General features: G+C 46.3%; 3 protein-coding genes and 1 long non-coding RNA gene across 7 annotated transcripts; 2 read left to right on the top strand and 2 right to left on the bottom strand.

Annotated features, from left to right (window-relative positions):
• Window positions 1–219,002: 219,002 nt before the first annotated feature.
• On the top strand, window positions 219,003–637,559 carry LOC147747926 (flavin-containing monooxygenase 5-like). Of its 2 annotated transcripts, none has more exons than XM_086956872.1 (9): window positions 219,003–219,034; window positions 315,566–315,743; window positions 466,940–467,128; window positions 502,193–502,355; window positions 516,636–516,778; window positions 567,170–567,369; window positions 585,899–586,254; window positions 602,440–602,512; window positions 634,990–637,559. In XM_086956872.1, exons 2-9 carry the CDS (start codon window positions 315,606–315,608, stop codon window positions 635,339–635,341), a joined length of 1,614 nt encoding a protein of 537 aa, XP_086812998.1. In that variant the 5' UTR covers window positions 219,003–219,034; window positions 315,566–315,605; the 3' UTR covers window positions 635,342–637,559. The 2 variants fall into 2 exon arrangements, with proteins under 2 accessions (XP_086812998.1, XP_086812989.1); XM_086956863.1 differs by lacking the exon at window positions 219,003–219,034 and adding an exon at window positions 282,412–282,546.
• Window positions 637,560–648,055: 10,496 nt separating this feature from the next.
• Window positions 648,056–797,343, top strand: LOC147747925 (flavin-containing monooxygenase 5-like). Of its 2 annotated transcripts, none has more exons than XM_086956848.1 (9): window positions 648,056–648,182; window positions 756,695–756,833; window positions 768,050–768,238; window positions 769,399–769,561; window positions 779,110–779,252; window positions 784,657–784,856; window positions 789,376–789,731; window positions 794,252–794,324; window positions 795,905–797,343. In XM_086956848.1, exons 2-9 carry the CDS (start codon window positions 756,702–756,704, stop codon window positions 796,248–796,250), a joined length of 1,602 nt encoding a protein of 533 aa, XP_086812974.1. In that variant the 5' UTR covers window positions 648,056–648,182; window positions 756,695–756,701; the 3' UTR covers window positions 796,251–797,343. The 2 variants fall into 2 exon arrangements, with proteins under 2 accessions (XP_086812974.1, XP_086812981.1); XM_086956855.1 differs by lacking the exon at window positions 648,056–648,182 and adding an exon at window positions 659,656–660,140.
• An 88,722-nt stretch (window positions 797,344–886,065) lies between these two features.
• Window positions 886,066–943,715, bottom strand: SERPINC1 (serpin family C member 1). Of its 2 annotated transcripts, none has more exons than XM_086956821.1 (7): window positions 943,576–943,715; window positions 913,661–914,027; window positions 912,651–912,866; window positions 906,144–906,281; window positions 900,838–901,231; window positions 899,378–899,442; window positions 886,066–887,554 (listed from the first exon to the last, which is right to left on the bottom strand). In XM_086956821.1, the coding sequence occupies exons 2-7, from the start codon at window positions 914,024–914,026 to the stop codon at window positions 887,378–887,380; spliced, it is 1,356 nt and encodes a 451-aa protein (XP_086812947.1). In that variant the 5' UTR covers window position 914,027; window positions 943,576–943,715; the 3' UTR covers window positions 886,066–887,377. The 2 variants fall into 2 exon arrangements, with proteins under 2 accessions (XP_086812947.1, XP_086812957.1); XM_086956831.1 differs by lacking the exon at window positions 943,576–943,715 and adding an exon at window positions 941,751–941,839.
• A 119,900-nt stretch (window positions 943,716–1,063,615) lies between these two features.
• LOC147747923 (uncharacterized) lies at window positions 1,063,616–1,070,082 on the bottom strand. The gene is made up of 2 exons (XR_015308458.1): window positions 1,070,026–1,070,082; window positions 1,063,616–1,069,206 (listed from the first exon to the last, which is right to left on the bottom strand). It is a non-coding gene; the product is annotated as an uncharacterized LOC147747923 (long non-coding RNA).
• Between the last annotated feature and the right edge of the window lie 83,351 nt (window positions 1,070,083–1,153,433).

The following is a 1,153,433-nucleotide window of genomic DNA, read 5'->3' as shown; positions in this document are numbered from 1 at the left end:
ACCACTCGCAGACACTCTCGAGAGCGAAGGCGGACATCCAGACCTTCCTCCCGCCAACACCATGCAGGGCGCCGACGTCATGAGTCTGGCCGGGGAGACAAGAAACGAGATTGACCCCTGAGATGTTACAGGTGTGGCTGTGACTTTCCACATACTGACGTCTGCCCGGCGCTTGGACAACAATGTCAAATCACTTTGAGAGCATGTGTGGGGACTATCGTAAAGACCGGATGAAAGAGACAACGAGATCCTCTCGCCCTGTCACGAAGCGACATCACGCCAAGGCAGTGCAAGATCGGCCCGAATCATCCTCTGTTTCCTCACGCTCTAGCAGAGAGTCTCACAAGTCGCAATGGGTGAGAAGATCTCCTTCCAGAGATTCCCGGTCAGCCTCCCCAACATCACCCTACACTGATGAGTATGCCAGCATGGTAGCAGATCCAGATCAACTGAAGAAGTACCCTAGACTAGACATATGTGCGGGAAACCATGCCACCAAATTTGTGCTGGACAGTGGTGCATCACTGAACTATATTCCTGTAACCGAGTACAACAAGATGCAGCCGCCACCCCCGTTGAGCCCAGCATATGTCAGAGTGTACACATGGATGTCGAAAAAACCTCTCCCATGCCTGGGCAAATTTGCAACCACACTCAAGCACAAAACCACATCTGTGCCAGCACACACATGTTATTGAGGGACCGGAAGCTGACTGTCTCCTTAGTCTGCCCACTGCGGAGCGTCTCCGACTGGTCGAAATTCTGTATCGCATCAGTGATGATCCTGACATCATACATAAGTTCCCCAAGCTGTTTTCTGTACTTGGAAAAATGACCAAATGCCAAATTTGGTTGCACATTAACGAACAAATATGGCCTGTTGCACAACACCCCAGGCGAGTGCCTTTCCACCTGCAACAAGCTGTGGAGGATGAAATTCAGGAACTTTTGCGAACAGATATTATTGAGCGAACGGAAGGCCGCACCCCGTGGGTTTCACCGGTGGTAATTGTACCAAAGAGAGGCACCCCGGGCAAGGTGCGTCTGTGTGTGGACATGAGGCTTCCAAATACCTCGATAGAGTGAGAACGCCATCCAGGACCTCATCTAAGCAACATGATTTCATCTCTGAACGGCGCACGGGTCTTCTCTAAGCTAGACCTGAACAAAGGGTACCACCAGCTAGAGCTGCATGAGAAGTTGAGGTACATAACAACATTTGCCACTCATTTATGGCTATTCCGATATAAGAGACTTAGCTTTGGAATCTCATCTGCAGTCATATTTTTCAGGAAGCTATTCGACAAATTATTCATCATATACCAAATACACTGAATTACAGTGATGATATTTTAGTCTACGGTGCGAACGTCCAGGAACACAACAAGGCTTTGGACCGGGTGTGCCATGCCCTCCTGGAAGCAAACCTCACCCTCAACAAAGAAAAGTGTGAGTTCCATCAGTCCACTTTAAAATTCTTTGGACATGTGTTTTCGGAAGCCGGGATGAAACCCGATCCCGAGAAAGTAATGGCATTGAACGACACCAAAAGGCCACAAGATGTGAGTGACATTAGGTCATTTTTGGGCATGGCGAGTTATTGCGCCCGATACATCAAAGACTACGCCACCATCAGTCACCCGTTACGCGCTCTCACCAAGCAAGTGGAACAATGTATACAAATCACAAAATTATTCTCCAAAACACTGAATGGATCCTCACTGTTTAATTCACAATGGGGTAAGGTATATTGAATATACAAATACTCTATGTTATGTTCTAGAGGGTGACCCCCACCTCCCTACGTGCCAGTTTTCTGATCATAACGCTCCGGTTAATAATTCTAGTATGCCACCTTGATGTATATCTATTTTTATTCTTTTATTGTACTAATAAGCCACACTAACCATGTTCTATTGTGGCACCACACGTCCGCACCTGTGGAGTAATTAATTAATTAATTTATACAGACAGCGATTATTTTCTAATTAACCATTGTGTAACCATATTGGTTTTACTTAGGGAGATTATTACCCCTTGAATAATAATAATATTTCCTTTTACACACTTTAATCAGGTTGCTTGCCCCTTCCTTTTCGGTCCTGTAGAAGACCCCACAGCAAGGGCACGACTAACCCCTGCGTTGATTAGAGGGTCGAAACGTCGACAACCACCTTCCTTGTGTCAACTTCACGCCACCATTATAAGATTGATTGTATTTTGTGAAGTATGCTGCTTTGATTTAAATGCCGAAATTTTGGTCATTTTGTTTTGTATCAAATTGTCAATATAGTTTTGCTAATTGACTGATTTTACTGTCACTAATACATCATCACATCCTCACCTTATCACCATTTCCCTCCCCTCGCCTTCCCTGGGGCACTGTACAACCGCCAACAGTGTTTGATAAATTGTTTTGTATATTCAATATACCTTATCCCATTGTGAATTAAACAGTGAGGATCCATTCAGTGTTTTGGAGAATAATTTTGTGATTTGTATACATTGTTCCACGTTCACACTGGGACCCCTTCCTCCTAGTACCTTTAGAACCCAGGTCCCAGTGACTATGTTTGGGTAAACCCCCTTATTTATACCTCACCAAGCAAGGGCAGCCATTCAACTGGACTCCTCAATGCGAGAAGGCATTTCAGGAAATTAAATGAGCTGTCGAGTCTGCTGACAACCTCGCCTACTTCAGCCCCAGGAAAAACACTGAAATCACTGTTGATGCCAGTCCAGTGGGACTAGGTGCAATCCTGGCTCAGTTCAACAACGATACGGATCAGAGACATATTGTAGCCTATGCGAGCAGAAGCTTAACTGACACTGAGAAAGCGTATTCTCAACCCGAGAAAGAAAGTCTTGCTGTTGTGTGGGCTTGCGAACATTTTCATGTCTTCATATATGGCAAGCATTTCACGCTAGTGACTGATCATCAAGCGCTAGTCACCATCTTCGGAAACCCTAGAGCCAAAATGCCACCTCGAATTGAGCGCTGGGGTTCACGCTTGCAAGAGTACACGTACACTATAGTACACAAACCGGGGAAGTCAGCTAATCCAGCTGACTACATGTCAAGACACCCTCAGGCATCGCAAGTGTCCAACCCATCTCTAGCCGAGGAATACATTCACTTTGTAGTTGATCACGCCAGACCACCGGCGGTTCCCCTTGAAGCCATATGCGAAGCCACGGCTCAGGATGACATTCTTCAAAAGGTCATGCGTCGGCTGCAGTCTAATCGATGGCGCCATGACAGTGAGGACGAAAGGGATGACACACATATCAGACAAGAGATGCAAGCTTTCAGACATGTGAGTGAGTAGCTCTTTCAGCCACTTCTGAAGGGCTGCTACTGAGGGACCAGCGGATTGTGATCCCCATACGACTTCGACAGGGTGTTATCAATCTTGCGCACGAGGGTCATCGTGGAGTGGTAGCCCCCAAACGAGCGCTCAGAGAAAGAGTGTGGTTCCCATTACTTGACCAGATGGTCAACCTCACTCTAAAAGATTGTCCCCAGTGCCAACTTGTGAATCAAGGAGAGCCTCCAGCTCCTCCTCAAATGTCAAAGCTACCCAGAGGTGTGTGGCAGGAACTTGCATTAGATTTCTATGGACCACTACAGTCGGGAAAGTATGTACTGGTAATAATGGATGAGTACTCTAGGTTTCCTATAGCACAGTTTGTATCATCCACCAATGCCACCAGCACCATCGCTGTCCTGGATGAAGTCTTCGCTGCGTGGGGTGTCCCGAAAGAGGTCAAGATGGACAATGACCCGCCATTCAATGGACATGACTTTGAGGAGTTTGCTAAACACCTCAACTTCCGGCATTGCAAAATCACGCCGCTCTGGCCCCAGGCCAATGGGTTGGTGGAGAGGTTTATGGCTACGTTAAAAAAGACAATCCAGCAAGCTACCCTGGACAAGAAAGACTTTCAAGGTGTGCTGAATGAAGTCTTGAGAGCATACCGAACGACCCCACATGCCAGTGGGTGACCTATCAGGACCCGAATACCTACGTGGGAAGGTGCTTTGAAACCGGTGTCATCCACGAGTGCACATGAGGAAGTAAAGGTGGCTGATTGAGAGGGCAAGAGCAAGATGAAGTCCTATGCCGATGCCCGGCGGAAAGCAAGGTCTCCATCCTTGCATGAAGGGGACTGTGTGCTAGTCAAGCAGGAACATCAGAAAAAGACGGATTACAAATTCAGAGCTGAACCGTTGGTGATCACGCAGCAAAAAGGCACGATGATAACGGCTGAGTCAGAGAACAGGAAAATTACACAGAATGTCTCACATTTCCAACGGTGCACTCAGGCTGTTCAAGATGCCCTCAACAGTGCGACAGAACAATTGAATACCAAGCAGTCTGGGACTGTCGCTGCTGCCCCCAGACTTGAACGTCAGATAGAAACTGGATCTGACAGTGGAGGTGTGCTCCTGCGGCCCAAACGCACCATTCGCCGACCTACACAGCTGATTGAAGAACTATAAGCAAGTTAGACTTTGTGCTATTTCTTTTTGTTAACAAAGGGGGAGATGTACATGCAGTCTAGTCTTTTGGTGGGTGGAGTTAGGGGGAGGCAGGAAGGGGAGGATCACAGACAGGAAGGGGTTAGTTAGAGTAGGGATGGGGTTTGAGTGGGAAGCAAGAATAAAGGCTCCCTAAAGGAATATATAGTGTCTGTCATTATTAGTAGCAGGACGCTACAGTGACCACTCGCAATGAGAAACCTGACCTCCCCACATTGAGAATCTCGCCGGAAGGTTTATTTTCCACGCTCGCGATCGACAACTTGATGTTGCTGATCGCGAACGAGGAAAAAGTCACGCCAGGATGTCATTTTGCTTGCTCGCGGTTGTCAACTTGACGTTGTGGACCGCGAGCAAGCAAAAAATGACCGTTGCACTGTGCTATGCTACGCTACATGTGTTTGCATGTGCTAGGTGCAGTTCGCGTAGTGCGAAGTAGCGCAAACTTCGCAAACTACGTGAGCATAGTGCTTTGCCCAGGGTTAGATTCAATGCTCCAAGCCGCCTTGCAGATGTGTTGGCCACCAAAAAGAAAACTTTCAAAGTGAGAAATATGAGGGAACCTCCTGCAAAGGCTCATAAGGATCCCACTATAGATGGGATAGACCAAAAGGGAGGATAGAAAAATGAAACAAATTGTAGCCCTAAAAACCTGAAACCCTTTAAACAACTTTGGGCCTGATTACGATGTCTGTCGGACGCCTGTAGCGAGAATGAAACTGCCCGACTATTAGTGAGCCGATCCACCCACATTGTTAGGATGCGTCCGCCCTATGGGCGGTCAGAAACATCCATTTTGCTATTGCAGCTTGTACGGTGGCCAGAAAAGGACCGCAGCACAAGCTGTAATAGAAAAATTGATGTGTACATCTCTGCATCGTGCCTGCCACATGGTGCAGGAATATTTATGGGGCAACATAGGTCACCCATAGCGGAGGGCCAGGGGGAAAGGTGGCCCTGGCAGGGGCCCACAAAGTTGCTTTCCACCTGCTTTTTCATGGCAGGCAAAAAGCAACATTGTAATCCTGACGGTGGAGCCGGGTCTGCCTCCGCTGTTATTTTGGGATTACAATTCTGCCTGCCACCCGAACAGGCTCTGTAAGCCCATCAGCAGTGGAGCAAAATTCCCCCTGCAGGTTTGCATCCGACTGCTAGTATCATAACATTAGGCAGATGCTGACTTCTGAGACAGCGGCACACCTTTTTAAAGCTGTTCCCATTCATTCTTTAGACGCAAGGTAGATCTTGGAGCACTGGAATTAAAGGAGTAAACCGGCAGGCATAGAAGTAATCGTTTTACCTGTGTTTCTTTTGGATCCAGTGGGTGCTATTCCATAGCCCCTTCGTTGTTTACTTGAACAAAAATGAAAACTCTATGATTCCAACTACAACTTATATATTGCTAAGGTTCATCCAACACTTAAATTTCACGTCTTGAAGATGGTGTAGCTGATGTCTACAATATAGACCGAAACGTCGATAATTACACCTACTTTCATGTTAAACTATTGTTTTTAAGGATTTGTTTTCTGTTAAAACAGTTACATTTTCCTGTTGTAAATTATTTTGAAAGGGGTGTCTACAATATTGACAAAGAGGTGTTTATAACATCAAATCATCTGGGAACCTCAATTGCTATGTGTTTTTTTACTTACACGTTTGTATGAGTCCTTTGTCCCCCTTGAAAGTTTATTCATTATAAATTACATGTTTCAAAAAACATTTACAGCTGTGCAAGATATATTTTCTCTAACAGATTGGTTCAAATACAAATTAGTTAAATTGAATTTCTAAATAACTTAATGCCACCTACTGAATGGAGCTTGTTATTATTATCTGTATATTGAATATTATAACTATGTGTTTATTAGAAAATCCCTTGTAGACACACTCACCTGCTAGTATAATAACAAGGTGGTTGGACGGAACCTATCAGGTCAAGCAGATCTGTAGAAACAGTTGAGGCTCTAGAACACATTCCGGTGACAGAGGAAAAGCATCGTTCAAAAGGTCTCCCTGGCAGTTGAGTGCTCCCTGTATGTGAGTGGAATGAATTAGGAGAGCCAGGCTGTTGAGGAAGAGGAACCAGTGCTGGACTGGTTATTTATGTACGACATCGCTACCCGATTGTCTACCTGTATCAAAACAGCTTAATTCAACAGAAGGGGTGCAAAATACAATGAAACATTCCAAACCCCCCTCAGTTCCTTCCAATTTGACAGGCTTTCCTGGGAATTCCTGTGTGCGGTTTTAGATCAAAACAATATGGGACCCTGTTTTACGAAGTCCATTAAGGCAATGTATCACTCACCTAAGGCTAGGGTATTGGTAATGGGTCAGGAGTCCAAGCTGTTTGATATACTTCGTGGCACAAGGCAGGGTTGCCCATGCTCCCCGATTCTCTTTGCCCTTTATATAAATCCGCTGATTCTAAAACTGTTATACGCTGAGGCAATCAAACCGATTACAGTGGGCCCCTTTGATACAAATATATTAGCATACGCCGATGACGTGGCGGTAGTAACACCTTACCCCACAGAGGCAGTAACTGAAATTGAACAGATTACCCAAGTCTTTGGCCAGGTTTCGGGGTATTCCCTAAATAGGGACAAAGCAATGGTTATATGTACTCAGAATACTCAATTTGAAGACCCAAGAAAGGTGGAAAGTGCTGGATACCTAGGAGTTCACATATCCCCCAGGGTAGATGAAATCATAAAAATAAATTATGACCCTCTCTTTCAAAATATTAAGAAGGATCTAAAAAGGATAGATGGTTTACATCTCTCAATCATTGGAAGAGGCAATTTCCTTAAAATGAATATCTTACCCAGGGTGTTATATTTGTTCCGTGCGATCCCGCTATTGGTGGATGATAAAACTATCAATCCCAAATGAGTAAATTTGTATGGGGGTATGGGAAGATAAGGATATCCATTCGGTACCTCTCCTTACCAGCTATAAGAGGTGGCTTAGCAATCCCTAATATAGGATTTTACCTCTGGGTTCCTTTGCTCCAGCAGATGACGCCAATATTTCTTATTAAAACACCTGAATTATTGATAGGGTTCAACTATATACCTTCAATCTATGAATTGGTAATAGGAGATAAGGCTAATGGCCTCCTTGTAAAGCAACTTGAACCCTCATACTTTAAGAAAGTTAAGTTTAAGATTATATCAAGCGCCTGGGGAATCTGGAGGAAAACTATGAGGCATCTTAATATTTCTAAATATAATAAGTACACATCCTTATGGCACTCTACACTATTACCAGCACAAGTACATGATGATATCTCTAGAAGATGGGAATACTTAGGAGTGTTAACTGTAGGAGACTTCTTATTGCCTGGTCATGGTAATAGATTCCAAAAACTGCAGAGCAATTATTCAATTCCTAATACTAATGTATTTAAATGTATTCAAATTAATACGATTCTCAACATAAAAAGTGCTGATATTTCACTGGTTAATATTCCCTTTTTTGACTGTATGGGCAAATCTACAACTAGGATTGGTACTATATACGATATCTTAATCGAAAGCCAACGGGATGACATGGAGTCTATTGAAGCGCGCTGGTCAAGGAAACTGGATAATCCTAATGTGGATATTGATATGTCATTAACCCTTTTAATTAAGCTGTTTGTTACCTCTAATCTGAAAGCTCAGCTGTATAAGACTATATACGATCTTTATTTTACACCAGCCAAACTGTATTCTTGGGGGAAAAGATCTACCTCAGAATGCCCGAGATGCGGTAAAACTTCTGCACATCTACTCCATATGTTATATGAGTGTGATAAACTAATATCTCTGAGAGGTATGATAGCAGGTTTTTGGCGGGAAGTGTTTGGGCACTAAATAGCTGAATCTCCCACTCTTTACATCTTGGGATATGATAACACGCTGAGGCTTACTAAGGAAGAGGAAACATGTCTCTTTTTGGGGACGGCTGTATATAGGATAATTCTAACAGCTCGCTGGAAGGATGTAGATCCTCCTAACTTTCAGATCTGGTTGGCCCGGCTGTTAGGCATATATAATCAAGAGAAGGCAATTTTTGCCTGTAAAGGGAAGAAGGCGAGAGCTAAAGGAACTAAGATCTGGGAATCGATTGAGAATTGGAGTAACAATAATAGAGCTCTTTAATGAATCATGTATAGTTAGTTAAAAAATTATCCATGTCTTTCTGTCTTTGGAAGCTTTTTTAGAGTGATTATCTCTTTTTGAACTTTTTTGATATGCCCTATGCAATCTGCATTGTTTTTTCATATGTGACCATTGTCTATTTTTTCCTAAATCTTAATGGAATTTTTTATATATATATATATATATTTTTTGTTTGTGTTTGTTAAGTATTACGGATTGTGAATATGTGTATTCTTAGTTTGTACTTGCAATTATGTGTTGCCAAATAAAAATATATTTAAAAAAAAGATTCCAACTACAACTTATATATTGCTAAGGTTCATCCAACACTTGAATTTCACGTCTTGAAGATGGTGTAGCTGATGTCTACAATATAGACCGAAACGTCGATAATTACACCTACTTTCATGTTAAACTATTGTTTTAAAGGATTGATTTCTGTTAAAACAGTTACATTTTCCTGTTGTAAATTATTTTGAAAGGGGTGTCTACAATAGTGACAAAGAGGTGTTTATAACATCAAATCATCTGGAAACCTCAATTGCTATGTGTTTTTTTACTTACACATTTGTATGAGTGCTTTGTACCCTTTGAAAGTTTATTCATTATAAATTAAAATGTAAATGTAAATGTATTTGAGCTTATATAGCGCACAGCTACCCACAAAGGGTTTCCCGGCGCTTGCTTAGGGAACCCGTCCTGGTATTCCCCTTTGGGATAACCCCGGCAGGGTATCCACAAGGTGAAAGCCAGGCATCCCGCCGCGAGGGGCTGTTGTGGAGATTAAGCAAGCTATTGCCCAGAGTCGCAGAGTGTGAACCCGTGAGTTGAGAAGGCACCGGAGCAAGAATTATCAAGTCCGTGGAATTTATTGAGCCCAAGACCCGCCGAGGCAGGGAATCGAACCCTGGTCCAGGGCCGATCTCAGCTTCCGGGTCTGCCGCCTCTAACCCCTGAGCCACACTTCTCCACAAAATTACATTTTTCCAAAAACATTTACAGCTGTGCAAGATATATTTTCTCTAACAGATTGGTTCAAATACAAATTAGTCAAATTGAATTTCTAAATAACTTAATGCCACCGACTGAATGGAGCTTATTATTATTATCTGTATATTGAATAATATAACTATGTGTTTATTAGAAAATCCCTTGTAGACACACTCACCTGCTGGTATCATAACAAGGTGGTTGGAGGGAACCTATCAGGTCGGGCAGATCTGTAGAAACACTTGAGGATCTAGAACAAATTCCTGTGACAGAGGAAAAGCATCGTTCAAAAGGTCTCCCTGGCAGTTGAGTAATCCCTGTATGTGAGTGGAATGAATTAGGAGAGCCAGGCTGTTGAGGAAGAGGAACCAGTGCTGAACTGGTTATTTATGTACGACATCGCTACCCGATTGTCTACCTGTATCAAAACAGCTTAATTCAACAGAAGGGGAGCAAAATACAATGAAACATTCCAAACCCCCCTCAGTTCCTTCCAATTAGACAAATGATTGCTCTTTTTCACTATCCATTGATATTGCACTGTCTGGTGCTCCAGAACTGCCCCCCTCCCAGCCCAGACTGCTTGCATCGGTTGTAGAATCAATAGAGCTGGAGTTAAAAGAGCAGTACCACTCTCCAGAGAAAGAGGGGGAGGGGTTAACCACCACTGGAGAGCCTGATGGACATAGGCAGACACTGGAATCATGGCGTCGAACTTTTTCTGCGTGGGATGTCAATGGAGTAGTGTATGATGATCACTCACAAAGAAGGGGAGAGGGTCAAAAATAAACTCTACCACCCCTAAACCCCCAATGCAAAACTGTACACACAAAAGAGGGGTGGAGAGACTGAAGTAAAGGTATGATATTACAAAACAGAAAAAAATCCATCACTTTTGAAAAACTGCCCTCACTCACACACCAAAGTGTGTGACATGCTTCATCATCGGGTCTGCTTACAATACGCCCTGGTGTAGCCACACTCAGGGTGGAGCATAAGGGAGGGGGTGAAAATAAAAAAGGTACAGAATCAGAAGACACAACAAATAGAGAAATGTAACAAACACTGTGGAAAAGTGATAAATATCACCCTGTGACTGAGAATAGTGATACGACAAAAGTGCAGTTAAAGGGAAAGTGCTCTAAAACTGGTTTGGGGATACCAATCAAACCTTTATTCATAGGTTCCACAACCAGGATTAAAAGAAAGATAGGATGGGTTGTGTTTAGAGGAGAAATTAGGTTCTCAAAACTCCCCTCCAAGTACTGCTTGTGCCAACATGTTTCGACCAACTTACTGTGCCTCGAAAGAACACCCCAGTCTTCTTCAGGACGTCTGTTGTTCCCAGTCCTGGACTTGGCCAAGCCGCAATTCGGTCAACGTACCAAGTTAAAAAAATCTCTCATGATCATAACTTGATCATCACGTGTAGTGGAGAGTGCCAACAACACGGGATGCATATACGAGTTTATCAGAATTCAAAACCCGAAATGGCACCCGGCAGGGAGGTCTCCCAAGAACACAACTGTTCTGCAGGGGTGGCCTCTCTTCACTGCCTGATTCCGGGTTACCGCGCAGTTAAAGTGAGCCCACGGAATGATGTCCAGAGTTGCAGCCTTCAAGAGAACAAAACACTAAATATCAAGGGCAATAAATCATAACACTTAAATAAAGCCTAAGAGGATCAACAGTTTATAATATGGCCATGAAGTCGTAGCCAGCCCCTTGCTGACGTCCCCTGTTTCTGGAGCAAGGTGTGAATGAGAGCTCTCAGCCTGGATCACCTGGTCTCTGGAAGAAACACCATCCCCAAGTGTGTATTGAAAAGTGCCCCAGTATAGTCCACTGTTTGAGATGGAACCAGCCGCAATTTAAGGTGATTTATAAGAAACTCAAAACGCTGCAGAGTCTCCACAGTCTTGGATGCATCACTACCCCTCGACACGCGCAGTCCCCGCAGGAATCGGACTGAAGAAAGGCAACCTGGACACCAAGAGGCAACTCGGCTGCTGTAAGAAAGCGGCCGTGGAGAGCCTGTTGCACTGTCAGAAGCAGTGCCCAACAACCTCGGAACCGGGCAGCGAGAGCGTCCAAAACAGCAACGTTAGCTTTGCGCCCGGCAGACGTGGCTGCTGCTAAAAAGCAGCCACACAGAAGCACGGCACAAGAAAGACTGCAGCTCCCATCTGGGAGAATAATTTTTTGGGAGCAGCCTAGGAAAAGCCGCCATGACTGCAATGCTGGCAACCGCAGAAGCTGGGCAGCGGCGCCTCAGCTGCCGCAATCCGCCCAAAGATCAAACACTGACAGGCATTATTAATGCGCTGACCTTGCAACCGCAGATCTACAAAATCCAAGGGAAATTAATAAAGTGATATACCTTATGTTCATGGTGTGTGAGGCCACCGCAACACCTCAAGTAGCAGTACAAAGGAAGGGCACATAAAAGAACAAGCATTAGCAAGGCCAATAGATCTCGCGTCTGCGAGAGCAATTGGTTTATTTTATTTTAACTGTGTTGTAAAGCACTGTAGTTGTAGAGTATTTCTAACGCTTTATTCTACATTGCTGTGAAGCAGCCATTATTCTTTTATTATTTATTAATGGTTGAGGGATGGTATGAGCTTTGAATTAAAATGTGAAATGGAAAGGAACTAGCAACTCAAACAACGGCTGTCTTAACCCTTTCGCTGCTGATGACGAGCTCAGCTCGTCATCACCCACGGGTGTCGTGTGCTGATGACGAGCTGAGCTCGTCATGAATAATGGTATTAAAGGATCTGCAGCACAGGGCAAAAATCCCCACAGCAGCCATGTGGTTAAAAAGGTATTATGATATAGCATACACTGCACTTTTTTTATTGAATTAAAATGTGAAATGGAAAGGAACTAGCAACTCAAACAACGGCTTTCTTAAAAAGGTATTATGATATAGCGTACACTGCACTTTTTAGGTCTCGTGGCGTTAACCGCGCGAAAGCGTGGTCTCACCAGAGACCTTTTGTCAGCAACACAGCTTTCCAGGAGACAGGAGCTGGCCACGCGCATCCCAAAATCAGCGATCGGAGCGGGCCACGCGCGTGTGAATGCGCAGGCTGTGGCACGCACACATACAGAGACACAACCCCGGCGTCGCACACATACACACACGCGCGCGCACCCACACACGAGCGCACCAAGACCCCCTGCCAACCCCTCCCCCCTACAACTGAGGCCCACTTACCGCCACTTCGGACTTCTGCAAATCGTGAGTTTCCCGCTCGAATCGGAGTGCTGGCATGTATGTATGTGAGAAAAGTTAAACGAAAATAATGGGACCATCGCCAGACCCAATGGCTTTTGCCAATGCCTGTTTGTGTAGTCAGCAGCTACAACTCTCAGACGGGATACCAAAGAACGAACCCCGGCCTCTACTTTTCGCTGATATTATTGCGCAAGCGCGGCCCTGCTACCCTTCACCTTAAACAGCGCATGTGCACTGTGTTTTTTAACAGCACATGCGTAGTTTGTTATTGGTACTAGTTACTTTGACGCATGTGCAGTGTTATTGTACTAGCTGGTAGGTGGCACTGTATCCAGCTCTCCATGCGATGTTTGAGTCCTCGCAGCCTCTCTCCGCAGGCTGGTTCAACAGCGTCCCCCGTGATCACCAACCAGCCTAAGGTGGGGACTGTAGATTAATGAGGGGTGAGCTGGGCGAGAGAAGTCTAGACTGCCTAACTCGGGATTTTCTGAGTAAAGGACCATAGAGAGGACGTGACTAGAATCATGGGCTACAGTGAAACATCTCTAGTCTGAGTGATGTGGCGAACTGTTCTAGCTCCTTGCATTTTGGGCCATAGCTTCCAGAAAAGTCTGTGACACCAACAGTATTTGTCGTACATTGACGTGAGCATCTATCACCATATTTGTAAAAGCAAAATCAACAACTTAAGAACGTAAATTGCCTGAAGGTGCCATACATAAACGGGTCCACTGGTGTGCTATGTTGTGACCTGTAGTTTTATCTTTAGGACAGTAAGGAGTGCTGGGATAGGAAGAAACGGGTAAGATTCTGAAAGTTGAGAGGGAACCGGGATCCAAGGTAATCTCTACGAATTGACTTATCTGTGTTTCAGTGCTGCATGCCAGAAGCTGCATATTCTGTTTGCTCATGTGGACCTGTAGAGAGCTCATTTTCCTTTCCTGCACATAATGCACATCAGTCCTGAGACATGGAATGCAACAGTAAACAACATGAGTTAGGGGCACAGAGAAAGGGAATATAGAATGATGTGGTCATCAATCTGTGGTTAGGGCATAGAAAGAAAAACATTATGACATACTTTGCAGTATTCTAGCAAAAGCCTGAAAGAGAGGACAATTGAGAGGAGGGCTAGATAAGCTTCGCATATTGAATTCTGTGATAACCGGCCTCAGTTGTGGATCGTCTCGGATTACATTTAGTTACTGGCCTCAGTTAAAAACCATAGAGCGGAGGATAAACCAGCATGAGCCAAACACTTCATGTCCATGCTGTTGTGGTTAGTTATTCCTTTTACAAACATCCTAAAGTAGAAGCGTATATGCTTTGAATCTGTGAACACCAGAAAGGTGTAGTACAACAGCCTTTGAATGTTTGGTAAGGACTCCAACGCAGCTCAGTTTGTTTTCTCATTGGTTTTGGTATTTGCCTCTCTTTCAAGTTTCAAGGGAGGCTCAGAAATACAGGCACTTTCAGGAGGCGTCAGGCCCGTGCGTGAGGTGCATCATCAGAGCTGTTTGAATAATAACTGCGGCAGCCCCGTGCGTGAGGTGCATCATCAAAGCTGTGTGAATAATAACAGCTGTGTTGCCCGTGCGTGAGGTGCATCATCAGAGCTGTGTGAATAATAACAGCTGTGAGCCTCAGGTGCATCATCAGAACTGTGTGAATGATAACAGCTGTGAGCCCGTGCCTGAGGTGCATCATCAGAGCTGTGTGAATAATAACTGCGTCAGCCCAGTGCGTAAGGTGCATCATCAGAGCTGTGTGAATAACAACTGCGAGCCCGTGCGTGAGGTGCATCATCAGAGCTGTGTGAATAACAACAGCTGTGAGCCCGTGCCTGAGGTGCATCATCAGAGCTGTGTGAATAATAACTGTGTCAGCCCCGTCCGTGAGGTGCATCATCAGAGCAGTGTGAGTAATAACAGCTGTGAGCCCGTGCCTGAGGTGCATCATCAGAGCTGTGTGAATAATAACTGCGTCAACCCCGTGCGTGAGGTGCATCATTCACATTGCTCAGGTCACCCAAATTCCTGCACTCTCTACCACACTGCTTTCAAGAACAGCATACTCTTGCACACACTCTCACTGCTCACCAATTCAAAGTTTTCTCAAACGTTTATGCAACGCATTGTCATACACAATGTCAATAACTCAAACTTTAATGCTACAAGACCTATTGCATTGTAAATGCTTGTCTTGTTTTATGGGGTGTTGGCAGTGTTTAATGTAGAGAGGGGAATGGACAGTGGGACGTAAAAAGTAAGGTGGTTCATTAGTAGTGTGATCATAAATAAGCAGCATGCTTAGTGGAAAGGACTGTTTAATTTTGATTAAAGTAAATTTTAATTATGAAATAATTTAATATAGATTGATTGAAAAGGTGCAAATTAATTATTGTGCACATGTAAAAAAAGATGAAGGAAATTTCCACTGCCACATTGCAAGTGTAGAGAGGTGGGTAGCATAATTTGTTATCTATCTCAATGGAAACGGAATGCCACAGAGTGTGTGTATAACAGGCAAGCAATTCCTCCTATGTGATAACATGTGTGCTTGAGCTAAGAATGAATGCTATTTGTTTTTAAAAGCACAGCAAACATTTTGACACAGTAAAGCTGAAAATACAACTTAGGTTGTGGGTGAGGTGCAGTCACAAATAGTGTTTAAAGCGGTCTAATTTAACAAATGAAAGGCAGCATTGTCCAAGGTGGAATTAAAGTAAAATTAACGGTGAATGTAAACATTGCCTTTTTGGATGCTTTTTGGGCACCCATACGCTAAAATAAGTGAACGGTAACATTTTCCACTGTACCTTGCACACACACTGTGTTTTTTGCAGTCATAACTACTGTTTAAAACTGTCTAATATAGGAATTGAAAGGCAGAAATATTCGAGGGGGAAAAAACTTAGGTTAGGACCCTTAGAGTATATCCAGTCTTATCCCTTCCTATGTATATAGAGATAACTCTAACGACTAGTCTCCTATGGATGCCTGAAACCGGAGACTGCTGCTGCCGTGGTTCGAGGGCAATTCTGGACCCTTTAAACTTTGCCTCTTTGCCTCAACAACTTGCGGAACCCGCTTTGCGGGTCCCGCTGCGCACCAGGGAGAACAGGGAGCAGGTTTGAACAGCGTGGACTGGACCAGGGCTGCGAGCGCGCGGAGCAGGACTTCAAGGACCAGAAGCCTCTGCACACCGCGCCCGCCTACCAACACCTGGCCGCTCTCCCTGTCCACCACGCCCCGCCTGCAACTCTTTAATAGGGCGGAGTGGAGAAATCGTCGTGGGACGCCTGAAACCGGAGACTGCTGCTGCCGTGGTTCGAGGGCATTTCTGGACCCTTTAAACTTTGCCTCTTTGCCTCAACAACTTGCGGAACCCGCTTTGCGGGTCCCGCTGCGCACCAGGGAGAACAGGGAGCAGGTTTGAACAGCGTGGACTGTACCAGGGCTGCGAGCGCGCGGAGCAGGACTTCAAGGACCAGAAGCCTCTGCACACCGCGCCCGCCTACCAACACCTGGCCGCTCTCCCTGTCCACCACGCCCCGCCTGCAACTCTTTAATAGGGCGGAGTGGAGAAATCGTCGTGGGACGCCTGAAACCGGAGACTGCTGCTGCCGTGGTTCGAGGGCATTTCTGGACCCTTTAAACTTTGCCTCTTTGCCTCAACAACTTGCGGAACCCGCTTCGCGGGTCCCGCTGCGCACCAGGGAGAACAGGGAGCAGGTTTGAACAGCGTGGACTGGACCAGGGCTGCGAGCGCGCGGAGCAGGACTTCAAGGACCAGAAGCCTCTGCACACCGCGCCCGCCTACCAACACCTGGCCGCTCTCCCTGTCCACCACGCCCCGCCTGCAACTCTTTAATAGGGCGGAGTGGAGAAATCGTCGTGGGACGCCTGAAACCGGAGACTGCTGCTGCCGTGGTTCGAGGGCATTTCTGGACCCTTTAAACTTTGCCTCTTTGCCTCAACAACTTGCGGAACCCGCTTCGCGGGTCCCGCTGCGCACCAGGGAGAACAGGGAGCAGGTTTGAACAGCGTGGACTGGACCAGGGCTGCGAGCGCGCGGAGCAGGACTTCAAGGACCAGAAGCCTCTGCACACCGCGCCCGCCTACCAACACCTGGCCGCTCTCCCTGCCCACCACGCCCCACCTACAACTTAACGGTCCACCTACATAAGGGAAGGCTAGTACCCGCTAGCGGGAGCGTGCGGGAGCGTCCCGGGAGAAGCCCGGGACAAGGGCGGGGCCGTCTGTGGCCGTCAGTGGACTGCAGTGGACGGGCGGGCCACCCCTCTAACATCCTCTCTAAAGGTGAGCACTTATTACGGAGTTCAAAATGGGCGACAGCGAGAACATTGATGTAGAAAATAAGATTGCTGACACTTCTGTCTCCCTTATTACTTCCTTTGAGTCAATGATAGACTCTGCTTTTAACGAAATAGTGGAGACTGAGAGAAGGTTCTCTATGGGTTCATTTTCTACTAATAACAAAATGACTCTTACAAGTAGCTCTAGCTGTACCAACGGAGACGCACACATAAACCCAGAAATAATTGTGGTAAAATCATCACATCCCTTTGTTGACGTGCCCACTGTTCTGGATGATGAAAACACTGTCATCTATACAGCACAAGTTTCTGCCTCTACAACATCAGGGGCAGTAACACCAAAGCCAACACTGACAGTGACATCCCCGGTATCTCCTCAGATAGAGAGTGTTCCTACAATTGCGACTGCCTCGCAGGATGATGTCATTAATGTGGACATCATTGACTTTAGTAGTAACAAGCCGGCCAGGGAGAAACGCAAAAGAGGCACGTCTAAGCAAAGTGCAAATAAAAGAAAACAGCCTGCATTTCACAAAAACCAACCAACACCTCAAAGTCTGTGGAATAAAAATAAACCCTCGGGGGTACAAATTGTCTTGACAGAGGATAAAGAGGATAAAGACTCCGCAGACATGGATAGTATTTCCGATGTATCCATTACTAATCCATGTGGGAACTCTAAAACTACATGGACCCAAACTGCATTAATGGGTGATAATTACAATCTATCTAGACAGAACGGAAATATGATAGAAACCATAGTTGATACTATTTTTAACCGGATTGAAAAACAAATGATCAGCCAGTTTAATAATGTTTTTAAAAGACTTGATAGATTGGATAACCTGGTTAAAACTAGTGAAACAAAAAGGAAAGGGTCAATCATCTTGGACCAAGTTAGAGCAGATCGCCTTTTGAAGGAATTGGAAACTGCAAACAATATACTGTCATCAAAGAAACAGGCCAGCACCAGTACCTCGGGTGGGGCACCAAGCAATTTTGCTTCTGCTTCTCCTTTGACGGAACAATCATTAGCTAAACCCACAACCACTAAAAAGGGGCCAGCTATGAGTAAGGCTAATACATCTACGAAACCAACCCCTATACCTGCTCCTAGGAAAGTTGCTATTCCATCGACTTCCAACACCTCTGTTCCAAGCAACAATAATGGTCCAACCAATCTAAGCGCAGCCCCAAAACCGACTGCCGCAAACAACAACGTGGGTAATGGCCCCCAAGGGTCTACTAAATCTTTCAAACATCAAGGACCAGCCTTACATCTGCCACCGGATGCTTGTCCTTTTGTTTTGGTTCTAGCAGGTGTACCGCCATTGAGGGAGGATCAGGGGGAATCGTGGGTACAATTGCGGAATAAGAGCATAGACTGGCTAACCAAACACAAAGGTGTTGGTTTTGACATCTCCAGAGACATCATATCTGCACGTAGGGTATCGTGGGTTGGCCCTTTACTCAAGGACAAGGAAGGTGACTGCGTAGTTCTCAACTTTAATAATCCTGGGACAGTAAGAAACCTCCTAAACAGAAACTGCAACTATTCAACCATCCCAACTGTTGCAACTATGTTACCCTTGAGTTATTTCTACAGACAACCGGCCACACAACCTCGCCCACCTCCTATGCAATTCCCAGTGCCATTAATGCATCCACAACCATCACCTTTTATGCATTTTCAACCACCACCTATGCATTTTCGCCCACCACCTATGCAATTTCACCAACCTTATTTCCCATTACAAACGCACAATAGATATGCACCTCTTTCGGATCTGGACATGCAAGACTGACCACCTTCGACTATTTTTGTCGACCCTTCTCCGGTATCCGAACCCCAGATTGTCTCAGAAATCCCGCCTCAAAGCACCCTGAGTAAACCACTTCAGACCCTTGCTCATTTGCCTCTGGACTCAGTACTATCTCTTGTTAGCTGGAATATAGCAGGTTTAAATTCTAAATTGAAAATCTCAGAGTGGTTCAAGTGGGTTGATAATAATTGTGATATATTGTTGCTACAAGAAACATGGAGTACAACGTCGCCAACAATTGAGGGCTTCTGCTGTCACAATCTTAAGGCTTTGACGTCTCCCATGGGTCGACCTAGTGGGGGACTATCTATTTGGTCCAAAATAAAACGTGGGGTGCATACTAAGTTGATCCCAACACCGGGTATCTGTTGTTTTATGGCTATCAAGTACATTAACAGACTGAAATTATGTGTTATTAATTTTTATAATAATGATTTTGTTAGCCGCCCAAATGGCAATTTCACATTATTGTTTAATTTTATAGATGAAATTATGGGGGGACAAAAGTATGGATCTTTCGATGGTATTTGCATCGGAGGGGATTTTAATGCTCACATGTATCGCCATAGCCCAACATGTAAGAATGGGGTAGAATTGAAAGATTTTATAGCTTCCCATGACTTAGTTAATGCTATGGAATTTGCAGGTACAAGTACAAATAATGTAACAACCCCCACTTTCATAGGTCAGGGCTGTGCTTCTACGATTGATTACATTTTCACATGCCCTGAGTTAAGTGGAATAATTTTAAAAGCTGAAGTCGTCTGTTCCGCGTATAGTGATCACTATCTGCTTAAAATTAACATACACAATCCCCAGACCTCAAGGGTTGCAGTGAAACCAGATGTAGGTCCTCAAAATCTAGCATTATCAACCGATAGATTGAGACTAGCATGGAAGGGAGCTGACAATAAAGGAATACTTTCCAGAGTAATCAAAAAATACCCCGAGACAGTTGAGACTTGCCTGTCGTATATAAGTCCCAGCAATGAGGTGGTAGGCGCTTTTGGTGATCTATGCAGGGCAATCAAAATTGAATCCTCTAAACCTGTCAGGCAGAACATCTCCCAGGGACCCCGTTGGTTTGATACTTCTTGCTCCAGGGCCAACAGGGATTTGAGGACCGCAGTTAATGCCAGCCCGAGGGACCCTCAACTCGTGAGAGCATTAAGATCAAAATATAAAAGGGTTTTACGAATTAGATCTGAAGCCCTAATAATCAATCATTGGGAATCACTTACGCGCACCGCCAAACTGAAGGACTCAATGGGCTTCTGGAAAGAAGTCAAGTCGTTAAGATCTTTTGGTTCCAACATCAACCAAATTAATAGTAATATAACTGGCGAGGCGTGGGTAGAGCCTTTCTCCCAAATCTATGCCATATCAGCCACCCCTTCTGACACTGTCTCTCTATCCCTTAGCGATGAACCCTTGACCTTTTCGCTACTTGAGGTCGAGGATGCTATCATTGACAGTGCTAGCAATAAAGCCCCAGGACCTGATGGTCTTTCCATTGACCAAATAAAATCAGAAATTAACTTCTGGGCCCCTCTTTTGTGCAACCTATTTAATAACCTAAATGACAGCTCAATTCCCGAATCCTGGTCGCACAGTGTTATTGTGCCCATATTCAAGAAAGGAGATAGGTCGGATCCCGCCTGCTACCGCCCGATCTCACTAATCGACAACACGTTAAAAGTTCTGGGAAGAGTAATCTTCAGTCGGATAAGGGATTGGGCTGAAGATAACAATATTCTTCATTGTAGTCAATTGGGTTTTAGAAGTAAGGTGGGCACCACAGAACAATGCTTAAATCTAAACCTGATTATGGCTAAATATATTATTGTTAAAAAATCCCCTCTTTATTTAGGTTTTATGGACTTGAGTTCTGCGTTTGATTTTGTTAACCGTTCTAGGATGTGGTCACTTTTGCTTGATTATGGTTTAGACGACTCACTGGTGTATTTCCTTTCCTATTTACATAGGGATTTAAAAGCACGAGTACGAATTAATAATGAAGGTGATTTGTCTGACGATATCCCTATCAGCAGAGGAGTTAGACAGGGCTGCGTACTCGCCCCACTGCTTTTTATTTTATATATCAACAGGTTAAGCAACACTTTGAGTGAGATTATTAAGGATGTTCCCATAATAAACGGTTCCCCCATCACTACTCTACTTTATGCGGACGTCGCTGTATTGATGGGGCGTACACCGAATGCACTACGCACTTTAATCTCTGGCTTTGTTACCTTCATGTCCGACCTTGGTTTAAATACTAATTTTAAAAAATCTTTTATAATGAATTTCGGACCAAAGAAGTATAACATTGCATCCATTAAAACGGGTAATAACATTTTAAAATGCACCAGCACTTTTCCTTATTTAGGGTTGTTATTTTCCAACTCAGGCTCATGGCAGCAACATGCTGCCTTTGCAAGCAACAAAATTGGCAAGTCAATTAACTCGATCCTATCCCTTCGCCAACCGAAATTGGCTGATGTTGTTACCCCCCTTCTTACCATCAACGTACCCAATGTTGACCAACCGGAACTTACACGGCAGAAGTATGGGGATATTGCAAAAGCTCGGCCCTCCAGGTGGAGGAAAATAGATTCTGTAGGAGGGTGTTAGGGGGAGTCCCTTGTGCTCCCACTTTGATCTGTCATAATGAATTGAGGCTGCCATACATTGTTGATTTCATAAAGTCAAGGCCTGCCCTATTTTGGATTAAAATCTGGTTAAATCCAGCAGCAACATTGACTCGTAGTATTATATCTGACTGTCTGTCTAGTGATAGATCTCACCACATACCTTGGTTAAAAGAAGTCAAAAACAGTCTGCAGCAGGTGGGACAAGGATCTTTATTTAGTTCCCCTGACTTAATTGTACCCGCTCACAAAAACAGCATTAAACGGGCATTTAAGGAGTTATACACTGAGGAAAGGATGAGATCAGAATCTAGTAAACCAGTGGTCATGAAATATTTACGCATTTGTGATCTAGATGCTGATAACCCTAATAATTTTATTAGATATTTGACAATGCCGATAGGTAGATGGAATCGGAGTCTTTTATTCAGGTTCCGGCAGGGAAGCTTAGTTTATTTGCTAAGCTTCCCTATTGGCTACAATAAAAACTTAGAAGAACTGGATTGTCCCTGTTCACAAGGTGGACGACAAAGCTTATTACATTATTTCTTCTTTTGTGGCCACTACAAATTGTATACCTGTCAATATTTAAGACCAATCTTACGTAAATATAATCTACGTGAATCTATTCCTGCTCTGCAATTTCTGCAAATGCTGCACACGGATGATGTTATTTATTCTGTTAGTTGTTTCATAAAGGCCTGTGTGAAATCGAGGGCAACTATGGAACTCGGATAATGGATAATAGCACTATGTTGGTTTATGTATTTGTGAACCAGTTACTAAATAGTAATCATATTGAATGTGTGTAAGAGATACTTCTATAGTGGATAACTGTGGACATTGATGGATTAATATTCCTTAGTGTTACGTACCATGCACTTTGTACATTATATTATGCACTTTAAGTCATCTTGCTGCTTAACCTAATTGGATCATTGTTTTTAATTTTGTAAGAATCGTGTTTTTTAATGTTTATCTAATGTACTTTCACTCTGTATGTACTTTTATGGATGTATTAAATCCGAATAAAGATCATTTGAATTGAATTGAATTGAATAGTCTCCTATGTGACTTTTAGAGTATATCCATGTGTATCCCGTCCCTATGCATATAGAGATAACTCTAATCACTAGAATATGCAGTAGTCCGCTATGCTCTCTACCATTCCTATGTGACTCTTAGAGTATATCCAGTCTTACCCCTTCCCTATGTATATAGAGATAACTCTAATCACTAGTATATGCAGTAGTCCGCTGTGCTCTCTACCATTCCTATGTGACTCTTAGAGTATATCCATGTGTATCCCCTCCCTATGTAGATAGAGATATAACTAGTATATGCCTAGAGAAGGTGGAGAAGTGTGGCTCACTGGTTAGAGCAGGCATACCCTGAAGCAGAGGTCAGACCCGGGACCAGGGTTCAATTCCCGACGCAGCAGGGTCTTGAGCTCAAATGTCCACGGACTCGATAATTCTCGCTTTGGTGCCTGACCTAATCATGGGTTCACACTCTGCAACTCTGGGCATTAAGCTTGCTTAATCTCCACAACGCCCCCCCCCCCTGCGGCGGGATGCCTGGCTTGCACCTTGGGGATGCCCTGTAGGGGCTATCTCACAGGGAAAAGCCAGGACGGGTTCCCAAGGCAAGCGCGGAGATACCCCTTCGGGGGTCGATTCAGGCGCTATATAAAAAACATAATAATAATAATAATAGAGTATATCCATTTGTATCTCCTCCTTGAGTGACTTTATCTCTTGTACATTTGCAATTTTTTCTGTTTGTACCTTTTTTGTAACACATGTAATCCTAAGTCCGTATGTTTTCAACTGGTTCTTATGTAAAGCAAAAATTTGCAATTTTTTACGCATGTAACCGTTAGTCCTAATGTTTTCAACTGGATCTTATGTAAAGCGCTCTGACACCTTCGGGTAAAGTTTGCGCTATATAAAATTGCACAAATAAATAAATAAATAAAAATATGATTGACATGCAGTCTCAAATATCGTTTAAAGCTGTCTAACTTAACAAATGAAAGGCAGCATGGTCCACGGTGGAATACAGGTAAATAAACAAGCCCTCAGATGAAAGGACCGTTTCAGTTGAGATAAGAAAATGTGCTTCCAATCCTGCCTTCACATCAAATGTTAACGGTAGAGGTGGGGCAGGATTATTCTGTTTTTCATATGTCCATAGTAACACATTTTCACCACAATCACAAGAAATTGGGGTGTCGCTGAAACTTGAAAAGCGCTCCCCTGCTTCAAAGGCCACAGCTCTGTATGTAACAAAACACACAACAATGCTGGTTTCCTAATCTGAAGATCAGTGGCCTTTAAAACCGGGGAACCCATACAAGTCCTCTAAAAAAGACTAATGACATTTCTCCCATAACGTTGCAAGTGAAGCATGCAGATTTTTTAAAGCTTCAGAAAGCTGTCAGACTCTGCCTGTATGAACAATTTGAATGCAGGATGTTTAAAGTTTTAAAAAGGTGACACGCTGCCTCTCTAAATGAACAAAGGTAACTATGATGCTTTGACAAACACTTGCACAAAGCAAAGAAAAAAATTGTGGCCACAAACCCATGGACAAAAACGTAGAAGGTCACAAGTAAATGGGCCAAGCTCCGTGGGAGGGAATAACACACGAAAAGCACGGATGTCTAACAGATAATGACCGCATACAAGCAAGCATTCGCAGCTGACACGGCAACGCAAATAAGAAGAAATGGGTGGGCGGTAAGGCCTCAAAGTGTAAACTTCATGTCTTGTAGAGGCAGCGCATGCGCTGTCTAGGTCAGACCAAAAATGTAGGGCCATGTTTTCCTGTATGAGCCTCCGCAAAGCTTGACTGATCATTTGCCCATTGCTCATTGCTGTACTTGGCTATACCACTGATACTGAGGTAAAATCGTTGCCCATATAGTGAAAAACTATTAAAGCCCACTGGATTCTGGAGCAACCACAAATAGCCAAAACAGAATACAAGAAATCCAGTGTTACAAGATGGAAAGACGAAATGTCAGTTTTTAAATGGGGTTTTGAAATCATTGCATTATTACAAATGCAAGACACAAAAAAACTAAATAATCAACAGAGAGTACAGTCAGCTTTCAAATTGACCACTTAGAGTCCAATGGACACCTATAAATACACATAACAGCAGCTGCATCCAGCTTGTATCTGCTCAATTTGAATTATGTCCTTGAAAAGGGGCTATAAGAGGGAGCGGAGTGTCTGGTTAAAGGCATGTTTTTCTCATCAAGAGAATGAAGGAGACACAGACCATGAGATGGTGTGCATGGCTGGAATTGCTAAAAACGTGAAGTGATGTGTGTTCCTGTGCGGCCCTTCACAAAGCTTGACTGGTCATCTGCCCGTTGCTTATCACTGTTCTTGGCTGTTATTCTGGTACTAATGAGGTGACATCTGTGCCCTGATAGTGGCCTGGACTCGGCGGTGTGGGTAGGTCAATGACCGCCAGGCTACACTTCGAAATCCCAAGATACATGGGAATGAAAACCTGATTTGATGACCGCCGGGTACTGTTGATGCCTGGAATCTTTCCACTTTTAGGTAGTTCCAGCCCATCGCAGGTAGATTGACACATTTAACCCTATTGTGTTACTATTGAACCATTGACATATAAACAAATCGTTTAGTGTAGATAGTTCCTTTCCGTATGGTCCTGAAGAATCGCGAGTCCACTGACTTAAACGCGAGAAACATGTTGACCGTCACCACTAATTTTCAAAAACTGACACATAAATAGGAGACATTACACTCCAATGAGTGTCGGTTTCACTGCTTTTAATTGAGGCAGGAGGCACCCAGAATAAAGATAATTTCGGGTACTCCCAGCCACATTTTACAATCACCACCACATCTACACTATCTTCGCCCCACACCCGCACCTCACTTAACGGCTGTTGGATAAAAGATCTCCGATAAAGTTCCCCTCTTTGAGGTGAGCCCGTTGGGTATTGCACCGCCGACCCGACGAGGAACAGCCCAGATGATGAAGCATGACACCTGAAAGGGTGTGTGAGGGTATTAAAATCCAACAAATGGATTTCTCCCTGTAGATCTTTGTGTGACACAGTGGGCTCCAGCTTTCGTGTGACTTTCCATCAATCCTCCCCGAGGAACAGCACAACTCTTCTTTTTTGACTGATAGTGTAAAGCCATTGAAGGCAGCTGGCTTCTGGAGCATCCACAAATGACAAAGAGAGAGCACCAGAAAGACTTTATCACAAAGAGAAAGGGAGTGCCTGAAAGACAAAATGAAAGTTTAAGAGATGCCAGCAAGGGAATTTATTTGAAGAAATTATTACCAGATTTCAGACTTGAATCTTGTTTGTATATATTAGTCTGTTCAATCAAAGTGATATCTGATCTAAATTAAATTGGCTACCAATTGGACAAGAAAATCATTTAAGTAGAATGATCAAAGTTAAAAATGAAGAAACACAGGAAATCTTATTACTCAAAAAATATTTCTTTTATGTATATTAATCATGAGTTCATAGGGTACATTTCAACAATTCAAGTTCATTACAATGCTTTCAAATGAAAAATAAATTTCTAAATTATTCCTATAATTCATCTGAAAAAAAGGCCCAATCCAATGAATAAAAACAGCAAGTGACTCTTATTTTTCTTAAATTAAAGGTCACTTGTATAGTTAATAGTAAATGGAGAAGTGGACTCAATAGTCGACGTTTTGGTCTTTTGTTGTATTACTCCTTAAGACCTTCTTCAGGAAAACAAACATGAGCATGTAGCAGTGACCCCTTTTTGAATCAATCCTGTTGTGACTTCAGAATCAGTATAATCAGAATGGACTCTCAGTAGCAGTCCTGGTGGTCTGATTTTTTTGTGTCTCATAGACTGATCTGTGTGTAGAATTTCTTTTCTTGCGACCAGTCCTTTAATTTATTCCTTTTAATTTATTTTGTCTCTTGTTTCGCTTACCGATTTGCAAAAATTAATTGTCGACGTGGAATGTAGAGACGCTGAGACCTGCAGGATCAAAACGCAAAAGTCTCTGGAAGTCACGGAGATATCAAGTTGATTGAACAGACTAATATATACAAACAAGATTCAAGTCTGAAATCTGGTAATGATTTCTTCAAATAAATTCCCTTGGGGGGGCGTGGCTTAGCGCCCGATGAGGATGGCGGCGCCGGCATGAGTGCTCCGTTCCCGCTGAGGGAAAAAAGTGGTTCGCGACCTCCTCCGAACCCGCTGACGGAAGACTCATTAACCGGAAGAATTCAGGCATGATGTGAGACCCTCCTTCAGCTTTGTGCAGCTGTTCTTTGCCGTTTTTCGCCACTGGATATCCCGGGCGTGGCTCCACCACAGCCGCGACCGCCATTTTGTGCGTTTGATGTGCCAATGCCGTTTTTCTAACAGCGCAGCATTTCTCTTCCTGCGACAGCCTCCTATGATGCCTGCAGCTCTCCTCCTCATATATGGTGGGCCATGTTTTATTTATTTTTGACTCTCTTTGCCTGCTAACTGTAACTGTTATTCCTCGCTATCTCAAGGATGCCTCCTCTACTCTCCTCAGCTTCCCAGCTTTGGCGGCCATTTTGTGACTACTGATATCTCTCCTCTGGCTTCACCACCTTTGGTTGCTATTCTTACCAATCTCCTTCACTACATAAGAGACTATTTTTGTATCTTCAGGCTCCCTTTTGTTGTCCAGTTACTCCGGAGTCTACGGAGGTCCTACGTGTGTGTTGCTTTGGTGTCCTTCTCCTTGACGGTTGAACTACATGGGCAAGCTCACGCCAAACTGCGTCAACAAATCTTCGCAGCGTGCCTTTATTAAAAATTCCAAGGCATTTTCGGCCTTTGCTCAGATAGAAACTTCCCAAACATCTTCTGCCCACACAGCACAGTCTACGATGGAGCAGTCTCCGCAGACCGTAGGGAAAGGTACTACCAAAAGGCTGAAAAAGGACCCTCCTTCACCATCTAACCCTGCCTCAGCCATATCCATGGAATTGTTGCTGGAGGAGATAAGAGCACTTCGCCCTTTTAAGGAAGAAACCAACGCCAAATTACAGGCTTTGACTGATAATTGGTCACAAATGGATGCAAGAGTCACGTCTGTGGAGCGCAGCGTCTCCTCTCTTCAGGAGTCGTCTACCAAGGTCTCCCACGTACACTCACAGGTATCATCCCTTCAAAAGCAGGTGGAAGACCTTGAAAATCGAAATAGATGCAATAATTTACGCATTTACGGCCTGGTGGAGGGCTGTGAGGGGAATGACCCCATTGCTTTTTACAAATCTGTTCTTCCTAAACTCTTGCGCATGCTGGAAGACACTGTGCTTAACATACAGCGGGCCCACAGACTTGGCCGGGCTCCCTCTCCTACCTCCAATTTTCTGAGGCCAAGAGGCGTCATCGTGTATTTTCTAGAATACACCGACCTTCTAAAAGTTCTTTCTGCAGCCAGGGCCTCTCCTCGTCTAACTTGTACGGGGTCCTCCCTGTTCTTCGCGCAAGATTATGCTAGAACCATGGCTCATCGACGTAAGGCCTTCCTGGATATGAGACCTGCCCTTCGTTCCATCGGTGCCAGATACAGTCTTTTTCACCCGTGTCTCTTTAAGGTTATCTACAATAACAAAACGACAACTTATGAGGATCCAGTCCGACTTCAGAGCTTCTTGAATTCCTGCAAAGCTGCTGACATGGACCTTTCTGGTCCCTCCTCCTCTTTCCCTCCATAACTTTTTTAGGTGGTTGATATTTCCCGTTGTTCTGCCTCTTTTATTCGCTCCCCAAGTTTAACAGTTGTACTTTTTGCTCCTATATACTTTTGTAATCGTTCTTCTTTTCTTTTTTGTACTCTTTCCTTGCTTATTTTCTCTGATCACATGATCTCCTTGCTATGCGTCATCTTTAGTGATTCTGTCTTCTAATGTTATCCTTATGTTTCCACAGATTACACATTGCGTTCCGTATTGTCCTCCCGGCTGGGCGGTTCGCTGACCCTGGACGCCCTGCCTCCTCTAGTTGGTTCTACCCCCCTCCTTCTCGTTTTGTCTTCATCCTGATTGTGCTCCCTTACCTCCCCTCCTTTCCCTTCTTGCTTACCATGTATATTTTCTCTCTCGTTCCCTCTTCCCTGACCTCCCCATTTTTCCCCTGTTTGAAGGTGCCTCTTCTGCTTTATTGGTTTCTACTTCTTTACTTCTCCTGTTGCTATGTTTTGCTATCTACTCTTGAGGATTATTTACTCTGTTCTTGTGTCTTTGCATATCTGTCTCTTACGTTTCTTGTTTTTTCTATTTCGTTTCCTAGCACATACCTGGTTTTTCTCACTTCTCTTTTAATCACTATTTCTTTTTCCTTTTCTTCCAAGTACTTTTTCCTCTATTCCTACTCTTTTTCTCCTTCATTTCTGCCATTCATGATCATTCCTTTCTCTTTCGCTTGTCTTTTCTCATGGGCTCTCTCTTTGAATCTGTTCCCTGTGTTTATCTTATTATATCTTATATATTATGTCATTGAAAATAGTTACATGGAATGTTAAGGGCATTAATTCTCCAATCAAACGACAAAGAATCCTGAGGCATATTATCAAGGGGGTTTATCTCCGCTTTTTTGGCTTTAAAATTATCTCCCTATTACCTAGCTGTCGCTAACACCAGTTAGCGACAGCTAGTAGGAGATAGCGACCATCTTGGGCCCCGCTTTGCATGTCAGTGATATTTATCACTAATGACATGCAAAGTGGGCTTGCCAAGATGTTAGCGACTGGAAACAGTTGCTAACATTGCTATCTCCTAATACCAACTTTTGGAGATATTCGCGCTAAGCGCGATTATCTCCAAAAGCTAACACCTGCCCCTGAGCAGTTCTTAGCCATGTTGTCCAATGGTAGGTGGATAACATGGCTAAGAGCATTGGCTTGGTAATGCATGAATATCGTTGACTTTTCAGCGATATTCATGCATTTCGGCCGATTTTTATCGCTTAGGAGAAAACCTTGATAATAGCAAGGTTCCTAAGCGATAAAAATCGCCGCAGCTCGGCGATAAAAATATTGCCGCTAAGCCAACATAGCGATAATATCTGCTCTGTATGAGTATTGGGCTTGTCAGTAGGTGCCTCGTTGAGCGCTAAGTCTTATATCTCTAACCAACGAAGAGCCCATTGAAAACAATGACTTCTCCGTGTGCGCGTTAGCAAGAGAAGTCATTGTTTTCAATGGGCTCTTACTGACAAGCCCAATACTCATACAGAGCAGCGATCCGCTTTTGTGAGATAAAAGGAGCTGCATATCATTTGGCGGTAGCAGAGACGATTTATATTTTTTTAACATTCAATCGTGGCATTTCATCACAGTGAATACTCGTTTAAGAGCTACATCGCAAAGCCACGCAGTTTTTTATTAACCCTAAGTTGTGGTCTTTATGAAAATTGGCAGCCCCCAGATGTGTTTACATCTAGTACCTGGCTATATCTAGTACCTGCCCTCTCTGACTTGGCTAAGCTACAGCGGGGTGCCTACAAGTTAACCATCAAATGATGCACTGGAGGTTGACACTACCTCCTGTCTCCAAGTAAACTCTATTTTATTGTATTTCTCTTAATAAAACCGCGTTATAATTGTTATAATTATCTTTAGAGCGGTGCTCCTTTTACCTGCGCTGCTGCCAGGTGGGGTGAAGCCTCTCAACCAACATACATGGGTGAGTGTTTACCAGAGATTGTGTCCTGGTATGAGTGAACATATTTCAGTATGTCTAGAAACAAGCACTATTTGAGTGATTATTCATGCTCATTTGTTTCTCTGTTTATCTGTTTGTTTGTCATTCGTTTTGGATCCAATGCCAATATGCATTAACAGTATACGGTTGAGTACGCCTGGGATTCCCAGGTGATATCTTTCCATTATTTATTATTCACAAAGCAGTAGTGTATTACTATCTAGGTCCTGAAGAATGCATTAGAAACTTTTTTCTTTTGAATGCAGAAACATGTCGACCACCATAAAGTGCGGTTATTATTTAAAACCTGCACCCACACCTGCCTTTTAATCTTAGGGATTGGGAGATATAAATAAATTTCTTTTTCTACCCATTTCACCTAATTTTACTATTACCCCTCACTCTTTCACTCTAACTACCATACACTGCTTTTTCATTAGTCACTTATTTCCTTTCCTGTACTCCCCGCATACCACATTTCGGTCACGGTAACAACTTTCTGGCCGTTGTGTCTCCTGGGTAAGGAGAACCCAAATGATGACAACAAGGGCGGTACAGTGTGGCTTCTGATGGGAACTATTTTTCTCCATATACTCCTGGGCCTTGACTAGACCAGTAGTTACCAACTTTCTCTCACCGGTGTTATTTTGCATAGTTTGGTTTAGTGATCCGATCTGTCTGACCTACTCACTTGTTTTTCAGACCCCCAGGTATTAATTGTTGTTGTACATTGTGTTTGGGGCACATATCTGGTCGGTCGGTAAACTTGCCCTTGGACCCTTTCAATTGTTTGTTGTATGTGCCCTTTTCTTTTTAACCTGGCTTTGGAGCCTTTCCTATACAAGCTTCGTCAAAACCCTAACGTTCATGGCTTTCAAACCTTAGATTCCCAAGTCAAGTTTGCCGCGTACGCTGACGATATCTTACTCTTTATCTCCAACCCCATTGAATCCCGCCTTCCTTGATGAAGTGAGAGATTATTCCCGGATATATGGCTACAAGCTCAACAATGATAAATGTGAGATTCTGCCCTTGACAAAGTCTTCATTCAAGCCTGATTTTAGTACCTCCAATTTTACATGGAGTTCTTCACACATTAAATACCTTGGCCTACATGTTACCCCCTGCATTTCAGACACAGTTTCCCTTTGTTTAAATAAATGCATTAAAGAAATATCGGACTTAACGACTAAATGGCATCCCCTTTACTTATCTTGGTGGGGTTGTCACAATACCATCAAGATGATGTTATCTCCTATAATCCTTTATACTATTTCTAACATCCCGGTATCCATCCCTTCTAAATTTTTCAAGAACATTAACTCAATCTTGATATCTTTTCTCTGGAACAACAAAAAACCTAGAATGTCCCTCGCTAGGCTTATACACCTCAAGTCAGAAGCCGGAGTCAACTTCCCGGATTTCCCAGTTTACCATAAGGCGTTTTTGTTGCGACAGGCTTCCTTTTGGCTGCAAGACCCGGCCTCTCCTTGCCCTCTATGGGCTAAACTTGAGCGCCTTCTTCTTTCCCCCTTCTCTTTTGCTGAGTATATTTCCTTTTCACGTAAGCCCTCTTCTATTCTCACTCCCATTCATAAATTCACCACCAAACTACTTTTATCCTCTTCTGCTGCTTCTCTTACGACAGTTGCTGATTTCCTTACTTCCACTATTTGGCACAACATGTCCCTCTTGATTCGTGACAAACCCTTTTACTGGAAGTCTTGGAGACAAAAAGGGTTGATCTGGGTTTCCCAATTATTTTCACACTCTACTTTCATACCCTTCCCAACTCTTCGCTCCACTAATGGTCTGCCTGCTTATTTTGCCCACAAATATCTCCTACTCAAAGAGACAGTAATGGCAACTTACACCCGCCTTTTACAAGCACATCCTTCTTCTACTTCCCTTACCCCCACTTCACTACTTCATTCCTTTCTACGTACCACTCCCAAAGCCTCCTCTATTTACAAGAACCTTCACAATAAAGACTCCATTAGACCTAAATCTAAAGTGGAGGAATACTGGGAACATGATCTTGCCACATCTTGGTCCATTCCTTTATGGGACAAGATCTGGACTAAGATTCGCAAATCTTCTAGAGCGGCAACCTTGACACAGTCCTTGTTCTTCATTTACAATAGACTTCTTTTTACGCTATTTGACCTTCATAAACGTTTTCCAGCAACTCCACAAATTTGTTGGTCTTGTTCCTCCCCACAAGCAACTTTATTTCATATGTTGTTCCTTTGTAAATCTGTTCATGATTTTTGGTTGCAGGTTTGGGCTCAAATTAATGTAATTTTTCACACTTGCATTCCTTTTTCCTACACTAACATTTTCCTGGGAAGTCTTTCTCCCTGTTGGGAAGATGTTGAACTTAACATTTAGATCATTGATTTACTGTTAGCTGTTGCATTTCAGCAGATCCCAGTCAACTGGAAAAACCTTTCTAACATCTCCTTTAAAGCATGGTGGTATAATGTCTGTCACAATTATAGACTGGACACTGCTTTTGTCTTCCCTGCTCACATGGCAGTAAAACGCATGGACTTATGGCTTCCTGTTACGCTTTACCTTGATGTATGTGCTAAGCGCTTATTTTACCCACAACCTTCCCAGCAAGAGGTCTCCAAACCCCCTTAGATGCCCTTTGCATTCCTTTTCTCTTTCATTATGACTTATATGTACTTACCTTTGCATAGCCATATTTCTGCAATTGATGTCTCTCCTTTTTTTATCTTTAATGCCCATGATTAGTTTTCATTATTGTTTGTAACTGTATTGCTCCTACTGCTTACTAATGTTTCCTACATTTTATACTCTTTTTGTATTTTGTATTGCCACCTTGTTTTTCTCTCCTTTTACCAAATAAAATTATTTTTTGAACTTAAAATAAATTCCCTTGCTGGCATCTCTTAAACTTTCATTATCTGCCCAAGCCCGCAAGGGTGTATTGGGTCTCCCACCTTCCTTTATCTTTGAAAGACAAAATGTCATTTTTCCAGGGGTTCCTGAATCATTGCATGCAAGAAACAAAAATCCAAAATAACCAAAAGAAAGTCATGGTCAGCCTTCCCATTTACCACATAGGTACAAATAGACACCTATAAATTCATATCTGCCTCCAGTAAACAACAGCTATATTTCATGTAACTCCTCAATTTGAATGTTGTCCAAGATAAGGGACAGTGAGAGGGAGCAGAGTGTCTTGTTTAAAACATGTTTTTCTCGTCAAATGAATGAAAGATTCACAGACCATGTGATGATGACTGCTGCTAGTGTTACTAAAAATGTGGGGTCATGTGTTCCCATGTGGCCCTTTGCAAAGCTTCACTGGTCATCTGCCAGATGCTTATTACTGTACTTGGCAGCTAGTCTGGTACAAATGAGGTGAAATATTTGCACTGATAGGGTAAAGCCATGGGAGGTGACTGGTTTCTGGGGCAACCACAAATGGCAGAAAAGGAACACAAGAAAGACTTTGTTACAAGTGGACAGGGAGCGCCCTTTAGGCAACATGTCATTTTTCCTGGGGTTCTGAAATCATTGTATGATACGGAAAACAAGAATAAAGAAAAATGATCAACAGAGAGCTCTGGTTAGCCTGCCATATGATCACCTAGGTACAATTAGACACAAATAAATACAAATAACAGCAGCTGCATCCACTGAACAACAGCTGTATTTTATGTAACTGTTAAATTTCACTTTTGTCCAAGGAAAGGGGCTGTGACAGGGAGCAGAGTGTCTGGTTAAAAACATGTTATTCTGCTCAATAGAATGAAGGAAACACAGACCGTGAGGTAAATGTGCACATCTCGTTACTAAAAACGTGGGGTCATGTGTTCCCGTGTGACCATTTGCAAAGCTTAACAGCCGTCTGCCGCCTGCTTAATACTGTATTTGGCTGTTAATCTAGTACTAATGCGGTGACATCTTTGCCCAGAGAGTGTAAAGCATTAAAGGCAACTGTTTTTTAGAGGCCAACCACAAATGGTCAAAGGAGAAAAAACTAAAATGTTATTACAAGAGAAAAGGGAGCGCTTGAAAGACAAAATGTCATTTTTCCTGGAGTTCTGAATTGGTTTCATGATATGGAATGCAACAAACAAAACAAGCATTTGCAATGCAATAGGCCTCGCATTTACGCAAGTTTAAGCTATTGGCATTGTAAATGACTATGTGTTTTATTGATGTTTCAAAACCGAAAACAAAAATAAAAGGCATTATCATTTACAACGCCAATAGCTTAAATTTGCGTAATTGCGAGACTTGTTGCATTGCAAATGCTTGTCATTATTGATACTTGTACTTCTACATTTATAAGCCTGGATAAAGTCTTTCCATATCACAGCTGTACCTTTTCTCTGGAGAGATAGATACAGGAAATAAATGCCCTCTTTACAACTGTTATACTTTAAATCTATAACAAACTCTAGCCATGACCCCAGCTTCTCAGTATAAGTGTTCCAGTGCACTGTGCAAAAGAGAAAAGTCGTTTCACAACGAGGATGGTGCAGGCTTTTGCAAAGAAGGGAGCAGAGAGTCTTCTCAAGTGATAGCACTCTAGCACTCTGCAGTAATACACAGTGCAGAAGAAGGAATAGAGCGTGCGAGTGTTTATACATCAATGTCTAGCCAGCCAAGGCAGCCATCCAAGTCCATTCAAAGAGCTGGGGAAGAGGTCGTTCTTTTGGCTGCTGTATTCATTCGTGCTACTCGTCGGAAACTGCGTTGATACCTAGTCAGTGGTTGTAAGCGCTATATAAATGCGAATACAATTGAAGAGAAAATATATTTCCTGTTTCTGTTTCCCTTTTTCAAGTGGGCGAGCATCTGCTGTGTGGTCTTTCTTTTCTTGGGGATGTGCTCATCGAGGCGCCATGTAGAGAGCGGAGATAATTGGGGCAGAGCTCCCACGTTATCCAGGCCCATGAGTGTTTAGGTAGTCCAGTCCAGGTTTTTGCTCTTGCATTCTGGGACTTGTAGTTTCGGTTTTTTGTCGATTCAACAGCTTCTTAAAACAGTTACCAACAAACACATGACTAGTTGCAGCGATATCTGCAGAGCTAACGGTATACATGAAAGAAAAAAACCCGTAAGGGGCTACCCCGCCTCCTCCATAAACTTCTAAATAGGAGCAATACAGTGGTATCCAACACAGGGCATCTTACAATGAACCCAGTTAGGGCTGCCAGGACCCCAGGAAAGATGCAAAACCAACGAAGAGCAAAGCACGGGCACCTACCTTTGACTTGAGCGTCAAGCTCTGCCAGGATTTCCTTGTCCTTCTTAAACCTGGTTGGAGACGTCATGTTTACAGCGTTGTCAAATCAAATTTCAAAGCTTTATTCGACAGCAAGTCATAAAAGCAATTATACATCCTACACTACACAATAAATACTACAATATTAAATTCATTATTTTCAAAAAACTCATTAAACCTTAGTGCTGTCATGTTACAATTAAGAAGACAATTTATACATGATAATTAAAAATAGTTCAAGAAAACATGAATTTTTAAAAGCTGATCTACAATAAACGGTGTCAGTTAATTCATCGAGCAGTGTCTAACTGTTGTAAAGTGCGGGTGCTTATAGTCCATGCCCAACCTAAAAATGTTGCAACGGCAATCGCCATGCAGGGTGTACAATCCGATTCCAGCATTCTTAGCGCCTCTATACATCTACGTGTGCCTAAGTTTAAACACACAGGTTTTATCCACTTCCGTCGTGGGCTTACATAAAGGGGACAAACAAGCAGTATATGAGCAATATTCTCAATCAAGTCTTTACAATGGGGACATTTGTCGTCCTGGATAGCTGACCATTTGCGGGTAAACGCCTTTAGAGGAAGGGTCCCGGTTCTGAATTGAAAATACAATTTTCTATCAAACAGCCTTTCAATAATGTCCCAGTATGGCTCACAAGATGGTAAGGGTTTGATATCCAAAAAACGTCCTGTTAAATTTGTGTTGGATCCAATACTATAAGCGGTCGACCATACCATTTCCCAATACATTTTTTTCAATTTTACTTTTGATGGAAAGCTTTCGGCGATGGGAGAGTTCCATAGGTGGTCTAATTCCAGCTTATTAAGCAAACCTCTTATTTCCTTTAACCACGAGATCGAATGGAAGCGATCTGCCCTGGTGATATCCTTTAGGGCAATGGCATAATGCACAAGTTCAGGGGTAGTCATGATGCGTCTCCAGTATAATAAGGGTCGCAGCCATGCCAAGTCCTCAATGTTTTTCCTGCCAAGGTCGTATCCCAGTGGAACGGTTGGAGTACTTTGGGGAACCCCAACAAGATGGCGTAGAAACCTGTTTTCCGCCAGTTTTAGTTGTTTCAAATTGGAGAATCCCCAAAGTTCCGAGCCGTATAAAGAGGTACTGATCACCTTCATGTTATACATTTCTAAAGCAGGGGTGATTGGCTTAGTCAATGAGGCTTTATGTTTAAGGGCCACTACACCCGCCAGCTGGTGGAATTTTAAGACAGCCATGTCAATGTGGTTTTTCCAACTCATATTACACTGAAGGGATATTTCTAGATACGTGAAAGCCTCAACCTGTTCTAGGGGAGTACCATTAAAATTGATTGAACCCTTAAAAGTGTTCCGCTGGTTCAAGCACATGAACTTGGTTTTGGAGGTGTTTATCTCAAGTCCACGTGTTTGACAGAACTCACCGAAAGCGTTAACTGCCTTCTGGAGCCCACTCGGTGTTCGAGAAACTATGAGCGTGTCGTCCGCAAACATGAGGACTGGCACGCGTGCCCCTGCTAAAACAGGAGCATCGGTGGGAGAACGGCTTAGATGGTCTACAATGCCATTGATGTAAATAGAAAACAGTGTGGGTGCCAGAACACACCCCTGCCGGACCCCGCGTTCGACAGGGAATGAGTCCGTCACCTCACCCTGAGCCCCCCACCTGATTCTAGCATAATTGTTCTCATGTAAGCGGACAAGAAGCGTCAGCAGTTCCGGGGCCAACCCAGCTTCGGCGAGTACCCTCCAAAGTTTAGAACGAGGGACTAGATCAAAAGCCGATTTTAAATCTACAAAAACAGCGTAAAGAGTCCCGTTAGTTAGCATCACGTTCCTCCAGTATAGAGCTATGAAAAAAAAGACCTGCTCAACTGAACTTGTACAGGGACGGAAACCAGCTTGGTAAGGGGATAAAATATATTTTTCTTCTATCCAAGTTTGCAGTTTCTTTTGCACTAGTCGACCTATTAACTTTTGGGCAGAGTCTATGAGACTGATAGGTCAGGTCAGCGTTGTCAGAAAAGGCAATCCATTTTATGACGATGCCCTCTAAAAACAGGCAAAGGTAGTGTGGTGTGCCGGTCACGGGGTGCACACCGGCCTTCACGGGGGCTATTGGGCTAGTGCGTGGGTGGCAGTGCACTAGCAGGCATGCAATGACCTCACCATAGGTATATTCGGAAGTGACGTGCCACGAGCGGCCGCCTTCCATTTATTAACTCCCCACAGGCCACGCCTGGCCTGCGGATGTGGTGGATCACAGGACGGCGGCCACTAGACCGCCAACTGTTACATCCCTATCCAACTCAGTTCTTTTGTCCAAACATTTTCTCAACATAGTTATACAAAATCCCACCTCAACATTCAGTCCAGTCCATGACTGCGGTACTTGCGTGAGTCTCAACTGGTGCGGTCCAGGTCTTCAGCAGGCATAGTCTCTCAGTCACTGGCTCGGGTGGGGGTTGGGCCTCAGACTGTATCTTTTGGTGCCAGTTCGCCATTCTGTTCTGCTCCGGCCGGAGTCGTTGGAGGAAACCCCGCGTTGTGGTGAGGGGCTTGGCGCTGGGTCTTCCTCTACATGGGTCATTCACTGAATCATCCGTCCGTTATTCCAGTCCGCTTGTGGCCACGGGACTTGGGGGACTGTTAACAGTCTCCTGGTGTTGTTCTGGTGGGACTTCTTTGAACCACAAGATATTTCGGGACACTTCCTCCTCTCCTCTGCGCGCCGTCACCATGGAGCCGTGATTGGCGGTGACCGTCCAGGTGCCCGGCTCATAGCCTGTTTGGAACTTCCCTCCCTGATGCCGGCTCCGTAGGATGACTGTCGCCCCCTGGCTAAACCTTCGCTGGGTGGCTCGCCGTCGAACACATGTGTCCTGGTTCCGTCGCACCCTTCTCTCTTGTACTTCCTCGACGTCCAGTTGAGGCGGGGACCCTCCCGGACAGATGCGGAGCAGGTCATGGCGGGGGCTGTGGACATGAGGGCCCACGGGCTTCGCTGAGTGGTACAGTGAGGGGTGCTTCGGTACTCCCTCAAGAATTCATGGAGCCTCTGTTCGGGGTCTACTTGCTCCACCACCCCTATGCGGAAAATTTTGTTCAGAGTTCGCATGAAACGTTCAACGTCTCCGTTAGCTTGGGGCCATTGTGGGGTGATGTGGCGATGCGATATGCCTCGTTGTTGGAGGAATGTGGCAAACTTGGCCCCTTGGAACGGGGGACCATTGTCACTGCGCCAAACATAGCGAAGACTTTCTCCAGTACTGGTCCGACGTGGTTGAAGGCCGTCGACATGACGGGCTCTACTACGGGATACTTAGAGTATGCATCCACGATGACAAGGGTGTGTTTCCCTACTGGGAAACTCCCAAAATCCACACTTACTTTGGACCATGGGACAGTGCAGGCTTCTTCAGTGATGATCGGGAAAGGTTTCTCGGGCCGCTTGTTAATTGGCACAATGAGCACCGTCGAACATATTCCTCTACCATGTCCTCGAGTTCCGGGAACCAGACTTTCTCTCACATCCGTGCCTTCATCTTGGTTATGCCCTGGTGTCCTCCCTGGGCTAGTTGGACGGCCCGTTGTTTGAGGCTATGAGGGATCACCAGCCAGCGTCCTCTCAGCAGGATACCACTGCTGGTGGCGCTCAGTTCATGACCGATCTGCCACATTTCTGTTAGGGTCTCGCGATCTTCTGGGGTCCACAAATTGGACTGGTGGAGGTAGTCCGTCCAAGAAACCTTGTTGCATTGCGGCTAATGTACTGGTGTAGACGGCATGCGTGGCAGCTGCCTCTCGTACTTCATCTAGAGACATGCTCTGGGGGCATGATGATAGGGCTACCAGGTGAGCATATTCTTCGACGTCTTCCTCTTCGTCCCGTTTCTCTGACTGGATTGGGTGCCGGGAGAGGAAGTCTGCTGGGTTCTTGGACCCTGGGCGGTATACCACCTCCATCTCATACGGTACTAGCTGGGCGGTCCAGCGTTCGATTCGCGGGGGCGGATGCAGTGCGGTTCCCTTGAAGAGGGGGACCAGTTGCTGATGGTCGGTGACCATTGTGAAAGGATGGCCGTGGAGGTACAGATGGAAATAACTGCAGGCCCACTTGATAGCGAGCGCTTCGCTCTCGATTTGGGCATACCTTGCTGCGGTGGAGGTGAGCGACTTGCTGGCGAATGACAGGGCGGCCCACTGGCCGGGCTCACGCTCCTGGGCTAGCACTGCACCTAGTCCCACCGGGCTGGCTTCAACCAGCACCTCCATCCGCTTCACGGGATCGAAGTATGCGAGCGTGGCCTCTCCTAGGAGGGCGTCCTTTATTCCCTGGAATGCTTCTTCCTCCTTCGGGCCCCAGTGCCAGCTGCCGTCAGCTTTCGTGAGTGCCCGCAGTGGCTCGCTCCGTGTGGCCAGCCCTGGTATTGAACCGCCCACAGTATGTGGCCATACCCAAGAAGATCCTTACTTCCGTCGGTGTTGTCGGTGTGGGGGCATCCTTGATGGCTTGCGACTTCCTCTGGTCTACCTTTATGCCTTCCTGGTTGAACACGTAGCCGAAGAACTCGAGGGAGGGCTGGAAGAATTGGCACTTGTCCTTATGTAGGGTGGCTCCGTGCTCGCCTAGGTGTTTCAATGTGTCACGGAGGTGTTTGTGGTGGTCTGCGGCTGTTGAGGAGTGAATGAGAATATCATCGCTCACGTTCAATACTCCTGGCAACGCCGATAGTAGTTCCCGTATTGTGTTTTGGAAAACCTCGGCTGCCGAGGAGATCCCAAAGTTCAAACGCTTGTACCTCCTGAGCCCTAAGTGGGTGATGAAGGTGGTGATGAACCTGCTCTCCTCTGACAGGGGTAGTTGGTGATATCCTGCGTTCAAGTCAATTTTCGAGAACCACTTGGACCCGTTGACATCCGCGACAATGTTGTCCATCGTTGGTGTTATGTGGAGTGCTCTTTTAATTGCCTTATAGGGCAGTCGCATATCGATGCATAGGCGTATGGCTCCTGGTTGTTTGGGTTTTTCTGCGATGACCATCGGGGATACCCATGGCATCAGTCCATTTACCTTTTCAATGACCTCTTGTTCTTCTGGGGTGGCAGAGTGGGCTAAAGAACGGTTATGGATTAAACCCAGATCTTTTGACTGGGTGTGAGTGTTTGATTGATTCAGATGCTCCGTCCATCACCACCCCCTTTTGTACCGCCCTTGTTCTTCTAAGGCTTCCAGCTCCTTCTCGATGAGTGGTCGCAGGTGGAAAGGAACTCCTGTGGCGCAAGGCAACCGAGGTGACCCACTTGTCAATGTGTAGCTTGATGGGGTCACACTTGATGCACCCCAGGTCTTCGAACAGCTCGGGGAACTGCCCGAGGAGCTCTTCAACGTGATACACCCGGATTCGCTCGCAAAGGCGATTGGCTTCTGATCTTCAGCAGTGTGGCTGCTCAGGAGGGTGTCTGCTTCCCTGTCGATGACGTGGATTGTCACCATCACCTCAAGGCGTCTGCCTTGATGGACACCGAGATTTTTCCCTTCAGCGGTAGGGGCGTGTCTGCTCCATATGCGTAGATCCTCGTTTTGGATGGTACCACTGGAGGGCGAGGGCGTAGGCTTCGGTATTGTTGTAGGCCCATGACATTTACCGTCGCTCCGGTGTCGATAACTGCTTTCACTTCAGTTCCCGCGACCTGCACTATGCACGTGGGCTGTGGTCAGCGGCATTGCTTGAGCTCTCTGGCAAAAGACACGATGTATACCACTTCATCGTCGTCCTCTGAGGAGTCCTCAATGATTGGTAGATGCCTCACGGGTCTTCTCTGTGCGTGGTCAGGTGGCGCGGTGTACGTTACCGACAGCTGCCAAAACGGCTCGCGTTGGGGGCTTTTGCCCTCTGACTTCTCGGGTCCTGTTACACCTCCTATGGGCAGATGCGAAATGGTTGGGTATTCCGCAATTGGTGCAGGTTTTCCCTTGGGCGGGACAGTCTTTAGCCGCATGCGGCTCGTGGTCACAGTATCCGCATCTTGACTTGGAGGCTTCTCCTTTTGGCCCTCTGTACGTGTTTCCCCGGGGCTTAGTCCTTACTGCATCGGCTCGCTCTGTCTTGTTGGAGACTGGCTTGGCATGGGGCTTGGTCAGGGCTTGGTCCATTTTGTTCACTCTGGCTGCGGACAAGCCGTGTGATCTGGCCACTATCAGTATGTCTTCCAGTGTGATTCTTGGTTTCCGCAGTATGAGGCCTCTCAGGGTCTTGTTGTGGCACCCCTGGATTAGCTGTCTCCTGATTTCTTTCGGCTTGTCTTCGTCTGTGGACGTGCTGGCCAGCTCTTGATGACATGCGTAGAACAAGTCCATGGATTCTCTGGCGGGCTTGTCCGAGTTTGAAAACCTTGAAATCCTGGTTTTGTTGCGGGTCAAAGTGGCCATTTAACGCAGTCACTGCCGCGTTGCAGTTGTTTGCAGCCCCTGTGCTGGGCAGGTGCTTGAAGAGTTTGAAGATTTCATCTCTGGCATAGTGTAGTAGCAGGGATCTCTTCACCTCCTCGTCTGTTTCCCTGGTCGCGACAAAGTAGTTGTTGAGGCGTTCTATCCATGTCCTCCACCGGGGAGAGGCTGACGTGGGATCTTCCAGTTCACTGAAAGGGGGTAGGACCCCTGATGCTGCATGCTGGAAAGGGACGTGGGCTGGTGCAGCGGCGTTGTTGTTGTCCACCATGGCGCCTGGCAGTGAATGCTCTGGAATGCTCTGGATGAATCAAAGAAGCAAAATGGCGTTGGGTGCTGCACCTGGTGGAGTGTCGCAGTGTTCTCCTACCCCTGGGGCACTCCAGTTCTTGGATTGCAGGGTGTTGTGGTACACAGTCTGTGTAGTCCCTTTCTTTCTCTGGATGTGTCATTGTCCCCCTTTTTTTCTCCTTTGCAGTGGCAAATGCTTGATGTCTTTCCACTGATCTTTTAAAATGTTCTCCTATTCCTTGCTGTGGCCAATGCTTGATGGGGCCGCAGGAGGGGCAGGGCAGCTCACATTGGCAGAGGTAGGCAGTGCTGAGGAGGCCCCACAGCAGCCCAGATGCCAGGCTAAGGATCAGAGGCAGGCAAAATGCACGATCCTCGCTGAAAGCCCAACTCGGGCTCTTCATTCTCCCGGTAGCTCTTCCTGGCAGCAGGGGCGGGTGTGTCGCTACACACACAGGCGCCGGAGAAACAGGGAGGCGGTGCGCATGAATACTGCGGACATGCGGCGGCTTTGGTAACACGTGGCGCACCGTTGCCGTGCCGCGTACAGGAGACAGACGGTCTCCTACGCCAGGTGAGGTGCGAGCCAGGGTTGGGCCCCCTCCGCTCATCGCCAGTGTGGTGTGCTGGTCACAGGGTGCACACCGGCCTTCACGGGGGCTATTGGGCTAGCGCGGGGGTGGCAGCGCGCCAGCAGGCATGCAATGACCGCACCAAAGGTATATTCGGAAGTGACGTACCACGAGCGTCCGCCTTCCATTTATTCACTCCCCGCAGGCCACGCCTGGCCTGCGGATGTGGTGAATCACAGGTCGGTGGCCACTAGACCGCCAACTATTACAGGTGGTAGGTGGCAAAAAACACTACGAGGCGACGATCCTGGGTGTTTCCCTTGATGTTATCTCCCCCAGATAGAGCTGTCTCTACAGGGGGTTCGAAGAGAACGACGCAGCTGTTCACGGAACTGGAAGCAGGCAGCGTGTCCCTGCGCTAGACTCGGGGCTTCTCCTGCAGCACCTCTACCCCGATCACTGGTCTTGCCCCTCAGAGAGAGAACCGCACGCAGCCACATGCATTGGCATGCAAGCTCCCCAGTGAGGGGCGCAGTCCGGTACAGAGCAATAATAAACATATATGTGCATGGCGGCCCATGAAGCAGGCACCATGGAGATTAAAAAAAACAAAGTAGTCCCGACAGAAAACAGATACAGCCTTACAGCGCAAATAAACTGTAGTTGGTCTATGCTGCCTGTGATGAAAAGGAAGTGACGTCCCAGACTGCCAGCCAATTCGGGGCCAGAAAAAGAGAGGAACGCTGGGCAGACCCAATCACAATCAGCAGGTGCGATTACTCTTTGCAATACTGTTTACTTTAGGTCTTGCGACAGCGTATGCGACAGCGTATGCGCTGTCTGGGCTCGACCTAAAAACTAAATAATCAACGGACAGTCGTGGTTGGCCTCTAAATTGACCACCCAGGTACCAGTAGACACCTATAAATACATATAACAGCAGCTGTGTCCAGTCAACAACAGCTGTATTTCATGTAACTGCTCAATTTGAATTTTGTCCAGGGAATGTGGCTGTGATAGGGAGTGGTTAAAACATGTTTTTCTCATCAAGAGAATGAAGGAAACACAGACAATGAGATAAGCGTGCATGTCTAGAGTTACTAAAAACATGGAGTCATGTGTGGTCCTTCGCAAAGCTTAACTGGTCATCTGCCAGTTGCTTAAACTGTACTTGGCTATTAATTTGTTCCTAATGAGGTGAAATATTTGCCAAGATAGTTTCAAGCCATTGAACGCACTGGTGTCTGGAGCAACCACAAATGGACAAAAGAGAACACCAGAGTTTATTAGAAGGGGAAAGGGAGTGCCCAAAGTACAAAATGTCATTTTTCTTGAGGTTCTGAAATCATTGCATGATATGGAATGCAAGAAACAGAAAAACAATCGAATTAATAGAGCGTCCTGGTCAGCCTTGCAATCAGTGGTGGCTGATGACATTTAAAAGTGGTGGACGTAAATATTGCACTGTGGTGAGCGAGCATAGTGAGTGATCCCGAACCAACTACGGGTGATTGGGGTGGTTTCTCCCCCTGAGAAAAGTTTGAAAAAAGAGTGGGCAAATGGTGCATTTTCAAGCAAATTTGAGAAAGACGTGGCTTGGCGAACACATCTTTGGGAGTAGCCAGACAAGTCTCTTTGCACTTGCACAGATAAATCACTCTCCCTGCATTCACATAGGAACACTACTCACCTAGCAATCATAGACCCATTACTCACCATTCCCTGACACATCACTCACCCTGGACACACACAGGCACACTGCTCAACCTGTACTCACACAAATCATCACTCACCCTTCGCTGCACTGCACTCAAAGATGCACACTGTTTCGCTCTCCTGACACCTACAAAAGTAGATTGCTCACCCTGCACTCAGAAGGGCACACCACTCATCCAGTGTATTCACACCACTCAACCCTCACTCATGAGGGCATACAGCTCATCCAGTGTACTCATACAGCCACACAACTCACTCTGCACTCACACAGACTCACCATTCACTGTTGAATGCAATCAATACACACCCAATAACAGAGACCGGTCTCCCTGTTCTCGTGGCAGTCTCTCAAATCAGGCAATCTGCCTAGCTAGTCCCCGAAAGCATACTAGGCTTCCCCATTTCTGGCGCAGTCTGTTGGTTGCAGCCCTTACACAACCTGTAGCACACAGGCAGGTCTCACAGATCTCGGGACAGTATCCCAAAACAACATGTCTGCTTACTTAGATCCTGAGAAAGCCTATAAAAACAGATGTAAACAATCCATGGAGTAGTTTATTCATTGGGGTACCTACGTGAACCCCACATGATGGCTGAAAGCCATTTTAAGTTCTTGCACGCAAGATAGACGCAACATCAACTGGTGATAGACCTTCATCCTCATCCATGCATCCCGAGCCTCTGATGGCAGTGCCGGTAACTTGCTTAAATCGAGGTGCAGGGTACGTATACCCCTCTTTTTTACATAAAACCAAAGCCATTCGTGGGCTGGCTGCACCCGCCAGAGGGCTTGAAAGTCCCTACCTCACTAAATTGACCCTCAACTGGCGGGTACTTTCTCTAACAAACCATACAAAGAAAAATACCTACAAACTATCCCTCCAGCTCCCAGTGAGAATTGAAAGGAACAGAGAGACCAGTTTCTCAAGACTTTTGTGGCCGGGGGATGGTAGAGGGATGCACAAAGTGGTGCCTTCCTTTTATTCCACTTTCCTCAAAGAAGCAGATTCCCAGACTTCTCCTCCCCAGAAACGGGGGCAACTCCAAACTGACAGCAACCCTTACGGACACAGAACACATTGCACCATGAGTGTCTCCATCTTTATCTGCTCCATCTGTCTCCCGGCCATGCCTGACTTTTTACCTCTTTGGGTCGACAAATCTCAGCTCCAACTGTATTCCCATCTGATCCACCAACCGAACTTCTTGTGCCGATATCCCCCCCATCCCTCCTTATTATCGTCCTTCACTTTCCACCGTGTTTTCTCTCTCTCTCTCTCTTACTTAATAATTAACTTTTCTTGCTTGACCCCCCAACCCCTGTGTCCTCCCTCACCTGCTTCCTCCTCCGGCTCCCTGCAGCACTCACCTGAGCTGCACTTACGGTGTGACACACCTGCCTCGATCAAAACGGAAGAAGGACTAACAAGCGTTATACCTGGGCAGAGACAGAGGAAGGACCAGCGAGAGGCTTGGGAAACACCTGCTTCGATACAGAATGAGGACTTATGAGAAATTTCCTAGTTATCACAAAGGAAAGTTTCAATTCTATTAAGGACGCGGAGGCGAGGATTATGCATATACTTTCTTCATTTATTTGACAGCAAGTTAAAAGATAACCAGAAAAAAACACAGTCCATGAACTAGATAGCGCATGAGGCACAGCGGTAGCCATGGGAACCAGTCAACCAATCATAGTCCAGCCAAGTACATATAGAGACTCCCTCGACGTAGTCCTTCCTCTTTCGCTGCTGCAGGAAGTTAAGTCGACCACAGTCTAGTCCGTCTTCTGATCAGAACCAAGGATAACAGAGAATATTATATAATCTCTTATCTATCAAAACTCATACATGAGAACAGTAAAGAACCACATGACAAAGACATAATGCAATTACAAGGGCATTCCCAGAAGAAATATAAAGCATAAGTTGTAAAATAGCCGTGCAAAAGGAAGGAAACAAGAAAGATCCATGTACAAAATGTGATAAGTAGCCACAAGAAAACATTGCTTTCCTGATACATAGAAAAGGACATCTAGTAAGACAGTCAATTGTCAGGGAGGGAGGATAGAAAAAGCCAGGGTGGGATAATCCTCGCCTCTGCGTCCTTAATAGAATTGAAACTTTCCTTTGTGATAACTAAAAAATTTCTCATTCTATGTCAGGAAGCGGAGGCAAGGATTATGCAAGTTCAAAGCTTACTTACCACCAGCGCAGCGGCTTCATGAATTGGTTTAAAATAAAACTTTTTAAAAGTATATTCCAAAGGCCAATCAGGCGCATTCATAATGTCCTCCAATCTGCCACCTACCTGGACAGCCTTGGAGGCCATAGCTCCCCTAGAAGAATGAGCCCCAAAGTGCCTGATATCAATACCGGTTTCTGATATAATCCATTTGACCCACCTAGCAATGGTAGAGGAAGATACCGCCTCAAACGTATTTTTAATGGCAATCAGAAGTTCCCTTTCGCCAGGAGGTCGAAACTCCAAAGTCATATCCTCATAAGATTTCAGGCATCTAACCACACACAATTTAGGAGAATCCGGGAAAGCAGGATAGGTTACTGACCTTGTACACGATTTAGTCCTCCTGGAAATGGTAAAGGTAACACCTTCTGGGGTAAAAACTCGGGCGGTAATGTCAAGCGCCTGGATATCTGATGCCCTCTTATAAGAAATAAGACAAAGGAGAATACCGAGTTTAGCCGAAATCTCCTTTCCGGGATAGGAAATCATTATCTTGCCAAGATAAGAGCAAACGAAGGACCAAGATAACGTCCCAGAGGCCTGAATAACGAGGCTCTGGAGGACGCGAAAGACGAATTCTCTTCAAAAGCTTACAAACCCATGGATGTTCACCGACCGGTGCCCCATCTACCAGAAAATGACAAGCAGAAATGGCTGACCTGAAAGAATTAATGGTGCAATAAGCCAGTTTCTGTTGAAAAAGTTCTGCCAGGAAGTTTACGATCTCAGCAATGCAGGCGCCCACGGGATCCAGGTGTTTCGCCACACACCAACGAACCCATCTTCTCCAAGCTGATCTGTATCGTTTGGCCTGTTGGATGAGGAGTGCAGATTCTCTCAAAAGCGAGACATCCATCCATCATCTCCTGAAATCCTCCAAGCCATAAGATGTAGATGGCCTTGGAGAACCACGGGATGAGGGTGACCCAGGGGGTCCGACAGGATGCAGTTGAAAGACGGCAACCGAACAGGTCTGTCCCAAGACAATTCCAGAACGGACGGAAACCAAATCTGGGCTCGCCAAATCGGGGTAATCAGGATCAGAGAGGCTCTCTGCCTGCGGACCTGGGCTGCAACTCTTTGGATGAAAAGGAAGGGGGGAAACGCATAAGCTAGGATCCCAGACCAGTCCTGAAGGAAGGCATCCACAGCTTCTGCTCCCGGGTCCGGCTTTTAACTGAAAAATCGTGGAAGTTGGGCATTCCATCTGGAAGCAAAGAGATCCACCAGAGGAAGGCCCCAAAGGGTCACAATCTGAAAGAATACCGCAGGATCCAGCTTCCAATCGCTGGCATCCTGAAATGTCTGGAGTTCCAATCCGCCACACAATTCTGATCTCCCAGGAGATAATCTGCCGTCACCGAAATCTGACGTTGAAGGCAGTAAAGCCAAAAATCCTTGGCGATATCCGCCAGAATCTTGGATTGAGTACCTCCTAGGAGGTTGATGTACCTCACCGCCATCGTATTGTCCATTCTGAGGAGAACACAACAGGAGACCCTGTTTGTCGTGAAGGAACGAATGGCAAAGGAACCCGCTAGAAGTTCTAGACAATTGATATGGAGAAGGAGTTCCTCCTCCGTCAACCTGCCTCCTACCGAGAGAGTATCGCATCTGGCCCCCCAGCCCAGGCGACTGGCATCCGACTCTATCACTAGATCAGGACGGGAGCCGAAGATCGCTCTCCCATTCCAGGCCTCCATATGGTCTATCCACCAAAGAAGTTCCGACCTGGCCTCTGAGGAAAGGGAGATCAATTCCAAATAAGTGAGATCCTCCGAAGATGTGAGGCCTTCAACCTCTGGAGGGCCCTGTAATGCAGAGGCCCCGGAAAGATGGCCTGAATCGATGACGATAACAAGCCCACAATCCTGGCCAGCTGACGAAGGGAGATCCTGTCTCGATGGAGAACCTTTCGAATCTCCTTTTTGATCTTGGAAATCTTCTGAGACGGAAGATTCCCTCGTGTCGATGCGAAAACCTAGAAAAATCATGCTCTGCTGGGGAACCAGATCCGAATTCTGGGCATTGATAGTGAATCCCAGTATCTGTAGAAGGGAAATTGTAATCTGTAAGTGGAGGAGAAGATGATCCTGGATTGATCCATCAGAAGGATATTGTCCAGGTAGATAATCAACCGGATGCCCTTTGTGCGGAGATGTTTCACCACGGACCAAAGAAGTTTGGTAAAGCACCAGGGTGCTGAGGAAAGACCAAAGGGAAGAGTTCTGAACTTGTAAGTCTGACCCCTCCACAGGAATTGAAGGAACCTGCAATGTGGAGGGAAGATGGGAACCGATAGATAGGCATCCTTGAGATCCAACCAAACTAACCAATCGTTCTGGAGAAGATCTCTGAGCAGATGGATTCCCTCCATCTTGAAGTGCTGATAAACCAACCACTTGTTGAAAGACCTAAGGTTGATAACCGGTCTGCAGCCTTTTTCTTTCTTTTCAACCAGAAAGAGGTTGCTTAAAAAGCCCAGCGGATGAAGATGTGAAAGTACGATTGCGCCTTTGGAAAGAAGGTCCTGAACTTCTTGATCTATCAGTGACTCTTCTGAGGTTGAAAGAACCAAAGGGCGGGGGTGTGAGGTTTGAAGGGGGGACCCGTAGAACTCTATGTGAAAACCTTGAACCGTCTCCAACACCCAAGGATCTGATGGGAGTTCTGCCCACTTTGCTAGAAACAGAGAAATCCTGCCCCCCAGACGAACAGGAGAGAGGAGATCTATGCTTACCATTGAATTCTTTGGAATTATTTTGGTTTCCACCGCGGCCTCTGCCTGAAGGGTAGAAGGGCCCCTGTTTACCATTGTTTCATCCATTAGTGCGCTTTGCTTGTGCTCTATTGGGGCCTTGGTTGTATTGACGGCCGGAAGAGCGACCCCTGCCTCGTCTAGCCCCACCAAAAACCTTTTTTGGGAACATTTTCTTCATGGAAGCCTGAGCCTTATCCAGAGCAGAAAACGTGAAACGTGGCAACAAATTTCCCAAGCTCCTTAACAAAAGGATCACCGAAGAGGGTACCCTGCGCAACAGATCCAGCCTCTGATGCAGACAAATGCCCGAGTTTAGGATCAATCTTCAATAGCAGAGAACAGCGATGCTCAGCTGAGAGAGCACAGTTGGCGTTGCCCAAAAGGCACATGGCCCTGCTGCGCCCACCCCGCAACGTCGTCCGTTGGGAGTGGTTGTCCTTACTCCAGCAACCGCTCCGCTAACTCAATAATCTTAGTCAGGGGCCCCACAACATCTAGAAGCTTGCCCTGGCAAGCCCTCCAGGAACGATCTATACCCTTCTTAGGGTCCTTCATAAATTTCGCAAAAATTGTGCATAGCTTAGGGTCTATCTCAGGGGTAGCCGTAACACCATTAGGGAGGGAAGGTCTAAGACACTCCGACCTGAGGCGTGATCTCACTTCCTGATTAAGGGGCTGTCTGATCTTAGCGGCAACATAATCCACAGTCTTTTTGTCGGGAACCCAGTCCGCAGAACGCGGACGAAAGATACAAGTAGGATCAAACATGTCAGGATGAACCGGTTCCCCATCCCCTTGTTCTGAGCAAGAAGACCTAGGGTGCCAAGACCTGCAGAATCCAACAAATCATCAGAGGAATTACGATCATCCTCAAAAACCTCATCGTCATCACCCTCTCTGCCATCGGGAAACCCTTCGTCAGGGTCAAAATGTGGGGTGGCATCGCAACCAGTATATCTGTGTAAGTCTTCCTCCCGGTAGGGAGCGCTTCTCAGCGTGCGCGCACTCTTATGAAAGACTTCAGCTAGTTTACTGAAGCCCTCGAGGTGCCACGCGTCACGCTTAACGGCCTTGCGTGGCACCACGGAGTGAATGCCACTAGGCCCAGCCCCACCGTCCCCAGGATACCAGCACCAGTTTTAAAAACATGACCAGACAACTTGTTGACGCTGTCCTGCAGAGGAGCAAGCGCCTGGGCAATGGCCGAAGAAAGGAGCTTGTCAACCTCTGCATGAGAGCGTCCCTGGGAGGGCTGTTCCTCATTAGAGGGTAATGCCACATAGTCATGTTCATTACGTGACTGCATTGCCAAAGAGGGGCGGGCACCCATAAACTGAAAAACACCCTGTTAAAATACAAAAGGGTTCCCCCAACACCAATGCCCTGTAAGAGAAATATCAAAGCTTTATGAACAAAGTAGGTATTTTCTTTTTTTTTTTTTCAAACAAAATAAACCAACAAACTCTTTAAATATGGGCAAAGCCCATCAAACCTACCGCAAACGAGGTCTCAAGTGAAGGGGGAGAGGCAAAACAGTACTGGAATGAAGCACTAATGCCTCAGCGCGTTCCTATCACAAGCGTGCAAAGGCGCTGTGGAGGAATCCAGAAACGCCAGCGCCGCGTTCAAACGGCAACGCACAGCCAGCGCACTCATGCTAATTGCCACAAAGACGCTCGAGCCAAAGCCTACCACGTCCCACACAACGCGGGAGAGACCCCGCAGTACTAAACAGGCAATAAATAACTTTAAACAAACTGTCACAACAAAACTACCCCACGCCAAAATCCCGAAGCTCAAAGATATATGAAGGGACTTAACTGACGGGGGCAGCAATGAAGAAAGAGGAAGGACTACGTCGAGGGAGTCTCTATATGCACTTGGCTGGACTATGATTGGTTGACTGGTTCCCATGACTACCGCTGTGCCTCTTGGGTTATGTAGTTCATGGACTGTGTTTTTTCTGTTTATCTTTTAACTTGCTGTCAAATAAATGAAGAAAGGATATGCATAATCCTCGCCTCCGCTTCCTGACATAGAATGGGAGCGTGTGGTGACCCGCAAACCCACTATTTATGTATTTAGTTATGCGGTATTATATAGAGTGGGCCTTACGCTAAGATGTTATGGCAGTGCTTGAAATTGAAATAAATGTATCTCCTTGTACCTGTTTGCTGCTAGAAGTTCCAGTACTCTCCCACTAAAAACATCGCAGCAGTGCTGGTCCCTCTAAGATCAGAGTGCAGGTAGTAACTGGCAGTATCAGCCCATTGCGCTGTCAGAGGGTTTTACAGCGCCGTACATAGGAACAATAAATCACACCTGCTGTAACATATTGAGTGTCAAGGTGTAAACAGGTACGTACGTAAGCATCATTTGGCGCTGCAGATACCTCGGGTTCAGTGCACACCTGGGAGAAGCGTAGAAGTAGAACTCTGCATGAAGGAGAAAGGAGAGCCCTCGAGAGAGCGGGACAGTAGAAGAAATGTGGAAGGAAGAGACATCACTGTGTGCAGAGGTTGAAGAGCATAATAAATTATGGAAACTAAGACGAGTGCAGCAAGGATCTGGTCTGTAATTTCGAGAATAGGCAACAAGCAGAATGGGAACTGTTGGTGTGAAATGATAAAAGATCACACCCACTGCAACCACTGACGGTGTGAGTGAAGAAAGCTGAAAGTAGGAGCTGAGGTAGGGGAGGAGGCAGTCGCGGCTAATACTAGCGGGGGCCAGGGTAGTTTAAAATTACAATTAAAAAACAGAAAAATTAACTTACCGGGCCTGGGTCCCGCATTGGCGGCTTCAGCGTCTTCTCAACCGGAACAGCTGCGTCACTGGAGTGGCAACCCCTCTCAGCCAATACTGACGCTGCTCCAGCAGCTCCAGGTTTGGCTTAGCAAGGATACTCGCTGCCCGCCAGCCCATTAGGAGACTGAGGGTTGCAGTGTTGATCAACCCTCGCTCTCCTAATGCGCAGCCAGACTCAACACTAGTGCGCATGACTGGGCTGGTTGGAAAAATTCTCCAACCTAAACCCAGCATGCGCACTTGTGCTGCTGCCTGCTGTGCGCTCCTATTCCCCCCGACCTGACAATGCATGTCAGTCAGCATGACACCGGACCGCCCACCCCCTTCAGACTCTGAAGAGGGTGGGCGGTCTGGCGTCATGCTGACTGACATGCTGCCGAGGGAGCTGCGGACGCGGCATTGTGGGACAACGCCCCAGTGCCCTAATGGGCGCACCGCCACTGCTTGAATTGTCCACCTAGGTACCATTAGACATCCGTAAATACATATAACAGCAGCTTCATCCTGTAAACAACAGCTGTATTTCATGGAACTGCTCAATTTGAATTTTGTCCAAGGAAGGGAGCTGTTACAAGCAACGGAGTGTCTGCTTAAAGACATGTTTCTCTGGTCAACAGAATGAAGGAGACACAGACCATGGGATGGTGAGCAAGGCTAGAGTTACTAAAAACGTGGGACCATGTGTTCTTGTGTGGCTTGTCGCAATGCTTGTATGTTACATCTGTCAGTTGCTTATTACTGTACTTTGCAACTAAACTGGTAATAATGAGGTGAAATCCTTATCCAGATAGTGCAAACACAATAAACCCTACTGGTTTCTGGGTCAACTAGAAAGGGCAAAAAGAGAACACCAAAATTAATTTACAACAAGGTGAAAGGGAGCACCTGAAAGTCAAAATGTAATTTTTCCTGGATGATTCATTGCATGAAATGGAATGCAAGAAACAAAAAAACATAAGTAATCAACAGAGTCCTGGCCAGCCTTGCAATTGACCACTTAGTTACCATTAGACATTCATAAATACATATACCAGCAGCTTCATCCTGTAAATAACAGCTGTATTTCATGGAACTGCTCAATTTGAATTTTGTCCAAGGAAGGGGGCTGTTACAAGCAACGGAGTGTCTGCTTAAAGACATGTTTCTCTGGTCAACAGAATGAAGGAGACACAGACCATGGGATGGTGAGCAAGACTAGAATTACTAAAAACGTGGGCCCATGTGTTCTTGTGTGGCTTGTCGCAATGCTTGTATGTTACATCTGTCAGTTGCTTATTACTGTACTTTGCAACTAATCTGGTAATAATGAGGTGAAATCCTTATCCAGATAGTGCAAACACTATAAACCCTACTGGTTTCTGGGTCAACTAGAAAGGGTAAACAGAGAACACCAAAATTAATTTACAACAAGGGGAAGGGAGCACCTGAAAGTCAAAATGTAATTTTTCCTGGATTCATTGCATGAAATGGAATTCTAGAAACAAAAAAACATAAGTAATCAACAGAGAGTCCTGGCCAGCCTTGCAATTGACCACTTAGTTACCATTAGACATTCATAAATACATATAACAGCAGCTCCGTCCACTAAACAACAGCTATTTTTCATGTAAGTGCTCAATTTTAATTTTGTCCAAGGAAAGGGGCTGTGAGGGAGAGCTCAGTGTCCAGTTAAAGACATGTATTTCTGGTCAAGAGAATGAAGGAGAGACAGACAATTCGATGATGAGCACAGCTAGAGTTACTAAAAACTTGAGGAAATATCAGGCCTGCCGCATCACGCTCTTCTGCTCTTCCTCTGGGCACAGGCTCCCAGACTGCACTGCGGCCAATCCTGGCCCTGCATTAAAGCAGCATCAGGATTTGCCTGAGCGTTGCCAACAGCAATGCAGCTGGGGCTGGAGAGAGCTTCACTGCGCATTATGGTTTGGCCACTCTGAGACTGCCAATCAAACCCTCATGCGTAGTGAAGGGCGTGGCCACCACACCCCCACCAGCAGTAGCATCCCCAGGACCCGCCCCAAGACTCGTCAGAGTCCTGGGGGCGAGTCCAGGGAAATTAAATAAAACGATAATAAAACAGGTTTAAAACACATTTTAATATCGTTTTATTTGCTGGTGGTGGCAGGGGGCGGCGCTCTTCCGCTCTAATGGAGGGGTCGCTGCTGGTTACCGAAGCCATTGTAGGCGCCTGGTTTGCAATTGAAGTCCGTAATAATATCTGAAAAAATACACAGTTGAAAGTGCACAGAAAATCAGATCTTACCCTTTTACAAAAGCAATGCAGGTCTTTTGGAAAATTGCACACCTTAAAGGAGTTGCCAGGTGAGAAAAGGGTGAAGCAGGAGGTTAAAGTGCACCATACTGTGACTGCAAGCCTTTAGGCTAAATTATGCACCTTAGATTACTTTAAAGTGCGCACAGGTCTTTGTTTATGCGTTATAGGTGCTAAAGGATGGAGCCAGCCAGTGGCGTCGTGAACACCCCCCACCCCTTCCCCAGCTTTAGCAATTTAAGTGGGGGTATCCACTAAAGGTTTCATTAAAAGTTGTTCAGTTGTACATTGTTTCTTCAGTCTGCATGGCTGCAGAGGAGACCGATCTCATGGAGAAGCAGGACAGGGCAGGGCCGAGAGGTCCGGGTCAAGTGCTGGAATGTAGAACAAGGTGATTAAAGCAGAAATAAATAAATGATACAAACGAGAAAAAACAGAACGAGAGCAGTAAATAGCAGGAGGAAGGCAAGTATTAAACAATGCCAGAAAATATAGATTTGTGGTAGAAACGAGATAGGGGAAAGAGTAGGAGCAGGAAAGGGTGAAATTAAGGAAAGGTGGAAGGAAGGCAATAGGAAAAGAAGGAAGGAAAAAGTGAGAGGCGAAGGGGAACGGAGGGTGGTTGAAAAGAAAAAAGGAATACGAATTGAAAGACTGATTGAAAGGATGGATAGATGGAAGGGTGAACTGATCAATTGGTGAAAGGAAGAATGGGGTAAATAATTGATGGATGGATAAATGTTAGATATGGAGGTCTCTAGTTGGCAGAGCTAGGTACCTTTCACCAAATAGGGACCCTGCGTCTAGTCAGGGTAAGGGGATGCACTCCTAAAATAACCCCTGCTCACCCCCTTGGTAGCTTGGCACGAGCAGGTAGGCTTATCTCAGAGGCAGTGTGTAAAGCATTTGTGAACACATACTGTAACCCAGTGACAACAATACAGATGGACACCACATAGGTTGTATTATAAAAATAAGTATTTTTTATGTAGACTTAAGACAAGACCAATCGGCAAAAATCCACAATACTGTACTCAAAAATAGACTTTAAAATGGTGGGAAATGGCTCAGTTCTCTCAAGTTGTATATGCAACACTTTGCTCCCAATGTACCTTGGATGAATAACGCAGAACAAACGAAAAGGTCGCAGGGAAGGTGATGCGTTGGTTCCTTACACTCAGGGGAGTGGATGCAACGGTTCCTTACTGCTGTGCAGGGGAGTTGATGCTCACTTCCTTACTGTGTGGGGAGGTGATGCATTGTTTTCTTACTGCTCTCCGGTACGATGCGACAAGATGGCACCTTGATGCGATACTCTTCTCTGGTGTGATGCGACAAAATGGCGTCTTGGTTACGGTGCAAAAAAGTTGATGCGATACCTGTACGCCCGATGGCAATGCGGCGACTCGATGATCTTTGGAGCCGCAACAGGCCCTTCGACACGCTTCTCCAGAGATGCGACCTCTGCTGCAGCGGCACGCTTCTCTGGTGATGCGCCGCGCTTCCGCGATGCGATGATGACAGCGGTAGCGACGGCTCGCTTCTTCAGCGATGCGACAACAGCTGCTGCAGAGGCGACACGCTTCTCTTCATTGCTCCCAGAGACACGCAGTCTCTCAGAAGGCCCAGCACAAAAGCAGGCACTTCATTTCCCTGCAAGGTATTCAGGGGGGAGCTGGTTGGTGAAGTCTTGTATCCCTGAGACTTCAGGCAGGAGGCAAGCTCAAGTTCAAGCCCTTGGAGATTCTTCTTCAAGTTGATGAAAAGCACACTCAGTCCTCTTCTCTTTTCTTTGGCAATGAAGCACCCGCTGCAGGTCAACCCCCAAACACACAGCACAGGGGTAGTCTCCTCCTTCCGCTTCCTGGTTCTTCTTCTCAGCAAAGGTTTGTCTTGATTCCCAGAAGTGATCTAAAGTTCTGGGGTCTGGCTCCCTTCTTTTATACATCAAAATCCTTTGTCTCTGAAGACAGAGAGTGTCTTTACCTGGTCCAAACCAGTTCTGTGCATTCCTGAAGCACTTTGTTTACAGGACTCCTTCTCTTCCTTTGACAGTGTAGGCTAGGGACATCAGATGCACCACAGGAGGCGGAGCCATCATTGTGGAAGGCAAGCCCAGCCCTATTCAGGTCCCAGGTGCTCCCCTCCCACCACTCTACATGCAGATGGGTCTGTTCAGCCCTGTACTGACTTACCCTGTCTCCTGGAATCCCCCAGCCCCTGTCACTCACAAACCAGACAAGGAATACACAACCTAGCAGAAACAGGCTTAGACAGTTAGGCAAGTAAATACCTACTTTCTAAAAGGGTATTTTCAAACACAGAATATTAAAACCAACTTCACTAAAAGATGTATTTTATCATTCTGAGTTCAGGCGTACTAAACTCGAATTTCTACCTACATCCCTGAGTCAGTTAGGAGTATAAGATGTTATAATCAAACTGCTTATTCTGACCTACGGGGAACAGGTAGCCTTGCAATAGTGAAAAAACGAAAATGGCTATAATTCACTATCAGGACATGCCACACACATCAGGGCATGTCCTACCTTTTACATACAATGCACTCTGTCCATGGACCTATCTTAGGGGTGACTAATATGTAAAAAAGGGGAGATTTAGGGACTGGCAAGTGGGTGCACTTACCAAGTCAACATGGCAGTACTGTAGTGTAGTTCCTATATTTCCAATAGGCTCGGCGCATTGGAATAATATATCCTATAGATGTGACAAAGGACTTATGTCTACTAGGTCCCTATTGAATATATTAGACTTAATTGTGAGTGCCAGCTAGCTCAGAGGTCACTAGAAACTTTCTCGAATTCACAAGAAGGAATTAGTCTCTGACAACCGCATAAACATGACAACTTTGTTTCCCCAAGATTAAACTTGATCTTCAGAGTCGTGGAAACAATAGATAGATATTTCACTCAGTCAATTGTGCATGCTTCGTTTCACCAGAGGTGCAGAGAAAATAGAAACATGGGCGTTTTCAATAAAAGGATTTATTGAACAATCTTCTTTCTCAAGCATAAGAAATGAACTGCGACAATTGTAAAACTGGTTGCAAAATATAATGCATACAGTAAAAAGAGTAGAATAAAATAATACTGTAAGAGCATTGTATGGTTGCTAGACCATGAATAAATACATACATAAATAACAGAGGCTTAAAGTACTCAACTGGTGCTTCGACAATACGCCTACCCCGGTGTACCTAACCTAATCTTAGTATGAGGGAAGAAGTAAGTGAGGTGTAGAATAAATAGATTATTCTTTTGCCAAGAATCTGTACAAGAGTTCTCTTAGGGTCTAATCAGCTCCGTACCTTAATTTGGAATGAAGAAGGTCAGGCTCAGGACTCGATTTCCCAACAACCCGCAAGGGTAGCTTGGAAACACTGGAGCTGGATTTCTCGGCAGAAGAAAAGACAGCGTCTCTCTCAGTGCGTCTGCTGGAAGGTCGGCTTCCTTCGGCACTTGCAGTAGCTGGGCGCGTCGAGAAAGTAGATAGTCGAACTGCTCCAAACCACTGTGTGTTTGCTTGGGCGATTGTGGGCATATTTATACCTTGAAGTTGCCGAGTTTGATGTAAAGGTGGACATAATAACGTCATTAAAGACTCTCAGTTCTTTGAAAACACCATGAGTTCTTGGACAAGTCAGTATTCGAGCAAGGGGAAGTCCCTAGTCGTTGAAGCTGAGATTTCCAAGAAATCATTGTAGATTTTCGGAACTAGTGGAAGTAACCCTGCTGTATTTGGACTGCATGAGCTATGTCTAAATATGGTTGATTCTTATGCCTATATAAGGACATAGTGATTTACACCTATATAAGGGTATGAATATGGAAATGTACAATAGTGTCCTAAAATGGTTCACAAGTGGGTGCACTTACCAAGTCAACATGGCAGTACCAGACTGCACACAGGCTCTGCAATGGCAGGCCTGAGACACACTATACAAGCTGCTCCGGTGGGTGGCACAATCAGTGCTGCAAGCCAACCAGCAGCATTGATTTATAAGCCCTGGACACATGCAGTGCACTGTACTAGGGTCTGACAAGTAAACCAATCAAGTGAATCATGGAGTCACTAATCCATACATCAATTTACCATAGGGAGCACTTGCACTGTGGCACTGAATAGGAGTGGCACAGTGCCCAAAAGCATCTAAAACCAGCAAAAACATAAGAGGCAATAGCGAAAAATGGAAGGGAGACCCACACCAATGGTGACAGGTCTAACATGTGTCCCCTTCAGCTGAAATGTGAGGAGAACTACCCTACCTCTTGGGAGTTCTCACCAGTAAGGTGGAAAAATCTGGACAGACCATCTGCATTGGCATGCTCGGTACCAGGGCGGTGTTCCACCATGAAGTCCATCCCCTGTAGGGAAATGGACAACCTCAACAGCTTTGGATTCTCACCTCTCATCTGCATCAACCATCTGAGGGGCCTGTGGTGGGTCTGAACCCGGAAGTGAGTCCCAAACAAGTATGGTCTCAACTTCTTCAGTGCCCAGACCACAGCAAATGCCTCACGCTCAATCGCACTCCACCTCTGTTCCCGTGGGAGTAACCTGCTACTGATGATGGCTACAGGTTGGTCTAGGTCCTCCTTATTAATCTGAGACAGAACAGCCGCCACACCATGCTCTGAAGCGTCTGTTTGAACAATAAACTCTTTGGAGAAGCTGGGTGCCAGGAGCACAGGCGTGTGCACATTGCAGTCTTAAGGGCATCAAAAGCTCTCTGACAGGTGTCAGTCCAAATCACTTTCTTGGGCTGCTTCTTGGAAGTCATCTCTGTCAAGGGTGCAACAATGCTGCCATACCCATTGACACACCTCCTGTAATACCCAGTGAGACCTAAAAAGGCTCTCACTTCTGTATGGGTCTTGGGGGGTTCCCAAGCCAGGATGGTCTCAATCTTGGGCTGTAGGGGCGCCAACTGGCCGCTCCCAACCTGATGTCCCAAGTACACCACTGAACCCTGCCCAATCTGGCACTTACTTGCCTTGATCATGAGGCCTGCTCTCCGCAGCATCATCAACACTTCCCAGAGGTGGCGCAGATGTTCTTCACTACTGGCACTGAACAATGTAATGTCATCCAGGTAGGCGGCACTGAACTCTTCCTGACCAGCCAACAGCTGCTTGACCAACCTCTGAAAGGTGGCAGGGGCATTCTTCACCCCAAAGGGCATAACCAGGAATTGGTAGTGCCCATCTGGTGTGGAGAATGCTGATCTCTCTCTTGCCCCATCAGTCAAGGTGATCTGCCAGTACCCAGACGTTAAGGCAAACATGCTGAGGTACCGGGCAGCCCCTAACCGATCAATGAGCTCATCAGCTCTGGGGATGGGGTGCACGTCAGTCCTGGTGACTGAATTGAGCCCTTGGTAGTCCACACAAAACCGCAGTTCTGGTGTGACACCCGGTGCAGCAGACTTTGGTATCAAGACCACTGGGCTGGCCCAAGGACTGTTTGAGGACTCAATCACCCCCAACGCCAGCATCTTGGAGACCTCCTCCTTGATGCAGGCTCTCACCCTGTCAGTCCCCCTGTAAGTTTTGTACGTGTCAGAGGACTGTCCCCAGTGTCTACATCATGGACACACCAATCAGTGACACTGGGAATCAGGGAGAAGAGGTCAGAAAACTGTCCCAATAACTGGTGATAGTCATTCTGTTGCTCAGGGGTCAGGGTAGAAGAGAGGTTCACACCATCCACTGACCCATCTCGCTCTGTTGCAGACAGGAGGTCAGGAAGAGGCTCAGTCTACACCTTCATTCCAGCATCTGTTGCTAGAAGCATGCCCACTTCGAACCTCTCTAAGTGGGGCTTCAGGCGGTTGACATGCAGGACTCGCAAAGGGTTCCTAGGAGACCGCAAGTCCACCAAGTAGGTAACTGGACTTTTGTGCTCTCCCACCTCAAATGGTCCGGTCCACTTATCCTGGAGTGCACAGGGCTCCACGGGGGCCATGACCCAGGCTGAAGCTCAACCAGGCTGAAGCTCAACCAGAGTGGCATTCTGGTCGTACCACTGCTTCATCTCCTCCTGGCTGGCTTCTAGATTCACCTCAGCGAGTTGTCTGAATCTCCTAGTCTGGTTCCTGAAGGCCAGCATGTAGCTATATACATCCTGGGGAGGTTTCCTGGGAGATTGCTCCCAACCTTCCTTGACCAAACTCAAAGGTCCTCTCACTGGGTGACCATAGAGAAGTTCAAAGGGGCTGAACCCTATGAACTTCTGTGGCACCTCACAGTAAGCAAAGAGAAGGCATGGTAAGAGGACGTCCCACTTATGCCTCATGGGTTCCTCAAGACCCATAATCATGCCTTTGAGGGTCCAGTTGAATCTCTCAATCAGCCCATTAGCTTGGGGGTGGTAAGAAGTGGTGAACTTGTATACCGCACTCCTGCCACAGGGACTTCATATACTTGGAAATGAAGTTTGTACCTCGGTCGGACCCCACCTCTCTGGGGAACCCCATGCGGGAGAAAATCCTCATCAGTGCACGTCCCACCACGGGGGCTGTCACTGTCCTGAGAGGGATGGCTGCCGGGTACCGGGTGGCATGGTCTACCAAGACCAAGATGAACCTGTTGCCCATGGCTGTCTTGGGATCCAGAGGCCCCACAATGTCAATGCCCACCCTTTCAAAGGGGGTGCTTACCACAGGGAATGGCTGGAGATGAGCCTTGTGCTTCCTCCTACTCTTTCCACTTGCCTGGCAAGCCTGACGGGTCCTGCAAGGAGTGTCTGAACTTTTGTGCATTTGGGGCCAATAAAAGTGGATGACAAGCCTTTCAAAGGTCTTGTCCTACCCCAAACGTCCTGCTAAAGGCACATCATGAGCCAGTGTGGCGATTTTGAAATCCCGAGGGCGGAATTCCAGGTATGCAGAGAAAACGGGTAGAGTCATGTTGACTACAAGTCCCAGACTGCCCTGGGATTTCCTTGTGGGACATAAGCACTTCCTTGCCAAGGGGAAGGTGCTTGTCAATCAACCTGTTGAGTTCTAGGAAGGGCGGATGGTGTTCCCCGCCGGATCCCAGCGTGAAGAATCCCCGTTTTCAGGAAGCCTGATTGTCCTGGGTTACGAGCGCATGAAGACCGGCTGGTATCGTAAACCCTTTGTGTTTGATTTGTGAGGAAAGCGCGGGCGCGCCTTTCCTCTCCTTGCCGTGTGCATCCGTGAACCTTGGATACATTGTTTCTTCGCTTAGTAATTGTATCCGCGGTATTTAGAGTGAAGCGCGAGACGCGTCTACTCTAAACGCGAGAAAAGTAAAGCGTGTCAATTCCATTAACGCGACCGGATTTTGGACGCGTGTATGGATAAACGCTTTCCTAGAATAGATAGGTTCTTTTTGTGGACAGAAGCCGGTACTGGAAAAAGAAAATAAACCGCCTGTTCTTTGTTCTTTGTCCCTCGAGACTTGTTGCTTTGTATCAGGAATCCTCCATTAACTCGTTGTGCCAGAGACACTGCATCTGGTTGTGGATAATGTCAGTTCCAGTATTGTGGGAATAACAATACTAGGAAGCAAGAAGGAAAGAGACTAGTACCGTGGAGAGACTCGTGTTTGGTATAAGTCTCCTGAACCAGCATATTTTGGAGTTTATGATTGTGGCATCACAGAAAAGAAGACTGGGTATTTCTTATGTTCTAAAGGAAGGGAATAGAGGAATATTGGTGAGTGAAAGAAAGGCACTGCCCATATATATATAGTGAAAAGGGTCATTGAGTATATGAGTAATTGTGTGTTTTGTCATCCCACCTACAGCCTTGAAGGTATACTAGACCCAGCCCAGAGAGTAACACAAGTCCCTGCGAGAGAAGGAGGGAACACACCTTCATCCTCTTTCCCTTTTTTCCTCTGGGGCGCGGAGTCTGACAGAGTAGTATATATTCTCTGCTGGGTTCCGTGTTGTGAGGAAATAAGGGACTTAGCGTCAGATATCGTCTCTGCTTGGCCACAGGACAAGGTTAGTGGTGTTCTTGGTTCTTACACTACTGCCAATCACGACAGATTGACAAGCCCAAGTGTATGAGCCCGGCCTAGACGATGAATATAGAAAGTGTGTTGAATTCTGTGGTAGAAAGCCTTGCTGCTCTGCAACAGGAGGTCACTACCTCTAGAACTGAGAATCAGGTGTTATATAAGGAAATGGGAGTGCTTCGGAAAGAAGTAGCAGGGTTAGCTCGTAAAAACACAGGTGGGGCGTCTTACATCAAGCCAGCCACGTTACAACCTCCTTCGTCTACAGTCTCTCAGGGAGCTGAAGGGGGGGGGTTTTCTCTGTCCTCCTCAGATAATTCCTCACCTTCTGACACGGTACCCACTGTTCATGTGATACAAAACATGGGTATTCCTCTTGCGCCCCCTGAAAGGTTCTATGGGGATCCCCGTAAGTTTGAGACCTTCCTGAACCAGTGTAGGTTGCACTTTCTGTGTAAACCGGGGGTGTTCCAGGAAGATGCAGCAAAAACGGCGTTCATGATGTCGTATATGGGAGGCAATGCATCAAGTTGGTCGATTCCCTTGTTGGAGAGAAACGATCCTGTGCTACACAATTTTGAGGACTTCTGTTTAGAACTACGAAGACTTTTTGATAGGAAGTTACACATGTTGTCCTTGGATAGAGAATTACTAACATTGCGCCAAGGGTCTCAAGACTTGCTTTCTTACATCACCTTGTTTAATCGACTAGTGGTCGAAACAGAGTGGCCCACGGCGAAAAGAATATCTATCTTTTATCAAGGACTAAGAGGGGAGCTTAAAGACGTGTTGGCACAGGTAGTGCAGCTCCCTTCTACCTGTGAAGAGCTGATCGACCTGACAGTCCAATTGGACCACCGACTTCTGGAAAGAAGGGGTGATCGGAACAGAGGAGAAGGACGTTTCTTCTATCCCCGGTTTAAGAGTACCACAGAGGAGCATCCGAAAATGCCTGATGGGGTCGAGCCAATGCAGATCGGAGGTATACGTGGACCCCTATCCAAGGAAGAGAAGGAGAAGAGAAGAAGACTGAAACAATGTCTGTATTGTGGCACAGGAGGCCATTTCATTAAGGATTGTAGAGCGAGAAATGCCTTGCCGGGAAGATTCTAAGGGCCGAATACCCAAGCGATGATTCAATCAGGACGACCGGCGGAAAACTAGAACGCCCAAATCAGGAAGAGGTCTCTGCCTTGGGTTGTCAATTACAAACGATCTCACCAATACTTGCGAACACCTTGCATCCCGCAGTAGCTCATATGAACCTGAAGGTCACCCTGTGGGTTAATTCTCGTGAAGCTATGGAAATCGATGCATTATTAGATTCAGGTGCTACAGGCAACTACATCGATCAAGAATATGCGATGAAGATAGGAATCGTCTGCGAGAAGAAGGACAAACCGGAGTTAGTGAAAGCAGTCGATGGGACTGTCTTGTCATCGGGCCCTGTGTCCTATCATACACGTGCGTTATTGATGCAGACGAACCAGAATCACCAGGAACATATACAATTCGATCTGATTGATGCGCCACAGTTCCGGCTCATCCTTGGAATGCCGTGGTTGACCCTTCACGATCCTAAGGTTAGTTGAGTGGCGCGTACCATCACTCTGTCATCGGATTTTTGTAAAGAGAATTGTAGGCAAGCTTTGCCTGACCTGGAAAAGAATAACATCACGCCTTCTGTGTGTTTGGCAACAGAGTGTACGCAAGGACATTATTGTTGCGCCACGGTTCTTCCTGAAGAATACAAGTCTTATCGATCATTGTTCGACAAACAGAAGGCAACGGAGTTACCTCCACACCGAGTGTATGATTGCCGTATTGAACTCATTCCGGGAGCAGACATACCGTGTAGTCGAGTATATGCCTTGACTGAAAAGGAGAGGCGGTATCTGAGGAACTACCTGGATGAGAATTTGGCTACAGGATTTATACGGCATTCAACATCTCCTGCCTCATCCCCCATGTTTTTCATCCCGAAGAAGGACTGCGACGAGTTACGACCATGCATCGATTACAGATCCATCAATAGAATGACCATAAAGAATCGATATCCACTCCCTCTTATACCGGTGCTTTTGGATCAATTGAAGGGTGCCCGTTTCTTTACCAAGCTCGATCTTAGAGGGGCGTATAATCTGGTCAGAGTCCAGAAGGGAGACGAGTGGAAGACGGCGTTTCGAACAAAGTTTGGGTTGTTCGAATATAGAGTGATGCCCTTCGGGCTCTGTAACGCCCCTGCCGCCTTCCAATATTTCATGGATGAAGTGTTAAGAGGTTGTCTGGAAACCTTTTGTATCGTGTATATCGATGACATTTTAATCTATTCATCAACACTTCATGAACATGTGGAGCATGTGAAGATCGTTCTCAGGAAATTGCAACATCATTCCTTGTATGCCAAACTTGAAAAATGCCTGTTTCATGTCACGGAGGTTGCCTTCCTTGGATATGTCATCAATGCCAATGGATTTCAAATGGATACTAGTAAGATCGAGGCGATCATCGGATGGAGTACGCCTACAAATGTTAAATCCGTTCAGAGTTTCCTTGGCTTTGCCAATTACTATAGACGGTTCATCAAGGATTTCTCAAAGATAATCCATCCAATCTCCAGCTTGTTGAGAAAAAATACTCTGTTTGTATGGAACCAGGAAGCTGCTATCTCCTTCCAGTTTTTGAAAGATCAGTTTACCCGAGCTCCCATCCTTCGCCATCCGGATCCTCAAATATCCTTCGTGCTGGAAACAGATGCTTCGCAATATGCAATAGGGGGTATTCTATCACAACGCCATCCTGACACTGGTCAATTGCATCCTGTTGCCTTTTTCTCCAAGAAACTTACGCCTTGCGAGATCAACTATTCCATCTCGGATAAAGAACTCCTGGCAATAAAAAGGGCATGTGAGGAATGGCGTCACTACCTATTGGGAGCTGTTCACACGGTTGAAATCTACACTGACCATCGAAATCTTCTATTCTTGAAAACCGCGAAGGCGCTTACGCCTCGGCAATTGAGATGGACATTATTCTTCTCAGATTATGATTTTGTTATCAAGTATAGACCTGGGCCACAGAACGGTAAAGCGGACGCCCTGTCTCGCATAGGTGAAACTGCCGATCAAAGTGCAGGAACCACGGAGGAACCCCCACTAATCCTGAAAGAAGCAAGCGGTTGCCTATCCGCAATAGCCTTGTTGGCTACACCGGACTTTCTGGAAGACGTGCGAGTAGCGCTGGCAGAATCGGATGTACAAGCATGGATACAAGAAGATCCGGAACATCGAATGGAAAAAGATGATCTTGCCTACCATGGGTCCGCTATCTATGTCCCCACTGAGATCTTGCAGCTGCAAGTCTTGAAATGGATACACGACTCCACCTTAGGAGGCCATTTGGGAATCTACAAGACCATTGTTGGTGTGGAACGTGAGTTCTGGTGGTCCAACCTTTGAGATGATGTGAGACAGTACATCGCAAACTGTGCTGTTTGCATGCAAGGGAAATCCGTCCATGTCAAACCCATGGGACTTCTGAGGCCTCTGCCTGTTCCTCCTAAACCCTGGCACACATTGTCTATGGACTTCATAGTTGAAATGCCACCCTGTAAGGGTAAGACCGTGATCCTAGTGGTCGTCGACCATTTAACGAAGATGGGTCATTTTATTCCATTGGAGAGTCTTCCCACTTCAGCTGAACTGGCACAGGTGTTTCTGCAACATATCGTTCGAGCACATGGCATTCCTTGCGTGCTCATTACGGATAGAGGAACTCAATTTACTTCCCGTTTCTGGAAGGCTCTTTGTAAGACCATGGACGTCGATGCTCGACTCTCTTCCTCCTATCACCCCCAAACTGATGGCAAAACGGAACGTCTGAACCAGACGTTGGAACAGTATCTTCGCTGCTTTGCTCTGCAAAATGATATGGATTGGAGTATGTTGATTTGGATGGCTGAGTTTGCATATAATAATGCCATACACTCCACCTTGGGTTGTTCTCCTTTCTTTTGTTTGTATGGTTATCATCCTAATGCACTTCCCTTTGAGGTGCCCGTGCATTCCCCTGTACCCAGCATTCATGAACATCATGCCCATCTCAAAGCGGTGTTAGTGGCAGCACGTAACAACTTGGCGAGTGCTCAGTCTTCCCAGAAACGCTTTGCTGATAGGAGGAGATTGTGAGAAGTTGGCCCGATATGCAACGTTCGCTATTCTAGCGACCGCTATGTATCGTTCCAACGACCCTTATGGTGTTTGGTTGTAAGTCAACCCATAGACCAGCTATCCTAGTAGCGTGGATACGAGCAGTCTAAGGCTAAAGACTCGAGAGGGCGTGTTAAGCCAGCTGTTTACCACACATGTACCCCTTGAACACCCAGTGAAAGGACACCACACAAGTGTTATGAAAATAAACAGGATATTTATTAAGAATCACAACAGCCCTGTACTCTTTATGAGGACAGGGTACTAAGCACAAACCAAATCTCTTTAGCAAATACTTCAAGTGCACAATTAACAAGTGTCCGAGGACACGGAAAGGTTAAGGTCTCGGGCGGACCCGATAAGGCAAGTCGGAAGCGAGGGACTCGGGACCCTAGAGTAAGGAGGCTATGCAGGCACCGAAATGCCGAGTTACCTAGCCACGAGGGCTGCGGCTGCACAAGTCTTACAGGCGTCGGGGTCTTCGCTGACGAGCCAGGAGCCGGAAGAAAGGAGTTGCTGGCCGGCGACCAGTGCTGAATAGTTCGTAGAGATCCAAGCCTGGATCGGAGATTGATGAAACCTGAAAGCAGAGGGGACCAAGTTCGTACTACTAGCCAGTAGTCAGAGGGTACCAGGAAGGCACCGGTTGGCCGTCACCTCGACTAGGTGAGTGGGCGACGCTAGGCTCTGCAGTCTCACGGACCAGGAGGCGTTGTCGGCGACCACGGTGGAGGTGCGAGCTGTCCCACGAAGGATGATGCTGTCGGCGTCGCTGGGCCCAGGATGGGGCAACAAGCCTTGGCAGATCTCAGGGCCACGGGGTGGGCCTAAGATGGCGTCTTGAGTGGACCAGGAGGGTCCGGGGTGCTTCTCGCAAAGATGGAAGCAAGGGCCAGTCTGGAGCAACCAGACCAGCAGTGATGATTCTCGGATGTCGTCACAGAAGGGCACAAGCCAGCGGCGAGTGACCAGACAACGTGATGAGCAGCGAGCAGAAGGGCCCCACGCAGATCGTGGAGATGCTGGGAGACTGCACTTCGGTGCTAGAGCGGCTCAGGGTCGGGGCTTCTCGGACCCCAGAGCACTCACCAGAGAGTTACCTCGATGGTCGTGCTGGTTTTTAAGAGCGTGCAGGTTCTGATGATGGCCGGTCCCTCGAGGTCTCGTCGCACCCACAGATCACAGCTGAGCTGATGACGTGGGTAGAGGTCAGAGGTGCCAGGGAAGCCGGTTCTCGTCGAGCTGGGCCGTCGGATCCTTGAGGAAGGACTTGCAGCAAACCGCAGAGTTCTTAGTTGGTGCCCGCTGATGCAGGGTGACTACTCCTTAGCCACAAGGGAGAAATCTTGAGAAGAGTCTTGAGTGTCCTTTCGTAGAAAGTAGTTCTTGATTCAAAGATGATCTAATTTGGAAGGGTCCCCGCTCCGGTCTTTATCCTAAAGAAAGGGGTGGGTACATGACTAGGTCCTGCCCTAAGGGTGGGACCAGGAAGGGGGGTAGTTACGCCCCTCTCCCCTGCCGGCTTTCCCCAGGCCAGGGCTGTCGCCCCTGGAACTGGTTCTAACCGGCAGATGCGTAGTGAGCACCGGGGTGCCACTCCGCAGTCACCTTCTCGCCAAAGCCCTACCTACCCAGAATACACAAACCCTGTCTGGGACGGTGCGAACAGCGCCCTCGACAGGAAACCCTTTGTCCATGTGCTCCTCGCTGGAAGGACTCCCAGCAGCAGGAGGTCAGACTTGTGTCTGTGGTGGCAGCATCCATTTTGTGGAGCTGAGGCTTCAGTTAACTTTAACCGGGGTTCACAGTTACTTACATGTCGTGTCCCTCTAGAAGGGTGGGATACTAACCTCATCGCCAGAATTGGTGAGAGGGCAGCACCCCGATTCGTATGACACCTTACTCGACATGCTTTGATAACGCGATACCGGAGTTACCGATATGGTACGCGTTATCATGGAACAGCTATTGGGTCTTGATTCCGCAAGCTGCAGCCGGGCTCGGCTCGGGCCTGAACCTAGCTCACACGAGCCCACGCACTCTGCCTTCAGGATTGATAAGGCCTGCCATAGGAGTGACTGATAGGGACTCGGGTGTCCAGTGTATGGTTAGATATAGGGCTACTATACCTAAAGCGAAGGGTGGTTACACGTCTTCGCCCCAGCTGTCGTGCAGCCAGTTGTGTCAAATTTAAGAGGCCAGCCAGGGGTGGCATAATACATGCTGCAGCCCCTGGCGGCCCTGGGTACACCTATGCCCTGCGTTACGGGGTCTGATAAGGTGGCCCAGTACCAATTGGTAAATGCACCTAGGGTACATATCGTAATTTAGAAAGAGAACAGCCAGGCTGTGGGTCTGATTAGCAGGCCCACAGCCAGAGAAAGTCGTAAACCAGTGAAACAAAAGCAAAAAATCTGGGTGATCATAGGATTGCAGACCCTACTCTCCTACATGACCCCCCCCCAAACGTCGGAACACTAAGCTAACCTTGACCAGGTGAGTCTTCTTGTTCTAAGTGGAAATATCTGGAGAGCCCATCGGCATTGCCATGATCAGTACCAGGTCTGTGTTCCACTGTAAAGTCCATCCCCTGTAGGGAAATGGACCACCTAAGCAGTTTGGGGTTTTCACCCTTCATCTGATTTAGCCACAAGAGGGGCTTATGGTCGGTCTGAATCTTGAAGTGAGTGCCAAACAAGTATGGCCTCAGCTTCTTCAGGGCCCAAACCACAGCAAAGGCCTCCCTCTCAATAGCTGACCAATTCTTCTCTCTAGGGGTCAGCCTTCTACTTATAAAAGCAATGGGCTGGTCTTGACCATCAAAATTCAGTTGAGACAGAACAGCTCCCACACCCAACTCAGAAGCATCTGTTTGGACAATGAATGGTTTGGAGTAGTCCGGACTCTTGAGGATAGGCGCCGTGCACATGGCCTGCTTTAGGTCATCGAATGCTTTTTGACAGCTCGCTGTCCACTGAACCTTTTTTGGCATTTTCTTGCTTGTCAGTTCGTTTAATGGTGTCACGATGGAACCATAGTTCCTGACAAACTTCCGGTAGTATCCAGTCAGGCCCAAGAAAGCTTGAACCTGAGTCTGGGTGGTTGGAGGAGCCCAGTTCCTGATTGACTGTATCTTGCTCTCCAGTGGCTGAACCTGGCCTCCACCTACAAGGTGGCCCAGGTATACAACCTGTGTCTGCCCTATCTGGCACTTGGTGGCCTTGATAGTGAGACCTGCTGCTTGCAGTGCCTCTAACGTCTTCCGCAGGTGGACCAGGTGATCCTCCCAGGTGGAGCTAAAGACAGCGATATCGTCAAGATACGCCGCGCAGAAGTCATCCAGCCCAGTAAGGACTTGATTCACCAACCGTTGGAAGGTGGCAGGTGCATTTTTCAGACCGAAGGGCATCACCACGAACTGATAATGCCCACCAGGGGTTGAAAATGCGGTTTTAGGTTTGGCGTCCTCAGCTAACCTGATTTGCCAATACCCAGCTGTCAGGTCAAACGTACTTAGGTAGTTGGCCGAAGCCAATCTATCGATAAGCTCGTCTGCCCTTGGTATTGGGTGGGCGTCAGTCTTAGTGACTGCATTGAGACCCCTGTAGTCTACGCAAAACCTCATCTCTCTCTTACCACCCTGGGTGTGAGGTTTCGGCACTAGAACTACGGGACTAGCCCAAGGGCTATCCGAGGGTTCAATGACTCCCAGCTCCAACATTTTCTGCACTTCACTTTTGATGCAGTCTCTAACGTGATCAGGCTGCCGGTAGATTTTACTCTTCACGGGCAAGCTGTCACCAGTGTCAACCTCATGGGTACACCAATCGGTCTGGCTGGGTGTTAGAGAAAACATATGTCTGAACGACTGAAGAACCTGTTTACAGTCGCTCTGTTGATGTTCGGAGAGGCTGCCACAAAAGACAACACCATCTACCGATCCATCGTCAGGATTCTGAGTGAGCAGGTCGGGGAGAGGGTCACTCTCCTCCTCCTGTCCCTCATCTAGGGCCATGAGCAAACTCATGTCCTTCCTGTCGACATATGCTTTTAGCCTGTTGACATGGAGCACCCTGTGGGGGCTCCGGGGAGTTCCCAGGTCGACCAGGTAGGTGACCTCTCCCTTTTTCTCCAGGATGGTGTAGGGCCCGGACCATTTGTCCTTGAGTGCTGCTGGGGCCACTGGCTCCAACACCCACACCTTCTGTCCGGGCTGGTAAACAGTCAAGACAGCCTTTTGGTCATGCCAAGCTTTTTGGAGTTCTTGGCTGGCCTTAAGGTTTTCAGATGCCTTTTCCATGTATTCAGCCATCCGCGAGCGGAGGCCGAGCACATAGTCCACTATGTTGGTTGCAGGCTTTTTGAGAGGTCTCTCCCATCCTTCCTTCACCAAACACAGGGGTCCCCTTACAGGATGCCCGTACAAAAGTTCAAAAGGGCTGTAGCCAACCCCCTTCTGTGGGACTTCTCTGTAGGCGAACAAGAGGCAGGGGATCAGGACGTCCCATCTACGCCGAAGCTTTTCCGGTAGTCCATGAATCATCCCTTTTAGGGTCCTGTTGAATCTCTCAACAAGCCCATTGCATTGTGGGTGATAGGGTGTAGTGAACTTGTAGTTAACACCACATTCCTTCCACATAGCAGTTAAGTAGCTCGACATAAAGTTTGCACCTCTGTCGGAGACGACCTCCTTAGGGAAGCCCACTCTGGAGAACACTCCAACTAGGGCTCTTGCCACAACAGGTGCTGTAGTGGTCCTAAGGGGAATAGCTTCAGGATACCTGGTGGCATGATCCACTACCACCAGTATAAACTTGTGCCCTGATGCTGTAGGTGGTTCCATGGGACCGACGATGTCGATCCCCACCCGTTCAAAGGGTACCCCCACCACAGGCAATGGTATAAGGGGGGCCTTTGTCGTGCCACCTGACTTACCACTGGCTTGGCAAGTGACACAGGAGCGGCAAAACTCCTTGGTATCTTCGTTCATGTGTGGCCAGTGAAAGTGTGAGACAAGCCTGTCCCACGTTTTCGTCTGGCCCAAGTGACCTGCTAAGGGAATCTCGTGGGCCAAGGTAAGTAGGAAACCACGCTGAGACAAGGGTACAACCAGCCTCCTGGTCATGCCAGGCTTGGGGTCTCTTGACTCAGTGTACAGGAGTCCATCTTCCCAGTATACCTTGTGGGTACCTGTGGCGTTCCCAGCAGCCTCAGCAGCAGCCTGCTGTCTGAGGGGTTCAAGAGAAGGGCAGTCTAACTGGTCCTTCCCCAGGTCTTCCCTTGAGGGTCCCCCTGAACCCAAGAATTCAACTTGATCAAGTTCGAATTCCCTAGGCTCAGTTTCCCGCAATTCCTGTAGGTCAGCCTCCTCTGAGACTTGATCCTCGACCTGGGGCAAGGGGGAAGGCGCAGCCTTAACCCTACTGCTCTTTTTCTTGGTAGGTGTCTGGTCCGTTGTTCCAGGATCCAGCACCTGTTCAGTGGGGCATTTCCTGACCTGTGACCTAGTCACAGCGAACACATGTGCTGGCAAACCTAACATTTCCATGTGAGTCCGGTGCTCCACTTCTGACCATTGTGACGACTCCAAATCATTGCCCAACAAACAATCCACTGGGAGGTCTGGACTAACTACAACCTTCTTTTGGCCAGTTACCCCTCCCCAGGAGAAAGCTACAATTGCCATACTGTGATTGGTAGTGACATTGCTTGCATTGGTCACCAGGAATTCTGTACCTGGCATGATCTGTCCAGGGTCCACAAAGTTAGGCGTCACCATGGTGACGCTGGCACAAGTGTCCCTATAGGCCTGAGCCATCTTTCCATTTATGAAAGGCGTCTGTCGGTATTTGCCCAAGGAATTGGGGCTTACGTCAGGGGACACGTCCACGTCCCCTGTACTGACAAGGACAGCCTGAGTGAGTGTGCCAACTAAGTTGTCACGCCCCTCAGAACCCAGGGTTAACCCTACTAAACCCTTGGGAGGCGCACTACCACTGCTGACTGTACTAGGGGGCACAGGTGCCTTAGGGGCTGCAGTGGCAGGAGTCTGCCCTCCTCCTTTCTTGGTGCACTCACTAAACCAGTGAGATTTACTTTTACAGTACTGGCACCATCTTTTGGATTGGCCTTCTTTCTTCTTTTGGGGAGCCTGACCCCCACCCTCTTTGGGTTGTTGGGGACCTGTCGAAGACTTCTGGTCACTTTGTTCCCCTTTAGAATCTTTACCCTTCTGGTCTGCTTTCTTCTGACCACCTTGATTCTGGCCCTGGTTCTGTTTAACTCTTGTACGAACCCATCTGTCTGCCTTCTTACCCAATTCTTGGGGAGAGGTCAGATCCGAGTCGACAAGATGCTGATGCAACAACTGGTTCTGACAATTGTTTAAAATTTGCTCTCTCATCATCAAATTATACAATCCTTCGTAATCAGTAACCTTACTGCCCAGCAACCAGCCCTCAAAAGCCTTAGTGGCACAATCGACAAAATCAGACCAATCTTGAGATTGCGTTTTCTGGGTATCCCTGAACAGCACCCTGTACTGCTCAGTGGTTAGGCCGAACCCTTCAACGAGCGTATTTTTCAAGATTTGGTAATTGTTAGCATCCTCTACCCTTGTGGTGAGGAGCTTGTCTCTTCCTTTTCCTTCAAAGGAGAGCCACAAGATAGCTGCCCACTGACTCTGGGGAACGCCCTGCACAGTGCAGGCCCTCTCCAAAGCAGTAATCCATTTGTGGATGTCGTCCCCTTGTTTAAAGGGGGGCACTATCTTACCAAGGTGTTTCGTATCGAAACTCTTTTCCCTATTACTAGGTACATTGCTGCCACCAGTGGGGACTACCCCACTTAACTGTTGCTCTCTTGCAAAGGCAAGCCTTTCTTTGGCCAGGGCAAGTTCTTCCCTTTCGATCCTTAGATTAGCTGCCCTTTCCTTAGCTTCGTACACTCTCCTCTGGGGGGACGTCATCCCTCTCTGAGACGAGTTGTGAGAGCCATTGGTTTGAAGGGATCTGCCAGAGCCTCTTGACAGAGATCTGGCTCGTCCATTCCCAATGTTAAGCTGACCTGATAGTGGCCCCAGGGGTCCCCCAGTACCGCTATCATGTTTGCTTAAGTTGGACCTGCTTAGTCTGACGACTTCTACCTGTCCCTTATCTGCCTCATCCCCAGAGAGATCCTCATCCTCATCCTCCTCCACATCCTCGTTCTCGGTTGCGAGGTGAATGAGGTCAGGATCGTCTCGGGTTCCCTCGAGGGGAGGCATGTCTCCTTCTGGATTAGAAGAGCTGCGCAGTTTCTCAGCTCTCCTGGCATCATAAGTCTCCAAGAGACCAATCAGAAAGGATGTTGTGGGGTTAGACCCCTGCTGAATCTTCCTGGAGTGACACAGTCGTCTTAACTCCTTGAAGCTCAGCACAGTATATCCTGAAGGGATGACCTGTGGAGGGTCAACTGACATAAGGGGAGACCCAGAGTTTCCTCCTTTGTCCGACATACTGTTTCTAGTGTGGTGTAAGTGATGCACCTACCTACACTACGTGTTTACCTACTGTACCCTTGCTAAGAGTTGTAGCCAAGGTGTGCTAAGCCTTGAGGAGCTACAACAGCTGGTTCAGTAGAACTCAGAGTATTCTAAGCTTTTAGTTATATGTACTAACAGTACTTGTGCGATCTTTCAACAAGATATTCTTAGGATACGTGTGGTAAAACAACAGCAAGCTCAAATCCCAACCGCTGCTCACCAATGTGAGAAGTTGGCCCGATATGCAACGTTCGCTATTCTAGCGACCGCTATGTATCGTTCCAACGACCCTTATGGTGTTTGGTTGTAAGTCAACCCATAGACCAGCTATCCTAGTAGCGTGGATACGAGCAGTCTAAGGCTAAAGACTCGAGAGGGCGTGTTAAGCCAGCTGTTTACCACACATGTACCCCTTGAACACCCAGTGAAAGGACACCACACAAGTGTTATGAAAATAAACAGGATATTTATTAAGAATCACAACAGCCCTGTACTCTTTATGAGGACAGGGTACTAAGCACAAACCAAATCTCTTTAGCAAATACTTCAAGTGCACAATTAACAAGTGTCCGAGGACACGGAAAGGTTAAGGTCTCGGGCGGACCCGATAAGGCAAGTCGGAAGCGAGGGACTTGGGACCCTAGAGTAAGGAGGCTATGCAGGCACCGAAATGCCGAGTTACCTAGCCACGAGGGCTGCGGCTGCACAAGTCTTACAGGCGTCGGGGTCTTCGCTGACGAGCCAGGAGCCGGAAGAAAGGAGTTGCTGGCCGGCGACCAGTGCTGAATAGTTCGTAGAGATCCAAGCCTGGATCGGAGATTGATGAAACCTGAAAGCAGAGGGGACCAAGTTCGTACTACTAGCCAGTAGTCAGAGGGTACCAGGAAGGCACCGGTTGGCCGTCACCTCGACTAGGTGAGTGGGCGACGCTAGGCTCTGCAGTCTCACGGACCAGGAGGCGTTGTCGGCGACCACGGTGGAGGTGCGAGCTGTCCCACGAAGGATGATGCTGTCGGCGTCGCTGGGCCCAGGATGGGGCAACAAGCCTTGGCAGATCTCAGGGCCACGGGGTGGGCCTAAGATGGCGTCTTGAGTGGACCAGGAGGGTCCGGGGTGCTTCTCGCAAAGATGGAAGCAAGGGCCAGTCTGGAGCAACCAGACCAGCAGTGATGATTCTCGGATGTCGTCACAGAAGGGCACAAGCCAGCGGCGAGTGACCAGACAACGTGATGAGCAGCGAGCAGAAGGGCCCCACGCAGATCGTGGAGATGCTGGGAGACTGCACTTCGGTGCTAGAGCGGCTCAGGGTCGGGGCTTCTCGGACCCCAGAGCACTCACCAGAGAGTTACCTCGATGGTCGTGCTGGTTTTTAAGAGCGTGCAGGTTCTGATGATGGCCGGTCCCTCGAGGTCTCGTCGCACCCACAGATCACAGCTGAGCTGATGACGTGGGTAGAGGTCAGAGGTGCCAGGGAAGCCGGTTCTCGTCGAGCTGGGCCGTCGGATCCTTGAGGAAGGACTTGCAGCAAACCGCAGAGTTCTTAGTTGGTGCCCGCTGATGCAGGGTGACTACTCCTTAGCCACAAGGGAGAAATCTTGAGAAGAGTCTTGAGTGTCCTTTCGTAGAAAGTAGTTCTTGATTCAAAGATGATCTAATTTGGAAGGGTCCCCGCTCCGGTCTTTATCCTAAAGAAAGGGGTGGGTACATGACTAGGTCCTGCCCTAAGGGTGGGACCAGGAAGGGGGGTAGTTACGCCCCTCTCCCCTGCCGGCTTTCCCCAGGCCAGGGCTGTCGCCCCTGGAACTGGTTCTAACCGGCAGATGCGTAGTGAGCACCGGGGTGCCACTCCGCAGTCACCTTCTCGCCAAAGCCCTACCTACCCAGAATACACAAACCCTGTCTGGGACGGTGCGAACAGCGCCCTCGACAGGAAACCCTTTGTCCATGTGCTCCTCGCTGGAAGGACTCCCAGCAGCAGGAGGTCAGACTTGTGTCTGTGGTGGCAGCATCCATTTTGTGGAGCTGAGGCTTCAGTTAACTTTAACCGGGGTTCACAGTTACTTACATGTCGTGTCCCTCTAGAAGGGTGGGATACTAACCTCATCGCCAGAATTGGTGAGAGGGCAGCACCCCGATTCGTATGACACCTTACTCGACATGCTTTGATAACGCGATACCGGAGTTACCGATATGGTACGCGTTATCATGGAACAGCTATTGGGTCTTGATTCCGCAAGCTGCAGCCGGGCTCGGCTCGGGCCTGAACCTAGCTCACACGAGCCCACGCACTCTGCCTTCAGGATTGATAAGGCCTGCCATAGGAGTGACTGATAGGGACTCGGGTGTCCAGTGTATGGTTAGATATAGGGCTACTATACCTAAAGCGAAGGGTGGTTACACGTCTTCGCCCCAGCTGTCGTGCAGCCAGTTGTGTCAAATTTAAGAGGCCAGCCAGGGGTGGCATAATACATGCTGCAGCCCCTGGCGGCCCTGGGTACACCTATGCCCTGCGTTACGGGGTCTGATAAGGTGGCCCAGTACCAATTGGTAAATGCACCTAGGGTACATATCGTAATTTAGAAAGAGAACAGCCAGGCTGTGGGTCTGATTAGCAGGCCCACAGCCAGAGAAAGTCGTAAACCAGTGAAACAAAAGCAAAAAATCTGGGTGATCATAGGATTGCAGACCCTACTCTCCTACATGACCCCCCCCCAAACGTCGGAACACTAAGCTAACCTTGACCAGGTGAGTCTTCTTGTTCTAAGTGGAAATATCTGGAGAGCCCATCGGCATTGCCATGATCAGTACCAGGTCTGTGTTCCACTGTAAAGTCCATCCCCTGTAGGGAAATGGACCACCTAAGCAGTTTGGGGTTTTCACCCTTCATCTGATTTAGCCACAAGAGGGGCTTATGGTCGGTCTGAATCTTGAAGTGAGTGCCAAACAAGTATGGCCTCAGCTTCTTCAGGGCCCAAACCACAGCAAAGGCCTCCCTCTCAATAGCTGACCAATTCTTCTCTCTAGGGGTCAGCCTTCTACTTATAAAAGCAATGGGCTGGTCTTGACCATCAAAATTCAGTTGAGACAGAACAGCTCCCACACCCAACTCAGAAGCATCTGTTTGGACAATGAATGGTTTGGAGTAGTCCGGACTCTTGAGGATAGGCGCCGTGCACATGGCCTGCTTTAGGTCATCGAATGCTTTTTGACAGCTCGCTGTCCACTGAACCTTTTTTGGCATTTTCTTGCTTGTCAGTTCGTTTAATGGTGTCACGATGGAACCATAGTTCCTGACAAACTTCCGGTAGTATCCAGTCAGGCCCAAGAAAGCTTGAACCTGAGTCTGGGTGGTTGGAGGAGCCCAGTTCCTGATTGACTGTATCTTGCTCTCCAGTGGCTGAACCTGGCCTCCACCTACAAGGTGGCCCAGGTATACAACCTGTGTCTGCCCTATCTGGCACTTGGTGGCCTTGATAGTGAGACCTGCTGCTTGCAGTGCCTCTAACGTCTTCCGCAGGTGGACCAGGTGATCCTCCCAGGTGGAGCTAAAGACAGCGATATCGTCAAGATACGCCGCGCAGAAGTCATCCAGCCCAGTAAGGACTTGATTCACCAACCGTTGGAAGGTGGCAGGTGCATTTTTCAGACCGAAGGGCATCACCACGAACTGATAATGCCCACCAGGGGTTGAAAATGCGGTTTTAGGTTTGGCGTCCTCAGCTAACCTGATTTGCCAATACCCAGCTGTCAGGTCAAACGTACTTAGGTAGTTGGCCGAAGCCAATCTATCGATAAGCTCGTCTGCCCTTGGTATTGGGTGGGCGTCAGTCTTAGTGACTGCATTGAGACCCCTGTAGTCTACGCAAAACCTCATCTCTCTCTTACCACCCTGGGTGTGAGGTTTCGGCACTAGAACTACGGGACTAGCCCAAGGGCTATCCGAGGGTTCAATGACTCCCAGCTCCAACATTTTCTGCACTTCACTTTTGATGCAGTCTCTAACGTGATCAGGCTGCCGGTAGATTTTACTCTTCACGGGCAAGCTGTCACCAGTGTCAACCTCATGGGTACACCAATCGGTCTGGCTGGGTGTTAGAGAAAACATATGTCTGAACGACTGAAGAACCTGTTTACAGTCGCTCTGTTGATGTTCGGAGAGGCTGCCACAAAAGACAACACCATCTACCGATCCATCGTCAGGATTCTGAGTGAGCAGGTCGGGGAGAGGGTCACTCTCCTCCTCCTGTCCCTCATCTAGGGCCATGAGCAAACTCATGTCCTTCCTGTCGACATATGCTTTTAGCCTGTTGACATGGAGCACCCTGTGGGGGCTCCGGGGAGTTCCCAGGTCGACCAGGTAGGTGACCTCTCCCTTTTTCTCCAGGATGGTGTAGGGCCCGGACCATTTGTCCTTGAGTGCTGCTGGGGCCACTGGCTCCAACACCCACACCTTCTGTCCGGGCTGGTAAACAGTCAAGACAGCCTTTTGGTCATGCCAAGCTTTTTGGAGTTCTTGGCTGGCCTTAAGGTTTTCAGATGCCTTTTCCATGTATTCAGCCATCCGCGAGCGGAGGCCGAGCACATAGTCCACTATGTTGGTTGCAGGCTTTTTGAGAGGTCTCTCCCATCCTTCCTTCACCAAACACAGGGGTCCCCTTACAGGATGCCCGTACAAAAGTTCAAAAGGGCTGTAGCCAACCCCCTTCTGTGGGACTTCTCTGTAGGCGAACAAGAGGCAGGGGATCAGGACGTCCCATCTACGCCGAAGCTTTTCCGGTAGTCCATGAATCATCCCTTTTAGGGTCCTGTTGAATCTCTCAACAAGCCCATTGCATTGTGGGTGATAGGGTGTAGTGAACTTGTAGTTAACACCACATTCCTTCCACATAGCAGTTAAGTAGCTCGACATAAAGTTTGCACCTCTGTCGGAGACGACCTCCTTAGGGAAGCCCACTCTGGAGAACACTCCAACTAGGGCTCTTGCCACAACAGGTGCTGTAGTGGTCCTAAGGGGAATAGCTTCAGGATACCTGGTGGCATGATCCACTACCACCAGTATAAACTTGTGCCCTGATGCTGTAGGTGGTTCCATGGGACCGACGATGTCGATCCCCACCCGTTCAAAGGGTACCCCCACCACAGGCAATGGTATAAGGGGGGCCTTTGTCGTGCCACCTGACTTACCACTGGCTTGGCAAGTGACACAGGAGCGGCAAAACTCCTTGGTATCTTCGTTCATGTGTGGCCAGTGAAAGTGTGAGACAAGCCTGTCCCACGTTTTCGTCTGGCCCAAGTGACCTGCTAAGGGAATCTCGTGGGCCAAGGTAAGTAGGAAACCACGCTGAGACAAGGGTACAACCAGCCTCCTGGTCATGCCAGGCTTGGGGTCTCTTGACTCAGTGTACAGGAGTCCATCTTCCCAGTATACCTTGTGGGTACCTGTGGCGTTCCCAGCAGCCTCAGCAGCAGCCTGCTGTCTGAGGGGTTCAAGAGAAGGGCAGTCTAACTGGTCCTTCCCCAGGTCTTCCCTTGAGGGTCCCCCTGAACCCAAGAATTCAACTTGATCAAGTTCGAATTCCCTAGGCTCAGTTTCCCGCAATTCCTGTAGGTCAGCCTCCTCTGAGACTTGATCCTCGACCTGGGGCAAGGGGGAAGGCGCAGCCTTAACCCTACTGCTCTTTTTCTTGGTAGGTGTCTGGTCCGTTGTTCCAGGATCCAGCACCTGTTCAGTGGGGCATTTCCTGACCTGTGACCTAGTCACAGCGAACACATGTGCTGGCAAACCTAACATTTCCATGTGAGTCCGGTGCTCCACTTCTGACCATTGTGACGACTCCAAATCATTGCCCAACAAACAATCCACTGGGAGGTCTGGACTAACTACAACCTTCTTTTGGCCAGTTACCCCTCCCCAGGAGAAAGCTACAATTGCCATACTGTGATTGGTAGTGACATTGCTTGCATTGGTCACCAGGAATTCTGTACCTGGCATGATCTGTCCAGGGTCCACAAAGTTAGGCGTCACCATGGTGACGCTGGCACAAGTGTCCCTATAGGCCTGAGCCATCTTTCCATTTATGAAAGGCGTCTGTCGGTATTTGCCCAAGGAATTGGGGCTTACGTCAGGGGACACGTCCACGTCCCCTGTACTGACAAGGACAGCCTGAGTGAGTGTGCCAACTAAGTTGTCACGCCCCTCAGAACCCAGGGTTAACCCTACTAAACCCTTGGGAGGCGCACTACCACTGCTGACTGTACTAGGGGGCACAGGTGCCTTAGGGGCTGCAGTGGCAGGAGTCTGCCCTCCTCCTTTCTTGGTGCACTCACTAAACCAGTGAGATTTACTTTTACAGTACTGGCACCATCTTTTGGATTGGCCTTCTTTCTTCTTTTGGGGAGCCTGACCCCCACCCTCTTTGGGTTGTTGGGGACCTGTCGAAGACTTCTGGTCACTTTGTTCCCCTTTAGAATCTTTACCCTTCTGGTCTGCTTTCTTCTGACCACCTTGATTCTGGCCCTGGTTCTGTTTAACTCTTGTACGAACCCATCTGTCTGCCTTCTTACCCAATTCTTGGGGAGAGGTCAGATCCGAGTCGACAAGATGCTGATGCAACAACTGGTTCTGACAATTGTTTAAAATTTGCTCTCTCATCATCAAATTATACAATCCTTCGTAATCAGTAACCTTACTGCCCAGCAACCAGCCCTCAAAAGCCTTAGTGGCACAATCGACAAAATCAGACCAATCTTGAGATTGCGTTTTCTGGGTATCCCTGAACAGCACCCTGTACTGCTCAGTGGTTAGGCCGAACCCTTCAACGAGCGTATTTTTCAAGATTTGGTAATTGTTAGCATCCTCTACCCTTGTGGTGAGGAGCTTGTCTCTTCCTTTTCCTTCAAAGGAGAGCCACAAGATAGCTGCCCACTGACTCTGGGGAACGCCCTGCACAGTGCAGGCCCTCTCCAAAGCAGTAATCCATTTGTGGATGTCGTCCCCTTGTTTAAAGGGGGGCACTATCTTACCAAGGTGTTTCGTATCGAAACTCTTTTCCCTATTACTAGGTACATTGCTGCCACCAGTGGGGACTACCCCACTTAACTGTTGCTCTCTTGCAAAGGCAAGCCTTTCTTTGGCCAGGGCAAGTTCTTCCCTTTCGATCCTTAGATTAGCTGCCCTTTCCTTAGCTTCGTACACTCTCCTCTGGGGGGACGTCATCCCTCTCTGAGACGAGTTGTGAGAGCCATTGGTTTGAAGGGATCTGCCAGAGCCTCTTGACAGAGATCTGGCTCGTCCATTCCCAATGTTAAGCTGACCTGATAGTGGCCCCAGGGGTCCCCCAGTACCGCTATCATGTTTGCTTAAGTTGGACCTGCTTAGTCTGACGACTTCTACCTGTCCCTTATCTGCCTCATCCCCAGAGAGATCCTCATCCTCATCCTCCTCCACATCCTCGTTCTCGGTTGCGAGGTGAATGAGGTCAGGATCGTCTCGGGTTCCCTCGAGGGGAGGCATGTCTCCTTCTGGATTAGAAGAGCTGCGCAGTTTCTCAGCTCTCCTGGCATCATAAGTCTCCAAGAGACCAATCAGAAAGGATGTTGTGGGGTTAGACCCCTGCTGAATCTTCCTGGAGTGACACAGTCGTCTTAACTCCTTGAAGCTCAGCACAGTATATCCTGAAGGGATGACCTGTGGAGGGTCAACTGACATAAGGGGAGACCCAGAGTTTCCTCCTTTGTCCGACATACTGTTTCTAGTGTGGTGTAAGTGATGCACCTACCTACACTACGTGTTTACCTACTGTACCCTTGCTAAGAGTTGTAGCCAAGGTGTGCTAAGCCTTGAGGAGCTACAACAGCTGGTTCAGTAGAACTCAGAGTATTCTAAGCTTTTAGTTATATGTACTAACAGTACTTGTGCGATCTTTCAACAAGATATTCTTAGGATACGTGTGGTAAAACAACAGCAAGCTCAAATCCCAACCGCTGCTCACCAATGTGAGAAGTTGGCCCGATATGCAACGTTCGCTATTCTAGCGACCGCTATGTATCGTTCCAACGACCCTTATGGTGTTTGGTTGTAAGTCAACCCATAGACCAGCTATCCTAGTAGCGTGGATACGAGCAGTCTAAGGCTAAAGACTCGAGAGGGCGTGTTAAGCCAGCTGTTTACCACACATGTACCCCTTGAACACCCAGTGAAAGGACACCACACAAGTGTTATGAAAATAAACAGGATATTTATTAAGAATCACAACAGCCCTGTACTCTTTATGAGGACAGGGTACTAAGCACAAACCAAATCTCTTTAGCAAATACTTCAAGTGCACAATTAACAAGTGTCCGAGGACACGGAAAGGTTAAGGTCTCGGGCGGACCCGATAAGGCAAGTCGGAAGCGAGGGACTCGGGACCCTAGAGTAAGGAGGCTATGCAGGCACCGAAATGCCGAGTTACCTAGCCACGAGGGCTGCGGCTGCACAAGTCTTACAGGCGTCGGGGTCTTCGCTGACGAGCCAGGAGCCGGAAGAAAGGAGTTGCTGGCCGGCGACCAGTGCTGAATAGTTCGTAGAGATCCAAGCCTGGATCGGAGATTGATGAAACCTGAAAGCAGAGGGGACCAAGTTCGTACTACTAGCCAGTAGTCAGAGGGTACCAGGAAGGCACCGGTTGGCCGTCACCTCGACTAGGTGAGTGGGCGACGCTAGGCTCTGCAGTCTCACGGACCAGGAGGCGTTGTCGGCGACCACGGTGGAGGTGCGAGCTGTCCCACGAAGGATGATGCTGTCGGCGTCGCTGGGCCCAGGATGGGGCAACAAGCCTTGGCAGATCTCAGGGCCACGGGGTGGGCCTAAGATGGCGTCTTGAGTGGACCAGGAGGGTCCGGGGTGCTTCTCGCAAAGATGGAAGCAAGGGCCAGTCTGGAGCAACCAGACCAGCAGTGATGATTCTCGGATGTCGTCACAGAAGGGCACAAGCCAGCGGCGAGTGACCAGACAACGTGATGAGCAGCGAGCAGAAGGGCCCCACGCAGATCGTGGAGATGCTGGGAGACTGCACTTCGGTGCTAGAGCGGCTCAGGGTCGGGGCTTCTCGGACCCCAGAGCACTCACCAGAGAGTTACCTCGATGGTCGTGCTGGTTTTTAAGAGCGTGCAGGTTCTGATGATGGCCGGTCCCTCGAGGTCTCGTCGCACCCACAGATCACAGCTGAGCTGATGACGTGGGTAGAGGTCAGAGGTGCCAGGGAAGCCGGTTCTCGTCGAGCTGGGCCGTCGGATCCTTGAGGAAGGACTTGCAGCAAACCGCAGAGTTCTTAGTTGGTGCCCGCTGATGCAGGGTGACTACTCCTTAGCCACAAGGGAGAAATCTTGAGAAGAGTCTTGAGTGTCCTTTCGTAGAAAGTAGTTCTTGATTCAAAGATGATCTAATTTGGAAGGGTCCCCGCTCCGGTCTTTATCCTAAAGAAAGGGGTGGGTACATGACTAGGTCCTGCCCTAAGGGTGGGACCAGGAAGGGGGGTAGTTACGCCCCTCTCCCCTGCCGGCTTTCCCCAGGCCAGGGCTGTCGCCCCTGGAACTGGTTCTAACCGGCAGATGCGTAGTGAGCACCGGGGTGCCACTCCGCAGTCACCTTCTCGCCAAAGCCCTACCTACCCAGAATACACAAACCCTGTCTGGGACGGTGCGAACAGCGCCCTCGACAGGAAACCCTTTGTCCATGTGCTCCTCGCTGGAAGGACTCCCAGCAGCAGGAGGTCAGACTTGTGTCTGTGGTGGCAGCATCCATTTTGTGGAGCTGAGGCTTCAGTTAACTTTAACCGGGGTTCACAGTTACTTACATGTCGTGTCCCTCTAGAAGGGTGGGATATTACCTCATCGCCAGAATTGGTGAGAGGGCAGCACCCCGATTCGTATGACACCTTACTCGACATGCTTTGATAACGCGATACCGGAGTTACCGATATGGTACGCGTTATCATGGAACAGCTATTGGGTCTTGATTCCGCAAGCTGCAGCCGGGCTCGGCTCGGGCCTGAACCTAGCTCACACGAGCCCACGCACTCTGCCTTCAGGATTGATAAGGCCTGCCATAGGAGTGACTGATAGGGACTCGGGTGTCCAGTGTATGGTTAGATATAGTGCTACTATACCTAAAGCGAAGGGTGGTTACACGTCTTCGCCCCAGCTGTCGTGCAGCCAGTTGTGTCAAATTTAAGAGGCCAGCCAGGGGTGGCATAATACATGCTGCAGCCCCTGGCGGCCCTGAGTACACCTATGCCCTGCGTTACGGGGTCTGATAAGGTGGCCCAGTACCAATTGGTAAATGCACCTAGGGTACATATCGTAATTTAGAAAGAGAACAGCCAGGCTGTGGGTCTGATTAGCAGGCCCACAGCCAGAGAAAGTCGTAAACCAGTGAAACAAAAGCAAAAAATCTGGGTGATCATAGGATTGCAGACCCTACTCTCCTACAGAGATCACCAGCACCTGATTATGGGGTGGGAGACAGGGTATGGCTTTCCACTAGGCACATACATTTGAAAGGGGAAAACAAGCTGAAACCTAAGTATGTGGGGCCTTACAGCATAGAGGAGGTTATTAACCCTGTAGCTATGAGGTTGTCCCTCCCTGATTCCTGGAAAATACATCACGTATTTCATGTTTCCCTCCTCCTTCCTTGTCCTGTTAGTGCGAGAATACTGGATAGGCCACTTCCTATCGACATTGATGGGCAGGAGGAATATGAGGTGCAGGCTATCCTTGACTCCCGTATGGTTAGGGGTAGGATTCAATACTTGGTTGGGTGGAAAGGTTTCGGCCCTGAGGAGAGAACGTGGGAGCCTTTGGCCAATCTGAATTGTCCTGAGTTGGTCGCACAATTTCATGAAAAGTATCCTGGGAAGCCTGGACGACCGCCGGGACGGCAGTCCTCGAGAGGGGGTTCTGTGGCGATTTTGAAATCCCGAGGGCGGAATTCCAGGTATGCAGAGAAAACGGGTAGAGTCATGTTGACTACAAGTCCCAGACTGCCCTGGGATTTCCTTGTGGGACATAAGCACTTCCTTGCCAAGGGGAAGGTGCTTGTCAATCAACCTGTTGAGTTCTAGGAAGGGCGGATGGTGTTCCCCGCCGGATCCCAGCGTGAAGAATCCCCGTTTTCAGGAAGCCTGATTGTCCTGGGTTACGAGCGCATGAAGACCGGCTGGTATCGTAAACCCTTTGTGTTTGATTTGTGAGGAAAGCGCGGGCGCGCCTTTCCTCTCCTTGCCGTGTGCATCCGTGAACCTTGGATACATTGTTTCTTCGCTTAGTAATTGTATCCGCGGTATTTAGAGTGAAGCGCGAGACGCGTCTACTCTAAACGCGAGAAAAGTAAAGCGTGTCAATTCCATTAACGCGACCGGATTTTGGACGCGTGTATGGATAAACGCTTTCCTAGAATAGATAGGTTCTTTTTGTGGACAGAAGCCGGTACTGGAAAAAGAAAATAAACCGCCTGTTCTTTGTTCTTTGTCCCTCGAGACTTGTTGCTTTGTATCAGGAATCCTCCATTAACTCGTTGTGCCAGAGACACTGCATCTGGTTGTGGATAATGTCAGTTCCAGTATTGTGGGAATAACAATACTAGGAAGCAAGAAGGAAAGAGACTAGTACCGTGGAGAGACTCGTGTTTGGTATAAGTCTCCTGAACCAGCATATTTTGGAGTTTATGATTGTGGCATCACAGAAAAGAAGACTGGGTATTTCTTATGTTCTAAAGGAAGGGAATAGAGGAATCTTGGTGAGTGAAAGAAAGGCACTGCCCATATATATATAGTGAAAAGGGTCATTGAGTATATGAGTAATTGTGTGTTTTGTCATCCCACCTACAGCCTTGAAGGTATACTAGACCCAGCCCAGAGAGTAACACAAGTCCCTGCGAGAGAAGGAGGGAACACACCTTCATCCTCTTTCCCTTTTTTCCTCTGGGGCGCGGAGTCTGACAGAGTAGTATATATTCTCTGCTGGGTTCCGTGTTGTGAGGAAATAAGGGACTTAGCGTCAGATATCGTCTCTGCTTGCCACAGGACAAGGTTAGTGGTGTTCTTGGTTCTTACACTACTGCCAATCACGACAGCCAGCCCCGGTAGGAAGGCTCTGAAGCGCTGGGGTACAACAAGCACCCGGGCTGGCCTAGGCCCAGCAACCTTAGGCTAACTTTACAGGAGACCATTCTCCCAGTAGATCCAATGTGATCCAGACTGATCACCTGCTGCCTGGTTTGGAAACCCACAAGAGAAGGGCACTTGTTCTGCTCCTTACAGAACTCTTCCCTGGAGGGTCCTTCTTGCTGCCAATAGGTCAGCTCAGGCAGGTTTCCCAGTTCAGCCTTCTCTTGCCCTGTAGGTTCTAGGGCATCCCCCTCAGGGTCTGCCTTCTCCTGGACCGTGGGAATTTCAGGAGCCAGTTTCCCGTGCCCCTACATCTTTTCTTTAAGGCAGGCACCTGGTCCACTCTTTCAGGCTCCAGGTCCTCTTGAAAGCCCTTACTGTCTGCCATAGACTGAGTTGTCATGCAGGCTCACTCAGGCAAATCAAACATCTCTAAATGAGCTCTTTGCCCCACCTTAACCCAATGGGAGCTCTCCAAATCATTACCCAACAGACAATCAACAGGCATGGCTGGCCTCACAGCTACTTGAAGACTCCCTGAGACCCCCCACTCAAAGGGAACCTGTGCCACCTTGCAGTGGCTCTCTGTGTTGTCAGCGGCAACAACTGGGTAAAATGCATTGGGGACTACCTGCTCTTCAGACACCAGCAGACAACTGACAGCTGGCACACTGGTTCCGGTGTCTCTAAGAGCTTCCACCCTCTTGCCATTGATGGTCACCCACTGCCTGTACCTTTTAGTGTTATCAGGCAGCTGGGTCTAGCTCACAGTCTCCTAAAGAGACTAGGGACATCTCTGAGGGACCCCACTAACATTGGGCACCCATCTCCTCCCCCAGGGCTACACTAGCCAACTGCCCGGGTGGTGCACCAGTGGGTGCTGTCTTCCCATACAAAGGACATCTAGCATAATAAGAACAGTGGCCTACTAGACCACACTTAAAACAGGTCTTACTCTTGGGCCCCTTGTGAACAGGCTTATCAGTCGGGCCACTGCCTTCTTCTCAGAGGTAGGCTGGGAATGTTTCCCTTGGTTCCCTGGGGAATTACTTTGGGGCCCTTTCTGGAACTCCCTCTGTTGACTCTTGTCCCTCATACTCTTCTGCTGGGAACCCTGCCCTCCTTTGGCAAATTCTCCCACATGACTCTTCTGGACCCGGGTGCTCACCCAGTGGTCCGCCTACTCAGCAAGCTTCCTAGAGCTAGTCAGCTTGCTATCAATAAGGTGCTGGCGTAGCTCTGGAAAACAGTTATTTGACAAGTGCTCCCATGCAAAAAAATCATAGCGCACCTCAAAATGATCCACTTTGCTAACCTTCACCCAACCATCCAATGCTCTGCAAAAGAAAGACACATATTCCACCCTTGTGGAAGACTCCAGTTTTCTGCAATTCCTAAACCTTTGTCTGTATTACTCTGGGCTCAAACCAAATCTGGACATTAGGGCTCCCTTCATGTGGGTATAGGACATCTGCTCCTCTGTAGATAAATCTAACAAAGTGTCCCAATCATCACTAACAAAGCGGCCCCACAACCCCGCTCCCCAATCCTTCTCAGGGGCTCCGGTGGGTCAACATTGCAGCTTCATAAGCCCTAAACCATTGACCAATGTCCTCATCTTTGTGAAAATCTTTAACTACTTCTTTGGGGATGTAGGCTCTTGCTTCTACAGACACTGGTGGTGTGCTGCCACTAGAGGGAGGAACCTCTAAACTTTTGACTTTGAGTTCCAATTCCCTCAAGCCTCTTTCATGCTCAAAATGCATTCCCTTTTCCTCTAAGGCTAACTTCTTCATTTCTAATTCCATCCCAAGCTCTATTTTCTTACTCTCTATGGGGCATATTCACAAGGAGCTATCGGCAAACTAATGGCACTTTATTGAAGCCAAAGTCATGATAAATTTACCTCCCTATTCACAAGCTGGTGTTAACCCACAGCACCAGTTTACCCGCGATAGCAGCCGCAAACAATATCGCCACAGAGGACCCCCGCAACTATCGTTAATGAGATGCACAGTAGGCGTTCCCGTGCAAAACACCTCACCTCAACATTCTCAACGACCAACCAGATCGGCGATAAGAACGCACAACACGCGATAAGGTGCGTCAGCAGCAGGAAATTAACACCTGCTCTGATCTGGTGTAAAGTCTGCACCACAAAAGGGAGCCCAGGGCGTCATCAGAAGGGAAACAGATGCCATGGAGCCACTCATCATGCAGCCCGGACACCCAAGAGGGGCTCAACACCCACCGCCACCACCCCAGGACCCCAACCCCCACCTGGAACACCCCCCCAGACCACCACAGAGGCAGCGCAGACAAGGAGATCGCCCCCCCCAGGAAACACACCTGCATCACAGACCCAACATATGACAATGCCATTGCCACTACAGGCTGAAAGGGACAACCATCCTACGCATCTTGACCATCATCGCCTAACAGGCCTACGGCACCACCACAGCGGACAACTAACATTCCACCCCATCCCAAGCTGCTGGCTGTGCTGCGCCTGTTGGCCCCTGGCACACCCCAAACAACAAGCGCCAGAGTCGGAGGAGTCTCACAGCCAGCCACATCCAAGTCCCCCACACCCGTCCTGGACATCACCCTGGCACCCCGGTCTCCAAAAGTCCAGCACAATGCGCAGGATCTGCTGGAGACCAAGCAAGGACCATACGCCGTAGCCGGATGCACGCACGTGCTGGGGGCAATCCACAGCACACATGTCCTACCTGTGCCCCCTGGTGACACAGCACACAATCACCGCAACAGGAAGCACACGTCACACATCAATGTGCAGGCAACATCAGAACACCGTGGGACCTTCACCAATGTCGCCTCCAAATACACAGCCAGTGTGCATTATCCCTTCATCCTCCGACAGCCCATCAGCAACCAGCGTTCCAGGATGGCACCAAGGGAAATGCACAGCCCATTGGCAAGTTCCAAAATAACACCCCACTTGGGGTCCGCCTTGGGCATCTTGAGGAGGGCACTGATTTCAGCGTGTTTCCAGCTTTCCAGGAATGTCTCGGTTTCAAAGGAGATGTTGATGACCTTCCGTAGTTGGGGTGCGATGGCAGCATCTGCTTTGTTGAATACGTGGTGTGGGCACGGGTCTGACGGAGATCCTGAGTGGATGGAGTTCATGACCTTGTGTGTCTCGTCGTGGTTGACTTTGGACCAGGAGGTCAGGCGGTTGGCACTGGTGGTGTTCACAGGGGAGGTGGGGTCTGGCGTAGTCGGGGCGGTCATGGTGTTGAAGCTGTCATGGATGTCAGCGATCTTGCAGTGGAAGAATATGGCCAGTGAGTTGCACAGTTCTTGTGAGGGCGGTATGTCGTTGGCGTTGGCGCTGGGGTTGGAGAGTTCCTTCACGATGCTGAAAAGCTCTTTGTTGTTGTGTGCGTTGTTATCCAGGCGTTCTTTGAAGGAGGATCTCTTGGCTAATCTGATGAGGTGGTGATGTCTGCGAGTGGCGTCCTTGTGGGATGTGTGGTTGTCCGGAGTGCGTTTGTGAAGCCATATCTTCTCCAGTTTACGGCATGCATGTTTGGAAGTCAGCAGCTCGTCAGTGAACCAGGTAGCTCTCTTGCTGGTGTGGTTGATGGAGAGTTTCTTGAGTGGGGCGAGTGTGTTGGCACAGTCGTCAATCCACTGTCTGAGGTTACGGGCCGCGGTGTCTGGGTTGGTGGCGTGTTTGAGTGCGGAGGAGGTGTTAAGGAGTATGCAGCGGAGGTGGTTGGGTCCAGTCCTTGGAGGTTTGGTGGCTCTGTCGCAGGTGAAGCTGCAGGTGTGGCAGGAGAAAGGTCTGTGAGTCCATTTTGGAGTGGCTTGGAAGCAGGTGTGGTGTCGGCCGGTGTTGAGTGCGTAGAGGGTGCTGGCGTCGTAGGGGAGTCTGGTGTTGTGGCGTTCAAGGTGTCCAGGGGTTCTGGCGCTGGGCGCGGTCCAGGTGTGGACGGGCGAAGACGGGCTCACCTTCGGAGCGCCTTCGCCGCGCCAGCGGCCCTGCCGCTGAGCGGCCTCCATAAGAGGGGGATTTGGAAGGAGGAGCAGCTGGGAGGCAGGAGAGGGGTGGCCAATGGGGAGCAGGGGAGCAGGGCCGCAGGGAAGCAGCGGCGGAAAGGAGCGGGAAACGGCCGAAAAACAGGCGGGTAGCAGGGAGCAGGTACGAGGCAGCTGGCGGCCGTGTGGTGGTGTGGGGAGCGACCTGCCTGCGAGCAGGGTCAGAGGTCGCTCATACGCCACTGCCCGGCCTCCTTAAGAGGGGAATAGGGAGGGAGGAGCAGCTGGGAGGTGGGAGCGGGGTGGCCAATGGGGAGCAGGGGGGCGGGGCCGCAAGGATGCAGAGGCAGGAAGGAGCAGGGAACAGTGGGAAAACAGGCGGGCGGCAGAGAGCAGGTATGAGGCAGCTGGCGGCCGTGTGGTGGCGTGGGGTGTGACCTGCCTGCGAGCAGGGTCAGAATTTTCTCCTACGCCACTGCGTGGCCTCCTTAAGAGGGGGATATGGAGGGAGGAGCAGCTGGGAGGCGGGAGCGGGATGGCCAATGGGGAGCAGGGGGGCGGGCCGCAGGGACGCAGTGGCAGGAAGGAGCGGGAAATGGCGGGAAAACAGGCAGGGAGCAGGTACGAGGCAGCTGGCGGCCATGTGGTGGCGTGGGCAGCGACAGAGACATCAATGTTGCTAACTGCTTTGGCTTGTTTCTGGTGTGATTTTTCTGTGGTTTTTATGGTACATTTTCCCGCGAAGACGCGTGGGATTTGCAGGCCTGTGGCTGCTTTTTGCTATTTTTTGTACCGTGGTTGGCCTCATCGCATGGTTTTTAGCGTTCGCATATCGCATTTTTGCGGCATGGCATTGATTTTCATATGGACATTTGACAGGTTATCTGGTGTCTATCGCATGCTACCACCGCATTGTGAATTCCACGTTGACACAGGGTTATTTTCCCGTGATAGGCTGCGATGTTGAAAGTTGAGTGACGCTACTCTTGCAGTAGTTATCACACGTTCTTGAGAATATACCACTATGTCTTTCTGACCATCCATTTTGAGCCTAGCTAGCACCAACTTGTGCATCCTAGCCCTTGCTCTGTCCTCCTACTCTCCTGGGAACATGTCTACAGATGCTATGGATGCTGACTTGCTCATGATAGAAAAGACTGGCAGTTCTCAGGAATCAAAAATGGAAAAGAAGTTCCAAGGAAAAAAACTCTACCAAAATGTATGTGGTTGCGTTATGATCTGTACTCACTAGTAGTGTACACCAATCACTGTATATGAATCACAAAAGCAAGTCCAAATCCTCGCCGCTGACCACCAATGTTAGATTTGGGGGTCCCTAGTTGGCAGAGCTAGGTACCTTTGACCAAATAGGGACCCTTGCGTCTAGTCAGGGTAAAGGGATACACTCCTAAAATAACCCCTGCTCACCCCCTTGGTAGCTTGGCATGAGCAGGCAGGTTTATCTCAGAGGCAGTATGTAAATCATTTGCGAACACATACAGTAATACATTGACAACACTACAGATGGACACCACACAGGTTGTATTATAAAAGTAATTATTTTTTATATAGACTTAACACAAGACCAAACGACAAAAATCCACAATGCTGTACTCAAAAATAGACTTTAAAATGGTAGGAAATAGCTCAGTTCTCTCAAGTTGAAAATGCAATATGTTGCTCTCAATGTACCTTGGATGAGTAACGCAGAACAAACAAAAGGGTTGCAGGGAAGGTGATGCGTCGGTTCCTTACACTCAGGGAAGTGGGTGGGTCGGTTCGTTACTGCTGCGCAGGGGAATTAATGCTCGCTTCCTTACTGTTTGGGGAGGTGATGCGTCGGTTTCTTACGGCTCTCCAGTACGATGCACAAGATGGAACCTTGACGTGATACTCTTCTCCGGTGTTATGCGTCAAAATGGCGTCTTTGTTACGGTGCAACACAGTTGATGCGATGCGTGCATGCCCGACGGCCGTGCGGCGACTCAATGATGCTGCGGCGGCGACACGCTTCTCATTGTTACATCGCGCTTCCAGTTCCCAGCAACACGCAGTCTCTCAGAAGGCCCAGCACAACAGCAGGCACTTCATTTCCCAGCAAGGGAATTCAGGGGGGAGCTGGTTGAGCAAGTCTTGTATCCCTGAGACTTCAGGCAGGAGGCAAGCTCAAGTTCAAGCCCTTTGATATTTTTCTTCCAGTTGATGAAAGGCACACTCTGTCCTCTTCTACTTTCTTTGACAAACAAGCAACCACTGCAGGCCAGCCCCCAAACACACAGCACAGGGGTAGTCTCCTCCTTCAGCATCCTGGTTCTTCTCCTCAGCAAAGGTTTGTCTTGATTCCCAGGAGTGATCTAAAGTTCTGGGGTCTGGGTCCCCTCTTTTATTCACCAAAATCCTTTGTCTCTGAAGGCAGAGAATGTCTGTACCTAGTCCAAACCAGTTCCGTGCAGTCCTGGAGCACTCTGTTTACAGAACTCCTTCTCTTCCTTTGGCAGTGTATGTCTGGGACAACAAACGCACCACCGAAGGTGGAGCCAGCATTGTGGAAGGTAGGCCCAGCCTGATTCAGGTTCCAGGTGCTCCCCCCCACCACTGTACATGCAGATGGGTCTATTCAGCCCTGTGCTGACTCACCCTGTCTCCTGGAGTCCCCCAGCCCCTGTCACTCACAAACCAGACAAGGAATACACAACCTAGCAGAGGCAGGCTTCGACAGTTAGGCAATAAAATACCTACTTTCTAGGAGTGGTATTTTCAAACATAGAATACTAAAACCAACTTCACTAAAAGATGTATTTTATCATTCTGAGTTCAGGCATACTAAACTCGAATTTTCATCTACTTCCCTGAGTCAATTAGGATTATAAGATGTTATAATCAAACTGCCCATTCTGGCCTATGGTGAACAGGTGGCCTTGCAATAGTGAAAAACAAAAATGGCTGTAATTCACTATCAGGACATGCCACACACATCAGGGCATGTCCTACCTTTTACCTACAATGCACCCTGCCCTTGGGCCTACCGTAGGGGTGACTAATATGTAGAAAAGGTAAGGATTAGGGACTGGCAAGTGGGTGCACTTTCCAAATTAACATGGCAGTACCAGACTGCACACAGGCTCTGCAATACCAGGCCTGAGACACACTTTACAAGCTCCTCCGGTGGGTGGCACAATCAGTGCTGCAAGCCCACCAGCAGCATTTGATTTACAGGCCCTGGGCCCACGCAGTGCACTGTATTAGGGTCTGACAATTAAATCAATCAAGGCAATCATGGAGTCACCAAATCATACATCAATTTACCATAGGGAACACTTGCACTGTGGCACTGAATAGGAGTGACACAGTGCCCAAAAGCATCTAAAACCAGCAACAACATAAGAGGCAACAGCAAAAAATGGAAGGGAGACCCACTCCAATGGTGCCAGGTCTAACAATAGACAAATCGAAGGATGGACACAAGAGTGAAATGGTTAATGGCCAGAAGAGTGAACACATGAATAGATCTGTGTGTGGAGAAAAATGTCAATGATGGACAGGTGGGCAGAAACATGGAAAGTTGAAAGGATGGAATAATGTAAGAACAGATGGATGAATGGAATCTCAATGGATGGTTAGAATAATAATGTAAGGATGAAAGATAAAAAGATCAAAATGATGATCGATGGATCTAAACCTAAACCCGGTATTTGTAAAGCACGAACTACTCACCCCTAAGGGTCACAAGGCGCTGGCGGCCGATGGGGGGGATTAAGTGAGCTGTTGCCAGAGTCACATGGTTCTGAGCTGAGCTGCCACCAGCGATCGAACGGTGAACCCTGTACTCTGGAGTACGCTGCCCTGGCCGCTGCGCCACACCTCACCCAGATGGATGGAAGAGTAGCAAGATGAATGGATAGATGAGTGGGTTTAAGGGTGATGACAGCTATTCTGGAAAGGGCCAGACTCACTTGCTACGCATCACTTAGAGGCTTGGTTCAAAGTGGGGGTATTTTAATTTTCTGACTACTCCCTTGGAGCCAGTTATGCTTTGAGGGGGCTGAATAATCCAAGGCTGTGTCTGGGAACCAGGCTACTTTCCCGGCTGCAAAGATAGACATGGCTGTGGTAAACAACATGTGTTTTGGATTGCAAATCATTCCTTTCGCGTCAGCAAATCATGTAAGCTGCCTTTTTTCTAATGTAGAAGCATAAACAAAGTCTATTGGATCTTATTTTTTTATTCCCTTTCGTAATATGCTTCGTAAGAGGTTTCACACTTAAATATTTGTGGACTCCCTCAAACAAACACCCAAAGAAAACGCAGCTGTTCGCCATGCGCTTTTTTATTTTAAACAATGTCGTCTAATTGGCTATGCAGCAGCACAGCCAAATATTGCATTAAAGGACTTATTGCAGCTGTTTAACATGGCATGTATATATTAATTAAGGTAGATTCCACGCTATAGTTAACTGAAGTACTAACACAAAACATTGCTGTAAATGCAAATAGTAGAAAAGTTCTAACTTTACAAATACAATACACGTCTTTTCAAAGTCTGCCAGATTACACTTTCTAAAACAAAGACCATTTAAAGTTGCAGGTGGTGAAAAAATGGTGAATCAAGGGCTTAAAGTCCATCGTTGTGTGGTTTGCATATAAGGAAACTTTTTAGCAAGAACATTCTTTTAAAAAGTATGAAAACATGGTTCAGTTTTCCACAAAACACAATGTATCAATTAAGACATGTAAAACATTAAACGAACTGCAAGAAAAGAGAAAACTAAAATCAATAAATTATAATGCAAGAAATCGATGCACACTACCAGTCAGAAACCAAAAAAATTGCTTTAAAAAGCAGACACAGGAAGCAAGGTAACTACAATGCTTGTACACACATTTGCAGAAAAATAACTCAATTAGAATACCAAATATCTATAAGCTTTAAAAAGCCTATACACACTGTCTTGGAGGCACGCTGTTTAAAAGCTTACAAAACGCAATACAAAGAAAATAATATACGATCTCTAAAACCTTACAAAACGCAACACATGATAACTGACCGATTACACGAAATGAACTTACATATAAAAGTCTACACATGCTGCCGCTATAAACGAACAACGAACAAAAATAAATCTTATACTGCAAAAAAGGCGATACTCTGCCATACAGAAACAAAAGAAAGAGCTTTTCAAAGGCAACACAGGACCTACAATGCTTCCGTAAAAACACTTGCAGAAAGCAAAGAAAAGAATAGCTCCCACAAATAAACCTACAAGCAAAAATATGTAAGCAAAAAAGTAATTTGGCCATGCTCCGTGGGAGTAAACAAGACGAAAAGGAGGGCTATATACCAGAGAATGACCACACAAGCAAGCATTTACAACAGATGCTCCAAATAACAAATAGGAAGCAATCCGCGGACTGTAATCCCACAAAGTATATACATCATGTCTCGAACAGACCGCAAATGCGCTATCTAGGTGAGACCTAAACAAAGGAAGATCAATCAATCAGTCAATCAATCAGGGGCTTATAAAGCGTGCTACTCACCCGTGAGGGTCTCAAGGTGCTGGGGTAGTCCAGCTCCGGATCAGTCGAAGAGCCAGGTCTTGAGGTCCTTCCTGAATGTGTGCAGGGTAGGGGAGCATATGATGTTCACAGGGAGCTCATTCCAGGTCTTGGCTGCAATGTGGTAGAAAGCTCTCCTGCCTGCTCTGTGTCTCCGGATGCGAGGGACCTCTGCTAGGGCAAGGTCGGAGGAGCAGAGGTTCCCCCTGGGTACGTGGAAGGAGACTCTCTTGCTGAGGTATTTGGGTCCGATGTTGTTGAGGGATTTGTAGGTGTGGGTGAGGAGCTTGAAGGCGACCCTCTTCTCGACAGGGAGCCAGTGGAGGTCTCGTAGGTGTTGGGTCATGTGCTCGTGACGTTGTGTTCCGAGGACGAGTCTGTCTGCAGTGTTCTGGATGGTCTGGAGTCTGTGTAGAGGAGTTCTGTTGATTCCGGCGTGTATGGCGTTGCCTTAGCCTAGTCTGCTCGTGATGAGTGCATGGGTGACGGTCCTTCTGCAATCGGGGGAATCCATTTGAAAGTCTTGTGGAGGATGCGCAGGCAGTTGAAACTGGTGGAGGCGACGGCATTGATCTGGCGGTTCATGGAGAGGGAGGAGTCGAGAATGATGCAGTGGTTTCGTGCGTGTTCTGTATGGGTGGGTGGTTTCCCGCGGGCAGAGGGCCACCAGGTGTTGTCCCAGGCGACGGTGCAGGGGCCGTTGTTGTTGTCGAGGTGGAAGTTGAGGTCTCCGAGTAGAATGTAGTCCGTGGAGGTGATGGCGTGGGGTGCAGCGAGTTCGGCGATGGTGGTCGTGGACTGGGTGACGGGTCTCGGTGGCCTGTAGATGAGGGTGCCGCAGGTGGTCCTGGGGCTGGTCTGGATCTGGAAGTGGAGGTGTTCTGTGTTGGAATTGGGGTCACTTGTGCTGGAGGTGGAGAGTCAGAGGTGGGTCTTGTGTGCAATGGCGAGTCCTCCTCCTGGGCGGTGGGGTGGTCCTTTCTCTGGATCTTGTAGCCGTGGGGTTTGGTGGTGGTGATGTCGGGGCTGGAGGTGCTGTTGGTCCAAGTTTCCATGAAGAAGGCGACAGGGTGTCGATCAGGTCCCAGATCTCGATGGGGGTCGGTGCAGGGAGCGTATGTTGAGGAGGATGCATGTCAGGATTTTGGCGGTGCGTGCATTGGGCGTGCCTTCGGCAGTGGTGGGGGCTTTGGCGATGATGAAGGATCTACGGCAGGGTCTGCACTAGAACTGCCCGTGGGTGGTGTTGGGCGAGGATCTTTCGCAGTCGGTTCGTCTTCCAGGATTGAGTGTGTGTAGGGTGGCGAAGTTGTAGAGGCATGCCTGGTGGAGCCAGGATTCCTGGCGCTGGCCACGGTCGGGTCACGGATAGGCGCAGACGGGCTTGCCCACTGTGCAACCGCGCAGCGGTCTGCATTATGTAGGGAAGGGGAGGCGGGAAACAGGCGAGGGCAGGGGGGAGGGGCCATGGGGGGAGAGGGGTACAGTGAATGCACTAAGTGAGTGAGGAGCAAAAAAACACAACAATGCACAAGAAGGGAAATAAAGAAGCACAGCAATGGACACAATGGGAAAAAGAAAACAGTACAATCAGGGGCACCAAGTACCAAAACAAATACTGCGATGCAGGAGACAGACAAAAGTGCGGGCAGAGAGCACAACAATGCACAAGAAGGGAAATAAAGGAGCACAGCAATGGGCACAATGGGAAAAAAACCAGTACAATGAGGGGTCACCAAGTAACAAAATAAATACCGCGATGCGGCAAGTGGACAAAAGAGCGGGCCGAGAGCTGCCTCGAACACCGAGGCTGGGGACTCAGCTGCGGCGACGGAGCGAATAGAGCTAAAGGGGCAGAGTAGAGGCCTGTGACCAGGGTCAAGGTCTTACAAAGAAAGGGGTTTATACTTCTTGAGACTCTTTTTTCATAAAAAGAGAAGACAGCTTTTCAACGGTGATATAAAGGAGTGAATGGCACGATCACTCCATTAGTAAGCAATGGGGCAAGTTTAGGAAGACACATGAAAGGGAGAGTCAAAAACTGTCAGTATTTTAAGAAGTGAAACTGGAGGTTATGAAAAGGTCTCCGCAATGCCTGCATTAATCATTAACAGGTGTTTTTTTTCTTTGCTGTTTTCAACAAAAATGTTGTTTGTGATTAAAAGAAGTAAGGTGGCAATAACAGCATCAGGGTGCATCTTTGTGGAAGGAAATCTACCTATTGTTTCTGCAAGAATGCAAGTGGTATTGGATGACAGACCTTCAGTTCCAGAATCACTTCTTATGTCTCATGGCTTAATTTAATAATGGTAATTTAGTGATAAATTCAAATGGAAACTGGTTCCTTCTGCATATGGACCAAGGAAAAATCAATGAGGGCAGAGAAGGGATGGGAAAAAGTAGAATTTGTAAGTAAGAAAGGGGATGGGGTGAACAATGTGGAAGTGGTTGTGAAAAGAGGAACAGCAGAGAGGTGTGGTGAGAGAAAAAGTCAAAGATGTTATGATTTGAGAAAGGTCAAGGGATTCAGAGAAAGTATAAGCAAAGAGTAAATAAAAAATGAGGAGAAGAAGAGAGGGAGAAAAAGTAATATATAATAAAAATGTATTGTGAAAAAAAGTGCATTTAACCATTTATTACAAAAATATTTTGGAGGAGAATTCCTTAAATTCGCCTTGTAGTGTTCTCTCCACCCTATGTAGGGGCTGCTATGTAAAATTTGATAGGGCTCCTTTTGGTACCCTGTCCTAGCATGTTCAGGGCCTATAATGTCTTCATGTAAATGAGCTTCTGAACAATGGCATGCCTCAGGGTTGGAATGGGACAGATAATGGTCTGGGGCAAGAAAATGAAAGTGCCTCCTACTAGCGAGTCAGATAGCTAAAAATGTTGGCCACATTTGCAAATCAGGACAGTTTTGAACTTATAAAGACATGCGGGATAGTGTGTTTGGCAAGGTATGGGAGACTGCATACATTTGTGCTTGCTCGGCCCACCAGACCATCAAACATGACCACAACCAGCCAAAATCTGGCCCACACACCTACCTGTTAGAAGTTAGATCATCCCTTCTGGCACTGCCAGATTGCCCTGTAGGCCAGTCCACCACTGTCCTACGTCACTGGTGCTTGGTTGTCAGAGAGCAGCACGGACAGACTTCTCTCCGGCAGCTTGATCATCAGAATCTTCTCCACCTCCAATGAGCCCAGCCCTGCTCAAACTACATGGGGACTAGTAATCTCATTGGACAAAGAGAAGTTCTGGTGCTCAGAGGTAGGAAAAGGAGAACTGCCAGCAGTGATTGCCAGTGAGTACTAGCCCATTTAAAGCAATAATGCACACTGCATATTGTTCGTATAGTAACCAAACTTAAGGAGCGTGGTGTGGATGAGATGGTCAGTCGCCACAGGGTTGTGAAGTTATTATTTTTTGGGGGGTTCGACTTATAAAAAACATGTAAACAAAGGTGTCTGAACATAGATCCAAAAACATATATATATATGTATGCTTTTTGTAGACGGGTAGTTGAGCAGCTACTGCAACCCAAGCTGCAGAACTTTGCTCTCCAACAGAGAGAATGTTGTTGGACTTGGCGCAGTAAATCCTGATATGAAGTAGTGAGGATTAATAATCTCTTTGGGGCTTATTTATGAGTCCCTTGCACTACCGGTGTGTGTCACTTTTTGTGATGCACCGGCGGTGTAAAATATGTGCCACTCTGCAACATATTTACAAAGTGATACATCTAAGCAGATGCGTCACATTGAAAATCCCAGCGTTACATCATACCTGCATTGGGTATAATGTATGCAGGGTGGGCATTACCCCGCAAAAAAGGCTCGAGTAAGTGTTGGAGTGAAAATTATGTGATTTCACTTCGTCAAATCCTTACGCCTGCCTCACAGCAGGTGTAAGACTGATGCAGGCCCTTTCACATGAGCTCGCCTCATGCAAAAGGACACATTGCTAGAGTTGCGTCTGTTTTCAGACACACTCCAGCAATGTGCCACTTCGCGCCTACAGATACGTCGGGAATACTGATGTATCTGTAAATCCTTGCTACTTGGAGTGCTGTACAGTAAATACGGCGCAACGTTGGTGTTGCAAGGAGGGCGCACTGAAAAGTGTTGCATCGTTTTCACACAGTGAGGCGACACTTTTCATGAATGAGGCGCTTTGAGTTGCCAAGATTTCAGTAGACATGGAGTCTCCTGTTTGAAGAAAAGCTCCTGCAGCTGAAAAACAAGCTGCGTCTTGCCTCTTCCATCTTCTTTTTGCAGCATTGTATTGATTGCTGTGCCCTCTGTTCAAAAGTTTCCTCATGCATAATGTTCAATATTTGTGCCGATAGCCCAGCGGAACTGTTTGCGGCATAAATTGCAAGTGACCACTTTTTCTGACACTTTCTTTTTACCAGAGGAAGAAGAAAACCAATCATTTATAATGCAATAGGTCTCGCATTTGTGAGACTTTCAGCTATTATATTTGTATATATAAAAGCGGGCGCCATGCTGCAACATAAAGTGCGCGCTCGAGTTGTAAATATGAAGCCGCCTCTAGGCACCTAAATTTAGGTTGTGGGTGGATACGATTAAAAACACTGGAGCTTAAGCTAAAGGCAGTGGATTTTTCTCATAATACCCATCAATGGGTCAAGATAGGAGTGTAAAATACATGGTCATACAATTGCAGGCTTCTTGTAGGGTGCACAGAGCAATGGTCATATGTGGTAGGAGTAACGGCAGGAGTAACGGTGACAAGTGTGTTAAGGAGGTGCACCATTGTTGAAATATTGACTGGGTGAAATTTAAAGAAAATGTAGTGCTTACAAGTGAGTGTGCGTGTGTGTGCACACACACACATACACACACACACAGGAGGTGGAGGAATGAAAGAAAGTTCATGCAAGAGTCAGTGGAAAGATGGTGCTGGAGAGAAAAGGGATGAGGTGTGATAAATGCTGATGACAGATATCAGAAAGATATGGGGAGAAAAACTTCACAATTATCTAACATAGGCATCAGAAAAAAGTGTTATGAAAGAAAGAACGGGAGTCACAGTCTTCTGTTTCCCCTATTAAATAACACTTTCAGTACAACAAAATCATTGTTGCACATTTATCGTATACAGGTAATAAGTATTGGCAGAGCAAAAGTTCTGACTTGTTTTAGGTATATATGTCCGTTCTGTTATATATCTGGATGCAATAATCGAAAGCCCGCAGAGAGGCACCGCAGTACCGATCAGGCGGCATATTATGGGTAACACCGGATTTTAGTTTCGATTTTGTAAGCCGCACCCCTAATTACATAGGCCACAACCCTTATAGAGACCGCCCCCTTTCAGATGAGAGGGGTGTGGGTGTTAATGTAAAGGATAACAAGGGGCACACATCTGACAAGTACAAAGGGCCGGCTTTAGGGCAGTGAGACTGGTGCAGCCGCACTGGGCCCTGACCTGTGGAGGGGGCGCTGACCTCGGGGAAGGGTGAGGGGCACTTTAGTCCGGTGGTAGTGAGAGAATCAGAGTGGGCAGTCATAGGATGTGGGGGTGCCAAAATGAGTACAATTCGCATTTAATTTAAACCCAGGGGTACTCGAAGTACTTGCCTGACAGGGTAGGTGCCCACAACCTCTGACGTGATCTTTCCTGGAGTGGTGAGATCTGCTGTGTGCCAAGGTCTGCGTGACAGGGACAGCCGAGGGCAGCGCGGGGGGAGAGCGGGCCACGGTGCAGGAAATAATCACCTGACTGGCCCCCACTAAAAGCATATAATATTGATAATATAGAGAGGTAGATTTACAATAAACGAACGTAGCGCAGTGCAGCAAGTCATTTTGCTGCGCCGCGCTGAGTTAGTTTGGAAGCACAGGCATGCAACATATTTACAACAATATGTCGCATCTCTGTGCTTCCCCCGGCCTGGCGCACAAACTGCTACCATGCGCCGACACAGGCATTCTTGCACCATGCAAGAATGCCTGCGTTGTGGGGAGATTGTTTATGTGCAGGAAGGGTTCCCTTCCTGCACAAAAGGTATCTGAAATGGCGTTTTACAACTTCTATGTGTGCTAAATTAGTACACATGGAACATGGTAAAATGTCTTTATTTAAAAGATTGTTTATGTGCAGGAAGGGACACATTCCTGTAAATAAACAATCACCAGAGGTGATTTCCTGTTTCTGTGTGTGCTGAAGAATGCAGCACGCATAGAAAGAGGGAAACAATGAGGAGAAATGAACACATTGCTCCTCGTTGTGCCTCCCTATGCCTCCCCTGGGGAGGCGTAGCATTCAGACGCATTTCCAAATTTACGATTTCTTGTAAATCTGGAAATGTGTCCGTTTCCATGGGTAGGAACACCCACAGCAAAACCCATGGAACGCCCCTTTCACACAAAGTGCTGGCCGTACTTACAAGGACAGGAATAGCCATGCAGGGTGGCTTTTCCTGTCCTTGTAAATATGGGGCAGAAAAATGAGCTGCTGGTGCGTCACAAAAAGTGACGCACTGGCAGCCCAAGGGGCTTGTAAATCTGCCCCATAGTTTGGCGTGGGATGCCGAAGAAAAGAAAGGCGTGGCTCACTAAACTCAATTTTTTCATTTTAATAAAATCATCTTGGACTGCATGAGGAGGGGCTAAAGTGAACTTGGACAAGGGTGAATAAGAAGAAGAAAGGAAAGGCAGCCGTCAGCTGAGCCCAGGCCTTGCTTCAGGACAGCTGAGTGCAAGCGCTGCTTAAGGACAGCTAAAACAACACATTAAGGGGCATATTACCAACAAGTAGCGATATTTATCGCTAAATAGGCTTAGAGACAATTTTTTTATCGCTGCCTATCGCTGGATATGTTAGTGGAGAAAACATGCTATTAGCAACGTTTTTCTCCATCGTGCTAAAATATCCAGCGATAGCGGCGAAATGCCTGAATATCGCGGAGAATTCAGCGATATTCATGCATTAGCATCGAAATGCTCTTAGCCATGTTATCCACCTCCCATTGGATAACATGGCTAAGAACTGGTCTGGGCAGGTGTTAGTATTTGGAGATATTCGGGCTTAGCGCAAATATTTCCAACGGTGCGGCTGCCTTGCTAATAGGCGATAGCGACGTTAGCAACTGCTTTCAGTCGCTAACTGGTTGGGTATGCCCACTTTGCATGTCATTAGCGATAAACATCACTGACATGCAAAGCGGGCCCCAATTCTCTCGCTATCGCCTAAAAGCTGTCGCTAACATCAGTTAGCGACAGCTTGCTAATAGGACAATAGAATTATCGCCGTTTAGCGGCCGAAAACAGCCGCTAAAGCGGCGATAATTGCCTAGCGCCCCCTTGGTAATATGCCCCTAAGTTATTAGTGCTCCCTAACTGGTAATGAAAGCTAGCTTTAAGGACACATGTAATAGGAGCTGTCCTCATGGGAGGTAACAGTAGAAGACAGGGCAGTACTAAGGATGGACTAGTAAGCCTATTCACGAATCACAAGCCATCATTTACAAAGGAAAGGAAGAGAAGCCAATTGCAAAAACGGATGTAAAATAGGTGGAGCTTAAAGTCCATACCTGAATACAGCATGTCTCGAAGAGACAGCCCAAGCGCTGCCTAGCCGAGACCTAAAAATGGCAGACAGTGGATTTATTCTTTTTTTTGCAGTTTTTAATAGTGCGACCTGGACCAGAAGGTATTGGAGCACTTTACATGAGCACCAGTTACATTACACAAGAACACATTCTGGCATTTTCCTCACTTGCTCCTCCTGAGTATCTTACTGTTGTGTCTCCTCTCCTCCAGATGTAATGTTTAATATTTTTGGGGTGTAACACCCCACAACAATGGAGCTCCTCTAAAGGGTCAAGGCGGATCACAAAATATTCAAAAACACAAAAAAATGGGTATGTTTCACAAGTGGGTAAAATTATTTTTTAATGGTTTTGTTTGTGATTGGTATTTTTTAAATGTGGGAATGAGATGTTTAGCCCCTCGCAGCCATTAAAAAGACAGAAAAGTTATGGCAGTGTTCAATTGTTTTTGAGTATTGTAGTTAAAGTGGAAGGGGTGGGGTTCCCAGTTCCTTTTTTTCCAAAAGGGTCATAGGGAGATTATAGCTTGCTAAGGTGGGATTTAACAGTATGTAAGAGTTGAGGATGACAGTAAATTATTCAGACATGAAAACAAAAAGTTATGGACTTAATAAAAACAAAAAATTTACATAAAAAATAAACACAAAAAATGTATACTGATAAACACAAACCTTAATTACAAACTAAATGCAAAGTAAAAAGAAAATCCTAAGTAAAGGTATGCAAAATAAATGTATGGCAGTTAATGGCATGCAGCACACTACAGATTACTGGAAGCCCTGACAATTTTTGGTAATACCACCACCCCCACTTTGCATCTCATAGCCCAACCATCTTTCTTCATGGCCCACAGACACAGAATACCAGAGCCAGGCATGTAAGTGGTCTATTTCGGCATCGCAAACAATTTAAAAACAGTTCCCAGTTTAGACAATGATGAGAGTTTTGGACAGGTTTCAAAAACGTTATTCTCATTAAGAGATTAGTAATTTTCAATTATTTATTTGTATTTACTCATATTACTCAATAAGTCTTTAAAGTAACAAAAATCTCATAAAAATGTTTGGTTATTGTGAATCAGACAGGAAATGCATCAAGCTCCTTCCATGAAGTAGTACACCCAATTAGGTTTTCAGAGTTAGAGGAGCCCATGAAGAGTTCAAGTTCAAAGAAAAAGAGTGAGATTGAAGGAGCTCAAAGTCCATTTGAAGCAGCAGAACTCCCCCAAAAGGGAAGTTCACGAAACTCAGCCATATCGCAATGAATCAAGTAGATGATCATACAGCCACGGTAGCAATCTGAAAAAATTAAAGCCTCAAAATGAAGTAAGGATGAACAGAAGCAGCAGAAGACTGATGCAGGCCCTTTCACATGAGCTCGCCTCATGCAAAAGGACACATTGCTAGAGTTGCGTCTGTTTTCAGACACACTCCAGCAATGTGCCACTTCGCGCCTACAGATACGTCGGGAATACTGATGTATCTGTAAATCCTTGCTACTTGGAGTGCTGTACAGTAAATACGGCGCAACCTTGGTGTTGCAAGGAGGGCGCACTGAAAAGTGTTGCATCGTTTTCACACAGTGAGGCGACACTTTTCATGAATGAGGCGCTTTGAGTTGCCAAGATTTCAGTAGACATGGAGTCTCCTGTTTGAAGAAAAGCTCCTGCAGCTGAAAAACAAGCTGCGTCTTGCCTCTTCCATCTTCTTTTTGCAGCATTGTATTGATTGCTGTGCCCTCTGTTCAAAAGTTTCCTCATGCATAATGTTCAATATTTGTGCCGATAGCCCAGCGGAACTGTTTGCGGCATAAATTGCAAGTGACCACTTTTTCTGACACTTTCTTTTTACCAGAGGAAGAAGAAAACCAATCATTTATAATGCAATAGGTCTCGCATTTGTGAGACTTTCAGCTATTATATTTGTATATATAAAAGCGGGCGCCATGCTGCAACATAAAGTGCGCACTCGAGTTGTAAATATGAAGCCGCCTCTAGGCACCTAAATTTAGGTTGTGGGTGGATACGATTAAAAACACTGTTGCTTAAGCTAAAGGCAGTGGATTTTTCTCATAATACCCATCAATGGGTCAAGATAGGAGTGTAAAATACATGGTCATACAATCGCAGGCTTCTTGTAGGGTGCACAGAGCAATGGTCATATGTGGTAGGAGTAACGGCAGGAGTAACGGTGACAAGTGTGTTAAGGAGGTGCACCATTGTTGAAATATTGACTGGGTGAAATTTAAAGAAAATGTAGTGCTTACAAGTGAGTGTGCGTGTGTGTGCACACACACACATACACACACACACAGGAGGTGGAGGAATGAAAGAAAGTTCATGCAAGAGTCAGTGGAAAGATGGTGCTGGAGAGAAAAGGGATGAGGTGTGATAAATGCTGATGACAGATATCAGAAAGATATGGGGAGAAAAACTTCACAATTATCTAACATAGGCATCAGAAAAAAGTGTTATGAAAGAAAGAACGGGAGTCACAGTCTTCTGTTTCCCCTATTAAATAACACTTTCAGTACAACAAAATCATTGTTGCACATTTATCGTATACAGGTAATAAGTATTGGCAGAGCAAAAGTTCTGACTTGTTTTAGGTATATATGTCCGTTCTGTTATATATCTGGATGCAATAATCGAAAGCCTGCAGAGAGGCACCGCAGTACCGATCAGGCGGCATATTATGGGTAACACCGGATTTTAGTTTCGATTTTGTAAGCCGCACCCCTAATTACATAGGCCACAACCCTTATAGAGACCGCCCCCTTTCAGATGAGAGGGGTGTGGGTGTTAATGTAAAGGATAACAAGGGGCACACATCTGACAAGTACAAAGGGCCGGCTTTAGGGCAGTGAGACTGGTGCAGCCGCACTGGGCCCTGACCTGTGGAGGGGGCGCTGACCTCGGGGAAGGGTGAGGGGCACTTTAGTCCGGTGGTAGTGAGAGAATCAGAGTGGGCAGTCATAGGATGTGGGGGTGCCAAAATGAGTACAATTCGCATTTAATTTAAACCCAGGGGTACTCGAAGTACTTGCCTGACAGGGTAGGTGCCCACAACCTCTGACGTGATCTTTCCTGGAGTGGTGAGATCTGCTGTGTGCCAAGGTCTGCGTGACAGGGACAGCCGAGGGCAGCGCGGGGGGAGAGCGGGCCACGGTGCAGGAAATAATCACCTGACTGGCCCCCAAAGTGATGTGGTCTACGGATGTCTCTCTCCTCACTAAAAGCATATAATATTGATAATATAGAGAGGTAGATTTACAATAAACGAACGTAGCGCAGTGCAGCAAGTCATTTTGCTGCGCCGCGCTGAGTTAGTTTGGAAGCACAGGCATGCAACATATTTACAACAATATGTCGCATCTCTGTGCTTCCCCCGGCCTGGCGCACAAACTGCTACCATGCGCCGACACAGGCATTCTTGCACCATGCAAGAATGCCTGCGTTGTGGGGAGATTGTTTATGTGCAGGAAGGGTTCCCTTCCTGCACAAAAGGTATCTGAAATGGCGTTTTACAACTTCTATGTGTGCTAAATTAGTACACATGGAACATGGTAAAATGTCTTTATTTAAAAGATTGTTTATGTGCAGGAAGGGACACATTCCTGTAAATAAACAATCACCAGAGGTGATTTCCTGTTTCTGTGTGTGCTGAAGAATGCAGCACGCATAGAAAGAGGGAAACAATGAGGAGAAATGAACACATTGCTCCTCGTTGTGCCTCCCTATGCCTCCCCTGGGGAGGCGTAGCATTCAGACGCATTTCCAAATTTACGATTTCTTGTAAATCTGGAAATGTGTCCGTTTCCATGGGTGGGAACACCCACAGCAAAACCCATGGAACGCCCCTTTCACACAAAGTGCTGGCCGTACTTACAAGGACAGGAATAGCCATGCAGGGTGGCTTTTCCTGTCCTTGTAAATATGGGGCAGAAAAATGAGCTGCTGGTGCGTCACAAAAAGTGACGCACTGGCAGCCCAAGGGGCTTGTAAATCTGCCCCATAGTTTGGCGTGGGATGCCGAAGAAAAGAAAGGCGTGGCTCACTAAACTCAATTTTTTCATTTTAATAAAATCATCTTGGACTGCATGAGGAGGGGCTAAAGTGAACTTGGACAAGGGTGAATAAGAAGAAGAAAGGAAAGGCAGCCGTCAGCTGAGCCCAGGCCTTGCTTCAGGACAGCTGAGTGCAAGCGCTGCTTAAGGACAGCTAAAACAACACATTAAGGGGCATATTACCAACAAGTAGCGATATTTATCGCTAAATAGGCTTAGAGACAATTTTTTTATCGCTGCCTATCGCTGGATATGTTAGTGGAGAAAACATGCTATTAGCAACGTTTTTCTCCATCGTGCTAAAATATCCAGCGATAGCGGCGAAATGCCTGAATATCGCTGAGAATTCAGCGATATTCATGCATTAGCGTCGAAATGCTCTTAGCCATGTTATCCACCTCCCATTGGATAACATGGCTAAGAACTGGTCTGGGCAGGTGTTAGTATTTGGAGATATTCGGGCTTAGCGCAAATATTTCCAACGGTGCGGCTGCCTTGCTAATAGGCGATAGCGACGTTAGCAACTGCTTTCAGTCGCTAACTGGTTGGGTATGCCCACTTTGCATGTCATTAGCGATAAACATCACTGACATGCAAAGCGGGCCCCAATTCTCTCGCTATCGCCTAAAAGCTGTCGCTAACATCAGTTAGCGACAGCTTGCTAATAGGACAATAGAATTATCGCCGTTTAGCGGCCGAAAACAGCCGCTAAAGCGGCGATAATTGCCTAGCGCCCCCTTGGTAATATGCCCCTAAGTTATTAGTGCTCCCTAACTGGTAATGAAAGCTAGCTTTAAGGACACATGTAATAGGAGCTGTCCTCATGGGAGGTAACAGTAGAAGACAGGGCAGTACTAAGGATGGACTAGTAAGCCTATTCACGAATCACAAGCCATCATTTACAAAGGAAAGGAAGAGAAGCCAATTGCAAAAACGGATGTAAAATAGGTGGAGCTTAAAGTCCATACCTGAATACAGCATGTCTCGAAGAGACAGCCCAAGCGCTGCCTAGCCGAGACCTAAAAATGGCAGACAGTGGATTTATTCTTTTTTTTGCAGTTTTTAATAGTGCGACCTGGACCAGAAGGTATTGGAGCACTTTACATGAGCACCAGTTACATTACACAAGAACACATTCTGGCATTTTCCTCACTTGCTCCTCCTGAGTATCTTACTGTTGTGTCTCCTCTCCTCCAGATGTAATGTTTAATATTTTTGGGGTGTAACACCCCACAACAATGGAGCTCCTCTAAAGGGTCAAGGCGGATCACAAAATATTCAAAAACACAAAAAAATGGGTATGTTTCACAAGTGGGTAAAATTATTTTTTAATGGTTTTGTTTGTGATTGGTATTTTTTAAATGTGGGAATGAGATGTTTAGCCCCTCGCAGCCATTAAAAAGACAGAAAAGTTATGGCAGTGTTCAATTGTTTTTGAGTATTGTAGTTAAAGTGGAAGGGGTGGGGTTCCCAGTTCCTTTTTTTCCAAAAGGGTCATAGGGAGATTATAGCTTGCTAAGGTGGGATTTAACAGTATGTAAGAGTTGAGGATGACAGTAAATTATTCAGACATGAAAACAAAAAGTTATGGACTTAATAAAAACAAAAAATTTACATAAAAAATAAACACAAAAAATGTATACTGATAAACACAAACCTTAATTACAAACTAAATGCAAAGTAAAAAGAAAATCCTAAGTAAAGGTATGCAAAATAAATGTATGGCAGTTAATGGCATGCAGCACACTACAGATTACTGGAAGCCCTGACAATTTTTGGTAATACCACCACCCCCACTTTGCATCTCATAGCCCAACCATCTTTCTTCATGGCCCACAGACACAGAATACCAGAGCCAGGCATGTAAGTGGTCTATTTCGGCATCGCAAACAATTTAAAAACAGTTCCCAGTTTAGACAATGATGAGAGTTTTGGACAGGTTTCAAAAACGTTATTCTCATTAAGAGATTAGTAATTTTCAATTATTTATTTGTATTTACTCATATTACTCAATAAGTCTTTAAAGTAACAAAAATCTCATAAAAATGTTTGGTTATTGTGAATCAGACAGGAAATGCATCAAGCTCCTTCCATGAAGTAGTACACCCAATTAGGTTTTCAGAGTTAGAGGAGCCCATGAAGAGTTCAAGTTCAAAGAAAAAGAGTGAGATTGAAGGAGCTCAAAGTCCATTTGAAGCAGCAGAACTCCCCCAAAAGGGAAGTTCACGAAACTCAGCCATATCGCAATGAATCAAGTAGATGATCATACAGCCACGGTAGCAATCTGAAAAAATTAAAGCCTCAAAATGAAGTAAGGATGAACAGAAGCAGCAGAAGACTGATGCAGGCCCTTTCACATGAGCTCGCCTCATGCAAAAGGACACATTGCTAGAGTTGCGTCTGTTTTCAGACACACTCCAGCAATGTGCCACTTCGCGCCTACAGATACGTCGGGAATACTGATGTATCTGTAAATCCTTGCTACTTGGAGTGCTGTACAGTAAATACGGCGCAACCTTGGTGTTGCAAGGAGGGCGCACTGAAAAGTGTTGCATCGTTTTCACACAGTGAGGCGACACTTTTCATGAATGAGGCGCTTTGAGTTGCCAAGATTTCAGTAGACATGGAGTCTCCTGTTTGAAGAAAAGCTCCTGCAGCTGAAAAACAAGCTGCGTCTTGCCTCTTCCATCTTCTTTTTGCAGCATTGTATTGATTGCTGTGCCCTCTGTTCAAAAGTTTCCTCATGCATAATGTTCAATATTTGTGCCGATAGCCCAGCGGAACTGTTTGCGGCATAAATTGCAAGTGACCACTTTTTCTGACACTTTCTTTTTACCAGAGGAAGAAGAAAACCAATCATTTATAATGCAATAGGTCTCGCATTTGTGAGACTTTCAGCTATTATATTTGTATATATAAAAGCGGGCGCCATGCTGCAACATAAAGTGCGCGCTCGAGTTGTAAATATGAAGCCGCCTCTAGGCACCTAAATTTAGGTTGTGGGTGGATACGATTAAAAACACTGGAGCTTAAGCTAAAGGCAGTGGATTTTTCTCATAATACCCATCAATGGGTCAAGATAGGAGTGTAAAATACATGGTCATACAATTGCAGGCTTCTTGTAGGGTGCACAGAGCAATGGTCATATGTGGTAGGAGTAACGGCAGGAGTAACGGTGACAAGTGTGTTAAGGAGGTGCACCATTGTTGAAATATTGACTGGGTGAAATTTAAAGAAAATGTAGTGCTTACAAGTGAGTGTGCGTGTGTGTGCACACACACACATACACACACACACAGGAGGTGGAGGAATGAAAGAAAGTTCATGCAAGAGTCAGTGGAAAGATGGTGCTGGAGAGAAAAGGGATGAGGTGTGATAAATGCTGATGACAGATATCAGAAAGATATGGGGAGAAAAACTTCACAATTATCTAACATAGGCATCAGAAAAAAGTGTTATGAAAGAAAGAACGGGAGTCACAGTCTTCTGTTTCCCCTATTAAATAACACTTTCAGTACAACAAAATCATTGTTGCACATTTATCGTATACAGGTAATAAGTATTGGCAGAGCAAAAGTTCTGACTTGTTTTAGGTATATATGTCCGTTCTGTTATATATCTGGATGCAATAATCGAAAGCCCGCAGAGAGGCACCGCAGTACCGATCAGGCGGCATATTATGGGTAACACCGGATTTTAGTTTCGATTTTGTAAGCCGCACCCCTAATTACATAGGCCACAACCCTTATAGAGACCGCCCCCTTTCAGATGAGAGGGGTGTGGGTGTTAATGTAAAGGATAACAAGGGGCACACATCTGACAAGTACAAAGGGCCGGCTTTAGGGCAGTGAGACTGGTGCAGCCGCACTGGGCCCTGACCTGTGGAGGGGGCGCTGACCTCGGGGAAGGGTGAGGGGCACTTTAGTCCGGTGGTAGTGAGAGAATCAGAGTGGGCAGTCATAGGATGTGGGGGTGCCAAAATGAGTACAATTCGCATTTAATTTAAACCCAGGGGTACTCGAAGTACTTGCCTGACAGGGTAGGTGCCCACAACCTCTGACGTGATCTTTCCTGGAGTGGTGAGATCTGCTGTGTGCCAAGGTCTGCGTGACAGGGACAGCCGAGGGCAGCGCGGGGGGAGAGCGGGCCACGGTGCAGGAAATAATCACCTGACTGGCCCCCAAAGTGATGTGGTCTACGGATGTCTCTCTCCTCACTAAAAGCATATAATATTGATAATATAGAGAGGTAGATTTACAATAAACGAACGTAGCGCAGTGCAGCAAGTCATTTTGCTGCGCCGCGCTGAGTTAGTTTGGAAGCACAGGCATGCAACATATTTACAACAATATGTCGCATCTCTGTGCTTCCCCCGGCCTGGCGCACAAACTGCTACCATGCGCCGACACAGGCATTCTTGCACCATGCAAGAATGCCTGCGTTGTGGGGAGATTGTTTATGTGCAGGAAGGGTTCCCTTCCTGCACAAAAGGTATCTGAAATGGCGTTTTACAACTTCTATGTGTGCTAAATTAGTACACATGGAACATGGTAAAATGTCTTTATTTAAAAGATTGTTTATGTGCAGGAAGGGACACATTCCTGTAAATAAACAATCACCAGAGGTGATTTCCTGTTTCTGTGTGTGCTGAAGAATGCAGCACGCATAGAAAGAGGGAAACAATGAGGAGAAATGAACACATTGCTCCTCGTTGTGCCTCCCTATGCCTCCCCTGGGGAGGCGTAGCATTCAGACGCATTTCCAAATTTACGATTTCTTGTAAATCTGGAAATGTGTCCGTTTCCATGGGTGGGAACACCCACAGCAAAACCCATGGAACGCCCCTTTCACACAAAGTGCTGGCCGTACTTACAAGGACAGGAATAGCCATGCAGGGTGGCTTTTCCTGTCCTTGTAAATATGGGGCAGAAAAATGAGCTGCTGGTGCGTCACAAAAAGTGACGCACTGGCAGCCCAAGGGGCTTGTAAATCTGCCCCATAGTTTGGCGTGGGATGCCGAAGAAAAGAAAGGCGTGGCTCACTAAACTCAATTTTTTCATTTTAATAAAATCATCTTGGACTGCATGAGGAGGGGCTAAAGTGAACTTGGACAAGGGTGAATAAGAAGAAGAAAGGAAAGGCAGCCGTCAGCTGAGCCCAGGCCTTGCTTCAGGACAGCTGAGTGCGAGCGCTGCTTAAGGACAGCTAAAACAACACATTAAGGGGCATATTACCAACAAGTAGCGATATTTATCGCTAAATAGGCTTAGAGACAATTTTTTTATCGCTGCCTATCGCTGGATATGTTAGTGGAGAAAACATGCTATTAGCAACGTTTTTCTCCATCGTGCTAAAATATCCAGCGATAGCGGCGAAATGCCTGAATATCGCTGCAAATTCAGCGATATTCATGCATTAGCGTCGAAATGCTCTTAGCCATGTTATCCACCTCCCATTGGATAACATGGCTAAGAACTGGTCTGGGCAGGTGTTAGTATTTGGAGATATTCGGGCTTAGCCCAAATATTTCCAACGGTGCGGCTGCCTTGCTAATAGGCGATAGCGACGTTAGCAACTGCTTTCAGTCGCTAACTGGTTGGGTATGCCCACTTTGCATGTCATTAGCGATAAACATCACTGACATGCAAAGCGGGCCCCAATTCTCTCGCTATCGCCTAAAAGCTGTCGCTAACATCAGTTAGCGACAGCTTGCTAATAGGACAATAGAATTATCGCCGTTTAGCGGCCGAAAACAGCCGCTAAAGCGGCGATAATTGCCTAGCGCCCCCTTGGTAATATGCCCCTAAGTTATTAGTGCTCCCTAACTGGTAATGAAAGCTAGCTTTAAGGACACATGTAATAGGAGCTGTCCTCATGGGAGGTAACAGTAGAAGACAGGGCAGTACTAAGGATGGACTAGTAAGCCTATTCACGAATCACAAGCCATCATTTACAAAGGAAAGGAAGAGAAGCCAATTGCAAAAACGGATGTAAAATAGGTGGAGCTTAAAGTCCATACCTGAATACAGCATGTCTCGAAGAGACAGCCCAAGCGCTGCCTAGCCGAGACCTAAAAATGGCAGACAGTGGATTTATTCTTTTTTTTGCAGTTTTTAATAGTGCGACCTGGACCAGAAGGTATTGGAGCACTTTACATGAGCACCAGTTACATTACACAAGAACACATTCTGGCATTTTCCTCACTTGCTCCTCCTGAGTATCTTACTGTTGTGTCTCCTCTCCTCCAGATGTAATGTTTAATATTTTTGGGGTGTAACACCCCACAACAATGGAGCTCCTCTAAAGGGTCAAGGCGGATCACAAAATATTCAAAAACACAAAAAAATGGGTATGTTTCACAAGTGGGTAAAATTATTTTTTAATGGTTTTGTTTGTGATTGGTATTTTTTAAATGTGGGAATGAGATGTTTAGCCCCTCGCAGCCATTAAAAAGACAGAAAAGTTATGGCAGTGTTCAATTGTTTTTGAGTATTGTAGTTAAAGTGGAAGGGGTGGGGTTCCCAGTTCCTTTTTTTCCAAAAGGGTCATAGGGAGATTATAGCTTGCTAAGGTGGGATTTAACAGTATGTAAGAGTTGAGGATGACAGTAAATTATTCAGACATGAAAACAAAAAGTTATGGACTTAATAAAAACAAAAAATGTACATAAAAAATAAACACAAAAAATGTATACTGATAAACACAAACCTTAATTACAAACTAAATGCAAAGTAAAAAGAAAATCCTAAGTAAAGGTATGCAAAATAAATGTATGGCAGTTAATGGCATGCAGCACACTACAGATTACTGGAAGCCCTGACAATTTTTGGTAATACCACCACCCCCACTTTGCATCTCATAGCCCAACCATCTTTCTTCATGGCCCACAGACACAGAATACCAGAGCCAGGCATGTAAGTGGTCTATTTCGGCATCGCAAACAATTTAAAAACAGTTCCCAGTTTAGACAATGATGAGAGTTTTGGACAGGTTTCAAAAACGTTATTCTCATTAAGAGATTAGTTATTTTCAATTATTTATTTGTATTTACTCATATTACTCAATAAGTCTTTAAAGTAACAAAAATCTCATAAAAATGTTTGGTTATTGTGAATCAGACAGGAAATGCATCAAGCTCCTTCCATGAAGTAGTACACCCAATTAGGTTTTCAGAGTTAGAGGAGCCCATGAAGAGTTCAAGTTCAAAGAAAAAGAGTGAGATTGAAGGAGCTCAAAGTCCATTTGAAGCAGCAGAACTCCCCCAAAAGGGAAGTTCACGAAACTCAGCCATATCGCAATGAATCAAGTAGATGATCATACAGCCACGGTAGCAATCTGAAAAAATTAAAGCCTCAAAATGAAGTAAGGATGAACAGAAGCAGCAGTAGCCACAACTGTCAGCCTAGGGCAAAAGAATGGGTCGGCAAAACATCCACAGAAGCATGGAAAAGGGCATGGGAACGGCATTGAGAAGAGGCATTAAGACTAAGTACACACAAATATAAAAAGAGATTAATTCACGTTTTGGGGGGGGCGTAGCCCGAGGCATCAAGAAGGCGGTCGCATTCTAAGAGTGCTTCGTGTAATGTCCCCAGCAGTCTAGTGGTTGCACGCACACACGCATCCACCCATCCGCAGGCCAGGCGTGGCCTGCGGGGTTGAATAAAAGGAAGACGCCCGCTCGAGGACGTCACTTCCGACTGCAGCACTGTGTCGGTGTGGGTTGATTGCTGCTGCGCGACCTGCCCCGCGCAGCCTCACATGTCAGAGCGAGGCCTGAATTAAGCCCCGAAAGCAGCGCACAACATTGGCGACGAGCGGAGGGGGCCCAACCCTCGCCCATGCACCGGAGAGTAAAGCGGAGCACCCTGCTTCCTTACGCGGCCCTACCGCGTGCCTGCCTGCGGTTCTGACCTGGCTTGACCTTCACCGGGCCACCCCTGTTGCTGCACCCTGGGGTCGCTGGAGGCCCTTGTGGCTGCCCCGAGAGTCGGCGCATCAGGGAGAGGAACCGGACCAGCGGTGCAGCCTGGTGCTATACCTCACGCTTCTCGTGTGAGTCGCGGGTACGCGGCGTACCCTGTCCGTGGTCACGCATCTTGCATGCGACGATGCACACGGCTCCCGGTGTTCTTTTCCACGCCCGGGAGGGAGTGTGGGCAGCATTCTGGCCTGGGGAAGGACTCCAACACCTCTGCACACCCACAACGCCAGCGGAACACTCGACGGAGCCGAGGTTGGCCGCCCAGCTGCCACGTGGCGTCGCGGATCTGGTGAGAAGGCGGGAACGCCCAGTCGGGGCACGCACCACATCGATAAGGTTACAGACAAGGTGGCGAAGGAGTAATCATCCCGATGAGCTACCACCATGGGGGATGAAGACGTGCCAGCAGCTGCCATTAACATTCCGTTCTAACATGCTGCATCTGGGGTCCTACCACCATTCAGCGAAATGGAAGATCCGTCCACAGCGTCCCCACGCTGGAAGGTATGGCTTGAGAGATTGGAAAATTATTTTGTGGTCACAGGAGAAACGGACAAAGCAGTGAAGAGGTCTCTACTACTACATTATGCAGGGGATGAAATATTCAGACTATTCAAACACTTGCCCAATACGGGAGTGGCAGATAATTACGACGCTGCCGTCACTGCCCTCAACGGTCATTTTGACCCACAGCTGAACCTAGACTTTGAAGTTTTTAAACTGGGACAGGCACGTCAGAGGGAAGGCGAGACCATGGACCGTTTTTATGCTCGTGTAAGGGAGCTAGCAAGTTCCTGCACTGACGAGGATCAGCCGAAAGCCATACGAAGACAGATCATCCAAGGGTGTCGAGATAAGGCACTGAGAGGATCGATACTATGCAAGCCAGGAATCTCACTCGAGGATATCCTAGTGTTGGCCTGGTCCCATGACCTCTCGAACGTCAGGGCCACCGCCATGGAACAAGCACTCCACAAACCCCAAGGTAAACCCGAGGCCATCAAGAGTGAGAGGGCAGACGCAGTGTGGACCCAGCCACGTGGACCACCCCAAAAGGAATAACGGAAAGATCAGTCCCGATCACGATGTGGATATTGTGGGTACGAGCCCCACGCAGCCAAAGACTGCCCGGCCCAGGGAAAAACCTGCTCGAACTGTGGATTTCCAAACCATTTTGCGACGGTGTGCCGAAAGAGGAACACATCAAAGACTTTCAAGAGGTCACGCACACCTACCAAAGCAGTTCGGCAATTGTCGTTAGCTGAACCACCATCCCTAAAAACAGAGAAATATCTTCCCACAATGGATGAAGACTCGGAGTCCGAGGACGAAGAGGCATACATCGTCTCTTTTGCGCGGGAACTAAAGCCGCGGCGGCGACCACAGCCGACGTGTGTCGTGCAGATGGCCGGAAACGAAGTCAAGGCCATAATTGACACCGGGGCCACCGTGAATGTCATGGGCCTGCAGCAGTTCCGAAAACTACTCCCGCGCCCTCAGGTGCTACCGTCCAAAATGAGGATATTCGCACATGGAGCGGATACACCACTACCCCTCAAAGGCAAAATTACAATACCCATCAAGGCTGATGAATCGGAGGTGGTAGCGACGATTCACATAATTGACAGAGAGGCTGACACCCTGCTAAGCAGCCACACGGCCGAAGACCTTAAGCTAATAGCATTTGCCAATCGCATCAGAGCGCACCAGGTGGATGAGCTACTGGGACGATTCCCCGAACTCTTCAGGGGCCTGGGCTGCATAAAGTGTGAACCGATCAGACTACACATCGATAGGTCCGTCACCCCCACCGCCCTGCGACACCGTCGGATTCCGTATCTACTTACGTCCACTGGTGGAGAAAGAACTTGAGAAGCTGGAGAGCTTAGGCGTCAACGAAAAGGTCACGGGACCCACTTCGTGGGTTTCACCAATGGTCATTGTGGAAAAACCTAAACAACTGGGTGAAATCCGTTTGTGCATTGATATGCGGCTACCGAACACCGCGATCCGGAGGGAGAGACACCTGACCCCCACTATGGACGATATTATAGCGGACGTAAATGGGTCGAAGTGGTTTTCGAAGATCGATCTGAACGCTGGATACCACCAGCTACCATTGGCGGAGGAGAGTCGTTTTATCACCCCCTTCAGCACCCATCTGGGCCTACGACGATACAAGCAGTTAAATTTTGGCATCTCCTCAGCAGCCGAGGTGTTTCAAAACACTATTAGAGAACTTCTGTCCGGGCTGCCGGGGGTAATCAATGTCAGCGATGACATCCTGATCCATTCTGCCACCGCTTCGGACCATCACAAACACCTCCGTGATGTCCTGAAGAGACTGAGTGCCCATGGAGCAACACTCCACAAGGAGAAGTGTCAATTTTTCCAGCCCTCCATAGAATTCTTTGGGTACATTTCAATCAGGAAGGTATCCGGGTAGACCCGAGGAAATCCAAGGCCATCAAGAACGCCGTAGCGCCAAAGTCCCCAACGGAAATAAGAAGCTTCCTTGGAATGGCCACTTACTGTGGCCGATTCATACCTGGCCTAGCCACCTGGAGCGAGCCGCTAAGGGCACTGACCAAGGCGGATGCCGTCTGGCAGTGGGGTCCGAAAGAAGACGAAGCATTCCAGGGGATCAAGGACACTCTCCTAGAGAAAGCCACCATGTCGTATTTTGACCCCAAGAAGCGTACGGAGGTGCTAGTGGACGCCAGCCCGGTGGGCCTCGGCGCGGTGTTGACCCAGGAACATGAACCCGGCCAATGGACAACGCTAGCATTTGCCAGTAAAGCCCTCACCCCAACCGAGACCAAGTATGCCCAGGTGGAAAGAGAGGCCCTAGCCATCAAGTGGGCCTGTGGCCATTTTCATCTATACTTGCGAGGGCATCCCTTCGTCATGGTCACCAATCACCAACCCCTGGTGTCCCTCTTCAAGGGGACAGCTCCACATCCATCACCTCAAATAGAACGATGGGTGATCCAACTCCAACCATACGAGATGGAAGTCATATATCGACCGGGAGCCAAAAACCCCGCAGATTTTCTTTCACGCCATCCATCTCTACCTGAACCAGAGTCGGTGGATGACGAGTGTGAGGAGTATGCCCAGTGGGTGGCACTCACATCATGCCCCCAGAGCATGACGTTAGAAGAAGTTAAAGAAGCAGCGGCCACCGACAACATATATCTGAGGTCGTTGAAGGCGGTTCAAGAAGGTTCGTGGGCTGAGTACCTCCGCCCCTCCAACTCCTGGTCAGCCGAAGATAGAGAGTCCCTCACGAAGATGTGGAGAGTCAGACATGATCTAAGCGCTACTGAAGAGGGGGTACTACTGAGAGGATCGCGCCTGGTCATCCCTCAGAGCCTGAGGGGCAGAGCGGTACAACTTGCCCACGGGGGGCACCAAGGCGCCACGAAGATAAAGGCGCGCATGAGGAAAAAAGTATGGTTCCCGGAACTAGAGAGCATGGTGGAAGAACATGTGCGGGCATGCATGGCCTGCCAGCTGACAAGTGACCCTGAAAGACCCCTACCCGTGATTACTGAAGAAGCCTGTACATCTCCCTGGACCAAGGTGAGCATAGACTTTGGAAGTTTTCCGGGAGAAGGACACACGCTGGTGGTCATCGACTCACACTCGAAATATCCACTAGTAGATAAAGTAGCTTCCACTGCGTTCACCCATGTAGGGCCGGCCCTCGAGAAAATGTTCTCCATGTTTGGATACCCGTCGGAGATTCGAAGTGACAACGGGCCACCGTTCCAAGGAGCGGAGTTCGCCACGTTTCTACGACAAAGGGGAAATCAACATCGACGCATCACGCCCCAGTGACCCCAGGCCAATGGAGATGTAGAAAGATTCATGCGAACTCTCAACAAAGTATTCCGGATAGCAATGGTAGAACAGGCCGACCCGGAGCAGAGGCTACATGAATTTCTGCGTGAGTAACGGGGCACCCCCCACTGCACCACCCAGAGCAGTCCGTGGACCCTCATGTTTCAAGGACCACGAAGAGACCTTCTCCCCATTGCCCCGGGATGGACACCACCCCCAGCTCAAATCAGTGAGGCCCAGGAACGGAGACGTCAGGGGAATCAACAAGCCAGTCATCGCAGAAAAGCCACCCCTAGGAGAATGAGCCCGGGGACCCGGGTGATCATACGGAACAGACGCCCAGGGGGAAAATTCCAAACTCGATATGAGCCCGGCACCTGGACAGTTACGTCCACGAGAGGCACCATGATCACAGCACGGAAGGGAGAGGAAGAAGTGTTGAGGAATGCCTCCTGGTTCAAGGCCATATCGTCGGGAAGCAGACAAAGCCCAGAGCTAGACGGAGGGAGCCCTGACTTGAGTGTGACGACGGCCCCCGAAGGAGTAGAAGAAGACGTGTTGATGGAAAGACAGGCAAAGGGACCCGAGAGTGCGTCTATGCCTCTGACACCTGCCGTCACGACCAGTAGTGCTTGCCAAGGGGCCAAAGGTGGCAGGGCCAACTCACAACGGTATAACCTGCGGCCCAACCCGCCGCCAAGCCAGAGACTGAGAGACTATGACTGTCTGCTGAGACCCTGAAGCTGTTACCAAGGGACACGCAAGTACTCAGGCGTTTTATCTTCAAATGTTATAGTCCGGGACTGTGTTGTTTGTTCTGTAAATAAAAGAAAACAAAAAAATATATAGTTAGATAGGGATGTAATGTCCCCAGCGGTCTAGTGGTCACACGCACACACGCATCCACCCATCCGCAGGCCAGGCGTGGCCTGCGGGGTTGAATAAAAGGAAGACGCCCGCTCGAGGACGTCACTTCCGACTGCAGCACTGTGTCATTGTGGGTTGATTGCTGCTGCGCGACCTGCCCCCGCGCAGCCTCACATGACAGAGCGAGGCCTGAATTAAACCCCGAGAGCAGCGCACAACACTTCGGACCCCCTCCGTCATCTGCCTCTTATCCGCCCGTTTGCAGCGCCATCGGATCCATTCATCTACCCGCAGAGATTCCCCGCTCCACCAGTATTGTTTCGATCCCTTTTGGTGGCGGATCGGAGCCTCTGCTGCCTCAGTCTGATCCCCTCCCTCCTGAGGACTTGAGATCCCAAAAGGCCTCCTCAGCGTACCATCTCTGGGCCTGATGCTTATGCCCTGACGGTCCGCTGCCTGGCTCCCCCTGTCGCTGCGGGGTCGCGGCCCTGCCTGGCTGAGGTCCGCCCACTTTCACCTCCGCCTGAGACTTACTCTGAGGCTGCACCTCCGTGCTGGCATCTGCCCGCTGTGCATCGGCGCCTGTAGCTGCGGTTTGGGGCTCGCCTCTTGTGCTGACGGAGCCGGAGGGGAGGCGAGGCGAGTGCAGCCTGACCGCGCTGGTGAGTTCATCCTGACTCCTGCGCCTGCCTGATGTCTCCAGAGGGGCTAGGCCCAGGATCCCCTCATGAGCATCTGTCCGGTGAGTGAGGGCTTGCTGAGCTCGGCTACTGCTGTTTGGTAGTAGCGCGAGGGGTCGGGCCCCCTCCCCCTGTTGCTAAAGCGGCCTAATCTGTCCCGTGTCCAGCCGACCCACCCCATGGGGCTGGAAATGGGGGGGTCTTCCCGGCCTTCCGGAAGCTGTGTCCTGACCCTCCATCACTGCGCCCCATTGGATGTAAGGGGAGACGCTGAACTTGGCCCTTGGTGCAGCCCTCTGATCACCGGAGGGCCCCTCTTCCTGGCCGCTCACTGCGCTGCCCGCTACTGTATTGATGCCGGATCCAGACCTGTCTGGGCCCTCCTGTCCTCCATGATCTGTTTTGGTGCTGAGGCCTCACCCCAGCTTCCAAGAGTTGCTGGCTTCTAGGGGCAACGGGATCTCCCCAGGGGCCTCCATCTACAGACTATTGGTGAGTGGGGTTCGGGATTGGGGATCGGCTGCTGTGTCGGTTGGCGGTGCAGAGGGCCGTTGTCAGTGCTCCTGCTCCCCCTCTCCCTCCCTCACTGACTCACCCCTTCTCCCCCCACGCCACGCATCATCATCTGGGGGTGCCTTCCTGCGATTGTCAGCCTGTGAACACGAGGTGGACCTACCTGGCCATCCCTGTCTTGTGCAGGCCCCCTGCCGGACTTCCAGGTCCCCCGTGAAGCTAGCCTTCTTTTCCTTCACTTGGTCTCCTCTGTTGGTCAGAGAACTTCCACAGCTGCAGTGCCTGATATCGGCCTCCCCTCTCACTCTCCACCTGCTACCTGCTTGGAGTGGACCTGGTCCCTGCCTGCACCCGTGCTTGGAGCCCACTGTCAGCCCTCGGCCGCGTCCATCGAGCCACACCGGACCCCTGCATGCTGCAGGCTCGTGGTAACAGGAATAGATACCAGCTGACTGCGCCGAGGAGCAGCAGACCAATTTCCCAGGCCCTCCCCCTCACCGACCCATTGCCACCCATCCTGAGACGGGGGTGGTGCAATCTCACTATCGACCGTCGCATTGGGCAGAAGCGGAAGAGGGGTCCCTGGATTCGTGCTGGCTGTCCCCTGGAGCTCAGGGAGTCCTGGGAGGATCGGCCTTGATGCCTGGGCCCGAGTATTGACGGACTGGGTGTCGGCTCCCTCCCTCTCTGCGATTTCTGACTACCTCCCCCACCCGATCAGTATCAGGGGCCTCTATCCACGGTCGCGATGGGCAGGGACCGTGCCCCGAAGACAACTGCTCCACAGACCCAAACTAAAATAGACTAATACACCTCCAACGACCAGGACCCCGGAGGGGGGCATCAAATACCCCTGCCCTGCTGCAGGAGATCTCTCCACTATCCTCCTAGCAGATGGCGCCTCCCAAGCTTCAGTGGAGAATAAGATTGACGAGGTGAGGGTGGACATGTCCCTTATCTGTCAAGACCTACGTAACGCCACATCCGGATCTCGGAGGCGGAATCGCGCGTCTCCACGGCCAAGGATGACATAGGCCAACTAAAGACCCAGGTGGCCTGGCTCCAGACTCAGACCTCAGAACTTCACCGACGGGCCTGAAGACACCGAAAACAGGTCAAGAAGGAGTAGCCTACGCCTCATAGGATTTCCGGAAGGGGTTGAACAAGGCAGAGCGGACACATTCCTGGAGACCTGGGTGAGGTCCTGGGTACCTAAAGAACCCCTCTCTCCATGGTTCACGGTTGGGCGCGCCAATCGCTCCCTGGCTCCCCGGCCTCCACCTCGGGCTTCACCCCGGCCCATCATCATGAGGGTCCTCAACTTCCGAGACAGGGACACTATCCTCAGGGTGGCGAGGACACAGTCTCCAGTGACTTACCAAAACAGAACGATTATGCTTTACCCGGACTATACCAGGGAGGTGCAGGCCCAGCGACGAACTTATGATGATGTCAAATAGAAGCTCCGTAATCTGGGTCTCCACTATGTTCTCCTCTTTCCGGCCTTCGAGTTGGTTTTCAAGGCAAGACACTCTTCTTTGAATCCCCCAAGCGGCCTGGACTTGGCTCACGGAGGAGTGCCACCGCCGGGCTCGTCCCACCTCTCCTCCTGCTCGGCAGGAGCCTAAGCAAACTCAACCAACTCTTCCCAAGCCACACTGGTGTTTTACTCGGTCCTGCAAGAAGGGTGACCGATGCAGCGGGACCTCACGATCACCGGAAGCAGTGTCTCAATTGCTCATTACCTCTGAATTACCATGGGTATCTGGGACTCACAGCCTGACCTGGTCCTTGATTGATCTGAGCCGGGACCCAGACCCCTCCGAAATACTGCGCCCTGCCAAATCTGACTCTGACTTGTCTAGGAGCCCTGCACTTCGAGGATCCGAGGAGGACAACGGAGTCTGACCCCTGAAGCATAGCGGATTTGGGACCACAAATTGTTTCTTAAACTCTCTTGCAGCTGTTAACAATAGCTTATCCGTCTACATGGAGGGGTCCATCTGCGCCACGACCATGCTCTCCTAATCGTTTTAGCTTAGCACTCAGACTTGTTTGTATTATTATTTTTGTTGAATTCCTTTTCAGGGCGACAGATGCTTCAATTTCAGAAGTGGGGGGTGTTGGGGGCAGGGGGATTGGGAGGATTGTTGTCTTCTAATTGTTTATTTTTTTGGCCTCGTTCGGGCCACTGTCTTTTGTTTATCAAGGCAGCTCACTGTGCACACACGCCACTACCAATGACAAGAGACCTATAATAATACACAAGCTCTATCCCTACACCCAGGCTATGAGATGTTACCTCCCCTGGGACCCTGGTCCCCTCTCGCCGGTTCACACACACACCACTCAATCATACAATGTCTACTCTTCTTAATAGACCTCTTCACATTCTGTTAGGCATCGTCAATGGCCTACTAGACCATATAAAATGAACAGAGTATCAAAGCAGAAAAGAACCTGCCGTGAAGATAATAAGAAAGGCCTAAGTTTGGTCCAAAGGTTACATATCACTCTGAACCCAAGGGGATATCTCACAGACACATAGCAAAAAATAGTTTATCAAAAACAATTTATTATAAATTATTACAGTTCATTTTTTCTTGTTTTCATTAGGCAATTCACAGTTATAAATATACAATAAAAAATCGAAATAGGGAAGAATTATTTCTGAACAGGGCCCATATTCCCACAGTTCATATCACCAACACACACACAATCATTCATAATCATTCATACTTCACTTCACACGGTTGCTACAGATGTATAAGATGGACATGGGACAGATGGTATAAGGTCCCAGAGAAGTTTTAGTGGGTTCCGGGGATGGAACAAGCGCCGACGCGCGTTTCGGTGTATAGCCGCAGTCGGGCTACACCTTCATCAGGGCGGAGGACAGTTGGAGCGAGACGTGGGCCACAGGTAATAGAGAGTTATCTGTTGGAGTAAAACATTAAAATAACATTAGATTAGTGAGTATCCAAAGGGAGGTTCAGAGTGGTCAGGTTTCAAACAATAAAAACACACATTTACTACAAGTAACAAACCCCAGTTCTCTGCAGTGCCCAGCGCCAAGCGCCCGATATTCTCTTCCTACAAGATATGCACCTTCTGGGAACTCAATGCACCTTTCTCGCCTGATAAGGGTATGACAGGGTCTGGCACTCTGGTTTCACATGGGGCTCCCGGGGAGTGGCCATATTGTCTCGTAGAGGGCTCCCCTTTACTTTAATACAGGTGGAGACTGACACACAGGGGCCTTAACTGGTAGCATCTAGAGTCATCTTCTCAATCTCATGTGTGCATATATTCCCCCTGCCACAATGCCCTCTGCCCTTCTATGTCTAACACTATTAATCTCGACTTTCCCTCAGGGTCTGACGATCATAGGGGGTGACTTCAATGCTGTTATGCAGCCTTCTCGCGACACAACAGGTATTCCCTCTGCGTCCCGCCTTGCCTCTGCAAGGCGCCTTTCTAATTGGTCCTCTGACTTGGGTCTCTGTGAAGCCTGGAGGGTATGGAACCCCTGCCGAGAACAGTATACTCACACTTCAGCGGCCCACCATACCCACTCCCGTATTGACCTGCTCCTGTTGCCAGAGACCGATTGTCAGTTGGTGTCGGGTGTTACTATCCTTCCCTGAGGTATCTCCGATCATTTCCCAGTCTCCATCCATTTCGGGCGTACCCCCAAGGGAATTTGCATCATTTGGCGGATGAACGCTTGGTCCCTACAGGATGTGGAATTCGTTGAGACCCTCGGGCAAGAGCTGAAGCAATACTTGTTGATCAACAAGGGATCGGTCCCCTCTCCGGGTACACTGTGGGAGGCTGGCAAGGCTACTATACGGGGCGTGGCTAGAGGCTTGGTCCACGCAAAGCTCACGGCCCAGACCGCCCGCCTGCTACAACTCAAAGCCCAAGCTGCACAGTTGGAATCAGCCCAGGCTTTCCGCCGAAAGTGCTCGCTCCACCCGACAGCTCGCACTGCTCAGTGAGGGGATCTTTCAGATCTCTCTAGAATCAGCTAAAATGTTATGGCGTTCCTCAGTGGTGCGTGTATACGGCTGGGGTGACAAAAATGGGAAGCTACTCCATAATCTGGTCTCATATCCCAAAGCCAATCGCATAATCCGTGAATTCTGTGATGCGACCAGCGCTCATCATTTCACCTCACATGCTATCACCCAAGCCTTTGCAGGCTATTATGCCCGACTGTATGCGGCCTGGCCTCCTGAGGCCTCCCTGGCTGAACTGATGACAGAGGCTAAGACTCGACTGCCCCGTCTTCCCCAGGCAGTCTCGGACACTCTGGATCTCCCCCTTACCCCGGAGGAGTTACACGTGGCCATTTCACTCTTGTACTCCGGTAAGACGCCAGGGCCAGATGGATACCCTCAAGAATATTATGCGACCTATTGCGACTTGTTGGTTCCATACCTGATCGAACTGTTCTAACATGTGGTGGATACGGGGTCCTTCCCCCCAGAGACTGACGTGACCACTATTGTGGTTCTTCCTAAGATACAACCGACCTCCCTCTCCTACGCGGACTATCGCCCCATTTCCCTCATCAACACTGAGGTGAAAATCTTTGCCACTGCCTTAGCTCAACGCCTCCGCCCCCTCTTGCATGACTTGATCCATCCAGACCAATGCGGCTTCATGTCTGCCCATGATACCCGGCGCTGCATACGCCGTCTTCAGTTCGCCCTCGCACATCGCCATCAGCTCACCGCGTACTTGGCCCTGCTTTTCATTGACTTTGAAAAAGCCTTTGATACTGTTGATTGGAGCTATTTAGAAGATGTGCTGGAGGCAATGGGATTTGCCCTCCCATTCAGGCGTTTCATCCGAGTTCTGTATTCTAGCCCTAAAGCATGAGTCCTAATTAATGGCGTGCTCTTGGAGGCATTCCCCATCCAGAGGGGCACCTGCTAAGGCTGTCCACTCTCGCCACTTTTACTTGCAGAAGCAATGGAGCCCTTGGCCTCTCTTGTACGCAATGGTCCCCGCATCCGTGGATGGGCCTGGAACCCTGTCAGGTCGACAAGGTCGCCCTTTGCACAGACGACGTCCTCCTTTTCTTAGCGAGGACACCGACCCACGGTGCTTGGAAGTCCTTTCCGCCTTTGAGCGAGTCTCTGGCCTGTGGCTTAACCCGGCAAAATCCACTCTGGTCTCCCTTCACCAGTCACGAGCCTGTTTCGACTGGCAAGCAACTATTCCACGGCGTAGGCAGTCCTTCAAGTACTTGGGAGTCTGGGTAACCTTGCTCCCCGAACTTGAATGGGCCCTCAACCTTATGCCCCTGGTTAACAAGGCCAAGGCAGACCTCAAGCGATGGCAGTCCCTTCCTCTTAATCCCCTTGGCAGAAGTGCGCTTTTTAAAATGATGGTTCTCCCCCGCTTTCTATATATTCTTCAAAACATAACCTTTCATCTTCCGGGGAGCTGCTTCTACGAGATTGATTGTCTGCTCACCCGTTTTTTATGGAAAGGAGGGAGGTCGCGTATGGCCCTGGCTCAATGTTGGATACCTACCTATGATGGTGGCATGGGTGTGACCAATCTTCACCTTTACTACCTGGCCACAAGACTTATTGTGGTTCATGACTGGTTCGCCGGCGGCTGGTCTGACCTGGCGTACCAGGTTAAGCTCCGGTCTCTGGATTTCCATAACTCCAAGCCTACTTGTACAGGCCCCCATACCACAAGTTCTTCCCTCCCCCATCACTAGGACAGCCCTATTGGCTTGGCGCACTGCCCTGCACCACACGAAATGGGAGGGAAGCTTAACCAACATACACCCCTGTGGCATGGTACCTGGCTGCGCGAGACTTCAACTCTCCGGGACTTTTGTCAATGGGACCGCATTGGGATCTTGCTTCTTGGTGACATCTGGGTTGGGGACCACATCAGGGCCTTCACAGATTTGCAGCACCGCTACTCCCTCCACACCTCCCAGTTCTACAAATACCTGCAGCTTTGGCATGCCCTCAATGCACACATTACTTCTCCCACCTCCCTCCCCGAATTCAGTCCCCTTGAGGCCCAAGTGATGACGGGGAACCTAGGTAAAGGAAGGGTGTCATGGATCTACCGCTCCCTAGTGAACAATGGCCCGCAACCCTAAACTCACTGCGTGCGCGCTGGGAGGGTTGGCTGGGCCCCTTGGAGGATGCAGGCTGGCGGGACGCTCTCATGGCTCCTAAGACCTTGATGACCTCCTCCAAACTGCACCTAATTCAACATTACTTTTTTACATATGGCATATCTAACTCCTGCACGTTTGTATAGAGCTCAACTGCGGCCCTCCCTGACTTGTCAATCAATCAATCAATCAATCAGAAATTTGTATAGCGCGCTACTCACCCAGAGGGTCTCAAGGCGCTTAAGGGAGAGGGGTTTGTTACTGATCGAACAGCCAGGTCTTGAGTTGCTTTCTGAAGGAAAGGTGGTCCTGGGTAAGACGGAGGTGAGTGGGGATGGAGTTCCAGGACTTGGCCGCCAGGTAGGAGAAGGATCTTCCTCCCATGGTGGCTCTTCGGAAGCGTGGAATCGCGGCGAGGGCTTAGTTGGACGATCGTAGTTGGCGGGTGGGGGTGTAAAAAGTCAGGCGATTGTTGAGGTATCTGGGTCCTAGGTCGTGGAGGGCCTTGTGTGCGTGGGTGAGAAGACAGAACGTGATTCTCTTGTTGACGGGGAGCCAGTGCAGGTCTCTCAGGTGTTCGGATATGTGGTTGTGTCGAGGTATGTCCAGGATGAGTCAAGCGGAGGCGTTCTGAATGCGTTGAAGTCTTTTCTGTAATTTGGCTGTGGTTCCGGCGTAGAGGGTGTTTCCGTAGTCCAGTCGGCTTGTGACTAGAGCTTGGGTGACCGTCTTCCTTGTTTCGGTGGGGATCCATTGGAAGATCTTTCGGAGCATGCGTAGGATGTTAAAACATGATGAAGAGACAGCGTTGACTTGTCTGGTCATCGAGAGGGAGGAGACTAGGATGAATCTCAAGTTGCGGGCATGGTCCGTTGGTTTGGGTGCGCTGTCTAGGGCCGGGGGCCACCATGAGTCATCCCAAGCAGAGGGAGATGATCCTAGGATGAGGACTTCCGTCTTGTCTGAGTTCAGTTTTAAGTGGCTGTTCTTCATCCACTCTGCTACGTCTTTCATTCCTTTGTGTAGGTTGGTTTTGGCGGTGGTTGGGTCTCTGGTGAGGGAGAGGATCAGCTGAATGTCGTCAGCGTAGGAGATGATGTTTAGGTTGTGTTGGCGTGCGATGGATGCGAGGGGGCTCATGTAGACGTTGAAGAGGGTGGGGCTGAGCGATGATCCTTGTGGTATGCCGCAGATGACTTCGGTGGCCTCTTATCTGAAAGGGGGGAGGCGGACTCTCTCGGTTCTACCGGCGAGGAACAAGATGATCCAATCCAATGCCTTATCTTGTATCGAGACTTTCCTGAGGTGATGTACAAGGGTGCGGTGGCAGACCGTGTCGAACGCTGCGGAGAGGTCCAGGAGGATGAGGGCCGCTGTTTCCCTGTTGTCGAGCAGTGTCCGGATGTCGTCTGTGGCTGCAATGAGGGCGGTTTCGGTGCTGTGGTTGGCTCGGAAGCCGGACTGTGAGGGGTCGAGGGAACCGTTAGACTCAAGGAAGGCGGCGAGTTGACTGTTGACGGTCTTCTCTATGACTTTGGCGGGGAATGGGAGGAGCGAGATGGGGCGGTAGTTCTTAAGTTCGGTGGGGTCTGCTGTAGGTTTCTTCAGTAGGGCGCTGAGTTCGGCATGCTTCCAGCTTTCCGGGAAGGTAGCGGTGTTGAAGGAGCAGTTGATGATATCCTGGAGTTAGGGTGCGATGACGGAGTCGGCCTTGTTGAAGATGTGATGGGGGCAAGGGTCGGTTGGCGATCCGGAGCGGATGGAGTTCATCATGCGGATGGTGTCTTCGGTGCTGATCGGGGTCCAGGCGCGAAGGGTGGTGGTGAGGGGCTTCGGTTCAGTGGTGGGGGGAGTGGACTGGTCGCCGAAGCTGTTATGTATGTCTGCGATTTTGCTGTGGAAGAATGAGGCTAGAGAGTCGCAGAGGTCTTGAGAGGGAGTGATGTCGTTGTTGCCGGCGCTGGGATTGGTGAGCTCTTTGACGATTCTGAAGAGTTCCTTGCTGTTGTGGGCGTTGTTGTCTAATCAATCCTTGAATGCTAATTTCTTGGTGGTGCGGATCAGCTGGTGGTGTTTGCGGGTGGCGTTCTTGAGGACGGTCATGTTGTCTGTGGTTGGGTTTCTTCGCCAGATTTTCTCGAGGGTGCGGCAGTTCTTTTTGGAGTTTTTGAGGTCGTCGTTGAGCCAGGAGGATTTTTGCTTCCTGGCTTGTTGGGATGGTTTTTCAAAGGTGCTAGTTCATCAGCGCAGTGGGTGATCCACTGTGCGAGATTGATGGCTACTTGATTTGGGTGAGTTGATCTGGCGGGAGGGTTTTGGTTCAGTGATATGGTTAGGTGGTCGGTGGTAATTTTGTTCCAGTTTCTGTGGGGAACTTGTTGCGGGTGGTGGTGGGTCGTGATCTTACTGAAGCTGAAGTGGACGCAGCTGTGGTCCGTCCAGTGGAGTCCCGTGGTGTGATTGAAGGAGATGTGCTTGCTGGAGGAGAAGAGTGGGTCGAGCATGTGTCTGGCGTAGTGGGTGGGGGTGTTCACCAGTTGTTTGAGTCCGAGATTGGTGAGGTTGTCCAGCAGGGTGGTGGTGTTGTTGTTGTTGTTATTCTCCAGGTGGAAGTTAAGGTCCCCTAAGAGAATGTAGTCATCGGAGGGGAGGGCGTGTGGGCTAACAAAGTCAGCGATATCTTAGCTGAATTGTGTGCGAGGTCCTGGGGGTCTGTAAATGAGGGTGCCTCTGAGTATGGTCTTGGGTTCGGTGTGTATCTGGAAGTGAAGGTGTTCGGCGGCTGTGAGGGTGTCGTCGGAGCTGGTCGAGATGTGGATGGTGTTCTTGTGGACGATTGCGATGCCACCTCCTGTTTGGTTGATACGGTCCCTTCGGATGATTTTGTAACCGTTCGGGATGGCTATGGCGATGTCGGGTGCTGATAAGGCGTTCATCCAGGTTTCCGTGAGAAAGGCGACGTCCGGAGTTGTGGTGTTGAGTAGGTTCCATAGTTCAATGGCGTGTCTGTGGATTGAGCGGGTGTTGAGCAGGATGCACTTCAGGTGGTTGTTGTTGGAGCTCTGTTTGGTATTTATGGTTGTAGTGTAAGTACTGGTGCAGCAGAACTTGCAGGATTGGCAGGTGAAGGGTCCATGGGTGCGACCTGGGGTGGCTCGGTGGCAGTCGGGGAGTCAGCCGGTGTTTAGTGCAGTGAGGGTGGCGGCGTCGTACGTTCGGCAGGTGGGATGGCCTCTGCGGTGGCCAGGGGGTCTGGCGCTGGGCGCGGTCCAGGCGTGGACGGGCGTAGACGGGCTTACCTTTGGCGCGCCCGCTGCGCGTGAATGCTGCGCGTTTGCCACTCTGCCATAAGTGGAGAGTGGAGGGGGGCGGAGCGAGGGAGGAGCAGCTGGGAGGCGGGAGCGGAGTGGCAAGTGCAGAGGGGATCGGGCTAGAAGGCACAACAAAATGGCACCACAGCGAAAACAAAACAATGCAGGACGAGATCGGGGGCACAATCTGGCACAGATATTAATTAAAGCAATGGCGCAGAGATTGGGCGCAGATATTGATTAAAGCAATGGCACAGGGATCGGGCGCAGATATTAATTAGAGCAATGGCACAGAAATCGGGTGCAGATATTGATTAAAGCAATGGCACAGAGATCGGGCGCAGATATTAATTAGAGCAATGGCACAAAGATAGGGTGCAGATATTGATTAAAGCAATGGCACAGAGATCGGGCGCAGATATTAATTTAAGCAATGACGATACGATACCAGTGAGCCAAGGAGCGGTTGGAGCGACCGGATGCTGACCAGGTCAGGTCGATCACAGTTATTCCTCACACAGGTCTTCCCTTATGTTGCCAGTGGGAGGGAGGAGCAGCTGGAAGGCGGGAGCAGGGTGGCGAGTGGGGAGGGGATCGGGCTAGAAGGCACAACAAAATGGCACCACAGCGAAAACAAAATAATGCAGGACGAGATCGGGGGCACAATCTGGCACAGATATTAATTAAAACAATGGCACAGAGATCGGGCGCAGATATTGATTAAAGCAATGGCACAGAGATCGGGCGCAGATATTAATTAGAGCAATGGCACAGAGATCGGGCGCAGATATTGATTAAAGCAATGGCACAGAGATCGGGCGCAGATATTAATTAGAGCAATGGCACAGAGATCGGGCGCAGATATTGATTAAAGCAATGGCACAGAGATTGGGCGCAGATATTAATTAAAGCAATGACAATACGATACCAGTGAGCCAAGGAGCGGGTGGAGCGACCGGATGCTGACCATGCTCCAGCTGACTTATACCATATGGTCTGGCAGTGCCCGGTCATTGCATCATTCTGGGCGGGTGTTGAACTTGAGCTTACACAGACCCTGGGGTGGGTAGTTCCCCATGACCCAGTACGTCTGATTTTAGGTGTGTTTGATGGTCTGGATGGCTCTCGGGCTGGCAAGTGCTTTTTTGGGACTGCAGTGGAGGCGGGGTTGGACTGGTGAGGGACCCCAGAGGAACCCCTCTTCGAGGCCCGGGGCTGCCCTGAACTATTCGAAAAGATCTGGGGTAAAAAAGTTCAATCTACTGTCTTGACTGGTGTGTGTTTTCCTATGTACCTCGGTAAACTTGCATGAGCATCTAATCTGAAGCCTGCTAAACAGGTCTCTGTCACCAACTTTACTATTATTAACTATCGAGGTAATGTGCCTGTGTAGGAGAGTAGGGTCTGCTTTCGGATGGTCACCCCAGATTTTTGCTTTTGCTTCACTGGTTTTCGACATAATGTGGCTGTGGGCCTGCTAATCAGACCCACAGCCTGCTGTTCTCTCTCTAAATTCACATCCATGTACTTTAGGTACATACCCAATTGGACATTGGTTCACCTTATCAGCCCCTGTACAGTGCACTATAGGTGCCCAGGGCATAGGTGTATCCAAGGCCTACCAGGGGCTGCAGCATATCTTTTGCCACCCCTGGCTGGATATCCAAACTGACACAACTGGCTGATCACTCAGCTGGGGCAAGGTCGTGTAATCACCCCTTGCTTAGATATAGTATACCTATATCTAAACCTATATCTGGACACATATATACCTATAAGTCACTCCTATGGCAGGCCTTAACAATCCCGGAGGCAGAGTGCTTGGTTTTATGTGATATGGTGCTCTAGCATGAGCTGAGCCTGTCTGCAGCTGTCGGAACCAATTCCCTTAGCTGTTCCAGGATATTGCTGTGAGAAGGTGGCCTGATATGCAGTGCTCACTATTCTAGTGAACACTATGTATCAGTCCAGCAACCCTTATTGATGATTGGTTGTAAGTCAACCTTATAGACCAGCTATCCTAGTAGCGTGGATACGAGCAGTCTAAGGCTAAAGACTCGAGAGGGCGTGTTAAGCCAGCTGTTATACCACACATATACCCCTTGAATACCCAGTGAAAGGACACCACACAAGTGTTATGAAAATAAACAGTTGTTTATTAAGAATCACAACAGCCCTGTACTCTTTATGAGGACAGGGTACTAAGCACAAACCAAAACTCTTACAAAAATACTTAAGTTAGCACAGTATATACAAAGGGCACGTAAAACCATATACTCAGAAAGTGGAATGCGAAATTACTAGCAGGTAAGTACAGTACTAATAGCCTTTGGAATCGCTAGGACTTGACTATAGAATCGTTAGATTACTTCTAGGAGACCCAGGGGACTCGGGTGCAGAGTGTGCACTCTCACGCGTGATGCGGGACAAAGTCTATGGTAGCTAGAAATTGCAAAGTTAGTGTTCTCGGGCGAACCCGACCTGGTGGGAGGAAAACGAAAGTGGATTCTGACCCTTGGATAGTGAGGCTATGCTGGGGCACCGAAATGCCGAAGTTACCTAGCCCAGGGGCTGCAGCTGCATAGGACTCAAAAGACGTCGGGAATCCTCGTTGCCGGACCAGGAGCCTGGAAGAAAGAAGTTGCTGGCAGGCGACCAGTGAAGAAAGTTCGGTGGATCCAAGCCTGGATCGATGGAAGATGACACCTGAAAGCAGAGGGGACCAAGTTCGAGACTACTAGCCAGTAGTCAGTGGGCACCATGAGGGCACCGGATGGTAGCCACCTCGACAAGGTGAGTGGGTGACGCTGTGACCGCAGATCTCACGGACCAGGAGGCGTTGTCGGCGACCAGGATGGAGGAGCGATCTGTCCCACGATGGATGAAGCTGTCGGCGTCGCTGGACCCAGGATTGGGCAACAAAGCCTTGGCAAATTCAAGCCCACGCAGTGGACTCAAAATGGCGTCTGGAGTGGACCAGGAGGGTCCGGGGTGCCTCTCTTGAAGAAGGAAGCAAGGGCCAGTCTGGAGCAACCAGACCAGCAGCAGTGATGTCGTCGGGCGTCGTGTAGAAGGCCACAAGCCAGCCGGCTAGTAGCCACACAGCGCGGTGAGTACGCAAAAGCAGAAGGGCCCCACGCAGATCGTGGAGATGCTGGAGGGCTGATCTTCGGTGCTGGAGCTGCTCAGGGTTGGGGCTTCTCGGACCCCAAAGCACTCACCAGTGGAAGACTCGGTGGGCTTGTTGCAAAGAAGTCGTGCAGTCTTGGCGATCGTCGGTCCCTCGAGGTCTCGTCGCACTCACAGCTCTCAGCTTTGCTGTAGAGGTGAGTAGAGGTCAGAGGTGCCAGGGAAGCCGGGTCTCGTCGAGCTGGGTCGTCGGATTCGTGATGAAGGACTTGCAGCAGACCGCAGTGTTCTTAGGATGGTGCCCGCTTGATGCAGGGTGACTACTCCTTAGCCACAAGGGAGAATCTTGAAGAAGGAAATCTTGAAGTCCTTTCTCAGAAAGTCGTGTCTTGATTCCAAAGATGATCTAATTTGAACAGGGGGCCCGCTCCCATCTTTATACTAAAAAAGGGGGCTGACCCGGTGACTAGGTCCTGCCTATGGGTGGGACTAGGAGGGGGGTGGTTACACCCCTCTGCCATGCCGGACTTCCCCCAGGCCAGGGGCTGGTGTGCCCCTGGAACTGGTTCAGACCGGCCTATGCGTAGTGAGCACCGGGGTGCCACTCAGCAGTCACCTTCCTGAAAAGCCCTGCCTACCCAGGATACACAAAACCATGTCTGGGATGGTGCTAGCACCGCCCCGGACAGGAAACCCTTTGTCCAAGCCTCCCTCGCTGGAAGGACTCCCAGCAGCAGGAGGTCAGACTCGTGTCTGTGGTGGCAGCATCCATTTTATGGAGCTGAGGCTTTAGTTAACTTTAACCGGGGTTCACAGTTACATACATGTCGTGTCCCTCTAGAAGTGTGGAATGCTAACCCCGTCGCCAGAATTGGCGAGGGGTTAGTATTCCAATTCGTATGACACCTTACTCGACATGTTTTGATAAAGCAATACCAAAGATAGCATTTAACCGCGAGGATTATAATGCACTTAAGAGTATATGGTATGCGATATCATGGAACAGCTATTAGGACTTGGTTCCGCAAGCTGCAGACAGGCTCAGCTCATGCCAGAGCACCATCTCACACGATTCCAAGCACTCTGCCTTCAGGATTATCAATATTTACAACAAGGGGTGGTGAGGGACAGAGTCTCTGAATTAAACAGAAAGCTCTCACCCAGTCAAGAGATCAGGGCTAGATCCAACACCGTTTTTTAGCTCACTGCACCATCCCAGTTTCAGAACCTGGCTGTATGCAAATTAGTCTGTTCCTGGCTTGGTAGTTTAGTCTGCCCTGTTCCCATGATGCACTGGGCCAGGGACAGACTGATTTGCATATAGCCAGGTTCTGAGCTGGGATGGGGCAGTGAGATAAATAACGGTGATGGATCAAGCCCTGATCTTTGGACTGGGTAAGAGTGGTCTGTTTAACTCAGACACTCTGTTCATCACCACCCCCTTTTCTAAATCGTTTTTGGCCACTATAGGTGTGGCAGGGTATACTCAGACATGAGTCCCTTTCTCACTGCTCCATCAGGATTCAAGCAAGCCGGGCCGAAGAAGGCTGAAATGCCAGAAACCGGTCCCCGGTAGCTTGTCTCCTTTCTGGTGAAGAATTGGCTTGGTAGTTTAGTCTGCCCTGTTCCCATGATGCACTGGGCCAGGGACAGACTGATTTGCATATAGCCAGGTTCTGAGCTGGGATGGGGCAGTGAGATAAATAACGGTGATGGATCAAGCCCTGATCTTTGGACTGGGTAAGAGTGGTCTGTTTAACTCAGACACTCTGTTCATCACCACCCCCTTTTCTAAATCGTTTTTGGCCACTATAGGTGTGGCAGGGTATACTCAGACATGAGTCCCTTTCTCACTGCTCCATCAGGATTCAAGCAAGCCGGGCCGAAGAAGGCTGAAATGCCAGAAACCGGTCCCCGGTAGCTTGTCTCCTTTCTGGTGAAGAATTGGCTTGGTAGTTTAGTCTGCCCTGTTCCCATGATGCACTGGGCCAGGGACAGACTGATTTGCATATAGCCAGGTTCTGAGCTGGGATGGGGCAGTGAGATAAATAACGGTGATGGATCAAGCCCTGATCTTTGGACTGGGTAAGAGTGGTCTGTTTAACTCAGACACTCTGTTCATCACCACCCCCTTTTCTAAATCGTTCAGGATTATCAAGGCCTGCCATAGGAGTGACTGATAGGAATCTGTGTGTCCATTTTAGGGTTAGATATAGGTATACTATATCTACAGCAAAGGGTGCTTATACGACTTTGCCCCAGCTGTCATGCAGCCAGTTGTGTCAAATTTAGGAGGCCAGCCAGGGGTGGCATAATACATGCTGCAGCCCCTGGCAGCCCTGGGTACACCCATGCCCTGAGTTACAGGGTCTGATAGGGTGGCCCAGTACCAATTGGTAGATGCACCTAGGGTACATGTGGTAATTTAGAGAGAGAACAGCCAGGCTGTGGGTCTGATTGGCAGGCCCACAGCCAGAGAAAGTCGTAAACCAGTGAAACAAAAGCAAAAAATCTGGGTGATCATAGGATTGCAGACCCTACTCTCCTACAATTGCCATACCATATACTCTTAAGTGCATTATAATCCTCGCCGTTATTTGCTAACTCTGTTTTGGCTTTCAAAACATGTTGTGTAAGGTGTCATACGCTTTGGAATACTACCCCCTCGCCAGTCCTGGTGACGGGGGTAGCATTCCACCCTTCTAGAGGGAGAAGACATGTTACTTTCACTAAACGCGGTTAAATCTAACCAAAGCCCCAGCATCACAAAATGGACGCTGCTGCCACAGACACGAGTCTGGCCTCCTGCTGCTGACTGAAACTCCGGTAGGGGAGGCCTGGACAATAGATATCCTGTCACAGGGAGGTGTTACACCACCCCAGACAGGAGATAGTGGATTGTAGCAGGGAGTATTGAATGAAACTAGACACTGCCTGGGGAGCACAAGGCTCCCCAGTCCAGTTCAGTAGTCCAGTTCAAACCGGTGCTGGGACACTCCAGTCCCAGCTCTGGCGTGAAATTGGACAAAGGGAAAGAGGTGTAACCACCCCCTTCCTGGGTTCCACCCATTGGAGGGACCTAGCAGGTAATCCAGCCCCTTGAATTGGAATAAAGGTAGGAGCTGTGCCCAGGAGCATTAGATTATCCTGAACAAAACTTTGATATAGAACTCTGGTCCCTTTGACATCCCACTCGACGTGGAAGACTGAAGAATCTACCTTGTGGTCAAGGAGTGACCACCCTGTGCAAACAGGCACCATCCAGCGCCCAACAGTTTGCTTTGTTGCAGTTCCTGCTAGAACTCGAGCAACAGAGATCAACAAGACCCAGCTTTCCTGACTTCTAACAGCCCGATCCACAGTCCCAGCGAATCTGAGACCCGTGGAGGCGACGTGAAGTGTGGAGCCGGACATCTTGGAAAGACTGCGAAGTGCTGACCGTGCAGATCCTGAGGCACCCTCGAAGCTCTGCATTGGGGTTTGAGAAGCCCCTGCCCCGAGCAGCTTGTGCACCAAAGATCTCCCCTCCACACTCATTGAGTGCTGCGTGGGGCCCTTTTGCATGTTCCTGCTTGACGCGTTGGTCTGGTCGCTTGCCCGTTAGCTAGTGGCCCCAGAACCTACGAACCTTGAAATTTACACTGCTAGTCTGGTTGCTCTAGACTCGCCCTCGCTCCCCTGAAAAGGAGCCACCGCTCTGACTTCGCTGGTCCGAGTAAGAAGCAATCTTTGAATCCTGTGTGGGTTGGTCTTGCCAAGGCTTGTTACCTCCGATCCGGAAGCCGACACCGCCGACAGTGAGAGCCTTTGTGGGACAGCTTGTGCTCCACTCCTGGTCATCGTCGATGCCCCAGAGTCCACGTGGCAGCTGAGACAAGTTTCACAACAACCTCCTGATTGCGCCTGTCATTGCCTGGTTCCTTCCTGGTTCCATCCTGGTCACTGGCTAGTGACCCAGACTCTATCCCCTCTGCTTTCAGGTACTGTACATCTTCGATCCACCCTTGGATCTAACCGGACTCTTCCCTCCTGGCCGCCTGCAGCATCCTCATCTCCAGGCTCCATAGATCTCCCCGACGAAACCCGACACACTTTGGCACCTATGCACCCGCTTCCTGTGGGTGAGGTAACGATCTAACACCAGTGCTCCTGTAGTGGTTTACACCTCTAGTGTCCTAGTTTAAAGTGTAGTAATTCTATTCCAGTCGGAAGACTTCCAAAACAGTAACTCGATAACTTTTACGCGCCATTGACTTTGCATTGGCATATGCTTGTGCTTTAGGCATTGCACCCGTGTCCCGCGGACCTCTCCCGACTTCATCACTGCTAGTCCCGAGTAGTCCCAGCGATTTACAATGCCCTAGGCCTTACCATTCTTCGAGAGGTGGTACTTATACCACTATTTTAGTATATGGTTTGAGTGGCCACCGGGCCTATCCAAAATTGTACAACTTTTGAATGTTTAACTGTGCTTTTGTTTAAACGCTTGTGCCTCTGCACTCATAAAGAGTACAGAGGATTATTCTAGTAATAAATACATATATTTTTATAATATTTAACTTGTGTGGTGTCCTTTCATTTGATATTACAAGATTGCATATGGTAAAACAGCTGGCTTCATATGCCCTCTTGAGTTTAACCTAAGACGCTTAGTCCATGCTACCCCTAGGATAGCTTGTCTATAAGGTTGACTTTACAACCACCACCATAAGGGATTGTTTGGACTGATACAAGGTGCCCACAGAACTGTGGAAATCATACATCAGGCCAACTTCTCACAGCCTGATTTTGCTGTCAATGTAATTATGTTGTTTCTTTTAAATATCAATAAACTTGGGGGCGTGGCTAAGATGGCTGCCTGAGCAGACGTGCTGCTATGGAGCTCCCGCCAACAGCCAACATTAGCACCGGCTAGTACAGCCGTTCCTGCAGCAATCGGCGACCATCCACGCACGAATTTGACCGGGATTCAGCGGTGGCGGAGCAGACCCGGGTAGCGGCTCCTGGAGTGCCATTTACCCGAGAAACGAGTTAGTAGCTGCCGCAACTGGAGGAGGCTTGGTGCGATCTGGTGCAGCGGCGGCGAGGCGGGTAGCGGGTCACGCTGCCCATTGCCTCGGTCGGGCCGGCGATCCCTGGATGTCCCCCGCAGTGAAGAGGACTGCCCTGCAGCGGAGCGACAGTGACAGGCAGGTGCACTCCCCCCCCCCCCCTCCCCGGGGTGCCGGGGGAATGACAGCGACGTGGCGGGCCGGGCTGGCCGCCATCTTGGATTGGACCCGAACTGCTGGAGTGCACTGCCGGCAGGAGAGGGCCGCATTGTGACCCACGGCCGCGGATAAGTAGCAAGGAGAAGCCTCGGAGCTTGGCCTCATGGCGTGACTGGCCTCCAATTCAGCAACACCTTCTATGGGGGGACCCTGCGGCTCTGCCACGAGGAAGCAGCGCACCCTCCATCTTGCAGTTGGCCCACTGCACCTGAGCTGGGGTGGCTGGAGACCGGGAGACGCAGACGTGGACCCTCCGAGGTCAGATTGGGGCCTCCTGAGGAAGCGCATTGCCCGGCCCCCGTGCGAGAGTGAAGGAGGCTCGAGGCATCGGCTGCGGGGGACCTGTGTTTGGGCCTCCCGATTGGATTGCCCAGCGATGGCGGGAGTTGGCGTTGGAGCCGCCTGGAACCATCAGTGAGTGGAGAGAGGATGGCGGGTCGGCGCTGAGTGGAGCAGGAGGCTGGTGTGGCATCGTTGGAGGTTGGAGGGGCTGCGTAGGAGCACCTGAATGCATGGAAGAGAGGAAGTGCTGCTCCTGGGGCCGCCCTGCTGAGATCCCTATCCCTGGAGCCTACAGAGATGGTTGGTGCTTGTGGTAGCGGGGACAGAGCAGCTCCTGTGGCCCTGGATTGAGTGCCGGAATTGCAGCAGACAAAGGTGCGGTGTGACTGAGGCCCACATATTGCCAGTACTCGGACTTGGCCCCCATAACTACTTGCCCTGGATCTGAGTACGCAAAGCTGAGTGCCAAGAGAGAACCCTGCCAACAGTAAGGGGGTGAAGATCAGACACAGGGGAGGGTCTCACAGCCTGAACACATGTGGAGCGTTGGAACGCCACAGGTTAGAGTGGCTGGACTTCATCGTAGTTGGGAACGCCTGAGTGACCTAGGGGGTAGTAGCGGCAGTTCCACAAAAGAGCCCATCACGTTGACCCCTTTGCAGGGTGGAAGGGACGCTTGTGGTCACAACCTGTTGCCGAGAGGCTGGTCCCGGAGCTGGGAGGGAGCTTTACACACCGCTCCTGAGCCCTGAGTGGGGTGTGTTATGTCCTCCTCCAGAACTCAGAAGGATAAGACTATTAAGGACTTGTTCGTCAAGGCACAAGCAGACCAAATGGCCTCTAATGGGAAAGCGGGGTCCTCGGACCCACAGACCAAGAAGGCAGATGGAGCGGAACCCATCACAAAGACGTTTCTTGAGTCCATGTTCACCGCCCTGAGGGAGGACATCCATACCCTCAAACAAGAGTTCACGTCGGAGATCCGGGAAGTCAGGCGTGATATGGACGGCATTGGTGAGAGACTGGTGGACCTGGAAGGGAAGAGCGATAGGAGGAACACGGAGGTGGCGGCTCTGCAACAAGAGCTTCTCAGGATCCACGACCAGCAAGTGGACCTCCAAGCACACGTCGAAGACTTGGAGAACAGGCCCCGGCGCCACAATATACGCATCATGGGGGTGAAGGTAGACGAGAGCTCGAAAGACCTTTTCGCCTGCTCCAATGAACTCTTCAATCACATACTAGGCAGACCGCTAGAGACAGAGTTAAGGCTGGATCGAGCTCACAGAGTGGGACCCCCGCGTGCCCCGTCAGCGCCGGCACCCGATATACTTGTCTGTGTACAGATTTTCGCACCAAAGAGGCAATCCTGCAGAGGGCCCGACAAATACACCCTATACAGTTTCGGTCTGACGCTCCAGGATTTATCTGCCCTCACTCTCCAACGGAGAAAAACCTTCAAGCCTATTACTTTGCACTTGCAGCAACGCAACATCACCTACAGCTGGGGACACCCGTTCAGGCTAGTGTTCCACATGGATAATAAACTGTACCAGTTGCGCTCCCTGTCTGAGGCCTGCAGGCTGCTTGGTGTGGAACTGCCGGAGTCGGAGAGTGGCGATGCTGATTCCAAGGAGGAAACTGAGGACTCCAGGCCCCGATGGCGCATGCAGGGCAGCAGGCATCGGCTTAGGAAACCCCGAGCTACAGAGGTTATGGAGGGCAGGAGGGCGGCGCTGGAGGCCGCCTTGGCGGACCCAGCAGGGGGCCCCACCAGCTGACTTTGGATACGAGCCTAACTGTCTACCTGATTTTCTATGGTCCAGGCCGTTGGCAGGAGGGAGATATCGTCTCTGTTGGTGTTTCACCCCGATAATCTTATACTGATCAACCATGGTTGATGGACTATCTGTCTTTGCCTTTTTTTTCTTACTTAGACTGTTTGGTAGTTGGGGAATTGTGGGGGGGGGTTTGAGGGAGGGGGTCCAATGCTCCATGTCCTGCTTTGCTCTAGTACCTGCGTAACTCCACCGGCCCGCATGGGCCTTCCCTGTTTGGCGCTTAAGACCGCTGAGGCCGCCCCCCTGGGCTCCCTATTTTGTAAGCATGGCTTTGCCAGTAATCTGTTATGCCTGATACCACCCTTAAGATCATAACCCTCAATATGAGAGTTCTTAATAACCCTGTGAAACGCAGAGCAGTCTTGTCATGCCTAGAACACACCCAAGCTGATATATGTTTACTTCAGGAGACCCATCTGTTGGGGCGCGATTGTTATAGACTAAGGTCCAGTAGGTTTCCCACGCAGCTCTTCTCCTCGTGCTCTACTAAGACGGCTAGGGTCGCGATCCTAAAGGCGCAGCGATTTAAGGGGGAAGTCCTATACAAAAGCGCTGAGATTCAGGGGAGACTTCTGGCATACCGTTTCGCCTTAAGCGGCCTAACGTTTACTATTGGGTCCCTGTATGACCCAAACGAAGGTCAAGCGAGGTTTCTACATTCTGCTCTTAGTTAGATCACAGCCACCCCGGATTGTAATATCATTTTGGGGGGCGAATTAAATCTGGTATTTGACAATCTACTGGACAGATCCAGCCAACGCACCCATCAGGTCGGGGCGCTCTGCAGAAGGGCTGGGAAGATTGCATAACCTAGGACTCTGTGCTCTGTGACCTTTGGCGTAGTTTCCACCTCCTAGATAGGGAATACTCTTACTACTCAAACGCATACAAGACCTATGCAAGACTCGATCACCTATTGGTTTCAGCCCGATACGCACATTCATGACCTCAGTTGAAATAGGGGTGGCCTCCTTATTGGATCACGCCCCAGTGGTCGCCACACTCTCTCTCCCGCCCGCATCACGACCTTCCAGGGTTTGGCGCCTTAGGGATACTCTCTTACACAGAACTGAGGTTGTAAAGCACATACATGGCGCTATCACTGATTACCTCTCTCATAATGTGAATATGGATACATCTTTTGCGACGCAATGGGCAGCACTGAAGGCTGTGATTAGAGGGAATTTATTGCTCTATCGACGGCAGATAATAGAGAATGCCAGCGTAAGTGTGAGGAGCTCACACAACAGGTCCGTGAACTAGAGCAGATGCACCAAAGGACGGGCGCCCCCAGGGTGTGGCAACAGCTTAAGGCGGCTCGCCAACAACTGGTGGCACTTGATCAGGATAGGAGGGAGTATGCGGCCCTCCGGTGGCGGCATGCCTTTTATACTGGGGGGAAAGATGTGGACGCCTGTTGGCAAATAGGCTTCGAGAGGCCCGTCAACAACAGGGGGTTAAAGAAATTTCCAGGTTGGATGGAACATTGGTCTATGAGGATGCGGCTATAGCGGAAACATTCCGCGACTTTTATGCTGCCCTTTACACCAGGGGTCCGGTAGCCAGCTCTGAGGAGGTTGCTTTTTAAGATTCGGTCTCTCTACCATCTCTGTCACCAGCGCAAGCCGAACATTTGGACAGGAATATTTAAACGGAGGAAGTCACTGCAGCTATATCTCACCTTAAAATGGCGAAAGCCCCTGGCCCAGACGGCTTCCCTGCTGTTTTTTATAAAAAGTTCTGCGCTGTGCTTGCCCCAATCCTTACCCGCTTGTTTAACTCCTTCGCGGAGCAGGGAGCAATACAGAGAGACCTGTTGGTAGCTTCCATAGCGGTGATACCCAAACCGGGGAAGGACAGAACTAAGTGCGGGTCCTATCGCCCGATTTCCCTCCTTAATGTTGACCTTAAACTGTACACCGGGATTCTTGCCGCCCGTCTAGGCCCTCATATGCCCGGTCTTATCGACCCAGACCAGGCAGGTTTTATCCCCGAACGCCAGACGTCAGATAACACTAAAAGGATCCTCCACCTCATAGAGCAAGCTACCCGAGTGCCCGGAGAATACATGATATTAGCCATAGATGCAGGGAAGGCGTTCAACTGTGTTCACTGGCCCTACTTAGAGCGGGTGCTGGAGAAGGTGGGGATACGGGAAAAGTTCTGCACCTTTATATTTAACTGTTACAGATTTCCTACAGCCGCAGTTCGGGTAAACGAGTACACCTCCTCTTCCTTTCTCATAGAGAGGGGCACGAGGCAGGGGTGCCCACTGTCGCCCCTTCTATTCACCCTGTACATGTAGCCTCTGGCTCAGAGAATACGGCAGAACCAGGCGGTGGAGGGGATCAAGTTCGGTGGCTATGTTCACAAGATCAGCTTGTACGCCGATGACATTCTGATTTCACGGACTAACCCGAAGGAAGCCTTGCCAGAGTGCTTGGCGGACCTCGATGCCTTTGCTCGGGTGGCAGGATTTAAAGTCAATGCAGACAAGTCTATGGCTCTAGATCTTTCGCTGTCACGCTCTACCAGGAAATACCTACAGAACTCGTCCCCCGTGCAGTGGGCAGCAGACACCAATTCCATATTTGGGAATCCAGCTAGCCTCCTCCCTTCCCACTATGGTCTCCACTAATTACCCTATCCTTCGGGGGACCACCGATGTGAAATGGGCCGCTGGAAACATTATCCTATCTCCTGGTTGGGCCGGATTGCGGCGTTCAAAATGACTGTTTTGCCCCAGATTCTGTACCTCTTTCGCACCCTTCCTCTCCGGCCGCCTGCTGGGTGGATCCGACAGACACAGTCCGACTTTGCCCAGTTAATTTGGAATGGCAGGAAACCAAGAATGCGGAGAGCGTTGGCGACGCTTTCCCCTGAGATGGGAGGTCTGGGGGTTTCCGATTTACAGTTGTATTTTCAGGTGGCACAGCTACGGTACTTGGTTGAGTGGAGTCGGTGGGAATCGGAGAAACACTGGCTGTTTCAAGATCAGGCGGTCGCGGCGAGACCGCTGCAGGAAATCCCTTTCCTACGCAAACCACACAGGCCCCCTAATTTGTATGCCTCGCATATAACGCAGGTCCCCCTTGAAGTGTGGGATGCCACCAATATCAAACATGACCTTACAACCTTTCCATCCCCTCTCACCCCGTTGGTCGGCAACCCTGACTTCACCCCAGGTACTGATAGGTTGGCCTTTGCCCGCTGGAGGCCTGCTGGTTGCCGGGTTTTGTCTCATGTGTACAGAGCCGAGGGGGTTGTCCCCTTTCACCATCTCAGGCAGGAATACGGCCTCCCTGAGACCGAGCGGCTAAGATACCTACAGGTGCGTCACTGGGCACTCCAACCCCAGATACGCTCGAGCGCAGACAGGCGCCTATCCCCCCTGTGAACGCTGGCTCATCACCCCCACATCGGATGCTAAACTTGTCTCCGACCTCTACAAGATGCTCCAGGCTACCCAGACACACACATATAGTCCTGGCAAAGAAAGGTGGGAGAGACAACTAGGTAGGACGCTCAGTCGCAAAGAATGGGAGGGGATATACTACCAAGCTGGTCACTCTGCATACCATATGGGGTTGACGGAGACCTTCACAAAAGTGGTGACATATTGGTACTATACTCTGAAGAGACTACATGCACTAGATCGCCAACGTGAAAAGACCTGCTGGCGTGGATGTGGCCGGGTAGGCACTCTGATGCACTTGTGGGAATGCGTACACATTCAGCCCTACTGGACTCAGATGTTAACAGAAGTGGACAAACACTTTGAGAGTGACAGACATCCCGCGCTTTCCTGGTTATGTAATGTTGGGTCTTCCTAACCCCCTAACTTACCTGCTGAAATCCCGTAAAGGCAGCTAGATAGCTATTGCTCTAGGCTCAGTGGTGCAAAATATACTCACACATTGGCGCACTCCCAACGTACCCTCCTTTGTGGGATGGCGTCATAGACTGTGGCATGTCCTTGGGATGGAGAAGTTGACCCTTACTATGGCGGGAGAGGGATCTACCTATGATGAGCTATGCCACCCATTTCTGTCGCTCTTGGCGACGGAGTTTCGCGAAATCACATGTCCGCGATATCTTAGACTACTACGCCTTACAGAATCATGAGAGACGGATCGTTAGACAGGCCGTCGGGGGGTGGTGTGGCAGGGAGATTAAAGAGGGGGTTGGCAAGGGAAAAGGGGCACTGGACTGGGGAGGGAGGGGGTTTCTAGGGAAATGGGTGTTGTTTTATTCCTTTTATATATTTCCATAGCTTTCTTCCATGTACATGATACGGATTGCTTCTGTTTTGCATACTGGGCTCGCGCCCTCAATTAACATTATCTGGTTGTATTGCGTAGATATTGCCTGAAATTAGCCAAATATACATGGGTCTGCTTATGTGTTAAAACTCAATAAAGACATTTGAACCATAAATATCAATAAACTTGATTATAAAAAAAAAATACATGTTGCAGACATTGTATCTGGTTTCTACCCCTCTGGACCAATCAAAGGTAGCTTTCCTCTGTGGGCAGGCTCTGTTCTTCCTTTCGCACGAAAAAAAAGCAGATTGCAACACCTTATCCGAAGTTAGCTACAGACATTCTTACATAGTTAGGTTTTAGAAACATAAGCCTCAGTTCCCATAGGCATTGATCGTATGTTGCTTTGTAAATGAATTGGTTTCACTGCATACACAATGAACTATGTTAAAAGAAAGAAACATATGTGAAAAATACTGTTTTGTAATGAATTTAATTTATACGAACAAGAAATATTGTTTTGAATGTGCAACTATTCTATTCAGGCATTATGTGAAGTAGAGTGAGAATTGGAAATTTGATCCCTAAAAAAAATATGTTGCTTAGTAAATTATTACATTTAATTAAAACCGGAACATTCTGCAGTTATGACACAAATTTCTAAATATGTCACAGTAAAGGTCAAACTTCTAAATTATTTGTGCACAGTTCAGCAAAATTAATCTCACATCTAGTTCAAGGAAGGTTGCTTCTTTGGCTTATGCACATAGCTATGACTGCCTATTGCAATGTGCACCTTTTAAATGTGTGCCATTTCAGCATTGAATTTTACACAAATCATTGCACATTTTTATTTTGTCAATTCTATCATTACCATGTGGAACTGTGAACCATTTATGGGCCTGTGGTGCTGCGGCACAGAAGGAATCATGCAGAAATATGTTTTCACTATATATTTTTATCTTTAGTCATGCATAAAAATTTATATTACAGCCTCTACCAAAGAAAATCAAATCTAGGAGTGGATGAGGTTTTGAGGGAGGGGCACTGGGGCAGTAATCACCTGCATTGATGCAACTCTGTAGGTTATGGTGCAGTCTGTCAATCAGGCATTTTCCCGATAAGTGTGAAGACCTGTCTGGCCGTTGTTACTACGCAAGTGAGTGATGGGCACAGTCAGACTCATAGAAAAGTGCACCCAATGTGCATTCACTCGGGGATAGACTGATCTACTCCAGTTTTACATCGATGGCTCCAGTGATGGCAAGAGAAAATTGCACAATTAAAGGAAGGCAATTATATATTTGCTTAACTATGCATTTATTAGCAAAGAATGATTTACATTGTTAAATAATGTGTGCATATTAAACACATAATTTGTAGTAGAGGACCACATTCAACCATTGGGAGCAGCAGCTGAGTTGACATTTGGTGGAACTTAAATTAGCCATCTATCATTGCCATTTTGAATGACGTATTTTAAGGCTAAGAGACTTGTACATTTCATTCTTGTTTGTTTTCCACGTCATGTGTTCTTCCACTGCAGATACTGTCGTTTTCCCAGACACCTTTTGTTAGCTAGTGAATAGTTCATTGTTATGTCTTTAGATAACTAATTCTGAGGTTCTGATCGGAAGTAGAAGATGCCAGGATGGGAGAGCACTCATGGGAAGGACTGGCAGTCTGTCCAGTGTAGCAATTCAAAGGCATACTCATGCATGGACTACTGTGTTGCCCTGAGATGAATGTACTTGCGCCCAGTGTCTGGAGTAATATGATTGGCTCCCAAGAGTGAGAACAAGCTGTATTGTTGCAAACTACTGCCTTGTTGAATAATATGAATAATAATAGTGTGTGTTCCTTAGACTAAAGTGGAAATGCTTGCTGAATGCGAACTGAGAAGACCCTTCTTAACTCTTGACCCTGCTCCCCCTGGGAAAAGTCTATCCCGACGTTCAAGGCCAGGTCCTGTCTGGACTGGAGCCAAGAAACTTCGTAGCATGATTCCTGAATATTGCAGTCAGAATATCATCTGACATAAATCAGGTGTCCTCAGTGGCGCTGCCTTTATAGGGTCTTAATGAATTCAGCCATCCCCTGGAAATAAGGTGATGGGACGCTGAACCCCGGTAGATGAAAGGCCAATCCTGCCCTGCATATTATTCATTGCTGGCTGCTGTAGAAAACTTCTAGTTCAGCTTCTCCTGTTTATGCAGAGACATTTACCTCCCACAGGCCAGCAAGAGATAAAACTACGGGGCATATTATCAAGCCTGTGCGCTAAAATTATCGCCGCTTTATCGGCCGAAAACGGCCGATAAAGCGGCGATAATGGGCTTGATAATATGCTCTGTGGAATTCCAATCGAAGCCCATGTTAGATGTCTTCACATCCCATGAATTTGTTTTTCCAAGTCGGGACATCTGTTCACAGCACAGACCTGATTTAGGGGCATATTACCAAGCAATAGCGATAATTATCGCTATTGCTTGGTTAGAGACAAATATTTACCGCAGCGCTGCGGCGATTTTTACCGCAAATAAACCTTGGTATTACCAAGGTTTAACGCAAATGCGGTAAAAATCGCCGCAAAGCATGAATATCGCTGAAAAGTCAGCGATATTCATGCATTAGCGAGCTAATGCTCTTAGCCATGTTATCCACCTCCCATTGGATAACATGGCTAAGAACTGCTCAGGGCAGGTGTTAGCTTTTGGAGATATTCCCGCTTAGCGCGAATATCTCCAAAAGTTGGTAATAGGAGATAGCGATGTTAGCGACTGTTTTCAGTCTCTAACATCTTGGCACGCACACTTTGCATCTCATTAGTGATAAATATCACTGAAATGCAAAGTGGGGCCCAAGATGGTCGCTATCTCCTACTAGCTCAGCTAGGTAATAGGGAGATAATTTTATCTCCGCTTTCTTGGCTTTTAAAGCCAAAAAAGCGGAGATAAACCCCCTTGATAATATGCCCCTTAGTTCTTTGCCTCCAGTCTGGAGGAGGTCTGATGGATGTGCTGCATAAGCCAGGGCCCTCAACTGAGATGTGCTTCCTGTAGCAATCTGTCAGATGACTGTAGGTTGGGTCTGTGACCCAAGACAAGACTCTGTGCAGGAACACATATGGCCGAGATACCCGCCACCCCCTCGCAACACAATCCCCAAGAATTGGGAAAACGGAAACAGTTCTTGAATTTTTGGAAGGCGGGAAGGGAGTCACCCTTCCCGGCCGTATTTATTAAAATATGAAACAAAAGAAAACATTAAAATAACAGTTTCATATAATGTACAATTTCATTTCCACATTACGATGTTTGGCTAACCTTAACAGATCTCTAATACAAAGGTTCTCCTAGCCGAACTAACATCCTACAAAACATTTGACTTGAAATTGTACATCCTAACGTTAAGGGCCAACGGCAAGGTCGTAACCGGTGTCAGATCCCTAAACCATAAATACCCCCCTCACTTGTGAGAGGAGCGACCGCACAGAGGCGTACCTCAAGTGCATCTACCAATTTCCCTTTGTACTTGACGGGGGCCCCAATAAACTTGACGCCATTTAACGGTCGTTCGAGGACTCGTGTGAGGTGTCTAAAAAGGTAGCGTAAACCCCCTCCCGCACCCCACACAACTTACCCATCTGCCGTCGCAGATGTCCTGGCCCCGGGAAATTCCCCAGGAGGGGCCGTAGCCCCTCCTATCCAGGAAGGGGCCTTGACCACCTTTCCTTTCCTTCCGGCGGCCTCTCCTTAGACAGGACTGCCTCCCCGTTGAGGGGCCAATTGGCCACCTCCCCCGCGCGCTCCCATCCGTAATGGGTGACGCCCCCTCATAGGGATCTTCGAATTACTGCTCACCGATCATGACCTTACCGCCCGACCAGAATAAATACGACAATTCTACCTAAGTTACTAAGATTTACAAAGCAAAACAACATTTATTATCAAGCGTAAATACTGATCAATCCTTGTTCAAAATTACTTTATTTGCAAAACATACTGAAAATAACCAATCTTTATTGCATCTTTAAGAAATTTCACGACCATCATCACAACCTGTAAGAAAACAGAGAAAACAAAAAAGATACTATATCAACTGTATTCACAACGAATCGCTGTCCTCAGGGGCTGGTGGGTGGGTCAAAATTGCTCTTCGTTCCGTCTCGAGCTCACGTGCAGCGGGGAGGTGCAGCTTCAGAGCACAGGAACAAGAGGATGCTTTCTTGGCTTCCGCTCCTTTTATCCGTCTTCAGGGTGGGCGTGAACCCGCCCCCGCCTGCCTCCGAGGGCGTGGCCGGCCGCGTCGGTGTCTAGGCCAGCCCACTCTAGGGCGGGAAAAAGGCGCGGCCCGGCTACGCCGCTTCGGGCATACCAGCCGAGACTCGCCTCCCGCCCAAGATGGCTTCCCGGGGGGATCGTGGTACTCCACCATACGTTCGGGGGGACCGATTGGTCGCCCCTTTCCATATGGCCGAGATACCCGCCACCCCCTCTCAACACAATCCCCAAGAATTGGGAAACCGGAAACAGTTCTTGAATTTTTGGAAGGCGGGAAGGGAGTCACCCTTCCCGGCCGTATTTATTAAAATATGAAACAAAAGAAAACATTAAAATAACAGTTTCATATAATGTACAATTTCATTTCCACATTACGATGTTTGGCTAACCTTAACAGATCTCTAATACAAAGGTTCTCCTAGCCGAACTAACATCCTACAAAACATTTGACTTGAAATTGTACATCCTAACGTTAAGGGCCAACGGCAAGGTCGTAACCGGTGTCAGATCCCTAAACCATAAATACCCCCCTCACTTGTGAGAGGATCGACCGCACAGAGGCGTACCTCAAGTGCATCTACCAATTTCCCTTTGTACTTGACGGGGGCCCCAATAAACTCGACGCCATTTAACGGTCGTTCGAGGACTCGTGTGAGGTGTCTAAAAAGGTAGCGTAAACCCCCTCCCGCACCCCACACAACTTACCCATCTGCCGTCGCAGATGTCCTGGCCCCGGGAAATTCCCCAGGAGGGGCCGTAGCCCCTCCTATCCAGGAAGGGGCCTTGACCACCTTTCCTTTCCTTCCGGCGGCCTCTCCTTAGACAGGACCGCCTCCCCGTTGAGGGGCCAATTGGCCACCTCCCCCGCGCGCTCCCATCCGTAATGGGTGACGCCCCCTCATAGGGATCTTCGAATTACTGCTCACCGATCATGACCTTACCGCCACAGGCCGGATAGTTGACCGGCTATCCGGACCCCCCACAACACTCCTGCCTAAAGGTCATGTCATAAAGTCTTTAGCCAGGCTATCAGGTCTCCTATGAGTAACTCGTTCCCCATCCGGGACAAATGAACACCATCCCCCGAATACATACTGTCCCCTTTAATACAACCATGTGAAATAGAATGCAGTGTACTTGAACGGAACAGTCTACTCACTTTATTATTAATTTTCCTTACTGAATGATTCAGAGCAGAAACAGAAATAGCCCCCCGCCACACTTTCCGTGGGATCATATGGGACCATGCAATTGTGCACCCTGGAACTCTTCTCGCCAACCAACTTACCGTGGAAAGCATCGCCTCAAGAAGAAGTCGTCTACCAGTGGTCACCAAATCATTGCCCCCAAGGTGTACTATGACTACAGACGGCGGTGACCTCGTCCGCCCTAACAAACCCTCGAAAAATGATCGAAACTGGTCAATACAGAGCCCGCCCTTTCCGTAGAAGGACACACTGTACCCGTATTCCCCAGCCACGTGAATCATGTCACCTGCTTTGAATACGTCCGCGGCACGCCTCACGTATGAGTGGCCCACGACCCACACCTCCTTTTTCACAGCCGGTAATGTCTGACCGCTGGCCCCCCGGTGTCGGGTCGACTGGACAGTCCGCCCCGCCTCGTAGGCTTGCGCAACTGAAAACCAAACAAAAACAAGAAGCGTGAGTACATCATTACAGCTTCACAACATGTGCAACCGCACATACCTCTTATAACAGTTCGAGGACCAACGCCCCACACGTTTAACTTGTTCAACATTCAGACCCCTGGCTGTAGCCTCCGTAGCAGCCCCTATCCGAAAGGAATGGGTCCCAAAGTCGCCGGGGTTCAAGCCCGCGGCAGAAATCGACATCGCCAGCACCCGCTGAAACTGAAACCTCGTCAGTGGGGTGGCATCAGCGTGTCTTAACAAGGTCCCCCCCCATGCTGCCACCCTCTGCGCTAAAAATTCCTCTACGCACCCAACAGGGCACATGGCAGACCCGGGGATCCTCTGGATGATTACACAGTCCCCGATTGCATCCTGATCGGATTTAGACCTGACAAACGAGACCGTCATTGTCTCCTCCCTGACCTGAATGTGTTCCCGGCACAGTCCCCCCATCGTATCCTGCTTGTTCTTTGCCACTAATTCGCTTACCCGCATAGCCCCATGGAATGCTAATGCAAATGCGGCTCGGAACAACACTGCTTCGTACTGGGATGAACATGTTACCGGTAGCACGGATAATAACAGGGCCAACCTATCCAGACCTATCGGGTGCCTATCGTCTACTCTGCGACCCTCAAGGCGTTGCCACCCACGTAGCGCTTTCTGCACAACGAAAGACGCTGTCGGGTCCTGGATCCCATGAGCCCTCGCCATGAAGGAAATGGCGGCCCGATGCCTCTGGGCCGTAGCTACTGACTTGCCTGCGTGACGTAAAGAGAGCAGGAATCTCACTACACACTCTTCCAGACCCCAAAGCTCCCTCCCGGCAGTACCCAAAAAGGCCCAATAGGAACAGAACGCCCCTTCATATGCCTTCCTCGTCCTGGGTGCTAAACTCTCTCCCACGAGGTCTTGTAGTTCGGGGCACCGAGAGACCAGAGAGCTTCGGGAAAGGGTGCCGCCACCGGGTCCGCTGTGGGCAGAAAACCCCAGAAGGCCTGCATACGGAAACGAGAGAGCGCATCAGCCGCTTGGTTCATCACCCCCGGCACGTGTCGCACCCTAAACAGTACATTCAGTTGCATGCACAACAACACAATTTCCTTGAGCAGTCTCAGAATCAATTTGCAACGTGCTGCCTGACTATTGATACACTCAACCACGGTCATGTTATCAGACCAGAACACCACAGAGTGATCCCTAAACCCTTCTGGCCATGTTTTCAAAGCCACCAGAATAGGGAACAGTTCGAGAAAAGCAATGTTACTCGTCAACCCGCACTCATGCCACCATGACGGCCATTTTTGAGCCGACCATTGTGTACCCAATATGGCGCCAAAACCCATACTCCCCGCCGAGTCTGTCCATAGCCCCAACTCCTCGGAAGACACAGCTGGTTTATTCCAGACAATTCGACCATTGAAATCCGCCAGGAATGCAATCCAAATGCGCATGTCCTGGCGAACCTCTGCCGAGAGTCTCGTACGATGATGTCCTTCCTTCAAGCCGACCATGGACTGTGCAATCGAGCGGGAAAAGGGGCGCGCCATCGGCATTACTCTTAGGGCAAAATTCAACTGACCCACCACCTGTTGCAATTGATGCAGGTTCACTTTCGTTGCACGAATACATGTCTCAAGGGATAACCTGAATTTTAACACTTTTTCCTTAGGCAATCGAAAACAACCCTCCACCGAGTCCAGCTCGATCCCCAGAAACTCGATCAAGGTCGAGGGACCCACCGTCTTACCTGGCGCCAATGGCACACCGAAATGAATCATTAGGACATAAAATTCATGTAAAGCCTGTCCACACGCAGAAACCCCGGCTGCTCCCAGAAACAGAAAGTCATCGAGATAATGCATAACATGTTGAAAACCTGTCTTCCTCGTGAATACCCACTGCAGAAAACAACTGAATTTCTCGAAATAGGCACATGAAATCGAGCATCCCATAGGCATACATCTATCCATGTAATAGCGACCCTGAAACTGAAAACCAAGGAGACGCTGATCGTCTAGGTGTACCGGGAGCAACCGGAACGCTGACTCGATGTCCGATTTGGCCATCAGCGTCCCGGGCCCCAGGCGATTCAACATGGCAACGGCTTCATCGAAAGATGCGTACCGCACCGAACACACTTCCGGGTCTATCGCGTCATTCACGGAAAGACCACGTGGGGCTGACAAATTATGTATCAGCCGGAACTCACCCGGGTCCTTCTTGGGGACCACCCCTAGAGGAGAACACACAAAATTAGCAACTGGTGGCAAATCGAATGGACCGGCGACACGACCTCGAGTCACCTCTTTCCCAATCTTTACCTGCACCACCGCCGTGTTCTGTAAGACCGACATTTGATTTTTACAGTCCGGTACCCCCTGAAAATCCCCCACTGGGATGCGGAAACCATATGAAAACCCGTTCCGTAACGCCCCAGCGGAAGCATGATCTGGGTATTCGCTGAGCCAAGGAATCATTGCCATGGTATCAATCGGGGTAGGTAAAGGCGCCCCTCGGACTATATTAGACCTGTTTGGCGCCTCCCTTACCACCGTTATCACCCGTTTTGGCTCTGCACATGGACTCAGGATGGGATGGCTGCCCGCACCCCCCACACTCATGTCTGAATTTGCATGACCCCTGGGGCCTGGTACATTTGCCTCTGTTAAAATTCCAACAGATCCCCCTTTTACCTGTGTTGCCACTCGGCTTCGAGTGGTACTCGTTACCTGGACCCGTCCGAAAGGGCGTCCCAGAGTTTTGGCGGGAGGATTCCCCCCCGTTACTCCCTACTAATGGCACCTTCAACATCCCTGTACTCTCCATCTTTTGCCAAGACACAGAGTCGTAACAATCCCAAGACAACAACGGGTTGTGTTCTTTAGCTTTTCTAAACAGATTATCATAGCAGAACCACTGATTGCCCCCATATGCCACAGAATACTCCATAATACGCGACTGATAAATGGGTAACTCGGTCAACAACTCAGGCCTGCGCTCCCCCATGATGGAAGTAAAAATTCCCCACGCTCTGCCCCAAGTACCAATGGTCTCGTCGACCTTAAAGGCGGCCATTTTTGCGCGCCAAACACTCGGATGCATGAGCTCCTTTTGACTCTTCACATGCTCGATCTCGTAATGGTCGGTAAGCAATGAAAACATATTTACATATTTATCCGCCCAAATCAATTCCTTGATTTCTTGTGGGACGTGCTGGGCAATCTTCTCCTTTCGAGAAGGTGCAGACTCCCCCCCCGCAATCGGCAATGGCCGCTTACCTGAAGTAGACCCCACGTTTGTCGCCGAACTTGGGCCTGCTGTACTTCCAACCGCCGGGACCTGTGGGGGAACAGAAGATGGCGCCTTCGCAGCCTCCCTAGATTCCCGCAGTTGCCTCATCACTGCCCGGGCGTCGTCAGCCGTGGCGCCCTCGCTATCGTTTCCCAACCACGCTGCTAATTGTGCCGCTAACTCGGGGGGCATATCCTCCCTGTTTGCAGGGGTGACCACCACAGGGATTGGATTCCCCTCTTTCGGCACCGGGGTTGGCTCCTCTCGTAGGGCTTCGGGAACCGGGATCTCCCCCCCAGGTGCTCCCCTTCTGGGCCTCTTGCTCTTTCCACCGGGGATTGTTCCCTGTAAAGGCCGTTTCGGTCCTCCCTCCCCGTCCTTAGCCTCAACCTTTCTCTTCAGATCGGCTATCTCCCTCATGAGTATGCGGAGCATCTCCTCGGTACCGACCCGCTTTCCGACCTTCTTGGGCATTCTCAGACGGGATATCTATAAGACAAAAAGAGAGATTACAACGCTCAAAATTGCTCTTCGTTCCGTCTCGAGCTCACGTGCAGCGGGGAGGTGCAGCTTCAGAGCACAGGAACAAGAGGATGCTTTCTTGGCTTCCGCTCCTTTTATCCGTCTTCAGGGTGGGCGTGAACCCGCCCCCGCCTGCCTCCGAGGGCGTGGCCGGCCGCGTCGGTGTCTAGGCCAGCCCACTCTAGGGCAGGAAAAAGGCGCGCCCCGGCTACGCCGCTTCGGGCATACCAGCCGAGACTCGCCTCCCGCCCAAGATGGCTTCCCGGGGGGATCGTGGTACTCCACCATACGTTCGGGGGGACCGATTGGTCGCCCCTTTCCAGAAGGTTTGCCGGCTGACATCAGTTTCTCCCAGTTTGGATTTTTATCTTAGAGCTAAGCATATGTTTTCCTATTTCTGCAAGAAAATACTGACTTTGAGGGCGCTCATTTCTTTTAATGTTGTGCTTTTTTTATGTTGATGTGGTTAAGAATTGATGGACCTGATTCACAAAAGTAACCTTAGATGTTTGGTATAAACTTAGCCCAAACGTCTAAGTTTAGGACTTTGGGAATTCGCCAAGTGCATGTACAAGTAGTAACAGGATCTTCCCTGAGTGCGGACATAAAGATAGTACTCGTAAATGCCCTTCGTGAATTCCCAAAGTTGTAAGCTTAGAAATTTGGTCTAAGTTTATACCAAACATCTCAGTTTACCTTTGTGAATCGGAGCCCTTGATAACATGATGCTCATAGCTAGCAAACTGGCAAGCATGGTGCTAGTTAGGTAGCAGACAGTTTTAATAGCTGTACATATACTGTCTGTTGGGAGCCGGAGTCCCAGGTCCACGATACTGTCACAAAATGCGCAACACAGGACTCCCCTCTCAAATTTGGGCCAAGTAAGGACACTGTTTGAGATAGCCCTACTCACCCCCTTAGTAGCTTGACACGAGCAGCCAGGCCTATTTCCAAGGCATGAGTGTATGTGCAACCACGCCCACAGCAACCCACTGGTGATACCACAAACGGACTCCACACGAGTTTGATAAAAAGAATATAAACTTTATATAATAAGATATATGATCAGACCACACGATACAAGATAAAAAGAGTATAAACTTTATATAAAAAGATACATAATCAGACCACACAATACAAGAATCAATATATATATAATACAGGGTGATATTTGTCCCGGATGGCTGCTAGGTTCAAATCCCAACGGCCGCTCTTAAAATGCTATGCTGGTCGTAATGCTAGAATCACACACGTTTCAATGAACAGACAATAGTGCACTGCGTAATTATACAATCCTGTGCTGAGCAAAGGAAAAATAATACAATGCGTAACGATACACCCCGGTTCCTTGTAATAGGAGAAAATAATGCAATGCCTACTGCTACAAACATGTACTGGGCAATTAAGGAATAACGCAATGTGTCACACCCATTCACGTACTTTGCAATGAGGAAATACTGCAATGCGCCCCACTACAATCATGTACTTTCACTTAAGGAATAATGCAATACGTAGCTACAATCATGTACTTTGCAATGAAGAAATAATGCAATGCTGCGCAGCTGCAATCCTGTACTTTGCAAGGGAGAAATAATGCAATGCGTAGCGCTACAATCGGGTACTTCGTTATGCAGAAATACTGTCGGGCGTCATAAGACAGTTCGGCAGTTCGTTAGAAGGAATATTGGCAATGTGTATTATGACAGTCAGCCTCTTCCATAACAGTTGCCCCCACACGGATCAACGATGACCTAAATCACAGCTTCCCACTCTAGCCCCAGTACCGCCACTCCTTTGGTCAGTACCGGCATCACCTTGAGCCGAAGCAAAGGCTCACATTGCCAGAAGGACTAAGAGGCAGAGAGAGTGTCCATCTGCGCCCACACCCCACCCAGGCAGTGTTCCACGTTACCTAGGGGCGCAACCCCAATCTCCTCTCCTCCTTCAATGGACTGGGCCTGCCGTGTAGAACTTCCTCAATGGAATATAAAGAAGAGGGTCCCTGAATACTAAAATGCAGGGAGAGGAAAAAAGGCAGGGGAACAACAAATACAAAAACAGTATTTGCCCCAAACCAGGATTATATAAACATATTTTCCTTTTATTGAATCATAAGTTTCATAACGCTAACAGAAGAAAAAGCGCTTTTTCTTCCGTTATTGTCTCCAGTGTTTGTAGATATTGTATTCTTTGTGAATATTGTGATGGTTTATGTATCCTAGTCTGATGTATTTGTGTTGTGTTTGGTTTGATTGATGCGTGTGGGTATGTGTGGAATTAGTAGAATTTGAATGACCTTGATGTATATATTATATACTTGTTTGGGGCCTTATGTAAATATTTAGGATGTATAGATAATTAAGTTGTAAATGTTATAAATAGCGTTATGAAACTTATGATTCAATAAAAGGAAAATATGTTTATATAATCCTGGTTTGGGACAATATTGATGTTTATTTAATGAATGAGGTAATACCCATGTGTTAAATTATTACCAGGGAGAGGTATTGTGTTTTTGAACTTCCTCAATGGGCCTCAGCGGCTTGGCCTGGCAGCTCAGCTTCTGAGGCTGCCGGTCCGGTCCGTGACTGTTATGAAGGTCTCAGGCGGCCGCAGGGCACACGTACCCCACGGTCGTAAGACTGCGTTACTCCGGGTGCATGTTCACGACAGCACCCTCCGGTCTCTTCTGGCACAATGCCACACACACACAATGCTGATGAGTCTTTACGTTGACTCCAAGTGCACGTTCAACAGGCACTCCTTCCCGCAGTCTCAGTTGGCACTAAGACACGCAGACTGCGCTGCAGAGACTCACTTTCCTCCGGTGCACACGATGATTCGCCAATCACCTCCACACTCCCAGGTAGCACCAAAGCACGCACACTGCATAACTGAGACTTGCTCCAACTCTGGTGCTCCGATATCCAGGCGCTCTTCACCAACGCCTCCAGTTGCACTTTGACACGCTCACGATGTCCAAGCCTCACTTCTCCTCTGGTGCACTCGATGACCAGGGCCTCTTCACCAGTGCCTGTGGTGTACCACGATACGCACCCTGGGCATCCAAAACTCACTTCTCCTTCGATGCACGCGCCAACAAAGCGCTCCTCACCAACTCCTGCGGTGCACCACGACATGCACCCTGTGTGCCTGAGTCTCACTCCACCACTGATGCATACGCTGACCAGGTGCCCTTCACCAACGCCTGCGGTGCACCACGACACGCACCCAGCGCATCCGAGACTCACTTCTCCTTCGGTGCACAGGTTGACTAGGCTCTCTTCACCAACGCCTCCTGTGCACCATTACACGCTCTCAGCGCGTCCAAGTCTCCCTTCTCTGTGTGTCCAAGATCACAGGGCACACCTTCTGAGGGTCTCGAGCTGCTACAACACGCGCCAACCTCGTCGCTCAAAACTTCTCCGGAAACTTTTATGTTCCTGTGTTTCCAAACAGGGAGCCAGCTCACCTCGGGCTCTTAAGGTTACAAGACACAGCACAAAGCACAGTCTTCTTAAAGCAGGGCAATTGGCCTATTTGCCCTTCTACTCTAGAATGTATAGCTGCCCTTGGAATTCTTATTCTTTCCCCCGCTCCTATCACTGCCCCACCACTCAAGCCCAAGTCTGTCTTTCATCCGGCATGTTCTCCTATTCCCCCCTCTTCCTTACCGTCTTCGACCTCTGCCTACCTCCTCAACACCCGTTCAGCTGGTAAACACCATTTGGAATTGTTTAATCTCCTTGACACTGAGTCCCCTGATTTTCTCTTCTTGACGGAGACGTGGTTCTCTACTGCTTCCGCGCCAGACGTTCTATTTGCACTACCTGCTTCCTACTATGACCTTCGGGCAGACCGCCCGGATGGGAAAACCGGTGGAGGTGTGGCCATGATTATCCGGTCCCACATTCAATTTCAACCCTTGGCTCACCCTCCTATACCCAATGTGGACATCCTAGTTGCCCGCTCAACTAACCTTTCAGCTCCTCTTACTATTGTCCTTGTATACCGACCCCCCCACACTATGCCTCTTTTCGTGCCTGCCCTACAAGATCTGTTGGCCACTCTTGTTATTAATATTTCGTCTGTCCTCCTACTGGGTGACTTCAACTATTGGCCTGGTGACCCTAGGGAAGATCAGACCTCTAAAGATTTCTCTGATACACTCTGATGCTTTAACTTCACCTCCCACATTCATGCCCCAACCCATGTTCACGGCCATACTCTCGATCAGATATGGTCGGTTGGCCGAACCATATCTCCCACTCTTATTCTTCCCTGTACTTGGTCGGATAATTCGATCATTTCCTTCTCCATTGACCTTTCAGTCATTGACAGGCCCCCTACCCAAGAACATCTTAGCATGGAATTGGAACCGAGTGGATTTTAACACCCTCCACTCCTCCTTAGCAACCTCTCTTCCCGAGCTATCGGACCTTCCCCTTGACTCCCAAGTTGACGCTCTCAATTCCTGGCTGTCCTCCACCTGCGACCTGGTCGCCCCCCTCAGAAGGGTCAAGGCTTGCCGCCTCCACGAAGCTAACAAATGGTTCCCCAGTGACCTTAAAGCACTCAAACTGGCTCTCCGCCAGTCAGAGCGCCAGTGGAGGCGCAACTACTGTCCCCTCCTGAGGGAACGCTACAGATCTCTTCTTAAAAACTACAAGAGAGCTATTCTCTCAACTAAACTAGAATATTTTTCGGGTAAAATCCTGACAGCAGCCAACAAATCTAAGGAGATTTTCTCCATTGTCCACAACCTGAGCGCATCCGACAGAGTTAACTCCAATCCCATCCCTTCCCAATCTCTTTGCCTTTCTCTGAACGACTTCTTTCTTGAGAAGATTTCTAATATTAAACGGAATATCCCCCCTCCTCTTCCCTTCTTCCCACTGCCCCCTTCCCCTTTGCTCTCCTCCTTCGGCCACTTTCCTCTTATTTCGCAAGAATCCTTCCTCGCCCTTCTTGGGAAGGTTAAGTCAGGCTCTCCGGCTGACTGTGCTCCAGCTCGCATCCTAAGGGAGTTGTTCTCTGTCTGCCCTGACCCCCCTCTATCCCTACTTAATTCATCTATTTCCCTAGGTACAGTTCCCTCACTGTTTAAAGCAGCCGCAGTCATCCCCATCCTAAAAAAACCAGGCTCTGACCCCACCCTCCCGGCTAATTTCAGACCCATTTCTTTGCTCCCTTACTTAAGTAAGATCCTCAAGAGCCACATTACTTCGTGCTTGTCGACCTATATAGAGGAAAATCATCTTTTAGCCTCCCATCAAGCAGGCTTTTGCCCAGTCCATTCGACCAAATCTGTGGTCATTTCTGTGCTTGACGAGTTGAAGAGCAAGGCGGACACTAACTCTCCCCAGGCGCTGGTGCTCCTTGATCTGTCCGCTGCCTTTGACACGGTCGACCATTCCATCCTTCTCGGTCGTCTCAGGGCAGCAAGCATCCAGGGCATTGGCTCTCCTCGTTCCTCCAGGGCAGAACACAGGCCGTCCGTCTCTCCGGTTTCTCTGCTCCTCCTCGGCCTGTGCCTTGTGGGGTTCCCCAAGGATCTTCCCTCTCCCCTCTTCTCTTCAATCTTTATATCTATCCTCTTATTATTTCTTTGTTCAACATGGAGGTCTCTGTGTATAACTACGCAGATGACCTTCAGCTTGTTTTTGATCTTTCCCCTGCTCCTGATTCTCTTCTCAAATTCCAATCTGCCTTATTTTTATCTCAGATTGGATGAATCAAAACTCTCTTAAGCTTAACCTGGACAAAACGGAGTTGGTCCTGACGGGTGGTGCCACCAGTCCCTCGACATCCGCTTTTTGGCCCTCCACCTTTGGTCCCCCTCCGGTTCCCTCAGGGACAGTTACAACCCTTGGCATCAAAATCAGTCAAGACCTCTCCATGTGTCCCCAGATTAGCTCAGTTATTTCATCCTCCTTTCTTTCCCTCCGGATTATTCGTAAGATCTCCCGTTTCTTCTCTACTGAGGCCCTCGAAATTATTGTTTTAGCCATGATTCTCACACGGCTGGACTATGGGAACTGCCTTTACGTGGGCATCCCTGCCTACAAGCTCCGGCGCCTGCAGACCATCCAGGACCAGGCCGCTCGCCTTATCCATCGGCTTCCCAAGTCCCACCATACCACCCCTCTTCTTAAATCCCTCCACTGGCTCCCTATCCTTCAGAGATCTCTCTTCAAGATGGAATGCCTAGCCTTCATGGCTCGTGACTGCACTGCCCCTGCCTTCATCAACTCCATGATCACCCATTATCACCCCGGCCGTAATCTCCGCTCCTCCAGTCAGGCCTCCTCTGCGTCCCACGTTTCCGCAAATCCAGAACCGGCGGCACTAGATTCTCCATTCTTGCCCCCCGCTTCTGGAACAGTCTTCCTCTCACCATTAGATCCATCACTGTCTACTCGCAATTCCGTAAGGCGCTCAAAACCCACCCGTATTCCCAAGCATTCACAAACCTGTAATTCCTTGGCTGTCTCTTCCATCTGATACTATCATCCCCCCAGCGCCACGAAACCGCTTGGTCACAGAGCGCTCTATAAATAATTTCAACTTCAACTTCAGCACACACAGCACAGTCCCAACAGCCTCTTCCCTGGTTAAAAAGCAAACTGCAGACCAGCTCCGATCACAAAGCAAGGATTGGTCCTTTCCAGCAGTCTCTTCAGTTGTTCCTTCCTTAGCAGAGTTTGCTCTTGACCACGAAATGGGTCTAAGCTAAGCATGGGCGGAAAATCCGTTCCGCTCGCGGATTTTGCGGATTTTCGGTAAATTCGCAATCCGCGAGATTTGCGAATGTCCAGCAAAATCCGCGAGCGGAACGGATTGGGTCAAAAGTTAAAGCTGACTTTTGTAACTCTTTTAGAATGGCGCCGGCAAGCTGCAGAGCCATTATAGAGCCAAAATAGTTACAAAAGTCAGCTTCAACAGGAAACTCTAATAGATAAAGTAAAGCAGGTGCTGCTCAAATTCAGTTACACAATCATTAATCACCCCAAACATGGGGTGATTAATGATTGTGTAACTTAATTTGACCTTCAACTCAAACACCTGCTTTACTTTATCTATTAGTGCTTCCTGTTGAAGCTATTTGTAGCTATTTTAGAACGGCGCTGGCAGCTTGCCGGCGCCATTCTCAGTGGGGCTGAGGGCAGAAGGGCACAAAAGTGGGACAGAGGGCAGAAGGGGACAAAAAATGAGTGGGGCAGAAGGGCACAGAAACGAGTGGTACAGAGGGCAGATGGGCATAAAAAACGAGAGGGTGGCAGTGATTAACCAGGCAAAAAAAAAAACGCGAACACGCAAAGTGCCCCGCGAACACTCAAAGCGCCCCACGAACACCCGCGAAAACGCAAAAATAAAAAAATCCGCAAATTCGCACGAAATCGCAAATTTTGCGGATTGCGAATTCGCAAATCCGCAAATTCACTGATTGCGAATTCGCAAAATTCGCCCATGCTTAGTCTAAGCCTTTTCAGTCTCAATCCATTTCTATTCCAACATTCAGGGGTCTCGGCTCTCATAGTTATACCCCTAAATGTCTTTGAAGTTCGTTGTGCTCAGGGGTCCCTGCCCCCTGCCTAAATCAGTTCTGGGTGTCTCCCTCCCAGTGTCACCTTTCTCCCTTTGATACTGGGGGTCTGGATCCTTAATCACTCAGCAGGAGATGGGTCAATTGGTTTATAGCACCAGCCCAGGCCTTTTCACCTCCCGGGCTTCTCCTCCCCCTACTCTCCAGATGCAGGCAGTCAGTCCACATTCAACAAAGACACACAGAAATGCTTAAAGCACAATACTCAGCCACTTTCTAAAAGAGGGATTTCTGAACACACAGTGACAAAACAACTTTCATAGAAAGATGTGTTATGACACTGTGAGTTCATACATACTAAACTTCACCTCTCCATTTTAAACTTATATGAAACTAGGGCAGAATGGCCTTTCACCAGTAAAAAACGAAATGGAGTGTTTTTCACTGTCAGGACATAACACACACCTCAGTATATGTCCTTCCTTTTACTTATACTGCACCCTGCCCAGGGGTTACCTGGGACCTACCACAGGGGTGCCCACTGTGTACACAAAAGGGAAAGTAAGGCCTGAGAAGTGTATTAAATTAGTTATCTGTCTAATAGCGTCAGCATGTTACGTATCCTTCTTCTCTCTTTTTGTCGATACTCTGATGTTTTGCGAGTCTGGCGATCGTTCAAATAGAGTAAGCATCCCTTTGTCGTCTTTTTCCTTTCAGGGCCTTGAAAGAGGGGACGCATGTAATACAAGTTTATAATATAGCAGTCTCTACACATATATATGAGATATCAAATACCTTTCAGGTAAATTTGTACTCTGTGGCAGTCCTTCATATACAATCATTTTTTTAAAAGACACACTGAGTGAGGTGTCTTCTTATTTTATAGGTGTATACTATTGAGACCACAAGGCTTTTAAAAAATGAAAAAACAAACTGGACTGAGACAGTAGCTGGGATCAGCATCTTCTCGCCTTGTTAGGTACATATATTTGGAACCTATATCACGCATGTTATGAGCTATTAAGATATATATCTGAAACTACGTCTTTCCCTGTGCAGACCTTGGCGGAAGGTGTCAATCGAATAAATCCATGGCCATAGATGCTGCATGAAACAGTCGTGGTAAAAAGAGCTACATAACAGGTATGTAATCTTATACGGCTGGAATCATGGGATTGGGTCCCTATGAGATTATTTATACTATTAAATGAGTTAGTGATGTCATGTGAGCTTTGAGGAGTAATACTAGGTAGTAGATTTCCCTTTCTCTCCAAGTACTATACACCCATTCGTAGTTATTTTTTCAATGAACAGGGCACAAGTGGGGCTATATATATGGATGATGTATAATCAAGCTGACCATAAATACAATAATCAACAAACTCCCTCATGACCTATAAAATTTTTATCTCAAGGTATAACCTCTAGTTTGCAGGACAACAACATGTCACAATATTTTTACTTTTTTACATTTGTTTTTTTTTATTTAAATTCTTTTTCTTTCATTTAATTTATTTTTTCTTATTGCAACATGTACAAACATATTATTTTCTCATTTGAAAAATCATTTGTTTTCATCTCAATTTACATTATTGTACACAATTCTACAAAAAACAACATGTACATAATTTATATTCCAGGTAGAGAACACCCTATTCACAAGCATTCATATACACTCATTCCCATGCACCACTTAAATTACTCAAAATCACAAAACAACCTAATTTCTTTCTTTATCTGATGTCCAGTATATACCCAGATGGGTCCGATTATTACAAGGATTTGGCCAACGCGTTTCGGTGGAAAAAAACAGCAATGTAGACCACCTTCATCAGGACCCTAGAGATAAATCAATTGTTCTCTATACCCTGGGGTATTAATAGCACTCACTTCTTTGTGAACTTTTCTAGTTTAACCAGTGTTCCTTAAAGCTGGAGTGAGAGGATTTCACAAGCTTGTTTCTTATTGCATCTTAAAAAAGTTTTCTTTCCATTTTATTTTCCAAAGGTTTTGCTCAGATGTTTGCACATCTTACCAATAGGAGGCCATCGTGTTTCTATGGTCAGTTCGCCTGGACCTGAGTTTGCCTGTATTTTACTTCACTGATTCGAATTTCCAAAGCCACCCAAAAAATAATTCTACTCCTTGCTTCATGGGTGCTCTGATGTTTTTAAAGTCGTCCTCGTACAATTTTCCACTCCGTGCTCAACGGGTAACAACTCCACTGATTGTGGTCATAATCATGCTGACCATAATATACTTGTCTTTAGAAATCAACCTCAAATTAAGTTGGTTTGGTTAACAGGGACACTCTTAGAGTGGATCAAAAGTGTAGGACATACCATCTGTTTTGTCTGTCTCATAGGATAAAGAACGTATGAACCTTTATCCCACACCTCAGATCGGAAGGAAAGGTACACCTCCTTCTAACCTGTTAAACTTTTGAATAATCTATGTATTGATGTTTTGTAATTGTAAAAAAGAGAAAAATATTTTTTTATGCTTATAAAAAAAGAGAATAAGATGATAAATATATTTTTGATAAAAGAAATTAAAAATATATTTTTGTGAATTGGTTTGTGTTTTGAATAGTTCTTGGATGGCTCACATATGAAACGGGATTAGGGGCCCGATGTAGGTAGGCCGTTACCGATCGGTAACGGCCGAAAATACCGATTTCTGGCCCTTACCGATCGGTAAACAGCCATCGAGATGTAGGGAACCAAAAAAATAAATAATCGGAGTGAAAACCGAATCGGAATGTGTACCGAATGGGAAAGAATCCGATACGTACATACCGAAAATCGGATATGTAACGAATCGGTAACACACCGAATCGGATGCAAACACCGAATCGGTCCATGTACCGAATCGGTAGTGACACCGATTCAGAAAATAACCGATTCGGTCCATGTACCGATTCGGTAGTGACACCGATTCGGAGAATAACCGATTCGGTCCATGTACCGAATCGGTAGTGACACCGATTCGGAGAATAACCGATTCGGTCCATGTACCGAATCGGTAGTGACACCGATTCGGAGAATAACCGATTCGGTCCATGTACCGATTCGGTAGATAGACCGATTCGGACATGAGCCGAATCGGAAAACATACCGATTCGTATGAATCGCCGATCGGGAAATTCCCCGATTCCGACAGATGGGGAGATGTAGGGAGGCACAGAAACACCGAAATCGGCTCAGAATCGGTAGAATTCACTCGGTATTTACCATGGATTCCAATCAGGTGGTAACCAACTCCAACCCATATAAACAGTCCCAAAATGCATTGCAACTTGCAGGATGGCAGCTTTTTATGTCATTGCGAGGCGGCTACGGCTACAGCAGGAAGGACAGAGGGAATGGCTACGAAATGAACAGGTCTACAGACAGAGGATAACCCTGTTCATGCTCACTGAGGCAGAGATCCTACAGAGATACAGGCTGGACTCTGACACCATTCTTGAGCTCATCAGGGATCTCAAACCATTCTTGGACCACCACACCCCAAGGGCACACGCCATCCCTGCGCACATCCAGGTGCTATGCAGCCTACACCTGCTAGCGTCTGGCAGCTATCAAAGTGGAGTTGCAGCGGCAGGAGGGGTGAGCCAGAGCAGCCTGTCAAGGTTCTTCCACATATTCCTTGACGCCATGATACACAGGATGGACCAAAACATCTCTTTCCCTGCAACCCACGCAGAACTGCTACAAACTAAAGCTGACTTCTACCAGATGGCACAATTTCCCCAAATCATTGGTTGCATAGATGGCACGCACATTCCGATTTGCCCACCAGCGGACACTGAATACATATACCGCAATCAGAAATCTACACACACCATCAACGTGCAGGTGATCTGCAATGCAAAGTGCACCATCACAGACCTGGTTGCAAAATTTCCAGGGAGTACCCATGACTCCTATATTTTCCAACAGAGCGGCATCTATGCACGGCTGATGGCTGGCGAATTTGGTGAAGGATACCTCCTAGGTGAGACACATCATCAGACCCCCATAACACATAGTAGCTAGGTGGAATACATGTATGCATGTGTGTAATGTAACCCCTTTCTCTTCCAGGCGACAGTGCATATGCCCTCCGCTCATTCATACTCACCCCCTACCTCAACCCCTCCACACCCAGCCAAAGGAGGTATAACCGGGCTCACATACGCACAAGGAATGTTGTCGAACGGACCTTTGGCATCTGAAAAAGTAGATTCAGATGCCTGCACAAGAGTGGAGGTGCAAGGCAGTATACCCCCATCACCTGCTGCAAGATCATAGCTGTATGTGCAATGTTACACAACCTTGCGGTGAAGAAGGGCACTGAGGTGGAGTTGTCTGACTACGAGGACCATGACGACGACGAAGCTGTGCCACTGACACAGCCAGCTGGGGCGTGTACGCCAAGTGATGGCAGATACAGACGTGAGGAGATTACTGAAAACTATTTCTGAGTGAGTACAGATGCAAAGACAGCTAAATGGTTGTTGGGAAAAAACACATTTTAATACTGTTGCAACACAGTTACTGCACTGATGTGCAACAAAAAAATGGTGTAATGGAAAAGAAATCAAAAGTCCAAGGTCCAGGTTGCCTCACCCGCCCTTGCAAGTCTATTTCTTTGCCCGCTTGCCAGCCCCACTGGGGTGTCCCTCAGCCCCCTCTGAATGACCAGCAGCATCTGCGGAGCGCCTGGTGCTCCTACGTGGCTCAGACGCTGCGCTGGCCGGGCTGCTGCGGCTGCTGCTGTCCCCAGCATCCCCCAGGTCCAGGGCAGGATTTGTGGCTGTGTTCGAAATGATCATGGCCTCCATAGCAGTGGTGATCCGGGCCATTCCCCTTGTGAGCTCAGCCGTATTCTGACTCAGGCTAGATTCCATGTTTGCGCTGCGCTGGCACAGTTGTGCCGTTGCCGCAGCAAGGCGGCTCATGCAGCGGTTCTGCACCCGGGCATCCCACCTGCGCACCAGCTCCTGCTCCTCCATTCTGCTACACAACTGGGTTATGGCAGTGGTTAGCCTGCCTAAACCTGCTGCCACCTCCTTGTTTGATTCCACGAAGGCCTGAAATCCCTTTACCATTTCTCCCATCTGCAGGTTGTGCCGCAGGAGCTGGCGTTGGCAGGCCATCGTGGATTTTGCCTGCTGCCTCTGTATCTTGACCATCTTTCCCTCGAGGCCCAGGAAGACACTGCCCTCCCGTGCTGGTGCAGCAGTGGTGGTGATGGCACGGCGCCGGGCACTGCTGCTGCCGGCCTGCTGAGTGGGCTGGGGTGCCACTGGTGGGGGTGTGGTGCTGGCCGGTCCCTGAGCCCCTGCTCCCAGGACAGGTTGTACTGGTGGCAAAGCCATGGTTGTGGCAGGAGCTGGTGTAGGTGGAAGGGGGTCCCTTGTCGGGGAGTTCTCTGGGGAGAACTGCAAGGGGGGTGTGCTGGGCATTTGTGGGGAGTGCAGTGCTTCGAAGTCTATCACCAGGTCTCCCTCCGTACCAAGCCCTAGGGTGTTTCCGTCCTCCTCCTCCTCGGCAGCCTGGCTGGTGCTCGGCCCTGCGAGTGCAGTGTCAGATGGTGCTGCTGCCTCTGATGACAATGGTTGTCCGCCTGATGGTGCCCCTAGGTACAAAGAGGCATTTGTAAATTGAGTGCCGATGTATTACAGTCAGTACAATTAAAGCATTCCACATGTCCTTGCATCTCCTTAGACTGTGTCACACTGTTTCCTGTCTTGTGATTCTGCACTGCCATATTTTGCTAACTTCTGCTGACTACATGTACCATGATGCTTGTCTCTTGTATGTTGGTTACAGTACTGTGCTGGGGTTTGCCTATGCATTGTGTCTAATGGGGAGGTGTCTGGTAGGGTGTGTCATGATGCACATGCTTCTTACCTGTAGCTATAGCTCTGGCAGAGCTGTCCAGGGTCCCAATTCCAGTAACACTCTCCCTCTCAATGGTGGTGGAGACCATTTCCTCGAGGTCTGTGAGGGGTGGCGCCGGGTTCCTGCCTCCACCAGTGCCTCCAGCCTGCCTCTGGATCTCTGCCATCTTCCTTTTTGTGAGGCTGCGGATGTCGTAGAATCTCTTCTTGAGATCATCCACGGACCTGGGGGTGACACCCACAGCATTCACCTTTTGGGCGATTTCGCTCCAGATCCTCCTCTTGGTGCTGTCTGGCACATTGAGGGACAGCTTTCCAAACAGCTGGCGGTGCACCCTCACCACCTCCTCGACCAACACCTGAAGCTCGGTGGCGCTGAACTTAGGCTTCCTCTTCTGGGAGGACTTCTGGCTCTCGCTCTGGTTTGCCATGTTCTTCACTACAGTTCACAACCTCCTACTCCCACTGCTGCTAACTGTGAGTGTTGAGCTCAGGCTGGCTCTCCAGAAACTTCTTAATTAGCTGCACCTGCCAGGGTTGCCACTCCCTGTTTGGGTGGGGGAGGGGGAGCCACCTCATTGGCTGAATCGGCTTTAGCCGAATCGGCATTTACCGATTCGGATATTACCGATTCGGTAAAATCCGATTCGGTATTATCCGATTCGTATTTTACCGAATCGGTTTCTTCAATGCATTCCTATGGGCTTTTTCGCCATGGGTGTGTTTTCGTAGCTACGATTCTTTGATTGCCGAATCGGATTTTACCGATTCGGCTATTTCCGATTCGGTGTTAGCCGATTCGGTAATATCCGATTCGGTGTTAGCCGAATCGGAAATATCCGATTCGGTGTTAGCCGATTCGGTACTTCCCGAATCGGTCCGTGCCGAATCGGAACGTACCGATTCACATTACTGATGCCGACCGATTCGGTATTAATTCGCATTTTTTTAGCTACATCTCGTTTTCCGATTTCAGGATACCGATTCGGACCGCCTCGGTATTTTGAAATCGGAAAATCCCTTTTACCTACATCGGGCCCTAAGTACCAATGTAAAATAACTGGAGGTCAGAGGTAGACTTTTTTGCATTGATGGTACACTTGTCAGGACTCCATGCTAACTTAGCACTCTGCACGCAGGCCCTACACTGAAGGCCTGAGTTACCTTCTCTGCCCGCCTTTGCATTACTAGCCATTGCACACACCGTGCACATCACTCAAAACTTTTACTAGTAAGGAAAATATACCAATCATGGCCAACCAATTACCATTGTACTTTACATAGGAAACACTTGTACTTTGGCACTAATCAGCAGTGGCAAAGTACCCAATGCATCTAAATTGGAAACTCTGTCAGGAAAACGGTCTAGGGGGGGAAGCAAAAAGTTTAGGGAACTTTAGCCAAAAAGGCCAAGTCCTACACTGTCCAAGTTCCAAACTTTTTTAGAAGCCTGTGTTGTAAATCCAAGCTGCTTCACTTGACAACATTGTCTTATCCCGGGCAGGTAAAATTGTCTACTAATATCTCAGTTCCCATTTCTTTTTTATTTTAAATGTATTTAGATTGAACATTCAAAGAAATGCTCATTGCATACAAATAACAGTCCGAGTATATATGTTACATTATCCTCGTCAGGCAGAAGTTTAATACATTATAATCTTGAACAACCCTGGGGTTAGCACATTCTACTCACATACATATATCATGGTGGTTCGTCAAGGGAGGGGACAAGTGGGGGTTCACACACATTCCCTCAATATTCATTCCATTTGGTCCAGAGTGCTATCCATTTTCGTGGGACAGCCTCAAGTTACATACACTGTCTTCTCATGTGACATGCACCAATACATGTCATCTCTCCATGCACTGAGTGTTGGTGGCATTGCCGCTCCCCAAAGGCGAGCGATTTTTCGCTTGGCAACCATCTGTCCCAGCGTTACCCAGGTTTTGCCCTTTGCATTTAGGTCCATGGGCTCCTAAATATTCAGGAGACATCTTTTTATCTCAAGTAGAAGTTCCACTCCCATACCGTGCTTATACATCTATGGACTTTTTTCCAGTAATGTTGGAGTAGTGGACACTCCCAGAGTATGTGCAAGAAAGTCCCCTCAAGACCACAGTGCGATGCAGGATCTTTAATTGGATCAGCCGTAGCTTCACAGATATGGCTACTTCCTTAGGGGAAGAGAGTGCGTCCTGCCACTCCTCATCGTCAATTTCTAAACCGTCCCTCCCCCATTTTTTCCTCAGCGTCATGAGGGGATCAGGGGTATGATGTATGAGCTTTTTATATGTAAGGGAAATGGATTTCTCTGGCAGTTATCTGTCTAGCAGTCTATCTTCAAGGGGAGAGGATTCCGGGAGTACTGCGCCTGCTGGTATGTTTGCCTGAAGTGAGTGTCGGAAATATTCAGAATCAGCCATTTGGTGTGTCTGCTGTAGTGAAGCAAATGTTAATATTCTGTGAGGTCCCCAGAGGTCTCCTATGCGTGAGAGCCATATCAGATCCCACTTATCGAACCCCTCGGTACGACCTAGTGCACCCAGGCACTCAGAGTCCCAGAGCGGAGTTGCAAGCGCAAGTTTGTTGGCCCAGCCCTGGCTGCGATTTACTGCGTGCCAAATTTGAACTGAGTGTTCTGTAGGTCCTGTAAGGGGATATCTGCTGGGTTCAGAGTACAATGCCCTTGTGAAGTCACCTCCAGGTAGAAACCACTTGTCCATGCAATATGCAGGGTCATCCCCACTACAGTATGTACATTGGTTGATGGCTGAGAGGTGTGCGGCCCAATAATATTTTTTAATATTGGGGAGAGCAATTCCCCCATTGTACCAACTAAATTTCAGTTTGTGGAGCAAGATACGTGGCTTCCCGTCCCACAGCAGGTCTCTTTGTGTAGCTTCAATATCTTTAAAAAACTTTGGTGGGACCACGTCAGGGTAGTTTTGGAGGGCATATAGCAAACGTGGCAGTGCCATCATTTTAAAGAGTGCTGCCCATCTCAGGAGAGACAACAGGAGCGTTTTCCAGGTAGCGGTGTCTCATTTGAATCTTTGCAAGAGTGGGAGGAGGTTGCGTTCGTAGTGGGTCCTGGCATCAGTGGAAATGAAGATGCCGAGGTATTTAAATCCTTCTGTGACTGTCTGAATCGGGCAGTCCTTTGGCATGGAGGGAGGGTTTCCATGTAGGACGTATATCAGTGATTTGGTCTAAATAATTTTGTAACCAGAGTTTCTCCCGAAGCTAGTGAAGCTGTCTAGAACTACCCACAGGGACTTTTTGGGGGAGGTGAGATATAGGAGGATGTCATCTGCGTATAGGGAGATACTGTCCTCCCATCCTTCAGTCCATTTAAATCCCTGTATAGAAAAGTCTCTCCGTATCCAGGCCGCAAGCGGCTCCAGGGATAGTGCGAAGAGAAGTGGTGAGAGCGGACAGCCCTGCCTCGTACCTTTACCGAGGGCGAACACTTCTGAGGTTTTGCTGTTTATGATCACTTGAGCCAATGGTTCCATGTATAGGAGTCGCACCCAACCGATGAAATTAAGGCCAAGCCCAACTTTTTAAGGACCGCCATCAGGTATGCCCATTCCAGTGTATTGAATGCCATTGTTGCGTCTAAATAAACTACCTTCTTCCTGGATAGTGGAGCAGCGCCCCAGCACTCCGTGAAGTCAACGCAGATTAAGAGCGGTGTGGCATAAATCCCGATTGATCCGGATGGACAAGTTTATCTAGTACTGGCCTGAGTCTAGTTGCTAAAAGCTTCGTGAGTATCTTGGGCTCTGCGTTTAATAAAGAAATCGGTCTATACGAGACACACCCGTTTTTAGGTTTCCTGCTTTAGGAATGGCACCCAGCGTAGTGATATGTTCGTCTCGTGATAACACTCCCACCTCTCTACTGTCTTCAAACATGCTTTTCAAAAAGGGGGCCATTCTGTTGGGCTTGAGCTTGAACAGTTCAATAGGTAGACCATTTGGGCCCAATGCTTTACCTGACTGGAGATCCCTAATGGCCGTCGCTAGCTCGTCGTTGGTGAGTGCTCTCTCTAATGCCTCTCTATCAGGGTCTGAAAGAGTGGACAGTCGGATGTCTGCTAATAAGTTGGAAGAATCCTCCTATGGTAGGTCCGAGCCCCGTCGATAAACTTGCTCGAAATGTTCAGCGAACTCGCGAACTATGTCATGCGGTTCCGTAAGAACTGCCCCGGAACTGCTTTTAAGTTCCGACACTAGTCTCTGTGTCGGTTCTCATTTGTCTAGACAGGCTATAAATTTACCCACTTTGTCCCCTTGATCGTATATGCATCGTCCCTGTCTCTTGCAAGGGTTTTGGCAGTGTCAGCAGCTATTGCTTTGTATTCGGCCACCTTTATTTGCTTTTGGTGAAGAGCAGCTTGATCTACGCCATCTTGTGCCACCTCCTCAAGACGTAGGAGGTCACCTTTGATAGCGACTAGTTGTTTGTCCCTTTCCTTACGCAGCCCTGCTATTGTCGAAAGGGTATGCCCCCTAATTACTGATTTAAACGCTTCCCATTGGGTGGTAGAGGAAGCCACAGTGCCTTCGTTTTCCTGGAAATAGTGCACAATTTCTCTGGTAATGGCAGTTTTGGCCTCTGGGTTGCGTAGGTGCCAAGGATTGATAGGTGCAATACAGCCTACTCTCCTTTCCCCGATCCTGAGATGGACCCACAGGGGGGAGTGATCAGAGGTACCCCGTGCCAGGTGTTTGATGTCCTGGGTGATCGTGTTTAAGTGAAGAGGCATGAGAATATAGTCTAATCTGGAGAGGGTGTGATGCGGCCCCGAGAAAAATGTGTACTGCTGGGGTTTGGGTAGCACGCCTCCTGAGGTCTGTGAGGCCGAAGGCTTCGTAAAGTTAGACAGCCAGCTTTGCCCAGCACTGATGTCTCTTGATGGGTGCCGGTCCAGAAGGCCTGATACAACTGAGTTGAAGTCCCCCCAATTACGAGTTGATCCTCTGGAAGGGAGAGTAGGAGAGTCACAAGATCTTTGTATGGTTGCGTTTGGAGACCTTGTGGTATATAAACTGTTAACAATATGAGTGTAAGCTCTTACCAGTGTCGCGACACCGCCATGAAGCGCCCCAGAGGGTCAGTCCAAATGTGAATAATATTTAGTGGGAGGGTACGCCTGATGAGGATGCCCACCCTCCTGGACCCAGAGGTGAAGCCGGTGTGTGCAACCATTTTGTACATCTGTTTAGTGCCTTACAGTTATTTCCGATTAAGTGTGTCTCCTGGAGTAGAGCGACATCTGGGAGGTGACGTTTTATGTTTTGGAGGACAATACTTCTTTTTATCTTATCTCCCAACCCTTTGGCGATCCAACTCAAACGTTTTAAGCTTTTATCCTACTTCGTATCAATTGTGACAATATACAGCGCTATACATCCACCAAATCATAGTACTTAGTTTTTTTGCATGACCAGTGCGACTCCCCTCCCTCCCCGCCCCCGCAACTCCAACAATGAAAATAAAAGACACATTAAACACTAGAATCCCCCCAACATCTGCCCCCTCCTCCCTGCTACCCTGCCACGTAGGTTTGAAACTATCCACATCCCCAACTAGCAGAGTGCCTATCGCCCTAGAAACCAGTCAACAGTCACAAGAGGCAATGAGCTAGCACCAACTCTGGCGGCCAGAAGCCCACCCCAATATTCTTCGAAAATTGACAGGTTGGGGACTCTGAAATATTTAGGACCTGTGTCACGTGGTATGCCCCCGCTCCCGTTCCTGCGAGGATCATAATTTACACTTGTGACATAAGGCCTGTTGAATAGTCCAGCATAAAAAGTCTATGACGTTCAGTGTTTCTGGCTGTAGGTTATCCCCAGCTATGCGGGGAGATGCTAAGGTTTAAAGCACCACAGTCTTACCGGCCAACGCCACTTGGGACACCCCCCCCCCCACTCCTGGTATTAGCAAGCACAATTATACATACAGTTTGTCGAGACAATCTCATCCATTCCAGATTAGAAGGCCAGAAACTGTCAGTCTCTCTGGGTCGCCGACCAGCCCAGGCTGCTGGATCTCGATCTCCACGAAAGCTGGCTTTGTCTGTCTGTGACTGATTTGCCATCTGTTGATCCCGGCAATCATGCGTGGGTCTCCCTCCAGTTGTCTCTCGCCGCTGCTGTACCCTCACGCGGTTTTCCCATCCAGCCAGTCCTGTACATCCAGAGAGGAAATGAAGAAGAGCGCTCTGCCGTCTGCTATGACATTCCGTTTTACCGGGAACAACATCATATATTTGATCCCCCTTTGTCAAAGGGCTGCCTTCACTCCATCAAATGCGCATCTGTCTTATTGGACTTTAAGCGTAAAATCCGGGAAGAAATATATCATAGTATTCTCGTAAGGCAGGTCTCCCTGAACTCGAGCTGCCTGCAATATTGCGTTGCGATCCCTATAGTTGAGGATTTTTGTGATTATAGTTCCTGGGGCCGCTCCAGGTTTGGGTTTGGGGATAGGCGCCCGGTGCACTCGCTCTATGGTGAATAGCGAGGCGAGCCGCCTCGGTTTTAGGTGGTTGAGGATTAGGTCGTCAAGGAAAAGGTCAAAGATATGCCCTTCTGCTCCTTCCGGGACTCCTATCACTCTAATGTTGTTGTGACGGGCCCTCCCTTCTTGATCTTCGAGCTTCAAAGCCATTTGACGATGTTGGTGAACCAGCGTGTTGACCCGGTCTTCGAGCTTCTTCGTGGAGGTTTGGAGTTCCAGGACATTGGCTTAACTAATTTTGACTTTGTCCTCAGTTTTAGTCATATCAGCTCGCAGCAAGTTCATTTCAATGGAGACTTTGTCGATTTCTGACTCGAGAGTAGTTCCCAGCCCCTGGATGGCCGCCAATATGGAGGTGAGAGATGGTTCAGTGGGATCTGCCGGTCTCCAGTGGCACCCTTGTCCTGTGAGGTAGGCTTCAGGACAGTGTATTTGTCAAGTTTACTGGCTTGTACAGACGGTGTACCCTTTGGCTTCATTAAGGGTAATTGCATATACGGGCTACACCACAAGGGATTAAATTCTTCCAGTGAGATTGCGTCTTCTCTCTGAGAGACTGCACTTCATCAGCGCAATAACCCCTCACTACCGTTGTTCAAGGCAGGCGTCAAGAAGCGTGTACGAGGTATGGTCTGGGTCTCCCTCCCTCCCCCCGTTTTCCAGGGGTCTCTTCACCACCTCGCCCTGCGCCGGTCCTTGCTTCCCCTTTTGGCATCCGTTGGCTTTCCTTCTTTTGGGCAGGCAGTGATGCTAGGGGGACCGTGGAAGACTTGGTCATGCAGCGTGTTTCACACTCACGTGTCCTGGTGAGGATAGGCTATTGCTGTTGCCTGACTCTCGGGCCCAGCGTTCCCAAATAGAGGAAAGAGGGTGACCTTCTGCCTCAAGTATGTCTCCCCCTCTACACACTGCAGAACTAGATGTGAGCCTCGCACTCGCCCAGAGTATTCCCGGTAATGTCCCAGTCTCTGTACGGGGAGCCGAGAGCTCCTCCCCACACCGCCACAGTGTAGACACAGCAGCGCGTCTCTAACGTTGCCGCCCGCCTCGCCTCACTCCGCTTCAAGACGCAGTGGTGCGCCAGGCCTGGGGGGGTTCCAGAAACACTGATGCTTACCTGCTAACAGCGAGAAGTTGCAGAGGCCGCAGCACTGCGAGGGCAATGGCGTTCACCCCAGCCCCGGGGCCACAATCACAGGGACGGCCTCCCAGAAGTCCGGGGTACGTGATCTCCACTCCCGCCAGTTTTATTTAGTCTGGCCTCCCGGGGTGAAGAAGGATGGGCACCGAGTCTCACAGGTGGGGCCAGGGAGAGTGGGGACCCTTCACCTGGGCAGCACCGGTCCTCCAGCAGTTGTACGGTACGAAGCGCTGAGCGCGCACACCAGCGGCCACAGGCATCTCTCCCAGGCCACTTTCGCTTTCGCCGGATTCACGCAGCAGCGGCTCAGATGTGCAGGGTGGCCTCAAGGTGACAGCTAGGGACCAAATTCCGCAGGGGTCCGGTCCCAAAATACTTTATAGATCCTATGAACGTTCAGGTTCCCTCCTGCAGGATATTGGACGGATTTATTAGGGGATTTAGGGCTGGCTCCAGCAGAGCTCGTTCTTCAGGCAGCCATCGCTATTGGTGCCAAGCCCAGTTCCCATTTCTTATTTGCTTTGGGGCAGTTCATTTGTGCTCTTTGAAAGCACACGCCCTATGAATGAATGTATCAGTGCCAAGACAATGACTGAGGCACATGTTTAAGGAAAAACTCTCATAACACATATTCTGAGTTTTTATCGAAAAATTATGCATTGCACTCTTGTGACTTCTAAGCTTTCTTTTAGCATATCACATACCACAAAAATGTGTGTAGAAGTCTTTATTCTCTTTGATTGTGTTGAGCGTGTAGCTACAAATTTACTTTTTCACATTTGGGGATTATGCTCCATAATCATTTTTGCACTTTTGGGGATCCCACTACACATTTGTTTTCACATCTTCGTATGCTGAAATGGTAAATGAATAATGCCTTATTTGACATAGGTATCACTTTCCATTAGCGCAGCCTCTATTACATGTATCAACCCCTGGAATTGATTTTCATCCTTCCACCATCTCACAAATATTCTCCCCGTGTGCATTTCTCCAATGCCCCATTGCTCCAGAGTACATGCACTCTTTTTTCCTGTGAAATAATATAGCTGCTAAGTCATATTGGGTCACATGGACCGTTATTTCTGACACTTCGGCCAATGTGATGTTACATTCTGGAACTAATAGTTTCACTTTTCATAGTGCATGTAAGGGACTTAAAGACCTATCACGCAAATGAAAAAAGCCATGGCTGATAGATACTTTATTGTCTTAGTGGTATTGCTAAACTGTGGCACTATGCAATGCTTTATTCACAAGCTTTTAAGAAACTAATCATGCCGTGTTGCACTTAATTTGGGCTCCTTCTTTGCTCACTTAAAACAGGGTGCATAATCTTGCAACAACGGCTGAAGTGCGGGCACATGAGTGCATGTTATTATGTCTTTTTCATGCCACTAGTATTTCACCTGATATTATTTCACTGCTACTCTGCGACAACTTGAAATATTATTTGTAGAACTTTGTATATGGTGTTTTTCTACTGGCAAAGTTTGAAGCTGCCAACTGATCTCATGTCATGTATAATAGATTATTGTTATATAGACTATTGTAATGCACTCTATCTAGGAATTAACAAACGTCTTCAATTTAAGCTTCAATCACTACAAAATGCGGCTGCCTGTTTACTTTTGAAAGTCCCCACGTTTAGTTACATCAATAAGAAGATCCGTGATCTTCAATGGCTGCCAGTCTCTGAAAGGGTCAAATTTAAGGTTCTCTGCATAGTGCATAAAACCTTGCTGGTCCTCTTTATTTTTAAAAGACCTTTAAGTGGTATGTCCTACATCGTAAGGTAAAATCTTCCTCCACCAAACTGGTGGTTATTCCCAAAATAAACAAGACCAGATGGGAGGCAGAGGCTTCTTATGTTTAGTTTGTAAACTCTGGAATTCTTTGCCCTTGTTTATGAGATCTCAAATAAATCTTGTCTCTTTCAGGAAATTGTTAAAGACGTGGCTTTTTGTCTCCTCTTTAAAGTAGGTTTTTGTCTCCTACGTTATTCTGGAGGTCGATAGCGCCATTCCACTTCGGTATTCACGCGCTTTAGAAAACTGTTGCTTACTTACTTACTTACACCTTCAGCCAAGCTTGACTTTTACACCAAGAGCACTTTGTATACTTAGAGTTTGACCCCATCCTTATTATTATTATTATATTTGAGTTTGTAGAGCGCACAGATACCCTAGGGTTTCCCGGCGCTAACATCCTTGCTGTGGTAAATCCCAAACTATATACTCTGAATGCAATATTCTTCCAGATAAACTGTCAGGACTGGCTGAACGGCTCAGACAGGACATACATCTACTTGGATCAGTGGTCGAAGTGGGCGGGATCGGCAGCACATGGCGTGCCCCTACTTCTTTAATTTAATAGATTCTGTTCCCCTACTTTTTTATTTTCCAAATGCGACCCAAGCCTGCAGAAATAGCCAAGGTCTACAGATAAGGCTCAGCGTTAATGGCTGTAGGAAGGTAGGACCCTTCTGTATGGTTACCCCTACTTTTTGCCTGGTACTAAAATTTGTTTTGACTAGTCTGGCTGGGATCCTGCTAATCAGGACACCAGTCCATCTGCTTACTCCCTAAATTGTTATAGTAAGTGCTTAGGTACATCCCAGATTGGATACTGGGGTACCCTCGACAGTTCCTAGTAGATGATACCCATGTAGCCAGGGTATAGGCACCCCAGGGGACCACATCGGCTGAAACATGCATTATGCCACCCATAGAAGACCATGCAAAATGGAACTACAGGCCTGGCAGTGCAGCCTGTGTAAGGTGGTGCATGCACCACTTACTAAAGATATAGGTTTACTATATCTAAGGGTCACTGCACTTAAAACCTATAAGTCACCCCTATAGCAGGCCTTTGCAATCCTGAAGGCAGGGTGCTTGGTTGTAAGTGAGAGGGTACGCCTGCATGAGCAGGACACCCCTGCAGCCTACAGAGTCTATTCTCCCAGGTTATCAGTGAGGCAGCCATATACTATATAGAGGGGCACTGCGTAATTATGCGATAACCATCTCAAAAACGGCTGTAACAAATCCTATCAAGTTTGGTATCAAACATGTTGGAATCATACCACCACGCCGTAAACGGTGTGGAAGGTATGACAGTGTGGGAGGTATGATTCCAAGCACTGGAAGAGCCCGACATTAGGTTCTCAATGTTCCCAGTGCCAACCTTCTAGTCCCGGACAGCACAAAATGGTTGCTGCAACCAGAGACACATTTCTGCATTCCTGCTGCTGAGCCAAGCTTGAGCAGAGGCCGGTGGAACAATAAGCATCCTGGCACAGGGAGGTGTAACCCCCTCCCAGACAGGATTTAGTGTATTGAGACAAGGTGGGTGCACTTGCTAGCGCTGAAAGTCTGCATGAGGGGCACACTTGGTGTCCCTGTGCATAGTTCAATTAAAACCAGTTCTGGGAGCCATTGGCTCCCACTCTGGCACAAAACTGGGCAAAGGATATGGGAGTAACATCCCCCCTATCCAGACCCTCCCCTGGGAGGGTCCCCTGAATCTTCCCAACCCTTTCCCTAGGGTACTTAATGGCTTACCTTGGTCTAGGTCCCTAGATTCATCGTGGGATTAGATTTAGAACTGAAACCACTGTGCTTCTACCATCTGGACACTCTGGACTTCGTTTGGGCCTGACTTTGTCTCCCTTCCAGTCTGCTGCATCGTCTGTGCCTGTGCACCATACAGGAACCTCCAAAGCCTGTGAAGCATCAAGGACAACCAAAGTAATCTCCCTTGAAATGCAGGAGTCACTCCCCTGCATTCGCAGGTGTCTCAATACTGCTAACAAGTCTGCTGATCCCGAGCTCCTGTGGACTCCAAAGGGTTCAACAACACAGATGGTGGGTATCTAAGTCTCCTGAGGCCCGAGCTGTCCTCTCACTGAGTTTGAGCCCAGATTCCCTTGTGGGGACGCGTTAACCGAACCCCTGTGCACCGCGTACTTTTGCAAGTGCATATGCATGCTGGCAACTCTGTGACAAGTGCATTGGGCTCCAAGTAGCCCCCTCCTATGGCAAATTCTCCCACCAAGATCTTCAGCCACATCACCGCGTGGGCACCGTGGCCTGCTCCTTTTGTTGAGCTGCTTGAGGTTCTCTCACGACTCCTGTTCCTCCAGCCTGTGAAACCAATTGAGGGTCACCTTTGTTTTCCTTGGGCTCCCCAGATTGCTTGGGGGCTGGCCTTACTCCCCTGCTTGTGGTGAGTCTCCTGGACCTTGCTGGTCCCAACCTTGTACCTTATTGACTTCCTGCATGGGTTGCATTTGCCAAGGCTAATTGGTGCTCTGGCCGGACTCCGACCCATTAGCACTTTACATCCTTTATAGGAAAGTTTGTATCTGGGTTCTGATCTTCCTCAGCATTGCTTGGTCTTTGCAGCTGCAGAGTCAAGGTCACCATCAACTTTCCTGAAGCACCCGACATCGGAGAGCATTCGTCTTCCAAGTCTCCTGGTCCGTCTCAAGTGACATAGACTCTGTTCCCTCTGCTTTCAGGTACTCTTCTTCAAGAATCCACAATAGGATTCCCATGGACACTTTCTCTTCTTCCAGCAGCGACACGTTTCTGAAGTCCTTCACTGGGTTAGATGGCGGTTTCCGACACCACGTCACACGTATGTATCCGCCTTCCCTGGTGTAGGTAACATGGGTGCTAGGGTATCCATGGGTGAGGTGGCTCTCCAACCTTCTGTCTTCCACTGGGTTTCTTCAGGGTCCAGTGGGAAGGGTCCTTAATATTTAAAAATCCAACCGCGACTTGCACATCGACTTGTATGGAGCACGCTGTCATGTACCCACACTACACACGCTCTCCGTGGGGTCCCTATCTACTTATCTTGGGTGGTTCTCTGGGTCAAGCAATTCTACAGCCTCTCAACACTGTCTTGACTCGAGTTGTGGTTCTTATACCACTTTCTTAGTATATGGTTTGGTCGTCCCCCGGGCCACTGTGTACGTTGTTCTATTTACTGTGTTTCTTTACTAAAGTATTATGTGCATTGTGTTTCTCACCATGTTGGAGATACTTGAACATTCTAGAGAATATTATATAATAAATACATATTTGTATAAATACTTGGTGTGGTTCTTTTTCACTTAATCTATAGTATAAGATTGCATTCTGGTAAAACAAGCTGTTTTACACTCCTTCTAGACTACGCCTGAAGGCTGCTCTCCACAGCTACCACATGGAGAACTTTCTAAGGTTGGCTAAGACTAAGGGTGGGCGGGCAGCTACGCTCCGTGCACGGAGTGTGCGTAGTGCCGGCTTCTACGCATTTTGCGTAGCAGGCGTAGAATTCGGCACTATGCACGCTCCGCAGACGGAGCGTAGCTGGCCGCCACCCGCCTCCCTCCCGCCCTCCCTAAATACTTTAAATTAAACGTGTAAAAGATTTAAACGGCACTTACCTTGCCCGCCACTGCCCGCCGCGTCCCCGGGGCTCGCTCTCTTCATTGCTGCCGTCTTGTGTACTAATGCGCATGCGCGGGTGGCTGCGCATGCGCATTTCTCGTGTCTTATACTTTATTATTTTGACATTTTTACAAATGCTAACAGTCTCTGGAAAGAATGTGCCTTATTAGTGCCATTTGCTGGAAGCTTGCTCTGTATATACTAAACCAAAATGAGGTACAGTGTGCACAGAGTCCAGTGGAACCCCAAAGGTAGGCAGAGGTTAAAGCAGGTAGCACCTTACTCTCTATTTGTGGTAGTGTGGGTGAGCGGTAAGGCGTTATCAGAGGGTAGTGTTAAGCATTTGTTGTACACACTCACTTAGTAAATGTCACACACTCAAAGACTGAACTCAGACCAATTTGATTTGTATAAATATATTATTAGTTATATTAATTTTCTAGAACCTAGCAAGCCTGGTACAGGTAAGTGTAAATGGTACTTTTCAAGGCAGGTTGAATAATACAAGCAAGCTGAATAAAAATGACTTTGTTACAGGTTTGTAAATGATTTTGGGACAGAGGAAATTACTGTTAGATTACTTTAAATTAATTTGCAGACTACTTTCGGCATTACTTTTTCTACTCAGTGTGATACACCTAAAAATCGCACTGGGACATTTCCTAGAGAAAAGGTAAGTAAGCAATTTTTAGTTCTTTGCAGATTTCTTAAAGTTCAATACAAACACGAACTCCAAACTTAGAGCATTTTTCAAAGAAAAACAGTCAATGTATTCCAATGGAGAGAAATTAACTTATCGATTAACAGGTAAGTACTTTGTTGTGGGAGTTGGTATTCTAGGGTTAGAACCAGCGTTCCCCCTGTGTCAAGGAAGCACTCTCAAAACACCCTCAGCGACACTAGGGCGGTCAGGTGCAGAGTGCTAAGATGCAATGTTATCTAATGAGGGATAGGGGGCCTCCGGTTGGTGGCTGCTCACGAATAGGCCACAAAGTTGTGGGAGCAAAGCTCCTGGTGTTAGATTCAGAGCAAAGGAGGATTCGGTTTAGCACACAAAATGCACCCGCAGCATGTATGCCCCCTAAATATGTATTTAGGGGGCATTTTAGGAGTCTCGAGGTCAGTAGCCAATGGGCTACTGACCTTAGGGTGAATACACCCTTGGTGTTCTCACCCGAAGTGGGGGAGTGGGCACAGTCCCTAATCCGTATTGGAGCGTGCCTGACATCTGCAAGATGGTGGGCACTGATGAGTGGGCTTCATCTCTCTCTTCCCCACATGAGGGGTGGGGTTGGCAGAGGTGGGAACATCTTCTGGGCTGTGCTAATTTTTCTCGCCTGTCTTACCTCCGAAAAGGAGGGGAGACAAAAAGAAAAGGCTTACTCCCTCTGCACCTTGAATCAACAAACCCCTTTATGAAGGAAGGAAGGAAGTACCTAAGACTCCTGGAGAAACAATGGAGACAAGCGCCCTCCACCAATAATCTTGCTACGCTTCGCTCAGCAAGATCCAAGTACCACAAGCACATCTTTCTTGAAAAATCATCACACTTCAGAACCCTCGTCGACTAAGCCAAAACTAGACCCAAAAAACTATTCAACCTCATCAACAATCCAAACTGCTCTTCCCCAACCCCCAAGTTGGAGGACTCTACAATGAAAGCAGCAGAAAATGCTATATTCTTTGACAGAAAAGTGAAATCCCTTTTGGAGCAGGTCATTCATCCTACCCCTCCAGCGGAGCACAAATCCTTAGCTATTTGGCAGAACTTTGACACCATCTCTCAAGATGCCCTCCTCATACGCATCCTTGAAACGAAGCCCTCCAACCATTCTCTTGACCCCATCCCTAGTGACATTGCCATCGACTTCTACACCCATTCTCTTTGCTATTGGACCACTCTGGTTAACCTCTCACTCAGTCAAGGCTCCCTTCCTGTGTCTTTCAAAACTGGGCAGGTTACCCCTCTTCTTAAAAAACCCACCACTGATGCGAACGACCTCAACAACTTCCGCCCCATCCCTAACCTACCTTTTCTGGCAAAAATCACAGAAAGATGTGTAGAGAAACAACTTGCCCGTCTTATCAAGGATAATGATCTTCTTGACAATTTCCAGTCTGGCTTCATGCAAAACTGCAGCACTAAAACAGCCCTGCTGCAAGTGACTGACGACGCGCTGTGGTACTCGTTGCAGGGGAGTCTTGTCCTTTCTGCAGCCTTTGACACTGTCAATCACAACACTCTCCTTAACACACTTCAACACAGAATGGGCGTGGAAGGCAAAGTGCTTAAATGGTTTGCTTCTTTCCTCTCTGATAGATCCCAAATTATCAAAATAGCGAACAGTCTTTCATCTCCTTTGGCGGTAGGTCACGGTGTCCCTCAAGGCTCTATATTTGCACCCACTTTGTTTAACCTCTATTTGGAACCATTGGGAAATCTCCTAAGTAAATCTGGGATCCTCCATCATCTTTATTATTATTATTATTATTATATTTCTTATATAGCACCAGAATCGACCCCCGAAGGGGTATCTCCGCGCTTGCCTTGGGAACCCGTCCTGGTTTTTCCCTGTGAGATAGCCCCTACAGGGCATCCCCAAGGTGAAAGCCAGGCATCCCGCCGCGGGGGGCCGTTGTGGAGATTAAGCAAGCTTAATGCCCAGAGTTGCAGAGTGTGAACCCATGATTAGGTCAGGCACCGAAGCGAGAATTATCGAGTCCATGGACATTTGAGCTCAAGACCCTGCAGCGTCGGGAATTGAACCCTGGTCCCGGGTCTGACCTCTGCTTCAGGGTCTGCCTGCGCTAACCAGTGAGACACACTTCTCCACTCTCTCTCTTTATGCGGACAACACCCAAATCTACCTTAAGGTGTCCTCCACACACAATCTCTCCATCCTAAACTCTACTCTCAACTCCATTCAATTAATCAATCAAGGAATCATAACATTTGCAAAGTGCACTACATACCTGGTGAGAGTCTCAACGCGCTGGTGGGGGGAGGGGGGTAGTGCTGCTACTGCTCGAACAGCCAGGTCTTGAGGAGTCTCCTGAATGTCAGCAGGTCCTAGGTCTGCTGTAGGTGGATGGGGATGGTGTTCCAGGTCTTGGTGGCAAGTTGGGACAATGATCTGCTGCCGGAGGTTGCTCTTTAAATGTGGGGGACTGTGGCGAGGGCGAAGTCAGCAGAGCGGAGCTGGCGGGTGGGGGTGTAGAAGCTGAGTCGTTTGATGAGGTATGCTGGTCCAGTGTTGTGGAGTGCTTTGTGTGCGTGGGTGAGGAGCTTGAAAGTTATCCTCTTGTTGACGGGGAGCCAGTGCAGGTCTCTCAGATGGGGTGTGATGTGGCTGTGGCAAGGGATGTCGAGGATCAGGCGTGCAGAGGCGTTCTGGATGCATTGAAGCCGCCTCAGGAGTGTGGCCAAGGCACCTGCGTAGAGGGTGTTTCCGTAGTCCAACCTGCTGCTGACGAGGGCCTCGGTGATCGTTCTTCTCGTTTCGGTGGGGATCCACTTGTAGATCCTGCGGAGCAGGAGGAGGGTTTAGAATCAGGAGGAGGAGATGACGTTGACCTGCTTGGTCATGCAGAGGGTGGAGTTGAAGATGACCCCTAGGTTGTGTGCGTGGTAAGTGGGTGTTAGGGCTGTTCCCAGTGCGGTCGGCCACCAGGAGTCGTCCCAGGCTGAGGGGGTGGATCCAGGGATGAGGACCTCCGTCTTGTTCAAGTTCAGCGTCAGTCGGCTCATCCATTCGGCAATGGCCTTCATTTCTTCATGGAGGTTGGTTTTGGCGGTGTCGGGTCTTTGGTGAGGGAGAGGATAAGCTGGGTGTCGTCGGCATAGGAGATGATGTTGAGGTCCTGCCTTTGGGCGACGTGGGTGAGCGGTGTCATGTAGATGTTAAACAGCGTTGGGCTGAGGGATGAGCCCTGGTGTACGCCGCAGATGATCTCTGTGCCTTCGGAGCGGAAGGGGGGAGGGCGGACGCTCTGTGTTCTGCCGGAGAGGAAGGAGGTGGTCCAGTCCAGGACCTTCTCTTGGATCACAGCTTCGTGAAGGCGTGTTCGTAGTGTGCGGTGGCAGACCATGTCGAAGGCGGCTGACAAGTCCAGGAGGATGAGGGCTGCTGTTTCTCCTTTGTCTAGCAGGGTCCTGATGTCATCGGTGGCGGTGATGAGGGCAGTTTCGGTGCTGTGGTTGCTGCCGAACCCGGACTGGGAAGGGTCCAGGATGCTGTTCTCCTCGTAGTAGAGGGTCAGTTGTTTGTTGACGGTCTTCTCTATGACCTTTGCAGGGAATGGGAGCAGGGAGCTGGGCCGGAAGTTCTTGAGGTCTTTGGGGTCCGCCTTGGGTTTCTTGAGTAAGGCGTTGATATCGGCTTGCTTCCAGCTCTTTGGGAAGGTTGCTGTCTCGAAGGAGATGTTGATGACTTTCCGGAGATGGGGTGCGATGGCTGTGTTGGCTTTGTTGAAAATGTAGTGTGGGCATGGGTCAGATGGAGATCTGGAGTGGATTCAAAACTGGATGTCAACTCATCAACTTAGTCTGAATCCCTCCAAAACTGAATTTCTCCTCTCCTCCTCCCTCTTTCCACCTCCGGTTCAAGCATGGATTGATCAGATGAATCTACGTAACAATAAACCCATCATTGTCGACAGTGCAAAATCCCTTGGTGTCATACTCAACAAAAGACTCAATCTACTCTCCCACATCAATTCCATTTCAAAGTCTGCTCAATACCAACTGCGCCTTCTTTGGGGGATCCGACGCTGTGAGAAGTTGGCCTGATATGTAGTGCTCACTATTCTAGTGATCACTGTGTATCATTCCAAACAACCCTTATTGATGATTGGTTGTAAGTCAACCTTATAGACCAGCTATCCTAGTAGCATGGACAAGAGCAGTCTTTAGGCTAAACTCTAGAGGGCGTGTTAAGCCAGCTGTTATACCATCACATATACCCCTTGAACACCACGTGAAAGGACACCACACAAGTTGTTATGAAAATAAAAGGACATTTATTTATAACAAGTCTACCCTGATCTCTTTATGAGTCAGGGAGCTAAGCACACAACAAAACTCTTAAGAAAATACTTTAAATTGCACAATTTACACAAATGCCCGAGGGGCACGAAAAACCATATACTACAAAAGTGGAATGCGAAATACTAGCAGGTAAGTAACTCGATCCAGAGGCTTAAGGATCGCTAGGACTACACTACTGAACCTTCAGGTTAGGAGCAGGAGGCCTAGGGAGATCGGGTGCAGAGTGTGCACTCTCACGCGGGATGCGGGACAAAGACTATGGATACTAGTATCTCGTAAAGTTACAGTTATCGGACGAATCCGACTAGGTAGGCTGAAAACGAAAAAGGATCTGGACACTTAGATAGTGAACCTACGTTGGAGCACCGAAATGCTCAAGTTACCTAGCCCAGGGGCTGCGGCTGCATAGGGTTCAAAAGACGTCGGGAATCCTCATTACAGTCTATGGAGTCTGAAAGAAGAAGTTTCTGGCAGGCGACCAGTGATGAAGTTCGATGTGATCCAAGCCTGGATCGATGATGGAGACGACCTGAAAGCAGAGGGGACTCAGTTCTTAATCACTAGCCAGTGATCAGATAGGCACCAGGATGGCACCGGATGAAGTCACCTCGACCAGGTGAGTGGGCGACGCTGGCCTCTGCAGTCTCTCGGACCAGGAGGCGTTGTCGGCGACCAGGATGGAGGTGCGAGCTGTCCCATGAAGGTGTCTGCTGTCGGCGCTGCTGAAACCAGGATTGGAGCAACAAGCCTTGGTAAAGGCAAGCCCACGCGGTGGAGACAAGATGGCGTCTGGAGTGGACCAGGAGGGTCCGGGGTGCTCCTCTTTTGGAGGGGAGCAAGGGCCAGTTTGGAGCAACCAGACCAGCGATGGAAGTGTCGTGGTTCGTCGTCAGGAGGGCTACAAGCCAGCAGGCAAGTGGCCGGACAACGCGGTGAGCAGCAAAGAGCAGAAGGGCCCCACGCAGATCTCGTGGATGCTGGGGGGCTGGACTTCGGTGCTGGAGCTGGGCAGTCTTGATCCGGAGGATGGACTTGCAGCAAACCGCATGCGCTTAGATGGTGCCCGCTGGTGCAGGGTGGCTACTCCTTAGCCACAAGGGAGAGTCTTCAGAAATGTTCAAGAGTTCTATCGTGGAAAGTAGTCAAGATTCAGAATTATCTAATTTGGGAAGGGGGCCCACTCCTACCTTTATACTAAAGAAAGGGGCTGGCACGCGACTAGGTCCTGCCCATGGGTGGGACCAGGAAGGGGGGTGGTTACACCCCTCTCCCCTGTCCGGACTTTCCCCAGCTCAGGGGCTGGTGTGCCCCTGGAACTGGTTCAAGCCGGCATATGCACAGTGAGCACCGGGGTGCCACTTGCAGTCACCTTCCTCTCAGCCCTGCCTACCTGGGATACACAAAACCCTGTCTGGGATGGTGCTAGCACCGCCCCTGACAGGAAACCCTTTGTCCAAGCTCTCCTCGCTGGAAGGACTCCCAGCAGCAGGAGGTCAGACTTGTGTCTGTGGTGGCAGCATCCATTTTGTGATGCTGAGGCTCGAGTCAACTTTAACCGGGGTTCACAGTTACATACATGTTGTGTCCCTCTAGAAGGGTGGAATGCTAACCCCGTCGCCAGAATTGGCGAGGGGTTAGTATTCCAATTCGTATGACACCTTACTCGACATGTTTTGATAAAGCGATACCAAAGTTGGCAAATAACCGCGAGGATTAAAATGCACTTAAGAGTATATGGTACGCGTTATCATGGAACAGCTATTAGGACTTGGTTACGCAAGCTGCAAACGGGCTCAGCTCATGCCAGAGCACCATCTCACATAATTCCAAGCACTCTGCCTTCAGGATTGATAAGGCCTGCCGTAGGAGTGACTGATAGGAATACATGTGTCCATTTTAGGGTTAGATATAGGAATACTATATCTAAAGCAAAGGGTGATTATACCTCCTTGCCCCAGCTGTCGTGCAGCCAGTTGTGTCAGATTTAGATGGCCAGCCAGGGGTGGCACAATACATGCTGCAGCCCCTGGTAGGCCCTGGGTACACCTATGCCCTGGATACAGGGACTGATAAGGTGGCCCAGTACCAATTGGTATATGCACCTAAGGTACACGTGTCAATTTAGAGAGAGAACAGCTAGGCTGTGGGTCTGATTAGCAGGCCCACAGCCAGGGAAGTCGTAAACCAGTGAAGCAAAAAGCAAAAATCTGGGGTGATCATAGGATTGCAGACCCTACTCTCCTACAGACGCTTCTTCCTGGAACAAGACCTAAATACCCTGGTCCAATCGCTGGTTCTCCCTAGATTGAACTACTGCAATTCTCTTCTTACCGGCCTCCCAAATCTCACTTGTCCCCCCTTAAATCTGTTCTCCATTCTGCAGCTCGTTTCATATATGGGGCCAAAAGAAGCTACCACATCACACCCATTTTATCTTCCCTCCGTTGGCTTCTCATCAAGGCAAGATCTATCCACAAGACTGCCTGTATCCCCAGCAAGCACTCCTCCTCTCCTTGCTACTTGGCGAATAAACTGAAACTCTCTGGAGGCTCTAGACCATCACGCAATGCGGAAAATGTATTGCTTGAACCTCCCACTTTCAAAAGGGAAAGATTGATGGCCCAATCCTTTTCAGTCAACGCAGTGAGAATCTGGAACACACTTCCGCCTCAGCTGGGGACCACCACCTCCCCCCGGTTCTTCAAAACTTACCTCAAACTTCTCCTCCTTCAAAGACACTTCCAAACCTAATTCACGCCATATCTATTCCCTCAAGGAAGTTCTCTCACTATGGGAAATTCTGTACTCCATGCCTATAGACATGCCTTGCCAGTGTGTTCTTCTGTTTTGAATGACTGCCACTTATTGCAGTATTATATCTCTACTTGTATCCAGTATGCTTATGTACCTCACCGAATTCATGCCACAAATATTCCCTCAAGGAAGTTGTTTCACTATAGGAAATTCTGTACTCCATGCCTATAGAAGTGCATTCCCAGTGTGTTCTTGTGTTTGGAGTGACTGCCACTTATTGAAGTATTATACATCTATTTGTGTCCAGTATGCTTATGTAACATGCACACATGTCACTCTTTCCTCTTGTAAAGTGCTGTTTGCTACCTATTCGTGTATCTTGTTTACTGTTGTTACTTGTGTTGTAATTTGACAGCGATTAGATTAAGCATTAGCAGAATACATCTTAGTTCTAGCCGTTATCTTGACATTTAGCGGACTCCATTTAGTATTTTTGGCAGCCATCTTGTCTGCTACATGCTGCCTTGTGTCGACCATGTGCTTTGTCCTATCCTCCTGTTCACAGCGCTTGAAATCTGCCCTGAAACAAGTTATACTTAGCATCCCCCACTTTCGCGCATGTCAAGTAGGGTCCACATCTGTTAGTGATTAGTTACAGATAGGAATGTGTTTGCCGACCCCCAAAACTGTTAGCTCCTCCCACTGATCGATTGTGCCTCTCGATATTACCTTATATGTACATAAGTTGTGCTATTGTGTTTGTACCGCCTTCTTTCGAGCCCCTGTGTGGGTATAAATAAAGCATGCTTTCTTAGCTCGAGGTGCTACTTCTTGCAATACCGAAGGGTACTGTTTGAACCGTAGCACCACCTCATGAGGTGTAATAAATGTTACTTTTTCTATTCCAGTTTCTGTGCCAACTTCTTCCTATTGGTCTGAGGACTTTGTGCAGAGAAGGGCGAACCCCTTGCACTAGCGGGTCTGGCTGAGGCCTGATACGACAAATTGGCGCCCCACACGTGGGGCTCATCGGTGACTCGGATGCCCGAAGGAGTGGCCGCAACGAAGGATTGGGATCTCGCTGCGGACGTGATCACTGCCAGAAGAGACCCGAGTCTTGGCATCCAAGTCATTTTTCCCTTCTTTCCGATCTGACCATCCAGGTGGCGCCGGTCCTCGAATGAGATCTCTACTGTCGATTCGCTGTGCAGTGGCTGTTTGGTCGAATTTAGAACTTGGCAGTTGGAATCTGGACACCCTATGATTGGTAAGAGCCGTTTTACGGCACATACTATGGGGTTTGGATGCCCTTGTATGGTAAGGTAGTTTTAGGAACACTTACCGTAGCATATTTGTATTTGGAAAAGACCAGTCTAATATGTATTTGTATTTGGGACATATATGTGTTCCAACCCATATAGGCAGGCAATGTGGAGATTTTTCTTCAATGAGTCAAATTTGAACGGCGCAACGTACTAAAAGTACTTTGAGTGCTACTTTGTGTATAATACTGCATATTTTGCATTATTTTTGGCATGCCTGTTTTTAGCGCACTTCGAAGGATGTGCTGCTTTTGTAATGGTACCACACTGAGACTCGAAGAATCGCAACCGGCTCCCCCAGAGGGGACGCTTAATAGGGATATGTATGTAAAATTTGGTCTTTCTTCCATAATGAACAGCTGGTTATGGCATAAATACACTTGTAAGGATCCTGAATTACGTTGGCCTATGCATGGGTCATTTGATATACGAAAGATTGAGTATGTTTGAGCGGAAGACTAGACGTGATATGTTTGAATGTATGCGTATGTGGGAGAAAGAAGTACGTGAACGAGCGAAGCGTGAGCAAGCATTAATTGAGAAAGAGCAACGGAAGAATGTGTATGAGAAAGCTCTGGAGTTGAGAAAGAAAGAAGTGAAAGAGCTGAAAGAGAGAGAGGAGAAAGAACACAGATTTCAGGTATCTGGCCAATACCCTGTCCGACAACCTTTCTATCCTGCCCTTAATAAACCGCAAGATGATTTTTTGTTATTAGATCGACCTCCACCTCCGTATGCCGTTCCGTCCGCTCCGTCTGAAGGTGGTGAGGATTCAGATTCAGATCAATGAAAGGCACGGGACACTCGTTCTATGCTGCCTGCCCAACGTGTGGCCGATATCAGACAAGCTGCTCGTAAAGCATTAAGTAGCACTGATCCTGCTTCCGATCTCTTAGCTAGTATACAGGGGTGGCCGGAAAAAGAGCAGAAATATTTCACTGAGACGTTTGCCTCAGAAGTTGTTGACTTATTTCGGAAATTCTCTCCAGATTTAAAACCTGATGATGTAGCAACTGATTGTAAGAATATGCGTGATGGTCTTTTTGTTTTCTCTCAGGTGGCTGAAACGATTAGAGGGTTGGTTAAATTACGAACTGATGCGGTTCACTTGAAGGAGAAGAAAAAGCTTACAGATGAAGCTGCGCAGAAATCTCAGACCGGAGGGTCACAGTCTTCTATCTTCGGAACAGATAAGATAATCACAGTCGATATGAAGCCTATGCGGGAAGAATTAGAAGCGAAAGGTAATGAAGACAAGAAATCTAAGGATTTGAAAACGAAGGTTATGTTAGCTCAAGTTTATGGTCTGCCCTCCAGAGGCTATGATAGAGGCGGACGTGGATCTTTTAATCCCCCCTATACTCGTTCGAATCTGTCTATTAATCAATGTGCGTATTGTAAGCTATTTGGCCATTAGATGGCCGATTGTCCAGTGTTGCATGCCCAACAGAATTCACGAGGTCGGGAACAAATGAGAAATCGTTCAGGTTATTCAGGGCCTAGGGGAAATGCGAATCATCGCGCTCGCTTTGACACCAAAGTACGAACAAAGGATAGGTTTAACACCTTTGATAGACGAAATCAGTATCAAATGTCCGATTATGTGCAGCCTGACCTTTATGATTCTGTTCATGCATAGGATTGCCTAGGATGGGGTAAGGAATCAGTTGAAGTTCCAGTAGATCAGACGGGTCCCTATGTTACAGCACATGTTTTGGGTTCTACTGATCAGTTTCTGGTCGATACAGGAGCTACTCATAGCGCTTTGTCTAAACAATTGGTTCCAAGGGCTCCCCTGTCTAGCGTAACTATTACTTCGATAGGTTTCAATGGAACCCCTTCCCTTAGCCCACTGTCACAACCACTTGCATTCCATTTTGATAAATGTAGTGCTCCATGTCCGTTTTTGCTTTCTCCAAACACACCAGACAATATTGTGGGTCTCGATATGCTCAAGTATTTCAGAGCCACAATACGATGCTCTCCTGAAGGAGTGCGTGTCATTTGGAATTATAATGACTCTGTGACTGAAAGAGCCTGTCTTGTTAAAGAGGATATTGCATTGGCTTCACTCCCTAAAACTTTGTGGGCTACCTCAGATACTGATGTGGGTCAAATGATTATCCCACCAGTACACATTAGTGTCAAGGAGGGAGCTGTGTTACCACGTTTGCCTCAATACAGAATTTCACAGGAGGGTGAAGAAGCACTCATACGAATTGTACATGATCTCATTCAAGTTGGAGCTGTTGAGGAAGTTCCATGTAATGTCTGTAACAGCCCGATTCTTCCAATTTTGAAAAAAGATACTGATACTAGAGTTTACAGGTTCATTATAGACCTCAGGGAGGTGAACAAGATCGTAGTACCACAATACCCTGTGGTTTCTGATATTACAACACTCCTTACTTTGGTTCCTCCAACAGCAACCACGTTCTCTGTTATAGACTTGAAGAACGCTTTCTTTTCGATCCCTATTCATCCTGAAAGCCGATATTTGTTCAGTTTCACCTTGAATAATCAATCATGCAGATTTTGCAGAGTTCCTCAAGGCTATACCGAGAGTCCGAGTATTTACAGTCAAGCATTGAAAAGACAACTTGATTCCTTTGTTTTGCCTGAAGGTGTGGCTCTCATACAATATGTCGATGACATCTTGTTGGCAGCCGATACCCCTGAACAATGTGAAACAAGATCGCAGACATACACAACAGCTTCAGCACCCAACCGACGCACGCCACGACCACAGCAACACCGCCCACCACCACCCTCCGAGCCTGGACTCCGATCAGCACCGAAGACACCGCCCGCATGATGAACTCCGTCCACTCCGGATCTCCGACCGACCCCTGCCCTCACCTCGTCTTCAACAAAGCCGACACTGTCATCGCACCCCACCTGCGGGACATTATCAACACCTCCTTCGACACCGCCACCTTCCCCGAGAGCTGGAAGCACGCCGAACTCAGCGCTCTCCTCAAGAAACCTACAGCAGACCCCACCGAACTCAAGAATTACCGCCCAATCTCGCTACTCCAGTTTCCAGCCAAAGTCATCGAGAAGATCGTCAACAAACAGCTGGCCGCCTTCCTCGAGACGAACGGATCCCTCGACCCCTCGCAGTCCGGCTTCCGAGCCAACCACAGCACCGAGACCGCCCTCATCGCCGCCACCGACGACATCCGAGCCCTGATGGACAACGGAGAAACAGCGGCCCTCATCCTCCTAGACCTCTCCGCGGCCTTCGACACTGTCTGCCACCGCACCCTAGTGCAACGCCTCAGCAACGTCGGAATCCAGGAGAAGGCACTGGAATGGATCGTCTCCTTCCTCGACGGAAGAATACAGAGAGTCCGCCTACCGCCGTACAAGTCAGAAGCCACCGAAGTCATCTGCGGCGTCCCTCAAGGATCCTCGCTGAGCCCTACCCTCTTCAACGTCTACATGAGCCCCCTCGCGGCCATCGCACGCCAACACAACCTCAACATAATCTCCTACGCCGACGACACCCAGCTGATCCTCTCCCTGACCAACGAGCCCGCCGCCGCCAGAGCCAACCTGCACGATGGGATGAAGGAGGTAGCCGAGTGGATGACGACCAGCCGCCTGAAACTGAACTCAGACAAGACGGAGGTCCTCATCCTGGGCTCCACGCCCACCGCCTGGGACGACTCCTGGTGGCCCCCCGCCCTGGGCACCGCACCCAAACCGACGAACCACGCACGCAACCTGGGCTTCATCCTGGACTCCTCCCTCTCCATGACCAGACAAGTCAACGCCGTCTCATCGGCGTGCTTCAACATCCTACGCATGCTACGGAAGATCTTCTGGTGGATCCCCACGGAGACCAGGAAGACCGTCACCCAGGCCCTCGTCACCAGCCGACTGGACTACGGCAACGCCCTCTACGCCGGAACCACCGCCAAGCTCCAGAAGAGACTTCAGCGGATCCAGAACGCCTCAGCCAGACTCATCCTCGACATCCCACGAAACAGCCACATCTCCGGACACCTGAGAAACCTGCATTGGCTCCCCGTCAACAAAAGAATCACCTTCCGTCTCCTCACCCACGCACACAAAGCCCTACACGATCAAGGCCCGAGCTAACTCAACAACCGAGTCAACTTCTACGCTCCCAAACGCCACCTCCGATCGACCAACCACGCCCTCGCCGCCGTCCCCCGCATCCGAAGAGCGACAACAGGAGGAAAGTCCTTCTCCTACCTGGCCGCCAAGACCTGGAACTCCCTCCCGACCGACCTGCGCCTGACCCAAGACCACCTCTCCTTCAGGAAGAAGCTCAAGACCTGGCTGTTTGAGCAGTAACGGCACCCCCCCCCTTAGCGCCTTGAGACCCTACGGGTAAGTAGTGCGCTCTATAAATGTCTTGATTGATTGATTGAACGTGCACTCTGTCTTTGCTTTCCTTTCTTGCGTCACATCATCATAAAGTGTCATAAAACAAATTGCAATATTGTAGACCAAAGGTAACATATTTAGGTCACCTTTTGTCTAAGGAGGGACGTGCATTGACATCAGATCGCATACAAGCAATTTTAGATGTTATGTTATGTTAGTATGAATTTGTAGAGCGCACGCTCACCCCAGGGTTTCTTGGCGCTATGTACCGCTGGGGAACCCGTCCTGGCTTTCCCTGTGAGATGGTCCCTGTTGGGCACCCCCAAGGTGAATCCAGGCATCCCCAGCAGCGAGGGGGCCCTTGTGGAGATTAAGCAAGGTATTGCCCAGAGTTGCAGCGTGGGACCCATGGTTAGAGAGGCACCGAGGCGAGATTTATCGAGCCCGCTGAAATTGGTTCTGTACCCTGCCGCGTCGGGAATTGAACCCAGGTCCTGGGCCGACCTTTGCTTCTGGGTCTGCCGCCTCTAACCGGTGAGCCACACTTCTCCACTAGATACTTCAGTACCTTCAACACAGAAAGAAGTGCGTGCATTTCTTGGTCTTACTTCTTTTTGTAGGCAATGGATTTTGGGGTTTTCGTACATTGTTAAGCCTTTGTTAGCACTTTTGACAAAAGATACTCCAATACCCCTTCCATGGACAGATGAATGTGAAACTGCTTTTCGACAGTTACGGCAAGCCCTTTGTTCAGCACCTGTGTCATGTACACCAGATTACACAAAGCCTTTTACACTCTACGTGCATGAGAAAGATGGATGTGCATTGTAAGTTTTAGTCCGGTTACATGGCGATAAGCAACGACCCTGTGCTTATTTTTTAGCAGTCCTTGATCCTGTTGCCCGAGCGTTGCCTGGGTGTTTTCGCTCAGTTGCGGAAACGGTGGTGTCAATACGACAGAGTGAAAGAATAGTTTTGTCACATAAGCTGTTAGTGTTGGTACCCCATGCGGTTGATGCCCTTTTGAATCAGACAAAGACGCAGCACTCAAGTAGCGCTCGTCTGACAGGATATGAACTGACATTGCTAGCTCCTCACATTACATTGAAGAGAATGTGCATCCTTAAACCCAGCTACTTTGTTGCCATATCCGGCGACTCAGCCTCAGTCACAAGAAACACATTATTGTATATTCCTGACTGAGGAACAGACAAAGGGTCGCATTGATTTGCAAGATACGCCCCTTCCAGATGTGGATGGTGAATTGTGAGTTGATGGGTCTTGTTTGAAATTGGTGGATGGCACGACCTCAGCCTCGTATGCAATCACCACGCTTGAGACAATAGTGGAGACAGCTCGCATACCACAGAAATCGGCTCAAGCAGCTGAATTGATAGCCTTGACACAAGCATGTGAGCTTAGTGCTGATTTATGTGTGAATATATATACAGATAGCTGCTATGCTTTCGGAGTGGCGCATGATTTTGGCATGCTCTGGAAAGAAAGAGGCTTTCTCACATCTCACGGGATTCAAATAATGCACGGAGACTTAATACATAATCTTCTGACTGCATTGACATACCCGAAGAAAATAGCTATTGTGAAGTGCAGTGCGCACAAGAAAGTGACAGATAAGGTTGGACAAGGTCATGCCTTTGCAGATCACGTGGCACGTGAGACTGCGACACAAAGAAGCACTACTTCTATGTACGTAGTGAAGTCACAAGCTGAGCGTTGGCATGATGCTAGGCAAGAAGTACGAGAGATACAGAAATCTGTTTCTGTAAAGAAACGTGAACAATGGTCTGAAGAAGGAGAGTTGGATGATGAAGGTTGTTGGCGGAATAAGCAGATCATAGATGGAAGCTGCCTATAGCCTTAGTACAACCTATGGTTCAGATGGCACATGGGCTAGCACATGTTGGAGTTTCAGCAATAACGAGATTGTTTACGCAAGTTTGGGAGCATCCAGAAATTGATAGCACAGCTAAGAGAGTAGTACAGTCCTGTTTGATCTGTTTACAAGATAATCCTGGAAAAGGGATGCAAACTCCAGCTGGAGGATTTGTTACACCAACTGCACCTTTTGAAGTCTTGCAAATGGATTATATCCAACTTGAGCATTGTAATAACTTGAAGTACGTCTTAGTGGTGGTCTGTGCCTTCAGTAAATGGATTGAGGCGTACCCCACGAAGGACAATACCGCTATCACTACTGCAAAGGTGTTGCTGAAGGAATTCTTCCAGAGGTTTGGTGTTTACAAACTCCTATGGAATGATAACAGACCTCATTTTGTTGGGGAAATTATCAAACATGTCCTGAAGGGATTAGGAATTAAACAGAAGTTTCATGCAGTGTTCCATCCACAATCAGCAGGATTGGTGGAAAGGTATAATGCTACTCTGAAGTTGAAAATAGCGAAAATTCAGGCTTCCACATCTTTGACTTGGCCGGATGCGTTGCCACTGGCATTATTGTCTATTAGATCAGTACCACACTCTCGAACAGGTCTTACTCCCTATGAAGTTGTGTTTGGAAGGCCGATGAATATTTGGGGAGTTCCGAAACCGAGTTCTGTGTATGATGTACCTTGTGTCTTGATGAATGATTATTTGGCACAATTAACTGACAGCTTGGTTTCTATTCATCAACAGGTTGATTTTAATTTGGGTCTGTTCTCTTTTGTGGGCGCCGCATTAAATAGCAGGAAAATGATACGGTTAACTAGAGTTGTAGAAGCTGTTACTAATCAGACTGCTATAGCGCTAGGAAACATTACTGAAGAATTGCAAGTTGCTAGAATTGTAGCGCTCCAGAATAGAATGGTTCTGGACGTGATGCTAGCCGATAGAGGTGGTGCATGTAAAATTATCGGTAGTAGTCGTTGTGTGTTTATCCCTGATAATTCGCCCTCAGTATATGATGCAATTTGTAAACTACATAAGATAGCTACAGACATTCACACAAAGAATGGCACCTGGTCTTTTGCTGGATGGTTTTGGGCTCTAGTCTCTGCTTGGGGTTGGAAACTACTGACTATTCTATGTATTTCAATTGCAGTGATTTTCACCTGTTGTATGTGTATCCATTGTGGCCCAATGCTATGGTCTATGTGAATTACTGCTTGTATACCAACCAGGAAGGATGTTGTAGAAATGAAAGCACACAGTAAAAAAGGAAATTCCTTTCTGGGTAATTCACTAAAACTAGACTCTAGACCTTATTATGTAGTTAGAGAAGAACCTAAAGCATTAACCCCCACACACAGATTTTGAAATATTACTTTTGTTTTATTTTCTAAAAACTGGCATTTAATGCCCCAATTGTCATAAATTTTTCATACATGTAATGCAATGTTCACAATGTATCATACATTTATCAATTTTTCACAGAATACATAATGTGCATACATAAAATACAATTAAAAAGAAGTCCTTTTGTCGACGCGTTTCGGTGTCTTGTTCTTATTTTGTGCACACCTTCCTCAGGACTGATCAATATTTTAAAAAGCAAACATCAAATTTAAAAGAATGTGTATCTATTCTTCAAAATATTCAAATTTTCCTCAGAGGTTGACCGATAATAGGCTTTTGGTCCTTCTTCCAGAGGTTCAGGGAGACATCTTCATTCGTATTGATGTTTTATCGCGTAGTGTTATTCAAACTATAGGCCATCGTCTTAATTACTGATGCTCTTAACGGTTAAGAAACCCGGGAGGTGGCCAACGCGGACGAATCTTCTATTTTACGCAAGGTGCATTTTCATTTATGTACACCGAAAGAAACATGGTGGTACAATCAAGATAAACACGTACTGGATTAAAGAATTAAGGAGGATCCAATTCCCCTCAGGAGCATCAGTAATTAAGACGATGCCCTATAGTTTGAATAACACTACGCGATAAAACATCAATACGAATGAAGATGTCTCCCTGAACCTGTGGAAGAAGGACCAAAAGCCTATTATCCGTCAACCTCTGAGGAAAATTTGAATATTTTGAAGAATAGATACATGAATGAATATGTAGACTACCCCAGAAAAGCTGATGTCTTCAGCTAATGCTGAAAGGGACGTCTGTTGAAATTTGAGATTGATTAAATTAAGCATTAGCAGAAGACATCTTAGTTCTATCCGTTATCTTGACATTTAGCGGACTCCATTTTGTATTTACGGCAGACATCTTGTCTGCTACATGCTGCCTTGTGTCGACCATGTGCTTTGTCCTATCTTCCTGTTCACGGCGCTTGAAATCTGCCCGGCAACAAGTTATATTTAGCATCCCCCACTTTCGCGCATGTCAAGTAGGGTCCATATCTGTTAGTGATTAGTTCCAGATAGGAATGTGTTTGCCGACGCCCAAAACTGTTAGTTCCTCCCACTGATCGATTGTGCCTCTCGATATTACCTTATATGTACATAAATTGTGCTCTTGTGTTTGTACCGCCTTCTTTCGAGCCCCTGTGTGGGTATAAATAAACCATGCTTTCGCAGCTCGAGGTGCTACTTCTTGCAATACCGAATGGTACTGTTTGAACCGTAGCACCACCTCATGAGGTGTAATAAATGTTACTTTTTCTATTCCAGTTTCTGTGCCAACTTCTTCCTATTGGTCTGAGGACTTTCTGCAGAGAAGGGCGAACCCCTTGCACTAGCCGGTCTGGCTGAGGCCTGATACAACACTTGCACAATTGTCACTTTTTCCTCATGTAACGTAAAGTTTGCTCTTGTACTATGCACACTTGTAATTTTCTCCTTATGTAACGTTACTGTTCCTATTGTGAAGCGCTCTGACACCTTCACCTAAAGTCTGCGCTATATAAAAACGCATAAATAAATAAATAAGGAGGCCTGTTCCTGAAAGCAGGAGAGGCCGGGGGTCGCATTACAAAGGCGGCAAAGCCTTTAAAGCTCCCCTGCCACAGATGGCTATTACTGGCATGGGGGAGGTGTGACCACCTCCTCCCAGGAAAAGCTTTATTTCTGGGTTCAGGAAGCGAAGGTTCGCACCCCAGGTTCCAGAAAAATGTCTCGTGGTGGCAGGCTGTTGTGTGCTCGTCAGGGAATCCACCATAGGATAGTCGTTTTTCAAGGAGCATCTCTAGGAGGCCCTCTGAGTGCATTTTTCATTAAATCCCACACTGGCATCGGTGTGAGTTTCATGTGCTGAGAAGTTTGATACCAAACATCCCATGGGCAGACCTACAAGGAAGTGCTGCAGCGTGGCACCGCAAGCCCTTTGGCTGCGCCACACTGCGGCACTTCCGAAGCACAGGGATGCAACCTATTTACAAGGATATGTCGCATCTCTGTGCTTCCCCCTGCGCTGGCGCACAAACTGTAGCCATGCACTGGCACAGGCACCTTTGCACCATGGTGCAAGGATGCCTGGGTAGTGGGGAGATTGTTTCTGTGTAGGAAGGGGCACCTTCCTGCACAAAAACAATCACTACAGGCATTTTCCTCTTTCAATGCAGATTGTAGAATGCAGCACGCATTGAAAGAGGAAAAAACGAGGAGAAATTAAAACATTTCTCCTTGTTGCGCCTTGCTACGCCACCTCTAGGGTGGCATAGCATTCAGAAGCATCTCCTGATTTACGATTTCTCGTAAATCTGGAGATGTGTCTTGTTCCATGGGTGTTGCGTGGGAACACCCACAGCAACACCCATGAACGCCCCTTCTAAGCAAAGTGCTGCGTGTGAAGGAGCCGTATTTACAAGGAGAGGAAAAAAAAGTCACGCAGGGTGGCTTTTCCTGTCCTTGTAAATATGGAGGAACCCCCGGCGCCACCGGCTTATCATGAAAAATTATGTACTGGTGGCACAGGGGGCTTGTAAATCTGTCCCCCAGTTTTTAGTAAAGCCATTATGGTGCTGTGGAGTTCGTAATGACAAACTCCCAGCACCATATACTTTCAATGGCCTTACTGCACTTACAATATCATAGAATTGGTCTAGACACTGTAGGGGTACAGGGCTCATGCACCTGTACCCTCACCGCTGGTATTGTGCACCCAGCTAGAAGGTGCACTCACTCTCTACTACTCTACTACTCTCTACTACTCACTCTCTACTACTCTCTACTCACTCTCTACTACTATCTACTACTCACTCTATACTACTCTCTATTACTCTCTACTACTCACTCTCTACTACTCTCGATTACTCTCTACTACTCACTCTCTACTACTCACTCTCTACCACTCACTCTCTACTACTCTCAATTACTCTCTACTACTCTTGATTACTCTCTACTACTCACTCTCTACTACTCACTCTCTACTTCTCTCTACTACTCACTCTCTACTACTCACTCTCTACTACTTACTCTCTACTCACTCTCTACTACTCTATATTACTCCCTCTCTACTACTCCCTCTCTACTACTCACTACCACTCTCCACTCACTCTCTACCACCCACTCTCTGCAACTCACTCTCTACTACTCACACTCTACTATCATTCTCTACTACTCACTCTCTACTACTCTCCACTCTCTAGTACTCACTCTCTACGCTCTACTCTCTACCACTCACTCTCTATTACTCACTATCCACTACTCACTCTCTACTTCTCTCTACTACTCACTCTCTGCTACTCACTCTCTACTACTCTCTACTCACTCTCTACTACTCTCTACTACTCACTTTCTACTACTCACTACTTCTCTCTACTCTCTACTCACTCTCTACTACTCTCTACTACTCACTCTCTACTCACTCTCTATTACTCTACTCTGTACTCATTCTCTACTACTCACTCTCTACTACTCACTCTGTACTACTCTCTACTACTCACTCTCTACTACTCTCTACTCTACTAATCACTCTCTGTTACTTACTCTCTACTACTCTACTACTCACTCTCTACTACTCTACTCACTCTTTACTACTCACTCTCTACTTCTCACTCTCTACTAATCACTCTCTACTACTCACTCTCTACTACTCACTCTCTACTGCTCTAGTCTGTACTCATTCGCTACTACTCACTCTCTACTACTCCACTACTCACTCTCTACTACTCTCTACTCACTCTCTACTACTCACTCTCTACTAGTCTAGACTACTCTTGACTACTCTCTACTTCTCACTCACTACTACTCTTGATTACTCCCTACTACTCACTCTACTCTCTACTACTCACTCTCTACTACTCACTCTCTACTACTAGTCACTCCCTACTACTCACTCTCTACTCTCTACCTCTCTATCTCTTACCTCTCTACCTCTTACCTCTCTCTACTTCATCCAGACACAAGGGAGCACCCAGTATAAGTAAAAACAATTCCCTTGCAGGCATAGATTGACATATAAATTATGCAAAAAAGAAGGAGAGAACTCTGGGTAGTTCCCAAGTTTAGGTGGAAGGCAGCTCCTGTATAGAGCACCCTCAACGTTTTTACTTATACTGGGTGCTCCCTTGTGTCTGGACAAAGCTAAACCTCTCTGAAGAGCTGTAATGACAGCAGAACACATGTCAGGGGTGGCTTTTATTTATTTCAGGTTGGCTTGGATGGTATTTTACCAATCCAAAGCTGTAATATTGTGCCTGAAGTGGTAAATGGCTTTTGTCATTTTACAGCTCGGCGTGGATAGCACTGTGCTAATCCTATGCTTAAAGACTTTGCTGTACAAATGGCAAAAGACTTTGTCCATTTCTATCTCGGCGTGGATAGCACTGTGCTAATCCTATGCTTAAAAACTTTGATAGAAAAGCAGACATTTGAGGTGAACAAATTTAGAGTGTCGCTGATGTTGAGGGTGCTCTATACAGAGCTGCTTTCCACCTAAACTTGGGAATTACACAAAGTTCTCCCCTTTTTTGCATATATAAATATATATATATATATACATACATATGCATTTATATGTATGTGTATATATATATATATATATATATATATATATATCTATGTATATGTATATATATATATACACTAGCAGCCCGTCCTGACGTTGTCCGGTGCTGCCGGCCAGTAGTATATTGTTTTGTAGGATTTTGTTTTGATAGCATTTCTTATCTGTGACAGGGTTGTGAAACGCTCCGATTCACAGTGCACTGCTGATACACTTAAGAGTGCGCGTTCAGTAGTGTGTGAACTCGAGTTTCCCTACTTTATTCTTCTTTAAAATATTATATAGCGCGAACTCGACAACATGGCATGAGCACAATTTACATTACAGAAGAACACATTCATTTGTGGTAGGCACGGGGAGACAAAGCGATTTGCCTGGAATCACAGGATGTTGAGCTGATGAGATTCGTACGTAGCTCCCCAGCTCTAAAGTTCGCAATTCTAGAACTTGTGGCGGAAGGTGTGTCTAAAAGTGTATGTCGGTGCTGGCAGTGGCCACCAATGAGAGAGACCTGTGCATTTTTCAAATGGGTGGTGAAAAAATATGAGTATGTTGCTGGAGATGTGGGCCGCCGTGCCACCAATGTACTTACCAGGGAGGGTAAACACCCATTATTCCGCAACTTTCTCTCCGCATACCTTCACTCCGCATACTTTCATTAGGAAAGTACCATGACTCCAAATGGCAGTACATTTTATATGCTTTTACCACGCATATATTTACAACGAAATTCGTTGAAAATGCATGAATGGTAAAAGCATGTTTTTTTTAATGTTTGGATAAGGTAAGTATGGGTATAGAGGTATATGTTTTTGGGTACTGAGGTATATGTTTTGGGGTGTTTGGGTATTTTAAGGTTTCAGATATAGTTTTGGATTAGGGGTACAGGGGTAGTTTTAGGGTTTAGGGATAGGTATGGGTTTTGGGGTACAGGGGTATTTTTAGGGTTCAGGGCTAGGTTTGGGTTTTGGGGTACAGGGGTATTTTTAGGGTTCAGGGCTAGGTTTGGTTTTGGGGTACAGGGGTATTTTAGGGTTTAGGGGTAGGTTTGGGTTTTGGGGTACAGGGTTATTTTTAGGGTTCAGGGCTAGGTTTGGGTTTTGGGGTACAGGGGTATTTTAGGGTTCAGGGGTAGGTTTGGGTTTTGGGGTACAGGGGTATTTAAGGGTTCAGGGCTAGGTTTGGGTTTTGGGGTACATGGGTATTTTAGGGTTCAGGAGTAGATTTGGGTTTTGGTGTACAGGGTTATTTTTAGGGTTCAGGGCTAGGTTTGGGTTTTGGGGTACAGGGGTCTTTTTAGGGTTCAGGGCTAGGTTTGGGTTTTGGGGTACAGGGGTATTCTAAGGGTTCAGGGCTAGGTTTGGGTTTTGGGGTACAGGGGTATTTTAGGGTTCAGGGGTAGGTTTGGGTTTTAGGGCACAGTGGTATTTTTAGGGTTCAGGGCTAGGTTTGGCTTTTTGGGGTACAGGGGTATTTTTAGGGTTCAGGGGTAGGTTTGGGTTTTAGGGTACAGGGGTATTTTTAGGGTTTAGGGATAGGTTTGGGTTTTGGGGTACAGGGTATATTTATAGGGTTAAGATGGGTTAGTGTTTAAGGGTGTTGGGGTATTTTAAGGACTAAGGGTGGGTTATGATTATGGGGTGCAGGGGTATTTAAAGGGAGCATGGTGGGATTAGCACACAATATGAGACATGGCATGAAGGGCGGAAAGTACCACACCCCCCACCGTTTGTCACACCCCCAGCACACGCCCACAGCACAACGCAGACACGCCCACAAAGGACTACTTTGCTGGCACAGTTCTTTTACCTTTTAAATGTATATGGTGGGTGTCTGCATAGCCTATGTCCTTCTGCTGCAACTGCCCTTTCCAACGCTGTATTGGGTTTTGTGATTGGTGCTGTGGTTCCTGAGATTACCCGCCTCAAAGGTTTGAGCTCTCTCTTTATAATATTAGTATGGATACACATACATATAAACATATATATACATCTGCATATCTATATAAATGCAAATATAAATGCAAGCATACATATATATATATATATATGCATACATATGCATGTTATGTACATGAAAGTTAGAAAGACACTAATAAAAGCAAAGCTAAAAAGCCACTAATTACAAACAGAATTGCTTTAACTTAAACGAGGGTGAGACCTATTGCATTTTCAGTGCTTGTTTTAAATCTGGATGTGGGTTTCCGTAGATGAGGGTGATCATAATTCGTAGCCCTCTGGAGATCCTTCCGACCTCTATATATTTTTTCAAACAGCATCCCACCATATAGAAATGTCAGCCCTAGTTAACTTTTACAGTCTCCTCAATTTACTTAGCAGCGTCCCCCATTGCATTCTGCTGTCTCCCTGAGTGGTAGTTTTTTTTCTTGGGTTAATTTCTGAAGAAAACAGTGTCTCTACAGGTTGCAGCCAGCTCCTTAGACTCCGACGGAATTGTTCTTTGGAATCTGAATTCATTAAAGCGGCACAAGGAAGCATGACTAGATTCCTAGCAAGAGGATATGAACAAACTCTACTTGATAACACCTACAAGAGAGTACTGAGAATTCCCAGACACCAACTGTTACAAAATATATATGAACATCCATATAAATTCATTTGCATGTACTTTCAAAGAGTTCATGAGTATATAAGATCACATTAACATGAGGCCTGGAGCTCAAAATGGCTTCCTATCTGACCTTGACTGGACAAGCTTCAACAAGCTATTCTGTACACCCTTACAGGTCACCTTGCTTGTCTTGACTACATGATATGCAAATGTTACACAGTGCAGAGCCTGCCTTTCTGGTCTGCCCATATCTGGCTGTTTTGAATGGTGCAGACATTGCACATCCATGTCAGCCATATTTGGCTTGGTGCCTTATTCTAGTTCAGCTGAAATGGCACTTTCACATAGTATATAAGACCTAGAAACTTGTCACTCTGGGAAGAAGCGGTCTGAGAGCCCCTAAGGTGGCAGATCTAACTTCTTCCTTGCTAATTAGCAATGATGCATGCTTTTGGTACCAATAAATACATTTCACTCTGTTTCTGAGCAACCCTGCTATGTCTGGTGAGTTTCATTCATGATATGCTCATGGGAGGGTGCCAGTATTTCCCCATCAGAATGGTGTCAGAAGTGGGATATATTGGAGGACTGTGATGTCACCAGTTGATAAGTGAGATGTAAGTTAAATAGCTAACTTGCCTTGCTGCAGGTGACCTTTCAGTCTTTCAAATATGTATTTAACTCATAGTATTAATAAAAGGGACATTGACTGGCATTTAAAATAGACAGGTGACTGTAGAGAATGTTTTTGAAAAAATATTCTCTGTATCAATATGCTAATTGATATGTGGATATACTGCAGGAGACCCTGGGTTAGAGAATAATTTATGTGTACCTACACATATAAGAAATAGTGATGCAGGTGACTGATAAGTAACTAAGTTACTTTATGTCAATAAATATTGGCAAATGGCTAGACCCTCTGGGGGTTTTATAAAATCCATTTCAGGAGACCCTATGCTAGGAGGGGGTATTGATTGTACCCACAAAAAGAAACACTCCCAAAATATAGTGCATGGAGCTTCTGATTTGCTGGTTGCACCGGAACACAGGGAAATAACTTTTAAATATGCGTAGTAATGTCATGGATGAATGACTGCATTTGAATAGGTTATTGATCTTCAGTACTGAATATCTAAGTTTTATGAATTATATAAAAAATTAGGCGCATTAGTGCTTGAGAGAGGGAAATTGTCCTAACACTTTTTCCTTTGCAGGAGATATTTTGAATTTATCTTTCAGGGTACGCGCACATTGTAAGTACAAAGCAGACATCACAAGACCGAGTCTCAGATGAAAATAATGGTAAGCGCACTAGAAAGTTGTTTAAAAAAACAGTCCGGAGAGAAAAATTCAAATGAAGGTAAGAATATGAAGTAAAGTAATATGGACAGTGAAACAAGTACAAAGTAGGGTTGGAATTCCCTTTTGAGTCTATGCAAACTTAGTGACTTGCGTGTTTAAGAGTTTGCACCAATTCTTCTAAAAATATTCTCATAATGAGAGGGGTTGGAAATGTACTCTTGACAGTGGCAGACATAAAAGTTCTTCCAGTGTTAGGAAAAAGTGGTTGAAGGAAAAGTGAACTTGGAAACATTTAGATTTTCACATGAGCAAATCTACACATGCAGAGTTGCTCATGGAAAAATTCAGTTCACAAATATTTTCTAGGAGTACTATTTCTTGGCCTATATATGCAAGGATATGCACTTTTTGAGACTTTGTTTAATAAGAGGGTTTCAAATTAGATCTGGCGTTAGCCATGACTTTTGTGTATATAAAAAGTATGCCTGTCACTCTCTCTCAGCGGGCATCACTGTGAGTGACTGTATTCTGCTCTTGCACAAGGAGCATATTGACCCACAAAGTAGTTTTGTACAGTGCACAGAATTCCTGTGGCAATGAGTACTTTTGAGACCAAAAACGATTTTTGCTTTTGCCAGTGCTTGTTAGAATGGTGAGGGCCCAGCAGCTTTAACACTGATATGGATTTACAAAAACAATGCCTACAAGAAGGCATGCATTGAAAAATAAAAAGACGGAGCATTCTACTGGAACTACTATCGTGGTGCAGTCAGAATGTGAGGCTTCTTGGCAGCTGTAAACTCAGGACGTGTCAAAAGGGCAGAAAAGGTCAGCAGAAATAGATTTGTAGGAGTGCGGGGAATGGTTTGGTAGAGACGGACCTGGTTACCTCAGTGTGTATTTAAAACAAATTTTTACATGATAAATGTAAATGACTGTTCCTAGGAAATTGCACTAAATAGAAATAGTAGGCCTCACAGAGAAAAACGAATTTGTGTTTCTACAAAACTAGGACATAACAAATAATAAAAATAGACATTGATGTGGCCTTAGATACATGATATTAAATATTAAAAGGCATTCAAATTAATGGGTGGCTGCTCAGAGGATGAGCCGCTGTAAAATAAAAAATGCTAATAGATTTAGACTGGTTTGGAATATTTAGCACTGTTGAAAATTATTCTGTGCAAAATATATCAAAGTATATATATCCAGATTTTGAAAAATGTATCTCCAACTGGTTAAACTATGTTGTTGCACCACATGAAAAGTGTGGATATTAATTTATCTAACAACACCAATATTACTGTCTCTTAGTGACAAACTTAAAATGTAGTATGGCCTAATGGCTGCAGTGTCAAATACAAAGGCTTTCAAAAGAAATGCAGAGTAGCTCTAGAGACCTGCATTTATGCAATCTTTTGCTTTCATGCACAAGAATACTGGGAGAAAATTATGGTATTCTGAAAACTGAGATGTTTTGAGCCACTTTTTGGGGTGCTGGAGGGGCGTAGTGCTAAAGAATAAAATAAATAATAAAGATCCTACCTTAAAAGAAAGATATATGGGCGTGCTGGCGTGGAGCAGCAATATTTTTCAGCCATGCTTCTCGAGAGATACTTTCCAATGTGATCGTACCTTTTAAAATATCACCACGGAGGCACGGACCCTCAGTCTTGCTTCTGGAGAAGTTCCTTCAACAAATAACACACATAGGGAACGCCTTGGAAGAACAGCTGCTAATAGGTTAGAAGGTCGAGGTCCACATTTAGAAGCCTAAAAGGGCTCAAGAGCAAGGGGTGTCTTTGACATTTTGACCTCTTAAAAAGTTTGAAAGAGGAGATGGCAGCGCAGGGAGAGACTGAGAAGTTTACATACTTTGTTTTTGGCCAAAGCAAGAACTATATGCACTCAAGCTAAGGGAAATGCAGAAAAAATGTGGTTGCTCTCTCCTTTTCTCAATCTCTTTTGAGCCTGTCTAAAGTGTCTATGAAATAGCCATGAGACATTTAATTGGCTATTCAGTAATACGGTTTTAAAAAGTGTTAGCATTAATAAAATGAATATATATGCTATGTTACTGCACATCCTGTCTGATGTTTTAATGAGAGGATAAGTAGTCTACGTTGCTTTATTAACTAGTCTGTGTAAATAGGCTGACCCTGCTATTAGAGCTGATGTTGCATAGTTTGGATCTTGAAGAAAATGTACCCACTAGAATGCCTGTAGAATTAGCAGTTTGGGATTTTCCTGCTGTAGGTGCTTTTATTAAAAGAAATAATTTCAGAAGTGTCTGCAGTCCTGTACAAGTTATGTGAAGTCTGTCCATGCAGGGAGTTTTGAGCATTTTGTATCTGAGGTTAAGCCACTGTGACAGTATGTGATTTCTACATTACACTATGAAAGCTTGTAATGTTGAAGAGTAGTTTAAACAACTTAAATTCCTTTATATTAATTACATATACTGATTCTACAATTGTAGGGTACAACACTACAGGTAAATGTACATTTTGCTCTAATGATGTCTAAATATAATATGCCTAGGGAAATTAGGGTCCAAATTAATTCTCAATGCATGGTAATAATATTAGGGATATCACATTAGCCTTCCTGGAACCACATTGGACACCAAAGATCTGTTTAGGTACCATTAGCTAAAGGATAAATTACATTGTTTTAGGAGCAGATGGGGATATAACAGTTTTTTGAGAAATAATAAATTTGCAGGAAATATACAGGGTGGGTTTATTCCACTGAATAACATTAGCAAGGGGTGCAGCGTAGATACAAGAGGGTAGATAAGAGTATGGTATCAGTTTTATTGTTGCACAGTGTATCAGGATGAAGATATCAGACATGCCCAAGGAGAATTTCATGGTTCCACTAAAGTGGAAGGTGTTTCCACTACCGTGGTAGATAGAGGGATACATTTCACAACTTTAATATAAATAAATATAATTTTGCAACAGTATATATATCTATATATATTTTTTAATAAATGGAATTTATTCACAAATGCCTAATGATAGGTTAGAACAGAGCAAGTACTGTTTACAGCTTCAGTAAGGATTCTCTGTTGTATACAACCTCTGTAGCGCACGTATAGATGTGTTGAGAGATGATGAATGCTGCTGTTAGACTGCAGTTTGATACATATGAAAAGGAAATGGATGGATGTACACATAACTAACAAGAAGTTTATAGATATAGGGAACGAAGAGGTTTTAGATAAATATATTTATTATAAAGTTTTATATAGCACGAACTTGATACCGAAGGATATAATGCCCTCACAACAAAGTGATATTTAAAAAAAAAAAAAAATGGTGAAAAAATGCTGTCCCCATAAAGTGATTACCTTGAACTTGTGGTCCCCTTGGAGCCTGTTGTGCCTGCCACCAGTACAATATTATTATTTATACCTGTAGAGGCAGAGTATTTTTCTCTCCTCAGTGGGTTTTAGCATTAAAGTCCATCCACTGGGTGTGGACCTCTTTGCCATCATACTGAGATACCAAATCCACTATGTTCACTGTGAGTACCAATGTCAATGCACAGGCAGTAAAGAGAGACTTGGACCACCTATGCTTGGAAGGCGGTATATGTCTTGCAGTAAGCTGATAAGCTCCTTGTGACATCTCCATCACTTGAGGCCTGTGAAAGACTGTGACAAAAGACACTGTAGCTCTGCTGAACTACCTCCAGGAGAGAAGAGAAGCCTCATTGTCAAAATGCCTGTGCTGCCAAAATGAGATGACTTACCTGGGTTTTGTGATATTCCAAGGTACCCGCAGCATATCACCTGACAGAACTAAATTCAGGGCATTCAGCTCTTGCCCACCAAGAAAGGAATGATGTCCTTCCTGGGGATAATGAACTGCTGCCACCAATGGATAATGAATGCAGATGCTATGACTGTTACAAAATGAACTTGCAAACTGTTTCAAGAAATTGAAAGAGACATTGTGTACTGCACCTTCATGGGGACTGCTGGTCTGCCTGAATACACACTGTCTTTCCATCTCTGTTTCAGAGCAAAATAACATTGTAAATGAAGTGATGCTGCCAATGATGTGCTGACACAGCTGGAAAAGAAAGGACCGTGGGACACAACTATGTGACTTTGCTTTCTGCAGTGTTTGGGGGTCAGCAGCTGTGATGGTGGAGAGGATGGCTCATTGTGTTGGACTATACCTGTATTGTCTAGGTGCCATATTTAGTGCAGTGGTTGCTGTCTGGATCGACACAACATTTTTCTGCTAGCAGGCACACAGGTTATAATGGCACCATGTAAAATGCCCACCTGTTAATTTGTCAAACGTATTACCTACAATAGGTTATTCTGATGAGATCCATTCTCTTAGGAAAAGATATGACTCCTAAGTAAGTTGGTTTTGAGATTGTAGAAAACGGCACCCCGACAAGATTAGACACTATTAAAAAAGGTAGACTATAGGAGCGGTACACTGATGGTTCCTCCAGCAGACTGATAGACACTGATTACAGAGCAGGGTATGCCATAGCGATAGACACTGATTACAGAGCAGGGTATGCCATAGCAATGGCTGAAGTGCAGCTCTGCTTCTTAGAACATCTACCCAATAAGATGAGCTGTATGCGGTAACAAAGCATGAATACTAGTCAAGGGTAAAACTGTTAACATTTAAACTGACTCACATTATGCTTTGCAGTTCTTATTTGTGGCCAGCTGTGGAAGTATCACAGATTCATAACAGAAATAGGGTGCCTTATTAAAAATGGTCCTTTATTAAGGATCTTGTTAAAAGCAATACTATTGTACACTAGGATAGCGATAATAAAATATGAAGACTACATAGGAGCTAATACTACGTTAGCCAAACATGATGCCATTGCTGACACAGCATTAAATGAAAGTATGTTACAGCCAGTGCAGACGGGACTAATGAATAAAGCATTCCAAAAATACAGCTCATTCAGAGACAATTGTTGTAAGCTAATGTAAAGGAAGAACAATGGTCTCCAACAACAGATGAACATAGAGGGAGGATTGATGATGGAGGTGAGCTGAATAATGAAGAGAGTATGGGCCTACCAGGATGAGATAGATGCCTGTGTCCCCACGTAGTATGTTCCTTTCTCTTACAAGACTGGAGCAGGGACCCTCTGATATTGCACAAGGGAGGATGAATGCGCAGATGCATGTTGCTTCCCAGTGAATGGATTTAAATATTTGCTGGTGTGGGTGGATATGTTTTCAAAATGAATGGAGGTGTATCCAACAGGGAAGAATAATGCAGCAACTGGGGCGCAGCACTTCAGTAAAGCCATCTCTCCAAGGCTAGGGACCCAACAGGGCATAAATAGAGATAAAAAGGAGATCATTTAGTGACTACATTTATGCTGAAGAGGTTGGTTTTGGGAATAAAGTATAACATGCATACCCCATACCACCCTCCAACTTGAGGCCAGGAGGAGTAAATGAACTCCAAAATAAAAATAAAAATACAAAAATAAATTATTAGTAAAAGCAACCAATGGAACATTCCTGAAATGGCCTAAGGCTCTGAATTTAGGACTGCCTGCAATGTGGCAAGGACTTCTAAAGTGATTATGGATTCCTTGGTCATTGCGAGAAAAATAAAAACTGTTTCTTTTAGTTTTAGGTGGACTCGACCACAGACGGTGAACTAACGCCATGAATGGATTGAGGGGAGAAGAGGCAAGGCAGCGCCCCAACGCCTGAGAGGACGGTACCAGAAAGTGATGACCATCTGTCACCAGAGGACCTGAGCAACACAGCAGTCAAGAAGAGGACAGACTAGACCATATCCACGATCCATGAGGGCCCATCATAAAGTGTCAGAGGGACCCAACATCTACATCTACTGATGCTGTTGAGTGAAGTACACATGATGGTCTGCACCTGCAGAAAAATAGACTGAAGAGGACAACGCAGGGCAGGTCCGTGACACTGCCCCTGAACAAGACGACTGCGGACCAGGAGGAAAAGCAGATGACCGCTTACTGCGTGCCTTTAAACTACTGACACTTGCAAAAGGTGCCCAGGAACTGAGTTAGAAGTGTCACTGTAGCACTATGCATTGCACAGAGACAATATTTGTTGGACACTTACTGCTGGTATCACAACAGCCTGCTGATATAATATTGATATCATCAAGATGTATCAATGTGACAATATATGCATTTTATGCAAAGACTGTGTAATGCCATCCAAAGATATGTAACTAATGTTTCCTACATATATAGACATATATATATTTTGGTTTTTCACTAATGTTGGATAGGTATATCCAAAAGGGGGGATTGTTACAAAATATATATGAACATCCATATAAATTCATTTGCATGTACTTTCAAAGAGTTCATGAGTATATAAGATCACATTAACATGAGGCCTGGAGCTCAAAATGGCTTCCTATCTGACCTTGACTGGACAAGCTTCAACAAGCTATTCTGTACACCCTTACAGGTCACCTTGCTTGTCTTGACTACATGATATGCAAATGTTACACAGTGCAGAGCCTGCCTTTCTGGTCTGCCCATATCTGGCTGTTTTGAATGGTGCAGACATTGCACATCCATGTCAGCCATATTTGGCTTGGTGCCTTATTCTAGTTCAGCTGAAATGGCACTTTCACATAGTATATAAGACCTAGAAACTTGTCACTCTGGGAAGAAGCGGTCTGAGAGCCCCTAAGGTGGCAGGTCTAACTTCTTCCTTGCTAATTAGCAATGATGCATGCTTTTGGTACCAATAAATACATTTCACTCTGTTTCTGAGCAACCCTGCTATGTCTGGTGAGTTTCATTCATGATATGCTCATGGGAGGGTGCCAGTATTTCCCCATCACCAACTCCTCACTCAAATGCCACGTCCCACTGATGATACAGATTCCAAAACTAAATTCCGCCTTATAACTACCTACTCTAATGAGGTCCCACAGTTGCGCCATATTCTTACCAAGAATTGGCATATTCTGAAAACAGACCCCATCATAGGTAAAGATGTCCCAGAGAAACCCCTTATAACTTTTAGGAAGTCCAAATCCATCAAGGACACTCTGGTACAAAGCCATCTTATGCCATTGCCACCCAAATCCACTGGCACACTGAAGGAAATGAAAGGTTTCTTTCCGTGTGGAAAGTGAAAAAGCTTGCGAGAATAGTAGAAGGACGTTGTCCTATAACATACCAGGAATAAATAAATCGAGAACAATAAATAAGTTTATCACATGCACAACACCCTTTGTGGTGAATTGTTTGGTTTGCCCTTGTGGACTTCAGTATATTGGAAGCACTGTGAATAGCGTGAAGCTACGTATACTTGAACACCAAAGGGCAATTATGAACAAGGATCCAGCCTACCCCGTGGCTTGCCACTTTGCGGAGAAACATGGAAGTAATAGGGAGCTATTACGTTATTTTGGCATCGACCATGTACCTCTTAACCCTAGAGGGGGAGATAGATTGCTCCGTCTCCGCAGACTTGAATCCAGATTCATTATCGATCTACAAACTAAGAACCCAATGGGATTAAATATAGGTGAGGAATTGACAGTACATCTTGGTAGATAATAAGATCTATCTATATTTGTAACCTTCCACACCCATTGCATATATTACTATCCTGTAATTTATCCTGGAATTTCTTTCTTTCTTGGTAAACTCCCAATTTCACATGTCTCTAGGATCATGGCTTATGCAATCCTTCCATATTCTCCCATTCTCATTTTTCACCAACCGACTCATGTTATGAATTATTGTCTATAAGTTCAATATGACAATGGATGTATTTGAACTCTTGATGATCGGGACAGTAATTGTGAATTGTAAATAGTGAATCAATTTGTATACAAACTGGCATATGGTAAAGAACACTGAGAGATGTATATAGATGTTCCGTAATACATACAGTTTGACTTTCTTATAACGAGTTAGATTTTGCTGGACCATTTTTATGATCCTTCTTAAAAAGTATTTGATTTGCTATTTTTCTCTTTACTTTATCACTGTTCACTTGTTTTTCTCCGGATAACATTTACATGTTACCGGAGCTATGCCGATCCACGGCCTGATTTTTTGTATCTCTCATGTTTGGAAGCAACTGTTGCATTTTTGGTCATGAGAGGTAACTCTCTTGGGTTTTATTGCCAGGGCCTTGCCGATCCACGGCTGTATGTTTTGATTCCCTGGCAATTGTATTCAGTCATTAATATGTACATAATTATTGCTTTCATTAACGAAATGAAATGTTTGGGTATTGTGAATAAGAGTATTTCCATATGTATATACTTTGTTTTTCACATATACCCCTTGCCGTTTGACACATATTACAATATGGCTGCCACATTTAACCCATTTTTTGATCTTTGTATCACACGCTCTAACTCTATGGTTTATGTGTACATAGTCTGTTTTTAGTTTCCGTGATTTGCTTCAAATATGCATCACGGAGGTTATGCCAGCGACACTGAGGAAGGACTATTGTCCGTAACGCGTTTGTCGTTGTTGCCTTGTGAATAAATAATATTGTGGCGAAACCTGGAGTGCTTTTATCTTCTTTCCAGCCGGGAGGGAGATTGAGGAGCTTTCATATATATATATATATATGCATACATATGCATGTTATGTACATGAAAGTTAGAAAGACACTAATAAAAGCAAAGCTAAAAAGCCACCTAATTACAAACAGAATTGCTTTAACTTAAACGAGGGTGAGACCTATTGCATTTTCAGTGCTTGTTTTAAATCTGGATGTGGGTTTCCGTAGATGAGGGTGATCATAATTCGTAGCCCTCTGGAGATCCTTCCGACCTCTATATATTTTTTCAAACAGCATCCCACCATATAGAAATGTCAGCCCTAGTTAACTTTTACAGTCTCCTCAATTTACTTAGCAGCGTCCCCCCTTGCATTCTGCTGTCTCCCTGAGTGGTAGTTTTTTTTCTTGGGTTAATTTCTGAAGAAAACAGTGTCTCTACAGGTTGCAGCCTTGACTCTTGCTGCCAACTCTACTGCCTCTGCCATCGCAAAAAATGATGTTCAGCTCCCACTATTGTGTCAAAACACTTATTTCCCGGCTCCAGCTATATCGTATTGTATTGTATTGTAATTACATTTATATAGTGCTTACTACCCCTGACGAGGCATCAAAGCGCATTTTGGGCGAGTAGCACGCTACTCCGGGTCCCATAGAGGATTAGTGTTGAATTAGTATAGTGAAACATGCAAGTACATTTTAAGTGGTGGATAAGTTAGTCAGTTATTTGGATTTGGAATGATAGCAGAAGGATAGAGGACAAAGGTTTGTATTTATATAGCGCTTGTTGACGCACACTATTCAGGAAGCCTACAAAGGAGTAGTGGTGAATTAATATGGTGAAATATGAAGTAATTTCAGAGGTGGATATCAGTCAGGTACTTGGAGTGACAAGGATAGTGGAGGGGTAAAAGGGGAAGAAAGGTTTGCATTCATATAGCACTTGTTTGGTTTGTATTCGGGCAGTCTTATGTGGCGGGGTCGGCGTTCTTTAACCCCCCTCTAGCCATCCCGACTCACCCGAATATCTGTGGATTAAACAGGGGGCCGCCAGGTTCCCAAGTCAACTGGCTTCTGCGTATATAATAACAGCTCACGCGTACAAAACCATGGCAGTACCTCCACCCTGCACCCCCTGCCGTCCTCCGCACTTTCTCTGTCTGCTGGGAGCTGCAGCAACTGCTTCTGTGGTGCATGAGGGAACAAAAATAATTAAAGGTTTCAGATTTTGGATGCGCCTCTGACAGGAGAACATACCTTTTAACTTTTCTCTGCTTTGCAGGATGACTAGACCTTTGTCCCAAAAACCGGGACATGTATTTAAAATTAGGGGAAGCGTCAGGACGCCGGGACTGTCCGGGGAAATCCGGAACGTCTGGTCACCCTAAAATGCTTGCTGCAAATAAATTACGGAGTTGTGAAACAGAAATTAATGACAGCAGGTTAGAGCTTCAGCTGGTCATATGTTGGGGTATTTGTGTAGAAGGGGAGAGGATGTGGTCCGCCGGCTAGATTGCCGACTTTGGTGCTGGAAACCAAGGTTGGAGCCTTGGGGTCATTTTCACATTTTGTGATTTTGGGCAAATCACTTAATCTCCCAGTGCCTGAATGTGTCCTTGTGTAACATAACCGGTGCCTTCTGGTGGAGTTCGCGCTATATGAATATGCGTTTAAAAAAAGGGACTTTAGTGTATTGCTTTTAAACTCCTTGTGTATCCGTCCAATAGTTTTCTCAGGTGAAGTCCGAGAGGTCCAAGGTTGTGCACTTTTGCTTAGGCCTTGGACATTGGGTTGGGGCATTTGGAAGTTGGCCCCACTTGGGTGTCCTAAATATCGTCTACAAAAATATCACCCCATTGGAATTAGAGTAGAAAATCTATCTACACCCAGTGGGACATTTTTTGCAAACAATTTTAGACACATTGTTTATGTCTTTAGGTCAGACGGAATTTCTGACTACATTATTCTGACATATAACCATGGACACATGCAGAGACACACACACAAATACACATTACACTCCCACCAACACATACATGCATACATAAGGGGTCGGATTGGCTTATATGGCAAGCAGGCAGTGTCAAATGGGCTGGTCTGACAGGTCAGTGTGTGGGCCGTTTTATTGGCTGTTTGTGCGCCTGTTTTATGGTCTGCGGTGTCAATTTCTACTGCTGCCATGCACTCTTCCATATCTTGCAAAAAACTGAGGGGCATATTATCAAGCACAGGTGATAAAATGATCACCACTTTATAGGCAGGAAACTGCCGCTAAAGCGGCGATAATGGGCTTGATAATATGCCCTTGTGAATTCCCATAGCAGCCCAGGTTAACACCAGAACCTGGGCTGCTATGGGAATTCACAAGGACATTTTATCAAGCCCATTATCACCGCTTTAGCAGCAGTTTCCTGCCAATAAAGCTGCGATCATTTTATCGCCTGTGCTTGATAATATGCCCCCCAATGCATTTACAAGTTTAAAACTGCCCCAATTTGTAAACATGAAGGGGATGATTTACAACCCCCTTGCGCCACTTTTGCGTCATGTTTAACATGGGAAAAGTGACGTAAGGGTGGCGCAAGGGGCTTGTAAATAAACCCTGGACTTTTTTTAGTTGTCCGTTTTACTAACACACCCCACTTTTGGTAAGCCTATTTTCTGACCCTGTCTGACCCTGCGCACGCACGCATGCCACACACGGCTACTCAGCTCATTGAAATCAATCCAGCTTAGATTTTTGGAGCCAGTATTTGAAGCCAGTTTAAACTGGGATTGGTTTGGCACACCCACCAATTTATATAAAACAAAGTTAACTGGAAAGCAGTCTGATTGCACTCAGTGGAAGACCCTCCGCGCCGGACAGGTAGGGATGTCTTAAGGGCGCCACTTCGAAGTTAGAGAGTGACGGTGACTCAGTTGTTGCAGAAATCAGAACCCGCGGTCGAAACGCAGGGAGGTACAATGCAATCAGTTGTTAATGTTCTACACGATAAGGTGCAACGTTCTATGTACACAACCCCACCTGGAGCATAGATGTTGGCATTACTTAGTTCAGCCAAATCCTTTTTGGTTCTTGGTTTGGTTTGGTTTCGTAAGATTATCACTGGTTGTCCTGGTTACGATAATCTATTGGTTTAGTTTGGGTATCGATACATCAGTTCGCTTCGGTAGGCCTAAGTTCTTGGTTCAAGTGCACATATCTGTTTCTTGTTTTGTTTGTTCTGTGTTCCGGATTACAAAATGGTAAGTCGGAAAAATTGTATGTTGTCTTGTTTTGGTTGCAACAGTGATTCACGATTGGAGGACTCATGTCTGGTTCCTCCGATTGGGACTCCTCTATATGATTTGTATTGTAAGTTTGGTGTGGGTCCTATATCTTATAATGAGGTGTGGGTCCGCTATACGAAAAAGGATGGTGTCCTTAGTTGGCCACTGCATGGTAGTTTTGAACCCGAAATCCTTGATAATTTAGAAGCGAAATTGTTTAGGAAGAAAGCCCGGCCGGCAATGTTTGATTCTTTCCGTTATTGGCGAAAATAATCCAAACAGAGAGAAATTAAATGGTTGAAGAAAGAACAAAAAGAGCAAGAGTTGACTCTAGAGCAGGCTGTTAAGCAGCTGCAGGTCAACGAGTCTGAGAAGGCCGTAGAGGTGGCCATTAGAGAGCATAATTTAGCGATCGACAAATGCTATCCTGCCTTGCCATCAAAAACAACTAAGATACTGGAGGACCCCGAAAACGATCCTCTGTTGTCTTATCTGTTACAGTCACCTCCACCGTATGCACAAGGTGCTACGGCTCCGCCTGTACCGAATGTTCAATTGCCGGTTGCTGGACAACCTGGTATTCCTGCTCCTGCCCCTCAGAATCAAGTTCCTGTACCTCCTGTGATTAATGTGAATGTTCCTACGGCACCTCCACTCCCTGGGTTGCCGGCTTCTTTACCTATACCTGTATCGCTTACACCTCCTGTTTCACAAGCTGTCTTACCTGATACTCCTACTGTCCCGCTATCTATTCCTACTGCTTCTGTGTTCTCTACATCTGCTAGTATTATGACTCCGCTTACTGTTCGTCGAAGAATCACTGATTCCGTCTCTAATATTCTGTCTCCTTTCTATAAAACCTTAATTAAGACTCCTGCCTCTGACTCTGTACAGAGACGCAGTCAGCTACCAAGTACTGAGGAACGGGGAATCTTGGATTCCACGGCTCTTAGATGGATTTCGAAGAGTAGGAGATATAGTACGAGAGATGTACTAGATACTTTTATGCAGTGGAAGGAACCAACGCAACGATATGTTTTTGACGAGATGTGCTCTCTGTTGCGTGATGAACTAGAAGAAGATGATTCTGAATCGAACCTAGAAGAATTAATTAATGTTCAAAAAGAGTTTGCTGCAGGTATGATAGTGGGTCAATATATAAAAGAAGCGATGGAACTGATTTTAAGTTTTAGAAATGATCCATCTCTTCGTTCACCGAGAGACTTAGAGAAAAGTAGTACGAAGCGGACTGGCCAATATCCAATGAGAGAGGTTCCTCCAATTTGGCGTGAAGCTGTGCAAGCTAATGTAAACCTTGGTATTGCAGCCGCTCCAGCACAATTCCAGAGAGTGTGGATACACATTCCTTGGAAGCGAGCCGAAGTATTGGCAGTAAAACAGGCCCTGCCCGATCCGCGTAAGAATCCTGCTGGATATTATAAGGAGTTAGCACAAACAGTTGAGGCTTGTGTTATGAATCTAGCGGACATCGACATGTTATTTGGGAATGTAGTTCCGCAACCGATTTGGGCTAAAATTCGTAGGGAGAATCATCCAGTTGCCCTAGGTGGTGATTGGGCAGCTATCATTGCCGCAGATGGTCAGCAAATAGGAGGTTCCAAACCCGAACCTCTAATTGCTAATCTTCCAGGTAGGATAATCGACTTAATGAAGACTCTGATGCCCGCATTGCGCGTTAACTGGGACAAGTTGTCCGCATGCAGGCAGAAGAAAGACGAAAGTGTCTCCGACTTCTTCACGAGGTTCGAAGAGACTTTTGTAGATCATAGTGGTCAGGATATGAGCACAGAAGGAGGACAGAGATTATTTGTCGATAAATTTGTACACAACTTGCTACCAGAGCTCTGCAACAAATTGAAAGATTCCGAGAGTGCGTGGGCTGTCTCTACAACTGCGCAAATACTTGCAACTGCACAGTATTATGAAAATAGGGATAAAGAGGAGAAAGAGAAATCAGATAAGAAAACGAAAGATTTAAAAACTAAGGTTCTTTTGCAACAGGCGTATCCGCCTCGCATGAATCAAAATAATACACAGCAAGGATCGTATCAAAGGACAGATTATAGTTCACCGAGGCCACAATATCAATGGAATCAGTGTGCGTACTGTAAGAAAGAGGGTCATTATAAGAATGAGTGTCCAGTCTTAGCGCAAAATAACGCGGCAGCAGCCCAGAGAGGTCGTGGTGGTTTTGTACAGAATTCTAGAGGTCGAGGACGAGGTGCTATGCCTCCACAGACGAATGATCGCCCTTCCAATCACTTTGATCAACGAGATGGACAGTCTGCCCAGCAAAATAGATCTCAGCAGTATCATGTTGAAGACTATTGTGAAGTGGATGAGGGATTTCAGCAAAATGGGTACTAGGACAGCCATGGACAGAGAGAGGGAGTAGTATCAGTTCCAGTGGATCAGAGTGGGCCTTATGTCGCAGTAGCAACATCAGGTGTAGTCAAACCATTTCTGTTGGATACTGGTGCCGCAAAAAGTTCGATCATTCATGCGAAACTCCCTGGCGCACCTTTGTCCGGCTTAACAAATGTTTCTGTAGGTTTTTCAGGCGCCCCTGTTTACAACCCCATATCTGGTCCTTTGTCTATTTCTGTTGGACCGTGTCAATTGAAAGCACCTTTGATTTTGACAACAGGTTGTAATGAAAATCTGCTTGGTTTAGACTTGTTAAAACGCCTATATGCGACATTGTACTGTTCTCCGGAAGGAGTACAGCTTACGTTGGGTAAAAGAATCACCTCTCCGATGTACTTGTCAATGGATGCACTCCCGCCAGAGCTGCGTTCGCTCCCTGATACTCTATGGGCGACTGGTCCTAATGATGTAGGCCTTTTGGAAATACCACCATATGTAATCACTTTAAAAGCAAATGTAAAATTTCCACGAATTCCCCAATACAAAATTTCTAGTGAAGGTGAACGTGCACTTTTATTGATCATACAAGATTTGATTAAGAAAGGTGTGGTTGAAGAAACTAGAGGAAATGTCTGTAACAGTCCTGTATTACCGATTTTGAAACGTACTGACCCGACAAAACCTCCAGTATATAGATTTGTCATTGATCTTAGAGAGGTTAATAAGATTGTGGTCCCACAGTTCCCTGTGGTTCCAGACATTACTGCCTTGTTAACATTGATTCCTGCAACAGCAACATGGTTTTCAGTCATCGACTTGAAAAATGCCTTTTTCAGCATTCCGATAGCCGAGGAAAGCAGGGATATTTTCGGCTTCTGTCTAGGAGGTCGAAGCTTCAGGTTTAAACGTGCTCCACAAGGCTATTGTGAGAGTCCGTCCATTTACAGTCAGGCATTAAAAAGTCAGTTAGATTCTTTTGTACTTCCTCAAGGTTCTGCCCTAGTGCAGTATGTAGACGATCTTCTAGTGGCTGCCGATGACAAGGAAACTTGCAAAGCAGCCACGATTTCGTTATTGCATCATTTGTCCAATTTGAATCACAAGGTGTCACCTTCGAAATTGCAATACTGCTGCCAAGAAGTGACCTACCTAGGTCATCTCTTGTCAAAGGAGGGAAGGAAGTTGACCCCAGAGAGAATAAAAGCAATTACTCAGATAAGTGTTCCCCGCACTCAGAGAGAAGTACGTGCCTTTCTAGGTATTACCTCTTACTGTAGGCAGTGGATCCCAAATTTTTCTCTTTTAGCGAAACCATTGGTAGCTTTGACTGGGAAAAGTGTTCCGAGTCCGGTGCCATGGTCTGATGAATGTCAGGAGAGTTTTTCTGAGTTACGAAAAGCATTGTGTTCAGCTCCTGTATTGGGTACTCCCGATTACAGCAAACCATTCACGCTCTACGTTCACGAGAGAGAAGGTTGCGCGTTGAGTGTTCTGACACAGAAATTTGGTGATAAACAACTCCCCTGTGCGTATTTTTCATCAACATTGGATCCGGTAGCTAGAGCGTTACCTAGTTGTTTGAGAGCTACAGCGGCAGCTGCGGCTTCCATTCGACAATCTGCTGGTTTGGTGATGAACAACATGTTAGTGGCTATGGTTCCTCATGCTGTGGATACACTCATGAACCGAACCAAGACACAACACCTTACCAGTGCGAGATTATCTGGCTATGAGCTGACACTGCTAGCAAGTCATATTCAAATCAAAAGATGCAATGTATTGAATCCAGCAACATTGTTGCCGACTAATCAAGAGTCGAGTGATTCCGAGCCCCATGATTGCTGTTTTAGAACTGAGGAAGAGACAAAAGGACGAATTGATTTAAAAGACACTCCGTTGTCAGATCCAGATGGCACGTTGTATGTGGATGGGTCATGTTTTAAATTGGAGAATGGTGATGTGACTGCTGCTTATGCGGTAACGACTTTGAGGACGATTGTGGAGACTGCAAGGGTGAGTCAGAATTCTGCCCAAGCTGCAGAATTAATAGCTCTAACAAGAGTGTGTGTTTTAGCTAAGGGAAAGAGAGTGAATGTGTTCACAGATAGTCAGTACGCGTTTGGCGTGGCCCATAGTTTTGGCCGTTTGTGGAAAGAAAGAGGTTTCATTACGTCCCATGGGACTAAGATTCAACATGGTCAGCTAGTTAACGACTTGTTGGAATCTCTAACCTTGCCGATTGAAGTTGCAATTGTGAAATGCAGTGCTCATAAAGCAATCACGGATGATGTTGGTCGGGGGAATGCTTTTGCTGATGAAACTGCTAAACAGACAGCTAGAGATATGATGAGTAGAATGTATGTTGCTACGTCTGCAAGATGGATTTCCGAGTCTGGAATGTGTGAGGACACAGTGGAAAGTGTGAAAGAGATTCAGAAAGAGGCAACTGAGGAGGAAAAACGTGCATGGAAAGAAAGTACGGGCAAGTTGGATTCAAATGGGTGTTGGATTGATTTATCGGAACAACAGCGTTGGATGTTGCCTGATGCGTATGTGCTTGCAGTGGTGACAATGGCGCATGGAGTAGCACATATAAGCTCTAAAGGAATCTGTAAGATGTTGTCTCCAGTTTGGAAGAATGATGGGATCAGTAAATGCGCAGAAAGAGTGGTGAAAAATTGTATGGTATGCCTGATGCATAATCCTGGCAAGGGAACCCCAACTCCTGCTGGTCACTTCGCTCCTCCTTCCTGCCCCTTTGAAGTAATTCAGCTAGATTTCATACACATGGATCGGTGTAATAATTTAAAATACGTTCTGGTAGTAGTTTGTGCTTTTTCCAGATGGATCGAAGCATATCCACTGAAGGACAATACTGCCCTATCAACTGCCAAAATTCTTCTCAAAGAATATTTCCCTAGGTATGGAATGCCACGGATTGTATGGTCAGATAACGGAAGTGAGTTTATAGGGAAAGTTATGCAGAGTGTGTGTGCCGGTTTGAACATTAAACAAAAGTTCCACAGTGCAAACCATCCCCAGTCTGCTGGTTTAGTAGAGGGCTACAATGGCACCCTCAAACTAAAACTAGCTAAAATACAGGCATCCACAGGTTTATCCTGGCCAGACGCATTACCCTTGGCTTTGTTATCAACGAGAGCAACTGTACATTCTAGAGTAGGGCTTAGTCCTTACGAAATTGTTTTTGGCCGTCCGGCAAATGTGTGGGGAGTGCCTAGGCCGAAAGAATTTTGTTCTCTAGAATATCCTATGTTGATCGATTACCTTTACGACTTGACTGCTAAATTGAGCCTTATTCACCAACAGGTTTTCGATGCATTACCAAAGCCTCCGGAGAGTCCAGGGCATCAGCTGAAACCCGGCGACCACGTTGTGGTCCGAAATTTTACGAGGACAAAGAACCTTCAGCCCAAGTTTGTCGGCCCCTTCCAGGTGCTGCTTGCAACGAGAACTGCCGTTCGTGTGGCTGGACGTAAGCACTGGATACACGCAACTCATGTCAAACGTGTACCTTTGCCACTTCCTTACGACGACTGGGTGAAGAAGGGAATTGGTGCCTCTGAATGCGAGCAAACACCGAAGTTTATCCCCTTCAGCGATGCCAAATTGATAACTGACACTCCGAACTCTGACTCTCCTCCCGAAAAGACTCCTTTGAACTCTGAACATTTGTCCACTGCATCAGAACAAACTCTAGCATCTGCGAACCTGAACACTGCAACAGCTACTAGTGATACGTTATTTGCCGATCAAACAGTTCCTGCAAAACAAAGATACAACTTACGACCTCGTAATATGGACAAATAAAGCAGGCAACTGCCTATTGTGATACTTTGAAATTTTGAACTTTTGCCTTCAGCCAGGAAGTTTGCTATTGTTTTATTGTTTTTTAAAATTGCCTTGCCGTCTGGGTAGCCGTAGGGTCGTGGCTGTGTGCCTAGTTGAATCTGCAGGGATCAGACACAAGGTCGATCTTTCCGTTAGTTCTGGGAACTCCCAGGGCTGATAGAGGCATTTTCATCTACGTACACATCATCAGTGGTCGCAAGCGGATTGTAGAAGATGGAGCTTCCTGTGCTGCAACGAGAAAATGTGATTTATGTTCGCAGAAACAGACTTTACAAAATTCTTCATAGCAAATGCTTTTTGATACAATGTGCCATTACATTTTTGATTGTTTTGATAACATTGGTGGGTGGAATCGTCTTTGGTATGAGTTTGATTTTTGTACCAGTAACTACAGTACCTCCCCTTGATCCTGCTACTTCTACTGTTTCTTCTATGCACTCTTTTCACTCGTTTCCTGAACATGAGCAAGCTCGACGCTCAGAATTCATCAATAACACTTTTGTACAGCTCTTGCACCAACACCAACTGGTAGTTAACACTACAGACTGCTGGGTGTGTGGCTTGATACCCCACACTATGGATAAAGGTATTCCCTATCTGGTTTTGCCTTTCAGCTATAATGGATCATTTCAGGCCTTTCAGACCATCTTTGCTTATGCCCTTGAAACCTATCCTCCGCGTCCACCACTTTCCACTAAATATAACTCTGTCAACAAAGCTTTAGTCCAGGGTATTATTGATATGATCAAGGATGTCAATAACACTCCATCTTACCCTAGAGACGAATTACAAGTATATTTGAGTTGGAATTCTTCAGAGTATCGCCTTAGTTTGGGAGAAAGCAAGCGTAAAAGCTCAACTCCAATCTGGGTTGTACCTCACCGAGGTCAGGTCTGTTTGCAAGGTAATGGGAGAAATCCAAGAGCTCAGCTAGGGAGGAGTGAGTGCATCAAAACTTACGTGTTTCCGTCTAGCTCCTCCCCTGCTTTTCTTACTGCTAGGGGTACCTACTTCATCTGTCAAGACAGAGCGTATACGTGGTTGCCTGCTGACTTTTCAGGGCCATGTTATATTGCTCGGTTGTTGCCTCCAACATACACTGCTTCATCTGATTATCACAAAACCAGAGTAGCAAGAGGTGTCTTCAGCAAGGAAGATACCGCTGGTCAGGAAGCTGGAGACTTCTTCAAAGGTTTCCTTCCGTTCTGGGGGCCTATGGCCAATAGTAGAAACATACGTCAGCTAACACGGGTAGTTGAATCTACTATTACCGAAACTGCTGGTGCCCTTAGCAACTTGACAGCTGAGCTTCAGGCGGATAGACTCATGACGTTGCAGAACCGTATGGTTCTAGACGTAATACTTGCAGATCGAGGTGGGGTATGCAGAATGATCCAATCGAGCTGCTGTGTCTTTATTCCCAATAATGCTCCAACAGTTTATGAGGCGATCTCTAAGCTACACAAGATTTCCGACTCTATTCATGTAGACAAGGGAAACTGGTCCTTCATGGAGTGGTTTTGGACTCTGATATCAGCGTGGGGATGGAAGGTTCTAATGGTCGTTGGTGTCATCTTAGTATTCCCATTCTCATGTTGCCTGATTATCCAGTGTGGTCCAGCTTTGTGTAGTCTTTGTGCTGCAACTTGTTTTAGAAAACCACCTGCGTTTGGAGAAAAGGCACAAGAAAGGATGATGATACAGCAACATGTCACTGACCTGATGAGCATAGAACTAGATTCTGACATAGACTGAGTAATTGCCTATGTAAGGGCAAAAGGAGGGTCTGAGGTTCCGTGACGATTTGAACCCGTGTTTTCAATATTGTCGGAAATACATAATATTAGTATCAGCGAACCGCAAATGATCCATTTAGCATATCCTGGTGTTTTCGCTATGCTACGAGCAAGAGTACTCCTGTTACGAACACATTTCCGATCTACCCATGGCATCCATCTTAGATCATGGCAGTCATTTTGTGTTTCTTGCCCTCACATACGCAATAACCTCTGATCACTTCATTTCAATTAAGGACACGTGGCCTTAGCCGACGATTCACCTCTTTAGTAACACGTGCACCTTAGAACAGAACACGCTGTAGCTGCATGACTCGACAAAGGCTGCCTCCTCTGCCCGAGGCTAGTCTTGCTATACTGGTTCTTGTGGTCGTTGGCCTGATCATGATTAGGCGGCCGAAGCTGGTAGCCTTGCCCATTTACAACCCACAAACATCCCTTATCCTGCTTTTCTATCTTCTGCACCTGGCTCTGCTCCTTTCCTTCTGGGCCTTTATTAGGGGGAGGTAACGAACTTTACGATGAGGCGGTCCGGGTCTTGAATGAAAACTTGACATGAGATTATGATGGAAAAGTGGGAACCCCTCGTTCGTAATGTTTTGACATCAGATATTGTCGACGATTCCTGTGCAACACCAAATATTTATTGTTTAGGACACAAAGGTTTGGGAATGTACTAACATGTGAAGAATTTGCCTGAAGCCCAATTTTTAGTATATAAGGAGCAACCCTCTTTGTGCAAATCGAACAGGCTCCTAGACACTGCCCATGCGTAGTTTCTGTGACTTCTGTGTCCCTGCAGTAATAAACCTTGGTCTTTGACGCCACCATCGAGAAGCCCGTGTTTCTGTTTATTTGTGCACCAAGACAGGTGGAACTCCGGGGTCTTCGGGTGTTGTTCCCTGACACCTCTGGACGAAACCAAAAAAAAAGTCCAGAACTCCACAACCAAGGATACAAAAGAACTACAAGACTATAAATTACAGCAGTGGGATGGAACTCTATCAAAACACATAATAATAGAAGAACTCTTTCCCACAGACAATATGCCGTTCAACCGTGGTAGAATAATTAATCTATTACAAGAAATACCATCCCTGAACTCTCTGACAAGTAAAGAAATTGACCTAGTACGCTTTCCGAAAAAAGAAAATGACAAATTAGTACAAGTGTCATTCTTTTCCCCAGTTCTCCCTGGAATAATTATAAGAGAGAAGGAAATTCTACACAAGAATGGCTATGACGTAATCTCAATATCAGAACTTAAAACAAATTTACAAAATAACGCTGCAATTAGACAATCTCATACAAATGACAATTTCAGTTCAAAATGGGGAGAATCTGTATCAAACACTATGAGAAAAGACACACTAAAAATACAAGTAACGCATGGTGAAAGGTCAGTATGGTCCCGGGACACAGGTCTAAGTAACACAGTGAATTCTCTAAAATCTTGGGCATGGCTATCAGAAGCTTTAAACAGCAAAAAAATGGATAAACCTCAACAACATCTGGTTTAGCAAAGGCTTGAAGCTATTGTCATGGAATCTGGCCGGGAAAACCGCCAAAAAAATGAAAGATGCAACTAAAGATCTTCCAGATATTCTTGTCCTGCAGGAAACATGGTCAACCGCTCCCTTCACACAAAAAGGATATTATGTCTATGAAACTTCAGCAAATAAATCCAAAAGGGGTCATGCGAAGGGAGGTTTGGCAATCTTGTTGAAAGAAGAATATTCTTGGTCACAAGAAATAATTGACACACATTCAGATAACCTGCAATGTATCAAAGTATTATTTAAAACACAATCATCAGCTATTCATAAGAAAACACTACTTTTTAACATTTATGCTCCGCCCAGTAAAAAATATGACCCATTATTTGACCACCTATTGGAGATCATTACTCACATCCTCGAAGATCAACTTCATTTGCCATATATCATAATGGGTGACTTAAACGCTAAAATCTCAAACAGTGAAATTAAGAAATGGGCTCTATTATTTAAGGAGGAATCTTTGGAAATATCACTCCCGCAATTTCCAAAAGGAGCTAAATCAGACAAAAGAGGAAGCTCATTATTATCATTCCTTCCTAGTAAAAATGGGACAATACTAAACGGAAATACCAACGAAGATAAACCAGCATCATACACTAGGCAGGGTAATGGAATTCCTTCTATTCTTGATTACTTCATATGTGGGAATGAAGAAAAGGAACAAATCACTCAACTGTCCATTAAATTTAATGAGGAAAGTGATCATGCACTCCTACATTTAATAACCCTCTGGTTGGCACAGACTACTTTTCAGAACGAGCCAATATTCAACAAACCTAAAATGGAAGTAAATATAGTCCAGCGTCGGATTTACTGGGGTGCAGAAAATCTGGACTATTTGAATATTCTAATTTCACAAACTCAACTGTTAACTACTATTTACTCAGATGACCCCATGAAGAACTTCGAACATATAATGTATGAACTTAAGCATGCCTTACAAAGTAAATTAAAACAGGATAGACCAATACAAAGAAAATGTGCCAGTAGGAACAAAAACTGGAATCAACCAACTATAAAAAAACTCAATAGGTTGATTCGAGCCCAGTATTTGAGTTACTCGTCAGTAAATAGAGTAGAAATTAACAGACTAAAGAACCAAATACGAAGAGAAAAATCTAAACAGGAAAAATTGAAGCAGGATTTTAACTGGATTGACATCCAACTAGCAGTCAAGCAATGTAACCAACGCAAATATTGGTCTTTGATTGCGAAAATGACCGGAACCAAAAAGAAGTTAGAAGCAATCCCTGTTTCAGAGGAAGACTGGGGCATCTACTTAAGCGACTTATATAAATCTAATCTGAATATAATGGTGAGAAAGGACGTTGAACGAGATATGGAAATCAAAGACACTAAACTCACCAAGACTTCGGCATTGTCTATTGCCACGAACATCAAAAAGGCAAGAAGTACGGGCGCATCCGGCCCTGATCAGATTCCTATCAAGGTCTACCAAGCTGACCATAAAGCATGGGGCCAGATGCTCTCGCCACTATTTAATTATATATTTGATTCTGGGAAAATTCCAAACTCCTGGAAAGGAAGCATAATAATTCCAATATATAAAAAAGGAAAAAGGAGTATAGCCGGAAACTACAGACAAATAGCTCTTATGGATGCTGCCGGTAAGATCTTCGCTGCAGAAATATTGGACAGGTTGAAATCTTGGGCATTTACGCTGGGACTAATTCCCATGTTTCAGGCTGGATTCCGACCGAATCATTCAGTTACGGACAATATAGCAACCTTTCAAACAATCCTAGATGAATATGTAACTGGAAAATCTCAATCAATATATGCAGCGTTCATAGATTACTCTACTGCCTTTGACCGAGTGGATAGACCGACCCTGTGGACAAAATTAAGAAAGATGGGTATCCCGGAGCCTCTATTACAACTAATAGTGAACCTGCATAGTAACACCTGGTGCCGAGTTCAAATGGGGAGTGATAAGGGCTTGTCAAAGATAATACGGACATCCAACGGCTTAAAACAAGGGTGTCTCTTGGCCCCGATCCTATTCTCTCTGTACTTAAGCGACCTACCGTCCCATTTACAACAAGGGCTATGTACTCTTCCGAAGATTGCCACTCAGCGCATTCATGCCCTGCTGTATGCGGACGATATAGTTATGTTCGATTTAACGCCTTTTGGACTTCAAAGTCTTCTAGATATCTTATACAACTACTCTAAGGAACATTTTTTAATTCCAAATATAAATAAAACTAAAGTAGCTGCATTTTCAAAAAAGAAAAAAGGTGTGAGGTACCAATGGAAACTGGGAGGAGAGACGCTGGAGCAGACAAAGGAATATACCTATCTTGGTAGAATTTTTTCACATAATATGAGTAACAACAAACAAATTAACCATTTAAAAAGGAAAAGTGATCTACATGCTGGGGCCATGTCACGCCTGTACACGGCCACTGGAAACAGGCATTTTTCGGCATTAATAAAAGTCTACAGAGCTAAGATTCCCCCGGTGCTGTCATATGCCTCTGAATATATTCCCTTAAAACAATGGAGTTATATGGACTTAAACGAAGGCAAAATACTAAATAAATTACTGAAAGTTTCTAACTCTACACCTGTACAGGCGCTAAGACTGGAATGTACGATCACAAGCGCATATGCGACAGCAGTAGCAAGCATCATCAGGTGGGCCTATAACCTTCTCCACTCAAAAGAAGGTACTCTACGATATCTGTTAAAAGTCGAGACATTCAATAATGACTCCACTCATTGTATTTTCTCCAAAAATATGGGAGAGGCTTTTCGGTTAGCAAAAATCAGTTCAGAATAGCTGTCATCATGGACACCTGTACAACTCAAACTCTTTCTAAAAAACTTTTCCCCCAAATTGAGTTATGAGCTTGATCATTCCCACTGTACTAAACTATCTATGTACAAGACTTATGCTGACTCTCAAGAATATAAGCAAAAACAGCCGTATTTGGAATATACTCTTACACACGGCGCAAGGCGCACAATCATGATGTTGCGCTTGGGTATACTTCCCGTTTTATCCTTTACCTCTTCCTGGAGACAAGACAGTCCCTCGCAATGTAACCTTTGTCAGGGGGGCAAACAGAATCTTGAGCACCTGCTCTTTATATGCCCAAACAACAATGTTGTTAATGCAAGGTTAACATGTTTAGAGCCCATCTATCGGTCCTGTAGGATTGTCAATGTAAAAGATTTTATTTCTTTATGTGTTAAGCCACCTAACGAATATGTTTGCTATAGAATTTTTAAGTTTATGAAAATTTCATTGAAAATGTATTAATTTGTATATAAAACTAAATGTATATTTTTAAAACAATTTTGTGGTCCTCAAAAGAGTACCGAAACAAAATAAAGACTTTTGACTTTGAAGGTGTCCGTTGGATTTCACCGGGACGTTTCCATACACACAGGACACAGCCAAAAACGCTCACCGCTGCTCTGCCTCTCTGCTTTGAAAGTTTTCCGAATTGTTGGTTACTTTTCAAAATATCGGGGAATACGTATCAGGAAATGTCGCAGCGCTGCGGCAATTTAGCAGCGTAGATTTTTGGACACAGTAGAAACTGGGATGGATTAGGAACATCCACAAGTTTTTATAAGTCAAAGTTCACATGAAAGCAGTTTGAATACACTCAGTGGAAACCCTTAGTATTGGAATTATGTGGAGTCAGATTTTGTGTCTTGCAAAGTAATTATGTGAAATGGTATTTTATCTTGTGGAGTGTTATGTAGTGGAGCTTAATTGTGTGTTGTGCATTTGTGTGGCGTTGTGTTGAATTATGTGGAGTTGAATGCTTGTTGTCTATCTAAAGAAGTCCTGAGGGAGCAGCCTTCATGAAAGGTAAAACTATATTGTTTCTTTTTTCTTTCCTTCTACCACCATGAAACTGGCTAACACTGTACTAATTACCAGGGCAGTTTTTAGGTCTCGCCTGGCGATGCAGCGCAAAAGCGCTGTCGCCAGGCGAGATCTATTGTTATCGACTTGTCTCTCAAGTGGTACAGACCAGGGCTCGCGCAGGGTTTTGGCGATTGGGGTCTGTGGACGCGCTTGCTTCTAAACTGTGTACAGCTGGTGCACGTTAATTAGCCTGCAGTCAAAAGTGTGAACGTGCCCTGCGAGGCGTGCTTTCAGCAGCGTGTGGAGTGCCTGGCGGCATGCCGAGATTATTGCCTTTTTCCCTTCCGCCTTTGTTGTGAGAGCATGAGCGGCCGTCTCACTGGCACCATGGTCTGTAAGCTCCTTTTGCCATTGATTCTTAGCTTATATTACAAACGCGTTAATTAGGCTGCAGTCAAAAGTGTGAACGCATGTGAACTTGCTCTGGAACGCATGCTTTTAGCAGCGTGTGGAGATAATTGCCTTTTTCCCTTCGCCTTTGTTGTGAGAGCATAAGCGGCCGTCTCACTGGCGCCATATTCTAGAAGCTCCATTTGCTATTAATTCTTAGCTGATATTACAAAGTCTTTTTTTTGTATAGTGTTTTTTATTTATTTATAGTGAACAGTAATTAAAGTACGGGCTGTTTGTACACTCAGAATATTAGCAAACTATGGAGTTGGCCAAGCAATATTTATTTCATTTTCCACCACCGCCGTGCCTAACCACTGTGTTTCGTGGACAAATTAAAGGCACCAGTAATTTACCTGCATCTTACAAAGCTTCCTGTTGCTACAAATACTCAGCTAATATTGCGCCATGTTGTAAAAGCTCCATTTAACATTCATTCTTAGGTGATTTTACAAATCATGATAATTCATAGTGCATATGGTTTTACTGGATTCTATCAGCATTTCTAAAGTGCTACTAAGACTTGCTGCTGCTCGTACATACGTCGTTACACTATTCGATTGTCATTATTGCTGTGTTGAACAAATGTGTTGCGGCAAAAAATTACGGGCACCCTTTTAGCAAACCCTGCTGTTGCTCGTACATACGTCCTTACACTATTCGAACGTAATTACGTCCATGTTTAACAAATTTGTTGCGGCAAAAAATTACGTACATCCGTAACTTTTGTACATTTTATGCAATATCTATTTTGTTCCTATGTGTCTTTTGCCCGCAAACAACCTATTATAGCACCGTACCTCATTATTATTTATTTTACTACTATACGTCCTTTCTCACATGCAGCATTACTTTCACTTTCCCTTCCCCCCTGATCAGTAGCAGTACTTGTGGGGGTTCTTACCTTCAAGTCTTCTTTAAACCTGTGGCGGGGTTGGAAACTGAAGCTTCGTATTCTCCATGTCCCCGAGCCTAGCTGGTGCACAGGGTGGAAGAAAGGCATCTGGGTTCGGCGGTTATGACGGTGATACAGGTGACTGCTCCTTGTGATCCAGCGCAAGAGCAGCTAGCAATTCAGCTGCCATGTGTTTTTGCTTTGTGCGCTTTGGCGGCTGACTCCCTGGGCCGCACGAGCTGCGCAGCAACCATCCAAGTACGGCAAAGTCTGCAGGCGCCGCCACTGGGCACGAGCTGCAGGCCACCAAGATGTGCACGCTCACGGCGTGCCTACAAAGTGCGCATAGCCCTCTTTCACTTTTCCTTGTTTTTGTTGCCGTTTTATTCAGTACAATCTCCACCCGTAGGTATTAGAGTGCTTTACATAAGCAATGGTTTCATTAAACATGGTAAAATTCATTTTTATTTAGAGTTTTTACACAGCACGATCTTGAGGCATAGGTATTGGAGTGCTTTACATAAGCACTGGTTTAATGACGCAAGGTAACATTCATCTTTTGGTAGCATCTCTGCACTAATCTGATCTGTCTCACTGAAAGTGCAGAACTTCAGCTCAATTTTTTGACTCCGCATCGCTAATCATCCTTTCTCCATTTCCACTCCCAAGCCTTTATCTATCAACATTTAGCGCCACACCCTGGCATTCAGCTTGTTTCTCGGAGTAATTGACCGGGAGTCAAAAGAATACACCGGATGTTGACGGGGACCCATGAGCTGGGGGTCTCTGGAAGAAGTTTTGGGCTCAGGTCTGATCTGCCTGGAGATGGGTTTGGAGGCCGACCTGGCACCCGGAAACCGGCGGAGCTGTACCCTTCGGCCCCCGAGGGCTCCCGACTGTCGGGTTTCTTTTGGGCCCTTCTGGTCCTCACCGTATGTTGTGCAAAGGCGCTGGAGCTGAGCCCGTGCGGAAGGAACGTGTGCAAATCAGCAGGGTAGGTCAATATACACGTCCTGCGCGTGCAGAGGGTATGTTGCATTTAATGTATTGAACTTGCAAACAGCATTTTGTGTACTGGGCATTCAGGATGGCTCTATACTTCCTTAATTGGGCTTGCATGTATCGGGAGATTAGTTTGTATTATTTGCTTTTCCGTTGAATGCTCTAGGTGTCAAATGGCTGAGTGTGCACAACTAGTGCCCCTGATCTTAAAAACACCACATGCAGGGTCTCCGTATCTTGAATATGTGGCAGGGTTGGTATACTAAGTGTGCACTTGGGAGGTATACTGAGTGCACCAGGGGTCTACAGACTAAAAGCGTGTACCAAAAGCTACGCGCTGACTTGTTATGCAGGCTGCTAAATCTGCAGTTGGTAGGAGAGAGATTTCACAGCAAGAGTGCTTCACCTTTCAATGGGATAGTACCGGTACTTCTCAGTGGAACCCCTATACCTTTACACTGAGCTCGCACTCTACGCCCTGCAGCTCAGCGGTGGAGATAAATGTCAGCGAAGGCTACCTAGTTCCTGCTGCCGCCATGCTGGAATTCAGCAAGATAACTCAACGGGTTGAGTGACTACTGCTGAGAAATTTCCAGGACCGGAGAATCCGCCCTTCTACCTTCTGTGGTCGATAATGTGATTACCATTAAGGAGGACAATAGTTCAGTTGTACTAAATGCCTTTTGGGTCATATCTAAGGTACCAAAAACTATTCTGACACTTCTTTTTTATAATGTAACCTAAATGTTTCCAGAGAAGGAAGTGTCTTCATTTATGACGTAATAGCATTCCACAGTTCGGTGCCTCTGGCACTAAGCAATCCATTACCAGGTCCCTGGGATCCAGTTTTTATTGGGATCAGATGCAGGAGCATGTTTCAAGCAGAGGTGCTTTTCTGGTTTTTGTTGCAGTTATTATATAGCGGAACTCAACCCACAGATATTGGAGGGCTTCACATGAGCACGATGTTGAGCCCATGCTCGAAGTCGCCAGCTCCAAAGTCGGCAGCTCTGTTCATTACTGCCGATTTCACTTTTAATTTACAGAGTCTTGGAGCAGCAGAGCAGACCCCATTTTACAAACACTTTCACTTTTAATTTTGCAGCCGGGGCGGCTGCCCGGGCATTATAAAGTCTGTTTCAATAGTGCAATGCAAGAAATAAGAAAAATATTTTTTTTTTAAATCGAAAGAAAAGGGAAAGTACAGAGGATCTTTTAGCGGAAATTATTCTCTAACTTTGCAGAGCTGAAAACAAATCTTATCTCTGCTGTAAAAAATAAGAATGAAAGATCGGCTTAATCTTCTTTAACTTCCCACCTCTTGGGTCTGGCAGTGTTTGTTTTTCCTAGCAAGTTGGCGTGAACACTTGTTATGGTTTTAATGTGCTACAGTCTGCAAACATAGGCATCTACAAATGCACACAGGCCTTTTGTTCCATGTTTGTGTAGCCTGCAGCACAACAAACCGGGGAAGTCTTTTTAAAACAAGCATTTGCAATGTAATAGGTCTCGCGTTTACGAGAGTTTGAACTAACGGCATTGTAAATGACAATGCCTTTTTTACGTAAGTGTTGGTTTTTACAAACTGATAAATAAAAGGCATTGTCATCAACAATGCCATTAGCTCAAACTCTCGCAAATGCAAGACCTATTGCATTGCAAATGCTTCTTTTTTCTGCCTCTCCTCCAAGAGCGTTGGAGTCATGAGATGACTCAAGCTTCAGGCAGTTGGACTTATGACCACTTTGCAGGCCGACCGACACGTCCCCGCAGGGGACACTAGTAAGAGGGCGGCCACCGTAGTGCCACAAGATGGCGCACTCGGGGCAGCCCAGCTCTTTAGCTCTTTGGGACCCTGGAGGGTCCTCCCGCGCGTCACTCCTTCTGGGGGGTGGGCGGGGAGAGTATATATTCCTCCCCCGCCCACCGAGCGGCCTCTTTGTCCGCTGTCCCCTCACCCTGACGCCGTTTCCCTCCCTTCCGCATACCCAGCGTTTTCAGGGTGGTGGGGGGGAAATGTTTCTAATCTTTTCTTATTTGTGTTGCAGGCGGAGTTACAGGGCGATCCAGAGGCGGAAAGGTACCCGGGAGTACCCTCTTCAGGAGCACAAAGGATGCTGAGGCCTATTATCCCCAGGAAGTCTGTGCGGTGGACCCTGGGGGTACGACGGCGCCCCGCTATCCTACGGGCGGTTGGAAACCTGTACAACCGGGGGTTGCTTGAACGCTCCGCCCCTCGTAAGGGGGGGGCGTGAGCAAGAGGGTGGACCAATGGTTCACCGGAATTGGGAGGGGCTATCTCCTCCCATTACCGCTAAGCAACGATTGGCTAAGGCCATGTTGCAAATTGGCCCATCAGGTGGTAGGTCGCGAGGGGCGGCTTGCCTTTTGGATCGCCTGTAAGATAACCCACCATGTTGGCATGTGTATATGCTAATAAACCTGCAGCTACTTTTTCTCCAACAAAAAAGTTGTCTTGTCTGGTTATTTCTGCGACATGCATGTTACGGGGAGCGGGCTGGTGAGTGGGCCGATATTGGCACTATGAAATTTTAGTGTGGGCTCTGCTGGGGGAGGCGGGCTTGGTGATTAAAGGCAGCCTGAGGTCACGCCTTCGGGCTGCGTTGAATGAGGCACACGCTATCTCAGTAGGCACTATCTGGAAAGTTAAATCTGTTTGCCTTTTCTTTTTTTATACAAGGCTTCTGAGGCGGTGGCGCAAGCCGTCCAGAGCCCAGCCTGCCTTTGTTTCTGCTGACTTTGGCGACCTATTGACCACGGTCACACTCATGCAGAGGAGTTGAGCAAATTGAATCCAGGCGGCATTAGTGCCAATATCGACAACACTCACCATCCCCCCATACATCAATCTCCTAAAGAAATAACCAAACAAGACACCTTCTTTGTGGAGAAAACTGCTGCAGTTTTATTAGCATTACAATTATGCCAACATTGGTGGGTTATCTTACGGGCAATCCCAAGGCAGGCAGCCCCTCGCCGCCTGCCACCTGATGAGCTAAATTACACTGTGGCCCTGCCCAACAGTGTTTGCCATATTTTTGGGGAGGGAAGATAGTTCCCACTTGTGGACCAACAGCCCATCCCTTTCCTAATGCCCCATAAGGGGGCGGAACCTGCCAGGCAACCCTGATTGCTCAGGTCCACAACCGCCCGTAAGACTAACGGGGCGCCGTCGATCCTCCAGGTTCCAACGCAAGGACCTCCCTGGTGGACCAACAGCCCATCCCTTTTCTAATGCCCCATAAGGAGACGGAAACTGCCAGACAACCCTGATTGCTCAGGTCCACAACCGCCCGTAAGACTAACGGGGCGCCGTCGATCCTCCAGGTTCCAACGCAAGGACCTCCCTGTGGATATTTGGCCTTTGCACCCTTGTTGTTCTCCTGCAGAAGGTACCAGTATGTATGTTACAGGCCCTGGATCGACCTGTAACTCCGTCACAGCTCTAGGTGTGGCCATCGTCACCCCAGAGCCCCCCACCAAGATAGCTTTCATTACTTACACCCTGCTGTCTATAAGGCCTCCCCTAGATCAAGTAAGAGCAGGTCCATACCCACTCTGGACAGGTGTACCCCATCTTCATCAAAGCACCCTGTGCCTTAGTGATCAGTAACCCATGATGGATGAAGCCAAACCCCCTTTGCTCAGTGAATTTTCTCATGGCGCTGTTAACCTTCCTGCGAGAGACCTCCATGGCTTTCCTTGCCAAATAATGTCTCTGTTCAGTGAATTTACGCATGGCGCGGCTAACTCTTTTGTGCGAGGCTTCCTGGCCTCCCTTGACCGGGCTCCTTTCTTCACTAAGCAAGGGGTTATCCTTGACCCCTATCTCACATGTCCCTCAATAGTTGCTATCTTACGCATGGAGGACTTAATTTCTTACAGCAGTGCCTTCCAACCCAGGGAAGACAACTCATTGCCTCCTAAGTGTATGTCCCACTGTTAGGAGGGGAGACACCCTCCCACCGGTCTGTGCTGCAGCTATCTTCAGCAAGCTGTTCCAGCACTAGCCTAGGCTCCCAAACCGAATTAACTCAGTGTTGCAAACAACACCTGTCTCCAATTCCCTTGTGCCACCCTGAAGACGCACGAAAGGCCATATACCCAACTATAGATGCTGGCAAAATAAATAAATGCTGGGTTGCTTAACACCCTTAATTGAGCACTGCACACCTTTCTATACTCTCCAGTTTGCCCTAAGCCTATTTACCTACATCCTGCTTGCTCAAACCCCTCTCCAGGTCAAGCAAACCTGTCCATGCCCCCTCTGGACAAGGGTAGACACCTTTACCTATATCCAGCTGATACCCGGGCCTCTTCCCGGTCCAGCAAACAAGTCCAAGCCCACTTTTAGAAATATTTATAAATACCTGCCCTTGTCTGAATACTGGAAATGCCAAATGTTCTTTAATACTTGTAGCCCATTCGTGCTTTAACCTGGAGTTTCCCCAATCTTTGGACCGTAGCACACTTGTTGGATGACAACTTCCACAACCTGCAGGGCTGCTAGCAAAGGCTATAGGGTGGGATAATTTACACATGTTTATTTTTACTTAACTCAATGGTACTCAATATATCGACCTCAGAAAGATGAAATGCTAAGTGGACCTACCAGGATCTGAACCTGTGACTAAGAGGTCGAACACAAGCCCCTTTCAGTTCTGCCTCTCCACAGGCCTGTGAACTTGTATCCCAGGGCCGACTTCTGGCACCTTAACCCTTACTTTGACATGCCTGAGCTAGAAACCCACATCTAACAGGCCTGCCAACCGGCTGCCCAGCAAATTGCAGTCCCGATGTTAGCTGACAACTCCCAAGGAAAATGTGCTTAACTGAAACAACTGGTAACATGCAACCCATATTGATCAGGGGACAGGAGTAAACCTAGGAGTAATGTACCTGCACCATCTTAACTATGACTGCATAATGTGCCCTGGTAGTTGTCCGTATTAGTGCTCCATCCCCTCCCTTTCAGCACTATCAAGGCAAACCGCACCCTCTTGGAAATGGCACACTCACGCCCCACCTGACAGAAAGTGCCTCTTAGTGTGGAACCCCTAACCTTATGTTTTTCACTGACACCCTGTAAGCCCGCCAGGCTATTACTGTAGTGTGCCCCCAGGTAACCCTACCTGCTACCCTACAGTGCCCCTTGGGTTCAAACCAAAACTGGTATCCGGTATCATGGCTCAGGGTGACCTGTGCTTGATGCTGCCCTTGATGCTACTTGACTTGGCGACTACGTGAGGAAGAGGGGTTTGAGTGGACCTACTTGTCTGGGAGACAGCTGCAGGCTTAGACTCTGGCGGTCCCTCCTGTGCGCTCCTATTCCCCCACAGTGAGTCTCAACTGGGAAGCCCCTGCCTACTTGGAAACTTACAGAAAACCCGTTAATCCACCCCTTTCCGCTACCTCTCCAGTTATCATGCAGAGTGTGTGCGTGTCTCTCGAAACCAAAAGACCATATATATGCTGGTGACTGTCCCTACTAGCTACGTGCCTGCCCCGCTTCCGATGCAATTCGGGGCATGGGCCCGAGCCATGGATGCCTTGATCATGAAAACCTAAAAAGGCCCGCAATGAACCATAGACATACCTAATGTCTCTGAGGTGAAGTCATCAGCTGGCCCCAGACCAGCCAGACGCCAGAAACTTTGGATGCCACAAGCAGCCCTCGGGGTTACAAAGGACCATCAGATCCCAAAAAGCAGCCCATTGGAGGTAAACCAAGCAGACCAAAATCTGCTTCCACCTTGCCTTGCTGAAACCTCTGCATCCCACTTCCGGATTATGATCGATGAGCTTCATAATTGCCGGCTTTTCCTACTAAGTGTGCCCAGTTTGTACTCTGCATTTCTTCCTCTTTCTGTTCTCTCTCTGACTGCCAAATGAAAGTATAATTGTAAGCACCACTGCAAATGCTATAACAACTAAAATGCAAGCATAACTTGTCGGGAGACATTCAACCTCTGTCTTGAAGCGCACCAAGTCAAATACAGAGTTGAGAACACCTTTATTTAACTTGAACCGAGATGCCCCGGTACCACTGGTCCTATTACCAGGAAGGTGTGGTGTGGTGCCTCCCCAAGACGGTAAACCTATGGGTGCGTGGGGCACCCGCATTGTATAACATGTGAGGCCTACTCTGTTTTAGCAGTTCTTCACCACTGTAAAACCCAGTCAAGATAGTCCTGCCAGTATCCTATCAGTGTCTCTTTGAACTGGTTCCGAATAACCCTGCCACATTCTGATAATTAATGGCCATCTCTTTCTCAGAACCTAAACCTCCCCACTATGCCAATTCACGTCTCAACTCGAATTCAATTCAACTAACGCGTCCTGCGAGCCTACGTTCACCTGGCACCTCTACCTTCCCATTCTACCCTTCTTGTGTGAATATGGGGGTTAATTTTTGTATCTTTTATTTATTTACATTTTTCTCTCTTTTTTTTGAGAAAACACTTGTATTTACTACCATACTATGCACTTCTACATGTTTCCGCCTGTCTCTTTACTGTGCCTCATGTACTCCGAAGTCTAAGTGAGATTACATGGACCTCATGTAAATCGCGGACACCTGCAGGTAAAATTAACGCATGATAAAATGCAGCCGGCAGGATCTGCACGTGATAACAGTTACCAGCCTTAACCACCCGCCTTATAGGTGTTCATGGTGCGCACCGGCAGCGCCATGGGTTGCCCTCCCTACTTGGAGGGGGCGGGCAGTGCATGATATGAGCCGATGGATTCTGGTGCACTGCACCGGAGCATGTGACAGCCTGCCCACAATGTGGCGCAGCCAAGCTGAAATATAGATGACCCAACTACACTCGATCATTAATCATATGTTGATCAGGTTACTGTTGCCTGCCTCCAACGTTCTTCTTTTAGCTTAGAGAGTCCAAACTATGCCAAATAGTCACATGCGGGAGCGTGAGTGTTCGAAGTTTTGATTTTAGTTATCAGTGGCAGGGGCAATGTGTGTTGTGAGCTACAGGCCTCCCGCCCGTATCCCCTGTGGGCAAAGAGGGGGGGGGGGGGAGGGGGGGGCAGCGTTACTGTGTTATGATGTAAATAAGCCCGGCTCTGTGTTGTACCCCTTTGCCCTCGGGGGACTTATTGCCCAAGACAGGCCCTTATCCTGCCCCTACCTTCCGCAATCCGGGCTTCTGTATGTATCAAATCCCAAAATTGGCGCTCAAACGCCCCTCACATCCAGCAACTCCAAACAAATTGCCCTTCTCCTCTGCCATACTGGCACAACCTCAACCCCATAAGTTGGGGGGGGGGGGGGGGTCCGACAACCCCTTGCCAGTACAAGAGAGCGATGACCACAATCATTAGTGTATCTGGTTCAAAGTGGGTGGCAGGGGATATGGAATCAAAACACAATGATCATAGCTGCCAAAGTATTGTATTGCTATGTGCGGCAGTTTCATAAATTCTATGTAGCGAGAGATAATTCACCGGCTTGAGTGACACCTTCTCATGAGCATAATTAAGCAATGAAGGCGATGAAAACATGTGGTTGGAGTACCTGCTGCCAATCATATTAACATGCCAACTACTAACCCCAAGAATTGTGCAAGTGTGACCATTCAGGCTATTCCAGACACCCAGTGCTAAAAGGATGGCCTAGGCAGCAAGCAATAGATTTAATGTCTGTTGAAATAATAATTGTCGGGGGCGTGGCTAGCGCCCGAGGAAGATGGCGGCTTTCCCGTAACTTGCCTGGGGAGGCGAGGCAGTCTGAGGGATTTTCCTGCGTCAGCCGTCTCATAATTCACCACTAAATGAAGAACTGACAACCGGAACACTGGCGCTACAAGGTGATAGCTTGTAAAATCTGTTCGGGCGTGAAAAGTCTTATTTTTCTTCATCACGCCTTCCCTGCTGCTCTGGTAATCGTCACTGTCACCTCAGTGCTTCTCACGTGTGAGGAAACGGCTTTCACAGTGCTGTTCGTCTTTGCCCTTAAGGTTTTAATTCCTTCACCGGCAAACGTGAAAATTCAGAAACAAAGCCTGTCACATGTGTAGAGAGCCACTCGGGCTCTCCACTACAATGTTGCTTTTCCCCCACGCACGCACGCACAACCCCGGGGCGGGCTCGCGCCGGGGTATAAATAAACAAGCGGAAGACCGCTCGTGGTCTTTCCGGCTAACTGCCATCAGTGTCCGAGTGTCATCATTGCCCCAGTTCATCAGCACGTGGTAGGCCTCACCTACCTCACTACATTGGCGACGAGGCGGTCGTATGCCACGCGTGCCCACCGCCTTCTGCACATCCTGCTGCGTGTGCCCTGGCTACGGCACCCAGCCGTTCCGGCTCGCCGTGCCCTGAAGCCGAGACCCGCCCACGCGTCACCCGTGAGGGTGCGCCTTCAGCTGGCGGGACTCGCGGTGACGGTGCGCAACCTTCGCCTCCTGCGGGTGAGTGATCCTTCTGCCCCGCCTGCGCGCGCTCACCGCGCCCCTCATCTTGCCGGCCGGCGGGAGTCAAGACACCGGCGGAACCACGAGTTCGCGGCCCGGAGCAGGCCCGCCCCTCCCTCTCTTCAGGCTGCTGCAGGGAGACGCCTCTGCTGCTTGTGCGCGCGGGGCTCCGCGCTGCTCGCTCTCTCTCTCCCCCCCCTCGTCAAGCTGCTCGCAGTCCAACCAGGCATTGGCAGCGGCAATTCAGGCCGACTACACCCGGGGACAGAGAACACTCCGAGGCCTAACAAACATTGGCAAAAGCAATTCGGACCTCGCTACTGCCTGCACTGCATGTCAGTTGGAAAGCCTGCAACCCTGTGGTCTCATCTAATCAAGGCAAGGAGGGAACACTAGACTCAGTCACTGCACCCAGGGACAACTGACAGCAGCAGTCCCCCGCCACGACCCCGGAAAGCACCATACCATACCACAGCGTCACCATGAGTCAGGACGCCGGCGCAGCACAAGACGGCGTTGTCCAGCCACCGCCACCTGCAGTCATCCCACAGGCCAACGCCCAGGCGGGAAACCAGGCCCCTGCCGGGCCCACTACCCCTGCTCAGCCTGCCCACCTGCATGCTGGCGCGGCGCCCATCCCGCCATTCAGCGAAACGTCGGATCCAGCAACGGCCGCCCTCCGTTGGAGGGCGTGGGTCGGACGTCTCAATCTCTATTTCAAGGGAACTAGAGAAACTGATGGAACGGTGAAGAGATCTCTGCTCATCCTCTACGGGGGACAAGAAATCTATGACCTATTCGAGTCACTCCCGAACACCGGTGCCGAGGACGACTACGACGCCGCGGTCGCGGCCCTAAACGCCCACTTTGATCCACAGCTAAACAACGACTTCGAGAAATTCAAGTTCAAGCGCGCATGGCAGACTGAGTCTGAGTCCGTCGACATGTATTATGCTCGGCTCCGTCGACTTGCGAGCACGTGCCCGTTCACGGACCCCAGGGAAGAAATAAGGGATCAAATAATTGTCGGATGCAAGTCGAAGCTGCTAAGAAAGTTGATCCTCAGGCAACCAGGGATTTCACTTGACGAGATCCTCGTCCTGGCCAGATCGCATGAACTATCGGATGCGAGGGCTGAAGAGATGGAGGTGGCGTTGCGCACTCCAGTCATTGCTCCAACGATGGCGCGAACCCCGACCATCAAGGAAGAGCGAGTGGACGCCATCCACAGGCGATTCCCACCGGCAAGGCAGCGACAAGGCCCTCCACGAACCAACCGCTGTGGGTATTGCGGAGAAGATCACCCGACCGCCGCCACGTGCAGCGCAAGAGGCAAGACGTGCCTCAAGTGTGGGCGCCTCAATCATTTTGCCGCCGTCTGCCGAGGCGGCAAATTCAAATCAGCAGGACCGCGTGCCCGTGCGGTGACGCAGCGGATTCACCAGCTATCGCTCGATCAGGAGCGACCCCCGCCAGACACCGAAGCACAAGACCGTCGGCCCAGGTACGAGGACGATGAAGATGACGAAGTATACATCGTCTCCTACGTCAGCCGGGCATCTACAAAACGAAGGCCACCGCCCATGTGCTCCATCACTGTGGACGGGACGAATGTCAACGCGTTGATTGATACCGGAGCGTCCGTCAACGTCATGGACTCAGAGCAATACGACAGCATGTCCCCGAAGCCGACGCTAACACCGTCCACGGCAAGGATATACACTTATGGGAGCACGGAACCGCTCCCTCTCCGAGGGGTAATACAAACCACAGTCGTCAATGGGGAATACTCCACCGAGACCAAATTCCATATCACCGAAGGCAAGAAAGGCACCCTCCTGAGTTGTCACACCGCGGAGGATCTCGGCCTGGTATTCTTCGCCAACCAGGTGCATCAAGCACACGCGGACTTCATGCTCAAAGACTTTCCAGAACTGTTTAAAGGACTCGGCAAACTCAAGGGGCGGAAGTTCAAACTTCACATAGACCCCACGGTGAGGCCCGTCGCACTCAGGCATAGGCGGGTGCCCTTCAACCTACGGCCACAAGTAGAGGAGGAGCTGCGGAAGCTTGAAGAGCTGGGGGTGATTGAGAAAGTGTCGGGACCGACACCCTGGGTCTCCCCGTTGGTCGTCGCCCCCAAACCAAAGCAACCAGGAGCCATCCGCCTATGTGTGGATATGAGACTTCCGAACACAGCCGTTAAGCGTGAGAGGCACATCACCCCCACCATGGAGGACATCATTGCGGACCTCAACGGGGCAAAGTGGTTTTCGAAGCTGGACCTTAACTCCGGATATCACCAGCTAGAGTTGGAGCCCGCCAGCCGGTACATTACCACCTTTTCGACGCACGTGGGGCTGCGTCGCTACACAAGGCTCAGCTTCGGCGTATCCTCGGCAGCTGAGGTTTTCCAAAACGCTATTCGGGAGGTGCTGTCAGGACTGACGGGTGTCATCAACCTGAGCGATGACATCCTTGTCTATTCCTCAACCCTAGAAGAGCATCACACCAACCTGAGGGCGACTCTGCAGAGGCTTGCCGACAGCGGGTTGACCTTGCATCGAGCCAAATGTGCCTTCTACCAGGAAGCAGTGGACTTCTTCGGTTACACATTCACCAGGGAAGGCCTCAAGGTGGACCCAAAGAAAGCGGAGGCGATCAAAGCGGCTAGCACACCTCGGAACCCAACGGAAGTACGCAGCTTTCTGGGCATGGCCACGTACTGCGGCCGGTTCATTCCGAACCTGGCTGCCATCGCGGAACCCCTCCGGGCTCTCACCCGCACCGATCAGAAGTGGGACTGGACCTCGGCTGCAAACAAAGCGTTCCAAAACGTCAAAGCTGGCCTTCTAGATAATACCACCATGGCCTACTTTCAGCCAAGACGGAAAACTGAACTGATTGTGGACGCCAGTCCCGTGGGACTAGGAGCCGTCCTTTTGCAAGAGTACGGTCCGGAGGAATGGAGGCCAGTCGCCTATGCCAGCAAGGCGCTGACAGACACGGAAACCAGATACGCACAGATAGAAAGGGAGGCCCTGGCAATCAAATGGGCCTGCCTGCACTTCCATCTCTACCTCTGTGGGCAGGAATTCACCGTGGTCACAGACCACAAGCCTCTCCTACCCCTCTTTGCAGGAACCTCAAGACTAGCTCCTCCACGGATCGAGCGGTGGGCCGTCCAACTACAGGGCTATCGTTTCAAAGTGGTGTTTCGGCCTGGCGCTCACAATCCCGCCGACTACCTATCGCGGCACCCGGACGTTGCCTCGCAACCGTCACCCACCGAGGACGGAGAGGAAGTAGAAGAGATCGTGCACATGGTCACGCAGGCCGCGTGTCCTGACAACATGACCCTCAAGGAGATCGGAGAAGCCACGGCGGGAGACGAAACCCTCACGAAAGTCCGCCGGGCCCTGGAGGAGAACCAATGGGCCCGCTTCCTTGATGGCGCTGCAAGCCTCCGTCCGGAGGTCAGCCATGCGAGACAGCAGCTATGGCACATTCGCAGTGAACTCAGCGTGGGAGAAGAAGGAGTGATTCTGCGAGGACACCTCCTCGTCATGCCAGAAAGCCTCCAACAGCGCGCATTAAGCTTAGCTCACGCGGGACACCAAGGCATGGCGAAGACAAAAGCGCGCCTACGAAGCAAGGTGTGGTTCCCAGCGATGGACACCCAAGTAGAGGCCATGATAAGGTCCTGCCATGCCTGCACGATCACCGGGGGCGAACCCCTTCCTGCCCCTGTAATCACGGAAGATGCGCCCAGAGCTCCATGGACCCAATTGAGTATTGACTTTGGCAGCTTCCCGGATGGGAGGCAGATGTTGGTGCTGGTAGATTCCTTTTCGAAGTTCCCCATCGTGGAAGTCATAGCATCCACAGCTTTCCCACACGTCAGAAAGGTGCTAAACCGAGTGTTCGCAACCATGGGACTCCCCGAGGAAATTAAGTCAGACAACGGCCCTCCCTTTCAAGGGCGAGAGTTCCAATCATACCTAGAATCCCTCCGAATCAACCATAGAAGGATCACTCCGCTGTGGCCTCAAGCCAACGGAGAAGTGGAAAGACTGATGCGGACCATAAACAGAGCACTTCGGATTGCCGTGGACAACGGGGAAGATCCGGAGACAGCACTAGATCAGTTTCTAGGAGCCTATCGGCAAACGCCGCACTCGACAACGAAGTGCGCCCCAGCCCACGTACTGTTCAGGCGGGCCCCCAGAGACGGCATACCCACGGTGAGCGAGTGGATGCCGGCAGAGAGAGACGCAGAGGCCACGCAAGCCAGGAGACAGGTCACCAATGCCAAAGCAAGCCTGCACCGCCGTGCCAGAGAGCCAGACATCCGAGAAGGTGACGCAGTGGTCGTCAAGGATCGCTACCCAGGATGGAAGTTTCGAACACCGTTTGAACCAGAGGTATGGAGAGTTGAAAAGGTACAAGGGACAATGATCACGGCCAGGAGAAATGGACAAACTGTCACGCGGAACGTATCCTGCTTCAGAAAGGTAACCGAAGCAGCCACGGGACACCAGCGAGCGGAGGAAGCGGCGGAGGAAGAGCCGATGCTGGGAGAGCCAAGCGGCCTTAGGTCCCCGAGTCCTCTGCCAAGACCGGTACGCGGAGAGAGTCAACCGAGGCCAATGTCACCAGGCCTCGGCACCGAGCGGAGTCAGCCAAGGGCCTCTGAGTCGAGCGAAGGTCCGAGCGCAACCCCGGCTGGGGCTGCCGAACCATCAGGGATCCGGAGTCATCGCTACAGCCTAAGGCCCAATCCAGTGCCCTGCCAACGGCTGAGGGACTTTGCATGGACATCTCCATAAACTGTCAGTCGAATGCCTGAGGGCAGAACGAACTAAAACAAAGGAGGGATGTAGAGAGCCACTCGGGCTCTCCACTACAATGTTGCTTTTCCCCCACGCACGCACGCACAACCCCGGGGCGGGCTCGCGCCGGGGTATAAATAAACAAGCGGAAGACCGCTCGTGGTCTTTCCGGCTAGCTGCCATCAGTGTCCGAGTGTCATCATTGCCCCAGTTCATCAGCACGTGGTAGGCCTCACCTACCTCACTACAACATGAAGGCTAACTAATTGATTTAAGTCCTGGCTGTGTTTTACGGCGCAGTGCCCCATTTCTGCTCCTCATTACACTCTGAACCAGCTCAACAAAAACATTTCATTTTACAGCAGGCAGCGTGAGGAAATTCACTTCCATAACGTGATGTTTCTTTAAAGCCTGCAATGAAGTATTTATGACAGGAAACTCACCAAGCTAAGGTCGGAATTCAGGTCTAAGGCACAAAGTGAATTCTAACCGCATATTAACCCACAACAGTAACCTGCATGCTGAGGAGATTTATTTTCAATGCACATTGCGTCTTTTTAAAGTAGCATTGTTTCAATCATTTATTGACTTTAACTTACTGAGAAGAGTTTCTCTTCATTGTGTGCTGAATTTCTTCAACAGCAGAATTTTTATTAATTTAATGACTCCGGTTTACTGACTATGGATGTTTCATACTAAATAGTCATGTAGGAAAGTGTTTTTAGATCTCGCCTGTCGATGCGCATGCGCATCGAGCAAGCGAGAGTATTGCGACTTATCCACTCTTTATCTACACTGCAAGGAATCGTGGCGATTCCTTGCAGTGCCCGTGACTTTTAAGGTCAATGCGCATGCGCATTGAGCTTATGCGCATGCGCATTGACCTTAAAAGCGCGTGCGCGTGCACGTCCGTCTATGTTTACCCGCTCCGCCCCCTCCCGCCGTGTCGCATTTCTCCTCCCCCCTCCCCTCTCGTCTATGTTTACCCGCTCCGCCCCCTCCCGCTGTGTCGCATTTCTCCTCCTCCCTCCCCTCTCTTCCGTCCGTCCGTCTTGTTTTTTTTAAATCTTGGCACTGGATATTGCTGATTCACACTGCCTTTCTCCGCCTCTGTAGTTGGTCTTAAGACGTTGCTATCCATTTGCCTTCTGTGGAAGGTATTTGGGAGAGTCTCTCATTCCCGCAAACAAACGATAGAAAGCTGGTAACATGACTAAATAATCTGTATTCCTTGTTTACATTTACCAACCATCTTACAGTGTGATTGTTCTATTGAAACTTCCTTTTAAAACCCGGTGGTTCTTATAGTAGCAAGCAGAGCAAATGGAAGGCACTAAAAGTCAATCCATGTTTTCACTAAAATTAATGTGAGCTATTAAATCTTCTTAATGATGCCAACACGTACATGGAATCTCTAAGCAGTTATTTATAATGGTTAACAAAGTTGTTCCCAAACCTTATTCTTGACACATCTGTGGAAGATGGAAGATCTGCCCGTAATGATCGCTCTTTGACTTGCATTTCTCGTGCTATCTAAGCTATGGATACGTTTGAGATGTCTGCAACTCTCTGTCTGGTTGCCATCCTTCCTGTACAGCATTTTAGGCACGTAGTGCCTCCCTAGTTGTGTGTGCATGCGTCTTTAAACCGTCTTCCTCGTGTAATGCTGTCTGTCCCTGCGTGCTTCTCCCCGCCCCCTTCCTGTTGTGCTAGTCTGTGTTTCTCCATTTTGCAGTCGCCCTCAATCCTGCCCCGTGTGGCCTCTGTGCCCCCCTGCCCTTCCCCTGTTGTGTTTCTGTCTCTCCCGCCCACCCCGCTTTGCTCCCAACCCTATATTCCCATCCCCTATCTGCTTTAAATAAAAATAAACATTTTGTGCGCTTTGTTTTTTTAGTTACCTTAACTGATTTATATCTGTAACTAAAAACAAAAGTAGCCGCATCATTCTGTAGATGTGCGCACCTAAAAGTGACCAGTGGCTATGTATTCGGTTGTTTTTTTGTACTTCAGCGTGCCGGGTGCATTGCAGCTTGGCTAACAGCCATTGGTAAAACCAACAGTCACATAGGTAAGACTTAGAAGAAATAGTTTTATCTTTAGACAACATAAAAAGTGATATTTATTTTAATGTTGCTATTGCTGTGGTTTCAATTAACTGAACAATAAACGTATTTTTACTGTTACTGTTTTTTTACTGAGACTTATTGGTTTTTACCAAAGCTTGTTATGCACAGAAAACAAGTTTATTCTTTTAGTGAGTGAAAAGCAATTAGAAGAAAGATACGATGTTCGTTTTCAGTCACAGATTGTCCTCATACTGTGACATTAATTCCAGAATCAACGCAGGAGTGGCGGGCGGAGAATTGTCAGAATGCATCTCCATTTTTGGTTATTACTTCCATGCGCTTATAGTAACAGATTTTGGATGGGCATTTCTGTAACCATATTTCTATGTTGCTAAAATATGCATGTGGAATTATCTGCATCTCTTCAGTATGTTTCACTATAGAAGTCATATAGAAAAATGATTTTGGACATTACTTTCATGCCATTGTACTAACAGGTTTTGGATGGGCATTTCTGCAACCTTGTTCCTGTGTCATTGAAATGATCGCCTGTTTTTCCATTCACTCCTTGTAAGGAGCCTAATTTCATTGACGCTCTGGTACTTTCTTCTTTGCTCTATTTTGCTCAGCTGATACCTTCTGCACAGCACTGCTTCTTATTATTCCCCTATATTGGGTCTTACTTATGGGTAAATTGCTCAAGGAGTCTTCTCATGCTAAAACCACTGCCCGTAAGTTCCTGGTCCACACAGGCTCTTGATATCAGTGTTTATCCATGGCTGAGTCAAATACCTCCTCTTCTCAATCTGCTTCTCCTACGAAGACCTCTTCACCAGCAAACACGCCCACTACGCTTAGTGGTAAAGCTTCCTCCAAGAGACTAAAGAAGGACCCACCTTCTCCTCCTCCTTCATCAACCTCTTCAGTCACCATGGATTTACTCCTTGAGGAAATCAGGGCTCTACGCCCCTTTGTTGAAGAAACTACTACCACTCTACAGGAAACCACTTCTACTCTTCAAGAACTTTCTAACAAATGGTTGACTGTGGAAGGTCGTGTCACAACGTTGGATCAAAATGTAGACTCCTTGAAAATTTGGAAAATAGAAATCGTCGCAACAACCTTCGCATTTATGGCCTAGTGGAAAATTCAGAGGGATCGGGTCCAATTTCTTTCTTTAAGTCCTTCTTGCCTAAACTTTTGAAGCTTCCAGAAAGTCCTCCGCTGAACATCCAGAGAGCGCATCGACTGGGTTCTTTGCCACATCATACATCTGCTCCTTCAATGAGTAAGCCCAGAGGGATGATTCTTTACTTCCTTGAATACACAGACTTATTAAAAGTCCTGGCAGCCGCTAGGGCACTGAAGAAGATTACTTGGTCTGGAAATACTTTATTTTTTGTTCAAGACTATGCTAAATCAACTGCAGATCGTTGTAAGGAGTTTTTGGCACTGAGACCCCAGTTACGCTCCATCGGTGCCAGATATGGCCTATATCATCCATGCCTCTTTAGAGTTACTGTCAACAATAAAACTACTTCTTACGAAGATCCACTGAAACTCAAGAGCTTTCTTTACTCTTTCAATGCTGACTCCATGGATAATACTTCTTCATCTGCTGCTCCATAATATATCTTAGCCTTTGTTACACTTTTGCCATCTGCATATGTGTTCTTCGCTTTGTTCTAAGATGTGCATTTTTATTTCTTCCTTATCTCTTTATTGTTCTTGCAGTTTTAATCTTCTTGGCTCCCTCGTCCTCTTCTGTTTTCTATTTCTTCATCTCCTCTCCCTGGGATTTTACTTCTCTCTTTGCTTTCCAATTATACTTTTTCTAGTTACTTGTTTTCTTTCATATGATTAACATGTTTCCTCTTTTCACAGGTTGTCTACCCACTACTCCTTCCTCCCGTATGTTCATTAGTGGCTCGTTAGTGCTGTTTCCCTCCTCGCCTCACTTCTCCTCCGTGAGTTCGGATGAGCGTCATTCCCTCATATGGCCTCCCACCCTCCCTCCCTCCGTTTGACCTACAGTTTATGTAAATTTGTACTTCTTTCTTTGTCTGTCCTTTTTGTGTTCTATCTTGTTTTCTTCAATCGTCCTTCCTCTCTTCTTTTTTCTTTTCTTGCCCTTTCTACACTTTTCTCCTTGCTCTCTCCCTCTTTTTGCTTTACTTCTTCCTCTACCTTTTTGCTTTATTTCTTCACTGTTTTTTACCTAATCTGTTATTTGTTTCTATGGACATTCTGTTGTATTGTATGCTTTACATGTTATTGTACTATTTTATCTTGTTGCATTCAGAGTTACCTTGTGGAATGTTAAAGGATTAAATAATCCTATTAAAAGACAGCGAGTGTTATCTCACCTGTCTAAGCTAAAGACACATATTGCTATGTTACAAGAGTCTCATCTTTCTGATGTTGAAACTTCTAAATTGACGAGACTCTGGGTTGGTAATGTTTTCTTTTCCCCAGCTCTAGGAAAAAAGAATGGGGTGGTTATCTTAGTTCATAAAAAATTCACAGTTTCTGTTATCCATCAAGAATCAGACTCTGATGGTCGTTGGATACTTATCAAATTACTAATCAATAATGTACCTTTGGTTATTTTTAATGTTTATGCCCCTGTAAATGTTGACAACACTTTTTGGCCATTTATTTCTGATAAGTTGGTTTCCCTTGATGATGATTATATTATTTTCGGTGGTGATTGTAATCAAATCCATGATCCCATTCTTGATAGAAAATCTCCTGTTAAATTTGTTCATTCTAAAATGCATAATCAATTTACCTCGGCCACCCGTCGTAAACCCTTAGTTGATATATGGAGACTTTGCCATCCTGATCTCCAAGAATTTAGTTACTTTTCCCCTCCCCACAAGACACAATCCCGTATTGATTATCTTTTTCTCAGTAAATCCTTAACACAGTGCACACTTGCTTCAGAAATAGGCTCTATTCTTATCTCTGACCATGCCCCAGTTTTTGTTGACTTTGATCTAGTCCCTTTCTCTCCTCCCTCTGGCAGATGGCGTTCTAATAATTCCCTTCTTGCAGACCCTAAATTCTCTGGTCAATTCAGGTCTTTTATTGCTGACTTTTTTGCTGTCAATTCCACCCCGGACTCTTCTCCAACCATGATTTGGGACCCTTTTAAAGCAACCGCTAGAGGTTTTATCATTAATTACGTCTCCCAGAAGAAAAAGAAATTCGAGAAACAGTCTTCCCAACTTTTGACTCAAATTAAACAATTAGAACACGCATATTTTCATTCCTACTCGGATTCCTGCTTAAAAGAACTCATTACTGCTAAGGTTGCCTTCAATAAAATATCTACTGTCGCTGCTGCTTCTTATCTTTTAAAAAGTAGTGCTCGATATTATGGAGGTCAAAATAAAATGGGTAAGCTTTTAGCTAACTATTTGAAAATTCGCCGTGACAGAACTCGGATTTCCTCCATAATTGATCCTTCTGGTATTTCTCACTTTAAGGATGATGACATCTTGCAGGAGTTTGTCTCTTTCTACAAAGAGCTCTACACCCCTGAGTCCTCTCCGCTTCCCTCTGATTTATCCTCTTACTTTTATTCCATCCCTCCTCCATCTTCTTCCCATGTTGATTTTGCTTCACTTGAAGCGGATATATCCCTCCAAGAAATATCCCATGCAGTATCAGTTTTAAAACGTGGTAAAGCCCCCTGCCCTGATGGCTTCTCTATTGAATTCTATGATCATTTTTCGAAACTTCTTCTTCCGCACATTTTCGCTTTATTTAACTCATTTACTGCAAATGGCTCTTCCCAAGGTACCTTTCAAGATTCTATGATCTGCCTCATCCCCAAAGACAACAAAGATCCTTCTTTTTGTAAAAATTACCGCCCCATTTCCCTTGTTAATACGGATTATAAGGTTTTTGCCAAATTACTTGCCCTGCAAATTGATCCCATTTTACCCGAACTTATAGGTCCTGAACAATCAGGTTTTGTAAAAGGACGTTTGTCCTCTGATAATTCCAGAGTTTTCTTTAATGTCCTTAGTAAAGCTTCTTCCCTTTCCTACCCACTTGCGGCCATCACATGAGATGCCGAAAAGGCCTTTGACAGGATCAGTTGGGACTTTATGTTTCGTGCCCTCACTTGGATTGGCTTCTTACGTAAATTAATCTCCCTCATCTCCCTTTTGTACTCCGGCCCTAGAGCTTCTATTTTTGCTAATTGAAACATTTCTGATTATTTCTCCCTCTCCAGAGGTGTCCGGCAAGGTTGTCCCTCATCTCCCTTATTGTTTATTGTAGCATTGGAACCTTTTCTTACTAAGCTCCGACTAGATGCCCAAATTACCGGTTTTAACCCTGGTCCCCATCAAGTTAAATTGTCGGTTTATGCAGACGACATTCTTTTTTATTGCTCTAACCCTGAGACCACTCTTCCTGCCTTTTCACTCCAAGTTGACGCCTTCTCACAGGTTTCGGGATATCGTCTTAATCGTGACAAATGTGAAGTTTTACCCCTTAATGTTTTATGTCAACGTCATTATTTCGATCATACTGGTTTCTCTTGGCAGTCAACTAAAGTCAAATATTTAGGATTATGGTTTTCCCCTTCCATATCAGACACTTTGAAGGCTAATTTTGATTATATTACAAAGAAATTGAGTGACTCTATTACTAGATGGCATCCCCTCTTTCTTTCATGGTGGGGTCGTTTGGACTGTGAAAAAGGAAAAACCTGTGTTTTGTGGTGAACTAAATAGAGTCAGGAATGCTGACTGGAACTAGACTATACTAGGGAAAGACTGATTTCTAAAGATAAGTCATCACAATACTATATGATAGTAGTTAGAATATCAAGCACTGTCCATTTATATAACTCCACACAACATTATAATTAATAAACAAAGTATAACAGGTAAACACACAACGATAAAATTTGAAAGGTATAAACACAATTTATTAAAATACCTCCCTATGAGGGTTACAATCTAAATAAAAGGTGAAATAAATCTTAAAAAAGAGGGGGTCAAAGTACAAAGGTCGACGCTGCGTTTCGGTGTTCGTTTATATTTTTTACACCTTCTTCAGGACACTTTGACGATTCACAATTAATCTAGGAATTGAAAAAACATTTTTAGATATATATTCCTTCAACACATAATCATACATCACTATACAGTGTTTACCAATCCTAGCTAAACTACATTGCAACATATAGTATTTCATATTATACCTGTTATCTAAAAACAAGGGGGGGACGTGCTTATGTAAGGGCCTATTGTGGCTCTCCAACTGGGCGTGTATTAACAAGCTCTAGTTCTATACACCTTTTGGACTCCATCAAAATGATGCTAGCTCCTATAGTTTTATATTTCCTATCCATGATTCCCGTTCGCATACCCTGTTACTATTTTAAGCGGCTAGACTCACTCTTGGTGACATTTCTTTGGAAAAATAAACCCCCTCGGATCGCCTTATCCTCTCTTAAAAAACATAAACAATCCGGAGGTCTTAAATTTCCAGATTTTAAGGCTTACCATTATCTTTCATCCTTAAACAAGCCTCTCGCTGGCTTTCCACTGATACTCCCACTTACTCTCCTGTTTGGCACACTCTGGAAGAATCTCTCATTTCACCGTTTACTTTTTTGGAGATTCTCGCCTTTTCTGCCAACGTTTCTCTCTTGAAATCCCCTGTCATTGCTCATACCCGTCATCTCTTAACCCCCCTTTTACCCTCTTCCTATCCCTCTCTTACTTCTTTATCTCATCAGTCCATTTGGCATAATAAATTACTGCGCATCAAGAATCGCTCCTTTTATTGGAAATCTTGGCAATCCAAAGGTCTATCTTGGATCTCCCAACTTCTATCCCATAACGCTCCTCTCTCTTTTACAGACCTTCAAAATCTATTTTTCCTCCCCGCTTCCTTTAGGAAACAACACGACCTGTTACTTCCTGCTTTTCTTCAGTATCTTCAATCTTTTCCTTCTTCCTCTGAGATACCTTCCTCTTATTCTACTATTCGCCCACTTTTGGATTCTTCCCCGCCCGCTTCTCTTTTATACAAATGTCTTATGACTTCGCCTCATTGACTCAAATCAAAGACTGAATTGGCCTGGGAACGGGATTTATCAATATCCTGGCCTATCTCTTTATGGGATAAGTTGTGGTTAAAAATACACAAAACGTCCAGAGCTGATAATACCACTCAGACTCTTTACTTTTTATATAATCGTTTACTTTTCACTCCACAAAAATTAGCCACCTTTTCCCAAGACCTCTCGCCTAAATGTTGGTCCTGCTCCTGTCCACATGCAGATTTACTTCACATGCTGTTTCATTGCCCCAACATTGCTTCCTTTTGGAAACTGGTCTGGTCTCGTTTACATAAGATTTTTGGTTTTACGCTTCCTTTCTCCCTTCCCAATGTCCTTTTGGGTTCCCTATCCCCTGATTTACCACTTTCTCCTTCTCACTTTAAGTTGCTTGACCTGTTTTTAGCCGTTGCATTTCATCTCATTACCTCCAATTGGAAAGATTCCACTAAAGTTAGTTATTCTGCTTGGTGGAATGCTATTTCTTTCCATCATAGACTTGATACCAACTATGTTACCCTCGTTTCATTGGCTGTTAAACGAGATATGTTATGGATCCCTCTCACTACCTACCTTTCCAAAACCTCTCCCTCTCCTCAAACTGTTATTGTTAATTACCAAAATCCATCTGATGATGTTCACAAACCACCATGATTTTGCTTATTTCTCTTTTTATTTCGATTTACAAGTTCTGTGCTTTTTTATTGCTTGCTGTCTATCACACATTGTTTTATTTACATTCATTATTTGCATACAATGTTACGTTTTATGAATTGTCATGCTCCATTCCCCCTTTTATATTGTTTTCTTTTTCTCTTCCTTGCTATTTCTTTTTCATGGTTTAGCTATAGGTGTTTATTGATTCCGTTTTATTATACCTCCTTAAATGTCATTTGTATATCTCGTATGCCTCTCATTGATTGACTGTATTACATTTTGTATTTATGCGATGTTTTTGGTTTCAATAAACTTGAACTTAAAAAAAAAAGAAATAATAATTGTCCTCGGTTGTGGTCAGCTTTAAAACAGAGACAGTGCCAAGTAGTGGCGGCCTGTCACGAGCACCGGTGTCGACAAATAAGTGGCGGTGCTGCGGACCTAAAACCACCCTGCCCATTACTGTGGGAAGAGGTCACCCGCTGCAACCCTGCATTGCACGGCATTGCCTAGCTCCATTGACCTGGCTGAGGAGCTGCCTTACCGCTGATGTTGACGCATGTAGTGCGAGGGTAGACAGGCCCCCCATTACAGCTAACCAACACCAGGTGCAGACCCTTCATGATCATGTAAGCAACAAAAGCTAACCCAGAAATATCCTCAAAAGTTGTTTTGACTTCAGTGGATCCGTTACATAGCCCACACGCACTATAGGGAACATTAGGCAAATGTTCTAATGAACTAACTATGTGGAAACCTTTGTTTGAACATCTACGCGAATGAGACACACTTGATTTTGGACAACCCCATTGAGCGAGCAACATCTTGACAATGGTGCCTTATTATATGTGTTAAAAATTCCTAGGATGCTGGCTCTTAGTTCTGTCCTTTGTAGAGAGATCTACGCACAGGACCAGTTTGCGACTTCCCCTCACGACCCTTGCCCCTGAGGAGGCAGAAACTGTAAGATTTCTAAAAACCCTGTAACATGATATGCGAGCTCTAGAAAGGGGGCAGACCACCCCCGCCCTGTGCCCCAACCCCGTTGATCCTTAGTCCCCGCATCACGGTTGCATGTGCATTCCCTATCTGCTGCAGATGCTCTGTGCTGTTTCTCTGTTCGGGGGGACAAACAGGCACCAGGCAATTTGTGCGATATGGGAGACTTGGGTGCCCCACGATATGCCCTTGTGAGAGGTGGGGGGAGCATCGATGTGAGTTACCTAGCTGAGGCATGGTGCAGTAGCGTAATGTCCTTGTTTCTGGTATCCAGCCACTAGGCCTTAACCCCCAGCCCCCATCTCTACCTGAAATGGCACATAGTTGCTTCTGACTGCTGTACCTCCGTGAGGGCTCTCCACTCACCTGGCCTCTAGCGTGCCTTGGCCATATTCCTGGAAACCTGTGCTGCAGTGTTCTTTCCGTGCTAGTAATGGTGAAACTGTGCTGCAGCGCCATCCAGTAGCCTGCATGACTCCAGGTGCAATGCTGAGCTCGACCCTTGTGGAGGAGAACGAACTCGAGAGTTGCTCATCTGGCCCAAGCTGATAAGTACTGCGCCTATTCTGAATGAGCGTAGATGCTGGAATTACGGCGGGACTACCACATGTAGTTAATTGAACGCGTTTCACCCAGAAGGGTGACACATGGGCCTTGTGAGGTCGTATCCAAACACCTTAATCAAGTTCCACCGAATGATGGAAAACCTGATGGGTAGGGAGGGTACCTCGCAGCACACATTTGGAGTAGGCGTCTGAAACCTCTATCCTTTGACCACATGGTAAGTCCTCCCTCTAGAGTACACCCGCACCCGCGCCCCAGAGGCCTGTGAACACTCGAGCCAGGGAGGGCACGCGCACCTGTGAGACACTCACCCTCACAATGACTGTTCGCTGTATGGGGTGTCGCTGATCGCGAACACCCCCACTCCTCCCAAAGAGACTGCTGGCTCGTTTGCATGGGGGCACCGATATCACCCTGGCCACCCTTGATGTTATCCACCATATAAAGATGCCAAAAACAGTGCTTCTACCTTTAACTCTTTGAAGTGTTAGCCCTGGTTCAGCACGACCTATGAATCAGATTTATAGTTGCGTGATGATGGGAAATCCTATGCTAAGCCAGAACAACATCTCCCTGTGTAAAATCCTGCACCGTAGCTACTTAACTCCACCACTCAGCTACGTATGGTGGTGGAAATCCCACTAGCAGAGTCTCCCCTGGAATCGGAAGCTTTTCTATTACTGCCGTCTCTAAATAAACCCCTTTGGGTTTTAAATCTCTTTCTACTGCCTGACGCAAAGCATGCAGAAGCTGTCAGTTACCCTCCTCTTGTAGAAACAGTTGTCTTGTGCTGTCACACCACAGTCTGTGCTGTGTGAGGCCTGGCAATGCGAGCATCCTGTCCACCCTGGGTCCTCGCCAGGATACGAACCGGCAGATAGGACATTAGAGAACAGTACCCTGGACAGGAGATGACGGAGGTCCGTGTGTGCCAACACCCAGATGCTCGGCTCTTTTTTTATTTATTTATTTTTTTATTTAGTTTTTGTGTCCTCATGAATGCCACCAGAAAATATCAACTCTAGATGGGCTTTCTCCGGGCCACTGACACAGACCAAATTGTTCCGCCCTGGAGTCTGTGGATAGCCTGCAGAGGTCACCCAGAGGTAGGTCGTCTCCTAGTTCAACTCCCATTTATCGATATACCTTGCCTCTTTGGGAGGACAGGACCTCTAAACCTCTGGCATAATCATTGGACTCATTGCGTGTTATCTCTCAGACCATGTTTTTAATGGAGACCAGATCTTAATGGCGCTTTCCCCGCCACACAACGTGTCTAAGCGGCTAACTTCCATGATGTTCCTTAGACAATCTGCAAATCTGGGAGGGTTTACAGATTTCCACTCCTTGCATATCTCTCTTCTGGCAATAACAATCACGTAAAAGATAAGCTGTGAGGTACTATTTCTAATGTTGTAGTCCTGGGGAAGGCCAAAAAGGATTAATCTGGGACTACAGGTAATAGGTATTAGTACTACCTCCTCTAAAAACCCACACACCTGTCTCCAGTAGCTCGTAATTTCTGGGCAGTCGACAAACATATGCTTATCGTCCGCGGCAGGGAGCCTACATCTTGGACAAAGATATTCTTCCCCTGAGATCTTAGATAATTTCGCTGGGGACCAGTACGCCCTATACGCCGTAAACAGATGGTTCCTTCTCAGGTTGGATGGTTTTATAATTTTTTGCGAGAGTGTAAATGCAACAGTCTAAACCTTCAACATCTCTCCGGGGTTCTGAGTTAAGAAATTGTCCCATAGTTTGGTAATTTCAGCTTCCAAATTATCTTTTGCTCCTACTAATGAATTGTACCAAAGTGCAATCTCCCCCTTTCATCCTGTCCCCCTACTAATTGATTCCAGAATTGGGGTCTCCTGATCTTTTGCGAAAGACTGTCTCCCCCACCAAGAAGATAACTGATAAAATTTAAATCTTGTGATAGACCCTCCTGTTAAATTCGATAGGGATTCCCAGTCTAAAAGTACTGAGTTATTACACAGGTCTCCCCATTTCATAAGGCCTGCTGCTCTCAATGGGAGGGCCAGCCTATCTAATAGGCATTCAGGAGTACACAGAGAGTCCCATATGGTGGCCTGAGAATGGTAATATGGGATCTCCAAAATTTTACGTATTGATTGCCAAGTATTGAGTAGCACCTGTAGAAGCTTTAGACGGACCTTTTTAAAAAACCTCTGGTCCCCAAATTTATATAAGAAAAAGTCTAACCCTTGTGGCAGGTCTGATAGCATAGCCTGAAAGAGGCGACCATGGGATGAGGAGTCCAACTTATTTGCCAAAAGTCTAAAGTTCTTAAACTGAAAAGCATAACAATAGAAAAGTAAATCAGGGAGAGCCAGCCCACCAAGTTTCAATCCCCTTCTCAATTTCCTCCAGGCAATCCTGGGGGACTTAGTAGCCCATATAAAAGAGCCAATCCTCCCTTGAAGGTTAGAGATATCCTTTTTGTTAAAATCTAAAGGGATGGAGTTAAATAAAAAGGTAATTTTAGGCAGAATTATCATTTTAACTACGTTCACTCTACCATAGATGTTAAGAGGTAGAGTGTTCCACCTAGTCAACAGCTTCCTTACCTCCTTTACAACCGTTTGCCAGCTAGTTTTCAAAACGTCCTCCAGTTTGTGGGTGAGGTATATTCCCAAGTATCTCATTTTTGGCTTAGCTTCTGGTAGCAGGGTCAGGTTGTTCCCGCTCATTATATCTGTTTTATCTTTATTAATTCTGTACCCCGACACTTTACCGAAGTCTTCAGCCAGTTCAAATAGTCTGGGAATGGCCTCAACGGGATTAGCCGTGTAAAGAAGGAGATCGTCAGCGTATAAAGCTGTCTTCAGCTCCAGATCCCCCATTTTAAACGGTGTAATTACTAGATCTGATCTCAAGGTGCAGACAAAGGGCTCCATATAAATATCAAAGAGGAGGGGAGACAGAGCACAACCCTGCCTCGTTTCCCTAGAGATGTTCAACCATTCAGTCAGACTGCCATTAACCAATACTTTGGCCCGGGGACCCCTATATAGTGTCTCAATCCCTTTAATAAATATAGCTGGGAACCCAAACATAGCCATGGTTTTCCATAAAAATTGCCAGTTAACCTGGTCAAATGCCTTTGCTGCGTCAATCGCAACAATGGCAAGCGGCAATCCTCTCTCTACCGCTATGTCAATTGCTCCAACAACTTGGAACGTACGTTCATTAAGTTGACGGCCTGGTATAAACCCCCTCTGGTTTGGATGAATGATGGACTTAATTACTTTCGCCAGTCTTGATGTTAGTATACCGGAATACATTTTCAAATCTGAGTTAAGAAGGGAAATGGGTCTATACGACTCAGTTTTTTTAGGATCTTTGTTAGGCTTTGCTATCAAGGGGATAGTGGCTTCGGACCAAGAAGTTGGAATATGCTCTCCCTGCACGAAAATTTTGTTGAAAAGTGCTAGTAGTGGGACTAGGATTTCCTCCAGATTGCCCTCATACACCTCCGTCGGCAATCCATCCGGACCGGGGGCCTTGTTTCTAGACATCTTTTTCAACTGGGTCCGTATCTCCCCTTCCGTAATCTCGTTGGATAAAGAGGCTTTATCAGCCTCACTCAGCTGGGGCAAGTCCTTCGAAACCCACCACTGCTCCAGCTCTTCCGACCCATGTCCGTTATCTTCTTGATATAACTTCTCCATAAAATCCCGAGCCTCTCTCCTGATCTCAACATCCTCTGTTAGTAGTAGCCCTGAGTCTCGCTGAATTAGTGAACTAATGTTGTTCCTGCTCCTCTCGGCCCTAGCCTTCCAGGTCAGGAGAGAACCACACTTTTCACCATAGTCAAAATTCCTAAGCTTACTTACTTCCCACTTGTCCTTAATTATCTTATCGGCTCGTGCTTTGTATCCTGTCTGCAACTCTAGAAGATCTTTTTCGAGTGCCGGAATCCTTCCTCTATCCTCCAAAACTGCTGACTGTAGTTGTTGTTCCTTTTTTTTATCATATCCAAATCATAAATGTCTTTTTCTTTCCTAAGTTTTCTTTTCAGCACCATCTGTGAGCCAAGTTCTCTTAAACAGGACTTAAGTGTTTCCCATATTGTTTGTTCTGAGGCTGTACCACTATTGAATAGGAAAAACTCTGATAAACTCCCCTTGATTTTAATTTTGATCTCTTCATCTAAGAGAATTGTTCTGTCTAGGGTCCACCTATGCTCTAAGGGGCTAGTCTTAAGATTGAATATTAGCTCAACCACAGAGTGGTCTGACAAACCTGCTGGAACGTATGAGATTGAAGCCATATCAGACAAGAGCACTTGATCTAGAAGAAAAAGATCTATTCTGGAGTATTGTCTATACTTTGTGCTATAGAAGGAGTATTCCCTAAGTGTACCATGCTTAACTCTCCAGGCATCTTTTAAAGAAAAGTCCTTCATAATTTTCTTCAGAGCTAAAAGGGATTTATTTGGGGGGTTGTATTTTGTTTTATAGGTACGATCCAACTCACTGTCCAATATTACATTAAAATCACTCCCTAATATAACTGGAGCCGAGTGCTGTAGTATGCATTCCTCTAGCTTCCGAAGAAAGCTAGGATTGTCTTCATTAGGGCCATAATAGACAGCACACGAAAAGGTGGAGCTACCAATAGAAAGGACTGCCACCTACCATTGCCCTGACTGATCGGTACCCCAATTCCGAACCCCTTGTTAGCACAAACAATTATAGCTACTCCCCTAGTGGAACCCCTTTGCTTGGAGCAAAGCACTTCTTGTACCCAGCTAAGTTTTGCAAAGACTCGACAACACAACTCGGCTTCTAAATGGGTTTCCTGTAAGAAATATACATAGGCCTCAGTATTTTTTAACAATTCGCACACCCTCAATTGCTTCTTTCGGCTCCCTATACCATTCAGATTCCAAGAGAGAAATGTACTACTTGTTACCATACCAGGGACCATTGTCTTATAACAACCACCCCTTTATCTAGCAGTTATTATTATTATTATTATTATTATGTTTCTTATATAGCGCCAGAATCGACCCCCGAAGGGGTATCTCCGCGCTTGCCTTGGGAACCCGTCCTGGCTTTTCCCTGTGAGATAGCCCCTACAGGGCATCCCCAAGGTGAAAGCCAGGCATCCCGCCATGGGGGGCCGTTGTGGAGATTAAGCAAGCTTAATGCCCAGAGTTGCAGAGTGTGAACCCATGATTAGGTCAGGCACTGAAGTGAGAATTATCGAGTCCATGGACATTTGAGCTCAAGACCCTGCCGCGTCGGGAATTGAACCCTGGTCCCGGGTCTGACCTCTGCTTCAGGGTCTGCCTGATCTAACCAGTGAGCCACACTTCTCCACAGTTGGCAACATTCATTTTCTAAACTAACAACATAGAGACTTATGGCATTTGAGGACATTTTTATATTTTCACCCCCTCCCCTGTGACACCTCCCCCAACCTCCCCGAGGAACCCTCCCATCAAGTCAGGCGTGAACACGCCGTAGGGGGCTCCGCACTACTGAGACACCACCCTACGTGAGTGAAAAATAAAATAAAATTCTATTTTCCCTACTGACTGACCCAGCCTTCTCATTTTTAATATTTTATATAGTTTATGTGTTTAATCTCTAACTGTAACCTTCACCCCTCCCCCTATTTTTTTTTATTGTAATTTTGTGTCACCTGTGATAAAGAGATCTATACATTCTTATATCCTGTCTGCCGATTGTAAGTATATAAGTTAGTGGAACCAATGTACATTTAAATTTAACTACCTCAATTTCATGAGAGTCCCAGCATACTTTTCAGGTGTCATTTTACCTTTATTTTACTTGTTTCTTAATTGATAGAAACTAGTTATTACTTAAGATAGGCTATTTCCGCTTTTTTATTAGCAACTCATCCACCTCCTCTGGGTGATTACAGTTAAACATCTTGTTGCTCCACATTATCTTAAGCAAGGCGGGGAATTTCATTTGAAGTTGGGCCCCCAGTGAACGAAGTTCTGGCATTCCAGAACCCAACTCCCACTGTCTTTGAGCTGTCTTTCCCCCTATATCAGATCTAATTTGATAGGGGTTAGCACGATAATGGAGAGAGGAATGTGCAAGACATCTGCTGAGGATAAGTTCCTTAACCCTATAGGTTTGAAAGTAAACCAGAATCTTCCTTGGTGCTTTGCGATCCGGATGCAACCTAAAGGGGTCTCTATGCACCCTCTGAATCTCAGCCTCTAAGTCAATGTCTAACCGATCCTTCAGTACATCTTCCCGTAGTAACCTGCAGACAAATCCCTTGATGTCCTCAACTTCCTCTCCTTCTGGTATTTTGAGGATTCTTAAGTTATTCCGCCGACTTTGCGTTTCCAATCTCTCCATGTCCATCATAAGTGCTCGGTTTTGTTCCTTGAGAGCTTCAATATCCTTGGAGTTCCCTGTAGTTGTTTCTGAGAGTGAGGTAACTTAGTCTCCAGCAAACTAGTTTGAGCCTCTATTCCCTCTAGCTTAGCCTCTAGAGCATCAAATCTGTCATGTAGCCCCCTTTGATTGCTCTCAGAAATCTCAAACTTTCCTAATAGATCCTCCCTCAGTGTTTGGAATAAGGAGCCAAGTCTGTCTCTCTCAACCTCAATATCAGCTGACCCGGGGTTAATAGGCGAGACAGAGTTCTGATTAACACTGATGCTAGGGGGAAAGGATTGCAGTGTAGGCTCGGTTAAGGTTACTTGAGGAATGGAATGGGCCACGGAACTCAATGGGGCCGGGGCAATAGCAAAAACAGGAGTTGAACCTACTGAGGCTAATGTAGCAGGGGGCCCCTGTGCTACTAGTGATGATGAAGAGGGCGCCTGAGAGCTAAACGTATTGCCGTCTTCAGGACCAAAATGCGCTGTAACCTCTGAACCATTTACATTAGGGGTCTTCTCGAATATGGCATACCTATTGTTCAGGGGCAAGATAGGAGGAGCAGCTACTCTATCCGGTTGAAGTGAGGACCCTGCACCTACTGCTCCTACCTCTCCTCCCTCTTTTGTCCCTTCTACTGATGCCTCAGCGTCCACTTCTGCATCTGCACCAACTGCCTTCGCTCCTGATTTTCCCCTAGTTTTTCCTTGGAATTTGCCATTTGGTCCATTATTTGAAAATAGCTTTTAAGCGAGGGAGTACTCTTCTGAGCCTGGAACTGCTTGATTGTCTTGACTGTCTCACCTTTCCTTGACCCCCCCCTTCTTTTTCTGCTTGCACGGCGATAAAGGCGTGGGCCCCCCTTTTTCTCCTGACTCCACTAAATCCAAGACCCCCTGCCTTCTCAGGTCCTGCTTAGACCTGAGCTGATACCTGTTCCTAGCCTCTCCCCCCCTCTCTTTAGGTACTGGGTGCACAGGGTGATTGGAACCAGCAGTCGGAACAATGGGAACGCTCTGATTTATCTGAAGTGCTTCCCCCACCTCTGCGCCACTGCCCTTAGTATTGCTACTCACTTTACTCGAGCTGGCTTGATGGAATGCTAGTGCAGCTACTGAAGGAACGACTGGAACAGCTACTTTCAGTGTATCAGACTCCATGCAAACCTCCCCTCTTGTAACCTCCTTACCGCTGTGCCATATTTCCACAGAACTCAAAGTTGAAAAATGTCCTCAGCACACCGGGCCTCTGGTGCGAGAGAGGAGTGCCTCCCTAGAGCGCTGCCAAAAACCGCTACGACTTTGTTCTCGAGGGGTTGATTGATTGTGCCTTCCTTCCCCCGTATTAGCAGTAACAGCCACTTCGGACTTCCAGCAGACTCGCGCTCGCACTCCAACTCGGTCTGACTTCCCTGCCTTCCGCCTCACAGCGTAACGCCGTTCGTGCATTCCCCCGGGGTCCTAGTGCCTGAGAGCGCTCCTCGTCGACCGCCGATCACCACCTCCGAAGCAAGCACAGAAACAGGGGGAAAAACTCAAAAAGCGCCCACAACACGACTTCCGCGGTACCCTCCAGTCCTCACCGCTTATTTTTCTCTGGGTCAGCGCATCTTACTGGAAAATTTCATATAATACTGCCCGTGGTGCATTCAGAGCGAGGAGCCCCGCAGCAGCCGTCAGCCTGCCGCCGCCATGTTCCTCCTCTCTGACACCCAACTTTTTCCAGATGCTTGGCTCTGCCCTACTCGAGATGATCGCCTCACTACCAATGACCCTGCGGACCGGGTTGCAGCACTCTCTCATCCGCAACGAGGCTGCATAGTGTTACGCCCCGCAGCTGGGGGTCACCGGAGCTTGCCGGCGTGCTCGGGAGCAGGAGCGTGGAGCGCAAATCAGGGAGACTACACAGGGGTATAGGAGCGGAAGTGACCCCTCGAGCCGGGGCCCTCCTTTTATTAACGCCCCGCAGGCCACGCCTGGCCTGCTGATGTGGTGTTAAGATTCGGTGGCCGCTAGACCGCTAACTGCTACATCCCTATCCAACTCAGTCCTTTTTTTGAAAGCGAAATACGTTCAAACATTTCACTTAACAACAAATACAGTCTCGGTACTTGCGTGGACCATGGGATGCGGAGGCCGGATGTCATCAACAAGCGAAGTCCCTCAGCCATTGGCTTGGGCGAGGATTCGGCCTCAGGCCACACATACACATGGACACTCAGGACAGCCACACATACACATGCCGTCGAGTCTAGGCCTTCGTGACGTTGGCAAGCCTGAGGTGAGGTGGTGGGCTCTGAGGTATACCTGTCTTCTCCGCTTCCCAGTCTTTCATTGCTGGTCTCCGGCTCCAGGACGGCAGTAGAGCTTGGATGGTCATCGGAGGACCCCTTGGGATATTCTGCTGGGACCTCCTTGAACAATGAGATGTTTCGGGACACCTCTTCTCCTCCTCTCTGGGCTGTTACCATGGCTCTGCAGTTCGCTTTGACAGTCCAGGTCCTGGCATGCAGCCTGTTCTGAACTTCTCTCCTGGACGACGGTCCCGCAGGATGACAGTGGTCCCTGGGCGGAGCGTTCTGGGGGTGGCACGTCGGCTGAGACTCGCTTGCTTGTTGCGGTGGGCTCTCCTCTCCTGAATGTCTTCGACTTCTAGTGGGGGTGGTGCCCACCCTGGGCAGATGGGAATCAGATCTCTTCTAGGGCTCTGGAGCATTAGTGCCCACGGGCTTCTCTGGGTTGGCAGTGGGGTGTGCTCCGGTATTCTCTCAGGAATTCGTGGAGCCTCTGTTCTGGGTCTGCCTGTTCGACCACTGCGATGTGGAACATCTTGTTCAGGGTGCGCATACATCGTTCTAAGTCACCGTTGTTCAGGGGCCATTGAGGGGTGACTCGTCGGTGAAGAATCCCTCGCTGTTTTAGAAATGTGGCAAACTCGACCCCTTGAAACGGCGGACCATTGTCACTGCGCACTTTGTGGGGGAATCCGAACATGGCGAACACCTTCTCTAGAATCGGTCCCACATAGCTGAAGGCAGTGGATGCAACAGGCTCCATGATTGGGTACTTTGAGAACGCATCCACGATAACTAGTGTGTGCTTCTCTCCGGGAAAACTCCCGATATCCAAGCTCGCTTTGGACCACGGCACAGTGCAGAGTTCCTCGGTGATCAATGGGATGGGTCTCTCTGGGGCACTTGTTAGTTGACAGCTGCGGACGTATTCTTCTACCATATTTTCCAGCTCAGGGAACCAGACCTTTTCCCTCATCCGTGCTTTTTCATTTGGTCACTCCTTGATGTCCTCCATGGGCTAACTGGATCTCCCGGTGTTTAAGGGCTTGCGGTATCACCAACCTGGATCCCCTCAGCAGGATCTCGTCAGTTGTGGCACTGTGTTCGTTCTTTACCCGCCATATATTCGTCAGGTTGTCACAGTCTTCTGGGCTCCAAGAGTTAGCCTGGCGCAGGTAGTTTGTCCACAACCCCGTTCGGACTGCTTGCAGGGTCCTGGTGTAAACCGTGTAGGTGGCGGCGACTTCTTTGATGTCGTCCAGGGTCATGCTCTGGGGGCATGCCGCTATGGACACCAAGTGTGCATTGTGCTCAACATCGTCTGTGTCTTCTGCGTCTCTTGCGGGACTGGGTTCTTGATAAGAAATCAGCCGGGTTCTCGGCTCAGGGCCGATATACTACTTCCATTTCGTACGGTTGCAGTTGGACTGCCCAGCGCTCAATGCGTGGGGGTGGGTGAGGTGCTGTCCCTGTAAAAAGGGGAACGAGGGGCTGGTTGTCGGTGACCATGGTGAACGGCTGTCCCTTGAGGTAAAGATGAAAGTGGCTACAGCCCCATTTGATGGCTAAGGCCTCTCGCTCCATTTGATCGTACCTCGTTTCGGTGGGTGTTAGAGACTTGCTGGCAAATGCTAGTGCTGCCCGTGACCGGGTTCGTATTCATGAGCTAGTACTGCTCCAAGGCCGACCGGGCTAGCATCGACCAGCACCTCTGTTCGCTTGGCTGGATCGAAGTACGCTAGCATTGCTTCTCCCAGGAGGGCATCTTTTATGCCTTTGAACTCCTCTTCCTCCTTTTGGGCCCACTGCCAGGTGGCGTCCACTCTTGTGAGGGCCCGCAATGGTTCCGCTCGGGTGGCCAGGCCAGGGATGAACCTCCCGCAGTACGTGGCCATGCCCAGGAAGCTCCATACTTCTGTTGGTGTCGTCGGCACGGGGGCATCTTTGATGGCCTGCGACTTCCTTGGGTGGACTTGGATCCCTTCCTGGTTGAACACATACCCGAAGAACTTCTGCGGAGGAGTCTTCCACCGTTGGCAGGTGTCTTCCAGTCTTCGCTGTGTGTCTTCAGGTGGTGCGGGTTCTGTCACGGACAGTTGCCGTATAGACCGTGTTGGGGGGCCTCTGATTGCAAAAGTCCCGACCTCTGGTGCGTCTTCGGCATACAGTGGCAAAGTGATTGGGTATCCCACAGTTAGTGCAGGTCTTCCCTTGTGCGGGGTAGTCCTTCGCGGTGTGGCTCGTATCCGCAGTACCCACATCTTGACTTGGAGTTGTCCGGCTTTGGTTTCCTGAACGAGTCTCCTTTGGGCTTGGCTCGCAGGGCATTGGCTCGTTCCGTCTTGATAGTGTCAGACCGTCCTTGGGGCTTGAGCAGTGCTTGGTCCATCTCGTTTGCCCTGGCTGCAGACAGGTTGTGTGATCTTGCAAGTATTATCAGGTCTTCGAGCGCAATCCTCGGCTGGCGTAGGATGAGACCTCTCAAGGTCTTGTTGCGGCACCCCTGGATGAGCTGTGCTCTGATCGCTTTGGTTGGTCATCCTCCGTGCATGTGCTGGCAAGTTCACGCAGGCAGGAGTAGTAAGTGTCCATGGACTCTCCCTCCCTCTGGCGGGCTTGGCATAGTTTGAATCTTTCAAAGTCCAGGTTCAGCTGTGGGTCAAAATGGGCGTTGAGGGAAGTTATCCCGCCACGATGTAGTCGGTGGCCACACCTGTGTTGGGCAGGTGTTTGAACAGCTTGAATATTTCATCTCCTGCATAGTGTAGCAGTAAGGACCTCTTTACCGCTTCATCTTTTTCTCTGGTTGCGACGAAATAGTTGTTGAGGCGTTCGATCCAGATCTTCCACCTGGGAGAGGCCGTCGCAGGATCTTCCAATTCACTGAACGGGGGTAGGACGCCTGATGCTGTGTGCTGCAATGGAGCGTGGGCCGTGCTGCTGCCTGGTCATTGTCTCCCATGATGCCCGGTGGCTGGCAGTGGAGGGTGTGCTGTGCTGGGCACCTCGCCCCCTCTTCCCTTGTGAGTTTTGTAGGGGTGGTGGTGTTTCTTGGCTTCTGTGCTTCTGTGGGTGTATCTTTGGAGAGGCAGGCTTTCCTTTCCAGGGTGTCTTTCTTTTTCCTTTATGGGTTCCTGGCCCTGGGGTGGCGCTCTTTGTCCGCGGGGTGTATTTTACCTTCCTTTTATGGTAGGTGCAGCTTCTTGTGTAGTTTCCCTGTACTTTGTGGTGGGTGCAACCTCTCACGCTTGTTGTGCACTCTGTTGAGGCCTTCTGCGGGGGTGGGGACTAGTGTTGGTGCTGACTTGTGCCCTTTTTGTTAACTAGTGCTGTTGCACGCACTGACCTCAATTTCTACGGTGGGTTATCTTACGGGCGATCCAAGGGCAGGCAGCTGTACCAACCTATGCTGCCCTGTGTAATGTCATACTTTGCATGCAAACACTTGCTTCCACTTAGAACTTAGATCTCTTTGTAGCTAATATTCTGAGAACTGAGAATGTTATGTAAATCCTTGTCAGTTGTACATCTGGCTGTTTGTGGATGAGGCGAATAAACTTCCACTTAAAAGATATCTTTGCTTCTTCTCATTTATATTTGTGGAAAACACCACATTTATATTGGCGACGATCGTACCTCTCCGCCTCAACACAAAGCCTTCCCCGACCCGTCACTTCTCCAGCGCCTGTGGAAACATCAAAGGAAGTGTTGTCTTCCCAGCGGCAGCTCAGAAGATTCATCGCCACTCTTGTTGAAAGGATATTGCGGTGAGGAGTGCAGCGGGAGGTTTCTAAAAGAGGACTTTAAAAAAAAAATAAAAGAAATATATTATTTAGGACACGGCGCGCGCTTGAACAGTTTGTGCAGCACTTGCGCATAGATTCGAACAATGCGACCTAATTCGTATGCGTCTCAGTGACTCAGCGTGTGCGTGTCATTGACGTGTTACTCTCCGCTTTGGAATAAAGAAAAGAATCTTTCTGTGTTAATGACATTTCGAGCGTTCCAACACCAGGAACAGTCTAAGAATGAGAAGAATCTTTGCGTGTCTCTAATTTCTTGAACATTATGACATAAACAGTAGAAGAAAAAGAATTAAAGTAAAGGAAAGACGTTCCATGCAAAACAGTCCACATTTGGTAAAGGATTCCTTTTAAGAACAACCTTTGAAGAAAGGTTCTTTCTCTTTATTAAAACAAAAAGCATTTCTAATTTAACTAAAAGAAAGACTAAACAAGGATTTATGGGATTTCATATTAACTAAGCAGCCACATAAAAAAAAAATGCAGAATGTAACACAACCTGCATTTTTTTTAACAAGTCCTGGAGAGCCAAATGTAAAGTGGCAAAAATGGAAAAAAATATTTGCGAACTATGCAAGGGTATGTGGCACAAACTTGAATGCAGAAAGAAAACATTCATTATTGTTAGACTGTTTAGGAGGAGAAGGACAAAATGTTTTGGATCATTTACCAGAACTCACAGGATCTGAACAAAGAAATTTGAATGAGTATGAGATAGCCATTGAGCAGTTGGATCGACATTATCTTCCTAGGTTGAGCACGATAATGGAAAGATACCATTTTGGTTTAAGAGGTCAAAAAAAGGATGAGTCAGTAGAAGACTATGTTTCTGCGCTAAGGAAATTAGCCTCATCTTGTAAGTTTGGGCTGACCTTGGAAGAAAGAATAAGAGATCAATTTGTTTTAAAATGTGCACATGACAATATTCGAAAGGAACTATGGTTGAAAGATGAACCACCATTGGAGGAAGTTCTTGTTATAGCTAAACAAGTTGAACATATGACAAAATGTGTGGATGAATTAAAAGGAGAAAAGGAAAAAATGACTGAAACGGAAAAGAAAAATGAATCTAAAGTTGAAGAAGTAGTCTGTCAAGTAAAAAAAGAAGAAAAAATGTCTAATGAAAAAAATGATACTGGAATGAATAGTTTTAATGCAAACTTCAACAATTCAAACAAGTTTTCTTGTTTCAGATGTGGGAATATTGGTCATCTAGCTTACTCTCCCAATTGTCCTGCTCTGAAATCTATTTGTAATAATTGTGGTAGGAGGGGGCATTTCTCAAAGTGTTGTAGAACTAAAAATAATAAGAGGGACAATATGAATAGAAAGTGGTCTCAACCTCAGGTGAAAACTGTAACTTTCCAAATCAATGGAGGTCCATTAGAACATCCCTCACATTTGGTGAAAGTAGATAATGCCATAATTGAATTCAAGTTTGATTTGTGTTCCCAGATTACCATGATTGATGAAGAGTTATTATATAAGACTTTTGGGAAAAATGTTAAACTCTTTAAAAGCGATATCATACCTTTAGGTTATGGCAAGAAACCCATTAAAATTTTAGGTTATTTTATGGCTACCTTTGAATTGGGAAGTCGCATCATTCCTGGTAAGATATATGTGACTAAAGAAGGTGATTTCTTAATTAGTTGGAGACATCAACGAGATTTAGTGGTTACTCTCAATCCAAATGCCTCGCCTCAGGTGCAAATACAAGAGGTGGAAAATTTGTCAGAAATGTTTGCGCAGAAATTTCCAAATGTATTCAAAGAAAAGTTAGGTTGTTTAAAAGGTTACAAACATTGTATAAGATTGAAGAAAAATGCAGTCCCCATAATAGCAAAGGTAAGAAGAATTCCTTTAGCTGAACAAGAAAAAGTACAGAAAGAGATTGACAAATTAATAGAGAACAATATTATAGAACCGGTAGAAGCAACAGAATGGTTGGCTCCCATGGTTATAGCTAAGAAGCCAACTGGCGAAATTCGCCTATGCATTGATTTAAGAGCTTTAAATAAAGAGGTGGTGGTAGACAGATTTCCTTTGCCAAATATTGATGAGATTGTGGGTACATTAGAAGGTGCAAGGTACTTCACCACTTTAGATCTAGCTTCTGCCTACCACCAGGTGGAACTAGATGTTTCTTGCCAAGATTTGACTGCTTTTATAACCCCCATGGGCACATTTAAGTTTAAAAGGATGCCTTTTGGATTAATATCAGCTGCTTCAGTATTTCAACGAATAATGGCACATATACTTAAAGGTCTTCAGGGGGTAAAATGTTATCAAGATGATTTGTTAATCTATGGTGCTAACATGCTAGAGCATAACGAACGTGTGTGTGAAGTGTTGAAAAGGTTGACTGAAGCTGGTTTGTCTCTTAAGAAGGAGAAATATAAGTTTGGTTTAGAGGAAGTGAATTATCTTGGACACTGTATAAAGAGTGAAGGTGTTTTTCCAAAGTTGGATTTAGTTACATCTATTGATAACATGGCTGAACCAGTTAGTAAAGATGAGTTACTATCTTTTCTTGGCATGGTAGAGTTTTATGGAAAAGGTATTCTACATTTTGCAGATAAAACAAAAAATATGAGAAGACTTACTGCAAAGAGTGTTATTTTTGAGTGGTCAAATGACTGTAGAAAGGAATTTGAAGAGATTAAAGAGGAGTTAAAGAAAGCCCCATGTCTTCAGGCATTTGTTCCAGGGTTGCCAACGTATGTGTTTACTGATGCGAGCGATAAAGGTTTAGGGGTGGTATTAGTACAAAATAAACATGGTAAAGATTCTCTTATTGCATGTGCCTCAAGATGCCTTCGTGGACCAGAACTCAATTACTCAGTCATTGAGAAAGAGTTGTTAGCTATTTTCTGGCCTTTAAAAAAGTTTAAAAATCTGATTTGGGGGACTAAATTTGTTGTTAAGTCAGATCACAAACCTTTGAAGGAAGTTTTTTGCAAGAAGGGTTTAGATTCAATCTCTTCTAGGACTAGGAGATGGATTATATCTTTGCAAGAGTTTGATTTTGAAGTACAATACTTACCAGGTGTTTCTAATAAGGCTGCTGATTGTTTTTCAAGACTAGTAAAAGGTGATAATTCATGTAATGATGAGGTGTTTGTAGACGAAGATGATTTTATCAATGTTTGTGAAGTCACTGAGGGTGTTGTGGGAGAAGATGAGTGGAAGATTGAACTGCTAAAGGATGATGAGTTAGTTAAAGTTTTATCCTTACTCAGGGATAACAAACGTTTGGAAAGACCTTGGTCTCTTGTCTCCGAGGAATTATCCATAACTGATGGCATGTTGACACGAGGTTTGAGACTTATACCTCCCTCTACTTTAAGGAAAAAATTATTGGCACATGCACATATTGGTCATTTAGGAATAGTAAAAACTAAGGAGATGCTACGCACTCAATTTGGTGGCCTGGAATGGATTTAGAAATTGAACGCATGGTTAGGGACTGTGTTGAATGTTGTGCTAGTGACAAAATTCTAAAAACCAGACAAATGCCTATGGTTTGTAGAGATTTACCTAATCATCCCTGGGATGAATTAGCCATTGATATCTTGGGTCCTCTTACGGGTGTCTCTGACACCCCTTACTTGATTGTTTTGATTGATTTATATTCACGCTGGATTGAAGTAAGTGCTGTAAGTGACATAACGTCTGATTCTATTATCAAGTTCCTGTCTGAGATTTTTAAAGAGAAAGTTTTCCCAACAGTATTTTATCTGACAATGGCCCTCAATTTTGTTCTAGTGCATTTGATGCATACCTTAATAAATGTGGTATTGTGCACAAGCGTTCCTCGTTATACCATCCTGAAACCAATGGTGCAGTTGAGAGGGTCAATAGAACGTTAAAAGAATATATTCAGCTTGCAAGGGCCAATGGTTTGAATTGGAAAGAAGCACTTAAGGAAAGAATTGATGCTTACCGTTGTTCCCCTCACTCTACCACTGGTAAATCTCCCTTTGAATTATTCAAAGGTAGAATTCCAAACACAATGTGGTGTCCTGGTTGGATGAATTTAGGGTTTGTTCACAATCACATTGGTGCTTGGAGGGAGAGGGAATTAGAAAAACAAGCTTGTAGAAAAATGTACTTTAATAAAAAAAATGTGTTCAATTCCAAGACGTTAAGATAGGTGATCTTGTCAAAATAAAAGCACCTGTTGGAAGGAGATCTTGGTCTAAGTATACCAATGTTAGACCTGTCATTAAAGTTTTTGGTAATGCTATTAAAACACAAGATGGGAGGATTTGGAAGAAAAGTCGGGTAGTTGTTGTTAGATCAAAGATTGCTGTTCAAGATGATTTAGACTCTGTCTGTAATTCCTCTGGCACTGTTAATCTTTCTCAATCCCGTTCTAGCAATCCATCTGCTGGTCGTGTGAGAAGTCAAAGGTTACGCAGAGCTCCTTCTTATATGAAAGATTATGTATAAACTCTCTTCGTTTGACTATTAGTTATCTTAAGTTGTTCTTTCATTTCTTTTCTTATTTTCATTCCTTTATATTGTTTATTGCTGTTGTAAAGAAGGGAGATGTGTAATGTCATACTTTGCATGCAAACACTTGCTTCCACTTAGAACTTAGATCTCTTCGTAGCTAATATTCTGAGAACTGAGAATGTTATGTAAATCCTTGTCAGTTGTACATCTGGCTGTTTGTGGATGAGGCGAATAAACTTCCACTTAAAATATATCTTTGCTTCTTCTCATTTATATTTGTGGAAAACACCACACCCTGCCCGCCTGATGAGCCAAGCACTGTGGAAACCCCAATCAGCGCTACCCTTAAAGGTGTGATCCTGTAAGAAAGTGGCTCTATATATACTGGAGCAAAGTAAGGTACAGTGTGTATTGGGTTCCCAGTCCCCAGAGGTTTGGCAGAGGCTAAAGTTAGATATAACCTTACTCTCTAAAGTGGTAGCTTGGTCGAGCAGTAAGGCAGTATCAGAGGACAGTGTAAAGCATTTGTTGTTCATACTCAGTCAGCAAATGGTCTCACACACTCAAGAACTGAACTCAAGCCAATTGTTTTGTATCAAAAGATATAGTTGTTTTATTTTAGAACCAACAAGGTATCAAAATATACTTTCTCAGAATAAATTACTTTAGTTCCATACTTTTCAAGCAGGCAATTATCTTTTTGAATGCAATAGTTACAGTTTGTTGCAATGCAGGCCTGCCAAGTATCACACAACAGGTGTGACTCTAATACATTTCAGTGTTGTGTTCAGCACTGAAATGCATTGCACGCATTTTAATGCCACTCACTCTCTCACTCTGCTCTCTCACTCTGCTCCAGCGCTGAAACTGCGACATCAGGCTGTTAGCGTGCGCGCCTGCTGCTCCCTGCAGACTTGCCAGCAAGCTCAGGAAATAGTTAATGCTTGTCTGTTGGCTGAGTGCTACTATGTATACCATTTTAGCCCTGAAATATTCCCACCCGTGGGCCGGCTATCATGCCCAATTATACCGAGACCTGGGGCGGGGCCTGCCCTGCGCTCCGTACTACTGGCTGTGCCGCCGCTGGGGTAGGGATCTGATCTCACGTCCTGGAACAGGAAGAAAGTGAGGTTGGTCAGGATTAAAGCAGCAGGGTACTCTACTGTGGAGTTGTGCTGCCTGCCTCTTCCTGGCCTTGCCTCCTGGTGTCCGTGGCATAAACTCAGTGCACTGTGCTGCCTGCACATATACCCGATGTCGTTGGACCTGACGACCGGGAAGGGTCACAGCAGCATCAACACTCTCTGAGCATCATGCGGAGGCAGCACATACAACTGAGCCAGAGACTGCGGTCCCGCGTTCATCATTGTAGAGGAAATCCATGTGGTTACGGACTGCCAATTGCTGTCGGCTCGGGTTCACCTCAGTCAGTAAGGTATGATCTCCTAGGCCTAAATTGTTAACAAGCCTTATTCATGCACAGCAGGATTAGCAGAGTGAAAGAGGGTGTCAGAGTAGACCCCATCAGCAGTGATCACTTTGCATATTTTTGATATTAGGCTTCCGCTCACCCCTTCTGACAGCAGAACTGCACAGTAGAGAGGAGCCTGCCCCCTGTACAGGGTGTGTTGAGGGTGAGGGGAGGGGGGGAGTGGTAGTGTGTCCGGTCAGTAAGTGAGTCAGTGTCAGGATAGTTGGACGCTGGATGGGCGGACTGGCCCAGAGCTTCAATAAAGCTGAAACTAGTGCCCTTGTGTCACTTGGTATAGTTAGCGCACACTGGGTACAGCAGACAGCTAAGACCTTGGCGGTATGACACCTGAGACACAGGCAGGTTGCAGCTTTCCCTTCTGTTGCTGTTCTGACCCCAGTCTCGAGACAGCAGGTCAGCATTTTATAAGGTGAATATTTTAGTCTGTTTGTGGGCCTGTCAGGCGTGCTTGGATGTGCTAGTTTAAACTCATGTTTTTGTTCTGATAAAAAATAATTCTGGCAGCAAGCTTAAATGGACGGAGGGTGACATATGCATACCCTGTCTTCTTCAGAGCTGTCTATAATGGCTGATGAAGCAGAGTTACTTACTTGAGATGAACAATGGTGCCTCGACTGTTTTATATAATCAACTCAGAAAGCGGGTTTATGGAGTTTTGCATTACTTTCAAGTAATTTTAAACCTCATCACTTCTCAATAGTTTGAAGTTAATTGTATTTTACCTTTTTCAATATCACTGTCAGTTTCACTCATTTGCAGTTCAATGCCACTCAGAAGTGCATTGACGACGTCGGTCTAAAGAGAAATCGCAGCACTGTGCGACTGCCAGATATTTGTCTTTATTTTTATGATTTTATATAGAGCAGGCTAGGCCCAGAGCGCTTTACAATAGTCGAAACAGTTCCGTAACAGGTAGATAAAAGATTATTACACTAGGGAAAGTGGGCTACAAGCTACCACTCACGAGTTGGAAGTGTGCACCTCTCCGAGGGCAGCAGTTGTTGTTGACAGGTATGGCAAATGTTACTGACTCTTCCACGGCTCCACCGGCTTTTCACAGTCTTCGTCTGGCAAACCGGCCTTTCGACATATCTCCCTGTATTTATTTTAAGCATGATTGCTTCCATTTCTAGCCCAAGACAAATATCTACATTAAGCTGGTGGTAATGTCTAAAAGTACTGGATCCGCAGGGGGAAGTGGGTTACGATCAATGGGTGCAGAGTGCTGTCCCCTCTCAGCTATATGGGCTGGGCGGAGAATGGCCTCTAATGGACAATTAAAGTCAGTACAAATGGCTTGTGTGTGTGTGCTAATGGGGGTAGCATCTGTACTTAATAATGCACCCGCACCAGGGCCCAGTGTGGACCGCAGAGTCACTCCTGCCTGCCAAAGGTCACACCTGTTGACTGAAAACTTAAGGAATGCCAAGAGATACCATTAACAATCCCTGTGAACTTATCTTGGTAACCAAAATTTTCATTTTACCCTCATGCACAGAAACTGCCACCACCAAACCCAAGGGGTTTGCGTTTAATTTGACTTTGTCTTCTGTAGACAAAATGCTGAAAATTAGAACAGCTGTTGTGCTGAGAAGCGATGCACCCAACACATCATCACAGTAGTCCTGGTCAGCAGCCCACAACTTTTCCTCCCCCACAACTTTGCCTCCATCACACCAGCCAAACCTTCACTTGTTTCCTCTTTATCCAAAATTCTCAAACCCAACAAGAACAAACAATGAAAATGTCATACATAACCAATCTGAAAACGTGGCGGCTATGCTGTAAATCATGATCTCCTACCGTTGCACTGACTTATTATGCTGTGAAAATGTGCCTTTCCTGGTGCAGTCACTTTGCTCAAATGGGTGTAATTTCTGATATGTATATGTTTCCCTCGTCTTCATTGCTTGATTTTATGCGCAAGAAAGTGTCACTCATAGTTGTTGAAATGTCACTCATATTTACACTTAAATTATGAAAATGTCTCACCTAGCAATCTGAAACCTTGGCAGCTAAGGCAATAGGCAATACAATTTCAATCCAACATTGATCTCAATGAGAATTTCTAGTTATATGCAATTATTTACTTTGTAGATTACTTGTCTAACCTCAAGACTGGATCTTAGATTCAGTCCTGGGACATGTCCTGTAAACAGTTAGGTAATAGCGTTTTGGTTACAGTAGTGATTTTTAAGGAATATTATTGTATTTTAAAAGTTGAGAGAAACTTTTCTAGGTACCCCCTTTCCTGACATAGGGTTTCCCGCCAGTCTTCTCGCCAGTGTGGGGGTCAGAACTGGTGGGGGCCAGTTGCTGAGTACAGCAAGTGGCCTGGAGAAGCTCACAAAGGCGGCAGGCCTTTGAAGCTTCCCCCTGCTCATCCTGTGGGAGGAGACCTAGCACCTCGCCCATGATGTGCATAGTTGCGGGCCCCGGAGAGCAGGAGCTCTCCACCCAGGGGTCCAGCAACAAGTGATGTCTGCTGTTTGGCAGCCTAGGCAGCCTCTCAGGCAAGACGTGGATTGTAGGTTAGGTTTCAGGGGGCATCTCTAAGATGCCCTCTGTAGTGCATGTTACATTAATTCCCACACTGGCATCAGTATGGGTTTAATGTGCCGAGAAGTTTGATATCAAACTTGTCAGTCTTCAGTGTAGCCATTATGGTGCTGTGGAGTTCGTAATGACAACCTCCCAGCTCCATATACTCTTAATGGCATCACTGCACTTCCAGTGCCCAGGAATGGCCCTGGGTACTGTAGGGGCATAGGGCTCATGCACCTGTGCCCACACCACTGGCGTAGGGCACCCAGCTAGAGGGGGGACTGATGTATGCCAGGGCAGTGGGTTTGTGGGCCTGGTACATAGGGATGTGTACCAGGTGGACTCTGTGTTTAGTTCTGCACCAGGACACTCAGCCTGCAAAGGCAGTGTGTGTGTGTGTCAGGGTGCAAGGCCCCTAAGGGTGGCACAATAAGTGCTGCAGCCCTTCCGTGACAAGCGCATCTGTTTTCACTCCGCCCTACAATAACATAGCAGTCCTCTTAATTTAAAGCAATTATTGTAGTAACAGAATTTTGGCAGAGCAAGTTTCACATGGATAAAAGAAAGAGGAGTCTTGCTCGCATCAGTATCTGGCTTCCTGTTATTAAGGAGGAAGCTTAGAGCTTGTTAACTTTCCGCTCTGGAATTTCCGGCCTCTATTTAATGTGTTGGTTTAGGTGCCATTGGTTTGAGGAAAGACTTTATAGTGTATACGTTTATTTAGACGAGGCAGGACTTGGTTGAAGCTGGGGCTTACACAAAATGATGGTGCCCCACCCCACCCCCAAAAAGAAGAATGTGATGACGGGCGAAGGGGGTCTCCCATAACCCATTGCATTGGCCCTTGGCTGAATGAGGGGGCTTCCAGGCCCGCAGGGGCTGCAGAGGCCTGCGTTACGCCCCTGACTGGAGGTAAACATAGACCACCTCTTCCAACTTCAGGTACTCCACCTTCCCCTGCAACGACTCGGAGACAGGCGGTTAAAAAACACAGCGCCTCTTCGCAGAGCGCAGACTTCGAGGTGCTAGCTGGAGCGGCCTGGGGTGTCAAAGAACTCTCGCCAGAAGCGTCTGTTGATCGTATCCCACCCTGATCCTCTGGGGGCGGCTGTGACAGAGCCTGGCAGCAATCAAGGTAAGTGTCTGTATAGAGCCTCAGACGGTGGCCATACCTGCGTGCTGGAAATAATACTGAGCGCGCCTGGGGTGCAGCCGCTGCAGCAGATCTTCCTTATCTGAAGGGCCGTTTTCGGCCACAGGTATGAAAAAGGCCTGTGTGTGTGTGATTGTGTGCGGGAGAGAACAGCATGTGCTCTGGCCTGGAAACAACTTCGATGCGAAAGCAGTCAGGTTGAAAACACTGATATGAAGCCAAACACTTGTAGGAGATTCCTATATGAAAGATTGTATTTATTTACTTATGTATGAGACTTCTAGAGCGCTTCATTTGTATTGCGGGCAGGGCAGCGCTTGTCACTCTTTCCTCCTGTAATGCACTGTTTGCTACCTCATGTATTTTGTTTGCTAACAATTGTCACTTTTACCTCATGTAATTTATCGTCTGCTTTTGTAATTTGTTCACTTGTAATTTTCTGTTCCTATTTTGAAGCGCTCTGACGCCTTCGGGTAAAGTCCACGCTATATAAAAACTCATAAATAAATAAATTTAAAAAAAACATATTGATGGGATACTGTTGTGAGAGCTGGGAGGGAGGGGTCCCGGAAAACAGACAGCGGGTGCGAGGCTCGGCAAGTTTTAAGTGTGGGCTGCGAGCAAGATTTATGGCGCAGGGGTCGGCTGGAGCTGTCAACAAGGAGAAGAGGCACAACTCGGCGCCACTTCCTACTTCAGGGGAGCTTTAAAAAAAAATAAAAAAAACAAGCGCTCCCCGTCATCGATAGCCAAACACATCGATGAGATTCCTATATGAAAGGTTGCATTTATTTACTTATGTATGAAATTTCTAGTTATTGCGAGCACTAGACGAGAATGCGCAGCATTTAGGGCTGAACTATGGTGTCTTCCCAATATCTCATTTCCGTAATAACTTCCTTTATAGCTGGCACTGTGCTTGGTCCAACTGCTACATATAAAGGATCTTTGCAGTTTGCAAGTCCACACGTGATACTACATGCAAGCTTTCATGTGTAAAATGTTTAGAGTAGCACAGTGAAATAGTGCTTAGTAAAAAAAACCATATTTTTATTGTTACTCAACCATTACCAGCAGAAATTGGAAGAATGTGGGGTTATTTTAAAATAAAATGACATGTTTAACTGATTTCATAATTCAATGTTACAGAGTGAAAAACGCGTGTGTAGCTAAATAAAAGAATGATAAATTGTGCTTTTCCCACCTCCCTAAACTAAGTCTGCTACTTGTTTTGGTTGTCTGTTTTACTAACACACGCAACTTTTGCTAAGCCTATTTTCTGACCCTGTCCGACCCTGCGCGCGCACGCACGCACGCACGCCACACGCGGCTTCTCAGCTCATTGGAATCAATCCAGCGTAGATTTTTGGAGCCAGTATTTGAAGCCAGTTGAAAGTGGGATGAGTTTGGCACATCCACCAGTTTATATAAAACAAAGTTCACGGGAAAGCAGTCTGATTGCACTCAGTGGAAAACCCTCCGCGCCGGACAGGTAGGGATGTCTTATTGTCTTCCAGACATTATTCTGCAAAGTTTGATTTGTGCGGCACTATTTTGTGCTGCTTTAAGATTGTTGCATTTTATTTTTTTGCGTTATATTAGCCTGTTGTTGTTTTTTTTTTTTAAAGCACCTCTACCAAACTCGGACCCTTTGCAGTAATAAAACGGGTCGGATGACCGGAGTTGTGCACCCAAGGGCCCAAGGTAGACTTCTCCCTTCACTTGTGAAGGTGCCAGTTCGTCATTCGTCGTTCGCTTAAAAAACACTTTTAATAGCCAGAAGCACCAGAGAGTGTCAGCTCAGCCTTTTCAAAAGAGAACAAATGCCTTTTCAAATTTCACAAGCAAGTAGCGCCACTTTGAACAGCCCGCAGCTCTGAATTTTCGTATCCATCCAATGTGGCAGTCCCATAGTCCAGTTTGGAGTTCGATGGCAGCCTCAAATACGTTGGTGTGTTCTGAGGGCTGTAAAGGAAGCACACTTTTTATTATTTTAGTTTCTGCTGCCTGAAAAAATCCATGTGTAGCCTGGATAACAATAGAAGCACATATGGGGAGACGTTCAGAGGTCCTTCAAGGGCGCTACCTCGACGTTAGAGAGCGGCGGTGACTCCGGGGTTGCAGAAATCAGAACCCGCCGTCGAAACGCAGGGAGGTACAATGCAATCGGGTGGTTAATGTTCTACACGATAAGGTACAACGTTCTATGTACACAACCCCACCTGGAGGATAGATGTTGGCATTACCTAGTTCAGCCAAGGGCATGGCTTCAGGGGGGGGTGGAGGCGGAGGGTGGCTGGATTGTTTGGGGTGTATAGCCCTCTCCCTCCCACCCCCAATACATGTAATTTCTGTGAAATAGTTGGCGCTGGTCCATTCAGTCGAGTATGGTGAGGTGTCCGTTGGTTTTCACTGGGACCTTTCCATACACACATCCAGGGCTTTAAGTGGGCCGGGTCTCACCGGTGCTGAGCGGACGGCAGCTTTTTAAAGGGGGCCTCGAAATGGGTCTCTATCGGGCTCTGTTTTGTGTCCTGGTTAGGTGGCCCGTTGTTTTCCGGACTGCAGTGACAACAGGGCTTTAAGATGAAGCTTTTTCAATATTTTATACAAGTCATAGTTGCTGCTTATTCATCTTATGCAACTAACAACCATTGACAAAGCCAACAGGCCTGACTTGTTGTAGGTATGATGTTAGTTTGTATTATATATCTCGATGCAATGACAGAAACAGCAAAATACAAGTCGGGCGGTATTTTAAGCCATGCCCCTAACCTAATGTATAATGTAAGTGGTGGAAATGTAAAGCACATAGCAGGCATCTATAGTGTGAGTAAATCATTTGCCTCTACAGAGTTCATATGTAAAGTAACTGATGCTCCAGTACTTTCGGGTGCGGAACCGGATTGGGAGGTGGAGGGGATATGTGCAAAGGTAGTACATATGGTAGGTGCTGCACATTCTAGCCCGGTGACTCTGCGTACCAAGCCTCTGCAGTGCCAAGCCAGGTGCCTAGGCAAACACGGCCACTGCAGTGCTGAGGCGTGGTTGTTTGAAGCCCGGTTCCTCAGTAAACACAACCCCTACAGCTCCTTCAATACAATACCAACTGCCCATTCGTAATTTAAGAAGGCACAAATAATTTTAGAGTATGCCCATAAATCAAACATTAAAATAATACTGGTACGCTTACCTAGTTTAGGTATGTTTAACCCCTTCGCGTCAGGCCTTTCCTCCCCCGTGCCAAACCTTTTTTTTTGGCTATTTGGGTTAGTTCGCCCTTAGGCCCCCATAACATTTTGTCCAAAGAAGGTATCCACAACAAATTTGAATCCCTTTTTCCAACTTCCTGAGGATTCTAAAGGTACCCAGGGTTTGTGCATTCCCCAGTAGAGGACCGAGAAATTCGCCAAAATACTACAACATTTTGTCTTTGGGGGGAAAATGGAAAAAAAGTGATGCAGATGAAAGCATCAGTTTTTCCCCTACACATGGTATCAACAAAGGGCTTGCATTGCTAAAATCACCATCTTCCCAGCTTCCTGGAACAGGCAGACCTTTGCCAGAAAACCCACATTTTCTACAAAGTTTTGTCTTTTTATTGGGACATAGTCTATTTTTCCTATTTTGGTGCTTTCAACCTCCTTCCAGTTAGTCATAGAAATGGGTATAAAACCAATAATGGATTCCAGAAAGCTATACATTTCTAAAAAGTAGACAATAAGTTGAATTCAGCAATGGGTCATTTTGTAGAGCCCCAAAGTTGTTTTAATAGAAAGTAACAGTTTAAATACAAAAAAAGTATTGAAATCAAGTTGAAAAACTGCCATTTGTGCCTATGTTTTCACTTGTAACTTCTTCTATGGCAGATTTTTGAAAGCAATATACCGTTCCGTTTGCTGGATCCTTCTGGTTACGAGGATATATAGGGATTGTAGTTTCGCCAAGAACCTAAGGTACCCAAAGCCAATAACTGAGCTACACTTTGCAATGGTTTTTCATTGTGTACCAGGTAACAGCAATTAATTTGTTGAAATATAAAGAGTGAAAAATACGTATCAAGGAAACCTGTGCATTTCTGCAATAGAAACAAGATATGGAGTTTACAAACTGGTCATTTGCACAGCTTTTAATTTGTGGATACCCATACTAGCATCTGAATTAGAAGGCATTTTTCAAAAAGACTTTTTTTTTATACACTGTCTTACATTTGAAAGTTCGAAATGCATTGAAAGATAATTTTTAATAACCCTTGTTCGACAATTCTGTGTTCCACTAAATCCAACCAACAAAAATTGTACCTCACTTGTGTGGGTAGGCCTAGTGCCCGCGGCAGGAAACAGCCCAAAATGCAATTTGGACAAATCACATTTTTTCACTGAAAACTGCCCCTTTTTAGGTCGAGCCTAGCAGTGTGCATGCGTTGCTCTGCGAAGCTTCTTGTGGCTTCTCCGTGTGGGTCTGACACATTGTATTGGCTTTTGCGTGTGTCTTTCAATAATGAAAGCATGCATATGGCTAAAGGCGGGTGCATGTCCCACCTCTTTTCTAATGTTCACTCCCACGGCGTTTTGCTCTCGAGAGCGAGCAGCGGCATGCAGGGTGGCAGCTGCATTCCTCGTGGGTCAGGTTACTATTTCCCCACAACGCGCCGTGCTTTCGCTTGTTTTGTTTGCCTGACCCTCTCTCTCTCATTGTTGCTGACTAGGGATAAATGGTCAACATAAAAGTAGGACTGCCTTTGCGAAACTCCATCAAGCAATTGCCGAAGCCAAGTGTGAATGGTGTTAGATTCTATTCCCTGGACACATTTCCAAGAAAAAATTGGCAATTGTCAAGCGTAATAAAGTCAGCGTATTCAATATTTATCCAGATTATCTATATTTATAGTATTCTAATAAAAATCACTGGTTTTCCAAAAACAACATAGCAACATTTTATAAATAATTAATACGCTTTCAGCTATGAAAAGCCTACTGATATAAGTTTTATCTACTTATTTTTAGGTCTCGCCTACGCAGCGCTCATGCGCTGCATAGAAGAGGACCTCATGTCATCCATGACCTTTTCTCCTTAGAAACATGCATGCGTTGCATTGCTTCCTATTGCAACGCGTGCGCGTTTGGCGATCTCCTCGCAGGAGCGAGCGGCAGGCATATGGCAGCATTTATTGCGGCGCCAGCCGCTCCCTCCCGTGAGTGAATCGCACAGTCCCCCTCCTCTCTCCCCTCCCCCTGCTGCGAGGCGCCCGCGCTTGTCTTGCTTTAGCTATTCCACTCGGCTGCAACTTAAATTCACTGTGATGTCCCACAGAGATTGACACGTCATCATTCAGTTTCCACGTTGTCATCTAAATGCTGGCCACACTAATTAGATGGTTTGGCGTTTCTTTAAACTACTCAAAAATGCCAAACACACTAGAGAAGAACACATTTGGTCAATGCTCGTTAGTCCTCTGCAAATGGATGGTTCAGAATGAAACTGAATTGGGCTAAAACAGAGCTCTTGGTAACATGCCTCTTAATATGAACTGCCCAGTTCACTAGACGCTCCATCTTCATTAGCTGGAGTGCGTAAGTACTAGGGGGCCTTTAATGTCTTTCCACACTAAATAGCCTCCAGATTCAAAACCGATTTTCCATCCAGAACCCTTTAAAAAGCTCAAAGCAAGGTTTTCAAATTTAAAAACGTCAATGCCATCTTTTTGATACTACCTTCTTGTGGCAGCCTATGTGTTTTCTAAGGGTCTTGAAGAACCGGATTAACCCACTTACTGGGTCTCGGCGGCGGGGTAACCGCCCAAGCCTTCAATATCCTTCATACATAGTAAAAGGAGACACAGGAGCCTTCGTCTGCAGGTGGAACCCAGATTTATTCAAATAGTCCGGGCTATGGAACAGAGTCCCAAGCTCGTTAGAAACAAGACAGAGGAGGCTGCTGCTTTTCTACGCAGCTTACAAGCCTTTTATACTTTTTCATTCCAGTCTTTTGGCTGTTAGTTCATTGTTCAATTAGGGCAGTGTTTGCAGTTGATAACCAGATCCAGACGACGTTTGTAGATGGTGACCTGGTCAAGGCTTGGTACACAAATCATTGTTCACTTGGCTTGAACAAGGCTTAGTCTTTCAGGTCATTCTTTAATCACCTTAATCAAAGCCCGGTCTTTCAGGTCATTGTTTAATCACCCTTATAAGGCACAGCAGTCAGACCATTGTCCAGATAACCTGATCACGGTGTCAAGGATGTTTACCAGGCTGGGAGCAGGAGATGGAAAACACATCATTTACACAGGGTGTGAGTGTCTCGTGGCTTTCTGGTAAACTGCAAAGAACAGGGGGGTTGGGTGTGTGACAGTTCCTGGGCAGAAGTGCAGGCTGCAAGAAGGTTTTTGTCGTCTCAGTTAGAATTTCCTCAGGCATCAGCAGAAACGACCAGGTGAGTCGTGTTTAAGTGTTTGACATGAGATGGCAATAAAAAAGCAATGAAGTTCCGGTACAAATGATGCCGATCAGAAGAACACTTTTCCTCAGACCCTCCTTTTGCCATTGAGTGGCAAATGCTTTAAGAAATGTAGACTAAGATATTGTTTCTGGATTCGGGTGTTTTGGACGGCAGCCATTGTGCTAAGCCAGGGACCTCTAGTGGCTGTCTGTGATTGGTGGTTGCTTCACTGGGCGCAGGTGCCAAGGACCCTTATGGCGCACCTTAGTCTGACACACCAGCACTACTCTCAGCTGGGAAGGTCACAGCCCTACAGCCTATAGGCACTTGGCGAAGTCAAGGGCAAGCCTTCCCTCGGGGACGCGAGTAGTATCGGTCGGAAGTAGGGACAGTATGGTCGGAAACAATTGTTCTTGGTGTTGAGCAGAGTTAAGGGAGGGTTCCTTCCTTCCTTTCAGTATGCTGTCACTCTCTGCTTCCGTAGATGTAGAATGCAGTCTGGCATCGCTGAATGGGACAAACGTCAGGACTGTTTCTGTTTCTGAGTCTCCTTGTCCTTCCCTCACCCACTGATCATAGGGAAGGGGCGGAAGCACACGCCTGCAGTGCAACAAATGCACCCAATTCATCCGACCTACTTTCACGGCGGTGGGGGTGGCCAGCAACACCTGACAGGGCTGTGTCCAGCGGGGCTCGAGGCTCTTAGTCCGGTGAACATTTTTCACCAAGACATATTCACCAGGTTGGATGGTGTGTCCTGGGCCCTCGCTTTTGTCAGGTATGGCCTCATGCACCTGGTGATAAAGAGTACAAAAGGTATTAGTTAAACTGTACAGATAATCAGTTAATACAGGGTATTCAACATCAGACAGTTTCTTAGGCCGTGGGACACCCCATACATTGGCAGGCCTCCCGAACACAATTTCATGGGGGATAGCCCTATTCTGGTGTGGGCCGTTGTTCTTGTGGACAGAAGGGCTAAGGGCAGAGCCTCAACCCAAGTGACACCTGTCTCGGCTACTATTGTTCCCATTTTAGTTTTCAGGATACCATTGTACACCTCCACTAGACCTGCTGACTGGGGGTGGTTAGCTGCATGACATTTTTGTTTTATACCCAATGCTGTACAGACATATTCCATAATTTGAGCCTTATAGTGGGTCCCGTTGTCACTCCAGACCAAACCGAATCGTGGGAGGTACTCTTTTAATAGTACTTTGGCAGTAGTGATAGCGGTGCAGTCTTTGACGGGGTAGGCCTCCACCCATCGGCTGAAGGTACAGACCACTACCAGGACATATTTCAAATTGTTACATCTGTCCATCTGGATGTAATCCATTTGGAGGACTTCAAAAGGGAAGGTAGGAGGAGAGAATCCTCCCTTAGGAGTAACTTTGTCTTTTCCTGGTTTATACATTAGGCACATCATGCATGTTTTAACCAGTTTGTCAGCATACGCTGTTATCTTAGAGTTGTACCATGTAGGTTCCAACAGTTTACATATCCCTTTTGCACTGATGTGAGCAGGACCATGGGCCATCGTAACCACTGGTAGCACGTGACTGACAGGTAACCTCCATTATCTTTCCATAGTCGTACGGACCCAGCAACCATCAATTCCCTCCTTTTCTAATTGCTCCTTCCACACCCTTAGTTCCTCATGAGTAGTATGTGACTGAATATCAATCACACTATGTACTGTGTTTTCAATCATGCCCTTGTCTGCCACCCACTTAGCAGGACTTCCTACATACATCCTTTCCCTTTTCCTATGAGCTGTTTGTCTGCCCGTCTGGTCAACCAGGGCATTGCCTTTCCCAACATCATCTGTCACTTTCTTATGGGCCTTACATTTTGTAATGACCACCTTTCTGGGGAGTGTCAGGGAGTCTAACAATCGGTGAATTAGGGGGGCATGTTGAATCTTGGTCCCATGGGAAGTAAGGAAATTCCTTTCTTTCCATAACCTCCCGAAGAAGTGGGCCACCCCGAAGGAATATTCGCTGTCAGTATAAATATTTACCGTCATCCCTTTGCTTAACTCACAAGCTCTAGTCAGGGCCACTAATTCTGCTGCTTGAGCAGAGCACTGTGGAATCTGAGCTGTTTCTACTACTCACCCTCGCAGAGGAGTGCTTGCTGCTGTTGTTTCTTAGGAGCCCTTGCCTGCAACCCGGGGACGTGCCGGAGTGAAGAGACGCTGTACCGTGTGAAAGTGCGGGCCAAAGGGAGACGGGACTGCGAGGTCCGACAGGCTGTGCGTCCAACATCCAGCACACCTGCCGCCTCTTCCCGGGACTCCTCCCTTCTATCACCGCCCTTTATTACTCCTCGCGGCCCCCGCTTCGCGGGAGCCGCTCGCAGAGGAGTGCTTGCTGCTGTTGTTTCTTAGGAGCCCTTGCCTGCAACCCGGGGACGTGCCGGAGTGAAGAGACGCTGTACCGTGTGAAAGTGCGGGCCAAAGGGAGACGGGACTGCGAGGTCCGACAGGCTGTGCGTCCAACATCCAGCACACCTGCCGCCTCTTCCCGGGACTCCTCCCTTCTATCACCGCCCTTTATTACTCCTCGCGGCCCCCGCTTCGCGGGTGCCGCTCGCAGAGGAGTGCTTGCTGCTGTTGTTTCTTAGGAGCCCTTGCCTGCAACCCGGGGACGTGCCGGAGTGAAGAGACGCTGTACCGTGTGAAAGTGCGGGCCAAAGGGAGACGGGACTGCGAGGTCCGACAGGCTGTGCGTCCAACATCCAGCACACCTGCCGCCTCTTCCCGGGACTCCTCCCTTCTATCACCGCCCTTTATTACTCCTCGCGGCCCCCGCTTCGCGGGTGCCGCTCGCAGAGGAGTGCTTGCTGCTGTTGTTTCTTAGGAGCCCTTGCCTGCAACCCGGGGACGTGCCGGAGTGAAGAGACGCTGTACCGTGTGAAAGTGCGGGCCAAAGGGAGACGGGACTGCGAGGTCCGACAGGCTGTGCGTCCAACATCCAGCACACCTGCCGCCTCTTCCCGGGACTCCTCCCTTCTATCACCGCCCTTTATTACTCCTCGCGGCCCCCGCTTCGCGGGTGCCGCTCGCAGAGGAGTGCTTGCTGCTGTTGTTTCTTAGGAGCCCTTGCCTGCAACCCGGGGACGTGCCGGAGTGAAGAGACGCTGTACCGTGTGAAAGTGCGGGCCAAAGGGAGACGGGACTGCGAGGTCCGACAGGCTGTGCGTCCAACATCCAGCACACCTGCCGCCTCTTCCCGGGACTCCTCCCTTCTATCACCGCCCTTTATTACTCCTCGCGGCCCCCGCTTCGCGGGTGCCGCTCGCAGAGGAGTGCTTGCTGCTGTTGTTTCTTAGGAGCCCTTGCCTGCAACCCGGGGACGTGCCGGAGTGAAGAGACGCTGTACCGTGTGAAAGTGCGGGCCAAAGGGAGACGGGACTGCGAGGTCCGACAGGCTGTGCGTCCAACATCCAGCACACCTGCCGCCTCTTCCCGGGACTCCTCCCTTTCATCACCGCCCTTTGCTATAAAAACTGCCACGGGGACGCGTGAGCGGAACGCGTGTGCGGGACTAATCCCGGGACGAAGCCCGGACTAAGGGCGGACCCTCTGAGACCCTCCGAGACACGAGGAGACCGGACTGGATATACCCTCTTGCTTTCAGGTACTGATTGTGTTCATTATACTATAACTCCAACCATCGTCATCTGCCTCACCAAACGACCCCTTAAACTGGCCATGGCAACTGTTAATGTTGAGCTGCATGCGCAGGATAAACAGGGTGTGTTAGTTAATGGGACTTTGGATAGTTATTTTTCCAAACCATCGCCTGATATCACCAGGGAGATTGTGCTAGCGGAGAGGCGGGCAGACCGTCGCCGTTCAGTGGAAAGCATGAAGAATGGATCAGCTTTACCATTAATATCCCCCGTGATTGGACCCTCTGATAATACTGCTGGGGCATTATCAAACGAATCGACTCCTCCATTAGACAGCTCGCTCCCGGAGGCAAATACGGTTGCTCTTCCATCTGAAACCGTATCTCGAGTTGATTTGATCGATTTGTCGTCATCATCCATTGGAAGTGGCTTGTCATCTCTAAAGGGAGACGCCTTATTACAACAGCATGCAGCCCGTGCTAAGGCAAAAAAATTACCAACTACGGGGAAAATCTATGGCCCCCCGCCGAACAAAAAGCGACGGAAAAGGAGGGATCCATTGCAACCCAAACTGAGCTGCCGTGACTTTGGGAAAAATTTGCCTATTGTTGTTAAGAATCCCTGTGTTGTTCAATCTGATTCTGAGGGGTTGGTCTGTATTATTGCATCACCAGTCAAATCTAATACCCCTATAGATAAAGAGGTCAATAGGGAGCCAAGTGAGACAGTCATTGTCCATACTGAGAACAGGTGCCCCGTGTCCCTTCAGGATATCGAGAACTTAATTAGATCATATTCTGTATCTATCTTGGAGAGGCTAACGGAGGTGGAGTGTAGGCTGTCAAAAATTGAGATTGCACTGCCTAAAATAGATCTTGTAGGCCATGCTGATGTTAATTATGCAAATAATCAAGCATCTAAGGGTGTATCTCAAGTTTTGTCATCTGTTATGCTACCTCCTCCCCCTATTGCTGCTCATGTTGTTCTTACACCTCCCTCAACTCTACCCGTACCAAAATCTTCGGAGAACCCAGCATCAGCTATTGCTCACCACCATGTTAATTCTAGGCCATCCCAAGAGGCAACTGGTGACTCAATGCTGGGGTCTGTTGTTAGCAAGACCAGCGTTAATACATCTAAAAATTCTGGTAATATAACCAATCTAGCTTTAACAGACCTAACAAGGGAAGCGAGGGAATCCAGACGCACCTGGGGGAAACCTAAAAGGGTTCCACTGCCTGAACTTCCACCAGAGGCAGTACCCTATGTGGTAGTCCTAACAGGTGTGCCGGCCCTTGAACAAAATAAGAGGGAGGGTTTTTTTCAACTAAAAAATAAGATAACGCACTGGTTGAGAGCACATAGGCCTATTGCAAATTATGTTAACGGGGACATAGTTCATGTTCGACGCCTCGAATGGTTGGGGGGAAGAACCAAAGATATCGAGGGTGATGTAGTGGTTGTTAATTTTAGGGACCCAAACGCTGTCCACTACATATTGAACTGGCAGACGGGGAGTTCTAACAGTACTATAATCCCAAGACCTCTAACGTATTTTTACCCTAGGTCAGTGGTTGTTCCATCTCATTTTCCCCTCTTACAGGGGTCAATTCAAACTCAGCCACTTAATTGTCCAATTGTACAGAATGTTGGGAACAGTTATTGCTCTCAGTACCCCCTGATTTACCAGGGTATGAGAAACATGCCTGGTGCCCCTTGCCCTGCAACGGTTCAAGACCCCCTGGGATGGCATTCCGTCCCAACTAGTCACCATAACTTTCACAGTTTTCAGGATAGAAGGATGGACCATCTGAAACCTTTCACGCCTCTTGAGACGTCCAATCGTTTTGACGTCTTCAGTGGCCTTGATGGTTGTGATTGAAGGTTGTTGGGCGGGGGGGTCGAGGGAGGGGACTCAAGGAACCATACTGAGATGAGGGTTGGAACAGAGCGTAAACTATTGCCAACTGTTGTATTTCGACCTTTGGGTATGAATGTTACATGTCATGATAATATTCCTGAAGAACAGGTAGGACTAATCCCTACCATAAGACACTTACCTCTTGAGGAAATATCTTCGGGAACTGAACAAGTAGCATATACTGGTGATGAGATGTCAAGGGTTAACACCATCATGTCTTCTGCAATGGGGATTTCGGTCAAGCTTGTTAGTTGGAATGTAGCTGGGGTTGCCAGCAAATTGAGGGATCAAGACTGGGCTGCCTTTGTGGAATCCTTTGATTTTTGTCTACTCCAGGAGACCTGGGCAATCGATATTCCTCACAGGGTGGGCTACAAGACTTTTGGTATTGGAGCAGTCCCATCCAAGAGTGGTAGGCCGTCCGGGGGTCTTCTGATCTGGGCAAGGATCAACCTCAGGGTTGACATAGAGGTGATAGACACAAATTCGGTAGATATCCTAGCATTAAAAATAACTACCTCCAATGGGAAGAAATTAGTCCTAATAAACATTTATAATAGGCCAACACCGTCATCAAAGGAATCCCTTATTGTTTCTAAACTGGATTACTTTTTGAGGGGGTTGAATCCTGGGGAGGATTTTATCATCTTGGCTGGGGATCTAAATTGTGACTACGAACCAGTGTCGGGCATAAGTGAGATTTTTGAGGAGGAAGATCAGGCAAACAAAATCCCCCTCCTCGGGAGTAACAAATCCGTGAAATGTTCCATTCTGGCTCTGCAACTGATCAAATTATGTACAGAGCATCACCTTAGGGCCTGTAATGGCCGGTTACCGTCCGACACCCCAAAAAAACCAACCTTTAGGAGGAATACATACAGAAGCATCTTGGACTTTGTAATAGTTTCTATCCCTCTTTGGTCGTATCTCATAGATCTTGAAGTAATGGAGAGGGCTGAAAGTGACCACTTTCCACTAAACTTGTCACTAAACGCTGCACTTTTTAGCGACCCCTCCTCTCCTACCTGCTTTGAGGGGGGTGTTAGGGATGGTATTGATATTCACATCAGTAACAACAGGAGATCGCTAAAATGGCCATTTATTTTGGATCATGGTGATATTTTGAGTGAAATTTACTCACTTTTTGCAGGTACCTTTGCTGCATATCTAAGCTTAACTCCTGAGGAGGAAGCAAGAACTTCCTTTCAGTCCATACATTTGGAGTTTTTCAAAAAATTAAAATTATTGGTAACTAAAATGCCCAAAAAACCCCAGCAGAAGACTCAGAATTTGTCTCACAGTAAGCCCTGGTATGACAGACTGTGTAGAGAGTCAAAGAGGGAAATGCTAATCGCTATTAAATCCAAATCGCAACTGGATGTTAAGATAGCTAGAAGCAACTACAAAACTATCCAAAGGACTTCAAAAATTGCGTGGGAGGAAGCAAAGTGGGCGGAATTACTGTCAGCTGCAAGATCGCGAGATACTGTATTATTCTGGAAGCTGATAGCAAATGGGAACAAGGTGGGAAGGGTGATCAGAGACACATTCCTAGACGAGCAAACCTGGGTAACCCACTTTACCAATTTATATACGAAATATGATGATCCCCATACAGCATCTACTGTAGTTAGTCATGAACTTCCAGTGGACCCGCTGGTCTTTACCTTGGGGGAAACAGAGTTGGCTATTAGCCAAGTAAAAAATGGGAAAGCCCCAGGCTTGGATAAAATCCCTGGGGATCTTTACAAGCACGACTTGAAAATATGGGCACCATATATTAACTACCTATGCAACAAACTATCCCAAAGTTTAGAATTTCCTGAAAGTTGGAAAGGAGCTGAAATTGTTTTAATTTTTAAAAAAGGAGACAGGAAGGACCCCTGTAATTATCGTCCAATAAGCTTAATGGACATCCTTCAGAAAATTTACTCACGCCATATTTTATTACGAGTGAGTAATTGGTTGGACGAAAATTCATTTTTAACTAAATTTCAAGCCGGGTTCAGAACTAAAGTCAGCACAATAGATCAGTGCTTTAGATTCTGCTGCCTCTACTGGAAGTACGTAATGATAAAGAAGGCCCACTTGTATGTTGCCTTTGTTGATTTAAGGGCAGCTTTCGACTTGGTGCCACGTGATCTTCTGTGGAAGACGCTGAGTGCAGCGGGCATGCCAAACAATATAGTAGCTCAAATTATAAAATTACATGATGGGAACTTCGCGAGAATTAGATGGGGACAAAACGGCGAACTTTCACGGAAAATTCCAATCGAACGTGGAGTTCGCCAGGGATGCGTTCTGGCCCCCACGTTATTTTCTATCTTCGTGAATGATATTCCCTCTTACTTAGACAAATGTAAAAATGATGCACCTAAATTGAATGGCGAAAGGGTAGCATCTCTATTGTTTGCTGACGATACTATTCTGATATCCCAAACTAAAAATGGCTTGCAGATTTTATTGAATACTTTTAACGATTATTGTTGTCAAAAGGGGCTAGAGATAAATGTAAAAAAAACGAAATACATGGCCCTTAATCCAACCAAACCAGATAAGGGTTGTCTATCCTTGAAAGGGATAAAGTTGGAATCAGTGCCTCACTTTTCATATTTAGGGGTGACGCTTGATTGTAACTTTACCTGGAAAGCTCAAATGGAAAAAAGCAAATTGTTATTTGCCCAGAACGTTAAACCAATCCTTAGAGAGCAAAGCTTAAGCACCAGCAAAGCGGTACGTCCCGTTATGGAACTTTTTAAATTCAAGGTTCAATCTTCAGTGTTATATGGTGCTGAACTGTGGGGGCCAGGCTCCAAGGAGACTTTTAGCATCCATGATAACAACTTTATGCGTAGCTTGGTTAGGGCTCCGAGAGGGACCCCATTAGTACCCCTGCAATTGGACCTCGACTTTAAAAGAACTGACCATCATGTTCTTATCAGACCACTTATGCTGTGGGTAAGATTGTGGCACGTTCCTGAGCTTCAGGTATATAGAGAAGGGCTGATGGAGATTATGGGGTTGGATAGTAACAAAAAAATACTTTGGCTAACACACGTTAGGACTTGGCTAAATTTTATAGGCCTGAAACACTTTTGGGAGCATCCTGAGCAGCTTCCACCAAATCCCAAAGTAGTCCTGAAAAAAGCTTTTTGGTCCTATGTAGCAAATATGGCTGTAAACCTCAGTACTAGCGGTTCATTAGTATCAAAATTTTTAAGTTTTAAGGGTGAACCCCTTTATGAGTCCTTTATGGACGAGATAGAGCCTCCACTTGCCAAGACACTTTTTCTAAAGTTCAGATATGGAAATCTTCGATTGAAAGCAACTTTGTCATGTTGGGCAAGGAACCGTGACCCATTGGCCGAGGAATTGGACAAAGTTTGTTCACTTTGTGAACATAATCAAATTGAGAATGTGCAGCACATTCTCTTTTTTTGTCCTATCTATGCCCATGAGAGGAAAAGATGGATCAAACCGATATGTCTTTTATTAGGTTTGAGGTCTTGTGGTCAGGCTCTGAGAATTTTGACTACTAATACTTCACAACAGATCATATTTAGTGTGAGTAGATTTTTACTTGCCATTTGCTACAGTAGGAAAAAAATGGGCCTTCAGTTGTGAATTTAATTCCTAATCTCCATTCACATTGTCCTATCTATGGAATTGATTTGTTTATAGCAGCACTAACTGCTTTAGACAATTGAATTTGCTTACAGAATTATTGAGGTGTCCTCCCGTCTCATATGTTTTTATTGTCATGCTCCATGATTATTCAACTTTTGTTGCACAGTTAAATAGAATGTATTTTCCATTTTATATTTTTTTTTTTAAGTGATTGTGCTTATGTTATTGACATGTAACTTTTAATGAAACGTAATGTTTAAACTGTTCTTTTATGGCGCAATGCCGAAATAAAGATTTGAAATGGAACAGTTTACATATCCCTTTTGCACTGATGTGAGCAGGACCATGGGCCATCGTAACCACTGGTAGCACGTGACTGACAGGTAACCTCCATTATCTTTCCATAGTCGTACGGACCCAGCAACCATCAATTCCCTCCTTTTCTAATTGCTCCTTCCACACCCTTAGTTCCTCATGAGTAGTATGTGACTGAATATCAATCACACTATGTACTGTGTTTTCAATCATGCCCTTGTCTGCCACCCACTTAGCAGGACTTCCTACATACATCCTTTCCCTTTTCCTATGAGCTGTTTGTCTGCCCGTCTGGTCAACCAGGGCATTGCCTTTCCCAACATTATCTGTCACTTTCTTATGGGCCTTACATTTTGTAATGACCACCTTTCTGGGGAGTGTCAGGGAGTCTAACAATCGGTGAATTAGGGGGGCATGTTGAATCTTGGTCCCATGGGAAGTAAGGAAATTCCTTTCTTTCCATAACCTCCCGAAGAAGTGGGCCACCCCGAAGGAATATTCGCTGTCAGTATAAATATTTACCGTCATCCCTTTGCTTAACTCACAAGCTCTAGTCAGGGCCACTAATTCTGCTGCTTGAGCAGAGCACTGCGGAATCTGAGCTGTTTCTACTACTCGCCCTAATGTGAGGGCGTAGGCAGCTGAGGTGTTAACATCTGGCCCTCTGAGACATGATCCGTCCACATACAGTGTACCTTCTGGTTCTGCTATCGGGGTATCCTGTAAGTCAACCTGTCCCTTCGTCTCTTCCTCTGTCCTTAATATGCAGTCATGTGGGTCTAAGCGTGCATCCTGAGTATCCAGTGGGAGTAATTTGGCGGGGTTTAGTACAGTGCATCTTTTGATGTTAATGTGGCTGGCAAAGAGTGTCAGTTCATATCCTGTGAGTCGTGCGCTAGTGAGGTACTGTGTCTTGGTGTTATTAAGGAGGGTATCTACAGAATGGGGGACCATCGGAGTCAGGGGGAGTTCATGACGATCCCGCACTGTGACGGACCATGAGGGCGGCCGCAGTGGTCGCCCTTAGGCATCCTGGGAGAGCCCTTGCAACAGGATCTAAGGTGGCTGAAAAATACGCGCATGGTCGATGGTGACCTCCGAAAATCTGGCTCAAGACAGCGCACGCACAGCCGCCTGTCTCATGTACAAAAAGAAAAAATTGTTTCTTATAATCAGGAGTACAGAGGACTGGAACAGTACCCAGAGCCCTCTTTACATCTTGAAAGGCCTGCGCATGCTCTCTAGTCCAAGGAAAGGAACTGTCTGATATGTCTTTAGTGGTGAGGGCAAGAAGAGGTTTGACCATGGCCGAAAAATTGGAAATCCACTGTCTATAGTATGAGGTTAGACATATGAAGGCTCGCACCAGCTTTTGTATTTTCGTGGGGCCGTCATAGCATTGATAATGGCTACACGATCAGCGATGAGCTGCCTTCCCTCCTTCGAGAGGAGATGACCTAAATAGGTCACCTTCTCTTGACAAAACTGAAGCTTTTTTAAAGAGACTTTGTGATTATGGAAGGCAAGGTGGCGTAACAAACAGAGAGTAGCTTCTTTACATGCTGGGGAAGAATTTGCAGCAATGAGGAGGTCATCTACATATTGTAATAGTGTGGAGTTATCAGGGAGTTCCAAGGAATCTAGTTGACTTTTTAGGGCTTGTCTATAGATACTGGGGCTCTCGTTAAAACCTTCAGGGGCGCGGCAGAATCTAAAGCTCCGCCCACCAAGGGAGAAACCAAAAAATGCCTGCTGTCAGGATGTATAGGAATACTGAAAAAAGCATTCTTCAGGTCTATAACAGAGAAGTGTGTTGCGTCCTAAGGGACCATCGATAAGAGGGCTGCAATGTCGGGGACAACCAGATATTGGGAGATTGGTATTTTGTTAAGAGCTCTCAGGTCAATCACATCTGTATATTTTAGGGGAGAGAGCATCTCCATTGGTCTTTTTAAGAACGGGAATAATGGGACTGTTACAGATATTGCCACGTGATTCCTCCACTACGCCCTTGTCCATTAATTCAGATATTATTGTTAAAAGGTCATTTCTCCTTCCCGTAGTAGTCGATAATGCCGGAGGCAGGGGAGTAGTGCACCTGGCTGGATGCGTACCACATGAGGGGATATGTTGAGACACTAACAAAAATGGGACACAAGTGGTCAAGTACCATGTGGCTTATACAGAAACAGAACAAGTGGCACAGGCTGTGTCTGATATACGTGTCACCGCAGTGTACAGAAAACCCATCAGCCCACCCGATGGCGGAGCATCATCATCTGGGATTTTTAAGAAAGAAAAACTGGTATCTCAACCAGGAGTCCCACTAGGTGTTATCGTGAGACATCCAAGGAAGGATCCGCCAGTGATGTGAAACAACCAAGAAATGAGATGCGGTGGTGCTGAAAAATTCTTAGTGAATTGCAGTGTTAGAAGTGGTGTGAGAATAACGTGAAAACTAAAATTGTCTATTAATGATGCCAAAATAGAACACATTTTATTAAAGGGTCATCATAATGCCAAGATTAAAAATAGTGTTGGGATAGTCTGAATGAATGGTAACTATCCAGTGATGTTTAACTTGGTCGACATGTTTCAGCCAATCAAGGGTGAGAGTTAGCCCACTGGCTTGCTTCAGGACCAATAAAGGAACACTACTGCAATTGTGCAAATAAAAGAAGTGAATAAATAATCAGAGAGATCCTACCATTTTGTGGGATTCCAGTATCTGGAAGCGGAGTCTCTGAAGTTAATTTGTTTCCTGCAAAAAAGATGTATATACAAACAGACACATAAACACAGACACAGACACTTAGCCACTTGACATAACTTATACAGAACCAGATAGATCAATGCTGTAGCTATTGTGTACCATCAGCATGAATAATTGATATCCATATGGTATGCCAATTATAACTCACCCAGATAAATCTTGGGACCAACCTCACCTCTCCTGGCGCTCGCTCAGGCAATGAGGCTCGCTCTATTGATGTACAGAGAAAAGATAGCAAGAAAAAGAATATTATCCTACCATTATGTTTTTTAAAACCATCATACAACCTTGGTGACTACTTAAAACACTGATGGACAGTCTCTAAGAGACCTATCGATGTTGAAATTATACTGAATATTACCATTACGTTAGATGGCCTAGATCATGTTGACTTGTGGAAAACTAATGTCACCACATGACCCAGTTGTTTAGAAAAACCCAGTTGTTTAGAAAAACCCAGTTGTTTAGAAAAGCGCTCTAATTTTATCCAGAGCAGTGATATCCTTTAGATATTTAACATGCTGTTGCCAGCGAGGACTCAAGGCAAGGGACACCAGTCTCGCCAGGGAAAAAGGGGGTGGAGGTGCCGAGGAGCGCAACATGCCCTAACAGAGATGCCGCTGTATCCTGATCTCTTCGCTGGGCAAGGGCAGCTTGCTGGTAAAGCGCTATCAGAGCGAGATTCTCCTGCGTCTTTCCTGATGACTGATGGCCATACCTGTCCGTCTGTACATCGGGCTTAGTCCTAAGCCGAGGGGGAGGTACCGGACGAAGCAGGGACCGCGCTTTTTATATCCATTTTAATTTCCTGTTCCGCTCGTGGTTATGCGGACTGTAATGGAAACTGCAGTGAAACCGGAAATGTGCTGGAATGCACTTAAACCTGCTTGTGGTAATAGTAATGGAGCCACGTGTAAATACATGCGGACGGACCTGAAAGGAGACTGCATTGCCAGAAGTACCGGAAATACTGTCTCATGTCCGGTTACGGTGTAAACAGTATGGCGACCAATGCCTTTGTAGAAGATATAACAGGTTTCTTGGTGGCGCTAAACAATTGCAGTGATTGGTTCCCACAGCAAACGCCGGTCGTGTGTATTCGACCCGCGCTTCCTACTGCCTCATTGGCTCCCGGGAATGATGTCATAACCAGTAAGCCTGTGTTTATAGAAGTTAGCAATTTGGCAAGAAAATTGTGTAAAGCAAATGGAGAGTAGGACATATTTCATGGTAGCGAAAAACCGATTGCATTGATTGGTTTTCTGCTCCGCGACGGTCATTTGCTACAGCCTCACAGGTTCACAGGATTGTTGTCAATACCCGTGGGCGTAAGTGGCTTAAAATCAGAAGTAAGCAATAAACGGACCGGGCAGAAAGAGACCCCCTTGCCGTGGATTGTGCAACTGGAAAACGTCATAGCATCTAGATGGAAAGAGATATGGCCACCAATGCCCGTATACAACAGGACATATAAGGTTATCCACAGGTATTACCCTCATCTTGGTGGCTACACTTGGTTCCCAGGACAGACACATGTTGCAGGTATACGAACTAGCCCTTGGTGAAATAAAGATAAGAAGGGAAACAAGATTAGATTACAAGGGTCTTTGTTGGTGCAGCAATGGCAGGTGTATTCGGATTAATACATTTGATTGTTTATTTGTTTGATAATGCTCTAGTGACCAATTGGAATACAACCCAGTATCGAGTGGACTCTCTATTTCTGTTTCTGGGTCCTTCCTTGGATGTCTCACAATAACACCTAGTGGGACTCCTGGTTGAGATACCAGTTTTTCTTTCTTAAAAATCCCAGATGATGATGCCCCGCCATCGGGTGGGCTGATGGGTTTTCTGTACACTTCGGTGACACGTATATCAGACACAGCCTGTGCCACTTGTTCTGTTTCTGTCTTAGCCACATGGTACTTGACCACTTGGGTCCCATTTTTGTTAGTATATTGAGATTGGGGGACAGGACACTAGCAGGCCGGTAATCTCCTACCCCTTGGGCCCGGATGTATGACGTTACAACGCATACTTTTACTCCGCATACCATTACAACGCGGTATTCACAACGCATACCATTACAACGCATAGCGCTTTGGGGTGCTGGATAGTGGTAAGTATAATTTACTATTCTAACTCCAGTCCCCGTGGACCCTAGGGAAGGTGTTGGATAGTAAATTAAACTTACCTCTTATCCTAGAGCGCCCCCCAGCGCAATGCGTTGTAATGGTATGCGTTGTAATGCCTGCGTTGTAGTGGTAGTGCGTTGTAAAAAATGCGTTGTAACAGGTGCATACCCTTGGGCCCTCCCTTAAAGTTTGTTGTTTATTGATATGTTGAGACACCCTACATCAGTGTCTGATGATGTCCAGCAGGAGGAAGGTAAAGACTGCAATTCTGGTGGGAGGGGACCAGACAGATACATATAGGAAGCTGTGGTCGGAGAAATTGTTAGGGATACACCTTGGGGACTACATGATATGGTTGCATACAGAGCATTCAGTAAACCCATGCCTAACAAGTTTTCACTCAACTTGTAGTAAGGACCAAGGGAGCGTCAACATGTGCAGGGCCAATATTGAGAGGAAGGGGTTCCAGAGACAGGGCTGGTCACAGCTGTTCCTGCAAAACCTACGGAGACATTCATATTGCCAGAAAGGGGTGCCTCCGGGACTGACAGACGTGCAATAGAAGACCTGGTGGCCCCAGTATCCAAAAGAAAATTCTGATCGTTCCCCACAACTGACATTTGAAAATACGGGCCCCTATGATCCACTGCAATTTGCACTCTGGTAAAACCCCTTTCCTAGCTGTCCTATGCTTGGTAGGACTCTGTCTCATCAACTTCATCATAATCATCATTGTAATAAGTGCGTGTTGCTTCGTACCCATCAAACCTATTGGCCGGGCGCTGCCGGACTGGAGCGTCATCCCTGGGCCTACGTTCTTTATCCTGTGGATGGGGCGGGCCATGGTCCCTAGTCGGCCTCCCCTCCCTGGGAGCGCGAGGTCGAGTCTTCCCTGATCGGATGTTTCCAGCTAACACAGGACACTCATCTATCCAATGGCCGGACCCCTTACAATAAGCACACTGATCTATTTGGAGGGCTCCCGTAGGTTGAGGGCTGGAGGGGGTAGACCGACAAGCCCTCGGAGGGGGTTGGGGTTAAGGTGTAAAATTCCAGTGGGCATCGGGACCTCGGGGAGGGTAACCCTGCTGCAGAAGTGCCTTTGTCTTAAGATCTCAAACCTTCTTACTTTCCTTTTCTCTATCTTCATTCTCCCTATTCTCGTGATATTGTGCCATAGCCAAGATATCAGTCATAGTTTGGGCAGACCACGTACTTTCAACTTTCTTAAGCCTGGCGGAGATCTCAGGAAGCAAGTTGCTGACAAACTTATCGACAAACACTGGGCCAGAACCTAGGGTCCGGGGATCCAAACCACTATGTCCCTTGTATTCTGTCTCAAAACGGGTAAAGAAGTCAGACACAATTCTCATCTTTTCGCTGCCTACATACTTTTATTTTATCCCAGTTAATGACAGTTTCCGGCAAAAGTGTTTTCATAAACGTTATTATTTTACCGGGCAAAGTCAGAATGGCAGCTTCTGGTTTAGTCCCTCCTACCCTTGCCTCTTCAATAGCCTCTAGGTCAGCCCATTTACCTCCCAACGCCACTTCATGGTCAGTATGTCGAATTTTGTCCCAAATTTCAGTGGGGACAACTGTACAAAAAGTAAATCTATATCCTCAAGAATGAGAGTACCTGCAGAGATAATCTGACCTAATTCTCTGTAAAAGGCAGCCGGATTCTTCCGGGGATCTGGTAATTGTCCTTTTACCTGCATTACTTCTGACCTTTTCCAAGGAACATGAACCCAAAGCATGCGCCAGTGTGCCTCAACAGCCCCAGGGCCATTATTTTGGGCATCGGTAAGTGCGTTAACAAAGACAGGGGCCGCCTCTCTCATTGGCATAGCTGTTTCTAGAGGGTTGTTGGGAAAAGCGGTCATATCACGGTAAACCATTAAAGCAGACATAGCGCCAAACATCCCCTCTCCCTGAACGGTAAGCCATTAAAGCAGACATAGCGCAAACATCCCCTCTCCCTGAACATCGTCTCTTTTTATTTGCGACCTAAGGTCCATTAACCGGTGGGTATCAGCATAAGCGCATTCTCAAATCTTTGCATGACCAGGGTACCAATGTACTCAGCCCAGTTGGTCTGCTCCATAATCGTCCACTGGGAAAAGGTGGACCATATTTCTTTAAAGGCATAAATATTCCCGTTATTTATCCAACATTCACACTGTTCATTCTGTCAGTCATTTTCTCGGAGGGATGAAAAGCTGACTGCAGAGCGCAAGGAGGCCAGTCGGGAGGAATTCAACAATTTATATAAATCTTGCTTAACTGTAGACCACGGGGAAGTAGGAAAAGGGCGTGTAGGGGTAAAGCCGCAGGGGTTGGACGGATGGAGACTTGTTGTCATTCCCTTAGCGAGAACAGGGTTAGCGGGCCTGGTCTGTGTAGTAGGAAAAATCGGGAGGGATGGTGTGACAGGGAAGTGTGGCTCAAGTGGAGAAGTGTGGCTCCATGATTAGAGCGGCAGACCCTGATGCAGAGATCTAGTCCGGGACCAGGGTTCAATTCCCCGCCTCGGTGGGTCTTGGGCTCAAAATTCCACGGACCTGATAATTCTCGCCTCGGTGCCTATTCCAATCATGGAGTCCCACTCTGCAACTCTGGGCAATATCTTGCTTAATCTCCACAACGGCCCCAACAACGCTAAGGATGCCTGGCCTCCACCTTGGGGGTGCCCAGGAGTGGACGCCTCACAGGGAAAGCCAGGATGGGTTCCACAGCGGTTTTCATACAAGCGCCTTGAGACCCTTGCGGGTGAGTAGTGCGCTATACAAGTATAATTTACATTTACAACACAGAGAAGGCTGCTGCTTTACTCCGCAGCTTACAAGCCTTTTATACTTTTTCATTCCAGTCTTTTGGCTGTTAGTTCATTGTTCAATTAGGGCAGTGTTTGCAGTTGATAACCAGATCCAGACGACGTTTGTAGATGGTGACCTGGTCAAGGCTTGGTACACAAATCATTGTTCACTTGGCTTGATCAAGGCTCAGTCTTTCAGGTCATTGTTTAATCACCTTGATCAAAGCCCGGTCTTTCAGGTCATTGTTTAATCACCCTGATCAAGGCCCAGCAGTCAGAACATTGTCCAGATAACCTGATCACGGTGTCAAGGATGTTTACCAGGCTGGGAGCAGGAGATGGAAAACAAATCATTTACACAGGGTGTGAGTGTCTCGTGGCTTTCTGGTAAACTGCAAAGAACAGGGGGGTTGGGTGTGTGACAGTTCCTGGGCAGAAGTGCAGGCTGCAAGATGGGTTTTGTCGTGTCAGTTATAATTTCCTCAGGCATCAGCAGTAATGACCAGGTGGGTCGTGCGGAAGTGTTTGACACGAGATGGCAATAAAAAAGCAATGGAGTCCCGGTACAAATGATGCCGATCAGAAGAACACTTTTCCTCAGTCTCCTACTACCTAACGCTGTGGTGTTTTGCTGGTCCCAGCTGTTCATAACTGAAATCTAGCCCACTTTGCTTGGGACCTCTTGAGCTGAGATCACTCGAGATTCAGGACACAGAACCTACATGCTCCTTACAATCGGCTACTGCTCAGTTAGTTAAAGTTGCCCTTTTATTACAAAGTTTAATGGGTATTGGCTCACCACGGCCGTGGACTACATCCCTACCTAATATATGATCGAAGCAAAAATTTGCTACAATTTCATTGAAAATCTGAAGACCTAGTAATTGAGTTATTGACAGAGACAGGTTATAGCTGCATCCTCAAAATGCGCAGCATAAACCAGCATACAGTTTTTTCTTCTGTGGGAGGTGGAGGGCGCCCCTTTGAATTGGGGCTCCTATGTTTCCGTGCAAGACAAAATCATTAATTGCAGATAAATTACAGATATAGTTCATTTTAAGAAACATCTTTTCTAAATAACTGATTATTTATTTGGATATTTATTTGGATTAATTCTGGTCTTAATTCTGAGAATAGCTGGACAGGTCACACATCCCTGATCTGCTTCTTGAATACATGAGTGTCTACTGCAGGGTACTAGGGAAAGAATGAATGAATGTGACTGTAAGGTGATACAATAAAAAGAGAGAGTTGTAGTTCTCCCGTGAGAGCATGTGATTGTAAGGTGGTTCATCATTCCCTTCATGCTAGTTTTTACACAGCTAGTCAGGGTCGCCAATCATCTCTGCTGAGTTTGCCAGCAGGTAACTTTCAGGGAACTCACCTAGCTATAAATAACAGTGCCAGATTCATCAAACTGCTTAGAGCTGTCATCTAAGTTGCCTATGCATGGGAGCTGCTGTGTCAATCAGTCTAACCCCAGAGCATCCCCCATTCACATCTCTAAATGACTGTCATGTCATGCATGGCAGCTCTACACATCTTCCACATCATCTCTACAGCCCCTTTCCTCCATCCTACACACTGGTGCATAAGTTACCATGCACCTCTGCAGAACCTTTCTCTTATCCAACACACAAACACAATTCTTATGTTTCACAACTCTTTAGACCCACTTCTGTCACCACTCACTTTGTTTTCACAGTGATTCACAATTTGACATCTTTTCAATATTAAAACTCCGCCCACACTATGGAGACACAAAGATGCCATAAAAAGGATAGAAGTGTGTGATACAGATATCATAGCATACCTTTACAGGCTTTCTCTCCCACTGCTGCAAAATTTAGTTCAGTTCTTCAAGAAATCTACATAATTATTGCACAGCTTTAAAAGAAATTCTTGTGTGTAGAACAGACTTCCATTATTCCAATCCAGTGCCTAAATTGTTCATCATAATTCCGAACTCTTCAGAGCGTCCCTCCAACCTATCACAGTTCAACAGAAGTGTTGCATCATTCACAACTTCACTGAACTGGCACCTATTGTTCGCTGCCCTGCCATCTGTCTTCCCAAATTATCTCCCAATCTTCACAACTCCAGAGAACTTCAATTCTACCCATTACAATTCTAGGTAGGTTCCTTCGCAACTGCACAGAACTTACACCCATCCTTACAACTTCACAGAACACTTCTTCCATCCTTCTCAACAATTTTACATTTCCCCATCACACAAAACTCTATCTCCTACCTTCCATCCTTCACAACTATACAGAACTAATGCACACACACAACCACAAACAACCACACATCCACACACCCACCCACAACCGCACCCAATCACACCCACACACACAACCACACACATACAACCACACACACAACCACACACAACCACACACCCACCCACAACCGCATCCAACCACACCCACACACACAACCACACACACACAACCACACACACACACAACCACACACACAACCACACACACACAACCACATACACACACACACAACCACACACACACAACCACACACACACAAGAACACACACACACAACTACACCAAGCATTGGCATAGACAATAGGTCTCACCTTTGGGACCTTATAAGTGTTTAGCCACGCAACAGTTGGTGTGGTTGCACCAAATATATTGTGCTGCATAACTAAATACTTAGAAGGTCCCAAAAAGAAAGACCTATTGGCTATGCCAGTGCTTGTTATATTATGGCAATGAATGTCGTAGTACATAAATTGTTGCACATCCACCTTCTATCCAAGATAGCCGGTGGCATTGCTTGTGTCCCGGTGCGGGAAGTGACTGCGATAAAGCTTCTGTTCCAGTGGCGCTCGTTGGACACCTCAGATGCTCCTTGCGGTCTTCTATCTGTGGGGCGCGACCCCCAGGGGGGCCGTGGAGTCCTTCGAAGGGGGTCACCCATTTCCAGGCCTCACTACTGTCTGGTATTTAAAATATGTCAAAAGGAAAAAGACAACTGTGTGACAATTTGATGCTTCAGCCAAAGTTAATTAAGCCTCCTGTGCTGTGAAAGGAAAAGGCCAGGCAGACAGGTAAAACAATCCTTTGTGCCAGGGTGCCTGCTTGCCTGAATAAAGCGCAAATGTGCAAGTTAATCGGCAAAAGTAAAGGGTGCTTAGGAGCGGTTCTGGCTTTATTTGCTCAACTCACTCCAAGCATTAAGATGGCAAATACTTTTTTCTTTTTTTAGTGGTAGTAGGAAGAGTTAACAGTTGGGCTGTGAAGTGCATGCTTTTAATCATAATTGCATTTACACAGCGCTTAGCACCACTGAGGTGGTGCTGAAGGGACAGTTATGCAAAAAAAAACAATTGCATTTCTTATGGTCTGGTAATAATAACATCTACATTTTGGAAGCTCCACTTTATCCTAAAACTATTTGCACAGTTTGTTGAAGTCTATCTTAAAATATGTGTAATGCAATTATAAAATAATGACTTACACATTCACAGTGCTTTCTGTCACAGGCTGTGACCTCGTAGCACTAAAACTACACAAGTCACTATGCTACATTGCACCAACCAAATGTTATTCTGTGGTTACACACATACCTCAGCAGTGCATTAACTAATAGAGGTTTCCTAATATAATACAGTGCATTTCTCACAGAGTAACAACTTTGTAAAATTGATTTTTCATTTCAGCTACCCATTATTTTATATGTAGCCACATGATGGGGAAAGACCTAAAAAATGGAGAAAAAAGATTGGAGGCTTATTTATGAGAAGCTTGCGCCGCCGGAGTGTCACTTTTTAAAAATCTACGGCCGCACAAGCATCTTAATCACCTCTATGAGGTGACACATAGTCACCCTGCGTGGCTTTGCATGGCCTCATAGATATGGATTAAGATAAAGCAGTGCAAATCACAACGTTGTCTTACTCTGTCAAGTAGGCGTTCCATGGGCATTGCAGTGGGTGTTCACATGCAACACCCATGGATTTTGATGCTCCCCCAGATTTACAAAACCATGTAAACCTATGGTAGCACCAAAACCATACGCCTCCCCACAGCAGGCGTAACAAGGAGAAATGTATTCATTTCTCCTGTTTTTTTCTCTTTCCATGTGTGCTGCATTCCACAGGTTACATAGAAAAACGAAAACCCCTCTCTGAATTGTTTTTGTGCAGGAAGGTGCCCCTTCCTGCACAAAAACAATCTTGCCTACATTGGCGCTAGGCAGCAATTTCTGCACCAACGCAGTGGGAAAGGACCGGAATGCAATGTATTTCATAAATATGGTGCCTTCCAGCCTTTTCACACTGGCCGTAGAACACTGCAGCAAGTAGACCTGTATGCTGCCCTACGGCAATTCATCATCAATTAGGCCCTTTGTTTTTAGCCACACTTTTGACCACGCCCCACGCTCCCTCTCCTTTTGTGTGATAAACACGGTTTAATATTATTTCCCTGCAGTAAAAATGATTTGCTATGGGAATTGGGGCTATTTATGGTTGTCGATAGTTGTCAATGATGAGGAGTACCAAGTTCTAGAAATTTGTGTCAGGAGGGGATCCTTACACCTAAATATTTTTACAGGGGGGAGTCTCGGCATCAAAATGTTTGAAGACCTCTGCCCTAGAGGGCGAGGCAGACAGAGGTTGACAGTGCATGCCTTTTGCCCCCTGTCACCTTGCCCATCGCTCTTCTTCTTGTAAGATGGCAGTTGTGCCCGGGTGGCACAGTTGCTCTCGGCTTCTACTGCTGGGTAGTGGTGCGGGTAGAGGTGGCCTCAGGTGAGCCCAGGGTCACTGCAGTGCGGAAGGCATAGGGTGCGAAGTATGCTAGGGGGATTAGAGAAGCTGGTGTTTGCACTCTGAGCTTGTTGGGCCATCACAAATACTGTACGAATGGAGCCCTCACGGGTCCAAACTCGGCAGTCAGTGGCTCAGTGAACTAGTCCATCCACAGTAGGAGCCTGTGTTGGACCAGTGGGTCCACTCAGATTTTCATCTTTCTTTCTGCTGGACTGTTCACTTCATTTATTTACATTTATGCACATTTTTGTTTTACTTTTCATAAGACTTGATCTAACATAGCTGCCCACAATGTTAGAATGGTAAATTATAAATGTCTAGTGCCTCAGTACGCATGTTATGTACATGCATTAGTTGCCCCCTGTAGCCACCCTGCCCTAATGACAAAGCCAACAGTTCTCCTATTGGCATTGCCAATGCTTGTTTTGCAATGGACCTAGGTGTGGATTTTGGGCAGTAGCTCAACCGGCACCCAGGAAAACGAAGCAAACCTGTACATTTTAAAAACCTAGACACCCAGAGAATTCCAGGATGGGGTGACGTGTGTGCCTCTCACCAGGTTCTATTTCCCAGAATCCTTTGCAAACCTCATACTTTGTCTACAAAAACACAGTTTCCTCAAAATTCTGTGATGGAATGCTCTGGAGTCTGAGATGAGGGCCAAACTTCCTTCTACCCAGCATTCCCCCAAGTCTCCCAATAAAAATGGTACCTCACGTGTGTGGGTAGGCCTAGGCCCCCAATAGAAAACAGCTCAAAATGCCACGTGGACACATTGCATTTTTCCACAGAAAAATGACACTTTTTGTATGTGCCTAGGTGTGGATTTTGGGCCCTAGCTCAGCCGGCTCCTAGGGAAACCTAACAAATCTGTACATTTTTGAAAACAAGACACCCAGGGGAATCCAGGATGGGATGACTTGTGTGACTATCATAAGGTTCTGTTACCCAGAATCCCTTGCAAACCTCAAACTCTGTCTAAAAAGCACATTTTCTTCCAATTTCTATGATGGAAAGTCCTACAATCTGATGGGAGCCACAAAGTTCTCTCCACCCAATAATACCATAAGTCTCTCGATAAAAATTTGTCGGTAGGCCTAGTGCCCGCGATAGGAAACAGATCAAAACCTATTGTGGAGACATAAAAATTAGCTATCACAAAACTGCCTGGTTTTGCAAGGGGGTCATTTGCGTTTTTGATCCTGGGCTTGGTTGCCATGTAGGGAAATGTACAAATCCCGGACATTTCTGAAAACTAGACACCTGGGGGAGTCCAGGGAGGTGTGGCTTGCATGGATCCCCCAACGTTGTCTTGCCCAGAATCCCCTGCAAAAAACCTGTATATTTTCTAATACTAGACTGGGCCCTAGCTCTGTCGACACCTAAGGAAACTTAGCAAACCTATACACTTTTTACAGCTAGACATCCTGGGGAATCCAGGCTGGGGTGACTTGTGTGCCTCTCGCCCGGATCTGTTACCCAAAATCCCTTGCAAAATTCAAACTTTGTAAAAAGAAAAAAACATTCTCCTCACATTTCTGTGATGAAAAGTTCTGGAATCTGCAGGGAGCCCAAACTTCTACCCAGCCAGCATTCCCCCAAGTCTCCCAATAATAGTGGTACCTCACTTGTTTAGGTAGGCCTTGTACTTGCAACAGAAAATGGCCAAAAATGCAATGTGGACACGTTACATTTTTCCACAGAAAAAGGTTACTTTTTTTGCAATGTGCCTAGCTGTGGATTTTGGATCCTAGCTCTGCTGGCACCCACGGAAACCTTGATTTCCCTAGGTCCCAGGGGAATCAAGAAAGGTGTAACTTGTGTGCTACTCACCAGGTTCTGTTACCCAGAATCCCTTGCAAACCTCAAACTTTGTAAAAAAAACATTTTCCTCTCATTTCTATGATGGACAGTTCTGGAATCTGTGTGAGGGGGGAGGGGTACAAACTTCCACCCCCCAGCATCCCCCAATGTATCTTGATAAAAATGATACCTCACTTGTGTGGTTTGGCCTAGTACCTGCAACAGAAAACGGCTGGCCGAAAACGCAATGTGGACACATCACATTTTTCCAGTTGAAACAAACCCTTTTTTTGCAATTTGCCTAGCTGTGGGTTTTGGACCCTAGCTCAGCTAGCACCTAGGGAAACCTAGCAAACCCGTACATTGTTAAAAATTAGACACCCAGGGGAATCAAGAAAGGTGTAACTTGTGTGCTTCTCGCCAGGTTCTGTTACCCAGAATCCCTTGCAAACCTCAAACTTTGTAAAAAAAACAATTTTCCTCTCATTTCTGTGATGGACAGTTCTGGAATCTGTGGGGGGCGGGGGCACAAACTTCCACCCCCCAGCAGTCCCCAATGTATCTTGATATAAATGGTACCTTACTTGTGTGGTTTGGCCTAGTACCTGCGACAGGAAACGGTCAGCCGAAAACGCAATGTGGACACATCACATTTTTCCCCTTGAAACAGACCCTTTTTTTGCAATGTGCCTAGCTGTGGGTTTTAGACTGTAGCTCAGCTGGCACCTGGGGAAACCTAAAAAACCTGAACATTTTTTAAAGCTAGACATCCTGGGGAATCCATGATGGGGTGACTAGTGTGCCTCTCACCAGATTCATTGACTTCAGAATCCTTTGCATGCTTCAAACTTTACAAAAAAAACAATTTCCTTGATTTCTGTGATAGGAAGTGCTGGAATCTAGGGAGCCACGTATTTCAACCCACACAGCATTTCCCCAAGTCTCTCGATAAAAATGGTACCTCACTTGTATGGGTGGGCCAAGTTCCAGAGGCAAGGAAGGGCCCAAATTGTATTGTGGAAACATCAAAATTATCTATCACAATACAACCCGGTTTTGCTGGGGGGTCACCTGCGTTTTTGATTTTGGGCTCGGTGTCCATCTAGGGAAACCTACCTAACCCAGACAGTTCTGAAAACTAGAGAGCCAGGGAAGTCCAGGTAGGTATGGCATCCGAAAGATCCCCCAATGTTTTCCTACCCAGAATCCCTTCAAACCTCCAAATTTAGCTGAAAAAAATCTTATTTTTCTCATATTTCTGTGTGGGAAAGTTGTGGGATCACTGGGCTGACACAAATTTTCTACCACCCAGGATTCTCCCTGGGCTCCCGATAAAAATGGTACCTCACTAGTGTAGGCGGGCCAAGCACCTGCGCCAAGGAAGGTCCAAAACGTATTGTGTAGACATCAAAAATACCTAGCACAAAATGACCTGGTTTTGCAAGGAGGTCACCTGTGTTTTTGGTTTCGGGCTCAGTGGCATTCTATGGCAACCTACCTAACACACACATTTCTGAAAACTATTCAGCTGGGGGAGTCCAAGGATGTATGGTTTGCATGGACCCCCCAACATTTCCCTACCCGGAATCCACTGCAAACCTCAAATTTAGGTAAAAAAATCAAATTTTCCTAACATTCATGTTTCGCGCCGACACAAAAGTGAATATGGACATTGCTCTATCACCCAACTCAATGCTATGCATTTTAACAACCTCAGAAGGAGAAAAGGCTGAATTGGCCTTTAACATTCAGATTACACATATATCTCTGCAGTCCCTCAACCACTTGAGCTGTCTCAAGAGCACAGGCGCGCCCAGCAGTAGGCCTGCCAAGCTGGGTGCTGTAAGGTCAGAGCTACAATAAATCAACAGGCTGACACTGCAGATTTATGTTGAATATTAATCAGCGGATTAGCTGTTCCAAGTCATGGATTAGAAACACTGAACAGAATAAACATGTCAGGAAAAAAATCAGGCATTGGTGCAGCCAATTTTGTAAATTGGACCACCAGAGAATCCCCAAAGAAATCAACAGGGCACCCGAATCCAAAACAGCACTTGGCACCCGGCCACCACTGTGTCGCCCCTGCGCAGCTGCGGGTGTACCTTGGGTGCTAGCTCAGATCCCCCTTTGCCCTAAGCCTAACACTAGGAGCTTTACTCCAACAACCTTGTGGCCTGCTCATGAGCAGCCACCACCTGGAGGCCCTCTTTCCCCTATTGGATAACATTGGGCCTCAGCACTCCGCACCCGGCCGCACTAGTGCTGCTGAGGGTCCTTTGAGAGTGCATCCTTGAGCCTGGGGGAACCCTGGTTCTTAGCCCAGAATCCCAACTCCCACAACCAAGTACTTACCTGTTAACTGATAACCACATTTTCTCCATAGGAATACATTGATTGTTTTTCCTTGAAAATTGTTGTGTGTGAAGTTGGTTTTGTATGAGAACTTGAAAACCTGCAAATAACTAAAAATTGCTTTACTTAGCTTTTCTCTAGGAAAAATCCCAGTGTGATATCTAGGCATTTCACACTGAGTAAAATAAGTTATCCATAAAGTAATCTGAAAAGTAATTAAAAGTAATCTAACAGTAATTTCCACCGTATGGAAGGGATTTACAAACCGGTAACAAAGACATTTACCTTCACCTTGCCTGTATTGTTCAATCTGCCTTGAAAAGTACCATTTACACTTACACTGTACCAGGCTTGCTTGGTTCTAGAAAATAAATATAACTAAATAATATTTGTTATACAAATTGGTGTGAGTTCAGTCTTTGAGTGGGTGACATAATTTACTGCCTGAGTGTGTACAACAAATGCTTAACACTACCCTCTGATAAAGCCTTACTGCTCGCCCACTCTACCACAAATAGTGAGTATGTTGCTATCTACTTCTACCTCTGCATACCTGTGGGTTTCCACTCTACTCTGTGCACACAATGCCTCATTCTGGCATAGTATATACAGAGCCAGCTTCCTACACAGTACACAGTAGGTCAGTCAATTTAATATATAAATGGCTTTCTCAGTCAGTCATCATAATTGACCATTTATTGTACTGTTTCAGAGGAAGACAACATGAAAACAAGTTTTGGCAAAGCTAATGTAGCTGAATGCAATGGGTTAACATGCAAGTAAACAAAAATAAAGTATTCCTGGCTTGGATGATCAAAAACATGCCTACCAAAATATCTACTCCTAACTGTATATTCTGGGGTAAACTCCTTCAAGGGGGAACACAAAGTTCAGAGAGGGCTATACTTTACAGTGGATTGTACCTTTCTCCCAGATGTCACTTTTTTATTTTCATTTTTCCTTGCAATAAATTTGAGGTTGTATGGCTAAAATAAAAAATTGACAACTATATAGCTGGAGTGCAATGTTTTGGTTTGATTAGGTGAGCAGAAGAATTAACAAGTGGTTAGCCTTGATACTCCTTTGATGTCGTTTCTTTCCTTAGGGGTGATCTATGTTTTTAAAATGTTCCCTAAGATCTCTCTGGACACTGGTCTCGACCTTTTGGGCAGTTAGCACCATATTCTACCATATTCTGACAAAAGGTCCATATTACAGAGAAGTGAATTTGATTTTGCTCCAGACCAAATTAGGCATCTAATTTTGCACCAGGACCAAAAATTGAGGAAAAGAATTTGGAAAAATATTGGGCTGGATTCGAAAAGGTATCTTACACTTTTGAGTAGGTCGAGACTGAGTAAGATCACTATTTTTCGGTATTCACAAACCACTCTTTTCAGTACTTTACAGTTTTGTAGTAACTCCGTCACTACACATGGCTAACCTTTGGCGCTACAGCATCCTCCGATAGAAAAGATTGGAGCTAAGGTCTAACTACAAAAGTGTATCTTACTACAAAGGTGCAGTTGGTGAATAGCACTTCATAGTACGTTTTGAGGTACTACTACGAAATGCACTAAAATTGCAGTTTGCGAATGATGCCCATATACATTTACATATCAAATAGCTTGTTTTTGTATTGTGCATCATACTACATTGTTCGGCCATATGTGGTATATTTACAGGGCAAATGCAGCTTCAATCAATCAATCAATCAGGGGCTTGTAAAGTGCAGCTACTCATCTGCGAGGGTCTCAAGCAGAATTGCGTCCCGGATTCCTGAAACATTTTCAAATATATTTTTGTCAAAATGGCTGCCTAACAATTGCTCCTTGTTTCATATGGCAAACGATTTCAAATACAAGTATTTTCTTTTATCTTCACCAGCACTGCACAGTCCCGTAAAACGTTTGGATTCTGACACACAATGGTCATGGGTAAGAAAGTAGCGATTATAGGAGGAGGGTCAAGCGGACTGACGTCCATCAAGTGCTGCCTGGACGAGGGGTTGGAGCCCACCTGCTTTGAGAGAAGTGAAGACATTGGAGGGCTTTGGAGGTTTAAGGTAGGTGCTAAAGTGCTCCTGCAAACTTTTGAAGGTGCACAATGGAAGGAATTCTTCTGAAAATATATCCCCTTGCTTTTGAGGGTTTGATTCTAATTCTTCAGTTGACTAACTTAAGCGGCCTTATGCATTTGTATTTTATTTTTAGGCTTGTCAGTCTTATTGCTTTACAATTGAGTCCATCAACATTATTTGTTTTGTAAAATGGTTGAATTGTTGTCTCATTAGTTGTTCCACACTTGACCACAAGCAATGAAATGCTTGGGTTGGATAGTAGAGACCACTGTTGAATCAGTGTAGACTTATCTTCTCCCGCTATATGCTTTTGCTATTGCATACCTTTTGTATTGCAGTCTGCTCACATTATGACCTCACCCAATGCCTTAATGAAACTGGTCACTAGTGTCATTACCTGGACAGTGTTTACCTGCTTTTTTACCCTCATTGTTATAGCATCCACCATTACAAGAATTAAGTTGGAGAATTAAAAAAGGAGAGGATGTGGGGCAATGGTCAGAGCTGTCGACTTTGGAACAAGGGAACCAATGGCCAGATTTATCAAGGCCTTGCTTTGCCTTGCATTATGCATTCTTTTGTTACTCTGCCCTGGGAAGGCTCTCCAAAGGAGGAGCATGGGTGTTCCATAGGTTCAACATCCCGTGATTCTTGGCTAATCACTTCATCTTCCCACGCCCAAAAAAATGAAGGAAATTATTATGCCCTTGTGTAATGTAGGTGGTGCTCATGTAAAGTAATCAAATACGTTCATGTCGAGTTTGCCCTATATGAAAACTGCAACAAACAAAAAAGTGGTGCAGCCTTCTTCTTCTATATCTTCCGCAAGCCTCAGAGATCTTTCCCTTTCTGCAACTAGACTATAAGCCTGTGAATTATCAGAGACCCACAGACACAGCATATCTAGACATTCTCGCTAGTGGGTATCACACACTCCTATATCCTGGCATCAAAGACTCTCTGGAGGGCACCAGACAGGCTGAAGGTTCAGAAACCCACTGCCATTTAACCTGAGAGCAACATATAAAAACCAGAAGCACCAAGTATACTGTCACTGCAGCTGAAGTGTTTTGTGGGGTGGGGGAGGCTCGCAAGCTTAGGTTTGAAGAGTTATGTCAAGGGAGGGTGTAGCACAATTTTGTAAGAAAAATATTGTGCTGAAAAATAATGTAGCTAAAATATCGACTGCCAAAATATTGTCAAGATAAGCATATATAGGTAAGTAAAGGTTTGCTTTACTTAAATATACACCTTGATGAGTTGGGGGGATAGATAGATAGACGGATGGATAATGTACAGAGATGTGGACTTAAGAATAGTAAATCTATACATACCTGTATATACTTACAATTGACAATATTTTGGGTACAAATTTTTTTGTAGCAGAATATTTCTGTTCATGATATTCTAACATACTACTAAAAGGGGGGGGGGCATTCTCCAAGGGTCTTTCAACATATTTTACATGGGGACTCTGTGATTTTCACTATGAAGCTTAGTTATAGCCAGTGGAGTGCTCACTTTTGCAACCACCTCCTGGCTACCATCATAATCAGAAGACGCTGACTTTAGCAAGTGGAAATAATCCACTTTCAAATACTGGTTTTCGAGACTAGATTCCTTATAATGGGTGATGAGCAAAGGAGCTAATGGCCCAAACATAAGCAGAGATTCTTTCTATCCCTCGGGCTCGGTGCCACTACACCTGCCGCACCAAAACAGCTATTCCTCTGATTACTCGATCTCCAAGAAGACCGTCCATCCCATTCCTGTACAGCTATTGTTGCCAAGTTTTTGTGAGTCTTCTTGCTAAGTTTCTCTCCTTCAGCCCCACAACATCCGCAACCTATAAAGCCTCAGTTATTGGATCTGAGTACACACTGGGAGGGTTGATTAAAGTTTGGCAGATGCGGGACATACCCATGTATACGCTCTAAAGCAGATAAGGCGTGTGCTCATTTTTGGTAGATATCCATGTCTGGCAAACACTAAGGGGGTAGATTTACTAATATTTCATGCAGTGCAGCAAGGTAACTTGCATTGCATGAAAGGAGAGAGCAAAAATGTGCCATATCTACTAAGATATGGTGCAAATCACAAAAGGAGGAGGGAGCACACTGCCTGGCATGCTAGCACACAATTATCCCAGATGCAATGTGGTAAATGAAGTGCATGATAACACTCACTTCAGTTAAAAGTCTTTAGCATTCACCATTGTTGGTGCAGCCTGTGCCGTGTATCTCTAGACGTGTTTCAGGATTGTTGTCCTTCTTCAGGAGTGAGTAGCAAGTGAAATTTGGGGGTGCTGGTAATGTCACGCAGAGTCTTATCAGGCTTAGTACCACTTCCAGAGATATGGTGCACTCCTGCTCTCTCTATTAGTGCACTGTGCACTGCCTAGAGACAATACAGGCACCCACATGCCATGCTGCAATTGTGTCTGCAGTACAGGCAGCATTGTTTTTGTGCAGGAACGGGCTCCTTCCAGCACAAAAACAATCCTAAGAGGCAATCTCTTCTTTCTATATGTGCTGTGGAATGCATCATGCTTAAAGAGAGGAAATAGCAAGGAGCAATGAAGATATCTCATCTCGTTGTGCCTCTTCTGGGTAGGCACGCCAGTTTGCCACAAACCCAGGTTTACAAGTCTTAATAAAACTTTAAACCAAAATACATGGGTGAGTGCATGAGAACACTCTTCCTCCACCTATGTAATGCCTACTCAACTCAAAGTACAACAAGGCAGGGCTTTGTCCTGCATTTGTTACTTTGTATTTACTAAACTAAACAAAGCCACAGAAATTAATTTTGCGTGGCGTAGTAAGTACTATACTTTTTGCATTGGGCTGCATTGCAAAAGTGACGCAACATCAACACAAAATCTCAGTAAATCTGTGCCTAAATACCCTAAGGTCGCCAGGGATTAGTTTTCTCTGCTAACAGAGAAGGCCAAGAGACACGAAGAAAGGGCCTTTTGTTTGCCACTGGGCAAATAAAATATGAAATAGTCCTATGTAAGGAATCCTCCAGCCCTTCAGTAGTTTTCTGGCAGGTTCCACAAGCCGACAAAAGCAACAGTGATGTAATGGGGTGGAGGCCTAAAATCCAGGGTCATGCAAGCTTTAACACAAGCTGTCCTATGCACATTCTAGATCCCATGAGCTCAATGTGACCTGAGATCCACTATGAGACTTTGGATATTATTTGGGGCACTACGTATCATATGCATAATACAATGAGAGCATCAAATAACTGTAATGGCACATCACCAATGGTATCTCACAGGGCTTGTGCACAAAAAGCCTTTTTTCTTTGAAACTGTGGATTTATTGTTACTTCTGCTGTATGGTGACACAGACCCTCATCACTACGCAACTGGATTACGGCAACGCCCTCTAGGTAGGAATCACTGCACACCTCCTACAGACACTTCAGACCATACAGAACATCGCAGCCAACCTCACCCTCTGCTTTCACAGATGAACCCACATCACACCCCTCCTCAGTCAACTACACTGGCTCCCTGTATAGGAGAGATGCCAATTCAAGCTGTTGACCCACGCACACAAGGCTTCACACAACTAAAGACCCACTCATATTAACCACCGCCTGAACTTCCACCAACCATCGAGAAGGCTCCACCTCCCTTTCACGTTCCAATACTCCCTGCATCTACTGAAGCAGAAGTGGAAGACGCTCCTTCTCCCACATCACAGCAAAGACCTGGAGCAGCCTCCCCAATCACCTCTGGACTATCACCTCACTTCCGGAATTCCGAATGGCCCTCAAGACCTGGCTGTTTGAAAAAACCTACAGGACCTGCAAGCACCTGGATACCCTATCAAGTGCTTAGACACACTTTATAAATCCTGATTGATTGCTTGATTGAGGGTGAGGCCAAACAAACCGGCCCAAGGCACATGCACTCAGTAAAAAGGGTAACATGTGTCCTATCAGTATTGCTACTACTACTGCAGGCCTATCTTGGTTTTGTCAGGGCTCTGGGCTGACTTTGAGATTTGTAAACATATAATTAACCTTTTCATTGTAAGACAGTAGTATTAGTACATGGTAGACTGGACAAAACCCAGGGAAGAGCATTTAATAGCTGTGACACCCAACAGCACATGGGCAATATAACTTTTAGCACACATCACCCTTACCTCAACTCACATAGGCGGACAGACAGGCTAGCACTCTCTATCTGCTTCATGTCCCTGAACAAACTGAAGCACATTTACTACATTTTCTGCTCAGAATTACGTGAAAGGGCCAGAGCAAAAATGCACCATATTTAACTAAGACCTGGTGCATTCTGCTCTCTCCATGCGCTGGCGCACTTGTGGCAGCCTAGCACCAACGCAGACCCCCTTGAGTCACAGCCCAAGGGTGTGGTGGAGAGAATAGTCTTTGATTAATAATCAAAAGGGGGGGGGGAAGGAATATATGATCCTTTCAGTTTCCTTAGGTTCAATATCATATGATCATGGGAGAAGGATCACTTGTCCTGCATAACTAGGGTATGCTGGTACGTTCTTACTAGTCCCAATAAAAAGCCCTCATGCACGTGATCTATATGGTAATATAAGCGGTATATCTTGGTTCTCCGCTTTCCCTCTCACGTGTGTGCATAATCATTGGGTTTCGTTGTTGTGCACCCTCCACCAGGAGGTTTTACCCTTAGTTAAGAGCAGTAGTCACCAGTGATGTGGTTGTGAGTAGTGAGGTGAGTAGATTAAAAATCCCTTCTATCCAGATTTGTGTGTTTATTCTTCTGGGTTCAGAGATATTAAAATTAATTTTAAGTGACTGAGAGTGATTATGACTCTCTCACAATGTGATGTGTGAAATAGGTCGACATGTTTCAGCCCTCTATAGCCGATAGGTCAATGGGGCTTTCTTCAGGACCAAGGTGTAGACGGTGAAGAGACCAAGGGCTTAAATGACATATGCCGTCTTCATAATCCAACAGGAAGCAAATTTACATTTTATTCACACCCGCATAATACACTCTCAAGAAGTGACTACATTCTTACGAACAATGTCCTCACTCCGATTGCCTCAGCACCTACGATCAGACCAATACTTATATTAGACCACGCACGTATATCAGTGGACCTAGTAATTGCTCACAACCCCCACCCCCACCCCCAAGTCAAAACAATGGAGATTCAGTGAAGAAATTCTTAAATACCCATCACTCACTAACAAAATAAAAAGCTCTTATCAACAATTTCTTGCACGATAATGACGCTAATGAAATCTCTAAAGAAACCTTATGGGATGCCATGAAGGCTACCCTTAGAGGTGACCTTTTTAACATTGGGGGAGATTTACTAAGTTTTTGCACCATGTTTGCGTCGCAAAGGTGATGCAAAACGGCACAAAATCCTTTTTTCTTAATTTACTTATAAATAACGTAAAAGTAATGCTGCTTCATATTACTTTGCACTATGGGGGCATACCAAGGGTTTACCATGGGTGTTCCCATGCAACCACCCGATGTTTCTCATGCTAAACCCAATTTACTAAATACAGTAGATTAGGTTTAGAGTAAAAAAACTGTGCCCTTTTAAACTAGCTGGAAGGAAGGAGAAATGCTTTAATTTCTCCTTCCTTTTCTGACTTTTCATGCGCATGCAAAGTGGGAAAAGCGTTCCCTCATCTCTAGGCCTAGTATTTTATACAGGAAGGGTACCCTTCCTGTACAAAACCTACACTAGACTCAAACAAACAAACCCTAGCACTATGGCGCTAAGGTGGTGCATGGCGCACGGCAGCTGAAATCAGCACTTGCGCAAGGGAAAGGGGAGGAGAGAGCCATATCTTTGAAAATATGGCGCTCTCCTAATCCTTCCCTCTTGCGCAGCCTCGAGGGAGGCTGCGCTGCATTGCGTGGAGATTTGGTAAATCTCCCCCATTATGTCTATTATAAACAACCACACAAACAAAAATCTCAATGATCTGGAACAGTCAATTAAACAATAGGAATGGAAATTTACTGTAGATAAAACCCAGGATCTGTTACACCAACTTAAGAGACTAAAATATGTGTATAAGAAGCTTCTGAGCCGCAGGGCACATACCTGGGTACAGCACAACAAATGAAAAAATTCAAAGTGTCAAACAAAGCAGGTAAAACACTGGCAAATTACAAAAAATTCAACAATAACTATATCTCATCTATAAGAAATAAGTCAAATATGACCACCATAGTCCCACTACAAATATGTAAGGCCTTTCATGATTTCTACAATGACCTATACAATCCCAAAGAAACTGCACCAGCAGCCACTTGTGGGAAATACCTGGACAATATTCAACTTCCAACACTCACCGAACTGGATCTCATATCTCACAACCAACCTTTCTCGCGCTTAGAGATCATAAGTGCTCTACATTTCTTAAAACCAGGGAAAGCGCCAGGGCCTTATGGCTTTACAGCCACCTTCTTTAAAACCTTCTAAAGAGAACTAGGTTCTCAAATGGAATCCCTTTTCCAACATTTCAGGGAGACCGGTAAAATCACATATACAACCTCCAAAGCCACCATCGCCATAATTTACAATTAAGGGAGGGATCCCCTAAGAGGTCAAAAATTACAGACCCATTTCCTTCCTAAACCTAGACTGTAAAATACATGCAAAAATCTTGGTGACTAGGCTTGAGAGAATTATCCAATTCCCTTATCCATCAATCACAAACTGGGTTTGTAAAAAGGTGGGCACGGATCAGACAATGTTAGCAGCTTTTGCCACATCATCAAAAAAGCTAAATTGCTTACTTCACCCTCAATGGCCATGGCCATCGAAACAGAAAAGGCCTTTGGTAAGGTCTCTTAGTCCTTTTTGCGGAAATTGTGCAAATTGAATCTCTGCTATATGTTTATCTGCCAAGTTTTTGCTTTATACTTGCAACCTTCTACGCCCAATAACGTTAATGGCTTCCTTTCAAATAAAATAAACGTAGCACAAGGGACTAGACAAGGTTGTCTCCTATTACCTCGAATCTATCTCTTAGTAATCGAACCCCACTTGCCAGTATCAGAACCAGCACACGCATTAAGGTCATGTCTATTGGGAACACTCCCTACAAAGTTGACACTTACACTTACACTTAAGTTGACTTACTTACTTATTTTCTCTCAAGAGGCGGAAACTGCCATCCCTGGAATCCTAGGCGATATTTACTCACATGTGAAGTTCTCAGGTTACTCCTTGAATCTAGAGAAAATCAAAGTCTTCCCACTAAACTATTTAACTCTACCGAACAAAGTAAAGAAAACTAAACTTCATTGGCGATCTTCACAAATCAAATATTTAGACATATATTTCAAAGGTAATCTAGAAGACACAAAGAAACTAACCAAAGAGATCCTTCTAAAAAGAATCAAAGAAACTCTTTCAGCCTGGTCGTGGAAATTCATGACCTGGTGGGGTCCCGTGAAATGTATCAAAATGATGATTGCCCTGCAAATAAACTTTAACACCGCCATGGTCCCCATACAACTTCATATTCAATTCTTCAACAATATAGACGCCCTAATTTCCGAATTCCTCTAGAAGAGGAAAAGTGGTAGAATGGCTCTCAAAAAATTAAAAATAAGTAAACGCTCTGGAGGCTTTAATATCCCCAACTTTCACAAATACCAACTTGCTTTCCTAATCAAACAAACCACCTGGTGGTTAAACACCCAATCCGAAGATGCACCATTATGGCCACATCTTGAAGAATTTCTAGCCATACCATGCTCGCTAATCTCAACGCTAACCATGAAAACACCCGCATTTGAATACTTGCATGCTGTCCTTAAAGATACCATCTCAGCACTTACAACACTTGATAAAATGCTATCACGCAGAATTTGAAATTCAGACTATGCATTTATATGGAATAACCCTAAAATTAAACTTGATGGCACTTCCCCATCATGCAGCCCTTACTCATTAAAGAATATATTATTCCTCAAAGGGCTTAGCCTATCAACAAACACCAAACCATTTGCAGAACTGCAAAACTCCTACAATCTGGGAAACATCGAATTTTACAACTTCCTCAAAATAAAAGTTACTATGAATAAATTCTAACCCACACAAATTACACCTGATTCCCCTCATCTATAAATTAACCAACCTGCCCCACGCAGTTGCCACAGACTACAAAACTCTCAATTCTTCCAAGACCAACAAATAAATTCCCTTCTAGAATCCAAACAAAATGAATAAAATACACCCATAATTCTTTTTTATTTTTTTATTTCAAGGTATTTTATAAAATTTTTAGAAGCAAGGACATTAGCATTTCTGTTACAGGGTTAGCCAATCGCTGTTTGTACAATAGTGTTTTGAGGTACTTTGGCATATGTATTTAGCTATTCCCACATGACGTAGTTTGCTGAGAACAAGAAAAAGGGTGAAAGAAAAGAAAGGCAGGAGAAAAGGGGTGAATGAAGAGCAAGAAGACAGGCTCTGTGGTTATAAGTCTTTTGACATGTGGCTAGCTTGCTTGTGGAGAGATAGGGAAACCTATTGACCCGAGGGGCCATAGCAGTTGCGCTCAGTTGCCTAATTCTACTCTTTCAAACATTACTGATGAAACTTGAAAAAAGAACAGGACTTATGCCCTCAAATACAAAATATCCCAAATGCAAATATTGGATACTACATAAGGTATATTGGACTCTAGAAAAACAATGTAAATATTAGGGCTCCTGCGGTTCCGACATCTGCTGGAACTGCCAAAACTCTCCTGGCACCCTCAATCACATGCTATTCCACTGCAAAAACCTTCACTCCTTCTCAATGTAATCAAAACGTAATAAATGCTATCTTTAAAATTGATATTTCCCTTAATTTCTACATAGTGACCCTAGGTCATTGGTGCTATTCTCCTGCCTTAGGACTAAACCAACTAGACATGTGTCTCATGGACCTACTACTAATGGTAGGACTAAAAAAAAATTCTTTGTGAATGGAAATCATTCTGAAATCTGTCACATCATACTTGGTGGCATGGGCCTGTTTCACAAGAAGTGCAGATAATACATTTATTAACAAAAACTCCAACGGTCTTACATCACAGAAACTATGGCACAAACTAGATTTATAAATAAAAAAATCAAGCCTCGATGATTTAGAACACAATACGTCCCATTTCCCAATGCTGACATCTCTCCATGTCTCTCTCTTAAAATCATTCCTTTTTTACCTTTTGATTCCCGTAGAACAGTAGTACACGCCCTAATCACACCCCATCTGGACTATTCTAACAGTCTATATGTTGGCGCCCCGGCATATCTCATTAATCAACTGCAATTAGTACAGAATTCTGCGGCCCGGCTGATTTGTAACATCCCATACCGCCACTCGATCTCACCCCATCTGGCCAAACTCCATTGGCTACCAGTGAGATTTCGCATCCAGTTCAAGGCCTTGGTCCTTGCGTTCAGAGCCCTCAATGGTCGTGGTCCGGCATACCTAAGGCTTCGAATCAGGCGATCTTTAGCTACAAGGGATCTTAGATCCAACCATCTTGGGCTGATGTTCTGCCCACGTTTTCGCCTATCTCGCACAGGCGGCAGGGCATTTGCTGTAGCCACTTCCAGACTGTGGAATGCCCTACCAGTAGAACTCAGACTCCTTTCATCCGAGGTTGCTTTTTGCAGGAAACTTAAAACCTGGTTTTTCTCCCAGATCTAGCTGGGTGGAACTTCCCGCTTAACCCTCTTGGACTACACACGCTGTCAGCGCCGGGACACCCCCGTTGGGGGTAGCTGTTCGCGCTCTACAAGTGACTAAATAAATAAATAAAATAAATTAACTACTAATAACAGCAACAATGCTGACCGCCTCATCACTGCTTTTACACTATCTCTGACATCACTTTCTTCTCCAACCCCTCCTTCACTATTTTCCCTCGTTTTCCACTTGGGGCATCCTTATGTCTTCTTTCGTTCCCCCTGCACCCACCTTTTCTGTCTTTCTCACTCGGGGCCTAGAATCATGACCATTAATATCTCATACACACATCTGTGCTACAGATATGTTTATTCATCTGTCTAAAATGGACCTTATGCATGGATGCATTAATAGAATAAATGTATTGTCTTCATTATGAATGCTCATTAGCCATCATTATTACCCCCTTCCTTTTTAGGTCTTGCTGAGCCAGAGCGCATGCGCTGTCAGCGAGACATTTAGTAAGCGGGTTTCAAAAGTGCTACCCATCACAGGCTTGCAGGCGACCAGCTTGCTAGAACGCACACACACGCGTACGAGTGCACAGCACTTTTTCCCGTTGCGCGCACAACATGTGCACAACTCGCGTCACCACTCGTGATAAACTCCCTGCTTGCAGCAGTCCACTGTCCACATGTGAGAGCCAGCCTACCTTGGGGAGAGGGGTTTATGGGACAAGCAGTTCTGCTGGCTGGTGTCAGCAGCGCGTGGTCTCCTGCTCTCAATATTCCTATGCTAGGCCATGCGCTTTGTAAATTTAGAGCGTGCCTGGAGCGGAGATCGGTGCACTGAGCACCCAACAGTGATTGATGCTCCCCCCTGTGCTTCAACTGGATGTCCTGCATTGCAGCTTTCAAATGGGGTTAAAGCGCTCCCAGTCAGACAGTGCGTGCTTTAAAACCATTTGTTGTGCATTTGAATTGGAGGAGTCGTACATTTCACTCCCCTGCCTCCTGCTTTGCTTGTGCTGACCGACCTAGCAGACCGTCTGAATGACAGGCTGTAGTCAGCTTTACCTCTGACAGGGCCAGTCTTGGAACCAAAGCCGCCCTGGCGAATTTTCAGACCGAACCCCATATGGAACGGACCGAGCGACAGAGCAAGCAAGCCAGACCACTACAAGGGGTATTGTGGCGTCTTCCTCCTCCCAAGAAAATTTTGAAAATAACGGCAAAGATAGGCTATTTTACAATAACTTTTACTGCATGCAAAGTAAGAATGTCAGACGTCTCAGTCTGCATAAGTAATTACACTAATAGCGATCTAAATATATTTTACTATTCGATTTTTAAAATTTTAATTTCTTTTGTAGAGCTACTCATCTCAATTTAGGGTGTCCACACACGCATTTTGCATAGAGACAAGTGTGGAAATCAATGAACAGGAAATGAGACATAAGGCAATGAGGTTTACAAGCGGTAGGCTCACATTTCATCCAAACTGGCAGGGGTTATATGTTGAGAGCGCTTGATCTGGAGAAAGTCTTGAGAAGCACAAGGGGGCATATTATCAAGAAAGGGCATTAAAATTATTGCCGTTTTAGCGGCCGAAAACTGCAGCTAAAGCGGTGATAATAGGCTTGATAATATGCCCTTGAGAATTCCAATAGAAGTTCATGTTTTGGTGTCAACATGGGCTTCTATTGGAATTCTCTACGGCATATTATCAAGCCCATTATCGCCGCCTTAGCAGCAGTTTTGTGCCTCTAAAACAGCTATAATTGTAACACCGTGCTTAATAATACGCCCCAAGGTCGGTTAGGTCTGAATACGTGACACACGCAAGCCCTTGCATTTCACCAAAGTACAGTGTGTATTCTGGGACATTTTGCTTTATGGTTTTACATCATATTCGGAACCTTTAAGCTGTGCATGTCACGTACTACAGTTTGAACCAATAAAAAAGACTAGTTCTGACCTATTCAGGGTGAGATAGGTGTGTTAAATTGCTGGCTGAATGGGCAATGCACACTGGGTCCATCTTGCAGCATGGACGTCATTTAGGGGCTGCAACCCCTGGCACTGCATTTGTGGCCTCAGGCCACAAGCTGCCCCTGGGGTCCTCAGTGCCAGGACCACAGGGGCAGCTTGTTCTTCAGAACGTCATAGTGCGCTCACACGTGCCACTCGCTGCGCCCCCCTGCATCACTCTCAAGGAAATGGACAAAGTCATTAGTGGTTTAACCAAGGGCGTAGCCTTTTAATCACAAAAACACAACTCATTGTGCAATGATAAGTGACAACCTTCGTCAAAGTAACTCATACATCGTTATGAGAACACCATTAATAAGATCCACCAGATCACACATGATTGTTTGAAAGTAGGATATAGGGCAGATAAACAGTTCATCCATTGTGTAGACAACACATCAGTATCTCGACCTTCCTCTACCGAGGAACATTTCAAAGGTTAATGGCAAGTGCCAGCAGGCCCCTTACCTTATCCATATTAATAACTTCCAGGGCACCGCAGCGCGGTCCATCCCTGGCAGAGTTCCTCTACCGAGGAACATTTCAAAGGTTAATGGCAAGTGCCAGCAGGCCTCTTACCTTATCCATATTAATAACTTCCAGGGCACCGCAGCGCGGTTCATCCCTGGCAGAGTTACCTACCACTCGGTAACTCCCCCAAAAGGTTCCATTTTTTCAGGTATCCCGGGGTAGGGCCGAAAGGTCCGGGACCACCAGTAGGTCAGTCCCTCCCCTCCTGCCAGCCCGGTGCTCACATAATAAACCCCCTTCTCAAGGGAAAATTCCAGTAAATCAGTCCATATTTGGGGTAGCCCCCATTTCTGCTGCAGGGCGAGTTGGCCACTGTCAAAACTCACCCTCCCCCCGCTACCCCTGCTGTGCCGCTTCAATACCCCTGCGATTGTCTGTTGCTCGTGAAAGGAGCTGACGGTCCTCATACTGCCAAGGGTTCCTCCTCACAAATGGGCCTTGCTCTATCTCCCGCACCCTATTTTATGGGTGCTTCTGGATATGCCTCTGTCCCCAATTCCTCTATGTGTACCCCTAAACAACTCAGTCATGACTGCATGTGGTATACTGAGAGCCATAGCAACGATGCTGACTGGCACGCTCGGCTTTCTAGAAGACTAGGGCTAATATTCACCTTCCGGGCGTAACAATGACTGTGGGCCCTTGTGAAGGTCTGCAAGAAGGAAGCCAGATTCTACTGCTACCCTAGTGCCCTTCGGCTAGTACCGATTTTCTTATATAGGACGGTTGTGGCCCGCCTACTAGAGCTCGATGCGGGACCCCCCCTCCCCCTTGAATGACTTAAGGCCCCTTTGATGTACTAAGTCCTTGCCCCCATTCGTGAACCTTGGGGACCCCTGCCATGCGACAACCCGGCGTGTTGTACATAGCTGCACTGTCATTACGTTTGTCGGGGGAATAACTTCTATTCCGCCTCCTTTCTGTATCGATGCCTACCCATCTTACCCCACTCCAGGCTTGCCGGAGCTGCTACTTGCATTTAGCTTGGTCCTAACCATTGTTTACTTGTTGGATTGTTGCTTACCGCCCAAAAAATGCGGACCTGTCTGGCATGCCCGCCATACTGCGGGGGCTGTAGCCCCCCTGTACGCTTATTGACATCTCCTGTGCTGAGTATACCTGTGCATCTGTCTTGCACTTGACTGGCTCATATTTTAATGCACACCGAGCTACGACTGTCTCCTAGCAGCACGCATGGATGTTGCCTAGTGTAGACCTTGAGTGGTGGTGTAGTAGCACTACCTCACCTCCCTCCTCATTCTTTAAGCACCATTGATTTACTTGCCGCCATGTACATACCTGGTGGCCCCATACTTGACCAAACCTGGTCGCAGCGACCCAATCACGTTGAACCACTGTGCCTGGCTGCCGGCTTAATTGATGTAATTCTTAACACCCCTTCTGCTTGGGTGCTGCAAGTATAGCTGATGGATATTTCGCCGGTACCGGGCCTTCATGCCTGGCCTCCCCATCACCCAAGGCAAATCCCGGATACATGTGAAAACAAGAAGACACAACTGGTTAGCGTTTAAGGTCCTGGAAACAAGAAAAGCAATGTGGTCCTTCAACACTGACATGCAATACCCTTAGCTCATTTGGGAAAGTGGACATTCACTTGGAAGCATGTTTTGTTTATTGAATGTTCACAAACGTGTGTACTAGGAGAAACTCCCTTCAAATACCTCCGTCATTCGATTTTTCTGTTATTTACCTGCATGCCTGAAACCATTTGTTTGTTCCGCTCGAAAGTGCGAGTGGCTCTGACGTTTTGGAACAGTTAGTTAGAGTGTCGATAAAACTGCAATATTTGTGACTGAGAAGTCTGCTTGCACAGCTCGTGACACGTTTTCGCACGCGGCTGAACAACGGTGTTTGTAGCTAAAACTAGTACCTAAAACCAAATTAGTGAGCCTGGCAGCCTGAGAGTGTACAAGAAAGCTGTTACAATCAGATATATTGTTTGATGTGCTTTCCTTCGTAGGATTCACTAGAGTACGAGTAAGTCGGAGGGTAACATATGGTTATTACAGGTTGTCCCTTATTGAACCAACTTCTTTCAGTTTTTCATTTTTCTTATGGTGGAGGTGAACTTTTTTCACTTGTAAGAGTGACACGAGTATAAGAGCAAAGGCCCTGATGAATGCCGTGGGATTAGACACCCAATAGGCAGAAACATGTTGGCCCCTTTACAGAAAGATATTTGTTACTGTCATCTTGCACTGTTCTGTTTTTAAATTAGGAGGCATGTCTTGTCCATAGAATAAAGTTGTGTAAAGGAGGACACTCCACCCTATTTAAAGTCACATTTTCTGTTTTGTTGCACCTTTTTCCAAAACCATCAATAGATCGGTCATTGCGGATGTTTCATCAGCACTGGTGGACCAAATCCTAAGGTATCCACACTGTGTGGTTCAACCCCAATGATCAGGGGACTAGCCGTTCACACACCAGAGTTTGGCCAGATGATATGACTGATCACAAAAGTCTCTTTTGATGGAAACCCTAGATCACTCTTTTGGACTGGTCAGCCACTGATGAATAGTCTATAATGTATGATTCTCTTTTTCACCTTTGTACCCACTTGTTCCCTGCTACACATTCTGCAGCATGCAGGAAGATTTCACGACCCACTGCACAGATGTCTCCATTGCACGGTTCCCCCCTCTCTCATGGCCACTAGAACTCGCCGTGCTTTTAACACGGCGAATACTGAACTACGTTTAGCATAGACATAGCACGGCCTGGCGGTGGATCCATGAAGCTGTAAACGAGAGGAGGCATTCTGCAACAAAATATTCTCGCTCTCTCGTCAAATTCTGAGAACAGAGATAAATGACCTGCATCCCTTTTTACAAGGCCGGCAGCCCATGCACAAGGCGTTTGTTCTGCCGACATGCTGAGTAATGATTCATTTTGTATTCGGGAGAAAACAACATAGCTTGCTTTGTGGGATAACTTAGAGTCCGCGCGCAGTGATGCAGTTAGAAACCACGCAGCTTGCACAACCCTTCTTAGATTTGAATGAATGTTCCCCACACTGGCCAAACAGTCCAATATCAGCATTAGTCTGGAACCCCGGATTGCCTAAGAGGAGTTCGTTTGAAAGGGGAATGCTCAGAAGCATTCACAACAGAGTCAAAATTACCAGTGGCAATGTCTATGGATTCATAGCGCTCCATAATTCTATGTCCGCCCAGAAATGTGGAAAGAAATGGTCAATAAAGGCTGCAGCTCATAAAAAACAGTGTTGTCTGCATTAAATATGTTACTTGCATGGTGCTCCTATGCTGCTGCTGAGAGCCTTGCAGCGCTACCATAACGGGAGACTTGTAGACATTTTCTCAAATGCAGGGTATCAGAGTGCTTTACATATCACCAGTTACGTTACACACGGACACACAGTCATTTTGTTAGGCACAGGGATATTTCGTGATTTGCCCCGAATCACAGGAAGTTTAGGACATTAGTGAGACTCGCACCGGGTTTCCCAGGTTTAGCGCTCTAGCCGTTAGGCCAGCTCCATATTTCTATGCCTGCTTGCGAATGTGTATTGAAATGGCCAATAAAGGCTGTGGCTCATGGAACACAGTGTTATGTACATCAACACAGTAGACGTATGGTTTAGAGCGTGACGCTGCCCACTTTCAGGGCAATGTATGCATGGGGCGAATTTCAGAGCGCTGTGCTGCAGTAACATTGCGAGCAGGGAAGTAATTCTATGTGAATGAGCGGCTCGCAGCCTTAACTAAATCAGAACGAATTAAGTTAAATTAAATGCCAATTTCCGGTTCCTCCGGTGACCAAAAAACTCAAAGGAAACGTCTCACCCCCCAACAGGATAAATTCTTCCAACACTTGATTTAAGATCGACGATGATACATATGGCCCTTAGAGAAGGATTGGCTATTATACTTTATTAGATGATACATATGGCCCTTAGAGAAGGATTGGCTATTATACTTTATTATTGTTCACTCTGAAAAAACATTTTGAAACCCTTTTGGTCGTGGTGTAGTTTTGTAGAAACAAATAAAATAATAATAAGAACTGACTCGGTGTCATGAGCGCGATTGGATTTATTTCCCTCGGGGGCCCTGCCACATGAACCGCCGCTGTCCTCTACATAAGCCATTAACTTAGGGGATAATGCGCAAAAATGTGATTATTGTCTTGCCAGCCATGAGGCTGGTACAGTAAACTCCAAGCCCTGGCTTATACCTATTCATAATTTACTCCGGGCAAGCTACAGGCCTGCGTGGTTCAAACTACGCATTGCTGTAGTCACGATTTTCCTACACGGTTCTGTGATGCATTCTATCTGAAACCTGAGTTTAAGTTCACAATTCTGAGAGGCCTCAAGGGTGTTCCCCAAAATTTTTTTGTCAGAGCCATTTATTAGGAAGGACCACTCGTTATGCTCTATCATCTGTGGGAAAGGACGCTCTCCCCTCGTTGCACCGTTCACATCTCCCCGGAGGGCATGTGCTCAGACGAATTTTTTTTTGTCCCACAGCTCCCTCTACTGGTCGGGAGCACTCATCCTTAACTCGGTCCTGCCCGCACAATTAACTACCTTTCCACAAGACCTTTTCCTCTTCTAGCCCGTTGATGTACTTGTGCATACAGCGGAAGTTACACCACCATGGTTACAAGAATTTCACATATCTAAAGGAGCATGAAATCAGGATTTTATCTAGGCAGACCGTCGACCAAACCGTGTTATTATTACGGAGACTATGCTCCATTGATTTACTGAAATATATGCCGCCTTCGTAAAATGAATTACAGTTGTTGTGGTCACCATTTATCACAAACATGGGAGAAAATAAGATCGTGCAGTAATTCCCCCCAAAAAAACGCACGAAGGAATTAGACCTTGCATCATGCGCTAACACCTCACTTGCCGCTTCATTGGCAATTTTAAAAAACAGAATATTCCAATACAATGTCTGTGATCCCTCTTACCCCGCTTTGATGACGCGAACCAGCTTCTTATCCTGCCTCCTTGCGGATACCCCTCGCGCCTTGCCGCCTCTCGGGAAGATACGTGACGAAGATAACTGGCTGCTGGTCCGGCCTCCGAGGGAATGGACAACAAGTACTCTGGCCGCCATGACGCTCTTCGGGTCGCTTTCCTCACGCTTCTTACTGGCTGATGTCCTCCGGATGCGTCGGTCCACTTCTTGGACTTGTGTCCTCACGGTGCTCACGAGGTGGTCCCGACATGTAACAAAAATAAAGTAGGAATTATCCTTGGCAGCCTGCTCTTCACTGAAACAACACGATTTTGCTTCGAAAGCTACAATACATTTTTTTTTTTTTCGTGGCTACGCTATTGGTCGTCCCCCCCACTGTGCCCCGCCATCTACCGGGCTCACCTTTTGTGCCCACGCACACATCTTCGAAACTAGTGCGAACTGGAGTAAATGGATCCTGGAGCTCGGTGGAGGAAAAAAGAGGCCGATCCCTCGCCTGCGGGGACTTATATGCTGCTGCCCCATTTTGTCGCCCAGCGATGATGTCACAGAGGAGACCACCCCTCCAATGTGTCGACACAGAAGACGGACGCCTCTTCACCTTTGTGCTCCTGCCCGTTCCGCGACTAAGGGCGCCCCTCTGCTATGCGCCGGATGCGCCTTCAATTAGGGGCTCCAATATTCCTGTGTCTTTTTGTCATTTTTTTATAACACTAGTAGTGAATAATACTATATTATTCACTGTCAGTGTAACAAGCATTGGCATAGCCAATAGGTCTCGCCTTTGGGACCTTATAACTGTTTAGCCATGCAACAGTTAATGTTGTTGCACCGAGGATTGAGGGCCCGATTCACAGAATTAACTTAAGACAAAATCCTAAACTTACTACTGTTGGTATTCACAGAATGCACTTACTACTTCTGGTATTCACAGAATGGATTTACGACTACTAACTTTACGTTCGCACTCGGGCCGGATATTACGTCCCGGAGGCGGAGCTTCCAGCCCTGAGGCGGAGCTTCCGGCTTGGAGGCGGAGCTTCTGGCCCAGAGGTGGAGATTTCGGCCATGGCTAATTCTCCACCACCGGCTGGAATCCCCACCTCCGAGTCGGAAGCTCCGCCTTCAAGCCGGAAGCTCCGCCTCCGGGCCAGAAGCTCCACCTCCAAGCCAAAAGCTCCACCTCCGGGCCGGAAGCTCCGGCCCGAGTACGGATGTAAAGTTAGTAGTCGTAAATCCATTCTGTGACTACCAAAAGTAGTAAGTGCATTCTGTGAATACCAAAAGTAGTAAGTTTAAGATTTTGTCTTAAGTTAATTCTGTGAATAGGGCCCATTGTGCTGCATAACTAAATACTTATAAGGTCCCAAAGACAAGACCTATTGGCTATGCCAATGCTTGTTCTTTTTGCATTCCTAAAAACGAATAAAATTCTTTGAAATAAAAAAAAAATAAGTGCACATTTCTAGTTTACCACACAGGGAGCAACGAGAGCCTTAAAATGGCTGACTGTCTGCAGTCACAGTTTTCTGCAAACACGGCCTTCTGCCAGTGCTAAGGCTGAACTCCGCATCTCAGAGGAACCTTTGGCTGACATTTTTTAGGTCTCTGCTTTAGTCAGCGTGCGCTGTCTGGAACCGAGACAAGCTATATCTACAGTTGTGGTCTTCAGCCCACCCATAAGCTTGCCATTTGCTGGCTCCCACGTTGCTCCGTTATTCCTTCTCCACATTGGTCCATGGCATGCTTGCATCATGCCTCTTTTCCATGTTTAACCCTCCTGAGAGCAGGGACCAAATACCCCTAAACATACGCAGGGGACATTTTAGCCTATTGTTTTGGGACTTCTTTCTCTTTTTCTTTAGGAGCGCTACTCGCGCCGTTCTCAGTGGCAACAGTTGGTTATGTTTTCCATTTGCAATGTATTGTAAGTTGTGCCCCGCCTGCCACGTCTGGGTGGTAAACTGAGGGGCGAGCTCATGGCTGAGGGGATTGCTCACCCAACCAAAACACAGTAGAGCAGCTTGCACAGCTTATTCGATCCTCGGGCACATGTGTGAGGCTGGCAGAGCTTGGCATGCTTGAAAGGCGAAGCTCAATTTTGTAGCTACATTGCTGATACAAACTGCACCAGGAATAACAAAAAGTGTAAACATGAGTTAAGACCTGCAGGGAAAGGGTTTCACCGTCCTGGGACACCATTCACTTCAGTGCAGTTTCTTATATCTCTGAACCATAGACACAGACACTAGCGCAGAATGGGCAAAATGTAAGACTTGCGTCTTGCATGGTTACTCTGTTATATCCATTAAAATCGTTTGATGCAGAACCCTTCTAACAAAACAAACATCAGCACGCATAACAGTACATAAGTAAAGAAGACATGTTAAGTTTTTTGCCCATATTCATGAGTAAATTAATCTATTTTAGATTTGACAGCATTATGAGTACTTAACTGCTAGGAGGTATTCCTTTCAATAAATCCTTAAAATAAATAATTTAATGTTTTTAAACAATATTAACACAGATGCGAGCATTGAATTTAGGTTGGGAAGAGAAGGTTGGTGGTTCGGTGTTGAGAACAAGCAGTGTTGTCAGTGAGCGCCTGTTTATTCTAGCCTAAGGTAACTCCATTATTTGGCCTATTTTTTCACCTTGACAATACACTGTTGCAAAACTCCTGCTATTTCCAATTGTGACATATATATTTTTACCACAAGTACCATTCTGATCTTGCTCATTGTTTGATTTCGAACTCAGGCTGCACGTGTTCAGTGTGCAGTGAGAGTACATTGCGGGATGGACTCGGGGATGGTATCTCTCACCTGGGGGAACTGTTCAGCCTGGCTATCAGTGCTGCTGGTGGAGATGTCCTCCTGCTGGTGCTAGAGTACCAGTGGCTGTGGTATCACTCGTACAGGCGACCCCCCAGGGCCTGCCCTCCTGCCATTTCTGGTAATTGTGCTCCAGATCAGCCTTGGTGACCCTTTGAAGGTCATTGCTGAGGCAACTGATCACAAATGTACTTCAAGCGAATCAGTTAGTCTGGTGGGTGGGTGAGTGTGCTTGCTGCAGAAATCTGTGTGCAACCTGCAGAACAGATGTTGTCGTAATCCTGGTGGGGCCAACTCAGCCTGTCATTGTTTAATGTTACTTAAATTAGCATTATTGGGTAATAGTACTGCCATTTCTTTAGAGTGCTGCAAAGCACTACCATTAGGGCGAGCCTACCAAACAATGCAAAAGACATTGCGGGCTTACAAATAACATAGAGGGGCTTGACCATTGGTTACCATTGGTTGGTTTTATTCTCACTCTCTTTTGCCTGCTTTTTATTCGATGTCTTGCCTTGTCCATCTTGTGGAGCATGGCTAATCTGCTTGTGTCCTTCCACTGCTCACTTTTAGGGAACTTCTTTTTTAGGTCTCGGTTAGACAGGGCATGCACTGTCTCGAAGAGACATGTTGTTTTCAATTCAGTGGGCTTCAGCCCATCCATAGGCTTACCATTTGTTCACTCCGGCGACTGACTCCGGAATCTGGGGATCACGGTTCGATCCCTGGGGCCGGCGGCAGGTTAGCCTAGCACCATGTGACTCTGGGCAATAGCTTGCTTAATCTTCCCAATGGCCCCCAGCGCCTAGAGACCCTTACGGGTGATTTTGTGCGCTTTACAAATGTGGAATATTATATTATTCTTCATTCCCATTTGTCCATAGCATGAATGCGTCATGCCTCTTCCTGTGTTTTTCCCTCCCCCAGAGCATGGACTAAGAAATTGTGTACATCCAACCCTCTAGTTTTAGGATCTATTTTTTTCTTTATATTTGAGCACTCGACACAAGCACTTGAAGTTTTCACTTGCTCTGTCTCCTTCTACCTGTCCCAACCCTGTTGCTTCTTTTCCTTTGAAGATCAGCTTTATTATTTACCTCCTCAGCCGCCCTTGCGTCGTTTCTGTTCCATTTTGTAACTTGATTATGATGTTTCATTATAAAAAAAATAAAAGGTGAAATAGAAATGTAGCAAGGCTTTTAAAATGACACTTCGCGAGTAATGTTGTTTATCAACCCAGGCACCACCCACATGTCCCATTTTTTTAAAATGTAACTTTCATTTAAGTTTCCCTTTCCCTGATCACCCACCGCACCCCTCTCATTTAAACATAATTGCCAGTGTATAGCAGATGAGCCACAACGGAGCACAGTACAGCTCAAGCAGGCAAAAGCGTGTCTGTTGTTGAGGGATGGGCACGCGTCCAAGAAATGGCCAGGTGAAGGAGCAGCAGTGGAAGCTGGACTCAGGGAGTTTCTGCTCGGGCACTTTGTATCAGTTTCTTTGAGAGCGGTCTGTCTGCTCTTGCCCAAATTATTTAGTTCACCAAAAACATTTTCTTTATTATCGCACACAAACGTGATTTCAAATATGTGAATTCAAAATACATCGCAAGCTGGGTCATAGATAGTGCTTTTATACATGACTTTTAGCCATGTTGAACAGCAGTCGTGCTGCTATTCAACATGGCTAAAAGACATTGACCGTGACAACGCCAATAGCTCTCGAATTGCCAATACCTATTGGCTTTGCCAATGCTTGATTCCCAAGGCGCAGCAGATGTACGGACGAAACCAAAGAAAACAAGCTTTCAGTGTGCCGTGCCAGTTCCTTTTGCAATAACACAGATAAATATTTGGACATAAAAATGGAAAATGCTGCCAATAAATGTGTTTGTGTAAAACAAATACCGAATCAGGGCTGCCTTCGGGCACCGAATTCCTGTATGCAGCTGCTTGCTCTTCATATCAAAACACGTGAACCTTAACCTTGTAGTAATTCAGATTTAGGAGGGATTCTTCTTATGAAAAATGTTGTGATGCTTTGGCATGAAATTGTATCACTTCCAACAACAAAATACCCTTGATCAGTAAGACTTTACAGGTTTGACATTGTACATAGATGTGGAGCCCTGGTGCTTGGGGGTACGGGGGTAATGACCAACGGACGACTTGTTCCGTGGCTTACAAGATTCCTGGAGCTGCATTGTTTTGGCTCTCTCCGTGCACAACAGGTAAATAGTAAATATGAATCTGTTTTCAATGTCCATCTAAAATAAATGAATTCATGGTATTCAGTTTACCTCCCTCGGATGTACTGAAGGATTTTGGTGCCTGGCCTGGACTCTAACGCATGAATTCCAGGACATCACATTTGTCAGGAGCAAGCTTACAGCTTACTGAGCCATCCTCCGAGCATTAAACTGGAACTAGCATCCTACTCGGTCATCGGCGCTATCTCTTGAAGGAACCACAAGTACAAGGCCAGCCGTCAATCCTCCAGTATAAACACGGCATTCCTCACAAACATACTTGATTTCTAGAAGTTCAGTTACTGCACAGGTGTGCTCATGATGCTCCAATCCACCACAGAATACTGGAGTACATTGTTATGGATGCTATGTTGTGGTCTCCTGTTTGGACTTGGGAATTTGAAGGGGGGCGGACGATGGATGGCTTGTTCGGGGGCGGTGGCCAACCAACGACTTTTTCAGGGGAGCAGGGGGTTGTAGCAGCTGATGCCGACTTGTTCTCGGGCGGGGCATGGGGGTAGTCGACAGACACGATTCGCTTATCTCTGCCGCCCCCGAAAAGAGTGCAGCTAGGGCAGACCGCCCCGCCTCCTCTATCTACACCTCTAACTTACCTTCTCAATATTTTGGTACTCGAAATCTTTGTCACACAAAGTTTTTCCTCGATATTCTGTATTTCAGCCCATTGCCCCTTTACAAATAAATCTTGATATCCTGTGACGTGGGATGTCATTTGTTAAGCTGACCATCACCAAAAAAGCTCATCCATGAGACTCATGTCCGGTGATTCAAAGATTACAGAATGAAGCATCAACATGGTATCATAGCAGTAAATGATGGGCGAAGCGTGGACTGTAGAGAGGCCTATGTGGGTATACTCCAGCAGGACAGAACCACACTGAGCATAAGTGTACCTGTTTCTTGGCAAAGACCTTAAGTGGTCTTTCACCCCTTCATTTATGTCCTCAGGCAGCACCCAGCTTGAGGGTCAGGTGCAATGCACCCGGGTCATAGTGGTTGGTGGGTCACCACATCCCTTCCCCACTTTACTCTGATTCCAAGGACTGGATCCTGCACAAAATGTCATTCTGTCTCTGGCTAGGTTGAGGATTTAGGCTGGCTCTGAGATTATTAGGCTGTTCCTTGTGGCTTACTTTACCTTGGGAGTCTGTTGTTCGACTCTCACCCGTGCCTGGTCCAGAGACTTCGAAAAAAATCGAGTTTCTGTCCCCCTGTTAACCAGATACCCAAAGAAGTAAGCCTTTTCGAAAAAACGGTTCTATCTGCTATATCTGAAATGGAAAAAAGATCAAATTATATCAAACATAACATCACAAAAGATCAAAGAGACGCATTGAATAGCCTAAAAATGACAATATTGTAATCATAAAACAAGCCGATAAAGGCGGAGCAATCGTCGTCTGGGACTCAGTAAAGTACACAAATGAAGTCCTGAAACAACTGAACGATCCCCACTGTTACAGAAAAATCAGAAAGGATCCTACAAACTAACTCCAAGGACAATTGTTCGCCATTTTGAAAGAAGGGCATGGTGAAGGTTTTCTAGGCCCCAAGGAGTATGACTATTTACAGGACAAACATCCACGCATTCCAGTATTTTACATACTCCCTAAAATACATAAAAATGAAAAGCAACCTCCCGGTAGACCAATAGTTTCCGGCTGCGATTCCCTGCTCGAGCCAATTTCAAAGTATGTCGATTTTTTTTCTTAAAGAATTTCTGCCCCTTGTCAAGTCTTATTTACAGGATACCACTGATTTCATCAACAAGCTAGAGACCGTCCAATTCACAAAGGACAATGATTTATTAGTGACGCTAGACGTCACTTCATTATATACACAAATTCCTCAGGGAGAAGCAGTGGCAGTGCTGAACTATTTTTTGGACAATAGAGAGAGACCACATAGAGTACCAACACAATTCATTATTGATCTGGCTTCTTTTGCATTAAAAAATAATTATTTTTCATTTAACAGCGACTTTCATTTTCAAATTAAAGGTGTGGCAATGGGGTGTCCCCTTGCCCCAGAGTTGGCTGTACTCTTTATGTCTATGTACGAAGAGACCTATGTACACAACAATAACCCTTTTTCACAATCTATCTCCACCTGGATGCGATTTATCGATGATATTTTTCTAGTGTGGACAGGAGCACAAGAACAACTCCTAGTATTCTTTGATTGGTTAAACACCAGAACGGCAGATATACAATTCAGTATATCATATTCAGCACATAGATTATCTTTCCTGGATGTGGAAGACTATTTAGACACAGATGGTCTGGCAACTACCTTATTCCAAAAACCAACAGATAGGAATAAAGCACTCCTATTCTCAAGTAACCACCCACGAAGCCTACGGGAAAACCTTCCGTACGGCCAATTTCTGAGAATTCGACGCAATTATCTTCATAAAGATGAATTCACACGACGCGCAAACAATTTGGCCAGCAAATTACAGGACCGAGGATATCCCAAGAAAATAGTAAAATATGCAATGAAAAGAGCCTGGTGGACTCCAAGGGAAACCTTATTAGAGAAAAGGAAAAAGACACCATTGTCACGCCAAGTATGGATCACAACCTTCTGCCCAAATTCAAACCAACTCAAAAAGGTGATCAACCAGAATTGGCACCTTCTAAAAAATGTAAATCAGGACTTTTCCAACATTCCTCTGTTTGCATTTAAAAAGGAAAGCAACATCTCCAATTACATTGTAAGGACGGCAATAAAACAAGATCCCAAACCCACACTAAGACAACTTATGGGAATGCCACGGTCACAGGGCACCACAAATGTGGTATGTGTATATGCTGTGACTCTACTGTAGAAGGATTCCTCTTCTCACATAGAGGTATACATTGGAAACATGATTCCTTCTCAAACTGTAAAACCAAATCGGTTGTATATGGAATAACTTGCCCTTGTAGACTGTTGTACATCAGTAAAACCAGCCAGGAAATCAGACAAAGAATTTGCCAGCACAAATCACGCATTAGAAAAAAAGTTGAAAATGCGCCCCTGGTCAATCACTGGCCAAGACAATCCCATACTGAGCATGACCTTCGCTGGACAATAATCTCAAAGGTTGAGAGAGATCCCCGTGGTGGTGATCATGAGATGAAGTTATCTAAACATGAAGCTCTGTTGATTGTGAAATTCAACACTGCAGTGTCAGGACTCAATGAACTTTCGGAATTGTACAAATTATAAACCTCTGGTTCCCAAGGGAACAGTTGCACTTCATAACAGTTGTGGATATTGTCAGACAGAAGACACTTGTAAACATGTTTTATTGGTTAGTATTGTGCAATAACATTCACCAAAACGAGCCTTACACGGGCATAGGAATCAATCACAAAGCTGAGCATGCCACTCCCCAACACCAATTATCCCGCTTCCCCTTGTGCGCGTCATACATGAATATAGTCTACACGCAGATAATGGAAGGATAATTTCCTCCACTGCAAAGGTTTAATTGGAACAAACATTAGAATTCAAATTTGGTTGACAAATATAGGTCTGGACTACATTTCCTAGAAACATACGGCATAGGAATTATTCACAAGTCCAAGTACAAACTATCACACATTACCAACCAATGATCGTATCTTTCCTTGTGCGTGTCACATATGGATTTAGTTTAGAGGCAGACTTTGGCAAATAAAAAGCCTTTTCATCGTAAAAAAAAATGTATTTTTTTTTGTTTCTTTTTATTGAAAATATAAACAAGCAAGGCATGAAACATGTTATACAACGTGCCAGTTCAATCGAGGAAGGAAAAGAAATTACAATGAGCAGCAATCAACATAAGGAAAGGGAGGGGGGACAGGGGCCAAACTCAATAAAGATACAATGAAATGGCCAGAATGCGGGGTCAGGGGGAAGGTGGGACATCAATGTTATCTACTGCAGGCGGTGTACATATGTCTCCACGATAACTATTCCAAGGTCCCCACACTCGACACCACTTCCGGGGACGGCCCCGGGCCAGATACACCGTCTTTTCCCTGAACATACACCAGTCCATGTTTTCCTTCCATACTTCCACTGTTGGAGGCCTCTGGGACCCCCACAACTGAGCAATATCTTGCTTGGCAAACATGGCCCCCAGGGACGCCCACTGAGTCTGGGCTACATTATAGTCCGTGGGTTCCCAAACATTCAACAAGCAGCGCCTGGCCTCCGGCAAGAGAGCAATACCCGTCACTTCCTTCATTACCTCATGGACCCCGCTCCAGAAAGCAGCAACCTCACGACATTCCCAAATAATATGGCGAAAAGTCGCTACCCGCGCACACCCTCGCTTACATAATCCCTCCTCAGAAAAGCCCATTCAGACCAAACGGGGGCCTGTGACGTAAATCCTGTGGAGGATCTTAAGTTGTACCAGTTGGAGTCGAGCTGGGATCGCGACCACCTTGGGAGAGGAGATCGCAGACTGCCAGTCCTCGTCATCCAATTCGAGACAGTCACGGGTCCACAAGTCCCGAAGATGTAACAGGAGGTCTGACCTATTATTAATCAATTTCTTGTAAACAAGGGAGATATTGCTGTAGGGCACATGACCATCCAATAGTCTATTTTAAAGCGGGGACGACTCCGGAATTACCTCACCCAAAGGGAAAACCGACATTAAGGCATGGCGAACCTGAACATAGCGGAAGTACTCTGTGTCACCCAAAGCAAACTCCGTCTTTAACATCTCAAACGATTTCACCTGGCCCTTAACCCAGAGGTCTCCCACCTTACTGATACCGATGAGGTCCCACTTATCGAACTCCTTGGTCTTCCACAGCTTACCAATCTTGACCGAGCCGAAAAGCGGGTCGCTAGAGTCGAGCGATCTTTCCACCCCATGGAACTAGTAGCGTCCTGCCACGTACGCACTGCCGTCTTCGTAGGCCCCGACAGAGTCTTGACCACCGATTTTGAGTACAGCGCCCTATAATAATTACCCCTGGGCACCAGCCATCTATCCATAGCAAAAGCAGGGTTGAATTCAGGACCATACATACCATGATTAATGGCCCCCAATTGAGAAGCCCAATAATAACGTTTAATGTCAGGGAGAGCAAAACCGCTGTCATACCACGGGAGCGTCAATTTGGCAAGAGAAATACGAGGCCTACCGTCCCATATCAACTTCCTCTGAAGGTCTTCAACCGCACGAAAATATCTAGCGGGAACTATATCAAGAGTGTTCTGGAGAGCATACAGAAAACGAGGCAGAGATATCATTTTAAATAGGGCTGCACGATAGAGGGGCGAAAGCGGAAGCTTACGCCAACCCGCGACGTCCTGTTTCAATCTAGCCAAGGGTGGGAGAAGATTCTGTTCATACCGGGCTACAGGATCCAATGAAATATAGATAGTGAGGTATTTTAACCCCGTCAGAGTCACCTGAATAGGGCAGGTACGTGGAAGAAGAGGGACGTCACCAGAAAGAATGTATAGGTAGGATTTCGCCCAATTAATAATCAAGCCCGAGTTCCTACCAAAGGAGGCCAAAACATCGCACAAAACCATCAATGACTTCCGGGGTGAGGTCAAATACAGTAAGTTATCATCTGCGTAGAGCGAGATGCGATCTTCAAAATCAGGAGACCATTGAATGCCCTTCATCGAGGGTTCCCATCGGATCCATGCAGCAAGGGGCTCTAGGGCTAGGGCAAACAGTAGCGGCGACAAGGGACAACCCTGACGAGTACCTCTCCCAAGACTAAATGGAATAGAACCACGACCATTCACAACAATGTGCGCAAGGGGGTCCTCATAGAGAAGCCGGACCCAGCCGATAAAACCGGGTCGAAACCCAAATTTAGCCAACGCAGCCCATAAGTATGGCCATTCCACGGTATCAAAAGCCATCGTGGCATCCAACGAAGCCAAGATGGCCGGCTCACGCAACGTCGCAGCTCTTGCGAGAACGCCATGCAGACGCCTAAGATTCAGAGCAGTGTTTCTATGCGGGATGAAACCGGATTGATCCGGATGTATCAACTCACTAATAACGGTGATCAAACGGTTAGCCAGCAATTTTGCGAGGATCTTAGGTTCGGCGTTCAAAATAGAAATCGGCCTGTATGATGTACACCTATCCCTCGGTTTCCCCTCCTTATGAATCACCAAAATGGTCGCAAGAGGTTGATTACTAGGGAGAGAACCACACTCACGAGACTCCAAAAACATATCCCTTAAATAGGGTGCTATCTTGTCAGGCCACAACTTGTAAAGTTCAATAGGCAGACCGTTGGGACCCATAGCTTTTCCCGAACGCAGGGAGCGAATCGCAAGAGCCACCTCGTTTGCGGTTATTGGAGCATCCATTTGTTCCCTATCCACATCAGAAAGATGCGGTAAAGCAATATCACGCAACAGTAGATGTGAGTCCTCCTCCGGGCTCTCCGACACAGACGAGTACACTGTCTGAAAGTGATCCGCAAAGCACTGAACAATCTCCTCAGGGTCACTAAAACGACCACCAATCGCCGTCTCAATCACAGGCACCATACGACTAGCCCTATCCTTCTTATCCAGCCACGCTATGAGTTTGCCTGCTTTATCTCCCACATCATATAGCCGTCCCTGTTGTTCTCTGCTCATGGCCTTAGCCGCATCAGTAACCAACGCCCTATATTCCAACTATTTAAGTCGCAAAACATGCGTCTTGGCACGGGGAACCTCCTGCTCCAGGCCGAGCTCAAGGTCCGCTATCTCCGCCTTGATCTTAACCACCTCCTCATCTCTCCGTTTCTTAACGCCTGCGATTAACGACAGGGCCAGGCCCCTAAGGACGGCCTTGAAAGCCTCTCAGAGTGACACCGCAGACAAAACCGAACCCTCGTTCTCAAGAAAATATTGGTTGAGAGATTTTACCAGGTACGCACGAGTTTTAGGGTTCCGGAGATACCAGGGGTTAATCAGGGCTACCCGACCCTCTGTCCCAGAATTGAACTCCATTCGAAGCCATAGTGGAGAGTGATCAGAGATCCCCCGAGCCAGATGCTTAACCTCAGTAACAGAAAGCGCCTGTGCAGCCGGCACCAAAACATAATCAATCCTCGAGAGACTACCATGAGCGTCCGTATGAAATGTGTTCTGCCGCTGAGCGGGATGCAACAATCTCCAGCAATCCACCAAGCCCAGAGTATCAATGAAATCGTGAAGCCAGTTCTGCGCCCCCTTAAGATCCCTAGGTGGATGTTGATCAGCCATACCAGAAAACACAGCGTTAAAATCACCACCCAATAGCAATGATCCCTCGGGAAGAGCAAGGACGACCCGCCCCAAGTCCGCAAAAGTAGTTGACTGTAGGCCAGGGGGGACATAGATAGAAACCAGGGAAAGAGTCCGGCCCTCCCACCTACCCGTTAGAGCGACATAGCGCCCCCTGTCATCAAGGACCGTAGCGCCGATCTCCAGTGGGCAGAAGTCTTAATTAGGATACCAAGACCCCTGGAGCCGGAGGAGAACCCGGCATAGGCGACCAAAAGATACCCCTTCCTGTTCATGGCATGACAAGTATTACCTATCAAGTGCGTCTCCTGAAGAAGGACCACATCAGGGGAGAGATGTTTCAATAATTGCAGCACTACCCCACGTTTAATCCTATCCCCCAACCCATTCACATTCCAGCTCATCAGTTTCAGCCCCCCACCCTCCAACCGAAAGTGAAAGAAGATCCAACTCCAGTAAGAATCCAGCACTTCGATCAGAAGGTCTATCAATACATTGCATTGCAGAAAAACAAACACACACGCCAACAGGAACCCCCCAATCCCCCTACCAACATCCCGTTACAAACCCCTCCACTGTGCACCCCTGCATAAGACAATAAAGCCACCCCAATTTGCAGTGTGCCTGTCGCCCCCACATCTAACTAAGCTACAAAAAGTTAATCAGAGGAGGAAAGAGACCCACCAATAGCCCCGTAACCCCCCGGATGTCACAACAATTCACATTACAGGATTAGCGAACCACAGTTCGAGGCCCACTGGGGACCCCAGAAACCAGGCAAAGGTGTCTATTCCTGTTCCGTCGGTCCGCCGTCCGCCCAGCCAGATTGTTCCTCTTGTGTATGATGGTTCGGCAGAGTGTCAAGCCAGTTAGCCACCGCCTCCGGCCGATCGAAAAAATAAGTGCGCTCCGCGTGTTCGATCCTCAACTTGGCTGGAAAAAGCATAGCGTACTTAAGGCTTATATCACGCAGTCTCCTCTTTACCCCTAGGAAGCCAAGTCTCTGCTTTTGGACAGATTGGGTAAAGTCCGGGTAGAAGCTGATGGTAGTGTTCTCGAACTTCATAGGACCACACAGCCGCGAGGCCTGCAGGATAGCGTCTCTGTCACGGAAATTAAAAATCCTTGCGATCATAGGCCGTGGTGGGGCACCCACCTTTGGCTTACCACCCGGAACTCTATGAGCCTGCTCAACCGTGAAAAACTTACTCCGACCCTTGGGTGCAAGATGGTTAACAACAAGATTTTCGACGAAGAGGTCAGCTGCAGAATCTTCCGCCTTCTCCGGGACCCCGATGATACGGACATTGTTCCGCCGAGCCCTCCCTTCAAAATCCTCCAGACGACGCACAAAGAGATCATTGGAGGCCTTCAAGTTGCGGACCTCCGTCTGCAAGTCAGCAACGTCACCCGTCTAACTGGAAGTCTTAATGTCCAACGACTTGACTTTCTCATTGGTTTTCGTCAAGTCCGTGCGGATCAGATTGACATCGATCGCCACAGTATCAAGTTTATGGGCGAGGGTCTCCATTTTTTTCCCAAGGGAGGATTTGATCCCATCTATAGCGGCCATAACGTCTTGCAGGGTCGGCTCAGTTGCTGAAGTCGGAGCATCTCTCGCGTCCTCCAGCGACCTGTCTGATCCGCTGGGAGATCCCTTAGTCTGGGCATAACGATCCATGTTGTTAGTCTGGGTATAGCCACCCCGCCGAGTTGTCTTGAGCTTCTGCTTTTCCCCCTCCGGTTTCCCCGCCATTGCGGAATGTGGACCGATATAAGGCAGGCAGACTAAGTAGGAAGATAGCGGCTCCAGGGACCCCGGGCGGAGGTCCAACCTCAACCAGAGGGCACAGGCCAGGTATCCTCCCAAAACTCGCAAAGCAGTGAGGAGGTACACTTGGGTGCAGCGTAGGATAGCTGCCCTCGGCACTGGGGGCCGCTCCCAGTCGGAAATCCCTCCGGAAAAATAAATCGAAAGTGAAAGTCAACCAGACCGGTCGATCCTGCCACCTCAGGCCGATGTTGTTCAACTACAGCTCGGGCACCGTGCCAACTCCACAGCCGGGCATCACGGGGACTTAGGCCGCAATCTTCTGAGCACCACAACACCGGTTCCTGGGGCCCGATTCGGAATCGGAATGCAGGTCTGGCCTCATCCGTGGTTCGTCTTCACGAAGACATCAATGAAGGACAGGATAGACGACAGGATAGACGTGGGAGGTTATGAGGGTCTCGGGAGCCCTGTGCTCACGCGGCCATCTTGGTTGCTCGCGAAGCTCCATCTCCCATCGTAAAAGATTTAAGTGCAATAAATATTGCAACCCTAACTTTTTTGTCAAACACTAGTCTGTACTACATTTCCCGGAAACAAACGGCAAAAAAATGCGTCCTCAAAACAGGAAGTGCTCTGGAACCTAACAAAGAAGTTCCGGAGCAAAGAGGCAGGCGTCCAACGTGAGAAACCTCCGCGACAGGGTGAGTGAGGACCCGCTCGTTATTTTGTAACAATCGTGAAATCGGCAACAAAATCCATCATGGAACAAACCAGGCGTCTCACGATCTCATTTTTTTTCTTTAGCACCCTCGGATTGCACACGCAAAACCTGTCCCCTTATGTGGATCTTCGACCCGACACAGGAGGTAAACTCGGAAACGACACTGACATGTTTCCCTTTAACCTAACAAACGCAGGTGGCTCCATAAAACGTTTGTATGTCTTCTAGGTGATTATCTAACAAACCACAACCAAAGGCTTAAAACGAGAAACGTAAGGAAGCCAATTGATCGAAGCTACTCAAAGCTTTCCAGTGTGAGTTTATAAGCCAAATTACAAACACTAAAAAGGAGTATACAGAGGACAGATTATGCTAATTTGTGTTCTTGATTTATTGTTTTGTATGTTGATGACGAGCAGATTGGTCATGTTCCCAGCACACAGAGTAGAGAAAATACATGAAGTGAGGCTTGTTTGAAAGAAAGGTAAGAATGCAGGGTCAATAGGTGGTGGATTAGAGAGGAACAATTAGGCTATAAGGTTGAGGTTTTGACCATGTTCTTTCATTGGTTTTTTCAGTGAGGTTGGTCCTGATGAGAACCTGGATTCAAAGGGTTTGAAACGCGTAGACCGTGGAACTACCAAACAATTGCTTATAACAACTGGCTTTGAAAGAACTAATTGATGTTGTACGAAAATAATAAAAAAAATTAAATAGGATGAACTAGAAAGGAAACTTGTATAGAATGTAATCGTTTGTATCATTCAGTGCAATTTTGTTTGGTATGATGAGTATGAGTGGGAATGGAAGGTGTTGAATTTTTCTTTTTCTTTAAAGAGTTGTTGACTCGAATGTGGTGTGGCGAGTGAATTGAGTTTGTTTAATGTAATTGTATATAGTAGGGTTGTACAGAGAAAAGTAACATGTATTAGACATTTGCTAATGTGTTTAAAAAACTTATTTTCAAAAACATTTAAATAAAAGCAATTAATAAGCTTGAAATGGTTTGATGGTATGTCCACAAATTTTATATAGGACTAAGTTCCAAACAAAAAGCAGTATTGGCAATTGTTTTTGGTGGTTTATGGTCCAGAGATTGGTCATCCTTCAGTTGTTGGTTCTGGGGCCTGTCCTCTGTGGTTATGTCTCCTTCCTGTTGGTCCCTTTCCATGTACTCCAGATCCCCTTCCAGGGTGTCCACCTTCTTATACCAGGATATGTTTAGAGTCACCGTTTCCACACCCCGGTGGGCGGTTACCATCATGCCCTTCAGAATTGTTATCCCCACCCTCCCTGTTCATAAGGTGTGCAGAAGTTCCACCCCGGTCGGTGGTCAATTAGGAGCACATTACCTTGGGTCCCAAACGACTGTGGGTCGCTCTCCTCAAAAGGCTTGCCCTTGAGTGTTTTGCACCTGCCTGTTCTTGGTACCATCGAGATCATACTCAGGCAGAGAACACTCAGGGTGTTCCAGGATCATGACCTGCAGGTACCCTTCAGCATGAGAAACCAAGGAGGACACTGTGTTGTGCAATTTAGTGTGCTTCTGAATTCCTGCATAAACTGGTGTAGGCTGGTTTTCAGGTTCACTAATTCATGTATAGTGATTCTGGGCTTTTTTTTAATGTACGCATGATGCGATCGACATTGCCATTGGCCTGCAACCCCTGTGGGATATTTGAAATGGCTGTTCACTAGTACCATGGTGGTTCTCCCATCTGGGAAGCTGTCATAATCAAGGCTGACCTTCTTCCATGGGGTGTTGCAGGGTTCTTCTGTGATTATTGGTGCTAGGGTCTCCGGGCTACTGATGACTTGTCATGCTTCACACTGTCGCAAAAGGTCATCCACTACAGCCACCTTCCCTCTCAGCCAGTTATTTTTCGCGGTCCCTTGGTGGTCTTCATGAGCAAGCTCTGCCGCCTGCCTCATCAGACTTGAGGGGATGACTATGCAGTGCCCTCTCAGCACCAGATCGTCCGGTGTAGAGCTCTGATCATGTCTGCCTCTCCAAAACTGTGTCAGTCGTTCTGTGTCAGGGCCACCCCACTGGTTGGTGTCCTGCAGGATTGTGGTCCAGGACCTCTTCTGTAATGTCGCCAAGACCTTCATAAGCACAGTATCATCAGCAGCCACTTGGCTGATCTCTGGAAGACTCAAAATCCTAAATCATGCTCACCAACCATATGGATTTCTCTGTCCAGGATCTCGATGCTTGTCTGAAAGAAGGAGCACTCCTCACAGTGGAAAGTGAGGTTGTGATCACACTGTTGCTACAGAGTGGCTCCTAGCTGTTGATGATGTTCTTCTGCTGAAGCGAATTCATCACCTGCATTCATTACCCCTTGCAGTCTCGAGAGCACCTGCCTGATGGCATTTTTTGAACACATCAGCTGCTGACGATATCCTAAAGCTCAGTCACTTGTACCTCCACAAGCCCGGGTGTGTGGAGAATGTTGTGATGTATCTGCTGCCTTCATCTAACTGTAGTTGATGATACCCAGAATTGAGTTCAAGCTTTGAAAACCACAGGGCCCTGTTAAGGTCCACGATGATTTTTTCCATCGTGGGATTGATGTGTTTCTCTCTTCCAACGGCTTTGTTTGGGAGGTCATGTCAATGTACAGGCATATTTTGTTTGGCTGCTTGGGTTTTTCTTCAATGACCATAGGGGACACCCATGGCGTTGGCCTGAGAACCTTTTTCAATTACCCCCGACTTGTCCAGTTCCTGCTCATCCAGCAGCCCTAGGTGAAAGGGAGCAAGTTGGTGTCATAGTGCTACTGGTTTGACTGTCTTGTTATGTGGAGCTGGATCGGGGGAGCTTGGAGGCATACCAGCCCCTGGAAGAGGCTGGTAATCTGGATTAATAGTTCATCAATCTGGAAAGCCTGAACATTCGTAGCAAAGGATACCAGGCCCAAGTCCTTTTCCAAATGGCACCCAATGAGGGTGTTGGCATGGGAAACATCCATTACAAGGCAGTCATTACAACGCACTACCTTTACAACGCAGCTGTTACAATGCATCTGCCTTTACATTGCATGCCATTACAAAGCAGCTATTACAACACATGTTACTACAACACATGCCATTACAACACAGACCATTACAATTCATGCCATTACAACGCATTATAAAGTAAGTAATGGGGATTTTTTAAGTTTTAGGGTGGGTATAGGTTTTGGGGTACATGGTAATAGTGATTTTTACCCCTACACTATTCAACACTTTCCCTACTGTTGCACTCACTGGAGTGGGAATAGTAATTTTTACCCCTACACTATCCAACACTTACCCTACTGTTGCACTCACTGGAGTGGGAATAGTGATTTTTACTCCTACACTATCCAACACTTACCCTACTGTTGTCCTATAAGTATTATGTATTGTAATGGTATGCGTTGTAATGGAATCTTTTGTAAATGTAGTTTCTAAAAATGCGTTGTGATGGCATGCGCTGTAAAATCATGCGTTGTACTGGTAGCTGCTATGTAAAAACTGCATTGTAAAAGCTTGCATTGTAAATGTTTGCGTAGTAATGTCATACATTTGTCAGCATCCCTTTCGATGACGTGGAACATAGCTTGAATCGCCTGGTTATTGGACGGTACCCATACACTCACTCTCCCTTTTAATGGTAGGGGCGCCGGTCCCCCATAGGTAAAGAGCTTGGTTTCTGACAGTGAGAGGACTGGTCAAGGGTGAAGCTGTCTATATTGTTGGAAGCTCATCACGCTGATGGGCGCCCGTTTGTCAAATGTCTTGATGGACATTCCAGCCACTTCCACTACACATATAGTTTGGGGTCTCCAGTGTCAGTTGAGGTGCTCAGGGAATGGGACGAGGAAGACCTCTTCATCTTTGGAGAGTGTATCAACTCAAGTGTCCTGGGCAGGTGCTTTTCTCTCTGGTGGACACTGGATGCACGGTTTCCAATTCCACCAGCAGGAACTTGTCGCTGCTGGGCCATGTGTCAGGGCTATGTCCATCTCTGTGGCCCATGCCGCTTGCCAGGATAAGGATGTCATAGAGACTGATGTTAAGTTGTCTCAATATCAGACCTCAAATTGTCTTTGACTGCAAACCTTGGATGATCTGTGCTTGAGTCTTCTTTGGTGTCAGCCATTCCGGTGCTGGACACTTCACGGAGGTGGGCATAGAAGTTGACAATCTGCTCACTTTCACGCTGTCATGCTTGGTGTAGCTTAAACATTCAAAATCAGGGTTCAGCTCGGCGGCTGAAATAAACATTGAGGGCCCACGCAGTAGCGTCATAGTCATCATCTGTACTCGTGTTGGGGAGGTGTTCAAACATTTTGTAAATCTCCTCATCACTTAATGAAGTAGATGGGAGCACTTGACTGTGCCATCCGTTTCACGAGTGGCTCTTAAGTAAGTGTTCAGCCGGCCCACACAAGTCTTCTATCCGCGGGCAGCAGTGGTAGGATCCGCTAACTCACTGAAGAGCTGAATGGCCACCACCGAGATGTGTGGAGGAGGAGAGGTTGGTATGGGTGGCACCGGGGCAAGCGGGTGCGCAACATTGTCATCATCAGCCACGGTGTGGAGAATGCTTGATCAGAACAATAGTAGTGAAAACTGGCACTGCCCGTCTTATGATGTGCCTGGTGCAGCTGGTTCATTCCTAAGGTGTAGTGAAAACTGCCACTCCATCTCTTGTGATGGTTGATCCCGTGGGCAATGCAAAGTCCACTGAGGGATTGGGCAGGCCTCTGTCTCAGACGATGGCCCTGAACTCAAATAATCTGTGCTGGAGCGTACCCTCCTCAGTCCACGTAGTATTCACTGCTTCCCCAGGCCAAATGTGCAGTAGCAAATTCAAAAGCAGTGCGGCAGGGAGGCAGACCAAGGCTGAGGTCCGACTGTGCCCAAGCCCTGACACAGGTGCGACATCTTGTGCCGTTGTGCAGGTTGACCACAATAGAGAAGCCTTGGAGAGCAGCGGTGACACATAAGCTGTGGTAACGGCAAAAGGTCTTACATCCTTCCCTTGACCACTGACCCAGTTAGCAGAGAACTTAGATTTCCAACCAGAGTTAGACCGCAAAAGCATTTGTGGCCAGGCAGGGTCCGGGGTGCTAGTCGTGGGACACTTAGTGAACATAGAAGGGCCAGTTGCATTTGAAACACTGAAAGCTGACCTGAACATCCCCGAAAAGGAGAGGTTCTGCTATACACAAATCAGACACTGGGTTATCGGCCCTGAGACGCAGAAGGGGGCACAACGACTTTTGACCAAGTTTGCAAGATGGCTTCTCGGGAAGGAGACAGACAAACAAATAGTTTCAGACCTTTTTAAATTCCTCCTGGGCCCTGAACCTGCGACAGCATCCCCTGCCCAACCGAGATGAGATCAAGAACTGGGGCGACAGCTCACACAGAAAGAGTGGCGAGACATTTACTAAGGGGCCCGTCACACAACTCTCAACACTTCTAGTACGGAAACTGCAGTTAAGATCACCACATACTGGTACTGGACCCCAGAAAGATTACGCCGATTCAGGCCAGAGAGAGAGAATAAGTGCTGGAAATGTCGAAATCCCTAGGGGACCCTGGTCCATATCCTGTGGGAATGCCCTAGCCAGTCACGTTTTTGGAATGTTTTCTAACAGACATTGACACTTACTGTGACACCCAGCTCCCACAATTTCCCCCCTACACCATCTTGGGACTACCTAACCCACTCACATACCTGCTGCGCTCAAAACGAGGCAAACGCATCACACTGGCCCTCCGAGCGGCACACCAAGCGATCTTGACATTTTGGGGTACTGATAAGATTCCAAACAGACTAACCTGGTCCTACCGTATATAGGACTTGCTGGGGATGGAGAGGCTGTTAATGCCACTTGACCCTAAGGGAGACGCGTTCAGATAGGCTTGGCGCCCATTCATAGCTCTTCTCTCACAGGAATTTACCGAGATGACATGCCCCAGATACCTCAAACTACTTATATTGACAGACTTCCCGAACTCCTAGCCCCATCAACATTCAAGACACAGGAGCCTTCTATAGGACACACCACAAACCGAGTAGGCACTCTAGGGAGGGGAGGGGGGGGGGGAGTACAGGGTGGGGGAGGGCAAGAGGGTTTCGGGATTGTTAAAAGTTGCAAAGCGCTGCGCTGGCTAAATGTTGACGCCACCCCAGCAAGTAAATATGATTTCGGAAGCAGCTCAATAAACACATTTAAACATTAATACTGAATAATTGTGCACTAGTTATTCATTTCAACACTGTTGTGAAGCTGCAGTAGAACACTGGGGAATCAGCTGAGAGGCTTCTACTGTTAGAAGTAAATCTTTCACTCAGCATACAAGCCTTTTTCACTAACATTGATGAGAAAGATATTTGAGAATGAGTGGAAAATGTGTGAGCATTTTACCTTTCTAGAGCACTAACCAAAATTTCTATGACAAAATGAGTCCCTTCATATCATTAATTTCTAAAGGAAATAATTTCAGTTTTACAATTTAGATTCCATCAAGAAGGCTTTCAGATGTGCCATACTTCTGTCATAAATGCAGAATGTTAGCACTCTAGTTACTCATTCGAGCACTGCGGTGGAGCTACAGAAGAAAACTGGGAAATCAATTGAGAGACTGCTGCATCTGTTGGAAGCATGTTTTATTTAGAATATATGACTTTTTTCTCAGAAGGAGAAAGAAGATAGTGTGAGCTTATAGAAAATGACCTGTATGAGAAAACCATGAGAGAAAATCCTTTTCTCTCATAGTTCAACTCCCAGCAGAGAATCAAGATTTTTTATAGGGTAAATCACCTTAGTACACACCACAATCCCTAAAATTAGTATGGTAGCACCCACAAATAATATGTAGGGTGACTAAAATGTGTTCTCACCCTTCATATGTGTTACTTATGATAAGATGAAGGACCACAAGAAAACAACAGCACTAGGGCGAAAATCCAATCCCAAAGGATACAATGAGTCACAAAGAAATGAAATATCCAGGAAGGAAGTGTTTCACTTTGCCAAATAACAAAAATATATTTCCATGACAATGTTTTGGCTTCTGCCTTCTTCAGGTAGTACAAGCTGGTTTCCTCAGTGGCTGCGCATATATTTATTTATAATGTTTAACCAAATATAATACCCATCAACTCTATGGGCGGCTCTGTTTTACTTTTCGTGGTCTGGGTAAAGATAACTTTGGCTTTCTGCCAAAGCTTATGTAGTGAAAAAAGTGCTGAATGATATATTAAGAAAGAGACATTGGATGTGCCCCTTTCAGCCATTGCCAGCTAGCAAAACAATCAGAAGCTAGACGTGTGTGTGCAAGTCCTGGCGGTTGGCATGGATTGTTGCTGCTAGCTCTAAATACTGATGTAAGTAGCTTGTTAGCCCTAAGGTGCCCGCTGAAAGCCCTGAATAAACTTGAAAAGGTTGTCGATGGAAGTGCCGGCTGCTCAAAATAATTGCTGGTAAAAATTCTGTCTGCTCTGGTAGACTAATGATAAAACACTGACTGATGGAATGATGGTTCGTGTTGTTCACGTACACAATGATTCCAAGTCCATGATATCTCCATTTTTTTAATCATACAAACATTGGATTTACGTTTCAAGTAAACAACATATTATAGTTTGCATATAGTAGTTTGTATGTTTAAAGAGGCGGCAAAAATTGCTTCTATTTGTCTTTTATGGTCTTTCTACATGCTGTATTGCAGGCATATAATGTTGCCTGTGGATGCATGCTGTTCTGTTGTAATTTGTCAAAGGTTCTCATTACAAGTTGAGGGTTCAATTCCAGTCCCTGTGCAAACTCTCTTTAGCCCAGGGATCGGAATTACAAGTTTCTGATAATTGTCATTCCCTTGCGGTGATCCACTGATAAATCCCGGAAGATCAAACCTGCTGAAATTTATTGCGGGCGAAGTCCTGGAAAACGGGAAAACATTCAAAATTTGGTATGTTAAGAACTGATTCTACATGTTATGCCTCATTTTCTTGTTGAAAACTCATAATAGTAGGTATTTACCACACGTGGGAAATACCCCACCCTATGGTAGTGGTATTTATCATGAATAGTAAACACCCTACTCTATTACAAGCGACTTATGAAGGCCATACTGTTCTGTTAACCTCATGGTCCGCAGATATCATCTCCTTATTCTTTTAACACGAACAATTCCGAACCTTTAAAGCCATCACCATGTCTATCTGGAATTTAATTTGGAGAGGAATTGCACATTTTGTGTCTAACAAAAAGTCAGTTGTCGGACTTTGCCAGTGCTTCACAAATAATTATTATTGCAAAGTCAACAAGTCTTGCATTTGTAATATAACATGGTGCTATTTCATTGGTTGCTGATTGTTAGACCTGTCAGCCTTAGGGTGGTCTTCCCCCCAAACATTTTGCCTTCCTCTTTCATTTCTACTGATCTAATTTTCGCTGGCCTTAAGACTCTAGCACTTTACCACTGCTAGCCAGTGCTAGAGTGCATGTGCTCTCTCCTCTAAACATGATATTATTGGCTTATCGATAATTGGCATATTTAATTTACTTACAAGTCTCTAGTAAAGGTGTACTATTTGTACCCAGGGCTTGTAAATTAAATGCTAGTAGTGGGCCTGCAGCACTGATGCGCTCTTTAGCCCTTTGGATGCTGATGAAGAGCTCAGCTCGTCATCAGCCACGATGGGCCTGTGCAGATGGCGAGCTGAGCTCGTCATCTAACGCGGCTTTTAGAAAAAAGCCGCGTAGCGAAAAAATAACCGCCGCAACGATGCGGTTAAACATGTCTCAGGCTTGCCATTGCAGAGCCTTTGTGTGTAGTTTATACTGTCATTTCGACCTGGCAAAATAAACCCCTATGTAGGCCTTGGACATCACAGAGGGCAGGGTGCAATGTATTTAAAAAGTCAATCAGTGATGCAGGCCATGTTTAAAAAGTAGGAATTGTACTTTTACAATTTACATTCCTGGTAGTGCAAGCCTATCTCTCCCAAAGGGTAGCATTGGGATTATCTTATTACATCTTATAAGTGACCCTTGGAAGTGAGCCAAAGGTGCTCCGATAGGCTATGGATCCAGCTGGACCATCATATATTTTCTGCTGCATGGCACAAACCAGAGCAGAAGCGTCAAATCAGCTCTACTGCATTGTTTGCACCTGTTGCAAAGACTTGCATCTCCACTGCAGCCTTCACCACCCTCGGAACTGCCGCTGCACAATGTATCCTCAATGTTGATGCAACAGGACCTCACACTGCAGGCCTGCTGCTTCTCAGAACCGCTGCATCTCTTGAGCTGTGCGAAGCATCTTTGATGCGGATCCATGCAACGCTCTGCAAACCAGGATTTAAGGTACTCTGTTCAATGAGCCTAACTGGATCCCTGTAGCCGGCCTGTGCTCCACCGCAGTCGACCTGAATTTGTGACTTTGTCCCAGTCCAGCGCAACTAGATGTCTATAGTTGGCACTTAATGCCCTTTGTCCATATTTGTACTCAAAAGTTGAATATCTCTGGTTCTACTAATTGAATTTCTGTTTTTGTTGTCTTGTTTTATTTATAAAATTGAGCTCGATTCTTCTAGCTTGTTGCAGGATCCTTATTGTGTGAGGTTTTCATTGTTCTACTGTTTGAAGTGTTGCATACATACTTTACAGATTGTCTCAAAGTTAAGCCTCACTGCTTTGAACCAAGCTACCAGGGGGTTTAGCACAGGTTAATTCAGAGTTTTGCTTGTGCTTACCCTGTCAAGGATTGTGGTTGCTGCTTGACTAGGGCTCACATCCCAGTCAACCAAAAACTCAGTTTCTTGCACCTATTCTGTATGCTTGTGTGTTTGTATTGCATGTTTGTTTGTGTCAATGGATGAATTGAAGAATGAGTCATTGGTTGGAGAAATGGATGGATGAGTAAGTGAGTGACAAAGCACATGGAAGGGTGAATGATTGAGTGGATAGGTGCATCTATCAACAATCTACAGAAATGTAAATACAAAATCGTCAATTAACGAAACACACTTTAATTTAAAAAAAATCCAGGCCTGTTGACTTCATGGTTATTTTTCTTTGTGTAAACGTCATCGAATTCTCCCCTCCCCCCCCCCCTTTTTTTAGGCTAGTGGTGGATGCCCAGAATAAACAGGGCCAAGCCTTTTTTTTGGGTTTGGGGGGGGGGGGGGGCGGAGGGGGTTAAGCGACATTTAGAGACGGGGAGGATTTCCTCTATGAGCAGGTTAGGAGCCAGATCTATTAGTAGGTGTGTCAGTATTGTAGATCTCGTTAGTGATAACGAAGGAGGTTGGTTAGTGTTAATCAGGATAGTTAACAATGTCTTTTGAGCAGTCTAAGAAGATGATCGAAGCACCGCTGGCATGTTGTGATGCAGTAGGAGACGACTTAAATGTCCCTGGAGTGCTCGATCAGGCATGGGCCCCACCTGTGATGAGGCCCATGGGGTGGAGTGGGCCAGGCCCCTCTTGGCACTGGAAATGACTGATGACCCACACCACTACTAGTGTGTCGGCTAAGGCCAGGATCGGCCTTACGCCCTTTTCGAGTTCGGCCCGAGGATTGAAATGGATACATAAAGATGTGGAGCAGGTTGGCTCTCTACACCACCCAGGGCCCACCCGAAAAGGAGTTCAGCAGAGGGGATGGCAGGAGTGGGGGTAGATGATGGACAAGTGTACATAAATGTTTAGTGAAGTTTACCAGTTAGATTGTAAGGTACGTGCGAGGGGTAGTTTTAAATGTGATACTAACCTTATTTATTTTGCTCGACAGGGACTAGGGTGAGAGTCAATTTTAGAAGGCCATCCCCGGACTTTTCAGGCAAATGGTGGTTCCCCAGAAAATGCCACAGTGAGACTGGCTGTCCAGAGGAGAGGCGAAGGTTAAGTGACATTTTGGGGGTGAAGAAGAGTTGGAGTGAGCCTCTCCCTGTATATATAGGTTAGTCGCAAGACCTAGTGGTAGATATGACATTTTTGTGCCACCCACCAAAATGTTTAAGGAAGAAAAGGGGCTAGCTAGTTTTATTTTGCCTTCAGGGCTGTAGTGGTTGGCATGGAGTTGTGTTTTTACCGTATGGGCAGGTTACATTGGTGAGACAGGTGTATATACAAGAAGAGTGGTAATATTTAGTTACTGATGAACAAGTGTGCTGCTGCGTGGCAGATTTTAGGATGTCAGATAGAAGATGCAGTCATGATTGGTTTCATTACTGGTCGGGTGGATCAGCTCGAGTGAAGGACGTAAATGGGGGGAAATGTGAAATAGTTGTGAAGTCAGATTGAGGTATGGTTATAAAGTGTTGGTCTTGCAGTCTGTGGCCTGAAGTAGTTCAGAGTGAAACTTGTTGTTAAGGGTAGGGATTAGGGGTGGGAGAAATGAGGGACAGGTGTGCACAAATGTATATATACTAAGGTTAGCTAGTTAGCCCTTAGGCATGTGTCAGGGTTGTATGTGAATGTAATGCGCACCTGATTAATTAAAGCTGCATTATTCACACCACACTTTCTTGGGGTTGTGCTGTCTCACCCATCTTAAGAATGAATGGCCCTTACTTACGAGAAAGTTATTTTGCTGCCCTGTCAAAGCACAGGGATGCATCATATCTACAATGATATGATGTGCGCTGGTGCACAACTGGCTGCCATGCGCCGACGCAGGCACCCTTGCACCATGGAGCAAGGGAACCTGCGTTGCGGGGAGAATGTTCATGAGCAGGTGTCCTTTCCTCAACAAAAACAATCAAGGGAGGTGATTTCCTCTTTGCGCCTCCCCAGGCCTTCACTGAGGCAGCGTAGCATTCGGACGCATTCCCAGGTTTATGAATTCTCGTGAATCTGCGAATGTGTCTAGTTCCATGGGTGTTGCGTGGGACCATGGAATGTCCCTTTCACACAATGTGTTGCTTGAAAATGGCCATGATGGCTTTACATGTCCATGTAAATATGGGACAGCACACAGCGCCCCCGGAGCGTTACAAAAAGTGACATATTGGCGATGCAGGAGGTTTGTAAATAAGCCCCTAAAATTTGTCTAGAACATATATCGTGTTTGTTTGATTTGTGGATTTCCACTACAGTTTAGGTTTAAATAATGGACATAGCCTCATTTTAATACAAGTACAATGATGTATCAAGTAAGAAAAATAACATTCAAATCAATACTTAGCAACAGGTGTTCAAGTGTGCAGAGTAGGGACGGCTTAAAATGGCTGCTCATCTACAGACGCTGATACCCTAGAACAGCGCCCGGTGCCACGCACCACATACAAATATTTAGCTAAATGATTTGCCAAGGGTAGGAGGGCCAAAGGATGAGGCCAAAGGAAACATTTACACACTGTTCCACGCCAGAGATTTCGGAGCAACAGTTAATTCCAGGAAAATATAACAAAGATTCAGCCAAAAAATAATATGCGCCACAAACTGATACTGGATCTATGGTAAATTAAATCAGAGATGTCTGAGTGCCCACAAATGATTCGAGCCCTCAGAGTTTTCTGTGATCCCATAATACAGCAGTGTTTTTACCTATAGATGCTGTTAGGTGAAAATGGATTGTGAATTCTATAAAGACAAGGGGCTTCCTTTATGAAAAGTGACGCATCGCTGCGTGAAAACAGCGATGCATCACTTTTCATTGCGCCCTCCTTGCGACACCAATGATGAGTCATATTTACAGGATGACGTATCATTGCGCAAGGAGTTACAGATACGTCAGTATTTCTGACGTATCTGTATGGCGCAAAAGTGACACATTGCTGGAGTGTGTCACAAAAGTAACTCAACTCCAGCAGTGTGTCCTTTCACATGGGGCAAGCCCCATGTGAAAGGGCCTGCGTCAAGAAATTGACGCATTTGCATCCTAGACGTGGCGCAGTGAAATCTTATAGATTTCACTGCGTCACTTCTATGACCCTTTCTTGCGTCAGAACGCCCCCTGCATACATTATACCTGGCGCAGGTATAATGTAGCGCAGGGGTTTACAAAGTGACGCATCTACCTAGATGCTTCACTTTGTAAATATGGTGCAACAAGGCACATTTTTTCTGCTGCTGGTGTGTCACAAAAAGTGACGCACCGGCGGCGTAAGAGTGGCGTACGGCCTCATAAATGAGGCCCAAGTAGTTTATTAGGTCTCGGCGTCAACGCGCGGAAGCGCGTCTCCGCCTGAGATCTTTTGTCAGCGACTAAGCTTCCCAGGAGACAGTCCTGGCCGCGCGCATCCTTCCAGGCGATTTGTAACTGGAACGCGCGCTGTGGCCAGGCGCTGTCTCCTGGGAAGCGCAAGCACCACACACGCATGCACATACACACACACACACAAGCGCCCACGCACATACATACAGAGACACCCACCCACCCTCCGCAGACATACACACACGCGCGCGCGCACACACACACACACACGAGTGCACCCCCCCTCTCCCCCGCCGTCGCACACATGCATACACACACAACGAGGGAACCGAGCCCCCCCCCCAGCCCTTTGTAACTTACCAGATCAATTCTGAGGGACTCCGCTCTCCTTCTGGCGTCGCGACACGCGAGACGCTTTCACTCCGCCTTCTCTTCCGGTTACGTACGCAGCCCCGCCCCCGTCACAGGCGACTTTGCCTGACTTCCCGTCCTACCTGCGCTCACTGAGTTCGGGATCTCCTGCCTCGCCTGCTTGTTTTAAATACCTCCATGCATGGAATTCTAAACACTGCACAAAAGAACAGAAAGGAAGCGAGGCGATTTTCAGAGCTCGATGGGTGACCCAAAACTCTGCAATTCATCCGTAGTCCTATAAATACGCAATAGAAGCTGTGTGGAGGTGGGGACTTTAAAAACTGGCGACACATCAGCTGGGAACTCTCCGTACGGACATGGCAGCGGCTGCGACCAAAACGAGAAGTCAAACCAGCAAGAAATGGAGCGGGGCTCGCCCCCTCGAGACTTCCCCGGACATGTTTCCCAGGCTCGAAAACAACTGAGCAATAAAAGGAACAGGGCAAGTTCTAGAGCACGCGCCTTGGGAGGTATAAAACCAACATTCAATGAACATTAACATCTAGCCCCCAATGGCACGATATTTACTAATCAATCGATTAAGTAAGAGAAATAGGGCGCATTTCTTTGAAAACAGTTCTTTAAGCGTATGTAACTTTATCGAGCTTATAGTTCGGGCTTAATCATATCCTTATTGCTCAAACTCCGGCGAAATCCTAAAATGATCCTGATGCAGCTGACCCGCCCATCGCTCTAATGGAATTGTTTTTTTCGTAACCAATAGGCACTTATAATTTGTGGTTCTTTTCTTTGGTGTTTTGACCACCAACAAAAACATTTTTGCGCATGACTTTAGCAAGCACGGCGAGGGGCACAAGTGAGATGTTATTACCCCTTGATGCTAGTCAGTCAATTAACTTTTTTTAAAATGACCCAATATACCAAGAAAGAAAATGAAGTAATCCGCTCTGCAGAGCTCGGGCTTTGGGAGTTTACGTAGAAGAGCATTACACACCCTCTTAGGTAGGCTTGTTTGTAGTGGAACTAGCAGAGGATGGAGGGGAGTTCTGCTACCATTTGATCTATTCTACAAGATACATTAATAGATACATATAGCTTACAGAATGGCTCAGTGAGATGAACATGGAGAGCTGAAATATGCAGTGATCTGCAGGGCGAGAGTTTGAATCCAGGCAAGGCCAACTCAGCCCTTCAGCCTTCTGAGATGGAAGATCTATTACAATAGCAGAAATGGTAACTACTGATTCACGATCAAAAGAACAGATAGTCCCAGTTTGTAAATAACTACCAGACTAGGTAAAATTAGATGTTGAGGGTGCCTTGTTTGAAGGTTTACCTTGCCAACAATGTGTTCAGCACACGCATGGAAACACTGCAGACAGCTGCTAAAGGTGGTTAAACTGAGTACCATTAAATCGGGTAACAACAATTTCTGTTATTTCCAGCACTTCGAAATGGCAGAAGTGCTACAAATAAATTTTAAATCTGCTGCAATGAATGGACATCAAGAACATCTTTTAAACATAACTCATGAAAAAAAGTTCTACTCTTTCCAGGGGCACTCGGTCAGTGAGGGCGTCAGTGCCCCGCAACTGCCTTTCTAAGGCACCATGAGTGTCTGTCAGGCTGAGCAATGGAGGCACATCATGTTGGGGTCAGGCTGCCAGGTGCTTTACGTGCGCTAACGAAATAGCGCCAGCCAGTCATGATTTGCCGGGCGGATGGACTCGCATACCTGAAGGCCGGGACACTCCCTGGATTATCCAGTTTGTGCACTAGTGACGTAATCTCTGCGCGTTGCCTCTGTCGTCCATCGCGAGATTTGTACATATACCGACTGGAAATGACCTTCAAACAGAGATTGCGTCCTCCTTTAGCAGTATTAGTAAAACGCATTCGAGGTGTACTGCACGCAAACGATCCTGAAAATAAGGCATCGTCGGTGCTGTTTCTAAAGCTACGCTGTGCTTCAAGTCAAATACATCTCAGTTCAGAGACTGCTGTAGGCTCAGCCGACGCAAACACACTACCACTGTTGCCCACAATATTTTTGTTTTTCATAATAGAAATAACTATTACTGAACTAATAGCGATCTGTCCATCGTGCTCGCAGGAATGGCCGCACGCCTGGATTTCTAAACTGTAAAATGCAGATTAAGCATAGACTTCTGCAGCAAATGGTCAACCCACTCAAAGATATGTGTTTATTTTATATTAATATCGACACCGTTAACTATTCGGTAAAGACCAGCCAAGATAATGCTTCTCTCCGGTAGGGGTTATGCAAACGGTCATTATTAGCAAAGAGCTGCTGCGCACTTGGAACGGAGCTGCAGCGCCATCTGCAGACCTGCGGGGGTGTTCAGGGAGGGAGTCGCCCCTGGCAGCGTTGGCATGGGTTAAGTGCAGTGCAAGCACTGAACGTTACCAAGCCTGGGCACGAGATATTGCCAGGCATTTGCAACCCCTGCACTTCAGAGAAAATACCAGAGTGAGGTATCTGCAGAACACGCAACGTGTGATCTCAGCAGTTCGGTCTGCACTCCTTCTCGAGTAGAGAAAAAAGGATTTGAAAACGGTTGTTCCCCCTTGTGCGATGGAACGCAACCCTGGGGAATTCGGAGTGCTTACGAGTGACTGAAGCATATACATAATTTGTATTTTAAAGTGGGTCGCATCCCTCAAATACGCGTGTGCGAAGGTGCGCCTCACACACCTGCGCTTGCCCACAATCAGTAAATAATACGCAGACCATGACTCCCAATATATCCCGCCTGCGCTCAGGTTACCTTTTTTCCAAGACTGCAACCCAATTTTTCCCAAACCACACTGCACTCTCTCCCACACTGCACTCCACTCTCTCCACACTGTACTCCACTCTCTCCACACTGCACTCCACTCTCTCCACACTGCACTCCACTCTCTCCACACTGCACTCCACTCTCTCCACGCTGCACTCCACTCTCTCCACACTGCACTCCACTCTACCCGGCACTGCACTCTCTCCACACTGCACTCCAATCTCCCCCACTGCACTCCACTCTCCCCCACACTACTCCACTCTCCCCCACACTGCACTCTCTCCACACTGCACTCCAATCTCCCCCACTGCACTCCACTCTCCCCCACACTGCACTCCACTCTCCCCCACACTGCACTCCACTATCCCATACTGCACTCTACTCTCCCCCACACTGCACTCCGCTCTCCCCCACACGACACTCCACACTCTCCACACTGCACTCCGCTCTCTCCACACTGCACTCCACTCTCTCCACACTGCACTCCACTCCCCTCCTCTCGGTTGCTTACACGGACCAACTTAACCGGGGAGTTAGGTGTCCAGACTCTGCACGTGGCACGGTCGGGGTGATCTGCGAGAGTCCTAGCCCCTGGAGGATCCCTGCCCCTTCCCTGCTTCAGAGCCTTCAGTCTGCCAGGCTGGCACGAGTAAGTATACATAAAAAAATTGTCATTTACAATGCCAATAGCTCTAACTTTTGCAAAGGCGAGACCGTTGCATTGTAAATGCTTGTTAAAGGAAGTCTGCCACCACTTCCTCTGAGACAGAACGAGAGACAAGCCAGTGCGATCATAACACCCTAACCACTGCAGGACACAACTGCAACCCACACTGCATGTACTATGCATCAGGGGTGGGGCTATCAAAGGATTTTGTGTGCTGTTTTGTATTGCTCCTTGACAAACCGTAAGAAGACGCTGTTCATTAATGGGGTCTGCAGATCACAGGTCAGGGCTGAAAGACACCACTAACATTGAACACATTATGTCTGATGTGCCACTGTCTGATCGCGCCTCCATTTAGCGTTGTGTGGCCCCAGAGAGTGCAGCAGCGTAGTCAATAATGTTAGGGGGGTGAGAGTCTGAGATTTCCCAACAAGCAGTGAGGTGAACCCAACAAATTAGGACAGGAGCCAACTAATTAGGACTTGAGTCACTGAATAGTGGTAATGGACAGGGTAGGGCATTCGTTTTCAGTTATTTGGAAAAGTAAGGCCAGTCAGTGCATGGCCTCAGTGAGATAGTCTGGGTGAAGGTATCCACTCTAATTCAGTTCCACCTCAAAGTGATGTAGGGCAGACAGTCCCTGAGAGCATTCTAGGGAAAGACCACATCTTACATCAGCAGACCAGGCGTAGAAGCGACCACTCTTGGAAGAAGAGAGCGATCAGGGAGAGTGGGCTAGGTGAGGTCCACAAAATAGAAGAAAATAATGCAGAATACAAGAAGAGTGTAATAATGACAGAAGGCCCCTAAAACTACAAAAAGGAAAGTTTGAAAACTACCTGGACCATAATACCCTTGCAAACTGTGGTGATCTACACAGCAAGGAACCTGTGACTTCTCTTTCTTTACCAATACCTTTTAAATAAAACATTTAGGAAGGGTACTTCAAATGTTAATATATGAAGATTATAGTGATAGTGATGGATTAATTTCTTTCATTCTACTGGGGTGGTTGATTGTCCATTACTCAGTTTCAAGTGGTTAGTGTTTTAAATGTGTGGTTTTCCCTGCCCATGATTGCCTTCATTTAGTGTGTTGAATTGTGCGATTTGCAGTCCAACTTCTGTAGTTTGTCCCTCTCATTCCTTGGTGACAAATCTGTTTTCCCTCCAAATTTCTCCTTTGCTCTGTGCTTAGGCCTGTGTGCTGAAACAGTGCACCCACAGCCACCATTTTGTGTTCACAAGCCAGTGAGGCCAGCCCCCCTGCCCCCCCCCCCCCAGCAACAGGGATTTTCTACATCAGAGGGTGCATCTGTGAGCTGTTGAAACTGTATTTAGTGGGGCCTGTGCACTTCGTTTTTTGGCCAGCAGGGGGAGTAAAGCTTTATTCAAACACTATTGTTAGATTTCGAGTTAGTGAAGCCTTTACCTGCTGAAGTCCAAAGTTGTGGATTGAGCCTGTCTGTCTCCTAGGACAGTGGTTCCCAAACTTTTGACTCCTGAGGACCCCCATTGAGTCACCACTGGAAGCCAGGGACCCCCAAGCAATTTGTATGGGTTAAATTTCAAATATTAAAACAGTAATTCGAAAAAAATACACACGTGTGCATACCAAACAAATAGTCAAAGTACTAAGGATTTTGGGGCCAGATGTACGATCACTTCATTTAGCGCCTCGCAATTGGCGACACATGGCAAGTGGCAAATTGTGAGTCGCTAAATGAAATGTACAACAGTGTGTTTAACACTGTTTGGGATTCCCAATGGGGTTGCAAATTGTGAGGTTCATTAATATTAATGAGCCTCTCGCAATTTGCGGGCCCATTGGGAATGCCAGCCCTCCAAGGTATGGTGGCCTGCTGGGCTCTGCAGGCCACCATGTCTGGGACTGCTTTTGAATAAAGCAGTTTTAAAAAGAAAATGTAGCCCATTTACCATGCATTTAAAGAAAAAGGAAATTAAACATTTTTGTTTCTTTTTCTAAGGGCAGGCAGAGGTCCCTGGGACCACTGCCTGCCCTTAAAAAATAATTTTGCATGTATTTGCAAAGGGGAAGGGGGTCCCTGAGGACCCCTTCCCATTTGCAAATGCATTACCATCTACTTGAAGTAGGTGGTAATTGCGAATGTTTTGCGACCGCAAAACATTTGTACATGGTTTTGAGACTTGCTATTTAGAAGGAAATGCCCCTTCCAAATAGCAAGTTGTAAAACGTATTTAGTGAGTCGCAAACAAATTGCGACCCGCGAAATAGGCAATGTACATGGCCCAATAGGTTTTTGCATGCGCAAACGGGTTCGCGAACCCGTTCGCACATATAAAAACGGATCATACATCTGGCCCGTAGTATTTTATATTGAAGTAATAGCTCCTCTGTCACATGCATTTCATTTGTTTTATAGCATCTCTCATACCATTGTAGGATGCGAGAGCACTTTACATCACACACATATAGAGACATTGAATCATACATGTAAGTCAGTGTGTATATAAAATGTTTAAAGAGTGCTTGGTCTGGAAAAGCACAAACACAGGATTCAGAACATAACACTGTGGCTAGCACTAATTTTAACATTAAAAATGTATTTCCACCCAAATAAACCTTTTTAGCAGCATCAGGATAATGAATAACAGGGGAAAACATAAGTTACTAACTGGTACCATGCAGTTTGCAAGCAGCTCTTTGATGACAGTTTATAGATCCCTCTGCTACATTACAATTGACACTTGTGAAGTGAACAGTAACAAAAGAATCTTTGTGACAAAAGCAGTAACCACGAACCTATGCACATAAAATACTGCGTTTTAAAATGCATGTTACACGTTCTTTGCAGTAGGCACATTAACCCTCTGTGCTACATTAGTTAAGTCAAAGCTGCCACTAAACAAAATTCTCCTCACGCTCCAGCAGGTACATTAATCACTGCATTGATCTTGACACTTTTATTGTTGCTGGAAAGCTGCTAATTATACTAGAAACTTTTCTGTGCTTTTAAAACTGTTGCCTACGGACCCCCAGGGCATATGTCACAGACCCCTGGGGGTCCGCGGACCCCAGTTTGGGAAACACTGTCCTAGGAGATTCTGAACAGGAGCAAGCAGCTTCCAACTCCCTGGCCAGCAAACCTTGTCTGAGGTTGCTGGGACCTTATATGGTGTGCTGATGATTGGCACATGTGTACACTGATTGGTGGTTGTATCTGGTGTTTCTATTGGGTTAGGGTTAATGTCCTCATTGGCTGGGTATTTGAGGGTTCTGATTGGTTTCTCGGTCTGTGATTCAATCATTGCAGGGTTGGGACTAGGGCTAGGGTTCGGATTTCTATAGGAAGTAGGGACTAGGGCTTCCTATGTTATTGGTTGTTGGGAGTAGGGTGGGACTAGAGCTACGGTTAGACCTTTAATTGGAAGTAGCGATTTAATGCTTCTGGTGTGATTGGTTGTTGGACCAGTTGTGGGACTAAGAGTAGGGTTAGGCTTTCTATTGGAAGTGGGGACTAGGGCTACTTGTACCATTGGCTGCTTGGACTTGGGTTGGGACTAGTGGTAGGACTAAGGCCTTTATTGGATGTCGAGATCAGGGTTTTTGAACTGATTGGGTGCTTGGACTAGGGTTAAGATTGGCTGCAAGGTCCTGGTCTCCTATTGGTTCAAGATGTTAGGGCTAGTGTTGTGATTGGATAGTGTTAGGGCTAGGGTTCCCATTGGCTGAAGGGGTCACCTGATTACTAGGGCTACAAAAAGGGCCAGGATTAGGGCGTCTCAGCCCGGGCGTCGAGGCTAAGGGTGGAGAGGACAAGGGTAGTTGCCTGTTTGGGCCTGTTAAGGGCGGAGAGGACAAGGGTAGTTGCCTGTTTGGGCCTGTTAAGGGCGAAGAGGACAAGGGTAGTTGCCTGTTTGGGCCTGTTCGAGACTGGTCAGGACTAGGGCCTGAAATGCTGCCCTTTTTCTCTTAAAAAAAAAAATCCTTCACTCTTTTATCCCTCCACTATCTTTTTTCTATCAAAATTAACAGACTAACATGTTCACTTCTCAAATTCCATGTTCCATATTCAACTATACACATATACTGCCCAAATAACTGAATAACATATCTACTACTCAAATTACTTCATATTTATACTATACTAATTTTCAACACTAATCCTTTATGGGTTCCGGAGTGGCGTGCTACTCGCCAAAAAAGCGCTTCAACACCCATCAGGGGTAACAAGTGCTATATGAATGCAAATCTTTCTTCCCCTTTTATCCATCCGCTATCCTTCTCACGCCAAGTAACACACTAATATCCACCACTGAAATTACCTCATATTTCACCATATTAATTCACCACTAATCATTTATAGGCTCCCTGAATAGCGTGCGTCAACAAGCGAGCGATAAATAAATACTAACCTTTGTCCTACTCTATCCTTCTGCTATCATTCCAAATAACTGACTAACCTATCCACCACTTAAAATGTACTTGCATGTTTCACTATACTAATTCAAAAACTAATCCTCTGTGGGTCCCGGAGTAGCATGCTACCCGCCAAAAAAGCGCTTCGACGCCTCGTCAGGGGTAGTAAGCGCTATATAAATGCAATTACAATACAATACAATACAATACAATAAGATATAACTTTTCAAAATAAACTGGAAGGATGTACCACTGAGGGAGCAAACACTTAGACAACGGCATTTTTCTGATCTGTATTGGGCTCATGATGGTGACAGAATTATGTCTAACGTGTACTGTTGTTCTAGGGTGATGTATATGTGTGGTTTGAGCTGGATGCATTACTGATTTAATACTCACTTAACCATCTGGAAGGCTTGAAGCTGATTGAAGGTGCCAGAGGCTGCTTTCTCGCTCACTAGCATGAAACAGGACACCACAATGTGGTTGCCTTGAAGGGAAATAACAATAGAAAGTGTGGATGGAACCAGTTTGAGGCAGGAAAGAGATGAGAGACCCCGAGTTCAAGTCAACACTTCCACCTCCATAGCCTGCACAGCAGAAGATGAGTGGCCTTCAGGTAGACACAAAATGAAGGACACAAGCAGTGGCAAAGGTTAGAGAAGGATATTTTTAACAGAAGCATTAACCTTGTAAACTATCTTAATTAGACTACAAATCTGAGATCTATCATTACATGGAAAGCTACAGGTGCATTAACCATTTAACCAATCGTAAGGGGATTGATACTGTAACCATTGGCCTGCCCAGTATTTTCATGCCAAGTCAGATAAAAAGAAATAAAGAAAAGTATCAGTCAGTATTTTTCCCTTTGAAATATTAACATAAAGCAGCATATACAAGATGAAAACACGTCAAAATTAGTTTGGAGTTGTCTAGACTATCCCTAAATATGTCTAATGCAAACAGAAGCAGAATTGTTATGCTATAGAAAAAGAATAGCGACAATTTTACATACACCACAATGCACATGCTATCTCCTGGCCCATCCACAACCTCAGAATACACAGACATATCTTGACTTTTTATCTGACAAAGGTGGCAACACTTCCTGCAGGTTTTTAAAGAAGATTGGCACACCAAGTGAATGCTCACAATCATGGCTAGAACCCAAAGCTGATGCACCCCCACGGCACCAACAGACAGGTACATAATAGTTGGAGTGAATAATGCTTCTGAAACAGGAGAAAACAAGCTTCCCTCCCTCGCAGAATAGGTACAGCACACCATCAGCAGTACAAGCATCACTCACACAAGAGGCACAGCTGGGCATTAGTAGTGCAAGTTTGCCTCTCTAATGGAACACATACACCATGTGCATCAGTTGACAAGTTTCCTGTATTCACAGAAATATATAACAGCATACCTCACACAATAGGAACAGCTGGGTACCAGCAATGCAAGCCTCCATTCCTCATGGAACAGGTGCAGAGGTAGCAGAAGAACAAGCTTCTTTCCTCCGCTGAACACATACAGCACTTTAAGAGCAGATGAAACTTCCCTACCTGACACATACAGCAGTAGTAGCAGTCCTACTGTCACAGACCAGGTGAAGCTCAGGAATTATCAGGGAAGCCACTTTCTTAAATAACAGGTACAGCACAGTCTGCAGCAGCTGTGCAAACACTCTTGCCTATTTAATACTTATGTTTCAGTATGGTTGTGTTGACTGGTTAAGTACATGGATGGTTGAGCAAGTAATGGGTAAGTGTGGATAGTTGAGTAAAAACAAATATTATTTCAGCACCAACATGCTCATAGGTGTGAACGAGCGCTTCCAACTACATTTGCCAGGTCATGTTATGTTATGTTTGGAGGGGTGAATGGCTGTATGCTACATGAGTAAATGGATGGGGAAGTAGATCGTGGTGTAAGATGATGGACACATGGGTAGTAGAAGGCAGGATGACTCATGAATTTATGTTTAGATATAGGTTGAATTTGGACAGATGAATTAGTGGGTGCATGAACAATGTGGATAGAGGGTGCATGTGAAAGAATAATGTCTGTGGATTAATGGATTTTTGTGCAATAGATGGGTGATGGTAACTTTATGTGTATAGGTGCATTAAAGGTCACTTTGTGCAGATAGTATATGTGTATGCAATAGATTGAGTTCTAATTTAAATTGCACTAGCATAATTGGCATGATTTGAGGAATTTCACTTTAATGTTGTTATGTTTAATTCCTGAAATTAAACCATTATGCCACATCACATGGATGCATGTATGTAAATTAACTCAATGATGCTTCGTTTGGAGCAGCTTCCATTCTGCACAGACTGAACATGCATTTGTAATGCTATAGGTCTCGCATTCCCACAATTTTGAGCTATTGACATTGTATATGACAATTGTGCAATTAGGTATAAAGTACTTATGTAAAAATGGGATCACTGACATAATATCGACAGACAAAATTTCGACCTACCAAAATATCGAGGTAAAAATATAGAATGCCAGAATATCGACTGCCTATCTACAAACAGGTAAGTACAAAAATATCGACTCCAAAATATTGATTGTAAAAAATATAGACTGTCAAAATATCGAATTTTTTTAATGTCTTAAAATTAATTTAAAAGTAATATAATAATAAATATAATTAATTTAAACATACATAAAATAATTAAATAAATGTAAAATTATGAAATAATTAATGTAACTTTAAAATACAATTTTTATTATACATACAAATATGTATATATATATGTATATATATATATATATACATATATATATATATATATATATATATATATATATATATATATATATATATATATATATATATATATATATATACATATTATTAACAAAACATATACAATCTTTTTACCGTAGGATAGCGAGAGGGTTACATTTAATATTACCACTCCAGTGAGTGCAACAGTAGGGAAAACATTGGATAGCGTAGAGGTAAAAATTACTATTCCAACTCCAAAGAGCGCAACAGTAGGGAAAACATTGGATAGCGTAGGGGTAAAAATTACCATTCCTACTCCAAAGAGTGCAACAGTAGGGAAAGCATTGGATACCGTAGGGGTAAAAATTACTATTCCCACTCCAGTGAGTGCAACAGTAGGGAAAGCGTTAGATACCGTAGGCGTAAAAATTACTATTCCCACTCCAGAGAATGCAACAGTAGGGAAAACATTGGATAGCGTAGGGGTAAAAATTACTATTCCCACTCCATGAGTACAACAGTAGGGAAAGTGTTGGATAGCGTAGGGGTAAAAATTACTATTCCAACTCCAGAGAGTGCAACAGTAGGGAAAGCGTTGGATAGTGGGAGGGTAAAAATTGCTATTCCCACTCCAGAGAGCGCAACAGTAGGGAAAGCGTTGGATAACGTAGGGGTAAAAATTACTATTCCCACTCCAGAGAATGCAACAGTAGGGAAAACGTTGGATAGCGTAGGGGTAAAAATTACTTTTCCCACTCCAGAGAGTGCAACAGTAGGGAAAGCGTTGGATAGTGGGAGGGTAAAAATTACTATTCCCACTCCAGAGAGTGCAACAGTAGGCAAAGCGTTGGATAGCGAAGGGGTAAAAATTACTATTCCCACTCCAGAGAGTGCAACAGTAGGGACAGCGTTGGATAGTGGGAGGGTAAAAATTACTATTCCCACTCCAGAGAGTGCAACAGTAGGGAAAGCGTTGGATAGCGTAGGGGTAAAAATTACTATTCCCACTCCAGTGAGTACAACAGTAGGGAAAGTGTTGGATAGCGTAGGGGTAAAAATTACTATTCCTACTCCAGAGAGTGCAACAGCAGGGAAAGCGTTGGATAGTGGGAGGGTAAAAATTACTATTCCCACTCCAGATAGCGCAACTGTAGGAAAAGCGTTGGATAGCGTAGGGGTAAAAATTACTATTCCCAATCCAGAGAGTGCAACAGTAGGTAAATTGTTGGATAGTGGGAGGTTAAAAATTACTATTCCCACTCCAAAGAGTGCAACAGTAGGGAAAGCGTTAGATAGCGAAGAGGTAAAAATTACTATTCCCACTCCAGAGAGTGCAACAGTAGGGAAAGCGTTGGATAGTGGCAGGGTAAAAATTACTATTCCCACTCCAGAGAGTGCAACAGTAGGGAAAGCATTGGATAGCGTAGGGGTAAAAATTACTATTCCCACTCCAGAGAGTGCAACAGTAGGGAAAGCGTTGGATAGCGTAGGGGTAAAAATTACTATTCCCACTCCAGAGAGTGCAACAGTAGGGAAAACGTTGGATAGCGTAGGGGTAAAAATTACTATTCCCACTCCAGTGAGTACAACAGTAGGGAAAGTGCTGGATAGCGTAGGGGAAAAAATTACTATTCCAACTCCAGAGAGTGCAACAGTAGGGAAAACGTTGGATAGTGGGAGGGTAAAAATTACTATTCCCACTCCAGAGAGTGCAACAGTAAGGAAAGCGTTGCATAGTGTAGGGGAAAAAATTACTATTCCCACTCCAGTGAGTGCAACAGTAGGGAAAGTAAATACTTCATATATATTTGAAAATAATTTAAATATTAATACCAATTACAAATTAAATAAAATGAATTCCCAATTTTAGATCTTATAATAAATATTCAATTTAAAATAATAAAATTAATTTAATTCGAAAAAATTATTACCTATTAATACAAAATATTTACTAATAACAATTAATGATTAAAACATTTAAAAATAATTAACAATTAATTCAAAATAAATACCAATTTATATATTAATAAATTTAATTAATTACAATTAAATGACTTCCCACCCAATTCCCCTATGAACCCACAACCCACTACAAAAATTATACACATAAAATTAACTTAATTATCAATTAATAAAAATTAATCACCAATTAAAATTAAATAATTACCAATTACAAATTACGTTACAATTACATCTAAATAAATAACTATACAAAAAAAGTATTAAATTATTTATAATTAAATTACTTCCCACCCTATTCCCCTATAAACCCACAACCCACTCCAGAAAATAAATGAATAAAATTAACATAATTATCAATTAATCAAAATGAATGACCAATTATTTTTATAATAATTGCCAATTAAAAAATAATAAACAATTAATTGTAAATAAATACAAATAAATTAATATATTTATTTAATTATAATTAAATTATTTCCCACCCTATTCTCCTATAAACCCACAACCCGCTCCAGAAAATAAATAAATAAAATTCACATAATTATCAATTAATCAATTAATAAAAATTAATTACCAATTATATTTTGATTAATTTCCAATCAATAATGAATAAACAATTAATTGTACATAAATACCAATAATTTTAAATATTTCATTAATTATAATGAAATTACTTCCCACCCTATTCCCCTATAAACTCACAACCCGCTCCAGAAAATAAATAAATAAAAATCACATAATTTTCAATTAATTAATTAATAAAAATTAATTACCAATTATATTTTAATTAATTGCCAATTAATAATTAATTAACAATTAATTGTACATAAATACCAATACATTTAAATACATATAATTAAATTACTTCCCACCCTATTCCCCTATAAACCCACAACCCGCTCCAGAATTATATTACGCAAAAATTAAATACCATAAATTGACTTAGTTAGACTTAGTTACTTACCTAAAATTCGATATTTTTATCTATCTATATTTTTGTTGTCTATATTCTGTCCCTCGATATTTTTGTTGTCTACATTCTGTCTCTCGATATTTCTGTTGTCTATATTCTGTCCATTCGATATTCTGTCCATTCTATATTTTTGATTCGATATTACTGACCTTCTATTCGATATTTTTGTAGTCTATATTTTGTCTTATCGATATTCTGTCTTGTCGATATTTACAACTCGATATTTAACTACCCCGATATTTTTGTTGTCGATATTATGTCTGTATACCGTAACAAAGGAACTTATTCAGGAAAGTTGGTGCCTATGATGAACCACTGATGTGTGAGTGAAGGAGAGGGAATTCTCCTTATCGGAACTAGGGCTCTCACACACCCAGCAAGCTAGGTGTCATGCTTCCTCATTTGAGCCTGCCCCTCGGCAGGTCGGCGCTGCAATACCTGACGAGCACCCGAAACCGTGGCTTTTTGTCGAGGATCTTTTGTCCCCGCCGGTGGGTGCAGTGGGGGTGAGGGGCCTAGCGTGTGTAAATGTAAGGAAGGAGTGAATTAAAATAGGTCAGTTAGTCCTAACCAATATTTATTCCGAAGGTAAACTGCGTAAATTAAAAGTAAGAGAGGGGCTAAGAACTGGTCGTGAAGTGTCCAGTGGTGTATGTCCTGCTCTCATATGTTTCGCGTCTCTAAGGTCATAGTGATCGGGACACTTCTTCAGGATCAAGTGGAACTATCTACACTACAAGGTAAGTGGAATCTACATACCCCGTACTCTGGTGGTAGACCTATACTGTATGCAGCCACTAGATATACATGCATTGCTTCCCCCTCACCCACTTTACAATCCCCTCACCTGGCTGGCATCAGTGCGGCCCTTGATCACACCAAAGACCAACCTTTGCGGCCCCCAGGAAAATGTTTGTGAGTACCCGTGCTTTAGTTTTTTTAGTTCAGAAAAGTTTTATTGATAGAAATAAAGGTGTCAATACATAGTTCACAATATTAAATTCTTGTCATCACAAATGAATTTGCTGCAGTAAAGTACATGAATCGGACTCATGAATGAAAATAGAAAGAATAAATTGGTAAACATGAAAAGCATTGGAATATCAAATAATTTAGGAACATTCGGGGGATTCAAGGGGGTTTTCAAACTTCTTGTTGAGAAGGTTGTAGCTGGGAACAACTTCTGGCATTTGCGTCAAGGTATATTGTAACGGGTGACCACAAATCCAGACGTTTCATTGCCATATGTATAGGATATACAAAGGAGGTGTCTAATCTGTGATTATCGCAAACAGCATACCACCATGCCTTATAAGTGATTTTTGAGAAGTCTTTCCAATTTACAGTAATTTGCTGTAATGCGACCGCAAATAAAGAAATTAATCATTTTAACATTAAGCATAACATTCTCCCAGCAAGATAAGAGACTTGCTAAGAAAACATGAGTAAAGGAAAAAGAAAGTTTAGTTCCAAAAATCAGGTTAATTTGGGACCATACTTGTTTCCAGAAATTATGTACAATTGGACAAGAAAATAACATGTGAAATAAATCAGCATTTGGAAAGGAACAAGTCCAACAAACATCGAGTACAGTCGTAAATCTTTTTCTTAAAGCATTCGGTGTTAATAAAAGTCTGTTATAAACAAAAAACAGCATTTGCGATATGTTAGCTGCTCTGGATGATTTACGTACCTTGGTCCATAAGTTGTTCCATAAAGACACTGGCCAAAATAACATAAAATCCTGTTCCCATGCCTCTTCTATTTTGGATTTTTGTCTGACAATGTCTTTACCTTGTAAATAACTGTATATGGTGGAAACTTTGGGTGTAGTTTTTAACAAAGTGTGAAGTTGTGAAGAAGGGTCCATAATGGTGGAAGCAGTAGGTGTAGCAGATAATTGGGTGTATGTATCCATCACAACTTTCTTAAGTAGATGGTATTTATGAATAAATGAGGCAGGCAACTTGAATAATTGACTAAGTGAGGAGAAAGGTAAATAATCCGATTGTGAGAGTAGTTGATGGATCCATATTAATCCTTTTTGTCGCCAAGTCTTCCAATAGAATGGTTTATTTTGAATAAGCAGGTTTTTGTTGTGCCAAATTGTTGAGTTGAGGAAGGAATCTATAGTACTATGATTAGGGAGAGAAACGGATTCCAGGAGTTTAGAGGTCAGTTTGATTATGGGAGTGGATAAAGCCTGTGGTTTACGTGAGAAGGAAAGGTATTCGTAAAAGGAAAAGGGGGATAAAAAAAGACGCTCAATTGTAGTCCATAGAGGACAGTCTTCTGTGGGATCAAGCAACCAAAGAGAGGCTTGATGTAAGTGGAATGCTTTCTGATACGCCGGAAAGTTAACTCCACCTTCATTTTTAGGGCGAATTAATTTAAATAGAGACATTCGGGACTTCTTATTATTCCATAGGAAGGAAAAAAGGATGGAATTAATCTTCTTAAAAAATTTAGTAGGAATAGGGACTGGGATGTTAGGAATAGTATATAGTAGCTCTAAGGAGCTTGAGACAGTGGAGTGAGATGCTCTGCGGCTAGCGGCGGAGGTTGGGAGGGGGGACAGCCCAGAGGCAGTGTACCTATTGCGTCTGAAGACAGACGAGTATAAAACTATTGGTACTGATCGTGCCAAGTCCTGGGGAGGGAGAGATACAGTAGAGTGTATGAGTGGGGGAACAAGGCCGGGAAACTCATTGCCTGTCTGGACAAGAAGGAAAGAGCCAATCGCCTTGTGCCTCAGCTCACGACTGACTCGGGTGCGAAGATAATAGACCCAGTACACATAGCCGATGGGTTCGCCTCACACTACAGCACCATATACCAGACGCAGTCGTCCCTAACCGAGGAGGACTCTGCTGACCTCCTCAGAGACATCAAACTTCCAGTCCTCTCCGAGGACCACCAGGGTTACCTAGACAGTGATATAACTAACGACGCGATCGCTCAGGCGATCAGGGCCCTCAAACGGGGTAAAGCGATGGGGCCCAATGGATTGCCCATTGAGCTTCTACAAATTATGCCCAGACAAACTAGCCCCGCACCTGCGGGCCATGTTTGAGGAAAGTAGAAAAGTGGGGGAGCTTGCCAGTTTTTTTTTTTTTTTTTTTTTTTTTTTTTTTTTTCTTCTAAGAGGGGCAAGACCGTTGGGGACAGATGGTGCGTCTGATGGACCCATCTACCTGATCAATGCAGAGCTGAAAACCTAGCCAAACTTCTGGCCACCCGTCTCTTGTGGGTGATAGGCGACCTAGTCCACCGTGATCAGTCAGGCTTCATGCCCCATCGCAAAACTGCTCTAAACCTGAGACAAGTTCATGGGGTGATAGAGCGGGCCAGCACAATCCAAGAAGATGCCGTAATCATGTCTTTAGACGCCTCCATGGCATTTGACACAATAGAATGGCCTTACCTCTGACTCCTTTGCTCTCAGTCGAGGGATTAGACAGGGGTGCCCGTTGTCTCCCCTGCTCTTCGCTCTGTCCTTGGAGCCTCTGGCTGCATGGATCCGGTGCGACTTGGCCGTACAGGGTCTGCGATGGTCGACAGAGTGGGAGGACTGCATCTCGCTCTACGCAGACGACATCCTCCTTTACTTGGCCTCCTCCAAGAAGTCCCTCAGATGTGTTTTAGACATCTTCACATCCTTTGGTAGATTTTCGGGCTACTCTATTAATTGGATGAAATCTCTCCTGTATATATTCTCTGTGGGGGACTCCATCTCTCCCCGGGGATTGTCCGATACAGGTGGTATCTGATGGTTTCCGATACTTGGGAATTTTTGTCACCGTCGACCCCGGACTCCGCTATGAGAGAAATCTGCTCCCGCCTCTGCAGCGCCTGTGACGTGATGTTTTTGCCGGCTGGAGGGTGCTCCCTATCTCGATGCTCGGTCGAGCCGCTCTATTTAAAATGATGTCCTTGCCCCGTTTCCTCTATGCCCTGCAGAACTATCCCGTCCCGTTCCCGCAAGATATTTCAAAGAGATCGAAGACCTACAGAGGCAGTTGCTATGGGATGGGAGGCCAAGAATAGCGCTCCACAAACTCAACTTCACTTGGTATGATGGCGGCATCAGCCTCCCTGATATTAAAAAATACCACTGGGCGGCCCACCTGGCCACCATTAACCAGGGTATGTACCGGACTCCGGGAGACCCGGGTAATGCCATGGACAGGTGGCAGCTGCCGGGCAGGACATATAACAGAACCCTTTATGCTAATCCTAAGAAACTCCACTTGACTGGGCCCACCTCCCACTTGGTCCAAGTATGGCACGCAGTTAACAAGAGTTTAGGGTGGGACCGTAAACTGACGCTTGCGACCCCCTTGTGGGATTCGGATCAACTGGGTAGTCTGCACTCCTGCAAGGGCTTTGATAAGTGGGACCTTATTGGTATCTCTTGGGTGGGCGACCTTTGGGTGAGGGGTAGCATGCTTAGTTTTGGCCAGATGCAACAACAGCACGAGCTTGCAGACTCGGAATTATTTCGTTACCTGCAGATAAGACATGCACTGACCACTGCCGTTAATAAGGATTCCCCCCTCTGACTCCTCCCCCTTAGAAGATAGGTTATTGGATGGGCTGCTTCCTCAGACAACTATCTCATTGACCTACAAAAAGCTTGTCAACAATGCACCAGATCCCTTGGTTAAATTGCATGAGCTGTGGGAGGGAGATGGCCTCTTGCTCGACGACGAGGAGTGGAGGGAAGCGGTTGCCTCCGCCAGGGAGGTGGCGATCTCTGCGCGTCTCCGACTGGTGCAGCTGAAAATCCTTCACGGGGTTTATATCACTGGACTGCAGCTGGTCTGTATGAGGCATGGGGACAACTCGGATTGTAGGAGATGGTGTGGGCAGGTTGCCACCTTGATGTACATAATTTGGGAAGGTGAAAAAAAATCAGATATATTGGAGGGGGATACATACGGTTATGAGTGAGGTCCTACATAGATCCGTCCATCCTGAGGCTAAGAGATGCCTCCTCAATGTATGTGAACCCATCGATTTGATAGGGGCAAAGAGATAGTGGGTCAACCTGGGTGCCACCGTTGCCAAAAGAGATATTGCTCAATTGTGAGGGGCGGGGCCATCACCCCCTTCTGTGACATCGTGGAAGCGAAATCTTGACTGGTGTATGTTTAGAGAGAAAACGGTTTATATGGCAAGAGGGTGCCCCCAGAAGTGGTCCCGGATGTCGGCTAAGTGGAACACGTATATGGGAGATATCCGTGTGTCTCCTACAGCTCCCCATAATGACGAAACCCTGTCTCCCTGATGTTTCTGTCCTGTCCACGGATTGTTTCCCTCAACTGCACTGTATCCTAAATGAATTGCCATATGCAAATATTACTTATCTTCTGCTAAGTGTGATTTGCCGAATGTTGATTTCCTTGTTAATAAATAAATAAAAAGATATATATAAAAAAAAAATAGTATATAGGATTATAGGCATCAGCATCATCTTTATAGTGTCCAAACGGCCCCACCAAGATAGATAGAGGGGATGCCATTTAGTAGTTAGGTCTGAAATCTTTTGTGTGCACTTATTTATTCATAATGCTACTGTGTCCGAAATTTAAGAAGTAATATGTAAACCTAAATTCTTAATGTGGTTAAGGGTTCCATGTGAAATTGGAAGCACTAAAATCCGACTTAAAAGTGTACTTAGTTAAGGATAAATTCTCACATTTATCATTATTCAATTTGTAACCAGAGATATTAGAGTATGCTTGTACTTCCACCAAAAAGGCAGGAATTGAGTCACTTGGTTTTGACATAAAAAGCAAAATCTCAAGGAATGATCAGTGGGTTGTGTTTCGGAAGCGTATAATGATTTGCAAAAGAGAGAATTCATTCAAAAATGTCAGCATCCTTACATTTTAAATCTGATTGCTCATCATAGAGAGATTCAATGTTTAGTTTATTGTGTCTGACTTTTAAATAATTTGCCAATATTTTCCCTGCATTATTTTTACCCCCATAAAATTTTGCGCTAGATTTTAACAAGTACAATGAGGCATCCTCCGTTGACATCTTATTAAATTGCATTTTGGCATTTATGAGAGCCGTTAGACAATCCTTCGAGTGTGAAGTGCAATAAGAGTGCTCTAATCTCTTAATATTCTGAAGAAGATCCTTAGTGAATTCACGGGCATTTTTTTGTTTCTGTGCAACAAAGCCGATTATGAAATCCCTCACTGAAGCCTTGAATGCATCCCATAAAGTTGAGAAGGGCATGGATTGGCTCTGGTTCATCTTAAAAAAAAACTCCTCAAAAAAGGTAGTAAAGGAAGCAGTAAACTTTGAATCTAAGAGGAGGGCATTATTAAAACGCCACCTTCTAGGATGTCTAGGCCAATTGAGACAGGGGCATGGTCTGACAATAAAATGGGACCAATCTCTGCATGTGTAAGAGTTTGCGAAATAGTATGAGAGACAAATATATAATCAATTCTTGATTGGGTTTGAAGGGATGGGGAGTAAAAAGTATATTCTCTAGTGGTCGGGTTACATAGACGCCAAGCATTAAGGAGTTTATGTTGAGTGATAGTATGAACAAAAGAGTTATGGGGTTTATTAAGAACAAAGGAGACTCTAGAGTTTCTGTCAATAAACGGGTCAAAAGTCTGATTACAGTTACCAGCTAAAATGAAATTATCTTCCATGCAGTGAGTAATTTGCTTGGCCAATGGGTGCGAAAAAGAGGGTTCACCACATGTAGGGGCATAGACATTTAGGAGAGAGACTGGAACACCCTTCAAAGACAATTTAACATTCAGCCATCTGCCATCAACATCTGATTCTTGGGATACAAGTGAGAACGAAAGGGATTTGCGGCAAAGTATCATTACTCCATTGCGTTTGCCATCACCTGGGGAGGAGAAAAATTCTCCCACCCAACCTTTTTTTAATTTTAATGATTCAACATCCGAGAGGTGAGTTTCTTGCAAAAATACGATGTCAGCATCTAATTTGGCTAAGTGGGTCAGGACTCTTTGCCTTTTGATAGGAGAATTTAATCCCCTAACGTTCCATGTAATCAGTTTTAATGACATAAGGTATTAAAAACAAATTGATCTAGAAATATGAAACAGAAGTCCGATTCATTGTAACATCAATATAGAATATGAAAGGAGAAAAGTGACCGATCACCAGACAACTACACGGCCCTCAAGAACGCCACCCGCAGGCACCATCAACTCATCGGAACCGCCAAAAAGACCGCATTCAAGGACTGCCTGGATAACAACGCACACAACAGCAAAGAGCTCTTAAGCATCGTGAAGGAACTCTCCCACCCCAAGCTCCAACACCAACGACATCCCCCCTTTTGCAGGACCTGTACGACTCACTGGCCACCTACTTCCACCGCAAGACTACAGACATGCACAACCGCTTCAACGCCACGACCGCCCCGCCAACCCACGAGACCTCCACCCCGGCATCCGCCAGCCGCCTGATCGTATGGTCCATCATCAACGACGATGACACCATCAAAATCATGAACTCCGTCCACTCTGGATCCCCGTCTGACCCATGCCCACACCACGTCTTCAACAAAGCCAGCACAATCATCGCCCCCCATCTCCGGAAAGCCATCAACATCTCCTTCGAGACAGCAACCTTCCCGGAGAGCTGGAAGCACGCCGAGATCAACGCCTTACTAAAGAAGCCCAAGGCAGACCCCAAGGACCTCAAGAACCTCCGTCCCATCTCCCTGCTCCCGTTCCCGGCGAAGGTCACTGAGAAAATCGTCAACAAACAACTGACCTGCTACCTCAAGGACAACAACATCCTGGACCCATCCCAGTCCGGTTTCCGCAGCAACCACAGCACCGAAACCACCCTCATCGCTGCCACCGACGACATCAGGACCCTGCTCGACAACGGAGAAACAGCAGCCCTCATCCTCCTGGACCTGTCAGCCCCCTTCAACACGGTCTGCCACCGCACACTACGAACATGCCTACAGGACGCTGGGATCCAAGAGAAGGCCCTGGACTGGACCACATCCTTCTGCTCCGGCAGAACTCAGAGCGTCTGCCTCCCACCCTTCTGCTCCACCGCCACCGAGATCATCTGCGGCGTACCCCGGGGCTCCTCCCTCAGCCCAACGCTGTTCAACATCTACATGGCAACCCTCGCCCACGTTGCCCGACAGCACAGCCTCAACATCAGCTCCTACGCCGATGACACTCAGCTGATCATCTCCCTCACCAAAGACCCTCACACCGTCAAAACCAACCTCCATGAAGGAATGAAGACCGTCTCCGAATGGATGAGGAACAGCCGACTGAAGCTGAACTCGGACAAAACGGAGGTCATCATCCTCGACTCCACCCCTTCAGCCTAGGACGACTCCTGGTGGCCGACCTCACTGGGAACAGCCACAATACCAACTGACCACGCACGCAACCTGTAGGTCATCCTCGATTCCACCCTCTCCAGGACAAAACATGTCCACTCCGTCTCCTCATCCTGCTTCAACACCCTACGAATGCTCCGCAGGATCTTCAAGTGAATCCCCACCGAAATGAGAAGAACAATCACCCAGGCCCTCGTCTCCAGCAGGCTGGACTACGGAAATGCCCTCTACGCAGGAACATCAACCAAGCTCCTGAGACGGCTGCAACCCATCCAGAACGCCTCGGCATGACTGATCCTCGAAATCCCCCACCGCAGCCACATCACACCCCACCTGAGAGACCTACACTGTCTCTGCATCAAAAAGAGTATAACCTTCAAGCTCCTCATCCACGCACACAAAGCCCTTCACAATGCCGGCCCAGCGTACCTCAACAGACGACTGAGCTTCTACACCGCTACCCGCAAGCTCCGCTGGTCTCGCCCTCGCCACCGCCCCCCGCATCTGAAGAACGACCGCCAGCGGCAGATCCTTCTCCCACCTCGCCGCCAAGACCTGGAACACCCTCCCCACCAACTTACGGCAGACCCAGGACCTACTGGCCTTCAGAAGACTCCTCAAGACCTGGCTCTTCGATCAGTAGCATCACCCCCCCTGCACCTTGAGACCCTCACGGATATGTAGTGCGCTTAACAAATGTCCTGATTGATTGATTGATTGTCAAGGTAAAGAAAAACATATAAATCAAATAGCCAAAGCCAAGAATGAATTCGGAACCAGAGATGTGAGAAAAGGATAGCAACAAAAGAGAAAATAAGTATAGTAAATAAGAAATGGAAAAATGGAGAGATAGTGAAATTTGGACGTGCTATAGTAAATATAAAAGTAAAATCAAGCACATAAGAGAAAATAAGAGTGCTGAAGACACCAAATGAACAAGTAGTCAGAGAATGCAAGGCATATTGAGAGACGAAAGACATAATGACACAAAGAACAAAAGACAGAACAAAAAACTTACCTACAAAAGGGAAATGTGGATGGGGGTGTGTGGGACCACATGGAGCAGACAGACATCTAGGGAAGGCTCAGCAGGACCCGGGTGGATCTCTTGACGATGAAACATAGCTGGGAAGCAAGAACAAGATATACAACTTAGTACATAAAAAGAACCGTGAACTTTGAAACAATAAAAACATGGTGATAAAAATTCAAAGCAATCTGAACAGCATAAAAGGAACCAAATAAACTGTAATACTGTTAAGGATGAGCTGTCTACGTATGGTTTAAACTTGCTTCGTAAAGCCTACGTTCAAAAGGATATTATTATCTTAGATATGCAGTTCAATAGTTCATGTGATATGCGATGAAGAGAATCCTGAAGAGATTGTAGACTCCGTCTCATGCAAATTAATGTAATTCTGCAAACGAGCAGGATTCTCGTAAGTCGTTGTTTTGTTGTTGTAGGTGACCTTAAAAATACATGGGTGAAAAAGGCCATATCTGGCACCCATGGAGCGAAGGTCTGGTCTGAAGTTGAGAAAGGCTTTACGTTTGGTTGCTGTGGCTTTAGAGTAATCTTGCGCAAAGAACAGTGTGGTACCAGACCACGTGATCCGTTGAATAGCTTTGGCTGCTGCCAATACCTTTAGCAAGTCCGTATATTCTAGAAAATAAAAAATGACTCCTCTTGGTCTTTGTGAAGATGAAGTAGTAGCAGAGGCTCGCCCCAATCTGTGGGTGCGTTGTATATTCAACGTAGTATCTTCTGACATGTGTAGAATTTTAGGAAGGAAAGATTTGAAGAAGATAATGGAGTCTGTACCTTCAGCCCCTTCCACCATACCATAAACCTGTATGGTATTTCTCCTGTTGCGATTTTCAAGGTCCTCGACCTGCTTCTGGATGGTTGAAACTTGAGAGTGCAAAAAAGGGACACTCTTAGTAGTGTTGTTGAGGGAATAAACATTGTGTTCTACTGCAGTAAGTCTTGTGTCTAGTTGCGTCCAGTTGTCTGAAAGGATTTGTAGTTTAGAATTTGTCTCCTCCATGAAGGGTCTAAGGGCTCTTATCTCTTGTAGCAACAGTTCCATTGAAACTGGGGACGCTGGCTTAAAGGGCGAAGGAGGATCTTTTTTTAACCTTTTCACATTGGATTTTCCTGATGCGGTTGGTGAAGGATCTATTGTTGTCCTGGCATTATCCACTTCAGTTAATTGTAAGTCCTCTAATTTAGAAAGCTGTGGGAAAAGTGTAGAGGTTTTAATAAAAGAGCGCTGTGGCTTCAATGCGTTGTTAAGAGAGCCTTTCGTTCTACCTATGAGCTGAAGAAGCAGGTAAAAAAGAAAGGTCTGAGGGTAAATCCAGAAAAAAATTAGCTGAAGAGAAATACAAAAGGGAGCAAGTACTTAAAATAAGGGATATGCAGCCAAGTGTATTGATATAACCTGTGAGGGCTATCAGTTGTTAACTGTCTCAGAGGATACTAAAAGCATTGTTTCACTTGAACTGTGCTTCCTCAAAACGCCCTCACCTACTGTCATAAAGTGCGCCATAAGAGCCAACAATCAGAGCCATGGAATGAATAATTAAAAAATAACCAGTCTTTCGATTGAACACATAAGCGAAAGTAAGTAAGAAGCAAATACAGGTCATCTAAGTGCTGAAAAATGCACTACGTCAGGGTGGTAAGAGAAAATATTCAAAATGACGGCCATAACAAAGGGCCAGATGTAGGAGCCCTAATACCGGTCGGAAACGGCCGATTTCAGCCGTTTCCGACCGGTATTAGGCTTTTTAGACGTAGGGGGCCTACCGAATCGGTAATTTTACCGATTCGGTAAATATACCGTTTCGGTAAAATACCGAATCGGTATATTTACCGAATCGGTAAATCCATATGTAGCTGACACTCCTAAGAGTGCCACAGGCCCTTAAGAGTCGGTATTTTACCACACAATCCTATTGTGTGGTAAAATACCGAATTCAGGTGTGCATGCACATCTGTGCATGCACACATGTGCCATGTGACACACAGACATGCCCTTAGGGATGTATGTGTGCCACATGTCACACAAGCCTGTACTTGGGGTGCTAGAGGGTGTCAAAGTGACACCCCCTGCACCCTTGCAGTATTCGGTATTTACCGATTCGGTAAATACCGAATCGGTATTTCCCATTGATTCCTATGGGCTTCAAGGCCCATAGGAATCAACGGGCAATACTGATTCAGTATTTACCGAATCGGTAAATACCGAATCTTACAGATTCGGTATTCCTAAATTCGGAATTACCTAAATCTGCCCCCTTCCCATTGACAGACTCTTAAATACCGATTCGGTAAAATTCGGTATTTAAGAGTCTGTAAATGGGAATTACCTACATCTAGCCCAAAGTCCCTTCAACAGCTGTGGGTTGTTGATGCAATGAGAGTAACTGTCACGATAATTTCACTATTTGTGAAATCATGGTATTGCAAATAAAATATGAGTCATGTCGAGGCAGCCCAGTTTTAAAGAAATGAGGCAGCAAGTCGCTCGTAGCTCGAGCCTGAATTCCAAAATGGCAGCCGCAAATACGCTCTGGAGCGCTTTACCTTCAAAAGGTGATTCTTTTGCACTCTAAATGACTCCGGGCATCATCGCGTCTCGAACTACATCAGTTCACCGATGTTTCCCCGCAAACCGCTTCACTCTGGGTTCCGTGTGGCAGGACTCCTCCGTGTCTGTGCTGAGAGCCCTACCGGGACGCGTCCATACTCCTCGGGCGCCTGGCCACGCCCGCCCACCCATGCTATAGTTGAATGTCAAATTGTGTTGCTTTGTATCAACATCAGAGAAAATGCAACCCCTTGTTGTGTTGTTTTGGTTCAGTTACTCTGTATTGTCACTGCTCTGATGAACGTTTTCGTTTGTTGCTCTACCATGTTGCTCCGCCAGGTTACCCCGACTGTGTCACAAGGTTGCATGCCTTGCTCTGCTGCACTGTACAGCTTTTTCACCTATGATTGTGTCACCAGATGTGTTTATCTTTATCTACCTGGGTTGTGTGCCATTGGTTTGTAGTAGTAGTTTATCAATATAGAGCCTGCTTGCATGAGGTCTAGTTGCTCAGCCATGGCAAACGCCCCATTAACCCTGCCCTTCATCTACAGTGTCCCAGCTCAAGGGGCGGTATCGATTATAGAAATGTAGGCGCTCTTATATCCTTAAACCTGGCGTTGCAACCTTTTTCACTCAAATACAGGCCGTTTAGGGATTCTGGAATGGTTAAAAATGCTTGAATAGAGTTTACAATAAAATGTATTTAGAAATGCAGACAATGGTAAATGTGCCCCCTCTCCCCATAATGAAATAGCTTTAATTCCCGTGGGTCTCTGTACTGCTGCCAGTCAGGTCTCAAGGGAGGGGCAGACCAGGGCCTGGAGACTGAGCACGCCACTTCTTGGGAGGGAGGGCGAGGTGGGGGGGGGGGGGGGGGGGGGGGGGGGGGGGGTTAAAGCAGACCAAAAAACTTGAATGTGGAAAAGGCCGCTTTATTAGGAACAGGTGCACATCACAAATAATAAACCTTGGCAAAGCCTTCCAAAACTAATCCTCACTAAATAAATAAATAAACCTAAACCCCGCCCCCCGCCCCCTCCCCTAAAAATTTGTGGCCCCTCCCCCACCCATACAATACATCAATTCAAACATTACAACAACATTATAAAACATTACATCATCATATAAACATAACGTCATCATTATAAAACATGTCGTCATCATTATAAAACATACGTCATCAATAAAAAACTTACGTCATCAACAAACCCAATAACATTATGAATACCAGGATCTCCATAAACCAATCACCTGCCTGACCCTTCACCCCTGTCAAACCCCCATAAAACGTCTGAACGGTCAACCAATGACCAACTCATTGTTCCCTGACGATAAACAAACCTGACCATAATCACCAGAAACTGACACAAACAGCCCTGAAACAACTAGACCCCGCACCGCACCTGTTCCAAGCGACAATTACAAAAATGTTATCCCCTGCACACCTGCTCCAAAGAAAACAAGCCAACCAGGTAACGAGAAAAAAGGGAAATATGAAAAGTGTATAAAAAGGAAAGAAGGGGGAAAAAGATATAAAAAGACGGAAGAAAGAAAAATCCGCAATAAAGAAAAATTAATTGGGCGGGGGGGGATTTAAACTATCTAACCTCCCAGCCACCAGGTCACCAAACCTAAAATGGTGGCTGGGAGGCGGGGACAGGGACCTAAATAGCCAGGCTACCAAATGCTACAAAAAAATAGCCCAAAACAATATCGAATGTTCTGGGCTTCAACCCCTACCCCCTACGCAGCCCTCCCAAAACGCCCGGGGAGGGGACCTCCCTGCGGTCGGCCCTCCCCCCCCCCAGGCCCACCTTGGGAGGGAGGGCGAGGTGGGGGGGTTAAAGCAGACCAAAAAACTTGAATGTGGAAAAGGCCGCTTTATTAGGAACAGGTGCACATCACAAATAATAAACCTTGGCAAAGCCTTCCAAAACTAATCCTCACTAAATAAAATAAATAAACCTAAACCCCGCCCCCCGCCCCCTCCCCTAAAAAATGTTGGCCCCTCCCCCACCCATTCAATACATCAATTCAAACATTACAACAACATTATTAAACATTACATCATCATATAAACATAACGTCATCATTATAAAACATACGTCATCAATATAAAACTTATGTCATCAACAAACCCAATAACATTATGAATACCAGGCCCTCCATAAACCAATCACCTGCCTGACCCTTCACCCCTGTCAAACCCCCATAAAACGTCTGAACGGTCAACCAATGACCAACTCATTGTTCCCTGACGATAAACAAACCTGACCATAATCACCAAAAACTGACCCAAACAGCCCTGAAACAACTAGACCCCGCCACCCAGGAAGGTGGGAGGGGGGGGTGACTACCCCACCTCTCCTTCCTGCCCCCCAAGTAGGAAAAGAAAAAGAGAAAACCTGAAAAAATTACCGCTGCATCGTCATGGACCTTGCTAAAACTTCTCGTAACTCCAACAAGTACAAATCCATACCGACTCTAGAAAGGTGGACCCCATCATCCCTGAAGAACTCCACTGACTCAAAACGAATCTCCCTGTGAGAAATTCTCCCAAAACCAAGCTGACTGTAATATCTAGAGACCTCCGCATTCACCTTCTTCCTGGCTGCATCTACCGCTCTAGGATTCACTGCTCCTCTCCAAATCCTACGTGGAATCAATTCCGTCCAAAAAACATGCAACCAGCCCAATGCTCCTTAATAAGAGCCAGATCCTTCTTGATGGCTCGCAAAAGCACCACTCCCTTAGTTGCGCAAAGATCTTTTTCACCCAAATGTATCACTAGAATGTCCGGGCAGCAATCTCCCACCAAACCGTTATTAAGGCATGAACTCAGTTCCCTCCAAAGCATCCCACCTTTACCCTTCCAAACAATATTAAACATTCTGATATTAAAACCTAATGTTTTTCCGAAATAACTTTGGGCCGCTTGAACTCGGGCCCATTTCACGAATGAGTGCCCCACAATCCAAACAGTCACCGCTGGAGAACGGGGCCCAGCGACTGAACCTGAAAAAGAAAAAACAGTAAATACTCATGTAAAGGAAGATGACGCAAGCGCCTCCTCCGTGGCACCTCTCACGTATCCCTGAAAGCAATTTGATGACCAGCGCCCCAACCTCATGATGTACCCCTGTGACCAACCCCTATTGAAAGCTTCAGTCGCATCGCCAATCCTAAAAGAGTGCGTTCCATAATGCTCCCCATCCAGACCAATGCGCTGCAAAGCCTTACGCAAAACCATGCGAAATTGATAGGCTGTAACAGGAGATTTATTAATATGCTGAAACACAAGGTCATCATCAACACCCCCTGATAAAGAACGCCAACGGCGAGCCAACAGCAATGGACACGTAACTCTAGGGGAACTCGCCTCCAACCACACTCCTTTACCCAAGTGCTTCCGATCAGTTTTAGAGCCAGACAGCCACACATGGACACCCTCCTCTGAGCAAAAAACATTTCGCCAACAAATCCCTCCCCTGGATTTAGACCCCAACAACTCGGATACCTTAAAAGCACCAAAGAACATAAAGGCCATTAACAAGGCAAACAAGCAAGCCTCGAAATCATCTATACAAACAGAAATCAAAATTGCTAACAAGCGCGCCAGAGTCTGCCAAGATAAAGGGGTCCTCAGCTTCCTTTTACTCCCCTGTTCCCTGGCCCAACCCTCAAGCATTCTCCTGCCAATCTCACCAGCCGAGGGGGAATAACCCCAAAACAGTTTTCCCATAAAGGATACCTGCCAACTTCCCAGAAATAGTCACTCTAGACAGACCCTTGTCCATGAGGTCCAAAATGAACTTAACTACATCCTCAGAACGACGCCAAACCTCTTCACGCCTGGAAGCTCCAGATTCCAAAAACTCCCTCCAAGCCAAGGAATATGCAGAACGTGTAGACACAGATAAAGAACCTACCACCAGTTGTAAGACCCGACGTTGCCTACGTGCCACAGATGTATCGGCATCGGTGTCGGTGATGGGTCCGCCTCCCAGGCCAGTCCACGGAATCTCTCCCACTGTGAACGAGACAAAGCATCCTCTATGTCATTGTCCACACCAGGGATGTGCAAAGCGCGAAAATGTTTATCATGTTTCAAGCAGCCCAGCACAAAGACTCTCATGAGTTTCAAAACCTGTTCATCTCTGGCAGATTGCCGATTCACAATCTCCACCACAGCCAGGTTGTCCACGCGGAAAATAACTTTTTTGTGTGCCAAATCCTCTCCCCAAAGAGACAAGGCAACTAGCAAAGGAAAAAGCTCCATAAAAGTTATGCTCCGACCACCATTCAACCAATCCTCAGGCCAGTGTTCCGCACAACATTTACCATTCCAGTACAGTCCAAAACCCTCACTGCCTGCAGCATCAGAAAACATTTGCACATCCCATTGGAAATCAACCTCTCTCACCAAAGGCACACCATTAAAGGAAGTGTGAAAAAATTCCCACATACGCAAATCTTCCTTGACACCCGCTGACAAACATACATGATGGTGAGGCAAATGCTGACCTGCTAAAGCCCTGCCTAATCTGCGACAAAAAGTCCTCCCTGCTCTTACCACTCTGCACGCAAAATTGAGGTGACCCAGTAGCACTGGAATTTCTTTCACAAACACCTTCCGTTTTGGCAACATAACACTCAACAACTCCAACATCTTCACTTTTTTGTCATCTGGTAAGCGTGCTTCCATTGCCACTGAATCGATTTCAATCCCCAGAAATGACAAGGTGGTGGCAGGGCCCATTGTTTTCTGAGGAGCCAAAGGAACCCCCAAATCATCCATGAGCCCTTGGAAATTGTCCAGAGCTGTCTGGCACTCCGCGGAGCCCTTAGGTCCAACAAAGACGAAATCATCTAAATAGTGCGTTACCAGTGAATGACCAGACTGGTGTGTAAAATGCCACGGCAAAAAAGTGCTGAAACATTCAAAAAGGGCACATGATATAGAGCAACCCATCGGCAATGCTTTGTCCACGTACCATTTCCCATCAAAATGGATACCCAGAAGACACCAATCATCTGGATGGACTGGAAGCAGCCGGAAAGCAGACTTAATGTCACACTTAGCTATCTCAGCAGCTGCGCCCGCGGTCACAACAAGTGACATGGCCACGTCAACTGAGGAATATGAAACCGAAGCAGCATCCGTATCAATTAAATCATTTACAGATTACCCCTCCGGCCATGACAAATGTTGAATAAGACTGAATTGCCCCAGCTCTTTCTTGGGGACCACTCCAATAGGTGAAATAATCAAGTTACGGATTGGCCAGTCATGAAAAGGGCCTGCCATCCTTCCTTCATGTACCTCCTTACTCAATTTTTCTTGCACCACTGCACTATGTTCAGACGCTAATTTCAAATTGTCAGCCCAACGTCTCTGCCTTGGTCCAGAATAGCCCAGATGAAAACCAAATTGAAAACCCTCCAGCAATGTCTGTTTTACACCTACATCCTCATACTGCTGAAGGGCAAGCTGTAACTGTGCCAGCTTAACTGGCGTATGAGCCCTTGGGCCCAGTACCCTGTGCATCTCTACCACCCCGACCCACTTGAAACTATCAGGACGTCCCAGAACCTCCCGCACCTGACTGCTGCCCTTGCTGGCCACCTGCTGGCTTGTGATCCCAACATCTAACCAAGGGGTGTCGCTTACCACAGCCGGAACATTCATGCCTATATTTGCAATATTCCCTGCTACACATCACCTTATTAAATTCCCAGCAGGTGCCAGTACCAAACTGTGTGTTGGACGTGCTTCCCACCCCACCACGGGTGGGCTTGCCTTGAAAGAACCGATAAATTAAGGGTAGACCGCTGGCTGTAAAAATTGTCTTACCCCCCTGATGCAGCCCCCATCGTATGCTGCCACAAATCTGTATCCAACTCCCCCCATTTTGCCTCCGAATCCCATGCCATCCTAGCCCTAAACTCCTCATCATACTGGGCCCAAGCATATCCCCCTCCAGTTATTTGTGCCTTCCGAATGACATCCATGTATTTAAAAATAGATACGCAGAGCTATGGAAACTTTTCACAGTAAACACTTGCATATATAAGAAATGCCGCCGTCCAATTTTCAATAGTCAAAGGAACTCTTGGACGTTTTGCAAGCTCATATTCTTCCTCCTTAGAACCCTCTTTAGATCGTACCTCACGATGAAGGAATTTCAGTATTTCAACATACTCACCCTTCCAAATGCGCTCCTTTGTGGACAACATTAAATGAGCGCCCAAAGGTTTGGTAACACCCATGTAGGGCAATTTTTTAATCTTCAACTCTTTACTGTCAAGGGGCTCCTTAACTCCTCCAGCAGCCTCCGTATTTGTACTACTTTCTACCTTTCCCCCTGCAGACCCAAGACCTTCATCCGTGCCCACAGCAGTGTCCTTCACATACCTTCCTTTAAACAACCTCCCTTCACCAACCCGAGGAACCCCAACCACCGCCGTCCCCACAGACACCATTGTAGGTTTGGCCTGTGTGACTGAGTTCTCACCTAGCAACAGAGATACAGCTCTCACAGATTCCGCCCGTGGTGCTGGAACATCAAGTGTATGTCGCCCTCGAGGAACCCTGATTGGCGGGCCGCGCTCTCGACTCTCTTGAACTGGCCTTGTCTGAAAAACACTACGAGATACATTAGAGGGCTCCCCCCCCCCCATCCACCTCACGCAATTCACCTTCTTCAGGAGTATCTTCGTCATAATCCAAAACCACTGCCTCCATATCAGGAGGGAAAGCAACACTCCGGGTCTTACCCAACCCTTTATCAACAACATTACTCTTAAGGTGATGAGAAGAACCTCCAGGTGGGGGAGCAGACTGTACTCACCTGTACCTCCCCGGGCGCTGACTCTGAAGCTCCATAGCCGACGGTAAAACCACCTAGACCTGCTATTCCGCGGGGCCAGCAAGATCGTGCCAGACCTGCGTGTGCTGACCGCGACGGGCTCCCTCAGTGGAACAGAAAGGGTCGCGCTAGGCGCTCTCCTCACTTCACCTCGGCGAAGCTGGGCTGGGCCACGCCCTACCGAGTCTGGACCGCCGTACCTATCCCTCTCCTGTAAAGAAAAAGTTTGGACTAGTGTGCTGGGTTCCCTGACAACAACACCTGCCCCAAGCTCTGGCCGCTGGAATACCACAGTACTCACTGAGCTCCCCTGCAACCTATCAAGTGACAAACCCCTACCAAAGTTTCTCAGTGGCACCTCTCTCACCGGAGAAGCACCTACCACATCCTCCTCATCACTCCAATCCAATCTAGTGTCGGAAAGCAGCAGAAGAACTACCTCTATGTAAGAAACCCTCCGGCATTTCCTGTTTCTCCACCTCCCTGTATGCGCCATCATGGCCCGCATGTGGGACACCTGTACTCTCCGACTGATGAGGAACATTCCTAGAAGACCCATGTAATGAAAAACGAACTACTTGCCCCAAACCCCTACCATATTGAGGAAGTGGACCAGGCATCGCATCAGCAAAAGCCACCTCATCCAAATTCTGCCAATCCCCCACAGATCTAGCAGACAATGGCCCTCCCATCCCTACCCTACCCTCACCTTCAAGAGAAAAACATGACTTGCTGGCAGCCCTTGTATCCAAAAATTCACCAACCCCACCCCTACCAGAAGTGTGCAGTTCTAAATCTTGAAAGCCACCAAACTGGCCCACAACGCTGCCATGAGAAGGAAAAACATCAGGAACCAACAGATGTGCACCACCATGAACACCCGGCAAACTACTCTGGGCTGCTATTAATGACTCACCAGCCCCAAAAGACGTGCCCTCAGCACCCAACATGACTCCAGGACTATAACCCCCTTCACCCATTTGAGCCCACTCCCCTTCACCCCTAGAACTCCCCACCGCAGATAATGCAACTGTCTGGGACACAGGAGTAGAGAACAACAAAGGACTACCCACATTACCTTGCTCATCATAAAGCGCAATCCTGGCATCATTATCAGAATACACTTGACCTCTTTGAAAATCAAACTCTTCATGCCCCCCCCCCCACCTGCCCCTTGAGTAACAGTGCCACTTGCTCCCATGAGCTGTGTCTCAGCTACCAATTGCCTCAGGATTTAATAAAGGCTCAGCTGGCCTCAAAAACCCTAGACCCACACCCTGCCCATCACCCAGCTGCAGAGAACCTCTCCGTGTGCCACGCTGTAAGACGCCTGAAACCGGCCCAGAAAAACGCTCCAGTACAGGGTCAGAGGCGGAGCGCTTCTTGCTCCCTCTCCGCACCCCCCCCCCCGTTTGGGCACAGGCTTCGAAGGAAGCGCTTCCATATGTCTCGCCTGCACGCCATGCGCCAACCCCGCCTGCTCCTCAACCGGCACTTCAACCGGCCCCCCCACTGCCTCAGAAACACCCAAAGGAACGCCGGGCAGCACAAAAGCCTCCCCACTCCCCGCGACAGCGCGCGCTGAATCAGAAGGGGCCGGCTTCCTAGTGCGCGACCGGCCCCTCTCACTCACCTGACCTGTCCGACGTCGTTTCGGGGAAGAGCACGCTGCAACCACCGCAGCTACACTGGCAGAAGCCTGACACTGGGGACGCGCCGGCCCCCCGCCGACCAACAAGTCAAGTCGTCCAGCCTCCGATAACAGGCGCATTGCCTCAAGGACACGCAAATCCTCCATAATAAAGCTAAAGATAAAACGCTAGCTTTAAGACAAAAGTACACTAAATGCCACAATACTAACACACTGGATAAAATTTAAACTATCTAACCTCCCAGCCACCAGGTCCCCAAACCTAAAATGGTGGCTGGGAGGCGGGGACAGGGACCTAAATAGCCAGGCCACCAAATGCTACTAAAAAATAGCCCAAAACAATCTCGAATGTTCTGGGCTTCAACCCCTACCCCCCCACGCAGCCCTCCCAAAATGCCCGGGGGGGGGGGACCTCCCTGCGGTCGGCTGCCCCCCCCCCCCAAGCCCCCCATCGCCCATAATACCGCGAATCTCGCGCCCTCACCCCCAGACTCGCTGTCGGTTATTTCCCCTCTGGCTGTGTACACAGAGATTTTGCGCGGAATGAACACTTGCTTCAAACAAATAACCGTAACTGTAAAAAAAACTCACACATTATGATTGTGTGGATGGAGGGTGGGACTGGCCAAGGTTAGTGGGGGGCGGGAAGGAGAAAAATCGCAGGCAGGGGGACTGGGGCCCCCCTTACAGGAGCGCCAAGAAGGTTTTGATATTAATTTGATCAGATTCTGCCCACTCAAAGTCTGTCCCACGCAGATGGGATATTTGGGCAATGATGTCAGCACACCACCACACTCGCCTCCCCCACAGGGTCCTGGACAATTGGGTGAGCTCATCAGCAGCCAATTAGGAGCCTCCCCGAAAACGATTATCGAGAGAAAGGCAAGGTGGAGTGTGGTACAAGTGTGCTGAGAGAGAAAGAGAGACGGGGTTGCAGGCGCGCAACACCCATTGGACTCACCGGGCTTCAGCCCCCCCCCCCCCGGTCGTGTTTGGCAGCCCGGGATGAGACAGATCCCGGGCACACACAGAGCCGCACCCGAACGTTTCACAGGTCTTTAAAAGACCATTTGAATATTAATTAGGCCTTGCAGTTATTTCACCCCCTTCTTAGAGCACCTGCAGCTCCACTCTGCCTACTGATTAAAGGTTCAGCCCCCTCCCCCCCGAAATGTTTTCTTAGCCCCCCCTCTAGTTGCGCCTCTGCGGGGTTGTATATACAGTATGAAGCGGGAGAGAGGACAAGAGAGGGAATTCTGAACTATCTAGAAATTAACTCCTTCAAATAAATCTTAGTTTACTAAACTGATTTACATCAAACCACAAAATAGTCCTGTTCAAACATATTTCTAGCTTCAGGTTGAGTATGGCATTATGGTGTATTTGATTTTAGCAGGCTTTGCTGTAGTGGAAAGCAGATATTCCTATGGAAGTTAAGACTGAAAAGCGCTTCTAATTTCAATTTTCCATTAGCCCAATATAGACAGACCTGCACAATCATTGACATATCAAAATGTTGCTGGATGTGGTAACTGTGTCAAACGTCATGCATATTTGCAAAGTGGCATCAAAGTTGTTAGCAAATCAAAACTAAAAGCCTTTTGAATGGTAAGGTAATATAACTATTGATCTCTTTGGGGTGTGGCTAAGATGGCAGCCAGAGCAGTCACATAGTGGCGTGCTCCATCCTGGCGCCACCAAGACTGACTTGGAAGGCTGTCCCCAACGGCCACCCCATGGAGGGGGATACCAGTGAACCAGTGACCCTCAAGGGGGGGGGGGAGACATTGGTCGTCTGCTACGTCCGAGGCCTCTGCCGCACACCCAAGGCCTGCCGATCTCATGTGCTCGAGACAGCTTGATAGGGTGCTCCCGCTGGGGCTCAGTGGCTCCAGTAGCGATGTGCCTTAGGGTGTGTCAGCGCCGCCAGTGGGTGCTGTGACATGCAGTGAGTCCCCTGGGGCGGCCTGGCAGTTCCCAGGGACCAACCATTTAACAAGAGCCACCCACATTGTAGGGCTCGGGAGAGTATCGGAACAGGCCCTGAGGTGAGGGAAGAGCCCTGCCCTCCAGCGGAAGAGGTAACCAGGGCCTGCACTTCTCTTGTAGCGAGGACTGCAGAGGAGACAAAACAATGGCAGGGGCAACTGAGATCCCAAAGGAGGGTGCAGGTCTGTCATGGACGGTAGAGAGCGCAGAAGCATCTCATAGCGCCCCTGATGAGATGACTACAGCTGGGCCTAGTTGCAGTTGCCTTTTGCACACATCAGGAGGCCCAATGGGTGGGTGTCTGCTCACTGAATAAGCACCATTCTGCATGAGTGACTAAGACGCCACGGCAACCTACCAATTGGACTGAACTGGCCCCCCTGTGGACCATGCACCTACACTCTTCTGGGTGAGACTGTTCTCTGTGGCGGAGGGCTCTCAGGAACTGGGGGAACACTGCGGCACAAAGCCAGTCTGTGAGGCCACACAGGCACTTAGATTTTCTTATCTTTAGGGAAGGGCAATCTGTTTATAATTAGCATGGCCTCTCTAAGGCCATGCTAATTAGAAACAGATGGCCCACCCTAAAGATAAGAAAGTGCTTCACGACAGCCTTGATGCAGACGCGCCTGTCTGAATGGGCCGTCTGAAAAGGAGAAAGGGCAGCGACGAAAAAAAAACCCATTTCCAATGGCAGGCCACTGTTTAGCATAAACGTTGGTGCAAGCCAATGAAAATGAGGGGCGGGGCCTTAAGCCCCCTTCTAAAATCTCTTCTCTAACTATAGGTCTCGCTGCTTGCTCGGCGAGACCTAACAAGGGGCTAGTGACTTTGAATGATATGCTTATCTACCTGCTAAGGAATGAAGCACAAGCCATCTCTGTAATGGGAAAGCACTGTTACTGAATGTTATCAGGAATCCTAGTACTACCCAGTGAATAGGGCTTCTCTTATAAACACTTAGGTAATGAAATGAAATGAAATGAAAAAGAAATTTCTAAAGCGCACTGTGGCCAAGCGGCTTCCTGGCGCTGAGGAGCACAACAGAATCTACAAAGGGGCCCAAAGAGAATTAGCCGGGGAATGCCTGAAGGAAAAGAAAAGTTTTAAGGGCTTTACGAAAGTGGGAAAAGATAGGGATAGAGCGAATGGAAAGAGGGAGGTTGTTCCAAATCTGGGGGGCCAACACAGAGAATCGGGTGCCCCCGGTGCGGGATTTGCGGAAGCGGGGGACGTGAAGAAGAGAAAGAGAAGAAGAGCGGAGAGTACGACTGGGGTCATGAGAAGAAATTAGGGAATTAATGAAGAGCGGGGCAGGACGAGCATGCGCTCGGAAGGCCAAGCAAGCTAGTTTGAACTGAGATCTGAAATAAACCGGGAGCCAATGGAGGGATTTGAGGGCCGGGGTGATGTGGGAAAATTTGGGGAGACGAAGGATAAGGCGGGCCGCGCTGGTTTTGGATGGCCTGGAGACGGCGAGTTTCGTAGGCAGGGATACCAACGTACAAGCCGTTTCCATAATCCAGGCGGGATGTAATAAGGGCCGTGATGATGGTTTTAAGGGCATCAACAGAAAAAAAACGGGAAATCTTACGAATTAAGCGAAGTGAGGAAAAACAAGAAGACACAACAGAACTGATTTGGGTGTGCATGGACAGATCATTACTGATCTTGATGCCCAAGGTTCGAACAGAGGAAACTGGTGAGGGGGGAGGGCCAAAAGAGAGGGGCCAGTGAGCTGAGGACCAGGGATTGGGCGAGCCACCAGTGAGGACAAGCTCCGTCTTATCGGGATTGAGCTTCAAATGATTGAAGCTCATCCACTGGGAAATAAAAAGAAGAGTGGAACAGAACTTAGGAAGAGAGTCAACTGGGGATGAGAGATCAAAAACGAGCTGGAGGTCATCTGCGTAGTTGTACACAGAGACCCCCAGCTCGAGAAGAGAGGAGATAAGGGGACGGATGTAAAGGTTGAAAAGAAGTGGGGAGAGGGAAGAACCTTGAGGGACACCACATGTGACCGGAAGAGGGGGGGCAGAAAAATCAGAGAGGTGGACTGCCTGTGATCTGCCTTGAAGAAAGGACGCGATCCAGGAGAGGGCAGTGCCCTGGATGCCCGCTGCGCTGACACGGTCGAGGAGGATGACATGATCGACCGTGTCAAACGCAGCGGACAAATCCAAAAGGACCAATGCCTGGGGGAGGTTACAGTCGGCCTTCCCCTTAAGTTCATCCAGGACCGCAAGGACCACACCCTCAGTGGAGTGGCCGGGGCGAAAGCCCGCCTGGTGGGAGGCCAAGAGATGATTCTCCTCAATATAGGTGGAAAGGCAGGATGTCACGTAGCTTTCGAGAATCTTCCCTAGGTAGGGGAGAAGGGAAATCGGCCTAAAATTAGATGGAAGAGAGGGGTCCAGGCCAGCTTTCTTCAAGATAGGAAAAACAATAGCAGACTTGAAGGAAGAGGGAACACAGCCCAAAGCCAAAGAAGCATTGAGAAAGGTGAGGGGAGGGGTGGGACAACTGGTATAGAGAGTTCTGAGTATCCGTGCAGGGGCACAGTCTGCGGGAGAGCCGGATTTGACCTTGACAAGCAGGTCGAGGAAAAGCTCAGATGAGATAGGTTCAAAATGATCCAGGACAGAAGGAAGCAGATGAGACTGAACGGGCAGTGCAGGTTGAGACACAATAGGAATATTGGCCTTGATGGTAATAATTTTATTGATGAAGTAGTCGTTCAAAGAGTGACAGAGAGATTGAGAAGGGGCAGGGGAAAGACAGGTGCGTTAGGTGTCATACCACAGTAATAGAAGATTCTACGAAAAACATGATGTCTTGGATATGGCACCATGACTTGGCCACTGCTAGCTGTAAGAGAAGCTCATAACAGAAACAGTAGCAGTGAGCCATCTCAGAATTATGTATGACATATTGTTTACATGTTCGTTCCACTTCTAAGGACACACAGGCAACTGTGACTCCATCAATTGTATTAACAATTGTGTTGGCGATTTGCACAAATTTATTAGAAGATTCATTATTTACAGCGTTTCAGAATGTGACAACATGAAGCATTATTCGAACTAATTGTTGGTGTGTGCCTGTTTGCAATGCTATGCTCAGAGTAGATATGGAGCACCACAAACACTGGCCTGGTGATCTACTGTCACATTGCAGAGCCTAACGGAAGAGGGTGGTGCAGTTCTGGGGGCTAGAACCTGGTGGAAGTAAACAAGCTGGAGTTTGCTAGGACCCAACAGCTAAAGGTAAAATTACTGGCATGCAGGGCCTATGACTGATAAGTCTTGTATACAAGCGGGGAGCACATCATTTAAGAGCTGACTTAAGTTGTTGAAGCACTGAATCCACACATAAAACCTGAGAGGGGCATGAAGCTCCAAGGCTGTGCACTGATCAGATGACTGTGGTCCCCAACCCAAGTGCCAGTACTTTAAGTGGGAAGAAAATGGTGGGAAGTCTCAAAAATGTACATTGGCAAAATGGTGAAGCTAGTTATCCTTTCCAAGATGTGTCGCCTAAGGAATTAAGGCTGTGGCTCAAAACAAGAAAACTACAATTCTGTGCTTTACAAAGCATGCCACCTGGCTAGTATTTGGATACCTCTCTGTGAGTTTTATGTTTTTTCATTAAGACTTGTAACAAAGAATAACAACAATGATTTTGTTGCGAATAATTGAAAGTGAAAATTTATTTATCTATTTATGAAGTTTTATAAAGGGCGACCATGACCAAAATATCGGTTTCAGAGCGCTGTACAACCTAATAAAAAGCATAAAATATACAAGGAGCAAAATATAGAATATACAGCATGAAAAGATAATACAAAGGACATAGTGAAAACACCAGCAAAGAAACCAAATTGGCATAGATAGTCGCCTCAGATAGGAAGGAGATTATTCAATAGTATAATTTTTACTTCGTTTTTTAAAAGAGCGAATGAAGGGATGGTCCTGATCTCTGGGGGAAGAGAGTTCCAAATTCTTGGGGCAATTCTAGAGAAAGATCTCTTACAGGTTTGCTTTTTGTTAAATGTTTGGGGTTTCAGCATTAGGGAGCATGTACTACGAGAAGCTCTGTTCCTTCCCGATAGAACCAGTTTCTGAGCCAGGTAGAGAGGAGTGTTGTGGTGGATGGCTTTGTACGTAATGCATGCTATTTTTAGATGGATCCTAGATTCCTCAAGGTAGCCAGTTCAGAAAGTGGAGGGCTGGGGTGATGTGATCATTTTTCTTTACGCCTGTGATAAGCCGTGCAGCCGCATTGAGGGTAGCCCTCAGCGGTGCGAGTTTTGTTTTTGGTAGGCCAAAGAGTGTAGCATTCCGATAGTCAAGTTTCGAGATCACAAGTGAAATGGCTCAAGTCGGAAAATTTGAGACTGAATTAAACATTGTTCAGATCTGTGGAAGTGGAAATGGTCATCACAGTGTCTCAATACCTGTATTCCCCTAAGACATGTTCGTCTGTCAACTCTCACTCTGTTAGACACTTAACTCAACACTTTCTTCCCAAAACTTTCATAATGTTTCCATCTGCATGTACTTCTGCTCATCTCCTCAACTTCACCATCTACCAACAAACACAACCCACCTACTCAATTTTAAACACTGCATTTCATGTTCCTTTGGCGCTCTCAATATTTTGACATCTATGTACCTCTTCCACACTCTTTTCATAAAAGTACAATCACAACTCAACATCACACTGTTTGCTCTGCAGTTAGGCCAAGAATTGTTTGTGCATGATGCCAGAACAACTTTATGATCCAGTAACAGACACTGCAAAAAATTCACACTACCTTCTGACTTATGTCCAGAGCTCGTGCGCCGTCATGAAGACTCACCCACATCAGAAAACTACACAAGCACCCAGAGGCGACTCAGTTCAAAAGAATCACATGTTGCATAAACACTACAGAAATACAACATATGGAAAAACACAAGTGCTCTTAGGTATTGAAAGATGAAATTGAAATATAAACAGACTGTTTCGCTGTGATTGATTACCTTATGGGTTTGTACAGTTGTTGGGAAATGAAACATTGTTTTTGCCTGTAAAGGGCAAAACATGAATTTGGGACCCAAAAAAGATCCATTTCAAAGACAGTTTGTACTTACTGCAGCATCTGAGATCTAGCAGGACCTGGCCCTCTTAATGCCCTGCAGGTGGCACACTGATGTGGACTGAGTGAAAAAAAGAGGTCCATTCAGATCTGTGCCCTCAGCCATGCCTGTGAATGACACACAAACTTCACAGATCACACCCAGTCTTCGAGATGGGCAAGCCATTGAAAGCTCAAGAGAGAGATGCGTGTGTCATCTCAAGGTCCTCTAGTAACCCAAGCCCAAAATGAACTGAGCTTTCAGTGACTCCTGCCTTTCCCCCAAGCTCTAACGTCATACACCAAAAATAAATCACAAACCAGTGACCTTTGATGTAAAACAGGCAAACGTAAGAGATACCCATCTAGAAACTGAATTGCTCTGTCTGAAATCAGGAAATCTGAGACCAATCAAAGATGAGGACTTCTGTCTTGTCCTTGTTGAGTTTGAAACAGTTGTCCTTCATCCAGCCTGTGATGTTCATCATGCATCTGTGGAAGTTGGCTTTGGTGGTTGAGGGGTCCTCCGACAGTGAGAGGATGAGCTGGGTGTCTTTGTCGTAGGAGATGATGTTGATTTTGTGTGATCTGAAGGTGCCTGCCAGGGGGGGTCATGTAGATACTGAGGGTGGGGCTGAAGGACGGATCCTTCGGGGACTCCGCAAATGGTCTTTCTTGGCTCCGAGGTGAATGGTGGGACACGGATCCTCTGAGTTCTGCTGGTTAGGTACGAGGTGATCCATTTGAGGGAGTCTCCCTGGATGCCTATGTGGTAAAGTCTGTTGAGCAGGATGTGATGGGAGACTATCTTGACGTGGCAGACAGGTACAGGAGGATGAGGGCTGCCGTTTCTCCATGGTCCAAGAGGGCTCTGATGTAGTTGGTGGCTGCAATTAGGGCTGCCTCTGAGCCGTAGTTAGCTTGAAATACGGATTGGGAGGGTTCCACGTGGTTGTGGTCTTCTTGTTTTTGGGCGAGTTGTTGCTTGATCGCTTTTTCTAAGACTTTTGCTGGATAGAGGAGCAGGGAGATGGGCTGGAATTTCTTTGTTTCGGTTGGAACAGTGGACCGTTTCTTCACTTCCGCATGTTTCCAGTTCCTCAGGGAAGGAGGCATGGTGATTGAGGTGTTCAGGACCTTCTGGAGCTCATCGTCAGTTGTCTTGCTTCCAAGGTTGAAAACGTGGTGGGGGCAGGGATCCGTTGGTGCTCCCGACTGTATGTAGTTCATGATGGAGATAGCGTCTTACGTGGTGAGGGGGGCCTAGTGGGTGAGCAGGTGTTCGGGGTTTGTGTTTGAGGTTGTGTGCTGTTTGATGCTGTTGGCAGCAGCAGATTGGTGTTCAAAGTTTTCCTAGATGTCTGAGATCTTGTCTGGAAGAAGTCAGCAAGGTTGGCGCACAGTTCGTGAGAGGGTGTAATGTTGTTCTCTGTGGCTGTTGGATTGGAGAACTCCTTCATGATGGCGAAGAGTTCCTTGCTGTGGTTTGTGTTGTCTTCAATGTGGTCTGTTAGTGCATTCTTTTTGGTTTGTTTCAGGAGGTGGTGGTTCTGGTTGAGAGCGGTCCTGAATGCCATGCGGTCTTCCATTTTTTTGCTGATGCGCCGCTTCCTTTCTAGCTGGCTGAAGTTGCATTTGGTGGAGAGCAGTTCCTCGATGAACCAGCTTGCTCTTTAGATTGGTCCTTTGACTTTGGCTGTCTTGGCGGAGGCAATGGTGTCTGCTCGTTCTGTGATCCATTGGTAGAGGTTTTTTGCTTTTTTGCTGCTTGTTCTGGGTCGTGTATGGAGTCTGGGAGGTGGGAGCGAGAGTGTTTCCCTGATCTTTTGATACCCTTTTCCAGTCTCTGCGCATGGATCTGGGTGGTAGGGTGCCAAAGTGGGTGGGTCCTGCGAAGGTGAAGTGGACGCTGTGGTGGTCGGATCAGGTGAGGTGAGTGGTGTGGTTGCATCTGACTCTGTCGCTGGAGGTGAAAATGGGGTCGAGTGTGTGTCATTCGATGTGGCTAGGCTCGGTGACAAGCTGCTTGAGGCTGATATTGCTTATGCTCTCCAGGAGGTTGGTAGTGTTAACGTCACTGGGGTCGTCGAGGTGGAATTTGAGGTCCCCAAGGAAGATGTACTGCTCAGAATCAATTGTGAGTGAGGGGATGAGGCCTGGGATGGAGTTGTAGAAGCTGGGGCGGGGTCCTGTGGTCTGCAGGCAAGGGTGCCTCTGATGGTGCTGTTTCCATCTGTGTAGAGTTAAAAGTTTAGCTGTTCCATTATCGGGGTCGGGTCGTCTGGGGATTTGCTGTGGATGGATCCTTATAGATGATGGCGTTTCCACCTCTGTGTTTGTTGGTTCCGTCCCGGTGTGTTATCTTGTAACCTGCGAGGATAGCTATTGTGATATCTGGATTTAGCCAGATTTCTGTGAGGAAGATAACATCCAGGGTGAGGAATGAGATTATGTCCCCCATATCTGTGTTGTGTTTACCAAGTGATCTTGCGTTGTGTAGAACGCATTGGGGTGTGTCGCTGTGGTCTGGGTCGACGTGGCAGATGCCACCGTGTTTGCAGTGTCTCTGGTGTTGTTGTTTGCTTTGGTGCTGAAGGTCAAGCAAGCAGTGTCGGCAGGAGATCGGTTCTTTGGTGGTACGTGGGGATGTGCGGCAGCAGTGGGTCCTGGTGCGTCCGGGGTCCAGGGCTTGGAGGTCTGCTACGGTGTTGCTTTGTGGGGTGGAAGAACCAGGGGTCCTGCCGCTGGGTGCAGTCCAGATGCGGGGCGGGCAAAGATGGGCTTGCCTTTGGTGCGCTGGTCGCATGGTGTGCTGCAGCCCCCATACGTAATCAATCAATCAATCAACAACTTGTAAAGCGTGCAACTTACCTGTGAGGGTCTCAAGGCGCTGGGGGAGGGGGGTACTGCTACCGCTCGAAGAGCCAGGTCTTGAGGAGCTTTCTGAAGGTGAGCAGGTCTTGGGTCTGCTGCAGATGGGTGGGAAGGGTGCTCCAGGTCTTGGCAACGAGGAAGGAGAAGGATCTGCCGCCGGAGGTTGTTCGTTAGATGCGCCGGACAGCGGCCAGGGCGAGACTGGCGGAGCAGAGCTGGCGGGGTGGGGGTGTAGAAATTGAGTCCGTTGTTCAGGTAGGCTGGTCCGGTGTTTTGGAGTGCTTTGTGTGCGTGGGTGAGGAGCTTGAAGGTGGTCCTCTTGCTGACGGGGAGCCAGTGAAGGTTTCTTAGGTGGGAGGTGATGTGGGTGCGGCGGGGGACATTGAGGATCAATCAAGCGGAGGCGTTTTGGATGCGTGGTAGTTGTCGCAGGTGTTTGTCCGGGATTCCTGCGTAGAGTGCGTTTCCGTAGTCCAGCCTGCTACTGATAAGGGCTTGGGTTACTGTTCTTCTTGTCTCGGTGGAGATCCACTTGTAGATCCTGCGAAGCATGTGGAGGGTGTTGTAGCAGGAGGATGAGGTGGCGATGACCTGCTTTGACATGGAGACGGAGGGGTTAAGGATAAATCCTACGTTTCGTGCTTGGTCCATGGGTGTTGGGGCTGTTCCCAGTGTGGTTGACCACCAGGAGTCGTCCCAGGCTGAGGGGGGGGGGCCTAGGATGAGGACCTCTGTCTTGTCCGAGTTCAGTTTCAGACGGCTGCTCCTCATCCACTCGGCGACGGCCTTCATTCCCTCGTGGAGGTTTGTTTTGACGTTGTGTGGGTCCTTGGTGAGGGAGAGAAGGAGCTGGGTGTCTTCGGCGTAGGAGATGATGTTCAGGTCGTGTTGGTGGGCCACTTGTGCGTGGGGGGCCATGTAGACGTTGAACAGGGTCGGGCTGAGGGATGAGCCCTGGGGTACGCCGCAGATGATGTTGGTTGCTTCGAATCGGAAGGGCAGGAGGCGGACTCTCTGGGTTCTGCCGGAGAGGAAGGACGTGGTCCAGTCCAGGGCCTTCTTCTGGATTCCGGCTTCTTGGAGGCGTGTTCTTAGTGTACGGTGGCAGACCGTGTCGAAAGCGGCTGATAGGTCCAGGAGGATGTGGGCTGAAGTTCCGCCGTTGTCTAGTTGGAGCCTGATGTCGTCTGTGGCGGCGATGAGGGCAGTCTCGGTGCTGTGGTTGTGTCTGAATCTGGACTGGGAAGGGTCTAGGATGTTGTTGTCCTCGAGGTGGCGGGTCAGCTGCGAGTTGGCGATTTTCTCGATGACCTTTGCCGGGAAGGGGAGCAGGGAGATGGGCCGGAAGTTCTTGAGGTCCTTGTGGTCTGCCTTGGGTTTCTTGAGAAGGGCGTTGATTTCGACGTGCTTCCAGCTTTCCGGGAAAGTTGCTGTGTCGAAGGAGATGTTGATGACCTTGCGTAGATGGAGTGCGATGGTTGCGTCAGCTTTGTTGAAAACTTAGTCGTGGGAGTGGCTGGCAGGGAGGTGGGAATGCGGGGGCAGGAAGCAGCAGAAAAGGTTAGAGAATCGGCATCCGCAACGGCAATATATGACCAAAACAAATTAACAGATTACCAGTTGTTTAAAATTAAATTAGAAGTGGAGGAAATCGAATTAAGGGCACAGCACATCAGGGCACAAAACAAACCGAAGGCAAAATAAACAAAATATTTAAATGTAGCTAATATTAAGCGCAGGTCAGGTCCCTACAGCGAGATGGAACCAGGGGCTCGGGGGACTGCGGCACTTTCCCTTAATCAGGGAACCAAGGCAGATACGAGCGAGCGGCAGCAGTCGAGTGGCGACCAAGACCACAAAGGTCAAGGGCTGCTCCTTATAAAGTAGCATGGAATGTCAATGCTCCTGCTGCATAGCACGTCATGTAACATGTGTATCAAAGATTTGTATTTTTTTTCTAGATAGTTAAGTGGGTTACTGGTTTTCACACAAGCCCCCTTTTGTTACTTGCAGTTCATAAGTTGCAATCACTATAATATTACACAGTGAGCTAAGGACTGGTGTCAAGGAGCTGCATTTAAACTAATAGGTGTGGGTTAAGAACTTATTGCCTTTTCCTCCATTTGTCAAAGTCAAAATAGTTTTTATTCGGACTTGTGAAATCCATAAAAGTATTAAAAAAAATGTCCTTGCTGTGCAGGCAATACTTATTTAAAAAACCAGTATATAAACAATTAGCAGTCAAAAATACAAAACAATAATTGTGCAAAAGCGCTTTAAAGATTTACAAAGTCAATATTTGGCCATGACAAGACAAGTAGTTATTACGGAGTAAAATATACTTGTGCAAGGAACGCTTTGTGCAAATATTGTGCTAATCAGAAATTTGAGCAATATTAGTGCAAAAAGTACTTTGAATTTATAAAATATTTTAAAAAGGAAAGGCTATACAGCGATTAAAATTAACAGCCAGACTCACTGTATAGATCAAGATATTCATTATTCTAAGGTTGTGAAAAAAGGTTCCTTTGGAAAGTAGTAAAGTCTAAGTAGTACAGACAACTCTGACCACCATGTGATGTTTTAAATCCAGACTTTTAGGGGCATATTACCAAGCTTAAGCGAAAAATATCGCTAAGCTTGGTTAGCGGCCAAAATTATATCGCTGAGCATCGCCTATTTTTATCGCTTAGGAGCCTTGATATTATCAAGGTTTATCTTCTAAGCAATAAAAATCGGCCGCAATGCATGAATATCGCTGAAAAGTCAGCGATATTCATGCATTACCGAGCAAATGCTCTTAGCCATGTTATCCACCTACCATTGGATAACATGGCTAAGAACTGCTCTGGGCAGGCGTTAGCTTTTGGAGATAATCGCGCTTAGCGCGATTATTTCCAAAAGTTGGTAATAGGGGATAGCGATGTTAGCGACTGTTTCCAGTCGCTAACATCTTGGCACGCCCACTTTGCATGTCATTAGCGATAATTATCGCTGACATGCAAAGTGGGCCCCTAAATTCCCGCTATCGCCTATTAGCTGTCGCTAACTGGTGTTAGCGACAGCCAGGTAATAGGGCGATTAAATTATCGCCGCTTTAGCTAGAAAAATTCCAGCTAAAGCGGCGATAAGGCCCTTGGTAATATGCCCCATAATGCCTAGCATTAAGGATGATATGAGACTCCTACACCTTGTAACCCTCATTGTTTTATGTATCGTTTGCTGTACATTGATTTGAACACTTGAGCGATTTATTGTCTCTACATAATGTGTGTGTGTGTTTGTGTGATGTAAAACACTGACACCATACAATGGATGAGTGGCACTATAAATAATTAAATAAAAACTAAATTAATAAGTGCTATTTACATTGCTACTTGGATATTTACTCATACAAATACACGTGGCATTCTTGCAGTGCGTTCATATCTCTTATACACAGTGGCTGAACAAAGTCTTAAACCTGCCTCCAGATCATAGTATCTCTTAAGTACTTGTGAAGTGATAGCAAGCAGTGTGCCTTCGTTTCCCTTCGCTGCAATGGCATCTAGGTGTTAGGCTCCAGAAAGCTCCCAGCCAGGATGTTACTTGAACAAAAGAAGGGCTTACTGACCTTTAAATCTGGCCTTCGTTTTGGGCCTGGCTGGGAGTGAAAATAAGAAAGCCCCCTCACTGCCATTGCAGCTATCCAGGGCCCTAAATCTGGCTCGCCATTAGACCCCTGCCCCACTGATTTGTTTATTGTTGGGGCAGAAGTGATTAACCAATTAGTGAACAAATTGCTTAATGAGTTCCTAACCACTGGTGTAGTTCCTTCAGCTTGAAAGCAGACAACAATTCTCCCTCTGCTGAAAAAGTCTTCAGCAGACTCAAAGACGATGGCCAATTATAGACCTATTTCTCTGCTAGCTGGACTGTTGAAACTGCCAGAGAAATGTGTTAATGAACAGTTGTCTCGATCTCTGGAGTCTAATGACCTCCTGCATCCCTGTCAATCGGGTTTTGGCCTAACTTGAGCACAGAAATCAGAGAATATTAAATTAACTCTAGATATAGACAGCAAGGCTGTGCTGACGTTGTTAGATCTTTCAGCAGCCTTTGATACTGTTGCACACTCTATGCTTCTTCGTCATCTTCAGACCATTGGACTGCAGGGCCTAGCATTGAGATGGATGGATTCTTTTATAGGGGAACAGAGTTCAAGAGGTTTGGACCCCTCTTTTTCCTTCAAGTACTAGGGCACTACGGGTTCCAAAAGGCTCTGCTTCAAGTTCTACCCTGTTTAACATTTACCTTACCCCTCTTGCTCACCTGGTTGAATCCTTTGGAGCTAAAGTTATCTTGTATGCAGATGATACACAGCTGCTCTTTTTCAATAAAAACACCTGCAAGGGATTTTGTTTAGACAATGGTTTTGGTAAATTAGAACTTAGTCAAGGATGTCACTCCAAATGGAGATAACATCTAAGTGTCATCAGACAAAAAAAAAAACAATGAATGCAGAATAAAAGAAACACGGGAAAAGTTTGGTATTTGGAAAAAGAATGTCAATCTTATTTTGGCATTTAAAGTACAAAAGTAGGGTACACAATAATAGCTGAATAAAACACTTTTCACAGCAACAACAGTATGTAGAGAAGCCAAAGTCAAATTGTGCTAACAATACATAACTGAAAACACTATTCCAAATCTATCACAAGTCACTAATATCAAGAATGAAAATGTGCAACTTGGGGAAAAGGAATTTCCGATTGGAAATAGATGCAGTAGTCGACGTTTCGGGCTTTTCTGTTTTCGTCTTTCAGACCATCTCAGGACAATTTGTTTGAAGCTGACAGAGAAACCAGTCTCGTGACAGTGGGATGCTGTCACGGAGAAATATTAACTATCGCTGCAGCAATTGCTGTCTATATTTGAAACATGGATCACTTAAATTGGGTGCTTCAGTCATTAATGTATCTGAATGCAGCTTTTAAAGTTGGTGCTTAATGGGCACAATCTAGCAGAAAAACTGCAGCGTCTCTCAGTGGAAATAGCGGGAAACCTTAGGGCCGTGGTAGGGACCTGTTTTGGTCTCCTCCGCGTATTGAACAGTGGTTTGCATTTTCTTTGTGTACCAGCCAGGAAAACAGTAATTTCGGACCTTATGACTTCAAGGTTGGATTATGCAACTATTTTGTACCTCAGCCTGACAGACTATGTAATTGAAAGTGTCCAAGAGGTTCAGAATGCAGCAGCATGGCTCCTTCTTAGTATTCTTCTGAGAACACAGGTTTGTCCGCACCGCCATTCTTTACATTGGCTCCCAGTGAGAAAACCTATTTTGTTCAAGACTCTAGTTCTTACCTTTAGAGCCTTACATTAGTCAGGTCCTAGATATCTTGCCACCAGAATTCATTTCTACAGTACCAACAGGAAGCTTTGGTCCTCTGATATGGCCTTAGCTATGGTATGAAGGATCTATCGGTCCAGGACATGTGGTGTTTCTTTTTCTTATCTGGGTCACGCTGTTTGGAATAAACTTTTTCTTGTTTTCTGCCATGCAAGATCTGAACAGATCTTTTAGAAGAAGCTGAAAACTTGACTGCTCAAATTTAAGTGCTTACCTGTGAGGACTAGCGCCAGGACTCATTCCCCACCATCCGTAGGTAGGATTGACATGTGGTTGTGTTTTTTTATACCTGCATGACCGAGCCGTGGCTGGTACACAAGTTAGGAAAATCACTTCAAGCTTACATTTTCTATCTTAACAGTACACACTTTAAACAGTGCATATAAGGAGAAAGCACTTTAGAATGTGTACTAGTACTATTTTAATGAACTCTGACTGGTAGTTAAAGTAAACACAGACAGAAAGACAATGTTAAAAATGAAAACATTCTACAAATTTCAATTAAAGTATAAAGTCCAGGTCTTTGTAGAATGACTAAATGGCTGGTGTTTGTCTGAGTGAAAGGTGGCAACTGCCCCTACAGGTTGCTGCTCCAAACAGAAAGCAGACAACATGAAGGCACTGCTGATGTGTGCCTGTGTTGACAAATTACACTGGGACAATTTCAGCATATTTCACTGGGGACAACCCTGATCCGGTTGAATATTAGCTGCAGGATCTGGGATCCAGCTAAGTCCTCCTCATTTCTTGCTCTATTACTATGGCATCAAAACATAGGTGTGATTTAAGCATTTCCAATTACAGGGCAAATTTACTAACATTTTTTGTTGTGGTAGCGCCACTTTCGTGGCGCAGCCACAGTGGAAAATGCTATTAGATAATTACAAAGCCATGCAAGGGGCGATTTGCTACGCCTTGCGTGGCTTTATAAAGAAATGTAATGCAACGCAGCGGCTTGCACTGCATTACGTTACACATTGTTCTGGAAGGCATTCCATGAGTGGAGCATTTGAGTTCCCAGTCATTTACCCATGGATTTCATGCAGTGCCAGATTTGCAAAGGTTTTGTGAACCGTGGGATTGTGTGAAATTGTTACGCCTTCCAGAGTATGGCGTAATAAGGAGCAGAAACTTTTTTCCTCCTCATTATTCCTATTTCTATGTGTGCTGCATTCAGGGATTGTTTTTGTGCAGGAAGGTAAGGAATGTATCCCTTCCTGCAGAAAAACAATTCTCCTTGTACCGTGGTGCAAGAGTGCCTGCATTGGCACTAGGCTGCCTGAAGTGCACCGCTCTATCAGAGAGTAGTAGTGTGCCATATCTTAGTAGATAGGCGCCTTTCTAATCTCTACCTTTCACGCAATATAGTGCAGCAAGTTGTCATGCTGCAAGCATTGTGTGAAAGGTCATTACATCTTACCTTGGGATTTCCCCCAGGACCACCAGTGTTTAGAATGATCCAACCAAATAGCACAACACATATGATTGCTATAGTGACTGCCAGTCTGACTAGCAGGACAATATTTTTTACATATGTTATGTTACTTCATATGTAGCTTATGTCTGGAATGTGTGTTTACACCATGTTTTATCTGTTTCCTTGATGTTGGAAGGGTGAATTGGCACAGGATAGATTTTGTATATTGTGTTCTGATCAATCTCAAAGACTTAGTACTCTGTGTGATGTGAAAGGTTAGCATTGGGTTGAATTGCAGGAAGTCCAATGGTGTTAGGTTAGATGGTTGAGTGGCAGTTTTAATCAGTGAGCTGGGAGTTTGTGATTGTTATTGTGGGAGAGAGCTCACCTGAGGGTATGCCGCGGGGCGGACGCGTACCGGCAAGGCAGAATCTTTGTTTTCTCTGTCCTTTTCAGCAAACGCAACCTTATTCCTTTTAATTAGACTTAGCGCTGGATTTTTTAAATTGGTTTTACTTGTCCTACCTGTTGACTGTCACAACTCTATTGCACTCACTTGCTGGCCTGGAGGGGCTGCACCTTGCCCCACCTACCAGGTGACTCAGATAGACCATGGAACCCTGCCCAAACTGGCAATTACTGGCCTTGATGGTCAGGCCTGCCTGTTGCAGTGCCTAATGCATCTCATACAGTTGATGCAGGTGTTCCCCTGCGTCCAGAACTATAGACAACAATGGAATGTAAGTAGACAGTTCCCTGTTAACAAACCTTTGGACCTTTGGACGGTAGCAGAGACATTTTTCAAGCCAAAGGGCATCACCCGAAACTAGAACTTGGCCTGTGCTGTTGGAAATTCTGACCTCCCTTTGGCCCCCTCAGTAGAGTGATCTGCCAGTAACTTGATGTCAAATCAAAGTTACTGAGGAATTTGGCAGGGCCCAACCTGTCATTGAACTCATCAGAGTGTGCATAAGTCCTGGTGATGCAAGCAAGGCCTTGGTAGCCCATGCAGAACTGGAATTCTGGTGTAGTGCCCGTGGGGCAGCCTTCGGTACCAGCACTACAGGGCTGGACCAGGGACTATTAGAGGGTTCAATCACCACTAATGCCACCACCTTGGAGTCTTCCTCCTTCATGCTGTCCCTCACTTTGTCTGACAACCTGTAAATGCTGTTCGACACAGGTGAACTGTCTCCAATGTCAACATCATGGACGCACAGCTGTGTGTATCCAGGGGTGAGTGAGAACAGAGAGGAAAACTGTCCTGTCCTGAGGTCAGGGTGGAAGAGAGGTTGACACTCTTGACTGGCCCGTCATGTGTCTGTGCAGCGAGGAGGTCAGGGAGAGGTTCAGTCTCCTCTTTCAGCCCCTCATCTGTCGAGAACCATGCTCACTTTGGACCTCTCATAGTGAGGCTTTAATCTGTTCGCATGGAACACCGTGGGGGTCTGGGCCCTCTTGGGACATTTAGAGTCACCCTTGGAGTGCCCATACTTGTAGAACTCAGCTCATTGGGGTACAAACCTCCCTATCTTCTGATCGTTTATTTATTTATTTAAAGAGTTTTATATAGCGCTGGCTAGACCCGAAGGTATCAAAGCGCTTTACATGAGGATCAACAATGTAACAGACAAGATCAACAATTACAACATATATCAAAAAAATAAGCAATACATTAGGAGAGGAGAGAAAAGTATTGGAGGGGGCGGGGGAGGTGGGAAAGGGAGGATAAGAGAAGAGACCACAAGGAGAGACAAGAGGAAGTCTGTCTAAAGACCAACTGGGTAGGTGACGACCAAGGAGGGAATCCACGGTCCATCTCCCTTATAGCTAAGCCAGGTAGCTCCATCGGGCATCAGACAAAATAGTTCAGTCTCAATACTTTGAGAGAGGAGGGAAGGAGAGACATAAATAGAGGGAAGATGCGGGAAGAGACGACAGGAGAGTCGCAAGGAAGTCTGGCAAAAGACCAACTGGGTAGGTGACGTCCAAGGAGGGAAATCCCTGACCTGTCTCTCCTATAGCTAAACTAGAATGCTCCATTGGGCATCAGACAAAATAGCTTGAGCTCAATTGACGAGGGAAAATTCATAGATAAACAGGGTGGGGACTAAGGGCCAGGACAGGTGAGGGCAGAGGTCAGCAGCAGGAAAGTGGAGAAGAGTAGAGCGCGGTGGGGTAGCGGACGGACAGGCCACACAGGCACACACGGGTAGATGGAGGATCGCCATAAATCAGGAGGAAGAAGTGGGCAGTTCAAATGAACAGGGCTAAGCGAATTACAGTTGCGGGAGTCCACCGTAGAAATGGGTAGTAGAGCCCCCGGAAAACGCTGCTAGTTCGGTATAAGTTTCCATGGATCCGCTTCGAATCATTCTTAAAGCGGGTCCGTTCCTCCTCAGGCGTCCTCTTGAGGTTAAGACACCGGGAAGATTTTCACCAATATCCTGGTGTAGCCACGACCAGTTGGAGAGGCGGCCACAGCATCAGACGCTCCCGCCCATCCAATGTCCGGAGATGGTTGAAACCGTTGTTAAGGTGGGGATTAAGCGCCTCACTTAGTTGATGAAAGTGGGGCTTCAGCGGGGCATAGGCTCTGAGCAGCCTTGTTGGGTCCAGGCTCCTCCTCCTCTCCCCTGTGGTGTCACCCCAGAATGCAGCACTGAAGCATAGCCCTGATATTGATAGAAAGGCGTCCCTCATTTTACTATACTGGCAGAGGAGGGAAACAAGCAAAACCATACTGTGCTTCAGAAGTGTACTCTACCATTTATATGTGCTAAAGATCCCATAACTGGCACCATTTCAGGAGCAGGAGTTCCTAAACTGCAAAAACAATCCTGTTACGACATCCTTCACTTAAGGAGCACAAGGAGTACCTCCAAAAATGATCACGCAGCTAACAGGCAATGAACAGCGCCCCCAGTAGTTACTCGATTTTCATTTTCCTAGCGTGTCCTCAGGCACTGAACTGCGATGAGGAAGCAGATATTTTGAGCGGTCCCACTCTAAAAAGATCTTAACAGATTGCCAGGCTGCAATATCAAAAATTGTACATGCTCTCATCTCATATCAAACAGCACGCGTAGACTCGGGAGATGATTTTCGTCATATACACATCGCCGCCATTTTGGGGTCAGGCTTAAGTATTAAAAAGCTCGCCACTGTCAGGGGCACAGCTCAGTACAGATCGGTACTCGATCCAGCATGCGTCAGAAAGGTGCATGGAGCGCAGGATGTCTGCCTCAGATTTGGGTGTATGCTGCTATTTCAGGGGCCCTTCATACGTAATATGGCCGCAATAGATCGCAGGATAGTAGGAGTCATTGGCGCCTATGTCCTTAAGGTGCCGCCATTTTAAGGTCAGGCAGGCGGGCTGCGAGGCAGCGCCGTCGGGTGTGCACCTCGTAGGAGAGCAGGGAGCGCTCACTGATGATCGCGCTACTGTTTGCCTCACCTCAAGCGTGAGAGCTGGTGAAGGGAGGCTCAAGTCCGGTGGCGGCGTCTTCCACTGACATCCGCAGGGTCTGGGGCTCAAGGCCGATTGGTAGCCGCCATCTTAGCTCGCGGCCTCGAGAGCTTCCCGAGGTCGGGCTGAGGACATTCCTACGAGCGAAGAGTCGGGTAAGCGCCTCAAGATAGCGCGCTACAGATTCCTCTCGGGAGCAGGAGTTCCTAAACTGCAAAAACAATCCTGTTGCGACATCCTTCACTTAAGGAGCACACGGAGTACCTCCAAAAATGATCATGCAGCTAACAGGCAATGAGCAGCGCCCCCAGTAGTTACTCAATTTTCATTTTCCTAGCGTGTCCTCCATTTTAAAGTCAGGCACTGAACTGCGATGAGGAAGCAGATATTTTGAGCGGTCCCACTCTAAAAAGATCTTAACAGATTGCCAGGCTGCAATATCAAAAATTGTACATGCTCTCATCTCATATCAAACAGCACGCGTAGACTCGGGAGATGATTTTCGTCATATACACATCGCCGCCATTTTGGGGTCAGGCTGCAGTATTAAAAAGCTCGCCACTGTCAGGGGCACAGCTCGGTACAGATCGGTACTCGATCCTGCATGCGTCAGGAAGGTGCATGGAGCGCAGGATGTCTGCCTCAGATTTGGGTGTATGCTGCTATTTCAGGGGCCCTTCATACGTTATACGGCCGCAATAGATCGCAGGATAGTAGGAGTCATTGGCGCCTATGTCCTTAAGGCGCCGCCATTTTAAGGTCAGGCAGGCGGGCCGCGAGGCAGCGCCGTCGGGTGTCCACCTCGTAGGAGAGCAGGGAGAGCTCACTGATGATCGTGCTAGTGGTTGCCTCACCTCAAGCGTGAGAGCTGGTGAAGGGAGGCTCAAGTCCGGTGGCGGCGTCTTCCAATGACATCCGCAGGGTCTGGGGCTCAAGGCCGATCGGTAGCCGCCATCTTAGCTCGCGGCCTCGAGAACTTCCCAAGGTCGAGCCGAGGACGTTCCCGCAGACGAAGAGTCAGGTAAGCGCCTCCAGATAGCGCGCTACAGTTCAGCTGCTGGATGCTGCCCCTCCTTCTTAGGATCAGACTGGGATTGGTTACCACAACTCCCAATGAAATTATTTTGGGGGCGTTTTGAGAACTCCTTACATTTAAGTTTTTTTCCCCACACTTTCTTCTGTTGGGAACCCTAACAACCTTTATGGGTGCCCCCCCCAAATATATTTTAAAACACTCTGGTGCTAACCCAGAGGTCCGCTTCCTCAACAAAGTTCCTGGGTGACAAGGAATATTTTCGCTACCTCCAGGTATGGCACGCCCTACTTTCAACCTTCCCCCCGGGGACGGACATTCCCCAGTCGTCCCCGCGGGAAGACCGTATTCTGGATGGCCATGTCCCGGACAGTACGATGTCGTTAATCTACAAAAAGCTCATTAACACCAGGGCGGACCTTCTAGTGAAACTTCGGGCCACCTGGGTGGCGGATGGCCTCGAATTAGACGATGAAGACTGGCAAATGGCGATTTCCTCTCCCAAGGAGGTGGCCATTCCAGCTCGGCTGCAATTTGTACAACTGAAGATCCTCCACCGAGTGTATGTTACTGGTGTGCGTCTGGTACGGATGGGGCTGGCAACTGATGGACTGTGTAGGCGTGGCTGTGGAATGAATGGTACCTTTCTTCATATTTTGTTGGAATGTCCGGTTATTTCCGCTTTTTGGTCTAGGGTGCATGATGTGATGGGGCGAGTTACTGGTGTCCCCCTCCTTCCTGAGGGGAGACGCTGCCTGCTTAATGTGTGGGAACCCACGGATTGTACGACTGCCCAGACCTTCTGGGTCACCCTAGGCAACATGATTGCTAAAAGAGACATTGCACAACTCTGGGGCTCCCACAGACCACCGGGTGTCAGTGCATGGAAAGATAACATGGACTGGTGCATGTTTCGGGAAAAGACAGTCTATGAGGCTCGAGGTCGTCCTAAGAAATTGAGTAGAATCTGGGCACAGTGGAATGAATACCGGGGAGACATTTGTACCCCACCACTTGATTATACTGAGACTACTCCCTCATCCCCGTAATTGATGTTCCCTTTGGTTAGCATCCATTTCTTCAACACTCCATTCATTGTCTCCCTGCCCCCTACAGAACTGGTTCCATTCTCATATATTGCTTTCCCCCGTCCCTAACCCCCCCCATGAACTAGATATTGTTGCTACCATGTGAGTGTCTTTGTTGTTTGTTTGGATTTCAACAAAATTATAAAATTGAACCTTCCCTATCCTTTATATGATGTCTATACCATTGCACCGTTTTGCATCGACTTTTGACTTTTCCGCAATGTATTGTAGTTCATGATTCACTTTGATATCATAGCGGCCGGCCCGTTCGGGTTGTAGGCAGACGCTGTGTACGGTGCATTTGTTTAATAAAGGTTTAAAAAAAAAAAAAAAAAAAGTTCCTGGGGTCAGCTAGCCTACTGTCAACTAGGTGATGATGCAACTCTGCAAAACAAACACTGAGAATGTGCTCTCTCATAATTAAATTGTACAACCCATCGTAATCATTAACCTTGCTGCTCCGCACCCAACCATTCAATGCCTTGCTGGTTTGTCCAGAAAATCTAAATAGGCACCTAATCCTTAGATATGCAAACCTGTTTGTCTCCTGCAGTTATGCTGCCACATTCACTGCTGGGATCTGCCTGCCTGGCCTTCATACCTAGCTCCTTCAGACTCAGTTCATGAGCTAGTAAGATTTATTTCTCTGCTTAGCCTCTCTCTGCCTCAACTATCTTTGCCTCCAAGGTCCTTTCAGCCTTTTTCTCCACCACAGCCATGTTCCTCTCCTGCATTTTTAATTTGGCCAGCTGCAGCTTGAATGCTCTCTCATCCCTGCTCTCCCTCAGTTCCTCTGGGGATAGGCCACAGGAAGAGACACTGCTGCCTCCTTTTACAAGAGGCTCAAATGCAGGGTTTTCACTCAGCCACTGCAGGAGGTTCCTCAGAAGAGGCATTCTCAGGCTCCTCGAATTTATCATCCTCGGCTATGTGGTTCTCTTCCTCAGAGCTTGCTCTGCCAGGCCCTTAGCACCATGTGTAATTTCACCTTCTTGCAGGCACTCTTGGCAGGAAGACCAATATCTTTGCAAAAGTCTTTAAGCCGAGCAACAGAATAGGTTTCTAAATTGGCCAACTCAAATTACATGTTTCCAGTTGTAGAACCAGCAGACACACACATGATTTTGTAAAATGAATTAGGTTGGATTTAAAATTCTAATGAGTCTTGGGTGTGGATGGGTAGTGTACACCAGGTGACAAACACAAGTCATATCCTCACCGCTGATCACCAATGTTAGAAATTAGGTTGTAGGTTGACTGGGGTATGAGCGCTAGTCAAGCAGCAACCACAATCCTAGTCAGGGTAAATAGCAGGTAACCCCTAAATTAACCTGTGCTCAGCTTCTGATAGCTTGGCACATAGCAATCATGCTTAACTTAGAGGCAATGTGTAAAGTATTTGTGCAACACTTCAAACACTAACACTGAAAACACCTTACAAAAAGATTCCAACCCAGCTCAAAAAAATAGAACTTTAATAAATAGAACAAGACCAAAACAACAAAAATCCAAGAAGCAGAACTTGAGACATAAACATATAAAGAATAAACTGGAAAATAGTGCTTAGAAGCAAGAAGCACTTACTTTGGATATGTGCAGACTGGGACAAAGTCAAAAGTTTAGGTCGACCGCAATGACCGCAGGCCAGATACAGGGATCCAGTGAGGCCTGTTAAACAAAAGTGCCTTGATCCTGACTGCAGCGATGTCCAAGAGGCGGGCTGTAGTCAAAGCGTTGCGTCGGTGTCAATCCACGCAGTGAGGGCGATGCGCCAGTCGTGATTTGTGCAGCAGCGCTGAGCAAAGAGGTGCGATGTGGAGATTTTTTGTCATAATCGAGGTTGCCGTCGATGGAGATGCAGTGACTTTGAGCTGTGGTGGTTCCGAAGGAGATGCGTTGAGGCTGATCCATGCAGTGACTGTGATGCAGTTGTTCTGGTCACACAACAGGAGTGATGCACTGGTTCCAATCCACACAAGAGAGATGCACCAGTTCTAATCCACCAACAGGGAATGCGAGCTGGTTCTGATCCACGCAGTGGCACCGATGCGCTGGTTCAATTGAGGATGCTTGGGTTTTGCTAAAGAAAGCTCTGTATGCCTCACTTCCAAGGGTCCATGACTGGGGTGGCAACTCTTGATAGGGAGGACTCACAGATGGCAGATTCCAGGTGCAGAAACAAGTAAGTTGGGAGTTTTTTATGTCTCTGAAACTTTAAATCAGGAAGCCACCTTGCGGGAGACATAGTTTACAACGAATACGATACAACGCACCCCATTACAACGCGGTTGTTACAATGACCACGTTGTTACATCGCAAACCATTACAACGCTAGTCGTAACAATGACTTGCTGTAGGGGTCGTTTCAACGACTTGCTGTAGGGGGCAGAAGGTGTTGGATTTAAAATCCAACACCTTCCCTACTGTTGCACAGGCTGGAGTTGTAATAGTAAATTAACCTATTCCAACATCCAGCACCCCCTACAGCAAGTCGTTGTAACATGCATTGTAATGGTATGCGATGTAACAACCGCGTTATAATTGAATGGATTGTATCTCATTCGTGGAAACGTCGCATATTCCCAGCCGGCTAGCTCTTGGTGTCACTCTGGTTTCAAGTGAGGCAAGTCCAGTCCTTCTCACTCAGGCAGGAGAACAGCAGGCAACAGGGCAGCACAGCGAGGCAGGAGTCCAGCAGAGTGGCTGTCATTTAGCAGCACAGCAGTTCTTCTTCTTGGCAGAGTCTTCACAGGGCCAGAAGTGTACTGAAGTGGTGGTGTCAGACTTCCAGTACGTATACCCAGTTGTCCCTTTGTAGTGGAGGAGACTTCAAAGACAGATCTCTGACGTGCACAGAGATCCTCTCGTCCTGTCCTGGCTCCAGACGCACTACAGGGGAGTATGCAGCCCTTTGTATGGGATAGGACACGGCCTATTCAGCTTTGAGTGAGGCTGGGTACAGCTCTTCCCTCCCATTCCTCCAGGATGGTCAATCAAATAACACCTAAGCTCCCATTTTGTGTGACTGTCTAGGGGGAATACACAAAGCTCAGCTGTCACCCTCACCAGACGTGTATCAGAGACAGGCAGCAGGCACCAAATGGCTAAAGTAAGAAAATGCCAGCTTTGGTAAAGTTAAAAATATTAACATCAATGTCGCCCAAGTGGCACTAAGTGGCACCCTTTCACTTCTAGGTTCATTTGCACTTATTCACATGGGGTTATCTAAATTAGTGATTTATGCCCACTTGGGCGGCATTGCTGTTATTATTTTTGGCAAACCGAGAATCTAAAGACTTATTCAAGCCAAAGCTGGGACTTACGGCGCTTTGAGAAACAATGTTTTTAGACAATAAATTGGGGATTGAAATATGCCCACTAGGGTAAATGTCTGCTATGTAATTAAAGAATAAGTGAACTCCGCTACATTGTAGGTGGAGTTACGCTAATGGCCAGCCCACTGGGGCATACGTGAGGTAAATCACAACAATGGTATGGACAGAACGAATAAGATCGAATTATGTGTACCTCTCCCAGAACCATTGTGGAATTTCTATAGACACTTCCCAAACGCTGCGAAAATGATACAAAGCGTAAAAATGAATTCTAATCTTTATTTACAATTGGCTTGGGAAACATTCCCGTTCTTTATCTGCACTTATTGTATATATTATATTAAACTCGGTTGATATGGGGGTTACTATATTAACTAGTACCCATTTGGATGCATTTACATTTTGAATTATAAAATGAGTTTGTTGGCTTGCTATCAGAACATGAAGGAAGTTTTGATACAATGCTAAGATAGGCGCCACATTTATTATGTTTTCACTTTGTTGCCACTGTGTTTTTGTTTTGTTGACATTTTATCAAAAAAACATATAAAAACAATGAAAAAACGCCTGTCACCTAGCGTGAACAAGGCGTAAGCTGAACCGCGTTGCTTTGTAGTTGGAAAACAGCAACGAATTGGTGTTCGTGAATTCTTCAAGAATACTGAAGGCTTTCTATGAATTTTTTATATATATATATATATATATATATATATATATATATATATATATATATATATATATATATATATATATATACATATATATATAAAAAAAATAATATATATATATATATATATTTATGTGGACTTTGGCTTTCTAGGGTACTGGATTTGCCGTGAACTCACCTACAGACATCGGGAAGGACGGAGGCGATACGGCAGATTCTCTCTGCCTGATGGGTAAAGCATTGTGCTTGGGCCCCCGCAGACATAATTCCCGTTGGATCTGGAGGTTGGTGTGATGAAGATTCGGGAGGCTGAATTGTGGCTGAAAGCAGGAGGACCCAGTGCGAGCACGTGACTCCGACCTTGCACCCGGGATGCAAGAACACCAATGCACCCTGGGACTTGGAGGCGCCATTGGCGAAAGGCGCACCAGGAGGAATACAGGTGGTTAAACATCACCACCTGGGGCGGAGCAGCTCGAGTTGTAAGGGAGGAGGCGGGGTATTTAAATCCATCAATGACGTCCCTCCCCTAGGAACACAAACGGCGCTGACGAGGCGGGAGCCGAAATGCATACGCCGATAAGACATTTGTGTTACACCCTCTTGTGAAGCCAGCAATAAAGCCTTCCATTTGAATCTTCTTGTGGGTCTCAGCCTTTTTGCAAAAAGAGGAGTTTGGACATACAATTGCGCGAGTGACCAGAATCGCGCTTTGGGACCTCCACACCTCAAGCAGTCCGGCTGTACTGGTCGCCGCTTTATGTGGACTTTGGCTTTCTAGGGTACTGGATTTGCCGTGAACTCACCTACAGACATCGGGAAGGACGGAGGCGATACGGCAGATTCTCTCTGCCTGATGGGTAAAGCATTGTGCTTGGGCCCCCACGGACATAATTCAAGTTGGATCTGGAGGTTGGTGTGATGAAGATTCAGGAGGCTGAATTGTGGCTGAAAGCAGGAGGACCCAGTGCGAGCACGTGACTCCGACCTTGCACCCGGGATGCAAGAACACCAATGCACCCTGGGACTTGAAGGCGCCATTGGCGAAAGGCGCGCCCAGGAGGAATACAGGTGGTTAAACATCACCACCTGGGGCGGAGCAGCTCGAGTTGTAAGGGAGGAGGCGGGGTATTTAAATCCATCAATGACGTCCCTCCCCTAGGAACACAAACGGCGCTGACGAGGCGGGAGCCGAAATGCATACGCCGATAAGACATTTGTGTTACACCCTCTTGTGAAGCCAGCAATAAAGCCTTCCATTTGAATCTTCTTGTGGGTCTCAGCCTTTTTGCAAAAAGAGGAGTTTGGACATATATATATATATATATATATATATATATATATATATATATATATATATATATATATATATATATATATATATATATATATATATATATAGCTGCACGTTTCTGTTGTCCCATAAAGGTGTCAGAAAAAGATAGGCTGGCACACTGGTATCCGATTTACCGATTTTATTACACCAAAAACCCCCTTCACCCCTTACAGACGCGTTTCGCCTTTACAGGCTTCGTCAGTGTAACGTTAGTGCAAAATCAAAATCACCATTTTAAAGCCATTGGCCCGCTATGTATATCACAAACATAAAAGAGAGACATTATCTGGTTGACAATTTGGCGGCCATCTTGTAATGTACATATTACATTGAAATCTTAGGCTAAAAAGAGGCGACTAGTGTGAAAGTGCATAGTGCTCATTAAAAACATTAACGTTATATTATAAAAATGTGGTTTTTTTCATCAATACATTGACACAGTAAAAAATCATGTATTAAGCAATTGAAATGTTTCCCACAATTGTTTTTTTCAATGTGCTTGTTAATAGTTATTAAGCCCTGAATGGGCAATTTTTATCGACAGTGCAACAGTGTTACTCAGGCATGACAGATTTGTTGGAAAAGATGGAGATGTTATATAGTTTCTGTTCTTCCTCATACCATCTTATCCACACATATCAGGCAATTTACAGATTATAAGTGAACCCAAAGTTCTTCATTATTGTTCAAGCTAATGATGTGTTTAGACTCCAAAATACGTAGGGCCTTGTCTCTGTCCCCCTCTCGTTCTAATTTGGGGGCCTGATCGATGCAGTAGAAACTAAGTTTTTCCCACTTGCTTTGATGGTATTCAGCAAAGTGTCGAGCAACAGGATATGATTTATCTTTGTTTGTAATTGCCCGCATGTGTTCAAGAATTCTTAGTTTCGCCGGTTTAATAGTGCTGCCGATGTATCGCAGCTTGCAAGGACAGGTGAGACAATATACAGTGTATTCTGAGTTGCAATTAAGCAACTGCTTGATCTTAATGTTGGGTTTGTTGTCGCCTGTACGGTTAGGATATTCAGATATTTTACTACTGAATTTGCATGCCTTACACTTTAGGCAGGGAAAGAAACCAGTCGATTTCGAAATTTTGATGGGTTGAGCCAAGGATCTAAAATGGCTATGGACCAGATGATCTGCCAAAGACAGACATCTTCTGTAAGTGATTAAAGGCCTCTTTGGCAGATTTTTCTTTAGGACCCTGTCAGCAGTGAGTATATGCCAGTGTTTCTGGAAGATGTTCACTATTTCGCCTGATTTGGTGTTAAATTCCGTTATCATACGGACCTCATCAGGTGCCTCAGTTTTTTGTTTGGGAACAAGGAGATCCCTCCTATTGATTCCAGAGGCTTTATTACTGGCTTGTTTCAAAATATTGCTGTTATATCCCCTACTCTCAAATCTTCCATGAGCTTCAGTTACTGCCTGGTTATAGTCTTGTTCAAGAGAACAATTTCTCTTTAGGCGTAACAATTCGCCGTATGGTACATTTTTTACAAGACTTTTCGGGTGGTATGACCTGGCATGCAAGACCGCGTTTCCCGCGGTAGGTTTTCTGTACAGGCGGGTTTGTAAGATGTTATTATGTACAAAAATTTCAAGGTCAAGGTAATTGATGCTACTGGTACTGATTGTGCTGGTAAATCTCAAGTTGAGAGTGTTGGTATTTAGGGTGGAAATGTACTCTTCTGCTGACTGGCGATCCCCTTGCCAGATTATGAACAGGTCGTCTATGTACCTAGTCCACATCAAAATTTTCTCTGTCCATTCATGATTAGAGTCACTCCATGCCTCGTGCCTCTCCCACCAGCCTACGAATAAATTTGCGTAGCTGGGGGAGAAGCACGAACCCATCGAGGTTCCCCGTTTCTGGTTATACATGATCCCATCAAATAAGAAAATGTTATTAAACAAGCAAAATCTAATCATAGACAAAATCATGTTGTTATGGTTACGGAAATGTTCTGCTTTTTGGTCTAAAAACCATTTCACTGCCAATAGGCCCTGTTCATGGTTGATGCAGGTATAAAGATTAACTACATCTAAGGTGATTAACAACATTCCGGAATCCCATGTGATGTTGTCCATGATGCTCAGGAAGTCTTGTGTGTCCTTCAGATAGGACGGAAGGTTTTTAACGAAGGGAGCCAGATAAGAGTCTACAAATCTGGAAGGGTTTTCGAGAAGGCTTCCAATGGAGGACACTATCGGACGTCCTGGAGGCTTTTTGGCATGTTTATGCACCTTCGGTAGGTGATAAAATGTAGGTACAATCGGCGCTTCACATTTTAGAAAGAGGTACTCATCCCTGGTTAGCATACCTTCTTTCTGCCAGTTGTCTAACATGCCATGGAAAGTCAAAATGCTTTTGTTATACTCAGATCTCTGTATGGGGGTATAACATTCTTTGTCTTTTAATTGTCTATGTGCCTCTGCTAGGTAGTGTTCCCGGTCGAAGATCACAATATTTCCTCCTTTATCAGAAGGTTTGATTTCAATTGTTGTGTCTTCTTTAAGTGTCCTGATTGCTTGCCATTCTCTTTTCGTTATATTAGATGTTTTATGATTTATTTTGTTCTTTTTTCCAGATGAGATCTTATCTAGATCTTCCAGCACTGCTTCGTTAAAGAGATCTATAGCATCATAGTTTGTGACCGGCAATTTTTTTGACTTGTTTTTCATATTGCTAGGATCACGTTTTTGCGTGGTGTTGTTCGCTGGTGGCGTTACTACTGTTGTAGTATTGAGCACAGTTTCTTGTGTAGGAGTCAGGAGTATGTCAGCTAGTTCTTCGCAAGTTTGGGTCTCGTTTTGGTTTTCACTTTGATCTACAAGGTTGTGTTCTGTAAGGTCACTTTTGGGGTGTAGAAGAAAGATTTTCTTAAACTTGAGTTTCCTTATATATTTGAATAGATCGACCCGTACTTTTACTGAATCAAAGTCACTAGCTGGGCAGAAGCTCAGGCCTTTTTTGAGAATAGAAGTTTCGTCATTTGTTAGTATTCTTTTCGACAAGTTAATGATGTTATTTTCTTGTTTATCCGTTATCTTCTGCGGTTCAATCCACTCCTGGTTACTCTCGGAGATGCTGCCGCTTGTTGGCCTCCACCTCTTGCTCCTCTTGCCCCTCCGCGTCCTCCTCTTTGATTTTTTTGAGGTGCTGGTGGATGATTTCTCTGCTGTGGGCGGAGACGAGTTTCTTTGATCACCTCGAACTCGTTGAAAAAAGGATCCTCAGTTGTTTCAGTTGCCGTGGTTTTCCCTCTGATGCTCTCCGTTTGTTCTCCTTCCGAGACCTCCGATTCCTCAGTGTCCTCATTGGCTGGTGTTACATTCGTCTGTGCCATGCGTTTTCTAGTGGCATTGAACTTTTTCGCGAATGTGAGGATTCTTCCCGTGAGGTAATCTTGTTCGTCTCTGAGGAATTTGGATTGCTTTCTTTTTCGAATGGTTAGTTCATAATCCTTAATCCTTTTGTTGATGGCATCCCTTAATTCTTCTTTTTCTTTGGAGTCTTTTTCTTTTGCAATTAGTTCTTCAATGTCAGCTATTTCTTTGAGACATTTCTCTCTGTCGCTCCATGCGTATTTAATCAAAATACGCACCATTTCTTTTGCGGACTCCGCAGTATATTCTGCCCAGTCTTTGAGTAGTCCTGGATCCGGATTTTCGTACGAGGGTACAGTGTAAATCCGTAACCCTCTTGGGATCCTACCACACTCTATATACCTTTCTAATGAAGTGGCCTCCCACCATTTTCGGACTTCTCGTTCTTGTGTCTTTTCGAGTCTCGAAAATAGCGTTTTTAGCACGCTCCCTGAGGTGGTTGGGGTTGTGGATTTGCTGGGTTGCGTCTGTCTCGCTGCGGAACTTTTGAACATAAAATTTGCAGCCGACTCCCTTTCTCCTGCGATGCCATCATCCTTAGACATTCTTAGAATTGCACTGGTCTTGCTGTGTACAGTTAGTTTTAACAAAGGGGTGGTGACTACGTCACTCGGGATTGGGGTTTGGTGTAACTTGTTACGGAACCTTCAGAGATGAGGCTAAGCGTATTTTCAGAAAGTTCAATCGGCGTTCACTCACCGAATTCGCCGTCAGCTCTCGGTTCCCGCCAGCAGCCGCCGCCGCTGAAGCGTTTCCTGTCACCGCACGGCAAATCGGCTTGTTCCCGCCTTTCGTATGCCGTTTCAGCTTGTACGCCGTTGCACTTCTTTCCGATGTCTTGATAATCGTTCTGCTTACTCCGCCTCGGGGCCAACGGTCATATTGATTTGTGGCACGGTTTCGTTCACCGCCGTCGCTCCGCTACTCTCCGGGTGCCCAAACGCCAGCGCTGGTGAGACGCCTCGATATAGCTGCACGTTTCTGTTGTCCCATAAAGGTGTCAGAAAAAGATAGGCTGGCACACTGGTATCCGATTTACCGATTTTATTACACAAAAAACCCCCTTCACCCCTTACAGACGCGTTTCGCCTTTACAGGCTTCGTCAGTGTAACGTTAGTGCAAAATCAAAATCACCATTTTAAAGCCATTGGCCCGCTATGTATGTCACAAACATAAAAGAGAGACATTATCTGGTTGACAATTTGGCGGCCATCTTGTAATGTACATATTACATTGAAATCTTAGGCTAAAAAGAGGCGACTAGTGTGAAAGTGCATAGTGCTCATTAAAAACATTACCGTTATATTATAAAAATTTGTTTTTTTTCATCAATACATTGACACAGCAAAAATTCATGTATTAAGCAATTGAAATGTTTCCCACAATTGTTTTAAAAAAAAAAATATATATATATATATATATATATATATATATATATATATATACACATGTATATTAGGCATACAAACGTCTCAGCAGTCATGCAGAAGAATGACGAGGCGAACCCAGGAATTGGTACTGGTTATTTTATTCTGCTCTCCACCACTACACCACCATTACGCGTTTCGGCCGACCACGGCATTGATCACATGACAACGAGTAGGGGCGTGTGTGCTTAATTTAAAGTGCTAGTGCCAATGAAAAAAACATTGCTAGTAATAGACATAAACGACATACTGTCTTAACATGTTAATGCTTAAATGCAGTTAACCACAAGCCTGTCAATTCTGAAAATAGCTCATGTAAACCCGAAAGGTATTACTGTATAAATACAGTGGTAAACAATGGCGGTCACTCATATAAATACATTATATAAATAAATAATTATAAATATAAATATAAATATAAAAAATACATGAATTTTGAGCATAAATATAAATATAAATATAGTTATAAATATAGCAGCAATCATAAGAATAACATAATTCCTATATTGATTCATAATAAAATCAATGTTGCTCCACCATTTCTGATATAAACTCAGATTTTACTACCTATCTGTTGCCACAAGGAATGAGACAACAACTGACATATCATGGGCTAAAACAGGCATATGTGCAAAAATTAGCAATAAATATTGGCATAAAAGATAAGTGCTACCAAGTGTAAACTAATGCAACTAGCTAAAAAATGTGTGTTTAAAAACAATGCTCTTCAATAGAAAATATAGGAATAGAAATAGGCTAATAGGTATGTTTACAGTTTACAATTAATTTGAAAAAATCATGTTCACAAGTAGGTGTAACAGTCTTCCCCTGCGTTCAGACCATTTGGAGTCTTGGTGTCTAGTAAGATAATGTGTCTAGTCTCCAATCAACGCAATATGGCTTCACGGTCTCCTCCCCTCCTCTGGGGGGGCACCGTATCAATTACAAAATATCTTAATTCTGAGGGATTCTTACTGTGCTTCTCTTCAAAATGCCTGGCCACAGGGTAAGTAGTGTCACCATTGGTTATGGCCCGGAGGTGCTGCAGAATGCGTTTGTATACGTGCGGTCTCGTACTGCCAACATAACGCAGACCACACGGGCATTCCAGCACATACACTGCATATTCTGTGCGACATGTTAATTGGCAATTGATTGCAGTAGGCTTGTCACTAAATGGGGTAGAATATTCCTTCCTGCTAACTCCATTTTTGCAAGCTTAACAAGAGGCACACTTGCGAAAACCTCTACTAGAATCTAGCCATGATGTTGTGGTCTGATTTCTGGGCTGCTAGAGACTAGGCAATAACCCATACTTCTGGCTCGTTTATAGGTGATGTTGGGACTATCCTTAACTTGACTACCTAACACCGGGTCACTAGAGATTAATGTCCAGTTGTGTTTAATATGCTTCTAATGACCAAGTGTTGGTTGCTAAATGTTAAGATAAGTCGGGTCTCATTATTGGCAATTGGAGATGATATGGTTCTGTTCTGAGTTACACTAGACACCAATGCTGTTCTGTCTCTGGAATTTGCTCTGCTGATGGCCTTGTCTATGCAATCATTAGTGTATCCTCTTTTCAAAAATCTAGCTTTACATGCTAGTTGAGCTGACCTACAATCGCTTTCTGCACTACATACCCTTCTTATACGGAGCATTTCCCCGTAAGGGATGCTCCTAATGAGATGGGCAGGATGATGGCTACCTGCATGGAGGATACTGTTGCCAGCAGTTGGTTTCCGGTTTAGCTTGGTTTCTAGTTTTCCCCCTCTGGGAAACACCTCTACATCCAGGAAACACATGGTTGTCTCGCTTATCTGTGCAGTGAACTGTAGGTTTAAGTTGTTTACATTGAGCTGTGAAATTAAAGCATTGGCCTCATTAGCTGATCCATCCCAGATTATAAAAAGGTCATCAATGTACCTTAACCACCTTACAACTTTAGTCTGCATGATTAGAGTATAGTTAGGCATGAGGACCTGCTCCTCCCAGTAACCCATGTGCAAACAGGCGTAACTGGGAGAGAAGCAGGCCCCCATTGCAACACCCCTCATCTGTTGAAACAATTGCTTGCCAAACAAGAAAAAGTTGTTTTCCAAACACATGGTAATCATAGAAATAATCATGCGTGTATGTTCAGTTAAGCTACTTGGTCTTGAGTCAAGAAAGTGTTGGACTGCTCTCAAGCCATCCCTATGAAAAATGCTGGTGTAAAGGGAGGTTACATCAAGTGAAATTAACAAGTAGCTCTGTTTTCATTCAACATCTTTTATCTTATACAGAAAGTCCCCTGTATCAACTACGAATGAGGGTAAGGCCCTAACAAACTCCTGCAAAAAAAGTCAACGTATTTGCTCACATTTTCTAAAATACTATTGCATGCGGAGATGATAGGCCGATCTTGGGAATGAAATACACGACAGGTGTTACAGAGTTTTCCTTTTTCATGAACTTGTATTCGTCCATTGTAATAATACCTGTGCTGCGCCATGCCATCAATTTAGAATAAATGACTCCCTTAGCTTGTTGAACTAGGTTGGCATCTGTTCGTTGATAGAATGCTCGATCATTCAGTTGTTCCAGTGCAACTTCCATGTACATTTTGAGGGGCCAAAGAACAACGTTTCCTCCTTTATTGGATTGCCGAATTACAATTTTCAGATTTGCGTGTAGTTTTTTCATGAGTTGATGGTACTCAAGATCCCGATAATAATGTTTTTTAGAAAAAGTACCTCTTTTCAAAAACAATGTTTTCAATTCCTGGGAAACTTTTTCATGAAAGAGGTCAACATTGTCTTTAAGCATCATAGGACAAAATTTAGACTTGGGTTTAAAGGTGGTTGCTGCTGATGCGGTATTCCTACCCACAACAGGGCTCAATAAAGGTAGATCTGAGTCATTACCTATATCAATCAATTCCTGTAGCAGGGCAGACTCATCAGAGGTCGAAATTGCAGATTGGGTAGACTGCACATTGTCATTTGTGGGTTGTGTCCTTTTGTGCAAGCTATGATATTTCCGCAATTTGAGCTTGCGCACATATTTGTAAAGGTCTATCTTGGTTCCTGCATAGTCAAAGTTAGATTTTGCGCTGTAGGATTAGCCCAAGGAGAGTATGGACATTTCTTTTGGAGTCAGCTGTGTGTCTGTGAGATTCACTACTGTTTGCGACTCGTCAGATCCCTGACTCATCTGCGATTCCACTGTTTTCTTGGTTTCTTTACTTTGTTCATTCCTCCTCCTGTGCCGGTTGCACTGCCTCCTTGCTGCCCGCTTTGAGTTGGCGTTCTGTTTGCATTCCCACCTGAACGGAGGGTCTCTCTGCGGTCCCGCTGGACTACCTCGATTTCCTGTGCCGGGGTGAACTTGCGAAACCCCACTCTCCGGGTTCGGGTTTGCTCATTGTTGGACTCACTGTCTATGTTAGACCTGCCTTCTGACATAGGTGTTAGTTCATTCGCTGCTGCCTGTGGTGCTTGTATTGTTGGCTGAGCATTGTTGACTGGTGTAGCTTGCGAGGATTTTTTAATGCGGTCATATTTTTTGGCAAACGTAAAAATGTGTCCGTGCTCATAATCAAGGCGATCCCTTTGAAATTTGTACGCCTTGCGCCGCTTAGTTATATCCTCCTCCCTTTTCAGACGGACCACCATGTCTTCACGGTACTTGGATATTACAGGTGAACTCGGCAATTTATCAATTTCATCATTTAATCTGTTAATTTCTACCTGTAATTTGGCCCTGTCAGTCTCTGCATATTGTACAAGTATAGTCATTCATTTCTTTGAGGAATTATAGTCATTAATTTCTTTGAGGATTCCAGGTTACACTCAGCCCAGTCTGCAAGTATACGAGGGTCGGGATTTTCGTAGGGCGGCGCCAGCATGATTCTTAAGCCGCGCGGGACTCTACCGACCTCTAAATATCCAGTGAGTGAACTATGTTCCCACCATTTGGATTGTTCGGCCTTACAGGCCTTTTCCAGCGCTTTAAACAAATCCTTCACATTACCATGCGTGTCTTGTGTCGGGGTTGCCGTTGTACTGGCAGCCAGCTCCCTAGCCGGGGAGTCTGTGAACATACTTTTCGCCGCTTCTATTCGCCCCTGCAACGTGTCAGTGGACATGGTGTCAAGATGTGAGCTTCTGAATTGTAAATCCTATGCGTATCCGTTACTTAAGCTGTGTCTTGGTACGGATATACAATGCACTCCCCAAACGGGACTTACTGTGGAGCTCCGTTTGGCAGACAGGTACTCGCAGATGCAGCCTGTGTCCTCAGTCAGCGGATGCCGACCTCCGACCCGGAACCACTCCCACGGTCTTCCCTGCTGTTACGTCCAAAGCTTCCACTCTCCCGGGGCACTCCGGTTACTCCTCACGGAGTCAGGAAAGAACGATCCCGGGAGGAATCACAGCTTCTTGCCCAAGAGCCCAAGCGTGGGGGGGTTCGCCAAATCCGGGGAAGCAGTCCCGAAGGTATTTTAGGCATACAAACGTCTCAGCAGTCATGCAGAAGAATGACGAGACGAACCCAGGAATTGGTGCTGGTTATTTTATTCTGCTCTCCACCACTACACCACCATTACGCGTTTCGGCCGACCACGGCCTTGATCACATGACAACGAGTAGGGGCGTGTGTGCTCAATTTAAAGTGCTAGTGCCAATGAAAAAAACATTGCTAGTAATAGACATAAACGACATACTGTCTTAACATGGTAATGCTTAAATGCAGTTAACCACAAGCCTGTCAATTCTGAAAATAGCTCATGTAAACCCGAAAGGTATTACTGTATATATATACACACAATACACACGCACACACATGTATATGACGCTTCAAATGAATTCAACTGCTATGGACAATGTACCTCTGACAAATTATGACTTCTGGAGCCTGGATTTCAGTATTACTCTTTTTAAACTATCTTTTTAGGTCTCGCCTAGCGAATGCAGCGCATGTGCTGCTGCACGATACTATTGTTGTGGGTTTGGTGCGCGAAGTGAGACAAACCATGTGCGTGCACGGACAGGCGATGTGCACGTGCATGGCGTCTCCTCTCTGCCTCACACGCTCCCAGCCTGATGCAGTTTCGGTTTCACAATCAGACGTCACTTGCCTGAAAAGAAACTTGCCCACAGCAGCCAGGGCGCTTCGGCGGAGAGGCTATTTGAAGACCCTGAGCCCCTGGAGGAAGCCTGCCCTGTCCACCTCTGCCTGCATTATTCAGGACCGGGTGAAAGCGCCGGTATTGTGCTGGGTGGACGTTCAGGAAAGGACCAGCGCGGAATGGAGGTCAGAGCGGACCAGAGGTCCACCGGTAAAGAAAAATAGGAGCTCCGAGGTGGAGCGCGTAGCGTAATGAAGCCCTGGGCTGCGGCACTAGTCTAGGCGTGGGGCAAGTGAAAGCGGCAGCTATTTAGTTGAGTGCCGACTCTCGATTGGATCAGCAGAAGACACTCCCACATGACGTAGAAGCTGTGGGTGACTTTTAAAAGCGGCATTCTGAAAAGTGTGACGCGCTTATCTGCAGCAGGAGTGAAGTATGGCAGGCTGTAGGTGCTGTACGCAGTAAGCGCATAGACTCACTATTGGTGCAGAGTGTATTGTAGGTCCTTTTACCCCCTGTCTTCGGGGCCTGTGGGATGCACATTCTCTGCAGCCCGCCGCCTCCTTGCAGCTGTGCGACCTCGAGGCACCCTGTATATTCCAGGATATTTATGTAAAAATAGCCTGGCGCGTGCCCCGGCCTTGAAATGAAATGCACCCTGGAGTGAACCCAGTGTCTGGGCACGCTGTGAGCCGGGGACTCGGGCAGGGGCGACTTGATTCAGAAACAGGCAGGAACACTCATTGGTAAACATTTTAAATCAAGGTAATTGACAATATTTTAATACTAATTACATAGTACGAACAACAAAACAAATTTGCTAGGGACTAGCACGCACGGAATTGCTGTTGTCCAATGACTTGGTACTCCTTTTATCGCAGTTGAGGGATGAAAGGCTGAGTTTGCCCTGCCAGTATTTGAAATCACAATGCTGATTTTGTTGACCTCTAGGCGGATGCCTGTAACTTCTCAGAATCTGCTGGAGAGGTGCGCGCGAGGCTGGGTCAGAGTTTAGTCACTGGTGGTCCAGTCGGACTGTGATCTGAATATTCTGTGTCCACGTCAGTTCGATGGGACCACATATTGCTGATCAGGGCAAGCAGAAAGTGCATTTTTGGGGTGGCTCAGGGGACACTGCAGCTTGTGCACTGGACATTCATTGCTCATGAAACTGTGCCATTGCATCCTATCTGGAGCTCCCTAAACATCTCTGGCTTAGATTAAGGCGTCTTCCATGGCATGGCCCAGTCATAGCTTCAAAGAGTAGGGTGAGTAATTGTGCACTGTTGCAGAAAGACCTACATTGGCTTCTATCCCAGCCCAGACCATAACTCAAAATCTGCTGCCTGACATACACAGCTCTGCACCAGAGCCCCACCAAGGCCCACCACCTGGGTCCTCCCTCCACCAGGGCTGGTGGGGCTTTCGCCCATCTCTGGGGGACTGAAGGGGCTGTGGAGCAACAGCGCCCTTCAACTTGTTCAACCAGAGACCCTGAAATGTAAAATATTCACAACACACATGAACTCCCACTGGTGCCTTGTTCCTTCTGGAGACCGCTCTCCCTCCCACTAGCAAGAGTCAACCAGAGCTTCTCCCGTCTAGAAAACAGATAGAGCTGCATCTCTTCTGGTTTCACTGGAGATAATTGGACGTTCATTTACTCTCTTGTGACTCCCTCCCCCCCGTCCTTCCTCCCCGCCACCTTCCAATTCAGATAGGACTCTGGACTACACCATCCAATGACTCAAACATTTTGTGGCCTTGTGACTTTTACTGCTGGATGTAAAGCGCACCGAGTCGCTACAGGTATAGCAGCGCTATAGAAACATTAAAAAAAAAAGCTTAAACACAAGGAAGGGTGGAAAGTGACGAATTACTTGCTTTGGAGCTCCTCCTACAAGGTTTTGTTACATGAAAAGCTGCCTCTTTAGGACATATTTGCGCTACGCAAACCCCACACCCACCCAATAGAAGAAAATGAACCCAAATGCCTGTGACATAATCCTCGCTGGTTGCTCATCTGCTCCTAGAAGAGATTGAGGGGCATATTATCAAGGCGGGCGAAATGAAATGATCGCCGCTTTAGCGGCCGTTTTCGGCGCTAATCGATGATAATTTCATCACCCTATTAGCAAGCTGTCGCTAACATCAGTTGGCGACAGCTTTTAGGTGATAGCGAGAGGTTAGGGGCCCGCTTTGCATGACAGCGATATTTATCGCTAATGACATGCAAAGTGGGTGTACCCAACCTGTTAGCGACTAAAAACTGTCGCTAACATCGCTATCGCCTATTATCAACGCAGGCGTAGCAATGGAAATATTTGCGCTAAGCGCGAATATCTCCAAAAGCTAACACCTGCTCAGACCAGTTCTTAGCCATTATATCCAATGGGAGGTGGATATTATGGCTAAGACCCTATTGGCGTTAATGAGTGAATATCGCTGTATTCTCAGCGATATTCACGCATTTCGCCGCTATCGCCGGATATTTGATAGCTTTAGAGATAAACGTTGCTAATAGCACGTTATCTCTGCGATAATATCCGGCGATGCTTGCCGATAAAAAAAAACTCGCTAAGCCCATTTAGCGATAAATATCGCTAGTTGTTGGTAATATGCCCCCAGGTTCATATTGTGGGCGCTACATGCCACCTAAGATGGAAATGAAAATAACATGGTGTTTGGATCAGCGGTAGTGCTCAAGTGTAGCCTGTGTGTCATGGTCCCGAGTGCAAGGAAGAAAATGGGCGCCCTAGCACGGGAACCCTGAAATACAGCAATAATTAGGGTTCAGGGGGCCCTTTGTGCCTCTAGGCCGGTGCCACTGTACCTGCTGCACCAGAGGAAGCTATGCCCTGCTTGGCGCAGCTGCTGAAGAGGGGAAGTGAATTTTTTGCACGGTGCTAATGCTGCTTATGCTAGGACGTCTGCATTCGGGAAAGTTATGGACGAAAGATACCTTTAATACAATATGTTGTGTGCTGGCTCCCGCAAGAAGCGGCACAGTGGACGCCAGGCTTCTGTAAACGGGGTTACTATTCAGAGGTTAGAATTGCTCTTCTCTGCTGTAATTCATTTAATAGGAAAGCACCGGCACCTTTCAGGAGCAAACAGATACTCTGGATACGGAATACCAGTATTTCCATTTTAGAACACTACTCTTGGGTTGTCGCTTACGTCTTGGTTGAAAGGGCCTAATTCGAGCAAACCTCCCTGTTCGTCCCTCATCTCCAACGCAGTTGAAAGTAATTTGACCTCATGGCAGGGCTTTGGTGTACGCTCACACCTGCATCATAAAGATTACTGCAGCAAATTAGTCTTCTGCAATAGACAACCTAGGCGTCCTACTTGCGGACAATGGTGTCTGTTTACTCCTCCTAGATGTGCTATCATGTTGGCATAACATCAGGTACTCTTGCACTTCAGAATCCTTGTCTACCAGCTGTCCTGTCCTCTCCTGTTTTTATTGTTTTGGAAGAACAATAGGCAACTCACGCCAACAGTAGTGCCAATAGCCTTGCATCCATATTAACGACTCAACTATATAGCTTGAATTTACAATGCAATTAGTCTCATATTTGCAAGAGTTTAAGCTCTTGATATTGTAAATGACAATGCATTTTATTTATGTTTTAAAACTCAATACATAAATAAAAAGCATTGTCATTTACAATGCCAATAGCTCAAACTCTCTTTAATGCGAGACCTATTGCATTGCAAATGCTTGTTTTTAACAGTAGGCGCACAAATACTGGTCAACACGTTTTGAACCCAATGCATCATGTTTTAAGGGGTTCTCCTCAGGACACAGAGCTGATATCCACTCTCACGTGGCTTGAAGCATTGGCAACAATACTCTGGTCAAATTCTTTTGCTACAAAAGGGACTGACACCACTCCTTCGTAACGCGGTCTCCAGTTACTTTCAGACTCCACGTTTGAAAAAGTAGAATCATTTTTACATGTTCTTCACAGTTTTTTCACGTTGTTTCTTGTAAATCACTCGGTGCTTGGAGCCTGTCAGTAACCAGAAGCATAGCTTCACATCCACCCAAAAGTGGCTTTTCCTGAACAATAATTTAAAGTCCAACTTCACCATTAGTTAGGATTTAAAATTAGGATTCCAGAGACAACAGACTTGGGGTCTTATTTCTTCCCAATTGGAAATTACACTTAAAAAATGTCACAAGGGCATCTCAATGTTATTCTAGGGGAGACATAGGTCTTGTAGTAGTGAAAAACGACTTTGGAAGTTTTTCACTACCAGTACATGTAAAACTTAAAAGAGCATGTTCTGCCTTTTAAATACATTACATCCTGCCCTCTCAGTTGTCCAGGCCCTACCTTAGGGGTGACTTATATGTATAAAAAGGGAAGGTTTGGGCCTGGCAAGAGGTATATTGCCATTTGGAGATGAACCTTTGTTACCATGTTTAGGTGAGAGATCACAAGTACTTTAGCACTGGCTAGCAGTGGTAACGTGAAAAGAGTCCTACAGCCAGCAAATAGAAGTTCCGAAAAGTGGAGGAGGTAAGAAAGCTCTGGGAGAAGACCACCCTAAGGTTGTCAGGTCTAACGTGAGACAAATGTGGTTTTGATCATGAGGTTGATGAGAACAAATTCAGTTTTTAGGTCTCGGCTTGCGTAGGCTGCGCTTGCGCTGTCTCGCCGGCGAGATCTTACGTTTTTCAGTGAGGGGGTGGAACCCGCCCCTCTTCTCCATTGGCTGGCTTCCTAAACGGAGTCCAGCCATTGGAGGAGAGGGGCGTCTGTCCATTTAAGCCCAGTGTTTTGGGGATTGAGGGGGTGTTTTTTTAGGTTCTTTATCTCTTCTTCCCATTGGCTGGAATTTTACATTCCAGCCAATGGGAAGAGGAGAGCACGAAAAACACGCCCCTCAATCCCGAAAATGACGGTGGTTTCTCCGAAGCATTCCTGCTTCGCCTCGGAGAAACATGGTGGTGTTCGACTGCCCTCCTGGCGGCTTGTTTTTTAAAATCTCTCACTTTCCTCTTCGAAAAGGTTGGCATGTACAAAATCTGGTCACCCTATCAACAGCATAAAATGAGTAAAATGGTGATGTCATGTCGAAAGGAGCATCTATCAATAAAAACCGAGGTTCGGGTGAATGTCCACCAAAATCAAATGAATCAATAATACTGCACTAAAGATGCTCTAAACTGAAGGTGAAAATTAAACTATAAACTAAAAAAATTAGGATGCAGTAACCCTTTACATTTTTAGGTGACATGTTTACAGAGTATTTTCTATGTCACTTCTCATCAAAGTAGAAGCAGGACAAAGTGACAGTAAAGCCTGCGACGAAAAAGACAATGCAATAATGAGCACCAAGAAAACAAATTTAATACGGTAGCGTCACTTTGACACGTGTGGAAACACTGCTGCCCTGCGGAAAAATAACAGAGCATTAGAGTTGCATTCATATTTGTTGTTCTTATTAGTTTTTTGGGTGAATCGTCTTTTTGTCATAAATTTATTGGCGGAATGTCATTAATACCTTACTTCAGAACAAAATAAAACACGCCTAAGATGGCCGCCATATATTTTTAACGGTTTAACATTCAACGCCTCAACCTGAGTTGTCCCTTTTCAATGTCTTGGGCTAGACTAAAGTCCCGCCAATCTTCGGTGGGAATCGAACAGTGCACCCTATAGGGTCTCCGGATCCTGTTCCTGAAGAAACAAACACTATCCAGGCAGGCAGTTTGAATTTTCATTGATAGGATACAAAGAGACGAGTCAGTGTGAGAGCTGTGGAGAACATGGCAAAGCAAGGACTGAGAGCTCACAAGGTAATAACTTGGGGACAAATTGGTTTTTTAAGTGTGATGGAGAGGTGAGATTGCAGCTGTACGAGGTAGTTGTCCAGTGGATTTAATAGCACGAGAGACAGCGATTACTTTTAGCTAGAATGAGAGTCTCTGAGACAGATAGATCTGAGATAGAAGATAAATAATTTGTGAAGGAGAGAATGCTATTAGGCCAGGACTTGGTGATAAAGTGGGATAAATTGCCCACCTGAGCTGTGGAATGGAATGGAATGGAAAGAAAATGTATATAGCGCGATGGCTACCAGGGGCGTTCATAAGACAGAACTTTGTTATTTATATTTGTTGTCAACACAGCGTTAATAGCATTGGGTCCTTCCAGATAACAGAGCAGGTAGTAATTAAAAACTTACTTTGAAACGCCCCCTTCCCTATTGAGCACCATATTCATGTCTTTAACTTTAAAGGCAAAAATACTGATCGATTTTTCAACAATGTACATGCCCTTAAAGTTTTAATACAAGTAAGTAATGCAGTCCCAATTTACATGTCAAATATTTTTCTTCATTTTGCATTTGTTCCCTTAGAGTATTTCTTTTCCCATGTGGCGTATATCTGTAGTTGCCATTGTATGTAAAATTGTGAGAAAGATGTACACAGCTGTCAAAATATTGACCGCTACAAAGGAAAGGAAACTTTTGTGGTTATAGGTGCGGATAGTGAGCTGGTGTGTGAATGATAAAGGAAGATCATGGGGGACGAGGGGGAGCGGGGGTTTCGGGGTGATGAAGCAAGGAGGTATATTCAGAGTGAAAAGGTTTACCCCCACTCTGGAAGATTATAAGCCCTCTGACACCTCATAGCCATTTTGTATTTTCACCTCATGAACATAGGTAGAATGCCTCTACCAATGTGAGGAGGGTTCCGATGATAAAGTATGCCACGTCTAAGCGTATGAGGGCTTAAGCTCTTTACCGCCCGCGTCAGGCCTCCATGGGCTGAATGAGTGCAGGAGCCGCAGCGCCCACCCTCCACTCGGCAGCAGGCCCTGGGCACGGAGACTCCACATTGCGGCCGGAGCTGCCTGACGTGTAAGTGATACGAGGCCCGGTGCCCACACCCCCGACCTACATCACCCTGCTGGGATGTTCACCAACATCCCTGCAGCAAACCCGGGTCCTATATGACTACCCTGAGACCGGCAACACACCACCCGACCCTTTTCCTCGAGATTGGGCCCCCCACCCGCCCTGGAACCTTACACTCCACCGTGGTGATGCCTATCCACCCCAAACCAGTAGAAACCATTCTGAGAGCCCCACCCTGAGAGATGTATCCACTTGTTCTTATTCTTGCCTCTGTTCCCTACTTGGGCTCGCTTTTCTTTCCTCTGTCCCATGCTTGTGATCGTTTTTTCTTGCCTCTGTCCCCTGCTTGTGTGTGATCGTTTTTTCTTGCCTCTGTTTCCTGCCTGTGATCGTTTTTTCTTGCCTCTGTCCCCTGCTTGTGATCGTTTTTTCTTGCCTCTGTGATCGTTTTTTCTTGCCTCTGTCCCCTGCTTGTGATCGTTTTTTCTTGCCTCTGTCGCCTGCTTGTGATCGTTTTTTCTTTTTCTTGCCTCTGTTCCCTGTTTGTGATCGTTTTTTCTTGCCTCTGTCCCCTGTTTGTGATCGTTTTGCTGTGTGTGTTTGTGGCTCGCTGTCTGTGTGGCTCGCTGTGTGTGTGTGTGGCTCGCTGTGTGTGTGTGTGGCTCGCTGTGTGTGTGTGTGGCTTGCTGTGTGTGTGTGTGTGTGGCTCTGTGTGTGTGTGGGGGGGACTCTCTGTGTGTGTGTGGCTCTGTGTCCGCTAATACTCTCTACTACTCTCTAATGCTCAACTATTGCCATTGTAAATGACAATACCATTTATGTTTTAAAAAAAACAAAAAATGAAAAAAATGCCATTTGCAATGCCAATAGCTCTAGCTTTAAGAAAGCTGAGACCATTGCATTGTAAGTGCTTGTTTGTAGGTTTAACAACAGAGATTGTAGGACATCCACTTCTATAATTTCACAAAACCAAATGGCAAACTGAGGATGTCATCAATAAAAGATCTATTTAGGTATAGTGGAGGGTTGCCTGCATATTAATGGATAGTGACAGGTACTTGCTAAATGTTTAAGGTATAGGCTGAACAAGGGGAAGAGGAGTTGGCCTAACGGCTAGAGCAGAAGACCTAAAATCTGGGGAACCAGGTTCAAGTCTCGGCAAGGACGCACAGCATCCTGTGATTCTGGGCAAATCATTTGTCCTCATGTAATGCAAATGGTGTTCATGCAAAGCGCTAAGATACCCGATACCTTCAGGTCAAGTGTGCACTGTATAAAACTCAGTTAAAAAAAGGGTTGGGAAAGTATGGATCCTTGGGGAACACCACATACAATTGTTGAGGATAGTGATGTGTGCATTCTGATCTTTATCTCTTGCTGAAATTGGAAAGGGGAGAACCAGTTCAAACTGGTTTCTGAGGCCCACTTTGTGTTCCAGCATGTGTGGTTGAATGTACATATTTCTGGCCTTTTGAATCAATAGCTTGTTTTGTTGCTCAAGGCTTAATGTTTGGCCCGAAGAAAGGTGGATTTTGAGGTCAGCCAAGCCTTTTCACAGTTTCTGACTGATCCTTTGTCGCTGCGAAGAGAACCAGTAAACAAGATTGACTCGTGTGAAAAGACCATTTAGAAGGGAGAGATTGCTAATACGTTTATTTACTGCCTCATCTGTAGAAACGGTCAATGTTCGTTGAGAGATTGCTCGCCTAGAGGCTGAGGAGCAGGAGACTTTGGCTACCATATTGTGTGATCACACTCCACTTATGGAGAGATTGGTGTAGGTAGCTGGGTTACCAAAAGAAAAGGCTAAAATAATATGGTGCATTCCTGCCTTCTCCCTTGTGCTTGCGCCATTCGGGCTACCTGGCGCCAATGCAGGCACCCTTGCACCGTGGTGCACGGGTGTATGTTTTGCATGCAGGATTGTTTCTGTGCAGGAAAGCACACCTTCCTGCACAAAAACAATCCTGAGAGGCATATTCCTCTTTCTACACAAGCTGCAGAATGCGGCACACATAGAAAATGGAAAGAACGAAGAGAAATAAAGGTATTTCTCCTCGTTACTCTTCTGGGAAGGAGTACCTTTTAGGCACAGTCCTAGGTTTACCAGTTCTGGTAAATCTTTGAATGCATCAAAAGCCGTGGGAGTTGCATGGGAACACCCACACAAGGCCCATGGAACACCTCCCTAGTGCGGGGTAAGGCATTGCAATGATTTGCGCTGCATTGCGTTACTCCAGATTTATGAAGCTAATCGGGGCCACGCAAAGTGGCTTTGCGTGGCTTCATAAAGCTAATTTTTCAGGTGTGTCGAGCATGTACCACATTGCGCCGTGCAAGTGCAACACAACTGGGGTCATAAATATAGCCTTAAGAAGTGAATTTGTGCATTTTTCTCGTAAGAGTTGATTGGGCTGCACTTAAGCTGCTGTAACCCCTACATTCTTTTTGTAAACTGAAACTTATGAGCGGTGTTCCTTATTTGCCCACTTTTCTGCAAGCTTATTTCTTTGAACGGCATAAAATGCTAAGTTTTAAAAGCTTTGGGACTTGCTTGAATGCTCTTAAAAACCTGGTCACAACTAAATTCATTGAAGCTCTTGTTGGAATCTACTCTTTGTGGTAGATGGAATGCAGAACTCTGTGCCTTGGACTGCGTCCATGCGCATGGATTGTATATACTTGAAAGGGAATTAGAACATTGGAATGTTGGGAGCTCATTGAAAACAATGGAGTGCTCTGGGCTTATAATGGCTGGTATAAGCCTGGAGCTCCAACATTCCAATGTTTCTTTGTTCACAGCTCTGGCTGTGAACAAAGGCTTCAGGGAACCTGAGGGGATTCCAATCCCTTGAAGCTCCCAAAAGGCTTTGTTCTTTTTGTTAGAACATTCTGTCCTCTAGTGACAGAATGTTCTAAAAGCCTTATAGCCCTTCGTAGATGGCTATACCGTTATTAAAGTCCCTCTCCCTTGTTAAAGGCCCTAGCCTTCGGCTCTGGGCCTGTAGCGCTGGAGAGGGCCTTTAATAGCCGGTATAGCCGTCTACGGCGGGCTATAAGGCTATAGAGGAGATTGATGTGAGCCTGCTTCCCTGCCAGTCTGCTCCATACTTGCATGAAGAATAAAGATTACAGGGATACACCAACCTGTGTATGGGCATCTTTACAGCTCTGATGGTGAAAATGGTATGGGCAGTCATCATGTCGTTTAGCATTGTCATGGAGGTTTACAGTGGTGCTGCTGCCACTGGGATGTTTTCCAATGCACCAGTTTGAGTGTCTATTTGATTTCACAGCCATTCCAGTGGTGTGTTCTAGATGTGACATTATTAGTCAATTGGACCCATCAGTGTCAGTATTGAGAAGGTTGATAGAATTGAGCATTTAGACGATTGGATCTCTCAATATTTTGCTTTTGATTGGATTATTGTAATGGGTTTATTTGAAGGCAAGCAATCTGGAAATTCATGCACCCCTGAATAACTTCAAAACAAAATGTGCAAAAATGGTCCCACCACCTTGAACACTAGCCAGACACAAGATACCCTTCGAGATGGTATGTAACTGTTACCACGCAATTTTTAGCACGCAGTACCATTACCACGGATCCATTGGAGAAGTGTGGCTCACTGGTTAGAGCAGGCAGACCCTGAAGCAGAGGTCAGACCCGGGACCAGGGTTCAATTCCCGACGCGGCAGGGTCTTGAGCTCAAATGTCCATGGACTTGATAATTCTCGCTTCGGTACCTGACCTAATCATGGGTTCACACTCTGCAACTCTGGGCATTAAGCTTGCTTAATCTCCACAACGGCCCCCCGCGGTGGGATGCCTGGCTTTCACCTTGGGGATTCCCTGTAGGGGCTATCTCACAGGTAAAAGCCAGGACGGGTTCCCAAGGCAAGCGCGGAGATACCCCTTCGGGGGTCGATTCAGGCGCTATATAAGAAACATAATAACATAATAACCATTACCACGCAGGACCCATTACCACGGATACCTTTACCACGCATTATTCTACAACGCAGGTACTATTACAACGCATACCATTACATTGTAATTTAAACTTACATCGTAAGTTTAGGTAAGTTTATAGGTAAGTTTATCTTTTTTAAATAACATTTATTAGGGGTATTGGGTTTGGGTTTTGGGGTACAGGGGTATTTTTAGGGTTCAGGGTTGGGTTTGGGTTTTGGGGTACAGGGGTATTTTTAGGTTTCAGGGCTGGGTTTGGGTTTTGGGGGACAGGGGTATTTTTAGGTTTAAGGGCTGGGTTTGGGTTTTGGGGTACAGGGGTATTTTTAGGTTTTAGGGCTGGGTTTGGGTTTTGGGGTACAGAGGTATTTTTGGGTTTTAGGGCTGGGTTTGGGTTTTGGGGTACAGGGGTATTTTTAGGTTTTAGGGCTGGGTTTGGGTTTTGGGGTACGGGGTATTTTTAGGTTTTGGGGCTGGGTTTGGGTTTTGGGGTACAGGGGTATTTTTAGGTTTTAGGGCTGGGTTTGGGTTTTGGGGTACAGGGGTATTTTTAGGTTTTAGGGCTGGGTTTGGGTTTTGGGATACAGGGGTATTTTTAGGTTTTAGGGCTGGGTTTGGGTTTTGGGGTACAGGGGTATTTTTAGGTTTTAGGGCTGGGTTTGGGTTTTGGGGTACAGGGGTATTTTTAGGTTGTAGGGCTGGGTTTGGGTTTTGGGGTACAGGGGTATTTTTAGGTTTTAGGGCTGGGTTTGGGTTTTGGGGTATAGAGGTATTTTTAGGTTTTAGGGCTGGGTTTGGGTTTTGGGGTACAGGGGTATTTTTAGGTTTTAGGGCTGGGTTTGGGTTTTGGGGTACAGGGGTATTTTTAGGGTTCAGGGTTGGGTTTGGGTTTTGGGGTACAGGGGTATTTTTAGGTTTCAGGGCTGGGTTTGGGGTTTGGGGGACAGGGGTATTTTTAGGTTTTAGGGCTGGGTTTGGGTTTTGGGGTACAGGGGTATTTTTAGGTTTTAGGGCTGGGTTTGGGTTTTGGGGTACAGAGGTATTTTTAGGTTTTAGGGCTGGGTTTGGGTTTCGGGGTACAGGGGTATTTTTAATATATATTTACAAATATTACAATTAAGAATAATTTTATTAATATAATTATTTAATGATTAAATAATGAATAATTAAATTAAATATTAAAAAAATAATTATTTTAAATATAATAATGAATAATTAAATTAAATATTACAAAAATAATGTTTTAATATATATATACTTACCTATACTTACGTTGTAATGGTATGCGTTGTAATAGTATGTGCGTTGTAGTGTATTGCGTTGTAAGGGTATCCGTTTTAACATGACCTGCGTTGTAAAAAATCCGTGGTAATGGTATGCGTGCTAAAAGTACGCGTGGTAACGTCATATATCCCTTCGAGATGTTTCTGCCACAGTTTGTTCTCCTGTTGGAATTTATGAACATGCCATTCCTATCTGAGGCAAATGTTCGCTATACATCTCTGTGAACAAAAAACTTTAGAAGAGGGCCCAAGGGGATTTAAGATTACCGACCCTTAAGTGTCCTATCCCCCAATCTACATGTGCTAAGAAAACAAATGGGACACTACAGGTCAAACAGTATGTGGCCACTTTCTGTTGCCTTTCAGCCACATACTGTTTGACTTGTAGTGTCCCATTTGTTTTCTTAGCACTATAAATCTCCACCTATCCACAAAGTGCCTTGGCAAGAGACACAGCATCATCCTCTAGCTATGAAGGGAGCAGTTGCAGTCATTGGAAATAAGGAACTGTGACATACTTTATGATGGCCTTAAGAATTTGAGTTCCAACATTTTGCAGCTGTGGACTCAGATAGCTTAATAACTTTAGGTTAGTCAATTTATATAAAATTGTACATTCCAAAATCCTATTTGCTTATATTTGGGTCACATTAAACTTAGGGTACCAGCCCACCAGTCCTCTTTTCTGGCAACACTTTGACCCAGATTTACTAAATCTCTGCACCAGTGTAAAACGATACAAATTGACGCAAAGCAATGATATGTCTTGCAAGGTTATTTACTGTCCAGTTCAAAGGTGGTTTGAGCTGAGAAAGTGCCCCTGTCAAAGTACAACACCCTCTTCGCACTTGCTTTGAGTACCTTTGCATCAAGGTGTGGTACAGCGGCAGATCAGTGCAAATACCCCTATGTTTTGATGCGAAGCCCAGCCTACCAAGAAAGCTGGCCCGGGTTTGCATAAAAACCGAATACATACTTGATGCAGGAGTTAACAAGTGGCAATATATTTATTTCTAGGAAAGAACATACATTGCAGTGTTCTACAATGTACAGCACACATCCAATGTGTGGGATCCTCCTATGGTATGTTCCCTGTAGGGTGAACGTGTGCGCCATTCCGCACGCACTGAGCCATCTCGTGAACAAGGGCCTCATTTATGGATTTTTGGCTTAGAGCAGCACAGCAAGGCCCTTGCTGCGGTGACCTACGCCAAAGTGAAATCGCAGAAATGCCGTTCTACCTGCACTGGTGCCGTTTTGGCAGCCTAACACCAATGTAGGCCCCTTGCACCATGTTGCAAAGGTGCCTCCATTGCAGGCAGGATTGTTTTGTGCAGGATGGGGCCCCCTTCAATTCAATGAGGCGTTTCCTCTTGTTTATGTGTGCTGCAAAATGCAGCACAAATGGAAAGAGGAAAAAAAAGGAGAAATTAACATATTTCCACTCATTACATCTCACCTCGTGAGGCGTACGGATTTGATGCTTCCCCAGGTTTACATTAGTTTGTGAATCTGGAGAAATGTCATATTGGATGTGTGTTGTGTGGGTAAAACCCTCCACAACGCTTATGGAACGCATCCTGGGCACAGAGTAAGGCGGCCCAGCGATTTGCGCTGCGTCGCCTTACTCGTGATTCATGAGGCCACTCAAAGCCACGCAGGGTGGCTTTGCGCGGCTTCAGAAATCTCTATGAGGTGCAAAAGTGATGCAGGGCTCTCATAAATAAGCCCTCAGGTGTTTTTCTTTGCAGAGCCTGTTTAATTGATGGCTGGTGAGTTTCAGCTCACACACTGCACTTTCATCTTCACCTTTTCACCTGTTTCCGTCCCCAGAAAAGGGGAGCATTGTAGAGCAGAATTAGCATGAAGAGGTCAAGGATTGAGAGTTGTGTGTTTTATATTGGGCAGACTGATGCAGCACAAAGTAAAATCATGTTCAATTAAGATTATTTGAGGCGTGCTGCCAACAAGGACTTTTAATGCAAGCAATACCATGACATGTATTTGTAAAGCACACATTTACCTGTAAACAGCTTTGTGCTGAATAACATATGTTTCTTGTTAACCAATTCAACTGTAGTCATTTTATCAACCTCAGAAGGATGAAATGCTGAGTGGACCATTACGTCAAACACAGGCCTCTATAGTGGACCCATTAGTCCACTAACCCAGAAGACCCATTATTTGTTTCACCTCACATCCTCATTACAGTAGCACCCATTACCTGCACACTCAAACATGAGCACTTACAGAGGCCCTCAGGCTCAACCTTGTAGTGGTGCAATTCAACAGCATCTTTTTAGCTGATGCAACTGGCCACAACATGGAAAACCTGAATAGGCCACGTTACATCGCATAGGGGGCGCTGGATGTTGGAATAGTATAATTTACTATTCCAACTCTAGTCCGTGCAATAGTAGGGAAGGTGTTGAATTTTAAATCCAACACCTTCTTCCCCCTACAGCAAGTCATTGTAACGGCTTGCGTTGTAATGGTATGCAATGTAACAATGCAGTCGTTGTAACAACAGCCCTTGTAATGGCATGCGATGTACTGCATGCAATGTAAATGATGTTTCCCGAAAAATCCATGATTTTAGTAATTGAATTCTACATGCAGATTCTGTTGAGATTATTACACAGCTGCTAAAGCAGACAGGCACCAGACTGTGTGTAAAGATCGCTTTATGTCAAGGGCAGTTCGAGACGCCTCCCTAACCTCTTATATACCACTGTGGTAATCTGACTATTGCCCACCCTACAGAAAATGTCAGATTTCATGAAATTCACAACATGGTTTTTCATTCAGAGTGATATTATGGCCCAGTACTAGTTCTGTTGCAAATAATAATACACCTGTCATCACTTCAGATTTGCATAGGGTTGCCACATTTCTTAGAAAAAAATACTGACCATTTGTTTTGTGTTTTGCTGTTATGGAAGGGTTAAGAGCTGGTAGGTCGAAAATAATGTGTGTACAATTGTCAGTATTCTTTTGTAACAAGGCAGTTATCTCCCTATTTCCCCTAAAAGGTTCATGTTACGAAAAGACAAAATACCATATTTTACTGCTTTTCCCAATAATTTTCCATGCTTGATATAAAAAATAGAGGTCAGTAAAACAAAACATCCAGTTGACAACCTTATTTTGGAAAAATTTGCAGAAATAGTGGGCCTCATTTATGAAAAGTGACGCATCGCTGCGTGAAAACAGCGATGCGTCACTTTTCATTGTGTCCTTCTTGCGACACCAATGATGCATCATATTTACAGTATGACGCATCATGTCGCAAGGAGTTACAGAAACGTCAGTATTTCTGACGTATCTGTAGGCGCAAAAGTGACGCATTGCTGGAGTGTGTCACAAAAGTGACGCAACTCCAGCAATGTGTCCTTTCACATGGGGCAAGCCCCATGTGAAAAGGCCTGCGTCAGTCTTACGCCTGCTGTGAGGCAGGCGTAAGATTTTGACGCATTTGAGTCCTAGAAGTGGCGCAGTGAAATCTCATAGATTTCACTGCGTCACTTCACTGACCCTTTCTTGCGTCAATACGCCCCTCTTGCATACATTATACCTGGCGCAGGTATAATGTGGCGCAGGGGTTTACAAAGTGACGCATCTACCTAGATGCGTCACTTTGTAAATATGCCGCAACAAGGCGCATTTTTTACGCCACTGGTGCATCACAAAAAGTGACGCACCAGCGGCGTAAAAGTGACGCACAGCCTCGTAAATAAGGCCAGTGTTTTCATGAGTTATTACACTTGGCTAGGAGTTAGCACACTTTTTTTAGGTGCTAATAGAAATTGTGTGCTTGTGCTGCCTGCATGTTAACAGTCCTGCGTTTTTTAAGCCAAATACATATTCCTGCTAATTCATGTAAGTCATTGGGGAAATTAATTTTCCTCAAATATTTTTGGGAAATTTCCCACTTCTTTTTCTTAAATATTAGCATGTGTCTGTGTTGTAATATGGCTTTTGCACTCATTTGTTCTATATTAATATCACATTACTTCAGAAGATTGATAAACTGTCCCACTAAGACAAAACTAAGAGAAAAGCAAAACAGAATGCAGTTATTTGGATGTAAGTGTATCCTTACAAACCCACAGCAAGTGAAACGAAACTGACTGACTGCATGGGAACTTCTATAACTGCTCATGAGTAGAAACACTGTGACCGCTGACGTGATGTGGTCTAGTGGCTCTTTGAAATAGCATTTGCTGCTATATACGTATTTTACAATGTGCCACGCCGTTCTTATCTTCCCTAAACCACCAATCAATCCTCTGTTCCGTTGTAGCACTAAAAATCAGTCTTCAGATGGCAAAGTTACTAAAATATGAATAATTAGTATTTCTGTTCTCTCTGTGCTTTGAAACAGCCCTAGAAAGTAGCAACAGCGATATATGAACAACCAGCTTGCCAGCCTGCCATGAGAGGATTCTCTTTACACCCTTGTGTAGCGTCCTTCCCAGCCTCTGTACCCGCTAATGACTACGCCACACACAGAGCTTAGTATAACACGTCTTTATTCGGCTGTATGTAACCGCAAACTCAACATTCTAAACCTTTATTCGCTTCACTACGCTCCAACACTTATGTCGCCATTCTACAGAGTCCATCAGGAGCCAAAAGGGTTCCGTAATTATTAACTTGCACAAAACGACACCTTGCGCCATGCTGCAAGGGTGCTTGCATTGGCGTTAGGCAGCCAAACAGGCTCCAGCGCAGGGGAAAGGACAGGAATGAACTGTACTGCCTTAAATACGGCGCACTCCTTCCCTTTCCATGTCACGCTGTGCAGCGCAGCAAGGTGTTGCTGCAGTGCATGATTTCCCCATAAATAGGCCCCTTAGTTGCAGTGCGCAGAGACCTTCCATCGCTGCACGCACGGGAGCAAAATTAGAGGTAACTTTGCTTCTAGGGTTGTTTAGGCATCACTCAGTGCATCATTTGAACTTTGCTGATATTTCTCAACAACCCTTATTACAGTCTACCACATGGTGGCGCTGCTTGTCCACGTTTGAGTTGAGCACAACAACATAGTGTTTAATAATGCAATACACACTTTAAAAATGTTAACTACCTGCTTCCTAGGTCGTTTTTATAGCTTTGGATGTCCTGGAATATTCTGAATTGTCACACTTGTAGGGGTGTTGGGGTCAGTAGTTGTGTTTGTACTCGCATTGGCCGTGCTGGCAGGGGCAATAAGTGTTACAAGCTGCAATGGCGGACTGAGAATGGTCGTAGAACATACCTTTTAAAAATGAAGCACTGCTAGGTAGTAGGATTACCAAATAGGCAAAGTAGGCACCGGCCTATGGGCCTAGGGGCCCGCGTCAACGGATAAAAATAATATTGATTTGATCTTGGAAGAAAATTACAATCAAGTTTTCTTAAATTGTTTACAAAAGATAGAAAATAAATGAATCCACTCAAAGACACGAAAACTTTACATTAAAGACTATAGAGAAAATACTGCATTATATTTCTGTTTAATAACATTAATAATTGTTAATGTTCAGTGTTGTGTAAATGAGATTGGCTTATTAAAATTGTTGGTTGGTAAAATAAAAAATGTGTTAGGAGATAATTTGCGTGGGGGGGAGGGGCGCGCCCACATTTGGACTGCCTAGGGGCCTCCACAGGGTTTAATCTGACACTGCTAGGCATGGGAATTTGTACTGGAAGTGCATACTCCCATTACAGCTCCTCTGCTAGACAGTGCAGACTCACCTCTGCACCATGGTGTGAGGATGTGGATCGCGAAAGGCAGCCATGTTTGAGCGCCAGTGCAGGGGATAACACCAACGGCAGTCTAATCTTGTTAGACATGGCTCTGCTCCGCGTTCTCTCCTTTGCACAATGTAGCGCAGCTAATTTGGTTGTTGCATTGTACTGCACGAAAAATGAGTAAAGCTTGCCCCACATTCAATATATATGCCAGTGTAGTGTCACACTCATCTAGTCCTGTGACCATGAAAAAAACAATCTCAGTGTCCTTAGGTAACACGTTCCAATTGGTGCGCCCTGCAAAGTGATCATGAATAGGGAGATCAGGACAACAATTTGCATGACGAGGCAGCAGCAAACCTTTAGTAGGAAATTAGGTCACTGGGTACAAAACAAAGGGGCTTATTTACAAGCCCCTTGCGCCACCGGGGCATCACTTTTAACATGGGAAAAAGTGACGTACTGGCGACGCAAGGGATTTGTAAATATGCCCCTAAATTTTAAAGTGTTTGTGACCAAGCAGTGTCATGTAGACTACACTCAAACATACTCTCCTCCATAAGCATGCTTCAGGATAAGAAACAAGTATTGACAAAGCTACTGACAAATTATTCCGTAAGATAGAGCGCAATAGACATCAAACAAGCCTTGACAAAGCCAATAGGTCTCGCCTATGTGAGAGATATTGGCTTTGGCAATGAGTTTTAGCCATGTTGCAAACCAGTGTGGATGCTCTTCAGCTTAGCTAAACATTAGTTGCATGGTATGGGGTGGAGTAGATGGGAGTGAGGTCCGTCATACGCTGCTACGTTAGAACTAGAGCACAACACTACATATCTCCCCTTTTTATATAAACACCAAATAGCTATGAGTTCAGGGGTTCAATAGTCCTCTAATTCAAAGTCTCTGAAATGTTCAGGTCTGACCACCACTCTTCCAGCATTTGTATGTCTTACCGGTGTGGAGGCTTCTCGGACACCTTCATGTTCAGGGCTCACCACTTCCTCTCGCTGTTGACTTGGTTCACTTCTCAATGGCGTGGCGTCCCTTTCTGTTGGAGTCTCCTCCACACTAGGTTCCTCCAGATCTTCTCTCTCTACGTGCTTTCCTTCTTCTTCTTGGCATTCACCTCCTGCAGGCATTCTTTCTACGCCACTTCTCTGTCTTTGATCACGTCGGTCTTTTCCTTCCTCCGTAGGCCACTGTATAATTTTATTGATCTTCGCCATGCGATCTTGGGACCACACTTTTCTGTCACTGAGTAGTGCAGCTCTATCGTATACTTCTTCCACTTGCAGGGGTGGGCTGTACTTGCTTTCTCTCTTCTTTCTTAGTACGACCAGCTTGATTCTCACCCATTCCCCTCTCTCCAGAGCTGTTTCTTTCACATTTCTCCTCCTGTTGTAGTGCTCAGTGTATACTTTCTGTGCCTTCTCCAGATTGTGCTGGACTACGGCAGGTGACCATTTTCTAGTGACAGTCTTCTCTCTCCAAATTACATTGTCTTTCGTGAAAGGGTGCCTGCCTCTGAAGATCTGGAAGGGGCTGTACCCTGTCGAGGTGGGGGTGATTCTGTACGCCCACATCATATTCTGGATTTCTACCTCCCAGTCTTTGCCTTTCATTATGGCCGCTTGTGTGGATCCCATTAGGACACGGTTGAATCTTTCTACCTGTCCGTTGCTTGCTGGATGGTACACCGAAGTGTGTTTTGTTTTTATACCATTCCTTTCGGTGTATCTGTACCACTTCTCAGATGTGAATTGCGGGCCATTGTCGCTCAGGATCGTTCTCGGGATCCCTTCTCTTAGAAACAAAGAGGTGAGAAATGTTATCACCGTATTCGAGTCCATTTCTTCTTGCACATGAACTTCTGGCCATTTGGAGTATTTGTCCACTAAAACACACAGGTATTTTTCTATTCCTTGGTTATCCAACACCGGCCCTAGAATATCGACTGAAACATCTTCCCAGGGGTTTCGCGGCTGGTCGAATCTTCCCAACGCTGGTCTTAGCGGTTTCAAGATCTTGTCCGCCCCTTGGCACTGGTCACAGTCTCTCACATGCCTTTCCACTTGAATATCCATTCCCGGCCACCAGTACATTTGTTTCACTTGTACTTTGGTTTTCACGATGCCGAGGTGACCTTCGTGTAGCTGGCTCAGCAGGAGCGGAATCAATTTCGTGGGGGCACCACTTTTTCACTGCGATACAAAAAGATTCCAGAGTTGCTTATTGATAGCTCCTCTCTCACCTCATAAAGTTTCCTGAGCGCTTCTTTTAGTTTCTTTTTCTCAGGCCAACCCTTGATTAGGCAGTGTTTGACTTCTTTTATGTCTTAATCCTCCTCATACGCTTGCGCCCATTCTTGTTTGCTGATCACTCTTTCTGAGTCTTCCATCACGCTACCATCTCCTCGCTCTCTGATAAAGAATTGGGCGCTTCCTCCATGGCTGAGGCTCGACTGAGGTAGTCAGCCACTTTGTTGCGCATTCCTGGTATGTACTCCACGTCATATCTGTACTCTAACAGTATCAGGGTCATCTTGGCTATGCGTGGGGTGGCGGTGGCATGCCCGCTCGAGGTGAGCACCTTGACCAGTGGTTTGTGGTTGGTTTGTAACCGAAATCTCATGCCCCACAGAAATTGGCGGAACTTCCCCATGGCCCATGTCACTGCTAGCATTTCTTTCTCAATCATGCTGAATTTCTGTTCCGTGGGAGATAACGGTCTGAACGCAAAGCTGAGAGTCTCTAATGTGTTGTCTTCCCTCTCCTGTGAAAAGACCGCTCCTAGACCCTTCTCGCTGGCATCTGTGGTCAGTATGGTCTGTCCCAAGGGGTCATGTCCATGCAATGGCACCGCTTGACTTATGTCCCTCTTCAATTCGCTTGACTTATGTCCCTCTTCAATTCCACAAATTCTTCTTGTGCTTCATCCTCCCACTGGAACGTAGTCTTGTCCCTTATGAGCTGTCTTAATTTGTGAGTCTTTGTGGCAAAGTGCTGGACGAACTTGGTATAATATTCGGCCATGCCCAGGAAAGACCTCACATCTTCTTTACTGACCGGAGCTCTGGCTTCGCAGATTGCCTTCACATTCTCTCTTTTTGGGGGGATCCCTTGTCCTCCTATATCATGTCCCAGGTAGGTGACCGACGTCATGCCCAGCCTACATTTTTCCCATTCGGTCGTCAGACCTTTCTCTTGTAACACGCTAAGTACTTTGTTCAGCTTCCTGTCGTGGTCTTCTCGGTCCATCCCCATAACTAAGATGTCATCCTTGAAGTATTGGATGCCTTCAACGTCCTTGAATAGGCGGTGCATTAGCTTTTGGAACACCGCTGCGGCGGACGCTAGCCCGAAGGGCATCCTGCGGAACTGATAACATCCGAAGGGTGTTATGAAGAACGTGAATTTCCTGCTTGATGGGTGTAAGTCTATTTGATGGTAGGCAGATGCGAGGTCAACAGTGGAGAACCATTTCACTCCTCTTGTTTTGGCTAGCATTTCTTCAATCCTGGGTAACGGGAATTTCTCTACAATCAGCCATTTGCTTAGCTCACGAAGATCCACACACAAACGCACCTTGCCATTTGGTTTTTTGGCCACCACCAGGGGCGCTAGCCACTCTGAGCTGTCTATGTGCTCGATTACTCCTTGCTCTTCCAACCTGCGCAATTCTTGTTGCACTGCTACCTTCACCGCTATGGGTACATTCCGGACCTTGTGGGACACAGGACGGGAGTTCTCTTTGAGTAGAATCTTGTGCACAAATTTCTCCAGTTTGCCACCTGTTCCACCGAACAATTTGGGGAAGTCCCTTTTCACTTTCTCCAGGTCCGGCCAACTTCCACAGTCCGTCAGCAGCACTTGTTCCTTGCCTCCCGGGTCTAGTTTTATTCCAAGGTCCCCTTGATCGCTCCATCCTAACACTGAGGGACCCTTCTCTGCCATGTACAGTTTGCATACTGACGATCTTCCTCTAAATTCAAACTTCAGGATCCTGTAACCCACCATGGGGATCGGGTTGCTCGTGTACGATACTGGGCTTATGTCTGGTGGTTCCAATTTGGGGCCTAGACTAGGCTTGAATTCTTCTTCCCACACCGATCTTTGGACTATGGTGTACGGGGATCCTGAGTCTATCGCTATCCTGATCCTTACCCCCCCTATCAGCATGTCCGCACGTGGTTTATCGGAGCGCTTGCTTTCTATTCCCAACACTTGCTCCTCGATACACAGCACCAGGTCTTCTTCATCTAATTCCTCCTCAACTTCCTCCTCTGTTTGGGATTGTGCTATGTATTTCACTACCGACCTCTTCCCTTTTCTGCGACATACTTTTTCTTAATGTCTTATCAAGCCACAGAACATGCATTTCGCGCGGAATGCCGGGCAGCGTTTGTTTTGGGCGGCGTGTGTCGCACTCCCACATCTGTAGCACGTTGACTTGCTATCCATGGACTGCCTCCCAGTTTGTCCTGGTTTTCCCGCCCATTTGTTAGTTCCTCTTCCGACTCCGGGCGTTATTCTATGTCTTCCTGAGGGCTCAGCATCGTCCACCTTGTTGACCATGATCCTCTGAGCGTTCTCCCATTTTGCTTCTTTGGCACAACTCTTCGAGAGCTCTGCTTTCTTCACCATCGCTATTACTTCCTTTAGCATCGCTTCTCCGTGTGCCCACAGCTTGTCTTGTTGGTGGTGTGCATTACTATATGACCTTTAATGAAGTCGTCTTGGAGTGTCTCATACTTGCAAGTAATCGCCAGTCTTCTTAAGGCTGCGACGTAGTCGTCTATAGATTCTCCCTCTTCTTGCTTTCTCTGTTGGAAGTTGAAGCGATCAATGGAGACACACACCGCCGGACGGTAGTGATTGTCCAGATCTTCTAACGCATGCTTGAAGACATCATCGTCGGCCGCTTGCCGGGGCGCGGGCACTATGTTCGTGAACACTCTTATCCCCTCCGGGCCTAGGTTATGTAGTAGTATCCGCCTTCTCCTCACGCTGGGAAACGCCTCCCCGCTTTCATCTTCTAAGGCTTCGAGGTAATTCTTGAAATATTCCCTCCAGTCTTCCCATTTCATCTGGGGTTCACCTGGTTTGGGCAGAAACGGAATTGGCGCTGTGAGCGAGGACGCTTGGGTGCTCATTCTGGCCTGTTCTTCCGGTTCTCCTCCCTGGTTCCTGGGGCTGCCTGGCGCGCTGGCGTTCACGCCTTGTGACGTGTTGGGTCGGGGTTCTCTTCCTCCCCCTTCACCGCGGTCTCCCCTCTCCGCCAGGGCCTTAACGGGGGCGCTGCCACCTTCCTACCGTGCTTCTCCACAGATCGCCTGGTTTCCTGGCTCCGGGTCACGTGGTGGGCGTGACCTGTTCTTGTGCACCTCTGCCGCGCTCTTCCTGCGATTCCTGCCACTGATTTTCACCCTCTGGTAGCCAGCCTGTGCCCTGCGATGTTCCCCGGTGACTGCTACTCTTTATTGAGATTTTTCTCACGTCACTTTGTTTTTGTTTTTTTGATGGGGATTGTGCTTGTGGGAAATCCCATCTTCATCGCCACTGTGAAGTTGGGGTTTCACCCTGTAAGGAGGACACTGACGCTGACTTCTGGATCAGGTTGTACTTTATTGTAAATCAGAATCATCGCCAGAAGAGCGCCGGGCATCTTACTGCAATCGCGCTCCGGTCGCCTCTGACGCGCCAATCGCTCCCCGCGCATGCGCACATCACTCGCGCTCCAGTTCTAACGTACCGCGTCATACGCTGCTACGTTAGAACTAGAGCGCAACACTACACGTTGTCCATGCCTTTTTGCCCACGCCCTCCCATTGTCCATGCCTTCTCGCCCCCGCTCTCCTGTTGTCTGTGCCTTTGTTTGAAGCCTCCGTGTACTACTATTGATTTTTATGTTGTTGTGTGAAACGGTTTTATCTTCAGATTTATGCATGGCATTTTTTAATACATCAGTGTTCTCTTGCAAATTACATTTGTTATAACATATTTTATTTTCCACAGTAGATGCCCATTTCCCTACTCGTACACAACTTTTTTCACCCACATTAGAAGTAACTCGGTGTACTTGGTAACCATGGTGAGTGCTTGAGAAGTGCGCATGGCCTCTGCTCACTCTTTGATTCTGAGGAGTGCTCTGCCTCGCTTGTTGCCCCTAGGGCTCAAGTGGGCCTTACAGCGGCTTGCCCGCAGTGGCTGCAGTGTTTCAAGTGTCTTGCGCACTGCGCTCTCATTGGAAGCCAAGGCACTCAGAGGCATCTCTGTGTCAACCATTGCTAAAAGGGTAGCGCTGGGCTACGCTAATATTGTGCCTGGAGAGGAGGACGTGGGAATTCTCTTTCCACATCCTGGGCTAGAGGCCGCTTCTCGATAAGGTTGTGAAATTGCAACGGTCCCCTCTGTTCACTTTCTTGTCTCCTCCTCATCATCTGTTTCAGATTACAGGAGAATCTGTGCTTGCCTTTGTTTATACCAGATCATATGTTTGTACCATTAACTTGCAACTGTGTGGAACTGGGCTTCGGGGTGGGGGGGCAATAGTGAGTTTTTTTCCTATCCCGAGGGGCTCAGGCCGACTTTGTGACGCTCTGGCCTGCTTCTGTTTAACTCTTAAACTTTTTAAGATTACCCAATCGAACTTTGTGAAGTGGCTGTTAAACATACAAGCATTGGCAATGCAATCGAGCTCGCCTTTGGGATCTTATATGTATTTAGCTATGCAGCACATTAGCCTGGGTGCTAAAACATCTACTGTTCTTTAACATGGAGTGAAAGTAAGCACCAAACTGCATGACACACCTGGTATGGGAAAACATGGGAAAACATGGAGAGAAATATTTCCTTTCAGCTGAAAATGGTATATTCCAAAGCTCTGTTTTTAATGTAAAAGCAGGGCCTTCAGTGGTCATATCACTGAAAATACAAGATTTGAAAAAAACTATTATTGTCTACGGGTGCGCGTTGAAGACAATTTCTATGGACTGGATTCTAGAGAATGCTAAAGTGATTTTGGTATTTTACTGACCACAGCTGGTCGTTTTCTATCAAGAAAGTTAAATAGAGGCAGTTGAATAGAAAAAAAAGTCCCTAAGCGGAAGCAGACATTGCGTAAGAAGGAGGAAAACGTTGTACCCCTCCCTGGCTTTTATAAAGACACACATCTCTCATCCTATCATAGCTCATACACAAGTGCATCCATTGAAAAGTGCCTGCATATCTCAGTAGCAAAATACAGCACTAGGCCCGTGGTCACTACCTCACAGAAGAACCTTCTCCAGATCTGAAAGAGGCAGGCTCCATGCAGGCCACACACACCTCCGAATATGTTTCCAACGGCCATCTGCAAAACATCTGGGACAAAAAAACATCTAAACCCAGGGCTTTAAGTGGGCCAGGTCCAGCCGGTGCTGCAGTTCTAAAAAGGAGGTGTTGAGACGGGTCCCTATCAGGTTCTCAGATTTTGCCCTCCCCCTCAGGGTGAAAAATAAACTTTAACTCTGCAGCAGTACCACCCTTCACAGCCTTTGATGTCACTTCAGAGAGACTCGTTATAGTAATTTCACAGTCCCATCATTTCAGAACTGAGGCATTTCTTTTTGTATCCTCTACAACGAAGCCATAGTTGTTGCTTATTTATCTTATGGAACTAATACCCATTGTCAAAGCCAATAGTCATGGCTTGTTGTAGGTCTATTGTTACTTGTATCCTATGTCTGGATGCAATGACAGAAGCAGCAAAATGCCAGTGGGGCCGCACACTATGGTAAGCACAGATATTTTTAGCTTGGGTGTGTACAGGCAGCACGCCCTTAATCCAGGATTATGTGCTCAGCCACCTGGATTCGGCCCAACCTTCCGGTTAATGAAAAAAATTTGCATACCTTAGAATATGCAATTGAAGGCTGTTTGATTTTAGATCTCAAGTTTGCAGACCTTAAGCTGCCATTGTTAACTAAATCAAGTTAACAAACACTAGCAGTTCTTGGACCATTGTAGGCTTAATATCCACTTTTTTGCAGTTGTGTGCGCTTAATAAATAAACACATTGTTGATTAAATGATGTGAGTTACTATTCCATTTTGACTTTACTTCAAACCTGGAAAGCCCATATCTTTATTATTGAATAAAACAGTATAAAATGAAATTGTAGATGATGATGATGATCCTGCAGGTTTAGGACCCTGTGCTCCACCAGTGGATGTCAGCTCTCTAGCAATGGGCAATTGCCATATGGAAAGTGGACATTAATGCTCAGGAGGTGATATGATGGTGATTATTACAAATCCTTGTTCCACAGACCTAAAGGAACCCACGAGGGTCTCCTCTTTGCGCTTTCTGCATGAAGCATCCGATGGGCTTCTAATGGCATTGGGGTGGAGATGGTTTATAACGTCCCTCAAAAACCAGCTTTCTGGGAGAATACCCTCCTCAAGCCTCTGTGTGCAGCCTCCTTTCGGGCGCAGTCTCTGGTGCACGCAAGTGATGTAAACTGTTGGCACAGCACGGTTTTAACGCTGTCAAGAGGCGAACACAAGTCGCGAGGGGTTGAGACCAGTGGACCAGCGTTATCCTGCTATTTATTTAAGGTTGGGAGATGCCAGCCCCCCTCAGGTTGTGGCCAAGGGAGGAGAAGCTGGGTCATGTCTTAATCGTGTGACACTCCACACCAAGCCTATTTACATGGGCAACCACTGCATTCTGTCACATACACTTGCAACAGAGCCTCATAGTGAATTTTAACCCCCGCCCCCCCCCCCCCTACCCCAGCAGCATTTTCTTTGCCACAGAAAAGGATCAGGAGGTGTTCTCTTTGTCTTTAGAATCCCAACGAAAGGGTAAGTATCCCCAATTTACACTTCCATTGCTTTACAATATGTACGTGTTTTCAGCACTCCACTGTAAACAAACAAAATCAATAAAATTTACGATGCCAATAGCTCCAACTCCAACAGATGCGAGACCTAGTGCATTGCAAATGCTTGTTTAAGACTTTCTTTCTTTCATCACGTGCCTGGCGATAAAGGACCCTAGCTTCCGTAACTTCTTCGCAATCCCAGAGTTGCTTGTACAGGGAAGCCATAAACCCTCTATGAACCTGGGAACATTTAATTTCAGACCATTTATATGGAACTACAGAATGCATGACACTGGGCAGATAAGGCCAGCCTTAATACACTCCATGAGACTAGAAAAGGCAGCCTATATGAAGCCTCCTCATCGTAGCAAATATAAAAATCAGATAGGCAGGAGGGAAGCAGGAGTAATTTAAAAGCAGCTAGTACTACCTTCTCCCATTTAAGCCTTCTGCCCTGATCTTTCAAACTGGCTGATTCCTTAAATAGACAATCAGCCTTGGCTGGTATCAGGGACCGCTGAAAGATGGAAGACAAAGGGTTATGATCACTTTGTGGGTGCCTGGCAACATGGAAGTTGATAGCACATAAACAATTAAAGCCCTTTGCTGTTTGCTGTTTCTATGTCTGCTGCTCAACGCAGCACACATGGAAACAGCAAAAACGAGTTTAAATTAAACATTTGTCTCCTTGTTGCGCCTGTGTAAGACTAGGTTTTCCCTGGTCGTAATTTTGGCGCTGCCCCATATTTACGCATCCTTTGTAAATATGGAGCAGCGTCAAAATCATTGGGTGTTGCGGTGGAATGCCCACCACAACACCCATTGCCTGCCCATTTCAGACTAAGTATAGTTTGAAAGGGGGCCTTATTTACAAGGCAGCGTTAAGCTACGTTCAGTGGCTTAACACTGCCTTGTAAATAAGGCAAAGCCCATATATTCCCACAGGAACGTCACTAAAAGTGACGTTCCTGTGGTGATAGGGGCTTGTAAATATGCCCCACAGTGCCCCAGCGGAAGGAGAGAGCAGAAAGTCTCCATATCTTGGTAAATATGAGGCATTCCTGTTGTTTCCCTTCCACACAAAGCAGCGCAGCACGTTGCCCTGCTGTGTTGCTTTGGCTGATAGGATGGTAAATCTGGCCCGAAATTAATATGTTTAAATAAATGATTTAATATACATTTAATGTGGTGACTTAATGTGATGCAACATTTTATTTTATTACTTATAGTTAAAAAATAAATGTTTAAATTAACTTACATTTATGATTTATCTTTAAACGTATTTCATATTTTAAAAAAAAATGACATAATCTTTAATATTTTCCCCATACATTCCTATTGGGAGATCTCTGACATGGTGGAAAATATTTACACCTACTTTTGTGTGCAAAGTTAGTAGTAGTAACTTTACACTCATAAATCCTGTTTTAAGAGTCTTCACTACCCTGATTTAAGGGGGTGGAGACATGTAAGTTTACACCAGTGAGGAGATCTACACTTGGAAATGGTGAAGAGCAAAAATGTGCGGAGTTACACACAGTGTACTAGCAAATGTTCAGGTGAGTAAATATACACATGTATATTTACCTTTGTGAATACACCACATGGTATTGATAGAGGGAATCAGCCATCTCACTCGACATGATTTTCGGCCCTAGTGGCCCTCTAACATTTCAAGATGAGATCCTAAATGAGGACCTCATCTTTAAATTCATTCATCCTTGCCTTCATACTGGGATAATACTACCCTCCCTAGTGGATGTAGGGGTTTCTGTCTCACATTCCTTAGTAGAGCCTCTCCTCCACCTTCGCTATGATTTCATCAATATATCAGTGAAGCAAGGATGGGGTCACATGAGTTGCTCTAAGGGTCGACTGAAGAAAGCCAGACCTGCCCCATGGTAGCTGACAGTGTGCGAAGTCAGAAGCTGACTGGATCATTGAGGGTCCTGTCCCATTTCATGGAGGTACATCTTGAAAGTAATGTCCTTTCTCCTATGGGATTGCAGTTCCCTTTTAACCCCTTGCATGCTGATGACGGCCGGGAGCCGTCTTGGCACACAGTGCTCGTGTGCTGATGACGGCTCCCGGCCGTCATGACCGCACCCGCAATCGGAATGTGCCGCACAGGCGCAGAATCGCGGCAGCATGCAAGGGGTTAAAGGTATTATCCCTTCCCCTGTGGGATAGCAGGTCCCCTTTAAAGGTATTATCCCTTCCCCCGTGGGATTGTAGATCCCTTTAAAGGTATTATCCCTTCCCCTGTGGGGTTGTCGGTCCCTTTTAAAGATATTTTCCCTTCCCCTGTGGGATTGCAGGTCTCCTTCAAGGGTATTATCTCTTCCCCCGTGGGATTGTAGGTCCCCTTCAAAGGTATTATCCCTTTCCCTGTGCGATTGCAGGTCCCCTGCAAAGGTATTATCCCTTCCCCTGTGGGATTGCAGGTCCCCTTTAAAGGTAATATCCCTTCCCCTGTGGGATTGCAGGTCCCCTTTAAAGGTATTATCCCTTCCCCTGTGGGATTGCAGGTCCCCTTCAAAGGTATTATCCCTTCACCTTTTGGGATTATAGGTCCCATTCAAAGGTATTAGCCCTTCCCCTGTGGGATTGCAGGTCCCCTTTAAAGGTATTACCCCTTCCACTGTGGGATTTCAGGTCCCCTTTAAATGTAGTATCCGTCCCCTGTGGGTTTGTAGGTCCCCTTTAAAGGTATTATCCCTTCCCCTGTGGGATTGCAGGTCTCCTTTAAAGGTATAATCCCTCCCCCTGTGGGATTGTAGGTCCCCATTAAAGGTATTATCCCTTCCCCTGTGGGATTGCAGGTCCCATTCAAAGGTATTTTCCCTTCCCCTGTGGGATTGCAGTTCCCCTTTAAAGGTATTATCCCTTCCCCTGTGGGTTTGTAGTTTCCCTTCAAATGTATTTTCCCTTCCCCTGTGGGATTGCAGTTCCCCTTTAAAGGTATTATCCCTTCCCCTGTGGGTTTGTAGGCCCCCTTCAAAGGTATTATCCCTTCCCCTGCGGGATTGTAGTTTCCCTTCAAAGGTATTGTCCCTTCCCCTGAGGGATTGCAGGTCCCCTTTAAAGGTATCCCTTCCCCTGTGGGAATGTAGGTCCCCTTTAAAGGTATTATACCTTCCCCTGTGGTATTGTAGGTCCCTATTAATTAAAGGTATTATACCTTCCCCTGTGGGATTGCAGGTCCCTATTAAAGGTAGTATCCCTTTCCCTGTGGGATTGTAGGACCCTTCAAAGGTACTATCCCTTCCCCTGAGGGATTGCAGGTCCCCTTTAAAGGTATTGTACCTTCCCCTGTGGGATTGTAGGTCCCTATTAATTAAAGGTATTATCCCTTCCCCTGTGGGATTGTAGGTCCCCTTCAAAGGTTTTATCCCTTCCCCCGTGGGATTGTAGGTCCTCTGCAAAGGTATTATCCCTTCCCCTGTGGGATTGCAGGTCCCCTTCAAAGGTATTGTCCCTTCCCCTGTGGGGATGCGGGTCCCCTTCAAAGGTATTATCCCTTCACCTGTGGGATTGCAGGTCCCCTTTAAACGTATTATACCTTCCCCTGTGGGATTGCAGGTCCCTATTAAAGGTAGTATCCCTTCCCCTGTGGGATTGTAGGACCCTTCAAAAGTACTATTCCTTCCCCTGTGGGATTGCAGGTCCCCTTCAAAGGTATTATCCCTTCCCCTGTGGGATTGCCGGTCCCCTTTAAAGGTATTATACCGTCCCCTGTGGGATTGTAGGTCCCTATTAAAGGTATTATCCCTTCCTTTGTGGGATTGTAGGTCCCCTTCAAAGGTATTATCCCTTCCCCTGTGGGTTTGCGGGCTTCTCTGAAGGAATTATCCATTACCCTTCAGGGTTGCAGGTGCTAAGTCTGCAATGTGGGTCTACCCTTATTAACAGTTCCTCAATATTTGACCAAACTGACTGCCATACTGGAGCTCTGTCATCCAACAAACTGAGCCACTTGTCTGCTGGCATTTCTGCTCTCTCCTTGCACTGGCGCACTCTGTGCTACCTACCATCAATGCAGACGCCTCTGCACCGTAGTGCAAGGGTGTCTGTGTTAGAGGCAGGATTATTTTTGTGGAGGAAGGGACATCTTCCTGCACAAAAACAATCTCTGGAAGCATTTTCCTCTGTCTGTGTGTGCTGAAGAATGCAGCACACATGTTAATAGGAAATAACAAGGAGAAATAAAGATATTTATACTTGTTAATCGTCACTGGGGAATGCGTAGCATTCTGACGCATTCCCAGGTTTACTAGTTTTAGTAAATCTGGGGATGCGCCAGAATCCATGGATGGATGCACGGGAACACCCATGCTCCACCCGTGGAATCCCGTCGAAGTTGAAATGTAACGTAACGCAGCACAAGCAGTTGTGTTACGTTACATTCCTTTACAAAGCCACGCAAGGCCTTGGAAATTAGGCCTTGCTTGGCTTTGTAAATTCCAAAAATGCCTTTGTGTTGCCTTGCGTGACTAGGGTTGCCACATGACTGGTTTTCTACCGGCACCACCTGTAGTTTGATGCCTGGCTGGTACAAAAATAAGCAAAATCACCTAAGGTCGGTGGGGCAGATTTACAAGAAAGTGACTCAGTGCGGAACGCAAGCCATTTGGCTGGACCGCACTTAGGGGAGGATGGTGGACGGATTGCCTCCGCCGGCCCAGCGGAGGCAATCCGTCCGCCATCCTCACAGAAAAGACCCTCCGCCATATTAGGATGGCTGGGGGGTCCTTGGCGGATGGCAAGACCGTCCACCGCTTTTCCTCCGGTCGCCTTCGCGACCCGCTGAGAAAGTGCATACATATGGTGGCGGTGTCTGCGAGACACCGCCAGCCATATTAGGATGCTGGCAGTTCTATGCCTTTCCACGGCGGCATTGCCGCCGTGAAAAGGCATACAGTCTTTGCTTTGGGGGCCCGTTGCGGGCCCCCAGGGTGAAGGGGGAGTGGGTGGTGCACATGGGGGGTACCACATGCACAAAGCGGCAGGCACCGCGCGGTGCCTGCCGCTTTGTGCATGTAAATGTAAAACATGCTATTTTAACCTTGCAGCTGGTGCTGCTTCAAGCAGCACCCGCCGCAAGGTTAAAGATCCAGGATGTGACCGCCAGGGTGGCGGTCACATCCTAATTGCACCGGAGGGACCGCCGCTGCCCCTGAGGACGCTCCCTCCACCTCGGGGTGGCGGACGAACGCCATCCTAATGAGGCCCATAGTCACTTTCAAAGCACAGGGATGTGACATATTTACAAAAATATATCGCATCTCTGTTCTTCTCCCTAGCTGGCGCACAAACTGCTGCCATACGCCAGCGCAGGCACCCTTGCACCATGGTGCAAAGATGCCTGCATCGTGGGGTGATTGTTTTTATTCAGGAAGGGTTCCCTTCCTACACAAAACCAATCTCAAATGCCGTTTGCCAACTTCTATGTGTGCTGCATTAGATGTTGAAAAATGGCATCGTTTCAATGATTGTTTATGTGAAGGAAGGAACTTCTTCCTGAACAAAATCAATCATTAGAGGTGATTTCCCCTTTCTATGTGTGCTGCAGAATGCAGCATGCATGGAAAGAGGAAGAGAAAACGAGGAGAAATGAAAACATTTCTTCTTGTTGCGCCTCCCGACAGCATTCACACACATTTCCAGATTTACAATTCCTCGTAAATCTGGAAATGTGTCTGGTTCCATGGGGGTTGCATGGGAACATCCACAGCAACACCCATGGAATGCCCCTTTCATGCATAATGCTATGTGTAAAGGAGCCGTATTTACAAGGACAGGAAAAGCCATGAAGGGTGGCTTTTCCTGTCCTTGTAAATATGAAGCAGGAAAATACACCACCAGTAAGTACTTCTCAAAAAGTGACGTACTGGTGGCTCAGGGGGCTTGTAAATCTGCCCCGGTATTTTTAACCCATATTGTAATTCAAACAGCAAATATAAATAGAAAGTGCTTTTAAATGTCTTCTACAGTTGTGTTCGCGATCCCTGACTAATATTTAAAGTAAACAAAGGTAGAAAAGCCATGTTACAAATGAATGCATATGAATTTGTTTAAAGTTATATACAGTTTCATGTCCAGGACATTGCCGACTCTTAAACAGTGGCGTAGCAAGAGGGTGTGGGGGGGTGGGGGTGGGGGGCGAACTGCCCTGGGCATAAGGGCCTGGTTAGTCGGGCGTACGGGGGTAACCGGGGGGGAGAAGTACCCTCACAGTAAACGGCCCCTCTGCGCATGCGCACTCCTTCAGGAGGGCGTGGTTTCGTGATAAGGATCTGACACTAGTTATTGACCTCGCTGTAGGCCCAAATAGGTACGCAGAAAATAAATATAGCATAATATGATTGCTATGCTAGTTTCGGATAGGAAATACCGTGTACTAGAAATATGTTAAGGTTAGCCATCTGATATCTGTATATATCTATTGTAACGTTTTCTGCGTAATTGTATAAATATTGTTTATTTCAATTTTTTATTTATTTTGTATGTTTTAATAAATACGGCTGGGGGGTCGAAAGACCCCCTGCCTTCCAAAGAAATCCCTCTCATGTCCTGGTTAATAATGTTTGTTAACGGAAGGGGGGGGCTCCTCCAGCCGTCCCTGACCATATGAGGGGAGGACTGCCCCGGGCGGCACAAGTATTGGGGGCGGCGATTCCCCTCCTCCCCCTGTTCTTACCTGCGGCCGTTGTGGGCGCCATAGCAGGGATCAAAATATCACCCTGCCCCTGCTTTCACCTGCGGCCTGCGGGCGGCAAAAGCAGGGACCGCCACAGGCGGCCACAGGTCTTGCTACGCCACTGCTCTTAAAGCAACAACAAATCTCAGGTAATTTTCTCTTGCAAAGGTGGCAACCCTATGTGTGACACAAAGGCAATGCAAAGGCTGAGCAAATCTGGGCTCTGGTTTCTAGTCCCACACACAGTAATTTAACGAAAAGTAATCCCTGTTTACATAAATTTCATTATCTTGCATTCCATACTGCTTGTGACAGTCCACACTGCCTGGTAGCGTGCTTCTCAGTAATACGTGTTGTTTATTGATCACATATCTTTATGGTATTGGAAGACTCAAGTCACCCCTGTGCATGGTTGTTCTTGGCTAATATTTGACAGTGATTGTGCATTTGTTCCACACAGGAAGAAGAAGAGGAAGGCAGGGCCAGCATCTACAATTCGGTCATCATTAACACCTCCAAGGAGATGATGTGCTTCAGCGACTACCCCATCCCGGACAGCTATCCCAACTACATGCACAACTCTAAGATTATGAACTACTTCCGGTCGTATGCCGAACACTTCGGGCTCCTGAAGTACATCCAGTACAAGGTAAAGCAAAAGGCATCTCTGCTGTATACTGCAGTGGGTATGTGACCCAAAACTGTAAATAACCAGTTCTTTAGCAAGTTTGATTTTCTTTTCTGTGACATGCACCTGCAGTTCTTTTATAAATAAATCATTCAAAGTCAAAGTTCAACGTATAGATACAGATCATTCTTCTGTGAATAGTACTGGACGCAAACATGTTCTAGAAAATTAAGTGTGTCAGCTAAGTAGGTTTCCTTTAAGTGGCAAATTATCACCTACCTGGTTAAAGTAGATACATTTCAATAAACAGTATATTTCAACAAATTAATGTTTAATGATCATTGTTTTAATTCTTGGGTTATTCAATGAATTCATCAATCAATTAACTAATCTCTTGTTCGATTATTCAGAATAAACATATAAGTACAATATCAACAAGTACAAAACTAAAAATCATTTAGTTAGAACTGCAGGTTAATGGAAAGGATTATTGGAATTAAAAATCAAGGACTCGTGGTAACGCACAGCAGACTTTAGAAAAAATCTGCCGTAGTAAAATATTGAAGGGGTACTCAACCTTTTTACTAAGTAAAATGCAGGTTTACATTTATAAAAAACATGAGTTTGAATAACAAGGATTAACAAGCATTGGCATTGCCAATAGGTCTCGCTTTTGGGACCTTATAAGTATTTACTTATGCAGCACAATATCATTGGTGCAACAACAACTGTTGCATGGCTTAACACTTATAAGGTCCCAAAAGCATGACCTATTGGCTATGCCAATGCTTGTCCTCAATTGGTGCTGTGCTTCTGCGAAGGTGAGCAGAATTTGTGTTGCTTTTTTGTGCAAAATATCATTTTACGATGACGTTTCCCTTGCCTATCAGCCAACCTTTTTTGCGCCGATTGCCAAGGGCTCCCTCTGGACTCTGTTCATTTTCACATGTTTTTTATTTATATTCCATGCCCCCATCGGTGATAGAATCTGAAAGCAGATGGACTATTACAGAACTGCTCGGTGGGTGAGGAGAGAGAGGGGGAGCCATAATGCCTCCAAGAAAACAGAAACAGGACCCCTATGGGATAATGTGTTAATATTGTGGCTTGTGATCCTGCAAGTTGCTTGGTGTGCGTGCTCTGCTGCCCCGAAAAACCTCTTCCAGGTCAAAAAATGCCTATTTTGCAGAAGAATGGAGTCTAGATAAACCCTTTAGCTCAGTCTCGATTTTAATGAATTAGTTGCTTTTGCATCGACCGACTTTGGAGCCGCTGCCCAACAAGAATAGCAATTACGTCTTCTCATCTCCGGAATACAAAAGGCTCAACACTTGAGTATTTTGTTGATTACGAGCAGAAATAGTTAAGCAAAAACCGACGCAGGAGTAAAATGTATACATTAAGCCTATGTGCCTCACAAATCTTAAAATTAATGAAACCAAAGCAGCAGGTGCTGCGGCAGATATGTAGGAGGCGAAAAAAACGTAGCGTGCAACTCTTCCTTTCAAACCCTAATTAAAAACACGCAGAGTTTCCAGTGCTGTCTTTCTAGTCAGCCCCTGCTGAGATGAAAGGTCAGAAAAGAGAGAGCGGGAAGGGATGTGGAGAGACGAGGGGGGAGCTGCTATTTTACCAAGAAGACACATTTAATCCAAGCCAGCCTCTGCCTGGTATTTTGAAGTGATTATTTTCCCTCAATGCCAGATGTTAGCAGCCATCATAAAGGAAGCGGGGACATAATCCATTTAAAAACAAATATAGAAGGATACATTTCCCCTTCCGCACACAAACGAGTCTCCTCCAACTCTATAATGATTCGCCCAATTTTGCCTGAAAAGTCGAGGCCTTCTGGGAAGGTTCTTAAGTGGCGATCTCCTTCTGCCCCCTGCAGGGGGGTAGCGTGAACAGCAGTAAAAAGTGCCAGAGGGATCTCGCTGTTTACAAATTAGACATTACAGCTTTAGCTACCTACTGCATACGTCTAAAAAGCTTAGCAACTCCTTCATTTGTAACGCACCGTAGTGGTCCTGACTTAGAAAAAGGTCTACTGCAAAGTGTAAAGATGTTTTTCTTCTCACGTTGGTATTTATTGTCTTTGACGGCTCTCAATGTTGTGAAAATCAGCAGTGTTATCTGCGGTGAGCAGCAAAAGGGCGCGCACGCTCATAATTAACATAGATAAAAACTAGTGATGCGGGCGCAACTGCACGAAAAAGTGAAGTGCGGGTGCGAACGGGAGATACAGCATGGAAAAATGAAAGTGAAGTGCGGGCGCGAACAGGAGTTGTGAGCGCACGTGCGAAAGAGAGCGCGCATGCTTGTGCACGTAACAGTAAGCTGGTGGCCGCCTTTGGTGGGACTTGAAAATCCCGCTTACTAAATGTCTCGCCATACCAGCGCATGCGCTGGCTCTACCGAGACCTAAAAAGCGATGCATAAACTTTTTGTAGAATTTACAAAAGAATACAAAGCGCGAAAGGTCAGCATGAAGTATTCATCACATGAACAGATAAAAGTTGAAGCAATCTCGTATTGGCCCGAGTGGAAACTTAGATAATAGCCTTATAGCCGCCGCAGCGGGCTATACCGGCTATTAAAGGCCCGCTCCTGCGTTAAAGGCCCGAGCCGAAGGCGAGGGACTTTAAGAAGGGACGGGACTTTAGTAGCTGGTATAGCCCTGCTACTAAGGGCTATAAAACTATTAGAACATTCTGCCACTAGAGGGCAGAATGTTCTAACAAATAAAACAAAGGCTTTCCGAAGCTTGAGGGTATTTAAATCCCCTCGAGCTCCGAGACGCCTTTGTAAAACATTGGAATGTTGCTCTGCGGGCCTTTACCAGCCTGTAGAAGCAGGGAGCACTCCATTGTCTACAATGGAGCTCCCAACATTCCAATGTTCTAAAACTGTGTATGCTACCAAGACGGAATCTGCTCAACAAAGCCCTTTACCAGATTTTTGGCACCGAGAATAAATAAGGTTCTATATCTAGGGTAGTATGGAGAATAACATAATCCCACATTATCTGCTTTTTCAGCTCTTCCGCCTCCCGCTAAGATATCATGCATACTCTAAATGTATCTTTCACACAGGATTTCTCATCCCTATTGAGGACTCCAAAATTTGCCGGGTCTGCCAAGGGTGCCAGCTGTATGCTTAATGTACTGAAGCCAAGGGATTTTGTATCCCAGGTCACAGACTAAACAGTCCTCAATGATGGATCGATTTAGAGACGTGTAGCTATTTCACCCAACTGATAGCCACAATAGTATAGGAGCTAGTTTAGCTTAATCCAATTCTTCATGAACAAAATAATGGGGACTACTAGGTGGTAACCCAAAAAGGCTCCTGCAGAATCCTTTTCCCTCAATCTGCAGTCAGTGTATGTTGCTGTAGCCTCAAATGGCAGCAACATAACTTAAAATTGGTAGATGTTTACGCTACAAAATTTCAAGGAGGGCTTAACATGTTTGTTTCCATCACTCTATGCAAAATAAAAAAGCGCACAGACTGATTGCTTAAATCTTTAAGGTCAATGGGCCCATGGGCTGGGAGAATCTATAGTATTTCCCAAATGATCGAAGGGCTTGAACTTCCTCATGTTTTTTCCCACGATGAAACTGGCTCTAGACATACAGGGCCTCATTTATGAAAAGTGACGCATCATGTTACAAGGAGTTACAGATACGTCCGTATTTCTGACGTATTTGTAGGCGCAAAAATGAAGCATTGCTGGAGTGTGTCACAAAAGTGACGCAACTCCAGCAATGGGTCATTACACATAGGCAAGTCCCATGTGAAATGTGCCTGCAGCATTCTTATGCCTGCCATGGGGCAGCCGTACGATATTGACGCATTTACGTCCTAGAAGTGATGCAGTGAAATCTTATAGATTTCACTGCGTCACTTCTACGACCCTTTCTTGCATCGGAATGCCCCCTGCATACTTCATACCTGGCGCAGGTATAATGTGGCGCAGGGGTTTACAAAGTGACGCATCTACCTAGATGCTTCACTTTGTAAATATGGTGCAACAAGGCTTATTTTGTAAGTCGCTGTTGCATCACAAAAAGTGACGCACCGGCCGCGCCAAAAGTGGCTCATAAATAAGCCCCACAATATTTAGGGTTACATGACACATAGTAAGCAAGAAATTGTCTCAAGTCCTACAAATGACTGTGATTATCAAACCTTTGAGACCATTGGGAGTCCAAGACATTAGGACAGCATTGTCGGCTACAGTAGGGCGGGTACTGAATTATAATGTACTATAGGCATGTCCTGACTGTGAGAAATCAAAAATGCACTTAGATTGTTTATATACAATTGGAACAAAATTCGGGCAAGCACACAGCCCTAGCTGATCCCCTCTGCCAAAGCAAAAGAATTGGAACATCCCCCCTCTTACAGATTCTGAAAAACCTGAGCCTAGGGTGCAAAGAAAATCAATCAGTAATTGTTCCATCCCCAAACCAATCAGAATGTCCCATAGCTTTGATCAATTTGCTCAGTCAAAGCACTGCTGAGGTCCATAGAGGAGAGGTACAGATGGTCCTGTTTTGATACTGTGTATTTACTGTAAGCAGGTGGAGGTTGCTGCACTGTTCCATCATACCTAATCCTTCTCTAAACCCATATTGTTCATCTGATAGAATGTGGAGTACCCCTCCTATGTCATTATTCTGTACAGAACTATTTGATCCACCACCTTGACTATAGACTCTAGCAAGGAGATGGGTTGGTAACGACATGGATCTTGTCTGTTACCTTTTTTGAGCACAGGTACTATGATGGCGGTTAGTATGGTACAACAAGCTGAGTTGAGGGTGTTGGTAATGACCTGGGCCTAGAAGCCAACATTTGTTTTACAAAGGTCCATTGGTACCCCATCTGGGCCCAGTGCGTTACCAGAGGTACTTGAGGAGACAGCAGCTATTACCTCCCACGGTTCAAGCATGATTTAAAGGGGATAAGATTGATAAAGGTCCATTACTGGCTGCTCCTCACCAAAGTACAGATAGTAAATTGACTTGAAATGTTCCACCCAGGGGCTCAGCTTTGATGGTCATCCTAACTCTACTGGCAGCCACTTTCCACACTTTTCTGAGTTTACTTTTTCCAAAAGAGGGTTTCAGATTCTCACAGGTGTCTTACTTGATGACTAATTTTCTCTTCTCATGGACAGGTTTGTAATTAGCCCTACATCTGGCAATCTCCTCTCGATTTTGAGGGTTTCTATTTAATGCAACAGACCCACGTCTATGTGCATCCCTAAATGGCCTATCAAGCCAGTTTGGTTGCTTCCATTTAGTGCATCTTACACATGCCAAAATGGCTTCCTTTATGTTGCGGCCCACACTTACAAATGCATCAATGATCCACCCGCTGTAATCTCCATCCGTTAGACCATTTCCTAGAAGCCTGGTCAATGTGGCAGAGTCCAGGCTGTGGCATGGGTCATGGTGCCTCATCCCCTATTCCTGGGTTAATTCACTCATATTTGTAAACCCTATCTCGCTGCTTCTGTGCCAAAATATCCATAATATTGACCCACACTTATTTCCACTGCTCATCGGACATATAACAAGGTAGACCTATGTTAGGAAGTGTAGATTTAATATTTTCAGTCCACATCTACTTACCTTGATGATATGTTGGGATGTCAGTTGTGTACAGTTAATATAAGTGGAGGTTGATAATAAAAACTTGATATAGTTGTCAATAGATTAAAAAAGGGTGCAGACAGTCACATAACAGGAAGTGAGGTTTATAAAAATGACTTCCAGCTCAAACGAGCAGCAAATGGCAGCAGATCCCATCTGACAGAATTACTCGAATATTCTATTTCAATGGCTATAGAAACCAATAGGAACACAGATTGACAGACACTCTGCACCAGTACCATCAACTCCATGCTCCTACACACTGTACCAGACTTTCCCACACTCCCATATATATAAACACAGTCACAGCACACTCAGTGGCATATTTACAAGCCCTTACACCACCAGAGCATCACTTTTTCTGATGCTCCAGTGGGATTGTTACCCCATACTTATAAGGTGGTGTTTAGCCACTTAAGGTAGCCTAATGCCAACTTGTAAATATGCTCCGTACCACAGCAGTCCACTGCGGCAAAGGGCCAGGCAATGGGTGTTGCTGTGGGTGTACCACTGCAACACCCATTCGGGCTTATTTATGAGCCATTTCAGCACTTTTGCGCCGCTGGTGCGTCACTTATTGTAACGCACCAGCGGCAAAAAAAATCTGCAACGTTGTGCCCTATTTACAAAGTTATGCATCTAGGCAGATGCGTCAATTTGTAGACCCCTGTGCTACCTTATACCTGCAACAGATATAATGTATGCAGGGTGGGCATTCCCCCTCATCAAAGCCTCATAGAAGTGGCTCATTGAAATCTATAAGATTTCACTGCACCACTTCTAGGACGCCATTTCATGAAAATCTTACGTCTGCCTCATGGCAGACTGATGCAGGCCCTTTAACAAGGGGTTTTCCCCATGAGAAAGGAACATTGCTGGAGTTGTGTCACATTTCCGACACATCTTGAGCAGTGCTTCAGTTTTGGTCCGACAGATACTTTAGTAATACTGACGTATCTGTCATTCATTGCGACATGATGCGTTATACAGTAAATATGACGCATCGATGGTGTTGCAAGGAGGTCGCACTGAGAAGTGTTGCATCGCTGCTTTGTCTCAGCGATGCAACACTTCTCATAAATGAGGCCTATTGATTTTTGACACTGTCCCATATTTACAAGGATGGCTCAGCGCCAAAAACGAAGACCAGGTCTTAGGATGGCGATATGAGCAATTTCTCCTCGTATTTTGCTCTTTCTATGTGTGTTGGTTTCTGTAGCACACATAGAAACAGCAAATCACCTTTAAAGATTGTTTATGTGCAGGAAGGTCCTTCCTGCACATAAACAATCGCCCCAGCAGCGCAAGCGCCCCAGCAACATGCAGCAAGGGTGCCGGTATTGGTGTCAGGCTGCCTATTTCGTACCAGCGCAAGGGGAAACGCTGGAGTGCACCGCATTTTGGAGTAATACTGTGCTCCAATATTTTATTGTAAATATCCCTCTCAGATCTCAAACTCACCAATGACAAGTGTCATTCATCTTCCTTATTTACAAAGCAAACAAGAGAAATAATGTTCGGTAATGCCCAGATTACTTGCAATGAACTTCATTAGTCTCCAACCTTCACCTTTTTGTCACCTTGCTTCAGCCCTTAATATGGAAAAGAAAGAGTGCCGGTGCCCGAAGCTCTGCTCAGAAGCCGGTACAATTGGGCATCAGAACGCCGAATACAATGGCTGGTAGTCTTTAATCCACTTCTAGAGACTCCCTGTCCCATTTTCTCGCTCTTGCGAGTTTCCGATTCCTCTCATCGTCTTTTAGGTCTGTCTGTGAACCCCCTGTCTTGCACTCAGCAAATTTGGAATATTAAGTGCTGGTGGCCGCCGCTGGCAACCACCGGCTCAAATTAAGCACTACCTTTCTTACTTATAAAATGGAACCCAGCCATGAGACAGGAAGCCTCACTCTGGAACAAGTTGTAATACTAGTCTCCTCTACTCATAATGAGTGCTACAGAAGGAGCTTGCACTCCCAAAATCCACAGGACCACAACCAAATCACCGTGAGAGCCAGGATTGAGACAATGTGGGAGAGGAGGCTGAAGGACTGTTATGGTATGGGATACTACTAAGAGTAATATAAAATCACCTGATAGTAGTCTGGGCTTTACCACCACAGCGTCTTCCTCAGCCCAGTCTATACTAATGAGAAATACCAAGGCGGAGTTCAGGCTTTGGTCCATTAAGCATAGCTGTGTTGCCCTTCCATGGGCATATTGCAATTTAACTCCCAGTGAAACGTTTTTATACGCGTGCTTTTTATATAGATGCCCATTTAGAAATGGAAAGCAGAACTACTCATCCAAAACATGTCACAGCAGTGTTCTCCAGGTGTCGCGATATTGATTTAAAGACGTTAAAGCCCAGGTTGTAGCCCTGAGAATTTCAACAAAGGGACCCCACTGTGTGTGTTTCCAGTCAGTAGGCTTTCATAATTCTGGTTGTGTAGATCTGAAAACATATCTATCACTGGAGGGTAACTGTTCCTTATGAGGTTGCTTGCTCATTCGCCCACCTGAGGTGTACGTGAAGGGTAGTGAAGGGATACTTAACTTCTTTATTAGTTAACGGTTGGTGTGAGAAAGTGACTCTATATGTACTGGACCAAGTAAGGTGCAGTGTGTATAGAGGCCACCAACCCCAGAGGTATAACAGAGGTTAAAGTCAGGGCTGACCTTACTCTCAAAAGTGGTAGCTTGGTCGAGCAGTAAGGCAGTACCAGAGGACAGTGCAAAGCATTTGTTGTACACACTCAGTCAGCAAAAGGTTTCACACTTTCAAGAACTGAACTCCAGGGCAATTGTTTTTATATCAAAAGATATAGTTGTTTTATTTTTAGAACCACAGGTATCAAAATATACTTTTCTCAGTGATGAGTAATCTCAGGTTATTGCTTTGCAGAAAGGCAATGACTTTGTAAACACACTAGGTACAGGGATTGCAATAGGCAACACAGTTCTACACACAATTTAGCATTGAGCCCAATGGGTTTTTCTACACAATTACAGTTAGTTACTTTGCAGATTACTTTTGTAAGTCCAAGACTGGATCCTAGATTCAGTCATGAGGTCTAAGCTGGAAACAGTTTAGTAAAAAGTTTTGGTTATTGCAATGATTTTTAAGGAATAAAAAGGTATTTCAAAAGTTCACCCCTAGAAACTTTTCAGTGAAAATCTGGCAATGTTATCCAATGGGAGAAAATTCAGGTTACAGGTAAAGTATGTTCTCGTTACTTTTGTAATCCAGTACTGGGCTCCTAGGTCCAGTACTGGGATCTCTACTCAAGACAGGTGAGTAATTACGTTTCAGTAGTATGAGCGAATTTCAAAGAATATTTCAAGTTTTCAAAAGTAGACAAGCAGACAATAGATTCCTATGGAGAAAATACAGGTTAATGGTAAATCCGGTTTGGATTACTTTTGTGGTTCAATACTGGGCTACAAGGTACAGTACTGTCTTCTCTCCTGATCACAGGTGAGTACTTCGGAATTTGTTACTCGATTGATTTTATAGGAATATTTTAAGTTTCCAAAACTTCACACTTAAAAGATTTTTCGAGTCAAACCAGTCAATGTTATCCAATGGCAGGTAAGTGAGTTACCGGTTTCCAGGTGAGTACTCGGCTGGTAAAGTTAAGGTTCTGGGCATGGACCCAAGGGTCCCCCAGGGTGAGGTAGGTACAGTTGGTTCACCTTCAGAGGCACAGGGGCAGCCGGGTGCAGAGATAGTTAGGCCCAATGTTAGCCAAAGAGAGGCAGGGGACCTTTGGTTGGTGGCTGCTGGCTAGCAGGCCACGCGCATGTGGGAGCTGGGCTCCTGGTCACTTGCTCAGGGCAAATGGGGAAGTAGGATAGGGCAAAGGTTGCACTGCCAGAGGCACTTGGGCGGCTGGGTGCAGGGTGCTTTTGAGCCATCGGGCGCTCAATGTTATTCAATGGGAAAGGTAAAAAGGGAACAAAGGCTGCCGACTCGGGGACGGTGATTCTTCAGGTGCGGCCACCACTTCGACAGGTAAGTTGGGATCCTGGAGAAGAGATAGGTACCCCAAAGGGAGGCGCAGGGCGCCGTTTGCAGGGGTGTCTTTGGGTGTCGGGAAATCTTACCCTCGGCTGGTCATGGTTGGAGGGGTCCCTGGTTCTGAGGCTGCAGACTTTGTCTGGTTCGTCGAGGAGGGTCTTTGGGCTATGGACTTCGGGTCCCAGTAACCAGGGGGACGTCCTTGTGGTCTTGGATCACTCGGGCACTTCCCGGGCTCGGCGGACGAAGAGTGGGCAGGTCTTGAGCTTCCTGGCTGGCATCAAGGGATGGTTGTTGAAGCAGAGCCCCAGTCTTTAAGAGGGTCAAGGCAGGTAGGTCCTCTAGGTGTCCCAAGGTTTCTGTCAGCAGGAATCGCCGGGATTAAGCAGGAGCAGGTTCCAGGCTCGACAGGCCGCTGGGGCGTCGTCCTGTTGTGAGCAGCTGCACGGCGGGTCTTCTTCTTCTTGATCTTCTTTCTTCTTTTCTTTTCGGGATCTGAGGAAGGAAGGTTCTGGGAGCCCCTAAATACTGAATTTAGGGGCGTTACAGGTAGGGCAAGGGCAGGTACCAATAGGTCCCTGTCCTGGGGTGGCTACACCCCTAGCCTGCTCCTCTCCGGTGGGAGGGGGGCAGGAACCTAGCTGGGATTGGGCAGGGCTCCCCATCTTCAAGATGGCCGGAGCCCGAGGTCGTGCTTCACCTAGCCTCCCCCACCTGAGGGGTGGGGTTGGCACAGGCTGGCACACCCCCTTCCTGACGTAGGATTTCCCGCCAGTCTTCCCGCCAGAGTGGGGGTCAGAACTGGTGGGGGCCAGTTGCTGGGTACAGTAAATGGTCTGGAGAAGCTCACAGAGGTGGCATGCCTTTGAAGCTTCCCCCTGCCTATCCTGGGGGAGGAGACCTAGCACCTCACCCAGGATGTGCATTGTTGCAGGCCCAGGAGAGCCAGGGGCTCTCCACCCAGGGGTCCAGCAACATGTCTGCTGTGTGGCAGCCTGGGCAGCCACTCAGTCCAGACATGGATTGTAGGAAAGGTTTCAGGGAGCATCTCTAAGATGCCCTTTGGTGCATTTTACATTAAACCTCACACTGGCATCAGTGCGGGTTTAATGTGCTGAGAAGTTTGATACCAAACTTCTTAGTCTTCAGTGAAGTCATCATTGTGCTGTGGAGTTCGTAATGACGACCTCCCATCACCATATACTCTTAAATGGCAGCACTGCACTTACAGTGCCTAGGAATGGCCCTGGGTACTGTAGGTGCACAGGGCTCATGCACCTGTGCTCACACCACTGGCATAGGGCACCCAGCTAAAGGGGTGACTAATGTATGCCAGGGCAGTGGGATTTGTGGGCATGGCACACAGGGATGTGTGCCATGTCGACTCTCTGTTTAGTTCTTTACTTGGACACTCAGCCTGCAAAGGCAGTGTGTGGGTGTCAGGGTACAGGGCCCCTAAGGGTGCACAATAAGTGCTGCAGCCCTTAGGGGTCTTCTCTGGTCACCATGCCCTGAGTACCTAGGGTACCATGTACTAGGGGCTGATAGGTGACCAGAGATGCCAATTGGGTTTTGTTTCAACACAGCTTTAGGGAAGAAAGACAGGCCCTGGGTACCTGTTTGGCAGGAGTCCAGGGCACACTCAGGCAAAGCACATCAGCAGTTCAGCAAAAAGTGGGGGCATACCAAAGCAAGAAAGATGGCCCTTTCTCACAGTTGGATCCAAAGAAAAAAGGGGAGGGGATTCCTCCTAATTGGAGAAGTGCCCTCACACACCCATAAGGGTGTCATGCTTCATCATTAGGCATATGCTCCTCGTGGGGGTGGTGCTGCTGTCCCCCACGGGCTCTCTGAGAGGGTTCTTTGACAAAGATCTTTTTAGAGGATTACATGGGAAAGAGATACCCATCTAGTGACTGAATTGCACAATGTGAAACCAGGACTATCTGTGCTAAATCCCGGCTTCTTCACCTGATAGAATTGTGTGACCCTACACTATTAGTTTATTTCTCTCTTCCTCTTTCTCCTTCATCATCAAGTGTACCTGGAAATACATCAGTTCAGAATGTGCACTATACAATATGATCTCTTAAGCACCCTAGAATAGACTATACTGTGCTCTATCACAACAACATCCGACCTAGGGCATATGTACAGGTTACACATGACACCTGACTTGCCCCTTGATTCACTAAAGGCATCATCGTCTTCAGGGGAGGGGAGAATTTCTCTATGTTCATGTTTAGAAACTAAGGGACACATGTAGAACCAAGATTAGCAGTCTTTAACAGCGAATCGGGCGGTTGAGAATGCTAAAACGGCCTGTAGGATGTATCAACCCTATTTTGTGAGTCAGTAACATGTTACAGACTCGCAAAATAGGGTTTCAGAATCACTATTAGGAAGGGGCCTGCCAAGAGTGCCCTTCTTAATTACGGGTTGCAGGGGGATGTTCAATTGTTTTGCAACCGGAATGTGGTCACAAAATAATTACAGTTCACCGCCTTCTTCAAGTAGGTGGTAAGGCAGTCGCAAACGGGAAGAAGTCCCCCAGGGGACCCCTTCCCCTTTGTGATTGGCAGGAAAAGCGTGTTTTAAGAGCGGGCAGTGGTCTACTCTTAAAAAATGAAACAGAAACGTAAACATTTTCTTTTTAAATGAATTCCATTTTCCTTTAAGGAAAATGGACTGCATTTTATAACAAGCATTGGCATAGCCAATAGGTCTTGCCTTTGAAACCTTATAAGTGTTTAGCCATGCAACAGTTAATGTTGTTGCAGTAAGGATTTTGTGCTGCATAACTAAATACTTATAAGGTCCCAAAGGCAAGACCTATTGGCTATGCCAATGCTTGTTCCCTTTGAAATGAAGCACTAACAGTGACACTGTTTCTGAATTGTGTGGAAAGGTCTTTACCTCAGTAGGGCAGATTGTGGTCTGAATCATGGCTAAGTTGGGCATAGACAATTCCCACAGCTCCGTATGTTTTTTTTTTAATGCAAGTGCCTGCAAGTAGGACCAAATAAATAGGTAAATACAACCCTGGGACAGAGGTAGTCAAACACAAAGTTTGACTACAAAACAGGTTTCTGTGCATTCCGTTTTTATGTAGCTATTGTAAAATTACATTTCTCCTTATAGATTTGTGGCAGACAAAAAACGACAAATCCTTTCACATGCAGGCTGTTTTGTCCTTTGCAATTTGTTCTGCTTTACTTATTCCAGCTAGCATTATCATGTCTTTAAGGAACAGGAGTCTTTAAAAAACAGTCCATCCTAGGACGCTTGACGCGCGGCTCCAAGGCTTTCATGGGACTTCTACTGAGATCAACCCCGCTGCTCGCCTTCTTGAACGGAGACCTGCTATTGATTACCTATCACCCCAGCATCATAACTACTCTGAGGGTTCAACTTTTTTGTTTTGCATATGTTATTGATCTCAAGTGGTAAATGAGCATAAAGCGTGCAAGGGGACGATGAATTGTTTACTTGCATAAAAATAACCTTTTAATAAGAGAAGATGCATGGCTCACACTTTTGGTGCTGTTCTGCTGCCCGAAGCAGATGGCATTCAGCTGCTATTGATCCACTCCCCGCAGAGGCGGAGAGGCGCGCGGCTCGTTGTTTCAAGCGGATCTTTTCTTTTGGAGCGTGGGCACCGGACTTCCACAGACAGGATGCTGACTCAAACCCCTGCCTCCCGGAGGAGGGGACAGCCTGCCGCAGGGAACCTTGGCTGTGACCGCAGAAAAACTTCTAAATGCGGAAGGGGGTTGGTTGTGTTTCTGATGTCCTGCGGTCTAGTCATTGACAAGGAGATGTTTGTTAATGCAAGTTATGCGTGACCTTGGGTGTCTCTGTGATAGCTATACAGCCCAGTTGTGGCATGGCTCTTGATGCTTTAGACATGCGGCCTTGCGCATGAGGGTGTGGTGGTTCTCGCGTTAGATTGTATTGTGTTTGTTTAGTGTTGGTGAAGAGGGCACGTCTTTAGCAACAGCCTGTTCTGTCTTCACCTACATTGTCCAGTTGACACGTTACTTATATATGGGTTGGAGATAAAGTCTCTGTGAAAACAATAATCAGCAAGGGTCTGACAAGTTGAAGCAGAAGGACTGACTGACTGCAGTATGTCCCCTGCTGGCCCCCAGGCGATGCCACTGTGGGGGTAATACACATATGCAAAACTGACAAAGATAAAACAAGCAGAGGGGTCGGGGTGGTGACTGCGGCAAGCACGCGAGTAGTTTGTGCGCCGCCGAAAGTTACAAAAATAATCGCTAAAACACAAGCGCGGACCCACGGCTGCAAAAGTTAACTGTTAACTGAGAGGGGGAGCAGGAGGTGCCACCCCAAAAGCTGTGGTCGGACTTTTGAAAGCCCACTCACTAAATGTCTTTACAGCGCATGCGCTGGCTCAGGCGAGACCTAAAAAACTGCATTATTAAAACAGCAGTCACAGACAAGTTAGTCTGCTGACCCCAGCAGGCCACCTTCCCTGTGATTGCAGCAATTCCCAATGAGAGCAAATTGCGAACTCCCTTATGAATATTAATGAGGCAGGTCCCTTGCATCCCATTTGGGAATCTCAAACAGTGTCTGAGACACTGTTGCACAATTTATTTTGCGACTCGCAAAAATCGCAATTTGCGATTCGCAAAAGGAAATGGCTGTACATGGCTGTACATGGGCCCTAACGCTTCTAATAAATAGCATTCCTGGAGTGGCACAAACGAATACACTAAAGTAAGCCTTTATCCTATATATACATGTTTGTTATAGTATTTACATGGCAAACATTTTGATGGATCGGGCTCTAAGGGTCAAACCATACCACTGGCTCAGTGCTGGCTCTGTTCTCCCTATTAATTTGCTAACTCACACACATCTAACCATAACTAGCTAGATAATAAACATCTACATTCACCCCCACCCAACCAAAACAAAATGAAACAATGGAACTCAATGTTCAAGCAACCCAGTGCCCTAATTATCTTGTCCGGTGGTTTTCTTATGAACCTTTGCCAGGTTATCTCTAATTATTATATAATGGACATTATTGATTGTATTTGGCATGTTCTGCCTATCCAAGTATTTAAAAAAAGAGCAGACACAATGGGGAAAGAAGCAGCAACTAACCTGGAGTACTTAGGCTTACGAGTACTAAATGGGCGAGTAGCCCCGGATATTCCAGCACAGCCTTCATATTACACGATAAAATCTTACACACTCATAGATTATTCTTTGTATCGGTCACCCTATATCCAATGGTCAAAAGTTTCAGATTGGGTAACAATTTGGAAAGTGACCATCAGCCGTAAATGATCAACTTAAAATTAAATATTACATTCCACAAACAATCTGTGTCACAAATAGGCCACACCACTGCCCAAAATCATAAAAAGCTACGGTTGTCGGTAGCCAGTATTACGGAAGTTGAACATCAAGCCAGAAATTTGTGGCTAAAATTACAGGATTTACGACAAAATCCCTTGGAGCATTGGGAGCAATTTTCTAAGCTCTTGTTGGAGGAAGACGTCACCCAACAGTAAGTTAGATCAACAACAGGGAACTCTTTACCAAGAAGAACGTCAGTGCAACTCACTTTAGCTATAAACAATTTGAACCACGCTTTGAGGATATAGAGGAGCAATCCGTCCTCAAGCGTCCAGAGAGAGACGTTACCTAAACTAAGGATTATACAAAAAAGAGATAAGATCCCAAACGAAAAAGGAGTTTGATCAGTACTGGTGCAAAATTCTTTATGCCTCCAAACATAAAGACTCAAGAGAGTTCTTGAAGCTAGTCAACCAATCTGCGAATGGGAAATCCCAGCGCTCAACATCAAATATTCCAGAAATAACCTGAATCAAACACCTGGGTGACATGTACAAGGGACCAGCCAATTTTACAGGTCCTTTAAAAATAGTGAGTGTAAGAAACTGGCTCTATATATACTAAACCAAAATGAGGTATAGTGTTTATAGAGTCCAAGTGTCCCCATAGTTAGGCAGAGGTTAAAGTTAGATAGAACCTTACTTTCTAATAGTGGTAGCTTGGTCGAGCAGTAAGGCAATATCAGAGGACAGTGTTAAGCATTTGATGTACACACTCTGTCAGCAAATGAATTCACACACTCAAGCACTGAACTAAAGGCAAATTGTTTTTGTATAAAAATATACTGTTGTTTTATTTCTAGAACCAAGCAAGCCCGGTACAGGTAAGCATTGAATACTTTTCAGTAATCAGTTACTGGATATAAAGCAGTTTGAAAATACAATAGAAGTTGTACTTTGTTTGATTTACAGGGGGTGAGAAAGTGCAATCGTTCTTGCCTTGGTATGCCCCCCACATTTTCTGACTGCTGATGTGCTTTGACTGAGTGTGCCCTGGGTTCCTGCCAACCAGGTATCCAGGGCCTGTGTTCCTTCACTAGAAACTGTGTTGAAACCAAACCCAATTGGCATCTCTGGCCACCTGTCAGCCCCTAGTAAATGGTACCCTAGGTACCCAGGGCATGGTGACCAGAGAAGACCCCTAAGGGCTGCAGCACTTATTGTGCCACCATTAGGGACCCTGTCCCTTGGTACCCACACACTGCCTTTGCAGGGTGAGTGCCTAAGTACAGAACTAAACAAAGAGTCGACATGGCACACATCCCTGTGTGCCATGCCCACCAACCCACTGCCCTAGCAAACCTCTGTCAACCCTCTAGCTGGGTGCCCTATGCCAGTGGTGTGGGCACAGGTGCATGAGACCTGTGCCCCTACAGTACCCAGGGCCATTCCTGGGCACTGTAAGTGCAGTGATGTCATTAAGAGTATATGGTGCTGGGAGGTTGTCATTATGAACTCCACAGCACCATAATGGCTACACTGAAGATTGACAAGTTTGGTACCAAACTTCTCAGCACATTAAACCCGCACTGATGCCAGTGTGAGATTTAATGTACAATGCACCAGAGAGTTCTAACCCCCACTCTGACGGGAAGACTGGCGGGAAAACCTACGTCAGGAAGGGGGGTGCCAGCCTGTGCCAACCCCACCCCTGAGGTGGGGGAGGCGAGGTAAATCACGACCCGGGGCTCCGGCCATCTTGAAAATGGGGAGCTCTGCCCAATCACAGCTAGGCTCCTGCCCCCCTCCGACAGGAGAGGAGCAGGCTAGGGGGTGTATTCACCCCAGGACAGGGACCCATTGGTCCCTGTCCTTGCCCTACCTGTAACGCCCCTAAATTCAGTATTTAGGGGCCCCCTGAACCTTCCTTCCTTAGATCTCGAAAGAAAAAAGAATAAAGATCAAAGGAAGAAGACCCGCCGTGCAGCTGCTAACAACAGGACGACAATAACTGACTTGGCCCCAGCCCTACCGGCCTGTCGATCCTGGAACCTGCTCCTGCCTAAATTCCTGGCGACTCCTGCGGACAACAACCTTGAGACACCCAGAGGACCTGCCTACCTTGACCCTCCTAAAGACTGGGACTCCCATCAGCAGAGGCTCTGCTGCAACAACCCCCCTGGTATCAGCCAGGAAGCTCCAGACCAGCCCACTCTGCACCTGCCGAGCCCAGGCCGTGCCCAACCGAACTAAGACCATGAGGACAACCCCCCGGTGACTGGGACCGGAAGTCCAGTGCCCAAAGACCCTCCTCGACGAACCAGACGACGCCTGCAGACTCGGAACCAGGGGCCACCCCAACCGCGACCAGCTGAGGGTAAGCTTTTCCGACACCCAAAGACACCCCTACACCCAGCTCCCTACAGCCCCCTGTGCTTCCCTTTGGGGGACCTCCCTGTGCTCCAAGATCCCAACTTACCTGTCGAAGTGCTGGTCGCCCCTGGAGAGTCTCCGTCCCCGAGTTTGCAGCCTTTGTTCCTTTTTTACCTTTCGCATTGGATAACATTGAGTGCCCGACGGCTCAAGAGCACCCTGCACCCAGCCGCTCGAGTGCCGCTGGCTGTGCCACCCTTGTCCTATCCTACTTCCCCCTGCCCTGAGCAAGTGACCAGGAGCCCAGCTCCCACAGCCCCGTGGTATGCTAGCCAGCAGCCACCAACCGAAGGCCCCCTTTCCCTCATTGGATATCATTGGGCCTAACTACCTCTGCACCCAGATGCCCCTGTGCTGCAGGGGCTGAACCAACTGTACTTACCTGACCCTGGGGGACCCCTGAGTCTATGCCCAGAACCATAACTTCACCAGCCAAGTACTCACCGGGAAAACGGAACTCACTTACCTACCATTGGATAACATTGAACAATTTTGACTAGAAAATTTTCTAAGCGTGAAGTTTTGGAATCTGAAAATATTCATATAAAATCAGCCGAATTCCGAAGTACTCACCTGTGAGCAGGGGAGAAGTCAGTACTGTACCTTGCAGCTCAGTACTGAACCGCAAAAGTAATCCTTACCGGGGTTACTAGTAATCTGTAATTTCTCCATAGGAACCCATTGTCTGCTTTTCTATGAAATTTCTTTTGTGTCTACTTTTGAAAACTTGAAATATTCTTCAAAAATCATACAAAATACTGAAAAGCAATTACCTACCTGTTATAAGTGAAGACCCCAGTGCTGGCCCTAGGAGCCCAATACTGGATTACAAAAGTAACGCGTTCATACTTTACCTGCAACCTGAATTTTCTCCCAGTGAATAACATTGCCAGATTTTCATTGAAAAGTTTCTAAGTGTGAACTTTTAAAACAGCTTTATATTCATGAAAATTCACTACATTAACGAAAACATTTTTGCTAACCTGGTGTCCGTTTAGACCCCAGGACTGAATCTAGGATCTAGTCCTGGAACTACTAAAGTAATCTGTACTGTAATCAACTGTACTTTTATGATAACAATCCATTGAGCTCAATGCTAAAGTGTGTCTAGACTTGAGTTGCCTTCAGCAACCCCTATACCTATTGTGTTTACAAACTTTATTGAGTCCTTGCAAAGTAATTACATGAGAATACACATATCTAGCAAAGTATATTTTTATGCTTGTTGGTTCAAAAATTAAAACAACTTTATCGTTTGATGTAAAAACAATTGGCCTGGAGTTCAGTCTTTGAGTGTGTGAAATCCTTTGCTGGCTGAGTGTGTACAACAAATGCTTTGCACTGCCCTCTGGTACTGCCTTACTGCTCGACCAAGCTGCCACTTTTGAGAGTAAGGTCAGTCCTGACTTTAACCTCTGTTATACCTTTGGGGTTTGTGGACTCTATACACACTGTACTTCATTATAGTCCAGTATATATAGAGCCACTTTCTCACACAGGGGAGCAATGGTATGCAAAACTTAGCAAATACAGTACATTGCAATGAATAGGCTTGTTCAACGAATTGCAGGTAAGTTACTTTTACGTTACTTTTTCTAACTCAGTGCTGGATGCCTAGATTCAGCACTGGGACATGTCTTGCAAACAGGTGAGAAAACACGTTTTGGTTATTTGTACGATTTTTAAAGAATATCTTTAGTTTTCAAAACTCCATACTTAGGTGCCCATTAGGTTAGCGGGCGGAACGCTACCTTCCGTATGGCGGCGGTGATCCGCCCGCTAAAAACCACGCCCGCTCTGCATTTTCGCCTGCCACATTACTATGGCGGAGGGAGCCCGGCAGACGGAAAGACTGTCCGCTGGTTTTCCGCCCAGTCGCAGAGTTGACCGGGCGGAAAAGCAGCTAACATGGTGCCAGTGTCTGGGAGACACAGCCATCCATATTAGCATAAATGCGGGGTCGTGCCATTGCCGCCACGGAAAGGCATATGGTTTTTGCCATTGGGGGCCGTTACGGGCCCCCAGGGATTGTGGGGGTGCACATGGGGGGTACCATGCAAGTCTATGCACAACATGGCAGGCACCGTGCGTTGCCTGCCATATTGTGCATGGAAGTGCACGACCTGCCTTCCTGGCATTGTGGCGGGCGGTGCTGAGTGCACCACCCGCTGCAATGTCAGGAATGCAGGATGCTACCGCCAGTGTGGCGGGCACATCCTCATGTCAGCAACTGGACCCCCGCACGAATTCGGGCGGTCGCATTCACGGGAGGATGGTGGGCGGACAAAGTCCACCCGCCATCCTAATGACACCCTAAGTCGTTTTTTGGAGGGAAAATTGTTAATGTTATCCTATACATGAAAAGCAGGTTATCGGTTTGCAGGTAAGTAAATGACTGTGGAAGTTAAGGTTCTGGGGTTAGACTCAGGTGTCTCCCAGGGTCAGTGATGCACGGGAGTTGCACCCTCAGTTGCATTGGGCGGTCGGGTGCAGAGTGTTGAGGCCCAATGTTATCCTATTGAGGATAGGGGGTCTCCGGTTGGTGGCTGATGGCAAGCAGGCCACGAGGTTGTGGCAGCAAAGCTCCTCGGGTTTAGCTCAGAGCAAATTGGGGACCAAAGTAGCACCAAAGGTGCACCCTCAGTGGCAATAGGGTGGCCCGGTGCAAGGTGCTGTTTTGAGGCCAGGTGCCCTGTTGTTTCCAATGGAGAACCTCCGGGACAAAGAAATACTGCAGGCTCGGGGACGAGGATCTTCCAGGTGCAACCACCACTTCGAGGGGTAAGTTGGGATGTCGTGGGTTTGTTAGGCACCCTTGGTTTGGGCACACAAGGCCATGGGGCGCCGGGTGCAGGGGTGCCTTGGAACATTGGATTTTCTTACCTCTCTGATCATGGTAGGGAGGGGTGCTCTGGTTTGAGGCTGCAGGCGTCGTCTGGAGGCTTGAGGCAGGTCAGTGGTCACTGGATCTCGGGTCAGGATTGCCGAGTGGACCTCCTCGTGGTGTTTTCCGCTCGGGCCGGGTTCGGCGGGTGCAAAGTGGGCTGGATTCCGGTCTCTGGCTGGCTCCAGAAGTTGCAGTTTAAACACGTCCGGTGTTCATAGGAGATTCAGTCTTTGAAGTGAAGGAAAGCAGGTCCTCCGGGTTTTTGAGGTTGCTGGCTGCAGGACACACCGGGATTTCCCTGGAGCAGGTTCGAGGGGAGACAGGCCTGTAGGGCTGGGGCCAAGTCAGTGGCCGTCGTCCTCTTGTTATCTCTGCACGGCGCTTTGTCCTTCTTCTTATCTTCTTTTTTTGTTGTTTCTGGATCAGCCTTCTTGGTTCAGGTCTGCCCCTAAATACTGTATTTAGGGTTTTTTTTTAGAGGTCTTGTGGTCAGTAGCAAATGGGCTACTGACCTTAGGGTGACTACACCCTTGGTGTGCTCACCCCACGTGGGGGAGTGAGCACAATCCCTAGTTCAGATTGGGGACTGCCTGCCATCTGCAAGATGGCGAGCACTGGGGAGTGAACTTCACCTCGCCTCCGCCGCCTGTGGAGGGAGTTGCGGTGGGGCAGAGAGGTGGGGCGGGGGAGGGGCAGGGTGGGGGGTGCTAAAAACCGGCACATGGATAATTGGAGGTAAGTAACAATTTAATTAATAAAACAAATTTCGTAGCGTGCCCTGCATCGCAAAATGTAATGCAGCGCGCGCTACGAAATTGGTGGGCACTCCTCCTGGGCTGGATAGTTTTTCCCGCCTGTCTTCCCGCCGAAAGGGAGGGGAGACAGGAAGGGGGCCTGCTCCTGATAGCAGGAGAGGCTGGGGGTCGCATTACAAATCCTCAACAATCAATAAACCCTGTCCTTTGTGCGTGAATAATCTCAGTGTATCTTGTAACAGACCAGTCACTTATTCATGATATCTGTTACTACTGCACTACGTCCACTTTGGGAAGTTAAAAAGAAAGCATATTGGCCAACAACTCTTGACAGTCGCCTAGAACAATAACGTAGGATGTCTGAGACTTTAATCCATACAGAGCATCCACCATATAAGTTTGAAGGCAGACAGATTTCTGCAAAAAAATGTGTGAAGAACAGAATGACACCTCACGGGAACACCACCCTCGGGGCAACTGGCAAGTGCTCGCCAGACTGGGCCCCTTTCTCATCACTGGTTGTCATTCAGTTGCTATGTTTTTATCTGATTGCAATAATCCCTCCATTTATAGCTCTACATACTTGGGAGGACAAGCCTGATGTGTTGACTGCCGGGTACTGTTGATGCCTGGATTCTTGACACCATTTGGTGAGTCCAATATGAATTGTCTGCTGATTTTATGTATACTCCACAGGGGCTTCTATAACCACCATAGTTCACTATATACACCAAGCTACCACGGTTCCTTGCACCTTCTATTGTGTTGGTTTCACTTGAAAGTCACCATCAGTTTTCACAGGTATTGCCTGACAATTGGTTCACTGATGCACATACCCTTAATGTATGCAACCTTTGTTTCCTTCAAACAGCAGATCCAGCACATCACAGGTACATTTACACTTTAGAAATGTTTTCATTGTGTTTCTGATGAACCAATAAGCTAATAAATAAACACACATACAACTTAGTGTAGATAGTTTTTTTCCTTATGGTCCTGATGAATCGCGAGTCAATTGACGCATACGTGAGAAACATGTTCACCGTTATCAATAATTCTCAACGACTGACACAATAACAGGGGACATTATACCCCAATAAGTGCCAGTTACACCGCTTTTAACTGAGGCAGGAGACCCCCAGAATAAAGTTTTTTTCAGGTACTCCCAGACCATTTTTAACTCACTATCACGTCTACTCTTTTTCTGGCCTCATATCCGAACTTCACAAAAAGGCTGTTGGGTAAAAGTTCTCCGAAAAAGTGCTCCTCTTTGAGGTGAGCCCGTTGGGTATTGCACCGCCGACCCGACGAGGAGCAGCTCAGATGATGAAGCATGACACCTGCAAGGGTGTGTGAGGGCATTAAAATCCAACAAATGGATTTCCCCTGTAGATCCCAGTGAGACACAGTGGGTCCCAATTCTCAAGTGACTTTCACAACCCCTACCAAAGGAACAGCACTACAATCCCTTTTTTGACGTCTCAGCTCACTAATGGCACATTGCACTTTAGATCTCTAATAAATGTAATCTCCTATTTAATGCGGCAAATAAGATAGAAAAAAAGTTGAGAGGATTATAAGTTTTTTTTAAAACATTCAGTTATAACGGATTTTATTTCCGTGGTACATGAGATAGCTTATAGAATTGTTTGATTTACATGAGTTAGCTTAAAGAATAGCATGATTAACAATAATAGATGGAATTGGATACATCAAGGAATATAGAGGAAATAGTAGGTGGTATAATTCTCTGGTAACTGCATTGAGGTAGTACATGTTTAGGTAGCTTTTAAAGAAATATTCAATTGTTTTACATTTGGGATTAATCTGTAACTGTTTTAAATTTGTTTTTCAAAAGATGGTTAGTTTGTGATTCTAAGTATGTTATGAGATAGATGTGCCACACTGCACTTTTTTATTAACTGAACAATACATGAATTCATTTATCCATTCAACTAGCTAAAAGAGGTTTTAGCTTGTGCTTTTTTTTTATAAACAAAAGAAGCTGTCGAAACACTTCAGTCCAAAGTACAATTGAGACCCTTTGACCTTATCAGTAAAGATCATACATCTTTGGGGGAAATTGAGTATATGTACAAAACCCTTTTGTGTTTTGTCTGTACTTTTTTAGGAGCAAGAAGCACACTGCCATTTTGTGTTCAAGTGACTTACAGCGCTGTCGCATTCAATAACACTTGATATTCCATTATTAATTCATTTAAAATTAGCTTCATCTTAAAAGAACATTTCCCGACCTGGGCCAAACAAAGAGGACAGGCTGATACATATATGTCCTGTACACAGCCCAAATTGCAAAGATACAACTATGCAATGCCTGCTCTTTTAAATCACAACAGTCACCATTAAGAGACACCACACAATGATTAACCTGATGTCAAAGGTCCAACCACAAATTAATGGCTTGTGTATTAGTCACATGACACCCAGAGGAGCGGGCATGGACGAAGAACAATGTTGAATAAAAAATACGACCATAACCATGGCTATTCCCTTGCAGTTAATAATAATACATTTTAAATCATACAGTAAAAAATGCCCATGTAGAACACAGCTCGCACCATGACATGGCTATGGACTTGCAGCACCTCTATTTCTATAGTTTCATTTCTACAGATTAATTTCCAAATCAAGTTTAGAGAACACTGTGGGGCATATAGATGTTCATCCTCGATGACACAAACAAAGCGCAGTCTACCTTATATTCCACAGTATAACCATCCTTTGAGTCACTAGAGTTGCCTCAAGTTATAAGTTGCCATTTACAGAATTTTCATGTAGATTTTGCAAGCACTAGTGAATACAGAGCACGTAAGCATTGGTGTGAAGACGGAGAAACCCCACTGTTAGACCTGGCACCATTGGTGTGGGTCTCCCTACCATTTTTTAGCCGGTTGTCTCCTGTGTTTTTGCTGGTCTAGATGCTTAGGGCACTTGTCCTCTGCTGTTCAGAGCCAAAGTGTAAGTGCTCCCTTTGTAAATTGATGTGATGGATTACGGATTCCATGATTGGCTGATTTGATTTACTTGTCAGACCCTAGTACAGTCAGTGCACCATGTGTGCCCAGGACCTGTAAATCAAATGCTGCTGGTGGACTTGAAGCACTGATTGCGCCACCCACAGAAGCAGCTTGTGAAATGTGGCTCAGGCCTTCCATCGCAGAACCTGTGTGCAGTCTGGGACTGCCATGTTGACTTGGCAAGTGCACACACTTGCCAGTCCCTAAACCTTCCCTTTACTACATGTTAGTCACCCCTAAGGTAGGTCCAAGGTACCCCTAAGGGCAGGGTGCATTGTATGTAAAAGGTAGGACATTCCCTGGTGTGTGTGTGGCATGTCCTGATAGTGAAATACTGCCAATTTCGTTGTTCACTATTGCAAGGCTATCTGTTCCCATAGGCCAGAATGGGGAGTTAGTTTATAATATCTTATAAACATAACTGACTCTAGAAACAAGATAGGAAAATAAAGTTTAGTATGCCTGAACTCAGAATGTTAAGATGCATCTTTTAGTGAGGATGATTTTTAAATTCTGTGTTTGAAAATACCACTTTTAGAAAGTAGGTATTTTCTTGCCTAACCATCCAGTGTGCCTCTGCTAGGTGTGTGTATTGCATGTCTGACTTCTGAATGAATGAGGCTGGAGGAGGGCTGTGGCTCCAGAAGTCTGATGGGTTAGGGCTGGGTTCAATCGGCTTGGTCTGCATTTGGAGTGGTGGGAGGAGTAGCATCTAAACCTGAGTAGGGCTGTGCCTGCCTTCCACAATGATGGCTCTGCCCCCCTTGTGGTGTGTCTGAAGCCCGGGCTCACACTGAAAAAGGAGGTTGTTGTGCACTTGCAGAGTGCCCCACAGAACTGGTTTTGGCTGGGTACAGACACTCTCTGCCTTCAGAGAACAAAGGATTTTGGTGTATAAAAAGACGGGCTGAGACCCCAGACTTTTAGATTACTTCTGGGAATCAAGAGAATCCTTTGCCAAGCAGAAGAACCAGAAAAGCTGAGGAGTAATACTGCCCCTGTGCTGTTTGCTGTCTGGGGTTGGCCTGCAGTGGCTACTTGCTGCCACAGAAAGGAGAAAAGGACTTTGCTGTTTGCTGTGTCTCCTGCTTGAGGAAGATCTCCAAGGGCTTGAAACTGAGCTTGCCTCCTGTTCTGAAGTCTCAGGGACACAAAGACTTCACCACCAGCTCCCCTGAACTTCCTTGCTGGAGTTCTGACCTGCAAAGAGGTGTCTGTTGTTGCTTTGGACCTTTAGATACTGTTTTCCGCTGGGAGCTGGAAGACTCCACGCATCGTCCCGCATCACGGTTAAAGAGCCTGTAAACATTATGAAAGAGAGTGGCAGAGAAATTATAATTCTTCGGACAAACTGATCAACAAACAGGCATTGAATAATTATCATAAGAGCATACGCGAGGCAAATACGCTTTTTCTCTCTACAAAAATAGATATGGCATCTAATAAGAGTAAAACACTTTTTAACGTTGTAAAATGTTTCACCTCCCCAGCCTCTATAAGTCAACCGTTTGTCCCCACAAGCGACTGGACAAATCAAATGGCCCTCTTTTTCTATGAGAAAATAAATTGATTCAGGATTCTTTTGAAATTCAACCATTGGAGCGGGAGGGTGTTGAGGTCCCTCATTTAGATGCCTGTTCCAGCACCAGGGCTTCCCTGTGGGAATTCCCTGAGATTACCTTAGAGCAATCTCTGATATTTATGAAAGCTCTGAAGTCGGGCTCGCCCACGGACCCTTGTCCAGCAAACGGTCCTATCTTCATTAGCAGATGTGATTAATCCATGTGTGAATACCATTCTGAATACGGTTCTACGGGAGGGGCTGATGCCACACAGATGGAAGCATGCAAACCTTCTTCATTTATTCCTTTATTGAAGAAACCTACAGCTGATCCTGAGGTAGCATGTAATTACAGACCTATCTCGCTTCTGCCTTTTTTCTCGAAGGTTTTAGAAAAATTTGTCAATAAGGTCCTCACAAATTTTGTGGAGACCAATGACTTGTTGCACTCTAGCCAATCGGGCTTTCGAGCCAACTTTAGCACCGAGACAGCTTTACTGGAAGTTGGAGAAACTATCAAAGCCGCATTGGATAAAGGAGGCAGCGCCGTCCTGGTGCTGCTGGACCTATCTGCGGCTTTCAACACTGTCCCCCATACCAGACTATTGGAAAGACTCAGGGATAGTGGTATCGGTGGCACAGTGTAGAGTTGGTTTACTTCTTTTCTGTCTAACCGTTCTCAAACGATCTGGGCTCCCCCCATCTCGGCGGAAGTTCCCCCTCTCAAAGTGGGGGCGCCACAGGGCTCTATTTTGAGCCCGACGCTTTTTAATTTGTACATGGCCCCTTTGGCCCCTCTTGCTGAGAGTCTGGGTGCTAAGATAGTGTCATACGCTGATAACACTCAGCTGTTGTTTACTTGTGAGAAGGGAGCTGAGTTTGACGGCAACTTAATTAATACTTGCCTTTCTAAAGTCTTCTCTTGGTTAGGTCGCAATCATTTAAAAAGCAACCCCGAGAAGTCCGACATTATTTTCTTTGGACCTCAGCCACCGGATATCTGGCAGAAATGGTGGCCCTTCCTGTACCGGCTGTCTCTACAGTGAAACATCTGGGAGTCAAGTTGGATTCCACCCTCTCTATGAAGGCTCAGGTACACTCAGTAGCCAGGATATGTTTCGGGCTGTTGAAAATGTTGCGAAATTGGCTCCCATTGCTTTCCATCCCTTACAGGAAGACAGTGGTTCAGGCGCTGATAATGTCCAGATTGGACTATGTTAATTCCTTATACCTTGGCCTGCCTGAATATCTTTTGATCCGACTACAGGTGATTCAGAATTCAGCAGCAAGGGTCATTTTCCTGCTGGGCCCCAGAATGCAGTCCTCCCAGCTGTTGTTTTCCCTTCATTGGCTTCCGGTCTGAAAGAGAATTCAGTTTAAAGCTTTGGTTTTGGTTTTTAAAGCTTTTCATAAGATTTGGGCTCCTTATCTCAGGAAAAAATTTCAGCCTTACCTTCCTCAGCGCTCCCTGAGATCTTCATCTCAACTTTTGATCGCTGCTCCTTAGGTGTTTCGGGTCCGTATAGGGGTAGATCCTTTAACGCAGCCGCTTCCCGGCTGTGGAACAGTCTTCCTCTCGCGATCAAACAGAGTCCTGACCTTCTCTCTTTAGGAAAGGGCTTAAAACTTGGATCTTTCAGCTCTGAGTTGCTGGCAGTCTTTGGTTGTGTTTGTGTTACTGATATTTGGCTGTGTTTTAGCTCCAGGACACTCCAGGGAGTAGCTGTGCGCTTTATAATGTGTTAACATAACATAACCGCATTGAGGCGCCAAGTTTGTCGAATCATTGGGGGACGCAGTAAGAAACCGATGCATCACCTCCCCACGTAGCAAGAGACTGACGCATCACCTCCTCTCCGGTAAGGAACCGATGCATCACCTCCCCTGTGCAGTAGTAAGGAACCGATGCATCACCTCCCACGGAGCAAGGAACCGATGCATCACCTTCCCTGAGTGTAAGGAACTGACGCATCGCCTTCCCTGCAGCCCGTTTAGTTTGTTTGCGTGACGAATCCCAGGTACTTTCTGTGAAAAGTGTTGCATTTACAACCTGTATTGAACGGAACTATTTCTACCATTTGAAAGCCTTATTTTTAATACTCTATTGTGAATTTTTGTTGTTTGGTCTTGTTTGGTTTAGCTTAAGATTACTTATTTTTCTATACTGGTGTGGAGTCCATTCATAGTGTTTTCACTGTGTTATTGTATGTGTTCTCAAATGCTTTACACAGTGCCTCTGAGATTAGCCTGTCTGCTCATGCCAAGCTACCAAGGGGGTGAGCATGGGTTTTATTTCAGAAATGTATCCCCCCGTAGCCTGGCTAGAAGCAAGGGTCCCTATATGGACAAAGGTACCTACCTCTGCCAACTAGAAACCCCGGGGCATATTACCAAGGGCCTTTTCGACGCTTTAGCAGGACTTTTTCCCGCTAAAGCTGCGAAAATTTCATTGCCCAATTACCAAGCTGTCGCTAACACCAGTTAGCGACAGCTTGTAGGCGATAGCGAGCATTTTGGGGCCCGCTTTGCATGTCAGCGATCATTATCGCTAATGGCATGCAAAGTGGGCGTGCCAAAATGTTAGCGACTGAAAACAGTCGCTAACATCGCTATCGCCTATTACCTACAAAGGCCAAGCGATGGAAATATTTGCGCTAAGCGCGAATATCTCCAAAAGCTAACGCCTGCTAATACCAGTTCTTAGCCATGTTATCCAATGGGGGGTGGATAACATGGCTAAGAGCTGTTTCACGCTAATGCATGAATATCGCTGTATTGTCAGCAATATTCACGCATTTCGCCTGTTTTTTATCGCTTTTGAGATAACCTTGCTAATAGCAAGTTATCTCATCGATAAAAATCGGTGAAGCGTAGAGATAATAATTTTGCACCTAACCCTACTTAGCGATAAATATCGCAGTTTGAAGGTAATATGCCCCCCCGTTTTCTAACATTGGTGGTCAGTGGGGAGGTTCCTGGAATGCATTTCTGATTTACATACAGTGATTGGTGTACACTACTAGTGAGTCCAGACCATGACACTACCACATATATTTTGGTAGAGTTCTTTTGGGGAATTTTTTGCATCTTGAGAACTACCAATTTTCAACCATGAGCAAAGCAGCATCCATTGCATCTGTGGATATTGAGTTTGAATAAGAGAGGGTTGTGGTGCAGCGGCCAGGGCAGCTGACTTCGGAGTACAGGGTTCACAGTTTGATCCCCAGCTCCGGCGACAGCTCAGCTCAGCACCATGTGACTCTGGGCAATAGCTCACTTAATTTCCTCACCAGCGCCCTGAGACCAGTAAGGGTGAGTAGTTTGCCCTTTACAAATACAGATTTATTTATTCATTTACCTACACCGTGCCACACCTCAAAGCTGTTTGCAAGAAATTTAAAATCTCTGTGAGAGGCCTCGACAGAAAGGAGGAACACCAAAAGAAGCTGAGGGCCTGTTTGGAATCTAGGAATGCCAGTGAGCATCCTGAAGAGCCTGTGGACGAGGCAGAGAATTTGGATGAGCAGCCAGAAAGGCCATTGGGCCTGACTAGAGGGAAAGTGCCTTCCAGGGTGGGCAGCAGTGTTTCTTCAAAGGGTCCGTCTCCAGAAGAGTTGGAAGACTGGGAGAAAAGCAGAGTGCATGAGATGGAGCTTGCCAAGCTCAAACTGGGGAGCCAGGGTGACTTAGAAAATAAGAAGTTGGAGTTAGAGAGCAAGACATTGGCCATGGAGGAAATAAGGATGCTTTTAGAGCATGATTGAGTGTTAAGGGAGCTAGAGCTGAAACCGAAGAGCCTAGAGAGTTCTCCCTCTGGTGGCAGCACACCGTCAGTGCCTGTAGAAGAAAAAAAATATATATTCCCAAGTACGTCATTAAGAATTTCGAGAAGCATGAGGATATTGGGCAGTGGTTTAAGGCCTATGAAGTAGCAATGAAATCCCACTGGATCCCTGAGAGAGATTGGGGAGCGGGGCTGTGGGGTCGCTTTCTGGCTGAAGGAAGGGAAACCTTGCTAGCATTATCCACTGAGGATCAGATGTCCTATGCCCCCATGAAGGAAGCCTTAGTTGCCAGGTATGGGTTGACCTCAGAGCTTTACAGGCAGAAGTTTAGAAATTGCAAGAAGCTGGAGTCTAGCACCTGGGTGGAATATGTTTTTTTTTTTTGCAGAGCATTGGATGGTTTGGTGAAGGGTAGCAAGGCAAATTATTTTCAGGTGCTCTATGATTTGATTGCATGGAAACATTTGTCCAGTAGTTGCTTTCCAGAGCTATGCCAGCACCTGGTTGATAGTAAGCTGACTGATCCCACGAAGCTTGCTGTGGAGGTGGACCACTGGGTTAGTACAAGGGTCCACAAGGGTCTTGTGGGAGATTCCACCAAAGTTGGGCAGAATCCCCAGCAGAAGAGTGGGTGGGACAAGGGTAAACAAAAGGAGTTCCAAAATGAGCCCAAAGTATTCCCCAAGGGAACCAAGGCAAGGGTTCCCGCCTCCCGCTGGCAAAAGACCATGGGTCTAGCCAGGTATGCCTGTGTAGAATGGTCCCAAGACCTGTTTTAGCTGTGGCCAGGTGGGTAACTTTCGGGGAGATCCTAAGTGTCCCAAACCAGTTACCACTGCACCTACTGGTGCACGGCCCCGGAAATGGCTAGTGTAGCCTTAGGGGAGGAGATGGGTGCCCAAGGTGGGTGGGACCACACAGAGATGTCCCTGCTCTCTTTAGGAGACAATGAGATGGTCTCAAGAGCTCATCTTCCTGATAACACTAAGAAGTACAGGCAGTGGGTGACCATCCATGGCCATAGCGTGGAGGCTCTGAGAGACACAGGAGCAAGTGTGACAGCTGTCAGTTGTTGGCTGGTGTCTGAAGAGCAGGAGGTCCCCAACACATTCTACCCTGTAGTTGTCGCCGACAACTCAGAGTGCCTCTGCAAAGTGGCACAGGTTCCCTTTGAGTGGGGGGGTTCTCAGGTACCTTGAAAGTAGATGTGAGTCCAGCTTTGCCTGTTGACTGTCTGCTAGGCAATGATTTGGAGAGCTCCCCCTGGGTGAAGGTGGAGCGGAAGTCTCATTTGGAGATATTGGGTCTGCCTGAGTGGGCATGTTTGACCACTCGGTCAATGGCAGCCAGTAAGGGCATTCAAGAGGACCTGGAGCCTGAAAGAGTGGGCCAAATGCCTGCTCGGAAGAGAAAAGGCACGGGGCACAGGAAACCGGCCCCCAAAGTTCCCTTGGTTCAGCAGGAGGCAAACCCTGAGGGGGTGCCCAGGAGCCTACAGGGGTACAAGTAGCTAAACTGGGGGACCTGCCTGAGCTGACCTATTGGCAGCAGGAAGGAGGCCCCTCCAGGGAAGAGTTCTGCGAGGAGCAGAAGAAGTGCCCTTCTCTTGTGGGTTTGCGGCAACAGCCTGCAAACCAGGCAGCAGGTGATCAGTCTAGTTCACATTGGATTTACTGGGAGAATGGTGTCCTGTATAGTAAGCCTACGGTTGCTGAGCCTGGGTCAGCCCGTGTGCTGGTGGTACCCCAGCGCTTCAGAGCCTTCCTACTGGGTCTGGCTCATGATGTGCCTTTAGCAGGATATTTGGGGCAAGACAAGACCTTTGAAAGGTTTGTCACCCACTTTTACTGGCCCCAAATGCGCACGAGTTCAGATACTCATTTCAGGACTTGCCAGGCATGGTAAGAGTGGGAGGAAGCACAAGGCTCCTCTCCAACCTTTTCCTATGGTCAGCACCCCCTTTGAAAGGGTGGGCATTGTCATTGTGAGCCCACTGGCTCCCAAGACAGCTATGGGCAAAAGGGTTCATCCTTGTCTTGGTGGACCATGCCACCCGGTAACCGGAAGCCGTCCCTCTCCAGACTATGACGGCCCGTGGTGCGTCGTGCGTTGATGGGGATTTTCTCCCGTGTGGGGTTCCCCATAGAGGTGTGTCCGACCATGGTACCAACTTCATATCGAAGTATATGAAGTCCCTGTGGTAGGAGCATGGTGTAACCTATAAGTTCACCACTCCTTACCATCCCAGTGTAATGGGCTGGTTGAGAGATTCAACCGGACCCTGAAAGGCATAATTATGGGCCTTGGTAAACCCATGATGCATAAGTGGGAAGTCCTCTCGACATGCCTTCTGTTTGCTTACAGAGAGGTGCCCCAGACGTCCTTAGAGTTCACTCCCTTTGAACTACTGTATGATGATCCTGTAAGAGGACCTCTGAGTATGGTGAAAGAAGGCTGGGAGAAAGCTCCCAGTAAATCTCGCCTGGATGTATATAGCTACATGTTGGTCTTCAGAAACAAGACTAAGCTCTTCAGACAACTTGCTCAGTCAAATGTGGAAGCCAGTCAGGAGTAGATGAAACGTTGGTATGATCAGAATGCCACTCTGATCAAGTGTCAGCCAAGACAAAAATTTTGGGTCATGGCCCCGGTGGTGCCTTGTGCACTCCAGGATAAGTGGACTGGACCATTTGAGGTGGTGGAGCGCAAGAGCAACGTTACCTACTTGGTGGACTTGCAGTCTCCCAGGAACCCCTTGCGGGTCCTGCATGTGAACTGCCTGAAGCCCCACTTTGAGAAGTCCTAAGTGGGCATGCTCCTAGCAACAGATGCTGAGATGGAAGAGGAGACTGAGCCTCTTCCTGACCTCCTGTCTGCAAAGGAGCAAGATGGGCCAGTGGATGGTGTGAACCTCTCTAACTCCCTGACCCCCAAGCAGCAGAGTGACTGTCACCAACTGTTGGGACAGTTCCCTGACGCGTTCTACCTGACCCCCGGTGTCACTCAGCGGTGCGTCCATGATGTGGACATAGGAGACAGTATTCCAGTAAAACATAAAATGTACTGAGTGACTAATAGGGTAAGAGTTGCATCAGGAGGAAGGCTCCAAGATGTAAGGGCTAGAGGTGATTGAGCCCTCAGACAGCCCTTGGGCCAGTCCAGTAGTCTTGGTCCCGAAGGCTGCCGCACCCGCTGCCAAACCAGAACTCCGGTTCTGCGTGGACTACTGCGGGCTCAATTCAGTCACCAGGACTGACGCGCACCCCATCCCCAGAGCTGATGAGCTCATTAATAGGTTGGGGGCTGCCATGTACTTCAGTACGTTTGACTTAACATCTGGGTACTGGTAGATTGCCTTGAATGATGGGGCAAGAGAGAGGTCAGCATTCTCCACACCAGATGGGCACTACCAATTCCGGGTGTTATCCTTTGGGATGAAGAATACCCCTGCCACCTTTCAGAGGTTGGTCAACCAGGTGTTGGCTGGACTGCAAGATTTCGGTGCTGCCTACCTAGATGACATTGCAGTGCCACTTGGAAGGAACATTTGCACCACCTCTGGGAAGTGTTGAAGGCACTGTGGAGGAGGGTAGGCCTTATGATCAAGGCAAGTAAGTGCCAGATTGGGAAGGGATCTGTGGTGTACTTGGGACACCAGATTGGGAGTGGCCGGGTGGCGCCCCTACCGTCCAAGATTCATACCATTCTGGCTTGGGAACCTCCCAAGACCCAGACAGAGGTGAGAGCCTTTTTAGGACTCACAGGGTATTACAGGAGGTTTGTCAAGGGATATAGCAGCATTCTTGCACCCTTGACAGAGCTGACTTCCAGGAAGCAGCCCAAGAAAGTGAACTGGACTGTTTATTTGCGTGCGTGTGCTGTGTCTGTCACAAAGGGCAACTGCAATGCTACAGTCTTAAAACAATTTGTTGGAGTGAGGCTGATGGGCTATAAGAAAGGCATCCATCGTATGGATGCTGACGCTAAACCTGTATTTAGAACAGTAAACCCCACCGACAATGCCACAATCTTCTCTTCTTCTGTTTCATTATGTGAGCATACACTACTGCTTGTACCCTACAAAAGACGTGCCCCTGCACAGCTGTCCTTATTCTGTGTTGATTTATTGTGGCTTACATTAAGACCTTATTGCAACTACCTGACTACAGGTAAGCTCGGTGGAGTGGGGCGGGGTGGGGGGGACCGGTCGACAGAAAACGGAATAGGATTTATTTATTTATTTCATTTTCCCTATTCCGTCATCTTTCGACTTCCCCCTCACCGCCCTGCCCGCCTCCTCCCTGCCCCACGCAGTTACCTGCACGGACCGCAGCTGATTACTTTGCTGTATTAGATCTGATTGCATTAAACTACATTCATATTTCAGTGATAATGTCGGTAATCCTACTTTTTTGTAAGTTAGCATGTGTGCCGCCCCCTGGCAGTCCTCCTGCTGTCCCTGCTCTGCCAGCCTTTCTTAATGCATGCAGGACCGCTGGTCTATTCACACCTGTACAGCCAATCAAGTCACTCCTCTCATGCTGTTTATATTTATAAACCGCATAAAAGCAGCTCCAGGATGTGCAGGAGCAGATGAACACAGCGCTCCAGCGGAGACCTTTGGGATGCGTTTGTACTCCCAACGGCTCCCTGACACAGAGCAAATTGCTGAGACCTGAAGTGCGCATGTCAGCCTGGTCAAGGGCAACAGACTGCCCAGCCTGATATGCGCAGATCACCAAAGTTGCATAGCCACCTCACCCTGCTAATCAATATGATTGGCCACGCCCTGCGATAGTGTTACGACCCGGCAGGCTGTAATTTTACATAGTTTCATACGGGATAACTATTTTAATTTATTAAATGTGAGATAACGTACTTATTTTGTGGTAGCTTTTGCGGCCAGGGAGCAATTCTCCAGTGCTCCTATTGGTGAGCCGCCCCTGGCCACAAAGCCTGTGACTCAATAAATCAGTGTTTGCAACCGTAAAATGTATTTTTTATGTCCATTTTGTGATTTGGCCAATGGTTACTGAATCGTAAAATGGGTTTAGAAATGCATAACAAATTGCTATTTTTAAAGTGCATATTTAGGGCGTTCCTCCTGGAATGCAATGCATCAATGTTTGCTCGTTGGGTACTAGGCTATGGTCTATTACTCTCAAACTTTTTTTAAAAGAAACTTTTTTTAAATGTACCTCGTTTCATTTGAACACGCTGCATCATAACATTTATATACATAAAAAACTATCACAAACCACGGTGGTTTGATGACCCCAGCAGGCCACCATCCCTGTGATGTCCAACTATCGGAGTGAGTCTCAATTTGTGACCTACCTCATGAATAGTAATAAGGTATGTCGGTTGTGCATAGTACATAGGTAAGTTTGCAAATTTCTATTCTATGTGCAATTTGAGACTACTTTTTATACATGGAATTTTCATACACATGGCCCTCAATTTTTTCTTCTCTATAGTCTATAGCAAAAAGGGGAACTGTTCACTGTAAAAATTGTTAAACGTTTCTAAAGGCCATTTCATTTATCATGCTAACAACTGAGAATATCTGAAATGGATGCATTCAGTTTGTACTTTGAATTTTCCCCCAGACATCTGTGGTCAGCATTAAAAAACGCCCAGATTTTAACACCACTGGCCAATGGGACGTCATCACTGAGAAGGAGGGGAAACAAGAGTCAGCCATCTTTGATGCAATCCTGGTCTGCAGTGGACATCACACATTCCCTAATCTACCACTGGATACCTTTCCAGGTGAGTCAAGATGTTAGCACTTAGCACACCGGCCTCATATGCATTTTTCTCTGTAGAGTTCAAAGAGGTTTGGCTGCTGCAGTCTGTGGGAGGGAGAAATGACTCCACTGTGGCTTTTGTTTGTTTGCATTTCCACCAATCATTTTACATCATTATTGGTAAAGCTTTTGAAAATTGCCAGAGAGGGCAGTGACATGTAGATCTCAATGCAACAACATACTTGCATATATAGCTTTCTAAAGAGAATGTCACATTGAAGGATTATTACATTGTCGCCCAACCAATGGCCACAGTGTTTTAACTGCACATACATTTTTCTGTGTCACACCCTAAAGTTCATGACTTCCAAGTAGTCAATGAGATTCTGTATGGCTGGTTGTTTGCCTATCCTAAGATTCAGATAAGTAGAAAATGTAATCAAATTTTCTCAAGCAGCTGTTGTGACCAATCGCAGCAGGTCCTACTTGTGTTGTGTACCTGGCAAATGTAAACATGTGCAGCCTCTTTACGCAGGGGCAAGATACACAACACTCAACTGCTATGTTGCACCAAGCAAATAGTCCAATAAAAGTATTGTGTAGGTTTACTTCATGTATATGACAAGAGGAACACCCAACAACCAATCCCTTCCTTGCCAAAGGGATCAAGCTTCGGATCCTCAATGTTCAACTTCTTCACAAATGACATCCAATCCGGTGTTTGTAAGACAGATATGCCATTACATGCTCCTAGTCACAGAATTATCTCTCATTTAGCGAAACATGCAATATGGCAGAAACAAGAGCCTTAATCTTACTAACCTTCCAATAGAATAGGAATGTTTAGATAAGACTTTAACAGCATCAAAAGGAGGTATTCAAAGAGATCCCTCTTTTCTTTTTCTTTCTGCTTTCTATTACAGGTACTATCGACCTAATTTCCATAAGTGGACAAATAGTAAACCTCTTACTAGTGCCACACAAATTGTGTTTGCACACACGTGTTTTTTTCTGGTCCTGAAGAAAGCCCCTTAGACCTGGCTAGGCAAATGGGGCTGAAACATGTCGACGTCACGTATGGACTTTTTGTAGTGCGTAAGATCTAGTAATAGGGTCTAAAAACGCAGGCTCACTATTTTAATTTCTTTAAACTCCCATCCACGCACATGATATTGTAAAGCTATTAAAGTGACTTTGTTAATTAGATAATATAGGGTGTTTTTTGTTGCAGGCAGCACAGGTGGAAGAAGGGCAGACATTAACCTGCATGGACCTTTAGGTCTGGATTTACCTACACCAATATTATTCTATAGTTTTTTGCTTCCACCCAAATGCAAATGCATTCCCATGCTATCCACTTACCATACAGCATTCCCCTAAAGCCGGACCGAAGTACATTGCTATGGCTTGCTGCTTTATGTCCCTGGTCATTGCTGATATGTGCCTCCACGTATAAAGATTAGTATGACAACAAAGAATGTTTAATTCCCAAGAGCCACTGCGACATGTGCACAACACTGAAGGTCTTATTCACAGAGTTAAATTTACACATGTAGATTTACTCATTTGAATTTGCTCTTACATTTTGTACAAACTTCACTACTTTTAGCTATTCACCATTTCTTAATGCAAAGTTACTAAAGAGTAGACTTACATGTCTCCACCCCCTTAATTAAGGGCCTGGAGCCAAATTTGCAAAGGTAAAGTTGCTCCTAGTACTCTTTTACATATTTGCAAATAAAAAAGTTGATTATATATCTTGTGTTACATTAAATACAAATTAACAACGGAAGAGTGCAGCCAAAAGAAAAGAAGATCCGGCAAAAGAAGTCACTTCTTCTCTTTTGGCCGCACTCTTCTATTGTTTATTTGATATTACCATTAGGGGGATCAAGAGTGACTCCTTATACTTTTCCCGTCTCTCTGGTTGATTACCTATACTTAGGCAGCATACAGTTGCGAGAGTTTCCTCATCACTATTTTTGGACCTCTGACTTAACTTTGGCAGCCATATGGAGATCCCAGGGCTTTCATTTACTGATGCAGAGTTGGATGCTATTTTGGTTGGCCCCTCTATGTTTACAGGTCCTGCGATAGCACAGACCATCTCTTAATCCAGCGAATGGTGCAAAAACGTAACAAGATTCAAACCATTCTCCATGGTACGATTTTAACCGAGTACCTGCGGAACAACACTTCTCCCAAAGGCCTGCTGGTTACAAACTCTCTTCGCATCTTCTTGGCACATGGCACTGTACCCGCGACTGGCTGGTTCTTATTACAAAAACCGCACTGAGGCTATCTGAAGCAATGATGGTGGAAATACAACACACCGAAAATCATTTTTAAGACAACACCGACAGGGTATAAGAAGAAACTTGAGGAATTAAATAAAGAAATTAACGACTATAAAGACAACCTTATATAGTATAAGGCACAAAAATTTCAGAACAATCTGAAGAGATTTGCATTTAACAAAGTATACCCCTATGCTGACCCCGAGAACATACCTCTTTTAAGGGAGAAGTGTGGCTCACTGGTTAGAGCAGGCAGACCCTGAAGCAGAGGTCAGACCCGGGACCAGGGTTCGATTCCCGACGCGGCAGGGTCTTGAGCTCAAATGTCCATGGACTCAATAGTTCTCGCTTCGGTGCCTGACCTAATCATGGGTTCACACTCTGCAACTCTGGGCATTAAGCTTGCTTAATCTCCACAACGCCCCCCCCCCCGCGGCGGGATGCCTGGCTTTCACCTTGGGGATGCCCTGTAGGGGCTATCTCACAGGGAAAAGCCAGGACGGGTTTCCAAGGCAAGCGCGGAGATACCCCTTCGGGGGTCGATTCTGGTGCTATATAAGAAACATAATAATAATAATAAAAGGAATACAAATAGCTCAGACATATCTGAAGATGATGCATCCACAACAAGTGGTTCCAGTAGGTTTAGTTACAGACCCAGACAGATGGGCAGGAGAAGAATCAGACAACACTACCCACAACAGACATGGCGAGACATACAAGCACCAGGGGCCGTAGGCTTCCATAGCCAATTCCAGCATCCCCAACTCCCAAAGATGGGCTGGAACCCAGCATTTATGCCAATTTCCCCATACCCACAAAACACATATCAACCGCCTTTTTTAGAGAGGAGAGGGGCCGGAGGGGAAGAGGGAAAATAAGAGGGACAAGTCAAGTCCATTGGGAACAGGAAGATGCAGTGGGGAACTATACATGTAGCAAATCACAAGATCAGCAGGCGGGAACAAGCAGCCAGAGAGCCTAATTACCAACCTTTCTCATGTAAGCCTAACTCCAACCGAGACTACAGTTCTTGAGAGAGGTCTCGGTGTTGTCCCAACAGCACGCCTAGACAAATTCCAGTTGCACTATGAGTTATCAGAGTTCTTTAAGAAACTCAAACTCAAAGCCTACTTTGAAAAACTGGGACCTCCTGAGGCATCTAACTCATCAGGTAATACAGGACTCAGACTCAAGTCCACATTCCACCCACCTCCACATACTTTCCCTGCTGAAATACTTGCATTTGAACAGGCGGTATTCAATGATGTTGAGGCATTTGAGGAAACTACAGTTTTTAAGAATCTTAGTGCGGCAGAGTTTCAAACAATTCAGTCCCTACAGTCCAACAACTGAATTGTCATAAAGCCGGTGGACAAGGGTGGGGCCCTGGTCATCCCGGACACAATGGACTATGACAAGGAGTGCAGGCGCCACCTTAGTGACCTCAAAAACTACACCCCATTGTCCTCTGACCCATCTCCACAACTCAAAGCACAGATTACCAACTTGGTTAACTGTGCTGAGGCTAATGGGCATATTACTAAGCATGAAGCCGACTTCCTGACGACAGGTCAAGGAGTTATTCCAAACTTCTATGCCCTACCTAAGACACACAAAAATAGAACGCCTCCTCCTGGACGTCCTATTGTTTCAGGGATAGGATCGCTCACTGTTGAGCCCCTGTCGCGTTTTTGTGATTTCTTCTTGAAGCCCCTCATTCAGCAGACCACCACCTATCTCAAGAATACCAAGAGCCTCTTAGCCCTCCTGCAAGATCTTACAGTGGATGAAGACTCTACCATTCTGGTCTCACTAGACATTGAGAGTCTTTATACCAGCATCCCCCAGAATGATACCATCAGGGTACTGAATGAGGCTCTTAATGAAGCTACCTGGGTACACCGGACCCCCAAACAATTTATCATTGAATGTGCCACTTTGGCCCACAAACAGAATTTTTTTGACTATAAGGGGGACCTATTCCTACAAACATGGGCTTCTATGGGCAGCACCTTTGCCCCGAGTGTAGTGGGACTTTATGTTCATGATTTTGAACATATCCTAACTACAGACAACCCCTACACGTTTGGTATATCTTGTTGGTGAAGATATATCAACAGCATTTTCGTTATCTGGCAAGGACCAGAACGTCCCTTGTTCAAATTCCTCAAATGGATTAATACCCGTTATGCCAACTGAAGGTTTACACATGTCCTACACAAAAAGGAAATGATCTTCCTGGATGTGGTTATCTCCAAGTCAGAAGGGAAATTGTCCACGAAAACCCACTATAAACCTACAGCTAAAAACAACTTACTTGAGTTCTCCAGCTTTCTTCCCAGACACCTGCGGGAGAATCTCCCCTATGGCCAATATCTGAGGATCAGGCGCAATTGCAGCAAGGTAGAGGATTACTGCTCTCACGCGGCAGACCTAAAGAATAAACTCCAAAGGCGGGGATACCCAGAGTGGATCCTGAAAAGGGGTTGCAAACGGGCAAGGAACCAACCGAGGGAGGCACTGCTTGAAGACAACCCTAAACACACTGCAGAAGTTCCACTGACCTGCGTTACCACGTATAATGTTGCCTCTAATGACATTGCCAAGTCAATAAACAAGCAATGCAGTATTTTGGAAAGTAACAAGAGAAAATGGACAAAACCGTTGTTTTCTTACCAAAAGGCCAGAAGCATTAGGGACGCCCTAGTACACACTCGCCCAAAAAAACTGGGAATGAGGAAACTCCAACTGTACTCAATGCTTGGGGTCTGCCTAGAGTCCTTGGACATTTCCCCTCTGGAAATTGTAGCGTCTGCCATTTATACGCACCCACTAAAACCCTTGTCCTGGAAAGTGGAGAACCTTGGACACAGTACTCTCATACTAATTGCAATTCAACCAACGTGGTCTACCTGATCACGTGCCCATGTGGACAGAGGTATGTGGGCATGGCCACACCAAAGTAAAAGAACGTGTGTGTAAACACCGAAGTAACATCCGGTGCAAAAAGAGCACAACCATGATGACTGAACATTTTCTACAGTCCAATCATACAACAAATGATTTACGTTGGACAGTAATGTAACAGATACAATCTGGGAACAACTCATCACAGATACTGTTCGAGAAGGAACAGCAGTGGGTTTACCACCTTGCAACACACACACAGGGACTTAACGATAACATCCTGTGAGGTTCCGTGTTATGCCGTTGAAACAGCTTAGTCCTCTTGTTCATGCCATACCATATATATGTCTTATATAGATCAGCACCTGGACACATATCTATTAGACACCCTGACAGAGTCCAAAACCATTATCTTGACACTATCTGGGTTCCAAGTAATTATCATTATGAGTAACATCCCTCAAGGTCACTGACGATTGACACATCCCCACGATACAAATTGCAGAGTCTCCATCTAACGAATTGAAACCCTAACAATTGGCAATACACCTGTAGGACTATACACTATGAGGTTTGTTACATATGTTAGATATGTTGATTCGTATCATACACTATAATTTAATGCTTCCATAGTTTGTCTGGAGCAGAACACCACCTTATGGGAGATTATATGGGTCTGACTATTTTATCCAATGGTGCTTATTGGTTCATCCTTTTAAACCATCACGCATACACAGAGAATTATATGTTATACTAAATGACACTCCTTTTAAATTCAGCCCGCACACCCGTAGGATACTCACACTAAGCAAACGCTTGTGATTTAACATTCTCTCGCAAGCGTTAACTTGCTAAAGCTTTTTAAATTCAATTCACTGCGTCTCCAACTAGAAGAAGCGTTCTGGTCTAGTCTTCGGAGGCGTACATCTGACGCATGCACACGCCGGGACTTCATTACGTCACCGTCTACGTGCCGCAAGTGCCCCCGATGTGGTCTAGGTCGTGCAGCTGCTTTAAAAACTCCTCGACCCAGCATGGTGACATCCATGGGATCCTCAGGAAGGGAGTATGCAGGTTCCATATGGGCGCTGGCTTTGGTGTAGTGAGTATTGAATCCCCACACTCTTCAGGCTTTCGAAGGTAAAATATAATGGCTGTGATTTGAGTAACATTCTTTTTCACTTGATTTTACCTCTACAGCGTGTGACTACAAGCCACCGCCCCCCAATAGGACCCATGGTGTAAGGTTACCTGATACCTTAAGTAAGCCCGACCCCCTCCGTATTTTCAGTCTGCCTATTTTATGGATAACACGAGCCCCACGTTCGCTCGTATCCTGTGATTCCAACAGTTCAGTCATGTCCTTTAGTTTTTGTTCTTAATACTTGATCAAATATCTGAATGACCGGCAACGCCCGCATCGGCGTGCAGGACTAAAGCACGCTTTTGATTACAAATATCACGCCGGAACTAGAGCTAGAATTAGAGCTTGGTACCTCAAAAAGGCACAGGAACAGCACAACGTGTTAGTGCTAACTAGGTACACATCACGAGCACAGATAGGTACTATCGCCTTCTAAATTTAAGCCTGTAGTGGCACTATGAAGAACCACATACAAACGGCATGAGCATGGTCACCTTCGGACTATTCGAGTACACAAACCACAATATATGTACTGTTATGTGACTGTGCTGTCTTTTTGTATGTTTTCTTTTCTTCACAGATTAATATGGCTTTCACTTATGCTGAAGGCTCTACTCAAATCGTAAGTCATATCGGTTTCTCAACACCATAGGTTAGGATGCGCCTTAGCGTGAGCATACCGCTGTGGTGTTTTGGTCCTTCGAAAACCTCGCAAAAGGCGAATGGAGGCAGAAACATGTTGACCACACCCCTTTTTTAACACCACGGATGTATCTGGTCAATCTAGCCAGTTTCTGATACATCCACTGCACTGTTTTTAAGTTGTGCCTAGTTCTCCACGAATAAAGTTTGTTTACGGACGAACTAAGCACTTTTTTAAATCACTTCCACTAATTTCTTCACACTTGCATTACCAAAAAAACCCGCTCTGCTGTAGTCAGGCGTCATAGCACAAAAAGGAGGCAATCAGCCTCTCTGGTGGAAACCCAATGATGAAGCATGTCACCAAGTAGGTTGGTGAGTGAGGGTTCTTTTTGCAAACAAGAGTGACTTCTTTTTCCGGCTCTTCTTTTCTTATGGCTGCACTCTTCTGTTGTTTATTTGATATTGCCATTAGAGGAATCAAGAGTGGCTCCTTATACTTTTCCCCCTCTCTCTGGTTGATTACCTACATTAAATACAACACACACACATATATATATATATATATATATATATATATATATATATATATATATATATATATATATATATATATATATATATATATATTTAGATGTATTTATTTATTTATTTTAAGAGACAAATTAAGTTAATATAATTTATCATCATTTCCTATTTGAATGTTTTTATGTCCCTGCCACCATAATTTTCAATGGAAGGGTATTGCATTTCCAGTGGTTAGCAACATGTGCTAATCTGTTATTTTCTAATAAAGGTTTGCTTGGCATGTGTGGTGCTATACTTACTCCAGGTCTAAGCTAGAGTACATTTAGCACTTTGTATTACATGAAAAGAACTAATGCAGTACAACTAAACGTACTACAAAGTGCAATTTGTTCCTAAGTTGCAATTCACAGTCCAGAGTCAGATGTCACTACTATCCCAAACAACACTGCTATTCTGAAGGTGGGTGCAAAAAAGAATAAAGTATGGCAAGGATGGGCCTAAAGTAGTAAAGGAAGCTAAGCCCCAGGGATACTTACATAAACATGCCCATGTTTATGCTTCAACCTGAGATCTATCATCACTCTCCTCTAATATGATTCAACCAGACGATTTCCAGCCTCTAGAGCATGGAGTCTGGTTCTTGAGTGTACAGTGACCCAAACTATGAAACAAGTTGAATCCATTCCAAGGGCAGAAACTAACAGCCTACGTTTCTGAAAACCCCTAAAAGCAGAGCTGTTCAAACTAGCAACTAACAAGAACATTCACAGAGGGTAGTGTCAGATGAGTACTGTATCTCCTCACATCAGGTTAGACTCTTAAGTGGCCTGCACAGCATCAATTAGCTATTTTATGCAGATCAATAAATTATATTGTTCCAGCTGTCTGAAATAACCGGATGTAGGAAAGTTACTCCCTTTGACATGGTCACCTCCACTTTTTCCCTAGTACTGATGATTTTCGAATGAAAGTGCCTGGGGCCCTGCTAACCAGGCCCCAGTGCTAGAACTTCTTCCCTTAAAACAAGGTAAATGTCTAGTTGTAACCCAGTTGGCAAGGACTTTAGCACCCCTGCAAGTCCTTAGGAAAAGGTACCTCTGGTACCCAGGGCATGGGTACTAAAGAGGGTCATTAAGGGCTGCAGCATGTATTATGCCACCCTAAGGGACCCCCACACAAATTGCATGCAGACTGCCATTGCAGGCTGCATGAAAATGGTGAAAATAATTGTAATAAAATGACATGCTACATTGTGTGCCATACCTGTGCACACTGCATGCACTATATTTAAGTCACCCCTACAACAGGCATTGTAGCCCTAAGGCAGGGTGCAGTATATTATATGTAATGACTTATCTGAATGAGCAAATATTCCCCTGTGATGTCTGCTTCCATTGCCACGACATTGCAGGTGTTCAGGAAGCCATCTCAAACATATGTACTGGGCACTGGTCAATACAAGTTACCCAGCTACATAATGGCTTCACTGAAAATAATGGTCTTTGGTATCAAACGCCTTGTCTTAATAAATCTGGACTAGATTGATTGTGACATGCACCCAGAGGGCATCTTGTAGGGGTAAACATCCGGAACAACGACTCCACAACAACGAGTTCCGGAGTCACGCAAGCCAAACAACGACTTGCCCGAACGACGACGCATGGCTAAGGCTAACGTGCGTGGTTAAGGCTAAGTCGGTCTAGTGTTCTGGATGGGCGGCTAGAGAGGAGCGAAGGGCAGGAACAGGACAGGTAAGAGCGGTTTAGGTTAGTTTTTAAGGGGTGGGAGGGGTTCAGGGTAGTTTTTAGGGGGTGGGGGGATCAGGGTCGTTTTTCGGGGGGATTGACGGGTATGGGATAGATTTAAGGGGTGGTGGGGTTTGGGGTAGTTTTAGGGGTTTGGGTTCGTTTTTAGGGGGTGGTGAGTACAGGGTAGTTTTTAGGGTGTGGGAGAGGTTTGGTTAGCTTTTAGGGGGTGAGAGGGATTTGGATTAGGTTTTAGGTGGTGTGAGGGGTATGGGATAGTTTTTAAGGGGTGGTGGGGTTTGTGTTTTTTTTAAGGGGTTCGGGTTAATTTTTAGGTGGGGTGGGGTACAGGGTAGTTTTTAGGAGGTGGACGGAGTTTGGGATAGTTATTAGGGGGTGGAAGGAGTTTGGGATAGTTTTCAGGGGATGAGAGGGATTAGGGGTAGTTTTAAGGGGTTCTGATTAGTTTTTATGGGGTGGGGGTTCGGGTAGTTTTTAGGAGGTTGGAGGAGTTCAAGTTAGTTTTTAAGGGGTGGGGGGATTCAGTTTACCATGCATTCCTTTAACACAAAAATTAGTGGTAATGGAATGCGTGCTAAAAAAAATTGTGGTTAAGATGTGGTCATTGTAGTGATCGCGTTGTTGAGGTAGTCCTTCTTGAGGAACTCGTTGTTCCAATTTACAACCTCTTGGAGGTGTCAACTGTAAACCAAATAGTCCGCTAGTGTGCTGGTTGACTGGTGTCAATCAGCTTGCTACCACAGATGAGTTTCTGACCCCCTGTAGGTGACAGCCCGTGCTCTCAGAGGACAGGAACAATGTGCTCCAGCGGAAGGTGATCACACCTCCTCCAGCAGGATGGCTAGTGATTTAGGATATCAAGGCCAGAGGCTTCAAAGCCTCTATCACCTTGGATATTTGACCCCAGCTTCCCCCTGACCTGGGAGATGCCACCCCCTGCCCTGAGGCCCATTTGGCACCAGGACAGGTGGGAAAAGTAGCTGGTCAGTAGGGGTTTTTACTCTCAGGCTAGTCACACCCCTAAGGTAGGCTACCTGAAGTGAACCACAAAAGAAGGGTTCCACCATCATGTTTTTAGTTGAACTAGGAAATCTGGTTCAGGTTTATGCCCACTCTCCACAGGAAGTGGCCAAATAGGAGGTGCAGGCATTCCCAGGGGTAGGTAGCCCTTTGGCTACTACCTTACAGTCCCCTTAACACCCTTAAATTCAGTATTTAGGTGGCCTCCTGACATCAGGAACTCAGATTCTACTACTGGGAACTGAGGTAGGACCAAGAAGGACCAACAAAGGGAGGACAGAGGATGTACCAAAGATTGGTGCCAAACCCTGCCAGGCTGCTTGCCCTTTAACAATCACAGAGACTGACAAGTCCAAAACCTGTACATCCTCCACAAACCCTTGGAGACTGTCCAGCAGCTCAGCAACCAGCAAATATTTGGGGTGGAGGAGCCACTCCCCAGCACCTGCAGGCACTGACCGCATCTGCGAGGTTCACCGTTTTGCTTCCCTCCAGGTCCCCAGAGAGAGGGCCTCACCAGGAGGAGGTCGCACAGAGTCCAGAAGGTCAGCCCCATTGCTTCCCCAAGTGTCGAGACGCTGAGCCTTCAGTGAGCCTCCCTGCAGCAATACTGGACCCGTTGCAATGACCAAGGCTTGTTGCGTGCCAAGAGAGGGCGTCAACGACTCCAAGACCGACCTGCCGACAAGGGATGTCAAGATCTCCATGGCCCTGCAGTCTTGTTTTCTTCCCCTCTCAAGGTCTCCAACATCACGTAAGAGCCTCTGATAGCAGCGGCCCCCTGGACAAAACACCTCTGCACCGAGCCCCCCAGCCCTGGTCCAAGTAAACCCACAGTGTCCCTGTTCTCCAGAGACCCTCAAGAGCAGAACACCCCATTGGGTTCTGCTGGGCTTGTCCCTAAGTCCCCGCTTGTAGCCTTTCTTTCCACAGGTACTCCTCCATAGGCCTTAAATGGGTAGCATTCGAGGTTACCATCGCGACCAGCACCTCTGCATCCGGGCACACCAGGTAAGGTAAATCCAAACTGCTGATGGTTCTTTGTACCTTGGCCCCTATGCACCTTAAGTCCAGGAGAGCAACCTTGAGATGAGAATCGTCTGTAAATGCACCTATGCAGTGACTGTTTCTCCCATAGGATAACATTACCGCACTCTATGCTCATGCCTCAAATCTAACAGCTGTGATTTTCTACTGTTTTACCTGTAAAAATCTGTAATGTCCAAAGTACTTACCTCATTCTGAGGATCTTGGTGTCCAAAATTATATACAAATCTGTGTTATTTTTTTTAATTAGTCCTGAGTTTCTTCTTGAGTGTGTATCTTATTTATTGACTCTATGTACAACAAATGCTTAACACCACCCTCTGATAACTCTAAGCTGCTCATCCACAAACCACCACAAATAGTGCACCTGGGAATATTAATTTAAGCAAACACAAGGAGATGATGGACGGAGCGCAGACACTTTTCAGACACTCACCCCCAGGCACATATTTGGGTTGAATCCATCATCGTTCTTTAGCTCAATTCGCCACCCCAGTTCAGACACAACTATATGCAAATCAGTCTTTGACCCTGTGACTCATGGGAAAAGTCCAGCCCGAACTGCCAAGCCATGTCTTCCCTGGACCGGAAACAAGCATCCTGGGACTCGTTTTGGGCTAACACCACTCATCAGCCAGGCTAGCTTGAATCCAGTGGCATAGGGCCCGATTCACAGAACTAACTTAGGACAAAATCCTAAACTTACTACTTTTGGTATTCACAGGTTAGGATTTTGTCTTAAGTTTGTCTTAAAACAGACTTAAGACAGACTTAAGTTAGGATTTTGTCTTAAGTCTGTCTTAAGACAAACTTAAGACAAAATCCTAACTTCTGTGAATACCAAAAGTAGTAAGTTTAGGATTTTGTCTTAAGTTAGTTCTGTGAATTGGGCCCAAAGTGAGCAAGGGACCCACGTCTGGGCACACCCTGTCAAGTTAGTGTAGTTGTTGGTCCCAAGTGGGCCTGTACCCAGTACCACCCCTACCCTGCCCAACCCACAGATGATATCCCTCTGTGCATTTTCTTTGAAAAATCATAAACGACAACAAGAATGACCTGTGAGAGTCCGGTCCGGATTAACTGGTTTCATTGTTAATTATAGCCAGTTTTTCATGATGTATAATAATTGCAATTAACTTTCCTTTGGATGTACCCTGACTTTGATTCCCTTCCTTTTCATCTTATCTGTCTTACACATGAGCACGCTTCTTTTTCACTCCCCCTTGGAGCAACCTTTCATCCTGTTATTGAATATGGTGATTTGTTTACTGTAAAATGTCTGTGAAATAGAAATAAAACTGTCACATTTGCATAAATGGGTGCCATCGTTATTTGAGGGTGCGCATATTTGAGAATTTTGTATGGACTTTATGCCAATCATATGCATATCTAATGTGTTTTTAGGACTATAAACGCCACAACTTGACTGTACGATAAATAAGTCTAGGACCGACTGTTTTCTATATCAATTGATACCCAGGTCCGCGGACATTTTCTTGGGTTACCCCATTATGTTATAATGGTCATGGAAACAGTCCAGCCCGAACTGCCAATCCATGTCTTCCTTGGACCAGATATAAGCATCTTGGGACCGGTTTCGGGCTGACAGCCCTCATCAGCCAGGCTAGTGTGAATCCAGTGGCAAAGTGAGCTAAGGACCCACGTCTGGGCATAACCTGCCAACTTAGGGCGAACAAAGCAAACACAAGGAGATGATGGACAGAACGCTGAAACTTTCCAGACACTCACAGATCTGGGTTAAATTCATCATCATTCTTTAGCTCACTTTGCCACCCCAGTTCAGACACAGCTATATGCAAATTAGTCTTGACCCTGTGCCTAATGGGAACAGTCAAGCCCGAACTGCCTAGTCAAGTCTTCCCTGGACCGGAAACAAGCATCCTTGCCACTGGAATCAAGCTAGCCTGGCTGCTCAGGGGTGTTACACCGAAAACGGTCCCAGGAAGCTTGTTTCTGGTTCAGGGAAGACCTGGCTTTGGCAGTTTGGGCTGGACTGTTCCCATGAGGCACAGGGTCAAGACTGATTTGCATATAGCTGGGTCTGAAATCAGGTGGCGAAGTTTGCTTTGTTCACCCTAAGTTGGCATGGTATGCCCAGATGTGGGTCCCTTGCTCACTTTGCCACTGGAATGAAGCTAGCCTAGCTGAAGAGGGGTATTACCCTGAAACCGGTCCCAGGATGCTTGTTTCCGGTTCAGGGAAAACCTGGCTTGGCAGTTTCGGCTGAACTGTTCCCATTAAGCACAGGGTCAAGACTGATTTGCATATAGCTGGGTCTGCACTGAGGTGGCGAAGTGAGCTAAAGAACGATGATTGATTCAACCCAGATTTGTGACTAGCGGTGAGTGTCTGAAAGGTTTCAGCGCTCCGTCCATCATCTCCTTGTGTTTGCAATATTAATTTAAGCCCTGTAACCCAATACAGTTTGTCATCACTTTCTGCATAGTGTACCTCATTTTGGTACATTATATAGAGAGCCATCTTCCTACACCACATAGTAAGATTGTGGCACTTTACAAACATCTGTATATAAATAAATATGTAATTACATCAAATATGATCCCTCAAAGTCTGATCCATTACAGCCAGCCATCGTCCCCTCCACTAGTTCATTCTTTGGACTTGATTCCCCTGTCCTTTGTAGTGGTGAATTCTCCTCACAAGTCAGCAATGCAATACTAATAGCCTATGTTCAATGATTGTTACAGGCATGTACTGACTCAACATTGCATGGGCTAATGGGTAGATTGGGGCAAGTGAGAAGGAGGAATTTGGGGAGGAAGGTGAGAAGTAGGAACCCATAAAAGGGAATTTCCAATGTAATTTAGTAGACATCCGTGTAAACATGTATGAGTTTTGTTTGTAATCACGAACGCTTGGGGTATTTTTGCCTTCCCTATTATAGCAGGACTTTTTTCCCTGTGCAGGTATTGAGAAGTTCAAGGGGCAGTACTTCCATAGCCGGCAATACAAATTCCCAGACCCGTTTAAAGGGAAAAGAATCATCGTGGTTGGTATCGGGAATTCAGGAGTCGATCTTGCTGTGGAGCTCAGCAGCGTCGCCAAACAGGTTTGATTCCAATCGTGGTCTATGTGTTTGTCTCTAAAGATATGCATTTTTTTTGTTTTTTTAATCATAATGCAACAACATATAGGGATGTCATTTTAAGTTGTGCAGACTTACTGGCTTTGTCAAAGGGTCAGACACCAAAATATAAAAGGCAGGCCTATTGGCTTTATCTAGGGTCAACACATTACCATATATAAAGCAGACAATTATGTAAAGCAGACCTATTGGCTTTGTCAAAAAGTCACCACCAAAAAATCCAATATATTTCACAATATTATACACATCTGAATGCTTAAGAATAATAATTGCCACAAAACTATTTAAAATAAAGCATTTTTATTTAAAATAGCCATAGTAAATGCGTTTGAGATTTCCTTTAACACTCTTCAGGCCGCAAGGTCCAGCCAGGAGACCGCACAAAAGGGGTTTGCCACTCCAACTGAAAAACATAGAGCTCCAGCTTGTAGTGCTTGAAGAATGGTGGCAAGCTGTTCTTTGGGCATGCATTCAATGACCCAGGAGATTTACAGTGTTTTTAAAAAAGCATTCCTGGGGGGTTACTGTGCTCCCTGCAGCCACCAACAACACTTTTGTTGGTGGTGCCCCGGCCCTCCTTGGGAACCATGACAACTATAAGCCCATGCAGGGGATTATGAAGTACTCAAGGCAGGGAACAAGTAATATTTCATGAATGACCTCACCACTTCAATACTGAAGTGACAAGGCTGCAGCTTATTTTCTTTATTTCACTCTAGGTGCTATGGTCCCACCAGGGGCACACACTGCTTAGTTTTCTTTGTTCCTGGCAGCATGGGAAACCCACTCTCACTCTGCTGAACCTTTGTTTTTGCACTGGTCCATAGATAGATAGATAGATAGATAGATAGATAGATAGATAGATAGATAGATAGATAGATAGATAGATAGATAGATAGATAGATAGATAGATGTTGTAAGAATAAGAAGCTAAATACTGTCAATCTTAGAACAATCTTCAAGAATGATGTCATTCTTTGAGTGAAGGGTTTGGGCTGTATTAGCTGAGTGTACAGTCCCGCAATGTCCTTCAAGGGAAATTACAAACAAGCATTTACAATGCAATGGTTTTGCCTTTGTTAAAGTTAGAGCAATTAGCATTGCTCTTGACATTATTTTTATTTATGTTTTTTTAACATAAATAAATGGCATTGTCATTTACAATGCCACTAGCTTTATCTCTCGCAAATGACACACACAAACACACACAGAGCCACCCCACACACACCCCCACACAGAGCCCCCCACACACAGCCACACAGAGCCCCCCACACACACAGCCACACAGAGCCCCCCACACACACAGCCACACAGAGCCCCCCACACACACAGCCACACAGAGCCGCCCACACACACAGCCACACAAAGCTTCCTACACACACAGCCACACAGAGCCCTCCACACACACCCACACAGCACAAGCAGGCAACAGGGGCACACGGAGGCACAAGCAGGCAACAGGGGCACACAGAGGCACAAGCAGACAACAGGGGCACACAGAGGCACAAGCAGGCAACAGGGGCACACGGAGGCACAAGCAGGCAACAGGGGCACACGCAACAGGGGCACGAAAACGGAGGCACAAGCAGGCAACAGGGGCACACGGAGGCACAAGCAGGCAACAGGGGCACACGGAAGCACAAGCAGGCAACAGGGGCACGAAAACAGGCACAAGCAGGCAACAGGGGCACGAAAACAGGCACAAGCAGGCAACAGGGGCACACGGAGGCACAAGCAGGCAACAGGGGCACACGGAGGCACAAGCAGGCAACAGGGGCACACGGAGGCACAAGCAGGCAACAGGGGCACACGGAGGCACAAGCAGGCAACAGGGGCACACAGAGGCACAAGCAGGCAACAGGGGCACACAGAGGCACAAGCAGACAACAGGGGCACACAGAGGCACAAGCAGGCAACAGGGGCACACGGAGGCACAAGCAGGCAACAGGGGCACACGCAACAGGGGCACGAAAACGGAGGCACAAGCAGGCAACAGGGGCACACGGAGGCACAAGCAGGCAACAGGGGCACACGGAAGCACAAGCAGGCAACAGGGGCACGAAAACAGGCACAAGCAGGCAACAGGGGCACGAAAACAGGCACAAGCAGGCAACAGGGGCACACGGAGGCACAAGCAGGCAACAGGGGCACACGGAGGCACAAGCAGGCAACAGGGGCACACGGAGGCACAAGCAGGCAACAGGGGCACACGGAGGCACAAGCAGGCAACAGGGGCACACGGAAGCACAAGCAGGCAACAGGGGCACGAAAACAGGCACAAGCAGGCAACAGGGGCACGAAAACAGGCACAAGCAGGCAACAGGGGCACGAAAACTGAGGCACAAGCAGGCAACAGGGGCACAAGGAGGCACCAGCAGGCAACAGGGGCACACGGAGGCACAAGCAGGCAACAGGGGCACACGGAGGCACAAGCAGGCAACAGGGGCACACAGAGGCACAAGCAGGCAACATGGGCACACGGAGGCACAAGCAGGCAACAGGGTCATGAAAACAAGCACAAGCAGGCAAAAGGGTCACAAGCATGAATTGTAATTTAGACAGGGCTGAAGTGGAGAACGGTCAGTAGGGAAGTAGTGCGGTTGGTGCAGTGGTACCAGGCCGAAAGGTGAGAGGGGCTGTCTGCACCCCAGTTTGGACAGTTTCCACTACCTAACAGGGATTGGTGGGAGGGGGGGCGTACATCTTGCTTGGTTTAGGGCTGTTACTTCGGGGACGCAGTGCACGCTCCTGCCTGCTGCCGCCGGGACACGACAACAGGCAGGGAGAGGACAGGCTGGGAGAGGGCAGGGAGGAGACAGGCTGGGAGAGGGCAGGCTGGGAGAGGGAGGGGACAAGCTGGGAGAGGGCAGGCTGGGAGAGGGCAGGGAGGGGACAGGCTGGGAGAGGGCAGGTTGGGAGAGGGCAGGCTGGAAGTGGACAGGCTGGGAGAGGACAGGCTGGGAAAGGGCAGGCTGGGAGTGGGCAGGCCGGGAGAGGACAGGCTGCGAGAGGATAGGCTGCGAGAGGACAGACTGCGAGAGGACAGGCTGCGAGAGGACAGGCTGTGAGAGGACAGGCTGTGAGAGGACAGGCTGGGAGAGGGCAGGTTGGGAGAGGGCAGGCTGGAAGTGGACAGGCTGGGAAAGGGCAGGCTGGAAGTGGACAGGCTGGGAAAGGACAGGCTGGGAAAGGGCAGGGAGGGGACAGGCTAGGAGAGAACGGGCTGGGAGTGGGCAGGCCAGGAGAGGACAGGCTGCGAGAGGACAGGCTGCGAGAGGGCAGGCTGCGAGAGGGCAGGCTGCGAGAGGGCAGGCTGCGAGAGGGCAGGCTGCGAGAGGGCAGGCTGCGAGAGGGCAGGCTGCGAGAGGGCAGGCTGCGAGAGGGCAGGCTGCGAGAGGGCAGGCTGGGAGAGGGCAGGCTGGGAGAGGGCAGGCTGGGAGAGGGCAGCAAACAGCTGGCCTGGGAAAACAGCACAGGGATCCTTGAAACCAACGCCAGTACTTCATAACTGTAACCAGTCCCTATAAGACCAGGGAAGCAGTGCTTGGATCCCTGAAACCAGAGGCAATTCTCTGTGTCTGAAGCCTGTCCGGTAGCTCTAAAAAATATATCCTTCCATTTTTTCCATTATTGGATCCCACATTTACTCCTGTATGGATTGTTTGGAACTGTAGTCGCATACCGCCTATAACCCACGTACTGTAGATCACCTGCTTGTAATCCTTCCTAGGTTGTATCTGTAATGTGCTCATACAACTGTTTGGGGACTGTTTTCTTGTAAAGTGCTCTGATACCTCCAGGCCATGTCCACACTATATAAAATCAATGCCAACATTCGCAATGGCCGTAGGAAAGTTCTCAATCTACTGTGGTTGTTGCCTGCCTCAAAAAGTAACTTATAAAAAGGTAAGTTACATCTTTTGGCCGACGAGGAGGCTAAGAGATAGAAGGGTAGGTGGATAGAGGGAAGCATGAACGGGGAGGAGGATGAGATGTAGAGAGGTACGTGGATAGAGGGAAGCATGGGCGGAGAGAATGATGAGAGGTAGAGGGGTAGGTGGAGGAGGGAAGCATGGACGAAGAGGAGGATGAGAAGCAGAGGGGTAGGTGGATGAAGGGAAGCATGGATGGAGAGGATGATAAGAGGTAGAGGGGTAGGTAGGTGGATGGAGGGAAGCATGGACGGAGAGGAGGATGAGAGGTAGAGGGGTAGGTGGCTGCAGGGAAGCATGGATAGAGAGGAGAGGTAGGTAGGTGGATGGAGGGAAGCATGGACGGAGAGGGTGATAAGAGGTGAGGGGGGGTAGGTGGATGGAGAGAAGGATGGATCGACGGACAGGGGACAAATGGAAAGAGTTTAGATTGAAGGGGTGGATGAGAGAAGGGTGGACAGAGGGACAGACACAGATGAGTGGGTGGATGAAGCTAGGGATGGCTGGGTGGGAGGAGAGAGGGACAGATGTATCAATGGAGAAGTGAGGGATGCCTGAGAGAAGGGTGGATATGGAGAAGGAAGGGGAGCAGGTCAGATGATGGAGGGAAGGAAAGAAGGGTGGAGAGACGGGCGGATGGAGAAAAGAAGGATGGATGAATTATGGATGGAAGGAAGGAGGGGAAAAGACAGGCACAAAATAATAGAAGGAAAGAAGGATGAATTGGTGGAAGAGGACTGAGAAAAAGATGAGAGAAAGAAAAATGGAAGGATGGATGGAAAAAGACAATAATCGAGAACTGGAAGGACTAAAGAAAGACGGTCCCACACCCTGCTCCCCGGGCTAGTGTCGACCCCACCCGCTGGTTCAGTGTTTCTTCGGATCCGTTCCAAGTGGGGAGCATCCATTTTTCTTGTGACACCCCTCAAGAAAACTAAACCCACAAGCACCAGAATGCAAAGGTGGTTCCATTGCTTGGAGAACTCCCCAGGCCCGGGTGGGGGCTTCAGTGTGAGTGCAGGGGGCATGGTACCTCCCTCCTTCCCGCCCTGCTTACCCGGTGGCAGTCTCTGCGCTGCGCCCTCCTACTCCGAGTACCACCTGAGCTGAGCTGCCCGGCTGGACAGACTGCCCACCGCCAGCAGGTCGTCGGTCAGCGCGCGCGCGTCCATCCCGGGTCCTGGCACCGTCCCCGCGCCCGGGGATCCGACTCCTCTTCCCACGGCCTCAGACGGGAAATGCCGCCCCCTCGGAGGCGCCGCAGCTAGCACCGGCGAAAGTGAAAGCACCCGAAGCCGAGTGGGCTGAGTATCGGTGGCCCACACGCACATACCAACCCCGAAAAGCCCAGCCTAATTTTAGAAGTGGGCTTGCGGTTAATTATCCCGGCTTCCCCAGAAGGCAAAGAGAAAGCGTGTGATCTTGTGCACACCGATTTATATAAGGCGAGGCGCCTCAGATAAATCGGCGAGCAGCGCTGCACGAAATTTACGTGCAAAGCAGTGCACAGCACGAGTTTTTCAGTGAGAGCTGAGAAACAGCAGGATGTAGCAGGAGGGGCGATTCTCACCGAAACACAGTTCATTTATCTGTAATGTCAAAAACATGAGTATGACTCAGCTGACTCGACCCGCCGCCGCAGTCGACTACAGGACCGGGCATTTATTTTCAGGGCACTCCTCAGGAGACTGAGGCACACATTAATTCACAGCCAGGCCTACCTGTATATTTTCAAAACCACTAGCCTAGTGTAAGTTTTCGTTTCAACTTTTTAACTAACCTGAATTGATTTCAATGTTAATGAGCTGAGCCCTTACCTGCGATCACACCAGGCCAGCATCATGTTGCCTCGTGTTGGCTGGCCCGAGCTGCCGGCGGTCTGAGTGATCATTTAGCTCCTGAGCCTGCCTCCCCTACATCGCGGGCGGCCCAGCAGGGCAGGTCAGTCTGGTGCGAACAGCAGGGTGCAGTGGGGCCGAGCAACACCATGATTCCCCCCGTCGCCCACAAACAAGTGAGTAACACTCTAGAGATGGGCCAGTCCGCAACAGAGGGAGTTCTCACAACATGAAATACCTCCCTTCTGCACTTTTTGGAACGGAAATCCAATGCATATTCTGCTGACTGGGCCCGACTTCTCCATTTGCATCGGCGAGCCCAGAGAAATGAGGTAATTAGCGCTATTACTTAAGCCGCCATTAATCTTCGGTATGTGACCAGCGAGCGCCGGTTCCCAGCTGTAAAACACATCAGCAGAAAGCTGCAGGGGCAATGCGGGCAGCAATAAAAACATTCGAGCAGACTGCAGCCAGCGGTGGGACACAAAGCGGACCCCCTGTATCCCCCCGCAGGGACTCAAGAGCCTCCGTGGATCTCCCAGGCATCCCGTAACCGGCACACAAAGCCAACACATCAGCAGAAAGCTGCAGGGGCAATGCGGGCAGCAATAAAAACATTCGAGCAGACTGCAGCCAGCGGTGGGACACAAAGCGGACCCCCTGTATCCCCCCGCAGGGGCTCAAGAGCCTCCGTGGATCTCCCAGGCATCCCGTAACCGGCACACAAAGCCCGGCCATGCGGTGAGGAAGAAACACATCCAAAACACTACACATGGAGTAAACAACCTCCCTCTGTCCGGGATGATACCCCATTCACAAAGCTCATTGGGCATGGAACACAAGTTGCGCCCCCGCGGCCGTCGCCATTTTAACGGAGGGGGGCGCCTCGCACACTTCCAAGCAGTAAGATGGCGGCGGCCGCTTGTGGCGTCGTTTGTTTTTCCGGCGGCTGGTGCGCGGTGCTCCTGCCGCTCGTTACCTGTATGCGTTCCGCGATGCCCTGTTCTGTACTCGGCGGGAATGGCCGGGGTACATTCCACGCTGTGGCATCAAAAGGCTGGATGCCAGCCTCCTGCCTGGCACACGAGATGTCCGATGTTGCTTCCTTAAATAGCACTCTGTGAGAGTCGGTGGGAGGGGGCGCGGGGCTCCCCTCACTCCTGCGCCCTGCTTTGGCGCAGGCAGTCCGTGCTCGGAATCATTCCAATTACCTGCCGCTCCCGCTGACAGCCTCCGCCCGGAGCCGGCCGGCTCTCGGGCGCTGCTACTTTTAACACCGCCGCCCGCCGGAGCCGCTAATTGCCGCCTTCCCGTTCGAGTGCCGGCAATGCCGGACCAGACACAGGGGCGTTCCCGGCGTCCCGTGACGTCGGCAAAAGCCAAAGAATGTCGGGAACGCCCCCGTGTCTGGTCCGGCATTGACGGACAGGCCCCTCGTCCAATGGCAAGGCTCCGTTTACGGAGCCAGCCAATCAACGACGAGGGCCGAACCAAAGCACCCTACAGTTCTCAACAGGATTTCGCCTGCGCGAAAAGCTGCGCAGAAGCGCAGCTTTCGCTAGGCAAAACCTAAAAATGGGGCGATCAAAAGTAACAACTCCTATGCATGCTACAATTGTGTTTCTTACAATCATCTACGAGGTATATAATGTGCATAACTATCTTATGCTGACTTAATTTCGGCCCGGGCCCCATCCCCCGGGGCATGCCGCGAGTTAAGACCCACCCAGCTGTGCACACACCAAACTGTCTTAAGGGACTGTTGGGGGAGTCCCAAGGCCTGTGACCCCAGCCGGCTCCCCACATTCAGCGGGAGCCGCCATTGCTCCCACCCACAGGGAGCGGATAATATTGCTGCACCCCGTGGGCAGGAGCAATAGTTAGATCTGTTTCCCTGCCCTCAACACTGCGAGCAGGGAAACAGATCGAAAGTCTGCTACGAGAAGGCAGGAGCATTTTTGAAGATTCCGGCTGAGAGCGGACTTGGTGTGTGCTACCCCGTGGTGGGAAATTTAAAAATGCTCCCTCCAAGCAAAAGCAAACACAGGTTTCCCTGCCCACACTGCTGCAAGCAAGGAAACCGCTATGTCCCGGGGTTGAGATCCCCAGGACATAGCCTTTGAACCAGTCCCAGGGGGTGAGGTCCCTGGGGCCATTATTAGCTCAGGGAGGGAGCGGGGACACGCGGCCCCACTCCCTTAAAGGAATTGGCTCCAGGGTTGGACTCCCCGGGGGTCTTTCAGGCTCAGTGAGGGGCTGTGTGGCCCCCTTCCCATTTTGTGAATTTTCAGCCCCAGGGTGAGCTCCCCAGGCCTTTAGAGACACAGGGAGGGGGGCTACATGGCTCACCCCCCATTTTTTAAAGTTTTGCATCGTTGGTGGGCTCCCCAGGGCCTCTGGAGACACAGCCCAGGAGGTAGACTCCCAGGGGCTAACAATAAATAAAGCGGCCCGCCGGCATTTTCTTTTTTCTGATTCGGTGAGCCTCTTGCGGGATCGCAGAATCTTTTGCAGTTTTTATTTCTTTTTGGCCCCCAGGAATGGTTCCTCTGGGTCCCCCACTCTGGGGTCTAGGGTGCCAATATTCCTACCCTGCCTCCATTTTTTTTTTTTAAATAATTTTTATTGCAGATATGCAGTACAACATTACAACACAGGGTGACACCTCGTAGCTCTCCCCTTCAACCGTTTGCATTAGCTTCTGCACACATCCTGAAGGCCCACAACCCGGAGGTCGGGCGGCGGTAAACATAAAAATTCTCGATGCTTGGCAAGATGTAGCAGGTGTAGCCCTCACTCTTAGATACGTGCTCGTCTGCTTTTCTTCCATTCCTCTCTATGAAATCTCCCAATAATTTCGAACTGTTCCTAACTGACCCCCTATCCGAATGTCCACCACCTACTCAGGAAGATTTGCCACTACCTCTTCCATGGGTTCAATCAGGAGTCCATGTCTAGTGTCTACCTAGTTTTGCGATGTCCCCGGTGTGTCGCGGGGGCCGCTCCCAGCGTTGCCCAGTGCAGCCTCATCCTCCTGTAGTGCGCTATCTCTCAGGGCTTGGACCAAAGTCTCCCAAGCCGCCGCTGTGTCCAGTCCCCTATCACTTGGGTTACGGTGAGCCATCTGGTATCCGTGTGTACTGTCGCAAGCGGCCCACTTCAAGAGCTCACCGGCCCATCTCCTGTGTGTGGGACCTACTCACGCCTTCCAGTGACGTGTGATTTCCCTTTTGGTTACAATCAGGCCCATGTCTATAAATTTACTTGTGGTTTTGTTTTTAGGTGTATGGGGGAACCAGTGTAATAAGCAAACTGCTATATCATATTGGAACGTCCTATCCGTCACCTCGTTAAAGTATCACCTATCGCCTGCCAGTATTCCCGGAGGCCAGGGCAGGACCATAACATATGGTCCAGCTCCGCTCCCTCCAAAGCGCATCTCGGGCACGCCGCGGCGACTGTTCCAAAATATTTCTTGATTTTTCCTGGGGTCAAATAAGCCCTATGCAGCACGTAAAAATGGATCTGCTGAAAGCGCGCATTTCTCGTGCTGTTTCTAGCTCGTCTCACTAAACGGGTCCAAGTCGTCTCGGGGATCTCCCTGTCAAGGTCTGCTTCCCATTTGATCTTTAGCGCCGACAGCTGTGGTAGATTTTCCCGTAGCATTCTAGAGTATAAGCAAGTTACTGCTTTATAGGTTCCTGCTGCCATCATGGTGTACTGGCAGCCCATGGTCGTCTTGGGTTCCACAAGTCCCTCTTTCCAATGTGTTTGGATGGCTCTAGTCACCGCGGCGTGCAATAGGTACCCTCCTCTAGGCAGCTCATATTTCTCTTGCAGCTCCAAAAACGGGACAAGTACCCCATCTTCGTAGAGGTCGCCTACCACTTGGATACCCGCCTCTTCCCAACTCTGCAACTGCGACCAGTCTCCGCCGTGAGGGAGTGCTGTCAGCATTCCCAAGGGTATCTCCGGGGCATATGGGCATTGCTCTCCTGCTCGGCACCGAGACCGGTTCCAGCAAAGTCTGAACGTCCGTTACTCGGGGGTCAGATCCCTAAGAGCAATTCTCTGCTGTAAAGCTATATAGGCCAAAACATGGGGCGGGATGCCCTTATCTCTCTCGTTCTCTGGACCGCGATATACCCTCGCCACCTCCTGCGTAAAGATCTGCAGTTGAGCAGCCAAATAGTAAAGTTCAAAATCGGGGGCCGCCAATCCCCCCTCATCCTTCGGGCAGGTGAGTGTCACCAGTGCAACCCTACACCTGCCAGTCCCCCATATGTAGGAGGTCATCTGAGATTTCAGTTGGGAAAATAAGGATCTCGGTATCCAGACAGGAAGGGTGCGAAAATAATATAGGAGGCGCGGCAGGGCGATCATTTTCAATAATGAAATGCGCCCAGTGACTGTCAGCGGGAGCGTGGACCAAAAGGCCATGCAGCCCTTCAGTGCTCGTATGCATCTGCCTATATTACTCTCCAGTATGTCCGCCGCCGTGTGGTATATGTATACACCCAAATACTTCAAGCAAACGGGCTCCCACCTAAGCTCAGGACGGTGGTCGGGTCGTGCTGTGTCCTGTCGCAGGGGGAACAGGCAGGTTTTGGACCAGTTGACTTTGAGCCCTGATAATTCTCCGAATCGCTCTAGTAGGCGTTCTGCGCCCTTCAGTGCTTTCGACCTGTTTTCCAGGAATAACAACAGGTCATCCGCATATAAGGAGATGAATTGTAGACCCCCTCTGCTATCTATGCCCCGAAAATGCTTACCCATGCGGGCCTCAGCCGCGAGGGGTTCGATCGCCAGGGCGAACAGGAGGGGGGACAAGGAGCAACCCTGGCAGGTGCCCCGTTCCACCAGATTTTGGTGTGAAACAAGGGGTCCTATCCTCACTCTAGCCACCGCCGCCGTATACAGTACTCGCGTCCACTTAATATAACCTTCCCCCAGTCCAAAGTGCTCCATGGCCTTGTATGAATATTCCCACTCTAGGCTATCAAACGCCTTCTCTATATCTATCGATAGAACCAGGGGCGTCTGGGCTACCATGTGTGGACTTTCCACCAAGCGCGTAAGTCTCCTTATATTGATCGTCGTGTTTTGAGTAGGAATAAAACCCGACTGGTCCGTGTGGACTAGGTCGGGCATGTGCTGGAGGACCCTCTCTGCTAATATGGCACTTAATATTTTATAATCCGTGGTCAGCATAGATAACGGCCTCCCTCCCTGGTTTTAGCAGTGGGATCACTAAGGCTTCACACTGGGGTAGATGGCCGGCTTTCCTGGCCTCATTATATATCGTTTGTAGCCTAGGCGCTAACAAGTCTACGTATTTGCTGTAGAATTCAATGGGTAGCCTGTCTAGGCCCGGTGTTTTGTTGCGGGCCATCCGTTTAATCGCCCCTCTAATCTCCCCCAGTTCTATGTCCCTACCTAATTCGTCCGCTTGTTCCTTCTCTAAGTGTGGCAGTTGAAGGGCCGCGAGAAAGGCTTGAATGTCGTCCTCCTGTCCCATCAGCGCGCTCCTATATAAGTTCGCGTAGTAGCTCTGAAACCTGGCCAATATCTCCATCTGGGAGTATTGCAATTGTCCCTCTTCTCCCTCGATCGCCAATATCGGGGAGCTACGCCTAGCAGGATTGGCTAGCCATGCTAGTAATGCTCCAGCTTTGTCCCCCTCAATGTGGGCCCGAAGCATATATGCTTTGTGATCGAAACAGCGGAGGCGTTCTACTTCTACCGCTACTGCCTCCTTGGCTGAGTTGACCTCCTCCTGTAAATCTGGGTGCCCCGGTCTCGCTTTCTCAGCATCCCTCAGCTTAGAGCCCGTCTTTCGTAGATCCTCTAACAGCACCCTCTGCACACCCACATGTTTCCCTATGCACTGCCCTCTGACTACCACTTTAAAAGCGTTCCACTACATCGCTCTAGAAGCCGTGGATCCCTCGTTCTCCGCGAAGTACTGAGTTATACCCTCCTCTAGCGCCGCGTGAAAAAGCGGATCTTCTAATGTCTCGGGCGCAACCTCCATGTCGGGACCCGCGATATCACCGAGTCCCAGTCCAGACCAATCAGCAGCGGATTGTGGTCCGAGATTGTCCTGGTCAGGTATTCGGTCCGTGTCACCGTCTGCATTACCACCCGAGAGCACAAAATTGCATCAATTCGGACATGGAGGTCGTGGAGGCTCGAAAAAAATGAGAAGTCGTGCTCGGCTGGGTGATGTGTGCGCCATGCGTCTGTCAAACCCCATCGCTCCTGCCAATCCAGTCTCCCTTTCGTGAGGCGGTGTACGGGGGAATCTCCCAGTGGTGGGTGGGATCTATCTAGTGTTGTGTCCGCTACTGAATTAAAATCGCCCCCAATTAGGACTGGGCCCGCTAGGAAGTGTGCTAGTGACCCCGATAGTCCCGTGAAAAAGGTCAACTGGTCAATGTTTGGTGCGTATATGCTACACAGCATTATGTCCTTGCCCCGCAGCCTGCCCTCCACTGCCACATATCGTCCTTCAGGGTCTATTGTGTGCCTGGTCGCCTAGAACGGTGTACCTGCCCTTATCCATATCAAGCCATTATAGAAATGGGGTAACCCAATACGGTTCCTGGACCTGGGTAATCAATACTGTCAAAGAAAACAATGGTCCAAACCGAAATTGATCATTTGATCAATAAATAATGCACTCACAGTTGTTCTTTTTTCATTGTTCAAACGAGTGTCTGAATTAATCTACTCTGAAGACTTAAGCAATAAGGGTTATTTAACAAGAGGAAAGAGCAACTGCCTGAAAACGACAGAATTTATTCAAAAAAGGAGTTTTAATAAATTACTCCATCACAGCACAATTAATTATATACACTTATACATCTTCAAAAAACACAAACGGTAAAAAGGGGAGCAATCTGCTTCTAAGAGGGAGTGCCAGAAAAAGAAAAAAGAGTGATTTAAAGAAAAGGGGTGTAAGCCTCAACGAAAAAGTGGCATAGGATTTTGGGTAAATGAAAAACACAAAGCTATAAAAAATCAAGCTAATAATGCAATTAGGCCACTATAGTTTGTTACGCTTTTCACATTTATACAGTCTCAACTGGCATGTATAATGAAACTTTCAATAAGTAGTGGTCCTATTTGCTTATTAAAAAGAAGCGTCGACGTTTCGACCCGTCTTGGGGTACAGGGGTGACTGGGAACCTCGACCTGCGGGTCTTCCTCAGGACGTATATGACACAAGCCCTTTTACCGTTGATTATCAATGTGGACCTAGGGTAAATTAGGATAGTGTTCAGGGAGTTGCATAAACTTAATTTAAATGTAAAATTAAAATTGTATACAGGTTGGAATATTAACCTATATTCTCGCTTACCTAAGGGTTTCTTTTAATAGGATGATCGCGGTCCTCCTACACCTGGATGGATGATATAGTCGCTTGACCGTGGTGCAACACCTATAATTAATAAGGTGTAATCGGTCTATCAAAATCAATTCTTTTCCTACATTCTTAATTGTAGTGTTAACTCAAGTTAAACAGACTTACCAACCGGATTGGTGGTCATGTGCGTAACCAGAAAGGTTAAAGAATTAAGGGCAGCAGACACAGCTCACAACAGGACACCGTCTATCACTACATGGGGACACATTAATGGTATATTACCAAAAGACCATTCTGATTGTGGTTCGCGATATACATGACCAGCATGTTGCTGCCTACCTTGGACATTCTTATTCCGCCGTCACTCGCTGAAATATTGGTGGGGTAATACACTGCCCATACCCGGACACCGGTATTTACTGTAGTGGGATACATTAATTGCGTATTAGCAGGGAGTTGTTGATTCGAAGCTTGCACTATATTAGACGGCACTGGTTGGCGCTAGAGGGATTTTTTCCACAACAGACGTGGACCCTGGTGAGGTACGTCCCGCTAACTTTCCCTAATTGAGAGCCCTTTTCTGAATTGAGGCGCTTTTTAGGCACAACACATGCTTACCCTTTGGTTGTGGTCATATTATTTATGTTTCCCTCTAGCGCCAACCAGTGCCGTCTAATATAGTGCAAGCTTCGAATCAACAACTCAGCGAGGGATGGCCCCATAAGATATAACAAGGTAGGCAACACCACGTTAATTTGACAACACGCGAAACACATACAATTGACCGGTACCCTGCTAATACGCAATTAATGTATCCCACTACAGTAAATACCGGTGTCCGGGTATGGGCAGTGTATTACCCCACCAATATTTCAGCGAGTGACGGCGGAATAAGAATATCCAAGGTAGGCAGCAACATGCTGGTCATGTATATCGCGAACCACAATCAGAATGGTCTTTTGGTAATATACCATTAATGTGTCCCCATGTAGTGATAGACGGTGTCCTGTTGTGAGCTGTGTCTGCTGCCCTTAATTCTTTAACCTTTCTGGTTACGCACATGACCACCAATCCGGTTGGTAAGTCTGTTTAACTTGAGTTAACACTACAATTAAGAATGTAGGAAAAGAATTGATTTTGATAGACCGATTACACCTTATTAATTATAGGTGTTGCACCACGGTCAAGCGACTATATCATCCATCCAGGTGTAGGAGGACCGCGATCATCCTATTAAAAGAAACCCTTAGGTAAGCGAGAATATAGGTTAATATTCCAACCTGTATACAATTTTAATTTTAAATTTAAATTAAGTTTATGCAACTCCCTGAACACTATCCTAATTTACCCTAGGTCCACATTGATAATCAACGGTAAAAGGGCTTGTGTCATATACGTCCTGAGGAAGACCCGCAGGTCGAGGTTCCCAGTCACCCCTGTACCCCAAGACGGGTCGAAACGTCGACGCTTCTTTTTAATAAGCAAATAGGACCACTACTTATTGAAAGTTTCATTATACATGCCAGTTGAGACTGTATAAATGTGAAAAGCTTAACAAACTATAGTGGCCTAATTGCATTATTAGCTTGATTTTTTATAGCTTTGTGTTTTTCATTTACCCAAAATCCTATGTCACTTTTTCGTTGAGGCTTACACCCCTTTTCTTTAAATCACTCTTTTTTCTTTTTCTGGCACTCCCTCTTAGAAGCAGATTGCTCCCCTTTTTACCGTTTGTGTTTTTTGAAGATGTATAAGTGTATATAATTAATTGTGCTGTGATGGAGTAATTTATTAAAACTCCTTTTTGGAATAAATTCAGTCGTTTTCAGGCAGTTGCTCTTTCCTCTTGTTAAATAACCCTTATTGCTTAAGTCTTCAGAGTAGATTAATTCAGACACTCGTTTGAACAATGAAAAAAGAACAACTGTGAGTGCATTATTTATTGATCAAATGATCAATTTCGGTTTGGACCATTGTTTTCTTTGACACTTATCCATATCAAAGCCCCCCTAGCAAACGCTGAGTAAGTGGTGTTAAATATCTGGCCCCTCCACCGCTTTTGTAGCGCTAACCCCTCTGATTTTGTGAGATGTGTCTCCTGCAGCAGCGCAATATGCACCCCCCTGCGGACCAGATAGGCATGTACTTTGTGTCTGCGTGCCATTGAGTGTAGCCCCCGCACATTCCAGGTTATACATCGCACCACATTTGCACTAGTCATTGTCCCATAGTTCGTAGTATAGTCTCTTTCGCAGGTCTGTGGTGCCACGAGTGGTGGTGTCTCCCCAACTAAACTCCAAACCGTCTGGCATTGTAATTCCCTCATGTTTCAGAGCCAATCTTTGCCAAAAATAGATAACAACCCCACCAATACCCTCTGCCACCCCCCCAGAATAGGCCCCAATAACAAACTATCAGTACCCATCCAAACTAAGTCAATCCCCTCAACTTCCCGACTAGTTCACGGTCGTAACCGTGAGTGCCTTAAGGGCAATCGGGGTGTGGCCTAGGTCCGAAGGTAGAGACAGCCGCCCTCCCCGACCCCACTTGTTAGCAGCGGACTGACATCCCGAACGATGATCCCCCACCGCAGTACCTTACAGTTTGTGAATTCTTTCCTCTACAGGAATATCCCCCTATTGTTAGGTGCGTATCAAATGTTCAGGATCTCCTCTGATGTTTGTGGTGTCACCAGCGGGCTCTTGGTGCTGCGTGTCTCTGAGTTCTCCGACTCCGATCCTGTGTCTTTAGTCTCCGAGTTCGAGCCCCGTTGTGATGGGGAGGCGCCCGATCTAGACAACGATTCTACTGCCTGCAGTGCAGCCTGCCGCTCCGCCTCTGTCTGGGACACCGATGGTTTCTTTGATCCCTGTCATCGCCAGCTGCGCCTCTTTGATTTCCGCGTCTGCGTTTTTGTTCTCTCCCTCTCCTCTCGGACTCTGGCACCGTCTGTGCCCGCTTTATACGTTTCCCACCAATCCCAGGCATCCGCCGACGTGGGGAAGAAGTGTGTCTTGTCATCTAGGACAACTCTTAGTTTAGCCGGGAAGAGAAGGGAGTATCGAATTCCCTCATTTCGCAGTTCGTGTTTTATGGATAAAAAGGAGGCTCGCAGTTTCTGCGTCTCGAATGTGTAGTCAGGGAATAGGGTCACTTTACTGTTTGCTACTTGGAACGGCCCCGCATCGCGGGCCCTCTGGAGCAGAAGGTCCCTGTCCTTGTAGTGCAGCAGTTTGGCCACGACTGGTCTCGGGGGTAGACCAGGCTTGGGGGGCCTAGCCGGGACACGATGAGCTGGTTCCAGGGTAAAGAATGGCTATAGGCCTTCCAGCGCCACTGTGGTCTTCAGCCAATTGTCCAGATACCCAATCATATCTTCCCCTTCTGTTTTTTCTGGCAGACCTACTATCCGAACGTTACTGCGCCGGCTTCTATTTTCGGCATCCTCGGCCCTCCTTTCCATCGTTTGTATCCTGCCCAGGGCGCCCGTGAGCCTTTCTTCCATGTTTTTGTGGGCTGGGGCTAACACCTCTAAAGTGTCTTCAACCTCTTTGACTCTATCTTTGAGTTTGTCGTGGTCAGCCCTCAGGAGTCCCAACCCCGATACCACCTGCACAATATCGTGTTGCAAAGCATCTCTAGTTGCCGCAATAGCCTCCAGGATGCGGTCCTGAAGCTGCTGCAGGTCCGAGGGTCCCGCAGGGCCACGCTCCGATGACTCCGGGGTCGCAGCTCCCTCGTTTTTACCTTTGTTTTTCACCATGGTGTAAGGTCGGGTCTCGCACCAGTGTCCGTGAGCTGTAGTGGCTTCCTTCCGGTCACAATATCGTGTGTCACGTCCACCCCAATGTACCACCTCCGCAGCTAGCCCACCACCAGGGGGGTCGAACTCAGTTTCGTCCTCAGACGGGGTTCCGCGGACTACCCTCCACCCTCAATCTGCGTCTTCCTCGTTCTTGCGGCCGTTTCGACTGCAGGGCACCCTCTCCAGCCCCTCTGGGATTGAGTAGTTCGCTCACGCACACCCACGGGTCTGCGACCCCGTTCGTCAGTGTTAGGGAAAGGATTCCAGGGCGTAGGCCTTGCCCTATCCATGGTGAGATCTTGCTCCTTGGCGGGGTCTTCTCAACAAGGAGGCCCGCTTCGCAGCCGCAGTCCGCTCCGCCCCAGGGCCACCCAGCAGATCAGAGGCCGCTCCGCGGTTGTCCTCAGCCCAGGCTGGTTGCACTGGCTCCCGCCCTCGCTCAGTGTTCGCTCTGTGCTCTCGAGAAGACAGATAAGCCCTCGTTATTTCCGCCTGGGACCTTAGATCTCCTCAATGTCCCCAAGTACGGACGAGGGTCCGCCAGTCGCCGTTGGAGACCTAAGCAGCAAGCCCCTCCATCTAAGTTGCAGTGCAGGGCCCCCTCGAAAGCATCCGCCTTCCGGTTCTTACTCTCTGCTCCATTCCGTATGGTCCGGGTGCAGGGCCCTCAGCGGTCAGCCTTCACAGCTTTTCCGCCCGGTCAGCAGCGTCAGCTATTCCGCCATACCCTCCGATCCCCGCGGGGCGGCCGCAGCTCTCCCGATGTCTCTCAGGACCCCCTGCCGGCCCAAGACAAAGCCACTCCCATGTGCCACGGGGCACCGTTTCCCCCGATGGGGACGAGCAGCAACCCTCTGGGGGCGGTGGCCTCTCGCCTTTGATTCCTCTGTCTCCTGCTGCCCCGGGCAGGCCCTTCGCCCCCCGCGCTCGGCGGTGGAAGCCGCCGGATGCTCCCAGTGGCTGGGTCCGGCGTGCAGTCTCCTCCCCGGTCACAGAGCAGGCCGGGTGCTCCGCCGCCCCATGGGCGTCTCCCGCCGTGGCCCTCACCTCTCAGCCGCACGGGGACAGGCGGCGCTCCGGTCGCACTCTCAGCGGGCTAGGGATCAGCTGGGCGGCTACCGCATCTGCACCTCAGCATTCCTCCGTGCCTCTTGCCGCCATCTTGACTCCGGGGTCCCAGCCTGGTCCAAGCCGAAAGTCGGCGGGTCTCTCAGGGGCCTCAGGACTCGCCACAACGTCGTCAAATCACTCGCTCTGCGGATTGGTCGCTTCTCCCCGTCCGCTTGGCTTCCGAAGAGGCGCCTCTCAGTCAGATGTGCTTCTCAGTCTCTCCCGGCATCCGAGACGTCCGCCATTTTGCGCACCTCCGCGTTCCGACTTGCGATCGCCTCTTCCGCCGCTGGTAGGTTAGCTCACCGCTCCACCGACCGCACCGAGGGTGCACTTCAGGTTCACACTGCCTCTGGTTTGCGAGTGGAGGTTCCCGCGGGCGTCGCCGCACCGTTTTGCAGGAGTAATGCGGGGATCAGGCGCGGAGCTCCGAGCTCACGCTGCCATTCCCTTCGGCTCCGTAGCCACGCCCCCTTCCTACCCTGCCTCCATATATGTTTTTTTTTCCAGAATTTCAGGACAGGGGACTAAGTCCCCAAGTCCTGTAATAGCTTCCTACAACATTTTCTCAAGTTGCAGGGAACCAATCAGAGTGCTTGCTCTCACAGAAGTCTGACTCCCGTGGGAGCGAGATGGCCCAAGGGAAATTAATCTCCCTGGGCCAATTAGAACAATCTATTTTTACACTGGCACTTCTGCAAGAGTCTCGGAGACAATTGCGAGCCCAACCGTCCAATTATTTATATTTGTTTTTCCCTTAGTATCTCAAAAACTACCAGGCGAATTTACACTGAATTACAAAAAGCAGAATCTGTGGACCAAGATCTAGCTTCATGCAAAATCTGGTGTCATGCCATTCAGAAGTTTTTACTACAGTCTTGTCTAAAGAAGTCTGTCGAAAATGCATGGAAATTTTGCATTTTGGGACTCCCCTCTTTTTTCTCAGCCTCTGCTTGACGGATCACCCTGAAACTTTTCAGGAAGGAGCTGAGGTGGATGAACTTTGTTTTTGGAACGTTTTTTGTAGATCTGTTAAATGGGGCCAAAGTTATTCAAAAACTAAAAACGCTCCATCTATGGAAAAGCAGACCTAGCTATAACTACTGTGAGGATCTGGGTGTACTATATGATATGGCTGTGGGACCTTATCGTAGAGTACATTCACAGAAAGTGCTCGAGTTCCAGTCAGTATCATGTCCTGAACCTTAGCTCAACCCTGGGTAGCTATGGCTGCGAGCAGTAAGGCTTGGCATAGGAACTTAGTGTAAATCATTTAAAAGCAACAAACAGAATAAAAGAAACACATACCAATTAAGAGACACAACAACAATTTATTTGTATGAGTTTGTAGAGCTCTTGATCATTAAAATCCAATGAAGGGTTCCAAAGATACAGATTTTATAAGTGTTTATCATTTTTAATCATTACTGCAAATAAGCATTGATCAATGAAAAGTTTTTAAACTTTTGAAAAGTTAGTGCAGATTTACTCCGGCCCAAGCTGGGTGACCAAATCCGACAGGGACACGATCTAGAAGGCCATTAAGGAAGCTTTGAACAGTTGCCTGGCCACAAAAGGGTCTTTAGAGCAAGTTGCAAATTTTACAGCATGATCGTTATAGGTAACAAGGGAGTGGTCCTGATCCTGAGGGATACAGGCAAAGGCTCTATGGGATGCACTGTGATGCAGTCAACTGGGGTGTCTCAGAGGTAGTGCCATGGGTGATTTCATCCCTCTACATCCTCTATGTTGCAGTAGTGGGCTGTTAAATGATGGATTCTCTGCAGATTTGCAAATCCGCGGAGGATGCAAGAATCCTAATAAAATATCAAAGGCATACAGTTTGACAGATGAGCTGTTTGACCCCTTGTGCATTGAGCATTTGTGAATCCACGTGCTTTGATTGCCTGTTTAATGCTGAATTATTTTTTGTTGCAGATGTTTCTAACCAAAATGGTTCAAGGTGTACCTTGTGCGATTCACAACTCTCAGGCTGGAGTTGCAAATCAAGGACCCTCCTTGGATTTGTTAAAATAACATAGGCATAAAAAGAATCTAGTGAACAACTGCTGTGCTTATTCATTGGCCATATTTAGGCATTGGCCACACGTGGCAGGTTGGGAGCTGGGCCTGGCCATAGTCCAGTCCATGTTGCCAAACCCTGATGTCAGGACTTCAGTTCGTATGTGCCATTCCTGTTATCATCTGGTCTGCGGAAATGGTGTTCTCAATGGGGGGAACTAGTAGCAGCTCTACAGTGGATAGCTCCTCCTTTCCCTGCACTGTGAATGAGGCAGGGCTACAGATCAGGGTGGTCAGGCATCTGCTGCTTTTAAGCAGATTTCTTGTTACTCTCTCCCTCTAATTGAAGCTATAGGTTTGCCAGAGTACTGGCTTGGGAATACTTCCTGGAGCCTGAGGCCCATGAGAAACCTGCAAAACCCATCAGTTCCTGTTGTAAATCATGGAATGGACCGCCTTTATCTATATATATAAAAACGAAAGTATGTCTGTCTGTTTGTCCTTTATGCATTACTACACCATTCATCCGATTGCCATGAAAATTTGGAAAGTTATTGAGTACACTCCCGCAAAGGTTTCTGTCAATTTCTTTTTTTAAATCGGCCCCCCCAGTGCCCTCATAATCTTTTGAATACTGAAATAGACAGAGAATTTGCGAGCATCGTTGACAGTTATGACCCCCAAACGGAAATCGATTGGTCAATCTACATCTGAAGCATGAAAGAAAAAGGCATTATGAGCTTCAGAAACAGACGAGCAATGGGAAGCAAGATTAGAAGCTGTTCGAATACAAACTGCTCAAACCCGTAATTCTCAAACGAACGAGCAAAGAGAATCAAGATTGGAAGCAGATCGATTACGCACTGCTCAAGCCCACTCGAATGAAACAGGAGAGCAACGAGAATCAAGATTGGAAAACGATCAATTACGCACTGCTCAAGCCCGCTCGAATGAAACAGGAGAGCAACCAGAATCAAGATTGGAAGCCAATCGAGGACGCACTGCTCAAGCCACACTTAGAAATGTTTAAAAAAATAAAATGAATAAGTTTCAGTAACAATGACACAATGTAAATTTAATATTATCATAACGAGTTTCCTTGAATTTCCTTTTTTCTGAGATCGCAGCAACTCGCAACGGGTAAGCTAGTATCAAATGAAAAACACTTTCAATTCAGACTTAGGCCCAGATTCTCAAAGGTTTACATCAAATTAGTTTTACTTTTGTAACGCTAAACCTTTTTGGGGATTCACAAACCAACGCAAATATGTATTTGCGTTGGGTTGTATGGTAAAGTAATGCAAAGCAGCGAGAAATGCTGCTTGGCATTACTTTGCGCCAAAGGGGAGTTACATGGGGGGCGTGGCCAGACGACGATGGAGCTGGGAGCTTAAACCAGAGCTCCCGCTGGCGATCCCCCATGCAGTGCCATCCTGCCCCATATAGGGGGGCTTCTGACACAGGCGATATCCCCCCAACCCCGAAGTGCAGGCGAGCCAAACGGCGTAGTGTAGGAAGCCGCTGATAGCCGAGTTGCAAGGAAAAAAATAACTTACTGGCGGAACCGCGCGGCAGGGAATAAAATGGCGGCCGCGGTCTGACTGGTGGCGTCGGAAAGAAACAAGGAGGCCCTAAATACGAGGGACACTTCAGGCACCTGCAGCGAGCACACAGAAGGACAAAGAGCCGGTACCCTCCATGACTGGACAGCAAGAAGCCACTAGGTAGGAGGGTGTGGGTGAAGACAGCACTGAGACGGCAACAGAGGCATTGCGGCGGGCCTGCGCTACGAAGCAGAGAGTGCCCTGCGGCAGGAGGGCCAAGCCCGGGAACGAGAGTGCGGAGGGCAGTGATATGATATTTGCAAAAATGAACTGCCACACTGCCCTACAATTGCAGATCCTCCTCCTGATGGTATAGAGAGCAGGCCATCGAAAACGGGGGAACAGATTGAGGGGCTGGGCGGAAAGAGGACCGCAACCGCAGTCTGACTGGTGGGGCCTTGGGAAGGCCAGAGCAATACGGAGGAAGGTGCGGCTATGGACGCATGCAAATGGCTGCAGGGACATAACCAGTCCTCCTCCAGTTGGCATAGAGGGCCCAGAGCGTAGAGCAGGCGAGTAGCTTGATGGCCAGGCAAGATGATGGCCGTGTCCTGAATTGAAACAGGCTGAAAAAACCGGAAGGCCCCAGGGGAGACGGCATCGGGACACTGCCCACAAATGCAGTGGGCACCAAGAGCGCTCACTGCCCGGTATCCGCCAAGAACGCTGAGAGAAGGAGAGGCAGGGAGAAGGATGCGTGAGGGCTGCTACATGGGAAGGGAGAAAACAGGAGGGGCCCGGGTGGCTGTAGCTGAGGGCCTGGAAGCACCGTGGGCCTGCAAATAAGCGGAGAGACCTGATCCCACGGAGAGCATTGGGGATAATCTGTGGAATAAAATAAGTGGGGCATAGAGTGTGAGTGGCAACAGGACGGCCAACGCGGGTCACTGGGACCTCGTAGTCCACAACCAAGGAGAGATTAAACTAAAAACAACGAAGTAAGAAAACAGATGCGAAAAGTGAATTACGAACCCTAGTGGGCAGGGATCAATGCCTGGGGTCACGGAAACCGCACAGCAGGACAGGTGCTAAGTAATTAAAGCCCTGAAGAGCTAAAAGTAAGGACCACATGGCGGGGAATAATCCTAGCAATATATGAACTATGGGGACAGTAGCTGAGAGACATTTAGGGCATAGGAAAGCGGTAATCAGGTGACTGAGAAGGGAAGGACTCCTGGATCGTAGCGACAGGGGTGTGGAGAGACCCATAAATCCAGTGGCCAAGGACGAGAGTGCAGGAAAACGCCTGCAGGCTACACAGAGGATGCTGAAGGTGGGTGAACCCATGGGTTAGGCCTAGATAGAGACAATAGGGGAGGGAGAAAACCCCCTACTAGTAGACATCCACCACCATGGGAAGAGTTTCCAAAAGGCGTGATATCGAACAGTAGTAACAGTCTGGAGAGGAGGCTGGTGACTCAAGGTTACGGGCAGGGACCAATATGAGAGGAAATAAAGCTCACGACGATCCATCCCTCTATGATGTCCTACAGGCTACAAAAACATCCAGATCGGCAGTCGAATCTAAGATTGATACGCCCCAGGAAGACCTAGGACTGCTGAGGGCAGACCACAGGAAGCTAGCTGACCGGGTCACAACAACAGAAGGAGACATCAGAGAACTGAAGCCACAGGTGAGCATGGTTACCTTCAAACTTACGGACATTGAGAAAAGGGTACATGTGCTAAAGCTGAGAGCTGAGGATGCAGAAAATAGAACATGCCGCAATAGTATTCGAGTCATAGGCCTGCCGGAAAAAGTAGAAGGGAACAATATGGTTGCTTACCTGGAAAACTGGATCCGCACTGAAGTGGCGGAAGAAGGCTTGTCCCCATATTTTGCCTTGGAGTGGGCGCACAGAGTCCCTGCAAGGGCGCCCCCACCTGGATGACCGCCGAGACCTGTGGTGGTGCTGCTACTTTTCTACAAAGACAGAGATCAGGTGCTGAGCCAAGTGCGGATCAAAGGACACCTCAAAATTGACAATGGCACTGCTAGGATTTTCCCTGACTTCTCCCGAGAAGTACAGAGACCGAGAGCATCCTACATCACAGCTAAATGAAAATTGAGACAAATGGGGATGGTTTATTCTATGGTGTTTCCGGCCAAGCTGCAGATAATCTCAAAAGGAGGAACCAGATTATTCGGTACGCCGCAGGAAGTATGGGACTGGTTCGAGGAGCAAGGCCCAAAAGAAAGTAGAGGTGAGGAATCGGAGGGACTGGAGCGAGACTTAACAAGAGCCTACCAACACCTGAGGAAACTCGAAGAGACAGGGAAAGAGCGGTGGCAGCCGTAGCATCGTTGAGTGCTCATGGGACACGAGGCACCTCCTCTTTTCTGGAGAGGACCCTTCTTGAGATGACCCCCAGAGCAGCAGACGACATCATCTGAGGGACACAAGCCACGCAAGTAGCAAGCAGGAAACTTGAGCGGGGGGGGGGGGCGGTCAGGCTGATCCGAGCATGGGCTCACATGAGCTGAAGAGAGGGGGCCGGATCTAATGTCTGTAGGCATTATGCACAGGGGAGAAGGACCCTGGCTGAAGACGGCTGATAGCCAGAAACGGGTCCTAGGATGCTTGATTCCGGTCCAGGAAAGACATGGCTTGGCAGTTCGAGCTGGACTGTTCCCATGAGGCACAGGGTCAAGGCTGATTTGCATAGGGTCATGTCTTAACTGGGGTGGTGTGGAGTGCAAAAAAACGATGGATTTAGGCCCAGATCGCTGTACTGGGGTGAATGTATAACATTGTTTTGCATTCTGTCCATCAACTGTTGTTTTTCCTTTTGTCTTTAATAATAAAGCATATACAGATAGGACACATGCGGAGAGGGATAAGGCAAGCAGGCTATTGGCATGGCTTGCCAACCCCACTCGCAGGGGGAACACCATAATTGAAATAGCAGACCCAGAAGGGCACCCATTATACAGGCAAGATACCATAAATAACAGATTTCATAGCTACTACGAGCAGTTATACAAGAGCTCGGGACCTAGGGGGGAAGCTGAGATAGAGGAGTACTTGTCAGAGATTCCCCTCCATGTCTTATCCGAGGAGGATGCAGAACAACTAGGGGTAGAAATATCGGAACATGAAATCAGAGTGGCCATTAAAGAATTGGCGAGAGGGAAAACCCCAGGCACATATGGGCTCCCTAAGGAGTTCTATGCAATATATGTAGAGGAACTAGCCCCTAGGTTAGTAGAGATGTGTACAGAAGCTGGGGAGGGAGGCCAGCTACCAAACACCACTCGGGAAGCTGTAATAATTCCTCTGCTTAAGCCTGATAAGTCTCCCCTGGAATGCACTGCGTACAGGCCCATCGATGCTGAACCTTGACTTCAAGATCTTGAGTAAGCTATTGGCGACAAGGCTCCTACCGCACATGACGGTTCTGGTGCACCAGGACCAGGCGGGTTTCATCCCGGGCATAAATACAACCCTGAACATACGCCGGTTGCTTTCTATCTTGGAGCTGGGGGCGATAGAGGAGTGGGAGGGTGTGATATTCGCAAGAGACATAGAGAAGGCATTTGATAGCCTTGAGTGGGAGGTCCTCTATGCTGTCCTAGCAAAAACAGGGGTCGGGTAGCGTTTTCTGCAATGGGTGCAACTGCTGTATGCTGGCCTGGTGGCGAGGGTACGTACAGGACGTACGATATCTGAACAGTACAGGGTGGAGAGGGGCAGACAACAAGGGTGTCCCCTCTTCCCATTGCTGTTTGCGCTGGCAGTGGATCCACTAGCATGTAAGGCACGTTCCGGAGAAGCATACGGAGGCCTCCAATTTGGAGGGCAAAGGCACCACATAGCTCTTTATGTGGACGACCTCCGGCTCTTCCTTAAGAATAAAGGAGAGGAGTTGCGAGGGGCAATTAGTATGAAGGAGAAGTTTGGTGTATTATCGGGTCTGCAAGTTAATTGGCTTTAGTCTTGGCTATTCTCAATGGAGGCAGACACTCCACCGCGAGAGGACCTGGGAGGGCTGCAATGGGAGCCTCAATGCTTCCGGTAACTGGGGGTGAGGGTTTTCCATTCCATGGCAGATGTATAAGAAGTAAATATAGGGGGGGGGCGCTGCGGGCACTTCAGGATAACATGCATTCTGAGGGAGTCTCCCCCTCTCGGTGACTGGCCGGATTTCCCTACTACAAATGGTGGCCCTCCCAGACTATTATACTTTTTTACCACACTGCTAGTATGGATACCGGGAATGTGGTTCCGAGAATTGGACTCCTGCATTTATATGCAGGATGGGCAGAAGGAGGGTAGCCCTAACCACAGTAAAAAGGACACAGTCAGAGGGGGACCTTGCCGTGCCTGACATAGAGGCATATTACTTGGCAGGATAGATACAAAGATTTACACAGTGGATGGCAGGGAGTTTAACGCCGGACAGGAGGACTCTCCCCTTCCCCCCAGAGAAGATGATTGTGTTCCACAACCTGTTGGGGACTGCGAAGGCACAGCAGGTCCAAAGCAATGAGCACAAAGTGATACACCGATGCTGGGGCAGGTGCCTACAAAAGGCTAGGACATGCTGCCTACACTCACCGGAATTACCATTAGCACTCCTGGGGGCGCTCCCACATGGGAGACACTGGAGGGGGATAGAAGATTGGGAGCAGGCCGGAGCATCAAAGGTGGGAGACTTGTACCGGGACAGAGAGCTACTCCCTTTAGCAGAGTTCAGTACAGATTGGGACATCCCGCTGGGTCACTTCCCACTCTATGGGGCAGTTACGGGGCAATGAGGCGGCAATGGGGCAAGGGGCACAATGGAACCACCACGACAAGCCACCTGCGAGTATATAGGTCTGGCGGGGGAGACTATAAAAGCTGTTGCATACCTATACAGAACCATGGGGCAGGACACGGTACAGCCGCTGGAAAGGTTGAGGAATCAGTGGGTGGAGGATATAGACAACCCACTGGAAGACAAAGACTGGGAGAACATCCTATCACGCACGACTCAAGTATCCAGAAACACATGCTTCAGCCTAATTAGTTTTTACATGTTTCACCGAGCTTACATAACACCGGTACGCATTAACCGGTTCTTTCACAGAGAGCTACCAGGCCCTGACACAATAATGGCAAGAAGTGATGAGAGAGATTGCTAGGATAACAGAACGAACAGTCATGTGCACACCAAAAAATGACCTACTTAACCTGTTTCCCCACACAGCTAAGAGTAAGGTCACTGATAAGTTCTAGGACCTCGCCTTTATATTGGCAAAATGGGGGATTACTAGTAGATGGGAGGCCCCGGATGGCCCCAGCATACATAGATGGAAGAGAGAATTAGAGAAATGGGCAGGATCTGGAGACAGAATCTTCTGAGAAGGTGATTGGGAAAGCTGGAAAGCATGGGAGGTACTGATGGAGGAGCTGAGGGACAAGGACTCTGGGTCTGAAGGCACCACGCCTGAAAGACTGCCACTGCAGGGGAGCTCCCAAAGACAGAGTCAGAAGGGGAGAGATAAGTAAGTGCCAGGAGATGAGGACCCATAGAAGCCCATGCACTGAGAGGGCTTTGAGCTGGATAATGGCGACCGAGTGATAGAGCTGCACACAACGAGGAATAATAGAAGTGGTCACAGGAAGACATCCTGTAGTTATAGGAGACAGCAGTGCCGGGGGGAGGAGTGAGGGGATAGAGCTTAAGTTTAAGGGTTGGAGGGGAGGGGAGGGAGGGGGATCTGAGGGCATGTTAGCCCTGGAATTGCACTGCAGCACCAGACAATAATAATGCAAGAACCAATTGTTTGTGAAAGAGTTGACAGACGTGACATGAGCTAATGTGCAAAACGTTCACTTGCCACAGTGGTAATGTGCAGTGAGAGATATATGTAAAAGGCAATAAAATGTGTTTAATTAAAAAAAAGAGGGCGGTACATGAGCGTACCCGTGCTACCACCCATGCTTTTTGACACTAAACCCTATTCTCAAACATCAGTAGAAAGGATTTAGAGCCAAAAATTAACACAGCTGAAAAGCAGACGTTAAACTGAGAAATGTTTTCATTTCTCCTTGCTTTTCGGACTTTGCTTGCATGCTGAACTGTGCAGCGCACATACAATGGAGGAAAAGCCTTTTCACTTGTCTAAGCATAGGATTTTGTACAGGAAGGAGACCCTTCCTTTACAAAACCTATGCTACACTCATGCAGACACCCTATCGCTAAGGCGGGAAGGTGTGTGTGTGTGACGCTAGGCACCCGAAATCAGCCTTGGCGCTAGGAAGAGGGGAGGAGAGAGCTATTTCTATGTGAATATGGCGCTCTCGAGCTCCCTCCATATCACGCAACGCAGCGCAGCATTTTTGGCTGCTGCCCTGCGTTCTGTGCCTTTTGCGAAAATCTGGGCCCGAAGTGGCCTTCATTTTACAGTAAATTTCAGTTACAAAAAAATACTGTTTTTCTCAACCGTCTATTTCATTATAACATTTAATTGAATCTCCAAGATGAACCAGCATTTCAAGGTCAGAGGACACCCACTAGACCAGGGGTTTCCAACTTTTCCACTAACAAGAGCTACTTATGTTCAATGAAAATCATCCTTAGCTGCTAATATTATTAGTGTTGTGCACTTCAGACAAGATTAAATAAGTGACCACCTTATGCAAGATTACAAGCTGTGGCAATCTCAGTGCTGGATTGCCAGGAATTATGTAAATAAGGCTCAGTCAATTTGGAAATGTCTCTACAAGGATAATACATGACAGCCACAGCTGCAATGCCCCATGGCACCACAGTAATCTTATTAGCAATAATTCTTCCAATGCTGCACGATGTATCATTCAAATATCAGCTTTAAATATATTTAGGAAATTAGGGGCTCTGAAAATACACGCATTTTCATATCAGATACACATGTTCGAGGCATGTGGGCTGCTGAATTCATATCTGTGCATAGATCGCCGCCTAGTGTTGGGTCCGGATGATCGCCCATTGTTGTCCTGGAAGAGTCTTCGAAGTATCACGAGATAGGTGGCTCCTCCCCTGGACTACAGTGCGCAAGGGCATCGACTCCATCCTCAGATTGTTTTTCTCCGCCATTGGGTTCGGATGTATATTGGTTCACTCTAGTCGGAATCGATATAAAACTTTCTTAAGGCCTTTAGTTTTTTCGTCGGTATAGTCTTGCGTTGGGTGCCCGATTCTTCCAGCTCGGTTCCGAGCCGGATTCCAGATAGCCGCGTGCTTTCGACGCTAAAGGCCCAGTCGACGCCACAGACCTTATCGACGTCCACCCGGTGTGCAACAAGTGTCTGTCGCCGGATCATGATGAAGCCAGTTGCATGGCTTGTTCACGATTTCGATCCAAGAAGACTCTTATGCATCGTCGCGCTGCGCGCCAGGAGCCCAGCAGACTGCACCGGCGCCTGTGAACATATTCGATGCCGGGGATGATGAGGGAGCGGACCGGGAAGTTAGTGAGAACCTGTCGAATCCCGCGTCGGAGGTCGACTACAACTACGACGCGGACGTTGAAATGCTCGAAGCGGAAGAAGTCGTCGACGAGGTAGGAGACGACGATGGGGCCTTTGGGGCCATGGAAGATAGCTCGAGCGAAGAGCTAACTCATACTGACATTGGGGCTGAAATGCTTCAAAAGGCTCAGGTCGAGGGATCGCCACTAGGCCTTACCCAAGATCTTCCAGTGGGTTCTACGGCCCAGCCTTCGGGCTCGGCTATGGACATTGCTATTGAGCCGCACCCTGCGAAATCGAAACCGAAAGTGAAGACACCGGTCTCGACGCAAGTGAAAGCACTGGTGCCCCCCTCGAAACCTAAAGTGCGTATTGCTTTGGTCGGATTGAAGCCCTCGGACCTATCGGCACCGACGAAGCAAAAGAGCGTTGTCAATCCGAAGAAACAGCTCAAGGGCGTTGAGACGAAGTCTGGCACGCCGAATACAAAGGTCAAGGCATTCGAGCCGAGCAAATCGGCACCGAGGACGGTCGACACCGACAAAGGGCTCGGTGATCCGAAGGTTCTCGAGACTCCGCGTCGACAAGACAAGGCCAAGAGCGGCCCAACCCACGAGTCCACGCCTAGTGGTGCCTCGCAGGATGCCGCTTTCTCCAAGCAAGTGGCGGACTCCCTGAAGCGTATCAGGGACAAGACCTCGAGTGTCGGGCCAAAAGATCCTCCACCTTCGAAGCCTGTCGATAAACCTCAGAAAGCGCCCACGCCCATTCACTTCACGTTGCCGCCGAAAGTGGCGCCAAAGGCTTTCAACCCTAGGATGGTCACCAACGTGCCCGATAAGGTGTCCTCGGTGCCGAAGTCGACGACGGTGGTCCCGGCCTTAAAGCATCGACAATCTTCGTTGGAAGAACAGCAGGAACATATTATCGATGCCGAAACAGGCAGACTTTCCCTTCATAAGCGGAAAATTGCCCCGGAACATCCAATGGAGGCCTATAAAATTCCACTGAAGAAAAGAAGAAAAAGAAGGATTCCACATCAACTCCTGTTCTTGTGGAACAAATTTCTCCACATTGCCACTTATTCAGATGTGGACACTGGGGAAGGTGATGATGATGATGAGTACAGCTATCCTGTCTACACTGAGCCAGATGATACCAATGAACCCTGGACAGCTGGTGCTGACCCAGGTGATCCTCACTCTACCCCAGACACTCAAATGTATGCTGTGAAAACGTCCCCTACAGAGGATGCAGCAGCGTTTAATGCCCTCATTGAAAGGGCAGCTAAAAATCATGACGTCCAGCTCCATGCTGACCCCATTGAAGTGGACTTTCTTTTTGACACCTTTTCCGTCTCAGAGAGGACTGTCAAGACTCTGCCTATGTTGAAGGTTGTCTTGAAGCATGCTGGGGAGATCTTTAAAGAGCCTACGAGAGCCAGGGTGATAAACCCTAGAATTGAGAAGAAGTATAAACCGGCACCTAGTGACCCTACTTACATCAAGGGACAGTTGCCTTTGGACTCTCTTGTTTTTTCTAATGCCCGGAAGAGGGCTAATTCAAAACAACAGGTGATGCTCCTCCCCCAGATAAGGAATCTAAGGTGTTTGAGGCATCAGGGAAAAGGGTGGCAGCTCAAGCGGCCAATATCTGGCGCATTCCAAATACACAAGCACTTCTAGCAAGGTATGACAGGGCACACTATGACACACTGGAGACCCTATTGCAGCACCTGCCAGACAAATACAAAGAGGCAGCTGAGATGCTCATTCAAGAGGGGGGAAGCTGATATCCAATTGTTAGACGAGACCTGGAGGGTCGGCCGAGGACAAGAGGAGAGGTCTCCGGGGAGAGCCGTCTCCAGCGATCGTACAGACAAGTAACTCCCCCCCCACAGATGGACACCACACAAAGATAAGGTTTAACGTTCTTTATAAGCAATCTTGAAGTACGGTAGACTGGTACAAGGAGGTCAGGACTCAGGGGTCCCCTCGATTCTAGTCTCTTGGAAGGAAAAGGGGGTAGCGGGACAGTCTTGTTACCAGTTGGCAGTAGATGAAATGATGGTAGCTCTCAATCCTCGAGCCCGGCGTTCTAGGAGGTCGGGCCGCGGCAGCGCCAGCAGGTCCCGAGGAGATCGTAGATGGTACCGGGCCGCGGCAGCGCCAGCAGGTCCTGAAGTGGTCGTAGATGGTAACGGGCCGCGGCAGCGCCAGCAGGTCCCGACGAGGATGAAGGTTGCAGAAGGCCGCGGCAGCGCCAGCAGGCAAGACGACAGTTCACAAGGCAGGGCTGCGGCAGCGCCAGCAGTCCGTCAAGGATGAGTTCTTCACGGTGTCTCTCGACTCCAGGATACAACTGCCTTCCTGCTCTGGAGCTGCCCCAGTTATAGGTCTGGCGCCCTTTGATGTCCGGACCCTCGCACTTGGAGGTCGGGAGGTCGGGGATGAGGGAGTCCAGACACCCAGCAGGGGGGTGGAGCCAGCGCCCGGGGAGGCTGGGGGCGATCGGCACCTGGCGGGGGAGAGCCATCAACACTCCTCTCTCCCATTGACCTGCCAAGTGGTCCGTTCACCTCCTGGGTGGATGGTGGTGCCGGGATGTCGGGGCCTGGCCAGGCCCAGGGTTAGGGTCGAGCTGAGGCCATGCAGCCTCGTGGTGCAGTGTCCAAGATGGCGGTTGGGCCCGGGCAATGGTGCTGGTGGATGCCCAGGCCGGTGATACGGAGATGTTCGGGGGCAGGCGTCCCGTGTGGGATGGGTTACGGGTGGCTTCTGAGGGTGGCTTCTGGAGCGTCGGTGTCCTGGCTCTGTCATGCGGGGAGGGAGCGAGCCCCTTCTGGGGCCTGTCCAACATGCGTCCCCCCCAGCTGAAGGCGGGGAGAGTCACCCATCCTCTTGGGGACTCTCGCCGTCGAGGCGGAAAAAGTGTGACAGGCCATCCGCATTGGCGTGATCTTGACCAGGGCGATGCTCCACATCCCTTGCAGGGAGATGGACCATCGCCGCAGTTTGGGATTCTCCCCCCGCATCTGCATTAACCATTGCAGGGGGCGATGGTCTGTTTGTACCCGGAAGTGGGTACCGAAGAGGTAGGGCCGGAGTTTCTTGAGGGCCCACACCACTGCGAAGGCCTCCCGCTCGATGGTACTCCAGCGCTGTTCTCGGGCCAGTAGGCGTCGGCTGATGAAGGCCACTGGCTGATCGACCCCTTCGGAGTTGAGTTGCGAGAGGACGGCCCCAATGCCATGGTCCGAGGCATCGGTCTGGACTATAAACTCACGGCTGTAGTCGGGGGCCTGGAGCACCGGGGCGGTGCACATGGCGGCCTTCAGTTTCTCGAAGGCCGCTTGAAAGTCTGGGGTCCAGTTGACCGTTTTGGGATGCTTTTTGGATGTGAGTTCCGTGAGGGGCCCCACAATGCTGCCATAGTCCTTCACAAACCTCCGGTAGTACCCAGTGAGCCCCAAGAAGGCTCGTACCTCGGTTTGGGTGACGGGGGGCTGCCAGGACTGGATGGCCGCGATCTTGAGTTGGAGAGGGGCCACCAGACCGCTCCCTACTTGGTGTCCAAGGTAGGTCACGGACCCTTGGCCGATTTGGCATTTGCTGGCCTTTATGGTGAGGCCAGCTCGCTGAAGGGCCTGTAGGACCTCTCGGAGGTGGCAGAGGTGCTCTGACCAGTGGCGGCTGTATACTGCGATATCGTCCAGGTAGGTGGCGCTGAAGTCTTCGAGGCCTGCCAATACCTGGTTCACAAGTCTTTGAAAAGTGGCTGGAGCGTTTTTCATATCGAAGGGCATCACAGTGAATTGGTAGTGCCCATCCGGGGTGGAGAAAGCGGATCGTTCTTGGGCCCTGGGGGTGAGGCCGATCTGCCAGTAGCCCGCTGTCAGGTCGAAGATGCTTAGGTAGCGGGCAGCCCCCATGCGGTCGACCAGTTCATCTGCTCGGGGGATAGGATGAGCGTCGGTTCGGGTGACAGCGTTCAGACCCCGATAGTCAACGCAGAACCGGAGCTCGGGGGTGGTGCCCGGGGCGGCCGCTTTGGGTACCAGTACGACTGGGCTGGCCCAGGGGCTGTCTGAGGGCACGATGACCCCGAGTGCGAGCATTTTGGTGACCTCTTCTTGGATGCAGGCACGCACCCGGTCCGGGACTCTATAGGCCCGGTGTCGGATAGGGGGACTGTCCCCAGTATCCACGTCGTGAAGGCACCAGGGGGTGACCCCGGGGGTGAGGGAAAACCGGTCCGCAAATTGCAACAGGAGGGTCCGACAGCCTTGGCGCTGCTCCGGGGTCAGGGCATCGGAGAGTCGGACCCCATCCACGGAACCATCTTTCTCACGGGTCCTCAGCAGGTCAGGGAGGGGCTCGGAGTCTTCTTCCGCCCCACTGTCTGTAGCCATCAGGAGGCTGAGCTCCGAGCGCACAAAGTGTGGTTTGAGTCTGTTGGCGTGGAGGACCCGGAGGGGGTTTCGGGGGGACTCCATGTCGATGAGATAGGTGACAGGGCCCTTGCGTTCGACCACCTTGAAGGGTCCTGTCCATTTATCTTGCAAGGCACAAGGTTCGGTGGGGGACATCACCCACACCTGCTGACCAGGTTCGAACTCAATGGAGGAGGCATGTTGATCGTACCATTTCTTCATGTCCTCCTGACTGGCCTCTAGGTTGGCTTTAGCGATCTCCCTGAATCGCCTGGTCTGGTTGCGGAGAGTCAGGAGGTACTTGTAGACATCCGGAGGGGTTTTCAGGGGGGCCATCTCCCATTCTTCTTTCACTAGGCTGAGGGGCCATCGGACAGGGTGCCCGTACAGGAGCTCGAAAGGGCTGAAACCGAGGGACTTCTGGGGGGCTTCTTGGTAGGCGAAGAGGAGGCACGGTAATAGCACGTCCCACTGGTGGCGCAGGGGCTCCTCCAGCCCCATAATCATTCCCTTGAGGGTGCGGTTGAACCGCTCGACCAGTCCGTTTCCTTGCGGGTGATAGGGGGTTGTGAAACGGTAGGTGACCCCGCACTGCTGCCAGAGGGATTTCATATACTTTGAAATAAAGTTCGTGCCCCGGTCACTGACGACCTCCCGGGGGAAGCCCACTCGCGAGAAGATCCCCATCAAGGCTCGGCCTACTACTGGTGCTGTCACTGTTCGAAGGGGGGTGGCCTCGGGATAACGGGTGGCGTGGTCCACCAGGACCAGGATGAATCGGTGCCCTTGTGCTGTTCGGGGGTCCAGGGGCCCCACAATGTCTATTCCCACTCGTTCGAACAGGGTGGTGACAACTGGGAATGGCTGCAGGGGGGCCTTGAGTTTTCGGCCGCTCTTGCCGCTGGCCTGGCAGGTGGGGCAGGCCCGGCAGTGGTTGGAAACGTCATTCCGCATCTTGGGCCAGTAAAAGTGTGTCACCAGGCGGTTGTAGGTTTTATCTTGTCCCAGGTGCCCAGCCAGGGGGACATCGTGGGCCAAGTTTAAAAGGAAGTCTCTGAAACGGAGCGGTACCACCAGTACCCGACTGGCCCCCAATTCTGCAATTCTTTGCTCGCTGTACAATAGGTCGTTGTCCCAGTATATCCAGTGCGCCCCTGCGGTGTCTCCCGCGCTCTGGGCGAGGGCTTGCTGTCGGAGTCCCTCGAGGGAGGGACAGGTCTTTTGCTCCTGCCGAAATTGTTCCTGGGTGGGCCCCCCCTCTTGACGCCACTGAGCCAGGTCTGGAAGGTCCTGAGGCTGAGCAGGCTCTTCCGGGGCTTGCTCTGGGGGGTCAGGGCGGCCGGCGTCTTCCTCTGGAGTGATCGGGGGAGGAGGTGCTGGCCATTCGGGCTCTTCGGGTCTGGGGATGGCACGGGCGGCCATGGACCGGGTTGTTACGCACGCCCAGTCTGGGAGGCCCAGCATCCCCAGGTGCTCTCTTCTTTCAACGTCCGCCCACGGGGAACTCTCGAGATCGTTCCTCAGGAGGCAGTCCACGGGGGCATCATCGCGGACAGTCACTTTTAGCATGCCGGACACTCCTCCCCATTCAAAGGGGACAAAGGCCATCCGACATAGGCTCTCAGAATTGTCAGCTGATCGGACAGGGCAAAGGACGTTTGGCAGGATTTGTTCCGGGGTCACCAGGTGACAGCGGACGGCCGTCACACTGGCCCCTGTGTCACGCAGGGCTTCGGCCTTGCGTCCATTTTATATTCACCCACTGGCTGTACTTTCTGGTGTTTGCGGGTAGGGGGACCCGCGGGACCATGTCTCTTCCCCCTAGGCAAGCTAGGACCATGGCGGCAGGTTCCCACTCGGGCTGCTCCTGGTCGTATTCTTCATACTCTTCTGAAGTTTGTTCTTCTCCTAGGGCGGCGGCTGCGACCTGGCGGGCCCGGGAGTCTGATTCCTAGGGCAGTTCGGGTCGTTGGCATAGTGTCCGACCCGCTGGCACCGATGGCACGTGACATTGGCTCGGAACCCTGGGCGCATCGGGGGGTTCCCCCGCCCAGCCGAGGGCGGGGTGTTTTTGACGGGAGCTGCTGGGGCAGCATCTTTGCCCTGGCCCTGGCCTCCTCCTCCTCCTCGTGGACGATGATGACCTTGGTTGTTTCGATTCTGCTCGTTTGGCCCACTCCGGGCCACGTGGGTGCTCTCCCAACGGTCAGCCTCAGCGGTGAGCTGCCGAGGGTCAGTCAGTTTACTGTCGAGGAGGTGCTGCCTGAGCTCGACGAAGCAGTTGTTGGAGAGGTGCTCCCATACAATGAGATTGAAGAGTTGCTCGTAGGTGGTGACTCGGCTACCCTTGATCCACCCTTCGAAGGCTCTGCTAAAATAGTTCACATATTCCACCCAAGTTGTACCCGGGATCCGGGTGCAGTCGCGGAACCTCTGGCGGTACATCTCGGGCGTGAGTCTATATCGGGTGAGGAGGGCGGCCTTCATGTGATCATAGGACGTCATCTGATGGTCCGGGAGCTGTAGCAGGGCATTGCGGCCTTCATTGACGAACCTCCCCCACAGACCGGCTCCCCAGTCACTTCGATCGATCCGGTGGGAGGTCATGGTGATCTCATAGGCCTTGAACCACTGTTGTATGTCGTTGTTCCGATAATATTCTCGGACGACGTCCTTGGGGATGTGGACTTTTTGTTCCGTAGCGCCCGGGGTGCGCGGTTGCTCGGGCACCCCTAGCTCCTTGTTTTGTTTTCGTAGTTCGATTTCAGCTAGCTTGCGCTCGTGTTCGTATGCCAGTCTCTTTTCTTCGAGTTCTCTTTGTCTTTGCTTTTCTTCCCGCTCTTCCCGGAGCCGTAAGTGTTCTAAGTTCAGTTTTTGTTCCGCTAGTTTTAGCTCTCCGTCCAACTTGAGCCGTGCCAACTCTAATTCGTGGAGTCTGGTTTTTTCTCTTTCTTGGATCTCTTCCTGTGAGAGACCCGCTCTCCGTTCTTCAGGAGAAGTGATGTTGGTCTCTGATGCTTCGACGTTTTGGTCCCGGGGTCTGACGGCCCCGGTTTCCGCCCAAGATTCTATGGCGTGCTTGAAGTCGTCTTTCGTGCTCAGACCGGTGGTAGCAATGCCTAGTTCTATGCAAAACTGTTTTAACTCTCGATGGCTGTACTCTTCCAATTTATCTATCTGGAATTTCTCTGTGGATCCGCTCTCTTTGGTCGTCATTGTGGTTTAGTCGTGGGGTGAGTTACTCTCAGTACGGTGCGCGTTGATTCGGATCGCGCCGCTGGCCACCAATGTTAGACGAGACCTGGAGGGTCGGCCGAGGACAAGAGGAGAGGTCTCCGGGGAGAGCCGTCTCCAGCGATCGTACAGACAAGTAACTTCCCCCCCACAGATGGACACCACACAAAGATAAGGTTTAACGTTCTTTATAAGCAATCTTGAAGTACGGTAGACTGGTACAAGGAGGTCAGGACTCAGGGGTCCCCTCGATTCTAGTCTCTTGGAAGGAAAAGGGGGTAGCGGGACAGTCTTGTTACCAGTTGGCAGTAGATGAAATGATGGTAGCTCTCAATCTTCGAGCTCGGCGTTCTAGGAGGTCGGGCCGCGGCAGCGCCAGCAGGTCCCGAGGAGATCGTAGATGGTACCGGGCCGCGGCAGCGCCAGCAGGTCCCGAAGCGGTCGTAGATGGTAACGGGCCGCGGCAGCGCCAGCAGGTCCTGCCGAGGATGAAGGTTGCAGAAGGCCGCGGCAGCGCCAGCAGGCAAGATGACAGTTCACAAGGCAGGGCTGCAGCAGCGCCAGCAGTCCGTCAAGGATGAGTTCTTCACGGTGTCTCTCGACTCCAGGATACAACTGCCTTCCTGCTCTGGAGCTGCCCCAGTTATAGGTCTGGCGCCCTTTGATGTCCGGACCCTCGCACTTGGAGGTCGGGAGGTCCGGGATGAGGGAGTCCAGACACCCAGCAGGGGGGTGGAGCCAGCGCCCGGGGAGGCTGGGGGCGATCGGCACCTGGCGGGGGAGAGCCATCAACACTCCTCTCTCCCATTGACCTGCCAAGTGGTCCGTTCACCTCCTGGGTGGATGGTGGTGCCGGGATGTCGGGGCCTGGCCAGGCCCAGGGTTAGGGTCGAGCTGAGGCCATGCAGCCTCGTGGTGCAGTGTCCAAGATGGCGGTTGGGCCCGGGCAATGGTGCTGGTGGATGCCCAGGCCGGTGATACGGAGATGTTCGGGGGCAGGCGTCCCGTGTGGGATGGGTTACGGGTGGCTTCTGAGGGTGGCTTCTGGAGCGTCGGTGTCCTGGCTCTGTCATGCGGGGAGGGAGCGAGCCCCTTCTGGGGCCTGTCCAACATGCGTCCCCCCCAGCTGAAGGCGGGGAGAGTCACCCATCCTCTTGGGGACTCTCGCCGTCGAGGCGGAAAAAGTGTGACAGGCCATCCGCATTGGCGTGATCTTGACCAGGGCGATGCTCCACATCCCTTGCAGGGAGATGGACCATCGCAGCAGTTTGGGATTCTCCCCCCGCATCTGCATTAACCATTGCAGGGGGCGATGGTCTGTTTGTACCCGGAAGTGGGTACCGAAGAGGTAGGGCCGGAGTTTCTTGAGGGCCCACACCACTGCGAAGGCCTCCCGCTCGATGGTACTCCAGCGCTGTTCTCGGGCCAGTAGGCGTCGGCTGATGAAGGCCACTGGCTGATCGACCCCTTCGGAGTTGAGTTGCGAGAGGACGGCCCCAATGCCATGGTCCGAGGCATCGGTCTGGACTATAAACTCACGGCTGTAGTCGGGGGCCTGGAGCACCGGGGCGGTGCACATGGCGGCCTTCAGTTTCTCGAAGGCCGCTTGAAAGTCTGGGGTCCAGTTGACCGTTTTGGGATGCTTTTTGGATGTGAGTTCCGTGAGGGGCCCCACAATGCTGCCATAGTCCTTCACAAACCTCCGGTAGTACCCAGTGAGCCCCAAGAAGGCTCGTACCTCGGTTTGGGTGACAGGGGGCTGCCAGGACTGGATGGCCGCGATCTTGAGTTGGAGAGGGGCCACCAGACCGCTCCCTACTTGGTGTCCAAGGTAGGTCACGGACCCTTGGCCGATTTGGCATTTGCTGGCCTTTATGGTGAGGCCAGCTCGCTGAAGGGCCTGTAGGACCTCTCGGAGGTGGCAGAGGTGCTCTGACCAGTGGCGGCTGTATACTGCGATATCGTCCAGGTAGGTGGCGCTGAAGTCTTCGAGGCCTGCCAATACCTGGTTCACAAGTCTTTGAAAAGTGGCTGGAGCGTTTTTCATATCGAAGGGCATCACAGTGAATTGGTAGTGCCCATCCGGGGTGGAGAAAGCGGATCGTTCTTGGGCCCTGGGGGTGAGGCCGATCTGCCAGTAGCCCGCTGTCAGGTCGAAGATGCTTAGGTAGCGGGCAGCCCCCATGCGGTCGACCAGTTCATCTGCTCGGGGGATAGGATGAGCGTCGGTTCGGGTGACAGCGTTCAGACCCCGATAGTCAACGCAGAACCGGAGCTCGGGGGTGGTGCCCGGGGCGGCCGCTTTGGGTACCAGTACGACTGGGCTGGCCCAGGGGCTGTCTGAGGGCACGATGACCCCGAGTGCGAGCATTTTGGTGACCTCTTCTTGGATGCAGGCACGCACCCGGTCCGGGACTCTATAGGCCCGGTGTCGGATAGGGGGACTGTCCCCAGTATCCACGTCGTGAAGGCACCAGGGGGTGACCCCGGGGGTGAGGGAAAACCGGTCCGCAAATTGCAACAGGAGGGTCCGACAGCCTTGGCGCTGCTCCGGGGTCAGGGCATCGGAGAGTCGGACCCCATCCACGGAACCATCTTTCTCACGGGTCCTCAGCAGGTCAGGGAGGGGCTCGGAGTCTTCTTCCGCCCCACTGTCTGTAGCCATCAGGAGGCTGAGCTCCGAGCGCACAAAGTGTGGTTTGAGTCTGTTGGCGTGGAGGACCCGGAGGGGGTTTCGGGGGGACTCCATGTCGATGAGATAGGTGACAGGGCCCTTGCGTTCGACCACCTTGAAGGGTCCTGTCCATTTATCTTGCAAGGCACAAGGTTCGGTGGGGGACATCACCCACACCTGCTGACCAGGTTCGAACTCAATGGAGGAGGCATGTTGATCGTACCATTTCTTCATGTCCTCCTGACTGGCCTCTAGGTTGGCTTTAGCGATCTCCCTGAATCGCCTGGTCTGGTTGCGGAGAGTCAGGAGGTACTTGTAGACATCCGGAGGGGTTTTCAGGGGGGCCATCTCCCATTCTTCTTTCACTAGGCTGAGGGGCCATCGGACAGGGTGCCCGTACAGGAGCTCGAAAGGGCTGAAACCGAGGGACTTCTGGGGGGCTTCTTGGTAGGCGAAGAGGAGGCACGGTAATAGCACGTCCCACTGGTGGCGCAGGGGCTCCTCCAGCCCCATAATCATTCCCTTGAGGGTGCGGTTGAACCGCTCGACCAGTCCGTTTCCTTGCGGGTGATAGGGGGTTGTGAAACGGTAGGTGACCCCGCACTGCTGCCAGAGGGATTTCATATACTTTGAAATAAAGTTCGTGCCCCGGTCACTGACGACCTCCCGGGGGAAGCCCACTCGCGAGAAGATCCCCATCAAGGCTCGGCCTACTACTGGTGCTGTCACTGTTCGAAGGGGGGTGGCCTCGGGATAACGGGTGGCGTGGTCCACCAGGACCAGGATGAATCGGTGCCCTTGTGCTGTTCGGGGGTCCAGGGGCCCCACAATGTCTATTCCCACTCGTTCGAACGGGGTGGTGACAACTGGGAATGGCTGCAGGGGGGCCTTGAGTTTTCGGCCGCTCTTGCCGCTGGCCTGGCAGGTGGGGCAGGCCCGGCAGTGGTTGGAAACGTCATTCCGCATCTTGGGCCAGTAAAAGTGTGTCACCAGGCGGTTGTAGGTTTTATCTTGTCCCAGGTGCCCAGCCAGGGGGACATCGTGGGCCAAGTTTAAAAGGAAGTCTCTGAAACGGAGCGGTACCACCAGTACCCGACTGGCCCCCAATTCTGCAATTCTTTGCTCGCTGTACAATAGGTCGTTGTCCCAGTATATCCAGTGCGCCCCTGCGGTGTCTCCCGCGCTCTGGGCGAGGGCTTGCTGTCGGAGTCCCTCGAGGGAGGGACAGGTCTTTTGCTCCTGCCGAAATTGTTCCTGGGTGGGCCCCCCCTCTTGACGCCACTGAGCCAGGTCTGGAAGGTCCTGAGGCTGAGCAGGCTCTTCCGGGGCTTGCTCTGGGGGGTCAGGGCGGCCGGCGTCTTCCTCTGGAGTGATCGGGGGAGGAGGTGCTGGCCATTCGGGCTCTTCGGGTCTGGGGATGGCACGGGCGGCCATGGACCGGGTTGTTACGCACGCCCAGTCTGGGAGGCCCAGCATCCCCAGGTGCTCTCTTCTTTCAACGTCCGCCCACGGGGAACTCTCGAGATCGTTCCTCAGGAGGCAGTCCACGGGGGCATCATCGCGGACAGTCACTTTTAGCATGCCGGACACTCCTCCCCATTCAAAGGGGACAAAGGCCATCCGACATAGGCTCTCAGAATTGTCAGCTGATCGGACAGGGCAAAGGACGTTTGGCAGGATTTGTTCCGGGGTCACCAGGTGACAGCGGACGGCCGTCACACTGGCCCCTGTGTCACGCAGGGCTTCGGCCTTGCGTCCATTTTATATTCACCCACTGGCTGTACTTTCTGGTGTTTGCGGGTAGGGGGACCCGCGGGACCATGTCTCTTCCCCCTAGGCAAGCTAGGACCATGGCGGCAGGTTCCCACTCGGGCTGCTCCTGGTCGTATTCTTCATACTCTTCTGAAGTTTGTTCTTCTCCTAGGGCGGCGGCTGCGACCTGGCGGGCCCGGGAGTCTGATTCCTAGGGCAGTTCGGGTCGTTGGCATAGTGTCCGACCCGCTGGCACCGATGGCACGTGACATTGGCTCGGAACCCTGGGCGCATCGGGGGGTTCCCCCGCCCAGCCGAGGGCGGGGTGTTTTTGACGGGAGCTGCTGGGGCAGCATCTTTGCCCTGGCCCTGGCCTCCTCCTCCTCCTCGTGGACGATGATGACCTTGGTTGTTTCGATTCTGCTCGTTTGGCCCACTCCGGGCCACGTGGGTGCTCTCCCAACGGTCAGCCTCAGCGGTGAGCTGCCGAGGGTCAGTCAGTTTACTGTCGAGGAGGTGCTGCCTGAGCTCGACGAAGCAGTTGTTGGAGAGGTGCTCCCATACAATGAGATTGAAGAGTTGCTCGTAGGTGGTGACTCGGCTACCCTTGATCCACCCTTCGAAGGCTCTGCTAAAATAGTTCACATATTCCACCCAAGTTGTACCCGGGATCCGGGTGCAGTCGCGGAACCTCTGGCGGTACATCTCGGGCGTGAGTCTATATCGGGTGAGGAGGGCGGCCTTCATGTGATCATAGGACGTCATCTGATGGTCCGGGAGCTGTAGCAGGGCATTGCGGCCTTCATTGACGAACCTCCCCCACAGACCGGCTCCCCAGTCACTTCGATCGATCCGGTGGGAGGTCATGGTGATCTCATAGGCCTTGAACCACTGTTGTATGTCGTTGTTCCGATAATATTCTCGGACGACGTCCTTGGGGATGTGGACTTTTTGTTCCGTAGCGCCCGGGGTGCGCGGTTGCTCGGGCACCCCTAGCTCCTTGTTTTGTTTTCGTAGTTCGATTTCAGCTAGCTTGCGCTCGTGTTCGTATGCCAGTCTCTTTTCTTCGAGTTCTCTTTGTCTTTGCTTTTCTTCCCGCTCTTCCCGGAGCCGTAAGTGTTCTAAGTTCAGTTTTTGTTCCGCTAGTTTTAGCTCTCCGTCCAACTTGAGCCGTGCCAACTCTAATTCGTGGAGTCTGGTTTTTTCTCTTTCTTGGATCTCTTCCTGTGAGAGACCCGCTCTCCGTTCTTCAGGAGAAGTGATGTTGGTCTCTGATGCTTCGACGTTTTGGTCCCGGGGTCTGACGGCCCCGGTTTCCGCCCAAGATTCTATGGCGTGCTTGAAGTCGTCTTTCGTGCTCAGACCGGTGGTAGCAATGCCTAGTTCTATGCAAAACTGTTTTAACTCTCGATGGCTGTACTCTTCCAATTTATCTATCTGGAATTTCTCTGTGGATCCGCTCTCTTTGGTCGTCATTGTGGTTTAGTCGTGGGGTGAGTTACTCTCAGTACGGTGCGCGTTGATTCGGATCGCGCCGCTGGCCACCAATGTTAGACGAGACCTGGAGGGTCGGCCGAGGACAAGAGGAGAGGTCTCCGGGGAGAGCCGTCTCCAGCGATCGTACAGACAAGTAACTTCCCCCCCACAGATGGACACCACACAAAGATAAGGTTTAACGTTCTTTATAAGCAATCTTGAAGTACGGTAGACTGGTACAAGGAGGTCAGGACTCAGGGGTCCCCTCGATTCTAGTCTCTTGGAAGGAAAAGGGGGTAGCGGGACAGTCTTGTTACCAGTTGGCAGTAGATGAAATGATGGTAGCTCTCAATCTTCGAGCTCGGCGTTCTAGGAGGTCGGGCCGCGGCAGCGCCAGCAGGTCCCGAGGAGATCGTAGATGGTACCGGGCCGCGGCAGCGCCAGCAGGTCCCGAAGCGGTCGTAGATGGTAACGGGCCGCGGCAGCGCCAGCAGGTCCTGCCGAGGATGAAGGTTGCAGAAGGCCGCGGCAGCGCCAGCAGGCAAGATGACAGTTCACAAGGCAGGGCTGCAGCAGCGCCAGCAGTCCGTCAAGGATGAGTTCTTCACGGTGTCTCTCGACTCCAGGATACAACTGCCTTCCTGCTCTGGAGCTGCCCCAGTTATAGGTCTGGCGCCCTTTGATGTCCGGACCCTCGCACTTGGAGGTCGGGAGGTCCGGGATGAGGGAGTCCAGACACCCAGCAGGGGGGTGGAGCCAGCGCCCGGGGAGGCTGGGGGCGATCAGCACCTGGCGGGGGAGAGCCATCAACACTCCTCTCTCCCATTGACCTGCCAAGTGGTCCGTTCACCTCCTGGGTGGATGGTGGTGCCGGGATGTCGGGGCCTGGCCAGGCCCAGGGTTAGGGTCGAGCTGAGGCCATGCGGCCTCGTGGTGCAGTGTCCAAGATGGCGGTTGGGCCCGGGCAATGGTGCTGGTGGATGCCCAGGCCGGTGATACGGAGATGTTCGGGGGCAGGCGTCCCGTGTGGGACGGGTTACGGGTGGCTTCTGAGGGTGGCTTATGGAGCGTCGGTGTCCTGGCTCTGTCATGCGGGGAGGGAGCGAGCCCCCTTCTGGGGCCTGTCCAACACCAATGCTTCTATTAAATGTGCACTGGACGCGGCTGACACCGCAGCCAGAGCTATCAACACTAGTGTCATGCTGAGACGACATGCCTGGCTCAGAATCTCAGGATTTAAGCCGGAGATACAGACCACCATTCTTAATCAGACAGTAAACCCTGATCATCTATTTGGCCCAGAGGGGGACACCACCTTGGAGAAGATCAAAAAGGACACTGAAACTGCTAAGTCCACGGGGGCTCTGCAGTCCCAGCAGTTCAGGGGTGGTTCTTTTCGTCGCTCAAGCACTAGAGGTGTTTCCAGAGGCCAGCTCTCCCAAACCACACAGTACCACGCAGACCACATACACCAAACAAAGTCGAGGTGGATATCGTGGAAACAGCGCCAAAGGCAGAGGTCGTGGAAACAACTCCAGATACTCCGCCACTAACAAACAGTGACGCCTTGTCACTGCCCCCTGACCACGCAACACCGGTCGGGGGGAGACTTCAACAGTTCCTGCCAGTCTGGAAGTCCATCACCACGGACAGGTGGGTCACACAGCTTATACAGTACGATTATTGTCTGGAGTTAACATCCAACATACCCCCAAGACACCGTCCTATGTCTGCCGAGCACTTGCACTTATTGCAGCAGGAGGTCCTCGTCATGCTGCAAAAAGGGGCAATCGAGCTCGTGCCTGTGCAAGAAAGAGGCACAGGGGTTTACTCCCTGTACTTCTTAATACCAAAGAAGGACGGGTCCCTCAGACCCATACTGGACCTCAGACCCCTCAATCAGTACATCCTGTCGGAGCACTTTCACATGCTGACCCTGCAGCAAGTCCTACCGTTGCTCAATCAAGGGGATTTTCTCGCAACCTTAGATCTGAAGGATGCGTATTTTCATATTCCGCTACACCCGTCACACAAAAAATACCTACGGTTCACCATCCACAACCAACATTACCAGTTCAAGGTTCTGCCCTTTGGGGTCACCACGGCACCCAGGGTGTTTATGAAATGCCTGGCGACGGTGGCGGCACACCTAAGGAGACAAAACATTCACGTCTACCCTTATCTGGACGACTGGCTCATCCAGGCAAAGTCGGCCCAGCAGTGTGCCGCCCACATGTCCCACACCATTCACCTTCTTCACGATCTGGGATTCTCACTGAATTACCCAAAGTCCCACCTGCAACCCGCCCACATACGGCAGTATCTGGGTGCGACAATAAACACTCTGGCAGCCACAGCACAGCCGAATTCAGTGAGGGTCAGCAGCATTCAATCGCTGATACAAAAATTCAGACCTCAACACTCACTTCCAGCACAAGTGTTCATGCAGTTGATAGGCATGACGGCCTCCTGCATCTCCATAGTCCTGCTCGCGAGACTACATATGCGTCCGCTTCAGGAGTGCTTAGCACGTCAGTGGACTCAGGCTCACGGACATTTGAAGGACCTAGTGTTGGTGAGCGGTCGGGCATACAACTCTCTGCATTGGTGGAATCCACAAAACCTTTGCAAGGGCCGACCGTTCCAAGAGCCTGTGCCACAGATCATCCTGACAACGGACGCTTCTCTCCAGGGATGGGGAGCTCATGTACTCCACTACACTGTGCAGGGACTATGGACACCACAGCAAAGGAAGATGCAAATCAATGTTCTAGAACTGATGGCGATCTTCATGGCACTAAAAGCCTTCAAAGTACATCTGTGCAACATGGTCATGTTGATCCGGACGGACAACATGACGGCCATGTACTACATTCAGAAGCAGGGAGGAACACACTCTCCACAGTTGTCTCATCTGGCTCAAAGCATTTGGAAGTGGGCCATTCAGAGAAACATCTTCCTCATGGCAGAACACCTCCCAGGCAAGGACAATCAGATGGCGGACCTGCTCAGCAGGTACAGCCACCAAATGCACGAGTGGGAGATACATCCATCAGTACTCCACCCGTACTTCCAAAGATGGGGTCATCCAGAGATAGACCTGTTCGCCACAAAGGAGAACGCAAAATGCGGAAGCTTTGCCGCCAGGTTTCCACACCCACAGTCGCAAGGCAATGCGATATGGATGAACTGGTCAGGCAAATTTGCGTACGCTTTTCCCCCAGCACCTCTAATACCGCTGGTGGCACGCAAGCTGAAGCAGCACTCGATGACTCTCATCCTGGTTGCTCCAACGTGGGCTCGCCAACCATGGTACACCACGTTTCTGGAACTGTCCGTGGTACCGCATCAAAGGCTGCGCCTCACACCCAGGCTTTTGACGCAGAGCCATGGCGACATTCAGCATCCAGATCCGCAACAGCTCAACCTGGCGATCTGGCTCCTGAAGTCTTAGAGTTTGGCTACCTCAACTTACCTCCTCACTGTATGGACATCATCCGGGAGGCAAGGAAGCCCACCACAAGAGCATGCTATGCGGCGAAAGGGAAGCGGTTTGTCATGTATTGTGCAGACCACAACATTAACCCGCTGGATGCATCTATTCAAAACATCATTTGTTATCTCTTACATCTGTACAAATGTAATCTGGCCTATGCTTCCATTCGTATACATTTATCCGCAATGGCTGCTTATCGCCTGCCATTAAAGCTTTTCTGGAAGGACTCAAATGAGTCATTCCTCCGTGGACGCCACTAGCTCCAGAGTGGAACCTCAATGTGGTCCTCACCAGGCTGATGTGTCCCCCTTTTGAGCCACTGCATTCCTGCGAAATTCAGTTCTTAACATGGAAAGTGGCTTTCCTTATAGCGATTACGTCGCTACAACGAGTTAGTGAACTCCAGGCACTAACTATCCAAGAGCCATTTATTCAGATTCATTCTAACAGGGTGGTGCTTCGCACTAACCCTAAATTCCTTCCTAAGGTAGTGTCTCAGTTCCATATCAACCAGACTATAGAACTACCTGTGTTCTTCCAAAATCCAGAGTCACTTGCGGAGAGAATGCTCCACACACTTGACGTCAAAAGGGCCCTAATGTACTACATTGATAGGGCCAAAGATTTTAGGAAGACTAAACAACTATTTGTTGCCTTTGCGCCACAACACAAAGGTAACCCCATTTCCAAGGCTGGTATAGCCAGGTGGATCGTTAAATGTATTCAGATCTGCTATCAGAAAGCCAAGCGCACTCTCACCATTCCACCACGGGCCCACTCCACCCGAAAGTTGGGGGCCTCCATGGCTTTCCTTGGAAATATTCCTTTGGAAGACATATGTAGAGCAGCCACATGGTCTACCACACACACATTTACAAAACATTACTGTGTTGATGTGCACTCCAAACAGCAGGCAGCTGTAGGGCAGGCTGTTCTAAAAACACTTTTCCAAACTGCTGCAGCTGGCACGGGCGGCCGCCGTTAATGGAGGGACTGCTATGTATTCTATGCACAGATATGAATTCAGCAGCCCACATGCCTCGAACCGAATATGCTACTTACCAGTATGCATCTGTTCTTGGCATGTAAGGCTGCTGACATTCATATCGCCCGCCCTCCTCCCCGGCGCCTGTAGCGGCTGCAGCATTCACACATACTTCTAGCATGGTCATCATTCACTTAGTTTCACTCCATCTTGGCCACAATGGCTAAAAACAATCTGAAGATGGAGTCAATGCCCATGCGCACTGTAGTCCAGGGGAGGAGCCACCCATCTCGTGATACTTCGAAGACTCTTCCAGGACAACAATGTGCGATCATCCGGACCCAACACTAGGCGGCGATCTATGCACAGATATGAATGTCAGCAGCCCTACATGCCAAGAACAGATGCATACTGGTAAGTAGCATATTCGTTTTCAATGCTGGTGTACATATATTAATTCAACCAAACATGAGTCTTCTAATTTAGTAGGCTGCGCTGCACGCAGGCGAGCTACTTACAGGTATCTGGAGATCTTCCAGTAGCTATCAAGCTACTGTTAGGAGAAGCCAGCTAGACCATTCAACAGTGGAGAGCTATGTAAACATATCAGTGGTAGAGGAACATTCTACCGAGGGTGATGTTCCCTCTCCCTTCTCATTCTGAACAGATATACTCCTTCCTGCATATGACAGGAATACTGATAGGTTTGTGAGTGTTCTCCTATTTATCAAAGCATTTCCATCCTGGAACACCCTCCCTAGCCCTAACAGCATACATATTCCCAAAAAGTATGCATGAGCACATCAGTTTTCAAATATAAATTCCCATTTTGTGAATTACAAATTTGCACAGATGCCTTTGTGCACCCGACACACCGTGTCTGCTTCTAAAGTGTAAAAAAATACTTCTCAGAGTGTAACATTGTGTTCGAAGCCACAGCGATGTAACACACCAAGGGCCATATTTATGAAGGGGTTCTGTCACTTTTGCACTGTTCAACGAGGTGCAAAGTGACGCAACCCCTAACTTGTGATTTATCAAGCCACGCAAGGCCTCCTTGCTTGGCCCCGAGTGGCTAGGTAAATCCTGGGTAACGCAGCACAAATCTCTGCGCTGCGTTACTCTGTCCCAGGGAGGCGTTCCATGGGTTGTGTGTGGGTGTTCCCACACAACTCCTATGGATTCTGAATCATTCCCAGATTTATCATTACTGGTAGACCAAAATGCTATGTCTTCCCTTGAGAAGCACATCTTTATTTCTCCTTGTTTTCTATGTGTGCTTCATTCTGCTGCACACATAGAGGAAAATGCTCAGGGGATTGTTTTTGTGTAGGGAGGTGCCCCTTTCTGCACCAAAACAATGCTTCATGCAGTGCAGGCAAACCTTGCACCACGGTGCAAGAGTGTCTGCATTTGCGCTAGGCAGCCTATTGTGCGCCAGTGCAGCAAAAAGGCAGGAATGTTCCTTATAATGTTAAATATGGAGCATTTCTGCCCTTTCCCTGTCATTCAGCACAGCAAGATGGCCTGCTGCACTGCTCTGCTTCACTTCTTGCTAAATAAGGCCCCATGGATCAGTGTGAGTACTTATAGTTTCTGTCACTGTAATGAGGGCGTTGGTGCAAGCTGTTGTAAGCAGTGCATTATTTCTGTAGATTTAGACAGTGGAAGTGCTTAATACACAACAATGGTTTTTAATATGATATAAAATAGACATTTTGTATTGATGTCGCAAAACAGTGTAAGGTCAGGCTATTGCAATTGAGAACATTCAACCTGATTCTTTTAGTAGATAAGGGGCAATGCCAAGAGGAGAATGTGAACCAAGGTTACTACGTGAACTACGCCCAAGGTTACATCTTGACGGAGGTGCCTCCAGCCAGATTTATAAATAACTGTCAAGCTGTCATTTATAAAGCGTTGACAGGAACCAACATGAGGGTGGTTCCTGTCAATGTATTTCGCTGTTTAGTGCAGGGCTTCATCAACACGAAGGAGCCTTGCACCAAATTGTTTTTATATATTTTCAAAAAGAAAATTCTGAAGTAGGATTTTCTTTTTGTAAGTATAAAAGATAATGCCCCCCTTCGCCATATGGGCAGGGGAGCATTAATTATTTTTTACTGCCCCTTATTGCCAGGGTTTTCATGGCGATGACGGATAATAAAAAAACAGCTTTAGGTACGCCCAGTCTAATTGGGCTGATAGTCATATAGCCAACTCTCTGACTGCTCTTTTTCCATTGGGCCGTCAGAGAAGTTTGGCCATGGCAGTATCGGAGTATAGCCATGGCTAGACCTAAGGTCTGCCCACATTTAAATCAGGCGGACCACTGTGTTGGTGGTGAGTGAAAGCCATCGCCTTTGCAACAGAGTTCTCTCTCCTCCAACATACAAATGAGGCCCCTAGCTCTTTAATGAGAGTTTGGCAGTGGCCTGCCATCCAGGTTGTACCAACAGAGACTTCTACATCTGCCTGCCCAATAGAAGACCACTCATTGAATCAAAAGATCCCCAGAAGTTTGGCAAGTAGAATTTTTGGAAAAGTGCATCTGCGTACATGGCAGGAGCACTTTCATAAAAAATGTGCTGCAGCCCACCAAGCTGCTAGGGCCACTAATGATTTTTCTATCAAGGACCGCCATGCTTCGCAAATCTGAGTACGAAGGCCCGTCATAAATAGGGTAATAGTTCTGATGCATGGAGCCAGGCCTCCCTGAGGCAGAAGGGTCACCAGAAAGTGGTTATTGGTGATGGAGCAGGCCGTGGCTTCACTATCATAAACACAGTGCCGTCCCTTTTTGAGGGGTGCAAACCATGAGTTTGGCAAGGGGTGAACCTCCGATTTACAGCAGTTTACCTCTTCTGAGACACTTTCAACTTAGGTTGGCTAGATTAGCCAGTCAGGAAGATAGCCACTTATGAATCTTCCAATGAAAGATCTTTGTCCAGTCATCTGCACTTGGTTGTTCTTAAATGAATGATAAAAGGCTAGTCCTCCATCTGTGGATGTAGATCATCTCGGTTGAGCTTGTAGTGGGAAAGCGGTGCAGCTTACTATTTGTTCATTTCTGCGAGGTGCAGCAAATTAGCCACTCCAATGTCTGGATCTTCACTTCGACAATAAGGTCCAACTTAACACTGGAGCCTTCTGTAACATTGATACCCATGTGTTATGTCACCTGCAGGTCTTCCTCAGCACCCGCAGAGGTGCGTGGGTGGTGAATCGTGTGTGCGACGAAGGCTTTCCACTGGACGTGGTATTGTTCACCCGCTTCAATAATCTACTCAGGCACCTATTAACGGAAGACATGGTGAATAATTGGGCTGAGAAAAAGATGAACATGCGATTCAACCACGTGAACTTCGGCGTCAAGCCTCGCCACAGGTATGTCACAAGGAGGTGGGCAAAACAGGCTGCTAAAATTCTTAATGATTGATAAGGAAATCTAGAGACATATTTACAAGTGAATGGTGAAGCGTGACGTTAAGCAAAAATTGCTAACGCCATGCTCCACTATTCTGAAAAGGCAGGGTTGCGCCGTATTTACATGGTACAGCACATGTCTGCGCTTTCCCTATCGCTGGCCCTAAACTCAGCTGCCTAGCGCCAACACAGGCACCCTTGCACCATAGTGCAAGAGTGCCTGCATTGAGGGAATGATTGTCTATGTGCAGGAAGAAGGGCCTTCCTGCACATAAACAATCATTATTGGTGATTTGTAACTCCTATGTGTGCTGCAATGTGCAGCACACATAGAAGTTTCAAATAGCCATTTTTAGGGCTCGGGCCTACGTCACACTGCGTAGCAGTGTGGGCGGAGCCCAAGAGTCCTTTTCTAAGGGTCTCCGAAAACCTACCTAACAAATTCCTGGCTGCTCGTGATTTTTCGTCCTTTTTTTTGCCAGCTGCATGGCAATTGGGCTTCGCATGCGTGTGTTTTTAGAAGAGAGCACGCAATAGGCCATAGGCGGTAGAGTAGCTCCACCTATGACATATTGTGTGCGGTCACGCGCACCAGAAGGCCATATTTCTTCAATTACCAGCTGTCAGGGGCCCCGGTAATTGAAGACAGATAATGAGCGCACGTTTCTTTTATTTTTCAATCCATTTCACAGAGCTCTCCCTGTCAGCGCCTCTTCTCTGAGTGTACGCTTTCTCCATCGCTGGTGTGCTGTGAATGCCCTGGAAACATTTTAATAATGGCACTTAGTTCAGCATTCCAGTTTTGTGTCTGAAATTAACGTTTTATAGTTCAATTTATGCCTGTCAACAAATAATGACCGCGGATGAGAGCCGGCTCGTAATGCAGGGTACTCGGTTTCAAGGTGTTGCCATGGAAACTGTGCTTTATTGCATTTTCTCCACTTGATTTAGGATATTTGACAATCACAGCAACTATGTGCTTTTCTTCATAAATCACGATATTTTAAAACACAAGCGGTCAGCGGGAAAAATCAGATTGCGTCTCTCAGTAGCTGTGAAAAAAAATCCCAGACAAAATGACTGTATTTTGTTTAACACAGACCTTTTGTGAGACCCTTATGTCTCAGAAGGTGCCGGAGAGTTGGAAAATGTAATCAGTGGCCTTCCTGACATTGGTTTGTCCTGCCTGTGCCTGTGTTTATTGTGCCATCTATCTTTTATGATCACTGGGACTTTAGCTGAAACAGCGTTTTACTTTAACTGGAGCCATGTTTCCTCTACGCTGTTTATTGCGAGGGGAAACATTGCTCTGTAAAGCCGCCCTACATTTCCAATTGAGCAGAGGCCTGTAACAGAATACAGCATGTCTGTGTTTATTCAGGATGGAGAGTAAAAAATACCCCTACTCATGTAACATTAATCACTTCGCTGGTGTTCAGCTGATGTCCTGGGGCGTCCCAGTAGTGGCGCAGGTCTGGCTTTCATTAGAGCAGTCTACACAAAACCATCGAAAAAGGCCTGATCAGCAGTTCACGTCTACTGCCACACATGGCACCCGCTGGGAACACTGCTTTTTAGACAGCAGCAGCACACATATGATGCTTACACAACTGCTCCCTTCTTTCAGAGGAGCCAAGGCTGATGTACCCCACCGCAGACGCCCCCCCATAGTCAGCAGGGACCACTTTGTATATTCTTCTTTACTCACAGACACAACAAAGATGCGTGCTTTTAGATGCAGATCACATACCTACAGCCACCCAGGACGCAGACTGACAGACACGTACTCTTACACATACATGCACATGGACCGACAAACATACAATCACGCATACGCAAAAATCAACACATATCCAGACGCATAAACACAGTTAAACATGCATGATGCATATATGCAGATGTGTACACAGACAACACACATATGAACATTTACACATAAACAGCACGCATGCACACAGTCACAGACAACACACCGGCACACACTTACAGACGGACTGGGGAGTGTGGAGTGACAGTGAGTGCAGAGTGAGTGCGAGAGTGACAGTGAGTGCAGAGTGAGTGCGAGAGTGACAGTGAGTGCAGAGTGAGTGCAGAGTGACAGTGAGTGCAGAGTGAGTGCAGAATGACAGTGAGTGCAGAATAAGTGCAGAGTGACAGTGAGTGCAGAGTGAGTGCGAGTGACAGTGAGTGCAGAGTGAGTGCGAGAGCAACAGTGAGTGCAGAGTGAGTGTGAGTGCAGACTGAGTGCAGAGTGAGTGTGTGCAGAGTGAGTGCGAGAGCGACAGTGAGTGCAGAGTGAGTGCGAGAGTGACAGTGAGTGCAGAGTGAGTGCTAGAGTGACAGTGAGTGCAGAGTGAGTGCGAGAGTGACAGTGAGAGTGCAGAGTGACAGTGAGTGCAGAGTGACTGCAGAGTGACAATGAGTGCAGAGTGAGTGCAGAGTGAGTGCGAGAGTGACAGTGAGTGCAGAGTGAGTGCGAGAGTGACTGGGGTGCAGAGTGAGTGTGAGTGCGACATTGAGTGCAGACTAGAGTGAGTGCAAGTGACAGTGAGTGCAGAGTGAGTGCGAGAGCGACAGTAAGTGAAGAGTGAGTGTGAGTGCAGAGTGAGTGTGAGAGCAACAGTGAGTGCAGAGTGAGTGCAAAAGCAACAGTGAGTGGAGAGTAGAGTGAGTGCGAGTGACAATGAGTGCAGAGTGAGTGCGAGAGCAACAGTGAGTGCGAGAGCGACAGTGAGTGTAGAGTGAGTGTGAGTGCAGAGTGAGTGTGAGTGCAGAGTGAGTGCGAGAGCGACAGTGAGTGCAGAGTGAGTGCGAGAGTGACAGTAAGTGCAGAGTGAGTGCGAGAGTGACAGTGAGTGCAGAGTGGGTGCGAGAGTGACAGTGAGTCTGAGAGTGACAGTGAGTAGAGAGTGAGTGCAAGAGTGACAGTGAGTGCAGAGTGAGTGCGAGAGTGACTGAGTGCAGAGTGAGTGCCAGAGTGACAGTGAGTGCAGAGTGAGTGCCAGAGTGACAGTGAGTGCAGAGTGAGTGCAGAGTGACAGTGAGTGCAGAGTGACAGTGAGTGCAGAGTGAGTGCAAGAGTGAGTGTGAGTGCAGAGTGAGTGCGAGAGTGACTGTGAGTGCAGAGTGAGTGCAGAGTGAGTGCGAGAGTGACAGTGAGTGCAGAGTGAGTGCAAGAGTGACAGTGAGTGCAGAGTGAGTGCGAGAGTGACTGTGAGTGCAGAGTGAGTTTGAGAGTAACTGTGAGTGCAGAGTGAGTGCAGAGTGAGTGTGAGAGTGACTGAGTGCATACTGAGTGCCAGAGTGACAGTGAGTGCAGAGTGAGTGCCAGTGTGACTGTGAGTGCAGAGTGAGTGCGAGAGTGACTGAGTGCAGAGTGAGCGCCCGAGTGACAGTGAGTGCAGAGTGAGTGCCAGAGTGACAGTGAGTGCAGAGTGACAGTGAGTGCAGAGTGAGTGCAGAGTGACAGTGAGTGCAGAGTGACAGTGAAGCAGAGTGAGTGCAGAGTGAGTGCAAGAGTGAGTGTGAGTGCAGAGTGAGTGCAAGAGTGACTGTGAGTACAGAGTGAGTGCAGAGTGAGTGTGAGAATGACTGTGAGTGCAGAGTGAGTGTGAGAGTGACTGTGAGTGCTGAGTGAGTGCAGAGTGAGTGGGAGAGTGACAGTGAGTGCAGAGTGAGTGCAAGAGTGACTGTGAGTGCAGAGTGAGTGCAGAGTGAGTGTGATAGTGAATGAGTGCAGACTGAGTGCCAGAGTGACAGTGAGTGCAGAGTGACTGTGAGTGCAGAGTGAGTGCAGAGTGAGCGTGAGAGTGACTGTGTGCAGAGTGACAGTGAGTGCAGAGTGAGTGCAGAGTGACAGTGAGTGCAGAGTGAGTGCAGAGTGAGTGTGAGAGTGACAGTGAGTGCAGAGTGAGTGCGAGAGTGACAGTGAGTGCAGAGTGAGTGTGAGAGTGACAGTGAGTCTGAGAGTGACAGTGAGTACAGAGTGAGTGCAAGAGTGACAGTGAGTGCAGAGTGAGTGCGAGAGTGACTGAGTGCAGAGTGAGTGCCAGAGTGACAGTGAGTGCAGAGTGAGTGCCAGAGTGACAGTGAGTGCCAGAGTGACAGTGAGTGCAGAGTGACAGTGAGTGCTGAGTGAGTGCAGAGTGACAGTGAGTGCAGAGTGACAGTGAGTGCAGAGTGAGTGCAGAGTGAGTGCGAGAGTGAGTGTGAGTGCAGAGTGAGTGCAGAGTGAGTGGGAGAGTGACTGTGAGTGCAGAGTGAGTGCCAGAGTGACTGTGAGTGCTGAGTGAGTGCAGAGTGAGTGCGAGAGTGACAGTGAGTGCAGAGTGAGTGCGAGAGTGACTGTGAGTGCAGAGTGAGTTTGAGAGTGACTGTGAGTGCAGAGTGAGTGCAGAGTGAGTGTGAGAGTGACTGAGTGCATACTGAGTGCCAGAGTGACAGTGAGTGCAGAGTGCATGCCAGAGTGACTGTGAGTGCAGAGTGAGTGCAGAGTGAGTGCAAGAGTGACTGAGTGCAGAGTGAGCGCCAGAGTGACAGTGATTGCAGAGTGAGTGCAGAGTGACAGTGAGTGCAGAGTGAGTGCAGAGTGACAGTGAGTGCAGAGTGAGTGCAGAGTGAGCGTGAGAGTGACTGTGAGTGCAGAGTGAGTGTGAGAGTGACTGTGAGTGCTGAGTGAGTGCAGAGTGAGTGGGAGAGTGACAGTGAGTGCAGAGTGAGTGTGAGAGTGACTGTGAGTGCAGAGTGAGTGCAGAGTGAGTGTGATAGTGACTGAGTGCAGACTGAGTGCCAGAGTGACAGTGAGTGCAGAGTGACTGTGAGTGCAGAGTGAGCATGAGAGTGACTGTGAGTGCAGAGTGACAGTGAGTGCAGAGTGAGTGCAGAGTGACAGTGAGTGCAGAGTGAGTGTGAGAGTGACAGTGAGTGCAGAGTGAGTGCAAGAGTGACTGAGTGCAGAGTGAGTGTGAGTACGACATTGAGTGCAGAGTAGAGTGAGTGCAAGTGACAGTGAGTGCAGAGTGAGTGCGAGAGCGGCAGTGAGTGCAGTGAGTGTGAGTGCAGAGTGAGTGTGAGAGCGACAGTGAGTGCAGAGTGAGTGCAAAAGCGACAGTGAGTGCAGAGTAGAGTGAGTGCGAGTGACAGTGAGTGCAGAGTGAGGGCGAGAGCAACAGTGAGAGCAAGAGCGACAGTGAGTGTGAGTGCAGAGTGCGTGCGAGAGCGACAGTGAGTGCAGAGTGAGTGCGAGAGTGACAGTGAGTGCAGAGTGAGTGCGAGAGTGACAGTGATTGCAGAGTGAGTGCGAGAGTGACAGCGAGTGCAGAGTGAGTCCAAGAGTGACAGTGAGTGCCAGAGTGACAGTGAGTGCAGAGTGAGTGCCAGAGTGACAGGGAGTGCAGAGTGACAGTGAGTGCAGAGTGAGTGCAGAGTGACAGTGAGTGCAGAGTGAGTGCAGAGTGAGTGCGACAGTGAGTGTGAGTGCAGAGTGAGTGCGAGAGTGACTGTGCATGCTGAGTGAGTGCAGAGTGAGTGTGAGAGTGACTGTGAGTGCTGAGTGAGTGCAGAGTGAGTGCGAGAGTGACAGAGAGTGCAGAGTGAGTGCGAGAGTGACAGTGAGTGCGAGAGTGACTGTGAGTGCAGAGTGAGTGCAGAGTGAGTGTGAGAGTGACTGAGTGCAGACTGAGTGCCAAAGTGACAGTGAGTGCAGAGTGAGTGCCAGAGTGACTGTGAGTGCAGAGTGAGTGCAGAGTGAGCGTGAGAGTGACTGTGAGTGCAGAGTGAGTGTGAGAGTGGCTGTGAGTGCTAAGTGAGTGCAGAGGGAGTGCGAGAGTGACAGTGAGTGCAGAGTGAGTGCGAGAGTGACAGTGAGTGCAGAGTGAGTGCGAGAGTGACAGTGAGTGCGAGAGTGACTATGAGTGCAGAGTGAGTGTGAGAGTGACTGAGTGCAGACTGAGTGCCAGAGTGACAGTGAGTGCACAGTGAGTGCAGAGTCACAGTGAGTGCAGAGTGAATGCAGAGTGACAGTGAGTGCAGAGTGAGTGCCAGAGTGACTGTGAGTGCAGAGTGAGTGCCAGAGTGACTGTGAGTGCAGAGTGACTGTGAGTGCAGAGTGACTGTGAGTGCAGAGTGAGTGCAGAGTGAGTGCGAGAGTGACTGCGAGTGCAGAGTGAGTGCGAGAGTGACTGTGAGTGCAGAGTGAGAGTGAGTGCAGAGTAAGAGTGAGTGCAGAGAGAGCAGGGTATGCTTGTGCGCTCACACGGTGCACTGACACACAGGAGCTAAAACAAAGAACAGCTGAACACATGTCTTGGGCGCTTCATGGAGGCAGGCGGCCCTCTGTCAGGGGAGCAGCAAGGAGGGGCGCCCCAACCAATCAAGCGCAACTACTCACAACCTACTGTATGATTACAACACAAGCCAAAGGGCAGAGCTAGGTTTTTTTGCATTACGTAGGCTGAGCAGTGTATGAGCGTGCAGGGTTATCAGTGTATGAGCGTCCAGGCTGAGCAGTGTGTGAGCATGCAGGGTGAACAGTGTGTGAGCGTGCAGGGTTAACAGTGGGTGAGTGTGTAGGGTGAGCATTGTGAGTGTGTAGGGTGAGCATTGTGAGTGTGTAGGGTGAGCAGTGTGTGAGTGTGTAGAGTGAGCAGTGTGTGAGTGCGCAGGGTGAGCAGTGTGTGCAGGGTGAGCAGTGTGAGAGTGCGCAGGGTGAGCAGTGTGTGCAGGGTGAGCAGTGTGAGAGTGTGCGGTGAACAGTGTGAGTGTGTAGGGTGAACAGTGTGTGAGTGTGCAGGGTGAACATTGGGTGAGTGTGTAGGGTGAACAGTGTGTGAGTGTGCAGGGTACGAGAACTCGAACTAAGTCCACCACACACAAACACACATAACTCAACACACATAAGACCACACACATAAGACCCCACACATAAGACCCCACACATAAAACCCCACACACACTCACCACCACACACTCACCACCACACACTCAGTGCAAACTTACACACACTCACCACCACACACAACCACACACGCAAGCACTCACACACACAACTACACCGTCAGTGCAAACTTTCACCAGACACAGACACCATAAGTCGTCTGTGCAGGCTTCCACCAAGCACACACCACCAGACGTCAGTGCACGCTTTCACCAGGCACACACATCACCAACCGTCAGTGCACGCTTTCACCAGGCACACACACCACCAGCCGTCAGTGCACACTTTCACCAGGCACACACACCACCAGTCGTCAGTGCACGCTTTTACCAGGTACACACACCACCAGCCCTCAGTGCACGCTTCCACCAGGCACACACACCTCCAGTCGTCAGTGCACACTTCCACCAGGCACCCACACCACCAGCGATTAGTGCACACATCAATTGTTAACGCATCCACAATTAACTATTGTAGCAATCGCAGTATGGTGCACTTTACTTTTAAACATATTTATCTGCAGCACAGCATGCCACCATTGCTACAATTCCAATCTAACCCACATATTTCCACTACACACCACATGCATATACTCCATAACACATGGCTAAAAGACATTGCCATTTACAATGCCATTAGCTCAAACTCAAATAAATCCGAGACCTATTGCATTTCCAATGCTTGTTTAATGATTGTTTATGTGCAGGAAGGTACACCTTCCTGCACATAAACAATCATTCATGGCGATTTGCTGTTTCTATGTGTGCTCCACAATGCAGCACAGATAGAAACTGCAAAAATGAGGAGGGATTAAATATTTCTCCTCGTTTCGCCCTGTTAAGATTAGGTTTCCTATCCCATCGTTTTAAATGTGTCAGAGTGGGGTGTTGCCAAATTTGGTGTAGCGTTACACTCCCAAAATGTTTTGTAAATTTGCCCCTCATTGTCTTCTTAGAACTTTCATTTCCTGTGGAAACTAATAACGCTCTCATTGGTAATTCGGTAGATGTGCTGCCAAAACTACGGAAGGCCTGTAGCAGTCCACCTGACAAATTTAGAGTTCCCTGTCCTATAGGTAGGGAATTTTCGCTGACACAAAATATTTCTTAGTAGTTTAGAAATAGACCCTGAGGTGGGGAGTTTATTTCTAAAACCCCAAAAACATATATATTGGAGATTTTTTCGACGGCAAGGTGAAATTGGTGTTTCTTTTTTGTAGCCCAGGATGCTAGACCTTGCATTCTATACCTAACCAGGGAAAGAAACAAGTGCATGGAGTCCCACCGCTTTTCTGTCCTCTTCAGCTGACATTCCTGTAGCTCTGCCATTGGAAACTAAGGGGGATATTTACAACAAAATGTCGGAGCGCAGTGTTATGCCAAAATTGGTAATGCCACGCTCCAACATTTCTAAAACGCAGGGATACGCCGTATAGACAAAAATACAATGCACCCCTGTGTTTCCCCTAGCACTGGCGATAATAAAGCTGCCTAGTGTCAGCGCAGGCACCCTTGCACCATCCATAGTGCAAGGGTGTCTGCATTGCATGCAATGATTGTTTATGTGCAGGAACGCATCCCTTCCTGCACATAAACAATCCATAATGGCTATTTGTTACTTCTATGTGTGCCTGCATTCTGCAGCACATATAGACGTAGCAAATCTCCATTATTTAATGATTGTGTATGTGCAGGAAGGGACTCCATCCTGCATAGAAAAAGCAAAAACGAGGGCAAATGAAAGCATTTCTCCCCAGGAGCCATTCTAATGCCTGCTCTTGCATGGCGTTAGTTTTTGGCGCTGCCACAGATTTACACCTCCTTCTAAATCAGGGGCAGCATGAAAAAGCAATGGGTGTTGCGTTGGAACACCTACAGCAGCACCCATTGCACGACCCTTTATCGCAGAGGCGTGCGGCGGAAAGGGGCATATTTACAAGGTGGCATTAAACCACGCTAAGTAGCTTAGCACCACCTTGTACATATTGAAAATGACGCTATACCACCAGAGGATCAAAAAAGTGACGTTCTGGAGGCTATAGGGGCTTGTACATCTGCCCCTAAGTGGCTTCCCCACTTCTACATGAGCTGTGAAACAGAGAGGTGGGTGGTTGGGCCACTTAACATTTTCTGGCTGAATTGCCCCTACTTCTTAACCCTTGATGGAGACCCTCTGTCTTTTAATTACACCTAGAAAATTATAGCAGCCAAACTTAGGAAGCATGCAGAAAACCAGAATGTCACAAGAGTTACTAGGAATGAAGTACAACCCTGAATAATTATAGCACCTACATTGTATGTTCTGTAACTCTACTACCTCATGGAGACATTTTGAGGTGCTCCACACTGCTTTTGGAACTCTTGGGTCTCATGGCTTACACTTTGACCTGCATTTGCACATTCACTCAATGGCGCAAAGGCGCTAGACAGAATGCTCCGAAGCATAAAGCTGACTTTTCTACGTATGCCCTTTCCGCTTTCTTCTTAGCTACTCTGGGTGCAAGGCTGGACAGCTCAGTGTGGGGCATATTCACAACAAAATGGGGCAGTGCGGCGCTGCAAGCAATTTAGCAGTGCTGCGTAATTTTCATAAATTCAGGGATGTATCATATTCACAAGAATATGGCGCACCCCTGTCTTTACGCTTGCACCAGTGCTAAAAAGAGCGGCCTTATGCATGTGTTGCAGGGATGTTTGTTTATCTGCAGGAAGGGACGCCTTCCTGTACATAAACAATCATTAAAGGCGATTTGCTCCTGCAGCACACCTAGAAAGAGCAAAAAAATTAGGAGAAATGAAAGTATTTCACCTAATTGGTCACTCTAACACCTGCTTTTCAATGGCGTTAGTTTTTGATGCTTCCTCAGATTTACACATCCTTGTGAATCAGGGGTAGGGTCAAAAAGCAATGGCTGTTGCTATGGAACGCCAACAGCAACACCCATTGCATGCCCCTTTCACGCAGATACCTGCGTGAAAGGGTATTATATTTACAAAGCGGCATTCAGCCATACAAAGTATCTTAACACTGCTTTGTAAATATGGAGCAGAGCATTGTGTCACGAGAGCGTCGTAAAAGGTGACACTCCTATGGCGCAATCCCCTTGAAAATATGCCCCTGTGTTTTTGCCATAGTAGGTGACATTCAGCAAAGAATAGTCCTGTTGTGAAGCCTGCTAAAACAAGAGTGACATGGGCTAATTCATAAAAGTCAGGAGTCCCACTGTCCAATTACCATTGCTCTCAGGTGTCAAGAGACATGCAGCATGGAACTCACCGCTCATATAGAACCAGTTAGGGGTTATACAGCCAATCTTAAACCGGGTCGGACTGGGAACACAAACTAGCCCTGGCAATTCTGCAGACCCCAGATGGGGGTTGGGGTGTGCTAACGAGAAGAAGCACTGTTTCCACTTTAGCACTGCTCTCAGTTTTGTTACAGGGGGCGATATGGCAGCACTGCTGCAAAACTGTCCTCCAGTAACAAAACCGGCCCCCACCCTTCCAGCCCAACCAGAAAACGCTCGGTGCCCGCTACAGCCAGTCCGGCCTTAAACTTAAAAATAGAGTGATTAGTGGTGCTGGTATGAGGCTAGCACCCAAATCATGCCCAACAGCGTTACCAAAACATCAAAACATGGCTGTTATCAGACAAGATTTTAAGATGACAGGTGAAGCCATGAGTTTGGAGGCACACGCTGGACCCACCACACCAACACAACATCATTTTGGAATGTGAACCAGGATTTAGTATTAGGATACAACTATATCTCTGGAATTGTATGTGCTAGAAAGCCAATGCAAACATTTCTGGAATCAGGGAAATCGACCACTGTTAAAAGGACACCATCTGAAGGCATACTGCACACTCTCCATTCCATCCTAATAGTGACCCTCACTCCTGTGACCGAGTCATAGCACACACTTACTAATGTACTCTGCAGGAAAGGAACCCTACATCAACCCTCTGAGTTGATCCAGAAACGTGGACATGTCCAATGTACATTCTCATGGACAGTTGTCTGAAAGCACTCCTGACACACTCCTCCATCTTCCCATCCAGGCATGCACTATGAGCCATAATTGAATAGATGAGTAGAAAATTGCAGGTCCTCAGCCCAAAGGAACCACCCTCAACATCCTGAAAATACACACAGTGCAACTAACTACACTACGTGTGAAAGCATCCAGTTCATACTCTCTGAACCCAACTGATCTAGGTTGCATCTCAGTTCACATACTCATAACCAACCATGATACCATGACTAAAACTACTGCTGGTAGAACGACACATGCCCTTAACGAAAAAAACTGTGTTTGCCTCTGTCACACACAAACTCGATTGAAGTATTACCAGTATGGATCTGTAGAGCCGCCAAAAGGAGGTGTTCTGACCTGAGTCCACCAGCAACTTCATCCTTGGCTCCTCCTAACTAAATACTAATCTTAGGACTGTCACCATTAGTCTCTCACAGAACACAGTCTGTTCAGTCAACCCGCTGTCACAGAAGGGCATGCGGTTACCATTCATGCAACAGACAGAAGGAATATCAACAAATTCAGAAAATATGCTGGGAAGGAAAGACGCAACGTTGCTTGTGGGGGACTAGCTTAAAGCACAGATTTGAAAAAAAGTTGATAGTTCAAAGGTCATTTTCAGTACTTTCAATGAGTATTCTGAAAGTAGCAGGGTCAGGCAGCCACGACTTACTGCTGGAGGAGCAGTGGGGGTTAAAACATCTGAAGGAGCTGTCCCTAGCTAACAGCCTTCTCCCCCAATGCCATACTTAGTTCACCCAGATCAGTGCGGGATCATTCCCCACTAAAGCACAAGACATTGTGCTTGTAGTGTCCAGATGGTGCTAGCTCACCTTGAGTAACTGAAAGACCCTACTGCTCTGATGTTAATCATCTTTGACAAGGCCTTTGAATCAGTTGATTGGTCCTTTATGGAGGTAGTGCTCATGAAACTGGGCAGAGGCCCGATTTTTGTTCATTCATCCTGGTCCTGTACACACATTTATGGGTGCAGGTCTGAGTCAATGGCACCCTTTTGGATCCCTTCCTAAGTGGACAAGGCCCCAACCCTTCCCCTCTTTTGTTTGCATTGGTCATCGAGCCATTGGCGGCATGGATGAGATGGGGATCTTTGACTGTGGAATAGCTGTAGATGAGAGACTAGCACTATACGGAGATGATACACTCCTGTTCCTGGCCTGCCCCTGCCTGGGTTCACTGATAGAATATTGATGCCCAAAATATCCCCATACACAAATTTCGAGCTATAAATATCGATGTCAAAAATACTGACAACCTATATTTATAATGGTAAGTATAAAATTATCAAAAAAAAGATATTGATGTAAAAAATATTGATGTACAAAAAAATTGATTTTTTTATATATGTAAAAAAAATGTTAAATATATTAACTCCTTGTGTGTGTCGGACGGCCGGGGCCATTCAACGTCACGGTGGGCGTGTGCGGAGGACGGCCGGGAGCCGTCCAAACTCTGCCCACACAATAAAACAGCTGCACTGCGCGAAAATTCGTGCAGCGTGGAAAGGTTTAAATAATACAATTACCTTTAAAATAATTATTTGGATTTAATATACATTTTAACAAATATAAAAAAAGAAATTAAATTTAAGAAAATGTAAACATACATATATAAAATGGAATATATATATTGACTTTAACACCAGTAAACTATTAATTTGAATTTACTTTTTAAATTTTACTAATACATAACATTTTACAAATAAATATATAGGCACCTGTAGCATAAAATCCAATTAAAATCATTATATTATAAATTAAAACATTAAAGTATTTAATAGTCATTAAACTTCAATTTTGCACTACATTGGGTGCAACAGTAGGGCAAGTGTTGGATAGAAGAGGGGTAAAAATATCTATTCCCACTCCAGTGAGTGCAACAGTAGGGAAAATGTTGGATATCGAAGGGGTAAAAAAAATACTATTCCCACTCCAGCGAGTGCAACAGTAGGGAAAGTATTGGATAGCGGAGGGGTAAAAATTACTATTCCCACTCCAGTGAGTGCAACAGTAGGGAAAGTGTTGGATAGCGGAGGGGTAAAAAATATTATTCCTACTCCAGTGAGTGCAATAGTACAGAAAGTGTTGAATACTGGAGGGGTAAAAATTACTATTCCCACTCCAGTGAGTGTAACAGTAGGGAGAGTATTGGATGGTGGAGGGGTCAAAATTACTATTCCCACTCTGATGAGTGCAACAGTAGAGAAAGTGTTGGATAGCACTGGGGTAAAAATTACTATTCCCACTCCAGTGAGTGCAACAGTAGGGAAAGTGTTGGATAGTGGAGGAGTAAAACTTACTATTCCCCCTCCAGTGAGTGCAACAATAGGGAAAGTGTTGGATAGTGGAGAGGTAAAACTTACTATTCCCACTCCAGTGAGTGCAACAGTAGGGAAAGTGTTGGATAGCAGAGGGGTAAAAATTACTATTCACACTCCAGTGAATGCAACAGTAGTGAAAGTGTTGGGCAGCCGAAGAATAAAACTTACTATTCCCACACCAGTGATTGCAACAGTAGGGAAAGTGTTGGATTGCGGAGGGGTAATAATTACTATTCCCACTGCAGTGAGTGAAACAGTAGGGAAAATGTTGGATAATGGATGGGTAAAAATTACTATTCCGACTCCAGTTAGTGCAACAGTAGGGAAAGTGTTGGATGGTGGAGGGGTAAAACGTAATATTCCCACTCCAGTGAGTGCAACAGTAGGGAAAAGGTTGGATAGCGGAGGGGTAAAAAACACTATTCCCCCTCCAGTGAATGCAACAGTAGGAAAAGTGTTGGATAGCGGAGAGGTAAAACTTACTATTCCCACACCAGTGAGTGCAAAAGTATGGAAATGTTGGATAGCAGAAGGGTAAAAATTACTATTCACACTCCAGTGAATACAACAGTAAGGAAAGTGTTGGATAGCAGAGGAGTAAAAATTACTATTCACACTCCAGTGAATACAACAGTAGTGAAAGTGTTGGATAGCCAAAGAGTAAAACTTACTATTCCCACTCCAGTGAGTGAAACAGTAGGGAAAATGTTGGATAGCGGAGGGGTAAAAATTACTATTCCCATTCCAGTTAGTCCAACAGTAGGGAAAGTGTTGGATGGCGGAGGGGTAAAACTTAATATTCCCACTCCAGTGAGTGCAACAGTAGGGAAAATATTGGATAGCGGAGGGGTAAAAATCACTATTCCCCCTTCAGTGAGTGCAACAGTAGGGAAAGTGTTGGATAGCGGAGGGGTAAAAAAATTACTATTCCCACTCCAGTGAGGGCAACAGTAGGGAAAGTGTTGGATAGCAGAGGGGTAAAAATTTATATTCCCATTGGAGTCAGTACAAAATTAAAAACAAACAAAATATCAACTACATCACAAAGGATTTTAAAAAACAAAAAAAAGAAAACGTATAAAATATTAAAAATTTACAGAAGATAAAAACATTATGATGTTAAAAATATCTAACAAATACCTAGGAAGATTTGTTTGTAAATTGTTTTAAATAATTTACAAACAAATGTTTTTAATAAAAATTGTTTATAATCAAAACATTAATTATTACATAAATGTAATCTGTTTTATTCCCTACCTTATAACACCACACAATTCAAAACACACATCTAAATTTTGTGTTTTAAATGTACCTCCATAATGAACATAATTAATTATCAATGAAAGAAATATAATTAATTAAACAACAAATTAAAACAGATAAAAATGAATTTACTCCCCAAACATTACCCCTATAAAACCGAAACCCACACAAAATAAAAATTAACAATTACCATAAATATTCATGAATTGATAAATTCATATTAATGATCAACTAATTAATGTTTAATTAAACATAAATTACTTTCCAACCTCTACCCCAATAATCACTACAAACCACACCTAAAAATCATTACGCAATTTTCAGAAGAAATTTTACATTAATAAATTAATATCAATTAACAACAATTTATTAATTCATTTAAAAGATTTTACTTCCCAACCTTCACCACTATAAATCCCACATCTCACTTCTAAAAGTAATTAAATTATTGCCATATCTAAATTGTATTTAATTAACTAACATTAGTTAACTAATAATTATTAATTAATTATAAATAAATTACTTACCAGCCTATTCCCACATAAACCCCACCACCCACTCCTAAAAGAATAACACAATTAACATATTTAATTAATTAATTATAATTAACAATCAATTACTAATTAATAATAAATTCATTCCCACAATTAACACTATAACATATAAATTAAATAAATATTAATAAATAAAAAATAGTAATACATTTATTATGATTAAATTACTTCCCACCCTATTCCCATGTAAACCCACAACCCAATCCAAAAAAATGATACGATTAACATAATTACCAATTAATCAATTAGTAATTGCCAACCAATTAATAATACATTAATAATAAATTAATTCCTACAATTAACACTATAAAATCTAAATTAAAGAAATTCTAATAGATAAAAAATAATTAATTTATTATAATTAAATTACTTTCCACCCTATTCCCCTATAAACCCACAACCCACTACAGAGCTAAAAAACACAAAATGTAATTAAAATACAATTAATAACTACTAAACATTTAACACCTATATTAAAAAATAAAAGCAATACTTATCCTAAAAAGTAGTTCACATACTTTTAAAATACATACTAAAATACATAACACTAATTAAAACATCGATATTTTAAACAACTATATTTTTGCAAACCATATTAATGACTTCTATATTTTCAAAAACGATATTTCGTACCTCCCAGCCAATATTCCTGACCATGATATTCTTGCTGTCAATATTTCTGCATCACGACATTTCTAACTTGATACTTGTTTATGTCGACATTAAAAACTCGATATTCTGTCTGTGCACCCCCTCCCTGGTGGGTACTCGCCTGCTTCAGATACTGACACTCTATGGGGAAGCATACCGCATGGGGGCAATTGGACCAAGTCCCTTTAAGTGCCCTAACAGGTGAAATGAGCACGATAGAGTGGCAGATGAAGCTAATAGTCCTCAGGCAGAGGTTCAATATTTGGGAGTGCATATAGCATTGGAACTCAACCTCACATGGTTGCCCATTAGGATGGCGGGTGCATCGCCCCGCCGGGCCGGTGGCAGCCTTCGCCGGCCCGACAGGGGCAGCCCGCCATCGTCCATGATTCACCCCCGCTTTATTAGGATGGCTGGGGGGTCCGCGGCGGACGGCAAGACCGTCCACTGGGTTTCCGCCAGTCGACACGTCGACAGGGCGGAAAACTGACGCAATATGGTGGCGGTGTCTGTAAGACACTGCCATCCATATTATTATGAGGGTGGAGATGAGCCTGCGGTCTTCGCTGTTGGGGGCCCATAGCGGGACCCCAGGATGTTGGAGGGAGGGTAGTGTACATGGGGGGTACTTATGGTACTCCCCTGCATTGGCATGGACAAAGTGGCAGGCACCGAGCGGTGCCTGTCACCTTGTGCATGCCAATGGACAACGTGCATTCCCAGCATTGTGGCGGGCGGTGCTGTGAGCCCCGCCCACCACAATGCTGGGAATGGGAGATGCCACAGTGGCAGTGGCATCCTAATTGCAGGTGCGGCACCGCCGCACCACTGGTGGACGGTCCTGCATTCCGTTACGTTGCGCCCCCATCATAATCGGCCCCATTGTCTCTAAACTTATCCGTGCTGATGTCAAAATTAATGGAGGCCCTCACCAGGTGGTCCAACCTTCCTTCAAATGTGCTCAGCATCGTGGTGCTGTTCAAAATAATCATGCTGCCACGCATACTCTATACATTGCAACATTTCCCCTTGCCCATACCCAGGGACTTCTTCCAAAAAGTATCTGCCAAACTCTGCTCCTTCTTTTGGTCAAATCAACTGCCCAGGATGTCATTCGGTAAATGTGTCCAGCTGTCATAAGATGGAGGAATGGGCATGGGTGACATCCACCTTAATTACTGGGCTTCACAACTCTTAATAATCAACGACTGGATGACCAAGGTATGGAATGACCGGCAGCGCAAGGGGCTTGATAATAAGACCCCCAGTTTATAAAGGACACACAGATAGGCCAACTTTCATATTCCAAAGAGTACACTGTTGTGCTGGCTTCAGCATTGCAAGTACCTAAAGCACCTTAAACATTCCTAATTCCAAATTGCTTAGTTTTAACGCACTATTGCCTGGCAAGTAAATCCCATATTGCCCCGTATGTTTTCATATTCCTTCCCATAACACTCACCAAAGTGGCCTTTTAATTCATGTGCTGGCCAGTGGCCTTTGGACCGGCGGCTAGTGCTTGGAGGCAGCGGCGTAGCATGGGTTGCCAGCACCCAGGGCACTGCAAGTATCCTGCAACGTTTCTTTTAAAATGTTGTGCCCCTAAGGATGCCCCTGCGGCCCTAAGAATGCCTGTAAGAATTATGAGCCTGCAGCAATCGCCCCTGTTGCCCCGCCCACACTAAACCATTGCTTGGAGGATCAACAGATGGCTAACCATAGGTAGAAATCCCTTCCTCACTTATCACAGTCATCTTGCAGCAGTAGAACCAGCTTCAATCTGTTGTTCACCTAGTCCAAGGCTTAGGAGGTTGTTCATCAACACTGAAAAAGGAAAGATTATTATTATTATTATTCCATCTTGCTTCTAGACTTTTGATTGTTTCCTATGATCTTTCAGTCGTTCAGTTCTGTCTCCCTTACATTATCTCCTGTCATTTAATTCCCTTTTCAGGGGTGTTGATGATGCTGTAATCACTTTAAAAACCTCCTACCAGAAAATATTAATTTGATCTGCCTATTTTATTTCATTTTCTTACTCATTCGAGGACTTTACATGTTCACCTTTACCTTGGCATTCCCATAACTTAACGCCCCCTGCCTTTTGAAATTTGATTTCTCTATTGTGTACCATTATAAAGTCTTCTTGAGGCTCAAACCCAAGCCTGAATTTGTATTATTCCGCGACTCATGAAAAAAATGCCTGACATGAGCAGGGTCAGGCATCTCTCACGCTTCACATCCGCAGATAGCATGTAATGTCATACAGGGTGCATAGTAGTTGTCCATGCGTGGGTAATGCATGTAAATGGAATGGTGGGCCCTAGTACTGAGGAACATCTCCTCAATCATGTTCCTCGCTAATTCAAAATCCCCTTACATCATTTTTTAATGAACCAAAAGCCAACAGCTATTTTGCACCTATCAGCAATGACAGCTCAGATTTGAAAAGTACGTTGACAATTCTAGAAAATGTCCAAGTAAGAGTTGCTTCTTAAACAGGCTGTCTGCTAGCTAGTGTGACCACAACTAGTTAAATGGTGTGCTATATGTTAAGGGAAGCTTATATGTTTTCCCTTTGTCAAGAGATATGTTTAACCTATATCTGTCCTCAAATATTCAAAAAATCATGCGGAACTCGTTCCACTATATAGCAAATTGCTTACTATGAACTACTACTTAATATGCAGTTTCATACTTCTTGTTGCAGACTGAATGATCAGCATCCAACAATTAACGATGACCTGCCCAATCGCATTATTTCTGGGAAAATACTGATGAAGGCCAACGTGAAGAGGTTCACCGAAACAGCCGCTATCTTTGAGGATGGCAGTATCGAGGAAGATATTGATGTGGTCTTTTTCTGTACAGGATACACCTTCTCCTTCCCTTTCTTTGATGATTCTGTTATCCAAGTCAGCAGCAACAAGACCTCTCTGTATAAAATGGTCTTCCCTCCAAAGCTGGAAAAGGCGACGCTGGCATTCATTGGTTTAATCCAGCCTATTGGGGCCATAATGCCTATTTCTGAGCTCCAAGCTCGCTGGGCAACACGAGTTTTCAAGGGTGAGTTTTGCAATCGATGAAAGGGATTTCTGTTTCTATTTCGGATGTGTGAAACTATAAGAATATATAGTGGGTTAAAGTTGGTGTTAATATACTAGAATGATTATTCCTCTTCGAGAGCTAATTGAAATATCATTTGAAGAAACCAAATTTAGCTTACAGGTCACTTCATTTGAAACTTTTTATCGAGTTTAGCACAAGAAGCTAGGGGGCAGATTTACTAAGATTTTGCATTGATGTTGAGTCAATTGCAGTCCTGACCAAATAATTTGTGTTATTTACTAAGCTACGCAAAGTCACTTAGTGTTGTTTAGTAAATACAAAGCAGCACAAAGCAGCATATAGTTGGGCATTGCATTACCTTGCACTGGGAAGGCGTTCTAAGAGGGGAGAATGGGCGTTGAATCACAAAAAAGGAGAGGGGAGGCATGATTGCAATATGTCTAACCACTGGCAATTGCTCGGGTTAGCATCCCAAACCATTGTTCTTTTGCTAACCATGCCACCACAGTATGGACCCAGCCATATGCAAATCTGCCTTGATCCTACTCCTCATAGGAACCATCCAGCCTAAACTGCTAGGCCAGGTTCAGAACACAAACAATTTAGGACCAGTTTCACCCTGATAAGAGCTCTTCAGCCAGGTATAGCTTAGTTCCAGAGGTGCATTGAGCACAATACCCACATCTGGGCATACCCTTGCCAGGGGGGTACATAAAACACACAAAAGGTGATGGGAGGAATGCTTGCAGTATGTCTAACCCAGGTGTCTCCAATCAGTGGATTGTGAGCTCCCAGACACCTTCAAAGTAGGTCGCAGATTTGAGTTCATTTTTAAATTAACACAGGGTCACTTTTTAGGTCGAGCAGACCTACCCTCAATGCGTGAGCATTGAAGGTCTCTGCTTCAGACCTATTGTGGCCCGTATTTAGGAATGTGGACAGCTACCAGACGCACGCTTTGACGAGGTCAGATTTCACCTCGGGAGCGAGCGTCTGGTAGCTGCGCATGCGCGGTGCAAAGCCCTTGCTCACACACAGACACAGGCAGCCCCACCCCTCTGCATGCACGCACGCACGCACACACACACACAGGCGCGCGCATGCACACGCAGGCATACGGCACCCATACAGGCACACATACAGGCACACTATCCCCTACCTCGCATTCTCTCTCAATCACACACAGTCACGCATGCGCACACACGTTCCCTCGCGCACACACGCGCGCACACCCCCCCCCCCCGGCATACACACAGGCACGCACGCACTTCACATCAGCCCTGGGCCCCACTCACCAACTGCGCTCTTCCGGCGGGGCTCCTCACGGCGCGTCTCCTCATCTAAATCGGGGCTCCCTCAGGTCAGAGGAGCCCGCAACAGGCGCCACACTCCTCCTTCTCCTCGGCCCCCTCCTGGGGACCCGGGCTACACCGGACGGCAGGGCGCTCCATGCGTCGGCAGCTCGCGGACCTCGGGAGGCGGGACTTCCGGATTGGCCGGCCGGCCAAGAGCTTCCGGGTCGCCGCGGGCAGCGCGGCGGCACTCTCGTTCCTAGTAGTATTGGTAGTTGCCACTGTTGTTTCTGTATGTAATTGGGTGGATGTCAGACCTCTATCTGCTGACGGAAATGCCCCCCCCCCCCCAATATAATCAACCCAATAAATAATAAATAAATGCACATGGGTAGATTTTCGCACGCCGCAGAAGGTGTTTTGTATCTTTTTATACCCATAACTAGGCTTTCGCTGGTTGGACTTCTTTCTAGATAGTATAGTGCGTAAGAAGTTTGTTTTACGTCTAATTCCTTGACATTTTCTGTCCCACTAAATAGTCTATTTTTAAATGTAATTATTTCAATATGTTCACGTGCTTTTGATCGCAAAAGGGTAGTGTGCCTCGCTTTCGGAATTCGAGTAGAGAAGATTAATGCGTACTTGATCTCGTAACAGCATAGGAAAATACTGATATCTTGCCTGGGTATGACATGGCCGCCACACTGCGCAAGCTCGTTAGCGGGAGTTTACGGACCATGAATCGTGAGAGTGGCACGTGCGTCAAGACACGACGAGCAGTGCGCGAGCGTTTTAGATTAAGGGCCGGAAATTCTGTGAGTGCGGCATTTCCTCAGGCGATGCTTTTCTTCTAAAAAAATAGATTTATTCGAGCTTATGCCTATTATCTCTGTTGTTCCTTCGTTCCTCACTTGTGTTACTGTGTGTTGCCAGCAAAATATCTGCCTTTTTAGCACTTTAAATGATGTTATATGAAATTGTAGTTCCTGGTACCCTCGTCCATACAAGCGACGCAATGTAGTTCAATAGTCTATTGAGCTTTTTTCTTTCATGTTATTTTTGTTAACTATAACATGTTTAAACGAGGGACTTTTTTAATATTAATCGTGTGAGGTATTTAAAGGAGGGGGTGTTTACAGGTTTTGGTACGGAGACTTAGCTTTGAGCGGTGCTGAGGATGAATACTGTCGTTCGGGCGTTGTACACTTTGGGTTTGAAATTATATGGAATATCTGGAACATTTTTGGGTTTAAATAAAGACATTTTGAAAAAAAAATGGCAGACATTTGGGGTTTGAATGAGGGACGTTTTGGTGTTGAATGAGCGACACTGCATTATTAAAGTAGATGATGGGGTTTAAATGAAGGGCTTAAAGTTTGTAAATATAATTTATCTTTCAATGCTAGTACTTAAGCTACAGAAAATGTGTCATTAAAATTAATTTGCATTATGTTATGCTAGGTTCTGCTACTCTACTGTATGTAAACAATGTGTGTTTGTTCTAAACACACATTGAGAGCAAGCACACATTAGACTGCTTCCGAAGCTCAGAAATAGAGTGGAAAGTTCTAGATCTTCAATCAATCAATCAATAAATAAATCAACCAGGGGTTTTAAGCGTGCTACTCGCCCGTGAGAGTCTCAAGGCTCTAGGGGGTGGGGGTTCTGCAGCTCTGTTTAGTTGAAAAGCCAGGTCTTGAGGGCCTTCCTGAAGGTGTTCAGGGTGGGGGGCGAGTCTGATGCCTGCCGCCTGCCGCCTGCCGCCTGCCGGGAGCTCTTTCCAGGTTATGGCCGCAATGTGAGAAGGATCTTTCACCTGCTCTGGCTCTGCGGATGCGAGGGGTTTTGGCCAGTTCGAGGTTAGAAGATCGGAGGTTCCTTTTGGGTATTTATTTATTTTTATTTTACAGGTTTTATATAGCATTGGCTAGACCCGGAGGTATCCGAGCGCTTCACAGGTGCCTAAACAAGATTCCAAGAGTTGATCAAAACACAGAATATGCAATACAATAAAAACAGACGTTCCATTGTGGTCTGATAAACATGGTCACTACAAAAGCATATACATTTGCATATAAAGTGGCTGGTGAGGGGAACATGCTTCAGGGCTGAGCTGTAGGTGAGGTAGAAATTTGTCAAAGGATAGGCGAGGTTAACAACAGATTAGGGGGGATTGTTAAAAAAAAAACATAGCTTAAACGATAGGATAACAACAAACGTTTCATTGAGGTCTAGTAGACATATACATAACAAAAGCAGGTACGTATACGCAGGGCCGGCGCTAGGCATGGGGAGCGTGGGCAGCTGCCCAGGGCCTCGCACTCAGCCCACCAGCATGGGGCCCGGACCAATCGTGTACCCTCCCCCTCACACCCTTGCACCCCTCACCCACACTCTCACACTCACACCCCCCTCACCCTCACACCCCCTCACCCTCACCCCCACACACCCTCACCCTCACACATCCTCACCTTCACACACCCTCACCCTCACACACCCTCACCCTCACACACCCTCACTCACCCTCACCCACCCTCACCCCCTCTCCCTCACACACCCTCACCCCCTCTCACCCTCACACCCCCTCACCCTCACACCCCCTCACCCTCACACAACCTCACCCTCACACACCCTCACCCCCCCACCCTCACACACCCTCACCCTCACACCCTCACACCCCATCACTCACCCTCACACTCACACCCCCTCACACACCCTCACCCCCTCTCACCCTCACACCCCCTCACTCAACCTCACACCCCCTCACCCTCTCACCCTCTCACCCCCTCACCCTCACACCCCCTCACCCTCACACACACCCTCACCCCCTCTCACCTTTACACCCCCTCACACTCCCTCACCCTCACAAAATCACTATGTGCTACCACAGCATCACTGAACGCCACAGCATCACTCGTTTGCCATCACAACATCACTCAGCGCCACCACATCATCAATCTCTGCGACCATTCAACAACACCTGGTTCAAATATGCTCTCTCAATGTTTGAAGCTTTATTACAAATGTAACAAAAACATGTTAATATTTCACTTCTGTTCTTGGAATTTCGTCACAATAAAATACACTGAACATAATCTTCACAAAAGTTATTTACAAAACTTTAAGCTATTGCCATTATAAATTACAATAACTTTTATTTAATTATTAACTATTAAAAAAAAATTAAAAGCCATTGTTATTTGTAATATCAATACATGTAAGTCATGTAAATACAACACATATTGCATTACAAATGCTATAGGTGTCACATTTGCGAAAGTTATAACTATTGGCATTGTAAATGACAAAGCTATTAATTTAGTTATTTTCAAAAACAAAATATAAATAAAAAAATTGTCATTTACAATGCCAATAGCTCAAACTTTCCTAATGCGAGACCTATTGCATTGCAAATGCTTGTTCTTTTAATGTTAAGGGAAGACTGTATTTACTTTAGATTGTTATTATCAGGCTGCAGATAGCAGTTCCTGAAAATGAGCAGTGCCCAGTCAGATGTATGGGCCAGGCTGGGGCACAGAGGTGACGAACTGAAGTGTTAAACTCCAAAATAAAAGTCTGTTAAAATACCTCTTAATGTTTTATGAAGCATGTTTATTCACTTAAAATTCTTCCCATTTAAACAAACACCATGTCCTCAGGCCTCTTTAAACAAGATGCTTGGAGACATAAGTACAAAGAAGTGGCAGGCGTGTCATTAGCTTCCTCTGCCTAATGACACGTTCCGCCATTTCTGAAATGCAGGACTGCACCATATTTACAAGAATATGGTGCAGCCCTGCGTCCCCCCTGTGCGGGCAGTAAGTTTAGGAGCCTAGCACCAACGCAGGTGCCCTTGCACCATAGTGCAAGGGCACCTGCGTTCAGGGGAAGATTGTTTATGATCAGGAAGGTCCCCCTTCCTGCACATGCACAATCTTTAAATGCTGCGTTGTTACATCAATGTGAGCTGCTTAATGCAGCACACACAGAATATCCAAAACAGCATTTTTTCCAAATGATTGTTTATGTACAGGAAGGGGTGTCTTTATATACTTAAACAATCATTGACATTTTGCTGTTTTCGTGTGCGTTGTACAACCTAGCACACATGAAAACAGCAAAAACAAGGAGAAATGAAACATTTCTCCTCGTTGCTCCAGGGTAGGGCCAGGTTTTCCCTGCTCCTGATTCTGGCACTGCCTCGTATATACGCCTTTCATGTAAATAGGAGGCAGCATCAGAATCAATGGGTGTTGAGGTGGAACGCCCACAGCAACACCCATTGTCCTCCCAGTTCATGCTAAGCATAGCGTGCAAGGGGGCCTTATTTACAAGGCAGCATTAAGCCACTTAACATGGCATAACACTGCCTGGTAAATGAGGCAAAGACCCTATTGCCACATGAACATCCTAAAAAGTGACGTTCCAGTGGCGATAGGGGTTTGTAAATATGCCCCTTGGTGTTTCTAAATGTGACACTTGGAAATAGGAGAAATTTTAAATGATGAGTTTTATGGAATCCACATGAATAAAATCAACTCTTCTGTTTAATTTTCTTGATGCAGTGCCATATTTATAAGTGAAAAATATGGCCATTTTTATCAGTTGGAGGAATTTAAAGTGCAGAAATGTTCTCCCTTCTCTGAACATTTTTGCACAACTTTTTTCTGCACTTTAAATTTCTCCCATTTGAGTTGTACATGTAACAGTGCCACATATGGCGAAAGATATGTTGTGTGTCACAACTACATACAACACAGTCTCAGTCACTCGTACAAACATATCCCATTCATATGCACACATATTCATAGATCTCAAAAGACCACACTGTCACCGACACACGTAGCAGCCCTGTGATAATGCCCCTAGTCAAAGTATTGTGTTCAAACCATGGGATCTGGCTCTGTGGCCATTAGGCTTAAAGCCAAATAGCCCGTGTGTGGGGGCACCTAGTAACAATGTGTGAGTTGCGTGGCCTTCTGTAGCTTACAATGATTTTCGCTCATCAGAAGTAGCTCTCACTACAGAAAAGGTTGGAGACCTCTGGTCTAACCACTGGCAATAGCTCGCGGGAGCATACCAACCCATCACGTTTTTGCTCAATGTGCCACCTCAGTATGCACCCAGCCATATGCAAATCAGCCTTGACCAAGCTCCTCATGGAACAGTCCAGCCCAAAGTACCAGGCCAGGTCTTCACCGAACCTGATCACAAGGAACCCAGAACTGGTTTAACCCCTGTAAGCGCTCATCAGCCAGGTATAGCTTGGTTCCAGTGGCACAGTGAGCACAGGACCCTCATCTGCCACTTTCCACTTAGGCTGGTACATGGAACACACAAAAGGTGATGGGAGGAATGCTTGCAATTTGCCTAACCACGGTCAATTACTCGGGGTAGCGTCCCACCCATCGTTCTTTTGCTTACCATACCATCTCAGTTTAGACCTATGCATATGCAAATCAGCTTTGAACCTGCTCCTCATAGGAGCAGTCTAGCCCAAACTTCCAGGCCAGGTCCTCATCAAAGCGGCACACAAGCAACCTAGGATTGGTGTCACTTAGATAAGGACTCATCAGCCACGTTTAGCTTGGTTCCAGTGACACAGTGAGCATGGGATCCCAGTCTACCCATGCCCTTGTCACTTATTGGTGTACATGAAACACACAAAAGGTGATGGGAGGAATAGTTCCCATGCAACCACCCACTGATTTTACAGCATTACCGGATTTACAAAGACTTGTAATCCTGGGAGTAAGTCAGAATTGTACGCCTTCCCCAGTGAAACATAACAAGGAGAACTATTCTCCTTATTTCCTCATTCCACATGTGCTGCATTTTGCTGCACACATAAAAAAGAGGAAAACAACATTAAGGATTGTTTTTGTGAATGAAGGTGTCCTGTCCTGCACAAAATTTGTTTTGCCTAACGCAGGCACCCTTGCACCATAGCATTGGTGCCAGGCAGCACACAGTGCAGCTGTGCTAGGAGGCAGCAGAAATGCAGCATATCTTAGTTGATATGGTGAGTGTCTGCAGACTCCATCTTACTCAGTGCAGCACAGCAACTTTGCTTGCTGCCCTGCCTTTCTTGAACATTTTGTAAATCTGCCCCTCTGGGCTTATTGAGCAATTCAGTTTGCTGTTTTTTCCACCCGGATCCGCCACAGGCAAAAAAGAATCAGGTTGCTTATGGCTTGGACCATGGCAGACGAGTTGATCACAGAACCTTAAAGAGAGTTTTTCATTAGCAAAAAAATATGTTTTCATGGGTTTCTTGTGCAAAAATAACAAGGTAATGGAAGGAGTGCTTGAATTCATCTCAGCCACTAGCAAACATTCCAGGTCGAATTCTAGACTGTAATCTCTTGTGGTCCCTACTGGACTGGACCTAGCTTGGCAGTTGGGACAGACTGTTGCCATGAGGAGCAGGGTCAGTAGTGATTTGCATAAGGCGGGCCGTTATCCAGAGGGACATGGTGGATGAAAAATGATGGATTGGAATACGGCCCGAGCAAGTGCCAGTGGCTGAGATTAATTGATATATACAGCAAACAATATCCCAACTGGTATTATTTTTGGACAAGTATAAAGGATATCTATACAGCATTATCCATCAAAGAACAAGGAAACTCAATTTGATTTTCATATGTGCTCAAGGCATCATTTTATCAGCATTTTTACGCAATATAGGACAATGTAGTTACAGTTGATATCAGCACTGTAATTTAATAAATAACAAGTGACAGCCCAAAGATGTACAAGGTGCACGAGTGCAAAAAGTGAGTGGCACTACGGCGACACAAGTGACAGTGAAAGCAGCGTGAACGGCGCAAAGTGTTGGTGAAAGAATTATATACAGTGGTTAAAAACAAAGTGGTTATCAAACAGTTCAATTTTTGTTTCACAATTTTTTCAAGAACCACTAAGTAAGGGGCGCCTAATGTCTTGCTGGAAAGTCGACGGTGTTTCGATCATCATCAGGACTGAGGGGCTGTACACAGTGCGTTAGGAAACTAAAAGCAAAAGCACAGGTTCTGGCGGTAGGAGAAGTCTCAATGTAGGTAAACTATCGTGCCCAAAATATCATCTTCAGTGTCACAAGTGCCTGGGAGCAGGAGTTAGTCAGTCAGTCAGAATATCTTTATTCGACTTATTACAAGTCATACAAAGAACATAAAAGAAAAAAATAATTACTTTGCAATGCAATGCCTACTATACATCTATTTACATTTCCCACACATAGAAACCTAATAAACAAACAGAAGAAAAATTTTAGACATGGATAAAATATTTCTATACAAATCTATCACGTAAACATGCTCAAACAACAAGAAAAGTTTTAAAGTAAGCTATGGCTAACAGGTTTCGCCCGCATTGCGGCTACCAGAAAGTTTGCCATACAAAAAGTAACATGTATGTTAGGTAGTAGTTGTAAAAAGAGCAGGGCTGGTCTTACTTGGACAAAACCAGCTTTTTTCAAAATAGGCAACAAATATTTCTTTCTCTGCTCATGGTATATACTACAAAACATAACAAAGTGCAGAGTATCCTGCACCGAAAAATTGTCGCAGCAGCACGGTGGGGCCTGCTCAGGCTTCTGCCAGGTCTTAAATGAACCTAAATAAAAATTTATCAAATTAAATCGGAACTTTGATAATAAAAACCGGTGATATGGGAATGTGACAAAGTTCAAGTAGGGGGCGAGTGAGGGTGTACAAACCAGGAGGTTATGTGCCCTTACTGCAGGTTTCAACAATTCGAGGTCCTCCCTCCGTGCTTCCTGCCTATCCCTAAATAACTCTTTGATGGTTACTATGTCCTGTCTCCTAATATTTTCCGGAGATGAAAAAGATCTGGGCGACCCAGATCTGCAAGGGTTTTAGCTAAGTATGCCAACCAAGGGATACTGGTGTATTTATCCAAAGATAAGACATCGTGCAAAATCTTGTGGTTCAGAGGTAGGTCATCATTTGTCCACAATTTCAACCACAAAGTTAGCGGAGCAAGGCTCAGGGTATCAGACAGATAGGGCAGACCCACCTCCTTATGGATGGAATACGTTGGGGTGGATTGCGGGACTGAGAGCAAGGATCTAATGAATCTATTTTCTGCTCTCTGAATTGGATCCAGGTTTACGTAACCCCATAGTTGGGAACCATAGGCCGCTATGGCCACTGGTTTGCTCTTGTAGATTTTCAGAAGAGCTTGCATGGGCCTAGCCCCTAGCTTCCCAGCAAAGCCCAAAACCGCTGAGGAGGATCTTATTACCGCCAATCTTTTTGCTCTTATCTGAGGGCCCCAAGTTCCTTTCTGGTCAAATATTACCCCCAAGTATGGAAATGTGGACACGTTGGTGACCGGGACTCCCCTGCAAAAAAATGTTTTGTGTCTTTTTTTGTTGCATTCACGCCCCATGACCATTGTGTGTGATTTAGAGGCATTGACCTTAAGGTCCAGCGTCTCCATGAAGCTACCAAAAGCGTCCAGGAGATGCTGTAGGCCAACCCCAGTGCGGGCTATCAGCACTGCATCGTCCGCATACAGGAGCGCTGGAATTTTCACATCTCCTGCATGCGGAACGTCGGCTGCCTGTCCCTGCAGGTGACTGCCCAGCCTGTTGATGTAGATGGTGAATAATACAGGGGCTAGAATACAGCCTTGCCGCACCCCCTTAAGGGATTTAAACAGGGGGGTACATCTGCCATCATTTGTGACTCGGACAGCTGCAAAAAGCTCCTGGTGCAGTTTAGCCATAAACACAACCAAAGACTCATCAATGCCCATCTCCAACAATAACTGCCACAATTTCGACCTATTCACCAGATCAAAGGCAGAGGAGAGGTCCATAAATGCAAGGAACATGGAGCCCTCCTTTGCCACTGTATATTTAGAAATTAATAGATGTAAGTTTATACATTGTTCGATCGTCCCCTTTTTTTCTCTGAATCCATATTGTAGTTCAGACAGCCCTCCACGGCTCTCAACGTTGTCATTAAGTCTGGCTAGAAGAACTCTGCCTAATATTTTTACCGTTGAGTCCAAAAGAGATATGGGCCTATAGGAGGCGGGATCATCTCGCTGGCCTTTATTTTTATAAATAGGGACTATGGTGGATGTGGCCCAAGAACTGGGTACATGGTTGTTGGCTGCGTTAAACACTTTTGACAATACCGCCGACCACAGTTTGGGAGAGTACATGAAAAAATCAGCGGGAACACCATCAGGGCCGGGAGCTTTATGTCTTGTTGTGGCCATCAGGGCTTTTTCTACTTCTTCGGGGTTGAAGAACAACGGGTCTGCCACTATAGCAGGTACTGAAACATCTGCAGTTCCTTTGGACCCACCCTCATATACATTTTTGAAGTGGTTTAGCCATTTGTCGTCGGTGATCACACAGTCCATAAGCGCATTATTGTCTTCAGAAAATAAAGGTTGTCTAATGATCTCCCAGAATCTTTTACTGTCCTTCAGTACTGCAGCTGAGAGGAGATTTTCCCATGCTTCGCGTTTAAGGGATTCTTTGCGGTTCTTAATGGCAACCTTGTAGCGTTTCCTTAATCTAACAATATCCTCCCCAGCCCTGGGAGAGGTTTTTAACGCTGTCAACAATGCTCTGTGCGCTTTTGAACAAGCAGAATCAAACCAACGTTTTGTTCCAGAAAATCCTTTTTTTGGTTTGACTAAAAGATCCTTAGCCACCTGGCCACAAATTTCCTCAAAAGCCTCTATAATTTCTTTACCTTGCGCCCCCGATTTTTGACAGATGGCCACTTTGTCCTTTATTTTTGGAAAATTTATTTCATAGAAATCATCCGGGATCACTTTGGCCCATTTCAGTCGTCTGTCTTGGTCGCAGGGTTTCGGGGGGTGTGCTGGTTTAAGTGCTTTTGGCGGTGCTCCCATCTGGCCACCCCAGGCCACTTCAAGTAGTACAGGGTTGTGGTCACTGTAGGGTATTATGACTGTACAATAGACCATAGACCGGTTTAAAATACCTTGTGAAACAAAGATGTAGTCTATCACTGAGCCATGGTGACTGCCAATGTAGGTTGGCGCCCTAGCGCCCTTATCGGGTTCATAAAGGTCATGGTTTGCTAATAATTCTTCTAACTCAGGCCCCTCTGTAGAGTGTTCAAAGTGGGGGCCCCGAGGAGCCTCCTCGCCCCCCTCAGTTACATTGTCACCTCTTCCCATACAACCCAAATTACATAGATGGATATTAAAATCTCCTAATAGGATAAACTCATAAACTAAATAGATATTCTGAGACACTTTATTTAAGATATTATCTAGGTTAGCGACATTACTCCCACTGTGTTCGCTGTTCCTAGAGTTGTAAAAATTAATATATATCGTCCTGCAATTGTTACTAGTCATCCTTTCAACCATTAGGATGTTTACGGAATCTGTATTTATCTGCCTATAGGTGCCCTTCAGATCTAGAGAAAACATAATGGCCAAACCTCCTTTAGCTCTGCCCATGCGGCTAGGGACTGCAGGGATAGAGAAGCAGGTGAATCCATCCCACCAGAAATTAGCCGATATGTCCCACGTTTCTTGCAGGGCAATTATATGTTGCTTAGAAATAAAGCTCACACATGCTTTGTCCTGTCGTTTTGCAGATGAGCCAGCTATGTTCCATGTTATGATTTTACAGGCGTTGGTAGGTAACCTCAGCTCTTTTTCCCCCAACAAACACCCCTCAGCTAAGCTTAAGGATCTGACCGCCTTGTTCTGAGCTACCTCAGGTGCGTTCTGTGTTGGAACGATGTTCAGGGTTGACGCTATGCAACCCTCCCCCTGGTATGATAGCCCAGGGTTGTCCAACGAGACATAACTCTCAGGTGTTTCATAAAATGTAAGCAGGCGGGGATCATCATTGGTGTAACACTGGCTAAGGTTTATTTCGGGTCTAGCTATGGACTCACTTGCTCGGACATTGCAAGGTTTAAGTCAATCGCAGTTGTTTAGATCCGCTAAGGGAGCATACCTATTCCCCAATCCGCCCCCCCAATCAAAAGGGGTAGCTGCCTGACTTTGACCCATAGCTGCGATGTTCCACATAGGTAAAGGGGTATTTGGGCGTATCGGAAAGTAGTCGTTTCTCGCCCATGGTACGAACCTATTGATTCACCCCATGGGATCTTGGCCCATCCAACCCGGGCCCCAACCATTGACGGCAGGGTCTGGTGGCATGGGAGGCCACAAATTTGACTCATGCGCGTGGTTAGATCTTCCGTGCTCAAAGTTAAATATAGGCCCAGGGCGCTCGTTGGGGAATCTATGTCTAAAACCGCCTTCCCAGTTTGGGGCGTTATTCGCTCTCCTAACTCTAGTAGGGTTAGAAAAAGTAGGGAGCTGAGCCTCACTATAGAAGAATTTTAGGGTGAGCGGGACTATAGAGCCGCTCCGCCTTTGGGGTGGGAAGATGTTATTCAAAATTTTTGGAAGGACTTCTGTGTTGGCAAAGTTTATAATCACACAGTCCCCCTTACATTTTTTGGGATTGGACCCAATCCAAGGTACCCTCCTGGTCATAACAATATCCCTTGCTAAACTATCCATCCCTTGGGGGGCCATGATCATGTTTGTAGTAAGCCAATGAAGAGCTTTATCCTTCAAGTCCTGTTTCGATTCTATTTTGTTTTGTGCTAAGACTGGGACATTTGCTAGTACTAGCACAACTGGGGAGGCTTCCAAAATGAATTGGGCTGATACATCCTCATGTATTGTCCCAATTATGTCCCCTGATGATGATATCGGCGCGGCTCCGCCTGCTAGGTCCTGAATGGGAGCCGTTAATAGAGTTGAAGCTACTGCTAAGGGCCCCTCTGGCAGTGTAGGCTGTGGGACACTCTCATTTGGTAGAGCCTCTACGGCTCCCGATGCCAATTTTGTGACAAGAGCAGATAGATTGGCCACCTCTACCACCAGATTACTTTGTGCACCCCCCGCCTTCTTAACCTCTGAAGTTAATTTGTCCAGTTTACCAATCAAGGGCTTGATGATTGTCCTAATTTTTATATCAATCATATCTTGGATCCGATTAAAGAGTTCATCATCAATAATACGTCTGGATTCTGCTTCGGCATCGAAGTCAATTTGTTGCCCTTCACGTCTTGGGGGTGGTGTGCTGCCTTTCTCCTGCCTTGTTGTTTCCCCCCTCTCTTTGAGTGAGATTTTCTACAGGTTCTCACTGGCCGTGGAACGGGCTGCCCCGGTGACGGTACTTCCTCGATGGAAAATGACTGGTGATTATACTCTGAGATGTTGCCGTTATTGGCCGACGAGTTAACCAAAACATGAGGATCTTCTACATCGCTGGCCAAGTCTTGTGGGATATGAACTAGGCTATTCGACTGGGGAAAATCTGGCGGTGTGGTCAGTAACTCTGGAGCAGTTGCCCTTGCGGGCGGACTTTCTAACGGAAGAACTGGCAATTGGCTCAAGCCTAGCGATTGCCTCCTCTCATTGTTGATCTTATTGACTTTTTGAACCACATATGAGAGCATTGTGTTGAGGGGCTCCGTCGCAGCAGATGCGGGCTTTTTCCTTACCATGATGCCTACCTCTTACAAACGACCGAATCAATTGACCAAGATATGTGTCAGGATCCACAGGCAGATGGCAGAAGACCTGGGGGTAATGAGGGTTAATAGAGTTCTGTACCTTACTAATCCCAGACGACGAACCTTAGGGGGGTGGCCTCGCCTCGCCTTCTCGTGCCTCTGAGGGCCACAGAGGGCCCGCCCTTTGCCCGGGCTTCGCCCCGGGCACTCCCGCGCGCTCCCGCGCAGCGAGGCACGTCACTTCTTGTAGGCGTTGGTTGGGAGGAACATGAGGGGCGGGCGGTCAGGGAGAGCGGGCCAGGTGACTTGGCCTCGGGATCGCCGGGGCTCCTGGGAGAGTAAGTCCCGGTTCCCAGCGCTCGCAGCCCTGTCACTCGCGCACACACCCTGCAGGTAACAACACTCGGCTGGGCGACCTTGGCGATGAGGGACCCGCGAAGCGGGTTCCGCGAGGTGTTGACTGGGTCCTCCCTTCTGCAGCAGCGATTCCTCCTTCCAGGTAACAGCACAGCAAACTATAGAACTTCCCGGTTTCCCGCTTGGGCGGGCTCCTTTTCAGCTGATTTGCAGGGCGGGGCGGTCAGGGAGAGCGGGCCAGGTGACTTGGCCTCGGGATCGCTGGGGCTCCTGGGAGAGTGAGTCCCGGTTCCCAGCGCTCGCAGCCCTGTCACTCGCGCACACACCCTGCAGGTAACAACACTCGGCTGGGCGACCTTGGCGATGCGGGACCCGCGAAGCGGGTTCCGCGAGGTGTTGACTGGGTCCTCCCTTCTGCAGCAGCGATTCCTCCTTCCAGGTAACAGCACAGCAAACTATAGAACTTCCCGGTTTCCCGCTTGGGCGGGCTCCTTTTCAGCTGATTTGCAGGGCGGGGCGGTCAGGGAGAGCGGGCCAGGTGACTTGGCCTCGGGATCGCCGGGGCTCCTGGGAGAGTGAGTCCCGGTTCCCAGCGCTCGCAGCCCTGTCACTCGCGCACACACCCTGCAGGTAACAACACTCGGCTGGGCGACCTTGGCGATGCGGGACCCGCGAAGCGGGTTCCGCGAGGTGTTGACTGGGTCCTCCCTTCTGCAGCAGCGATTCCTCCTTCCAGGTAACAGCACAGCAAACTATAGAACTTCCCCTGAAATCAGGGGTCTCTGGAGCCGTGTGGTCCGATCGGGGTTGAGAGCTGATCTCGGGGTGGAAGGAGAGATGAGACGGGTGATTCTGTCCTCGGAGTATTCCGATGAGCGGGTAAACCGCTGTTCGGGAGTGGCTATTGCTTCTAATTAGTTTCCTAACGCACTGTTTACAGCCCCTCAGTTCTGATGATGATCCTTACTCATATGGATCGAAACACCGTCGACTTTCCAGCAAGACATTAGGCGCCCCTTACTTAGTGGTTCTTGAAAAAATAGTGAAACAAAAATTGAACTGTTTGATAACCACTTTGTTTTTAACCACTGTATATAATTCTTTCACCAACACTTTGCGCCGTTCACGCTGCTTTCACTGTCACTTGTGTCGCCGTAGTGCCACTCACTTTTTGCACTCGTGCACCTTGTACATCTTTGGGCTGTCACTTGTTATTTATTAAATTACAGTGCTGATATCAACTGTAACTACATTGCCCTATATTGCGTAAAAATGCTGATAAAATGATGCCTTGAGCACATATGAAAATCAAATTGAGTTTCCTTGTTCTTTGATGGATAATGCTGTATAGATATCCTTTATACTTGTCCAAAAACAATACCAGTTGGGATATTGTTTGCTGTATATATCTCTCCACCCCAATCCCAACAAGGTTGAAGGGTTTTCACTCCTGTTTTTCATACATGAGATTAATTGAAGCATTCCATCCATCAGCATGTTGTTGCAGATGGTTTTCTTTTAGCATTTCATTGGGGAATAGATCCACTTTGTGGACCGGAACATGAAAAAAGGCAGTGAACATGGCATCTAAGTACCTCCCTTTTCAGTGTGGCACCCCAAACATCATTTCCACCAGTACCTGATCTGCACAAAGGCCTTCCTGTTGTCAGAGAGAGGGCTAGCTTCATCATCCATCAAATCATCATCCCTCACTCTAAATGCGGTGGAGAATAAGAGAGGTGTGCAGAAAGGACTGCTGCAAAGTTTTGGCTGTTCATTCCTTACCACATACCACTAACAGTGGAGATGGTAAGGGACAGCTTTGGCAGTGGAAAGTGTATATAAAAACAGTACTAGAGTCTGTCAATGTATTACTTTTCATGGGCACTCTGACTTCATTGTTAACAGTGAATCATTGAATGCAGTACTTTGTCTTCATGGATGTTTTTTTTCTTTTCATGTAGGACTCGTCAAGCTCCCCTCTTCCAACGACATGATGATGGAATGTACTCAGAGGAAAGAGATGATGGAGAAACGGTAAATGTTCATAAATTGAGGAGTTGAGTGAGCAAGAAAGCATGGCTGCTGACTGACAAATGAGTGAGATGACTCACTGAGTCATCGTAGCAGTGACTGAAAATTTAAGTGAGAGAGTGAGCGCATGACAATAAATGAGAAAAAGAGTCAGTAGGTTAGTCTTAGTGAGTTTGTCAATAAGTGAGCGAGGAGCAGCATCGGTCACTGGGCGACTGAGTGATAGAGCAGGTGTGGGTATGATGGCTAAGTGGGCGATTGAGTGACTGAACATATGGGTGAACAACCAAGAAGCGAGTAAACAGGCCGGCCAGACCAGTCAGTCAGTCAGAAATTCAGAGTGCACTTTGGAAGCTTACTCACTACTTCACACTAAAGTGGCTAGTATACAAACATTGTCAGCCAGAATCTGAGCACAGAATAGCATTTCATTTAGGTGTTGTTTGAATTGAACATGGGAAGCAGTATTTAAGAAGAGCAAGCCACATTACCTCAGTCCTAATCTCAGACCAGTTCTTGGGCACTTATGTGACTCAAGGAGAGTAAGGTTATCTTTTAAAGTACAAGAACCAGATAATACTGTGAGCTTGCTAAGTAGCCAAGTGCATCCTTTTTTGGTCTGACATTAGCCAAGTCCTTTGATTTTACAAAAATTATATGTATAATACACTAACTTATAGGAGCTTTCAGCCAGCCCGCTTCATCCATAGCTTGTAGTTGTAGTCATGGACGTTTTTCTCCTGACCACTATAGCTACAGCATAAGGAAGTGGGACAGCCCACATAACTTCATTGTGAATGTCGGCATTCTGCCCTTTCACAAGGAGCACATCCACACACAAAGTAGGTCTCTTAAGTGCTAGGAACTAATGTGTACATTTTAAGACAGAAAAAAATATTTTTGCTTTTAGCCAATGTTTTTTTTTAGATTGACGTGGGGTGATTAGCGAATGTTTTTTTTTAGATTGACGTGGGGTGATTAACTTTCCAAACAATAAAGTTTTGCAAAACAATCGGGCAGTAACAATCCGGCAGAGGTAACATTTTTGGGAGTACTCATTTTATAAAAATTTTGCTAGTTTTAATTTCCTAACAAACATGAAAAGTTTAATTCTGGTTCCCACATGATCAAAGTTTTATGGTTAACAGTATGATAGTCCCAATATCAAGTTTTTGTGATCCTCATCGGTAAGTATCATATCTAAAAGATAAATCACCGTCATGGTCTCTTTACTCGATATCCCATGTTGCTTCTCGTCACTTTACTACCACAGTCTTCGGCGTTATCTTTTTCCTTGGCCATCTCTTCTGCTCTTCCTTTGCCTCTTTGTCGTGTGTTGCCTCGTCAGGGTCTGTGATTTGTTCTCCTGCCCATCTTTAACAAATCAAACTCATCTTGAAGTGTGGTATGTCCGCCCATTCTTCTACCTTCTTCATGATCTGTATCTGATGTACTAGCATCACTGGTAGAGGGCTCCTGCTGGGTTCTCGCCATCCCTTTGAGTTTCTGCCTCCGTAGTTTATCAAAACGTTTCACAAAAGGTGTAAATTTGTCCAGATTCATAGTCAATACGGTCCCTAATAAATTTGCATAGCTTCTCTTGTACTGTTCCATCTTCCAATGCAATCAGTCTGTCCCCCATAGCTTTCATTAGAGATTGAACTAGTTACTTGTTAGTGTGTTTTTCAATTTTCTCCTTTATATCTTTAATTTCACTTAGGATCCTCTCTCTGTCGATCTCAGCGTATTTTATCAGGATTCTCATCATCCCTGCAGAGATATTCTGATCAACAAAGAACTTCCACAGACCCCAGAACACTTCCTCTTAGGGTGGTTCCCTCACACGGCCTTTATATTAGCTAAACGATAGATAGCCAGGAACTGGAAAGCCCTGGGCAGACCAAGATTCACCACTTGGATGAGAGAGCTAAAACGATGGGCAGCGACGGAAGGGCGACTGCTACTCCGAGAGGCCAGTAGGGGAATAGGCAAAATGTAAAGGGCCAGAACCTGGGAGGATCTTGTGGGGGAACTAGTGGCAGCTGACGCAGACGCTAGCAGCGAATGAAATGTCTCGAGGGTGGCAACACTGGTCCCAGAAGACAAGCAAATAGAGCAACCTGCTCCACACACCTGAAGGACACAGCGGGGCAACAACCATTTTCCAGGGCCCTTACATCTGCTAACCTCTTTGTACATTTTATACGGATTCCGCCTATTAGCAAGCAACTCAAGGGGGGAGGGGGGATAGTTTGTTATGAAACAGTTTTGGGGGAAAACATACCACGTTTGAACCAGCGCAAATGTACATGGCCATGTATGTATTGCTATAGCACAAATGCCAATAAAAGATGATTAAAAAAAAATCCCTGCAGCGATATTGGCATTATGCTCTGCCCACTCTCTTAGCATTTAGGGATTAGGATTTTCATGGCTCTGCATTGTTTGAATTCTCAGGCCTCCAGGCACTCTCCCCATATCCAGATATTTTTGCAGGGACTCAAATTCCCACCATTTGGTTAGTTCGGTCTTTTTGAGTTTTTCTAACATTCTGTTTTGCATGTACACTTTGTCACTGCCTCTGGGTGCTCTCCCAGTGGTATTGTTTGCACTCTGTCCTGCTGTATCCGAAAAAATAATAGCAGACCGTAACAGTCTTGCAGCAAACACCGAAGTTGTGTTCTACGTCATGGCCTCTCCCGTTCACGTGATACTTTCAAAAATCACGGCTATGGTGTAACGCCCAACACTCTTAAGCTGCGCCTCACTCCGCAGTCCAGTACGCGCTCAGCACACAAGAGTCACGCACCTCCGAGCAGCGGTGCTCCGTTTTCGACCATCCTCCGACTGCCTTTACTGGTCCTCCTGCCTTTGGTGCTGGCTCTCTCACTGCTGCACTCCAATTTGCTGTGCGGGGTCTGACAGGCTGCTTTCCGCTTCCTCTCCAATGTGGCTATGCCTGACTGCGCCTGATCGTTGGTGGTGCCTCTCAATGCGTCTCACCGCCTACATCAAACATTACCAAGAATCCTCTCAGGAATAGTTGAAGGTGCAGCACTCAGTGCTCTGAAGATTTGTAATTTACGGGTGAGTAAAACAACAACAGTCTCTCAGGACGCGTTTCGGCTTCCACCTTCATCAACATAGTTGCAACCATTTCGAACATTGTATTTATACCTCCATACATGTCGCTGTCTTTTTTTTTTCATAAACAGGGAAAAGTTACACAAGTGTTGCCCAAGTAGGCTATGGGGTTACACACAAATTAAAACAAGATTCCCTTCCCTAAAGCCAATCACCATGTTTGAGACGGATTTACATAACGTCATTACATGGCATTAGGATCAGCTAGCGGTGGCGAAAATTGCCGCTAACTCTAGTTTCATGGCAATAAAAATCTTGGCGCTGGCGTGAAAAAAGTGGCAGACAGCCAATTAGGAGCAAAAAAAATCACGTTAGTCAGCCCAACGTCACTTATCAGCCTCAATTGGCAAAAAAAAGAGCTGGCAAATACACCTCTAAGGAAAAAAAATAAAAGCACTGGAATGCAGAATGGGGCAGCCAGGATCAAGTTCAGCACAGGTCAACAACCACCCCCACCCCCCTAAGCCCCCAAACAACTACAATGACCAGCCAGAGTCCCAGGGGAAGAGGAAATGCAGAATTATGGCCTCATTTATAAAACAAAAAGTGGCACTTCGCTATGGAAAAACAGGGATGCAGCACTTTTCATTGCTTGCGGCACCACTGCGCTGATGCCTGGAAACAAGGGCAGTCCCCAGGAGCTAGAGGACTCACTGGGCCTGCGTCTGAGACCCAGAGTGGAATGCATCGGTGCTGTATAGCTACTGTTACTAATGAATTACTTGCCTTATTTTTGGCTAAACATCAGAACTGAAACAAATGTTTATTTTGATCACAAAGTGTCGTTTTTTTTATTTTATTTAGATTTAAATCATTTATTCATTTTTATCTCAGGAGAATTAAATTTTAACCAAGTTCATTTTTTAAGACCTTGTGTACAACATAACAATAAATAACATATATTCAAATATATATTTGCCAGTAGAAAATTAGAACAAACAAATCGACATGATTCCATTCATACCATCAGTCATACAACTTTCACACCACACTATGTACACAATATATACAGACAAATATACAAGAAACAATGTGAATTATTTCCAAAATGTAATCAAGTGGATTACAATAAAGCCAAAAACATTTGTATTTTATAAAAACTGTTTGATATTTTTCACAGTTTATAATTTCTTTTAGGCTTATAGAGTCTACGCGTTTCGAACTCAAATGAAATAATGAGTTCTCATCAGGACCAAGGTGTGTGAAAGAAAAAAGGGTGAGACTTATTGGTTTTCAATTGAACTCTAATGCTACACTGCCTTTTTCTACTGCAAGCTAGTGCCTCTTACCTCTCAATTAGTTAGAGACCAGCAGACGTGTGGATATGTCCAAAAGATCAACCATCTATCAAAGGAAACATATGGAACACCATCAGCTACTGAAATGTGTCTATTTATCATGCACCATGCAGGCATGCACCTCTCAATTGAGCTTACTTGGTCAGAGTGGCCGGATCCCACGTAGGTGTACGAGGTCCGCCTGTTAAGTGCTGTGTGTCTGTGAAAACAAGGGGGCGGGTAAGTCCTCGCGGTGATTGTAGAGCGTGAATATGAATTTAGGCTAGCCAGGTCTGTGCTTACCTTGAAAGCGGTAAGTGGGTCTGTTTATCCGAGGTTGCAGCCAGCGCCGGTTATTTTAAAATTGAATATGAATAGTCTGTCAAATATAGATCACGGATGCCTCCATGTAGGATTTTAACGTGAGAGATCTGGTTCATCGAAATGCGAATCTTACCTCCGTTAATACGCGGCAGCTGTGCAAGCCTATACTACAACTCCCACAATTCATAATAAGGGAATGCAGTAAAATCTAATTGAGTCTCCCGAAATTGCTCTATACAAGGGAGCAGCAAACTGAGAAATCTTCCTTTGGAAGCACTCGAGGCACGGTTTCGAACTTGATCCTCAATTGTTTTCATTGAATTTTGTGGCAATTTTTTCTTCTCGGCTCGTTTTATAATATGATATTTAAAGCGAGAAATCAGCACAGAAACTACTCGCCCCATGATCCTTCGCAGACCCGGAAGTATTGCACAGCGAGGACGTCGAGCAGAAGCCACGGAAAATTGTTCCGGACTGCCGCGTATTAACGGAGGTAAGATTCGCATTTCGATGAACCAGATCTCTCACGTTAAAATCCTACATGGAGGCATCCGTGATCTATATTTGACAGACTATTCATATTCAATTTTAGAATAACCGGCGCTGGCTGCAACCACGGATAAACAGACCCACTTACCGCTTTCAAGGTAAGCACAGACCTGGCTAGTCTAAATTCATATTCACGCTCTACAATCACCGCGAGGACTTACCCGCCCCCTTGTTTTCACAGACACACAGCACTTAACAGGCGGACCTCGTACACCTACGTGGGATCCGGCCACTCTGACCAAGTAAGCTCAATTGAGAGGTGCATGCCTGCATTGTGCATGATAAATAGACACATTTCAGTAGCTGATGGTGTTCCATATGTTTCCTTTGATAGATGGTTGATCTTTTGGACATATCTACACGTCTGCTGGTCTCTAACTAATTGAGAGGTAAGAGGCACTAGCTTGGAGTAGAAAAAGGCAGTGTAGCATTAGAGTTCAATTGAAAACCAATAAGTCTCCCCCTTTTTTCTTTCACAGACCTTGGTCCTGATGAGAACTCATTATTTCATTTGAGTTCGAAACGCTTAGACTCTATAAGCCTAAAAGAAATTATAAACTGTGAAAAATATCAAACGGTTTTTATAAAATACAAATGTTTTTGGCTTTATTGTAATCCACTTGATTACATTTTGGAAATAATTCACATTGTTTCTTGTATATTTGTCTGTATATATTGTGTACATAGTGCGGTGTGAAAGTTGTATGACTGATGGCATGAATGGAATCATGTCGATTTGTTTGTTCTAATTTTCTACTTGCAAATATATATTTGAATATATGTTATTTGTTGTTATGTTGTACATAAGGTCTTAAAAAATGAACTTGGTTAAAATTTAAGTCTCCTGAGATAAAAATGAATAAATGATTTAAATCTAAATAAAATAAAAAACGACACTTTGTGATCAAAATAAACATTTGTTTCAGTTCTGATGTTTAGCCAAAAATAAGGCAGGTAATTCATTAGCAGCACGTGCATCTTCTGTTGTTTATTATTAGCTTGTGGCAAGCTGTGCTGTTGGGAGCCCAAACCCAGTAGTTTTTGTTCAAAGTATAGCTACTGTGGCCTGACAGTGAAGCCAGGCCACGTCGGGCCCAAACCTGTGGGCCGCGTCTGTATACATCGAGGCATCGGCGATCACCCTTACCTGGTGGCAAAGTCTGGCAAGTCGCATTCAGACACATTGCTGACCTGTGTGAGAAAACCGCCTGGTGGCCCTTGGAGCCGTGATCTTTAGAAGCGCTCCTGCGCACAGATGTGGGGAGGTCTGCCTTGCATAACATATGCCACCACTACACCGGGGTGCACGGAGAAGATTGCCAGTGGCGGCCCTCACCTCTCTGCATCACAGGCCGGAGTAGGTGGCGCTGCCCAAGCACTTTGGAGGGTGAGGCCCCTGAGCTGCGCTGAACTTGTGTAGTGGGAGTGCATGACTTCACGCCTAAGAGGGCCCTGTTGCATCACCTGCATCGGGAGGTTCTGCAGCTGACTCAGTGGCAACTGCTGTACCCATGTTTGTGAAATTCAGATTGACTGAGGCTCCTACTGGCTGAGTCATAGATTCAGAGAGAGCATGGTGATTTGAGCCCGGTGTTGATGTCCAGGTGAGGAGAAGGTGGGACGGGGAGCGGAGGAGGCCTGGAGGCCGTGTCGGGCCCAGGCATAGCGCCTGTGAATGGCGTATACCATGCCCTGAGCAATCCCTGCACTGCAGAGGACCCACATTGCCAATGACACCACACAAGACTGGTAGAGGACTCCAGTTGCTAATATCCGCCATTGGTGGCAGCAGGTGCCAGAAGCACAGGGTCGGTTTGGGCCCAGGCCCTTGGGCATGCAACTTGATCCACTGTTACTCGCTGGGGCACTGGGGAACACAGAATCTGTTAGTCACTGTGAGGCAGGAGGAGGCAACTGGGTGGTGCTACCTTTCCTTGCTCCCTGTTAGTACGCTTTTGGATTTATGGGGGACTATCCCTTGGTGGACTTGCTCCTTCCACAGGGCAGCGGCATCTGGTAGCTGCTGCTGCTGTCCCTTTCTGCTGCTGCTGTTTTCTCTGACCCAGAGGTCAGGAGTTCGAGGCCCTCCTCCTCCCACAGGCTCCTGCCTGTGCCTCCTCGCTGATGGTCCAGTGGTAGTGCGTCACTACTCTGCTGCTCGACTGCCCTCCTGTCCCTCTTTTCTGCTGTTTCTGTCCCTCTTACTGCTCTTCTCCATTGCTTTACTGCCTCTGCCTTTGGCTTTGTTTTTGTCACTGTCCCTCCCTCTTTGCCGCTGCAATCCCCAGTGGCCTTGCCCCCCTAGAATGTCCTTTATCTCTCCTGCATTTCCCAGCTCCCAGCTGTTCAGCCCCCCACAACACAACTTAATGGCGTCCAGACAGACGCACCAATGCCAAACCTGTCTGCGTCTGTCTGCGCCTGGACCACGCCTAGTGCCAGGGACCCTGCATCTCGAGAACTCCACCGCTATGGCACCAGCACCCACCTCGCCCTCAACTCTTGACGCCATGCCGCCTGCCATCTAGCATCACACAGAATACCCTTGGGCCAAATCTGCCCAAGAATTCAACAAAACGCCACTAAGCTGCGAAGAGTTCTCAAACTTTTTCACCGACAAAGCCACCAAACTAGACAGAGAACTCAAGAATGCTGCAGACAATAATGACTACCACACACCATCATCAGTCAACACTACGTCAAGAGAAGGGGAGATGTTGCTAAAAAACAATGCACACTGGGACTCCTTTAAACTACTAAACCAGTATGACATTGCTAAAACGTTAGCTGACATCAAACCTAACAATCACTATAACGACCCACTACCATCAAAATGCCTGAAAGATGTCAAGCATATCTTGATTCCAATATGAACAAAAATAGTAAACGCCTCTCTCGCCCAGGGGATCCTCCCAGAATGCCTAAAAACATGTAAAGTAATACCGATCATCAAAAAACCTGCAGTAGACCCAGCTGATACAAATAACTATCGCCCAGTGACCAACATTCCACTCCTTGCCAAATTAATTGAGAAATGTATTCAGAAACAGCTGAACCAACACATCGACATTTTCTCGCTATTAGATGACTGCCAATCGGGATTCAGAACAGGGCACAGCACGGAAACGGCAATCCTTCACATTTTCGATGATGCTCTACAAGCACTAGATCAAAACCGATCTTGCCTACTCATCCTTCTAGACCTATCATCGGCATTTGACACAGTCAACCATGAAAAATTACTGAACAGACTCCAGGACAGGATGGGATTATCCGGCACAGTACTAAAATGGTTTGAATCCTTCCTACACAACAGAAGTCAAAGATTCCTGGTCAACCAATCACTCTCACCATCTTGCCCAAAGGAAATAGGAGCTCTTCAAGGATCGACACTATCTCCAGCATTGTTTAATCTGTACATGAATGAATGAATGAGTACCCTCTTGTAGAGCGCATGGCTACTCTCGAGCATCCCAGCGCTGTAAGACCAGAGGACATCGAAAAGACACTATTGGAACAAGAATGTCTTTAATCTCTTCCTGAAAGCTAGATGGTTGGATTCATGCCTGATGTTGTCTGGGAGTTTGTTCCATCCTTTGGCTGCTTGTACAGAGAGCCGGCGGCCACTCATCCGAACCAGCTTCACCCTAGGTACTACCAGCAAATTACGCTGGTTAGATCTTAAAGATCTCACCGATTGATGGCGACGGAACATGGGATCAAGAATGGATGGGCCAGCACTATGGATGGACTTATGCGCCAAACATAAGGTTTTAAACATAATCCTTTCCTGAATGGGTAGCCAATGAAGCGATCGAAGTGAGGCCTTAGCCGAACATCGTTTGGGGACTTTCATGAGCAGCCGAGCTGCACAATTCTGCACAGATTGCAGAATTTTTATGGTACCAACTGGGGCCCCCATGTAGACAGCATTTGCATAGTCCAGCCGCGACAAGATCAGCGACTGGACCAGCATTCGTCTAGCTTCGAATGGAAGGAGATCTAGAACTTTTTTTAAGACTCTCAGCAATCCATAACAAGTCGCGGCCACCTTCTTAGCCTGGTATTGAAATCCTAGCGAGGAGTCCAACCAGATCCCCAGGCTTTTCATTTGGGTCTTAGGTACCGGAGGGGGTCCCAGACAATACGGCCACCAGGGGTCCAAGTTGATTGGGGCTTTATAGCCCAGAAGCGTAATGTCCGTTTTGGCCCCATTTAACTTTAAAAAAGAAGAGGTCATCCATTCCAGGACTTTGGTGAGACACGGGGTCAAATTATTGATCCCCTGATCTAAAGCATCGTCCCTCACCAAAGAAACAACCAGCTGCGTGTCATCGGCGTAGGTGACAAGTTGGATTCCCCAGGGAAGTACCACCTCAGCCAAAGGTCTCATATAAATATTAAACAGCGTAGGGCTGAGTGATGATCCCCTTACAAAAATACTGCGAAATTCCAAAATATCCTACCACATGTATGCGGATGACACGCAGATATACATCAAGATCGCGTCCTTGGAAGACATCATGCTAATGAATGAAGCCCTCAAAATGACGTTAAAATGGTTATCTACCAATCATCTGAAGCTAAATGCACATAAAACTGAATTCTTACTTATTTCGCCTCTAAAGAACCAAACAGAAGTGAAGAAATGGTCTAAAATGATCACTGCGTTAAGCTGCACCCCAACGCTAGTGAATTCGGCAAAATCACTCGGAATTACACTGGACGAGAACCTAGACATGAAAGTCAACATCAAGGCAATGACAAAAAACACTCGTTTTCACCTAAACTACTTAAGAAAAATGAAATCGTTTTTAACAGAGTCAGATCTAAAACTAGCAGTACAATCACTGGTCATTTCGAGAATTGAATACGGATGCACAACGTTAACAGGTCTAGCGAAAATTTCAATAGCTCCATTGAAAGCATGCCTTAATGCAGCAGCAAGACTTATCACTGGAACAAGGAAATTTGACTGTATCTCCCCACATCTGAAGGCGTTAAATTGGCTACCGTACGAAGCTAGAATACAACTGAAATTGGCATGTATCACCCACAAAGCTATTCATCACAACACACCTACATACCTCGCCCAGAAAATTGAATTATCGGGAGGAAACAGACCTGCAAGGAGTGCCAATGATCTGATGCTGAGACCACCAATTTTCAAAAAGAAAAGAACTTACGATAGAGCGTTTTCTGGAGCGGCCCCCAGAATCTGGAACTCTCTCCCTCCGAACATTAGGAAAATCACAAATACGGCAAGATTCAAGAGAGAATCTAAGAGCTTTCTTATGAGTAAATTCCTCTCATAGACAAGACAACACATCAACCGGACTTAAAGGATGCAAAAATTTTATAACTATGGGAAGTTTGTAGGATCTCATTTCACTCTTTGACGATATCAGAAGTTGTCACGTTACTGACTCTGGACTGAAATTACTCAGAAGACAACTGTAAAGCTGCTAATTAAGATCGCATAACCCCTATCCTACCTCAGATTATTGTACTATACGTATTGTACACGTTTGAAAGATATGTATATAACATTTTATTTCTATTCTTTATTTCTATTTTCATTGTCTTGACCTGTCATGTTAAGCGCTCTGATACCTAAGGGTCTTGTTCGCGCTATAGAAAACTTTTTAATAAATAATAAATAAATAAATACTTGGAGACCTCAACTTCCACCTTGACAACCCCAGTGACCAAAACACCACCTCCCTCCTGGAGAACCTTGCCAACATCAGAATCAATCAGCTAGTCACCGCACCAACCCACACACATCACCACAAGATTAGGAAGATCTACAACAGCTTCAACACCCCTGATCCAGCCACCACACTCGCCACCATCGTACACAACCAAGCCGCACCCCAACAGAGGGGCTCTGCTGGACCCCTTTCACAACAGGGGACACTATCAAGACCATGAAGAGCATCCACTCAGGTACCCCGACGAATCCCTGCCCATACCACATCTTCCACAGAGCAGCCACCACCATTGCCCCCCCAGCTTTGCTGCACTATTAACTGCTCCATCGAAACCACCAGCTTCAGCGACGACTGTAAACACGCCAAGATCAACCCTCTTCTGAAGGAGCCGACTTCAGACTCCACAGACCTCAAGAACTTCAGACCAATCTCACTCCTCCCATTCCCAGCCAAGGTCATAGAGAAGGCGATCAACGATGCCCAACTCTCTGAGTTCATCAAAGTGTACCACGTCCTGGACATCTCCCAATCTGGCTTTCAAAGCAACCGTAGCACAGAGACTGCACTCCTCACTGCAGACGACATCAGCTCCCTCCTCAACCAGGGCAAGACACCCGCCCTCATCCCTCCGCCGGTCTCCCTCGACATCATGTTTGCACTATTCATAAGACCAGCTCATTCATGACATTAAAAAGCTGCCTCTAATGGAACATTGCTGCAGTTTTTCTTTTTCGCGATGTACAAGGAAATCCTTGTAAATATCGCATTGTGTGTTTTGCAAAGTTTTTACCTTGCATCTCATTTTTGGTAAGTTACGCTAACAGAAGTGCCTTAATGGAAAAATCACGGTAACCCAGAAAAATTTAGCTAACTGGACTTTCTGGCAACTTGTAAATATGGCAATAAAAAAAAGCGACTGTAACATAAAAAAATTGACGCTCCGGTGGCGTTAAATCCTTGTAAATATTTCCCAGATTGTGGCAGATGGGCTAATTCTGTTAAAGGTGCCCAGTCCCTGACCTAGCCTGTGGCCACTAAATTGTTCAGTGGTTGCTTTTGTCAGGTCATTCTGCAACAAAGAACTAACAGACACATGCATCAATATTGCATTTAGCGATTCCTTTATTGCGAAAAATAAGGAATCGCAATTAAGGAATTGCAAAATGCAATGCATCAATAAATTCCTAAAAACATTATGATTTCTTAATATTCCTTAATTGCGAGGCCCATAGTAATGAATGAGAAGACATTCTCAATTTGCGATTAGCAATTAGCGAATCGCAAATTGAGAATGCGGTTTCAAGGGTGCAGGGGTGTCCAAAGGTCACCCTGTTGCACCCCTGAATCAATCTGTGCACATATGTTGTGCACACAAATGCCCTTAGGGCATGTGTGTGCACAACATGAAACTTTGAAAAATGCAAAAAAGAGAATTTTTCAAAGTTTTCGCAAATTACCATGAGGTTCAACCTCATGGTAATTTGCTCCCCCTAATTGCGAAATCGCACTTTTTTTTAAGTTTCTTGCATTGCATTTAAGGAATCGCAAAATGCGAATCCTTAAATGCAATCGCAATTTGAGAATTCTCAAATTGCGAGGGCCTTCACCCTTCATGCATTCCAAACGCAGATTTTGCGATCGCAAACGACCGATTTTTGCGATTCGCACCGTTTGCGATCGTAAAATCCTTTTATGCATGTGCCTGTAAGTGATGGATGGAATGCTCATGTCCACATTCCAATCCATCATTTCCCACTCACTATGGGGCATATTAACAACAGCCAGCGATAATTATCGCTGGCCGTGCTTAGCAATAATTATATTATCGCAGACTATCTCTGGTATTTATCGCCCTGGTAGCGCGGTATTAACAACACGTTTCTCCAGGGCAATAAAAATTCCAGAGATAGCGAGGTTATCCACCGATGTTCCCTGCAAAAGGGCGATAACCTACCTGATACGACCTACAGGGTTGTATCAGCATAATCCACCCCCTATGTTAGGGATGGCTAAGTCAGGATTTTAGCAGACGTTAGGTTTTGGCGAAAACTACAGTTTTCGCCAGAATCTAATGTGTGCTCAAATCATGTGGGCTGCCTTATAAATATTGCAATGTAAACATCAGCGATATTTGCAAGGTAGTCCATCAGGGGTACCCCCAGTAACGCCCACTTTGCATCTCATTGGAGATGCAAAGTGAGGCGTTGGGAAAAAGGATGCTAACATGCGATTATGCATGTTAGCACCCTCTTGTAAATAGGGCGCTGGTTTTATCCCCACTTTTTGGCTTTGTAAGCCAAAAAAGCAGAGATAAAGCCCTTGTAAATATGCCCCCATGTCACTCTTGAAAAGGAATATCCATATGCAAATCAGTTTATGCCCTGCTCCAATTGGAACAGGCAGAGCCTGATCTCCCAGGCCAGGTCTCCTCTAGAAAGGAACACAAACAACTCCAGACCTGTTTCAGTGCTGATGTTCTGGTCCTTTGGTGGAAGGGAGTGACATAATGCCTGTTCCCGTGCTGCAATGCATTATATTTGGGATGATGCAATGCCAACATTGTAAGTTGGTTTATTTTTGGTTTGTATTTTCTGCTTCTTTGATTATTTCCATGTGAAAAATGGAATAAAAAGATTTTTTTAAATAAATATATATATATATATATATATATATATATATATATATATATATATATATATATATATATATATATATATATATATATATATCATCTGGACAGTGTTTCTGGGACCTTCCACCCTGCAAAACATTTAGGGGCAGATTTCCTAAGATGTTGCATCGGGTTGAGTCATTTTTATGGTGCTGGCCCGACACAAAATTCTTTTTGGTATATGCTAATCCACACAAAGACACTTTGAGTGGCTTTGTGTGATTTAGTAAATACAAAATAATGCAAGACCCAACATAGTGCTGCCTTCTTTGGGAAGGCGTTCGACAGGTGGAGCATGGGCATTTCCATGTATCCACCCATGGATTTTGATACAATCCCATATTCACTAAGATGAGTAAACCTGGGATTGTTCATAAAAGCTATGCCTCCATGAGTTGGTGTAACGAGGAGTAATATCATTATTTCTTCATGTTACCTCCTCTTGCAGCACACAAAGAAAAAGCCAATTGGTTATAAGTATTGTGTTTGTGCAGGAAGATATCCCTTCTGCCAAACAAACCATCCTGCCTGTAACACAGACACCCTTGCATGATGATGCAAGGGTCCCTGAGTTGGAGCTAGGCAGCAGAAATGTGCTGTATCAAAGTAGATATGGCTCATTTAGCTGTCTTCCTTTCACACAACGCAGAGCAGTAACATTCCTTGCTGCTTTATGTTGCATGAAATGTAAGTAACTCTGCCCCCTAGAACTCCATATGACTAAGGGTTATGATAAATTGTTTTAAACAAACCCAATTGACCACACTTTAAATAGAGGAGTCTGACCTGAAACTCCACAGTATGTCCCCTCTACTCAGAACAAACAACCATAAAAAGTATCCTGAGGCGGACAAACATATTAATACGAATAGCAATAATATAATTATTATAATTATAATACTGCTACTACTATAACTATTATTGATAATAAAAATAATGCCTAAATTAGAATTTCAGCTAAATATCATCAAAAATATTGTCTGTCCAGGATATCATTGCCCTGAATATTGTGACAAGAAAGATATTGTGGATCAAAATGTCAAAAGTGTGTATAGTATATTTTAACTGCTTTACTATACTTTGTAGGTTTAGAAGATTGCTTAAATTAATATAGTTTTTAATATGTTGTTTTCTTGTATTATATTGTTTTTGTTATAGTTTGGTTTTTGTAAACAATATTTTATTAATGTCTGTTAACTATTTACTGTTACGTATTTATTTAAATTATGCAGTTCATCTTATTCTTGGGTTGTTGGTTTGTTGGAGGGTTAGGTGGTATATTTCTTTTATTTACATATGAATTATAGTTAATTGAGTAATTGTTAATATTATTATAAATGTTAAGTCTTGGTAAAATGTATAGTATGTCTGCGATTATGTATTACATATTAGTTGTAGAATGTGATGTTTATTGCAGAAACTGGGTGGATATGTTTGTTTAATAAATATTCATTATTCTTTTACATGTTAATTTGTTAAATTATGTAATAAATATTAAATAAAGGCTGTTGGGTTTATTGGGAATTGAGTGGGACGTCTTTTAAATAAAATATTTTAAAATGTATATGAATTCCCTAATGTATCAATTAAGCTTATTGTGCAGTTGTTTTTAGGTCTCGCCTGTCGATGCGCATGCGCATCGAGCAAGCGAGACTATGGGGGCTTATCCACTCTTTGTCCAACTTGCAAGGAATCGTGGCGATTCCTTGCAGTGCCCGTGACTTTTAAGCTCAATGCGCATGCGCATTGAGCTTAAAAGCGCGTGCACATGCCCCCAGCCGCCTGCCTTGCCTACTCTCCTGCCCCCTCACTTCTTGATTGCACGGCCGCTAGGCCGTGCCTCCCCTACTCTCCTCCCCCCTCCTCCTCCTACTCTCCTCCCCTGTCTGCCTGCCGTGTCGCACCTCTCCCCTCTCCGCCCCCTCCCCTGCCCGCCGTGCTCTCCCCTCCTCTCCTTTCCCACGCTCGCCTCCTGAAAGTCGTCTTCGTTTTGTCTCACCGCTCTCCGTTTACTTTCCTGCCTCCCCCTCTTTCACCCCTTTCTATTTTATATCCCCAATTTTCTCCTTTTTAGTTTTTATTTATTCCAGTTCGTGTGTCGCCTCTTTCTTCCTTTGCCCATCGAACCTCCGTTGTTGTTCTTCCTTTGTCCCTGCTCAGCAGCCCTGCATGCCTTCCCCAGCAGCACTGCACACACGCCCCTCCCCCGCTGTCCCCGGAGCAGCGCGCAGACACCCGCCCCCTCCCCCGGTGACATGTCTCTCGCTGCCTCTGTTTGTGTTGGTGCAGCGAGAAATGTTCTGTCACAATCCCGTCCGTCAAATCCGGCTTCGTATCCTCACTCACAATGTCACGGGCACCGCGGCCTGTGCCCTCACACCTCCGACGACCACTCGGTGCAAATACGGACTCTCTCCCTCAGTACTGCGTCATCAGTGCCTCCCACGGCGACCCCCTCTTCCAACAGACCACCCTCCCAGACCAGCAGCCCTCCTCTCCCTTTCACCCCACAGAAACCGTGCCCGCACTCATGACGTACACGCCGTCCTTTCCTACCCACACACCTGCACTCACACTGCCTCTCATCTTCTGCATCTCACAGCGACAGTCTCTCCTATCCCAGGCGTCCCACGCTGAGTCTATTTCAACTCCGGCTTCCCACAATGACCGTTTCTCCCGCCTCATTGACAGTCTCTCGTTTCCAGTGTCTCTATCTCCTGCATCCCACACTGACAGTCTCTCTCGTATCCTGCACGCCACACTGACAATCTCTCTCATTTGCTGCACCCTACATGACAGTCTCCCACGCCTCGTACACCCAGCAATTACAATATCTTACGTCCCCTGCACGCCACACCGACGGTCTCTCTCGCCTCCTGCACTCCACACTGACAAGTCTCTCTCGAATCCTGCACGCCACACTGACGCTCTCTCTCATTCCTATACTCCACACTGACAGTCTCTCTCGAATACTGCACGCCACACTGACGCTCTCTCATTCCTATACTCCACACTGACAGTCTCTCTCGAATACTGCACGCCACACTGACGCTCTCTCTCATTCCTATACTCCACACTGACAGTCTCTCTCAAATCCTGCACTCCACACTGACGGTCTTTCTCGCCTCCTGGATCTTAGGCTGGCAGTCCCTCTCATCTCCAGCATTCTACAGTGACACTCCTCTTTCATCCTGCATGTCTCAGCTGCCTTTTAAATCATCTACGCTCCGCGCTCCACCAGACAAAGGCACCACGAAGCTTTGCTGAGCGGCTATAACTGTCAATGCCTAGAGCGTGGAAACAAATGTCTGGAGCTCGTGTTACAAACACCCTACAGTTGTAGCTAACATGGCATAGCCTCGGGCAACTAATGGTATAATATTGTGCTCTCCATAGCTACACAGTCCTGGACGGCTGCATTGCCCATTGTTGCTCCACCGGGGCAAGAGCTGTGCCACCCTTTGAAGATCCCCGCTGGCTTTGTAAATAAGCCCCGTCTGGGTTATATATATGCCATTTGGCTATCATTAACATCGAGCAGAAGACCTTTCTGTGCCTCCCCTACTCTCCTCCCCCCTCCTCCTCCTACTCTCCTCCCCTGCCTGCCGTGTCGCACCTCTCCCCTCTCCGCCCCACCCCTGCCCGCCGTGCTCTCCCCTCCTCTCCTTTCCCGCGCTCGTTTTGTCTCACCGCTCTCCGTTTACTTTCCTGCCTCCCCCTCTTTCACCCCTTTCTATTTAATATCCCCAATTTTCTACTTTTTAGTTTTATTTATTCCAGTTCGCGTGTCACCTCTTTCTTCCTTTGCCCATCCAACCTCCGTTTTTGTTCTGCCTTTGTCCCTGCTCAGCAGCCCCGCATGCCTTCCCCAGCAGCACCGCACACACGCCCCTCCCCCGCTGTCCCCGGAGCAGCGCGCAGACACCCGCCCCCTCCCCCGGTGACATGTCTCTCGCTGCCTCTGTTTGTGTTGGTGCAGCGAGAAATGTTCTGTCACAATCCCGGGAAATATCACCACCTCCGGGGATTATTTATTAACAAGCGGGCTCCTGCCCCGCCTCTCTCCTCATTCGATCTCTCTCATTCAGCTTCTTCTGCTGCTCTCCCCTCCTCTCCTTTCCCACACTCGCCTGGGAGCCCTAATGAAATGTATTGACGCGGGGGCTTAAAAAGTTTGAAGACTAGGGCTCTAGGGCCTATTGGCTTAGCCTGTGGCCAATGTTAAGCTCCAAACTCCTACGAAAGGTGATGTCACCCATCAAATACAGGTAGCCCCGCCCACACTCCACAAACACCCTCTGCCTAACAGCTGAACAAAGCCACACTTGCGTCGAAGTGGAAAGTCCCTGACGATCTCTGTTCGATCTTTAGTCTGCTTTGCTTTCACTTTCTTTTAAGACAGTAAAGTTAGCATTTCCAGGAAAGGAAGGACACCCACGCGCAGTACATGTGAATGCCCTCACCCTCACTCACCCTCAACCCCTCACCCTCACTCACCCTCAACCCCTCACCCCCAAACCCTCACTCACCCTCACCCTCACTCACCCTCACCCTCACTCACCCTCACCCTCACTCACCCTCACTCACCCTCAACCCCTCACCCTCACTCACCCTCACTCACCCTCACTCACCCTCACCCTCACTCACCCTCAACCCCTCACCCTCACTCACCCTCAACCCCTCACCCTCACCCTCACTCACCCTCAACCCCTCACCCTCAACCCCTCACTCATCCTCACTCACCCTCAACCCCTCACCCTCACCCTCACTCACCCTCACCCACCCTCAACCCCTCACCCTCACTCACCCTCAACCCCTCACCCTCACTCACCCTCACCCTCACTCACCCTCAACCCCTCACCCTCAATCACCCTCAACCCCTCACCCTCACTCACCCTCACTCACACTCACCCTCACTCATCCTCACCCTCACTCACCCTCACCCTCACTCACCCTCACCCACCCTCAACACCTCATCCTCACTCACCCTCACCCTCACTCACCCTCAACCCCTCACCCTCACTCACCCTCACCCTCACTCACCCTCAACCCCTCACCCTCAATCCCTCACCCTTACTCACCCTCAACCCCTCACCCTCACTCACCCTCAACCCCTCACCCTCACCCTCACTCACCCTCACCCACCCTCACCCTCACTCACCCTCAACCCCTCACCCTCACTCACCCTCACTCACCCTCACTCACCCTCACTCACCCTTACTCACCCTCAACCCCTCACCCACCCTCACTCACCCTCAACCCCTCACCCTCACTCACCCTCAACCCCTCACTCACCCTCACTCACCCTCACCCTCACTCAGCGCAACCACAGCATCTTCACTAAATATATTTAATAAACTTTAAGCTATTGGCAATATAAAATAAAATCCATTTTATTTACATATTAATTATTAATTGTTTTTTAAAGCCATTGAGTTTTTTAATATCAATACATATAAGTCCCGTTAATACAAAACATGTTGCTTTACAAATGCTAGAGGTGTCACATTTACAAAAATTATAACTATTGGCTTTGTAAAGAAGAAAGCTATTAATTTAGCCATTTAGAAAAAACAACACATAAATAAAAAACAAAAAAATAAATAACACCTATAGCTCAAACTTTACTACTGCGAGACCTATTGCATTTCCAATGCTTGTTATTTTTAATCAATATTTATTTCCCAAATATCTATTTATGTAATTGTATTGTATTGCATTGCAAAATGTATATAGCACTTTTAGCCCTATTTGTGCCACTGAAGTGCTTGTCATTTTTAAATGAACATTTGTTATTATTTTACCAGGTTTTGGGATATATTGTGGGGATGGTTAGTTCTAAAAATGAAAAATGAGTTTGCATTTAAGTTCAAATTGATGTATGTTACATTTTACAGATTTTTCTTTGTTTGTAAATAATTATTTCTGAGTCATAGAGACTTTTTTATTATTTTTACAATATCTATTAAATTATCATATTTCAATGAGTAAAATATTTTAATGGGTTTTAGGATCTTTCATTTGTTTACAATTTTTTAAAGTACTATTTAAAGGGCAATTATATTATTGTATAGCATTTAAGATGACTCCCACTCAAATATATGGACTTTCCCCATTGTTTGTTAGATTGGAGTTCTAATCAATCAATCAATCAATCACTGCATTTCTAAAGCGCGCTAGATACTCGTGATACTCGTCTTGAAAAGTCTTCTGAATGCCAGCAGGTCCTGGGTCTGTCGTAGGCTGGTAGGGAGAGCGTTCCAGGTCTTGGCGGCAAGGTAGGAGAAGGATCTGCCGCCGGCGGTGGTTTTCCGGATACGAGGAACTGAGGCGAGGGCGAGGCTGGCAGAGGGGAGGCGGGTAGTGGTGGTGTGGAAGCTGAGTCGGTCGTTGAGGTATGCAGGTCCGGTGTTGTGTAGCGCTTTGTGTGCGTGGATGAGGAGTTTGAAGGTGATCCTCTTGTTGACCGGGAGCCAGTGCAGACTTCTCAGATGGGGTGTGATGTGGCTGTGTTGGGGGACGTCGAGGATCAGTCGTGCCGAGGCGTTCTGGATTCGTTGTAGTCGTCTCAGGAGCTTGGATGTTGTTCCTGAGTAGAGGGCGTTCCCGTAGTCGAGTCTGCTGGTGACGAGGGCCTGGGTGACGGTTTTTCTCGTGTCGGGGGGATCCATTTGAAGATCCTGTAGAGCATTCGGAGGGTATTGAAGCAGGACGCGGAGACGGTGTTGACTTGCCTGGTCATGGAGATGGCGGAGTCAAGGATGACCCCAAGGTTGCGTGCGTGGTTGGTGGGTTCCGGGGCGGTGCCTAGCGATGTGGGCCACCAGGAGTCGTCCCAGGCTGATGGGGTGGGTCCGAGGATGAGGACCTCCGTCTTGTCTGAATTCAGCTTCAGCCTGCTGTCCTTCATCCAGTTGGCGACGGCCTTCATTCCTCTGTGGAGATTGGCTTTGGCGGTGTGGGGGTCTTCGGTGAGGGAGATGATCAGCTGGGTGTCGTCGGCGACGGAGATGATGTTGAGGCTATGTTGTCGTGCGACGTGGGCGAGAGGTGAACAGTAAATCTGAACCACAAATGTATAAAATTTCCTCAATGTTCATTGGTTTGGTGTTAGAACAGTAAATCTGACTGTACCCCACAATGTATACGTTTCCCCAAAGTTTGCTGGACTGGAGTTGCATTAGTTAATCTCACCCCCACACCAACGTATGCAATTTCCCACTGTTTCTAAACTTAAGTTAGAATACTGTGGGGCATATTTACAAGCCCCTATCGCCACAGGAATGTCACTTTAAGTGAGGTTCCTATGGCGGTTTGTTCTTCGCCTTATTTACAAGGCAGCGTTAAGCCTTGTAAATAAGGCACCCTTAGCATGAAAGGAGAGGGCAATGGGTGTTGTGGTAAACACCCATTGATTTTGATGCTGCCCCCTATTTACATGGGCAGTGTAAATAGAAGGCAGTGCAAAAATTAAGACCAGGGAAAACCTGGTCTTCATCAGGCAAAACGAGGAGAAATGTTTTATTTCTCCTCATTTTTGCGTTTCCATTTGTGCTGCGTTGTGCAGCACAAATAGAAACAGCAAAAGGCCATTGATGAAGGGAAGATTGTTTATGTGCAGGAAGGTGTCCCTTGCATTAAGCAGCACACATAGAAGTGACAAAACGCCATTTAAAGATTGATTATGTGCAGGAAGGGACACCTTCCTGCAAATAAACAATCTTTCCCTCAACGCAGACACCCTTGCACTATGGTGTAAGGGTGCCTGCGTTGGCGCTAGGCTACTAAATTTAGCACCAGTGCAGGGGGAAACACAGGGCTGCGCCATATTCTTGTAAATATGGTGCAGCCCTGCATTTCTACAGTGAGGGAGCATGTCATTCGCCTTCTTGGTTTAACAACACATGTTGCCACTTTAATTGTAAATATGCCCCTAAGTCTCATGCTCCATGTATGCACTTTCCCCAACATTTGTTATCGTGGACCTAGAATAGTAATTTTTATCCTCCCAATGTATGCACTTTCTTCAGTGTTTGTTGGACTGGAATTAGTATGGTAAATTTCCCCTCCCCCCCAATATTTACACTTTCCTCAATATTTGTTAGACTGGACATAGAATAGTAAATCTAAACCCAAATGTATGCGCTTTCCGTATCATTTGCTAGTTTGAATAGTAAATTGCCCCCCACATTGTTGGCAATTTACTGTCCCTAATGTTTCATAGGCTGGAGTTAGAATAATAGAGCGAACTGTCCCCAACCAATTAAAAAATAGCAAATTTTAACCCACCCTCTAATATATGCACTTTACCAATGTTTTTTGGACTAGAGTTACAATAGTATATTTGGCATATGTATGTATTTCCCCAACATTTGAAAGGCATATCTGCCCCCTACCACAATGCTTGCATTTTTTCAATGTTTGAAGGATTATATTTACAGCAGTATATTTGAGTTGCTTTTTATTTGTATACTTTTTAATGTTTTTGAATTTGATTTAGGTACCACTTTTTAATTATCTATTATTTTGATAGATATGTTGACAGTATTTAATTTGAAAGTATACATATTTAAAATAATTGCATTTCTTTTATTTGTAATTGTGTTTTATTTTTAAAATGATTATATATTTTTGTTGGAGTGTTTCATTTTATTGGTCACATGAAGGTTTAAGGAAATCAAACATGCCATTAAGAATGATACCAAAGCTTCAAACAGAAGTTGTTGTCGAAGGACGAGGGGCATATTATCATGGGGGTTTATCTCCGCTTTTTTGGCTTTAAAAGCCAAGAAAGCGGAGATAAAATTATCTCCCTATTACCTAGCTGTTGCTAACACCAGTTAGCGACAGCTAGTAGGAGATAGCGACCATCTTAGGCCCCGCTTTGCATGTCAGTGAAATTTATTACTAATGACATGCAAAGTGGGCATGCCAAGATGTTAGCGACTGGAAACAGTCGCTAACATCGCTATCTCATATTACCAACTTTTGGAGATATTCGCTCTAAGCGCGAATATCTCCAAAAGCTAACACCTGCCCCTGAGCAGTTCTTAGCCATGTTATCCAATGGTAGGTGGATAACATGGCTAAGAGCATTAGCTCGGTAATGCATGAATATCGCTGACTTTTCAGCGATATTCATGCATTTCGGCCGATTTTTATCACTTAGGAGATAAACCTTGATAATAGCAAGGTTCCTAAGCGATAAAAATCGCCGCAGCTCGGCGATAAAAATATTGCCGCTAAGCCAACATAGCGATAATTATCGCTAGTTGTTGGTAATATGCCACTAGGTGCTTTCTTGCACAACACTGAAGACTCACAAAGATTAGGAAGGAGGTATTTGCACAGCTGTAGATGATCCAGGTTACAACAGGTTACGTAGTATGGCGTGCAACCAGGGGTGAACGCTGTCTGAACCGATCAGCGTATGTTCAAAGACTAATGCAAGGCTACCCCCAATGAGAGGTAGACTCCCCAGTGCACTGCGTGAAAATGACACAAAGGTCTAAAGATTTAAAACACACTCCATATGAAAAGTTCAAACCACTAGGTTCACTGTTTCTTTGTCTTTTAATGCATATACATTATACTCCATGTATAAGTCATCATGATCCCAACGTTGGTAATGTGTAACATCAACAAAATTACAATCCGAAATTCATAGATCCCAATGCATTTCGGGCTGAAACGTAGCCCTTCCTCAGGGGATAGCTCTACAAACAAAAGAAATACCATCATAAGGTCTAGTTCAAGTGCCAACTGTTAGTTACTCAAAAAAGTAAAAATACTCAATCTATCAAGCATACAGGGTAAAACGCGTGGAATCTATGAATTTCGGATTGTAATTTTGTTGATGTTACACATTACCAACGTTGGGATCATGATGACTTATACATGGAGTATAATGTATATGCATTAAAAGACAAAGAATCAGTGAACCTAGTGGTTTGAACTTTTCATATGGAGTGTGTACTGGGGAGTCTACCTCTCATTGGGGGTAGCCTTGCATTAGTCTTTGAACAACACTGAAGACACCATCATTCTCGAAGGCCTATTGTGACATATGTCCCAAACAGAACATGCTTATTCACAACCTGAAAAACTGTTTTAGCCATGTATGTAAGTTAAGCTGTGGTATGGGCTTTTTAACATTTCCATGTATTCCTGTATGGAAAGCCATTCATCCTGGTAACTGATCATTAAGCTCTATTATTATATATTTGGCAATCCAAATGCCAAGATGCCTCCTTGCATTGAACAATGGGGACTACGATTGCAAGAGTACAATTATAACATTGTGCATTGTCCAGGGAAGGATCAGAACCTTGCTGACTACTTTTCCAGAGTGCCTATCCAAGGTCATGGTACTCCATCCAAGACGGCTAAAGCCTATATCAATTTCATTGTAAAATCAGACACACCAGCTACCAATTCAATGGACCAGATATTCACTCTCATGAGCCATAATAGTGATATGCTCAAGTTAAAAGATACAATTATTCATCTGTCCTAGAACCAGCACCCTCGACCTCTCAGTAGTGATAGTGAATATCAAGAATACAAACATTTCAAAGATGAACTGTCCATAACTCAGGAGGGAGTTATGCTGTGAGGATCGAGAATCTTGATTTCGGAGAATCTGCGGCAGAAAATGATTGCAGTGGCCCATGAAGGCCATCGTAGACCTGTTGTCACAAAACACACTCTCTGAGGCCAAGTCTGGTTTCTATATCTCGACAAACAGGTTGAAAAATAACTAAATGCCTTTCATCTATGCAACTGTTTTTCTAGAAAAAGTTCCTCACCACACCTTAAACATGTCAGAAAATCACAGCATACCCGGGAGAGTACAGCCATTGACATTTTCTGTCCACTTGACAATGGACATCACTTGATGGTGATAGTGGACGTTTACTCCCAATTTTAATTAATCGGGGATCTCTTATTGACCACTCAAGACCAATTCACTGAGAGACTAGATGGCATATTTGTGACATGGGGTGCCCCAGCCATTTTGAAATCTGACAATGGCCTGCCTTTTAACAGTCAAGAGTTCAAATATTTCTTAAAGCATCTGAATATAAAGCATTAGAAGAGCACACTTCTGTAGCCCCAGGCCAATGGACTGGATGAGCACTTTACGAATATGCTAATGAAAGCAGCGCAGCATACTACTTTCGAGAAGCTCAATTTAAAAACTGTGTTAAACTCTAACCTTGAGAGCTTATCGTTCAACACCTCACTCACCCACAAGTGAAAGTCCTGTGAAAGTGATGTTCAGTAGAGCATTAACAATCAAGATACCTCAGTGGACCAATCAGAGAAAGAAAGATGAGAATCCAACTTGTCAAAAGGACTTGGTTCATAAACAAGAGATGAAAGCGTATGCTGACAAGAGATGACATGCTAAGAACATGGAGTGGTGTGGCTCAAAGTGGAGTGGTGTGGCTCAAGTGGAGTGGTGTGGCTCACTGGTTAGTGGCAACAGACCCAGAAGCAGAGGTCGGCCCGGGACCAGGGTTTGATTCCCGACGCGGCAGGGTCTTGGACCATGGTCAGCGGACTCGATAATTCTCGCCTCAGTGCCTACTCCAACCATGGGTCCCACTCAGCAACTCTGGGCAATAGCTTGCTTAATCTCTACTAACGGCCCCATCAGCGCCGGGGATGCTTGTCTTCACCTTGGAGATGCCCAGGAGGGACCATCTCACAGGGAAAGCCAGGATGGGTTCCCCAGCGGTATACAGCGCCGGGACGCCCCTTTGCTGGGGCAGCTGTGCGCTTTACAAGTATACGACATTTTAACATTGCCTTCAGGAGGGGAGATCCAGTGCTCGTATGCCAGATGTGGAAAAGAAAATCAGATGCTCCTATTGATGCACAACCTTTTCAAGTGGTGTCTACCAAGGGACACTTGGTGACTGCCCAGCTCCCTGGGTAGTCTATTACCAGAGACTCTTCTCACTTTCAGGGTCAGCTCAAAGTTCACCAGATCTATCTGTTGAAAGAGAGACTGGGTCTGAAACATCAGTGACTGCTGATGCCTCTCCATCATCAACACAGACCCTAGACATTGATGGTGGTTGTTCCCGGCTCCAAATGGCAAGATCAGTTAAAATAATTCAAGCACCAAAGAAATTGTTTGAGGAGATCTAATTATAAAAGTCTATATAGTGTATAAATATTCGAATTGTAATTTTAACAAAGGGGGAAATGTAGGGCCAGATGTATGATGGCCAAAATAGAACCTCGCAAATTGGGAGTTTCTTGCGACTAGCAATTTGTGTGGCGCTATTTTTGATGTACAACAGTGTGTAACACACGATTAGCGATTCCCAGTGGGGTCGCAAATTGAGCGGCTCATGAATATTAATAAGCCTCTCGCAATTTGCGAACCCATTGGGAATGGGAGGCCTTCCCAGGTATGGTGGCTCAGCAGACCACCATGTCTGGGACTGTTTTTAAATAAAGCAGAGTGTTGCAAGGGCAAAGCAATCCTTAACTCTGATTTACCAAGTCAAGCAAGACCACCATGTGTAACCTGTGCTGCTTGGTAAATGTGGAGTAATGCAAGGCAGTGCAAGACGCTGCCTTGAGTTATTCTGCGCCAGTAATCCGTTAAATGGGTGGAGCATGGGTAAACCTGGGAATGTGTCAAAATTGTATGCCTTCCCGATTGCGGCGCAACAAGGAGGAAACACTATATTTCACCTTGCATTTTCCTCTTTCGAATGTGCTCCAATTTGCAGCATACTTAGAAATAGGAAAATGCCTCTAAGTAATGTTTTTGTGCAGGAAGGTGTTTTTTAATGCACAAAAACAATCCTGTCTGCAACGCAGGCGTCCTTGCACCATGGCGGAAGGGTGCCTGCATGGGAGTCAGGCTGCCATTATTGCGACAGCTCAGGCAGAAAGCAATCAATCAATCAATCAATGCACTTGTATAGCGCGCTACTCACCCGGAAGGGTCTCAAGGCGCTTGGGGGAGGAGGGCCGCTACTGCTCGAACAGCCAGGTCTTGAGTTGTCTCCTGAAGGCGAGGTGGTCCTGGGTCAGCCGAAGGTGGATGGGGAGGGAGTTCCATGTCTTGGCAGCCAGGTAGGAGAAGGATTTGCCTCCGGCGGTGGCTCTTCGGATGCGTGGCACGGAGGCGAGGGCGAGGCTGGCGGACCGTAGCTGGCGGATGGGCGCGTGGAAGGTCAGGCGGTCGTTGAGGTACTTGGGGCCCAGGTTGTGGAGAGATTTGTGTGCGTGGGTGAGGAGCCTGAACGTGATCCTCTTGGTGACAGGGAGCCAGTGCAGGTTCCTCAGGTGGCCGGAGATGTGGCTGCGTCGAGGGATGTCCAGGATGAGTCGGGCGGAGGCGTTCTGGATGCGTTGTAGTCTTTTCTGTAGCTTGGCTGTTGTTCCGGCATAGAGGGTGTTTCCGTAGTCCAGCCGGCTGGTGACGAGAGCCTGGGTGACCGTCTTCCTGGTTTCGATCGGGATCCATCGGAAGATCTTGCGGAGCATGCGGAGGGTGTGAAAGCATGAAGAGGAGACGGCGTTGACTTGTCTGGTCATCGAGAGGGAGGAGTCCAGGATGAAGCCCAGGTTGCGTGCGTGGTCTGTCGGCTTTGGGGCGGTGCCCAGGGCTGGGGGCCACCAGGAGTCGTCCCAGGCGGAGGGTGATGGCCCAAGGATGAGGACTTCCGTCTTGTCTGAGTTCAGTTTCAAGCGGCTGTTCTTCATCCACTCGGCGACGTCTTTCATCCCTCGTGGAGGTTGGTTCTGGCGGTGTCAGGGTCTCTGGTGAGGGAGAGGATCAGCTGGGTGTCGTCGGCGTAGGAGATGATGTTGAGGTTGTGTTGGCGTGCGATGGCTGCGAGAGGTCTCATGTAGACGTTGAAGAGGGTGGGGCTGAGTGATGATCCTTGCGGGACGCCGCAGATGACTTTGGTGCCCTCGGAGCGAAATGGGAGGAGGCGGACTCTCTGTGTTCTTCCAGCGAGGAACGAGATGATCCACTTCAATGCCTTCTCTTGGATGCCGGTGTTGCTGAGGCGTTGGGCTAGGGTGCGGTGGCAGACAGTGTCGAACGCGGCGGAGAGGTCCAGGAGGATGAGTGCTGCTGTTTCCCCATTGTCGAGAAGGGCTCGGATGTCGTCGGTGGCTGCGATGAGGCCGGTCTCGGTGCTGTGGTTGGCTCTGAAACCGGACTGCGAGGGGTCGAGGGATCCATTCGTCTCGAGGAAGGCGGCAAGCTGTCTGTTGGCGATCTTCTCGATGACTTTGGCAGAAAAAGGGAGGAGCGAGATGGGGCGGACGTTTTTGAGGTCGGTGGGGTCCGCTGTTGGTTTCTTCAGTAGGGTGCTGAGCTGTGCGTGCTTCCAGCTCTCCGGGAAGGTGGCGTTGTCGAAGGAGGTGTTGATGACGTCTTGGAGTTGGGGTACGATGGTGGAGTCGGCCTTGTTGAAGATGTGGTGGGGGCAGGGGTCAGTCGGAGATCCGGAGTGGATGGTGTTCATCGTGCGGGCTGTGTCTTCGGTGGTCACTGCGGTCTAAGTGCGGAGGGGTGCGTTGGTTCCGCGGTTGGGTGCGAGGATGATGCGCCGAAGCTGTTGTGGATGTCGGCAATCTTGCGGTGGAAGAACGAGGCGAGAGAGTCGCAGAGATCTTGTGAAGGGGTGATGTCGTTGTTGCCGGTGCTGGGGTTGGAGAACTCCTTGACGATGCTGAAGATTTCCTTGCTGTCGTGGGCGTTGTTGTCCAGTTGATCCTTCAGTGATTTCTTCTTGGTGGTGCGGATGAGCTGGTGGTGCTTGCGGGTCGCGTGTTTGAGGGCGGTCAAGTTGTCAGCGGTCCGGTCGAGGAGCCAGGTTTTCTCGAGGGTGCGGCAGGTCTTCTTGGAGTCCTTGAGTTCGCCGGTGAACCAGGGGTCCTTCTTGCTTCTGGGTTTGCTGGGAGGGTTCTTCATTGGTGCGAGGTCGTCGGCGCAGGCGGTCAGCCACTGCGTGAAGTTGAGGGCTGCTTCGTTGGGGTCCGGTGTGCTGGCAGGTGGGTTCTGGCTGAGGGAGGTGGTGAGCTGGTCGGCGGTGATCTTGCTCCAGCTTCTGTGGGGAGCCTGTTGCGGGTGGTGTTTTTTCTGAAGTAGAAGTGGACGCAGCTGTGGTCGGTCCAGTGAAGTCCGGTGGAGTGGCTGAAGGCAATGTGCTTGCTGGATGAGAAGACGGGGTCAAGTGTGTGGCCGGCGTAGTGGATGGGGGTGTTGACCAGTTGCTTGAGTCCGAGGTTGGCGAGGTTGTCCAGCAGGGTGACGGTGTTGCGGTCCTTGTTGTTCTCCAGGTGGAAGTTGAGGTCCCCTAGGAGAATGTAGTCGGCGGAGGGGAGGGAGTGCGGGCTGATGAAGTCCGTGATGTCTTCGCTGAATTGTGTGCGTCCGGGGGTCTGTAGACGAGGGTGCCCCTGAGGGTCGTCTTTGGGTCGGTGTGAATCTGGAAGTGGAGGTGTTCGGCGGCGGTGTAGGGGTCGTCGGTGTTAGTCGTAATGCGGATGGTGTTCTTGTGGACGATGGCAATGCCTCCCCCAGTCTGGTTGATGCGGTCTCTCCTGATGATCTTGTATCCATCCGGGATGGCGATGGCGATGTCTGGGGCTGAGGAGGCGTTCATCCAGGTTTCAGTGAGGAACGCGACGTCTGGTGATGTTGTGTCGAGCAGGTTCCAGAGTTCGACGGCGTGTCTGTGGATGGAGCGGGTGTTGAGCTGGATGCACTTGAGGTCGGTGCTGGGGTTACGCTTGCCGGGTGTGATGCATGTTCGGAGGCAGGTGAACTTGCAGGTTGTGTAGGTGAAGGGTCCGTGGAAGCGTTTCGGGGCAGCCCGGCAGCAGGCGGGGTTCCGGCCGGCATTGAGTGCTTTGAGTGCGGCGGCGTCGTAGGTGTGACGAGTCGTCTGTCGTCGGTGGGGGCCAGGGGTCATGGCGCTGGGCGCGGTCCAGGCGCGGACGGGCGCAGACGGGCTTGCCTTAGGCGCGCCAGCGGCGCGCCCGCCATTTATGGGTATCTGGGGGAGGCGGGGTCAGCTGGGAGGTGGGCGGCTGGAGGGTAGGCGGGGAAGAGACCGATTTGCGGGCAAAACGGCGGGAAAGGGTGGCGGGGGGACGGGAAATGAGTGAGGGGGGAATCTGTGGAGAGAAAGGGTGAACAGAGGCACACAGAGAGGTCAAAAAACGAAGGGGAATCTGGGGAGAGAAAAGAGGGTGAACAGAGGCACACAGAGAGGTCAAAAAACGAAGGGGGATCTGTGGAGAGAAAAGAGGGTGAACAGAGGCACACAGAGAGGTCAAAAAACGAAGGGGAATCTGCGGAGAGAAAGGAGAGTGCAAAAAACTGGCAGATGGTGGAGAGCACTGGTGGCGCTGCACGAGGCAGGGGGAGCGACCTACCCTTGGGTCAAGGGTCGCAGAAAAGCAGAAATGGCCATATCTTAGTAAATATGGTGCATTCCTGCCCTCTCCATTTTACGCAGCAAGTTGTCTTCCTGGGTTGCGCTGTGTCTAATTTTGACAAATCTGGCCTGTCATTTTTACCTCCAATTTTAAATTCCTTCACATTTGCAGAATGTTTTTACATTTTCAATTTTCAATTTTGCTTTTTCCTTAATATATACTTTATCAATTTGTTGATATTATGTAATTTTCATAACGGTTCTGGACCCCCTGCAAAGGCATCGCAGGCCACCAGGGTTCTGCAGACCACAGTTTAAGAACTACCTCTGTAGGCCATTCTTGGATTTTTGTTTTAATTTGGCACAACTACAAGATGCTGATTTATGTCGCCATATGCCAGTGCCCATCCTAAATGCTGAGACCTATGTATTACTCCTTCTTCTTTTTCCCTTCTTTTTTTAAATTCTGCAGGAACGCACACCATAAACACCACCGAATATCACCATGTTTCTGCTACTTCAGTTCCCCGTAGTTCAGTCTTGCATCTTCCATGCTCATTCGTCCATTGCTTCTGGTGTTCTTTCTCCAGGCATCCTTCTCACCTGCTGTCTACCATTTCTTTCTTTGGCTCTGCCCTCATGATAATGTCTCCACAGTTAAAGAGCCAGTGCAAGGGAGAAGTAACTACTAAGTTAGATTTATCTAGCCATGCGGGGTCATCTTGCATGCCCTTGAGTGGTTTGATAAATCTAGAGTAACGCAGCGCAAATCACTGCGTTACATTATTCTTCCCCAGGAAGGTGTTCCTTCAGTGGGGAGTGAAAGTTCCCACTCATGCACCCCTGGATTTTGGCCCATTTACCAGATTAACCATTAGTGGTAGACCTGGGAATGCGTTGAAATACTATGGCTCCCCAGGTGAAGCATAACGAGGAGAAATATATATATATTTTTATTTGTTGTTTCCTATTTCTAAGTGTGCTACAATCTGCAACATGCATAGAAAAAGGAAAAGGCCTCTGAGGATGGTTTTAGTGCAGGAAGGTTTCCTGCACATAAACAATCCTGCATGCAACGCAGGCACCCTTGCACTATGGTGCAAGGGTGCCTGATTTGGTGCTAGGTCCACTTACACCATGGCACAAGGGGCCTGCATTGGCGCTGGGCAAAACATTGTGCTCCAGAGCAATGAAAGGATAGGAGCACGCTGTTTAAAGTCAAATATTGTGCATTCCTGACCTTTCAAGCAGCACAGGCAGGTTGCTTGCGGCATTGTGCTGAGTGAAAGCTTGATAAATGTGCCCCAGGGTTTTTAAATTAAATTACCTGAAATGCCAAAGTTCCGCACTGTAACTGTCTTCTGTTTTTGTCTTCAGTTCCTCTGCCCGAAGAGTTTTTCTTTTTTTTCTGGCACAGCTATTTTACTAATCTATCTCCAATCCTTGAATATTTTCAGAAAGTACAATTTGCCTCAAAATATTGCCGGAGGCTTATTTTACAATGCTACCTCCAGTCCAGAAATGTTTTAGATTATATTTAAAAATCCATAAATATAAAAGCTGGACGAAATGTTGAAATTTAGACTCTCAGTGTACTTCCCATGGCTGCTTCCCAGAGGGTGCTGCTGAAGGTAAACACTTAGGAACACAACAATGTAGTACAATATTTCTAGGGAATCTGGGCTTTTATACATACACTGCAAGAGAAGAAAGACTGAAGTGGAGAAAAGACCCAGGACATCTGTGTTAATCTTACTGAACTACATTTTGGGAGAGCCTTTCAATAACTGAAAAAATGTCAACACATTGTGTTTTCCAGACATTATTTTAAACACAAAGGACCTCATTACAGGAGGACTGATGCTTTCAACTCCTGCATAAACACCTACATAGGGATATGTCAGAACAATAAGTTATACAAATTTATAGCACTTGGTGCGTTAAAGTTTGCACTCCCACTTGAATACTGGCAGGTGAAGCCTCTCTGAATTTAATAGAGAAATTTGCAACATAATACCCAAAACATACAGATTTTGGCACAGTAATTGTATACCCCATTTTTGGTGAAAAACGTGCAATAGGTGTTATTTATCACTCCTGGTAAATTTGGACCCCCATCTTGGTTTATTAGGTGTAATAAATATCACATCACCCCGTGGGCCACTCATAATGTGGGCCACATGTGCACGTATGGCAGAATCATTCATTACTAAATGTCCCTCACCATTGGGTGTAGCCCAGTGTTGAAAGACGAGAGGAACAGACACTGACTGAAGTGGCACGTGTAAGACGGTGCACTAAAATTTGAACACCACCATTTTCTACCAAGACTGAGCGCACCATCCTCAATGCTCCCTTCTTTTCCATGCAGGTATGTGACCAGCCCACGACACACCATTCAAGTGGACTATGTGGATTACGTGGATGAACTTGCCTCTCAGTTTGGGGTGAAACCCAACCTGCTCAGCATCTTCTTGAAGGATCCAGTCTTAGCCAAGGAACTGTTCTTCGGCCCATGCACACCCTACCACTACCGCCTGACTGGGCCAGGGAAATGGGACGGGGCCAGGAAAGCCATCCTGAGCCAGAAGGATCGGATCATCAAGCCGACAAAAACACGGGTGGTGGATGATGACTGTATGATGACGAGCTCTTCACTACCACTCATGCTAAAGCTCCTGGGTGCTTTTGCTCTCCTGCTGGCCTTCTGCGTCTACTTCTAATGTACTCATTTATGATTTCCATGCTTCCTTTGTGTTCACTACAGCCACTGAATTGTACCTTCCACTTGCTATTGAATAGTCATTTATAAGTGAATGTGACCCGCTCCAAATGTAAAATGACTTGACAGCAATAACACCAAAAGTGACTTGTGCATTTATGCTTGTGGTAGAGCACATGTTGTGGCATATTCCATTGTAAACAAAGAATTATACTCTAAGAGGGGACATAGGAAGTTCTGTTATTAGTGTGTGCAATGTGAGAAAACTCCATCAGCCTTGAAACTGTGAACTGAACATATGAATGTGATAAGTCTCTTTCAGCTTAGGATTTCACTGTGGCATACCGTCTCTTAGATTCACGCAAGAGTAGAAAATGCAATATCAAAGATGTCCATTTAGGAAAAAAATTGTATAAAGAAACTTTTATGAAGAAAATGAATTTTAGATTGCATTGTCAATTATAAAAACTATAAAGATTATAACAATTACAAAAGTCCTTGAGAACTTCATTAAGATGAATTCCAATGTTCATTTTTATCCTTCCTGAACCTTAACTCTAAACAGGGCTCCAACCTTCAAACAACTACTGCAGTGAGTGAAAGGGAGAAAGTAGAATTAATCCATATTTACAAACATATGAAGCATTTCTTCTCTCTCCTTGCACTGGCACACTGTGTACTGCTGTCCGTCATTACAGGCACCCTTGCACCATTGTGCAAGGGTGCCTGTGTTATAGACAGGATTGTTTTTGTGCAGGAAAGGATACCCACCCGCACAAAAACAAACCATAAAGGCATATTCCTGTTTCTAGGTGTGCTGCTGAATGCACCACACTACAAGGAGGAAGTAACAATGAGAAATAAGGTATTTCTCTTCTTTATGCCTCAGTCGGGTAGGTGTACTATTCTGGCTCAAACCAAGGTGTACAGGTCTTTGTAAATCTAAGTGTCCGCCAAATACATCGGTGGATCATAAGAACGCCCAAGCTCCACTGATGAAACGCCTACCCGAAACAGAGTGAAACAGGGCACCACTATGTTCTGCGCTGTGGTATTTTGTATTTACTAAACCAAACAATGCAGCACACAGTGGCTTTGCGTGGCTTAGTAAATGCCAGAAATTATTTAGCATCTGGGCTGCGCCAAAAATGTGATGCAACCCCAACACAAAATCATAGTAAATGTGGGCCTAAGGCCTAGATTTAGGAAGATGCAACAGAATGCAGCACAGCACCCAAAGTAGCTGTGCCGCCTTGCATGACAGGGAGAGAGCAGGGGCGTGCCATATCCACAGAGACATGGCGCTGTCCTGCTCTCTCCAGTGCTGGGACAGACTAAAGCTGCCTAGGGCCATGCCCTCACCTTTGTGCCATAGTGCAAAGGTGTGTGCATGATGTCTATTATAGGTTATATACTGGAAGGATAGCCTTCCTGTACAAAATTCTATGCCTAGATAAACTTTAAAAGATTTCCTACTTCGAATGTGTATGGTACAGTGCAGCACATATGCAAAGTGGGAAATGTTAGAAGAAATAAAAGCATCTATCCTTTTAGTACCTGCTTCAAAGTGGTGTTATTTTTTGGCACAAAACCCTGTCTATTGTTGTTAATAGAAAGGGTTTTGTGTGAAAAACCATGCGTGGTTGCATAAGAACGCCCATGTACCACCTATGGAACGCCCCCTTGATCCAGAGTAACTTAAATCAGTGCGTTGTGCTGCTTTGCGTTACTTTCAGGCCACTTTCCAGCTCAAAACAAGTTTGTGCTGTTAGTAAATTTAAAAAACGTTTTGCACAGGTTTGCATCATTTGTTGTGGTGAAAACCCAGAGCAAAATGTTTGTAAATCGGGCCTAAGTATCAAAAAGGCACAACCGCCTAAATCATAGAGGTTGGTCCTACGTCAGGTTTGCGACTTCTGAGTGCTTTTTTTCTCCCAAAAGAACAAACTGCAACATCATGCACAGACCTACAAGTAATAAAAGCAAAGAACTAAACTAGAATTAAAAAAAGAAAACCAAAACTGGAGGAAAAATATAAAAACAAAGGTTGTCAAAACAAAATGAGGTGATAGAGAGAAATATTGAGGAGCATGTTTGCATGTTGGTGGTCATGACAAATGTCCTCATATTTTTGTGGTGGCAATGTTGGCCCTACTTCCAGTCAGCTTGTAGCTGTGTGCGCAGATCACATTTACAATAAATCCTTACAGTGATAAAAGTAGTCTGGTATGCTTTGTAATCATTTGACTCAAGCTGCGCAAAAATCCTATTTAGGAGTTGTGCTGTTATTCAGACTCAATTAAAACATTCAGAATGGATGTTTTCACCTGTCATTACAGAATACAGTTTTGGATGTTTTGATGTCAGGTCTCAATCTGACGGTTCTCAGGAATGGCCCGATGCTCAAAGGGACTCACCTCCAGGCATCACTGGGTTCCAGAAATAAACTAACACAGGATCCCTGAGATGCCAGGTGAGGGGAAGGAGGAGGGAAAGGGACTGCTGGGAAGGAGGTCTGAAATGACAAATGTAAGAAAAATGTGAATAATATGAGCACGTCTCATACTCTTTAACCTCATAGCTGCGTCGAACTTTCAGCACCCAGTGCTGAACGTTCGAAAATTGAGCGCTGGCCCTTCGGCCAACGGTCGTGCGCAGCACTGGCAAGGTAGTGCTTGCGACGACCGTTGGCCAACGGCAGCGCTTAAGGGGTTAATCACATATAATGTATGCAGTTACTTTACCTTCAGTAAATGTCTTGAAAATCTATATTCCTGGAGGTAGATTAGCTTTCTTTTTTTTTTTTTTCCAATTTTTGAAAACCTTTATTTGTGCAATAGTAAAAGAACAAATACGGGCCTACAACCCTCAGGCCGGCCACGAATACTGTTGAAGCACTGGCGCATGCAATACGGCGACGCAATAGCACATCAATACCAGTAAGCAAGCAATCAAAAGTTACACTGTAGGTCATCGTGCTACCACGTCTCAGGAGCATTGAAGGTTAATTTTAAAGGTTTTCTGTTGCAGCTATTAAGGTCCGACTGTTCCGTTTTAATTGAAATTAGAAGCTATAGACTAAGAAAGCAGGGTCCGTGCAGGCGTAACATAACAGTAGCGACAAAGTCACACATAGCCCAACAACCCAAAAGTCAAGTCCCCCCAGGCGGCATGGCGGCTCAGAAAGTGTGTAGCAAGGGTATCAGAACCAACATCCTAACAATTGTCCACCGCCACCCGCCCACCAGCAAACACCAACACGGACCCAAGGTAGAATAAGAGGAAGAAATAAAATGGAGAAAAAACAAGGCACCATAGAAACCGAAACCAGGAAACTAAAAACCCATCCCCCAACCCCCCACCCTACACGCATGCAGAGGCTACGGCCAACCCCCCCCCCCAGCAGTGTGTCTGTCGCCCAATAAACCCGAAATATAGAATAAGGAAAGTAAGAAGAGGAAAAAGGGAAAGAAATACAATAATACCTAATATATAGGGAGTAAGAAAATAGTGGCCTAATCTAAAACTCCCATAGAACACATAACCCCGGAGGAGGGCCATAACCACTGAATCCCGGACTCCACCGCCCGCACAGAACCTCCACCCCATCCACAAGATCAAAAAGAACACATCAGTTGCAACCTTAAGTGGGGAGGGATATCACAAATAGAGCTCATAAAATTACCAGAAAAGCGTTCCAATCCAGGTCCCCGCCAGCCGAACAGACAAAAATAACGAGAACACCAGCAGCAGCACTTATCCCCGGCCCCCCAGCCCGCAAAACATCCACCCCAGTAAGAATGATCAACTGCAATCAATTGCAACCTGAAATGGGAAAAGACCATTGCAAATAGCGCATGCAAAAGTTTCAGGAAAACGTCCCAGTTCAGGTCTCCATCGGCCAAGTAGACAAAATCAGCGCAAAGTTCGGCAGTCCAGGGGAATACAAACAAGGAGGAGAGGGAACCAGTACGACTCAGGCAATTTGTCTCATCAGGCACAAGCAGTTCCAATGATCACATCGTAACAACGTTCCGAATCGAGTCTCCGCCAGCCAGTCCATAACGAGCACTGAGAAAGATCCCCTCAGCCCTGGCCAGATCGTGACAACCTCTTCAGACATGGCCTCCGGGGGGGGGCCCGATCCAAACAAAGCCGGAGGACAAGATGGCCACCACCGATAAGGAAAAGGGAGGTAGAGACAAAATGGACGTCTCCAGTCACTCGACGAGCCGCAGGCAAACAAGATAAGCACCCCCAAACACATGAGACGATATCCCATCCATCGCCGGGAGAGAGATGCTTGCGAGGCTGCAGATTCAAAGGGGACCGATGTCTGCAAGGGCAAATCTTGAAACAATAATCTCCCCGTAAACAAAGTCTCAATCCTCGGCAAAAGGGGAAACATTGTAGCGTCACTGAAGCCGCTGAACGGCCGTTCACGAGCATCACGGCAAATAGGGATAGTCAACACCTCTCCGCGCTCGCTCCGCAACCCGGTCTCCCCCACAGAAACTGACAAAGGCAAACCAGTACAATGCTGGGAACTGGCCGGCCTCGCCCGCCCCGACATAAGGACATCGTCGAACTGCTCACCCAGCTCACCGAAGAGGGCACGCCAGTCACTGTGGAGCTCGGCTAGTGCGGCCAGAATGGTCCTGTAGGTTGGCTTCGGTTGCAGGTACTCTAGCTCCACAGTGCAGGATGGTTCACAGAGTGCAGCCCTCAGCTCGCTATCGGGCGGGGTGGTAAAATTGCGATGCGAGATAGCACTCGCCATCTCAGGGAAGGCAGCCGCCATGTCTTCTTCCTCGGGATAAGTACACAAAGAAGAGGGCGAGTACGGTACCGAGGAACCGCAATCCGGGTCGCCGTTGCAGGCATAGCACACGGCCTCGGAACGATGCACAGGGAATGGCATTGCCGCTCGGTCACCAGGCAAAGGCAATCACGGAGGCGACCCACAAGCTGGGGCGGCTTAGGATAGTCTCAGCGCCGCCCAGGGGAGTTGTCCGCAGCGGGCACCCACGTCCTCACGACGAGTCGTCCTCATGGAGCGAGGCACTCGGGTGTTCAAAGAGGTTTTGTGAGACTCCCCCTGTGACGGCGGCGTGGATAATCGCACCGGTGCACCTCGGGCTTAGCAGACTGTTGCCGGTCCAGCGACTGTCGCGGAGAGGAGCGACACGGGTCCCAGAGCCAGGGCTACGGAGGTCGTCCATTCAGCACGACGATAACTCTCCCAATCCGGCACGCAGGGACCTCGGAGGAACACGGGTAGGTTCAGCGCGATCACAGCATCGCTCCGCTGCGGTGCAAACTCAGGATAGAAGGCAGGATGTCGGTGCGGAGTGTACAGGGTCGCGGAGCCGGGAATCGAAACGTCCGTTCAGGTCGCCATCTTGTCTCCTCCCCCCAGCTTTCTTAATATATAATCCTTATCTGTTTTTCTGGAAATGTAGAGAGAGAAAAGACTTGATATGATTGTTCTTTTTCCCCCAATGTACTCTCATAAACAAAAATTAAACATAGCCTGCATTGTATAGATATGATTATGTATTTTGAAGGTCTGCTCACAATCTGTGGCGGCTCCTCGAGGGAGTGCTGCGGGGCGGGGTGGGGGAGGGGCACGGTGGGGGGGGGTAGTAAACTCCGGTACACGGCCAAACGGAGTTAAGTAACTAAATAAATAAATAATACAAATTACATTGCGCACGCTGAATCGCCATTTGGCCCTCTGTAAGGCGCTCCTGCACCTGTCACGTTGTGGCCCTCCTCTCCTCCGGTAGGGACAGAGTCAAAAGTGCTGGTGCTGTGTAAATAAGTAAAGACTCCTGCGCTGCGGGACTCCTGCGCCCTCTTAATGGCACTCCTGCGCCCATCGCGTCGTGGCTCCTACTCTCCTCCGGTAGGGGCAGAGTCAACAGTGCTGGTGCTTCACTAGCAGTAATGGCTGGTGTGTAGGCTGGAGCACTGGTGGGGTAGTGGACTTCTTGGCCTCCTGGTTCTCTTTGGCTGCCCTTAATCCGTGCCGTCTCCCAGCTCACAACCTGGTGTTTTTCAGTAAACATCTCATTGTCCCGCTTACCACTTCTGCTGTATCACTGCCCCTGAGAACTGTACAACATGAGGAGCTTATCGCCTTACCCTTATCTGAGCCCCTTCCCCCTTGAGTCAATAATTTGTGAAACAGTTTAAAAGACTGAGGAATAATGTATAAGTATACTCCTTGCTTCTTAGCATTTCTTCATGTACAACATGAATCTTTACAACATTCTGGGCAAGTTTTCAAGAGATTCCCTCACTTCAGTTTTCACAGAGTGCCCCTTTAGAGATGTTACTTGTTACAGCAGTTACAGTTGTGAGTGTAACCACCGACCTTTATCACCCACTTGGTTCAAGCCTGATTGACATGCCGAACTTGGAGCACTATTATTTCTGGGATGTAGCAACTTTAGTTGTCGTAGATATATCATCATGCCCTTTCACCCACCCTCTCTTCTCAGATAGGCATTATCATGCCCAGATTTTTAGCATATCCTCTTTTAGATAAATGTAGCTATCTTAAAAATCTGGCATGGATCCGGACCTCCAGGATCAACTTTTTTGAACCTTGCCTTATAGCATACTGCATCACACTAATGCCACCCCATGCTGTAACAGGCAACTAGATCCCCTTGTTGCCATGCAGCAGTACCTAGTGGATTTTTTAAATAGGGTGGGTGGTATCACCAGTGAGGGGGAGCGGTAGCTGAAGGTGTCTTAGCACTCCATTGACACTATGATCAGACCAAATGGCACCGCACTACTTCTTGTTCTTCGCAAAACGGTCTTAGACGTTCGATATCATAGACAGCTGCAAGCCAAAAAAGTATTCAGTCTTCAGGAAACTGTCATGTCAGATTATGAAGGGTTTCCCGTCCTGCACAAAAACAGTCTTGCCTGCAACACAGGCACCCTTGTGCCATGACGCAATCGTGCCTGCTTTGGCGCTAGGCAGCCAAAAGTGCACCGCTGCAAAGTAATGACAGAAATGCGCCCTATGGTGTTAAATACAGCGCATTCCCGCCCTTTCCCTTAGCACCATAAGGTGGCTTGCTGCGTTTTGCTGCATGAAAGTATGATAAATCTGGACCTATTGCTGAGATCACAAGCATGTCAGAGAATCGAGTTCAGAAGAGGCAACACAGGTAGAGATAGCAACACTGCCGGGTTACTCAACAGTGCTGCATTATAAGATGAAAATGTTATGGCGAATTTACATCGCATGGCACAGCGATGATGACTTTCCTCGCTCAGACACTGTAAAAATAGTGCATAGCGTCATTTGTATAGCGTTAAACTCCACTAAAAACGCGTGAAATAGCTGGGAAGGTGCAGGACACCTGTTTATCTTTAAGGATGTCATTTAAACAGCACAGAAATGACAATCTGGAAGATAGGAAGAGATACCAAGAAACTACAGGGAGGGAGAGAAAGATGAAGTGCACAGACGATGAGGTAGAAATCTTCCTTTCTGAGGTGACTGAACATCTAGTAAAACAAGCACTGGCGTTGCCAATAGGTCTCGTAGTAGGAAAGTTGGAGCTATTGGTTTTGTAAATGACAAAGCCCTTTATGTTTTTAAAATGAAAACAAAAATAAAAGGCATTGTTATTTGCAATTGTAATAGCTCCAACTTTCCTACTGCGAGACCTATTGGCAAGTTTACCAAAAGCCCTTAGTTTGACAATGTTTTTGGCTACTTGAATTCTCGATCCCTCAATGCGCTTGCGCGCATTGTAGGTCACGAAACCTAAAAAGCACCAGCTAACTTATTCACGCACTTTAGTGTCTGGGAACTATAATCTTTCAAACTCTGAAAATATTAGTGGTTTCTTTAAAATTGCATGTTACCAGCGTGCAGGATACAAGTAATTAGCATCCACTCTCTTTAATTGATGTCGGGCAAAGGTGGCACTTTGATGCGGTCTCCACTTATAAAATCTCAATATGAGTATCTGTAATTCAATACTATTCCTGAGCACCAAAAAAGATCCCAATTAAAAAAAATTATACTAATGTGTGTTTTATTGCGCTTCCTTTAACAGGCGCACTGCCTTGACTGAATAAGCTGAATTAGCATGCAACTCACTCGATATTGTGTGTTTAACATCCCAAAGAAGGATGAAAATCGGAATCGGCCCTGTCGGATTTGAAACTGAAGGTTTCACGCCGATGTCTGTAGCAGGTTCACTAAAGAGTCTTTGCAGACACCGAGGCTTCTGAAGTTCTAAATCTGTGCATTAGGGGAATAGTTTTTTATTCGCACATGTTCACAGTTCTGGATGTTTGAAAATAAAACAAATGAAAAAGAAGGAAAGATATATCGGCGCCTTGACTGACCCCTGCTCTAATCAACCTGCAAATCATAAGTGCCCTAGCGATTCATCCTTACAAGTTAGAGAAAATCGATCGGTAAGGTTAAGTTTGGGTAACTCGTAACTCAAATATGTAACTCACAGCGCTTCGATGCCGCACACACTGAACAGTCTGCGCTACATTAAAATACAGCTATGGAATCCTTGAATCTCGGATGTCGGTACATTGTGTACACAATTGTTCCACCATCTGTGACACAGCTTTCAATGTGCTTGACTTGTCACGTTTACTAAAGGCAAAAAAAAAAGTGCGGTTAAGTTTTTTAGTGAGTCTGCCCACTAACTGCCGTTTTACCTCAAGCTCTATGTCACATTAAATACGTCCATGTAATGTATTATTTTATTTCAATATTTTATTATAAAATAAAAGCAGAGATATTTCCAAAGAATGTATTCACACAATATAAACAAAGAAGAAGATATTTAGTGACCGGTGGTTCGCTCTGCAGCTCTTGGTCGCATTCGGAGGGGGAGGGGTCGTGTGAGCGTCCAGCTGTAGGTGACTGCACCGTGCCAGGTTGCTACCAGAGAGCATTGGGCAAATGCTCGGACCCGGCTGGCACAGGGCACAGACGGAGCTGCATCTTTCACGGTGCTCCTGCAACATGCTGCTGCGAGTCCTGTAAACTTATAATATATACCTGCGATATAGGAGTGAATTATTACACCTTGTCCGCCTGGTGTCCCAAATATGTATGGCCTGGGTGTATTTAGCTTCAGGCATATTGGCAACGTACATGTAACATAAAAACGTGACAAGGCTACAGAGAAATTCGCAGCTCCCAGCAAGTATGCTGGGTTGTGAATCCACCAAAAAACAGCCTTGTAAACCCTTCCGACCTGCCTTTGCACGTACTCAACTTCCGCAGTTCATTGCCGTACCGTAAACCATCCATTCATCCAGCCAGCCCGAGGCTGCCACTGTCCAATCAGGATCCCTCCTCGCTGATTACCGGAGTCCCCTGGGGCTCCTATTGGGGTCCGAGGTCCACCAGGTTGGAGGACATGGGGTTCAAGATGGAGTCCTGTAAAGTGTGGTGGTGCATGGGGTCTGGTCCGGACACGGGGATGGCGCCTTGGCCCTGGGGGTGTCCCATGCCATGCAGGGGGTGCAGACCAGGGTTCGAGGAGAGCATCATGGCCGGGCTCGAGGACCGGTGCTCCGGAGTTCCCAGGGGCGTCTTTTCCTCATCGGAACTCCCCAAAACTGTCTTATTTTTGCCGTTCATGGAGGACGATAAGGCGTTGTGGCTGTTGGAGTTCTCGCTGTTCTCCCTGTAGAGGAAAATGGGCAGAGACGATACTGTCTGTGTCCGGCCCGGAGGCTCAAAATGGACAAAACCACAGGGGCAGAGAGGTGGGGGTGAAAAGACTGAATGGAGGGCAGCAGAAACAGAAACTTAAAGCAGAAACTGTCAAAACACTGAGCAGCAGGCTGAGAGATGTGAGGATATAAATGACAGAGCAACACACTGTAAGGAGAACACGGCAATACAAGGGGTCAAAAGTTCGAAAATGAGCAGCGAGGGTTATATGGAAACTACAACAGAGGAAGAGACGCGCAAACAGACTGGAAACAGAGCAGAAGGGACAGATGCAAAAGCTGAAGCCATACAGCCGAAGCCCGTTAAATGACGAAAAGAGAACAAAATGAAAGGAACAGAAGTCACTGGGCATAAACACAGAGGATGCAGAGAAGAAGGCTGAAATCACAGCAGTGGAAGAGACACGACATAATGAAAGAGTAAAAGAGGTGAGGAGGAAGAGGCACACAGATATAAAAAAAACAGGAGAGTGAGAGGCAGTCTGAAATCACAGCAGTGGAAGAGACACACAACAGAATGAAAGAGTAGACGAGGTGAAGAGGAAGAGACACACAGATATAAAACAAGTTAGACTGAACTGTCTGTTCAGAGAGTATTCATAAACTGATGAAGAGAAGCAAACTGAAAGTACGGCCGGCCTGTAGCCGGCCAAGAATAATTAGGGGAGGAGAAGCCTTTGGGAAACTGCAGGGAAGGGGGCGGAGAGGAGGCTCTGATGGAGAGTGATGTAAAGCCATGCTTTGCAGCGAAACCTAACAAGAAGAGACATGGAACTCGGCGGGCTGTGTAGGCAATCAAGCGGAAACCGAAAGCCGTGCAAAACTAGATGGGCCGGCCAGCAGTGAATAATTAGGGGAGGTGCTGGGGAACAGATGGCCGTGAAGCAGGGGGCCGGGCAGCGGAACCCTTTGAAGTCACGGCCTGCGGCCGTGATGGCAAATGCTGCTGGCAGGAGAAGCTTGTGGGTGAAATGCAAGCTCGTGCACGAAGGAGCTTGTGGTCACGTGATTTCACGTGAACTTTGGAAAAACCGCTCGTAAAAAGTCAGCTTTTTGTTTGACAATAACAGGTCCGAGTTTCACTCGACCTAAAAATGTGTGTGCTTCAAATTACCTCCAGCGAAGTAAGCAGCCGTTTGGAAAGGCACAGTTGGCAATACTCAAAAGGAAGTCACCCATGCAGGGCAACAACACTTACAACGCAACTTTTACAACGCACTACCTTTACAACGAAACTTTTACAACGCAACATCCATTACAACGCATGCCATTACAACGCATGTCACTACAACGCATACCACTACAACGCTTACCTTTACAACCCAGTCATTACAACGCATACCATTACAACGCATACCTACACTATCCAACACTTACCCTACTGTTGCACCCCGTGGAGTTAGAATAGTAATTTTTACCCCTACACTATCCAATACTTACCATACATGCAATGTAATGGTATGCGTTGTAACGGTATGCGTTGTAAATGTAGTATGCGTTGTAGTGGAATGCGTTGTAAAGGTAGTTTCAAAGATTTCATTGTAATGGCATGCGTTGTAATGGAATGCGTTTTAATGGATGTTGCGGTGTAAAAAATGCGTTGTAAAGGTATGCGTTGTAAAAGTATGCGTTGTAACGACATACATCCCCCATGCAGTACAATAGGAGATATGGGCCTCACAGTCAAGTAAATTCATCAACAGCAAGAACTTGAGCGATGTCCTAGAGTCAGCAACAAGCTGGCCCACTAGAATCCGTATCACAAGCCTGAGCCCCCTCGCCCCACCTGCCAGGTACGTTGCAGAACACAAACACTAGTGTAATCCTACTTAAAATGGGATCTGGTCTTCCTGTCTTCCTGAACACACAGGGCCATATTTATCATGATATCATGCAGCACTGCGTGATAGGGAAAGGGCAGGAAGGCGCAGTACTTAACCTTTTATGGTGTATTCCTGCCTTTTACCAAGGATGGTGTACAATGTGTTGCCTAGGGCCAACGCAGGCACCCTTGCACCACGATGGAAGGGGGCCTGCGTTGTTACCAGGATTGCTTTTGTGCAGGGAGGAATAACGCCCTGCACAAAAACAAGCCCTGAGTCATTTCCCTCTTTCTATGAGTGCTGCAGAATTCATCACATGTAGATATAGGAAAAAACAAAGAGATATACAAATATTTCTCCTCGTTACACCTCATCTGGGGGAGGCGTAGCCTTTTGACACATTCCCAGGTATAACATCTATGGTAAATCCGGGAATTTGCCAAAATGTATGGGTGCTGCGTGGGAACACCCGCTCACCACCCATGGAACGCCTCCCTGGGGGCAGAGTAACGCAACACAGTGATTTGCGCTGCATTACTCTAGATTTATTAGGTCACTGAGGGGCACGCAGGGGGCCTTGCATGGCCAGATAAATCGCATCTTGGGTTGCTTTTCACCCCGTAGCGTAGCGCAAAAGCACCGCAGCCCCTTGATAAATATGGCCCACAGCCTTTAATAGCTTAGGAAAGGGCAATGGCTGTGACAGACAACCTCTCCGCACTGGCACATGGGTGGTGCTGGGTCCAAATAATAGAATCCCCACTGCATTGCACCCCCACAGACCGCTTACGGGCTACACCAATCCTGCACAAGTTTGTCCAGCAGCCCTTTAGGCCCCCTCCCTCTCACTGGCCACGATCATGGGAAGAACTCTCACTTTACAAAACCTGCACCCTCACTGGACCAGGACTGGTAAGCAGAGTCCCCAGGAGGAAAATTTCCAATGGAAAACCTACAAATGCAAACCCACACTCAGCATCCAGTAAGAGGTGTCTGGTATAACATATAAAAAATGGAACATAATATAAAATTATGTGGGAAGGCAGGAGAGTTCATCAATGTCCATATTTGGAGACTCGCACGTATACATGACGAAGGTAAACCGGCCTGACATAGGGGCACAAAGGGCGATGCTTTTACACAATGCCGCTCTGTACCAGGTAGATTACAGAGTGGACTTTGTCCAGGCAAGTCTTTCTAAGGCTCATGCAAGCAAAGGAGGCGCACTGTACCACAGGCGGCAACTGAGGAGGCAGCCGGCTTAGCAGGACACAGGTGAGTCTGAATGTTATTGACAATGCAACCTTACAAACTAATGTCTGTCAGGTAAATAAGTGCCTACGTGCCCTGAAATCAAAGTGACGCGGAATAACAGAGTATACGGTCGTTGGTCCTATCCAGGCTGCTCTTCCCCGGCCTCACATTCACACACAGATGGGGCATGTTCTCGTTGTCACCTTTACTGGCACTCTCTAGGTATGATTGATCCACATTTGTATATGCTTTTTTAATATGATTTCTCCCTACTGGCTGTGGTGCTGCTTTACCTGAGAGCCTCTTGTGCTCACTACAATCTCCTGCTGGAGACCACGCTTTGGTTACATTACTAGCAAGTTTGAATACTTGATTTGTAAGTCCCCAACCCCGCTCACCCCCCCATGAACTTTGTTAACCTTTCTCCCAGTCCGCCAACCAGAACCATTGCTAACTAGGTGTGACCTTTTCAACAGACCTGGGCCTGAAAGGAGAACACACTCACCCTCAGAGTGGGGTTGATCACCTACAGTGCCTTTCAACATTGCACTTCCCCAAGTCAAACTGTCAACAACACCGGAGCACAAACGTGACTAACTTGACTTCTTTTTGTACAGTGCTAAATACTGTTTCTAAGTGTTTGTAAATCACATAGGTGATTTTTACCCAGCTTACAGTACTCAAAAAAACAAAGGAAAGCAGAGTCTGCCCTGTCAGGATTCAAAGTTGTATACCATACAAAGTATATTTATATAGGACTCTTAAGAGTCTCACTGGTACTAGAGTTTCTGGTTAAGGAAACCCTGCCCACTCTTTAGTGGTATGCTTCGGGATAGGTTACCTTACCCTGTTGTGGTAGGTAGATACTGCCAGGATGGATTCCATCTCAAGGGGGAGGGAGTTCTTAATAAATGGTTACTGGTTCAGGGCTGCAGAATAATTAAATTACCTCAAGGGTAAACTAAAAGAGATTTTTTTATCAAGCGGGTACCCTTGGTAAGATTAAAAAATAGAATGCTGGATGATAAAGAGAGCTAGAACTCATATGTTCTCATCCTAAGCTAATATGTTTAGGCCCTTTGGAATGCCCAAAGGTCAATGGCCTTCTTCAGCGCTATGATTGACCCCCACCTCATTAGCAAATATGCATACAAGCCACTAAAGGGGAGGGAGCTTTCATACCTCAATTGGTTGAAAGAACGTAAATAAAGCAACCCTATCTAATGGTCAAATGTCTTGGTGGTCACATTGATAAAGGCACCTCAAGTCACATGTTCGTCAATATCAGGCGAGAGTATGAACTGTTCCGCCTACTTCTGCTCTACCTGCTGTAGCCCAGCCAAAACTATCTCTTGATGACCATGTGACTAGCGACGTGCCTCCCTCCACGTGACCTTGAAGACATTTTGACCCTTAAATATCGTTGTGTGATTTACGTTCTTTCAAGCAATGTCCGGTAAGAAAGCTATCCCCTATTATGGTCCTGTCTGCATGGATATATATACTAAGTAGGCAGGGATCAATCACCGCCCTGAAGGTCTTTGACCCATATAGACATTCTAAATGGTCTAAACATGTTAGCTTAAGATTAGGATGTATAAGTCTTAGCACTCATTATCATCCCCCCTTCTGTTTTTTAATCTTACCAAGGGTACCCGCTTAATAAAGAAATGTCTTTGGGTTTACCCCTGAGGTTATTAATCTGAATCACTGAACCGATTCAGTAATCAGTTATTAAGAGCTCTCTCCATCTGTAGGTTGAGTCCGTCCTGATAATATCTACTTGATGAAGCATGCCACAAAAGAGCAAGTGAGGTTTACTTACCCAGCAATTCTGGTACCTATGGGTCTCTAGGAGTCCCATATGAATATACAAATCAGGGTGTCATATTGTGTGTTATATACTGCATCGATATGGAGTTGTGCTGCAAAGTTTGTCCTCTTACTTTCCTCTGGTTGGATCAAGGATTTAAAGTTGTAACATCCAGATCACTGCTTTTGTCAGTGGTGAAAATTCAGCTCACTGAGTCATTCCCCAGCCATGATGCACAAGTAAAAAACACATTACTCGTAATCTAGTGTGTAAAATGAACAATGTGCCTATTCTTGGCAAGTCTATTCTTTGATCTTGCCGGGTTCTCCTCTGCTCTTGCGGCAGGGTATAACAAAATTGAAACAGTTTACACTCCACAGCCATCTGGATTATCCCTGTAAACATCACATTTCTCACTTGGGGAAACACATACATTTTCAGTACGTCACATAAGGGGCTGCATGGCATTCCTTCGCAGGGTAAAGGTAATGTGACGATCTTCCTTCCCATCAATCTGGGTAGTGGCACCTTCTCTCTTCTCGGCAGTCCATTTCCCAGACTTTTCCTATTTCTATTCTAGGATCATAGCAGAGTAAGTAATGAGGCGGCATATGGCCATGTAAATTTGAAGTCCATCCTTCCTGGGTCCCTTTGAGGTCCTTCTGGAAGGTATCAGACTCGACAGGAAGCCAATATCAGAAGCATGTTCTATCCCTTTTGGCAGTGAGCTCCGATTTCTGGTAGTTTCCTAAAACTCATCCACAAAGGATGGCAGCCATCTCAGTGGTGACCGGCAGCATGTCACCCACATACTGCCTGACTAGGAATCAAAAGATTGGGAGTTTCAGTGAGTCCGATCCATCCTCTGCTCCTAAAATAGATGGGGTTAAACAAGTAAGGCCGGGGGGCGGTATGCCCGCTACAGCCTTGTGCCTGACTGTCCATCCTTCGTGGTCAGGAACTTTAACCCTCCTTCCATTGTCAGTCCTAACCCTCCATGCCAGGCGGGGCAGGGTCAAGGACCTGCAGGGTTGCCCTGCAAGCTTCTCGCTTTCTAGCAGGAGATTAGAGCTCACTCTCTGTAAACTTGCAGAGCTTGCAGATAATATCTCAGCAACCATATCAGTGAAGGGACACACCAATCCGATATGTCAATCCTTCAAGTATGGCTCCAACCAAACATGATATCCTCGTAAGCCCTCGCTGATAGGAGATACAGACCCAGATTCTCAAAGGTTTAGCGTGTGATTAGAGTTACTTCTTCAACGCAAAGCCGACGCTAAACCTGTTTTGCGATTTATAAACCAACGCTAATTGGTATTGGCATTGATTTGTATGTAAGAGTAACGTAAAGCAGTGTGAAATGCTGCTTTGCATTACTTTGGTTCAAGGGGGTGGTACATGGGTGTTCACATTCAACCACCCATGCTTTTTGACGCCAAAGCCTATTCACTACGGTGCATATTTACAATGCCCCTGCAGCACTTTTAAGCCGCAGGAGCGGCACTTTTGTGACACTCTGGAGGCACAGTGAGGTGGCCCATGTTTACAAGGCCATGCAAAGCCATCCTGCATGGCTTTTCATGGCCTTGTAACTTTGGAGTAAGGCAATGACTTACTCTGCGTGGAAGGGGCATTTCCACTCAACACCCATGGGGGCATACATGGCCTCTGCGCCACCGGAGCGTCACTTTTTTTGATACTCCGGGTGCGCCCGATGCTGAGTCATATTTCAAGGCCATGCAAAGCCACCCTGCGTGGCTTTGCATAGCCTTGTAAAAATGGCCCCCTTTCACGAGTTACTCTACGTGAAAGGGGCGTTCCATTGGTGTTGCTGTGGATGCTCCCATGCAACACCCATGGATTCTGATTCATTCCCTGATTTACAAGGTTTCATAAACCTGGGAATGCAACAGATTCTAACGATTCCCGAGGGGAGGTATTGGAGTGGTGCTACAAGGAAAAATGCCTTTAGTTCTATGTGTGCTGTAAGGAGGAAAACGCAATCAATTATTGTTTTTGAACAGGAAGGTTTCCCTTCCTGCTCAAAAACAATAATCTCTGCAACGCAGGCACCCTTGCACCATGACGCAAGGGTGCCTGCATTGGTGCTAGGCAGCAAATTGTGTGCCAGCGCAGAAGAAAGCACAGGGATGAGTTGTATTGCTGTAATTACGATGCATCCGTGCACTTTCCTAATGACGCAGCTCAGTGCAGCCAGATTTCTTGCAGGGCCGCACTGCGTCATATTCTAGTGAGGATGGGACAGATTTACTAAAATCTCATGCAGCTCAGCAGGCAGAAAAGCCATGTTGCACGAGAAGAAGCGCAGTAGAGCGCCATATTTACACAAATATGGCACTCTCCTCCCCTCTTCCTAGCGACGGAGCTGAAATTAGCTGCTGTGCGCCACACACATACCTTTGTACCATAGTGCAGGGGTGTCTGCGTGAGTCTAGCATAGGTTTTGTTCTGGAAGGATAGCCTTCTAGAACAAAATACTACGCTCAGACTAACTTTAAACTGTTTCCCACTTTGTATGAGTGCTGTACATTGCAGTGCACATACAAAGCCGGAAAAGGAAGGAGAAATGAAAGCATTTCTTCTTCATAGTGCCTACTTGAAATGGGGGTTATTTTCTGGTGCTAATCCTGGTCTACTTTTTTTATTTTTATTTTTTACATTTTATTTTAAAAAGTTTTGTATAGCGCTAGCTTGACCCGTAGGTATCAGAGCGCTTTACATATACACAGTTAAAAACAGAAAGCCATTACGTTACATAGTAGGCTGGCTGTAAGGAAGCAAACCAAAGAAAAAAATACAGCATAGGAAATAAATATGCAGTGCAGCGGAGGGGGAGAGAACAATAAAAAGAAAAAGGTGAGAATGACATAGTCCGGTCACCCACTGCCCTTGAATGTCCACAGAGAGAGGAGACAACTCGGATATAGAAGTCTAGGTTAGTTGACGTTGGTCAGGAAAGTATTTGTATAGGAGATGGAGTTTCAGGTCCACTTTGAAACAGGAGAAGGAGGTGTTGCATCTGAGGACTCCAGGGAGAGCGTTCAATATCCTGGGAGCATTGCCAGGTGGTATTGGGTGGTTTTCTTTTTCAGTTTCGGAGGAATAAGAAGGAGTGAGTTGAAGCTTCTCAGCGTTATGGATTGACCTGCTCTAACCAGTTTGTAATTTAGGTAGTTGTTGGCAGGAGATTGAAGGGTTTTGTGTGTGATGCAGGCCAGCTTATAGATACATCTCCCTTCCATGGGAAGCCAATTGAGGCAGTTGAGAACTGGAGTGATGTGTTCAAATCTTTTAACTCCAGATACGAGTCAAGCGGATATGTTCAGTACTGCCCTTAGAGGGGCTAGGTGAGCTTTTGGAGTCACTGTTAGGATGGCGTTCCCGTAGTCGATTTTAGAGAGAACTAGGGATTGGACGACTGTCTTGAGGTCACCTTGGGGTAGAAAAGGTTTCAATTTCTTGAGGTGTTTTAGAGAGCAAAGAGCACTTTTTGCTGAGTTTTTTATGTGGGCCTCCATTGATAAGTTCTTGTCAAGGGTGATGCCTAGAAACTTAATTGAGTCGATAGGGTAAGGGGGCAGTTTAGGGCAACCAGATTCTTGAGCCACTCTTGGATTGGACGATGGATACTTTTTGGAGAGAATAGGATTAGTTCCGTTTTGTCTGGGTTGAGTTTTCAGTGGTTAACGTAGAACCAAGTTTGGCTCTCGGTTAGGGTGGTATTGAGGAGTTGGATGTTGCTGGGAGACTTGATCCTGAAATAGATTTGGGTGTCGTCCGCGTAAAGGTGGTGATTCACTCCAGCTTTTTCAATATGATTGTGAGGGGCTCCATGAAGAGATTGAAGAGAGACGGGGAGAGAACCGAGCCTTGTGGGACCCCAAGTGTGACTTTTGTTGGCTTTGAGAGACAGGAGTTTATTTTAATTTGTTGCGAGCGGTGTTGAAGGAAGGAGGTGAACCATTTTAGTACTGTGCCGTTAATGCCGGAACACTTTGACAGGGTCTCCAGAAAGGCTGGATGGTTCACTGTGTCGAATGCCACAGATAGGTCAATACGGATGAGTAGGCAGGCATCACCTTTGTCTAGGGCCTTGTGAATGTCGTCAGGGACGGTGAGCATAGCTGTTTCCTTGCTACAGCCTTTTCTGAATCCAGATTGAAAGGCGTCGAGGAGGTTGAACTTATCAATGTGTTTATTGAGTTGGTGGAGAACACATTTCTCCAATGTTTTTGCAAGGAATGGGAGGTTAAAGATAGGTCTGAAGTTGTTAGGATCATTAGGGTCAGCCCCAGGTTTCTTGAGAATGGGTGTAATTTGTCCTAGTTGAAGGTAGTCTGGGACACAGCCTGAGGTGAGAGAGGGGATGAATATTTTGGTCCAGAAAGGGGAAATGGTGTGGTTGAGTTATTTTATAATTGTGGATGGGAGGGGGTCCATGGTGTGGGAGGAAGGTTTAAGATTAGAAATTATATTGAAGACCTCGCTTACCGGCATTAGCTCAAAGTCGGACCAATGCGCATTGTGTTTTTAGCTGGAGGTAGGTCTGATTGTCCTTGTTAAGAACTCTTTCCGAGTGCTCAAGGGTGGTTGAAGGGGGCAAGTTAAGGGGGAAGGAGAGTTAGCAGTTTGTAGGAAGGATTGGTCAATTTTAGAGACTTTATTAGTGAAGAAGGTGGAAATTTCTTCACATCTCTCATGGGTGGCTTTGATTTCTTGAGAGGGAGTGCAGTTAGTTTGGCTTTTAACAATATTGAAGAGTTCTCTTGGTCTGTTTTTCGCCAGATCTAGTTGGCTACGGAAAAAAGATGCCTTTTCACTGAAGATGTGTTTTTTGTATGACCGCCGAGCAGATCCAAGTTGTGTTAGGTGCAAGGTCGAGGGGTTTTGTTGCCAAGACCTTTCCGTTTGTCTAAGTTGACGCCGTTCATCATTCAGCTCCATGTTAAACCAGGGTTTTAATTTGGTTCTCCTCAGTTATTTGAGTTTGAGAGGAGCTACTTGGTCTAAAATCTCTGTCATTCTTGAGTTAAAGTGTGAGGTGAGGTCATCAGTCATCCATGATGAGGGAAGGAGTTCAAGATGGGGATGAATCTTGGCTTCAAGTTTGGATAAAGGTATTTCTTTGATGTTTCTGGTCAAGAGTTTAGGTTTGACAACACAAATAGGTTGTAGGCTGGCAAGTGTGTCAATCCTGAACAGAATGAGGTGGTGGTCGGACCAGTCAATGGGGGAAATCTCTCTCAGGGAGACCAGTTTGTTGTTGGTTATGATCGCATCTAGGGTTGACCTTTGATGTGAGTTGGTTTATTGCAGAGTTGCTTGAGGTTATATATTTCCAGAAGGTTGGATAGGTTCAGGACAGTGGAGTCTTCTGGGTCGTTCCAGTGTATATTGAGGTTACCCAGGAACACGTCTTTGGTGTCTGTCAAGGAGAATTGTGTTATTAGGTCTGTTAGCTCTTCAGGAAAAAGGGTACGCTCTCCAGGAGGATGGTAGATGCAGTGGAATTTGATGGGTGGGGTGTCCTGGGTAGTGAGTTTGACGCCTAGGTATTAAAACGATAAGTATTCTGCAGGTTTGAGTTTGGTAATCTGTATTCCAGCTCTATGAATGATGGCTAGTCCCCCCCCCCCCCAGTTTTGATCGACCTGTCTTGTCTGATGATGTTGTACCCTGAAGGGGTGAGAATGTCAAGAATTGGGGTGGACATTGAGCCAAGATTCATTGGGTGGAGTAGGAGCGCAACACCTCGGGGGGGAGCACAGTGGCTTGGCCCTGTTGAGAGGGTCTTGTTGTAAGTAAAGGAAATCAGCAGCAAGGGAGTTAATTTTCTGCTCCATTCTGTTCAGTTGCTGTGCTATTGAGCTGAGAAAGTTTTAGGCAGGGGTCGAGGATGACTTGGGTCAATGGAGGGAGACTGAGCAGGGGTCCGGGATTGGATGGAGCCCCTGGGATTAGGAGAGGGGAGAGGTTGTACGCAGGGAGTCGGTATTGTAATGTTCCTATTCGAGGAGTTCGGTGGGGGAGAAGTGGGACTAGTGTCCAAGTGAGGCGGGAGAGAATTTCTGGGATGGGCGTCAGAGTTCTGGGTTTTGTCAGAGAGATTGGCGGTGGAGGCAGGTTGTGAATGTGGGAGTGCGACAGCGGAAGGGGAGTGTGCAGTGGTAGAAGGGGGGACAGAGACAACTGGATTGGAAATGATGTTTGACAGGAGGGAAGTAAGGGTCGGGGAAATAGAGACAGTGTAGGCGATAGGGGAAATTGGGAGGGAGGGTTCCGATTATCAGGGGTAGAGAGGGGAGTGTCTGTGAGGACCTTGGGGTTAGGAGAGAGGAGAGGTTGGACGCAGGGAGCCTGATTAGTAGTGTTCCCAATGGAGGAGTTCAGAGGAGGAGAAGTGGGACTAGTATCCAGGTGAGGAGGAAGAGAAATTATAATAAGGCCAACGGAGTTCCAGGGGGTGTCCGAAAGGATAGAGTTGAAGGCGGGTTGCGTATGGGGGGGGGGTGACAGCGGAAGGGAATAGCGTAGTTGTAGAAGGGGGAGAGAGACCACTGGATTGGAAATGACGTTAGACCAGGGGCAAGTAAGGGTCGTGGGAACAGGGTCTGTGTAGGTGGTAGGGGAAGGTTGTGGGGGAGGGTTCAGATTCTCAGGGGTAGAGAGGGGAGTGCCTGTGGGAATTTCAGTTGCAGAAGGGCCGAGGTTAGAGACCAAGCTGTTAAGTTTGGCCTTGAGGGGATTGTTAGTTGTGAGTTTGTTGCTCCTGGTGTGATCAGTAGATGTGAAAATGGTGGGTGTTTGGCGACGGAGAGTAATAATAGGGGTTGTGTGATTGTAGTGAGTGATGGTGGCAGTCCATTAGTTGAGGAGAGGGTCTTCAGGGCAGGGAGATTGGATCGGCTCCACAATATTAGTGAGGATAGTGGGGGATAGGGGAGAAAGAGTTTGATGGCTCAGTTGAGTTAGCAAGGAGAGAAGTGTGGGGAAGTGGCGGTCAAAAGTGGTGAGGTGCGAGTCGGTGGCCTGTATGAGAATGGTTCCAGTTCCGAAGATGGAAATGGTGAGATACCCTTTGAAGGTCGAGGAGATGGTAGTGGAGATTTTTTCACTATAGGGAATTGTTAATGACTTGGTGACTTGAAGGTGAAGAGAAAAGGTGTTTTTCCATTCAGCCGGGCGATTAGTGTAGAAAATGGAAGTTTGTTTTCGTGCTGCTGTTGGTCGCTGAGTGATAGTTATCTACAAAGAGTGTTTCAGGGTGTTGTTTTAGAGTGCTGTGCTTGAAGTTCTTTTTTGCATTACTGATCATTTTTTTAGGGTAATTAATGGACCAGGAGTTGGGTCCGTAACGCACGAGATTAGAGTTTCGGGTGGGGTTAGATGGGTGCATGATTGAATGGTAAGAATGTAGAGACGTAAATAGCAATCAAGCAGTAGGCTGGACGCACACTTGTGGAGCCAAGAAGGTAGGGTGGAGGAGGTCACACTAGAAATTATAACATTTTCACAGACTAGAGAGTAACAACATGCATAGTAGAGGGTCCACGAAAGGCACGCAAGTTATGTTAAGTTAAAAATAGTGATTCAGAGGAACATTTCAATAGAAAGTAAAAAATACAATCTCTATGTCACACATGCCTATATGTAGCGTAAACGTGGCGTAGTATCCTGGTAGAGTTATGGCGTGGAGCAGGAGGCGGCTAAAACACAGGTAATTTGGTTGGGATTGTCGAACTTTGATGGCTGCAAGGGAACGCCCATGCACCACCCATGGTACTACCTCCTTGGCGCTAATTAATGCAAAGCAGCGTTATGAGCCAGAGGCGCAACTAGAGTCGAATTTCGGGGGGGAGCTAAGAAAAAATTTCGGGGGTGGGCTGAATCTTTAAGCAATAGGTAGAGTGGAGCTGCAGGGGCTCTGCAGGGGCTCTTAGAAGGGGTAAAACAACAGCGAGGCCTCATTAACATGCAAATGGTCTTTTAAAGACCTGTGAAGTGCTCGGTGCGGCTGTGTGTACCTGGGAAGCTGTCTCATCCCGGGCCACACACGATAGTCCAATTTATTTATTTTATGCGTTTTTATATAGCGCGGACTTTACCCGAAGGTGTCAGAGTGCGTCACAAAAGGAACAGATCTGATACATGAGGAGAACATTACAAGTGAACAAATTACAAAAGCAAAGGTTACGTTACTTGAGGCAAAAGTGACAATTATGAGCAAACAAAGTACAAGCGGTAGCAAATGGTGCATTACAGGAGGAAAAGTGACGTGTGCAGGTTACAAAAGCATATAAAGTACAAGTAGAGGTATAATACTGCAATATATGGCAGACACTCAATCACAAGAACAAACATTATGTAGTCAATGGTGGCACTTGTGCAAGTATCCAAAGCAAAGAAAATGTAGGAGGTAGCAAACAGTGTGTTACAAGAGAAAAGTAACGTGTGTATGTTTCAAAAGAGTACCAAAAACAGGTAGAAGAATAATACTGCAATGAATGGCAGAACACACTGGGAAGGCACTTCCAAAGTCATGGAGAAAAGGATTCTCTATAATGGAGGGTCTTCCTTCAGATAGCAGAGAGGGTGTGAATTACATTTGGAAGTGTCTTTGAATGAGGAGAACTTTGAGGTCAGTTTTGAAGGCCTGGGAGAAGGTGGTGGTCCGGAGCTGCGGCGGAAGTGAGTTCCAGATTCTCACTGCGCTGCCTGAAAAGGATTGGGCCATCGATCTTTCCTTCTTGAAAGTGGGAGGTTCAAGCAGTAAATTTTCTGCATTACGTGATGGTCTGGAGCCTCCAGAGAGTTTCAGTTTATTAGCCAGGTAGCAAGGAGAGGAGTGCAAGGCTTTGTGGGTGATACAGGAAGTCTTGTAGATAGATCTTACCTCGATGGGAATCCAGGGAAGGGTGGATAGCATTGGTGTGATGTGGTAGTTTCTTTTGGCCCCATAAATGAAGCGAGCTGCTGAATGGGGAACAGATTTAAGGGGGGACAGGTGGGATTTGGGGAGGCCGGTGAGAAGAGAATTGCAGTAGTCCAGTCTGGAGAGGACCAGCGATTGGACCAGGGTTTTAAGGTCTTGCTCCGGGAAGAAGCGACGAATTCCCCAAAGAAGGCGCAGTTGGTTTCGAGCAGACTTTGCAATGGAGTTGATGTGGGAGGTTAGCTTGAGTTTTTTGTCGAGTATGACACCCAGGGATTTTGCGCTGTCAACAATGATGGGTTTATTGTTAAGTAGATTCATCTGATGGGTGTTGCGCACCTGCTATTTCAAGTGATTTTCCAGCGTTAAAATAGGTTAAAAAAAAGATTTTTAGTCGATTTGTGTCCCTTTTGGTATGCAAACACGTCTCAAAATCTTAGTAAATCGACCCCTATGCCCCTTAATGTCTCGTGTAACGTTCTTGCTGCGCTGTAAAGCGCTCTGACACCTCTGGGCAATGTCCGCGCTATATAAAATCGCATGAATTAATAATACTCTTTCCGACAGTCATCAGCCCCCTCCAGTCAGTCCTTATGCCTTCCCCTTTATTTCACCTCACCACTTGCCACCGCCTTTCTTAACCCAAGATCCTAAATGCCAACCCCCGCTCTCTTCCTCTTTGACGGGCACTTCCTTCTGGTCTACAACTGTCTAACGCTGCGTCCTCTCTCAATGAATGCCAAGAGCACTGAATACAGCCAAGCAGGCGCCATACCCGGAAGTTATCGCGCGAGCCTCATGAATGAGGGAGAGGGCGAGGGCGGTGGAAATGGACAGATGCAAATGCAGTTGCGAGTTGCCTCTAACTTACTCGGCCACCTCCCCCTGCTCCCCCTCCCTTGTAACAGAGGACCCGGAAGGCAACCCCTAACAACCAATACATAGGCAGCAGGACAGATGTAAACGCAGCTGGGAGCCGCCCCTCACACGGACGAATAACAGCTTATGGGGCACAAAAGTGTGCTTCTGGGGCATTTACGCCCACTGCCATTAACCTGGTGTCTTTTTCCTTTTCTGGAAGTGTGGGCGAGGCTGTGAATAAAACTACACGTGCCTGCAGCAGCTTACTGGTGGTTTAATTTGCTCTGCCATTTGCCAGACACCCGAAGTCATGCTTACCGTTGTCGCCGAGTAACGTCTTCTGTTTAAGGTAATATTACTCATTTGCATCATGTATAGATATTTCCCCTCTTGTCTGCGAACTCTCGAGCTCTGAAACTCAAGCGCTCTGGTACAGAAGACATTTGTTTCTTGGCATTTACGTTTCGCACCGCTGCTGTTGTTACCTCGCAGTTCTGATTGTAGTATGAGATAGGGACAGACTATGCTGATCTGGGATTGTGTGCAGCCGCGAGCCTCTTTTATGGGGTCCATGATCAGTGTTTTTATTAATTTATTTATTTAATGCAATTTTATATAGCGCAGATTTTACCCGAAAGGTGTCAGAGCGCTTCACAATAGAACCAAGTACGTTCATGAGGAAATTTACATCCTTACACGTTACAGATACAAACGAGATAAATAAAAAAGTAAACAACAGATGACAGTCATACAAAAATCAAAAACAAAATAGGATTAAAAAAAATAATAGGATTAGGATCGTAGAGGCATAGATCACATATATACAGCACTGTGAGAACTTCCTTGAGGGGACATGAAGAGTGATGTATTAATTCTGGAAGTGTCTTTGAAAGAGAAGAGATTTGAGGTCAGTTTTAAAACTCCGGAAAGAAGTGGTGGTGCAGAGTAGTGGAGGAAGTGAGTTCCAGATTCTGACGGCATTGACTGAGAAGGATTGAGCATTGATCTTTCGCTTTTGAAGGTGGGAGGCTCAAACATTATTTTTCTGCTTTCCATGAAGGTCTAGAGCCTCCAGAGATTTTAAGTTTATTTGCCAGGTATCGAGGGGAGGAAGTGTGCAAGGATTTGTGGGTGATACAGGCAGTCTTGTAGATTGATCTTGCTTCAATGGGAAGCCATTGAAGAGAAAGAAGTATGGGTGTGATGTGGTCAATTCTTTTGGCCCCAAAGACAAAACGGGCCGCTGAATGGAGGTAGATCCCTTTCGTTCACAGGGCTACCACGGGCAAAGGGGCACCAAGTTTGGACGTTGTTTGCCTCTGATGTCACAGGATGTTTCCTACTGTGGCTATGTAAACACGGCCAAGAACACCCCTTCAGCACTTGACTCTCATTTAGTAGCGGTGGCGAATATCCACTGGCTTCTCAAGGAGGAAGCATGGGAGTGCTTCCATCTCAGAACTCACCAATCACCCAGTAGGACAATAAATGAGTGTCCCGCCCATTACTTATCTTATGGAGGTGTGGAATCAACTGGAGCTGGGTCACAGGATCCAGAGATCATAGTTACCTCCCTGCTGCCATATTCCCCTCACACACACACTCTCTCTCCTAAACCAGTGATTGGATGTGTTGTGCCAGGCTTTAGGAACAGCTGCAGTGCTTCCCTTCGCCTTTAAAGTTCTTGCAATCAGCAGTCTCAGTCGCAATGTTCATAGCTCAACAATGCAAGCTTCTTCAGAAGTGCTGGTCACGACTGGTCCTGCAGTGAGCACCTGGTTCCCGCTCCCTCCTCTGGGAGCAGATGCCCTGGCTACAAGTGCTTTGGCACTCAGTTCTATTCCTCAGAAGCAGCAGCAGAGGTCACCACTCGGAGTCTGTTCTAGTAAGCATGCTCCGATGTGGATGTTCCGGCTGGTCACAGACTTTCTTCTTAGTCGGACCGTGATTTGCGGGGTCAGTGATCATCGGGCCACTGCAGGAACTCTTTCAGTGGTTGGGCAGCTCCAACTCAGCTCATGAGGATGGGACAGCATCACAATTGGCACAGTGCCAAACAGCCGTCAAAGTGGTTTACTTCTCTTTAGCCACAACTTCAAGACTTGTAGCTGCCAAGTTCGCCTGGGCACACTATTTAAATTCCGCCTGGGCACTCTTCAGGGTAGTGCCACAGTGCAGGCCACTTTAGGAACAAAGCTGCACAACTATCCCCCCGGGCAAACTACAGGTCTGTGCCATGGTGCCGGACACTCATGCACAACTTCAAGATTACAGCAATGCCATCCTCTCCGGCACACTTCAGAGCAAAGCCATGGTGCTGAAGTCTTGAGCAAGAGAGTGTGCACTCCGGTCATGGGAGCAGCACACACTACTCTGTCTCACAAGTCTCTCTGGGCAGACAGACCCTCAGCTCTATGCCAGCCGCTTCTGCTCACCCTGGTTAATCACATCTGTAGGGTTGGCACACTCCCTCCCCTTATTCTCAGGCTAGTCAGTGTCTAGACACTTACAGTAAGACCGCGGTTCCTTCCAGGTCAGACTCCAGGTGATGACCTCTCAACTCTGTGAGGCTGGCTGTCAGCCAGAGACCAGCTATCCTTGCACAACAGTGCTCTGAGTATTCTGCAAAGTACTCCCTTCCTTGGTTTAGAAAACTTGGAACTGGAGCAACAAGTGGGTCAGCAGCTCCCACGTTTATACAATCAAAGCAGAGAGGGAATGTTTATTCTTTGTCTGGGCTCTCAGCACCAACTTGGGTTGGTTCTTCTTCCATGTCTGTTTTCCAAACACGGTGATGCTCGTAGTGTGATGCTCCTCACAGCAGGATTGTCTCCAGTTTGGAGCACTCACAGCAGGGGCGCAGGGATGTGACGCATTCTGCACCTGGCTATCAACAGCTACACTTAGCAGTGATCAGGAAAGATGCAAACGGCGGTCTCACATAAAGGATACTTCACACTTTGAACAGCAGGGGATGCAGTTCCACGATTCACTCCCACCATCTACAACTTAGCAGTGTTTAGGAAGTTTAATCAGCAGCTATTCTCAGCAAAGGATATCATTAAATTTGTGATGGAAATCCTGTCTCTTCTTTCTCCACTTCAGAGTCTAGGTCTCCTCCCTCCTGCTTTAGGCATGTGAGTAGTACACTGCCTTTGTCTGGTAAAAGAACCTCACCGCCATCTTGTGCACTTGAGAAGGTCAGGGGCTTTCAAAATGAAACCCACAGACCTCCATTACTTTCACTCGATCATACAAACAACGCATGCACCTTACAGGCTACATAAATACAAATATGTATAACATACACTTGAGATGTTAGCATTATGATCTAGGATGCTGCATAGAAGTGGAACTTTACACTAGTAGGCCTCCACTCCAGTGACACAGATAAAATGGGTTGTCTGCAATTACTGATTTAAGCAATATGGTCCACTGCCACGTTCACTCTACATGCTAAACCTCTGACAGTCACTTTAGTTCACAGTAAGTCAAATTAGGGCATGCTTGGAGCACCCTTCTAGGTCACAGGAGAGATCCTGGACTTCACTCATGTCAAGGAGCAGACCTAGGTTTCACACACTGGATTAGATTGAAGCTGGGAAAAAAAGAAAAAAAACATGATACCAAATACTAGCAGTCAGGTGCTCAGGGCAGGTAGAACACAACTGTGTACCATGCAGGGGACAATTCCATCCCATTAGTCAGTGATTGTGTCTCTGTATCCAGTGACGGTGTCTCCCTATCCCAGTGTCAGTAATACCCTTTTTTAGGTGTTGTGTAGCTAACGCCTTGACGAGACTATTGTTGTGGGTTTGGTGCGCGAAGGGAGACAAACCATGTGCGCGCATGGACAGGCCATGTGCACACGCATGGCGTCTGCACTTAGCTGTCAGTTCATGTGCGCGTGCACCGCACAGCGCCTCTTTTGCTCCCTGGCTTGTTAGGTCTTGGCCTAGCGTACACTGCGCAGCAGTGTTCGCGCAGCCAGTCTTTTTCTCGGGGTTTTGAAAATGGACCTAGAAAATGACAGCGCTCGTGCGTCTTAATGTTCTACGGTCCATTTTTATTGAGCTTTGCGTGCGTGTAGTTTTTTAACAGAACACGCAATAGGCCATGGACGGTCACGTAGCTCCGCACATGGCCTATTGGTGTCTGTTACGCGCACCAAAGGCCATATGTCTTTAATTATGGTGCCCAGACACGGGTGCCATAATTGAAGACATATGCTTTGCAGTGATGCGCGCGTCACTCGCGGGCCTTTTGTTTTTTACAATAGGGATCGCGAAAGCCATTGCTTTTCACTGCTGCTTGTTTTTTTTTTACAATAGCGCTGCTCTGGAGGCAACCCCTGCTTCCTCGAGGAGAACCTCCCTGCCATGATATCAGGGCGTCATGCCCACTGGTATGTCACACTGTAAACACCTCCTGTTTCACACTATAGATGAGTCTGTTTCACACACTGTAAACATTTCCCTGTTTTCACACCATCGATGCCTCTGTATCACACACCGAAAACACCTCATGCTTCTAAACTACAGATGACTGTGGTTCATACACTGAATATACCGCGAGTCTTATTTGGATCTCAGACCAACTTTGCAGTTTGATTGTAGCTCTCCCATGTCATAGGGAATACAAGTCTAAATATTGTTTAATACGTTCACAGTGACAACAATCTATTTTCCCAAAATAAAAAAACAGTGTCTTTGTCTACACCAACCAAAGTGAGCGGGGGACTTAAGAGTCCCTTTTCGCAACTGGTGATAGATTTTTTTGTTGTCTTTGCGGACAACTTTGAATTTTTATTTATTGGGTATTTTTTTTTTCTTCTCAGGATGTGTGTGATTGCACATCTCTAGCTGAAAGGGGCATGTACAGTAAAGGCGATGTTGTTTACGTGATTTAATGTTGGCAATAATTGTAAGTAACCATCGCACTCGTGTTCATGGGTGACTTATCCTCGAGCAGTTTTAAGCAAGGACACATCTTCATCACCTCAAATGCAAATTAGCAAGTATTGCTCGATTTCAAATTCTTCAAGTGTATTAGTAACACAGCTGCTGAAAATAGCTGGTTGCTTCAAAATAATTAAGACTAGTCCGTTTAATAAGTGACGTAAATATTCAATCCCCATAATGCCATGCGGGTGTTTTTGTTCAGCTTTGTATGGGTCCCCTTTTAATGCGAATTGGGCATCTTTTGGTGGAATGAAATGAATGAGCGCACTTTTGTAATGGGAGATGCGGTACTACTTTATATTAAAACCTTGTTCATTGCAAGGTATGCCATTCTGTTACAACTAATAACATCTATCTTTTAAATAAATGAGGGACAAATTAGGATGTAACAAAAAAGTTGGGCCTGAATTTCCATTTTATATTTTTAATAATGGGACTGAGCTACAGTGTTTTTTTTTTTTTAGTTTTCGGATTCACCTGTTTTATCACTATTTTTGTGAATCTTTGGTCTAAGCTTCCATTTTTATTTCCTGGTTTGTACGTCTAACTTTCACTGTATTTTGAGGTCTGGGTCTAAACATGCGTTGGTCTTTTGATCATATGGGGCCTAAGCTAATGATTTTACTTTGAGATGGATTTCCTTCCCATCTCTCTTGGGAGAGCTTTTAGATCTTGGTCTGTTGCTGCAGGTTTATAGCTGCTCTTAGTATGTTTGTGACTTCTACTCAAAGACATATACTTTTTTTCACACTTGGCCATGGACTCTTACAGAGTGCATGGTACTGTAGGGTCTGCCCCCAACCTCTGCCATCTGTTTTTCACCCATGCCCTGCTGACCATTTACACCCCACCACCCCATGCAGTTTGCTCCTCTTCCTATCAGCTAACCATTATAATGAACATATTTTTAAATCAATCCAGATAATTCCTTGGAAGGTTAACTTAGCACCACCCCTTGGACCCTGCGGGCTGAGTGGTGATGTAGGCATTGCGGGTTAATTGGTGATGTAGGCGTTGCGGGTTGAGTGGTGCTGTAGGCGGTGGGGATTGAGTGGTGCTGTAGGCATTGCGGGTTGAGTGGTGATGTAGGCGTTGCGGGTTGAGTGGAGATGTAGGCGTTGCGGGTTGAGTGGTGCTGTACGTGGTGGGGATTGAGTGGTGCTGTAGGCATTGCGGGTTGAGTGGTGATGTAGGTGTTGCGGGTTGAGTGGTGATGTAGGTGTTGCGAGTTGAGTGGTGATGTAGGCATTGCGCGTTGAGTGGTGCTGTACGCGGTGCAGATTGAGTGGTGCTGTAGGCATTGCGGGTTGAGTGGTGATGTAGGCGTTGCAGGGTTGAGTGGTGATGTAGGCATTGCGGGTTGAGTGGTGATGTAGGCATTGCAGGTTGAGTGGTGCTGTATGCGGTGAGGATTGAGTGGTGCTTTAGGCATTGCGGGTGGAGTGGTGATGTAGGTGTTGTGGGTTGAGTGGTGCTGTAGGCTTTGCGGGTTGAGTGGTGATGTAGGCGTTGCAGGTTGAGTGGTGCTGTAGGCATTGCGGGTTGAGTGGTGATGTAGACATTGTGGGTTGAGTGGTGCTGTAGGCGTTGCGGGTTGAGTGGTGCTGTATGTGGTGAGGATTGAGTGGTGCTGTAGGCGTTGCGGGTTGAGTGGTGATGTAGGCATTGCGGGTTGAGTGGTGCTGTATCTGGTGGGGATTGAGTGGTGCTGTAGGCGTTGCGGGTTGAGTGGTGCCGTATTCGGTGGGGATTGTGTGATGCAGTAGGCGTTGCGGATTGAGAGGTGATGTATGCGGTGGGGATTGAGTGGTGCTGTAGGCGTTGCAGGTTGAGTGGTGATGTAGGCGTTGCAGGTTGAGTGGTGATGTAGGCGTTGCGGGTTGAGTGGTGCTGTACGCAGTGGGGAATGAGTGGTGCTGTAGGCTGTGGGGATTGAATGGTGCTGTATGCGGTGGGGATTGAGTGGTAATGTAGGCGTTGGGGGTTGAACTGTGCTGTAGGCGTTGGGAGTTGAGCGGTGCTGTACGCGGTGGGGATTGAGTGGTGCTGTTGGCATTGCGGGTTGAGTGGTGATGTAGGCTTTGCGGGTTAAGTGGTGATGTTCGCGGTGGGGATTGAGTGGTGATGTAGGCGTTGTGGGTTGAGTGGTGATGTAGGCGTTGTGGGTTGAGTGGTGTTGTACGCGGTGGGGATTGAGTGGTGCTGTAGGCATTGCAGGTTGAGTGGTGATGTAGGTGTTGCGGGTTGAGTGGTGATGTATACGTTGCTGGTTGAGTGGTGCTGTATGCGGTGGGGATTGAGTGGTGTTGTAGGTGTTGCGGGTTGAGTGGGAATGTAGGCGTTGCGGGTTGAGTGGTGCTGTACGCTGTGGGGATTGAGTGGTGCTGTAGGCGTTGCGGGTTGAGTGGTGATGTTGGCGTTGCGGGTTGAGTGGTGTTGTAGGTGTTGTGGGTTGGGAGGTGCTGTACGTGTTGGGGATTGAGTGGTGATGAAGGCGTTGTGGGTTGAGCGGTGCTGTAGGCGTTGGGAGTTTAGCGGTGCTGTACGTGGTGGGGATTGAGTGGTGATGTAGGCGTTGGGGGTTGAGTGGTGCTGTAGGCGGTGCATGTTTTCAGCAGGCACACTCCTCCAGCCGTCAGTGCACACTTTCACCAGGCACACACCACTATCCGTCACTGCACGCTTTCACCAGACATACACACCACCAGTTGTCAGTGCACACTTCACCGGGCACAAACACCACCAACCGTCAGTGCACGCTTTCACCAGGCACAAACACCACCAGACGTCAGTGCACGCTTCCTCCAGGCACACACCACCAGACGTCAGTGCACGCTTTCACCAGGCACACACACACCACCAGCCGTCAGTGCAAGCTTCCACCAGGCACACGCACCACCAGACGTCAGTGCATGCTTTCACCAGGCACACACACCACCAGCCGTCAGTGAACGCTTTCACCAGGCACACACACCACCAGCCGGCAGTGCACACTTCCACCAGGCACACACACCACCAGCCATCAGTGCACAATTTCTACAGGCACACACACCACCAGCCATCAGTGCACACATCATTTGTTAACGCATCCACAATTAACTATTGTAGCAAACACAGTATGGCGCACTGTACTTTTAAACATATTCATCTAAAGCGCAGCATGCCACCATTGCTACAAAAATAAATACACATTTTTTTGGCCTACAATTTAAAGACTTTTGTTGCAGTTGGTGTTGCAATATTTAGCAATGCCAATAGCTCAAACTTAATTAACCCGAGACCTATTGCATTGTAAATGCTTGTTTTTTTTAATCACGTTTTCCGCCTAGTGTTACCCGGTGTTAGCTGTGCATTCTTATATCCTAAATGTAATGCCCAAATTTTCCTTTCCATTCCGTTGAAATTATATTTTCTGTTCACGTACAATTTCAGTAGAATTTGGTGTATTTTTTGTTATCAAGTATTGCCCTGGGTAGGTCACTTGCAAAGTTTTTCAAATGAGGCAAGAGCCCTGGTTTACCACAGCAGGCAGGACGACGACGTGCGCAGCCATTCGAATGGCTCCGTTGTTCTTTCTCTTCAAGCTGTCCGTGTTTCTCGCCTCCATCCCCATTCTCAGTTGCGGGAGGTTCAGTGGTCGGGTTGTGACTCGACGCAAGTCGCGTTGCCCCCTCAGAGTGACGCAGGAGGTGTGCCCAAGACGGAGTGAAGAGGCAGCCAGCTGGCAGCGTGCAAAAGATGCCATTGTGCGGCTGCAGTTTCATTACTGCAAGGTCACTGGGAAAAGCCAGGGAACGAGCAGTGAGACACAGAGACAGGGGCACTCGAGCCCCTTTGGGAGGGAGGGGTGAGGAGGGGGGCAAAGCAGACCGAGACAATGAATGTGTGGAAAAGGCCGCTTTATTGGAACAGGTGCGCATCACATATTTAAAATCCTTGGCAAAAGCCTTCCAAAACTAAACCTCACTAAATACGTAACATCTCTAGCCCCGCCCCCTCCCCTACATTTTTTGTGACCCCGCCCCCACCCATACAATACAACATTATCAACATTACAAAAACATTACATCATCATATCAACCATTAAAACATATCAAAGCAAGCCCTCCGTTAACCAAATCCCATGCCTGCCCCGTAACATCTTTCAGTCCCCCAAAACGTATAACCTAACCAAAAATGACCATCCTATCCTATTCCTGTCGATGACACCAATTGCCCATCAATCAACAAAAATCTGCTCAAACTGCCCAAAAACCAAATAGACCCCGCACGGCACCTGCTCCAAGCGACAATTACAACCAGAACAAAAACCCCTGCTCCCCTGTTCCAAGAAATGCAAAACCACAAAATAAGACAAAAACTAATGCAACTAAAAAAGGAATAAACGGACAAAAAATGAGAAGAACCCGCAAAAGAGAGGGGGAAAAATTGAGGGAGGGAAAACATTTCTACCTAAGCTCCCAGCTACCAGGTCACCAAACCTAAAATGTTGGCTGGGAGCAGGAGCCCAAAGCATTTATGCCTGGGCTCCTTTTGGGCTATACCAAATTACAAGCCCAAACCTAAAATGGCGGACCGCCTGTGCAGACACCCCCCCAATACCCCTCCCAAATAGCCCGGGGGGGGACCTCCCTTCGGTCGGCTGCCCCCCCCCCCCCAAGCCCCCTTTGGGAGGGAGAGGTGAGGGGAGGGGGGGCAAAGCAGACCGAGACAATGAATGTGTGGAAAAGGCCGCTTTATTGGAACAGGTGCGCATTACATATTAAAAATCCTTGGCAAAAGCCTTCCAAAACTAAACCTCACTAAATACGTAACATCCCTAGCCCCGCCTTCGCCCCGCCCCTAAATTTTTTGTGACCCCGCCCCACCCATACAATACAACATTATCAACATTACAAAAACATTACATCATCATATCAACCATTACAACATATCAAAGCAAGCCCTCCGTTAACCAAATCCCATACCTGCCCCGTAACATCTGTCAGTCCCCCAAAACGTATAACCTAACCAAAAATGACCATCCTATCCTCTTCCTGTTGATTACACCAATTGCCCATCAATCAACAAAAATCTGCCCAAACTGCCCAAAAACAAAATAGACCCCGCCACCCAGAAAGGCGCGGGAGTATATCTGCCCCCCCCCAGTGGGGAAAAATTCTCAAAAACTTCAATTAGAAACCTTCAAACACCTAGACAAAACCTCTCTGACCTCCAACAAATACAGATCCATTCCAATCCTGGATAAGTGGACTCCATCATCACAAAAGAACTCAACCGACTCAAAGCGAATATCTCTGTGAGACACCCTACCAAAACCTAATTGGCGACAGAACCTGGAAATCTCTGAATTCACCTTCTTCCTGGCCCTATCGATGCTCCAGGGTTCACCGCCCCTCTCCAAATCCGTCGAAGAACCAACTCTATCCATAAAACATGGCAACCGGACCACTTCTCTTTAATCAAAGATAAATCTTTCTTCATGGCTCGCAGCAATACCACTCCTTTAACTCCACAAAGGTCATTCTCGCCTAAATGAATCAATAAAATATCCGGGCAAACACCCCTCACCATTGCCTTATTTAAGCACGGAATGAGTTCCCTCCAAAGCTTTCCCCCCTATCCCTTCCACACAAATCAAACATTTGGTCATTAAAACCCAACATTTTTCCAAAGTAACTCTGTGCTGCTTGAACCTGGGCCCATTTGATCAAGGAATGCCCCACTATCCAAACCGTCGACGCTTTGTGGAAGGGCCCAGCAACAGAACCTGAAAAGAGAAAAATAAGATGAAACTTAAGGCAAAGAGGATGACGCATGCACCTCCCCCGCGTTAACCCTCACATAACACCGAAAGCAATCCGATGACCAGCGCCCCAACTGCATGATTTGGCCCTGAAACCACCCTCTATTATGCGCTTCAGTCGCTGCACCAATCCTAAACGAGTGCGTTCCATATTGCTCCCCATCCAACCCAATTTGCCGCAACGCCTTACGCAACACCATGTGCAGTTGATATGCAGTAACAGGCGCCCCATTGACATGCTGAAACACGAGCTCACTGTCTAACCCCCTGACAAGCTCCTCCAGCGGCGAGCCAAATGCAAAGGACAAGTCACCTTAGGAATCCTCGCTACCAACCAAACTCCCCTACCCTTCATCCTCTGATCCATCTTAGAACTATACAGCCAAACATTCACACCTTCATCAGAGAGAAAAACGTCCTGCCAAAAAAGGCCCTTTTTGGATTTGGAACCCAAAAGCTCTGAGACTCTAAAAGCCCCAAAAAAACGTAAACGCCATCAAAACAGAGAACAAACAAGCTTCAAAGTCATCCTTGCAAATTTGAGGTAAAACTTCCAACAAACGGGCCAAAGTTTGCCATGATAAAGGAGCCCGGTACAACTGCAAACCACCCCTCTCTCTAGCCCAACCTTCAAGCATTCTCCTCCCAATCTCGCCTGCCGAGGGGGAATAACCCCAAAACAGTTTTCCCAAGAAAGAAATACCTGCTAACTTCCCTGCAATCATCACTCGAGAAAGGCCTCTCTCTATAAGGTCCAAAATGAACTGTACCACATCTTCAGAGCGACGCTAATCTTCCTCTCGTCTACAAGCCCCAGATGCTAAAAATTCTTTCCATGCCAGAGAATATGCTGCACGCATAGACAAAGACAATGAACCTACCACCAGTTGTAAAACGCTGCGTTGCCTACATACCAAAGATGTTCTGGCATTGGGGTCGGTGTTCTGTCCGCCTCCTTGGCCAGTCCAGGGAATCTCCCCCACTGCGAACGAGACAAAGCGTCAGCAATGTCATTGTCCACACCAGGTATGTGCAACGCACGAAATGCAATGTCATGCTTAAGGCAGCCTAGCACAAAAACCCTCATCAGCTTCAACACCTGTTCATCTCTGGCTGACTGCCTATTGACGATTTCAACCACAGCCATATTGTCCACTCTGAAAAGTACCTTCTTGTGTGCCAATTCCTCCCCCCAAATGGTCAAAGCCACCAACAAGGGAAATAGCTCAAGAAAGGTAATGCTTCTCCTCCCTTCCCTCCATTCCTGTGGTGACCGTTCCGCACACCACCTGCCTTTCCAGTAGACACCAAAACCATCACTGCCTGCTGCATCGGAAAACATCTGCACATCCCGCTGCACATACTCCTCCCTGACCAGTGGCACACCATTAAATGATTCCAGAAAAAAGATCCACATCCGCAAATCCTCTTTAACTCCGGCTGACAAGCGCACCCGATGGTGAGGCAAATGCTGTCCAGCCAAAGCTCTTCCCAATCTCCTACAAAAGGTCCTCCCTGCTCTAACCACCCTACATGAAAAATTAAGATGGCCCAGCAAGATCTGAATGTCCTTCACCTTCACCTTTTGTTTTGACAGCATTGTGGCCAGCAAATCCAACATTTTCAGTTTCTTGTCATCAGGCAAGCGAGCCCGCATTGCCACTGAATCAATCTCCACACCCAAAAAGGATAAAACTGTAGCAGGGCCCATTGTTTTCACAGGAGCCAAAGGGACCCCCAAATCTTCCATAAGCTCATGAAAAGTGTCCAGAGCTGTCTGGCACTCTGCGGAGCCCGGAGAACCAACAAAGAAAAAGTCATCTAGATAATGGGTCACTAACACATGTCCTGAGTGTTGGATGAAATGCCACTGCAAAAAGGTACTAAAACATTCGAATAAAGCACATGACATGGAACAACCCATTGGCAATGCCTTGTCCACATACCAATGACCCTCAAATTGAATGCCCAAAAGCTTCCAATCATCCTGATGCACTGGCAGCAGCCTGAATGCAGACTTAATATCACACTTAGCCATCTCTGCAGTTGCAAATGGGGGTGGGGTCGCACACTACTCACACACCGGCGGTGTCGCCCCTAAGGACTCTGGTCAATGTAGTAAAGTGTTCACGATGCATCATCTTTCGATCTTCTGCTATCTTCGCTGTCTTCGCCATCCCTTTGTATGTTACTATACCGGGAGATATTTGGCAGCCATGCAGCAACCCCAGAAGATGGCCTAATCCCTGCTGACGAGGGGTAAATACCCCGAAACACGTGTCCAGGGATGGCGAAGATGAAGATATTTGAAATTTTGATAGAAGATACGGCGTTGAGAAAAGGTAACTACACTTACCATGATCCTTAGGGGCGAACCCGCTGATGGTGAGCGGTGTGCGACCACACTTGTGAGTATATTTTGCCCTGTTGTGCTGACGAGCACGGGACCCCGCACCTGCGCACCTTTGTATGGTACTATACCGGGAGATATTTGGCAGCCATGCAGCAACCCCAGAAGATGGCCTAATCCCTGCTGACGAGGGGTAAATACCCCGAAACACGTGTCCAGGGATGGCAAAGATTAAGATATTTGAAATTTTGATAGAAGATACGGCGTTGAGAAAAGGTAACTACACTTACCATGATCCTTAGGGGCGATCCCGCTGATGGTGAGCGGTGTGCGACCCCACTTGTGATTATATTTTGCCCTGTTGTGCTGACGAGCACGGGACCCCGCACCTGCGCGCCTTTGTATGGTACTATACCGGGAGATATTTGGCAGCCATGCAGCAACCCCAGAAGATGGCCTAATCCCTGCTGACGAGGGGTAAATACCCCGAAACACGTGTCCAGGGATGGCGAAGATGAAGATATTTGAAATTTTGATAGAAGATACGGCGTTGAGAAAAGGTAACTACCCTTACCATGATCCTTAGGGGCGATCCCGCTGATGGTGAGCGGTGTGCGACCCCACTTGTGATTACATCTCTGCAGTTGCAACCGCGGTCACTACAAGGGACATGGCCACGTCAACTGAGGAATATGATACAGAGGCAGCCTCCTCATCAATAAAATCATTCACCGAAGACCCCTCAGGCCATGACAAGTGCTGAATTAGTCTGTATTGCCCTTGCTCCTTTTTGGGCACCACTCCAATAGGTGATATGATCAGATTCTGGATCGGCCAGTCATCAAAAGGGCCTGCCATCCTTCCTTCTCGCACCTCTTTGCTCAGTTTTTCCCGCACCACTTCTCTGTGTTCAGACGCTGACTTCAAATTATCAGCCCACCGTCTTTGCCTAGGTCCCTGATAACCCAAATGAAAGCCCTGCTGAAAACCATCCAAAAGTTTCTTTTTTATCCCCACATCCACATAAGCCTGAAGAGCCTGTTCTAGTTTCTAGTGGAGAAGTGTGGCTCAATGGTTAGAGCAGCAGACCCTGATGCAGAGGTCTGGCCCGGGACCAGGGTTCAATTCCCCGCTTCGGCGGGTCTTGGGCTCAAAAATTCCATGGACCTGATAATTCTCGCCTCGGTGCCTATTCCAATCATGGAGTCCCACTCTGCAACTCTGGGCAATAGCTTGCTTAATCTCCACAACGGCCCCCACATCGCTAAAGGATGCCTGGCCTCCACCTTGGGGGTGCCCAGGAGTGGACGCCTCATGGGGTAAGCCAGGATGGGTTCCACAGCGGTATTCGTACAAGCGCCTTGAGACCCTTGCGGGTGAGTAGTGCGCTATACAAGTATCAATTTACAGTTTCTCCCATCTAACTGGCGTAGGAGCCCTTTGGCCCAGATCCTTGCGCCCCTCTACCTCCCCTACTCCCTTGGAACTGCTGCGTGGTGCCAGATGGAACCTGCCCCTGAATGAATCCCCTGCTGACTACCTGGTGGCTTTGGCCCCCAACATTTAACAAGGGGGTGGCGCCTGCCGCAGTTGGAGCATTCGTGTCTGTACTTGCAATACTCCCTAGTACATAGCCCCTTGTTAAAATCCCAGCAAGCTCCAGTTCCTGCTTGTGTAGCTGATCCCCTTCCCACCCCACCCCGGGTGGGCTTTCCCTGAAAGGGCCGATAAATTAACAGCAAACCACTAGCCCTAAAAATAGTTTTGCCGCCTGCAGCTGCTCCCATCGTATGCTGCCAAAGATCTGTATCTAACTCCCCCTACTTTGCCTCGGGATCCCACACCATCCGGGCCCTAAACTCCTCATCATATCGGGCCCATGCATAACCTCCCACTGTAAGCTGAGCTTTCCGAATCACATCCATATATTTAAATATAGATAAGCTGTGCTCCGGAAACTTCTCGCAATAAACACTTGCATATATTAGAAAAGCTGCCATCCAGTTTTCAATAGTCAAGGGTACTTTAGGGCGCTTTGCCAACTCATACTCTTCCTCCTTAGAACCTTCTTTTGACCTAACCTCCCTGTGAAGGAGTTTCAATAGCTCCACATACTCACCCTTCCAAATGCGCTCTTTTGCGGACAGCATTAAATGAGCGCCCAGTGGTTTAGTTACTCCCATATAAGGCAGTTTCTTGATTTTTTTTTTTTTTGGAAAACCTTTATTGTACCTTCTTACAGTTACACAGCACGTCGCCTACAACCCCGAGGGGCCAGCCGCTAAATGGAAAGAGATAGCAATGACAGCCTTGTGGAATTAAAGTCCATGTGGTAAAGAAGCCACTGTAATGAAAGGCTCGCCACAGAAATAAAGGAAGGTCACTAGTACACGTTTCATACAAAGTAAATGAGGTTTTCGTTTTCCATTTTTTGAAGAAAAATAAAAAAGGAAACAAAAGAACAGCAGGAAATCACAGTGTGATCATTGATAAATAACATTGCAGGATAGCTGTAGGAAGAATCCCCAGGACCGGATAGGGTGCCGTGTATTATCTAGGAACCAATGTAGAATGTGTAAAAACTACCACCCCCCCACTTCCCTCCCGAAGGTCCCTCTACCTCAACCACTCCCCCTCACTCCATCCCCCCCTCATCATCTGAGTCTAGCGGATCGTCTTCTGGCAGTGGATCGCAAATGTCGCCTCGGTACACATTCCATGGGGACCACACCTTATTCCACTTGCCTGGACAAGCCCGACTCAAGTACACCCACCTTTCAGTTACCATTGTTCTGTCCATATTCATGCACCACTGTGACGTTGTTGGAAGGTCTGCCGCCCCCCAACGCTGCGCAATGTCCCGCTTCGCTACCATCATTCCCAGTGTCACCCAGAGTCGACCATGCCGGGACAGATCTGTCGGTTCCCATATGTTGAGGAGACACCGCCTTGGCTCCGGGAGAACCGAGATCTCTAGCACCTGGGATACAGTACGCAGTATTTGTCGCCAATAATTTTGTATGCGTGGGCATTCCCAAAACGTGTGAACGAAGGTGCCTTCATCCCCGCAGCCAAGCAAACAAAATGGGTGTGGTGTTCTGTGGATGCGGTGTAGCAGTGTCCTCGTGTAGTATACCCTGTGGAGGACCTTTAGCTGGACTAGCCTCATCCTAGCCGATATGCCCACCTCTTTCGGGGAAGCCAGAGCCTCATTCCACTCGTACTCATCTAGGGCGCCTACCTCCTGTTCCCACCTTTCCTTGAGGGGAGCCAGAGGATCTGGCGAATTGTTTAGGAGCTTACGGTACGTCAAGGAAGTTGCTCTCTCCACCATGAAGCCGGTCAGGAGGCGATCCTCCAGCGGGGAGGACTCAGGGAGAGCCGATCCGGAGGGGATGGCAGAGAGCAGTGCATGGCGAATCTGCACGTATCGATATGATTCGTGCGGCCCGAGGTCATATATTTCTCTCAGGCGGGTGAATGAAATAACATCCCCCCGCTCCCACATGTCCCCCACTGTGGAGATGCCGATGGAGTCCCAGTAGGAAAACCCCTTGCTGATTCTCAAATTGCCCAAAGCGCGTGCGTCCCAGAGCGGGGTGAGTTTGGTGATTGTACCCTTCCATCCTAGCGCAGCTGTCGCCGCGTGCCAGGTTTCCACAGTGAGTTTAGTGGGTCCTATGAGCAGTCTCAACTTTCTCCGATCATAAAGTGGGGCAAGTATGTTATTGATGCCCAACTGCGCCCTGTCTGCTTGGAATGCCGGGTCAGACTGTGGGGCGTGTAGCCACTGATTAATGGGCCTAAGTTGTGCTGCCCAGTAGTACAAGTGCAAGTTCGGGAGTGCAATGCCCCCATCATACCAGCCTCTGCAAAGTTTAGCTTGAGCTATGCGCGCCGGCCGATTGCCCCACAACAGCCCGGAAACCACCGCTGCAACCTTCCTGAAATATCCCGCTGCCACCAGGAATGGTGTGTTATCTAGGATGTATAGAAAGCGGGGCAGCGATTTCATTTTGTACAACGCTGCTTTCCCCAGCATTGTTAACGGCAACCCTGCCCAAAAGTTGGCGTCCTGCTTGAGACGCTCCAGCGGTGGTATCAAGTTCAGTCTCTTGTATTCAAATGGGTCCCCCGTGACATGGATGCCCAAGTATTTAAAGGAGGAACCAGCCAGTCTCAGAGGGCAGTCTGGCCCGAGTGTCGGGGTTTGACCCGCCAACACGTACATCTCCGACTTGTTCCAATTTATGGTGTAACCAGAAACCTTGCCATGCTCGTCGCATAAGTGCAGAAGGGCCGGAACTCCGTGCTCGGGATCCGTCAGATACACCAGCATGTCGTCCGCATAGAGGGACAAGCGGTCCTCCCATCCCTCCTTCCATTGAATTCCCTTGAGCAAGGGAGTTTGTCGTATGCGAATAGCCAGAGGTTCCAGGGTGAGTGCGAAGAGCAGGGGAGACAGAGGGCTACCCTGCCGGGTGCCCCTTCCAAGTGGAAACGTGCATGAAATGCGGCCATTCGCAACTACGTGTGCCACTGGTCAGTTTCTTGATTTTTAATTCTTTGCTATCCAGCGGCTCTTTAACACCCCCAGTAGCATCAGTGTTTGTACCACTTACCACCTTAGCACCAGCTGACCCAATACTGTTATTGGTGCCTACACCTGTGTCTTTAACATACCGTCCTTTGAGCAATCTCCCTTCACCCACACCCCCCCCCCCCCCAACCCCCTCCACCGCCGTCCCCACAGACACCATTTTAGGTTTGGCCTGTGTCACTGACTTCTTACCTGGCTCTAGAGAAACTGCTATTGCAGACTCCGTCCGTGGAGCTGAAACATCCAACATATGCCTTCCTCGAGGAGCCCTTACTGGTGGGCCACGCTCTTGTCTCTCCCTTGACTGCCATGCCACTGTAGGAACCTGAAAAACACTATGTGACAAATGAGAAGGCTCCCCCCCTCAACATCTCGAAATTCCCCTTCCTCAGGGCTATCATCATCATAATCCAACAACACCGGCTCCATCACCTGAAGCCCAGCAGTATCAAAATCAACACCTCGGATCTTACCCAACCCTTTAGTAGCAACATTACACTTGAACTGATTAGAATGTCCTCCTGCTGGGGGAGCCGACTGTACCAGCCGGTACCCTCCCCCCCCCCCCCCGAGCGCTGACTCTGTAGCTCCATAGCCGACGGTAAGGTGGACCACCTAGATATGCTATTCGTTGGGGCCAGCGAGGTTGCACCAGACCTTCGTGTGCTGACCGCGACGGGCTCCCTGTGTGGTACGGAAAGCTCCGCGCTAGGCTCTACCCTCACTTCACCTCGGCGAAAGTCGGCTGAACCACGCCCTACCGAGTCTGGACTGCCGCACCGCTCCGATGCCTGAAAAGAAAAAGTTTGGACTGGCGTGCTGGGATCCCTAATAAAAACACCCGCCCCAATCCCTGGCCACTGAGAAACAACTGGACCAGCCGACGCCTTTGAAACCTATCCAGCGACAAAACCCTGCCTGTACTCCTCACCGGTGTACCCCTCCAGGTGAATCACCCACTACCTCTTCATCATCACTCCAATCCAACCTCGCTGCCGCCACTGCAGAGGACGAACCCCTAACCACAACCTTCTCTGCCACTCCCCTCTCCTCACCCTCCCTCTATACTCTACCCTTATCCATACACAAGCTCCCAAAGCGCCCCAACCAGAAGACCGAAAATCCAAACCTCGGCCCCTCACACCCTCTGACCAAGAAAAAACATTATCCGAAGTCCCCCCCACTTGCACACTACCTACATGCCCCAAATCCCTACCATACAGTGGAAAGACAGAAGGAACAAAATGACCCACACCTCCATCTGGTACATTTAACCAAGCCTCAGTTGACAGACCTACAACTGACCCCCCAGCTTCTGTCTGTGCCTCCCCCACATCAGAAAAACCCCCTTTGCTGACACCCCTCTCCCCCACCTGAGCCCACTCTCCCTCTCCTCTTGAACTTTCTAAAACAGATAAAACTTCCTCATGTTCAGACGGTGGCCCAGAAAACAATAAAGGGCTACCCACAATTCCTTCACCTCCATATGTACCCTCCACTAACTCCATATCAGCACCAGCATAAGTATATTGACCAACCGAAGATTCAGCCTCACAAATTCCTCTCGATTCTAAAATATCCTCAGATATCGCCCCCCAACCTGACGCTCAAAATTCACTGGCCCGGGAGCCTCCGTCGAAAAGGAATGAACCTCCCCACCAGCTTCCCACTCACCCCTCCCCTCCCCTCTCTCAAAGCAAAAGAGCCTCTGCGCGACACACGCGGTGGCGCACCTGCTCTCTGCCCCTCCCGATGCTCAAGCACCGTGAGAGAAGCGGAGTGCTTCTTGGACTTCTACCGGCCTCCGCGACCACCAGCGGCCACAGGGGACGTCTCGAAACCGCCTGAATGCTCCAACAAACGGGCGCCTTTAGACGCGCGCCTGGCTAATGGTGACAGCACCGCGACCTCTGCCCCTGTACACGGAGGGTCGCGCAAAGTACCAGCAGCATCACCCCCCCTCACACACGCGCTTTATCAGACGGGCCGGTTTCCGAGTACGGGAAAGGCCCCGCTCACTTACCCCTTGCGCTCGACGCTTCCGAGGGGAAGAACAAGCCGCTATAGCCGCGGCAACGCCCTCAGAGGCCTGGCGCGGAGGACGCGCCAGCCCCCCACAGATCACAAGATCCATCCTGCCAGCCGCCGACAGAAGACGTAGCGCCTCCAGCACACGATGATCCTCCATATCCACAGTGAATTGTGAAATAAAGAAATACACTAACACTAATATAAACTAGCGCTAAATGTAATAACTAATATCTCCACAACAAAAATTCTACCTAAGCTCCCAGCCACCAGGTCACCAAACCTAAAATGGTGGCTGGGAGCAGGAGCCCAAAGCATTTATGCCTGGGCTCCTTTTGGGCTATACCAAATTACAAGCCCAAACCTAAAATGGCGGACCGCCTGTGCAGACCCCCCCCCAATACTCCTCCCAAATCGCCCGGGGGGGGGACCCCCATCCCCAAGCCACCCTTGTTGGTGCCTAACGAGCATGTCATGAGGGCAGCTGACAGCAGAAGCAGGTGGACAGTGCCTGGCAGTAATTACAGGCGACAACTAGTGCCACAAAACAAGCACTACCAAACTGCGAACACACTGATTAGCATAATTCTGCTTTTAAGCCTCCTTTGATGTTGCCTCTGACGTGTGCACGAATGCAAAATAAACGTGTGAACCCACACATCTGCTGTGCATCTGTCAGAAACCAGCAGGCCAAATTATTGGCATCTCGGCGCTAGTAACTTAAGTGGCACACAACAGGCGCGGTGCCGCTGTGTGCTCCTCGGAGGCTGTGTAGGCAACAACACTGAAAGAGTGACATTGTTCTCAAACTATGGAGCTCGTGCGAGCCCTTGCAGGCTATAAATGTCATTGTCAGGGTACTGATACGTTCTTAAGGTAAGTGACGTTAGTGCCCGCCCCTGTGCGTGTTTTTGGTTGTCTTATTCACCGCGATTGGCATCAACAATCACCTGTAAAATAAATCTTTTTGAAGGCTGTGTTTTAAAGCATATGTGCAGAAGCACTGAGTGAAATAATCTGTGTATTACCTCTGTTGAAAGTAGGAATGAAAATAGAACTACATGTAATAAGAGAAGCCTGAAGTGGTTCGCATTGCTTGCCTCCTCGCCTTCCTCCACACGGTCCGGATAATAAATGGCATATTACTCTTTATGGACCTGCAACTGTGGCTTTTGCCGTTCCATTTCTCATGTTTTGTAATAATAGACAAGGCCGTTTTGGCTGAACTGATGAAGGGTTAAATCTGTCCAGTGAGATAAAGTTGCACTGAAACTGTACTTTAGCAGAGTTGTTTGCTCTGTAAAGTCATTGGAACATGCAATTTGTAGGCCAGTAATAACCTGGGGCCTTTTAATGAATGTACTCACTCGTGCGGGGCAGAGCACTGTCTAAAGTACATACATTAACTTGGCATTTCTAGCCAGTGCACGGGCTGCTCACAGCACAGCTTGGAAACACTTCCAGGCGACCACAGGTCACTGCCTCCGAGCTATGCACAGCTCATGCACTAACTTGGCAAAATCAAGACCGCGTAATCGCATAAGAGCAGAGACAAAACTCAGTTGTGTAAAACTTGGGGGGGGGGAGGCTACATGGAGGGATCCCACCCTCCGGACCCAGTCAGGAGCTCCTGAGGCCAGGGCCAGAGGGGTGCCTAGAGCTCAGGGCCGCCCGCACCCCGTGGGCTATGTTACCCCACCGACACAACTTTTCGCTTCGAGGGGGCACTTCTTCATATTAACGGCCCCTGAATTTTGATCTTTGCTCTGTCGCAGTTTATCGCAAAACTTGTTCCAATTAACATACTACAATGATGCCCACTCATAGTCACATCAGGGCAACAGGAACCCCCCGCCCCAACATACACAACATCCCGCAAATAACACACAGACACAAGTGTTAAGATTGGGAAAATTTGCTGATGGTTTATTATTACATACAACATTATGTAATCACGGTGCGTTATCTTACGGGCGATCCAAGGGCAGGCCGCATTCTCGCCACCTGCCCGCCTGATGAGCCAATCAGCACAGTGGCGAACCACCCAACTGCTGCACCATTATGGTAATCACATTACTCACGCCCCTTGTGGGGCGTATCTAGGCAAACCCCCGGTTCTCACGGTACCTACTGGACAACAATTGGCTTGACCACTCACAATTTGGATTCCGGGAAGGGCACGGAACAGAATCAGCCCTCCTCACGGCCACCGAGGAACTTAGAAGTATACTAGACAAGGGAGAAAAGGCCGCCTTGGTGCTATTGGATCTCTCGGCGGCCTTCGACACGGTCAGCCACGAGATACTAATAAAACGCATTAGGGAAACCGGAGCTAGCGACCACGCGTGCAATCTCATTGCATCCTACCTCAAGGACAGAAAATTCACAGTTGAATTAGGAGAAGCAAAGTCAGACTCCTTTAAAGTACCATGCGGTGTTCCACAGGGCTCTTCATTAAGCCCAACGCTTTTTAATTTATATGTGGCCCCCCTTGCCGAAGTAATAAGAGAAAATGGCTTTACACCAATATCCTACGCCGACGATACACAAATCGTCATTTCTATAGGCAAAGACAATAAAGCAACAGCCAAGAAATTCCAACTATGCATGCTAAAAGTTAGCCAATGGATGCAACAAAATTGCCTCAAACTCAACGGAGAAAAGAGTGAGGTAATGATTCTGGGAGGTAATGCTGACATCTGGTCCCCGGAGTGGTGGTCTCCTGAACTGGGAACAAGACCAGAACCCTCAGAGAAGGCTAAAAACTTGGGATTCATGATTGACACCAAACTAACATACGAAGCCCAAGTGAACAAACTGGCCTCGTCTTTCTGGCTGATATTAAAAATGATAAGAAAAATACTCCCATATCTGCCTCAAGACACACGCAGAACGGTAGTGACAGCCCTGGCACTATCTCGATTGGACTACGGTAACGCATTATATGCGGGAGCCAGAGTAAAAATCATGGAAAAAATGCAGCGACTCCAGAATGCAGTGGCACGACTGATACTGGAAATTCCAAAGTTTCAGCCTATTAGTCATAAACTAGAGACACTCCATTGGCTACCTGTGGCCAAAAGAGTCAAGTTCAAATCACTGTGCTTTACATACAAGGCACTGCAGGGCAAAGGCCCTCACTTCCTGAAAACACACCTGAAACATTACGAACCTTCAAGGCTTCTCAGGTCAGGTCAAAAAAAACTGATAGCGATACCCAAGTTTAAACGATCAAGCTGGGGAGGAAGAAGCTTCCTCGTTCACGCAGCACGGACATGGAACTTACTACCACTTGACGTAAAAAACAGCCCAACTCTGGAGATATTTAGAAAGAAAATCAAGACTTGGCTTTTCACCGCATAAATTTCACTAACTCCAGACCTGCACCGGAAACTGGACAATTCATAGCGCCAAGACACCTCCGGGCATTCGTGCGCTTTAGAAATGCACAAATCAAATCAAATCAAATCAAATCTCAGGCCCACAACCGCCCGAAGGACTACTGGGGCGCCGACACGCGTTCCTAGACCTCCCATGAGGTTCTAGGTTAGGCTCTGGCACCCCTATGTGCCGTCTGAAGTACAGATTTACAGTGTTGCACCTCTCCGCTTCCGAATCGCCCAGTAACTCCGCCTGCAACGAAAAAGGAACACATTAAAAACTCCCTAATGAGCCCCCCACCTAGCTGACGCTCTGGGTTAGAGGTAGGGAGGGAAAAGAGTGTCCCCGAAGTAATGCGGTCGACGTCCGGAGCGGCAAAGAGGCCTGAAAATGGCAAGGGGGGAAGATATAGCCCCTCTGCCTGCCTGCCTGCCGCCCCGGACGCGCATCACAGACCCGCACACCTCCAATAGGGTATCGCCTGCCCCGGGGAGGAGTGGCTGACCACTGTAAGGGACGGGGGGACAGCCCTCTGCGACTAAGGGCCCGCCCTCCTGATGGCCACTGTGTGACCTCGGGCAGCCACATAGTCACATCAGGGCAACACGAACCCCCCGATCCAACATACACAACATCCCGCAAATAACACACAGACACAAGTGTTAAGATTGGGAAAATTTGCTGCAGGTTTATTATTACATACAACATTATGTAATCACGGTGGGTTATCTTACGGGCGATCCAAGGGCAGGCCGCATTCTCGCCACCTGCCCGCCTGATGAGCCAATCAGCACAGTGGCGAACTACCCAACTGCTGCACCATTATGGTAATCACATTACTCACGCCCCTTGTGGGGCGTATCTAGGCAAACCCCCGGTTGCTCAGGCCCACAACCGCCCGAAGGACTACTGGGGCGCCGAACGCGTTCCTAGACCTCCCATGAGGTTCTAGGTTAGGCTCTGGCACCCCTATGTGCCGTCTGAAGTACAGTGTTACAGTGTTGCACCTCTCCGCTTCTGGATCGCCCAGTAACTCCGCCACAGCCCGGCTGGCGGCCACCGTCTCCGTCCGGGCCCCCCACCACCTTGCTACCTAGGGAAACCTGCAACCCTTGCTCTGCAGAGCATCTTGTCCCTCCAAAGGAACAAGCCCGCAACGACCGCAGAGAGGTGGACCTTTCCCACCTCGCCGTGACTTGATCCAGGCATGAACATTATAAACCTGAAGAAATCCCGGCCCCCCTGCCACTAATCTGCAGATACCCCCGGGTCTTTTATTCCATTACAACCTCAGTGTAACCAATCCCCGGCTCGTGAAGTCATACTACCCAGACATGACAAAGTGATGCGCGGGAGCCCCTACAACTGCAGGCGCTTCATATAAATCCAAGGCGTTACAGCACATGCCCTGAAACTCAAACCCCCCCCCCTTCTACACAAGCGTCAACAGGCATACCCAGCAAAGTTACCACCCCTGGTGTAACGCTGATCTCCCAAAACATGGAGAAAGGTAGCTTACGATGCACGCTTGTGCTGCATACTCAAGAGAGCACGAGGACAATGAAGGTTTCAGTACATATTAACTCTGACTTGGGCGACGTCTAACATATGGCAAAACAGGATTGACCGGAAATAACAGCAGGCCACACCTGCCCTCTCAGGTTGTGTACTGTAGGCAGCTCAAGCCATGCTACCGCCAAGGTAACTTGTCAGAGAGGGTAGCCTAGGACCACACTAAGGGATTGCTGGGACAGAAATCAAGTGCTCCCTAAGATCCCACCTGCATCATGACGCCATGGCCACGCTACCTCAAAGATAACTTGTCTGAAAGGATGACTTACGACCACCACAAAGGGATTGCTGGGACTGAGCTACGCTACCTCAAAGATAACTGTCTGAAAGGATGACTTACGACCACCACAAAGGGATTGCTGGGGCTGAGACCCAGTGGCCCCTGGAAATCCTGACCTGCATCATGACACGCCCGCTACAACGGAAGCCCCTCAGGCACGAACAGCATAAACCCCCGAGAACAAATCCCTCTACAGCAGAAGTGTAGACTATCCAAGGTTCGATAGGACGTACCCCTGGACAGAGACCGAGAGATGCGGCGGCCTCCCCTGCTGCTATCGCTCCCTGACTATAGAATGGGAGAACCAGCGCATGCCACTGAAATCCACCACACCCCTCCACACAAAGCCTCAGCAGACTACACCCAGACTTGTATAACTTCTGCTGACGCGCAGGTATAAAAATTCAACTGCAAACTGTGCTTTATGTACGCTTGTGTAACTATCCTTCAGCAACGTACAGAGGTATATTTCCGTGCGCACTGCATAATTTAGTATCACATGCGTGGTGACCTTGTATTTCATATACAGTATTGTACAGGTAAACAGCTGGACACATGCCCCCAGCCTGGAGGCTTCTTAGACCATGCTACGCCAAAATTAGCATGTCTAAAGGTAGACTTACGACCCCCGCCAAAGGGGTTAGTCTGCACACAGGTGCTCCCAATAATGGCGATATCAACCTCAGGCCAGCTACTCACCTAGAGAGGCGCCCTAATGTATATAAAGGTACTCCGGTTAAACACGAGGCTGCTCCATCACAAGCCAGGGGTGCCCAAACCCATAACCGTGAACGTGACACCGTGTGTCCAATTCCTGATGGTAGCACCCCGCGCAATGCCACCACCCCAATAGTGAAAACGAGCAAAAGGGGGTGTTGGAAACCGGGAGACATTCTGAGTTTCCAAAACAGCTGATACTACTCTTCTGGAGCAATTCTATATTGCGAGTCAACTAGGGGCCCACTTCATAGGTATTATTGGCAGTCCAGGTTCAGGTAGTGGTTGCACAGGTACTCCACTAGTATGAGAAATGAGTGTAACACTGCCAGCTGAAGACCCAAATACTACTGATCAGCAGCAGCACCCGAACTGCTGGCTCTGCAGATAGGCTGCCTTCCAGAGTCCATGCCACCACCCATAATAGTGAAAGCGAGCAAAAAAAGGGGGGGGGGGTAGGAAACCGGGAGACATTCTGAATCTCCCAACAGCTGTTACTTCATCCTGGAGAATTCTATATCGAGAGTCTACTAGGGGCCCACTACTTAGGTATTATAGGCAGACAAGGCTCAGGTAGTGGTAGCACATCTACTCCACTAGCATATAAATGAGAGTGACCTTGCCGGCTGTGGTCCCTACATACTACTGATAGGCCGCAGATACTCCTGAACTGATGGCTCTGCAGATAGCCTGATATCATTTGAGCTGTCATCATTGATGTCATCAGTGATGACACTGACAATGTTGCAAGCGATGTAATATGTGAGGTCATAAGCAATGCACTGCAGGGCGAAAATTATAGTTAACTCAGGAAACTGTATCTGCTGAATTTCTATGGTTTTGTGTGTGTAAAATCTGAACCTAACTATCCCATCCCTTTAACCTTTGTTTTTTTCAGTGAATTTCTAAGGTTTAAACAAATTCTATTTTTTAATTATAACGTTCTTGTAAGCCTTTTTTAAGGTACATTTCTGCGGTTTTTAAAATTTTATTTCCTAACTACAGGGATGTGGAATTGAAAAAAAATATCTACTTGTCCATGGGGCAGGTTGCTTCACAAATCTACTTGTCCAGTAGCAAAATCCACTTGTCCCTTTTGTGCCCTGTAATACAGTGACAAATTATGCAGCAATGTTCTCATATAATAACTCTGAAACAGCCTCTCTGATTAGGCCAGGGCTCTTTCCGTTGTAGAGTTTGAATACTAGTGATTCTTTTATGTTGCCACGTTTCCGCAGTTCTACATACTGGGGCTGAAGGTAATGGTAAGCAACAATTCAAGGGTTGGAATGCCCTTTTGAGTCTGTGCAAACCTAATAACTTGCATGTTTTAAGGGTTTTCACCAACTCTTTTCCCATACAGTGAAAGGTTGGGAATTTACTCCTGACAATGGCAAACAGGAAACTTTTTCTCAAGGTTGGGGAAAAAAATGGTTGGCGGGAAAGTAAATTTGCAAACACTCAGATTTTCGCATTAGGAAATCTACACCTGCATATTTTCTCATGCTTAAAAACAGTTCACAAATATTTTCTAGGAGTAGTATGTCTTGGCCTACTTCTGTAAAGTCATGTGAATTCACAAAAGCCGTATATCTGCACTTATTGCAATGACATGGGTGCACTTTTGAGACTATATTTAATAATTGGGCCCCTAATTAGGTCTGGTGTTAACCATAACGTGTTATATTTATTAAAATTCTGTCTTGCGTTCTCTGTCTATCGTCAAGCTTCACTGTGAGTGACATCATTCTGTTCTTTCACAAGGAGCATATCGATACAGTCGTTTTGTTCAGTGCAAGGAACTACTGTGGAAATGTGTGCTTTTTGAGACCAAAACAATTTTTGCTTTTGACAATGCTTGTTAGAATAGTGAGGGCCTGGCATCTCCCACACCAATAAGGTTTTACTAAAACCATGCCAAAACAAGTCATGCATTGACAAAACCAAAAGGCTTACCAGTGATTTCAGACCTGCTGGCTTTACCAATGCTTGTTTATTTTTGTTTGCTATAATCTTATTAAAACTGGTTACACTGGTGTTCCATTATGAATATTTTTTTGAAATACTAGCAAGCAACAACACATTTTACAAAAAGATGGTGCAAAGAAATTATACCTAAAATTTCACAGTAGTTTAGCGAAATGTTTTGCCTTTTTTTGTGAACATTTTATTTTGAAAGCAAAGAATCATCAATCTTGCTTTCAAGCTTCTGCAAATATTTGCATCTAACCTGAGAGCATTCTGGGAGCATTATACATGGCCTCATATTGCTAAACATTGAAAATGTGTGTACACATATACACATTTTTATACTGAAACCACTGTCAGTAGTGCAGTCTGAGCTAACATTTACTTGGAGTGCTCATCCTAATAATGAAGGCTTTGCATTAATGAACCATAAATACAAGTTTGAACAGCATTAACACATGGATACAAATATTTCCTTAACTGCAGGCAATGTCTTTCCCTGATCCATAATGTGCTACTGCAAACTGGCAGGGCTTTGGCTGTAGGGGGTTAACCTACTTGTCCCAAGGACAAAATACACATGAAAACTTGTTGCCCTTGACCCCAAACAATATGTCCTGGGCGTCGGCCTATAGGAATTCCACATCCCTGTAACTATAATGACCCTGTAACCTTTGTTTTTTTCTGTGAATTTCTAAGAGTTTTTACATTTTATTTCCTAACTATAACATCCCTGTAACCATTGATTTTTTCAGTGAATTTCTATGGTTTTTACGGTATATCCAAAATATAATATCCATGTAACCTTTAGTTTTTTAGTGACTTACTTACACTTTTTTAATATAAATTGTACTATGATTTGATCCATCAGATCAATTCAGTAATATACATTTTTAAACGTTTATAGAGTATTATTAACACATTATTACACAATTTAAAACCAGAGCGTATGAATGTCTGTGTGGATTTGTCAGTGGGTGTGTGACTGGCTTTGTGGATTTCTGAATGGGTGTGTGAGTAGGTGCATGGGTCTATGACTGGATATGTGAGCACCTGTGTGGGTGGGTGGGTTTGTGAATGGGTGTTAGTGGGTGAACAGGTCTGTGAGTGGGTCTATGAGTGGATGTGTGGATGTGTCACTGGGTGTGTAGGTGGCTGTGCGGTTTTGTGAGCGACTGTATCGGTCAGTGAATGGATGTGTGAGTGGCTCCATGTGTCAGTGAGTGGGTATATGGGTCTGTGAGTGGGTATGTGAGTAGCTGCATGGGTCAGTGAGTGGGTATGTGAGCAGCTGCATGGGTCTGTGAGTGGGTGTGTGAGTAGCTGTATCGGTCAGTGAGTGGGTGTGTGAGTGGTTGTATGGGTGTGTGAGTGAATGTGGAGTGGCTGTATGGGTCTGTGGGGGAGTGTGTGAGTGGCTGCATGGGTCTCTGAGTGGGTGTGTGAGTTGCTGTATTGGTCAGCAAGTGGGGGTGTGAGTGGCTATAGGGGTATGTGAGTGGCTGAATTGATCTGTGAGTGAGTGTGCGAGTTTCTGTATTGGTCTGGGAGTAGGTGTATGAGTAGCTGTATTAGTGTGTGAGTATCTGTATGGGCCTGTGAGTGAATGTATGGGTCTGTGAGTGGGTGTGTGAGTAGCTGTATGAGTCAGTGAATGGGTCTGTGAGTGGCTGTACGGGTCTATGAGTGGGTGGCTAAATGAGTGTAAGAGTGGGCGTGTGAGATGCTGCGTGTCTCTTTAAGTGGGTGTGTGAGTTGTTTTGTGGGTGTGTGAGTGGTTGTATGGGTGTGTGAATGGGTCTGTGAGTGACTGTGTGAGTCTGTGAGTGGGTATGTGAGTGTGTAAGTGGACATGTGAGTGTGTGATGGGTGGGTATATGAGTATGTGTGTGTGTGGCTATATGGGTCAGTGTTAATGTTACATCACCTCCCTTGCTTCTTTGATCACATTTTATGGTTTTCACATTATTTCCTACTTTGATGATATCCAGATAATTTGATCTACCTCTGAGAATCTCGAATCCACAAAAGGAAGCTTCACCTCCTGCCTGTCCCCTGGTACCAAATGGTGCACGCTAACTACCTAAAATTCAATACTGACTAGAGTTTGGTAACAACACTTCTGCCTTGTCCACAGATGATTCAGAAAAGGGGGTGGTGATGAACAGAGTGTCTGAATTGAGCAGACCACTCTTACCCAGTCCAAAGATCAGGGCTTGATCCATCACCGTTATTTATCTCACTGCACCATCCCAGCTCAGAACCTGGCTATATGCAAATCAGTCTGACCCTGGCCCAGTGCATCATGGGAACAGGGCAGACCAAACTACCAAGCCAATTCTTATACTGGGAAGGAAACAAGCTACCGGGGACTGGTTTCTGGCATTTCCGCCGTCTGTGCTCTACTGCCTTCTCTATACTGGCTCCCTGTCAGGAAAATATTTATGTACAAGGCACACAGCCTTAAACCGCTTAAAACCTAAGACACCCACACCATGGACTAGCCTTGTACAAGGCACACAGCCTTAAACCGCTTAAAACCTAAGACACCCACATCATGGACTAGCCTTTTAAAATAATGTTTTGAGTATTAACTGGGCAAGTGAATAGCATTTCCAATTACGAATAATGAGATTTATCTTTGTACTGAGGTTGCTTTACTATTATGGTATGCCTACTAGCAAAGGAAATTGTGAAGTGATATAGAATTATACTAATTTCCTCATGAACTAAATTGATAAATGTACACTTGTGATCAAAACTCTTATGAACATTAATTAAATCTCCTGTGTGTCCTTCCTGCTAAGCCTGTCTAAAGGATCCTAATACATTTTTATGTAACAGCTGTTGGTGCTTTTGCCATTTTGAAGCACTGATTTTTGCAATGCATTTGACTTTTTTTTCCAATTTTTGCACTGAAGAACAAAAGTTGTTTTCTTTTTGCAGCACAATGAGAATGCTAGCAATTCATTGTCATGCTCTCTTCTGTACATAAATCAGTGTGGGCAATGAGCACGTTTACACAAAAATGAAAGAAAGCCTCTGTAGCATAAGGACAATATGATATGGGTTATGGGAAGCGCTTACATCCTTGTGGTACTAAAGAAAGTCAGAAAGTCGGAGGATCAGTCTCGCCTGCCTGCCACATGAATTACATTTTTAAACATTGCAGTAAGGTTTATTGGCTGAGTGAAGGGGAACTCACTGAAACTGAGGGGCATATCCACAAGGGAATGGTGAAGTGTGCCGCTAAGCAAACATTGCTAACGCCACGATCTGCCATTCTGAAAATGCAGGGAGGCGCCGTATTCACAAGAATGCAGCGCACCCCTGCGGTTCCACTAGTTCTGGCACTAAAACTAGCACTAACGCAGGCACCCTTGCACCATAGTGCAACCCTGTGTGCATTGGGGGTTTTTATTGTCTATGTGCAGGACGGTGTCCCTTGCTGCACATAAACAATCCAGTATAGCAAATTGTAACTTTTATGTGTGCTGCATTGTGCAGTACACATAGAAGTTGCAAATCCTTATTTTTTAAATGAATGCTTTTGTGCAGCAAGGGACACCTTCCAGCACATGAACAATAATTCCAAATTAAGCATTGCTCCTCTTTTCGCCATGTTAAGACCACGTTTTTCTCGGTCTTGATTTTGGCGCCGCCTCCTATTTATCCCACCCATTGCACGCCCCTTTCACTCTAAGAGTCTCATTACTATGTTGGGCGGAAAGGCTCTGACCGACAGATGGATACTCCTAGAGCGTGTTGAAACCCATCCGCCCGACTCAGTCGAAAACAATTCAGCCGGAGCAATTACGATGCTTGCGGTCGGATTGAGAATTCTGAATCGGTTCTGACTGGCATTAGGAGAATGCTAGTCGGTCAGAGCCGAATCGTACAGCTTAATGGACAGCATTTTCGACCGCTCAATTATGATGTCGGATTCCAACGGATTCCAACAGCCTTTCCGACTCGCTCTGTCCGACATGAAAAGGCTGTCGCAAACTGATTTTGGGGGTCCATAGCAGGCCCATCTTCATCCTGAGGCCTCTGGTTATATATATATATTTACTGGAAAAGCCAAAGGTTACAGGGACGTTATAGTTGGGCTCAGATTTCACTCGTACAAAACCATCGGAATTTCTATTTCTTTTTTAAAATTCTATTTCCTAACTATAAAGTCTCTGTAACCTTTGTTTTTTTTCAGTGCATTCCTACATTAAAAAAATCCTAACTATAACAATCCTTTAACTTTTGGATTTTTAAGTGAATTTCTAAGGTTTATAAAAAGAAATTCCTAACTGTAACATGTAACCTTTGAGAATGAGTGTGTGAGTGAGTGTATGAGTTTCTCAGTAGGTGTGTGAGTGAGTGTCTCAATGGGTGTGTGAGTGTCTGAGTTGGCCTGGGAGTGCCAGTATAAGTGTCTCACTGGTTGTGTGAGTGGGTGCATGAGTGGGTCTGTGAGTTGGTGAGTGAGTGTCTGAGTTGATGTCTTAGTGGGTGTACGGATGTCTGAGTGAGTGTTTGAGTGGGACTGTGAGTGAGTGTGTTAGTCTCTGAGTGGGTCTGTGAGTTGGTACGTGAGTCTCTGAGTAGGTCTGTGATTGTGTGTGAGAGATTATGAATGGGTCTGTAAGGAGGTGTATGAGTGTGACTGGCCATGAGAGTGTCTGAGTGGTTCTGTGAGTGGGTACAGGAGTGCCTGGGTGGGTTTGTGAGTGGGTGTTATAGTGTCTGAGTATGTGTGTGAATGGGTGCATGAGTGTCTAAGTGGGTCTATGATGCTTGTGAGAGTGTCCGAGTTGGTGTGTGAGGTGGTATGTGAGTGGGTTTGGAGTGTCTGATTTGGTCTGTCAGTGGGTGTGTGAAGGCCTGAGTGTGTGTTTAAGTGTCTATGTGGATGTGTCAGTAGCTGTGTCAGTTACAGGGCCACAACGCAATTTCATCTGCCCCTTTATCCAAAAAGAGTTCACAGTTTTGCACAGAATATCTACCCAACTGCAGCACTTTCTACTGGTTAATTACTAAGTTCTACCTCCTTAGGTAAATGTTCAGCACGTATTCTGCACTACAGCTGCCTAATGGAGCATGAGGAAATGTCACCAGTGATCTTGTGTGCGTTTTGGCAATGTGAGTCTTCCTCATGCGTCTTTATCTAGACATTTGTGATAACATGAATCTTAAGACGACAAGATTTCAAAGAGGTAAATCTCCACCAAACAAGGATCCTTCCTCTTAACTATATGAAGTAAGTGTTTCTCTGTTTGGTGAAGATGTTCTCATATTTCTCATCATCAAAAAGTACTCATCAAAATCGGTGGGAAATGTGCTGTGGGGGTCGCTTATGAAGCTGTTCATCAGCCTGGCAAAAGACAGAAAGATTTTTGCATACTACTAAGGTGGGAGGGCCAAACGGGCAAAGTTTCCAAGTGATTTGCACATTTGTATACTCAAAGTAATTTAAAGGGTGAACAATGGACTCTGCTTCACCAGGAGAGGACAAGAAAGAACCCACTTGTCACAGTCACATACAGATTGCTCTCCAATAGATCATGATGCAGTCACCTCCACAAAGGTTTTCAGATCATCTTTCAATATGGAATTGCTGAGAAAACACACTTGCTATGCCTTTGCCAAGCCCAGAAGTTAGGATTATTTATCCTTTACAGAAGTGTGGTTCTGTTGGAACTGGGGTAGCCTGGCCTAGGGCAAGACTAGCATATCAGAGGCACAGTGTAAAGGTTGCAGACCACCCAAAAATAATTCCACGCAATAGCACTCAAAAAGAAAACACTACACCAAAAAGATGTGGGAAAATACGTATTGCTTTATAAAAATAATATGCTCTTTGGTTTCAAATTATACAGTGTAAGACATTTCCGTTCCTCTCAGAAATAACAATTATACCTTTGATTTAGAGAAGTAAATAACACTCTTCTTTCTGTGGAGAAATTACAGTTCAAAGCATTCAGTTGTCAAGGATTCAGAATTGCTTACTTCAGAAATTAAAAGTATCCCAACAGATTTACACTAAGCAGTGTCACTTTACATTAATAAACAATGTCATCAATATTTCATCACTTTAGCCTGCCAAATCACTGGATACTCCTTTACCACAGGGCTAAGATCTCTCTCCCCTTATCCGCACCTTAATACAGGGCTAGAATGCACACACGGAGTATAACGCAGGAATTTCACACGTTTACTGTTCACCACAACAATGGCTATGAGGATCTGGAGGGAGTTTCCCCTATAACCAGTACAGTCAGTGCACTTCTCTCACAACAGCCTAGGTTCCCCTCTGATGTTTAGCTTATCAGCTGCTTCTCTAGACTTGTAGAAAATTAGGTTGGGGTAATGAAGTTAACCTCCCTCACACCTTCTCTGGCACAGTTTAAGTCTAAAGATGTCAGGTTATCAGGGCACCTAGTTAGGCGTTAGGTCTTGTGATTAATCACCACACCAGAAAGGGCTCAGCCCTATTCCTCCTCACCCCCCACTTCTCCTTACTGTATTCGGGTCACTTGTCCTGCCCCAGTCCACAGGGGGTAGGGCTTTCAGCCGGCTCCACCGAACAACACCAGTGGCAGTAGCAGCCACCTATCCCCGCCCAGCCAGCCTCTTGATCACAGCGCTGGAGTGGGGAGGATCAAAAACGGTGGCCCTTCGCTTCTCCTTACACCCGCTGAACCGGGCACTGGGCAGGCTGACAACCGATCGATCAGCTGTGGCTAAAGGTTCCCGCTCCTCGGGAAATGCGAGACGCTCTCTCTCGCCCCAGCCCTCACCAGGCCGGGTCCGCTGAGGTAACCTGAGACGCGCCGCTCCTGAAGAATCCCTCGCGTCTCTCAGGGGCAGACCTCGGCTGTGCAGATGCGGGGAGACTAGCGGCACAGCCGGCACCGCCTCCTTTCGCCGGGAGATACTCGCTCCTGCTCCTGCGCAGGGGAACAGGGGCTTACTTCCACTTCCGCCGCGCAACTTGAATAGCGAGCGGCGCCGCTCTCCTGCAGACTGCACTCATTCACGGATTCCTCGCGCCCTTCAGACAGAGACGCCTCGGTCTCCCAAGGTATCCAGACAACCCAGGCACCGCTCTTCTAAACCGGGTAGGCGAGGGCTTCAGCAGGAAGGCGGGGAGCTAATTAGTAAACCCAAGTGGGGTCTGAGAGGTGAAGGTGGGACACGGCCCGACTGGGTAGATGTCCAAAGTCCCTGGTTACTTGACTGGACCAGATCGATTTCAGCCCAATGGTAGGGTTCGGTCAGAAGCACAAGGGGGAACGTCCTCTGAAAGATGCTGTCAGTTAATGAAACCAACTAGCCTCTTCTAGCGCGTCCTCCTCCTCACACTGCAGCCTCTCTCCTCTCACACTGGACTACACAAAATGGCCTCCTGCCCCCTGCCCTTTTATAGACTAGCCTCACAGAGTCCAGTAGGGTCCAGAAGGTTCTGGAAGGCCTAATGTTATCCTATGGGGCTGACTAAGGTGTGGCAGTTGGTAACAGTTAGGGCCCTCCATTTTGTGAATACAGGAGTTTTCCTGACAGAACAGGCCACTGGGCCTGAGGTAAAAAACTATGAGGGGCAAAAGAACACCTATCCCCCTGGCCAACACCTATAAAAAATCAGTAGACAAAAATTATTAAGGGTATGAGGGGCAAAAAGGGGACAAAATAAATAAGAAAGAGGAGGGACTGCGCCAAAAAGCCAGACAGGTCTAACAGGTTCAATGAGGGCACCTGCTATATTTATATTTGTAAATGTCTCCGGGTGAGATTTAAATCTTGGTAATGTGCATTAGGGCCAAGACAAAAGTTAATGGGGGAGGCGATCTCATCTCCCATGGCCTGGACTTAATTTAAAGGGGGAGGAGAACCATGCAGCCCCTTACCCGGGACGATTTCAGCCTTAGGGACCCCATCCCCTTGGACCAGGTCATGACTTAATGGGGAGGGAGGCCACATGGCCCCCTCCTTGGGCTGATTTCAGCCCCAGGGACCCCATTCTCTGGGGCCCGGGCATAATTCAAAGGGGAAGGGGGGCCACGGGCTCCCTCCCCGGGACGATTTTGGCCCCAGGGATCCCATGTCTCCCTGAGTGTCCTGGTCCCAGCCGTCTCACCTCTTCCTGTGGGAGCCAGCATTGCTCCTGCGCGTTGGAAGCTTCCGGTAATGCGTGCGAGAGCAATAGTTTTATCTCTTACCCTACCTGAATGTCTGTAGGCAGGGAAAGAAATGAAAACTTAGCTTCCAGCAAGCAGGATTACTTTTACAGCTCCCGCTTGCTGGAAGCAGAGTGTTTGCAGAGATATGCAGAGATGTCATCAGTGATTCACTGAAGAAAGAAAAGACGTCCGGGTTCGTGGGACAAGATGTTGTCTCTTGGTATGGAACCAGTGGGTATCACTTTCTATGAACGAGGGTGTTTCTTACCCTGGGGAAGGCAAATCGAGTACACACCTATTTTAACATTTTCAATCAGTACTGAGAAAAATCTCTGCTGTATAGAAATATTTGTATTTAAAATAACTTTAGGAAAATTGCACGTATATGGGTTTCGAAAGACAGGTCTAGGACATTGACAATGTTATGGGCTATTAGTTCAAGTATCTGTAGTCAAACTCGTACATTCACTTAATAAGTGCTCACATATATGGGAAACTCTTAGATTAAAAACATATCAACTCAAACGTATGGTCACAGTATTAGATTTTATTACACATTGCACAATGTAAAAAACACATTAAAAACATTTATCCATAAATAAGATCATCACAATGTTAAAAAGTCAAAGAATCACAGACGCGGCGTTTCGGCTTTTTTCTAGTATGCCTTCATCAGGACAGATTCTTGTTTATCCAAATGGATATGATTATCCATGTGGTTTGAACTGTATGGTTCTACCAGGAGTCCTTTTTGGTGATATGGACCTCGGTGCTTTGCTTCACTATTATTCGCAAAGTTGCTCGAAGTTGTGGGTGAGTTAGATTTCCACTCCTTCAACTTATGCTTGTATTACCAGTGGTCAGGAAGTTTCTTTCCCTCTTTAAGTCTGCCTTGATGGGGCTATGTCTCTGCCGTGTATTTAACTGCCAGGAGGAGCCACCGTTCTGTAATTTAGGTGCCGAGTTCCCGTGGGAACTGTAGAAATAATTATGGACCTCAACCTCTTTCAATTAGGTAAAGGTAAGTTTCGCTGACCTCTTCTTCTGTCATTAGCTGATATCCGTGATATATCAGTCGGCCTCCCTGCTCCTTGCTTCCTGACAGTTCTTTCTTCCGATCTCCGCACGGCGTTCATGTCATGAGTGATGTAATATGTGAGGTCATACGCAGTGCATTGCAGGGGTGTAAGATATAGTTAGCTGAGGTAACTATAACTGCTGAATTTCTATGGTCTTGTACGAGTGAAATCTGAGCCTACCTTTAACGTCCCTGTAATCTTTTTTTTTTGTGAATCTCTAAGGTTTTAACTATACCATCCCAGTAATCTGTTTTTTTCCAATGAATTTTTAAGTTTTTTTAATGTTATTTGCTAACTATGATGTCCCTGTAACCTTTGTTGTTTATTTTGTGATTGGTGAATATATATATTTATATATCTATATATCTATATATCTATATATATATATATATATATATATATATATGTATGATTTGGAGAGGGTCGTTGGAGTCAGCTAATGAATTCGTCAATATGATAAATGTTAATGACCTTAATTTAGGATTCACCTCACAGATCAGTACACACCTCATCCAATTTCTTGATGTGGAGATTTACATTGAGAATGGGGGATTACACACTCGCCTGCACAGGAAAGCTACAGCGGGCAACGCTATACTGCACGCAAGTAGCTCCCATCCCAACCATTTGATTAGAAGCATCCCTTATGGTGAGTTTCTTAGGGTGAGGAGGATCTGCAGCACCCCATCAGATTTGGAAAGATGTCAGAATGAGGCGTTGGAAAGATTCTGTGCCCGAGGGTATGATGTAGCCCTTTTATTAGAGGCGAAAGACAGAGCCAACCAACTGGACAGGGACAATTATCTAGCCTCCATTAATGTGGATGTTACTCCTAGTCCAGTTGAAAGGGAGGTTGAGACTCAGGCTAATAACATCAGTCTGATAACCACATTCAATGAAGATCACAAAAAAGTGAGAGGAATTTTGAAAAAGCATTGGCCCCTTTTAAAGACAGATATTACTCTAGCCCCCCTCATACCAGCTGAACCAGGGGTGGTGTTTAGAAGAGCTCCGTCCATGAGGGACATGTTGGTTAAATCCAGTCCGGAGGTAATAATGAAACCTCATCGAATTTCCAACAAATGCGGTTTTTTCAAATGTATATCTTGCAGGGCCTGCAAATTTGGTGTAAACACCAGTGAGTATTGCTCTGCTTTTGACCCTATTCCTATTAAGATCAGGGATCATTTCACCTGCCGCACGGACTTTGCAGTATACGTGCTCCAATGTACCTGTGGTCTCAGGTACGTTGGCAGCACAAAACTGCAGGCTTTTAACCGCATTCTGCAACACCTACGGGCTGTGGTCAATTCGGATGGTAATTATCCGGTAGCCCGGCATTTCGAATTGGTCCACAATAAGAACCTTAATGAATTAAGATATTTTATCATTGATGCGGTGCCGAAAAACATCAGAGGGGGAAACAGGGAGAAAGCGTTAAGGCAGCTTGAGAGTAAGTACATCGTATTACTCGATACCAGAATCCCAAACGGATTAAATACGGGGGAGGACCTTTACTGCTTCCTCTAGAGGTAGCAGCATAGTGAGCTATGTTAGTCTCTCTGTCATAGCACCCACGAACAAGTATCCGTTTGGATAGAGCCAGGGGTAGAAGAGTTTTGTCATACACAACACCAAGGGGACAAGGGTTGCTATTCTGTCTAACTAACTTTGGGCACCCCTATTAACAACCTAACTCCTTCAAGCTGTCCACTTAACAGTGAAAAGGGCACTATGCCACAATATTCATTGGAGAGTATATATACCTGTTTGGCCCCGTACCTCCCGTTGCGAGCTTTTTTATCAGGCATTGGGCACTATGCCATGATGTTCCCGTTGTGCCACATCACATGTGTTGTCTTAAAATGGTTTTTCAGCGTTACTGTGACTGTTACACACATTTACTTCTGTTAGTGGGTGGCATGTAACTCTTCATTAATAGAGATTAAATTAACGTGCCACCACCAATGCACTCCCTAAAAACATTTGAGTATAACACTCGGTTTTAATAAGCACAATTTTGCACATTGGCACTATTTTGCACTTTCCAATAGCATATTTTGCACGTTCCCTATATTTGAGACTTCCTGCAACTTTGGAATATATATATACATGAATTGGAGTGAATCATGAATTTGATGGGCAATGCATTTTATTCCATAGGCATCAGTATAAAATGATATATTTATTTGTAAATCGTGTGTAAATATATTAATTTGCCTTTTCAAGTGTTTACAAAGATACATATTATTATGAAATGAACTTGCCTTTTGCACATGGACCATTGTACATTGTTAATGGGATTTTAGATAACAGCTCCGTTTACGAAGTATTTCTTCCATGTTCATGTTGTACTTGAGTCTCATTGGGGACATTCACAGTATATAAGCACACTTATTGGTTCTTTTAAGTCATGTGATCAAGGCTGCCTTGCTGCAGCCGAAACGCGTCATGCTGGGGACAGAAGAACAATAAACCACCCTTGAATTGAAATTAATCGCAGTGTTTGTGGTCTGTACCTACATCGAGGACTCGGTACCTTTGCCGAGAAGTAGGAGTTGGAACGGATATATATATATCTATACAGACACACACATACGTACATATAGAAAGGGCAAACTAAATAATACACACAGCTTCTTAAGGTTGGTGTGCTAGCGTAGCGTTGTCCTGGCTACTATACCAGAGCCCCCCTTTCTCTTCTAGTGGGGTTGGCTATTTCCCATTTAATAATGGAGGCGACTTTCAGATGGGGCCCATTCTAGTCACTATGCAACAAAGGGGCCTATGTACAAGAAATTGGTGAAGCGTGCCGTTAAGCCAAGAAGGCTAGCGACACGCTTTGTCACTTTGTCACTTTAGAAACGCAGGGATGCAGCATATTTACTAGAATATGGTGCGGCCCTGCGTTTCCCCCTGCGCTAGCGTTAAATTAAGCTGCCTAGCGCCAACGCAGGCACCCTTGCACCATAGTGGAAGGGTGCCTGTGTTGTGGGGAAGATTGTTTATGAGCAGGAATGTCCCCCTTCCTGCAAATAATCTTTAAATGCTGTTTTGTAACTTCTATGTGTTCTGCTTAATGCAGCAAACATAGAAGTTGCAAAACAGCATTTGTTTTAACATGATTGTTTAGGAAGGGGAACCTTCCTGCACCTAAACAATCATTGGCGTTTTTCTGTTTCTATGTGTGCTGCCTTGGGCAGCACACATGGAAACAGCATTTATCCTTGTTTCTCCTGTTTAAGACCAGGTTTTCCCTGGTCTTAATTTTGGCACTGCCTCCTATTTTCGCTGCTCTTGTAAATAGGGGACAGCATCAACATCAATGGGTGTTGTGGTGGAGCACCCACCCCAACACCCATTGACTTCCCCTTTCACGTTAAGGGTAGCCTGAAATGTGGCCTTATTTACAAGGCAGTGTTAAGCCACGATAAATGGCTTAACGCTGCCTTGTAAATTAGGGCGAGCTCCTATTGCCATCCCGTCACTAAAATTGGTGGCAAATATGCCCCAAAGTCTTATTCTGGCCTTATGATTTAAATTTCAGCAGCGCTATGCAGTAAGTTTGTGCAACTCCAAGTGAGGCCTGACATGTTTGTTCAGTCTCACTGACCCGAAGAAGCCAGTGAGTTCGTGAGTACCTGTGCGTGTTTGCAGGCTCTGGCCTCTCAATGCTGGAGTGCCTCATCCTCTTATGGTCTTTTCCCTGTGACTTAAGTCCCCAGTCCTGTTTAAGGCTGCTGGAAGTCTTGGTGATCTTCTTTTTCACGTTGGTCAACAGTGCTGTTGAACAAATTGTGGGAATAACACTCCCTCTTTAATAATCCATATCCAAACACAGATGTGTTTTAGTGTTGGGTCCTTTGAAATTTCAATCAATCAATCAATCAGAGGTTTTATAAAGCGCGCTACCCACCCGTGAGGGTCTCAGACGCTGGCGGGGGGGTGGGGGGGGGTGCAGATCCGGTTCAGTCGAAGAGCTAGGTCTTGAGGTTCTTCCTGAAAGTGTGGAGGGAGCGTCTGATGTTCACTGGGAGGTCGTTCCAGGCCTTGGCTGCGACTTAGGAGAAGGCTCTCCCTCCAGCTTTGGTTCTGCGGATGCGGGGGGTCTCTGCGAGGGCGAGGTATGCGGAGCGAAGGTTCCCCTTAGGTCCATGGAAGGAGACTCTCTCATTGAGGTATTTGGGTCCGATGTTGTGGAGGGATATGTAGTCGTGGATAAGCAGATTGAAGGTAACTCTCTTCTCAACGTGGAGCTAGTGGAGGTTACGTAGGTGTTTGGTCATGTGTTCTTGCTGTGGGGTTCCGAGGACGAGTTTGGCTGCGGCGTTCTAGATGGTCTGTAGCTTGTGTAGGAGAGTTCTGTTGATTCCGTCGTAGAGGGCGTTGCCTTAGTCCAATCTGCTGGTTATGAGTGTGTGGGTGACTGTTTTTCTGCATTCAGGGGGGTATCCATTTGAAGGTTTTGGGGTGGATCCGAAGGCAGTTGAAGCTGGTGGAGGCGATGGACTTGATCTGGCGGGTCATGGTGAGGGAGGAGTCGAGGATAATGCCAAGGTTCCATGCGTGGTCTGTCAGGGTGGGCGGGCTCCCGAGGGTGAAGGGCCAGTTGTTGTCCCAGGTGTTGGTGAAGGGGCCTAGGATGAGGACCTCAGTCTTTTCTGAGTTGAGCTTCAGGCAGCTGCTTTTCATCCAGGCGGCTACGTCTTTCATTCCTTCCTGGAAACAGAGCCTGGTGTCTTTGGGGTTCTATGTGAGGGAGAGGATGAGCTGGAATCATCGGCGTAAAATAATATGCTGATCCCTTGTTGTCTGACGATGGCGGAGACGGGGGCCATGTAGATGTTGAAGAGGGTGGGGCTGAGCGATGATCCTTGGGGAATTCTGCAGTTAATCTGTGTGGGTTCGGAGAGGAAAGGAGAGAGTCTGATCCTCTGGGTTGTGCCAGAGAGAAAGGATCGGTTCCAGGAGAGGGCGGTTCCTTGTATCCCTGCGTCGTGGAGTCTGGCTGCGAGGGTGCGATGTGAGACGGTGTCGAAAGCAGCGAAGAGGTCTAGTAGGATGAGGGCTGCGGTATGCCCCTGGTCTAGTAGCATGCGGATGTCGCCGGTGGCCGCGAGGAGGGCCGTCTCAGTGATGTGGTTGCTGCGGAATCTGGAATGGAGGCATCTAGGATGGAGTTTTCTTCGATGAAGGTGGTCAGTCCAGTGTTTACGAGTCTCTCTGTGACTTTGGCAGCAAAGGGGAGGAGAGAGATGGGCCGGTAGTTTTTCAGGTCTGTCGGGTCGGCCATGGGCTTCTTGAGGTGAGGTTTGACCTCCCCCCGTTTCCAGTTATCGGGGAAGATGCCGGATTTGAAAGAGGCATTGATGGTGCGTCCTAGTTCAGGTGCGATGCAGGTAGATGTGCAGTGGGCAGGGGTCCGTGGGGGCTCCTGAGTGGGGGGTTCTTCATGGTCGCGGTGGTGTGTTCGGCGGTGGCAGGATTCCAGGTGATGATGATCGGCTCTTTGTCGATGGTGGTGGAGCATGGGGTGGTGTCTGGCGTCAGTTCGCTGAAATTGTTGTAGAGGGCCTTGAGTTTCAGATGGAAGTAGGATCTGAGCTTGTTGCAGAGTTCCTGGGACGGTGTGACGTCCATGGCTTCGCTGGGGGGTTTGGTGAAATGCCGTATGACGTTGAAGAGTTCTTTAGCGTTGGTTGCGTTGGTATGTATTTTGTTTCTGATGAAAGTCTGCTTGGTGTCTCTTAAACACTGGTAGTATTTCTTCAGGGCTTTCCGGTAGCTGTTCAGGTCTTCCATGGTTTTCCTGTTTCACCAGGCTTTCTCGAGTGGTCTGCAGAAGCGCCTGGCTGCTTGAAGATCGTGGTGAACCAAGCTGCTTACAAGGGGCATTGTTTACTGGGGTGGTGGAGGGGTGCAAGCTGGTCGGCGCAGCTGGAGATCCAGCTGAGAAATTCTTGGGCTGCGGAGTTGGCGTTGGCCGTGGCGCAGGGAGGGTCTAGGAGGAGGGGTGACGTTGAGGTGCTCCTCTGTGATCTTGCTCCAGTTCCTTCGAGGCGGGCGCGGGGGGGGGTTGGGTCCTGTGGGCGAGTTGAAGGTGAAGTGTACGCAGTGGTCGTCCGTCCAGGGGGGCTGCGTGGTATGGCTGAGATGGATGTTCGTACCTCCTGCGAAGATAGAGTTGAGGGTGTGTCCAGCTCTGTGCGTGGGGGTGGTGACGAGCTGCTTCAGTCTGAGGTTGGAGAGGTTGTCGAGTAGGGTGATGGAGTCTGGGTCGCTGAGGTTGTGGAGGTGGAAATTGAGGTCTCCAAGTAGGCTGTAGTCCGTGGAAGTGAGGCATGGGGTGCGACGAGGTCAGCGATGGTGGTTGCTGACTAGGTGCGTGGTCCGGGGGTCTGTAGGCGAGGGTGTCCCATAGCATGGTCCTGCGGTTGGTCTGGATCTGGAAGTGGAGGTGTTCTGTGTTGGAGTGGGGGCCACTCTTGTTGGAGGTGGAGTGTTGAAGGGAGGGCTTGTGAGTGACGGTGAGTCCTCCTCCTGGGCAGTGAGGACGGTCCCTTCTCTGGATCTTGTATCCGTCTAGGATGGCGGTGGCGATGTTGGGGTCGGAGGTGGCGTTTGTCCAGGTTTCGGTGAGGAATGCGACGTTGAGCGAGAGGGTGTTAAGCAGGTCCCAGATCTCTATGCCATGTCAGTGTGGGGAGTGTACATTGAGGAAGATGCATGTCAGGGCTGCGGTGGTGCGGGCGTCCAGTGAGTTTTCGGCGGTCTTGGGGGCACAGTCAATGGTGAAGGATCATCGGCAGTGTCTGCAGGAGAACTGTCTTTGAGTGGTGCTCGGTGAGGCAGCCATTAAGTCTTCTGGGGTTGAGTACGTGGAGGGCGGTGGAGATGTATCAGAGGGGTTCCGGTGATCCAGAGTCCCTGGTGCAGGCCGCGGTCGAGTAGCGAATAGGCGCAGGCTGGCTTGCCTTAGGCAGGCCTTTGGCGCACCAGCGGCGTGGCCACCATTAAGAAAGGTCGGGGCGGGACTGGAGGTAGGGAGGTGGGAGCGGGTCTGTGTCGTGGGGAGGGGTTGCAGGGGCAGCAGCAGATGGAAAGGCAGAAGATCGAGCGAGATTTTAAAAGTGAGCAATAATTTAAAAAGCGAGCAAGATTGCAATCAAATTAAATTACCCAAAACAGGAGGAACCAGGTGCCAAGAGTGTGGCAGAAAACACGGAGACTAGTGAGCAGGGAGCGAGGGGGACACCAGGCAGAGCTGATCCTGAATCACCGGGGCATCTGCGGCGATCTGCGGGCGTGAACCCTGCTGAGAGAGGGGTCTGCAACTGGGCAAGTGGTGCTGTAAGTGGAACTGTTGGGGAGAGTGCTGTCCAGGACCGGAGGTCAAGTTTTCACAAGCGCTCCCCCCAGCGGCTGCCATTAAGTAGGGGAGGGGGGCGGGACCGGAGGTAGGGAAGTGGGGGCTGTGTCGGGGGTAGGGGCCGCCGGGGCAGCATCAGTGGGAAAGGCGGAAATACGAGCGGGATATAAAGAGCGAGCAAAAATTTAAAAAGCGAGGAAGATTGCAATAAAATTAAATTACCCAAAACAGGAGGAACCAGGTGCCAAGAGTGTGGCAGAAAACACAGAGACTAGGGAGCAGAGGGCGAGGGGGACACCAGGCAGAGCTGAACCTGGATCACCTGTGCATCTGCGGCGTTGTGTCGGCGCAAACCCTGCTGAGGCAGGCCTCTGCAACTGGGCCAGTGATGCTGTAAGCGGAGCTGCTGGAGACAAATTTATGTTTCGGGTGTCAAATCAGGAAGTGTCCTCTCCTCAGTCCTGGGTCAAAGCACAGCAGGAGTATCTGCAATTCTGAAAGACCCAAAATATCCCCTGAAATATGCTTCACAAAGGTTTAAATTTTTTTATCCAGAAAAACAGTGGTTCCTGTGGTATATTACTTATCTTATTACTAGATAAATATGAAAAGCTTAATAGCAATTCAATCATTGGGGGCAGAGTGGCAAAAAGAAAGAAACACAACTATACCAGTTTAAAACATTTTCTTATATTTCAAAATGCAGACAAATAATAGTGTAATTTTTTTGCGACATACATATACTATACAAGGTGCAATGTGTCCCCAGTGGTATTGTGAGCGAAACATAAACTGTGTACAATTAAAGTGAGCTGTACATGTTTCAACTGTGACTATTTACAAGAGAAGGAAACTTGACTTAAAGCAATTTCTTTAACCAAATGTTGAGACGCAGCTATACAATCATAGGCGCTGCATTAGTCTGATTTGTTTCCTAGTGCGTCGATGGCGTTTCGACCCTTAGAGTGAGGGTCTCGTCAGGACTGGACAGTGAGGGACGTCTACAAAGAAATTAATGTGAGAATGTGATTTCATGTATGGTCGCCATGAATCGTATGTATTCCAGAAAAGTGAGGGAAAAGTTACCTTGCAATGGGATGTGTTCCAGGATATAACCCATGCGTGAAAAGGTAAAATAAATTTACTTACCGTGAACCCAGCCGGGCACTGTCGAGAAATGAGCAAAACAAGATGAGGCATGGTGTTAGCCACATATAAGGAAGTATGATTAATACAAGGCACATTAGGACTGATGAAACCGCTCGACTTACCACTGTTTGTAACAGCTGGTAAAGCGTCCTATATGGGGGTCAATGCCGTCCCTGCGCCGGATATTCAGGAGTTACCTGTGACAGAGAACACTGTCTTAGTGAGGTAATCAAATTATCAGTTTTGCCAAAGAAATATCGTATATGGTGGTAATCATCTTCATACCTTTGCGCTTCTATAATACAGCTCAATCGCTGTCTCCGATAGTTTGTTCAATGATAAGTTTGTGTTTGACGTGTCACGTGATCACGGTTATAGCGTGATGTGTGACGTATGCACGTAATAGCGCTAGAAAAAGGACTAGAGGGTGTTTGTTTACTAATTCAAGTCCGTAATTGTTTGTATTACAATTGGAGGATATATCGCAATGTAGTCCTGTGTGAACTATGTAATATAGAATTACACACATAAAAGTGATTCAAGTGTATACTTCAATCGGACACGGTAGGACTCGAGTATGTTGTGAGTCCAATTACGCAATGTGTATATTATCAGTCAAGAATGTGAATTGTGGGGGGAGGAGCCAAGATGGCGACCGGAGCAGACCTGTGAGCTCCCGGCTCCGCCAGCCCTTCTTCCTCCGCACCAACATCCTGCTTCCTCTCCTACTGAAATTTGACGGCGGACTGTTGGGGATGCAGCGCTGACTTCAGTCGTGCTTTCCCGGGATCTCGGCTGGCCCGGCGGCCGGAGATATTTGCGGAACTGTATGCAGCCCTGGACCCCGCCTCCATTGTCGCTCTCCGCCGTGCCTCGAGGGACTGGTGGCGGCCGGACAGCTCGCGAGGCGCTGATGACTTGAGCAGTGGTGCAGTCCTCCTGAGATGCTGTCCTTACCGCGCTGCCTGTAAGGGGTACGACGCTAGCGGTGTCCTGCGAGTGCTTGCTGGGACGAGACGCTCCTCAGGTACGAATCCTTTGTTTGGGACCGGAGATGTGTGACGGGGGTAACCCGGACATGCCTGCTCGGCATCGGCTGCCTGATTCCCTGCCTCGCTATGGTGGCCTGAAGACTCTCGCTGTTCTGGCTTCAGTTGGCGATTCGTGGCGCGGGGGAGAGCGCCAACCCCTGCCCGGGCATTGTGTTCCCTCGCTTGCGTTGGGGTCTGGTTCACAAGCGCCGTCCCGGGGTGCTGAGATGAAGGGGCTGCAGTCGCCACCCTCCTGTGCAACTATCCTGTATACCCTGCGAGACTTCCGAGCGGATTTGCACCATGGCTACCAAGTGCTGAGTGCCAAATTGGACGACATGGCGGCTGTTCTGAGACAGGGACACACTATGTGTACCCAGCAAAGCTCTACCCTGCCTCTGCCGGAGCCCCATGGTGATACGGTGCCTCCTCCTGCCTGCAGGGACGACATGCCTGCTCCAAACTCTACCGGCGCCCGCGACCGATCATCTGACAGACCTGCCTGGGATACATTGTTTCCCCTTCCACTGGAGCTTGCTACATTGTGGTTTCCTTTATCCCGAGTGACTAGAGACCTGCACGTAACATCAATTGCCCCCTCGATGGCTCCTTTTTCGTGGCTTTCCCCTTTGTTATTGAGGAGCACGTACTCTCTGTGTGTCCCGGAGGAACTTTCTATGACGGACAGTGGATTACACGGTGACTTCCGACGGCCATTTTGTGCTCCTAAGCCATTCTCCTTCTTTATGCGGCCATATTGTTTCTTTGTTTTAGAGGGGGCGGGCTTCTCTCGGGGAGCGTACTTGGGGATGTATCCAAGATCGGGCCAGGGCTAGGCTGCTTTTCTTTTCCATCGGCTTCTTGGCTGGTCGAACCGGGTTTGGGACTGTTTTTTCCACCTGTTTAAGTCACATGCTGCGAATTGTCAGTCCACTCTTGTATCTGCACTGATGCTTAATGCTGTACTTTGAGTCTAGGGTGGAGGCTGCATTTGTGGCTGGGGGGACTGGGATTATTTAGAATTGATTCTCCTCCTGATTCGTTGTCTTTGAGAATATGTTCGGGTGTTTAGTAACTAGTGGGCTCCTCCCCGCTCTTTTCTTTTTGGGAATGTAGATTGATTTTCCCTCTCTCGCTCCCTATATTGAAGGTGTACATGTTCTTTTCTTTTTCTTTCCTTCTTATTCTTTCTTTCTATATTTCGGGTTTCTGGGGCGACAGGCACTCTGTGGGGGGGGGGGCAGGCCATAGCCTCCACAATGTTGCAGGGTGGGTGGGGTAATTTGCTGTACGCTTGGTTCTATGGGCCTTTCTTTCCATTTTCTGTACTTGGTTTCTGATTCGTTTCCGGGACTGGGTTGGGGTTGGTAGGGTTGGAGCGATGATGTTTGGGGTGCATGAGTGCTAGGAAATTGTTGCCACTGTTTTGCACCGCCACGATATACCTGTTGCTAACCTTCGTCGATGTTTTCAGTATATAACGTCGCCTGCCCGTAGCGTGAAGATATTGTGCGGACTCGAATCTTCTTATTATTTTTCTTCACTGTCTTTTTTTGGTGAAAACGCTTTAAAAAACTTTAAAATTAACCTTCATTTTTCCTCTCCCCCGATGATATGACCCATTCTGATGCAAAGTTCATTGCTCGCTAGTCCGATTATAGCTGCTGGGGGGATTGTATTGCATGCACCTGTGCTGATGATGTTTCGTGGCCGGCCCGAGGGTTGTAGGCCCGTATTTGTTCTGCTGTTTCTGCACAATAAAGGTTTGAAAAAATTAAAAAAAAAAAAAAAAAAAAAGAATGTGAATTGTGGCACATTATACCCGGAGCATGTATGGACAATGCAGGGTCCTAGTGTGGTGACATCGTATATGGGCATTAAAACATTACAAACATCATCTCGTATCACTAAAGCACAAGGTTGCACAAGTATATACAATAGGTCCATATTATTCAATATCTCCATAGGCTCAAGAGCTTTTTATAGCTTTTTATACCCTTAGTGTCCACAACTGTATATATACATTTTATCGTTTATACATTTATCTATTGTGCCGGAAGGACATGTCCATATGTTCACAAAAGGGCCATACAATACATATAGATGGAAACCTTGTCAAAGTAATACACAACATAACAGATTCAGAATTTACAGGTACATAGCAACTGTTATTAGCAAGAATATTTTAAGTCAAGGTAGAGACAAAGCCCCTCCATTCAAGAGCAGAGTTCAACCCTTCATTTATTGAATTGATTCTATCAATCCAGTGACATTCACGGCGTTGTAATATTTGAGCAATGTCGCCCCCTCTCTCCGGGAGTGTTGCAATATCTACGACTTGCCACCTCATCTCATCTGCAGAATGATTGAATTCTTTGAAATGTGCAACAAGAGGTGCTGTCAAAACAGATTTCCTTATACGACTACGATGTTGCCCTATCCTGGCTTTTATCAGTAGTTGGGTCTGCCCAATATAGGGTAAGCCGCAAGGACACCAGATGCAGTACACAACATTTTGTGTATTGCAGTTTGAAAAGAAATCAAGTTTATGATCGCAGTTGCCATGTTTAAAATTAGTTGTTTTACATGTTAATGGACAAATCACACAATTGCCACGTGGATGATGACCAGGATGATGACCAAGGATTGGGGGAAGGTTCCAGGACGATTCAAGCGTCCCACTTTTCTGAGCAGTTGTTTCAGTGGATGATCTAACCAAATGATCTTTCAAATTTTTTGCTCTTTTATATGCGAATAACGGTACATCAATTTCAGGGTCAATACTTTTAATGATGTTCCAGTTTTTCGTGATGGTTTTACGAATCTTATTGGTATGGACACCAAACGTAGTGACAGATACGATTTTTTTCATGTCTTTCTTAGGTCTGGTAACTAATAGTTCCTCACGTGGGCAATATCAGGCACGTTTTAGGGATCTTCTCACTAGTTTGTTAGGATACCCTCTCATTAGCAGTTTGTTTTTTAGAACTTCTGATTCTTTCATGTAATCTTCACGTCTTGCACAATTACGACGGATTCTTAAAAATTGCCCAAATGGCAACCCATCCCTTAATGCTCTCGGATGTTGACTCTTATATGATAACAGTGTATTTTTCTCCGTTGGTTTTCTATGGAGAGATGTGATGAGTTTACCAACCACATTTAGGATATTTAAATCTCAGAGTGGAATGGTGTCCATATGTAAAGTGGATGTAAAGGTAAGATGGGTTTGAGCAGTAATTAAATATAGAATGAATTCAGTAAAGTCTTCTTCACTGTCTCTCCAAATAAGAAAAATATCATCTATATATCTATGCCAGCAAATAATGCTGGCATAGTGTGGATTTTGATCATTCAAGACATAAAGTCCTTCCACATGGTTCATGTAGATGTTCGCTAAATTTGAGGCAAAAATTGCACCCATACTTGTTCCACAACATTATTCGTAAAAATTGCCCATTGGAGACAAAATAGTTTCTCTGCAGTGCTATCTCCAATAATGAGATTATAAATGAAGTTGGCACATTGAAAGGTCTTGGTCTAGTGTCAAGCAACTCTTTTACACAACAGATGCTGTCATAAAGGTTTAAAGGCCTAACCCCTTCCCCTCGTTATCATTCCCCGGTCTTACATCCTGTAAGCCACAAGTGAGTTCAGTACATAGACTGGGAACTTTACATGAGTGGGCTCGTAAGCACCACTCTAGTGGCCCAGGTAAAAAGGCCTGTTCACACTACTGAAACTAAACAGAAAACAGGAATGCAGCCATGACCTCACTCGTGTCACTATACTTCTGGCAAGAGCTGTGCCCTCTACCACTACAAGGATAGCTCTTTGTGCATCCATCCAGGTCTAATAAGACTTCGTTATCATGAGATAGGCCTAGGTCATGGGGCACACACATGATCAGTGTACGCCTATGACCTAAAATCAGTACCAGGGTCCAGATATCCATGCAGCAGGGACACTCAGTGCAGGGGTACACACCTGGCATCATGCAGGGGACTTTTCCATTCCAACAAGTGGCAATAGTAAAAGCATTTCTTCCTTCTGGAATGCTTTTGACATTTTTAATGAATTTGTGGCTAAAAATGCTGTTGTAAATTGGGGGCAATGTCTCTGCACAACTTTCCAGATAGCCTTGCCCTACTCTACCATACCCATCTGCAGATGCTAGATAAGACTGGCAAAGTGGCAGCCACATAAGCACAACTTGGCCTCAACATCCACAGGGTCAACACCAAGATCTTGAAGGCCAACACAGCCAGCACAATTGGAGTTGCTCTTGCAAGTGATGCACTGGAACCAGTTAAGACCTTCCCCTACTTGGGCAGGGTCATAGACAAGCAGGTCAGCACAGATGCCGACATCAAGGCAAGAATCAGCAAAGCAAGGGCTGCCTTCATGCGGCTAAAGAAGCTCTGGAGGTCCAAGGACCTAATGCTGCAAACCAAGATCAGGTGTTTTTAACACCAACATAAAATCAGTCTTTCTTTATGGAGCACAAACTGGGAGGAAAACAGTCACCACCACCAATGAAGTCCATACCTTCATCAACAACTGTCTGAGGAAAATCCTCCAAATCCATTGTCCAAGCACCATCAGCAACAACGACCTATGACAGCAGACTTTACAACTCCCTACTCATGAAGAAATCATGAAAAGACACTGTGGATGGTTAGGTCACACCCTTCACAAGTTTGCCCGAAACACCACCAGACAAGCCCTCACTTGGAACCCTCAAGGGAAAAAGAAAAGAGGAAGGTCAAGAAATGCCTGGTGCTGAGGCCTTGAGGCGGACTGCAAGGAGATGGGTTACACCTGAAGTCAGATTGAAATAAAAGCCCAGGACAGAGATGGCTGGGGAGTCCTGGTGAATGGCCTATACCCCTGGAGTGGTAGTAATCTTAAGTAAGTAAGTAAGTCTCTGAATAAAATTTTTAAATCTCGGGATAAAGTAAATTCAGAAGCTCCCAGGAATGTGCACTGCCTGCCCTAGAAACAAAAGTTCGGTCTAAGGCCCTGAAAGTAGGGTAGCGGTAAAAGGTGAGATGTTTACCATAAAGTTTAAAGACTGATATTAATGGATGCAGTACTACACGGTGTGTAAATACATTCTCAGTTTTCCTCGAAAGAATGTGGACTTACATGCAGAACTGATGTTCTCTGCACCAAATTCAGCATGCAATGGAATTTGCAATGGAATGTACTCCACATTTTCCCTCAGTAATTTCCAATTTGTGGGCAATCTCCAGTTTTCACAGTTATCGGAACTTACCCCACCTTATAATCAGGGCCTAAGTAATTTTAGTTTACCGTAACTATGCCTTTTCATGTCTATAATAGCTTCCAGTTTTCGGTTTTTCCCACAACTCAATGCATGATAATAGTTATAAGCTTGGTTTACTTTGAAATGATTAAAAGTTACAGAATAAAACACTTGTTAAGAGGAAGTAACATAACTTCTGGGTACAACAGGCTTGTAAGGTATTGTTATCCCAGCTCAAGTATAGTTGTTTTTAGGTCTCATCTATCAAACAGAACAAGCTACTTTTCCATTGGTTGGCTTTATTGACACTCTCATTTGCTTACCTCTTATTCAATAGCTTGCCTTCTTTTTCTGGTACTTGTCTTCCCAGCACCATAGCTACATTTCTTTCAATTAGCTGACTTGTATCCCTTCACTGCTCGTGTTTAGGAAGTTACTTGCTTATTTTTATTCAGCACTCCATGTGAGTGCATGTGTTTTCTAGCCCTACCCCTCGTGAACTTGCTTCCCCCTTAAATACTCAGCCCCTCACACTGTGTTGCTTCCCACCCCTCTCAGTCAGTCTGTGAAAGTACAGTATCAGCAATACTTTTTCTGGGTATAGCTGAAGACCAGACTTTAAGGGCTGTTTTTGTTTTATATCCACCATTCCACAGATTGCATGAAAGCACAGGATTTGGTGCATAAAGGCTTTCATGGCGTTATGTGAAGGGTCATCTGCTGCACACACTCAGCTAGTGTCTGAGACAGAAAGTGTACCTAACAAAACGTTTCTCCTGAAGGCCCATAAACAAAACATGTTCCTTGTGCTACTGCAGAAGGGCAAATGGCGTAAACCTGTGAAAAGTAAATTAGGACTTTGCAAGCTTTTCCCTTTACATTTTGACACATATGCTTTTAAAATTCTGTTCAGGTTTCTTGAGTGAAAAGTATTTGAAAAATAAATCATGCCAGTTATAAAGATTGAAATAAATAGTCCTGATTCTCACAGGTAATTTACACTTATGAGTAATTTTCACTTGTGAGCAAGTTTACTACAAAATCCGTGTGTAAATGTACTCCAAAAGTGTAACTGACATGTCCCCACGAAATTGAAGGGCTGGGGGGTATACACTTTTGAGTAACCTCCACTTCGAGTAAGTTTACTACTTTTTGTCTATTCACAAAAGCTGAGTGTAAATTACACTTTTAGAGTAAATTTACGCTTGAATTTTTTGAATAGTTTAAAAGTAATAAAATTACTCAAACGTGTAAATTACTCAAAAGTGTAAGGTACCTTTGTGAATCAGCCCCCATTGTATTAAAAGTACGGTTTTGAGATTCGTAAAATATGTTTACTTTTCTTCCAGTATTTAGATTTGTTTTATTTTAATTTTTTTTAAACCACACTTAGATCTTTAATTTATGATAGTTTGAGCTATTGGCATTGTAAATGACCATGCTTTTATTTATGTTTTTAAAACAGCTAAATAAAAGGTATTGTCATTTACAATGCCAATAGCTTAAACTCTCGCAAATGTGAAACCTATTGCACTGCAAATGCGTGCTTTTCATTTTTTGTTTTTAAAACGTTAGCAGAGAGCCTGCCCTGCCTGCAACAGCAGGCAGGTCAACACTGTTTGAAAAAATAGTGCTGGGAGGCTATAATTAAAGCCTACCGAGCAACAACACATGTAACAGGGGTTGTCGCCATAGGAAGTTACAAAATGAGGCAAGGCAGTACTAAGGTGGGACTACCAAGGGCCCGATGTAGGAGCCCTAATACCGGTCGGAAACGGCCGATTTCGTCCGTTTCCGACCGGTATTAGGGTTTTCTAATGTAGGATCATGCTTTACAGAATCGGTATTTTACAGATTCGGTAAAATTACCGATTCTGTAAAAGCACATGTAGGTAGCACATCTTTGAGTGCCGCAGGCCTTTCAGATTCGGTATTTTACCACCCAATCCAGTTGGGTGGTAAAATTCCGAATCCAGGTGTGTATGCACATCTGTGCATGCACACCTGTGCAAGGTGACACACAGACATGCCCTTAGGGCATGTCTGTGTGCCACATGGCACACAAGTCCGGAATTGGGGTGCCAGAGGGTGTCAAAGTGACACCCCCTGCACCCTTGCAAAAATCGGAATTTACCGAATCGGTAAATACCGATTCAGTATTCACCATTGATTCCTATGGGCTTCAAGGCCCATAGGAATCAATGGGGGATACCGATTCTGTATTTACCGAATCAGTAAATACCGAATTTTAGAGATTCTGTATTTACCGATTCTGAAATACCTACATGTGCTCCCTTCTATTTTACCACTTCTTAATACCGAATCGGTAAAATTCGGTATTTTAGAAGTGGTAAAATAGAATTACCTACATCAAAAGCCCCAAGTGTTTTAACCAATGAACTGCCACAGTTTACAGTGGAAAATGACACAAGCCAATGAAAAATGTGGGCGGAGAGTGGGCGGAACTTCAAGTCCCTACCTCAATAGAGCATGCCTTGCAGTACAGCGCATGTGCTGCCCAGGCTCGACCTAAAAATTATCCTAAGATAAGCATCGAAAATGAAAACAGTGTTTTCCGGGTACATCTCTCCTTTTGGTAAAATTGTGTGAAGTCCACAAACATAGTAACTTAAAGGGCATAAGATGTAAATTCGTGAGCTCTCCACAACTTATCTAGGAGAACGTCTAGATCACACAGACTAGTAGCAAAACTCTTTTATGAAAGACAAACAGGAGCGCATGCTATCAACACAGTGTATGCTAATGGAATTCAATGCAGTCACAAAACCTAAGTAGCAAAGTTTGTAGACATGAACCACCAAACTATCTGACTCCACTCTTGATGCTTTCACCTTTAATTAGGGAGCCCTAAAAGCTTGGATGAGCAGGTTTTAACCGGCTTAGCACTTACCATTCTGGCAGGTAAACGGCTGATTATTAACAGCCTATCCCTGGCAAACAAAAACACCTTTAAGTTGCTCTCAGTAAAGAAGCTGCAGGTGTTCAATCCACTGTAACGGAGATTCCTTCTGAGGCAGGCACTTGCATCCATCACAGGTGCATGCCTGCATAGCCCTACTTGGAAGAAACCGTATGTAGTTAGTTGACAGGGTATTTGGCAATGTTCAGCTGGAACGTTTAACTGGATTTTAAGGAGGCAGCGTATCCTGTGCAGAAAGAGATCACTAAGTAGATCAAATGAAAACGCAATGATGTGGCCGCTGGTAGAAAGTGCTACCGTGACTGAGCACGCAGCTACTTTCCACCAGTGTACAATCAAAATAAAGTGCCTTTACATCAGAGAGCAAGAATTCAGAAATGGTACTTTCTTTCCTCAAAGAGTCAACCGTATACAGGAGATTTTAAAATCAGCACTTCACATAGCTCTGCAAAGGCAACCACATTCCACTGAATTTTGCCCAATTCTCGATGGCACACAAAGTTCGGGCTACACCGTCCCAACAATAACATTATCCTTGCAAACCCTGATAACTCGTTAGAAGTGCAACACAACCCCACCTTGGTTGGATCACAATCTTATGCGATAAGGATTGTACTCTGAGCCTAGGGCTGAATAAGTAACCAGTGAAGTTACCACACAACTCTGCACCTTCATTTTGGGGACACAATCTAGCCGCTGAAGACCCTAGACACATGCACAATTGCAGAGGAGGCATGGTAATAGGTCAGTACACCTTAAAGTGAACACGACGGACCAAAATATTAAACAATGTGCACATTTAGTGAGACCTCCCTAATGCAGGAGGCTCGTTAGACAAGCTGCAACTCTAGCTGCCAGTGGTGCACTACATCGACGCCTTGTCCCAGCTCACAGGCACTTTTGCTTCCCAGACTAGCCTAAATAGCAGTCTGTCCATTTGTCACCAAAGAGTGGAATAGGGCAAGTACACAGATATAGTCAACAGAAGCATCTTTTAGGTCTGTCTGCAATAAGTGCCGTGTGCAATGCATGCTTTCTGTGATAGAAGCAAACACTTAGCCACATGAGAAGGGGTGAGGCTATGTACTGCAGCAGGATGCACATTTGCATAAGAGAAAGCGATTGGTTCCCGTCTAACATCTCTAAATACTGGTAATTCACTTTAAAAACAAATGTGGGAAATGTTGGTTCTGTCTGGTACATAATTGATTCTTGGTATACTAAATATTAACCAATACAAAAGAACAGTGCTCAAACCTTTCAGTAATTTTACGTACAGAATTGATTCTTTGTATACTAAATAATAACCAATACAAAACAACAGTGCTCACACCTTTCAGTAATAATCAATGAAAAGGAGAGAAGAAAGGACAAAGACATGAATTCAAGACATACCAAATTTTGAATCAATCAAAGTCTGTATTTAAGGAAAACTCCAAATGTTCATTTACCTTTTATGCTGTCGAACTGACATTGGAAGGCTGTCAGTGTTCATGAACATACAATTTGTTCCAACGGCACAAGTGCCAAGATGAAAAAAGTGCTAAATTTGAACAGGATATATATACAGTGCTTTATGAATTGTTAAAACTGATCATTTAGAGGACATCCATCCCTAGGTACTTGAAGCTCCGCACTGCTTGGGATTTTAAATTTCCATTTCACATGGGGCGGAGAGAGTAGGGTCAGGATTATTGCAAGCACTTTTCGACCCAGTAAGGTGTGTGATTTACTAATAGGCACGACGGCTCTTCCTCAGGATAAGGCGATACAAGGCACAGCTAGAACTAATGGAAGAAAGGTATTCAGGGAATGGTCCAGCATGGGTTGGACTCAAAGGGCAATAAATGAAGTTAGTTCCTTGATGGTGATGAAGACCATCAATGAGGCAGCATGGTTCTGTCGCTTTCCTGCGCTTGCTCAGGAACAGAAAAGGGTCTCTCACTTTAAAAAGGCTTCAAACTGCTGTAGTATTCTTTAAAGAGGTGTTAGAGGTAGATAACTTTACTTTCTACATCACTGGCGCTTAATGTTCATTAACCCGAGGTTCATTCATCCACAATGAGAAATATAGTAAGAAATTACACTAGAGAGAAATTAAACAAATCAAATTACAAAGAGGAGCTTTATTCACTTAAGCCAGGGCAGGAACCAAACTCTGTCAACAGTTAGACTGCAGCACACTGCAGGTGAAATCAATGGGACCGTTCCTAGGAAAAAGGCAGGGCAGACCAGACTTTCTACACTTGCTAAAAGTCATGGTGTTCAACCAAACAAGTGCTTGCTGACCATTTGAGTGACATAGGCAAGACTAGTTATTCATTTTAGCCACTGATTGGTGAAGCTTTAGCAAGCGTGTTAGTCACATCATCAGATCAATGTTATGTTATTTTATAGTGATTTGTATAATGCACAAATCAACCGAGAGGGTATCCAGGCCCCTGGGCAGGTGTGTAGGTTTATAGTCCCCAAGGTACTTGTACAAAGATCCAGGGCTTCAACTTCCTGTGTAATTCAAGTAGTGAGATGGAGGCTCTGCTGTGTTAAGGGAGGTTGTTCCAGGTCTTGGGTGCAATGTAAAAGAATGCAGACCTTCAATTTTGTGGAAGCTGGGATGTGTACAAGTGAGTGAGGCAAGTGTATGTGGTTATTCTGGTCCTGAGTTGTGTTGGCTTTGTATGTCTGCATGAGACGTTTGGCAGCTGTGCTTGTGAATGGAGGGCCAGTGAAGTTTCCCGAGGTGGATTTTGATGTTAGTGAGGCGTGGGAGGTAGAGTATGAGTCTTGCAGCTGTGTTCTGGATGGCCTGGGTCTGTCTAGGAGTTGTTTGGAGATTCCAGTATTGAGTGTGTTGCCGTAGTCCAGCCTGCTGGTGATGAGTGTTTACTTGACAGTTCATCTGGTGTTCTGAGGCAACCATTTGAAGATTTGCCGCATGCCTAGGATGTGAAAACAGTAGGTGCACACTGCATTGACTTGAGCTATAATGTTGAGCTTGCTGTCTAAGATGATCCCTAGATTTCTTGCTTGGTCTGGGGGTGTGGGTGTTGGTCCTAGCTCCCATGGCCACAATGTGAATTCCCATTGGGAGGTCTTGTTGCTGAAGACCAGTACTTCCGTCTTATCTGAGTTGAGCTGCAAGCTGTTGGGTTGCATCCAGTCTGCTACCAGTTTAATGCAGTTGAAGGTGGTTTTAGTGGTGGTTGCTTTGATGTCAAGAAGAGGAGTTGGGTGTCATTAGCGTAGGAGAGGACAGGGAGGTATTGTGATGCGTTGTTGGCGAGAGGTGTCATGTAGGTGTTGAAATGGGTGGGGCTGAGAGACGATCCCAATGTAGGTATTTCTGTGTATTTGCTTTTCATACAATGGCCAACGAGTCTGCTTGCAAAGGGATTACAAACTCACCAACTACTACTGAAGTCAGGGGTCATTATACTCAGCCCATCCGGAAAATCTGCTAGAAGTATTGTATTGTATTGTAATTGAATTTATATAGCACTTGCTACCCCTGATAGGGTGTTGACACGCTTTTTTGGCGAGTAGCACGCTACTCTGGAACCCATAAAGGATTAGTGTTGAATTAGTGTAGTGAAATATGAAAGTAATTTGAGTGGTGGATATGTTAGTGTAGTTATTTGGATTGAGAAGGCTAGGGGAGGGATAGAAGAGGCAAAAATGTTTGCATTTATATGGTGCTTATTACTCCTGATGGGGCGTTGAAGCGCTTTTTTGGTGAGTAGTACTCTACTCCAGAACCCATAAAGGATTAGTGTTGAAAATTAGTATAGCGAAATATGAAAGTAATTTGAGTGGTGGATATGTTATTCATTTATTTGGATAGGGAACGGTAGCGGAGGGGTAGAAGTGGGAAAAAGGTTCGCATTTATTTGGTGTTGGTTTAGCACCCCCTAGGGAATTGAAAATTATGTTTGTGCAATAAATGGCCCACAGCACTAAATCGGAGATTCATCCAAATTCGCTGGCCTGACAGCCCACATAATGTGAAGTATCAGAAATCTCACTCTCACTTAAAACTTGTTAAAAATGAGTAAGCAAGGAGATGGGCGGCAGCTGGCAAGTTTTGACTTTCATAGATTAGCAAAATAACTTGTCCATTTTTTCAACTTTAGAAGTTGAAAGTTGAGATCAATCCAAATCTTTCAGTAAGTACAATAACATTCTGTGAATCTGAGTAATAGCGAACCCTTACTTCACAAATCACACTGCATGCCCGTCCATCTTAGTCACACGAGGTGTCTTTTTGTCCAAAGTGAAAAAAAATGAATTAGTCGCATGTAAGGCATCACACATCACCTGGTCAATTGTTAATGTAGAGGAGTTCCAGTACAAAGATTCCTTTTTCACAAATAGTGTGATTTGTTTGGGAATCACTAAAATGCAGCTCTGCACTTAGTGATATATAACATTATTACAACCGTATCCCATGTATTTCATATGCATTTTATTTTAGATGCGTCACATTGTAAAGTCCTGCGCTACATTATACCTGCGTCAGGTATAATGTATACAGGGTGGGCGTTACGTCGCAAGGAAGCCCCGTAAAAGTGACGCAATGAAATCTACAAGATTTCAACGAGTCAATGTTACGTCCCTGCTGCGTCAAAACCTTACACCTGCTTGTAGCAGTCCTAAGCAGTGACGCAACACTATAGGTATATGCCGCCCCTGAGCATTGCTGGAGTTGCGTTGCGCTTGCGACACACCTCCAGCAATGCGCTGCCCTTACGACATAAGATTCAACTTGAATCTGACTATCCTTGCACCACGGTGCGTCGTATTGTAAATGCGACGCATGCGTGGAGGCGCAACGTGTCGCATCTTTACTGGCGCATCCCTGCTAATGTGCAAGGATGCACCAGTCCTTGTAAATCTGCCCCTAATTTGGGTTTAGATTTGCTCCTTGTCAAAGGACAGAATAAGGTCACTCACAACGAAGTTAGCCCATGTGTGCTGTTGTGGGTGGAATAAGCATATGAAATGCAATAACGGACCAATGGATGAAGAGGGCTGGCACAAAGCCCCAATAAGATTATAAATGCATTTTTAGTGAAATCTATAGCTCATGGATAAAATAAAAAAAAAACGTCAGACCCTTCCGTGGTGTGCTTGTTCCCGGGAGGACCAGTCTATACAAGTCATTTGCCAATCAGCAGACAAGGACAGCAGCAGGATGCACCCTGACTGTATGTACAGGGACAATGCAGCCTGCATCAGTAAAAGAGCTCGGGTACACTGTAAACACAATTAAAGGAAGGCAAATAAATGTTCAGGCTTTTAAATACATAAATGAGGATACTAAGAAAAGGACCCTTCAGCTGCTCACATGGGCAGATTTCCAAGGAACTGAAGCATCTTTATAGATGCGTCAGTTTTCTTGCGCCAGCGTCAAATGTCCTTGTGCCACCATGGATCAGCTGTATTTACAATACAGTGCTTCATGGCGCAAGGATTAACAGATGCGTCAGAAATTCTGATGCATCTGTTGGCCCAAAAGTCACGCATTGCCGGAGTTGTGTCGCAAGCACGACGCAAATCCAGCAATGTAATTTTTTTTAACAACACATTTTATTGGGTTATTCGTTGGGAGGATGGGCAATAGCCCTACAATGACCTGTAGGAGAGAAAGGAGGACGTTCATACAAATAACCCCATTTCTGCCATTAATGTCATGGAATTTGTATAGCGCACTACATACCCATAGGGTTTCAAGGCGCTTAGGAAGGGGAGGAGGATTACTTGTCAAATATCCATGTTTTAAGTTGCTTTCTGAATGCTAGGTGGTTCTGGGTAAGGCGGAGGTGAGCGGGGAGTGAGTTCCATGTTTTAGCAGCCAGGTATGAAAAGGATCTGCCTCCCATGGTGGTCTTGTTGATGCGAGGTACAGTGGCGAGGGCTTGGCTGGAAGAACGTAGTTGGCGGGGGGGGGTGTAGAAGGACAGTCGTGAGTTGAGGCAATCTGGTCCGATGTCGTAGAGTGATTTGTGTGCGTGGGTAAGCAGACGGAAAGTGATCCTCTTATCGACGGGTAGCCAGTGGAGGTCTTTAAGGTGACCAGAGATGTGTTCGTTGCGTGGGATGTCTAATATGAGCCTGGCTGAGGCGTTTTGGATTCGTTGGAGTTTCTTCTGGAGTTTTGCGGTGGTACCTGCGTAGAGGGTGTTTCCGTAGTCCAGTCGGCTCGTGACCAGAGCGTGGGTGACTGTTTTCCTTGTTTCGGAGGGGATCCAGCGAAATGTTTTTCTGAGCATGCGAAGAATGTTGAAGCAGGAAGAGGATACGGCGTTGACTTGTCTGTTCATTGAGAGTGAAGAATCCAGGATGACACCTAGGTTCCGTGCATGGTCTGTCGGGATGGGTGCTTTTCCGAGGGCTTCTGGCCACCAGGAGTCGTCCCATGCAGAGGGGGATGTACCTAAGATGAGGACTTCTGTTTTGTCCGAGTTCAGTTTCAGACGGCTTTGTTTCATCCATTCGGCAGCTTCTTTCATTCCTTCGTGTAGGTTAGTTTTGGCGGTGCTGGGGTCATTGGTGAGGGAAAGGATCAGTTGAGTGTCGTCCGCGTAAGAGATGATGTTGAGGTTGTGTTGGCGTGCGATGGCCGCGAGGGGGCTCATGTATACGTTGAAGAGGGTGGGACTGAGCGAGGATCCTTGTGGTACGCCGCAGATGACTTCAGAGGCCTCGGACTTGAATGGAGGAAGGCGGACTCTCTGGGTTCTTCCAGTGAGGAACGAGGTGATCCATTCAAGTGCTTTTCCTTGGATTCCGATGTTATTGAGGCGTTGTAAAAGGGTGCTGTGGCAGACTGTGTCGAAAGCTGCAGAGAGGTCAAGGAGGATGAGGGCGACTGTGTCTCCATTGTCCAGTAGAGTTCGAATGTCGTCTGTTGCTGCGATGAGGGCGGTCTCAGTGCTGTGTTTTGCTCGGAAGCCAGATTGAGAGGAGTCGAGGGATTTGTTGGCTTCGAGGAAGGCGGCGAGCTGGTTGTTGACAGCTTTCTCGATGACTTTGGCCGGGAATGGGAGAAGCGAGATGGGGCGGTAATTTTTGAGTTCGGTGGGGTCTGCTGTTGGTTTTTTCAGAAGGGCGGTGAGTTCAGCGTGTTTCCAGTCTTCCGGGAAGGTGGCGGAGTTGAGGGAGCAGTTGATGACGTCTCGGAGGTGTGGTGCTATGACGGAGTCTGCTTTGTTGAAGATGTGGTGAGGACATGGGTCTGTGGGGGATCCAGAGTGGATGGAATTCATCAGGCGGATGGTGTCCTCAGTGGAGATTGGGTTCCAGTCGTTAAGGGTGTTCACGGGGGGGAGATGATCAGCAGATGGCGGGGTGAGTTGGTTTCCGGGTTGGTTGTCAAAGCTGTTGTGGATGTCTGCAATCTTGTTGTGGAAAAATGAGGCTAGGGAGTCGCAGAGGATTTGAGAGGGGGTGATGTCGTTGGAGTTGGCCGAGGGATTGGAGAATTCCTTGACGATGTTGAAAAGTTCCTTGCTGTTATGGGCGTTGTTGTCAAGTCGATCCTTGAATGCTGTTTTCTTGGCTTTTCGGATCAATTGGTGGTGAGTGCGGGTGGCGCATTTGAAGGCGTCCTTGGTGCTGGTGGTTGGGTCTTTTTTCCAGGCCTTTTCAAGGGAGCGGCAGAGTTTCTTGGACTTCTTGAGATCATCGTTGAACCATGAGGCCTTCTTGCTGCCAGGTTTGCTTTGACGATTTTTCAGTGGTGCTAAGGTGTCGGCGGTGTTGGATAACCATAGGGTGAGGTTGGCGGCGGCTTCGTTGGTGTTAGAAGAGAGGGCTGGGGAGTTTCGAAGGAGCGATGCGGAGATTTGGTCCGTGGTGATTTTGTTCCAGTTTCTTTGCAGGGTAGGTTGGAGGTGGATGTTGGGTTTTGGTTTGTTGTAGGTGAAGTGAACGCAGCTGTGGTCGGTCCAGAGGAGGTCCGTGGTGTGGCTGAAGGAGACATGGTTGCTGGATGTGAAGATGGGGTCGAGTGTGTGACCTGCGATGTGGGTGGGGCAAGTGACTAGTTGTTTAAGTCCGAGGTTGGCGAGGTTGTCCACAAGGGTGGCGGTGTTGCGGTCGTTGATCTTTTCAAGGTGAAAGTTGAGGTCTCCCAGAAGGATGTAGTCTTTGGAGGGGAGCGCGTGTGGAGTGATGAAGTCCGTGATGTCTTCACTGAATTTAGCTCGGGGTACTGGTGGTCTGTAGAGGAGGGTGCCTCTGAGTGTGGTCTTGGGGTCGATGTGTATTTGGAAGTGGAGGTGTTCGGAGTTGGCGAGGTTGGTGTCAGAGCTGGTTGAGATGCGGATGGATTTCTTATGGACGATAGCGATTCCTCCTCCTGTGTGGCTGGTACGGTCTTTGCGAGTGATCTTATAGTCTTCAGGGATGGCAATGGTGATGTCTGGTGCGGAGGAAGCGTTCATCCATGTTTCCGTTAGGAAGGCGATGTCCGGAGAGATGGTGTCTAGTAGATTCCATAGGTCAATGGCGTGTCTGTGGACCGAGCGGGTGTTGAGAAGGATGCATTGTAGGTGGTTGGGGTCGGGGATCTGTGATGTGGTCGTGGCGGAGCTGTTGACGGTGCCGCTGAATTTGCAGGAGTAGCAAGAGAAAGGTCCATGGGTGTGTCCAGGAGCGGCTTGGACGCAGTTGGGGGCACGACCGGGGTCAAGGGCTAGGAGGGTGGCGGCATCGTAGGTTACGCGGGGGGGCTGGGCAATGCGTGGGGCAGGGGGTCTGGCGCTGGGCGCGGTCCAGGCGCGGACGGGCGTAGACGGGCTTACCTTTGGCGCACCTTCGGCGTGTCCGTAGCGCGTGGACGCTGCGCGTGGAGGCATTGGCCATAAATGGATGGTGGAGGGGGCGGAGCGTGGGAGGGTCAGCAGCTGGGAGGCGGTAGCGGGGAGGAGGGGCAGGGAAAACAACAACAGCCAAACAAGATGGAGGTGAGAGGGGAGGCGAGGCAGGGGCAGTAGGTCGCCTGGGACAGCTAAAATTAATACTATAATATACGATGCTGCCAGGTGGCCAAATATAGCTAAATGCAGTGCAGGGCGGGCGGCGCTACAAACACAAGCAATGCAGGGCAGGCGGCGCTATAATCACATGCGCTGTGAGCAATGATATTTTTAAAACACAGCGCAAATTGGTTACATGCAGGCGATACCAATGATTAACAGAATGCAGGCGATACCGTGATATTATTAGCAGTGTGAAGATCCCCAGGAAGACAGCAGCAGTACTGGGAGAGGAGCAAGGGAGCAACCGGTCAGGAGCGAGTCCGGGCGGTCACAGGGGCTGGAAGGACGAGGTAGGCTCTGTGAACGTGGGTGGGAGGGTCAGCAGCTGGGAGGCGGTAGCGGGGAGGAGGGGCAGGGAAAACAACAACAGCCAAACAAGATGGAGGTGAGAGGGGAGGCGAGGCAGGGGCAGTAGGTCGCCTGGGACAGCTAAAATTAATACTATAATATACGATGCTGCCAGGTGGCCAAATATAGCTAAATGCAGTGCAGGGCGGGCGGCGCTACAAACACAAGCAATGCAGGGCGGGCGGCGCTATAATCACATGCGCTGTGAGCAATGATATTTTTAAAACACAGCGCAAATTGGTTACATGCAGGCGATACCAATGATTAACAGAATGCAGGCGATACCGTGATATTATTAGCAGTGTGAAGATCCCCAGGAAGACAGCAGCAGTACTGGGAGAGGAGCAAGGGAGCAACCGGTCAGGAGCGAGTCCGGGCGGTCACAGGGGCTGGAAGGACGAGGTAGGCTCTGTGAACGTGGGTGGGAGGGTCAGCAGCTGGGAGGCGGTAGCGGGGAGGAGGGGCAGGGAAAACAACAACAGCCAAACAAGATGGAGGTGAGAGGGGAGGCGAGGCAGGGGCAGTAGGTCGCCTGGGACAGCTAAAATTAATACTATAATATACGATGCTGCCAGGTGGCCAAATATAGCTAAATGCAGTGCAGGGCGGGCGGCGCTACAAACACAAGCAATGCAGGGCGGGCGGCGCTATAATCACATGCGCTGTGAGCAATGATATTTTTAAAACACAGCGCAAATTGGTTACATGCAGGCGATACCAATGATTAACAGAATGCAGGCGATACCGTGATATTATTAGCAGTGTGAAAATCCCCAGGAAGACAGCAGCAGTACTGGGAGAGGAGCAAGGGAGCAACCGGTCAGGAGCGAGTCCGGGCGGTCAAACATGCTGGTGAAATAAAAACAATAAAAACAGTATGCAGACAGTTCTCGATCTCCAAACTAATACATACAGCATAGTGATATCGATATTCATATACAAACGGACCGACATAGTCTGGTCAAGGTGAAGTAAAGAGTAATGAATAATCAAGATCAAGGGGGCACCATTCAGGGGTCTTCATCCAGCAGGGGGGGGAAGTTCGATTCCTGGATATGTCGCCTATCGAGTCCAGATCTTCCGATGCTTTGCAGGGCATCCCCAGGCAAGGAACACAGCAATCTCGGCCCCCTTACACCTATCTAACTCGGTCTTCCATTTACCCAAGGTTGGGAGAGATGTTGCTTTCCATAGTTGTGCTATGTCCCTCTTGGCAATAGTAAGAGCCAGGAACAGTAAGTGCTGCTTGTACCTATTCCACCCAATGTCGTCAGTGCTATGTAAGAGGAAGAGTCGTGGATCAAGTGGGAGCTCCCACGATAGTACCTCGTTCAGGCAGGACCGAATCCTGCGCCAAAAGGGTTGCAACACCGTGCAGCTCCATACCGTGTGCAGGAATGCACCCTCCTCCCGGTCACACCTCAGACAAGTGGGGGACTGGATAACTCCCATTCGCCAAAGTCGAGTCCGGGTATAATACACCCGGTGTAGGTATTTGAACTCTATTAGACGAAATTGCGTGGAGACCGCCGAACCCCTCGGGCGAGCAATGGCTTCAGCCCTGTCATCATCAGTCAGGCCTGGGATGTCGGCCTGTCACGCAAGTCGTGTCTTGTCAAGAGTAGTTGGTGTGTGGGGCATCAAAGTCTGATATATTTGCCTAATATTGTGGAGGCCAAGGTCGCCCATCAGCAGGTGGACTTCCAGGGGGTGAAAATCGGGGAGGGCCTCTAGTGTGCGAATCAGGGGTGTGAGTGCATGTTGAAGTTGAAGACATTTGTAGAATTGTGTTCTATGGAGGTCAAAATCGACCTGTAGCTGTTGAAAGGATTTCAAGGTGGTGCCCCGCATCACATCCCCGAGGGTCGAGATCCCCATGAGGTTCCACCCCCGGAACATCTTCAGAGCGGCCACTGGGCGGAGGTATGTACCCTGCCAGAGGGTTTTTTTCTGGGTGAGTTTCCCATTCCAACCCACCTGTCGGACCTTAGCCCTCCACAACTGTATCACCACTCTACCAGGAGGCGGCACAAACTCTAGGCGTGTGTTCTATTGCATATGCCGGATCTGTGGGGGAGTTATACCACCATTCATTCACCACGAGTATGTGAGACGCTACATAATATGAATAAATGTCTGCAGCTGCAATCCCCCCACAATATGTAGATTGCGCACAGGTGTGGAGAGCAACTCTAACTGCACCGCCATTCCAGAGAAATTTGTTTTGTATGGTGGTGACTTGTGCACACCAGGAGCGTGGAATAGGGATGGGAAGTTTTGGAGGTGGTACAGGACCCGGGGCAGTGACACCATCTTAAAGATGGCTGAGAGACAATAAAGGGATAGGGGAAGAGAAGACCATATTGCCGTTTTGCCATTGAAACTTGTTAGCAATGGGGTGATATTGTGTGCCCAGGAGACTTTGTGGCATAGGGGCACGAAAATGCAGAGATATTTGAATCCAACCGTTGTCCGGGAGAGTTGTGAGGCCGGCGCATCGCAACCCTGGTGTCCGCAAATAATATGGATTTGGCAGGATTTGGGTGTAAGCCTGTAGTTCCACCAAACACTCTGAGGATTTCTAATATTCGGGGCTCAGAGTGCCAGGGATCCGTGATAAAAAAGAGGACGTCATCCGTGTATAACGCAATGCGGTCCAAGCGCCACCCTGACCAGTCAAAACCCCGTAGCACCGGGTCACTTCTGACCCACACCGCTAAGGGCTTGAGTGCAAGGGTAAACATTAACAGGGATAGGGGACAGCCCTGTCTAGTACCTCTTTGGTGGGGAAGGGTTAGGAGCGATGCCCCGCGATGCTTATAGACGCCGTCAGGTCAGTATATAACAGTTGTACATACGCCAGGAAACCCAGCCCAAACTTGACAGTCTCGAGCAATTGGAAAAGATACACCCAGCTCAGCGAGTCGAATGCTTTGTCAATATCAGCGAGGAGTATGGCGGCTGGCCGACCGAGCGCTGGGGCCACCGTCATAGCGTTATGTACTTTTCGAATATTGTGGCGAGTGGCTCTTTGCGGCATGAAACCCGACTGGTCGGGGTGTATCAAATCCGTGACATGCACGCAGGCGGTCGGCAAGGATTTTCCCCAACAATTTGGGTTCGAAGTTAATAAGGGAGATGGGGCGGTAGGAGGAGGGGTCTTCTGGAGGGCGGCCGGACCGTAGAAATAACATAATTTCTGCGTGTCGCCAATCTCGGGGCAGAATGGTAAGTTCCGTGGCCTCTTGTATGGCCGCCAACAAATGGTGCCCCAGTAGGTGTATGTTCGGCCGAAGGAATTCCATAGGGAATCCATTAGGGCCAGGGGCACGCCTGGGGTGAAGCTCATTGAGGGCACCAGTCAGTTCGTCCACTGAAATTGGGGCCTCCAATTGTTGACGGAGATGATTATGGAGCCCCTGTGGTGGTATGTCAATGAGGAACTCCGCTATGAGGTCGGCCAAGATCTGTTCATGTCTCACATAGAGAGTTGTGAAGTGTCTCACAAATTCCCCAGCAACACCCTCCGGTGACGTGTGCAAGAACCCGTCAGCGCCGCAAATAGTTGGTACGACCCCCAATGGAGCATTCTGCTGGACTTGTTGAACCCGATGTTGTGACGCCTCCCAGCTCTCTTTGGCCTTGCCCATTAGATATTGCCGTAGTTCCTGTTGCACCTATATCAGGTTTCGCCGTATAGTAGGGCTAGGGTTCAAGTTAAGCTGCGAAGCCAGGGTCATCTAGAATTACTCTATAGCCTCTAGTTTCTCCCACCGTATGCGTTTTTCTTTGATGTGATAACTGATTTTGGTACCCCGAATAATTGGCTTTAGGGCCTCCCATAAATTACACTGAGAAGGGGCAGAGGGACCATTATCGTCCAGGTAGGTGGTAATCACTGTGTGAACCATCTCCTGATAAGCAAGGCACCGCAGATGCCAGGTAGACATGCACCAGCGGAAGGGGGATTTTCGGGAGCAGGTATGGAATTGCAAGGTGACCGGAGAGTGGTCGGAGAGCCAGCGGAGCATATGTGTGACTGTGAAGAAACACCTGAGGGGTGAAGAAATAGTCTAAGCGCACCCATGTACTGTGGACAAATATGCGTAGCTATGTTCTGCGGGTGATATTCTCACCAGATGTCAGGCCAACCCAGGGTGGATACCAGTGTATGCAATTTTGTAGGGCCTGGTAGTGGTGGGCTGTCTGTACTGCGTTGTCGGTCCGGTGGCCCCATTGTATCAATCCAGTCGCCCCCTAGAAGGGTCAAGCCCTCAAGTAGGTCCCCCCAGACTCCTGAGATCTTATCAATAAAGTCTGTCCCTAGTGGGGGAGGGGCGTAGATACTGCCTATGTTAACCTGTTCCCCGTACAGCGTGCCTGTGACAAAGAGGAATCAACCTCCAGGATCATTCTTATGTGCTATGTGCTGAAACAGGACCCTGCGATGTTTTAAAATAGCCACTCCCCTGGAACCCCTGGTGAACCCCGGACGATACACATGATAAAAGCCAAAGCGGGCCAGACATGGAGCTTTGGTCCCTAGGAGGCAGGTCTCTTGTAAAAGTAGAATATCCACCCCATACCTCTTTGCCTGATGCAAAACTGCACCTTGTTTCACTTTGTTTATTAGACCCCTGTCGTTCCATGAGACTACTGTAAGTTCTCCTATAGGGGTTATATTACCTAGCACCATTTTCCCTTGATTTAAAAACAGTTGCAGCGGAGAGATAACAACCTGAAAATTCTGTCTCCATATAACATAAGAACACAAACATCCTAAAACCACGTGCCCTTAAAACCCCACCGCCCCCCACCCGACACTGCAGAGAACTAGAAGCATCTGTCGCGTTGTAAGGCACAAAAGGCTCCGAACAGAGGAACCCCGCACCCCAGGCGCGTGTAATCCGGGAACACCATCATGGATCGGGAATCATGTTGGGTACTGCCCTTGTGAGTCCTGGCATAACATAAAATGGCATCTCTGTTGGCATAGTTCAGGATTTTGGCAATTACTCAATTACAGGCAATTACAGGCGCACCTGGGGGAGGTTTTTGTGTCAGGGCACTGTGAGCACGCTCCACCACAAAAGACGAGGACACTAGATCTTTCGACATGAGGTTTGTGAGCCACCGAGTGATGAAGTCAGTCAATGAAACACCCTTGCAGCTCTCCAATAGGCCCACGAAGCATAAGTTATTGCGTCTTGCTCGGCCCTCTGCATCCTGCACCCTGGAAGCCAGCTCCTGCGACACCACCGTGATTTGTTCACCTTTTTTTGGAGGGTGGAAGCTGTATCTTCCACTGTCGAGACCCTCGTTTCCGCCTCTGTGATGCGATTGACGCCTTGCACAGGTCTTGGCACAGGAATGAGACCTCACACCCCACTGCTTCGATCTTGGCGTCCAGCATGTCCCTTGCATTGTTGATTGCTGCTAGGAGGGTCGCATTGTTGGGAGCCGAGCCGAGCCTGTCCCTGCACCGCCCGTGGAGCCCCCAGTGGGCGTAGTGTACTGATCGAGGGTGCCCTGCTTGGGGCCTGCCACACTGGGCTTATCCTTGCCCATTGTGGAGAGAGTACAAAGTCGCTGTGGCCACACAGGGAATATGGGCTAGTAGTACAGGATTGCATGTGTACCTCGAGGTGGGATGCCTCAGAGCAAGAAAAAATCGGTATGACCCGGATATGGGCAGACCCAGGCCGCAAGACTGACGCTTCAAGGATAGAGGAGGGCATCCGGGTCAGCCAGGAACGAGCCACCAGAGCAGTCTCCGCGTATCCACTCCTTCAGCGGCGGGGACCAGCCCTCGAAGAGCCACACCATCGCCTTAGTGGGGGCCTCAGTGGGTGCACCCGACAATCTTCGCATGCAGGAGGCTCTGGGGCAGCACTGGGGAAACCGGTCAAGTCATGAGGCTCCTCCGGCCCACACCAGCCGGGAGTATCCAGGGGGTCCCGGGCAAGTCTTTGTCTCTTCACCGTTATGACAGACACAGGACTACACACAAAGCAATCCGGGCCTCGCCCTCAGGGGTCACGCAAAACCAGGCTGGCCGGCTAGGGGATCCCATCATAAGATACATAAGATATCACCTGTGCCTTCAGTCGGGCCCATGCATCTGTTCAATGCCATCACCAGGTGGTGGGGGGGGGGGGGGCGCCAGCAAGAACGGAAGGTGGCTAATAATGGTGTGGGCCGAACGCTCACCCCCAGGGGCTGTAACCCAGCCCTGGTTTCTCTCAGTCCACCCCCCGCAAGCCAGTCACCACGAGACTCAATCAGGTCACTCGGCCGTGCCCGGCCGGTCCAGGATCTGGGGCCCAAGCGCTGACAGGGCCGCGACAACCTTAGCAGTGAGTGTAAAAATTCTGAACAAAGGGTCAAAATTCAGGACAGGAGGTGAAAATTCAGGACAAATGGTATGTTTTACAGACACATCAGAGGAGGTTGTGCAATAGTATATAAGTAAGTAAATAGACAAGCACTTTAGTACAATTGAAAGTAAGTTTATATTAGGTTGAGACAATTGTGCACTTCATTTTTTTTTCAGTATGCGCGCAGCTTTAAGCAAATGTGCAGGTCTTTCAGTGCTAACAAAACTACCGTTCCCACCCCACCTTGCCAGCTCCCAGAGAAAACGCCCGATGCCCAGTCTGGCCAGTCTGGCCTTGCTACCACCCTCCAATGGTGACCCTCATCTTCACATAGACCCTCTCTCATGTGTATTTAATTTCTTTTATAGTGCTACTCATCCCCAGCATGTAGGGCAGAGTGTCGAAGTGCGTTACAACACACACATATTATATAGAGACAATGACTCATTTAAATTGAAAGACAATGTATAGGAATTGTTGCTTAAGATAATGGGACTTACAATGTGTAATCATACTTTCATCCATCATTCAGTCTTTCACCATTAATTCTGTCTTTCTATCTGTGTGCCCATCCATGTCCATATTCAACCATTTACAAAACTATCCATCACGTATCCTTCCATCCATCATTTCACTCATCCATCTCTCCAGCCACCCTTTTACTTATCCATCCATTATCCATCCATCCACCTTTTCACCCTATCCATCCATTCACTCATCCATCCACTCTTCCACCCATCCATCCTTCACTCATCCCTCCAGCCATTTACCTAGGCAGCCATCCTTTCACTTACTCATTCATCCACCCAGTCACTCATCCTTTCACCCGTTTAGTCATCCATTCACTCATCCTCCCTTTCTCTCCCCATCCCCCTTTCACTCAGTCATCCATCCATACTTCCATCCACCACCCATCCATCTACTCATCCACTCATGAATCCATCCATTGAACCTATCAGTCATCCATCCTTTCACTCATCCATCCATCCATCCTTTCTCTCATCCATCCACCTTTTCACTCATCTATCCATCCTTTTGTCCAGCTACCCGCCCTTTCACTCACTCATCCAGCCTTACATCCACGCTTTCACCCATCTGTCCATCCATTCACCCGTTTATTTATCATTCATCAATCCATCCATCATTCCACTCATCCATCCACCGATTCACTCGTCCATCCTCCACCCTTTCACTCATCCATCCATCCATCATTTCACTCATCCATCCAGCCATCCATCCCTTCACTTACTTATTCACTCACCTTTTTACATTAATTATGAGCTGAGCCTTTGGCTACAGAGTTGCAAACTTAAGAGACCCATCAAGAACTCCACCCTCGCTGTTGTTCACAAACAAGGGGCGGGGTGAGGAAGGGTTCACTATGCCCCTGCACATAGGCAATGTGTAAGGCATGAGTCGTGCATGATGCACAGTACCTGGACGTGAGGCGACTGTGACATGGTGTTGTTTTCTGAGCTTTAAATGGGATGAAAAAACTAGGGGGTTCTCTCCAAAAGGGTGTTCGATGCAATTAAGGGCGTGGCTTAAAACACCAAAGCTAAATATCTGTGCTTAGTATAATATGATTTAAAAAACAAAATAGACCAAAACTTAATACCTAAAACACCACAAACATCATAGGACCCTGGGGTGCCAAGGAAATGGGATCCCCCCGGCTTACTGATGGTGTTTCATCTCCAGATACTTACTGTGTCTGGGGCGATGGTGTAAGGGTCAGAGGATCAATGAACAGGAACCTACACCTACTGTGTACCTTATCTTGCATTGCTGTCCACAGAGGCCTGAAGGCAGTATTGCCAGGAAGGTGGAACACCACTCAATGCTAACACGTGGGTCAAGGAAGGTTTTTAGTACAACTTATAGGTTTTGCACTGCAGTGCAACCAGTGGGGTCAGATTAGTTGGTCAATGTGCGTCAATGAGAGAAATAAAGGGGCATATTACCAACAACTAGCGATAATTATCGCTATGTTGGTTTAGCGGCGATATTTTTATCGTCGAGCTGCGGCGATTTTTATCGCTTAGGAACCTTGCTATTATCAAGGTTAATCTCCTAAGCGATAAAAATCGGTCGAAATGCATGAATATCGCTGAAAAGTCAGCGATATTCATGGATTACCGAGCTAATGCTCTTAGCCATGTTATCCACCTACCATTGGATAACATGGCTAAGAACTGCTCAGGGGCAGGTGTTAGCTTTTGGAGATATTCGCGCTTAGCGCGAAAATCTCCAAAAGTTGGTAATAGGAGATAGCGATGTTAGCGACTGTTTCCAGTCGCTAACATCTTGGCACGCCCACTTTGCATGTCATTAGTGATAAATATCACTAACATGCAAAGCGGGGCCCAAGATGGTCGCTATCTCCTACTAGATGACGCTAACTGGTGTTAGCGACAGCTAGGTAATAGGGAGATAATTTTATCTCCGCTTTCTTGGCTTTTAAAGCCAAAAAAGCGGAGATAAACCCCCTTGATAATATGCTACAAAAATCCTGCTCCAGAACTCGGTGTCACTTAAGCACTCAGGATTGCCAAACATTCCCTTGTTGCTGCTGTCCTGGGATCAATGCAGTACTCTGCTGCTGACCCCAGATTCAGCCCATATGTCTTTTTTTTAATTATTGTTAGGCATGCTGCACAGCAGCCACGCTGCTATGCAGCATGGCTACAAATTATTGCCAAGGTTGGCAATGCCCATGCTGTACAGCATGAACAAAAGGCAATGGCAGAGCCAAGAGTCCTTTTGACTTTACCAGTGCTTATTAAGTCTCGGCACAACATGTGTATCTGAGCAAATCGGGCAATCTCCCCATGTATCAAAAAGAAAAACAAGCATTGGCATAGCCAATAGGTCTTGCCTTCTGGACCTTATAAGCATTTAGACTATACTACAGCAATACATACAGTGGAGTGCTTCATAGTATGCGTCTGCCATTTTTAGGCACTGGAATTGTTCACTGTTATTATCGTCCACTTTAATGGTGCTGAATTTACCAACCTAAAAAGGATGGGGCTGGGTTCAAAAATCCATTTTTTACAAAGGTCCCTCAAGTTACAACTTTTACGCCGCAGTGCGCTGATAGTCCTGAGTAGCGCCGCGAGCACAAAGAGGTGCGCTAGGCACGATCCAGGCTCCTGGGGCCCTCACACAGTCTCTCCAGTCGAACTGCCCCAGGACCACAGGTGCACAAGTGCTGTTATGTTCCACTCCCCACACATACTGTCCGGCCAGGCGACCACCACTCTCTCCTCCTGCACTTGTTCGCTAGGGGCTAATTTTCAAAGCGCTAGGTACAGCTCGGGCCTGCCCCCAGCGGACTCGCCCATTATTGTGCTGTTAGGGATGACAACAACAACAGTTTGTTATCACAATTATTATCACCACTGATGCTAGTTGTAGCAGCGAGATACGGATAAGCACAATAACAGTGATAAAATTAATAGTACGGCCGCTTGTGCACACTGGGGTCTCTTCCTCAGTGCACTACCGGCTGTCTCGGTTCAGCTCCTCGGTGCTCACCGCGCACACTGGCCTTGTTTATTCGTCTACTTTTCTTCTTCGTATACACAATAGTACTATGCATCTCATTAGTAGTAATTAATTAATATTTTTATTAACACACCTACTATAATTATCAATACTGCTACCAGGCATTCTTCTGATATTAATAGTGAACATTGTGAAAATTTGGCCTTGGAGCCGGGATGTCATCTCAAGAAGGGAAACTCTAAAAAAAGCAAACCTTTTTTCCCAGTTGTTGAAGCAAGAGTAGTCTAGTTTTCCTCTTATTGAAAATGCAATATGTCTCGCCTTTGATTAAGTTAAAGCCATTTGCTGTGCTAATGGTATTGTATTCTAGCTTTGCATTATTTAGTGTATGTTTGTGATATGTGCATATATATTTGCATATATTTGCTCTCCCCTCGCCCCTTTCGTCTGCCTCATGCTATTGTAGTCTCCACTTACGAAATTAACACACATACTATTCTTCTACTCATTCACCTCCCAATTCTGAAACACTGCTCTTTTCCTACTAACGCTATGCTTTAAACTACTACACATCTAACAAAACAATTCTAACTACATACAACTACAACATATTACAAATATACACTAAATAATGCCAAGATAGAATACAATACCATTAGCAAAGCAAATGGCTTTAACTTAATCAAAGGCGAGACCTATTGCATTGCAAATGCTTGATATTTATAACTCAGTAGGACATGTCTCCTATATCATTTCATTGATGTGTCATTTGCATCACTAAATAGCCAAACCCATTAAGCAGTGGCGCCTTTTGATGGGGGCTAGAAACGGACCCAGCTCTAAGTGCACACACTTTTGCCGCACTGCCATAGCTGCCCAAGGTAGCAGGATGCCACACAGAAAAAACAAACAGAAACTGATCCTTGCAACACAGAATTTGATTAAGTTACCTTTCATTTCAAAGCAGTGTTGTTTGCTTAAAAGGTTTCCAGGTCTGCTCGCTTCACAGTCACCTGGGGGAGGACTGATGTGACACAGCGGCAAGGGTGGTCACCTGGACATCCCAGCACTGAGTATGTTTCCAGCTTGTCTTAGGAGACTGTAAGCAGCTGATATACCCATTAAGCAGTGTCAAAGCATTCCTGAACATCAAAGGGTTTATCAAGATTTTTTTTTTAGGTTTTTTAGGTGAGGAAGGGGGGGGGAGGTTTGATGTGTGCATAAGTGCCTCTCAGGCAATACTTAGTATGAGCCCCTTCCCCTCCAAGAATACACCCCCAACAGAGATTTTTTTAATTTACATTGGCAGAGCTGCATTTCATGTCCAGAGGAATACTGAGAATGATAATTTTTCATCACTGAATAGAACGGAAGTAGCTTTTGAAAATAACACATTTTAAACCAACTGGAATGCTACCAATAAAATACATCTATATTATTTAAACTAACACCACTAATGTTTCAGGGCGATCATGTCCGTAAAGGAAAGTAATTTGTGTTGCTGCATAAGCACTTAAAGAGCTTTGCAATTGTTCCAAGACTATTTCTACACCATTGCTGTGTGACGTCTTTCTCTACACTGACATAACCGCTTTACTCTCCATTAGAAAGTGACACATGATATAAGGCAATGATATATCACACACAAACACACTGAAAACATGCAAATGTCACACATAGACTCATAACTTGGCAACTTTGGACAGTGGGGGGACGGGTGGACACAGAGGTAATACCTTGTACCAGTCAGATCCTGGTTCAAGACTGACTCTTCGGCTGTGAGCCTCAGTTTGCAAGTCCCCGTCTTTATACCTCAAGGGATTGTAAATTGTTTGGACACTTAAGATCTCATGTAAACAAAAGTCCAGAGCCAAATTACTTAAATCCCAATCTGATGTCACTGACATTTTCTCACCGACTGTAGAATACTCATCTTTATCAGAACTACACTCGGTCGCAACTGACAGAAGACATGGAGTGACAGCACCTCTAGTGTTTTCAACTCTGAACACATATCGTAACAGATCATAGTTCTTCACTAGACTGTGTTAAATGCAAACTCCAACATGTTCATGACACCATGAGCATCACTCCGGTGCCTACCTTTAGTTACAGGCGCCATCCGGACTGTAAACTCAGCAGAAACCTCTTCCAAATATCCCTTTAGCCCCTTCGATGCTCATGAAGAGCTCAGCTCGTCATGAGGCACAGTGGTCGTGTGCTCATGACGAGCTGAGCTCGTCATAACCACACCCAGTTCTATTATGGCCCAGCACAGGAGAAGAATATCTCAAGCATCGATGAGGTTATACCACAATCAATAAACAGAACGCAGGTCCGGCAAGATAGCGATCTTTAAATTTGGCGCTAAAACAGAGAAGCGAACTACAGATCAGACCACCCTTAAAGCAGGAAACTTGAACACTTCCCATGAAGCCAGCTCTTGCGCTGCCATGTTCGGTTAACTGTCATGCATTAGACATAAAAGGAAGACTAAAACAACAAGGTTCATGGAAGCTCTTGGGAGGGTGCATTTATTTGTATTTAGCAAGCAGGTGTATTGTTTACTTGACTGCATGGCCCAGGGGCCTTTTATAGGCCTAATACACAGGGCAGGTTAACACGCCTGTCCCTAATGTGGTTGTCGCCCCCTGTTTATCCGAGGGTATGGATACATTTTCGTCATAAAGAGAGTAGCACCGAAAATAAAATGTTCAAGTCATTTAGATATACAATTGTATACACACCAAACTTGTTTTTTACACTATTACAATTGCGTATTTAATATTATGCTGTCCCCCTCATGCTCACAAATGGAAGCTAAACGGAGGTAGGAATTTTGTTGTATTGAGCAGGCCATAAATGCGACATCATAGATGTTGAGGGAGTATTTACTCTCACAGATGGCCGCCCCAAACACCTTATGCAAGAAAGCCAGACGTCTTCCATCGCCACAATTTCTACTGAAGTTTGACGGTCATGGCCTACCATCCTCGTCACGTGGCTCATTCTGTTTTCTTGCTGACTGAATTATTACCCAGAGCATTAGGATCAATGGACCACGAGTGACTTGATTATTGTCCCATCATGAGTAAAACAAGCCTATGCGGCAGGCAGAACAAGCGCGATGAAAGCAAATCGCGCAGCAAATTGTAATTAAATACATAACCGCGGTCCTCAGCGAGAACATAAACAGAGCGCGGTGTCCCTGAAGTGGACGCCACAACAATGTAAGTACACAAGAACACAAACAGCTGTCACGACGCCACGCCATTGTGCAAAATAAAAAAAGAAAGTGCTCACCCAGTAATTAGAAGACACTGTGTCACCCCGCCACTAAAAGATCCAGTCTACGTGGGCGGGGCCAAAAGTGGTAACCAGGAGGGACTAAAAAGCCTCCTGGACAATCATTACACCTCGTTTAGCATAATTGGTGACGCCAAATGACGCACACCAATGGAAATTACGGGCGGAGCCGAAAGCGAACTTCTCAAACCGGATTGATTTCGAAAAGCTGCTACGCCAGGCGACACCTAAAAATATTGGACTGAATCTCTCTCTAAATTCGGGCATACGTAGAACTAACTATAAGCACATTCACCTATTTTTAATGAGTGTTTACAAGGTGTTTCGTCTCTTACCTGCACCTCAAAAAGTCTGCCTGTTTTAGCCAAGCCTTTAATTCGACAGATAAAACGAGTTTGCAGCAGGTATCATTTGTAGCGCCAAAAAGTGTACATTCATGTGCTGTGCACTTAAAATCTATATATACATACATAATACATCACTGTATTTCTTGAGTTGTAAAATGAGCTGTGCAATCCCCAAAATATTAAAGGAGATATTGATTAAACAGCGTCAGAGGGTGAATTTAAAATGTCTGTTTTCTCAACTCAACATCCTCTTACGTAGGAGCACAACATCCTCTTACGTAGGAGCACCGGAAGGAGAGCCCCCTTCGGTTCCGGTGTTAGCGCACCCCTCTCACCCGTTGCTTCTAGCAGCAGAGACTTCACTGCCAGAGGCTATGCTGACATTCCATTTGTGCGTTGGTAATAGTAACTACCTTCTACAGTGCAAAGGCACTCATTTTATTAAGATGAAAGGCGGAGGGCAATGGGATTCAAACTCATTTTAATATTTTCCTCATATTTCATTGAGAGAGGAGAATGAAACTTTGAGATGGAAAACGAAGTCCAACCATCTCAGAAGCCATACTTTTAGACTCAGAAGAAAGGATGAAAAGCTGAGCCGGCAAAGGATTTTAGTCATTTCTTAAGCCCTCTTATTTTCAGCAGAGGAAGGAATGATACCTGGCTGGCAGGAAGGGAGGAGGAGAGGGACGGCATGTGAAAAGGCCGTAATTCAGCTTCAGGATAAGAAATTAGGAAAGGCTACAAGATAAGTAGGAATGCTACATTACATTTATTTGCGACCACACGAAAACATGAAAAGGTGAATGGGAGTCGGAAAAATGAGGAAGAGTGAAACGTCGAGAGAGAATTTGGATTCAAAACAGACGCTGGCAGGGGTGAAATGAAATAAACAAGTTGTCCGGTTCCAACTGTGTGTGACCGCGCCATGTTTAATGATCCAGAAAGGAATGCAGCTGGCACCCTGCTCAACGCTGCTCGCTCCCGACAGCTGTAGGCCATGGGAGTGAACGTTTACAGAAAAGGTGGGACATGCACCCACCTTTGGCCGATTGTGTGCTTTCATTTTTGAAAGCCACACACAAAGGCCAATAGAATGTGACAACTACAGGCACAAGCTTTCAGAAAGCTTTCAGAATGTCTGGAGTGTTTCCAAGAGGCCCTCTCCTAGAGCAGCGCTGCTTAGGCTCGACCTAAAATTAAGACCTTTATAACTAAAAAATCCCATCACAAAGAAAGCAATTACTTCCACGAATAGTGAAAATACATTTGGAATCTGAGAACATGTCACAATAAAAGCACGTAACATCTGCTGTCTCAAACATCCATTTCAAAGGAGACAAGCATTTGCAATGCAATTGGTCTCACTTGAGAGACTTTAAGCTATTGGCATTGTGACTGACAATGCCTTTTATTTATCTGTTTAGCTAATTAACACATAAATAAAAGGCATTGTCATATATAATGCCAGTAGCTTGTAAATCTGAGACCCTTTTCATGTCAAAGAAGCGGCTGCCATTGTCCTGGCTGCTCGGAAAGTGAAAGCACTCATGGCGCGCTGAATGTTGCAGGAAAGCATGTTGTGCCAGCAGTAGGAGAAACTCATTACAGAAAATAGTGCTTACAGACTAAATAAGACATACCATGTAACAGAAGTAAAAAGGCCAGTCCTCATGGTAGGTTATAAATGAAGATAAGGTGGTACTAAGGAGGGACTAGCAACCCTATTAACGAATCAGAAGCCAGCATTTATGAAGGAAAAAGACTCAAGCCAATGACAAATATGGGCGGGGTTTCTATTACATACCCCAATACAGCATGGCTCGCAGCGCATGCGCTGCCCAGGCTTGACCTAAAAACAAATGGAAGCAGAGGGAAATGAAATGTGCACTAGCATCACCTGGCTTATGCAGTCAGGGGTCACCACCAGGCAGCACCTACACAATGGGCCCTTGATATACTGTGAACTGGCCTATAACCCAACACAGCAGGTTTTGCATGTTTGCAAATGAATATCTCGGACATTAATAAATATTATCCCTTTGCACCCCATACCACAGCAGGGTTAGAGCCAGGCCCACTGTGTTCATCCCGTGAACTCATAGTTTATTTAATCGCAGGTTAGGTACCCTCTGTGTGAAGCCTTTCCACCTTGTGAAATCGTACATTTCTAAATTGCCCATGGTCATGCCCTTTGCCCCTGCACTATCTTCCATTTTACACTCCCCACTGGACAGGTCAGCGCCTTTAATGGTTCTCTTTATGAGTCTGTTAATGAAAACAAGAAGCGAGTGTGCACAAGCTGGGAATTGTTCTTCTCCATTTCTTTCCTTTTGCTCTTTTTGTTAGATCTCGCCTAGCGAACACAGCGCATGCACTGCTTTCGCCTTAGCAAAACTATTGTTGTTTGTTTGGTGCGGAAGGGAGACAAACCATGTGCGTGCATGGACAGGCGATGTGAACGCGCATGGCGTCTCCTCTCTGGCGTCTCTTCTGAAGGGGGACAGGAAATGTGCACTCCGTACGCATGCACATCTCCTGTCCCCGCGTGAACACAGCACGCACATGGTGCATTTACTCTAGCTGCCGTATGGAGAAGCGACCATTTTTGTATAGTGCACAATGTACAGAACATGCATTCTAAGAGCTGGGAGGCGTTCGGTGGTAACAGGATGGTGGTATTCTCTGCGGTGGAAGGTAAAGGTTGTGACCGGTGCTCATTCTCGAGCCCGCCCGTTAGACACTGCGGAATGTCAGGCACTGGGATGGCCTCCAAGTGCTAGCTTTTAATGCCTCTCCCATGTCTTTCGAAATGAAGGCGTTGGCTAGGATTGGGCATAGCGCTTCATGCACAGCCTCCCTTCTCCTGGGCAGTGTTTGCTACCAATGAGTATGGTGAAAGAGAGGTGGGGTGGGGACGGAGGGGTTTACCCTGAAACCATTGAATTAAATAGCAGGCCGTCGTAATCAGCTAATCGTGATGAACTTCCTGCCCTGTCCCCCATGCTTAACCTGTGTACTATAGAGTCCAGGTGTGGCACCGCCTCGGCTCGCGCCTTCCATGCACCAGGCCTTTGATAATCCCAGTGGCCCCCAGCTCTCCATCTATTGCTCCAGTATGGAACCAGTTCAACTTCCCTCCTAACCTCTGCCACATCTCCCATTTTTGCCCACCCTTTTCTCCCTATCCCACATCCCATGACCCTCCCCATTACCCCCATCCTCGATCACCTTTTCCCTAAAACCATATTAAATCAGCCCCATGTCCCTAAACAGTGACCATCCCTCAAATCCACCGAGACTGCGTCGCGGGTCACCCAAAAGTCACCCATATCCCCCGTCCTTGCACCTCACAAACACAAACATTGGTCCCTTCAACAAGCACCGGTGCCCTCCTTCAACCTACCTCCTGGGCTTCCCCACACCCCACCCCCTGCTTTTGCACCGTTTTGTACCTTTCTAAAGCTCCAGCTGTCAAACCGCTTCCCCCCAACCAGGGTCATGCATAGCTTCAAACCATATGGGTGCAAATGGAAGTCGTATGCCCCTGGCCCCCTCTGCCCACGCTCTAATGCCTTCCTGGTTCCATTGTTCAAAAAATAGAATACAATCAGGGTTTTTTTAATCTGTCTCTGCCCCTTCCCACACACCCATCAGTCAAGCACCCTCCTCCTGCACCCCCATCCTCCACCCACGGCCCATCCCACTGGCTTTGGCTTGACCACGCAGGAGCAGCCCGAGGAAGGGGAGGCTGCGAGGAAGGCGAGGAGAGAGCAGCCCCTTTTTTCGCAGGTGCGGCGGATGCATCAATGGGTACGGGTTCAAACATATATACTTTGATAGGAACAAATATGGGGTTTGAAAGAGAGATGAGATCTATTTGTTCAGTAAACCCCTCCGTGGGTAAGAGTTTAAATTCACGGTTAGTGGGAGGAGTCAGTGACACTCCTTCCCTACTCCCACATTTTGGATGCTGGATGGTGTGAATCGACCAATCAGAAGGATGTCCCCCCTTGTGGATGTGTTCAACCATGCTTCTCCATCATTGAGACCACTCTACGCAAAACCAAGGCGCGGGCTGGGCCCAGGTCTGTGAATGGAACATGTGTGCCGTCTGCTGCCTCATGGAAGCTTTGGTAGATGATAGATTAAAATTGCACTAGTGCACAGCAAGCTTTTTCAAAGCAGTAGGTCTCGCATTTGCGAAAGTTGGAGCTGTTGGTATTGTAAATAACAATGCCTTTTATTTACGTGTTGGTTTTTAAAACATAAATCAAAGGCATTGCCATTTACAATGCCAATAGCTTAAACTCGTTCGGCTGTTGCCATCCAACAGACTTCATGGTGCAGAGCACAAGATCATTGATCATTTACCGGTTCCTATTTACGGCATTCGCACTGGTTGGCAGAATTTACAACTGTCAAAGCATGCATAGTTATAACCTGCAGAGACAAGTGTGTGAGCGGCTCGTGTGCTCAGCAGAGATGTGCGTGGCATCTCTCTCCTCATACAATATCTGAGCAATTTCTAACAGAAATTGCACATTACAATGATTTTAATACATTTTTTACACAGCATAAACAATATAAAAAACAATGTCATTTACAATGCTAATAACTCAAAACAATGTCACTAGGAGACCTATTGCATTGTAAATGCTTGTTATATATACCATTTGCATCGTGTTGAGGGGGCTGACTCTCGCCTGGTCAAACAATCGAACAATCCAAATTATTAGGCCGTCGGCCTCAGAGCAGTTTGTTTTGTTAATTGCTTCTGTTAAGCCTAATTACCGAGCAGGGTGAGGCTGGGGTGGAGGGAAGGAAACCTCCCTTTAAGAGCAAACTTTTCAATCCTGGGATAACTCTCCGTGGGTGCGGGGGATGGGCCACACGTGTGCCATGGGGTCCTGGGATGAACAGCCAGGGGCCAGGGAGCTTGCTGGAGGGGACAGACCTGGGGTGGGGCAGGCGGCTAGATGGATGGCGAGTCGATGTCAATGGATGACTGGATAAATTAATTCAATGAGGGATGGTAGGTGTCTGGGTATAGATAGACGGACAAAGTGTGGTGGCTAGATAGGATAGGTTTGGCTAGATGTATATATGTATTGATTTATTGGTTTAGGATGGTATGGATGGATTAATTTTATGCAGACGGTGAATCAATGATGGATTACTGGATGGGTGATGGTTAGCGGTTGGATTTGGGTGGGTTTTCAGATGATTGATGGATGGATTGGAAGGATGGGGTGATGAATGAGTGGGTGTGTAGAAGAGTGAATTAATGGATTGATGGATGGAACTAAGTGAGGTGGATAGATGAGTGGATTGGGTCTGGTTACATGCATGCATGTGGAGGGTGGCTGGTGATGAGTGGATGGGTGACGGGTAGTGGATGGATTTGAGTGGGTTGTTATGATGGGTCGTGGATGGATTAGCTGGAGGGTGGATTACGGATAGATGAATGGGTGTGTGGATGGGTTAACTCATGCAATAGTGGATGGACTATTCAGAGCAATCTGTACGTTCTAAGTTGCCTGGTGGTTTTGATGCAGTATTGCAATACTGCTATCATTGTGTCATTCATTCTAAAGCGAACACAGCAACGTTTGTTAATGATGTACTTTATTTAGACATATTTACAAGCTCCTTGAGCTGCCAGTACGTCACTTTTTGGGTCGCACTGCAGCGCATTTCCTTGCCTCATATTTACAAGGACAGGAAAAGTCACCCTACGTGGCTTTTCCTGTCCTTGTAAATATGGCCCCTTTACACGCACCACTTTGCGTGAAAGAGGGGCTTCATGGATGTTGATGTGGATGTTACCACGTAACACTCATGGAACCAGACACATTTCCAGATTTACGAGAAATCGTTATTAAAAGAGCACCGACTTTCAAAAACCTAGCTGGTTGGGCCTGCATTAACGATTTATAGCGCTAAGATAAGGGCCTCAGTATTGTATGGTGCAGAGCTCTGGGGCTTTGAAAATGTAACAGCCCTAGCTAAAGCCCAGAATAAGTTTATGAGATCCTTAACTGGCCTCCCTCAAACTACCCCTCTCAAACCCCTCTTTTTAGATTTGGGCTGCACTGCATTTGAGGAGATAGCACGCTTTAGGCCCATACCCTACTGGAGAAGGCTCTGGACTACACCGGAGCTGATAACCTATGCCAATGCATTAAAATATGTAAAAGAATATGACCTAACACACAAAATTAAATGGTTGTAAAAGATATGGGGCATGCTGGTTGATATGGGGCTAAGACATCTGTGGGTAGCTCGTTTCCATCAAAAAAAGATTATAAGGAAGCATATTGGAACATGTTTTTTTTCAAGTCCATCTCACTTACCCAAAATACTTCTCTACTGGTATCTTTTTGGAGCACAAGCTTGAAACAAGGTTTGAAGCTTATTGGGATTGTATTTCTAAACCAAGTGATAGGGAACTGTATCACCAGTTTAGAGTAGGCTCACTTCCCATAAAAACGTTTACGTCAACATGGCAAAATGTAAATGACTCTAAATGTTCCGTTTGCCCATTGATGGATGAATCTATAATGCACATATCATTTGTTTGCCCAGCTTATAAGTGCCCCAGAGATAAATGGATAAAGACAATTTGTGCTCAATTTGGCACAAGATCGAGCAAAACTGCCTTTCGTATTCTGAAAACAAATCTACAGGAATATATCGTAATAGCACTGGCAAAATTTGAGTTTGAGTTGGATGTGAGACATTCGTTGAACCAACATGAAGAAATTAAGCGCCAAGAATGTTAACCCTGTCTTGTAATGACTATTATGTGTCCATATATATTTTAACTGTGGAAGCCCTGGATCTGTATCAAATCTCTACTTTACTTGTATATTATGTGTGCCTGCTAGTATCTATTATTATGAAAATTATATATTTAATTACGTAAAATCTGTATTGGGGATAATCTGTGCAATATTAACATTTCGCAATTTTTTTCTACGATTTTAAGAATGGATAAACTCAATTTTTAAATTTGTAATATACTATGTTTTAATGGTTGTTAATGTTTAGAGTGTATATTGTTGTATGTGGCTTTAATGATTGAAAAAATCGAAATAAAGACTGATAGAGAAATCGTATATCTGGAAATGAGTCTGAATGGGACGGGAGGCGCAACAAGGAGAAATGTATTCATTTCTCCTCGTTTTTATTTCCTGTTTCTATGCTTGCTGCATTCTGCAGCGCACTAGAAAGAGGAAATCGCCTCTAATGATTGTTTTTGTTCAGGAAGGGTTCCCTTCCCAAAAACAATTTCCCCCCAACGCAGGCATCCTTGCACCATGGTGCGAGGGTGCCTGCATCGGCGCATGGCGGCAGTTTGTACGCCAGCGCAGGGGAAAACACAGAGATGCAACATATTGTGTGTAAATATGTCGCATCACTGTGTGCTTTACAAACTAATGCTGCACAGGAAAATGACTTGCTGCACTGTGCTGCGTTAGTTTATTGTAAATCTGTATCCAAATTAGGGCTCCCGGTTTTCCGTTTAAATGGGTTTTTACATATAAATACAGACGGAAAACAAGTTTTCCTTTATCTGTATTTATATGTAAAAACGGGAAAACATTAGTACATTTTGGTGCACTGCTGTGCTCCACCAGACCCGCCTCCAGTAACACAAAATGCTTTTTGATGCCCCAGCTCCGCTCTACCCCTCGAGTGAGGTCTTCATTCACATCAACTGAATCACACCCCCAACCATCTGGTGTCTACCCCTCCTTAACAGGTTAAGAGGTGTCAGCCCGCGCTGAGGCAACTTCCCGGTCACACACACAGCCGCACCCGAGCACTTCACAGGTCTTTGAAAGACCATTTACTTTGTAACGAGGCTTTGTTGTTCTTTCGCCCCTCCTTAGAGCCCCTGCCTCTTCACTCTGCCGATTGCCCGACCACCGCTGGCCATTCACTGACATTTTCAACCTGCTGTGAACAGGAGGAAACCGCCGCATATTTGTCCTCAGAATCGGATTACAACATAAGGAATATGAGAGCACCTTGCGTAATTTGAGATGATGCCCAATACCAATATTTTATGAGACAATACAATTACTGGCACGTATCAGCAATGGAACATTATTAGCGTAAAAAAAAAAAAATCAATGTGTAGTAATGTCGTCGAACTACTCTACTCTAAATTGCACCTTTGTGAATGTAACTCTCTGCACAAGTGCATGCTTTATGAATTATTCCCCATGCATATGGAATACCTACGCCGGGAAAAGGTTAGTAAATTCGGTTCTCCTCAGTTAGAATTCCTGTATTCCCACAGGGAGTTCCATTCCTTGCCTTCCTCCTTCCACTGACTGCAAAGCCTGCAGCACACATTAGATGCTGAGCGCCGATGAAATAACACACCTGTCTTTCGCCCCTTTACTGTCTTCAAATCTTTATGTTACGCAAAGGTTTGAGCAATTAATGCAGCTGGCAGTTCACTGACTTTTACTAACTTAAATACTTTTGTGTGTCTGTGTGCTCCCTGCAGCCAACAATCAGATCTCCGTTAGCTCACTTATATGCATGTTTATTAAAATGACAGAAACATGCTTCAAGATATCAACTCCGTCCCTCACGATCAAGAGCAGGTCATCTATATACGGAAGCCAAGGCATTATGGGGCATATTATCAAGGGGGTTTATCTCCGCTTTTTTGGCTTTAAAAGCCAAGAAAGCGGAGATAAAATTATCTCCCTATTACCCAGCTGTCGCTAACACCAGTTAGCGACAGCTAGTAGGAGATAGCGACCATCTTGGGCCCCGCTTTGCATGTCAGTGAAATTTATCACTAATGACATGCAAAGTGGGCGTGCCAAGATGTTAGCGACTGGAAACAGTCGCTAACATCGCTATCTCCTATTACCAACTTTTGGAGATATTCGTGCTAAGCGCGAATATCTCCAAAAGCTAACACCTGCCCCTGAGCAGTTCTTAGCCATGTTATCCAGTGGTAGGTGGATAACATGGCTAAGAGCATTAGCTCGGTAATGCATGAATATCGCTGACTTTTAAGCGATATTCATGCATTTCGGCTGATTTTTATCGCTTAGAAGATAAACCTTGATAATAGCAAGGTTCCTAAGCGATAAAAATCGCCGCAGCACGGCGATAAAAATATTGCCGCTAAGCCAACATAGCGATAATTATCGCTAGTTGTTGGTAATATGCCCCTATGTTACTTACAAACGAATTGTTGTCTCAGAGACATGATCCTCTAATTTGCAGCACTAAAATCTCAACATGGCTGTAGGCTAGGTTGCTGCAGCAGCTCTAGCCCGCAGCTGCAATTAAAATGCACCTCAATCCATAAGAAATGTCTGAGCACTCTGACATGCAAGCCGAGCATCACAACATTCAGAGGGTTATATAGAATTACACGAACTGTGGAAAATGGGGTTCCCACTGTCATGTGAAGTTTTCACACAAAGGAGGAAACATTTTCACAGAAGAAACAGGCAGAGATTTTGAGTTGCTTCTCACTATACATTTTTAGCTTGCACCAGTGTCTTGTGAACACAAACGCTGAAACACAAGCGCGCCCCGCGGCCGCGAAAGTTAATTGTAGTGAGAGAGAGGGGAGCAGGAGGGGAGCACGCCAGATATACCTGCTCCTGATTAGTTGTACCATCGCGACCCCAAGGAGAATGCGTTTTAGCAACCTAGGAATAACGAGCGATAAAATAACAAGCATTTGCAATGCAATATGTGTTTCTTTTATGCAAGTGTAAGCTATTGGCATTTTTAAAGAACAATGCCTTTTATTTCTGTTTTAAAAACCAAAACAAAAATTAAAGGCATTGTTATTTGCATTGTCAATAGCTGAAACTCTTGCAAATGCAAGAACTATTGCATTGCAAATGCTGAGTTTACCAGTGAAGCACTACTTTTCTTTTCATGTTGTTTGCTTTTTTCAAGCAAAAACACTCATTGATTTCTGAATAATGTGTAAAAGCTTTAAGTTGTATTCCCTATGAGTGTTTGCTTTTTCCCAGTATGTTGTTACTTTTTTTTCAGGCAGCATATTACTGTAGTCTAGTGCATAATTTGAATTGAATTGCTTCCAGGTGTTTATAGCAAGGCACAATTGGGCTGTAGCTGAAGGCAATGTGAGTTTCTCTCAGTGGGGCAGTATGGTGTTCAGTGGGGAGGAAGACATGGCACTCTGCGGATGACAGAAACTGCCAGGCTCTGAGACAAATGGCTTGTCATAGCACTTTTAAGCACATTTGGGACATTCTTCAAATGACAAAGTCTTCAGATGAATGTATAGTGTTGATCAATAACAACCGAGCGCATGTGTGCATTGTCAATTTTAAATAAATGTTGAAAATACTAGCTGTAGCGCCGTCTTTTGCTTGTGGCAAAAATAAATGTGGATAAATACAGAAAAAATACCCCAAAAATAAATATGGATAAATACAGATGGAAATGGCAAAAAAATAAATACCATAAAACCGGGAGCCCTAATCTTAATATATCACATATATCGTGTGTAAAAAGAGGCATAGTAGCTCTCGACGGCATGTGCCAGAGCACAGTGGGCCCGTGGTTGCACGTGAAGTGCTCAATAGGTTCGCTCGAGGGACTAAGAGTTCATGATTTCAACACACAAAAGTACATGAAGGGTAAGAATGGATGAATGCCGCTCCCCTCCGCTCCAGCTTCGTGATTTTAACACCATCGATGCTAGTGTTATTTTCCTCCTGTGCTAAGTTTTTGGTTTTCCCATTGTTCATGACGAGCTCAGCTCGTCATGAGTGTATGGAGGTGTACATCATGACGAGCTGAGCTCGTCATGAGCGTCCAAGGGGTTAAAAATGTTTAACCACATTTAAAATGCTATGTACATATATAGGAGCAAACCTCCCCTTATAGGGAAATTATAAAATGCATAAGAACCCCAGTTGTTTCCAGTAATGAAGTGGACGTAGACATATCACGCCAAGAGCCCTGCAGTTTATTGCGCACACGGTTGTAAAAGTGTATGCTGCAGACATTCCATGTTACTTTGACATCGGTCATATTCTCAAAAGTAAACCACTGGAAAATTGATTGCGCTGTTTCATTTTATTTAACGTTTCTTTACTGGCGCGTAGTGCTTCTTGTCTCTGCGAGGCAACGTTTTGGCACTAGTCATGATAAACTAAACCGGATAAATTATTAATTAGTGTGTGCATACTTCAGGTGGATTAAAGGCTTGCTTTGCTGTTGGCTTTGGTAATGTTTGCTGGTTAGCATGTCTAGCCTTCCTCCCTGGTGGTTTCCTAGTACAGTGACAGTGAGTGCTCTTGCACTAGTGAAGCTCTGTCCAATACCCCAACACCCTGGGGGTTGGGGGGAGGAGCTGGTCTGGCATGTTGTCCCATTTTCGGGGTGTAGATGGAGTCTGGCTTTGGCTGCAGCTCCTTAGAGGGCTTTGGTAATTCGCCCTGGTTTCAGATGGTTTATGATGCGCTAGTTCAGAGCCGGCTTTAACACTGGTAGAGCCTGTGCGACAATGTTTGTTGGCGCCCCCCTGTCCATCTCAATGACCACCTCTGTCATGGATTACCTCACTGCCACTATTTAACAGTGCCCCTCAAGTCTCCATAACCACTGTCTCTCAAATTCATTTAGTTTTATAGCACCACTCATACCAGTGTAAGGTGTCAGAGCACTTTACATCACACACACATTGCACAAAGACAATCATATGTTTTTAAGTCAGTGCATAGGAAATGTTACATCAGACAGGACTACAAGGTGTAGTGTAGGAGTGACATGTCATCGATACTGGGAGGCAATATAGTTTAAGAGTCCTTATTCTGGAAAGCACAAATCCAGAATTTACAACATACCATCTTTGTTAGGGGTTCTCTTTAATAATAAGAAGCGTTTTCTAACCAAATGAACTCTTTTGGCAAGGTTAGGATAATGAAAGACTGGGCAAAAAACAAACATATAGCTCTCACACATACCTTGCAGTTTGCAGCATTGGATGGGTGCTTCTCTGCTTCCAGTCCGTGCTTAAAGCGTCTTGATCATTTATGGGGTTGCTTTTATAGCTCATACCTACACCATCTAATGGCCGCTTCATGGCCCTGACTGCCAAATCTTATTTTTCTCTTATCTTGCCTTTGATCGTGCACGTGGCTGGTACGTTCATCATGCACAGTAGAGTATGTAAATTAAAAAAAGGAGCAATTATAATGCAATAGGTCTATCATTTACGCGAGTTTGAGCTACTGACACTGTGAATGACAATGCCTTTTATTTATGTTTTGGTTTTTAAAACATAAATAAAAGGCATTGTCATTTACAATGTCAATAGCTTAAACCCACGCAAAAGCGAGAACTATTACATTGCAAATGCTTGTTGTTCCTTTCTCTACGATTTTTCATTTATTTAGTTTTATGCTCAGATGGGTTGGGGCGGCACTTTGGAGGGGGAGGGGAGCTTATGCTAGTTGTATTCGGATCCCTCAGCTGAGAAGGGCAGGAGGAGAGCATTCATTGCTGCCAGCTGCTAGCGGGAGGAGAGTACGTGAACATGGAAGCCAGCATTAGGTGCTCACAGCAAATTTGCTGTGCAATCGCTTTACCCTTTTCATCTTTTTTTGTTTAGGGTGTGCCTTCGATCACATGGAAACCATAAGATACCCCTTTGAAGAAAGGATCAAAATAATGGAGTCTTCAAAAGAATTAAATAAGTTGTGTACCCTGATGACAGTGTAAATAAGTGAAGCGAGAAAGACGAGCAAGGACAGAGAAGTGTTGTCTGCAGTCCAAGAGCTTCCAAGTTTCTTCTTGTTCTGGGCTGCAGCCACCGTTGTTGTTGAGGTCAGAGTGTTCAAGTTTCAGACTTGTGGCTCCATATTTCCCTCGCCCCTGCCCTAAAGAGTCTGTGCCCTGCAAGCTGCAGCTTAGTGGTTCACCACAGCCCGCGGACTGGGGACTAAGTCTGCGGGGGCGATGTTCGTGCTGGAGTTGTTGACTTGCCTCGAAGGCCGAAAGAGCCGGTGGCGGGTGCCGGTGTGTACGCGGCAAGGCGATAACACCATGGTCATGAAGCCGGTCTCAGTGCTGGTCCGAGTGCAGGTGCTTCCTTGTCAAGTGCCTCCTTGTACAAGGAAAAGCAGACGCAGTGTTAACAATGCGCAAAAAAAAACATGAAACCAGGCGCCGTTGTAGAAATTCAATAAAGAAAACAGTGCTTACAAGACTAAGTAACACATACCGTGTAACAACCCAAGTAAAGGGGGCCAGTCGCCATGGGAGGTTACAATTGAAGACAAGGCTGTACTGAGGAGGGACTAACAAGCTTACTAACGAATCAGAAGCCATCATTTAGGACAGACAATGACTCAAGCAAATGGCAAATGTGAGCGGAGAGTGGGCGGGGCTTCTTGTCCCTACTCCACTACAGCAGATCGCCAGAGCAGCGCATGCGCGCTGGCTCAGGTTCGACCTAACGAGACCTATTGTCTTTGCAAATGCTTGTTTCAGTTAACATACTTACTACTGATGGAGTATTGAAGGTCTTGCACTGTAGTAACATTTACAGAGGGATGCCAATATATTTTCGGAAGATAGGATTGTGTGTAGCATTGCTCATTTTATCAACATCAAAGGAATAAAGTGCTTAGTAGGCATTGCTGGGATTTGAACCAGTTATTCCAGGACACGTAATGAGCTCAGCAGTAGGTAGGTAATCCACGGAGCTTGTGATTCAATCTGGCATTATTACTAGTAATTATTTTTAGAGCAATTGACACAGTGAAGTTCTATAATAAAATTTTGTAACATGGGCAAAATAGGGTTGTCCACAGTTCATGGTCTCAAGCGCGTGAGTAGTCACGCTTAAAAAATACTGATTGATTGATTGATGGTCAAGCAACAATGAGTTTTCTAGCTGTTGCCTCACTTGAAGATGCATAGCACCAAACATTGTGGTGAGCTGTTTGTAAGTATCAGTGTATATGTAAATCTAGGCCATTTTAAGGTTTTGGCGTCCAGTTTTGCAACAAATTGTCATCTGGACTTGTGTTCAGCAAATGATCAGTACATTCTGATTTTGCCATGGCCAGGAACAGACTGGCCATTCCGACCCTCTCAATTCTCCCCAGTAACCTGTAGCCCATGGGGCTGTTTTTAGAGTAGGTGGGCTGCCATGTCCAAACCAGGCCCTCAATCTAGTCTCATCCTCTTGCAATTTATTTATTTATTTATTTAAAGGTTTTACAGAGCGCGAACCAGACCCATGAGGGTATCAGAGTGCTTTACAGGTTTGAGGGTGGAATACAAAAAGTGTTAGGAAGGGAGGGAACAGTTGGGTACGATGGGGGATACATTATATATTATACAAGAGAAGCACGCAGTTTAAGGTAAGATGGGGGATACATTATACATTATACAAGAAAAGCACGCAGGTTAAGGTCCCGGTTACAAGCAGGATAAAAAAATACCAATAGGAAGAAACTTATGAAAGAATGCCTGCAGTCTCAACTCTTAGGTGGGATGCCTAGGAGTGCAGTGTTAGGTATCCTTCGAAGAGCAGTGGATGATGTCAAGGGGGAGGGTGGAAACAAGTCACTACGTGATTGCGATGTAGTCATCAGATGAGGTATTTGCCCATTAAGAAGGTTTTGGTTTCCTTTTTAACGTGTGCCAAGGACGGAAGTCTAATGGCGGGTGGGAGGGAGTTTTAGATTCTTGGAGTGGCCCCAGAGAAGGCCTGATTGTAGGTTTTTTTCTTGCAGAAGCGGGCTGTTTGCAGCAATAGGTCTTTGGCAGATCAGGAGTTTCTGACTCCTCCTGATATCACAAGTTTATGGGCGAGAAAAGAAGGGGAATTGGAGTAGAGAGCTTTGTGTGTAATGCAGGCCAGTTTGAATTTGATTCTGGCCTCTAGGGGAAGCCAGTTCAGAGTTTTGAGGTGGGGAGAAATGTGGTCAAATTTCTTTGAGCCAGTTAGGAGTCTGGCAGCTTTTATGTCAGGGCTGATTTTGGTTTCTACAATGGCAGAGGCCCTGACTACTTAGTCATAGGCTCACTACTGGATCGAAGCTACAGCATCACCTGCCATGCCTTTCCTACCACCTTCAGATTCAAATGGGAAAGTAGACCGCGGCCATAAGGTCAAGCGAGAAAAGATTGCTGATGGGGGAGACTAGGCCCGGTGATGGGTGAGACAAATTGGCCGCAACGAGGTGCAGTAAAGGTAGAGCAAGTTAGACAGTAGATCAAGAGGAATGAGGAGGGCTAGGCACTGAGTTGAGAATCAGGGATGGCAAGGGGAGCAACACTGATGTGAGGTTGAGCTTAGGTGCAGCAGGAAAGTGAGAGACCACTGTGGCAGAAAGTGGGAGTGAGAGGGCAAAGGTGAGAATGAGTGAGGCACAGAAAGAACAGGATGCAAAGTTTATTATATGCAACCTAGGTCATAGGAGGGGTCTCTCAGTTACCAGTAGGACAAGGGAACAGCCAGGGGCATAAGGCGGTGGGGCAAGACAAATGAAGTTCTGCAGGGTCTCCCCAGTGTGATGCTTCAAAGCAGGTGGAAATGAATGTGCTCTTCAGATTAATATATAATCAACATTACAATTCAGTAATAAAATGTCTCAGTACATGTGAAGTCATGCAAGAGCATTGGCATTTCCCAATACAAGTAATGTGTCATGGCATGGGAACAATTAATTCTACTTTCTTAGCTTCCTCACAGATGAGCAGAGGACCTAGGGATAGAAATATCAGAAGAGGAATTAGTATCAACAATAGGTGACTAGTCCCTCCAAAGGAACAGATACACAACCAAAGCTTAAAGATGCAGTGCTTGGTCCCTGTGCTGTGGGAGGAAATGAAAGACAAAAAGGAGGGACAAAAGGGAAGGACTGGCCACTAGCAAGCAAGGATTTTTAAAGGACACTGAAACAAACAAATGGAAAGCAGTGGGTGGTTAAGCTCGGACAGAAGTATACACTAAAGTATATGCAAAGGCCTTGAAAGCTTGACCTAAAAAGAGGATATACAGAATGAATATCAATAAAGAATGAAGAAAGAGTATCATAAACACATTGAACAAGTCTGATAAAACATTAAGAAATAACTGAAAAACATTCACTTTTGTGACAAAATGTTTAGAACAATGCTAGCATATTAAAAAAAGCTTTAATAAAGAATTGGTGAATTACTTGAACGTGACAATGAATTGTCAAGAATAGTTAGGGGCAATCTTATGTGTGCTTATGAAAGGGGCTCTAACATAGGGACGGTGGTAACTAGTATGAGGATGCTAGATGAAGATAAAGAATACTAACAACTACAGAAAATGCACTTACCCGTGCGTTCAATGTACTAATTGCAGTTATGTATTAAAAGGAGTAACAGGTGTGCGTCTATGTAGTGAATTGCCAGTTATATTAAGACAAGTTGCAACATGTTTAACAGACTTTTGTGCTTGTGCGATATAGTGCATTTATGTAATAAACATTGACATGATGGAAAGAAAAGTAATGTTGTCTTTCCACTGTACAGATATCAGAAGAAAAAATCAACAGTCGTTAGGCAGTTCATGAGATATGATAGCAACATTAGCCAATTAACATTTAAAATTTTACGAACAAGGAAGAGCTCATTTGAAAAGCTGTCCCAATTAAAGAACATGTGGATTGAGCAATTAGAAACTTAATGTGTTGTTTGTAAAGGAACTTTAACAAAGGCAGAGAAAAAAAAGATTTACCAAAAGCAACACAATACAAGCTGCATTACATGATGGGGTAAGAGCAGAAATTAGCCATATTTACTAAGATATGATGCATTCCTTCACTCTCCCTGCACTTGCTCATTTAGGGGCATATTCTCAAGCCCCCATCACCACCTCAACGTCACTTTCAGTGACGTTGTTGTGTCGATATGGGCTTAGCCCTATTCACAAGGCAGTGTTAAGCCACGTTAAGTGACTTAACGCTGCTTTGTGAATAGGGCCCCCTTTACACTGTTTTTAGCGTGAAAGGAGCATGCAGTGGGTGTTGCGGTGGGCGTTCCACCACAACACCCACTGAGTTTGACGCTACCTCCTATTCACAAGGGCAGTGTAAATAGGAGGTAGCGTCAAACTTAAGACCAGGAAAAATCTGGTCTTAAGGTGGCGAAACGAGGAGAAATGCTTTATTTCTCTTTGTTTTTGCTTTTTCCATGCATGCCTCATTGTGGAGCACAGATGGAAGAAGCAAAATGCCATGGATTGTTTATGTACAGGAAGGTGTCCTTTCCTGTTCATAAACAAACCTTTTTTTTAAATGCTGTTTTGTAACTTACATGTGTGCTGAATGAAGAAGCACACATGTTCGTAATAAATTGGCATTTAAGGTTTGTTAATGTGCAGGAAGGGACACCTTCCTGTACATAAACAAACCTCCCTACTTGCAGACACCCTTGCACAGTGGTGCAAGGGTGCCTGCGTTGGCGCTAAGTTGTTAAACTTAGCACCATCGCAGGGGGAAACGTGAGACTGCCTGCACCATATCCTTGAGAACAGGGTGCAGCCTCGCGTTTCCGAAGTGGCGGAGAGAGGCGTTAAGCCAAGAAGGATAATGCCTCTCCGTTCTTGAGAATATGGATCTCAGTGCTTGTACCAGTGTTACAGGCAGATTTGTTTTTGTGCAGGAAGCAACACCTTCCTGCATAAAAAAAATCCTTTGAGGCATTTTCCTCTTTCTACGTGTGCTACAAAATGATATTTCATCTTGTTACAGCTCTTTTGAGAAGGCTTACCATTTTGATGCAAACCCAGTTAACTAGCCTTAGTATATTTGGGATTGTGTCAAAATCCGTGGGTGGATGCATTGGAACATCCATACTCCACCCCTGGAATGGCTTCTCAATGCGGAGTAATGCAAGACAGCAATTTGAGCTACTTTAATTTCCCTGCCTTTATTAAACCATGCATAGCCATGCAAGATGGCTTTCCCTAGCTTAGTAAATTCTACTAAAGGGCTTGCGTTACTTTTCATGAGGCATGGGCAACACACGTCCTTTGTAAATTTGCCCCCAGATGATGAAATAAAAGAAGAATACAGGACAAGCAAAGCGGAAGACAAAGTTGAAAACCCATCAGGCTGCCATAGCAAGATGACACCTTTAAGAAATATGGGATGGGAACCAGAAAGATCGAATGCATTTTGTATGGACTAAGGGGCAGATTTATGAGGCCCTTGCGCCACGTTTACGCCGCTGTTGCGTCACGCAAGGCGGCGTAAACGTGGCGCATCCCTACGAACGATTTACAACGTGACGCATCTAGGCAGATGCGTCACGTTGTAAAGCCCTGCGCCGCTTGTGGGCGTTCCGGCGCAGGGTGGGCGTTCCGGGGCAGGTGCGCCTCGCAAAAGTGGCTGAGTGAAATCCATGAGATTTCACTCAGTCACTTTTAAGCCAATGCTGCGTCAAAAGCCTGCGCCTGCTTGAAGCAGGCGTAAGGCTTGACGCAGCATTGTTAAAATGGGGCACCCCCGAGCCTTGCTGGAGCTGCGTCGCGCTTGCGACGCAACTCCAGCACTGCGACACATTTCTGGCACAGATGCGTCACGCATCTGTGCCGTTTTTGCACCATGGTGCGCCGCATTATAAATGCGGCGCACCATGGCTGGCGGAGCTGTGGCGCACTGTGGCGCATGTTACCTGGCGCATCCCTGGGGATGCGCCAGTTAACATAAATCTGCCCCTTAATGTTTGTGATGGAGAGAGGGCATTGACATTTTTTCGGTAGAAGTTGTGGTAGAGTTTGATCATAGGGCCAAGCACCTGATATAAACTACATTCATTTATTATGTATTTTTCAGAATGTAACTATTATATCCTTGAGGAAGAGAAAGAGAAAGAAGAGCGGAAATGTAGAGGATGTGTTAATTTGAATTCATGTTACACTGACACAGTGCAAATAAATGCAAAATACATAGAATACATTCGTTTTAATTGATGTTACATTTACCATGTACAAATAAAATAAAGTTGATAATCAGCTTAAATGCTTGGATGGAATATGCGTTTATAAATGGTTAAATTAAGATACTGAATAATGAAGATAATTAATTAAGGAAGATAAAAATAATGGCAGTTGTATTTCTCTCAAGGGTGAGGCGTTACATACTGTATAAATTACAACAGGATGGCATTGATTGCCCCCAGCAGCCTGCTTGTCAACTTATGTATACGACCCCCATAAAATTACCACAGTCCCTATCTCCTTCTTGGAGAATTCTATAATTTTTTGTTTGTCCCCTGTTTCAGCACAACCATGGCTAAGAAGGTTGCAGTGATTGGCGCTGGCGCCAGCGGGCTGGTCTCTATCAAGTGTTGCCTGGACGAGGGGCTGGAGCCCACCTGCTTCGAGCGAACTGATGACATTGGTGGACTTTGGAAGTTTAAAGTAAGTGGCTGCTGTAGATACTGCTTGCAAGCTTAGCTTCATCTCTTGAAAGCACAACCTTGTTCAACTCATTAGAGTCACCAAAAACATAACAACAAACAAAAAATATATATATATAACCTGTATTTGAAATGGGACTTTGTGTAACTTAGCTGCACACTAATATTGAATAAACCTGAAGAGAAATTTTGCTCATCGCGACACTCCTCTGGTGTAGGGTTCCAGTAGAGTCAGATGCTGTTCAATGGTCAGCTCAGTTCGGTGTTAGGTCTTGGTTTTGGAGTTTAGTGTTGGAGCCATGTAGCAGATGTTTATCTGCAATACCGTGATATTAAATCAATAACAACATTCATCTCAGTTTCATTTTAAGACCACAACAGTATAAAAGAGTATGCATGTCAAATGCATAAACATGGCCCGCTTGGACTTATGCTTTGCAGACATTTTTGTGTGCCCTCGGCCTGGCAATGGTTACTGGGGGGTGGCTACTGTTGTTTACTAGTGGTGTTCCAGGGCTGCCGGTACTACTGCGCTCCAACTGAGTAACACAATTGTGCCCATTGTACACCTGACTCACCAGGTGCAGCAAAACAGAGCAGACTAGGCTCCCCTAGCAGCTGGTAGGATGTTTAGACCTCAGTATGACATAGTAGTCACAAATGATACACTCTTATGTCAAGTTAAAGCTACAACTTTTAAAATAATGAGAATTTCTTTAGTTACGGATAGGGAATGTAGGGCAGTTAAAATGTTGAACACGAAACTACTATAGAGCAGAAGTCCCTTATGTGTAGCTCAAGAGCAACATGTTGGTTGTTGCACTTGAAGGAGCCGAGTTCCATGTTCTAGACTTACTTTGGAACCCCTGGTCGATGGCTCTTTGTTACCTGCTTAAAAGTGTGGAGGGGAGAGAAAATAATTTGCCAGTTTTATTTTGCAGTTCCAATGAACCATGACTCAGAAGAATCGCAGACTTCAGATTCAAAGTTTAGTTCGTTTATTACAAAGCCAAGAACAGTTGGAAATACAGACACCTCAAAACTAGGGTGTAGAAATATATTGGAACTAATACAAAGCCAAATCTATGGATAAAGTTGAGATGATGTAACAAACACAGAATAGCTGATTCCAGAATCAAGACGCAGAATATAACTGCACCCACATCAAGGGTCTTCTTCAATGGAGGTTCCTAGGTAAAAAGCATTAGTCTGTCCCTACACTACCGCTATCGTGACAACCCTACTTATCATTCCCCAGGCAAGTTCAGAAAAGGTGTCAGCACGTGAAGGCTTCCTAAGAAGTACACTCACATTGTATGACGACAAGCTTGCTCAAAGATGCTCTCTCCACTCAAGGTACAGCTGAAGTTACCGGACTGTGTCCCTAACCCCAACACAAGAATCATAGGGCACACCCATCATCACATCACACGATCATCCCATCCAACTGGATGCCTCCTCGTAGGTAACTTTTCATCCAGCAACAGTGTTCCCTGGCTCTTGCTCGATGACCTTGATTCTCAAGCCGTCTCCAGTGAGAAAGAACACCGTCTCACATAATCAGTGTTGCTTGCTCAAATGTATTCTCTCCTTCCTGAGCTTAGCTCCTAGAACAAAAGTGTTATTCTAACTAGTAAAGATTAATTTCTCCACCTGCAACAGAAACGGGAGAACGAACAGATTCTGTATGCACATGTATTTTGCGAATAAACCCACCTAGGGAGCGCAACAGGGAAAAATACAGGAGGCCTACAGAATCTGGATAACATAAGAAACAACGTGAAAATACATTGAGCACACATATACGTGAACATTATTACTGTGCACACGCACACTGTGCTCCGTACGTGTGTTACGGAGCAAACAAATTATTTCTCGTTAGTCACATGTAAAACTCAGCACATTAAGACTTTTCATGAAATAGCACACGATTACAATGTTGATTTCTTCACGTTATATGAAAATGTTTTTTCACTTCACTTATAAGTTATTACATTGCACAACTAATAACCAAGATGTTAACATGACAAAGGAATTCATGAAAGGGTGCAAACTACTCATGATTATAATGCACCCCTACAAATGTAAGAGCACAATTGCACTCTATCACACTCTTAAATGTTGCTCTCTAGACAGGAACGATTGCTTTTCTTTATTTTAGCTTATGCTTGTTTGTGTGTTTAAGGAGCTTAGGGTGCTGTTAAGGAGGATTGAACCTATTTCCGTCAATATATGTGGAGGTTTACGCAGAACAAGCACAACAGCCTTGTCAGTGATGATGAAGTACAGTGTGAACCTACCTAGTCTGACACACTGGATGTGGGAATGCAATGGGAGAGCAGGTTTTAATTAAAACATGAGGGCATATTCACAAGGAGTTAACTCCGATTTATCTCCACCTTTACGCAGCAAAAGTGGAGACGGAACTAAAATCCCATTCACAAGCCAGTGCAAACAGCAGACGTCAGAATTCCCGCAAGATCAGCCACAAAACCTAATACCACGGCGGACACCACCAACTAACCCTAATGATATGCAGAGTAGGCGTTCTCGTGCAGATACACATGAAAAAACCTCAACACCACTTTCACAATGAACTGACAGATCCTCAAAGAGAACCAAAAACAGGCGATAAGCCCCGTTAGCCACAGGTATTTAACACATGCCGCAAGCAAGTGTAAAGGCGGACGATTACCTGCAGTAGGCAACCGAGCCCTGCACACAGCCATACCCGAAGAACAAACGACGCCATGGAGCTACTCATCATGCAGCTCGGAGCCCAAACAGGGCCACAACACCCTCCGCCACCACCCCCAGGATGCGGACCCGCCCCACTCCCCGGACCACCACAGAGGCAGGGCAGAGTAAGACAGCGGACCTACTGAAAACGCACCACTCTCACAGACCTAACGCCCGAGTAAGTCATTGCCCACTACAGGCTCAAAAGGACAACCATCATCCGCATCTTGACCTACATCGCCCACAGGTTGACGGTGCCAACACAGCGGAGAACCAACATCCCTCCACAGACAAAGCTGCTGGCAGTGCTGCACCTGTTGGCTTCTGGTACCGTCCAACATACAACTGCCAGAGTCGTGGGGTCTCACAGCCAGCCATATCAAAGTTCATCAGACCTGTCCTGGATGCCATCCTCAGCTTCATACCCCAGTACCTTCACTTCCCCAACACTGCGCAGGAACAGCTGGAAACAAAGCAAGGCTTCTACGCCATAGCCAGATTCTCGGCCGTGTTGGGGGCAATCGACTGCACACATGTCCCACTGGTGCCCCCTGCGGATACTGCACACCACTACCACAACAGAAAGCACACACATTCCATCAATGTGCAGGCAATAGTGGACCACTGTGGACTCTTCACCAATGTCGTCGCCAACTACCCAGGCAGTGTGCATGATTCCTTCATCTTCCGACAGTCTGTCATCAACCAGCGCTTCCAGGATGGCACATATGGAACGGGACTGCTCGTTGGTAAGTACCAAATCAACACACCACACATCCCAAAGCCTCCAAAGCACAATGCACAACTGTGGGGATGCATAAGTGACCAAACAACATTCAACATGTCAAACTACACGACCACCTACCAGACACGACCACACCACTCCATGGTCATCCTGGGCCACCCCTGCAGCCAATACAGACATGTCATGGCACCACAGCCACACACCAGCTGAACGTGTGGATATGCGGAGTGCAGGCATGACATATTTGAGGCACTGCTCTGCCCACATGAGCCTACCCCAGTCTCTCGCAGGTCAGCATCCCGTGACAGTGGGCCTGTGTCGCCCGCTGTGCATCCGGGACCACTAGCCCCATGCAACTCTTCTCATCCCCCCTTGTAGTTCTGACATTGCATTCCTGAGTGCCTGATGACTGTTGGAGTTGTTGCCAGCATAAGCTACTTTCTACGGGCTGGCTTACACTCACAGCCAGCACATGCATCACTGGATTGGTGGACCTGCCGTCACATCCCGCCAAACCACGTATTGACTCTTTTCTCCCTGCACTGTCACAGGTGATCAAGGATATGCACTCTGCCCTTGGATGATGACACCCCTCTGAGACCCGGCCACACCTGCACATAGGCAGTACAATGCAGCCCACATACGCACCAGGGGTATCGTTGAACGCACATTTGGCGTGTGGAAGTCACGTTTCAAGTGTCTGGACGGCACAGGTGGGAAGCTCCTGTACAGCCCAGACATCGTGTGCAAGCTGATCGTTGCATGTTGGGTGTTGCACAACATCTGTGTTCGCACCAGGGCCCCATGGATCCCAGTTCCAGAGGTACTGGCTGATGATGGTGGTGATGGGGCAGGTGGCCCACATCCTACTCCAGCAGTGGCAGGACAGGCCTGTAGGAACACCATCATTGACACTTACTTCTCATGAGCACGTCACATTGTGACCGTCCATGGCAATCATGCGACAGTTGAAGATGTCCAAATGCACTGCATGTGTGAATAAAACATATTTGCAGGTTACAGGTTGTACTTGTACATTGTCATGACACATTTCCCTGCAATTTCAGATGTGATTTGCCCGGTTGTGCACATTTGCTGAACCAGTTGTGTCCTGTGTTCAGATGTGGTGGGGGTGCTGTTTGTACCGGGATGTTGTCAATGTAGAGGTGCACTCCTGCTTATGTGGGTATGCTTCACAATGGGTGTGTCGCTCCTGTGACTCTGATTTGTCTGCCACTGGTCTCTTTCATGTGGTGTGCCTGTCAGTTCTGTTCTTCCACGGTGCTTGGATGTTGTGGTGTACATGTTGTCCTCTGAAGTTGGCCAGGGTGCATCCGTGGTACTCCGCAGTTGATGGATTTTGTTCAGTGCCATTTTCCGTATGGTGCTCTTGTGCTTTTCCATGCATTGCGCGTGAGTTTTGCTGCCCTCGCATTGGTGTCACTGTTTTGTTATCACGCTTTTGCCTATCACATTTTTTTTCACATGAGGGTTTGTCTTTTCATCTCCATCGCAGTGGTTGTGTCGCAGACATTTGCCATGGTTTCGGAATTCCACGTTGTCACAGAGTTATTTTCCCACGATAGGCTGTGATGTTGAAAGTTGTGTTACGCTACTCGTGCGGTAGTTATCACTCGTTCTTGTGAATATACCCCATGGTTTTCAGCTCATTGTCCCTCATAAAAGTTGAAGAAGGTGGAGATAGGAGCGTAAAGGACATGCTGACTGCACATTAACAGGTGAAGCGCTAACCATTTTTTTGCGGTTGGTCTCTATCCAAAATAGAGATTGCATTAGAAACTTGTGATTTTTTTGCCAGAGCTTCACAGTGAGATCATATTTTTCTATTATAATCAGTATTTTGTAAGGCTCTGATGCCCAAAAGACAAAGGGCCTAATTCACAAAGACAGTTACGACTCATAACTTTCCGAGTGCGGAGTATTCACCCTTGGGCGAAGTCTCCGTTTAAGGGGCGGAGTCTCTGTACGGTGCAAATGCCATGCGGAGACTCCGCCTCGAGCGTGGAGACTCTGCCCAGAGGGTTAAGAAGCTGTCCTGGGGGCGGAGACTCTGCAGTTGGGAAGTTAAAAGGTTTAACTGTGAATTAGACCCTACGAGAGGAAAGTAGTAAAGAGAATGAAAATGTATGACAAACAATGAAAAGGAGTGGGAAAGAATGAGTAGTAAAGGGGGAATGAGAAAGAGAAGCGGCAGAGCGGATATAGGTAAAGGGGGAATCAGGAGACAGAGAGAAAGAGGTAGGAATGAAGGAGGAGAAAGAAAGAGAAAGGCCCAAGAAGAATGAGAGGGAAAGTAGATTGAAAATATGTTGGGCCAGTGGGAAAAAAGGGGTGTTTGAAAGGAGATCGTGGAAACCAATGGGAGAGAGAAGCATGTTTTGTTGACTACTGTGGTGAGGCATTCCTTTCAGCTGTTCTCACTTGTTGAGTGAGTGTGTATAACATTTACTTCCTTTCCATTTTAAATGGTGTCTGTAAAGACGAGGGGGCAGATTTACAAGGACTGGCGCATTCCTGCATATTAGCAGGGATGCCCCAGTAAAGATGCGATACGCAGGAATACCATTGCGCCACCACGGATGCATTGCATTTACAATGCAACGCACTGTGGCGCAAGGATAGTCAGATGCATGTTGCATCTCCTGGCGTAAGGGCAGTGCATTGCTGGGGCCGTATCGCAAGGGTGACACAACTTCAGCAATGCTCAGGGGTGCCCTATACTCAATATGCTGCATCACACCTTACGAGTGCTTCAAGCAGGCGTGAGGTTTTGTCGCAGCATGGACGTAAAAATGACTCAGTGAAATCTTGTAGATTTCACTGCGTCACTTTTACGGGGCTTCCTTGCGATGAAACGCCCACCCTGCATACATTATACCTGACGCAGGTATAATGTAGTGAAGGGCTTTACAACGTGACGCATCTCACTAGATGCTTCACTTTGTAAATCTGTTGCATAGTGGCACATTGATTACTATACCGCTGCATCACAGAAGTGATGCAACGGTGTCATAAAGATGACGCAAGGAGCTTGTAAATCTGCACCAGGTATATTTTTTATCATATTCAACCAGTTAAAATATGGAATACCGTTGGATTTGTTTCATACAGAAGCAAAATTCCATTACAACAAACCCCCAAATCAGCAATTCCTCTTATTGTCACAGCTCACATTACAGCCATCATGTTGGATATGCAGAAATTATGCTTTGCTGCATTCATAAAAACAATAGTAAAAAAGGCATCAAATATTTGTCTGAAGGGTTTTGAAAACAAACCTAAATAAAACACAAGTTAGACATATACGAAAATAAGTGAGAAAATGTTAAGTATAACTATGTTTTTTTCTAAAACTTCATACATTTAAATTTGACCATTTTTTTCTTACAAAAAATCAAAGGTCTAAGGCTGTGGTTCCCAAACTGTGCGCCGCGGCGCCCCAGTGCGCCGTAATGAGCTGCCAGGGGCGCCGCGCACACTAGGGTGACCAACCGTCCGTAAATTCCACGGACCGTCCCTACGCCTTTTATCTATCATTTTGGCCATCACAGGGAGCAGCGCTGCTCCCCTGTGAGAGGCCTCACCCCCGCTGCTGGAGCCGCCTCGCACTCCTCCAGTAGCACAAGAGCAGCCCCTCCCATCCATTGAAATTCTGTATGGGGCTGATTGCAACTTACTGAATGACAATGGGGCAGTCAGGGGTGTGACAGCATGTGTTGGCGGCCTCCCGCCTCAGTGTACAGAAGGGCCTGTTAGATAAAAACTAAAACGGCCCGTGTTGCAATGTTAGAGAACACTACATTTAAAGAAGCCTGTGAAATAAGTTTAAAAGAACAGGTTATCGTTCTTTCACTGTCTCATCATTTTTGAACGGAAGTATTTTCAATAATATATTCAACAAAGCCATGGTTGCTGCTTTTTTATTTTAAGGAACTAGAAACCATTGACAAAGCCAATAGTCCTGGCTTGTTGTTGGTGCAATGATACTTGCTGTATTATATATCTGGATGCAATGACATAAACAACATAATACCAGTTGCGCGGAACACTATGCTAAGCGCAGATTTTTAGCCTAGGTGTTTTAAACTGCACTCTTAATTACATCCAACACCCCCTTTGAAGAGACCCCCCAGTTTTTTTACACCGCTTAAAACCCTGGAAACAACACCATGTTACAGTAACCTCACATCCTGGCACTGTGCATCATGCATGACTTTTACGTTTTCAGTCTGCCTATATGCAGGGGCATAGTGAACTCTCCCCCACCGCACCCCACCCCTTGCTGTAGTTTGTTCTTGATAGGCCTCTTCTGCCTGCAACTCTGCAGACAAAGGCTCATCTCAATGTGGAAAGGTGGGTGAGTAAATAAGTGAAGGAATGTCTGAATGGCTGGATGGATTACTGAAAGGATGAATGCATGAATGAAAGGGGGAATGGATAGATAATGAAAGAAAGGATGGATGGATGAGTGAATGAGTGGAAGTATGGATGAGAGAAAAGGTAACTAGATGGATGTATAGGTGGAAAGGTAGATGGATGGGTAAAAGTGTGGATGTGTGTGTGAAAGGATGGATGGATGAGTGAAAGGGCAGCTGATGGGTGAGTGAATTGGTGGATGGGTGTGTGAAAGGATGGATGGATGAATGAATGAAAGGGTAGATGATGGGCAAGTGAATGGGTGGATGGATGAATTGATAAGTGAAATGGTGAATGGATGTATGAGTGAAAGGGTGGATGTAAGGATTGATGAGTTAGTGAAAGGGGGTAGATGGACAAAAGGATGAATAGATGAGTGAAGTGAAAGGGTGGATGGATGACAGAACGGATGGCTGGATGAGTGAACGGATGGTTGGATGAGTGAAAGAATGCGTCCCAATTACTTTAAGGAAGATAACAGGAGGTACATACCACTCACCCACCGGTAAAAAAATGGTGGGGAGCCACGGCCAACAGCCGATTAGGTCAAGGGAGCCACAGGTCAAAAAAGTTTGGGAACCACTGGTCTAAGGGGTATATTTACAAGCCCCTATCCCCACAGGAATGTCACTTTTTTCGACGTTCCTGTGGTGATACGGGCTTTGCCTTACGCTGGCTTGTAAAACAAGCATTGGCAAAGCCAATAGGTCTCGCCTTTGAGACTATTGGCTCTGCAATTGTCTTTTCTTCCTGCTGTACAGCATGGGCACTGCCATTTTTGGATATGATTTGTAGCCATGCTGTATTTAAGTGTGGCTGTTGTGCAACATGGCTAAAAATTATAATTTTAAAAAGTACTTCGATGTATTAGCCCTGGCTACATCATAGCGTTTTTAAAAATTATTTATAGTCATACTTAATGGCTACCAAACATTGCGAACGTCAATAGCTCTCATAGGCGAGACCTATTTCGGACTGACCATGAGCCACTGTAGGGGGTTCATAGTGAAGAAATTGGAACCTGCATGGTTCGAGACTGTCCGCAATGAAGAAAGCAGAACGTTCATTGGTACGAGCCTGTTAATAGTGAAAAAATCTGAAAACCCACAGAACAAGTACGAGAAACTTCACAGTGAAATAAACAGAGTGAGCATAGGTACGAGACTGTTAACAGTGAAGGACGTGGCATGTCCACATGCACTGCTCGTGGAGAGGAAAGCGGAAAGTGCACAAGTACAAAGACTTTCATTTTCAGTGCACTCTTGATTTGAAGGAGTATGTTTAACACATACAAATGTGAAATGATTAATGCTCAATGTTGATGAGAGTAGATATAATCACCAACAGAGTCTTAATGTTCTGCCCTCCTGAATCAGGCTGGGTATTCGTGTAGGAAGCTCACATAAGGCAACTGTTTTAACACTCTATTTTGATGTTTTCATTTGCCTGAAACATGTTTGACCACCTGTAGCAGCCCATGTTCTTTGCACGGCTATGAAGATCTTTGGGCTCTGTCTTTATTTTATTCCCTTAAGAGGTAACACTTAACTGCAATAGCCCAGAGTTGTGTCAGACCTTTCATTTCGTTATGGAAATATGAATTGTGATTCAATATGACACCTTAAGGCTGTGAGTTACAAAGTAGTTTCGTCGTTGCACTACATAGTTCTTCTACTGTACGACTGTGCAAGTTTGAAGGTGTTTGCGAGCAATATATATTGCTCTTGACGGAGTTCGCAGACAAATGCATATCCTTCATAGTGACCAGAAGACACTCCGCTCACAGTGCAAGCATGGGCCAAAGAACTGACAATCGGTTGGACCAGGGAAGCTTGCATGCACAACATGCCTCAACCGGGTACCTACCCCCAATCTACGACAACCACTGGAGATTAGCTGAGTTCCCATTGACAGACTTTCTCTAGACTTCAGATGGCGTGATCGCACAACAGAAAGAGGAGTTTCCTTTGGCAGCTTTTGTGGCTTGATTGCCATTGTGGATGCTGGGCAGAGCCCTAGAAAAATCACAACAAAAGAAAACGTCTACTAAATTAATACTGTTCACATATTATACAAATGATGCCCCCCCCCCCTATCTGCTGTGAAAAGACCAACAATAAAACAAGCATTTTGCAAAAAAAGGCAGGGCGCGTTGTGTTTAATTAGTAACCTGATCCAAGACGAGGAATGCAGCTGCCACTCTGCTCGTCGCTGCTCGCTCCAAGAGCAAAACGCTGTGGGAGTGAACATTAAAAAAGAGGTGTGACATGTGCCTGCCTTTAGCCATTTGCAGGCTTTCATTATTGAAAGACACCTGCAAAAGCCGATCCTATGTGTGGGAGGAGTCAGACCCACACAGAGTAAACTCAAGAAGCCTCACAGAGCAGCGATTGCACGCTGGCTCAGGCTCGACGTAAAAAGCACCCTTTGGCACAATACTTAGCGTCAAAGGGGAGGGCCATGGGTTTTGCAGTGGGTGTTCTATCGCAACACCCATTGATTTTGACGCTGCCCCATCTTTACAAGGGTGACTTAAATATGGGGCAGCGCTAAAAAAACCTGGTCTTAACATGGTGAAATGAGGAGAAATGCTTTATTTTGCCTCGTTTCTGCTGTTTCTATGTGTGCTGCATTGTGCAGCACAAATAGAAACAGCATAATGTCATGCATGATTCATTTAAAAATGACGAGTTGCAACTTCTATGTGTGCTGCACAAAGCAGCGCACATAGAAGTTAAAAATTGCCATTTAAGATTGTTTATGTGCAGGAAGGGGAAGGGACACCTTCCTGCACATAAACAATCATTACAACAATGCAGGTACCCTTGAACTGTGACGCACTATGGTGCAAGGGTGCCTGCGGTGGCTCTAGACCACTGTAGTTAGCGCAGAAGGAAATGCAGGGCTGCACCGTATTGTTTTAAATACGGTGCAGCCCTGCATTTCCAAAGTGGCGGAGCGCTGCGTTAAGCCAAGAAGGCTTAATGCTGTGCTCCGTCACTTTCCTTGTAATATACCCCTCGGTTCTATAATTATTTGAACACAAAAAGGTAATAATTAATACAATAGCGACAAACTGCGCATTTTTACTGTAAATCAGTTTCAATTACTTGTGTCTATATGCATCACTTTAAATTCAAGTCCTTAGAATTCCTAATGTTTTCATTAAAACGTACATTTAAAAACAGGGCTGAGGTGTTTTTCTCTTGTTTCAACTTGCGCTCCATTTAAAATGCGTTAAACCCAGGTGGTTTTGTGGGGTTTGAAATACCAGTAAATCTAACTTATTTCCACAGGAGATTCCAGAAGAAGGCCGGGCAAGCATCTACAAGTCTGTCATTATAAACACGTCGAAAGAAATGATGTGTTATAGTGACTTTCCTATTCCGGATGACTATCCCAACTACATGCACAACTCCAAGATCCTAAAATACTTCCGCGACTACGCTAAGCACTTCAACCTTCACAAGTACATCCAGTTCAAGGTGAGCATCGGAGGAGAGCTTGTTGGCATGGGGAAGGAGCAGTTGCCCTATCATCCACATTAGGGAGAGATTTCTTATATTGCTCCCTATCTTTTATAACCATGCTGTGTGTGTTTCTGGTCATCAATCTGGCTATGTCGCCAAGAGCCCTGTAGTCCCTGCATGCTGTGTCCCTATTGGTTGTTGAGGATCCTGCAGACTAGGTTGAAAGTGGCCCTGCTGGTAGGATTCTAGTGGCACAAAGGCCAGTGTACCTTTTATCCCCATTGCCAGCATCCCTGGTGGACCCACTGGAAGTGCCCTTGTCTACCATGCTGTTAGTCACTCTGGGAGCTTCATTAGCAGAATTTAATTAATTCCTTCGGAATACGAAGTGCATATTCAAATGTAATGGCTAATAGCTTCACATGTTCTAGCACCAGAATTTTCACTTAGAGTCACAAGGTGAACCAAAGTGTACCAAAAGAACATTTTGTGTACATCTGAAATTGTGGTTTACAAACCAGCTACACACCAATTCACATTTTTCACATCCACATGACAGCTGTTTAAAAATTGATCATATGTATTAACCAATAAACATTATCTTCTCTTGGCTGGAAGCCCAGTCAGGAGTGAGTGTATCTTACTCTCATTAATATAACCTCAAACTTAAAAACCAAACAACAGAACATAAAAGACAACATTTTTCTTGATAGAAACTAGCCAAACGTAAAGGTGTTCTTAAAAGATAATAGAGGAGCGCCTCTGTTACGATGGAATGGGATGCAATCAAGGCAATGAATAGAGGTTCCACGATTAGTATTTCTGTCTACGTGCACCATTCCTGATGACCCTATTAAATGTGTTCCTTAGTAGATCCCGCATTGCTAAAGGCATCCGCCCTGTTCCCTAAACCCCAGTTAATTGTGCCCCAGGTCGCCTCACTTTCTGTGACCCTGTTGAACCTGCATGTAGGGCACTGATAATCCATCTAAAAAGAAAGCTCAGCCGAAAAATGTATTTAAACTGTTCCGGCGTTCCTTTGCATTATATTCTTGCTCCATGTATTGCTTCATTGAGTGACACAACTGAAATTGATTTGATTTTAATTTTATAAAGCGCTGGAATACCATAGGCGTCTTGGCGCTAAATCTTAAAAGTACGTGATTTATTTGTAGACTACGGTGTGCAGCATAAAAAAGTGCCCAGATTTCTTGTCCACCGGCCAGTGGGATGTTGTCACAGAGACAGAGGGGAAGCAGACATCAGCGGTTTATGATGCCATTCTGGTCTGTACCGGACATCACACAGACGCACACCTGCCTCTGGATTCCTTTCCTGGTAAGAAGCCACTGATATCGAAGTAAAACATTCAGTAGAAAAAGAATTGTTTTTCTCCAGTTTATTTTTAATATACCATTAATAGACCAGGGAACAAAAAACGTATAATAAAAGGGAAATGCATTTATGGATGCTTCCATATCACGAAAAAGCATTAAGAGTAAAATTACTCATCCAGTAAGCAATCGCAGTGAACAGGAACCATGAGCTGAAGTAAACTGGTAGATGGAGACCACAGAGACGCCAGATACTTCCTGCCACTGTACACTCTGCAGTAACATCAGTGTGTTGCCACCAAAATTGTTCTTGAAACTTAACTTTGGGAATTGTTGTGCAAACATGGCCCTTGTGATCCAATTGTAATACGTTTCCACTGATTTCACTGGAAGCCATAAGTGCCCATCATCCACACAATAGACCATCCTCAATAGGCCCCTTATCATCTACCTTCACATACTTCGCGTATCAGCAGCAAGTGACAGTATTGTGCATCTTCTGCAAAACACACCGTTCTCTTCCAAAACAAGGATCCTTTCTTCCTCACTCTCCCAACCTGAGCAACATTCAACCTGTTGCAAAAGAAGGACTATCCTTGTTTTGAAAGAATGTAACAGGGAGCCATTTGTTAGCATGATAACTAGGCAGCATGCACATTCACGCCACTTGGGCGGAATTTCACCCTGAAATAGTACTTGTGAGGGTGTATAGACAACGTGTTACATGCTATAGCTCCCTGCGTATTATAAACATACTATTCCCTCTAAAAGAATAAGTTCCACTATGCAGAGACAGGCCAGTGTTTCGTGTTAAGCTATCAAGTAGTTCCATTTGGCTGTTTGCATGGTGCCAGGAGCAAATGTCACAGTGAACTCAAAATGACCATTGAACTGAAACAAACTGGTGACAAACCAGAAGGCACTGTCATCCACTGAGGTGAAATACACTAAATTCAGATATTAAACAACAGTAGGACTTGTAGATTTATTATCACTCACAAAATCCTGTGCCACAATTAAGCTGGCATTCAGACTGCACAGGTCTGCACAGAATCGTAACCCATGATTTAATTTGTGGCCAAGTACGATAGAGGATATCTTTGTTGCAGACACAAAGGGCTCCATCATGCATTCTTGGTATACCCTGTTAAAATGCGAATGGCATCTTCCCTCACAGATAATGGTATACTGTGCAGAGAATAGGCTTAGCAACTTGATCCAATGCTGAAACCCCTTCCAAGTTTTGATTTAAATACTCTGAACCATTTACTCAAAATCACTAGCACCTTCTCACTTTCACCAACAAGCTGTGACTTGAAAGTGTGCAGGCACCTAAAATTTCATTGTGATATCACACTGACCATATGAGTCCATATTCTCCACTTCCTTATCCACCACTAAAGCAAGTCATTTTCTGACCTGGCCTTGATTGATAAATTCCACACAATAATACCCCACTAACATAATTTTAAATCTTCGGAACTCGCTATGGGCAATGTCAAGAGAAATTACGTAATTATCACTCCACTTCTTGCAACACAGAATTACTGCAATGTTAATAAATATTCAACAAAGATTTATAAAATATTTTTGTAAAAGATGACCCTGAATCCGATACAAACGTGATGTACTTATCCTTAACCATGACCGTGCACTTAGGTTTTTCAGCTGACTTGTTTCATCTCATGGTTTATTTGTCTATTTGTCAATACAAATGACAAGCAGGGGGCTAATATGTTGTGTTTAAACAATCAAATTCATCCTCAGGTAGTGAAGTCACAGAAAGCCTCCCGCAAACCGATCACGATGAACCTCAGTATATCTTTCTGTCTGCAATTTGTAGCATGTCCTCAGTTCCCTGTAATTGATTTGTGTCTCTCCACAGACGCATTTAATTGGGGGTCTCCTTCACTAGCGATAGCATTTATCATTGCTTTCACTAGACCACCTATGTGTGTGCGATTACTTCGAGGGGGTATAAATTCATACCAAGTGTTAAATGTCTAGGCAGTATGAAGGGTAATGGGTGAAAACATGGGGGATTGGACTGACGGTTGCGGGGTAAAAGGGCAAGAGAATTCCCCTTGGGGCAGCATGTATAGATAATAATACAGCCTTATATCCCACTGGCGAGGGCTATACCGATTGTTAAATGCCTTAAAACCGAGTGTTGCTCTGGCCTATAATGAGGGAGAGGGCCTTTAACATCCGGTATAGCCTGACGCATAAGGGCCAAAAGGCTATTTGAACATTCCACCCACTAAGGGTCTAATGTTCTAACTTAAATAGTGAGGAACATGAAGACAAACATTGGAATGTTGGATCTCTGGGCTTATATCAGTCATTGTAAATGTGGGGCTACTCAATTGTCTTCAACGGAGCGCTCAACATTCTAATGTTCTAATTGTAATTAGAAAATGTAGGGGCATATTATCAAGGAACAGCTTTAAAAATATCGCTGATTTAGCGGCAGGAAACTGCAGCTAAAGCGGGGATAATGGGCTTGATAATATGCCCTTGTGAATTCCAATAGAAGCCCATGTTCTGGTGTTAACATGGGCTTCTATTGGAATTCTCTACGGCATATTATCAAGCCCATTATCGCTGTTTTAGTGGCAGTTTCCTGCCGCTAAAGCATAGATCATTTTAACACCGTCCTTGATAATATGCCCCTTAATGTTTGGCAGATCTGTTCTCCGCTATCTCATTGAGTACACTTGTGTCGTTAGGTACTACTTGTAGTTTTGCCTCTTAAGTTCTCACCTATAAATACAAAGATCTCTCTCCGCACCTCCAACCAAGCGGAAGTGACAGGGTCACTATCCAGCTCTTCCCCTGTTTTTGAGACTTGCTCATGTGTTTTCTATAGGCCCAGGTGACATTTTCATTACAGCGGCGTAATCTTGCATAATGTTTGGCAGTCTGCTTTTCGCTTGTTAGACAAAAGTCCCCAAATTACACCATTATGTCATGTCATTTAATTTCAAGTTCGTTCAAGTAAAAATCCTGTTCTGGGAGAACAATTAAAACGTGAATAAACTGAACACGAGTGCCTGTTGTTCGCAACACTTGTAGGATTGATTTCACACTAACATATAGAGCTAAATGCCAGGTGTGCATTTTGCAGACATTTTCTTCCTTCATTTTTCTGAAGCATTGTGTAATTACGCTAAATGAAATTACATGAATATTGCACACACCCCTAGTTTTTTACTTTACTCTTTTCAGTTAATGGAAACAGGTCCTGGGCTTTATCTTTCCCCAGAACAAGTACCTCTTATATTCCAGTATTACTTTTAGTTCAGTTTAAAACAATATTTTTGCCTGTAGTCTCAGTGACCCTCTTATCCATACCTTGGCATTTAGCTGAAACAGGTTGGCATGGCAGTTACCTTGTATCATTCTGCTGTGTCTTTATGCAGCTTCCAGGACTTGGTCTTGCGAGCTCTGTCTCTTGTCATAGTCAGTAGTGTTAGACTCTCATTTTATGTCTTCTGCCAATTCTTGAGTGCTCTCAGGCTGCAATAACTAGGTATGCGTGCACGCCTGGCTTTTATTTTATGAGGCAAGGAGTTCTGGGGCTTTATTACAGAAGTGGGCACAAGGGGCATGCATACCTGCTTTGTGTGCCCTTGGGGCATTTTGAAATTACAGAAGGTGCCACAAACACTTGTGCGGTCCCTTCTGTAATACAGGTAGTTCTGGCGCACGTCACGTGTAGTGCCTGCACTATCATAAGAGGACGTTCCCTCATGAGCATGGAAGCATGGCCCCATGCAAATGGGGAATCACTTTGCCTCTACGCCTGCACCATATTACCAACTCAGGTGCAGAGGCAAACATGCCCATAGGAGGTGCACTGAAAGTGTGCCATAAAAAGGCGTAAGGGAGTCCCCAGAGACCGCACTAGACTTCCCCTTGCAGGCGGGTGCAGTCACTCCCTGCAACCGCCTGCAAGGGGATCTCTCTCCCCTCTTGAAAGTGCAGTTGGGCTGCCTCCTGCACAGAGAAACACGGAGGAGCTTTTAAACAGCTGCTCCAAATGTTTCTTGGATGCGCTGGCCTGGGAGCAGCTGAAGTTTGCGCTTGCCCTGACGGCAGCGCATACTTTATACTAGGGCGCACTTTCCTTGTTTGCACCCAGCAAACCTGCTTAAAGGTGCACTGTGGTGCGCCCTATCTGTAATACAGGCCCAAGATCCATATTTCAAAGAATGGCATGAGCTTCTCTATTTCCTGTTTCCCACCTATTCCCAAGACAAAGATGTTCATCGTCCTCTGTTTGTTTGCTGTGTGTTCTTCTATGCATTTGATGCCACACTGATTTTTGCAAACTGCTGCACTGCGGTGTCCAGAAATCATATGAGAAGTGGACTGCAGTTATGTCTCAATACCGTGCATTTTACCCTCCAGGTTACATAGTCTTTAATTAGGATTATTACATTTGATGTTAACCAGGGCAGTATTATGTGTTTCACTAATATGTCCATCATACTGTAACTCAAGGGGCAGCATTCTTGAGGAGACAGGGTTGATATTGAGCGAGACATAAGTCTGCTTTCCCTGTTTCTTTTCCTGTGTGTCTTGTTTCCTCAGTTATTTGTCTCAATGAAAATAAGCGTGTAACTTGCGTGCTCAGGTCCAGTCCAAAAGGGCCACTTTGTTTGTTGTTTTAGTCCTTTATGGCTGTTTATGCAAGGAGGAAATGGCATATAGCCGATTTCCTCTGTCTAACATGTCACAATGCACTTCACTTCTTCGTGAACTGACTCTCGAGTTCCCCTAATTCTAATCTCTTACCTACATGAGACTATACAGCACTGCAGTGCTCTGAAAAGACAAGGTATATTGGATTCTTCTTGAAGATCCATTCTTTGTATAATTCTTTCCTGCAGCTCAGTGCTCCTGCCACACAGGCAAACCAGGGGCCATATTTATCAAAGGGTTGCGTCACTTTTGCAGCATGCAATGGTGCGCAAGTGCAATGCAACCCTTAAGTGTCATTTATGAAGCCATACAAGGCCACCTTGCGTAACCCTGAGTGGCTTGATAAATCTAGAGTAACGCAACACAGCGCAAATCCCTACATTGCAATACCTTGCCCCAGGGGTTTTCCATGGATGGAACATGGGTGTTCCCACTCGACACTCATGGATTTTGACACATTCCCAGATTTACCCTAGGTGGTGGACCTGGGAATGCACTAAAATGCTACACTTCCCCAGGTGATGCGTATCAAGGTGAAATATGTTTATTTCTCCCCATTTGTTCCTCTTTCTATGTGTGCTGCATTAGGCAGCATGCATAGAAAGAAGGCAATGCCTTCGGGGATTGTTTTTGTGCAGGAAGGTGCCACTTCCTGCACAAAAACTATCCTGCTAACAATTCAGGCACACTTACACCATGGTGCAAGAGTGCCTTTGTTGGCGCTAGGCAGCAGAATGTGCTCCAGCACTGTGAAAAGACAGGAATGTGCCATAGTATATTAAATACAGCACATTCCTCCTCTTTCCTTGTCACACAGCACAGCATGGTGGCTTGCTGTGCTGCGTCACATAATGATGACACTGAGGTCCCCCCATCCGCAGCATCTTAAACCTAGCACTTTCCTGTGGAAATAGTTTGCTTAACACTTCTGCTGACTTAAACTTTTACAGTTGGTTCACGATTGGTGCCGCCATAGTTAATGAAGGATTTTCATTACTTGGTCCCCAGTTTACCAAATTTGCAAGAAGATACTTGTTATCCGAAATGCAGTAATATTGATTCTACAGGTTGCTAATGAGTCCTAGAAAAGGGCATTGTTAGAACTGGGGGTCTGTAGTTGGCTGAGGCAGTTACCTTAGTCCAAATAAGGACACTTCCTTCTAGTCAGGGAAAGGAGGGACACCCTTTTTGATAACCTCTGCTCACCCCCTGGTAGCTTGGCACGAGCAGCCAGGCTTATCTTCAAGGCAATGTGTACAGTATTTGCAACCACACTCCCAGTGACACAGTGATAACACCACAAATGGACGTCACAGTGATGTATGAAAATAGTGGTATCTTAATCAAGACAAAAAATACGGTAAGACCAAACGATAAAGATCCAATATATGCGTATTCGTAATGTTTCACTTTGCCGGTTATTAGGCTAACAAACACTTGTAGGTTCTTGCGGTTTTAAAGAGCAGTTCATGATGTTTAAATGCCGTCCTAATGCAATACTATGCAGTTCGTAATGCAAGAATAATGCAATCCTCAATGCAAATAATCAGGCAGTTTGTAATGCAAGAATAATGCAATCCTCAATGCGAGTATTCAGGCAGTTCATAATGCAAGAATAATGCAATCCTCAATGCACGTAATCAGTCAGTTCGTAATGCAAGTATAACCCACTCCATAATGCAAGTAATAAGGCAGTTCGTAATGCGAGAATAATTCAATCCTCAATGCACGTAATCCGGCAGTTCGTAATGCAGGAATAATGCAATCCCTAATGCAAGTAAAAAGGCAGTACGTAATGCAGGAATAATACCAGGCCAATCGTCGCAATTAGCGCGGGCCCTACTAGGCCCCAACCACAGACAACAGTCCTGAACTTCCCAGGGCGGCCCTGGTTCTGCCGGGCAGGTTCGGGCCGCTCAAGAACTCAGCGCGTCTAACGCAATGCAGCGGGACAGAGACGGGAGCACTCCTGTACTCCTCCTGCACGCCTCCCCAGGCCTCATACGCTTGCGGCTCCAGACCGGAGTGGAAGCCTTACCTCGGGGATGCGCTGCCTTGCTCTCTCTCTCTCTCCCCGCTCGTCGGATGTCCTGCTGGGCGCTCCCGATGACGACGACGCTCCGATGCAAGGCGACGCTGTAGCCAGACAGGTTACTGCGCTGCCTTTTCCGTTGCTGACGATCTTGGGCAGATTCCTCTTGCGAACAACGATCATGATTACCTCACAACTTCTTTAGCTTTACGAAATTCTTCAGTTCGTTGCGGCTCGGGCCAGCAGCGGCAATCTTGATCCGCAACCTCAGTTACAATCACGGCTCGGGCCACAAACAGCTACTCAGCAGTGTGGACGATGATTCCTGCTGCGGGGACACTGCAGTCACAGGGCACTTTCCAACCAGCACCATGGACCCCACGGCAGTCTCAGGCTGCACGCGCACATGCACATGCACAAAGTGTCTCTGAGACTCTGTTGGGCTTCGGGTCACACAGTCCCGGGGCAATGCTTACGAAGGTTACAGGCTGCAAAAAGCACACTTGCACAGCGCTGCTGAGACACACTTGGAAACTTTGATGTTCCTGAGTTTTCACAACAGGGAGTCAGCTCTCCTCGGGCCCTTGGAGACAAGTTACTTCGGGACACAGCACACAGCAAAGATCTTTCAATCAGGGGGATACCGCACACAGCAAAGTCCCTTAGCCTCTCCTGAGTTAAATCAGCAAACTGCAGGCCAGCCCCAGAACACACAACAAGGATCAGTCCTTCTCTTCAGTCTCTTCAGCTGTTCTTCCTTGGCAGAGGTTTCTCTTGTCCACCAAGTAGTTTCAATCCTTTTCAGTTTTGATCAGTCAAACTCCAGGGGTTTCAACTCTCATAGTTATACCCCTAAATGTCTTTGAAGTCTTTGTGTTCAGGGGGCACTGACCCCTGTCCAAACCAGCCAGTGGCACCTTCTTCCTTTGATAGTGGGGGTCTGGTTCCTCAATCACTCAGTAGGAGGTGGAGCCATTGTTTTATGGCAGCAGCTCAGGCCTCTTCACATCCAGGGGGCTACTCCTCCCCCTACACTCCAGATGCAGGTCAGCCTGCTGCTGTCTAACCTAATGCTCCCTTGGGTCCAGACATTTCCTAGATCATATCACATTCAAATCCAATCAATCCACAACCAGGCAGAGACTCACAGAATTGTTAGAATGAAACAAACAGCCACTTCTAAAAGTATAGTTTCTAACCACACAATTCAAAAACCACCTTCACAAAAAGATGTGTTATCAAATTGTGAGTTCAGGCACACTAAACTTCACCTCTCCATCTTAAGCATATGGGAAGATATGTTGGAAACATATTACACAGCCATCCCCATTCTGTCCTATGGGCAAGATGGCCTTTCAACAGTGAAAAACTAAATGGAGAGTATTTCACTGTCAGGAGATGGTACACACTTCAGTACATGTCCTACCTTTCACAGGCACTGCACCCTGCCCAGGGGGGTACCTTGGGTCTACCATAGTGGTTTCTGATGTGCATGGAAAGGGAAGGGTAAGGCCTGGCAAGTGGGTGCACTTGACAGGACAACATGGCAGTTAGCAAACTGCGCACAGGCACTGCAGTGGCAGGCCTGAGTTCTCTCTTTAGGGCTACTTGTGTGGGTGGCACAATTAGTGCTGCAGGCCCACTAGTAGCATTTGCATTACGAGCCCTGGCACACGTAGTGCACTTTTCTAGAGATTTTACTACTAAGGCAAACATACCAATTATGGACAACCAATTATCATAACACTTTATACAGGGAGCACTTGCACTTTGACACTGATCAGCAGTGGCAAAGTGCCCAAAGCATCTATGGCGGCAACATAATGTCAGAAAAAGGTCTAGGGCGGAAGGCGAAAAGTTTAGGGAGCTTTAGCCAAAAAAGGCCAAGTTCTACACCTCCCCTGGGGAGACCGACGTTTTGGGGGCTACTTCAGAGTTACACTTGCTTGTAAATCTGAGGCAGTGTCAAAAAGCCATGGATGTTGCTGGGAACTCCCCCAGCAGCACCCATTGCACGCCCCTTTGAAAGCAGAAAACTGCGTTAAAGGAAACAATATTTACGAGGTAGCATCAGGCCAAGAAAGAGGCCTAGTACTGCCTTGTAAATATGGAGCAGGATCCTTCTCAACAGAACGTCACAAAAAGTGACGTTCCTGCAGCACAAGGCACTTCATAAATGAGGCCTTAAATTGTTCCATATTTTGATATATGTGCAATGGCGAAGGAAGGATGCTCCAAATCATGTTAAAAAGAGCAAATTCCAGGAGGTTCTGGAATTGGCAAAAATGTCAGGTAGATGGCCGAAATCCTACATAATGCCACAACGTAAATATACCACCAGAAAAGGAACATATCAATGCCCATTCTGTGGTAGGAAGATTTGCTCCATGACCATGATGCAGTAATCACCGAATGTGAGCACCCTTAAAAAGTGCATCATCTCTCCTAGTTCAAAAGTGGGATTTTTTTTCAGAAAAAAAACCAATGGCCTCAATGTGCAGGAAGCTTTCTCCCTCGGCTTGGGGGTCATTGTTTTCCAAGCCATCGTCAAGCATAGGGGTCTTAGGCATGGGAAATCATTGGCGGTGGCCTTCTCCTAAACAGACCGTGGCTTTCACCATTGTGACCTGGTGGCCCATTGACAGAGGGGTCCCCAGTTCAAGGGTTTTGATGGTGAAGCCAGCTGAGGCTTTGCCATGAGAAAGCTAGCAGATCTCCAGGTCTAAATGAGGTAAGTGAACCACAAGTTTACCATTGTAAGACCCCCTCAGAGATATCCCGTCTGCGTGAGATTAACCTTTATTTCTTTCCAGGTATAGGAAAGTTCAAAGGCCAGTATTTCCACAGCCGGGACTACAAGAACCCTGAGGGATTTAAGGGGAAGCGAGTGATAGTGATCGGCATTGGGAACTCTGGTGGAGACCTTGCTGTGGAGCTCAGCCGGACAGCAGACCAGGTGTGGCATATACAAGCACCGTGTACAGTAATGTTGGTATTGCATCATAGCAGTGAATAAAATAAATTTACAGTCAGTCAATCAGAGTATCTGAAAAAATAAGTTCCCAAATAAATGACTTATTATCATTAGTGATAATTTCAATGTTCAGAAAAAAATAGTTAAAGCACTAGTCTCCTAAAACATTTCCCCCAAACAGTGAATTATTGAATTATTTCGGAAGCAGAGGAAATGCATCTAAAATAGGTCGGTTGGATTTAACAGGCAGAGGTTCTGCCTGGTGAAATGTGGTGGTTAGTTTAGCCACATGTACATGATGGGTTCTGGGGCTAAGATGGGATATTATAGGACACATAGAGGAGAAAAAAATGGGGGTTCCTAAAGTGAAAAGCTTGAGGTGTTAATTAACCTCTTGGCTGCTAATGACAAGGGTAACTCGTCATGGACTTTCCATTGATTTCAATGGAAATTATATGATAATCAGAATATATGCCTTAGCAGTAAAGGGGTTAAGCCAACTAGACATGCCATTGTGGATTTCAGTGATAGCAAACTGCATTTAAGGTAGCTAAAAGTCAGACTTTCACCCTGCAGACAGAGAAGACGTGCATGCAACACGTTTGGTGGGCTTCCTTATCATTTACGAGCTATGTGCATTTACTATTTTACCTATTTAAAGAAACCTGTAGATTTTTGGGGTTTCCTATTCTGTCTTTGCTCTCGGCTACTTTTGTTCTTCACAGATGTTTTGTTTATAGACTGACTTTTTAGCAAAGGTTCTTTGACGCCACGGGGTATAGTTCAAAGGAGGATGCCAACATGTTAAAAAACATCAATAGAGGACTATCTGAAAGTTGAAATAAAAAAGTAGAAAAAATAAATTCAAATCAGTTTCCAGCAGGTTAACCTGCTTATTGCAATAGTTATTAAGTGGCTACAAGTTGCCTTTTTTCCTAAGCCTAAGAATTGATAATTGCACCATTGGAAGTATGACTTGTGAAACAGATCAACTTTTTCCTTTAAATGGAAAAGGCTAACTCTTGGATCTGAATGCTTTGGTATGTGAAGCTAGCAGCATAAAAGTCTGCAGTAATATCAAGTTAAATAATAGAAATAAGATATTACTTTGGTTTTGTGAATAGTGTGCCTCCTCCATTGATTGTCTTGTGGACTATACACAGAATCATAACTTATATTCATTGACAGGTTGGGAGCCGAAGTGGCATACAGAGGGCTAGTGCAAAATGCAGCATTTTTCTTAGTACTAACAACATCCAAATAGCTGCATTCTGGAGCCTTTGCAGTTTTTAGAGTAAATATTGTGGACCACTAAGATAAGCCTCGTCTACACAATGCAGCTTGACAGCCATCACGCACTGCAAGTAGTCCAGGTACAGGAAATTCTGCAGACTAGTGATAGTAGAATCTTGACTTCACAAGAGTATTAATTTGAGGCTCGAGCTTGAGTAGGAAGAAGTGGGAAGGAAGTAGGAAGGATCTGAGCCCTGTTTCTACGCCTTCTATTGTCTTGGTGTGTGGTATCCATCTCCTATGACGCGGATACCTGACAAAAGCGTAAATTGAGCCACCTCCTCTACTGCTGCTAGTTTGGTTAAGTGGCATTAATGGCAATGTAAGTCTTTTTTTTTTTGTCCTCATTTGCAAACTAGGTTTTGAATATGCAATCTATAGGTTTACGCGCGTTGTGCTGCCTCAGTTATTTCAACCGGTGGGGACAGAAATGGAGCGTAGACCTCATCCCTCAGCAACAATGCTTCAACCACCAATGATCGCTAGAATAAAACCATGTGGAGGTCGCTAAAGTGCAGCCAGAATACTGATGAGAGCATCTGAACACAGCTATCCCCAAGGATGGGATTGATGGCTTAATCATTGGACCTGGGGGAAAAAAACAGATACTCAGTGATCCCAATTCAAAAGATGCCAGAAGGATCTTTTATCTGGATTCCCAGCTCTAGCCAAATCCAGCTTAGAGACCTGCAAGGCGGAAGCATACCAGTCATTAATGGAGGGGGTAGAGAGTCTTTACACTTCCTGCATATCTCCCTCCTAGCAAGCAGGATAGCAAAAAAGATTAATTTCCTCGCCGAGGACGGAACCCCTTCAAAAAGTCCAAATATTACAGAGGAAAGATCCAGGGTAATGTTGACGCCAACTGATACTGGAAGAGTCTTACTTATGGCCTCCCAAAATAGGGACAAGAGAGGGCACTCAAAAAACATATGAGTGTCTGAAGCAGCCACTAGTCCACATCTCGCGCAAGCCACATTGTTCCCCTGGGTAAATTTAGAAAGTCGAAGGGGTGAGTAGTAGGCTCAGTGAATGGTGAAAAGATGGTTCCTGCGTAACCATGCAGGTTTAACGATGTCCCACATCATTCTACAGGACGAACTCCAAAGGTCTTGTAAATTAGTGTTAGAGACATGCAAAGACCAGAGTTCATCTGGCAACAAGAATACTCCATCCAGTTCCTCCAAGATTAAATTATACCAGAGTGAAATCTCCTTTTTAGCCGGAAGTTTATCTGCTAAAAGGGTTATAAGGTGGCTAGACGCGCCCAAGGGAAATTTGCTTCCACGAGGAGATTGAACAGTGTATGCACGAGGCCAGCTAGAAATTTGCAAGTATTTAAGCCTGGAGAAATTTGGGCCGATTTTAATGCTTAAGCACTCCCAAGGAAGCGGGTCACCATCAACAAAAAGGTCACCCCACACCTCCAACCCAGCTTATCTCATAGATAAAGCAAGTGCATCACCCAACCAGGCCGGGCTGTCGGGAAGGTCCACAATGGTGTCCTGCTTCCATAGTACCCTATTTTAATGGCCTTAGACAACTGAGCTCAAATTCTTGCCATACCCCGTAAGATTTTCATTTCATTTTTTTTTTAAACTTGGGATCCCCAAATTTAAGAAGAAAACCTGACTGGCTTACCCCTTCTGTATTCAACAACATAGAATCAATGGGCCCCACTCCATAACCAACTGAATTCTTTAATAATATCCTAGCGTGAGATAGCTGAAAAGCCCAGGCGTAAGCCTGGAGGTCCAGGGCAGCGAGCCCCCCCTTTTCCCTACGCCTCCTGATTTTTTTCCAGGAGATTCTTGGAAGATGTTTATTCCAAATGAAGGTGTTAATTTCGGACTGCAATTTTTTAATAGGACAAGGATCAAAATATAAGGGAATAGTATTAAACAAATAAGAAAATTTAGGCAAAATGGACATTTTAACAAGGTTGACCCTTCCCAATAAGGAAAGCGGAAGATGAGCCCAAGTTTGAAGCAGCTTACGGCATTCTTTTGCTACCTTAGAAAAATTATTGGTGGCAATCTGATCAATATCCCCTATAATGTCCAGACCAAGATACCTCATCCATTTTCCCGGCCGGATACCGGAGCTGAAAAAGCTCTGGTCGATATTCCAAGTCATCATCTCGGTCTTTAACCCCTTCGCTGCGGATGACAAAGCCAGCTCGTCATGGGCGTTACCTGCGCTACGCGGATGACGAGCTGGCTTTGTCACAAACTGCGCGATTTTCAAATTTCAGCGCACAGCGGGAAAACCCGCTAGCGCGCATGCGGTTAACGTGTTAATTTCATAACCAGACACCTCCCCAAATTCTGAGGCCAACTTAAAAATTGCTGGAAGGGCCGTATGTGGTTCAGAGGAGAAAATGAGGATGTCGTCGGCATAAAGGGCCTTCTTTCTCTCCCAACCCCTATACGCGAATGCCTTGATGTTAACACTATCCCTCAAACTCTGGGCAAATGGTTCAGCATATAGATCGAACAGGAGTGGAGAGAGCGGGCAGCCCTGCCGAGTGCCCCTCGAGATGTTGAAAGGATCTGATAATGCACCATTGACCAGAACACAGGCACTAGGGTTCTGGTAAAGAAGACTAATTGCTCGACGAAATGGCAATGTAAGTCTTGTGTTAAAGTATTTACCATGGCTGCCTTCAACTCTCAGTCTGGCTTTGATGAAGTGTTTTGGTCTGAGAGATACCAAATTGCTGTAGGTTAGTTCAGTGCTTAAGTTGGAACATGAACCTCCCGCCTACCAGAATATGCTCCCTCTTTGTCCACTTCGCACACAAATGGCACAATTTTTAGGGAATGAGTTAGAGGCAGGCTGCTGGTATGGTGCACTCGGGGAATTGACGCATTTATGCTTATGATGCCACAGGGCAAATCTGAGCTTCCTGATGATGCCATAGACTAAAATGCCAGGTATCTGTATTCTTCCACAGGGCATTTCATGGGTGGACAAAGCTTCATTCCTCATCGGATGTCAGAAACTTATATGATGCACAGCTTCGATCCCAAGATTCCAGAGAAGTTAGGTTATGTTCAGCAACTCCTCAATCATAGTTAATGATTGAATCCTCTTTTGGTCCTGTATCAATAAATTACAAAGTAGGCTAGGAATCTAAGAAGCTTTTTTGTGCAGCCATTGTAAATTACAGGTTGTAGCATGTTCCCAAGAACCACCATTTTTTCTGCAATAGAAATGAGACACAGGATTAGATGATCAGCCTAGCATCATACTGTTTGGTCAAGTGAGGAAATTCAGGATTAGAGCCCATGTTTTCCTGTCACACAGTGAACATGCTACTAACTAGACCGCTGGGTTATCTCTGCAATATGCTCTGCGGCACCTAACAGGCAGGTTGGGGTTTTAGCAACCAAAGTAATATCTCCATGCATATATTCTTACAGTCACAGTGATCAATGTCATGAGAATTGATAGCAGAATATGTAGGGCTTCTATTTAATGATAACCAACTGGTGCATTGAGTACTTTCTCTATGTAGGTGTTTAAATAGCTGTATGCAAATATCCAGCAAAATGTGTTTAACACATAAAATACTTAAAAGCTGAACAAAATAAAGAGGCGCCTGCACATGAATGTATTTCATACTCTACAGCAGGCCAGAAAGCTCAGAAGGGTTGCCAAGCCCACCTAGTGTGTCCGTTAACTGCCAGCTTCAAGTGCCAAGGCTCTGCTTCGTTGCCAGCTCTGTATCACTCTATAAGTCACCCTGTGCTTGCGTCAGGCGTAGACATATACATGTTTAGGTATGATCCTACAAGTAGAAGGCATGGTAGAAGCATGGGAGGGATGCTTTGCTGTACCTGGTAAGAGAATGCTCTGCAGTGCTTTCCAGGGGGAATAATAACAATTTTTGTAGCGGAATTTAAAAAGAACTGTGAAATAGACAACAATTATTCATAGCATGAAAGCAAAGACAGGGCAAGATATTAAGTAGGGAGCATGGCACTGGGTCAAATAACAGAACGGGCCGACTAGCTGGTCCTGGCATTCAGTACTTATGCATCGATACATTGGTTGTCCCTGCTGAAATTTTCCCGTTTATCCGGGACAGGTATTCCTTAGTACCAGACGTGGCTCGTGGATCGTGAACCGGGTTGGAGATTATGGTTATCCGGTGGACATGATGATCTCCAGTCGCTTCCTTGGTTTTTTCAAACGCATGCTTCCCTTATCTGTGATCAACTGGCTGGGAGAGAAGAAGCTGAATCAGAGGTTTGACCATGCCAACTTTGGCTTGAAACCACAGCATGGGTAAGTGGGACTTAAAAATATGTCACAACAGCACGGGTACATGTGATACCACTGGCAATTAAATATGATATTGTGGTTAGATAAAGGTTGGTGCAAGGAGTAATCTTGTGCAACGCTAAGTGGTACCCCGATGCCCTTTTCAGATGAAGAGGCTGTGAAGGTAATATTTGCTTGACATTGTGGTGGAATAATGTCACCTAGCTTTGCCTTACTATACAGGTGATCACGAGACATCAATGCATGTTGTATTAAATTTTCAAATACTTTTTGTAGCAAACACTTTACCCATAACAGCTACCAAAGCGTCACAGTTACAGCCCCCAACAACTTATACAGTAACAAAAGCCTCTCCATGGCCTGATCTCCCATCTCACTCACCATTATTGTCATTCCAGACTTCATTTTGGACTTGAGACTCTTCATGGTTACTCAGTGTCCATTTCCCGCTGAAGAGACCTTGACTTTCACCTTTACATCTACAGCTGTCGCAACTGCTCTTGCCTCTCCTCCTACAGCTTTCTTTTCGCATGCTCACTTTTCCAGCTGTTGTTTTCTCTTCTCCTCTCTGCTCTTTATCTTTCCATTCCCTGTCACCTCTCCTCTGTCTGGTTCCTCTCCCCCTCGAACTTTGCAGCTGTCCTTTAGCGCTCCCACACTCACCTTGAAGCTTTCCTTCTCCATCTCACCTCACGTTCTATGTCTCCACTTCTTACTGTCTTCCATCTCTCCTTGTTCTACCCACCTCTCCTTCTTAATCTCTCTGCTGCTCCTTCATGTCTCCTCCTGCATGCTCAGCTTACTCTTGTCACCTCTCTGTCTACAGTTTCTTTCTCTACCTCACCTCTCCTTCTCCGGGTCTAAGTTCCCCCTCTCTCTTCCCATAGCTCTCCTGGTCACTTCTCTTGAAAATCACCCTCTTCATCTCTACTCTCATCCTGCAACTCTCCTTTCGTCAATGCTTAATTTGCGCCGGTGATTTCAAGAGCTCAGCATCGGCACTTAATTGTCAACACTGGCACCTATGGCAGTCTGCCACATGGTGGCGCTGTTGGTGTAATTTAGAGGTGAGCAGATTTACAGTTGCTTTTTAATTAAATATACATTAACACAACTTCTACCTGCCACCCAAGCCCTTGTTACAGCTCTGGGGGTCTGAACTAGTCTGTAGTGTCACTCTTGTAGGAGTATGATGGTTAGTAGTTGTGTAGTTACTGTTGCTGGCAGCACTGGCAGGGACAATGGGTGGTGCAAGCTGCAGTGGCCTCTGGACTAGGGCCCTGGCATTTATTTGTTTACAAATCGAGCACTGCCATTCATGCATCTTCTTTCTGATTGTGGCTATTCCTTCTACTCTGCACTTTGCCATTCAAACTACATCTTCCACCATGTCTTGTCTATTTCATGCTCTTCCTTGTCCGTGGCACTGCATGGAAGGCAGCTTTTTCTTTTTACCTTTCTGTTTTCTTGCTCAATTTAATTGGTGAACCATTCCACAGATCTCATCTCCAGTGTTCACAGCCCAACACACTTTTCTTTTTGTGCACCTAGGTACTCTCATGAACTGAGAGCCAGGTCCCCAGAGTAAGCACCCACATCCCAATTAGGGGGTTAGTACTATTTGCTTAAGCCCTCACCACCAGCTTCTCTCCACCATCTGTTCTAATGGGCTTCACCTTTTGTTGGTTCTGGTCTCAATTGTACAAGGTTCCTGATCATAGTTAGGCCTGGGAGGAGTTGGCAGCGGTGCTACGCGGAGTTCCCCGAGCAGAGAAATGAATTAAGTTGTTTCTTTCATGCTGAATTTTAGCGCCAGGTGTTTGCCCCACACTGGAAAATCAGTGCAAACGGCACAATGCGCAGCGCAAGAGGGCACTGCTTTTTTCTGCTACTCGAGTAGATATTCTACTTAAGAAGCAGCTTCCTCAATGTAAACACAAGGTTTCTCAACGCAAGTGGTCCCGACCAGCTGCAACTGCCCGTGTTGGGAAATCTCGCTGGGAGGTGGTCTAGCATTGGATTTTCCTCACTCGCGCTCGCCAACCTAACGCTGGCTTGCGTGAGCGATGAAAAAACTCTGCTACTTTGCAGAGCATAGTTTTTCAGAACTCTGCGTGTTGCTCGGAGTGCGGAAAACTCTAACTCTGAGAACGAAGAAGAGTTCACAGCCCCGGCCTAATCATAGGCACCTTTGAGGGGCAGATCTCCCTTCATCTAGGTAGATCCTTTCTTTTTGCCTTCAGGTGTCTAAGATAATCAGATACTCTTATGGTAATCCTAGACAACTGGTCACTTAATAAGAATATTGTTATGGTATGGGTTCTTCAGAGATTCTGCTAATCAGTGCCTTCTATGGACCTGGAATAAAGGACACAGGTGCATACCGTATAGCAAAGATTCTTTACACTGTGAAATGCACACACACAAGCCAGTCTGAAAATCAAAATGGAATACAGAAGAATGGGGGTGGGATGCATGAATTAGCCTCAGCCACTTGTGGTTATTCAGGTCGCATCCCAGTCCATTGTGCTTTGCTCACCATGTCACCTCAGAAAGGACCCAGCCATAAGCAAATCGGCCTTAGTCCTGCTCTAATAGGAACAGTCCAGCCCAAACTGCCAGGCCAGATCCAGTCTGAAACAGAACACACACAACCCCAAACTAGTTTTGGCCTAATTGGGCGTCATCTCTAGGGTGCAGCTTGGTTCCAATGTCACAGTGAGCAAGAGCTCCATGTCTGAGTATACCCATCACACTTGGAGCGTCACACCGAGGGATACGTAACAGTGATGAGTAGAATGCTTGAAATAATCTCAGCCACCGTTAAATACTCGAGGCCACATCTAAGACAGTAAACGTCCACATCTACATACCAAACGATATATATATTGATATTTATCCTCACGGTGCATCTTGGCGAACATTGTCAGGTACATAGAGGTGAAATAGTAAATCTATTCTTAAGTAGATATGCTTACCTTGATAAAACAACGGAAGTCAATGTTTTGCACTTAATATTTTTTTAGCGCGATACACCGATATCCGTTGGAAATACTAGGTTTTCTGTAAGCCGTTATAAAAATCTCCTAAAGAGGCAGATTCAGCTTGCGCTCAAGTTGGGCTTCCTACAGAGGTGCGCCTCACTGTTAAGGTCCAGCCACTTGAAGTGATGCAATGAAATCTGGGATCTGATAGACAAAGACATGCAGCCAGATTCATCAATGTCCCGATTTGCGAGTCCTTAATAGCGATTATTAAGGAATCGCTATTAATGACTCGCAAAACGGTATTCATGTAGAAATCGCAATATAATTTGCGATTCCTACAGCTTCCTTATTTGCGATTATCAAATTGCTAATCGCAAATAAGGAATGACTCCCCATGCATTCCTATGGGCCTAGAGGCCCATAGGAATGCATGGGGAGTCATTCCATATTTGTGATTAGCAATTTGCTAATCGCAAATAAGGATGCGATTTCAAGGGTGCCAGGGGTGTCCAAAGGACACCCTGTAGCACCCCTGAAATGTAAATGTAGACTGATGTTGCGCACACACATGTCCAAAGGACATGTGTGTGTGTGTAACATTCAACTTAGAAAAATGCACTAAAGTGCATTTTTCAAAGTTTTCGCTATTTACCACGAAGTCAGACTTCGCGGTAAATAGCGGCCAAAAATAGCGATTTCGCAATTAAAAAATGGTTCATGAATTGCATTTAAGGAATCTCAAATAGAGATTCCTTAAATGCAATTCCTCGCAATTTAGCGATAGCGGATGATGAATCCCAAATGCAAAAATTGCGCTCGCAAAGGGCCAGATTCTCAAAATCTGGCCCTTTGCGAGCCGATTTTTCAATGATGAATCTTAGTGTATGTTAAGAGGAAAGGGATCTACTTTTACGCTATATAAACTCAGTTCTTTGATTTACTCAGATGCTGCCTTTTGAAAATCTCTGAAGGCCAACTGGAGAGGGTTGAATATGCCCTGTTCACCTGGTAAACCGCACTCAAAGCAGCGAGAAAAGTCAATGCACAATAAGAGACAGCTCAATCTGGGGTACTTTTAAGTTATACAGTACATTGGATGCATAGACTACCTGTCAAACATTGTAGCACACTAGTTGTGTCAAATAAATTTGACTGCCAGCTGAAAGTCTTCCCATGCATTGAAGGGTTGGAGCCAATAAACTGTGTGATGACAAAACACACCTTGCATCCTGCTTGGGAAAAGACTGACCAGATGTGCCGATCTCTCACATTATGAGGGACCACTTTCAACCCTTTAAGGATTTGTGAACAATTGTTAAGTGGAAGCATGTTATTGAGATGATAGCTTTTTTAACTATATCAGAGCTAAGAAAGGGATATTATTCATTGAGTGTATTTTGTTGTCTTGTAATGGTGCACCTTAACACAGTAACTAGTTGAAGATATTAATGTTTGGCTGACATAGAAGTCAAATGGCTTTCGTTGATGCTACATGTGCTGCAGAAGGTGTAAGAATTTCTTTTGAACCCTTTTAGGTTCTTGAACCAGCACCCCATGGTGAACGACGACTTGCCGAACCGCATCATTTCCGGCACTGTACTGGTAAAACCCAATGTCCGGGAGTTCACTGAGACGGCAGCCATTTTTGAAGACGGCACAGTGGAGGAGAATATTGATGTGATCGTTTTCGCCACAGGATATAATTTTGCTTTTCCCTTTTTTGACAATTCTGTCCTTAATGTCAGAAAAAACCAGGTCTCCCTTTACAAATATGTCTTCCCTCCTCACCTAGAGAAGCCAACCGTGGCCGTCATCGGCTTAATCCAGCCTCTCGGTGCCATCATGCCCATCTCTGAGCTCCAGGCTCGCTGGGCCACAAGGGTATTCAAAGGTAAGTTCATGGAAACTATTACATTTTCATTTAGTACCAGGTTGAAGGTGCCTAACTGACCATTGGTTAAATTGGGTGGTTCAAGAGTTTTCGCAGTGCTTATTGTGTAAAAAAATAAGTGCCCGGACCTTCGTCAGGAGGCCACCGCAGTTTGCACCACACATTGCCACTGATCTTACACAACTACTTACAATCACACTGTTACAAGTATGTCAATTCAGACTGTCTGAGGCCGCCAAAGCTATAAGAATGGCTTGAGTGGCAGGTATTAGTTGTTTTCAATGTATATTGAATTAATAAACAACTGTTTTTCTGCTCATCTTTAAATTGCAAAAATAGCACCACCATGTGTCAGCTGTCATAAGTGCAGATTCTGGCAATTAAGTGCAGGTGCGGCATATAAGTACCGAAGCAGAGCACCAGACACCACCGGTTCAAATTAAGCACTGAGTCGGAGTCCTACCAAACTGTCTGGCCCAACCTGTTTTTAGTTGAATTTAAATCTGAGTGGGTGACAGAGGAGGATGCCATAAAGGCCACTGTTAAGCTATCCAATATCTGTATTCCTTTAAAGGTGTGGCTATCAAGTTCATCATTCTAAAGCCCTCTGCAAGACTTGCTAGGTGTCATTGGGCAAAGACACACATTTCCTATTCTATAGTCTTTCCTTTTGATAACTATTGGGGCTGTGGCTTTAAGAGAGTTAAGTTACTCGGATGGAACATTCCACAAGATAAGCTACTAGCAGTCGCCAACCAGGTGTTTAGTCGTGGTTAAATGTCCAATTTTTATACAGAGGGTAGGATTTAGTCGATATTAACACATGCTTAACAAATAACAGTAGAGCAAAGGCAGCAGAACCTGAAGACTGCACTTGACCTGTTTTCCAAAAATGTAGTTCAACACAAGTGTATACCAATGTGTGCACACGCTACAGGCACCAGCTGCCAAGGTGCATACCCCAAAACAGATTACAAATGACAATGGAGAGCATAGAGGTGCAACGCAACAATAACTCAGACAAGGACGTAATTCTTGTCTTTATTTTCTTTTCTTTAAAAAGCATCACATATATGCAGTGAAGACAGCCAACACGTTTCGTCCATAACAATGGACTTCTTCAGGGTAAATGTAATCCTAGATGGTAATCTGCCAATTTGAGGCTTCAAGTACGGATTCAAACAAGAACCACCACGTTAATATGCTCATTCAATGATTTAATTTCCTGTAACATAAATATTATCTATCCTTGTTGTCACGATAGACAAGAATTACATCCTTGATTGGGTTATTGTTGTAGTGCACCTCTACGCCCCACATTGTCACATGCTGAACTAGTTCCACTTTCGATCCAATTACGATATTCCAATGTGAGTAACTTAAGCTGAGAAAAACACTGTATATTAACAAGAATAATGATCTCCTTGTGACAAAGACCAATCTCAAACGAAGCAATACCAGGCTAGAAATCAGCAGCACTGCTTGGCTAGGAATCATTGGAACTACCAACATGGGCACCCTGGGGTGTATGGCTGGTACAACAGCCGTAATAGTGCTAAGTGGCACAACCACAGAGGACTCTCAATACCAATACTGTTGTCACACACTGAATCAAGCCTTGTTTTTTTTTTCTAAGCCAATACCATGTTCTAGTAGAAAAAAGTAAAATGGGGATGTATTTAAAATACTTCTTCGTGCTTCATGAGTCAAAGTGTTATGGTTTTGCCCTCACACTCAGGTAATAAAATTACTTTTTTACTATTCCTTTTCTGTCTCATGGCACTGTGGCGGACTACACCCAGTGCCAGATTACCAAATAGGCAAAGGAGGCAAAGGCCTATAGGCCCCACTCCTTTTAGGGGCTCCGCAACAACAGATCAAAATATTATTGATTTGATCTTGAAAGAAAATTACAACCATGCTCTCTTAAATATTGTTTCCAAAAGATACAAAAAAAATAATCAACTAAAAGAAACAAAAACTTTACATTAAAGACTATAGAGAAAATACTGTATTAATGTAAAATACCTATTAACAACTTAAAGTACATAAACCATGACATCAGATTCGCATAACAGTTTGTCTACTAAAAGCTCATCTTCTGGCAGCAGTCTGTAAATAAATCCAGTGCATTTAGCATTAGAAGATAATTTACAAAGGGGCTGAAATTTCGACTGCCTAGGGGCACCCACAGGGTTTAATCTGCCACTGACTGCACCATTACTTTTTCAGACCTAAGCTTTATCTTCATTGTACCAGCCAATTGTTAATTTGCATTGTGACAAATTACCCTGGCATAAGAAGACTAATGTACCTTGTTGTTTGCAGGGTAACATTGAGCCAAAAAATGTCAGATTGAATGTAGTAGACAAATAGGCATTTGTGATTTGTTAAACCAACTGACTAGTCTAGAAATAGTGTATCCTGCTAATACACAATAACAGCCCCTTGCCATAGCAGCTGAGTAATTACACACCTATGGCCATGCTTTTGATTTATAAATGCTGAAATGTCATTGAAGACGGTGAGAACGAAACCATTGATTGTGCCATGCGGGCTTGTGGCGAGTGCAAAATAGCAAACATATTTCTTCATAAAGGCATTGGTTTTGGCCATCTTGGTCCAAATAAAATAGAAGGTACTTCTATTGTCTCTATACAAAAATATTCTCAGGGCACTGCTGTACACAGCTTTAGATTGGGAATGGGTGGTTGTGGTTAGGGCCTTGAAGAAACTGAGACCATATGTCTGCTGCACCTGCTTTTTGGTGTCATCAAACTGCAGTGGCTGGAGAAAGCTGGAGTATTGGGGGGAATCCAATGTAAAATGTGTATTTGGGGTTCACACTCCAGGATCTTTGTACTACGGCGATTCGCAGGGAGAGTGAGGTGCTTCAGAACCTTGATGGCTTTAGTCCAGTTTTCCTACACCGTCCTTGTGCCTTCCTGTTTCAATACTTAATTATTTTTACGAGCTAGGTCTCCATGAGATGTAAACTTGTACTGTCTTTTAAATAGATATCAAGGGCTCCTTCATAGGCACTGTTCCATTGTAGAACATGATAACATCTACCGCTTGCTGTGTCTATGAGCACAGAGTGTACAAGGTAGGAGCGTCTCCCCACTGCTCTATGAGCAGTGCAAAGGAATAAGAAAATAATAATAACAGAACCTTATTATCATTTTATATTTGGGATACTGGAGCAAGGTTAGGGTGGGTCGGGGCTAGGCTCATGTCAGAGGGAGGACCATAAGTGCGGATGACGGTTTTACCAACGGTCATCGGCCAGCCAAACCATCATGCTCACTTGACATGTTCTCCACCTGGCTGTATTGCACAGCCTGGGTTAAAAACATGCACAGGCTCCCACTCCCTGTCTGAACGCTGAACCAGGGCGCTCATACCAATCACAATGCTGCTGTCATGCTGGTGGCAACAGCGTCATGATTAACTAGGGGAGTCTGGGTGACTGTATGCTGCTGGGAGCCAGGAAAACAGTTGAGACAGAGGAGTGGCGGACGGCGACCAGCAGGTAAGTCTCTTTTTTCTAACCCCCCCACAACCCTCCTACCACTGTTCCCTACTAGCTGCCACTGGCTGTGGGAGCATGTATATGTGTTCTCCAGCAGTCCCGCTGATCTCATGAGTAGCATAGCACCTCATTAGTGCACTCAGTCTATGCCACTTGGCACATCCTGTATTCTGGCTATAACCTGCACTGTACAGACCCTAGGCCTGATTTAAGGAATGGAGGCAGGCCACCTCCTACACACAGGCTGGACACCCGCCCACCATATGTAGAGATCAGCTCGGAGGTTATCTCTGTGCCTTCACAGAAACAACCGCCTCAGTGGCTCCTGGAAAGACATACACAATTTGGCGTGCATCCACCATGTTTCTGACAGCCGCACACCAAAACATTTGGCTTTTCAGGAACAAACACTCAAAGCTGGAGTGTTTCTGAAAAACCAAACAATTAATGCCCATTTTTTTCTGTTTGACGGACAAGTAACAGATAGAAAAAAATGACAGCAAATCATCCACTCTAAATAGTGTAGGTGGTCTGATGCGGGGCCACCGCAGACAGAAAACTGATGGTCCACCCAACTCACAATAGAGCGGCCAGACCGAGGGATAGGTGGACATGGTACTCCATCATATTTGTGCTGGAGTACGCAAACTCTAAATCAGGCCCACTGTCACTTACTGCGTCTCTACTTTGATTTAGGTGACTCCAGTGAGCAGGGCAGAACTTCCCATCTTGTCATCAATGGATTGTCCCAGTAGAACATGCCTATATTCCTGCACTCTGGAATCACTTACTATCTAATCGAAATCTACTCCGAGGGGATTAGCCCACTCATGAAATTAAGAGCCATTCAAAAAGGAACTGCCTCAAACTAGATGTTTGTTCCTTGATCTCTGGTCCCTTGATGATTCTACATCGCCTTAGCAATACAACTAGACATTAAAACGCCGTTTCAAAAGGGTACTTTACAGATTTCTGTTTTTTGTTATAGGACTTAACAAGCTTCCTTCAGAAGAGAGCATGAATATGGATATGCAAGAGAAGAAAGAAATAATGGCAAAAAGGTATGGTATTTGAAGATACCCCGTAGAACCATCTGATGGTTGAGCAATGAAAAAAAACGAGAGCTTCTCTGGTCATATCACAGAAACTGAGCAGTTGTGATAAAAAAAGCTGAATGAATCCCTTTGCACTACTCCACCTTCAAATGGGAAATTTAAGGTAAAACCAATTAATTAGACAGAGACAAGTCAATGTAAATCATTCTTGGTCCTGATTCAGCAGGAACAGTCCAGCCAAGGTAAATTGTGTCCAGTTTGGGGTTGCTTGGGTTCCATTCTGAATGGTACCTGAACTGGCAGTTCAGGCTGAACTGTTCCTATTAGGACCAAAATTGATTTGCACATGGCCGGGCTGAGTCCAGAGTGGCACATTGGTTGAAAACAGGATGGAGTCATAAGGAGCCACAGAGACAGACAGTGGCTGGAATTAATTCAAACATTAATTCCATAACTTTTCTGTTTACTGTCTGGTTTCTCAAAGAATGCAGAAGCAGCAGTAATATGAATGCTAGCACTATATAAAACATCCATACGACAAACATGGGGGCATATGTACAAGCCTGTGTCGCCACTGTAGTGTCACTTTTCTTGATGCTCCGGTGGCCTAGCTCCATTGCCCATATTTACAAGGTGGTTCTAAGTCACTTATTGTGGCTTAACGCCACCTTATAAATATGCCCCTTTCTGTCGCAGTCCTCTGCAGCAAAGGGGCGTGCAATGGATGTTACAGTGGGAGCAGAGCAGGACTGGGAACCAAAACCGGCCCTGGCAAAGTCCTCGGCCGGCCCCTTACCACCCCCCGCCCCCCCCACCCCCCTCAGCCGAGGGGTTGGGGGTGCCGCTGAGCTCCTTGCCAGGGCTGGTTTTCGGCCGATTTTGCTGCAAAACACGGCCCTGTAACAATATCGGCCCCCAGGAGCCCAAAACCGGCCCCCACCCTTGCGGCGCACCGGGGGATCGCTACGGCCAGTCCGGGCCTGAGTGCGAGTTCCACTGCAATACCCATTGCTTTTTGATGCGGCCCCAGATTTACAAGGCTGAGGCAGTGCCAAAAACGCTAGGGAATACTACAAGGAGAAATTATTAATTTCTCCTCGTTGTTTGCTCTTCCCATGTGAGCTGCATTCTGCATCACCATTGGTGATAGTTTATGTGCAGGAAGGTGTCCCTTCCTGCACATAAACAATTGCCCCTGCAGTGCAGGCACCCTTTTAATATGGCAGCAGGGATACAGCGCTGGTACTAGGCTGCTTTTTTTGCACCAGCACTAGGGGACACACAGGGGTGCGCCACATTCTTGTGAATACAGAACATCTCTGCGTTTAAAAAATGTGGGCGCACTGTGCTCCTAAATTTGGAGTAGCACCATGTTCTGATTTTTTGTGTAAGTATGCCCTGTGATTTCTCGAGTAGGGGGATATTGTGTTTTGGGTCTATACTCACTGCAGCTTCAATGGTCATCATAGTCTTAATTAGTCAAAGAGGAGACATGTATTGCCTGCCCGTCCTTACACATACCTGCTCTAACAAAGTCAATTTCACGTGTGGCATTGGTACATTGAGCATCTTCTCTTCCCTTCTAGGTATGTGAGCAGTCAGCGTCACACTATCCAAGTGGACTACCTGGATTACATGGACGAACTGGCTGTCTTGGCCGGTGTAAAGCCCAATGTCTTGGCGCTCTGGCTAAAAGATCCAAAGTTGGCCAGGGAGGTTTTCTTTGGTCCTAGTACACCCTACCAATTCCGCCTCACTGGGCCCGGGAAGTGGGACGGAGCTCGGAATGCCATCCTGACCCAGTGGGATAGAACCCTGAAGCCCACGAGAACCCGCGTCATTGAGGACCGTCGGAATAGGTCTTCGGTACCATTGCTGCTCAAACTCCTCTGCTTTCTCACTCTGGCTGTTGCAATCTTTCTTTACCTCTGACCTCAGATGTAGTGCTCCTGTGCAGTTTACTTATACCTCATGGATTCTTAGGTAGTTTTGCGGCCTATTCTGCCCAGGCATAGGCAAATGAAAATATGTATGAATTTGATACATAAATGTCTGAAATAAGATTCCCCTTCTTGATTGTCATTAACACCATTCTCGATTTAACTTCATTGGCTAATGAAATTCTATTGGGGGGGGTGAGAGAGGAACCAATGAGTTATAAATTCACAGCGTACACCCAGACTGAACTGTCTTTCGGCACTTAAATAGTTTTTTTATTTTTAACTTGTTTTTATTAACAACGTTGCACAAAAACACATCTCAAGGTGTGTCATACACATAAATGGCGAGCCATCTGTTTGCTAACATAGGAGATCTTGGCTTAACATTTACATACAAGGTATTTACATAGTTTGTGTTCCTATCATTGTATTCAATGACACTCGTTGTATTGCTGAGAGGCTGAATTGTCAGGGACAGAATGCAAACCTGAAACCTGTAGATCTAGGCAGAAGCATTCGTTCTACTGCAGTCTCATGTTCTACTGGAATCTGTGACAATCACCTGCAGAGGGATCCCCTCCATAGGTGTATTAACCCTCTGTGCTATCTAATGGGATTGGAATCAGAGACCAGCTGGTGCTGTACATGTTTTTGCAGCAGATGCATTAATGCGCTGCAAGGATTTACTGGGATAGGAATGCGTGACCGGCAGGTTACACAATGTCTCTTAGCAAGAATATAAAACATCTCCCTATTTTAGTGGTAGTGAAACTTGTAAACTGCAGTTTATACACAGATCTCTCCAGCGAGCTCTGAACCCATCCTTGTTGTTCACTGGTTGCACCAATGCCATATTCTGGATTACAGAGGATGGTGACCAGGTTCACCACTTTGTCAATTTTGAAACCTCCATGCAAGCTCTTTGGGATCACTTTCCAATTGAAACTATTTTTTAGATGCTGCCAAATAATGTAGGTTCACTAGTACTGTATGAAGGTGTTGTACTAACCTTGCGTGACTTAATTACTGTTCGTACGAGATTGTATATTGTCAGGTTTATTGAATACATTAATACAAAAGGCAAATGTGTTTGTTGTCTCACCAAATTCCCACTTCCCTTACATTCCAGTTCATATCTTGCATGTACTGTATTGTAGGTTTATTCTTTTAGCACTTCAAACTCCTGAAAAGGCGCCAAAGCTCATTGGAAGACACGAAGACCCCTTCTTCATCGGAGTGCTTAAGTGGAAGATTATTGATCGTGTTTGGTGGCATGCATGAGGCCCAGAGGTGTGTTCCTATTGAGTGTTGTTGCTGTACCTGCACATGTATTGAAGCGGAAAAGAGCAGGAGGCAGAACGCTTAGAAATTAGACGGTAGTTTGTGGATGGATAGAAAGTGCACAAGTGCAGAGTAGCTTATGTGGGGGGGGATTTGGTATATGGCAGTGGCGGCTCCTCCGGTAAGGCGGAGGAGCGTCGCCCCTCTGCTTTAAAGCAGTGTGAATAAAGGAAAAATGATAATATATTTTGTTCTGCTTTTCCAGCTTTGAGGGGCGGAGTGGGGCTGTTCGGCTCTCAGAGCAGGGGGAGGAGTGGTGGGCACTTTGTAAATGCACATGAAAGTTTGGCCGGTCGTTTTGGGCCGGCCAAACAATCATGCACACTTTGCATATTCTCCACCCAGGCTGCATTACAGCCTGGGTGGTGAACCTACCCAGGCTCCCAGTCCCTGCCTGAGCCCCGAACCACAGCGCTCAGGCCAAACACAATGCTGCATTGCAGCGTTGTCATTGGCTTAGGGGAGCCTGGGTGCTTCCTGGGTGATCTGTTCCTGTCTGTCCTGTGCCAGGAGAGGCAACAGTAGAGAAATGCGGCGAGGGGGTAAGTTATTTTTTTTTTACCCCTCCCTCTCAAACCCCCCCCTCCCTTCCTCCGCCCTGCCACCCCCCATCAGTTAAAGCCACCACTGGTCTATGGTAGAAACTACTCAGACCACTTTGAGGGGACATGTAGTTTTGCCCAATAATGGATGTATGTGAACATTCTTCAAGTAAATGCACTCGCACATGGGGGTGCCTTCCATCTTTATGATGATGCAATTTTTGTATACTGACTATGGAGCACAAGAACAGGAGAGTTAGAGGAGAAACTCTTCAGAACAGGCACTATAACCCCGCCCAACCCTCAGGTATCGTCATTATGCAATTAGCCATTGTATATGCTTTGTGGGCCGTTTCATTAAGGAGGGCGGGAGGTTTAAAGACCTACAAGAGTTGGCGCCCCTACTTCATATATCCAAACACAAATATAAAACCTTGGGTCTAAAGAACATTATTAGCCTAACTGGAAAAGACATCCACCTAGGAGAATTCCTTTCAATGGATGGTTCTTTCACACGCCAAAGGTGACATGCTTTGTCATTATGGAAGCTCCCCCCATTTTGATGCCCAGTCATGTAACGGGCTATGAACCCCTCGCTGAGAGGGAGGAGGACAGGGATGTTTTCCTGTACTAAAAGAGATAGATACTGTGGGGCAGATTTACAATAAACTAACGCAGCACGGTGCAGTAAGTAATTTTGCTGCGCCGCACAGCGATGCAACATATTTACAACAATATGTTGCATCTCTGTGCTTCCCCCTGCACTGGCACACAAACTGCTGCCACAGCTGACGCAGGCACCCATGCACCATGGTGCAAGGATGCCTGCGTCGTGGGGAGATTGTTTTTGTTCAGGAAGGGTTCCTTTCCTGCCAGCCACGGCCCATGGAGGGAGTTTCGGTGGGGCGGAGAGAGGCGGGGCGGGGGGTGCTAAAAACTGGAGTATGGATAATTGAAGGTAAATAAACAATTTAATTAATAAAACGAATTTCGTAGCGCACCCTGCAACACAAAATGCAATGCAGGGTGCGCTACAAAATTCGTTTTATTTATTAAATTGTTTATTTACCGTTAAGTATGCATACTCCAGTTTTTAGCACCCCCCCCCACCCTGCCCCTCCCCCGCCCCGCCTCTCTGCCCCACCGAAACTCCCTCCACGGGCCGTGGCTGCTTCCTGCACAAAAATAATCTGAAATGCTCTTTTTCAACTTATACGTGTGCTGCATTAGCACACATAGAAGTTAAAAAACAGCATTCTTCCAATGATTGTTTATGTGCAGGAAGGGACTCCTTCCTGAACAAAATCAATAATTAGAGGTGATTTCCTCTTTCAATGTGTGCTGCAGAATGCAGCACGCATAGAAACAGGAAACAAAAACAAGGCAAAATCAATACATTTCTCTTCGTTGCGCCTCCCTGCGCCTCCCCTGGGGAGGTCTAGCATTCACACGCATTTCCAGATTTCCGATTCCTCATAAATTTGGAAATGTGTCTCGTTCCATGGGTGTTGCATTGGAACACCCACAGCAACACCCCTTTCACGCAAAGTGCTGTGTGTTAAGGGGCCGTATTTACAAGGACAGGAAAAGCCACGCAGGGTGACTTTTCCTGTCCTTGTAAATATGGGGCAGTGTATTGCGCTGCCAGTGCATCACAAAAAGTGATGTACTGGCAGCGCAAGGGGCTTGTAAATCCACCCCAAAATACCCAACTGTGGAGCTTGGTGTGGTAGGGGCAGCAGGGCAAATAAAGAGAGTGATTAAAACTAACTACAGGGTTCCTGCAACAATTTTATTAAGATGATTCTGTTCTAGGATTAAAAAACAGCGTGGCACTGCGGAACACATTAAACACGCTGGTGTGTCACAGAGGTCGACATGTTTCAGCCGATGACCCAACAGTGTCGCTGCTTTCTACAGGTCCTAGGAATGCTGCTGCTCACAAGTGCTCAAAACAAAATAGCAAAAAAACGCAATGGTATCTATGAAACCATCCAGGGATCCAATGGAACGTCAAAGGGTGAAGGATTCACTGGTCGTACCCGCTGTTGTTGGGGTCACTCTTCAACCATCCTTAGCTTGGCGCTCAAGGAGCGGAGAGAGCTCTATAGTTTTACCAAAGTGCCGGCATGATGCTCACCACGCCAAGGAAGAAATTGTGGCGAGCAGCATGCCAGCGCTTTGGTAAAAGAATAGAGATTCTTCCGGCCCTTGAGCCCCATGCCAAGGATGGTTGAGGAGTGACACCCAACAACAGCAGGTGTTGTGATACGCTTTGAGGATTCAATCCTGAAGTAGCACCCATAGAAATGTGAGATTATACAGAAGCCAAAAATTAGATTCTGAGCAGGCCACCCGAAAGTGACAGTGGAGAAACCATTATACAACCAGTCATAGTATTTTCTCTGAAGAGTCGGCCCAGGAGTGGCATGAAGCAACGTTTATGAATGAGCAACGTTCAAAAATCCTTGCTAAAACCTCTGATGAGTCTAGGCAGGAGCAAACCATTGGTATGAAAGATCATAACACCAGCCATAATATATGTTTTGAGTAGTCCATCAAGGCGTAACAGTAGAGCAACCAACATACAACCAGTCATATTATCTCCTCTGAGGACTCCAACCAAGTGCAACAGTGGGCAGCCATTATACAATCAACCAAAATGTATGTCTAATCAGTCCACTCTGACTGGCACAGTGCAGCTGTCAGCAATGGAAGATTATACAGCGAGCTGAGGTGAATGCTCAGAGCAGTCCAACTGGGAACGACAGAGAAACATCGTATTGGAGTACCCATTATGGCATCTACCCAGCTCAATTGGAAAGTACCTCATTGAAAGTTGCAGCTTTGAGACTGACAAAGCATAATATCTCAGCAGTCCCCTCAGGTGACATTGTGCTAACCATAGTGTGTCGATGTATCCACCTGGGACAGGGTTGAGTCTAGTATCGAGGTCAGGAGGCTATCCGACTAGTCCTTTGTAAGAATATTGTTTGGAAGGATGAAAGGGAATGATAAGAACTGGGGATCAAAGGAAGAGAAAAGGGTGAACAAGACAAGAGATTATGACCCTTGTTATTACTTTTATCCCTAACAAATCCAGAGAAGACGCAACAGGAAGACAACCTTAACAAAAACAGAAATAGAACCTCTATCCTCTTTACCTGTACTCCCTGGGAAGGTGATTTAAGAGGTGAAGAGTGTTTGGCCTTGGAGCAGGGGTGGCTCCTCCATGTGGGCGGAGGAGCGCCACCCCACTGCTTTCTCGCACTGCGAGAAGCAGTAACACAAAATGGTATGTATACCATTTTATGTTACTGCTTCTCGCACTGCGAGAAAGCAGAAGGATTTGTTTGGGGGTGGGCGGTCCTGCAACAGGGCAGGGGAGGAGTGGCTAGCCGAAGGTTGCGGGTCCTGACTGTTTGGTCGGCCCTCTGGGGCTGACCAAACCAGTCATACGCACTCTGCCATTTCCTCTATGTAGGCTGTATGCAGCCTATATGGAGAAAATGGCCTCCCCATAGGTGCCTGGCTGGGAGCCGTCCCCACCAATCACAAAGCTGCCATTGCAGCATTATGATTGGCTTAGGGGAGGGGAGGGAGGCTGCCTGCTTCCTAGGAGGAGCAGAGAAGCAGAAACGACACAGGACCAGATCGGGCCAGGTAAGGTAAGAAATTAATTTCTTTTAACCCCTCCCATGCTGATGACGAGCTGAGCTCGTCATCAGCCATGGTGCTCGTGTGCTGATGCCGAGCTGAGCTCGTCATGGCCGTTAGAACGCTCACACGCGGGGATAATTCCCCCGCTCTGCTGAGCGTTCTAAGGAAACGGGTGTGGCCGTGACGAGCTCAGCTCGTCATCAGCAAACGAGCACCGTGGCTGATGATGAGCTGAGCTCGTCATCAGCACCGGGGCGCTGTGCGCGCCCCCGCCCTCCAGCACATAGGGGGAATAACACCCGCAGCCAAAGGGTTAATTAAAATTAAAACTCTCCCCGCATGACCCCCTCCCCGCACAACCCCCCCCCCCCCCCCCACACGACCCCCCCACCAGTGAGTCATGCCGGCAGCGACTGCCTTGGAGGTTATAAAAAATGGAGAGGTCAGACACACATATATCGCCTTTTTACCCTTCTATCATACATTTACACGCACACATAGTAGGATACATCCCTTAGCTTACACAGAGACACCACAATTACACAACAATCTCTTACATGCATGCACTAATCCAGACTCGCACAACTCAAAGTTTACATAAGACCCAGTGGTCACAAGCATAACACAAGGTCCATCGGGAAGTTAACTATCGATGGAATGCACCCTGTTACACACAACAGGCTTCTCGCTTTCAGTGTCACCACAAGACACAGCAGATACTATCACAACAGCATGCCTTCACCACATCCCACATATTCAGAGGTCTGCCCTTCAACCCACGTTTCACATCATAATAACACCTACTCATAATCGGCGCCCTTCAAACTTTCTTACTTGTCTCTTCCTTGTCCACACTGCCTTTCCACCATGGCTCTATTTTAGCCACCATTGACACTAAATTGAAAATGACTTTCTACCTGCCTTGAGTTTGAAGAGTCTCGCCCTCGTAATAGGATTATTTATTTCTGATCTATGTGGTAAGATTACAAGATTTCATGGGCTACTTTCCGCTGCCACTCTCCCCCTTCATAACCAAATGACTTCTGTCCTTGAGGACATGGTTAAATGTTTCAATCTAACCATTATCTTGCAAGCTGTGAACCACTATTGTTCTGTGCTTGATGCCACATTGTCTTCGAAATTATTTCATCTGATCAGACACCCATTGAGAGTGAATAATGCCTACTAGTTCACATGGAAGCCTTTATCTAAAAACCCCTTCTCCAGAAATTCCACCTTTCTTCTATTTGTAGGTGTCTCCAAGAATTAACTCTGGGCCACTCTGAAAAATGATCTCTCAAAAGAAAAGTGTATGTCATTGTTTTCTGGAACAGTTAAACTGGGCCAATAAAATAACATGTTACAGGCTTGCTCAGGCACGTCATAAGCTCCATTAAGGTTGCATATGTATTTAGCTCCTTAGCCCTAGCATAACACAATTTATATTTATTAACTTAGCAACATAATCATCCTTTTCTGGCCAGCACTATCTGGATGTAAACCGTACCTGGATGTGCCTGATTAACACAGTGTGCTATCTTCATTTTTACCGCAAATAGAAGCACAAAATCATAACCCCTCTTCACAATTTGATCCTCCAAATGCAACTCATCAGAAACCTGCAAATAAGATTTAAAATCTACATCTGCCAGCTTTGAAGAAGCCGAACCACTCACATAGACACATCGCCTCACCACACTTTTTTCCTAAGACATCATCTTTATCTATCACCTTCCACCACTCCTCCTCATCTATATACCTAGCTTAACTCAATATTCTCACAAGTGGCGCCCGCTCCAGTACCCACCACATCATGTCCCTCTTCTCTTCCAGAAAACTCATTGCACCACTTAGCAAACATGCAAAAAAAACGATAATTTCCGGATGGCCAGTGAATTTGTGGTGATTGAGGTTTAAACTCCAAAGGATTTTTTTGTGTCTGAGGTCTATGTCCTTTAGGAGTTGAGGTGTGGTCCAACTGTTTGTGATTCATCTGTAGCTTAATATCTTTACCTCACAGATAAAGCATATAGCACTGCTCCCACCATACCCCAGAATATGGCTTCCCTGTGTCCATTTACCCCTAGAAGCTAACATTATTAATAACCCACGAAGATTCATCTGTCTCTTAGAAAAGCACTGCCCGCACATCACACGTGCTAGCATCTACTGGCAATGCACATATGTTTGTATATAGAGGGGTTTGAGGACGCTTGATCTTGCAGAAAATGTTCTTTGTTCATGACCCCACACAAATTCTGCGGCCTCTTTTACCAAGACGCCAACATGACATGCAGTTAAATGCAAAATCAGCAATACTTTTAGAGTGGTTCTATGACATAACAATACTACCAATTACCACACATGTCTTTACCACGCATATGCCTCCACCATGCATGTTTACTTAAATATTTTTGGTGGTAGACCCCCCAACCACCCTTTTTTAATTACCTTTACCATTGAATAACCTTACCCGCCCCTACACCCTAAAAATACCCTTACGACCCAATACGTTTACCCACCCCTAAACCCTAAAACACCCTTACCACCCAATACCCATACCCACTGTAAACCCTAAAAATGCTCTTACCACCCAATACCCTTATCTGCCCTGAACCCTAAAACACCCCTACCACGCAATATCCTTACCTACCCCTAAAAATACCCTTACCACCCTATGCCTCTACCCATCCCTAAACCCTAAAATACCTTTACCACCCTATACCCATATCTAAACTCATACTCAACCCTAAACCAACAACTTTAAATGTGTGAGTGTGTGTATATATATATATATATACACACACATACACACACACTTAAAAACCAAAGGTTACAACAACATTTTAGTTAGAAAACAACGTTTTAAAAAACATAGAAATTCACTGAAAAAACAAATTGTTATAGGGTCGTTATAGTTAGGAAATAGAATAAAAAAAAACCTTAGAAATTCACTGAAAAAACAAAGGTTACAGGAATGTTATAGTAAGGCTCAGATTTCACTCGTACAGTGAAATTCAGCAGTTATAGTTAGCAGAGCTAACTATAACCTACGCCCCACAATGCATTACTTATGACCTCACATATTACATCACTCATGCCATGGTCAGTGACATCACTGATGACACCTCAAATTACATCACTTAAAACATCATCCATTGAGTGTTTATGAGTGTTAATGATATATACTAACCTACTACAAAAGTTAGATTAGTATACTAGGTTCACTACTAATGAGTGATACTACTAACATACAGTATGTGAGTGGATGTGTGAATCTGTGTGGGAGTGGCTGTATGGGTGCATAAGTGGGTGTGTGAGTAGCTGTATGGGTGAGTGAGTGGCTGTATTGATGAGCAAGTGGGTGTGTAAGTGGCTCTATGGGTGAGTGGCTGTATGGGTGGGTGAGTGGATGTGCGAGTGACTAGGTAAGTGAGTGGGTGTCTGAATGGCTATCTGAGTGAGTGAGTGGATAGGTGTGTAAGTGGCTGTTTGGGTAGGTGAGTGGCTGTTTGGGTGAGCTTTTGGTTAAGTAAGTTGGTGTGTGACTGACTGTATTGGAGAGTGAGTGTTTGTGTGAATAGCTTATGGGAGAGTGAGCTCATCTGTGAGTGCTTGTATGGATGTGTGAATGAGTATGTAAGTGGTTGCATGGGTGCATGAGTAAGTGCATGGGTGAGTGAGTGGCTGTGTTGAGAGACTGTATGGGTGAGTGAGTGGGTCTGTGAGTGGCTCTATGAGTACATAAGTGGGTGTGTGAGTAGCTGTATGGGTGAGTGTGGGGCTGTGTGAGTGGCTGTATGGGTAAGTGACTGATTGTATGAGTAGCTATATGAGTGAGTGAGTGGTTGTGTGAGTGAGTGGGTATGTGAGTGGCTCTATGGCTAATGAGTGGTTGTGTGAGTACTTGTATATGTCTGTGAATGGGTATGTGTGTGAATGTGTGGGCATGTGAGTGGGTATGTGAGAGGTTGTATAGGGGTATAATTGGCCGTGTGAGTGGTTAGGTGGATGATGTTATTAGTGATGTCATTTGAGATGTCATCAGTGATGTTACTGACCATGTAATGAGTGATGTAATATGTGAGGTCATAAGCAGTGCATTGAGGGGCGTATGTTCCTAATACAATTGAAATCTGAGCTTAACTATATTGTCTTCTTAATCTTTTGTTTATTTAGTGAATTTCTGAGTTCTTTAAATTCTATTTCCTAAATATAACGTCCCTGTAACCTTTGTTTTTTTCAGTGAACTTCTAAGGGTTTTTTTTATGTTATTTCCTAACTATAACGTCCCTGTAACCTTTGGTGAATTTCTAAGGTTTTTTTAAATTGTATTTCCTAAATGTAAGCACTAACTTTTGGCAGTGAGTGTGTGAGTGAGGGCATGAGTGTCTCAGTAAGTCTGTGAGTGGGTGTGTGAGTGGGTCTATTAGTGAGTACATGAGTCTCTGAGGGGGTCTGTGAGTGAGTGCATAAGAATCTGAGTGGGTCTGTGAGTGAGTGCATGAGTCTTTGAGTGGGTCTATGACTTGGTGCGTAAGTGTCTAAGTGGGTTTGTGAGTGGGTGTGCGAGTGTCTGAGTGGGCCTGTGAGTTGGTGCATGAGTCTCTGACTGGTTCTTTGAGTGGGTTCTAAAGTGTCTTTGAAGGTCTATGAGTGGATGGCTGAGTCTCTAAGCTTGTGAGTTAGTGGGTATGTGAGTGTCTAAGTGGGTTTGTGAGTGCTTGTGTGAGTCTCTGAGTGAGTCTGTGGGTGGATAAGTGAGTGTCTGAGTGGGGCAGTCAGTGGGTGTGTGACTATCCGAGTGGATCTGTGAGTGGGTGCCTGAGTCTCTGAGTGGGTCTGTAAATAGGAACATGAGTGTGAGTGGGTCTGTGAGTAGGTGGATGAGTGTCTGAGTGGGTCTGTGAGAGTGTGCGAGAATCTCTAAGTGAGCCTGTGAGTGGGTGCTTGAGTATCTGAGTAGATCTGTGAGTGGGTGCATGAATGTCTCAGTGCATCTGTGAGTGGGTGTGCGAGTCTCTGAGTGGGTCTGTGAGTGGATGCATGAGTGAGTTGGTGTATGAGTGGGACTGTGAGTGTGTGTGCAAGTCTCTCAATGTGTCTATGAGCGGGTGAATGAGTGCTTGAATGAAACTGTCAGTAAATGCATGAGTATCTGAGCATGTCTGTGAGTGGGTGCTTGAGTAGCTGAGTGGGTCTGTGAGTGGGTGCGTGAGTGGGTCTGTAAGTGGGTGTGTGGTAAAAACAAACAGGGGGAAACCCAGGAGCAGGTCCTCATGCCAGCTAGCTCATGACAGTCCTCCTGTCCAGCTTGCCTGTAATCCACTATCCTCTGTCGCCTTGAGTTTTGTGCCTCCTCTGCTCGTTTTCTGCCTCTTCTCTCCTGCCCTCTATTTTGCCTCTTTCTGCTTATTCTGTCTGTTATTTTGCTTTCTGCTTGCTTCTGACCTTTATTCTACCTCTTGCTGCTTGTTTCTGACCTCTATTTTTCCTCTTGCTGCTCGTTTCTGACCTCTATTTTGCCAATTTCTTATCATTCTGCCCATTATTTTACCGCTGTCTGCTTGTTTCTCACCTTTATTTTGCCTCTTTCTGCACGTTTCTCACCTATATTTTGCCTCTTTTGGCTCATTTCCCACCTTCATTTTGCCTCTTGCTGCCTGTTTCTGTCCCATAATCTGACTCTTCCTGCTAGTTTCTCACCTTTATTTTTGCCTCTTTCTGCTCATTGCGGATCATTATTTTGCCTCTTTTTGATGATTTCTTACCTTTGTTTAGCCTCTTTCTGTTCATTGCTGACCTTTATTCTGCTTGTTTCTCACTTTATTTTGCTTCTTTCTGCTCGTGGCTGACCCTTAGTCTGCTACTTTCTGCTAGTTTCTGACCTTTATTCTGGATCTTTATGTTCGTTTCTGACTTTTATTCTGCCTCTCTCTACTATTTTCAGACCTTTACTTTACTTCTTTCTGCTCGCTGCTGATCGTTATTTTGCCTCTTTCTGCCAGTTTCTCATCTTGATATTGCCTCTTTCTACTCATTGCTGACCTTTATTTTGCTTCTTTCTGCTCGTGGCTGACCTTTATTCTGCTGCTTTCTGCTAGTTTCTGACCTTTATTCTGGCTCTTTGTTAGTTTCTGACCTTTATTATGCCTCTCTCTGCTAGTTTCAGACCTTTATTTTGCCTCTTTATGCTCGCTGCTGATCATTATTTTGCCTCTTTCTGCTAGTTTCTCACCTTTTTTTTGTCTCTTTCTGCTCATTGCTGACCATTATTTTGCCTCTTTCTGCTCATTGCTCACCTTTATTCTGCTGCTTTCTACTAGCTTCTGACCTTTATTCTTGCTCTTTCAGCTAGTTTCTGACCTTAATTATGCCTCTTTCTGCTCGTTTCTCACCTTTTTTCTGCCTGTTTCTGCTCTTTCCCCAGGACCACGGCGGAAGCCTCAAGGCCCCCGTGGTGGTCCTAGCCGTTTCCCCGCCTCTTTCAGGAGTCGGCATTTCTGCTGCACGGAGGGAGATGCTACAAAGGTAGCTCCCTCCGTGCAGGAGTAATTATTTTATCTCTTTCCTTTCCAGCATGTCTGCGGGCAGGGAAAGAGATGAAACCTCTGCTTCCAGCAGGCAGGAGCACTTTGACAGCTCCCACCCACTATAAGAAGAGTGTTTTCTTTAGCTTGGTGAGACCTGTGAGCTCCTCCCGCCACAAAAGTAAACAGCTATGTCCTGGGGTGGGCACCCCAGGACATAGCAAGAGCCAGGCCCCAGGGCCATGTTTGGCTCTAGGAGGGGTGCCGCATGGCCCTGCTCTTTTGATTTTCAAGGGCCTGCCCCAGAGAGGTAGTGGTCCCCAGGCTGTGAATGACACAGGAGGGGGCCGCATTGCCCCCTCCTTCTAAAGAAAAAGAAATCCCCAGGAAGCGGTGGTCCTTGGTGCGTGGGGGGTCTGTGTGCCCCGTTCCATATTTGTCGGCCCTGCTTGATACTTTCAAGACAGCAGCTGTAGTAAGCGTCATACTAGTTTTGAAAATTGTGCAAGGATTCATCAAACAAAGTCAAAGTTATTGGCAAAACCAAAAACAATCTTATCGCACAAGCTCCTAACTATAACAACCTACTGGCAGCCGCCACCCTGCAATGAAGGGGGCCAAGGGGTCTGATACTCACGGAGTCCATTTGATGGAATCAAAGGCAAGTGTTAATGACAACATCCGCCCGTGGAGGCTCATACAGGGCATGAAACGTTTACTGGCAGTGAATCAGTGTAAAAAACATTTTCGGGACCACAGCTCCTGGAATGCCCTGCAGTTCTCAGCTGTGCAGCCCATCAGGGGGCGTGGAATAAGGCATCAATTAAAGGGAGCAGAAACCGGCAATGACACTTTATCTGTCCGTCGGTGAGAGCCTCTGAGGAAGAAGGTTATCACTTTGAAACGCGTAAGGCATGGACAGCTGTTTACGGGCATCCACGGACGTTATGCTATTCATACCTAATAAAAGCTTAGCTTTGTGCAAGTGCTAGAGTGCGTCTCATTGCGTTGGGCAAAATATTAGCATTTGATGCATATATATATATATATATATCCATCGCAGCAGGAAACCATTTGAAATGAAGCCACAGGGAGGTAAGTGCATCCAACTAATTTAATGGCAGCAGGTAAGCAGATGAAAATCACCGCACCCACAGCAAAGTACATGTAAACGCCAGATGCGTTTCGGGAGAAATAATAGTCCCTTCTTCAGTGGCGTGTTGTTGCAGAAATGAGAAGCGCTGTTACCTGGCGCTCTATTTAATATCAACACCTGACCTCTGTGGGTGTGGCTGAAGCACAGCCTCCTGGATGTTGTAGTGCCCCAATTTTTCTCCACAGTGGGCGGGCTCACTCATTCTTGAATAAAACAAAGTTCAAGCCCCAGTGGGCATCCGTTAACACCTGCCCCGCTTTAATGCTGTCATTGTGGTAAGGCTGGCAACGCCCTGTACGTCGCCGCCTCTCTCCCTTCCCGATGTCCAAAAGCCGGATCGGCGCTTGTAAGGATCCGCTTTTTCCCGCAGTGGGCCTCTTTTCACAACCGGAGCAGCCGGTAAATATCCATCGCAGCAGAAAACCATTTGAAATGAAGCCACAGGGAGGTAAGTGCATCCAACTAATTTAATGGCAGCAGGCAAGCAGTTGAAAATCACGGCACCCACAGCAAAGTACATGTAAACGCCAGACGCGTTTCGGGAGAAAAAATAGTCCCTTCTTCAGTGGCGTGTTGTTGCAGAAATGAGAAGCGCTGTTACCTGGCGCACTATTTAGTATCAACACCTGACCTCTGTGGGTGTGGCTGAAGCATAGCCTCCTGGATGTTGTAGTGCCCCAATTTTTCTCCACAGTGGGCGCGTTCACTCATTCTTGAATACAACAAAGTTCAAGCCCCAGTGGGTAAGTGTGGGTATCCATTAACACCTGCCCTGCTTTAATGCTGTCATTGTGGTAAGGCTGGCAATGCCCTGCACGTCGCCAGCCTCTCTCCCTTCCCGATGTCCAAACGCCGGATCGGCGCTTGTCAGGATCCGCTTTTTCCTGCAGTGGGCCTCTTTTCACGACCGGAGCAGCCGTTAAATATCCATCGCAGCAGGCAACCATTTGAAATGAAGCCACAGGGAGGTAAGTGCATCCAACTAATTTAATGGCAGCAGGCAAGCAGATGAAAATCACGGCACCCAGAGCAAAGTACATGTAAACGCCAGACGCATTTCGGGAGAAAAAATAGTCCCTTCAGTGGCTGCTCCGGTCGTGAAAAAAGGCCCACTGCGGGAAAAAGCGGATCTTGACAAGCGCCGATCTGGCATTTGGACATCATTTCAAATGGTTTCCTGCTGCAATGGATATATATATATATCTACATATATATATATATATATCTATATATATCTATCTATATATATATTCACTGAAAAAAACCATAGATTTCAGGCCTTATATAGTTAGGAATTAGCATTTAAAAAACCATTGAAATTGCTCCTATATAGTTAGTTGTACTAACTATATTTCGCGCACCCGCAATCCACTGCTGATGATGTCACATATTACATCATTCATGACATGGTCATGCTAATTCCTAACTATATAAGGCCTGAAACCTATGGTTTTTTCAGTGAATTTGCAAGGTTTTTTAAATGCTAATTCTATTAGCGGATAACGTTTAAATATGTTAATATCCTTGTGGGACCACCTGAGCAGCCCTAGGGGGTCAGGGTGTTTCTACCCAGCCCCCTTTTTGCATTCTACACGTTTGTTTTTCTGCTTCTTTTGTGCCTCGGTCTACCTAGCACAAGATGAATGCCAACACTTCCTGGTTAGAAGTGTTGACAGCCAATGAGCATGCTGCTTTCCTGTGAAAGTTCCACGGCGCGACTGTGCACCGGGACGATTGAACCAAGTTCCATCGAGAACTCTAGGAGCCCTATTACAAGGCATTCCGTTCAAGATTCCTTTGCCTTTATCGTAGGCCAAGTACAGCATCTAATACCGGACCACTGCCCGGAAGTATCCTTCTACCCACCTTCAGCTCTGTACTGGGAGCAACATCAACCTTTTCTATAGGTAAACCGCCGGAACTTATTCCGTATCAGGCTTAGCCTCCAGCAACTACAACCGTTTATGCTTCCACCCCTTGAGGCTTTCTACATTCAGGCAAACAATGCATGTCCCGATGATGATCCATTATTAACAATTGGACCGAAACGCCGTCGACACAATATGCTTTCTACATTCAGGCAAACAATGGATGTCCTGATGATGATCCATTATTAACAATTGGATCGAAACGCCGTCGACACAATATGTGGGTTAAACAATGAGTGTACTATTATGTGCCAAAAAAGTGTATGTTTCCTACATATGTGAAGCAAATGCATTGTAAATCCTCTATTTGCTCATGCCTTTTAAATGCCTGAAATACCCCAGTACTTGTATGTTTTGATTGTATGTGTAGCATCGTGGATGCAGGACTGTGTCCCACTGCTTTATTGTTGGTTCGTCTGATTAAACATATCTATAAACATTGAATAAAACTCAAAGTCCGGCTGGACTTTTCTTCGTTATAGAGCTTATTGTGGCCTATAATTATTGCAACGCTCATATTTTCCTGTGTCAAGGACCTTTTGTCTTTAGCTTAACTGATACCCCAGGTCCTTGGTTACCTAGTGGGTTCCCTTGTTTTTTATAAAAAGCTTTCCTGTGAAAGGCATGCTGATTGGCTGCCACTGTCTGTCAACACTCCAAACCAGGAAGTGTTGGCAGCCATCTTGTGCCTCGGTAGAACCAAGGCACAAGAAAGCAGTGAAACAAAGGTGCACAACACGCACAGGTGGCAGGGTAGAAGCACCCTGACCCCCTAGGCCTGCTCAGGGGGTCCCACAAGGCCCCCCCCCCAGGCCCAAAAAGCTTACTGTACTCTGTACGGTGCGCGTACCCCCGCAATTTTCCGGGAAAACAATATTTTTTTGGGGCCTGGGGGGGCCTTGTCGGACCCCCTGAGCAGGCCTAGGGGGTCAGGGTCAGGGTGCTTCTACCCTGCCCCCTTTTTGAGTTCTACACGTTTGTTTTTCTGCTTTCCTGTGCCTCAGTCTACCGAGGCACAAGATGGCTGCCAACAATTTCTGTTTTGGAGTGTTGGCAGACAGTGGCAGCCAATCAGCATGCAGCTCATACTCGAGAAGGTACAGAGTACGGTAAGCTTACGTGCACTCACGGTGTCCCACCCATAGATATATAATTTGGGAAAATTCAATTTTCTAAACAACTACTGGAGCGATTTTCACCAAATATAAAAAAGGCACTACTGCATACCAGTCCCTACCATTTTGCCAAGTTTGGTGTAATTCCATTCAGCCGTTCGGGCTGTAGCCGTGTCTAAAGGTCCTATGGAAAATTGCATTGGGCTACATTTCACATTCAATTTTTTCAAAAACTACTGGAGGGATTTACACCAAACATACAAAAGGCACTGCTGCATACCAGTCCCTACCATTTTGCCAAATCTGGTGTAATTCCGTTCAGCGGTTCGAGCTGTAGCCTTGTCAGAATGTCCCTATGGAAATTAACATGGGGAAAACACGTTTTGGGACCCCCCTTTTTTCTCAGCCCCCGCTTGACGAATCCCCCCGAAACTTTTCAGGGAAGGAGCGGAGCGCAGCGAGGCAAATTTAAGGAAAATTACAGGCAGATCCCTTAATCGGCGCCAAAGTTATTCCCAATAGAATGTTCGGAATTTCCTATGGTAACTAGGTCCAAACTATATATACCTACTGGCGACCGCCAGTAGGTAATATATATATATATATATATATATATATATATATATATATATATATATATATATATATATATATATATATACATATATACACACACACACACAAACATCTCCGAGAAGGGAGCACCCGACCAAACACGGCAGCTTCGACGAACAGCGGGAACAGAACAACCCACCAATCTGAAAGAAAAGGAAATGTCAAAATACAGAGCTCTTTATTCACTCCTGGGGCAGCAACATTAAAATGTACTCTGACGCCTTTCGGCCAATGAGTCTTAATCATAGATCAGCACTGGTTTATAAACCATCCACATCTGATACATATGAATTTTCACACCCCTTGCTCCCAGGGTACTTCATTGCCCATAATGCATCGTAATGGAACTTGAATACTTTCGGATGATTCTGTTTTAGGACTGTAGTACATCAATTCATAGTCCAATTCTTTTTGTGCGTACTAAAGTCATCTTATTTCCATTTTTAAACATGCATTCTCCTTTAACTTTTCAAGTCGCGTTATCTCCGTGCTTCGTGTTGCTGCCATCCATAAACTTACTTTTAGGGCACTCGTTTTGAATCCGCAAGAGGTGGTCAATACCCCTCTTGCATCCCTTGCTCTTTGCTGTATTTCCAAATTCTATCTTGCGGTTGCCGGTAGGTAGTTATAATTAGGACATCATTTCCGTAGTTGAAGTGTTTTTCGTTATGAAATCCAATGGGGCCTACCCAAGGCAATGTGGTGATGACCAAGATGGCATTGGCTGTTTACCCCCTACCTGATGGTGTGAGAGGCTTGGAATGGTATAGCAGCTGACATGGAGGGGCCCTCCCAAAGCCCAGAATGATTGAGGTGAGGAGGAAGAGGTGCTGGACCAGAGGGTAATAGCAAACTGGAGCTCATGCTGAGAATGTGAGCTGTCCACAACGCAGCAGCATAGAGCTCATTTAAAGGATGAGGCGAATGTGAGCGTGTGAGCTCTAAGGCTTGGTGAGTTGTAGAAAAGACTGCACAAGGGGATCTCATTTAAAGGAGTTACATTGAACAGTAGGCAACAGCTTGAAATAGTGCCTGGCTGATCTGGAGAAGCCTGCAATGTGACGCCTCCCAAAAAGGAGAATGGAAAAACTAAGAGAGACCAGAAATATTTTTTAAACCTAAAATCATCAACTTGGCCCAAGTATGGTATAGCTGTTCTAGACAAGGGCAGAGAAGAAGCCAGAGATCAACCAACAGGGGAGAAACCTAGGGCCATATTATCAAGAACAGGCAATAACATTATCGCCGCTTTAGGTGTGAAGGATATCAAATCTGGGCTTCTATTGGAATTCTCTAGGGCATATTATCAAGCACCTTATCGCAGCTTTAGTGTCAGTTTCCTTCCGCTAAAGCGGCAATAATGTTACGCCCGTTCTAGAGTTTGACACCCTCCAAACTGCAACAAGCTGAGGCTATATTGGAAGAAATGAATAGTAGGCTGGCAGTCAGTGAAGAGGGCCTCAACGAGGTTAAGGCCTCGGACTCCAATCAGGAGAAGTCTGTTGAGAACTTCCAGCCATGATAATGTTCAAGTCCAAGCTCAAATCCCTAATAGATGCCAGAAGTGCTGACAGTGTACGCATTTTGGGATTTCCAACCATGGTTTAAGAAGAGGTGGCTCCAAGGGCTGACAAGTACAGTATGAGGACCTCTCTTCACCAGCAGTGGTGGTGAGAAAGGTATGTAGGTTGACAATTGATCCAGCGCTGCAACTAAAATTCTTTATAAATGATGTCACAATCCACTATCACACTTACCAATCAATACCAGGCCCATAAGAAACATAGAGCAGCTGAATCATGAGGTGAATGGATCAATTATGCTGTTTAATTGTAAGCTATAAACTATCTACAATAAACAAGACCAGCTTGTCATTTTAAAAAGTTTATTTTTAAAATTCATAATTGAATAATCTTTATTAACTCTCTTTATTAAAATCAAACATTTAGTTTATTAATTCAGTTAAATGCATTAACATTGGCACAATGTCTGCTGTCAAATCAGAATTGATCAAAATAATGAACTTAAGCAAACATAAATCTTATTCTCTAAGTTAATTTTCTGACCTGAAAGGGAAACAAATAATAAACAGTAGAATGCTTACAATCCCAAGGCAATCGGACAGCACTTCGCCCCTCTGGAACAGACAGCCCCAAACCCTTCAAGAGAACCAATTTTATATCATTTTTGCTCTCAAATTTAACTAAATGTTATTTTTTAGAAAAGTTCAGCACTGTGATTGGTTGATGGCTGTCAGGCCACCACAGCTACCAGTCCAGAGAATAAGCGCGTCACCATGCCATTGTCCATTGACATAGAGTGACATCAACTTCCGAACTTTGCAACATAAAAAGTTACCAATCTGACTTCCACCAAAAGCTCGGCAGAATTATGCCTGTCACTTCCTCGGCCTTGTAAAAGAACATCCAGAGCAGTCCATGAAAACAAGCTCCATTGTTAGAGCCTTTTTTTTCAAAAGTTAGAGCCATAATCCATTTAAGAAGTAAGTTCAACAAACTCCGCATGGAAGATTTCCAAACGTGTACACTTGGCTCCAGCTTCTGCTCAGTTCAGACCGACCAACTTTTCTTCAGAAACAGAGACTAGGCCTCATCTCACTCTTGAGCTAATATTTAAACAAACACAAAAAGAGTGATTAATTCAGGTAAAGCAAACCCTTCTGTGCCACCCAATCCCTTGCTTATTATTAATTAACCCACTAATAAAAAGACATTTAGCAAAAGCAAACATTTAAAGCATCACATAAAATATCTACCATTCTTCATGTAATCCAGCTTTATGTTTCTGAAAGAATAAAAAGATAATTAAATGATACACAGACAGACAAACACAACATAGGACATACATGTAAGCACATATAAAAAGCACATGCCATGAATGATCAGCCGCATATTAATAGTGACAAAGACAATAGGACAGACATAACAAACAAGACAATATTAATCATGTGTTACAAAACAGACTTGCAAATGCAACAAGAGCACATGTAATTAGTTTCCCGCGTGTAATGTGTGGTGCAAACTTAATCTAGGTTGTGTTAATTAAACAAATCATACAACAGCTCATTAATTGATTAGTTCATGTTATGGGGAATTGAATCCACAAGTCAGAATAAAATATTTTCTGAAGCCCGCTTCATCAACTCCCTCATCTGGTGATTTTAAAATCACCAAACAATACCCAAAAATTTTTAAAAATTTATACCCATTTTTGGGGACAACACACACTGAATTCTCTCAATATTAGTTTCCCTAAACCCCTGTTTCAGCTGTCTGATTATCTCTATCAAACTGAACCCTTCGCATTTCTTCTAATTCATATTCCTTTTCTTGTTCCTTTCTTATAAATCCTTCTCTTTTCTTTCTGATGCTTCCTCCTCTTGTGGATCAAACAACTAATTTTTAGCAGCATTATCACTATAATAATGACAATTACTGGATAGAGCACTTTGCCTATTATTGATCTGCCAAGTTCTGAAAACCAATCTTTAATAGCCTCCATTCTCTTCCCAATTTTCTCTGTAAATGTCTCTTCCTCCATAGGTTCTATTTCTTCATGGAATCGTGTAATATTATTAACAAGTAACTCTATATCCCGACTTTTGTCAGGTATATAAGTACAGCAATGTTGGTCATGCAAGACCCCACAGACTCCACCCTCTTTTGCAAGGAGAATGTCTAATGCAAGACGATTCTGCATAACCATACTTCTGGTAGCAACAAGTTCTGTGCTAACCAATTGAAAACCACTTGCAGTATCAGTTGACAACCTATCTACAATTGTGGAAACTTTTCTAATTTTAATTGAATTCATAGTAATCCCCGCCATAGGAATAACAGCACCAAAGATGTCTCCCAGAATTTCCGAAAAACTTTCTCTTTTGTACCTATTCAGATTCAAGTGTTCACCAAATTCAAAGGTACCCTTTTCATTTCTGTCAACATGAAATATTTTTGGAAAGACCAGGCCAAGATAACATGTCCCGTACCAGTGGTCCGGAAGGCTAAAATATGCTTTATTACCACAAATAAAATAAATGCCAGGAAAAATTGGATCCTTCCCACCTTTAAATCCCCATCCCCCTACAATACGATAAGTATCTTCACATTGACTAGCACCCACAAAAAGATTATCATAAAGAGTATTATCTCTTCTGATGCAAAATTCACCACTAACTGGTTCATCTATGTGTATTGCTGCATTAGTATCGACACCATTTAATTTAGCATCCTCTAACTGCCAATATTTAGATTTAGCATGTTTTAGCATTTCATTTCTTTTGTAAACAGCCCTTCTCTCCTCAACCATGTTAAGGAAAGTCTTTTCTTCAGCTCTCATTTTGCATGTTAAATTATTTCTATAGGCGTATTCATAATTAGGTTAATTAGTAACTATAAAGAATTCCCTCATCTGCTTCGCAGGCCTAACTTTTTTTAAGCTATTTACAACTTTGAGATTTGAAAAAACCTCATCGAAGTCTGAGTAATAATACTCCAGACGACCAGTTTGATAAAACAGGCTAGCAATCACACTACAGGTAATGCCATAAGTGAGAGGTAACATATTATAAGTCACCCCCTCAGAAACAGAAGCAGATAATTTTACGCACACATAACAATCTTTAACATTCATTACTTTGACATATTCAGATAAAAGCCTTGAAAATGAATTGGTTGAAAAATCACCAATAGATCTATCTTGATGAGACTCTGGATCATGATTAATAACTCTACTGGACTTGCCAGCATGTTTCTCATGTTTAGACTCTACTTTACTAGTTATATTAGTCTTGGATGTTTGCTTATTAACATCAAAAGGATAAACCACAGATAAAATTAACCAAAGTAAAATTAATAATATCACACAAATTGAAGTCATTTTACAGCATCTTTTAAAAATTGAACACCTAGAAGTATCTGATCTAGGCATTTCTAAAAACAAAAATTTTAAATTCAAATGAATGTAAGTAACTAACTAACAACAAAAATTATATCCCCCCTTTTAAATTTTTCTTTTTTTTTTAAAGATTTTAACCCTAAACAGTTTTTCTTCGACCTTGTGTCACAAAATATGTGTTCTTCAACCTTGTCACTTTCTAAAAATTCCTGACCACTGCTTTCCACTTCAACTATTGGTGGAATAATTATATAGGTCCACTTTTTGATTTGGCCTAATTACTCTTTTTGTCTTACGAGAGATAACCTCTATTTTCTTGTTTTCGCTCTCGTTTTTCTTTTCAAGTTCACTTCCTTGACTAGAAATTTTATTAATTTGTTCTTTTGATTTCTTCACTAGTTTGAATTTTAAATTGTCTTCAGGCCAAATGTCTCCTTTTCTCAAGACTTTTTTCTTTGGCACAGATTCGTTACATTCAGATTTCCAAGCTCTTTTTCTGTATTTTCTTATTTCAGATTCTTCATCACTTTCATCAGTGTCTGTATCAGAGACTTCAAATCTGTACCTAGGAACTTCTTTACTCTGCAACTTCACTCCATTTGAAACAATACCTTTACTGGTACTTGGTAATTCTTCTTCTTCTTCAGGAATCACCTTCAGCTTCCCAGCTTCAAGCTTTTTGTTTACAGAGTTACTTCTTTGCCTTTCAATAGTATGGCTCAGATTTTCATCTCGCTCAGAATTTTCTGCTTCTTCTGAATCTCTCTTTTCTTTCAGAGACTCTTCTTCAAGCAAATCATCATCATCAACACCTCGATCTCCAGTTTTCAGATCTTCTTTATTCAAGTTCTGACTCTCATCTAGATTCTCTTGATGTTGATTTTCTTGTTGATCATCAGAATCAGAATCAGGATCTTCTGGGTCTCTTTCTGAATCTGAATCAGCTGTTGTATCACTTTCTTCATCAGAATTTTCAGGAGGTGACACACGAATTGTGTGACTTGGATGCATCCACCTTTTCAGTCCTCTCAATTTAATTGCATTTGTTGTAATCAAAACCACTTGTCGTGGCTTCTGCCACCTTGGGGATAAACAGTTCCTTCTTCGATGAACCTTCGTCCTCACCCAGTCACCAGGTAGCAAATCATGAGCTTGTACCTTTTCTTTTGAAATAATGTCAGTTCCCACCTGATGAAACACAGAATGCACTACATCAGATAGGTTTTGGCAATATTCAATAATTGCGCTGTCATTAATACTCATTAATTTGCCAACTGGAACAAATGCTTGCCTCATCACTCTGTCCATCACAATGTTATGAGGGCTAAGACCTGTCTTTTTATCTGGGATGCTTCTCATTGACATTAGAACAAGTGGAAGTGCATCTGTCCACTTTATTCCTGTAGCATCACACATTTTTGAAATCCTATTCTTGATTGTTCCGTTAATCTGTTCAACAACACCTGATGCCTGTGGTCTGTAAGCACAATGCAACTTCTGTTCGATATTTAAGGCTTCACAAACCAATTTCATCAATCTGTTCTCAAAATGGGTTCCGCAATCACTTTCAATCGTAACTGGAAATCCATACCTAGGTATGATCTCCCTAAGAAGCAATTTTGCCACAGTGACTGCGTTAGAATGACGAGTTGGGAAAGCTTCCACCCATCTTGAAAACAGACAAACAAATACCAGAACATATTTTAGACCATTATGCTTTGGCATGTCAATAAAATCCATTTGTAATCTGGTAAAAGGACCACCCTCCCGTCCTATGGTTCCCATGCTTACAACAACTCTTCTGTTGGGATTCATCTGTTGGCAGGTCAAGCATCTCTGACAAAGTGACTCTGCAATTGTTCTAAATTTTATATTGAACCATGTTTCTCTAAATAATCTAACCATGGACTCTTTACCTATATGTCCTGGACCATGACACAATCGTGCCATATCAGCAATCATGCTGTCTGGCATTACAACTCTTCCATCTTTGTGTACTCAAATTCCATCTTCCTCTCTTGGTCTGCAATCACTTGTTAACCATGTGTTTTTCTCTTCCTCACTTGCCTCACCTTGTAAGTCTTTTACTTCCTGCCATGTCTCAACTACAGAAATTAGCATGAGAGAATTCATTGTGTGACTTTCCCGATTGATTGCGTAATTGTTTCTGGCACAATATTTTGCCATCTCATCCGCGAAAGCATTTCCTTTGGTGATGTAATCATCACCTTTTTTATGAGCTGAACACTTCACTACAGCAATTTGTTCTGGTAACTGAATGCCATCAATCAATCTTTTAATCAATTTCGCATTTCTAATCGGTGTTCCTGCAGAAGTTAAATAACCTCTATTGGACCACAGTTGTCCATAATCATGAACAACACCATAACCATACTGACTATCAGTCACTATGGTTACTCTTTTGCCAACTGCATTTTCACAGGCTCGAATTAAACCAATTAATTCTGCAATTTGAGCGGAACAAATTCCATCCAAAGGTGAACCTTCTACAACATCTGAGACTGTGCACACTGAGTATGCTGCTCTCAGAATCCCTTCATCATTTCTCAAACAAGATCCATCAACAAAATATATTATGTCTGATTCAGGTAATGGAACATCTTTTATGTCCTGTCTTGGTTTTGTGCAGTAATCTACAACATCCAGGCATTCATGATCAATGTCATCCTCATTACTTACCTCAGTAAGAACTCCATCAGGTAATAATGTGGAAGGGTTTAAGTTCACCCATCTTGCAATTGATACATTGTCTGAACCCAAAATCGTTTTTTCATATTTTGTCAATCTGCTACTTGTTAAATGTTGAGTTCTACTTCTGGTAAGGAGAATCTCAACTGAATGAGGTACATATACCTTTACAGGAAATCCCATAATGATACCCTCACTTTGCTCAAGACTTACACTTGTTGCTGCCACTCCTTTTAAGCAACCTGGCAAAGCTTTTGCAACAGGATCCAGAACAGCTGAGAAATATGCAATTGGTTTTCTCAAGTTTCCATGCCTCTGAATTAGCACTGACAATGCACAACCTTCTCTTTCACTGCAGTAGAGTTCAAATTCCTTCTCATAGTCTGGCATTCCCAGAGCAGGAGCTTCACATAAGCTCTTTTTTAACTGCTCAAAGGCTTCCAGCTCAATTTTTGACAGTTTGATTGGATCTTTTATATCTGCCTTTGTTAATCTCTGAAGTGGTTTTGCAATTACTGAAAACCCACTAATCCATTGTCGACAGTAACCAACCATTCCTAGAAACATTCTCACCTGTCTTTGTGTTGTCGGTGGTTGTATTGCTCGAATCATTTTGATTCTCTCAACTGTCACTTTTCTGGTTCCCTTTGCAATTCTGTGACCAAGATATTTCACCTCTTGTTTACAAAATTGCAATTTTGCTGGTGACACTTTATGTCCCTCATCTGCCAAACGATTTAACAGGGTAATGGTATCAGTAACACAATTTTCTCGTGTTTTGGCTGCCACAAGCAAATCGTCAATGTACTGCACCAATGTGGAATTACCAGGCAATACTAGATCTTCCAGGGATTTCTTTAATAATTGATTAAAGATAGATGGACTCTCAGTATACCCTTGAGGGATACAACACCATGCTAAGATCCTATTTTGGAACCTAAAAGCAAAAATTTGCTGGCTTTCTGGATGTAATGGAACTGTAAAGAAAGCGTTACATAGGTCAATGACCGTGTACCATTCTGCATCATGTGGAATCTGGTAAAGAATTACTGCAGGGTTTGGAACAATGGGACAGCATGGAACAACTATCTGATTAATTTTTCTTAAATCTTGAACAATTCTGTATGTTCCATTCGGCTTTTTAATACCCAGAATTGGTGAATTACATGGGCTGCTTTCAATTTCTTTTAACACACCTTGACTTATGAATTTTTCAATCACAGGAATGACACCCTCAATTGTCTCTGCTTTCATTTTGTATTGAGGAACATTTGGAAAATCAATTCCCTGCTTAACAGTGATTTTTACTGGATCAATATTTTTCATAAGACCCATATCATTTCCTGTTAGGTCCCAAATTGCTGGATTAACTGGCTCTTTGAGCTCTTCTGGCAAATCATTTTTATCAAATACAGGAAATATTGGTGTTTTTTCTTCTTCAACCATTAACATAGTCCATTTATAAAGCCCATCTTCTTCTGCTGTGTGCATTTCAATGCCTTCTGGTGAGCAATATATTCTTCAATTCATTTTGCATAATATATCACGACCCAACAGATTCACAGGACTGCTGTCACAAACTAGAAATCTGTGTTTATCTTTGTAGTTGCCTATCTCCACTTTTACTGGATCTGTCAAACTTGTTTTAATTTGCTGATTAGCTACACCTACAACTTGAATGGTCTCACCCGAGAGAGGAAGGTTTTCTATTTCTGCTGATCTAACAGTAGAACGGGTAGCACCTGTGTCCACAAGGAAAGTGATATCTTTATCATTTACTTTACCATTAACAAATGGACCAGACTGATCTACCTCAAGAATGGGTCCAAGCTCACACTCTTCCTCCTCTCTCAGGCACCGTCATGAGTAATCCTCTGATGAATCACGCACCTCTTTGTCTTTTAACCAAAATTCAGAAGCACTTGTCATGTTAACTTTTGACACATTTTTAACCGAATTATTTCCACAGAAACCTGTTTCAGGAGAAAATCTCTGTGTGTTAGCACTACCAGGGAATGGTGCTTGAGGTAACTGACTCTGTTGAATTTGATTCTGCTGTACCTGATTCTGTTGCTGAAACTGGCTTTGCTGTGTCTGGTTCACTATTTGTCGCTGTAGCTGTCGCTGCTGACTTAACTCATTCAGCTGCTGTTGTAGCTGTTGCTGTTGCTGCAGATTTAACTCACACTGCACCTGTGGATTCAATGAATTATTTTTTAAATTTCTGGACGGGTTTTTACACTCTTGTTTCCAGTGTCCAATTTCGCCACAATTAAAAACATGGGAGCTTTTGTTTCAGCTCTTCAACATTTACATTAAATTTTGGCTTATTATTATTAAAATTACCCTTGAATTTTCCCTGTTGCATAGAGCCTAACTGTTGTTGTTGTTGCTGCTCAGCTACCTTCACCTGTGCCCACATTGCTTTCTCCTTAAGACTCTTTTGCCTTGCATCTATCTCATCACTGCAATATTTTGCTTTTCTCAGGATGTCATCAACTGATAATGATTGCCAACAAACAATTCCATTTCTAATCATGTCACCAATTTCAGGTCTCAGGCCATATACAAATCTGTATATAAAGTGGCTCATGTCTTTTTCACTTAATTTTTCATAGCCACTGTACTGTTTAAAGACTAACAGTAACCTTTCATAAAATGAATGAACTGATTCTTTTGGTTCCTGATTTGTTCTGTCTATTTTAACCCAGTCCACTTCTTTTGGGGGAATTTTTCCTTTCAGCCAATAAATTACTTTATTATAAAGATCCATGACATCTTTTGATGGGGCACCTGTAATTTTGTCTCGGGCAGGTTCTTCTTTTGGCCAATCCACAGAAATCTTGCATTCTGTCCAAAGATCTGATGGGACAACAATGTCAAAGAATCCATTCAGATCAATCCACAGAACCTTTGACACCCTTATAAATCTGTCTACCTGTCGGTACCATTCCACTGGTTTTTCCCTTAAACGTGGAAAATCATTGGTAAACAGAAGAATATCCTGTCTGGACCAAGGAACATGTACATATCCTCCTCCAGCTATTTCTCTCATTGGAAATTCAGAAATGTCATCATTTCTTAGTCTTTTATCTTGTTCTTTCTTTGACCATTTTATTCTCCATTTACCTAATTCACCTAATTTTCTGAGAAAACTTATTAATTCTCTTATATGAGTTATTCTTCCAGCAGCATTTAAATTGTCAATGTCCCTCTCAGAGAAATCCACCCTGTAATGTTTCTGTAAATGTTTTTGTTTGCTCAAATCAATTTCTAACTCAGCAGCCATTTCTTCCAGTTGTTCATACCTGGTTTTAGTTTTCCACTGAATACTTTTGCAAATAAACAACAGTTCATCATCTTGATACCAGTGGCGTCACTAGGGTTGGTGTCACCCGGTGCGGGTAACTCATGGTGTCACCCCCTCACAACTTACCGGATGGACCAACTCACCCTCTGCCTGCACCATGTCCCCTCTGCCTGCACCACCTCTCCCTCTGTCCGCACCATCTCCCCTCTGCCTGCACCATCTCACCCCCTACTCGCACCATCTCTCCCTCAGCCTGCACCATCTCACCGTCTCCCTGCAACATCTCCCCTCTGCCTGCACTATCTCCCCTCTGCCTGCACATCTCTCCCTTTGTCCACACCATCTCCCCTCCGCCTACACCATCTCTCCCTCTGCCTGCACCATCTCCCCTCCGCTTGCACCATCTCCCCTCCACTTGCACCATCTCTCCCTCTGCCTGCACCATCTCTCCCTCTGCCTGCACCATCTCCCTCTCTGCCTGCACCATTCCTCCCCCTCTGCCAGCACCCCTCCTCGCCTGCTGCTTTTTTAATCCTTTTCTCATCGCCTTCTCCATCCCTCCATCTCCCCCCCGCCTGCACCATCTCTCCCTCTGTCTGCACCATCTCCCATCTGCCTGCACCATCTCTCCTCCGCCTGCATCATCTCACCCCCTGCCTGCACCATCTCACCCCCTGCTTGCATCATTTCTCCCTCAGCCTGCACCATCTCACCCTCTGCCTGCACCATCTCCCCTCTGCCTGCACCATCTCTCAGTTTATCCACACCATCACCCCTACACCTGCACCATCTCTCCCTCTGCCTGCACCATCTCTACCCCTCTGCCTGTACCATCTCCTCCTGCACCATTTCTCCCTCTGCCTGCACCATCTCTCCCTCTGCCTGCACCATCTCCCCTCCGCCTGCACCATCTCCCCTCCGCCTGCACCATCTCCCCTCTGCCTGCACCATCTCACCCTCTGCCTGCACCAACTCCCCTCCGCCTGCACCACCTCCCCCTCTGCCTGCACCACCTCCCCCTCTGCCTGCACCATCTCACCCTCTTCCTGCACCATCTCCCCCTCTGTCTGCACCATCTCCCCCTCTGCCTGAACCATCTCACCCTCTGCCTGCACCATGTCCCCTCCGCCTGCACCATCTCACCCTCTGCCTGCACCATCTCCCCTCCGCCTGCACCCTCTGCCTGCACCATCTCCCTCTCTGCCTGCAGTGTCAACAAACATCACCACACGCCGAGTACAACATGCGGCTTAATCATGGAACAGTGCAAACCCCCACAAGTCTCGACTTCCCCAGAAGAACAACGATTATTATATTTTTGAGGAGCATCTGTCCAGAAAAGTGACCAGAAGCCCAACTTTACTGATGCTCCTGAGGGTACCTAGCAATGACCTTTGCACATCTTCAACGGGGGGGGGGGGGTAGGGGGGGGGATCTCTGTCACCCGTGTCTCCAGGGGGCGCTCTAAACGCCACCACCCCAACCCGGTTCGGTCTGCGACTGACAATAGGCCCGCCCGGACATCGACAATAAAAGTGGCCCGCATTACCGACCCAGATAGGTAAATCAAGTGGCCCTCGTCTGCACATCTCATAGCAAATCCGGGCAGTGTGGGAATTGCAAACACAAGTTGTACAGGTGTTTTGTACGGCATGGGGGGCTGTATGCGTCAGCACTTCCTGCAGACCGTTTGTAGCACTATCTGGGATATCATTAGCATACACCAGCCCGCCAGACCACAAGACAGCATAACAAACAGCCCATACATCGTCCCACACACTGACCTGTCACACCAGCCCCTCTGGCCTTGTCAGACTGGCCTCTGAACCAGCCCGACCCAACCTATACACTACAGACCGAGCTCAGATCTGCTGTTTCCAGAATTCAGAATCCACCGATTTTGGCTGATCTCAGCAGATCCAAACTACGGACAGATGTTTCCAATTTCTTAATAAACAAATACATGTTCCAGTCGCTTTGATCATAAGAAATACAAATATGGTTGGTTATTGTAAATTTCGAATAACATCCGAAAACTTGCATTCCAATGGACAATGCAGAAAATGAAAGTGAAACTTCGAGAAGTCCAACCAAGAGCTGGGTCCGAGCATTCAGAATCAGACCCCGCCCAGCTGTCCTTACCTGCCACGTGAGAAGCTCCATGCCGGGTACAGACCTCTCTCTCCTCCGGCTCAGAGTGCCGTGGGTACCAGACACCGAATGTGAAGACCTGGGATGGTAAACATATTCAGGGGGTGATGTTTTGCCCAGCAGTGTGCCACGTAACGGCCAGGTCTTTGTACACTGGCATGTGACAGCTGCTGCTCATACAGGCCATTTTCGATGACGACAGCTGGCATGACTGCACAATCTGAGGCATGGAGCGGGGCAGGAACGGAGACAGGGGGGCAACTGGCTCTTACCCGCCGAAAGCCACCGGCGCACGAGTCTTTGGCAAGTACCGGGGTAAAGTTAAGACAACAGAGGGCGCCCAGAGGCCCACTGAACTTCGATTATTGTTCCATTTCACAGTTCAACCAGAGGCCGCAGCACGGGGCTCACATGAAGAAATCCACTCACTTGTGAAATGTAACATAAGCAAAGCGGCCTTCTAAGGCCTAGTCGGGCAACTTCCTTTGACCCTGACCTGTGGCAGTACGTACTGCGTGCTGGTGGCTGCAGGAACTGACTGCGGCTGCGCTAATCTAACCAGCAGAGGGGCGTGGGTGATACTCCCTGATGACGTCAAGGAGCCTGGGAGAGCAGCCTCTGCGCTTGTCAGAGAGGCACAACATTTCATTAGGCCCAGGGTTCCTCCTGATGATAAAGCAAATCAGAGCAGAGGCGAGGCTGCAGAGCTCAGCTGTGTTACATACACAGCGTAACCAGATGGTGTCACCCCATGGAGGGTGTCACCCGGTGCGGTCCGCACCCCCCGCACCCCCCTAGTGACGCCACTGCTTGATACAATTTCAAATTATCAGTACCAATTGTGCCAATGATTAATTCCTCCAGGTCAGCTTTTAATTTAGCTACATCAAGCTTTTTATAATCAGGAGCTTCAGGGGACATTCCATTTTGAGATAATTCTGTTCTGTTTAAGCTTTTCTCTGACAATCCTGAGTCTGAATCTGCCACAGTTGGTGTTTGCGAACTTGACAAACTTCCATGTAGTGTTAAATTTGGCATCATAGATTTTTCTCTATGAATCTCTGAAAGTTCTGAATAAAATTTTTCAGCAACCTTTTGAATTTCTGCATTTAATGGAGCTGTTAAGGCTGTTTGTCTATTATCTCCTTGATCAAAAACTGGTACCACAGGACCAATAGTTACTGGTACTGTAACTGCTTCCATGCCTTTTGTCAATTGTTCAATTAAATCTTGCTTTGCTTTATTGTAACTAGAAATTTCTTGATCAGCTGGTAATCTTTCCTGATTTCTCACAAAATTATTTTCTTGATGAGGAACTCTGCTTCTTCTAGGTGTACTACAATTATTTACTGAGCCTACCCTTTCAGGTAATTTTAAAAATCTGGGAGAACCTTCCTCAACTTCTCTAGGAGGTGCACTTGGAGAAGTTTCTGTAGAAACTCTCGGGGTAGATTGAGAACCTGCTTGATAAGGTGGCGGTTTAGGTTTAGTGGCATAAATATCTTCTAAAACTGCATCATCTAATTCCTCATCAATTCTTCTTCCAGCTGTCTTTTGTTCTAAATCTTCATTAATCATTATTCTTATTGGATATAGACCATCATACATGTCTGCCTTTCTCCAGCGTCTCACTTTATCCTCATGTGTTTCTTTATTTACAACATATTTTGAATATTTAGGTGCTGAACACTTGCTTTCACGTTCAAGTTCCATCATCTCAACCTCCCATTCAACTAAGGCTTCAAATTGTGTAGGTCTTGGCTTTGGCACAAGATCCATCATTTTTCCTCTCAGATTTTGTAAAACTTTCATATTAAATGACCCATCTTCCGGCCAGGCTAGTACACCATCCTTTTTGGTATAATGCATCCAGTTATCAAACCAAATTACAGTATGATAACCATATTCGCCTTCCATATAGGCTGCAGGTGTTTTGTACTTATGAAGTAATTTACCACCACGTGTCTCAATTTTCTTATCAGGTTTAAAATAATTTTTCACCTTTTGAAACCATGTAGGCATTTTTTTATAATCATCCCAATAACTCATTATGTATCTCAATGCTGTTTTATCAAAGACTGTAAATATTATAACTTTATTTGCAACTCTAAGCAACTGTTTTTACCTAATATTGTACTAATTTAATAATTAATGTCCTTACTTTAATCACCTTTGTTGCTATTATCCTAATATATATCTGCTGTATTTATTCACTAATTATTAGCAAAGCAAATGTGTTGTGGTAAAATCTGAAATAATTAATAACAAAAATGAAGCTTTGGGCATTAATAGCGTGGAAAAACTAAATCTTCGGCAAAAAATAAACAATGTGCATCAGCACGAGTGTTTCAGACAATCAGCGTGTGGCTGCACAGTGCTCAGCCAACCAGAATGCCCACCAAGTCTCGACCGATCCGGTCGCGACCTATCTATGACACTGCAGTGTCCCTAGCCAATCAGGACACAGCAAGCCTCTTCTTGAGGAATAAACAAAATAAACTTAACCAATCAGAAATTTAAAAACTCTTCTGGTGTAGCGCATTTCCACTACGCTCACCAGCTTTCCCTTAAAAAGAAGAAGAGAAAGTCTATCTACACGAAGCTTTGACCAATCAGGTCGCGGCTCCTCTCATGTGACTGCACACGTCACACCCAGCTCCTCCGTGACACTCGGGACTGCAATAAGAAAACCTCGCCCAATCAGAGCGCGGCTCACGGAGCCTCACCCAATGGCTCACAAAGCCTCAACCAATAAGGTCGTGGCCCTTGTGTGACGCTGCGCGTCAATAGCCAATGGGTGCGCGACCTTTTCTATGACGCACCGGGACCTCAACAGGGATGCACCTCTATGTCTCCTTCCACACGCGCGAACACCAGAAACAACAAGAAACAATAATTTAATGGGACATTACAAAAATAACTTGGGCTCCTTCGTGACTTGGGACAAGCGCGGCTCCGTGTAGACCTCGCACAACACACGGAGCTTCGCCCAATCAGAGCGCGGCTCCGTGTATGACGCGTCGGCTTTTTACCCAATGACAGCGCGGCGGCTGACGTAGACAGCCGCTGCAGCTGGCAGAGCTCTCTCACTCGCTCGCTCCAGCCCCCCTCCTTCACAAAATGCTCGCGTGACACAGTTAGCTTTAATTTAAAACATTAGTGTGTAACTATCAAATCAAGGAGAACAGGATGTTTACAAGTGAGGTGCAAACGAGCTCACAACGCTACGCTCACTACATGTAATTAACCAGTAATTTTCTAAAAAAAAAATAAAGCGCAATCTACAAAAGAAAGACAAAAATCAAACGGGGAACACTTCTAAAATAAAATTCAAATATTAATCGCAACTCAACCAATGAGATTGCTTCTTTGGTCAGAAACTCTAGGCATATTAACCAATCAGAGCGCGGCAGGCTCTGACGTATGCAGCAGCTGTGGCTGCAGGCTCTCCCCACACGCTTTTACTCCTTAATCAGCCCCTCCCTTACAATTTTCAATCGGGGCACTTTTCAAAGCATTTAAATAGCGTACAATGCTTTTGAAGGTATTTAAATAGCGCAAAACATCTTTTAATGTTTTTAAACACCGCTGACTTTACCTAAAGGCTTCAGAGCACTTTACAATATTTTAAAATAGCGCATTCTTTACCATGCAGGCTTATAAAACGCTTTCAATCATCTTTATAAAAACGCAATTAATAACAACATGAAAACAAACCATTTGCCTGCTTCTCTAACAAAGAGATAGTTTTACACATTCATTCAAGTATTCTCAACGTGGAATAGACAACGCTATTCTCACAGAATAGTTTCAATTGCCAATAGAGTAATTCCTACCCTACCCTTCAGTTTACAAACCATTCACACACTTTCAAACAAAAAAACCCTGATCATACACACATGAATTCTTGGCAGGACTTGAACCAACCACAGAAAACGTCAGGCGTTGATAAGAATAGACGTCACTATCTCACCCTTCACTCAAGCTTGGATAAATCCTACTACTCTCTTCACAGAAAGCTTTAAAACAGGCTCACCAGGTCCCTCTGATTTAATGCTACAATTTCATAGGCAATCCTCACTATACATTTAACCATGCAATCTAAGGTCCCTAAACTTGTGTTGTACATCCACAACACGTGATATATTCTATACCACAATTTTGAAACAGACAAATGCACTGTGTAACTCTTCTAGTCACACTACCTTGCCGGCAATTAACCAGAAATTTTTCACACTGCTGGAAAAATTCCTTAAGACTACATATAATAATCTGACATAATCAAAAAACTCCTATGACTATACCAACATATATATAACATGCATGTCAAAAACAACATATAACCGTCTGAAGCTACCAAATTGATCCAGCGCTGCAACTAAAATTCTTTATAAATGATGTCACAATCCACTATCACAATTACCAATCAATACCAGGCCCATAAGAAACATAGAGCAGCTGAATCATGAGGTGAATGGATCAATTATGTTGTTTAATTTTAAGCTATAAACTATCTACAATAAACAAGACCAGCTTGTCATTTTAAAAAGTTTATTTTTAAAATTCATAATTGAATAATCTTTATTAACTCTCTTTATTAAAATCAAACATTTAGTTTATTAATTCAGTTAAATGCATTAACATTGGCACAATGTCTGCTGTCAAATCAGAATTGATCAAAATAATGAACTTAAGCAAACATAAATCTTATTCTCTAAGTTAATTTTCTGACCTGAAAGGGAAACAAATAATAAACAGTAGAATGCTTACAATCCCAAGGCAATCGGACAGCACTTCGCCCCTCTGGAACAGACAGCCCCAAACCCTTCAAGAGAACCAATTTTATATCATTTTTGCTCTCAAATTTAACTAAATGTTATTTTTTAGAAAAGTTCAGCACTGTGATTGGTTGATGGCTGTCAGGCCACCACAGCTACCAGTCCAGAGAATAAGCGCGTCACCATGCCATTGTCCATTGACATAGAGTGACATCAACTTCCGAACTTTGCAACATAAAAAGTTACCAATCTGACTTCCACCAAAAGCTCGGCAGAATTATGCCTGTCACTTCCTCGGCCTTGTAAAAGAACATCCAGAGCAGTCCATGAAAACAAGCTCCATTGTTAGAGCCTTTTTTTTCAAAAGTTAGAGCCATAATCCATTTAAGAAGTAAGTTCAAGAAACTCCGCATGGAAGATTTCCAAACGTGTACACTTGGCTCCAGCTTCTGCTCAGTTCAGGCCGACCAACTTTTCTTCAGAAACAGAGACTAGGCCTCATCTCACTCTTGAGCTAATATTTAAACAAACACAAAAAGAGTGATTAATTTAGGTAAAGCAAACCCTTCTGTACCACCCAATCCCTTGCTAATTATTAATTAACCCACTAATAAAAAGACATTTAGCAAAAGCAAACATTTAAAGCAGCACATAAAATATCTACCATTCTTCATGTAATCCAGCTCTATGTTTCTGAAAGAATAAAAAGATAATTAAATGATACACAGACAGACAAACACAACATAGGACATACATGTAAGCACATATAAAAAGCACATGCCATGAATGATCAGCCGCATAGTAATAGTGACAAAGACAATAGGACAGACATAACAAACAAGACAATATTAATCATGTGTTACAAAACAGACTTGCAAATGCAACAAGAGCACATGTAATTAGTTTCCCGCGTGTAATGTGTGGTGCAAACTTAATCTAGGTTGTGTTAATTAAACAAATCATACAACAGCTCATTAATTGATTAGTTCATGTTATGGGGAATTGAATCCACAAGTCAGAATAAAATATTTTCTGAAGCCCGCTTCATCACAACAAACGGCAAAGAAGGAGACAAGGAAGCCAGAGATACCATAATTGGTGACTTGAGCAGCCGGCAAGACCACAGAGCAAGCTTAACTACAGCTGGTAAGAAAAGAATAAATTGTTCATACAGGACAGACGTTCGATCCTGCTATTCTCAGACTACATCCAGGGGACCACTTGGAGCAGGTAGAAGAGGCAGGCAATAAAGCAAAAGCGTAAGAAGTTATATCTGACTGCTTCACTGCGGGATCTGGAAAAGTTGAAGGCTGAAGGGAAATGATGCGTCTTAACACAAGTTAAGGCTGCAGCTCCATGCCTGACCTCAAAAAGAAATGACTAGTTTGATCAAATGTTGCCTTAAGGTGGCACATTTCAGGAGTACTGTCTTGTTGAACTCTAGATGTGCATGAGACTGACCAATAGTTTATGCCTGTTGAGGCAAGGATTCACTGTAATCTGTCGGTTTGTTGCTACGAAGGCTTGTAATGTTTGATGGTAACCTGCCTCCATTCAAAACCTGCCCTTCCTACATGCCCCATCCCATTTTGGTCCCTCACTAGCTCGGAGATCTATTAGTCATTGAAATCGGTGGTGCATTCAGAGATTGCGCATATCGTATATTTAGGTGGCATTGAATATTAAAAATAAGATACACAAAGAAACTCCTTCTGTAGCCATGAGTGTCTTGGTTTCATGGGCCTTCAGTCAGCTGGGCCTAGTGCAGGTCTTCCTGGGATCAGAACAGCATCTCATTTTGCAGGGTCAACCCAGATCCTTTTCTTGCACAGCAAATAAGGTACAAATCTGCCCACAGACAGAAAGGCTTCCGTCCTTGGACCAGAATCAAAATGTCTCCATTTCCATCTTCTTCATAGCATTGGATGAGTGGGCAGTAATCAGCCTCACTCAGGCCAGAAGTTCACTTTTTACTGTTCCCCTTCCACTTCCCCCATACCCACCATCATGAGAGCTAATTTCTGCCGAGGAACAGAACTGCAACCTTCAATTAGGTTTTGGCATTCACAGAAGGAAGCTAGACCCAGCCACAATTTCTGCTATGCAGGTGTAATCTCATGTAATTTTGAGAAATTTCATGTTAAGCTTCTCATGCACAGTTACTGAAATGACGCTGTTATGCTACGTTACATAATTATATGGTGTGCACAGCAAAAACTTATTGCGAGCACACAGTAACATCATGAATGACCAGAACACAAGGGACTGTTGTTTGTAGCGCTTGTGTTTTTTGCCATATTTTTTCATAAAAAATGTGTTCTCATGTCCAAAATGAATGTGAGGATTCAATTCATGCTAAAATATAGCCAAAGTCGTTTTTGGATTTCACCTAATTGTGTGTTACTTTTCTGAAATTTTGCATAATTACTCCAATACAAAATATGTGAATTTTGCCCACCCCTAGAGGAAACACTTACGGAAGGCCAATTAAACATATAGGGAAGGGCACAACTTTGCCCAAGCCACAAGCAAGGCTTTCATTCCCACAAAATAACCTTTCAGTCCCAGTCATAATCTATTAACATCCCAAAATGTTCCAGGAATGATTTTTGCTGGTACGTTTGAGAGCCTCCAAGTCGGTTTTGTCAGAAAAGAAGAAGGAGGGCAATAGGTCCACCCGGGGATTTCCTGTTTCCAGTTTCTATTTGTTGTTAATTCTGGTGAGTTTTTTCCAGTGCTTTCCAGTATTTTTAAAAAAGTGTAAAAATCAGTGGTTATCAGTCTTTACCCTTTTTTGCTCTGTACAAAATCATGAAGGTGGTGTTTTTTGAGTCCCAATAGAAAATTGGGCTTTCATTTCCTTCCTTGCTTCATTCATTCCCACAGTCAATTCTTTCTGCCTTCTTTTCTGTTTCTAAATTCCTATTTTCTACCTTTTCTTTTAATTTATTTTAGCAAGTAACTCATTTATCTCATCTCCCAGCCTGTCTAATTTCTCAGCAAGTAAATTCCTCTTTCCAGAGGTCGGTCTCACCGCATGTTCAGGATGTTCATTCGTGGGGTTACGTTTACACCATAATAAGATTTGACTGCAGCAAATAAAAGATGTATGGTGAGCATTTAACACAAGTTCCTGCGGCTCTATTCTATAGGCACATGGCAAATATCAACCAAATGAAGAATTCCTACTCAAGACATGAGCTATAGGTTGGGAGGTGCTCTGTTATTGTAAGCCAATGTCACACTGCCCGCATTGTTCTTTGTCTTGAGACATCAAGAAAGGCCTGGGCATTGAGACTCTGGTCTAGGCATAATCTAGCCGTACTTAATCGTAATGGAGAAGTCGGCTAGGGAATTAACACTGTTATGGGTCTTTGGTGACAGCACACTTTGCTTTCATATAAAGGAGCAACTTGGTTACAAACTAAACTTTAGGACATGCGGATGCCTTTGTCGTTTGCCTGTGTAATTCACACCATGAGTGACATTTATTTAGACTGCTAATACCTGGAGTGAACCAGCACACCTGGTTGCAAACAATGGATCAAAAAGATAGACTAATGACTAAACAAACGTGATCAAACTTTGCGTGCATCCACGTTTATGAGGGATGTAGCCTTAATCCCTCTCAGTACTCAAACAACAAATGGAGGCTACGGAAAACCACAACCTACGCGGAGCACAGCTGCGGACATAATTGTCTCAAAAAATTACACAAACACTTATCTGCTCAAATACAATATATTAGTGGTCCTTAATCAGTGATGTATTTCATCAGTAGAAATAAAAATAAAGTTAAGAACATGTAAGTTTGTGCACTTGATTTAAGCAAAAACACAATCATTTTTTTTTATAAAGCAAAGTGTCATCTCATTAACAAAAGAGCGCAATCTTGATTTCAACTTCATACATATATACAGTGCATTAACAAAGACAATCCCAATACATTTTGGGTTCAGTCGGAACCCTTCTTCAGGGGGTAAATATAATCAAAACCAAATATTTAGACTGGCCATGGCGGACGCGTTCCGTTGAGGCTTCGAGCGAGTGCCCTGACAAGTACTAACCTTCCGCAACGTCGGGGACCTGAGAGGAGACTAAAGGGCTCATGCTAAGTCCCTGAATACCAGTGGCATTAAGGAATAACTGCGGAGCGGAGACAAGAGTCTGAAGGGGGCACTCCGAGGCTATGGCAAGGTTGGGAGCCTGACTCTAAAATGGCGCCCGCCGAGTGATTGCCGGAGTTTAGCCTGCATCTCCACGAGACTCCAAAAATAGACACTCGGGAACGAGCGGCAGGTGTGTAGAAGGCAGACCGGCAACGGGGACACAGTGCTAAAGGAGGAGCTGAGCCGGGTCGACTAAAACAGATCTCAGTGCAACGGCTCCTTCGAGAGGCCCCAGAGAGGGGAGCAGGGGGAAAAGAGCATGAAAGTGGTGGCCCCCTGTACATCGCAAACTCCCGTACTGGATTCTACCCCGCAAGCGGAGAACAGGGAAAAAATGAGAGGCAACCTGAAAGAGAAAAGAATGGGGCCCTCTTGACAGCATTTAGAGACCCTGGGACCCAGAGGGCGCAGAGAGCGACATAAAAAGGGAATGGTGACCCAGGACAGCAGTAATCAACCCTTTCTCATCCAGCTGGCATGCCTTCCCAGTGGCTCCAACGACCTCCTAAGGCCTTGGCTATGGGCCCAGGCAATCACATGAGTGGACCCTTCAGGTAACAGGTGAGAGGGGGTGGGAAGGTAGAAACAGAGCCCACAACCCTGGTGTTCCAACCCACCCTGCGGCCCCATGAAAAATAACATTACCAGTGATAGGGGTACCGCCTCTGGAGCGAGACACCAAACGGCTGGGGGCCAGGAGAGAACGGCGGCCACAGACAAGGAGACCCGCATCACCCCACGGCCGTGACTGGTGAGGGACCTGGAGGGCTGGCTCACGGTTGCAGAACGAGATGGAGAACCTGAAGAGCGCTGGCCGCCGGCTTGATCGGAGGGGGGCCTCCTGCCCCTGGGCCCTGAGCTGTGGGAGAGCCTTGATAGCCCCTAGGGCACGTTATTAAGAGGCCTGGAATCAATAGACATACCCACACACCCTACGGAGCTGACCACTAACGATACTGCAGCTCCCACAGCTACCATGGAGCCAAAGGGCGGAGACAGGTGGGGCCACAGAGGGCCAGGATAACGTGCCGATTGAAGCACCGGGACAAGGGGGCTCACCTCACTAGTGCCCACTGCGGCAAACTACCTAGAGGTCCACCAACGGTTCGGAGGATGCAACAAGGGTGGCAAGGACCGGCAGGCTCCTGGATCGGACCGACCCAGGGCCGGGATGACAGGGGACGCCCCCTTTCCCTGGTTCACAGAGCAATAAGAAGAGCGACCAAGCACTTACTACACTACCCGTAGTCATGGGACGCTTCAAGATGACCGGGGTCCTCAGACCTCTCACCAAGCAAGATCGACATCCACGACTCAAGCAGGCTCTAAGACAGACACAGATTCTAACACCACCATGTCGGAAAAATTAGATAAAGTCTTGGCAGCAATAGAGCACTCAGGCGTCACCATGGAAGAGTGCTTTGGGACCCTGGCCATGGACCTCAACCTGCTGCGGGATGACCATCAGAAGCTAGCCGACCGGGTGGCGGAAGGGGAAAAAATGTTAGCGACGATGCAGCCGCAAACCAAAGCACAACAAGACTCCTTAAAAGATCTACAAGCCCAAGTTACAACCCTAGAGGAGAGAACAGATGATCTAGAAGGTCGCTCCAGGAGGAGCAACCTGCAAATCTTAAATCTGCCGGAGGGTGTGGAGGGAAGAGACCCCATTGAATACACAGAGTCCTGGCTGCGTACTTTTACGCCATGAGAAGAACTTATTTCTTATTTCTCAATTGAAAGGGCGCACAGAGTACCCCCGCGACGCCCTCCTCCAGGCTCGCTTCCTCGTACCATGCTGGTGAAGCTACTCGACTTCCGGGACAGGGATGCCATCCTACGAGCTGCCAGACAGAACATCCCCATCACAGTAGAAGAGAAACATGTCATGCTCTTCCCAGATTATTCCAGAGCACTGCAGCAAAAGTGAGCATCATTTCTTGAGATAAAGAGACTACTCCGGGCCAGAACATTCAAAATTCCTTGCTGTTCCCAGAACGACTCAAAATGATTCACAAGGACACTACAATATTCTTCACAGACCCACAAGAAGCAACAAACTGGATGGAACTGCACTTGCAAATTGATCCACTGTACAAGAGCACTAGAACACCAAGACCCAAGGCACCCAGGACCCAAAGAGAGCCTAGCGCCACTCGGGCATGCAATCACTTCATAAATCACTGACATTGCCAGACCTGGAACAGATCATAACAGAGCGCCGGAAGGCAATCCAGGCTGCGGCGGAATTGGAAACAAACCCCTCCACATCGGACCACGAAGTCACTCTGCACATCTTTCCACCCGAAGAGGACCTTAACAACTCCAGTGACTCTGGTGAGAACTCTGGGACCCTACCAGGGGTCACACCACAAACAGCTGACACACTCATATGCAGTTCCCAAGAGCTGGTAGCTATATTGACCCTAGACGCTAAAGTTACCTCACTAGCTAGCTCCACACCACATATTATGCCCCACAATGGTAAAAACACCACACACACCAGGGCAAGGCGCCCCCGCATGCTATACACACAGCGTTATGGGGCCGCTTGAGGATCTTAGGAGCGTGAGCGAGCCAGATGGATCCCCCTGTACGTTACGTTAATGGGTTGTACCTGTTTGGATGTGCTGTATGTTACGGCAGGTCCTCTGTATTGGGTCTCTAACCCCACAGTATTCTAGTTCAACCCCTTACCACACCAAAACCTTACACCCATCCCGTCACAAAGGGCAGAGACACTTGTTAACATATCTACACCTTACATAAGGTACGATCAATCTGCACAAAGGGACTCCCGGGACCACTTTCCAACGTTGCACGGCCAATAAACCACCATGATTCTGTCGACAGAAAATTACATTTCTCACTCTAAATGCAGAGGGTATACATACGGCTAGAAAACACTACAGCATCTACAAGTATATCAAATGCCAGCAAGCACAGGTCATTTTACTACAAGAGACTCACCTGGGTAAAGGGGAACTAGACAAGCTCCAAAGGAAATGGTGGGGCACAAGACATACTCAGCATATGCACGAGGAGCCTTAGTCTGGCTTCGACTAGGGGTCACCTTTCTAGAAACCAGCAGGAAGATAGATCCCGAAGGGACATATGCGTTATTGAAGGGTTTACTAGATGGTCAGCCAATACTAGTAGGCAGTATATATGCGCCTAATACAGAACAAACAATATTCTGGGAGACCCTGTTGAGCAGCTTCACTCAATTCACATCTTTCCCATGGGTGTTAGGAGGGGATTATAATTGTTCTATGGATCTCGCCCTAGATAGATCCCACCCCCCACCAAAACCTCACAAGCCCACGTACTGATTTCAAGCCTTGACACACCAATGGTCATTGACGGACGCTTGGCGACACGCACATCTGACAACTAAACTCTATTCCTTCCACTCTATCCCCCATAATCTAGACTGATTCATGTGAACACGGACGATCCTCCCCCTAACTCAACACTCAGACTACCTAGGCAGGGTGCTATTGGACCACAATGCACATGTCATGTCCCTTAGATGGCGTCCACCCTTACCCCCGGTCCCCACCTGGCAGCTCCGACAAGATTGTCTGAAGGACCCGCTGTTCCAACACAAACAAAAAGAGAACATTCAAAACTACTTTATCGAGAACGCTCGCACCACAAACTCTAGGACACTTGAATGGGACGTCTTCAAGGTGGTCATGAGGGGGCCATGCATTAGACAAATCAAGGGGGTGCGTAAAACGCTAGAGCAGGCTGTACAGGCAACTGAGCGACAAGTAGCTCAACTGTCTTGGGATGACGATAAACAGCGGATTCCCCCTGCACAAGCGGCGGACACCAAGACTAAATATGCAGAAACCTGTGCAGGCTTGCACTGATATAGGTTTCGCGCATACGCCACTAGATCCCTTAGTAAGGGAAACTGAGCCAGCACCTTCCTCGCATGGCTTATTAGACAGGACCTAATGGCACAACCTAGCACCAGTATAAGAAACGCGGCAGGTGAGATTATGTGCGCGCAAGGGGACATTATGTTGGCCTTCCATGAGTACTGTAAGGAACTATATAGGGAACCGACACCAGACAGTGAGGAGTACATTTGCAAATTGCTACACAGTGATGCAATAACACAACTGACGGAGGAGGACCGGTCCTCCCTGGACGAACAACTCACAACAATAGAGATCAAACATGCGATCTGACACCTGGCCCAAACGATGGCTTCCCCATAGAATTCTACAACTAGTTCCACAGTTGGACATAGTCTATAAGGCAGCAGTGGAGACGAGGATACTCCCAAAGACCATGCATGAATCAATACTAGCGATATTTCCTAAACCAGACCGGGATCCCCTACTTAGGTTGTCGTATCGACCTATCACCCTGATAACTGCTGACTGCAAAATACTAGCGGATAGAATCACAGGAGTGCTCCCTCACCTGGTACACCCTGACCAATGTGGTTTTGTGCCAGGGAGGAACACCTCCCAAAATATACGTAGATTGTTTTAGGTCCAAGATAGCGTACGGGGCAGGTTCCCGCGAGCCCTGTGCCTAGTACTAGACTTAGAAAAGGCCCTCAATACCCTAGAATGACAAAATTTATTTGAGGGTCTGAGGCGGGTGGGGATGGGGCCCCAACTCATGGTATATATGAAATTGTTACACACCGGTCTGTCCACCCAGGTCTGAATAGGTAGACATATTTTGTCCCCCATCCCGGTAATGCGTGGAACACGTCAGGGGTGTCCTCTAGCTCCGTTACTATTCGCCTTTTCAATAGAGCCGCTGGCGATGAGACTGAGGGAGGAGGGCAAAATATGGGGTATACTGCTCGAGGGAAGAACTCACAGTGTGTCCCTATATGCAGACGACCTCCTAATATACCTCAGGGACATCACAGCAGACCTCATACTTCTTTAGGCCATGCTCAACGAGTTTGGGAAGGCAGCAGGTTTAAAAGTGAATTGGGTCAAATCCACTATCTACCCCCTTCACCCAGATACACCCCATTGGGAGATAAGTGTGGGAGAGGCCAAATTGTCATGGAAGTGGGACGTCCCAAGATATTTAGTAATTAGGCTATATCACACACCAAGAGATCTCCTTGGGGGTACCATTACAGGGCCCTGTGATGGATAAAAACACAGGTCAACTTCTGGCGTACATTGCCCGTGGCCCCCATAGGAATGGTGTTAGACCTGACACCCCTGGCGGGGTTTTCCCCTATCTTTTTGCCTCTGCCTCCTGTATTTTTGATGCTGTGCTGGATTTCGTTTTTGCTGGTTTGGATGCTTTGGACACTCTGCCACTGCTGATCAGTGCCAGAGTGTAAGTGCTCCCTATGGAAATTATCATATTGATTGGATGTACCTGATTGACATATTTGTATCCCCACGAAGTCCCTAGTAAAGTGCACTGGGTGTGCCAGGCCTGGTGATGACAGATGCTACTAGTGGGCCTGCAGCGCTGATTGTGCCACCCACATGGGTAGCCCTAAAATGGTGTCTCAGGCCTGCCACCGCAGTGCCTGTGTGCAGTCAGTGAACTGCCATGTCCTCCTGGTCAGTGTCCCCACTGTCTAGGCCTAACCCTTCCCTTTTTGTGCACATTGGTCACCCCTATCGAAGGCTCAATGTACCCCCTTGGGCAGGGTGCAGTGTATATGAAAGGTAGAGCATGTACTAGTGCAGGTAACATGCTCTGGTAGTGAACAGCAGCCATTTTGTGTGATCACTGCTGCAAGGTTATCTTGCTCCATAGACTAACATGGGGGAGGCTGGTCCCAATGGCTACCAGCCTATCTTCCCATAGGAACAAGATAGGACATACGTGATTGATATCCCTGAACTCAGAATTTAATAACACATCTTTTAGGAAAGGTTGTTTTTAATTTCAGTGTTTGAGAACAGTACTTTTAGAAAGTGGCTGTTCTCTTGTCTGACCTTTCTGTATCCCTTGGCCTGCTTGTGGATTGACTGTCTGGTTTGAGGGTGACAGGGGCTGGGGAGCCCCCAGGAGGTTGTCTGAGTCAGCCCTAGGTTGAATGACTGCATTTGCAACTAGAGTGGTGGGAGGGGATAGCACCTGGGATTGAATAAGGCTGTGCCTGCCTGCCACAATGATGGCTCTACCTCCTGCTGGGTGGCTGACGACTCTGCCCCTCACTCTGAAAAGAAGGAAGAAGCCAGAAAACAAAGTGCTCAAGCAACACCCAGAACTGGTTTAGACCGGGCTCAGGACCCACTTGCACAAAGACTTTTAGGGGTATAAGAGAAGGACCCCTGACAACATATTTTTAGATTCTACAATCAAGAGGAACCTCTGCCAGAAGAAGAACCGCTGGAGAAACTAAGGAAGACTGCCCTTGTTGTGTGCTCTGGGGCTGACCTGTTTTGCTGTTCAACTGAAGGAGAGAAGAAGGGGACTTTGCTGTGTGCTGTGACTCCTGCCTGCTTGACCTCAAGACTTTGCTGTGTGCTGTGTCTGTAAAAGACTCTCCAAGGGCCTGAGAAGAGCTGGCCTCCTGTCCTGGAACCCAGGGTCAAAAGGTTCCCCAGAAACAACAAGACGCTGTGGAGACCGTGCTCCAGTTACTACTTGGTGCGTGAGTTTTTAACTATTGGCCGTGCCAGAGGATCGGTGTGCTCATCGGCAAATCAGTGCAGAAGACCGGAGGATCGTTGTGCCTCCCCTCGTGACTTATCCCTTGAAAGGAGTTGGGGGCTTCACGAGCACTCTGCCCGCCTCTGGCCACTTGAAAACCGCCGTGCCGCTTTTCACCGTCGCTGCCCGGGGCCTGAAACATCCTGAGAATCTCACAGTTCCTGGCCGGGGCCGCTGAAGGAGAAACCGAAGGAGTGGACCCCTGATTGGCTCAGAGCGACGAGCCCCCCTCAGTAAACACCATGCTGGGATTGGTTCCCAGGCCGTAGCATCATCCTTAGGCTCGCGCTGGGATTGGCTGGCAGAAAAAAGGAGCCGTGACGTCACGAGGGGCTCGCCTGTGAGCCGCGCCCGGATTGGTCAGCGCCAGGAAAACATCGTCGGAAGACGCCGGGAGCCGCGTCTGAATGGTGAAACGCTGGTCTTCGCGTCTGTGTTGGACCCGGCCTTTTTGGCAGGTTCACTCCGAAACCATTTGCTTTTTTCCTAGCCTGTTTCTGTAACCTGGTGTTGGTGATTTTAGGTCTCTGCGCACTTTTTCACTGTGGTCCAGTGTAAAGTGCGTGCGCTCTCTGTGTGTGTGGTGAGAGTGACCTGCCCTCCCATAGGAATGCATAGGGAATATGTGGACCATGGTAGTTCCTGATGTGTGGGGAGTGAAGGTCGAGTTTGGTATGTGCGAACTCGTGAGATTGAATGCTGTGCAATGATGTGTGCACCGTGAATGTGTCTAGTGTGGAAGTGCCACTTCTAGAAGTTGGCATGTTTGTGCAGTGAGTGTGCTGGCACGTGATTAGCTGGAGCTGGCTGGTGAGCCTGGCTCCAGGAGTCTGGATGGGTCTGCCCCGGTGGTGAGTGGAGAGATTAGCATGCTGATGTGAGGGAGGGGTGCACCTGGGACACCTGAATAGGGCTGGGCTTTCCCCACACAATGCTGTCTCCACCCCCTGTGGTGCGACTGATGACTCTAGCCTGACTAGTGAATGGAAGCTGGAAGCGCTTGACTCTGCCCCAAAGCGCTTGGTAGCGCTTTTATTCCCCTATAGCGTCTGCCCACGCCGCATATTTGCCCTTATTTATTTAATTACGCTGGGAGACTACCCCGGATTGCCCCGAGTAAATTACCGCCGCCGCCCGGCACCTCCAGGAAGTCAGGCAGAACGGGGGCGGGACAAGCGGACAACCAGAAGCAGAATCTACAAACAGGAAGCGGCGGGAGCCTACCCCACGCTCCTGCGCATCAGCCGCGAGTCACCGGTGAGCCCCGCAGCCTGGGAGAGGAGCCGCCGCCTGGAGGAGCAGGCGGGGCTCCGAGGAGAAGCAGAGTCCGGCCGCTGCACTGAGGAGTCAGCAGGACTCCGCAGATCCGGTGAGTGGGGCCCGGGCCTGTGTAGAGGAGAGGGGGGCGTCGGGGCACATTGCCGGTGCCCGCCCCACCCATCCAGTGCGAGGGCCTTTGTGTTTGAGGCCGTGAGGCCTCACTTTGAATTTGGGCTCCGTTGGCGGCATTCCTCCAGAGCCGGAGAGGCTCCGACCGGGCAGCAAGGTTGTTTTACGAGTCTGCGAGGCTCAGGGTGCATATCTTTGGTTTCGAGTCCCCCAGAGAGGGACTCCGACGGGCCGAATTTGCATCTTGATTTAGCCACGAGAGCCCCGGGGGCATATCTTTGCTTTCGAGCCCCCGAGCGGGGCTCCTACGTTGCAGGGGGCATTTGTTCTTCAGAGCCTGCGAGGCTCAGACCCGGCATCTTTGTTGAGGAGCCCAGAGAGGCTCACGGCGCCACATTTGTTCTTCGAGCTCCGAGAGGCTCCAGGCACCCCATTTGTTCTTCTTTCGAGCCCCGAGAGGTTCCAGGCGCCACAGTTGTTTTGAGAGCCCACAAGGCTCAGGGGGCATTTCCTTTGTTCAGAGCCTGTGAGGCTCCCACGTTGGCCCCATCATTGTTGCCATAGCTGCGCAGCACTTAGTGCCAGCTGCAACGTTTAGGCCCTGTGGTTGTTCCCAGCTGCCCAGCAATTAGTGGGCAGCTGCAAAGTTTAGGTTTGCGCCGGTGGCGCACCCCAGACTGGCGCTGCATGGCAGCGCGCCCTGACATTCTGGACACAGGGCATTTGAGCACCTTCTTGAGATGGCCAGTTGGCCAGGGGGCTGGTATGTGGGTAGGGCGCAAGGCCCTAATGTGATTTTTGCGCAATGTGATTTTACTATGTTTATGATGGTAATTGCCTAATGTGATTTTTGCGCAATGTGATGTTAATATGATTATGAGGTTATTTTACCTATGTAGGTTTATGTTAGTGAGAGTTTTACTTCTCTGTGAGTTACGCACCTAAATGTGATTTATTCTTAGGAGACAGAGTCTAATGTGTTTAGACTAGTGAGAGATTGCCTACTGTAGTTATACTGTTTAGGCCTAAATGGGATTATGCCTAATGTGCTTTGCCTTTATACTTGTGTTATACTTCTAAAGGTGCTTATGCTTAGAAGTTTGCTTTGCCTAGTATGTTGTACTAGCAAGGTTATGTGTCCATGCGTGATCTAGGCCTATGGTTAGTAGTATTGCGTAGTGTGTACCTACCTTCTACCAGTGGTTACTGGTTGTGGTCTGTAATTGTTATTTTGTGCTACACTTATTCTAAGTTCTTGAAATGCTATTCCTGCTAAGTGTTGATTCTGACAGTGGCCCATGTGGCCCTGTCCTGGTGTAAAAAATCCCGTGTGAATATTGCCCGTGCCAGTTGGCACAATGTATATTGTGTGATTACTATCTGATGTGTTTTGACAATACAAAAGTTATTTTTATATAACCTTGTGTGGAGTTCCTTTTGTGGTGTGCCTAGGATATTGTTGCTGTTGTGTGCGTGCATGCGCAAATGCTTTACACATTGCCTCTGGGATAAGCCTGTCTGCTCGTGCCACGCTACCAAGGGGGTGAGCAGGGGTTATCTTGGCGTGTGTCTCCCTTGCCCTGACTAGAATGGTGGTTTCTGCCTGGTTTTGGCATAAGCCTTAGCCAACCAGAAATCCCAATTCTAACAAATGGTAACTTTTTTCTAAAATGATAATGTGTCCCGTCTTTTATAATATTGTGTAAATGTGTCAGTGATTCCCCAACGACCCTTCTTTTGTGAGCTAAACTCCATACTGATATTGATGATTTGGGGAAAAGGCTGCGGCAGAGTAGCTTTGAAGACACTGCAGCTGCCATGAGACAAGGGAGGGCTGGGTGCCCCATCCTTAGAGTCCTACTTCCACACAGCACAGCTGTAATGGCCCTGACTCTGGACAGATGGTCATCACCTAGAGGAGACAGAAACACGGACGGGGACTCTGTCGACCCCAGAAATAACCCAAATGCTCCTTCCAGGGACCAAGCCTAACCCGGCACACCCCTGCTGGTGAAAGTGGCTATATCCTACATGTTACCAATCCAATGCCTCTCTAGATGCACTCCCCATTGTTACAACTAGCGGGCCACCGTAAAGGACTTGAACACTACACAACTAGAGAATTACTAGCATGGACAGAACATGCATTCACCGAGGTGGAAGCCCTGTTCACTGAAGGCCGATTATCCTCATTCGAGGGCCTGACGGAGGAAAGCAGGCTCCCCGCCGGACAGTTCCTTTTTCCCGGGCAACTTGTAGCTGACTGTAGGAAGATGTGGGTTCTAACGGAAGGTAAACCTGAAACACACTCAGTGCTGCACACAATATTAAACATAGGAGCAGGGAGACACCTTATCACTTGGATATGCAAATCTGTCATGGAACTTACATGTATGCCACTAACGCAGCTTCGACTAGAGTGGGAGGAGGAATTCAGTCGAGCGCTGCATGACAACGAATGTCTCTTAGCACTGGAACACCACAAAAAAGTATCACGTAACCAGCGCTTCAAAAACATCCAATTCAACATACTACACCGCGCATATCTCACGTTGGAGCGGCTCAAACTTTTTTCCCTGCAACGCAGTTTGACTACCCGCGGTGCCACACACCTGATGTCACATTCATCCCTATGTTATGGGCCTGACCCACACTACAACCCTTTTGGGCGAGAGTTCACAACACAATACTGAGAGGCATAGGCCTGATAGGGCTCACCACATAAGCGACATAGGGCCAGATGTAGGTAAATCCAATTTACTGATTCTTAAATACCGAATTTTATTGATTCGGTATTCATGAATCGGTAAATGATATGTAGATAAAAAATCGGTACATTTACCGAATCGGACGATTTTCTGTCCCCTACATCTCATATGCCAAATACCGGTCGGTAACGGCCGAAAATACCGATTTTCGTCCGTTACCGACCGGTATTTGGTTACCTACATCTGGCCCATAGACAGAAAAAGGTGGAAACCCGATTTGCGATACTAGCCATACTTCTAGCAAAACGAAGAATTACACTGCACTGGTGCTCATCAGAGGGTCCCCTGATAGCAGCGTGAAGGGGGGCGCTGCTGAGGAGGACGCAATCAGACAGGAGGAGGTGCACCGAACGCGGCGACACCCATATCCATGGAGTGGTCGATGCTTCTGCATAGCTTCAAGCAAGCACTAGACACCCCCATAGAAGCCCCAAATGCTACCCAGGTGGCACTCAGCCCAGTTATACACTGCTCAACACAAGAATTTCTCTAGCGGGTCCGTCTGCCCCCTGCCCTGAGCAGAACGCTGCATTTGTCCTCGTGAAAGATCACCTCTTGGAGTTATTAGACCAGCGAAGACCAATGCCCTTATTCATAGCCCCATTTTTCCCAAGTTATGTCCCCCCCAGTTAGGTTGTACAAATGGATTTTTTCTTTCCAGCGACACATACGTACAGTAAGGGAGCACCAGTCGAACCCAAGAACTAAACAGTCCAATGCGAAACCCACTTCCCTCAAACAGGCATACACTCCCATACACCACATACGCTAAGACAAATAAGTATTCTGTTGACACGGTTTTGTCAAGGTGATGTGTGCAATGTACGTCAAGCAACGATTACAGATATTGATTGATATATACCTTGTATGAAAGATGCAAAATCCAATAAAAAGGTTTATTAAAAAAAAATGAATGACATTTATTTTAAATTTCTGTGCCATGTCTGTGGGAATTATTTGTTATTTGAAAGCCAGTGCAAGAACTGCTAAGGTTTGATTTTTACCATGCAGGTGGCTCTTTGTTTATGGTAAAATAGTGCAGAACTCTGCTCCAGCAATGCTATGCAAAGCCCTTGAACTGTTTTCTGTGTGGGGTTCATTGTTTGACTTCCATTAAAACTAATAACAGGAGTGTTGGGTACAGAACTTTAAGGGAAGATATTGATTCTAGTGATATTTGCTGCTACAATCTTAATACCTTAGCTTTCAGATAGCAGAGCTTCATACCACCTTCATTGAATCCTGGAGCCACTACACAGCCATGAGCTGAAGCTATATAAGGTGACCCATACTCAAAAATGGAGTGGAATTTGGTCTGGGGAATGCAGGGTGACCACGGACCTTGCAAATGGTCAAACTGTTGTAAGAAGTGGCTTTACATACACCAGGTGGGTCATAGAAGGAGCATCCATCACAGAAAAGTGCTGAGAAGTAGAGGCACCTCTTATAATGCTTTGACGGCTGAGGGTACTAAAGCCATAAAAATGCCATACAAAATCTGTCTTCCACTTTATACTGAAAAGGAAATGTTCCACTCAATGGTGTTTTATTGGTCATAATCAGTTTAAAACCAGAAACCCTTGGTACATGTATGTGGTTCCTGAATACTTAAAATGTGCTAAAGACAGAGGGCCTCATTTATTAGGCCCCTTGCGCAGCCCGAACGTCACTTTTTGTGTAACGTTCCGTGGCGCAGGAGCCTGCTCCATGTTTTACGAGGCAGCACAAGGCCACTTTTTTGGCTTAATGCTGCCTCGAAAACCTTGTTCCCTTTAATGCAGTTTTCTGCATTAAAGGGGCGTGCAATGGGTGTTGCTGGGGGCGTTCCCAGCAATATCCATGGCTTTTTGACACTGCCCCAGTTGTACCTGATATCGTAACTCTGAGATAGCGTCTAAAACGTACGCCTATCCAGGGAAGGCATAAGTGTGGCACAATGAGGAGAAATATCTCTATTTTTTCTCGTTTTTCCTTTTCCCACATGTGCTGCATTCTGCCTCACACACAGAAAGAGGAAAAAGCCTCTTGTGAAGGTTTCCCTTCCTGCACAAAAACAATCATCCCACCAACCCAGGCACCCTTCCACCATGGTGCAAAGGTGCCTGCGTTGGCGCAGGGCAGACCACTGTACACAGGGGAAAAGGACAGGAATGCACCATATCTGAGAGATATGGACCATTGCTGCCCTTTTCTTTTGCCGTAGGGCAGCGCAGCAGGAAGGCACGCGGCACTGCCCTACGGCAAAACCTAATAAATGAGGCTCAGAGAGGTTATTGGATAAATGCTATCACATCCCTCACATATTTACTTCTTTGAGCACAACATCACTACGCCACCTGGGAGAGTCTGGTCCCAATTGCTATATTTTACAAACAGGGTCAGTTTTCCTGAAAATATTTTTTGGGACAGAAAAGGAGCAACACATAATCGTTTTGAGGTGCTTCTGGTCTCACTCGCTCGTAAAAAAAAAAAAAGATTAGAGACGACATTGTAATCAAACATTTAGGGATTCCACTCCTAAGAATTAACACACATGGAGCAAATTCATTAAATGCAAGACTCTCATACTTTCGGAAAAAAAAATAGATTCAGACCGAACTTTTGTGAAACAATTGGGGTTCTTGCTGGGGAACTAGGCTAAAATTAGAACTTTAGGGTTTTTCTATTTGTCAAAACCATTCACCGTTTACATAACAAGCCTTTACAATGCAATGGTTTCGCCTTTGAAAAAGTTAGATCTATTGGCATTGTAAATGACAAAATTTGTATTTATGTGTTGGTTTTGAACACAGATAAATAAATGGCATTGTCATTTACATTGTCATTAGCTTAATCTCTGCAGTCACTCTGCAGTCCCTAGCACTCCCTAGTCACTCTGCACTCCCTAGCACTCAGCACTCACTAGTCACTCTGCACTCCCTAGCACTCTGCACTCCCTAGCACTCTGCACTCCCTAGCACTCCCTAGTCACTCAGCACTCCCTAGTCACTCTGCACTCCCTAGTCACTCTGCACTCCCAGTCACTTAGCACTCCCTAGCCCTCCCTAGTCACTCTGCACTCCCTAGTCACTCTGTACTCCCTAGTCACTCTGCACTCCCTAGTCACTCTGCACTCCCTCGCACTCCCTAGCACTCTGCACTCCATTGCACTCTGCACTCCCTTGCACTCTGTACTGCCTAGCACTCCCTAGCAGTCCCTAGTCACTCTGCACTCCCTAGTCACTCTGCACTCCCTAGTACTCCCAAGCCTGGGTGCACCTGTGCGGGTTGTGTATGTGAGAGAGAGTACCATTTTACACAATCCACACAATACAGTAATTAACAGTGCTTGACCCAGTTCCTGTAAAAAGGAAGAGTTGGGGACAAAACTGCACCTGTTAATTAGATTGTCACATAGACTCACTGGAACAAAGAAGGTGGGCCAGACCGCTAGAGCGAACACTGGAGAGGCTCACCTTTTAAGTTAGGGTGAGATGAGCTCAGGCAGCTATGTCATGAAGGGGCGGGCAGAGGCTCACAGGGAAGCTCTCTCCAAAGACATCTTGAAGTCTCCATCTTGGTTTGCCCCAGAATGCTGTGCAGGAGGGTGTGGACAAGGGTGGAGGGATGATATGGCACCCTTGGATTGGCCAGGGGTGCCTGGATCCTAAAACATTCCATCATGGCAGCTATAAGGAGGGTGACTGCAGTGATTTCAGAGTGATATAAACCTTTATAACAGTAAATAATAGTATTTGTTTTTAGTTTATGATATTGCCTTTTACTGACCACATGGGAACAAATGTTTTTCGTTAATCAGAGAGCTGTCTTACATGTCGCCTAGGGTGATATACTCTATAGAAAAGAAATGTAGATGTATGTGCAGATAACTCCACATTTGGACTTATGTTCATTTAGGCAGCTGCAGGCTATTTCAAACTTTTTGCCACTTCAACAGCGTTCACACATAATACTGAGACACACAGATGGGACTCAACAGAAGCAGAGAGCGCTATACTTGAAGTTCAGTGCAAGTACCCAAGCGAAAAACTGACAATTGCATTAGGTAAGAGATAAATATACTCCACTAGGGTAAGTCAAAGTTAGATTGACAAAGTCTCCAGTAAGTCACGGAAAGAGCAGGTCGAAGCCAGAGGTTGAACGGGGTGGACTCAAAGACCACTCACTATGTATATTGTTAGCAATAGTTTAGTTTCATTCCTGCACTGTCAAACCCTCAAACGTGAAACTGCACTGCCGTAAACGAATGGGATGGATAGGAATGTTTTACTGAGAGACTGCTGCACAGTGCAACTTTGCTAGTTAACGATGTTCCTATTGTGCAATCAGCTAATCGTGATCCTATATTTTTGGTTGCGCTCTGGAAACGGGACTTTAGATCTTTTGAACAGCTTTATCTTATTTTCTATTGTTTTGGATTACCAGAGAAGCGCTCTTAGGCATTTAAGCTGAAAGAAAATGACCAACCTGGGATCACGTGGAGGGGTATTCATGTGGTCTTATTAAGGAGGGTGAGTATACAGATCAATCTGGGAGTCCCAGCATTGTGTAGCTTCGGAAGATGGCGAGCCCTTTGTGTGCAAGGCACTTGGTAACGTCGTTTTTCCCCTTCCCTCGTCGAGAATCCTGGCCAGCTGCAGCTTTTTACCTCACCTCAGAAGATCTCAAGAGAAGCGACATTGATCTGGCTGTCTGTGTACATACCTTTAAAACGAGCAGTTGTAGACTCGCAAACATGGATAAGACTTTAATGATCTCAGGCGGGGACTGGATAAACAAGCAGAGGTCAAAACAAGGTCGAGAACCGGCCTTGTTGACAGGAAACATTAAAATGAAGAAAAACAAGGAAAGGCACGGACAGCGGGAGGGGGGGCGGGAAAGGCACGGACAGCGGGAGGGGGGGCGGGAAAGGCACGGACAGCGGGAGGGGGGCGGGAAAGGCACGGACAGCGGGGGGGGCGGGAACAGCAAACGGCAAGAAAGGCAAGAAAAAGCACTCACCTGGACTTCTCCCGGCGGCGGTCGGCCTGCAATGACCAAAACAAACTTCCCCCCCCCCAAAAAATAGGAACCGCCCACCACCGCAATGACGTTACCAAAGGGGCTGAATGCCTAAAAATCGCCGGAACGCCCCCGAATCTGCTCCGGCATTGACGGACAGATCTGTCTTCCAATGGCTAGCCTCCATTTATGGAGCTAGCCAATGGAAGACAGAGGCGGAACTAAGCCAACATACTCTAAACAAAAGATTTCGCCAGCGCCAAAAAGCTGAGCGGCAGCTTTCGACGAGGCAAAACCTAAAAAGGGACTCAAATTCTAATAAACATCAAATATTGAGCCCTCTAAGGACAATGATCCACGTTCACTATAGTAGTCTATTTTAGCTCACTGACCACATCTGTACCAAGAGGTCCTCTGTCGATCACCACTTGCGAGCAATGAACCGACAGATCAGTAACTTAATGTTACTTCTGTTTCGCCTCCTGTGTCTTTTCTTCTAACTCTCCTCATCTAGACTCCAACCCCTTATCTAGGGTCAACCACTTCCACTCTCTCCACCAAGATGTTCTTTTCTTTCACTGGAATGCCATCATCTTGACTTCTTTATTGCCAAGTATCCCCCTTTATCTGTTGGTCCAACAGCCTCAAGGTGGCCCTAATGAAAGCAGACTGGAACTATTCAATATGCAGAAAAGACTTACGGTGGCAAAGTTTCACCTCCCCAACCAACATGCAACGCAAAATATTCACCTAGTCGATATTCTCAACGAAGCAGTGAATGAGGAAGCACCGAATTATCCTCAACCCTCAGAAAAAACTAAATGAGGCTGGCCCAGAATCATGGGTATCGAGGTCTGGAGTCTAGAAGGAGGTTTGAGGCTTTGGGTCCAAAACAGAACACTGTAAGAGGTCACTGTTGAAACCCTCCCTGCAACCTGAAAACAAGCACTTACACTGCCAATAGGCCTGGCATTGACTGCCACCTCTTTGGTGTAATCAGTTCTTGTTTTGTGATTGTTTTTGTAAAACTTTATATTTGTGAGACCCTCGCCAATAAAAAAAGAGCATTGGTTAAAATCAAAATTATCTTTTGGTCTCAAAGAATAAACAGTACATTGCGGATGTGCCTCTTGTGAAAGAGCAGAATGCTGTCACTCACAGTGATGTTAGCTAATGGATGAGGAGGGCAGACCCACTGCCCCAGGCTGCATGCTCAATGAGCACAAAAAAATGTGAATGAGGACAACATACCAATGGATGAAGAGGACTGGCCCTATACACATCTATAAATAACTGTAGCAAAATAAAGAGGTCTTGGGGTAAGGCCAGCTCTAACCAATTGGTGAACAAGGAAAACATATTTCCATGGGCAACCATCACTGTTCTGCAGTAAGACTTGAACATTTGTGGGCGTTAAGGGTCACTAGTTGTCCAAGCCAAACTTATGAGAGGGAAAACACCACATACACTTCACTAACTTCACGTCCAACAGCGAGCGGCCACTGGTTTCTCTGTTCATGGAGGACAGGCAGAGGTCAAGGGTTGAGAACATGGCGTCAGGAGACAAGAGGCATGTCCCAGTCTGTAGACAGCACACTTGATGGGCCGCCTCTCAAACACCCCAGAGATAAGGTCCAGAAATACAGTCACACGCGGAACGCCAACGCAACAGCTTGAACGGGCAGAGCTCCCACATTCCAGCGCCTTATCTGCTGTCAGTGCGTGAGCTAGGCACTTTCATCGTTACTTTTAAGGCTATGTCAAGTAACTGCACAGGCCGCTGTTAAACACTCCAAAGCTGTTCGTATCTAAAGGAGAACCAAACTCGGAATATAGAAATAAAATGTATTGGTGTGAAGAAATGCGCATGCTTTTGTTTGGCCTTGCAACTCGTATTATGTAGCAAGATGGACAAAAAAGTGTAACGTTAGTTAGCATAAGATAAAGCTTGCTACGTCAGATTACATAAAACTTGTGAGAAAATATGCATAAAGGCAAATATTTGGGTCTGTATCTACTCCTCGCTGCGCCCAGAAGAATTAGTCTTAGATGTTTTATGTAGTGCTGCGCGGGGCTTCCAAGCCACCTCAGAGCGCTAAATATGCAGTGAAAGGTGCGACAGACAAGATGGCTCAAGAAGAATCAGGTGTGTCCATGCTCATGTTTGATTCACCAGGCGTGGTATGCAGATTTGGCCTCTGAGCCCCGTGGGTGCGCACTGAATTGTGGGAGTCCAGGCGGATGATCACAATGGTGTCGGACGGATGGGGGAAGGAAAGGGGGCGGTGGTAACACCGAGTCGAGAGGATAACTTGAGGGGAGGGAGAAGATAGGTATGGAGTGGATGAGAATGAGGCAGAATGGAATATCAATTTAAAGAAAGGGATTTACGTGGCCATCCGGAGGGGGGCGGACAGGCACACGGACAGCGGGAGGGGGGCGGGCAGGCACACGGACAGCGGGAGGAGGGCGGGCAGGCACACGGACAGCGGGAGGGTGGCGGGCAGGCACACGGACAGCGGGAGAGGGGCAGGCAGGCACACAGACAGCGGGAGGGGGGCGGGCAGGCACACGGACAGCGGGAGGGTGGCGGGCAGGTACAGGGACAGCGGGAGGGGGCGGGCAGGCACACGGACAGTGGGAGGGTGGCGGGCAGGCACATGGACAGCGGGAGGGTGGCGAGCAGGCACACGGACAGCGGGAGGGGGGCGGGCAGGCACACGGACAGCAGGAGGGGGGAGGGAACGGCAAGAAAGGCACTCACCTGGACTTCCTCCAGCGGCGGTCGGCCGCGGAATGACCAAATGAAACCTCGACGAGTGAAAAAATAAACCCCGCCTACCGCCGCACTGACGTAGACAAAAGGGAAAAATTCTACGGAACGTCCACGAGTCTCCTCGCAGAATGACGGATGCATCTCTCTTCCAATGGCTAGCCTCCATTTATGGAGCTAGCCAATGGAACAGAGAGGCGGGACTTTTGTCCATACTAGTAAACAAAAGTTTTCGCCTTGCGCGAAAGTCTGCTTGCGCAGCTTTCGACGAGGCGAAACCTAAAAAGGGGACAACGTTTACAGTAAAGGCGAGCTAATGTATTTTGATGAGGCATTATTTTTTGGTCTAATCTGTCGACAAACTATTACTATGTGAGAATTGTTTTTGAACTTAGAAAAGTTACTGAGACAAAGCGCTTGGAAATATTTGAAAAGAGACACAGCGCTTTGAGATATTAGAAAACTTAATCTTGAGACAATTCTGTGGCATTCAGTGAACCGTTCTGAGATCAAAAAAATAGACTAAGAGACGCTACAGAGAAAAATCGTTTTGGAAATATTTTATAACTTCCTTTAGTGGTTTAACGTCATTCTATTATTGAATGGTATAATGTTTTTTCCCTTTATTATAATAGTGTAACAGTCACAAGTGAAAGGACATAACTTCTAATTATTAATTCACTCACAGAGCTCTCGTTAATTGAACATTGTTCACAGATTTCTACCCAGCTAATAACAACAAAATTCATGTATACCTACGTTGATTTCTTGATGTTAAGGTAATTGTTAGACTCTCAGTTGATGCATATATTTTGTACAACACCACACAATAGGTGAGACTCATGGTGTTTAATGATGTTTCTTTTGTTCGGCAAACCTGATCAAAAAGTACTATAACATATTTGGTGACACTTCAGAAGTCAGTAATGGAACAATTGTGAACCCCACTAACAGCCAGTTCGAGTTCCCAGAAGATTACTGTTCTTATCCAGAAGCAGCTGGCAGCCTTGTTTTATTTCTCTTGTTTTGTTTCTTCATCCATATCCCCCTGGGAGATCATAACATTTTGATGCATAATAAAATCATAATTCTTTGCGTACTTTCAGAGGTATTCAGGAACAGTCCTCGCCCAAGTGGAACCACCTGGATTTCAGGTGAGTGGCTATCTTGTTATCACCAGGGGAGCCATATGGATGCACAACATGTTATGAGATTTAGATTTCCATTGTTTGTTTGCTCTTTTATGCATGCCCAATTCTGACACGACCCAGACTGATGTTTAATCAAATTTAGTGATTGATTGGGTGCAGTTGGGGCTCTCTTGCTGCAGCAATACTTGCATCCCCATGAGGGAGGCACCCTTTCAGTCTGAGGAGCTCTGCAAAATCTTTCTTTCAAGAACGACATAGTGGTTTGTGAGAGATTTTCTGGGCTACTCCCTTGGCGGGACTACTTACATATGTCTTGATTATTTGGCATTGGGTGTTTGTGTATAATAGTTGGACCTGTTACAAGGTATGTCATATTACATTTGCTACATGTGCATTCTCACATATTTGAGCTACATGATTAGGACCTTGAGGTGTGTGGTGTGTTCAGTTTGTACTTACCAACAAGCAGTCAATTTCCATATGTGCTATTCTCCAAATTCTGGTTGATGATCGCTTGGCGAAAGATGTATGAGTCATGCACACTTCCTTGAAACTTTGCAACAACATTGATGAACAGGCCCAGGTGGTCCACGATTGCCTGCACGTTGATTGAGTGTGTGTGCTTCCTGTTCCTGTATATATGCGCAATGTCCGCATGAGGCACAAGTTGCACATGGGTGCTGTCAATTGCCTCCAACACAGGCGGAAATCCAGCAATGGCATAGAAGCCTCGCTTATTGTCAAGTTGTTCTTCCACAGTGTTGGGGAAGCATAGGTGCAGTGGCATCAGGCTGATGATGGCATCCAAGACAGTCGGGAGGAACCTGGAGAAGGATGACTGTGAGACTCCACCCACTCTGGCAGTGGGTGGTTGGAAGGTAACAGAGGCCAACATGTGCAGCACTGCAAGTAGCTTTGTCAGCGGAGGGATGTGTGTGCAGCGCTGGGATGGTGCCTGCAGCCTTGGCGCTATCTTAGTGAGTAGAAGTAGGTCCTTTTTACCCTGTAGTGGGCTATCAGATCCTTTGGCCGGAGGTCTAGCAGGGTGATGCGTTGGCGATAGACCTGCTCTCCTCTGCGGCCAACATGTGCAGCATTACAAGTAGCTTTGTCTGTGGAGGGATGTTTGTGGATCACTGGGATGGTGCCTGCAGTCTTGGCGCTATCTGAGTGAGTAGGCCTAGGATGGAGGTCCTTTTTAGCCTGTAGTGGGCTATCACATCCTCTGGTGGGAAATGTATCAGGGTGATCCATTGGCTGTAGACCGCTCTATTCTGCGGTGCTGCCTCTGTGGTGGTGATGGTGGGGGTGGTGGAGGTGGTGGTGGTCTTTTTGGAGCTCCAAGCTGCAAGAGTAGTACCTCCATGGTGTCCTGGAAATTGCCAATGTGATTTTGGGATTGTTTCCCTTATGTACAGTTGTATTTGCACCATTAGACCGGCTATTTTCTGGTCTTAAAAGCCTGCCGCTAACTGGACTTAGCTGCAGTTTTGGGGGGCTTTTCGCTGGAAAGAAATTTCTTAGTAAATATCGTGAAGTGGATTTTGTTGCAGTTTTTTCACAGGAACGCCCACCTTGCATCTAATTTTCGTTAAGTCCCACTAACAGGCGTCGCGTTCCAGAAAATTCATGTTAACTGCAAAAGTATTGCTAACTGCAGTTAGCGGCAACTTGTAAATACTGCAATAAAAAAAGCCGCCGTAACGTCCAAAATTGATGCCACCGTGGCGTTAGGTTCTTGTACATATGCCCCATAGTGTTTAACTTTTTGATGCCGGCCACTCAATATGACCTTGTTTTTTGCACTGTTGAAGGAGAGCATGTAGTTTGGCAGTGGACGCTTACCCAGCTCCCAAAACATACTGAGAATTCACATGTTACCAAACAGGTTACTCGCTATTAAACGCTGTTATAGTGAGAACTTATGTGTATCCAACCCACAGAACTCAGTGGTGAAAGTAGAAAAGTGAGGGATGGGCTACCGTAGTTTTCTTAGAGCAGCATCCCGTGGCTGCAGTCTTTCTCGTGTTCTCAATCACTTTCTTATTGACCTTTGCAAACGTGTTAGCAATCACTTCTTGGTGAAAGGAAGAGATTATTATTGTAAGGTCTCTAGATTTCCATGTGATGGAGCACTAGGCATTGTCTCTGGGGTGCAGTTGCTCTCTACCCCACAACATAAACATCTTCCAACCAAAACCTAAAAGTAAGGGGGTTGACAGAGGACCCATGCGTGCCAGGGATAGTATCTCTAGAGTTGCTGTTTGTGGTTCCTTGAATCTGGGGCTCATTGGACAAATTTGTGCTCTCAAAAGGGAGGGTGCACCTAATTGATCCTCTATACCATCTATTGTATCGTGGAACATTTGGGGAAATAGGGAGACAGTCACGTCTGGACGGCAGATGAGTTCTCTTGACGAAAGTGTGACTACAATGACCGTCCTCCCTTGTAAACCCCATGATGTCTAAACACTATTTAACCTATCAATGGCCAAACTAGAAAGAGTCCGACAAGTATGGTTTGTATGTTATGTGCATACTTCATGAAAGGTTGAAATGAAGGCATAAAGATAGGTAAAAAAAACTTTCAGACGCAGGGTAAATATACCAATTTAGGCCCTGAAGAAAGCCGTCTGACCCTTCACAGGCAAATTAAAGTTTGAAACATGTCGACCTATAGATGTTGAGGACCATAGTATCCTGACAAACATCTAACTGCTTTCAATCTTGCCATGGACCTCACTCATTGCAATAGGATTATAGGATCTATAGGCATTTTTAACAAATCTAATTCCCAGCATATACCTCCAAAGAGCTGCGCTTACAAACTCATAGTGCCCGCCCCGTCACAATAGGTGATCTGGGTGTAGGTCCAATGTTGAAGCAAGCCACAGGAGGTACCTATGGATGAGGACCCAAAAATATATATAAAAATATATATCCAAGAAATGTGATGAATGAGGACCCAAAAACTTATATAAAAATATATATCCAAGAAATGTGACGTGGGCACTAATTTACCTGTGTGCCATCCGCACACTTACTTGTGATATTTGTAACATCCACGCACACCATAGTACAATAGGTGGTATAGAGGATCAATTGGGTACACCCTCCCTCTTGTGAGTTAAAGTTTATAGTTTGGGAAGCTGAGGACCCACCCGTACCAAACCTTCTCACGCCTCCTAAGGTTCAGACGGCTCTTTGGACAAAGCCAAAAAAATAAAGGAACTTTTGCAGTGCAAACATGAAAAATGGCAGAGTTGTTGGACAAAACAGCAGAATCTTGGGCCCAATGTACAAAGAGGGTTTGTGGTTACAAAGCCTGCAATACACAAAACCTCACTGCAATACACCTTTTTACAATGTTGCAAAGCCCTTTTGTGAGTCAGTAAAGACTTTGTGACTCACAAAAAAGGGACTTGGCAAATCTTTCTGAATTGCATTTAAGAGGTGGGTAAAAGAGATGCCCTCTTCCTCTTCCGTTTGGAAGTTAAACTGGCAGAGCAGCCTCATGTGGCTGCTGTGGCAGGCTCATGTTTTGCGCTGCTGTGGGCACTATAGAAATGTCTTAATTCTTCTGCCGCTTCAGTGCAGAAAAACTGTGGTCCATACTTTGGACAATTCTATATAGGACTATGCAAATGTCTTGTGCTATGTTAATATCTTGTCTCATCAATTGGCTAAAGGTGATACAGAGTGTGGCTGCTCGCCTGCTGTTAAAAATCCCACATGGCCTGGTTATGCCAGAGTGATATTCTTCTTTTGGGGAGGGATAGGCTGTAAGTTCTCTGTGGTACTGGGCCACTAGATTGATCTTGGTCCTAATATGGCCCTGATGGGTCTCTTAAAGGAAATTGGGTCTAAGACTGGAAAGGACCTTTATTGGGGGGATCACACTGGAGGCCAAAAGGGATATTGCTTGTGCCTGGAAACTGCCAGAGCCCCTGTCGCTGGAGGTATGGAAGAAGGGGTAGACTGGTGTGCTCGACTAGAAAAGCCAACCTACGAGGCACTGGGATACCCCGAATGCATTGCAAGATATGGGGCAGGTGGTCGGCACAAAATGGACTAACGGTGTAACAATATTAACATTTTCTGATGCATGCACTATGCATACATATCTGATGCATTTTGTGGTGGCATTGATGGATTGTTGGTGAGTGATGCGGCTACTTGTTAAAACTTATATATATATATTTTCATTCCCTCATCGGGCTCACATTTCTCACCATCTCAATGCCTTGCACTGACTGCCAATTAAGAAAAGGGTTCTATTTAAACCATAGTGTTTGCTTATCGAGCCTTCTATATCTCTGTCCCCTAATATCAATTGGACAGATTTATACGATGCTCTACTTGCTGTGATTCCTATAGTCAAACGTAGTAGGAAAGGGGGTGTCTCCTTTTCTTATTTGGTAGCGCAAGCTTGGAACCTCCTCCTATTCAAGCTCTGGGGCATCAATAATGAATCTCAGTTTCACAAGCTTCTTGAAACATGGCTTTTTACTCAAACATGCTGATATTTGGGTTTGTCAGTTTTCTCTCTCTTCAACTGTGTGTGGCATAAATCTTCTCATTCATTCATTATTTTGTGAGTTGCAAAGGGATATATTGAAGATTTGTGATCACAATTGCAAACCATTGATATGTTAGTTACCCCAAGTTGGGGTGGTAGCTGCTTTGCAAAAGGTAATGTGTCACTAATGGACTGCTTTCCCTTTTGGAATAATGACTGCTGGCCTTGGGGGAGCAATCAGTGGTCCAGGGAACTGCCCTTTGTGTCCATGCAGGTGAAGATAACTAATAACTAATCCTCTTTATAAGTTTCATACATATTGTCTTCATTTGTGACCCGATCCAAATGACAATTTTGTATCATTCTGCGTTTACAAATCATCTGTGATACTACCCAGTCCATTTGTGAACTATGCCAGATGTATTAATCTTCCAGAAGGCATTGGGGCTGTTTGCACAGATTTGAAGAACAGCTGTTCAGTTCATATTAAAACTGGTCCAGTAGAAGCTTAAGAGTAGCGAGGTGCTTTGCAATTTAAAATGAAATTAATTGTTTATGGTAGGAATTAAGTTTTAAGGATATTATGATTTGTTTTATTGCTTAAGAATATGACTTTGTAATGTGTAGACTTTTTTTTAAATGATAATGTATGTGCTGTGGTTTAAAGACCAATGGTGTAAATAAACTTTACTTTTGAACTGATTGAACTCATATTAATGAGGCAGCATTTCCTCTGTGATTCCTTGTGACTGCAGAGATGGTGCTCTGCAAAGGGAATGTCCGTTTCCACATTCTCAAAGTGATGTTTTTTCAACCCTTTTAATTTCAAGGGCCACTGGCTTCACTAACAGAGAAAAGGAAGCACTAAAAATGCAAAGGGTCTGGCCTACATTCTGAATATACGCGTAAAAAACACAGAGTAGGAAACACAGTGGTGCCATTAGACAATACATTATGTAGGAATTACTTTATGTCACTCGAAAGCAGTGGTTGAAGTGGAGGAATCTAAGGGGAACAACATTCCCAATCTATTTTTAAAGTATACAATAACAGTTTCTTTTTTTGCTAAAAAATAACTGTTGATGAATGGCTAATGCCGACCTTGAAGTGCCTCTGGGTGAAAGGGAAGTCAGGAGGCAGTTCTTAATTTGTGCTGGTGTTTACTGATGCTCAGCACTGACATTTCATTTTTCACAGTAGCACTTTTTTATGGCAGCCCATCACAATGAGGTGCTGTCTGTCTATTTGCAACAGAAGAGATAAGATTAGCAATTAAATATACCCTAAAATATAATAATAGCAGTGTGTTCAGGCAATTGGTCCTACGATTTGGCAGTGTTGGAAGGGGCAGTGGTTGGTGCAAGAGGAAGTTGCCTCCTGAGAGATTTATTGGGTCCTGGCACTTATAGTTTTGCAAATTAATCACTGGCAGGATGTCTCCTGTACTATGAACAAAGGAATTAAGAACACCCATTCAACACTAAAGCATATTTACAAAGCATAAACATCACTTGACCTTATCAGTGCGCTGCTCCCCCTGATCCAGCGGCTTACCAGCAACAAGTAATCGAACACCATATACTCACCTGGGCCCATACACACATACACAAAAACCTGGCAATAACCGCTGGGGTCATGTTTGAATTGCTGACCATATCAAGATTAGTTACCTCTGGTTCCTAACTAATCTTTCACTGATCAAAAAGTTATTTCTTCTGGTCGATGGACCATTCGTTGAACTAGATGATAGTGAAGTGACATAAATCAATTTACTTACAAATATTAAATGACCACAGAGTCAGGAAGTATTTTAAATCTTTATCTAAGAATAATCTCATGTGAACCACTTACAAAGTACAGAACAGTCTCCGTTATTTATTAGGAAGGAAGATTCAATAAATCAATTATTAAGGGCCCGATGTAGGTGGCCAATACCGGTCGGAAACGGCCGAATTCGGCCGTTTCCGACCGGTATTTGGCCTTTTGAGATGTAGGGGACCTTTTTTTCTCCGATTCAGTATTTTACTGATTCGGTAAAATTACCGAATCGGAAAAATACCGAATCGGTAAGTTTACCGATTTAAAAAAATCGGGATGTAGGTAGGACTACTTTCAGTCCCACAGGCCCTTCAGATTCGGTATTTTAACACCCAATCCAATTGGGTGTTAAAATACCGAATCGAGGTGTGCATGCACATGTGTGCATGCACACCTATGCCATGTGACAGACAGACATGCCCTTAGGGCATGTCTGTGTGCCACATGGCACACAAACCAGTATTGGGGGTGCTAGAGGGTGTCAAAGTGACACCCCCTGCACCCTTGCAGAAATCGGTAATTACCGAATCGGTAAATACCAATTCGGTAATGTACATTGATTACTATGGGCTTCAAGGCCCATAGGAATCAATGGGGGATACCGATTCGGTATTTACAGAATCAGTAAATACCGAATCTTACAGATTCGGTATTTACCGATTCTGAAATACCCACATCTCCCCCCCTCCAATTTACCACTTCTTAAATACCCAATCGGTATGATTCGGTATTTAAGAAGTGGTAAATTGGAGTTTACCTACATCGGGCCCCAAATGCATTAATTTATACTACGCAATGACTATGCATGGAAAGGAGAGGATAGAAAGAAAAGGACATAGGCACATAAACAGACATATAATTATCAAACACCAACTCCACGATGCCAATTAGCAACAAACGGAGAAACGGACTCTTATGATGGCTTCAGTTGCAGGTATTCTTTATTTTCAAATCATCAAAAAGTGCATTTGCTGTGCCCAAAACACCAGGCGCGTTTCGGCGAACTCGGTCGCCTTGATCACCGGTCAAGTATGGAGTGAAAACCAACCCCCTGGCCAAGGGGCTGGGAAGGGTCCCAAAGGAAAGATCTAGCGACCAAAGGCTTCAGGACAGGAATCAGGACAGGACTGATGACCTCTCTATCACCCTTTCTGACACTCTCTTCCTCCTCGAGATTCTACCACAATTTTCTTCAAAATTATGTATCTTAAGGTATATGGCTCCACAATTCGATTCTTCTTCAGCATCACTCGTCACTCCGACAGCATCTCGGTCTCTGCAGCCTTCAGTATCGACGAGTTATCGGGCAGTATCCCGAGCTCATGCTCTGTGCTTCTCAATGTGCTTCTCAATGCTTACTAACTAACTAAGAACTACCTCAATTATACCCTACAAAATTCACGTACCTCCCAAAAATATCATGAAACGCCTAACTCGGATTGGACAGGCAAAGGGAGGTGATCATCACACCATGCTTACATATCACTCTTTTCAGTTAGCCCTTTGTTAATAGACCCTAAGGCGCACTAATAATGAAGTCAGAAAGACAGATGTTATTTTCAAGAATAAATGGTTTCACTGTATACCACCTATCACTATTCTAACCCCATTTACTTATTAATACTTTCCAAAGGGTAAAATATCTTGTTTTAGTTTCCAACAAAGGAGATGCCAAGCATGTGAGTTTGAAAGCAGCCATCTTGTTGGCAACTGCGCAAGCACAAGAAATTCCCTCTAAGCGAAAGTATGTCATACTACGTAGATGCAGTAGACGCATGGGTACTAAAGATTTTCAGTTAGCGGCCATTTTAGAATCTCACTTGATTTACTTGTTAGTAAAACACATAGGCAAGCTTCTTCTTCTTTAGTGTAGTCTGTTGTGCATATTAATTTACACAATACAAGGTTAATACGGGGGTTAAAAGGTACGTGAGAGGTTTGTGTCCGAGCAAGTCTCTTTTCTACGAGTCACTGCTCCATCACCCCCACCGCAAAGCTTTGCCTTATAGCTGTTGCCCCTTGAACTCCAGGTTCGTATGTCTGAGGCCCTCCTCGCAGGCACCTGCGCCTCATCCCTGCTGGTCGAGTGGGTGAGCCTCTCCGTTCCCTGCTCATTTCTTGCTTCTGCTCTCTTCCTTTCATTGCCTTTTTTCCTTTGTGCTGGTTTTGCCCTTTTTCATTATTTTCTTTACTTTCCCCTTTTCTCTTATTCTGCACCTTTCTGTATCTCCCTTTTCCCACGCTTGCCGCTGCTTCATTTCCTGCAGCAACACCCCCTCCAGCACTGCTTCTCCCTTCCGAGCTGAACATCCCTCCTCAGCACTACTTAATGGCAGATGCAGCACAGCCACGCAGTGGACGCGCCGCTGGTGCACCAAAGGTAATCCCGTCTTCACCTATCTGCACCTGGACGGTGCCCAGCACCACGGACCCTGGTTCCCGTACCTCTCACCAATATGACGCCAGCACTCTCCACGTCTTCAACACAGGACGATTCCGCACCTGCCACCCAGCATTGCTGAATGACAGTGTCCCTTCACCTGCCGTAACTGCAACCGCACCTTCACCTGAATTTACACACCAGACCGACCAACAGCACATTCCACAAGAACAGAACCAGACCGCTCAACTGTATCCTGCTGAGCACCTGCTCTCTCCACAACACCCTGTGGAGATCTGGGACCTGCTCAAATCTGTCTCCACCAACATCAGCTTCTTCACTGAAACCTGGATGAACCTCACCTTAGCAACAAACATCGCCATTGCCATCCCAGATAGCTACAAAATCATCCACAAGGACCGCACCATCCGACTGGAAGGAGGGTTAGACTTGGCTTTTTAAGCAGGTTTACCCCCAGACTTTTTGCTTTTTGGCCTCCTGTTTTTTACTCTGTTTTTGTTGGTTTTAAAACTCTGGGCACTTTACCACTACTATTCTTTTTCTCTGTTACATAATTAATTACATTGAATTACAGTGAATGATATACACTGTACAAAATCCGGTATTACCCCTTTCACATCATAATTAATTTCCTAAAAGAAAAAAAAAGAAAATCAAGTAATATAGCAGTATTTATATAAATACAAAAATCATTGTGTAACAATTCCTAGTATCTTTAATCTACCCCGAGCAGCCATTTTGATATTTGGAGCCAAGGTTTCTTCCCCCATATATTAGCCTGATAACCCCTGCATTCATAGTGCTTGTTCCATTTTATAAATTGCAACTAAGCGAGCCAGCCACTCTTGGAACCGGGGGGGGCTACGGGTTTTTCCACCTAGTTGCCACTATTAATCTAACAACCGTAACTGAAATAAATACGATACCAATCTGACCTCGGTCCAGCCTGATACTATTGTTGTGGCCCATTATCATAAGCGAGGGGGTTAGCTCAACACTCCTTCCTAAAATCTTTTCCCAAAATGTTTCCATTTGCGTTTTTAACTGATCTAATTTGGAGCAGCCGTAAAACATATGTATTGCCTCTGCTGGTCTGATCCCGCACCTGGAACACATATCATACTCCCTTTTTCCCCAAGTGAATAGTTTTGCAAGTGTATAGTGTAGGTTAAAATTTTTTTTGAAATGTTGGAACTTTAAATTAGCCGATAAAAGTGTTCTTTTGGCCAGCTCAAGTGACATATCTACATCTATATCTTAGTTTTCTAATCTGCTGGTCCATTTCCTATCTGTTTTCTCCATATCATCGGGGGCTTCATCCATCATAGTACCATATAAGTGTTTTATTCTAACCGATACCCCCAGGGTCTCAAACAATGAAATCTTTGCCATCAAAATCGCCTGTCTCAGTTTACCAAAAAATCCATTGATTTGGAGATATTTAAAATAATGTCTATCAGGGATTCCATACTCTCTCTGCAAATCAGGAAAAAGCTGTAGTTGACCACTTGCGTAGATATCTCCTACTATCCTCAAAACTAGCTGTTCCCATTGTTTCCCGATTATATCATAAAAGGCCAAGGGAAAGAAGGACGATCGCCAAATAGGTGTATACCTTGTACATTTTTCATTACTCAAGTATGTTTTTCATTTCCCCCCGAAGTTTTCCAGGCATTCCTAATTCTTTTGAATCACACCTTTTTAAAATAGCTAGTTTCAAGCTGGCGGAGTAGCAGTGCTCTAGTCCAATCCCCAAGTGCCAACTCATAGATTGTTGGAAGTTCCTCGTCCCACGATTCTCTCTCTAGCATCCATTTCAAAATGAAGTATAGTCATAAATTGCAGTAGAGTTGCCCAGTGGTAAAACGTGAGATTGGGAGCAGCCCAACCAGCCCGTTTTTGTGGCAACGTGAGAAGTTTCAGGGATCTCCTAAAATTACCATATTGCCAAATAAAGTTGCTAAATATGGCCTCTTGTGTTTTAATTATTGAACCTTCAATTTCCACTGGAAGCGCCCTAAATAAATATATTATCTTGGGGAGCATAACCATTTTAAGGACATTTATCCTCCCTATGATGGTCAGATGTAATGAATTCATCCGTCTGAGACCTGCTGTTATTTTATTGATCATTGAGTCAAAATTAATTTTTGTGATCTGATCTACTTCCAGAGTAATCTTGACCCCAAGATAGATGGCTGTGCGGGCTCAACTATTAGCCTGAAAGATAATATTATCAGTGCATATTATTTGGAGCTTAGTTTTGTTCGGTAGATATCCCGACTCCTGTCCAAATGTGATAGCCATGGCTTCAATTTCCTTTATTGCCTTCTCTTTGATGTTAATACTGCAATATCGTCTGCGTAGGCTAACACTTTGATTTCAAACCCCTGCGTTATTGCTTGAATCTCCATAATCTGTTGAATAAAAGGGTCAATGTATAAAGCAAATAAGATTGGGAGCAGGAACATCCCTGCCTTGTTCCCCTTCCCCTTCCCACAAAAGATCTTGGATTCCATGCCCATCAACTGAAATTTTGCGTGTGGTGCCCTATACATTGCTTGATTGCTGTAATAACCCTTGTGCCAAATCCCTTAGCAGCCAGAACCCCCATAAGTATTCCCATGCTACCCAATCAAATGCCTTTTCCATGTCCAGGAGGATCATAGCCAGATTTCTGTTAGTTTCCTTAGCAATATCAAACAGAGCAACGACCAACCTTATATGATCCATTATGTCCCTGCCGGGAATAAAGCCATGTTGCCAAGGGGAAACAAGACTGGCTATGATACCTGTAACGTGAACTGCTAGGATTTTTTTGTAGATTTTTGCATCCTCATTAATTAATGAGATGGGTCTATAAGAGGTAGACGGGTCAGTTGGCTTATCTTTTTTTGGGGAAAATAATAATATTAGTGCCACTCCAAGATTCCGGGGGACACCCAGAATATTGCACCCCCAAAAATAAATCCAGCAATATAGGAGCTAGTTCAGTTTGAAAGATTTTGTAAAATTCCAGCGGGATCCTATCCGGGCTCACTGCTTTTCCTGAGAATAGCTGCTATATTGCTATTTGCACTTCCTCCAGTGCTAATTCAGATTCCAGCTTATCACTCTCATCCCTGCTAAGCTCTTGATATTGAGACCCCCCTTGTAGGCTTTCCAGAGGGCCCTGCTCCTCGGTGTAACGATCTTTATCAAATTTGTGAAACACAGTGACTATATCCGCTAGTTCTTTATATGTGCTCCCCCCGTTTATTATTGAGGGTATCTGACTCTTTACCACTTTTTGTCTCATCTTTGAAGCAAGAAATCTCACTAATATTTCCCCAAACTCATATCTCTCAGCCCTGTGTACCTGATATTCTGCTGCTGCTGCTTTCTGAGAAAAGTATGCGCCTATCTCCGCCTTGACTATTGTGATGTCTAAATGTGCAGAAGGCACATCCTCCCCCCACAATATTTTAGCCAGATGTTCTCTTTCTAAGTCCTGGAGCTTGGCTCGCAGCAGTCTAATCTTTAACTCCTGTTGCAGTCTTTCGTGCAAGACAAAGCTGACCATTTCCTCCCTCAGCCCTGCCTTAAACGCATCCCATACCATATAGCGTGATGCGCTATATCTATTCATATTAAAAAAATCTTCAATCCACTTTTAAAAATGCCAACAAAGTCCAAGTCGACCAACAGCTTCCGATCAAATGTCCATTGGCACTCTGTGGTTGTATTTGCAGAGCCTTTATCTCTAGAATCATAGGATTATGATCCAACATTCATTTTGGCAATATTTCTATCCCTGCTCCATCCAAAATCTGATTTGATACGAAGAAATAATCCAACCGGACATATTTTTCATGTGGACATGAGAAATAAATGTACCCAGGATCCAGGGAGCATTTAGAGTCCCATATGTCTGTTAATCCATGACTTATCATAAGAGATGTCAAAGCTCTGTATACTATGGGATTCCGTCCTTGATATCTACTTGTCTCAGAGCTTCCCACTCCTAGATGAATATTAAAATCACCACACATAATTAGAGGGGTGGGCCAAGATGCAAGCTCTAGTTCCAAATCTTCTAATACCTTTGGCTCATCTTGATTCGAGCTATAGACCATACCTATTGTTATTCCCAACTCCAATTCTACCAGGGCCCACCTTACACTGGCATCGACCAATCTCCGATTAGCCGATCCTATTCCATTCTTTGCTAAAATGGCCACCCCTCTATAGTTAGCACTTTAAGAAGAACATGCCAATAGAGAGTACCCCTTTACCATGATTAGTCCCCGTTTATCCCATGATGTGTGCGTCTCTTGGAGACAGACAATATCTGTGGTGATAGATTTTATCATCTCCATGACCCTATACCTCTTGCTCCAGTCTCTTTCAGCAAGCATTTCCAGAGCTCTCAGATAGGAACTGGCAGCTAGAAGTTCAACGTGTACACAGGACACCATTTACCTTGAGACACTCGGTCAGGGAGGGGATAAAGCCAAGGGCCGTCCAAGTCGCTTTTGGGAATTTTCTTGTAAGGCAGGCGGTATTTGAAAAAGCTAGACCCGAGGCCCAGAGGAATCTTGGGGCTGTGTCATTTTTTGTGAGACCGGACTTTTGTCATGCCACTGTTGAGAGAGGGTGGCGACTTCGCCAGCTTTTCAAACCCTTCCAGGATAAGGGTGCCAATGCTTTCCTTAACAATCCGGCATCCCTAAAAGTGATCTGGCATGGAACAACAAGGTTTTTGATCTCAGAGATCAAGGCTAATGAGTTATTGACAGGGCTAAAGCCAGAACATTCTAATGGTCTAGGACAAAATCACTTTACCACTGCTATTCAGTGCTAAAGTGCATATGCTCTCCAGGTAAATTATGTTTAGGAATTGGTGCTCCATGTTTCACTTATTTGATTTACCAGTAAGTCCCTAGTAAAATGCATTGACAGTGCCAGAGTCTGTACATCAAATGCTGGGAGTGGGCCTGCAGCACTAATTGTGCGATCCACATGAGCAGCCTTCATAAGGGTTCTCAGACATGCAACAGCAGTTTCTGCCCACAGTTTTTACTGCCATGTCTACTTGGCAAGTGTACCCCCTTGCCAAGCCCTAACCTTCCCTTTGATTACATGTGAGTCACTCCTAAGGTAGGCCCAAGATACCCCTATGAACAGGGTGCAGTGCATTTGAAACCGGATTTGTACCAGTGCATGTGACATGTCCTGATAGTGAAATACAGTCTATTTAGTTTTTCACTGTTGATAGACTATCTGCCCAATAAGTTAGAATGGGGAATATTTTGTAAACATTTTACGAGTATATCTTTCCATTGGGACAAGATAGAGAAATGGAGTTTAGTATGCCTGAACTCAGATTGTAGAAATGCCTCTTTTAGTAAAGATGATGTTTAAGTTCTGTGTTTGAAAACACAACTTTTAGAAATGAGGTATTTTCTTGCTTAGCCATCCCGTGTGCCTCTGCTGGGTTGTGGATTGACTGTCTGGCTTTGGAGTGATAGGGGCTGGGGATGTGCATTCTCTTCAGACAGCCACTGAGGGGGTCGAGGTGTGTCCTGCATTTCCTGGATGAGTCAGGGCTGGTCTGATTGGACCTGGGCCACATTTAGAGTAGTAGGAGGAGATTTCCTTGCACCTGAATGGGCCTGGTCTGCCTTGGACAATGCTGTTTCCACCTCCTGGCAGGAAGCTGGGCGAGAGCGGACAAAGCTGGTTTGGACTGAGCACAGACACTCTCTGCCCAAGAGAAAAAAGAGAAACAGAGTATAAATATTGGGGTCCAGACCTCAGAACTTTAGAACTCGCTTGGATCAAAGAACCTGCCAAGAAGAAGAGCTGGAAGAACTGCCAGGAGGAGTACTGCCCCTTTGCTGTGTTGTTGATTTGCTGGGTTGGCCTGCAGTTGCGGCTTCTGCCTTGGGCAGTGAAAGGACTGGACTGATCTTTCTTCACTTGTCGCTGAGTATCCCCAAGGCCTTGAAATAGAGCTTGCCTCCTGTTCACAAAGTCTCCGGGACCGCAAAAACTTCACTTACCTTTGGGTACCACCTATGGAACAGTGGGTTTCAGTTGCCACAAAGGGGGAAAGCAGCCGACACCGTCACCGGAACCGCTGCTGGCTGGGTGTCCTGAATGCACAACCGCATTTCGCACCGCAATCCTGGTCTTAACACCAACGACTGCCAACGCCACCGAGCTGCTTGCCTCCTGTTCACGAAGTCTCAGGGACAGAAAAGACTTTACTTACCTCTGGGTATCGCCTCTGGAACCGTGGATTTCAGTTGCCACAGAGGGGGAAAGCAGCGAATACAGTCACTGACACTGTTGCTGGCTCCGTGTCCTGAAGGCACCGCAGAAGGCATCGCCGCACTCTGCACTGCAACCCTGGTCTCACCGAAAACGACCACCGCTGCCGCCCCGAACTGTTTCTTGCAATACGGCCCGTGGGCATCACACTCCGCACCGCCTTGCTTCACTCCACTGCCCTGGTCTCACTGATGTCACTGCACTCTGATCACGACACCCATGACTGCACCGTGGTTTGAGGTCACCGCTCCTGAGCCACACTATGTACCGCCCCGTCCCACACCACAGTCTGGGCCGACCGACGCCAGCGCCCATCAACCGGCACTGGCGCTTGCACTGCTACCTGTCAGCAGTGCAATGAACACTGCCTCACTCCGCACTGCAGCCCTGCCCACACCGGCGCCGCTGGACGACCTTCACCGAGCCATTACCTGGACCGCAACTTGCTTTACATCGCTACCGCAATGGGTACTGTTTATGAGTCTGTTTACATTGACGCCGGTCCGCACCGTTGCAGTCGGCGGGAGCTGTTGGATTCTGTTGTTTTCAGCACCGCAGTAGCCCCGGACAGAGCTACCGGCTTCAAGGAACTGCATTTTAAAGTCAGTCTTGCAAAGTGCATATTTTTGATTACTGTATGTTGGTCTTCCATTGTTTCGGTTTTGTTTGCACAGATAAATATTGGTTATTTTTCTAAAACTGGTGTGGTGTCCTTTTGTATTGTTTTCACTGTGTTCCTGTGGGTTATGTGCAAATGCTTTACACACTGCCTCTGAGATAAGCCTGACTGTTCATGCCAAGTTACTAAGGGGGTGAGCAGGGGTTATTTCAGTAGTGTATCCCTCTTATCCTGACTAGTAGGACGGGTCCCTATTTGGACAAAGGTGCAAACCATTGCCAACTAGAGACCCCCATTTCTAACATTGATTGTCAGCGGTGGGATAGGACTTGCGTTTGCACTTGACATACAGTGATTAGTGTACACTTCTAATATATCACAGACCATTACATAGCACATACTGTCTTTCCCTGTTTGCCTTCTGGAAGTATTGTTGAGAACTTGAACTCTGGTTAGTTGTACCTGTGAGGCCATGAAAAAATGGAAATCAACTTTTGGTACTTGTACATCTACACAATGAAGGAGCTACAAGTCTTTTTCAAATGAGTGGGGGTTGCCACCACACCCTCTGTGCAAGACTCCATGACACCGGCATCCATGACAAAGCCTTAGAATGGTTCTGCTCTTTCCTCAGCGACCGAACAAAGAGAGTCAGGCTTCCGCCGTTTGACTCAGAAACCACAGAGATCAGCTGCGGAGTGCTGTAGGGCTCCTACCTGAGCCCCACCCTCTTCAACGTCTACATGACCCCACTCACAGCCATTGTCAGAACCCACAGCCTTAACATAAATCAACCCTGTCTCGTCTTCCTGCTTCCACAGGTTCCACCTGCTTCTGAAGATCTACAAGTTGATCCCCACTGATGCCAGAAAACTGCCACCCTCACACTCGTCAGCAGCAGATTTGACTATGGAAATGCACTCTACGATGGCACCACCCAAAAGCTCTAAAAGAAGCTGCATAACATCCAGAATGCCTCTGCCAGGCTCCTCCAGAACATCCCTTGCCGCAGCCACATCACTGAGCACCTGAAAGACCTTCACTGGTTCCCGATTAACAAAAGAATCACCTTTAAGCTCCTCACACATGCCTACAAAGCACTGCATAAAGCCGGACCTGCATACCTTAACCACCGCCTCTCCATTTACATGCCCAGCAGACATCTCGCCGGAGGAGTGCTACAGGGAGCAACTTTGTTACGCAGAGGCCGGGTGGCTCTCTACAGGCTAGACAACCCTTAATTCCAGCACTGGTAATACATCTCTTTTAATTTGTTCCATGGGTACCACTGTGCCAGATGTCCTATTCCCTGTGAGGCGGCCGTTGATTCATTCAGACCCGTCTATACCCAGTAGCGTAGCCAGAGTGTCATGGGCCATAGTGCAAAGAAGCCAATGGGACTCCTGGCTGCTGTTCAAATTAAAAAACACAGCTATAATCAGTGCTATGTGGGCCCCTCAGGCTTCTCTGCCCCGGTGCCACTGCACCTGTCACACTAATTAAAGCCACGGCCATGACTGACACACTAATAGTGGGCTGGGAGGGAAGAATTATGCAAATAAGAAGTATGCTTTAACCCACGCAGTAATTTAGCTTTTTTGTAAACTTGGAAACCAGTTGCACCAGAATCAGCAATGACTGAAGCAGGATTCCTTGAGAGCTTTAGTTTACAGAAAGTATGCATTGGTGAACTTCCAAGTTCAGCCGTGCATGACAGCGGGGATTGGAAGCTGGGGCGCTGGGGGCTGGGGGAACATGTCAGATATGTTCTCATAGCAGCCGCGGCAGAGAGGGACAGCGGTCTTTTCAGGGCCCCTCACCGCAGCCCGCTTTCATTTTCAAAACGCTCGCTATTGATCTCGCACAATACAAAACCCGAGCTAGAACCGGTTCAGACCGGCAGTAGGAAAGGGGGACGTGCATCTTGTGAGCGGGCGCCCAGTGCAGCTGAGAGGTGCCAGCCGGCGTCCTGGGCCCCAACAGCGGCGATTACTCAGTAACCGCCGGCCATAAATGGTGCTTGCGTGTCTCGGGGAAGCTCATCCGAGAGCGGGCAGCCACGGACGGCGAGTGACAGCCACCGAGGCTCCCGCGGCCTCCGCCAGCCGGCCACCATCAGCACCTTGGCGTAAGCCGATGCCAGGGTGCCTGTGCCGGGAAGAGGGCGCACAGGTAACGCTGGCAGCGGGGTGCGCGGGTGGGCAAAGCGGTCCCTGTGAACTGGCGCCGCGCTCCTGCCTGCAGTGAGTGCAGCGGGCAGGAAGAACGCTGCCAGCAGTCTGTAGAGCCAGTGGGTGGCACACTGGCAGGAGAGCTCTCCTTCGCGAAGTTTAAAGGTAGGCAAGAGGGTGAAGGCGAAGCCTTGTGATAAAAACACAGAGTCCTAGCTCGGAGTGCAGTGTTAATACAGCCTCAAGCGACGGGTGGCATTTCAAGACTGTACTATGCAGGCTAACTGGTCCATCTTTTTCGGACCGGGGAGGGGACAGACATCTGTCGTCACCCAGCCCCGCATCTACTTATGTAGTGAAGTAGGTAGGGCAAGTTGTCTGTCATTACAGAAAAAAAACAAGCACTCACCAAGAACGACTTCTTTCGGCGGACACGCCCACAACGCCCACAGCCGCATGACGTAGGGAAAAGCCAAAAATTCTCGGGAACGGTGCACTTTCCCAGCTACCTAAAATGCCATTCGTGCTTGACCACAAGACTGGCCATCTGTTTCCCATTCTTGACAATGAAAACGTTTCTCCTTCAAAATAAGTTAGCCATTTGTGAATGAATCATGTAACCCGTTATTACAGCCTTAACACGGTGCAACCCAGTACTGTAGGAGGGCCCTCGTGTCCCCTTGCACCCTCAACCCTGGCTGCTGTCGTTTAACGCAAGCCTCTAGGTGAGGGGTGATCTGTTGACAGTCACCTCCATACCCCTCCCCCGGGTGCACCACTGAAGGCGGCCATGTCTCACAGACCCCTGTTAAGTTTGAACCCGTTCAATAGCCTTCCGCTCCTTTTCCCCAGTGCAGCCTGATGTATGGTGTTTGGTGTCAGCAGGGCCGGTCTTATGAATTGTGGGGCCCTGGGCGAAATGGAAGATGCGAGGCCCCTCTAATTTTCATGTGACATCACATGAAGTGACATCATAGAAAACCGACATCCAGTGGCGGAGGAGGTTCGCCCCAGTGCTTTTAAGCAGTGTCACTTAAGGACAAATGAAATTATAATATATAAGTTATGTTATTTTTTGCTTGTTGCGGCAGCTTTGCAGGAGAGACGGGCGTGGCTGCTCTGCTGACAGAGCAGGGGAGTGAAGGAGTAGTTTGCACTCCCTCAAGTGCGCATGAACGTTTGGCCGGCCTTCGGGGCTGGCCAAACATTAATGCGCATTTTGCATGGTCTCCTTGCAGGCTGCATTACAGCCTGCATGGAGAACATGCCCAGCCTCCCATTCTCTAGCTGAGTGCCGATCCATGGTGCTTAGACCCCTATCAGGAGGCTAGGAGTGGGATGCATCCTGCTTCCTGCCCTGGAAGTGGGGGAGAGGACCGAGAGGAGGCAGCAGTGATGGCAAGCGGCAGACAGGTAAGTGTGTGTTTTTTTTTATTTCATTCCCTCTCCCAGCTCCGTAAAGTGTGTTTGTACTCAGTACATGCAACAAACAAGGCTAAATAAGTGCAAGGCCTAGATCCTTGTGTGTGGTTGTTAATTGAGTAACTGGATTGGATAGTAAATCTGTTGGCCAACAAAGCCTGGAGAGGAGGCAAGCAAAGACCTCTGTATCTTCACAGATGATAGCAGAATTGTTTTGTGAGTTGCACCCATCTGTATAACTGTATAACGGCTGTATAACTGCAGATCAGTAGTTTGAATTTATGTGTTGGACAATGATCCTTCCAGGATCCAATATGTGAGCGTCATTATATAGTATAATAGCAACTCCTTAGAAAAAGTGGAATTAAACACTTTTATATGGTAGCGGTAATTCAAATGACAGCTAAAAATACCTTTATCACACCATTACATAGGTATTGTGTGTTTCACTACTGTGTTTATACCCAATGTGTTGTGTGCATCTTTTCATGGTATTCTTGGCAAGGGCTCAGAATAACATAACCTTTAACAAGCATTGGCAAAGCCAATAGGTCTCGCCTATAAGAGCAATTGGCTTTGGCAATGTGGCAATGTGTATTTGGCATGTTGTACACTAGCGTGGCTGCTGTTCCACATGGTTATTTATTTATTTATTTATTTAATTCGATTTATATAGCGGGTTATAACCCAGGGGTCTCTAAGCGCTTGTCAGGTAAGCACAGCAGAAATTCCTAAAAGAGCCCTACCAGGAATTATAGCCCAACCCAGGCCTTCTGGAAAAGAACAGTTAAAAGTTAGTGGCACAGAGTGACCTTGAGTGGAGTGGTGGGAGTAGAATGGAGTGGAGTGTTGCAGAGTGGAGTAGGAGGGAGTACAATGTCATACAGTTGAGTAGAGGGGAGTAGAGTTCAGTGGTTCAGTGGCGGTGCAGTGTCATATAGTGTAGTACGATAGAGTGGAGTGCCGTAGAGTGGAGTGGGTTGGAATCGGGTGGAGTGGGCTGGAGTGGATTGAGACAGTGGGTAGATTGGATTGGAGAAGTTAGGGGTGGATTAGACTGTAGAGTGAATTTGATTTAGTGGAGTGAGGTCGATTGGAGTGGATAGACTGGATTGGATTGTAGAGGGGTGGATTGAAATGGGGTGTGTTGGATTGGTTTGAGGTAGGGTGGATTGGATTGGGTAGATTGGACTAGAGTAGGGTGGTTTGGAGTGGGGTGAATTAGACTGGACTGGAGGGAGTGGATTGGATTGGACTGGAGGAGGTGGATTGGACTGGTGTAGTGGGGTGGATTGGGGTGAATTAGAATTTGGTGGGCAGGAGGGATTGGATTTAGTGGGTTGTGTTTAACTGGGGCGGGGTGATGGATTGGAGCAGATTGGGGTGGACTGAATGGGGTGGGTGGAGTAGGGTGGAGTGGAGTGGGGTGAACAGGAGTGTGGTCCACAGGAGTGGGGTGGACTAGACTGGAATGGAGTGGGGTGGAATGTTGTGAGGTGGGGTGGATTATAGTGGGGCGGATTGTAGTGGATTGTAGTGGGGCAGACTGGATGACCCAGATTGGATTGGAGTGGGGCAGATTGGATTGGAGTGGGGCAGATTGTTGTGGATTGGAGTGGGGCAGAATGGAGTGGGGCAGATTGTTTTGAATTGGAGTGGGGCAGATTGTTGTGGATTTCAGTGGGGCAGATTGTTGTGGATTTCAGTGGGGCAGATTATTGTGGTTTGGAGCAGATTATTGTGGATTGGAGTGGGGCAGAATGGAGAGGGGCAGATTGTTTTGGATTGGAGTGAGGTAAATTGAAGTGGGGCAAAATATTTATGATTGGAGTGGGGTAAATTGGAGTGGGGAAAAATAATTTGGAGCGGGGTAAATTGGAGTGGGCAAAACATTTTGGATTGGGGTGGGGTAAATTGGAGTGGGCAAAATATGTTGGATTGGAGTGGGGTAAATTGAAGTGGGGCAAAATATTTTGGATTGGGGTGGGGTAAACTGGAGTGGGGAAGATTGTTTTAGATTGGAGTGGGGTAAACTGAAGTGGGGCAGATTGTTTTTGATTGGAGTGGGGTAAATTGGAGTGAGGCAGATTGTTATGGATTAGAGTGGGGAAGCTTGTTTTGGATTGGATTGGAGTAAATTGGAGTGGGGCATATTGTTATGGATTGTAGTGGGGCAGATTGGGATGGGAGGATTGGAATGTGGTGGAGTGAGGTGAATTGGTTTGGTGTGGATTGTATTAAGTGGAGTGGATTGGTGTGGGGTGAGCTGGGGTGGGGTGGTTTGGAGTGGGGCAGATTGGGGGTGTACTGCACAGTTATGCGTCAAAGCATAATTTCTGAAAATGCACATGAGAAAGAAACAATGTTGCTTTGCAATAACATAATCCTCATCTTTTGAGAACAGTGTCCACAAGCAAAAACAAAAGGAAGCATGAGTGCAAATTAAGAAAAGAAGACATGGCAAAATAAAAGAAACTTGACTATGGAAAATAAATCTTTGCAACCCTGCCCTGGGCCTCCCAGCACTACCTAATGGATAAAACGCCCTGCAAAGGGGGCCCCACACCAGGACCTTGCAGCCTAGGCCCTAATGGAATGCTGCGAGGCCCACCTGCTCTGGGCTTCGCAGCACTGGATAATGGGGCAAGTCCCAGTGAAATGGGCCACACAGGTGGCCTTGAAACCTGATCGAGTGCTTCGAGTCCCATGGGATGGAAAAACACCTCCCCTGTGCCTCAAAGCAGCAGCGAGACACTTTTCTTAACACTGTACTACTGTGCCATGCCAGTCTGATCTGGATGCTCCCTCCTCCCCTAAACCACCTCTCCTTACCTGTTAATGTCCAGCTAGTCCTAGACACAAAAGAGCCTTCTGTTGCTGGGAAACGGAATACACAAAGGGCAGACAAGGTTTTTAACAGAGGTGCTGCCCCGCCCTTGTCCTGGAGAGGCAGCATAATTGCTGGCCTTGCTGCTATCACCTACTAGACCGAGCTGTTTGTTGTCTTCCAGAAAAGATTGGGGCCTGGCTTCTGGCCAGCCACTCTAAGCCAGCACTAATATAATTCACAACTGGAGGAGGAAGGTACTAACACTCACGGCTATTAGAATCTCTGCCTGACATCCTTTAGGATTAATGAGGTAGCAACAGCGACAAACGAAAGATTCCTGTAAAGGTGTATTTTTTTTACCCAGATCAAGTTGGCCGTTCTACGTTGTCATTTTTTTAAAGTTGGATACGTCAGCTTGAAACAAACACTTCTGAAACAAAGGGCCTCCTTACTCATGGCGGGGGGCCCCGCAGTCTCCACAATAAAGATTCTGTGGATCAGGTCTGTGGAAGCCAGGGATGTGATTTTGTTTATTTATATAAGCGTAAGCGCGCGCACACACCCTTATCCCCCCATCCCTCAAATAACTTTGAAATTTCCCACATGAATAAAACACCATGCAGGGGCCGGCGGCGGGGCCCCCCTGAGAAACACACACACTTTCGATATTATTTGGACGGACTGAAGAATGCACTGTGCTGTGCTCACCACTGCGCAGTGCTTTTCCCCAGGCCATCATCGTTTATTATTCCTGCAACTGCGGGGCCGGCGGCGGGGCCCCCCTGAGCGCGAGGCCCTGGGCGGCTGCCCATACCGCCCATGGCTAGGACCGGCCCTGGGTGTCAGCCTGTGACAGGAGTCCTGGGCTCCACCATAGTAGTGCTACTGGGCGCAGGAAATGGATACCAACAAGTGTCTGAGCGGCTGCTAATGCACGGCCCTCCTACGTGCGCCCCTCCTGTCTTTCATTCACCCAAACCCCGTGGCTCACACAGGCCTCGGTGGGTGCTCCCGGGAGCACCGCCGGGCATCTGTATGGCACGGAAGCCTCCGCCCTAGAAGACAGATGAGGTGGTTGGCTTTTCCGCTGCTTCATCACTCGCTGCCCTGGAGCATGACGCTCTCCAGGGTCACGGGCCCGGAGACACGGACAGCGGGTGGGGGGCGGGAACGGACAGCGGGAGGGGGGGGCAAACAAAGACACGGACAGCGGGAGGGGGGCGGGAACGGACGAAGGGGGGGGGGCAAACAAAGACACGGACAGCGGGAGGGGGGCGCCCCAGCCGTGAAGTGCCTCCCGGTGCCAGGAAGGTTCAGCCCGCTCCTGCAGCCGCAGCAGCCTGCAATTCCCAGCAGAGGCGACAACAGCCACCAGGAGACACGGAGGAGCCGTGGAAGGGCAATGGCTTCCCCAAGGAAGGGGGAAGCGGAAACCACGTCCTCCCGGCCCCGCCCACAACCAGGCGGCGGGCCGGACATCTTCTTCCGGTGTTTCCTCCGGGCTGCGGCGGTGATCTCGAGGGGTAGTTCCCTCGGGAATGGAATAAGCATAAGCCCAGGCAAATATGCGGCGTGGGCAGCCCCTTGGCAGAAATAAAAGCGCTCTGCGCGCTATGGCAAAGTAAAGCGCTATTGAGCGCTGGGGCACAAATAATCGACACTCGGTGAAGTGCATTGAGCAGGGGAAACAGTGGTCAACGGGCCCCGGCGCCATCTTCGGCGGAATGAGAAAACACGCCCTGACAAAAAAAAAAAAAATCTCCGCCCACCGCCGCGATGACGATGCAAAAAGGGTGGAGAGGGAAGAAATAGCGGGAACGCCCACGAATCTGGTCCGGCCATGACGGACAGATCTCTGTTCCAATGGCTAGCCTCCATTTATGGAGCCAGCCAATGGAACAGAGGGGCGGTTTCCAAGCCACACTCTTTCTAACATTAGATTTCGCCTGCGCCGAAAAGCTGCGCAGAGAGCAGCCTTCGGCGAGGCGAAACCTAAAAAGGACACCTTGAAAAAAGGAGCAACCGATTGCATTTTCAAAGCACCGCACTGCTAGTAAATTTAACTTTAGCTCTTATTTCCTAACTCATTTTGTCCATCTGGGAAGGATGAAAGGCTGGGACGTAAGTCACGACCTGTAAGTTGCACGCTGCTGCTCGCACAATTTCCCCATTAGCTCTCAAACTGAAAATGTAACCTGTACCCTGCAGGATACACACGTATCTCTGCACCTGGGACTCAACCGGCTATACTATAGTGTCAAAAATGAATAAATCAACAGGAAATGTCATCCCTTACAACCACAATCCAAGAGCATGAGTACTATTGTGACAGAGATTAGTTCTCATTCGTGCTGAAAACGTATGTTTAAAGTGCTGCCCGCTTCTGGGTTTTGCAGCAGATTTTCTGTAGATGAGAATCATCAGCCGCTCAGCATCAATGGCCCAGTATTAGCAGTAACCCAGCTTCATGAGGTTGGGGCATAGTGCCATGAATGCTCTGCTATCAACAGGGTCTCAGCATAATCAAAGGCTCAGTGTCATAGTACTATCAGTGGCAGACCATGAGTACTGTCTCAGTACTGTCAATGACTCCACATCATCATCAGGGCCTGAGTATCTTCAGTAGCTCGGCATCATCAGTGCCTCACTAGAAGCAGTGACTATGGGTTGCGATCGGCACAGACTCCTCCTTAATGCCGCAGAGAACAATCCCTCCGGCAACCTACCCCATAGCCCTAGTCTTTACCATAGATGAGGTAAACCGTGCTATAAAAGCTAGCAAAGGAGGAAAGGTACCCGGCCCGGACGGAGTACCAATCGATCTTTTCAAATCCAATCTAGATTTATGGGGCCCACTCTTAACGCAAGTCTTAGCAGTCTGCTGTTCAAGTGAATTCATAAATACCTGGTCGGAATCAATTGTGGTCCCAATGTACAAAAAAGGTGACCGACAGAATCCAGCATGTTACCGCCCAATATCGCTGCTGGACTCCTTGGTTAAAGTGGCTGGGCGAATAGTGCTCACCTGGCTCAAGGATTGGGTGGAAGATAATAATGTTTTATCAGATTTACAGTTTGAATTCCGGGAAGGGCTTGGGCACACTTGAATAAGGACTAAACCTTAATATCTTACTGGGAAAGTACACATTGTCAAAAAAGGGAAGATTATATTTGCCTTTGTAGACGTTAAAGCAGCCTTCACCTGTGTAGTCCATGGTAAATTATGGAACATTCTAGCCGATATGGAGGTGGAAGCTCCACTAATACACTTTCTGAGGCAGCGGTATAGACCGAGAAAGCTAGGGTCCTGTATGGAGCCACGGGCGAATGTACTGCGTTGTTGAACGTGGAGAAGTGGGTTAGACAGGGCTGTGTCCTGGCACCTTTTTTATTCACACTATACACTAATGGTTTGGGGCAAATTATGGTAGAGAAGTGCCAGGACTTGGCACAAATAAATAACCGCCCTCTACCTGCCGTTCTCTACGCGGACGACGCAGTACTAATGGCCCGAACGCAACTGGGTCTACAATGGGCACTCACTAACTATACTGAGTATATGAAAAACCTGGGTCTGAGAGTGAACACCACAAAAACTTTCACAATGAAATGCGGGAAAGGCAGTGCAATATGTACGGACATGTTTATTGACAGTACAAAGGTGGAACCTGCTACCGCATACCCCTACTTAGGCATATTATTCAACCACAAGGGATCATGGTGCCAGGCTGTCAAGACTAGAAAACTACTTTTTATGAAAACCACGGCAACTCTAGTTAATTTTGCAAAGAAATTAGGAAGAAGACCCCCGTTGAGATGCTGCACATCTATCGAGCCAAATGTGTTTGCATGGCCATCTATGGTGCCAGCGTGTGGGAATACTGTGACGTAAAATCTATTCCAGCAGGTTGAGAACGCCTTTTTAAAATTTCTGCTGGCAGTTCCATGTAATACTTCAACTTATATATTCCATGCAGTATTAGGGATCCCATACATTTCAGACCTAATAAAATCCCAACCAGTTCTCTTATGGCACCGGATCTGGACATCAATAGAAACTTCTTAAAACCACGACATTATAAGAGATAGCCTTAAACTTGATTGAGTAGTAGAGATTCCCTGGTTATAATATATAAAAGATTTTATGACTGATCTGGGCTGTCCCAAATACTACGAAGACCCAGTCTCTTTGTGTTCCATCTCCAGACAGGTTTTTAAAAGATATTGTATGTCACATATATAGGCAATCAGATTCACTGTTGAGGCATCACGATCATCAGTATAATCTAATCAAATGATCCTAAGTACTCCCGGTATTCAGCCTTATCCATTTATTATACCGAGTGCATACGATAGATTTGTACTGACGCGCCTTAGACTTGGTATCTTTCGTCGATTGGTAAGCTTCCCCACAATAAATGACTGGTCAAAAACACTGAGTTACTGTCCGTGTGACGAAATGTCTCAGCAATCATCAATGGATGTAGTTTTATTCTGCAAATTTTACATTACACAAAGGAGGAGGTGGATATTACCTATTTTAAAACTGTGGGGTCTGAGACAACGCCAACCAGCATTTTTAGCACTGCGACTTTTAGAAAGTGAATGTTTCTCAAGATCAATTGCATTATTCTTAAAAAGCACAATCAAATGCAGAAAAACTATCTGTATATGAATTGCCTAAAGCATACAGGTTGGAATTGTATTAATTGCTTTTTAACCAAATCCTGTATAATTGAATATCTTGCAATCAACCTTAATTATGTACTGTATATAAAGACATATGGGGCCCACTTGAACAATTTCTTGCGATTCCAGAACCTGAAAGTGATGATAAACCTTTATCAATGATTGAGTGAACTGTGATTATATTGTGTGGTCTTGCTCACTGTGTTACTTCTGCGAGGGTTATATGCCACGACATACGATATACTCTGATCGTTGTGATGTACATGCTCTGTTACTACTGACGTCTCATGTTTTGATAATAGTACACTGCCGCGTTTCACAGTGAAAGTATGTTATACTTTGAAAAAATAAAAAGTTTTTTTTTTAAATCATGTACTGTATATGTGTTTTTAAATTGTACGCTTGTATGGTTTTTTATGCAAAAATCGAAGAAGGCTTATTTGATGATGATGATGATGATAAGTAGTGACTTCGTTTTATCCATTGCTCATTGTTATCACTGAGTGTGTCATCTGATCCTCAGTATCTTCAATGGTGCAGTATTATCCATGTCTCACTATAAACAGTGCCTTAGTACTATTAGTATAATGAATAATATTATTATTAGTTATTATTTCTACATAAAAGTACTATAATAGAATATTAATTATCTCTGTAGTAATTAATAATAGAGTATCACCAAGGGCTGAGTATAAATAGTGGCACATTATCTTCAGTGGCTCAGTATCATCAATGGCTCACTATTGACATTGGCTCAGTATTACCAGGTGCTCCGTTTTATCAATGGCTCAGCATCGTCAGTATCTCCGTATTATCAAGGACTTAATGTCATCAGTAGCTCGGTATTATCCAGGGCGCGGTATTTTTAGTAAAATACATGCTGTAAATTTACTATGATTACCTGCTCCAGCTGTACTAGGTCTTTCACCAGAAGTGGCCTGTGCAGGTAAGAGCAGTGGGCCAGGGTGTGGGGGAGTCGACAGACAACGATGAGGTAAAGTTACATTTAAAAAAAAGAAAACCACTTACCTTGCACTAGCCACATCGCCAACTCGGCGATGCGGCGTGCGCAAGGTAAGTTGTTTTCTTTTTTTTTTTATTAAACTCATTGTCGACTGTAGACTCACCTCCCATCAACACTCTTATCTGCACAGGCAGCTCCAGCCTTCCACTTACAAGTCTTATTCGACTGTGCCCATGTGGGACCTCCTTTATTGCAGGCTGCTGAGCTGTGATGATCACTGCAGGGGGTGTGGTTGCAAGGAAGATTGGAACAGTCCAGCAGAGGTTCGTGTAAGTGATGAGGGAGCGCACTACAGTGGTTGGGAGAAGAAGCTGGGGGCATATTTACAAGGAAATCTTGTCACAAGAACGTCACTTTAAGTGATGTTTTGGTGGCGATGTCCCCTTCTTATTTACAAGGCGGCGTTAAAGTGGCTTAACAACCCCTTTTAACCCCTTGCATGCTGATGACGGCCCCCATCCGTCATGCACTACGGCGCTCGTGTGCTGATGACGGCTGGGGGCTGTCATAAACCCGCCCACTCGCGATTTTGCCGCACAGGCGCAGAATCGCGGCAGCATGCAAGGGGTTAAATAAGGCCCCTTTTCATGTTTCACTTAGCGTAAAAGGGGCGTGCAATGGGTGTTGCAGTGGGCGTTCCACCGCAACACCCATTGTTTTTTACCCTGCCCTATATTTACAAGAATGGGGCAGAACCGAAAACTAAGACAAGGTAAAATGATATATCATATTGTGAGAATATCATTGCCATGCATAACTTAAGAATACCATTATGTCGCGCAACTTTGCTCTTTTGGCCACTAAAATGTACATCATTTGCTATCATTAATATATTGAAACATTTTGCTGAATTTTGTATCATAAATGATCAAATAATCTGTTCCTGATTGCATATTTAGAAGGATGAGGACTGTATGTATGTATGTATGAGTATGAGTATGTCTGTTGGTTGAAATGTATGTTATTTACAATTTGTACTTATTCTCATTGTTAAGTATTGAGCTTTTAGCTATACTGTTCCTTTTTGATTAAATATACTTTCTCATTGCTGTTATCATAAGGCATTCTTGTTGTGTTATCTTTTTTGTGCCCTTAATCAGGTTTCATATTCAGATGTCCAAGATGTTTTTTTTAAATTTATTGGTACATTCCCATCTCTTGGCAAGCCTATTTACTGCAAGGGACCCCTACTTTTTTCAATTTAATACCCCCATTGAAACAGCAATTCGCCTTGAAAGATTGTCCCTTCCTGCACATAAACAATCGCCCCCTCGAACCGTAGGCATCCTTGCAACAGGGCACAAAGGGTGCCTGCGCAGGCGCAAGGCAGATTTAGTATCATCAGCGCAAAGGGAAACACAGGAGTGCGCTGTATCATAAATACAATGCATCCCTGCATTTAAAAAATGTCAGAGCGCAGCGTTACCAATTTTGGAGTAACACAGCGCTCTGACATTTTATTGTAAATATCCCTCTGTGTGTGTTGACTTGAAAGAAGACGTCTGCGGGCCCTCAACAAGGCAGCAAAACTGGCAGAATCAGCAAAGGTAATACTGGAATAACCAAAATAAAATACAGACTCGCTGGTAAACTAGTCCTCCAGTTTTTGGGCTGTTTATTAATTTGCATGATGCCATAGAGCACAAATCGCTAAGGAAAGAAAACGTGTGAGAGAGGAAGACAGGAAGGGTTTAAAGAAAAAAAGGCAGCATAGCAGGACAGCAAATAATAGAGAAAAAATATTACATTTATGGCACAAATTATTATTGAGAGAAGGGAGGAAAAATATGGATCAAAAATATTGGGAAGAGTCGTTTAGAGAGAGGGAGAGAGAGTAGCGGAGGCAGGGAGAGCAGGACAGTAAGGCTAATGGCATTTTTTTTGGGTACGAAAATGCTGATCTTCGCTCCCTGGTCGAGCAGAAATGATAGACCCTATTGCTTGTGGCACATCATTCAGCGGCCTATTTATGTGTTGGTTTGAGTCGCTCTTGCACAAATCAACGTGGTGCAGGACCGACGCCAACCTTACATGTAATTTGCGAAGCTACGCAAGGCTACTTTGCATGGCCCTGCATGGCTCCATAAATTTGGAGTATGGCAACGCAGAGCAAATCGCTGTTCTGCCTTACTCTGCCCTGGAAATGCGTTCCATGGGTGTTGCATTGTTTTTGACGCATTCCCAGATTTACCAGAACTGAAAGACCTCGGAATGCGCCTAAAAGATACACCTCCTCAGGTGAGGCATAACAAGGTGAAATATCTTTACTTCTCCTCAATACTTCCTCTTTCTATGTGTGCTGCATTCTGCAGCACACACAGATAGAAGAATATGCCTCTCTGGATTGTTTTTCCTGCACAAAAAGAATCCTGCCTGTAATGCAGGCACCCTTGCCCGGGAAACATCCTTTACAATGCAACTTTTAGCACGCAGTGCCTTTACATCGCAACTTTTACAACGCAGACCATTACAACGCATTGCGCTGGGGGGCGCTCTAGGATAGGGAATAGATTTAATTTACTATCCAACACCTTCCCTACTATCCACGGGAACTGGAGTTGGAATAGTAAATTAAACTATTCACTATCCAGCACCCCTCAACACTATGCGTTGTAAAGGCGTGCGTTGTAAAATTTGCGATGTAAAAGCATGCGTGGTAAAAGCATGCGTTGTAATGTCATACATCCCCCTTGCCCCAGGTTGCCTGCACTGGCGCTAGCCTCCCAAGGTGGCGCCAGCACAAGGGAAAAGATAGGAAAGCTCTGGATTGCCTTAAATAGGGTGCATTACTGCCCTTTCCCTGTCTCGCAAGGCGACCTGGTGCGCTGCGTTGTGCTGCTTGACCTTCTCATAAATAGGCCCGCAGAACTTATTTCTATCCTTGATGCACGTAGCACAAGTAGATTTATATCATCTGGACATTTTTCTACTCTACGTCGATGGGCTCCATCTTTGGAGTAATAAAGTAATAAAATGATGAGGTATTATGAGAGGCTCTAAAGTATTAGCTTATTTCAAAAGATTCCTGTCCCTAAAATTAATGTTTTTTTTGCTACTAAATTCAGAAAAATCGTCTGTAAAAATTAACTACATTTAACAGAGTTTCTTTGTGACTTTTACTCCACTCTGTTTAGAAATGGCTGACTCACTTGTTGCTATAGCTCCTGTGGTGAGTCAAGACTTGTTTGCAAATCCCATTATTTGAGTAAAATAATGACATTGGTAAGGAAGGGCCATTTGAGGCTGATACGTCCCACATTTAAGACAACTAATCTGGAATCACTTGCCCACCATGACACAACTGATGAGACAGAAAAACGCGCCTACACATTGTTTGTTGAGATTCTCTTACAGATTTTTTATTACATGAGATACATTTCTTTCAATCAGGAGAAAGGCTGCTCCCTTTTTTGGTCCTCATGGCAGACGTCTTAAGGAAGCCATCGTTGGCATACCATATAGGCATACCATATTACCACCTTGGAATCACAGATGGGAACAGGGCCGGACTGGGAACGCCAATCGGCCCTGGCAATTGAGTTGGACCGGCCGCCAGGAGGGGGAAGACAGGTTTGTTACCCAGGAGGGGGAAAACAGGTTTGTTACAGGAAGCCGATATTGACGCTATGCTTCAAAACCCAGCACCCGGTAACACAAACGGCCCCCCAGGGGTCCGATTCCTACCCCCATCCTGGCGGCCCACTGGACAAACGCCCGGTTCCCGCTACAGCCAGTCTGGCCCTGGATGGGAATATGCTGTGGGGTGCAAATGGTTTAAGGCATTGGCTGATGGTTACCACTATGCAGTTCAAAAATAAAATATTTTGTTTTGAAGTAAGAAGATTATTAGATGTTCGGTTGCAGAGGAAAATGGGCAATCGTTGTACAACCCAGTCTTCGTGGTGGGTTTAGAAGAGATGTACTTGATGTCACATGAATAGTTTTTAGGCATTTTTAAGAAGACTGGTTTTAATGATGGATGAATCTAGGCAATCTGTGCTGCAATATGAAATGTGCAAGCATTGGTTGGATAATTCAGCCTGTATGATCACTGGACAAGGGGCATCTGTATTGATCTGGGAAGAATTTGAATTTGAGGCACTGGTTAGTTAGTCCAGTCCACTTGATCTATGCAGTAGAGAATTAGAATATATATTGTTGAGGGAGGAATTCAAGGCATTGGTGGGCCAACTTTCCAAACTCGATAGAAAAGTGTTACTTAAATTGCTGAGAGAAGAATGTACAATGTTTGAGGTATCAAAGAAATGGAGTAGGAATTGCCACAGGAAGAGGTGAAGGCACTGGTTGATCGCCCTAGTCTTTTGACCAATGGGGAAGAAGAAAATATTTGAAGGCACTGATTTGATGCCCAGTGGCTGTTGTGGACAGAAAAGAGTGGCCATGAACTGCAGAGTGAAGAGTTTGAAGCATTCCCTGGAATGTCCATTCTTCATGGTTGGCAGAGAAGGTGAATCTCTGTTACTGTGAGATGCATTTAAAACAGTTGGGGATGGAGGGGTGTTCTTATAATGAACCTAGAATGGGAATGTGCCTATAACTATAAAAGGTTCAAAGAATTTGTTTTGGAAGCTGAAACTATAAAGAGAGTTGCAAATGGCCAGAGACTTCTGCAGGGGTAAGATCACTTTGTACAAGGGTTAGATACTCTGCCCATGAAGATAATGGCATTGATGTCGACTTCTCTGATGAAGACCAAGAACGGCCTGTTGGCTTTGACGATCACCCTGTTCAAGTTCAAGGAGCGTCCGGCGAATATTATAGATGTGGCAGCTGCTGCCTCGCTGCCCTCTTCGTTCACCTGCCAAACAAAATGGAGATGTACATTTTATGAGCTGGTGGGTGCCAGTGGTTCATATAAACAGACACGTGTATAATCTCAAGCACATTCACCTACATAACTCTGCAAGTTTAGCATTGAACACACTCTAGTGAAATAACCCTCGGGAAAAGATGGAACTGGGCCTTAAAAATGTATACATTCACCATCTCAAAAACCTCTAACCTCCTTGAAATGACCATCAGAAACAGATTTGTTTGTCTCGTTGCAATGAATGAAGGATTTATTTATGGTTTGACTGCTTTGTTTTCAGCTTTTGTATCATGATTCCTTCCTTCGTTTGTAACCTCCTAATCTGGAACTACCCAAATTGCTTTGCTTGCCTACAATATCTGATGTGAGCAACACTCAACTCCTTTTGAGGGTAGCTATTTTTTTAGACTTTGTTTGTAAATCTTCTCAATTGAGCATGCTAATTGGCCTTTCCTCCAAGACCTCCGTACCTCCCAAAGTTATTGATGACCTCTCCAACCGAGACCTGATGCATCCGTCACCACTGTCAAATCTGGGTGGGGTAAGGAGAGGGGTCTGCCACTTCCCCAATCTAGTTCTGGCAGCCACCATTGCAGATCTTCTGCAGTCTCCTCTGAAATCTAGTTACCCTGATGCTGTTCCCACTGGAACTTTATATCCCACTGTAGAGCCCACATACACCATCTGGCAAGTATCACTAGCAGGATGAGGAAGGCCAGCAATCCTAGCAGCCTCAGAGTCATCTGCTCTGAGATCCCGAACAGAGGCTAAAACATCAGGATTATTGCCTGAATGTCCTGGAATCTCTGCTCCGGGAAAAGGGCACCAAACTGTTGCGTATCCAGAATAGCTCTGATGAACAGGAGAGTCTGCTAAGGAGTCAGTTTGCTAGTGAACTCCAACAATGTTAGGAGGCTTACCTTCGTCTGGAGCTGATTGATGACAGCATGGGGCAAGCCCATCTTCAACAACTAGTCATCGAGTTAGGGGAAGACTAATACACACAACCTCAGAAGGTGTGCTGTGACACTGCCATCACTTTCTTGAACACTCAAGGGGCACTGGTGCAACCAAAAGGTAGCACTGCAAATTGAACCAATCCCTCATCTTACGTCCTAGATCCTATACCCACCCAATTGACCAAAAAGCTGAAACTCTACCTAGCCCCGTTCTGGTGCAAGATTATAAACAGCTCCTTAAGAACCGGAGTCATACCAGCCTGCCTCAAAGTCGGCCAAGTCACGCCATTATTGAAAAACCATTACCAAACAACCAAGGGCTTTGGCTCTATTCAGCGAGGCAGAGTCAAATGTCTCAAAACAAACAAAATAAATGCCAGCACTGAAACCTAGTGTCCTAAATATTTTGAAAAACAGACTAGAAACTTCAATTTTTAGTCATGTGGTTGAATTAATCCATCAACATTTGTTTTTATTTTTCAATTTTTCAGCAAAAGAGTATACAAAACTTATCTATACTACTATTATAAAGAGAGAACTTGCACCTTTAGGCAAGGTAAACTCGGGAACTACAGCGCCAATCCACACACCCAAGACATCTTAGAAAACCTCAGGGCAAGCAGAAGGACATAGGCTACATAAAAATAAAAATAAAACGTTTTTTAAAATATTAATAAATTTAAAAAAGTAGTCCCTTGCAACTAGTGCCGGCCGCGACGTCTGCGTGAGGGGAGGAGCAGCGTTTCCCAAACCAGGAAGAGCAGACGAAATGAGGGGAGGAGCGGCGTTGACCAGAACCAGGAAGAGCGGAGGACAACAGCGCCGGTAGGAGTTGCGAGAATCTGAGGAGCAGTGGCAGTGAGAGGTACGTTGCTGAGGCGGGAGGCGGGAGGCGGGAGGCAGGAGGGGGGAGGGAGTCGGCGGGTGCCCAGCGCGGCCTTTAATGTTTAAGGAGTCCAGGCGGGAGGCGGGGCGGGGGGGCTGCTACTTCCTAAATTAATTCAAGTCCGTGAGGCGGGCGGAACGGAGAACATGCTGCCCCAGCCACCTTCTGCCCCGGGGTAAAAATGCAGCCCCCAACCCCCTTCTGCCCCAGGCAACGCTGGGGCGGGCTGCTAGATCTGCACCACGGTTATTTTCACGGCACCCTGCCTGGCGTGGCAGGGGGCAGATCTGTTTGCTTATTAGTGTGAATGTCTCCCGTGCATGTCAGGCGAGGTGCTGCGCTCTGGCGTGTCTGTGAATGAGCAGCAGGTAATGCGATCTGGGAGCTTCAGCCGACAGCGAGTGAGGAAGAGCGAGGGATGGGGGTGGGCTGCTTCATAGCAAGGGAGAGGGCAGGAGGCAGAGGAACCGACTACAAGAGCTCCTTCGGCATTCACCTTTCCGCCCAGAGGCAAGGAGTACAAATCCCGAATATAATCTTATCTAAACTGCGTTAACAGGAAGAGCGGCAAGGGAGAAAGGGGACGCGGGCGGCCCGGCCGGGACTAAGCAAATGCAGCCCCCAGCCCCCATCTGCCCCCGGGCAACGCCGGGGCGGGCTGCTAGTTATAAATATGTGCAATAGACAAAAACTGACGACGTAAGTGAACAGAACTAAGTGCTCCACAACAAAGTTACATACACCCTCTTTCACAGTCACTCCCTCACTAACAACCCGATTCTCTTCACACACTTTCACCAAAGACAAACACAACATACATTTAATTGTGCAGACAGTAATAGTTTTAAAATTGTGATGGTGCCTACGTAAACCTTTTTATCATAGTAGTTCGGTTCAAATAATTGGTATCCTAATAAATGGCAGAGCGAAACATAAATCACAGACTTGGTCAGCCACTATGCAGTATTGACTTATCTGCTTACTGTTACAAGCATTTAAACAATGAGAACTGACTGACAACGTAGGTTACACCAAAACACAAACAAAAAGGTTGACGCGTTTCAAACCGGACCTTTTTTGCCCGGTTCTCATCAGGACCAACAGATAATCTAAAAAGAGGACAAAAACAACTACGGACAAAAAAGGTCCGGTTTGAAACGCGTCGACCTTTTTGTTTGTGTTTTGGTGTAACCTACGTTGTCAGTCAGTTCTCATTGTTTAAATGCTTGTAACAGTAAGCAGATAAGTCAATACTGCATAGTGGCTGACCAAGTCTGTGATTTATGTTTCGCTCTGCCATTTATTAGGATACCAATTATTTGAACCGAACTACTATGATAAAAAGGTTTACGTAGGCACCATCACAATTTTAAAACTATTACTGTCTGCACAATTAAATGTATGTTGTGTTTGTCTTTGGTGAAAGTGTGTGAAGAGAATCGGGTTGTGATTGAGGGAGTGACTGTGAAAGAGGGTGTATGTAACTTTGTTGTGGAGCACTTAGATCTGTTCACTTACGTCGTCAGTTTTTGTCTATTGCACATATTTATAATAAGTTTTGTATACTCTTTTGCTGAAAAATTGAAAAATAAAAACAAATGTTGATGGATTAATTCAACCACATGACTAAAAATTGAAGCTTCTAGTCTGTTTTTCAAAATATTTAGGACACTAGGTTTCAGTGCTGGCATTTGTTTAGATTATTGAAAAACTAGGCCTCGACACTAATGATCTGAACAATCTCAGACCCGTCTCCAATCTCCCCTTCCTATCCAAAATCCTCGAAAGGTGTGTTCTCCTACAACTGACTCAGCACATGGACAACATCAACCTTTTAGATCCTCACCAATCGGGCTTCAGAAAAGGCCACAGCACTGGGACCGCGATCCTTAGCGTCATGGACGATATCCACAAGTAACTTGATACAGACCAATGTTGCCTATTCATTCTCCTGGACCGATCAGCAGCCTTTGAAACGGTTGATCACAACCTACTCATTAAGGTTCTTCAAGAAAGGGTAGGTGTAGATGAGAAGGTCTTACACTGGTTCTCCTCCTTCTTACACAACCGCTCCCAAAGAACAAAAATTAAAAACTACGTCCGACTCAGCAGGGGTGTCCCACAAGGTTCAGTGCTCTCCCCACAACTGTTCAATATCTACATGGAACCCCTCAAAACCATACTCAAAAAAGCCAACATCCCCTTCCTCCTATATGCAGTTGACACCCAGATCTATCTGGAAACCTCCTCCATTGATGACATTCAGAGACTCAACGACACTCTAAGAGCAGTCCAACACTGGCTATCAATAAACCACTTAAAACTCAACCAAGACGAAACAGAAATCCTCCTCATTTCCAACATTGAAGAGAACCCACAAATCATAGAATGGCTAAAAGCAATTGATGTTCTCAACGGTAATCTCACCTTGGCTAACTAGGTAAAATCATTAGGAGTTACCCTAGTCTCAAAACTTGACTTGGACAAACACATTAAGAACTCCGCAAAGAGTGCCTTCCTCAACTTGAAACTACTCAACAAAATAAAACCCTTCATCCCGCCCAAGGACCTCAAACAAGTCACTCAATCACTGGTGCTGTCTAGACTCGACTATGGGAATGCAGTCCACACTGGTACACCAAAATCCCACCTAGCCCGCCTCAAAACAACTTTCAATGCAGCAGCCAGAATGGTCACCGGAGTTAAGAAATATGATCACATCTCAACCGCACTCAGAGAACTAAACTGGCTCCCAGTCGAAATGTGTGCCAGCTTCAGAACTACCTGCCTCACGCATAAAGCCCTCCACCCGTGGAAACCCGACTACCTGGCCCCCAAACTCAAGAAGGCCGGTCAGACAAGGAACCTCAGGAGCTCCAACACCATACTACTCATCCCTATGAAAACACGCCAACAAACAAAAGCTGCCAGTTCCTTCACTGGAAATGCGCCCAAAATCTGGAACTCCATCCCAGCCGATATCAGGACTATCCCTTCTTTAGTAACATTTAAAAAACACCTAAAAGACCTCTTCCTCAACCGTTCCCTCTCAGACCAATAGCAGCAGCCGAAGCGCACAAGCCTGCACACTGCAGTACCTGACACTGTGTCATGAAGAAAATAAAACACCAAAAAAAAACACAAGATACAGAGGGGTGAGAGTATAATGACCCCTCTTCGACCTCCCGCTCAATAGCTTAAATCTCACAAAAAGAAGAGGGATAATAAAGCTACGTGAAGGTAGAAAAGTGTGTGGGAATGCACCAACTTTGTAAAAATTGCCCTCACACACAGCAAGCTGTGTCATGCTTCATCGTGGGGCTGCTAACACACCTCTGCGTCAGCCCAACACTGGAGGTGGAGCAATAGGGAGGGGAAGACAATACAACACAAAGTGTAAAGTGTGAGATCACAGGTGAGATAATGGTGCAGAAAAAGTGATATGAAGTGATATAAAACTGGTATCAGGGAGTCCTTATCGTAATTTTATTAGGTACCCTGTCCAGGATTAAAACAAGAACGTGGATTATAGGTTGGGAAGCTTATAATGAGACACCAACCCCTCCTCTCTGCATAGGTGTCGACATGTTTCAGCTAGCAAAAACTAAAACCCCAGCTTTCCTCAGGACTCTCACCACTGTGAACCCTGTGTGCTCACCCTCCCTCCTTTAAATCCAGAGGAAGAAGGGGATATCACCTTTAGTGGAGCTCCTCACTCTTGGAGACAAACCAAGTTTATTACATTTTTAAACTCGAAATGGCGGGGGAGTGAGAACAGCTCCCTATTAGCACTCTTGCTTGCAAGGTCAGCTGTTGCTCATCGTAATCCGTCTCTCCCACACCGCCGTGTAGAACGTGTCATGAAGACCTACCTCCTCCCCTCTCCCCGACCCTTGCAACGTTCCCTCCTCCCTGAAGGAGGTTCAGGGAAAGACAACGTGCACTCAACGAGGTTATATCAGTACTTCCTTACCTTAATGTTGCACAGCACGCTGGTACTACCGAGCCAATATTTATACTACTGCTGTATTGTGTGACTCTCACATTAGAAATGTTGTAAAGCACTCCGATACCCTCAGGTCTGGCCAGCACTATATAAAACTCATTAATATTTAAATAAATACATCTGAGATAGTACAAAGGTCTACATCCTTCTTAGGTATAAGGAAGTGGTGGTAGTAATAAACAATTCCTACTTTTGAGGCTGTAAACGTTTTGATGGCTCTTATGGCCAGAAGGGCCTGTACTTCCTGCTGCAAGTTGGGCATGTGGTCCTCTGTCAGCCGTCTTAATGGCAGTGGAAGGTGTGGGGGTAGAAACAAAAGGGAGGATGTAGCCTGATTCCCAATTTGGAGGACCCAATTGCCTGATGTAATGACTTACCACCTTTGAAGGAAAGGTCGAATCCTGCACCTGACAGGGTGAATGTGTGCATCAAAGGGCACACAAAAGAGGTTTTGTAAGTAAGGGTAACAGCTGGGAGATAGATCTACCTGTTGTCCCTGATGCCCTGATTTATCCATGTGAGCCACGACCTAAGCCACACTTGGCTGGGAGGCTACTGGGCTGGGGGCTGACATTGGCTGTATGGGAACCCCATATCATATCCAAAGGGGCACATATTTTGCTGGAACTGTCTGGAGGGGAAGACAGTACCAAGACACATGCTGTGGCACTGCTAACCTTAAAACATTCTAGGACTGAGTCCTCCGTCTCACCAAAAAGGCAAGAGCCATTGAGTGGCATATTCATAAGGGATGCCTGGACATCCCATGAGGAGCCAGTAGACCTCATTTGGGCATGGCACTGAAGCCCAACACTCGTGCCAATCAACCAATCTCGGCAGTTGGCAGTATCCAAGCCACAGAGAATATATATGTATATTTTTTTTTTTGGTAATCAATCTTTATTTCGGCCGTTGGCCATCAAAGATATACAATAAAACATGCATAATCATTATAAAATCAACAGAGAATATTATAAACTTTGCTACACTACTGTCATCCTATACAGGTTGGGTCAGAGATTAGTTAAATAGTAATAGAGGTTCTGTAAGTGCTTGATAAGACTGGAGAACATTTGTCTTCACCTTCATAGTAGGCAGTTTAAGGGTCCAGTACTTCTGTGCACTCCAAATAAGCAAAGGATGATCTTTCTTTGGTGGCAGGGCTGGAAGGAGAAACAAGACCAGTAACTGGAGAAGTATCCAAGCCACTGTCATCTTGTTACCATCTCATACCACATTTCCTCATCATATTGAGGAACAAAAAAATCCCCTTCATCAAAATTGCCATTGTCAGAGTCAGTGTCAAAAAATCAATGTAGAGTTAAAGCACTACTGTGTGATAAAAGCAAGGTATTAGAATTTGAAGAGTTGACGGCTGCCTGCCCCTGGTGGGATCAAGTCAAGGCCTCAGTCAAGGTTGGAGTTGATTCTGCAATGGATCAGTCAGCATAATCAGTTGTGAATCATCCTACAGCATCAGTGGTGCCAGGATCAGCTTTGATGCCAAGGGAACCAGTTGAGCGGGAGGTGGCTGACCGAAATCATTGCTAAGCCCAAAGTGGGTTCAAGAGTCTCAGATGGCGCTGAGATTGGACCTTGAAAGTAAAACTAGTCCCTAACCAAAAATGTAAAAATGTACTAGGATCATGGGTTGCTTTGTGATGCTAAATCACCTAATAGTGGATAATTACCTGTACTGATGTAATAGGATTAGTATATTTAGAACTGTAAAAACAATATAATACATATATGCAAATATATAGACTTCACTAAAAGACTTTATTGTGGTGATTGCAGATCTTATTCTTTGAGTTGCAATGCCAAGATAGCAGCCAAACCAGGTAATGTTTCAGCCTGTTTATTAAATATGACAACATTTACAATGGTATGGAGATCTAGAGCAATAGAGAATGGTATAAAACATTTCTTGTATATCTTAGAAAAATCCCTAAGAACAATAACGAAGTGAAGCTCAATCACGGCTCACCTGAATTGCTAATGAAAGGGATTGTTCTTTTATCGGTATGCCTCTTTTTCCGTGTCCAATTATCTCCGTTATAAAAAATGGACCATTATATAGTAAGTAAAAACTCTGCTTTTGTATTTTTAAGGACACCAATATATAGTGTTAAACCTATTGGTGGATCCAACAATCATTTTTAATAAGGAATTGTACTGCATAAAAAGGTACGTTATAACAAACGTTCAATAAATATTTAAAATTCAAAGGTTGTTATATCAATACCCTATTTATGAATCCTGATTGAAAAATCAATAATTTACTTTCAGGAAATTCCACGGTTTTACTCAAAAAATCAACTATAAGAATTTTTCCCATTTGAAACACACAAGGGAAGCATTGATACATTTTAATAGGTGGGTCTAGAAAAAATAGGATCATGTGGGGTTTTGTCCTTATAGCTTTGTTTTTATTACATGAGTTTAGTTTTGGGGATATGTAATGATGCATATAGCATCATGGTTAATAATGGATATAGTATGTTGTTGTTCCAATTTGTGTTTTTATAACTAGAGACTAATATTGTGACACACTGTATAAAAATGTGAAAATGTTTTGTGATATATATATATATATACTAATATATTGTATTGTTCAATATCAAATTTTTTTTTTAAACTGAAGAAGGTGGTTGATCACATCGCACCGAAACGCTGTGTCGACTTTTTGTGTAGTTTTCTCGCTTTCTTGATCAAAACAATTGTATTGAAATAATGGATTGTTTCCTAGTGTGTTTTTAAACATATATTGATTTTAACTATAATGATGAATAAAAATTGATTTTTTATATATTTTTTAAAACTTTGTGTTTTGCATGTATGTCTCTAGTACATGTTTGTCTCAAAGATTATATGGTAGAAGAATATTCGATAATTCTCTGTATTGTTGTGAAATTACTCAATTAGTATAACCCCTTTATCATCACAAAGCAACACATGATCCTAATAAATTTTTACATTTTTGGTCAGGGACTAGTTTTACTTTCTAGGTTTATTACCCCGTCCCTATCTTGTAATATAGGGTTTCTCCTGCCGAGATTGGGCCTGCCAGCGGACTTCTGACTAGAGGCGCCTGTGGATCCTTGGGGCCCAAAGACACATCAGAGGGAACCAGTAAAATGCTGAATATGTGCTGTTTGACCTCCTTAAAGACCTCCATTTGCTGTGTTGTCAACTATAGACCCGGAAATTCGGAGTACATCGGATCTATGCTTGGCATTGACTCTAATGGAGATGGAGAGCAAGAATGAGTGGCATGTTGATGTCTTTGCACCTTCTCAGAAGTTCAGTAGTGGCAGGAAGGGGCAGATTCCCACTTAGGTTTCTCATGCTTCTTCTTGGAATTACCTGAAGATTTTGACTGCAATGAAGATCTGTCACAGGAACAAATTTGGGAGCAGGAATGGGACTTGTCTTTAAACCTTGATCAGTCATGGGGTGAAGTCTTCCAATATTTGCAAACATAAAACTTTTTCTTGCAGTTGTGTACGGCCTTTGAATTCAACTGTGTGCGCTCATCACAGGTCTGGGAATCGTGTTCCTTCTGACCCCAAGCACGATGGGCATACCTTGTGATGATCTGTTACAAATTCTCATTTCAACAGTCCCTGCATGGATTGGACTCTGCTGTCTTAGGAGGTGATATTTTTTTCTTTCACACTGGAAAAAGTTTGCAAACAAATCTTGAAAATACTAAGAAGTAGTACCGGATCCAGGCCTGAAGCCATGGAAAGAAAGGAACTGACATCAGAGCGCATGATTGGTGATTATATCCAGTTCTGCTCATCACTTCCAGAGCAAAATGATGTTGGAGCAGACCCACACACCACCTACCGGCACTTGCTCAGGAGTACTGTTTTGAAGTTAATGGATCCAGTCTAACAGCTGGGAATTATTTACAACTTTTGGAATCTATGCAGGGGCGTAGCTTCAGGGGGATCAATCAATCAATCAATCAAAACATTTGTAAAGCGCACTACTTACCCGTGAGGGTCTCATGGCGCTGGGGAGGAAATGCTGCTACTACTCGAAAAGCCAGGTCTTGAGGAGTCTTCTGAAGCTCAGCAGGTCTTGGGTCTGCCGTAGGGGGATGGGGAGGGTGTTCCAGGTCTTAGCGGCGAGGTGGGAGAACGATCTGCTACCAAAGGTCGCTCTTCGGACTGTGGCAAGGGCGAGGTCGGTGGAGCTAAGCTGGCGGGTGGGGGTGTAGAAGCTGAGTTGTCTGTTGAGGTACGCTGGTCCAGTGTTGTGGAGTGCCTTGTGCGCATGGGTGCGGAGCTTGAAGTTTATCCTCTTGTCGATGGGGAGCCAGTGCTGGTCTCTCAGCTGGGGTGTGATGTGGCTGTGGCGAGGGATGTCAAGGATCAGGCGTGCAGAGGCGTTCTGAATGCGTTGAAGTTGTTTCAGGAATTTGGCCGAAGCTCTTGCACAGAGGGCTTTTCCGTAGTACAGCCTGCTGCTGACGAGGGCCTGGGTGACCGTTCTTCTTCGCTGGGGAGGGAATGCTGCTACTACTCGAAAAGCCAGGTCTTGAGGAGTCTTCTGAAGCTCAGCAGGTCTTGGGTCTGCCGTAGGGGGATGGGGAAGGTGTTCCAGGTCTTGGCGGCGAGGTGGGAGAACGATCTGCTGCCAAAGGTCGCTCTTCGGACTGTGGCAAGGGCGCGGTTGGTGGAGTTAAACTGGCGGGTGGGGGTGTAGAAGCTGAGTTGTCTGTTGAGGTACGCTGGTCCAGTGTTGTGGAGTGCCTTGTGCGCATGGGTGCGGAGCTTGAAGTTTATCCTCTTGTCGACGGGGAGCCAGTGCTGGTCTCTCAGGTGGGGTGTGATGAGGCTGTGGCGAGGGATGTCAAGGATCAGGCGTACAGAGGCGTTCTGAATGCGTTGAAGTCATTTCAGGAGTTTGGCCGAAGCTCTTGCATAGAGGGCGTTTCCGTAGTCCAGCCGGCTGCTGACGAGGGCCTGGGTGACCGTTCTTCTTGTTTCTGTTGGGATCCACTTGTAGATCTTGCGGAGCATGCAGAGGGTTTTGAAGCAGGAGGATGAGACGACGTTGACCTGCTTTTTCATGGAGAGGGTGGAGTCGAGGATGAACCCTAGGTTGCGTGCGTGGTCGTTCGGTGTTGGAGCTGTTCCCAGTGCGGTCGGCCACCAGGAGTCGTCCCAGGCCGAGGGGGTGGATCCGAGGATGAGAACTTCCATCTTGTCCGAGTGTAGCTTCAGTCGGCTGTTCATCATCCACTCGGCGACTGCTTTCATTCCTTTGTGGGAGGGGGAGGTGTTTGGGGTGTTACACCTCCCTATTAAATGCATTAATTAAAGGATAGTTGGGTACAGGAGCTTTCAGTCGGGTATGCTAAGGTCTCTATTGGATTTCACCTGCAGTTTTTAAAAATGCTCACTCAGACAGAAACCCACACACACACATATACTCATCTCTGTGTTGAGGGTCTTAAAATATGCTTATTTTACAAAATACTGTGTTTTAAGTACCCTTAACAATCGGCACTCCTTTCCCTTTCCCCTATCCCTTAAGCCCACCTCATGTGCTGCTTCTAATATAATGAGTTGCATGATATGCCAGTGTGATTGTCGGAAAATCTGAGGCTTACACCCCCCTACTCTTAGTGACCAAGCTACGCCCCTGAATCTATGGTTAGAAGTATCTATCAGAAAAGACTGGCTAACAGATCATACTATGTTTGAGCACCTGTAGTCCTGTAGACCATCTTGTCGAGTCAGTTCTATCACTGGCATTCCATTAAACTGTATTGCCCAACACAATATTGTGACACATGTTTGCGCTTTAAATGTGTGAGATCATGACTTTCGGGGGCTATTGATTGACCTGTGCCCCACACTGAAAAGATCCTCCACAAAGGATGCCTGTGTCTTCCTAGCTACACAAATACAACACAAGAACACAGGCCACAATCAGACACTTACCTCGAGGAATGCTTTGTGAAAAGCATCAGAGACGTAGAGATCTGTACGGCCACCTGAAATTATACCTAAAAAACAAGAGCAGAATCGGCATCTAATTTCCAGACTTAAAAGCAAGCATGCAGGCTGGGTGATGGATCAAGGGCCATACTGTTTACAGAGACATTTCACATGAGCACATTGTTATTCCCCAGCACAATCTTGTCTTGCTTCACATCAGATTGCTTATTGCATTTGAACAGTAGGCATACTACCTACAACATTCTGATGGTATTAAGTTGTAGACATACTGCAATTCGGCACATTAAGATTATATTACTCATTGCAACACTTCACTTGTCAAACAAGGCTGAGATTTGCAATGTAAACTTCTCAACTGTCTTGAAAGTCATCTATGTACTCTCCATGCCATATCAGTGGAATTCTGCACACCATTAAAATGCTAATAACATAACTTTAAATAATATACGTGGCATGTGCAGATGGCGATTTCCTTTTCATTCGTCTGGAAATTACCTTGCCACGATGCAGCTCCTTCAAATGTGGTCGTACATGCGTTCCCATTTCCATTTGACAGCTAATATTACCACCACCAGAAGCACAGATCTCTGCTCTGGTGATCAGTGCTTCTGCCAGTTTAGTAAAGTCTATTTACCCTATAATTTTTCTTTATCGTATGTCAGGGACCACAAGTGTATAAGACTACCACCCTGGTGTTCTGTCATCAATTTCGGACATGGTGAAACAGTTTTTGCCTGTGGTAGGTCTATACATCAATTCTGATGCAGGATCACTCATCAAAAGTTATACGTCTATCAACCCACTTCAGACAACATGACTAGAATGTTTGTCAGTTTCTCTATCCCACTTTGACCCTTCCTGCATACTACAGCCAGAACTTTGTAGGGAAGATCATGCATAAATATGTTATCCAAGCTGTGGCACTCTCTCCACCTGCCACCTATTATTCCTTCTGTTTTCGCTTCACCATCTTAGACATAGGAAACAGAAGAGGAGCAGACCTGTAAAAACTCTCTTAGCCTCAATCAGTTAATGAACAATCATTATTCGGTTTCTTACACAAAAACCATAAAAGCAAACATTAACCTTAGCCTCAAGGATTCCTCTCTGAGAACTCAAACAATGCCAAACTCTGATCAGATGAGGAACCAAAATCCAGGGTCACAAGTGCCTGTTTAGTATGGATGAACACTGAGACTGGAGGCTTCTCAGACAGCGACACCATGCCCGGAAAATCCTATTGTGTACCAGTTGGGCAAGAAGATGGGAACATCTAGGAGTCAATTTTCTTAGATTAGAAGGTCCTTTCTGCCAGGGCAGCCAAGAGAACAATAAATGCATTCACTCAACTCCTGCTAACCCATAAGTGGGGCTAATGGGGAGGGTCACACTCTTGTTCAACCGGACACTTAAAGAGCAGTACCCTTGTGCTCCACACTCACCTGGCAGCCTGGCCGCTTCCGGGTTGAAGAGATCCACCAAGCCCATCTGCTGTAGCTTCTCCTTCAGGCTAAAGCTGTCCTCAATGCGAAAACGTGGCATGTAGAGAGACAGTGTGACCTCATTCAGGGTCCCCAGCCAACCACCCAGCTTGTCGACCGTCAAGTTCCGCTCTACGTCCGACAGCTGCACGTCATGATATGGCAGCACCAGCACCATGGTGATGTCATCACCCTTGTAGGGCATCTCCAGCACCTGAACCTTGTCATCTGCAAATGTGCCATAGCGAAACTGACTCTCCTGGTACATGGTTGGGGTTTGGCAAGTTTGCCCGTCATGCATGTGGAAAATATCAGGCTTTGTGTTCTCTGGGTTGAATGTAGATTTCCAGAGGCCCTGGGTGGGTCAAAAAAGTAGAAAAATGTTCAACTTAGACTTTTAAGGTTACAATTTGGTGCAATCTTTTCTTTATTTTATGGCCTAATTGCATATCAATTTCATCGCCCAACATGCAGAATGAATGGTGAGAGAAACCGGATTGTCTCAATTTCCGCAGCGGGGAACACTTTGTGGAATCAGGCATTGCTTTCAATAAAAGAGACAAATAGATCAATTGCAAGCCCCTCTTTACACAGTTAGGGAGCAGTCTCGGTGCACCTGGATGTCAGCCTTTAACCAACAGAACTTGTGCCTCGGAATCCGGCTACCTTGCTCATAGACCAGACAAAAGTTTGTGAATGTGGCACTTTCTAATACAATAGGTTCCAGGGCTTAGGAGACTGTAAGTCGGTATTCCATGATCAATTACATTGGGAGACATGACATCACAATAAATACATCGGGTGTAAGTTTACATCAGCAGTGTTTGCATCAGGATTGCCTTTTCTTTGCCTCATTTATGGTAAGTGTATTAGAAGTGTGTGTATGTGTGAGTGTGTGTATGTGTGAGTGTGCGCGTGCGTGAGTGCAAGTGCGTGCGTTCATTGTATGTGTATTTATTTTACATGGGTAAACCTTCTTATTGAGTGTTTGCCAGTGGTTTCGCAGCTAATATTTCACAGAAAAGAAGTCTAACTGTAAATTATTTCCCATTAGTCACAGGGATTAATTCTTTTGCAGGGTATTTAACTTCCATACATGAATTATAAAGTTAAATGTATGTTTAACATAACTTTTCGTCTTTGTGAGGAACTGGGCTGTTAGTTGAGGGGGTGGAACCTTGTTCAAGCAACAGCCAAAAGCCTCTTCAGGGTGAACCACAAAAAGTCACTAAATTAACCTGTGATTAACCTGCTGGTAGCTTGTAACAAAAGCAATCAGGCTTAACTTAGAGGCAATCAATAAAGCATTGACGTAACACACACACAGTAATAAAGTCAAAACAAAACACAAGAACATTCCCAAACCAATTTAAAAACATAAAGTACAGTTTAATACATCATCTGAGACCAAAATGACAAAAATCTAATCAGTAAAACCAGAGTTTAAAGTGAAAGCTCGCTCCTAAAAGATCAAAACGCCAACCGTGCAAATCTATTTGTGCAAGTATAGGGCAAAGTCAAAAGTTACAGCCGACTGCGATAGAGTGTGGTTCAGATACACAAAGTGGATTGGGCCCAGTCTCCGCACCTTTTTCATGGAAAAAGGCCTGAGAGGGTAAAGATTAACATGGGCAAAGAAGCCAGCAGTGTCACAGGAGGTCGTGTCGTCTTCAGGGGAACTCCTGGATGAAGTTGTGGTGGAGATTCCTATGTTTGGACTTAGACCCTGAATTATATCAGGGCAGATGGCCTGTAGTTCTGCAGTGGGGATGAAGTAAATTACTCCGTTCACATGACGGAGGGGCCACATGCCTTGTTTATAAATGGCCGCTAAGCAGGTGGTCATTTATAAAGGTATTAGTAGGAACCGCCGTCAAAGGCCGTTCCTGTCAACACATGTTACTCTGTGCTACGGGGCAGGGTCAGCAGGATGCAGCCCTATAGCATAGAGTAATATTTTTTGCTTTCACTGATTAAGGTCCCTCATCACCAGGTTTTGCCTAGTGGTGAAAGACAGAGAAAAATGGCTACATGTTTGTCCATATAAATTGGGTGAGAGTTCACTGAACGGCCCTTACTCGGCCGGACCGTTAGAGACGTTTGGCCATGGAGGACACAGACTAGTCTCTGCCGTGATCAAACTGATGGCCCACCCGAAATGAAATTGGGTGAATGGACCTCTATGTCTGTGGGGAGGGAACTCCGGCGCCACAGCAATGAAGTTCTCTTCCTGCCAACATATAAATTAGCCCCTAGCCTTTTTTTTGGAACTTTCAAATCTCCAGCTAGACAAAACTGCAGCCTGTAGCCGTTGATGGCTCCATGAGGCGGATACCCCTTCTACGAGGAGCTGCTGAACAAGATTTGCTGCTGTGGAGAAGAACGTAGTGGAAGCTAACTTAAAGTCAGGCCAACTTGCGATGCACCATGGGCAGAGTGATGAGCAGGTATGGTATTTTCCGGTCCCCTCTTGGTTCTCAGAGCACTTTCTGGCAGAAAATTATCTAAGTCCTAGGTTTTGGATTTGGGCTAACTAGGCACCTTGAGCACCACTTCCAAGGGTCCAGGGCTGGAGAGGCATGAGTGGGAGGGTCAGGACTCACTCAGGCAGGGACCATGTGCTGGTGCAAGATGGTTGAATCCTTTTCTGTCCCTGAGGCACAGATCAGGAGGCAGGACAACTAGTCTTTTGAGTCATCCTGGAAGTTCTGAGTTCAAGGTGGAACTAAGGTCTCAAGCAGTAGGACAGATCACTGGGGCACAGGCAGGCTAAAGGAAACAAAGTAGTCCTTCTTGGTGCTGCAAGACAGTCTTCTGAAGTACACCACAGGCCACAGGAGCAGGCAGTCCGGACAGCCCTACTGCAGGCCCAAAAAATAAACTGAAGAGTGGATCTGAGGGTCTCATTTTTATACCCCGTGACCACTTTGAAGCAAGAGAAAGTTATGGTGCCTTCCCCCACAGAAGTGTCTGGAATTTCCTGACTCTCGGCCCTCGCTCCAGCCTTGATACAGGCACAAAAGGCTAGTGTGAAGTTCTTTTTTTGAGAGCATGGCACAACCTATTGAAGTGCAAGTGGGGCTGTTCACAGCTCTACCCCATATCCTGTCTCAGATGGCCCATTCAGGCACACTGAGTCCCTCTACTGTGTGGCTCTCTGGGAGGAATATATAAAGGTCAACTGCCACTCACAACTAGTCATGTGGAACAGGTTGCAGACACAAAATGGTGAGGGCAGCAGAATGCCAACTTTCTAAAAGTGGCATTTTCAAATTGGTGATATAAAATCAGACTTTACCATTAACGAGGATTTTAGATAACAATCCCTCAGACACCAAACATGATTTTCCTACCTTCTCCCAACCAAAGGTTATAATTTATTAATTGTAATAAGGTAACCCAGAGTTATCCTATGGGAGAGGTAGGCCTCACAGTAGTGCAAAATAACTGCCAGGATATGTAAAACTTAGAAGTACGTGTCTAACCTTTTAAATACTCTGCACCTTGCCATATGGGCTATTTAGGACCGCCCTTAGGGTGGCATGTGTAACATATGTATTACAAAGGGAGTTTTAGGCTTGGCAAATAGGTTATTTTCCTTGTAGGGTGCAATGGCAAGCCTGGGACACTTAAGTGGGTAGCACAGTAAGGGCTGGAGGCCCACCTGTAGCATTTAAGCTACAAGCCGTGGGCATATGGTATATAGCTTTACTAGGGACGTATACGGAAATTAAGTATGCCAATCAGATGTAAGCCAATTTTGACATGTTATGGGAGTGAGCACAAGCATTTAAGCACCGTTTACCAGTTGTGAAGTGCACAGAGTCCTATGGCTAACCAAAACTAATTCAGAAAAATAGGAGGGGTAGAGGCAAACTGTGGGTGACGCAGCAGAGACGGCCATGTCCGACAGTCTTTCTTTCTTTCAGTGCTGGAATAAAATGCTTTTACTATGACAGTGCTGCTCTCAGACCATTAATCAGCACACTTGACAAACTCACCGTTTCAGGCCCATCCTTGCTGCAAACATCTAACCTTGTATCCTTCCTAGTGTATGAAAATAAAAATGTAAATGCAAAACCCTCACACTAAAAAGCTACACTGTCCCACACTGGAATTTATTTTCCTTCTTTGTAGAGGTGCAACAAAAGAAGACCACCTTTTAGATTGCATGATTTTAATTTCCTTACAATGCACTTTGCATTTAAAATGTGACTTAGAATATTCCACACTGTTCCATAAAACAGATTTGCAATAAGAGCACATTATTCCCAACAAAAACATACATTTCTTAAAACATTAAGACATATCTACAGTCTCAGACAAACAATGAATAGTAAATGGATGGTTCTCAAATGCTCAAGACTTTCTAAACACTACTAAAAATATCTAATTATTTAAAGCATGTAATATAAAAAATACATAACGAGTAGCCGGTGTATGATGGATTTATATTGCAATCAACAATCCTGACACACTGGTTCAGAGATACACAGAACTGGCTGCTCCAGCACAGATGTATAATTCAAAGACTTATAAACTCAACTAAAGTGAGAGTGATCATGCACTGTATTTACCACAAAGCATCTGGGAAAATGTGTGCTGCTATGCAAGACAGTGTGCCCCTCCCCCTTTTTTTAAATAAATGTACAGGAGAGTGGATTTATGCCTTGTACAAACTGGCCCCAAAAGACACCATAACAAAGTGGAAAAGAAGAATGGAGAGAGGAAACGGAGACAATTGTTTCTTTGCATTTTGATGTCTACCTTATGTCAAGTGTGGCAGCAAGCAGCAGTATTTTGTGTTGTGGTTTTTGACTTCATGTCTCTGGCTTAAATATCAGAGACAGCAAAGCACAGATGTCTAAAAACTTCAGGACTGGCTACCCCAGTGAAATGTGACTTCTGTTTCATTCCTCTCGCTTGTAGCAATGTTGCAGGTTGTATGTTTACCATATTGAGGTGAGGAATATCAACACGTACAAATATTGACTCAGCAATATTGACTAGCAATATACTGTCACGCTAAGTATTCATAAAGGAAGTCACTATTCTTCACTACTGTTCCACTTACCTTGAGGTTATGTTGGTAATCAATACTGTGGAATTGTTTAAGTGCAGATCATTTGTTAAGCTTTAATATCATGGTAGGGCTCTGTGTTACTTCACAGCATCACCCATACACCTCCTTAGATTTGCATGTTACTGAAGGTGCTGGCTTAGGCTGCCCACAGGAGGAAGCCCTCCCTAAATGCAAGGCTAAGTACCTTGAAGTAGATGGTGTTCACCAGCACCAACGTGGTGAGCTCCGTGATGGCGCCCTCTGGAATGACATCAGTGATGCGCTTCTCAGTTTTGTTGGCAATCCAGTCATTGATAATGGACCTCGAAAGTTCAGGATTTTCCTTGGAAGGAGAAAAGAGACTAATTAGCTGATCATTTCACTGCAGTTTTTGCCAATATGAATCCCAATCACTTCTGCCACTCTGACACAGCCTCCACAAGCACAAAGTCCCCTAGCCCACATCTGGTCTACAATAAATATGCTTCGTACACTTTGCTGGAAGAAATGTTTCCTCCTCATAGCAACAATCTCGGAGGGGAAGGAGGAGATGCCGCAATACCTAGAGGTGGCGACCTTTCAAACGCCATGAACCAGGTTCACATCCGGGTCTCGACTCAACATCCTGTGGTTTGGGGCAAATCACTTCCTCTCCCTGTGCCTAAAAATGTGGCTGTAGAGAAACCCATATATGAAGGCCAGGGCTGACATAAGATATGGGAAGTGATCATGGCCCTTGGAGAGTTGCCTAGTTCTGTTGAAACGCGCTTCCGTCAGGTTTGTGCTTTTAAAAAAAATGCAGAGAATGTGGCATTAATTCGGAGACAGAAAGTGTGTAGGAAAGAGAAATGGAGGAGGAGATTGGAGAAACACCTGAGGAGGCTAAGATCACAAAATCACATTCATCCTTTCTTTTTTGTCCCCCATTTTATACATTCTCCTTTATATTGCCATCAGTCCCCATGTTGGTGTGGTCTCCTGTTCAAGAATTGAAGAGAGCCAAAGGACTGGCTTTTTATTTGTGCAACTTTGGAATCCGATTCTGGTATAATTTGTATCTATTGATGCCAGCTGTCGAGCATGTTGGTACCATCGGGAGGATATTAAGACACTCTCAAGGATGAGCATTAAAACCATCCTAACACACAGCTTCAGAATCTTTGTTAGCTTCCCAATCAATCAGGGATTTGTAGAACGTATTACTCGCCCGTGAGGGTCTCAAGGCACTGAAGCGGGGGGGGGGGGGGGGGTATGCAGATCCATTTCAGTCGAAGAGCCAGGACTTGAGGGTCTTCTTGAAGGTGTTCAGGGAGGGAGCGCGTCTGCTGTCTGTCGGTAGCTCGTTCAAGGTTTTTGCTGCAATGTGGGAGAACAATATTCCTACTGCTCTGTGGATGTGTGGGGTTTCAGCTAGTGCGAGGTTGGCAGATCGGAGGTTTCGTTTGGGCACATGGAAGTTTATTCTGTCGTTGAGGTATTTGGGTTCGGTTATGTGCAGGAATTTTCTAGGCTTGGGTCGGGATTTTGAAGGGGACTCTTCTCCACAGGGAGCCAGTGGAGTCTCAGCAGGTGTGGGCTGATGTGTTTGGGCCGTGGCATGCCGAGGACGAGTCTGGCCACGGTGTTCTGTATCGTCTGAGTTTGCGGAGTAGGGATTTGTTGTTGCCAGCGTAGAGAGTGTTTTCATAGTATGGATGCTGCCGTCTGGGGCTCAAAAGACGGTGGTCCAAGCCATGATTGTGTCAAAATTGGAATAAGGAAATGTCTTATAGCTAGGGGCCAACATGGTTGTCATTCACAGGATGCAGGTGGTTCAAAACGCTGCAGCCAGACTCCTATACCAGTTTCCTAGAATGACCCCCATGAGTGTGTGGGTGACTGTCTTCCTGGGTGACTGTCTTCCTTGATTTAGGGGGATCCATTTGAAGGTCTTTTGAAGGATGCAGAGGGTGTTGAAGCAGCTGGAGGTGACGGCGTTGACCTGTCCGGTCATGGCGAGTGATGAAGCGAGTACGATGACGAGGTTTTTGGCGTGGTCCAAGGGGGTAGGAGGGCTTCTGAGGGCGGTGGGTCACAAAGTGTAGTCCCATGCTGAAGGGGTGGTTCCCCAGACGAGGACTTCTGTCTTTCCCGCGTTGAGTTTTAGGCAGCTGTTGGTCATCCAGACTACGACATCTTGCATTGCTCTCTGGAAATTGAGTTTTGCAGTGGCGGGGTCCCTGGTGAGGGAGAGGATACGCTGGATGTTGTTGGCGCGGGAAACGATGTTGAGACCGTGATGTCTGAGGATGGCTGCGTGGGGGGCCATGTAGATGCTGAAAAGGGTCAGGCTCAGTGATGACCCCTGTGGGACTCCGCAGGTGATTTCAGAAGGGGGCGGAGAGGAAGGGTGGTAGTCTGATTCTTTGGCTTCTTCTGGTGAGGAACGATTGGATCCAGTTCAGGGCAGTTCCTGGTATGCCTGTGTCGTGTAGTCTGTGGGTTAGTGTACTGTGAGAGACGGTGTCGAAAGCGGCAGACAGGTCAAGGATGATGAGGGCTGCAGCGTGGCCTTGATCCAGAAGGGCACGGATGTCGTCTGTTGCAGCGAGTAGGGCGGTCTCGGTGCTGTGGTTGCTTCGGAATCCGGATTGGGACTGGTCGAGGATGGTGTTCTCTTAGGTGAATCATGTCAGTTCCCTGTTGAATGCTTCTCTGCCACTTTGGCTGCGGAGGGGAGGAGTGAGATGGGCTGATAGTTCTTGAGGTCGATGGGGTCACAGTGGGCTTCTTGAGCAGGGGTCTGACTTCTGTGCGCTTCCAGTTGTGAGGGAAGGTGCCTGTTGTGAAGGTGGTGGTGATGGTCCGTTGTAGTTCGGGTGCGATGGTGTCCGTGGCCCTGTGGTGGATGTGTGGGGGCCCAAGTGGATGCATTTCATGGTTGTGGCGGTGTCCTCGTCGTGATTGGTCTCCACTTGGAGATGGTGGGCTGGCGTCTTTGGAGGGCTGGTGGTCGGCTGCGGTGTCTAGTGGGTGGTCGACGAAGTTGTCGTAGCGTTTCCTGATCTTGAGGTGGAAGTAGGTTCTGAGCTTGTCGCAGAGGTCTTGGGACAGGTGATGTCTGTGGCTTCGCTGAGCGGGTTGGTGAAATCCCGGAAGACACTGAAGAGTTCCTTGGAGTTGGCAAGAATTTTGTTGTGGATGAAGTTCCTTTTGGTTGTTCTGATTTGGTTGTGGTAGTCCATGATGGCGTGCTTGTAGGTGGAGTAGGTATCAGTAGTCTTGGTATTCCTCCAATTTTTCTCCAGACGTCTTTGCTGTTTGCCGGGGTTGCGTAGCGGGGAGAGCATGTCCGCGCAGCTGGAGATCCAGGTGTGGAGTCCTGTGGATGCTATATTTGCGTCGGATGTCCAAGTGGGTGCGTCTAAGGTGAGGCCGGAGTTCAGTTGCTCGTCGATAACCTTGCTCCAATTCCTTTGCAGGGGTGGTTTCGATGCCTTGGGCTTGTTGACGGTGAAATGGACGAAGTGCTGGTCGGTTCATGGTGGTTGTGTTGTGTGACTAAAGTGAACATTGCTACCTGCCGTGAAGATGAGGTCGAGGGTGTGTCCTGCTCTGTGTGTGGGTGTGGTGACGAGTTGGTGGAGTCCGATGCAGGCAAGGTTATCCCAGAGGATGTTGGAGTTGGGGTCGCTGCGGTTGTCGAGGTGGAAATTAAAGTCTCTGATGAGTATGTAGTTTATTGATGTGATGGCGTGGGGTGCAATGAAGTCTGTGATGGCGGTGGTGAAGGGTGTCCGGGGGCCAGGGGGTCTGTAGACAAGGGTTCCTCGGAGTGTGGTGTTTGGGCTGGTCTGGATCTGGAAGTGACTGGTGTTCGGTGAGGGGAAGGTTTCGCTGGAGGTGGTGAGGCGGAGGGCGCTCTTGTGTGCGATGGCGAGATCCCCCGGGCTGTTGGGGCGGTCCTTTCTCAGGATCTTATATACGTCCAGGATGGTGGTGTGGATGTCAGGGTCGGAGGCGGTGTTGGTCCAGGTCTCTGTGAAGAAGGCAATGTCGGGCTAGAGGGAGTCGAGCAGGTTCCAGATTTCCATGTTGTGTTTGTGCATGGAGCGCACATTGAGGAGGATGCATCTTGTTGTCGGGTCGGGGTTGGCGTCGGCTGTATTGGAGGCCGGGGTGGTGGTGAAGGTCTGATGGCAGTGGAGGCAGGTGAACTGGCCGTGGGTCGAGGTTGGCGAGGCCTGTTGGCAGTCTCTGTGTCTTCCAGGGTTGAGTGCGAGGAGGGTGTCGTCATCGTAGCAGTGGAAGGTCGCGTAACCAGGGTTCCTGGCGCTGGTAAGGTCAGGTCACGGACGGGTGCAGATGGGCTTGCCTTAGGTGCGCCAGTGGCACGCCCACTGCGTGCGTCCGCTGCACAACAGCGCAGCTGCGGCCATTAAGTAGGGTAGGGAGGCGGGAGTGGGAGTGGTGTCGGGGGGAGGGGCTGCAGGGACTACAGCGGCGGGAAAGGCTGTATTCGTTTTACTTTCCCCAAAAAGAAAGAAATAACCGGAGTGAGACCAAGTGAAAGAAATAAAACAATAAGGAGAACTAAGTGAGCAGGGGTGAGGGGGACACCTGGCGGGCAGGAGACTCGATCCCCTATGACGCTGTGATGGGCTGCCGGCGCGAACCCTGAAGATGGGAGGGCTCTTGTGCTGAGGCAGTGCGGCGGTGAAAGCCAGACATAGATCTCATGGTGCATAGCTAGAGGTCAGCAGCAAATAGCCAGTTACTATCTAGGAACAGTTTGAAGCAATTCTAAAACGCAGTAGTCTGTTTAGTCTGGAGGCATTTAGTGCAGCATGTTAGTCTTGACACTCTTTTTTGGTGAAAAAGAGTAATATAATTGACAGGTCTTGGGATATGCTGGAAGACAATCAGATGGCTTGTCAACAAGTCATCACGGGGCGATACAGGAAGCGAGTTGAGATCAGCAGAGAAGAAGAAAAATGAAGAGGAAGAATGAGAAAAGACCAATGAAGAGAAAGATAGAGAGAATGAAGATGAAGATGAAAAGGGACTGCCTGCACCTCATCTGCATATGATGTTATCATTACTGCTAAGGCTCAGAGAGTAGTTATGCGATCTAGAAAGCCAGCCCAAGCTTTCGGCTCATTACTGTATGGAAGTCAGGCATGATTTTAGCATGAGCAAAAATACATTTTACTCTTCCCTTATTTTTTCTTTCTAACATAGGGCAAACTTGACCCGCAGGTATTGTAGCACTTTACATGAGCATCAGTTACATTACACAAGGACACACTTATTTTTGTGGCACGGGGAGATTAAGTGATTTGCCAGAATCACCGAATGTTGGACCAACGGAGAGATTCAAACCTGGTTCCCCAGTTCCAAAGATGGCAGTTCTGGCCATTACACCTCATCCTCTCCAGTGGTCGGTTTGTTTGCGTATGTCTAACACTAATGATGGCATGTGAAACTTGCAGAAGCTAGAGCTAACTGATGAGGGAATTTATTCTAACAGATTAGAGAAAGGTGACTGTGATGACAGAGAAAGGGACTGCTGGGCAAGGAGCTTCGTTGTTATAGCATAGGGTGAATGTCATGCCTAGGTTTCCTCAGGATGATGTCGGCCATCTTGAACAGGGGTACAAGTGATCTCAAAGATGAGGTGAACAGAAATCCTGATGGCACTGATGTGTCTTGGCCTACAAGTTTGTGGCCTCAAGTTGTTTAGAGCAAATGTGTGTTCAGTCTAACAACTCAAGGAATTTGGCCACAAAACAGCCGACATTATTTGGTGTATTAAAGGCGTCCAGGAGGATTACTTCTGTTGCTTTCGCTGGAACAGTCACCTCAAACACCTTTATCCTTATTTCTCAGCCCAAAAATCGTTTTATTCCATTTAGTATATCTGTCGTCAATGCTTGTCCTCCCATTTTCTTTTCTTAGTAATATAACTCAGGAGTCACACTTACCCCCTCCAATATTGTACTTACCCCGCTTTCACCTTTTATTATTTGTTTTACTTCTTTTACTTTTCTGGAGCGCCACTGTACCCGGGGGCATCAGCGCTCTTTATAATGTAACAAAAAAGTGCTGTCTCGCAATACTGGAAACATTAGAGGAACAATGGACTGAGCTGAGATCTTCCATCGGGGACGGCCAAGGAGGTGAGAGGGAAATGGAGGAAGGGTTTGGAGCAAGGAGGCTGAGAGTTAGAGGGGAGAAGCAGAGAGGGGCTAGCCGAGGCGGGAAAAGCGAGCTGGGGAGGGAATTGAAGAGGGGAAGGAACCAGAGAAAAGGAAGAAGGAGTATCGGGAGATAGGGTCAGTCGGGGAGAGGAAAATGCAGAAAACAGGAAGCGAGGGAATAATTTGCGAGAAGCAAGGAGTTAGATTATCAAAACAGCAGGGTGGAGGTGGCGAAGGGGATAAAAGGTGATGTAAGTAAATTGCAAGGGGAACAGAAAGGGGGAAGGAAGGCAAGGGGAAAGGAGTATGGGTAACAAGCGAGGAACAGGAATGATAGAGATGGGGGACAGGAGGGACGAAATAAGGAAGGGAGGTAGTAAAAGAAGAGGTGGACCAAGTAAAGAGGTGGGAAGGGGGGGGAGTTGCAGAAAGACAGACGGTGGTAAGGGAGGGGAGGAGTGGAAGACAGTGGAGGGGGAGGGATGAGATGTGGTAGGGGGGACAGCCTCTAGGCCTGGGATTTAGAGCCTTACTTTGAAGTTGAGGGGCCAAAGTTTGGCTCCATAGACAATCTCACTGATTTCCTGGTAGGTCTGGTTGAAGCTCAGGGACTTGTCGCCGAAGAGGCGGTTGGCTGATGAAAGCTCTGAGGTCTTGTTGGCCTTCCGGTACAGACGGCAGTTAAGTTTTGCAAAGAAAAAGTGAATGTTGTCAGAGGCCTTCTCCGAAAGTGAGTCAAAGTGGAAAACCTATGCAGGCGACAAGAAGAGAAAACCAAACAACGGATTTCACAAACAGGCTCAGTTTTGGAGAACTTCACATTAGACCCATTTACTTATGTTCAACATCTGACACAGATGCTACCTCCTACGTCACCAGAGACGTCACTTGCAACCCCCAATTCTAGTATGAAACTAGTTTTCTTCTGCCTTAAAAGCAAACACCCCATGGTGCTTTTAGCTCTTAACTTTAGCTGCTAACTCGTCCTGTAAGAGACAATCTTAGACTACAACCTGTTCCCTTTCATATGCTATCTCTCACACCTTAAGAGATGTTATTTACAATATTTCTTAACTTGCAGCGTGAAGTGAGGACTGTTATACGTAAGGCTAGTCACTTGCTGGTGCTAATTGCTCATAAGATGCTTCAGATCATATTGCAATCAGTAGGAGTCACATCTCATTCAGCCTTCTTGAGGTAACATCTCATTCAATAAAAGATCCTCTTTCACCTCTAAGTGATGCCCAATACAGTGAGAGACATCCTCAGCCTGTTTAAAGTGATAATTCATTCTGTATGAGACATCATAAGCCTGTAGGACTTGAGACCTCATTAAGTAAGAGAGCCTCTTCCTGCTTTATGTGATGCCTCCTTCAAGAAGAGACACCCCTGGCATGTTTGAGGTGACACCTCGCTGAGTAAGAGACACTCTCAGTCTGCTTAAGATGACATCTTGTTTAGTTAGAGACATCTTCAGCCTGAATACAGTAGATGCCTCAGACCTATACTGCTGAGAAGATTGGCCTTTTTGGACTGCACTCACCTTCATGAGCTCCTTCAGAGTGTTGTCACAAGCCCCAAGCTTGGTCATGGTGAAAGCTTGCGAGATGCTGAGCGGAGACAGGAAGACATTCTCATCGTTCTTCTTGGAGTCTGCCAGGAGCTTGTAGAAACTGACAGCAAATTTGGAGTTCGCCTTAGACAGCTCCCAGATACGGGGGTTGGTGGCATCTGGGAGTTTCTCCTGTTTTTCAGGCTCAGCTTCCTGGAGCAGCTTCTCGGGGTTACGGTAGACACACATGGGGTTCACTGGGATGTCTTTGAGCTTGGCCACGCAGATGTCAGGGTACGCTTCCTGGGACGTCACCTCGCACCAAATGGTGGCGAGCAATACGAGTAGGAGACGCATCCTGAATTCAGGAAGGGAAACATCTACATCAGATATCCAAACATTCCCAGATTTATAGGATCCTAGATTTCAAAGCGCAAAGTCATTCTCTCTAAGGTGCATCATACTGACCAATCAGACAGCGTTCAGACTACCTAAATATGGCTACTTTTTTTTGGTTTGTACTCCAATCTCTGACACAGCAATGCAATTTATAGATTTAGAAAGATATGGAGTTGAACAAGGTAATCTTCTCACAGGAATTGTACAATGTAGGGTGCAGATCTGTCACTGTAAACACCCAAGTATATATTATGATCACCCATGAAGGTATTACTGCTACAGAATCAACTAGGCCACAACATGCTCGATGGAAGGTGGTAACTTCACCTGGTAATACTACATCTAGTGGCAGAAAACAAGTCCGTTTGAGCCCTACAACCAGTGCTCAGTTTGTGAAAAACATAAGTGGCAGGACCCTCGTCAGAAGCCCTCAGCAACTTGCCCTACCTATTGCCTCTGCCACCTCCGCCAATGACAGTGCCAACACAACTACTAAGCATCACACTCCTACAAGTGTGACAATTCAGACTATTCCAGTGCCCCTACGCTATAAGAATGACTTGGGCGGCAGCTACTAGCCATTTTTCATGTCTATTGAATTGATAAACAACTGTTGTTGGGCTCATCGTTATTCGACAGACAGCGACACTGTTAGAAATGGGGGCCTCTATTTGGAAGGTTGCTACCCTGTCCAAGTAGGAACCCTTCTTCCTAGTTAGGATAAGGGGAATACACTACTGAAATAAACCCTGATCACCCCCTTGGTAGCTTGGCATGAGCAGTCAGGCTTATCTCAGAGGCAGTATATGAAGCATTTGCACATAACCAACAGTAATACAGTGAAAACACTACAAAAGGACACCACACCAGTTTTAGAAAAATAACCAATAATTATCTGTGTAAAACAAGACCAAAACAATAAAAATCCAACATACAATAATCAAAATATGCACATTGCAAGAATAACCTTAGAAAGGCAGTGTCTTGAAGTCAGTAGCTCCGTCCGGTGCTACTGTGGTCCTGAAAACAACCAAATCCAACAGTTTTGGTCGGCCACTTTGGTGCAGACCGGCATCGGTGTCAGAAGACTTGTAAACAGTACCTCTTATTCTGGCTGACTGCTGCGGTGTGGGCTGGAGGTGGCGATGGCGGTCATCGAGGCTGTGGTGTGAAGCAGAGTGGTGCGGCATGCCGTGCCCTCAGGTCGTCTGCAGGCAGGGGCTCAGTGGCTGTCGTCCAGCGGCGTTGGTGAGACCAGGGCTGTGGTGCAAAGCGGGGAGGTGCTCGTCGCGGTGCTGATGGTCTTGGTGCAAGCAGTGGCATCCGTCAAAGATCGGTGGTCGATGGGGCTGGCGTCGGTGGTACCCGGCTTCGGGGTGGGATGGGGCAGTGCCTCGTGTAGATTACGAGGAGTGCCCCCAAACGCCGGTGCAGACCACAGTGGCAATGTCAGCCGGCAATGGCGTTGTCTGTGAGACCAGGACAGTGGAGTGAAGTGAGGCGGTGCGGAGTGTGGTGCCACAGGTCACGGCTCAGTGACAGCGGCAGTCGTCGTCATCAGTGAGACCAGGTTTGTGGTGCAAAGTGCAACAGTGCCCTCTGCAGTGCCTTCAGGTCATGGAACCACCGGCGTTCTTGGTGCCGGTGTCGGGTTGCAGTTTCCATCTGTGGCTACTGAGACATGCTGTCTCAGAGGCCGTACCCAGAGGAAGGTGAAGTCTTTGCTGTTCCTGAGATTTCTTGAACAAGGGGCAAGCTCTACCTCAAGCCCTTGGAGAAACGCAAACAAAGACGTTGCAGAAAGTTCAGTACAGTCCTTTTCCTGCCCAAGACAGCAGCAGCCACTGCAGGCCAAGACAGAAAATCACACAGCAAAGTGGTAGCTCCTCCTCACAGCTTCTCCAGCTCTTCTTCTTGGTAGGTTTCTAAGTACAAAAGAGTTCTAAAGTTCTAGGGTCTGGGCCCCAATATTTATACCACATTCCCCTTTGTTCTCTTGTGGCAAAGAGAGGATGTGGAAACAGCATAGTGTAGGGCAGACCAGGCCTATTCAGGTGCAAAGAAATCTCCTCCCACTACTCTAAATGCAGACCAGGTCTATTCAGACAGCCCTGTCTCATCCAGGAAAGGCAGGACACACCTCGACCCCCTCTGTGGCTGTCTACAGTGAATGCACATCGCCAGCCCCTGTAACTCTAAAGTCAGATAGTCAATCCACAACCCAGAAGAGGTACACCGGATGGTTCAGCAAGAAAATGCCCACTTTCTAAAAGTGGTATTTTCAAACAGCCAGCATAAAAAACATCTTTACTAAAAGAGGCATTTTTAGATTCTGAGTTCAGGCATACTAAACTCCATTCCTCTATCTCGTTCCAATGGGAAGTTATACTTGTAAGATGTTACAAAGTATCCCCGATTCTTTCCTATGGGACAGATAGACTTTCAATAGTAAAAAACTAAATACACTGTAGTTTACTGCCAGGACATGTCACACAAACAAGTACATGTTCTACATTTCACATACAATGCACTCTGCCCATAGGGGCCCCCTGGGCCTACCTTAGACGTGACATACATGTAATAAAAGGGAAGGTTAGGGCTTGGCAAGTGGGTGCACTTGCCAGTCGACATGGGAGTAAAAACTGCACGCAGACGCTGCAATGGCAGGTATGAGATACATTTACAGGGATTCTTCTGTGGGTGGCGCAATCAGTGCTGCCGGCCCACAAGTAGAATTGAATTTACAGGCCCTGGCACTCTCAGTGCACTTTACTAGGGGCTTACCAGGAAATCAAACATGCCAATCATGGAAACACTAATCCATAACATAATTTACAATTGGAGCACTTGCACTTTAACACTGAACAGAAGCTAGAAAGTGTGCAGAGACACTAAACCAGCAAAAACAGAGTCAAAACCAGGTCAGAAAGCAGAAAGACACGGGAAACATGCAAAAGATGCCAGGTCCAACAGACACCATATGGCATACGGTCATAAGTGTCAGTGTTGAGCACCGGAAACCACCCGCTCAAATAAGCACTGCCTACAACAGGCATTGGAAGGTTGAACAGGATTCTGTCTAAATGATCAGGCAAATGGACGGAGTCTATGTGGATTTCAGCTACTCCTCTCCCCATTCTTCTTCCACAATCGAGCTGAATGATGGAGTAGCCAAATGGAAGGAGGAAGTCTGTATTAGAGCGTGAGGCTTCATTAAGCCACATATCTGTCATGAGCAGTAGGTCAAGGTTGTAACGGACAATGACATCAGCTACTTCTAATTTATGTTAAACATTAGATCTGCACAAAAGCAGAATGCATGAAAGAGCTCTCAACTTTGTTTGGAGACTGGAATAGGGATTGAGTCCAACATGATCTGAATGATGTTATTCTTTGTTACTAACCATAAGGCATGAGACTGTCTTTGTACAGAAATGATGAGAAGGTGAGAGTTGCATGCCGTCTACCTTCAGTGCCAATTAGGCAAAGGTCAAAGGGGAAGAAGGGGGGAGAAATGATCAGCTAACATTCCAGTGAAGAGATCAGAGGAGGGATTAGAGGTAGTCCTTCTGTAGCGCTAGGTACAAAGCCAAAGATCATCCGAGCGAAGAGGCAGTAAATAAGGAAGGGGAGAGGTGGGAGAATGACTGAATAAGGAAGAGTGGGATTCAGAGGGACATGTATTAGGAGTGGTAAATAATTCCTTTTTAGATTTGATGTATGCACATTTATGTTGTGGATATCCTACAAATCTGGCACAGATTCCAACTTCAATTCTATTCAGTGTTATTAGGAATATTTAACAGAATGCACTACATTATACAAATAGCAGCATACACAGTTTCAATGTTATGTTTCAAGAATATTAAATTTAAATACAGAGCAGCCAATTGAGACACTCAAAGACAAAACACCTCAAATTGATTTCTTCTTGTAATTGACAAAATCAAAATGGACTGTTTCTGGAATTAGACACTCCTATAGTGGACCACAAATTATTCCCAAAGTGAAGCACACCTGAATTAAAATAGATATGAAAGCGCCTAACATTAGGATCCAAAGTAACACACATACAGGCTGCATATGAGTCATTTTGTCTGCCCTAAGAATTGGAATAAGGTATGTTAATTGTGAGCAATGCCAATAACTTACCTCAAAGCTTTTCAGTGTCATCAATCTGTTGAACCAACTTTCAAAATACAACTTAGACCAAGGGACATCTAAATCTGACTCTTTTCTGCCAATGTATCTCTAACTTGTGACCAGATTTGAAAATCTGTACTGGTTGTTTATAGAATTCTCTTACGTGCAAATAAAAGCTCACAGAGACCCTGGCTCAGCCATTTTAATAGCATTTCATGTCTGAAAAATCTGGCCTAAACCCCTGTTGACAATGGCTATATTTCCTAATTCTAACTTAATAGCTTTAATTGATGGGCACAGATTTCTACACCATGAAATAACATTTCCATAGAAGACTTACAAAAATCTCAAATTAAGCATTCTTGTGCACCAACACTCAGTTCAATAGGCGAATATAGCTGGTAGCTTTGCAGTATATACTGTTACCAAAGCATCAACTAGAGCAACCAATGGCAATGAAAAAAAGTCAGTAAGCTGTGCAACTCAATGAAGCTTTACTACACTGTGTTTGAAATGTAATTTTGGGCTAAGACTAGCTTTATAGTCCATACCTAGATAGACATATTGCTGATACTATTTATCTATCAGTGCTCTAGGTAAAATTCGGAATATCACGATCTTTGGTTCTGAGATGTTAATCTGAAAACGATATGTATATTCAAACTGCTTCAAAGCTTTAAATTTCCTCTGGAGGATTAAGAGTGTAAGTTTTAATAAACCAATGTCATCAGCATATATAAAAGTTTAATATTTTGCCAGCACAACAGTGGGTCGAATGTGATTTCTTTTGTATAATTCCGCTGGTAGGTTAAAAGATAAAGAGATAACAGCAGGAGTCTAGGTCAATTTTAACTGGTATGGTAGCACTACATTCATTGACTGCGCCAAGGTGAACCTATAACCTATTTTCTGTGCAAAGCTCCTACAATGTATTTAATTGGAGTAAAGGTTGGAGTAAAGGTAAAACCCAATTTTCAGGTATGTACCATAATTAAATATGGTCAACTTTATGAAAAGCATATGCAAAATCAATGAAGGTTGCATAAACGAGGTGCTTAATATAAATGGGATATTTGTAACATAGCAACCTCAGAGACATGATATTATCAATCGTTGAGCAATTTGCTCCAAAGCCACACTGCTCAAAAGGAAGCAGACCTATTTTGTTGACCTTACATTCAAAAGATGTAAGACATATTTCACATATAACTTGGCAGCTACACTGAATAATGCTAAGGACCTATAGCTGGAGAGGTACTCTTATATATGGGTAATGCTACACTCCCTCTCCACAGGACAGAAATTATTTCAATAAATAGAAATGCATTAAACTGAGCGCACAAATCGTTAACCCATTACTAAAGGTTAATTTGTATAACCGTAGCTGGGACACCATCTGGAACTACAAAACAGGAGGATTCAGTAGATCAAATTAAATTAGCCATAAAGTCAATTGTACAGACTAATTTATGTACAGAAATCCTAGAACACGGCTTTGCAATTTGAGTATCCTTATCACAATGAGAAATCAAGCAAACTATTGCTTTAAAAGGGCTAATTTGATCTAAGGTAGGTAAGTATTACTCACAAACCTAATCGAGGAAAAAGACAACGTTTTAAAAACTGTAGACATAAATTCATTATACCAATATGGGAGCACCCTGGATGAACTAAGAATCAATTCCAATTGCTTACAGTCATTTGTCAAATGGGCTTATCTTTGTCTCACTCCTCTCCATTGTTGATTGTTTAAAGGTTTGAAGAGATCCATGTGTAGGGAAATTGGTTAAAAGCTATTCACAATTTGTGTTAATGGAAACAAGAATTGGATTAAGGTCACTCTTAACTTTGGGCATGGCTACTATATTTGAAGGTTCAAATGATGTATGTGTGGAGACAAAACTATAATCAATTATTGACAAATGTTGCTCTTTACTCCACCTCAGATATCCCTGGGAGTCACATTCTGCCCTGCTGTTTAATACCACTAGATTAGATTTGTGGGCATATTGGAAAAATAATGTACCTTAGGCCCATGATATTGTGAGAAGGTGGCCAGGTATATGCTGTCCACTAATTAAAGTGTGCGCCCTGTATCAGTCCACACAACCCTTATGATGTATGAGGTCAAAGATAACCTTTAGAACGCTACCCTAGTGGTAGCAGTGGAGAGCAGCCTTCAGGGTTAATCTTGAAGGAATGTAAAGCAGCTTGTTTTACTAGAATATCACCTCCTGAATAACTAAATGAAAGGAGAACCACACAGTAGTTATATAAAAAATATGTATTTATTAATAGAACTATCTCTACTAGTCTCTACATGAGATTAGAACACAAAGCACACAATACTGAATCAATAAAACATTGTAAGTAGCACAATACACAGCAGGCTCCAGGAGGAGACCGAACCATATTCTAAAAAAATGATATAACAATCACGACTTGATTAGACACAGTGCCTAGAGCGTGTAGAATCGCTGGGACCCCAAGGAACCACCCAAGGCAGTGACACATTTAGCCCACGGAGGACGGATGCAGTGAGGAAACCCGACTGCGTGTTCCGTACAACTCTATGGGAAAGTCGCAGTTGCAAAGTTATAGGTTAAGAACACTGCTACGAGGACTTCAAGCAAACCCTTTGGAAAATAGGAGGTTTTCGAGCCAACCCACCAGTGAGTACCCAGGTACCCTTGTTATCTATCCCAGAGGAGCCGGTGCATAGGGGTCAAGTATTGTCAGAAACCTTTGTTGTTTTCAATGGAGAGCTGCAAAGAAGTACTGCTGCCGGGAAGGTAAAGAGTGTCCAGTGGAATCCAAGCCTGGATTCTAGGTGAGAGGAACCTGAAAGCAGAGGGTACAGAGTCTGGGTCACTTCAGGTGACCAGGGGCTCAGTAGTCGAATACCCACTGATGTCAGGTGCTTCAGGTGCGTAGAAGGGATGCTTGACTCTGCAGCCACGGGGACCAGGAGATGTCGAGGACAACCAGGATCCGCAGGTGAGCTGCTCCACAAAGGATGTCGAGGGCTAAGGGGTCGGTGTCTGGCTGGAGTGCCAAAAAGCCTTGGCAAATGCAACCCATGCAGGAAAGACAAACTGGTTACGTTATGGACCAGAAAGGTTCAGGGGACTCTCCAAGCAATGGAGAGTCAGGGCATGTCTGGAGCAAACAGGGAAGCCCAAGAACAAACAAGGTGACCCTCACCAGGACCCACAGGCCAACGGACCAGGGATCAAAAGGAGACCTCAAGCAAGTCTGCAAAGCACCAGCCCACGGAGCACTCAGTGTGAGGAGGCTGGATTTCTTTGGTGTAAATACTGCTCGGGGTTAGGACTACTTGAAGTCCAATGCCCAAGCTCAGGAGTTGCCAACAAACATATGCACTTGCAAATGGATGTGGTGCACATGGGTTCGGGTCACGCGGTCCCCACAAGGGATACTGGTCTCAGAATCACTAAAAGGGCAGATCAATCCCAGGGACTTTTGGAAACCCACCTCCTGTGTTGCTGAAATCTTCAGAGTCTTCAGGAGCTTGGGAGACGTAAGCCGGTCAGATGGGCTTAGGTGCCTGCTAGTGCAGGGGAGTAACTCCTTTACTCCAAGGGAGATTCTTCAGTCGTCCAGCATCGTGCAGGCAGTCGAATTACTTGGTATCTTCTTAGTAGAATCTTGTTAAGGTAAAATCCAAAGTCCTGTAGCAAGGTAACCCACTTTATACCCACGGGAAAGGGTTGGACAGATTCAGGGAACCCTTCTAGGGGAGGGGCAGGACAAAGGGGTGGCTACACCCATTTCCTTTGTCCAGTTTCACACCAGAACAGGAGCCAATGGCTCCCAGAACTGGTTTGAGCTGGACTATGCACAGGGTCACCAAATGTGTCCCAAGTGCAGACTTTCTGGCACTCTCAGAGTGCACCTACCCAGCCCCAGTACATTGAACACTGTCTGGGAGGTGGTCACACCACCCTGTGACAGGATGCCTATTGTCATGCCTTCCTCTGGGCGAGCTTGGCTCAGCAGCAGGAGAACAGAATCATTTCTGTGGCTGGCAGCTTCCATTTTGTGCTGCCCGGGTCGAGAAAACCGGTACCAGGTAGACCGATCACCCACAGTAGTGGTTTCAGAAGGGTGGAATCATACCTCCCACATCAGTTACTGGTGTGGAGGTATGATTCCAAGGTGTTGGACAACAAACACAACATGTTTCTAAGCAGCCGTTTTAAAGTTAGCATTTACCGCGAGGTTATAATGCAACTTAACCTATATGTCTGGCTGTATAACAGACAGCATCAGAGAATGGTCTCCGAAGGCTGCAGAGGGGCTCTGCTCATGCAGTGGCACCCTCTCACGTAAAACCCAGCACGCAGCTTTCAGGATTGATAAGGCCTGCCATAGGGGTGACTGTTAGGTTTTTAAGTGTAGTGATTTATATATCTAAGTAAGTGGTGCAAGCACCTGCTTACACAGGCTGCTGCAGCAGACCTGTTGTGTCGTTTTGAATGGCTCCTCATCGGTGGCATAATACATGCTTCAGCCCATGGGAGGCCTCTGGGGTACGTATTCCCTGGGTACATGGTGTACCATATACTAGGGACTGATAAGGGCACCCCAGTATCCAATCTAGAGTGTACTTAAAGTACATTCATAGCAATTTAAGGCAGAAAGCAGATAGACTGGGGTCCTGAATAGCAGGATCCCAGTCAGACGAATCCAAAAACAGTGAGACATCAGCAAAAAGTGGGGGTAACCATAAGAAGCAGGTACTACTTTCCTACAGATATAGCTTGCATCAATAGGCAAAATGAAAAAATTGCAGCTTTAAGAAGCCATTAAAATAATAGATCATCCACCCTCAAATCATCTACATTTAGTAAGGTCACATGCTTTACATTATACAAACTAACCATCTATATCAAGCCCAGTGGTTAACCAAGTCTCCTATATACACATTATGTGAACATCAGAATATGGAATTTACCCCCAGATGCATCAACAACCCATTTTGCGATTCCTTAATAGCGAAAAATACCGATTTGCTATTAAGGAATAGCAAAATGAAATGCATCAAGAAATCACTAAAGAAATAGCGATTTCTTAGAATTCCTTAATGCGACTCGCAAATTGCGAGTCGCAATTAAGGAATACCTCCCCATTCATTCCTATGGGCCTAGAGGCCCAGAGGAATGAATGGGAAGACAATCTCAATTTGCGAATCGCAATTAGAGATTCGCAAATTGAGAATGCGATTTCAAGGGTGCAGGGGTGTCCAAAGGACACCCTGTTGCACCCCTGAAATTGATCTGTGCACATATGTTGCGCACACACATGCCCTTAGGGCATGTGTGTGCACAACATGAAACTTTGAAAAATGTACTTTAGTGCATTTTTCAAAGTTTTTGCAAATTACCATGAAGTTGTACTTCCTGGTAATTTGTGTGCCCTATTAGCGAATTCGCTATTTTTAAAACTTTCATGCATTGCATTTAAGGAATCTCAATTTGAGATTCCTTAAATGCAAATAATCGCAATTTAGCGATTTTTCAATTTGCGATTTTTGCATTTGGGATGATGCATCCCAAATGCAAAAATACCGGTCGCAAAGGAGCAGATTCTTAGAATCTGCCCCTTTGCGAGCTGATTTTTGTTTGATGCATCTAGCTGTTAGTCACTGAAAGATACACAGGCATTTCCCACATGGTATATGTAAGTCTTCATTTGGAGTTAGACACAACATTTGTTATTTGTCCTCCTCCACGTAGTGTTTGCCCAATGGGTGTCTACCCAAACTGCATGTGCTTGGTCATTAGCACCATAATTGATTACTTTGCATGGATTTCCAGAAATTGATACTTTCCATGCGGATGCATCTCATCCAGTTAGCTCTGTAAGGTAAAGTTGGCCATTGGTCTCACTGAAGGTTCCCAAAAGGCATGACTGGTGCTTGAGAACATCAATTCCTCTAGAGCGCAGTTTATTGGTCTTCTGCCAGATTCAATTACATACAGGCATAAATGAGAAAGCAACATTTATTTCAGAGACATCATGTTAACCAGTGCTCAAGAGCAAGAAGGCGGCCAACCTTAGGTCTGAAGAACTAATGACCTTAAAGCAAGATTCACTTGGAACATTTTGAGGAGATAAGATCAATTCATCAGACCAGATACTGTACATTAAAAAAAATATTAACAATATTAATAATGGAGTATCTGACATATTTTAGGAATACCTTCCAGACAATCTGTACCATATTCAGGGGTTAAGGATATGGTCTTAAATGAAAGACATAATAGTGATTTATCAATAATTTTGCCTTGTTTGAAATTTCCTTCATTTGATTACAGTTGAAGAAAAACAACATTTGGGTCCAATTGTAATGTTTTCTGATATATTGGGACATTGTTGGTATAGAGGTTCTTGCACAAAGCATACATTATATTGTCCCTTTTTCATTGCTCTGTGTTTTTATATGTTTGCAATTTAGATTTTTTCCGTTTACTATGGTATTTCTTAATGTTAATCATTGAATGCGCTTAGGAAAAAAGACAAGAGGAATCAGAATAACTCATTCTTATCTGATGAGAAAAGATTGCTATACAGTTATTTCGGGACGCATATATCAGTGGAGACAGGTCATGAGAACCTGCAGTAGGCGAATATGAAAAGACTATTAAGGAGCCATTTATATTAGGCTCCAAAGACCTATCTGAGCAAGGCCCATATTTATCTAGAATAGTATCCGAAATTGGTGTTTGAGGGAAACAAGAACAAAACTCTCTTGAAGTAGATAGATTGATTACAACCGTGAGTATAATCATTCAAATATCCAAAGAATGAGTCCAAGTAAGTACCTGTTTTCCTCTTTTGCCAAAGGTTATCAAATGGAAGTTCGTTTGTTTAATAACCTACATCATTTCTGATATCGGAGTATAGGCAATATCAGTAGGAGTAATGTATGATTTGGATGTAGAGGTAAGGCATCTACTAATGTTTGAAGAAACATTTCATAGGACAAACTGTATTGTTTAGAAATAATAGAGTTGTATCGGTTATATAGAAATCTATGGGGGCAAATTCAGGACCGGAGTACCTTTGTTCAGCCTGTGCCCCTATCACAGCATTATCTTCACTTGATGTTCCCCTTGATTGCTTTATACTATCAGGATGACTTATTATGGAAGTTACAGAAGTAATATTATAAGCTGAGACAGGGGAACTCAGCTTCCTTGAAGGTGAAAGGTTACTAGTAGGATAATTCCGGAAATGTGGACGTATGAATTTAGGTGACCAGTCCCTTTGAGTTAAGGTGTTCTTTTTCAATATACTTGATGGTATTTTTCCCATTAGATTTCTCGTTTCTGATCCCATGTGGGGTTGATGAATGAAATATCTGGCCAATAGATGAAAATGGGGCTATTGAACACTATGACACATTGTCAAAGAGTTCTAATATTAGTACGATTAGACAATTACCCACCCTAGTATGTCAAAAGAGAAAATTAATCAGGACATTTAGCTAGCTGAATACTCCTACATCTTTAGAAGCAAAGTCAAGAAATTTTCTGATTCAATACTGAAAGCAAAATCTTGGAATCAATCAGTCCTGATATATACTGAACTGCTGCTCCAGATCCAGGTGAATAGATCAAAAAGTCCTGTCATCTTGTTTTTGATTTTTTACACTTCTTAGTCTGCAGTCTGACAGTATCCTGGATGCATGTGTGCCGTGAACCACCAGAGACGGTGAGCTTGTCTGCAACATAAGAGCGGGTGCTGATCATGAAGGCTTTGTTTATGATCCAGATGGTTTTGAAGATGGTGTGGGCCAGCAGGGTGAGCCAACAGAGTTCCATTAAGATGGTAGTGATATGATCCTATTTCTTCTGGCCCTGGATGAGATGTGCTGTGGTGTGTAGGATGTCTCTAATGGGTGCCAGTGTGGAGTCTGGCAGGCCTGGATCATCCAAATGATAATCCCTACTTTATTGTAAAATAATGTAATTCTTGCCCTGGGAGAGCAACTTCGGATAAAAAATCTCCAAGTAACTCTAACAAAAAAAAATCCAATATGGTAGGGAAAAGGCACTCTAGGTCAGTGCTTCCACTGCGTTCTGCAAGTAAAGTCGCATGGACTGACTTTGACCTCCAGCATGTATACAACATGGAGTAAGGGAAGCAGATAGTGTTTACTGTAAAAAAAAAAGACACTTGCTACCTCTCTCTTTCCGTAACTGAATGTTAGTTGTGATTTTCTTCCTGGTTGAGGTTAAATTGTTAATTTTGAGCATCTGCAGTCTGGAAATATTCCAGCCGTTTCAGACATCAATGTGAATTTACTTTAATGCATACTGAGTTGAAAAATTAAACACATCTCATAGCGCCCTCGATTTGCACTTCCAGAGAGACTGCGAGCCTGTGCCTGCTGTCTCCAACCCAGCAACGCAGCTTGGGTTGAAGACAGCTTCAGTGCACATGTCCGTTTGGCTGTCCTGAGACGGCAGGCCAAACCCACATGCGCACTGACAACAGGGCCCACCACTCCTGCTTTGTGACTGCCTATGTGATGGCCCCGCCCCAAGAATCACCTGGGAGAGAAAAATAAAATAATAATAAGCCTGCCTTATCATATTTTTATTTTTAAATGTTTGCAGTTGCGGGAAGGGGGGAAACACCATGGCGGAGGAGATGCTGCTGAAATTGACTGGCCCCGGTTGAGACGTGCCTGGACAGGTGCAGACGAGCTTGACTTTGGCATGCCAGCAGAATGCCCGCTGCACGTCCGCACCATGGTTTTGTTTAAATAGGGCAGGACAGTGTGGCTGTGTGGCCATTCTGCTCCATCTTACACAGACTCTCTTGTTTTGTTCGCTGCTCTCTGCTTGTTTTGTTGTTGTTTGTTATTATATAATTCAGGTCACAGCTATGCAGGTAGTGGGCAGAAAAGGAACAGCCTGGAAGGGGGTGCGAGGAATAAAAGCCAGAGGACTAAAAGTCACAGGCAGTGAAAAGAAAAAGGAAATAGCTTGGTTCCAGCAGTGAATTTTCCATGGACCTGGCTGATTTCATGTTTTGTCAGCACATATCTATCCAGGTATTTGCTGCATACTGTGTGAAGGGACTACTTCCATGAAAATACCACTTCTACGGGCAATGACTTTGAGGTGCGTCTTAATTACAAAGTACCTAATGGAGGTGCACATAGGCTGCTGAACACATTCACAAGTAAGCAAGTACTCCAATATCCACAAACAGGACCTTCAAAGGATCTGTTTTCTATCGAACTCCCAGAAAATCGAACATCCAGACACCCACTCATAGGATTGGCCTTCAGGAGAAAACAAACAATCCTATTAAACATTCACAAGATGGGCCTTTAATAGAAAACAAACACTCTGATAAATAGTTGCAGGTTAGACCTCCAATAGAAAAAGAAACTTCCCAATGCACATTCACAGGATGAGCCTTTAATGGCAAAAGCACACACCCAATGCACAGTCACAAGATGGGCCTCAAAAGTAAAAAGGTAACCCCATTAAGCATTCACAAGATGTGCCTTCAACAGCAAACAAACAGCCCGATAAACATTCACAAGATGGGCCTCCACTAGAGAGAACACACCACGATAAACATTAACAGGAAGGGCTTCTATTAGAAAATAAACAATTTCTTTAGAAATTCACAAAATAGGCATTCAATAGCAAACAAACACCTCAATACACACTCACAGGATGGGCCGCCCAAAAAAAAGAAACACCTCAATATACACTCACAGGATGGACCTATATTAGGAAAGATTCACCCTAACACACATTAAGATGATCCTTGAACAGAAACCAAACACCCCTATACAATATGCTAAAGACTTTGCTCTGTACAGAATATATGCATGTTAAGATTTCACTGTGATACATAAATTGATGATGTAGAAACCACACATTCAGGTCTATCTACTTGTTTTTCTGTGCAAAACCTTCCAGTGACACTATTCGTCACTGAAAGCGACTTTAGAGCTGCTATTCACGACCTCTTCTTCTCCCATCCCGGTGAAGGCAATGCCCTGCTCCATGGCCTTCCTGACTCCACCCTGGCGCCCATACAGGGCGTCCTTCAAGCAGCCGAGGGTCTCATACAGTGGTGTTTGATCCACCCCACTAAAGGTTTCTGGAAGGTCCAGCAACACGTGTCTCAAAGATCCATGTAGGGATGTCTCAGAGGACTGGTGCTAGGAGTCTCAGAAGTCCTTAAATGTCTTTTAGTGGTCCCAAGTAAGGCGTTTAAGATCTCACTGGACTCGGTTTCCCAGAGGTCTGAATGTTGGCCTCAGATTTCCTTCTCTGCAATCTAAAGCGTCCAGGAAAATATGCAAAAGTGCATTTTTCTAAGTTGTATGTTACACACACACACACATGTCCTTTGGACATGTGTGTGCGCAACACCTGTGTACATTTGCATTTCAGGGGTGCTACAGGGTGTCCTTTGGACACCCTGGCACCCTTGAAATTGCATCCTTATTTGCGATTCGCTAATTGCTAATCGCAAATAAGGATTGACTCCCCATTCATTCCTATGGGCCTTTAGGCCCATAGGAATGAATGGGAAATCGCATCCTTATTTGCGATTTGCAATTTACGAATCGCAAATAAGGAAGCAGTAGAAATCGCAAAAAATATTGCGATTTCTACATGCATCCCGTTTTGCGAGTCTGTAATAGCGATTCCTTAATAATCGCTAATACAGACTCGCAAAAGGGGACTTTGATGAATCTATATGTAAGACTGAATCTAATGCCACATTTGCAGGTGTTAATGGCTGTTATAACTCATGATGGGACTAAAATCATGACACTTGAATCTTTGATTTTTTGGACACTACATATCATCGTGTAATGGCAGTGCAAGAAAGGATATGAGACGAATCTGCATGAATCATATTATGGAAAATTGACTGGTGATTGGACACCAGATATTGTTGATGCAATTTATGAATCATACATGATGCAATTTGGGTGCAGTATTGACATAGGGTCCATCACCTATGCACATTTTTGGGAGGGGTTTTTCAGCTTGAGAACTGAATATAGCCCTAATGAAGTCCCAAGCGGGACGAAATGCATTGGGTGGCCTAGCTGCATTTCTAAGATAAACACGTGTCTACAAAAAAATATTTATCCTCCTAAGAAGACATTATTTAGCAGCGTTGTGATTGGTTTGAGCGCTGTGTTTCGGTGCTCAGACGCTAACTGGAGGCCTGGGCATGTCCTCCACGCAGGCTGTAATGCTGCCTGTATGGAGAACATGCAAAGTGTGCAAGACTGTTTTGGGAGGCCCAAGAGGACCGTCCAAGCAGTTACTGCGCACTTTAGGAGGGTGCTACCACTTCCCCCTGCCCCCTCATGCAATGCTGTGGGCAGAAGTAGGAGAAAATAAAATGATAATAACGCAAGTTATTATCATTTTATTTTCTCTCTGTTTCACTGCAAAAACCCAGTGGAGCAACGCTCCTCCACCTTAGCGGAGGGGCCGCCACTGGTATGAAGTATTATGGAATGATGGACACTTTGGACATTTCAGATCTGAGAGCACTTCCCCCATATTATGTTTTTTACTTGTTTGGGGTCAACGTAACAATCTACATGCGCAAGCGGGTTTTTACAGTGGTAATTAAAGGGAAGCACATGTAAAACTTCAGACCATGTGGGCCTAGGAGTCTCAGAGGTCGTCCTAGAGGTATCAGATGCCTGACTCTGTGTATATCATAGGCATCCCATCCAAGTGCCACGCATTGCAGGCTAGAGCATGTCAGTGTGTGTCCCCACCTCGCATGTGTGACTGCCATCTTTAATCAGCCTTAGAATTACAGCCAAGACTGAGTACTTGTTTTTTGGGACTTGTAGTTTTGCTAGAGACCGACTGGCCCTTAGCCTTAAAAGGCTAATGTCACATAGCTGGTTAAAGTAACAGCTTGGGCTGGATGTCTGCTAATTTATAGCCACTTCACTACATGGGGTCATATTTCACTTTGATAGCTTTGCCAAAAATGTGTTTCTATGAAAATATGGTAGTATGCCTTCTGTGTTGCAGCTCTTCCCTCCCTGTCTCCTAAATAAACAAATGCAGTCCCCCTCATCCACATTTCTGCACAGCTCGTTTTCAGAAAATGGAGGCTTGTGCTAGGCATATACTCTCTGCCATGTGCATGGTCCTTCCACATTTCAAATGTTTCCTACTACAAGATAACAATTGGGGTTAAAAGACCCAGAATACAAAAGGCATAAATTAGGGAGGAGGTGTACATTCTTCAGGGGGGTTGCAACTGTTTTCAGACTGTTTCTAGGCAATTTTATCATACAAAAGAAGGTCATTTTGAAAACATGTTTATGATATGGACGGACAAGTTACTTACCTTTGGTAACGCCTTATCTGGTAGAGACATGATCTAGCGGCAGATTCCTTACCTTTGAATTTTACCAAGCAATACCCTTGCGCATCATTTGGTAGCGCCGGTCAGCTCCGCATGATGTCGTCCACGTCACCTATAGAGGCATCACCTTAGCGTGCTGAGATCATTTACTTTTCACAACTCTCCAAGCCAGGAGTGCAGAGCCATGAAGTGCACTGACAGTGGTGTGTTTTGAATGACTAGGGTCTTGAAAGGGAACAGCCCTGACACTAAGAACCTGTCCACAGTGCAGGAAGGAGTCTGCGGCTAGATCATGTCTCTACCAGATAAGGCGTTACCGAAGGTAAGTATCTAGTTCATCTGAAAGAGGCATCTAGCCGCAGATTCTTTAACTTTGAATAGATACCCAAGCAAGACCATATCCGAAGGAGGGACTGTAGACAAGTTGAGACCACTAAATCCTGCAGGAAAGGGGGCCAAAAATGACACCCCTGCAGACTTGACTGTTCAGGTAGTAGTGCTTGGTGAACGTGTGCAGTGATGCCCACGTTGCTCCCTGACAAAATGTCGAGGACTGGAACTCTGGCAGCAGCCTTAGCTCTGGTAGAATGAGCCCTAATAAGGGCAGACAAGATCTGAGCGAGAGTGAGCATCTTGAACTTTTCTTTTTTGAGGAAGTAGCTCAGGGCTTGCAGATCTAGGATAGGGCATAGGCCCTTTTCCTTCTTCATGACCAGAAAGTAGTGGGAATAGCAACCATAGCTACTTTTAGCGCCGGAACCCTCTCTATGGCTATAGCCAAGAGATAGTGTGACCAGATTCTCAAAACAAAAAACCGGGACAGGTCATGGACACAGAAGTAGGACTAAAGTTTGCAGCAGTCATCGCATAAAAGTAGGGCTATTTGGCAGTTGTCATAGACATAGAAAAGGGACTACAATGACAGCTTCCTTCACAAAAACAGATGCATGCAAACTGCAAGACACAGTTTTAGAACCTTTTAGTGTTTTTTCCTACCAACCTTTCATTATACTAACGTTGCTAACAAGGGCTTATTTGGGTATTAATAAATTCTAATTATTATAGACAACCCCAAACACTGTGTTGCATTTTAAACCCTGAGTTTGTAGGGGCAGTTTTTCTAACACGCTGCACCATGTTTACTTCAGAAAAGTGGCGCAAACTCAGCACAAAGAATTGTCTTCGGTTTTAGTCCTGAAGAAGGAAAAGGGCCTGTGCCCTATCCTAGATCTGCAAGCCCTCAGCCACTTTCCAACTTAAATCCTGATTTGCTTTGGAAAGTAGCCATGAAGGAAAATAGCACTAAACTCTACTCTGCATCAAGGGGGCATCCATGGGGGTTCCAATGCACCCACCCGTGGATTTTGATGGTAATGTCTAATGGGAAAATAATTTCTTAGGCTGGGCGCTCAACCTCGGACCTGGGGATCTGGGTTAGAGTCTCGGTAACGACGCCAAAACCTCTTGTGATTCTGGGCAAATCACTTAATCTCCCCGTGCCTAAAATGAATGTGTGTCCTCATGTAACGTAACTGGTGATATGTAAAGCGCTCTGATACTTGATTTGGTTCGTGTCTAGTTCGTGCTATATAAAACTCAGCAAAAAAAAAAAAAAAGAAAGCATAGTACTGGAAGAGGCACCCTTCCAGTACAAAACCTATGCTTGAAATTCACACACACTTGCACTATAGTGGAAAGTGTTTGCACTGGTGCAAGGCAATCTAATGTGTGACACTGCTAGGGATAGAGCAGCAAAGTATATCTCTCAGGATATGGTACTGTTGTACTGTCTCCATTTCATGCAACGCATACTTTGGTTACTGCGCAATGTGAAAACTCAGCAAATCTGCCCCTTTGTTTCTCCAGGCCAGACAATCCTAACATATAATGGCCAGCACTATAGATGTCATGTAACTCCTATACCTTATAGCCCATATCTTATGTAATATTTCCTATGCACTCATTTACATGCTTGTATAATTAATGGTCTCTATATAATATGCAGGGATACTGGAATTATGCAGCAGGGAACACTAAATTATGTGACAGGGTTGACTAAAAGATGTAGCAAGAAAAGTATAATTAAGTGGTACCTGTTTGTAGCATTCCTTGAAATGTTTTGTTATTTTTACACATGATAATAGCGTCTGGGCACAGATTTCACCACATTAGTACCGGTTTAACAACCAAAAACATTATTTGGGCCCCCCCCCCCATAGATCTCTTTAGTGATTCCCACTGCCACATGCCCTCTAACATATGCGACAAAGGTGAGCAGACAGGCTGTGATTCCACCTGGGGTCATTCAAACCTCACCCCCTCACATCTCACCTGCGTCACCTCAACAACGTTCGAAATTACCTCCTGCAGCGCTCGTGTTTGGGCTCTCCCCTCTGAAATGGGCCAAAGCGTTTCCCAGCATTCTTGTGCAAGTGTAGAGTACATTTAACTTGACGCTTCCATGTAATGGCCACTAATGTAAAACGCTCACGTCTGATTTTAACTGTTCACGCCTCTTCAGGTTCATGCAGAGTCTGGTCACCTGGTTGTGTTGTATTTTTGGGAGTCCATTTGTAAACCAGGTTACTATAGCCTACTTTTGCCATCCTGATGGTCCAGTTGGAGGGTTGTTTGAAATTGGGAGAGCTGCAAGTTGATTCCCATGACCACCAGATTAACGTAGGGGGAGGAATAATAACTGCATCAAAAATGCCTTCCTTACCTTTGAAGCAGTGAGGGGGTGTTCTAAAATGGAGGCCACCCGAAGTGTGAACTTTGATTTCTATTCCACCCAAGACCAGGAACTCAGCTGTGCACACAAATCCAGCCACTCTGTCACACTTACTTCCTGTTCCTCAGTCACTTGCATCTCCGACTTGTGTCCAAGAAAATTTGTAACAAATGTCTGGTATTTGGGGGGTTTAAGTGGGCCGGGTCTCAGGGTGCTGAGCGCCGGCAGTTTTTTAAAGGGGTCCTCAAACGGGTCTCTATCGGGCTCTATTTTGTGCCCTGGCACAGGCGGACCATTTTTAGGTCTCGCCTGTCGATGCGCATGCGCATCGAGCAAGCGAGACTATGGGGGCTTATCCACTCTTTATCCACACTGCAAGGAATCGTGGCGATTCCTTGCAGTGCCCGTGACTTTTAAGCTCAATGCGCATGCGCATTGAGCTTAAAAGCGCGTGCACGTCCGTCTTGTTTTACCCGCTCCGCCCCCTCCCCTTCCCGCCGTGTCGCATTTCTCCTCCCCCCTCCCCTCTCTTCCCTCCGTCTTGTTTGGTTGTCCCTCCCCTTCCCGCCGTGTCGCATTTCTCCTCCCCCCTCCCCTCTCTTCCCTCCGTCTTGTTTGGTTGTTTATTTTACCCGCTCCGCCCCCTCCCCTTCCCGCCGTGTCGCATTTCTCCTCCCCCCTCCCCTCTCTTCCCTCCGTCTTGTTTGTTTTTTTTTTTTTAAATCCCCACTTCCCCCCTACCCCCCATCAATGCCAACACTGACGCCGTGCTAAAGCCCGCTCTCCCTGCTCCGCCCCCTGCTCCGGCCGAGACGCATTTCTCCCATTGCAACGCAGTGTGTAGGCTTTACTCTGACACTGTACTACAGTCTGGTGACTGGAATGTCCTGTGCTTTCATTACTGTGAAACAGTTCTGCAACCTAGTGACTGCCATGCAGTGTGCAGACATGACCGTGACGCTATTCTGTAGTGTGGTGACTTTCATGCGGTGTGCTTTCATTACTGCATCGAGGTCCTGCAGTCCGGTGCCTGGCATACGGTGTGTCGGCGTTACCTTGAGGCTGTTCTGTAGTGCGATGACTTTCATGCAATGGGCTTTCATTACTCTCACACATTTTTTGCATTGTGGTAACTGCCGCGCAGTGTGCGGGTGTTGGTCTCATGCAGTACTGCACTTAAGAGAAGAGTGTGCTGTGTGTAGGCATTACCCCAATGCTGTTCTGGAGGCTGGTGGTTGGTTGGCATACATTGTGTATGCTTTTCTCTCATGCAGTCCCGCAGTTTAGTGAACAGCATGCTGTGGAGGCATTACCCAGAGGCTGTTCTGCAGGCTGGTGACTGGCAGGCAGTTTGCAGAAGTTACTCGTGCATTTCTGCAGTTTAGTGAACAGTATGCTGTGTGTAGGCAGCATTACTCTGTGGCTCTTCTGCGGAATGCTGACTGGCAGGCACTGTGCATGCATAACTATCATGCAGTTCGGCAGTTTAGTGAACCGTATGCTGTGTGAAGGCTGCCTTACGCCGAGGCCGTGTTATGCAGGCTGCTGCTGCTGACTGACGGCACGCTCGTGCTTTCATTACTGGCGCGCGGTTCTGTAGTCCGGTGAATGGCATGCAGTGCGCATGCGCTGCCCTGGGCCTGTTTTGGGTCATACCCTCAATGCTGCCTGCCTGTCTGCCTCATTCACGCTGCTCGCACTCCTCTGTGACAGCTCCTGAAACTCGCCGTTTGCCAGCTCTCCCTTCCTTCACACTAATAGTCCCGGAACAATTTTCACCCCTCGGTCTTGGACTGGCAAAAAGGAGCCTATAATACCCTTCGGCACTTCAGTGCGCGTGAGAAAACCCTCTCCCTCACTCACCCACCCTCAACCCCTCACCCTCACTCACTCACCCTCAACCCCTCACCCTCACTCACTCACCCTCACTCACCCTCAACCCCTCCCCTCGACCCCTCCCCCTCAACCCCTCACCCTCACCCTCACTCACCCTCAACCCCTCACTCACCCTCAACCCCTCACCCTCAACCCCTCACCCACCCTCACCCTGACCATCACTCACCCTCAACCCCTCACTCACCCTCAACCCCTCACTCACCCTCAACCCCTCACTCACCCTCAACCCCTCACTCACCCTCACTCTCACTCATCCTCACTCACCCTCAACCCCTCACCCTCACTCACCCTCACTCACCCTCACTCACCCTCACCCTCACTCACCCTCACCCTCACTCACCCTCAACCCCTCACCCTCAACCCCTCACTCACCCTCACTCTCACTCATCCTCACTCACCCTCAACCCCTCACCCTCACTCACCCTCACTCACCCTCACCCTCACTCACCCTCAACCCCTCACCCTCACTCACTCACCCTCAACCCCTCACCCTCAACCCCTCACTCACCCTCACTCTCACTCATCCTCACTCAACCACCCTCAACCTCACTCACCCTCAACCCCTCACCCTCAACCCCTCACCCTCAAACCCTCACCCTCACTCACCCACCCTCAATCCCTCACCCTCACTCACTCACCCTCAACCCCTCACTCTCACTCACTCACCCTCACTCACCCTCAACCCCTCCCCCTCGACCCCTCCCCCTCAACCCCTCACCCTCACCCTCACTCACCCTCAACCCCTCACTCACCCTCAACCCCTCACCCTCAACCCCTCACTCACCCTCACTCTCACTCATCCTCACTCACCCTCAACCCCTCACCCTCACTCACCCTCACCCTCACTCACCCTCAACCCCTCACCCTCACTCACTCACCCTCAACCCCTCACCCTCAACCCCTCACTCACCCTCACTCTCACTCAGCCTCAACTACTCCCCCTCACCCTCACTCACCCAAAACCCCTCACTCACCCTCACCCTCACTCACCCTCAACACCTCACTCACCCTCACCCTCACTCACCCTCAACACCTCACCCTCAACCCCTCACCCTCACTCACCCTCACTCACCCTCACTCACCCTCACCCTCACTCACCCTCACTCACCCTCACTCACCCTCACCCTCAACCCCCCACCCTCACTCACCCTCACTCACACTCACCCTCACCCTCACCCTCACTCACCCTCACTCACACTCACCCTCACCCTCACCCTCACACAGTGCAATAGTTCTCAGACCATTTCAGTTAGAGCTTTTAGAAATGTTTATGGCTTTTTTTATTTGTAATACTTTAGCATTGGCTACAGGAAACAAAAATGCTAAACATTTACAAAAAAAACCCATAAACAATTCTAAAAGCACTAACTCTAATGGTGCGAGACCTATTGCATTTCCAATGCTTGTTTCCGGACTGCAGTTACATCAGGCACCTCGATGTGTGCGTGCATGCTCACACTGCTCACTAGTGGAGAAGTTATGGCATGACGTCATGCCAGGGGAGCGTTGTACCAGAAGGGAAATCCTTTAAAGAGAGTCCTTTTCTTCTGTCTGGGTTTCCCTTCCTCTTTGAAACTCAGGAACTGCAACATTGTCGTGGTGTCAAGCCCAGTTCTTTAAATGGGCCGGTACTCACCGGTACTGAGTACCGGCACTTCTTATTTTTACCAAGCTGAGTACCGGCACTTCTCCACTGCCAAGGAGAGTACCGGTATTCGGGGTCAAATTGATAAGGTGGACACTGGGACGGTGCCGAGGGCCAGCTGTGTTCTTGTTTTTTAGCAGCATGTTTGCCGTTTTGCCGTTTGTCTGTGCCATTCAGCTGTGGCAAACGGCACAATGGGGACTGAACGGCCTGCAGGAGGCCTGCTGCTGCTGCAAGTGGGCCTCTGCTCCCTCCCCACCCAGATGATAGCTCTAATTGTCCTCAACAGGCCCCTGCCAAGCCTCCATGCTGGGATGTCTTGTTAGATAGTGTATGGGACATTTTCTGCCTGGGGCACAGTGATGTGTTCAGACTGAATGAGTGGGAGGGGGGTGGAGAGAGCCAGCTCAGGAGTGGCCACTTAGGAACCCAGGTAACAAGGGCCGTCCTCACCCCTTGGCCTCCCGCTGAGTCTGACTGTCTTTCCCCTGACACACTTGCCCCTGCAAATCAACCCCCACCCCGCCCGCCTGCTGTGACATTGAGTCCATGATGGGTGGGGATGAGGTGGTGGGGATTACCTAGGCGGACTCCCTCGTGCCCAGGTGAGGTGAGAGGCGGTCTACTGACCTTCCCATCAGAGGCCAGTATTGTTCTGCCCCTGACACCTACCCTGCTGGACTCTGCATATGTTCACTACCCAGCAGTGCTCACTGTCTGCCACTGCAGGTTTACCGACCGTGGGGCCTTCTGCTGAGGGGAGAGGACAGATAATGGGGTGAGAGAAGGTGAAGAGTGAAGGGGCAGAGATAGATGAAGCAGACGAGAGTTTAAAAGGGAAAAAGGTAGACAGAAGAGGTAAGCGCAGATAGAGATGGGGAAGCGATTGAGACAGCTATGGAAAGAGTAAGAGAGGTACGGAGAAATAGAGAGAGTGATGGTAGAGAATGATAGGATACAATTGGGGTAAAGAGAGTGGGACGGAGTTAGATTTAAATGGGAGAGAAGTGAGGGGGAGGGATCGAGAGGTTAGAGATGTGAAGACTGATAGAGAGTGCTTGTCTGCTTGTTTGTGTGTGAGAGAGAAATGAAATCAGAGCGGAAGAGAATCAGGACACTCAGGAGGTATTTGAAAAGAAATGCGTGGATACTTGTTTTGTGTGTATGTGTGACCTCTTCAATATAAAAGGATTGCGCCCAATGCAAGTACGTAGAAACAGTATGATATTAAGAAGCTGCAAATATTACAAAACAAGGAAACATTAACATGTGGTGTTTGACATTAATTTTGTGGAACGAGTTAGCACATTTTGTTTATATTGATACATTTCTCACATGTTTTGGCATGTCCAGCAACTGGTGTAAATGCCCTTCTCTGCACATATGAAAAGTTTGAGACAACTATCAAGGACAAAATGAATACTCAACAGAAGTTTTTTTGTATCATCATGTCTCACCCACTTCTAACCCCGCCCACTACCACGCCCCTAGCTCAATTTAATGAGTAACTGCACTTATTTTTAGGTTTTGCCTGGCGTAGCACTGCGCAGCAGTGCCCGAGCAGGCGAAATCGTATGTTTACCAGTACGGGGCTTTGTCCCGCCTCTCTCTTCCATTGGCTAGCTCCATAAATGGAGGCTAGCCATTGGAAGAGAGATCTGTCCGTCATTGTCGGAGCAGATTCGTGGCCGCCCCTTTGCGATCGTCATTGCGGCGGTGGCCGGTGGTTTATTTATTTATTTTTAAAAGGTTTGTTTTGGCCGTTTTGAAAGTGTCGTTTGCAGGGGTGGGTTGCGCGATTTCAGTTTCCTGGCTTTGCTAGCAGGTAAGCGGCATTTGCACTTTGTATGTCTATCCCGCCCCCCCTCCTGCTCAGTTACCGCCCCCCCCCTCCCGCTGTCCGTGTGCCCGTTCCCGCCCCCCCCTCCCACTGTCCGTGTGCCCGTTCCCGCCATCCCTCCTGTCCCCCTGTTTCTGTGTGCATAAGTTGCTGTAAACTCTGCAGGAAGATCTCGTCTGTGTGCCGTATTATAAATCTCCGGCGGAATCTCCATGTGTTTGTTGATTCCGTTGCTGTAAGATCTGCAAGAGGCTCCCCCTACAACCCTTTGTTTGTGTGTCTGTCTTGTGGCATTACTGTGAGCTGCGAATCAGAATCGCCCTTTGACCCCTGTGTATGTAAGTTCAACTGTATGCCTCGTGTTACAGTCAGCGCAGCGAGGAGCTCACCCTTAAGTGCCTGTAGGTCTTGTGGTACTGCAATCTCAGTAGCAATGCCCTCTAGCCGCGGTGTGACTGCATACATCCCCCATTACCGCGGTCTCCCCAAGCACAGGCTGACAGAGGCCCCCGTGAGATTTCCAAGGAGGGGTGGGGCGGGCATGAATGAACCGCCTCTTTGCGATCATCAGGGTCATTTGTTTCCAGGATGTCAAAGATCAAACTAACATTTAATAAGCCATGTGACCCATGTCTGTGGAGGGCGTACCAGTCCCCCTTCCCGTGAAACACATATTTCTGCTGCGAAGAGTTCCCAGCAGCAATCTCGGAGCCCTTCCAGGCATTTGCTGAAGTCCAAGCAGCCACCATGCTTGGCAAGCGACATGGGGAGAGGGGAGGGCGCTCTGGAATTCATTTCCTATCCGCAAAGCTCTTTGAATTTGGGGGCCTTTATGATCACAAAGGGAACTGTGAAGCGTTTGTTCCGACTGGGCTTGAATTTGCCTCATTTGCCTCCCCTCCTCCAATGTATTTATTTATTTCATGCGATTTTATATAGCGCGAACATTACCAGAAGGTGTCATGTTTCAGTCATGACCCCAGTCGGTCCGGAATTTACTACCCCCCACCCTGCCCCTCCCTCAGCCCGCCCCACTGCCCCGCAGCACTCCCTCCAGGAGCCGCGACTGCACACACACGCACCAGTACCTGGCATGGGATCAGCTGTAGGTTTCACCATCTAATAATCCGTATGCAATAGTTCACTTCTACCAGGCTGGCATTCACGGGTTTCAGACAGAGCTGCAAGTGGCTTCCTTATAGACATGTTATTTTCAAGGCACAAACCAAATTAAAATGAGTAAACAAAGGTTTAAATCAGCCACAGTTTACGTATGCCGCCGTTTGCAAGTGAACCGAGGGACTTTAATCAAACCCTGATCACATTCACACAAAGCGCCTCTCTTCACTGTTAGCAGGAGCATGGCCGGTAATGCGACCCTTCAAGGTTTCAATGAACAGCAGCACGAGTCTTGACTCTTTGTCACTGATTGGAGAGGAAGCAGGTGTGTTATTTGTCTGCAGCAAACATACTCTCTGCTAAGCAGGCCAGAGCCCTCGTGGCGCTAACAAAAGGAGAGCTTAAGTTCTGTTTACTTGGATAAGAATCTGGACACGCATACTGTTGAAAAGAAGAAAACACACTCCTAACAGAACACCCATTTTTCAACACAATGCGACTCTTTGTAGCAAAGAAAAATGGACAATGCACTGTATGGGCAAACCCTCGGGTCACAGCAGTGACTGAGGTGCAAGTCCAGCATGTTAGTGGGGGTCGATATCATTTAAAAGCAGGGGGTCTGTGTGGTGGGTGGGTGCGTGTGGCTCTGTGTGTGTGTGTGTGTGTGGGTGTGTGTGGCTCTGTGAGGTTCTGTGTGTGTGTGGGTGCAAATGCAATAGGTCACGCATTTGCGAGAGATTAAGCTATTGGCATTGTAAATGACAATGCCATTTATTTATCTGTTTTCAAAAACAACACATAAATAAAACGTTTGTCATTTGCAATGCCAATAGCTCTAACTTTTGCAAAGGCGAACCCGTTGCATTGTAAATGCTTGTTTTCCATTTAAAGCACTGGTCAAGCCAATGGTCCTGACTTGTTGTCAGCATGATGTTACTTGTTGTAGCATAAGTGGATGCAATGAGAAAAACGGAAAAATACAAGTCGGGCGGCACACTATGATAAGCGCGGATTTTTAGCTTATGTGTTTTTAAGCCACGCCCTTAATTGCATTGGCCACGCCCCTTTCAGGGAACCTCCAGTTTTTTCATCCCACTTAATGCCCTGGGTAGGAGGATAAAACACATGTCAATCAATCAATCAATCAGTGACACTTATAAAGCGCGCTACATACCCGTAGGGTCTCAAGGCGCTGGGGGGGGGGGGAGGGTGCCGCTACTGCTCGAACAGCCAGGTCTTCAGCTTCTTCCTGAAGGAGAGGTGGTCTTGGGTCAGGCGCAGGTCGGTCGGGAGGGAGTTCCAGGTCTTGGCGGCCAGGTAGGAGAAGGACCTTCCTCCTGTAGTCGCTCTTCGGATGCGGGGGACGGCGGCGAGGGCGTGGTTGGCTGATCGGAGGTGGCGTTTGGGAGCGTAGAAGTTGACTCGGCTGTTGAGGTAGCTCGGGCCTTGGTCGTGTAGGGCTTTGTGTGCGTGGGTGAGGAGGCGGAAGGTGATTCTTTTGTTGACGGGGAGCCAGTGAAGGTCTCTCAGATGTCCGGAGATGTGGCTGGTTCGTGGGATGTCGAGGATGAGTCTGGCTGAGGCGTTCTGGATCCGCTGGAGTCTCTTCTGGAGCTTGGCGGTGTTACCGGCGTAGAGGGCGTTGCCGTAGTCCAGTCGGCTGGTGACGAGGGCCTGGGTGACGGTCTTCCTGGTCTCGGTGGGGATCCACCAGAAGATCTTCCGTAGCATGCGTAGGATGTTGAAGCACGCCGAGGAGACGTTGTTGACTTGCCTGGTCATGGAGAGGGAGGAGTCCAGGATGAAGCCCAGGTTGCGTGCATGGTTTGTCGGTTTGGGTGCGGTGTCAAACAACACGCAGAAAATAGCAGAAAGCCATTTAAATACTCACGTTGCAAGTAGTGTGCTATCTTGGAGGCTGGGAGGGCAAGTCTTGTGAAGGTGCTGAAGGATACTAGCTGGAGCAGCTCTGATGTGGAGACAGGTTCCTGACTTGCTGGTGCCGCTAGGGGTGGGGAAGGGGCATACATGTTGGTTACACTCCAAGCCCCTTTCGCTTTTGGCTGCTGCTTGATAATGCTGCAGTCCAGAGCAGGGTCACACTGGTGGCTAGACTTTGTAGAAAGAGAAGGGAAATCCAGAGAGAAAATGTCTCTTTATAATGGATTTCCCTTCGTGCTACAACGCTCTCTTGAAGTGACTACAGGGCATACATTCTCCAGTAGTGCAAAGTGAGCGTGCGCGCATCCATTTTACACCAGCGCGTATGTTGAACCCAGGCACTAAACAAAAATAAACGCGACATGTCTCTGCTTCACCCGGGCATTACACAAAAACCGGGACATTTTTTTTATTTTGCGAAAAGTGTTGGGACACCTCTCCAAAAACCAGGACCGTCCGGAGAAATCCGGGACGTCTGGTCACCCTACCAAGAGGAATCTATGTGTGGAGGCCAGATAACCTTTCACATAAACGTGCGCACGTTTATGTGAAAGGTTTTCTGGCCTCCACACATAGATTCCTTATATTCAAGACACGACAAGGCATCGTGTGACAAACGTCGACGCCACCTACTTGAAATTTAGAACAACTGTTTAAACTATTGTTGAAATGGGTGCATAGGGATTCAAAACTTTTTTCACCCTACCAAGAGGGTCATGACTTCCTCCTGGAGCAAAGCCAGGTGATCCCTTCTCTTTTGCAAAAGGCTTATTACCCCCATCTTGGCAGTTTGTAATGTTTAAATGTTTTGCAAATCGGATATAATACTGAATCGGTAATTGGAAGGGACTTCTACAAGAGGTCCCTTCTAATACCGATTTGATATGGGGTGGCAATCCCATTTTAGGCGTCAGAGAACTCTTACTGGCTCCTTAAAACTGGATTAGTACATACAAGCATTTCAACTGTTGCAAACACAGAACCACAGTGTTTGCAACTATTAAATTGCTTAGTACATCTGGCGCCCAGATGGGTGCAGATCTTACACACAGCATCCCAGCCTTACAGCCATTGGGCAAGAGCCTAATGCAGCTTGGTGCCACTCACTGGCTGTGCACACTCACCGGAGCACAGGCCCACTTACTGGAATCAGTTTCAAACCTGGCAGGCCAGTCATCCTCTTGAGGGTATGTTCGCAAGAGACATCACTGCAGTCTCTTTCGGTGAGTGTCTCACTCTCACAGCTTGTAGTAGTCTCCCTCACTGGGCCAGAGCTTCACACTTTGGGGAACAGTCTGTCTTTTCACAGCGAATCTCACACCTAGGAAAACATTCTCCCCTCTAGCTCGCATTACCAGTCCATTAAATACAATGCAGACTCACAGCTGAAAATGATTCATTTGCAGTAAAAGCGTTAACCTTAGGTCCAAGTCGATCCCAACCTCCAGTCTCTCCCTCGGACCTCGCCCCCTTCTCCACCCCTGACCGTTTTCCAGGTCCATGAATGTCTAGCTGCTCCAGCCCTGGTTTGTGATTGCATTCTGGGACTTGTAGTTTTGTTTATCCCATTACAGAACCAGGGCTATGAACTCCACAATGGAAAGGAAGACTCTGGAGCAGAGCAGCTAGGCACACATGAATCTGGGACACTTTGCAGTTATGCCCCCAACTCCCCATTGGAGGACAGTCGATTCCCAGAAATAATTCCTATGTGGATTGGGTGGTCCTACATATCTTACTGACACCGCCCCCACCTACTCCAGAGGGCACCTCACCTTGTGCTGCCCCCAAATGTTCCTTCTGGGGGGCTCTCAGGTTTCGTGCGGGGATAGTTTCGCCAGTCAGGTGAGGAGAAAGCAGGCTCGGGGTCCGACGGTCAACAGCTCGATGGCTCCTCTGGCTGTGACCGTCGGTGGGGCCCGAGGTGGAAGCGAAGGGGTGGGGAGGGGAGGCCGGAGGGCGACGCTCGGCCGTGCAGAGGTTAGGCAAAGAAAGCGTGCAATGTTTACCCACTGCGCAGTGTAAAGTTCAACTTTGGGGCGGATGGATGGGTGGTCTGTGGATGTTCGAGCAAAACCGCCCTACCTCATCCACTCTTTAATGACCCCCACGACACAGAATCCCACCAACCCCCACAGATGGCACGGCGTCATTCTGGGGCAGGTTTATGGCAAAAAGGTGGCACGAATAGGAGCGGCGGTGGTGGAAATCCCGTCGTTTTACGAGACAGAAGAGAAACAATAGGCAGAATGCAAAATAGGATACAAAATATCAGTGCAACGTGGTTTTTTTCTCAAACAAACGATGCCATAGTGTTGCTTGTAAACAAAAGCAAAGAAATGTGTTTGCTGATATCACCAAAAATACAACAGTGTGCTTTCACAAAGTCCCCCAGTGTACGCTATGACCTCTCTCTGTCCTCTAAATGCGTTCTATGACCTCTTTATGTCATGGCGTTTCGTGAAACTCCAACAATGCCAAATTGTATTTTTTTTCCCCACAGGAGACACCACTGTGTATTATTGTGCCTCAACAAAGTACACACGGCCGGTAAAGCCACTCCACATGACAACAGGAAGCCAACATGACCTACTAGCTCACACGGCACACCATCATGAACTGTAAGCTCACAAAAGGACACGCACCACGGGTTTCTGTGACACCACACTGCATTAGAAAGTTCCATGGCACCTCACAATGTATGACAAGCCGTTTTGTGATACGACACAATCCCCACATGTTTCTGCGACGTCATAAGGTGCACTGCAGCGTCATGAAGTAAGTCCCAATCTAATTCCACAGCATTCAAAGTAAGTTGTGTTTGTTAGACACTGCTTGATGCCGGAGAGAGAGGGATGGTGTAGGGGGGAGCGCCTCACAGATGCCTCTCCAGAAAGTAACAAAATACCATTTAGCTCCCATAAATGCACAGTCATATGATGATGCCATGAAGCACTTCCGTGACCAAACTGAGATCCTCAGGGCTAACTTATCTTTTTCTACATAATCAAAGCTTACACAATTTCCCAACAGGACTCGGGCACTCATTTACAGGGTTTTGGTAGGGCAGCACCGCAAGTCACCTGTTGCCCTGCCCAACGCCAAAGTGAAAGGGCAGGAACGCACCGTATTTATGCAATATGGGGCATTCCTGTACTTTCTCCCTGCGCTGGCGCCATTTCGTCAGCCTAGCGCCAATGAAGATGGTGCAAGGGTGTCTCCGTAGCAAGCAGGATTGTTTTGGTGCAGGAACGGGCAGCTTCCTGCACAGAAACAATCCTAAGAGACGTTTTCCTCTATCTATGTGTGCTGCAGAATGCAGCTCACATAGAGAGAAAAATGAGGAGAAATAAAGATATTTCCCCTCATTACGCCTCACCTCGGGAGGCGTAAGGATTTAGGGCTTCCCCAAGTTTACATGGTTTTGTAAATCTGGAGTAGCGTCAGAATCCATGGCTGCATCCATAGAACGCCTGCCGAGCACAGAGTAAGGTGACACAGGATGGCTTTGTTGGCTTCATAAAACTGATTCAGAGCCCAGGTCACACATGTGCCACTTTACGTGGTGCAAAAGTGGCACATGGCTCTCATAAACAAGCCCCTTTGTGAATTTGCTACCATGTAAGAGGCTGAGATATATTTTCAAATCGCATAGGCCTTCATTTATGGATTTTGACACAGGGCAGCACAGCAAGTTACCTTACTGCACTGCTCTACGCCAAAGTGAAAGGGCATGAATGCACCGTATTTATGCACTGCGTTGTATTTCTGTCCTTTCTCTCTGCACTGGCGACGTTTCAGCAGCCTAGCGCGGATCTATGACGGTACAACGCGTTATTTTACAACGCAGACCGTTACATCGCAATTTTTACAACGCAGGATCCATTACAATGCATGCCTTTACAACGCATGTCATTACATAGCAGATACTATTACAACGCATGCCATTACAACGTAAGTATAGGTAAGTACATCTTTTTTAAAATAATGTAATTTAGTTAATTTAATTAATTTAATTTAAATTTAATTTTAATTTAAAAAAAGTAATTAATTTAATTAAATTTAATTATTGTAATTTAAGTAATATTAAAATTGTAATTAATTTAATTTATTTAATTTAACTAATGTAATTTAATTAATTTATAAATTGTAAATAATATAATTTAATTTATTATAATACATTTAATTTAAACAATTTAAAAATAATAATTAATATAATTTAATTTAATTTAATTCATGTAATTTAATTAATTTATAAATTGTAAATAATATAATTTAATTTTATTAATTTAATTAATTTTAAAAATGTAATTAATTTAATTTAAGTAATGTAATTTAATTAATTTATTAATTGTAAATAATATAATTAATTTAATTTAATTTTATTAATTTAATTAATTTAATTTATTTAAAGTCGTGTTTTTAAAAAAAGTGAACACTATAAATACCCCTGTACCCCAAAAACCAAACCCAGCCCTAAAACCTAAAAATACACCTGTACCCCAAAAACCAAACCCAGCCCTAAAACCTAAAAATATCCCTGTACCCCAAAAACCAAACCCAGCCCTAAAACCTAAAAATACCCCTGTACCCCAAAAACCAAACCCAGCCCTAAAACCTAAAAATACCCCTGTACCCCCAAAACCAAACCCAGCCCTTAAACCTAAAAATACCCATGTACCCCAAAAACCAAACCCAGCCCTAAAACCTAAAAATACCCCTGTACCCCAAAAACCAAACCCAGCCCTAAAACCTAAAAATACCCCTGTACCCCAAAAACCAAACCCAGCCCTAAAACCTAAAAATACCCCTGTACCCCAAAAACCAAACCCAGTCCTAAAACCTAAAAATACCCATGTACCCCAAAAACCAAACCCAGCCGTAAAACCTAAAAATACCCCTGTACCCCAAAAACCAAACCCAGCCCTAAAACCTAAAAATACCCCTATACCCCAAAAACCAAACCTAGCCCTAAAACCTAAAAATACCCCTGTACCCCAAAAACCAAACCCAGCCCTAAAACACTAAAAATACCAAACACCCCAAAACATACACTCCTATACTCATACTTATTTTTTTTAAATTACTTAAATTAATATATTTAATTTATTTTACAAAAATACATAAATTAATATATTTATTTATTTTCAATATTAATCAAATTAATTAAATAATGTAAAATAAAATATAAAATAAAATTATATACTTACCTATACTTACGTTGTAATGGCATGCGTTGTAATAGCATCTGCTATGTAATGACATGCGTTGTAAAGGCATGCATTGTAATGGATCCTGCGTTGTAAAAGTTGCGATGTAATGGTAGTGCGTTGTAAAAGTTGCGTTGTAACGGGTGTTTCCCGCCTAGCGCCAATGTAGGCACCTTTGCACCATGGTGCAAGGGTGCCTCAGTTGCATGCAGGTTTGTTTTTGTGCAAGAAGGGGCACCTTCCTGCACAGAAAGAATTCTAAGAGGCGTGCTGCAGAATGCAGCACACATAGAAAGAGGAAAAAAGAGGTAAAATAAAGATATTTCACCTCGTTACGCCTCACATCAAGTGCAATAAGGATTCGGCACATCACCAATTTTATATGATTTTGTAAATCTGGGCCAGAATCAAAACCCAAGGGTGTAGGTGAAAACACCCACGCAACGCCCATGGAACATCTCCTGAGAGCAGAGTAAGGCGTTACAGCGATTTGCTCTGCGTCACCTTACTCAAGATTAATGAGGCCACTTAAAGCCACGCAGGGTGGCTTTGTGCGGCTTCATAAATTTGTTTCAGGGCTCTGTGTCATGCATGTACCACTTTACATGGTGCAAAAGTGTCATAAGACTCTTATAAATAATTCCCTTAAAAGGACAATCCTATTCCTGAAGTCTGCAATGCCAATGCAATCAAACAGCCAACCATTTGTCAGCCTTTTCATCACTAAATTTGTCTGTTTCTTGCTTCTGTCTGGAGAACTCCCTCAGTTCACTACTTAAGAAGCCTAAGGACCAGATGTGCCCACCAGTGTCAACCTATATGTGGCCACCCCTGCTTGGTTAAAGTCAGAGCACAAGTCCTAAAAAAAGAAGTGGGGGGACTAACCAAGTTAGGCGGAATGCAAGTAACATCATGGCACTTGACATCACAGGAAGTGGCTTCACAACCCATGACTTCACATGAAGTGACATCGCAAGAAGTTGCAGCAGGTCTTAACACCTCACACATATGTTTAGCAGGTCTACCATGAGTACAACTGAGTGCATTACGAGATTTAACAAATGAGAGTTTGCGTTCGGGTTGTGCCAAAAAAGTGGCACAGCCCAGACGCAAAATCTAGGCCTCAATTCATACATTTGTTTTTAAAACTCTGCCACAAAGAAATTGGCAACGAGGAGATATTTGGTAGTATAGCTGTTTTGCTTAATTGGTTAGAGAGTCTGCATTTTTAAATATCTTATGGGGTTAAGGTACCTGCTGCAGAGGTCTTTGTATGTTCAGTAAATCTCAGGGAACAATAATAATGGGAAGATAACTCTGGAGGTTAACACATTTGCTGGAGAGATTTGTGTTTTGTCTAGTGACAGTTTTTTAATCAAAGTAGCATAGAGGGTTAATGTACTTCCTGAAAAGCACATCGTCTAACATGCAGATGACAGATTTTTTTTTTTTATGTAGCTAAGTAAGTGGGTCACTGCTTTTAACACAGAGATTCTTTTGCAACTTGCAGTTCATAAATTGTAATCCTTGTAATATAGTACCTAGAGATATGAAGGACAAGTACAAGTTACACTTGTAACCCTCACCTCCTTTTGTAACACATCATGTAGATTGATTTACCCACTTCTATGATTTATTGTCAATGTATAATGTGTACATGTGATGTAAAGTGCTCTGACACCCTGCTTTGGGATGAGAAGTGAAATAAAACGAAATAGTGATATTTAAATTGTTATGTGTGTCAATACTGGAACAGACCAAAGCATCTGACATTCTTACAGTGCATAGATGTTTCTTATTTACAGGGGCTGAACAAAGTCAAAACCATGCCTCTTTTAAGTAGCTGTGAGGTAATAAAGCAATGATAAGCTGTGTGCCTTTGTTTCCCATCCATTGCATTTGCATCTAAGTGTGACGATCCTGATACCTCCCAGCCAGGACACTCCAGCAAAAGGAGACTTGATGGTCCCTTAACTTTGGCCTTTGTTTTGGGCCCAGACCCCTTGCCGTCTGCCCGTTGCTCAATGGAAAGAAAAGCTTACAATGTGCAGGCACCTCTGAACATGTCCCAGTGTGGAAAAAGACACCAGAACCAGTTCAGCATTTTTCAGTAAGGTCCAACTTCTTGGCAGGGTGGATGGCATCTACCCTGTGAAAATAATGGGTGGGTGTCTCTATCCGCCGGTACCTCAGACTTGTGCCCTGGTACTTGGTAATGCCGGGTACCCAGCTTTCAATGCATCTGGATCATCAGAATGAACTCCTGATTCAGTTTCAGTCTGGGTTCTGACCTCACCATGGGACTGAGACCTCTGCCACAGACCTCCATGACAATCTTTGTATCGCCTCCGGATGAGGGACAGGCATTCGTTCTTCAACCTTGCAGAAGCATTTGACACAGACATTGAAGACGTTCAAATGGACCGCCTTGCAACCAACTGCTGTATCCATAATCGTGGCACTCTGAAGTATGCAACAAAATGATGGATGGAAGGTTTGAATTAATCCCAGCCACTGGTAATTACTTACAGCCCTCATTTGGTATTTTGCACACCATGCAACATCAGCTGGGACCCAGCCATATTGAAACTAGCCTTGACCAAAACATCAGCTGGGACCCAGTCATATTGAAACTAGCCTTGACCCTGCTCCAGTAGAAGCAGTCCAGTCTGAACTGCTAGACCAGGTTCTCCCTGAAACAGAATACAGGGAACCCAAGGTCGTTGTTGCCCTTATTGGGGCTCATCAGTCTGGTATAGCTTGGTTCCAGTGGCACAGTGTGCACTGGACCCACATCTGGGCACACCCGTCCCACTTAGGGTGTTGCACTAAAGTATACAAAAAAAGGCGATGGATGGAAGGCTTGAGTTAATCTCAGCCACTGGTAATTACTAAGTGCCACATCCTAATCCATCGTTATATTGCACAAAATGCCACCTCAGTTTGGACCCAGCCATATGCAAATCAGTCTTGACCCTGCTTCAGTAGGAACAGTTCAGCCCGAACTTCCAGGCCAGGTCCTCCCTGAACCGGAACCCAAGTAACCCACTGGTTCCGTCCCTTTTATGGTTCATCTGTCGGGTATAAATTGGTTCCAGAGGCACAGTGTAATGGTACTGCTGCAAATTGGGACCAGATGTACAAAATTAGGGATTGCAATTTCCTAAAGCACAAAATAAATATGAATAATATAGTGATTCCTAATGGGTTAGTAAACTGACCTACCTCATGAATTTTAATGAGGTACATCGTAATTTGCAATCCATTAGGAATTGCAGACTCAACAGGGATGGTGGGCTGCAGAGGTCAGCAGACCCCCATGTTTGTGATTATTTTTTAATAAAGCAAACTTTTTTTATCTTTTAAATGTAGCCCTTTTTCCTAAAAGGAAGCCTGGGTGCGTTTAAAAAGAAAAAAGTAAACTTTGAAGTTTCATTTTTAAGAGTAGGTAGTGGTCCATGAAAAACACTGCCTAATCTTAAAAAATATTTATTTCCATTCTCAAACCCCTTCCCATTTGTGAATAGGTTACCACCTACTTCAAGTATTTGGTAAAGGATAAATGTTTTGCAACCAGAATTCAGTAGCAAAACATTAATACATCCCATTCTGATTTAGTATTTGGAAGGGATGCCTAAAACACGCCCCCAAATACCGAATCACAAACTGAGATTTGGTAATGTGTTAGCCTTGCAATTTGTGCTTTGAATATATGCAAAAGCCTTTTTGTGGTCGGAGACGGCCTGATCAGGGTGTTCCTGACTCCAAAAATCCTTTGAACATATAGCCCTTGGTATTTGGATGGGACACCCTAAACAAGCCCCTTCCAAATACCAAATCACAAATACAAATTGTGATTCTGTAACAAGTTACAGGATTGCAATTCGCATTTTGTACATAAAAGAAGCTTTTTTCCGGTAGCAAACAGCACGATTTTGCAAATTGGGCCATTTGTGACGTCAAAAAAGCTTTGTACATCTGGCCATTAGTCTGGTGGGGGAGTACATCCTTTCTGGGTTTTCTGACAGGTCAGTGGTAGAGATAGAGATAAAGGGTACTGTTGTATTAGTTGGAACAGGAGACCTGGTTGCAGTATTAGATGTTCCTCAATAGAAGCGATCGCACAGGCAGTCGTTGAGGTCACGACTGGGCTCAAGCACACCATATCCCATTTATTTATCACTGTGGCCACACATTTCATCAGGCTACATGTCATCACACCCACACAAGTGCAGAGGGGCACATTACATCCCGCCCCATCCCAGATTAATGCAATGGATTGGTCACTGAATGTTCCTTATAGTGGCGTAGCAAGGCCAGGTGGTACGCGGTGCGGAACATTTCTTGTCACCCCCGGCTTGACAAAATGGCAAAAATATGTGTTTAAAACATATATTTTTGCCATTTTGTCAAGCTGTGGGTGACAAGTGTCATCACTGAGTGGGGTGAAAAAATGGCTAAAATTGGTTTAAAACACATATTTTTTCACCCCCCTCAGTGATGACACCTAGGATGGCCCGCACCCCCCATTCCTTCGCCCTTGGTTCCTTGCCCTCTTGTTCATACTACATCAGGTAGACCCTGAGTCTCCAAGATGGTTGCAGGTTACCTCTCAATTTGTACCTTTATTCCTCTCAGTGTACATTTTGCATTAGTTATCTGTGTGGAGGGTTCTCGAGTGCAGGATAGATCTGCTGAGGAATGTTTGGGGACGGCAATAGACCTCGCCCCTGCCTCAGGTTGATAGGGTCTTCCTACCTAAGCAGTTAGTTCTTAGTTCATATTTGAGTGGCTGTTTCCAGTTGGTCTTCTCCCGGGTAAGGCCCATTTAGGCAAATTAACATGGTCACATTTCAAGTGACCATATCCTGGCCTCTCTGAGTTGTCACCACGGTACTACTTACTACAGTGACCGAACTGGGACTACTCTCAAAGGGGGTCCTGAGCTTCCACCCAGGTGTCTATCTTGCATCAGAATTTAATTTCCAGGTTTGACTGAGTGGTGCATTGCTCTCTTTCTTTACCTGGCATAGGTGTTATTCTTGACTTGCCTAGATTGGCCAAGTTGTTGATCTGAGGGTTGTGGAGCTCAGCATGGTTCTACTGGGATGGGATGTTACCCGCAGAAACCCCAAAAGAAAGATTGCAGGTGTGCGCTGAATGCTGAAGTGTGGAGTGGTCCAATACATCTTCAGGAAGTTGTGGATTGTCTACTCGATGTTTTAGTTTTGCACCACTCCAATATGTGTGTATGAATCTACTTTTGTTTGGGACCATCGGGGTGAGGTTTTGTTTGGTGCATTATGTCCTCGATATTAGAGATAGAACTTGGACCCTGAACCTTAAAATGGTGGGCCACTGCCTTTCTATTTATTACCAAAGGGATCCCATATCCAGCGATTACTTTCTCGAGTTTTAGTTAGATATGGTCAAACACCATCGGCTCCACAATTTCAGGCACTGGGTAGCTAGAGCAGGTATCCATGATGACTGGTAATTGTTGCCTGTCAGGGAGATTTCAGAAGTCTGTGCAGAGATGAGTCCACGGAGCTGTGATTCCCGGGGACAGATGCTCGCTGCTGCCTGTGGCCTGGGATAGGTGAGAATTGTTGGCCAAGTTTTCCAAGCTGATGTTCAGGTCATCATACTACGCTTTTTCTCAAAGTCTCATTCCGTTTTCACTACAGTCCTTTGTGTACAAAAGCAGTCACTGTCGTTGTCTTTGAGTGATGCAGGGATCACTAGTCTGTTTCTTTGGAGCACTAGCCCCTCATTTTTTATTAGTTAATTCTCACTGACTCCAATGCAAGTTGAAGGCACTCACCCTGTGTTGTCGCATTAGCGAATTCCTCAAAATGGATGATACAAACCAGTACTCTTGCAGCCGCAACACCCACTTCTCAATTCTGGGTGGCCGAACAAAATATGATCTGGCAAAATGGTGCACAAAGGGTTTGGGGTCTGTAACCATGTGGAAGCTTTGATTGTTCTAGTATGGATGAAAGTGGGTGCAGCCACACTTAATTACTAAAGCATCCCTTTAAATTTGCGAGTACCTGGTTTCCGCATCTGCCAGAACCCTGCTTGCAAAATCTATCAGTACCCATTCATCTTTCTGTAGGAATTGTGACAGTATGGCCTCTAGGCTCATTGGGCTGGTGACAATGACGAGTTCCATTTTTAGATTGGGGTTGAAATACTTCATGACTGTAACTTGAATCATGGCCTTTTTCACTTGATGGAATGCTTATCGGTGGGTGTCTCTCCACACCATGGTCATCGGGCTTTAGTAAGTTGTCTTAAAGTTTCTGTTAGCAAAGCTAACTTGAGAATGAATCAACCACAGTCATTTGCCAACATAAGGAAGCTATAGAGCTCTGTTGCATTTTGTGGGTGGGGGGTTGTGCTTTTTGGATATCTTTCCCTTTTTGTGGGTCTACCTTCAACCCACGACGTGAGAACACATAGGCGTAGAATTTGATGTTGTCAGTAATGACTGCACATTTGTAGAAGTGAAGTGTTAGACCCCAGTCTAAGATTCATTGTAGACTGGCTTACACTTGTTGGGTGTGTTCTTTGTGTTTTCATGTGGTCGACAATGTAATTGATGATATTTTGGACACCATCGAGCCGCAATAGAGCCTCTACAAGACTGTCACATAGGTACATGGGGGCAGATTAAGAAGCCCCTTGAGACACTTTTGCGCCGCCGTTGCTTCACTTTTTGTGACGCAGTGGCAGCATAAACAATGCACCACGTTGTGGCCCATTTATAACATGACGCATCTAGGGAGATGCGTCACCTTGTAAAGCCCTGCACTACATTATACCTGAGTCAGGTATAATGTATGCAGGGGGGCGTTCCCACGCGGGAATGCGTCTTACAAGTAATGCAGTGAAATCTATAAGATTTCACGGTGCCACTTCTAGGACGCCACTGCGTCAAAACCCTACACCTGCTTGGAGCAGGTGTAACGAGTGATGCAGTGTATTAAGAATAGGTCTCCGCACGCATTGCTGGAGTTGCGTTGCGCTTGCAACATAACTCCAGCAATGCATGACTTTTGCGCCGACAGATGTGTCAAAATTTCTAACGCAGCTGCCAATCCTTGCGCCATGGGGCAAGGGTTTTTCACCCAGGTGCAGGGAAACTGACACATCTATAGAGATGCGTCAATTTCTTGTACATAAGCCCTTTAAGCTTTAACCCACAATGACCTAAAAGGAGGACCATCTCAAAGGATGGATGTGTTGGTTATTCTTGAAAAGAGGATTTCAGCACTATTAGAAGAGTGGTTAAGAGACTTTGCGAAGTCCTGCCAAGTTTGTGTTACTCCATCAATAATCGGAGGTCTTTTGGGGGAATTATTGTTTTGGCTTGCCTCATTGTCCAATTTTTGCCATTCTGAGCTGGGCTCTATGCAGTAACCTGTCCCTTTGATATGTTACCTTGGCTCCCTCTTTACCGCCTTCTTTGCTTTAATACCTCAGATTGGTAAGGTGTCAGTCTCCTGATGGTTTTATACTAGAAGTATTCAGATAAATCCTCCCTTTAACCTCAATGCAAAAGCAAACAAGCATTGGTAAAGGCAATCGAGCTAGCATTGGGTGCCAGCATTTTGGGTTTGTCAGTGCTTGTTTAGTTTTGTCATGGTTTTTCCAAACTTCATTGTTGAAGATGCTGCCTGTCTTAATCAATCTAAAGCATTTCTCCTTCCTTGCGCCTACTTCAAAAGGGTGCAGTTTTCTAAACCCTCTCTAATTTATTTAGTAAATAGGGGTCAGAAATCTTGGGTGGTTGCATGGGAAAGCCCATGGCACAACGCATTGTACGCCCCCTTGTTACTAAGTAGTGCAAAGCAGTGAATTTCGTGTTAAGTTCACATTATTTCCAGCGCAAATCAAATTAAGCAATGGGGAGTAAATCAGAATAAAAGATTTTGCGCCGATTTGCGTCACAAAACATGGCATAAAGTCTTAGTAAATCTCCCCATGTGTTATAAAATCATGCGCCTTCTGACTTTTTAACATTCTAATAGTGGGTATCCAGTATTTGACATGTATATACATTAACTTTTAGTGTTATTTCTGTTGTAAAACGTGGTCAAAATCCAAATATCAGCACATGATATTTAGATGACAAAATTGACATTTTGGGTAACATACAGGCCTCAAAAATTATAAATAACAACTGCTGTCCTAAAAAATGTTTTTTTTACTCTCACATCTGGTATTTAATTCGTTCATGGATGGTGAACAAGAAACCCCTGCATTCCAGTAAACTCCATTGGGCTTTTGTCAGGGATTTTGTAAACACATGGAGCCGGATGGTTGATAAATATTTTTTTTAAAAGGGGTATGTTTTGAAATGCAGCCTGCTTTAAGGATGCTTAGGCTTGGGGGTCACTGGAGAGAATGGGAGAATACCTCACATTGATCACTGGCCCGTTCGTGGGGTCTGAGCAGAAGTATCTCTTTCGGAAACCAAGATGGGCCTCTGCAAAGCCTATGCTGGTTGGCTACTACTGCAAAGGTTGCCCTGTCAAGTGCCAAGGAAGAAAGTGCTTCAAGCGAGTGTGGGCAATAGATGCTTAAGGTACATTGTGATTTGCATTCCAGGCGACACCTGTAAACTGGATCAGATCAGAAACCTTCCTTCAACCTGTCAGATAGTAAGAGTTTCACCCAATTAAACTGTAAACAAGCTCTGTGAAAGGAGGCAACCCCGGTGCTTTCAGTCCAGACTGGCTTCGTGTCTTTTAAGCATTCATTTTAAGCGTCCTCGTATTCCTCTATTTCTGTATTTTTCTCTCTCTTCCTTGCTGGTGGTGCTCAAAATCAGAAGCATGAATTCAGCAGATGCGTCCTCTAAGACCCTTGCACCGACTTACTGAAATGCTCTTCCTCACTTTGTTTCTTCTGACTAAGACTACATTCATAAACAAATTAAAACATGAATACTGCATTTATTTGTGTAATGCTGGAATTTTGACTATTATAGTCAAAACATTTTGCAAGCCCCAGGAAAACCTTTGGGTATCGATCGCATTTTACAAATGTACAAACTCAAACTGTTTTAGAAGGTAAAGCTGGGAGGGGAAGGCCTTGAACCTTCTGGGTTGGAATGAAAAATGATAATCCAAGAGCAAAGCAAAAGGGACCATTGGGGGAGTGAGTCTAGGTGAGGATAGATTGTTTAGCCAGGATTGTATGTATGTATGTATGTATGTATGTATAAAATGTATAAAGTGCAGGAATCACCCCCGAAGGGGCATCTCCGCGCTATCATTGCAGGAAAGTCAGATGACTATGCGCAGATGAAAGTTACACACTGAATAGTGCCTATCTAGAGATTAACTCTAGGGAAAGAATCATCAGTGAAGAGAAGGAGAAACTCTGCCTTATTTGGGTTTAATTTGAGCAGCTCTCCTGTTCCATGGTGCTTTCGGGTGTGGTTTTAGATAAACTTTGTCTGAAGATTGATGAGTAGAGATGCAGTCTGCTGGTACTGCTCAACATTAGGGATGGGCGTAACCCACGTAATTCAGTAATCATGCAAAAATTACCCCAAAATTACGTGAGAAGAGTAATACAGCATTTAGCACTACTTTCTTAGCGCAAAAATGCCCCCTCGCATCCACAATGGATGCAAAAATGCATTTTGCGCTAATAAATAGGGCTAAATGCAACAGAACATGAATGACGACTGTGAGCAGCCACGCACCCTCGCTAAAAGTGCAGTTTGGGTAACAGTTTTGTCCAATTTACACACGGCATGAAGCGCTACTTTTGTAGTGCAATATGCATCCTTGCATCTAAAATTAACTTGAGGATGCATTTCGCCCTAAGTAAAATCCTGTAAATGCAACAACATAAATAGCAGCACACTTAGGGCAATGTACGGAAGTATACAACAAAGTGATAGTTGGAATGATAGAATTAATCTCAGCCATTGATAATTATTCGGGGCACATCCCTGTCCACCAATATTTTGCACACCACGCCTCCTTATTTGGGACCCAGTCATATGCAAATCAGCTTTGACCTTTCTCAAATAGGAAGATCCAAGCCCGAACTGCCAAGCCAGGTCCTCCCTGACACGGAACACAAGCAACCCAAGGCCGGTTTAGCCCTGATTGGGACTCTTCAGTTGGGTATAGCTTGGTTACAGCGACACAGTGTGTACGTGACTCACGTCTGGGCGTACCCATCGCACTTAGGGCATCACACTGAATTTCAACAAAAAAAATGATGGTTGGAATGCTTCAGTTAATCTCAGCTTGGTTACAGTCTCTTGGCAGCATTGTTGTGCAGGGCTGATGGGGAAGCTTCATCACCACAGGAGAAAAGATTGATTTTGTGGTGCATTTGTAGCACACCAGCAGGGTGTGGAGGGCTGAAAGAGAACCATCAAAGACTCTTGTCTTCGGAGTGACAAAAGTGGAGCTCTCAGGATTTTATTCTTTGATTTATTTTTATAAGAAAACCTGATGGTTGCTGCAAAGTGCTTCAAACAAATATAAAGGAGGCAGGGAGATGCTTACACAGGTCTTTATTGTGGAGAAGGTATCTATGATCCAGTTGTTTGCAGACTTGACCAAATTTTTTAAATATTGAGTTTTGGATTGCGTGAAAGATTTGTTTTGCAACGGTTTTAAGGACTTGAGTGAACCTGTTAGTCTCTAGGAGTTCTCTTTGTGAAATTGCTAGGTTTGCTGGCCTTGAGGTCTTTCGAGTGCCAATGTACAGACTCTGGTGTTTTATGTTTTTGTGTAAAGGAGGCCACAGTATTGATAACCTGGAGAGTAAACGTCTACAAGCATATCTCAGTTTGCAGCAAGTGGTAGGTTTTTGATATGGCTGGTAGAGTAAGAACATTAGCATGTTTTTTAAGACTCTGGTTGGCTCAATGTGGTTGATTTCATTATTGAAGATTGGTGAAGAGGCAAGGGGCATGGCAAGATGCTCAGACCCTACCTACAGAATCCTGCTTTGACATCATTGGGGACTGGCATAATACCACTGCCAATGTTTGCTTTGTTGCCACTATGGTACGAAGTGTGCTGAGCAGCGAGGGTCTTCGGCTACATTAATATGGAGTTTTTCTCGTGAATTTTACTATGTTCAAGGAAAATGCCAATGGCCAGCAAGAGGACATACCGATTACCCGTAAATGCAGCAGGCAACTTTCTCACTAAGTGGGCTCTGAATTCGGTAGTCGCTTACAGCTGCTTGGGCCAGAAGCGGGACACATATTTGGGTGGTACAGACTGGAGATCACTTTGACAAAGGTTATAACTATTTCTGGCTTGAAAGAATGACTCTCTGGTCATCAAGACTGGGATGTCATCTTCTGGCTCCTTGATCTTGGGAGTGCATTTTGTGGTGGTGGGGCTATTGATTGAGGATTATCTCATTGTTGGGATTGGGGTCATGAGTGGCCATTTTTCTGGCTTTTCGGACAGTGATGGCAAGATTGGATGTTGAAGGGTGACCTTATTGGTGTCTTGTCTAGTGGGCTTGCGTCCTGTGACAGGTTAGTTGGGTGTTGGGAGGGAATCCTCCCAGCTGTTGGATTGGCGGTGGCTTTATCTGGTTGATGGTTATTTGAGGCAGGTGCTCCTTTGGCTGTTATGACTGGAGGGAATGTGAGGTTTCATCTATGGATCAGGAAGCAAAAAGGGGGCACATCTCTGACTGTTTCAATGGAAATGCCGCTGTGGTTATTTGTCAGCACCAAATTACTCGCTACAGGGCACGTTTTCTTGCTTTGCCAGCAGTCTGGGCTCTTGGAACGTGCCATAGGGTACACATTATCAGCCATACCATCCAATACATCCTCGCAGAACATATGCAAGAGGCTGAACCAGAACAGCATCTACCATGGAGAGGTGTGCAGAAACCACCAAAGGAGACCTGCTTCCGAGTATCTGCACCGAGGTTACTCTCTGTAGACTTAGAGATGGAGTAGACTTTAGCATCATGTAAACATGGGCAAAGCACAACTTGGTTACTGAATAACCAGCACCAAGGTTACTCACAGCCCTGTGTGTATCCAAGCTACCACTGAAGAAGAGCTTGTGAAATCGAGAGAGCATCACACAGACAAACAAAACAGCACAGGCAGGGACCGCAGCATATTCTGAAACACCCGGCTCTTCCAGTACACCTTACTCTCCTGAGAGGTCGGACTAGGACAGAAACTAGGCCTGGCACCAAAATAAAAGTGACCACCCCCCCCATTAGGGAATCAGATAGCTAAAAAAGTGGCTAATATTTGCAAATAGGGCAGTTTTGAACCTGTAAGGACACGTTGTGTAGCTGTTTTGCAAATTATACTTTTGTGCTCACTGCAGGCAATGTTTCTGGGTAATACCATGGAAAACAACAGTAGAAACTAATACAGCAGACTATAAAACAGGCTCACAAACAGCCAAAAATCAGCCCACACACTGACCTTTCACACCGGCCAGTCGGGCACTGACGGATTGCCTTATAGGCCAGTCTGACCCGCACTCCTGGTCTGTAGTGCCCATACCTAAAAAAAAACTGCAATCGACTTGACAGACAGAGGCGTTTTATGGCATGGGCAAATTGGGCTTTGGCCCAGGGCCCCAGCCTTTCAGGGGGCCACCTGATAGAGCCAGCTCTGTTCTGCAGGGAGTCTTGTCACCTTGAATAATTCTTAAACTGATTGTTCTAAATACTGTTTTCCTTTAATTTATTTTTAATGTGGGCGCTGTGTGCGAGTCTCTTACAAACATTTGGAAGAGAAATGTTGTGTTTATGTTTAATGCAACATTCGTAAAAAAGTTTCATTTAGATCAAAACAGGACCTAACATATGAGAAATAGGAGGGTGTCACAGAGATTATTGGGAGCAATTTCACACGTCACAATCCCTGATTATTAAATGTAAACACATTTAAAATTTGGATGAGTGTGCCTGTGCACTGTCAGTGACCTGGCCAAAGAGCGCATTAAAGAGCTGAAATTAGATAATAATTTCACAACTATTCCAAGAGGGCCCCCCAAAATACGTTTGGTCCAGGGACCCCTAAAATCCTTAAAAGGTCGATGCGGACAGTGCAGCCCAATACTGGTCTGCAGAGCTCCCTTTTACTCCTGAGAGAGTCAGACACTGTTCTACGAGTGTGCTTCCCTCCTGACCTGCTTAGCTCGCTCCTTATGCTAGCATTGGGACCTGCAATGTTTCTATGGCAGAGCACTCCAAGCCTAATTGGCAGAATTACTGCTATTATGGTACTTTAACCCATACCCACTTCCGCCAGTTCTGGTCATCATGCAGCTCTCCCAAAGCACTTCATTCCTGACCTGCATGACTTCCCCGCTGTGCTGGGACAACTTAGAGCTCTGCAGTGTACCTCAGTCTGGACCTGCAAAAACATGCTGAGCATGTTCTGTGATTGATATACACGTGCACAGCACAACCAATGCAACTCAGACCAATCTGACCTGTACAGTGCTTAATTTGTAAACAAATAAGTACCAGGGCCCTCATCAGGAGGCCAGTGCAGCTTGCACCATCCATTGTCCCTGACTGTGCTGCCAGCGACAGCACCTTCACAAGCACTAACCATCCCACTCCTACAGGTGTGACAGTTCAGATTATTGCAGGCCCCCAAAGTTATAAGGATGGTATAAACCTTTTTTAATGTACATTACATTAAAAAACAACAAATTCTTTTCATCTCTAAATTACACAAACAGCACCACAATGTGGCAGACTGTCTTAGGTGCTGGTGTTGACAATTAAGTGCAGGTGCCGAGCACCTGAAACCGCTGGCTCAATTTAAGCACTGAACCTATAGAATCAACCCTGTTTCAGCACAGGGATCATCGCGAAGCAGTGCCATTAACCCCTCTATCCTGACCTCGACACCCACTGCTATTCCAGGTGTGGCACCCACCTTTTAGCTCTGTCAGTGTACCTCATTCTTGACTTGTAGCTTACTCTGCTATTCTAGCACATCAACCTGCACATAGATTGGCCATAATAGCTCACTCCTGGTTAGGGAGATCACCTCACTGCAAGTCATTACAGACACTGACTCCAGCCCAGAAATTTCACTTCTAAATCATTGTTTTCAGGTGTGTTAGCCTAATTAGTTCAACAGAATCAAAGCAATAAGACTCAGAGTAGGTTAAGTTGCCAGACGACAGTAGTCCAGGATGCAAAAAGTGTCCCTTATGCCTTATTGGGAGGTGGGCACCCTAAACCCTGTCCCCAGAACCAACTGCTGCTCTGGGAATGGGACTCTTAAGCAGACCTTGGCATCACATTTACTGTCTACCAAAATTACAGCCAGGTCAGTTTCACAGTGCCATAATTCAGCAGCTAGTAGAGCAGGGTACCAGAATACAGGCAACAGGAGGGAGTCGTTGCTAGATGTGAGGTAAAATACATGCTTGCAGCCAACATTGCAAACTTGCAAGAGGAGATGTTTTGGAAACAATATGAGCAGGTAAGAAAGGAAGTAGGTGTAATCTCTATACTTAATGCTTGTTATTTTTTATTCTACACATTTCTATCAACACATGTGAACAAATGTTTCTCCCTTTACATAGAAAAGAGACAATTACATATATCTCCGCTGCCTTTTGCCTAGGTTTGCACTATACAAACAACACGTACGTATCTACATACCTACCTCTCTATATACAACTAGTCTAAAGGGCTACAAATTCAGTAGTTTGGGGGTCCATCAGTGCTTTAAATGGGCCGGCACTGTCCAGTACTTAGTACCAGCACTTTTTTATTTTGAGTGGGAACGTACCTGCACTTCTCAAGGGAGACTAATACTTTTAATTGGAGAGTACCAGCACTTCTCAGAAATAAGCAGATACTCTGGAACAGGGTACAGCAGTTCTATGTTTCCATTTCAACACTGCCGACCCTGCTTCCGAAGTGTAGCCCTGTCTGCTAATTACCATACTATCTGGTATTACATTACAAAACAACACAAAGTGAGGAGGCATTGCAAAGTACAACAATAGTGCTTAAGTGTTCTTTGTACTCTTAATGACACTTCAATATCTAATTGTTTTTCTTCAACAACTGAATAATCTTCCCATAGCATCAGCACTTAGATCGTCCTCTCAGAGCTGACGCAAGTTTCGTTTGATTGTTTTTGCAAAGCCTGATGATGTGCAATGTGTTAAGATATTTGTGCTAATTCATTTTTCTACCAAGATGTAAGCCTGTGGCTGCAAGCAATGCTTAATTTGAGCAGGTGATTCCAAGTGCTAGGCACCAGCACGTAGTTGTCAACACCAGGGCTTGTGACAGTCTGCCATAAGGTGGCGCTGTCTGGCTAGTTTAGAAATGACCACAACAATAGTTAGTTATTAATTCAATATACATTATATATGACTATTACTTGCCGCCAAAGCCATTCTTCTAGCTTTTGGGGACTGAAATAGCACGAATTGTCACACTTGTAGGAGTGTGATGGTAGTACTCATGTTGGTACCATCATTTGCAGCATGGCAAGGGCAATGTGTGGTGCAAACTGCAGTCCCCTCCTGCCGAGAGCCCTGGCAAGTTATGATATATATATATTTTTTTACAAATTAAGCACTGGCTGAAGGTACTCCCCTCTCTGCCGTGGAATTCATTTTTTTTGTGGAGCGAGACTTATTGTCCATCATCAAAGTTTGATTCGTAACAGAGAGAGAAAGGTAAAAAGGGTGAATGAGGACGAAGAGTGACTTTGAAACAGTGTCAAAGGGAGAAACCAGGCATGAAAAAGAACCTGGAAGGATGAGATGCAAAGAGTGTCGGATGGTGGATGAAAAGGGCATGAGGTGGAATCAAGACTAGACACAGTTGGTATTTAACAACCTCAGTCTTCAGCGGCCCTGGTGGTAGGCTTCCGAGGAACCTCTGGGCCCTGGCATGTATTGTTTTACAGATTAAGCACTGTCCAAGATTCTTCTCTATTAATATTCAAATTAGTATCCATTCAATTGAACTCATTCAGACAGCTCTAACAATTCCAAAATGTTTCATCGCCCACATGTTAATAAATTTCCATCTAGTTTACCCTATTGTCGGGGCCACTAGAATTGAATTTTTGTGGCTGTAGTGTTTTTTGCATAGTTATGGATTTGCCTCATTTGCTACATAATCCTTCACCTGCTCCATAATCTGCAGATTTCAGCAAAAAACTATTGGTGGCGGTGGGGGGGGGGGTATGGGGGGGTTAAACGCATCACAAGTTAAGCGTGTTGCCACAAAGTAGTCGGCCCTGCGCAAAGGTTGATTGGTCACCTTTCTGTTGCTTACAACTGTATTTGGGTGTTAAAGTAGTACTAATGAGGTGACCCCTTTGCCCAAAAAGTGTTAATGAGTAAAAATGCCAAAAATAACATGGTAAAATACCAATATAAAAAGTGCCAGTTTACGCAGCATAATTTGCCTCTTCTTGCCCGCGTAATTAGGTCCTTCCCTGCCCTGCAGTTCTAAGGCCTTGCCTATAGTTATCATTAACAGGTTGTAAATTAAATCTTTCCCTGTGAAGTATTCCATTAGTAAGTCCTTTCTGGGTATTTATGATCCTCCTGTGATAAGGCTTAACACGTTGTTGCTACCCAGAAAGCTTGGGGCCAAAGGCTAAATAGGCGTACTTGTGGCCAATTCAATTATCAGAACTCCACATTTCCAGTTACATTCAGTGCTTAATTTGTGAAAGAAGAAGTGCCAGGGCCCTCCTCAGGAGGCCACTGCAGCTTGCACTACCCATTGCCCCTGCCAATGACCCCTCCTTGCATCATCTGACACCCTTTTACTACACCGATCCCCTAAAACAAACCTTTCTAAACTTTCCCCTCTGACTCCTCCCCTCCAAAACTCCCTTTTACTCATCCAAAAGCCTCTTCCTACTGCTAAGACCTAAAAAAAAAAAAACCTTCACTCTTTTATCCCCCACTATCCTTTTTCAATCAAAATTAAAAGACTAACATGTTCACTTCTCAAATTCCATATTCAACTATACTAATATACTGCCCAAATAACTGAATAACATATCTACTACTCAAATTACTTCATATTTATAATATACTAATTTTCAACACTAATCCTTTATGGGTTCCGGAGTGGCGTGCTACTCACCAGAAAAGCGCTTCAACACCCATCAGGGGTAACAAGTGCTATATGAATGCAAATCTTTCTTCCCCTTTTATCCCTCCGCTATCCTTCTCACTGCAAGTAATAGACTAATATCCACCACTGAAATTACCTCATATTTCACCATATTAATTCACCACTAATCCTTTATATGCTTCCTGAATGCGTCAACAAGTGATAAATAAATACAAACCTTTGTCCTCCTCTATCCTTCTGCTATCATTCCAAATCCAAATAACTGACTAACCTATCCACCACTGAAAATGTACGTGCATGTTTCACTATACTAATTCAACACTAATCCTCTATGGGTCCCGGAGTATCGTGCTACCCGCCGAAAAAGCGCTTTGACACCTCGTCAGGGGTAGTAAGCGCTATATAAATGCAATTACAATACAATACAATACCTGCGAGAGAGAAAGGGAGAAATCTATGCGGAAATTGAAGTCGCGAGGATTGAGCACATGCATGCTTCATTCAGTGAGTTAGACAAACAGACCCTGATAGGAGAGATTTGCAAATAGTATCTGGTTTGAGGCAAAAGGTCAGATGGAAAAGCGAAGATATGAAAAAGGCAAAAGTGAGGCCATGCCGCAGATATATAATTCCGCCTATCCAGGCCAATACCATAACATAAAGCGCACGTTCACCTAAAGGTATCTTGGCGCTGAACCACAGGTGTTTTTTATTCCCCAACTCAATGGTACTCATTTTATAGACCTTAGAAGGATGAAAGGCTGAGTGGACCTGCCAGGATTTGAACCTATGACCATGAAGTCGAACACAGGCCCTACAAGTGAGCACATTATTCCACTAAGCCACCAGACCAGGCTTCCATAACAAGGCTTGCCTTGTGCAGAGAAGGCATGTACAAGGTACCTTCAGCATTATTGGATACATGGCAGATTTTAGGGATCCCCTCATGACAACTGTACATACACTAAATATTTTTGGAACTAGTCTACTTTGTCAAGATTTATATCGAAAATCTGATATGGGCCTGGACCATATGGTCAAAGTTAGTTACCCCTTGTGTAGAGTATATAAGAGAAAAGGCATATGGCATGGTAATGTACTAGTCTAGCTAGATATGTAACAGACCAACTACGTCAATTATCGGTGCTTAATAAAATGGTTTTAGATTGAGCTGGTGCAAAGGAGGAAAAACTATATGAGTAGGTAATGTTTGACACAGTGGGGACAAGAATGCTTCTGCATTCTAGTTCTAGTTCATTCATAGCGCCTAGAAAGAATTTGGAAAAGAATATTTGAAGGAAAGATGCATCTTTAGAAACAGAATGGCAGATCTGGACGATATTGCTCTAAACCGATTTGTCCCAATAATTATTCGGAGGCATGAAACGAGTTTGAGAAGCATTGCAGAACTGGCAAGGTTTATTTGTCATGTTAGGGGGGATAGTTATAGCTAGACACATCAGGTGGACTTAAAAATTAAACTGGGCCCATATGAGGATGGTAAAACACGTGGCGGTACAAAGCACGTGACCTACGTGAAGAAAGATGTCCTGGTGCAGGCCCGGCCTGAGCACCACGACAGCTGTCCTGCTTCTCCTCGGACCACTGAAAAACAAGCGGATTTAAACAAACAAAACCAAATAAAAGATCTGAAGTGAGAAACATTTGGAACACATCTAGGAATGTCAAGAGTAGTTGTATCTGCTGAATTAATTCCGGGCGGCGGATGTGGTTGCTGCAGGTTAATCGCCGGGGAGCCGCCCAGAAACAAATTATCTGGGCGTGAAGAAATGCTTCAATTACTTACCGGTAATTGCATTACTCTGAGTCCTACTCCCTCGCTTCCCTTACTTACGAAATTGAGGCATCCCTGCCTCACCAGACACCCGTACCCACGTGATTTGTCACGTGGGGACTATATATAGCCCCCAGCCCCCTCATACCTCCTGTAATACCACACAGATCGAAACCATACCAAAAGGTTGGCCTGGACCATCAGGGAGGGAGGGAGGGATGTAAGTAAGGGAAGCGAGGGAGTAGGACTCAGAGTAATGCAATTACCGGTAAGTAATTGAAGCATTACCTCATCGTCCCTCCCTCGCTTCCCTTCCTTACGAAATCGAGATGTACAAAGCCAAACAGGACAACCAAAGAAGGTATGCAAAAAACAGGTTTATTAAAAAACACAGAAGACCAGGGGAAAAATCACTATTCAGGAATCATAGTGGAAAGAACCCTGTGTCCAAACACATCAGTACAGTCAATCTCCTGGCCAATCCTGTAATGAGAGGCAAAGGTCAGCGGGGAAGCCCAGGTGGCAGCCCGGCAGATCTCTGAAATGGAAGCCCCTTGGACCTCCGCACAGGAAGCAGCCATGGAGCGAGTGGAACAACCCTGAACCCCCAAAGGAGAAAGGTGCCCCCCCTCTTTGTACGCCAAAGAAATCAGAGAACGAACCCAACGACTCAAGGAAGGAGTAGAAGGACGCAAACCCCTATTCACAGGACCAAAATTAACAAAAAGGGAATCTGAGAGACGGAAAGGAGCGACCCGCTCCAAATAGACCAGGAGAGCCCTCCTAACATCCAAAGAGTGAAGCCGCACCTCAGACTCCGAGGACGGGGAACCAAAAAAGGAAGGAAGAACCAACTCCTGATCCCTGTGGAATTGAGAGTCCACCTTAGGACGAAAGGAAAGAATAGGTCGCAACACGATCCTGTCATCAAAAACCCGACAAAAAGGGTGTTTGGAAGAAAGAGCCCCCAGTTCACTCAGGCGGCGAGCAGATGAAATGGCCACCAAAAAGAAAGTCTTGAAGGACAACAGGCGCAGATCCACAGAAACCAACGGCTCAAAGGGAGATGACATCAAGGCGTCCAAGACCAGAGAAAGATCCCAGGTCGGAAAATGCCGCCGAGGGGCAGGAAGAACGTTACTCAAACCCTTAAAAAGGCGACTGACCAACCCCTCAGAATCCGAGAGATTTCCCCAAGAGCTCCTAAACGCCCTAATCGCAGCCCACTGCAAACGAAGGGAAGACACCTTCAAGCCCAAGGAAGCACCCTCCTGAAGAAACAGCAACACCTCAAACAAAGAAGAGGAAGAGGGGTCCAAACCTTTGACAAGACACCACCGACTGAAAGAACGCCAGTGCCGGAGGTAAGACTTGTTGGTCGAAGCGCGTCTAGCCGCCTGCAGAGTAGAGGTCAAACCAGCCGGAACCCCACGTCGCAGAAGACCTAGGCGTTCAACCTCCAAGCCGCCAAGCGCATCCGGCCCAGAACATCCTGTTGAAACGCCGGGAAGACCAAAGGGGGAGGAGACAGAGGCAGCAACCACTCCACCTCCGACCTCAACTCCACCAGGAGAGGAAACCAGGAGGCACGAGGCCACGCCGGAGCCACCAGAATCACAGAAGCCCCCGAGGACCGGACCCTCAGCAGGAAGCGGAGAAGAAGGGGGAAAGGAGGAAACGCATACAGAAGCCCGCTGGGCCAAGGGCAAGAGAGAGCATCCACCGCCCAGGCCGACCCCTCCCGACAGCGGGAGACAAACCGGGACACCAAGGCATTTCCCACATCCGCAAAGAGGTCCACCACCGGAACACCCCAACGCAACGTCAGAGCCACAAACAACTCCCGACGAAGGCAGAAATCCACCGACGACGGAATGGCCCTGCTGAGGGCATCCGCCCAGGAATTGGACACCCCCCGAATATGGATCGCCGAGAGAGCCAACAGATGAGACTCCGCCCAAACAAACAACCGCCTCGCCACAAGGGACAGAGAAGAGGACCTCGTCCCCCCCTGCCTGTTGACGTAAGCCATGGCCGTGACGTTGTCCGTCCTGACCAGGACCACGGAACCCAGCAGAAACCGGGAGAAGGCCAACAGAGCCAGACGGACAGCCTCCAACTCCCTCCAGTTCGATGACATCCTGCTCTGAGCGGGAGACCAGAAGCCCCTGGACTGATGAACCCCCAGCCAGGCCCCCCAACCCGAGAGGCTGGCATCGGTCGTCACCACAACCGGAGCCGGAGGAGAGAGAGAGACACCCTTCAGCAAATGATCCCGAACCAGCCACCAACCCAGAGAAGACCTGATCTGAGGGGAAACCGGGATCGGAGAAGAGAGGGGAAGGCAATGGGGAGACCAATGCGCCAGAACATGAGCCAACAGAGTGTGTAAATGAAATCTGGCCCAAGGAACCAGAAACACTGTGGCAGCCATATCCCCCTGGACCTGCAGCCAACGTGCCGCCACCTGCACCGGACCGGACAGCAGAGACAGGATGTGAGACTGAATCTTGACCACCCGAGCCTCGGGCAGAGTGACCACCCCCAAATCTGTCCGAAACCTGGCCCCAATGAAGAGACGATCCTGGGAAGGAACAAGAAACGACTTGCCCAGATTGACAAGAAAGCCGTGCCCCCTCAAAACGGCCAGCACCAAGTCTGTGTGAGCGACAGTCAACTGGAAAGAGGGAGCATGAACCAGCCAGTCGTCCAGATAAGGATGTAAAAATATCCCCTGACAGTGGACCAGGGCCACCAAGGGGGCCAAGAGCTTGGTGAAGACCCGAGGGGCGGACTTCAGCCCGAATGGCAAAACCGCAAACTGGAAGTGGAAGCCGCCAACTGCAAAGCGAAGAAACTGCTGATGAGTCCGAGCCACAGGAACGTGAAGGTAGGCGTCCTGTAAATCGATAGACGTCATGAAGTCCCGGACCCCCACCAACGGAATGATGGACTGCAAAGTCACCATCTTGAAGTGAACGGTCCGAACCCAACCATTCACCCTCTTCAGGTCCAGAACCAGCCGGAATCCCCCTGACACCTTCTGGACCAGAAACAAAATGGAATAACATCCCAGACCTCGCAGCGCCAGCGGGACCGGAACAATCGCCTTCTTTGACAGAAGATCCCGAACCCCTTCCAGTAGAGCCTCCCTCTTGGATGGAGACCTGGGGATAGGAGTAAGGATGGTGCCCCAGCCGGGCGGAACGGCGACAAAGTCGATAAAATAGCCTCTCCTGACAATAGTCAATGCCCAGCGATCCCTTACATCCAGCTGCCAAGCGTCCAGGAAAGACATCAGCCTCCCGCCCACAGGACCCGAGGGCGAAACACAGTCGACGTCAGGACTTCCTCTTGAAGGTATCCGCCGGAAGCTTGGGACCAGGCAAGGCCGAAGATTTCCTGGGCCTGAAATGGCGTTGACGAGCAGAAAAGTTCCTGGAGGACTGGCGGGAAGACTGAAAAGACGCAGAGGAGGAAGGAGCAGGATTCCAAAAACGGCGAGAACCAGAGGAAGACGCCTTGCCCTTGTAAGGCAGAACATGCTTACGGTCCTTGAACGCCTTAGTGACCATACTATCCAGCTGGTCACCAAAGAGCAACTTGCCATCAAAGGGAATCTTAAGGAGTGAGGACTTCTCCGAAGAATCAGCCTTCCAGTCACGCATCCACAAGTTCCGACGAGCCAAAACCAAGGAGCCAGAGGTCATGGCCGCAGAGCGAAGAACATCTGAAGAGACGTCAGCCAAGAGCTTAGCCTGCTGCTCCATGTGGACAAGCAAGCCAGAGCAGTCCGACTCCTCCTGAACAGCCGTGGCCAGCTTGCCAAATTCAGACACCAAAGATTGCGCCGCATACGCTGAGTAGATACCAGCACGTAAAGACAAATTCCCAGCGGAAAAGGCCTTCTTCAGCGCACCATCCACCTTTTTATCCGTGGCATCCGAAGGCGAACAATCCTCAGGATGAATAGAAGTGCGCCCAATAAGAGTGGCCAACATGGCATCCACCTTCACAGAGTGAGGAAGAGAGACCTCCCCTTCCTCCAGGGAATAAAGCTTCTGCAAAAAGCGAGGAACAGAGGAGCGCTCAAGGTCTCGCCATTCCCCCGAAATCAAGTCTTTGATGCGACCATGAAAGGGCATAGAGAGTACAAGAGGCTTAACATATTGGGGGGAAAATGTCCTCGGACCCCATGGGAGCAGCAAAAGGAGAAAACCCCAAGTTCTCCCTGATGTGCTGGAGAATAGCAGGCACCTCCTCCCTACGTACAAACTTCCCCGAAGACGTAGAAGGCATGGCAGAGTCCGAAGAAGAAGAAGACGAGTCCTCAGAGGGAGAGTCCACCGTACCCCCCGCAACACGAGAAGACCTGCGTCGTGGCTTAGCACCCCTCGCCTCCAAAGCACGAGACACAGCAGCCTCAATCATGGACTGCACCTCAGAAGCAGACAGGAGGGCAGAAGAATCCACTGGACCCTGGGACCTGGTCCTACGAGCCGGGACAGGCACCTCACTATCCTCATCAGAGGAGGACAAAACCCTCAAGCGCTTCGAAGTCCGTTTAGCCATAGTGAAACTGACAGGGTAGAAAGCCGAGGCAAGCCCTTAAATAATGTGAAACACAGCCCCAGCCGGGAGAAACCCAATAGAATAAAAGGACACACGAGGCAACCAATAAAGAAGCCTCGCAGACAATGAAATCCAATCACCAAAAACCTAAAAATGTATAAAAAACGACCTCAAACGAGGCCCCTACCGCATAGGAGCATCGGAAACAGCCAGCCGAGAAGCCACAGCAAATCCGCCAGCCGCCGCCTCCATTCCGGCCATCTGAACCGGAACCACAGCCCCAGCCACTCAGGGCCGGTGACTCTGTCACCCGGAACCCGACCGTCCAGCCGCCGAGAAGTGCACCGCAAAAACACCTAATGCGGTGGGGAAGGCTCGCATACACCAGGACGGCGCCGCCAGACCCAGGATGGCGATAGCAAGTGAGGGAGAAGCCCTCAAGAAAGAGAAAATGACCGCAGCTCCGCAGAACGGCCAGCGCGTGGGACGCGCGTCTCACAGTGGTGAGACAGAAAAAAACAGGAGGTATGAGGGGGCTGGGGGCTATATATAGTCCCCACGTGACAAATCACGTGGGTACGGGTGTCTGGTGAGGCAGGGATGCCTCAATTTCGTAAGGAAGGGAAGCGAGGGAGGGACGATGAGGTAATTCCCCCTGCCGCCAGCCCATGGGGCTTTCCACACAAATAATTACGTATTTTTCAGTCTCCCATAATGAGGAGAGACCATTGGAAGAATTCTCCATACGAACTTTTACAGATCAGGTCGTATTAGTTCCTTTTCCCACACCATAGGCCTGGATACTTTAGGGGGTGTCCACCATGGAGTGAGAATCACTTTTCTGGTCCTGACGAATGCTGAGCTGACCTTGGGCTCTGTAGCAGAAACATGTTGACCATTTCTCTTTATTATATTTTTTTCACTACTATTAGGACTTAATGGTTCAATTTAACACAACTACTCATCAGTCCATTTTTTTCACTGGTTTTAACAGAGTTAGAGCTACCCTCTCATTAAAATGAATTGTTTGAGGAGTAGTCCACACTCTTTTTAAGTCACTTTATAGCACTTATTCTGATTTTCCTTTCAACTATCTGGGACCCAATGAAGACAACTGGCTACCAGCTTTTAGTTGGGGCCTGAGGGTCCCTTTAGTTCACTCTGAGCACGTGTATCTTACCTCTTCACTATACTAATAATCTTTTCTGGTGCCAGCAATTCTATAATTTTTCAGAATTTTTGGCTTTAGCATCCGTTTCTTATGTCTGTTGACATTCTTACGTTGATTGTTATGTATCTGCTGAATTCCCAAGAAAGTATTTTCAGCTCCTCGAAGCTGCGAGCGTGGGCGTCTCTAAAATGCAGATGAGCACCACCCATAACTGGTGCTCCGATCCCAATGACGTCTAGGAACCAGCGTGCTGCTACATCTGAGAGTAAGAACTGAAGATTTGTACACATCACTGAAACCAGGGCTGGCTTTAGGGCAGTGCGACTGGTGCGGCCGCACTGGGCGCTGGCCTGGGGAGGAGGCACTGACCTCAGGAGTGTTAATGCTAAAAAGGATTATGTAGTATCCTGCATATTATATTGTAAGGTGTTTTACCAGCCCTGCTCTACCAGTGCCTGTGCTCTGTCTCATTGGAATATTGGAGTCTGATGATGCCTCGGAATGTTGGGACTGAGAAAGGCAGAGCGACAGTTGGTCATGGGCTGAGCAGCTGACAGGCTGCTCCTGGTGGGGCTCTGGACTACAAGATAACTACATGATGTCCTGTACCTTACAACTTGTCATCTTAATGAATAAAACATCCTGAATTACTACCTTCTTGAGTGGACCTTCATCACTACATATTTGTTTGGGTAGATATACCATCTTATTAGTAAATAAAGCCTTTACCAGTGCTTTAAAACAAATTAAATGTATGTGAGAGAGGGGCTATGTAGAGATAAAGGGCACTTTTGCCCAATTGTAGTCATGGGAGGGGCACCAAAACTGTTTGTTGCACAGGGCACCACCTGCGCTAAAGCTGGCCCTGACTGACCCCTGGCCGTAACACTGTCCATGCAGATTAATCAAGGAGTAATAAAGCAGGTCAGGAAGTTATCTAGATCTGGGCACCTATTTTGCCATTCCATTAAACTACATTAAATCTGAATCTGCTATGCTCTAAAAGGACTTCACAAAACTGACAATGATTTGAGCAACAGCCTTCTAACTGTTGGACATAAGGCAGGATAACCTGAAAGTACAGCTAATTATTCCTTAAATACCAAGGTCACTTTATCTGGTCAGACTTCAATCGCTTGATAAACAACATCTGTTAAAAATTAAGCTAAAGGATGAAAAGAGAGCTCTGAAAACAGATAATGGGGGACCTGGAGCGAGAATTATAATCTACTTGAGGCTTTACCTTTCATAAATCATGGCCCCTCCCTACACTCGACAATGGTAATAATGAACAAGTTAGTTATTATTATTATTATTATTATTATTATATTCTTATATAGCGCCAGATTCGACCCCCGAAGGGGTATATCCGCGCTTGTCTTGGGAACCCGTCCTGGCTTTTCCCTGTGAGATAGCCCCTACAGGGCATCCCCAAGGTGAAAGCCTGGCATCCCGCCGCGGGGGGCCGTTGTGGAGATTAAGCAAGCTTAATGCCCAGAGTTGCAGAGTGTGAACCCATGATTAGGTCAGGCACCGAAGCGAGAATTATCGAGTCCATGGACATTTGAGCTCAAGACCCTGCCGCGTCGGGAATTGAACCCTGGTCCCGGGTCTGACCTCTGCTTCAGGGTATGCCTGCTCTAACCAGTGAGCCACACTTCTCCACTACTTACCTTAACAACCTTTCTGGTGGATACGCTATCTAACCACAGATTCCTCACCTTCTGAATATTCCCCAGGTCTCAAACTGGATCTCTGAATTTCAAAGCAGTGCTCCAGCACGCCAATAGGTGGCATTGTGGAGATCTGCATCAAAGTCGTTCAGCTCTGGAAGTGACAAGCAAAGCCGTATATAAGTGCCACATATGTGCGCTTATGTCAGTTGCTTTCTTAGCAGTACACACTCTCAGGCGCAGAGCCTAAAAGCAGATTGGCATGACCAGTATGCAGATCTCTAGATTCGCAGAAGGGGGTGGCCAGAGGATTGATGAGGAATCTGCGGTTAGATTAAGTATCCACCAGACAGATGGTTACCAAAGGTAAATAACGTGTTCTTCTGATGGATACTTCTAACGGGGGAACCTCACCTTGTGAATAAATATCATAGTAGTACTTTCCTGGTGGTGGGTCTGCGAACTGGCTCAGACCAAAAGATCCTGCAGGATGGAGCGGAAAAATGCTCCTTTCAAAGACCTGACTGTTGAGTCAGTAGTCCTTAATGAATATATGTACTGCCGCTCACTTATCTGCTTGGCAAATGTCCAGCACAGGTACTCCACTTGCCAGTGCTGTAGTAGCAGATTTAGCCCCAGTGGAATGAGCCCATAAGCCTTTTAAAGGCTGTTGCTTCAGCAGTGCGTAACAGATCTTTATGCAGCGAACAAACTATCCAGAGATGGTCAGCTATTGCACTGCCCTGCTTTTCTTTGTCCCAGAGGAACCCGCAAAGAGCTGGCTGATACCTCGATGTTCTTTGGTATAATCAATATAAAAGCTTAGAGTCCTCTTGGAGTCCAAATGATAAAGCCGGTCTTCCTCAGAGGGGTGAGGTGCGGCAAAGAATGCCGAAAGAGTGATAGGCTGCCAAATATGAAAGAGAGTGACCACTTTCAGTAACAAGAAAAACTGCAAAATCAGGGGGGCCGAGGCAAGAAAAACGACACAATCAGGGGAGCAGAAGGCAAGAAAAACGGCACAATCAGGGGGGCAGAGGCAAGAAAAACAGCACAATCAGGGGGCAGAGGCAAGAAAAACAACACAATCAGGGGGCAGAAGGCAAGAAAAACGGCACAATGAGGGGGGCAGAGGCAAGTAAAACGGCACAATCAAGGGGGCAGAGGCAAGAAAAATGGCACAATCAAGGGGCAGAAGGCAAGAAAAACGGCACAATGAGGGGGGCAGAGGCAAGTAAAACGACACAATCAGGGGGCAGAAGGCAAGAACAAGACAAATGGCAGAGGCAACGCACTGGTGAGATCAGTGCAGGCATCCGAGCAACACACCAGGGGGTACAAAGCCTCCTCGCAACGCACTGGTGAGATCAGTGCGGGCATCCGCGCAACACACCAGGAGATACAGAGCCTCCTCGCAATGCACTGGTGAGCTCAGTGCGGGCTATTCGTGCAACACAGGAGGAAGCCCAGAGACCCCTCACAGCGCACTAGTGAGATCTGGGTATATTTGTGCATCACACCTGGAAGACAGCGCACCCTCGCAGCGCGCCAGTGAGATTGGGACACGGGAGCTGGAGAGGGAGGGGCGACCAGGGCATTTGGGCAAAAAATCTGTAACACAAACAGCACCCTCGCAGCACACCTAGAGAAATCCCGGCATCTGTGCAAACACACCGAGCCCTCTTGCTATGCACCACGGAACTCCTGGCATCTGTGCAACACACCAGGGAGCATAGAACCTCCTGGTAGGGCACCGCGGTGGGGATCGGGGCATTAGTGTTACACACACAGGGGAGTAAAATCTCAACATATACATACCCACATGCAGAGTGCAGAGATCGGGCAGCATTCAGCCTCTGTATGAGACCAAGGCAGCTGCAGAGCATGCCCGCAGCGCAGAAGGGAGCACGGGGCCTTAGAAAAGCCACGGTTCAGAGGACGAGCCTTAGATGAACAGAGCTCTACGCAGCGTAGCGGAGAGCACAGCGCCTACGGCGGCATTCAGGGCTTTTAAGTGGGCCGGGTCCTCTCGGTGCGTTCTAGCCAACAGTCCTGGCTTGTTGTAGATATGATGTTACTTGTATAATATATCTGGAAGCAGTGACAGAAGCAGCAAAATACCAGTCAGGCGGGGGTGCCCTGCAGAATGTGATCAGAGGCCCCTGAGTCTCCAGTAATTCACAGATATTCATAGGCCTCCAATAATGGACTGGTGGCCCCAAAAGGGTTACGGTCACCCACACCGCAGTGACTTCAGGGGCCTGGGTTATGCCCCTTCACACTTACTCATGCTTACCTACGTTTACTCCCTCACTCACATATTCACTCAGACTCATTGCAGCTCATTGTAACTCACTTACACTGAGTCATTGTCTGAGTCTCGCTCTCACTCTCTCCTTCTCGCTTACTAACACTTACTCTCATTCACTTACACTTATTCCCATTTCCCAACCGCTCTCACTCACTGAAAATGAATCTACAAGAGTGATGGAAGGGCACAGAAAGACTTCGGTGGTGGGAAAAAATGATGAGTGGAACCAGGAGCAGGCAGACTTTGTGTTTGGCAATCTGGACATTTAGTAGAACCGATGATAGGTTATTTGAGAAAAACTTTGCACCGCAGCACGTATATATATTCAAACCAATTAATCGCTGCCTGCATCTAATCTGCTAAAGTAATCTGCCACCTTTGCATGACAGAGGAAGGTTTTTCTCAATTACAATCCTGCCCAAAAATGTGTCTGAATAGCACTTACCGTGACAGGGTCTCGTTTTTGTGCACTTATAACAGCAGAGACATCAGTACTAAGATTATTGTTTTCACCTTCGAACAGCATGGCCTGTGTTTAAAACCAAAGCGCATGTGGTTCGTAGCCAATCAGCAGCAAATAGGGCGGCGGGCGTAAGGTAGGCGTGGAAATAGTTCCCGTCACCTAGCGACCGTGAGAGGTCGCGGTGGCCCTGGCAACAGAGCCCTGGAGATGCCACAGAAGCAAGAGGGCTTCCCTGGCTGCGGCGCTGGCCACAAGCGGACACCGGGACCAGATACAGGCGTTCCCCTTTTCTCAATGCCAGACCAATAGCGGGTCAGCGTGTAAGCAGGGGCCATGGACATGGAGGGAAGCGTAAATGGCGAGGCACTTTGTGCTGTGGAGTCTGCCCAGCTCCAACACTTTAAACAGTACGCATCACTAAGCCTACGGCGTCTTCGGGAATGCCGCGTCTAAGCGCTGTGACTCGGGGATCAGCGAGTATTGGCTCAGAGGCAACCATGGACGGTGCCTTGAAGACGTCATCCCTGGCCCCCAGTCTGCTCCGGGTAGGAGCCAACTTTCAGCTGTCGCACATCCTCACCCAGGCCGGCCTGTCTCGCTTTGTCACTTAATCTAATGCAATGTGAACAATAATTCATATTATAATATGTGACATTCAGCTGCTTTTCTCCTATGAGGGTGCCACGCAAACTACTTTTGATCCTTTGAAGGATTGTCTGCGGGACATTTCAAAATGGATGGACCATAACTGCCTCCGGATGAATGCGGCGAAAACGGAGGTTCTCTTTTTCCATCAACCCTCCCCTCTTGATTCAACTCTCTGGTGGCCACAGGAACTCAGCCTTCCCCATGTCCCTAAGGACTCTGTAAAAAATCTAGGGGTCAAGTGGGACTCTAATCTTTCTTTTAGCAACCAAATACAGACCGTTTCAGCCGCTTGTTTTTCCAAGATCAGGATGATTAGGAAATTCATCACCTATCTCCCTAGTGATACCAGGAAAACCATAGTCCAGGCATTGATTACATCTCACCTGGACTATGCGAACGGCCTGTATTTAGGGTTGCCCGCAGGCCTCCTACATCGGCTCCAGACAGTCCAGAATGCGGCTGTTCGGCTGGTCTGCGGGGTTTCCCTACGCACCCATATTTCGCCACATCGCAGAGCATTACATTGGCTTCCAATCCATCAAAGAGCTGCATTCAAAGCCATGACCTTAGCCCATCGAGCAACTAGGGGTAGGGGATCGGCTTACCTCTCTGTTAGTATCCGTCCTTATTGTAACTCTCGGAACCTCCGTTCCAACTCCCAACATCTGCTTTCCATACCAAGATTCAGGAAAGCACGTTCTGGAGGTAAAACCTTCCAGGTCTGTGCCACAACTCTCTGGAACAAACTCCCGATCGCAATTAGGATGATCCAGGAAGAATTACCCTTTCGTAAGGCACTAAAAACTTTTCTCTTTTGTTAATTCCCCCAGGACTATCACTCTGCTTTCACTCAGAAGCGCCGGGACACCCCGTTGGGGTAGCTGCGCGCTATATAAATTACACAAATAAATTTAGAACGTGGGACAAAAAGTGCGTTCGATTCATAAACAGGACGTATGAATTAAAAGGGCAGATAGTAATCTTACAATCACTCGTATCGTTTCAGCAGAGGCATACTCACCCAGTACCAGACAGACCACATCCAGCAGCACTGCGCCAACATTTTCAGAATCGGGGGCGTGTTTAGTTGAGTGACGGCCAAAGCCCCCGAATACGAGAAGGACGGGGCTGAAATGGAGTGACACCCTTCTGCTCCAATGGCTGGCCTCCGTTTAGGAAGCCAGCCAATGAAGAAGAGGGGCGGGTTTAAGCCCCCATACTCCAAATCATTAAATTTCGGCTGCGCAAACACTGCTGCGCAGTGTATCGCTAGGCCGAAACCTAAAAAGGAAACATGGGTCCTCAACATCAACTTATCTGGAAAGAATGTGGCATAGGGTAGGCTGACCGAAAAAGTCAACAGCTCGCCAATGTTAGGGAGATGAGTAAGGCCGTTTTCAGCTTCAAAAGCTGTAACAGACAACTGTGCAGCAGCTCAAAGGGGGTGCACATCAAAAAGTGAGACTCAAGTTCAAGCCCACAATGGCATCACAAAGGAAATTGTAGTAAGCAAATGTTGCAAGCCTTTTAAAAATCTCGATAAAATTCTGAAAGAGCTGACAAATAGCCTTGAGCAGTGCCCAAAACAAGTCCTTGCTGGGTCAGGGTCAAAGAAAACAATAAAACCTCAGACAAGGGGGCGTGGCCAAGATGGCAGCTTGGTAGGGAGCAATTCCGTATCCCTCCAGCACCGCCTCACACTAGCATTGGTATAGCACCTCTCTCCCGCAGTCTTAAACAGGTTGTTGGGTCCGGTCTGTCTCCGAGAATCACTAGGCATCAGCAGGGAAAGTGGCAGCTCTACGGATCGCTGCGGGGTGGCGGAGCAGCTGAACGGTGACCGAGGCCTGGCAACGTGCGGATTCCGTGCTTGCTCAGTGGAGGTGGTGTTGTATGGCGTTTTAGATTCTGAATGAATTTTCCCGATTCATGCAATTATATAGGTACAATTTGCGTTGCCCTTATATAGTCATAGAAATCAAGCCCTTATTTAGGCATAGCACATGCTACCCAAATACAGGCATGGCTTCTTCCATCCGTTCACCAAACGTCACAACGATTTCTTGGAAAACCAGCTTAAGCCGTTAGGGTCTTCCCCTTGCTTGAATATTGATTTCTCCAAGAACTCAGTTACTTTACAATGAACAACTATTCCCTGGGGGTTCATTCATGAGGTTCATATGCCCGACTCTACGTCAAACATGGCATTCCTAAACACCTTCAAGGTATAAATATACCTTCACTTGCTATAGCAAAGTACGGTGGTTCGGTGCAGTTCGACGACCTACTTGCACGACGCAGCTCGCTACAGCAAGTGCCGAAGGAAGCCGACTCTCCAAGCTGACGCACTGATCAGGAAGCTGCCCTCCTCTGGCAAGAAATCCAGCTCCAGTGTTTCTGACTCCCCTTGCGGGGTGTTGGGAAATCGAGTCCCGAGACAGAGATACCAGACCTCCTTCGTTTTAAGGTATGGAGCTGATTAGAACCTAGAAAAACCTTTGGCAATTCTTGGCAGAACTAAAACTTATGCTAAACAATACTCACTTCTTCCCTCATACTAGACCTAGGTTAGGTACATTGGGGTAGGCGTACTTTAGAAGCACCAGTTGAGTATTTTAGCCTATGTTATTTATGTATGTATTTTTATATGGCTTAGAAACCATACAATGCTATTACAGTATTATTTTATGATACTATTCTCGCTGTACACATTATACTTTGCATTCTGCCTAACGATTGTAGCAGAGCGGTACAAAAGGTGGTGGTGATGGACGGAGCATCTGAACCAATCAAACACTCACACCTAGTCAAGAGATCTGGGTTTAATCCATCACAGTTCTTTAGCCCACTCTGCCACCCCAGTTCTGACATGGCCATATGCAAATCAGTCTGACCCTGTGCCTCATGGGAACAGTCCAGCCCGAACTGCCAAGTCATGCCTTCCCTGGACCGGATTTAAGCTTCCTAGGACCGGTTTCTGGCATTACAACCGTCTACAGCCAGGCTTGCTTGAATCCAGTGGCAAAGTGAGCAAGGGACTCACGTCTGAGCATACCCTGCCAACTTATGGCGAACAAAGCGGTGCAAAAGGGGGTGGTGATGGACGGAGCATCTGAACCAATCAAACACTCACACCCAGTCAAGAGATCTGGGTTTAATCCATCACCGCTCTTTAGCCCACTCTGACAACCCAGTTCTGACATGGCCATATGCAAATCAGTCTGACCATGTGCCTCATGGGAACAGTCCAGCCCAAACTGCCAAGTCATGCCTTCCCTGGACCGGATTCAAGCTTCCTAGGACCGGTTTCTGGCATTACAGCCGTCTTCAGCCAGGCTTGCTTGAATCCAGTGGCAAAGTGAGCAAGGGACTCACGTCTGAGCATACCCTGCCAACTTATGGCGAACAAAGCGGTGCAAAAGGGGGTGGTGATGGACGGAGCATCTGAACCAATCAAACACTCACACCCAGTCAAGAGATCTGGGTTTAATCCATCACCGTTCTTTAGCCCACTCTGCCACCCCAGATCCGACATGGCCATATGCAAATCAGTCTGACCCTTTACCTCATGGGAATAGTCCAGCCCGAACTACCAAGTCATGCCTTCCCTGGACCGGATTCAAGCTTCCTAGGACCGGTTTCTGGCATTACAGCCGTCTACAGCCAGGCTTGCTTGAATCCAGTGGCAAAGTGAGCAAGGGACTCACGTCTGAGCATACCCTGCCAACTTATGGCGAACAAAGCGGTGCAAAAGGGGGTGGTGATGGAGGGAGCATCTGAACCAATCAAACACTCACACCCAGTCAAGAGATCTGGGTTTAATCCATCACCGTTCTTTAGCCCACTCTGCCACCCCAGTTCTGACATGGCCATATCCAAATCAGTCTGACCCTGTGCCTCATGGGAACAGTCCAGCCCGAACTGCCAAGTCATGCCGTCCCTGGACCGGATTCAAGCTTCCTAGGACCAGTTTCTGGCATTACAGCCATAGGCTGATTTGCATATGGCCATGTCTGAACTGGGGTGGTGTGGAGTGCAAAAAAACAATGGATTTAGGCCCAGATATCTGTACTGGGGTGAATGTATGACATTGTTCTGCATTCTGTCCATCAACTGCATTTAACAATTGTAGCAGTTCACCTCTCTTGAATGAGAAAGAAGACTGTTCAATAAACCTTTTATTGAAACGCCCGTCTCTCTATTTCTGTGCAAGATCTGTAGAAACGAAGCATGCACGATTGACTGAGTGAAATACTTATCTATTGTTTCTACGACTCTGAAGATATTTTCCAGTCCTAGGGAAACAAAGTTGTCATGTTTATGCGGTTGTCAGAAACGAATCCCTTCTTGTGTATTCGAGAAAGTTTCTAGTGACCTCTGAGGTAGCTGGCACTCACAATTAAGTTTAGTATATTTGATAGAGACCTACTGACCTAATTCCTACGTCATACCTATAGGATATATTATTCCAATGCACAGAGCCTATTGGGAATATAGGAACTACACTACATGGCGCCCAACATTTGGTAAGGCACTAATTTAACGCTAGATACTAAAGTAACTCAGTCGTGCTTTTCTCAGAGACCCCTTTTTTCGTAATACTCCAATAGACGTCTGGAGTGGGTAAAAGGATAATATCCGCCATAGCTGAGTAGGACGAAAAATCCTAAATATTAGCTTTTTGGTTTGTTCAATGTTGAAGGATACAGTGTTCCAAAATATTGTGCACCTTATCTTCATTTCCTTGAAACTTGCTCTGCAAACTTTCAGTCAACAAAATGGCCAATGAAGATAATCCCGAGGCCAGCGGAGCTACAGGCAACAACGCTGTGCTAGCTTTTAATCAAACAGGTTTTAACGAAACTGACGAGCATGCTATAAGCATACCTCTAAATTTAAGGAAAGTCATCAATATAAAACTTATAAAACATGGCCTATCAGCAAGAGGTGGTAGGGCAGTTTTTGTGATAGAGGCACATGAATATCACCAAACAGAGGTATTCTATTTGTGGATAGCCTTCCCTGAAGCAGATCCAAGAACACATGTGTTTCACTTCTACAAAGAAGATGAACCACCGGAGGAATACATTCCTTTTGAGGATATTGAAATTCCACTAACTAACCAGGAGCATGTGCTCTGGTTTGAAGGGGCCCTAAAACATATAAATCCCATTACCAGGCTCGGCCCACTAGCTAGACCAGGAGCAACATGGCCGGTCTTAGCCAGCTATACACCACATCCTGAAATCAATGAAATGACAGATGTGGCACTACTAGCTCAACTGAAAGAGCTAATAAAAATGTATAGACAATAGGTTCAATATGTCATGAGGACTCTTACAGTCCAACCGGCAATAATGATTCCACAACACTCCCCTCACCAGGGGAATATAAATAAAATCACACCACAGACTTTACATTCAGTCGTTGGTAAATTACCCGCGAAACGGGAACAAATTCCATTCTTGATAGCTCAAATAATTACTCAAATCGAAGCAGTATTTCTGAATACTACCCCTCATGAGAAACACAGAATTTTAACAATCTGTTTACCAATGGGGATCGCACCACATCTGGAGGACTGCGACACTTGGGGTACAGTCTTTGCTGCAATCTACATTAAAACACAAAGTGTTTCGTCTATGTCGGTAATACCAGATGTCCTGAAACAGATTCAAAATGAATACGGGGCAGAGCCTGCTTTAAATCTAGGTATGAAATTACTGAAAGATTTCAAACAGGTCTCGACAATAATATTAGCCAATATTAAAGGTGAAGCAGCATCCGTGGTGAGCCGCCTAAAGTTAAGGGAATTTGATGTAACTGAGCAACCACAAGAACTGGCCAGAATAATTGAAAAGTCCTATGAAGAATTAGGCAGAGACAGTCTGGGAGGGAAGCCAGTTGAACTGTCTGAAAGTCCTGAAAAGGTCTTTACTAAAACACTCCTACTCCTTCTAAAAAGAAGTGGGAAAACACTAAACAAACTTCTAAAGAGAAGAGTTCTCAATGCAGAGGTAGGTCTCCTCAAAAGGAGCCCTCTGAAAGGAGGTATAACCTCAGGAATAGGGATAATTTGGGAAAACCTGATAGATATCAAGATACTGATACACGTTCCTCTCCTACTTTTCAGACTTCGTCACAGAAATCCGAAATAAGAGGACGGTCAGAACACAAGGAAGAACGGAAGAAGTCCAAAGACGATCAACACGTTCAAAAAATCAAGAAACCCTAACTTACCAAAAAGAAGGTAGCAGGTCTAAAAATCAGACATACCGAGGATCTTGAGGACACAACTCAAGAACGGGGAATGGGTGTTTTCAGCGCAGCAGATGTCACAATAGCTCACAAGAACTTGAAGGATCATCTGGAGACAGTGGACTTGAATGAATTTATTCAAGTTGAAACTGCAGATACCAGGGTTAGTTCTCCACATAAGGTATATGAAGTAACACTCCGGATGGAGTGAGACATACCAAGAAAGTGAGAGCACTCTTTTGGGAGCGACTTTCTTAGGGTTATGACATTCTTCTAGCTGAACAAGACTGGCCACCAGAATTTGTATGGGAGTGCCCACATGGTGAAGACATCATTATGCCAGCCTTCTCCAACATTATTCCAATTCATTTAAAATATACCTATGCCAGGAAATGGGCAGTAGCCCTGGCTCCTGCATTATATAAAAATCATGTAGGATGGGATGAGGATTCTCCTCACCATAAAATCCAGTTAAAAAATTAACCAACTGCACAACAGCAGTATCCAGGTAAGCAAGAAGCTAAAAAACAGGTCAGGGAGATATTAGATCAACTTGAATACCAGGGGGTGATTGAAACATGCACCTCGTCAATTAATAATCCTTTGTTTCCTGTCTCCAAACCAGACAATACATATTGTCTAGTATTGGATTACAGACATCTAAATTCTTGTTGCAAAACACTTGCAGGACAAAATGCACATAAATGTTAAATGTTAAATGTCGTATACTTGTAAAGCGCACAGCTGCCCCAGCAAAGGGGCGTCCTGGCGCTGTATACTGCTGGGGAACCCATCCTGGCTTTCCCTGTGAGATGGTCCATCCTGGGCATCTCCAAGGTGAAGACAAGCATCCCCAGCGCTGATGGGGCCGTTAGTAGAGATTAAGCAAGCTACTGCCCAGAGTTGCTGGGTGGGACCCATGGTTGGAGTAGGCACCGAGGCGAGAATTATCGAGTCCGCTGACCATGGCCCAAGACCCTGCTGCGTCGGGAATCGAACCCTGGTCCCGGGCCGACCTCTGCTTCCGGGTCTGCCGCCTCTAACCGGTGAGCCACACCTGTCATATAGTGCAGCATTAATGAATAACATTGTGCGTAAATAATATAAAACCACATTAGATATTTCTAACGGTTTCTTCTGTCAATACTTTGTACCAGAAAGTAGGTATTTGACCGCTTTCTCAATTATGGGGACACAGCGTCACTTCTGTCGTTTTCCACAGGGATTCAGGAATAGTCCTGGGTTATTCTCAGCGATGGTAACAGACTTACTACAAACTTATGATGACGAAGCTTGCCATACTTTGATGCATCTATCTAACAGATGATGACTTGGATAGGCACTTGAACAGGGTGAATACAATTATATTGGGATTCGCCTCTGAAGGGTACAAATTCAATTTAAAAAAATCTGGAATTGACCATTTAAACGTCCTCTTTCTAGGATATGAACTTTCAAGTGAAGGCAAAAGCCTGGCAGCAAACTTTCTATAGAAATGTGCGCTGCTCCAACCTCCCAAAACGTTGAAAAACTTACAGTTGATTCTAGGTTTCCTAAATTTCGGAAGAACATACATTCTAAATTACGCAGAAAAGGTTAAACCTCTCTACAAACTAATCAACCCTGATTTCAAAACAGTTATTTGGACACAAAAACACACAGTAATGTTGCGTTCATTGCAAACAGATATGTTAGCAACTAAACATTTGCAAACACGGGTAAACGTACGCAACTTAGTCATCTGAATCATTCCAGGACAATGCGGATTCACTTACTTCACTTTTAACGAAAGGTGAAAAAGTACCAATAGCTTACAAATCACACTTGTACACACAAGCAGAAATGAAATTCACTTCAACAGAAAAAATTCTGACAGCGGTTCAAACTTCAGTAGCAAAAGAGAGAGCCCTCGCACAGGGTAAGCGCATTATAGTCGTTACACCTGTACCGGCCAGTGGCGGTTTCTCCATAAGGGCGTTGGGGCTACGCCCCCTTTACTTTCACCTCCCTCGGGTCAGCCATTACAAAGTAAAAAACATACTCTTGATTATAAGTAAAAAAAAAGAAATGTACACACATCTGTTCTTGTTTGGGGCCGGGCTGGGGCTTCTGTTGCTGTGATCATAAATGATCACGAGTGCCATGTAACGTGCCCCTACCACCGAAGATGCATCCAATTTTGGCCCGAGTCTACTTTGCCGGGCCGATGAGCTCAAAGCCCTGAGGCCTGTGAGGTCATCAGCTCGGCAAAGACATTGCCTTGAGAACCAGTCTCCACCCCCTGATGACGTGGTGGTAAAGTTTGCCCCGGGCGCTTCAGGCTCAAGCCCTGCAGCGCCAGGGGCTTCACGTCAGTCATGGAGTGGAGAGGGTGTTTACTTTGCCATTTCCCAACTCGTCACAGGGGGTGGGTCCTGCCCTGTGACGAGTGGGGAAAGGGTGTGGTAGAGGCTGCAGGTGGGAAGCCGAGTCTGCGCAGTTTGTCATCCTGACTTTTAAGACACTGTAACACTGCGCAGACTCGAAATATCTGCTTCCCGCGCTGCTTTTGTAAGATCGTGTCAACGGCCACCATTACCCATTTGCAGCTGCAGTGTTTCAATGACAGGCTCTGATCACACGCTTTATGAGGCGCACCGCTTTTTCCATGACCTGCCTCACCCCTCTCATTGTGCACTTTTTTCTCCACATCCAAGTTCCTTGCCGGGGTCTCCTCTGGCCCCAGAGTATGAGTGCTGGAGTTGGAAGTCCGGCTCCACCGCTGATGAATTTCGAGTTTTATACCGGCTTTAAGGAGCTGACAGGGACGCTCCAGCCACTTTTTTGTCCGAATTAGCAGAATTCCAGAGTCCAGCTCGAGCACAGCCTGGAGAAAAGCAATTTAACAACTGTGTTCCGTGGCGGACAAAAAAGGCCCAGTTGTCCATTATCAGGTGAGACAATCCTTCAATCTGACTCTGTGTGTTGGAGATAGAATGTAAACCTCCCTTTTTGGTTAGTCCGGCCTTGGAGGGACTTTAATAGGCTGTTCTCATCTTCAGCTTTGCATGGCTGGTAACAGGGACCTGACTTCCGCCCTTCGGCTAGAAGCAGCTCCAGAGGGCTCTGAGGGCAGGGTGCATACAATGGGAGGCCAGCATGACTGCTGCATGCCCAGCCCTGTGATGTAGGGAGCTTTGTGGAGCTCCTGGTGTCAGCCATGATTCGGTCCTTGTGTGGCTGTGTTTGCTAATTTTACATTTGTTTTCAGTTCGATTGATATCAGCAGTGTTTGGGAATTGTAGATGCTCCACAGACAATCAATGCTCTGGTGATGTTTTAACGCTGCTGTCGTGCAGTCATCCGATGTTTTGGCTCAAACTCTACTTTCTCCCTGTTTCAGTTCTGTTAACCTTTTCCTTAATGGGCCAATATCAGTTTTAACCCTGTGGCTGTGGGAAAGGCAGTTTGCATATTCACAGGCCTAGTTCAAGAGGAGAAGCAAAGGAATGCTTTTAAAAAAAAACAAATAAAAGGCTACGTCCTGTTCATTGGAAGAGCTACCAAGCAGCTCAGAGGCTAGCAGAGCTCTACATACTGTGACTTTGTGGTGTGTCTCCTAGAGAATCCCCCCAAAAACATATCAGGCGGCTGCGTTGCCAAACTTGTAGTGTGATCACAGCGACTTGCACCACTCTGCCTCATAGTGGTCTAAAAGCTTTCTACCATTAGAGGCCAGATGGCAGATTTATAGCCTAAGAAGGGTTCATTTCCAAACTTCTAAGATATGATTTACACATGTGTGTCTGCAGAAAAATCTGTGCTAAAAATCCAACTCAGACCGAGCTTGAATGGTGGTGCCAGGATACTCACACCACTAACAACACGTATAAAGTAGGAGATAAACTATGTGCTGCCTGTATCTTCCTGCTGGGGGCCATCTGCTGCATCTTCAACCAGCAGATTGTATAGCAAATACAGTGTCTGCTGTGATGGTGTTGATTGCTACAAATGCCTGACGTTAACTCTGCAGCCACTCGAGTTTTCGTTTCATTTGTCACTTTGGCGCTTTGAAGAAAGTCTTGGTGGCTACTCACATCCATCAGCATTAATCTGCATCTCTGCATGCACTAAAAAGTTGTTCAGGTTCTTATTTCTTTTTTCAGGTTGTATGTTTGCTGCTTCTTTGCTGTGCCTTTAATACCAGACTATTTAACCTGCACTATCTGTATTACTGGCAGCAGTGTTTTTGTATTTACAATCTGAATCACCAGCAGTACTCTTGTTAACTTCCTACATCATTGGCAGTACTCCTGTGTTTACTAAGTTGGTTACTGGAAGTATTGATGAATTTACTATCTAGATTAATTGCAGTACGAATGTCTTTGCTATTTATACCAGTCACAGAACTTGCGTTTACTATCTAGATATCTGGCTGTAGTAATTTGTTTACTATCTAGATCATGGTCTAATCATGTGCTTAGAATATACACTGTTGGTAGCAGCTACCAAAACCCACCTGTCTCTATTATTTAACAGGAAGATAACTTGAGGTGTGACACTGTCTAGTAGTTATTGTCGTTCTACCATGATGATTCAGCCTGCTGTGGCTTTATTATTTACCAGCATGCGTAACTGACTTCCACCCTTTCTTTTCACCATCACCTCTTTTAGTTTCAGATCTCCTGTTGTCATTGGTTTCCTTCTTCGTAGACTTTTGATATTATATTGTACTTTCTCATTAAATATTGCAAAGTCCTTTAGTATAAAAGTGTTTATAGTATTCCACCAGATAAATTCATGAAATAAATAAACTCTCCAGTCCCCTGTTGCAGAATGGCCTTCCTTCAATTAAGGTGTGTGTGGAAGCACACAACACCTATTAAGGCTGCCCTTTGGCATTGAATGCCTCCAATGTGAAGTGAATATGCAAATCCCCCATTTAAATGTAGAGCAGATGAGCAGATTCCATTGTGGGACTGAGGTGAGTTTGCTGAAAGTGCCACTTGCCATCAGCACTCTTGGGCCCAGTTCCAGAATGGGGAAGTGTGTGGGCAGGCATTGGGTGAAGGACTATTGATCTGGTCTGCCATGATTGAAGGCTGTAGAGGTGCTAGAACAATTTCTGAATAGAGGAGGGGTACTGTCATCAATGTTGCGTAACTGACTTAAGTAATAGGGCTTGTGAAAAATACAAAGGTAGCAGTGCTCAAAGAACAAGAGTTGCTCATTTGCAACAGCCTTTACCCATTCACAATGAAAGTGGAAAGAGTGTAGTAGCTAGGGGGTACACTGTCACAAATATTTTACTAAAGGACGTCATAACTTTACTTTCACAGTAGATTTATTAACCCTTTGCCCATGTATTTTCACGGGGGAAACCCCCACCAACACCCCTTCATGACGGTTTGGGTCGCTCGGTACGCTTGCCCACCACAGGGCACTCAGCCCAAACTTTTACGCCCCATCACTTTCAAATGTCACCAGCCGCCGCCTTATAGGCAGTGACAAAAGCGAGCATTCCAAATGCTAAAGCTTTACATCCAAGATGGATACTGTAGTGTCCAGGGGCCACAAACTACACAGACACAGGGCTAGCTTAAGGAGTTCATTTATTTGCTTGTTACTCCTGTACTGTCCACCTACATTCTGCCCTCTTCCCGTCCAGGTTCCACCTCTTCCGCCCCTCGATCCCACGGGATAACTTGGACGGGCAGGTCCTAGTGCCAGGGCATTTCTCACTACACTACACCTCCCCCTTTCTTGACAAATGAATAATCATAGCTTACATATAACTTGATAACATATAAAGCATAAAACATAGTTACTGTTCTTCAGTCTGACGAAGCGGCCTGCGAATGGTTCGTCGTGGCCGCAGATGCGTATCAGGGATGCCAGGTTCTTCTCGATCAGTACTTGAGGATGTTGGCCGGTCACTGACAAACGTCCCATCATTTGTTGTTTATCCACGAGTAGGACTGATCAACATCTCTTTGACTTTGGGGCTACACTTCTGAAAGTGCTGTGAAAGTTGAAGAAATTGATGTACATAGACAGCATTCATTTCCCTTTTTCTCTCACTCCTCTCCCTGTGAACACCATGAATGCCATAGACTATTGACCGTATCACTCCGCCAGTGGGAGCCCATACCTATATGCATATGCACAGCCATTCTGGGCACCATGGCCTTTTTTCCCATTGGAATCCCCGGCTTCCCTCCTGCGCGTATCTTGCACCCCCTCTCTCATGTACAGACCATGAAACCCTCTCCTTGCGCAACCCTGATGTGAAAAGCAACCCTCCTGCTTGACCCAGGCATTCCCCATTTCCCTCTCGAAGAAGCATCCTTCGCCTCAGCTGACATAGCCCCCCGCTGTATCTGACTGCCCCTGTTCTCCCATGTACAGGTCATAAGATCTCTCTCTCTCTCTCTGTGCGACTCTGACCCTGCGCGCACCCTGACCCCCTCCCTCTCCTCACATGGGCAAGTCATAAACCTTCTTCTTCTGCAAGACCCTGTCCTTGGGAGTCACGGCCGCGCCTGACCAACACCTCCTTCCCTTCCATGAATGCCCCTCTGTTGACAAGCCTCCCTTCAGCGCTCGATTGTCCACGCGGCATGAATACCACTCCTTTTGATGACCCCTTCCCCCGAGCCCGGCTGACCACACAGGTCCGAGGCCATCGCCTAAGCCGGAAGATACCATTTACTGCCCCCTTATTGTATAAGGTCCCTCTCCTTCAAAGGACCCTCTATTGATCCAAGGCCTCCCCACCCCCTGTGATATGATCAGGCGCACACATCCTAAGACTCGGCAGAACACTCAACTGCGTTATGACCCCTCCCCTCTTATCAGCAGGTCAAGGGTCCCTATTGTGAACGCATGTGGGGAAGGATTGACACAAGGATTATAGGGATGTCTTTTCCTTTGCGTCATATTGTCCTGATTGTACTCTCAAGTGTTTTGTAAGATATAAAAGCCAGAGTCTCAGCTCACTTGTTAGAGCACCTCCCGAAAGACACTGTGTTTCGTGTCCGAAATGACTGGCTCTCCTCATGAGAATTAAACTCTGTTCTTGATTCCTGCCTCCAGCGCCCGTCTCTTTATTTGGTAATTATTCAACATGGGAACTAAGAGGCGGTTTGCGCCAGCAGCCTGGGCATCGATAGAATTATGGGCTCATTTTCCACAATTGGCGTCCCAACGCGGGGTCCATCAGTGACATAGGGTTCGGTAAGAAAGATCCAGACGAAGAAGTGAACGTCTAAAATGATCGGAGTATACCTGCCTTGAGAGGGCCCTAGCCCGGCTGCCGATCAAAAGAACTTCACCAATTCTGAAAGGACCTCTCTTGAGTGACCTATTGTCCTGACTGGAATCCCACAGGAATGCTACATGGAGTAAGAGAACAATCAGGCGCTGGAGGAGGAAGACGAAGAACTGTCCGTATGGTCCGGTCCGGGTAAGATTAAGTAGGGTGTTTTTACGCCTGATTGGTAGGGTGGTTCTATCCACCTGATTGATTGATTGATTGTATTGAAATCGGTATTTGTATACTGATATTGTATTGGTTGGTATTGGTTCATTTAGCTTTGAAGGCTACTTGACATATTGGTTCTCTTCTGGAGAACGAGACATTCTCTGTTTGCAAACAGCAACGAATAGGAACGTCGTCCCTCTTTGCAGATAGAGAAGGGTAGGTAATGCAGACTTTTGTCCCCGTTGTAATCCGTCATGCCTACTTTTCTCCCCACTGATTGTTTTGAAGTCGATTAATAATCGATTGTTGCTCTTTGAGATCTTCCCTGTCCACAAACAGAGACGAATAGGAATATTCTGTTCCCTTTATGGATAGCGAAGGGCAGGTAATGCAGACATTTGTCTCCGTTGTAATCCGTCATGCCTGTTTTTCTCCCCATTGATTGGTTGGTTGCCTGGACATTGTTGTCCCAGGAATTGTTTCGTTTGAGGTATTTTCTATTTGCAAACAACGTGAAATAGAAATATTCTGTCTAGTCTTTGCAAGTAGAAAAGGGTAGGTTATGCCCCTTTGTGAATTCGTCAGTCCTACCCACTCCCCACTGGTTGGTTATTGGGGGGTAGCTCGCATGGTCCGCCCAGGAGACTACCCTTATGGAGGACATATGCTCTCCACTCATGGGCCATTTAGTAGAAATAGACCGACTGGTCCGTCCAGGAGGCTACCCTAGTAAGTGGAAGTACATCGCTCGGTCTGTCCAGGATGATACCCTAATGAAGGAATATATGTTCCCCTTTTTGATCGATAATCTCGTTCCACCCCGGACCATTTATTGGAGGGAACTCGTCTGGTCCGTCCAGAAGTACCCCCTAGTGAAAAGGACACATAAAAATATGAAGTGATCACCGTTCCCTACTAACAGAAGACTTTAGCCCGAAACACGCTAAGGAAAAGAAAGAAAATAAAAAGAAATCAGGCTAAGTCAGTAACCCCCTGATGAGCTTTTGACTTCACCAAAAATAAGAAACATTAGAAATAGTTCGTAATAAGAAATGTAAAATGGCGAAAGGGTTTGACAGCAAAAAATAGCCACGAGGTAGCTAGGCTTCACTGCCTGTTCCTGCTCCCAACATGTCTGCCTCATTGCCCGCCACGCCCAAATAACGGTCACACGAAATAGAAAGAATTCAATAGGTACCTACCCCCATTCCGGAAGCTCCCGAAGTGCAACAGGTCCGCGGTTACGCCCATCCGGAAGGCGAGGCCTCGAGGCACGAGGGGCTCGCCTGGCCACGGTCGGTAGGAGGTGATGTTGGGCAGGCGGTCCAAAGGATGACAAGGACCTCTCCATCTTTTCTCTTCTGCCGCCCTGCAGGCCGCGGGGAGAGAGGGGGCTGTCTTGCCTCGGCCACCGACCACCTCTCTCTCTCACCCGATCCGGCTTTCGTCGAAGGCCGAAGCCAAGGCGAAGATGACGGCATTTCTTTGCGCTATAATGGCCGCAACTACACCCAACGCCTGATAATTGCAAGTAGTCCCGCCACATGCCATCGCCTGCATAGTGACAAGCAGTCCCGCCACGTGTCCACCCCTGGACAGTTCCAGGTAGTCCCGCCACATGTCAAGAGAAAAGAGGGGGGGCTGTCTTGCCTCAGCCGCCGACCCCCCCCCCCCATCTTCAATGGCTGGCACGGCCAATATCGAAGCGACGGGGCCGAGGAACGGCGTGGGGTCGCTGGAAGGGGGAGGCGGCGCGAACGAGCCTCCCCCACCTCCCTCCAGGTGGAGGCTTCCAGCGACACCCCAACACTCTTTGCTTAAAGAGGGTCAACATCAAAAAGCGGTCTTCTGCCCAGGACGGGCACACGCTCCATATCGTCTCTCCTCGACCTTGAAGATTCTATAAGAGCCGGGGGGCCCCCGACCCCCCTGCATGGGTGCCCCCGCCACCTTCACTGGGAACCACGACATCGGTGCAACTCCTGCCGGCGCCAGCCTCGGATTGGAAATGGCTAAAATGCAGCCACGGCACAGACTTGTTCAGTTCCGGAGGAACACCAGAATGACCCGGTAGGAAAATTGTTGCCGCCCTCCCCACTCTTTGACTAATGGTCCATATTTGTTAGACTGTTAACCACATAGCACAGAACTTTTTGAACTGCCAACGGAAGGTTCTGGGCCAACCATGCGAGACTAGAGACATTCTGACTGTGCTGGAACTCGCCTGACCCCACCCAAAATGGCGTCGACACAAAATGAGACGTTTTGAATAAACTTTGTTGCACCCTGATTGCGCGAGCTTTTTGCCACGAGATATATATAACGTTTTGGATAATGAAAGTAGATATGAAGGATATTGAGTATGTGCTTGGACAATGAATTGACTTAGGGTGGGTACTGATTATGAGTTGGAAAATGAATTGGTGTAATTTAGGTAATGAATGAACATTGGATAATGAATTTATGAATTTATTAAAGATGAATTACTGACATGCATCATGTTTGCTCTGTAGGGGAGTTTAATACGATTTTATTGCACTGCCGCACTTTATGCAATGAACTGCCACCAGCTTTGTTCTTCCTATGTACAGTTCCGATCTGCTCCATGGCCAGTCCACTGGGTTGTAGGCCTGTATTTATACATCAACACTTTTTTATTAAAAGTATTTTGAAAACGAAAGCATAGTTGTAGCGGTTGCATTAATGAGTTTTGAATGTATTACTACTGTGAGCAACGAGAAAGTATGACGAAGGTTAAAGGTTAAAAAGGATCCGATATTTAGCAGCCACACTATGTGTCACAGGCGGCCGGAAAAGTGCTTTAGAAGCCCTAAAACGACACCACAGACATGCCACCTGACCGCCACCCTTGTATCCGATCAAAAGGGGTTACGACCAAGTAACTCATGTAGATACGCAGATCGTCAATGATTATCTGTCTGACATTACTGGTCCCTCTGGGCTTAAACGCCGTGATGGTAGAGAAATGCACTACGTGGAGATAGGTCGAGTATGTGGTAGGTAAAAACATTTCCGGATTACTGCATGCTGATGAGGTTTGAATATTGCCCCCCCACCCCTTCTTTCTCCTCCCTTCTGCAGGTCACGTCGGAACCTTGGCTGATGTATGGAAGGACGATGACCAAACCGCCAATGAGAAGGGGAAGAAGGGAATATGAGCATGGTCCTTATGACAAATAAAAGTTTTTAAAAGACGTAGACTTAAACATGACTGTTCCTCCTTAGAACATAGCCACTGGGAGGATGGACTGACATAGAAACTGGACAGGTACTGAATGACGAAAAATTGACTAGAAACGACGCGTTAAATAATGTAACTGGACGTTTTGACTAGGTAGGGAAAGGACAAAGAAAAATATACGGGTAAGGGTTATCACAGCACCACCCGTCTGGGAAGTTAGAAATGTTGCTGGTGTTCAAAATGCACTGCCCCCCTTTTTCGCACTCTTATAGATGTAGCCAAGCTGTCCGACTGTTCTCCCGATCAATACTTGCCGTTGCCTCAGCCCGGAGAACTTCCCACCAAAGGAAGGAACTGAAAAATGGTTTAAAATCCAACCATGGGTAAATAGCACGACCAGGCTAATCTCTGGCCGACCAACGACTGAGGTGTAAGTATTGGCAATTGGGAACGCTGGCCGACATAACTGGCGAGAAGGAAAGGGAGGGAAGGGTAGAAAGAGCTAAGCACATAGATAAATAAGATAGTAAAAGATACGTAGGATATAATATGGATTTTGTTGGCCACCTGTTGTTTCCTGTCCTGTCGTGAATGTCTTATATATGTGTAATGCATGTGCCGTTTTCCCTGTCGGAGTTTGTGTGTGTGTAATGTACGGATTTATGTCTTCCCTCTGTCTGTATTTGCGTGTTACCTGACCTTTGCTGTTCTGTGTTGTGAGCGCACTAAATGACCTATTTTCGTACACGTCTCTCTCTCTCTCTCGCCACCCCCTTATCTCTCTCTCTCTCTCTCTCTCTCTCTCTCTCTCTCTCTACATGTCATACGTGTACCGAATGGCTCGTTTAGATTGCGGACGACTCTCACTCTCTATGAGAGTCTCCCTATTTTCTCTCCCTCTTTTTGGTAAAATTGTGCCCCACCGGCACCAGCCTGATTTGATACTTATTGAACGCGGAGGTGTTCAGCGAAATTGACCAAAATAAAAATGATTGTACCTCGCCATATTACTACCTCTCCTTTCTACAAAAATAAATGAACTTGAATTGGCTGAAAAGGAAAGGACAGGTAAGACGGCTAAGGTCCCCCAAATCTGGCTATTCATAGGGGAACTGTATGTCAATGGCACCTTATGTCTGTTCTTCAGAGACGAACGCCAACGTCTAGATTGACACCCAATGCCCAGATTGCCCCACCCCTTCGCACCCAAGCGCGAGCGCCCGAAGTATACCCTCCCCATTTGATAGACCCCAGCTACTGTCCCGGATATAAACATGATGACCATGAGTAGCTGTTGACCCTCGAGAAAACATTGTTTTGCCCGACTCTCGACGATAGCGCCCCCGCCCTGTTTGAAAAGGTTAGCCAGTCCTGAAGGGAAATGCTCCGCTAATGTTGAAAATGATGTAATGCACAGTTGATGGAAATATTATCTTGTCCTCACTTGAATTATAAATGGGCCGATGAATAAACCTGCCATAAACTCAGTAGGAATGCTGACACATGCACTGCTTGGTAATAGACCTCTGACTGTGACCGATGAGCATAAACTCTCAAATGCGTAGAATTGAGGGAGGAATTCATATGCGTAGATATCTTCTTCTGTCATTTCTCTAAAACGTTGTCTTGTACCTATTCAAAGATTCACGATCACCGAAGGAGATGGGTCAGATGTGACGTACAGCCTGACTGCAGATCTTGGGACACGTATGACATCGACCAAAGGTGGAGCTGCAGAGCAACAAGATACGGGACGAGACCGCAATTTCAACGTGGAAAATGAAAAATGACGGGCCGCCTTGAAGCCCTCCGACTGCTAACCCACGTGTGCCTGGAGTCTCCGTCCGCCTTCTTTGGGCCCGATTGATGGGCCTGCCTGCTTGTTATCCTTTGCTCCCTTGGTCCCTTTTGTGTGTCCCAGGAACTCTGACCCAACTCCGCTCTCTCACTCTCTCCTATCGACTATTTGAACCACATTCACCCTCTTTCCCACGTGACTTTTTGCCAAAGGAAAGAACTGCATTCATATGGGAATAGGGTGTTGCCACAGAACTATAGGTGCCGAGCATAAGGCGCCGCCAAACGGATTGTTTAGGGAACAGGACTGTGGTCTAACAGCAGAGGACTGACCGCACCCTGCAACGCGTAAGGATAGAACCGAGCTGGACCCATAGCTCCACCGCCGGTGCTCAACAGCGCCAACGAAAGTACCCGGATTAGAGCCTACCAGTGATGGCTCGCTGATAAAAAGACACTGTGACGAAGAAATCTTGTGTATTGAACTGAATTCCGCTCTCAACTACCTGGTCAAAACTGTTCATTGGTCACATTTTTAAGTTAGACAGATTTATGCTATGTAGTGCGTTTAATTGTCAGGAACACAACGAAATGCAATTTCCTATGTGCTGCATTCTGCCCATCACCTCGACTGTCTATGATTGTACGTCAAATGTTAGTATCGACAAAATGCTAATTCATCAGCGATGCCTGTCTATCTGTAAACCCATCGATTGCAAAAATGACTGCTGTTATGTAAAAAGGGGCGACTGTGAAAGTTGAAGAAATTGATGTACATAGACAGCATTCATTTCCCTTTTTCTCTCACTCCTCTCCCTGTGAACACCATGAATGCCATAGACTATTGACCGTATCACTCCGCCAGTGGGAGCCCATACCTATATGCATATGCACAGCCATTCTGGGCACCATGGCCTTTTTTCCCATTGGAATCCCCGGCTTCCCTCCTGCGCGTATCTTGCACCCCCTCTCTCATGTACAGACCATGAAACCCTCTCCTTGCGCAACCCTGATGTGAAAAGCAACCCTCCTGCTTGACCCAGGCATTCCCCATTTCCCTCTCGAAGAAGCATCCTTCGCCTCAGCTGACATAGCCCCCCGCTGTATCTGACTGCCCCTGTTCTCCCATGTACAGGTCATAAGATCTCTCTCTCTCTCTCTGTGCGACTCTGACCCTGCGCGCACCCTGACCCCCTCCCTCTCCTCACATGGGCAAGTCATAAACCTTCTTCTTCTGCAAGACCCTGTCCTTGGGAGTCACGGCCGCGCCTGACCAACACCTCCTTCCCTTCCATGAATGCCCCTCTGTTGACAAGCCTCCCTTCAGCGCTCGATTGTCCACGCGGCATGAATACCACTCCTTTTGATGACCCCTTCCCCCGAGCCCGGCTGACCACACAGGTCCGAGGCCATCGCCTAAGCCGGAAGATACCATTTACTGCCCCCTTATTGTATAAGGTCCCTCTCCTTCAAAGGACCCTCTATTGATCCAAGGCCTCCCCACCCCCTGTGATATGATCAGGCGCACACATCCTAAGACTCGGCAGAACACTCAACTGCGTTATGACCCCTCCCCTCTTATCAGCAGGTCAAGGGTCCCTATTGTGAACGCATGTGGGGAAGGATTGACACAAGGATTATAGGGATGTCTTTTCCTTTGCGTCATACTGTCCTGATTGTACTCTCAAGTGTTTTGTAAGATATAAAAGCCAGAGTCTCAGCTCACTTGTTAGAGCACCTCCCGAAAGACACTGTGTTTCGTGTCCGAAATGACTGGCTCTCCTCATGAGAATTAAACTCTGTTCTTGATTCCTGCCTCCAGCGCCCGTCTCTTTATTTGGTAATTATTCAACATGGGAACTAAGAGGCGGTTTGCGCCAGCAGCCTGGGCATCGATAGAATTATGGGCTCATTTTCCACAGTGCGACATGTTCCGAGTGATTCTTTTGTCATCAGACTCAGCAGTAATCATAGTTCTCTTTTGTCTTGTGACCATCAAAGGAGTCTCATGATAGCGACAGTCTGTTTTCTTCTGTTGTTCTTGCCGAACTAGCACCCAGTCTCCATCCTGAATCGATGAGGGTGCAGCTCTCCTGCGGTCATCAGCATAGGACTTCATCTTTTCTTTCTTTAATTTGTCGATGGCAACAACTTCTTCATGCTCAGACTCTTGAGAGGCCACTCCTTCAGTCCATTCTACCATGGGTATTCTAGTGCGCACTGACCGACCCAGCATCAGGGTTGCTGGACACTTGCCAGTGGTGGAGTGAGGCGTGTTTCTGTAGATTCTCAATACTTCGTTTAAGGCTACTTGGGTATCTTTCCAAGATAACTCAGCTTGTTGAATGGTTTTCTTGAGTGTGGACATAAACCTTTCCACCATCCCATTGGCCTGCGGCCATAGTGGGGTGATTTTGCGATGACTGAAATTGAGGTACTTTGCAAATTCTGTGAAATCCTGACTGTTGAAAGGGGGCTTGTTGTCAGTCTTCACCACTTTTGGAATGCCCCACGCTGCAAACACTTCATCTAGAACAGGTATGGCACTGGAAGCTTTTGTTGAGGTGACAAATCTTGCGATAGGAAAGCGTGAATATTCATCCATGATGGCTAGAATGTATTGGCTGGATTTAAATGGCCCAAAGAAGTCCACTGCAACATGCTGCCATACCCCTTCCCGCAGTGGAGACATTCGCAGGGGTGCAGGAGAATCAGGCCGGCTTACCAGTTGACACTGGGGGTAGTCCTTTAATGTGAGCTCAACCATTTAATCTAGCAGCGGGAACCAGACTCGTTCTCTCAAGGCTCTCTTGGTGGCCACAATGCCTCTATGGCCTTCATGCGTCAAGTTGATGACTCCCTGGCGCAGTTGTTTCGGGATGACGATCCGATTGTCTCGTAGAATTAGGCCATTAGCAGAGATTGATAGTTCCTCTTTCACATGCTTGAAAGAAGTCAGTTCATGTACGTCAATCCTTTTATCCTACTCATGGTCCTCCAAGTGTCTCCAGCTATTGTTCTGTATGCGACATTTGACCTTTTGTAGCGTCGTGTCATTAACAGTGGCATTGCAGATGGCCTCAAGGGGTACCGAGGGAGGTCTAGAGTGAGCCACAACAAAGTGTACATATTCTTTGGCTATTGATGGCATGGACTTGGTTGTTTCCTTGATGTGTCTTGACATATAGTCAGCAGGATTTTCAGCTTTTCCCAGCTTGTGCACAATAGTGTATGTGTACTCTTGAAGACGAAGACCCCATCGCTTTATTCTCGGTGGAATTTTGGCCCGTGGATTACCAAATATGGTGATTAGGGCTTGATGATCCGTGATTAACGTAAAGTGTTTACCGTATATGAAGATATGAAAATGTTCACACGCCCACACAATGGCAAGGCTTTCTTTCTCTGGTTGTGAATAGGCTCTCTCTGTGTCTGTGAGACTTCTGCTGGCATATGCAATGATGTATCGTTGGTCACTGTCCATGTTGTACTGAGCTAGGATGGCCCCCAGTCTGACAGGACTTGCATCAACAGTGATCTCCGTTCTCTTTTTTGGGTCAAAATTCGCCATGTTGTTTGCTGATTCTACGGCCGTTATGATTTCTTTGAAGGCTTGTTCACATCTGGTGGACCACTGGAAAGGATGCCCTTGTTTGGTGAGTTTTCTCAGGGGATAGCTGATAGTTGCATAATCTTTGATATATCGAGCACAGTAACTTGCCATCCCTAACAATGACCGCACATCGCCAGCATCACGGGGGCTTGGAGTGTCCTTGAGAGCCGCCACTTTTTCGGGATCAGGTCTCATTCCTGCACCAGAGAAGATGTGGCCAAAGAATTTCAGGGTTGATTTATGAAACTCACATTTCTCTTTGTTTAGCGTAAGATTGGCTTCCATGAGGGCATGACAAACACGGTCCAAGGCTGTGTCATGTTCTTGGGTTGTTGATCCATGGATCAGGATGTCATCACTATAATTTAGAGCATTTGGGATGTGATGAATGATTTTTCTGATGGCTTCTTGAAAGATTTCGGCAGCTGAGGAAACCCCAAAGCTCAGTCTTTTGTACCTGAACAAGCCTATGTGGGTTGAAAAAGTGGTAATATATCTGGACCTTTAATGCAGATCTAGTTGGTGATAACCTTTGTTGAGGTCTAATTTGGAGAATATTTTGGCACCATTTAATGAAGCAATCATATCACTAATGTGAGGTCCAGGGTGTCGTTCTCTCTTAATGGCGGTGTTAGGTGCCCTCATGTCCACACACAAGCAAACTTTGTCAGGGTCACCCTTTTTTGGTACAACTACTACCGGAGAGACCCATGGCGTGGATTCTTCTGTACGTTCAATGATGTCAGCTTCGAGTAAGTCATGTAACTCCTTTTCCACAGCTGGCTGAAGATGAAACCGAATTCTTCTGTGGTGTTGAGCTACGGGTTTATTTGTTCATTTATGTGTACCCTAATCTGACAATGAGCCATTTTTTCTAGCCCTGTGAACAAGTTAGGAAATTTCTGAACTACATCAAGTCCATCATCAACTTTGTACATTATGTCTACTAATTTAAGTCGTTTCGCGGTGGGAAGACTCAGAAGACAGTCCACTTCAGGGCCATCAATGACATGAATGTACGCCTGTATTGTGCGATCTTGATATGTGAGGTTAGTTGAAAATTTCCCAAGGCAAGGAAGCGCTTTCTTGGACATCCAGGTATAGACTCGCACATGGACTTTGCTTAGCTGAGGTGGTATCTTCATCCTGTGATATTCAGCCACTGGTATGTAGTTGAGCGACGCTCCACTGTCCAGCACAAATTCGGCCCAGTGAGTACCAATCCTGATGTCAAGCCGGGGTTATTTCTCCAGGCTATCTGGATCAGCCACCATGAAGATGTACTCATCACTGTCCTGCGAGATGGATGACAGTGACCTTGACGCTGGTGAAGACGAGGGCCGGGACCAATATGTTCTGTGAGACTGGCAACTGGAGTGAGACGATCCAGTAGATGAATCTCTGCGGTCTCGTACCGCCTTGGCATGATGACGATTGCTCATTGGTCTAGACTGTCTTCCACGATCTCGTTGTCTTTCTTTCCTCAGCAAGCTACATACATTCTCAAAGTGATTTTCTCTCCCACACTTCCTGCATTTTTGACCCAGCGCAGGGCAAGCATCCGTGTGAGGGAAGTCATATCCACATCGATAGCACTTGAGTTGACGCTCTTGTCGTTTGTTGGTTCTGCTCGAGCTGCGATGTCGCTGGCCCGCAGATTGATGTTGGGTTTTGGACCTGGATGACCTTGGTTTCACAGGCGAATACGTGCGTGTGTTATGAGACTGGAGCCTGAATGCTTGTTCACGTTTTTCACTCCGCCCTGCTTCCATTTTCTTAGCATGTTCTTCGGCCTGATCCTGGACTTGTGTCATCTCTTCAATTTTATCTAGAGAATAACTCTTTTTCAGTAGTTTTCTACGCAGCGACTCAGACAGACATCCTTCAATAATTCTCAGGCGAAGAGCATCTTCTGTCGAGAAAGAGTCAAACTCACAGTATCGAGCCAGCTGTCTAAGGTGTGTGATGAAAACGCACATGGGCTCTTCTTTTTCTTGAGCCGCCAGGGTGAACGTGTATCTCTCGTTATCAATGTTTCTTTTATGCAGAAACTTCCGATTCAGTGCCTCACACACATCAGCGTAGGATGACACAGCCGCCGCAGGTAGTTCCTTTATGATTTGACCAACTTCTTTCCCTATCAAATTGCGTAACGCTATCAACTGTTGTCCTGCTTCAGTCACGTGTGACCCTTTCATGAAGTCTTCAAAGTCTTCCAGCCACTCCTTCCATCGAAGACCTATACCTCCTCCTGTTTCGAGGACCAAAGGTTTGGGTGGATGCAGGAACGATACTCCCAGCACCCCCATGTGACCAGCATTGGCTAGCGCCGGATCCGCTTGAGGTGGTGGTGTGTTAGACATTGTAGTGAAGCAGACTTCTTCCGAATATGAACACTGACAAGGACGACAGCCTACGACCAGCTGCCACACTGCGACACACCGGAGTAAACAGGCGTTGGACTAAGCACGGAATTACTCCAAAATGTCACTTGATGTGCTCACACTGATCAGTTCCATATGTGTGTACCTCACATATGTATGAATTAGGTGAAAAGCACCCTTATTTTCTGGAAGAAACACATTCTAATTTGCCTTTGAACACTTTTAGAATTGTATTTGCCAAGGTTTGATGGTTTAGTTGCACTTCGCCTGACTCCAAAATGGCCGCCGGGACTTCCTCGAAGGGGATTGGTGCAGGCGCCTGACCTCAAAATGGCCGCCTCGAACTCTCGCACCTCGCGAGACTTGGCCCTCCTCACACCCACCGAAGCACTCCAGCCACCAGGACCTCTCCAGCAACCGGGAAGACAAACAGAGCACTCACCAGGCAAGTGCTGTTTTCTCGACAGCACGCGACTTGGGTAGGCTCCCAGATCGCGTTAACCAGCACACGCGACTGGGGTGGGCTCCCAGCTCGCGTCGTAGTATTTCATGGCAAGGGTCCTCCACGCACATCAAAACCCGGGGAGGGCTCTCAAAATCCTCGCACATATCGCCAGGACGAACGCGGCTGGGGTAGGCTCTCGGACCGCGATATGCAGATGAGCCGCCGGGACTTCCTCGCACCCTCACGGCAGCTCCCAGAAACGCCAGACACCAGAAGGGCAGCGCCAGTTGGTTTCCATAGGGTGAGCACGCAGCGCATGAGTCGTGGCCACCCTCGTCGCCAGTTGTAGTGTCCAGGGGCCACAAACTACGCAGACACAGGGCTAGCTTAAGGAGTTCATTTATTTGCTTGTTACTCCTTTACTGTCCACCTACATTCTGTCCTCTTCCCGTCCAGGCTCCACCTCTTCCGCCCCTTGATCCCACGGGATAACTTGGACGGGCAGGTCCTAGTGCCAGGGCATTTCTCACTACACTACAGATACAATGGGTTAATTCTCTTGCTGCAACAGACGTTGAATACGTTTTTGACCCCTATTTGAAGACACAAGCATTTCTACAATACGAACAAGAATATCCTCTGCCTACTGAAATTCTGCCTCTAGAGCAGTATGAATGTATAATTTATACTGACGGATCGTCTCAACCCAGTACGGGGGTTAAACAAGCCTATAGTGCGGTCTGCGCGATCGTTAAAGGTCGCTGGCGCGATGGCAATTCCAACCAATGGTCATAAAAACTCAATCTCTAGGAGACTGTACAGTTCAGCGAGCTGAACTACAAGCCTTCAAGATGGCACTTGAAAATACAGATCGCGAATTTCCCACACTCATAGTGTGCGATTCGTATCATTGTGTTCAATCTTACAATAAATACTTGCAGAACTGGATTCAAAACGGTTACAAATATGCAAAAGGTGGCACAATCAAGCATAAAATGCTTTGGGAACAAGTAGTTCAGTTACGACAAGGACTACAAAACACTCACGTGATACATGCACTGAGTCATCAACGTGATGGCGTTCACGTTGCAGGGAATTCCTTGGCTGATGAAGCCGCAAAGGCAGCTGTGCAAACGGCTTCCATAGCTGCAATCACTCATTCAAAAACAAAAATAGACGGCAAAATAATGCTAGCTGTCAATGCTTCAAGCAAAGGCAGCGGTACCTAATAAATTTCCACTCATATATAATTGATGCAAACTCCGTTCCTTTTGCTCGAATCCCTGGAGTAGGGGATAGAGTAATTCCAAATAAGAAACGAAGAATAGCTTTGATACACGAAGCACATTTGGGAGAGGGTCTGATACTTCGAGGGATCTCTAAAATAATATTTACTGTTAAAGAGACGTACTGGTGGCCAGAAAGGTATGCTCACATTCATATGTTTGTTGTTGACTGCATAGACTGCAATAGAGATCGCAGCACAGAACGCCGCCAGATACCGGACTATAGCATAGCCAGCCCAGTACAGACACTTTAGACTTTCTACACACAGACGTCCTTCTGGACAATTGAGGTCCCACAAATATTAAGACAAGATTCATTTGGATGTGGCCTCAGCGCTCGGCTGACGCTCGAACTGTTATAAAAGATTTGAGAGTCTTTATCGGCACATACGCAGTCGGCACGCTACATTCTGACCAGGGTCCTGCGTTTAGCTCTCGAGCGTACAAGGAGGCCATGGCCAAATTGGGCGTTGCATCGCAGTACTCTAGTCCATTCCATCCTGATGGAAATTCGGTTAGGAAAGAGAGAAAAAAACGGGACATAAAGCAATCTATAACAGTTAGGGTATTAGGCTCGGGTGAGAGGTGGGTCAAACATCTAATAAGTGTCCAACGTAGTCTTAACAATCTACCAAGAAGTTCTCTAGGGGATATTCCTCCATATGAAGTCCTTTTTGGGACCAGAATGTTAGTATCGGACCTCGATTGTCAGACTTCAGTGGTAGACCAAAAACCCTTTGATATCAAAGACCGTTTGGCTGTTTTACAGGACTTAAATAAAATAAGAACGAAACAAAGTAAAGTGTCCCTGAAGCCAACCACCACTGAAGAGAAACCAACCATCCCAGCAAGGCCTGTCTGGATTCCTAAGCTTGGGGATCTAGTCAGAGAGAAGATCGCGGACAAGAAGGAATTTGGGCCTTCTTATAGACAACCAGTACCTGTCCTAGCAATCTATTGATCAAGAATAGTATTACTGCTGCCCCTTGCTGGTAAATAGGAGAACAGGTTTGTGTCCATCGACCTGGTCAAACCACATCATGTGGCCGATCATAAGCAGTAGGCCAAGTGGACCCCGTCAATGTAGCAGACGCCCTGCTCTAGCTACTATCCAAGAGGTTCAAACTGAGAGACTCATCACCTTTGAAGAATCTGCAGTGTGAAATGAAGGACTAAGCAAAAAAGCTAAGGAACTTGTACCTCTTGAGACCCAAATAACAGTTTGTCAAGAAACACCTGTCTACAACGAAGTAGCATCTGTCTACACAAACATAACAAGTGATCCTGTGGTTCCAGCGATTTCAACGAATCCTGATGCAATCCCTATAATTGACAGAACTGCCTCTGGCTACTTCATTAACTTTGATACATTTTCTAAGGATCCAAGTGAACCTGAAACGACGCCAGCTAAAAGAACTTTCAAACAATAAGCAACAGACACTTTTCATCACCTGGAAAAGACTTATCTGGTTTCACCATGGATTGAACTTTGGATTGTGTTGGGTGTTTTTTTTCTTCTACTTTAGTTTACTCTGGTGATAACTTTGGAAATGCTGATAAATGGAAGATATGTAAAAAAGGACACAGCAAGTAAGAACATCAACTTACTCCTCAAGCCACACAAATCATCTCATCGTGAACAAAGAGACTTGTCATCAGTGAACATCACAGCCGTTCCTATACCTGGGGGTATAGCTTGGGACAGAACTGACTATGACATTTTTGGCCCTGCGGAGCTGTTGAAGATTCCACACCAGTTCAAGATTTCCTTGAATGACTTTGTTCCATCTAGTACCTTTTCTGATGATTGGGACTTCGAGACTGTTAATAATATGATGTCAGACTTAGAAAACTCTGCTGTTTTTACAAATCATGAATACTTAGAAGGTTCATCAGATTATGAACAAATTTATTGTTATAATCATTATGGTCACCATTTCTTGCACAAATCGACAATGCCTAGAAATGTATTTATGTATATTCAATGGGAACATTCTCCTACACCACCAAAGGGTAACTCAAAAACTTTTGCAAATAAGTTTCCATACTTGTCAGGTTTTAATGTATTCAATCCAGAATCATTTTACTTTAAAAATATTAACAAGACAGGATTGAAAAGTATGTTGACCAATACAAAACAAATTTATTCTGCAACCTTTTATGCTCAATTGTCTACACTAGGTTTCGACTCTGGGAAAGACAAAATTGACACGAAAACTGTCTGGGGCACAAAAGATTGGCAGGTACAGGGGATAGAAATCTGTCTCATCCCTGAGCAAATTATATTTTTGAATGACACTGTCCAAGAGACGTCTTCTCTTGGGTTAGCCAAGATAAAAGACCTGAACAATCCGTCCATACCTACACCTACACCTGATAGCAGTAACACTTCAGAGGGGGAGGTCGATGTATAAACTATTTTGCATCACAACAGAACAGATGCAGATTGGAAAAAATGGTTGATCTGGCCCACAGACACAAACAAATGTCAAGATAGATTCCTGAACAAAACACAGTGTTTCGCATTCACTAGGCCAGATGCAAGATCAAAGACAGCATCCAGGAATAGTAACAACATACAGTGTAGGGAAACTGTGCCTTGAATGGTTACATAGATCTACAAACGAGGATGTAAAACAACACTTATTTTTACTTAAAGATGGCGCTGATCTTAGGGAAGTCTTGCTAGGACCAAGAACACCACGTCTTAAACGTTTTATATATGCCGGTATCTATGCTGTTTATAATGAAGCATGTAAGATTATGCAAGCAGAGGCTGCAGAAAGAATATGAGAAATTGATCGTATTAATTTAGAGAAAACTCTCTCTTTGGTTGACAATGGGTTAACGACTCTGTCGTCCACGATATATTGTTTGGACAGCATAGTATCTTCTACCATAGACATCATGGAACAGGACTTGGTCATGTTGCAACATGGTCAGTCGCTATTACGTTCTATAATGCTATTAGGCTGGACGTTACAAAACCTACGTTCAGGCTATGTGCCTTGGCGTTTAATCAATACTACGTCACTGTTTTCAGAATTCAATCTCACTGATAAACAGATCAAATTGGCACAAAGGGGAGCAGACTATACGGTGCTGAGCATTGAAAAACTGGAAAGATTGCCATTTACAGTCCCTGAAAAGCCAGCCACTGAATGGATTATACATGGAACAATCACTCTGCCTGTTACAATTTTCCATTTTTAGTATTGCCTAAAACATATACCAACAGGCACATATGAAAGGTTGGGTAAAGAATACATCAAGACATCCTGGGAATTACCGTACACACACAGATGCTGGAGTGGGGGGAAGAGAAGTGTTTCTTAGTGGTAAAAATTGTGAAAACAAACTAAGCGGTTCTCTCCTTTGTCAGGGTATAAATTTACATGGGCCTGTGATGGTTCTTCTACCAACTTATCCTGTCACCTGCAAGGTTCACCAGCTGGGGTAATTGATCCCATTTTTGGACAACTTTCCAATGGAAGTTACCTCATGTTGAACGATCACAGCTGCTGTGGCATGTTGCCAGGTTTGCCCTATCTAGTAACTGTGTCAGCCAGGGTCACTTGCTGTATGCAAGTATTGTTTCCAAAGACCAAATCAGACAGAGAGTCGCCGTTATGGCCTTCATTGAGCATCTCTTCTATACGAATTGATACTTTAATCAGAATGAAAGCCATTCTTTTGCAAAAAACTGTGCCACTAACCTCGTCCAAAGAGTCCTATGATCTGCAAGTCGCAAGGACTTCTGCCGAGATACATGCCCTCTTAACTACAAACTGCCCTATACATTTTTCAGAAATGTTAAGTCGTATCTTAAACATGTCTGATACGAGCGGTAATGTCCATATATTTAAGACAGTATTTTCTGGACTGTTAGCACCTTTTGAAGCAGTCCTAGGAATATTTCCAAACTTCGTGCACTCAGTGTTTGGCGGACTGCCTCTCATTTTGGGACTCGCTGCAGGGATACTATTTTTGCTCCTACTGCTGCGATATGGCAAGCCAATTCACCAGCGACACCAGGTTCTCCATGGAGACAACTCTACTGGCGATGAAGTGTTGTGAGCGCATTGTCCAAATTTTGGGACTACCTTGTCTAAGAGAATTGAATACCACATGGTTTCTATCATTCAGACCAATTTGGCAAGATAGCATCTTACCTGTTTTACGCTGCCTGCTATGCGGAGAAGAATGCGTGTTAGACTTATGTCTCACACTCCCATCAGTCATGCCAATGGATGTTGATACTTTGCTTGAACCAGTAATGGCCCATGCACTGTGTTGTCCCCAGCGGCTATCAATTCTGATGACGGCATTCATTGAGATCTCACAGACACAAAATGCTGACGGTGAGGTACGAGAGGAAACAGGCACACAGGTATCATCCACTACGAACATTGCTAATGTTACTAGTGCTGACGGCGATGCTTTACATCTATGTGCGGTTAATCTTCTAAACGAGGTAATCCAACTTTCACCTACAATGGTAGACGACTTTTTTACAGACTTAGAAGATTTGATGATTTCTCCAAACAATAACACTGACTTTTGATTTGGCACACAGTGTTCTGAGAAACTTTGAATTCGACCTTCATTTTTCAAAACAAAGTTCTAACTTTGGGACTCTTTTTCCTATGATTAATTTTTTTTCTCCAAATTTGTATTTTTACCCTTTTTGGCACAAAGTAATCTGCTTAAAGTAGAACTATTCATAGAGAACAAGAATTTTTTGATAACTTCCAGAGACAATATTTGACCTTGTCCACATACACAAACAGTTTTATGTAATCTGTCATGAAATGGGTTCAGCACCTTTTTTATTCTGTATTAACGAGCCATTTTATAAATGTATTTTCGTGATTCATTCAGACAGCATTTACAAACGTCAATTATATGCTTAGAATGAACCATTGCTTTTGATACGTACAGCACCAATGCGCTTTTGTGTACAACCAGTACCATTGCATTTTTATGTGTTTTGGGTGGGTTTTAACACATCATGTTTAGATATGTTTAACGTGTTTAGAACTTAGTAGTGTTGTACATAAGAAAGTGGAGTGGGTGTTGTATGGCGTTTTAGATTCCGAATGAATTTTCTCGATTCATGCCCTTATATGGGTACAATTTGCGTTGCCCTTATATAGGCATAGAAATCAAGCCCTTATTTAGGCATAGCCCATGCTACCCAAATACAGGCATGGCTACTTCCATCACCAAACGTCACAACGATTTCTTGGAAAACCAGATTAAGCCGTTAGGGACTTCCCCTTGCTTGAATATTGATTTCTCCAAGAACTAAGTTACTTTACAATGAACAACTATTCCCTAGGGGTTCATTCATGACGTTCATATGCCCAACTCTACATCAAACATGGCATTCCTAAACACTTTCAAGGTATAAATATACCTTCACTTGCTATAGCAAAGTACGTTGGTTCGGTGCAGTTCGACGACCTACTTGCCTGACGCAGCTCGCTACAGCAAGTGCCGAAGGAAGCCGACTCTCCAAGCTGACGCACTGATCAGGAAGCTGCCGCCCTCTGGCGAGAAATCCAGCTCCAGTGTTTCTGACTCCCCTTGGGGGGTGTTGGGAAATCGAGTCCCGAGACAGAGATACCAGACCTCCTTTATTCTAAGGAATGGAGCTGATTAGAACCTAGAGAAACCTTTGGCAATTCTTGGCTGAACTAAAACTTATGCTAAACAATACTTACTTCTTACCTCGAACTAGACCTAGGTTAGGTACATCGGGGTAGGCGTATTTTAGAAGCACCATTTGAGTATTTTAGCCTAATCAATCAATCAATCAATCAATGACATTTATAGAGCGCACTACATACCCGTAGGGTCTCAAGGCGCTGGGGGAGGGGGGGGTGCCGCTACTGCTCGAACAGCCAGGTCTTCAGCTTCTTCCTGAAGGAGAGGTGGTCTTGGGTCAGGCGCAGGTCGGTCGGGAGGGAGTTCCAGGTCTTGGCGGCCAGGTAGGAGAAGGACCTTCCTCCTGTAGTCGCTCTTCGGATGCGGGGGGTGGCGGCGAGGGCGTGGTTGGCTGATCGGAGGTGGCGTTTGGGAGCGTAGAAGTTGATTCGGCTGTTGAGGTAGCTCGGGCCTTGGTCGTGTAGGGCTTTGTGTGCGTGGGTGAGGAGGCGGAAGGTGATTCTTTTGTTGACGGGGAGCCAGTGGAGGTCTCTCAGATGTCCGGAGATGTGGCTGGTTCGAGGGATGTCGAGGATGAGTCTGGCAGAGGCGTTCTGGATCCGCTGGAGTCTCTTCTGGAGCTTGGCGGTGGTACCGGCGTAGAGGGCGTTGCCGTAGTCCAGTCGGCTAGTGACGAGGGCCTGGGTGACGGTCTTCCTGGTCTCCGTGGGGATCCACCAGAAGATCTTCCGAAGCATGCGCAGGATGTTGAAGCACGACGAGGAGACGGCGTTGACTTGCCTGGTCATGGAGAGGGAGGAGTCCAGGATGAAGCCCAGGTTGCGTGCGTGGTTCGTCGGTTTGGGTGCGGTGCCCAGGGCGGGAGGCCACCAGGAGTCGTCCCAGGCGGAGGGTGAAGAGCCCAGGATGAGGACCTCCGTCTTGCCTATGTTATTTATGTATGTATTTTTATATGGCTTAGAACCATACAATGCTATTACAGTATTATTTTATAATACTATTTTCGCTGTACGCATTATACTTTGCATTCTGCCTAACAATTGTAGCAGTTCACCTCTCTTGCATGAGAAAAAAGACTGTTCAATAAATCTGTGCACCCTCTGTAGAAACGAAACATTCACGATTGACTGAGTGAAATGCTTATCTATTCTTTCCACGACTCTGAAGATATTTTCCAGTCCTAGGGAGACAAAGTTGTCATGTTTATACGGTTGTCAGAAACTAATCCCTTCTTGTGTATTCAAGAGTTTCTAGTGACCTCTGAGCTAGCTGGCACTCACAATTAAGTTTAGTATATTCAATAGAGACCTACTGACCTAAGTCCTACCTCATATCTACAGGATATATTATTCCAATGTGCAGAGCCTATTGGGAATATAAGAACTACACTACGGTGGGCCCCGGTGAGACTGCGGTAATGTCTGGTGGTGGTGATCGGCAGAGAGCGGGGGTGCTGGCCGATAGGTGGCGGTGGCGTCTGTTCCCCTGTCGCTGATTCCGGCTTAAGACAGCGCAGCGGGGAACTGCTGAGAGTGTTGCTGGCAGCTGCCGGCCATTCTGTGATTACCCAATTGAGGGACCTTGTTCCAGCGCACGGAGCCCGCGCCTATCACAGCGGCGGTAGGGTGGGGCCGCGAGGGTGCCTGCTGGGAAGCGACCTGCAGAAGAAGAAGCGTGGCCATCGAGACGCCATTTACTGTAGCTTTCTGGTGATGTCCCCTGGCGCAGGATGAGTGCTGGCTGCCCCAGCCTGATTGGCTGTCCGCCATTTAGCAGTGCGGCCACGCGCATACAGCTGCGCTGTCCTTAGAAGTCCATGGATCCAGCAGGGTAGTGATCCTGGGATCCCACGTGGAGCGGGGAATTGGTGCCCAGTGCAGCGCAGGACCAGTGATTGGTGAGCAGGGTAGCAGTGGCTTGGAGTCTGCTGGACGCTGAGCCTCTTCAGCATTGGCCATATTCATTTAATACGCCCGAGAGGCTGCATTGCCCTGCTTATGCCCTTCTACAGTCTCCGCATGGCACAGAGGAGTCTGGATCCAGTTCCGGCTAACAACCTTGTGGGTTGTGACGGACCACTGCCGGCATTACTGAAGCACATTTGCTTGGGGTGTACCCTACCTGTTTGACAGTCAGGACATTGGGGCCTTTAATACAGCGACCTCCTTCCTCTGGTGCCCTTCTCTCGGCTGCCGGGTGAAGTAGTGTGGCTCACTGGTTAGAGGCGGCAGACCCGAGAGCAGAGGACGGCCCGGGACCAGGGTTCGATTCCCGGCGCGGCAGGTTTCTGGACCAGGGTCAGCGGACTCGATAATTCTCTCGCCTCGGTGCCCACTCTGATCAGCGATCACACTCGGCAACTCTGGGCATTAGCTTGCCTCATCTTCACTAGCGGCCCCACCAGACCGCCGGGGATGCCTGGTCTCACCCTGGAGATACCCATTAAGGGACCATCTCTCAGGGAAGCCAGGAAGGGTTTCGCAGTGGTCGAAGCGCCTTGGGACCCTACGGGTAAGTAGTGCGCTATATAAATGCCAATACAATTCTTGCTGGGGCATCGCAGCCCGTGGGCCTAGAGGGGCTAGTGGAGCATGGCAGTGATGGAGCAAGGATTCGCACGTGAAGCGACTTGCTTGAAGTCATTAACCTCGAAATAATATTAATTAACTAATCAACCTGTTTTGTCATATTAATCTGCCCCTTGTCCGACATTTTGGGTGTCCGAGAGATGCTTGCTTATGTGTCTATTAATATTAATACGCTTGCAACCTAAAATGGCCGCTACTACGCTGGAATTTGAATGCGCATGCGTCGGTCATACCCATGTGAGGTGACGTATTCAATGTCTTGGTGGGAAACTAGTTGCACATGCGCAATAGAACTAATATGGCTGCTCTGTGTTCTCACATGCTTGAAGCTTGCATTGCTGCTTTCGCTAAGCTGTTCGTTCTGCTTAAAACTTAATGCTTTAGTTATTATAAAGTAATGGGAGTAGTATAGTAGTTCATGGTATACAGTGAAATAATTTATTTTGTGTTCTAAAACTGTTTCTTTACCATTTCATGTACACTTCGAAACTTGGCCTATTATATCACGCTGTACTCCATCTTGAATGAAACTGCGTCTGCGCGAGATCCGCGAGTCTCCAGAGCAGTGGCCTTTGAATCCCCGCCAAGGAGCTGACTGACTGGGAAGATGCTTCTGGGAACCTGAACTTCGACCCAGCTAGAAGAAGCTGAACTGTACTACAATTGAAACAAATGTATACCATGTTATATTCACCATTGTTAACCGAAAAGCATATGTCATGAGAACTTGGAATTTAAGAGGCGGGTACGGAAACTAAATAAAGAGCCTGAGAAAGTCTAGAAAATAGGTGGTGTGATGAACTGTCGTCCTCTTTTGTCCAATCAAAATTGGGGATTCTTACACTTGCAACATTGGGGGGGCGGTACACTGACCCGAAAAACAGTATAACTAGCGTAGGTTTAGCTAGAGAAATTGTCTGACTTGTCCGAATAGCTGACCTGTCACTGACCCAACGCACTCTATAGGTGACTAAAACAGAGAGCTGCGGAGCACTCTGTTGGGAGGTTCGAGAAACCCAATCGGGGTTTTTAGGGAAGCGAAAGTGCTGGCGAAGCACTTTGCTGAAAGGTTCGAGAACCCAATCTGTGTTTTGGCAGATTCCTTGCAGAGAGGGAGTAGCGCAGGCGTTGCAACTGAAGCTGCAGGTGTTGGTCGTGACCTTTGGTGAACCCGGTCCTGATCCAAATTCTGGGGTTATCCTGTCCTGACTGTCCATGAGCTCCACCTGCTCGCCTACTGGCACTCAAGTCCTTGGGGTTCATCCTGTATTTTCCAACTGACCCGTGGCCAGGGTTGGTCTTCACTCTATCCTAGGTAAATATAAAGTCTGTATGGGTGATTGCATTGCTAAATTTGCATTTCTAAATTCTCGAATATTGCAAAGCTTAATTGCATATGTTCCTTCTCTTCCCCGTCCCTTGGTAAATGAGATATTCGTGTATTATTGACCATTAGCATGTTTCACTTTTCAACCCACCTTTAGTCAATGCTAAATCGTTTCTATATAGTATATGTTCCTTTTTCTTACCCACCCTTTAGGAAATAAGTTGAATCTATAGAATGTTTCCAACTCTTACCTTCCTTATAGTTTAATGGTGCTGAAACCGAATTCTCGAATTACATAGTTGTATTTCTCCTTTTTCAAACTGTTATTGTATTTGCGAAAGTCTTTGGGTTTAGTATGTTCCCTTTCTTTACCCTCCTTTAATCAAAGTTGCGTAAGATTGTTATCTAATTATAGCATGTTCCTTGTTCCTACCTTCCCTTTCAGTTTAAAGTCTTAAATGCTTAGCATACTCTATCTCATTCATAGCTATACACTGTTTATGATTTTTTTATTATAGATAGTCTTATCTGCTTTAACCTTCTGCTCATGACATATGATGATGATGATGATTAGATAAAAGTTTGAACCTACCCAGAGTCTGTGGTTATTTCATTTTTCAAATGTTATAAATGTTCTTGAGTACCTAGCTTAAAACTCAACTCCCTGATCCAATGTGTTTTGGTTCCTAGTATCTACATTGCTAGGTTATAGATATAGGAATTAGAAGTATAGAATCACAAACTATACTGATAGTAGAGCGTGAGTTACCTAATTAATGTTAAGGTGTGCAGGGTTTTTTTCAGAAATTATGGGCCCAGGTGAGTATTAATAAACATTTTCCTAGCTGGGTGACCTGCGCGCTCTATCAGCAGCGGACCGCCACAGGAAAGAGAAATCTCTAAAAGACATGCTCCTAAAGCAAACAGCGACAACCTCCATGGCAGGTGAGAAATCGCAGGGTCTAAGTGATGGTGAAGATGCCCCGGCTACTAAGGCGTTTATGTTCGAACTGTTTGCGCCAATCAAGGAAGACATACAAGACCTCAAAGATCAGCTTGCTGCGGATCTCCGTGAAGTACGAAGAGAAGTGGATGGCATTGGAGAGCGTGTGGCCACTTTAGAGGAGCATGACGTTAGCCATGGAAAAGACCTCCATCAGCTTCAACAAGACATGCTGCGCCTGCGAGACCAACACCTTGACCTGTAAGCGCACGCCGAGGACCTCGAAAACTGATCTCGGCGTAACAACGTGAGGATCCAGGGTGTGCCATGGAAAGAAGAGGGAGATGATCTGCAGAGCTATGTGTGGGCGCTGTTTTGCCAGATTTTGGAGGAGCCGGCCACTATGGACATTCAAATTGACAGAGGGCACAGAGTGGGATTACCAAGAGGTGCCAAGTACCCGCCACCAGACATCCTCGCGTGTATACACAACTTCCAGCTGAAAGAGCGTATCATTCGAAAGGCGAGAGAAGCACAGCCCCAATACTTCAGAGGTCACTCCCGACTATTTTCCAGGACTTAGCGGCCTCCACGCTTATCAAGCGATGCAAATTCAAGGTGGTGGCGATGCATCTCAGAGAGCAGGGGATCCCCTATGCGTGGGGTCATCCCTTCCACATCATCTTTAAGCATAAAGGAAAACTCCTTCAGAGCTTCTCCCTGACGGAGGCCACCGAGATTCTTGGGTTGGGAGACACCACTGCGTCGCCACCAGCTGAACAGCCAAGAAATCCGAATCGCAGCTGCACAACAGGATGGCAGAAAGTAGGAAAGGGGCCCGCAACGCAGAAGCCTGACCAAGCCACGCAGGACAAGGAACGGGGAGCAGTCTACGCATCGCTGTTGCAAGTAACGGAGCGAACGGACATTCCATGAGGTACTTAGTCACAGACTCGGGGGGGGGGGGACACCTTGCTGGGTGTTGGGGGGACCGGAGGGATGTCCTGATCCGATGTTGACGGCCTCTCTGCTGGCGGGTAGGCATGGACTTAACCCTTTTTAGGCTGAGCATCTGCGTCATGCCATGTCCCTTCGGGATTCCCTTTGTCTGACGGACACTTGTCAGTCTTCTTGTAAGTTCTTTGAATTGCAGCATTGTTTTCTTTCACGGGGGGTTTGTTTGGGTTATTATTTTGGGGACTCCGCACCAGCCAATATATTTGGGTTGTAGTAGGGATGGGCTAGGTATCTGTCGATTCTTAGTTTGAATGGTCATTATTATGACTCTACATTGCTATCAGCCAGAGTAACATACTTGGGATAGGTAGAGATCTTAAAATCGTTACCTTCAATGTCAGGGGTTTGAATAGCCCGGTGAAGAGGGGAGCTGTTTTGTCCCTTTTGGATAGTGTTGAGGGTGACATATGTCTCTTACAGGAGACCCATCTCCTCTCTAAAGATACACCATGGATGCGTGACCGACATTTACCTCAACAGTTTTCTTTCATCTGCCTCCCTATTTCCTCACATCCACACTACTACCATAGAACCTTGCTCTCTCTTAGATCACGCCCTTATCACCACATACTTCCCAGTGCAGCGCTCATGTGACTTTCCCTCTAGTTGGCGCCTCCGTGAGTCTCTGCTACACTTGGATGAGACTCTGCAACACCTCAAGCAGGTAATAAAGGATTATCTAGTGCTTAACGATGTGGGCTCCGCATCCCTGTCTTCTATCTGGGAAGCACTAAAATTAGTGGCCAGAGGGGAATTCATAGCCATCTCGGTGGCCCATAATAATCTCCGCAAGGAGAAGTGTGGGGCGTTAGAAAAAGAGGTCCTAGAGCTTGAGTCAGTTCATAAATGCACGAGGGCTCCAAGAATTTGGAGGGAATTGGAAAAGCGCTGTTGCATGCTTAAACATCTAGATCGGGCTGAATATGCCCTTTTAAGACTTCGCCATAGGTTCTTCCTTAGTAGCGACAAATGTGGCAGGATGTTGGCACATAGACTGAGAGTGCAAACGCAGACCTCGCTCATTCAGTCCATTTGTGACCAAAGGGGGGAGGAGCAGGCTTCTGATACTCGCATTTTGGATGCCTTCTATTCATTTTATAGCGCTCTATACTCTGAACAGGACCCTCCTGCGCTAGACCCGAGTGACTATTTAATCAGCTGTGGGATCACCCCTCTCCCTGAGGCTTCGGCCGAAGGGCTTGATACGGCTATTGGAATTGAGGAGGTGATCTTGGCGATTTCTAAGCTGAAGGCTGCCAAATCCCCGGAACCCAATGGATTTTCGTCTTCCTTTCATAAGGCGTTCTGTGCGGAGCTGGCTCCTTTTTTAGCAAAATTGTTCAACTCTTTCTTAGAGACGGGAAGGGTGACCCCCTCCATTTCTGAGGCGGCGATCTCGGTCATTCTGAAGCCTGGTAAGGACGCGCTGAAGTGTGGTTCGTATAGACTCATCCCTCTTCTTAACCTCGACGTGAAAATGTTTGCTGGTATATTGGCTGCTCGAATTAGCCCCCTCATGCCTGACCTCATAGAGCCCGATCAATCTGGTTTCATCCCTTCCAGGCAGGGTGTGCGATAATACTAAACGACTCCTCCACCTCCTCGACAGTACCCAACAATCGAAGAGGCAGGCCTTCTTGTTAACGATTGATGCCGAGAAGGCATTTGACAGAGTGGGGTGGGCCTTCCTCTCTGAAACCCTGCGTCGCTTCATGTTTGGAGAGAATTTTATCAGTTGGATTTGTTGCATATATTACGCTCCCACGGCCTTTGTGCGAGTAAATGGCACTAGGTCCCACTCATTTCCAATTGCTATGGGGACCCTGCAGGGGTGCCCCTTATCCCCATTTTTATTTGCGCTCTATATGGAGCCTTTGGCTCAGCGGATTAGGGCAGACAATCATATAATAGGGATGAAATTCGGCACAGACATACATAAAATTAGCCTTTACGCAGACGATGTGATTCTCTCTCTTATGAAGTCACACACCACCCTGCCGGCACTGTTGGGGGAGCTCACTTCTTTTGGCGATATATCAGGCTTTAAGGTCAATCTGGCTAAGTCGGTTATCTTAAATCTAGGCATTCCCCCTGACGACATGAGGGCGATGCAGTTACAATTTCTGTTTCAATGGACGCACTAGGGCATACTATATCTTGGCATCCGACTGGCTCCTACCATTGCCCGCACGGTCGTGATTAACTACACAAGGCTTTTAGAACAGACGACCACAGCGCTGGACGCTTGGTCTCGCCTGCGCCTAGCATGGTTTGGATGGATAGCAGCTGTAAAAATGAACATTCTTCCACGAATTCTCTAAATTTTTCAATTGCTTCCCATATCTCCCCCACCTCAAGCACTCAAGCAATTACAAGTGCTCATCAATAAGTTTATATGGAGTGATAAGAAGTCACGTCTTTCGCTCGCCCAGATGGCAGGTTCGAAAGCCCAGGGAGGAGTGGGCTTACCCTGGATTAGGGGATACAATCAAGATTCCAGCCTCCGCTACATAGTGGAGTGGAACAGGTCTATGACCAGTCCTGGGAAGCTTGATTCCGGTCCAGGGAAGACATGGCTTGGCAGTTCGGGCTGGACTGTTCCCATGAGGCACAGGGTCAGACTGATTTGCATATGGCCATGTCTGAACTGGGGTGGCGGAGTGAGCTAAAGAACGGTGATGGATTAAAGCCAGATCAGTTGACTGGGGGTGAGTGTTTGTATTGTCAACGCTCTGTCCATCATCCTCTTTGGTTTTTCTTTGTTCGCCCTAAGCTGGCAGGGTATGCTCAGACGTGAGTCCCTTGCTCACTTTGCCACTGGATTCAAGCACGCCCGGCTGAAGACGGCTGTAATGCCAGAAACCGGTCCTGGGAAGCTTGATTCCGGTCCAGGGAAGACATGGCTTGGCAGTTCGGGCTGGACTGTTCCCATGAGGCACAGGGTCAGACTGATTTGCATATGGCCATGTCTGAACTGGGGTGGCGGAGTGAGCTAAAGAACGGTGATGGATTAAACCCAGATCAGTTGACTGGGGGTGAGTGTTTGTATTGTCAACGCTCCGTCCATCATCCCCTTTGGTTTTTCTATGACCAGCAAACACTGGAAATTTATGGACCAGTCGGTTGCAGGAAGTAATATTTGGAGGGAACTATGGTTACCCCACAAACACAATGCTTGGTGTCTTTACTCATCGCCGGTCATGGGGCCGACACTTCGGACCTGGAACAAAGTGGCGCTTAAAAGGGGCTGGACCTCTTTCCCCTCGCCGATGACGCCCATCGACGATAACCCCAATTTCCCTCTGGGTCAGGGCTCAGCAATCTTTCATTGATCGCGAGAAGCCAGCTGTAAAAGAGTTGGATCCCGCTTTGACATGGAGGGGCTAATCCCATTTGTGCAGCTTCAACATGATTATGGCTTGTTATCTACTGACGAATTCCCCTATCGGCAGCTGTCTCACTGGGTTACGATGCCCTCTAACTATCCCCACATGTCCAGGCCTCTCACCATGTTTGAAAGATGGTTGGTCCGTAAATCCGATGACCATTGACTCATCTCTGAATTGTATACTATGATAATGTTGGACCCGACCCCAAAATGCACAAAGGCACAGGTATGCTGGGATACGGAATTAGGTAGGCCACTGTCATTCAAGGAGTGGGACACATTCTATACCACACTCACCATACAGCACACAATACAGCGGGGTGGAATCTGCTATTAAGCTTTTTTCCTACTTGTATTACAAACCAGCCCGCATCCAGAGTTGGGATAAGAGTAAGACAGACCTCTGTTGGAGGGGTTGTGGGATGTCAGGTACTTTAGCACACCTACTGTGGCATTGCCCGAAATTGCAGCGCTACTGGTCTGAGTTTCTTGATAACATAGACACGGTTTTCTGCATTACACTGCCCAGAGCTCCAGAGTATACACTCCTTGGTCATTCACACCCTAATGTTTTTCCTTTAAAGTCCTTAAGGGGTAGGCAGATAGCTCTCACGCTATTGGCTGTTAGGCAGGTTATTCTAGCTATGTGGGGTACAACCTCAGAACCTGGATTGTTGTCCTGGGTACATCGATTATGGCACCTGCTTGCAAGCAATGGAACGTATGTCTATGAGAGTGGCGGGAGTAGGTAAAGACTTTGCTAAGCTGTAGGCGCCCTATTTGGACTTGCTGATGAGAGACATGAGAGAAGTTACTTGCCCCAAATATTAGCAAATTCTTCAACTAATACCATTGGACCAGGAGTCAGCGGCCCAATCTTAGGCAGCATAATCTGTTTAGCATCTCTTGTCATTCCGACTGCAAACTGTATTCTTGTAAGAAGGCAAAGGCTGGTGTGGAGGGGGTGGGGGTGGGCTGGGTGGGGTGGGAGGGCTTTTGTTTTTTTATCTGTACTGTTTTCAGGTGATGCTTTTCCTTATGTTTGAAAATCCAGAAGCTGAGATATGATTCAGAAACAGCCCAGCTCAATACGCGGACTGCCTCCGGGTTGTTGGCTTTACACGCTGTGTAATTTACTATACGATCGCTTACGATCGCTCTGCCGGCGTGACGATGTAGGCAGGAAGCTGTGTCTACTAACTATGTCTTCCGATAATGAAAACGATTGATTCCTAAAACCTCACAACTTGGCTTGTAGTGGCTCAATCTGTCAGGTGGCGGGCCAAGCCACAAATGTATCCAAGCAAGTCGCATACACTGATTTAGTGAAGGAGGCCTCAGCACCAAGATGCCCTCAATTACCTCAGGAGGAAAATTGAAGTAGGTCAACTGCCACCGCTCAATTTCCAAATCTCCAAGAATGGCAATGTAAATTGTGCAGACCCTGTCTTGCAGCTGGGATAGAAGATTCTCTCGATGTAACAGCTTGATCGGAGGAACAGATACTCCTGCCCAGGAGTTCTGGGTACTGCACTCTCCTGGCTCAGTCCTGCATTACTACGATGATTTGGGCCGGGTTGCTCTTCATCTTCTTTGCAATTCGGGTAGGAAAGGCAGCAGCTGGAAGGCTTGCAAGAGTCCTGAGCTCTACTGTAGCTGGAATGTGTCTACAAGGGAGAGCAATCTCCAACGCGCAAAAGTACTGACATTGTGCGTTCCTGGCAGTGTGAAAAGATTGAGCCAGGATTCTTCCCATTTATCGAAGTTGGCCTGCACTAAATAGGAGAGCATAGCTACTGTGCACAATTTGGAGTACCCACTTTTCTGAAGGGATGACTTGCCACCCTTTAAAAAATATCGGATCCCGCCTCCAACAAGGTGGCTGTGGGCTGGCAGGGACATACTAAAGTGCTTTTGCAGCTTCAGATACTGGAGGGGCAGAGGACTGAGCTGAATGTTGTTCCTGCTAGCTTGGGCATTGTCTTTGTGAACCATGGCATCAGCCAGAAAAGAGCTGAAAGGCCTGTTGTACTGGTGGATGGGCGGGACACTGGTGAAACAAAACACCCTGTTGTAGCCATGAAGGGGGTGAAACTGGTGTATTTGCTGGAATTGTCTGGTGGGAGCAGAAAAACCAAAGGAACAGGCTGTGGTCGTACTTTCCTTTAATCGTTCAGGACCAAATCTCCCTTTTTGCCCAACAAAACCACAGTCATCAAAAGGCATGTCCATCAGAAATGCCTGGCATCCTGAAATACGCCTATAGACCTCATCAAGGCAAGGCGCCAAAGTACCCCACTAGTACCTATTGCTCAACCTAAGCAGTCGGTCATGTCCAACCCAGACCTGATTAAGAACTTTGTGGCATAGCTGCCATCCTGGATAGGTTGAGTCAGAAATGCCCTAAGGTGTTCCAGAACAGCAGGCAATATTTGATCCACTGTGTCCCATCGGGCATGGGTTTAGTGGCCTAGAAGGTATCTGGCATTCTCTGAACACAGAGCAAGGCTTGTGGAAGAACAGATGCATTTGCCAAAAGTTTCTGTTCTTTTAGACTTGTATTCAGGTGGAGTGGTGAGAAAAGCATTGGGATTCACCATGCTGGTGGACAAGCGCACCACCAAACTCTCTGGCGTAGGATGTTATGTACGAAAAGCAGGGTCACCTGGCACTGGGTAATGGCGCCAAGCGAACTGAATTTTAACTGGTGGCTTGGAACAACATTGTGCCCAAAAGGGTATCCATATGGGCTTCATTAAATGGCAAGAGTGTTTTTTTAGATGCTTGCCCAGGCTGCAGCACCTCACTCAAAACACTGGTCATTTTCAGGATCGAGGACCCAAGAATGAAGGATTATGCAGCTGCAATAGAGGGGCGCTGCAGATGGCTTTACTTAGTGATAGCAGGTGGATGATAGCGATATAATTTTCTTTTACGAATGCGAGAAAAAGACACTGTAGAGATCGCATTTAGAAAACTTGAGCAATGTGTTGCATCGTCTTCATACAAACGAATAGACGTCATTCCTAAAAGTTTGCATGTTAAGACTTAAACAGATATCTATTTCAAAAGGTCATCGAGTGAGGTTAACCCGAAGACACTTCAACCAACTATTGGTTAGCTGTTGAGAATGAATTAGTAAAGATTAATAGACACAGCAGAGAGAAATAGCAAATAACAGGTTTACAAGGAAAACAAGCATTTGCAATCCAATAGGTCTCGCATTAGGAAAGTTTGAGCTATTGGTATTGTAAATTACATTTTTCTTATTTATGTGTTGGTTTTGAAAATAGCGAAATAAATAGCTTTGTCATTTACAATGCCAATAGTTGTAACTTTCGCAAACGTGACACCTTTAGCATTTGTAATGCAATCTGTGTTGTATTTATGTGACTTAGATGTATTGATATTACAAATAAAATAGCTTTTAATTTTTTAATAATTAACACTTAAATAAAAGTTATTGTAATTTATAATGGCAATAGCTTAAACTTTTGTAAATAACTTTTGTGAAGATTATGTTCAGTGTATTTTATTGTGACGAAAATCCAAGAACAGAAGTTAAATGTTAACACCTTTTTGTGACATTTGTAATAAAGCTTGTAACATTGAGAGAACATATTTGAACCAGTTGTTGTTGAATGGTTAACAGATTGATGCTGTGGTGGCGCCGAGTGATGTTGTAGTTGCGCCGAGTGATGATGTGGCGTTCAGTGATGCTGTGGTAGCGCATAGTGATGTTGTGGTGCCCCCGAGTGATACTGATGTTAAACAAATTCATGGACCGTGACCTTTCTATGGGTAACAGCAACAGTACAACCAGAATATAAGTATAACATGACATGATTTGCTTAAAGTGGTGATTACTAGTGACCAACATTTGTATTCTGGAGACAGCTTGAAAATATTTCTACCAAGGAGCAAAAAGCGTCCGTCAGAACTCATGGGAGGTTCTGTGTTGAATGTATGAGACATCTCACATCTTGGCAAGCAGGCTAGAAAATATGGGCCTTTCAAAAAAGCGTGGTATTCAAAGAGGTGTAAAGTATGTGTCGTTAGGGCACATTGATGGAAATGAATAGGGTGCTGTGCAGAAAAATGCACCGAACAAAGCTTTTTCCGAAAAATGGGTGAAAACACAGGGTAACCAAATGACGGCTCACTTTTGCACTGCAATCACTTATCTGGTGTGGTAATTATGAAATATTAGCGCATCACATCACAAAAACAATTAAAACTGCCCCGCTACCATCAGCTGGTAACTGAAAATTTACAAACGTTTGGTATTAAGAGGCTACAGAGTTATTCCTTATTTTTACAATTGAAGAGCTAACACCCACTGTATATTATTCCCTAGGCGTCTGCCTAATTGGCCCTGGTAGCTAGCACTTTCGAGAAAGGCAGAGAGTAAAATGCCTCTTAGAAACCCAGAAAACCACGTAAGGCTTTGAATCAGGTCACCATATTTCGTTTTGCGATCGGAAAAAAGCAGCCTGTCACAGTCAACTACAAGATTCCGAGATAGAAGAAACTAGGGAGACATTAATGTGCTTCATCACATGAGACAAAACGCTGCTATTTCCCGTGAGCAAACTGTGCAAGGCGAAACACGCAGGCAGCAGAGTACGGACATTATCTGGTTAGCGTTCAACCAGGATTATCTAGGTTTCGATGTTCTCGTTTCTGGAACCGAAACCATCCTCTTATCAATTCCAGTGTGCTGGGTCATATCTACGTCCTCAATCAAAACAAACGGATCACTTCAGCACTGCCAACGGCTGTTACAAACATATTGTTCTAGCTGATGTCAATTACCGAAAAGCAAATGGATCCTCTTACTTTGTGACTCACATGGTTAGGTTTTTCACGTGAATAAGGCACAGAGTGGAGTGTGAACTACCAAAAGATGGAAGACGTGCGTATGCTACAAGCGAGGCCTGGAACGCAGGCGAGAGAGGCGGGCTCTGCTTTGATAGGCAGGAAAGTTCTTTGGAGCCTGCGAGGTTCCGGGAGATGCCCTGCCTCTGTGCCAGGCTCGTGGTGACGTAACTCGTCCAGAGCGCGGCACCTTGGAGGCAGAGGGGTGTGGGTAGTGGAGAGCCCAGAAGAAAGCAGGGATTCCGGGAGTGCTGGCGTTCCTGGGAGAGAGCAGGAGGAGAGAAATCCGGTGATGCGACAGAGTGATGGAGCCAGCGACAAAAGAGCCCAGTAAGTGGTAGGGAGTGGGGGGTGTGTGCGCGCGTGTGTGTGCCTACGCGCGTGTGTGTGTGTGCATGCGTGAGTGTGGCTGTGTGTGTGTATGTGTTAGTCACTTGCTGAGAATGTAGGATGGGAGATGTGCACGGCGCCGGGCTGGGCGTGCGCGCCCACGAGGTGAAATCACTGAGGGCTTGCGCGTGCACATCCCCTGTCTCAGATTCCCAGGAAGTGGGCAACAATAGATACTTCGCTGGATGCAATTCTTCGCATTGCTACACCAGCTCGACCTAAAAAGGGAGGAAGACATCTGTGATTTCTCTGATGATTACTCGTATATGCACTGTCTTGTTTTCACAGATGTAATGATTACGAACAAGAAGTAAAATAATTAAAATAATGAAAGTAGCGGAAATGGGTTAAACAGGCACATAGTTTGGAGATACTTCCTAAATACCTCCACAGTAGAACAGCATTGAGGATTAGATGGGGCGCTCGGCTAGTCAATGTCTTTACATCAGAGCAATGTATAAACACTCCTAGGCAATCTGTAACATATAAAGGTGTATGAACAACTATACTATAGGTCAGACAGCATTAATATATATTATTATCTAAACCAGATATCATTAATGAAAAAAGTGAAAAAAAGAGATCAGAATAGATTATTTTATTTGTATTAAAAAATTTATTAAAAAATCCTCACTATAGGATTAGAGAAGAAACATACATTCTACTGAATATATAAAACACAAAAAGACAATGTAATAATAAACAATGTAGTACTGTAAAACATAATGAAAAATTGTGGCAGACAAAATATTCTTTACGACGCGCGTTTCGGCGTAGTGGAGACGCCTTCTTCAGGAAGCCACATATTTAAAATCTATTTAAACAAAATTGTACAAACAAAAATTATATTAATATTCACATATTAAATTAATAAACAAAATGACTATGCACATTTTTATATAAAATTCATAAACATAACAAATGTCATATATATAGAAAATGTGAGGACAATAATAAATCTTTAAAACAGTAGTTGTTTCTATAGCAATAAAACATTTAGTGATATTCTGACCTATATAAGTTGAACACTACAGAAAATATCATTATCTATCCATAATGGTGGACAGGTATACATATGGACACTCAGAAATACTCCAATGTGATTACTATATGGTGATTGACACCAAGTAGAGAAGATGTTATTATCTATTTATTGACACTAGTCTTAGCTAAAATTCTATTTAAACATGACGCTATTGATAAAATGTCAGATTCAAGGCAGGAGAACTTATTATTTAAAACCGACTATTTGCATACGGTATTTGTTTTCAAGTTGTATTCGTTCAAAATTTATGATACAGATTTCAAAGATATCAAAGATATTTATACGGAGATTAGATATGATTGTGCAGTGTTTGATAACCAGCCACACGAACAGTTTTCATTCTCTGTAGTACTTTTCATGCTTCATCAGAGCATCCATTCGCAGACCTGATTACCTCCACACCACTAGCACAGATGCAGTCGAACAAGAGAGATACCTGTGACAGACTGCAGTGTTATTTCTCCTTCTCTAACCCATTTCCTTCTTCGCATGCTGACCTGTCAATTACCTCTGTGTGACTATCATATGATGAGACTAAGCTGGCAGGGGAGTTAGGATCAGCATCCCGGCGGATGTGCATCACTCCCTGAGGAAAAAGCAGAAGGTTAGTGCCCCAGATCAATGACAGTAGAACAAGCCCAGAAACAAGTACCTGGCTGCATGAAATGAATTCGCAAGGGGTAACACTAAAGGATCAAGCAACCATGATGAACTCATTACAGGAGGAAAGCAGGCAATTAGGACAGGCGTCTGCCCAGTCTCAAGGAGCTACCCAAAATCTGGGTTTAGGAGTGGACGGCCTTTAGGAATTAGTGTCCCAGGAGACCAAAGACCCTTGAAGACTCTTTAATCCCATTAGAAACTAGACCCAGAACCATTTTACGACGTGCTGCTTTCTTGGTCCATATACCAGCAGCTGCAATTCCCCTCAACCGGCAATGAAAGGAGGAGATGATACGTATGGTGACCAGGAGTGGCACGTATAGGGCGTGCTGCCGGGCGGTGATGTGGGGCGAGGGAGGAGCAGGGTGGGGGGTAGTAAACACCGGAATACAGATGAATGCAGGTAAATAGACATTTAAATCAATAAAACGAATTTCGTTGTGCGCCCTGCATCGCATTCAAAGTGTAGTCACTCAGCCAACTGAAACTACTATAGAAAGTTTTCCCAGTAAATCCCAACACTATGTAGATCAAAGCTACCACCTTACCTCCCTATAGATCATTTGACTGTTGGATAGGTCTACAACCCGGGGCCCAGTTACCATTCAGTAGAATTTACACTCTCAAGAAAAAAGACAACCTACATTTACAAGACTATTTCGATGGGTTGCTTGAAATTGGTTTTATTTGTCCTTCTAAATCACTGGACTCTTCTTTGTCCCAAACAAGGGTCCTGAACAAAATAACAATAAAAGGTAAATGCTCCTTACCATTAATACCTACTTTACTAGAGCGGGTAAAATGAGCAACCGGATTTTCTATGTTGCACCTGTGGCACGCGTACCATCTTGTAAGAGTACGAGAGGGAGACAAGGGGAAGACTGCATTCCAAACTGAGGCCCAGATTTACAAGAAAGTCACAGAACGCTGCCCTGAGGTGCATTGTGTGCCAAGGGGGAGAAGAAGAGCGCCATATCAATAGAGATATGACTTTCCTCCCCTCTACCTAGCGCCTGTGGTGAATTCAGCTGCTGTGTGCCAGGCACACACCATAGCATCATAGTTCTAGGGTGCGTGCCTGAGTACCCTTTCAGTAGAAAATTCTATACATGAACACACTTTTACACTTTTCCTACTTTGCATGTGTGCTGCACAGTGCAGCACATATGCAAAGTCGGAAAGAAAGGAGCAATAAAAACACTTCTCTGCTTAAAGCCTTTTTCAAATGGTCTTAACTTTTGGCGCTAAACCTTGTCTATTATTGATTATAGATAGGATTTTGTGTCAAAAGGCGTGGCTGGTAGCATGGGAACGCCCATGTACCACCCATATAACGCCCTCTTGGCACTAAATAATGCAAAGCAGTGCTTCACTCTGCTTTGTGTTACTTTCAGGGTACTTTCCAGCGCCTAATAATTGTGCACTGGAAAGTAAATTAGGAAAAGACCTTTTGTGCTTGTTAGCGTCACTTTTGTGACCCTAACCCAGCACAAAATGTTAGTATATCTACCCCTCAGTTTGATTTGTGCGAGTACCTTGTCATGACTATCGGCCTTTGCAATGCCCCTGCAGCATTCCAGTACTTTATAAATTAAGTACTAAGAAACAAATTGTTTGCTTTGGCTTGGAGCCTAAGGCCTGGCTGGCGAGACGGGGACAAGCCTAGGGAGGTTTGCTGGTGAAGGGAACGCAGCATTATAGGGCCCTATATGCTGATGACCTCTTGATATTCCTTCGGGATTTGGAGAGGGATTTATGGGGAGCGCAGAACATGCTAGAGGAGTTTGGCAGCCTTTCAGGAATAAAGGTTAATTGGCAGAAGTCGAAACTATTCCCTATGGTGCAGAACACACCACCGCCTCTGGTATTGGGCAACCTCCAATAGGAACTGAGATGCCTGAATTATTTAGGAGTCAGGATTCATCACGAGGCAGCGGATCTATTATAGGGCAATGTAGGCAGAGCTATAAGCTCCTTACGTTTGACCATGGGTTTCTGAGGCTCTCTGCCACTGTAGCTGGCTGGTGGAGTGGCCCAGCTGAAGATGTTGGCCTTGCCTTGGTTGCTGTATTTCTTTGGGACCCTCCCGGTCTGTATTTCACTGGCAAAGTTTAAAGACCTAGACTCAATGACCACGCTGAAGGGCTCCACAATGAAGGGGAACTGGCAGACAAACTTGAAGCTATTTTACCTGGCAGCACAGCTCAACTGACTGATCCAGTGGCAGGCGGCAGGGCGGAATCCAGGTAGGACTCAGTATCCCTTGGCACCGACGGGGGCGCAGGACACACAGGACACTATGGCGATCAAGGTAATCAATAAATGCTGGACTAGATATCTACAGCGCGTAAAGTGTAGAATCGCCTACTCGCCTGACCTGCCTCTGGCCCTGCTTCGACACCTCCCGCACAAAGGGGGCTGCGTGGGCCTGGATGCCTGGGAGAAGGCTGGAGCGCCGGGGATGGGGGACCCATTCCGTGACTCTGAACTACTTCCCTTCAAGGACTTTAGAGCAGAATAGGACCTGCCCCATGGCCACATCCTATTGCACAGAGCAATCCCTATGAGCAAGTGGAAGCACTCGGGATGGGACTTATGGAGTCCAGAACCTTGGATGGCTGTGGGTATGTCGCCACATCGGCGGCAAGGATGAAAACGGTATCCTGCCTATACAAAGCAATGAGCCACGACATTTAAGTACCACTGGAACGGTTGCAGTTGCAGTGGGAGGAAGACCTGGGAATCCCAGTCCTGGAAGCAGCCTGGGAGAGCATAGTAGAGAGGACACCAAAAGCATCGCGAAACGCAAGGTTCAAGCTCATCAACTATTACGTCCTGCAAAAGGCCAACCTTACCCCGGTGCATATTAGGAGATACTTCCAAGTAGAGGAGGCAGCTTGCTCCAGGTGTGGAGACAGGGAGGCATATATATTGCACATGTTCTGGGGCTGACCCCATTCTGGGAGGAGGTACTACATATAACAGAAACTATCATAGACAAAGAGGTCCCGCACACCCCAGGGCACTGCTTTTTGGGCTGGTTCCCACACACGGCCAGGAAAAAAATGACTGGGAAATTCCAGGACCTGGCATTTATAGTGGCCAAATGGGAGATTATTAGAAATTGGAAATCGCCGGGAGGGCAGAGGGTGGGTACTTGGAAGCCTGAGCTGGAAAAATGGACAAGTGCGGAGGGGAGGATCCTCCTGTTAGAAGCGAGGCGGGGGTAGGCAACTTGGACAGAGCCAGGGCGTGGAGACAGATGGTAGATGAACTGGCAATGCCTTAACGAGAACAGGAACAGTCGTCACAGGGTGGCTCCCCGCATGACGGCTGGCGGGTGGAGGGGGATCAGGCCTGATAGGAAAAGAAAGGGGTTATTCTCTGAATCCCTCTCCTGGCAGATGCGATTAAAGGATCCTTAACTAGGTACATCTTGGGACTCAATACTACTACTAAGAGAACAATACTTAGAAGCAGAAGCAACTCTGGAGGGGGGAGGAGGGATTGGGAATACAGTTGAATAGTTATTAACAGACTACCAGCAATGCACAAGGACCCTTACAAGGCATGTTAATGTTGATGCATGTAATATGATTGTCTTGAAAACAAAATCTGTTTTTTAAAAAAAGTACTTAGAAACTATTTGGACATTTGCATTGTTGCATATATAGACTCAGGTCAATCTTGAGGCAACGACGGTCAGAGCGGGGCCTCGTTAACCTGAGCACGGTCCAGGTGAGGTGAGGTCCAGTCCTTAGTCAAGCTGGATGCCATCTGCATTCACTGATACGGAGGATTAGTACACCACAGGTTGTATTTATTTCAACCTTCAATTGATTGTTTTCACTTTTATATAATTTTTGAATCAACACGTTCGGATGCAGTAGCAATGTTTTGAGCGCAAAGCCCCTGACGAAAACCGAGGGATTATTTGCCCGTTTGGCTGAAACATGTTGGGCCTTTTTTGGCAGTCATTTGTTTAAACTGCCGTTTGCACTGTTTTGTTTTCAATTAGTGGATGTGCCCATATCTCAATTAAACTTGTATTATTTTTGGACACATCACTCTATTTTAATTCACCACATATCTTTTGTGTTATTTAACTGCACTTTAGTATTATTTTTCTAGCAATCAACTATTCAGTTGTTCTTTTGTGGTCCTAAAGTGACTAAGGGCATGATCCAGCCCACGTGTGTCTGAGAGTAATTTGTCTCGAAAGGGACTTACCATCTCTACAGCTGGATGACCAAATGATAATACTGATCACAAGGTTAAGTTGATGGCAATCCAGAGCTAGGAGCTTGGATCTTACCACTTATCACTTTAGCGTTCTCTTCCCTGTATGAGTCCTTCCTTTTTTAAGGGCTTTCCCGGTAACTTGGGTACTAACTTACCATTGTGAAGTTAAGGTTAGCTCGCCACAATTTGGCCTTTAGACCCCCGGTTCTTTTTGTTGATTATATTGTTGCATATATAGACAACATCCTAATTTATTCGGACACTATGGATGAGCATGCCCAACATTTTAGAGTAATTTTGTGATGTCTCCACAAAAAACATATCAATGCTAAACTGGAAAAGTGTTTTTCATTTTAAAAAAATGGTAGGATTTTTAGGATAATTCATCATCACGTCTGCTTGAAGCAGGGTGGACCCAAAAACACAGAAGCTTTTCAAAACTGGAAATAAGAACAATCTGTTAGGGAAATCTAACGTTTTTTAGATTTAAAGATTTTTATTGAAGATTTATAGACCACTTTTCAGGAATTTTTTCCCCAATAGCTAAGCATCTATGGAAGAGATCGCCTTTGAATGGTCATAAGAGGATAAAAAAAACTTGTAGGAATGGTAAAAGAAAGATTCATCATTGTTCCAATTCTACAACCCCCATGACAGACACACCCCTTTCTGGTTAAGGCAGATGCCTCCCATATGGCTGCCAGCAGAGTGTTCTCTCCACATAATATCACAACTGGACAAATCTGTCCAGTTGCATTCCAGTCACTTCAATTAAGTCCTGCACAAAGAAACTACTTGGTGGCATGTAAAGAACTGTTAGCATTTAGAATAGCCTTTAAGGATCAGAGACTTTTCCTTTTACAGCCACATCACACTGTCACTATTTTTATATGCCACTGCAACTTGTAATTTTTAGGTTTCACCTGCACGGTGCTTGCGCTGTGCTTGACAAATCTATTGTTGTTAATATAAACTTAAAAGGGACTTGCATCCCGCCTCCTCTCTTTCCTGGCTTCTCCTTGGTTCCTGTGTGTGCCACTTACCTTTCATCCATTTCTATTGGCTGGAGCATATTTTCCTACATTTACCAATGCTTGTTCCTCATCTGCTTCTCTTATCAGTTTCCCACTGCTGAAATACTGTTAACATCCGCTTTGGTGGAACTATATTTTCATATAGTTTAGTAAGGAGCAGTCACCTAATGATAAAGAGACTTATTTCAGGTTGCTGCTAAAGGGTGTAAGTGTTTACAAAATGCTTGCGCTACCAATGGGTCATAGGTATGTAGAGATATTGAGCCCGTTATGATTGTTTGCGTACAGGACAAACGCTGTGTGCAGGTGACAGTTGATGACTTGTGTCCGGTTTATTTGACGTTTTTTGCTTTTACTAAAAAAGTTTCAAACAGGGCAAAGAGTCTATGGGGTAGATACTGAGGGCCAGATTTATCATACTTTCATGCAGCGCAATGCAGCAAGCCACCTTGCTGCGCTGCCTTAAAGGGCAGGAATGCACCGTACTTAACATTATATGGCGCATTCCTGTCCTTTGTACTGGCTCACAATGTGCTGCCATGTGCCAACGCAGGCAACCTTGCGTCATGGTGCAAGGGTGCCTATGTTGTAGACAGGATTGTTTTGTGTAGACAGGATTGTTTTGTGCAGGCAGGGACACCTTCCTGCACAAAAACCATCTTCAGAGGCATTTACCTCTTTCCTCGTATGCTACAGAATGCAGCACATGTAGAAAGAGGAAAAAACAAGGTGAAATAAAGATATTTCTCCTTGTTATGCCTAACCTGGGGGGGGCACCGCATTTTGACACATTCCCAGGTCTACCACTCATGGAACATCTGTGAATGCGCCAAAATCTGAGTGGATGCTTAGCAACACCCATGCTCCACCCATGGAACGCCTCCCTCGGGCATCTTAAAGCAAGGCAGCTATTTGGGCTGCCTTGTATTAATCAAGATTTATCAAGCCAAGCAGGGCCATGGAGGGTAGACTTGTGTGGTTTGATAAACCTGATTTTAGTGGTGTGACGCCCTGGCGTCCCCTTGTGTTGTTCAAGGGTGGTGAAACATTATGATAAATCTGGCCCCAAGTATTGCAAGAATCCCTGATTATTTTGAGGAAATCTACTCAGCATGACAGTTTTTGCATAGGACAGACAACTGTGTGCACCAGGTACTTACCCATGTGCATGTACTAGATTAGCCACTGAAGGTGGTCGATCTAAAAAGTTGTCAGCAGAGTATGAAGGATGTGGTAGTATAACCTTTAGCACCTTCAGACCTTGGGTGTTTACAGTGTCTCTTTGGAGAGGTTTTGCATCGAGCGAACACCGTTCCTAGTAGATACTTTTTAATAATCTCTGGTGTACTCCTCAAGTGAGTTTTTCTGCAAATAGTGTGGTACAGAGAAAAGTCTCTGCATAGGGTAAACACTATTTATAGTACCCACATTTCTACTCAAGTCCGCTTCATTCCTCGAAAGCGGGGTTCACTAACTGTGAAAGTTTTGATACAGGCTAAAGGCCAGCATAGTAGGGAATTAGTTATATAACAAAGCTTAAGTATATGAAGGAAGTTGGTTTTCTCTGAATGTTTATATTACAGAAGCGTGCTTCACCTAATGAGGGTTGTATGTGTGATGGCATTAATGGTGCTCTATATTATTCTGAGCTATTTTGTACTTACTTTCATACCTTTAATGCCATACTCCTTTATAGAGTAATGTGTACAAAAGTAGCTTGCATGATGTCATGAGTGATGTAATATGTGTGATCATAAGCAGTATATGGCAGGGGTGCAAGTTATAGTTAGCTTTGGTAACTAGAACTGGTGAACTTCGGTGTTTTTTTAGTTAAAAAAGCTACATTGTGACTGATATTATCACCTAACTATCACTTTGTTTTTTTCAGTGAACATCTAGTTAAAAAAAAAAATAGGAAGTAAGGGTAGAATGTTCTAACTCAAAAACGGATATACAGAAAGACAAACATTGGAATAATGGAGCACAAAGCTTATACTATACATTAGAAGCCGTGAGCTACCTCATTGTCATCCAATGAGCTCTCAACATTCTAATGTGTTCAAATTTAAAAGTGAGCATAACAAAAAAGATTCACTCGTAACTTTACGGTTAAGTCTTTAATTAGAGAGATGGGCACACAAGGATTTCATTCATGTGTGTTCTCTTGTACCCTTTAACAGAGCGGGGCCTCAGTTACCGAGCAGTTGCCGGGTGAGGTGAGGCGTACTCCCACATAAAGATGGGTGAGTACATTTTGAATTAACATAATACAGCTTTTTTAGCATACTATATGCTTAGCCACTGATTGGGCATATATCATTGTCGTGATTTCTTCACAACAGTAATGTAATGAGACAGAGATTTGGATGATTAAAGTGCACTAGAGTATAATATGAATTAATTCAATATTTGTCATTGTAGGAAAGAAACTGTACCTCCAGTGAAATGGAAACCTTTGCACATTCGTGCTAACCAGTTTTCTGGTAGGATGTATCGTTACTACGGATATACAAGTTTCTGACAAAATTAATGTTTCTGTTATTCACACAATTTTTGTAGCACTTTTGCAGTAGTGTATATCATTCTTGGTCCTGACGAAAGCCGGGTTATTGTCACCTATATGGCTGAAACATGTCGACCTCTGGTCTATTGCTATAAGATAGTTATTTGTTCAAACTATCAGCTCACGTTTTTAATCTTGACACTAGGATAACCTTCATTAAAAAAAATGTGTGTGTCCAAGTAGTCATTTTTAATCTTCACATTTTTCTTTTGCACTGCAAATTATCAGCACCACTGACTGAGATCACACTTTGGTTGGGCCGATCATCAGTTTTGAATTAGGTGCAGTTGAGTTCCCTCTAGTCAGGGGTGTACTGCACTGGGTTCATGTGACCGCTCCCAGATGACGATGCTCCGCCTGTGTGCTGGGCTGATGGGATTCATCTCAATACAGTTAGGCGGAATTTGAAGACTCAGAAGGCCCCTGAAGCTTTGGACGAACGGCCATCACTAAAGGAGGGAGTTGAAGGCCCCCGTTGCATCTGATGAACAACTGTCAAAATGGAGGGAGTTGAAGGCCCCCGCGCGTCAGATAATGCCGAGAGAAAGAACAGAGTTTCAAGGCCCCCGCAGTACGGTTGCAGCCTAATGGGGAAAACAGGATATCGGTGCACAAGTCTTCAAAGGATTTCGGAGCACGCAGAAAGTAAAATTAGATAAGTTCAGAGAGGCAGGATGGAAGACATGCATGTTTCTGGCTTGCTCTGCCCCTGGCGCACATATGATCTGGAGCGGAGCAAGCCCGACAGTACACCACTCCCAGAACACCCCCCACCGTTTGGGCTTACCTGGATAGCGACTGTGGAACAAACACAATAGGCAAGGGGCATGGACATGTCTAGCAGGGTCCCACGTACGGTCCTCTGGACCAAACCCTTTCCAATGAACCAGTTACTGCAAACGACGTCTTACTCTACAAGAATCTACAATAGCCTACACTTCATATTCAGGGTCGTCATCAACTAAAATTGGGGGGGCTGGACAGGTAAACTCGTACCCTGTACCACTGGTTTCAATAATGACACATGAGGGGAGGAGCCACGCATCGAGCCAAGATGGCTGTGTGAGTGCTCGGCTCTGTCGGGCTTGTCCCCAAGTCTCGGCATCCTGTCATTTATCCTGATTCTTGGGCCTGCCGCTGTGTTACTGAAGAGGAGCGACGGCCATTGACATGACTCCGGCCCCGCTGTGACATCGGGGGCCGGAGATATCATGCCCATAATTTGGGGCCTTGCGACCCTCTGTAGCCTGGGGCTCGATTTGGCACGAACCCGGCCGCAAAACTGTCAACATCGGGCCGGCCCTGAAGTTTTCGGGCCGGGCCCCGGAGCCACTGGGATTTTTCAAGGCGGCGTCCGTTGGCTGGGAGGACGACTCTGCCGCCAGCAGGCTGTGACGAGGCACATCCTTGGAGCGGGGCCGGCACTGGTGACAACTGGCCGGGCACCGGAATTACCAGCGTTCTCGCCACGGCGTGCGGCGGCCGGAGGGATGGCCCTGCTGCCCACTCTGTGAGGACAGATACTGCTGCTGAGCGGGGCCGGCGCTGAGTCTTGTCGGCCGGGCCCCGGAGATAACATCACTGCCGCCACCGCGTCTGGCGGCCAGGGTGACGATCCCGCCGTTCAAGCGGGGAACACTGGCACACTTTTGGAGGGGCACCGGTCAGGAGAGGGCGATCGGCACATACCTGTTGCCTGTCTCTGGGGCGGCTGGAGAGTCGAGTGGTCACCACCCCCCAAGATAATACACCGGGGGAAAAGTGAAAACTTTGATGTGTGTGTTGCGTTACTTCTGGCGCCGAAATTGAACTCCCCCCTCCCATCTCCATATCTTCTTGGCCATTGGGGGGCTTCCCGCTAGGTGGGGAATAGTGCTGCGGCACTACAATTGGATTTTGCTTTAAGAGGTGGACATCATAGGGGTAGAGAAAATTTAAAGGAGAAACCCTTTCTATGAAAAGGGATGGGGTTTTAGGTACTCTAAAAAAATGACAATTCCCTTTTCATGTATTTGAAGTAAAGAAGCAGAAGTCTCTGAGGGGTTTTAAACCAAAGATAAAGGGTGAGCCATATGTTGTATCCAAGGTTGCAAAGAGATTGACAAATTTACAATTGTACCAACTTTCATAAACAGTACATCAAAAAACAAACTGATGAGAATGTGCACACACAAAGGGATTTTTTCTTACAAGAATTTATTGTATATTGGTGCAAAATATTGAGTTTTAAAAATTTTTTCACATTTATTCATAAAAACATTAAAAACTTGGGGCATCAAAGTATAGCAAAATATGTCGATGCGGCGTTTCGGTGATGTGAGTCGTCACCTTCTTCAGGACAATATTTCAATTAAAAGCACTATCAGCCTGATTCATGAAAAACGGGATTTGCGATTCTCAAATAGCGAAAAATTGCGATTCGCTATTGAGAAATCGCAAATCTGAATTCATGAAGATTAGCGATAAAAAAATGCGATTCGCACGCGGGTGCAAATTCCGTTTGCGATTAACGATAATCGCAGAAAAATCGCTATTTCCGGCTACCAGCGTCGGGATTGCGATATCGCAAATAGCGATATCGCTATTTGCGATATCGCTAATTGCGAGATCGTAAAATCGCGAGATCGGGAAAATGGGAAGTCGCATTTCAAGCACAGTGATGACATCACAACCAGGAAGCAGCCAGTTCCCACCCCCATTCACCACAGTGAGGCAGACCTAGAGTGAGCAAGTGGGAGAGCTCCTCCTATTCTACTGTTGTTTCCTACTCTGCAACAACATTGCTGCCATGTCTGAGGAACCTGTTCCTGGCCCCAGCAACACCACAGGGCGGAAAAGGAAGCTGAAATTTTCAGAACAGGAGCTGGAGCATTTGATCGAAGGGGTGGTGGCCAACCACGCCAAACTGTTCGGCAAAGACTCCAGGAGGGTCCCGGAGCAGGAAAAAAGGAGGATCTGGCAGGGAGTAGCCTCCACCGTCAACTCCGTGGGTGTGGCTGATAGGTCACTCGACGAACTTAAAAAAAGATGGTACGACCTCCGAGGTCGTGCCAAAGAGAAGGTGGCGGAGCGCCTTGGAGAGGCATCGGGCACTGGAGGGGGAGGACCTACAGTCCCTCCAAACACAGCCTTGGAGGATCAAGTGGAAGACACCCTTGAGAGAGAGGCGTGCATTGGATTCACACGTCTGGACTTATCCCACCCCACCCAAGACACCCAAGGTAAGTGGCATGCGACTGCGACCCTGTCCCCTATGAATGTCCATGACCATATAGGCTCCCATAATGTTCCATAGTCATGCCATTGTTGCACATCAGGGAATGCCCTGAAGCATTGTGGGACATGTAGTGTGGCCACAATGTAGTAGTACCACAATGCAGCCAGACAGGTTCCAAAGTACGCAAAGCCACAGCCAGTCAGGGAATGTCACCCAGCATGCATGTAGCAACTGCATGTCTGACAGATACATGCAACTAATGATCGTCCACTTACCCTCACAGGTGGCGCTGAAAGCAGCGACAGCGAAAGGCTGCTAATAGATGAGGAGGCACAGGAGGAGGTGCCACCACAAACACAGGCACCAGCCCCTGCCGCAGCAACAACACCAGCAGCCAGGTCCACCAGCAGTGTGCCCCCTGCGTCTGGCGCACCACCTACAGCCGCAGCCAGGCCCGCGACTATTGTGCCCCCTGCGTCTGGCGCACCACCTACAGCCGCAGCCAGGCCCGCGACTATTGTGCCCCCTGAGTCTGGCGCACCAACTACAGCCGCAGCCAGGCCCGCAACTAGTGTGCCTCCAGTCCCTGCCGCACCAGCAACGCCTGCTGTGACACCACCAGCAGCTGGTGCTACTACATCTGGGCCCGCGACAGCGGCAACACAGCGGCCAGCCACAGTGTCAGGCCAGCAGAGCAGGCGTGGCAGGTCTCGCCAGCACACCACTGCAGCAATCAGCAGGAGGGGCAATGGACAGAGGCTGGCGCGAATGAGCGTCGAAAGACGCATGTTGCGTATCCATCAGCGCCAGGCACGGCAGCAAGGTGCCATACAGCTCCAGCTGTACAAGATTGGGCGCAATGTGGCCGGAGTGGGTGACCGCATGGACCGCATGACGGCAGCCATGGCAGGTGTGGGGGACCGCATGGACAACATGACTGCAGCCATGGCAGGTGTGGGGGAGGGAATGGCCCGCATGACTGCAGCCATGGAGGCCAACACTGCAGCGATGACAACTCAGCGCACCGCAGCACGCCGGCGCCACCATCAGCTTATGAGCCGGCTGGCCGCCTACAGCAGGTCCAATTATGTTGCAGCCAATGCAACATCACAGTTGTCGCGGCGGTCCCTTGCACAGCAGCACCAACTCATCCAGTGCTGTGAGGATATGACCAGGGTCCTGGAGCACCTGACCACGGCGGTGACAGCACTACACCCTCCTGCTCTACCTGCCACTGTTGGGGGTGATGATGTCAGTGAGGGGACATCCAGCATGAGCAGCCACTCTGCCTCACAAGTCCCGCCACTCAGGCGCAGCACCAGGCCCACGGCAGGTACAGGTGCCCCGGAAGAGGATGAGCCTCAGAGGCGTTTGGGTGGAACACGCAGGAGGCGCAATTGACTACATATGACAATTACAGGCACAGGCTGACTATAAGCCTGCCCTGTCCTTTGACACACCAGTATGCAGTAATACTGTTAGTAAAGAAGAAAGTTGAAGTGGTACCATTATAGTGATTGAAACAATTATATTTATTTTTGCAGCACACATTAGCGTTGTGTCCTTATTACATTTTGCATGCATTTGTGATTTGTGGGGTGAGGGAAGAGGGTGCACTAGAAACTGTTCACTGTGATGTGGTTGCGACGTCTGTGGCCTTCAGCTGGGTTCTCCCCGCGTGCATGGCGCGCATGTGCAGGTGGCCGGTTGTCCCCTTCAGATTCACTGCCAGAGATGTCGACAGGTATCCGGCGCTTGGTTGCAATGTTATGTAGTATTGCGCAGACAGCCAGAATGCGGCAGCACACTGCAGGACTGTAATACATGGCCCCACCTGTCTTGTGCAGTATGCGGAACCTGCTTTTGAGCAGCCCAAATGTCCTTTCTATGCAATTCCTTGTCCGTATGTGTGCAATATTGTAGCGCCGTTGCTGGGGTGTAGCAGGGTTGAGGTATGGGGTGAGGAGGTATTCACGGAGGGCGTAGCCACTGTCACCTGAATGAGAGGAGCAGAGGGTGATTGCCTGTGCTGCGCTGCTACCTAATAGCAATGTGACATTGTCGACAAAGTGTACTTACCAAGTAGGTGTCCTTCCCCAAAGTCTCCCCTGGCCAGTCGTGTGTGGAGGCCGCTGTGCCGGAATATGAAGGAGTCATGGCTACTCCCTGGGTACTGGGCCACAATGTCAGTGATGTATGTCTTAGCATTGCAGACCATCTGTATGTTGAGGGAGTGGTAGGACTTGCGATTGCGGAACATATACTCCGTGGCAGCTGGTGGGCAGATGGCGATGTGGGTACAGTCTATGCATTCGAGTACATGTGGAAAAGGGCTACATTGTAGAATTGTAGCTTGGTCAAGTCCAAATCCTGTTGGCTGGTGGGAAATGTGATGTGACGGTGTAGCTGGGTGAGCATAGCGTCAACAAAAGTCTGGAGGCAGCGTGACATGGTGGGCTGGGATATCCCCCCAGCAGCCGCTACTATCCCCTGGAAGCTCCCGGAGGCCAGGAGGTGCAGGCTACACAATACCTGCACATGTGTAGGCACCGCATTGGTACGCCTTGTTGGGTGCTGCATCAGGGGGTCAAGGTCCTGTATTAGCTGCATTATTTCCCCATTCAGCCTGTATTTTGCATATATCTGCTCTCTGGTTTGGCCCAGCAAGGTGGCCCGCTGGCGGAAAATCCTGTCCTGGATCCTGCGTCTCCTCCGTGCTGCTCGCTGTAGCCTTCGACGCCTGACCACCATGTACATTCCTGGCATTGTGGAACTCCTAATGCTGCTGCTGATTGTCCTTATGTGTGATTGGTCAGGCCTGAACCTCTTACTGATTGGCCAACGGTTTTTTAAAAGGAAATTTTTGATGGCTTTTATGGTTACCACCTGCTTTGAGTTGTCCTTAATTTGCGCCGCGCAAACTGCGATTTTTGGGTTTTTCGCTACTTGCGATTTTTCATGAATGCCGATTGCGATAGTATTGCGAATTCGCAATTTATTTCGCAGAATCCGTGGATTGTCGCATTTTCCGAATCGCTAATGCTCTCCTACCGGGATTCTGCGATTTTAATTGCGAATTCGCAATTATGGGTTTGCGAATTCGTGATTTTCATGTTGAATCCCGATTACGGATATTGCGCCCGCAATTGCATTTTCGCAGCGATTGCGGGCGCAATTTAGCTTCATGAATCAGGCGGTATGAATTTAAAAACACAAAATATACAGTTACTTCGTATCAAAAGTTAAGGTAGTTATATTAAAAAACAGAACTCAATAATTTTAAACTAATCGGCACAAAAATTCCTATTATTTTATCTGTGTTATACATCAAGGTTTATCACATGTGCATTCTCATCGAATATTCAAATGTTCTGAAAAACGTATTTATTTAAAAGTGGACAAAAACATTTCTAAATTGAATAACAGGCCTAAACCACATTTGTTAGTCTCGCAACCTACTATGGTCATACTCTTCTTTGGAGTCCCTCACAACCTTGTTGCAACTTTTGGGGGTTGAAGTACTTATTATTCAACTCCCTTCCACATTTTGCACATTTATGGGCAATTAGTTTTACTGGGAATTCAATTCCATCCCTGCCCTGGGTTGTATTCCTTTCCCCTCTAACCACAGGTTTTATTAATTAGAACTGTTCTGGTTGATCTTTATTTATAAATCAGATTGATACCATACGTACCTACAAAGGCTGTTAGGTGATCGCTTTAGTCAATGGGCGATTCCAAAATCTTTCAAATTTATCATGGTTTCTACAAATTAAAAAAGGGTGTCATCAGTTTATCTGACACTTTCTCATCTCTATCAGCTGCTTTTTAGGTCTCGGCTTCGAGACCTATTGTCACTAAGTTCACTCTCAACAGAGCCAGAGCGGTGAACGAGCGCCGATTGCATCTCGTGGACGCGCACGCCGAGCCTCCTGGAGCCGTGCACATCTCTTGCTCCGCATTCACACTCACGGAAGCACACTCACGGAAGCACGGAAGCACGGAAGCACACACACACACACACACACACACACACACACACACACACACACACACACACACACACACACACACACACACACACACACACACACACACACACACACACACACACACACACACACACACACACACACACACACACACACACACACACACACACACACACACACACACACACACACACACACACACCCCACTCCCTCTCTGCCGCCCCCCCTCGAACCCCACTCACCGGGCTCTTTCCCTCGCAGCAGGTCAGTCATGGCAGCAGGCAGACTCGGTGTCTTCTCCGGGGAGCTTCAGCTGATGTGCACGCCCACACTGCGTCTCGTGCGCGCCCGCCACGCTGTTTCGCGCCTGTTGATCCTCAGCTTGTTGCTTACAGCCAGTGGGTTGAACTTGAATGTACTCGACAAAATATCCTTATATAACTAAAAACTGAGCATCATCTTCATCTCACGTTTGTAAAGGTAACCATGAACACCAATTGTGTTAAAATATATTGAATACGATAGATCACCTTCCACTCGCCCATACATATACTTTAAATTCCTTATTCATATTATTAGAACAAAGCAACGCAGAAGATAATTTTTGGTTGTCTGTGGGTGGGGAGATGGGGTTAGCACTCTCTGCCCTCTTTTCCTATCATTGACTCTTTGGCGCCTACAGGAAAAACCCAAGCTGCTTATACTTTAGAGGAATTCTGCATAAGGATTATTGTAGTGTGAGTGCAGAGTGCGCACAGTTCAGAGTGCGCAGAGTGCAGAGTGTGAAGTAGTGAGTGCAGAGTGAGTGAGCAGAGTGTGAGTGCAGAGTGCAGAGTGTGAAGTAGTGAGTGCAGAGTGAGTGAGCAGAGTGTGAGTGCAGAGTGTGAAGTAGTGAGTGCAGAGTGAGTGTGCAGAGTGTGAATGCAGCGTGCAGAGTTGAGTGCAGAGTGAGTGCAGAGTAGTGAGTGCAGAGTGTGAGTAGTGAGTGCAGAGTGTGAGTAGTGAGTGCAGAGTGTGAGTAGAGAGTGCAGAGTAGTGAGTAGTGTGCAGAGTAGTGAGTAGTGAGTGCAGAGTAGTGAGTGCAGATTGCAGAGTAGTGAGTGCAGAGTAGTGAGTAGTGAGTGCAGATTGCAGAGTAGTGAGTGCAGAGTAGTGAGTAGTGAGTGCAGAGTAGTGAGTAGTGAGTGCAGAGTAGTGAGTAGTGAGTGCAGAGTAACGAGTAGTGAGTGCAGAGTAACGAGTAGTGAGTGCAGAGTAGTGAGTAGTGAGTGCAGAGTAGTGAGTGCAGAGTAGTGAGTGGTGAGTAGTGAGTGGTGAGTAGTGAGTGCAGAGTAGTGAGTAGTGAGTGCTGAGTAGTGAGTAGTGAGTGGTGAGTAGTGAGTGGTGAGTGGTGAGTAGTGAGTGGTGAGTAGTGAGTGCAGAGTAGTGAGTAGTGAGTGCAGAGTAGTGAGGTGAGTGCAGAGTAGTGAGGTGAGTGCAGAGTAGTGAGTAGTGAGTGCAGAGTAGTGAGTGGTGAGTAGTGAGTGCAGAGTAGTGAGTGCAGAGTAGTGAGTGCAGAGTAGTGAGTGCAGAGTGTGAGTAGTGAGTGCAGAGTGTGAGTAGTGAGTGCAGAGTGTGAGTGCAGAGTGTGAGTAGTGAGTACAGAGTGCAGAGTAGTGAGTGCAGAGTGCAGAGTAGTGAGTGCAGAGTAGTGAGTGCAGAGTAGTGAGTGCAGAGTAGTGAGTAGTGAGTGCAGAGTAGTGAGTAGTGAGTGCAGAGTAGTGAGTAGTGAGTGCAGAGTAGTGAGTAGTGAGTAGTGAGTGCCGAGTAGTGAGTAGTGAGTGCAGAGTAACGAGTAGTGAGTGCAGAGTAGTGAGTAGTGAGTGCAGAGTAGTGAGTAGTGAGTGGTGAGTAGTGAGTGGTGAGTAGTGAGTGCAGAGTAGTGAGTAGTGAGTGGTGAGTGGTGAGTAGTGAGTGCAGAGTAGTGAGTGGTGAGTGGTGAGTGCAGAGTAGTGATAGTGAGTGCAGAGTAGTGAGTAGTGAGTGCAGAGTAGTGAGTAGTGAGTGCAGAGTAGTGAGTAGTGAGTGCAGAGTAGTGAGTAGTGAGTGCAGAGTAGTGAGTAGTGAGTGGTGAGTAGTGAGTAGTGAGTGGTGAGTAGTGAGTGCAGAGTAGTGAGTAGTGAGTGCAGAGTAGTGAGTAGTGAGTGGTGAGTAGTGAGTGGTGAGTGGTGAGTAGTGAGTGCAGAGTAGTGAGTAGTGAGTGGTGAGTAGTGAGTGGTGAGTAGTGAGTGCAGAGTAGTGAGTGCAGAGTAGTGAGTAGTGAGTGCAGAGTAGTGAGTAGTGAGTGGTGAGTAGTGAGTACAGAGTAGTGAGTGCAGAGTGTGAGTAGTGAGTGCAGAGTGTGAGTAGTGAGTGCAGAGTGTGAGTAGTGAGTGCAGAGTAGTGAGTAGTGTGCAGAGTAGTGAGTAGTGAGTGCAGAGTAGTGAGTGCAGATTGCAGAGTAGTGAGTGCAGAGTAGTGAGTAGTGAGTGCAGAGTAGTGAGTAGTGAGTGCAGAGTAGTGAGTAGTGAGTTCAGAGTAACGAGTAGTGAGTGCAGAGTAGTGAGTAGTGAGTGCAGAGTAGTGAGTGGTGAGTAGTGAGTGGTGAGTAGTGAGTGCAGAGTAGTGAGTAGTGAGTGCAGAGTAGTGAGTAGTGAGTGGTGAGTAGTGAGTAGTGAGTGCAGAGTAGTGAGGTGAGTGCAGAGTAGTGAGTAGTGAGTGGTGAGTAGTGAGTGCAGAGTAGTGAGTAGTGAGTGGTGAGTAGTGAGTGCAGAGTAGTGAGTGCAGAGTAGTGAGGTGAGTGCAGAGTAGTGAGTTCAGAGTAGTGAGTGGTGAGTAGTGAGTGCAGAGTAGTGAGTGCAGAGTAGTGAGTAGTGAGTGCAGAGTAACGAGTAGTGAGTGCAGAGTAGTGAGTAGTGAGTGCAGAGTAGTGAGTAGTGAGTGGTGAGTAGTGAGTGGTGAGTAGTGAGTGCAGAGTAGTGAGTAGTGAGTGGTGAGTGGTGAGTAGTGAGTGCAGAGTAGTGAGTGGTGAGTGGTGAGTGCAGAGTAGTGATAGTGAGTGCAGAGTAGTGAGTAGTGAGTGCAGAGTAGTGAGTAGTGAGTGCAGAGTAGTGAGTAGTGAGTGCAGAGTAGTGAGTAGTGAGTGCAGAGTAGTGAGTAGTGAGTGGTGAGTAGTGAGTAGTGAGTGGTGAGTAGTGAGTGCAGAGTAGTGAGTAGTGAGTGCAGAGTAGTGAGTAGTGAGTGGTGAGTAGTGAGTGGTGAGTGGTGAGTAGTGAGTGCAGAGTAGTGAGTAGTGAGTGGTGAGTAGTGAGTGGTGAGTAGTGAGTGCAGAGTAGTGAGTAGTGCGTGGTGAGTAGTGAGTGCAGAGTAGTGAGTAGTGAGTGGTGAGTAGTGAGTACAGAGTAGTGAGTGCAGAGTGTGAGTAGTGAGTGCAGAGTGTGAGTAGTGAGTGCAGAGTGTGAGTAGTGAGTGCAGAGTGTGAGTAGTGAGTGCAGAGTGTGAGTAGTGAGTGCAGAGTAGTGAGTAGTGTGCAGAGTAGTGAGTAGTGAGTGCAGAGTAGTGAGTGCAGATTGCAGAGTAGTGAGTGCAGAGTAGTGAGTAGTGAGTGCAGAGTAGTGAGTAGTGAGTGCAGAGTAGTGAGTAGTGAGTGCAGAGTAGTGAGTAGTGAGTTCAGAGTAACGAGTAGTGAGTGCAGAGTAGTGAGTAGTGAGTGCAGAGTAGTGAGTGGTGAGTAGTGAGTGGTGAGTAGTGAGTGCAGAGTAGTGAGTAGTGAGTAGTGAGTGCAGAGTAGTGAGTGGTGAGTAGTGAGTAGTGAGTGCAGAGTAGTGAGGTGAGTGCAGAGTAGTGAGTAGTGAGTGGTGAGTAGTGAGTGCAGAGTAGTGAGTAGTGAGTGGTGAGTAGTGAGTGCAGAGTAGTGAGTAGTGAGTGCAGAGTAGTGAGGTGAGTGCAGAGTAGTGAGTTCAGAGTAGTGAGTGGTGAGTAGTGAGTGCAGAGTAGTGAGTGCAGAGTGCAGAGTAGTGAGTGCAGAGTAGTGAGTGCAGAGTAGTGAGTGCAGAGTAGTGAGTAGTGAGTGCAGAGTAGTGAGTACAGAGTAGTGAGTAGTGAGTAGTGAGTGCAGAGTAGTGAGCAGTGAGTGCAGAGTAGTGAGTGCAGAGTAGTGAGTGCAGAGTAGTGAGTGCAGAGTAGTGAGTAGTGAGTGCAGAGTAGTGAGTGCAGAGTAGTGAGTGCAGAGTAGTGAGTAGTGAGTGCAGAGTAGTGAGTGCAGAGTAGTGAGTGCAGAGTAGTGAGTGCAGAGCAGTGAGTGCAGAGCAGTGAGTGCAGAGCAGTGAGTAGTGAGTAGTGAGTGCGGAATGCAGAGTAGTGAGTGCAGAGTGAGTGTGCAGAGCAGTGAGTGCAGGTGCAGAGTGGTGTGTGCTGTTGAGTGCAGAGTGCTGTGTGCTGTTGAGTGCAAAGTGCTGTGTATTGGCAATGTAAATGACAATGCCATCTATTTATGATTTAAAGAAATAAAAGAAATGTCATGAGCAATGCCAATAGCTCCACCTTTAATGATGCCGAGACCATTGCATTGTAAATGCTTGTTTATATTTGCTGTCAGTTTTACCTTATTCCTACGATTTTTCTTCTTGGTAGGAGTAGATTTCGATTGTTCTCTTCACTATTGAGCCCTTTAGGTCAAATTATCAGTGTTCCTATATGGCAAAAGGAGTCATCTTGTTCAACTTTATTATATAGATTACCCGTCTTTTCTACATCTTTATTTTCTGCACTTTGATCACTGACTTTAATTTTCTCTTATGTTTTAATTTAATTGTGACTACCTCCTAGTGGTATGCATATTACTAGTTAATATCCGTTTCCTACTTTTCTTACATTGTTACTCTGGTTATGACCAGTAATCAAAGCTAGTAAATGTTTACCTGGATTTCTTTTTAATCGAATCCTGAGGAGGACGGTCGTTATTTTCCTTGCCCAAAAAGATTTAAGGTGTATTGTCCTATAAAATAGGGAAGGGTTCGTTACAGTCCCTGTTTCTTCAAACTATCTATTGTGCATCTAATCTCATTATGTATCGATCTTACCTTGCGCACTGTCTTTTGGGGGCCCGCTTTTATCCTTTGGCGGCAACTTCCGTTATGAACAGTACTCTCTTTCAATTCTGACAGGATAAAGAGATGATGTCTGTTACCTACTCTTAACTGCTTAAGGCAGTGGATTAAGAGATATATCTCTGCACAATAGGGATTTTAGGGGTCTGGTGTTTACTTACTATTCAGAGTCTCTTCCAGCGCGTCAAATGGGCGTCTGCACGGACCGTCCTTCCGGGCTGTAATGGCCCTGCTTAGCTCCGTTGGCGCTTTTATCCCCCTCTTAATTGCTCAGTCCATAGTTTAATAATTTTCACCTGGGGTTTTTTTGAGCGTCACATCGCTCTTCTCCATCCGAAAACGTGGTGGCCATTTTGTCCTACCTACTTCTTCATTACTATCATGTTCACACAACTCTAAATTGTGCATCGTTCTATTGTTTTATTATCCTGTGCTGGTAAAACAGATCTACTTCATGATATTAAACAATTTTTCATCCTTTATTTTATATTTCCTCGCATATCTGGGTACCTGACCTCGTTTGTTTCGCGTATATTGCGGTGGCCATCGCGTCCCGAAAGGCGGTCTGGTTTGTTTTTTTTCGCGTTGTGGGGGCGGCCATCTTATACTGACTCGATACTTATTTAGGACATCATAGGGGCACACACCAATACCACTGTGTGGTGCCCTGGCCTGCTCCTCCCACGTTCTTGCCTGTTGTGGGACCTGACTTGGTGCACGGGAGGACCCAGTCCTCGTGATCGGCTGATCCATCATAATATTGCGCCGGTGGGGACGCAAACGATGACGGGCGACTTGATGTGTGGAGGTAAGCCCCCATCGTTCCATCCTGCGTGAGCACATTTTGGAGGCCTTCCCTTTCCGCCCGGAGACACACCGGAGATGACCCGGATTGATATTGTTTTGACCCCAGGGGGAGGTCCAATCTGAGCGGACGGCTTCTGTGACACTATTGATCGATCCGCCCTCCTTGTGTCTGTGGCTGAATGATCTTGGTCCCTTCTCCGGGGGGCTGTTTGGCCTGGACTTGGCAGCGAAAGTCTCCTGTGGATCCATCGATTCTTCGCTGGGGTGTTCCGGCGGCTTCCCTTGGGCTGGTCCAGTCCGTTGCCCCTCTTGGCGCTCCGGGTATTGAGGTCGTCGATTGGAAGCTTGTGACGGCCGGGCCAAGACTGTTAGTGTGCGTTGTGTGCCTGGAGCAGAAGGAAGTGCCCTTCGGCCCCTGGGAGGCATTTCTGATGGCGACTAAACTTGACTCAGATAGGCAGCACTCAAGATCTGCTAAAGGACCCAAGCATATCCAGACCAACAAGTTGAACCGCTACATGATGCCGAGGGGGTCCCCACCGGAGCCAAGAAAGATTCAGTCACTGGGGGGCTACGCTGTTAGCCCTTTGGCTGAGCCGACGCTATTAGACGTAATGGCAGCTTTTGATGGCGTCAAGTCATCTCTTGGACAGAAGATGGAATCGCTGAATAATAAACTAGACACCGTCACCATAGAGGTCAATCTCATCCACGCTGTCCTCACGAAAGCGAGTGAGAAAGTAAAGTCTCTGGCCATTAAAACGGCGAGGTTAACGGATGATGTGGCCTTGCTTCAGCAGGAGATGCGAGATCTAAGAGCCGCCAGTGACCTCACTGTTCGGAAACTGAATGAGTACGAAGGGAGGGCCAGACGGAACAACGTCTGTACCATAGGAGTTCCCGAGAAGGCCGAAGGTCCAGCCCCAGATCTATTCGTTGAAGACATTATCCTCAATCATCTCAAACCCAAGGGTTTGGGCAACTTTTTCACCATCGAACGGGCACACAGGGTGCCGAGGGGTAGGCCCAGGCCCGGAGTGCCGCCCGACTGATGATTGCTCAGGTGCTGAATTTTAGGGACCGTGACGCTATCCTGCAGGCCCCCCGTTCCGGGGGGCCCCTGAAGTATGAAAACACTACCCTCTCCTTTTTTCCGGACTTCACACAAGCTGTCCAAAGGCAGCACCAAAGCTTCTTTGGGGTGAAGAGGAAGCTCCAAGATAGAGGTCTAAAGTATGCCATGCTGTTCCCGGCCCGGTTGAGGGTGGAGGTCGAGGGAAGAGCAGGGTTTTTCGACAATCCGGAGATGGCGTTGGACTGGCTGGACGGCCTCCCCCTGGATGGGCCGGAGGGACGAACTCGAGATGGCGATGGTGACATACAGGAACAGGAGTGACGGAGACAGCTGTGTGAAGAACCATGGAGTCTGGCAGATAGTGGGTTATACCCACAAGGACCTCTTCTAATTTGACCCCGGGACTAAGGAATGGTGCTGGAAGGGGGATTGACTGCTTCTTAAAGGGACTTGGGGGGGAGGGGGGCCAAGATCTCCTCCTATTTTCTACTTTTAGTTAGCTGTTAGTTGGTTTGGGGCGACAGGCACACTGCTAGTTGGGGATGGGCGGAAACGGTGAGCAGGGGTGCAAGGCGGGGGTGGGGCTGAAAGGCTTGTGGGTCTGGGGGCTTGTTGATTTGTTTGATTTGATTCTTTTCTTTTTCCTTTTTGTTTCGCATCAAGTGACAGAGCTATGCTTGTATTTTATCCATACCGTTTCAATGCCATGTATTAGACAGGGATAGGGGATGACTGTGCTCAGCTGGAATGTGAACGGCCTCGGGGACAAACTTAAGATGAGAATGGTGAATCAGTTAATTAGAAGACACTCCCCTGATGTAGTACTACTTCAGGAGACCCATCTTATTGGAAGTAGATGTATGGCACAGCACAGAGGAGGTTATATACTTGTTGCTCATTCTGGGTTCACCTCGGGATCTAGGGGAGTTGACATTTTAGTCAGGAACTCATTTCCCCTCTGCATTCAAGCCACATGGTCGGACCAGCGAGGCCGCTACATCGGGATATCGGGGCAATGGGAGCGGAAATTGGTTACTTTCATGTCCATCTATGTTCCTCCTGGTCTTCAGACGGACACCTTCCGAGATCTGGGCACTATTTTTCTCTCTTTGCCACTGGGTTTCCTGGTGATGGGGGGGACTTCAATGCAGTGGTAGACGGGAACTAGATAGACACCCGGCGCGGATATTGAGACCTGCACAGAGATGGCTCCCTGACTTCTTAGAAATGACGGGGCTCGTTGACGGGTGGAGGATAAGGTATCCAAACGATGTACACTACACCCATGTGTCCACCGTGCACCACAGCCTCTCTAGAATAGATTGCGTGCTGTTACCAGCAGCCCATGCTGCTGCTATGTATGAGGTGCGACATCTGTGGAGAGGAATCTCCAATCACGCCCCGATCTGGCTCTGGGTGGAGGCTGGTCAAGCAGATGTAGGTAGAGTCGCCCCGATTAACGCGTGGCTCCTGAAAGACCCGGCCACGAAGAGAGAAATCACTAAAAGTAGGGACAGGTATTTTCTAGAAAATAATGGCACAGTGGACTCGGCACAGTCTTTGTGGAAAGCTTTCAAAACTGTGATCCGCGGCGAGGTAGTGTCTCTGGTCGCCGGGCAAAAGAAGAAGTGGCGGGCTGAATTGGATAGAGTAGAGGTGGAGGTGATGAGGCTGGTTTCTCGGACAGCAGCCCCAGACGATGTGCACCGATTAAAGATGTGCCAGGATGAATATAGGGGACTTGCTGGAGACAAGGCCAGAGCACAAAATCATGAGATGCAGAGCCGGATTTATGAACATGGAGACATGGCCGGTAAATTAATAGCGTGTCTTGAGAAAGGGGAGTTGGCGTCACGGCTAGTGCCAGAGCTGCAGGGGGGAAACTCCAGTACAATAAGCGACCGGCAAGCAGTGACTGACGAGTTCTCAGAATACTATAGAGGGGTATACACTACCGCTGGGAAGTATTCGGAGGCAGAAAATGTAGAAATGATCAAAGACATCCAGATGCCCACTCTATCGGATGACAATCGGGAATACTTGGACTCACCACTCACCAACGACAAAGTGGCATAGGCCATTAGAGGGGTTCACTCCGGGAAAGCCACTGGCCCGAACGGAATTCCCATAGAACTTTATAAATTGAGTGCTAATAAACTGGCCCCTTTTGTGCGGTCCATGTTTACAGAGAGTAAGGAGAAGGGTCGGCTCCTCTATGACCAGCGGGTGGCAAACATAGTGGTCATCCACAAGGCGGGTAAGCCCAGGACACTCTGTTCATCCTATCAGCCCATCTCGTTGCTAAATGCTGAACCTAAAGTCCTAGCAAAATTGCTGGCGACAAGACTTGTCAAGGTAATCACTACCCTGGTACATCCGGACAAGTCCGGCTTTATGCCGCACAGAAATACTGCACTTAACCTCCGCAGGTTACACAGGGTTTTGGGTAGGGCCCGACGATCCAGGAGCCAGCGGTGCTGGTGTCGCTAGATGCCACCATGGCATTTGACAGAGTTGAGTGGCCCTACTTGTTTGCAGTCTTGGGTAAAATGGGCATTAGACCAGAGTTCGTTGGTTGGGTGCGTCTATTGTATACCGACTCCCTTGCCAGAGTAGTGGTAAATAATCGTAAGTCCTCTGACTTTACCCTCGGCTGAGGCACGAGACAGGGATGTCCCTTATCCCCGCTCTTGTTTGCTTTAGCCCTGGAGCCGCTCGCGGCGTGGGTTCGATGGGACCGGTCGATCCGAAGACTACGATGGACTTTAGACTGGGAGGACAAAATTTCGTTGTATGCGGACGATATCCTGCTCTATCTCACAAATCCTAGGGGCTCCCTGATATGTTTCCTGGATGTGCTTGCCATATTTGGGAGGTACTCGGGGTTTGCAATTAACTGGTCTAAGTCGGTGCCCTTTGTCCTTAGAGGTGACCCGCCGGTGGTCCCGGTAAACTGCCCGATACAGGTCGAACCGTTGGGGTTTCGATATCTTGGTATCTACGTCACACTTGACCCAAAATTATGATACAATAACAACCTGGGTCCCCCTTTGGCCCGACTTAAAAGAGATGTGACGCGTTGGCGGGCACTTCCGCTGTCTCTTTTGGGCAGAGCAGTCCTTTTCAAGATGATGGCCCTTCCCAGATTTTTATACGCGCTCCAGAACGCTATGGACCCGGTGCCTGTTGCTTACTTCAAGGAAATAGAAACTCTCCAGAGACAGCTTCTTTGGGATGGTAGGCCCCGTATAGCCTTTGTAGGAGAGTAGGGTCTGCTTCCTATGATCACCTCCACTTGCTGCTGTGATTCTCTGTTTTTTTTACTTCAGTGTGGCTGTGGGCCTGCTAATCAGACCCACACCCCAGCTTTTCTCTCTCTAAATTGATACCATGTACTTTAGGTACATACCAGATTGGTTACTGGGTCACCCTTGTGAGCCCCTGTATAGTGTACCATAGGTACCCAGGGCATAGGTGCACCCTAGGCCTACCAGGGGCTACAGCATGTATTGTGCCACCCTGGTTTACCTTCGAAACCTGACACCACAGGTCTGTTCACACAGCCTGGGTAAGGTGGTGTAATCACCCGTTACTTAGATATAGTATACCTATATCTACCTTTATATATAGACACTTATACACCTATTAGCCACTCCTATGGTAGGCCTCGAAAATCCTGGAGGCAGAGTGCTTGGTGTTATGTGAGAGGGTGCTCTGGCATTAGCTGAGCCCCTCTGCAGCTTTCGGAACCATCTCCTTATAGCTGTTCTATGATATAGCCATACCATATACTCTTAAGTGCATTATAATCCTCGCGGTTAATGCTAACTTTGGTTTGGCTTTATCAAAACATGTTGTGTAAGGTGTCAAACACTTCAATCAATCAATCAGTGACACTTATAAAGCGCGCTACATACCCGTAGGGTCTCAAGGCGCTGGGGGGGGGGGGGGCGTGCCGCTACTGCTCGAACAGCCAGGTCTTCAGCTTCTTCCTGAAGGAGAGGTGGTCTTGGGTCAGGCGCAGGTCGGTCGGGAGGGAGTTCCAGGTCTTGGCGGCCAGGTAGGAGAAGGACCTTCCTCCTGTCGTCGCTCTTCGGATGCGGGGGACGGCGGCGAGGGCGTGGTTGGCTGATCGGAGGTGGCGTTTGGGAGCGTAGAAGTTGACTCGGCTGTTGAGGTAGCTCGGGCCTTGGTCGTGTAGGGCTTTGTGTGCGTGGGTGAGGAGGCGGAAGGTGATTCTTTTGTTGACGGGGAGCCAGTGAAGGTCTCTCAGATGTCCGGAGATGTGGCTGGTTCGTGGGATGTCGAGGATGAGTCTGGCTGAGGCGTTCTGGATCCGCTGGAGTCTCTTCTGGAGCTTGGCGGTGGTGCCGGCGTAGAGGGCGTTGCCGTAGTCCAGCCGGCTGGTGACGAGGGCCTGGGTGACGGTCTTTCTGGTCTCGGTGGGGATCCACCAGAAGATCTTCCGTAGCATGCGTAGGATGTTGAAGCACGCCGAGGAGACGTTGTTGACTTGCCTGGTCATGGAATAGGGAGGAGTCCAGGATGACGCCCAGGTTTCGTGCATGGTCTGTCGGTTTGGGTGCGGTGCCCAGGGAGGGAGGCCACCAGGAGTCGTCCCAGGCGGAGGGTGAGGAGCCCAGGATGAGGACCTCCGTCTTGTCCGAGTTCAGTTTCAGGCGGCTGGTCGTCATCCACTCGGCTACCTCAGTCATCCCTTCGTGCAGGTTGGCTCTGGCGGCGGCGGGGTCGTTGGTCAGAGAGAGGATCAGCTGGGTGTCGTCGGCGTAGGAGATTATGCTGAGGTTGTGTTTGCGTACGATGGCCGCGAGGGGGCTCATGTAGACGTTGAAGAGGGTGGGGCTCAGAGATGATCCTTGGGGGACGCCGCAGATGACTTCGGAGGCCTCTGACTTGTAAGGTGGTAGGCGGACTCTCTGTGTTCTTCCGTCGAGGAAGGAGGTGATCCATTCCAGCGCCTTGTCCTGGATGCCGATGTTGCTGAGGCGCCGTACTAGGGTGCGGTGGCAGACCGTGTCGAATGCCGCGGAGAGGTCTAGGAGGATGAGGGAGTTTCTCCATTGTCCATCAGGGCTCGGATGTCATCGGTGGCGGCGATGAGGGCGGTCTCGGTGCTGTGGTTGGCTCGGAAGCCGGACTGTGAGGGGTCGAGGGATCCGTTCGTCTCGAGGAAGGCAGCCATCTGCTTGTTGACGGTCTTCTCGATGACTTTGGCTGGAAACGGGAGGAGCGAGATGGGGCGGTAATTCTTGAGTTCGGTGGGGTCCGCTGTGGGTTTCTTGAGTAGAGCGCTGAGTTCGGCGTGCTTCCAGCTCTCGGGGAAGGTGGCGGTGTCGAAGGATGTGTTGATGATGTCTCGCAGGTGGGGTGCGATGACAGCGTCGGCCTTGTTGAAGACGTGGTGAGGGCAGGGGTCGGTCAGTGATCCGGAGTGGATGGAGTTCATCGTGCGGATGGTGTCTTCGGTGCTGATCGGGGTCCAGGCGTGGAGGGTGGTGGTGGGGGGGGTGGTTGTTCGGTCATGGTGTGCGTTGGTTGTTGAAGCTGTTGTGTATGTCCGCGATCTTGTTGTGGAAGTATGAAGCGAGGGAGTTGCAGAGGTCTTGCGATGGGATGATGTCGTTGTTTCCTGCGCTGGGGTTGGAAAGCTCTTTCACGATGTTGAAGAGTTCCTTGCAGTTGTGTGCGTTGTTGTCCAACCGGTCCTTGAAAGCTGTTTTCTTGGCGGCGCCTTTGGAATACTACCCCCCGACAATTCTGGTGGCGGGGGTAGCATTCCACTCTTCTAGAGGGAAAAGACATGTAGTTTACTGCTCTACCCGGTTAAGGTTAAACAGAGCCTCAGCATCAAAAAATGGATGCTGCTGCCACAGACACGAGTCTGACCTCCTGTTGCTGGGAGAAATTCTGGCAAGGGCGGCCTGGACAATAGGTTTCCTGTCCAGGGAGGTGCCAGCACCTCCCCAGACAGGGGTTGTGTGTATTGGGGCAGGGAGGGCTGCATTCAGTGAATGCATCTAGACACTGCCTGGGGCACACAAGGTGCTCCATGCATAGCCCGGTTCAAACCAGTTGCTGGGGCACTCCAACCCCAGCTCTGGCGCGACACTGAACAAAGGGAAAGGGGTGTAACCACCCCCTTCTCAGGTCCACCCATAGGAGGGACCTAGTCAGGTAATCCAGCCCCCTTTCTTAGTATAAGTATAGGAGCTGTGTCTCCAGGACTTTAGATTATCCTGGACGAATCTTTGAAAGACATATCTTGGACTTTCGACATTCCATTCTGACTGGAAGATGAAAGACATCTCCCTTGTGGTCAAGGAGTGACCACCCTGTGCAAACAGGCACCAACAGCAACTTCACCAGTCTGCAGTTTCAAGGCTCCTGTCGGAACCCGAAGACTCTGCGACTCAAGAACTGGACTTCCAAACTTCTCTGACCCCGATCCACATCCACAGCAAAGCTGAGACCCGTGGCGGACACGAGAGATGTGGGACCGGACATCTTGGACATCCTTCATTTTGCTATCTGAACTCCTTTCCTGAAGCCTCAGTAAGTTGTGCATTGGGGTACGAGAAGCCCCAGCCCCGAGCACCATTTGCACTGAAGCCCAGGCCCCCACACTCCGCGAGTGTCCCTTGGGCCCCGCCTTTGCATTTGAGCTCAATGAGTCTTCCCGGTTCCTTGCCCGTTGGCTAGTGAGCCCCCTGAAGACGCCATCTTGAATTTACTTTACTGTCCTGGTTTCTCCAGCTTCCCTGAAAAGAAGAAGTGCCACAGACCTTGCTGGTCTGCAACAGAGCCAATCTTGACATCCTGCGTGGGTTGCGGTTGCCAAGGCTTGTTGGGTCCAATCCGGATACCGACACCGCAGTCATCTAGATCCATTGTGGGACAGCTCGAATCCAGCGCCTGGTCATCGTCGATGTGTCCTGGACCTCGTGGATCAAGAGACAAACTCACCTTCACCTTCAAGCACCCAACATCGCCTGGTTCCTTCCTGGTCACTGGCTAGTGACCCAGACTCTGTCCCCTCTGCTTTCAGGTTCTTCACATCACTGATCCACCCTTGGATCCACCTGGACACTTTTCCTCTGGTCGCCTGCAGCACTTCTTTGCAACTCTTCATAGAAAACGACGACAAAACCCAACACGAAAAAACACATATGCACCCGGCTTCTCTGGGTGAGGTAACACGAGTACTCTGGTGCTCCCGTGGGTCTTGACTCTCGAAGTGTCCTAGTTTAAAAAGGTTCCATCCTAGTCCATCCGGAAGTGTCCTTAAATTGTATATTTGTAACTTCTTCGATTCCCATAGAAAGTCAATGGTAACCCGCGTCTGTGTTTAGACACTGCACGCGTCTTCCGTGGGCCTTCTACTTCCTAACCTTTGGTTGTTTAGTGTAGCCCCAGCGATTGCACAGGCCCCAGGCCTGCTTTCTAACTCTCACGTGGTACTTATACGACTTTCGTAGTATATGGTTTGTGAGGCCCCTAGGGCATAAATTATACTGTGTAACTTATCATATATTAACTGTGTGACTTGTATTGTATTTTGACCTCTGACCTCATAAAGAGTGCAGAGGGGTTGTGTTTAGATTAAATACATATATATTTGATATATACCTTGTGTGGTGTCCTTTCATTTGGTATTTAAGGGATTATATATGGTAAAAACAACTTGCTTAACTCGCCTACTGAAGTCTTAGCCTGAAGACTGCTGGTTCATGCTACCACTAGGATAGCTTTCTATAAGGTTGACTTTACAACCACCATCAATAAGGGTCGATTAGACTGGTGCAAGGTGCCCACTAGAACTAGTGGACATCATATGCCAGGCTAACTTCTCCCAGCCTTTTCCAAGCTCACCCTCCCCTGGTATGATGGGGGAATAGGGTTACCAGACGTGCGGAAATATTACTGGGCCTCCCAGTTGGCAGCAGTATATCACGTTATATACGGGGCCCCAGTGGACCCCGGCTATGCAATGGACCATTGGCAAGCACCCGGGGGCGACGTTGCCAGGGCACTGTATGTTAGATTGGGACGGTTTACCCTTGCGGGTCCTATGGCACACGCTGTGCATGTGTGGCATGCAGCCAATAAACATCTTAAGTGGGAGGGGAGATTAACACTCGCCACCCCACTGTTGAATTCAGAGCGATTAGGAAGCCTTTGGAAATCTAAGGGGTTTGACAAGTGGGAAATTATCGGGATTACACAGATTAAAGACGTCTGGGGAAAGATACAATTCACACGTTTGATTCTCTTAAGCAGCAATATCACCTTCATGATAGGGAATACTTCCGCTATCTCTAGGTCAGACACGCATTGCTCACACATATCCCCATTGGCACGCTACTCCCGGATGCTTCTCCCCTTGAAGACCAAGTGTTAGACGGTCTTCTTCCGGAGAGGACCATCTCCCTAATATATAAAAAACGAATTAATAATACGGAAGACCCGCTGGTATGTCTTAGGACTCAGAGGAGTGCAGATGGAATTGAGTTGGACGACGAGGATTGGCGAGAGGCGGTCTCCTCATCACGAGTGGCGGCAATACAGATGAGGCTCAGATTAGTGCAGCTAAAGATTCTTCACAGATCGTATGTCACGGGGCCCCGTCTGGTCTTAATGGGTAGGTCAGAGAGTGGGGAGTGTCGCAGGGGATGTGGAGAACCTGGCACATTTATGCATATTTTGTGGCACTGTAGGGAGGTACAGGTATATTGGGTAGAGCTCCATGATAAACTGCGAGAGGTCCTGGGGGTGGAGATACGGCCAGAGGCTCATAGATGTATTTTAAATGTTTGGGAACCCACAGATCTGTGTGCGTACAGGCAGCAGTGGGTAACGTTGGCATGTATGGTCGCCAAGCGCAACATTGCCCAGCTGTGGATAGCGAGACAGCCACCCTGGGTCGGGAAATGGTCGGAAGACATGGACTGGTGTATGTTTAGGGAGAGATCGGTCTACGCCTCTAGAGGTTGTCAGCAAAAGTGGGGTAAGATTTGGGCGAACTGGAACCACCACCGCGAAGACATTTTTACACCCGACCAATTTGGAAGAAGAGGAGGCGCAGGAGTCCATGTGATCCCTTGATCATCATCCTGTATGTATTGTTTGTTGTATGGACTTATATATCTGACAACTATGTAACTGTCACCTGGTGTCTTTTGTTTGCTAATTGTTAATAAAAAGATTTTTTTTAAAATGGCATGAAAAACTGGATGGATTTTGAGAGAGGAAGGGAGGTCCAATTTCATGTTAACCTGATTGATTCCCTTTATGATGGTATATGGACCTATAAAACGGGGTTTGAACTTTCATGTTTCCTTCACTGCTATATTATGTGTGGATAACCATGCTCTATCTCCTGTAACATAATCAGGGGGTGGCCGGCAATGGAGACCTGCATTCTTGTACATGCTTTTGGCTTTGTTTAGGTTTATCTGTGTTGTCTTTTGTGTTTTCATAAAGGTGATTTACAAATTGTAGGGCAGCAGGGGTAGGTGTGGAAACAGGCAGAGGCAACAATAAACAACGAGGATGAAAACCATAATTACAGTAAAAAAATTAGAATAACCTATAAAAGAATGCTTCCCATTATTAAAAGCAAACTCAGCCGCCCATAATAATGTACCCCAATCAGCAGTGGAAAGAAGAAAATGACACCTTAGATACTGTTCTAAACATTGGTTCACTCTTTCAGTTTGCCCGTCTGATTGAGGATGATGGGCAGATGAAAGACGCACATCAATGAGTAACAAGGACCCAAACCCTTTACAGAATTTTGATACAAACTGGGGACCTCGTTCAGATACAGTAATTGATGGAAGACCATGTAATCTTACTGCGTGCTATAGAAATATGATAGCCAACTCTTTAGAGGTAGGCAATGCTATCAAAGGAATGAAGTGTGAAATCTTGGTCAACATATCTACAACTACCAGAACCACAGTGAACCCTGAATAGTTTTTGGTAACTCTGCGCTAAAATTCATGGAGATGGAATAGCATGGAGTGGGGGATGTTGGCCTGGGCGTCAATAATCCTGCTGGGACTTGATTAGAACTTTTACTCTGAGGTCAAAAATGACATTGTTGGATATACTGGTGGGTATCCTGAGCCATAGTAGGCCACCAAAAGGATCTATCTTCTGAGGAGTTCTATAGTTTTCTTTTAACCTGGGTGCCCAGAAAACAGAGTGGCATCATTCAAGAGCCCGCAGTTGTAGAGGTTTTGTGGGCAGCACCAACTCCCCTTGGATGTACAGGAAATCTTGTACTTTTACACCATTATGTTAATGCTTTAATTCTTCAATTTCTCTACAATCCTTTGCTTGCAACACGTTCCTCAGAAAAGCCTCTTCTGAACATACAGCCCACAAAATGCACTCCTGTGCTATGATAAGGGGTGGATCTATGGAATCAACCACTTCTTCATAGCCATATCATGATAAGGCATCTGATTTACCATGTTTTTTCACCTGCCTGAAATTGTATAACAAAATCAAAGTTGCTGAAATACTGTGTCCAGCGCAGTTGCCAAGTAGAAAGAGCGCTAGCTGCCTTCAAGAACTGGAGGTCTTAGGGTCCATTAAAACGGTCACAGTATACATAGTGCCCAATAAATACTGGTGCCACTCTTCAAATGCTTGTTTAATGGCTAGTAACTCCGTGTCTCCCACAGAATCGTTTTGTTCCACTGGGTTCAATTTATGGGTAAAGTAAACCACGGGGTGTAGCTGTCTAGTTTCTCTATCTCTGTGACGCATCACGCCGGGACACTCCTTTGGAGTAGCCGTTGCGCTATAGAAAACCCATAACATAACATAACATCAGGTAAGGATATTCTTGTTGGATGGCCCCTATGTGATTTCTGTAGTGGAGATAAGGTTATATGTATTACTATAAGCCTGTAGGAGTTAAAAAGAACACTGTGGCCCAATTAAGGATGTAATGGGATTACTACCTGTAGAATTCCCTCTTCCATTTAGGTATGTTGATAATAGTGAGCAGATTAAGTGGTATATTTCTATAAGCAAAAGATATGAAATCATGAGCTTCTGTTTAGGACAACAAGATACAGCAATCAAAATAGGTATACAGTATAATAACCTAAAAGAGGTTCAGCTTGGAATCCATGTAGGCCCCAACTTATTCGTATCCCATAAATCCAGGAGAAAAACAAAACACAATCTCCCAGAAAGGATAATAAAAAAAATATATATACACAAATATCAACAACGCTGCTCCAGTGGAAGAGGTGAGAGTTGGAGGGTGCATTTTGATTTCTTTCCCCCTGTGGCGGTTTCGGTCTGGAGCGCGCCTGGCACTGGGGGGGGGGGGTGGGGGGGGGGGGGGGGGGAGTCCTCTCCCGCTGGACGTAGTTCTGCGGCCTACCAATGCACCCCTCCCCCACGAAGATAGTCAGGTCCATGTGAGGCCCTAGTGAACTATAACGGTGTGGAGGCAAAATGTGAAATCACAAACGGTGTGTTTGGGAATTTGTAAGTCTCTTTGGGCGAATCGCTATTCACTATTGAGATTTTTAGCGAATCAGTAAATTTGCACGAATGGGTTGATGCATTGCGGATAGCGATTTCTAAATTGCGTTTCCTTATTATTTGCAATTTAGGAATCGCTATTTCTGATTTTGATGCTTGTACCCGGTAGTGCGTTACACAAAGCAATACCCAAGGGTTCTGACCTGCCGGTTTCCTCACCCCTGGAGGATAGGCTGCTATATGATTACCGTCCGGAAAAAGCCATCTCACTGACCTCCCACAAACTCCTCAATAACTTACCTGAATCTCAGGACAAAATAAGTGCAAAGTGGACAGATGATATAGGAGACATGACCGACAAGGACTAGAGGGAGGCCTTGGCTTCACCCCGGGAGGTGGCGATCCGTTTCCGTTTCAAACTCGTACAACTCAAAATACTCCATTGGGCCTACTACACTAACTCAGCGCTTGTTAAGATGGGTATAATTGGCTCCCCGGTTTGTCCCAGCGGATGTGGTCATACTGGTACTTACCTCCACCAATGGTGGGAGTGCCCTGTCCTTCAGAAGTATTGGGGACGGGTTGTATCAAACTTATCCCGGATATGTCATAAACCTATTGAAGTTTCCCACTAGGATTTGTCTCCTGACCATCTGGGACACTCCAGATTTGTCAAGAACTGAGCGTATGGGGGTCACGTTGGTGGCAAAGCGCAATATCGCCAAAATATGGAAGGAAGTGGTTAGGCCATGATACATTGACTGGGAATCCGATATGGATGGGTGTATGCAGGCATAGAGGGTTATCTATGAGAGCAGGGAATGCCCATGTAAATTGACAAAAATATGGGGCCCCTAGAATGAGAGTAGAGGTTTGCTACGTGCCCCCTTTAGTAATGTTCCCCCACTGGCATCTGATACTGAGATTTTGTAATGTTTTGCCGGGCAATGAGGACCTGTAAACGACTGTTCGTGATGTAGACCCAGTGTAATGATTTGTCTTAGGACTGTACCGTTATATTTTCTTGTAGGGATAAATACCCAGGCAGACTGAAAGAATACAAAAGCTGGCTGACTGTACAGATAGTGTTAAAAATAGTAACAAAATGAATATACAAAAATGATTTAAGCAATGGACTGAAATGATATCAAAATAAACATTTTATAAGAATTTTATCGATCATAAAAGAGCAATGCACTGTGATTTTATAACCATTTTAAATATCATAATTGTATATCTTTCTTGTTTAGAGAGATTGGCTGAACATCCGTTTCTGTCCTGACGAAGACAACCAAGTTTGTCGAAACGCGTTGACACATGATATACAGCCATGTTTTGAAAGAAAAGAATTTTAAAAAGAACTACTTTATGAAGATGTTTTAATAACAAACAAATGAACTTCATGAAATGTCTATTGTGTAATTTGTTTATCATTTGTGTATATGTCTACCCTATATTTATATTAAAGTGTATATTTTGATATCATTTCAGTCCATTGCTTAAATCATTTTTGTATATTAATTTTGTTACTATTTTTAACACTATCTGTACAGTCAGCCAGCTTTTGTATTCTTTCAGTCTGCCTGGGTATTTATCCCTACAAGAAATTGTTGTCCCTGACCCAGGAGTCGTATCCTCATCAGGGGGTCCTTGATATTTACAAGACTGTACCGTTATATTGCCTGTCTTGGAAATTTTGACAACTTCACCTTACTGTATTTGTTTTGATTTTTATGGTTTTATGTTGTTTTTCCTTTCAATAAAAAAAATGTAAAAAAAAAATTATATGTATATAAATATATACACAAAAATGTGCAGGGCTTATCACTAAGAATATGATTCATGTAAGTAAAATAAACGTTTACCACATAGAAGACCGTGGATTCTTTGTAATGAATTTCTTTGTATTTTTTAGGACATGTCGGAATAAGGGGAAGACTCAGAAGGCCCCAGCAGCTTTGGACGAACCGCCGTCACTAAAGGAGGGAGTTAAAGGCCCCCGCTGCATCAGACAATTCTGCGAGGAAAAACAAGAGTTTGAAGGCCCTCGTGGTACTGTTGCAGCCCGATGCAGAAAACAGGATTCTGGCGTACAAGACTTCATAGCAGAGGCGTAGCTACAGCTTGTGGCGCCCGGGGCTATCCCTCAGATTGCCGCCCCATGGTGCTTGGGAAAAAGGATGGCGAGCACTTGAAAGCGGTCACAGGTAAGAGCCCACTGTAGCAGTGCTTAATTTGAGCAGGTGGTTTCTGTAAACACCAGCCCTTATGAAAGTCTGACACATGGTGGTTCTGTTTGTCTAATATAGGGCTGAGCCCAATCACAGATAGTCATTTTCAAAGTATGGAGGGATATGTAAAACTTTATTGCGTGATTAAAAAAAACATTTGCAAGTACAGGATTTAAAAATATATCAAAAATACATATAAAAGGGAGTATAAATTAAGTCCATTATAGAGAAGAATGGCAGATGGAACTTGCCAAGATGTTATGCTGATGGCGATTCACAGACTTGTCCCCTCACAGATTTTTTTTGCTGCTCGGTCCAAGAACCTTACTAAGGCACAGTTTAGTTTGGTGTTCCGCGGGATCAAAGCAGGCCAGAACTGCTGCTCTGCACGATCTAATCATGTTTATATTCCAGAGTTTCCTAAGAAGGGACCGTCTTTCATTCAGCAGATTTGGACAAAGGCATAGGATGTGTTATGTCTTCTTTGTGGTTCCCACAAAGTCGTCAGTGTTCATGTCTGTGGTCTCTTTTCCATGTTGGCAAGTGAACCAACAAGTTGATGACTCCCAATCTCAATTTTAAAAAACTTAGTTTTGTTTGTGCAGTGAATGGTAAAGTTAAATACTGCTGTGGGATCAACTGGGCATAAGATTGCAGGGTCAACCATCTGTGACTTCTTTTTGCTATGCGAGCCTTGTCTTCCACTGAAGACAGCTTTTTTGTGCTTATTTTCGCTAGCCGTTTGAATTCATTTTGTCTTACTTGCATGCTCCAAAGATCTTTTAGGCATAAAGTTGTTATGCCCTTCCTTCGATGACCTCAATTTGTGGCAGCACACTAGAAAGCAAGTGCAGCACCTTACTTTTTCTGTTCTTTTAGATGAGTTTTATATCTGCCGTTGTTATTAAAAATAACCCCAAGGTACTTGTGGCAGTTAGATTCAGCAATGCTTTCCTTGTTCAGGGCCCAAAAAAGCTTCTTAGCCTTCCCTGGCGTACCAAGATTTTGGTCTTCTTGCTGTTAATCTGGAGCTCATTCTTGTGTGAGTATTCGGTGGTGGCGTCCATGAGTCTTTGCATACCAATCTTTGTTTTGCTAAGAAGGACCACATCATCGGCATATAGAAGGTTTGACAACAAGAAACCAGCTACTTTTGGAGCATGGGTATTTACCTTATTTAAGGCTTCAGGAAGGTCGGATAGAAATAAGTTTAAAAGTGTGGGGGCCAGGACGCATCCTTGGTTTAGTCCTTTTGTCGTCGGAATTGGGCGTGATAATCTGGAGCCATCCCCGATCTTAATCCTGACCCATGTGTCCTGATGTAGAAGCTGTATGGCTCTTAGAAGGTCAGTTGGGATGTTAAGTCTGTACAGCATCTGCCAGAGCTTAGCTCTGTTCACTTTGTCAAAGGCCGCTTTGTAATCAATAAATCCCATATAAAGTGGGTGTTATATTTATATGTTATGTGTTTCATCACTTTATCATTACTCACATCTTTCACTCATTAGAATGTTGCTTTCTTATGATGCCTTAGATGGTTCTAAGATGATGTCATGCCTGTGGCATCAGTAAGCAGTTGGTCCAGCTGTGTCTGGCATGAAGATGTTCAGGTCTTCCTTTGAAGAATAAATCCACTTGGAAATATTACCAGATCTACTTGGTTCATTTATCATAACAAATTTGGCGACAATACTTGACCAGACACATGCAGGAAAGGATTTAATAAGGAAGATAGATTATCCTGAACAAAAGGGAAGAAAAACCCAACTCGTTGAAAGATTTAGGGAAAGAGGAACCCAACTCGTTGAAAATCATCTACTTATTCAAGGAAATGGAAGAGAACAAGTAGCAATTTATGAGATTGTGAAATTCATAAAAAAGTGAGGAAAATTGATCTTCTAAGGTAACCTGTTACAGGGTAAGACAAATTATTATTGTTGTTGTTGCTTCTGCATCCTGTTTATACAACTACTGGATTTTAAAGTAAAACAGATTTGTAAACTATTAATCTATTTTAAAAAAAAAGACTGATTAATTTATGAACAAACGACTCTTTAAAGATTTACAAAGTTGTGCTGTCAGCATCTTCAAAAGACAAAGTGTTATTATTGGCATTGAATTGTTCAAATAAAGCGGGAGAAAGAGCAGGAAATGAAAATATTCAACTGAATTGTTTTTCTTAAAAAAAAAAGAGAAAGCAACAGGTTACATTGTGAAAATTACCGTGTGGAAGATAAAGTGTAAAATATTGGCACATTCGTTGTTTGCTAAGAATTGTCTTCGAGTGTCTGCAAACATATTATTAATTGATGTAAAATCAAATCGTTTAATATTCTTTGAGCAGCAGGCAGTCAATTGTTTAAATACAAACACAGCACGAGCAGGGAAGTGCGAAGGGCAGTTTGAGCCTTTAGATATTAGGCAAACACAGAGGTGCAGTGAAGCGACAGAGACAGCTCGAGGCTCAGAGAGCTTGAGTATGTTAATTGAAAAGTAAACACTGCACGTGAGTTGGAGCGCTCGTGCCGGATGTTTGAAATTATTTATTGTGGCAGTCCTCATTAAGCAAATATAAGCTGGAAAAGCATAAACGTAATCTGTGAAATACTGAGAAAATTTGTACTGCATGTTTAGAAGTGGAATTTTATACCTTATGAAAGAGTGGCATCTCATTCATTTCATTTATAAACTTTATTCGATTGTTTAAAAAACATCATAAAAGTACACAGGTTAAAACAATCATATAGTGTTGCACAGGGAAGGTACATATCATATCATTGCTTGATGTCAAAACACACAACTACCAGCCAATAAATAGAAAAAGAAATAGTGACTAAAAAACCATACTTTTTCTTGCAGCAACAGATTTCAAAATAAAGGTTGCGGTAAAAAAACATAAATCCGAACTAGCAAGTGAGAATAAAAGTTTCATGGCATTTGATGTAGAAGACACTAAATATTTTTTAAACAACGGTTTCAAATAAACAATACGTAGGGATTTATACAGGGGGCAAATTAACATAAAATGCAGGGTACTTTGTTTGGTTAATCCATCACATGGACATGGAGAAGTAGAATGATTTTTCATCTTTGGAAACGCCACAAGGTTGTGGACAATACCAAGTCTGAGTCTGGATAGGACAAATTGATGGGATTGTCTGCAGATGATTTTAAGATAAGTAGGTAGCCCAGAACCCTCATTTACATTGGAGGAATAGAAAGCATGGGTTGAGTAATTGCTTGTGTCAACTTTGCGTTTATTAAATTTTGCCCTCAAAAATTCTTCTTTCACCTCCCTTTTGGATAAAGTAATTACGATTGCAGGGTCACTACATATATCCATATCAAAGAGTTCTTTATAAGTAGTAATCACATACTTTATCCAAGGGATATTATGGGCTTTTTCCAAATGCAGGCAATCTTTGATAATACCCTTAGTAAAGCTTGTTTCGTCCTTCAACCATATAGATCTCCATGCCAAGAGAGGTCTCAGTTCAATTAAGTCGGCTATATAATCCAACCCTAGTTCCTCGTGAACCAGGTAGGTAGATGCCGATGATGGTAAGCAAAGTAACCGTTTCAAAAACAGATTTTCCGAAGTTTGCAATTCCCTAGTGGAACAGTGCCCCCATACCCCTGAGCCGTAGAGCGCTATTGAGGTGCTTCTGTGTCTATAAATATTAAGCATTGCTGGGATCCGCCGACTACCCAATTTAGTAGCAAAACGGAAGACACCTAAGGAAGCCTTCCCCATCCTAGCTTTTATATTAATTTGTTCAGGGGTCCATGAACCCTTGTTATTAAAAGTGATGCCCAGGTAGCAGAAATTATCCACAACCTCAATTCGGTTTTCTTTAAAATAAAAAGGCTTAAGATTGTTTACCTTTTTGCCGCATACCATTATAAATGTTTTGGAGTTGTTGATTTTAAGTTTCTTACCATGTATGAAATCATAGAAACAGTTCATCAGCCTCTGAAGGCCGATTGGAGTTCTAGATAATAGGACAGTATCGTCCGCATATAGCAACACTGGGATAGGTTGGCCTCCTGCTTGCGGTGCATCTGCTTGGATATATTTTAGTTCCTGTTCCATAGAATTAATAAAAAGAGAAAAAAGCAAAGGGGCCAGTACGCACCCCTGCCTAATACCTGATTTGACCATAATCTTTTTTGTACATTCTCCTGCTGGGCCATATCGAATCTGGGCTGAAAGATTAGAGTATAACCTTGCTAAGAAGTGGATAATAGCTGGGGGTGCACCCATGTCAAGAAGGGTTGTCCACAACAGGGAGTGGTTCACCAGGTCGAAGGCACTAGAGAGGTCTGCAAAACAAAGGAACAAAGAACCAGATTTAACCTTGGTGTATTTCCCTATTAAAAGGTTAAGGTTAATGCACTGATCAATTGTGCCAAGGCCCTTTCTAAAGCCATATTGGGATTGTGCCAGAATGTTATTATCAGCCGCCCACTCTTCCAAGCGTAGCAGTAGAACCCGGCTCATGATTTTAAGGGAGGAATCCAAAAGAGAGATAGAGGAGAGGCTAAAAAGTACCGCCCTATCTCCCTTCTTATAGATAGGAATAATAATTGATTCACTCCATGTTGCCGGGGTGGAGTAATCTGCGGCAGCATTAAAGACTTGGGTCAATAATGGGCTCCACAGGGCCAGATCGTATTTATAGAGATCTATCGGGACCCCATCGGGTCCTGGAGCTTTACCTCCTTTGCTGGAATTAATTGCCGTAACTACTTCTCGGATGGTAATTCCCCATGGCTGTGGTGTCAAAAAGGGATTAGTACAGATGTTATCATAAGACTCCCCGTGTGGATCAAAAATTCCAGTGAAGTGTCGAACCCAGCTATCTTCACTTACTTGAGCAGTAAGGACTGGGAATTCTTCCTTCTGGAGGAATGGGGCGTTAATTGTACTCCAAAACAATTTGCAATCCCGAAGGGCTGCGGCACTATCCAGGTTGTCCCAGGCTTGTTCTCTGAGTTCATTTTTCCTACGCTTTAATTCTATGTTGTAATTGGACCTCAAAGTTTTAACCACTTCCCTATCTCTTGGGAGATTGGATAACGCATTCTTAAGGGTTTTTAGCGCCTTTGTGCATGCTTGGTCAAACCAGCCCACATTTTCCCGTCTGGTATTAATCTTGTTGTTAGTGAAAATTTTATTAATAATAATACCAAGTCCCTCAAAATCCGCTATAATACCCGCGGGGGGAACATTAGTTTCGAGACAACGGAGTATCGGTCTGGAACCAGCTGCCACTACTGTACTATGTAGTTTCTCTGATTTTTCCAAACACCACTTTATCCGTGTTCCATTTGGCCTACTTGGAATAATATCATCTATAACCCTTCCGGTAGGCGTGTTTCTAGGGCCCCATGTAAGGATGGACATTGTTAAGGCATTGTGGTCACTCAAACAGTAGTCCTTAATAATCGGCACTGTACAGAGCGGCACCATTGCAGTTGAAATCACCAAATGATCAATAACAGACTCTGTATCCCTCCCTTTAAAAGTAGGAACAATATTGCCCATCATATCAAGAGCTGGTTGATGGATGACTAGATCAAATTGTAACAGAAGACTGTTGAGGGAAGCCCCGTATGCGGAGTGTTGAAAGAGTGCTAAATTCTCCCTCAAATCTCCATCAAACCCACAAACTGGGGTGTAAGAGTGCGGGCACGTTCTGATATTGAAATCACCCCCCCATATAATGTCATAAGATTTGTGAGATTTATTACAAATTTTCTTCAGTGTAGCTTCCAGTTCATCCACAACTAAGGTACTGGTAGGATCAAAGGTATTATTATAGTGATTAATCAGTAAGGTGTTCCTGCCCTTTTTAACTTGCAGTTCCAGAATTTGTGAATGTGAGCCAACAATGGAGCAAGATCTTACTGTTACCGGAAGATCTACAGATATTAATACCAGCAGGCCCCCTTTTGCCCTCCCCATAACAGATTCTTGAGCATGACAGTTATAAGAAACAAAACCATCACAATAAATATCTATAGTAGACCATGTTTCCTGTAAACATAAGATATCAAACCCAAGAATAAGTTCCCTCCACCCCAGAGCTGAAACTCTCGGACGCCACCCAGCTATATTCCAGCTCGCTATGGAATAACCTTGGTCACTAGAAGTAGGCATCTGTTCTAGAAGAATTATCTTGGGGGTCGGCAATGTACTTATACATCCCCTATCTGAAGGATCCCCGACTGGCGGTATAGGATGGACTTCCTTAAGTTTGGCTGGAATTAAGGGAGTCGAGTCCATGGTAGCCCCGTTGTCATACAAGTTAGCCTGTTTAAATGGCGGGGAAGCAGGGGTATACACTCTGGGTAGTCAGTCGACTCCCTCAAGTCCATATAAACAGCTATATCGATGAGGGTCCCAAAAGGGGTTTTGCGGGGTCTGAAATTGTAACAATCTGGGGGGTCTTGGATGATGTGATCTTAACCTTCCCCTACGTTCAACCCTAGTCCAGTCATTACTTCCAGAATAATACGTGTCATTATTAGGTGGGAAAAAGAAAGAAACTGGAAAAGTCTGAATAGTGGAATCAGGTGACCTGTTAAAACCCGCACATATTTTCGACACAGTACGGGGATCTCTAAAACTGACAGTGATGCAGTCTCCATTAATGGATTTAGGAGTCTTACCAATCCAGGGTACCCTCCTCACCATAATGATTTCGTTGTGGAGGTGTGCCGGTAATGGTCTGTTCCAATTAAGCCATTTGATAATTTGATTTTTAAGGGAACTAAAGGTTTCAGTTTCTCCCCTTTCTAATGGAGGTACTCCTGCCAAGATTACCATAAACCGGTTGGCTTCCGGTAGGAGATCAGGCCGTCTAGTTCTTGGAGTTTTAAGATCGTTAGAAAGGGGCCCTTTTGTCTCAATGGTCATAAGTCCAGGTGGGTTGTGCAAACCTGGTTGGGGGCGTATAGCATGCTAGAGGGTGACTGGGTTGGCTATATTAGAAACTTGGGGGGCAGTTTGGGAACTTACAGCCGTCGGGGCAGGAGTTTGGGTCACAATAGTTGGGTGAATAACTTGTGGAATGGGCATACTGGAAGGAGGACAAGTACTATTAGGCTTGTTGGAATTAGCAAGGATAATAGCAGTCGATTTCTCAATATTTGACATTCTGAAATCCAGCCTGTCTAACTTAGCCTCCAGTGGGAATATAATAGATTTAAATAGGGTAGCAATCTTGTCCATATAGATTTCATGACTAGAGGTACTCACTTCATGGTTAGTATTAGACAGTATGGGTTCACCATGTAGTTTGGCTGTTTTGGAGGCCATCCCAGTGTTTTTACCCTTTTTAATATATTGTCTTTTCCGTTTCCTAATAGCACCTTCTTTCTCCCCTTGAGTATTAAGGCAGGTAGTACTTTCATCAAATACAGAGGAAGTGGAAATATTATTACAATCAGAGACATAGTTAATTTCAGCTACAATGGTAGATGTATTTGGTATGGCAACAGGATCTACACTTAGCAGAGGGGCTGACTCTGAAGATAAAAGTTGGGCGTCCGCCACAGACAAACAATCAATTAGTCTTTCTGGTGTTTTAGCGTTAGCTAGAGGGCCAATGCTTGATCGTTTAAGAGTCATTAGTTCTTTAGATAGCCGTTTCTCCAGGGTGACAATTTCTTTATCAATAATGTTGTTAGCCCTAGTAAGAAATTTCTCCATACCTCCCGCAGCAGAAGGAGGTCCTCCCGCCATCAAAGATTTACTCCTGGTTTCCCGTCCGACCATGGTCCAGGCAGTGTCAAAAGACAAGAGTCTTAGGGGGGTAGCCCGGTCCGGTCACTGCCGTTCACGAACGGGCACAAACGGGCCCGCTCTTGGCCCGGTCTTCGCCCGTGCGCGTTCGTGCGCGTCCCGCGGGCCGGGAGATGACGTCCAGTAATGTATGCTTCCTGATAAAGCCACGCCCCAGGAGGGGCACGCAGAGCCCAAGTCCAGCCCCTAATTTCAAGTGCAGGGAGGAAGCGGCGGGAAGAGGACCAGCTGTGGCAGATTAGCACACTGCCCGCTGGTCCTCGCAGTCCCGCTGCAAGCCTTTTGATGGAATGTGGCTTCACTCCCTGGTCAGCAGGATCCCCGGTGCAGGCAGTCCAATATTCTCGAGCGGCTCCCGCGGAGCGTGGGCCGCGAGGCGTGGGTCCGGCGCAGGAGACAACAGACAGCAGCAGAGTAAATGCGCCCGCAGGTCAGTCCGTATTCCCAGGAGTGGCATCTTTAAATGTGAATAATTCAAATGAAAAGGCAGAACAGAAATTTAAAACAAAGACATTGATATTGTGACATACTTTATTAAAACAATATACACAGAAGAGGAACGTCAAATTAACACATTTAATTATTAAAGTGAACTTGAAGGCTGATATAATTTCAAAATTGATGAAGTTGAGGAAATCTGACTTTCAGACTGTGTTTAGTTTTCAAAATGGACTGTGGTGAAGGAGGAGAAAAACGAAATCGGCAGGCTGTTTAAAAACAAACACAGCTCGAGCAGTATAGTGGAAGAAAGTGCTCGTGCTAGAGTAATCTTCGTGAAGCAAAGTGAAGCGCAGAGTTAAATGTTCATCTGTCTGAGGCTTGAAAGTACAATGAAGCGAGCAGAGAAGCGCAAGGAAAGGCTCGTGCGGACTGTTCTAAAATAAACAAAGGCTGGTGATTAAACGGGAAGAGCACGAGCTGGAGCAGGCTTCTGTGTGAATAAAGTACGAGCACTGGGTGAAAAGGAAAAGCTTGTGTTTATTTACAGCCTGTCATGTATAACTCAGCGCGAGTAGCGAAGAAGCAGAACATTTGAGTTTGAGTTTGGAAATATAAATAATAATTTTAAAAAAACGGTGCCAGAATTTAAGCAACATCAGACTTCCTCATATTAGACTGTATTTACAGAGCAGCAACACAATATAAAATGGAGCAGTAAAGTGAATAAAAATTCACATTTAAGGGTGTGACAGCAGTTAGTCATTTTTCATTAGTTACACACTATTACAAAGCACAGCATCAAATTAAAAGGAAGAAAGACGAAAAGAACACTCACATGAAGGGTGTAAGCAGTTGAAAACTCATCGTTCTCCATTACAAGGAAGTAAAGCCTGTTCACACAAGAAGATTCTGTTATCTACGTTCTCATTGGTTAGTTGTGAATATTCCTTACAAGCTTTCTATGACCGTGCTGCCACCTTCTGCTGGAAAGTTGTAGTGCAAGCCATATAATGGATGTAAGTACTGCAATAGTAATTCCACCAGCTTTCTTGATGTCTCCAGGTGAGACTAATATTGAATGAGAGGATTGGATAGACTGCTTCGAGAACTATTTGGTAGCCCTAGATGGTACTGAATTCCCTGCTGCGAGAAAGAAAGCATTGCTGTTAGGTAATCTAGGGGAAAAGGGGCAACATATTTTCAAATACCTGCCTGATGGAGAGGATTTGGATGATGTGTACAAAGAAGCTGTCATGAAGCTAGAAAAGAGGTTTGCAAAGCACATAAATGTGGTTATGTGACAGCATAAGTTCTATACTCAGCCCCAGAGACAAAATGAAAGCATTGACGACTTTGTTGTGAGACTGAGAGAACTATCAGCTAAGTGTAAATTTGGCGAAATGCAGGAGGAGATGATTTGTGACCAATTAATAGTTCAATGTTATTGCAAGAAAACGCAAGAAAGACTGAGGACCTCAAGTGATCCAACATTGAAAGATGCTATTGCCATCGCAAAAGTGGTTGAGGAATCAGGAAAATGCATGAAGGAAATGAAAATGAGTTCAAGCAGCAATAAAGAAGTCTCAGTTGTGGAAGAGAATGGGGAAGGTGTATGTGCAGTAAGGAACAAGACTCAGAGCAACTATAGTGATAGAAACAAGTTGCACAAGAATTTCAATAGAACAACAGGAAAAGATGGAGAGAAGCATTGTCTAAGATGTGGGAGCTCATACCACTTGGCGGATTCAAAGCAATGTTATGCAGTTGAGAAAGATTGTCTCAAGTGTGGTAAAAAGGGACACTTGGCACGCATGTGCAAACAACAGTATGAGAAAGTGGCATGTGTGACTGATTCAACGCCCACTTATAGGGTTGTGGTTGTTGATGGTGATCTGGATGTGATGGAGGTCGGTGGTGTAGAGAGAAGAAGAATACGACCTGAGGCGAATTTTGAGATAAATGAGAAGATTGTTTCATTAATGGTGGATACAGGTTCACTATACACCATCATACCACAAGAGATGTATGATAGCACATGGGGGAGTGGGTCATTATCCAGGTCTCATGCGAAACTTAAATCATATCAAGGGAATGATATTAACGTGGTAGGGTGCATGGAAGCAAAGATATGGTTTGAAGGAAGAGAAACTCATGGGAAAGTTTATGTGGCACAAGAAGGACCACCTATTTTAGGGTGGCCGCACCAATTTGATTTGGGAATTAAAGTAGACCCCAAAGCGGAATGTCCAGTCATGAGTGTGAATGCAGGTTATGCTGACAATCTGGATGATGTGTTGGATAGGTTTAGTGGTGTATTTTCAAAGAAAAGGAGTGTTTGAGGGAGCTATTAAGGAAAGGGGAATGTTGGTGGGCTGGTGAGTGCCCCAGTGCAGTTTAAGTTTAGTTTTGGGAATGGTAAGTTTGTGGGGTAGCAAGTGCCCCAGTGCGGTGTATTTAGGGAGGTTAGTGCCCTATGCTGGTGAGTTTTGGGGGGGTGAGTACCCCGTGCAGTTTGTTTAGGGTGGTGAGTGGTGAGTGCCCCAGTGCGGTGTATTTAGGGTGGTTTGTACCCTACGGTGGGGAGTTTTGGGGTGGTGAGTACCCCGTGCAGTTTGTTTCAGGGTGGTGAGTGCCCAGTGCGGGGTGGTGAGTACCCCGTACAGTTTGTTTTTAGGGTGGTGAGTGCCCCAGTGCGGTGTATTTAGTGCCACATGGTGGTGAGTTTTGGGGTGGTGAGTACCCCGTGCAGTTTGTTTTAGGGTGGTGAGTGCCCAAGTGCAGGGTGGTGAGTACCCCGTGAGGTTTGTTTTTAGGGTGGTGAGTGCCTCAGTGCGGTGTATTTAGGGTGGTTAGTGCTCTACGGTGGTGAGTTTTGGGGCGGTGAGCACCGTGTGCAGTTTGTTTTAGGGTGGTGAGTGCCCTATGTTGGTGAGTTTTGGGGTGGTGAGTATCTCATGAAGTTTATTTTAGGGTGGTGAGTGCTCTATGTTGGTGTGTTTCTGGGTTGGTGAGTATCCCGTGCAGTTGTTTTAGGGTAGTTAGTGCACCAGTGCAGTGTATTTAGGGTGGTTAGTGCCTTACGGTAGTGAGTTTTGGGGTGGTGAGTACCCCGTGCAGTTAAATTTTTTTAAGTGTGATAAGTGCCCTATGCTGGTGAGTTTTGGGTGGTGAGTATCCTGTGCAGTTTGTTGTAGGGAAGTAAGTGCCCAGTGCAGTGTATTTAGGGTGGTTAGTGCCCTAAGGTGGTGAGTTTTGGGGTGGTGAGTACGAGGCAGGCACAAAACTTCTTCCTTCATGGATGCGTAAGCCTCTGTATAGGGTGATTCACGTGTTACAAACAGTCTGTGTTTGAGAAGTGTTTAAAAAATGGAGTGTAGGTATGATAATGAACAGTGTTCAATATGGATGCTGATGAAGGTTTGGGGATTTTCGAATAAACAAGGTGGTGAGTCTTTGCTTTGTGACGTGGCAATTGCTTCTGATAGTGATGCCATGCCTGCAAGGCAGAGAGATGGGTCTGGTGTTTCATGCATTTTGAGGGATGCAAGTGAGAGAAGGATACCTGCAAGGCAGGGAGATGGGTCTGGTGTTTCATGCATTTTGAGGGATGCAAGTGAGAGAAGGATACCTGCTTATTTGAATGTTTATGTTTTTTGATTTTACTTTTGTTTACTTGTTATGTTTCAAGCTTTATTTAATACTTGTTATTTTTATGTTCGTTGTGTTGATAAAGGGGGGGATGTGTTATATTTATATGTTATGTGTTTCATCACTTTATCATTACTCACATCTTTCACTCATTAGAATGTTGCTTTCTTATGATGCCTTAGATGGTTCTAAGATGATGTCATGCCTGTGGCATCAGTGAGCAGTTGGTCCAGCTGTGTCTGGCATGAAGATGTTCAGGTCTTCCTTTGAAGAATAAATCCACTTGGAAAAATTACCACATCTACTTGGTTAATTTATCATAACAGTGGGCAAGAACTGAACTCCGCCTGATCGATCAGGCAGGAGAGGGTCATGAGATTGACCGAGGTGCCAGTATTGCTTGTAAAACCGGTTTGATTCGTAGGAATGACAGAGTGATCATCCGCCTATGCCCTAAGTGAATTAAGCAGCACTCCTGCAAAATACTTTGCTTCGTTGTCAATAAGGGCGATGGGGCGGTAATTCCCGGGGGATTTTTTGTCCCCGCCTTTGAAAATTGGTGCAAGGATTGATCCCTGCCAAGAGGGCGGTATGATGTTGTTTTTTAGGATAAAGTTAAATAAGGTGCTTAACTTCGGGGACCAGAAAGTTGCATCATCCTTAAACAAAGCCTGAGGGATTCCGCCTGGACCTGGAGCCCCATTCTTCCTTCCCTTTTGAATCAGCTTTTCGATTTGTGCTTTCTGGATTTTTATGAGTTCTTTACTAAGTTGAGTCGAAGGGGACTCTTTTGGTGATGCGATTTTTTGATCCACATTGAAGGGTTCCTTCATTGGTGTTCCAGGCAGATGCCTAATCTACCACTTTTTGAACAACATTGTTTTCAAAGGTGGAATTCTGGTGAAAAGTTTTTTCTTTGCGATCGTTAAAATGAGAATACAAGAAATCGACCCACTCAGTCTCCAGTATGCATGAAGACGCAACTTTCGAAGCGCGCCCAGATATACTGTTGATGGTTCGCCAAAACCTAGCGGAATTATTTGTTTTAATGTCTTGCTGTAATCTTGCCCAGAAGAAATTCCAATGAGTACTGCGTTGTTCTCTTTTGGCTTTCTTAAGGTAGCTGCGGGCCTCTCTCAATTTTGTTATTTTTATAGGATCCATTGGGTTTTTTTTTAACGCCCGCCATGTCCGATTCATAGTTCTTGTTGCAGATTGTTTCGCGGGATTCCAACAGGGCGTCTGCTTTTGCCCGTTCAGGTTAGCGTGCCTTATCGGTTTAGCGTATTTATCAATCAATTCAATTGCAAATGTTGACCAATTGGCGATTTTGTCATTCGTGGACCTGCTGGTGCGCTCAATAATTTGTTTGGCCTCTATTGCTACTTGTTGAAAGCTGCTGAAAGAGCACTTGATTCGTTTTAGGTTAATCGTGTAGCTCTCGGATGGCAGTGCCCTTTCTTCTTCGTGTTGAGTTAGACTGGACCTGAGCGATATTTCTTGGGGGCAGTAGTCGCTTTCTGTTCTGCTTCCAAGAGTAAAACCTGTTATTTGATGGAGGAGTGAGAGGCTGACAAAGGTGTAATCGATTAACGAAGCACCATTTTTCAATAGATAAGAGAAGCGAGGTGGCTTGTCTGATGGAATGCGCCCGTTTAAGGCTCTAAGGCCCAGGTTTTCGAGGTTGCCTTGTAAGGAACGTCCCTTCGAGTCGTCCTTGTGCCATCCTGGCGGGTCCTGCGGTGGTATGACCCAGATGCTATCGTGTGATTTAGTGACCTCGTTTTTTTGTAGGTCTGACATTAGCCACATGTTGAAATCACCAGATAGAAATATTTCTGGATTAGGAAATCCAGTTTTCACTCTTAATACTGTCGCTATTGCTTCTTCTGCGATTGATTGCCTTGATGCTGTGTTTGGACGGACATAGGCGTTCATTAAAGTCAGGGTCGTGCACTGGCCTTTATTAGAAGTGTAAAAATTCCCACACACTGAAGGCAGTGTGATGAACCTAATAGGTCCCATGAGGCGATTGTGTTGTTTATTGATATGTAAATTGCTAGACCGCCACTCCCTCTTCTCGAAGGATTCAGTTTTTGAGCTGGAATGTGGTGAGTTTTGAGGCCTTCTATTTGCTGCGGTTCAAAGAGCCATGTCTCTTGTAATAATAATATCTTGAATTTCCGAAAATAAGAGATTGTGTCTTTATCCTCCAGTTTGTTAATTGGGCCGTTAATATTCCATGAGCAGATCTTTAGAGGACGCGTTTCGAGGCCCTTTTCCCTGTTGTGCTGTCATCATAGGAGTCGAGTTGTGTTGAGAGTGCCTGCAAACCATGACCATGTGCCGACCTCTTTCCGATCCCTGTTTGATGTGATCCCATCGTCTCTTGATTTTCTTTGTGTGTGGTCGAAGGTAGGAGTTTTGTTGCATGCCCCCCTGAGGACTGAGTACACTGGTCCCCGTTCAGCTCATCTCTATTCAGTGCCTTGACTTGCCTGCAAGACATGTGGATAACCCGCTTCCCTACCGGGTTGTACGAGTATACCCCACTGCTTGAAAGTATCTGTTTGCCCTAAAATGTTGTTCATTGCCTCTGCCGAACTCCAGGTGACCTTTATAGATTTGTTTGTTTGGCCATGACACGCTGCAATGAATTCTATCGATGTGATGTCTTGTGAGGTTATAATATTTGACAGACCTGTTACTTCTATCAGCTCTATAATGTTCCCGCGATTGAGAATATCATGGCTGCCTTTGGACTTGTACTCCGGGTAAAAGAAAGTGAAGAGGGAGTCGCCACTCAGAGGTGTCCTAAACAGCCTTGGAATTGCCTCTGATGTTTGGACACGAGGCGTATAATCTGATTTTGTGAAAGGACACAGGGAGTGTGCCTCGTTCTGATCACTGAGGCACTTCTCATTTTTACAAACTAAGCACTTCTGATAAGCCCCTTTCAATTATCCTGTAAGTCTGTTGCGTACAGTTACTGAACAGGTCACAGGCGCTCATGCTTCCTACATTTATTATGTAGAACTCTATGTGCCAATCCAAGCAAAGCTAGATGGCTAATGGGTGCCATCTGAGGGTTGTAGGCAAGTAGCCAGCTGAATAAGATGAGTGTGTCTATTTATCTAGAAGTTAGACCCTTTTCCAATTAAAGACAACATGCCACCAATAAAGAAAGTCAATGGTCAGCTGAGAGAAGGGTCCTGTACGCAGTTCATCAGAGCACTACTCCCCAGCAGGGCCCCTACCTGGTCCATTTCTGTGCCATAATTGGAGATTGATCTAGTATCCACATTCCAGCCACTCTTCAGCACACCCTTCTTGTAATTATTATGGGACATGCCTCTGTCTGTAAACATTTTAAACATAAATCAATACATTTTACTCTTTGCTAGGTTTCTGAAGTTTCCCCTATTTTGGCTGAGATGAAGAATAACCCACCCAGCCCTCATCTGGTGATGATTTGCCGTTTCAGAAATTCCCACTCGCAAAGGACAGGACTCCGTGCAGAACAAGATAACTGATTTCTCATGCCAAACATTCACAGTCTCAGGTAGGTGGTTTCAGTGTTGGAGCCATGCCTTGCAGAGAGCAGCTTCTGAGTGGTGTTAAACATCCAATGTCCATCATGCCCTTGAGCGGAATCTGGAATATTTTCTGACTACTGCAAAGAGTTGCTAAAATTGCTTTAAAAACAATAAAAGGGGGGGCGGGCACACTAAGGCGCCGGGTGTGGTCCTAGGCTAGATCCAAAAGAATCCATGTTAGTACCGGGCCCAATGGCATGATAACACTCCCCATCGTGGTCCAAAGAACAGACGAGCGCACAGAACCGACTACATTAGCCGTTGAGCAGCTGAAACCCCAGATTGGGCCAGATACAGTCGGTGCATAACAGCGTACACCTCCAGGATTAGGATATGTCGGCTGGAGTCAGAGTCCGTGGGTGGGGGATGCAACTCTCCTGCAGCCTGTTGCAGGCAACAAGGCTCGCTCCATGGCATAGGTACCAGATGGAGGAGCACCGTATAATTCTTCTGGGGCTGGGGTCTGAAGCAAATACCTAGGTGCAACTTGCGTTAGTGCCACAAAGCGTGCCTGATTGGAAGAGGCCGGAGATCTGCCCAGGCAGGAATACTCTACCCAGCGTGCCCAGTGAAAGTAGAATTGGGGGGGACGAGGATTGCATTTATGGCCGACCGAGTTGCAATCTACTGCTGACGAGGAATCCTGGCGAAGTAATGCAGAGGCCAACAGACTGGGCAAAGCATGAGCTGGAAAAGTGATGTGGGATACAGCAGAGTAGCGAACAAGTTTGCAAATAAATTAACTTTAAACTTTCTGACGGCAAGGGTCCTGCCTGTACTGAGCCACCCAGGCTCTTCCACTCACACCCAGCAATTTGAAACCTTAGCAGCTATGTGTCTCGAGCCAGTGAACGCATCCCCCCCCCGCCCCCCCCCCCCCCCCACACACACACACAAAAATCCATCCTCGACAGCCTCGACCACCCCCGCATTTATATTTTCAGATTTTAGCTGTGCATTTTTTTCCTGGCCGGTTTTCCACACTCCGATGGACCCACAAGCAACCACACACGCGGTACGTGGCGGCAAAAATAACAGAAATAAAATTCAAAGACACCTTTCAGGCTGTACTTACTACAAATACAGCCGCGTGTGTGCCTCCGTTCGAGTCCGATTGCCTGCGCACGCACAGTACGCACTGCTGCTCACATGTACGCCTACGCAGGGAAGGGCACGTCTGCTGGAGGAAACCTGAGCTGAGAGAGCTCCGAGTCTTTCCTCTCTAACTTCAGTCATCTGAGCACCCGGAAAGGAAAATCAGGTAAGTTCAAAGAGGCAGGACGGGAGACACGTACGTGTATTCTAGAAGACGAAGCGCTCTCCCGTCCTCCTCAGCCCCTTTTGTTCCCGGCTTGTTCAGCCCCTGGCGCACACGCGATCGGGAGCGGAGCAAGCCTCACAGGAACTCTAAACAGGTAAAAAAAAAATCATAACAAAAACAACCAATGGCTATGAGATTATTTATGGCCTGTGCGAACTTTTTCTGCACTTCGTGCCAATGAAAAATTATGGTTTACAAAGACAGCAGAAGATTGCCTTATTTAATTAGACCTGGTTGTTATTGGCCTGCCTTGCCATGACCACTGACTGCCCTTGCTGAACAGATGTGGAGGCGTCTGATGAAGAATCTAGCTCTGCACTCCTCTGCATCTCTGCACGAGCTATACACTGGCGATGATTGCCTTTAAGTGGTGCAACATTCCTTCATCCCATTCAATACTGTTTCCTAGTGTCCCTACTAAATACCTTATGGTACAGTTTGCATTTCTTATGTTGGGCAGACATTTTCTACCCACCAGGTGCCATCTTGGATAACAGCTGTGCGTAGTAGGGTGTTGGAATGGACTGGCCTCTCCGCTAAGACCTCTCTCTTGGGGGATTAGTGTGCATAGCAGGGTGTGGGGAAGACTGGCCTCTCTGCTGAGACCTCTCTCTTGAATAAAGGGTGAGTGTACTGCGGTGTGGGTAGGAAACAGCCTCTATGCTGAGATCTCTCTCTTGGGTGAAAGGTTGTACATAGTAGGGTGTGGGGAGGGACTAGCCTCTCCACTGAGACCTCTCTCTTGGGTGACGGGTGTGCATAGCAGGGTGTGGGTGGGGAAGGACCGGCCTCTCAGCTGAGACCTCTCTCTTGCATGTTGGGAACGTGTATTAGAGTGTGGGGAGGTCCTGGACTCTCTGCTGGGACCTCTCTCTTGGATGACGGGTGTGCATAGTAAGGTGTGGGGAGCCACAGGCCTCTCCGCTGAGACCTCTCTCTTGCATGACGGGTCAGTGTTGTAGGGTGTGGAGAGGGATGGGCCTCTCCGCTGACACCACTTTCTTGGATAACGGATGTGGATAGTAGGGTCTAGAGACAAACTAACCTCCCCACTGAAACCTCGCTCTTGGATATTGGGTGTGTATAGTAGGGTGGGGAAAGGGACTGATATATCCGCTAAGAGCTCCCACTGGAATGACAGGTGTGCATAGTAGGGTATGTAGAGGGACTGGCCTCTGCACTGAAGCTATCCCTATGGTGACAGGTATACGTTGTAGGATGTGGGGAGGGACTGACCTCTCCACTAACACCCCTCCACAGGGTGACAGGCATGCATAGTAGACTGTGGCGAGGGATTGCCCTCTCCAATAACACAATTCTACAGGGTGACAGAATAGTGCAGTAGGGTGTGATGATGGACTACATCTACAGTGAGATTCCTCACTCGGATGACAGAAGTGCAAAGTAAAGTGGGCAGAGAGAATGCCTATCCCTCCCTATTTTTTTATGATTATGCAAGAGTCTTCCAGGATTGCAATATTGTTTTAAAATTATTTATAGTTTGCTTATTCACACTACTTATGCCTTACAGTCCTCCTTTCAAATACTAGGGATTATTGGTACCGTTATCCAGCCACCTAATATACCTTTATACCATGAAAGTCACAACACATGCAAAATTACAAAATGTACAGTAATGGCGGCTATTTAATTATTACATTTCTGTTCCTTTAACAGCCAGCCAATCAGAGGGCTTGCTCACATGGAAACTTGTGAGAAAAAAGGTGTCCAGTTTTAAATTTGCCCAACCTCAGGACTCTTGTGAGCCTCTTGTGAACCTAACCATTTAGGTATACACATTTTCTTGGGCCTTGACTTCTCAAAAACTACTGAACGGATTTACACCAAATGACAAAATATACACTTTCTGGACCAAGATCTAGGTTCCTGCCAAATTTGGTGAAATTCTGTTCAGTTTTTGGGATAATATTTCTTTCAAAAGTCTATTCAAAATGTATGGGGATTTTGTGTTTTGGGATTTGTCCTTTTTTTCTCTGCCCCTGCTTGACACATCACCCCAAAAATTTCCATACAAAAACTAGGCAAAACAGAGCACCTTTTTTGAAAGTTTTGGGGAGATTCATCAAACGTTGCTAAAGTTATTAGCAAAACAAAAAAGGCATTTCCTATAAAATCGCAGACCTAACTATAACGATTGACACCGGAGGATATATATGTATCCAGAACTCTGTAATGCCTTCAGTATTTGCTGGATTGCTTTACATCATTTAGGGGTTTAGAGATCAACCCTACAAAGTCTAAATTTATGGTGCTGAATCCCCACTGGTCCTTTAAAGGAAGGATGATGGTAGAGGGTGGCCCTTGGAACAAATAAAAAGCTTGACTATCTGGTTGTAAGACTGGCTGATAATATGTCTTGGGTTCCCCAGATAGGAAAAAGCAAACAAATACATTACACCAAAGGGCGTCAGCCATAGGAAGGAAATACAAGGCCACTTCTAGTGGTTTTGTATCGCCAGCCCTTGAAGTATATAGGGCCACTGCTATGGCAGGAGCTACATATGGAGCAGAACTATGATGCTGTGCTGATGTGTCTTTACTCATACAAATCAAAAATAAATTAATCAGGACACTGTTCAACCTGCTCTAAAGCACTTCACTTATACCTCTATGTATTAACATAGCACTAAACAGAATTGACCAAGTGTTACTACTGACATATTAGGTGCTCCTTTGAACCACACCGGAATTGGTCTTGTACAGAGAAACCTTGGTGGAATTTATCAGCATTGATAAAAGTCTTTGCATTGCGTGGCTCAGGAAAATAAAACATTTGCGCAACGTTCTCAAAATGGAGGAAGTATGCTACTCCCCAGCAGCAATGAAAAAAGGCATTGCTACTAAACTGAACCCAGCTTTTTGGGAAACTATACTGGTGCAAACTTAGAAAGACCAAAAACGGGGAGCACTACTGAAAAATTCCTCCAAACACAAATGTTTTGAGCTATATTTGGACAGGATTGGGTCCTCTCAAGCTAGGAGCCTGTACTTAAAGTTTACAATTGGCACCTTACTGGTAAGTTCTTTCACGTGCAAATGGGACAAAAGCAGACCCTTACCTTCCCAGAGCCATTTCTGCCCGCTGCTTCAAGAGACAGAAGAGCATTTTCTCTTCTTTTTCCCGAATTACGCTCTGCCCAGGAGGAGGTGGATCATTGCAGTGTGCAAGCACATGGGCAAAACACACTACTGGGAAGCTCTTAGGATCCTCAGATGTGACACAGAGGAGCAAATTGTTTTGCTGTCTCCAGGCTTCTATTTTTGGCACAGAGAATCAGATCTAACAAGTTATTAGTGAAGGCCTAATAGCATAGCCTTACGGCACTAAGGCCTTAATGTGTGTGCTTTTATTCATATGCTGTATTTGCACTTTAATCATTTTTGCCGCTAGCCTAGATTATTTTAAAATATTCATATTTATGTTGGTTTTTAAGAAGGTCTGTGTATTGTATTTCTTAATGTGATAAAATGTTTTAATTTATATATGTATGTACTACTTTTATGGTTTTCATAAGCTGTAATTAAGTATTATTATTATATATATGCATATTACCTACTGGCGGTCGCCAGTAGGCAGTTATAGTTAGTGCTTAGTTTCCATAGGAATGGCATTTTTGTTTTGCTAATAACTTTGGTGCCATTTGAAGAAACTTCACTGAATTTTCAAAACAAGTGTGCCAGTCAGTTCAGCTGCTGTCAGGAAAGTTTCAGGGTGATTCGTCAAGCAGGGGCCCAGAAAAAGGGGTGTCTCAAAACACATTTTCCCCATGATATTTCCCTTGAACCTCTGAACTGAATTACACTAAATTTGTCATGAATGCTAGATATTGGTCCAGAAAGAATGCTTTTTGTAAATTGGTGTAAAGCCATTCAGTAGCTTTGGAGTTATTAAAGAAACAAGATTTATGTATATCTAGGGATGCAGATCCACCACAGATCCAATGCGATTGATCCGCGAATCCAATAGCCAACAGTAATGCAGTAATTGGCTGGCTGCAACGAGAGAAGAAAGTTGCACCTACCATTTTGCACATCGTGACAGGGGTTAAATAATACTAAAAAGTGATATAAGGGGTCAGGGTAGAGGTACCCTGACCCTATGGGAGTGATGGGGAAGTCTGCCCCTGGGCAAGAATTTGACCAAAAATGTTTTTTTAACACGTGCGAGTATCTGCGGATCCTACACTGTGCGCGGCCCCCCCTCCCCCTCACGTGAATCTACAATTGATTTGTGGATTCAGACTCCAATTCAAAAAGAAAAACTACACTGACTCACAGACTCCCTTATACTCTCTCTAACACCCACACACTACCACTCACACACTCTTACAGTCACTGATATATCCACTCATAGACCCACAGAACCACTCACACACCCACTCATTCACTTACCTACACCCCACACTGCCACTCTTACACCCACTTAGACACCCATACAGCCACTCACATACCCACTCATAGTCCAACAAAACCACTCACAACTACTCACAGACCAACACAGCCACTCACACACCCATACAGCCCCTCACACACCCACTAAGGGACCCACAAACCACTTGCACACCCCATACAGTCACACACTCAATCCTAAAACCACAAAACCACTCCCCCACCCACTCACACAATAATATAGCCACTCACACACCTACTCACAGACCCAGAAAACCACTTACACACCCCCTCATGCCCCCATCCACAAATTCATGCACCTACTTACACCCCACACAACCACCTAAACACACACTCACACACCCATACAGCCACCGACACACCCACTCACTGGCCCGAAAAACAACTCACAAATTACTCACAGACCCATACAGCCACTGGCACACCCATTCACACACTCACACACCTACGTTCACACACACACCCATACAGCCACTGACACACCAACTCATAGACAAAGAAAACCACTTACATATCCACTCACAGACACTCAAAGCCACTTGCACAGCCACTCACACATCCACTCAAACACACATTCCCATACTCATACACCCACTTGCACACCAATACAACCTCTCACATGCCCACTGGCACACCCGTCGAGCCACAAACATGCCAATTCACATATTCACACCCCCACTCACACACCCATACAACCAGTACAACCAGTCACAAAACCACTCAGAGACCTACAACCCTACTCACACACACATTCACACACTAATGCACCCACTTACACACCCAAACAGCCACCCCCACTCACAGACCCACACAACCACTCACACACCCACTCGCACATACATTCACACACACACACACCCACGCACAGACCCACACAGCCACTCACACACCTATACAGCCACTCAATAACCCACAAAACCACTCACGCATCCACTCACAGTCACACCCACGTTATTAAATATGTTGTTTTGAATGTGTGCTTTTGGTTGGATCCACAGATCCATCACAGATCCACCTGCTATATAGCTGATAGACTCCTTATTTGTTCAGAGATCCATAGTGGATCTACGGATCAAAGTGAGAAACTAAAAATAGGATTTGAACAAGAAGAACCAGTGTTTGGGAAAAGGGTTGGCTCTGAAAAAAACCTTTGTGTTTTTGGTGTGCAGATGATAACTACACATAGAACAGGATGCAGCCTTTGGAGTTGTTGAGGTACATCCTGTTGCTTGTGATATGGACTCCATCTTTTCGATATATTCCGTCCATGTCAAGGTGTTAGTTGGTATGGTATATAGAGCCATGTTGTGGTCTCAGAGAAATGCAGAAACAGCTTTATTGACACGTTACCTGATTTCTTTAACTGCGGACAAAATTGCGTTGACCATTGCCACTTCTGTCTTTGACAAATGTTGGAGAACACCAAGACAGTATGTGGGAAAAGTGACATTAATTTTCTATCTAGAAAGCTCTTTTTCTGGTGGCCAGATTGGGGCTGGGACCCTTTTATTGAAAACTATTTCAGGGGCCTTGGGTTAAAAAATAGAGACCATTGATGGTGATGTAACACAATAAAACATGAACGGAGCTCTGTGATTTGTCAAGTACAGGAGTATGAGTGAGAGCACAGTTGGAAGTGTAGCCATTATTGTTACTTTTGTACTGAGAGTGGAAGAGAATTGAGAGATTTCTGACTTGAGATTTGCACTGGAAAACAGATATTATCAGAATTTAACATAAAAGTTAGACAACAGCAAAAAGATTTTACAGGTATGTTTATTAGAGTGTAGTATAAAAAAGAATATTTAAAAACAACTATGAGTGAATATAAGCTGAAAGAAACAAAAATTCAGTTTATAGGCACTATAGTAAAAGGTAAAATAGAAGGAAGGTTAGATGAGGACATTAACTAAAAATATAGTGAGCTGCAAAGGTGGAAGATGAATTGCTATACTGAAAATATAGTTATTTTATTACGCCTGTATGAATGAAAGGGTTTGACATTAGATGTGAGTGGTTGCTTCCAGTATATCATTTAATAGTATGTCATTTATATTTACTCATGCAGTCAGGCAGACACTTTCACACCCAGTTACACTCCCACCAAAGCACTTTTGTACCCACTGATATAGCTAGACAGCAAGTGACATACTCAGTCACACATCCATAAAACCATTCAAACACACATTTACTCACCTATACATCCACTTACATAATAATTCACACACCCATACAGGCACTGTCACAACCATGTGCAAACCTATACAGCCAATTATGTACCAAGCAGTCTAACAGTCAGGTACACATGCAGTTATATACCATGCACCCTGTTATTCACCCAGTCACCCACAATACAGTTACTCACATACCTTTTTAGAAGGCTATACAGCCACTCACACACCAAGTCAGACAGTGACAGAGGCACTTACACATCCGCTCACACACCCACACAGCACTATTGTATGCACCACTAACAGAGCCACTTGCACACACATACACCACTAACAGAGCCACTTGCACACACATTAACCATCCAAACACCCACTAACACAGCCAGCTACCAATCCATGCTGCTACTTATATACTCATTTGGACACCCATGTAGTCACTAACACACTCAGTCACACACCCACACATCTACTTACACATCAAGTGACAAACCCACAGAGGCACTGATGCACTTACTCTCATATCCACTCACCATTCACACACCCAGTCGTCCACCTGTAAGCCAGTTATATACCCAGTTAGACACCTATACTTAGACACTTAGAGTGCCTGTTACAAACTGACATAACCACTTATGTAGCTAAGTGTGTGTAGAAAGGGCATGATGAGGAGAACGTGCTGGAAAAAGAAGGAGCTGATGGTAAGAGAACTAAGGAGTTCGTAAAAATAGTATATGGGAAAATGCAAAATGTGGAAACAGTTTCAATTCAAAAGGAAGGTTTACAAACAACTCACAACCGGGTAAGAAGTAAGACAGATTGGAAGTATGACAGATTGAAAGTGAAAAATGTTATTAAAAAAATCTAATTTGACAAGGAGGAAGAGACAATTTAAAGAAATACGACTGAGAATGTTTAGAATTAGGGTAATACAGAATTTGGTACAAAACATGAAGCAGCATAAGAGGAGAAGGGCAGCACTGAAACAAAAATAATACATTGAGAGTGGGAGGAGGAGCCAAGCTGGCGACCAAGATGGCCGCTTAGACTCCCGGCTCCGTAGACCTCCTTATCCTGCCAGAAGATGCTGCTATTTATCCTGCGCCTATGAAATCCCCCGCTTAGATGAGTTGAAACGACGCCTGATCGTGTGATCCGGAGTGATCCACCAGCTTCGAGTACGGAGAAACGTCGCCTTTAAGATTGAGGCCTACATCAGCTTTGGAGCCGGAGCCTCGAGTAAGGGAGAAGCCGGCTACTAGTTGAACAACATCGGCCGTGGGAGTCCTGGAGGGACCGGTCAACCGGTATGGAAGTGGAGTTTTGCCCGATTTTAGCGGTGAACATCCAAACTGATTAGCAGCAAAAGTGGAGCAATATAATAACACAGCGGCTGCAATTGGAGTGCCATAAATGACGGAGCCCGGAGTGTGAACGGCTCGGACATCGTCTGAAACTCAGCCCGATGGATGCGGGCGTAACCTGGAAGGCTACCCTGAAGTATCCCAGCAAATCGATGGGTTAATACGTGGGCTGTAACTATACAACAGAGCGGGGTCTACATCTACAGACACGGAGCATAGATCGCGAATGAGTTGAACGAAATGGCGCCCAATACCGACCTATGTACAATTCAGAACCGCTCCTCCAAAATGACCGGAAAAGACCAAACGGACGAATTGGGACGATATATCCTGTCTAACGGGTCTCCGAAAGAGGAAAAGACTGTCACTATCGAGGGAGAAGAATTGGCGCTGGCCAGGGTTGAACCGACGCCTGGAGCTGTCATGGCGGCTATCAGTGGTCTACATTCTTCCCTGGGCTGGAGAGCCCAAGCCCTGGAAAATAAACTGGTCGCTGTTACGTTTGAACTGGGGCTAATGAGAACGGCCTTCGTTCGAATGAATGACAAAATAAGAGCCATGACACCCACAACGGCCAAATTAATCAATGACGTAAACCCCATGAAATGGGAGGTGCAGGAGTTTCTGGACTACAAGCTGACTAATGTCCGAGCACTGGGAGACCCGGAAGAGTCAGTGTTTCCAACATCAGCTCTGACAGTGGGAAAACTGCTCCGTGCTATTCTTCTGATGGCTCATGCTGGGACTCAAATGTGGTTCAACAATGCGGCCCTTTCTTCCTTCCCGGATTCTATACAACTGGATTGGAAACAATGCCATGGGTTCTTGTCGGTGCGGAGGGAACTCAGAGACAATTGGATTGAATATGCTCATTTGTTCCTGGCTCGCTTCCGTCTGCAGCTGGACAAAAACGTTTGGCCCTTTGAATCTCTTGAGATGGCGTCAGCTCGGCTAGGAAGCATCCATGCGCCTGATCCGACGGGCCAAGGTTGAAAATGGTTGACCGTTTGATGACATTTGTTGACTTGGTGGCTGTGCGGGACTCACTTTACAATATTGGTAACGGGAGGGGTAGTAGGCGAACAATGATTCCCCTGATTTTAGATCGATTGATAATTTGCTATTGAATCCGTAAATAAAGGGGAGGCTCAAATCTGGTAGGGGGGGAGAGGCCGGGAGCCTGAACGAAGGTCCTCCTCCACTTACTATTTTTAGTTATTGTAGATTAGATGGGGCGACAGGCACACTGCTAGTTGGGGTCTAGCGTAAGCTACATGCAGGGGTGCAGGGTGGGGAGTTGCGCACGTTGCGTTGTTTATTTTTCTTTTTCGTTTTCCTTTTTTGGCTTCTTTCATGCGTAAATATCCGTGATTCATCCTGATTATGTTCCAGTATCAAGGGGCAATGCAAGCTCTACTATCCTGATTTGTACATTTTATTTGTAGATGTCTGAAGTTTATCTTGCTTAGGGTTTTAGTATCGTGGGGGCAATACAAGCTTCATTATCCTGACTTTATGGCTGGGCGGGACCTGAGAGCTGCACGCTTAGGGTATATCGTGAATTTTATTTGTTTTGTATTGTCGACAGATTATAGGCGTTGGGGTCTCAGCGCCCTGCTTGTTGTCCTGCCATTATCCTGATCTTTCAATTGTTTGATTTAATGTTCGTAATTGACTGTATTGCACCTGATACGCCTTTATTATTCTTGTTTTTATATTAATAAAAAGATTTTTTTTTAAAACAATACATTGAGAGTGTGATTGACTAAGCATTTGTGCTGAAGTGCAAATGATTTATTTTGATACTTAGCAGAATGAGAACATTGGATAAAACAATGTTGTCTATGAAGAAAAGAAGCCAAAAAAGCCTTATTAATAAAAGTAATTTTTGATACATTTTCTAAGGAGAATGGAAGTATACCTTTAGTATTGAGGCTTTCTTTAACGAAGAAAGCTACTTACAACAGAATGCCTCATTGCATGCAGTTAAAACAAGTGATGGTTGCAATGATGAGGAGATGGTTCCTAGAAATGTAGAGTAAAACATGGATGAAGAGGTACTAGGAAGGCGTAGACAGACCCTGTGTATGAATGGGAGTGCAGTCGTACTTGTGGTATTCGCCAGGAATCAGTTGATACATTAAGGAATTCTCTATGTCAATTTCCATCTGAAAATGTGAAGGGGAAAATTGCAATGTTAGAAGCATTCGATCCTTGCAAAATGAGGAGATATTCTAATTTACAAGGACACTTATTGGTGTGTCTATCCAGGAAAGTGTGAAAAAGTACTTTTCATCGTTTTTAAATGTTGATTGTTCATCATTCATAAATGCTAAATTTAGTTAAAAGAATTTACTTTGCAGAAAGTCCTGCATTGTGTTTGGGAGAAATGAGCAAAGCACTTCTGTATGGTACAGTGTCACAGGTTGTATATGTTTGTGAAGATATTCATTTACTTTTGTTTGGTCGGTAAGCACAAGTTACTTACCTTCGGTAACGATATATCTGTAAGAAACAGTAGTTAGTATTAGATTCCTTACCTTAGAATATCCCCAGGTGTCAGACTGGATCCGGAAACTTTTGTGTAGCAGTACCCTTGCGCGTCGATAGGCGTCGTCTGCGGCTCCGCGTCAGTCGTCAGCGTTATTGGCGCCGGGATGACGTCGCCGGAGTACTTAGATGCAGCCCTCGCGCGCTGACTTCAGTTCTTATACACAGCTTTTCCGCACCAGAAACGCAGAGCCATGATAACAACCAACACTGGTGCCATGAAACTAGGGCCCTGAAAGGGGATGACCTTAACCCTAGATATCGGTTCACAGAACGGGGAGGATGGGTGGGGCGATAACGAATCTAATACTAACAACTGTTTCTTACAGATATATTGTTACCGAAGGTAAGTAACTTGTGCATGTGAAAGAAACAGGTTAGTATTAGATTCCTTACCTTAGAATATATACCCCAGCAATACCAACCCCGGTGGTGGGTCTGTGAACCAATAATCACACCTGAAAGTCCTGGAGGACGGAACGGCCAAAGAAGCCATCCCTCCGGACTTGGCTGTCCAGGCAGTAGTGTCTTGCGAACGTGTGCAGCGAGGCCCACGTAGCTGCCTGACAGATGTCCTGCAAGGGGACTCCCCGGCCCAGGGCAGTAGTAGCTGCCATGGCGCGAGTGGAATGGGCCCTCAGCCCAACTGGAGGCTCTTTCTTCTTAGCCAAAGTGTAGCATGCCTTGATGCACAAGACGACCCACGAGAGATGGTCCGTTTGTGCACCGCCCATCCCTTCTTAGCGCCCACGTAACCAACAAAGAGTTGGTCATCCACCCGGAACTGGCGTGTGCGATCCAGATAGTATGAGAGCGCACGTTTTGGGTCCAGACGGTGGAACCGCTCTTTCTCTTTAGAGGGATGCGGAGGCGGGAAGAAGGTGGGCAAGGTAATGACTGCCCGATGTGGAAGGCTGTGACTACCTTGGGCAGGAAAGAGGGTCTTGTCCGCAACACAACCTTGTCCAGATGGACAGAAAGGAAAGGAGGCTTGGAGGAAAGAGCCTGGAGCTCACTCACTCTCCTTGGCAGAGGTGATGGCAACCAGGAAAGCAGTCTTAAGGGCAAGAATACGGAGAGGACAATTATGAAGCGGCTCAAACGGAGCGCACAACAGGTCAGTCAGAACCAGGTTCAAGTCCCACTGGGGCATCACGAAAAGGAACATGGGGGAACATATGAGTGATGCCCTTCAAGAACCTATTTACAATCGGGGACTTGAACAAAGAAGGCTGATCAGGTAGCCTTAAGAAGGCAGAAAGGGCAGAAAGTTAGCCCTTGATAGTGCCCAGAGCAGAACCCTGCTGGGCATGAGAAAGAAGGAAGAGGAGAACCTCAGAAAGGGGGGCAGACAGTGGATCCACAGCCTTTGCTGTGCACCATGCCACAAATCTGTTCCACCTGCAGGCGTATACCGACTTTGTGGAGGGACGCCTGGCTGCCAGAATCACATTACAAACTTCAGGAGGCGAGTCAAATGGCCTCAACTGTAGCCGCTCAATCTCCAAGCATGGAGGTGGAGACTGGACAGGTTCGGGTGGAGGACCGTCCCCTGCTGCTGCGACAGAAGGTCCTCCTCAAGAGGCAGACAAATCGGGGGATCGACAGACATGCTGAGTAGCTCGGGATACCAGTATCTTCGTGCCCAATCCGGAGCCACAAGGATAACTTGGGCCCGGTCACGTCTGATCTTCAGCACTCTGGGCAGAAGTGGTATAGGCGGAAAGGCGTACAACAGACCGCAGCTCCACTCGTGATGAAAAGCATCTCCGAGCGAGTGCCGCCTTGGAAATTCCAACGCGCAGAACTGATGACATTGCGCCTTCTCTTCTGTGGCGAATAGATCTGACCAAGGCTCTCCCCACTGCTAAAAGAGGCCTTGCGCCACATCCAGTTCAGACACCATTCGTGATCCATCATGCACCGACGGCTGAGTTCGTCCGTCCTGGCGTTCAGGGAACCTGCCAGGTGTCGAACCACCAGGGTCACGCCCTGATGTTCCAGCCACTGCCAGTGGCACAGAGCCTCCTGGCATAGGGTCCATGCCCACACCCCGCCCTGTTTGTTGGAGTACCACATGGCGGTGGTGTTGTCCGTGAACACCTGCACTACACTCCCCCGGACAGAGGGGAGGAATACCTTCAGTGCAAACCGGCTCGCCCGCAGCTCCAGAAGGTTGATGTGGAGCCGGGACTCCGCCGGAGACCAGAGGCCTCTGATCTCCGCCTCTCCCATGTGGCTCTCCCAGCCTTGGAGGGACGCGTCTGTCACAACTACGTGCTCCGGTTGGGGTAGGGAGAGGGATCTGCTGCTGACCCAATCGCGGTCCGTGAGCCACCACTGCAATTGTCTTGCAGTGCCCTCTGAGATCAAGACATGGTCGGACAAGTTGCCCTGATGCTGGGCCCACTGAAACTTCAGGTCACACTGCAAAGCCTGCATCGGCCCATGGCGTGATGCATCAGAAGGATGCAGGAGGCCATCAGCCCCAGAAGCCGCAGCGCCAACCTGACAGAGACTCTGGATAACGGCTGAAAGATTGGAATCAGAGCCTGAATATCCCAAACCCGCTGTTCGGGAGGATAAACCCGAAACTGCGCCGAGTCTAGAACCGCTCTGATGAAGAGGAGCTTCTGAGAGGGACATAGGTGTGACTTCGGCACATTGATGGAGAACCCCAGCAGGAGCAGGAGGTCGGCTGTAGTCTGGAGGTGGCTGACGACTGTCCGGGATGAGCCCGCCTTCAACAACCAGTCGTCGAGGTAGGGGAAGACTGAAACCCCTAACCTGCACAGATGAGCTGCGACCACCGCCATCACTTTCGTGAACACCCGTGGGGCGCTGATAAGGCCGAAGGGGAGCACGGTAAACTGAAAGTGCTCGTGGCCTACCATGAACCGCAGGTAACACCGGTGAGCCGGCAGGATGGGGATGTGAAAATAAGCGTCCTGCAAGTCCAACGCTACCATCCAGTCTCCCGGGTCCAGGGCAGCTAAGACCTGAGCCAGTGTCAGCACCTTGAACTTCTCCTTCCGTAGGAAGCCATTGACGTTCCGCAGGTCCAAGATAGGGCGTAGCCCCCCTTTGCCCTTCTTGGGAACCTGAAAGTAGTGGGAGTAAAAACCACACCCTACTTCTGGCCAGGAGCGCGCTCGATGACCCACTTGGCAAAGAGGGCTGTAACTTCCTCTTGTAGAAATTTCAAGTGATCCCCCGACACGCGGTGGTACTGCAGTGGCATGGCTGGAGGGGTCGCCTCGAAGGGGAGGGAGTAGCCCCTTCGGACGCTTTGCAGCAACCACCTGTCCGATGTGACAGTGTGCCGGTGGTGACGGCGAACCCTGGCCCTCACTGGCGTCACATGGGCTCGGACTAGGAGGGTTTTGAGGCGGACGCTGCAGGGGTAGGTGTGGACTGACCTCGCCGTTGTCCCTGACCGCCGCCACAGCGGTTTCCACATCTGCCCCCACGCTGGAAGTTAGTCTGCGGGCCGTGGCTGGCCGGACGTGTGGGGGCGCCCCTTCCTTGGCCACGAAAGGAGCAAAAGGCAGCAGGTTGCTGGCGCAGGGCCGAGAGGCCCAAGGACTTGGCCGTCGGCCTGGAGTCCTTAAAGCGCTCAAGCTCACTGTCTGCCTTGTCGCCAAAGAGGCGACGGCCATCAAACAGCATGTCCATAAGGGTGTTTTGGACGTCACACGAAAAGTTGGCGGACCTCAGCCAGGCGTGGTGACGAATCGCCACCATTGTTGCCATCGCTCTACCTAGCGAGGCCGTGGTATCCAGCCCACACCAGATGGAATACTGTGCAGCATCTCGACCCTCCGCAAGGGCTTGGGTGAGTTTAGTCCGGGCCCCCTCCGGACACTGTGGCAGCCCGTCCGCGACCGTGTCCCACAGAGAGTGGGTGTAACGGCCCAAGAGGCACTCGGTGTTGACTGACCGCAACCCCAAACTAATGGAGGAGAACATCTTTTTAACATACTGTTCGTACCTCTTGGATTCCCGATCGGGGGGAGCCGTTGGGAACAAGGTCTGGGAGTTAGAGGCCTGGATGACCAGGCTCTGGGGCGTGGGGGGGGGGGGGGGTGGACAGGAAGCAAGGGTCGCCCGGAGCCAGGCGGACCTGTAGCGGGCTTGGACCAAGTGCCCAGTAGAACGTCCGCCAACGCCTCATTAAACGGCAGCAGAGGCTCAGCCGAGCTTGCCTGCGGTCTAAGGACCTCAGTGAAGAGGTTAGTCCTCACGGCCGCGACTGGGAGCTCAAGGCCCAAGGCCTTGACAGCCCGCATCAGCACCATGCCATAGGCAGCCCCCTCCTCCGTAGCCACGGTAGGAGGGGAGACAAAACCAGTGTCTGGCGAGGCGTCCAGACCACTGGCCTCCCCTAGCTCACCTGTCCAGTCCTGAGAAGACTGGCACTCACGTGCCAGAGGGTCCTCAGACCCCTCCCAATCCTCCTCGCCATCCATCTGCTGATACTCAGGGTCAAAGGATGGGGCCGGGTCATAGAAATAGAAATCTCCCATCGGCGTCGTGTGCGCCGGACCCGAATCGAGAGTAGAACCATAGACGACGTCGCCCTGGGACGGCGCTGGAGGCGACACCCTGGGGGCCGGCGCCGCCGAGGTATTAAGGTCGACCAACGATGATCCGGAACCGGATCCAGCGGGGCCCTGCGGCGTCAGGACCGAAGTCACCAACGGCGCCGGGGCCAAAGCACCCGGACCGCTTGGAGACCCAGTCGGGGCGCTTGGCCCGAAGGCACCGCGGAACCCAACGGAGGAGTGAGCAACCTCATGGCCATGAGGTAGGCCTCGATCTCCTCCGGCGTTGCGTTCTGCCCAGGGACCGATGGGTATGGAGCAGGCCGCAACGCCTGCGGCTCCGGCGGAGCCGAGGGGGCGGTGTCGCCGGAACCCCCGGCCGCGTCGCGCAAGTGTCGGGGTGAGTGAGAAGAGCGATGTTGCCTCTTCGACTTCTTGTGCCTCTTACCTGAGGACTTCGAGCCCGAAGACTGATGACGACTCCCGGAGCTGTGGTGACTCCGGCCCCGCGACCGGTCCCTCGACCTCCTTCCGGACCGGGACCTCGAGCGGCGCAGGGCAGACTGCCGGAGCTTGAGCCGCTTGCGGGACCGCTCCGGTCTAGCTTTGGACGTCAGGGCCCGGCAATCGGAGCAGGACTTGTGGTCGTAGTCGGGCCCAGACAGGTCAGGCACCGGCAATGGGGGTCGGTAACCGACATCATTCGGCTGCAATCGACGGAGGGTTTGAGCCCGGGCATCCCTACCTGCACCGTCGGAGTCGAGTGACTTCGAAAGATGATCAAAAAGTATCGAAAAAGTTAGTCAAAAATTGACTAAGGGTACAACTTTTTCCAGATCGGCGCTTGCTGCAGCGGAAAAAAGAAGAACTGACGTCAGCGCGCGAGGGCGGCGTCTAAGTATTCCGGCGACGTCATCCCGGAGCCAACAACGGACGTGGAGCCGCTGACGCCTACCGACGCGCAAGGGTACTGCTACGCAAAAGTTTCCAGATCCAGTCTGACGCCTGGGGATATTCTAAGGTAAGGAATCTAATACTAACCTATTTCTTTCAGATGTGCAGTTTGCCAAAAATGAAGAGGTGGGATGTTCAGGTGTAGAGGAACAAAACACAGCTATTAGTACTGACAACTTTAGAAAAGTAGCAAAGTTTAATGGAGTTTCTACAGAGAAACCAAACTATGTATTTGTTGTTGGCGCAAATATTGATGTCTGCTTAAAAACTGAAGAAGAAAACAGAGTAAAGTGGCAAGATATTTTAGTGTATTTATTTGTGGAGAAACGTTTTGCTTTGTCAACACACCAGATCATGTGCAAGTATTGCTATGACAAATTAGAGGATAACAAAAGGCCTGCCAGAGCAATACGCAATAAGTTAGAGGTGTTTGGAATTCCAGAGGAACTTCGGCATCTGAATGCTTACGTAGCAATACTAATACAAACGATAAACCCTTTTCAATCAATTGTTCGTATGGAACCAAAGACTGGGAAACTATCACCCACTGAGCTTCAGAAAGGGCTTAAAGGTAGAGTTGTGACCTTTAGATTTTAAATGCAATAATATTGAAACTGTGGGTGTAGAGAGAGATTTGAAAGAACTGTTTGTTCCTTTAGTGAATGGTGTGCCCACAAAAAACAAACAAATCTGTCAGGAACTAGTGGATGTAAATAAGTTGAAGAAAGCTACAGTGTATCTTAAAGAGAATAATGTGTAGTATAAAGGTGTAGATGTTGGTGAACATGAAAGTTACATGGAGAAGAAATGTTCCCTTCAAATGGACAGGTTAAAAAAGTGGATAGAATTAGAGCTGAAGAAATATATGAACGCTACAGTATCCATCCACTAAATTCAAAAGAGATTATGGGGGATGCCATTATATTGTAACAGATGAAACAAGCTAAAAGAGCTCGGAATAGTGTGTGGGAGAAAATTTAAGAGGCTCATTGTTTTATTCAACTATTTCCAACTGGAGTAAGCAGACGGTATGATGTCTGCCCTGTGCAAATACCTGCAACAGAGTATAGTCAACATGATTATATTCAAAGTATTCTAGATTTCGACAGAGTATTCCATATTTATTCCATCTCTTGTTTGAAAGTGATTTGTCTGGATTGTCATATGCTGTAAACCATATTCTTAAGACAGGAGTTAACGTACGAAAGACTTTTTTGAACAAATTCATGGAAAAGATGAGAAGCTTGAATACAAGTTGATGGCATGCCAATGTGGGACCAATAAGTACTGGTATCGTCAACATGGTGAACTCAAGTGTATGTTACAAAAAATAGGTGTATCAACTTGGTTTGTAACACTGAGTTGTGCAGAGTATGCATGGGGAGATTTACATGCGTTTTTGAAAGAAGCAAACTGTAACATTAAAAGTATTGAATTGAAGACACCAGGAGAACTTTGCTCTTTGGATCATGCAAATGCTTGGAAGTACTTTAATCACAGATTTCAAGCTATGCTGTCCTTCATCTACAACAAAACAAGCCCCCTCTTCAAGAAATTACTGATTTCTTTTGCCGAAAAGAGTCCCAAGCAAGAGGTGCTCCTCATATTCATGTGCTGTTGTGGTAAAAGATAAGCCTGAATTTTGAACAGACACAGATGAGTCTGTACTTTCTTTCATACAACAGTATATTACATGTAGCATTCCAGAAGACACTGAGGACAAAGGCCTAAAGCAGCAAGTACTATGTTTTCAATCGCATAGATGTGGAAAGTACTGTCGGTGGAACTACAGAGCAAATGGAAAATTGTACGCAAAATGTCATGTTGAATTTAAAAAATGTGTTATTTCAAAAGAAAGAGTGGACAGTTTTATGTCTGAAGTAAGACATACACTTACTCGTAAAGTACCAAAAAACATCAACAACCGAAGGACAACAGAGCTCCTAAATATATTAATGGCTACAATCCTGTCATTTTGAAAATGTGTAATGCCAATATGGATATTCAATTTGTGGCAGAAAACTCTATAGCTGTTGCTCATTCTGTTACATCATGCATAACAAAATCCGAGAAGACAGATGAAAGATGTGTGGGAAAAAATCTCTGTTGAAAATCTCTAACAAAGAGATTGTATAGCCTCAGTTTGAAGATGCTTTCACACAGGGAAATTGCATCTTATGAATGTTGCAATTGTTTGAGTTCTGCTAGTTTATATTCTAACTCCAAAGGAATTATTTGGGTGAGTCTAGGCCTGGCATCAACTCAAAATAAAGTTTTGATGTATTTTCCAGAGATTCAATATCTTGCCGAATTTGAGCAAGACAGTACAAAATTTATAAAAACAAACATGTTAGATACTTACTATCCAAAAAGGAGTGCACATCTTGAAAATGTCTGTCTATTTGAAGTACTACAGGACTACACATATAGAAATAATGTAACTGAAAATGTAGATGAAGGTACATTTCAAGTAGTTGGTTGCAATGGGTGTTTGGTGCGACATAGCAAAGGCAGTCTAATTGCTATAGAAAACGGAGTTGCCAGAGTGCTGAAAAAATATATATTTTCTATTGGCACTTGTGCAGCTATTTAAACCTTAGCATCCCGAGACAGAATTACTAGGAGACTTTGACTACTATGAACACTCTTAATTCTGCAAACAATGGCATTGAGTGCTCAGTATTTGCAAACTACTTGAAAATGTTAAATGATAAAATTCAACAGGATGATACAATTACTACTGAGGTGGTTAAGGACAGTTCACAAAGTAGCCAAAGTTCAGCTCCTCAAAGGCAGGTCCTACTTGGGCAGCCACAATTTTATAATGAGGCTGCTTTTGCAATGAATGAGGTGGAGACTGCAATGGCGCAAGCAAGACAGGAAACAATTGATTTGGAATATTTAGTTGCACAGCTCAATGAAGAGCAAATAGAAATATATATGGAGGTAAAAGCTACAGTTGAGCATAGATTGCTTCATTGAAAGAAGGAGTGTGCATGCTCAACATTTAAGCCTATACTATTGTACATCAGTGGTCAAGCTGCCAATGGTAAATGTTTCTTAATACAAGTTCTTATCGCGTATCTACAAAAGACTACACTGTACAATTTATCCTGAGTGGTTACAGCACCTACTGGATTAGCTGCACGCAATATCTAAGGTATTACTTTGCATCAACTTTTGATGCTTCCTGTGGAGCATGACAACAAACTGGAATACCAAAAGTTATCTAGTGAAGCTTGTCAGGAAGTGTCAAGAGTGTTAAAAAAGTTTAAACTTATAATCATTGATGAGATGAGCATTGTTTCAAATGTAATTGAAACAATTGCATTTGAGAATGCAAGACGTTTTGAGAATGGATTATGATGATCTATTTGGAGGAAAACATTTGATTTTTTTTTGGGAGATCTACTGCATCTTACGCCTGTGAAGGGCCAGCCTGAGTTCAAAACACTGCTGCAAGATGCAACTAGGAATTTTTTGGGAAGCATGGGAAATTTGATTATTTGGTTACATTTTAAATATAAAGAATTAATCAGGAATATGCAACAAGGATCTAATATTGAATATGGTAATATTCTGAAAGATATTAGAGTAGGTGTTCTTTCAAAAGATGGAAAATGTATTGCAAAAAGTTGTTATCTAGAAAAATGTGATCCAACAATGAAGACAGCAGCAGAACTTTAGTTCAGTATTATACAAGATGGTGTACTTATTATGTGTCTAGTACCTACATTGGAGCAGAATGCATCTTTCAACAATTATTTACTGGAATTGGATGAAGAAGAAAGTTTGCAACTGAAGGCAATAGACAAAATAGAACACCAGGGTGTCACTGTATTTCTAAATGAAAAGCTACAAGTAAAACTAAATTAATCAAAGAAATCTGTTTCATGGACTGCAGAACTGGGAAAAAGTTAAAGTCTATGCAAAAACCGTATGGTAATTTTGCACCGAAATGTAAATGTTGAAGAAGGTTTAGTTAATCGTGCTATGGGTAAAGTTGTTGATTTTATTAATTTTCCTAATAGGAATGAGGTGGAATAAGTTGCGATTACATTTTATCAGATTGACAATGCTAAGCAAATTGGACAATGTGCTAAAGGTTTTTCCTCATGAAGGATTATTATGTTCGACAGAAGTTTGTCTAGCATATGCTTTTACTAATCATAAATCATAAGGGGCCAGATGTAGGTGGCCAAATAGCGAGCGCTAACGCTGAAATTTGCTATTTGGCTGCGAGCAATGTAGGTGAGTTTAAACCTACTAGCAAAATAAGGAATCGCAAAATTACGATTCCTTATTTTGCTCTTGCATTTAAGGAATCGCAAATTGTGATTCCTCAAATGCAATGTAAGCAGCACAAAAAAAAGTGCACTTTAGCCTTAACACCTTCGCTGCTAGGTGTTTTCCCCTCCGGTGCTGGATGATGCCCATTTCCCATTGTTTCATGACAAGCTCAGCTCGTCATCAGCACAGCTCAACCGTGCATCATGACGAGCTGAGCTCGTCATGAGCATGGAAAGGGTTAAGTAATCGCTTATTACCACCAACTTCAAGTTGTTGGTATTAGCAATTTCCTTTAAAAAAGCTCTTTTTTAAAGTGCCAAAGAGTTGAGGGGTTGTCGTGAGATGTCGTTGACGACTCCATCTAAGACAGGGAACTTTGTGTGAATGGGATGACTGTGAATTGTGTATTAGACCTTCTGCGCAAAGGGTAAACTGTACTGATTCATGTGAATCCTCGCTGTTCGAGGTTTCAGTTTAGGTGTGTATCCTTGCATGAATGTGTCTTTATTTTCTTTTAGAAAGGAAGAAAATTACTGATTATAAAATGAATGTGTAAAAAAGCACTTTTTTTAAAGTGCCATGTGGCACAAATTCATGCCCTTAGGGTATGTACGTGCGCCACATGTGCACACATGCACATTTCAGGGGTGCGACAGGGTGTCTTTTTGACACCCTGGCAACCTTCAAATAGCTTCCGCTATATGCGATCCTTTAATAGCGATTCGCAAATAGTGAATATCTTCCCATTCATTCCTATGCGCCTAATAGCCCGTAGCAATGAATGGGTAGGTATTCCTTATTAGCGAATCTCAATTTGCGATTCGTTATTCAGGAATATTAAGGAATCGCTAATATTTTAGCAACGCCTACCTACATTCAATTTTGTGAGTCCTTAAAAGTGAATCAGTAAAATTCGCCATTAAGGATTCGCAAATTTGATTTTACCTACATCTGGCCCAAGGTTAGGTTTAGATGCAGCATTTATTAATATTGGCACTATAGTGTTTAAGGAAAGTATGTTAAATGTAGCTTTGTCTCGGGTTAGGGTCGCGATGCAGCACCAACCTTCCCATTAAAATGTTTTGATTTTTGCAAATCCTTTCAATATAAAATAATAAAATATTTAGAAATTTGAGTATTTGTTTGGTGCACTAGTTTGCGCACTTTTTGCGAATTACTGTTTTAATGTTGAAAATGTAAATCTTACAAATTTATTGGGGGTTCCTGACTTCCAGCAGTATTCAATAGGGATCCTCAGGATTCAAAAGGTTGGGAACTACTGATCTAACATATTATTTTCACATTGAGGATATACCTCCCTCGCCCCAGGTGTGATGTGGTTTCTTTCCTTGTTTGGCGTTCTATTTAGTACTTCTACTTCCATACCAACTGAGATCCAAGCTGATATTCTGTTTCCCAACACTCTACACATTAATTGTTGTACGTCTCCCAGTCACTCTTAGGATTCTGTCCATGACATTATTTACGAGTGACCATGTGTTCCGGTCTTCCACTGAGAGAGAGATATAGGAAACAATAAATAGTGGACTATCTAGTTACCACAAAAAATATGTAAACACCCAAAAATGTATGTCATTAGAAATTCATTTGTTATTCAATTAATTTTTTATATTTAAAAAAAGGGGAAAGAGGTTTATACATACATTAATAGGATCCCAGATTTAGTGCCCCCTCTCTTGTTGGGGCAATTGTGAATTGATGCAGTCACGTTTGTACAATATAGTCATTGATTTATACATACAAAATCTCTTCAATCAAATATAAATATTCACATAACAAATTACAACACTGTATAGATGTAAAGAAAGAGGGGGGTTATTCATATATCTCTCATGGCTAATATATTGAAACTTGAAAGATAAAACGGTGAAGGAGAATTATTAGAAAGAGATTAGGGCATTTCTATAGGGGTTACATATTGACAGTCCTACTAAAAATACAATATATATATATATATATATGAAATACAATCAACAATAAATCTACATATTTACAAATTTAAAATTCCACAGGAAAATAGTTCAGAGGAAGATTAAGAACAAAAGATGTATGTGATTGGAAGGGAGGTGAACTAGAAGGGTAAGGAGAAGAGAAAATGCAGAACTAATCAGTCAAAATTACTAATAGAAACACAAAAAGTCAGGGGGTGATTGAGAGATGTGATGTACACCCATGCATTTATGTGCTTTAACACACAACCCCTTCAATGCGATGTCTAACAAGCATATGTCACTTGATAGGAGACAAATGTTTACCTTATGTAAGGTTTCATACAATTGTTTGTATTGGGGTTGCTCGCTGATGGTGTCAGCTAATGGTAGTAACTTCAGGGGGGGATCTCGTGCTTTAACTAGGTGGGGGAAAGCCCACAAAAACCATGATCATTACTATGTACACACAGTACGTGTTAGACAGGAAAAACAAGAGGAGAGATAACTTACCCTTAAAGATATAGTTGATTTGGACTTAGGGGGTAGTCTCTCTTTAGGGGAAGCAGAGTAGTTCCTAAGATAATGAAAATTGAAAAATTCCTTACTGCATAGCTAGTATATCTAATGTTACTTTTCTGCATTACAGCTGGTCTACCGAGTGTGATGGTTTTAATAAATGAGGCATCGGTGCATTTGCTAGCATATTGAGTGCCAAATATTCTGACTGGATGTTCCAAGCGGCCATCTAATTCGCCCTTATGATCATGTGTTTGGTTGTGTAATATCATGCGGGTCCTGTGGTATGGATCCCGGGCCAATATCTTATGCATTCTAATCTAACAACCTTAATTACGGAATGCAGGGAAAGCACTCAAATGATGTATTGCCCCTTCTCCCACCACTCAGGCCCTCTAACCTATTAGTCCTATTTGCGCAGTGTAAAATCACAATACAATGGATGTCTTACCTAAAAAGATAAAAATGAGGAGGATAAGGAGAGCCCGACATAGCGTGTTAACGGAATGATTCGTGACATGCTGAAATGCTTAACATGACCTTATCGTCTGGTTGGCTAACATCCATACGGCAGAAAGTGGTGGCCTATGAAGATTTAATCCAAAAAAAGTTGCACTAGAAAAGAATTTTGAACAAAAAATAAATAAATGATGCAGGTTGTGCTACAGTCTGCCACTGGACCTCTACTGAAGAGAGAGCAATAAAGTTAACAAAACTTTATTGCTCGCATGCTGAACCTACATAACGGTAAGGTCTGTCTACATCTACACATGAGTGACTGATGTGGACCTTCCGGATGTCTGTATGCCATAAAAGCAGACATGCATATTACAAATGTACTGTAACTATTCACATACTCATATATTGTTGAATCTTATTGCCTGACTCCAGGGAATTTCACTGTTTAAGCCTCTTTTGTACATATCCAGAGTAAAAATCCAAAAGACCTCCCTGCGTTTTCAGATTCCTGTGCCTACGGGGCCATTGGTATGGATTTTCTCAAGGATAAGCCATTGAATATCCTTTGTTGCATGGTTCGCCTCCATATAATGTTGGACCAGAGGTGCATTGATTTTTTTGGTCCTAATAGCGGACCTGTGTTCAGTGAGACGTGTTTTATGGTAGAACAACAAGGACCCCCTGAATGGGATAAATTTCCTGGGTCAGGGTAAAGCAATAATGTGCAAGGGTAAAAGCCCAGGCAAAATAAAAAACAATGTCTGACAGAAACAAGTATGCAGGGAAAAAAGGCACACCATAAGGAAAGAGAGACTCAAAGAAAAATATTATATGATAACATAGAAAATGTAATTACATTTATAAAATTTGATATGAACATATTCAATACACATGGTTAAAAAAGAGAAGAAAGTTCGTTTTAAAAAGATAGATCTTCAATGTAAAAAATTATACAGTAATCAGGGAATTATTAGCTCATAGATGATTCCCGAAATTAATTGAAGAGGCTGATTCCTGTTGACGCGTTTCGACACATGCTTTGTGTCCATCAGGACAAATTCAGCGAGATTCTAAAGTTTAAACAAAAAAGAGTCAAAATATCTCCTTATGACAGTCCGAATACAATCCTCATTATTAAATACAGTGGTGTTACCATCTATTGTCAGACAACATAAAGATAAAACATGATACATCCCTAGGAAAAGGTACACAGACAAATATATTCCTATATGCATATATACAAATGTTCAACTAGAGAAATCATTTCTAGAACTTAATGTCACATGTTTGCCACATTATTTTGAGAGCCAAAGAGTAGAAAGAAAAGAAGAAGAAAAGAAAAGAAGAAGAAACCTAGAAGAAAAAAAAGAAAAGGGAAAGAAAAGGGAAAGAGAGGGGAAAACCAGAAGGGAAAAAAAGAGAGCGGGTAAAGCGAAGGAGGGGGGAGGGGGGGGGGGTGGAAAGGGGGGGATAACGGGGGGGGGGAAACAGGGGGGGTTTTGGAAAAAAAGGAAAAAATAAATAAAACAGACAGAAGAAAGAGAAAAGTTTGGACTCGTGCCGTTCTCTTTGCTTTATTTTAAATTTATAAAAGTAAAATCTGGGATATCCGATTGACATCAGTGCGCAATAGTATATCCTATGGTGGGCACATGGAGGGTTCTTTAAGTACCCTGGTTCTATTGGCAGTTTTTAAACATAAGGGGAGCCTATCATTTTAGGATTCTTGGACAAAATTCATTCATGCCTGCAGAACTATAATTCATTTAGACCTATAGTTCTTACCTTTAGCATACAGAAAGGGGAAGGTTTCTGAAGTTAAAAAGGCGTAGAGATGTAGACTTTGTTTTAAACGCTATAAGAGATGGATGACATACATTAGAGTGATTTTAGTCGGATTGAAAGCAGAACATAATCTCAGTCTCGCCCTCATGTTTCAAAACTAGCATTTCATATTGAACTTATACCTTTTATGCGCGAAGTCTGAGCCTGAATATTCCAAACCCGCTGTTCGGGAGGATAAACCCGAAACTGCGCCGAGTCTAGAACCGCTCTGACGAAGAGGAGCTTCTGAGAGGGACATAGGTGTGACTTCGGCACATTGATGGAGAACCCCAGCAGGAGCAGGAGGTCGGCTGTAGTCTGGAGGTGGCTGACGACTGTCGGGGGCGAGCCCGCCTTCAACAACCAGTCGTCGAGGTAGGGGAAGACTGAAACCCCTAACCTGCACAGATGAGCTGCGACCACCGCCATCACTTTCGTGAACACCCGTGGGGCGCTGGTAAGGCCGAAGGGGAGCACGGTAAACTGAAAGTGCTCGTGGCCTACCATGAACCGCAGGTAACACCGGTGAGCCGGCAGGATGGGGATGTGAAAATAAGCGTCCTGCAAGTCCAACGCCACCATCCAGTCTCTCGGGTCCAGGGCAGCTAAGACCTGAGCCAGTGTCAGCACCTTGAACTTCTCCTTCCGTAGGAAGCCGTTGACGTTCCGCAGGTCCAAGATAGGGCGTAGGCCCCCTTTGCCCTTCTTGGGAACCAGAAAGTAGTGGGAGTAACAACCACACCCTACTTCTGGCCCAGGAGCGCGCTCGATGACCCCCTTGGCAAAGAGGGCTGTAACTTCCTCTTGTAGAAGTTTCAAGTGATCCCCCGACACGCGGTGGTACTTCAGTGGCATGGCTGGAGGGGTGGCCTCGAAGGGGAAGGAGTAGCCCCTTCGGACGATTTGCAGCACCCACCTGTACGATGTGACAGTGTGCCGGTGGTGACGATGAACCCTGGCCCCCACTGGCGTCACATGGGCCTGAAAGCTCGGATTAGGAGGGTTTTGAGGCGGACGCTGCAGGGGTAGGTGTGGACTGACCTTGCCGTTGTCCCCGACCGCCGCCACAGCGGTTTCCACATCTGCCCCCACGCTGGAAGTTAGTCTGCGGGCCGTGGCTGGCCGGACGTGTGGGGGCGCCCCTTCCTTGGCCACGAAAGGAGCGAAAGGCAGCAGGTTGCTGGCGCAGGGCAGAGAGGCCTAAGGACTTGGCCGTCGCCCTGGAGTCCTTAAAACGCTCAAGCGCACTGTCTGCCTTGTCGCCAAAGAGGCGACGGCCATCAAACAGCATGTCCATAAGGGTGTTTTGGACATCACACGAAAAGTTGGCGGACCTCAGCCAGGCGTGGTGATGAATCTCCACCGTTGTTGCCATCGCCAAGAGGCACGCGGTGTTGACTGACCGCACCCCCAAACTAATGGAGGAGAACATCTTTTTACCATACTGTTCTTACCTCTTGGATTCCCGATCGGGGGGAGCCGTTGGGAACAAGGTCTGGGAGTTAGAGGCCTGGATGACCAGGCTCTCGGGGGTGGGGTGGGTGGACAGGAAGCAAGGGTCGCCCGGAGCCGGGCGGACCTGCAGCGGGCTTGGACCAAGTGCCCAGAAGAACGTCCGCCAAGGCCTCATTAAACGGCAGCAGAGGCTCAGCCGAGCTTGCCTGCGGTCTAAGGACCTCAGTGAGGAGGTTAGTCCTCACGGCCGCGAAGGGGAGCTCAAGGCCTTGACAGCCCGCATCAGCACCTCGCTATAGGCAGCCCCCTCCTCCGTAGCCACGGTAGGAGGGGAGACAAAACCAGTGTCTGGCGAGGCGTCCAGACCACTGGCCTCCCCTAGCTCACCTGTCCAGTCCTGAGAAGACTGGCACTCACGTGCCAGAGGGCCCTCAGACCCCTCCCAATACTCCTCGCCATCCATCTGCTGATACTCAGGGTCAAAGGATGGGGCCGGGTCATAGAAATAGAAATCTCCCATCGGCGTCGTGTGCGCCGGACCCGAATCGAGGGTAGGACCAGGGACGACGTCGCCCTGGGACGGCGCTGGAGGCGACACCCTGGGGGCCGGCGCCGGCGAGGTATTAAGGTCGACCGGCGACGATCCGGAACCGGATCCAGCGGGGCCCTGCGGCGTCAGGACCGAAGTCACCAACGGTGCCGGGGCAGAAGCACCCGGACCGCTTGGAGACCCAGTCGGGGCGCTTGGCCTGAAGGCACCGCGGAACCAGACGGAGGAGTGAGCAACCTCATGGCCATGAGGAAGGCCTCGATCTCCTCCGGCGTTGCGTTCTGCCCAGGGACCGATGGGTATGGAGCAGGCCGCGACGCCTGCGGCTCCGGCGGAGTCGCGGGGGCGGGGGCGGTGTCGCCGGAACCCCGGCCGCGTCGCACGAGCGTCGGGTGGAGTGAGAAGAGCGATGTCGCCTCTTCGACTTCTTGTGCCTCTTACCTGAGGACTTCGAGCCCGAAGACTGATGACAACTCCCGGAGCTGTGGTGACTCCGGCCCCGCGACCGGTCCCTCGACCTCCTTCCGGACCGGGACCTCGAGCGGCGCAGGGCAGACCGCCGGAGCTCGAGCCGCTTGCGGGACCGGTCCCGTCTAGCTTTGGACGTCAGGGCCCGGCAGTCGGCGCAGGACTTGTGGTCGTAGTCGGGCCCAGACAGGTCAGGCACCGGCGATGGGGGTCGACTCGGTAACCGACATCATTCGGTTGCAATCGACGGAGGGTTTGAGCCCGGGCATCCCTACCTGCACCGTCGGAGTCGAGTGACTTCGAAAGATGATCAAAAAGTATCGAAAAAGTTAGTCAAAAATTGACTAAGGGTACAACTTTTTCCAGATCGGCGCTTGCTGCCGCGGAAAAAGAAGAACTGACGTGTGGGTGTAGAGAGAGATTTGAAAGAAATGTTTGTTCCTTTAGTGAATGGTGTGCCCACAAAAAACAAACAAATCTGTCAGGAACTAGTGGATGTAAATAAGTTGAAGAAAGCTACAGTGTATCTTAAAGAGAATAATGTGTAGTAAAAAGGTGTAGATGTTGGCGAACATGAAAGTTACATGGAGAAGAAATGTTCCCTTCAAATGGACAGGTTAAAAAAGTGGATAGAATTAGAGCTGAAGAAATATATGAACGCTACAGTATCCATCCACTAAATTCAAAAGAGATTATGGGGGATGCCATTAAATTGTAACAGATGAAACAGGCTAAAAGAGCTTGGAATAGTGTGTGGGAGAAAAGTTAAGAGGCTCATTGTTTTATTCAACTATTTCCAACTGGAGTAAGCGGACGGTATGATGTCTGCCCTGTGCAAATACCTGCAACAGAGTATAGGTCAACATGATTATATTCAAAGTATTCTAGACTAGCAGCCCGTCCCGACCTTGTCTGGGAGCAACAGGCTTCCCTGACCCCCGCCCGCCCCGATATTGTCTAGCAGCCCAGGCCCCTGCCCGGCCCGTCTCCCGCCTGCCCCGACCCCCGCCTGCCCCGACCCCTGCCTGCCCTGACATGGGTCCCCTTACCTCAGCCGCCTCTCCTCCCGCCTGTCCGCTACTGATATACTGCTTTAAATATGTCTGTTCTTCTTGGCAGAGGTGTACAGCTGACCAATCCGTTCTACAGAGTGTACATTGGCTGGGAAAGCTTACATCATAGCTAATCTTTTTGGCCTAGAGGTGTGTTAATGATTGCTATTTCACCATAAAAACACGGGATCATTCTCTTTTCTCCTGCAGCTCGGGCCCCCGCCCAGCCCGTACCCCGCCTGCCCCGACCTGGGTCCCCTTACCTCAGCTGCCGCTCCTCCCGCCTGTCCGCTGCTCGCACTGCCGCTGACCTGTCCGCTGCTCCTCAGGTCACCGCTCCTCCCCCGCGCCATGTCCGCCGCTCCCTTACCTCAGCCGCCGCTCCTCCAGCCTGTCCGCTGCTCGCACCGCTGCTGGCCTGTCCGCTGCTCCTCACCTCACCGCTCCTCCCCGCGCCATGTCCGCCGCTCCTCGTCGCGCTCCTGGACGCCGCTCCTCCCCGCACTTCTGACGTGAGCACGCATGTCATGGCCGGCGCTAATTCGGAGGGAGTACTTTTTTTTTTTACTGTAAATTTTTTAAATAACGTTTTTTTTTATTTATATAGCCTATAACCATCTACACACCCTAACGATTCCAACAGTGTATCGGGTGTGTGGATTGGCGCTGTGATTCCCGAGTTTACCCACCTCAAAGGTTGAAAGTTCTTCCTTTATTATAGTAGTATAGATTTCGACAGAGTATTCCATATTTATTCCATCTCTTGTTTGAAAGTGATTTGTCTGGATTGTCATATGCTGTAAACCATATTCTTAAGACAGGAGTTAACGTACAAAAGACTTTGTTGAACAAGTTCATGGAAAAGATGAGAAGCTTGAATACAATTTGATGGCATGCCAATGTGGGACCAATAAGTACTGGTATCGTCAACATGGTGAACTCAAGTGTATGTTACAAAAAATAGGTGTATCAACTTGGTTTGTAACACTGAGTTGTGCAGAGTATGCATGGGGAGATTTACATGCGTTTTTGAAAGAAGCAAACTGTAACATTAAAAGTATTGAATTGAAGACACCAGGAGAACTTTGCTCTTTGGATCATGCAAAAGCTTGGAAGTACTTTAATCACAGATTTCTAGCTATGCTGTCCTCCATCTACAACAAAACAAGCCCACTCTTCGAGAAATTACTGATTTCTTTTGCCGAAAAGAGTCCCAAGCAAGAGGTGCTCCTCATATTCATGTGCTGTTGTGGCAAAAGATAAACCTGAATTTTGAACAGACACAGATGAGTCTGTACTTTCTTTCATACCACAGTATACTACATGTAGCATTCCAGAAGACACTGAGGACAAAGGCCTAAAGCAGCAAGTACTATGTTTTCAATCGCATAGATGTGGAAAGTACTGTCGGTGGAACTACAGGGCAAATGGAAAATTGTACACAAAATGTCATGTTGAATTTAAAAAACTTGTTATTTCAAAAGAAAGAGTGGACAGTTTTATGTCTGAAGTAAGATATACACTTACTCGTAAAGTACCAAAAAACATCAACAACCGAAGGACAACAGAGCTCCTAAATATATTAACCCTTTCCATGCTCATGACGAGCTCAGCTCGTCATGAGGCACAGTGGAGCTGTGCTGATGACGAGCTGAGCTCGTCATGAAATGATGTAAATCTGAAACCTTCAGCACCGGAGGGGAAAATGTGCAGCAGCGATGTGGTTAATGGCTACAATCCTGTAATTTTGAAAATGTGTAATGCCAATATGGATATTCAATTTGTGGCAGAAAACTCTATAGCTGTTGCTCATTCTGTTACATCATGCATAACAAAATCCGAGAAGACAGATGAAAGATGTGTGGGAAAAAATCTCTGTTGAAAATTTCTAACAAAGAGATTGTATAGCTTCAGTTTGAAGATGCTTTCACACAGGGAAATTGCATCTTATGAATGTTGCAATTGTTTGAGTTCTGCTAGTTTATATTCTAACTCCAAAGGAATTATTTGGGTGAGTCTAGGCCTGGCATCAACTCAAAATAAAGTTTTGATGTCTTTTCCAGACATTCAATATCTTGCCGAATTTGAGCAAGACAGTACAAAATTTATAAAAATAAACATGTTAGATACTTACTATCCAAAAAGGAGTGCACATCTTGAAAATGTCTGTCTATTTGAAGTACTACAGGACTACACATATAGAAATAATGTAACTGAAAATGTAGATGAAGGTAAGTTTCAAGTAGTTGGTTGCAATGGGTGTTTGGTGCGACATAGCAAAGGCAGTCTAATTGCTATAGAAAACGGAGTTGCCAGAGTGCTGAAAAAATATATTTTCTATTGGCACTTTTGCAGCTATTTAAACCTTAGCATCCCGAGACAGAATTACTAGGAGACTGACTGCTATGAACACTCTTTTAATTCTGCAAACAATGGCATTGAGTGCTCAGTATTTGCAAACTACTTGAAAATGTTAAATGATAAAATTCAACAGGATGATACAATTACTACTGAGGTGGTTAAGGACAGTTCTCAAAGTAGCCAAAGTTCAGCTCCTCAAAGGCAGGTCCTACTTGGGCAGCCACAATTTTATAATGAGGCTGCTTTTGCAATGAATGAGGTGGAGACTGCAATGGCGCAAGCAAGACAGGAAACAATTGATTTGGAATATTTAGTTGCACAGCTCAATGAAGAGCAAATAGAAATATATATGGAGGTAAAAGCTACAGTTGAGCATAGATTGCTTCATTGAAAGAAGGAGTGTGCATGCTCAACATTTAAGCCTATACTATTGTACATCAGTGGTCAAGCTGCCAATGGTAAATGCTTCTTAATACAAGTATCTACAAAAGACTACACTGTACAATTTATCCTGTGTGGTTACAGCACCTACTGGATTAGCTGCACGCAATATCTAAGGTATTACTTTGCATCAACTTTTGATGCTTCCTGTGGAGCATGACAACAAACTGGAATACCAAAAGTTATCTAGTGAAGCTTGTCAGGAAGTGTCAAGAGTGTTAAAAAAGTTTAAACTTATAATCATTGATGAGATGAGCATTGTTTCAAATGACGTTTTGAGAATGGATTATGATGATCTATTTGGAGGAAAACATTTGATTTTTTTTTGGGAGATCTACTGCATCTTACGCCTGTGAAGGGCCAGCCTGAGTTCAAAACACTGCTGCAAGATGCAACTAGGAATTCTTTGGGAATCATGGGAAATGTGATTATTTGGTTACATTTTAAATATAAAGAATTAATCAGGAATATGCAACAAGGATCTAATATTGAATATGGTAATATTCTGAAAGATATTAGAGTAGGTGTTCTTTCAAAAGATGGAAAATGTATTGCAAAAAGTTGTTATCTAGAAAAATGCGATCCAACAATGAAGACAGCAGCAGAACTTTAGTTCAGTATTATACAAGATGGTGTACTTATTATGTGTCTAGTACCTACATTGGAGCAGAATGCATCTTTCAACAATTATTTACTGGAATTGGATGAAGAAGAAAGTTTGCAACTGAAGGCAATAGACGAAATAGAACACCAGGGTGTCACTGTATTTCTAAATGAAAAGCTACAAGTAAAACTGGATTAATCAAAGAAATCTGTTTCATGGACTGCAGAACTGGGAAAAAGTTAAAGTCTATGCAAAAACTGTATGGTAATTTTGCACCAAATGTAAATGTTGAAGATGGTTTAGTTAATCGTGCTATGGGTAAAGTTGTTGATTTTATTAATTTTCCTAATAGGAATGAGGTGGAATAAGTTGCGATTACATTTTATCAGATTGACAATGCTAAGCAAATTGAACAATGTACTAAAGGTTTTTCCTCATGAAGGATTATTATGTTCGACAGAAGTTTGTCTAGCATATGCTTTTACTAATCATAAATCATAAGAATGGAAAAATGGAAAAATGCAGTGGTGAACCCCATCCGCAAGAATGCGGCGCTCCCGTGGACGGAGCTCTCCAACCTCCGTCCCATCTCCCTTCTGCCTTATTACAGCAAGATGGCCGAGAAGCATGTCAATGCACACCTGTCCAATTACATCGAGGCAGCGGGCGGCCTAGACCACTCGCAATCTGGTTTTAGGCCCAACCATAGCACCGAATCAGCCCTCCTTTCAGTGACAGATAACATCAGAATGTCACTTGACAGGGGGAGCTCAGTGATTCTGGTGCTATTGGATTTGTCCGCTGCCTTCGACACGGTGTCGCACAAAATTCTCCTCGACCGTCTGAAGGCATTGGGAGTAAAAGGGACCGCCCTTGCGTGGCTTGAAAGCTTTCTTGAAGACAGACAACAAGGTGTCAAACTAGGCTCCCACAAATCTGTCTGCAGGAAGCTTACCAAGGGTGTGCCACAGGGCTCATGTCTGAGCCCCACGTTATTCAACGTATATGTGGCCCCTTTGGCAGAGATTATAAGATCTTACGGGTTCTCTCCAATCTCTTACGCTGACGATACTCAGCTGTTGTTTCCCTTCCAAACCAATACACCTGCAGTCATGAAATCTTTTCAAAACGGCATGAGAGCGGTGGCGGGTTGGATGGCCCAGAACTTCCTCCAATGCAATGTGTCCAAAACGGAGGTCATGTTGTTTGGAGGGGCCACCCTGCTCTGGTCGCCGGATTGGTGGCCACTTGAGCTAGGACCTGTCCCAGCACCCAAACTGACTATCAAAAATCTGGGGGCGCGCCTAGACCAAGCTCTGATTATGAAAGATCATGTCAGTCAGGTCACGGGAACGTGTTTCCGTACAATTGGTCTTCTACGGCGTATCTTCCCTTTCCTACCTAACATCTATAGGAAAACGCTGGTTCAGGCACTAGTCCTTGGACGGGTGGACTATTGTAATAGTCTACTCATTTCCGCCAATCACGAACAACTACGTAGACTGCAGGTGGTGCAGAATACTGCGGCAAGACTCATCCTGAATGCCCCTCCCCGTACCCCTTCCCGTCCTCTTCTCTCCCACCTTCATTGGCTCCCAGTGCAACAGCGAATAAATTTCAAACTCTACTGCATTATGCATAAGTGCATCTATGGGTCTGGTCCCAAATATCTAAAAGAGATTTTCCTTCCCTATTCTCCTGGACGTGCTCTGCGTTCCAGCAACACCATGCTGCTGCATGTACCTAAAGTGACCAGAGCGAGACAGGGGGGCCGAGCACCCTCCCTTAAAGGCCCCTTGTTGTGGAACTCTCTTCCACCTCAGCTGAGGCAAATCTCCAACCTCTTTTCCTTTAGGAAGAAACTAAAAACTTACCTGTTCGCACAAGATTAATTTGGCCACTCTCTCTGTCACCCCCTCATTACAGTTTGCCCAACTCATACAGAAGCTACGCGCGGAGATACCCCTCCGGGGCTGATTCAGGCGCGCTACAAGACTATAAATAAATAAATAAATAAGGGGCCAGATGTAGGTGGCCAAATAGCGAGCGCTAACGCTGAAATTTGCTATTTGGCTGCGAGCAATGTAGGTGAGTTTAAACCTACCAGCAAAATAAGGAATCTCAAAATTACGATTCCTTATTTTGCTCTTGCATTTAAGGAATCGCAAATTGCGATTCCTCAAATGCAATGTAAGCAGCACAAAAAAAAGTGCACTTTAGCCTTAAGGAATCGCTAATTACCACCAACTTCAAGTTGTTGGTAATTAGCAATTTCCTTTAAAAAAGCTCTTTTTTAAAGGGCCAAAGAGTTGAGGGGCTGTCGTGAGATGTCGTTGACGACTCCATCTAAGACAGGGAACTTTGTGTGAATGGGATGACTGTGAATTGTGTATTAGACCTTCTGCGCAAAGGGTAAACTGTACTGATTCATGTGAATCCTCGCTGTTCGAGGTTTCAGTTTAGGTGTGTATCCTTGCATGAATGTGTCTTTATTTTCTTTTAGAAAGGAAGAAAATTACGGATTATAAAATGAATGTGTAAAAAAGCACTTTTTTTAAAGTGCCATGTGGCACAAATTCATGCCCTTAGGGTATGTATGTGCGCCACATGTGCACACATGCACATTTCAGGGGTGCGACAGGGTGTCCTTTTGACACCCTGGCAACCTTCAAATAGCTTCCGCTATATGCGATCCTTTAATAGCGAATCGCAAATAGTGAATATCTTCCCATTCATTCCTATGGGCCTAATAGCCCGTAGCAATGAATGGGTAGGTATTCCTTATTAGCGAATCTCAATTTGCGATTCGTTATTAAGGAATATTAAGGAATCGCTAATATTTTAGCGACGCCTACCTACATTCAATTTTGTGAGTCCTTAATAGTGAATCAGTAAAATTCGCTATTAAGGATTCGCAAATTTGATTTTACCTACATCTGGCCCAAGGTTAAGTTTAGATGCAGCGTTTATTAATATTGGCACTATAGTGTTTAAGGAAAGTATGTTAAATGTAGCTTTGTCTCGGGTTAGGGTCGCGATGCAGCACCAACCTTCCCATTAAAATGTTTTGATTTTTGCAAATCCTTTCAATATAAAATAATAAAATATTTAGAAATTTGAGTATTTGTTTGGTGCACTAGTTTGCGCACTTTTTGCGAATTACTGTTTTAATGTTGAAAATGTAAATCTTACAAATTTATTGGGGGTTCCTGACTTCCAGCAGTGATTCAATAGGGATCCTCAGGATTCAAAAGGTTGGGAACTACTGATCTAACATATTATTTTCACATTGAGGATATGCCTCCCTCGCCCCAGGTGTGATGTGGTTTCTTTCCTTGTTTGGCGTTCTATTTAGTACTTCTACTTCCATACCAACTGAGATCCAAGCTGATATTCTGTTTCCCAACACTCTACACATTAATTGTTGTACGTCGCCCAGTCACTCTTAGGATTCTGTCCATGACATTATTTACGAGTGACCATGTGTTCCGGTCTTCCACTGAAACTATATATGAGAGAGAGATATAGGAAACAATAAATAGTGGACTATCTAGTTACCACAAAAAATATGTAAACACCCAAAAATGTAGGTCATTAGAAATTCATTTGTTATTCAATTAATTTTTTATATTTAAAAAAAGGGGAAAGAGGTTTATACATACATTAATAGGATCCAAGATTTAGTGCCCCCTCTCTTGTTGGGGCAATTGTGAATTGATGCAGTCACATATGTACAATATAGTCATTGATTTATACATACAAAATCTCTTCAATCAAATATAAATATTCACATAACAAATTACAACACTGTATAGATGTAAAGAAAGAGGGGGGTTATTCATATATCTCTCATGGCTAATAATATATTGAAACTTGAAAGATAAAACGGTGAAGGAGAGTTATTAGAAAGAGATTAGGGCATTTCTATAGGGGTTACATATTGACAGTCCTACTAAAAATACAATATATATATATGAAATACAATAAACAATAAATCTACATATTTACAAATTTAAAATTTCACAGGAAAATAGTTCAGAGGAAGATTAAGAACAAAAGATGTATGTGATTGGAAGGGAGGTGAACTAGAAGGGTAAGGAGAAGAGAAAATGCAGAACTAATCAGTCAAAATTACTAATAGAAACACAAAAAGTCAGGGGGTGATTGAAAGATGTGATGTACACCCATGCATTTATGTGCTTTAACACACAACCCCTTCAATGCGATGTCTAACGAACATATGTCACTTGATAGGAGACAAATGTTTACCTTATATAAGGTTTCATACAATTGTTTGTATTGGGGTTGCTCGCTGATGGTGTCAGCTAATGGTAGTAACTTAAGGGCGGGATCTCGTGCTTTAACTAGGTGGAGAAAGCCCACAAAAACCATGATCATTACTATGTACACACAGTACGTGTTAGACAGGAAAAACAAGAGGAGAGATAACTTACCCTTAAAGATATAGTTGATTTGGACTTAGGGGGTAGTCTCTCTTTAGGGGAAGCAGAGTAGTTCCTAAGATAATGAAAATTGAAAAATTCCTTACTGCATAGCTAGTATATCTAATGTTACTTTTCTGCATTACAGCTGGTCTACCGAGTGTGATGGTTTTAATAAATGAGGCATCGGTGCATTTGCTAGCATATTGAGTACCAAATATTCTGACTGGATATGCCAAGCGGCCATCTAGTTCGCCCTTATGATCATGTGTTTGGTTGTGTAATATCATGCGGGTCCTGTGGTATGGATCCCGGGCCAATATCTTATGCATTCTAATCTAACAACCTTAATTACGGAATGCAGGGAAAGCACTCAAATGATGTATTGCCCCTTCTCCCACCACTCAGGCCCTCTAACCTATTAGTCCTATTTACGCAGTGTAAAATCACAATACAATGGATGTCTTACCTAAAAAGATAAAAATGAGGAGGATAAGGAGAGCCCGACACAGCGTGTTAACGGAATGATTTGTGACACGCTGAAATGCTTAACATGACCTTATCGTCTGGTTGGCTAACATCCAATCGGCAGAAAGTGGCGGCCTATGAAGATTTAATCCAAAAAACGTTGCACTAGAAAAGAATTTTGAACAAAAAATAAATAAATGATGCAGGTTGTGCTACAGTCTGCCACTGGACCTCTACTGAAGAGAGAGCAATAAAGTTAACAAAACTTTATTGCTGGCATGCTGAACCTACATAACGGTAAGGTCTGTCTACATCTACATATGAGTGACTGATGTGGACCTTCCGGATGTCTGTATGCCATAAAAGCAGACATGCATATTACAAATGTACGGTAACTATTCACATACTCATATATTGTTGAATCTTATTGCTTGACTCCAGGGAATTTCACTGTTTAAGCCTCTTTTGTACATATCCAGAGTAAAAATCCAAAAGACCTCCCTGCGTTTTCAGATTCCTGTGCCTACGGGGCCATTGGTATGGATTTTCTCAAGGATAAGCCATTGAATATCCTTTGTTGCATGGTTCGCCTCCATATAATGTTGGACCAGAGGTGCATTGATTTTTTGGTCCTAATAGCGGACCTGTGTTCAGTGAGACGTGTTTTATGGTAGAACAACAAGGACCCCCTGAATGGGATAAATTTCCTGGGTCAGGGTAAAGCAATCATGTGCAAGGGTAAAAGCACAGGCAAAATAAAAAACACAATGTCTGACAGAAACAAGTATGCAGGGAAAAAAGGCACACCATAAGGAGAGAGAGAGACTCAAAGAAAAATATTATATGATAACATAGAAAATTTAATTACATTTATAAAATTTGATATGAACATATTCAATACACATGGTTAAAAAAGAGAAGAAAGTTTGTTTTAAAAAGATAGATCTTCAATGTAAAAAATTATACCGTAATCAGGGAATTATTAGCACATAGATGATTCCCGAAATTAATTGAAGAGGCTGATTCCTGTCGACGCGTTTCGACACATGCTTTGTGTCTTCATCAGGACAAATTCAGCGAGATTCTAAAGTTTAAACAAAAAAGAGTCAAAATATCTCCTTATGACAGTCCGAATACAATCCTCATTATTAAATACTGTGGTGTTACCATCTGTTGTCAGACAACATAAAGATAAAACATGATACATCACTAGGAAAAGGTACACAGACAAATATATTCCTATATACATATATACAAATGTACAACTAGAGAAATCATTTCTAGAACTTAATGTCACATGTTTGCCACATTATTTTGAGAGCCAAAGAGTAGAAAGAAAAGAAGAAAAAAAGAAAAGAAGAAGAAACCTAGAAGAAAAAGAAAAACGAAAGAAAAGGGAAAGAGAGGGGAAAACCAGAAGGGAAAAAAGAGAGCGGGTAAAGCGAAGGAGGGGGGAGGGGGGGTAAAAACGGGGGGGGGAGAACGGGGGGTTGGAAACAGGGGGGGTTTCGGAAAAAATAAATAAAACAGACAGAAGAAAGAGAAAAGTTTGGACTCGTGCCGTTCTCTTTGCTTTATTTTAAATTTATAAAAGTAAAATGTTGGATATCCGATTGACATCAGTGCGCAATAGTATATCCTATGGTGGGCACATGAAGGGTTCTTTAAGTACCCTGGTTCTATTGGCAGTTTTTAAACATAAGGGGAGCCTATCATTTTAGGATTTTTGGACAAAATTCATTCATGCCTGCAGAACTATAATTCATTTAGACCTATAGTTCTTACCTTTAAGCATACAGAAAGGGGAAGGTTTCTGAAGTTAAAAAGGCATAGAGATGTAGACTTTGTTTTAAACGCTATAAGAGATGGATGACATATAATAGAGCGATTTTAGTCGGATTGAAAGCAGAACATAATCTCAGTCTCGCCCTCATGTTTCAAAACTAGCATTTCATATTGAATTTATACCTTTTATGCGCGAAGTCTGAACAAACCAAGTCGTTTTTTCAATGCAGTAATCTTAGCGTGTTCTTTAGATTTAAAACCATTTCTTGTTTGCAAGATACTAGAAGGAGAATGATACACCTTATGAAACGGACTTCCCAGATTAATCGGCGTTACTAGATAACACTGAACAAGCCCTCACCATAGTACTGGATAATATCCGTATGTGCGTGGATGGGGGGCAGACCTCCCTCCTGATCCTCCTGGACCTTACAGCCGCCTTTGATACTCTTTCTCCCTCAGTGCTAACATCTCGCCTGAGGGAGATTGGTGTTCGGGGGGAGGCATTAGCTCTACTTACCTCTTTCCTCGATAAGCGAGAGCAAAGAGTGAAGCTGGGGAGGTTTCTATCTCCATCCCTGTCTGTGCAATGTGGGGTCCCTCCCCTCAGGGGTCGGCGTTAAGTTCGACCCTTTTCAACATCTATGTGACCCCCCTTGCCAGACTAATTTGGTCTTTTGGGATGGAGGTAGTCTCCTATGCGGATGATACCCAGATCCTCGTCTCTCTCTCCCAGTCGGTTTCTCCGACTGCCTCCAACTTTAGATCTTGTATGGAGGCTGTCGGACAGTGGATGATTCACAATTCGCTGAAACTGAATGGGGAGAAGACTGAGGTGATGGTGTTTGGAGGTAAGGAGGAGGTTTGGTCAGCTGATTGGTGGCCGGATTCACTTGGAGCATGTCCTGTCCCGACGGCATCTTCTAAAAATCTTGGGGTAGTGATCGATCCCACCCTCAGTATGTGCCAACGGGTAAATAGGACAATTTCCACCTGCTGGGGTGTCCTTTGCATACTGAGGAGGATTAGGCACTATCTTTCGCAGCAGGCTAGGAAACAACTGGCAGTTGCTCTAGTGGGCTCTCGTCTGGACTACTGCAATGCGCTGTATGCAGGACTGAATAAAAGCCTGCTGCAGCGCTTGCAGGTGGTCCAGAACGCAGCGGCTAGATTTGCCCTGGACCTGCCTCGGGCCACCTCGGCCACTTTGGCCAGGAAACGGCTTCACTGGCTTCCTGTGGAGGATCGTATCCTGTTTAAAACCCTGTGTCTGGTTTATAGGGCTCTGGCAGGAAACAGGTCTATAGGAATTGGGTCTATCATGTCCTGTTATAGCTCTTGTAGGAACTTACGCTCCTCTAACAAGGCTCTCCTATCAGTCCCGCGTATCCGAAAAGCGAGATGGGGAGGCAAAGCCTTTTCCAACCTGGCACCCAAGTGGTGGAATGTTCTTCCTATAGAACTTAGGGCCCTCCCTACTCTGCAGCTATTCAGAAAGGCCCTGAAGACCCGTCTTTTTGTGCGCGCATATTTGTAGTCTGACTTGCCGTTTGATTTATTTTGTTAGGCGCCTTGACACCTTACGGTTTTAGTTGCGCATTATAAATTATTTTCATTCAAGCCGTTGAATAACATTTAAAGAAAGGAGGGGAACATTTTGTTTACCTGCACTCGAGTGCTACACGTTAAATCAAAACTGCCGGTTGAAAATGGCTGCAGACCCCGAAGGCGACAAATCATGCGTAGGCTTTCTTTTTTTATCTCTCGTTTAAAAGGAATAATGTGCGAGCATTATTTCAATGTAGACAGCGTGGACTCTCAGCGCGTAAAGCTCTAAACAATCAGGGCATAACGTTACCTGATATAAAGCGCTTCTTACATATATCCTCTATCCTTTATCGTGAAGTCTTCCATATATTTTATGGCGTGGTCAAAAACTTTATGCCCAGAACGATATTCTCGTAGACCTAGCGGACAAGGTAATTAGAGCGATAATAGTTAAAATGAAGCCGCTTTTACGATTTGAGACCTCATGACGAAGAAAATGTTGGCTCGACCATAGCGCACATACCTCCTTGGGACTGGATATTCCGCAATGTCTCGGGCGTCTAGTTCGTGTGTTCAGAAAGATTTGTCTAATCGAGGCAAGGACGTTTTTATATTCTTCGCAGGTGTGTAAGCTCTTTCTCTTAAAGGGCTAGACGATTATATATCGCAGAGCGTGCAGCGTCCATAGAGACGCGTTTTGCGATAGGAATCGTAAAAGAGACCGTCTTCTCTCTAATATTATTGGCATTACTCGATGGTGAAATAACTTCTAAATGACTCATTGACTATTTTGACTATTTTAGTTTCTAAACAGCCTAACTAATGTCACAAAAATATGACTACAGAAATAAGCAGAAAATGGTAATAAGTCAATGCAAACTCATATTAAAAGCCAGATCAGTTTATTGCATTTTCCCAAAAAATCCAGAAAACTTCTTTTTTCTGATTTTCTCTCCTCCTTTGTCATTCGAAATGTGGATTTTTTCTAAAATCCGCCATTTCGCATTTGATGGGGAATGTTTATATTCTGCAAAATGTTTTACCAGTGGGGCTGTGTATTTCAAAGTTTTGATTGCTGACCTATGTTCAGTCATTCTTGTTTTAATCGAGCGTGAGGTTTCCCCTACGTAGCCCAAATTGCAGGGGCATACAATAAGGTACACCACATTCCGTGTGTTACAGGTCCAAAGTAAGTTCTTTTGCATGTATAGTACGACTGTTAAATGTCATAGTCTTGCCGGTGATAATCTGATCACACGATTGGCAAGAGCCACAGCGAGATGTGCCTTTCACTCCATTCGTTCCATCGATAGATTTCTGTATATATGGTGGATTACTTGTGGGCTTGTTGAAGCGTGACTTCACTATAAAATCCTTCAGATTTCTGTTTCGGCGATGCGCGAACATAGGTTTGGCAAGTTTATTGTGGGTCTGATTCACATTTAGAAGGTGCCAGTTTGAATTGATTATCTGCCTAACAGTGGCGTCCAAGGTAGAATGTTTGGTTATGCAGACAAGTTTCTGGTCCTGTTTTTGTCTGTGTGTATTAAGGAGGGAATCCTGATTGTAGAAACGTGCCCTTTTAAAAGCTTTTCGAATAAGGCGATGGGGGTAACCTCGTTCTGCAAATTTCTGTTTCATCTTTATAGACTGGGCGTCATAGTCCTTCAAATTCGTACAATTCCTCCTCACCCTAAGGAACGGTGAGAACGGAATACTGTCCTTCTGACATCTGGGGTGATAACTTTTAAAATGCACCAAGGTGTTTCTGGCTGAAGGTTTTGTGTATAAATCAACCTCCAAATGACCCCCATTCTGCCTGATGTAAATATCAAGGAATTCCACTTGATGCGAGTTCATGTGGGCAGTGAACCGAAGATTAACATCGGTCAAATTGAGCCATTCCAAAAATTCCTTCAGAGTCTGTTCCCCATCGGTCCACACAAAAAAGATGTCATCGATGTATGCTTCTCTCAACTGGCCGACGGACTAAGTCGGCGGAACTCCACCTTGAGGATACAGGCGTCCGGGAATAAGGCAATGTAGCAGTCGGCGCTTGCTGGAAACGGCCGGGAACTGCGTGAAAGGCTCTTGTAAATAGCAGGGAAATTGAATAATATCGAAACCGGTGTCAAGATGTCCTCCCGCTTACAAAGAGGCATATAGGCACCGACTGGATCTGTGTATCCCTACGCCCCCGGAACCCGCTGAAAGATAAATTACCCATATCTGAATATCAGTGATACTCAAGAGGTTTAACTCCGTCTTGAACTCTGAAAGGCCCTTTTGCGGTCAACTGCTGTCTTGAACTGCCTCCTAGAAACCGGGTTGAACACCACAATACTTAAATAGGAACCTAACTGTAAATATTCAGTAAATATTCAGTCCCACGAAACTATCACAGCGTAGACGCCGATGTACCCGATGGGGTCCTTTGAAGCTTGTCTCCCTTAAACAGCAGAACTGAATAAAGAACCAGAGTTTTATACCCCTGTGCCCGCCCCAGTATACTGCCCCTTGCCCTGACGAAGGTGCGGCCTCACTGGCCGGTCACCGAAACGCGCGTCGGCGTATGTCCCCTGGAATACAGCTATTGCCCGTATAACACCAGGACCCGTAGCTAAAACCAACTACCCGGATGAACATCCCGACTTGACCACCTATGTGCTATAATTGCAAGGGAAAGTAGAATGAATGAGAGAGTGATTGGTGTATGTAACTAAGAGAGAGAGTGTAAGTAGGGTTGAAATGAATGAGTATGTGCATGTGAATTGAGGCTGTTACTGGGTAGGATGAATTGCTGTGACAGTTTTGCTTTCAAATCTATTTGTTTTTATATGTTCCTGTGATATATCCTAACTAAATCTATATTGCTCCACAAAAAGAGTATTTTTTGTATCATAAAATAAAAATAAAAATAAAGAATATATTTTCATAAAATGAAGTTGTTTAGTCCCCTTGATTCGACCATGTGATTTTGCTATGTGCCGTCAACCCCTTGGTTAATCACCCCTCCATATGTATCAGTTAGGACCCCATAGTTAGGGCCTATATATCCTGAGGCAGGGTTCTCTCCTTTTCTATAATTGGTTTCTTTCCCCACTTTACCTGCCTACATCATTAAGATACCTACGGGGAACCCCCTTCTCTGTTCAGTTCACATTTAGAAGGTGCCAGTTTGAATTGATTATCTGCCTAACAGTGGCGTCCAAGGTAGAATGTTTGGTTATGCAGACAAGTTTCTGGTCCTGTTTTTGTCTGTGTGTATTAAGGAGGGAATCCTGATTGTAGAAACGTGCCCTTTTAAAAGCTTTTCGAATAAGGCGATGGGGGTAACCTCGTTCTGCAAATTTCTGTTTCATCTTTATAGACTGGGCGTCATAGTCCTTCAAATTCGTACAATTCCTCCTCACCCTAAGGAACGGTGAGAACGGAATACTGTCCTTCTGACATCTGGGGTGATAACTTTTAAAATGCACCAAGGTGTTTCTGGCTGAAGGTTTTTTGTATAAATCAACCTCCAAATGACCCCCATTCTGCCTGATGTAAATATCAAGGAATTCCACTTGATGCGAGTTCATGTGGGCAGTGAACCGAAGATTAACATCGGTCAAATTGAGCCATTCCAAAAATTCCTTCAGAGTCTGTTCCCCATCGGTCCACACAAAAAAGATGTCATCGATGTATCGATACCAATGGGAAACAGACTCGAAAAAAGGGGCAATTTCATTATAGATTAATTTTGACTCAAATAATGACATGTAGATGTTCGCTATTGAGGGTGCAATGGAAGCCCCCATTGAAACACCCTTTGTTTGCAGGTACATGTGTTCTCCAAACTCAAAGAAATTTTCCTTCAAAACTAAGGAGAGGCATTCCTTAATGAAAGATTTTGAGCAGGGTATGTGGTACTCGTCAATAAACCACATAGTCGCATCGATAGCCTCTATTTGAGGGATATTGCTACATAGAGACTCGATGTCTAGTGTAACCAGGACATCTCTGTTTTCATTGAAAGGAAGATTTTCCACTTTGGAGATTATATCCCCTGTATCCTTCACATAAGACGGTACAAGAGGAATATATAGGCGTAGAACCTTATCCAGGTATTTCGAGACTGCTTCGAGAGGGGTGCCTATTGTGGATACAATTGGTCGATAAGGGGGGTCCTGTTCATTCTTATGGATTTTTGGTAATCCATAAATGCAAGATATCTTCTTCTCTGATTTATTCAAAAATGCATGTTCCTTTTCATTTATGACACCTGCATCTAAAGCTTTCGTGGTCATTCTATGTATGGTCTTAACGATCCTCTCTGTTGGATTTAATCTGATCTGTTTATAAAAGACTGGATCATTTAGCATGTTTATCATATTCATCTCATATTTTATAGAATCCAGAAGCACAATTCCTCAGTGAGACGTGTTGCCATGGAGCGTGAGGTTTCCCCACATATCCCTGTTTGCAGGGGAATGTAATTAGATAGACTATGTTGGTGGTTTTACAGTTGGTTAGAGATTGGAGACTAACGCTCCTCCCATTTAATAAGTAATTCTTAGATTCTCTGGCGAATTGACATGCCTCCACACATGACATACATTTGTAATTCCCTACCAGGATAGTGTCTCCACCAAGTGTGGGTTCTTTCTCTGTATTTGTCATGCGTGAGCGTGTGATTAAGTCTTTTAGGTTTTTGTTCTTGTAGTGGGGAAAAAAGGGGTTTAGGAATTTGCATAGTTCTGTCCCTGGTTGCATTCAAGATGTGCCAATTTGAGTTTACAATATGGCGGATCTTGTCATTTATTGTCGAGTGATGGGTGACAAACACCAAGCGATCATTCTTTTTTGGTTCCTTGGGTGTGAGCAGGTGTTTTCTGTCATACTATTGTGCTCTTTTGTAGGAGTCGCATATTAATCTGCCACTTTTAGAGTTGGGGTAGGGATAGATAGAACTTAATGCTTTTCACCAACGAAGTGCCGATGCATGGGGTTCCTAACTTGTTCTTTTTGATTACATGCATTATAGTCCTAGAATGTGTTGTTATTTTCTTGCTGCACCAAGTGAATCTCTTTAGAAGATTTTGATTTCTTCAGTTCCCTCTGTATTTTTATACTCTTATGCCGAGATTTGTATATGTCCAACTATTTTGGAATTTGTCATAACATTGACTAACCTTCATTTGGTTTTCAACCTTAGTTATTGTGTAGCCACATTGGGTTACACTGTATGCATATTTGATTTCTGAAATGTTGCTCCCCTTTACACGTTCATGCTGCTAAAAAGAACCATTGAAGGATCAACATCGGGGGATTACTGACCAAATGGGCTAAGGCCCTTTCAGTTGGTAGCAAAAATGAATGGTTTACACATGAATTAAGGTGGAAAATTTAAAGTCTGGTCTAGAATAGTCTGGAGCCCTGACCCAAAAGTCCCCAGGTAGAGCTCAGATGATTGAGAACTGGAGAGTTTGGCAAGGACAGCGGTGAAAGGAAGAGTTAGTAGTAATAGGGTATGTGTGGAGTATGTTAGATTGCCGTGATGGTTTGATTGTGTGATGTCTTGCAGAGTTTTTGCGAGAGTTGAGTGAATGTAGTTGTCATGTTTGACGTGGCCCAAGGATTTGAGATATGGTTATCGGGTCCGACGTGGCCTAAGATATCGGGATATTTTGAAGGTGTAGAGGACACTGAGATTGTGGCTGTCTGCCGAAGAGTTGAGGGGTTGTCGTGAGATGTCGTCGACGACTCTATCTAAGACAGGGAACTTTGTGTGAATGGGATGACTGTGAATTGTGTATTAGATCTTCTGCGCAAAGGGTAGAATGTACTGATTCGTGTGAATCCTCGCTGTTCGAGGTTTCGGTGTAAGTGTGTATACTTGCATGAATGTGTCTTTATTTTCTTTTAGAAAGGCAGAACATTATGGATTATAAGATGAATGTGTGAGTGAATGCGTACAGAGAAATTGTGAAGGAGGGTGAACCACTGTTAGGAGTAAGGGTGACGTCAGAATGTGCCACAGTGGGATAGATCAGGTTATGTAACACCGCACTGGGATTGGCTGACAATCGTCTGTTACATTCTGTGGGTGCTCAAGATCGCATAGTCATTGAATTTGAATTTAATTTAATTTGGATTGTTGAGATTTCATACACAAGCAAAATGATGCTATGTTTTAAAGTTCTTCAAGACAAGTTTCTAGGGGATGAGGGTATTACTACTAGGGTGGGTGAAGAGGCGCCACCAGAAAATACACCAGCTCATTATATGAGACTAATGAAGGACTCCATACTATTATTTGGCTCCAAAATTGGCACAAGATAACCGAGAAAGAGGGTACATTGTCCTTTCAACACTATGGTACTTTCAAGTTGGAGATACTTAATCAGTTGAGGAGAGTGATGTTTGACATGAACCCTTTACCTAGACCTACTTAATTTCAGGCGTTAGATGCATGGATGCGTTTAGCTCATGCTAAGCAGAGAGATCGCTATCAGGGAAAATGTAAAAAGCGATACAAGCCTATCAAGAGGCAACATGGGATGCTAAATTTAAGAAGTGGAGAGTAGACATGATTAAGGGAGAGAGATTATACTCTGCACTGATGAGAGATGAGGATGCAAAGGATAAGGACAAGAAAAAGGAGGCAGATGGAAATGGTGATAGTGATACTGGTGATTGCTTGTTGAATGGATTGTTGGCTGATCATACACCCCCTTATAGTTGACAACAATACAGAAGTGGGAGAACAGAATACTGTTAATACTGAGAGTGTGTCAGCACCAGTAACCCCAGATCCTGGTGTTGTGGAAGTGATATCGACAGGAGCGAGATTAATGAGAAGGAGATTAGAGGTGGGGAAGTCCACAACGAGTGATTCAGATCATTGTAACCCTAATGCTGCTTCAATACTACTTGAAGCTCTTTCAGTACTATTCACGATTGGGTCTATCATTCCCAAATGACCCAAACTCGACAGGGAATGAGAATCAGCGACAACACATGGGTACTGAGGGGACATTACAAGGGAGATCAGGAAATATTGATGGGAGTGTTATTCCACTGACTCTTATGAACTTAAGTACTCTGTATATAGCCACAGCAAACCTTTTCTGTAGTTCAGAAGAGCTCCCATATTGCAAGACCCCTACCTGCAAGAAGCACTGAGTTTCCGAGAACACCACAGTACAATCTGACACCTGAAATTGATTCCATGATTAAACGAGGCATTCTGAAAGAGATTTTGGGGAGCACATGCCACTCTACTCTTATGGGCTTGCAGAAACCTAAAGGTAAGTCCCGCATTGTGCAGGACCTTGGAAAGATAAACAGTATAAAGGTTCCTTGTTGTTGTGTGGTATCGAATCACAGTCATTGATCTCTGCAACACTTTTTTCTCGATTTCCCTCCATGAGGAGAGCCAATTTGTATTTGCTTTCCGGCTGGGAAATCATGTCTTAACATGGTACCTCTCAAAGGTATACTGAATGTTATCTATCTTCAATCAGATCTTGAAAAAGAATCTTAAGTCCTTAGTTTTACCTCATATCTCAGTTCTGGTTCAGTACATTGACGATGTTGTGATCGCATAGAATACAAGGGAGGCTTGCAGAGATGATACAATTGCTCTGTTAAATCAAATGGCTGAAAATGGACAAAGTGTCCCTGGGCAAGCTCCAATTTGTTTGCATGAAGTACAATACTTGGAACATCGAATTGAGAAGGACAAGAGAAAGGTGTCACAGGAGAGGGTATCGGTGATCATGCAGATGAGTACACCCTCAGAAAGAGGTCAGGATGTTTTGGGGAATGGTGGGATACTGTCGACCATGGATTCCCAACTTCTCCCTGATGCTAAAGCCTTTACAGATGTTGACACACAAAGACGTGCCGTATGCTGTGCCATGGGATACTAATTGCTTGCTTGTCTTCCTGGAGCTGAAAGAGAGCTTGTGTCGTTCTCCAGCTTTAGATTACAACAAAGCATTTTTGCTTTTTTTTTCATGAATAAGAGGGTTTTGCGCTCTCCGCACTCACAAAGTTACATGGAAGTGCCCGTAGACCAGTGGCCTTTTTCTCTGCTACATTAGATCCTGTAGCGTCAGCATTGCCCAGATGTGTCAAATCCATTGTTGCAACTGGTTTCAGTTAATGAACAATGTGAGAATATCATGATGCGTCATCCACTGACATTGTACGTCCCACACTAAGTGGAAATTCTGTTGCCAAGAACACAGCAAAACCAAAGGGGATGATGGACAGAGTTTTGAACATTGCAAGCACTCACCCCTAGTCAACTGATCTGGGTTTAATCCATCATCATTCTTTAGCTCACTCCGCCACCCCAGTTCAGACATGGCCATATGCAAATCAGTCTGACCCTGTGGCTCGTGGGAACAGTCCAGCCCGAACTCCCAAGCCATGTCTTCCCTGAACCAGAAACAAGCACCCTGGGGCCGGTTTCTGGCTAATCAGCCGTCATCAGCCAGGCTAGCTTGAATCCAGTGGCAAAGTGAGCAAGGGACCCACGTCTGGGCATACCCTTCCAACTTAGGGCGAACAAAGCAAAACCAAAGGGTATGATGGACGGAGTGTTGAACATTGCAAGCACTCACCCCCAGTCAACTGATCTGGGTTTAATCCATCATCATTCTTTAGTTCACTCAGTGGGACGGGTATGCTCAGACGTGAGTCTCGTGCTCTCCATGCCACTGGAATCAAGCTATCCTGGCTGATGAGGGATGAAAGCCTGAAACCGGTCTAGTATGCTTGTTTCCAGTCAGGGAGGACCTGGCTTGGCAGTTCGGGCTGGACTGTTCACATGGGGCACAGGATCAAGACTGATTTGCATATGGCTAGGTTCCAACTGGAAAGGCATGGTGAGCAAAAAAACTATGGATTTAGGGCCAGATCTCTGTACTGGGATATATGTATGACATTGTTCTGCATTCTGTCCATCAACTGTTGTTTGTGCATTTGTCACTGCGAGTGGGACGGGTATGCTCAGACGTGAGTCCCGTGCTCTCCATGCCACTGGAATCAAGCTATTCTGGCTGATGAGGGCTGAAAGCCCGAAACCGGTCCTAGGATGCTTGTTTCCAGTCCAGGGAGGACCTGGCATGGCAGTTGGGGCTGGACTGTTCCAATGGGGCACAGACTCAAGACTGATTTGCATATGGCTAGGTTCAAACTGGAAAGGCATGGTGAGCAAAAAAACGATGGATTTAGGCCCATATCTCTGTACTCGGGTGAATGTATGACATTGTTCTGCATTCTGTCCGTCTACTGTTGTTTTTGCATTTGTCGCCCCGAGTGGGACGGGTATGCTCAGCTGGGAGTCCCGTGCTCTCCATGTCACTGGAATCAAGCTATCCTGGCTGATGAGGGCTGCAAGCCCGAAACCGGTCCTAGGATGCTTGTTTCCAGTCCAGGGAGGACCTGGTTTGGCAGTTCAGGCTGCACTGTTCCCATGGGGCACAGGGTCAAGACCGATTTGAATATGGTTAGGTTTAAACTGGAAAGCCTATCCAACACTGAGGTGTGACAGCCTCATAGTAGCTAAGCTGTTGTTGAGGAATCTCATTCAGAGGTTCAGATTTCCAACTACATTGGAGTCAGACCAAGGGACTCCTTCTAATAATGAACTCCGGAAGTTACTGTGTGCAGGTTTGAGTGTGGAACAGAGATTTCATTGCAGCTACAGGCCAGAAGCCTCCGGAATTGTTGAGCAGGTCAATGGCACCCTGAAGTCGAGATTGTCAAAGGTGTGCGTGTCGACATCTTTGGAATGGTCCGATGCACTGCCTCTTGTGCTGATGAGTCTACTCAGTATTCTTGATAGAAGAACTGGTTTGTTGCCTTACAAGGTTCTTATGGGGCGAGCGATGAGATTGCCTGGTGTGCCTGCCAACATGCTAAGAAATATCTCAGATGAACTGGTTCTCGACTACTGTAAAAGAGTACTGAACTAGGTTCGTGCCTCTCACACTTAGAGTTCCAAACCTTTCGGAAAAACAGCTCTTCTCCCAGAAGCATTGACAGAAGTGATCGGAGGGTCTCTGGACAGGATAAGCCAAGTTGCTAAAGGACTGATGGAAGCTGAAGAAGCACTAGAACAATCCGAGGGGGATCCGGTTGAACGAGACATCAGCATTGATTCTGAAAAAGAGAGAACAGTGGTGTATGAACCATAGTCTGACCCTGACAAAAGAACTAGTGAAAGAGAGAGCTTATACCAATAAGTAAAACATCTGAATCTGAGTAAAGTGAAGGTGAGAGACTGAGCTCAAGAAGGTCCAAAAGGTTTAGGGCGCATTGTCGGAGGTGATCATCTCCTGTATGGACTTATTTGGCTGCCAATGCTGACGAGGGCGAGCTCTGGGATATCAGTGCTGATAATCGACATTCTGCTGAACATTCCGGGGACTGATATAAATGCTCTTCTTTCATTGCCCGTTCCTTACCCATCAAGATTGAGTAGCCTGCGAAACCTGGTATTGAACGAAGCTGTCTTTCCCCATTTGAGTATAGAGAAATCACCAGCAGAAGTTGCGGATTGAGAACCGATTTATTACAACTACTCATAAATGACATTTGGCTCAGAACTTATTAGGGATGTCGAATGAACTTTCATGAACTTTCTCAAAGTGTTCGAAGATTACCTAGGCCCGAATGGATGAAGAATACATTTGGAATTACATTTAGAAGAAAGTGAAGTAGGGTTAAGGTAGTCTCACGAAGATTGTGTAAATTACTGTATAAAGTAATAAGGAGAAAAGAGAAAGCTGCTGGAAGTTTTATTAAAAGACTTTTCATTTTCCTGCTTCATACGAGTAGAGACTAACAGAGAAGAGAAACTCTGTGAATGCTACATCTCTACTCATATTTGGTCTGAATCTAATTTAGAATTGAGTCTGGATATCCAAACCGTAGATGCAAATGTATTATGGGTACACTTATAACCATTGTTGTGGTAGTAATAGTAGTACTAATTGTAAAATGAGTCTTGAGATCCTCGGAAGAGGAGACATATAGGGCTAATGCACCTGAAGTGCCTACACCATATATTTCAAAGAGAGGTACTCTAGGATCCGAGAGAGGTTTCGCTGCTCAAGGAGAACAGCAAACCCCATGAACATTTCTCCAAAGAATATTATACATTAAATGCTAGGCTTTTATATGAGTAAATAGATATTATGGAAGCTAGAGATTGGTATGTTTGCATACAATTATCCACATGAATAGAGGATGGTATCACATACCATCACTTAACTGTGACATATGGCATCAGTGGTAGTTTGCTTCCTATTATCTTTTAATAGAAGGGTCATTATGAGTGCTATTTTTCTAACTACGATGTAGTACTTTCTGAAGTACCACTGTACAAACACTTGAATAAATACGACACCAAGAGGACAGTTGAAATGATAGGGAATTATTTTATACCCGCTGCAACGCTAGACACTGGTTACGCTCACAGAAACTATTTTACCTGTACATTAACTAACATTGAGAAGATGTTTATAGATCAGGTAGAGGATAAATTTAGAGTTATAGTTAGTGAGGGAAATAAACCATGCACATGTCCCCACTGGAGGAAGAAAGGACTAGATAATCGTGCTGCAGGGAGTTCAGGACCATGTGGTTTGGATTTGCAACACCAAGGGAGGCTATGTATTCCCCAAGCTGAGAGAAGATATAGCTCTGTGTTTGTAGGAAAGACTGAGTTTGATCATACGGTCTTGGTCCATGGTCCTTGGAAGATGTTTTAGACTACACTACACATATTATACCAGGAGTATACTTTGTGTGTGGGAAGAAGGTATATTTGAGATTGCCTAGTAAATGGTATGACACGTGCTATTTGGTTGTGGTGTTTCCCAAAGTATACCAAGTCGAGAATTTGGAAGACTCTGGAGGAGAAGGAAAAGTCTGACAGAATCGTGGATAGAGTCCTGGAGAAATGGTGGGAGATACTTTTGGAGCAATGATACCAAGCTTATGAGTAGTATTAAATGAAATCAAGATTAGAAAGTTTTCTGCCATAGTTGATAAGCTATCTACCAGTATTGCTAGATTTATGTTCTGTATAGATGGTGAAATGTTTTCGGATATGGTGATACAGAGTTGACTTGCCTTAGATGTTTTACTCGCAATAGAAGGCAGTGTCTGCTAAATGCTGTCGGTCCAACAGTGTTGTAGTTACACCCCTGACAGGAGTAAAGATTTACAGAAGTATATTAGCAATATTATGGAATTACATCAGGGATTGAAAGATTCAGCTACTGGAGGTGTTTGGGATAAAACTGACCAAGGATCTGAAGCAATTGGAAAATGGTTTGCAAACTTAGGAAGTAAATTGTTAGGCTATATTGTGCAGCCAATATTGATCGCTGACATCAGTATCATTGTTTTGATCGGAATGGGGAGGGGATATAAATGGTACAAGGTAAGACAGAGGGAAAGTGTTCAGAGGGAAAAAAGACAGGAAGATGGTGAAGGTGCAAGATGTCTATTACAATAACCTGAAGCGTACATAGGTGCTTAGACAAAGACAGATGGTGACAACATCAGTTTAGGTCGGTCCATCTGATTAACATTACTTAATGACCATCTGATGAGATAGGATAATTATTGTGATGACTTAGCATAATCAGAGGGAGGACTGATAGAGTGGGAATTCATGCCCTACATGGGGGGGCATTACACGCACATATTATTCAGTGAAACTAGTGAAACTAGATGTTAGAATAAATGTGAATCAATTAACATTTTCTTGTGGAATTAGGATAATCCGATGTGACGTTCAAAAACAGATTTATAGACTGGTTTTGATTACGTGTAAACAAAGTAACACACTCATATAGGGCTCAATAGTGATGTGATGCATTGACACATTAAATGTATTTTGAATGTTATTAGGCCAGTGATGTTGTGGAAATAGATGTATTAATATAGTTGAGAAAATGTCTATCGAAAATGCTAATGACTTTAGGGAAATATTAAACGCTAATTACATGGTTCATTTATTATTTCAGCCTAAGTCGTAGACCTGAACCCACAGCATGTTTAAATATTCTAGTTTCTGAAACTAATGCTTAGATTCCTATGCAAGTATGTAAAATTTTATTTGTTTCATGTTTTGGATTGCAAGTGGACAAATGCCGTGTTAGTGAAGAGGAGTATTGTTTCAGTAGATAGTTGAGGAATGAAGGAGTTACAGTTAGCTCGGCTTGGCGAAGAAAAGGTGGAAGGAAGTGCGTTCACATGGGAGAAGGACAAGAGACCAAGTACGAACTGTTGCTGAGGGGCGTACATGGAGATGGCTGCGAAAGGAATCTACGTCATGGAAAATTTGGCGGCTGTGTCAGGTGCTGCTCTAGGCACCTACCAACGTGGGAAAAGGAAACTCTACAACTCCCAGAAACCCCGAAGGAGAGAATGGATGGGGCATCTTCTTTCATAGTGCAGCAAGGGCAACAATTCCTCGCGTGTAATTCTGGCCATTGTTTGTTGTTCGAGGAGCCGGGCTGGTTCCATGGATTCGGCATCTGAGCGCTCTGAGAAATTCCTCGGAGACTATCGTGCCTGATAAATTCGCGCTGAGGTAAGCGCTGCGATTTCGTTGGACTTCTGATTTCAGCCGTCGAGGCTTGGAGATCGAAATCTGGAAACCGCGTTGCCTAGGGCGCGCGGTGGGGACTGTTGGAGTCTCAATTAGTTCGGGACTTTTCCTTTTTAATGGAGAGAATTCAAGTGCTCAAAATACTCGTCAAACCAAGGGTTTTTTGGTGCGGTTTTCTTTGAGGTCACGTGGCCACAGGCACGCGCTTTTGGGCCATAAACTTTCACGCCCATCTGTTCCCCAGCTCCAGCACCTCCCCTCTCTCTCCCCGCACACAGCCTTACTTGGATTTCTCCTTCCTCTCCCCAGCCAGCTTCCCCCAGGCCGTGTTCCCTCCCACCTTTCCTCCTCTCTGTCCCTTCTTTAATTCACAACTTGTTTTTATATTCTGCCCTTCTCTGCTCTGCAAGCCCATGTCTTTGGTGGTTCTGCTCGTAGTACTCTTTATTGGGTTTCTTACTTGCAGGCACGACGTGCTTAGCTACTTTCAGCACGCCATGCCCGCTTTCTGCTCCGTTTGCCCACCCTGTTCTGAGATCACAGATTTTCATTAATGTTTTCACTCGCGGCCGCCCGCCATTTCCTTTAGTTTATATTGCTTTTGTTACTATCTCAGGATCCGCGCGGTTGCTACGATTTCAACAAAAGTGAGAAATAGAAAAAAAAGTGCTTTGGTATTTTTTATTTTTGCTGCAATATTGGCACCCGCGCCGGTGCCGAGATAGTAACAAAAGTAATTCGGCTAGGCGTCTCGACATGCTAACAGGCCAGACTGGCCGAGCATGTTTCAATGATATGAGGGGCAGGGGGCATCAGAGTGCGCAAGGTTCCCAATTACGTGCTGTTTTTTTTCTTCACTGGCCTATAGTGGAATAAGAATAAGACGGTCTTATATCTTCAGCAGACATTCTTGCGTTTCCAGTTCTACTGGACCCTAGCTGTTATTGTGGACCTGTGAGCTGTAATGCCAAAGGTTTAAGAATTCATCATTACTGCAACTTGCCAACTCTGGCAGCTTTAAAGACATCACAATGCGTTCTTTCATTCTAGTTTTTCCATTTACAACAGTGTGCGTTTGTGTTGCTGCTGCCTGCATCACTACATAGCTGCCAAGTATTAACTTTCCTTATTTGTGAAAATTTGTAGAAAGCTGTTTGCAGGGGTCAAACAGGTATTAATGAGATGAAAGGTTTACTTCCACAGTATTGATGGGAGTTAAAATATCAAAATAGAGTGAAAATACTTCCAGAGAACGTGCCACGTTACGACGCATAATTTGGGGTTTCTTCCTACATAATTTAGCAAGAAATGTGACATAGTTTAGTGCTCCATAGCTGCATAATATTAACCAACCTGTTAGCAAATGTTCAAGCAACACACATAAGCGAACTGGAAATAGCATTAGTGTGATGATACTTCCTTCCGTGAAGATGGGCAGAGAGAGAAAGGAAATACTGCAACTGGAGACAATTGCAGCTGATGGTCAAGAGGCATCTTAAAGTAGCACTGTTGTGGTTCATATATAACATTACCCTGTTATGATGGGCTTCTTGTACATAGAGACAACTCTTTTGGCATCTCAGCACGGAGTAAGCATTGATTTGTAAAAAAAAAACAAGCATTTGCAATACAATAGGTCTGGCATTTACGCACGTTTAAGCTATAAACATTGTAAATGATAATGCCTTTTATTTCTGTTTTAAAAACCAAAACAAAAATAAAAGGCATTGTCATTTTCATTGCCAATAGCTCAAACTCGCGTAAATGCGAGACCTATTGCATTGCAAATGCTTGTTGTATCCTGGTGCTTTTCGTAACGCTGACGTAAGCGTAAGGAGAGGCATTTCATTTCTTGAAATAGACGCGCTGATGTAAGCGTTTCTGCTTCTGACATCCATTTGAACTGGATCTTTTTAACCTTCAGGGTTCACCGTGTTGAGACTCTTTTTCGTATTTGCTTTCTTATGGATGGGCTTCCTTTGGATGTGGTTGCTAAATTGTTCTTTTGGCTTATCAAGACTATGATAAGAATGCAGTAATTCGAGGATCATAGCAATGAGGAATAACACTTGATATTCTTAACTGCCTTATTTAGATTGAATGGCAAACAAAGCTTACAACCTTTGAAGCTTTTACTTATTTTCAGTATTCTTTTCTTCTTGAGTTTAAGAAATGTGTTTGGGTATGTATGATGGTACACTTTGATAATAGTATGCCAAATGAGGAAGTTATATGTGTGATCTTCCATTTTGATTATTTGTTGTAGGTATGCTACATGACCTTGTTGGGGAGAAACTCTGATTTGATGTCCAAGAGTGCATCTCCGTTCCCACAAGGTTCGTAGATAGTCCTAGCGAGATTATATGAGAGTAGTCTGTATTTAAGGATTCATACTAACCTTGTATTTTTCGTTTGCAGGTATGCTTTTCCCCGCTGTTCGCTAAGAAGGGAAGCAAAGAGATAGGGCGATAATTTGCCATGCAAGTTGGATCAGCCCCATATTTCTTCAGGAGCGGTATGACCGTTGCTTCTTTAAAAGCAAGGGACACTAGACCCGAGGTAAGGGAGTCATTCAGCAGAGTGTAGGCCGGGGTCGGGAGAGCGGAAAAGCACTCTTTAAGAATGTAAGGGGGACATTTGTCCGAGGGGGCGCCAGATTTAACTCTTACTAGCAGCTCCTAGAATTGCTCTGGGGTAATAGTGGGAAAGCTATTAAGTAAGACGGTGTTGGTAGTGATATGAATTTCAGAGGAGGTATTAGTGAGGGATTTTGGGATACTATCTTTGATGTCCGCAATTTTATCGATAAAATAGGCATTAAGTGCATCACAAAAGGTCTGGGTTGGAGTCACACTAGGACGGACACTATCTAAGTTAGTCAGCTCATTCAGAATTGAAAAAATGTCCTTAGGTCTATCAGACGAGTTGAGGGTGCGGGAGGAAAAATAAGCAGCTTTTGTGGAGAGGATGGCCATCATGTAATCTTTCCTGGCCATGATAAATCTAGATTTTAAGTCAGAGGAATAGCTATGACTCCAATGTCTCTCCAATTGGCGCAAGGCCAGTTTCTTTGCTTTTAATTCTTGCGAAAACCATCGTTGGGCGTCTGCGCACCGAACCAACTTGATTTCCTTATAAGGTACATGAGTATCGCTTGCTGCTTGAAGTCAACCAGCAAGGTTGGATTCGGATAGGTTAATGTCGGGGTGAGGGATTGGGATAGTGTTAGCTAATGTATGTAGAAACTCTGTTCTATCTAATGTATTCCATTTCCTTGCTCTACTACCAACTGGAGTGGCGGTTGACTTAATGGGGAAGCCACGAAGCTTAAATTTGAGAAGAAAGTGGTCAGACCAAAGGCAAGGAATAATTGGCGGGATTGTGGTTAAGGAAAATTGAACCAAATCTGGTCCAAGATATGTCCTTTGCAATGAGTTGGCGAGGGCACTTGTGAAAAGTTCATGTTCATAAGAAGCTCTGTGAGCTCACTTGAGTGGGGTGCTTCCATGGGGTCATTAAACCAATAATTAAAATCGCCTATCAGAAAAATCCTGGCATGTTCCATCGCCAAATTAGCAATTTGCTCACTGAACATTAAAGGGAAGGATGGCATGGAATTAGGGGGTCTGTACAGCAGAACACAAGAAATGGTAGTATTAACAGTTTCAAGTTTTAATACTAAATTTTCCATGTCCGGCAAATTGAAGCATGTGAGGGTGGTAACTTTTAAGGTAGAATGAATGATAGCTGCCACCCCCTGCCAGATTTGCCTAATGCGCGGTCTGCATGTATAATGTAGTAATTCGGGGGAAGTGCTGCTATTATATCAGGGGTGCAAAAGGGGGTGGTGATCGCTTTTGGCTGCCATAAGTGTGGCAGGGTATGCTCAGACGTGAGTCCCTTGCTCACTTTGCCACTGGATTCAAGCAAGCCGGGCTGAAGACGGCTGGAATGCCAGAAACCGGTCCTCGAAATCTTGTTTCCGGTCCAGGGAAGGCATGGCTTGGCAGTTCGGGCTGGACTGTTCCCATGAGGCACAGGGTCAGACTGATTTGCATATAGCCATGTCTGAACTGGGGTGGCAGAGTGGGCTAAAGAACGGTGATGGATTAAACCCAGATCTTTTGACTGGGTGTGAGTGTTTGATTGTTTCAGATGCTCCGTCCATTACCACCCCCTTTTGTACCGCTTTTGGCCGCCATCAGTGTGGCAGGGTATGCTCACACGTGAGTCCCTTGCTCAATTTGCCACTGGATTCAAGCAAGCCGGGCTGAAGACGGCTGGAATGCCAGAAACCGGTCCTCGGAAGCTTGTTTCCGGTCCAGGGAAGGCATGGCTTGGCAGTTCGGGCTGGACTGTTCCCATGAGGCACAGGGTCAGACTAATTTGCATATAGCCATGTCTGAACTGGGGTGGCAGAGTGGGCTAAAGAACGGTGATGGATTAAACCCAAATCTTTTGACTTGGTGTGAGTGCTTGATTGGTTCAGATGCTCCGTCCATTACCGCCCCCTTTTGTACCGCTTTTGGCCACCATAAGCGTGGCAGGGTATGCTCAGACGTGAGTCCCTTGCTCACTTTGCCACTGGATTCAAGCAAGCCGGGCTGAAGACGGCTGGAATGCCAGAAACCGGTCCTCGGAAGCTTGTTTCCGGTCCAGGGAAGGCATGGCTTGGCAGTTCGGGCTGGACTGTTCCCATGAGGCAAAGGGTCAGACTGATTTGCATATAGCCATGCCTGAACTGGGGTGGCAGAGTGGGCTAAAGAACGGTGATGGATTAAACCCAGATATATTTGACTGGGTGTGAGTGTTTGATTGGTTCAGATGCTCCGTCCATTACCACCCCCTTTTGTACCGCTTTTGGCCGCCATAAGTGAGGCAGTATATGCTCAGACGTGAGTCCCTTGCTCACTTTGCCACTGGATTCAAGCAAGCCGGGCTGAAGACGGCTGGAATGCCAGAAACCGGTCCTCGGAAGCTTGTTTCCAGTCAGGGAAGGCATGGCTTGGCAGTTCGGGCTGGACTGTTCCCATGAGGCACAGGGTCAGACTGATTTGCATATAGCCATGTCTGAACTGGGGTGGCAGAGTGGGCTAAAGAACGGTGATGGATTAAACCCAGATCTTTTGACTGGGTGTAAGTGTTTGATTGGTTCAGATGCTCCGTCCATTACCACCCCCTTTTGTACCGCTATTATATCAGGGGCAGAGTCTGGGGTCAGCCAGGTTTCAGTTAATAAAAGAATATCAGGATTATCAGTGACCCACAATAAAAAAAATGTCCTGCTGATGTTTCACGAGAGAGCGGGTGTTTAAATAAAAGATAGTCAAGGAGTGAGGGTGGGGAGCAGACTTCACCTGGCTGTAGGGGCCAGTGCGTGGTATAGTCGAGATTTCTCCGAGGGTAGTGCAGTCTGCCAAGATCCCTTGTCTCCTAGCCCTACTGCACGTATCTCTTGATATGTGACCAAGGCCTTCATTGTAATTCAGAAGATCATGACGGGAGTATGAGATCAGACAGCCGGCATGCCTGGCCCCGGGTCCCGTCTGGTCGCGGACGGGCTCAGACGGGCTCGCCTTTGGCGCGCCGCCGGCGCTCCCGCTGCACTCGTCAGCTGCGCTTCCGAAACAGGGGGACCATTTTATGCCTGTGAGGGCAGGAGGGGCCGAGCACTAGACAGCTCGCCTGCACCTCACCTCACCCAAAATGGCGCCTGAAATGATAGACCCCAAGCAGCACCTAATCGGCTGCAATGGGGAAGAACACACTGTCAAGGTGGGCAATTAAGATTTACAGCGGGTCAATGCCAGCGCAAGGAGCACAATCACCCAATTTTAAAAATTCAGCAATATAATGCTAGATACGATCGCAAGTGCAAGTGCAGTTAAAATGATGGTTAGAATGTCGTAAGCTCAACACACGCTCACATACAGGTCCCGGCTTCCGCCTCAGGATATCCACGTTCACACTGTCAATCGGTGAACACGGTAACTATCAGGGTTTTTATGCCTGTGAGGGCGAGAACGTAATTACGTACCTGTTTTAAGTTGAGACCCCAGTGCTGGACCCAGGAGCCCAGTACTGGATTACAAAAGTAACGAGATTGTACTTTACCTGCAACCTGAATTTTCTCCCATTGGATAACATTGCCGGATTTCTGTTGAAAAGTTTCTAAGTGTGAACTTTTAAAATAGCTTTATATTCCTGAAAAATCACTGCAACCACTAAAACGTTTTTACTAAATTGTTTTCAGCTTAGACCCCAGGACTGAATCTAGGATCCAGTCCTGGAACTACCAAAGTAATCTACAAAGTAAACAACTGTGTTTACATAGAATAACCCATTGAGCTCAATGCTAAATTGTGTAGAATTGTGTTGCCTACTACAACCCCTGTACCTATTGTGTTTACAAAGTCTATTGCCTTTCTGCAAAGTACTCATCTGAAACCTCTCATATTGGGAACAGTATATTTTGATACCTGTTGGTTCTAAAAATAAAATCACTAAATCTTTGATATAAAAACAAATTGGCCTGGGGTTCAGTCTTTGAGTGTGTGAAACCTTTTGCTGACTGAGTGTGTACAACACAAGCTTTACACTGTCCTCTGGTACTGCCTTACTCCTCGACCAAGCTACCACTTTAAAGAGTACGGTCACACCTGGCTTTAACCTCTGTTATACCTCTGGGGTTTGTGGACTTTATACACACTGTACCTTGTTCTGGTCCAGTATATATAGAGCCACTTTCTCACAAAGGGTCCATGACCCCACCCCTCTCTGCGTGTTTCAGCACCACATGGCAGTGGTGTGGTCCGTTAACACCTTCAATAGACTTTCCTTGATGAAGGAGAGAAAGGCTCTCAATGCCACCTTGATTGCTCAGAACTCCAATAGATTGATGTGAAGTTCAGATTCAACCAGAGAACAGAGGCCTCTGATTACCACATCTCCCGGACGGCTGCCCCATCCCAAGAGTGACGCAACTGTCACTACTGCCAGATGTGGTTGGGGACGGGAGAGGGGTCTTCAGATGACCCAATCACGGTTCATCAACCACCACTGCAGTTCTCTTGCAGTTCCTTCTGAGATCTGGACCATGTCGGTAAGATTTCCCCAATGCTATGCCCACTGGAACTTTAGGTCCCACTACAGAGCCTGCATACACCAACTGGCATGCTTTCCCAATAGGATGCAGGAGTCCATGAGGCCCAACAGCCTCAGAGCCAGTCTCACCGAAATCCAAGATAGAGGCTGAAAGATCGGAATCATAACCTGAATATCCTGGACTCGCTGTTCAGGAGGATAGGCCTGAAACTGTGCTGTGTCCAGAACAGCACCAATGAAAGGGAGCGTCTGAGAAGGAGTCAGGTGTGACTTTAATATGTCTGTAGAGAACCCCAGCGAATGAAGGAGATTCGCCTAGTCTGAAGGTGAAAGATGACAGTTTGGGGTGAGGATGCCTTCAACAACCAGACGTCGAGGTAGGGGAAGACTGACACCCCTTACCTGCGCAGATGAGCTGCAACCACTGCCATCACCTTGATGAACACCCGAGGGGCACCTTGATGAACACCCAAGGGGAGCACGGGAAACAAAGTTCTCATGGCCTACCTTGAACCGCAGGTAACGCCTGTGGCCTGGCAGGATGGGGATGTGACAATACAATTCCTACATGTCCAATGCTACCATCTAGTCTTCTTGATCTAGGGCAGACATGAAATGAGCTAAAGTATGCATCTTGAACTTCTCCTGCTTGAAGAAGAGATTAATGGTCCGAATATTTAAAAGGGGCCACAACGTTTCGTTCTTTTTTGGAATCAGAAAGTAGGGGGAATAACAGCCACTGCCTACTTCTGAATCTGGGACCCTTTCAATAGCTTCCTTGGCGAGGAGAGCTGTAACTTTTTTCTTGAAGAAATTTCAAATGATCCTCTGAAAGCCGTTCTCGCTGTGGCAGAATGGGAGGAGGAAAAGAAATGAAAGGCAGAGAATTGTCCTTCTGAATGATCTGCAAGACCCACTTGTTTGATGGTATGGACTGACAGTGGGGGAGATGATGGAATCTCCTGCCAACTGGAGTGGCATAATCTTGCAGAGTCAGACTAGGAGTGCTTGGAGGCTGCAGCTGGCTAGGGCAGGTGGGCCGGCGACTTCTGGCTTCCACTTTTTTGTTGGAATGAACAGCGCCCACAAGTCCCTGCACAGTTTGTGAAGGCTGCACAGGACGGTGGCTGGTCTAGACCCGACGCGGTTGAACAACCCCTTCTGTTGCCACAAAAGGGGCAAAAGCTAGAATGGTCATGAGTAGTAGAAGAGAGGCCCAATTATCTGGCCGTAGCTTGGGAATACTTGAACCGCACTCGGGCCGAGTCTGCCTCCTCCCCAATAAGACGGGATCCATCAAACTGCATGTCCATCAAGTTTGCTTGGACATCACTGGAGAAGCCAGTCGGTCTAAGCCAGGCGTGGTGTCACAAGACCACTGTCGATGAAATCGCTCTGCCCAGCGAATCAGTTGTGTGAAGGCCACACCTTATGGTGAATTTTGCTGCATCTTTCTCATTCTTTACCGCCTGAGAGTGCACACCACTTGAGCAACCGTCTCCCAAAGGGAGTGGGAGAAATGGCCCAATAAGCATGCAGTATTCACTGACCGCAATGCCAAACCTGGAGGAAGAAAACATCTTCTTTCCAAGTGATTCCAGCCTCTTGGATTCTCTATCTGGAGGGGCAATAGGGAACGTGCCTTGGGAGGTAGAAGCCTGCACCACAAGCTTTCAGGGGTGGGGTGCTAGCTGAGGAACTTTGGGTCTCCCGGAGCTGGGCGATGGCGGTGTGCAATTGTCCTATTCACAGGAGCCCCTGTGCTAGGCTTGGACCACGTGCCTAGTAGGACATCAGTAAGTGCTTCATTGAAGGGCAAAAGGGGTTCAGAGGTAGAAGCTCCAGGCTGAAGCACATCAGTCAGGAGATTAGTCCTGACCTGCAAAGAGGAAAACTCCAGTCCAGGGACCTTTGCTGCTCTCTTGATCACCATGGCATAAGATGCCCCCTACTCTGTAGCCACAGTTGGCGGAGAGTGCATGCCATTATCTGTGGAAGTGTCCAGTCCACTGGCATCCCCAAGTTCCCCATACCAGTCCATCTGCTCTGCAGAAACATCCTGGTGTTCTAAAGGGTCCGTAGACCCCTCCCAATCCTCTGCTGAGCCCAAAACAATCACATTTTCATGCGACAACATAAAACCCCTGGGTTCAATCTGCGTCTGAATCATCATCAAGCAACCCTGTTCTGACTCCCTGTCGTCAGGGATATAGAGGGGGCTGGTGGCACCGAAGGCACGACTTCGGGTCTGATGCTGGGTAAGGTCGCAATGGCATGACCGGCGTCATCCCGGATATGTGGTCAGATATCTGAGACCCCACCGATGCCGTAGCTGGAGCCGACGAATCTGACGTGTCCCTTCCGACCCTGCGGGCCCGAGGGCTCACCAAAGAGGTCAGCCCACTCAAATAAGTGGCGAATGGCCTCATAATACTCTCTAATTTGAGCAGGATGTTGCTTCAGCTCCTGCAAAGGGAGGGAGTGTGAAGTCGACCCTGACTCTGGCTCTGTAGAACCGTGCCTAGAGCATCGGTGCTCCTTACCTCGTTTGTCGATGGACGAAGATCTAACAAAGATAAAGTTTGCTTTGACTTCTTCTTCTTGTACCTCTTCCCCAAGTGTCCTGATGACCTTGAGTGGGACAAAGAGAACTGGGCACTCTAGGAGTGGTCCAGCGAGCACCTCTTCTTTGATCGAGAGCTCCGCAGTGTCTCGATCGATGGTGTCAACTGCCGGGTCACAAGGAGCTTCATAGCCTGCTCCCGCAAGCCCTTAAGAGGCACAGCCGGTTAGTCCAAGCCAGACGAGGTTGGGGTTGGTAACCGACATCATGCGGTGACAGGCACTGCATGGTTTAAACCCGGTCTTCCTTGAAGAGATCCTTGCACACAATGGAAAATGGTTCCAAACTCAACAAAAAGGCATGACAAAAAGCAACAGAGGGTAGCTCTTCCTGGATTGGCACTTAACTTGCGCAGAAAGAAAAAAACGGATATCTGCACACCTAGGTGGTGTCTATATAGGTGATCATGCAGAGCAAAATTGAGCCACCTGATGGTCTGCGCAAGGGGTATTGCTCAAGCAAAAGTTTCTGGATCCAACCGGACATCTGGAAAATTCAAAGGTAAGGAATCTGCAGCTAGAAGTCTATCAAATTTTCTGCATAACAGCATGCTATGAAACTTCACATTAGGTTTCTTGAACTCAGACATCATTTGCTTTCTTCATTAAGTATCTCCAGACAATAGTGCTTTGTGAACGTATGGAGGGACGAGAACATAGCTGTCCGGCTGATGTCCAGGACAATGACTTCACGTGACAACACAATGGTAGCAGCTTTGGCCATGGTAGATTGAGTACACAGTCCTGGCTTCAGGAGGCCGCTTTTTAGCCAATGCATAGCAGATCTCAATGCAGAGCGCGAACGACGAGCAAGAGATGGTTCTCTTCTACATGGCCTTGCCTTTTTTTTGCTCCAAAAAACCCCACAGAGCTGATCATCTACCCGGTGTGATCTGGTATGATCAATTTAAAAGCTTAGAGATCTCCTGGGGTCGAAATGGACGAGGCTCCAGAGGGGTGAGGCAGAGAATGCCGGCAAGTGGTCGATGTGAAATGCGGTCATAACTTTAGGCAAAAAGGATGTGGTGAGTGTACAAGGGGGTGACAGAGTGCTTGAAGCTCATGCACATGCCACTCCAATGTAATGGTGAAAAGGAACTCTATCTTGGGAAGCCGCAGAGGACAATGGTGAAGCAGCTCAGAAAGAGTGCACCATAAATATGTAAGATCAAGTTAAGGTCCCACTGTGGAATGGGGAAGGAAGGAAACAAATGTAAACCTTTCAAAAAGCACATTACTGGAGATTTAAACAAAGAGGGCTGATCCGACAATCAGAAAAAGGCTGAAAGGTATCCTTCAACTGTGCCCAGAGCAATGCCTTGATGGGCTAAAGACAAAACAAGCAAAAAGTCAGATGACTTCGCCTGGAGGGGTCTATCTGCTTACAACCGCTCCAAGCCACAAAAACAGGTGTATTCATACTCTCCCTCATGGACAAAGACACCCAAATCAACAAGCAAATTCACTGCCTGCATGACGGATGTAGCTAATGGGATGAAAGCCAACTGTCTGAAGCTCAACACCGACAAGACAGAAGTAGTGATCTTCTGCAATATCACCTCACTGTATACTGCATCCACACCTTGAAGATGCGGAGGAAGATCTTCAAATGGTTCCCATGCAACACTAGAATAACTTTAACTCACGCCCAAGTCACTAGCTAGTTGGACTACAAGAACACCCTTTACACCAAGATCACCAAGCAACTCACTAGAAGACTACAAACCATCCAGAACTCAGCTATCAGAATCATCCTCAGGCGCCAACACATTACTCACATCACATCACAACTCACAGAGTTCAATTGACTCTTGATACACAAAGGTGCTCATTTTAAGCTCCTCACATGCATTCAAGGCACTACATAACTTAAGTCCTCCTACCTGAACTGTTGTATCTCCTTCCACCAACTACCCAGGCACTTCCAAGGAACTCTGACTTGCCCACATCCCCCCCACACACAGAACCAGATCAGGAGGATGGGAGTTCTCTTACACCGCTCCTTAAGCATGGAAAGGCCACACACTACATTAGAGCCTCCTCTTCTCTTCCTGAATTCCGCAAGAAGCTGAATACCTGGCATTTCAATTACCCAACCTACCATAGAGGCAACGCTTGGCGCACACACCGGTTCAACACCAGGATACCCCTGTGGGTGGCTGTGCTTTAAAAATACACATAACAAAGGATATATGGTTTTTGGGGATACCTGGCTGCAAATAGGACATCAACCACATCCAGAGGAAAGCCCAAGGTGTTCAGCTGTCATCGCTTAATCGCAAAGCACAAAGGTGGAAAATGTGATGGCCTGGGTGCAGAACCCTGCCCTGTTGCAGCAACAACAGGTCCTCATGGAGAGGCTACCTGATCGCAATATAAATGCGATAGATGCGCAAATACAGGAGTTCCCAATACCATGCTCATTGTGCCCAGTTCGGGCCATTAGAATGACTGGGGTCCGGTCTCTACTGATCTTCTTAAGAACTTGGGGCAGGGGTTGTATCGAGTGTAATTGCCACTCGTAATTCACTAAGCACCGGGGACTGAGCTAGTCTGCCAAAGCTTTCAATGAGCACACAAGGTGGGTCACCACCAGGAAAATTACTTGGTGGTCCAGACTTTTTCAGAGTCATAAGGCTTCTTGGCACAGGGTCCATGACCCTACCCAGATCAGTTTGTTGCAGTACCACATAGCGGTGGTGCTGTCTGAGAGCACTTAGACTTACTTTGATGGATGGAAGGAAGGCTTTCAACGCCAAGCAGATAGCCCTCAGCTCCGGAAAATTGATATAGACCCAGGGCTCCGCTGGAGATCATAGGTCTCTGATATCTACTTCTCCCAGATGGCCAACCTAACCCAGAAGCGTTGGATCAGTCAACACTATGAGCTCTGGGTGAGGAAGGGAGAGGAGTCTGCCACTGACCCGGTCGTGGGCCAGTAACCACCACTGCAGATCTTGTGCCATCTCTTCTGAAATCTGAACGTGGTTGAGAGGTCCCCATGATGTTGGGTCAATTGAGACTTCAGATTCCAATGAAGAGCCCACATATGCCACCTGGTGTGAGCGACCAGCAGGATACAGAAGCCCATCAGTCCCAGCAGCCTTAGCAGCCTCAGAATCTATGTTACTGAAATCCAGGATGGAGACTGAAATATCGGGATCGTAGTCTAAATGTCCTGATCTCTTAGGTTGGGGAAAGTCACCAACTGAACAGTGTCCAGAATGACTCCAATGAAGGGGAGCATCTGAGAAGGAGTCAGGTGCGACTTCGGCATGTTGCTTGGGATATAGCAAAAATGAAAGGTGGTTCGCCACAGTCTGGAGGTGGTTGACGACTGCTTGGTGCCGACTCTGCATCCTCGCCTTCTGACGTCGATGGAGTCAGCATCCACGTTGAAGTACCAGGAACTGGAGTGGACTGTGGTGCCGGCGGAAGAGTTCCGACTAGAACCGAAGGGGGATCCGTAGGGTCCAGATGTCGCTGATGGGCAAACCCACTGGCGGCAGATGGAGAACCTCTGGGCTCCATAGGGCCCGCAGGTGCTAGAGAGAGTTGGCAAGTCAGAACATGGCCCCACAGAACTCTTTGATTTGTTTAGGAGTAGAGGACAGCCCCAAAACCTTAGGTTGTGTCGGAACAAGGTACAGGATCGCCTCTGAAGTCACACCGCACAGCTTCCAGAGTGTGCTCGAAGTGTATGGCACCACGTCCACACTTTCTTAGGATAGTGTGAGTGGCAGGAAGGAGCACAGTTCTGCTTAGATTTCGTGCATTTTTTTCCTCGACTTACCCCAAGACTTTGATTGAGATGAAGATCGATCTCTGAAATGACTCCTGTAACTCGAGTAGGACCAGGACGGAACTTTCAACTCCGCTCTCATCAAGGAATCTTCCGGTGCTTGGTGATGTAGAGTTTCATAACATAGTCTCGTATGGCCTTCAGGTTCATTGAAGCATAGTCACTGTAGGCCTTAAATTCGTGGCTGAACGTCAAGCACCACAGGCAAATCTGATCAGGATCTGTCACAGACATTTGTTTGTGACCATCCTAACAGGGCTTAAAACCGTTTTTGGGAGGTGACATGTCCCTTGCAAACTGTAAAACAAACTTTTGAGGAAGGTAAGGGTCACAAGGAGACTAGAGGCAGCTCCGGATCTGGTGACTTGAAAAGAACTGACATCAGCGAACAGGACTGGGTGCCTATATAGGCTCCGTGTGTCACTTGTGGAGCGGAATGGCATCAGTGTGGAGCCACATGGTGCCATACACAGCACTCACAGGTACTGCAGAAAGTTTCCTGATCCAAAAGCTGAGGAATCTCCAGCTAGAAGTCTCTATCAGAATGTGTTGTTAAAAAGGGGTGCACACAATTTTCGTCCAGGTTACGAAAAGACAGACAAAACAAGTCAGTTGAGCAGGTAGGATTGGTAGAAAAATTGGTGAATAGGAAATGCCAGGAGTTTGAGTCCATGGTTTATAGTGAGCAGGTTCTAGAAATAGTGTGACAAAGGAGAATATAGGCAGGAATGCAAGGATCATTGCAGAATAAACATGTGTTAGCAAGAGGCCCTCTTACCTAGCCTCCCGACCCCTAACTTGAGCCCTCCTGCTCAGGTGAAATCTGCGAGTCTGCACCACTCTGCACACTACATCCATGACCCGAGTTCGAGTGGCCCAACACCACAAGGAGATCTCTCTGGTGATCCAGACCCGAGATCCAATGATCCCTTACCGACTTCATGTCTCCAGCCAACGCCTGCAGCCTAAATCCAGAAGGTCCTCCAAACCGCGACCAGGAGCTGGTAAGAAGATCTGACCCTAAAAGACACCCCTGCACCAGACGCTCATCAGCCTTGGGTGGCCCAACTGAATATGTCTAACCAACCCCCAGCATCCCAACGTACCTCTCCAAGTGGTAGTTGCACCCAGAAGATATTCGTCCCCGAGCCTGCACTGTGTTTGAAAACAGGAGAAACCCCATTGAAAGTAGCAGGGCGCCCAACGCCAAAACAGCACTCTGCACCCTGTTGCCCTAGTGCTGATGAGGGTGCACCTTTGGTGCTGTCTTGAACCCCCATTTTCCCTGAGCTTATGTCCAGGAGCATTCCTTCCACAAACTTGTGGCCTGCTCGTAAGCAGCCACCAACCGGAGGTTCCCTATTGGATATCATTGGACCTCAGCACTCTGCACCCAGCCGCCCTAGTGCCGCTGAGGGTGTAACAAGAGTGCATCCTTGGCCCTGGGGACCCCTGAATCTACCCTCAAAATACCAAATCCTGCAACTGAATACTTACCTTTGAACCGATAACACTATTTTGCTCCAAAGGATAACATTGACTGTTTTTCTGTGAAAAGTTTCCAAATGTGGAGTTGGAAAATATATGAAACGTTTTAAAACTGAAACCGAATAACTAAAATGCTTTTACTTACCTGTTTACATGAAATGTCCTAGTGTAGTATCCAGGTATACTACACTGTGTAAGAAAATTATTCTGTAAAGTAATCTATTTGACATCCTATTGAAAAGTCAATACAAAGTATATGTACAGTATTCAAGAGTATTGCCTTACCAGTAATTCAAACTGTAACCAAAGTATATATACAACGGCAAATCAAAACTGCCAAATTACTGCAAAGTATTTATCACTTACCTGTGCCAAGCTTGCTTTGTTCTAGGAAATAAAATAACTAAAAGAATATTTTATAAGAAAACAATTTGTCTCAAGTTCAGTCTTTGAGTGTATACAACAAATGCTTAACACTACCCTCTGATAAAGCTTTACTGCTCGCCCACACTACCACAAATAGAGAGTAAGGTGCTATCTACTTTTACCTCTGCCTACCTTTGGGGTTCCACTGAACTCTATGCACACTACCTCACTTTGGTATAGTATATACAGAGCCAGCTTCCTACATTTACAGAATCAGTGGAATGGTACCCCAGTGCACATATAGATGATATTACATTAGATAAGCGGTTACTCAGATTTTATCCCTCAGTTCTGAGTACCATACCAGATCACAAGTGACAGCGGAACACACTGTGTCAGCAGTAGTGCATGAAAACTACAATTAAGACAAGAGCGTTACAATATGCTCAGAGACTCAACTAAAATGGCCTGCTGCCCTGCCACTAGCATTATGCTCCCTCAGAGCAATTCCCTCCCAAAGATTTAATCGAGCACATATGAAGTAGTCCCTGACACTTCCCTTATATCCCCTGTCTCACCTGCTAAGCTGGGTTTACAGTTGAAAGATGATTCAGTTTTGCAAAAAGCATATACAATGTCTTAACAGTTTCCGTCCTGAGGTCTAGCAACCTTACATGAGTGTCCAATAGAAGCTTGCCACTCCAGACCGCCCGGCGAAAAGGTGTACATACACGTACATCAGAGGAAATCACACTGTAGCCTTGCTTGCGTGGATGTGGGCCCTACCAGGTCCTGCTCATCACCAACACAGCCGTTAAATGTCATGGTCTGGCCACATGGATCCACTCATTTCTCTGCAAAGGACCTACTCCTCCTACAGACACCGGCTTTCCTGCTTCTGAACCCGTGCCTGACTCCGCATCTGGACCTCCTGCCGAAAAATGTTGCTGTTGCCATCTCCATGGCCAGCTTGCCTGTCTGCTCCACCCCTACCACACTATGCTGTCCCTGCAACCTCAGTCCAAGGTGGGTGACCTACATCCTGATTACAGTATCCCCTGTAGGTCTGGCCTGCTATCTCTGCCACTGCCTTCAGTGGCTGGTTGGTAGAGGGGTACACATTTGCTGCAGAGTGGGGAATGGTTTCAAGGCTCAACAGAACTGATCCTGTTCTCGCAAGGAGCCGCAGCTCTGCTTATGGCTTGTTGCTTGAAAAGTACACACTTTCCTTTTGCTGTATTTGCACATACATGCCAGTGGATTTAGTAGGTAGTAACGCTTTGAATGGTGTGCCTAGCAGTTTGCCTAGTTATTTTCTATCATAATCATAGGCTGCTAGAGTGATCCCTCTACCCGGACCATCAAAACTGACCTGAAATCTCTTCTCTTCCAAAGACACTTCCAGAACTAATACATCCCTTTTCATGTCCCTCAAAGAAGTTCTTTCAATATTGTAAATTTCTAATTTATGCCTGTACGATCTTCATCCTACTCTATCTTTTGTGTGACTGCCATCTATTGTTTTATTTTACTTATTAGGTTTCGCCTACGCAGCACGCATGCGCTGTATAGGAGCGCCTTTAGCTGTCGCTCTGCTAATTTTCAAGCACACACTCGTGCTCGTGGTGGCATCCACCCTGCGGGAGCGAGCAGGGGCGGGCCACAAGCATGAGTGCAGTGCTTGAAAATGAGCAGACTGTGTGCGCACGCACACAACACTCCCAGGCTCACCTCCTGCTCCCCCTCTCTCTCACGCGCACCTCTTTCAAAACCATATGTTTTTGTAGTCACTTTTAATATCTAGTTTTCAAAATGCACTTCCCTGACACTTTAATAAAGGTTCTCTATATATTTTATAGAACTTAATTGCGCCACTTTCCTCAATAAGATTTTAGGTACCTTTTTGAAAGATTGTTGCCCATGCACTCTTTAATTCACAAGCTTTTACATCTACTTTTAGGGCTGTGAAGATGTGACTAATCTTGCACTGACTGTACCAAGATTGATCTGGGAGCACGATAACGTATCCAGTGCTTTTGTTGGAAACAGCAAAGGTAACCTTGTTGTAGATAACATTACTTTCAAACTGCCCCAATATGAATTAAGTCTTCCCCATGGACTGTTAATTCCCAAGTGCAATAAGCCGGGTGCTATGCATACTTCATTTGTGGATATTGAGTCTATCCATGGCAATTCTTAGATTGGACTGGATTTGTTATCCAGGATATATAATTCCTACTATGAGACATTTTGGTTATCACCCTTTGCAAAGGAGGAGGGGCACGTGGGCTGCCTTTACTACTTCTAGATTATTTTCTGCTTTAATCACAACAAATTGCCTAACGGCTAGGGTGGTCAACCTCAAATCTGGGGAGCCGGGTTCGAGCCTTGGCAATGACGCTCAACATCTTGTGATTCTGGGCAAATCACTTAATTTCCCTGTGCCTAACAAAAATGAATGTTTCCTTATGTAAGGCAACTGGTGCTCATGTAAATCGTTCTGATACCCGATACCTTTGGGTCCAGTTTGCGCTATATAAAACTCCAGATTTTTTTTATATATGTATAACAGTTGCTTTAGATGAGGCAAGAACAAATGCAGTGATCATGAAAGAAATTGCTAAATTCAGTGCATTAGTGGCAGAAAAATTAGACATCCAGGCCAGGATAGTGGTTCAAAATATAATGGCAATAGATTACAATTTACTAGAGAAAGGGCCTGGGGGTTGTACAACTGTTGTCTCTGAATATTTCATCATCAGCCCAACAACTCACTCAGGATACAAGAACAAATAGATCACAAAGGATAGCGCCAGCAAGCTACACAAATTACAGAACGTTAAGCTCAGTGGCATCTGAACATGGTCGGAAGCATCTTTAGGCATTGGGGAATGAAAAAATGATGACTGTTGATGTGAAAGCAGATTGCTGTAAAGAAATTTTGCATCACAAAAAAAGGGAACGGGCTGTGAAATATGCCATATTCTTGTGATTCTTTTCTTTAAACAAACAAGTTACTAACCTTCAGTAACGCCTTATCTGATACGGACTATATATAGCCGCAAGTTCCTTACCTTTGAAATTCCCAGGCATCAGACTGGATCCGAAGAATTTTCGTGAGCAGTAGCCCTGCGTGTAGGTAGGTGGCGTTGATTGGCTCCGCAAGAATCATCATCCACGCTGGAAGTGACGTCCGTGGCACCTATAGAAGAGCCACCTAGGCGCACTGACGTCTGTTATTTTTCACGATTTTCCACGCCAGAAGCGGAGAGCTATGATCAACACCAATACTGGTGTGGATAAACTTGGGCCTTAAAAGGGATCAGCCCTAACCCAAGAAATGTATTTGCAGAGCGGGAAGGATGAGTAGGTCGGTAAGGAATCTGCGGCTAGATATAGTCTTTAACAGATAAGGCATTACCAAAGGTAAGTAACTTCTCATAGAGACTTCTAGGAAGAGATTTCTTACCTTTGAATAGATACTCAAGCAATACCATACCCGGAGGTGGGATCTGCAGGCCAATTTCACACAAGGAAGTCTTGCAGGACTGACAAGGTGAAGTGCCCATCCCTATGAACCTGACTTTCCAGGCAGTAAAGTGTTGTGAACGTATGCTGGGAAGCCCACGTTACTGTCTGGCAGATGTCCAGTACCAGGGTTTCTAGTACTAACACAGTGGTTGCAGAATTAGCTCTGATGTAATGAGCTCACAAGCATACAGGGGGTTGCTTTTTTGCCAGTGTGTAGCAGATTTTTGATGCAGAACAGAACCCAGCGCGAGATGGATCGCTTCTGCACTGCTTGACCCTTCTTCACACCAGAATACCCCACGAATATTAGGCTATCCGCCCGTAACTCTTGTGTGCAGTCAAGTCAGAACGAAAACGCTCTTTTTGGGTACAGACAGTGGAGTCCCTCCTCTTCTTTAGAGGGATGTGAAGGAGCATAAAAAGTAGGCAGGGTGAAAGATTGACCTACATGAAATGGCGTGACCACTTTCAGTAAAAAGGAAGCCCATGCACAAAGCACCATTTTGTCAGTGTGGACAGAGAGGTAACGTGGCTTAGATGATCAGGCCTGCAGCTCACTCTGCCTGGGGGCAGATTTAATTACCACAAGGAAGGCGGTTTTCAGTGTCAGAAGCCTGAGGAGAAAATTGTGGAGAGGCTCGAAAGGAGCACACATTGTATTGTATTGTATTGTAATGAAATGAAAATGAAATGAAAAGTGTTGCTTATAGAGCGCAGCTGCCACTACTTACGAAGTCTCCTGGCGCTATCAAATAACGAAGATCGGCTGTATCAGATTACGGCCTAGATAAGTGCCAGGCAACAGGCATCCGATGTTCCAAAGAACCATTTCTTTAGTGCCTTTCTAAACTGCTCTTCCCATTCCGTTGCTCTGAGTTCCTTTGGCATGCAATTCCAGGCTTTTGCCCATAAGACCATGGCAGAATTCCCTCCTCTGGTTATCAGTTTGAAACCTTGCAATTTAAGCATGTTTTCAGCACTAGATCTAAGTGTCCTCATTGTCGTGTATGACTTAAATCTTGTTGAAAGGTATACAGGGCCCTGCCAGCGAATTGCTCTGAAGGTTGTCAATAGTAGTTTAAACAAAATTCTTTTATGAACCGGGAATCAGTGAAGGGTCTTCAAGGCGGCAGAGGCAGAAGCTCTGCGGGGGAGTCCTAGGACCAATCTGGCTGCTGCATGCTGTACTACCTGTAGTCTCCTCTGGGTAGCTTTGTTAGTCCCTGCCAGAAGGCTATTACAGTAGTCCAGCCGCAAGAGTATAAGAGCTACTGCCACTGTTTTCCTTGCGGCAAGCGTAATCCGGTCAAAGAATTTTTTCAGAGTTTTAAAAAGGCCAAAACAAGTCCCTGTTACCTTTAAAACATGGGGTTTAAAAGATAGTGAAGAGTCAACCCACACTCCCAGATTTTTCGCAACCTCCACCGTTGACGGGGGGGCTACAGTGTCCTCAGGCCACCAGTCCTTTAGTTGGAAAGGATTATTTTTTCCAAACAATAAAATTTCCGTCTTATCAGTATTACAGAAGTATTACATTTATATAGCGCTTACTACCCCTGATGAGGCGTCGAAACGCTTTTACAGCGAGTAGCACGCTACTCCGGAACCCATAAAGGATTAGTGGTGAATTAGTATAGTGAAATATCAAAGTAATTTGAGCTGTGGATATGTTAGTCAGTTATTTGGATTAAGAAAGATAGTGGAGGGAAAGAGGAGGGAAAAGGTTTGCATTTATATACCACTTGCTACCGCTGATGAGGTGTTGAAGCACTGTTTCATCAAGTAGCATGCTACTCCGGAACCCTTATAGGATTAGTGGTGAATTAGTATAGTGAAATGTGAAAGTAATTTTAGCTGTGTATATGTTAGTCTGTTATTTGGATTGAGAAAGATAGTGGAGGGATAGAAGAGGAAAAAGGTTTGCATTTATATAGTACTTGCTATCCCTGATAAAGTGTTGAAGCGCGGTTTTGTCTAGTAGCTTGGTACTCTGGAACGCATAAAGGATTAGTGGTGAATTAGTATAGTGAAATGTGAAGTAATTTGAGTGGTGGATATGTTAGTCTGTTATTTGGATTGAGAAGGATAGTCGAGGGATAGAAGAGGGAAAAGGTTTGCATTTATATATAGTGCTTGGTACCCCTGATGAGGTGTTTAAGCGCTTTACGGTGAGGAGCACGCTACTCCCGAACCCAAACAGGATTAGTGGGAATCAGTATAGAGAAATATGCTTTTAACTTGAGTGGTGGACAGGTTAGGCTGTTATGTGGATTAAAAAGGAATAGTGGAGGGTTAAAAGAGGGACGGAATTAGAATTTTCTTTTTGTGTGTGTTTATAGCCATAGGAGGGGGTTTGGGATGAGTAAAGGGGAGGTGGACGGGAGTTAGTATATAGAAAGAAGAAATTATTTTGAGAGGTGGACACGTTAGTCTGTTATTTGGATTGAAAATAAATAGTGGAGGGATAGAGAGGAAAGGAGGGATAGAAGAGGGCAGGGTTTAGATTTTTTATTTTGAGTTCACAGCAGTAGGAGGGGGTTTGGGATGAGTAAAGGGGAGGTGGAAGAACCAGAGGGAATGGTTTATAAATGCTTGTTTTGGAGATGTGAATAGTAAAAGAGGTATGAGATGATGCAAGGAGGGGTAGAGGCGGGAAGAGTCTAGAAAGGATTTTGGGGTCATAGTAGTTTGGGATGAATGAGAGAGTGGAGGTAGAGGCTATATTGATAGAGGTATAGGGTGCAAAATAAGGTGGTGCATTGGCAAGAGTAGTAGAATGAGGTCTGAGATGAGTCAGAGGTGAATTAGAGGATATATTGAAAGGGGTATAGAATGAGAAATAGGGTAGTGTATTGAATATGGTAAATTAGAAGAAAAGTAATAAATATATAAATATATAAGTACATAGAAGATAT

The sequence above is a fragment of the Lissotriton vulgaris genome, chromosome 1_1, assembly GCF_964263255.1.
Source record: "Lissotriton vulgaris chromosome 1_1, aLisVul1.2, whole genome shotgun sequence".
In the NCBI taxonomy this organism is placed as follows: Eukaryota; Metazoa; Chordata; class Amphibia; order Caudata; family Salamandridae; genus Lissotriton; species Lissotriton vulgaris.
This window is presented reverse-complemented; position numbering and strand designations above follow the sequence as displayed.

Bases quoted from the DNA above. Each gene is read 5' to 3' on its own strand.
- LOC147747926 (XM_086956872.1), top strand. From the start codon at position 315,606: ATGGTCATGGGTAAGAAAGTAGCGATTATAGGAGGAGGGTCAAGCGGA. The intron at 467,129-502,192 runs GTAAAGCAAAAG...ATTTTCCCCCAG, and splicing joins TGAAGTACATCCAGTACAAG to ACATCTGTGGTCAGCATTAA. The intron at 586,255-602,439 runs GTGAGTTTTGCA...CTTTTCATGTAG, and splicing joins GGCAACACGAGTTTTCAAGG to GACTCGTCAAGCTCCCCTCT.
- SERPINC1 (XM_086956821.1), bottom strand. From the start codon at position 914,026: ATGCGTCTCCTACTCGTATTGCTCGCCACCATTTGGTGCGAGGTGACG. The intron at 912,867-913,660 runs GTGAGTGCAGTC...TCGCCTGCATAG, and splicing joins CTCTGAAGGAGCTCATGAAG to GTTTTCCACTTTGACTCACT. The intron at 899,443-900,837 runs GTGAGTGTGGAG...CTTGTTTTTTAG, and splicing joins GGAAGCGGCCAGGCTGCCAG to GTATAATTTCAGGTGGCCGT.
- LOC147747925 (XM_086956848.1), top strand. From the start codon at position 756,702: ATGGCTAAGAAGGTTGCAGTGATTGGCGCTGGCGCCAGCGGGCTGGTC. The intron at 789,732-794,251 runs GTAAGTTCATGG...TTTTTGTTATAG, and splicing joins GGCCACAAGGGTATTCAAAG to GACTTAACAAGCTTCCTTCA. The intron at 794,325-795,904 runs GTATGGTATTTG...CTTCCCTTCTAG, and splicing joins AAAGAAATAATGGCAAAAAG to GTATGTGAGCAGTCAGCGTC.